Source organism: Schistocerca nitens, chromosome 4, assembly GCF_023898315.1.
Source record: "Schistocerca nitens isolate TAMUIC-IGC-003100 chromosome 4, iqSchNite1.1, whole genome shotgun sequence".
Taxonomy (NCBI): Eukaryota; Metazoa; Arthropoda; class Insecta; order Orthoptera; family Acrididae; genus Schistocerca; species Schistocerca nitens.
Window position 1 is genome coordinate 279,276,708 of NC_064617.1, and position 1,153,433 is coordinate 280,430,140.

Below are 1,153,433 nucleotides of genomic sequence, written 5' to 3' on the forward strand. Positions count from 1 at the left end.
GATCGTCGAGGCCAGCGGCCTTATTGTTTTTCAAATCGTTGATGGCATCTTGTAGCTCCTGAATGAAGAACGGGCGAGCTAGGAAGCTTATCTCCTCGTTCAATTTTCTTTACTGTACTTGCAAGATCACACACTCGAGAGAGAGAATCGTAGGGGGTGGGAAACCTCCAACTTCTCGCAGTACAATGTAATAACTTTCAAGCCAATTTAGCATCTACATTAACAGTCGATATAATTGTATACGAAGGCATTAAGCCATTGATATTAGTTTTTCTTGATACAACTCTCTTGTACCTCTAATTTTCAGAATTCCTTTCATTTGTATTTCCCCTTCAACCCCGGTTCATCGGAGTTGAAAAAAATGTCTTGCTGAACGATGGGAGTTCGTTTACCTCATGTACAAATTTTCGGGCCGATTCCGCAGTTTACTATGCATCGTCGCTTGACGCTTTGTTTGAAATTTCGTTATCTTACGTCTTTCAATTCTGCAGCTCTGATTGAAGTTACGCAATCATGCACTGCTTCCAGAATGAGATTTTCACTCTGCAGCGGAGTGTGCACTGATATGAAACTTACTGACAGATTAAAACTGTGCGCCGGACCGAGACTCGAACTCGGGTTCGCAGAAGAGCTTCCGTGAAGTTTTGAAGGTAGGAGACGAGGTACTGACAGCATTGAAGCTGTGAGGGCGGGTCGTGAGTCGTGCTTGGGTAGCTTAGTTGGTTGAGCACTTGCCCGCGAAAGGCTAAGTTTCCGAGTTCGACTCTCGGTCCGGTACACAGTTTTAATCTGTCAGGAAGTTTCATGCACTGCTTCCCTTGAAATCACTGTAATCTACGTTCCGCGCAGTTGGTTGAGCATAACGTAGTAGGTCACTATCATTCACATTCTGTAAATTGTATCGAGAATCCTTGAAACACGCAGACACCAGTTTTTGTAACAAGTGCGCCTTGTCCTCCGTTGAATATCCGTAGTTTTTCTTATACACTACAAGGTCATATTGCTGCGAAATTATTCGAAATCTGTTCATAATTGGTTTTTTACCATATTGCGGATGATCTTCCATGTACATAATTAAGTTTAGTACCCGCTCCTTGGACAACGATTGCCCATTACTAATTTCTCCGGAGACGGGATTTGTGTCCCCCTGCCCGACAAGGATGATGAACTGCACGACTCGACACCTGTTTCAGTATCACTTTCACTTGTTAAGCACGGGTCCTCCTCATGTACATTGATCCCACAGTCGAGCGTACACGACAGCACACATTCCACGGACACATCTTGCAGAAAAGCTAATATTTCATTTGCGCCTTCTCGTTCTGCGAAATTCCTCGCGTTCCTTTCTGATTTAATGTCAGCTTCGGCAAATGTTGTAGATATAATGCAATGGTTGCTTTGTTTATAGTTCCCATTGCTCTGCTTAGTATCAACACCACTTGCACCATAGCACTGTTCTGATTCACTCATCGATTAAGCAGTTCTGTAACACACCTTAGCCTCATGCTGTTTTCGCCATTGGATGCCTCCATTACTGCCCCTGATGCCATTAGCAGTCAATATTGTGGTTGCATAGAAGACAATATCTGCGGAATCGAAATCTGAAAAAATCTTTTGCCTTTTGCGACCTCACACTCAAAGGATTCCGTGTTAGCTAATCTGTAAAGAAATCAATATTTCTTGCACTTCTTCATCCCATGCTTTGTCTGTAATTAGATACTTTATGTCAAACCTAATATTCTTTTCCAAAATCAAGTCACTATTTTGACAGGAAAATCTGTACTTTAATTGAGATTTCCATGTTAAAATTCATAAAGAGAATCTGCAGATTCCAAGATACAAAAACTTAGAATCCATGTGGTCAGTAGCGAGCTATTTCATTGCACTGAACCATTTGTTATATGACACAGTAAAGCATTACTCTTCCTTCAGTTTTCTGCTGCGGTGCAAAGCAGCCTACGAGATAGATTACAGTCAGGTAGAAAATTGTCGTCTAACACCCACAGTGCTGTTATCATGTTTCAGATGTAGTAAGGTTCAGATCAGTATAACAGATAATAGGGGTTCTTTCCGTGCAGTCAGTTATCTGGTATGCGCTTTTGGTTAAGACATTGTGAAGCAATTCGATTGCGAGTCATAGTTTTGTCTTTTGTGCATATTGATTAGCCTTTTGGTGTGTGAAATTGTTTTCCGTTGCACTTAAACAGTTCTGTATTAGTCGGGTGAAATATTCAATCTTAACCAGATGCAATGTAAGATACTAATCAGATGTGCCTAAATGCTGAAATACAGGCACAGATGCGTCTTTAAAATTAACATCAAACTCAGAAATGCTTAACCTCTTACACGAGGATGAATTCACTGACAGCATAAATTTCATTAAGTATACTGTGATTAACCACAAATCTTAAACAACTAAGGATCAGAATTTGCCAAATTAAAGTGCACTAATGGCAGCTTTTGCGATGTGTTCCGTGGAGCACGAAACCGGCTACAGGCGACACAGCAACAATTTGGCAGAAATGTGCTCAGTTCCACATTCACAGAACGCAGATTCCAAATTGATGGTTCATCTCTGGAGATTATGTTCCTTGTGACACCAGAACGAATTTAGTTAAGTGACTTTTTAGGTTGTCCGTATTTTTGTTCTGTCGAGAGAGATCATTAGGTCTCACCGACAGTTCAACGTGAAGGGTTCTAGCACGTCATCTTTGTAGTACCGTTTGGTGTTGTGTGGCTGTATGCCTTACATGTATTACGTAAACTCTTTCTCGGCTAAATTCGTGGATGTGATTGTTGATAAACAAACAGAGGATCAACTTAGGATATTATTTCGCTAACTGACTGTTTCGTTAGTTCATGGTAGATTCTTTATACGTTATGAATGAACAACACTAGACACTTGTGTAATATTCTACAGTATTTATCATTAAACTAACCAGTTTTCGGTTACCAAGCAATCATCATGTACTATGATACTTTTTTGTAGCTGTGAATTTAGTGAGATCGAAGTTTTTAAACCAGGTGCATCCAAAAGTCTTTCAATTGGGTCTCGAAGATGACAATTATTAACGTCAATATAAGTCTAAAACGAGAATTATTTCGATAAGAAGGTGACACAAAAACTATTTATCTTAGATGAAATGTTTGACACATTGATATAATAAACTTCATGATAAACTGTTTAGAGAACAAAAAGAAATTGATCAAAATGCAATGAAATTTGGTGACATGTTTCAAGAGCATGACTGTGTGACTTGTCTAAATTCTACACAGACAACTTACCAATCCGTCCTGTAGTGTGTTCGTTATCAGACCGAATTTACAAATAAGCCAAAGAGTTAAAGAACGTTATTAAAATTAAAACCAAGATTAAACCACTCACAGTATTCTGAATTCCATTAACGTAGCGAACAATTTAAAACACATCCACTTTACCTCCTCCCCTCCCCTGCCCCCCCTAAACACACACACACACACACACACACACACACACACCAGTGCCAAGCTTGTGTCTTTTGATGTAAGAAGCCTATTCAGAAATACATCTGATACCCGTTCAGGAGTAAGTAATTAATCTCAAAGACTTTCTTGATGAATATGAAGTTAACCCATTTACAAGTGATGACAGAAGGTTAGCAATACTCACTTGCTAAACACTAAATTATTTCCTTTTCAGTGGTAATTAATGTATATACCGTCATATAGTCTAGCTATGGGCTCCACCATCAGTCCAGTACTAGCAGAAACCTTCCTTGACAATTCTAAAAAATAGTTTTAGTAAAAAACTCACATTTACAAGTAAGATTTGTAACCGGTTTGGGTATATTAATCACCTATTATGCTAATGTACGGAAAATTGCCAGAGAACTTCAAACGTTAAATTTCAAGCAGAACGATGTTAAATTCATAATGTTTCAGACTTAATTTTTTTGCACCCATGGTCTGTGGGTAGCCTCTTTCTTCGGTAATCAAAAAATTCCATGTAATGGGATCGAAACTAGTCACTACTTAAATTTTGAATAAAAATCATCAGCAATGGCGACCGAATACCTCCTGTATAATAAGCCACCCTCGTTCTGCCAACAGCCTTGTCAAAGTGGTCGGAGGAGCGGACAGTGGTTCAGTTCACTTTCTTGCTCTTGGAATGGGAAATTGCCTCTAAAAGGCGGAAGAATCAGAAATGATCAACGGCATGAGAACGCAGAACGCAATGGAAACCATTGCATTAAAGACTCATAAAGTGTATCTGCTGGATATCTGGCATGTAACTGGAAAAGTACCATGACAATCTCTCCAATGGCAAAAGATTCTGGATTAGTCCCATATACGGAGATCAGGGAGCGGACTGACAAGGGGGAGGTGACCACGAGAAGGAATAACCAAGAAAAGAGTAATATTCTGTAAGTCGGAGAGTGGAGTGTCAGATGTCTGAGCGCGGTTGTAAAAGTAGAAGATATGGAAAGGAAAATGCAAAGGCTCAGTCTAGATATAGTGTGGGTCAGTGAAGTTAAATGGAAAGAAGGTAAGAATTCTGGTCAAATGAAAAATATAGGGTAATATCAACAGCAGCAGGAAACACTACACACATCAAAAAAGTTTTGCATCACCTCGGTTCCGAGATTTTCGGAACCTGTACAGAAAATTGGAATAGAGATCGACACAAACATCATTTACGCCCTTCTTATTGCTCATGAAAACGACACATTGTATGTTGTACCACCATACAGCGAGACCTTCAGAGGTAGTGGTCCAGATTGCTGTACACACCGGTACCTCTAATACCCAGTAGCACGTCCTCTTGCATTGATGCATGTTTGTAATCGTCTTGACACACTATCCACAAGTTCATCAAGGAACTGTTGGACCAGATTGTCCCACTCCTCAACGACGAGTCGGCGTAGAACCCTCAGAGTGGTCGGTAGGTCACTTCGTCCGTAAACGGGCCTTTTCAATCTATCCCTGGCATGTTCGGAAGGGTTCATATATGGAGAACGTGCTGGCCACTCTAGTCGAGCGATGTCGTTATCCTGAAGGAAGCCAATCACAAGTTGTGCACGAGGGCGCGCGAACTGTTCTCCATGAAGACTAAAGCCTTGCCAATACGCTGCCAATATGGTTGCACTATCGGTCGGAGGATGGTATTCACTTATCGTACAGCCGTTACGGCGCCTTCCATGACCACCTGCCGCCGGCCGAAGTGGCCGTGCGGTTAAAGGCGCTGCAGTCTGGAACCACAAGACCGCTACGGTCGCAGGTTCGAATCCTGCCTCGGGCATGGATGTTTGTGATGTCCTTAGGTTAGTTAGGCTTACCTAGTTCTAAGTTCAAGGGGACTAATGACCTCAGCAGTTGAGTCCCATAGTGCTCAGAGCCATTTGGACCATTTTGAACCACCTGCCGCGTACGTCGACCCCACATAATGCCACTCCAAAACAGCAGGGAACGTCCACCTTGCTGCACTCGCTGGACAGTGTGTATAAGGCGTTCAGTCTGACCGGAATGCCTCTAAACACGTCTGCGACGATTGTCTGGTCGAAGGCATATGCGACATTCATCGGTGTAGAGAACGTGATGCCAATCCTGAGCGGTCCATTCGGCCTGTTGTTGGGCCCATGTGTACCGCGCTGCATGGTATCGTGGTTGCAAAGATGGACGTCGTGGGTGAAGTTGCACATCACGCAGCCTACTGTAACACGACGTCCTGTGGCTGCACGAAAAGCATTGTTCAACATGGTGGCGTTACTGTCAGGATTCCTCCGAGCCATAATCCATAGGCAGCGGTCATCCACTGCAGTAGTAGCCCTTGGGCAGCCTGAGCGAGGGATGACATCGACAGTTCCTGTATCTCTCTGTATCTCCTCCATGTCGGAACAACATCGCTTTGGTTCACTCCGAGACGCCTGGACACTTCCCTTGTTGAGGGCCCTTCCTGGCACAAAGTAACGATGCAGACGCGATCGAACTGCGGTATTAACCGTCTAGGCATGGTTGAACTACAGACAACACGAGCCGTGTACCTCCTTCCTGGAGGAATGACTGGAAATGATCGGCTGTCGGACTCCGTCCGTCTAATAGGCGCTGCTCATACAGGGCTGTTTACATCTTTGGGCGGATTTAGTGACATCTCTGAGGAGTCAGTGGGACTGTGTCTATTATAGAGTATGCACAGTCAACGTCTATCTTCAGGAGTTCCGGGAACAGGGGTGATGCAAAACTTTTTTTGATGTGTGTACAACGGCAGTGGGAGTCGTAATGAATAGGAAGTTAGGGCAGAGAGTGAGTTACTGTAAACAGTTCATGAAATGGATGCTCTCATCAGATTCGATAGCAAAGCAACGCCGACAACAATAGTTCGAGTATACACGCCAACACTACAAGCAGAAGATGAAGAGATAGAGAAAGTATGTGAAGATATTGAACGGGTAATTCAATATGTTAAGGGATATACAAATCTAATACTCTTGGGGTAATGAAACGTAATTGAAGGGTAAGCCTGGAAGAAATAGTTACGGGAGAATATGGTTTAAGTAGCAGCAGTGAGAGAGCAGAATGAGTGACTGAGTTCTGTAATAAATTTCAGATGGTAATAGCGAATACTCTGTTCAATAGTCACAAAAAGAGGAGGTATACTTGGAAAAAGCCGGGAAATACTGGTAGATTCCACGTAGATTAAATCATCGTCATGCAGAATGTCGAAATCAAATACTGGATTGTAAAGAGTGCCTAGAAGCAGATGTAGACCAGACCACAATTTAATATTGATGAAGAGTAGGCTGAAGTTTACGAGACTGGACTGGAAGATTGTATATCTGTAAAAAGGGGTGGCTGCCCAACCCCAAGTGGTTTCTCCCCAGTCTCGCCATGTTTTGAAGACACTCACCACACCACTCCTCGACCATCCAACAAGTCGTGCAGTTTCCGAAATTCTCGTGCCGATCCACTGGGTCATCAGTCTTCCCTCGGTAAAACTCAGATGGATTGCTCGGCTTCGCCATTGTACACACAGACAGAACGCTCACTGATACTACGTGCAGTGTGCGTGTGTCTGGCCAGCAGTCATTTCTCGCTAGGTGCCCCTGCTATCCGCTGGATGGGTTTATATCGAGAGCAGGTCTGTGCTCATAATGTTCTGACTAATTAATGTAATTCGATGCAACAATGTGGAATGGATGAGTTGTCTACATGTCCTGACACACCTGACCCCTCGTGTAACTACGCGATGGCACGTATTATGAATCAATATTTGGAGAGATGCGCTATATAGTATCCACCGATACACGATATTCTTCTGTATACCTTGGAGTTTCCGTACACTTGTCTTCTGGAACCCAGTTGGTACTTATGATTACTTCTGTATTTCTGCTAGGAACTTTTAGTTGGGTGTTCTGTGTTGCCTAAAAGACAAGGCGTGGTACAAGATAACACCTATATATTACGTAACTGCACAGGATTCAAGTGTTTTTCGTTCCCGGGAGAAGTGTAAACTACTGCTTCTGCTTGTTTTCCTATTCCTCTGGTTGAGTTTTTAGCGGCAGTATTGTGAATAAGGCACTGGACCTGCGTTCGTGATGACCGAGGGTCAAGAAATGCACATCTAGGTTTTCTGAGGCTTCCGTCAATTGTTTATGTCCAACTCTGGAATAGTTCCTTTAAAATAAAAACAACCACCATTCTTCCACATCCTTCCCCTACCCGAGCTAGTATGCCATCTACAATGACCTCAGCTTCACAGAACGATAAATCGTAATTTCCTTCCCTTCCGTCTTTCCTCTCCTACTTCTGACGTATATGAAAGGAATTCCTAATTTTGTCTTTCAACGGGATGACTCTCCCGTTCATTTAAACTGGAACAGTTGTGAAATCCTGAAAGCTCTGTTAAACATATCTCTGGATGAGCCGTTTTGGGGATCGTGAAACGCTGTATTGCCCCAGCCTCCACTATCACCTGACTTGACACCATGCGATTCAGTTTTGCTACGTGTCAGACTTACTAACTGAAAATGAATACTTTGAGGTAGTAATAAATAATATCTCTGCAGTTCGAACTGAGATGGGAATGTAATCGAACTCAGCAGCTATTCAGAGTGTAAAATGAATTACGTTTCCAAAATTTTTCAGTTTTCAGAAGAGATACAGAAGAAAATTCTTTTACGTGACTAAAACGTCACCGGTGCATTATTTCCCCGTTAAGTGTCCATGAAGATTCTGACATTAGTAATGTTCAGAGATGGTGTTCCCAACTGCCATGTATAGAGATGCCGATCATGTCCTCCGTTTACAATAAGGCACTGCTAGCATCTGCGTGCTAACGATTGTCTAGCTCACAATATTCAGGTGTTTCACTAATAATCGAGTATGGCTACAGCTTCAACAAAAATTGTGACCAGCTCTTCTGAAGCGTCAATTGGTGTGCAGACGAAAAACGTTGTGGACAACGTACTCATCCTCTCCTTCCAATCCAACATTTGGAGTAAATATTGTCTACATGTTCTCTGACATCAACGGCAGGGTATTGTGGTGCCCGCCCTGTTGGAACCATAACCGCTGCCTGATTGCTTTCGCGGCATTCTACATCATTTCTGATAGTGCTTCACGCATGAAGTAGCGGTTCTTTCCATCACGAGCTCACTAGACAGGAGATACGCCCCAGTAGATGGTCGCGTACAATACCATCCCATGCATTTATGGATATTTGTTGATGATGAAATACAAGTTCCGTTAGGATTTTGCAGCTCCCAGACATGCTTAATGCAGCTGTTGAATATTGCTTCCCATGGGAAGAAAGAATCATAAGTAAACAAAAAAGGTGTTTGGAAATCATGGACGATTACAGTTTGGCGTAGACATCATTCTCAAAATTCCACGCACTAGGGAAAAATCATCTGCCGATATTTCTTGTACCTTCTGATACTTGACAGGATGCGTGTTCGTCTCGTACAGAACATTCCTCAAAATGGCGTTGGAGGCATTTATTTCCTGAGTTGTGGATCATGTGCTAGTGCTAGGCTTGTCCACAATTCACTGTGACACAGCTTCCTCAAAATGAACAGTTTGGCCGCTGCGAGGTCTACCAGTTTCTCGTCGGTCTGATCTAAGGGTTTCCGCTTTACGAAGACAGTCTTCATATCTTTGACTTTAAAACGTCCCCATAGAAAAATTATACATGACTGTGTTGAAACTGACACACAATATTTTTAGCGCAACGCAATCTGGCTTTCAAAAATCCCTACAAAAGAAGGGCCCTGACTAACATTAACCTATACCTTTGACAAATCACTTACCTCACAAAAATCTTCGTTACTCGAACTACTGCAATACAGCGAGCGCCACTACTGCCAGCTAAATAAAAGATTCAAACTACTGAAGGCACTAACTACTGATAGGCATAGTTAGTAAATGAAAGATTTTGATAGAGAACAAACAATGTATGTACCTTAATAGTGTTCAAAAGTCGTAATATACATAGCAGTTCATGACATCCAGTCTTACAAATTTCAAAACTCCGCCATTTCTCTCCCCACATTCACCACTGCTGGCGGCTCACCTCCAACTGCGCAACGCTACGTGCTGTTCACATCCAGCTGCCCAACACTACAATGGCAGACAACAATGCAAACTAGCCACAGACTGCACATAGCACAGCCAATGATTTTCATACAGAGCGCTACGTGGCGTTACCAATATAAAAACCTAAACAGCCTACTTACATAGCCCCCATGGTCCCCACAAAAAATTTTACAAATTGTTTTGGGCAGTGGACAATACAGATTTTAAAAAATTTTTCATAATTACAATAACAAAGAAATCAAATGCACACACTTATTGATACAATGTTGGTCAAAAGATAAAATTTTCTCACAGTCCACAAAGACAGTCCTGATCATTCATCACAGTAAAAATGCAGTGGTTTTTTTTTCACTCAAAGTCTGAGCAGTAAAAGAGAATACACACGGAAGTAGTGGATTTCCATGCAGTCTTGAAGAAGTAGTGTTGTCCTTCGAACAGAAAGACAGTGCTAACTCCTGACATGCAGACAGGTAATGGGTCACAACAGAGCAAACCCACAGCAGAGTCAGTCGAAGTTTTGAAGAATATTGGTAGGTAGGTCATCACAGAGCAGACCCACTGTAGTCCTGGTAGAGATTATGGTATTGGTGGGCCACCAGAGATGCAGACCCACTGCAGTCCTTGTAGAAATAATGATATTGGTGGGCCACCAGAGATGCAGACCCACTGTAGTCCTTGTAGAGATGGCCAGCAGCCATCTCTTGCGGCTGTGCAGGTGCACAATCACCATCGAAGAGTCTTGCGGACAATATAGCAACTCCATAAACCACCACTTGTGCACTCACAAAAAATTTTTTTGAAATGTCCTTAGAACCAGCAATGCTGTTATCCAGTCCCTTGCTGAATTATCAACAAACTTGCAAGCACTAACAGTCCCAACGTCTCACATACTGTGCATATATTATGACCAACAGAAACGTGTGCAGTGAAATGATACTTAATTTGAAGAACTGGTGTCTATACAATTATAAATTTACAATATAAGAATACAATTACAAAGGTACAATTTACATCATTAAAGAACATAACAGTACAGATAACATTTGTCGTAACACAGGCTTTACAAAAGAATAGAAATAAACATATACATCAGTGTTACAAGAATTATGACGTAAGTACATACATAAAGATCAGAATAACTTTTGAAACATCACCTTCACATATGAACAACAAAACAGAATAAATAATGTCTAAACATCTTTACAAAGTAAATAACATATTATCAGAAAAATTCTACAATGTAACTCCCATCAGATAAACACATAAAGACAGGAAGAACACAAATATACAAGAGTGCACAAACACATACCGGAATAATAGAAAGGGAAAGGACAGGGTTTGTTTTACTGCAGTATCTTGCAAACAAAACTTTCTTTACTTCTCGGAGATTTCCCTTTGTTCTTCATTATTTCAAAAAGTGCTATCTATACCTGCTTTCTGTACTTTTTTCATGAAACTTCTCAATGCATTTCTTCCAATTCATCGCAACTCATTCTCTTATATAGTCTACCCCTCTAAAGCTAACTTAAATCTACTGAGCTCAGATGCTAAACTAAGGGACGAGGCAATGCAGCAACACACAACGAATTAACACAAACAGCAATGACAAAAAATGCAAATTGCAAAGCAAGCAACAAGCAGTATATCTAAATTATGAAAGTAATTGCAATATTACAACTAATATAAGGCACTGTGCAGCAAACAAGAAATATAAATCAGTAGTAAAACTGGCTTAACAGAGTAATACAAAGTGAAATTCAGTAGCACTATGCCTGGCAAACAGCAGCAGCAAATGCAATAACTTATATCTAAATATGACATAGCTCAAGCAGAAAAAATATTACAGTAAAAATGGCCATGTTTAATACCTATGTCACATCTTAACAATAGGGTGATGCATCACCTTAACTTACACTACTAAAAAAGTTACCCAGTCATTGACAAAAATTATGTATGCAATTCCTGTGAAGGGAAATGTCTTTTTGTGCTCCCTCGTTTTTTTGAAGTAGATTATAAAGTTATTATTTACTGGATCTGTAGGCATAAAATATTTATATTAGTACATCTATAAAATTTTATTTTAACCAATGCTGCAGTGCAGCTAGAAACTAGATATTAAACAAAATGAGCAATCTCTCAACTGCAAAGACAATAGATGTAAAATGTTTCTCATCATTTCATTAGGCATTTTAGTAAATATCATAAATTAAGAGCTCCACAGTGTAATCATATGTTTTCAAGTTTGAGCGTGTCGTATTTGCGATGCTTTCTACAAAGAAATGTCAATAGCGAGGATAATGGCCCCCTTTCTTTCTCCACCTGTGCCTCTGAAAGGCACACACTAATGGCTTTTTTCCAGGCGACTGTCGTGCAGGTGGGTGCCCACGACACATTACGTGAAGGTCACTTAACTTTCTTACCAAAATATTTACAACACCAGTTTGCACTACAGTGACAGTCTCATAAAAATTTCACAGGTCGAAAATTTGCTTTACAAATGTGTAGAAACAAAATCCTGTAAATATAACAGTGTCCAAAAAATTTTCGCCGGCATTGTGGTACATTCACGCATATACACACATTTCATAACTCTTAAAGTACGATTTTTGGTTTCCAACATCCTTTTCATAAATCAGAGTCCCTAACCACTACTCCTTATTCCTTACCTTATTACACATATACATATTCGTCGACACTTCTTCAATATTTCATCATAATAAATACGTAGCATATACAAATTCCTCATATAGCATCAGCTTCTCGATCATAAACATACCTCAACAGCATAATACACATTCTCATCGTAATAATAACATCATAAGAACTCAGCCAAATCTCAAAAACGGCGTAGCTTTCTGCAATAATTTCAAAACCTAAAAAAAAAAATTCTCTGCTCATTTCAATAGTGTCATCTACCTCAAACGTACTTTAAAAATCATGATCCCATACCAAATACATCATTCAAAGCTCTCATAGTATCACAATGGTTCCGAAAAAAGATGAACAGTTCACGAAGTACAGACAAAATACAGTATCATAAGTGTGAAGTTATCAAACTGTGTAATTGTGTTAACATGTGTCACTGATGTAGTAAAAAAAAATGTTTGTCTCTCTCAGTTAAATGATCAGATAGCTGTGTAATTTATGTGTTAGAGAAATATGGTACCGATCTGTAAAGTTGTATAAGCAAATACCATATTAGCTAGGGCTCCTTGTGCTTGCCAAACACATGGTACACAAAGTAGGCGTGTACCCCCCTGAGGATTAATGTAATTATACCCTCAGGTGTTACAGATTACAGCAATGGAATGAAGTTTATCACAGAAAACTTTCTTTGTAATTTAAAATTCTTTAAAAATAAATGTTTTAAGTACAAAATTAATCACTCAAATGCGTGTCCTGTAGCGCTAAATTGTGCGTCTTGTTGTAACATACGCGCCCGGGTTCCCGGGTTCGATTCCCGGCGGGGTCAGGGATTTTCTCTGCCTCGTGATGACTGGGTGTTGTGTGCTGTCCTTAGGTTAGTTAGGTTTAAGTAGTTCTAAGTTCTAGGGGACTGATGACAATAGATGTTAAGTCCCATAGTGCTCAGAGCCATTTGAACCATTTTTGTAACATAATCTCTGTCGTTACTTAAGGGTAAAAAATGTGCCAAGTGTCGTAATTATCGTCGTCCGTAAGCAAAGTTCTGTGGAAGTCAATGTACTTACCTCATGATAAACAAAAGTGAAATGCTTTGCGTATAGATATCTGAGTTACTACGCTTATTGCCGTGATGAAGAAAGTACTGTGCTGTAACGTATTGTTGTGCTACAGAAAAGGTTGTCTCATTGTAGCTATACCACAAAAGTTACCACTAAAACATGTTTTACTTTCCAGAATAATTCAGAAAAACAGTGCAGATATAAAGCAGATACAGCACAAAAGCAACAACGTAAATTGTGTCACACATTAGTAGCGTCGTGATATAATTGTGTAGCTGTCGAAGAAACCAAACACTAAGTCATTTTTAATCTCACAGAAAGTACTTCAAATAAAGAATGTCTTTTCAAGTAAACCAAAATGTTGCTTTAAAATCTCATTAGCAGAATATGTTCTAATTATGTAAGCCTTATAGTCGTTATGTAATCGTGCAATTAACAAGCAAGAATGTACACACACAATAACACCGTGTCCTCTGTTCATTATAACAATGCATTCGTAATTTGTGTTTAAATAAGTTCTCTTGGTTCTTGACTGGATATTTAACTTCAAACATTGTTGCATGTTAACAGATTCTAAGTCTGACAAAGCATACTAGTAATGTAAAGTGAAAAGTTTTATGGCAAAGACAAAGTTAAAAAACAGATTATCTCTCAATAAGCGGTTTTATATGTGAAATGTGGTGCAATCCTTTACTCTTCATAGTACTCAGAGTTTCAACTTGAACACAATTATTATCCGGTATACGTCGCTAAAGAATACTGGAATTTTTCTCAAGGTTAGCGTCTATGTTATTTTTCTCTGAGCCATCGGACGCACGTGGCTGCCTGCGGTGCGAATCATTGTCTGTTTCTTTGTTGGCGCGCGTCATAATTGGGATTAGGAGACCTAACTTCTACAAATTCACCTTGTCGAGAGTGCCCTGCTCTGTTTGAATCCCGCCAGTTCTGATAAAAATCGGGTCTGTCGTTATCATTATATCGTCTGTCGCCATGTCGGTAGATTCCACAGTTTCTTTCTTGTCGGTCACGTGGTGGAGAATTCCTCCCTGAATCGTAACTGCGCGCTGAACTGTTGCGTCTGAAATTATTCTGTCTCCCTTGATAATAACAGTTCTGGTTACCATATTGTCTGTTTCTATGATTGTCTCTGTCATATTCATTACTACGGAAATGCGAACTTTCTCTGTAACTATTACTCTGCCAGTGGTTGTCATACGGGTGATGTCTGTTTAGGTCACGATTTGTGTTGTGAGAATAGCCTCGTCGTGTCCAGTTATTATTTCCTTCATCGCGGAATTGCGACGGATGTGACCTGTAATTGTTGTGTTCCTGTTTTCGCGTTCCGCGATTGTCAGTGTCAATTTCTAATTCTTGTAAGAGTCCATGAAAAGCTTCAGTGTCGTCTTTGCAACGTCCTGCCAAAATAATATGTCGTAAATGTTCAGGTAATTTCATTAAGCAAATGTGGATGAGTTCTGAGGGGCTGTATGAGTTTGACAGGTATTGATTCTTGTGCAACATGTCTTCAAAATATTTCACAGGACTGGAAAATTCAGATTGTTCGAAATGTTTCATCATTATGATGCTATGTTTTACTCTGTCTTGTGTAGCTTGAGACCAATATGCTGAGAGGAAGGCATGATAAAATTCTCCTTCACTGTGACAATCGTGAATGACCGATCGCATTCTTTCAGCTGGTTCATTCTCTAAGTAGCCACACATAAATTCTAATCTGTGCTATAATGACCAGTTGGGTGGAAAACAATAACAGAATTGATGAAGCCACACTTGTGGATGAATGTCGTTGCCAGAATTCTTAAATGTTTTGAATTTACGTGTAGTAATGAACAGCTTATAGTCAAAATCATCGTGTCGGCGAGTAGCATATCGGTCATTGTTACGTCGTGTCGGCGGTTCCATCTCAAAATTCGGTGCACCTTGCCAATTTCTTTCATAATTTCCGAAATTCCCTGTGTTATTATTTTGTGGCTTTTCTGTATTTCTAAGTCCCTCTTCCCCTGCTGGCGCGCGAGTGTCCTCTGAAATATATAATTTTTGTATTACTTGTGCCAACTGATCTTGTACTTCCCGGATTTCTCTTTTGTGTTGCGTATTAATTTGATTCTGATTTTGTTTGAATTTCTTAATTTGTTCATACTCTTCTGTGTCAGTGATGGCTACAGGTCTTGTGTCATTCAAATCATCATCCACCTTTACAGATAAGTTAGTGAACTCATCCGAAAGTTCGGCTACTTTCTCCGATAGTGTACTTATTTCCTCAGTGTGTTTTTCTGAACCAAGTTTCAGAGTGTCCATTTGTGTTGAAATCGTATCTACTGTGTCCTTTAAGTTTTCCTGAGTTTTTGCAAGTAGCGTAACCGAATCCGTAGATGCAGCTGAGTCAATTTTAGCCCACAAGGTCTCATTATTTTCATGAACAATGGTTTGCAGTTCTTTATGGCTGCTTCGTGATTCTGTAATGCATTTTCACGCCGTGAAAAAATAGGTTGAAAATGCTCACAAATTTGTGCTTTTACGTCATTACAGACTTTTTGACATTTCGATTCAATGTTATGTAACTCAGTAGTTAAATCTTCACGTGTTTGTTCAAGTGTGGTGTCTAACTTTTGAAGCTTTTGCTGTGTTTGTCAACTGATTTTGTTCCATTGTGTCTAGCTTTTGAAGATTTTGTTCCATTGTGTCTAACTTTTGAAGCTTTTGTCCCATTTGTTGCATTAATTGTAATAACAATGCACTGGTGTCTGAAACATGTTCCTCAGTGCTATTCGGCAATACATTTGAACCGGCAATATTCGCATTTTGAAAAGCAGGAAATGTGTCTTGACTTATTTGAGAAAACGGTGAGGACGCAAAACCTGAATCTACAGTATTTGCAGGATTGTGTCCTGTCATTTCGGATTCCTGAGGCAAGCAGTTGCCGACCGATCGATCGATAATGCTTCCCTGTTCACTAACTCTTTCACTGCCTACACCATTATTTGCAGCCCGCTCCATTCCCCTATGCACAATTACCAAATTACTACTTTGAACATTAGTTAATTCATTACACGGTGGCGCTAACACACTGCTTTCGTCTTCACTGTCATTTCTCAGTTTACTTTGGAGCCTAGTATTACGTTTTTCACACGCCATTACTGTCACAATATTTCACACGACAACACAGAAAAGCACAATTTGAAGAGCAAAATAAGAAAACACATTAACATAGCATTGAAAATAATATCTAGTTAATTGCAAGCGCAGCAGCGAAATACTTGGTGCAAATCTACATGCATGCCACAACTGTTATACTGTACAAGAATGAAAAACTGCAACTACAAAGGAAATTCTCTCTACAATTACACGCTAGCAATAAACAAAGGCTGCACTAATTGCACAAACTACAAAAAAAAATCAGTAGATTCCAGTGAGGTATCCTCGGCTAAGGGTCGACATATGAAACGTCCCCTTAGAAAAATTATACATGACTGTGTTTAAACTGACACACAATATTTTTAGCGCAACGCAATCTGACTTTCAAAAATCCCTACAAAATAATGGCCCTGACTAACATTAACCTATACCTTTCACAAATCACTTACCTCACAAAAATCTTCGTTACTCGAACTACTGCAATACGGCGAGCACCACTACCGCCAGCTAAATAAAAGATTCAAACGACTGAAGGCACTAACTACTGATAGGCATAGTTAGTAAATGAAAGATTTTGATAGAGAACAAACAATGTATGTACCTTAATAGTGTTCAAAAGTCATAATATACATAGCAGTTCATGACATCCAGTCTTACAAATTTCAAAACTCCGCCATTTCTCTCCCCACATCCACAACTGCTGGCGGCTCACCTCCAACTGCGCAACGTTGCGCGCTGTTCACATCCAGCTGCCCAACACTTCAATGGCAGACAACAATGCAAACTAGCCACAGACTGCACACAGCACAGCCAGTGATTTTTATAAAAACCTAAACAGCCTACTTACAACTTTTGATGTTGTTCTTGCGGTCTTCAGTCCAGAGACTGGTTTGACGCAGCTCTCCATGCTACTTTATCCTGTGCAAGTTTCTTCATCTCCCAGTACCTTCTGCAACCTACATCCTTCTGAATCTGCTTAGTGTATTCATCTCTTGGTCTCCCTCTACGATATTTACCCTCCACGCTGCCCTCCATTACCAAATTGTTGATCCCTTGATATCTCAGAACATGTCCTACCAACCGATCCCTTCTTTCAGTCAAGTTGTGCCACAAATTTCTCTTCTCTCCAATTCTATTCAGTACCTCATCTTTAGTAATGTGATCTACCCATCTAATCTTCAGCATTCTTCTGTAGCACCACATTTCGAAAGCTTCTATTCTGTTCTTGTCTGAACTATTTATCGTCCACGTTTCTCTTCCATACATGGCTACACTCCATACAAATGCTTTCAGAAACGACTTCCTGACACTTAAATCTATACTCGATGTTAACAAATTTCTCTTCTTCAGAAACGATTTCCTTTCCGTTGCCCTTCTACATTTTATATCCTCTCTTCTTCGACCATCATCAGTTTTTTGCTCCCCAAATAGCAAATCTCATTTACTACCATAAGTGTCTCATTTTCTAATCTAATTCCCTCAGCATCAGCCGATTTAATTCGACTACATTCCATTAGGCTCGTTTTGCTTTTGTTGATGTTCATCTTGTATCCTCCTTTCAAGATACTGTCCATTCCATTTGATATGATTTCGTAAACTTCTTTCCCGATATCGTTCTGCGCACAGATGTGTCTAACTGCTCTACTGTCGTATTGTTCCTCCCCAAAAACGAGGTGCGGTATGCTAATTCGGTTAGAGTGTAACCAACTATCAGGAACCTGTAGATATCCGTAGAAACTTTAATGAAAACTTGCTCCTCCTAGCAGTAATATGTAGCTATATTGCAAATCAGATTCCGATGTCAAGGTGTAGCACAAGAAAAAGTCGAAATAACTGTGAACGTAGGCTGAACAGAAGTCCAGCGTCAAATCCTTCAAGGGCTTCTAGATGGGAAACGGTACACCGGTGAAGGGCTCGCAGCATTCGTTAACCCTTTGAGTCCTAAAAATATAAAAAAAAATTATTTTTAAAGGCTTTCACAAAACTGATCTTTATTATCAAAGTAAGCAACGAATATAAGAAAAAATTTTAAGGAGGTGGCTACAGTTTGGAATATAATTTTTAAATTAACTTTTATTATCATAGCAAAAGTGCAAGAATAAATTGTCAAAAAGTAAACAATCAATTCTTTTAAAATTATCAGCAAACAATAATTTCATAACATATACTTGAAAGCAATTTCGCGTTTTACCTAGACGCAACCCTACATTCGAAACTTCCAGAAACCCATAATGACTAAAAAAATTATAGTCGTAAACAACAAGCAAAAATGAGGCTATATTTAATAAATCTATATCAAAAGTACATACTGATTCAGTGAATTCATTTCGGAACCACTCGTAGCACCAGTATTTACATCCTCAAATTTATGTTACACTAACTTCCAGTCAGCCATCAGAATAGCAAAAACAGTATCGTAGAGCTAAACCCCTCCATGTTAATTCTCTTCAAATTGTTCAGTGACAGCCCAGATATTTGTCGCTGATAACCACTACATAGCCGAAACAGACAGTATATATATATATATATATATATATATATATATATATATATATGAGAAAACATTCACCAGTATCCAGAAGTTAACAGCCCTGAAGAGAAACGCAAGAAGTCAGTCGAAACATCGGCAATTTAGTTGCTTTAGTGTTTTATAATGACGCGGCCCAACATCCAAAATTACTTTATGCAAATTTTATATATATTTACTTTCACTGTCAATGATTTCCTCATTGGGAGCACTAGAAAAAAACCAGATGTTGTTACAGGCTGCTACAATCTCTTAGCACAATCTCTATCAATCTCTTGCTTTGAACGCTGCAAGTGACCGTTACAATGTACTGCGTCCGTAGAAGCACCTCAGCGTATCACCAGATGCCTCCGCCTTCAGTAGCATCGGTGATTTCATGGGAAAGGTACTGGCACTCGAAAAAAAAATTAATAACATGATGCTTTCAGGCAAAAACCCCTGGTACTCAAAGGATTAAGTCGGTGGATGGCGTAGTACATATGTTTCTAATTACTGTTGCATATTGACTTTATTAACTAGTTATTTGTACACAGCACTTACGCGATTCTCAAGTACACTTGCAATTTCAATGATGCTAAAATATTTTGTACAAGTTATAGAAGTATATGTTGGATGGCTGGCTATGTTGGTAATTCCTTGCCTTAAGTTTTAGATGTTACAGCATAGCGTCTGGAGAGCTCTGCGAGATTATGTTACATGTTTTCAAGTATCGTGCAAAGATGATTTTAGTGTTTAGAGTTCTGCTGTTCTGAATTTATTTCATTGGACCCGAGGCGTTTAAATTTATTCTTTCTATTTCAGGAAGTCTATAAAGCTTTCTAAATATTGTTGATGTTTTAGTTTTTTTGGTTAGTTAAGAATTTTTTCTGGATACGTGTTTGTGGGGATATGGATTTCAAGTTCTTCTAGGATATTCATTATAGTTCGTGTACCCTAGAGAACTATAGTAAATATACTGAAAGAACTAGAAATCTACATCCGCACAAACACATATCCAGACGTCCTTACTTAACTTTGTCTTCTGCCGTACGGCAGGTCTTGTCATGGGCGAAGCCTCGTCAGAGAGGTTCACCACATGAGCGTCTAAGAAAGTGATTCCAGTGGTGGTTTCCCGTTGCCTTGTACTGGTGATGATGAAATGATGATGAGAACAACATAACACCCAGTCCCTGAGCGGAGAACATCGCCGACACAGACGGGAATCGAACCCTGGCCACTTGGCGTGTCAGACCGCCGCGCTGACCACTCAGCTATCGGGACGGACTAGACGTCGTTAAAGAACATTCAAAAATAAAACACAAACAAAATCTTGAAAATCAATGCAGACCTAAGCCATCCAACATATACTTCTATTAGTGCTACTTCATACAAAAAAATTACCATCAGTAGTATTGGAAGGTAACTTGATCGCATAATATCCGAAACGAGACTCGTCATGTATAAATGACGAATTAACGTCCTCCCCCTTAAATGAGTGATCAGCGCGTCTTACTGCCATGCACTGGGCCTGGGTTCAATTCCCGGCCGGGTCAGGGATTTTTCTTCGCTCCGGGACTCGGTGTTGTGATGTACTCATCATCATTTCATCATTATCGACGCGCAAGTCACCCAGTGTGACGTCAACTGAAAAGACTTGTAACTTGGCTGCCAAACTTCATTTCAACGAATTAATACAGTCACTGCGCAACAGAAACCTGAAAAATATATGGAATGTCATCCACACTGCTTTCTATACATCACTGAGAAACTCAGCATAAGCTGTTCATCGCGTACCGGTGTGTATGCAGTGCTCTGAACAACGTACTGGATTAATGAGTGAACAGTTCATTGAGTTGTTCATATATCTGGGAAGATACCCTGTGGGCAGTACAGTACCGAGAGGAGGAGAGTGGTCTTGGGATCGATGTCCGAGGGCAGCGTCCAGTGGGGACCGGCCCCCGCATCGCCTGGCCGCCTCTGCTCCTGCTCGCCCGATTCCAGTTTTTGCTGCAGTTGCGGGTCCAGCTCCGTTCCAGGCTCTCTGGTCGCTGCCGTCGTCACAGCTAAGATTGCTAATAACGACACGTCAAATAAATAGTGTTATAGGAGCATTGAACAATTAACTAGTTGAAACTGAAGCCCTCCAAACAATATGGTATAGAAACGCCGTATTAGCATGACGGACTAACAGCAGATGGGAAAGGCAATATTACTTAGCATCTGCATCTACATATGTACTCTGCAAACGACCGTGTAGTAGATGGTACAAGGCTCTTATCATTGTACCACCTTTTAGGATTTCTTCACGTTCCATTCGCATATGCAGCACACAAAGAACGACTGATTAATGGCCTCTTTGTGCGCCGTAATTATTCTAACTTTGCAGTCCCTACCGGGGCAATACGTTGTGGGCTTTGGTATAATCCTAGATGTATCACTTATTACAGATTCTTATATATTTTTATATAGTCGACAACTGTCTTTAAAAACCCATCAGTTCAGGTTTCTCCACCATCTTCTGTGACACTCTCGCGTGAGCTAAACAAACCTGTGATCATTCGTGTTACTCTTCTTTGAATTTCTTTTTAATATGTTCTGTTAGTGCTATTTGGTATGAGTCCAACAGTCTTTCCCCTCTTCCGTTCAATCTGTATAAGAAAGAAGCAATAAAGGGACCAAAAGAGAGATTCAGAAGTGGGCTAAAATTCGGGGGGAAAGATATCACAGATAAGATTCGCTGATTACATTGCTGTCCACTGTGTGAGGAATAACTTCATGACGCCTGCACATGGATTTATATTAAAATAACTTCCTCACTTATAATTCTTTATCTTCTTTGTCTTGCTGGGCTTCCGGACACCTGCAGAACATCGTATTTTAACTGTACATTCCCTTTTCCTCGCTCCTGAAATTTAGCCCAGTCTTCCTGCATTCATTTCCTGGTACTTCTACCTCCTCGCTTAAGTCCACGGTTTGCCAGTTTCTATTTTTGGCTTTTCTTGGAAACTAAAGTGTTTTTTGTGTTTCTTCCTGTAAGTATACGTTTCTGTATACCCCTATTTCCTGCAGGTCTTATTCTACCTCGTCGAACTACATCTCCTTGGTATTCACGCCGACAATGTAGGGGAATATCATGTTGTTCGAATCTGTAGGACTCATACGAGCAAATTGACCACGGAAAGAATACTCCACCTCGAATCCCGTTAGAGATATTTTATCTTTTACATATGTGTATAACGTTCATGGTTTTCTCCTCCTCTGTATTCGCCGTTTACTTTTGTTTAGACCTATTACTTTCCTCAAGATTTGCTTTTCCCTTACTGCTTATTTCCCCATCAGGATATTTCCGTTCATAGCAAGGCATTCTGCGCTGCGATTACAAGGCTTCTGACCGTATTACTGTGCAGAAATAGCGTATGTTGTATTTTAATAATCATAATACAATTAAAACTTACAAGAGAGTGGTTGAAAATACCGCTTCAGTTGCAAGGCACTTTTTATTTTTCAGTACTCACGGCACTACCGGTTTCGGGCTCTCACATGCCCATAATCAGGTGTAATATTGAAAATAAACAAGAGACAGAAACTAGCAACAATATTACACACATTAGTATATACACTGAAGCGCCAAAGAAACTGGTCTAGGCATGCGTATTGAAGTACAGAGATATGTAAACAGGCAGAACACGGCACTGAGGTCGGCAACGCTTATATAGCCGGCCACTGTGGAAGAGAGGTTCTAGGCGCTTCAGTCCGGAACCATGCTGCTGCTACGGTCGCAGGCTCGAATCCTGCCCGTTCATGGATGTGTGATGTCCTTAGGTTAGTTGGGTTTACATGGTTCTAAGTCTAGGCGACAACCTCAGATATTAAGTCCCATAGTGGTTAGAGCCATTTTTTGAACGCTTATATACGACAACAATTGTCTGGCGCAGTTGTTTGATCCGTTACTGCTGCTACGATGGCAGGTTATCAAGATTTAAGTGAGTTTGAACGTGGTGTTATAGTCGGCGCACGAGCGATGGGACACAGCATCTCCGAGGTAGCGATGGTTTCTCCCCTACGACCATTTCACAAGTGTACCGTGAATATCAGGAATCCGGTGAAACATTAAATCTCCTACATCGCTGCGGCCGGAAAAAGATCCTGGAACAACAGGACTAGCGACGACTGAAGAGAATCGTTCAACGTGACAGAAGTGCAACCCTTCCGCAAATTGCTGCATATTTCAAGGCTGGGCCACCAACAAGTGTCAGCGTACGAACCATTCAACGAAACATCATCGATATGGGCTTTCGGAGCCGAAGGCCCACTCGTGTAGCCTTGATGACTGCACGACACAAAGTTTTATGCCTCTCTTGGCCCCGTCAACACCGCCATTGGACACTGATGACTGGAAACATGTTGCCTGGTCGAACGAGTCCCGTTTCAAATTTTATGGACCGGATGGCCGTGTACAGGTATGGAGACAAGATCATGAATCCAGGAACCCTGCTTGTCAGGATGGGACTGTTCAAGCTGGTGGAGGCTCTTTAATGGTGTGGGCCGTGTGCAGGTGGAATGATATGGGACCCCTGATACGTCTACATCCGACTCTGACATGTGACACATCCTGTCTGATCAGTTGCATCCATTCACGTCAACTGTGTATTCCGACGGACTTGGACAATTCCAGCAGGACAATGCACCACCCTACACGTCTAGAATTGCTACAGAGTGGCCCCAGGAACACTGTTCTGAGTTTAAAAGCTTCCGGTGGCCTCCAAACTCCCCAGACATGAGCATTATTGAGCATATCTGGGATGCTTTGCAACATGCTGTTTAGAAGAGATCTCCACTCCTCATACTCTTACGTATTTGTGGAAGGATTGATGGTGTCAATTGACTACTACTTCAGACATTAGTCGAGGTCATGCCATGTCGTGTCGCGGCACTTCTGCGTGTCCGCGGGGGCCCTACGCTATATTAGACAGGTGTACCAGTTTCTTTAGCTCTTCAGCATGAAAAATAAGAAAAAGAAGCTCCATATAACTTTTTAGATAACAGCGGTGGGGCTAGGTGCGTTAAATCCTACGTCATCGGCAAAGCGACACCAAAAAATAATTCGGACGATTGTCTGGCTAAAGAAATATGCAATAAACAATAGGACATTTACACTTTGTACCGCTGTGCACAGCACGGAGTAGCGTGCACGAAGGGAGAAGCAGTCTGGTAACACAGTGCAAAATTGCTGCCATTTGTTGACGGGAAGAACAACGCCGGTCCAGGTAGTCCGGCCGTTTACATTTTGAATTAGTGATTTACATTCGAACGGAAAAATAACTTACTGAAAAGCGTGAAGAGTACGTTATAACTGGTAAACGAACATACTAAACAGGGCCAGAGCAGAACTGTAGTAAAACTAACCGGAAATCGGTAACATAAGGTTTATGTGTAGATCGTAAAACATAATAACATTTTTAGTTTTCAATGAGTGATCGCTCGTTATTCTTCCATCAGCAGATGTCGTTTACCAGTTTGCTTCCTCCTTCGTGTACACTAATCCGTTGCTCTGCGCTCGTGGTGATACACCGCGCTCTGTACTCTTCCATTACGGTGCTTGGGGTCACAACACAAAGCGTAAGTGTCCTGGTATTCATTGCCAATTTCTTTACCCAGGCAATCGTCCGTAGTATCGTCTGGTGTCATTTACATCCTCTGATGATCGGGGTGTATGAGCCCGAAACCCGTCTTGCTTTAAGTATTGAAAAATAAAAAGTACCTTACAATTTCTTCTATAATTCTCATTTGTGGCTGTTCCTCCAGCAGGATTGTTACAAAAAGTGGAAAAAATGATGTAACAAAATAAGGATAAAGAGAACAATAGGAGACGGAGAAGTAACGGGAGAGTTAAAATTTACTTAAGATATGTTACATTAGTTAATTTCTTAAACTGAGGGGATTTGTAATTTTTCTTATGGTACAGGATACTCCCTCCATAGTCGAGGGGATTGCAGTGGAAGAACTTTGAAAAACACTTGTGACATGAGCGAGTAAGTAAATCTGTCGTCGACATGAATATTGGTTTGAACACAGCACTGATCCTCAAGACGTGATGCTATTGGAGGTGGTATATCCTTGCCTTCCTTGACCCTTGAATCGACATAACGCAGTTTTACACGAGCAACTTTCTCGCCAAAATCAACTATTTCTGATCACGTGTCAGCGTGTAAGCCAGCCGTATCACGCTACGAGTGGGTAAGTGACGTCAGTGATCAATTGACTGTACCAAGTATAGAGTTCTAAAATTTTGAACGTACTGAACATAGAGCATACGCATAAACAAGGAAATGTGGAGTCCTCTATTATCAGAAGTTACCGATTCTTGTCTCGATCACTCCCGTCATAGCAGTAGGTTTTACGCTTCGGCGGTTTCTTAAACTTTATCTTATACTTTGCTTCGATTTTTTTTTTTTTTTTTTTTTTGTATACTGCAAAGTTTGCCTGAGGACTTGATGGTCCAAATATTTAGAAGTAATCTATCGTTTAGGTTTTAAATATCTGGAGGATGAATAAGCCTATACTGTGCGTAAATAAGAACGTAAACACAAAACAGTTTTTAATGACATTGTGTTCACTTTACAAGTTCTATGATTTACAACTGTTATTGGGCCGATCTAATTTTGAATACATTATATTAGAAACCAGGAATCGTTGCCGTGAAATACTTTAGTTCACAATCAGTTTCGAGAGTACTGTCATCCATAGATTCTCACATCTCCCAGAAATGTTGCTACTCATCACTCCTGTCGACGTACTGAGAACAAACCAAACCACAACAGCTTGACAAACCAGTGTGGAGTAGTGTTATTATAATTGGAGTATGTTTGCAGTACGTCGACGAGACTGATGTGAAGTTATATTCCTGGAAGAGCTGAGAATCTGAGGACAACAGGTAATTAGTGTAGAAACTGGTCATGAAATCAGCTGTTTCGCAGGAAGCGATCTTGCCTTCTAATATTATACACTTTAAAATTTGGTTTTACTGAAACAGAAAAATAGTTTCGCATGTTATGTGGAATTTCGAAAGAAAATAAGACACAAAAAATATGAATTAAAAAGTCTCATGTACTGTCTACTAAATATTTTCGATGTGTTTATAGCTACATGATTCCTTGAGCAAATAAATATTCATCTTTGAAATATTTAGAAGACACGTCTCTATCCTTTCAATTCGCAGCGGCATAATCTACATGATTACTCTGTAATTCACACTTATTTGGCATCGATCCACCTTCAAACAGTTTTTCTACCGTACCACTCCCGGACAGCGCGCGGGAAAAACGAACACTTAAATCTTTCCATGCGAGCTATGATTTCTCTTATTTCATAACGATGATAATTTCTCCCTACGCAAGTGGGCGTCAACAAAATATTTTCGCATTCGTAGGAGAAAATAGATGATTGAAATTTCCTGAAAATTTCTAGCCGCAATGGGGAACGCATTTCTTTTAATGATTGCCACCTCAACTAGGTCACCATCTCCCTAGTCCGCAATAATGAAAAACAAGCTGCCCTTCTTTGAACTTCTTTGATGTCCTCTGTCAATCCTACCCGTTAAAGACCTTATATCGCATAGCAACAGAGGATGGACAAGTGTAGTGTAGGAAAGTCTCTTTAGTGGATTTGTTGCATCTTCTAAGTGTGCTGTCAATAAAACACAGTGTTTGTTTCGCCTTGATCACAACATTTTATGTGTAATCGTTCCAATTTAACTTATTCGTAATTGTAATCTCTAGGCATTTAGTTGAGTTTACAGTCTTTACGTGAGGACGACCTCTCATTTTTCATTATTCAGAGTCAGTTGTCGTTTTTCGTACCATATAGATACTGTTTGTATATCATCTTCCACTTGCCTTTGATCTTCTAAAGACACTACTAGACGATATATGATAGCATCATCAGCAGACAGTCTGAGAGGGCTGCTCACATTGCTCCTAAATCGTTTATGTAGATTTGGAACAGCAGAGGCCCAATAAAACTTCCTTGGAGAAGGCCAGATATCAGTTCTATTTTACTTAATGACGTTCCGCAAGTTACTACGAACAGTGATGTTTCTAGCAGTAAACCACGAATCCAGTCAAAAATTGAGACGATCCTTCATAGGTACGCAGTTTGACTAGAAACTGCTTCTGAGGAACGGCTTGAAGTAACTTCTGGAAATGGAGAAACATGGAATCCATCTGAGATACCCAGTCGATAGCCTCATTGTTTCGTGTGGATAAAGAGCTAGTTGTGCTTCAGAAGAAAGATAGTTACTTAATCTGTAATTCGAAGTAGTTTATAATGTTCCATATGCCTTTTATATTCCTACTGCAAATGGACGTCAGTAAAATGGGTCTTTAATTCAGCGGATTACCTTATTTCCACATTTCATTTCTTGTTCCTTGGCGTGACCTCTGCAATTTCGTCAAGAACGTCTAATATGAATTTTGCTTTCGTCTTTAGTAAACTCTTTCGATACTGCTAGTCTCTTAATGCTGTTATTTTATTCTGAGTTTTTGTAAGAAGAAAGAGCCCTCATAACAACGCTTCCTCCGTTTAGTTCTTTCAGAATACCAACAATTTAGGCGCCGACGGGTAAAAAGGAAAAGCACTAATCTGGCAGTAGCGCATTAATACAGAAGTAATACGCCAGGATCGCTGCAGTAGACCCACATGCCACTGGAACTCGATTCAGACAAGAATCACTCCTGCAAAAAGAGCCTTACCTAGCAGTTACAGAGAGATCTAGAGTTTATCGTCGACTCTGAACTCCAGTGAATGTAAAGATAGATCCGATATTTCACGTAAGTTGTGGGAATATTACATTTGAGGACCGATGCGTGCGATTATAATTATAACGCTGCTGATAAAGCAAATAAAACATGCATCAGTCCCGCCTTCCGACTGAAAGTAATTAGCACTATTCTCCGTAGTGAGGGATAATATGATCGTATAGTTGTATGCAGGTAGTGTGTACACGGTGATGACAAGAGTCATAGGATACCTCCTAATACCGTGTCGGATCTCCTCTTTCCGTGCATAGTGCAGCAACTCGAAGTGACATGCACTTAACAAGTCGGAAGTACCTTGCAGAATTATTGAGTCATGCTGCCTCCATTGCCGTCCACAATTCCGAAAGTGTGGCCTGTTCAGGATTATGTGCACGAAATGCCCTCCCGATTATGTCCCATAAATTTACGATGGGATTCGTATCGGGCGGTCTGGGAGGCAAAATTATTCGCGCAAATTGTATGGAATGTTCTTCAAACCAATCGCGAACAATAGTGGCTCAGTGACATGGTGCCTTGTTATCCATAAGAATGGATTCCTGAGTGGCTAAAAATGGCTCCAAATAACCGAACATACGCATTTCCAATCAGTGATCGGTTCAGTTGGACCAGACGACCCAGACCAGTCCATATATACACAGCCCACACCAATATGGACCCACAACAAATGGTACAGTGTCTTGTTGAAAAGTTGGGTCCATGGTTTCGTGGGGCCTGCGTCACACTAGAACCCTTCCATCACCTCTTACCAGCTGAAATCGGCACTCATCTGTCCAGGCCACGGTTTTCCAGTTGTGTAGGTTCCAACCTATAAGGTGACGAGCCGAAGAGAGGCGCTGCAAGTGATGTACTGTTAGCAAGGACACTCTGCCATAGCCCGAAAACACCAAACTTCGCAAAACTGTCGTAACGGATACATTCGTCGTACGTCATACGTTGATTTCTGCGGTTATTTCACGAAATATTGCTTGTCTGTTAGCACAGACTACTCAAACGCCGCTACATTTCGTCGTTGTTCGTGGTGAGAGGTGATGCCTGAAATTTGGTGTTTTCGGCACACTCTTGACACTGTGGATCTCGGAGTTCTGAGTTCCCTAACGATTTCCGAAATGGAATGTCCCTTGTGACTAGCTCCAACTGCCATTCCACATAATCACGTCGGAAACCGTTTCACATGAATCACCTAAATGCAAATGACAGCTCCGCTAATGCACTGCCAATTTGTTCCTCGTGTAAGTGATACTAAAGCCATCTGTAAGTTATTTGAAAACGTGTGTATTGTTTAGGACAACGTACAGAAAGGATTCGTGCAGATGTGCTCTGACGAATCGATGATGCGCTATGAGAAGTGTTAGAACTCAAATTGAGTCCTATTCTGCTGATCTGGTCATCAGCAAGAAGTTTATGTTTTGCGACGCGCCCTCCGGTACCACTGTTGGTTCCTATGTTTATAATTGATTTGAAGGCAGTAGCACGATAAAGCAAATGTCGACGACGTCCGTAGCGTGGCATGGCTCAGTATCCATTGCATCAGCAGCATGCTTAGCACATAATGTTTGCTAAGGATAAACCAGCGGAAAAAAGAACGAATACACTTCTGGCTGAAAGGTAGGTAGCAGCTGCCGCATTCTATCTTCCTCAGCGCCTTTAAAAATGTTCCCAATAATTTTTGCATGCGAACATATTCAAGTTCTTTTTAACATGCAACTCACCTTTCACTCCCACAAGCTCCCGTAACTGTAACTCTCATACAGCCACTAGTCAATCACAGTAAATCTCTCATAGCCATCCGCTACCACTTACCTACTGCCACTCACCATCCAGCCTCGTCAGTGTCTCTTGGTGTGTCTCTAACAGTCGCTGTTTCCTGCCTCACATCCACAGTCTCCTTCGTGCTCTTCTACTACTACTGTCTCCCTTCGCTGTCACTATCCCCCACTTAATCTCCTCTTACTGCTATTATTTCATTCATTTCGTCTCACTGCTGCTGCGTCTTCTCACTGTCACTATTTCTCTCATTCTTCCTGTCGCTCTCTCATTATCACTGGCTCTCTCCCTCCCTCTCTTCCACTTTCCTCTTATCTTTATACCTCTCCCACTGCCACTGTCTCCTTCTACTTCACCATCAAAAAGAGGGAATATGTTCGCATTACAAAATTTTTAAAGGTGTTGAGAAAGATGGAACAAATATTTTTTTTTTTTTGCCCCGATAGCAGCATTTTTCCGTTGGTTCCTCTCTGTTCCCTGCTACTGCAGGGCGTGTCACTTACATGGGTCAGTAAAATTGATTATGTGAAATTGAAATAACGCAAAACTAATTTTACATCTCAGACCGGATTTTGTGTGTACAAAAATTTTCCATGTTCTTCAGTGCTACAACATGGGATTTCCAGAATCCTTCTGATGATAACGGAGACACTTTGCAGCATATTTATCCGTGCTGCATCTCTTTATAAACTGCGTTTTCGCTTCACATCAAATTTTACATGCGTATTTTACATGTACAGATAGAGTAACTATGAACCTCTGTATCCTGGAAACGGATAAAGACATCAAGAAAATTTTCAAGTTTGTTCGAGATCGGGATCTTAGGAAAATTCTGTAATAATTTCAGCCATTTGCTGTGCATAGCCATTTCGGAATCCGCGGCTCGATTTTGGCAGCCAAGAATTATGTACTTGGAGTGTTTCTTGATAACGAATAAAGGGTTCTGAAAACGGGAAATTTGAGCAATTTGCTACCGTTAGTTACTTACATATCGCTGTTGACGCAAAAAATTATAAAAACACTTTTTTGTGGTATTTGCAGCAACCGCCCTTAAGGCTCGTCTTAGACCATATCTAATGCAAAAAGAACCATCCGATTTGATCCATTCGCATAAGTTGGAGGAAGTGTGTGATATTCAGACTGTGACCCTGCAATGTAGGATAGTTACAGTAATACGATCCTCCTATTGGGTATACAAATGGTCCAGAACCCGAGAGCAATCCAAATCACTTGATCCTTCTTACGGAAAAATCCTGTTTTTATGCGCGACTTTTTGAAACATATTGGCAGCGTATGCTATCACATGCGTATCGATAAAGCACAGACGAAGGTGATAAAAGAGTAGTACAAAGGAGAACAATGATGTGCGTATCATCGTAATTAGGAACAGGCAGTAGAATGAGAAGTAAAGGAATACTCTCGTCTAAGCAACAAGTTTACATACGATGGTCAAAGCAAGGCAGATGTCAAAAATTGATCAGAACAGGAAGAGAACTATCATCTACGAAAGATCTCTACTGATATCAAATATTAATACGGAACGGAGTTAAGACGTTCCTGAGGATGAACTGCTGGAGAAGAATAAACTGGAAGCAGTTGAAAGGTGGTGCTATCGAGGAATGTTAAAAATTAAATACGATAGCCAACTACAAAATCAATAAGTACTAAATAGGGTGACAATAGAAATCTGTGGAAGTCACTTTCCAGGAGCATGGACAGAGTAATGAGGATACATGCTGGGACATCCAGGAGTAATTTACTAGCCACTAGAAGGAGCAATGTTGGGGAAAAATTGTAGACGCAGACAAAGACTAGATGACGAAAATGTGGAGGACACCATCAAACGACTCATAAGTTTAAAAAAATAAGGCTGTCGTTGGACTGTCAGGCAGAGGTGCTTGCGTTTGAAAATAGTCCACATATTGATGTTGGTTGTTACAGTGTAGAAGATGTAGTCTTTATTTATATTTATATACAGTCGATACCGTTTACAGCGACATCGCTTTTAACGACGTATTGGCTGTAACAGTGAAATCTAATGGTCCGATTTAAATCCTATGTAAATGCTACATTTAATAAATCGCTTATTACGACATGGTTTCTCCTCGTCGATAATTGCACTGGTCGTCCAGTAGCCGACAAACTGCAGTGCGTTTTTACCTCCAAACGTCACTTCAGTTCTACAACCTACGGACCAGCGAGTAGTAAAATCACAGAAAACGCAGTACAAGAAACGTCAAGTGGTGAACATGCTACACAAAATCTAAGAGGATAAAGAAATGGAATTCAACGTTCTTGATGCAATTTTAATGATAACGGGAGCACGGGAAAACGTCATTCAAAATACGATCGCCAATTGTTTTAATCATGCAGGTTTCAGATACTTTTCTTCACCATCCCACGTTAAAAGTGAAACTTTTTAACAACACCTCATGATGCTTATGATGATGATGAAGATGAGGATGATGTTCCCCTGTTGGAATTAGTGCAATAATTTTGTTAATCTTTGTCAACTTGACAAATGAGGACTTCACCCAGATAGACAAACAATCTTACCCTGTACGCCTCAGTGAGTGAAGAAGAAATTGTAGCTGACATTCAAAGCCAACATATGATTGACGAACGTGAAAAAGAACAAGAAGAACGATTTGTTGTGCCATCACTTAAGGAAGCTATCAGTGCACTGAAAACTTTACAAAAATTTCATGTTTTTCAAAGAAGAGTTTAACACAGGTAACAATAACACGGCGTTAAAGCAAATGCATTGTCAACTGTAAAATGCATAAGCATGTCATAAATGCAGAAAACAAACAAATTCAACTTATGGTAATTGGTTGGATAGTACACTGTAGTACGTATTATTGTATTTTATTTTCATGCTAAAGCAACAGGCTAAAAAACTAAACAAAACTGTCTTTGCTGTAACTGTAGAAAACTAGGAAATTAAATTTCAGTCTGTTTTTCTCAGAGTACAGAAGTGGAATAATAATGTATTCGTTATTGATGTTTTGTGATTACGTGTGCTGGACATTTTCAATCTATTAGGTACATTTGGATAACATTTCAAAGAGAAACATAGGAGAAAGTGTAGGCCTTTTTGTAATTTACGTATAAAATACTGTCTTTTCATTTTGGTGCTGTTGATTAATTTTTGTAATAACTGGAACGAATTTGTGTCATTCATGACTATTGTACCATGGAGCGCTTACTTTAAGTTTTAAATGGGCTCAACATTTTATCTCTTTCCTTATCCAAGCCCGTGATCGACATTATTGAACAACTTACGTTTTACTATTTCTTTCTTCACTTATTAGAGGTTTTTACATTTTTCTGCCATGATTTTGCTGTACATATTGCATAAACATAAGAAAAATTTGTCTTTAGTCCCTCTTGATCAAAATTTCCTATCTGTCTACCTGTCTAGATCGTCTAGGATCACGCAAAGCATTTCTGTCTCATTTGACCACACTTTCTGATCTTCCACGGTTCTCTCATTTTTTTCTCCATTGTATCTTTCTATCTTCATTCTACTTTGTCCCTGGTTTCTTTGGGACTTCATTCTCTGACCTAACATTCCACTTGTGTATCTTGTCTCTCTAGACTTTTCTGTCTTCAGTTTCTATTGGATCGATTTGTTCTTTTTCTAGATGAAGCTTGATTTGTGTGGTTCGTGATATGTATGTAAGTCTTCTGTTGGTGAGTCTAGTTGGTGATAGCCTGCTGATGTGCCCGTAGAACTTTAACCTTTTGCTGACATCTGCTGCTAGGTTTGACATCTTCTCTGTGGTTTTTCTAGAGTGTAATCCGTATACCAAATCTGTCATCTACATCTACATCTACATTTATACTCCGCAAGCCACCCTACGGTGTGTGGCGGAGGGCACTTTACGTGCCACTGTCATTACCTCCCTTTCCTGTTCCAGTCGCGTATGGTTCGCGGGAAGAACGACTGTCTGAAAGCCTCCGTGCGCGCTCTAATCTCTCTAATTTTACATTCGTGATCTCCTCGGGAGGTATAAGTAGGGGGAAGCAATATATTCGATACCTCATCCAGAAACGCACCCTCTTGAAACCTGGCGAGCAAGCTACACCGCGATGCAGAGCGCCTCTCTTACAGAGTCTGCCACTTGAGTTTGCTAAACATCTCCGTAACGCTATCACGGTTACCAAATAACCCTGTGACGAAACGCGCCGCTCTTCTTTGGTCCGAGAATTTTTCTCAAGAGTTTCGTTCTTCCTTCAGTATGCGTTTCATGTCGTTTTTCGTATGATGTGTTAGTCTCACTTGCATACGGTATTTAGGCTTGATTACTGTGTTGTAATGTCTGATCTTTGTTTGAATGGACAAGCATTCAATATTATATACAGCTTGTGTTGTGACGTAAGTTTATTTTTTGTAAATATTTTGGAAATTTGTGGTAAGATCTTATGGGACCAAACTGCAAAGGTCATCGGTCCCTAAATTTATACTTAAACTAACTTAAACTAACTTACACTAAGGAAAACACGCACACCCATGCCCGAGGGAGGACTCGAACCTCCGACGGGGGGAGCCGGGCGAACCGTAACAAGGCGCCCTAGACAGCACGGCTACCCCGCGCGACCCTTTTTCTCTTTTTTTTTTCGTTTTTCGTGTGTAGTTCAGTCTTCTGTGGCATCTTTTCCCCTCCTGTAGCTTCATGGAGTTCACTCAGACGTCTGAAATGTGTAACTCTGTTTATCTTCCATACTTGGCCAGGTCGTTTGCGAAAGCTAGGTTTTAGAGTTCTGTCTTGTCCCGAGATCGTCCTGGTCGTGTTGGTTCCCATTGCCCTTGGATTTTCAGTTATTTCTCCCAGTGTGTGTGGGTGTGTTTGTGAGCTCGCGCGCGCTTGCGGAAAATAACAGTAGTTCAAAAATCGGTAGTTAAGGGGCACCTCCTACTGTATATGTAAAATGAGTTTTAAGTTCTCTTCATTACAAACTCGTGTCCTGTAAGATATGGGTCAACCGTTTCTGAGATGTGGTTGGACCTAAAATTTTTATTTTGAAATTAACATGCTGAAACTAACAATGTTGGAGGTGTTGTGAAATCTGGTAGGACGAGTTCTATCTTTTTCTTTATTTCTTCATTCGATATTTAACAATAATAACATCAGTTAGTTCCGTGTGTTACCTACGTGCAGTGTTACACACATTCTAATAGCAATACTGCTGATATTTAACAATAATAACATCAGTTAGTTCCGTGTGTTACCTACGTGCAGTGTTACACACATTCTAATAGCAATACTGCTGCAACCACTTAGAAAACTGATAATGTAATTACGTAAATTTATAGAAAATTTCGCTGTATGTATGCACTCCACTGTGTTTGTGAACTTCGTCTTCTGTCGTTTTTGGTAACTGGTGACAACACCCACAGGTGAGGAGAGTTTTTTCGTTTCGATTCTTCTCAATTCTGATGTCTGACACATCGCAGCTATAGTGTTCGTATATTGTCTCGTACTGAAGGTCTCTCTAGCTCATTTCCAGTTCAGCAGGTGTTCCTGGATATGAAACACTGTGTTGTGACGTATCGCTCAAATGTCTCTGATCACTATGGGACTTAACTTCTGAGGTCATCAGTCCCCTAGAACTTAGAACTACTTAAACCTAACTAACCTAAGGACATCACACACACCCATGCCCCAGGCAGGATTCGAACCTGCGACCGTAGCGGTCGAGCGGTTCCAGACTGTAGCGCCTAGAACCGCTCGGCCACCCCGGCCGGCTGTGACGTGTGAAATATCAATAAATACGTAAGAGAAAACATTACCTATCACCTTTCAAAATTCTTTCTACGTTCACAAACAGAAATATAACGTTCAAAGCCATGTAAACTACAACTCAAAAAAAAATGGTTCAAATGGCTCTGAGCACTATGGGACTCAACTTCTGAGGTCATTAGTCCCCTAGAACGTAGAACTAGTTAAACCTAACTAACCTAAGGACATCACACACATCCATGCCCGAGGCAGGATTCGAACCTGCGACCGTAGCGGTCTCGCGGTTCCCGACTGCAGCGCCCAGAACCGTACGGCCACTTCGGCCGGCAAACTACAACTCATATAAGCACCGTCTGTGTCATTTACATCACATTCACTACGAGGTGCTGTTGCATTATATGTGAAATACAGGAAAGATTTAGTCGTAGAGCCAGGTGAGAGGAGAAGAAACGTCGCTGAAGTGTATTTTGTTCAACATCTGTAGAAAAACATGGGCTGATCGCTGCTACTTCCTTCTGCAACTACAAAGAAGAGATCAGGGTGAAACTGAATACGCTCGGAGATAACTGTGCCGCAGACAGTGAAATCGAAGGCTAGTCGACCTGGAAAGAAGAAACGAGCAAGGGACACCGCTCTACAAGTAGTTCATTGTGAAAGTATGCTCAGCCTCAAGTGAAAGTAGGAGGGGTCTAGGGACAAAGTGACGGCGAGAAAAGGTCCAGAGGAGAGAAGTCTAAACCAGGATGTAGATGACTGTAATACTACACGTGGCGTATCAGAGTCAATTTCATTAAGCCACCGTAGCTGTCCTTCCTTCATACGAATCTTTTGTGGATATGGACTGGCGGAAAGGAATGAAAAGGAAAGCCGCTTGGTAGAATTTTGCAGAGAGCATAACTTAACCATAGCTAACACTTGGTTTAAGAATCATGAAAGAAGGCTGTATAAGTGGAAGACACCTGGAGACACCGGAAAGTTTCAGATCGATTATATAATGGTAAGACAGAGATTTCGGAATCAGGTTTTAGATTGTAAGACAATTCCAGGGGCAAATGTGGACTCTGACCACAATTTATTGGTTGTGAACTTCAGACTAAAACTGAAGAAACCGCAAAAGACTGGAATTCAATGAGATGGGAACTGGATAAATTGAAAGAACCAGAGGTTGTAGAGGGTTTCCGAGGGAGCATTATAGAACGATTGACAAGGACAGGGGAAATGAATACAATAGAAGAAGAATGGGTAGCTTTGAGAGATGGTTCAAATGGCTCTGAGCACTATGGGACTCAACTGCCGAGGTCATTAGTCCCCTAGAACTTAGAACTAGTTAAACCTAACTAACCTAAGGACATCACAAACATCCATGCCCGAGGCAGGATTCGAACCTGCGACCGTAGCGGTCTTGCGGTTCCAGACTGCAGCGCCTTTAACCGCACGGCCACTTCGGCCGGCTTTGAGAGATGAAATAGTGAAGGCGGCAGAGGATCAAGTAGGTAAAAAAAGATGAGGGCTAATAGAAATCCTTGGTTAACACAACAGATATTGAATTTAAATCATGAAAGGAGAAAATATAAAAATGCAATGAATGAAGTGGGCAAAAGGGAGTTCAAAAGTCTAAAAAAATGATATCAAATCCCGGACGGTCTATACAAGGAAGATGTAGCTGAGGGCAATATTACGGAAATGGAGGATGATGTAGATGAAAACGGAGATGTGATACTGCGTGAAGAATCTGACACAGCACTAAAAGACTTAAGCCAAAACATGGCCCCGGGAGTAGACAACATTCCGTTAAACCTACTAATAATCTTGGAAGAGCCATCCATGACGATACTCTTCCATCAGGTGAGCAAGTTGTATGAGACAGGCGAAATACCCTCAGGCTTCCAGAAGAATATAATAACACCAATTCTAAAGAAAACAGGTGCTGACAGCTGTGAAAATTACAGAACTATCAGGATAATAAGTCACGGTCGCAAAATACTAAAACGAACCCTTTACAGAAGAATGGAAAAACTGATGGAAGCCGACCTCGGGGAAGATTAGTTTGGATTCCAGAGAAATATTGGAACGCGCGAGGCATTACTGACCCTACGACTTCTCATAGAAGGAAAGGCAAACCTACCTTTACAGTATTTGTAGACTAAGAGAAAGCTTTTGAGAGTGTTGACTGGAATACTCTCTTTCAAATTCTGAAGGTGCCAAGAGTAAAATACAGGGAACGAAAGGCTATTTACAATTTGTACTGAAACCAGATGGCTGTTATAGGGCCACGGAAGGGAAGCAGTGGTTGAGAAGGGAGTGAGACAGGGTTATAGCGTATCCCCAATATTATTAAATCTGTATATTGAGCAAGCAGTAAAGGAAATAAAAGAAAAATTAGGAGTAGGACTTAGAGTCCAGCGAGAAGAAATGAAAACTCTGAGGTTTGCCGATGGCATTGTAATTTTGTCAGAGACAGCAAAGGACTTGGAAGAGCAGTTGAACGGAATTGACAGTGTCTTGAAAGGAGTATATAAGATGAACCTCAACAAAAGCAAAACGAGGATAATGGAATGTAATCGAATTAAATCAGGTCATGATCAGGGAATTAGATCAGTAAATAAGACATTTAAAGTAGTAGACGAGTTTTGCTATTTGGGAAGCAAAAGAACTGATGATGGTCGAAGTAGGGAGGATATAAAATGTAGACTAGCAATGGCAAGAAAACCGTTTCTGGAGAAGAGACATTTGTTAACATCGAATATAGTTTTAATTGTCGGGAAGTCTTTCTGAAAGTATTTGTGTCGAGTGAGCCAGGTATGGAAATGAAACATGGACGATAAACAGTTTAGACAAGAAGAGAACACATGCTATTGAAATTCGGTTCTACAGAAGAATGCTGAAGATTAGATGGGTATATTGCGTAACTAATGAGAAGATACTGAATAGAGTTGGGGAGAAGAGGAATCTGTGGCATTGCCTGACTAGAAGAAGGGATTGGTTTGGTAGGACACGTTCTGAGGCAGCAAGGGATCACCAATTTACTACTGGAGGGAAGAGTGGAGGGTAAAAATCGTAGAGGGAGATCGAGATGAATACATTAAGCAGATTCAGAAGGATGTAAGTTGCAGTAGTTACTCGAGATGAAGAGGCTTGCACAGGACAGAGTGGCATGGAGAGCTGCATCAAACCAGTCTTTGGGCTGAAGACCACAGCAACGACAACAACAGCAACAAATACTTGCAGGTGTAACATGAAATATAAAGTGAAATATTTTCCGGTGACAGTGATAAAAAATGAAAATTATACCTACTGGCGTCACACAAAACCCGTACAAATCTCAACAATAAAACACAGACCTTTTTCGAATATTTGGATAAACAATTTTCTTTTCTAGATATAAAGGAGCAAATGGTACTGCTAGTTGGCGTGAATGCAGGTATCTTAAATGATGTTGTAAGGGATATTTTCAATAATTCCTCTCCGAAAATTGACACCTGTTTAGATGCAAGGACTTTTAAATAAACTGCTACAAACAGACACACCAATGTGCCCTTCTGTCTCTCGGATTACATAATAATACGTGTCCTTTCAGCGTTGTAGGAAGCCTACAAATACATGACACATGATATTTTAAGTTAATGGTTATGACATGAATGAACCGCTTGGCACTCGTAAACCAGTTTTCCGGAAGTACCAAGTGCAATGATCAAGATTAGAGACGATGTAGGACGGACTATATATTGATAAAAACGACTTATTGACACTTAACAATTTCAGTAGTTTTCTACCCTATCGGTTTCTGGATACTAACAGCAAAAAAAGAAAGATCTGTGGTCTCCGTGGCAGTGTAGAAATCATTTCAGTCATATCCTAGAGCAGCAAATAGTGCACAATCAATATGCAAAGGTCGCAAAGCAATGATGTAACATGGGGTGTCCTTGAAGGATCAGTAGTAAGTCCCTCGTAAAGCTCTCTAAGTTTACCGACATGTCTTCCGTGCTCTCCCTCTGTAATTATCATATTTATGCAGATGACCCACTGTAAGAGACAGCACGATTAACTAATGACTTTACTGAAGACCTAGAAGCTGTTCATGACAAAGTCGGCAAAACAGGTTCCTATCAAACACGATTCTCAGAGCTCCTCAAAGACCAGTCGTTACTATTAACCCAAATCTTCCCATACATTATTCTAAATACAACGAAAATGCCGTTTCGGAGCTCTGCTTAGTGTATGATATCGCAAATTAAACACTTCGTACCAGTGAGCTGGAAGGTATATGTATTGTTTAATATATTTCATAAATGCATAAATCTTATTTTTAGAGATATCATAAGAGAGTGGTCTGGGAGCGTACAGGTTGGAGAGCTGATCGAAAACCCTTTATTAATGCCAATGAATCCTCATAAATTACAACAGTACATTTTTGTCCTCAAATATAGTGTGGTTACATCGACGACCCTTGCAAGACAATCAACGTTACATTCTAAATTAGTTTCAACCACCTCCGCCTCATATGGCAAGTGTTAACATCAAGTCCTTTGTTGCAGTTATATATGACTGAAGCATCATGTTTAAATTTGCGAGACATTTTAGTTCAATATAGTGACTTGGCTACAATACAACAATGTTACGAATGGTATTTCAAGTGTTTTTGTTATGCAGTCATCCGTTTTTACCCATATTTATCCAAAATGGGGTCACGACTAGCTAATTACGCTACTGATTTTGAGAATATGTCTGTGTGCAGCCGAATAAATGTAATTTATGTAGTGTCATTTGTCATACCTGTTTGTCTTCAATTTCCAGTAGCTCACTGATAAGTATATGCAGCACTTCTAAATCACATAGTCTACTTACAGTCTGTAAATAGTCCTGACGCTAGCACTTTCTGCTAAATATATGTTTCATTACTTACAGTGAGTGTTGCTCTTTATGCACACTTAATTTTCTATTCGTAAGGCTAGTCATCTGCCCCCAGCACTGCAAACACCCAACAATACAATTTGCAAACGATATAAATATTTTCATCATGTTTCCACGTTTATTTTTCGGTTGTGTTTCCAAATGTGGGATGTATTTATGGACCTATGGCTGAAGGTTTTATGTAAACTGCCTGACAAAAAAAGTGAAGCAGCAAGAAAGCTTGGTTGGATGTCAATGTAATTTCGTACACATAAACCCCATCGCTGGGGGTATAAATGCTGCAACGCTCATCATAATGCATCAGTGTTGCTAGTGTTTCGGTCTAGGGCGCTGCAGTCATGGACTGTGCGGCTGGTCCCGGCAGAGGTTCGAGTCCTCCCTCGGGCATGGGTGTGTGTGTTTGTCCTTAGGATAATTTAGGTTAAGTAGTGTGTAGGCTTGGGGACTGATGACCTTAGCAGTTAAGTCCCATAAGATTTCACACACATTTGAACATTTCTGCTAGTGTTTGGTGCTTTTACCAGGACTGGTAGGGTATATAAGTGGTCAGAACAGCGTTACACATCGAGTGATCACTGTAAAGGGCACCGAGATGCCGCATGCGCGTGTATGGCAGCCTTATCACCACCTGACCGTCTTCGAAAGGAGCCTCATTATGGGTTTCCATTTGGCCAGACGATCGAATCATTCGATATTCAGATCTGTGGAGCACTTAGGCGTGACAGGGGCCCGACACGGACTGTATGGGAACGGGAGGACGGGCACAATTGTCGTCAATATTCCGCTCGACCATGTCTAACCACCACATAGGTTGTCGCGTTATTTTAGTCCAAGCACACTGTAACACCTTCACACCTGCACCTGGCATCCGAGAACAAGTAATGAACTCCCGCACCGTTGACCAGAGACTAGCACAGCAGCACTAGGGAATCACCACCCTATGTGTAGGCTGCCGTTAACACCAAAACACTAACGGCTTCGCTGGCCGCGGTGGCCGAGCGGTTCTAGGCGCTTCAGTCCGGAACCGCACGACTGCTACGGTAGCAGGTTCGAATCCTGCCCCGGGCATGGATGTGTGTGATGTCCTTAGGTTAGTTAGGTTTAAGTAGTTCTAAGTTCGAGGGGACTGATGACCTCAGATGTTAAGTCCCATAGTGCTCAGAGCCATTTGAACCATTTGAACCATTAACGGCCTTGCTTGGATTGATGGCGTGACCGGGAGGCATAGACTGTTGATGGACGGCACTAGAACGCATTGAGCAATGAATGATGGTTCTGCACTACCCTGGATGACCTCCGTCAACGAGTATGACGACGGCCTGTTGAGTGGTCCCATTCTTTCAGTGCTTTGGAGACACACAGTTGTATTACTCCAGGAGTCATGATGTGGGGATCCATCGAGTATGACTTCAGGTCACACCTGGTAGTGATAGAGGGAACTCTAACGGCCAAAGGATAAGTCACGACATCTCGCGCACTCATGTGACATTATCGTGGTGACATTTTTCAACAGGACAACGCTTCTGCTGACATGGCATGTGTCTATATGAACTGTCCACTTGGTGCTGAGATACTCCCGTAGCCAGCAGATCCCCAAATCTGTCCCCGATAGAACATTTGTGCTATCCGCTTGGATGTGAAGTCCATCCCAGTGCCACTATTCCGGACATCAAAGACCAGTAACAACAAATGTGGGCCAGCTAGCTTCATTTCTGTTACTGCCAGCTCGGGGTTATCAGGTTCAGTGAACAGTGAAATGGAGTATCTGAGACCGGTCTTTAAAAATAACTTCAGTAAATTGGAAATGACACTCACGTCTCCAAAGAAGTAGCATTTATCATAAAATCTTTAAAATCTATGTATTCCGGTGGGTATGATAACATATCAACGAAGTTAATCAAAGAGTAGTCATGCTAGTTCCGTTCTATCTTTAGTTATTTGTATAATCAACCCCTTATCAGCGGAACATTTCCAGACTGGTTAAAATATTTTTTACAAGAAGGGGGATAAAGAGATACCATCCAACTATCGACCAATTTCGCTTTTGCCGGATTTCTCAAAAATATTTGAAAAGGTTGTATTCAGGCGTCTCCTTAAGCATCTGACTGCAAATAATGTATTGCCCAAGTCACAGTTTGGATTTATTAAGTGTTCTGATGTAGAGAACGCTATTTACACTTACAGTGAGAATGTATTTAATTCATTAGATAATAAGCTAGGGGCTACTAGCATTTTCTGTTACCTGTCAAAAGCCTTTAATTGTGTGAACCACAGCATTCCCTTGAGTAAATTAGAATATTTCCAGAATGATATTTTCACTCTGCAGCGGAGTGTGCGCTGATATGAAACTTCCTGGCAGATTAAAACTGTACGCCCGACCGAGACTCGAACTCGGGACCTTTGCCTTTCGCGGGCAAGTGCTCTACCAACTGAGCTACCGAAGCACGACTCACGCCCCGTACTCACAGCTTTACTTCTGCCAGTACCTCGTCTCCTACCTTCCAAACTTTACAGAAGCTCTCCTGCGAAACTTGCAGAACTAGCACTCCTGAAAGAAAGTATATTGCGGAGACATGGCTTAGCCACAGCCAGAAGGTAGGAGACGAGGTACTGGCAGAAGTAAAGCTGTGAGTACCGGGCGTGAGTCGTGCTTCGGTAGCTCAGTTGGTAGAGCACTTGCCCGCGAAAGGCAAAGGTCCCGAGTTCGAGTCTCGGTCGTGCGCACAGTTTTAATGTGCCAGGAAGTTTCAAATTAGAATATTATGGTGTCACCGGCAACGCTGCGAAATGGTTTGAGTCTTATCTATCTAACAGGAAACAAAGGGTGTCGTTGCAAAATACCTGTGCACTTAGCAGTCAGTCTTCATCTGATTGGGAATTAATTACATGTGGTGTTCCTATAGGTTCCATCTTAGTCCAGTGCTTTTTCTTGTGTACATTAATGACCTCTCGTCATTGCCAGATGCTAAGTCAAGTACAGATTTAGAAATAGCTGTTAATCATATTTTCACTGACATCAATAAACAGTTTAAAGCTAATTCACTGTCGTTAAACTTTGAGAATATTCACTGTCTGCAGTTCAGAACCTGTAAGAAATTTCATTCCAGCATGTGTATAACATATCAAGACATGCAGATCGAAGAGGTTGACAGCGTTAAATTTCTAGGTTTACAACTGGATAATAAATTCAGTTGGGAAGGGCATACCACAGTATTGATTAGGCACCTAATCGAGTCTGTATTTGCAGTGAGAATGATGTCCGATGTATGAGATATAAATATAAACTTGCTTACTTAGCTTACTTTCATTCTATTATGTCATACGGGATCATATACTGGGGCAACTCATCAAACCAAGCAAAAGTTTTTCGGGTGCAAAAGCGTGTGATAAGAATCATTTGTGTTATAAATTCATGGATATCATGTAAAAACCTGTTCAAGGAACTTGGTATTCTAACCACTACTTCTCAGTATATTTATCCCTTAACGAAATTCGTTGTAAGAAATACACTCCTGGAAATGGAAAAAAGAACACATTGACACCGGTGTGTCAGACCCACCATACTTGCTCCGGACACTGCGAGAGGGCTGTACAAGCAATGATCACACGCACGGCCAGCGGACACATCAGGAACCGCGGTGTTGGCCGTCGAATGGCGCTAGCTGCGCAGCATTTGTGCACCGCCGCCGTCAGTGTCAGCCAGTTTGCCGTGGCATACGGAGCTCCATCGCAGTCTTTAACACTGGTAGCATGCCGCGACAGCGTGGACGTGAACCGTATGTGCAGTTGACGGACTTCGAGCGAGGGCGTATAGTGGGCATGCGGGAGGCCGGGTGGACGTACCGCCGAATTGCTCAACACGTGGGGCGTGAGGTCTCCACAGTACATCGATGTTGTCGCCAGTGGTCGGCGGAAGGTGCACGTGCCCGTCGACCTGGGACCGGACCGCAGCGACGCACGGATGCACGCCAAGACCGTAGGATCCTACGCAGTGCCGTAGGGGACCGCACCGCCACTTCCCAGCAAATTAGGGACACTGTTGCTCCTGGGGTATCGGCGAGGACCATTCGCAACCGTCTCCATGAAGCTGGGCTACGGTCCCGCACACCGTTAGGCCGTCTTCCGCTCACGCCCCAACATCGTGCAGCCCGCCTCCAGTGGTGTCGCGACAGGCGTGAATGGAGGGACGAATGGAGACGTGTCGCCTTCAGCGATGAGAGTCGCTTCTGCCTTGGTGCCAATGATGGTCGTATGCGTGTTTGGCGCCGTGCAGGTGAGCGCCACAATCAGGACTGCATACGACCGAGGCACACAGGGCCAACACCCGGCATCATGGTGTGGGGAGCGATCTCCTACACTGGCCGTACACCACTGGTGATCGTCGAGGGGACACTGAATAGTGCACGGTACATCCAAACCATCATCGAACCCATCGTTCTACCATTCCTAGACCGGCAAGGGAACTTGCTGTTCCAACAGGACAATGCACGTCCGCATGTATCCCGTGCCACCCAACGTGCTCTAGAAGGTGTAAGTCAACTACCCTGGCCAGCAAGATCTCCGGATCTGTCCCCCATTGAGCATGTTTGGGACTGGATGAAGCGTCGTCTCACGCGGTCTGCACGTCCAGCACGAACGCTGGTCCAACTGAGGCGCCAGGTGGAAATGGCATGGCAAGCCGTTCCACAGGACTACATCCAGCATCCCTACGATCGTCTCCATGGGAGAATAGCAGCCTGCATTGCTGCGAAAAGTGGATATACACTGTACTAGTGCCGACATTGTGCATGCTCTGTTGCCTGTGTCTATGTGCCTGTGGTTCTGTCAGTGTGATCATGTGATGTATCTGACCCCAGGAATGTGTCAATAAAGTTTCCTCTTCCTGGGACAATGAATTCACGGTGTTCTTATTTCAATTTCCAGGAGTGTACATAGCTCAATACATAGTATCAATACTAGGGATAAGAACAATGTACATGAAGACCTAAAATCACTTACCTTGGTCCAAAAACGGTCCAATATTCAGGAACACACATTTTCAATAAATTGCCTGCAGCCATTAAAAACTTGGTTTCAGATAAATCACGGTTTAAACAGGGCCTGAAAGACTTTTTGATAGGCAACTCCTCCTACTCTATAAATGAATAATTAACAGAGACTGTTAAGCCAGCTTAAGTAAAAATGTCTGTTACATTTCAGCTCTGTCAACACTTGGTCACAACAGTCAAGATGTTTTGTATGATAAATTTGTTAACAGTGCATAACAATGTTTCACTCTGACTGCGTGTTAATTCTGTAGATGTTATCTGTTCCAGTTTACGGCGTTGTATTCACCTATTTCGACGATCTCCTGATAAATGATCAGGGTAGTAAGTATTATATTCTAATGTTTTATGTTTTTATGTTATATTTTCCGACATGTTCCACACCCACGAGAATCATCTCATTTTTTGGGTCTGTGGAACGGAAACTGAATCTAATCTAATCTAATCTCAGGAGAGAATGCAATGGCTTTGTGACACGCTTACCAGTTGTATCAGTGGGTGCTGCATCATACTGATAAGGCGGTTCATACTGTCGAGATTTTCGTAAATTTGCTTATATTCTGTACTCACTAAAATAACATCACTTACTCGCTCAACCTGTGAAATTTCATTTCATTTCGTCCTCACTTTTTTTTGCTACAATTGTTCTTTTTTTTTTTTTTTTTCAAGCAGTTTTCATATGTTGTTTGAGGAGGAGGAGGAGTAAATATTTTAGGAGGTGGTAGTGTAGACTAATGCGAATAAACACTTATCTCATTGCAATGCAACAGAACTGATACAGAAAAATCCACAGCAGAGAGCAAGCAATGATAAATTGCCAAACACACGGTACTGAGCAGGAAGGTCCAGGGCCAGAAACTTCATTCCCTGTAAGAAGAATGACAAACACGTAAATTAAATGAAAATGTGTCAACACTGCTGGCGACTGATGACGTTTTCATAAATTGAGGCGACAGGCGTCTGGCAGACCATAATTGCATTTATTCAGTTGCTTGTATACATAATCTCAAAATCATTAACATAAAGAGACTAAATAAGTTCACCATGACTCACGTAAAGCACTATTTTTAACAAGACGGCAGTCAAAGTTTCTGGTACAGGTTTGCAGAAGCAGGGAATATGTGCCTAAACTGTAAGCATACACTATGCTCACATTGAAGTAATCATGAACGAGTGTTCTGGCCATAGCTCGCGTCTCATTTCAACAGTAGTTGACACTATTCCTACAAATTCACCCTCTCGTATCACAAAATTTGCTAAAACTGCTGCATGGTGCAGCGTGAATTGGTACCTTACGTAGCGCATGAACTTACCAAATAATACAGCAGAATCACTGGCGACATGACGTAAATGTATGAAACCGACACTGTCCTTAAGGAAAACATTTTATATCTCACCTATCCGCATTAAAATCGTGTTGGACATGGTATGAGGAATGGTCTACCGTGTTTCAGCAACCCGTTTCGACAGTCAATTGATAGCGAATTCTGCAGTTATGCAAGTGTCCCCAACGACCTCATTTGTATTGTAGGAAAGCACCTATTGAAACGCAAGGAGAGGAAAGATTTGTGTTGTCCTCTAACATAAAGAAGACTTCGTCATTTTTGGAATTCCTCCCAGGAATGTAGTAGAAGACCATAGTCTTCCGTGAAACACGAGTAACCGATGTGGGTACCCGCACCTTGGGTCTGCCGCGTTCTCCAATGACACAGGCACACAAGACGTTCTTCCAGCATGCTGGGTCATGCAGCTTAACATAAACGTAATAGCTTCACCATTTCTTACTGTTAATATCAACAAATACAACAAGGTGTGATTCAGAATGAAGAGTGAACCATACACTAGCAAAATTGTTTTGATCTTACTATTGTTGTTGACTATAGAATCTAGCACGCTCGCAGCTGTAATGGATAAGCCAATTCTCCCCAGTTTCCTTTCTATCAGGAGAGTTAGTCCAGCAAGAAAAGTAGGGGAGAGATACCCATCAGTAGAAGTAAGGGTGTGAGCGGGCACTGTGAGTTGTGACTAGGTGCATCAGTCGGTAATAGTGTTGCCAGTGAAAGACAAGGTTTCTGGTTCGAATCCCGTTACATTACAAAGTTTTAAACAACTTAAAAATTTTAAAAGAGTACACACTACGCTACAGAGTGAGAGATTTTTTTCTGGAAAATTAGAACCTGAGGGGAGACAAAGGAAAGATTCACAGTTTTTTCGCTTTCTTTAATGCATCACAACGCATTTCCGAAATGAAGCTCCGTCCTCAAGTGATTTACACATTATGTGAGTCCATTCTGGAATTCACATGCTTGAGAGCCCATCTCCATTACTTATCTTTTTTAAAATACGTAAGTAAATAAATAAAACATCTACAGAGGCACTTGACAACAACTTAACACTTTCATTGACTTGAAAATTGAGGTATTATTCAACATTGGAAAAAAAAGACATGTTCCATCGTAGCGACAAGCGCCGGCACGAAGATCAAGAGCGATACAGCAGAGAGGCCTGTGAGACGACGTCAGCCAATAACACTCTGACTAGGACGTCACCACGACAGGAGCGGCCTCTATCCGAAGAGAATATAGACGCCGCTCCTTCCAGCCTCGGCCGGGCAGTAATAGACCCGGACTAGAAGTGAGCACTACAGGAACCGTGACTTGTGATCCATGTGAACATGTGTGAATTAACTTGCGTGGACATTGTATATAGCGAAGGACATTGATTATTTGCATGTCGCCAATTGCTTGCGACACGACATTGTAAATCAAAGTCAAGTATTGTCAATTCAGTTACTGTAATACACTCCATTAATAAGATATGCTTGTATTTTGTCTAGCTATCCAAGAAAACAGCTTCCTAGGCATCCTATAAGAGACAAGTGTCAGGATTCGACAATGCATATGCCCTCCAATGCCGGATATTGTGTGTATTTTAGACTATAGTAAAATTGTAACCATTAGCTCAGACTTATTCCTCGATGTTATCCCTGAGTTCGTCTACCCTCCCGGCAACGAGGAATACATTCGTTTCGAAGAATGTAGTTAACATTCATTTCCTTGATGTCTTTGTGGCAGTGTTACGGGGAAATGGGTGGTAACGATGCCATTATGCAAAACAAATGACATACTAATGGGTGAAGGGAGTAAGAATGCGACGACGGAGCTTAAATGTCAAGTTGAGCTTTCAGTGGTCTTCTAAGGACAGCTCATGTTGCCTCAGCAGTCTTTAATCGTCAGAACAATATTAACGTTATCATCACCATATCTACTGCAGGTTATATACACTGACGACCCACAGAAATTGGCGCACCTGCTGAATATCGTGTAGGGCTCCCGCGAGCACGCAGAAGTGCCGCAACACCACATTGCATGGACTCGACTAATATCTGACGTAGTTCTAGAGGTAACTAACACCGTGAATCCTGCAGGGCTGTTCGTAAATCCGTAGGAGTACGACGAGGTGGAGATCTATTCTGAACAGCACGTTGCAAGGCATCCCAGATATGCCCAATAATTCTTATGTGTGGGAAGGTTGGTGGTCAGCTAAAATGTTTAAATTCAGAAGAGTGTTCCTGTAGCCACTCTGTAGCATTTCTGGACGTGTGGGGTGTCTCATCGTCGTGCTGGAATTTTCCAAGTCCGTCTGAATGCGAAATGGGCATGAATGGATACAGGTGATCAGACAGGATGCTTAACGTACGTGTCACCTGTCAAAGTGAAATGTGCAGCAGTTGGCGGAAGGGTAGCACTTCCGTCACGTTGAACGATCCTCTTCAGTCGTCTTTGGTCCCGTTCTTGCGGCATCTTTTTCTGGCCGCTGCGATGTCGGAGATGTGATGTTTTACCGGATTCCTGATGTTCACGGAACACTCGTGAAATGGTCTTACGGGAAAATCTGCACTTCAAAGCTACCTCGAAGATGCTGTGAGCCGATTGTAACACCGCTTTCAAACTTACTTAAATCTTGATAACGTGCCATTGTAGCTGCATTAACCGATCTAACAACTGAAACGTCCCCTTTTGAACAATTTTACAAGACTGTGCTTAAACTGACGCACAATATTTTTAGCGCAACGCAATCTGACTTTAAATAATCTCTACAAGAGAATGGCCTTGACTAACATTAACCTGTACTTTTCACAAATCACTTACCTCACAAAAATCTTGGTTACTCCCACTACTGCAATACAGCAAGCGCCACTACTGCCAGCTAAATAAAAGATTCAAAGTATGGAAGGCACTAACTACTGATAGGGATAGTTAGCAAATGAAAGATATTAATAGAGAACAAAAAATGTATTTACCTTAATATCATCATATATATATCAGTTCATGACAAATTTCAAAACTCCGCCATCTCTCTCCCCACATCCACCACTGCTGGCGGCTCACCTCCAACTGCGCAACGCTACGCGCTGTTCACAGCCAGCTGCCTAACACTACAATGGCGAGTATTACAACAATGCAAAGCAGCCACAGACTGCACACAGCACAGCCAGTGATTTTCATACAGAGGTGGCGTTACCAATTAAAAAACCTAAACAGCCTACTTACATAGCCCCCATGCTCCCCACAAAAAAATTTTACAAATTTTTTTGGGCACTGGCCAATACATATTTGTTAAAATTTTTCATAATCGTAATTACAATAACAAAGAAATCAAATGCACACACTTATTGATACAATGTTGGTCAAAAGCTAAAATTTTCTCACAGTCCATAAAGACAGTCCTGATCGTTGATCACAGTAAAATTGCCGTGTTTTTCACAAAATCTGAGCAGTAAAAGACAATGCACATAGACGTAGTGGATTTCCATGCAGTCTTGAAGAAGTAGTGTTGCCCTTCCAACGGAAAGACAGTGCTGACTGTTGACATGCTGACAGGTAATGGGCCACAACAGAGCAAACCCACAGCAGAGTCATTCGACGTTTTGAAGAAGATTGGTAGGTAGGTCATCACAGAGCAGACCCACTGTAGTCCTGGTAGAGATTACGGTATTGGTGGGCCACCAAAGATGCAGACCCACTGTAGTCCTTGTAGAGATGGCCAGCAGCCATCTGTTGTGACTATGCAGGTGCACAATCACCATTGAAGAGTCTTGCGGATAATAGAGCAAGTCCATAACCACCACTTGTGCACTCACAAAGTTTTTGAATTGTCCTGAGAACCAGCAATGCTGTTAACCAGTCCCTTGCTGAATTGTTAACACACGTGCAAACACTAACAGTCCCTACTTCTCACATATTGTCCATATACTATGACCAATAGAAACGTGTGCAGTGAAATGTAACTTACAAGTTACTTAATTTGATGACCTGGTGTCAATTACAATTTTATAACAGAAGAATACAATTACAAAGGTACAAAATACATCATTAAAGAACATAACAATACAGATAACATTTGTAGTACAGGTTTTACAATAGAATGGAAATAAACATATACATCAGTGTTACAAAAATAATGACATAAGTACATACATAAAGATCAGAATAAATTTTGAAACATCAACTTCACACATGAGCATTAAAACAAAACAGAATAAATAATGTCTAAACATCTTTACAAAGAAAATAACATATTATTAATGCAAATTATATTTGAGGATAACAGTATTCCTCATCATAGTGAATGTACCTTAGTATTAGAAGAGAAAAAAAATTCTATGAAACAGTACACAGAGACAGGAAGAAAACAAATACACCTGGGTACACAAACACACAGTGGGATAACACAAGGAAAGGACAGATTGCATGGAAATCGACTACTTCCGTGTGCATTTTCTTTTACTGCTCAGACTTTGAGAAAAACACTGCAATGTGAAGACTGCATGGAAATCCACTACTTCTGTGTGCATTGTCTTTTACTGCTCAGATTTTGTGAAAAACACGGCAATTTTACTGTGATCAACGATCAGGACTGTCTTTATGGACTGTGAGAAAATTTTAGCTTTTGACCAACATTGTATCAATAAGTGTGTGCATTTGATTTCTTTGTTATTGTAATTACGATTATGAAAAATTTTAACAAATATGTATTGGCCAGTGCCCAAAAAAATTTGTAAAATTTTTTTGTGGGGAGCATGGGGGCTATGTAAGTAGGCTGTTTAGGTTTTTTTATTGGTAATGCCACCTCTGTATAAAAAAAAATCACTGTCTGTGCTGTGTGCAGTCTGTGGCTGCTTTGCATTGTTGTAATACTCAACCATTGTAGTGTTAGGCAGCTGGCTGTGAACAGCGCGTAGCGTTGCGCAGTTGGAGGTGAGCCGCCAGCAGTGGTGGATGTGGGGAGAGAGATGGAGGAGTTTTGAAATTTGTCATGAACTGCTCTATATATGTATATATGATGATATCAAGGTAAATACATTGTTTGTTCTCTATTAATATCTTTCATTTGCTAACTATCCCTATCAGTAGTTAGTGCCTTCCATAGTTTGAATCTTTTATTTAGTTGGCAGTAGTGGCGCTTGCTGTATTGGAGTAGTGGGAGTAACCAAGATTTTTGTGAGGTAAGTGATTTGTGAAAAGTACAGGTTAATGTTAGTCAGGGCCATTCTCTTGTAGAGATTATTTAAAGTCAGATTGCGTTGCGCTAAAAATATTGTGTGTCAGGTTAAGCACAGTCTTGTAAAATTGTTCAATGGGGACGTTTCACAACTGCGCCAGAAACCCTGTCTTACTCAGGTGTTGCAGACCGCAGGGCCGTATTGTGCCTGTTTCAATATCTCTGAATAGGCATGCGTATATCGGTTTCTTTGGCGCTTCAGTGTAACTTACACATGATAGTTTACGCATGTAACGCTAGCTATCGGTAACTTGGTTTAGCAATATTTTTCGACTGCCTTAGTTCATTCCATTTAAGAAGTTGTGTTATCATTCTTCATTACCATGTACTTACTCTAATTCTCATCATCAACTATTTCGACTCTGCCCAACTCTTATTCCGAACATCAATTATTTCAACTCCTCCCAACTCTTACAGGTACAGCGATCATCCATTACACGCTAATGGATGATTTCTGATGTCATCTATTCACTTTCAATGACGTCGCTGGCTCACTCTTGTCTCTTGGAATCCAGCAAAGAACTTTATTGGTCAATCGACTAAGGCGCGGATGCAAGAGGGATGGGACAGTCTCATATGGGCGATGAAACCACCGCCGTAAATTAAAAAATAATTAAAAGATGAAGGAGTTTTGTATTTTTACATACATCAATTTCCGAGCTTCACAGTTAACTTTCGAAGAATAAAGTAGCATTATAACTAATACTCTTGGAAATGGCAAGAAGTTCTAGAGATTAAAAGTTAAACCCAGGGTACTTTGCAATTGCTAGCACAAGGGTCTGGCCACACGGATGGTCTGATGGGCCGACAAGAAACGTTTATGGTTGAGTAAAGGCGCACATCCCAAGGATAGCCATAGCTGCTGACCACAACAAACTCAACACACTTTGTGAGTTCACAGGCACAGCCGGCAAACCACAGGAAAACAGAAAGAATAAGACTCTCCTTGAAAGAAAATAAATAACAGGAAGACTGACATCCCGAAAGTAGACGGAAATGACTGAATGAAACAGCATTCCGCTCATTTAGACTCTCCCCTGCGTTCATAATTGTAGTGTTTACTTAAATCCTGATAATTTTAGGACACTCGTGTAAGTCATGCTTTTGTCAAAGTTGGGAATGGTTGTTGCTATCATAGCGCTTAAATTAAATGTACGACACATGTACTTTCCAGTTTTTCAGGCGAGTGCTTTTTAAGTGCTAAATGCTATAATAAATGAAAAAGTGTTCTCGTTGAAAGACGAGGTTACCGCATTTGGCTGTTGCGCTCGGGTGCCAGGCTTCTTTGTTACATGAAGCAAGATGATAGGGATTATGCTATTAAATTAAATCACATTCCCTCTTGGTGCTACTTCACATGACGGAGATGCAATATCAGTTACGATTATTGGTAATGCAACTACATACTATATTCCATAAAGGGCTCAGAAAAATTATTTCAAATGTGTATTCGTACTCGCGTCTAGGTGAAGAGCTATCATGTGAAGCAAGAAGCAAGTAAACAGTTGAAAGGCTTGATGCAATGACGGAGCCTGGCATGACGGGCCTACTTGGCAGTGTTTACACTGTGAAACGCGTCGTTGTTTCGCCCGCACTCGTTTCACTGACACATTAACATGACATTATCCCATCTTATCCACATTTTGAATATAATAAATACCGTAGAACCCGGAAAGCTTATGTTCATGAATCACCACAGTTTTAGAAAGCATCGCTCGTGTGAAACTTAGATTGCCCTTTTCTTACACGATATACTGCTAACTGTAGGTGGAGGGAAACAGGCAGATTACATATTTCTAGATATCCGAGAAGCATTTGAAAAAGTGCACCGCTGCAGCCTTTTAATGAAGGTACGAGCATATAGGTTCCCAGATACGTGAGTGGCTAGAAGACTTCTTAAGTAATAGAAGCCAGTTTGTTGTCCTCTACGGCGAGTGTTTATCGGAGACAGGGGTAACATCCGGAGGGCCGCAGGAAAGTTTGCTAGAACTGCTATTATTTTCTGTACGCATAAATGATCTGGCGGTTTTTTCCTGCTGATGCTGTGCTATACGGGAAGGTGACGACGTTGAGTGACTGTTGGATGATACAGGATGACTGAGACATGATTTCCGGTTGTGACGAATGGCAGCTGACTATGTGTGGAAACACGTAAGTTAATGCGGAAGAGTAGCAAAAACTAACCCGTAATGTTCCGATACAGCAATAGTAGTGTCCTGCTTGACACAGTCACATCATTTAAATATCTGGGCGTAACTCTGCATATTGATATGACATGGAAGTAGCATGAAAAAATTGTGGCAGGGAAGGCGAATGGTCGACTTCGGCTTATTAGGACAATTTTAGAAAAGTACGGTTCTTCCGTAAATGAGACCACATGTAAGAAGTTGATGTGACCTATTCTTCAGTACTGTTCGGGTTTCTGCGATCAGCACTAGATCGGATTAAACTGTACACTGAGGTGGCAAGTCGCGGGACATCTCCTAATATCGTGTCTGGTCTCCTTTTGCCCGGGGCAGTGCAGGAACTCGACGTGGTCTGTAGCCTTCTATTGCTGCGAAAGTGATGCCGGTCCAGGAATTTGTGCATGACTGACTTCTAGACTGTGTCTTATAAATGTACCAGGGGTTCATGTCGGACGAGGCGGGTGGCCAGATCATTCGCTCGAACTGTGCAGAATGTTCATCAAACAAATCGCGAACAGTTATGATCCGGTGACATGAGCATTGTCATTCATAAAAATACCATCGTTGATTGCCGCAACCTGTCTGCAAGTATCTGAATATAATCAGAACACCAAGTACATTCCATGTAAATGCAGCCCACACCATTATGGAGCCACACCAGCTTGTACAGTGCCTTGTTGACAGCTTGAGGTTTGCGCCACATTCGAACCATACCATCAGCTCTTACCAACTGAAACTGGGACTCATTTGACCAGGCCACAGTTTTCCAGTCGCCTAGGGTCCAACAGATATGGTCACCAGCTCAGGAGAGGCGGTGCAGGCGATGTCATGCTGATAGGAAAGGTACCCACGCCGGTCGTCCTACCATAGCTCATTAACACCAGACTTCGCCGCACTGTCCTATCAGTTAGGTTCGTCGTACGTCCCGCATTTATTTCTGCGGTTATTTTACGCAGTGTTGCTCGTCTGTTAGCACTGAAAACTCTACGCAAGCGCTGCTGATATCCGTCGTTTTGTGAAGCCCGTCGGCCACTGCGTTGTCCGTGGCCAAGGGTAATGCCTGAAATAATATATTCTCGGGAATAGAAAAGCAACTGGAATCACTCAACAGAGGAAAGTCCACTGGACCTGACGGGATACCAATTCGATTCTACACAGAGTACGCGAAAGAACTTGCCCCCCTTCTAACAGCCGTGTACCGCAAGTCTCTAGAGGAACGGAGGGTTCCAAATGATTGGAAAAGAGCACAGGTAGTCCCAGTCTTCAAGAAGGGTCGTCGAGCAGATGCGCGAAACTATAGACCTATATCTCTGACGTCGATCTGTTGTAGAATTTTAGAACATGTTTTTTGCTCGAGTATCATGTCGTTTTTGGAAACCCAGAATCTACTATGTAGGAATCAACATGGATTCCGGAAACAGCGATCGTGTGAGACCCAACTCGCTTTATTTGTTCATGAGACCCAGAAAATATTAGATACAGGCTCCCAGGTAGATGCTATTTTTCTTGACTTCCGGAAGGCGTTCGATACAGTTCCGCACTGTCGCCTGATAAACAAAGTAAGAGCCTACGGAATATCAGACCACCTGTCTGGCTGGATGGAAGAGTTTTTAGCAAACAGAACACAGCATGTTGTTATCAATGGAGAGACGTCTACAGACGTTAAAGTAACCTCTGGCGTGCCACAAGGGAGTGTTATGGGACCATTTCTTTTCACAATATATATAAATGACCTAGTAGATAGTGTCGGAAGTTCCATGCGGCTTTTCGCGGATGATGCTGTAGTATACAGAGAAGTTGCAGCATTAGAAAATTGTAGCGAAATGCAGGAAGATCTGCAGCGGATAGGCACTTGGTGCAGGGAATGACAACTGTCCCTTAACATAGACAAATGTAATGTATTGCGAATACATAGAAAGAAGGATCCTTTATTGTATGATTATATGATAGCAGAACAAACACTGGTAGCAGTTACTTCTGTAAAATATCTGGGAGTATGCGTGCGGAACGATTTGAAGTGGAATGATCATATAAAATTAATTGTTGGTAAGGCGGGTATCAGGTTGAGATTCATTGGGAGAGTGCTTAGAAAATGTAGTCCATCAACAAAGTAGGTGGCTTACAAAACACTCGTTCGACCTATACTTGAGTATTGCTCATCAGTGTGGGATCCGTACCAGATCGGGTTGACGGAGGAGATAGAGAAGATCCAAAGAAGAGCGGCGCGTTTCGTCACAGGGTTATTTGGTAACCGTGATAGCGTTACGGAGATGTTTAATAAACTCAAGTGGCAGATTCTGCAAGAGAGGCGCTCTGCATCGCGGTGTAGCTTGCTCGCCAGGTTTCGAGAGGGTGCGTTTCTGGATGAGGTATCGAATATATTGCTTCCCCCTACTTATACCTCCCGAGGAGATCACGAATGTAAAATTAGAGAGATTCGAGCGCGCACGGAGGCTTTCAGACAGTCGTTCTTCCCGCGAACCACACGCGACTGGAACAGGAAAGGGAGCTAACGACAGTGGCACGTAAAGTGCCCTCCGCCACACACCGTTGGGTGGCTTGCAGAGTATAAATATAGATGTAGATGTAGATGTAGATACTCTTGGCACTATGGATCTCACAATATTCGATTCCCTAACGATTTACGAAATGGAATGTCCCATGTGTCGAGCTCCAAGTACCTTTCTGCGTTCAAAGTCTGTTAAGTCCCGCCGTGCGGGCGTAATCACGTCGGCCACCACTTGTCATGAACCATATGAGCACAAATGACAGCTCAGCCAGCGCACTGTCTTTTTATACCTTGTGTACGCGATACTGCCGCCATCTGTATATGTGCACATCGCTGTCCCACGACTTTTGTCACTTTAGTGCATTAAGACTTCGGAATCTGTCATCTTATCAGCTCACATTTTTTTTCTTTGAGAAGTAGGCAGCCATTATCACGTACAATTATTTTCCTTGCGATACTCACGAGTTTATTTTCTGTTGCGCTTGCGAAGGTTAACTGTTGTCACTAAACAAATAATAGATGCTTCTTTAACTAAACTATCCAGAAAAATGGATGCGAACATTTGAAAATAGTTCAAATTTGCTTCTAGTTATTAAGATGCATAAGACGACAGCTAGGTTTCAATCGTAATAGCCAATTTCGGTCTCCTTATGTTTCAACTTTAACACATTTCTCGGATGTTTTTGGTAATTGTGTCAACATTAATTAACAAGTGTTACATCATTCTAATCGCGTTTCCAAGAGCTTTGGAATGTCGCTGATATGTAGATCATTGATTTAAAAGATACTTGTTTCAGTATCTCGGTTGACGCAAGAGTTAAGAATATCACTCATGCGACAAACACGTGCTCATCTGCTTAGTGGCATTTGCCAAAAGCCTCGTTTCCGTACCTTGTTTAGTTCATGAAATAAAAGGGGGACGAGGTTTAGGTGATTTATCCCTTGTATGAAATAATATGTAACGATATGTTTGCATTTGGTTGTAAGAACTATGTTGTCATACACAGCTGTGAACACTTAGCAATTGTTCCATTTCTGGCGGCCTGTTTTTATTATTTCTTTTGCTGGCAGCTAGCATAATTGCGCAGTTCTCACATACCTTCCAGAATCCTGACTCAGATTTTCTATGATTGTTCTAAAAAAAGGATGACCTCGCCAAATAACATGAAGTGCGTTGAAGGCGTGAGTGTCAGCGAGTAGGAGCTGCAATCCCTGAGAGCACTTATGGGTCTCCCAAAGCCACCAAAACCACTCCGTCGGTGTGGATGCAAAATGCAGTACAACGATGGGGCGAGTGCGGTAAGGGCATCGACCACAAAGTCAGTTTCTGTTTGTCAAGCTCCCAGACGTCTGAAACACTTCCACACAACTTACACCGCATGCATAAAGTATTAGACAGTTTACCATCACTATGTGTACAGATTGAAATGGAATGTCATAGAGGTTCCCCAAGCCTTCCCGAGTCCATTAGCTCCCTGAGGACGGTGAGCGGAGGAACTGAGGAGGGATGGTAAAATGCCATGATGTAATCCAAGAATATTTTTTAGAAGAGATCATTGTCACCTTCGCCACTTAAAATTAGCTATTAATAATGTCCACGATTTTAATGTAGCCTTTGGCCATTTTCATTTGGAACACTGCGGAAAATTTCAGCTTTACCACGTGCCATAACTCGAAACTATCAGACAATGTATATGTCATCGTCGCATGGTTCATCTCCATCATGTGTGTGCGAAGTTCTTATATGTTTGAGTAAATGAGCTGCTACCACACGGTAAGGATGTGAAGCAGTTTGGTGCTATTTGCAGAGAAGTTGCCAAAACGTGATGTACACTGTCATTGGAGATGGACCATGTGATATCCACATATATACATGGTCTGACTTTTTAAAATACTCAGGTGTGGCAAACACGAAATTTTTCGCAGTGATCCAGTTGATAGTTGCTGAAGGCTGAAATTATGATTAAGGACTTTACATATACAAATAACTAATTTTAAGAATCGCAGGTGGTAATTGTGGCTCGAAAAATGTTTTAAATGACTGTGAAGCACACAAAGGAAATGATAATTACATACATTGACCAAACAACACAATTTTAAAGCCAAATTTTAAGTCTTTAGCATCCATTTCTTTTAATTCTTAATTTTTTCTGTCTTTTCATCATATTTCGTAATTTGCTTTCGGTTGCTGCTATTTGGCCTGACACAATGACGGAAATGGAAACTGTTACACCATAAATCACCAGTCCGATGCTTTTGAAACTTCTGGAGAGGTTTATCATGTAACAGGCATTAAAACATCAAACTTTCAACCTATTCGGCATTGATGCCCAAGATCAATATTAGTTTGTGGTATGACTCCCACGGACACGAACACAGCACACTCATGTATTCTTTGTGGCATGGAAACCTCCGAATTTCATCCTGTGGATTTGCTTGCCATCTCTGAAACACATGCTGTGTCAGTTGATTATAAAAGAACACATCCTCCCATCGCGTAACAGATGTGAGGGAGGCCACTGAATGCACCTGTGATGTGAACTGCAGTAAGCGGCATCATCCTGCTGGAGCATTCCACTTGGTACGGTGGTCATGAAGGGTAGGACAACAGGACTTACCATATTTGCCACACAATGGACACCATTCAGATTCCTTTCAGAAATTACCAAACCAGACCTGGTTTCATACCCAGCAGCTGCCCATGATTCCAGGAGTTGGAGACTCACGGGTTTTGAGAATCTATACTTCTTCTAACCCTTCACCGGGCCATACGAACTCTCTGGTACAGGTCTAGCCACCACAAAGAGAAGCCCGATTCTCGCTGAACGCTACAGAATGCCACTCATTGTCTCAGTCATGCAAATCTTCGTTGCCTCTGCTGCGCTGTCAGCAGTGAATGACGCATGGCATTCTGATATCTCAACCCAGCGTTCAGTAATCGCTTCCATACGCTTCAACGTGACACTCTACCTCTATCCTCTTCACCAAATAAGCTTTTGTCATTCTTCCACGCGATTTTTCTCTTGCTGCACTTCTTCTGGAAGGACTTTCACCTTCGCTTGATGTCTTCCTAAGAGAGAGTCTCCATCCCTTCCAAGCTAATTATGTAAGTGTAGACCAGATATGGCTCAAATTCAAAGATAGTATCGACAGCAATAGATAGATTCATAACGCATAAGTTAATAAGAGACGGGACTGATCGACTATAGCCGGCCGCTGGTGGCCGAGCGGTTCTGGCGCTACAGTCGGGAACCGCGCGACCGCTAAGGTCGCAGGTTCGAATCCTGCCTCGGGCATGGATGTGTATGTTGTCCTTAGGTTAGTTAGGTTTAAGTAGTTCTAAGTTCTAGGGGACTTATGACCTCAGCAGTTGAGTCCCATAGTGCTCAGAGCCATTTGAACCATTTGATCGACTATGGTAAACAAAACACGTCAGAACACTGTTGCAGAAGCAACGAAAAAGCATGGCAAATTCAGAAGAACGTAAAATCCCTAAGACTGGCTAAGTTTCACGGAAGATCGAGATTTAATGGGGACGTCAATGCGAGATGCTTTTAATAGTTTCCACAATGAAACATGGTCTCAAAATATGGCAGAAAACACAAAGATATTCTGGTCGTATGTAAAGTTTACCAGTGGCAAAAAGAGTCAATACCGTCACTGCGCGATAGCGATGGAAATGTTACCGATGATGGTGTCACTAAAGTGGAATTACTAAATACAGTTTTCCGTAATTCCTTCACGAAAGAAGACGAAGTGAATATTCCAGAATTCGAAACTAGAACAGCTGTTAGCATGAGTGACATAAAAGTAGATATCTTAGGTGTTGCGAAACAACTCAAATCGCATAAGAAAGGCAAGTCAACCGGTCCAGATGGTATACCTATGAGGCTCCTTTCAGAGTTTGCAGACACAATAGCGCCTTTCCTATCAATCATATACAACTGCTCACTTGACGAAAGGTTTTTCCTAAAGACTGAAAAGTAGCACAGATCACACCAATATTCAAGGAAGGAAATAGGAGTAACCCATTTAATTACAGACCCATATCACTGACCTGAGTTTGCAGTAGGATTTTGGAGCATATACTGTACTCGAACATTATGAATCACGTTGAAAAAAATGGATTATTGATACATAACCAACACGGATTCAGAAAATATCATTCTTGTGCAATACAGCTAGCTCTTTATTCCCATGAAGTAATGAGTGCTGCCAACAAGGGATCTCAGATCGACTCCATATTCCTAGATCCCCAGAAGGCTTTTCATACCGTTCCTCACAAGCGACTATTAATCAAATTGCGCGTCCTCTGCTGGAATACAGCTGTGCGGTATCGGATCCTTACCAGATAGGATTGACGGAGGCCATCAAAAGAGTGCAAAGAAGGGCAGCTCGTTTCGTGTTATCGCGCAACAGGGGTGAGAGTGTCTCTGGTATGATACGCGAGTTGGGGTGGCAGTCACTGAAACAAAGGCGGTTTTCTTTGCGGCAAGATCTATTTACAAAATTTCAATCGCCAGCCTTCTCTTCCGAATGAGAAAATATTTTGTTGACACCCACCTATGTAGGGAGAAATGATTATCATAATAAAATAAGAGAAATCAGAGCTCGAACGGAAAGTTTTAGGTGTTCCTTTTCCTCACGCTCCATTCGAGAGTGGAATGGTAGAGAAGTTGTATGAAAATGGTTCGACAAAACCTCTGCCAGGCATGTGTGAATTGCAGAGTAACCATGTGGATGTAGATGTACTGTCCTCGCCGCACTGTATCCTAAGCCCTTCTCGTCATTGTGCAGCAACTGTATTACAGTTAACTGTCAGGGAGACCACTCGGTATGATGGTCCGCTGTAACTAATGATTCGACATTTCTAAAAGTCACAGAGGCGGTGATACGTTGCGCACGCATTTGCTCTGGGTACTCTGCACCTGGAAAGTTCCAGTAACGTCAAACATACCATTCTTCATGTGTAGGAACGGCTTTTTTCTGTGCGGAAAGTAGTGATAATAAACCCGCGTAAGAGTTAAATTTTAACCGACGTGTCCCACAGACATAGAAATACTGGAGTACCTAAATGGTAGCGTTCGCTCAAGATACTCATGGTGTAACACTTTCCACTGCTAGTGTAGCACTTTCCACAGACGTGTAAGTAGTATTTTGGCAACTAACGTCCTTACGGGATCTACGTAGGGCGCATGATGCGCTCCTTGCGGAGCTAGGAGAGAGACGGCACTTTCGAACCGCCGGGGCGAGCACCCTATCCATCGCTCGTTGTTCTCAGACGGGCGGCGCCACGCATACGAATACACGCCTGCAGGTCACGCGGAATTAGGGTGACCTCATTGCTCGAGACTCTGATTGGGCGGCGCATTCTTTTAAGCTGCTGCAAATCAGAGTCCGCCCGCAGATCAAGTACATTATGAACGTTCGTTAGTGTGGAAGACAGCGATGAGGAACATTACATCGAAGGAGAACGACACTACTAAGCACTTCTAGTATTCAGTGCCTTATATGAGAGAATCAGCATTCAAGACTGTTTGGTTCGGTCCAGAACATTACTATCAATTGTATATCACTCAATACCAAAGGAAAACTTATAGCATTCAAAATTATTTATAACTCAGTTATTAAGAATGTACGCCGTAGTGGTTTACAATTCACTCCATATTAATTGTTGCAACACTGCATACAGAGAATGGGAAAATTTTGAAATTTGTGGTAAAGTCTTACGAGACCAAACTACTGAGGTCATGGGTCCCTAAGATTACGCACTACTTAATCTAATTTAAACTAACTTATGCTAAGGACAACACACACACCCATGCCCGAGGGAGGACTCGAACCTCCGACAGGGGTAGCCGAGCGGACCGTGACAAGGCGCCTCAGGCCGCGCGGCTACCCAGCGTGGCTAGAACGGGAAATGATTACATCTACAAGACAATAACACAAGCGGTTCTGATATACCGGGTATCGACCCATGCTGAAACACCCATTTTCGTACGTGGTATCGCCTCCACGGGCGGCATCTGGACATCTACGAAAACGTAAGATATTAATTAATTTACGTTATGTACACTGTAGAAAAAAATTAGGGCACTTGGAAAGAAGCAGAAAGAAGGCACTGATTTTGATCCGATGACTGCGTATACGACCTGGGGGATAGTACACGAATTGATAATGGTCTTAACATCGTCCGCCAACAGATAGCGTAATGGCACAATTACGAGAGCACCAACGGTGCCTACCCTTTAATAGGGAATTATTACAGCCAGAAGGCTTCTTGTGGTGCAGACGTGTGAAGCAAGCAGGCAACCATGCCACGGAGACGCACTCGTGCTTCCTACAGATGACTGAGCGAGCCTGAAATGGGTCAAATTGTGGCCTTCCGAGTGGTGGGATGGTCCTTTCGGAGAACTGCCGTACAAGTTGGACGTGCTGCGTGAGTTGTGCAACAGTGCTGGTATCAGCGGTCACGTGAACATTCGCACACCCGTTTACGAGGTTCTGGAAGTTCACACTGCACTGACGCCATCCAGGATCGTCGTATTGTAAGGGCAGCAGTGACAAATCGTACAGCTACCACAGCACAGGTAAGAGAGACTGTGAGCCCAGACGTGTCAACACGAACTGTTACTAACCTGTTACTATCAGTGGGACTACGGGCACGCACACATCTCTATCCCGTCATCCACTCACGTCACATCATCGACGCGCACGGCTCGACTGGTGCCTTCACAGGATCACTTGGAAGACAGAACGGCACGCCATGGTCTTCGACGATGAAAGAAGAATATGGCTGCACAAACGTAACGGCCGTTTGTGCTTACGACGTAAACCTGGTGAGCGCTAGCTCGTAGAGTGCATTTAACCAAGACACACTGGCTTCACGATAGGCCTAATGGTCTGGGGTGCGGTATGTGCAGAACGTTGTCAGACCCGTTCTTTTCCTGTTCTTGCAATAGAAAGGTGATATAATGACATCTTCAACTTTTGTAGTCCTGTCTTCCTGAGTTGCGTGTAATATTACGGTATATTGATAATTTTTACTTATGGACCGTCTGACAGCAACTGGCACTAAAATTGTGTTTTATTCAGTTGCTATCAGACGTTCCATAAGTAAAAATTATCAATATACCGTAATAAAGGTGATATATGGTTCCGACAGGATAATAATCGCCTACACACTGCCCGTGAAACTCAACGTGCTCTGTAAGACGCGCAGCAGCTTCCCTGGACTTGACTCCAGTCGAGCACATGGGGGACATGATGGGATGAAAAGTGAAGCAGCTAATTCAGAAGACAAGCACATACGTATTTAGAATGACTTTTTCACTCTGCAGCGGATTGTGCGCTGATAAGAAACTTCCGGTCAGGTTAAAACTGTGTGCCGGACCGAGACTCCAACTCACGACCTTTGCCTTTCGCGGGCAAGTGCTCTACCATCTGAGCTACCGAAGCACGACTCACACCCCGTCCTCACATCTTTAGTTCTGCCAGAAAGGCAAAGGTCCCGAGTTCGAGTCTCGGTCCGGAACATAGTTTTAATCTCCCAGGAACTTTCATATCAGCACACACTCCGTTGCAGAGTGAAAATCTCATTCTGTAAACAAAAAAATGCACTATTTCAAGAGCTCTTTGTTAAAATACAACAAAAAATTTAGAAAATAGGTATTTGCAGCTCACTGCAGAACGATTCTACACGGTGTTACAAAAAGGTATGGCCAAACTTTCAGGAAACATTCCTCACACACAAAGAAAGAAAATATGTTATGTGGACATGTGTCCGGAAACGCTTACTATCCATGTTAGAGCTCATTTTATTACTTCTCTTCAAATCACATTAATCATGGAATGGAAACACACAGCAACAGAACGTACCAGCGTGACTTCAAACACTTTGTTACAGGAAATGTTCAAAATGTCCTCCGTTAGCGAGGGTACATGTATCACAGCCGTCCACAATACGAGCACGAAGAGTCTCTACATTTGGTACCGGGGTTGCGTAGACAAGAACTTTCAAATGCCCCCATAAATGAAAGTCAAGAGGGTTGAGGCCAGGAGAGCGTGGAGGCCATGGAATTGATCTGCCTCTACCAATCCATCGGTCACCGAATCTGTTGTTGAGAAGCGTACGAACACTTCGACTGAAATGTGCAGGAGCTCCATCGTGCATGAACCACATGTTGTGTCGTACTTGTAAAGGCACATGTTCTAGCAGCACAGGTAGAGTATCCCGTATGAAATCATGATAACGTGCTCCATTCTGCGTAGGTGGAAGAACATGGGGCCCAATCAAGACATCACCAACAATGCCTACCCAAACGTTCACAGAAAATCTGTGTTGATGACGTGATTGCACAATTGCGTGCGGATTCTCGTCAGCCCACACATGTTGATTGTGAAAATTTACAATTTGATCACGTTGGAATCAAGCCTCATCCGTAAAGAGAACATTTGCACTGAAATGAGGATTGACACATTGTTGGATGAACTATTCGCAGAAGTGTACCCGTGGAGGCCAATCAGCTGCTGATAGCGCCTGCACACGCTGTACATGGTACGGAAACAACTGGTTCTCCCGTAGCACTCTCCATACAGTGACGTGGTCAACGTTACCTTGTACAGCAGCAACTTCTCTGACGCTGACATTAGGGTTATCGTCAACTGCACGAAGAATTGCCTCGTCGATTGCAGGTGTCCTCGTCGTTCTAGGTCTTCCCCAGTCGCGAGTCATAGGATGGAATATTCCGTGGTCCCTAAGACGCCGATCAATTGCTTCGAACGTCTTCCTGTCGGGACACCTTCGTTCTGGAAATCTGTCTCGATACAAACGTACCGCGCCACGGCTATTGCCCCGTGCTAATCCATACATCAAATGGGCATCTGCCAACTCCGCATTTGTAAACATTGCACTGACTGCAAAACCACGTTCGTGATGAACACTAACCTGTTGATGCTACGTACTGATGTGCTTGATGCTAGTACTGTAGAGCAATGAGTCGCATGTCAACACAAGCACCGAAGTCAACATTACCTTCCTTCAATTGGGACAACTGGCGGTGAATCGAGAAAGTAAAGTACATACTGACGAAACTAAAATGAGCTTTAACATGGAAATTAAGCGTTTCTGGAAACATGGCCACATAACATCTTTTCTTTACTTGTGTGTGAGGAATCTTTCCTGAAAGTTTGGCCGTACCTTTTTATAACACCCTGTATATTTCACGTAATGAGCGCGAAGACGAGATGAGAAAATTAGGGCTCATACGGATGCATTAGACTGTTGTTTTTCCCTCCTCCTGGTGCGAGCGGAACTGTAAAGGAAATGAATGACTGCTTCTACAAGGAGGGTATAACGGGCCGGCAGCACCGGTGGCAAAAGAGAGTGGCCCTTAATCGTTTGGACTGCTGACAGTCTTTACTGGGCGGGCCGAGAACTTTTCAGTGAGCCCTCGTAGTAATGGTACGTGGTAGCTTCCGGTGTGCGCTGTACGTTGTCTAGCGGAGTCTGTATGTAGACGAAGATGTAGAATAACACATTACAACAAAAGCATTTATGCTATTGCTAGAAACGTGTATGAAGAATTAAAAAAGTGATCACAAGGAACTCTTTTGACTTAGGCATGAAAATTTGGAGTTTATCACTCACATTATTTATTTCTTCTGGAAACTTGTTTAAACCGAAACCTTCAGAACAGTTCAGTTATATGCAATGGTTGAGGAAGTGTTACCCAATATGGAATGCTTTTTGACTAGTGTTCAACAAGGAAATGTTGCATTTACTTTACTTTTAATTCTGTCGATGTTATCAACAACAAATCCCATGAGACTGTATGCTGGTAAAGGAAGACAGAGCTATAATTTAGGTAACGGGGATGAATGGATGGAACGAAAATCATGAACTTGTGCGACCTCTCGTTATAATCGTAATTTTATGATCTGAGAGTTTTCTATATGGATGCACTGATCTACGCTAAAGTATGATGGCATAGAATGTAATACGATGAAAATAAGCAAAGCATATAAGTTTCAGCGTTTCAGTGGCAATGACGGGGGAAATTATTCTTATAGAAAAGAACGCAGCAGTCGGTGTCTGCACAATACCCAGAATGTGATATTTCCAAAAAAGTTTTTCATTTACCTACGGTCTTAATAAAGTAAGACGTTGATTTTTGGACTATACTGCGACAGTAAAATTTCTTGTTTGCGAAATTTATCTGAAATATCTGTAAACATTGTGTTTTGCCGCTTCGTCTACCGATACAATAGGACACACACGCTTCTTTTTAGTTTTACAGACACGAAACATCGAATAAACACGATTTATTATTATTTATTATTCACGTATGGGCCCAACAGGACCACGCGAGGTACAATCAAGTAATTTCGTTTTTGATGGTTGACATTCATTTGTTTCATCCTTTCAGAATGAAGTCTCTTTCTTTCACCAGACCACGGTGTTCCAGTCCGTTTTCTAATTTCACTCTCACCGACTTTACAATCAGATATCTTTTGTCTGAATGTTTTTCTATCTGTGACGTCTGCCTGAGTTATATCGGCTACTTTAAGGTCCACTTTAATCGCAGCGATCCATTTAATTGGCTCAGTTTTGGCCTTACTTCTGTTTTCGTAGAATTCCACTATTCGTTTTGTCAACCTAGAGGGTGCCATTCTTTTTCATTTTCCCATAAAGTTTAAGTCTTCGTCTTCTCATGTCACCATGTATGTCTGTGTATTCTTCTATTTCCCTATTACTTCTCAGTCTGTAAGTTTCTCCATCAGTAATTTTGGGGCCTAATACTTTCCTAAAACTCTTTCTTTTAAATTCCTTCAGTTTCCCTCTTTCTATTTAGAATTAAACTTTCTGCACCATAATGGCATTCAGGTTTGATTACAGCGCTGTAATGACTAAATTTACTCAATTTAGAAAGTAATTTTTTAATCTAAACGTTTTGTGTTAATCTGAATGTAGTTGCCATTTTTTGACAGTTAACTTCGCTTGCAGCTTTTTCCACACCGTTTTCTTGTATGATTTCCCCCAAGTATTTAAACTGAAAAACCCTTTTTACTTTCCCATGTTGCATGTTCAAAACTTTTTGTGCTTTTCTGTTGCATGTCATATATTCTGCTTTTTGGAATGGTATTTGTAGTCCTACATTTTCCGCAGCTTCTTTAAGAATTTCAATTTCTTTTTGAACTGTGGTAATACCCCTTGTTAAAATTGTCAAATCATCTGCAACGGCGAGACAATCTACTCTAATATTACTTCTACCTAGCTTGATAGATTGAGCTATATTTTGACTCGACTTTTGCCCTCGCCATTTTGTAATTACCTTTTCCAAAAAAAAAGTTAGACAGTAATGGGGAAATTCCATCTCTCTGTCTAACACCAGTCTTTATATCAAATGGTTCAAAACGTCTCCCATATATTTAAGTTTAGAGGTAGTTTCTGTTAACGTTTCCCTAATCAGTGTTAGAGTTTTATTATCTTCACTTGTTCCTTTAAAATCTGCAAAACAGATTCACGATCAACTTAGTGGTAGCCCTTTTTAAAATCATCAAATGTACATAAGACATTGTCGCTAGAAATCCTTTGGTGCCTAAGGATCAGTTTTAAAATTAGAATTTGTTCCGAACAGGATCTCCATGGCCTAAAGCCTTCTTGATATTCACCAACTTTAGGTTCTAACTGTTCTTGGACTCAATCAAGTAAACATTGCGAGAGAAGTTTGTATGTGACTGGGAGAAGAGAGGTTCCTCGGTAATTATTAACATCGGTTCATCCCCTTTTTAATGCAACCGATGAATAGGAACAGTTTCCCAATCCTGAGGTATTTTTTTCAGTTTGCCAGATATGTCCGATTAGTTGAGTGATCTCTTTTATAGTGTTATGGCCAGGTGATTTTTTGTAGTTCTGCAATTATGCGGTCTTCTCCGGATGCTTTATTATTTTTAAGATTCTTAATTTGTTTAGTTATTTCAATTTCGTCAGGTTCTTTACAGTTAGGGTTGGTGTTATTAGTTTGCTATGGTTGGAATTTATTCGCTGATCCTAGTTGTTAAGAGCTAAACTACCATTTTTATTTTTGAGGCAAAGACTTTGGGGTTTTGTAACCGGTTGGTTTTGTTTTGAATGTTTTATAAAGGTTTCTTGTATTGTCCTTTGGGAAGCCTTTTTCGATTTCTAAAAGTTGGGCATTTCCGTAGTTTCTTTTAGTCCGTCGGATTAATTTAGATGTTTCTTTTCTTACAGTTTTGTTACTGTTCCACTTTTTGAATGGCTTATGCATGGACTTAACTGCTGTTTCACATTCCTCGTTCCTCCAAGGGTGTTTTTGTTTCTTTCGAAGTGGAATTAAATTTTGTGCTGTTCTAATGAACTTATCTTTTAGGCTTTGCTAATTGTTGGATTGTTTTTTGTAAAGTTCGATTCTCAGAATTGGGGTTATTTTAGCAGTGTCAAATTTTGGGATAACACTTTTTGTTTTGAAGAGTTTTTCTGGTTGGAGTTTTACTTCTATTCACGTTAAATAATGATCAGAATCTATATTAGCCCCTTTCCTAAATTGGATAGATAAAATTACTTTTTAGTTAGGGTTTGAAATTGCTACATGATCGATTTGAAGTTCCCCAATAAACGTATTGGGTGCCTGTCAGGTTTTTTGTTTAAGAGTATTCTTTCTAAAATTTTTGCACGTTTCAACAAGTCTGTGGCCATTTTGTTTTGTCCATTTATGTGCAGGGAGTCCATCCATCATTTTCTTCTATTTTTTCTCTTTACCTAATTGAGCATTAGAATTACCCATTAAAATTTTAACATGGTTGAGAGGATTTTCAAGATGATGTTTTCTAACACTTCACAAGTTTCATTAATTTCTTCAGATTTCTTACGATTAACCTCACTGACTGGCATATGGGCATTAATTAAAGTCCATGCTTCATTTGTGCATTTAAGAAAAATTGTCATTAGCCTATTATTAATAGGTTTTACCTCCGATATTAAATTTAAAATATTTTAAAATAGTTTTAGAGACTGTAAAATCAACTCCCAGAGGTGGTGTATTATAAGTATTCTTTTATCTGTTTTACTTTTAAAAAGACTATAATTGTCGAAATTCATGAGGTTATTGTCCGTAATTCGTGTTTCTTGAAGTGCCAAAATTTGAATCTTCTGCTATTTTAATGTATTTTCCAATTTATGAAGTCTGTTTTGTTGCAAAAGTGTTAAATGTTAAGGGTTGCAAAAAAGTATTTATTTTGTTTTTAAGTTGGCCAGAGGACTCTGACTTCCTCTGTTGAATCACATTACATACAAACCTGCTCCCTCCCCCCCCCCCCCCCCCCCAGAATCCAAAAGACAAGTACTTCCAGCGGTGGATTGACCACCTGGGGTAATATTGGCATAATACGATAAGTATAAGGTGGAAACAAATAAATACCCTTTAAAAGTGATTCCTGAAAAGGCTGGTGTCGAATTCCACCTTTCCCTTCTACAGAACTAATCTGCGTTCCGTCTGTAATGATTTTTTCGTGGAAGATACATTAGAATATTACATCTTTCTTCCTTTCTTTTTTAATGGCGTTTTCCGGCTTGACATTGTCTGGTCGATTTTGTAAACAAAGCTCTCTGATCAGACTCAAAGTGACAAGTGATGTAGACGGACTGTAGTGACGGTCTATCACGGTCGCTCCACTGGACGTCATCCCGCGTCCGGCCATCCTGATTTAGGTTTTCTGTGATTTCCCTAAATCGCTCCAGGCAAATGCCGGGATGGTTCCTTTCAAGGGGCACGGCCGACTTCCTTCCCCGACCTTCCCTAATCCGATGAGACCGATGACCTTGCTGTCTGGTCTCCTTCCCCGAAACAACAAACCAACCACTGGACGTCATTAACATGGAGCAGGGCCCTTTATCACCCCACAGCTTTTACTATTTCACTCAGATTCAAATTTGCCCCATGTTTGTTGACACTGGATGAAAAATTCTGTATCCTACTTCCTAGATACTAAAGGAACCACTGGAGAGCTCTTCGCCGGTTCCATAATTCTCCAACTTACGCGAACTTATGATCCAAACAATCAAATGGGCTTCTTTAATCAAAGAGGTCACCTGCTGTCATTAGCTTATAGAGTTACTTCAGACGGAAGTAAGCTGTACAGCTATTCACAAAGTGCGGATGCGTGACATTGAAGAGTAGTTCTATACACAAAGTCGTCAAGCTGAGACAACAGGGCATGGTATCTGAAAGGCGTTGACACCTGTTGTAAGCATGAAGTCTTGAGTTTAACGTCCCATTGAGACTGACGCATTAAAGTTGGAACAGTAAATTGAGGTGAAAAAGAATAAGTTGTGTTTCGATTGAGAGAACTATCTCATAATTCGCCTGAATTACAGTGGGGAACCTATGGAAAACGTAAATGTGAATGGCCGTACGTGGACATGAGCCCTGTTACTTATAATCCTGGTGAATACATTATGTGTAGTTCTGAAGTTATCATGAATAAAATATAAGGAGTGAAAGGTTATCTACAATTTTTACACAAACCAAATTGCAGTTCTAACTGTCTGACGATATAAAAGGCAAACACTAATTGATTAAATGAGTAGATCGAATAACTAATGAAAAAGTACTGTGTTGAACTGGGGAGAAGAGAATTTTTTGCGAGGATTTCAACTGTGACACCACGTTCAGTGGTGTATGTGAATACTTTCCCCAAAATTTGTTGCCAATAGAGATAGAAGTAAAGAAATAATATATTAAAACGTCATACCTGCACGAAATGTCTCGTAAAGGTTTAAGATTACGTGTTTAGTTTGTTGGAAGTCGCTAAGGCCCCTCATTTCCAAAAACTGGATGAATATAGTCTGGGTAATTTGCGCGCCCTGTGTTACACGGCCTCCAGAAGTGTACACAGGTTGTGACTATAGTACTTGCCTTGGTATGTTAACAATTAAACGTAGTATTGCGGCTATTAAAGAGAAGTTTATGAAAACATTTTAAATTTTTAAATTCAACCAATGTCTGTGTGAAATATGGAAAATTAAATTTCTGATGGCTGTGGAAGCCGCTAAAGAGACGAGCTACAACTGGGACAGTACCCCAAGTTAGTCGGCCACTGTGGCCGAGCGATTCTAAGCTCTTCAGTCCGGAACCACGCGGCTGCTACAGTCGCAGGTTCGAATCCTGCCTCGGGCATGGATGTGTGTGATGTCCTTAGGTTAGTTAGGTTTAAGTAGTTCTAAGTCTAGGGGACTGATGACCTCAAATGTTAAGTCCCATAGTGCTTAGAGCCATTTGAACCATTTTTAAGTACCCCAAGTTAGCCGTTTACTAATATACATTCTAAGACAAAAAAAGACGATCCACTACGAAGGTGTTGCGGAAATTGACCACGAATTGATAAACACACAGGTATCGATGGAAAATGCATAATTGTAAGCTTTGCCAGCCCATAGATGAATGTGTGACTCTGCAGCGCAGTTTAGGCGTGCAGCTGGAAAAGAAAGCAGACATGTGACATGTTAATAACAGAGCGTAAAGTCTTTGCGAATTCCATACCCTGTACTCAGTTGAATAGTAATTATACCTTGAAAACAGGCGCGTGAACAATATATGCAGATACCAGCATTAGGAGTAATCGGCGAATCGCTCGACATTTGAATGGAGCGATGCCACTGTTCGACTATGTTGGCAGCAATGGGTGAAACATGGCCGAAAACAGCATCAAAAAGGAAGCAGTCGAGCTAGAGAGACTACAGGACGAGAGGACCGAGCAATCGTCACAGAGGCACTCCATCCCCAGATTCATCATTATCATCGATCCGACGTGCAACTGGTGCTTCAGTGGCCACAAGAACCATTAAAAGAAAAAAAAGTAGGAGCTGAGCCCACGGTGCTCCGACTACCATTGTCCTCTCTACACCAACAAATTCTTTTGGAATGGTATCGGTCTGGAATCTCATTGAGTGGAGTGGAATTGCCTTCAGTGATGAGTTCCACCTCGAACTTAGCTCCAATGACCAGCGAAGACGTGTTTGGAGACAGCTTGGACAGTAGTGGGGCACGAACGTGACTGTTAGCCGCCATACTGTCCGACAAAGTGGAGCGATAGTCTGGTGGGCGATTTCTTTTCATAGCAGGACCTCTTTGGTTATCATCTACATCTACATAGATACTCCGCAAGCCATCGTAAGGTGTGTGGCGGAGGGTACCCTGTACCACTACTCATCATTTCCCCTCCTGTTTCACTTGTAAATAGAGCAAGAGAAAACCACTATCTGTATGCCTCCATATGAGCCCTAATTTCTTGTATTCTGTCTTCGTGGTCTTTAAGTGCAATTTATATTGATGAGAGAAGAATTGATCAGCAGTTAGCTTCAAATGCTGGTTCTCTAAATTTTCTCAATAATGTTTCCCGAAAAGAACACCACCTTCTCTCCAGGGATTCCCATTTGAGTCCCCATAGCATCTCCGTAACACGTTTTGAACTAACCTACCGGTAACAAATCTAGCAGCTCTCCTCTGAACTGCTTCTATGTGTTCCTTCAATCTGACCTGCTACGGATCCCAAACACTTGACCAGTACTCAAGAATAGGTTGCACCAGTGTCCTCTATGCAGTCTCCTTCCCACTCTTTCCTAAAATGTGACTTAACTGTGTGAAGCTGGACACTAGTAATACTGTATCTGAACATTACAGGTTTGTTCTTCCCCCTCATCTGCATTAACTTACATTTTTCAACATTTACAACCAGCTGCCATTCCTCACACCAATTGGAAATTTGGTCTAAGTCATCTCGTATGTTCCTACAATCACTCAAATTCAGCAGCTTACCATACACCATGGCATCATTAGCAAACACCCGCAGACTGCGTCTGTCCGCCAAATCATTTTTGTCCATAGAGAACAACAGCAGTCCTCTATACAACCCTGGGCACTCCTGATGATACCGTTGTCTCTCGTGAACACACGCCGTTGAGGACAACATACTGGGTTCTATTATTTAAGAAGTCTTCAAGCAGCTCACATATCTGTGAATTTATCCCATATGCTCATACCTTCCTTAACAGTCTGCAATGGGGCACCATGTCAAATGCTTTTCAGAAATCTAGAAATATGGAATCTGCCTGTTGCCCTTCAACCATCTGTGACACTCTTACAGCACAGCGGTATGTCGACGATATTCTACGCCCTGTTTTGTTGTCCTTCATGGCAAGCTATTCTAGACTTATATTTCAGCAAGATAATGCCCGCCCGCACTCGGCGAGGGTTTCTACTGCTTACATCCGTGCCTTTCAAACTCTGCCTAGGACAACAAGGTCGCAGGATCTCTCTCCAGTTAACCTTTGGAGCATTATGGGCAGGGCTCTCCAAGCAGCTCGGGATTTTGACGATCCAGTGCGCCAAAGGGCATAATTTGGCACGACATCCCTCAGAGGCCCTCCGACAACTCTATCAATCAACGCCTAGCCAAATAACTGCTTGCATTAGGGCCAGAGGTGGACTAATGCATTACTGACTAGCTCAATATGTGAAGCTCTTTTCACTTTTCTCTTCTTAGATAGTACACGGATTGCTACGATCCAGTGGATAGTTCCCTACTTTTCAGTCGCATCGTTCTGTTTGAGACGAAAATGAAGCGAGCCTTGCAGCGACTCGACGTCGCTACCTAATGTCGCCTCGGCAGTTCACGTTGGCTGACTTCGCTGGCCTCCTTCTGCGTCAGTTTGTCAGGAGAGGCAGAATTAAAAGTTGGAATCCGATGGAAAGTGCTGCCAACCTGCGTGGCGGAATTCCAGCGGGTGCTCAGCGAGAAACGTCCTGACGAGGCGGCGTGCCGACTGCTGCTGTCCACAGAAGGACGCCGCCGCCAGCCCACATTCCTCAGCTCAAGTTTCCCAGCAGGACAGCGAAACTCGTAACTCTCCAGTCAGCAACACGTCATACGCCTCAAACACACTTATGTCCGCAACGTACCTCTCAAGTGTATTTACTTGCGATCAAACAAGGCACAAGGGGCAGCTAACATCCCTGCGGAAGCTGTCGTGGGAAATGGAAACCAATAGAATATACAAGTTAGGGTGTAGGATCTGTGAGACTGGAGATTTTCGGAAGGGTAGCGTCCACACAACCCCGAAGAGAGCATGGCAACTAACTGTGAAAACCACCACACCATGATGTTGGCAACTTATGAATCAGAGTAGCTGATAAGAATTATATGCAGAAGAATGGAAAAGAAAATTTAGGATTCATTAAATGATGATCAGTTTGACTTTAAAAAACTAATGCCACGAAAGACGTTATTCTTGATGATGGGAACCATATTTAAGAACATACTGTAACTCGCTCACATACACGAGTCCATCGCTATACGTCGCTCAGACACATCTATTTCCACTCACCCATTCTCACTCACTCGTTCAGTTCAACTCAATGCCATTACCTCTTCGTTTCTCTCTGTCACTGTCTTCTGTCTCACAGCCACTGCCTCTTTCGTTCTCTCCTAATACTCCCTCTGGAACTGTCTCCTTCACTCTTTTCCAAGCACTCTTCTGCCACTGTCACTATTACCTCTCTTTCTCACATACTGCCATTGTCTCCTTCGCTCTTTCTATACCAAATGACTGTCTGCTATCTCCCAGTATTTATAACGTTTCTGTCTCTTTCCCACTGCCACTATCTTCGTCTTTCTCAGCTTAAAAAACAGCGAATGTGTTCACATGCCGAAAATTTTGGGAACATTTTTAAAAATGTTGAGAAAGGTAGAATGAGGCAGCTGGTACTCTACTTTTCAGTCAGAGTGCCTTAAACAGGAGCATAATCGCCTTTCTTGTCCTCCGACAGGAACTCTTTTCCACCGGTACCATCCATTTGCCTGCCACAGCAGGGCATGTCACTCATATGAAAAGACCTTTGGAGGTCAGTAAAATTTTGATAGTTCGGTTACGTAAAATTGAAGTAGCGCAAAACTAATTATACACCTCAGACTGGATTTTACGTGCACAAAAAATTTACATGTACTTCAGTTTTACAACATGGGCTTTCTAGAATCCTTCTGATGGTATGCTATAAGTGTTTTGTCACTTTATACACATCGTTTCCACCCCACACTGGATTATACGAGCATATTTTACGTGTACATGTTGGGGTATGTCGAACTCTTACATCTCAGAGTGGATGGAGATATCAAGGTTTTCGAAGTTGTTCGAGATTGGTATCTTAAGAATATATTCCAAAAATTACAGCCATTTGCTGTGTATAGCCGTCTTAGAAACCCCGGCTCGGTTTTGGTACGGAAAAAAGGTAAAAAACGCTTTATTGTTTTTTTTTTTTTCCTGAGGAACTGCCCTTGAACTAATGGTGCCTTCATAAGCCCCTTATGGCCCATCAAATGTAAACCAGCCAAACGGTTTGCTCAATTTGTCTAAGCAGGAGGAAATGTGTAACATAATTTGAATCAGTACTGTGGGTTGTAGGGCTAAGACTATCTTTCCAGAACACTTGACCCTACCTTTCTATCATCAATAAAACACTAGGTCAGAAAAATACTGTTTTTTCTATTCGCGGGGTTTGGAGGAAAAGGGAAGTAACATACGGCACGCACATGAACCAAGACGGGACAATAACAATGGAAGACCTAGAACGAATTTATTCAAAATGTATTTCTTATCAGTTGTCCCCTAACAGTATGCCGTGTCTCACTTGAACTCAATAACTATCTTTTTGTTAACTGAATATTTTGAAGTTTTTAGATACTATAATTTCATATTAATAGACGACACAAATAAGAAAGGAAGTTTAGTCACCTGTAGAAATCGGTTGTGACATATTTATTAGACACAGATAATGTGTAAAGGCAAAAGTTAACTCATACGGACGGGAGTTAAATTCCTTAAAATGTGTGTGACCATATCGTCCATGCCGCTTTGAAGTCCTTACTTCCTACTTGTTTATTCAACAATCTGAACGATACAGCATCTTTGTTAGCACAATGGACTCATATTATGGACGAGAGCGAATGAAATACTTACCCTGCCATTTCTTTTAAGTTTGCCGTTACGTGCCTAGTTGCAGTGAGGCCAATGACACGAGTATTCTTCAATTGAAGGGACTCTGATCTTTCCCTATACACGTTCAGCGAAACGAAAGCTTATCGACAGGACATCAAACTCCAGCTTTCCCTTCTTAGAGTGATAAAATGAATAAGTTGCTGAAGACAAACAATACATTCATGTTAATTCCAAATTTACAGTATTTTCTCTGGAGTGTCTTATCCCACTCTCCTTCTCTTTCGTAAGGTGAATTAATTTCGTACTAAATTATACCTCTCTTTCGTCAAGCATCTTGTTTTCGGAATGGCGCCAGTTGCAAACTTCCTCCATATTACCTTCTATCAGTCTGTCCAGTGTTCTTTGATGATGTATAAGTAACTGCTTCAGATAATACGTTTTCTTCCAACCTTTTGGGTATTTTGTTCTTAATACGTTGGTTTGTAACCTAATTAGTACAATACTGTTTTATAATGAAAGGTGTGCACATACACACGAACTGAAGATATCGCTAAAGGAAAAGACCGGCGATCGAGAATCGGCCACTATCAATAGTATTAGCATCGAAACCTTAACCATACCTCATATTCAGAAATAATGTAAGAGCTCCTGAATTGGCTCATACTTGTCGTTTTTTAACGAGCAAAGACAGGGAACAGCAGACGAACTGTGCAAAACGCCAATACCGGTGGTTTGAAAAAGAGTTTAAAAGACTGTATGAAGTACATTAACTGTTTTTTATTACATTTACGCAAGCCTCCCAATTCTGGCTTTCATAAACTAGCTTCCCAATACCGCTTCTGGATGATCCTGTAAACATTATTATAAAGTCGATTCTAGAACGACGGTTCTAGTTGCCGTATTACCTCTACCAAAATCGATATTGACTCGCATGCAAACGTTGAACCATCTTTGAAACGTGCTTCGGGAGTAAGGTTTCTAGTTGCTTTTTCACAAGAAAAATGTTGAATAATGTGGAAACTACACTGTATTTGAACTGAAGAAAATAGAGCAATATTAGAATGAGCAGAAAACAATTAATGTCCTTAATTTAACTGAAGAGAATCATATTTTATGCTCAATAGATGGAAAGATGCATGTAAATGATTTTATATTAGCTGCATTAGAGAAATCGAACTCTTTGACAACAATCTTGCAATCTCCATAGTTGACTAATTTGTTAAATTCTATACACACCGTCGCTTTTAGGATACAGGCACTCGAAGACTATCATTTGGTCGTGAAATAATTTTCGCTAATTCTGTTTTCAGGAATGTGAATGTGATTTAACTCATTCGAAAATTTTCTAGCGACGTCAAGTCTCCAAACCGTTGTAGTAGAGTAATCTTCCACCAGCGACCACCTCACTCTTTTCTTCACAATGAAGCAGTCTCGAACACATTTATTGGCGTGAATGGCATTTCCAGGCATCTTTTATTGTACAAGCTAATCCTCTTCCTCTCCAAATGAATTACTGTCATCAATAAATGGAGCTCTCTCTTTATCAAAAATATTACGAAAGTAGAGATAAATTCGCTTCAATTTGCAGTCGAAATTGGGCAATAGATTTACAACTAATATCTCATCAGGCTACCAAAATTGATTCAAGAGTAACACGCAATCACGGCAGAGAAACACGTGTTCCGGAATCTTGTTTTCGTCTTCCTCGTGTTGTGTCGCATGTAGAGCTGATACATACCAACCACGGGGCTGATACTCATATGGTTACTTCCAGTAACACAACCTCGGTTCGGTTCCCAGCCACTTGGAGCTCTGCAAATTTATCAATAGTTCATCATTTGGCTTCCTTACTGGGTGATTTAAAGTCCACCGTATGTTACTGAAGTCCACATATGCTTTTGTTTCATAGAATACAGAAGCTGCTTTCAACGCATTGGGTTTCTGATTACCATTTCTTGTGTTTGCGAGTACTGCACTCTTTGAATTGCATTATAAATATATTGCATGTATGCAGCTCGACTTCTGCTCGCATCCGTAATATTGGGGGGAGTAAATAATTCTATATTTATTTCTATCTCTATATAAAAGGCAATGTCCTAACTAACTGACTGACTGATTCATAATCGCCTAGCCCAAACTCTAAAAATTGAAACTTCAAATTTGGAGAAAGTGTGGGTCTCATAACGTAGGCGTCATTTAAGAAGCGACTTTTTGAAATTCCAACCTTAATGGAGTGAAATGTCGCTAGTAAGGAAAGTTTTAAACTATACCTCAAAAATTGGTATTTGGTTTCTCAGTCAGAAATAAAGAAATACGTGTTTCAGCATTTTTGAAGATTTAACCCTATGGGACAGAAATAGTGGGTGAAAGCTTTTTTTGAAAATGTTTCATTATTGAAGAACTACTAAAGTATTTTTAAAGTTACATCTATGAACATTGGTATTCGACTTCTCGGTTAAAAATTAAAAAAATACGTGTTTCTGAAAACTCAACCCCTAAGCGGTGAAGTGGGGGGATGAGATTTTTTTAAACATTTTATTATGAAAGCATTTTTAAAGCTAATCCTACGAAAATTTAAATTTAACTTCTCAGTTACAAATTAAAAAATTCGTGTTTCACTGTTTTTATGAAAATTCAGTCCCTAAGGAAATGAAATTGAGAATAAAATGTTTTATGAAAATATTTCATTGCGAAAGCTTCTTTATAGCTAAGTCTTTGAAAACTGAAGTTTGCCATTTCGGTTGGAGATGAAAAAAAATACATGTTTCACTGTTTCTGGAAATTCAGCCCCTAAAGGGGTCAGACCGATTCACTGATCCATCATCACTCAGCCAAACCGCTATGGAGAGAAACTTAGAGTTTGGAAAGGATGTGGATCTTATACTGCAGGCGTCATTTACAAACGGATTGTCCGAAATTCTACTCCTAAGGGGGTGAAACAGGGGATGAAATCCTTGTTGAAAATATGTCATTGTTATGAGAAAATTGAAGCCGGAACTACGAAAACTGGTATTTGGTTTCTCAGTCAGAAAAAAATACATGTTTCAGCATTTTTAGAAATTCAGCCACTAAGGGGTCAAATAGTGGGTGAAAGTTTTTCGAAAATAAATAATTACCAAAGAACTACTAAAGGAGTTTAAGGCTATATCTATGGCAATTGGTATTTTACTTCTCAGTTAGAAACAGAAAAATACGTGTTTCAGTGTTTCTGGATATTCATCCCCTAAGCGCATGCAATAGTGGATGAAAATTTTCAAGTAAATATTTCAATACATTAAAAATATTTTAATGCTCAGTTTATGAAACCTGGTATTTCAAGTCTCGGTTAGATAGAGAAATATTTATTGGAGATGGAAGCTGCTATAGAAATATGTTTACAAGAACGGAAAAGGCACGATTAAAAAATCTTTGGCTTCCAGCTACCAGAATCACTTTTTGGTCAGGAGTACATTCGGAAAAGACCATGTTCGTGTGGCCTTAATTAGCGTGAAAAGTTTAGAAGTTTTTGCAATTTGTGAACATCATAAAAATCCGATTAAATAAAAAAAAAATATCTGCAGGCCATACGGTCTACGCGAGAGGAGCAGCGGGCGCTAAGCTAGTTTCATAAAAAACATAAACTGGTTCCGTCGTGTGGCGTTCTGTTGACTCACGTCTGTTTGTTACTGCTTACGAATCGGCGTGTGAACTGCTCGATCTAAATTCATTGTAAGTATATTTCTCGTATTCTACGTTATTTTTGTTCGCGTTCGTTTCTCGTACCTTCCCGCATAATGGAGAACTGCACGTTGGCAGCTCTTGATAGAGTTGGTATTCAGCTTTATTGAACGTTGTCATGGAATGAGTATGTAATTCTGCGTTGAATGCTATTGCTTCTTGCCACCGAGCGCAATGCATTTCACAGTGGTTTGCAGAGTATGGATGGAGATGAGTATGCTTTGTACTCTTAGTGACTATAGCATTCTTCCCTGCAAATACTGAAAATGCAACAGTAGTTATGCAAATGTGTTCACGCGTTATTAACAAGTACTATAAATATTTTAGCAGAGATCAGTGCACAAGAATCATCCTCTCCAATGAAAATTCCGAAGGCCTTCGTGAAATACGTGAAAGTACGAAAAACAGACGCAAACCTAATTGACGTAGAATACGAGCAATACAGCACATTTAAATCGAGCACTTCTCGCACGTATTCATGAGCAGCAACGAATAGCCATGCGTTCGACGAAATCAGCTTCTGTTTTATGTAAAAGAAAAAACCAAATATGGAATTTTTTACCACACTAATATTACGGATGTGAACAAAAATCAAGCATAATACGACTAACATATTTACGTTGCAATTCGAAAGATGCAGTACACACAAGAAGGTTGTAATCAAGAACACAATGCCATGAAACCAGCTTCTGTGTCATATGTCAGTTGATTTTATAAGTTTTGACATGTGCTAAAGCGCAATTATTACCACAGGGTAATGGACACACGGTCAAAATTACAACGCCTGTTTTTAGAAATAAGTAATTTTACAGTCACAGGCGACCACGATGTCATTTACAGAATTTCACGTCCTGTGAATTCCAGCGACGAGAAGTTAATCACAGTTTTTGATTGAGATTTATCTAACGTATTACGTTACAAGGTAACAAAAACGTTTTCATGTAGCGAAATTACAACCAAGCTACCAGAACCAACTATAAACTATAACTTGACAAAGATCATCATGTAATACTCATATTTTGCAAAGGGAAAACACAGATTTGTTGCCCTTCTTTTTGTTTCGACGATCAGTGCAAGACCACTACAAACGGTACTGTCGTTCTGTATCATGTTATGATGGGCCTTGCACCGTGAAAGTATAATAATAGGGGTTGACATGACTCCACAAACTTGAAGCCGATGTCCGCCATGTTAGCTTCCAAAAAGTTAGTTTCTGGTTAAAGCATATTAATCATAAATGCCAGCCTGAGCCATTTACAGGTATACTGATCATTCTGATTATAGTCTAAAGTGTAAAGAAATCACGTGTCATTCATAAGTGGACTCGTTCAAGCGATATTCGCTTTTATATGCATGAAGTGTTGTTGCGCTGTTTATTTTTACTGTCATGGTTTTAATTCTGTCATTTGATTATACATTTCCTGTCACTCCAACTCGAAAGGTTCTCTGGGTGAACGCAGTGAGAAGAAAAGATTGAAAACCGACGAAACATACAAAAATATGTTTTTAGCATTTTCGGAAGAGAACATAGACCGAACATCAGCTTCGTCAGCCCGCATTGAGGAAAATGCTGGATTACGAAAGCAGTCGTTTTACGTCGCATACTTCTGTTCTTGGTTATTCTAAACGTATTTAAAAATAACATTACCAGGGCGAAATGCATCGTGTTACTGGATCAAAAAAAATTTAAGACCAGAAAACGTCTGAAAATGCGTTCCTGACGCTGTGTTATTCACGAAAGCACTGTAACATCCATATTTTAAACAGCTACTGCGTGGGCACGAGAGAAATTAAGAACAAAACGCAATCGTAAACTATGGTCTGTTAATGTTTTGGGACATCTAACATTGCGGGGCCGGTTTCTAAGCTACATACAGCGTAATCTGTAGCACCATCTCCTCTGATTATACCTTCCTACCTTGCACTTCTTATAATTTGGTGTTCTGTGATATCAACCATCCACCAGAGATTCTACACATCATGAGTTAGTAGAAACCCTATCTCTGTTGCTGTCGTAACAAACGAATGTCGACTGGTACTGCATTTCTCTCAAAATTGTTGCCGTTATTAGAGATTACTTGTCATCAAGATTTACGCCGTTTAAAAGTTATTTGCTGTACTTGGTGGGTAAGTCTTCATAATACCATAGTTATTATATTTTAATTTTTGATCACGAAGGGACGTAAAAGGAACGAGTCCAATGCACTTGTGGTGTCGCAAGTTGTAAATTTTTTAAAACAAGATATTTCCTCTAGACAGAAAGCGTAATATAGTCACTGTCAAACCGTAATTAATATCGTGTCAAATGGATTTAGTTCATCCTAGATTTAGCACTTCTTTATCACACATCTATGTCCTGATAGCAACAATATGCATTCCTTCCGGTGGCTTTAGGCATTACCTAACGTTCGTTGGTGATCGATGCAGCTCTGTAGAATTGCTTCCGTCTTGTTGTTTAAGTGGTTTACTAGGTGATAGCAATGCACTATGCAGCTCTACAAGAAGCTTGACATGCTTTGATTGAATTTATTACTAATATTAAAAAAGGTGATACTTGTTGAAGTGTGTAAAAAGCTTTTCGTCTTTGTCTCTGTGATTCATATTGAAGTCATGCATTGCAACAAAAACGTCTATAACAAAAGACTTACAAATACGTGAGAAAAATTCGAAAGTTCGTGGAATCATGACATAATCATCAAGGTGCGCAAATATTTGTATTTTGGAATCTCAAGCCCTTATTAGTACAGGAAAGATTAATGTTTTTAGCATTATAAGCTTCCATTGTTATAGAACAGAAATATTTTTCGCTGAATCCTATCAGTATGCATTATCGTGAAATGTAATGAAGTAGATCAACACGACATAAAAGCAGCTAACTGTATAAATGAAACAGCAGTAAAATTTTTCGTAGTGCAATTTTTTCTCCATGGGTGATTACAGGCTTTCATTGGAGGCCCTCTCAGGTAAACAGAGAACGCGAATGGCATGATTAATTTCAACCTCCCAATACTATCGCTAATGGTGGTTAACTTAGTATACAGAAGCACTTTATAATTGCTACTTCCGGCTGTGACAGTATTACTTGTCCCATCCTACAGCTTCGAAGATTCACTATTACGTTGGGAACGGAATATTAATTTTCAAATAATGAGCACTATGCTTTTGGCGTCAAGAGGTTGAAACAAGCTCACTGTTCATAACAGCAGTAATTCGTTTGCCGTCCTGCTTCTCTATATCAAACGGAGTAGTTGATAAACAAGTTTTGATAACTGCTTTTTCATCTCGAAATCATGCAGAATTATCAACATGTAAATTGCAGAATAGAGCAATAGTGATAGTAGATACTACAGAATTACTGAAACCAGAGCATAACTCTGGTAATGAGCATTCACTTTAGTTATTCGGCTTAGCCCTTAAGTTCTTACGTTGCTGGAGAAACTATAAGCCTACGCCCACATCTGTCAGTTTTCAGCTGACGTAGTATGAGGTAAGCCCTTAAAAAAATCAGGCAGCCGTCATACATTGACGTTGCAAATCTGGTAAAGCAGGCCTGTTACAAGTGAATTATTCCTATCACCCCAAGTACCGTGTATGACAATAATACAACAATAAATATGTTTTTACGCTAAAAAAGGAAAATGTTTGTGCATTTAAGGCATTTCAGTTATTTTTTCCTGAATATCCGCAAAAAAGTATAAGTAAAATAGGAAAGTGAGGCAGATTTCTATTTATTATATACTTCCATGTTCACATACTTCAAGAATCTTAAAATATAAGATACGATTCCTATACTTAAGTTACAAATTATAAGAGAAAATCACATTACTGCGTATGTTCTACGGCATCTATAATACTGTAGAGCATACAATATATTGTGCTACTTATTTATAATTATTAAGTCGATTTACGACGAAGCAATGAAAGAACAGTTAAGTTACTGTATTCTGAAAATGCTATCTTTCCAAATGGTTTACACTAAAATGATTTAGGGACTCATTTGACAACGTAATTACCCAACATAAACTGACTTCCTCATTTTAAGCCACTTATAGTATAATCGTGTCTACTGCAAACATGACGAAATTAATGCGATTCATGAAGTCTAACATGAGAATTTTCCAGTTTAGATTGTGACCGTTAGTAGCAAAAGCTGTAGTTGTTTATTTTTTTCTTTATATCACATCCTTAGGTGACCTGGGACTATAGCATATAATAGAAAAATTTAAAAGATGACCAGTGTGTTCGCCTAAATCAGTATGCTTTATTTCGTTATTTAAGTTCTATAAGATCAAAGATTATGGGCAATTAATCTGGTTTTTCTTGTTAAGCTTACTGTAATTAAAGAGTATTTTTCACCAGATGTGATTCGCCTTTATCTATAAAGCATCTTATGTGCTCATTCTAAAAATGTGGACACCTAATAAGCCCATGCGTTTGGTATTTACAGATTAAAAACAGTAATTCCTGGAAAATGCGTGTGCACTTTACTCATAGTGTTTTATCTCTTGTTTACGAATTCAGCAAACTATTCCTTTGGCATTCGTTGTTAGCGGAGAGTGAGGTCGAAAGAAACTTTGTTGCAAATTCATTTTCGACATTTTTTCCTTTTTTAACCCACTTTTCCTTGCGCAGCATTTTTGTTTTTTTTTCAGTTTAATTCACTTTTGTAAAACTTCACAAGAGAAATAGTACTTTAGTTTCACACGTGCCGCACTCAGCACAGTGTCTGTTTATTCATTTGCTTGCTGGAGTATAAATTAGTAAAAATTCGTGGGGTGTTTTGCAGATATGTGAGTGGACAGGGAAGCAATGGGAGTGATACTTCAAGTTATGTGGTGGGGTTGGGGGGGGGGGGACAATGGTTATCAATGATTACAGGGTAAACAACTGGGAGGAGATGTTAGTTGTTGCGAAATGAGAGCATTGGGCGGCGGGGAGGGGGGGGGGGATAAGTGGTATGGAGTGGGTTAAATATGTAGAGATGTGTTCAAATGTCTATATTTAAGTGATCTATTAAGTTAAAAAGTGTTTGATTTACCTGGATGGTCTGATAATTTATGACTGGTTTCTTTTCTTGTGGTTTTATCGGTGTGGCAATTTTCTTGTAGGATGAGAAGATTTTTTTGGTTATACTTGTGATACCCACGTCTGTGTATTTGTTGGTAATGGGTTGTTAATGTTGACATGAGTATTCATCAAAGGCTGAATGATTTCTCCTGTACTTCCATGCTCTTTGCGCGCAGCGTCAGATATTCTCCTGTTTCAATCTTTATACTCCGTCACATGTATTACATTTATGCTGGTACATTCCTCATTTCTGATACAGATCAGTACTGTACTGCTGTATTCATTTCTTTTTTCCTGTTGCCAGTGTCTAGTGGTTCTGTGTTGCTTCTGGAAAGTGTTTTTGATTTGAATTATTGGTTTAGTGAGCTACTTTCATGCCTTCTTTTCTGAAAGTATTAGATATTCTGTGTGTGTATTTTTGTTTATGTGCCATTGCATTCCATGTTTTGTTTTCTTTACCTTTCTCACACTCTGTTGGTCTGTTCTTGTTGTTTGTGTGAGTCTGTCCTTGGACTGGCTATAGCAGGTGTTTGCTGTTTCTGTTTCTTGGTTTTATTGTTCAGCTTTATTACTAAATATTCTCTGTATCCATTATGTGTAGCTATTTGTACTGCTGTATTCATGGGTGAACTGAGGTTTTCAAAATACCCTGAAATTACAGTAAGCGAAAGACGGAAGACCCAGTGGTAATTGTTATAACAGATTATGCAAAAGACAGGCATGCAAACAAGGTCATAAAGGTTTTGGGGTCGTAATCTTCCTCCCCAACTATCTTGCAACTTGACTATGAACTTATTATGCCACCAATATCTGACACTAAAGTTGGTTCAGCTGCAGAGCAATAAATGATACAATGATCAGTATTAAGAGTATTATGAAAAGGAATGTTGCTACTCACCATATAGCGGAGATACTGAGTCGCAAATAGGCACAACAAACAGACTCACAAATAAGCTTTCGTCCAGTAAGGCCTTAGTCAAAAACAGACGACACACACACACACACACACACACACACACACACACACACACACACACACACACACATACTCAAGCAAACGCAACTCACACACACGAGTCGTCTATTTTTGACGAAGGCCTTACTGGCCGAAAGCTTTATTTGTGACGGTCTTTTTGTTGTGCCTATACGCGAGTCAGCGTCTCCGCTATATGGCGAGTAGCAACTTTCCTCTTCATAATATTGTTACATTCCATCCTGGATTTTCCATTGCTTCCGGCCGTGGTGGCCTTGCGGTTCTAGGCGCTTAAGTCCGGAACCACGAGACTGCTTTGGTCGCAGGTTCGAATCCTGCCTCAGGCATGGATGTGTGTGATGTCCTTAGGTTAGTTAGGTTTAAGTAGTTCTAAGTTCTAGGGGACTGATGACCTCAGATGTTAAGTCCCACAGTGCTCAGAGCCATTTGAACCATTTTTATGCATTGCTTAATGATCAGTTGTTAACATCGTCTTGCCAATGTCCCGTTATCGTCTGCCCAGTCCCTCTATTCAGGACAATATGTTGCAGTAAACAACATCATTTTGTTGAAGGTGGTCCGTATTCAAATACTTTCTCTTGCTAATGTCGGTCTGGCAGCTTCAAAAAATTCTGATACCAGGTTATCGATTTTTACACAACAAAGTAAATCACAGTTTCAACCACCTTCGTTCTTAGTCTCATTTTCTTGTTAATTTTGTCTGTTCTTAATATTCCCATACTCCTTCAGCCATAATCCATTTCTGCCGGTAGAAGTTTTGTTTTGAGATCTGTAATTCTAATCCATAGTTTAGAACAGATTCAGTTTCTAGGGCAACTCATTTTTTACTTTCTTCTAAAACAAAATTTAATAAATAGAAAAGCGGCATGGACTGTCTCAGTGTTGGTGTTGCATGATAAGTCGCCAAGTGCCAGAGACACGACGTCTAATTTTATTTTATTGAACTTTATTTTACTGCATTTACGTTCTGAGATGTTCTCATTCTTCAATAGAAATTTAGACATTACATTGTTCCTCTGCTTTGTCGATTCCCTATTTTTATTTGTGCACAGTCCACTCCATTTTTATCAGTATACGCTCCTAAGTATGTAATTTTTTTCTATTTTAATAGTAACTTCCTGATCACTGATGTGTTGTTTCAAACTTGGTGTCACCAGATATTATTTTTTTTAGATTCATCTCTAGAGTTGGTTTATGAAATTTTAAGATATGACACAATATTGTGTCGGAATGGAAAATAGATCTCTATTTACGAAACAGTACTATACAGACTTCCACCAAATTTAGCTTGAAAATAATAACGTGAATGGAAAAAATCACTGAAGGGTACTTTCGTGGGATGCTGCACAGCATTTTCCCATCAGATGGCCAAGAAGAAGATAACTGCGATTCACCGATAATTTACTCTTTGCGGACTGTGGGTTTTCGGCCCTCTGACGTCTCGGCTTGCATATGCCACTTACATTGTTTACACACCCAAACAACAAGCATTAACGTAACGACGCTCGCAAGAAACTCCTGTCCTCGGACCTCGTGCAGTATTTTGAAATTTATTTGGGTTTCAGTTTTTAAACCACGTAATCAACTAAAATTACAAGTTCTCTATCTTAGGTCGAAATTAAAAATAAAAGATCAACTATATTTTAAGTTGAATAAAATATTATACACTTTACATGAGTCTATATATTCAGACAATGATATCTGAACCGCTATTTAATACACAACTAGTTTGCTTCACACGTTCCATATTCAAGGGTCTTTTAAATCAACTGCGTACTAAAGGAACTTCTTAGACTAATTACAACTAATGGAAATGCGACTTGAACATAAAAAAGTCAACTCCGGCAACTCAACTGCTCGATGTCAACCTCATCATCATTCCTCAAATTATATTATACGTCTTCTTCAAAATTTACTCAAAGTTTGTTTAAACAGCTGAAGATTTACATTAATTTGAACTTCTACTGGATGCAATGCAGCAAGCAATTTCACAAAGAAATACCGAAGGCAGAACAAAGAACAGGGATTGTCATTCCTACAGTTATAAAACGTACAGTAGTCGGTAATTATTGAAACATCGGGGAACAATGCAGATCATAAAACGAGAACCACCAAAATAAGAGTTCATGAGGGTGTATGATGAAGTTGACAATTTTATCCGCCGTTCTGTTCATGTATACAGACTTTAGCTTTGACGTTCCTAAGTCCTTGTTGCTCCCACAGCAAACAAATATCGCTGAACCAGTAAGCTATGTGCCGTCGATAACCTCCAGGTAAAAAGAGCTCTCTAGCGGACGCCAGCTACACTTTCACTTCTGTTATTCGCATGGATTAAAACTTTGCTTCTAAAAGTCCATAACAGTGGAGGAACTATCGACAATTTAATTACTCCTGCTTAAGCAATGAAAAGTAACTGTGTTCAATGAAGTTTCAAGCCTCACCTGATTCGCGATAGAGTTCCTACAGTGTAAAGTGTCCCGCAAATTTATAACGATGGAATACTCCGCGGAATGTGTGTACTTCACAGAACAGGAACGAGAATTATGAATTCGGTGGAGATGAAATATAACGCAAAAGGTTGAAGAAATGTTTGCTTTGAAAGTAACGGAAATTGCCGCAGAGGTGAATGCTCTAGCACACGATATTAAATCGAATTTTACTGACGCTACTGTTTCTGGCTAGGGTATGATGCTCATGGAAATATGAATGCTACATTGTAAAACCCTTTCTCTCGGGATCACAGTACTGTTAGCTGTTATTTACAGGGTGGGGACGAATTCTATGGCCAAACTGTCACACGTTTTTCAGGAGTGTATGACGCAAATGTAATACAAATAACTCACCATCTCTATTAGTGATTTCTATTCTCTTTCATTCAGTTCTTTTACAATTACCGTTTTACTTCATATTTTCTTAATAACCAAATCGTTGTATGCGGAAGATGTTTTAAGCAGCAACCTTGGTTTTCCGTAAAATATTGTTATCTGAACAGAGGAAAAGATTGAGAGCGGTAACAACCTTATAGCTTTAATTAATGGGTACGTAGCATATTATGTCTCCAGTTTTAGTGCCCTGAAGACATTTCCCTTTGTATGAAATCTGGCACATGAATGAACAATAACGTAGTCTGACTACTTAATAGTGAAATGTGCGGGACTGAGCGAACGTTCAAAGTGCAACAAAATAATAAAGGTTCGTTTAACTTAGGTTAAAGCAAGATAAATTGTAATCAAAAGCTTCGACTGTCCTGCTACAACCTACCAGTGTTAATGTATCACTCGTTATAGAAGTGGTATATGCTGTCCATGTGTAACTGTACGCTGTATTTTATAACTGGAAAATGGCTCTTTTGAAAGCAGGGTCTCTAAGTATTCTAGGCTGCAGCTGGTATCTTGAAGAAAACTGCAGCTAACACTCACCTTAGTTAGCTTCAAATTGCATATAAAATCAGGAAACTAATGTTGCTGCCAAAATCAGTTTAAGAAATGTTGTCCCTGCTGAGGGTATTTTAAGAAATATTTTAAATACGTTGTATGTGAACGTGATGCTGTCATGAACATGAATTAGCACATGTGCAACTGAGCATCAGAGATCGGAGTATTGGAAAACTTCATGAGGAAAAGAATTCATGACAAAGTTGAAATTAAACACAGCTATTATCCAAAAAGCAGACAAAAAAGCCCTTGAATAACACTTACAAGTGTCCTCTAAAAGACAATGTGGGTTTACAGAACCATACATTTACTAAACACAGAAACGTAAACCTCGTAATATCATTTGATAGTGGGAAAGCAATGTAATAAGCCAATGATAAGCTCAGGTGACCCAATGAAAGCAAATATTGATCCCCATGTATTCTGACAAAACCGCATATCGAACAAAGAGCTGACGTTGCTCCCTGGGAACACAATTGTAAAACACGCCCCATAAATAAACCTAATAAATCGCATACTTATAATTACGTCAGTGCAGCGCGAGTTAGCATTCTCTCACAAATAGCCCTGCACGATGTACACTCCAAACGACTACTTGAATATCACAAGACAAACGTCTGTAATCTGAAAGTCAGCAGAGGCGAAAGATGTTCATATGTTTCAGGGGAAAAGAAGCGTGCATTGTATGCCGATCCATGCTACGCTAGCGAATTCGTACCTGACGCCAAGCAATATGACTGTGCGGAGCGACTTACCGTTCGAATTACGCAGTAGAGACAGACTTCGCACAGCCAGCGAAAGATTAGGGTACTCTTAGCAGAAGTAAATCTTGACTATAAAGACTTTGAGTCATACAAGCGGTTAATAACTCGCGTAAAAATATATGACGCGAACTCGTTTATAGCAGACCGCTTTCAAGATTGATGAATATGTTAGCTAGGAGGCATGACATGTTGTTACCCATAGCTTAGTTTCCATTGTAATCTTTCCAGAAGCAGAATTAACCTAAATCTAGAAAAAAATAATCGGTTTACACTGTCAAAGGACTCGGAACTGATCGTTCATTGAAATAAAATCACGACTGTGACTGAAGGTGGTTGTTCTTCATTTTAATAAAGTAATCGAAAATCGTGCCAGAGGCTGTGAAGTTCTAATGAGTGTACACAATATACGAGAGATAATATGGCATATATTTGCACGACTATCATTTCTCATACATTGGAGCATTATTGTGTTATCAAGAAACATACCAGGAAAAATCGGCGAGGACCACTGGAAACCATTTCGAGGAAATACAAGAAATGTATATTCGCATATAGGACAATTAACTTACGTATTTGTATATAATGCAAGATGCTGGTGAGTATTTTTAACGAAATGGATATGCATGACTAACAAACATCAGTCACTTACTCAAAAATGGTTCAAATGGCTCTGAGCACTGATGGACTTAACATCTGAGGTCATCAGTCCCTTAGAACTACTTAAACCTATCTAACGTAAGGAGATCACACACATCCATGCCCGCGGCAGGATTCGAACCTTGGACCGTAGCGGTCGCGCTGTTCCAGACTGAAGGGCCTAGAACCGCTCGGCCACAACGGCCGGCTCAGTCACTCGTGAGTGCCAGATAACAAGATTTGGCAATATCTTGTAGGAACCACCGTGAGAATGTGTCTTGAACAAAGGTATGTCATTATACAGCTCATTACATACAGTAATCATAGTTTACTCTGTACATCTAAACATTAGCAAATTTAATGATTCCATCAGGGTAGTTATGTGTTCTTCAATGTCATGCAGAGATAATAGAAACACACAAATTTAGTAATTGTGGAATGAGTTTACCACTGCAGCAAAATAACGAAGGAATAGTGCATAACTGGACGATTCCCCACTTGTGAAGTAATGATTATAACAATGATTCAGTACTGGAAATATCCCCAGGAATTAGAGAGACATGTGATAAAAAAGTATTGCAACAGATAATACAGCCTGCATCCTGTCGGTCTTACTGAGGCCTCTGCTGCCCATATCACAATACTAGGATCCTGCCAGTCATATCTCAATTGTGTTGGATGCTCGGCTGTTGCCTGCCCGTGTGACAGAGAACACCCTGGAGGTCATTCCCTTTCTCACTCGCTTGCTCTGCAGTAACACTGTCTATCATATGTGGGCGATTTTTTTATTGTTAGTTCCCTGTGGGACAGAGGGTGCCCAAGAGACCATTCTCCATCTCACTCGCTCTCAACTATCAGATGTGTGGGCTAATCTGGTGGTTCCTGGTTGGCACGTGATGTCTGTGAGCTGGAAGTAGAGGCCTTCCCATTGCAGCTTCTGGCCAGGGCGGCAACTGGGATATGGTTCAGCAAGCTGCCATGTCAGTAGTTCCCCAGCCAGATGCTTTTACACTATATGCAGAACATTCACTAGATATCTAGACTCTCGTACATGTCCATGGAGATGGTTGTATGAGAGAGTAGTACTCGCATTTTTTAGTTCCTTTTAAATGAAGTGTTTCTTTATCCTGTTCCCATCCAACGCCAGTGAGCATAATTGTTTACAGTGTAAATTTAACGACGTATTGTGCGTGTACATATTTGGATTTACTTTCTTTACTTACAAGTGTATAGCAACTTTACTGTCGGACTATTGGCCGGCCTGAGTGGCCGTGCGGTTCTAGGCGCTACAGTCTGGAGCCGAGCGACCGCTAGGTCGCAGGTTCGAATCCTGCCTCGGGCATGGATGTGTGTGATGTCCTTAGGCTAGTTAGGTTTAATTAGTTCTAAGTTCTAGGCGACTGATGACCTCCGAAGTTAAGTCGCATAGTGCTCAGAGCCATTTTTTTTTGTCAGGCTATTCTAAGGATGATTCTATTATCAGACTCCTCTAAGTCAGCCTACAGTGATCTCATCCTTTTTAATCCATAATGACAATTTTTTACCGGTGAGGTGGTAGCAGCAGAGGTGGGTTGGATGTAATTGTTTACAAACTCTATTTAGTGACATCTGTGTATGTGTACATACCTGGATTTTCTGCAGTTATTTACAAGTCTACTATAATCCCATAGTGTCAGACTGTTTGAAGGCAGCCGTATAGTGATGACGTTATTTTTAATCCGCTATGAATTCATTTTTATGTTGGTGGTGGTGGTTAGCAACACAGCTGGGTTGGGGGTTGTTGCTGTGTAAATTTAGTGTGTGTCTGTATGTGTGTGTGTGCTGTTGGATTTTCCGCCTTTAATTAAAAGTCTAATAGTGTAAGACTCCGCTAAGGCAGTCTTATAGTGATATTATTTTTAACAAATTATGGTGTCACACATTAATAGCAATGATAAGTTCACTGTAGTCCTTGTGCCTAGCAAAAATGAATTTATTGCAGTGTGCTAATTGTTTAACGCAGGGTATCGGTGTATTTGTTAAAATTATACACTGTTGGTCATTGTTCAGTCTCGTATTTATGTGTCTATTTGGTTGACGACACTGAAAAGTTTAAGAAAATTAAAAAATTATAACATGTTACCCAGGAATTGTAAATATGAATATTAACGGGAGGTGGTCATTTGTCGGAGTGCTTACAGAAAATGTCATGGCTAGACCAGGGATTTTTAGATCATATAAAGTGTATTTTAGCCACCCAAATAGGCTCTTCCAGTACCTCATTTAGGCTATATACAACCTAGAGTAGGTCCTAAAAAGTATTTTGGTGGGATTTACGTCATAAAACCAGAATCGTGTGTATGATTTTATTCAAATAAAGGATTTATCAAGTATAACCACCAGGTTTATTCATGACGAAAAATTTTGCAGCAACTGTGGATGTCCCGTAAAGATAATATCATTATAAAGTACTTACTTGTTCTGGGCATATATATATATATATATATATATATATATATATATATATATATATATATATATATATATATATATATATTTGCCAGTTTAAGATAGATGAAGGCTCGAAACGCGTGTAGGCATCAACAAAGTGTTAAGAAAGCATCTGGGCTTATTCAGTAATTTAATCCACAGTCACACAGCTGAGCCACCACTATCAGGAATAAGACAATAAAACAGCGACCTCTTTTCTACATAATATCTGAATTTTAAAGTGCATCTTGTCCTCGAATAGGTCAGTTCTTTTTATCCTTTTCTTAGAAGATCGTGAATATGCCAGAAGCATATCCCTACCTAGTGCTGCAACATCGTTGAATCACTCATCTTCCATTTCATTATTGTGTAACAATCCCAAATTATTGTCAGTAAATTAGGAAGTACAGTGTGATTATAATTAAACTTCTGCTACTTAAGCCAGTGTCGACGGAAAACTATTTACGGCATGGGTAACCAATTTTATGGGAATGATGATCAGACTGCGCGCTTCAGGATTGGCGTTGTCAGTAATGTTAGTGTCACGACTTACCATTGGGCGCTGGTACTGGTACCGTGAAGTAGGGCTAAAACACAAGCATCAGTGTGCATTACACTTGGGTCTGGGCAAGGTGAGCGGGGCTTTACTCGTAAAGCTGTTTTATCAAAACAACGGCAACAGTGCTGCTGCTCGTCAAGAGTATCGACTCATTAAAAGGATACGGAGAGGTTTTTTTTTTGCCGCACGTGGTAGCCGCGTGGCCTGAGGCGCCTTGTCACTGTCCGCGTGTCCCCCCCCCCCCCCCCCCCACGGAGTTTCGAGCCCTCCATCGGGCATGGGTGTGTGTTTTGTCCTTAGTGTAAGGTAGTTTAAGTTAGATAAAGTAGTGCGTCAGCTTAGGGACCGATGACGTCAGCAGTTTGGTCTCATACGACCTTACCACAAACTTCAAAATTTTTAGTTCCTCTTTATGCGTCGGGATTGAGAAACACGATTCGGAAGTTCGAATTAACTGGCGCCAATTGCGCCACACATTGTCGAAGAACTCACTGTTGCTATGGTTGAGAATGCTGGAAACAATGCGCGATCTTCAAGAAGTGCACGAGCTGTGTCACGAAATCTGAACGTCCCATTGTCCAGCAGTCTAAAAGTGCCACGAGGAACTCTGAAATGGTATCTATAGTGCGGCATGAGGCTGTCGTGGATGCAGATGGTTTTCACATTGAGCAACGTTTGTAACCTGGAACGTAAACATGGCTCGCAATTAACAAATGTTACCCTCTCACGTAGACATTAAAATGTATTTCTTTCAACGGTTGACTCGTTATGCCTCTTCCGCATGTCCTTGCAGGTGTTTTCGCAGCTTCATTGTCCTATGATCGCTCGTTTTGCATGATGGCCGTCTCAGGTAGAGAAATTTTAATTATAACTACCCTGAATGTTCTAGCTATTATTTTTAATGTTGCTGTTTGCACTTATCTTGTCGTATTCCGGAATGTAGCACTGGATTTAAATTTTTGTCACAAATCGCAATAAATGCACCATACAAATCCTTATTTTTCCTTATAGAACACCAGCAACCTCAGACACGTGTAATACACGTTTTTCGGCACTTATGAAGTTTAGGGGGTACATGCGCAGATCACGAGAAAAGTACCTATTTTTGAAGGAAACGCGTATTTCCGAAGATATAAGCATATATATGCACGGAATACCAAACAATTTTTTTCAAAAATTGTGTGTTACAGTCATATCTGATGCGCTCGTCACCAAAAAAGTGCTTATTTTCATATGGATGCAAGAAAAAATCAATTAACTGTCACAAAAAATTTTTTTATCGAATATGATGTATTGCATATGTATGCACGGAATTTCAAAAAGTTTTTTCTTTGCAAAAAAGATGGAATTAATAACAAAATTTTCTCAAAAAATTGTATTTGTTTATTTAGCACAGCTATACATTAAAGCTCGAATCACAGATTCGATAAAAACAGCTACCTCAAGTTAATTTGCAGCATTAGGATAGATTTTTCGAACATGCTCAATGAAATTGTGGAATGGATTTTCCCCAAAACGTTGACGCCAGAGAAATTCCGCCAGGTAGTTATTCAGCATAGCACGGTGAGTTCCGAAACCCCTCTTATTTTTTCTTTAGCTATTTGCCAGACTGATTCCACGTGATTTTTTGGTTGCGTTTGTAAAGGTATCGACAAAATAAAGCGAATGATTAACAGTCATATGATTGTAGCCCAAGTTACCTATGGTGTTGTAAGCTTGTCACAAATCAGAAACTACTGTGGTTCCAGGCAAAACATACTGTTGCAAAATTGGCAACAAATGGGAAGCATCACGTCGTGGCACAGTAACCATAAAGCTTTGCTTGATCAGCGCATGTAACCCCTAAACTGCATAATTGCCCGTTTTCTTCTTCTAAAAGGAGGCGAAGAACCAATCCAACAGACAAGTTTCTGTGAGCGAGGAAAAAGGGAAGGAAAGTTAGAGTTTACGTCCTGTCGAGAGCGGAGTCATTAGAAACGTCGCATCGATTTAGGGAAATCACTGAAAACATAAATCTGGATGGCTGGACGGGAATTTGAACCGTCGTCCTCCTGAAAGTGAGCCCAGTGTGCTAACCACTGTGCAACCTCGTTCGGTCTGTAGCCAGAATACGGCGCTGCGGTCGGAAACGCTTATATAAGACAACAATGGTCTGGTGCAGTTGTTAGATCCGTTACTGCTGCTACAGCGGCAGGTTATCAATATTTAAGTGAATTTGGACATGATGTTATAGTCGACGCATGAGCGATGGGACACAGTATCGGCGAGGTAGCGATGAAGTGGGGATTTTCCCGTACTACAATTTCACGAATGTACTGGAATATTACGAATCCGGTAAAACATCATATCTCCGACATAGCTGCGGCCGGAAAAAGATCCTGCAAGAACGAGTCCAACGATTGTTGTTGTTGTTGTTGTGGTCTTCAGTCCTGAGACTGGTTTGATGCAGCTCTCCATGCTACTCTATCCTGTGCAAGTTTCTTCATCTCCCAGTACCTACAGCAACCTACATCCTTCTGAATCTGCTTAGTGTATTCATCTCTTGGTCTCCCTCTACGAGTTTTACCCTCCACGATGCCCTCCAATGCTAAATTTGTGATCCCTTGATGCCTCAAAACATGTCCTACCAACCGATCCCTTCTTCTAGTCAAGTTGTGCCACAAACTTCTCTTCTCCCCAATCCTATTCAATACCTCCTCATTAGTTACGTGATCTACCCACCTTATCTTCAGCATTCTTCTGCAGCACCACATTTCGAAAGCTTCTATTCTCTTCTTGTCCAAACTAGTTATCGTCCATGTTTCACTTCCATACATGGCTACACTCCATACAAATACTTTCAGAAACGACTTCCTGACACTTAAATCTATACTCGATGTTAACAAATTTCTCTTCTTCAGAAACGATTTCCTTGCCATTGCCAGTCTACATTTATTATCCTCTCTACTTCGACCATCATCAGTTTTTTTACTCCCTAAATAGCAAAACTCCTTTACTACTTTAAGTGTCTCATTTCCTAATCTAATCCCGTCAGCATCACCCGATTTAATTTGACTACATTCCATTATCCTCGTTTTGCTTTTGTTGATGTTCATCTTATATCCTCCTTTCAAGACACTGTCCATTCCGTTCAACTGCTCTTCCAAGTCCTTTGCTGTCTCTGATAGAATTACAATGTCATCGGCGAACCTCAAAGTTTTTACTTCTTCTCCATGAATTTTAATACCTACTCCGAATTTTTCTTTTGTTTCCTTTACTGCTTGCTCAACATACAGATTGAATAACATCGGGGAGAGGGTACAACCCTGTCTCACTCCTTTCCCAACCACTGCTTCCCTTACATGCCCCTCGACTCTTATAACTGCCATCTGGTTTCTGTACAAATTGTAAATAGCCTTTCGCTCCTTGTATTTTACCCCTGCCACCTTCAGAATTTGAAAGAGAGTATTCCAGTTAACGTTGTCAAAAGCTTTCTCTAAGTCTACAAATGCTAGAAATTTAGGTTTGCCTTTTCTTAATCTTTCTTCTAAGATAAGTCGTAAGGTTAGTATTGCCTCACGTGTTCCAACATTTCTACGGAATCCAAACTGATCTTCCCCGAGGTCCGCTTCTACCAGTTTTTCCATTCGTCTGTAAAGAATTCGCGTTAGTATTTTGCAGCTGTGGCTTATTAAACTGATAGTTCGGTAATTTTCACATCTGTCAACACCTGCTTTCTTTGGGATTGGAATTATTATATTCTTCTTGAAGTCTGTGGGTATTTCGCCTGTCTCATACATCTTGCTCACCAGATGGTAGAGTTTTGTCATGACTGGCTCTCCCAAGGCCGTCAGTAGTTCTAATGGAATGTTGTCTACTCCTGGGGCCTTGTTTCGACTCAGGTCTTTCAGTGCTCTGTCAAACTCTTCACGCAGTATCTTATCTCCCATTTCATCTTCATCTACATCCTCTTCCATTTCCATAATATTGTCCTCAAGTACATCGCCCTTGTATAAACCCTCTATATACTCCTTCCACCTTTCTGCCTTCCCTTCTTTGCTTAGAACTGGGTTGCCATCTGAGCTCTTGATATTCATACAAGTGGTTCTCTTCTCTCCAAAGGTCTCTTTAATTTTCCTGTAGGCAGTATCTATCTTACCCCTAGTGAGACAAGCCTCTACATCGTTACATTTGTCCTCTAGCCATCCCTGCTTAGCCATTTTGCACTTCCTGTCAATCTCATTTTTGAGACGTTTGTATTCCTTTTTGCCTGCTTCATTTACTGCAACGATGACTGAAGAGAATCGTTCAACGTGAAAGAAGCGCAACGCTTCCGCAAATTGCTGCATATTTCAGTGCTGGGCCATCAACAACTGTCAGCGTGCGAACTATTCGACGAAACATCATTGACATCGGCTTTCGGAGCCGAAGGTCCACTCGTGTACCCTTGATGACTGCACGACACAGAACTTAACGCCTCGCCTGGGTCCGTCAACACCGACATTGATGAGTGGAAACATGTTGCCTGGCCGGACGAGTCTCGTTTCAAATTGTTTCGAGCGGATGAACATGTACGGGTATGTACACAACCTCATGATTACACGGACCCTGAATGTCAGCAGGGAAATGTTCAAGCTGGTGGAGTCTCCGTAATGGTGTGGGGCGTGCGCAGTTGGAGTGATATGGGACCCTTTATGCATCTAGATACGACTCTGACAGGTGAGACGTACGTAAGCATCCTGTCTGATAACCTGCATTCATTCATATCCACTGTACATTCCGACGGACTTGGGCAATTTCAGCAGGACAATGCGACACCCCACACGCTCCAGAATTGCTACAGAGTGGCTCCAGGAACATTATTCTGAGTTTAAACACTTCTGCTGGCCACCAAACTCCCCAGACATGAACATTATTCAGTGTGTCTGGGATGCCTTGCAACGTGCTGTTCAGGAGAGATCTCCACTCCCTCATACTCTTACGAATTTATGGACAGCCCTGCAGGGTTCATGGTGTCAGTTTCCTCTAGCAATGCTTCAGACATTAATCGAGTCCATACCACGTCATGCTGCGGCACTTCTGCGCGCTCGTGGTGGCCCTACACTATATTATGCAGGTGTACCAATTTCTTTGGCTCTTCAGTGTATAAAAATAACTGATAACATGATGGAAAGGTGTATGTGCCGTGCAGACAATAACTGTTCCTTGTGGTGGAGGCCAAAGAGAATTGTAAGCAGACAGGTAGAACAACACTAAAATGTAGTGCAATTGAAGATGCCTCAATAAATTAAGACGAAATGCGTTTGGAAAAGCTTAAGTTGCATTTACTCGTTTGCATGCACAGATAATATAACCTAGAAATCGGCAATATAATATTACCAGCAACTCAGTTGCAGCAAGTCAGTAATATTAAGGACACCTGCAGGTCTACAGTAAGAGACAGATGTGTTGAACCCCTGGCCAAGACAAGCACGAGCTGGAAACGATAACAACCCAGTGGTCGTAGCATATTCGAGCATATGCCGCAATAGGGATCTACTTATCAGTTTCCACCAGCTGCTGCGATATCGCTCTACGTACAGTACTTGCTATTCGCTGCTGGGCACTGAGCCTGGGAACAGACCTGCACTTCTTTCCCGCCGTCAAAGCTCCTACGGGATAAAACACTGTCTTACAATTAAAACCTTACTTTTTCCGATACATTCCACATACTCTTACACTTGTTCGTTAAATGAGAGTGTACCACATAAATGTTGCGTGTCAAAAACGTTTAAAGAGCGGAGGTGTACACGTTCTAAGTACGCAATCTCACATATGTTTGTGCATAACTTGCATCCAAAAAATTGAGAATGTATACTGATATTACAGAATTATGCTGCTCACTTCATCACTGTAAGAAATATTGACACAAATTAGGAAATAAATAAATAAATGCCATATTAGGCAACTGACTTTTTCTAAGCTGCTTAAGTGCCGTGAATACTGAAGCACTCCTTTTTCTTTGTGATAATACACACATAGGAACACAACTGTAGACAACAAAAATCATTTCTAACATCTTTTTTAGGTTTGTTTATAAATCACTTTTCTGCTGTCAGTCTCCTTTTTCCCTTATTTCTGTTTTAAATGAACCGTTTCGGGAAATGATTTCCATTTTCAATGACTTTTCTCTCTGTGTTCTGTGCGACTTTTTCGTAATGTTTTTGGTGTGTGAGGTTCTGCATAGTTCTGTTGCCTCTAAGTTTTCATGTGGTCCATTTGTGCAGAGCACTGCGCCTGTTAAACGTAACACACAATTTTCTGTTCACAGTATGCATCTAGTATAACAAACTTAGACAAACTTTCCGTAAGTTTGTTATTCTCGATATATCTTGCGCACAGAAAATTACATGTGACGTTTAACTTGTGTGAGACTCTGTACAAATGGAACAGGAGGAAACTTCAAGGCAACATAACAATGCAAAAGCTTCCGCATAAAAAATACGTTACCAAAAAAGGGCTTAAAACACAGAGAAAAATGCACTTGAAAATGAAAATCATTTCCCGAAAAGAGTCATGGAAAATAGAAATAAAGGTAAACTGTGACTGGTAGCAGAAAAGTGATTTAGAAACTAACCCATTATTTTCACAGCAGGAGGGTTTCACAAACCACTTCTAATGAATCAAATCAGATAAAATCTTTTAAAATTTTTACTAGCGAATAATAAAATTAAGTTCGAGAGAAAATCTCTCACAATCAGTATTAACTTCCGTTTCTTACACAGCTGCAACCTTGCGATCAGATGCTGCAGAGACTTCTGTAGAGCTTCCGGTGCTGTTGAGGAAGAAATGGCAACTTCATCTACAGATCTTTATGTTTTGCTACTGACAAACATGACCGGTCTTTCTGGTGAAGCATGACGTGGCATACATCGGGCACAGACTTTTCTCGTATAATTACATTGAAATATTTCCAGTCTCCTGGTTTCAAGTAAGAATTTTTAATAGCCATTGGAGGTACAGGAGAAAAAGATCGAAGAACCACAGAAAGCACGACGTTTTTCGAGTCGGAGTGTGGAATATCACTGATCGTGGTAGGGAAGCTAGAAAATCTGGAAAAGGAAACGCTAAGGCTCACACTAGATACGGTAGGGGTCAGTGAGGTGAAATGGAAAGAAGACAACCATTTCTGGTCAGACGAATACAGGATAATATTAACAGCAGCAGAAAATGGGATAACAGGAGTAGGATTCGTTATGAATAAAATGGTAAGGCAGAGGATGAGTTGCTGTCAACAGTTCATCGATAGGGTTATGATCATCAGAATCGACAGCAAACCAACACCGATAACAACCGTTTAGGTATACATGACGACGTCACAAGCAGAAGGTGAAGAGAGAGATAAAGTGTATGATGATATTGAATGGGTACTTCTGTACGTAAAAGTAAATGAAAATGTAATAGTCAGTGGGGAAGGAATGCGGTTGTAGGGGAAGGAGTGGGAAAAATGGTTACTGAAGAATACGAGCTTGGTGCTACTAGGACTGAGTGACGAGTTTGAGTAACTGAGTTCTGCAATAAATTTCTGCTAGTAATAGCGAATACGCCGGCCGGAGTGGCCGGGCGGTTCTAGGCGCTACAGTCTGGAACCGCGCGCCCGCTACGGTCGCAGGTTCGAATCCTGCCTCGGGCATGGATGTGTGTGATGTCCTTAGGTTAGTTAGGTTTAAGTAGTTCAAGTTTTAGGGGACTGATGACCTCAGATGTTAAGTCCCATAGTCCTCAGAGCCATTTGAACCATTTAATAGCGATAACTGTTGAAGAATCACAACACGAGGAGGTATATTTGGAAAAGGCTGGGAAATACAGTACGATTTCAGTTAGATTACATCATGGTCAGGCAGAGATTCCGAAATCAGATATTGGATTGTAAGGAGTACGTAAGAGCAGATATAGACTCACAGCACAATGATGAAGAGTAGGCTGAAATTTAAGAAACCAGCCAGGAAGAATCAATGCGCAAAGAAATGGGATACGGAAAGATCAAGGAATGAAGAGAATGTAGTGGAGTCCTCTGAGGCTATAGATACCACAGTAACGAATAGCTCAGTAGGCACTTCAGTTCAAGAGGAATGGACATCGCTAAAAAGAGCGGTAACAAAAGTTGGAAATAAAAATATAGATACAAGGAAGGTAAAAGCGAGGAAACCATGGATAAGAGATGAAATACTTCATCATCGACGAAAGAAGCAAGTACAAAAATGATCAGAGAAATTTAGGATTACAGAAATACAAGTCATTTAGGGATGAAAGAAATAGGAAGGGCAGGGAAGCTAACGTGAAACAGATGCTCGAAAATTGTGAAGAAATCGAAAGAGCAATGATTGTTGGAAAGAATGACTCAGCAGGTAAAAGGTCAAAACAACCTTCGGTGAAAGTAAAAGCAAGGACAACAACAATACGAGAGCAATGGGAATCCCATTGCGGAGGAGAGAACGGATATGTAGGAACAGTCCATTGAATGCCTCTATGAGGATGCAGGAGTCGATAGGGAAGAGATAGAGGATTAGAATCAGAATTTAAAAAAGAACAGGTAAGGCAGAAGGGACAAATAACATTCCATCTGAATTGGTAAAACCACTGGCGGAAGTTGCAACAAAACGACTATTCAAGTAGGAATGTAGAGTCTCTAATGACCTCATTGTCGACGGAACGTTAAACACTAAGCTCCTAGGAATGTAGAATGTCTGAGACTGGTCATGTACTATCAGACTTTCGGAACAACACCAACAGCCCAATTCCGAAGATTACAAGACCCGAAAAGTGCAAGAATTATCGTACAGTTAGCTGAACAGCTCATGTATCGAAGTTGCTGAGCAGAATAACATGCAGAAGACTGGAAAAGATAATAGATTATTATTAGTTTGGCTTTAGGAAAGGTAAAGGCAGAAGTAGGCAGTTTTGATGTTGCGGTTGATAATGGGAGAATGACTGAAAAAAATCAAGAGACGTTCACTGGATTTGTCGACTTGTAAAATGTCGACGTAAAATGGTGCAAGATGTTTGAAATTCTGAGAAATATAACGTTAAGCCAAGGGGAAAGGCAGACAATGTACAATATGTACAGGAACTAAGAAGGAACACTACGACTAGAAGACCAAGGACGAAGTGCTTGTATTAAAATGGGTGTAAGACAAGCATGTAGTGTTTCGCCCCTTATGTTCAGTCTATAGATCTAAGAAGCAATTTACGGAAACAAAAAGTTCAAAAGTAGGATTAAAATTAAGAGTGATAAGATTCACTGATAACATTATTATCCTCAGGATATGCTGGGTGGATTGAACATCTAGTTGAGTACAGAATGTGGATTTAGAGTAAATCGAAGAAAGGAGAGAATAAAGAGAAGAAGCAGGAATGAGATCAGGGTTGATGCTCAGGAAGTAGATGAAGTTAAGGAATTCTGCTACCTAGGTAGCAAAATAACCAATAACGGACGGAACAAGAAGGACATGAAGAGCAGACCAGCACTGCCAAAAACGGCATTCCTGGACAAGAGAAGGCATCTAGTATCGAACATAGGACTTAATTTGAGGAAGAAATTTCTGAAAATGTACGTTTGGAGCACAGCATTGTGCGGTATGGAACATGGACTGTGGGGAAACCGGAACAGAACAGAATCGAAATATTTTAGATGTAGCGCCACAGAAGACTGTTGAAAATTAGGTGGACTGATAATGTAAGGGAATGAGGAGGTTGACCGCAGAATCGGCGAGCAATGCAATATATGGAAAGCACAGACAAGAAGAAGGGACAGGATGATGGGACATCTGTTAAGACGGAATAAATACTTTCCATGATACTAGCTGGAGCTGTAGAGGGTACGCAACTGCAGAGGAAGATGGAGACTGGAATACGTCTAGCAAATAAATGACGAAATAGATTGCAAGTGCTACTCTCAGATGAAAAGTTTGGCTCAGGAGAGGAATTCATGGAGGGTTGCATCTAACCAGTTATAAGATCGATGACCTAAAAAGAGCTGGGTGGATGAGCATGACACCACACTGCCTCTGGAAATCTTACACGCATTAGTAGGAATGGTGACCCTTGAAGAAATATGCACTCCGGCTGTGTTGGGTTGGAGTCTTGGACTCTGGCCGGTGGGGGTCACACACCTCTGACATCACAATCGAAGATGGCTCTAAGCAACGGCTCTCCGTATCTACGACGTCATCACCATCCACATATTGCAACTTCTGTCGCCCCATCACTCTCCCCTGCGCCTCCCCTCCCCTCACCACTCCAGCCAGTCACAACCTGGTGTTTTAGCAAGCGTTAAATGAAACAGCCAATCAACCCAGAGCTTCACACAGCCAATCACAATGTGGCTCCAGACCACCCATCTGCGCTGTGCTGAAAAGTATCTGAATAATCTGGAGTTATTTTTGCTGTTCTAAAAAGTATTGTAACTTGTAGAATTTTTATATCTGAAGTATATCAACACACACACACACACACATATATACCCTTCACCGCCGGCCGAAGTGGCCGAGTGGTTCTAGGCGCTACAGTCTGGAACCGCGCGACAGCTACGGTCGCAGTTTCGAATCCTGCCTCGGGCATGGATGTGTGTGATGTCCTTAGGTTAGTTAGGTTTAAGTAGTTCTAAGTTCTAGGGGACTGATGACCTCAGCAGTTAAGTCCCATAGTGCTCAGAGCCATTTGAACCATTTGAACCCTTCACCTGAATGGCGTAAAATGACGCTATTTTTTAAAAAAATATTGCCACCTATTATGTTTTCATGCATCAAAGAAGAATGCATATGTCGATTACTGTGCTGTCTCACGAATAATTTTCATTTCACATCTGTAAATTTCATTGAAAACTGTATTTAATTCACTACGGAATATCAGAACTAGTAAAAGGCATACTCTCTATAAGTGGCTGAAACCATTGTACACTTACAAAATGCAGTAAAAAATTAAAAATACGTAGCTGCCGAGGGTGACGTTTACTTCACTAGTATTCTGCAAAACTTCGAAATGCGAAATAAAAGTGAATTGCTGCCTTATGCTACAACATTCCTAGATTGATATCCGAGCCATGCTTCATGTGAGGCACAAGGACCCTCAAATTAGTATCTTTTTACTTCTAAATTGCTCAATAATGCTAGTCAAGTGTCATAACGTTCTTTCCACATCTAAAATATCTACACCAACATGACAGCAACGGAATAAACGCAGTGTTTAGTTAAACGCCACAGTGTTGTTCTACACACACACACACACACACACACACACACACGCATTCGTCAGAACATGACTGTGTACTCTCACATTTGGTGCTCAACACCATTTTTTATGCCTAAACACATGTGGCTAAGAAATAAAATGCTTAACAGATATTGAAACATCAGGTTTAGGCCTGATTCAGGCGATCTAGTAAAACCAACCTTACCAGGTTTATAACTGCAAGAAACATGTGTTGAATAATACACTATGCGAAGCCGGCAAGTACGCAAAAGAATATGAAATCTGAATTACTGTCATAATGTAATTAATTCCATTTTCAGGCCATCAGAGGTTGCAAGACACAATAAATTCTCAAATTCAATATTTCCATATCTAAATTGTTCTTTAATGCGTGTCAAAAATTACAATGGCATCTCCGCATTAAGTACGTAAAGGTGCTGGTGTTTCAATCCTGGGCTATATTATTGGTGATTCGTAGAGTGAACTGTCCTTTTTATACGTTTTTCAATAATATTTCATCTTTGGAAGCACCATTTTAGGAGAGATGAAGATAACGTATCCTGTTATACACTAGAAAATATAATCGATGTCATGAACAGCTTAATACTGATTTTTATTTGCATTTGAGGATGCCTACTGGAGGTTATATATAGACGAAATTTCAAGCTAAGTCGCAATATTCGCCAACCAGATCTATGATTCCAAGATTCCAAGACTTTCTAAAACTGTATTTCAAATAAACAACTATTAAATAACTCCAAAAATCTAATCAAGATTCACAATGTAAAAACACACTCTCAGACACAATAGAACCAAAAGACAAACAAACTGACCAACATTATTTTAGAAAGCGAAGAGTTGTTTTAACGAAATCTTTACTGCAAGTATCACATAAACTGTATGTTTTCGTGATACACAAATATAACTTAATAATGCTTGGAAAACGATGTGTAAACACGCAGCATAACTAAAGGCGTTGGTAGTGGTAAAAGGCACAGATAAAACATGGTCAAAGATAATGGTGGAATAAGACAGAGATAAAAATCGTTATCACGAAAACACCATGTTAGCCACCATTATAAAATAATATATAGTCCGCCCTAAAATTGTGCTTGGCAAGGTGAAATATTACTAGCAGCTCACCGTAAACACCACAAGATTCTGAAGAAGATCGCAGAACATGTGTAAGGACGTCGATCGTGTAGAAGAGACATGATGCGGTCTAACAACGTACAAGATTTTTATCTTCAAATACCGAGAAGCTATTAAAAATGATGCGTGATTCCAGTTCGTTCTATGAACTACAAATAATATGCCCCACATTGACGTGAATCAGAAATGAACCAGCATCTTTCACGAATTTTTGACCTCCTATCACTCTAGACGAACATTATAGAAAAATTTAAATGTTTAAACATTTACTCCAAGTGAAGACCAAAATTAACTACATTCTTCCACTAGCTGGCCGTAATTCACACGGCCAGTTTGTTTGTTTGCTTGCCTGCATACCATAATATTTTAGCGAACATGCGTTTTCTGCAGTTACAAGCTTGGTCACTTAGTTTTGCTACACTGCCTCAATTCGACCTAAACGTGAAGTTTAATTGCCTCTTAAACATGTTATTTACTATCCACATTTGTTTACACAGAAATAACATTGCGGCATATGTGTGTGTGTGTGTGTGTGTGTGTGTGTGTGTGCGTGTGTGTGTGTGTGTGAGTCCAAGCATGATTCAGAGATTGAGGTTGAACTATGAACGTTTAAAACTGCCATCTGTTGGCGATGACAAACAACAGGAGAATAAAGCAGCAGTTGATTTTAATTCTCGTTTTGAAATTTTGTGAAGTAGTAGCTGAGTTAAGACACGTCTCTGGCAACTACGTGTTTATAAATCATTAATTACATTAGTTTTTAGCTACATATTTCTGGAGAGTATGTTTTATACTCGTTTGATCCTCCACCTGACCCAGTCCAAGGGTGGCCTGTGTGAATAATTGTTCCAGAGTCGCCATAGCATTCCTACTCGCCTGCATTGACGACAGCTTTACAGTATCTTTCTAATGAATGAAGTCAGTTGTATGCATCGGAATTACATGGAAAGGGTTCACAGCACGATGCACTCAGTAGTCTCGTGTAAATCGTGCACAGTTTCTCTATAACTGAAAAATTTATCACAGCTCAAAAACTGTGCTCAATTACAATATATCTATGTGTTATCTCTTCAAACCATTACGGAATACATGGAGACCTACACGTATGGCACTTGGAATTCCAGAGGGAAACACTGCTCGACACAAAGAACGTTTTCTACCTAGTGTCGAATGTTAGGAAACATCCTCATCATTATTTGTAACACGTGCAGGGATATGCAACAGTGTAGCAAGAATCAACAGCGCTTAGCAAGAGTTTTGTGAAAAAATGGCCCCTAGAACGCTTCACCTTTCCACTCTTAATTTTATTTGCGAAAAACGGAGGGTATATCAACTCGTATTTGTAACTGCCAGTGAGTACAGGGTCGATCACAGTTACAGGGTCGGTCCGGTTTAAGACCTGACTATGCCTTTAAATAAGCCACAACTGTATTTCTATCCCCGCTAGTCACTGAAACAATTACAGAAAAAAAAGGTTGTGTGTATGGAACATTTGCAGATTCTTCCGAACCTCTATATAAGAATAGTCATGAGAAAGTAGAGGATATGAAATTGAGTATTTTGAGGCAAGGAACAATGTGCGAGGTCTTGAATGAGTAATGCTTGTGAGTCACATGTTCGTAAGTTGCGTATGTTTCATAACAAACAACTCCTGGAGCATGGACACGGTTGGCTCAAATGGCTCTGAGCACTATGGGACTCAACTGCCGAGGTCATTAGTCCCCTAGTCCCCTAACTAACCTAAGGACATCACAAACATCCATGCCCGAGGCAGGATTCGAACCTGCAACCGTAGCGGTCTTGCGGTTCCAGACTGTAGCGCCTTTAACCGCACGGCCACTTCGGCCGGCGAACACGGTTGGCGCTACCCTTAAAAGCAATACACAGTCGTCTTTCACATGTCTATAGTGTTTACCTCTGTTTGCAGTTCATGAATGCTTGTAGATGATGACGTGTTACTCTTTCCAAGAACTTGTAAACATGCGATTAATCAATGGTGCAATAAGTTGCAGTATTCTGAAAACCGAACAAAGGCAATGAGAACTGTCTTGCAACAAGCGTCATTCTAATGGGTACAAATCTGTCACCGTCGATGGAAACTCACGAGAAAATTTGTAGACCAGTACACAAAAGCAAAGAAAGTTAATCACATAATTTTAGGTAACTTTAGTACCCTTCGTTTTCGCACATACGCAGAAGAAGCAAGAAACACCGGTTAATGCATAATACACGCTCAAAACATGTGGCAATGTGTTAAATTAAATTATAGTGAATTATATTACTCGCATCAGTATAAAACAAAACGAAAACCGTGACAGTGCCTACATTTAGCCATTAAAGCCAAAGCAAAAATTAATTTGTATTTGTTCACGAAAGGAAATATTTCTCGGTGGCATAGATTTCACGCCGATCTTTGCACTTATTTTCGGTAGTTTAGAAACAACCTCACCAATTGCTGAGTAATATATGTCTCTATCTCTTATTTATTTATTAATTTTGAGTTAGGCTACGTTGACCATTTATCCGACAATAGCCGTAACTGTACAAATATAAAACATTGATTCAAAGGAAGATAACAGAATAATCTTATAATCTTGGATAGTACAAATTACTTAGGAGATTGCCAGCCGCGGTGGTCTAGCGGTTCTGGCGCTGCAGTCCGGAACCGCGGGACTGCTACGGTCGCAGGTTCGAATCCTGCCTCGGGCATGGGTGTGTGTGGTGTCCTTAGGTTAGTTAGGTTTAAGTAGTTCTAAGTTCTAGGGGACTTATGACCTAAGATGTTGAGTCCCATAGTGCTCAGAGCCATTTGAACCATTTGAACTAAGGAGATTAAATTATCCACAAATCTATTCTTACAATGGTTTCATATGGAGTATCCTAGTAGAGTTAAACTATAGGGTAAAATCGATGAATTAACAAAAATATAATAATTTCCACGCTTGCACTACATTCCTATGACGTATTCGTAGTCGCTCCTGTGCCGCATTTTGAAATCTTTCCTGTCAAAGGGACGTCTTCAGTACGAACTTCCGTATTATTTCGTGTATTATACTTCACACAAATCGAACGTTGTTGTGATTAGTGCAGGGAACCGGGTCCTATCCACTTAATATGTGGCCTTCCGCAGTTGCTAATTTATGAATGTAATTATCACTTCTACAGCGGTAAACATAACAGCAATTGGAGACTCGAAACGTTACAAAGTAATTCTACGACATGCCGATGCGTATCCAGAGAATATTAAAATGTTTCCTTAAGCAGTAGTTATTCTAATGTCAGTAAACATGCTACAGACATTAGGAAGAACCACCAAGAATAAAACTTACTGCAGGAAAACTCTAAAACTACAATACATACAAGTAAATTTGTTTACGAGCAGTCTCATCTACCATCGGTGAACTGTGCGTGATAGACTTAGGGCTTGAATGAATTCTGTAAGGGAAATTTCAGAACAATCCAAAGAGTTAGGTTCAATGTTCATCCTGTTACTTCTTTGCCGAAGACAGGACGAGCGAAGCTATGATAAGAGGTGTACTAATTTGGTGCTATATTGTAGTCGAACCAGTCGAAGACAGGGAAAGATCGCCAGGTCGAAGAATAAGCACAAATTTGCGAGAAATGCTCCTAGGTGGCACAGAATACACCACGGTAGAAAAAATGGTTCAAATGGCTCTGAGCATTATGAGACTTAACAGCTGAGGTCATCAGTCCCCTAGAACTTAGAACTAACTAACCTAAGGACATCACATACATCCATGCCCGAGGCAGGATTCGAACCTGCGACCGTAGCGGTCGCGCGGTTTCAGACTGAAGCGCCTAGAACCGCTCGGCCACTACGGCCGGCCACCACGGTAGCGTTAATAGGGTAAGACTATTAAAAGCGTACCTCCGTCTATGGCCTGAATAGTGTATGTTATTTTACGGTGAAAACAGTTGCAGTTGATGATGATGACGTAATTGGCTCAAATAAAACTTAAAGATTCCATTTACGCGGACGTTTGTGAAGTAAGCAATGTATCATGAATGAGAGACATTTTGTAATACTGCAGAGTATCGATTATCCAGAACAAACAGGGACAAGGTTCGGATAACTGATTTTTTGGATTTACGTATACGTATCGTACCGGTGTACATAGGAATATGACACAAAAATCTCTGAATGAAACACAAAACTTCGCAAGGATCTTGTTCGTCATTCACTCTGGAATTTTATCTTCGTACATAAGTATTTAACACCCAGTCTTGAATATTATCCTAATCACATTCTTCAAATTCTGAAGATTCTTCAATCACTCTAGCAAGTTTAGATACAAATTACCTATCTGGAGGCTCTTCAGGTGCCGTAATAGACTCGCCTGAAGGAAGTAGCTTATTTCAAGCGGGTTGCAGTGTGTAAATACTGATTTCTGTTGTTTACACTATTTTTCTATGCAAGCTTCCATCTTCACTGGGAAGTATACTCGCAGATTTCCTAACGGCATTAATGTCCTTGTTAATATCGGACGTTGATGCATGCACATTTCAAAAGTCTAAAGCTAAGCGTGATCCACTAGCACCTCTCACGAACACGTCCGTTATTTTAAGTTTATCAGAAACACTAAGAAAATTGCGTTTGAAAATTGCGTTTACATTTAGTCGCCATTGCGAGCAGCACAATACAATCTGTCACAGGCTAAGGTTCAGACGTCAGCAAAGAATAGGTATGGTGAGGCGGATTCGATGGATAGGCGCGTGGTGAGGGGAGGGGGGGGGGCAAGAGGGGGCGATGTACCACATAACTGGCCATCTCAGCATCAGCGGAACTTCTACATGCCGCGCGCACAAATTTGAAATTGTCAGCCTGATTCTTCCGGCTAACCGATGTTTCGGTTGATCGGTTTTACGGTAATTGATGCTCTCCTGTAAATCAACTGAAGAAATGAGGCATTTATTATAACAATCTTTGTCAATACACTGTGTTAATTGCCACAGAAGTTGGATGGCAACACTGCAAATACAGGTGAAAGAGAACACAAAACAGAGAAACAGATATCTAGGGTAATTAGATCAAGTTACTAGAGCAGTAGTGTGTTTGTATCAGTAACATAACACGAACAGGAAAATTAATGTTTGTGAGAGAAATGCGATGAGCATATTATGCGGATGTATGTAGACGACGTTCTAATTGCTTACGGACCCGGACACTTGAAGCGAGGGGCTAACATTTACGATAATGCTCGTTTTAGGATTCAGTGCGCGTAGAAACTAGAAACCTGTAGATGATGTATCACTGCAACGAAGTATGAACACTGATCAGTCATATACTAAGGCAAATATGGGCGCATAGACGATTCGCTCTTCGACAAGAAATAGTGAGCATATCTGAAAGCTTCTTTGTGCAATGGATAAACAGGTAAAAAGAGTAATTGTTAGTTTATCTTGTCACCGAGTCAGTCAGTGGTAGTACAGCTTTAGTGTAAACAGATAGATTAGGGTATGTTTTGAGTACTGCAGACTTCTGTGTTTCGACTAGTACTTGCATTTTTGTATAAAATTTGGAATATCAAATAAATAATAAACTCTGATCATATAAATGGCATCCTACGAACCACGGATCAAGGCAGTCTGGTAAATTAATTATATCTTGACTTACGTAAAGCTTTTCATTCAGTACTACATCAATAGTTATTATCGCAAGTTCAATCATATGGGATGTGAAGCGAAATTTGGATTGAGGAATTCTTGGTAAGGTGGACGCAGCATGTTATTTTGGATGGGGGGCACCGAGAAGATTAGATAATCTTCAGGTGCGTCCCAGGGAAATGTTTTGAGCCCTTACGGTTCACATTCAATACCAATGATATTGCAGACAGCATTAATACACTGAAGAAACTGGTACACCTGCCTAATATAGTGTAGGGCCACTGCGAGCACGCAGAAGTGCCACAACATGACGGGGCATGGACTCGACTAATGTCTGAATAGTGCTGGAGAATCCTGCAGAGCTGTCCATAAATCCGTAAGAGGACGAATGGATGGAGATCTCTTCTGAACAGCACGTTGCAAGACATCCCAGATATGCTCAATAATGTTCATGTCTAGGGAGTTTGGTGGCCAGCGGAAGTGTTTAAACTCAGAAGAGTGTACCTGGAGCCAATGTGTAGCAGTTCTGGACGTCTGGGAAGTCGCATTGTCCTGCTGGAAAAGCCAAGGCCCAACGGAATGCAAAATGGACATGAACGGATGCAGGTGATTAGGCAGGATGCTTACGTACGTGTCACCTGTCAGAGGCGTATCTAGACGTATTAGGTTCACGTATCACTCCAATTGCACATGCTCCATACCATTACAGAGCCTACACCACCTTGAACCGTCCCCTGCCGACATGCAGGGTCCATGGATTCATGAGGTTGACTTCATACCCGTACACGACGATCCGCTCGATACAATTTGAAACGAGACTCGTCCGACCAGGCAACATGTTTCCAGACATCAACAGTCCAAGTTCTGTGTTGACGGGCCCAGACGAGGCGTAAAGCTTCGTATCGTGTAGTCATCAAGGGCACACGAGTGGGCCTTCGGCTGCGAAAGCCCAGATCAATGATGTTTCGTTGAATGGCTCGCACGCTGACACTTCTTGATAGCCCAGCATTGAAATCTGACGCAATCTGCGGAAAAGTTGCACTTCCGCCACGCTGAACGATTCTCTTCAGTCGTTGTTGGTTCCGTTCTTGCAGGATCTTTTCCGGCTGCAGCGATGTCGGAGATTTGATGTTTTACCGGATTCCTGACATTCACGGTACCCTCGTGAAATAGTCGTACGGGAAAATCACCGTTTCATCACTACCTCGGAGATGTTGTGTTCCATCACTCGTGCGCCGACTATAACATCACATTCAAACTGCCTTTAATCTTGATAACCTGCCATAGTAGCAGAGTTACCGACTTTTGCTGTCTTATATAGACGTTGCCGACCGCAGCGCCGTATTCTGCCTGTTTACATATATTTGTATTTGAACAAGCATGCCTATACCAGTTTCTTTGGAGCTTCAGTGTATTAACCGTCAAACTTTTCACGTATAATGCAGTTATACAGATTGTTCGGAAATTACCATTACAAAATTGTAGAGTTTATGGAACGGAGTGAGCACGTAATATTCTGAATAGAAACCCTTGTCCGGGAACGTGATCGAACAAAGATACAGACCGTCAAAGTTATGGTAGGCTGCGCAGGCAAATGTATTTATACACAGGGTGGCTCCGTGATGATGTTACAGACTTTCCAGGATGATGGAGAGGGATAAATGTATCAATCTGAGATAAGGCTCTCTGCACCGGCAATGAACGAGTCGAAAGTAATAAGCGAAAACCTTTGTGAGACCTGTGGCAGTGGAATACATGTACCGGTACTGTTATTGCTAAGATTGTAGGATAGGCAACTTTATCTCATAAACATGGACTCGCCAATGCTTACCTTTAAGAGATATGAGCACTCGTTCGACAGAGGAGATGTGTTTCATCTAGCGAAGATGAACAAATGCTCATCAGTATGCGTTTTAGAACTCGTGTTTACTGGACATTTTTTCTTGTTTTGATCCATACTACCACCTCAGAAAGCAGCAAAGCCTACATTCTTGGCAACAAGAGTATCGATACATGTATTGCACTGTCTGCGATATCGGAATGATTTTCGATTGTAACTTTCGACTCGTTCCTTTCCGAAGCATGGACTCTTACCTCAAAGCGATACATTTATCAATCTCTATCAGGTTTGAAAGTTTGTAACATCATCACGGAATCAGTCACCGTCGCCTATGACAATCTGTAGGTAATTGGATGAAGTTTCCGGACATGGATTCTTATTCTAAATATTATGTACTCACTCCCCTCTACAAGTCCTAGGAGTTTGTAGCGGAAATTTCCGAACACCGTGCGTACAATGAAGGACTGCCTGAAAAAAAAAAAAAATCAAAGTTAAGGTTAGCGACTTGCCTTAACTGTTCAGAAATGTAAAATTTTGCACTTCACGAAATAAAGACAGGAGCATCTTATGACTACGAAAGGTACAGTCTTGATCGCGATGGTTATTTTATTAAAGTGACCGGTTTCGGCCTAAGCTTAGGCCATTTCCAGACAGCAGCATCGGCTGAAGTTGACGATGCGTAGCACAGCCAGTTGACTTTGTAAGGCGCAATATTTTTGTGGTTTACTTATTCTTTACTTATTACTTATAGGATTGAAGACAACTGTGTAAGTTGAAATGACATGTTTAATGTTGCAATATTAGCACAAAAATACACGCTTTTACACAGTTTTCAATGTGACAACAAAAAACAATTGTCAGCATAACGCACCTCGTCAACATCAAGAAGTGAAGTAATCCTAAACACAACAATATTAAATATTAACTCTCAGAAGGTTAAATTATTCTAAACGGGACAATATTAAAGTTTAAGTAGAAGTTTTTTTACAAAATTGTTCCTACACTTACTTTATGATATTGGTCTGCACTACTAAACTCGTCCGATTCCGGTTCAAAGTTCGGTACTATTTTTAGAATGTCAATCAAGTCTACGGTGGATGGTTAATTATGTGACAAATTGTGAAAAAAATTACCCAAGGTCGCTTGAGTTTACAGTGGACGCAAGCTGGTGAAACAACAAGTTTATGCCTGCACGCGGTATTTACCTTAAGCTGCGATGAGCTATCGTCTGCTAGGCCGCTCTCTTCTGCTGAAATTCTTATAAAACTAATTACACCTTTGCTGAATTTTCCAGCAGAAACTTTCCCTATGTTTCTCGTTATGTGAGAGAATATGTACAAATCCCTAGTCTTAGAATGTGGCGATATACACACGTGTCGTTAGAGCAGCGTGCATATTATAATGCCCTCTCAGTTCTCGCAAGAACAATTAACTAATTGGCTGGTTCGTTTGTCTACAGCTGGAGCTGAAAGATGCTACAGCTAATTTCTATCTGGATACCAGCCGCTGTGAACGCGTCGTACAGAGCGTTATGGGCTCCATTCTTCACTTGACGCCAGTTCAGAGAAAAGTCCTCGAAAATCTCCGTCCTGTCTTACTCATAGCCGAACTGTCTCCCCCCCTGGGTTCTTTCGTTCTTCACGTCACGGATTTTTTCGACCAGTAGGAGCATTCCTCTTATTTAGTGGAAACTCTCTCTACCAATCGCAAGGTCCCTACCATTGAACTGCGTCGAAACTTTGGGTCTTTTCTCCTTCCTAACGCGTTTCCGCCAATCGGACGTTTTGTGGCCGTTACAGACGCCTAAATGCGTACATTGACTCTCTCACATGTGTAGCACTCGCTAGACACGTGGTCGAAAATGCGTCACTGGTTTTGATCTTATCACTTTGGAATTCCGAAACACATTTTTTTAAAAGCTTTCTTTCCTGTCCTTCCTCAGATGGGCCGTTATACTCGCTCTCCCTGTCTGAGTCACTTGTTCGATCGTTGACTTTCCGCCTGGGACTCCCCTTTAATTGGTTTCCGTGGTACCCCGTGTAGTATGGCCTTGCCTCTGCTCGCCCCTTTGAAATTCCAAACTAAAACGCCTCTCGCTGCTTGTTGCACCCTCTGCTCACACACATGCATTATATCGGTGTGTTAATTACCGTTGATTGAGTGTCATCCCTTTTAGCATTACATACTGCTAGGCAAATTTGCTCATTACTGCCGAATTAAGTTAGGTGTCATATTCACCTCTCCGTTGCAATGTATAAAGCTCTCATGTAAGGTGCGAACCTGACCTTCATTTATTCTGCCACCTTACAACTTGAGTCGCTGAAACTGCTTCACCAGCAGTTTCAGTGACTGAGGTCAACTGGCTGTTCTACGCATCGTCAACTTCAGCTGATTTTATGGCCTTTTAAAATGATCACTGCGATCAAGACTGTTTTTTTCACTGATTTTATAACGATGCAAATGATTTTTGGCTAGCAGGAACTCGAACCTAGCACCTTTCAATATTGTCTTTTAGATATGAATAAAAATAAAATATTTACTGTTTCTTCACGAGTAGGGAGATGCACACATGTTTGACTAGATGTAACGCAACGAATAGCTCTGTGCTGCCTGGGACTCCAACTCGTCGTTGTTAAAACCACACAAAGAGATGTCAGCTACCAAATTTCCAAATTCTCTTTCAATAGCTTCACTAGTCGTTAGGATTGTGTCATTCGTAGAGATCTGGAGGAGTTAGGCATCGTGAGGCAAGAACAAAACGATAGGACAGCATCATCTTGAAGAGTAGAAATCCAGAAAAAATTGGAATCGCAGCTCGAATCCCAGTCCAGTGCCAATATTTTAAACATCTCAAGGTCACTTAAAATAAGAAATAAAGGTCCTATGTTCTTACATTATGATTGGTTTGTGAACTAAAATAACATTACTGTTGTAAGAAAGCTTATTAGATACAGAGTTTCTGCAATCAGCGACTGCCGCCTCTGACAGGTGTTCCAGGCAGCAGAAATGGACTTGTTCAGTGTTGATTTGGACCCGCAGTAGTCCTGCGTTCTTTACTTGGCGTTACTGGATGTGAAGAGGGTATTTTTTTGGCTGTTAAAAGCTGGTACCCCCAGTGGGAATCGAACACACAAGGTAGCCTCAGTCCAACTATCCATTGAATTCCACATGTGTTTGCATCATGTTTTCGTCATAACGGGGTACGCAGCACTTGAGCTGCTGTTGTGAATAACCTAGTTGTGGTATTGTAGTCAAGATCACGCAAGTCGCAAGCAAAGCTGTGATGTCAAATCCATCCTTTTCCTTTCTTATTTAAGTCATATTCTCTTAGTCTGCCGAGAGCATCAGTGTGGCAGATAATCAGAGACAGCTTCGTTCATTTTCTAACCAGGCGGTAATAGAAAATCTTGAGGAACAATTTCGGCGAATCAGCCAGCGGGCGCTTGCCGCTTGATACAGACCTCGTCCGCCTAGTAATCGCGACGCATCAGGCGTGAAGCCTATGATCTCCAGCCGACTTTTCTGTCCCGAATTAGCAAGCAGTCTCCGTAGTAGACTGGCAGTCTCCATATTAGACTTCTTGGGTCTTCTAAGGGTTGTGTCACTAACTCAACATTTGTTTCGGCTTTGCCACAACATGTTACGTTTCCCAGTTACGTTGTTTATATTTGTAACCCGTGGGACTTTCGTTAGATCTACAATCCTCAAATTTATTTTACTTATCGATTTCTTGAAGCTCAACGAAACCTTCCTAGTAATCATGTGGAGAACCTTTCACATTTTATTGTTAAGGGTCACTTGTAACATTTTGTACCATGATGATGTATTTTCAACATCATTTTGCATTTCGCTTTGCTCTTCTGAGTGGTCTGCTAGGCGTCAGCATTACCTGCCACAAATCTAAGAGAAATGTTCTGACTGTCTGCTAAACAGTTTATATGTATTAGAATGATCAGAAGGTCTAAACAACTCGCGGAATCACACTCATCACTTCAGTTTCAGTAGGTGGCTTTAACTACAATTGTGCATTGCACTTCATTCCTTACCTTTCGTGGTTACTCCTCAGGGGCAATACAAGCTTCATGGGGTTCCCGATACAGTGCTAAATGTATTGTCATTTATTTCCAGGTAAGAACATTCGGCTTTGTAAACTGATACTGGTAAACACTTAGATATTTTACGTCTCTTTATGCCTAGTCAGGTCACGATAATATACGCAAGCTTTGTTTGGTTAACAGTGTGTTCGAATTCGGGTCACGAACAATTATTCGTCATGTCACTTAATGAGTGTGATAAAACTTCTGCAGTGTCCCTTATTCTAATGAACTCCAGTTTACAAGCGTTAGGAATGTCTCATCTCTAATAATGAGTTTTCTAATATTTGTTGTGTGATGGTATTGGTTTACATCTGGACTGACTTCCATAAGGAACAGTGTTCTCTAGTAGTCTCTTGTGGTACCTGTTGTGTATAGTCAAACCATTGTCCTGCAGAAGGTTTAGACGACCTGCAACACAGCTATGCTATGTTGGTTGCATACAGTCATGTGTGACCTACACATTGTAATTCAGGGGTGGCCCATTTTTTGTGCTGTCAAATGTAAATTCAGCAGTCAGCAGACAATAGCGCCTTTCGCTAAACTTCTTCATCACTTCATTCCACAAAATGTTTTCGCAATTGGTCACTCCAAGAACTTCTTTGTGTATAAAATACTCTCCTGGCGGCACCAAAGGGCCCCAGAGATGGACCTGTAGGCCCTTGACCATTGTGTGGCTGCCACCCATCGTCAATCCTTATCTGAAGTAGTGCAACAGGGCTTCTTGATGTCCCAGAATTCGAGTCATAGACCGTGTCGTCCAATTTGGTTCCAAAGCATTTTCCTAAATCCCAGTAGCATGCAAATCCAATTCTGTACCACTATAAGAAATGATCACTCATATATTTAACATCAATTAGTTACTCAGGTCGAGGGTGGGTCTCTAATTTGAGGATGGTGAGTCTGCATACGGTGGGTGTCTGTTCCTATAAATGGCCCCATAACACTCCTCCCATGACCTGCCTATAATTCGCTGAGTAAGTCAACACAAATGTCGGAGGAAGACAACAGTATACCGCCTCCAACCGAACCATGACTATATATAACACTACCGAGTTAAAACCATGTTCAGGTTTTCAAGTGCTATATCTTACCTTAGCCGCTTTATTTTTCTTCCGTTGCCGGCCGAAGTGGCCGTGCGTTTCTAGGCGCTGCAGTCTGGAACCGCAAGACCGCTACGATCGCAGGTTCGAATCCTGCCTCGGGCATGGATGTGTGTGATGTCCTTAGGTTAGCTAGATTAAACTACTTCTAAGTTCTAGGGGACTAATGACGTCAGAAGTTGAGTCCCATAGTGCTCAGAGCCATTTGAACCATTTTTTTTTTTTTCGTTCCTTTAAGTTTTACGTTTCTATCTCTTGTTAGTTATAACTTTTGAACTACAACTTTATTTCTAATAAAAAGAGTTTACTAAGCTCAGATACAGTGCATATCAAGTACACACACATACCTCTGGTTCCAGTGCTAAAGTACGACTAATCGTCAGTTTGACTGAAACACCAATACGACCTTACTTCATCTATCTCCTGCTAGATGGCATAAGAGCACGAGATGTGGGTGGGAGGAAGCAACTTACGGTCCATTATTAGTATACGCATAGCACATGAAACACTGCTTGAAAAATACATTTTACAACAAAAAAAAGTAGGGCATAATTTTTCACGTCTCTAACTGGTATTGGAACAGTTATAAAGACGTTTTCATTTCGCGAATTTGGAATCTCGTTGGGTCAAATAGAAGAATGTGCCATTTCAAACAAAAATTTTGTGTTATGTACCTTTGCTTTTTACTAGATTTATTCGTCTATGTTCATGCATACAGAGTTTGCGTTCGACCTGGGATGTATAAACATCGCATATAGTATTCCTAAATCTCTTAATCAAATTCCAAGAAGCTTTTTCTTCCGCACCCTAGTCCATGTGGGTCTGCGCTCTGTCTTAAATGACCCCGTTGTCAATAGTAGACGTAGCCTTAATCTAGCTTATTTACTTCCTCAGTATAAATCAATGGCATTAACAATGTCTCCCGTAAATTTAAGGGCTCAAAGAGCGGTGCTAAATAACAAGTACTAAAAACAACAGCAATGGCAGTTTTCTATTCGACTGGTGAATATGCCTCTTACGTCTGATACTAATCTATTGAGTCTACGCGAGTTGATGTCGCACTCGGAAAAACGTGAAGACTGATCACCGGCCGCCTGAATTCAATTCTCATAGATGGGATCTGCCACTAGGTCTGAATCGTTCCACCAACAATTGCGCGCAACCCAACTGCCTACTGACTGAGAAGTCTAGAAATAGCGTCCTCAGGGAAAGCGGCCACAACAAGCACCAAACTCAGCCTAAAAAAGGAGATGTGCTCAGCTGCAAAAGTCAATCACTGGATGAAGCTATCAGAAGAGTCCCAGGCTATTCAGAGTTCTAGAGAAAGAAGTAAAAGTTACGGGAATACAACATTATGTAAAATGTAAATTAGCACGGCTGGAACTGTCACAATTAATAAAATATTCCGGGCTATTATGCCGTGGTCTAAGGGATTTCATTTCGAAACGCATTTGAAGTGAAATCCCTTAGGCCACGGCATAACAGCCTGGAATATTTTCTTAATGGTGAATGCAACATTTTACACTTACGGCGAGAGACTACTACTTCGAAGCCTCCAGTACAATCGTGATGCTTCGTAACTTCTTTTAAGTATTTTGTTTTATTCATGACAATTGTATTGGTACGGGAAAAATAAAAAAAAAATTTTTTTCGTGCCAGAAGCATATACTACAAACAAGAAAAAGCAAAACAAAGTAGAAGTCTTGGGAACAGAAATGTTCTGGTCTTATGGCAAAAGTCTACTCCTTCGAAGGCGCTAGTGGAATCGTGTTTCCACTGAAGTTTCATCTCTTCTTTTTTTTTTTTTCGTCCGAGTCAGACATCAGATTACAAATTAAAAATAGTAAAAGGCAGCACAAATTAAGAGAACAGAAATGTTCTACGCTTATGACACTTAAAAAACGAATTACATAGCATAAATTATAAAGTAAAACCAGGATAATGGAGAGCAGTACAATTAAATCTGTCGGCACTGAGAAAACTGCCTTTTGGTATTCGGACAGAAAAATAATTGATGACAACCAAATTAGAGCTAATATAAAACGCAGAAAAATAGCAAGAAAAATGGTCCGGAGAAATATATGTATTTTTACATCTAATAAGAATTTAAGTGTTACGAATTCTTTTTTTGATCTATCTGGTCCGCAGCTCGTGGTCGTGCGGTAGCGTTCTCGCTTCTCACGCCCGGGTTCCCGGGTTCGATTCCCGGCGGGGTCAGGGATTTTCTCTGCCTCGTGATGACTGGGTGTTGTGTGATGTCCTCAGGTTAGTTAGGTTTAAGTAGTTCTAAGTTCTAGGGGACTGATGACCATAGATGTTAAGTCCCATAGTGCTCAGAGCCATTTGAACCATTTGATCTATCTGACGTGTAGCCTTCTACGGAAGTGATATGTGAATTAAACAGTACAGACTAGAAGACAACAGGTCCTTTGAAACGTGGTGTTACAGAAGAATGCTAAGAATGCTGAAGATTAGTTGGGTATTCGGGTAAGAAATGATAAAGTTTTGAATTGAATCTGGGAGAAAAGAAATTTATGGCACAGCTTGACTAAAAGGTGGGGTCGGTGAGGGAAAACATTTTGAGGCATTAAGGAATGCTTAATTTGGTGATAGAAGTGTGTGCGTGCAGGAGGCACAGCGGGTGGAAGGTAAAAAAAGATAGGCCAGCTTGGAGAGATGCATCAAACCTTTATTCGATTTGAATGTGTATTGGTTAGACTAAATTAGGCCAGAAATGGCAGCCTCAGTTGCATATGGAGTTGCTGACACGAATCGGACAGTCAGAACAGGAATACACGTTGAGTTGCTTTCACCTGATTATATATCTGCAATGGTTGGACAGTACTAGATATACCCATTTTCGAAGATCTGCTTCAGCAAAAAAATCTTCCACGGTAATTTCCGCGAAGTATAGAACATTTGTGTTCCCATTTTCTGTATTTCCTTTTGTTTCTTCTAATTTGTAATCTTGTGTTTGTGACACGAAGACTCTCGTCATAAGTAGAGAACATTTCAAATTCCATTTTCCTAATTTCTAATCTTATGCTTCAGAGACGTTTAAGGGGGGTAGGACGTCAAACGGGCCGACTTGGAGCAGGCGAGTCACCACAGGACATTTTAATTTCTACTGTCTATACTTTTACAAATAGATTCATAAAACTTTGTCACCGTGACCAAGAAGGATTGAGGACTCACACTCATCGCAGTGGAAGTTCAAAAACGTAGCGAAATACCTTTTTTTACATGTGAAATTTCATCATTTTTTTCACCTATTACTGGCTGCATTTGTTGCTATAGGTACACTTTTCTTCCTAAGTAAGAGAGATTCTTCGATGAATTTTTCATAGCATACAAACAGTAGTCACAGGTGTATGAAACTCTAGAATTTTCCAAATCTATTAAAAAACTGTGGAAAAAATTGAGATAATTAACTATAAAACTTGAATTTTTTTCTAAACATTTAGTTTAAAATGTAACAGTTCATTCATTTTTTCATAAATTAAATAACTTCTAGAGTTTCATACACTTGTAACTATGGTTTGTATGCTGTGCAAAAGTCATCGAAGAATCTCTCTTACTTAGGAAGAAAAGTGTACCTACAGCAACAAATGCAGTCAGTAGTAAGTGAAAAAATGTTGAAATTTCACATGTAAAAAAATGTGTTTTGTTACGTTTTTGAGCTTCCACTGCTATGAGTATGAATCCTGAATCCTTCCTGGTCGTGCTGTTAAAGTTTTATGAATTTATTTGTAAAATTATAGACAGTGGAAATTAAAATGTCCTGTGGTGCCTCTCCTGCTCCAAGTCGGCCCGTTTGACGTCCTACCCCCCTAAAGGAAAATAAAAAATTTCCGAGTCACCCCGATTCTATTGGCGCCTTCGAAAGAACAACTCTCGCACATCGAAAGCAGTGGTGACCGACATACGAGCCGAGGGAGCGAACCCGGGCACGCGGCTCACTTTCCCTAACGGCCGGTGAGTCAGTGAGCACTTTCCTAGCTGCAGCGCGCTTACGCAACGGCGGCGGTACAGTTGTGCGAGGCTGGTAAACAGAGGCGGCGCTGTTTGTGTGGCCGCCGCTGCCGCCGCCATCGATCGCGGCGCCCCCACCGCCGCCGCCGCCCCCGCTACACTCGGCTCACTGTCAGGCCGGCCCGCGGGTTCAGGAGCCGCGTTCAAGGACAAGGCCAGCGGCGCGCCGAGCGCGCCCGAGCGCCGCCGGAAGTAGCCGAGCGGCGGCGGCGCGCGCGCCCGGGTCACGCCAGTGGCCGCCTGCCCGCCGCGCCGGCCGCCCGCCTCACATCCGTGCGAAGGTCGCATGCGACAGCAGCAGCAGCATGTTGTGTGCCGCTACCGGAGCGCCGCCAGACTTCCGCGGCGCCTCGCCCGTCGTGTCGTCGTCCACGTGCTCCCCGCCCGCCGCCGCCCCCGTCGTCGTCCAGCCCCCGCCGCCCCCGCTGCCCGCCTCCGTCGTCATCACGCCCGCCTCCGCGATGCGCCCGCCACCTCCGCCTCCACCGCCGCCCCCGGTGCCGGCGTCGTCGTCGCACCACCACAAGGCGTCGCACCGCGATAAGGGCGGCCACGAAGAGCCGTCGAGCTCGATCCCGGACCTAGGTGAGTCGCGACGCACTTTCGCCGCCGTCGCCACCTGTCAGCGCCCGTGGCCTTAACCCCGTTCCGCTCGCATCGCATCGGCCGCTGACGGCAAAAGTGACGCGCCACGTAACACCCCTGCCCAGTGCCGTGCCGCTGGTCGTAGAAATCTGGCACTGCGCGGAACATTTTCACTTGCGATGTATTTAGCTACTGCATGTCTATATCGACGTAATCCTTTTCGTTTTATAGTTTCTCCGTGCTCGCAGCATTATAAAAGTCGTTATGTTATTTCGCTATATATATTTACAAAACTACACACGACTCGCCGTTGCTAAGTTACTATGAAAATAGCGTATCGGCATCGCGTATCATCTTCAGGTACTCATGCGTCATTAGTACCTGATAAGACATGTGTTTCGTAAATGCAGACATTTACAAGTGGCCAAGTGTTACCCCTAGTGCCCGTGTGTTATTAAATCCACTCTGCGTGACACGCAAGCATTTGAAGCCCAACGTTTCGTGTAGACTACTGGGTTTATAACATACGTCCATCATGAAGATGGAAAAAACGAATCGTACCAAAATTGTTCTTGAAAAAAAAAAAAAAGGTGACTATACCAGAAAGTGTGTGTGGTTTTGTAAATATCATAACGCAGCTGTACACAACAACAAATTTCGTAGCCAAATGCTTAAATCCAGATTTATTGTGTATTTTTTTAATTCCGCGTAGCAGGGCGTAAATAGTTGGTCCCACAGTCGTGTATCTTAAATAGTTTTTTTATATGTTTCTAATTTTTACATGATTTCCACCGTGACCTTCTCTTCAAAATAAAAGTGTCATGCAAATACGCTGCTCTATAGCTATGTAGTGACATTACAACAATTATGGTTGTTACGAGAAGAGGTAAACTTATGAACATACTCCTTGACAACAGGAATAAAACAGTGAATATTCAAAGATACGAGAAACTGTGAACTAATAGCAGATATATAGGTCGCACTGCGGATATGTGCAAGAGAACGAAACTGTCCATAACGTCAGTTTGTGTTTTTCATAATCATTATCTGCTCCTCTGAACTTTTCCAAGTTGTGAAAAATAGAGGAAAGAACATACTTGTTATATTTATCGCAGGGTGATCTAAATTGTCAATAGGGGTGCTAATCCGTCACGGCTCTCCCTGCCGTAATATTAAGACTTGTCTACAAAGTATTTCCGAAAGGCATGCCACTAACTCAGCAAGTCGTCTCAAGCAACAAGCAGTTTGGCTTACTACAAAGTTTCTTCTTCGTTTCCATTTTTTTCATGTGTGGTATCCAGTGACAACTAAGAGTAGACTTCTAGGGAAACAAATCAGTTTCTCATGACGTATTCAAATCTGTCAGGGCCGCAGTGAATCGAGTGTTTATTAGATTTAAGTACTTCGTCTCGAATGTTCGACAAGCACCGAAAACGCAGCGGTGGTTCTTTCGCACTAGAACAATATTCTGAGTATGCTGAAGTTGAAGTAAAAATTAGAAGGAAATGAGCTACACACTTTACAGCGTTACGGCAAAACATATGGCGTTCATATGTAGTTATTGAACTAGCGCGAGCATGATGAGTTGGATACCCGGTGCAGACACCGAATAACAGCTGCGATTCTATAGAAGACAGCTGCGGCAGTTTTTTCCGTCTCGCGTGACTTTCTTTTGATTATTTGGAGATTTAAGGTCGCGCCGTATCTCCTTGGCACTGACTGATAAGCGAGCGCGAACGAAAATATTTCGGCCAACTTTCACTGTCTGGGGCACGTGTTACGTGATCGAAGGCGCTTCACTTTTGCCGTCTTTTCTTTTGTTTATAAACTTACAGATGCAGCATTTCGTGACCATTCTTATATTAATCTTATCGTTATGGATGTGGATATTGGTACTTCACAGCTTGTGCTCACAGGAAACTGCCTATGTGAAATGGATATTAGTTCAATTTTATCGGTTTGCGCATTCTGCAAACACACTCTGCGAGTCTGTAATTGCTACATACCTAAGTCCGCCTGCCGAATGGATTAATTTATATCGTACGATATCGAGAAAGAGTAGTCTAATCGCATATCTGACTGCGACTGAATTGTATTCGTGGCTATTGGTTGTCCCAGACACGCTGCAAGAAATACTCGAAGGATTTTTCGTTTTTCATGTTTTATATCTTTTTTTAACAACTCCCATGATTTCTGGGAATGATAATCTAATTTAGGAAGTACCGACATGCTGTATAAAAGGGTGGTGCCAAATATTCACGAGTATTAAGTATAGTTTGAATTTCGCAGTGCTTAACATTGTAATAGAGAAGTTGGTAAGACTGTGGGCTCGTATTCGCGAGGAGAAAGTCGATTGTTTAATACCTATCGCAAGTTGACACTTTTCGCAGTCCAGCAAGGTTATTGGTAGACGTGCAGCTGTGCTTCAAGAGTAGCAACTCTTACCTTCATTAGAATGCAGGGTTTCTCGGGGTATTTCATAGGTAGGCTATCAGTTGATTATCAATGTCGTCTGAATTTTTTCCATAAGTTTCCTGCACGCTATCTTCTGTTTGAATATGATGAGCAGCAAATGCGCCGAAACGTTGCTTCAAGATGACTCTGTTTCTTGCCTGATTATCTGAAATTGTTTCATCAATTCCATCAAAGAAACATTTTACGACCTTCTCAACGTCAGAGTTCTCAGTGCTCAGTAGGTAGCATGAATTTTTATACTTGTTGCTGATTTCCCTTCCAGTACAACGCTAGACTCTGTCAATATGCATGGTTTTCTGTCCGTTAGGATTTAGTTTATGAAGGTAAGCAAAATCAAAATGTTGGGAAGCCCTCTATAGCCCTAAACAGATCCAAGGCGGCTTCCTTGCAAAAGGTTCAAGTTTTTTTCCGAGATTTCTGTTCTTATACAGCTCCTTAGCCTAAACCAACTTATTCCACTTCGTAAATGAAGCATTTGGAAGTTTTTTAGTCTAAGGCTGGTGGATCTGATTATGTTGGCGCAGTGGATGCGTTTTCGGGAGAAGCCCTGTTGAAACCCCAGTCTGGCCATCACAGCACAATATTTCCAGGTGTATATAAAACAATTCATGGTATGATTCCTGAAGTTTACCCGGCGTAACGAGTATACCATGAATTTTCGGGATTGCAGCTGGTTGACGCCAACATCTTGCCACCATACTTTGTCCGACAAGCACTCAGCTATCTTCAGGCGAGCGTTTCACACTGGAGATTGCTGGTTCAGAGTCGCATGCGCATAGGTTACCACTGCATGGGTGCCCATTAAGAACACGACAAAGTCCCTCATGAAGCGGTAATCTGTACTACGTGCACCAGCGATCTCCAGTGTGGAAACTGAGCGGGGTCGCGCAGAAGTTAGCACACTGGACTCGCATTCGGGAAGACGACAGTTCAGACACACGTCCGGCCATCCTGATTTAGGTTTTCCGTGATTTCCCTAAATCGCTTCAGGCAAATTCCTGGATGGTTCCTTCAAAAGGACACGACCGCTTTCCTTCTCCATCCCTCCCTAATCCGAGCTTGTGCTCCGTCTCTAATGACCTCGTTGTCGATGGGACGTTAAACACCAATCTCCTCCTCCAACCAGTGTGAAGCACTAGCTTGACGATAGCTCAATGGTTGTCAGCCGAAGTATCGTGGGAAGATGACGACATCATCCCGCTGTAATGACGAAACTTCATAGACTGCAGTTCATTGTAGCTGCCAGATATTTCATTTAACAAGCCATGGCTGTTTTTTCCTCAGCTTCTCCAAGTGAATTGGTAACCCATTTCTAATTACTTCGGCGTCGACAAACGTTTAACTGTAATTTTCATTTCTTCCCTTTCAGGTCTCTGAGCTTCCTCCTCCGAGCGTTGTAGGCGGTTTACCTGATGACAGTGAGGTCCATAGAGACCTGTTGACCAGAATAGAGCGAAATTTACTAAAATGGATACACCTGCAGGGCATCAGTCCATTATTTCCATTAAACAGCCTGGGCATCTGGAAGGGTTGGCGGGTGCTGAAGAGGCTTCACATCCTGTGAAACTTGAGATTTTCAGATGTTCAAACATAAAATGTTCAAACAACTTACAGGAATAGAGCCAGGTGACTTCTTCGACAACCGTCCGAAACGTTGCTTCAAGATGACTCAGTTTCTTGCCTGATAATCCGAAATTATTTCATCAGTTCCATCAGAGAAACGATGTACAACCTTCTCAATGTCAGAGTTCTCAGTGCTCAGTAGGTACCATGAATTTTTATACTTGTTCATGACAGGGTCTCTACACGTAGAGACCCTGTCATTTTGAAAGCACAAGCGTTACTAAATGGGATTGTGCAAGAGAATTTAAAACCTCGGTATGGAGGGCGTATGTCGAAAGACAACACTCACATCCACGTACCTTAAGCACAGGCTCCTCCACACAACCAAAGATGACCAACGTTATAGTGAATATTAATTACCAACAGGTGAAGTAGCATTAACGTTTGTCCCTTTTTGTTTGACTAGACAGTGCAGGACTCCAAGCAGAATTTAAGCAAAAATCTCCATTTGCCAATTCAGTCTCAGCTGCTTCTTTATTCACACTACCCCAGTAGCTGGAAATGCATGCCAGCTAGTTATATTTCGTAGGACGACTGGTGCCAAGGCGACGTTCTGCAATAGCACATCTGCTCGGCTGTTGTATGTGTGTGCGACGCTTATGCTCAGTACATTGGTCTTCCCGATCTTGATGGTCTGGCCAGAATATGATATGTCACAGGTACAAGGGATGTGACGGACGCCCTACTTACACAAATCGAGATAAATTTTCCTGAGATACGATCGGTTTTATTGGAGATGCTAACTGCTTGGATTAAAACGGCTGGAGAATTTAATGCCATCTCGTTATTTTCATGACTCAACAAATTCACAGTTGGTAGATAGCGTTACGCGCGTCTTGTCAGTTTTTCTCTATAAGCATTGCGACGAAAGGTGACTTCGAACTGACAAACTTTCACGGTCTGAAATGGCGTTGGCCCCATCAACCAACGTATGAAGTACCCCTTCACGCCGAGCTGGAGTGTGACAGCTATCAACCTGGAGATACAATTTAATGTGGGTTGGTTTTCTATAAAAGGCATGGCGTCTCGTACCATCAAGCTTCCTCATGACCAACACATGAGAATGACAGGGTGTGCACCTGTTGAAGTATCGGCAGTTTGGGGAGGAGGAAGGGGGTATGTGCCGAATCGCCTGGCTATGGCACACTAGGAGTACCAGGGCTGTTTCCTCCGCAGTCATGCTGCCTTGCATATTGGCGGTGGCCGGCTTGAGCCAACTGGCGACTGGAACGTCGGTTCGGCGCCGGGCAGTGCGCCCTTCGGCAGCTGGCGCCCTTGGCAACGACAGTGCTCACGTAACCGCACAGCTCGCCATTCACATTTCACGGCCGAGTCGCCTCGCGCCTTCCGCGCGTCGCTGGCCAAACGACCCACTGCTGTTCCTATGGGCCTTTCTGGAGCTCATCTAGGCCTCTGTTCCACAAGTACAGCCACACCGTCATCTTCCAGCCTATCTGCTACGGTGCACATGTAACCTCATAAAGTTGGATTGCAATAAAGGAGAACAATGTGATAAAGAGCAACCTCATCCTCCTGATTCATTTACATCCACATATATGATTCCGCTGCCTCTACCGAGGGTTTTATGCAACCCACAACACCTTCAAAAGGAAAAAATGAATAGGATCTTTTTGTAGGAAATTTAATGTAGTTAAATTTTGTACAGGGATACGTTTTCGCTGGAGGCCACGGCTTTCGAGTTATTGAAGACAAACGCGTTCTAAAGTCACTTTTGCACGTCTTTCTTGAATAATTCTAAAACTAAGGCCTCTAGCGGAAACGTATCCCAGTACGAAATTTAACTACATTAAATTTCCTACAAAATCGTCCCGTCATTTTTCTGTAGGAATAACAGTTCGTATGTAGCAAGTGAGAGAACATGAAAATCTTGCACATGGTATATGAAGGTGTTGCAGGTTGCGTAACGCTCATCGGTAGGGGTAGCTGACTCACCCTTTATACTCCGCAAGTTACTGAACAGCACATGGTTGAGCTAAGTCATTATCGATATTGACGGGCTTCTCGTCTATTCCAAACGACTACCAAATGAGGAGAAAATTACTGTCTACATGCTTCAGGTCACGCCCTGATCTCTCTTAATCCTGACCCACCTTCCGTGTGTGAGATATACAGGGTGGGCAAAATTTAACTGGTCCGGAAAATATTTGCAATAATAACGACGCGGTTGATCCTTTTTAATGAACATAAAAGAAGACACTGGAAATGGTCCCATTTTGCCACTAACTTTTGGGTTGCACTCTTTGCTAGAGGTTTTTTCAAAAGGCTTCCAGTCCCAAGCACTGGCGGAAACAGTTCTGCACACGTTTTCCGCGAATTGTGCTTCGCATGATATTCGACAATGAAAACGTGCTGTTTTTTTCGCGAGCACAATTTTGTGTTGCATTCAGCCGGTCACTAAGCACATTTACTCCTCTCATTCATTCAAGCGTAGTGACGAAGCGAAGTACTCTCGGCAGAGCGTGCGGGAGACGCGCAGACTGATGCATCGAAATCAAGGTTTCTATCAATTTCTGCGATGGGCAGTTCTCCAGTTCATTAAAAAGGGTCCGTTCTGCACCAGTATTATAAATATTTAATGGACAGTTTTATTTCCCCCACCCTGTACAATTGTACTAAAATTAGGGTGTGCCTAGCTCACAAGTCCATTCAGAACAGTTTATGCATTGTTGCACAGTAAGTTATTTGACAAGCACTCACATACCATCTCCATCTTTTAAAATCCAACTTAAACATCTGAACTCTTATCTCGATCACGCCAATCAGTAGACGATTCAGATCCTATCAGGTAGTCTTGCTTTACAGATTAATTCTTACAGCACTCAGCCACTGTTAATAACGCTGTTTGATAGGAAAAAGTAGCGTCATTCCCTGGTTCCTCCTTACACGACTCTGGCCGTTGTGACCGAACGTTTCTAGGCGCTTCAGTCCGGAACCGCGCTGCTGCTACGCTCGCAGGTTCGAATCCTGCCTCGGGCATGGATGTGTGTGATGTCCTTAGGTTAGTTAGGTTTAAGTAGTTCTAAGTTCTAGGGGACTGATGACCTCAGATGTTAAGTCCCATAGTGCTCAGAGCCATTTGAACCTTACACGACTGTTCACTTTTTACTGAACAGTGATCTCAGATGAGTTTTCAGTTTTCCAAGTGTATCTCTGAGCTGATTCGAGAAAAGCAATGGAATAATGTAGAAAGTAAAAAAATATCCTTTGCTTTTCTTCTTAATGCGGTATTAAAAATACGATTTGTATATATTTTAGCAATATCGAACTAAGAAAGAGCGCCAGCCCTTCAAACATGTTGAAGGCAGCCGTTACCAAGTTGTGTTCTTGTTCAGCCGCGAACTTCAGGCTGTAAAGAACGGTAAGAGGTAACACATGTTACGTCTCCCGTAACAGTTCATAAAATTCTCTAGGGTAATGTGCGATTTCAGTCCCACGATGTGTCAGTAACAAAAGAAAAAATGTAGCAACTGCTAAGCCCACGCTTGAGTACCGTTCGTTCCGCGAATGCACCGAGAATATTGCGGATCAAAGAGCTACGCACGTTAAAATTGTGTGAAAGACTGTAGAACCGTTAAATACAGACGCAAAACACATTTAACTGCGAATTCGGGGTCAATTCTGATCCAGCGATATGTTGTGGTGAATACAAAATCGAACCTTATGCTTTGAGAAAATTATAAAGACGGTACGTTTGAAGTTAGTTCGCAGGCTCCGAAATTGTAACTGCTCTGTTCCAATCAAATTTCGTTTAATTCAGACCGTCTGTCATCGGTCCGAGGATTTCTAGACTGGCAAAACCTGCTACGTAGATCTGAAAGACAAAACTACTTGTGAGGGAGGGGGGGGGGGGGGAGTGGGTGGGGGAGGGGGGGATTGTTAGGTCAGCCGTACATCAGGTAACTGTTCTGGGCCCGTGTAGAGTCACAATATTCATAAACGACTTTTTCGGTAGCTCTTCGCTATTATGTACAGGCGGCGTCGTTCTTAGAGAGGTAGTGCCGCATCAAAATTCTTGTGAAATCCAAGAAGCGTGGGTGGCAGGCAACCCTCAGTACAACATCAGAAAGAGGTGAAACATCTGGAAACAATGAAGTTCAACTGTACATATGGCTATTCAGATGTACGTTTTCCGTGATTTTCCCAAATAACACAGTTCTTCTCGAAATGTCACAGTTGCTTTCTCGCCCCAACCTACATCCGACCTTGTATTCCGTCCATACTGAACTTTTTCTCGATGGTGAGTTAAACACTAACTTCCTTTCTGTTAAACTTGATAAACCCAACACGAGGAACACAAAAACTCGGAGACATCCGTTATTATTTGAATACGAAACAAAACATTTCCATAAAAAATATCTGTTGTTCTTCAGTTCAAGCAAATATAGGAAACGTGTAGCGCCGAAGCTCCAAGGTCTATTTCAGAAGATTCTGGAAAGCTATCTGCGGGAGACGTTAGCGCCCGGGTTCCCGGGTTCGATTCCCGGCGGGGTCAGGGATTTTCTCTGCCTCGTGATGACTGGGTGTTGTGTGATGTCCTTAGGTTAGTTAGGTTTAAGTAGTTCTAAGTTCTAGGGGACTGACGACCATAGATGTTAAGTCCCATAGTGAGTGCTCAGAGCCATTTGAACCATTTTTTGGCGACGTTATTCATACATTTTCCACTGACGATTTGAAGGACACATCAGCCTATCATCCTCATGAAGCCCGAAAGACTCGAGAAGAATAGGAGTTTACAAGCAGATCAGCCTGATTCGTGATTCATAGTCTCGGCTGCAGAACGATTTTTTAACATTGTTTAATATACTTGAAGGACACATCAGCCTATCATCCTCATGAAGCCCGAAAGACTCGAGAAGAATAGGAGTTTACAAGCAGATCAGCCTGATTCGTGATTCATAGTCTCGGCTGCAGAACGATTTTTTAACATTGTTTAATATACTTGGAGACATCAGAAAGTCCTCACAGGAGCCAGTGCGCCTTCCAAACTTCCATTCTAAGAATTATTTTTAGAAGCTCAGGAGCAGTCTCTACATACATGTGATACAAGGACCACTAAGACGAAACTAGAACCGTTATAACCAATATGGAAACGTACGTGAAATCGTTTACTGAATGTGCTGTATATCTAGAGAATAATGAACAGGGAAAAGTGAAACAAATACCAGGTCCCCTTCGCTAGACACCGAATGGTGATATAGGAGCGGTGGAGCTGTATCGACGTCGAAAGGAGCGATGCCTTTAATAATAGCCAAAAAAAATTTTTCAGTTTTTTCTGCATTGGTAATAATTTATCACTATGACGGAAACAAAACGTTATCCTTCTCCTTCCCTTCCTTAACTCATCATTTTTATTTTATTTTCCTCTGGCACATGAAACGAGAAGCACAATGTAACCTTTTTTCTGTGTGTGTTTCCAAGAATTTCCTTTACGATTGTCGTTTGATTAGATGATGCAGAATGTTTCCAGGATTTGCATAGGTTATGGGTCACCGTACTTCGCCAGCAGGATAACAGCAGAAGGAAATCGGTAGTCTCCCAGCAGTCCAGTTAGTAACTACTCAGGTGTTCGCGTGTCGCAGCCTCGCTCTTGAAACGAACACACGACAAGCCTTGCAACCAGTCTACGAGTCTGCTTTCCACCTGTAACAAAGCAAAAGCAGAAACGTCGGGCTCTCGTTTTGTACGGCTTGTTTTTTAAAACGCGCCATTTCATACCCTGTAACGACTACAACACCAGGACATACTTTCCTACTTAGAGGATGCTACTTGATGATTAGGAAGTCAATACACCTCCATCTTATGATTCAGTTTGGATGCCTCTCTCGTAAGTAGTACATGCTGCACAAACAGTCCACAAGAAGAACTTAACACATGTTGCACAATTCCGTGACAGATCACACATCGTTCTCCATTTATGTTGACGGTCTTCACTTCGTAACAGCTGCATTACGAGAAATCATAATAACTAAAAATAAACGGGTAATGCATTTAATTAGATACCAAAAACCTTGGGGCAGTGGGTAAGCTGAATTTGTTCGGAAGCGGGGAAGAGCAGAATTTCCACATTCTGAGCTCTGTAAAAAGACAGTTGAAGGACTATGGTAAAGCCATATTGCCCACCGTGGCGTAACATTGGCTACGTGGTACCTTATTGCAGTGGCATTCAAACAACACTAGGATCATGTTCACGTTTCAGATAGAACAGTCTTCTTACAGCATATCGTTGACCGCGACAGACTTCTCAATGCCGAGTTGCCGACTCCTTGCAGAAGAAAAGTCATCTAAAGCTTGGCAGCGGGTAAGTGGTACACGTGAAGCCGTTGCAACCGGATGAAACCGCTTACCACACGGCAAAGCGGTTACGTGCGTCTTCGTGAACTTGACCGCCTGAAATTTCTCAGCTCAGTAAAAGTGCAGACCGCGGGATTCTTCTCCACCAGCATCAATTTTCAGATAGGACATTACAGTGTTGACTGATCTGAAAAATACAGAATTTACGGGCCTTACAGGGATCACCGGCCTCACTACAGAGGAACACTTTCGTGATGGCGTGGTTACGAGAATCTGCCTATTGGTCCATGAAATCTTCCGTTCTAATAGAAAACTGCGAGGGGCCATGTAAGCTATTACGGGAAATATTTTGATTACGTTATGTTATACGCTATAGAATAAAGTACACTGCTGATACAGGCTCATTAAACGAAAAGCCACTCTAAAAATGACTTACATTTTCAGTCATTATTTGACCGGCGCGCTGGATTAGCCGAGCGGTCTGGGGCGCTGCAGTCATGGACTGTGCGGCTGGTCCCGGCGGAGGTTCGAGTCCTGCCTCGGGCATGGGTGTGTGTGTTTGTCCTTAGGATAATTTAGGTTAGGTAGTGTGTATGCTTAGGGACTGATGACTTTAGCAGTTAAGTCCCATAAGATTTCACACACATTTTTTTCATTATTTGACTCTTAGCCGAAAGGAAAGCAGGTAAGCAAACGACGCCGGCTGTACATAATTAATTCGCTGTAAAGTAAACTTATGTATCTACGGACTAATGGCTGGATGTAGGTGTCACTAAGGGAGGCCAACAATGCAGATAACAAAAAATGCCATTTCCTAAGACTTCAACAAATTATCTAGACTCATATTTGGGATGACCGATATCCAATCATTCAGATTTAGGATTGTCAAGATTTCCCTAGATCGCTTAAGGTAAGTACCAGGATGGTTAATTTGAAAAGGACCATGTGTGCTCCACTATCTCTATTGATTTGTCATCGACTGTCCGTTTAATCCTAATCTTCCTTCCTTCCGCCAAATTATAAGAAAATTAAAATAGTGGTCATTTTAGAGGCTGGCGCGGAATAGTGGAACCCAAAGAATCCAATCATTACACTTCTGGTAGCCACTTTGTAAACCATGAATGATAATGATAAACCCTACAAACGTTTGACAGGAAAGGAACTTTCTACAAAAAAAGTATATTTTAAACCAACAATAGGTGTTTTTGAAGTAATGAAATTTGCTGTGCCCATAGCAATATTGCTGTTATACTGTTCAAAAAGAATATAGACAATTGTATGCAAACTTGTCACTTTTAATCATCCGTAGCATTCTGATTACATGCTTTCAGAACTTATAAAATGAACTGGACAATAAAATCGACTTTCAGAAAGAAAGCATGACAAATAAGTAACATGGCGTGCTCTCGCTCTCTGTTAATTTCAAAGTATTCTTCATACATTTGTCAAGGAAATTCGGTCCATAAACGTTACATACTCGGTTGTTAACTACAAGAACAGATGTTTATTTAAAACATCGATGTAAGTGACCTTTAATTCACGACGAATTTGTCGGCTATAGTGATATTTCATTTTCTTAGTGTTCCCGAGTTGATTCAGATCACAGATTTAACAGAGTTTTGACTTAGTAAACTTATTTGGTTCATTCCAGTTGCCACGTGTATCACAATGAATTTGGAATTACACAGAACATGCTGGACGCTATCAGACATTGCGTTATCTGGTTGCTTCCCAACTGTCTATCGCGATACTCACACATATGAATTTTGAACACAAGGACACTCGTCAGAATTGTCATCTAGTATTCTGCACTACAAGCGCAGTCTAATTTGACAATCCGTGCAGGAAATAATGGGAGCGACTGCGCCTTATGCACCGCTCCCAGCATCCCTCGCGCCGTGTGTCAAGTTGGATTACGCGTGTAGCATCCAATATCTGCTCTGTTGTGATACGTACAGTGGTTTAAGGAAATGTCACAAATTCCTTCAGGAACTGGAAATAGAAATGTCACATATTCCTTCAGCAACTAGAAGAAAAGTTCCTATAATTATATGTCGGGAAACCAGTACCTGTTAAGACGTGGGTCGTTTTACTTGTGATGAGTAATGTGTAGTATTCGGAGGTGTAGGCGGGATTCACTAGAAATGGCACAGTAGATTAGCACAAGAGTCATTTGTAGGCAGATGAAAATCCTCGTGCAATCATAGAGGTGAGTCACCAGGATCATTTGAGTTTCGATGCACAAGCAGGAATTGTCAGTGGCAGACTCATAGGGCCATACACTCTGCCAAACAGATTAACAGGTGCTATGTGTCAGCGAGTTCTGCGCGATGAATTAGCAGCGCTATTGGAGAAAGTTACCCGTGAAGAAAGACAACGACTGTGGTTTGTAAACTACATTTTATACCAGTGATATGTGGATCGTATAACAAAATAAAAATTACTACTGTCAAACGGTGGCAGCATCATTCAGCAAAAATAAATAAATAAATAAAATAAAAAAAAGGGGATCGTACGGCAGTACCTCACCTCAATGCTCTACGGGCGATGGGGTGCTGTAGCATGGTCTCCCCTTTCATCAGACCGGAATCTGTCAAATTTCTCTATTTAGTATATGCCTAACCCATCGACAATGTGCAATGGGCAGCGCGGACTATCTGCGCGGTCTCGGGCGCCTTGCCACGGTTGGCGCGGCTCCCCGTCGGAGATTCGAATCCTCCCTCGAGCGTGGGTGTGTGTTTTGTCCTTCGCGTAAGTTAGTTTAATTTAGATTAAGTAGTGTGTAAGCCTGGGGACCTATGGCCTCAGCGGTTAGGTCCCACAGGAACTTACCACACATTTCCAAAATTCTGTACAGATGTTACGGAAGTGTGTGAGTAATGCATTTGATGCAATACAAATGGAGCCACGTGTATTCGAAAGAATACGTCATTCACTGCAAAGAAGTGCTCTAGGGTGTGTCAGGATGCATGGAAATCACATCCAGCACTGCCTGTAGTATCTACAACTGCGTAAGAGACAGATGAGAGTGGATCGACAGATTCGCCATATCTCAATAGATACTGGTTTCGGAATAAAAGTGTAGGAATTTTTCTTATACTGGGTAATGAAAAAGTCAGTATAAATTTGAAAACTGAATAAATCACGGAATAACGTAGACAGAGAGGTATAAATTGACACGCGTGCTTGAAATGACATGGGGTTTTATTAGAAACAAAAAAATACAAAATTTCCGACAGATGGCGCTTCATCTGATCAGAATAGCAATAATTAGCATAACAAAGTAAGACAAAGCAAAGATGATGTTCTTTACAGGAAATGCTCAAAATGTCCACCATCATTCCTCAACAATAGCTGTAGTCGAGGAATAATGTTGTGAACAGCACAGTAAAGCATGTCGGGAGTTATCGTGAGGCATTGGCGTCGGATGTTGTCTTTCAGCATCCCTAGAGATGTCGGTCGATCACGATACACTTGCCTCTTCAGGTAACCCCGAAGCCAATAATCGCACGGACTGAGGTCTAGGGACCTGGGAGGCCAAGCATGACGAAAGTGGCGGCTGAGCACACGATCATCACCAAACGACGCGCGCAAGAGATCGTTCATGCGTCTAGCAATATGTGGGTATTTTTTTTTTTTGTTTTTGTTCTAATAAAACCACATGTCATTCGAAGCACGTGTGTCAATTTTTACCTCTCTATCTATATTATCCCGTGGTTTATTAAGTTTGAAAATTTATACTGACTTTTTGATCACCCGGTACAATAGACGTCACCGAAAGGACAGACACCAAAGATCGACTTAACCAGCCTTTATATTCATACCTAAAGCGAAATTTGTATTGGGCGGGGTCACATCAGTGCTGAGCAGCACTTCGGAATTTGAGTCGGACGGGAAACGTGTCCAGATGGCCGAAGCAGTCAAGGTAAACCGCCGCGAAAAGCGGAGAATGCGGCTTCGCACCACTGCCCGTTCACACATTTTTAAGCGTACCTGTTGAATTATTCCAACACCCAGAGCAGCTAAGTCATACAAATTTCCTTTCAATTATTTTTCTTATAGTCTGAACAATAAGTTATTACCTCCTGTAGGAATGTATGGCACGTTTTTAAACAACGCGCGCGCGCGTTTGTGTGTGTGTGTGTGTGTGTGTGTGTGTGTGTGTGTGTGTGTGTGTGTGTGTATACGTGCGTGCGTGCGCCCTAACACGACACGACGAAACGTTTGGTAGAGGTGCGATTCCGAACGCTCTTGTGGAAGAGTGCGCGTTATTAAGAACACTGTGCTCGGCGGGTATTTTTTTATGATGCTGCGGCCGTGGTTGCAGGAGGTACCGGCGCAAACATCTGAGACGAGGCCGTCCTTATGAGGCGCCGCGAGCTCAAATTAGGCGCGGTTAGCGGCGTCTGAGGTCACCGCACTCACAGCGGCGCCTGCCGTCGCGGCCGGAACTTTCCTACCCGCACGGCGTTCATGTCCTGCCCGCTTTCACAGACGTTATTTCTGGCCTACAAGGAACATAAGACTACTGTTGCTAGCATCGGCTGCACATCGCGGAGGAAACCATACACTCATACCAATCGATTGAGTGACGTTTCGAATGTCTTTAATTTCACACAGCTTAATTCGGGGCCTGTTTTCGCTTTGCATCTAATACATCTTTCTCACAGACGTGTGTAACCAAACTTTCGTATGGAGAACAGATTGATAAGTTTCACTGAAAACGTTTTCTACGTTACCAATTAGATGGGGCGGATGGCACTTCAACCATTCAACCTTTGATGGGTCTTGGTCTGCTCAACAATTTGCCTTCATGTGTTTGCCTTTCTCCTCCACCCTCGGACCTCCACCTTGGAAAGGGCCATCGAGATTTCCTCAACTAAAATCAGGGATGATGTTTGGTTTGTGGGGCGCTCAACTGCGCGGTCACGAGCGCTTCTCTAGGGAGGTAAAGTCTTCGGTGTATGAGTTTGTCTTGAGTATTCGTATTTAATATGAAAGAGCTTTCTTCTCTCCTTGTCATACTTAACAACCAAAGAGTTTATAATACTTAAACTCTTAAATCAAGAAAAACAATCAACCAAAGTCTCATAAAAACAGTAATGACATCATCAGTAAACGTAAACGACTTACAAGTAAGTCAAATTAATTACAATCCTCATTCCTCTTAAGGTCATTCAAAATAACAGAACAATATTTTTTTGACATTCTTATAGCTAGGATAAAAGATACTGTCAAAGAAAAAAATGGTTCAAATGGCTCTGAGCACCATGGGACTCAACTTCTGAGGTCATTAGTCCCCCAGAACTTAGAACTAGTTAAACCTAACTAACCTAAGGACATCACACACATCCATGCCCGAGGCAGGATTCGAACCTGCGACCGTAGCGGTCTCGCGGTTCCAGACTGCAGCGCCTAGAACCGCACGGCCACTTCGGCCGGCACTGTCAAAGAAACAATGTAACAATGGAACACAACTACCCCAGAACGTTCGAATGTTCAAATGGCTCTGAGCTCTATCGGACTTAACATCTATGGTCATCAGTCCCCTAGAACTTAGAACTACTTAAACCTATCTAACCTAAAGACATCACACAACACCCAGTCGTCACGAGGCAGAGAAAATCTCTGACCCCGCCGGGAATCGAACCCGGGAACCCAGGCGCGGGAAGCGAGAACTTAATCGCACGACCACGAGCTGCGGACTCCAGAATGTTCGAATGTACCGCATATTTCATTAGACTCAGGAGATTAACAAAGAATGGTTTCACTGCTCAAGAAATTTCAACATCACTCTATAACGATTTCACAATCGCTCTTAAGTAATAGTGTATTACGTAAACACATTTGACCACTCGCACGACAACGCGTAACTGTAGTCCCTGATGTATCATCTTGCACAATACACAGTCAGACACGCAAAATTCTGATGCTGCAGTTCTGAATTAATGATTCTGCGCCTCAGAAGGCTCTTCTTTAGACAGTCAGTCATTGATTCCGAAAATAAATTACTGCTTCTTGCAGCTCATCAGATGTTGTTCTTATCGTGATAGGGAACCGTTTTTCGACTGGTATTAATAACGCACGAATTGCTCCAAATCGCAGCCATTTCATCGCGTTTTTCGGTATCCACTCACAGAAGGCGACTTCAGTGATGTCACCACACGTCAGGTAGGTACACGCCAGTGTTTGCTCTTGTTATCGACTTTATTCTTTCTCATACACTAAGAGATCCACTCTACACCCACTAGGCTCCAATATTTTTGACTGGGACCATATGGTCCCATATCTAAATGAATACCAGCATTGAAAATCCGCTCCAAAATACGAGGCATATTCGGAAAGTAAGGTCCGATTAGGTGCGAAATGGAAACCACTGTGAAAATCCTACGGAACTTTGCACAGCTGTGTGGGGCAGTGTCTTTAGTGTACCTGTCGATCGCTTGACGTCACTCTTTTTAGTTCAAAAATGGTTCAAATGGCTCTGAGCACTATGGGACTTAACATCTGAGGTCATCAGTCCCCTAGAACTTAGAACTACTTAAACCTAACTAACCTAAGGACACCACACACATCCATGCCCGAGGCAGGATTCGAACCTGCGACCGTAGCGGTCGCGCAGTTCCAGACTGTAGCGCCTAGAACCGCTCGGCCACTACGGCCGGCTTTTTAGTTCAGTGCGCAAAGCGATCACGTAGAAATGCCTAAACCAACAGTGTCTCCCGCCAGGTATGTGTATCTAGTGAGAGATTTCCCCTGAAGCTATGCAGCCCACATAACATAAATTTCATGCGTTTCTTTCTTCACGACCATTGTCAGCCGCATTCTGCAGGGGCAAAGGAGACACTCCTGCAGCGTTGACGATGGGCAGTAGTTGATCACCCACAATACAGCCCTTAATTGGTTCCCTCCGTTGTTCATCTCTCCTCACATGAACCTCTGGCTATGAAGACAACATTTTGGCACAAACAACAAAAGGCAGACCAGCGTAGATAACTCGCAGAAAGCACAGGCGGCTGCTTTCTGTGACGAGGGTACTGGAGAGTTTGTACAATGCCACGACAAATGTCTAAGTCAGAACGCCGACTATTTAGAGAGGTGGCTGGAACGTGTGGCTAACTGTTGCGAATAATTTTTTTTTTTATTTTCACTGTGGTTTTCATTTCGCGACCGATCGGACTTTACCTCCCCAACAGCCCTCGTATTCCCTGTATTCCCCGTTGTAAATCTCCGTTTCCAGTCTCTTGTTTGTTAGAATTTGGATGAAAAAAGGAAAAAAAAGTAGAGAGACTGTTACGTAATGGATTTAGGTAGTCCTTAGGGTAAGTCGAATGAGCCATTAAAGCTAATTATTTATCTATCACTAATAAACCACAATACTGCCCTTAATTGATTCCCTCCGTTGTTCATCTCTCCTTACATGAACCGCTGGCCACGAAGGTCCAAGTCCCTACCTAGTAAATCTCGCACTGCACACTTGAGTAGGAATTTTTATTAAGAAAAGGAGAAAATAAAAAGAAATACCCAGCCTGACAAAAAAGTGAAGTACCCAGAAGACATGATCGGAGTCAATGTAAATTCCTACACATGCACCCTATCGGCGGGTACGTAAATGATAAGAGCTGCAATTCTCTGCGACAGAACAACCATCAGAGTTCATTGGTGTTGTTACCAGGCCAGGTAGGGTGAAGCGGCGTGAACAACTTCAAATGTTGCATAATCACAATGAAGGACACTGACATGCTGCATACTCATGACAGACAGCGGTTCAGTATCTGACAGAGTTGGTTGGAAAAGTGGTTCATTCTGTGTCTCCATTTAGACAGGTAGTCGAATCATTCAATACCCAGGTTTGTGGGACATTCCGATGTGAAGGTTACTCGACGTTCGACTGCACAGTGACATGAGAGCAGGCATACTTGTCGTCATGGTACCGGTAAACCATGTCCGACCACTGCAAAGGAGGATCGCTGTATTGTGCACCAAGAAAATCGTAACCCCTTCACATCCGTGCCTATCATCTGAGAATAAGTTACGGACTCCCTGCAACATTTTGAGTCATCCCGCATCATGGGTCGGTTACCAGCAGCGGCCGGTGTAGCGAATTACTGTCACATGCCTAGGCTGCCATTAACACCACAAACTGCCGCGTTTGAAGTGGTGTCGTGACCGGAAACCGGGAAGCATGGTTCGCTGATGAATGGCATTGCGTTGCACAGTTCTGCACTGCCCGGATGATCATCGTCGGTGAGTATAGTTGCGACCTGGTATGAGATCCCGTCCTTCCAAAAATGGTTCAAATGGCTCTGAGCACTATGGGACTTAACTTCTAAGGTCATCAGTCCCCTAGAACTTAGAACTACTTAAACCTAACTAACCTAAGGACATGACACACATCCATGTCCGAGGCAGGATTCCAACCTGCGACCGTAGCGGTCGCGCGGTTCCAGACTGTACCGTCTTTAACCGCTTGGCCACCCCGGCCCGCCCCGTTCTTCCAATATGTTTGAGATGCGTATCAGTGTTGCTGCCGGCGTCGTGGTATGACCTCTGATCACAGCTCGTGGTGATTGAGGGAACTTCAACGGTGCAACGTCCCTTCACGGACGCCCTTGTGTTACCTCTCAAGCGACAGTATCGTGGCACTGTTTTTCAACAGAACATTGCTCGTCCAGATATGGTACGTGTCTCTATGAACGCTCTGAATGATGTCGGGATACCACCGTGGCCAGCAAGTTAACCAGATACAACATGTGTGACGCGAGCGTGGACGTCAACCCCACCCCAATGCTAGTATCCAGAATAACCAGGAATAGTTACAATAATTATGGGCCATGTTGCCTCAGTAGAAGATACACCGGCTTCATGACACACTTCCAACCGAACCAGTGGTGAGATCCAGCCCAAAAGAGAGTGCAAAGCCGTACTGAGAAGTGGGCTCATACTGCCACGTTCTTTGTAAACTTAATTCGCTTTTGGGTCACTTAAATATTATCAGACACCCTCTCTACCCATTAAGTTCCATTTCGTTCCCCCCCTCCCCTGCTCCTTCTCAGCGTTTTTCTTGTCAAGCATGGGACCCTTGCTTTTCACAATATATATAAATGACCTAGTAGATAGTGTCGGTAATTCAATGCGGCTTTACGCGGATGATGCTGTAGTATACAGAGAAGCTGCAGCATTAGAAAATTGCAGCGAAATGCAGGAAGTTCTACAGCGGATAGGCACTTGGTACAGGGAGTGGCAACTGACCCTTAACATAGACAAATGTAATTTATTGCGAATACATAGAAAGAAGAATCCATTATTGTATGATTATATGATAGCGGAACAAACACTGGTAGCAGTTACCTCTGTAAAATTTCTGGGAGTATGCGTACGGAACGATTTGAAGTGGAATGATCATATAAAGTTAATTGTTGGTAAGGCGGGTGCCAGGTTGAGATTCATTGGGAGAGTCCTTAGAAAATGTAGTCCATCAACAAAGGAGGTTACTTACAAAACACTCGTTCGACCTATACTTGAGTATTGCTCATCAGCGTGGGATCCGTACCAGGTCGGGTTGACAGAGGAGATACAGAAGATCCAAAGAAGAGCGGCGCGTTTCGTCACAGGGTTATTTCGTAAGCGTGATAGCGTTACGGAGATGTTTAGCAAACTCAAGTGGCAGACTCTGCAAGAGAGGCGCTCTGCATCGCGGCATAGCTTGCTGTCCAGGTTTCGAGAGGGTGCGTTTCTGGATGAGGTATCGAATGTAAAATTAGAGAGATTCGAGCGCGCATGGAGGCTTTCCGGTAGTCGTTCTTCCCGCGAACCATACGCGAGTGGAACAGGAAAGGGAGGTAATTACAGTGGCACGTAAAGTGCCCTCCGCCACACACCGCTGGGTGGCTTGCGGAGTATAAATGTAGATGTAGATGTAGATGTAGAAGCATTGTAGTTTCGGAACGGACATAGATACTCTGAGCTCTCCTAACCAAACACACTCACCCACACACACACATCCAATTAAAATAGATCCAAACCATCCAGTTCCAAATATTTAGAGAGTATCGCCTTAGCAGTTGGAACCAGAAATCGCTACCTGGACACTCTCCTCCGTAGAATCTGGCCCAAAAAAAGGAGTGCCCTACAAAAGCCTACCCTGAATACTGCGGGTAACCACTTAAAAGTTAATAAACAGGAAGTTATACGTACTTCTGACTTTGAAGAATCTAAGAATACTCAGCAGACAGAAAGAAAGTGGTGTCCACAACTGTGTCTGCCTTCGATGTAACGTAAGAATAGAATCTTCAGTGAAGTAACGAATGTGGTCGTGGAGTTAGCATAGTGATATAGCTGTGACAATGTGGAACACACTCCATTGCGGAGCCCGGGACTAATATGCGGCGTGGCCTGCAGAGACAGCTGATGGCGAAGTGGCTGTCCTGCCGATGCGGTTGGTGAGTCATCGGGGAATCCCCGCTGCTCTGCCTGCCTTCTGCCTCACGTACACTCACCGTCTTCCTTACGTAAGGACCTAGTTTCCTGATGAGTAACAGAAAGGCCTACGCAGGGATTACCCATGGCAGACAGACACTCCAATCGCGTTCAAACCAGACTCGCGTAGTGAATAGCATAGGGTGAAGCCCCAAACACTGTGCATGGAACGACCTGATATGACTAAAAATCCCGGTGAGTAATATTACAAAAAAGCACTGCTCAGAAAGGAAATACCTTTATTTACTGAAATGCACCGTCTTCTAGCCACCGTCAAATGTTTGAAGCTACAGTATGTTCGTAAGCCTTTTCATTCATTTTGTCTTGACTGTAGTGGTAAAATTTGCGCGTATTTCTGCTTCAGTTACATCGGTTTGCCAACACTGGGAGAGACAATTATATATAGCCCTGTTAACTGAATTTGAAACATACCCATTACGTACATCTGTAGTACGTTGTTAGGTCCATTCCCTGTTTATAATACAGAAAAAACGGCAAACATGAAGGAATTATCCGAATGGGACGGAAATCAGTAGATGTGATGTATGTGTACGTACAAACAAATGACTAGAACTTCAGAAATATGGGATGATTTATTCAAGAGAAACAGCTTCACAAACTGTGCAAATCAATAATGTGTTGGTCCATCTCTGGCCCTTACGCAAGCAGTTATTTGGCTTTGCAATGACTGATAGAGATGATGGTGACCTCTTCAGGGATACCGTCCCAAATTCTGTCCAGTTGGCGCGTTAGATCGTCAAAATCGCGAGATGGTTGGTGGGCCTAGCATAATGCTCCAAACGTTCTCAGTTGGGGAGAGATCAGGCGACCTTGCAGGCCAAGACAGAGTTTGGCAAGTGCGAAGACAAGCAGAAAATCTCTCGCCGTGTGCGGGCGGGCATTATCTTGCTGAAATGTAAGGCCAGGAAGGCTTGCTGTAAACGGCAACGAGACGGGACGTAGAATATGATGGCACCCCAGACCTTCAGTCCTAGTCGTCAGGTCGTGTGGTGGGCGACAGTTAGTCTTGTATTGCACTGCTGTCCGGGGCGTCTTCAGACACGTCTTCGCTGGTCAAGGAGCTCAGTTCGACGCGAGGCTCGTCACTGAAGACAATTTCACTCCAGTCAATGAGATTCCAAGCCGAATGTGCCCGACACCACTTCAGGCGGGTTTGCTGGCGTACAGAGGTCAATGGCAGACGGCGCAAAGGACGCTGCGAGTTCAGCCCCCTTTCTGGGAACCTTTTGGTCACTGAAGCATCATTTGCACGTTGGATCGATGATAATGACGAATCTGGAGCTCTGAACACCTCTCTGACTAATGCTCGTTCCTCACGTTGTGTCGTCTCTCTGGGTCGGCCGATTCCTTCTTGACGATGTGTTCGGCCATCAAAAATGGTTCAAATGGCTCTGAGCACTGTGGGACTCAACATCTGGGGTCATCAGTCCCCTAGAACGTAGAACTACTTAAACCTAACTAACCTAAGGACTTCACACACATCCATGCCCGAGGCAGGATTCGAACCTGCGACCTTAGCGGTCGCACGATTCCACACTGAAGCGCCTAGAACCACTCGGTCACACTTGCCGGCTGTTCGGCCATCGCTCACCCACTGTTGCCAATAGTGGCATCGCTCCTATTCAAACATCGAGCGATCTGCCGATTACTCTAACCGGCTTCTTTGAGTCCAACTACACCTCCTCTCTCAAGTGCTATGATCCGCGTGTACTGATCATGCTCCCATCTGCGAGCCATAGCTACTGTCTACCTAAGTACATGGAATAAAATTTGCAAATACATTACGCTCTGGTGTCGACACGTTCCGGTGGGTCGCCTCGCTGAAAAAACTCGCGCTCCATCGAGTAATGGCCTGCTGGGGACGATGCTAAGAGCGCTTCATCTCTTATTAGAACAAACGGGAATGCCTCTTAGTAGACATTACTGTAGCCCTGAAAATTAGTGTTCGACCAACGTTTTCATAAATGAAATCTAAAAACCACGTACTGACTATAGAGAGTTACATTCTGACGTTAGGAATCAGCCCATCCATAGCATTATAAAATGTAGACAGTAGGGGCACAGGGACAGTGTTACGACGATGCTTCCTCAAGTATCGATTACTATCGTTCCTCAGGGCGGCTATTATGCAGATCGGCATTTTAGATTCTGTTTCCTGGAGACAGATAAACGGCCTGGAATTCCCTTCCACTGTTTGTGGCAGAGGCGACCTAATGGGTCATTCCCATTATTTCCTCAGCGTATTCCAGCAATGACGGGGAAGAGTCTCCAATTACAAAATACGAGAAAATATTAATGCCTGGGGTTGTGGATTGTGCTGGCGACACGCAGGAATTACAACTACTTTAGTCTCCAGAAAATTTGATAAACCGTCCCTGGTAACTAACATGCTCCATTTAGTAAGGTTAATTTCTGATATTGACGATGTTGTTATAAACCATATGTAGAAATGCTTGTCATTCGTAATTAAAGAAAATTAATTGCACAGCTTGACAAAAAGATACTGACTGCTTCATTCTTTTTTAGGAGAGGCAAGGAAAGCCTTTGCACCAAGTAATACTGCGCTTATCTTGCAATATAGAAGGAAGGTGTAGGAAACGTAGGAAATATTAAGAGACGCATCTTTCGAGAATTTCCCTGTCACACATATACAGAATAGTAGAGTAAGTACACATGTGAAGTTATGCATTTGACTAGAAGCACGGATATAAAGTTACCGTTTGGCACAAATCTTGGAAGACTTTACCAATTCTGTTATTTTATTTTGTATCGATTAATCAATCTTTTGGTTTCGACTATTTCGCTCTCATTTAATAAAAGATAACGAAAAGCCAGCTGCATTTGAAAAAGTAAAACATTCTGAGTTGGCAAGTGCATTGGAAAAAGAAAGAAAGTTTAGGGTTTAACTTTCCGAAGACAACGAGGCTATTAGACATGCAGTATAATAGTGTAACGAACTGCGAGCAAATAGGCGAAAAGATCAATTACTGTTCGATTATACTACTGGTAATGATTTGCCGCGGACAATAACAACCGAAATGTACCCAAGAGAACCATCCGAAGTGATCTAACATGGAATGACCGTATAATTGGAGGAAACGCAGCTGCCAAGCTGAGATTCATTAGAAGAGTGTTACGGAAATGTAATTCATCCACGAAAGCGGTAGCTTACAAGACTAGCGTTCCATCGATTCTAGAGGACTGCTCACCTGTCTGCCACCTGTACCAATTTGGATTAGTAGAATAGATGGAGGTAGAAAACATCCACCGAAGAGAAGCGCAATTCGTCACGAGATCGTTTGGTAAGTGCTCATTTTACCGCTAACATGATAACTTGGCGTGAAGTTCCAGCTTAAAATGAACTTGTTTTATAACAAAACTTTGTGAATGACAGAAAAGTCTGCTATAACCGGTTGTTGTAAATAAAGGGATATTTATGCGATCTTGGCTTTAGAAAGTTTTTTTCCAATTGCGAGAGGGTTGTAACATGCTCAACTAACGTCAGCGGCAGACGCTACAGGAGAGGCTTTGTGTACCGAGCAGAGATTTGTTGTTGAAATTCCGAAAGCATGCGTCCCAGTAAGTGGTGAGCAACACATAAATTTCTTCCATTTATTTCTCGCCATATGATCACAAATGCGAAATCAGAGAAATATAAATCAGAGCTCATACGCAAGGTTACCGACACTCGTTCTTACCGCGCACCATTCGTGACTGGAACAGGCAAGGATGGAGACGTTTGCAGTACCAGAAGCACCCCCTGACACACACCGTACGGTGTACAAGCTCTACTAAGACAATGATGTTCTTTTAACAGTAAATAATCTCGATAGTCACCCAAGAAGTTTAGGGAAGCACAGAAAATGTAAACCTGGATGGCCAGACGGAAATTTTAATTCCACTCTTTCCAAAGAGCGCCGTAAGCACGACACTAGGCCTCTCGGTGTGTCTTTTGGAGATAAGTGCAAGTAGACCAGACTCTCATAAAATGACTCTTTTGCCCAAATAACTCTAAACATAAAAAAGAAAAATTAAGGCACACTAGCAACCGCAGTAAATACCGTGTGGAATAATGCAATATTTAGGACAGAATCTGTCACTGGAGAGCTTCTCAAAGCCTGTGAGCACTGGTGTGGCGCGCTAGGCACCGCGGGTACAATTGTGGTCCTGGCGGTGGCCTTCCACGACGGAAAATACGCCCTAATCGCTCTTTGGACTTTCTAGACCTGCAAAACAACTTACCTGGTGGGACGCCGGGAAGCAGCTCCAGAAAATACAGCTGAGCAGCGATTTCTCTGGCCATTTGTGGCGCAAACAGTGCTACAAGGCTCCAGGCAATGCCACCTTCCGCCTAGTGACCTAATTCTCTTCGGTTTCCGTATGTAGCTAGATTCTGATAATGATCTGTATATTTAAGTGAACATCTCGACTCAACATGATAATGAATATTCCAGATAATTTTGTAAGAATATTGTCTAAACATAATTATTGGAGGAGGGGAAATGGGGAAATTACTAGCGGCCTTTTGTATTTTTTATTTGCTTATTTATTTTTATTTATTTACTTTTTTAGAGGTTCTGTAGAGTCCACTATCAGTCGCAACGCTTGGCCATCTTGCTTACATTATTTCATTCCTGCAACGTATTTCCTTTTATGACCTTATCTGAACAATTTCGCCGGCCGCGGTGGTCTCGCGGTTCTAGGCGCGTAGTCCGGAACCGTGCGACTGCTACGGTCGCAGGTTCGAATCCTGCTTCGGGCATGGATGTGTGTGATGTCCTTAGGTTAGTTAGGTTTAAGTAGTTCTAAGTTCTAGGGGACTGATAACCACAGCAGTTGAGTCCCATAGTGCTCAGAGCCATTTGAACCAGCCTAAACAATTTCATATGGCTGAAATACTCGAAAAATTTGGCTCGTTTTAACAAACAGTATCGTTGGAGTAACAGCGATTACGGCTGTAAACTATAATTTCCCGTCATGTTTCGAGACAGGAGTCGTCAGATGTGGATGTAACTTGTGGCGTACGCCTAGGAAGTATTCGACGTCCATTACTCTTCCAGATACACATAAATATTCCTGTGGATAGGATTGTGCTGTTATGCATCGAGAAGTCGCAACGGTTGTAAATCGTAGCAAAATCTGGGAATAGTTATAAAGGATCTGTTCTTGAAGCAAGGAATACCAGTTGCACCACAACACAAACAATGTAACGTATTGCGAGGAAATAGGCGGATAGGCCATTATTGTTTGAGGATGCGAGTGACTATCAACCACTGGTAACAGACACAACCGTGAAATATTTAGAGCTATGCACTTCCAGTGGTGGACTAAACACATAATCGTAAGGAAAAGCATATGTCAAACTGATACCCATTGAATGAAACCTTAGAAAATGCAATTTATCCAAGACAATGGTAGTATGCATAACCCTCGTTCGACTGCTCTTGAGTGTTAGTCCTCGGTCTTGGACCCACACGAGGCAGAATTAATAAATGAGACGGGAGTCGAATTCGTGGAGGATCGCACCAAAGCCGCGCGGGTTTAGCCGAGCGGTCTGGGGCGCTGCAGGCATGGACTCTGCATCTTGTCCCGGCGGAGGTTCGAGTCCTCCCTCGGGCATGTGTGTGTGTGTTTGTCCTTAGGATAATTTAGGTTAAGTAGTGTGTAAGCTTAGGGACTTATGACCTTAGCAGTTAAGTCTCATAAAATTTCACATACATTTCAACATTTTTGATCGCACCAAAGCCGTCGGTAAACTGATGAGGAAGGGGAGAGAGAGTGGAGGGGGGGGGGGGGGGGGGAGAAGATCCAAAGGAGAGAAGCACGTTTATATATGACTTCGCATATTAAACACCAGAGTAACACGAGATGCTCATCCGACTCCAACTGCTAGAAGCTGAAGTACACTATACTGTTAAAATTCCGAGAACGTACAATCCAGGAACGGTCAGTCAACAAATTTCTTCCTCCTATACACACTGTCTGATCGGAAGTATCTGGACAACCCAATTTAACGTGGAATTGAGCAACAGAAGTCACAATAGGTGGATCGGCCAGTATAAAAAGAGCCGGGAATATTGTCAGCAGATAAGCAGTAACAGCAGAGTCTATAGGTCAGGGGAGCTCAGTGACTTCGAACGTGGACTAGTCACTGAATTTTTTTACCTGAGCAACAGATCCATCACGGACATTTCGACCACTCTAAAGTTGCGCAAGTCGACTATTAGTGATCTAATCGTGAAGTGGAAACGTCAAAAAACAACCACACCTAAATCAAGACCAGGCAGTTCTCAGTTACTGACAGACAGGGGCCGTCGAGTATTTGCAGAGAGTGGTTGTAAGAAAATCGCATGAAATCAGCGAAAGCAACAATTCGTGACTTCTAAAGTGGTATCAACATGGCAGTAGCACAATGAATACTGTGGCACAACGATCCAACAGCTCCTCGTAAGCCACAAATTTCTGTAGTCAATGCTAAGTGACGCTTGATAAGATGTGAAGAACGACGCCACCGGACAGTGGATGTCTGGAAACCAGTGATTTGGACTGGAAACACGCTGTTCCTTGTGGCAGTCCGGATAAAGGATTTGGATATGACGAATCTTGGAAAACATTATCTGCCATCATCTGTAGTGCCAATAGTGAACTACAGAGGAGGGAGTTTAGTAATTTATCTCGCTTCAGGAGGAGTATTTGTATTTACTGAATTAATCAACAACCAGTTTCACAAAAGAAATTTTATTTTCTTGACAGGTTTCAGGCACCTGGTACACTTCTTCAAAAAGTTACAATGCGACAGTTATAGCCATCCGAAGAAAAGCAGTGGTGCTTGAAACCGATTAAGGAAATAAAATTTTTTTCGTGCAACTGGTTGCTGGTTATATCGATAGAGGAGGTAATGTTACGGTATGTGAATGGTTCTTGTGATTAGAATGCGGCCTAATCATTACGCTGTTAAAAAAGCTCTAAATGCGGAAAGATATGAACACATTTTACAGTGTTGCGCATTGCGTGCAGTAGAGAAACAGGTCGGGAGATGATGATTGTTTGTATCAGCATTACAGTTTAACTGTCATGAAGCAGCATTTGTGGGCTACGGTTTATGGACAGTAACATTCCTGAAATCTATTTCTCTGTCCAGACACTGAAATGAACGGGGCACCTTTGGGATGAATTAGAACGTCATCTTCGCCCCAGACCCCAAACGTCCAACGTCACTACATTCTCTGGTTTCTGTTCTTGAGGAAGAATGGGCCATCATTCCTCAACGTACAGATCAAAAGGTGGAGGGTAGACGCACCCCTTATTAATTGCCACTAACAGATGTCCGGATACTTTTGACCAAATAGAGTATATTATTAGCTTCAAAAAAGAGGGGCGTTCAATAAGTAATGCAACACTTTTTTTCTGAAAGCAGGTTGTATTACTCCTCACGTCGTCGTGATGTTCCGAGCTGTGAATTGTGTTTGTAAACGTTGCTTGTCGCGATCAGCAATCGATTGCAGAAAACCAGTTTGTTGCTATTTTCAGCGTAATCTGCTTCAACACGACGGTCTTAAGTCACTTTACTGGAAGGACCTGTATGTCCTCATAGTACCACTCGACGTCGGAGGCAATGTCTTGCTGTATCGATAACCTTCCCATCGACCACGAGCCGCTTCCCTCATTGGGCCAAACAGGTGGGAAAATAACGCAAGGCGCGAGATCGGGGCTGTAGGGTGGTTGAGAAAGAGCAGTCCAAAGAGCTTTTGTTGCGATGGGTGACAGTCGCCTCGCCCAACGACTCACAGTGCTTTTGTTTACTGCAAGGTCTCCTAGACATTCTGCAAGCGCCTATGAATATCTGTGATGCTCTGGTTTTTAGCGGTGAGAAACTTAATGGCACCTCTCTGCTTGGAACGCACCTTGTTACGAACGCCATTTTGAAGGTACGTATAGCCGCCACCTGTCGGAAACACGAAACTATAGGGACTGAAGCGGGAATATTCTGTGATGTCCCACAACAAATACCGCATCTAGTCAACTAAAATTGGCCGAAAAAAAAGTTTTGCATTACTTACTGAATGCCCCTCATATATGAGCATGTTCGCAGCACCACGTTTACACCCAAATCACATAGCTACAACAATGGCAAGATATAGCTAACGGTGCTGGAAGCTAATGGTAGTGACCACAAACAAGATAATTATTATTATATACCCTCTTCCAGATTTTATGGAAATTTCTACTACAGTAGCCACCACGACTTCTACCTCTACATCTTCATGGATACTCTGCAAATGACATTTGAGTGCCTGGCAGAGGGTTCATCGAACCACCTTCACAATTATCATTCCAATCTCGTATAGCGCACGGAAAGAATGAACACCTATATCTTTCCGTACAAGCTCTGATTTCCCTTATTTTATCGTGGTGATCGTTCCTCCCTATGTAGGACGGTGTGGTGACTGGAATTTCGTGAGAAGATTCCGTCGCAACGAAAAACGCCTTTTTCTTAAAATGATGTCCAACCCAAATCCTGTATAATTTCTGTGACACTCACTCCCATATTTCGCGAAAATACAAAACGTGCTGCCTTTCTTTGAACTTTTTCGGTGTACCCCGTCAGTCCTATCTGGTAAGGATCCCACACCACGCAGTAGTATTCTAAAAGAGGACGGACAAGCGTAGTGTAGGTAGTCTCCTTAGTAGGTCTGTTACATTTCCTAAGTGTCCTGCCAATAAAACGCAGCGTCGCCGATATCGAGGTTCGTCACAGCCTCGCACCTCGTTTATTTGGCACTAATTGCCAACAACAAACCCACCTGCACAAACTGCTTACCCCAAGTGAGGGATTGTGCCCTGGTGTTGTCGTGTTTGCGCGTGGAGCAACAGAGTCGCATATTGACTGTTTCACGGGCGGAGACGTTTCCGTTCGCCGGCCCAACCCCGCTGGCGTGATATTCAGCTGGGGACGACACGTGCCGAGATACACGATACCCTGTCCGCCCCACGGCTGTGGGGCCCGCACGCCAGTCCGCGCATACACCTCCGAAAGTCCCAACCGCACCGTTCCTCGCCGCACCTATCGCGTATGCAATATTATTCATGGGGTGTCTGGTTGGCGGAAGCGGCGCCAGCGCCCAAGAGGTGCCACTGGTGCGCCTTTCATCAGCATTAGTACGCAGCACGCAAATCAGTGGTTCGGTTGGTGAGTACGCTAGACGCACTGCTGACACACAGACCGCGAGCCACGAAACAGTGCCACGTTGCAGAGAGTGCTCAGACGGATTCAGCAAGACAGGATAGCTGTCAGCCGGCCAGTGTGGCCACGCGGTTAAAGGCGCTTCAGTCTGGAACCGCGCGACCGCTACTGTCGCAGGTTAGAATCCTGCCTCGGGCATGGATGTGTTTGATGTCATTAGGTTAGTTAGGTTTAAGTAGTTCTAAGTTCTAGGGGACTGATGACCTCAGATGTTAAGTCCCATAGTGCTCAGAGCCATTTGAACCAAGATAGCTGTCAACAAGACTCCTAATCAACACAGAATAGGAGAATAACTGTTTTATTACAATCAGTAACGTCACTCACCTATTTTTTTCTACTACAACCAGTGATGTCTGAATCGGTCATATATACACGACTGGCCATTAAAATTGCTACACCTCGAAGATGACGTGCTACAGATGCGAAATTTTACCGACAGGTAGAAGATGCTGTGATATGCAAATGATTAGCTTTTCAGAACATTCACACAAGATTGGCGCCGGTGGCGACACCTACAACGTGCTTGCATGAAGAAAGTTTCCAACCGATTTCTCATATACAAACAGCAGTTGACCGGCGTTGCCTGGTGAAACGTTGTTGCGATGCCTTGTGTAAGGAGGAGAAATGCGAACCATCACGTTTCCGACTTTGATAAAGGTCGGATTGTAGCCTATCGCGATTTCGGTTCATTGTATCGCGACATTGCTGCTCGCGTTGGTCGAGATCCAATGACTGTTAGCAGAATATGGAATCGGTGGGTTCAGGAGGGTAATACGGGACGCCGTGCTGGATCCCAACGGCCTCGTATCACTAGCAGTCGAGATGACAGGCATCTTATCCGCATGGCTGTAACGGATCGGGCAGCCACGTCTCGATCCCTGAGTCAACAGATTGGGACGTTTGCAAGACAACAGCCATTTGCAAGAACAGTTCGACGACGTTTGCAGCAGCAGGGATTATCAGCTCGGAGACCATGGCTGCGGTTACCCTTGACGCTGCATCACAGACAGGAGCGCCTGCGATGGTGTACTCGACGACGAACCTGGGTGCACAAATGGCAAACGTCATTTTTTCGGATGAATCCAGGTTCTGTTTACAGCATCATGATGGTCGCATCCGAGTTTGGAGACATCGCGGTGAACGCACATTGGAAGCGTGTACTCGTCATCGCCATACTGGCGTATCACCATGCGTGATGGTATGGGGTGCCATTGGTTACACGTCTCGGTCATATCTTGTTCGCATTGACGGCACTTTGAACAGTGGACGTTACATTTCAGATCTATTACGAGCCGTGGCTCTACCCTTCATTCGATCCCTGTGAAACCCAACATTTCGGCAGGATAATGCACGACCGCATGTTGCAGCTCCTATACGGGCCTTTCTGGATACAGGAAATGTTCGACTGCTGCCCTGGCCTCCACATTCTCCAGATCTCTCACCAACTGAAAACGTCTGGTCAATGGTGGCCGAGTAACTGGCTCGTCACAATGCGCCAGTCACTACTCTTGATGAACTGTGGTATCGTGTTGCAGCTGCATTGGAAGCTATGTCCGTTCACGCCATCCAATCTCTGACTCAATGCCCAGGAGTATCAAGGCCGTTATTACGGCCAGAGGTGGTTGCTCTGGGTACTGATTTCTCTGGATCTATGAACCCAAATTGCGTGAAAATGTAATCACATGTCAGTTCTAGTATAATATATTTTTCCAACGAATACCCGTTTGTCATCTGAATTTCTTCTTGTTGTAGCAATTTCAATGGCCAGTTAATTTGGTAATGAAAGGAAATGTGGTGTTCAGATGTAAGTCGCTTAGTGAGAGCCCCAAGTCAGCGTTGTGACAGTGATGTGACGAAAAACCATTGCAGCACTCCAAACGTTGAGCTGGTTTAGTACGTTCATGTGGCGCCCAGGAATGGGAAACACGAAATAGTTTTCGTACATATTTACTATGGCACATCATCCGTTGGTAAACAAACAAACTGAGGCGGTCACTTTGACATTTCAGTGTTATCTAGCTTACTACAGTGGATGCACTTACACAATTTAGCGGCATATAACATATGGAAGTTTTGATCGATCCGGGAAGCGTGCTCGAAAAGCTGAATTTAAGACGACCGCTCGCGATAAGTGAGAAATCCATGTACGAATCCCGGCCCTGCAGAAATGTTCGTGTGTCACTGTTAAATTGTGTATCTATACCTACTACAGCTGACGTCAAATGAATTCGCTGTCTGCAAATAAGTTTCTTAATACTTTAGATGGCGTTTCCTGCGATTTGTGCATGATGTAGCTTCAGCACATTTAGACTCATTTTTAGGAATGTAGGTCGTATATGTACCATGAGAGATGCCAAGTGGGAGGGGTAGTTCCACGAAATGTACCTTCACCTGAAATCAGTATTCTGGGTTTTTGTCTGTGGTGCACCTAAAATAATTGTTCCAAATGTGGTGACGCATTGTCTTCGTGTAATGGAAGACACCGTTAGGTGACTATGAAATACTGTGACAGTTTTTCAGCCAAGGATTCGTGGCAATGAAGGAGTAATAGGAGTAAATTTTGAACATTTCCTTTCAGGTGTTCAGACTGAGAACAATTCCTGTGTGCTGTTAATTGCAGGCATATAATTTACCGTTGCACAATGGCATTTTGTAAGGCGAAGCGTCCTTCGACTTATGTTTTACATGACAATCTTTCTTGTTTTCATGTGAGGAGACGGCTCTCAGAATTTCTGGGTGTGTTTTCGGCACCCCTTGTACTTCTAGCCGTATATTTATGTACGTCGCGATAACAAATAATCATTCTTCTCGGCGAGCGATAAGTCATATTCACGCGCACCCTCGACGGTAGCGAGATAGGCGCCCTTTGCTTCCGGCACCAGCTGACGCACGCTTGTGAGGGGGACTCGTAATTGACCTGTCATTCGCACGGTGCAGTGCATCCAGCGGTTCACTGTTCTCCTTATGGTGACAACTAAAACTCGTGGAAATGTGAGAGGCGGTGAGGCTGAAAAGAAATCTTAACGTACGTCGCTCTTGCTCTCTTCCGATACCTAATGCGAAAGGTGAAAGATCGTGCTACATCGGACACTAGGCAGTGTATCGAATTGTATAGAAATGCTCTCAGGTTTTCACGGTTGTATTTTGTCATCCACTGTATCAGTTGCATAACCTACACAAGGTTCGTTTTATTGTTATCCAAATCTTTGGCAGAGGTGAAAGAACAAGAGAGAAAATCCTACGACTAACTATGCCACCAAACCACTCATCTACTACTACTAATATTATTGTTATTGTTGTTTTTATTATTACTGTGTAGAGCTCATGCACTCTGCATATCGGAATCGTAACTTACTAACGATATCTGGTTGGATGTTAGACTTACCCTGGTAACGTTAAGAAGTTGCGCCTCTTTCTGTGATGTTTTTCCAGTCACTTCCCTTCATTTTATTAATATGCGGGCAGGAAGATCGGTTTATTGTTGTCGTCATGATGTAAATTTCAGTAACTCGATTTAGACCAATTTTCCACAACAGGTATTAGCTCTTTATTCCGTGTATCATATATCGATTGTCGTGATATTAAGTAAAACGTGGTTGTTGTAAAGTTTTGTTTCGTTTTTTATCGTTTGTTGAAATTAATATCGCCAGTAGTAATTAAATTAAAACCTATTTACTTTCACTCTATCTTTTTTTTTTTTAATCGTATGGGACTTAACTGCAAAGGTCATCAGTTCCTAAGCTTCCACACTACTTAACCTAAATTATCCTAAGGACAAACACACACACACCCATGCCCGAGGGAGGACTCGAACCTCCCCCGGGACCAGCCGCACTGTCCATGACTGCAGCGCCTGAGACCGCTCGGCTAACCTCGCGAGGCAAAAGCCCTTTAAAATCTCCATTGTTTTTCGGTATTCAGAGAAAAATAAACTGTAGACGGAAACCGTTGTCCGAAACCGTCATCCACAAAGGCGACAGAGCATCGCATTCATAGGAGACAGGGCCTGTCTACGTAGCATCGAGATCATTCTCCACTGGCGATAGTGGCAGTCGGTCGCGATCATTGAATAACAAACAACCAAACAACATCGCGGGATGTTCCGACTATGGCCCGTCAGCGTACAGAGTCACGTTTGCTGCTGAAGGGGTGATATATATATATATATATATACACTCCTGGAAATGGAAAAAAGAACACATTGACACCGGTGTGTCAGACCCACCATACTTGCTCCGGACACTGCGAGAGGGCTGTACAAGCAATGATCACACGCACGGCACAGCGGACACACCAGGAACCGCGGTGTTGGCCGTCGAATGGCGCTAGCTGCGCAGCATTTGTGCACCGCCGCCGTCAGTGTCAGCCAGTTTGCCGTGGCATACGGAGCTCCATCGCAGTCTTTAACACTGGTAGCATGACGCGACAGCGTGGACGTGAACCGTATGTGCAGTTGACGGACTTCGAGCGAGGGCGTATAGTGGGCATGCGGGAGGCTGGGTGGACGTACCGCCGAATTGCTCAACACGTGGGGCGTGAGGTCTCCACAGTACATCGATGTTGTCGCCAGTGGTCGGCGGAAGGTGCACGTGCCCGTCGACCTGGGACCGGACCGCAGCGACGCACGGATGCACGCCAAGACCGTAGGATCCTACGCAGTGCCGTAGGGGACCGCACCGCCACTTCCCAGCAAATTAGGGACACTGTTGCTCCTGGGGTATCGGCGAGGACCATTCGCAACCGTCTCCATGAAGCTGGGCTACGGTCCCGCACACCGTTAGGCCGTCTTCCGCTCACGCCCCAACATCGTGCAGCCCGCCTCCAGTGGTGTCGCGACAGGCGTGAATGGAGTGACGAATGGAGACGTGTCGTCTTCAGCGATGAGAGTCGCTTCTGCCTTGGTGCCAATGATGGTCGTATGCGTGTTTGGCGCCGTGCAGGTGAGCGCCACAATCAGGACTGCATACGACCGAGGCACACAGGGCCAACACCCGGCATCATGGTGTGGGGAGCGATCTCCTACACTGGCCGTACACCACTGGTGATCGTCGAGGGGACACTGAATAGTGCACGGTACATCCAAACCGTCATCGAACCCATCGTTCTACCATTCCTAGACCGGCAAGGGAACTTGCTGTTCCAACAGGACAATGCACGTCCGCATGTATCCCGTGCCACCCAACGTGCTCTAGAAGGTGTAAGTCAACTACCCTGGCCAGCAAGATCTCCGGATCTGTCCCCCATTGAGCATGTTTGGGACTGGATGAAGCGTCGTCTCACGCGGTCTGCACGTCCAGCACGAACGCTGGTCCAACTGAGGCGCCAGGTGGAAATGGCATGGCAAGCCGTTCCACAGGACTACATCCAGCATCTCTACGATCGTCTCCATGGGAGAATAGCAGCCTGCATTGCTGCGAAAGGTGGATATACACTGTACTAGTGCCGACATTGTGCATGCTCTGTTGCCTGTGTCTATGTGCCTGTGGTTCTGTCAGTGTGATCATGTGATGTATCTGACCCCAGGAATGTGTCAATAAAGTTTCCCCTTCCTGGGACAATGAATTCACGGTGTTCTTATTTCAATTTCCAGGAGTGTATATATATATATATGTGTGTGTGTGTGTGTGTGTGTGTGTGTGTGTGTGTGTGTGTGCGCGTGCGTGCGTACGTGCGTGCACACAGGCGACTTCCGACTTCTCACGTAAACGACAAATGTGTCCGAGAGTCATAACACCTTCTTTGAGTCCCCCCACTCTAACATTTACATTTCTGCGAGTAACATAAGAAAAGTTCAGGCAGACCCGTACTTTCAGTTAAATATTATTGGGTTTGCTTCTATACCAAAAAATGACGAGAAAAGGAAACGAAGATACTAGTCATCCAGAAAAAGAGTGAGCAATGTAAAAACAGTGAAATGGACGGATTGCACTCACTGGTGTGTTTGTCGTTGGAAACTTAAATGTTATCGTTAGCTTCAAAATATTTTCTCATTTATAGTACTTGTAACTGAAGTTCACTATTAAAACTTTCTTTTCGTGAAGCACTTTTTCGTCTCCTTCAGTCAGAGTACTTGTATGTAAGATAATAATTTCAAATTTTACAACGAAAGTGTAACAGTAATATTCATCTTCATATATACCTGTTACTGACGTGTTGCGGGGAGTTACCGAGAGGAAAATCTCCGGTCTGTTGCTAGTTTCGGAGTTTATCTGCTGGTAGTAGCGGCAGTTTTAGACCCGCCACGTCAGCCGAGAGTGCTAATGCGCTGCTGCATGGACTCGGGTAGACGCGCCGGCCCCGGATCCAATCCGCCGGGCGGATTAACGACGACGGTCGCTGTGCCGGCCAGCCTAGGTGTGGTTTTTAGGCGGGTTTCCACATCCACCTAGGTGAATACCTGGCTGGTCCCCGCGTCCCGCCTCATGGCTCGCAGACATCTGAACACTTTCGCGTTATTCCATGTATTACACTAGTCGCAGACAGTTGGGGTATACTCATTCCGTCCTGGGGGGTACGGGGTGGCGGCAGGAAGGGCATCCGGCCACCCCTTAATCTAACATTGCCAAATCCGACTAACCGTGCTGACCCTGCATACCTGCGGGACAAAGCCACAAGCCAAAGAAAGTAGCGGCAGTTTTAGGCAAGTTGCGGACTTCGTTTGTTGAGCAAGTAAAAGTTGCGGAGTACATGTGGGTCGGAGAGCTGTGCGTTAGTTGAAGTAGGTCGACAGGTGTCTTACCGTTGAAGGGTGAAAGCCTTAAAGACGATGGGGATGAGGGGAAACAAAATTGGCGATAGTCATCAATGCGTCCAGTAACAGCGAAAGCGAAAATCTTCGGAACGTTTTCGTGCGTGCTGTGCAAAGTGCGCGTGGGTGTTATGGAAGTTCCCCGGCGATGAGCAATGGAGGCAGTGAGAGGGGAGAAGAGTACGTGGGTACGGGTGGGCGCATTCCGGCGTCTGGCGACGCCACGTAGCGTGCAGAGATGGCAACGGCGCGACGCTGTTTGCGATCCGGCCAGCAGTGGCGGCGGGCAGCGGCCGTGCGACCTTCAACCCGCCGAGGTCGCGCAACCGTTAAGCTGCTCCTCTCTCACTGCTCCGTTCACTTTCCCCTCATTTCGATTTCATACTGGGCCACGCCCCTCTGCCAGTCCACCGCTCTTACGCGGGTGCACTACGGGACGTAACATTTCTTTTTAGCGTTCGCTACTGCAGCCGGTTCATAACCAATAGATTGTGGTCAGAGTCCACATCTGCCTCTGGAAATGTCTTAAAATTTTCTGTCATTTGTAGACTTAGAGAAAGCTTTTGACAGTGTTGACTGGAATACTCTCTTTCAAATTCTGAAGGTGGCAGGGGTAAAATACAGGGAGCGAAAGGCTATTTACAATTTGTACAGAAATCAGATGGCAGTTATAAGAGTCGAGGGACATGAAAGGGAAGCAGTAGTTGGGCACGGAGTAAGACAGAGTTGTAGCCTCTCCCCGATGCTATTCAATCTGTATATTGAGCAAGCAGTAAAGGAAACAAAAGAAAAATTCGGAGTAGGTATTAAATCCATGGAGAAGAAATAAAAACTTTGAGGTTCGCCGATGACACTGTAATCCTGTCAGAGACAGCAAAGGACTTGGAAGAGCAGTTGAACGGAATGGACAGTGTCTTGAAAGGAGGGTATAAGATGAACATCAACAAAAGCAAAACGAGGATAATGGAATGTAGTCGAATTAAATTGGGTGATGCTGAGGGAATTAGGTTAGGAAATGAGACACTTAAAGTAGTAAAGGAGTTTTGCTATTTGGGGAGCAAAATAACTGATGACGGTCGAAGTAGAGAGGATACAAGATGTAGACTGGGAACGGCAAGGAAAGCGTTTCTAAAGAAGAGAAATTTGTTAAGTGTAGCCATGTGTGGAAGTGAAACTGGGACGATAAATAGTTTGGACAAGAAGAGAATAGATGGTTTCGAAATCTGATGCTACAGAAGAATGCTGAAGATTAAATGGGTAGATCACGTAACTAATGAGGAGGTACTGAATAGAAATGGGGAGAAGAGGAGTTTGTGGCACTACTTGACTAGAAGAAGGGATCGGTTGGTAGGATATATTCTGAGCCATCAAGGGCTCACCAATTTAGTATTGGAGGGCAGCGTAGAGGGTAAAAATCGTAGAGGGAGACCAAGAGATGAATACACTAAGCAGATTCAGAAGAATGTAGGCTGCAGTAGGTACTGGGAGATGAAGCAGCTTGCACAGGATAGAGTAGCATGGAGAGCTGCATCAAACCAGTCTCAGGACTGAAGACCACAACAACAACCGCAGCCGGTAGAAACGGAATCATTATTGGATCACTTTGTTGTCCATTAGTATGTCTGGCTGACGGTTAAAAAATCTTTTCGTCAGGAACCGGAAGACATATGAAGTCGAAATTTGTTACATACTAAGGTCCGCGCTCCCTTGGCGATGTAATAAATGTAACCTTCTGAGTCAGTATAGTCAAAAGATACGGTCATTTATGTAACACATTTTGACACTTCCAAACTCACTCATCAAAAACTGTAGCGTACTTCCCGTTAACCTACAATCATGACATTTTCTACGAAGCAAGATTTCACAGAGTAAGTAAATGGCAAAATTCAAAAAGTGTTAATTTGTAGTTAAATCAAACGAAAAATATATTTTTGTCACTTCTCATCCGACTGTCTATTTGTGAAGGAACGGATAGCCGTATAAAGTTGAAATTATTTCACGCACTGGGGCAGATTGTTTCTTAGCGGTGTAATAAACGTAAGACTGGTTACTTAAATATTTTAATGCTACGTATTTTCCAACGGCGGAAGTCAATCTTTGCTAGATTTCTACGTTTATGGCAGGAAATAATAGGAATAAAGAACAGAAAATCAGATATTTTGGAAACCAGTAATTTTAAGCGATTTTAACACCCAAGTTAAACTGACTTTAAAAGAGAAAAAAAGGAAGATTCAACAAAAAACCGGTTGATTCAGCGATCACGGCCATCATTACAATGCCCCCACACTGATTCTTTAAGGAATCGAACTGTGTTTTAGGAAAAGCTAGCTTTTCACTCGTCTCAGTGTTCATGAAGCCATGTCTCCTGAGTGCCGGCCGGAGTGGCCGAGCGGTTCTAGGCGCTTCAGTCTGGAACTGCGCAACCGAAACGGTCGCAGGTTCGAATCTTGCCCCGGGCATGGATGTGTGTGATGTCCTGAGGGCCGGCCGCGGTGGTCTAGCGGTTCTGGCGCTGCAGTCCGGAACCGCGGGACTGCTACGGTCGCAGGTTCGAATCCTGCCTCGGGCATGGGTGTGTGTGATGTCCTTAGGTTAGTTAGGTTTAAGTGGTTCTAAGTTCTAGGGGACTTATGACCTAAGATGTTGAGTCCCATAGTGCTCAGAGCCATTTGAACCATTTTTTTTTTTTGATGTCCTGAGGTTAGTTAGGTTTATGTAGTTCTAAGTTATAGGGGACTGATGACCTCAGAAGTTAAGTACCGTAGTGCTCAGAGCGATTTGAACCTGATGTAGTACAATGATAAAAAAAATTGTTCAATTGGCTCTGAGCACTATGGGACTCAACTGCTGTGGTCATCAGTCCCCTAGAACTTAGAACTACTTAAACCTAACTAACCTAAGGACATCACACACATCCATGCCCGAGGCAGGATTCGAACCTTCGACCGTAGCAGTCGCACGGTTCCGGACTGCGCGCCTAGAATACAATGATATAATTTTGCTTTAACATATAGTATTATGTGGATACTGTCCGCAAAGTGCGTTGCCGTTAGATCTAGTAGCTTAGAAGAAATAAATTAAAACGTCATATCTGACGCTAAAGTTTTACTGCAAGAATAGCGAAATTGTAGCAAGCGGTAACCTTTTTTCTTTACATTATTTTGTGGGGAGGGGGTGGGGCAGCATAAGTAAGGAGAAGTTTCGAAAAGGTTTGAAGTTATGTATACAGTCTGCTGGAAACCATTAAGTGCTCTCATTCTCAAATACTGGATGAATAACGTCTGGGAAATCTGCGCGCCTTGAGTTACGATTCCTCAAACATACACACATCGAAAAAGTTTTGTATCACCTCGGTTCCGAGAGTTTCGGAACCTGTACAGAAAAGTCGTATAGAGATCAACATAAACATCAATTCCGCTGTTCTTATTGCTCGTGAAAACCACACGTTGCCTGTTGTACCACCATATAGGGAGACCTTCACAGGTGGTGGTCCAGATCACTGTACACACCGGTACCTCTAATACCCAGTAGCACGTCCTCTTACATTGCTGCAGGCCCGTATTCGTCGTGGCATACTATCCACAAGTTCATCAAGCTACTGTTGGTCCAGATTGTCCCACTCTTCAACGGCGATCCAGCGTAGATCCCTGAGAGTGGTGGATCACGTCGTCCATAAGCAGCCCTTTTCGCTCTAGTCGCGCGAAGTAGTGGTCCTGATCGAAGTCATTCACAAGATGTCCACGACAGGGGTGCGAGTTGTCGTCCATGAAGACAAATGCCTCGCCAATATGCTACCGATAGGGTTTTACTATGGGTCGGAGGATGGCATTCACGTATATTACAGCCGTTATGGCGCCTTCCATGACCACCAGCGGATTACTTGGGCCCCACATAATGCCACCCCAAAACATCAGGGAACCTCCACCTTGCTGTACTCGCTGGTCAATGTGTCTAAGGCGTTCAGCCTGATCGGGTTGCCTCCGAACACGTCTCCGACAATTGTCTGGTTGAAAGCATATGCCGCACTCATCGGTGAAGGGAACGTGATGCCAATCCTGAGCGTTCCATTCGGCATGTTGGGTCCATCCGTACCGCGCTGCATGCCATCGTGGTTACAAAGATGGACCTCGCCATGACGTCGGGAGTGAAGTTCCGCATCATGCAGCCTACTGCGCACAGGTTGAGTCGTAACACGACGTCCTGTGGCTGCACGAAAAGCGTTATTCAACATGGTGGCGTTGCTGTGAGGGTTCCTCCGAGCCCTAATCCGTAGGTAGCGGTCGTCCACTGCAGTAGTAGCCCTTGGGCTGCCTGAGCGAGGCATGTCATCGACAGTTCCTGTCTCTCTGTATCTCCTCCATGTCCGAACAACATCGCTTTGGTTCACTCCGAGGCACCTGAACGCTTCCCTTGTTGAGAGCCCTTCCTGGCACAAAGAAACAATGCGGAAGCGATCGAACAGCGGTATTGACCAGAAGGTCAATACCGCTGTTCGATGGTTGAACAACAGAAAACACGAGCCTATAGCCCCTTCCTGGTGGAATGACTGGAACTAATCGGCTGTCGGATCCCCTCCGTTGAATAGGCGCTGCTCACGCATGGTTGTTTACATCTTTGGACAGGTGTAGTGACATCTCTGGTCAAAGGGACTGTGTCTGCGGTACAATATCCACAATCAACGTTTATGTTCAGGAGTTCTGGGAACAGGGGTGATGCAAAACTTTTTTTGATGTGTGTATATACCGTTTCCGACTTTGTAATACTTGACTTACAGTGTTAAACCTCTGACGTAAGATTATACCTCTTAATGAAGAGATTATGACAACATTTTAAATCTTTAAATTCGGTCATTAATTACATGAAATATTGAATATTAACTTTTTTACTACCACTGGAAGCTGTTAGATAAGCAACCCGCAAATGGCGCAAATGGATTCGGATGACTGTTTTCACCGTTCCTACACCTAAATCTATGTCTCTACTCTGTAAGTCATATTATGGAGTGTGGCGGAGGGTATTTTGCTCAGCACTGTCACTTTCACCTTTTCCCGTTCAAGGCGCGTATGATCCGCGGGAAGAACGATTCCTGTTAAGTCTCTGTATAGCTTCGAATCTCTACTTTTATCTTCGTGTCTTTTCGCGAGATATACGTAGGAGCAAGCGATATATTCGTTGACTGTCCTTGAAACGAGCACTCTCCGAATTTTAACATTAAACCATATCGTGATGCAGAACACCTCTCTTGCAGCGTTGTCATTGGAGTTGACCGAGTATCTCTGTAATGGTTTCGCGCCTACTAATGAAATGTGCGGCTGTTCTTTGGATATTCTGTTTCCTCTATCAAATCTATCTGGTGCGCATCCCAGACTGACTAATTATATTGAAGTAATGCTCGAACAGCATAATCATTGGGGGGGATACCAATTAGGCTGAGGCGTGAATGGGAAATTGGATTGAGGCCAGCTAGCGTAGTCGGAACAGTTGTGCAAAGTCTTGCCCCAGGATCGCGTAGTGGTTAGCACATCTGTCTAGTGAGCAGGGTTCTCGGGTTCGAATTCTGGCCTTGGTACACATTTTCATTCTTTTTACAGTCTGCACTGTACCTCATAGACGTTCGAGACTTGGGAAGGTCTCCGGAACCATACAGTTTTATATGAGTATAATTAAATATGTTCCGCCACATTGCACGCCTGGCCAGGCAAAGATGGGCGTACTACACCCAATGTTTCCACCGCTTATTATCTGACTATCGCCAACCCTAAAGATTCTGAATACGTGACTAAAGTCACTAACTTCTCTGCTGCAGTGCAGTTAGAACTTTACTTCTCCCCGGGAGTTCTGTGTACAGAGAATGAATCCGAACTCCAGCGACAAAGTATCGGAGGTTGTTGTGGACACTTTCTCAGTATCTTGTACAGGGGACCCGTATTCTCCGAAAACTCTGAGGTCAGGTAACCTTGCGACGTATTATCGCCGTTGGACCGTGCGACCATTGTGCAACAGAGAAGCAGATGCTCCGTTCAGAAACCAACGTAACAAGCCTTTTATAAACTCTGTCTCAGCTCGTACGACAGTAATGCACCACCGAAAATTTACGATTCTTATTTCTTTGCTACAGATTTAAATTTCGGATTGTGTGTTGGAATATGCTAGAAATTAAATGTTTATGGAGAAGAACGCTAGGAGGGATGTATAAGAAGCTGCTAAGAAACGATCATATTCGCCCAAGACAGATTTTTTGCGTGACAACTGTGGAAAACGCCGAAAGGAAATGATATAAAATTCCTCAGCGTGAACGAAAGGCACCGAAAAATTGTTTTCTTCTCATCATTTTATGGTTGATTTACAGTCATAGTGTCAGTACCCTGGGTTTAAAAGACATGACCTGTTGTTTCCGGTGATTCGTTACAGGGTAATTCCTTTGTCTTTCTTGATTTCTTACTCCCGTTTATCCTTGTATCCGTACTGCACTGAAAATATCTGCACAACAGAGAAAATGTCGACTGTATGTGCTATAATTATGTCTTGTTCGGAAACAAGCTTGTTCCATTCCCGTGCGGTAAACAACAGAAATAACCACTTTACTCTTCCACTTCGAGCTTGCGTTCCGTTCTGATCGGTCCTGTTTAGGATCTGTTTTATCGATGAGTCTTCAGTACACACTCTGCCGTGATCATAACAGTCGGCATTTTGAACAGTACAACTAGCGGAGCAATAGAGCCAATTATCACGTACTGTACTGTACGCTGTCATAACAGATTGGACAGGAAGTCAAGAGTGTGTACGGTTGTGAATCCGTCAGCGGCCGACTGCGTTCTACGAAACAGGAATTGATCGCCTCCTGTCCCGGTGGGATAAATGTCTTAACGCGTGCGGTGATTACTTGTGAATGGAACCATTATATAGTCCCGCTGTGGCATGTGCTCGGGTTCATACATAGCCGGAAGTAATAACGTTACGGCGGGTGCTTGGTGGACTTTAAAGCAAAATTTTTCGCCACAATTACGCTTTTGTAAGTGGACCTGTTCCAAAGTGCTCCACAGCCCTATGCAAAGCTCAAAACGTTGACCTGCAATGCCCCACACACGTATCTCCTCTTGAACAGCGTTATTCCTGTCCGGCCTAATCACGTATTTTTAATGTTTGCTCACCGTGGCTCCGTAAACGGGGAGCGCAGCCTGACAGGTGCAGACAACAGAATGAAAGCTACATCGCGGCTCGTCGGGGTGCCAGACCGGTTCGTGTGCTTGATGCATGTCTGGGTGACCTTGCCTGCGGGCCCAGGGTTAGCTTCGCACGCTATCCGAGAAGGCTGCCGTCTTTCGCACCTGACGAAAAGTAGTACAGGCAGCTTGCATCTGGAAGCAGACTTAGCAAGTAATATCTTCTCTTGTGAATTATAGGTGATATGTGGAAGTAGATAACGAGCTGATGGAGATGAGAAAGAAAGAGAGGAGCTAGTAAGTCTTCTTTAAGTTTCCTGAGAAGTTGTAATACAGGATTTACTCATAAATTCTTAGCTCCTACCTTCGCAGAATATGTCTTCTTTTTTTAAACTCTGTTCTGTACTGTTTCTATTTCTTCTCTTTCTTCTGGAAGTACACAAGATTTTCGGTTCCTACACACTAGTTGTACGAAGTTCAAGGTATTGTAAACATGAACACTGTGTCAATGTCTTACCAAGAACGCCATACCTTTACTGTTAGCGGGTAAAGCACATCATTTAGGCAACTCTGAGATGAAGGCTCATGTATTAAGTGCCACCAAATGCTATCACAATCTGGGTAAAAACATTAACTTAAACGATATAGACCAGAGCCTTAAATGGACAATACAAAAGGTTCTCGTTCTTGCAGCTGTCATGGTCTTGGAGTTATGGACACTCACCAATGCCAATGAATAACAGGTCTCTCTGAGAGGCGGATTACGTGAAAAATATGTACCAGAATTCGGAGAGTTGGCGCACGAAGATTTTGAGCATCTAATACAAAGGGCTGATATCCTAAGGTTAATAAGAGCATTGCCGGCTGGAGTGGCCGTGCGGTTCTAGGCGCTACAGTCTGGAACCGCGTGACCGCTACGGTCGCAGGTTCGAATCCTGCCTCGGGCATGGATGTGAGTGATGTCCTTAGGTTAGTTAGGTTTAAGTAGTTCTAAGTTCTAGGGGACTGATGACCACAGCAGTTGAGTCCCATAGTGCTCAGAGCCATTTGAACCATTTTTGAATAAGAGCTTTAGAATATACACTCCTGGAAATTGAAATAAGAACACCGTGAATTCATTGTCCCAGGAAGGGGAAACTTTATTGACACATTCCTGGGGTCAGATACATCACATGATCACACTGACAGAACCACAGGCACATAGACACAGGCAACAGAGCATGCACAATGTCGGCACTAGTACAGTGTATACCCACCTTTCGCAGCAATGCAGGCTGCTATTCTCCCATGGAGACGATCGTAGAGATGCTGGATGTAGTCCTGTGGAACGGCTTGCCATGCCATTTCCACCTGGCGCCTCAGTTGGACCAGCGTTCGTGCTGGACGTGCAGACCGCGTGAGACGACGCTTCATCCAGTCCCAAACATGCTCAATGGGAGACAGATCCGGAGATCTTGCTGGCCAGGGTAGTTGACTTACACCTTCTAGAGCACGTTGGGTGGCACGGGATACATGCGGACGTGCATTGTCCTGTTGGAACAGCAAGTTCCCTTGCCGGTCTAGGAATGGTAGAACGATGGATTCGATGACGGTTTGGATGTACCGTGCACTATTCAGTGTCCCCTCGACGATCACCAGTGGTGTACGGCCAGTGTAGGAGATCGCTCCCCACACCATGATGCCGGGTGTTGGCCCTGTGTGCCTCGGTCGTATGCAGTCCTGATTGTGGCGCTCACCTGCACGGCGCCAAACACGCATACGACCATCATTGGCACCAAGGCAGAAGCGACTCTCATCGCTGAAGACGACACGTCTCCATTCGTCCCTCCATTCACGCCTGTCGCGACACCACTGGAGGCGGGCTGCATGATGTTGGGGCGTGAGCGGAAGACGGCCTAACGGTGTGCGGGACCATAGCCCAGCTTCATGGAGACAGTTGCCAATGGTCCTCGCCGATACCCCAGGAGCAACAGTGTCCCTAATTTGCTGGGAAGTGGCGGTGCGGTCCCCTACGGCACTGTGTAGGATCCTACGGTCTTGGCGTGCATCCGTGCGTCGCTGCGGTCCGGTCCCAGATCGACGGGCACGTGCACCTTCCGCCGACCACTGGCGACAACATCGATGTACTGTGGAGACCTCACGCCCCACGTGTTGAGCAATTCGGCGGTGCGTCCACCCGGCCTCCCGCATGCCCACTATACGCCCTCGCTCAAAGTCCGTCAACTGCACATACGGTTCACGTCCACGCTGTCGCGGCATGCTACCAGTGTTAAAGACTGCGATGGAGCTCCGTATGCCACGGCAAACTGGCTGACACTGACGGCGGCGGTGCACAAATGCTGCGCAGCTAGCGCCATTCGACGGCCAACACCGCGGTTCCTGGTGTGTCCGCTGTGCCGTGCGTGTGATCATTGCTTGTACAGCCCTCTCGCAGTGTCCGGAGCAAGTATGGTGGGTCTGACACACCGGTGTCAATGTGTTGTTTTTTCCATTTCCAGGAGTGTATTATATGTCGTTAGAGTGGATAACTGAAGAGGACTAAATACGGCACTGGCATGGAAACCGACTAGAAGAATAAAGAGGTGAAAACTCGAAAGGCTATGAATATATGATGTGAAAGATGACTGTGGTAGCTAGGGGTTAGAGCAGAATGAATTATGTATAACACGGCAGAATGAAGATGCATTATTGACCGGGCTAAGAACCACACGGACTATGACACTATAAGAAGGATAAGAATGGGATGTTTTAACTTATGCGGCTTGTTTGGTTGTTGGTACTTACGCTCTCTTTCTTTGATTACAGCCTATAAAAGTAGGGTGTCCAGGAGTCTCTGATATTCAATTTTTAGCACATAGAGCTGTTGACTTCTTTCCAGATCCTACGAAATAGGTAATGTAAGTATTGAATGCTGCTCCCTGACTTCAAATCCAGAAATCTTGGATGCGATTTCCAGCACGTCCAAAGACTTTTTCTGCCATTTCTTCTTCAATCTTTGGCAGTGATTTATTAATGTGAAATATTCCAAATTGCACCGTGAGTCTAAGTCCAAATTAAACTATAAATCGCCCTACAACTGGCTGGGTAAGTCAGTTCAAAGTTGGGTAGGAGATGGGTTTACAATTTTTTAGAACATAATTACTGCAAACGCTATACAGACAGCATAGCGTATTTCTTTTTTCCTCTTGAGACATTTGATTTGGCTTTCCAGAAGCTACTATTGTCAAGCAGAAGACTGCACTACTTTTCTCTTGATATTCATTTGTCATTTGGCGCCCGTTAGTAAAGTAACGGATCGTGCAGGCAGAACTATAAGAAATTGCCGAGGGCGTGCCTATTTGCGCTGTTGTAGCTGTCCGCTGCCTCACTAATGAGTTGTTTGTCTGGGGAACCGTTGGGAATGCGTTGTACGTATGGCGAGTATGGTTGAAGGAAGGGGGAAGAGGGCGGAGGGGGGGGGGGGGCGGCGGCACACCCGAGGGGAGACATGCGTCATTCCCCGGAGGGGCAGGCGGCGGAGGGCGGAGGGTGCTGTTAACGTAAGCTGCAGCATGAATCAGTGGGCGGGGGATCGGCCGGCTTACGCCACTCAGCAGCAGCCACCGTGTTTGCGGGGCGGATCCGCCCTCGTCTGGTAGCTTATGGCGGTGCATCAAGTGATTCAGAAGTGAATCAACCGCTGCTAATGACCCGTGTTTACCCCCTGTTATGTCCTCTTCTCTGACCGGAATGTGCAGGACTGCGAGGAAATCATGTAGAGTGGAGGAATCACTTTGAAGCAGCTGTTGGGACGAAGAGTGGGGAGTTAGACCTGTTCACGGAGAACTCGAAAACGAAACTGTAGCAGCAATGTTCAAGACTGTGAGAAGGTTAAGACAGTCTGGTGGAAGAGCTTGGAGGACTGAAGAGACTATTTGCTCCATAGGAAGGTGTTACTGATTTGTTAACTGAACTTATAGATATAACGTAGATCAGGACACGTTCAGATACTATAATAATTGTTCTAACACTTCGTGCCTGTAGAGTATACCATCCGTCAAAAAGCTCCGACACTGATTTTATTCCTGGCGTATAAGCGATGTCTGCGCATTTGGCAGCCTGAAGTAACAAATGTGTATTCTAGTCGGTTGTGAGCAGTGTTAAGTAGTGTGTCAACGTTACTGTGACACAAATCGCAATGGAGCAACATCTCTAAGCCAAGTTTTCAGAACATCCCCCAAAATGTTTTGCAGAAGAAATAACATGCGGGTATGGCATTGTTGGCAGGGAGTCCCATCTGGGATATTCGGCCGCCTGGTGCAAGTCTTTTTATTTGTCGCTACTTCAGCGACTTGCTCGTTGACGAGGTTGAAAAGTGAAAAGTTGATGAGGAGAACACACACAGGCACACACATACACACTCCGGGCGCAGGAAATCTCCGATCTGGCTGAGAGTCGAACCAGAAACCACGTGAACGAGAGGCGGCAACGTTAACCGCAAGACCACGATGGGTTGACTTGGAAGAAGTGTTGTATTTCCGACACGCCGTCACTCTCGGACAAAAATCATGACGCTTGGACGTCTCCTGCGACTTGAGTGAAATGTAAAGCTCGGACAATTGTTCTCTGGAAATAAACATGACGGGTGACGAGATCGTTGTTATCAATACGAACGTATGACAAAACGACAAAGTGAAAATTCATATGAACGACGACATAACCGGCACTCAGGCACTTGCACATCGTTGAATGAACGTTCTGCGCATTGCGCTCTCGTGGGAGAAGACTACATAAAACTTCTGAAGCATTAGTACCACCATCTTAACGTTTCTCTGTTTTTTACTGATACAGTGTCGAAACTGTTTTGGACTGATCAAATATATATATTGATGATGAGAGACGACGGAATATGGAACGCGGAGCCAACACACAGCCTACGCCTCACGAATGGCACCGAGGGAGCCGCCGATCTAACGTCCTCATACGATGGACGGATCACCATCAGCAGTGACACGTGGCGCAGCAGAGAGGTTTGAAATATAATCCAGGATATCGGCGCAAAGCTTGGTGAATATGGACACGCCACCACCTGCCGTCTTGAAAAATGGTTCAAATGGCTCTGAGCACTATGGGACTTAACTGCTGAGGTCATCAGTCCCCTAGAGCTTAGAACTACTTAAACCTAACTAACCTAAGGACCTCACACACATCCAAGCCCAAGCCAGGATTAGAACCTGCGACGTTAGCGCCTAGAACCGCTCGGCCACACCGACCGTCACCTGCCGTCTTCTTTCCGGTCAAATAGCATAGGTGAAAATATCTTCCACCTTCAGGACTCGAATTGGCTACTTCCGAGTAGAGCAGCACCACACAGACGTGCGTTAGTGACTTCGCCTTGCGGGCAGATAGCCTGTCTAAGCTGATAGTGAAAATTGCGCCACTGGCCGGAAAGTGAGTTTGAGCGTTGCGGGCAGCCAGCGGCAAACTCGTCCCCGTAGCATTTCACTTTTCAGAGGAGAGAGAGAGCGGTTGTGATGCCTCACCGGTGGCCAGCGATCAGCAAGGTCTCCTTCCTGCCGCTTTACTCTTCAGCTGTCGCGTCTTATGTAAAATCGAACTGCAACCCAAATTCCACTTAAATTTACATTCTGAGCCAAGGGCAGTGTACTCTGAATCAGTCAATCAACCGGCCGTTGTGACCGAGCGGTTCTAGGCGCTTCAGTCTGGAACTGCGCGGCGACTACGGTCGCAGGTTCGAATCCTGCCTCGGGCATGGATGTGTGTGACGTCCCTAGGGTTAGTTAGGTGTAAGTAGTTCTAAGTTCTAGGATACCGATGACCTCAGATGTTAAGTTCAAAAATGGCTCTGAGCACTATGGGACTTAACATCTATGGTCATCAGTCCCCTAGAACTTAGAACTACTTAAACCTAACTAACCTAAGGACGTCACACAACACCCAGTCATCACGAGGCAGAGAAAATCCCTGACCCCGCCGGGAATCGAACCCGGGAACCCGGGAGTGGGAAGCGAGAACGCTACCGCACGACCACGAGCTGCGGACTCAGATGTTAAGTCCCATAGTGCTCAGAGCCATTTGAATCATTCAGTCGATCAATTATCGATATCTTACGTGCGATCAGTTTTTTATGTATGAAAGTCAGCAGAAAACTGGAATTATACTACATATTGTACAAGCTGACATAGGTACAGTACATAAACTTGGGAAGTACTACCTGAACATCATGAGCAGACGATGACTGGGAACCGCCATAGTTCGTTAGTCTGTACTGATTTTTAGCCCTTGTCGACGGGACTCATTGGCGATGCTTGTACTGAGCTTTGGTACATATTTGCATCTGTACATACCATACAGTGTGTGGCCGAGAGTGATTCCCCATTAGCATCTCGTCTGCCCAACTAATAGCTTGCCTGGTGCTTAGCTGTACAATTTCGGATATTGGCAAAAAGTACAAAGCTCGGACATTGCTGTAAATTTTGAAAAGTGACAGAACATTATTAGCACCTACTCAACAGGGTAACAGTCCACCTTTGGGACGCATTATATTGGGTTGGTTCAACTGTTCGCGGCTCGCGGCATAAACACACCAGATATACATAACAGAGATTTTAATCATCAATAATATATTCTCCTTCACTGTTTATAACAAGCCGCGGTTGGCAAACCATGGGCTAACTTTTCCATTCCGAGACTGTAGAAATCATGTGCTTTGAGATGAAGAACTCGTCGAGCCATGTTGGGAGCGCATTTTCACCCAGCAAGGAAGTGCCTTGAAGATTGTTCGATGGAAAGCGGAAAAGGTGATAATCTGAAGGCGCAATATCAGGTGAATAATGTGAGTAAGGAATGACTACCCAACCCAGTGTTTTTTGTCAATCTAGCAGAATGCGGGCAGATGTTATCGTGGAGTAGCATCACTTCATGCAGTTATCCTGATCGTTGTTCTTGGAATACGTCTGGAGGACGTCTTAGTTGTTGGCAATAAATGTCACCATAGATGGTTACACCTCGGGGAAGCAATTCGTAGTATATCCCACCGTCACTGTTCCACCAGATGCATAAAATTATCTTGTGGGGAGCTACTGCTTTGTTTGAGCTCAGCCACTCCTTTATTTCCTTACATTAGCCTAAAGACATCGCATCTTGTGGCCAGTAACGGTACGGGATAGGAACGGTCGGTGTTGTTCACGAGCCAACTGATGACGAGAAAGTAGAGATGAACGACGACATAACCGGCACTCAGGACATAGTGATGCACGAGGTAAGCAACTTCCCAAAGAATTTCTTGACACCTGCACATCGCTGAATAAACATTCTGCGCGTGTTTGTGATTTTGGCCTAGAGCATGCTGCACTCATACACCCGATTTTTCACCTTCCCTAATGCATGCGAATATCGTACGATGGTGGAATGATCGCAGTTCACCACTTTTTCAGTTCTTGAGAACACTGACGTCGACTATTGTGGATTAATGCCTTTAAACGATCTTCATCAAACCCCGTAAACCTTTCTCAAGGTGGAGAGTCACTAATGTCAAAAATATCTTCCTTAAAACGAGAGAATCATTTTCTTGCCGTGTTCTGTCCAACTGCATTATCCCCATGCACGGCGCAAATGTTTCTACCTACCTCCACTCCTGTCACCCGTCTACTGATCTCAAATAGAAGAGTATGTCGGAAATGTTCCGATTTCTTCATCTGGCTCTCCATTTCGTAGCGTCCACAATTCCACTCACTATCTCCAAATGACAAATGATACTATGTAATGTCAAATGGCAACAGTGAACTACAAATTAAAATGACAGTCTATAAATAAACGCATAGCATCAGGAATACCAACATGCAAAACAAAAATGCTACGAACTTATGCACCAACCTAACAGAACCTGCTGTGTCTCCGGAGGTGCATGGTACCAGATATCTACGCATAGTTCGAGCAATTTCCGTAAACAAAGGGGCCTGTGGTTTGTGGGCGAGGAGCTGTCTACCGATACCGTCTCTAATGACCGTGCTGTCGACGAGATGTTAAACTTTGATCTTCCTTTCTCTTCTTGACGTCGGATAGTGTTTCAGATGTGTTCCATCGGGTTGCGATCAGGCAAATTTGGTGACCAAGACATCAAAATGAGTTCACTAACACGCTCCTCAAACCACTGTAGCACGATACCGACGATATGAGACGGGGTGTTACCAGTCGCCGTCGTGGAAGGTGTCAAGCATGATGGGATGCAGGTGGTCCTTAACAATGTTTACAAAGTCCACAACTGTCACCCCACCTTCCATTACTGCCATAGGTGGAGATGTATATCGCACAAAGCAGATCACTGCCTCCACCGGCATGCATCCGTGGCGCAACGCATAGGCTACTTCAAGCAGCCTCTGGCCTTGATTATGACGTATCTGGACTCGTCTATCGACCTGGTGTAACAAGGAACGTGAGGTATGTGACCAGGCCACATGTTTCCACTGATCCACGGTCCAGTCTCTATGTTCCCACCAACCGCAATCTTAATTGACAATGTCGTTGGTTCAGCATGGGTCACGTAGTTGTCCTCTTCTGTGGAGTTGTAGTGAACAATACGTGCTGAACAATGTGCTCCTACATACCAGTGCATGAAGCAGTATCTATTCTCTTCTCTGGTGAGCTGGGAGTCGTCACCTGTTCTGCTTCACGGAACGAACAAGTCACTGACATTGACGTCCTGTGATGACCCGTCAGCATCCAAGTTGTTGGCTGTTCGTTCCTTCTACGCTCTTCAGACACTTCCCTAGATGTTCAGAGAGCAGCACGCGAACATCGGACCAGTCTCGCCGTTTATGAGACGCTCGTTCCCTGAAGACGGACCATAAGAATTTTCCCGTTGACAAAGTGGGCTATGTCAGTGGATCGTCACTAGGATCATTCCCCATTCGTCTCTTCTCTGATTCTATACTTCTCTCAACGCTCCATGTGCCCGCAACTTCCCCAGGGTCATTCAGTCTCGTGGTGGGGAGTGGTAGTAATGTTTAGGCTCGTCAACGGATATTCACTGATCGTCCATGTTTTTGTCTCGTACACATATGGAAAACTTATCCAGATCCCTGGATCCAACCAAGGTCTTCAAGAAATTTTCATTCGTTGTAAGACAAATGCCAGCCGCTATGGGAGAGCGGTTCTAGGCGCTTCAGTCCGGAATCGCGCTGCTGCTACGGTCGCAGGTTCGAATCCTGCCTCGGGCATGAATGTGTGTGATGTCCTTAGTTTAGTTAGGTTTAAGTAGTTCTAAGTCTGGGGGACTGATGACCGCCAGCCGCGGTGGTCTCGCGGTTCTAGGCGCGCAGTCCGGAACCGTGCGACTGCTGCGGTCGCAGGTTCGAATCCTGCCCCGGGCATGGATGTGTGTGATGTCCTTAGGTTAGTTAGGTTTAAGTAGTTCTAAGTTCTAGGGGACTGATGACCACAGCAGTTGAGTCCCATAGTGCTCAGAGCCATTTGAACCATTTTTGACTGATGACCTCAGATGTTAAGTCCCATAGCGCTTAGAGCCATTTTTTAAGGGAAATGGAACAGAAAATTCCCTACAAAATAGTCCCAATTGGCATAACGACAGCCCAGTCCCAATTGACTGCATAAGTCTGAAAAGATCCCAGCTCTTCCACTGTGCATTTGAACAAGGAATGAGAAGTATAAGAAATTACGGAGTACCAGCCCAGGCAACTCTAAATCACATACCTCGACCTCTCTTGGTGTTCTGTCAGTTTTGGTTTGCTCTTCTTTCACCCTCGGAAAGGGTGATACCATTGAGGATAGAGCGCGACAGCGATCAAGCACGTACGTTCGCAATACCGGTGTTCACAAGTAGGAGTGCTTGTAGTAGGTAAACTCGGGCGACTTGTTTACTGGAACACAATGATAAGAGCAGAAACATTCCGCAGGTGTATCTGTTACGAGTTTCTCTGGAGCAGGTGCAGAGAGCATCGACCCGGGAGGCGAGGACGTGAGCGCGGAACGCTACGGCGGCCACACGACCCCGCGCTGGCGATAAGCGCCTGCCAGGAGCTTCCGGGAAGCAACGTGGTCCAGGCCCTGTGTTCACCGCTGCTTTCTTTGTCTCCTGGAAACACTTGCCGGCATGCTCCCTCTTCCTCCAAGCTTCCATTTCTTCAGTTACCTTCACACATTCGGCATGACGTCTCAAATCTTAAAGTATAAAATATGCGGTTGAACACTTCGAAATGAAGAACTATTGGTCGCATACGGATATTTCTTTGTGTTGTTGTTTTTGTTGTTGTCCTTGTGGGATTTACTCATAAAACTGGTTTGATGCAACTTGTAACGCGTCCTCTTATATTATTATGTTTTTTACTGTTGTCGTTAGAAAAATCTTTATTCAGTCGGTCGTCGAAATTTTGAAATAAAAGTTATTGTGGATGTCGCGTAATAAATATTTCGCGTGAAGCGCTGTTGCGACACAGGCAAAGATCACTTGTGGAAACTAAGCCACTGAATATTACAAATAATGTTATTGAAGAATACGGCCGACTGACTACATCAAATAAGAGGGCACGTACATTCGCGAATCAGTGGTCAAAAAAAAAAAATTGTTAATACTGTGTAGGAAATGAGTCTTAAATATAGTTACGCTTGTACATACTCAAATGTATGCGAACATACGAACGGGATAGAGGCACGTACATTTTTAGAGCAATCATCCCCCGTAACCTGGATAAAAAGAATTACAGTTAAATGCATTTATTCATCTCAGAATGTAAATGCGTGGACTTCGAAGTTAAATGAAAAGAAAGACTGCAGGTTCTGAATATCGCGGCAAATATACTGAAATTGACGGTAGCGGCCACGAAAGGAAAAAGATGAACACATTCACGTACCTCTATTGCTGAGCAGCGTTGCTGTGAAGATCGTCGCCTCCATCTAAATTCTCTGCATAAAATTGAAATAATTTTCCAGAATTTCAGGAGCTGGGACCCATGGTATCACAAAAGACGAAATCTCTCTGCTTCAGAATCACTTTCACTGTTTAACCCAATTTTATTAGTAAGAAATGGCACAACACGTCTTAACACTAGGACAGGATAACAGCGAAAAGTAACTTATTCTAAAACTAATAAACGAAGAGCGTAAAGTTTCTTTTGTTCAGTAAATGCTTTACGCATTAATCTCTGGTAGTTGAACTAGTGTCTACGTAGTCATAAAAAAATTTATATAATTCCTTCACAAGCTGTCCATGCTGCTCTATCCTGGACGAGCCTCTTCATCTCCGAATAACTACAACCTACATCCTTCTGAATCTGCTTACTGTATTCGTTTCTTGGTCTCCCTTTACGATTTTTACTCTTCACACTTTCCTCCAACAATAAATTGGTGGTCCCTTAACGTTTAGAATGTGTCCTATCAATGGATCCCTTCTTTTGGTCAAGTTGTGCCATAATTTTCGAGTCTCCCCAATTCTGTTCAGCACTTTCTCATTAGTTACGTGATCGACCCTCTAATCTACAACATTCTTCTGCAGCACCACATTCCGAAAACTTCTATTCTCTGTAAAGAATTCGTGTTATTATTTTGCAACCATGACTTATTAAACTGAGAATGTTTAAAAAAGTTTCACACATTCCTACATGAGGTAGTACTGGCAAAAACTAGCTGGACACATATTACTTCCTTACACATCTTTCGCGAAATGCCCTCGACGGAAAAAGTCTGAGAATCTACAGTACATACGGAGGTTTATCGAAACTAGATGGCCGGCCGATGTGACCGAGCGGTTCTAGGCGCTTCAGTCCGGAACCGCGCTGCTGCTACGGTCGCAGGTTCGAATTCTGCCTCGGGCATGGATGTGTCTGATGTTCTTGGGTTAGTTTGGTTTACGTAGTTCTACGTCTAGGGGACTCATGACCTCAGATGTTAAGTCCCATAGTGCTTAGAGCCATTTGAACCATTCGAAACTAGATGACACGAGAAGTGAACCCTTCTTCTTCTGCTGCTGACTAGAGCGCCACTGGGCCAACTGCTGTCTCATCTCTTGGATGGTTGTCCACGTGGTCATTTCCGTTGCGGTCGTCCATGTTTCCAAATTTTAACTAGTCTTGCGGGGCCCAAACTTTTCACACGATTCTTCCAATTTCTTGTCTTCGTCGATTTATTTGTGTTTTGTATTCTGCACCTTTCCCTAATCGACACATTTGTTCTTTGGTCCCACATGGTTACTCCTTGTATCTGTATTAGTTCCTTCATTTCCTGTGCCGTTAACTTCTGTTTTATATTTTTCATTTCTGCTCTAGATTCTGCTGCATACGGTAAAACAGGACGCACCATTGTTTTATATATTTTTATTTTCCGTTTAGTGTTTGAAATGGTTCAAATGCCTCTGAGCACTATGGGACTTAACATCTGAGGTCATCAGTCCCCTAGACTTAGAACTACTTAAACCTAACTAAGCTAAGGACGTCACACACATCCATGCCCGAGGCAGGATTCGAAACTGCGACCGTAGCAGCAGCGCGGTTCCGGACTGAAGCACCAAGAACCGCTCGGCCACAGCGGCCGGCCGTTGAGTTGTCATAAATTTGTTTCTCCATACAGTATTTTGCAGGCGTACTTCCATTCTATAAATATGGAGATAACAGTGTAGATAATTGGAGTTCATCACTAGTTCAATTGACACACCATTCACTTATAATTTACACATTAAATAGGAGTATCTGGGCGCTTTTTTATCAGATGGCTTAGATGGTACTCAGCCTTTGGATGGGAGCAGTAATTTGTGGCCCTGAGGCTGACAGCAGCTGTAGCACCGGACTCGCTGGACTAGACTGGGCTCGGACGGCGGTTTACCGCGGGTGGCGTGGCCGCCCACGCGTGTTGTGCAAACCGGCGGCCACCTGAGGGCGGTGCCAGCTGCCTGCGGCGCCCAGCTGCGGCCTGCCTCCGCAACAATTGCGCCACAGCTGGCCCAACAGCCGCCCCTTACCCCTCTCACCCCAAGCATCACCGCTGGGGTTGCATTTCACTGCACGCCGCTGCCGTCGAGGCCGAGTGTCACCCCTATCTGGAGGTCTCTTTCTACATCTACATTTATACTCCGCAAGTCAACCAACGGTGTGTGGCGGAGGGCACTTTACGTGCCACTGTCATGACCTCCATTTCCTGTTCCAGTCGCGTATGGTTCGCGGGAAGAACGACTGTCGGAAAGCCTCCGTGCGTGCTCGAATCTCTGTAATTTTACATTCGTGATCTCCTTGGGAGGTATAAGTAGGGAGAAGCAATATATTCGATACCTCATCTAGAAACGCACCCTCTCGAAACCTGGACAGTGAGCTACACCGCGATGCAGAGCGCCTCTCTTACAGAGTCTGCCACTTGAGTTTGCTAAACATCTCCGTAACGCTATCACGCTTACCAAATAACCTTGTGACGAAACACGCCGCTCCTCTTTGGATCTTCTCTATCTCCTCTATCAACCCGACCTGGTACGGATCCCACACTGAAGAGCAATACTCAAATATAGTTCCATGCGGCTTTTCGCGGATGATACTGTAGTAAACAGAGAAGTTGCAGCATTAGAAAATTGTAGCGAAATGCAGGAAGATCTGCAGCGGACAGGCACTTGGTGCAGGGAGTGGCAACTGACCCTTAACATAGATAAATGTAATGTATTGCGAATACATAGAAAGAAGGATCCTTTATTGTATGATTATATGATAGCGGAACAAACACTGGTAGCAGTTACTTCGGTAAAATATCTGGGAGTATGCGTACGGAATGATTTGAAGTGGAATGATCATATAAAATTAATTGTTGGTAAGGCGGGTACCAGGTTGAGATTCATTGGGAGAGTCCTTAGAAAATGTAGTCCATCAACAAAGGAGGTGGCTTAAAAAACACTCGTTCGACCTATTTTTGAGTATTGCTCATCAGTGTGGGATCCGTACCAGATCGGGTTGACTCAGGAGATAGAGAAGATCCAAAGAAGAGCGGCGCGTTTCGTCACAGGGTTATTTGGTAACCGTGATAGTGTTACGGAGATGTTTAGCAAACTCAAGTGGCAGACTCTGCAAGAGAGGCGCTCTGCATCGCGGTGTAGCTTGCTCGCCAGGTTTCGAGAGGGTGCGTTTCTGGATGACTTATCGAATGTATTGCTTCCCCCTACTTATACCTCCCGAGGTGATCACGAAATTAAAATTAGATAGATTCGAGCGCGCACGGAGGCTTTCAGACAGTCGTTCTTCCCGCGAACCATACGCGACTGGAACAGAAAAGGGAGGTAATGACAGTGGCACGTTAAGTGCCCTCCTCCACACACCGTTGGGTGGCTTGCGGAGTATAAATGTAGATGTAGATGTAGACGAACGAGTGTTTTGTAAGCCACCTCCTTTGTTGATGGACTACATTTTCTAAGGACTCTCCCGAAAAATATCAACCTGTCACCCGCCTTACCAACAATTAATTTTATATGATCATTCCACTTCAAATCGTTCCGTACGCATACTCCCAGATATTTTACCGAAGTAACTGCTACCAGTGTTTGTTCCGCTATCATATAATCATACAATAAAGGATCCTTCTTTCTATGTATTCGCAGTATATTACGTTTGTCTATGTTAAGGGTCAGTTGCCACTCCCTGCATCAAATGCCTATCCGCTGCAGATCTTCCTGCATTTCGCTGCAATTTTCTAATGCTGCAACTTCTCTGTATACTACATCATCCGCGAAAAGCCGCATGGAACTTCCGACACTATCTACTAGGTCATTTATATATATTGTGAAAAGCAATGGTCCCATAACACTCTCCTGTGGCACGACAGAGGTTACTCTAACGTCTGCAGACGTCTCTCCATTGAGAACAACATGCTGTGTTCTGTTTGCTAAAAACTCTTCAATCCAGCCACACAGCTGGTCTGATATTCCGTAGGCTCTTACTTTGTTTATCAGGTGAACGCCTTCCGGAAGTCAAGGAAAATGGCATCTACCTGGGAGCCTGTATCTAATATTTTCTGGGTCTCATGAACAAATAAAGCGAATTGGGTCTCACACGATCGCTGTTTCCGTAATCAATGTTGATTCCTACAGTGTAGATTCTGGGTTTCCAAAAACGACATGATACTCGAGCAAAAAACCTGTTCTAAAATTCTACAACAGATCGACGTCAGAGATATAGCCCTATAGTTTTGCGCATATGCTCGACGACCCTTCTTGAAAACTGGAACTACCTGTGCTCTTTTCCAATCATTTGGAACCTTCCGTTGCTCTAGAGACTTGCGGTGCACGGCTGTTAGAAGGGGGGGCAAGTTCTTTCGCGTACTCTGTGTAGAATCGAATTGGTATCCCGTCAGGTCCAGCAGTGCTCCAGCTTTTGGAGTTCGTAAATCACGGACATTAGATACCTTGAAAGAAAAAGAGAGCATATCGATAGTACGCAGCAGCAACCAGCCACACTTTGGTTTGGGCTTACTTCACTAAATAAACAAGTACGAATACAATTCCTTCACAATAACCCACCCAGGGTGATGATTGCTTTCAACTTATAGGAAGCTACACGCTACAAAAGGCATTATTGGTACGTTAAACCAACTCCTCTCTGCTTTTCACTGTTTTGTCAAATAACGACGCCTTTGAAGAACCGTGGCTGTTGTATGATAACAGAAAAGAGTTTTTTTTTAATCCGATACAAGTGGTGCATGGAGATATTGTATGTATGTATGTATTGTATGTACATGTGAAAACATGAAGAACAGCGTAAGCGTCATTCGATAAACACATATAAAAACAAATACAAATATTCCTGATGGTTGTTTCACGGCGACTCGTCATACCAACGCCCAAGTGTTTTAGTGAAAGCATGTAAGTCCTCTGAGGACGAATATATAGATTGAAACTGGTAACGGTGCTTTTTACTAACGTAAAAAACACGAAATTGTAACTTTCTTGCTGAGTACTGTCAACGTCATGTATCGCTTACGCATACAGTTATTCAAAAGTATTTGACAAAATAGCAAAATCTAGGGAAGATAATGGTTGAAAGCACCAATATTGGCGGTTGATGTGCCGGCCGTTGTGACCGAGCGGTTCTAGGCGCTTCAGTCCAGAACCTCGCTGGTGCTACGGTCGCAGGTTCGAATCCTGCCTCGGGCATGGATGTGTGTGATGTCCTTACGTTAGTTAGGTTTAAGTAGTTTTAAGTCTAGGGGACTGATGACCTCAGATGTTAAGTCCCATAGTGCTTAGAGCCATTTGAACCATTTTTTGAACCTCTCTGTTTGGTCATCCCCCCTGAATCAACCAACCAACCAATACCCCCTTCCTCCTTTTATATTATCGGGCCCGCCTCTCGTTACACCTGCTGGTCAATTCCGCAATATATAGATACTTTTCATTAAATAATGTATCGCTCCCGTAGGGACAGGGAGAACATGGTTAGACTTATTGCAGCGCGCGCACAGGCATTTAAACTTTCAACGACGTAAGAAGAAACTCTAACATTTGGTAATACCGATGACGGTTCCTCTAATAATTATTACAATTCGTTATGGTTTTCAGAATATGTATTATGTGGATGTAAGGCCACTCAAAAACTGAGGGTTGCACAACAATAATTGTAGGGATACACGATAGAAGTCACTACGAGACACAGATAAAACCAATGTAACAGGGGGATACTGGAGTGGAAAACGTTATGTGCGACTGTGATGAAACTGCTGTGGAGATTGGCGGACAAGTAGGTATATGACCCAAGGGAGAACTGTGTTCTTGAAAAAGAAACGAAAAGACGAAATCGACAGATCTAAAGATAATTTCTGGAATGCGTAAAGGGAATGTTATTGTCCATTGCAGTTTACATTACACATAAACGACGTAATGCATAACGACGGCTGATCCATGAAGCAGAAAATTTTGTTGCTTATAAGAAGACTGCAAAGCGAGAAGAAATACAGTAAGATCTGTGGAGGATATTCGATTGGTGTAGGGACTGCCAGTTGACCATGGACATAAATAAACATAACGTATTAAAAAGGTAAAAAGATGCACTGAGTCTAGAGTTCGATTACGCTTTTGGTGAAATATCGCTAAAAATGTGAACCACAAAAAATACCTAAAGCGAGCTAAACTAGACTGACCACATGAAAAAAGTTGAACTTAGAACTACTTAAACGTAACTAACCTAAGGACATCACACACATCCATGCTGAGGAATCGTCATGAAATGTAGTTTCCCCTCTTAAAAAGTGGTTTTCAGAATACATGTTCGACCAATTCTTGAGTGTTGTTCGTCATTCTGGGATCCTTATGAGGCATGGTTAACAGACAACATTGAGAAGATCGGAATCTTTTGGTAAGTGCTACGGTGTTACGGAGATGATGGCAGCCACTACAAGAGAAGGGTGTAACATGGAGTGGATTTCGGTTGACATTCTGAGAACGTACTTTCGAAGAACTGTCAGCAACATACTACTTGCTCCCACATACTCCCTCTTATGAGAGAACCAAAACGAGAAGTTGGGAAATATTGGTGCTCATACGGAAGTTTATCTACACCTTTCGAAAATGGAACAGAGAACCGGGAAATGATAGTTTTACGGAAGGGACCGTCCGCCACACACCGTGTGGGGTGTCGATATACAAATAATTATTTTTTTGCGATTTGAAAGATCAGGTTGACGTTTCTCCCGTGGTTTCGAATGAAACTGGATACTTGAACTCCGCTTTCGAAAAAAGTGTGTGTGATACTCCCTGTAAATATACAACAGGACAGAAAACATAAGTACAGGTCACACGACGCTAAAACTCTCGAAAAAAAAGTATTTCAAAATTAGTAAGTCTTTAACCACTTCTTCCTATTGCTTTGCAGATTGCATGCTATCAAGCCATAAAAAGATTCAAAAGCAAACCAATCTCTACAAATACACTTTCACAATTAACGTAATTGCAAGTGAGCAATAAAACCAAAAATATTAAAAAAGTATATTTTATAGTCTTTAGCCGTAATGGATAAAAACATGACCTTGGTGTAAATGGTTCAAATGGCTCTGAGCACTATGGGACTTAACATCTATGGTCATCAGTCCCCTAGAACTTATAACTACTTAAACCTAACTAACCTAAGGACATCACACAACACCCAGTCATCACGAGGCAGAGAAAATCCCTGACCCCGCCGGGAATCGAACCCGGGCGCGGGAAGCGAGAACGCTACTGCACGAGACCTTGGTATAATAGTATTACGGAAATAAATCGAAACCCACAGAAGACGATACATAGGGGTGGAAACATGTTTGAGTCAACAGAAAAAAGAAACGTATTGTGTGTTACAGAAGGCTGAATTTAAAAACCCAAATAGATTTGTAGAAAGGTGAGAAGACGGCATTAGATAACGTTCTGGAGCAGTGTATGTATGACTGTGGTACGTACAGTTGTCGTTCATAGAAAAGTCTATAAGGGTTTATCCAGCAAAGGACTCAGAAATTTTAAAAGCGTTGCTTTGTTTTCTGGCGATGTCTCCAACTGTTCGAGAACAATACTCAGTCTTACCTGCAGAGTGACTATTTATTTAACCTGATAAGATGGCGAAAGTTGGGAGGACTGGCGCTTGCACTGTATTCCGAATAAAATCCCGAAGGACAGAGGAAATTCCGGGATGACGAAGCGCCGGTCCGGCCGCGGACTCCGCTTAATTGGGTAGGTGGGCGGCTGGCGTCCTTTTAACTGCGCTGGCGGCCGGCCGGCTGCTGCGCAGTGCGCAGTGCGCAGCCGCTGTGACGTCACGCGTGCCAGTGAACCCTCCGCCGCGCCGGCCTTGACACCGCGCGCGACCGCCCGCCGCTATCGAACCCGCGCGCCCAGCCGCGCCGAGCTCAGCCGTTCCGCGAAAACACTTCCTCCCGCCCGCCGCATTTTTTCGTGTGAAACTTGGAAGAGACGTCACCTGCGCCGCCTAGAACCTGCCGCAGAGCTAACCGAGACGTCTAATCCGTCAGTAGACGATTTATGACGGTAAAGTGAGGCATGTACACAGCGGAGGGTGATGCGCAATTACAGCGACGGCGTAAATCAGGCAGGTAAGTACGATGAGAGGTGAAGATTTTTTCGTGAAGTGTGAAGAACAATCCCTCGTGAACCTTTTTGAGAGATCCTTCGCACTGATACATGAAGTACTATTTCAAGATCCTGAACTTTGCTTTCTTTCAAAATAATGTCCAATGCTGTCTTATTATTTCTATCACACATGTTCCAATACAAGTCAAGGAACATCCAAATTATGCCTTGTGTAATGTCAGCGAGGGTAAGATTAGAGTAGTTTGGAGGAATACCGAGCGATACTAATAATGCTTCTTCCCGCAGATTACGAACGAAAGTAACCCAAATGGACAAAATAACGCACATTCCACACCTCTCCGTAAGGTTTCTTACAGGTTGCCATATGCAAAAGTCGTACCAACCGACACTTCAACAGGTAGCCATTCTAATCAGGCCTCCGTCGCTACGGAAGGTATTGACTTGCTATTTCACACTCCACCTTCATCGACATAGTTCGATACTCACAACTGTGGCCTAAAAATCAAATTATGCGGACCTTGGCCAGCCGGTGTGGCCGAACAGTTCTAGGCGCTACAGTCTGGAACCGCGCGACCGCTACGGTCGCAGATTGGAATCCTGTTTTGGGCATGGATGTGTGTGATGTCCTTAGGTTAGTTAGGTTTAAGTAGTTCTAAGTTCTAGGGGACTGATGACCTCCGATGTTAAGTCCCATAGTGCTCAAAGCCATTTGAACCATGCGGACCTCACTTCAGTATGGACGTTCGAGCCACACGGTAACTCCAGTCCATCAGCTGGTCTGCTTACATAATCTGCCGTGCTTAGTTAGGCCGATGGTGTCAAACTGAAATCGCATTCACATGTTGCTCTATCTTCCGTCATCAAATTAGTTCCACTTGGTTCGTACTCGTAATTTCCTTAAAGTCTACTCTGTTCATTACTGACTACTCTAGACTGTAGGAGGCCCTCAGCCATAGAAAATCTGTGTCTTCTTCGGTATCACTGAATATAGTGAGAAGGTGCATGGTTGCGAAATTGGAATATCATTTGGGTGAGCGAATTTGAAAACGCCATTCATCCATCCTTCCTGAATTTTCCCTGAACCTCCTCAAGCGTAAGTCTGGTTGTATCTACGGACAATGATCGATCTTTTTTTATTTCTTTCATCAATCTTTAAACTGGTTTGATGCGGCCCGCAACAATTTTCTCTCTTATGCCAATTTCTTCAACCCGGGGTAGCACTTAACCCAATGACGTCAATTTTTTTGCTATATATCCTAGTGTCTGTCTTCCTTTTTAACTTTTTACCTCTATGGTTTCCACTAGTACAATGAAAGTTGTTCCCTGGAATCTTAACATATGTCCTACCACATATTTCTTCTTATAGTCAATATTTTCAGTTGTTAATTTCCTCGCTGATTTTACGAAGGAGTTCCTCATTTCGTACCTGATACATTCGTACTCTTATCAAGTTGGTCTTGTGCTACTCTTCTGACCTCGAGGTCGATGGGACATTAAATCGACCCTTATCTCCTTTCTTCACCTGCTGAAACTGGTGGAAGACCTAAAAAAGTAAGATCGGGACAATACTGACGGAATTAGTGAACTCTGAAGCCCACTACGTTTAAACAGTCACTGAAATTATGATACATAACCTGAGACAGGCACTGCAACATTTAACTGTTTTTTTTTTTCGTTACTATAATAATTTTTAGAAGTGGTCAGTGTACAGTCAAACATTTCAATTTTGGTGAAGAAAGCAGCAGTGTACTACAAAGATCACTGCAGACGTCGCATTGCCAGTCGACGATGCCACCGATTACTGTCTACTGTGCCGTTAGAGTCGCTATTGTATTGCCTTATTGCATCGAATATTGATTGTCATTCCATGGGTACTGCTTTGTCTTAACGTGCACAGTTAATTGCTGGGAACATGTTGCTGGCTTAGGAACTGTATTTGCGTTTTCTCACATCGCCGCATTCAAGAATTTTGCAATTGTTTATGTACTTTGCTTTGAGCTAATTTAACAGCGTTGGTTTAACTGCACTGTTCAAATAAAGACATGAAAGATTTTCCATTTTACCAGCAATTTTTTGCAACAGTAAATACAATGTGTCATCTGTACCTATGTGATGAATAGTCGTACAAATGACGGAATATAAATTGCAGGTGATGTCAATACCTGATGACTGCTGTGTCTGTTTATAAGACACTGGTCGGTCCCTCATTTTTGTCAGAGGACCTATCCTCTGTCACGTTTTGTACCATGTGAGTACGGTACGTAAAAGTGCCGATAGTCTTCAGACATTGAAAAGGTTTACCAGATGCATTGACATAAGGAGGAAAACTGCACGCCGAACCTGCTCTTTCATCGTTCACGCATCTGCCATGCTCCGGATCGTCTATCAGAGTCCATCTCCGAACCTATTCACCAATATTAACAGTGCCACACCTAAAGCAATGGGTAGAAATCTCAGAATTCGGGGAAGAAACTGAGTGCAGTTTAGCAAAGACCGTCCGTGATGGGATTTGACTCAATCGAGAATACAAAATTCTGATCTCCTCGTCGGAGGTTCGAGTCCTCCCTCGTGCATTGGTGTGTATGTTGTCCTTAGCGTAAGTTAGTTTAAGTTAGATAAAGCAGTGTTTAAGCCTAGGGACCGATGACCTCATCAGTTTGGTCCCATACGAACTTACCAACACAAACAAAATTCTAAGTACGTTCTCTGGTCGTGGATTGTAGCTAAAAATAACGTACATTTTGTACTAACATCGTATCTCTCCTCGACCTCTACGGTCTTGTCAGAACAACACCGACATAATCAGCCATTCACATCAGAGCAAAATCCTCTCCGTCACACTCCATCGTTCGGCCGCCCTCTCTAAGTCCGTCTCAGTATCAGGAACCGGACTTTGGAACAATCTCCCACGTTATATTAGTGAACTAAATAACATTTCCAGCTTCAGAAGATAGGTAATGACATAGCTACTAAAGCAACAATAAGATTACCGTTATCCTTGTACGCACTCGTTACCCTTGTGCAGCCCCCTACCCAACCTGATCTTCCTTATTTTTCAGTATTGTTAGCATATATAGCCTCCTTAAATTTTCTTTTTCCAGAAGTCACTACATCAGAAAATATCTATTATGTATGTAAATTAGTTACATAAAACAGCAACCCGTCACTTTTTTGAATAATTATGTTTCATTCCAAGAACCGGTTTTCGAACCTTTTATGGTTCATCTTCAGATGGTTTCTGGAGGTTACATCATTTTAGCATAAAGCTGGCTCTATGAAAAGAAGATGTAACACACTTTAATGCATCGCCATGACTATTCTTCACATATTTGTCACAATCATAATTGTTGTTGTCACAATTATTCTCAAAAAATGGTTCAAATGGTTCTGAGCACTATGGGACTTAACTTCTGAGGTCATCGGTCCCCTAGAACTTAGAACTACTTAAACCTAACTGAACTAAGGACATCACACACACATGCCCGAGGCAGGATTCGAACCTGCGACTGTAGCTATTATTATTATTATTATTACTATTAGTATTGATATTATGGCTATTATCACTATTAGTGGCAGCAACTGCAGTGGTACAAGTATGCCAGTATTAACTTTCTTAGTTCATACTGAGCATAATTTACTCATACGGCCACTTCTGACACTCAGATCGCTTAAAAATTTGTTGTCATATTAAAATTGTTATTTCTTAGGTAAATTTGATGTAATAGACAGTGTGAAACCCTGGTCCGATACAAGAGAGTACCTGATGTCCCTAATCGGGTCAGGGTAAATAAATCAAATAAACACCACAAAAAGGAAATAGTGTTTTTTTTTTAAAAAAAAAGAAGAAGAAGAACAATAATAATAGGTAGGTTATCCGTGATAATCAGCTTCATCATCATCATCATCGGCAGCAGGAGCAGTTGCAGCTGGCATTTCACATCTTCTCCTAGATGAAGGCCTCTTGCGGGCTCCAGCCATACGCATTCATGTGGTCGCTGCATGTTTCTAATGTTACCTTCTCACCTCCTATTAGGTCGTCTTCCCCGTCTATTCTTTCTTGGCTCATCTATCACTCACTCACTGGGTGCTCAACTCGACCACATCCACTACAATCTCGTTACAGTCGTAGGCCTATTTCCGTTTTCCAGTTGATTTTGTTCCTTCGTCCACTTGTTTTGTTGTCTCTCCTAAAAATTTCCAAGACTTGTCTCTTTGAGAAACCCTTCCTTTAACTGCAGATCGTCGTTTTGAACCAATGGCTTGTTAGCTGCGGAAATCTCAGTGACGCATATTAGTGATTAAAATGTTATTGCTGGCATCGTTTTATGGGAATGTGTTCAGCAGTCATTTCTTCTCGAATCCTCCCCGCACCCCCTCTCTCGCCTCGTCTCCTGCACTGATCCAACTTTATTTTTTTCTTTTGTAATTATGTTTCCAGACGACATTGAAATGATTGGGACGGGCCACCAGCGCCTTTTAGGTATCTGTGAACCGTCCCCGCCTTCGCAGATGATTAATCACGACTGGGCTGACAAGTGAACAGCAGCTGCATAACTTGGCCTGTTGCCGCTGTCCACTTGGCTGCCATTGACGTCAGCCTAGCACGTAGCTTGGGAGACAGACTGCTCGCTCCTTCATTAGCCGCGCGGCGTGCGGCGTTCGGCCTTGACCCCGTGCGCTCACTAATGATGGGACGAGCGACTCGTTTTTACGGCCGACTAGTCCAGTCAATTTTTTTCGCTCAGTCACTTTTTCAGACGAACGAAACGACCGGGTGAAACTAGTCTGTGCTGCCACGTCAGCTGTTTGAATGTCTTTCTCTCACTCTTCTTGCTTGAGTGGTTTCACTTAATGTGTGACAAACAGCTGACAAAAGTCTGCAACGTTTACGCCGGTTATATGAATGTTTTCCGTCAGTCTACAAGGTTGAGTGATTTCGCTTACATACTAGTTCAACCTTCTCGGTCATAAATGAACCATTATTACTACTGCCAAATTTTTAAGGTCAAATAACGTATCTTATTTCAAGGAGAGAAGTATATTTCAACAAATAAAATTTTTCGAAATTTGTGTACTTATTTACATGAATGCGAATTTTTCGTACTTCTTTTATTAAATATCAACTTTTGGTTGATTTTAAAAGTTTGGTAACTGGCGCTAAATTATATAATTTATGGTTAAATAGATAAACAAATTATTTTTCACATCTTCAACTTTTGTAGTCCTGTCTTCCTCAGTTGCGTGTAATATTACGGTATACTGATAATTTTTATTTATGGATCGTCTGACAGCAACTGAATATTCAGTTGCTGTCAGACGGTCCATAAGTAAAAATTATCGACATACCATAATTATTTTTCACTTTGCATTTATTGAAGCCCTGTGATGACGTATGGCTGCGAGACATGGACACGGAGCCGGCCGCGGTGGTCTAGCGGTTCTAGGCGCCCAGTCCGGAACCGCGCGACTGCTACGGTCGCAGGTTCGAATCCTGCCTCGGGCATGGATGTGTGTGATGTCCTTAGGTTAGTTAGGTTTAAGTAGTTCTAAGTTCTAGGGGACTGATGACCACAGCTGTTAAGTCCCATAGTGCTCAGAGCCATTTGAACCATTTGAACCATGGACACTGAACTCATTTACAAAAGGGAAACTTAGGACAGCACAGAGAGCCATGGAGAGATCAATGCTGGGCTATACAAGAAAGGATAGGAAAAGGGCAGATGACATCCGGTCTGTGACGAAGGTTAACGACATCTTAGTAGGTTCCTTGAAATGGCAGTGGGCTGGCCACGTCGCAAGAAGAAAAGACAACAGATGGACGAAGCTAGTACTGGAGTGGAGTCCGAGAGAGCACCGGAGGCCTAGAGGAAGACCACCAGACAGATGGGACAACGACATCAAGAAGATCGCTGGTAACACCTGGCAGAGAACTGCCCAAGACCGTCCCACTTGGAGAAGACTGCTGAAAGCCTACCTGAATCCACGACTCGAAGAGGCCACATCATTTAATGATTGAATTGGCTGATGATGATGATGATGATGATGATGATGATGATGATGATTTATTTAAGTTCTCTCTCTCTCTTCCTGCTGGTTTGCACTTACCGCCGACAGTTCTCTTTCTGTAAATGCTAAGGTGATGTGATCAGAGACCATATACGATATTTTTTAATTGTTTGGTGACTTAATCGCTTACTTTTACGTACATACTCCTATCTTTCGTATGTGTTTTTCGCGAAAAATATTCGTCATCATTCGTCACTTCATTTGTAATTTCTTTAATTAATATGTTGTCAGAAAATAAATCATCCTTGCAGATACTGTATATCGCACTGAATTTACCTTGAAGATCACTTTTTATCCAGTCATATGATTTCTCCCATTCAGAGCTATTGAGAGATTCGGCATTTTCATCCAGACCCATAGTTCACTGTAAATAATCGAGTCATTCATAAACATGGCCGAGGAACTGAATTAAAAGCTGCATATAGGCGCCAAGTGAAGAATAAATATCTGACAAAAACTGTGGCCGCAGCTCATAATAGAGCACACTCATCGATAATGATTGTTTCCGAATAATCGACTGTTTCCGATCAGAATTGAACGCGCCAAGGGTCAGGCAAGTCCGTTAGTATTCCACAAGGGTGCAAGCTTGATCACAGACCGTTTTATGGTGTGGCCAGAGACAGACTTGTTTGTGAAACTGAAGTATCAATGTGTGAATGTGAACAGTTCTTCTTCATACTTGTGAAATAATATACCTACTCCTTTTCATAGGTTTTGAAATTTAAGCATCATTTGTGAATTCATGTGATTTATACTTAACGTTGCTGGTGACATAACGCTCTGTACAAAATATTTATCTTCCGCAAAATTAAATGGCTGAAAGGTGTTTAAGGGCTTGAATCAAATTATTAATTTATGTATATCGTCAAAACGTTTTTAGCAAAAATGAATCCACACTATTGTTCCAATTTGTCAGTGTTCCATTCTTTTTTCTTCTTCAACTTCACACCTCTAACGACACGTCACCTTAATTAGCTACACATTAATTGCATATAGAACGACTTCGTCCGCAGCTCGTGGTCTCGCGGTAGCGTTCTCGCTTCCCGAGCACGGGGTCCCGGGTTCGATTCCCGGCGGGGTCAGGGATTTTCTCTGCCTCGTGATGACTGGGTGTTGTGTGTTATCCTTAGGTTAGTTAGGTTTAAGTAGTTCTAAGTTCTAGGGGACTGATGACCACAGCAGTTGAGTCCCATAGTGCTCAGAGCCATTTGAACCATTTTTGAAAAATAAATGCACGGTGCACCAGGATGAAATTATCCGAATGGGACGGAAATCGGTAGATTGTACGTGTACAGACCAACAGATGATTACAATTTCAGAAAAATTGCATGGCTTATTCAAGAGAAAGAGCTTCACAAATGGAGCAAATCAGTAACACGTTGGTCCACCTCTGGAAATTATGTAAGCAGTCATTCGGCTTGGCATTGATTCATAGAGTTGTTGGGTGTCCTCCTGAGGGATATCGCACCAAATTATGTCCATTTGGTGCGTCAGATCGTCAAAATCTCTAGATGGTTTTGGGGACCCTGTCGATAATGCTCCAAACGTTATCTATTGGGAGAGATCCGGCAACCTTGCTGACCAAGATAGGGTTTGGCAAGCACGACTAAAAGCAGTAGAAACTCTCGTCACGTGCGGGCAGGCATTATTATGCTGAAATGTAAGATCGGGATGGCTTGCCATGAAGGGCAAAAAGACGGGGCGAGGAATATCGTTGACGTACTGTTTTTCTGTTAGTGTATCAACCCCAGTCCATCACTCATTGTTGTTGGGCAGTATGACGCACGACAGTCAGGCTGGTACCCCATCGCTTCCCGAGGAGTCTTCAGATACGCCTTCGCTTATCTTTCGGGGTCACTTCGGAGCGAGACTCATCACTGAAGACAAGTCTGCTCCAGTCAGTGAGATTCCATCCGTAGACATAAGGGCAAGAGGTGGACCAACGCGTTATTGACTTGCTCAATTTTTGAAGTACTTTTTCTTGAGTAAGTCATCCAGTTTTTCTGAAATTTAAGTCATTTGTTTTTCTGCTTATGTACATCACATCTACCGATTTCCGTCCCATTCGGATAATTCCTTTGTGGTCCGTCGTTTCTTTTTCTTTTATTTTTTTTATATTCAATTTGGAAAACTACAGCGGATTGCGCCAGTTCTTTTCATTCAGATTCTTGCAGAGTATAGTTTGAACTGCAGGAAAGAATGAACAATAGTACAACTGATACGTAATACTATAGCTGACTGAACGATTGTTTTCATTCGCTTCTTCCCATAGACTGGTTTCACCAAAAGGAGTAAGAGGGATAATTCAGCTGATACAACAGAATGAGTCTATTTTTTTTTTTCTAACAATCGACTAAATTGATTATTTTCTGGTGACTTTCACATCGACCGTACAAAAATGCCTCGGTGCCTGGCGCATTGTTTTGCCTTAACATGTCGTTTGAAGGCATGAGATTACGTGTTTCGCTTCTAGCAAAAGTGTATAGTAGGCCTCTAGAGTAATGAAACGTCCGACGCGGTTAGAAAAAGATGCATGTCATTCCAGTTTTCAAAATGTGTGAATGAAATTACAGATAAAGATCTCCACGGATAACAAAAAGACTCTCTGCATCCACACGGCATCCGCAAGTTCCATATACGCAAGTCTTTTTTCTGCAACAGCGGATGTTAAAATATTGTGAAACACTTTAACTCGTTCGGTGGCCTGGAAGTCTGACAATAGGTCTGCCTCTGATCTAAATTTTCGTCTGCTGAAGTCGGACTTCGTAATTTACCCAACATAGGACAAGAACGAAGATGCTGATCACCACAACGATTTAGTACAGTACAGTTCCTTATGCTCTGTTTTTTTGTAGTAATTACTGAAACAAACTGATTTACTGATATTTTTTGTAGAATGTTTCCAGAATACTCGGAAGTAATATGAACTGTGTTATAAGCTGTTATCATAAACACCATACTCTAAATGTCAGTGCAGACATTCACTAGACGTCCAAGTGGTGATCTATTTAATTTGAAAAACAGAACATGTTTTGAGAAGACACGATCTCATTAGCAAGTTCTTAAAATAGTTATGTCATTACTCAAAGTCTATAACTTGCAAGCTGCAAAAATACATTGCCAAATGCATACAAGACTCCATTTTACACGTAACATGGTGTAACGATCGGAATTATTGGTAGCACTTAATAATATCACCAAACTACGTTCACAAACTGACGAAAATCCACTGCTGTTCACCCAAAAAAGGTTATAACATCCTCGAAGGTGGGATAGCTGTCACCAGCATCAGCTGGTGTGAGTCGCAGAAACTCCTACTCTGCATATTTGGTACCTGAAATGGTGGAATGAAGCACAGAAGATAAGGCTTTAACGTCCCATCGACGATGAGCTACAGTCTAGGATTAATATAGAGAAAATCGACAGAAAGAACCGCTATGGGTTTGTTGTCAGTGTTCTGACAGCGCTCATTTTGGGCAGAATCCTACTAGTGCCACATAATGGAGGACTCAGCTGCTCCTACCTATGGGGTTTATGCAACCCGCAACACCTTCAGATACCATGTGCCAGATTTTCATATCCTCTAGCTCCCTATGCACAAACTATTAGTGTGATCGTTTCGTACGAAATTTAACGTAGTTAGATTTTGTTCTGAGATATATTCTCGCTAGAGGCCATGGTTCTCGAATTTTTCAAGAAAAACGTGCAAAAGTGACATTGAAACATGTTTTTCTTGGCTCAGTCGCAAACAGTGACCAACTGCGAAAACTTATCACAGTACAAAATTTAACTACATTAAATTTTGTACGAAAAGGTCCAGTTCACTTTTTCTGTAGAACTATTAGTTTGTACATAGCGAGCGAGAAAATACGAAAACCTAACACATAGTTTCTGAATGCACTGTGGGTTGCGTAAGACTCATAGTAGGGACAGCTAAATCACTATGGATATCCGACAAAGTAATCAACCGCAAAATTAGAGGTTACAATCATTCTTCCCTTGCACCGTATGCGAATTAATTAGGTGTAATTAAGATGGGAGTCCGCATTCTGCATTTAGCAAGAGCTACTTCATTTCAACGCTAATGACATCGTATCTCTTGAACCACGTGTCGTACAATGACATAATTTTGTAAGTACATTCAGTTGTATATGCGGCTTCTGTCCGCAAAAAGTGTTTAGAATACAGTTAGTAGTAAGGAAGTAATAAATTAAAACGTCATGCCTTAGGCTGCAGGTTTACTGCGTGAATAGCAAAAATGAAGTAATTTTTTTCCTATTTCCTTGTGTGGGCGGTATGGAAAAAAATTTCTAAAAGGTTTGAAATTATGCATTAAGTTTGTGGGAAGTTGTTAAATGCTGTCAGTCTCAAACACCGGCTGAATGTAGTCTGGGTAATTTTTGCCGCGTGAATAACGCTGCTTCAAGAAGTATACATAATTTCTAACTTCAGAAACTTCACTCAGTGTGTTAAACTTTTAACATCAGATTATACCTTTTAACGATTGGATTATCACAGCATTTTAAATTTTTAAATTCGATCAGTAAGTACACTGGCGGAAAAAAATCGCAACACGAAAAAGGAGATGTGCGAAATAAACGGAAGTTGGTAGTCGTCTTTCTACGTCTGAGACATGAAGTCTGTTCAAATTTTGCGCTGGCCACATTTTTCCTGCCAGTGTATATAATATGCTGAATATGATTTTTTTTCCCCTTTGGGAAGCCGATAGATACGGAACGTGGAACTGGGACTGGGTGACTGTGTTTTCGCCGTTCACTGGCAAAAAATGACAGTAATTCTCGTTGTTGCGGACACTTTTGCTGGATGTTTTTACACAACATGTCTCACGAAAAGCCCGTCGATAACTGTTCCGTTCTCGAACTAGAAGCTGCGTCCCACAAACAATGTATGCACAAAAGGCCGCGAGTCGCTTCTAAGTTTAGCAATGCAGGTGTCTTCGCCCGCCGCAGGCGACCTTTAGCAGTGAACTCTGCGCTCCGGCCTTGACCTCACAGCACACTCGATTATGCCGGCATATAACTCGAGAGCAAACATTCCGTCGGTTGTTCAAACAAAGACAGAAGAAGAAGGGACAGAGAGAGAGAAAGAGACAGAGAGAAAGCTGTTGTCATAAGATGAGCGTTTCTCGTGGGTGTGTCAGTCAGTTTAAACGAGATTTCGCCGTTTCCCTAACTTATTCACCATGGTTTTGAACCTATCGCCAACAAAATTAATTTGAAAGGAGACTAGTGTGTTAGGGATTGGAAAAACCGACCGATTAAAACCGATACCGGCGTTTTACTTCTGAAAAAAACCAGTATTTTTCGGTATTTGTTTGCTCTCGGTTATATAGGTGTTTTCTTTACTTTTTTACTAATAACCGGGCAGAAAAACCGAAATATCACAACAACAGTGCTATAATTTTTGGATTTTAAATAAACCTTTTTTGAAAAAAGAGTAATTGTTATTCGTAAAATTTCCATTGTTTTAAATCATTGCGTTATTATAGTAAATGGGAAAAGCGGTTATAACAATGCCGACGAAAACGAGCAGCAAACACAAGGCATAAGAATTGGTTCAGTATTGCTGAGACTATAATGTACGTGTTACCATGTGACCCGGATACATGATGGCATGCGTCTATATGCAGTGTGCGGGCCTGCCAGATCGGGTATGTATGATAGTTTCATGCTGTTATCGCCGGACATCAGTTCAATTACAAAATGGCAACATCCCTGCTCTGAAAGCATTTTACAAACTGCGGTATCGATGAATGTGGTTTAAAAGATTGGGAGTAGGAGGAGCCACAACAAACTTGGACATCATCAGATGAGAAAACTTAAAACCTGACAATTGATTCACAGTTTACCATAAAAATAGGAAGTAGCTGATCTGTTGTCTATGTCTACGTAATATGCATTTCTCGGCTTGTAGCTTTTGAAAAGCTTTTGAAAACAGAAAATTTAACATGAAAAACAGAGTTCTTCAACTTCAGTTTTCACCCGTTAGGCGCTGACTGTTCGTGTTACCCAAATAATGGTATGATACTCGAACTTGTTCTTGAGCATAGTTTCAAAAAATTAGAAGCAGTAGGAGAATACTAGTGATTTTTTGTAATATTCAACTACGATCGCTTTTCAAGAAAAGCAGCAAACGGTGGGCAGACTATGTTTTTTGTATTCTGTTTTTTTTTTGTTTAATTTGCTTATTTAATTTCTTATTTTGATTCTATGACACTTAAAAATGAGAGAAACAGAATTTTTTTTCCAATTTTCTTCGATTTCCATCTTTATTACAGGAAATAATATAAATAAAAAAGTTGAAAATCGGTCAGTTCAGAAAAAGGACATTTTGAAAGGTTTTAAAACTCAGATTAAACTGGCATTGAATAAAACCGATGTATCAGAAAATCTGTTGTTTCAGCGATAACTGGCATCACTAATGCGTGTGATGTTATCACATCACCTGTGCTTCAGCCCATGAAATTTCGGTTAGAATCTAACAAAAGTTTACCTAAATCGTCTGTCCACCAAGCGTGACGGATTTTACAACTTGAATCTGTATGGGAAAAAATATTGTTCCGTTATACACCTACACAGTGCATAACAGCACTCATAGAGAGAGCGTAGAATCAATTAGAATCCTTGCCTAAAATTAAAGTTGTTACATTTCAAGAATTTCGCCAGGACACTGCACTGGCTGTGTAAAATAACTACTCATTTTTAAAATCATTTACCTCATTTAACCGAAACAGATGAACTCCGTCAATTTTTTTAAAACTTACTGGCTTTCGGGATCCGCCCATACAGCCATCTCCATAGCGGAGTGGCAATTACGACGGTACGAACGTAAGGACAACACAGCACCCAGTGAACGAGCGGAGAAAATCGCCGACCCGGCTGGGAATCAAACCCAGACCCCATCGGTTAACAATCCACTGCGCTGATCGCCCAACTCCCGTGACAGATAAACTACGTCATTTCGAAGCAACGGTTCTGGCGACTGCACTAAGGATAACATTCAGTCTCAAATAAGCAATCCCGTAGGCCTACTGCAACTTGCCATTCGATTAGAGGACTCACTGAGTATTCTAGTATCACCACTTCTCCCGAAAAATACAAATTTTTCTTTATCTTTGGGATTTACGGAACATAACTGGAAGACTGTAAATATATTCATATGTGATTCACATGGAACAGGTGTACTAATGGCCTTCTTGTATTCATGAGTTAACAATGAAAACTACACATGACAGTGTTGTTAACAGGCAGAGCAACTGTTTGTTTTTGATAGAGCTCATCCGAGGTGACTACGCACTGTGGTGGTACGTACTCGAAAAGTGAAGCCATACACAGCGGCTTAGCATCAGCCATGCGCAAGGAAGAAGAAAAATATCTCGTATTTGAGAAGGTGGTCGTTCAAAACTCTGTTCGTCCATCCAGATTTACATTTTCTGTGTTTTCGTTGGTTATTCTTTGGCCTACCAACGGGACGTTTGTGTCCCGCGACAAGTTATTAGAGAACTAACTGGACTTTTTTGCGTGTTATTGCTATGTATCAGTGTCTCACAGGTAAAGGAAAGCGTACTAATGGTTAGCAGAATTGTTATAATTACAGATTGGATCTGAAGGTTCTGCTGTCCTCAAGTTTCATTATTAACCATCGTCACCGTAGTGTCACATCGAATTAGTTCGCACTTGCAGATAGGCAACCCAATTACCAGATTCGCAAAGCGGACCACCTTCTCGTCTGCTCGGGCACATCGCACCCGCGAATTGACGCACGCCGCATCATAGGTGAGGCCCATGCTGAGTGGCTGTAGTGTGAGTTATAAGGTTGGAGAGACGCACTGTCCAGTGACGTTTGTCTGTTTCAAGTATGACTTGTAGGCTTTGCGCAGACGTCTTCTGAAATCCTGGAGGTACTTATGAAGACTCCTGTGTGTCCTAGCCCCCACCCTCTCCAGCCCCCTTGAAACACGATACGGCGGGAAATATTCTTTTTATATCTTTACTTCTAAGAAATTAATTAAAATACCGTTACATTAATACTTCTGAAATAAATTTGGTAGTCAGAGGGTTAAGGCAAATACCGAATTTTTCGTTTTGAAGAGACAGGTAATTTTCTTTGTCTATCCTTTTTAAGAATGTATCCACGTCGAGAATAAAATAGTGTATACCGTGTTACAATTTAGAGTGAAGTAAAAATTTATAGGCACAACCAATTTGGGCTAATGACAGCCACCTTCAGACTTCCTCTGTATATCTCGTCAAAGAAAGTCGCTTCACCACATTGCTCGGCCGTTAAGGAACTTACATTGACTCAAGAATACCTTGAAGCAACTTTCTTTAACAAATTACGTTCAACAAAGCGATTAGAAGAAAGTCATGCACAGCAGAAACTGGATGCGTTTTCGATAATGTCATATTTGCAGCCACAGACTGTAAAAAACATTGTAAATAAGCTACTTGCCGTCGGTGATTCTGTCACTGTCATTATTTCCACTATGTGCTGAAGTTTCAACATTGTTAGGAAACCGATTCGTCCTGAAATCGCTTGCTGCCGAATTGCTTTCTAAGAGTGAAGACCGTGTTATAGGTCCCAGACAATTCCTGCAGTGGCTTTTCTCGGTTGTTCCCGAAGTGGCAAAAGAAAGCGAACTCTCTTGAGATATTTGGAACGGTGGAACGGTACTCATAGAAGCTAATAATTTTTAGGATGCTTACTTGAACATCAGAACTTTCATTTACTGGATTTCCAGAGGGTAACAAAGATTTCGCGTGTAACTGTATGTATCTTAGGCATTGATTTCTAAGTACTCGGTAGATTTTACTGACATAGACAATGCTTCCTCCACGATGGGACGCTATGATGTAGGTCAAGGGTCGTAGAACCTTGGCGTCACCAGTGGTCGCAGAGAGAAGTTTGGCGTCCCAGCGATGCTTTTGGTGTATCTGGGCTGCGGAAGGGCGTGTCCAGAAATAGCGTAGCTGCGAGGGTGCCCGCCGGAAGAGGAGCTGTAGCCGAGTCTGGCTGAGAGAAGAAGGGGGGGCGGGGGAGAAGGCAGACGTCTGGGTACCTCGCAAGTCACTGCTGAGGATCGTTAATCCAGAGCTGTCTGCCGGGAAAAGGCCAAGCAGGGGCCCAAGGAATGCAAACACAAGAGCTCACCAACTCTGAAGAACCAGACACTCATGACACTATCTTTGCCTTACATTTACTCGTTTAGTGCGTATCGCACAATTCTATCATTACCTTGCATACATAAACTTCCTCTGTGATGCCTGTCTGCGATACCCTTGAAAACAGTCACCGACGGAAGTTGTCGAAAAGGGTCCTTCCAATCCAAAACAATATCTCTCCACAACGAAACTGGATTAATAAAAAAATAGGGAAAAGTTAAGATAGTGGTTTTAGGGCATCAAGTGTTCTGGATAGTCTCGCCTACTAGTAAAATGAACAGGTCGTCCAGGCAACTATTTGAAACTGTCAGAAAAGTCCTTCATTTGGATGAACATCTATGACATCCGCCACTTAACGATAATGTGTGACGGAGACTGGCTTGAGTCATAGAGGTTCACATTTTTATTGTTTTTATGAATGTTGAGTACTGCCGTGTTTTCAGCACCTGCAACAACTTGAAAATGATGTAATGTGGAAATTGCAACACTGGATATTGGAATACTCTAAGGTGACAAAAGTCATGGAGTAACGATACCATATACAGTGGCGGTAGTACTGCGTACACAAGGTGTGAAAGGGCGGTGCATTAGCGGAGCTGTAGTTCGTACTCAGGTGATTCATGTGAAAAAGTTTCGGACGTGATTATGAACGCACGACGGGATACAACACACTTTGAACGCGGAATGATAGTTGGAGTTAGACGCATGGGACATTCCATTTCGGAAATCGTTAGGGAATTCAATATTCCGAGATCCACAGTGTCAAGAGTGTGCAGAGAATACCAAATTTCAGGCATTACGTCTCACCACGAACAACGCAGTGCTCGATGGACTTCACTTAACGACCGAGAGCAGCGGTGTTTGCTTAGAGCTATTAGTGTGTGAAATAACTGGGATGAACGATAAACGTATCCGTTAGACAGTGCAGCGAAATGTGACGTTAATGGGCTATGGCAGCAGGCACCCGATGCGAATGCCTTTGCCAACAGCACGACATCGCCTGCATCGTCTCTCCTAGTCTCGCGACCATACAGGTTGGAGCCTAGGAGACTGGAAAACCGTGGCCTGGTCAAATGATTCCCGATTTCAGTTGGTAAGAGCAGATGGTAGCGCTCGAATGTGGCGCAGACCCCACGAAGGCATGGACCCAAATTGTCAAGGCCATGTACAAGCTGGTGGTGGCTCCATAATGATGCGGGATGTTTATACATGGAATGGAATAGGTCCTCTTGTCCAACGGAAAATGATTATGTTCAGGTACTTAGATACCTTTCGCAGCTATTCATGGACTTTATGTTCCCAAATAACGGTAGAATTTTTATGAATACAATGCCCATGCCACTGAACCACAAATGTTCGCGATTCGCTTAAAAAGTTCCGGACAGATGGAGCGAATAGTTTAGCCTCCCATATCACTCGACATGAATCCCATCGAAAATTTATGGGACATAATCGTGAACAAGGAAACCTGCACTGGCAACGTTTTCGAACTTATGGACGTCTTTAGCGGTAGCTATAGAACCTAGAAGAGCAGTTGAACGGTATGGACAGCGTCTTGAAAGGAAGATATAAGATGAACATCAACAAAAGCAAAACGAGAATAATGGAATGTAGTCGAATTAAATCAGGTGATGCTCAGGGAATTAAATTAGGAAATGAGACTTTTAAACTAATAGATGAGTTCTGCTATCTTGGGAGCAAAATAACTGTTGATGGTAGAAGTAGAGAGGATATAAAATGTAGACTGGCTTTCGCAAGGAAAGCATTTCTGAAGAAGAGAAATTTGTTAACATCAAGTGCATATTTGTCAGGAAGTCGTTTCTGAAAGTATTTGTATGGAGTGTAGCCATGTATGGAAGTGAAAAATGGACGACAAATAGTTCAGAGAAGAAGAGAATAAAAGCTTTCGAAATGTGATGCTACAGAAGAATGCTGAAGATTAGATGGGTAGATGACGTAACTAATGAGGAGGTACGCACGGACAACACGCTCACTGCTGCTACATGCACCGTGCATTTGTCTGACTAGCAGTTATTGCTCGCCAGGTACCGCTGCTATCGCCTGGACGGGTTTATATCGATAGTGTTGTGGACTGGCAAGACAGACAATCCACAATGGACTGGAGACCGAAAGGCACGCGTTTAAGCTCACGCAGGCTGGCGTGAGGTCTGGAACAGTTAATGGAGTTGAGACTAGTAAAATAAGTACGTAGCTTCTGGAATACTTAACTTTAATCCATAATTGGTGAACATCGGTCTGACGGTACATGCATCACAAGATTAATAGCAAATGATAATGGCGCCTTGTTAGGTCGTAGCAAATGACGTAGCTGAAGGCTATGCTAACTAGCGTCTCGGCAAATGAGAGCGTAATTTGTCAGTGAACCATTGCTAGCAAAGTCGGCTGTACAACTGGGGACGAGTGCTAGGAAGTCTCTCTAGACCTGTCGTGCGGCGGCGCTCGGTCTGCAATCACAGATAGTGGCGACACGCGGGTCCGACGTATACTACCGGACCGCGGCCGATTTAAAGGCTACCACCTAGCAAGTGTGGTGTCTGGCGGTGACAACACAGATAGAAGGTTGGTGGTCATAATTTTCTTGCTGATCAGCGTACGTGAACATTGTTGGCTAATTGATTCATACATATAATCAAGAAGAGGGGATACTAGCATCGATTCACAGTTAATCATCATGTTCGGGTGGATTACTAATCTCTTCCATCTTGTAATGGCGTTATAGGTAAAAGACCCAATTCTGCCGATTCACTCAGCGACTAGTGCCATATATCTTGGCTAGAGGTCAGGCCAACCTTTGCGATACTTTTTCTCGTGATATCCTTGGCACTTACTGAAATCATTGTCGCCAGCTGCTTTATGACTGCCTCCTGTACGAAAGGCTGCTACTGAGGAATGGCTTTTCCACCGTTTAGGGTTGTTTCCAGAATGAACCTTTGTAAGGTGTATGCTTCGCCGGCGATGGGCGAGGCATGACAGAATCTCGGACCAGAGAGTAGTTTATTGTTAGTTGTTGCTTGTCGCTAGTCTGCGCGAATCGACGGTAGTAGTCAGTCGGATACAGTAGTAGTCGGTCGGCTTTAGTAGCGAGTGGACAGTAATAGTCTGCGGAAGTCGGCATGCGTCGGCTGTGTGCTCTGCTCGCGACTCTGGTCAGGACTCTGGAGGATGAGTATTGTTGTAGAAGGTAAAGAAGTAGCCTTGCGCATAATTATTAATGTACGTTAATTGTAATTTAACTTGTTCAAAAAATGCCCCAATAATAATTTTTATAGTATAAAGTAACTCTTTTAAAGAAAAGCATTCATTTCAATTTCCAATGCATTACCATTGCTTCCAAGAATAAAAAAAAATATATATATATATACGCCAGCATTGCACGAAGCTGTGTCGAAGAATGTATAATTAAGAGCAGATATAATTGCAGTTTTTATTGAGGTAAGAATTTTTGCTTGCTTTATTCAGAATACAGGGCCGAAGGTCAGCGCTTCTGTCCTTATAAATTTACCAGATATTATTATTTCTGTTAGGAGCTTACATTTGGTTCATGGTTCATTATTTAATTAATGTTATTGTGTGGTTTTTGGCTCCATGGTCAATTATCATTTTTTAATTTTTGTGGGGAGGTTACGCTTGACTCCATTGCAAATTCTCATTTATTAATTTTTGCGGGGCAATGGTAATGCATTGGAAATTGAAATGAATGCTTTTCTTTAAAAGAGTTACTTTATACTATAAAAATTATTATTGGGGCATTTTTTTGAACAAATTAAATTACAATTAACGTACATTAATAATTATGCGCAAGGCTGCTTCTTTACCTTCTATAACAATACTCATCCTCCAGAGTCCTGACCAGAGTCGCGAGCAGAGCACACAGCCAACGCATGCCGACTTCCGCAGACTACTACTGTCCACTCGCTACTAAAGCCGACCGACTACTACTGTATCCGACTGACTACTACTGTATCCGACTGACTACTACTGTCGACTCGCGCAGACTAGCGACAAGCAACAACTAACAATAAACTACTCTCTGGTCAGAGATTCTGTCATGCCTCGCCCATCGCCGGCGAAGCATACACCTTACACCTTTCATTCTGCAACAAAGAGCATGTGTGTCTTGTTTTCAGACGTCGTGGCAAATTAAAACTGGTAAGAGTGTTAAAAGCGAAAGCCAAGGTTCAAGGTTCCAAATCCTGTCAGGTATTTAGTTTTAATCTATTTAAAAAAAGAGAAAGAGTACTTAACATATCTATATCCACATTATTAATCAGCACTACATAATTAAGTTTCTGGCACAAGGTTCAGCGAACCACCTTCGAGCCACTTCTCTACCGTTCCACTCTCGAACAGCGCGCTGGAAAAACGAATATTTCGCTTATTTTATTACGATGATCATTTCTCACTAAATATATGAGTTCCAACAAAATATTTTCACACTCTGAGGAGAAATTTGATGATTGACGTTTCATGAGAGTACCCTGCCACAGCGAAAAACGTCTTTGCTTTAATGACTGCAGTCCCAATTCGCGTATCGTAGCGGTGGCAATTTCTTCCTTATTTCGCGATAATACAAAACGAGCAGCCTTTCTTTGAACATTTTCGATGTCCTCTGTCAGTCCAATCTGATGCGGATCCTACTATGCACAGCAGTACTCCAGAAAATGGCGGACAAGCGTAGTGTAAGCAGTCTAGAAGATCGGTTACGTTTTCTAAGTGTTTTCTATTTAATCGTTGTCTTTGGTTTACTTTCCCCACAACATTATCTATGTGATCATTCCAGTTTAAGTTATTCGCATTTGTAGTCTCTAAGTATTTGGTTGAGTTTACAACCTTTAGGCTTCTGTGATTTATCGCTTAATCGAAATTTATCCGACACTTTTTAGTATTGGTTCATATGGCTCTGAGCACTATGGGACTTAACATCCATGGTCATCAGTCCCCTAGAACTTAGAACTACTTAAACCTAACCAACCTAAGAACATCACACAACACACAGTCATCACGAGGCAGAGAAAATCCCTGACCCCGCTGGGAATCGAACCCGGGAACCCGGGCGCGGGAAGCGAGAACGCTACCGCACGACCACGAGCTGCGGACCTTTTTAGTATTCATGTAGGCAGCTCCATACTTTTCATTATTCAGGGTCAGCTGACACTTCTTGCAACATACAGATATCTCAATTATTTTGCATTCGTTTGTTCATCTGTTGATTTTACAAGAAGGTAAATGGCAGCATCATCTGCGAAGAGTCTAAGACGGGTGGTAGATTGTCTCTTAAATCGTTTATGTAGATAAGGAACAGCAGAGGGCCTGTAACATTTCTTTAGCGAGCGCCATCGTTTTACTCGATGACTTTCCGTCAGTTACTACGAACTGTGAGCTCTCTGACAGGACATCATGAATCCAGTCACACAACTGAGGCAACAGTCCATAGTCACGCAATTTGCTTAGAAGTCACTTGTGAGAAACGGCGTCAAAAGCCTTCCGGAAACATAAAAATATGAAATCAATCTGACGTTCCTTGACGGCATCACTCATTGCTTCGAGAGAATAAAGAGCCAGTTGTGTTTCACAAGAACGATATTTTCTGAATTCTTGTTGACTACTTGTCAATAAAGCTTGCCAGAGTAGAAACAGAGGATGATTATTTTTCACTGGACAGCAAGCCACGACTTAATATGCCAGAACCTAAGTTGTGCACATCTCGCGGAATGATAACAAATGAGGCACTGGCCCCAAAACCCAGAAAACAGTTTGTGGAAATAATTTTCTTGTCAGGTACCTTACAGAACATGGCTGTTGCAATTTTTATGCAGAAACGGAATCCATTTCGTGTCAGTGTTGGAACACTGCAGCCGCACGAAACGTATAAATACAGTCATTCGACATACAATATGTGATCAAAAGTTGTGCTGCCACCTACTGCCAGGTACTCCATACCAGTGCTCTCAGTAGTCATTATCGTGAGAGAGCAGAATTGGGCGCTCCGCGGAACTCACGGACTTCTGAGGCGGTCCGGGTGTCACTTGTTTCATACGTCTGTACGCGAGATCTGGCACTCCTAAATATCCCTAGGTCCACTGTTTCCGATGTGATAGTGAAGTGGAAACGTGAAGGGTCACGTACAGCACAAAAGCGTACAGGCCGACCTCGTCTGTTGACTGACAGAGACCGCCGACAGTTGAAGAGGGTCGTAATGTGTTATAGGCGGACATCTATCCAGACCATCACACAGGAATTCCAAACTGCATCAGCATCCGCTGCAAGTACTATGACAGGCGAGAGGTGAGAAAACTTGGATTTTGTGCTCGAGCGGCAGCTCATAAGCCATTTATCATGCCGGTAAATGGCAAACGACACCTCGCTTGGTGTACGGAGCGTAAACATGGGACGACTGAACAGTGGAAATACGTTGTGTGGAGCTACGAATTACGGTATACAATTTGGCAGGGTGTAGGTATGGCGAATGCCCGATGAGCGTCACCTGCCGGTGTGTATAGTGCCAACAGTAAAGTTCGGAGGCGGTGGTGTTATGGTGTGGTCGTGTTTCCCATCGAGAGGGCTTGTTCCCCTTGTTTTACGTGGCACTATCACAGCACAGGCCTACATTGATGTTTTAAGCACCTTCTTGCTTCCCACTGCTGAAGAGGAATTCGGGGATGGTGATTGCTTCTTTCAACATGATCAAGCACCTGTTCATAATGCACTGCCCTTGGCGGAGTGGTTACATGACAGTAAGATCCCTGTAATAAACTGGCCTGCACAGAGTCCTGTCCTGAACCCTAGAGAACACCTTTGGTATTTTTTGGAACGCCGACTTCGTGCCAGGCCTCACCGACCGACATCGATACCTCTCCCATGTGCAGCACTCCGTGAAGAATGGGCTGCCATTCCCCAAGAAACCATCCAGCAACTGACTGAAAGTATGCCTGCAAGAGTGGAAGCTATCATCAATTAAGAGTGGGCCAACACCATATTAAATTCCAGCATTACCGATAGAGGGCGCCACGAACTTGTAAGTCATTTTCAGCTAGGTTTCCGGATACTTTTGATCACATAGTATATTGCCAGAATAACAGAATACGATATTACACTACTGGCCATTAAAATTGCTACACCACGAAGATGACGTGCTACAGACGTGAAATTTTACCGACAGGAAGAAGTTGCTGTGATATGCAAATGATTAGCTTTTCACAGCATTCACACAAGGTAGGCGCCGGTGGCGACACCTGCATTGTGCTGACATGAGGAGAGTTTCCAACCGATTTCTCACACACAAACTGCAGTTGACCGGCGTTGCCTGGTGAAACGTTGTTGTGATGCCTCGAGTAAGGAGGAGAAATGCGTACCATCACGTTTCCGACTTTGGTAAAGGTCGGATTGTAGCCTATCGCGATTGCAGTTTATCGTATCGCGGCACTGCTGCTCGCGTTGGTCGAGATCCAATGACTGTTAGCAGAATATGGAATCGGTGGGTTCAGGAGGGTAATACGGACGCCGTGCTGGATCCCAACGGCCTCGTATCACTAGCAGTCGAGATGACAGGCATATTATCCACATAGCTGTAACGGATCGTGCAGCCACGTCTCGATCCCTGAGTCAACAGATGGGGACGTTTGCAAGACAACAACCATCTGCACGAGCAGTTCGACGACGTTTGCAGCACCATGGAGTATCAGCTCGGAGACCATGGCTGCGGTTATCCTTGACGCTGCATCACAGACAGGAGCGCCTGCGATGGTGTACTCTACGACGAACCTTGGTGCACGAATTCCAAAACGTCATTTTTTCGGATGAATCCAGGTTCTGTTTACAGCATCATGATGGTCGCATCCGAATTCCAAAACGTCATTTTTTTCGGATGAATCCAGGTTCTGTTTACAGCATCATGATGGTCGCATCCGTGTTTGGCGACACGCACATTGGAAGCGTGTATTCGTCATCGCCATACTGACGTATCACCCGGCGTGATGGTATGGGGTGCCATTGGTTACACGTCTCGGTCACATCCTGTTCGCATTGACGGCACTTTGGACAGTGAACGCTACATTTCAGATGTGTTACGACCCGTGGCTCTACCCTTCATTCGATCCCTGCGAAACCCTATTTTTCAGCAGGATAATGCACGACCGCATATTGTAGGTCCTGTACGGGCCTTTATGGATACAGAAAATGTTCGATGCTGCCCTGGTCAGCTCATTCTCCAGATCTCTCACCAATTGAAAACGTCTGGTCAATGGTTGCCGAGCAACTGGCTCGTCACAATACGCCAGTCACCTCTCTTGATGAACTGTGGTATCGTGTTGAAGTTGCATGGGCAGCTGTACCTGTACACGCCATCCAAGCTCTGTTTGACTCAATGCCCAGGCGTATCAAGGCCATTATTACGGCCAGAGGTGGTTGTTCTGGGTATTGATTTCTCGGGATCTATGCACCCAAACTGCGTGAAAATATAATCACATGTCAGTTCTAGTATAATATATTTTTCCAATGAATACCCGTTTATCATTTGCATTTCTTCTTGGTGTAGCAATTTTAATGGCCAGTAGTGTACTACACTACAGCACTGCCACCCGGCTGGTAACCGTGTAGTTTTCCATCAGTAGTATACGTCGGCGACGTCGACATTCACACGACCGGTAAGTGATTTACTGTACGTTCGTCGGTCCCTTCCGGAGAATTCCTCGTGTGTGGGTTGCGCCGGTAGACTAGGTGGGTGGCGTGTTCGCTGTAGGGAGTCCGCGGTGCACGCAGCACACACGGGCTCCACAAAGGAATGCCGTTTCCCTTTCAGTCGCGGCGCCTCTGGCATCGGACGTTGACTTCCTTCTTGTTTGTAGCGGAACCGATCGCGCGGTCTCCCCTGGTCGGGCTGTCCACAAAGACACTGGCTTGTAGCACAGGCGGACACGCACCGGTGAAAACATGCTTGTCGCAGTATTTTAAGTGGCGAATATGTCCAATGTAGTCAAATTAAATTAGCGATTCTGAGGTTATCAGACTGAGAAATGAGACAATGAAAGTATTAGACGATTTCTACTATTTGGGCACCTGAGTAAGTGACGATGATTTTAGGTACGACATAAAGTAGCCGGCCGCTGTGGCCGAGCGATTCTAGGCGCTTCAGTCCGGAACCGCGCGACTGCTACGGTCGCAGGCTCGAATCCTGTATCGGGCATGGATGTGTGTGATGTCCTTAGGTTATTTAGGTTTAATTAGTTCTAAGTCTAGGGGACTGATGACCTCAGATGTTAAGTACCATAGTGCTCAGAGCCATTTCAACCATTTTTGAATATGAAGGATTGCAACCATTGTCTTTTTTTAACTTGTTACACTGCGGATTAAGTCCTAAAAATTATTATTATTATTGAGTAATTCACATTTATTGATGCGTTTCAAGATTAACTCATCATCAAAATATTTAAGAAAAAAGGTATAATTCTTCATACTCATTACTAATCATGTGTGAGCTCTGGATCAGTTACCATAGACATGTCACCGTATCATGTATGATGAATTCTAACTTTCTTCTTGAATGTTTTGATGATGAGTTAATCACGAAACGCCAAAAAAACATGAATTAATCAACACCAAATAATGAGATTTTACTAGCGACATGATCAGCAGTGCTGCAAGTTTTAAATATAATTAAGTTATGATGCCAGAATCAGAGACGATACTTAACATCGACTGGCAACAGCAAGAAAAGCATTTGCGAAAAAGAAAAAATTGTTAACATTGAATTTAAATTTAAGTGGTAGGAAGTCTCTTCCGAAGGTATTTGGAGTGTCGACTTGTACGTACGTGACGTGTAGACAGTAAAGAGATCAGATAAAAACAGAACAGAAGTTTCTGAAATGTGGCGCCACAGAAGAATGCTGAAGATTAGATGGCTGTATCGAATGATTAATGATGAAGTACTGAATGGGATTAAGGCGAAACGAAATTCGTGCCATACCTCGACTAAAAGAGACGATTGGTTGATAGGACAAATCCAGAGATATCAAGGAATCGTCAGTTTGATAACAGAAGGAAATGTGTCGGATAAACGCCGTAGAGAGCGATCAAGACTGGAATACAATAACTAGGTTCAAGCGGATGTATGTTGCAGCAGTTATCTAAGGATGGAGAGACTTTCAAAGGACAGACTAACTTGGAGAGCTACATACAATTAGACATTGGAATGAAGACAATAATGACAACAACAATGTGCTGCCTGTTGGAAATCTGTGGTAACACTGACTCTACTTCCTAGCGCGAAGTTAAGCCACCCGAGCTAGCTCATTCATTGTCAATTATTTTTCTTAGACTCATCCGAACAAACAACACGTAGGATCTCCGTTAGGAAATGACATCACCAGACGAACGAATATGATAAAGGGACGTAATTTGCGATGCCACCTGAAAAAAATCAACCCACATCATAGTATGTTAAATTGTAGCTCCTCTGCAGCTGGCTAAGCTTAGGAGTTATGCAGTCCCTTTGAGACGAAAACATACCACCCCCCATAATAACCTTCGTAACTTTTGTACTGAGAACAGCTTTACTTATTTGGGGGATAACTGAACGAAATATATAGTGCTAGTTCAGTCTTTCTTAACGGTTTTCACTGATTATGACTCATTTCGTTTCATTTCACTGATTGCTTAGGAGATAGTTTAAATAACAGCCCTTTGATCCATCCTAGAGTTTTACCAAGTACGTGGGGCGCATACCGGACAGGACTAACAGGGTATGCTGAACGGATTCAGAGAAGGAAAACACGAATGCTTGCAGGTTTGTTTGCCCGCGACAGGGCGTCGCAGAAACGTTCAGAAGCCTGAATTAAAACGCTCTTGGTGATAGAGCCTGCTTGCAAACTTTCAAGAACCAGTACTGAGAAAACCAAGACAATACTACAGCCCCGTACGCATCGCCTCCTTAAGGACAGAGAAGACTGTATTAGACATATTACAGCGCACAGGGTTATTTAAGCATTCAGTCTTTCCGCGAGCTTAGACCTCATTATAAGATTGCCGTGGCAGACAAGAAACATTTAACGCAAGTGCACATAGATATTAAAGTTTCTTTTTGTAGTTTTGGTATGTTCTGTGATAACCCTGTGGAGAAAGGGAACTATAACCTAATAAGAGGCCATGTCACCTTGTATGTTGATCTGCGGTTCACATGAAAATTTTTAAATAATCACTCTGTTTTGTGGCATGGTAGTCTTGTTACATTTTATTAAGGTACGTCTGTTTCTAAGCCTCTTTCGAACTTATCCGTTGTTCACAAACAAATCAAAGGTGCAGTAAACATATAAACGAAGCGGGTCACAGTATTACAATAGACAAAGGACTGTATAATTTAGAAAACAGTAGGAAAATGGACATAGTGGAGGGGAAAGGAAATATTCATCCAGGGCCAAAAGTGAAAAAGTGAGATCTTAAATCAAATGATAGGTTTTAAGAATTCTCAATGTTTCACCAATTTGAATACAAAAATCATCAAGCAGAAAATACATGACGTTAAGGTCTTATTCGAGTCTAGGTCCTAGCAATATTTTTGTAATTCTTAACATAAAGTTTTTATACGGTCATTTTTACTATAAATTGTCACAGCCTTTCATTTTATATGACAGCTCGCCGACCAACATCAGTGATGTGACAGCAAGATGTGCGGAAGACATTGCAAGTGACTGGTAACACCAGGATCGACATATCGATAGGTAAATCGAAATAAGTTCAGCTTTCGCCACCATCTTGTTTTCTGCATTGTTGGTTTCATTGTGATACCGCGTTTCACTTTACCTTCAGAAGTTTGTGAACAATGGCTATCTAGTTCAAAAGAGCCATAGAAATGGTGGTATCTCAACACATCATAAGAAGAGTGCCACGGCACAAGAGGAAAGTGACTGATTATTAAAAAATTTTATATATGAACAGCAGAGCGACAAACAAACTGATATCGCCTCTTATTAGATTATGCTTCCCTTTGTCCATAGGTAAACGAAAAAACTTTGGTAAGTGTGTGTGCTTGTGTTAAAAGTTTATACAGTGGCATTGTAGCCTGCTGATGAGGTCTAACCTCGAAACTTGTTGCTAATTAAGTAATTGAAGACGTCAACAAATTTTGTAACTGTTAGCGGTATTTGTGAAAAATGTTCAAATGTGTGTGAAATCTTATGGGACTTAAGTGCTAAGGTCATCAGTCCGTAAACTTACACACTACTTAACCTAAATTATTCTAAGGACAAACACACACACTCATGCCCGAGGGAGGACTCGAACCTCCGCCGGGAGCAGCCGCACAGTCCATGACTGCTAATCCCGCGCGGCGATATTTGTGAAACTTCTTCATGTATTTCTAACAGTCACGGTAGATTCAAGTAACTTTTACTGAATGCTGCACTACATTTCGTAATGACAGACAAAAACTATTTTTCAACATAATCACCAACCCTCTGTAATGAACCCATAGTTCAGTTCCTCTAAAAAATGGCTCTGAGCACTATGGGACTTAACATCTATGGTCATCAGTCCCCTAGAACTTAGAACTACTTAAACCTAACTAACCTAAGGACATCACACAACACCCAGTCATCACGAGGCAGAGAATCAGTTCCTCTCATACATAAATCCGCTCCTTGGTTACGGTGACATTAGAGAACCGCTCAGCTTTCCTCAAACATGTTCTTTCATCTTGTCCAAAAGGTGGATACCTCATGATGCAATATCAGCATCATTCTCGTATTGGTACCCTTCCTCAAATCGTCGGCACCATTTCACTGGACGCGGCATCGCATTTGGTCCATATACCGCTTGGATTTAACAGTGAATCTGTGTGCAGTTTAGAAGTGTTGCCCACTGCAACCGTACTAACCCGCTCACTTCAACTTTATAGGTACGTTTCTAGTTGCCGTGCCATCTCAGTCGTACACCGTGAAACACCTGTTACATGCACTGCAGCAGAACTGCCTGCAGAAGACCCGGAACATGTAATTTATTCTGACAAAGCGCTTCTCTTGTTATGCAATCGTCGTAGCACCGGATGACTTTCTGAAGTCTTTACGTAAATGTAGTTATAGAAGTAAAGTGAGTGCCTCTAATATTTAGTAAACGGTTCAAAATATACAGCAAAATGTTAACACGTTTTATAATGCAGACTGGTGAGTTGTGCATTTTGATTGATGCTAATAACACAGTTCAAATCTCACTGAGATATGGAAGTAATGGGCGTTTTTTTAATGACACAGAAAAGAACGGGTTAGCGGAAAACTTCTTTAAAAAAATTGACCCTTCACACTTTCGCCATCATCACATAAACACGAGAAACAGTATCCGCAATTGCACTACGTGTAATATATTTTTCACATCCTAACTGAAACAATGTTTAATTAAAAAACACTGCGGCAGTAGAACTGCCAGTTTTTGCGTGTCCATAGTCAATGACGAGTAATTGTGAGTTTATCTTTATATGGTGTTCATGCAGGAGTACCATCGCAGACCTGTGCCGGCGGTTGGAACTGCTGATGAAGTCAACGAATACTGGCGAATGCATGTTAATGTGGGAAGCTGCAAACAGCCAATAAAACAGCTACTTGTCACGAGCACGTGGTCGGTACAGATGACGTCACTACATGCGAACGTCACCATCAGAATACACAGCACATTGCTGTACCTCGCTTCTTGTCTGTTCAGACCGTCGCGTCGCCATGTTTTATTTGCAGAAAGGAGTTCTGTTTGGGCGAAGATAAGTTGAAGATGAGAATTACTGCATCACCAGACAAACTTACAATAAAAGGAATTTTGAGAGGTGTCCGATCGTATAGGATGGAAATTGCAACTGATCAATTTGCTCCTGTGTGGTCGTCTTGCAGTGTTCTTCCGAAAACGTGAACAGCAAAGGCGATTGTGACGATTGTGAGTGCCTCTGTTGACGAGTTTCTGTGTAACGGACTAATATTATCTGATGATGGCTTGAGAATCGATTGAAACCGCTCAAGATACTGTTCGCGTGACACGAGGATGGGAAACGCAGTATAGGAATTTAATCATTTTTCTCTCGGAACGTATTCGAGAGAGAGAAAGTTCCCTTTCCCCATGCCCTGTGGGGTGGCTTACAATTTAGGTGCCTTCAGACACATCTCTACAACAACACATGACAATCGTTTCTGTCTTTCGATGATTGGTAAATGTCAGACACGGTGGTCCCTCTTGGATCGTAGACGATAGAGACCTGACTAATGGCGTCATCCATTTCGTGTGACTTCTTGGATACTGTCCAATTTATTTTTATCCTAATTTAGTGTTTTCAGTAAAGGTTTCTTTGTGACGGTGATAAAATCCTGTGGAGCGTTTAGTTGCAACGAAAGATATGTGGAAGGAAGTCAGGTAAAGTTATTTGAAAAACACAAAAAATTTTCAAACACACTTTTCGAGAGTAATTCAGTGAATTTAGGGGCTGAAGCTAAAAAGTGATATCGTTACTAGGCAGGATCAAACGGTCATCTATTTAATGATGTTTATGTCTGTCTTAAATATTACGACTTGAATGATAATGGTCCTCATACATCTATCACGTAACAATACGTCAGTCTTCAGATTTAAAATGAATGATGAAGATTTTGAGACTACAGAAAGTTAATATCAAATCCACTGCATGGATTTTTCTATAATCAATATTTTCTAATACCTATTATGCTTCTTATCTTGATATTTTTTCGGAATCTATATAGGATTAAGTAAAAGTCATAAATCAGTAACACTTATCTTGCCTGAAAATGAGACTTTGTGGTATGATTGGACCTTACTTTTAATAAAAACATTATAAATCATTTGACACGTATTGTTGTGGGCTCGTCCGAAAACTGAATGCTTCCTCCCAAACTAATATTTCATCTTCTTCTGTGGAGCCAGCGAACAAAGTGACTCGCAATGTAACAGCTGTAGGTCTGTTGCTTGTAAAAAGAACGTGCTGTGAATACGATGTTTCAAACTGTTTGTGACCGTTTCATTTGGCCAAACGTAAACACATAACCGCGGCATTAACATCTGGAATGTACGAGATGTTAGATTAACTATGATTGTGCAAAAGTAAAACAAGAAGTCGTTCAGCTACTAAAACCAGGGCTTGATTTAACCTATAATAAGAACTGAAGCTGTGGCTTCCACTTCGCGTGGTGCATAGTGCCAGTTTTTGCCCCCTCCCCCCCACCCGCCCCCAGTTCTCCCACGCCCCACCATCACCTGACTTACATGTTGGTTTCAAACCTTAAATGTTCAAATGTATGTGAAATCTTATGGGACTTAACTGCTAAGGTCATCAGTCCCTAAGCTTACACACTACTTAACCTAAATTATGCTAAGGACAAACACACACATCCATGGCCGCGTGGTTCTAGGCGCGTCAGTCTGGAACAGCGTGACCGCTACGGTCGCAGGTTCGAATCCTGCCTCGGGCATGGATGTGTGTGATGTCCTTAGGTTAGTTAGGTTTAAGTAGTTCTAAGTTCCAGGGGACTGATGACCACAGATGTTGAGTCCCATAGTGCTCAGACACATTTGAACCATTTGAAGACATCCTTGCCCGAGGGAGGACTCGAACCTCCGCCGGGACCAGCCGTTCAAACCTTAACGGGCAGAGAGACTGACGTGCACGTTATGCGTGTATCCATTGGCATAAATTGTCACGGAGTAAAAATAGCTGGAAAGTCGTCAGTAATCGATTATGCCTGAATTCAAATATGTCCACATAAAAAACCAATTTTATCGCTTTCGAACTGAGGTAGTCTTTCTTACCGCGACCATCAAGTTTAAGGAAAATGCATCTGAAATATGCACGGGTCAAAAGGGAGAAGATGATGGGTATTATCATACAACAATCTACTAGGATCGTTTGCATTTAACGTTTTTCAGTTAACTTTCTGAGAGTAGTACGATACAGCTACTTATCAATATGTTGGATAAATGCTTTTCAAACGATGCAGGTCTCTGAATGCAATTGCTTGGAACCTATGCTTTCATTATTACAAAAATCTTAGATATCTGTGGCACATTAAAAGTTGGGGTGAGGGCAAGTTACAGTTTAGAGGCGGGGCGTGGGTGAGACTGTATAACAAACCTTCACAGTCCCCCCCCCCCCCCACTCCCACCTCCACCCACCATTCCAGAGGCGAACATTGGATCCGCACCTGATCTGAAATGCAAGATACGTGCAGCCTGGCCATATTATGTTACTTTTCATTGTTTACCCTTGTCGAAAAAGCATGTCTGACCTACATGTAGTCTTGTCAGAAAGATAAAGGATTCGCGCTTTCCACCCTTCTGGCTGTCGTGTGGCAGACTTTCTCGTAAGATAACCGGGCTTCCGGCACGATTTCCTCGCAAAAGAGCCTTTCACGGCGGCGCTGAAACGAGAGGGAATGAAGGCGAGTGGGCGTCGCCGTCCGCCCTTTCATTTCGCTTTCGACGAGGAGGGAATCGTGTGCGCTGTGAGGTCAGCCGGTGAGCAGGCCAGGGCAGGGCAGGGCACAAAGAAGGCGATGACACAGAGCCGAGCGGGTACCCGGCCGGCGCGCCCTTGAGCCGGGGTCGCGGTTTCGCTGGCCTTGATGCCGCAGGTATGAGGTGGGTAGCCGGGATGAGGCACAAAAATTCGCCGTGGGCCGGCGAATCGACGCAGGTAGGCAGGCAACTCTTCCACCCAGGCATCTATCTCTCCCCTCCCCGAGGGATCGAACTTTGCAGCGCGTTTTATACAAGCGCAATCGTCTTCTCCGGGAACGCGGCTTCTCGTATTGGACCTGCGTCTGGGTTGATCCTACCGACACCGGACGTCAGCGTTGGTGTGTGACGTGATGATGTTTCGTGTGACGTCATACGTTCCCAAACAATCACGGATCACAGCATTATTTATTTTGCTTCTACATTATTGTTAGTAACAAGCGGAATATCTGAAACTAAATGGCTACAATACCGTAAAAAGCTCCGGACGGATGCACAAGATACATAGATGGTTCTTGCTAAAGCAGATAGGGATGTAGACCAACTACAGGAAGCAATAATGGCCAGAAGGAAAAGGAAGGAAGTGATATAATCAAAATGGAACCGATAAAATATTCACCAAATATGGAAAAATATGAATACTCGATTTATGAGCCCGTTTTATGAGAAACAGACATGAATGTCAGACCTACGGAGGTTTTAGCCTCCTAAATAAATATTATAAATATTTTGACAAAGTAAGTGGAAACAAACTGTTGGAAATTTTAGGCGGACGTAACGTGGCTGAAATAAATGAAACAGTTAGAAAAGGTTGTTCCCTTTCACCCACTGTTATAAATATATATCAATATAAGATTAAACAACCAACCGGTTGCACATAAACGTTAGATACATTGACCTAGGTTTCGACACCTGCTAGGGCTGTCTTCATCAGAATCAACAATTGCGAAATCGTAAAATTACATTACTAAAAGGCAATAGTCAGAATTCTGAGCAGCTGTGCTCAAGTCAAAAGTAAAACAAAACGTTGTAGCTTCTGCCACGTGTACCCAGCTGATGTTGTTCCCGGCTGGGAATTTGAGCACAGCTGCCCAAAATTCTGACTATTGCCTTTTAGCAATGTAATTTTACGATTTCGCAACTGTTCGTATTGATGAAGACACCCGTAGTAGGTGTCGAAACCTAGGTCAATGTACCTAGCGTTTATGTGCAACCGATTGGTTGTTTAATCTCATATTGAAATTAATATATGGTTGCTGAATAACAGCTATGTTCAGATGATATGACCAAAACTTAGGTACACCAAGTACTAAATTTTAAAAAGCTACCAACAAAGTAATTGTCAGAATGAAAATGACCTAGAAGAAACCGTTTTTAATTTAAGAAAAAGAGCCGGTGAATACAATCTATTACGAAGTCAAAATCGATAGCACTTTTAGAACGTCATCCCATGCAACTTAAGATCGAAATTGACAGGCAGGTCTTAGAGCAAGTTATTACATTTAAATACTCAGAGAGCAATATTTTTCACGCATAAGGCACAAATAATGAAATATAAAACATGTTAGACCCGTTTAATGGCGCCTGTGGAACTACAAGCAGAGCGTCGGGAAAGAAAGTCCACATAATGTACTGACGTTCTACAACGTTATGGCTATACATCCGTTGCCCTACGGATGCGAAAATTAGACCCTTAAGAAGAGAAGTAACAAGAAACAGAAACTTGTGGAATGATCTAGCTAACATACTTGGCTGGACATACTTTAATAGAAAAAAGAGAAATGATAAAATCGAGCTCAACTGAATATGCATAATTGAAACTATAAAATGGCGCCAGATAACATGGAAAGAACGTATAAACCATCTGCCAGATGGAAAAATAACTAACAGACTAAAATATCGTAAACCAAGAGGCGAAAGGTCTTTAGAAAAGATGGCTTGACCATTTTAGAAGGAGACGGAGCGGATGAAATTGTCGAGCTTCTCAGATAGATGGTGATGATTATTGTTACGAATGTAGACTACGCTGACAAACTGATCTGTTTTTCTTCCCGATTAATGGTTCAAATGGCTCTGAGCACTATGGGACTTAACTTCTGAGGTCATCAGTCCCCTAGAACTTAGAACTACTTAAACCTAACTAACCTAAGGACATCACACACATCCATGCCCGAGGCAGGATTCGAACCTGCGACCGTAGCGGTCGCGCGGATCCAGACTGTAGCGCCTAGAACCGCTCGGCCACCCCGGCCGGCTCCCGATTAATACTGTCTACATTGATTGCTTGATATATTTTTTGTTACTTCATTGATATGTTTCGATTACTCCGATCGCCATGTACTTATAAAATAGAAAGCAACATAACAATAACTAGTACTGTATTACTTTAGTAGTAAACAAAAGTCAAAAAATGACCCAATAGAACTTGTGAAAGGAAGTTCAGTACCACTTGAAATAAGATCTGTGCCGCAGCGGACCGTCAGTGCCCTGAATACTCCCCAGCTGACAAATTTTCTACTTTATAGTTTTGGTGGGTTAATTTTTGCTTTTTATAGACAGATCACACATACACACACACGAGCGGGCGCGCACGCACACAGCATTTTATTAGGTGTCCCAGAAGACATATTGCAAAGTGGATTTTGAATAAGCCCATATAAACACTGGTCATCATGCCCACTGTCGACGGAAGGAGTCGATTCTTTTCCCATTACAAACAAAACTATTTTTAAAGCGGAATTTTATTTGGCCATTGTATTGAGCGGTCCCTAATCAATTTAATGCGACTTTCGTATATTGAAACGTATTAACAATGAAAGTAAAACGAAAAGAGACATTCTTATACTGATATGTATTAACAGTGAAAGTAAAACGAAAAGAATAACCAGTACTCTAGAAGCGACAGAGCAGCGCTGCTGCATGGTCGCAGCAGTCACTGCGGGCCAAGACACCCTGTATCTGCTATATAATTTTGTTCCGTATGAACATTGTTTCTTTTGTTTGCTCTCCGTTTTCGCACAGAACGAGAGCCGACACTATTTAGTTAATTGTTTTTCTGTTTGCGCTCTTCTCAAGTTACTCACAGAAATATGTGTTTGGGTGAGCCGATTTAAACGAAGAGTTAAAACGAGAATGAGAACTCGCTAACCCATTTGTCTTTCTCCGAAACGCAGAAGACCTCATCAGCCGTAACATAATACGCGCTCTTGTGCCTGAAGGGCAAGATGCTGAGTTCCGGTAGAGCGATTAGCGGGCCTTCCCTCGTACCTTTTTGAATTGGCGATTCCGTGTCCGTCCGATTACACGCCGACCGGCACTCGCAAACAGTCTCGGAGAGTGGCTCACAAAGACCGAAGACGGGAAGCCGAACGAGATTGTGGCCGCCTCACTGTCGATACTTTCGCGCGCCGTGCATAATAGGCCGAGTTTTTGCCGGCCGCAGCGGGGAGGAAGCGGCGCGGAATAGAATAGCGCGCACGTCGGCGGGCGCGCCGCCGTTCTGGGAAAGGCGCGTGCCGGTGCGTGATCTGGCGCACACAGAGCGCCGGCTAACGGCACCGGCGGTACGCGGCGCCGCGCCGCGCCGGGCTCCCGGGATCGACGCCCGGTGGCGGGCGTGCGTTCACCCGCGGGTTGACGGCCGGTCAGGCTCGGCGGCGGCCCAGCGCAGGGCCCTTCGCGCCGCACCTGGCCCTACCTGTACTCGCCGCCGCTCCTCCCCGCCGACCTTCGCCGGGCCGGTTTCGCATCCCTTCCCTTCTTTTTTACCCTTCCGAATCGAAACTCATCCTTTTTTTCCCTTTCCGCCGACCTTGAATCGCACCTGCGGGGTGGCCTGCTTCCGAGCTCTCCTCGCTATAGTCAGCCTACCGGTCGCAGTTGTACGCTGGTAGAATCTTTATCCCGTCAAGTATTTCTCGGTTTACGTCCGGTTTGCTACACTTGCTTCCGTTCTCGTTCTCGGCAGCTAGCTGCACCTGCCTTACCTCTGTCTGGGTAGCTGGCCTACAATCTTGTGCTACATGTACATACACTACTGGCCATTAAAATTGCTATACCAAGAAGAAATGTCGACCGAGCGAGCGAGGTGGCGCAGTGGTTAGCACACTGGACTCGCATTCGGGAGGACGACGGTTCAATCCCGCGTCCGGCCTTCCTGATTTAGGTTTTCCGTGATTTCCCTAAATCGCTCCAGGCAAATGCCGGGATGGTTCCTCTGAAAGGGCACGGCCGACTTCCTTCCCTAATCCGATGAGACCGATGACCTCGCTGTTTGGTCTCTTCCCCCAAAAACCAACCAACCAAGAAATGCAGATGATAAGCTGGTATTCATTGGACAAATATATTATACTAGAACTGACATGTGATTACATTTTCACGTAATTTGGGTGCATAGAACCTGAGAAATCAGTACCCCGAACAACCACCTCTGGCCGTAATAACGGCCTTGATACGCCTGGGAATTGAGTCCAAACAGAGCTTGGATGGCCTATACAGGTACAGACAGCTACCTATGCAGCTTCAACACAATACTACACTTCATCAAGAGTGGCGAATTGTGACGAGCCAGTTGCTCGGCCACCATTGACCAGACGTTTCCAATTCGTGAGAGATCTAGAGAATGTGCTGCCCAGGGCAGCAGTCGAACATTTTCTGTATCCAGAAAGGCCCGTATAGGACCTGCAACATGCGGTCGTGCATTCTCCTGCTGAAATGTAGGGTTTCGCAGGGATCGAATGAAGGGTAGAGCCACGGGTCGTAATACATCTGAAATGTGACGTCCACTGTTCAAAGTGCAATCAACGAGAACAAGAGGTGACCGAGACGTGTAACCAATGGCACCCCATATCATCACGCCGGGTGATACGCCAGTATGACGATGACGAATACACGCGTCCAATGTGCGTTCACCGCGATGTCGCCAAACACGGATGCGACCATCATGATGCTGTAAACAGAACGATTCATCCGAAAAAATGACGTTTTGCCATTCGTGCATCCAGGTTCGTCGTTGAGTACACCATCGCAGGCGCTCCTGTCTGTGTTGCAGCGTCAAGGATAACCGCAGCCATGGTCTCCGAGCTGGTAGTCCATGCTGCTGTAAACGTCGTCGAAGTGTTCGTGCAGATGGTTGTTGTCTTGCAAACGTCCCCATCTGTTGACTCAGGGATCGAGACGTGGATGCACGATCAGTTACAGCCATGCGGATAAGATGCTTGTCATCTCGAATGCTAGTGATAAGAGGCCGTTGGGATCCAGCACGGCGTTCCGTATTACCCTCCTGAACCCACCGATTCAATATTCTGCTAACAGTCATTGGATCGTGACCAACGTGAGCCGCAATGTCGCGATACGATGAACCGCAATCGCGATAGGCTACAATCCGACCTTTATCAAAGTCGGAAACGTGATGGTACGCATTTCTCCTCTTTACACGAGGCATCACAACAACGTTTCACCAGGCAACGCCGGTCAATTGCTGTTTGTCTATGAGAAATCGGTTGATAACCTTCCTCACGTCAGCACGTTGTATGTGTCGCCACCGGCGCCAACCTTGTGTGAATGCTCTGAAAAGCTAATCATTTGCATATCACAGCATTTTCTTCCTGTCGGTTAAATTTCGCGTCTGTAGCACGTTATCTTAGTGGTGTAGCAATTTTAATGGCCAGTAGTGTATATAGGCCTCCCTTTTCTCCGAATAAATTGTTGACTGTGCACAGATACTCGTAACGTATTTTCACTTAAGCTAATAGTGAGTCGGGGCTCCTGAAACAAAGACCAAAGACATTTCGCAGCTTCGTTTATTACAGAGATACGGGCATTAATTCTGTCTTATCGGAAACAGAACAAAGTTTTTTTTTTGTTTTTTTTTTTTTTTTTTGTCGTAGGGTATAATTTCTATGTGAGACGAATTCGGTGGGTTTGACAAAAAGTTACCGAGTAAAAGTGCATTCAGTCGAAAATCCATGGAAATCCCGTTACTGTGTGATCACTAGGGCCCGGATTTTAATGACATACTCGTATTTTTTTCTGAGCTACAGGGTGAATTTTAGAACAATTTATACACAAATCTAGGCATTTTAGTGTCGAAAAATGTATTTTGGTTGTGCATATAAAGTCATATTTCAACAAATTTTAGTAATAGGTCACATTGCGGCTAACTTATAATATAATATGTTATATTCCGGTCAACTTTTACCAAAAATGCACATACCGTTTTTCTCGTATCTTACGGGACACACGAATAAGAAAATGAATATGCTGCTCACGAGACAATATTTAACTTGCTATTCTCAAAGATAAACAGATAAATTAGTACACAGCTTTATTTCTCAGGACTGTACCAGAAAATCGGTGTACCACAACAGTCGTTTCGCGAACATATTGTTGCGCAGAGTCGACAATACGCTCTCAGAGCCAACAAAGGCGGCTTCTGCCGTAATAATCATCGCAGCCTCACAGGTGTTCCCAGTAACCAATTTGAATACAGCCTTTGCCTTGTTCAACATGCCTAAAGCAAAGTGCTTCGATAGCGTGAAGTTGCGAGGATATGTTCGAGAATTTGGAGAGAAGTTCTTTAGTACTGATGGGAAAATATTATTTTGTAAACTGTGCGAAGTTAAAGTTAGTGCAGAAAAGCGCTTTAATGGGCAACACTGTAATACCGCTAAACACAGCAGCAGTATGAAACGAAGTGCTGAAAATAACAGCAGGCAAACGCTGTTATTTGAACAGACCGGTCAATCGTCAACCGTGCAATCATTCTGCGAGGATTTGTGTGAGATGATGGTGTCCTGCGAGATCCCATTGGAAAAGCTGAAGAATCCACCCTTCAGACGGTTCTTGGAGAAGTACGCAACACATACAGTTCCAGATGAATCTACACTGAGAAAGAACTATTTATCCGTATGCTGCAATGATGTGCTCAACAAAATACGAATTACTATTGCTGAGCAAAAGATCTGGCTGTCGATAGATGAAACTACGGATATTAGTGGGCGATATATTGCAAATGTTGTTGTTTGTGTTCTAAAAATTGATGGCACTGGAGATACGTTCCTACTAACGTGTGGAGCTCTCGGTAGAGTAAATAATTCGACGATTGCTATTTTGTTTGACAACTCTCTGAAGCTACTGTGGCCGGGTTGTATGAAAAGATACAACGTTTTGCTGCTTGTAACAGATGGTGCTTCATATATGGCTAAAGCAGCCAAAGGGCTTCAGATTCTCTACCCCAGTATGGTGTACCCCACTTGCCTTGCACATGCGTTGCACAGAGTTGCTCTAAGCACTATGGGACTTAACATCTAAGGTCATCAGTCCCCTAGACTTAGTACTACTTAAACCTAACTAACCTAAGGACATCACACATATCCATGCCCGAGGCAGGATTTGAACCTGCGACCGTAGCAGCAGCAGCCCGGTTCAGGGCTGAAGCGCCCAGAACCGGTCGACCACAACGGACGGCTGATACCAGAAATAACTTCGGTCTCACTAGATGACTTCCCCAAATTTACTACCAACACTGATCTTTCGGACAGATAACCACGAGTCTAGTTCCTTAGGTGGGGCGATATCTCTTTCCTACATTTTCCATTTGCGTACTCGAAAATAGTGTCTGGTAATTCCGTGTCCGGTTACAGCGCGATTTCACCTGTCGTTAATCTTCCGCGCACTTCAACTTGAACACATAATGCATCAGTGTATTAGCAGAATTTATTGTCCTCACTCTTCGTCATGTAGATCTACATGGTGCTCGGTTTTGTCCACGCTGGAATATTAACCATCATGTATGTAAGAAATTGTTTTGTCCCTAAGAGCCATTACTCTTTTTTTCCCCTTTTGTAGACATTTGGACACTGTTGGCAATAATTTTTCCATAAAGGATTATAGGATACAACGTTGTGTACGAGTGTGTTATTTCGTTCATACCCTGTCGTTTCAGGAGAACTACTCGTAATTTTGCCCTCGAAGGTCCAGGGTTCGGTTAAAAGTCTACTGGTAGTGGCAACGTGGAAAGAGAATATACGAATGTACGTGACATTAAAAAGAGTATTCCGACGAAGGTCGATTTACGTGCTTATGAGAACAACTCATGTTTCCCTTTGGCCGCGCGGGACTAGCCGAGCGGTCTGAGGCGCTGCAATCGTGGACTGTGCGCCTGGTCTCGGAGGAGGTTCGAGTCCTCCCTCGGACATGGGTGTGTGTGTTTGTCCTTAGGATAATTTAGGTTAGGTAGTGTGTAAACTTAGGGACTGATGACCTTAGCAGTTAAGTCCCATAAGATTTCACACACATTTGAACATTTTTGTTTTCCTTTGCCTTTATTTTTCATGTATTTTATGAAAATATTAATAGATACAATGTACTGACCATTACTTCGGTTTACTTTCAGTGTGAGTAACGTAGAAACTGACTACAACAAAAACTAAAAACAGTTTTCGCATAGGGACTCGACCTCAAGACCCGCGGATTAAAATTCTCTACTTCTTCCGTTGAGCCAAACGCTCCCTGAAAACTACGCTACCGTAGATGGCACACGTCTCGCCCAAACCACGTCAAAAATTGTATTTTTTTTCCAAATTCTTGTCCATCTGGTGATCCCATTTCTGTCTTAGTATTGGCCGAGCCGCACATATACAATAAGTCAGGATGAAATCGGTGCTGACGAGTAGCCGCGGTCCCCTTGTACGTGTCTGTGTGAAACTGTACGGCTACACTGCAGTTATAGACAGCGCCTGCCCCGTTCCACCGTGCGCCTGTGACGTAAGCCGCAGTCTCGTTACCGGGCTAGCACTTCGACGCCCGCGGCGGGCTTCGCCGTGTCACGCAAGGCGGGTGATTGAAGTCCGTACTTGTGAAAGCGCACAAGTGCGCCTGCGCTGGTGTCAATGTTGACTCTGTTTTGTGGCCTCCCGCTGATGCGGGCAGGAAAGTAGGCCGCAGGCTCTGCGGCGCTGGCTCCGGCGTGCCTCGGCGCTGCTGACTGAGCGGGGGGAGAAATTCGTCGCGGGTGTCGTCTTGCAGCCTGAGCGAGCGAAACGCGTGCTCCCTCTCCACCGGCTCCGATTTCGCACGTCAGTTTCTCCCTAATGGCGCCTCTGAAGACTATGTACTTTGCTGTTCAGTAACGTGCTCTTGTTCTCCTTCTGTTCTTTTCTCTTTATTCTGTGATGCCTATTACTAAAATGTCAAGGTTCAGCGTTCCGTCTATGGAGACGGAACGCTAATAGGCAATACGGTGCCCAGATAAGAAATTGTCACCACCAGCTCTCGCACGCTATCCGAAAGAGTGGAAGATGTATCGCACGTTATCCGAAAGAGTGGAAGATGTATCAAGAATTAAACAGTGTCTGATGGGACTAGGGGATATGGCACCGTTGATTATGTTCCGTCGGGCAGAAGGCGATGTTAAGCTTCACCTGGAGGTATAGGCTGCCCGCCGGCACTCGGTGTTCAAATGGCTCTGAGCACTATGGGACTTAACTTATGAGAGGTCATCTATCCCCTAGAACTACTTATAACTAACTAACCTAAGGACATCACACACATCCATGCCCGAGGCAGGATTCGAACCTGCGACCGTAGCGGTCGCTCGGTTCCAGACTGAAGCGCCTAGAACCGCTCGGCCACCCCTGCCGGCGCACTGGCTGTGAACTCCCCTCTAATCACTGTGTAAAACACGTAGTATCTCCTAGCAACAATGGCATTCGACTTAATTTTCAGTCAATATCACAAATCGTCTACGACTGTATTGCCTAACAATTCGTATTTACTGAGTCCTGACAATTATATTTGCAGTACAACTGAGTTTACAGAAGTTCGTAAATGGAAATAGGCAACATTTAAGAGCGGAGGATGTCGTTGCACCAACGTATTCCATTCTTTCTTTCTTTTTTTATTTACATATAAAATGAAGTTGAAATAATGAACGTTTCGGTTCTTGTTGGAGGTAGCCTTTACTAAGTCATTCCTCCTGATAAAAGCTACGTGTATTATTAGTCGGATCTTTCCTAATATTACATTATGTCTTAGGATAACAAAGTAGACGTACAAAGACTGATAACATAAAGTCATCCGTAGGTAAAGCAGGTGACAGAAATCCTTATTTTATTTATTGTTGTTCTTCATTTGGCGTCAGTCCGGCCCCGTTAGCGCCGGCACGGTAACTCATCGTGTTCGGTCAGGGGGTTAACTGCCCTCTGTAATAAAAAAAAAAAAAAAACTGAGTTAATGGATCAACGACGAACTGAAACAGGTGTCTAGCGACGTCCGCCGAGAGCAGATACAACGAACGAAAACAAACAAAATCAGATTTAAAAAAAAGAAAATGGGCAGCGCGACAGAATGCCAATCCTAAGGGACCGGGTTCGATTCCTGACAGGGGCGGAGATTTTTCTTCGCTCAGGGACTGGGTGATGTGTTGTTCTAATCATCAGCATTTCGTCCCCATCGACGCGTAAGTCGCCGAAGTGGCGTCAAATGGAAAGACTTGCACCCGGCGAACGGTCTACCCGACGGGAGGCCCTGGTCACACTACATATTTTTTTTTTTGGTTATGTGGCGTCAGGCAGAGCCCATTTTTGAAAGCATATTAGGAACAGCAGCGATCTCTATATTTTGGTGGAAATAATTAGCTGTGATAGCAAATGATGTTTTATTTCTGGTCTACCGTTTTCACTCTTTATAGACCATCTGCAGACGAGTTGGTGACGTCATTGGTGGTCCGCGTAGACGACGTGCAGCGCTTTTGCACATGCCAGGTGGCACCAATTGTCAATTGAGGGTGCACAGAAAGACAGAAACATTAAAACACATTACCGTGCTTAATACGGCGCAAGAAACCAGTTAGCGTTCAAACCAGCTTCCAGTCGTCTCGGAAAGAGGTCCTGTATGATTTTCAATGGAATCTTGTGCCATAATTCCTTCAAAATGGTGGCAAATTCAGATAAAGATGCCGCGCGGGACTAGCCGAGCGGTCTAAGGCGCTGCAGTCATGGACTGTGCGGCTGGTCCCGGCGGAGGTTCGAGACCTTCATCGGGCATGGATGTGTGTGTTGTCCTTAGCGTAAGTTAGTTTAAGTTAGATTAAGTAGTGTGTAAGCCTAGTGACCGATGACCTCAGCAGTGTGGTCCCATAGGAACTTACGACCACCACATCATATAAATAGGATACTAGACGAGATTTTTATAGAACTATTGTCGTTCACGCAATACAGCACATGTGCCCTGCCCAAGTCGACCGGTGACTGTCAGCGCAAATGGGGCCACGTGGAGAAAGTATCTGGCTGCATCCTTTCCCCACAGTGGCCGGATTCCCTTTGTTGAGTCAGCGGGTGTCTCGCTGGGACGTTCCGTGATGCGAAGGATGACAGGGGGTGGGGGATTAAGGAGGACTTCGGCACTTCTCCAGGGTACTGCGAGGTCCTAGCAACTGGCGGACGGAAGACGTCCACGGCAGAACAAAGCGGTCCGGCGCACGGGGTTGTAAGTGGAGGCAGGCGGCACGCCACACCTGCCTTTTTTCCTCACGGGGGGAGGTTTTTTGCAGCGTCGGCCGCGAGTTTTCGGCGTGCCCAAAGAGCTGCGACCTTGGGCGTCGCCCGGACGCAGGAATAGCCCACCCCGCGCCACCCCCGAGCCGCACACTATTTCCGTCCGGCGCCGCCGAGATAAAGCCGAGCCGGCGGACAGCCCCCACTGCCGTAATTTTAGGCTTTCGCTGGTGACACGGTGCACTAGCGACGCCGACAGAGTACTCGCGTATTCACACGGCTGATTCGTTTTGTCACACACTCGAGTCTTCGCACGAAAGATTTTAGCAAAGCATAAATATCCGAGCTAAAACACGGCGATTTTTTAAATTTTAAATTTATAAAAATTAAGTGGCTAATATCTGAACCACCTGCGCTTTGCCGATGGTATGGCGCCCATAAAAGAAGATTTGGAAGAACTGATGATCCAGTAACTGGAATTTGGCTCTGAAAGGACTCTCTTGGAAGTGAACATCAGTTCAAATGGCTCTGAGCACCTGGAGACTTAACTTCAGAGGTCATCAGTCCCCTAGAACTTATAACTACTTAAACCTAACTAACCTAAGGACATCACACACATCCATGTCCGAGGCAGGATTCGAACCTGCGACCTTAGCGGCGCGCGGTTCTAGACTGTAACCCCTAGAACCGCTCGGCCACCCCTGCCGGCCGAACATCAGTAAAACAAAAATACTAAGACCAGGGAAACAACCACCTACAGTCGAAAACAGTCTGTAAAATTTGCTGGTGAACAAATCTACATTGTCCACAAGAATAATCTAGGAAAATCTCGCAGAATAGGACTGACATGGATAACGTTTACGAAAACAATTTTAAGATTCGTCATGACGAACAAAATGTCCCAAATAACCTGAAGGCGAAAGTCTGTGTCTTGGGCACGCTGCCTATGGGCTGGAAACTATGACTGTGAGGCCAGTGCTTGTGAGCTAAAGCGCACACAACGAGCCATGGAGCGACAGATGCTAGGAGTCAGCCTCAGGAACAGAATTCCATCAAATGACGTTAGAAGGAGAAGTAATAGGCGTCCTAAAGAAAATTGCTATATTGCTCAGTGGGTCAGACACGTAACTCGACAATACAGCAGATGATGGACGACTAGAACTATTCAGTGGACATCATGCACCACAACAGAGACTATGGAAGACCGCAAGAGGTGGCTTTATGACGTGAACATGATGGTACCAAGAGGCTCAAAAACGAATAGAAACCTATTGAGGAAGCCTATATCCAGTAGTGCATTGATACAGGCTGAAAAATAAGAAGACGACGTTCCCCTAAAAGTAGGTAGTAGCACCAAACAAAGCAGGAATGGACAAAAATAATATTTTGCATTTTAACTCGTGGCATAGCTCAACGGAGTGTTAAAGAGTACCGTTTCCCTTCTTGACATTCAGTGTGAATCATAAGAGACGACAAATGTTCAAAGGACTTCATGCGCAATAGGTCCAGAAGCTTTTTTCAGTGACTCTATGATGCTTGCAATGATTTCTATTTTATTTTCGTAGTACTACACAGCTGCAGCCCTAGGCCATTTTTTAGTACCTGTATACATTTCATGTTTCTTTCATCACAAAGGTGTAACAACGTCGTTCGCTTTGTTGGTAATGTTTGCCATCGCGGATATTTTATTATCACAGGGCCACCAAATATATCTAGGTACTCGAAACTCGGCAAGGCTGAAATCGTGTAGTAGCACGAAAGTAAATAAAATTTAACAGCTATAGGCATAATAGAATCAGTCAAAAAGTTCATAGCAAATGTCGATCTTGGATCAAAGAACAACATCAAGAACTGTTGCCTTTTCTTTTTCTTTCCTGGACTTCCCTCACAAAAACGAAAAAAGTGTTTCATTTACCGGGACACTGAAGAACCTCAAGATCTGGACATGTTATTTTCCAGCAGATGTATCGCATGACATACCAAAGGCAACCCTCCCGCCCCCCTCCCCACGAACCATAGGTTTGCGTGCCTTAGTGATACAGATAGCCGTACCGTAGGTGCAACCGCAACGAAGGGGTATCTGTTGAGAGGCCAGACAAACGTGTGGTTGCTGAAGAGGGGCAGCAGCCTTTTCAGTAGTTGCAGGGACAACAGTCTGGATGATCGACTGATCTGGCCTTTAACGCTAACCGAAACGATCTTGCGGTGCTGGTACTGCGAACGGCTGAAAACAAGGGAAAACTTCAGCCGTGATTTTTCCCCAGGGCATGCAGCTTAACTGTATGGTTTACCCAAGAGGACGCTCTTGGGTAAAATATTCCGGAGGTAAAACAGTCCCCCATTCGGATATCCGGGAGGCGACTAGGATGCAGGTTGCAGTAGGTGCTGGGAGATGAAGAAGTTTGCACAGGATGAAGTAGCATGGAGAGCTGCATCAAACCAGTCACTGGACTGAAGACCACAACAACACCAAAGGCACAAATTGTATCAGCTACTGCTAGGAAAGTATAGAAACAACTGCTCCCATCGTGAAGCACGGGCATTCGTATAAGAACTTGCGAACCACAAGTCGTCGACAACGAAAGAGTTTACAGTCTCGTGCTACATCCTTCTGAATCTGCTTAGTGTATTCATCTCTTGGTCTCCCTCTACGATTTTTTGCCTTCCACGCTGCCTTCCAGTACTAAATTGGTGATCCCTTGATGCCCCAGAACATTTACTAGCAACCAATCCCTTCTTCTGGTCAAATTGTGCCACAAATTTCTCTTCTCCCCAATTTTGTTCAATACATCCTCATTAGTTACGTGGTCTACCCATCTAATCTTCAGCATTTTTCTGTAGCACCATATTTCGAAATCTTCTATTCTCTTCTTGTCTAAACTATTTATCGTCCATGTTTCACTTCCATAAATGGCTACACTCCACACAGATACTTTCAGAAACGACTCGTCCGTTTCCAGCGGAAAGAGCGATCGATAAAAGAGAAATACTGTTTACATCTCGAGCCGATTGTGCAAACTTATCGCTCTTTTGTGCTGCCTTATAATAAAAGCGCACAGAACGCTTAATAGGGCTCTTAACTTTCATGGCTTTAATGGAATTCAGTTGCTTTACCACAACATCTCCAGCTTCAGAAGACAGTTAATGACATATCTATTTGACATATCTACAATAATGATTATCGTTGGCACTGCACGCACTGGTTAGCGTGTACATTCTTCTTTCCAACTAGATCTTTCTTTTTTCCCAGTATTCTTAGCTGATATATTCTCCTTAAATTTCCTTCCCCCAGAACTCGCTGTATCAGAAAACATCAGTCTTGTACTACTATAAATTCTTTTCGTATCTACTTTTATCATTACTGGGCAACGGCCTTGCCGCAGTGGATGCACCGGTTCCCGTGAGATCACCGAAGTTAAGCGCTGTCGGGCGTGGCCGGCACTTGAATGGATGACCATCCAGCCGCCATGCGCTGTTGCCATTTTCGGGGTGCACTCAGCCTCGTGATGCCAATTGAGGAGCTACTCGACCGAATAGTAGCGGCTCCTGTCAAAGAAAACCATCATAACGACCAGGAGAGCGGTGTGCTGACCACACGCCACTCCTATCAGCGTCCTCACCTGAGGATGACACGGCGGTCGGATGGTCCCGTGGGCCGCTTGTAGCCTGAAGACGGAGTGCTTTTTTTATCATTACTTCTATTATTGTCATTGTTATTATTATTATTATTATTATTTTATTGCTATTATCACTATTTATGGTAGCAGCTGCAGTAGTACAAGTACTGCCAGTATTAACTTCATTAGTTCACACTCACTATTTTTTACTCACATTACGGTTTCAGACATACAACTCATTTTAATATTATTGGTCAAATTAAAATTGTTATTTTTTAGTAAACTGTTATGTAAAAATGGTACTGTATATGTGAAACCCTGGTCCGATGTAAGGAACAGCCTGATCGCCTGATGGCAGGTCAAATAAATAAATAACATACGAAAAACAATTTTTTGTTTGTAGCTCGCTCATGACTCATCCTATAGACACGATGATTTTGCTAAATGGTGCGAAATACTTTTCCTCACTAATGACTCATCCTATAGAAAGGATGATTTTTGCTAATTGATAATATACCGCAGGAAATGATCCTTGAGAGTATAACGAACAAAAAGGGTCATATGGACGTATGGTGGGAAATGCATGGTCTCTGTGCTACAGAGTGTTTATTAATTCATCTTGCACGTGCAGTACAATACAATGCACGACATTCTGTGCTGAGACCACCGTTACACATTGTGTTCAAAGTGGCCCCCAAGGCTTCTAGGAACACGCAAGTACGACGCAACAATAACTTGCGCACATGTTCCAATATGACTTCCTGCAACCGAACGGCGTCTCAGCCAAGATGAATGCGTTGTTCGAGTATTTGCACTCTAGGATGGGCTTCACATACACGACTTCCTTCAGATGCCCCCCCCCCGCAACCTCCACCCGAATGAAGTCTAAATGACTGAGGTCTAGCTATGCCCCGCCACTATTCACAGGAAACCATAAATACTTGAGCTGTCTCAGCACATTTGTCAGTAAACGAAGACAGTAACTTGTTCTCGAAAGAACTGTTACTGTTAATGACCGTGCAGCTTTTCCCTGGAATAAATGATGACTAACTGGAAACCTCAGCTGCCGACAGGTGTTGTTGATATACCTTGATGTGGACAGCTGAAAATGTACAATACATATGTAGAATTGTGGACAGTTGGGAATGTGAGTCTCACGGGAAGCGTGCAAGGGATAAGTCCCTGCAGTCGCGCTATTCACCTGTGTCCTCGGTGGCTCAGATGGATAGAGCGTCTGCCATGTAAGCAGGAGATCCCGGGTTCGAGTCCCGGTCGGGGCACACATTTTCAGCTGTCCACATCGAGGTATATCAACAACACCTGTCGGCAGCTGAGGGTTCTCAGTTAGTCATCATTTATTCCAGGGAAAAGCTGCACGGTCATTAACAGTAACTGTTCTTTAGAGAACAAGTTACTGTCTTCGTATATATAGTTAAAGGCTACCCAGCCATTGACCTTCGTCTGTGCGAATGCCCACAGGTTGCCCAAACTCTTACGGGAGTAATGAGTGGTTTGGCAAATGTCTATAAGGTACAATACATATGTAGAATTGCGGACAGTTGGGAATGTGTCACGGGAAGCGTGCAAGGGATAAGTCCCTGCAGTCGCGCTATTCACCTGTGTCCTTGGTGGCTCAGATGGATAGAGCGTCTGCCATGTAAGCAGGGGAACCCGGGTTCGAGTCCCGGTCGGGGCACACATTTTCAGCTGTCCACATCGAGGTATATCAACAACACCTGTCGGCAGCTGAGGTTTTCAGTTAGTCATCATTTACATGTATCAGTATCAAAAACATTGCTTCCATATATTTCACCACACTTAAAGGAAATCTGTGGCTGAACATAAGTCTCATCCATTAACAGAGAAACTAACCGTATGCATCGAGTACTTCATAAAACACGAAAAATTGTGACTGGAGGCGTTTTTAATTCATGCCTCCAATGTATTGAATACAGTCACGTTTGAAGCTGCGAAACATGGATAAAATTAATATGTAGGTTTGGTCTTTGCTGACAGTTGTGAATTCTGAGACATGGAGCCCCTACAGAAATGAGTATGGCAGCAGTTCAGATCGCCTTTCGGTCAGTCAGACTTTGGTTTTCTCTGAGTTCTCCAAATCGCCTAAGCCAAACGCTGGAACGCTTCATTTGGAAAGGACCCAATGCCGACTTGCGTCCCGCCTCTAATGATCTGGTCGTCGACGGGATGCTAAACCCACGTTTCCCTTCGCTAGAGATACAAGTAGACGTTATCGACACTGACTGTGCCAAAGGAAGTTTGTCTCGATCCTTTCTCTCCTTTACAGAAGTCCTGGGAAGTTTTCCTCCGCCATACAAATCAATTTCCAAAATGAGGCAGTGCTTAGGTAACTGCCATGGTGTGACGTGGCAAGTAGATACTCGGGGTCCTGGGGCGCCCAGCTTTGCACGAAGCTAACTGGCGTCGACTGTTTGGGTGAAGGACGCTAGAGTAGGGAACGCTCCGCTAAAGGCTTTCTTGCGACCGGAGTAACTCAATTTGCGAAAGCGGTGCTACGAGCGCCGTAAGTCGTTCCAGTTAATTCTCCGAAAACGTGCACGAGCCAGCCAGCCAGACGGCTACGTGTAGCCAGTGAAATGGACTTTCGTTGCGATGTAGCAGCTAGCGCCCTCCGACTAATTCGGAAGCGAATTAACGTCAGCGAATAGACGCGTAACTCCTAATGTATTTTACTGTTCTCTCTTCACCCAATTTCTATTTTAGCTTCGGCTGACCCTTCAAGTGAGCGCAGATGTAGAATACGGACTGCAAATTTATGCCGGCAGCCCTTTTCAGGTATAAAATGTCACACAGTGCGTAAGAGAATTAACCATCACATTGAAACATAATGTTACTTATTTCTTTGTGTTTTTTGCAAGTACACGTCTGCAGTCATGATACACGATGAAATCCCCGCGCCACGGTGTCTTAACAATTCCGCCAGAGAAGATAAAATTATTTATCCCACTGAAAAAGCGGAGTATCTTCCTCTAATTCGTTTCCTTCATCTGAAGGGCACCGATGCTCCAACGTACGACACTGATTTGATGGAAATGGACGCTAAGAATGCACCACCCGACAGTGGTCACGTAGTACAGAGGGTCCACTCTGGTCAAAGAAGTTTGAATGACGAAGAAAGAAATGGCGAACAACATCTCTGTGAAGAACCGCGAATCGCAAGAGAAGAAGTGCAGGTCCCGACAGTCGGAGGTCAGAGACTGATAATCGAGAGTATTCGTGGATTATGAAAGAGAATTTGATAGAATTCGCTGAGATATTCTACATACAACAATGGAACAAAGAGGAATCAATAAACATGTGATCCACGTCGCAAAAACCCTGTTTACGAACTCCTGCTTTTACACTTTCCAAGGGACTTCAAAAAAATGTTGTCAAATGCGGGAAAACGTAAAATGTGGGAAATAACGTTTTAAGCTGTAAAAGTTATGTATAGGATACCCCCTTGCATTTTCGCACTTTATGTGTGATACACGTACATAACATGTATCAAAGGACTTGTCATGGCCTTGTTTATTATCTAGTAAAGGTTTATTATCTAATAAAAAGTGTTGATGGTACTGGAACTGATAACTATCTGGGATGTAGGAACGTTTGGCTCAGTTTCATACGCCATAATCGATGTTGTTTAAAGCCTACAGCTGTCATCTGTTATTTAAATACTGAATTATGCACCAGTTATTTTTTCATGCTTAGCACGGTGCGTTTCGAGAATTTTTTCTTGTTGTCAAGGGCAAATATGTAGACAAGTATTTTGTGTTGCATTTGCATGTGTTGTTCTGCGTCTTTCCCATAGTCGTCTCTCTGAGGTTATCAGGTGCTGTGCCTCCTCAGTTAGGTAGAAAACCACACTCGCAAACTATCAGTCACATTGTTTCTGTAACGTCGCCAAAGAAATACATATGTAAATACTGCACTTGATAACGATAATAAATTCTCGAAGCACGTTTTTCTCAGAAGAAAAACTTGCGTAATCAGCGCTGTGTTTATACACAAAAGTAAAAACATTTGATCAACGCAAAAGTGAATGACGGGGTCGACTAGCACTACAAGTGGTCAAACACGGTAAATACGATTCGACAAAGGTGACACGATCATCACAACAATCACGAAGATGCGTTTGCGCGGCAGAGACAGTTTGGAAACGGTTGTTGTGATTGGTCGTAATATACCTGTTCGAACGAACCTAGTTACTTCCGTCGGCCACGATTCCAAGTACAGCTTGGCAGCAGTGGGTGATACGGCACGAATTGTTGCAACTGTTACACGTTTACCGGTTCAAATCCGCAGAGTATAGCGCTCTGGTGTAAAGAAACTTAACCACGTACTATTTATGAACACTACTGGACGGCCAACATCATGCCAGCGTCATTTTTTTCCTCCACGATCACGTTTTCGTAATGCGTAAATAGCGGGAAAATTATAAAAATGTTGAAGCAAAATCGGGTGCAAATTAATATTGTGGATATAGGAAATTTGACGGAAACGATAAAAAATGGTCCCCTCGTTTACCAGAAGATGAAATGCGGGATAACGGAAAAATATTTCTGGGATGTCCCACGGTGGGATGGGACCACGCTTTGCTTTCCGGTGATAGGACGTGAGTAACACGCAAAACAGTCTTTTCTAAACGAAAATTTTGGTTCTACTTATTACACAACACTCCAGGCTTGGCTTTTTTTAGTTATTTCAGATATAGCCGAACTTTGCACTGATACTCCGTAAACCGGATAATACTCACCTACGCAGACAAGAACTTAATGTAGTCATCTGTGTTACTGTGTGGGTCCGAAAGAGGTCAGCAATGTTTGGGTTCTGGCACTCCCATTGTTGCTACAGAAGAATGTTGAAAATTAGGTGGACTTGTAAGGAATGAAAAGGTTCTTCGGAGAGTCGGCGAGGAAAGGAATATATGGAAAATACTGACAAGAAGAAGGGACAGGATCGTAGGACATTTCAGGCATCACGGAATAACTTCCATAGTACTAGAGGAAGGTTCGGAGGATAAAAACTGTAGTGGAAAACAGGGATTGGCACACACCCAGGAAATAATTGAGGACGTAGGTTGCAAGTGCTACTCTGAGATGGAGAGGTTGGTACAGGAGAGCTTGGCGGACCGCATCAGACCAATCTAAATCTACATCTACATCTACATATATACTCCTCAAGCCACCCAACGATGTGTGGCGGAGGGCACTTTACGTGCCACTGTCATTACCTCCCTTTTCTGTTCCAGTCGCGTATGGTTCGCGGGAAGAACGACTGCCGGAAAGCCTCCGTGCGCGCTCGAATCTCTCTAATTTTACATTCGTGATCTCCTCGGGAGGTATAAGTAGGGGGAAGCAAAATATTCGATACCTCATCTAGAAACGCACCCTCTCGAAACCTGGACAGCAAGCTACACCGCGATGCAGACCGCCTCTCTTGCAGAGTCTGCCACTTGAGTTTGCTAAACATCTCCGTAACGCTAGCACGGTTACCAAATAACCCTGTGACGAAACGCGCCGCTCTTCTTTAGATCTTCTCTATCTCCTCTGTCAACCCGACCTGGTACGGATCCCACACTGCTGAGCAATACTCAAGTATACGTCGAACGAGTGTTTTTTAAGGCACCTCCTTTGTTGATGGACTACATTTTCTAAGGACTCTCCCAATGAATCTCAACGTGGCACCCGCCTTACCAACAATTAATTTTATATGATCATTCCACTTCAAATCGTTCCGCATGCATACTCCCAGATATTTTACGGAAGTAACTGCTACCAGTGTTTGTTCCGCTATCATATAATCATCCAATAAAGGGTCCTTCTTTCTATGTATTCGCAATACATTACATTTTTCTATGTTAAGGGGCAGTTGCCACCCTGCAGCAAGTGCCTATCCGCTGCAGATTTTCCTGCATTTCACTGCAATTTTCTAATGCTGCAACTTCTCTGTATACTACAGCATCATCCGCGAAAAGCCGCATGGAACTTCCGACACTATCTACTAGGTCATTTATATATATTGTGAAAAGCAATTGTCCCATAACACTCCCCTGTGGCACGCCAGAGGTTACTTTAACGTCTGTTATCGTCTCTCCATTGCATGCTGTGTTCTGTTTGCTAAAAACTCTTCAATCCAGCCACACAGCTGGTCTGCTATTCCGTAGGCTCTTACTTTGTTTATCAGCCGACAGCGCGGAACTGTATCGAACGCCTTCCGGAAGTCAAGGAAAAATATCATCTACCTAGGAGCCTGTATGTAATATTTTCTGGGTCTCATGGACAAATAAAGCGACTTGGGTCTCACACGATCGCTGTTTCCGGAATCCACGTTGATTCTTACAGAGTAGATTCTGGGTTTCCAGAAATGACACAATACGCGAGCGAAAAACATGTTCTAAAATTCTGCAACAGATCGATGTCAGAGATACAAGCCTATAGTTTTGTGCATCTGCTCGACGACCCGTCTTGAAAACTGGAACTACCTGTGCTCTTTTGTAATCATTTGGAACCTTCCGTTCCTCTAGAGACTTGCGGTACACGGCTGTTAGAAGGGGGGCAAGTTCTTTCGCGTACTCTGTGTAGAATCTCATTGGTATCCCGTCAGGTCCAGTGGACTTTCCTCTGTTGAATGATTTCAGTTGTGTTCCTATTCCTTGGACACTTATTTCGATGTCAGCCATTTTTTCGTTTGTGCGAGGATTTAGAGAAGGAACTGCAGTGCGGTCTTCTTCTGTGGGACAGCTTTGGGAAAAGGTGATTAGTATTTCAACTTTACGCGTTTCATCCTCTGTTTCAATGCCATTATCATCCCAGAGTGTCTGCATATGCTGTGTCGATCCACTTACTGATTTAACGTAAGACCAGAACTTCCTAGGATTTTCTGTCAAGTCGGTACCTAGAATTTTACTTTCGAATTCACTGAACGCTTCACGCTTAGCGCTCCTTACGCTAACTTTGACATCGTTTAGCTTCTGTTTGTCTGAGAGGTTTTCGCTGTGTTTGAATTTGCAGTGAAGCTCTCTTTGTTTTCGCAGTAGTTTACTAACTTTGTTATGTAACCACGGTGGTTTTTTTCCCGTCCCTCACAGTTTTACTCAGCACGTACCTGTCTAAAACGTATTTTACGATTGCCTTGAACTTTTTCCATAAACACTCTACATTGTCAGTGTCGGAACAAGAATTTTGGTTTTGATCTGTTAGGTAGTCTGAAATCTGCCTCCTATCACTCTTGCTAAACAGATAAAACTTCGCCGCGCGGGATTAGCCGATCGGTCTTGGGCGCTGCAGTCATGGACCGTGCAGCTGGTCCCGGCGGAGGTTCGAGTCCTCCCTCGAACATGGGTGTGTGTGTTTGTCCTCAGGATAATTTAGTTTAAGTAGTGTGTAAGCTTAGGGACTGATGACCTTAGCAGTTAAGTCCCATACGATTTCACACACATTCATTCAGATAAACCTTCCTCCCTTTTTTTATATTCCTATTTACTTCCATATTGAATCAGAAGACTGATGAAAACAAAAAAGAAAAACTCCCATTGTCCTTGAAGATGATGTATGTACTCTGCCCCTGTGTCTGCAGAAAAACGTTAGGCTCGTTCATGTAGGTGTGCAGCGAAGCCAGGTACGATTCCGCCGTGACAGAGGGGCATAGGCTGATGACGGTTAACGGAGGATGGAGTAGTGTGGGCTGCAGACTCTGGGTGCAAGCTGCAGTGAGCGCATTTCCAACGACGGCGGCTGCAGAGAGCTGCGACGTCCGTTGGGCTGGACCAGGCGCAGGCGACACGACGCGACACGGCGGCTCCTGCAGAGGCGGCCGGCGAGACCCGTCGCAGCTGCCGCCGCGGGGTCAGGGGTCACGCGGGTGACCGGTGTCGCCGCGGTCACCCTCTCGTCCTCTGGCCGCTGGCCGCTGGCCGCTGGTCAGTTCCCATGACCCGCGCGGCCTCTGCCCGTCTGACAGCTGCGAATCCCAGTTTTTTGTGGTTATTATTTCACATGGCAGCAAGGTCTGCTACTCTAGGGACGGGGGGAATGGGAAAGGGGGGCGGGGTGAGGAAGATGACACAGGGGCTGTCACATGACGATGACGTCACGGTAGCCGGTAACGTGGACGCCAGCCACGTCTTGCATGTCCGTCCTCAGCAGCTGCTTTCCGTTAACGGGAGGCTTGGATGCTGCATCTCTGCAGCGAAATGTCGTTGGTCGAAGGGACGAGCCGAGTTGGACAGGCGTGCAGAACGGCTACGTACCACGTCCAACGTCGTCCACTCGGTCCGGCCATTGGAATCGTGAGAGCACCTCTACGTCTGCACCTTTTTGTACCTGGCGGAGGAACAAACACGACTGTCGCATACTTGTTTAACTGGGGAGAAGAGGCCCCTCACTTCCAAGGAAAGACGCATAATAATTTTGGTATTACACCCTGCCTGCTCTTCGTGTTGACCTTTTGTTTCTATATTTGTCATTTATTTTACCTGGCAACGGTTAAGACGAATACTGAATAATAGTACGTTGCTAAGAAGTACGATGCAATACTCCTTCGGACAGTCATGGGTCTCGCAGTGATTCGTGCACGGATAGCCGAAGGAAATGCAATCCGAAAACAAAGGAAGTAGGTTACAGTACACTTGTTCGCCCACTGTTTGAATACTGCTCATCAGTGTGGGATCCGTGCCAGATAGGGTTGATAGAAGAGATAGAGTAGAGCCAACGGAGAGCAGCGCGCTTCGTTACAGGATGATTTAGTAATCGCTAAAGCGTTACGGAAATGATAGATAAACTCCATTGGAAGACTCTGCAGGAGAGACGCTCAGTAGCTCGATACGGGCTTTTGTTGAAGTTTCGAGAACATACCTTCACCGAGGAGTCAACCAGTATATTGCTCCCTCCGACGTATATCTCGCGAAGAGACCATGAGAATAAAATCAGAGAGATTAGAGCACACACAGAGGCATATCGACAATCTTTCTTTCCTCGAACAATACGAGACTGGAATAGAAGGGAGAACCGATAGAAGTACTCAAGGTACCCTCCGCCACACACCGTCAGGTGGCTTGCGGAGTATAGATGTAGATGTAGATGTAGAAGGCGACCGCTCGTGTAAAGCGGATAATCCGGTTTCGAGCCCCAGTGAGGCACAATTTTCGTTTTCGTCAGTCCAATCGGCTGATGGTAGTTCATATTCGCAATTGCGTATACATTCCTACACCCAAGATCTCCCACATCCGATCAAGCTTCCTCAGAACTTTTTTAAAAGTATCATTACAATGCGCGTGAGAAAAATGTAATAATGCTGAAAATTAGTTGGTCTGATAAGATACGAAATGCGGAGGTTCTCTGTAGACTCGGCGAGGAAAAATGTTTGTGGAAAACACGGACAAGAAGAAGGGACAGGGTGATAGTAAACGTGTTACGACGTCAGGGAGTAGCTCTCAGAGTACTACAGGCTGCTCTACAAGGTAAAAACTGAAGTGAACACATAGCACTGAGGACGTAGGTTCCAAGTGCTACTATGAGGAAAATCGTGCAGGTCGCATCAAACCAGAGGACTGATGAGACACACACAAAAATGTTAATGGAATGACCACAAGTATTGCACTCATGCTAGTCTAAATGAAGAAGTGTTAAATACGTTTCTGCCAACGGCATGGATGCAGTGGTAACACCGGTTCCCGTCAGACCACCAAAGTTAGGCATTGTCGTGCTTGGCTAACACTTGGATGAGTGACGGGCCAGATCCGCCGAGCACTGTTAGCAAGCGAGGTGCACTCAGTCATTGTAAGAGCAACTGAGTAGCTGCTTGATTGAGAAGTAGCGGCTCTGGGCACGAAAACTGACAACAGTTAAGAAGCCGAGCGCTGACCACATGCCCCGCCATATCCGCATCCAGTGACGTCTAGCAGATAAGGATGACACGGTGGTCGGTCGGTGCCGTTGGGCATTCCGAGGCATTTTTCGAAGAAGTAAATACATTTCTCATAAGATTGTCGTCAAATGACAGCAGCCGTATAGTAGCAGAAAGGAATAGCACTGATCTCGCATTAATTAATTCTGGAGAAGAATTAATTCTGGGGAATAATGAGAAATGATACAGTAAAAGTAGCAAAAGAGGTTGAAAAAAGGAAGAAACGAACAGGGATGCGGAAAATTGGAAGACTGTTGGCAGTATGGCAAAAATACTCAGTCGATTTTGGACGGGAGGCAGACAAGTAGGAAGTGCCGATAGGGGAAATACATCGATGAATAACGGAAAACCTTTATGAATAAAATTTTTTCCTAAGAAAATGAAACACCTACAGTCGTCCTTATGATGTCTTTTAATATGTAGCTACTAAATTCGGCCCTTCAATGCAATATCTTCAGGCCTTAGTTGATGCTGAAGGAGTTGCACCATCGATGTATACGATGCATCACTGGCCAACAACTCGTTTCGCAGACTACCTCTAACTGTGATGTCGTCTCTCCAACCATCAAGTCTCTGTCTGTATGTAATGTCCTAGATTCAATATAAAACGTTTTTTCAGTCTGACATAACACTAATTTACTCTTCCTTCCCCACCCCCCACCCCCCAAATAGATCCAATGTCTTTGTATCATTGCATTTTAGCATGTTTGACTCCCACGTACTCTGTAAACTGTGTGTTTGTTATCGTATGCTGTAAATTTAAACATGTGGTGCGCATTGAAAATTCGTTCTGTGACTGAACGAAAGTGGCTTTCAACGTAGTGCAACTTTTGTAACTATGAAAATACGAACATTCTTGAAAATGCATTTCATTACAAGAAAGCTGCAAAAAATTGCACCAGATGGACATTTCACGTAAGATGCATTTCAACACAAATATATAGCACAACCATTTGGCTACAAGTTTGTAATTGAGAATGATTGTTTATCCTGATGCAACCCACAGAAACCAACGTATAATTTTATTTCGATGAAAGCATGAAAAAACCGTCAGGGAATGAATTGTGATAAATTCGAAACCGATAATGGTACATTCTGAATAAAGTAACCTAAAACCAATTTGTGGCTGCTTGCTGTACACCATCATCAATTTATTATTTATTTTAGTGCTTCATAATGATGCGCATTGTCACCTAAAAGGGGTTTAATCAAACTGACACATACGTGGAACTCTTTAATATTCTCTTGGATGCACCGTGGGTTTATATCAAATGCAACAAACCAGGCCTATCTCGCATCTATGTTGTAGGCAGCTTTTTGCCACAGATATGTGAATGAAATGGGAAACGATGTAAGTTACGCGTGCGTGCAGATAAGATGCTGGAAGTTGTACTGCAGCTATGGAAAGACTCAGAAGTGTGATAAGCGACTAAGGTTTGTTGAAATAAAATGCTATCGTTCCTTCCGATTTGATTGTAGGCATATGTTCTCTCTTACCGGATTTCTGAATAGTTTAGCAAGCATTTCTTTCTCTATCAGACAGCAGACTGAAAATTCCTTATAGCTTAACCCGCTCTCGAATAGTGCGAAGTGTATAATTATGTTTTAACTAAGTTATATCACGTAGAGATGGGGTTTTAAATGTTTATGATGCACCTTGTGTAATGTTTATAAGCTGAGAAAAAGAGTGCTAGTATAGCACATACGTCCCTTTCCCCTCCACGCCCCCCTCCCCGTCTATGCGGCCCGTCACCCCTGCATTAATCCTTTCTCCCCCACCCCAACCCCCTACTGTCCTCTAACCCCCTCCCAACTCCCGTCTTCTTCGAGGTCATACCTACATATGTGTCAGATAGTTAGTGCTACGTTTAATTCCACTGTAACACATCACTTTGTGTGATGACTACAGGTATGATAAATCGAAAATTATTAATTATTTTTATATTAGGTAATTGGTTCCTTAATGTTTTTTAATTCTACGAAAGTGTCTTATACACAGCAATTATCATAGGTTTGAAGATCATTATATAGGTCGAAACAGGTTACCTTATAAATGACTCGCAACCGCGGTGGCAAATAGATTGTTACATTTGCGAAAATTATTACACACAGTGCTTTGATAATGATGTGCAAATGTTTTGCTGCTTAATTTCACGTATTATTTATTATTTTGACAATATTACAGCTTTGTACGCAATAATTAAAATTGTATTATATGTAATGTAGTGAATATGCAGCTGCAGAATAGTGATACCTCCCACTGTTTGGGACAGATCGTGATATGTCAGAACTGGTTTCGCACTCAAGAAGATGATGGATCAGGTCCTCTTTTCGTCATGTCGATAAAAGTTTTCCGTAATTTTTTATACATTTATAAATAAAACGGAATAAAAGTATTTATTTTCCGCTGTGAAAACATTAGCAGCTGACTTCCGCAACTATTCCGTTACATTGGATGCAACAAAGAGAAACGACGATCGAGTCTCTCGTAACTGTGATGAAAGAATGAATAGTGACAAGGACTTCGGGTAACTATCATCTCACTGCCGCATCGTGAATAACTGCAGAGCTCAGTGTGTAGGCAAGTCCGTAACTCGTTGTGTGTTGTTGGGTTATAATGTCTATTAATACGGCGGGCTCTTATTTTACGGGAGTACCTCGATGCTGAAAGGTGATACCGATAAAGCATTCAATTAAGTGAATCGGATGAATGGTGATGTACGTCCTTCTGTCTCATTCGTCTCGAACTGGGCAACTTCTCTATCTCTAATGATCTCGACGTCGACGGTTCATTGAGCTACATGCTTCTCTTCTTTCCCCTAGTTTGTCCACAAACATTCAGAAACTTCTTGGTATATTAGAAATGTGCGTCCTTTGCAGAGAACTCATGTTGAATTCAGAAAGACGAGCCTGTGAGAGAAGTCACGAATTGTGCTGAACAGTTCAGTCGGTAAGAATACTGAATGCGAAAGCCAAGTTCCTGAATTTAGGATTCACTCTGACGGATAATCAGTTAAGAAGTGTTCACGATGTTGCGCAGTAAAAATGTCATTGTAAAAACTGTATCGCCGAAGGCAACATCTTTTCACAGAAATGATTATGCATCGATTGTCACAGATCAGTGCAACAAAAGTGTAGGTTTTACTTCTGAAAGCAACATATAGCCCATATGTTCTGGACTCTTTCATTTCGAAGCACCTTCGCGGATTTGGTAACAATATGACCATGGTAGTCTTGCTATGGCTCTTAGTACATGTAATACTCCTAGTTATTAAACCAGTTGAGTGTGTCATGTACATTCTACTGTTGAATATTTTCTCTTATCAAACTACGAGTGTCATGGTACTAGGCCACTGGCATAATAAGCAGCGTTGTTCTATCCTCTGTTGTCGATTGTCTTAACAATTGTTCAGACACTTAGGTGGTTTTCGCAACAGGGAGAAGTAGTATTATCCTTTCTTGTCCACTTCGATACAGAATTATAGTTACACACTTCGTGAAAAATTGCATAAAATTCCACTTGAGGTTGTCAGAATTAGTTGAACTATTGCTAAACCAATAAGATGACAGATGTAGATTACATCATAATGAGTATTTGCATTCTTCTTCTTTGACGCTACAGCTCTGCATGGTCCTTGGACACGTCAAAAATTTGTTTCCTGCTTTTCTCCGGTTTTAAACATTTGCTCTATCAAAGCGTGCTTTCTGTTATGTATGAAAGCTACCATTTGCTACTAATGGTATCCTAGAGTAAGAAAAGAGGATAACAATAAAGGTGATTGAAAAAAGGTGTGATACCTAATGGGTTTTGAGACCGCCTGTACCGCTATATTGACTGAATACTTGGAGACGTTTGCAGTGATTTTGCACACCTTTCTTAAAACGTGAACGTCTTATTTCCATAATTAGTAATGATTTCATCCCTTTCTGTTACGTCGCAAATACGTTTGGTTAGTTGCAAGGAGTGACAGAAATAACGAGAGATTAATGATTTCTGTCAGTCACTGACGCAAGATCAGAACAATCCTGGAAAGTTTTTCTCTCTGATGAAACGCCTCTCGTGCCGTATGGCAACTAATTTGCAAATTTTTCAAGACGAAAACACAGCCAACCCACCCATCCACCTCCGACTGAGAATGTGAATTGTTTTCTGCGTTTACCACTCATTTACAGCAAGAAGTTTTGAAACGTTTGGTAACATTTTCGGAAAGCAGTGATCTTGTAATCTATAAAAAATTAGTGAAAAAACAGTCTATCTCGCGCTGGTACTTTATTAAAATGACCGGTTTCGACGTATACGTAGGCCATCTTCAAGCATCACAGTCAGCTGACGTTGACGAGTTGACTTCAGACGCTGAAACTGCAGTCAACTAGCTAATTGCACGCATCGTCAATATCAGCTGATGTTGCTGTCTGAAGATGGCCTAGGTACAGGCCGAAACTGGTCATTTTAATAAAGTACCATAACAATCTAGACTGTTTTTTCATTGGTTTTACTGAGATGTTTTGAGCCTACTCCTACACCACTCAAAGTGAATTCGACATTTACCAGCGTTCAAGACAGAAAACGCAGCAACCTCTGTGCAGAGGCTTGCTTCGACAGAAGTTGCTTCTATCTGGGAACTTTCTCTGTGCGGTTTCTATGGCCGATACATGTCCACCGCTGCGTAAACAGCCACACTTCCCGAGATAATTAGCTCGTCTCACTTAAAATGTGAGAGCACTCATGTTGCCGACCGAACAAGGCAACCCGGGCTGGTTTGTAACGTGCTCTATACGGATGTTTTAGAGCGAACACATTTTATGCATTACAGTTTGCGGCTGGTTTAAATAGTGGACTCTGAACTTTGCCCTTCATTCGTCATAACTACATGATGTCTGTTCTCTCTTCTCTTGTGTTTCTGGTTGCTCATTATACTTCGTTTTTTTCTGTTCTTTCTGGTAAGGTGCCTCTAGTTGACGCACTCGTTATACACAATGCTAGGTCTCTATAGTTTGAAACACATTATCTGATATATATTAAATGTGCTCGGTGCATTTTTCGTTAATTCTCTATAAAAATCTGAACATTCGATTATATCCATCATTGTCTTCTTCAGGACAACGACAGACTGTCAAAGTACTAACAAGAGCACATAGAAGTCAGTGATCCGGTGACACTCTAATACCACATCACTAATGTCCTCGTGATTCTGTTACTTCTCCTACAGTTGCGTTCGTGATGAAAGCAATCTGAATGTTATCGAAAGCTCGAATTTTTTATAGAGAATTACAGCGAGAACTTTGTGGTTATCGTCATTTGATATATTCAGCAGCACTGTTGAGAAAACATCCATATTTGCTGATGATCATGTGTGATAACTGAAAAAAAAAATGCTGTCTTAAATGTTGAAGTATTGGCTTTATGTCGTAGCTGAATTGCTTTTAAATATAATTTAAAAACGAAAGTGACAAAAAAATTAAGAATTGAACTTCATTGCTGCCAAATTAAAATACGTAGATGACTGAAGTAGTCTGAAGAAAGTCTGGGTAACACATTAAAATAGCCCGGTGATAAAATTTGGTATAAAAAACAGGAACGAGTTTACGGATTTTGTAGCAGGAAAATTTAGAAGCGAAAAGTGGGCAGTGGTAGAGTAGTAATAAATCGGTGTGAGGCAGAAAGCGTCGTTTTATGGAAGACGAGAAATTCATAGCCAAGAACTGTTAGGCAGAATGGAGGATGAAAGAAATATGTGAAAAACAGTTACGATGCACACGACCTATTAACTTTGCAGTGTAATAACGGAGGGGAAAAATGTATGAGGAGACAATCATTAAATTATCCAACACAGCTTACTGCATACTGTGGGGGTGTATGGCAGATGGGAATGAGCGAGTGTGGATGTATGAGGGGGGATGGAGGGGAGGGGTAGGGGTGGGGTAGAGGCAGTTAGGATAGACGGTATCAGGAGATGAGTGAATGGGTACCAATTGGGAGATGAGTGAATGGATACCAATTATAGAAAACTTTAAATGTTTTCAAGCTAGCAGTGTATGATATACTTTTGTGCTGTCCGAATTTACCTTGTCTCTAGTCGCACAGGAGTAAGAGAGATGTCTTGGAACACATCGTGAAACTCGTAATTAGAAGGACCTGTGTTAGAGCCCGTTTCTGGTCACCTTTATATCGGTGCATCATATTTCAATCTTCTCAAACCAATACTCCGATTATCCTCTAAACGGTAACGACAGATTATGTTTGCTCAGTATGTATGGAACGTTAAACACTGCCATCTGGCAACTATTTTGGTGATAATATCGAAAAACGTGATCGGCAACAGCATTTATACGTAGATATTCTGTATATCGGTCGAATACAAGCATATAGTCAGACAGACCGCAGTCGTCGACGTGTTCAAATGGCTCTAAGCACTATGGGACTTAACATCTGAGGTCATCAGTCCCCTAGACTTAGAACTACTTAAACCTAACTAACCTACGGGCATTACACGCATCCATGCCCGAGGCAGTATTCGAACCTGCGACCGTAGCAGTAGCGCGGTTCCGGACTGAAGCACCTAGAACCGTTCGGTCACAACGGCCGGCTCCACGTATTCAATGAGGTGCGAATAATGTATGCAAATGAGCCCAGTGTATATAGTTATCTTTATCTACGATTTCACCCAATCTTGAACTTCAGAATCGGACATTGTCTTCGGAGATGAACTTCGACTTTCTCTCTTCGAAGTTGAATTTTTGCATGTTTTCTTGGCCTCTTTACTGTATCAAGTTAAAGGTAAGAATTTATTTGCTATGTTTTGCTGAAGTATTTTAATCCTCAGAATATTAATTTCGTACATCTAGAAAAATGTGTTTTCTCTTCCTTACTGTGCGTGTTTTATAACCATTGATAAAGGTGACTCTGCAGTGTGTGTCGTGTGGGTTATAACTAGATAGTTGATTCAATCTGCAAACAAATGACCACAGATGCCTGAAACTTTGCTCGCCAGCCACGTGCAAATAATGTCATTCATCTGCCCAACTTGTACGCTTGCTGTAGTAGCGGTATAAATCTGTGTCATCAGTAACATCTGTTCGTCAAACCGGCGATTTTGACGGTGTAGAGGAATTCCTTTAAGAACAAAAGAAGTCGAGCAAAGAGATGACACGACGTATCTTGAAGAATAGACTGGGACTCTGACGGCCGCTGCGCTTGCGCTTCAGGTGGATACTTTGCGCGTTCCTTGCAACGAGAGGAAAGACGGGCAGGGAAAAGCGAGGAAGAAATTGCTCAGCCCGTGCTGCTGCTACTTGCGCGAGCGAAATGAAAATTGAGGGAAAGGGGGGCGGCAGGGGTGGAGGGAGTCGCTGTACCTGCTGTGGCAGAGCTGCAACTTCCAGGAAAACAAGCTGCAGCGCTGACACGTGTCCGACCCTAATGACGGACCGGGGTGGGGGCCGCAGCTGCTGGCGCGCCCGATACCGCCACCTACGCTCCACAGCGGCATTGCTATGGTAACTCCTAGATGTGCAGCCCGCAGCTCGAAACAGGTAACATACATCACGCTCTGCCCACTGGCGGCGTACATGTATAGGTTGTCTCTAATTATACAAGATATTTTTATTAGTGATACACCGATTGAAATGCAATATTTTATTTTTCTCTTTGTGTCTACATATACATTTACGAGATTACTCTGCAATTTACGCTGTAATTCTTGGCAGATGGTTCATACAGCCAGCTTCAGGCGATGGATCAAACTCGCATCCAGCCATTGAGATACAGGTTTTCCGTGATTTTCCTAAATCGCTCCTGGCAAATGCAGGGGTGGTTCCTTTGAAAAGGCGTGGCCGCATTCCTTCCCCCTCCTTTTGTAACCAAGCTTGTGTTCCGTCTCTAATGACCTCGTTGTCAAGCTTTCTTCCTTTCTTCTTGCCGGCCGGAGTGGCCGAGCGGTTCTAGGCGCTACAGTCTGGAACCTCGCGACCGCTGCAGTCGCAGGATCGAATCCTGTCTCGGGCATGGATGTGTGTGATGGACTTAGGTTAGTTAGGTTTAAGTAGTTCTAAGTTCTAGGAGACTGATGACCTCAGAATTTAAGTCCCATAGTGCTCAGAGCCATTTGAACCATTTTAACGTTTCTTCTTTTCGACCGTTCCACTCTCGAATATCACACGGGAAAAATGAACTCCTAAAGCTTTCCGAACAAGCTCTGATTTTACTTCAGTGATCATTTTTCTCTGTATAGGTGGTAGTCAAACAAGAATTTTGGATGGAGGAAGTTGATAATGGAACTTTCGTGATAAGATCTCGCCACAACGAGAAACGCCTTTGTTTTAATGATTGCCACCCCAACTCTCGTATTATATCCGTGACACGTCAACCCGAGAAGTTTTTATAGTCGCGATTTGCCAAGAAAGACTGCATTCTCATACTCTCTGTCTTAGTTCGCCGTAATAGTAAACGAGCCACCGTTCTTCGAACTTTCTACATTCTTCATCGATAGCATCTGTTAAGGATCCTACACCGCGCAGCAGTACTCCAGAAGAGGACGGACAAGCGTAGTGTAGGCAATCTTTTTCTTTAGCAGATTTGTTGCGCCCCCTAATTTCTGCCAGTAATTATTGTCTTTGATTCGCCTTCCCCTCTTCATTTTTTATATGACTGTTCCAATCTGTTGTTCGTCATTCCGATTTGAATTTGTGTAATTAATCGTGTAATTTTTTATTACTCATATGGGGGGCCTCAGACTTTTTATTGGCTAGGGTCAGTTCCTAAATTTTCTCTTTTTTCAGAAGGTCAACACGTCATTTTACCACAACATGTTCAATATGTCAGAGACAGCAAAGGACTTGGAAGAGCAGTTGAACGGAATGGACAGTGTCTTGAAAGGAGGATATAAGATGAACATCAGCAAAAGCAAAACGAAGATAATGGAATGTGGTCATATTAAGTCGGGTGATGCTGAGGGAATTAGATTAGGAAATGAGACACTTAAAGTAGTAAAGGAGTTTTGCTATTTGGGGAGCAATATAACTGATGATGGTCAAAGCAGAGAGGATATAAAATGTAGACGGCAATGGCAAGGAAAGCGTTTCTGAAGAAGAGAAGAAGAGAATAGAATCTTTCTAAATTTGGCGCTACAGATGAATGCTGAAGATTAGATGGGTAGATCACATAACTAATGAGGAGGTATTGAATAGAATTGGGGAGAAGAGGAGTTTGAGGCACAACATGACAAGAAGAAGGGACCAGTTGGTAGGACATGTTCTGAGGCATCAAGGGAGATTTAGCATTGGAGGGCAGCGTGGAGGGTAAAAATCGTAGAGGGCGACCAAGAGATGAATACAGTAAACAGATTCAGAAGGAGGTAGGTTGCAGTAAGTACTGGGAGATTAAGAAGCTTGCACAAGATAGAGTAGCATGGAGAGCTGCATCAAACCAGTCTCAGGACTAAAGACCACAACAACAACAACACGTTCAGGATCTGCGTATGTTAATGTCTTTGCTTGCAATTCGAATAAAATGACATGTTCATATCATTCGAGACCCTAAGCTTAAATGTGAAACTTTTTCTTTTATACAGAAGATGATTATTTCGTGGACAAATGAAGGTGATAAAACTGTAGGAGATGTAACATTTTCCCCATGTCACTCCCCATTCCCCCCCCCCCACCCCCACCCACAAATTAATGAAAGGGAAAAATGTTTATCGATTACTGCCGGCAGATGTGGCCCAGCGGTTCTAGGCGCTTCAGTCCGGAAGCGCGCTGCTGTTACGATCGCAGGTACTAATCCTGCCTCGGGCATGGATGTGTGTGATGTCCTTAAGTTAGTTAGGTTTAAGTAGTTCTAAGTCTAGGGGACTGATGACCTCAGACGTTAAGTCCCATAGTGCTCAGAGCCATTTGAACCATTTTTAACGATTACTACATTTCCGCTGTTCAAACAGTAAAAATAAGCATCAGCTATGACGTTATAATTTATAATTTCTTTGAATTTTCTCACGCTAAGAAATAAGAAGGAGTGATCCATTTTACTTGGCAAAAAGCTTTCAGAAGCCAAGATTGCATAAAAAAGACGACTCTGCAGTTTTTTTCCCTTTAAAGCGTAAAGCTTTCACTAAAACGTGCCTCGCACGCTTTTCTGATTCAAATCCCCATATAGTCTAAAATATCCGACAATCCGTTTCTGTCCTCTAAATATGCCTTTAACTGCTCCGTCCTGTGTAGCGACATCATAGTTTTACGTGATGTTCGACTTCGCTTCTTTACATCTACACCTGCAACCACTGCTAGATAAATCTTGATCATTTTGACCTCCGCACTGATTCTTGTTAATAGTAATAGGACTAGTATTATTTGACGTGTATTATTTCGCTACCGGTGTCGTTCAAAAGAACATCGTCTAGTTACACTGCCAGCAATCTTCACAACAAATCGTTACTTAGTCGTACTAATACCATGACTTCAAAGATCTAGTTTTCTTGCGCAATACTGAAGGCAAATCCTGGAGCATGACGATCATGTAAACTCTCTGTCTACCTCTTGGCAGAGGCACGGTGAGCAGTGAGTGCGTGCAACTTGGCGTGCTGTGTACACTAGACGAGCAGACTTTCTACACACTGTGCCAAGCTGACTGCGTTCACTGCTCGAAATGCTTCGGCCGGGGTGTTTAAATGATCGTCATGCTCCAGAATTTGCCTTCACCATTACGTAACAAAACTAGATTTTGCGAGTCCTGATACTGATATGACTCTGCGGGAATTTGTTATGAAGACAGCTGCCAGTGTAACACGATGATGTTCTTTTGAACGGAGCCGGTAGTGAACATAAATGTGTAGCAGTACAACCGTAGTGGTTTCATCTGTGAATGGTAAGAGCTCAAATCCCTGGGAATTTCTCTTTGTGTTCATTTCACAAGCCCTATGTTGGAGGATGAAATGTTTTGTCCGCTTGTTCTTGGAATATGCCCTCTAGGAATTTCAACTCTAAACAAAAGCATAACTCATCACTTAACACTTCTGAGCTGTGAGCCGTGGTCCATAGATAAAACTCTCCCCTAACGTTTCGCCTTCGACTGGTGAAGGCATCCTCCGAGGACAAGCGGCGAATTATGACGAGAGCGCGAGTGAGCGCCGTATATATAAGCCATCCAGAGGGCGCCGCTGTCAGTCACGTGACGTCAGATGTGCTACGATCTCTGATATTGCCAGTTTTCTCAATTGAAATTAATCGATTGTCACCCTGTTGCTGCAATGTTGACATCCATATCTTATCCAGCTTAATGCCTTCATCTTTCCTCTTAAAATTATTGCAGTGTTTGGCAATCTCAATGGCCTCTCGGTACATTCTCGCATAATAATGCGACGTTTTGCTATGACGGCCGTCTCACTAAACTTTATTTGATGATCACCTTCCTGAAACACATTGATCAGTATTTCCGAGGCGGCAGTTCTTTATATGTTCACCCAGACGGGTGTTGACGCTTCTTTTTGTTGTGCCTATATAGACCTTTCCACAACTGCACGGAATTTTATAGACACCTGTTGTAGCTAGAGGATGTCGTTTATCTTTTGCGGATCTTAAACATTCCTTTATTCTCGTGGTGGGTCTGAAAACACTTTCCACATCGTACTTGCTTAAAATTTTTCCAGTACGATCAGTGACCTTACTGATAAATGGTAAGAACACTTTCCCCTTGGGTTGGTGTCGATCCTCGTCCGTCCTGGTTGTCAATCTAGTGCACGATCTATCTCTCTGTTAGAATACCCATTCTTCTTGAAGGTCGCTCTAAGGTGTTCAATCTCATCATCTAAGTAAGCTGGTTCACATATTTTGTGCGCCCTGTCTATTAATGTTTAAATCACCCCTCTTTTATGTCTTGGGTGGTGGTTAGATTAATTTCAACTGAGAAAGTTGGCAATATCAGAGATTATACCGCAGCTGACGTCACGTGATTGACAGCGGCGCCCTCCTGATGGCTTACATATACGGTGTTCACTCGCGCTCTCGTTGCAGTTCGCCCATTGTCCTCGGAGGATGCCTTCCGCAGTCGAAGGCGAAACGTCAGGGAAGAGTTTTATGTATGGACCACGGCATCTCAGCCGGGAAGTGTTAAGTGACGATAACACCTGCCGTGAAAGCCTTCATTCTATGATCAAAAGCATAACTCCTTTCTTTTAGCGCCTGTCACTGAGATTTGTTGAGCATCTCCTTAACGCTTCCCCGCTTACTAAACAGTCACGTCACGAATCTCAGTGCTCTTCGATCTCCTCTGTCTGTTGTACTGAAACAGTCTGATAAGAGCCAGACTGGTTAAAAATAATCATGAATGGAACGAGCAAGTGCTATGTAGGCGGTAGTCTTCGTTGGATGAGTTACAACCTTCCAATGAATGTCAGCGTGGCACCTGCTTCCCATTAATTTGTTGTATTTGGTCATTCTGCTATAGATCGCTCCGGATCATAACTCCTAGAGAAGTATCCGTTGCCGGCCGGAGTGGCCGAGCGGTTCTAGGCGCTACAGTCTGGAACCGCGCGACAGCTACGGTCGCAGGTTCGAATCCTGCCTCGGGCATGGATGTGTGTGATGTCCTTAGGTTAGTTAGGTTTAAGTAGTTCTAGGGGACTGATGACCTCAGAAGTTAAATCCCATAGTGCTCAGGGCAATATGAACCATTTTTAGAAGTACCTGTTAAAAGTATCCGAACACCCCTATGTTGTGCGGAATGACTAGTAGATGTGACGAGGGGCGATCCTGCCAGTATAAAAAGAGGCGGGGAGTGTTGCCAGTAGAGAATCAGCAACTACAGAATAGGTCGGCCAAGAGAGGTCAGCGACTCTGAACGAGAACCAGTTATTTGGATTTCGCCTGAGTGACAAATCCATCAGGGACAATTCGATCCTTCTAAAGCTGCACAAGGCACTGTTGATGTGGTTGTGAAGTGGAAACGCAAAGGAGCAACCACGTCTAAGCCAGCACCTCGCGGACCTCATGTACTGGCGAATATGGACCGTCGAGCTTTGTGACGGTTGTAAGAAATTGCTATAAATCAACGGAAATTTCTGGGAAGGATTTTTGCACTTCCTGCAATCTCGGTACGACATTTTGAGGCGAAACTGAAGTCTCAGTCGTCACAATGGAAAAGTTCCGACTCTCCAGCCCGAAAAAATTTCGCCAACAGTCAAAGTTGAAACACCGGCCTGTGTGGCCGAGCGGTTCTAGGCGCTTCAGTTTGGAACCACGCGATCGCTACGGTCGCAGGTTCGAATTCTGCCTCGGGCATGTATGTGTGTGATGTCCTTAGGTTAGTTAGGTTGAAGTAGTTCTAAGTGACTGATGACCACCGCAATTAAGTCCCATAGTGCTCAGAGCCATTTAAACCTTTTCTTTTTTTTCTTTCTTTTTTTTCTTTTTTGGAAGTTGAAACTGAAGATTATCTTTACGAATGACCCGAATGGAGCTATACTTACAAGTACAGCGACCCAGGGAATGTCTGTAACACTCGTGAATACAAGCTGTTTCTGCAAAATGTTTTGTGCCAGAAAATTCATCGAAGCTTGCAGCTGTTGTCCTCATTTTGCCCGGTAATGCAAGATCGCGTATTGCCCTACCAGTAAGCAAAATGCTCGACAAATATGGATAGGAAATACTTTCCCAGCCACCATAGAGTACTTACATGAGCCCACCACTCTTTGTTTAGCAAACTCAAGGAACAAATCCGTGGAAAACGTATTGATACAACTGATCAAGCTTCCAGTCATGTGACTGGAGTAATCACACAACTCAACATCGAAGGTGGCCTATGCGGAATACAGGCGTTGCCAAAACATTAGGAAGTTGTCATAAGCAAGAACGGAGAGTATATTGAAGGTCTGGAAATGTATTTTGTAAAATAAACTATTTGCTTCTATTCTATCTTACTGTATGCAGAACTTACAGGGTGAATCACTTAAAACTTGCTCCAAAAATATTGCGGAAATGGAAAGTGCTGTTGACGTGCGGTTTTCATAGAATGGGTTGGTGGTCAGGGGCTTGCACTACTAGCCAATAAACATATATGCAGACATACAGTTTATTAAACGGAACAATGCCGATTGACATAAAGAAACTAAAAGTAGGGTAAATCAGAATGTCAGTGGTGCCCTTCGCTGGCAAGTGCTCTACCATTTGAGCTACCCAAGCACGATTCACGCCCGGTCCTCACATGTCCCGAGTTCGAGTCTCGGTCAGGCACACAGTTATAATCTGCCAGGAAGTTTCATATCAGCGCACACTCCGCTGCAGAGTGAAAATCTCATTCTGGAATGTCAGTGGTGTTTGTTGCAGGTATCTAGTACAAGTCGTTTACGAGGTATCATAATTTGAAAAGTTTCGACACTGACACTTGTTTGTGCCTTCAACCTGCGTAGTTGCTAGGTATGGTGTTGTTATGTTTGCTTAAACTGTACTTGTGTATTCCAAGAGTGCATTGCGAATTGCTAGTCAGTTACTGTGTCACGATCAAGTAGTAGGTCGTGAGTGGACTATGGGATTTCCCAATACAGAAAAATCAGACATGTTCATGGTGTATGAAGAATGTAGCAAGATTGCAGTTCGATCCTGTGCGGTGTATGCTGCAAAATATCCCAATAAAAGTCAACTATCTCCGCAGTTATTTATCAAACTTTTCAAGCAGATACGTAAAAGTAGTAATGTAACATCTAGACATCGTAACAGAAGGAAACAGGTGACAGAAGAGGGGGGAAATTAAAGTTCTTGTTGCTGTTGCAGCGGATCCGCACCTTAGCTCCCGCGCAATCGCACGAGAGAGTGGCATGAGTCAAGCGTGTCTTACGCTTTCTCCATCGATATAGGTTCCATCCCTATCACATCTCTCCCCAATAAGAGCTGCATGGGAACGATTATGTGAATCGTGTTAACTTCTGTACATGCCACACCAAGACAGGATTCTCCAGATGTATCGTGTATCTCGTTTGGTGATGTCACATTTACCAGTCAGACAAGGAAAATCGGCGAAACACGCACAACTGGTGTTTTGAAAATCCCCGTTGATTTCCTCATGTCAAATGTCCGTGGAGTGTAAATGCGTGGTGTGGGATAGTGAATCATGAGCACATAGGCCCGTTTCTCGTAGGTGGAACACTGAGTGCGCATAGGTATTCCAGCATCGTAACAGATCAATTTCCCTGGATACTGGAACACGTTGCTCTGCAGACCAGGAGTAACCCGTGGTACCAAAGTGATTCCAGTCCAGGCCATAGTGTACGAAGTACCACAACAAGTCTTCACAAATTGTTTCCAGATCGTTGGATTGGACGCAGAGGAGCTGTACCTTGGCTGGCCCGTTCCCCGGATTTGCTGCCTGGAGACATTTGTCTGTGGCCAAGGCTGAAAAATGCTGCCTACAAGGACATCAACTACAACGGACGATATCCAGCGATGTATGACCGTAGCCTGCTGGGACATCTCGGCTGAAATGCTAGCACGTGTGCATCAGTCGTTTCATACCTGACTGAAAGGCTGAATTTCCGCTGCCAGTGGTTATTTTGAACACAACCTGTGCTGGTCAATTGTCTCGCTACTGGCTAGAATCGACATTAGTAGCGTATGCACTTGTTTTGTTTCTTAGTGTGCGCTACCACAGGTATTGTGCAATTCAAAATGCAGTACCTCGTAAACGATTTGCACTAGAATCCTGCAACAAACACCAGTGACGTTCCCATTTACCCTACTTAAAGTTTTTTAACGTCGGTAGGCACTGTTTGACAGAGCACTGAAAGACCTAACTCGAAACAAGGCCCCGGGAGTAGACAACATTCCATTAGGACTACTGACAGCATTGGCAGAACCAGTCCTGACAAAACTGTACCATCTGGTGAGCAAAATGTATGAGACAGGCGAAATACCCTCAGACTTCAAGAAAAATATAATAATTCCAATCCCAAAGAAAGCAGGTGTTGACATATGTGAAAATTACCGAACTATCAGTTTAATAAGTCACTGCTGCAAAATACTAACTCGAATTCTTTACAGACGAATGGAAGAACTGGTAGAAGCCGACCTCGGGGAAGATCAGTTTGGATTGCGTAGAAATATTGGAAGACGTGAGGCAATGCTGACCTTACGACTTATCTTAGAATTATCTTAGAATTTATCTTAGATTAATAAAAGGCGAACCTACGTTTCTAGCATTTGTAGACTTAGAGAAAGCTTTTGACAATGTTGACTGAAATACTCTCTTTCAAATTCTGAAGGTGGCAGGTGTAAAATACAGGGAGCGAAAGGCTATTTACAATTTGTACAGAAACCAAATGGCAGTTATAAGAGTCGAGGGACATGAAAGGGAAGCAGTGGTTGGGAAGGGAGTGAGACAGGGTTGTAGCCTGTCCCCGATGTTATTCAATCTGTATATTGAGCAAGCAATAAAGGAAACAAAACAAAAATTCAGAATAGGTATTAAAATCCATGGAGAAGAAATAAAAACTTTGAGGTTCGCCGATGACATTGTAATTTTGTCAGAGACAGCAAAGGACTTGGAAGAGCAGTTGAATGGAATGGACAGTGTGTTGGAAGGAGGATATAAGATGAACATCAACAAAAGCAAAACGAGGATAATGGAATGTAGTCGAATTAAACCGGGTGATGCTGAGGGAATTAGATTAGGAAATGAGACACTTACAGTAGTAAATGAGTTTTGCTATTTGGGGAGCCAAATAACTGAGGATTGTGGAAGTAGAGAAGATATAAAATGTAGACTGGCAATGGCAAGGAAAGCATTTCTGAAGAAGAGAAATTTGTAAACATCGAGTATAGATTTAAGTGTCAGAAAGTCGTTTCTGAAAGTATTTGTATGGAGTGTAGCCAGGACAAGAAGAGAATAGAAGCTTTCGAAATGTGGTGCTACAGTAGAATGCTGAAGATAAGATGGGTAGATCACTTAACTAATGAGGAGGTATTGAACAGAATTGGGGAGAAGAGGAGTTTGTGGCACAACTTGACTAGAAGAAGGGATCGGTTGGTAGGACATGTTCTGAGGCATCAAGGGATCACAAATTTAGTGTTGGAGGGCAGCGTGGAGGGTAGTAATCGTAGAGGGAGACCAAGAATAAATACACTAAGCAGGTTGAGAAGGATGTAGGCTGCAGTACGTACTGGGAGATAAAGCAGCTTGCACTGGATAGAGTAGCATGGCGAGCTACATCAAACCAGTCTCAGGGATGAAGACCACAACAACAGGCACTGTTCCATTTATTAAGTGTATGTTTGCATAAAAAATACAATCCTAAGTATTACTACAATCTGTGTATTGGCTAACAATACGAGGCAGTGACCACCAATCCATTCTTTGAACACCAAACATCATTTCTGCAACATCTGCGCTAGAAGTTGTTGGTGATTCACATTCATAAATATGTACCGGCGATATGACATTCTCTTTACATCCGTCGATTTGACCTCGTCCTAAATGCGCCTCGTGGAGCAGTAGAAGAAGATGAAAACGAGGGAGAGAGTGAGCCATTTGTGCCCTCTACTGTTTCTCCTCGTTCGCCAGCTACCGGAGACAGGACGTACTTGTGAGAGAGTTGGTCCTCCCGGCACGCACGGCGACCGTAGGCCGGGCCTCCATTGAGTCTGCGCTCCCTGGCGGGCGGTGGCAGGGGCGGCAGTAGCCACGTATTTATAGCGCCGGCCGCAGCCTTCGCAGCGCCGTGATCCCGCTTCTGGGGCGCCGCTCGCCTCTGCCTCGTTTCTCTTTTCGCTTTTTCGCCGCCACGACAGCCGACGGTCGCGCTGGCTTCGGCCTTCTGTGCTGAAGGCAAACGTCAGAGTCGCCACGCGCTCGCCTGCCGGCGAAACAGATCTGACCTTCTGGCAGCGATTCAAATACAGGCTGGCCATCCCTGTTTAAGACTTCCGTGGTTTTCCAATATCACTTGAGGCAAATACCGGAGCCGTACCTGAGACGAGGCGCTATATGTACCTTCAAAACGGGCAACACCTTTAACCCACACTGACACAGACTCGGATTCATTTACTTTACGATGATTCCTAGTCCTGAGAACGAAAGGCATTGACGATATAATATATCATTTACCCATATCTCTATTTTAGACCTCTGCGATCTGAAATGTTCTGTAAGCAATGACGTCACGGCTGTTGAACGCAAGGTTCGGTCTTGGATCCTCTGCTGTTCTTAATATACAGGGTGTTACAAAAATGTACGGCCTAACTTCCAGGAAACATTCCTCACACACAAATAAAGAAAGGATGTTATGTGGACATGTGTCCGGAAACGCTAAATGGTTCAAATGGCTCTGAGCACTATGGGACTCAACTGCTGTGGTCATTAGTCCCCTAGAACTTAGAGCTACTTAAACCTAACTAACCTAAGGACATCACACACATCCATGCCCGAGGCAGGATTCGAACCTGCGACCGTAGCAGTCGCACGGTTCCGGACTGCGCGCCTAGAACCGCGAGACCACCGCGGCCGGCGGAAACGCTTAATTTCCATGTTAGAGCTCATTTTAGTTTCGTCAGTATGTACTGTACTTCCTCGATTCACCGCCAGTTGGCCCAATTGAAGGAAGGTAATGTTGCCTTCGGTGCTTGTGTTCACATGCGACTCATTGCTCTACAGTACTAGCATCAAGCACTTCAGTACGTAGCATCAACAGGTTAGTGTTCATCACGAACGTGGTTTTGGAGTCAGTGCAATGTTTACAAATGCGGAGTTGGAAGATGCCCATTTGATGTATGGATTAGTACGGGTCAATAGCCGTGGCGCGGTACGTTTGTATCGAAACACATTTTCAGAACAAAGGTGTCCCGACAAGAAGACGTTCGAAGCAATTGATCGGCGTCTTAGGGAGCACGGAACATTCCAGCCTATGACACGCGACTGGGGAAGACCTAGAACAACGAGGACACCTGCAATGGACGAGGCAATTCTTCGTGCAGTTGACGATAAACCTAATGTCAGCGTCAGAGAAGTTGCTGCTGTACAAGGTAACGTTGACCACGTCACTGTATGGAGAGTGCTACGGGAGAACCAGTTGTTTCCGTACCAAGTACAGCGTGTGCAGGCACTATCAGCAGCTGAGTGGCCTCCACGGGTACACTTCTGCGAATGGTTCATTCAACAATGTGTCAATCCTCATTTCAGCGCAAATGTTCTCTTTACGGATGAAGCTTCATTCCAATGTGATCAAATTGTAAATTTTCACAATCAACATGTATGGGCTGACGAGAATCCGCACGCAATTGTGCAATCACGTCATCAACACAGATTTTCTGTGAACGTTTGGGCAGGCATTGTTGGTGATGTCTCGTTTGGACCCCATGTTCTTCCACCAATGCTCAATGGAGCACGTTATCATGATTTCATACGGGATACTCTACCTGTGCTGCTAGAACATGTGCCTTTACAAGTACGACACAACATGTGGTTTATGCACGATGGAGCTCCTGCACATTTCAGTCGAAGTGTTCGTACGCTTCTCAACAACAGATTCGGTGACCGATGGATTGGTAGAGGCGGACCAATTCCATGGCCTCCTCGATCTCCTGACCTCAACCCTCTTGACTTTCGTTTATGGGGTCCTTTGAAAGCTCTTGTCTACGCAACCCCGCTACCAAATGTAGAGACTCTTCGTGCTCGTATTGTGGACGGCTGTGATACAATACGCCATTCTCCAGGGCTGCATCAGCGCATCAGGGATTCCATGCGACAGAGGGTGGATGCATGTATCCTCGCTAACGGAGGACATTTTGAACATTTTGTGTAACGAAGTGTTTGAAGTCACGCTGGTACGTTCTGTTGCTGTGTGTTTCCATTCCATGATTAATGTGATTTAAAGAGAAGTAATAAAATGAGCTCTAACATGGAAAGTAAGCGTTTCCGGACACATGTCCACATAACACATATTCTCTTCTTTGTGTGTGAGGAATGTTTCCTGAACGTTTGTCCGTACCTTTTTGTAACACCCTGTATATTAATGACTTGCCATTCTATATTCACGAAGATGCAAAGCTGGTACTTTTTGCCGATGATACAAGTATAGCTATCACACCAAACATACAAGAATTAAAGGTTGAAATTGTAAACGATGTTTTTTTACAGAAAATCATTAAGTGGTTCTCTGCAAATGGGCTCTCATTAAACTTTGACAAAACACAGTGTATACAGTTCCACACAGTAAATGGAATGACACCATTAATAAATATAGACTTCGATCAAAAATCGGTAGCTAAGGTAGAATATTCAAAATTTCTAGGTGTATCCATTGATGAGGGGTTGAACTGGAAAAAACACACTGATGATCTGCTGAAACGTTTGAGTTCAGCTACTTATGCTATTAGGGTCATTGCAAATTTTGGCGATATACATGTCAGTACATTAGCTTACCACGCCTATTTTCATTCTCTGCTTTCGTATGGCATCATATTCTGGGGTAACTCATCATTGAGTAAAAGAGTGTTCATTGCACAAAAGCGTGTAATCAGAATAATTGCTGGGGACTCATTCTTGCAGACACTTATATAAAGTGCTAGAGATCTTCACTGTAGCCTCACAATATATAAATATATATATATATATATATATATATATATATTCACTTATGAAATTTGTTATTATCAATCCGAACGAATTCAAAAGTAATAGCAGTGTATATGGCTACAGCACTAGGAGAAAGGATGATCTTCACTACTCAAGGTTAAATCTAACTTTGGCTCAGAAGGGGGTAAATTATGCCGCCACAAAAGTCTTTGGTCATTTACCTAATAGCATCAAAAGTCTGACAGATAGCCATATAGCATTTAAAAGGAAATTAAAATAATTTCTGAATGGCAACTCGTTCTACTCATTAGATGAATTTTTGGATATAGTAAGTGGGTAATTTCCCCAACCCCCACAAAAAAATTAAAAATATTAAGTGTGATGTAATATTTTGTGTAAAGTAATATCTTGTAGAGACACCTTTTATTAACCTGACACGTTCCACATCATTACAAAGTGTCGTATTCATGATCTATGGAACAAGTACTAATCTAATCTAATCTAATATAACTAGTCCCCACAATTCGACTCCTATAAATGGTAGTCAAAGTGATTTTAATAGACTTACGCCACACAACAGCCTGTCGACAAGCGTTACTAATCTATGTTGCTTTTCGAGTCCTTAACTGTATTCTCTGATGAGACACAGCACGACGCTGTTACCTTAAGAATCAGCAAGCTTTCGGCTGTGTCGTCCGAACAAGACACAGCCATTGCAAAAGCACCACAGGCGCAAAGATGCGAACTGGTGCCAGTGCTCTAGAGAGTGCGCGAGTTCCCCCAGCGCACAGGCGGCGCTCAGGATGAAGACATCGACTTCACCTCGGCCAGTTGCTGACCGAGTACAACGGACAGAAGCCTACTCGAACGATAGAATGTTGTTTAGTGAACTCGTAGAAGTGAATAGACTTTGTAAGTTGCAATTATTTGCTGTGTACTGTAAAGTTTACCTATGATTATTTGCACTTAACCTTTGACAGTTTTTTTGTGTTATATTACACTCAGTGTTGCAGACTTAATCATTCAACAAGTCACAAAGATAAGTAAACCTTTTTAAATCACTTGTGTGACTTTGTTATTAATTTGTTGGAGTGTTGTAGAACCTTCGTTCTCCTGTCGTGTAACCTGACCCTGGAGCTTAGCTGTGTAGGAGTGGCAGGGGGGAATTGTCTGTACTGCACCAGAAGCCGTTTCACGATCTCACGAACTCGGCCTCTACAGCAGTAGCGACGAGGCCTTTACAAAACTGGCAACGAGGCTTTACAAAACTATCGAACACAAGTTTGAGGAACCTCACGATCCCTAAAAAGATGGTTCGTTCTTCAAAAACGACGCACGTATCATATTATCTACACGTACAATACAGTCCCAAAGATAACTAGAGTCAGAAACAGGATGAACTACCCCTAAACTACTCACTACGTAAGAAAAGTTATACACGGTCCAGTCACATTAATGTGACCACCTCCTATGATCGATGTCAACGTTCAACGACCACTGACAGACGGGACGTAGCAGCAGTAGCAGTGGAGAGTGTATGAAGCGTGTCGAGGGACTCGGAAACAGTGCAGTCGTTATCGTAATGTGGGAACGGAGCGTTTTATTGACGTCCAAACGGACATGACGATCATTGGCTTTCAGGTCAAGGGTGGGAGCGTTTCCAAAACGCTTAAGTTTGAAAGCTGTTCGTGTTCTGCCATGTTTAAAGTATACCATGCATGGAAAAATAGAGCTACCGAAAACCGGCACCAAGGCAAATGTGGTGCACCACAGGCCATCAATGACAGGGGTTAACGACGGCTGCGGACATGTGTAGGGGCGAATAGACGTGCAACAGTTGACCAACTGACCGCCCAGACGACCCAAGGAGCTGGCAACAGTGTCTCCTCAACGATCGTTCAGTGAACGTTGCTGCGTATGGGCCTCCGCAGCAGTCCCCTGGCCATGCTCCCACGCTGACTGCTGTTCATCGGAGACGAAGGCTAGACATCCATTGATTGGCGACTGGTATCCCTCGCAGATGAATAAAGTTTGTGGCCATTGATTTATACGGCCAAGGAACAATCACCGGAACGAACCAGGTCGGAAGAGCGGGTGCTATGATCTGGCGAATGTTTCTGTGGCATTCCCTGGATGACCTCGTCGTTCTGGAAGATACACTGGATCAATGTACAGGGTGGTCCATTGATCGTCACCGGGCCAAACATCTCACGAAATAAGCGTCAAACGAAAAAACTACAAACAACGAAACTTGTCTAGCTTGAAGGGGCAAACCAGATGGCGCTATGGTTGGCCCGCTAGATGGCGCTGCCATAGGTCAAACGGAGATCAACTGCGTTCTTTTAAATAGCAATCCCCATTTTTATACATATTCTTGTAGTACGTAAAGCAATATGAATGTTTTAGTTGGACCACTTTTTTCGCTTTGTGATAGATGGCGCGGTAATAGTCACAAACATATGGCCCACAATTTTAGACGAACAGTTGGTAACACGTAGGCTTTTTAAATTAAAATATAGAACTAGGTACGTTTGAACATTTTATTTCGGTTGGTCCAATGTGATACATGTACCTCGGTGAACTTATCATTCCTGAGAACGCATGCTGTTACAGCGTGATTACCTGTAAATACCACATTAATGCAATAAATGCTCAAAATGATGTCCGTCAACCTCAATGCATTTGGCAATACGTGTAACGACATTCCTCTCAACAGCGAGTAGTTCGCCTTCCGTAATGTTCGTACATGCATTGACAATGCGCTGACGCATATTGTCAGGCGTTGTCGGTGGACCACGATAGCTAATTTCCTTCAACTTTCCCCACAAAGAAATCCGGGGACGTCAGATCCGGTGAACGTGCGGGACATGGTGTGATGCTTCGACGACCAATCCACCTGTCATGAATACCGCTTCAACCGCACGCGAGCTATGTGCCGGACATCCATCATGTTGGAAGTACATCGCCATTCTGTCATGCAGTGAAACATCTTGTAGTAACATCGGTAGAAGATTACATAGGAAATCAGCACACACTGCACCATTTAGATTGCCATCGATAAAATGGGGGGCCAATTATCCTTCCTTCCATAATGCCGCACCATACATTAACCCGCCAAGGTTGCTGATGTTCCACTTGTCGCAGCCATCGTGGATTTTCCGTTGCCCAAAAGCGCATATTATACCGGTTTACGTTACCGCTGTTGGTGAATGACGCTTCGTCGCTAAATAGAGCGTGTGCAAAAAATGTGCCATCGTCCTGTAATTTCTCTTGTGCCCAGTGGCAGAACTGTACACGACGTTCAAAGTCGTCGCCATGCAATTCCTGGTGCATAGAAACATGGTACGGGTGCAATCGATGTTGATGCAGCATTCTCAACACCGACGTTTTTGAGATTCCCGATTCTCGCGTAATTTGTGTGCTACTGATGTGCGGATTAGCCGCGACAGCAGCTAAAACACGTACTTGGGCATCATCATTTGTTGCAGGTCGTGGTTGACGTTTCACACGTGGCTGAACACTTCCTGTTTCCTTAAATGACGTAACTATCCGGCCAACGGTCCGGACACTTGGATGATGTGTCCAGGATACCGAGCAGCATACATAGCACACGCCCGTTGGGCATTTTGATCACAATAGCCATACAGCAACACGATAGCGACCTTTTCCGCAATTGGTAAACGGTCCATTTTAGCACGGGTAATGTATCACGAAGCAAATACCGTTCGCACTGACGGAATGTTACGTGATACCACGTACCTATACGTTTGTGACTATTACAGCGCCATCTATCACAAAGCGAAAACAGTGATCCAACTAAAACATTCATATTTCTTTACGTACTACACGAATATGTAATGAAAAATGGGGGTTTCTATTTAGAAAAAATGCAGTTGATATTCGTTTGACCTATTGCAGCGCCATCTAGCGGGCCAACCATAGCGGCATCTGGTTTCCCCCTTCAAGCTAGACGAGTTTCGTTCTTTGTAGTTTTTTCGTTTGATGCTTATTTCGTGAGATGTTTGGCCCGGTGAAGATCATTGGACCACCCTGTATATGTGAATCTATCCTTCGGGACCATGTCCGCCGCTACATGCAATTTGTTTTTCTTGAACACGAAGGCACCTCCTAGCAAGGTAATGTACACGTGTACACTTGCGTGGTTCGAAGAGCAGAAGGATGAGTTGGCCATACTCCCCTCGCCACCAAATTCACCGTAAAACAAATCGAGAATCTCTGCGACCACCTCGACAGGGCTGTTCCCGCCATTTATTCACAGCCAAGAAACACAGCGCAGCTGGCCACGGCGCCGGGGTCGTCAAGGCTCCACACATCCCTGTCGGTACCTTCCTGAACTTCTCTGACTCTCTAATTGCACGTCCGCTCTGCAAAAGGTGATTAATCAGGCTGCAGATAGACGGTCACATTAATATGACTGGACCGTATGTTACCGAAATGACGACAAACAAATTTGTGTATTTTCCGCCAGGGACGCGAAGCGATCAGCTACTGTAGGAGACGCTGGTTGCCCAAGCCGTCCAATTCTGTTTCTGACGTCAGTCTAGAGCGAAGGCGTGCCAATCACCGCTACAGAGGCCGAGACCCAGAAACTGTGCAGGTGCCAGACCAGTTCGAATCACAAGGCACTTCTACGAAGTAATCATTTCTATTAAAAGGGGAGTTGGAAGACACGAGGCGCCTAAGTGAACTTACTCGCGTTGTGAGTGTGTGTGTGTGTGTGTGTGTGTGTGTCTGTGTAAAAAAGAGGTTAACTGTAAGTGGAAGAAGTGCCGCTGTAGATTTCTTTCAAATAGTGACACTGTGCTATGTAACAAAGGAAAGACTAAAATGTCGAACCATGACATAATAATTTTTAACATTTTTATGCAGCGACAGCAACTGATATTGTTTGTATAAGAATAGACAGCCTACAGTTGCAGGTTAACTTTACCGTTTACCTAGGTTTAAACGTTAGTAATAACGTCTTCTTCAGAACATAAAATATTATTTAAATGTTTGCCTAAAACAAGCCATGTCCTAAGTCAACTTTATACAACTTTGGTAAACGATATAGTTAACCTGCAACTGTAGGCTGTATATTCTTTTATATACATGACATACGACATACAGCATCATTCTGTGTGACGCCTGTAGTGAAATCCGTAGGTAGAGGCTTTACATTAATGGGCACATCATTTTTCAGTCCTACTCATGCAATTTCTCCTCATAACTAAATTGGTTGTTATTTTCTTTCTGTTTTATAGGATACCAGTTTTTAAATAAAAATTGCTGTGTGGAATAGGAATTCCTCAGAAGAAATAATTTCAAGTTACATTTAAAACTTGCTTTGCTACCTGTCAGACATTTTATGTTATTGGACAAATGGTCAAATATTTTTGTTGGTGAATAATGAACTACTTTCGGAGCCACTACAGCTTTAACAGTGGGTACTAAACGTCATTTTTTCCTTCTAGTGTTGTAGATATCGACATCGCTAGACTTTTGAAAGTGTGGTGGATTATTTATGAGGAACTTTAGTAGGAAACAAACACTGAATTGAAAAAAGTCGTAGGATGTCCCCTAATATCCTATTGGATCTCCTTTTGCCCGGCGAATTGCAGCATCTCGAGGTGACATGGACTCAACTAGTCATTGGAAGTCAAAATGAAAAATGGCTGTGAGCACTATGGGACTTACACCTAAGGTCATCAGTCCCCTAGAACTTAGAACTACTTAAACCTAACTAAGCTAAGGACATCACACACATCCATGCCCGAGGCAGGATTCGAACCTGCGACCGTATCGATCGCGCGGTTCCAGACTGAAGCGCCTAGAACCGTTCGGCCACACCGGCCGGCATTGGAAGTCCTCTGCAGAAATAATGAGCCACGCTGCCTCTATAGGCGTCCATAACGCCGAAAGTGTTGCCGGTGCAGAATTTTGTGTACGAACTGACCTCTCGATTGTGCCCCGTAAATGTTAGATGGGATTCATGTCGGGCGATCTGGGTGACCAGAGCATACGCTCGTACTGTACAACCAATCGCGAACAAATGTGGCCCACTGACATGGCTCGTTGTCATTCGTAAACATTCCTTTGTTGTTTGGGAACACGACGTCCATGAATGTTAGCAAATGGTCTTCAAGTAGCCGAAATGGCCAAAGACACAGTTCATTCCATGTAAGCATAGCCCATTGCTGTTATGGACCCACCACGAGCTTTCGCAATGCTTTGTTGATAACTTGGGTCCTTGATTTAGTGGAGTCTGCGTCACACTTGCAACCTACTATCAGCTCTTACCAACTGAAATCGGGAGTCATCTAACTACGCCACGGTTTTCTTGTTGTTTAGTGTCGAACGGATATGGTCAGGGGCCCAGAAGAGGCGCTGCAGGCGATGTCCGTGCTGTTAGCAAAGTCACTTGTGTTCGTCGTCTACTGTCACAACCCATTAATTTCGCCGCTCTGCCCTAACTGATACGTTCGTCGTATGTCCCACACTGACTTGCGGTTACTTCACGAAATGTTGTTTGTCTCTTAGCAGTGACAACTCTGCGCAAACGCTGCTGTTCTCGGTCGCTAAGTGAAGGCCGTTGGCCACTGCGTTGTCCTTGGAGAGACTTAACGAATGAAATTTGGTATTCTCGGCACACTCGTGACATGGAGGATCTCGGAAGGCCGGCCGCGGTGGCCGAGCGGTTCTAGACGCTTCAGTCCGGAACCGCGCGACTGCTACGGTTCCAGGTTCGAATCCTGCCTCGGGCATGGATGTGTGTGATGTCCTTAGCTTAGTTAGATTTAAGTAGTTCTAAGTTCTAGGGGACTGATGACCTCAGATGTTAAGTCCCATAGTGCTCACAGCCATTTGAACCATTTTGATCTCGGAATACTGAAATGTCTAAGGAATTCCGAAATGGACTGTCACATTCGTCCAACTACCATTCCACTTTTAAAGTCTATTAATTCCATTTTTGAGGCGATAATCACGTCGGAAACCTTTTCACGCGAATCACCTGAGTACAAATGACTCCGGCAACTCACTGCCCCTTTATACCTTGTGTACGCGATACTACTGCCATCTGTGAAAGTGAACATCGTCATCCCACAAATTTCCTTTGTGCACAGATTCTGAACGTGGAGTTAAAATGCGTAACTCCTTGAAGAGGTACCTCCATGGTGACTGTGGGTGAACACCACGTATCATTCTCATCGCCCGCTTTTGTGTAATCGATAGTTTTTTGTAACTATAGCTGTAACTTCGCTGTCGCTCGGTACTCTAGACTCTTTAAAGAGCCGAACTGCCCTGTACAAAACAGCTTCAAAGGTTTGATTAGTTCGCAAATGAGTTGATGTACTAAATATTTGACGCTAAGGGTGTAAAATATTGTTTAAGAATCAAAACCCTAATTATACAAGTTTTATAAGTTTCAGATTATGCACCCACTGATTTATGAAAAGGTCAAAACCAAACTGGTAATTCCAAATAAATAAATAAATAAATAAATAAATGCTCTCATTATCAAAACCTGGGTGATTACAGAAAGGGTAATTTTCGATCCGTTTTAAGAAAAAGTAGTTTTGCACGTATCAATGTGTTTGATGTAAGATCGCCTGAGCTATGCTGTGGTATGAAACCGATAACGTGTTCTGGAAGCATGTCACCACGAAAGAGTCCGAGGACACATATGCTGTGGATATAATTTTGCAGGCACGTTCCATGGTATATGTGGGTACCATATGCAAAATGTGTTGTGAACGGAGTTTGTGGTAAAGAAGTAGCAAATTTAAAAGTCATGCGTGATGCTAAAGTTTTATTGCATGAACAGCGAAACTGTCACAAGCGATAAACTTTTCTCTTGTCATTGTTTTGTAGGAGTGTCCAGAGGAAAGATTTCTAAAAGGTGTGAAATTATGTGTAAAGTATGTGTAAAGTATGTTGGTCGTCGTTAAGTTCTCTCATTCTCAAACACTAAATGAATAAATTCTGGGTAATTTGTGCACTGTGAGTTACGCTGCCTCAAGATAAATTCGTAGTACCTAATACTTGTCTGATTGTGTAATTCTTTAACGTAAGATTACAGCTCTTAATGAGTAGATTATGGAAGCATATTAAATTTTTAAATTTTGTCAGTAATTATAAGGAATACTGAAAAACAAATTTTGTGTACCCTTGAAGCAGCTAGATGGGCACCCTGCAACTGAGTGACTTGGGGGCCCTTTAAGGCATTTAGTAACAGACCATATTTAAGTATTTACTCCTTATTTAGCCTGACCATATTAGGGACTAAAGCCGTCTGATCAGGAAGAACACATATAAGGAAATACCACATAACAATCAAAATAATCTTAATTTGCATTATTAATAAATATAATAATTGACAGTAATAATAACAACAGCACTAATAATAATGATAAAGTAATAGAGGTATTGAGAATTATGTTGATTTGTTATTACATGACATATTTAGTCACTATAATTTTCATTATTAATAGATGCGGTGGTCTAGCGCTTCTAGGCGCTCAGTCCGGAACGGCGCGACTGCTACGGTCGCAGGTTAGAATCCTGCCTCGAGCATGGATGTGTGTCATGTCCTTAGGTTAGTTAGGTTTAAGTAGTTCTAAGTTCTAGGGGACTGATGACCACAGATGTTAAGTCCCATAGCGCTCAGAGCCCTTTTTTTATTAATAGAAAGTAATGATAATAATACTCATAATAATGCTGCATATGTTAGAAGACTGATTCGTTTGTTTCCAAGACTAGTAATTGTAGGAAGAGTAGGAGTAGCTGAGCTTAATTGTCTGAGGAGCCCAACTCGTACGACCCGGTGTTTTGTGAAGATAAACAGAGGTGTTGTGTGTTGACGGGCGACGTGTCGCGAAACCCCAGTTACTCCCCAATGGCTTCGCGTCGCCCCGGTGAGACCGACGTGAGAGGATTACTAGCCGGAGTGCTCACACGTGGCGCCGTGCCCGCCAATTACAGTGAACCTCTCAACCCAGAGCTCCATCACTAACTGGACTCTCTCCGGGTGACGGATGAGCGCATCTCACGCACATCGAAACAAAAGGAAGCACGAATCACTGGGTGCTCGGGTAACAGGACGGCAGCAGTTACTGTATACTTCATACGAAAGGTGTCTTCGATTAAAATAACAGAGGAAATGATAGTGCTTTGTACCCTGGAGTTTATAGGAAGTCAACATAAACACACAGATGCGGCAGTGAAACTGGCGGTTTTGTAACCTCAACCAGCGGTACAAATTCATTCACAACGATACAAAAGAAATACAACCTGAACTTACAATGCTTGCAAATGCCCAACTCGAAGATGTCACCTCTCAGGTGCTCGCCATTTTCCTTCACAAGCAAGTTTCGCATACATCTGGCAGGACTGGCGCTGGGATTGGGTTAACTTTCTCGAGAATTTGATCCTTCAGATTCTGGGAAGGTCTGAAATTTCAAATGACCCCAGAGGAAGAAATTACACGTCAGAGGATCTTCGAGGCCAGGCCAGGCAGCGAGGTATGTCATGCGGCCCCGTCTCGTTGGAAGAATGAACAATACTGGCCATTAAAATTGCTACACCAAGAAGAAATGCAGATGATAAGCGGGTATTCATTGTACAAATATATTATATTAGAACTGACATGTGATTCACGCAGTTTGGGTGCATAGATCCTGAGAAATCAGTACCCAGAACAACCACCTCTGGCCGTAATAACGGCCTTGATTCGCCTGGGCATTGAGTCAAACAGAGCTTGGATAGCATGTACAGGTACAGCTGCCCATGCAGCTTCAACACAATACCACACTTCATCAAGAGTAGTGACTGGCGTATTGTGTCGAGCCAGTTGCTCGGCCACCATTGACCAGACGTTTTCAGTTGGTGAGAGATCAGGAGAATGTGCTGGTCAGAGCAGCAGTCGAACATTTTCTGTATCCAGAAAGGCCCGTACAGGACCTGCAACATGCGGTCGTGCATTCTCCTGCTGAAATGTAGGGTTTCACAGGGATCGAAAGAAGGGTAGAGCCACGGGTCGTAATACAACTGAAATGTAACGTCCACTGTTCAAAGTGCCGTCAATGCGAACAAGAGGTGACGGAGACGTGTAGCCAATGGCACCCCATACCATCACGCCGGGTGATACGCCAGTATGGCAATGACGAATACACGCTTCCAATGTGCGTTCACCGCGATGTCGCCAAACACGGATGCGACCATCATGATGCTGTAAACAGATCATTTGCATATCACAGCATATACTTAATGTCGGTTAAATTTCGCGTCAGTAGCACATCATCTTCGTGGTGTAGCTATTTTGATGGCCAGTAGTGTATCAGTAGTTACAGGGAGATCAGCAAACTGTTACGCTAGGAAATCGTTCAGCATAACTTAACGTTCTCTATCCAAAGGCCCTATGGTTCCAAACGACGATACTCTGCATCACACATCAGTTTTCTCACTGTGAACTGGCGTTTAATGAAGCGTTTCAGGATTTTCATGCGATCAGTATCTAAAATTTTGCTTGTTGGGGAAGCGTAACACATAAAAATTAGCCTTATCGCTCATTATCAGGTTGTCGCACAGGCCTGGGTCGTCGTTGATGAATTCCAACAATTCTTGGCCAAAACTTAGCTCCTTTGGGAAGTCGTCCGCATTCAGTTCTGTCTGAATTTTCTAAGGGTGGTACTGCAGTTCTTTGTGCAACATTCACCTACACGGCTATCCGAAACGCCGAGTTGAAGCGCATCGAATGCAGAACGCCTGGGACTTCGGCTGAAGGCTTCTTGCACTCTTGCAACATTCTCTGGTGTGCTCACACGTATTGCACTTCCACCCCTCTTTCGGAACGTACGACACGTTTCGTCAAAGCTCTTGTACTCACAGTTTGATACAATGTGCAGACTGGGGTGGAGCATGACGTGCGAGAATGTAATAGGCATGAAATACACGCTGAGCGGCCACGTACGTAGCTGTCGTTGGTTTTGTAAAACGCCATCACAGCAACAGCACGTTGTTAACTGGTCCACGCCACCATCTCGACTGAACATCGATGTCAGGGTCAGTGCCAAAGGTTTGCTGTCCAGACAGCACCACTCCCGTTTTCTGATTTCTAACGTAATGCTCTGTTTCCCGGATTGGCAAATCGCCCATTTTACTGCTGCACCTTTTAGGCGCCATTTTTCACCCTCATCCTCCCCTGAAGCAAGCCGCTCTGAAGAATCTGTTTTTGCATGAATTTCACATCAGTGACAGTAAGAGATGGCGATCACAGCTGAAATTCGATAGGCAACATTGATATCCAAAGGTTACGATGACCTTTCCTTAAGCACAACCTTTCGAACTGAGCGGTAATAAAAATAATGGAAACGAGAAGAAAGCGGAACCTCCAGCACATTTAGAAGGATATCGTTTGATACCAGGGTAACCAACAGCTTAGCTGACCTTACGAAAGAACACAAGTTAAAAGACTTCTCCCGATCCACGACGGACGTGCCTGATCTCCTCCTCACTGCGGGAGTAAATGGCATCGTATAAGTCGGCGAAAGTGAAAGGGCAATAAAAGAACGTGTCAAAGAACGCGAACACCACACACATCTAAGATAAAATATAGAACTAGCGGTACCTGAGCATCAAAACTATGTGGCTAGGTTATGAATTTCTAGAACATACGAGTGCTAACCAGAGAATGTAATAATTATGGAAGTAAAGTCCGTGAAGTAGTTGAAACATCAGAGAATGACGACAGTTTGAATAGAGGTGATGGCTACAGCCTTCCGTCTTTGTGGCTATCCGCTATCATGGAAGTAAACTTTCTTTCTTTCCTTCGCTTACGCCATAGTCCCGCAGCGATCGCAGGGTCGGCGTGGTTACAACGGATTTGGCAAGGTTAGATTTAGGGGTAGCTGGATGCCCTTCCTGCCGCCACCCCGTGCCCCCCAGGAATGGAATCAGTGTACCCCAACTGTCTGCATTTAGTGTAAATCGTGAAATAGTGCGAACGTGTTTCAAATGTCTGCGACGTGTGTAACTGAGGCGGAACGTGGGGACCAGCCCGGTATTCACGTAGCGGGATGTGGAAAACCGCCTAAAAACCACATCCAGGCTGGCCGGCACACCGGCCCTCGTCGTTAATCCGCTGGGCGGGTTCGATCCGGGGCCGGCGCGCCTACCCGAGTCCAGGAATCAGCGCGTTAGCGCTCTCGGCGACCCTAGCGGGTGTGTCGTGTAAGTAAACATCCAGCTATTATTCCCCCAAACTCCTAACGCAACTACATTACCCAGAGCGGTTGTTGTGGGCGTGTTGGTTGTTAATCGTCGTCATTTCGTGCTGACCAGATAACGAGTGGTGGTCGAAAACTCATAGTGGATTCCTACCTTTATGTTTTCAATTTGTTTAAATGAATTACATGCTCTAATACCCATAGAATGTCACAGTCAGTACATTTATAACTTACATTCGTTTCCATATTTTATTTTCCATAAAATTATTAATGTTTTCACATATTACCCTCTTCTTTCACCTAACATTTATCTCAGAAATTACACTTCTGCATCTTAACATAGTTACAGAGGTTTCTTAACACTAACCGTTAGTATAAGATCGATAATTTTACTGCGTCGGTTTGCATTCGATATCATTTAAATAAATAAAAAATTTTAGACATTTCAATTTGAATTTAACTCTATTATCGCAAGTGGCCTGTGCAACGTTCTGCCAATTATTATTTTTCTCACAATCGGGAGTGGAAATGGAACGTAATATTCAGGAATTGAAATTTAAGTAGCATGTAGTAAATGAAGCACTCCGTCTTCAGGCCACGAGTGGCCTACCGGGACCGTCCGACCGCCGTGTCATCCTCGGTGGAGGATGCGGATAGGAGGGGCGTGGGGACAGCACACTGCTCTCCAGGTCGTTAGGATGGTATTCTCGACCGAAGCCTCTACTATTCTGTCGAGTAGCTCCTCAATTGGCATCACGAGGCTGAGTGCACCCCGAAAAATGGCAACAGCGCATGGCGGCCTGGATGGTCACCCATCTAAGTGCCGACCACACCCGACAGTGCTTAACTTCGGTGATCTCACGGGAACCGGTGTATCCACTGCGGCAACGCCGTTGCCTGTAGTGGTGGTTTTCAAGTGTATCCACCCGTAGTAGCTGCTCAACTGCCATCACGAAGCTGAGTACACCTCGTTGCAGTACTCCGACCAAAGAAAAACGCCTTGCAGTTCCTCCGCGTGGCCGTCAGCAGTGCCGACCGTTCAGCTACGGAGGCGCAGCGGACTTTGTTATAGACTACAGTCGCTAAAAGAGACATGACGTGTTGGAGCACACATAGCTTGCTATTCCATTACAGCAGTGATAGGAACGTTACTGTGGGAACGGCGAGAGGCTGCCTCGTCCTCGCTGAGCTTGGCGAGCGTCAGCCCCAGTTTCAGAAGTCCGCCCCTCCTCCTTCGCCTCTGCCTGCAGACTGCACTACCGCCCCCGCCGCTCCCACCGCCTCCGCCAGGCAGGCGTTCTCGAGTTTGCGACTTCCGCCAGCCCTGCCCCAGATTCCAGCTCCAGGAGCGCCTGGCACAATCTCTCACTGATGCACATTTTTTTTCTCCCTGTTACAGCAAACCTATCATGAGATGCCGTTTTTCATTGCCTCACTTATGCGCTCTGAAGATACTGAAGTTGTGAATCTTTCTCCCTATGTTCGGCATTCGAGGTCGTACTATTGAAGTAAAAAGGCAATTATTTTATTAAAGAAATAACACTGTCCTAATCCACCTCCCGCCCTTCAGCCCCCCACTCTCCCTTCCCCCATCCTCCCTCTCTATCTCCCTCTCTCTCTCTCTCTCTCTCTCTCTCTCTCTCTCTCTCTCTCTCTCTTTCTCTCTCTCAAATGGTTCAAATAGCTCTGAGCACTATGGGACTTAACATCTGAGGTCATCAGTCCCTAAGGACGTCGCACACATCCATGACCGAGGCAGGATTCGAACCTGCGACCGTAGCAGCAGCGCGGTTCCGGACTGAATCGCCTATAACCGCTTGGCCACTGCGGCCGTCTCTCTCTCTCTCTCTCTCTCTCTCTCTCTCTCTCTCTCTCCCCCTCCCCCCTCCCCCCTATCTCTAGTTCTTATACTAATTTGTTGTAATACCGGGTGTTCAAAAAGTCAGTACAAATTTGAAAACTGAATAAATCACAGAATAGTATAGATAGAGAGGTACAAATTGACGCACATGTTTGGAATGACATGGGGTTTTATTAGAACCAAAGAAATACAAACGTTAGAAAAATGTCCGACAGATGGCGCTTCATCTGGTCAGAATAGCAATAATTAGCACAACAAAGTAAGACAAAGCAAAGATGATGTTCTTTACAGGAAATGCTCAATATGTCCACCATCATTCCTCAACAATAGCTGTAGTTGATGAATAATGTTGTGAACAGCAACGTAAAGCATGTCCGGAGTTATGGTGAGGCATTGGCGTCGGATGTTGTCTTTCAGCATCCCTAGAGATGTCGGTCGATTACGATACACTTGCGACTTCAGGTAACCCCAAATGCAATAATCGCACGGACTGAGGTCTGGGGACTTGGAGGCCAAGCATGACAAAACTGGCGGCTGAGCACACGATCATCACCAAACGACGTGCGCAAGAGATCTTTCACGCGCCTAGGAGTACTTTGTTGTTTTGGTTCTAATAAAACACCATGTCATTCCAAGCATGTGTGTCAATTTTTATCTCTCTGTCTACGTTATTCCGTGGTTTATTAAGTTTTCAAATTTATACTGACTTTTTGATCACCCGGTACATCAGTAACGAAACTCGTGGACATCAACGTTCCCAGTGTTCCCAGATGTGTGTATCGTAAATTATTCATTGAGTAATGGCAGTAGTGGTTACTCGCATATGGAATACATGGCGTGGACACAAATTTGGAAACACCAAAAAACACTTTATCATACCCAATAAAATAGTAGGAAAAAGAATGGTGTTCAAAACAGCATCCAATCGTCTCCCAATCGATGAATACAAGTCTTGTATCGTTTTCAAGGGATTCTTACACTCTTTTCATCAGGTATTAAAAGAACTGGGACTGACGCCGGAACAGCAGGGAACTGATATGCATCGAGTTTAAAAAATGGTGCATTGATAATGACTTGGCACTAGCGGAAATCTGGATTTGCGTAATAAAACGTGCAAAATAAAAGGACGACTGATTGCTGCACTCTATAATTTATAAATTACACAATTTTTCCTGCAAAATAGTGGCACGCCCTGATAACATTGGTGGAGGTGGATACCGATCGCTCACTTTTCTCTCCGAAACAGAGTACAAAGGCTCATCAATATTGAGATCTAGTGACTCGTGGCCATTGGAAATGAGACGTTACATCCTCGACTTCACGAAACCAGTCCTGGACGATGTAGGCTGTCTGAAGAAGTGCGCTCTCATCTTGTAACACAGCATCACCGTTCGGGATCAAACATTCTACCAGGGGATGTACCTCATCAGTTAAAATGGCCTCAAATTTCTCGACAGTATTGCGGCTTTGCATTGTAACCATGAGACCCATGGAATACCACGATACGACTGCTCAAATCACAACCGAACACTCGCCATTTTTCATTCTCGGACGTAAACTCGGCCAGGAGCTGTAAACAGCGTGAAACAAGACTCATACGACCAAATGACTTTCTGCCATTGTCCCGCAGTGCAAGTTTTATGGCTTCTGTGCCATGTTTTCTTGCAATTCTTAACTTATAGAGCTCTCTTCGTGTTGGTGTCGACAGGGTTCGCGAGTGCGACATTCAGTACTCCAGTGCAGCCGTCGTCCTCTTATTTTTCGTCAAAATCCTCGTCACGACCACTCAACATATTTTCTTCCGAGTTGTGACTCAGAGGGTGTTTTTTTTTCGCTTTTCCTGTACGCAGTATAAATCTTTCTCTCGGTACCTCTTGAAGCACTAAACACTTCAGCCACCTTGGATCCTGCGGCATGTACCATCCGAACATCAACAATCTACCCTCGTACGAATGCACTGAGCTCCGTCATAAAGGCCTCACATATACACAGAGCACTGTTCTGGCCACTACTGACACCTGCGGCTCACTGAGGACACTGCACAGACGCCGCTGGAGGTCAGATACAACACTGCAAACTGTAGGGCTGGCTAGCGCTGCACTTACATTACAGCATCCATTTCTCGCGGTGTTTCCACATTTTCGTCCAATCCACGTGTTTAGAAGTATTGGAGACTGTGAAACGTTATTTATTGCTTCTTCAGCAGGTGACAAAAGTCCAATTTCTCAGTGAGCAGCAGCGATTGTTTGCAGTCTGCTTTATCCCGTTGCGGTCTTTCTGCAGAAATGTTTTCGATAGTAACAACACATTGCTATTTTTACCTTGAATAAATAGAGAAATCTTGAGCATTGGAATTTTTTTGGCAGGTTTGTAAAATACCTATGAAAAAATTTGATGATTGAGTAACTTCTCATTCAGCTGCAAGTCTTTCAGAATTCACATCACTCAGACACTTTGCCTGTAATCTTCGGTGCTTGTACTGTAACAGCTTCTCAACTGAAACTACTGGGCTGTTTTATCCCGTAGGCCGCCCGCAGACCATCAAAATTGTGGCGCTAGCGGAAACAGCTGACTTAAGAGCAGCCAAAATCACAGCCTGCCGTGGCTTGAAGACTGGATCAAGACAGGATGAATGTTTGAAGTCAGTGGACCTTAATTCCTGCTTCCTTTCAGCACTCTTGGAAATTTCTTTGCCATAGATGGCCGCCATGAGGAAAATATACTGAAGGAAAAACATCGAAACACTAAAAAATAATTAAGGTAGAGTAATGAAATTTCTGGAATATATTTGTCTAGGAAGTGAATAACATCGCATTATCAAAGCTAATGTATGCGCGAGGAAAGCCATTGTAAATGTGAAATGCTGGTACATTAATAAGCGGTGTAACCGTTAGAATGTCGAAAGCAAGCATGCAAACGTGCTTGTATTGTGTTGTACAGGCGCCGGATGTCTGTGCGATGGAGTTCTATGCCTGTTGCACTTGGTCGGCCAATACATGGACGATTAATGCTGTTTGTCGATTACGCTAGACTTTTTGTCCGTGATGTCCCACATGTGCTCGATTGGAGACAAACCTGGCTATTTAACAGGCCAAGGAAAGAAGTTCACATTCTGTAGAGTATGTTGGGTTATAAGAGCGGTAAGTAGGCGAGCATTATCTTGTTGCAAACACTACCTGGAATGCTGTTTATGAATGACAGCACAACGTGTCGAATCACCAGACTGAGGTACAAATTTGCAGTCAAGCTGTGTGGGATAAACACTCGAGTGTTCCTGCCGTTATATGAAATCGCACCCCAGACCGTAACTCCACGTGTACGTCCAATGAGTATACACCGCAGACAGGCTCACTGCAGAAGGTCACCTGACCTCCTAACCAACACATAGCCATCACTGGCACCGAGATAGGACCAGCTTTCACCAGAAAACACAACATACCTCCTCTCCACCCTCTAATGAACTCTCGCTTGACTCCACTGAAGTCGTAGATGGATATGGTTTGTGGTCAGTGGAACGTACGCTACTGGCTCGGAGCTTGAAACATCCCCTTAGAAAAATTAATCAGTTACTGTGCTGATAAACCTCTTACGTTATTTGATTTTCAAACAGCTGACCAAAACTGAACGAACTCAGACATGTCTCTCTTTACTTATTCTGATCAACACTAAACTGACACACAATATTTTTAGCGCAACGCAATATGACTTTCAATAATCCCTACAAAGGAATAGCCGTGATTAACGATAACTTATGCCTTTCATGAATCACTTACCTCACAAAAACCTTAGTTACTCGAACTACTGCAATACAGCGAGCGCCAATACTGCCAGCTAAATAAAAGATTCTAACTACTGAAGGCACTAACTACTGATCGGCATAGTTAGCAAATGAAAGATTTGATAGAGAACAAACAATTTATTTACCTTAATGGGGTTCAAAAGTCATAATATATATCAGTTCATGACATCCAGTCTTACAAATTTCGTTTTTTTGACGGACACACGTCCAGATCGTCCGCTCTCAAAACTCTGCCATCTCTCTTCCCACATCCACCACTGCTGGCGGATCACCTCCAACTGTTCCAACTCCAACGCGTTGTTCACATCCAACTGCCCAACACTACAATAGCGAATATTCCAACAATGCCAACCAGCCACAGACTGCACACAGCATAGCCAGTGATTTTCATACAGAGCGCTACGTGACGTTACCAACATAAAAACCTAAACAGCCTACTTACAAGCTGTCCTTGAAGTAACCGATTTGTAACAGTTCGTTCTATCACTGGTGCTAGCTACTGCTGAAATTGCTGCTGCAGATGCAGTGCGATGCGCCAGAGTCATTTGCCGAACACGACAGGTCTTCTTCTTGGCGTCTGGAGCCCGGTCTTCTTGCGACAATACATTCTCGTGACCACCGATGCCTGCAATCACGTACTGTAGCTACATTCCTGCCAAGTCGTTCTGCAAAATCGCAGAAGGAACATTGAACTTCTCGCAGTACTATTACATGATCTCGTTCAATCTCTATCGCCTTAAAAGCATTCTTGACTAACATCAGTCCACCACGTCCCATCTCAAAGGTATCTACATCTACAGTGCGTGGCGGAGGGTACCTCGTACCACAACTAGCATCTTCTCTCCCTGTTCCACTCCCAAACAGAACGAGGGAAAAATGACTGCCTATATGCCTCTGTACGAGCTCTAATCTCTCTTATCTTATCTTTGTGGTCTTTCCGCGAAATGTAAGTTGGCGGCAGTAAAATTGTACTGCACTCACACCACATTCTGACCGCTTACAGCGCCATATTTTCATATAGTGGCAGAAAGCAAACTATTTTTTTTTTCGGCATACTCCGCGAGCGCAAGGATTAATGAATATGCCTACAAAATGTCAGCGTCCTGTGATATATTTAGCACTTGGAACACCATCAGTTTAATGATAACTACGCGGTACTAGAGAGTAGAGGGTATAAACAGCAGAGAAAGACAGAGATTGGTTCAAAATGGTTCAAATGGCTCCGAGCACTATGCGACTTCACTTTTGAGGTCATCAGTCGCCTAGAACTTAGAACTAATTAAACCTAACTAACCTAAGGACATCACATACATCCATGCCCGAGGCAAGATTCTAACCTGCGACCGTAGCGGTCGCTCGGCTCCAGACTGTAGCGCCTAGAACCGCAAGGCCACTCCGGCCGGCGTCAGAGATTGGGATCGATCGAGGTGGCGCAGTGGTTAGCACACTGGACTCTCATGCGGGGGAACGACGGTTCAAATCCGTGAACCAATGTTCACGACTGTGACAGCTTGTATTCAAAGCGAATCTAATTTGTATCCTCATAATGGCGCTACTGGCGCCACTCTTATGCCACTGGTGAGAAATTTGAATAGAGGGTGCATTGAGTTGTTTGGGGAAAGAGACCAAAATGGAGACCAAAATGGGAGGTCATCGGTCTCATTGGATTAGGGAAGGGCGGGGAAGGAAGTCTGCCGTGCCCTATCAAAGGAACCATCCCAGCATTTGCCTGGAGCGATTTAGGGAAATCACGGAAAACCTAAATCAAGATGGCCGGACGCGGGATAGAACCGTCGTCCTCCCGAATGCGAGTCCAGTGTGATAACCACTGCGTCACCTCACTCGGTAAATTTGAATAGACATCATCTTTCAGATGTTGAAACACGCCTACCAAGTTTCGTTTATGTTAGCAACTTCTTCTGGGTGTTGCGATTTTTTTCTCCGTCAGTTTAAATACTCACCCTTAAAATCAGCCTAGTCGACTGCGATCAACACCCATGTAGGAGGACTAGGAAAAGAGCAGTCCACCCTGTTCCGAGGCCAAATAAAAATAAACCCTCCCCCTGAAAACGAAAACTGCACACGTGAGTGGCCTAGGAAAGAAATATTACAAGTCCTTCTCCCCCCCCCCCCCCTCCGAGTGGATGTAGGGTAGCTGGATGGGACTGAACTTGGCCTAGCCTCTAGTCCAGTTGGAGATGACGGTGCAAAATGGCGATGTTACGGGCGGCGGGAGGCGTCCCGGCGCGCCACGTGCTGGCGTGTTGACAGTGTGAAGGGCACGGCCCCCGCCGCAGGGTCGAGCCATCGATCGCGCCGGCACGTGCGCAGCCGGCAGCCGGCAGGCGGCCCTGACCGCCGCTTTCACTGCCGCCGCCCCGCCCCGCCCCCCGCAGGTGCACGCACTGCTCTGCGTACGCACTACGCACCGCCACACGGCTCGACCTTCGTAGGCCGCCGCCCCACCGCGTGTAGGCGGACGCCGCTCCATTCTGGTCCATTAAGTGGTGCACAATAGGCAGCGTGAGTTGACGGGCGAGATACACAGTACGAATCACAATAGCGGAAACTAACGCAGGTGAAAGTACATAGGAAAACAAACAGAAACGCTCCAGTAGATGTGGGTCCGCGCACGGCTAGCTAGCAAAGTAAATGCAAATGTCTTGTTACGAACTTCCAATGTCTTCAATATGTTCTTCTATACTGTACAGATTTATTCGAAATTTTTCGGCCAATTAGGTCTACAACTTCGCTTTCGTAATTTTTTCTCAAAGTTCAAGCCTTTATTGTGAAAATCTTACAAAAAACTTACGATTCAGAGAATTGGCCATCGCTAGCCATTACTTTCTACCATCTTTGGGACAGCACACGCATCCCGTGGCGGAAGAACAGGGCGTCTTTTGAGGAAATCCATGAATCGATCCAATTTTGCGCTTGTCTATATGACCGAAGGTGCTGGTAACCCAGGCCCCGTGGTAATCAGACAAAGCAATGTGTGGTGAATACGGCGGGTCGCGTAGCATTTCCCATTTCACCGTTTCCAAATATGTTTTGACGGGTTTTGCGACATGAGGTCGAGCATTGTCATGCTGAAAAGTCAACTTTTCTTCTCTATCGCTGCACTGTGGCCGTTTGTCTTTCAATGCTTGACTTAAACGCATCGGTTGCTTTCGATAAGTATCTCCTGAGATTTTAACTTCGAAAATCTCCCTTCCTCCGACATGCCGGTCTTCGGCGTTCAAATCACCATCCCTGAAGCATTGAAAGCATTGTCTACACGTTCTTTAAGTAACAAGTGTCTCACCATACGTCTCCTCCGCTAACGGTAGCTGAGTGGTCAGCGCGACAGAATGTCAATCCTAAGGGCCCGGGTTCGATTCCTGGCTGGGGCAGGAGATTTTCTCCGCTCAGGGAGTGGGTGTTGTGTTGTCCTAATCATCATCATTTCATCCCCATCGACGTGCAAGTCACCGCAGTGGCATGAAATCGAAAAACTTGTACCCGACGAACGGTCTACCCGACGGGAGGACCTAGTCACACGACATTTACATTTGTTTACCATGCGTCTTACCCAGCATTTTATGAGCGTTAGCTGCAGATTATTTCACGTTAAAGCAGACAATTAAAGCTTCCCACAAATGACGATAAATGTGCTCCTCAGTTGACATATTCAGTAGAGAATATTCACAAATCGCTAATGTTTTGATGGCGTTTTGAAGTGCCTGAGCGTATCGTATGACATTTACGACCTACCACCTACACCACTACTTGCCACTACTGCCATCTATTGCAAAACGGAGGAAGCAAACTTTTAGACCTAATTATAGGACTCATATTTGTCCTGTGGCTTACGGGAAAGAACTACGATAATGTTTCAGTACGTTATGAGTTATAATTTAGTCTACAATAGTATTTGTTAAAGAAGTTGCTCCACGCGTCACCCTCGCATTTGGATGCGCTCTTCAGTGATTTGCGGATTCATTGAAACACCTCTGCATCGTCTCGTAAATTACACAATTCGTTGCTCCATTGCTTCAAATGTACCAATGTCAACAATGTACGCTTCACTTTTGAGGTGGTCCCAGAGAGAGAGGGATCTAGAGCATTCAGCATAGGTGATTTAGAAGGCGGAGATACAGCCCCTGATTGACCTACCCATCTTGGACAACAGTGATGCATTAGATTTCGTCCATCGGCACGAAAATATGCCGATCCCTTTTCATACATGTACAGAATTCCCCAACCGTGGAGAATGTGGGACATGAGAACGCAGTTATTGTTTTGTCTTTCTTTTTAGATGCGTTTTGCTATACAGGGTGAGTCACCTAACGTTACCGCTGGATATATTTCGTAAACCACATCAAATACTGACGAATCGATTCCACAGACCGAACGTGAGGAGAGGGGCTAGTGTAATTGGTTAATACAAACCATAAAAAAAATGCACGGAAGTATGTTTTTTAACACAAACCTACGTTTTTTTAAATGGAACCCCGTTAGTTTTGTTAGCACATCTGAACATATAAACAAATACGTAATCAGTGCCGTTTGTTGCATTGTAAAATGTTAATTACATCCGGAGATAGTGTAACCTAAAGTTGACGCTTGAGTACCACTCCTCCGCTGTTCGATCGAGTGTATCGGAGGGCACCGAATTACGTAGGGATCCAAAGGGAACGGTGATGGACCTTAGGTACAGAAGAGACTGGAACAGCACATTACGTCCACATGCTAACACCTTTTTACTGGTCTTTTTCACTGACGCACATGTACATTACCATGAGGGGTGAGGTAAACGTACACACGTGGTTTCCGTTTTCAATTACGAAGTAGAATAGAGTGTGTCCCACTGGAAACGCGTCGACGTATGTGGTATCAGCATGATGGTGCACCTGCACATCCCGCAATTAACACTAGGCTCACCCTTGACAGGAAGTTCGACGGGCGTTTCATAGGACGTGGAGGACGCATAAATTGGCCAGCCCGTTCTCCTGATCTTACACCTCTGGACTTCTTTCTGTGGGGTACGTTAAAGGAGAATGTGTACCGTGATGTGCCAACAACCCCAGAGGATATGAAACAACGTATTGTGGCAGTCTGCGGCGACATTACACCAGATGCACTGCGGCGTGTACGACATTCATTACGCCAGAGATTGCAATTGTATGCACAAAATGATGGTCACCACATTGAACATCTATTGACCTGACATGTCGGTACACACTCTATTCCACTCCGTAATTGAAAACGGAAACCACGTGTGTACGTGTACCTCATCAATCATGGTAATGTACATGTGTGTCAGTGAAAAAGACCAATAAAAAGGTGTTAGCATGTGGACGTAATGTGCTGTTCCAGTCTCTTCTGTACCTGAGGTCCATCACCGTTCCCTTTGGGTGCCTACGTAATTCGGTGCTCTCCGATACACACGATCGAACAGCGGAGGAGTGGTACTCAAGCGTCAACTTTAGGTTACAATATCTCCGGATGTAATTAACATTTTACAATGCAACAAACGGCACTGATTACGTATTTGTTTATATGTTCAGATGTGCTAACAAAACTAACGGGGTTCCATTTAAAAAAACGTAGGTTTGTGTTAAAAAACATACTTCCGTGCATTTTTTTATGGTTTGTATTAACCAATTACACTAGCCCCTCTCCTCACGTTCGGTCTGTGGAATCGATTCGTCAGTATTTGATGTGGTTTATGAAATATATCCACCGGTAATGTTAGGTGACTCACCCTGTATATATAACGTGTCCGAAAGAACAGATAGTATATATATTGAAGATGGAAAGGGGAGAAAGGGGAGGAAAGAGAAGAAACTAGTGATATCGGCTGCATCAGGACTCTATGTGGAATCACCTGCGAAGAGTGAAAATGTGAGCCGGACAGGGATTCGAACGCCGTCGCTGCTCATTGCGCATAAAGTCCCGATGCAGCTGACATTAATAGTTCCTTCTCTTTCCTTTTCTTTCTCCCAGCTCCATTTTCAATACGCATAATATAACATTCTAGTTGGTTCTCGTATCCTAGCTTCCAAAAGTCTATCTTTCCAGTCCTCCACCTGCAAATTCCTGTCTAACATTTATGACTCCCTGTTGGTTGGAATCCATTCCGTCTTCTTCTTAGGTCATATGTCCTCGCCTGAATAGCATACACGTCCACACCACCTCAGGCCTTTTCTTTCACTTATGTCCATTACAGTGGTGCCCAGGTTCATTCTCTTGCGTTAGCATCAATCTACAGCAACACCTCCAAAACGCGATCTCCATTTACCAAAGTTTCTCCTAAATCCTTAAGTTATTCGCCACGTTTCGGCTCCGTACATTGCTAAACTTTCTCCAGCAGTTTAAGTATACTATTCTTCCTTTATGATATAACAAGTGTCTTCTATAAAACTCTATTTAACTGCTTGGTTGCTACTCTAGCTCGGCCATTGTGTTTCTTCATTTCACTTTAATTAACTCCAGCTCCGCCAACAATGTCTCACAAATATTTATAAAAGTCCACAGACGTTACTGTCCCACAATCTAACTCCCGTCTTGACCCACTCCTGCAGTAACCGATTTCTCCAAATTAATAGTTCAGCCCCATTTCTAATAGTCTCTGTGCAACTTTTGAACCATGTTGTTCATCATCCTCACCTACAAAAATGACTTTGTCAGCAGCAAAAACCAAAGTATTTGCTTTGTTATAACTCCATTCTCAGATCACAATGTTTATTTGTAACCAGGTAATTAATTTCGGTTGATCGGTCGGTCGGTAATAACCATCAAAACAGTCTCGCTTCATGTGCAGTATGTACATTCTATTGTGTTTTTTACAAACCACAATCTTATTTGTTTGACGAAACCGAAACGGCTAATGATTTTGACCGCACCATCACATGTGATGGTGTATAAGGCAACATTTTTCTGCTCAGGCGGAAGATGGTCATTATCGACCGAAATTAATTATCTGATTACAAATAAATATTTCGATTCAGGACTGGAATTATAATGAAACAAATATTTTCCTGGATTGCTGGAAACTTTTTCATGACTATGTCACATCTTGTGAAGCCAAAGTAAACAGCATGTCGTCGTTTATAGACGCACCTTACTACGACGGAATGTTTCTCTAAAAGTAAGGAAGAAATCAAAAATATTTTAAATAATGTAGGTGCTATCACGCATCCTTGACGTAACCATTTATACACTCTCCAAATATTCTCGTACTTTCTTTAATTGTGAAAGCTCTGGCAACTTGACTTTAAACAACTCATTCCATTCTTGAACATTGCAGTCCACAATTTATAGATGGGAATGCTGTCACAGACTTTCGTAACGTCAACGAAAAGATCATGATGACCTCCCGGCACGGAACTCACTCTCTTCTTCTTCGTTCACAATCAATGATTCGATTCTCGAATTTATAATTTTCCTACATAATCTGGAGACTGAATTTTTTTACACTCACTGCTCTGTTTTCTGAGCCCAATTGTATGGGATGTTAATCGAATATTTTACATTTTTGTCCAAATAGAATAATATTTCATGGTGGTATCAGCGGTTGCTCGTAGCCACAAATTAAAAATTGTTTGGGGGTCAGTGTTTACTGCGACGTTTTTGTTTCTGTTATCGAATCGTTTCCATCGCAATTTAAATATCTTAATTAACATATCCTGATTTGCTACGTGTTTACATCATTTTCAATCGTATACAAAGGTGAAATGCAGAGTGCATATGCTGAAAATCGTTGTATTAATAAAGATATATTATTTGCAGCACAGGTTTTGTACTGATAACGTATTTGGCGCTTCCAAATGGCTGAAGGTATCGGAGAGAGTATATTTCCATTTTCTTCGTGATTTTAGATTTAGTTGTGCGAGCATTGGCGTGTTCCGTGGCAACTTTCTATGTCTATCGTTTCGTCTTCCAGCGCTGGAGACGTCTTCAAAGGATGTAAATACTTCTTTGACTGTTTTTCGAAATCTAACAACCTCCGGAAGCAGAACTTTAACAAGTACACGAGTACACGAGCGGCTATTGGACCGAGACATCACCCGACCGCAGTCATACGCTGTGGTCTGGCTGTCGCTTGTTAAGGAGCTTGCACTGCAGAAGAGTTGGTGCCGTTTGCTTTCAAAGCCCATAACTTGTCTAGTTTCCGTTCTTCATTTCCGTCGAAAATCTTCGGTGCTTTTTGAATTTCTATCGCTGCTCTGTATTCACCAGCAGGTTAATAATTGGACATTGACAAAATCGTAGTATCGGAGAAGCGAAATTGGTGGTTCCCTGGTCCCAGTCCATGTTTTGTTGCTGTTGATTTATCCGTGTTCCCCAGGTGATAATTGCTTTTGTGCTCTTTAAGGGGGGAGTTAACGCTTCTTTTAGTTGAGCCTACGTACACTTGATCGCATGTGCAAGGGATTTTGTATGCTCCTGCTGTGGTGAGAGATGAACGTAAAAATATTCAAGCACCTTTTTCTCTGTTTAAATAGTGTGTCAATGGCGTCTGTCATTTGCGCCCAGCTGAAACGAAGAGTAACTGCTTTTACGACTGGGAGGAAAAGTTCCCCTTTAGCTGGTTCTTTATCGACGGAAGCTCCAGATTTTTTAGGATGTGGTGCCCTGCTTGCTTCCTTAGTAATAGCAGCCATAATTTTCGTCAGGTTGGCAGAGAGAGAGAGAGAGAGAGAGAGAGAGAGAGAGAGAGAGAGAGAGCTACGACTTGGGAAGCGGACTGGCCTGTAGCGGCTTGGTCAGCGAGAGCTGTCCGGAGTGTGTGTTAGAGCGAGAGACGAGAGGGAAGGGAAAGTGCTGCCCACCCTGATGGGGGGGTCGCCGATCGATGTCGTCAACACGTGCGGCCTCTGCCGCTGTCCCTAAGTCCGCCCGGGCAGCCAAAAGGAGTTGCTAATGCCGTTACACGCACTCTCCTTGCGACCGGCTTGGCTCTTACTCCGGCGTACGCGGTGAAATGATATTTTATACGACGACGAAGTCAAAATCTGAATCTCAGACTCTCTCAGGCGATACTGCACCAGCAGAGGCCGCGCCACAGTATCGGAACGAGCCCTCGCGACATCAGTCGAGGTCTGGCACACACACGGTGTTTATCCTCCCGTGAGCTACGTTCGCGTTTTACAGATATAGAGATTTAATAACTTATGTGTTCGGGTCAATACCATAAGCTTAATAAGGAGAAGAAGTACAGGACTGCAACTCTTTATTTTTGTACAAACTTATTTTTTTTTTTAATTTCATCATGCAAGCAAGGTAGATCTTCATAATTATTACAAATTTTAACTACGATCTATTTACTTGCATAGCGTTCGTCAGTTTTCGCGTTTGGCGGTGTTGTTTCCTTCATGTGCGTGTTCCATATATGTGAAAATGCCTCTAAGCACTATGGGAGGTCATCAGTCCCCTAGACTTAGAACTACTTAAACCTAACTAACCTAACACACATCCATGCCCGAGGCAGGATTCGAACCTGCGACCGTAGCAGCAGCGCGGTTCCGGACTGAAGCGCATAGAACAGCTTCCTCCACTACTATATAAAAGTCTCTCTCATTCAGAAGTCAGCTCACCACAAAGCCCTGAGGAAGGTCACTTGCATTAGTGCCCGAAACGTCGGACAATTTTGTATATCGATAACGCGGTCAACAGCCCTGAACAATTTTGTCGACAACTCGTGAAGTCTGTCCACAGCATGCCCAGTTAATTCCACGACAGGAATCGTAGAAAGACTTGCTATGCAAAATGTTTGACCAGAGCCTTCCGACAGCTAAGTGAGACTTCTTGACAGCTACCTACAGGGAAGAGCCTTCACTGTGCTAGCTGAGAATACAAGCTCAAGCATTCCCGCGGCAACTGTGGTAAACCTGATATCCGCTAAGCGAAAGCAGTGTGACACTGCCCAATATTGATCGGCTGACGCAGTAGAGAAGATGCAAGAGAGTTCTTTCCAGATCTCATTCAGGCAGTCTTAAGAAAATGACTGCTACCAACGCGATTAAAATTCTTAGAGGAGTTACGTAGAAATGCATCGTGTTCAGTGGAATTCATAAGTTTGTTTCATTACAGACATGTACACTAACTACTAAATTTAGGAACCTGTGCCTGTTTCAAAATTTTTCCTCTGTGTACATCATAGCTTTACGTGGAAGTCAGCAAAGGCACCAGAACAATTATTATGGGTGTTCTTCTATTATTCGGGCATTTATCAATTTCATCCTTACATTTTTCTACACGAACATGTAACTAAATGACGCCTTTACCACTTTTCCCTTTTGTTTCAGGTAAGTCAGAGGGAGGCCGATCCTCAATGCTGCTCGCTACAGGATCTGTCTCAGAGAATACGGTACCGGGCGGTGCCCGGGCATTTCAGGTAAGTTAGATTTCTTACGTTGCGGACCACCTTACGCAATATCCAACTTGGTGCATCCAGTACTGCTGGAACCCCAGCTGCCATTGTCATAGAACTAGACGACGTGGTAGTGTTACTGGAAGACAGCAAGATTCATATTAACATCAAAGCATCCCGCCTTTTACCTGAATAAATGTAGGCAGATGCCAGGACAGTATCGAAGCCATGCGGGGTCAACATGGATACTTACAGATGAACACCGTAGCATACAGAAAAATGTTGAGGAGACTTTTATTCAGCAGTGGATACCTAACTGGTGATGACGGCTACGAGTTGTTGCTTTTAAGAAGGCTCTGCACGTTTTTCTCCGGACGTTCTCCAATAGGGCTAATACCCCGTCGCTGAGGACCTGCATTTCGACAGAGCGTTCAACTCTAAGCCTCTGCTGTCCCTCATCGGCGATGATTACTATTATACATCTCAAAATCCCGATTGTGTCTGACTGCGAGATTTACTGATTAACATTTTGAGAATATCACATCTTATAAATATTTAGGGGTCGTTGTAAGAAGTGAACACGTCAAATCAGTGTCAGGAAAGATGAACAGAGGTCTTCGAATTGTTGAAAGGATTCTGGGAAAATTCAAGGCATCTGTAAAAGAAATTGCGTACAAAAGGCTAGTGCGGTCAATTCTGGAGTGTCCTCATTTACATCAACACCATGTGATCAAAAGTATCCGGCCATAGTAGACATTCATACGCAGTGTGCCCGCACTTCGCCTTTATGACGGCTTCATCTCTGCTCGAGAAGGTTGTGATGTTGGACGCTGGGATCCGGAGCGAAGTCGACGTTCTAATTCATACCAACGGGTTGAGGTTGGGTTTCTGGGTAGGCCAGTCCATTTCAGGAGTGCTCTCGGCCACAAACCGTTGGCTCACTGATACTGCTTTATGGCAGGGTGCAATTTCATGCTGATACAGTCAAAGTTTCCGAAATGATCCTCTATGTACGCTGCTGTAAAATGTGTTCATATCCTTCTACATTTGGCGTTTTCTTAAGCACAATAAGGAGACCACAGCCTAACGACGGAAAACGCCCCCGTACCATTACACCCAAACCCTTCCAACGGATTCCCACAGCGTATAACGTGATTCGTCACTCCAAATCACTCGTTTCCAGTCGTACACTGTCCAGTGAAGCCATTCTTTACACCTTCTCAAGCGCCTCTTAAACCTGACTAGACAAATGAATAGCTTTGAAATGTGTGCCTTATGAGGAGGTGCTCTACCATTGTACCCTCATCTTTTTAACTGACAGTCATTGTGTTCGCTAGATTGATGGTAGCACTTTGCAGTAATTCGTTCCGCTGATTTCATGCGATATTTTTACATCCCCCTCCGCAATGCTGGACGGTCCATTTCAATCAGTAAATGAGGCCTATCTGTTACCGACTTAGCAGTGGCTTTTTCTTTCGTGTTTACACTTCATTATCCTACCAACAGTAGCCAACCTGGCCAACCTAATAAGAGCTGAACTGTCTCAGATGCATCTGACTCTCATGTGAGCTCCAACGACTAATCCTCGTTCGAAGTCACTAAGTTTTCCTAACCGACTCATTCTGCTTTTACCGCTTCTCTGCTGACAACGCAGCAGTCCCCGCCATCTCTTATAATGCCGGTGTCGCCTCTCGTGACATACAGCGGTCAAAATCGCACACTTGGGGGGTCTGGATACTTTTGATAGGGTAGTGTATTATGCGCAAGCCACTGTGCAGACCATGGCGAAAGGTGCTTCCATATATTCCCCCATTTATATTCCCCCGAGTATCTCTGTTATACTTTCGCTTGTGCTGTTGTGTTATACCGTCATGTTACGTCGTGTTACAACGTAAGTAGTCTCGGCAACAGGTATCGAACGAATTCAGGAGCACGCTGCTAGAATTGTACAAGAAAGATATCGCCATTAAAAAAGTGTAAGAAAGAATGAGAACGTAATTGTTGTGGTACCGTTTTAGGTAAACTTAGAGAGCCTGTATTCAACGAGTACTGTGAGAGTATGATGCTCACACCACCTTGTATCCCGTGCAGGGGCCATGAAAATAAGACAAGAGAGAATAGGACGCGTACAGAGGGGTACACGCACGGACATTTTTACGTTACACGGCACAATTCTGAGCCCTCTAGCGGCAGAAGAGGGGCTGCAAATATGTAGACATGAACAATGAAGATTCAGAACGCTAATAATGTGTGTTTCATTTAAAAAGCTTCAAGAGTTTTCACATAAAAAATTCAGAGGCAATATTTTTCAGAACGTCCTCGTAGAATAGAAAGGAAAACCGATAACACTGGTACGATATACCCTCCACCACTCACTGTACAGTGACTTGCGGAGTATATATGTAGACATAAGATTCTCATGATCTCATCCAAAATAACTGATATCGAAATTTTATGTTTTTCTATTGTCCTATTCCTTTTCCGCTTTAAAAATTGGAGTGTCATTTTTATGTAAGCATTACTTCACCCCTTTTCCCTTGCAGAAATTTCCATTTTACTTACGTACTTGTACGATGGCCATTCGCCAAGTGTAGCAATAACTTTCGCAACTCTGGATGAAAATTGAGCAGGTAGACAGCGTTGCACCATTGTGGTATCACCTGGAGCAACTGGTCTTCCGATGTTCCGTTGGCCTGCAACCTTGCGCAATCTCAACGTTCTGCTTTTGTTCAGTACCGGTGCATTTCACGATAAACTGAAACCATTTTTCCAAGAGTAATATGAAAAACAGCATCACAATGCAGTCTCTGCATCATCCGCTATTTCAAGTCTCAACTTTTGAACTACAACTGTCCCCTACTATGAGAATAGTGCGTTTGATGGTGTACCATGATCACGCCATAATTTCTCAGAACACAGACACGGGAAAGTGATTCTGTTTTTTCTGAAAGGTTCTGGAGAGATCTTAGTTCGTAAAGATACCCAGAGGCCCTTACGGTGTCCTATTTACCAAAAATACTATGGGAATGTCACAGAGACAGTTACAAATTAGTCTATCACCCCCAAGTGTATGGACCTGACTCCATTATGGAACTTTTTTTACGTGTAACTTCTTTCCCAACCCCATGGGAGTAATAGATACGTCGTACGTCTCAGTATTTTTTCCTAGATACTAATGTATTTTTACGTAAATTATGGTAAAAATTTCTCCGGGTCAACGGAATTATACTTATCTTTCCATATCACCCCACTCTACCCACAATCCCACTTCTAGTCTTCCTAAGAGTGTCTTACCTGCGCAGTATTTTTTCTATCCATGGTTCCAAGTGTGTTTGAAAATTCTCTAGGCTTTCCAGTTCTATGTTCCAGCATGCGGACATATGTATGCGACCATTACCATTCTTGATGAGCACTGACCAAGTTTCGATGTACAATGGAAGAAACATTTAACATCCGTAAGGTAAATAAAAAGGAGGCAACGGCCTTGCCACAGTGGATACACCGGTTCCCGTGAGATCACCGAAGTTAAGCGCTGTCGGGCGTGGCCGGCGCTTGGATGGGTCACCATCCCGCCGCCACGTGCTGTTGCCATTTTTCGGGGTGCACTCAGCCTCGTGATGCCAATTGAGGAGCTACTCGACCGAATAGTAGCGGCTCCGGTCAAAGAAAACCGTCATAACGACCGGGAGAGCGGTGTGCTGACCCCATGCCCCTCCTATCCGCATCCTCACCTGAGGATGATACGGCGGTCGGATGGTCCCGATGGGTCGCTTGCGGCCTGTAGACGGAGTAAAAAAAAAAAAAAAAGGTAAATAAAAAGAGTTCAAGGCAGCTCCCTCTTTGTGTAAAATGGCTTCTACTCACGCCACGTGATAGACATACGAAAATTCGTTAACACATTATTTTACGTAGCCCCCTCCCTCTCTCTCTCTCTCTCTCTCTCTCTCTCTCTCTCTCTCTCTCTCATTCTCCTTATGTATGTGTATGTGTCTGTGTTCGGTTTGATAATCTACATGCGTTGTGTCCCCTGCTATTGCACACGTTTGGCTTTTTCCTGCTTTATAAGCAGAAGAAATACTTCATAATACGTAATTCATTCAGCTCAGGGTTATCATCCGTTCTTAATTATAGATGAATGTTGCGACCGTTTTTGGGAACTCGTTTCTGAATAACCGACTATGTATTTTTCTCTAAACTAAAAAGCACACCACTCCATCCTTCGGCTAATGATTCAGCAATCTCTTGAGAAGTTATAGAAAGAACAGGTATCTCGATTGCAAAATTCTTTCTTGTTTATTTAATTTAGGATGCGTTTCACTCTCATAGGATCATCATCAGACATCGCGTAGAAACACTCGAGGGTCACGGGCAAGTGTACAGAAACTCCCGCAATCACCATTTTGCAACCGAGACTGCCTACTCTTTCTTGAATTTCTCTAAAGTCGTAATTTGTAAGTACGAAAGTAATCTTTAGTCGTGTGCGGAAGTAGGACCATTCACGCAAGATAGGCAGACAGAAGACAGCTTCACTGTTGTCTTCTTTATTCTTCCAGCACTCATTAAATCATCACTGAACGCACACTACAGTGATCGTAAACGCGCCTTACGCACGGTCGTTCGGTCGACTGCGCTGACGAGCTGTTCAGGCAATTATTCTCTCACACAAAGAAACGTTCGCCACACCTGTATCTCCGCCTTGCACAAAAGGCGGAACAATAATGTACAATTTAAAACCGTCATTGTTTCGTAATGCCACTCATCATCATTCTTGTGTCCCATTCTATGCCACGCGTTATTTCTTTGTGTTGGGGTGTCCGCTTTAGGGACACCTGATTCATCGACCAAGTATGTCACATTCGAAACAGGGAACTCCCTTTTTCAGTTTTTCTTGTTGTAACCTTATGGAAATTGCAGAGGTTTTAGTATTTGTGGTACCTGAAAGTTAATAAAAAAAAGGCGTGTACTTGTAATCGGATACATGTACGAGTTAGGAAACAATGTGTTTGAATTGGTCTCCGCGATCTGAATCAGTTAACATGGAAATTTCCTGGCTGTGGTACTGCGCCACAGTGTAAATAACTATCACCGATGAAACGAACGTTTCGGCCACGACTACAGTGGATTTCTTCTGGGCCGCCACTACAGGAAGAAGAAGGGTACCGAAAGTTGGTTTCCTCAGTAGTAGTTGTTTACAGTATGACGCAGCACCATTTCCAGCAAACGTTCATCTTAAAAAAATATATATATGTTTCTTGTTGGATTTGTTGGTAAATGTTACGCAATTGGTTGAATATATTCTCAGGAGCCGGCCGGTGTGGGCGAACGGTTCTAGGCGCTTTAGTTTCGAACTGCGCGACAGCTTCGGTCGCAGGTTCGAATCCTACCCCGGGCATGGATGTGTGTGATGTCTTTAGGTTAGTTAGTTTTAAGTCGTTCTAAGTTCTAGGGGACTGATGCCCTCAGATGTTAAGTCCCATAGTGCTCAGAGCCATTTTAACAATTTTTTTTTGTATTCTCAGGAAAAAAGTTTTGACTATAAGATACAGCAAAACATTGACATCCCTGGTACATTACATGACAATAACCTTAGTTCGAAATTGGTTGAACATGGTTACTCAGTTCCTATTCTCCGAATGTCCCCGTGATACGTACAACTGTTAATTTTTTTTAAATTCTCATTTTATAGCACAGTTTCGATCTTAGTCCGCTTTCAAGTAGGTACCCCGTTAGAAAGTATTTTTAAAAACAATGCTGAGTGTTTAGCAGATCATTTTAACTTTTAGGTGTAAAATATTAACATAATTTATTTTAGGAAAGGAATATTAGGGTTTTGACGTCCCGTCGACAACGAGGTCATTAGAAACTGAGAACAAGCTCGAATTGTTTCAAGGATAGGGAAGGGAATAGGGTGTGCCCTTTCAAAGGAACCACTTCAGCGTTTGTGTGACGTGATTTAGTGAAATCATGGAAACCTAAATCTGGATGGCTGGACGAGGATTTGAATCGACATTCTCTAGACTGGCGAGTCCACTGTGCTGACAACTAAGCCACCTCGTTCCGTATATTATTTTATTGTAACTGCTACAATCGAAACGTCGTTAAAATTACCCGCTGCTCCTACCCCTATATGCACACTAATGGATAGATACTTCTGAAAACGTATCATCTTTACAAATATGCAGTTTATCGTTGACATGAGTTCTCTGTTACGGCACCTTCGGCTGAATTGTCAATACTTGTCCTCTCAGATATTTTCATGATCAAACAGCTAACAAATGTGTCTACTAACTTATTACATTTATCGTAACTGATGTATTCAAGATCTAGAGTTTTTTTTTTTTATGGAGCCTGAAAACTGTCTAACAAGGGGATCGTACAAATTTCCAGTCACCGATTTCTAGGGAATGACTAGGACTTCGACGGGAAGACGCAGCGCTCAATCATATCGAGAAAACTGAGTTTGAAAATTTTGGACTTGATTATGTACTTTGTATTACTGCAAGTGTTCAGGGACTCCGCTGCCGAACGAGCAAGCACTCGGTTTCATAAGCGCCACGTCTTTGGGTCGCATCTCACTGCCGGTACTTTTTTTTCATCCCAACATAATTCTAACAACAGATTATCTAAAGAATCATTTAATATCTTCATGATCTTCTTCCTGTCAAATATTTTCCTCTAAAATTTTGTAAGTTGTTTCCCTTTACAATGAGGACCGTTTATGAATGTAAACCAATTTTGTTTTGCAATAGAAACATTGAAAGAAACATACACTTGTAAAAATTCAGCGTTCATTACGTGTACTGTATGTCACAATACTATTTTCGATGTGTCTATGATCAGTGTCATTCTGTTTCGTGCAGTGCTCCATAGGCTACACCTTATGCTTGTCACAAATGAAGATAACGTAATATACTCGTAAATAAAATGACTCTGATAACCTGACTGAAAATTCTCGTGTATCCTTCCTTCATTTCCAAATCTCCTAACTACAATATTTTTGCCTCCTTTTTCAGAGAAGAGACTATAAAGATAAGAAATGAATCATTAGATATTCATAAATCGTACAGTTATAATAAGCCATTTGTTAGAATTATCTGGGAATAAAAGATAGCAGCAGTAGCGAGATTGGACCCAGAGACCTTACCCTCATGAAATCATGCATCTTCTCGCTCGGCTGCAGACTCCTGGAGTAATTACGATCATACGAAGTATGTAAGCACGCCTAAAATTTTAAAAATGTTTTCGAAAACGGTAGAGAGCTGCGTTTTGCTTTTTAGTTGAGTCCTAGTCGTGCCATACACTTCTTGTTTGTATGAATCAGATCGGTAGGGGAAGTTCGTGCGGTCTCCTTGTAAGATCAAAATACACTGAAGAGCCAAAGAAACTGGTTCACCTGCTTAATATCGTGTAGGGCTCCCGCTAGCCCGTAGAAGTACCTCAACACGAAGTGGCATGGACTTGACTAATGTGTGAAGTAGTACTGAAGGGAATTGACACCATGAATCCTGCAGGGCTGTCCATAAATCCGTAAGAATACGAGTGGTTGGAGATCTCTTGTGAACAGCACATTGGAAGGCATCCCAGATATGCTCAATAAAGTTCATGTCTGGGGAATTTGGTAGCCAGCAAAGTGTTTAACCTCAGAATAGTGTTCCTGGAGCCTCTCTGTAGCAATTCTGGACGAATGGGGTGTCGCATTGTCCTGCTGGAATTGCCCACGTCCGTCGGAATGCACAATGGACGCGAATGGATGCAGTCGATCAGACAGAATGCTTACACAGGTGTCACCTGTCAGATTCGTATCTAGATGTATCAGGGGCCCCATATCACTCCACCTGCACATCCCCAACCCCATTATAAAGAAACCACCAACTTAAACAGTCCCCTGATGACATGCAGGCTCCATGGATTCATGAGGCTGACTCCATACCCGTACACTCGATCCGCTCGATACAATTGGAAACGAGACTCGTCCGACCAGGCAACATATTTCCAGTGATCAACAGTCCAATGTCGGTGTTGGAGGGCCCAGGCGAGGCGTAAAGCTGCGGGTCGTACAGTCATCAACGGTACACCAGTGCAGCTTCGGCTTCGAAAGCCCATATCGATGATGTTTCGTTGAGTTGTTGGCACGATGACACTTGTTGATGGTTCATCACTGAAATCTGCAGCAATTTGCGGAAGGGTTGCACTTCTGTCATGTTGAACGATTGTCTTCAGTCGTCGCTGGTCCCGTTCTTGTAGCATCTTTTTCCGACCGCAGCGATGGCGAAGATTTGATGTGGGTACACCCGTGAAATGGTCGTACGGGAAAATCCCCACTTCTTCGCTACCTCGGAGATACTGTGTCCCATCGCTCGTGCGCCAAATGTAAAACTCACTTAAATCTTGATGAGCTGCCATTGTAACAGCAGTAACCGATCTACCAACTGAGCCAGACACTTGTTGTTTTATATAGGCGTTGCCGACCGCAGCGCCATATTTTGCCTGTTTACATATCACTTTTAAATACACATTCCTATACCAGTTTATTTGACGCTTCACTGTATCAAAATTGTTCAATAAAACGAAAATAAAAATTGGCAAAAAATGGTTCAAATGGCTCTGAGCACTATGTGACTTAACTTCTAAGGTCATCAGTCCCCTAGAACTTAGAACTACTTAAACCTAACTAACCTAAGGACATCACACACATCCATGCCCGAGGCAGGATTCGAACCTGCGACCGTAGCGGTCGCGCGGTTCCAGACTGTAGCGCCTTTAACCGCTTGGCCACCACGGCCGGCTAAAAAATATTGACAGTCGCAGTCGTTATAGAGTCATTCAAAACTTGATTTGATGTATTGAGCAGAGTATGAAATGTTAGAGACGACCTATATACTCGGAAAATCGTGTTCTGATGCATAGCTGCAGGTATTTCGTGCTGTTATTGCTCGCTCTCTTTCCGTGTTCCACTTGCGCTGCCTACTTACCCGTGCACGTTTACTCGCTTACAGGGAGCTCCGTGTACGGAGTGTGCTGACGTCTACGGCAGCACGCAGCACTCTCGCCCATCCCCGTTTCCGCCGGTTCGCGCGCATAGCCTCTGGTTCGCCGCTGCCGGCTGCGCAGGCGGTTCGCTGGCTCGCGCGGTCGCTGCCTCCGTTCCCAAGGTCGAGGTCAAGGCGACCACTCACTGTTCGCCGCTGCGCCACGGCGCGCTCGCAACTTACTCCAGTCACTGACTCCCATGCAAACCAGTGCCCGGAGGCACGACAACCGAAAAGTACGGACATCTCCGTTCCGGCGTGTTTTCGAGAAATGACGTCAGAGTATTGAAATGCTGCATCCGAAAATGTTCCGGGTCGGTTCGTGTCGGCAACACTCGAGACCAGTTTTTCTCTCAAAAGCTTCCGTTCTTTTCCAGATGCATATTACTCGGTAACTATGGCATTAGATGATACATATATTACATCTGAATTGACATAACATCTCATAGGATTTGTCTAAGAATTACCCCGTTAGTTTTCTACAATGATTATGACAACATAAAAAGTGACTCTGTTTTGAAAACCATTCCTGATCAAAACAGGTAAGTCCTTTAATGTTTTCTTTAATTCTAAAGTTCTCAGAATTGTTTAACCTCTCTTAAAAAAGGTATATGGCTCTTTTCCGTACTTAGTGGCCTGATATGTTGCTGAGAAACGATAACTTTCACAGCCAGCTGCGCGTCTGAAGCAAATTATGCCCCTAACAGGTAGGCTACATTCGTAATCTAGATTCTCTGATGTGTCTCTTCGATTGTTTTCAGTTGCATGAAATTCACAGTTCTGTCCATCACGGAGACCTCAAAGATGGCGCATGCCCACTGGCATTCACAGGTCAGCATTGCAACGGCTGCTGTCCAAATTACTGCTAACTATGCGAACCAGAGGTGATCAAGCCATTGCGCTAGATACTGAGCAGCTGTGTCAATGACGAATGCAATTTGTCAACGTTATTCATTGTGAGAGCCTCCGCACCCAGATACGTCCATCGTGATGAACGCTGAAACGGGACTCGTCTAGAAAGACGACGTGGCGCCACTCATGTGTCCAGTGTTGTCATTGGGCCTTAACCCAACTTCGGTCACAGATACGAAGACTTCATTGCAAGCTGCTTCAACTCTGCACAACAGTTCCCAATTCTTGGTGGTTGTTGAGTAGTCGCATGCCAATCTCTCGGTAACTGGTGACCTGATTTTTTCTTCAGTGATTGCATCTGGACAACACGCGGTCTTGCGTTCATCTTCTCGAAATACGATGTCGATGTGGCTTCGAACATAGGGCACAGCCGCCAACCTTAACACGTCAGAAATATAACGGCTGTTGTCCAGGGTATCAACTATACCAACAGCGGTGATCGCGTCGTATATCTAATGGCAACCTGTACCATCACGCCAGGTCTAGGGCAGTATGATGATAACAAATGCGGACTGACAACGTTCTTTTTCCTCGGGGCCCGCACGCAGGGGTACGTCCTCTGTAGTGCTGCATGTACAGCTGAGGCTCGTGTGAAAATATGACATGGTCTCTGTCTTATGTCCAGTGTCATCATTGGGCGCACCGCAGTCAGTGCGTCTCTTCCAGATGGCGCGTCACCAGAAATCACAACAATGGTCTCCGTGCAGACATCTCATGGTGATGTATCTTCATCGTACTGTTAGTGTGGATACTTCCCCTGCTGCCTAAAAGCACATTTCCTGACTCTATGTAAGTAATGTTGCTACAAGATAGCGTGCACTGAAGCGAACAGTATCTCTTCCCTCTCGGGCGCTAGTTGCATAGGGCCATTTAAATGCTGCATGGCGTGGAATATAGTGCTCCTGAGCGCAGACTTGTGAGATCCTGAGCAACGTGAAATGCGATATCGCGGGTACGCTACAGTTTCGGATCTTATGGATGCTCAACGGGACACTACAGTTTCGATAGGCAGCGATTCTGTCACTGTCGAATTACGATTCTTACACGAAGCGTATCACGATCTTCGCACAAACCGTCAGCAACTCGTGGTCTTGGAGTTAGCAGTGCTGACTTTCGATCACGGGGCCCTGTGTACGATTCCCGGCCAGGTCGGGGATTTTCTCCGCTCAGGACTGGGTGTAGTTGTTGTCATCATCATTTCATCATCATCGACGCGCAAGTTACCGAAGTGACTTCAGACAAAAAGACTTGCACCACATGGCCGAACTCCGCAGAAAGCGAATCCTAGTCAATGCCGTACGCACATTTTTCTTCTCCCCAAAAACCACCAACATCCAAATGTGATTTAGGAATGAGAAACCAGCTGCATAATATTTCGTTGTAACTCATGCATACCTTGGACTGTTGCGCTGATGCCAATTTACATACAGTTCCTACAAGAGTGTACCACAACTTCATGCTAATTTTACGTTTGTTTCGTGGCAACTTCATGCTGTTGGAATTTTAATAGATCCACGTACGATTATGAGCATGGTACTTTCACAAAGCATGGCTTAACTTAGATGAGTATTGCTAACCTAGACTTTACCTTCGTACTTTTTCTAAAAGAAAATTAGCTTTCCAGCATTTTCAGAGTGGAAAAGTATTCCTTTTTACCACCAAGGTCTCCGTGAAGTACACTGCGCGCTCCGTGCAAATTCTCTTCGACCAGTCCCTTTCGAGCCCATTTTCTCATATTTCAATTTTTAATCCCTCCTTCCATCTTTCCATCCAGGACAAGCTATCCCATGCCACTTGGCCACCCAGTGCGCCGTGTCTAAAAGCTCGGGCGTCTACTTGCCGCGTTCTCAGTAGGGACACTGAATCCGTTGCGAGTAGACTGTGTTACTGGCCCAGAGTGAAGCAGCCTCAAGGCTAACTGGCACATTGCGCTCTTATTTCCACGCTACGCCGGTGCGTGAACTATGCGCCATGCCAGCTCCGGCTGCCTTCAGTCGGCCGTCCCTGCTTCCCTCTTATTGATTGCGGCGCTGGCCGGGTCCCCGGACTGCAAGGGGAAGCTTTTTCACCCCCAGCGGCAGGCAACCCCATGCCATGCACGGTCACCATAGCAACACCCTTGTTTCCCCCAGCGCAGTCAGACTGCGTGAGGGGATCGCGCCTCCGAGCCGCTCCGCGCAACAACCGCCTAAGCGCCGCCTCAGCTACCCGCGCTAATTCTCCGTTCAATAGCGACGCGTGCGTTCTCCTCTGCCGTCTGTTGGCATGTCACACTGCCCCGGGACCCGAGTCTTGATTACTATTTGCGCTGGACGCCAAAGGAACTCAACGGCATCGTGATACGTTGCTGTATTCTCGCTAGACGGCGCATCGACAAAACGCCTCATCGTTCAGCCTATTACGAACTGCGATAGCGTTCGACTGTTCATACACCGATTCTATTTTTCTACACGATATTCCATCGTTGGATACAGTCTTCTTCAGGTTGAAATGTTGCTTTAGTCCGCCTCTGAGCTGTCACGCGAAGATCCACCAGCGGCCGCAGCAAGAATCCTCGTACTTTTGGCGATGTGCGGTGGGTGAAACAAATTATGCGACTCACTGCACCGCAAATGTACTCGGAAACGTTTACTGACGGACCTGGATTAATTATCTGCATTGCTACTCTTGTAAAAGCAGTCTAAGTAAGCGACATCGATCTCGCTCTGACCCACGAACCAGGATTAAACTTCTCACTACTCCTGTATCAATAATTAAAGCCGTCCAGCAATCTAATTACTCGCAGAACGATTCCGAGAAGCTACCATTGGACTGAATAGCAAAACTACGTCCAATTTGCGACTGGCTGCTTGCTAAGCTCTGTCTCTTTTTACCGAAGAGGCCTGCGCTCTCTAAACCCTAACATTCGGAGAGAAAAACAAGAAACTACCTATGGAGGATTTCAGGGACGCTTCCGGGAAGGCACTTTCGACTCTTTAAGAGTAAAGTAACTGAGTTTGTCACTCAGGACCAGCATCTGCTGACTTCAGAAACACTCTTTAGAACACCATCTCCGCTCCAGAGGGCCCAAGACCAGCCACCTAAACCACACGAGAGCTGACAGCCCACTCTTCGGTTTCGCGAGCTCCGACCTTCGAGGTGATCACAGTCAGAAAAAGAACTGATCATTTCTTACTCCCACTTACAACGTTTCTGTAAGGTGGTGCTTCCTGTGAGGACTTAGAAATTTATCTGCAGTGAACGTTGCCAAACACGGGCCTCGCCTTCGATATCAGCCTTCGTCCGAGCGGTCTAGGGCGCTGCAGTCATAGCCTGTGCGGCTGGTACCGGCGGAGGTTCGAGTCCTCCCTCGGGCATGGGTATGTGTGTTTGTCCTTAGGATAATTTAGGTTAAGTAGTGTGTGAGCTTAGGGACTGATGACCTTAGCAGTTAAGTGCTATAAGATTTCACACACATTTGAACGTTTTTCAGCCTTCGTCCACCACCAGCTTGGGAGGATTAGAGCAACAGAGGCCCATCATCTTCGGACAGAACAAAAATCTCCTACCCCTGCAACCGAGCCGGCCGCGGTGGTCTAGCGGTTCTAGGCGCTTCAGTCCGGAACCGCGCGACTGCTATGGTCGCAGGTTCGAATCCTGCCTCGAGCATGGATGTGTGTGAAGTCCTTAGGTTAGTTAGGTTTACGTAGTTCTAAGTCCAGGGGAATAACGACCTCAGATGTTAAGTCCCATAGTGCTTAGAACCATTTGAACCTGCAACCGAAAACTGTCCCTTACGACCAGGATAGGGAATTACACTAGAACAGAGGTTAACGTATATGTAAACTCATTTCACAGGCCCTGGGGGCGGGGGGGGGGGGGGGGGAGATACCCATCGTAACCGACCGATCACCGTGTCATCCTCCACCAATGGCGTCATTGGATGCGGAATGGATGGGCATGGGATCAGAGCTTCGCGCTCCCGCCCACTGTGTTTTCGTTGCCTGGAGCTGCTACTACTCGATCATATAGCTCCTCAATTGGCGTCACGAAAAAGTCCCGGCTGTTACAGGGAGTCAAAACCGGTTCCTCCGCAAGCCATTCAGCAGCACTGACTACTCAGCTAATTTGAGACACGTTCGAGAAATGATATAAGGTTTTCTGAGCTGCGTTGTTAAGTTTACTTTCTCCCTCCACTATTGAACAGGCTGAGAAGTATCGTTGATATCGCGCCGCTATTTATAGACGAGCTGAACTGCCGGAGCGCGCTGCACCCTCTTCATGGTCATTTTTTTTTTTCGGAGCCTGCAGTCTTGTTCCCTGAAACGAACCTTCACTCTGTGTTTCGCCAGCTCCGGTGGATTGGATGGCTGACGAGATCTTTGTGTTCCGGACCGCAAGCATTGTTTAAATTGAAGCCTCCGCTCCAGTTTATTACGTTTTCCAACTTCTTAGACTCGTTAATGATGCTGTCTCAGAAACTCGACGTTTTGCCCCAAATTACCGGGTTGATTGTGCTTGATTAAGGTATCTACCGGAATAAAGAAATAAAATATTCATTCAACGTGTTTTTAGTTATACTCGTACTGTATGTTAAACGAATGAGAGTTAGCACTACATGACTAGTACACATCCATTAACGCCGCTTCTTTTAACGGGTTTCAAGAACACTGCCATTCCCTCTTTCGTGCAGCACTGTCTCCTGAAATCGAACAAAAAGAAGAGTGCTACATCATATTATTCAAGAAGAATCTATTATATTTACGTATAGGGGAAAAGTAAAGTAATGAATGACACACTAAAAACATGATCATTCACTTGAGTATATACTGTATTACAAAGTCGCCACTGATGGGGAAAATTAAACTGACAGATAAATGAATATTGAAGACAGTCTTTATTGGAAAACTTGAAAATAGCGTTTTTACAAAATGGCTCTGAGCACTATGGGACTTAACTTCTCAGGTCACCAGTCCCCTAGTACAGAGAACTACTTAAACCTAACTAACCTAAGGACATCACACATCCATGCCCGAGGCAGGATTCGAACCTGCGACCGTAGCGGTCGCGCGGTTCCAGACTGTAGCGCCTAGAACCGCTCGACCACCATGGACGGCAGCGTTTTTACAACGCCAGCGTACATTTCGGAATCGCATCTCCATCATCAAGGTTTTAGTTGTTAAGAACCTTCGTTCAGTTGTCAACATACCAGAAAATCTGAGATATTTTAAGCTTATTTTCTCTATGACAGCCTTTATTTGCGTCTGTGATTTTCTCAGTATACTTCGTTAGCGAATATGTGTGATTCTTTCAGGAGAGGATGTTCATGAATTATCCGTTTCGTTCAAAGGAAGAAAGTGTGTTTGTCAAAGTTAGGTGCTTTCAAGTTGGAGTTATGCATGCCACCGCACGGTCTTGAAAAATGGGAGTGGAGACAGAACGGGTGTTAGGCCCAATAAATTTGCTTTAAATGGGACGGGGTTCTCTTTAGATATTAACAGAGGCAGCTGCACGACATAGTTTATTAAGTGCCCCTTCGCTTTCAGGCAGGTGCGTGATCCCTTTGCTTCTAATTAGGCAATTCGGTTGCTCGGTGGCCGTATCGCTCGGGAGCTACCGGATGAACAATTGAGCGATTCGCGCGGCATTACGAATCAGTACACACGCAACCGGCGCCCCCCGCGGTGCGACGGGTCCTGTGACGTACCAGCCACGGCGGTGGGGCAACGCCCTAGTGCAGGGAGAGCACTTGTGCGCTTTTTGTCCGGAGCACCATCGTCCTGCCCCAAAGCCGCCCCCGCACAGGGGCGGCCGCCGCTCTCCTACGCCACCGCCGCCGCCTGCATTAGCAGACACATTCCTACGCACAGGTCCTCGTGTATAATTACTTACACACACTCTCCCTTTACGGCGGCTGCTTGCTCCGCGGTGGGGCAAAAATGAAATGAAAGGGGCAGGCGAGTCGTCGCGTACTCGTCTGCGCCGTCGCGCGAGGAGAGATTGTGCGTCGCGTCCCCTACCGTAGGGGCAACCCGCAGAGCTCCGCAGTTCTGCGTGTTGCATACAGAAGAATGTGTAGGCGTATTCCACATCTTGCCCAAGTAAAAGTACTCGCCGACTTTCACTTGAGGTATCCTTTCTCCAAGTCCGATCTCCGTTGACTGAGAAGTGAATGGACACGAACCACAAGATATTGAGAAGGCCATTGTTTTAGCGAACAGTGATGAAACTGTAGAACAAAACGACCATGTGCAGAGTTTCTCTATGACACAAGTGTATCATTTCCTACCGCTAACAGCCGGCCGGGATGGCCGAGACGTTCTAGGCGCTACACTCTGGAGCCGCGCGACCGCTACGGTCGCAGGTTCGAATCCTGCCTCGGGCATGGATGCGTGTGATGTCCTTAGGTTGGTTAGGTTTAAGTTCTACTGCCTCGGGCATGGATGTGTGTGATGTCCTTAGGTTGGTTAGGTTTAAATTCTACTGCTAACAAAATAATTTCATTTAACGTCTTTACATATCTCGAATTTGCTGAGTCCGTTATCATATTCTGTTGAATCTTAAGATGGCAATGGAGAAGAATACATTACATCAGTTAAATTTGCTAGGCCGTTCTTAACAATTCTGAGTTGAAATTAGATTTGAAACCAGAGTAGTTCATTTTCCCCTCAATATCGAGCTTTCAGATGCTTGTACGATCCGATTGTTCTTCTGTCATTGTCAAGTTATACCTGACTGCCCTGTGGCTCCTGACCTGGTCCTTATATAACCGTGGTACCGGTTGTGACGTCACTGATTGTCAGGCAATGTCATATCGCTGTAAGGCCAGGTCTCATACCATTTCTGCTCATATTCGCTGCCTCCTCCCTAACTCTTATCTCTCAATCCCTCTTATCAATACGTACTGCCTGATACGTGCATGTTATTCAGCACTTCCCGAGTGCAATGTTTGTCCAAGAACACTACCACTACGAAATTAGTTCCATACTTACGTAATATATCATAATTTCACGACTTCATCAGCTTCCACCAACATTTCTCGAACTTCTGTAACTTTCTACAGACGTGAAAGATATATCATTCTTCTCTCTTGACTGTCTCCAGTTGGTCACATGGTCGAGCAGACGTTAACCTCATTATGTACTTCCGACCTTCCTTCCTTTCTGTTTTTTCAGACCGAAGCATTTTTCTGGCCGTGTCTCATAGATACTTACTTCGGTCTCTGTGATTTTGAATTCGATTTTTGTCTAAGCCTCCAGGTGAACCACGTACCTGCATTGTAATGATTTCTTTGATTTTTCTGTCAGTGGTCAAACATTAGCGGAGGAAGTAAATCATGGAATGTTCATCGTACTGTACGAGATAGGCACTTTGATGTGATACTGATGTTACACCAGAGATATTTTCATCTATCAAGATCCGCCCTGGCTGTGGAGAAGTGTCCTCTACGAACTGATATATTACGCATTCCCCTTTTTCTCAAGACCCTTCTTCGCCCTCATTTATGTCACGTAGTTATGGATTAAATAATAAAATCTACAAAGGAGTACAAATGTGACATGCCATTATAACTGCTCATGTTAAATGGGGAGGAAGAGAAGGATATGTACAGGAAAGAAACTTAATATCTAGAACAACACCATAAAAAATCCATTTATAATGATCAATTTTAATGTGTTAATAATACTCATTATAAGAGAAATGGAATATTCGAAGAACTTCAACAAAAGAACATGGCAGCACCTATTTAAAAATTTGAAGTGTCTCATCAAAGGAGAACGTCTTAATAACGTAGTTTCTGTCTGTTAGCTGAGAAAATTCCATTGGGACCAGGAAATTAACAATACCTTCTGCTAATCCTTACTTATGACCTAGAAACTTACCGTCCTCTTCACAAGCCATCTACACCTTTCGCAGTGAGAGTTTATAGAACTATGTAAGTTTCGCCTTATTAGCGCCTCATTTCCAAACTCTCCCTACCTTTTTTGTACGAAGGCTGAAAAACCATTCTGTCGCAGCTTTTTTACTTATTTACTTAAACTTAGTTCCTTCTTTGCTAGGTAACATATCGGCCAACAGTTTTCTATTAGGTGACAGATTTTCAGATCCTCCCATTCCATGTCCATGCACTGAAGATCCTTTGTTTTCAGGTGTCGCGAGATCTTCCTCTGCTTCTGTATGTATCCATTAGTTTCCACGACAGTGCAGCTTTGGGGAATCATCAACTTTTCATGCCTATAGTATGCGTCCAGTAATCTTCCAGGAACGATTCTGTGCAGTCTGCGTTACAACTTCTTCTCTGCACTTCATCATTTGAAACCTGGTACTGATAAATTATCTCCAAAATTCGCCTGAAACATCGTTGTAGAAAAACGTCGAGGTTGTGTGCTGATTTTCCCGACATTTCCCAGATCTCACATGCACGTATGTCCATCGGCAGAATGACGGAATACAGTTGAAGCTTTGGGCGTACTTACTGAGTCTAATTACTATATGGATCTCACTTATTGGAATAATGCTCTATCTGTCCCAGTTCTGTTACAGAAGTTTGCGTCTACGTCCAGTATTCAAGATAAGGCTGCCGTGATGGGTAAATCGGTCAGTATCTACGTTTTACTGCCATATAATTTGAGTAAATACATTTCCACTTTATATGTAAATTGTTCTTGCCTTACCATCCTTTATTTTTAGCCCTACGCAACTGGATATTCCACCCAGCTTAGCAGTCATTGAACTTTATGGTGTCATCAGAAAAATCCAGATCCGTAAAACTAGATTGTTCATTACAACGTATGCCCATGTTAGAGTCGTCCATAGTTTTTATCGTTATGAAATCTGTGACTAATAAGAAAAGGAATGGTGACAAAATGCATACTTGTCTGACGCCTGGCGGAATGCTAAGGAAAGAGGTATTCCCATCTACTGTTCTTTGACAGAAAATGGACTCTTGGATACACGTTTATTAAAATGTCAGTGAGATGGTCAGGAATTCCACATTGCCTTACAACCTTCACGGCTCCATAATTTCCAGTACAGACAATGACAGTATCACAGAGCTGGTATCAAGAATAACTTACTTCTGTCGAAAAAGATTTCATAATTCGCGTATTAAATCTGTGTTGGGACAGAGACGTCAGTTAGGCGAGGTGATGAGGTGCTGCCGGGGTGGGTCCTGCCCTGTAGTTGTCGTCGTCTGGAGAGAAGTTGAAACGTGGCTCCGAGCATCGATCGTCGGCCCGTGTTGCCAAACCGCCTACGAGGGAGTGAAGGCGCGCCGGCCGCGCCTCTCCGACAACAGACTGCGTCCAGAGCGGCCCGCGGCAGTCCAGCGACACTGTACAATACTAACTCAAGCTGCTCTGCTACAAGCTCCAATGCGCACGGTCGCGCTTTTGGTAGTGTCCCAATCTTTTCTCTCATCGTCCGAAATAACTTGTGTTGCGTGGGATAAAAATATGTTTATAAGCCTCCAGGTTCGTATCCACAGGCTGTAGTTTAGTCACGGAAGTACCAGTATGAGCGTACAAAATACTCACAGTGTAGAAGTCGTGCCCCGCCTAGCACTCGCGCTGTAGGAGATGTCCGCCACCTCCTTTCTTCGGTGTTGTCGAACATCGCACGCTACGTCCTTCGGCTAGGGGCAACTGAAAATTTCTCGGAGTTTTTCACTGTTACAACCGTGAAGATGATACATATTCGTATTTCTGAAAGTTCGAGCTTTAATTCAGACATGGAGAGACTTGTACATTGAGGAAATGGTAGACATCGCCACCGGCGCGAAGAAGTTCCGAGGCCATACTGGTATGAGGATTAACGAGAAATAAATCACCGTGTTTTGCAGAATTATACCGGTAAGCGTGACACACAGACGTTACCTACATAACAGAAAAAACCATTATGACGCAAGTCTCCTAGGTGGGTGCATTGATGCAAAGGTTTTCTGTGTTGATTTCTCGGAAGGTTTCTCTTGTTAGTCTTTCTCTACAGGTATAGAAGAAAGGGTTTTATTTCCGGTCGTCACAGAGATTATTAGACCGAGCACGGGATCGCAACTGATAGGATTGGGAATGAATAAAGAAGGAGAGAAAAAACAGAAAGAGAAATTAGTTGTATGGCAACAGCTGAATCGAGAACTACCGGAAACAAAGAAATTTACAAACGTGGCGAAACTAGAAGTTCATGACACAGATATTAAATATAAAAATTCATTAGCCTCCATTATCGCCAATGGCAGAAAATAGGTTATTTAGATTCCGAGTTTTAATATATGGTCAGTGAATTGCGGTAAGATAAATCGAAAAGTTACTATCCAGAATGTCTATGATGACCCCAAAGAATAAAATGGGAATTTAATGTCTCGTCGATGACTAGGTCATCAGTAACGCAGCGCAAGCTCGGTTTCAGGTAGAATGAGATGGAAATGACTCCTCTGAGAAGAAGATGCCTGAGGAGTCATCCCGGCATTCGTAGTGATCGTGGATTACGGTAACTATGGAAAACTTGGGTATTTGAATTCCGCTCTTTCCGAATCCGAGTTCACTGCTTTCTTACCTGACTCGGCGCTGCAAATACGGAACACTGATTGTATCACTGGTCTAAGGAAAGCGAGATTGTTGTTCGGTTTGCCAGGGAGCGGCTCTGTTTACGATGCTGTGACAGATTACCGGAAAACGCTTGTGGAGTGGCGACGGATCGATGGCACCAGAGTCGAGCTCTCACGCAGCGCTGCACTACCTTGAGGGGTTAAAAATGGTCAGATTCAATTGTGCTCTTCAGCAGTGTCAATGATGTCATTAATGAATCCTATTACCGTTGAATACCAAATATATATGCGATTTCACGATCAAATCAGAAAATGGCTGTCAACTATCAAGAGATGCAAAGAATACTATATACAGAATTAATCCGAAAAGGAAAAAGGAAATCTGAATAGCGTTTATCGTATCGTGGACAGCGGGGTTATTGGGGGCCGGCGAGACTTGGAATGGACAAAAATGGGGCAGGAAATCGGGCGTGATATATTCAACCATCCCGACATTCGACTTAACCGGTTGAGGAAAACCAAAAATAACCGATACCAAGCCTGTCCCTACAATTTTTTACCAGATGTGCTGAGTTTTCTTCGTTGGACGTTTCTAAACTGGAATGTTTACGAATTCCACGGTTACATAACGTCAGCATAATATCAGTTACTCGCTGCACTTCACACAAAATGTAGAATTCCCGTAGATCCCCACCACCTGGTGAAGCACCTGCAGTGGCTCGAAAGCTGGCTAGTGAGGCAGTAAAAGTATTTGATGAATGTAATAAACCGATTAGTCGCAGGTGTTATTAAAAACCATCTTTGTGTGCTGCCGCGTCATCTTATGCAATATTTAAAACGCTGAAATGTTACTTAAGCATTTTTAGCATGTTGGGTATTTTTTTATCAGATGACGCGGCAATACACCCAGAAGGACTTTAATGAGATTTACACCAGATGAGTAAGATTACGCATTTACACACTGGCAGTATCTAGCCTCCAGGCAGTATGACATACAAAAGCCCCTTGTATTGGTAGAAACTGACAATGTAATTTTCCGCTGCGACGTTCTCGGTTAAACACTTCACAGAGCTCTTGCCGCTTCTGATTTACATTCAGTCTTAAACTTTCGACTACTTCCTCAGTCGTCATCATCAGATTGGGAAAGCAACACAGAAATAAATGGGTCTAAGCACTATGGCACTTAACATCTGAGACCATCAGTCCCCTAGACTTAGAACTACCTAAACCGAACTAACCTAAGGAATCACACACATCCATGCCCGAGGCAGGATTCGAACCTGCGACAGTAGCAGCAGCGCGGTTCCGGACTGAAGCGCCTAGAACCTCTCGGCCACAGGGGCCGCCAACGCAGAAATAAACCACCATGTAACAAAATCAGTGTCTTAACTTTATCCATGAAGATTTTGCTTCTGTGGGGATCCACAGCCTCTTAAGTGTTTCATAAACAAATACATTGTCCGTTGTAGGCTGTATTGTGCTTTATTAAAATCTTGATATTAGCTAATTTTGGCCGTGGGCTATTATCAAGCACATTTGCTATGACAAGTTGTCAGACTGCAGCACTTAGAGTATGTTACGTTTGAGCACGACTTGTAGTTTTATGTATGTGACATAAAAGAATGTGATGAGCACTATATGTAATACACGACATAGAAAATGTGCTTGATAATGGCTCACGGCTGAAATTACATAATAGCAGATTTTAAAGCACAATACAGCCTACAACGGACAATTATTCTTTAATTAATTTTATCCATAGTTGCCGTGACTGCGTTACTTTCGAAAGGAAAGAACAACCGCCTTCAGTCACAATCGTGATTTAATTTCAATGCAGATTTCATTTTCAGTTCAAATTTAGATTAATTCTAGTCCTGGTAACATTACAGTGGTATATTACAAAGTGACACCTAAACATTACAGTTCCAACATTTGGCTGGCCAAAGGGGGTGCTTGACATTAATGAATATAAGTTAGTTTATAAAACTAATACAAATTGAAAAATAACTTTTTCCTGTTGTGGATGCAGTATTCATCCAGTGGATACTGTATTCATAATGTACATTGAAACAATGTATCCACTACTGTAAACAGTAAGTAACTTTTCGATTTTTCTTCGCTTCGTGAAATTATCTTCACAATATGTCACTTTGTAATATACCATTGTAATCTTACCGGGACCAGAATTAACGTAAACCTGGAGAAAAAAAATGATGTAACTGTGAAAACAACTGAAGATGAGCTGCCAGGGCTCGAAATGCATCGTGCATGGAAATTAGATCACGACTGTGACTGAAGGCTGTAGTTCCTTATTTTACCAAAAATAAGTATCGCCACCAACGTTCTTTTGTTATGTTCAAATGTGTGTGAAATCTTATGGGACTTAACTGCTAAGGTCATTAGTCCCTAAGCTTACACACTAATTAACCTAAATTATCCTAAGGATAAATACACACACACACCCATGCCCGAGGGAGGACTCGAACCTCCTCCGGGACCAGGCGGACAGTCCGTGACTGCAGCGCCTCAGACCGCTCAGCTTATCCCGGGCGGCGTTCTTTTGTCATAAACATCGAATAATTTCTGGTTGCATATGGATGATCCGTGATTTTGTGACGTCTGTGTGACATTATTGGGTCAGTGAAACGAAGTACCTAACGGCTATCTGAAATCTCCTGACGACGAATGCTTGAGATTCAGTACAAATGTGACGCGGCAAGAACTCCGTGGAGCATTTATTCAGACATGTCATTGGTGGTTTATAGTGAGAATTTGAATGCGGGAGTAGTAGGAAGTTCATGGTGGTGCCTAGAGTCAGTATTGCGCAATCGTAACGGTGAGCGGACTCCAACGGCCCACGTTCTGGTACGCTATTGGGCAGCGAGGAGCCGTGACAGAGGATAGCGGAGTGCGTGGCGGGTTGCCGCTGCCGCCGCCGCAGGGGTAGGGAAGTCGTACGCCGGCGCGCTGCGTTCGTTGCGTGCGCCGGGGAGGCAGCGTGGCGTGGCGTGGCATGGCGTGCGTACTACGAGCCGGATCGATGCCGCGTGGTGCGTGCCGCGTGCGTGGCTACGCACCGCCACCGCTGCAAGGTCAATACCGACGCCTCCGCCGCGTCTCCACGGGCGATGCTGCCGTCTTCTCCCAGTCGCGGTGGCACCAGCTCTCCAGCAACCGGCGTGCAGCCCACATACGATGCTGTGCGTTGTCATAGAGTTTTAGTCATCACCACGAGGAAGTAAACTTACGTAACAAATTTTTTGTTTGTGTGCAGATAAATGACTGACGCTCTGGAGCACATGGTAAACCCCACGCCACAGCACCGCATCACGACGCTGGAGGTGCCAAAAGAATGGCGGTGCCTATTGATAAAACAGCAATGGTGCGCGTCATTTTGTTTGGGCTTCTCTAACGCCACGGTGCGGTGCTGTGGCTTGCGGTTTATTTAGTTTAAACATTACCGTCAAACCTCCTTGCCTAGGAACGCCAGATGAAAGCTGATGTCGTCAAGCCCTGAATGAAAATTGCGCAACGGTTAACTGGAGAGGGGAGCTTGAGAGCTAGAGAGCGTGCCCTTTCTGTATGATACTAAGCAAGGTGCTGGAGGGCTCACACGCTGATGTGTGGTTCCCTGCATTCTATATCTTTTATTTTAAATGAATTCCTTTAATTTGACTTCTTTGTGATTTTTAAGGTATGTTAAAGATTGATCGCAATTGATTACCTATTTATTTTAAACATTATCACTCGACTTTACAGCGATTGCAGCAATTGTTCCAGTTTACAGATATTACAATTTTACAACTTATAGCTCGGGTATGTTGTATACTAATCTGCACGCACATTTCTACGGGTAAGACGGAATTGCGTTGGCCAAATGTATACCACCAAAGTCTTCCAATATTTTACATAGGACACTCACTATGTGAGGAGGATAACAGGCAAACTGGGGACCAGATACATTAACACAGGGGGTCAAATTTCCGAAATTAAACGAGCACATTCATTTCCTTATACAATCCGAAACTGGAAATAAAAGAATTAGTACAAATATTCAAATACCTCTCTTCCATGCGTGAACATTGAGACAGAAGCATTGAGGGCACGTCTGCTCACTTACCAGTCTTCTGTAACACTCCTAGAATATGGCGGGCACCCGGAGGTCTTCCTGGGCCCCGGTGGAGGGGGCGGTCGAACCACTTGGCCGTGACCAACCTCTCCACCCCAAATCTTGTGACACTGGAAAGTCTTTGACTTTTACCTGCCTGTGCTGTCTCTCTGATCCCCTAGCCAGGAGTAAGGTTGGCACTACTACACTACAGAACTACTTCCCAACGAAAATTTGGCCACGCTTTACGGAAATGTGTGAGGACGATTAGGAAAGTTCATGTGCAGATTCACATCCACTTACAAGAAATGCATAATAGACGACACAAATAAATATGTATTATGAAGCCTGACACATTTCTTTCCACCCGTCCACATGGGTTCTGTTGCACCCGCGGCCGGCCGCGTCGTGTAATAAAATTGGCTGCGGAGCCGCCTCTGTTTCTATATCCCGGTGCGAGCGAGCAGCGAAACCTGCTGCTTATAGAGCGGAAACTACTGTACCGTTTCATTGTATACCAGGGCATCAGACATTTACATGCACACAAACAAAAAATTAATCATGTAAGCCTACGTTTATTTTTTCGAGATGTTACTTTAAATATTTTGGACTTTCGTATCATCAGCCAGTTACAGTATCATCTATTGTTCGATACAGGCTTATTCCAAATTGCAACATACTTCTCCAGCTTTTCCCTTCCGAGTTTGTCCTGCTCACTTCTTTATGTCGCCTGTCGATTTTCCACTAGGTCGCCCTTTACCTCTAAGGCATCCAACACACGATCCCCTTCTTCTATCTCTAATCATTTCGTCTCTCTATATACCCAACCCACCTCCAAGTCAGCTTTATAACAGTCACTATCGTACCCTTTTCCCTTTTTGCCCACGCGTCTGCTTGTGCCTCTCTTGTTCTCATTGTGGTCCAAATGCATATTTTCATCGCTCGTCGGGTAACCTCCAGTTATTGATCTGTATACTCGTTTGACATCCATGTTTGATGGCCGCGCGGGATTAGCCGAGCGGTCTCAGGCGCTGCAGTCATGGACTGTGCGACTGGTCCCGGCGGAGGTTCGAGTCCTCCCTCGGGCATGGGTGTGTGTGTTTGTCCTTAGGATAATTTAGGTTAAGTAGTGTGTAAGCTTAGGGACTGATGACCTTAGCAGTTAAGTCCCATAAGATTTCACACACATTTGAACACAACCTGTTTCATGTTTCACGTTACAGAGATTACTCCATGTGACGATCAACTTGCATCCACTACAGCCTGGAACCATATTACAGATGCCATTGGAGAGATGTTCGCCACTCTTTTCGAATTGTGGACTGCAAAATGTTCAGCAGTCGTGACGCAGCTAGAACACTGCTTGAAGATCGCACGTTGCGTACAGCATTTTCATCCATAGCAATCGTAACTTCTCTAACAATATGTGGCGCAATCGGCCATCGGTCTCTCTTAGGAGCAATTCCCAAATCTCCAGTTAATTTGAACTTCCGAATAATGTTCATCAACCCCGGTGCAGGAAGAGCACCTCTCCGTATTCGTTTATGCGTCGATACTCGCGGAGAGCAGCAGTATTGCTCTTGTTTTGATAAAATAGCTCTATCAGTAAATCCCTGCTCGTTTTGTTGACTGCAGCTGTAATGCACACCGATGCTTGTGTTTGAACCCTACGTCGCCGTACCAGCACCGGCGTCTAACGGCAAGTCATGACACTAAGACGCAAATCCTGCAGCGCACCGTCTCAACACCATTCCTATGAAGTTGGATACCCATACGGTAAACAGTTTTCCATCTAAACTGGCTGAAGTAGTGAAATTTTAGTTATAAACACCCTGCAAAGAAATACCTGTATCAAGGAGGAATATAAGGCGAAACAGCCTGGCCTAAGCACCTGTGTATGCTTCTACACATACTGTATAAAAGTGAGAATATAGAGTTTAAATGAAATTTATCCAGCCTCTACGGTTACTACTTAAACGTTACGTACGGGCAACAAACTTGTAGTTTTATTTATATTCTGATATCGTGTAAATGAGTAATCAGAATACAACTCTGAACATGGCTGTTTGCAGCAACCGTATACACAAATTTGAAAAATATGTAAAAATCTGCCAACCGGTTGCATAGGTTTTCTATATAACTTGACCAGTTTTCGTCAGCTCTAAGGGTGACTTTATCAAAATGGTTCAAATGGCTCTGAGCACTATGGGACTCAAGTTCTGAGGTCATCAGTCCCCTAGAACTTACAACTACTTAAACCTAACTAACCTAAGCACATCACACATATCCATGCCCGAGGCAGGATTCGAACCTGCGACCGTAGCAGTCGCGCGGTTCCGGACTGAAGCGCCTAGAACCGCTCCTCCACAGCGGCCGGCTGACTTCATCAGAACGTAAGGTAATTACCTAAAATGAATATGTCGGCTTAAATATCTTATCTAATAAAAGACTTCATCAGAACGTAATGTAATTACCTAAAATGAATATGTCAGATTAAATATCTTATCTAATAAAAGTTTACATTAATGTAAATATTAATGTAAGTCACCCTTAGAGGTGACGAAACCTGGTCGAGGTATACAGAAAACCTATGCAACCGGTTGGCAGTTTTTTACATATTTAAAAAAAAATTTATCAGAATGAGATTTTCACTCTGCACCGGAGTGTGTGCTGATATGAAACTTCCTGACAGATTAAAACTGTGTGCTGGACCGAGATTCGAACTCGGGCAAGTGCTTTACCATCTGAGCTACCCAAGCTCAACTCACGCCCCGTCCTCACAGCTTTACTTCTGCCAGTATCTCGTCTCCTACCTTCCAAACTTTACAGAAGCTCTCCTGCGAACTTTGCAGAACTAGCACTCCTGAAAGAAAGGATATTGCGGAGACATGGCTTAGCCACAGGCTGGCTGCATTATGTTTGACGTATCCATGTGCCAGACACTTTCACCCGATTAACAAGAATTTGGAAAATGACTGCGCTGGCGTAACTTGCGTATCTATATTTCGGAATCTTCCCCATTTTATGAAATATTGGCGATGAAATTTCTTAATATTGGCGGCTGTGGACTGTCGGTTAAGATTTTGTCCTTCGGTGCTACACTATGTTTAATTGAATGTTTTTGTCCGCATCTCGTGGTCGTGCGGTAGCGTTCTCGCTTCCCGCGCCCGGGTTCCCGGGTTCGATTCCCGGCGGGGTCAGGGATTTTCTCTGCCTCGTGATGACTGGGTGTTGTGTAATGTCCTTAGGTTAGTTAGGTTTAAGTAGTTCTAAGTTCTAGGGGACTGATGACCATAGATGTTAAGTCCCATAGTGCTCAGAGCCAATTGAACGTTTATTATACCATCTCATACACGCGTATAGCATTTTGTTGCCCAGCATAAACCGAAAAAGAGAATTCAGCGAGAGATGAACATACAGCAGCATTGTCATGCCCCTTTTGGTTGGCGATTCCAAAAATTAAGGGTCCATGACAAACTTTATCTCATAGCATCATCTTTTAATTGAGGATTATGTCTCGATTCCGTTAATTTTCATTATTTCTTTTCACCTTTAAATTCTGTTCTCCTTCTTCATGAGTGCTGATAACCTCGACTTGAGTGCTCGTAATCTCCAAACACACGCACACACACACACACACACACACACACACACACACACCTTGTGCATATACAATGACAGAAGCATATAACTTAAATATATCTCGGATATTGACAACAACTCCTCTTTTCTGCTGACAATAATAATTTTGAAATATGTTTGTAAATTGACGAGAAAACATGTGTTTTTAAGTAATTAAAATTATATTGTACAGTCTGTACTGGCTCTAGTTCTCGAGAGAGCTACTGTTGTTGCCATCAAAATTACAGCTATGATTCCAGAAGAGTAGCACACTTACTTGCTGTTAGCTGAAAGAGAAAGTAACAGGCAGAGAATGTGCATTGTTTTCCCCGCCCGACTGTAACAACAGACGACTTTTTTTAAAAACCTGCTAAACAGACATTTTATCGTCCCGTGAATGCAGAGAACACGATGGCGGGATGCAGAATTGCTTTTTATCCTCCTCTTGCTCCAAGACGAACTGTGCCGCCGTCGCTGACGGAAACAATTCCTCTCATTACTCCCGGCTGAAATCGGCCGTAATTACGCGCGACAACAAGCTGCGCCAGGTAGTTCGGCCGCGTGGCGCAGGGCGCGGGCTCGTCGCGGCGCCGCCTGCTGCCATCTGTGTGGCGCCTCACGAACGACGTGCGGCCGGACGGCTGAATCGAAAGCACTCTGCGACTAAACACAGGTTAATGAAACGCTTCTCGGGCGCTCTCAGTGTGAAGGAAACTTGTTTGTCCTATGGCGTGCACTTTAAGCAGTTTTTCCTTCAAGCGCCACTCAGTAGCAAGCGTGTTTCGGGCAAATAATTAGTTTCTAAGGAAGTCTGATGGAAAGAAGCGGCGGCAAACGCATGTGCGGCAGACATGGTGCATAATGATAAAATATATTTTCTGGAGAAGAAATCATTCAACATTACTCCGATACTTGTGCATATAGTTTAGGAACACATACTGTATGTGTTTCCAAAGCTAATGACCCTTTTTTGATGTTCAGTAAGTAGGTTCATTCTGTTTATGGAATGTAGTCATAAAACCCTTATTGTCATATGTTCGGCCTCATTTATTGAATGGAAAGAGTAAAAAGAAAAACGAAATTATATCAGAGCCTTAACTCGAGTGTCATTGAGGTGATGCAGTGTCCAAAATGATGCACCTCAATTCGTTGCGAGGAGGGGTGAGCTGGATTTTGATTTAGATATTAAGGGTTTATCTAAAACCCTCGCGTGATTACACGTTTTATTCATATATTTGTACATATTTTCATCGGATCCGCCTCTGATTCTTACTAATTTTAGTGCCAGGTTCAAAGGTCAGTGAGAGATCAGCATGAGTTAGAACAAGTACTGAGTGGATTTACGTGAGAGTATTTTATGACTGGGATCCATCGCGTGGTACTATAAATTTCACGTACTGGCTAGCATTATACCTCGTTTTTATTTGATGCTGATATAAAAGTTTATGCCGGTATGACTATTACAAGACATCCGAAAGTTGTAGATAAAATGATAAACACAAAACATAAGCGTCAACATCGAAATCCAGTACAGCAACGCTGCACCCTTCACTTTGCAAATCATCGCATCAGGAGAATCTGCTTTAATGATATGACTTTTAACGTTTGTTTTTGAACGTACTGAATTTAAATTGTTGGGTTGAAGAACAGTCACATTCTGCGGTCAGTACCCCATTCTCAGCCTACCATTTAGGAATGAAATAACGATAAAAAATAAGAATCGCAAAAAACTACAAGTTATATACTTACTTAGGTACTTACGCCAATGAAAGAATGTCCTAGATATGCACATGATATATGACATTTTTGTTTACAGATGGCGTCTTCAAAATGGCTTATGTCCGCCACTGTGGAGAATGGATAAATATATTCGTATTTGCTAATAAATAGGCCTAGATGGAAAATGAATATAATTTGTATTAAATAATCGCCAGGGAAACCGAAATTTAAAAAAAAAATTATTTTAATGTATATCGTTTTTAAGCACAGAATGGATATAAAGTCTATGGAAGTTGTTTCTGGCTGGTGGTTCTCGTTCTTCGTAGCTAATTGTTCTGCTTTTTGGTGAGATTCACGGGACATGCCGTTTGGATGAAAGACAGGGTAACCAATCACTTAAGCGTAGTTGGCAGTGTCAAAGCAACTTTAGTACCGCCGTAACATCATCCATCACAAATATTATCAGTCATTAGTTCCTATCCCGGTATTTTTGGCATCGTGTTAGCGACATATTTATAGAGTGGGTGTTGCCATAATTTTGTAGCCGTGCACTTTAGATCTGTCAGAAGATACGCATATTTTTTTAATATTTGCAAGGCGGTAGTTCCGTTATTGAGAAAGAAGCTGCATGTATCTGCTTTCTTTGCAAGAGAAAGATGCTGTCAATTCAAAAGCAAATTGGATGTGGTTCCTAAGGCTACAAAAATGGTAAAACGGTATGTATGGTCACAAACGTTAAGGCATTTTCAGGTTGTTGGCTTAAGGGGGACTCTCACAGTAAGCGCAAACACGGAAATTTCATAACAGGACAACTGACTGAGGACTCATACATATAACACAAGTATTTCATTACAGGTATTAAAACGGTTGAAATATAAAACTGAATGAAAATTCCAATAATGCGCAATTACTGTTTTTATTGCAGTCGATTAGAGATTCACACAGCCGGTTTCGCATCTTTTAAGTTGCATCTTCTGGTATATATAATCATATGGTGTAGGGAGCTATTATAGAATGTCGCAGACTAACAGTTGGCGTGGCTAGGCAAAATCCTCTGCGTTAAAATCAGATGAAATGTCATCACTTCACAGATTAAAATATGATCAGTAACAGGAGCGATCAGAATGCACTCCATCGTCACACACTCGTGTACGAAAATAATTATGCTTAATCAAAGAGGGCATTTCAAAAACAATAACAGCTTAAACACTATTGTCTAATAATTTCATGATTATTTTACAACGGGTCTTCATTCCTTTCTTTGTCTTATCCCGTACCTTCACTTGGTCGGCATGCTAGTCTGTGTGTGACAATGGTGTAGGAGAGGGGGTAAAGTTTGGCGTTCCTGCCAATCTATACATAATTTTTGTGATATGTTTTTGCACACTGTAAGAACTGTTGAGCTGGAAAGAGCATTCTACAATGTAAAATAGTACAAGGCGGTCGAAATATGAGAGAAGTGGGAGTAGGCTATAGGTAAAGACAGGTATTATACAATATGTACAAGAGCCAAGAGGAAACAAAAAGACTGGAGGACCAAGAACGAAGTGCTCGGATTAAAAAGGATGTAAGACATAAATGCAGTCTTTCGCCCCTATACGTCGAAGAAGCAGTGACGGAATGAAGGAAAGGTTCAAGAGTGGAATTAAAATTCAAGGTGAGAGGGCATCAATGATATGATTCGCTGATGGCATTGCTCTCGTCAGTGAGAGTGAAGAAAAATTAGAGAACGTACTGAATGGGATGAACAATCCAATGAGTACAAAATATGAAAATCGAAAAAAGAGGCAAAAGTACTAGAGAGTAGCAGAAATGAAATTAGATGTATAACAAACACCAAAATTGGGGAGCACTAAGTAGATGAAGTTAAGGATTTCTGTTACATTGGGAGCTAACTAATATACGACGGACGAAGCAAGGAGGGCATGAAAAGCTGATCAAAGGGCATTTCTGGCCTACTATCAAACGTCGGTCTTAATCTAAGGAACAAATTTCTGAGAATGTACATTTAGAGCGTCGAAAAGGAATGGAATTGAAAAGTTTGGGATATGACTCTATGAGACAATGTTGAAATTTGGGTGAAGAGATAACGTAAGCAATGAGGGGTTTCTCAGCAGACTCAGGGAAGAAATGAACTTGCAGAAAACACTGACAAGAAGAACGGACTAGAGGATAGGACATGGCTTAAGACTACAGGGAATAACTTCCAAGTACTTGAAATTGAACTGGAAGACAGACATTGCGTTACAGCTAACAAATAATTGAGGAAGCTTTTTAAGACTGTTCGCAGATGATGTGGTTCTCTATAACAAAGTAGCAACGCCAGAAGGTAGTAACGATCTGCAGAATGATTTCCAGAGAATTGACGAATGGTGCAGGCCCTGGCAGTCGATACCGAGCGTAAATAAATTTAACATATTGCGCATACATAAGAAAAGAAACCCACTACTGTACAGCTACACTACTGATGACAAACTGCTGAAAACACCATTTACCGTAAAATGCCGGAGTAACTATCCAGAGTGATCTTAAGTGGAATGACCACATAAAACAAATAGTGGGAAGAGCAGTTGCCAGACACACAGCCATAGAAAGAATGTTATGGAAGTGTAACTCACCCCTGAAGGAAGTGGCCTATAAGGCGCTCGTTCGAGCTATTCTTCACTATTTTTCATCTGTCTGGGGTCGGTACCAAGTGGGACTGATGGAAGAGATAGAGAAGATCCAACGAAGAGCTGCGCATTTCGTCACAGGATCGTTTAGCGGGCGCGAGAGCGTTACGGCGATGCTCAGCAAACTCCATTGGTAGGTGTTACAAAAGAGATTGAAATTTCTAGACATCACGTTCCGGAAAGAGTCGGAAAACATATTACTCCGCCGCCCCACATACATCTCGCGTAACGACTACGAGGAGAAAATTCGAGAAATTAGCCAATATAGAGGCTGACTGACAATTATTCTTCCTGCACGCTATTCGCGAGTGGAACAGGTCTGGAGGACTCAGTGGTACGAAAAGTACCCTCCATCACACACCATTAGGTGGCTCGCGGAATATGACGTAGGTGTAGATGAGGTGAAGAGGTTGGCTCAGGAGACGAATTCGTCGCGGGCCGCACCAAACCAGTCAGAAGACTGATGATAAAAAAAAAAGAATGATACATTGTAGTTTACGAAGCAATATTTGATAACATGTACATGGCTTTGTGCAGTTTCCCATGACACAGAGGTAATGTTAATAAAATTATCTAAAACCGTCTTACAGGAAATATTGGCCATCGACTACGAACTGTCGAACTGTACGCGCTGAAAGAAAGTAAGAAGACGTGTATCCTAGCTGACCCAGGAAGGACACCCGTGAGGAGCACGCCTTTCTCGTAACAGCGTCAATTTGTGCCAGCCTGTTGGAGCAGGTTTTTTTCTGGTGAGAAAAGAACAGTGCTAAGTGTGGACGTAATGGCTGCCGTGAGCTACACTCTGTTCTGCAGTCCACTTTCTCCAGAGCACTCCTGCCACAACGGCAGAGACCAGCAGTTACCTTTTTTTGCCGGAAGTTCTCTTAACGACAGAGCTATCCACGAACGATTCGCGACATTCACCACAATTTACTTCCAGGAGTAATAGTCCAGCATGATAAGCAGGTGAGGTTCTTCTCCCATGTTTGGAAAATAGCGCAGAGCTACCTGCAGAACCGGCATAGCAGACTCGTTAAGGGCGTTGCACGCAGAAGCCAAGGTCCGGATCCTGGACCCATACCTAATTTTATGGTTCTGGATATTTCAGTGTAAAAAAGAATCAAAATATTGAAATTTCTGACTCTCCACTGCCGCCTGTTTCACTGATGCTACCAAACTGCAAAAATTAGTGTTGGTACTTCCTTTCTGTATTGTGGTAATTTCTTAACTAAAAAAAAACTCCGTCCGAAGAGGCCCCCGTAGGCTCTGTGATACCTGCCGACCGCCGTGTCATCTTCGACACGACGTCACCGGATGCGGTTTTTGAGGCGCTTGGGATCAGCGCACCGCTCAACCGGTCGTTATCAGTTTTGATGACCTGGAGCCGCTACTACTCGATCAAGCTGCTCCTCAGCTGTCATTATGAAGCTGGGTGCACCCCGGTAGGTCAACAACACATAGTGGCCAGGGTGACATCCATCCAAGTGTCAACCACGGCCGACGGTGCTTAACTCTGTAAACTGACGGCAACCGGAGCCTCCACATCGGCACGGCTGTTGACAACTTCTTACGTAATTAAAAGAGGTCGGTTTCGACTAGCTTCCAGCTCCGCCATCATTTAAATGCACTAATTTATTAGACGGTCATCGAATATAAATGCTAAAGATACAGTACGCTTCACATTGCCATATTGTTTCCTGCATCGTTCGGAATGCTTTCTGAATTATTAGTTTTGCCTCCGTGACGTCTACTTGGCTATTGCCACTCAATTTATCGTACGAAGTATTATACAGAACGACAGTCTACGCTACTTTTTCAACAAAAATTCGCGTTCTGTACTGCATATTTTCATACGTGTAACATAGGGAATTACAACATTTATAAAGTGTTTCGGAGCACGGGAAAAGAGAGAAGTCAATAGTGACGTAAATGTATGTCGCAGTGCGGGCCGAGCTCTATCTGACGAGACTGTCGCCTTTCTCATGGTCTGGACTCGAGAGATGACTTAAAATCCGGCATTTCCTGTCGCCTGTACGAAACGGTAGTTTGCTACCCGCTCGGCAAATACGTTGAGCGGGCAGCCCGCTTCCCAGGCGCTACTCTGAAGGCCGTGTATTTGGCGAACGAAGTAAACTACCATTTACGTAAGAGAATTAACTTTCCAAATCAATTATTTTTTGTTATGTGTTACTATCACAACCATACTGAAGGTCAGAATTCACATTATCTAATTTTTTTTCCGTTACTGACATAGTTGGTAGCCGTTTAGAAACTTTTCACATTTTCTTTCTTCTTCTACATTCATACTCTGAAAATCCCTGTGAAGTGCTTGCAGAGAGTATGTCGCATTGTATCAGTTATTAGGGCTCTCTTGTCTTCAGTTCACTTACGGAGCGATGGAAGAATGACTGTTTAAGTGCCTCTGTGCGTGCTATAATTAATCCAATCTTCTGCTCATGATTCTTATGGAAGCGATATGTAGACGGTTGTAATGTACTCCTTGAGTCATCATTTGAAGTCGGTTCTCCAAACTTTGTAAGTAGGCTTTCTCGGGGTAGTTTACGTCTGCCTTCAAGAATCTGCAGTTCAGTTCTTTAAACATCTCAGTGACAATCTCCCGTAGGTCAAACAAACCTGTGACCATTCGTGCTGCCTTTCTCTATATAAGTTCAACATTCGCCGTCAGTCCTGTTTGGCATGGGTCCCACACAGTTAAGCAAGATTCTAGGATTGGGGCCGGCCGAGGTGGCCGAGCGGTTCTAGGCGCTTCAGTCTGGAACCGCGCGACCGCTACGGTCGCAGGTTCGAATCCTGCCTCGGGCATGCATGTGTGTGTTGTCCTTAGGTTACTTAGGTTTAAGTAGTTGTAAGTTCTAGGGAACTGATGATATCAGAAGTTAAGTCCCATAGTGCTCAGAGCTATTTGAACAATTTTTTTCAAGGATTGGTCGCACGAGTGATATGAAAGACACTCCTTTGTAAACTGATCGCTTTTCCCTAGTACGCTACCATGGAACCGCAGTCTGCCACGTGCTTCGTCATCGACTAGCCCTATGTCATCGTTCCTTTTCATATCCCTAAAAACTGTTACACACAGGTATTTGCATGATTTGAGATATTCCTTATGTGACTCACTGATAGTACAGTCATAGGATACTTCGTTTTTTTTTTTTTTTTTCATTTTATGAAATGCACAGTTTTACATTTCTCACCATTTAAAGCCAATCTTTGCACCACTTTGAAATCTTATCATGACTGAATACTTGCACAGCTTCTTTCAGACGCCACTTCATTATACATAACTGCATCATCTGCGAAAACTCTGATGGTACTATTAATATTGTCCGCAAGTTCAGCAATATACAACATGAACAGCATAGGTGCTAACACACCTCCCTGGGGCACCACTGAAGTAACTTCTACCTCTGTCTAAGATTCTTAAGATAACTGGGTGCGTCCCTCATACTACAAAATCCTCAATCCATTCACATATTTGGTGATTTTAGTTTGGTATAAGCGTAGATGTGATACCGAGTCTAATGCCGTTTGCAAGTCGGAGAATACTGCATCTACCTGACTGCTTTGATGTGTGGCTTTCAGTACGTCACATGAGAAAAGTCTGAGTTCGGTTTCACATGACCCATTTTTCGCGAATCCGTGGTGAATGGCGTGGAGTAGGTCATTTTGTTCGAGATAACTCATTACTTTCGAGCTTAGAATATATTCTAAGATTCTACAACAAATGGATGTCATGGATATTGGACGGTAGTTTTGTGGGTCAATTATGCTTAACTTCTTGCAGACGAGTGGGACATGTGCTTTCTTCCAACTACTGGGTACGATTTTTCTTTAGAGGCATCTACCGAAGATTATAGTTAACAGAGGGACCAACTCAGCCGCAAATTGAGTGTATAGAATCTGATAGGGATATCATTCGAACCTGGAGCTTTGTGTGGTTTTAACGACTTCAGTTGCTTCCCAACGTCACTGACAATAATATCTATTTCACTCATCTTTTCAGTGGTACGAGAATTTGGTTGGTGCTAAACTCCTGAGTTTTCCGTTGTAAAGGAACATTTGAAAATGGAGTTAAAAATTTCTCCTTTTGTTTTGCTACACTCAGTTTCAGTTCCTGTCACGTCAGTGATTATTGGACACTAAATTTAGTGCGACTAACAGCGTTTATCCACAAACAGAATTTCTTTCTGTTTTGTGCAAGATCATTCGACAGTATTCTGCTACGGTAATCACTGAAGGCTTCGCGCCTTGCTCTCTTGACAGGCAAACGCGTTTCATTCATCGTCTCTCACTATGTGCAGCCCTATACTTTGTTTTACACCTGTTCATGGTGTAATGACAACAAGAAAAATACATTTCAGTTTTTATTAGTCTTTTTACTATTTCAACCTTATTATCCATGCATCTTTTGTGGTGAGAATTTGTACATAACAATCACACACAATATGGAGGACAAAGAACACAGTACGAGTTCAGAGAGCTACTAGAATCATAACAATGTGTAACACAGAAGCTCTTATAGAATTCTTTGGGAAAAAGTACGACGAAGTTCTTTCAAAAGCTCCGCCGCGTAAATTCATGGAACTGGTATAGTACTCGAAGAACGATGCCCGACAGTTGTGGTCCCGCCACCTACATCTGGTATAGGCATCATGAGAACAACAGAAGAGAGATTTGGGGACTTACCGAGACAGTCTGTGTTCTTTGTTCAGTACCCGAATGGAATAGGGCAAAAAATCGCTAAAATTGTTTGGAAGAACCCACCATAATGCATTGTACAGTTGCTAGGAGAATATGCATCTACGCCTACCTCTACATGGCCACTCTGCAGTTCACACTTAAGTGCCCGGCAGTGTATTCATCCAACCAACTTTAGGCAATTTTTCTACCGTACCACTCTCGAATAGCACATGGAAAAATCGAACACTTAAATCTTTTCATGCGGGCTCTGATTTCTCTTCTTTTATTACGACGATCCTTTCTCCTTAAGTACGTGTATGTAAACAAAAATATTGGCATTCGGGAAGGAAAGTTGGTGATTGAAATTCGTGAAAAGATCTCATCGCAACGAAAACGCTTTTGTTTTAATGATTGCCGACTCGTTTATCATTTCCGTGACACTCACTCGCCTATTTCGCGATATTACAAAACGATATGTCCTGCCTTGAGGTTTTTCGATGTCCTCCGTCAATCCTATCTCGTAAGGACCCCATACCGGGCAGCAATACTCTAGAAAAGGACTGAGAAATGCTGTATAGGCTGACTCTTCAGTAGATCTTCTAAGTATTCTGCCGATGAAACGTAGTCTTTGATACGCCTGATCCACAACATTTTCTACACGATCATTCCAATTTAAGTTGTTCGTAATTGTAATCCATAGTTATTTAGTTGAACTAACAGTCTTTAAATTTGTGTGATTTATCGTGTAAACTAAATTTAACGGATTACATTTAGCAATCACAATCATGTAGATGTAGATAAAAATAATGCTTTTTCCTTGTGTACAATCCAAGTCCGACAAAGAACACTCTCACACTTGTCGATACTGCGGCAGAAAGGCAGGACTCTTTGATGGCGGTCGCGTCACAGTTTTTTTGTTGGAAATCGGGGTCGGTGGACTGGGGACGTAGTTGGCACTGGACTCGATGCTGATAGCGCTGCCTCTGCGAGTGAGCGGAAATCTGACGACACCCACATTATGTAAATCCACTGGGGAAACAGCTGTTATTAACGTGAATAACGGGACTACTACTATCGTCAAATAAGATATCATGAAATCTCCTGAAATTCAATAATCTTGAAGATTTTACAGCATGGGGGTGGCTGGTGGGAGAGGGGGGGGAGGGGGGAAGAGCCCAGTCGCTTTGCGACAATAGTCTTCTCATCCCATACCTTTTCCTGGAAGTGAAAGACAACAACCGGTGGACTGAAACAGGTCTTCTCAGGACAATTACTAACTATTATTTGTCGTGTTATAGGTCCGCAGCCCATAGGAGTTGTTTAAAGACGTCACACTCCGTTATGACTGTAGACGTTTTCTATTCTGCTGTTACAGTTTCGGCGTTACACCATGTCCAACGTTCAGAAATATTCGATTCCACGTCACTACGCGAATATAAATTAGAGGTAATAATATCTTTGTATCAAAGGAGACAACAGCTGTGATCACTGGGACAAGTAATGACTAAACTTGTGCTGTTCACATGTAGGTTGAAATACACCTGTGGCTGTACAACGTAAGTCAACATACTTTGTTCACACACAGTCCCAGAGGCACCAGCGTGAAATTGCGTCCTTTAAACAGCCTGTACCACTAAACAGCTTAAACGGTCGTCTAGTCATAAGCTTGCGGGTTGTCTGTCTAATAGCTTCCAGGGAGAAGGAAAATGTGATTTTTTCAGCATTTCACAAAATTATTGGTGGAATTTAACAATTTAAAGTTCTGTCATAATCTACTTATTAATAGGAACAGTCTTACATTAAAGAATTAATCAATAAGTCAAGTATCATTGCTAGAAAGAATGTGTATCTGTTGAGGCAGACGGTCGCAGGTTCGAATCCTGCCTCCGGCATGGCTGTGTGTGATGTCCTTAGGTTAGTTAGGTTTAAGTAGTTCTAAGTTCTAGGAGACTGATGACGTCAGAAGTTAAGTCCCATAGTCCCCAGAGCCATTTGAACCATTTGTTGAGGCAGTGTCACTCATGCTTGCAAATTATCCAGACTTTATTCATCCAACAAACTTTACACATAATTTTAAACCTTTCCAACACTGTTTCGCGCTGGTTCCCCAAGGAAAAAAGTTTCTCTCTTACTACATTTTCGTTGATCAAAAAGCAAGTCTTCGGCATCAGACACGATGTTCTAATTTATTACTTCTTTACTACCAACTCCATTCGCTACAAATTTTGGGAGACAGTATCCATACATGCTACTGAATGAACTCGAAATATTATGTCATTGTACGACACATAATTCAGGAGATATGACGTCATAATATTTAAGATGTGTGAAACGGATGTGTCATACATGGGAGTTCCGAGGTGGGGGATATTGCTTACTTCCTATATCGTCGATTTAACTTTCAAAGGCACGAGAGCTAAAAGTACTTGTTTTTGGAGTGTGGACAGCGATTATGTTCAAGAACGTTGCTCTCACCACTAAGATGATTATGTGCAGAAAAACAGAATCATCAACCCAATTGCAAAATCGTAAATAACTACTCAGATTGACTCAGTTTCGAAAACCTGTTTTGCAGGACTTGACGTGAATTCACTCCCGTCATTATGTACTCATAAACTTCTACAATCATATAACAAAAAGTACCTACTTTTTTAATAATTTGAAACTCCTTGTAACACTTTGTACTATATCTCTTATGATAATATTTTCATTTTATTTCGTAGCGAAATAATGAATTTGTTTACCTCATGTTGCACGTCATGATCTAATGGTTCAAATGGCTCTGATAACTACGGGACTTAACTTCTGAGGTCATCATTCCCCTAGAACTTAGAACTACTTAAACCTAACTAACCTAAGGACATCACACACATCCATGCCCGAGGCAGGATTCGAACCTGCGACCGCAGCTGTCGCGCGGTTCCAGACTGGTCATGATCTACATCTGCCGTTGGCCGACTCGTCATATTTCCAAGTTGTCATCCGAAGGCATTTAATTTTTCATTCTTTTGCCTTTGAGTCATTTTGCTATGTTTTTCCTCCTTCTGGGATAATTGCACGCTTTCAGCAATGGATATGCGGGAGAGTATCTGTGATAACATCTAGAAACAAACTGTATTACAGCTTGAAACACAACTTACAATAGTCTGCCTAGAAACCGAACCGTTTTAGTAATGGGTGCTATTGTCTGTACTTCTGATACCTAACAAAAAATTCTGTTATTAGACGAATGCAGTTGTTCTTTCAGTAAAATACAATGGTGATTCGGGCATCAATTAAAGTGAAATATATGTTTTCCAAAACAGGAATGTCAGTGGATGTGAAAAATTTACAATTTGACTGACATCGCGTTCAAAGAAATCGTTTACCAATGACTGCAGTTAACCACTTAACGGGAAAAGAATTATATGCTCGTCTTTAGTAATTATGTTTCGTATGAATATCACGAAGAGCTACTTTGTGTGAAACAAAATTGTATCCTTGAAGTAAGGCCTTTATGGTCTAAAACTTACACACAGAACAGCATTGAATGTGAATTAGCTGAAATTCGTATAGAGCGCGTGCCTTTGTCTGTGTGTGTGTGTGTGTGTGTGTGTGTGTGTGTGTGTGTGTGTGTGTGTGTGTGTGTGCGTGTGTCATATGGAAGAATATAGTACATGCAAAGATTCTTGTACCATATTACTACAAAATAAATGCTTGAACTTAAACTTGTTTACTGACAATGTGGTGTCCTGACGCCTAGCTGCTCCATACCTCACCCAATGATGAATGGTTGAGGATGACACGGCGGTCGGTCGTCTATCACCTGGTCTTCAAGGCCTTGTCGTGGGGCTTCTTTTTCTTTCCCTTTTACTGAAAGGAACACAAATGGCGATATCTGGAAAAGAAAATTATGATAATGAAATAAAGCACCAACAAATGTTTATAAATTTTCTATTTGACTTGTCATCGCTCATTTCGGATCTACGTTCATCTTCAAATTTCTACATGACGTTTACTCCAAGATGTGTGCTGATTTCCCAAGTCGATCATGACTAAAAGGAAATAGAAATTTTGTACAACAGTTTCATGTCAGCACTTAAATTATTACTGCGGCCACATAGGCTAGATACGATTTGTAATTTTCTGCTCTGTATTAGAAATTGATGTAATTTGGTTTAGAAGAACACTTCAACCAATTACATGAGATACCTACATGCATTTAAATTTATCCAAGACACAAATTATTAGCAACCGTCAAACATTTTGTGACCGATGGAGGATTTAATGCAGCACTGAATTTCCTGAGTGTCTTTTATAACGTTTTCAAATTCATTTTTTCGTTGAACCAACTTGTACAACGGTACTTGTTTTCCTTACGTGACAGAAGTATATTGCACGAGTTACCGGAAGATGACGTCAACGCTTGTGGCAATGACGCAATCGCCTTCAACGTGTTATCACAGCAATGAATCACGCCGCCGCTATCTGCCTGAGAAGCACTTAGCTGTGTCTTCTAGGTGACGCCGTCTGGAATGATGTCACTCTTCGTCCTGAAACAAACTGTGAGCTGTTTGTGGAAAAACAAACAACTAATACTGAACCATCCTGCACATCATAAAGAAGGGAACTTTTGGTATCAATTCTAACCACTTTCAGGAGGAGTAAGTTTATGATGGAATTTCCTGTCGGGAGGAATAGAATCCGAAATGTACTTCGTTATTGTAAACACAATTTCTTTGATTATTTACATATGACGTGGACTAAGTACAACTCCTTTTGTGCTGCAAAGGCTAACTTGCTAAATTTTGTAGTATTGCCTCAAACACTTGACCTCACAAGGCCTACCTAAACATTACCAACTTTTTAAGGCCAGTCTTTACACTCATTTTCGAAAAGTAGGCTTCTCTTCAAGGAATCTTTATTTTAACGGCGTTCATCTTCAATTTATTTTAAGGAGCCAACGATATATAGTTTCTAGATACTTTTGGAAAATGACGATTTGTACAATAGTCGAATGTTGTTTTACTAAAAGACAACCAGTTTCGCCTAAACAATAAATCATCCTCAGGCACCAGTATACAATGAAGAAGACCAAATAATCATAAATTTGTAATACATACGTCAAGTAATGTACATGTATAAAGTGTCTTCATTTAGAGAACATGTTTCAAATTAATGCAACTTGTACGCAGATCAACGCTATAAACCAACAAATCATGGGAAGCAGGAAAACACCCGACTCGCACATAAGGTAGTAAGTTAATGGACAGACTGACGTAGCATATGGTTTGTGAGAAAAACTGTCAAAGATTCTAGAATCTCCTCCAAAGATGCTCTTTGTGGTGAAAAGTTATACAAACCGTATAGCTGATGCCAACTAAAAGTTCGAAACCATTGACGACCACTTAACATGAGGTAACTGCTGTATCTTCTTAACAGTTCAAATATTAAAGCACGTTGTAATAAGTAGGAAGACTGTATGTACAACGTTGCCAATAATCTACCAATGAGTTTCATACAACTTATGAATATATTAAAACATTTCGTAATTCAAAATACATGCTGTCTAATGAAGGGCCCGCATCTCGTGGTCGTGCGGTAGCGTTCTCGCTTCCCACGCCCGGGTTCCCGGGTTCGATTCCCGGCGGGGTCAGGGATTTTCTCTGCCTCGTGATGGCTGGGTGTTGTGTGTGATGTCCTTAGGTTAGTTAGGTTTAAGTAGTTCTAAGTTCTAGGGGACTTATGACCACAGCAGTTGAGTCCCATAGTGCTCAGAGCCATTTGAACCATTTTTTTGTCTAATGAAGGAAAAACTGCAGCAGATCACATATTAATATGTGTCGTACTAGCGCATGAAGAAAATGAATAAGGACGTCAAGTTGGTTGTAGTTTAACAGTTCACTGAACATATATATTTGTCGTAGCAGATTGATACAGCTGATTGGTTACGTGACCGAGAAGCGGAGAAATGCCACGATTGCGTAAAATTAATTGTCCTCCCAGACTAACACTTTCGGTTAAGGGATTCAATAATAAAACCGGATGAAGCGTGACGCGAGATTTACCAAAGATGTTGTCACCAGGTAATGATAGAAATTCGGCGTCTATACTTCAGGGTCGGTAATCACTGAATGAAACTTCGACGGTCCGTCTCGCTAGGCTACAAACGAAGCTCATTTTATTAGCAGAGGTAGTAAATTTCCAGTCTGAGTCTGCAATCATCGAAGATTTTTGTGAGCAAAGCCTGGTCGATCGTTTACCCACCTGTTTATTTTTGACGATTTTTCGACTACTGCCTTCATCAGTTCAAAACTCAGAACTTGTTACCCGGCGTTGTGTCACATTTAGTAAAAACGTATACCTGAACGGAGCCTCAGCTCAGACCAGCTCGTAGGATAGGTTACCACGTAAAACTTCGTCTCCAACTTGGCACTAACCTTTGTCAACAAAATTTACATCAAAACGTGATGCTTTGTGCACATTAGATGAGTTTCATTTTCACATTGCGTCTTATTTGAAAAAGTCCAATTATTTTTTCTTTTGTAAAGCATGCTCCGCAGATCTAATATATTTTTATTACAACGTCTTTGTTTTTAACTTTTACAATTTTTGATGCACGTCGTACAGCTGTGGCGGACTTGCGTTGGTGTGTGATATCGAGAAGACATGATAAGTGTACGAAAGGTTTTAACGTAAATTTTCTTGGCGAAGCCAAATGTTAACTTTGGTGTGATGTTATATGCAAGAACCTATCCATTTATGGTGTATTTTTACGTCGACTTGAAAGTAGCTCTTCCTAATGAAGTGAATCATTAATGGAGCGCTATTCACTGAAAGTAGCTTCTGTGGTGACATGCTTTTAATATATTAGAACTGCAGAGCACGTAAAAAAAAAAAAAAGAGAGAGAGAGAGACGATTAAGCTGAAACTCATCAAATGTGTAGAAAGTAACAGGTTTTGAAGTACGTTTTCATGTTGAAAAACAATGTAAAAATACCTGTTTAACCAAAGGTCTCTGACTGCGCCGAACCGTCGTTGTGTAGGTCAAAACAACAGGAAAAATTCATATAACGATATGTTCAGAAACCAATACCTGCTGACGTATTGGCCAATCTGTTCTCTCACTTTCATTCGTTGCATAGAAGTAGGCACTATACGGGCAGTGCCGCATCTAATTACCACGCACAGTGACACATCGCTTAGCCTTCTTGATAGTAAGTCATGCACTTTCAAACTGACCTGGCTCTATTCGAAATGCGTCACATTCATTTGTCACATGCTCCTGTAACGTCTTCACATTGTCTGCGGAACACCAATGCTTTTAAACGTCCCCATAGCCAAAAATCAAACCGAATCATGTGTGGTTAACAGGAAGCTCATGCTACCGGACCTAATCGACCAATGCATCGCACATGAAACGTTGCAATGAGATGCCGCCGAACGATCCGTTGAAAGTGGGGTGGTGCCCTGTCGTACATAAACTGGTACCGTTGTCTTCTGTAAGAGTTACGTTCTACGACAGCGCTCATAATTCATCGCAGAGAATTGAATGACACAGAGTGAATGTTAATTTTTTGGGTTAATTGTATGGCCAACTGACTCTGTCACCGATAATTCCTGCACCTACTCTGATACTTCAGCGATCCTGATGCCTCCCCTCCATGACGCCCGCCCCCGGTAGCTGAGTGGTCAGAGCGACAGAATGTCGATCCTAAGGGCCCGGGTTCGATTCCCGGCTGGGTCGGAGATTTTATCCGCTGAAGCACTGGGTGTAGTGCTGTCGTAATCATCATCATTTCATCCCCACCGACGTGCAAGTCGCCGAAGTGGCGTCAAATCGGGAGACTTGCACCCGGCGAACGGTCTACCCGACGGGAGGCCCTGGTCACACGACATCTACTATCCGCCTCCATGACTCCTCGAGGATATGCATCTACCCACACGTGCGTAGTGTGGTAATTTACTGCGCTATGTCTTGCGAATCCTGCCTACACCACCGAATACTATACACTATTCGTCACAAGTAAAATAGCCCATATAGCAACAAGTATTGGTTTCCGGATATATAGGAACGTCTATTCTAGTTTTCGGCAATATTTACTCTTGTAGGAATATGCCACTGCCTTTTTTAAGAAAAAAAAGTTCTGTATTAAGTTATTTAAACCTCTTCATTCACAAAAAAGAAGATTCTTTCTGAAGAAATGCGGTGAAGAATCGGAAACGAACCACTTGGTTCTGGCTTCAGTATGGAGACACCGCTGTAGCAGCTCGCTTTTTAGGAGGTGACCTACGGGCAGAAGTGAGGTACGGTGGCAGCGGACACCGCCGAGCGCTGTGAAAAGTTCCGCGAGGCTGCGGTCGCGGGCGCTTGGCCGCTTCTTGCCCTGGGCGGGCGCGGCCTCGGGGCGAGCGCTGAATTCCCGCGCTTTAAATATAACGAGCGCCGTGGCCGCGCGGGGGCGAGCGGGCTGTGGGTTCCTGGAGGCCAGTTCCGACACTCTGCTCTGCTCCTGTTCTGATGTCAGCAGTGGGTGAGGAACACAGACAGGTGTGTAGGCGGAGTTTCATAGCGAGAATAGCTATCCTTGGCAACAGGTACGCAGTGGGTTCGGGAGGATACGAACTCCACGATTCAGAAATAGTCGAGGGACGGTCCATTAATTACCGTACTCGGATTACGCAATTTACCCTTCAAGTAGAAGAGCGCGTACATATATCTGGACAGACGAGTCCTCCGCCCTTTGGAAAAGGATAAATACGTGTGGAACTTCTTTTTAATTGGTTGATCGTAACATTTTCACTCTCGTGAGGAACTTGAGGAAAATACAGATATGATCTTAAATTCGACTGAACAATACCAAAAACTGATAAGAAAATCAAAAAAACACTATCATTCAGCGAGAACGAAATTGTGTTGTGGTGGAATGGTCAAATGGGCAGATTACTCCTACTGAAGTACAAAGCATAAATAGTGTCATTAGCTCAATGCTGTTTTTCAATAAAAAAACTTGCAATTTAAGATCATGTTACAGTAACTACTGGAAATTATCTGGACACCAACTAGTGTACATTAATGTGAGCTATGTTCACCCTTTGGCTCTATGGCGGCTTATGACCCTTTCAGTGAGTTGACCACTCTTCTCGAGAGCCGAAACCAGAGAAGATAGTGAAGTTGGATTCTGGGGTCTGGAGAAAAGTCGACGTTCTATCTCATCCTAAAAGATTCAGGTGGGCACTGTGGACAGGCCAGTCCATTTCAGGAATGTAATTGTCCACGAACCAATGCTGCTTTATGACAGGGTACATTGTCATCGCTCCGAAATGTTCCTCTACTATACGAAATACACAGTGATGTAAAATGTTTTCGTATCTTTCTTAAACGAAAGAAGGAGACCATACCCTAACCACGAAAAACAGCCCTGTAACGCAACACCATCTCCTCCATACATCACTGTTGCATTAAAAACGATGACAGGTAACGGTCTCTAGCCATTCGTCAAAGCAAAACCCTTTCATTAGGTTGCCGTAGAGTATAACTCGTTTTCAGTGATCGACTAGCCAGTGGCGTCGGTGATTCCTTTCGCTGGTGCCATGTGATTTTTACAGGCACCCTCCACTATGATCGACGGTTCGTGTTTGTCAATACTTTAGGCCTGTCTTGTCTCGGTATAGCTGTCGTTGCTGCTTCGCGTTTCTGCTTCACGACCACATCACCAACTGTCAGCTGGGGTAGCTTTAGAAGCATTGAAATGCCCTTGATGGATCTGTTACTCAGCTGACATCCAACGATTAGTCCAAGCTGAAAGTGTAACTGTCTGGAACCGCGCGACCGCTACGGTCGCAGGTTCGAATCCTGCCTTGGGCATGGATGTGTGTGATGTCCTTAGGTTAGTTAGGTTTAAGTAGTTCTAAGTTCTTTGGACTGATGACCTCAGCATTTAAGTCCGATAGGGCTCGGAGCCATTTTATTTATTTATTTATTTATTTTATTTTATTTATTTATTTATTTATTTATTTATTTTTTTGATAGTGTAACTTTGAAATAAGGGACTGTGGGAAAACAGGAACACATGAGAATCGAAGTGCCTGAGATGTGGTGCTATATAATGATGTTGAAAATTAGGTGCATTGATAAGGAGATTTCCCGGAGAATCGGCAAGCAGAGGCTCACTGGGGGGAGGAACGACATCAAGGAATAACTTTCATGTTGCTTGAGGGAGCTTCAGATGTTTAAAACTGTAGGGGATAACGGAGACTGGAACATACCAAAGAAATAACTGAAGAGTTGGGTGCGATTGCTACACCAAGGTGAAGAAGTTAACAGAAGAGACACGTAAACCACTCAGAAGACTGATGACCGACTCCATCCCAAAAAAGTAAAACTGGCATATTCCTGCAAGTAGGGGTTGCAGTCGTAAAAGGCAGATTTTCCGGTCATATTTTTGAAATTACAGTTTGGAATTATTGAGAGCTGTTTTAGGTTCCGTGCAATTTCACCTTATAACTACAGACGAAAGCAGAATGATTCTTAAGAAGGTAAAGGTCGTTTGCTGCCCCCATCCTTCCCTAAGCGAGTCTGTACTCCGTCCGTAATGACTTCGACACCGACGGGGCGCTGACCCCTGCCCTTCATCCTGTTGGCGTAAAGGACTGCAGCCGCGCTGTAGGCTACAGGTGGGTCCCGCCTTCCGAGGCGTTTGCATTAACGTGATACGCGCGTGTGTCTGCTCACACCTGGTACGCAGCGACGAAAGCGAAACGCGAGGACCACTCGGGCTGAGAAGGCCGGAAGCGGCCGGCTAGCGGCCTCATTCACAGCGGCCGTACCACCACAGGCCTGAAAGTGAAACCTGTTGCCGCGCCGAAGCCCAGCCCGTCCTCGGAACGTGGCGGCCACTGCCACTGCGCCTCACCTTCCTCCCACCAACCCGGACGTGCTTTCCAATTCGCACAGCTTTCGTCTTTCTGTGCCACTGCCGGTCCTGATGATGATGATGATGATAATGTCATATTTAGGGCACCCAGAAGTTTGATCATCAACGCCCTTACTGGATATCAAAGTACTCTTCTCGTAGTTTGAAAAATGTCTTGTCTTTAGCCGTACATCATGTGACATATACAGGGCGAAAAGTATTTAATCCGACAAACCCTGGGAGGTTGTAGGGGACATCAAAACAAATATTTTTCCCCAATGTAATTTTTTCCTACGAGGATTATTTAAACCGGTGGCCGTATAATAATAATTTTTTTTTTTTTTTTTTTTGGGGTCATCAGTCTACTAACTGGTTTGATGCGGCCCGCCACGAATTCCTTTCCTGTGCTAACCTCTTCATCTCAGAGTAGCACTTGCAACCTACGTCCTCAATTATTTGCTTGGCGTATTCCAATCTCTGTCTTCCTCTACAGTTTTTGCCCTCTACAGCTCCCTCTAGTACCATGGAAGTCATTCCCTCATGTCTTAGCAGATATCCTATCATCCTGTCCCTTCTCCTTACCAGTGTTTTCCACATATTCCTTTCCTCTCCGACTCTGCGTAGAACCTCCTCATTCCTTACCTTATCAGTCCACCTAATTTTCAACATTCGTCTATAGCACCACATCTCAAATGCTTCGATTCTCTTCTGTTCCGGTTTTCCCACAGTCCATGTTTCACTACCATACAATGCTGTACTCCAGACGTACATCCTCAGAAATTTCTTCCTCAAATTAAGGCCGGTATTTGATATTAGTAGACTCCTCTTGGCCAGAAATGCCTTTTTTGCCACAGCGAGCCTGCTTTTGATGTCCTCCTTGCTCCGTCCGTCATTGGTTATTTTACTGCCTAGGTAGCAGAATTCCTTAACTTCATTGACTTCGTGACCATCAATCCTGATGTTAAGTTTCTCGCTGTTCTCATTTCTACTACTTCTCATTATCTTCGTCTTTCTCCGATTTACTCTCAAACCATACTGTGTACTCATTAGACTGTTCATTCCGTTCAGCAGATCATTTAATTCTTCTTCACTTTCACTCAGGATAGCAATGTCATCAGCGAATCGTATCATTGATATCCTTTCACCTTGTATTTTAATTCCACTCCTGAACCTTTCTTTTATTTCCATCATTGCTTCCTCGATGTACAGATTGAAGAGTAGGGGCGGAAGGCTACAGCCTTGTCTTACACCCTTCTTAATACGAGCACTTCGTTCTTGATCGTCCACTCTTATTATTCCCTCTTGGTTGTTGTACATATTGTATATGACCCGTCTCTCCCTATAGCTTTCACCTACTTTTTTCAGAATCTCGAACAGCTTGCACCATTTTATATTGTCGAACGCTTTTTCCAGGTCGACAAATCCTATGAAAGTGTCTTGATTTCTCTTTAGCCTTGCTTACATTATTAGCCGTAACGTCAGAATTGCCTCTCTCGTCCCTTTACTTTTCCTAAAGCCAAACTGATCGTCACCTAGCGCATTCTCAATTTTCTTTTCCATTCTTCTGTATATTATTCTTGTAAGCAGCTTCGATGCATTAGCTGTTAAACTGATTGTGCGATAATTCTCGCACTTGTCAGCTCTTGCCGTCTTCGGAATTGTGTGGATGATGCTTTTCCGAAAGTCAGATGGTATATCGCCAGACTCATATATTCTACACACCAACGTGAATAGTCGTTTTGTTGCCACTTCCCCCAATTATTTTAGAAATTCTGATGGAATGTTATCTATCCCTTCTGCCTTATTTGACCGTAAGTCCTCCAAAGCTCTTTTAAATTCCGATTCTAATACTGGATCCCCTATCTCTTCTAAATCGACTCCTGTTTCTTCTTCTATCCGCCAAATCTTCACCCTCATAGAGGCTTTCAGTGTATTCTTTCGACCTATCTGCTCTCTCCTCTGCATTTAACAGTGGAATTCCCGTTGCACTCTTAATGTTACCACCGTTGCTTTTAATGTCACCAAAGGTTGTTTTAACTTTCCTGTATGCTGAGTCTGTCCTTCCGACAATCATATCTTTTTCGATGTCTTCACATTTTTCCTGCAGCCATTTCGTCTTAGCTTCCCTGCACTTCCTATTTATTTCATTCCTCAGCGACTTGTATTTCTGTATTCCCGATTTTCCCGGAACATGTTTGTACTTCCTCCTTTCATCAATCAACTGAAGTATTTCTTCTGTTACCCATGGTTTCTTCGCAGCTACCTTCTTTGTACCTATGTTTTCCTTCCCAACTTCTGTGATGGCCCTTTTTAGAGATGTCCATTCCTCTTCAACTGTACTGCCTAGTGCGCTATTCCTTATTGCTGTATCTATACCGTTAGAGAACTTCTAACGTATCTCGTCATTCCTTAGTACTTCCGTATCCCACTTCTTTGCGTATTGATTCTTCCTGACTAATGTCTTGAACTTCAGCCTACTCTTTATCACTATTACATTGTGATCTGAGTCTATATCTGCTCCTGGGTACGCCTTACAATACAGTATCTGATTTCGGAATCTCTGTCTGACCATGATGTAATCTAATTGAAATCTTCCCGTATCTCCCGGCCTTTCCCAAGTATACCTCCTCCTCTTGTGATTCTTGAACAGGGTATTCGCTATTACTAGCTGAAACTTGTTACAGAACTCAGTCTTTCTCCTCTTTCATTCCTTGTCCCGAGCCCATATTCTCCTGTAACCTTTTCTTCTACTCCTTCCCCTACAACTGCATTCCAGTCGCCCATGATTATTAGATTTTCGTCCCCCTTTACATATTGCATTACCCTTTCAATATCCTCATACACTTTCTCTATCTGTTCATCTTCAGCTTGCGACGTCGGCATGTATACCTGAACTATCGTTGTCGGTGTTGGTCTGCTGTCGATTCTGATTAGAACAACCCGGTCACTGAACTGTTCACAGTAACACACCCTCTGCCCTACCTTCCTATTCATAACGAATCCTACACCTGTTATACCATTTTCTGCTGCTGTTGATATTACCCGATACTCATCTGACGAGAAATCCTTGTCTTCCTTCCACTTCACTTCAATGACCCCTACTATATCTAGATTGAGCCTTTGCATTTCCCTTTTCAGATTTTCTAGTTTCCCTACCACGTTCAAGCTTCTGACATTCCACGCCCCGACTCGTAGAACGCTATCCTTTCGTTGATTATTCAGTCTTTTTCTCATGTTAGAGGACGGATTACGCTCTTCAGATGTAGGCAACTGCTGTGCACCAGTGTAGTAGTGCATTGTCTCTGTTTACTAATGGAGCGATACACCTCGAGTGAGTACACTGATATGGTTGGTGCGTACTACGTAGCGCAACACAACGGACGAGCTTCACAGCGGGTTTATCAACAACAATATCCTAATCGCCGTGTCCGGCATCATACGACCTTTGCTGCTGTGTACCAACGTCCGCATGAGGCCGGATCATTTAGCAGATTACCTGGACAGGGACGCCATCGCACGGTAAGAACGCTGCAATTTTAGGAAGCTCTCTTGCAGCATGTGGAGCAGGATCCGTCAATCAGCACTCGTGCAATTGCACGTAACATGGAGACGAATCAGACGAATGTAAGAACAATCCTTAGAGAGCAATTCTTACGTCCATTTCGTTTAAAGCGTGTCCGCAACCTGGAACCAGTTGATTATCCACCCAGAGCACAGCTTTCGCAGTGGTACCTGGAACAGTGTGAAATGCATCCTACATTTACATCCTCTGTGTTGTTTACCGATGAAGCAACGTTAGGGCGTGAAGGAGTCTTCAACATGCACAATTCGCTTGTTTGGAGTGAGGATAACCCATATGCCACAGTTACTAGCGCTCATCAAGTGCGGTTCTTCGTTAATGTATGTGTCGGTGTCGTTGGGGACTGTTTAATTGGGCCGTATCTGCTACCTAGGTTATTAAATGGCACGAACTATTACAATTTTCTCGCCAAAGCATTGTCAGAATTGCAGGAAGACATCCCGCTCCGTACAAGATAAAGCATGTGGTTCCAACATGACAGGGCGCCGGCACATTTCAGTCGTCGTGTGCGTCGATTCCTGGACCGACGGTTCCCAGAAACGTGGATTGGCAGAGGTGGTCCTATACCACGTCTTGCTCGATCCCCAGATATGTCCCCTATGGACTTTTTTGTGTGGGGAGAGATGCGCAACCTTGTTTACTCAACTCCTGTTGCATCAGAAGACGATGTGGTTGCCCGGAACCGCACTGCTGCTACGGAAGCAGGTTCGAATCCTGCCTCGGGCATGGATATGTGTGATGTCTTTAGGTTAGTTAGGTTTAAGTAGTTCTAAGTTCTAGGGGACTGATGACCTCAGATGTTAAGTCCCATAGTGCTCAGAACCATTTGAACCATTTTTTGCTGTGAAGCACGACTCTTCTACTGGACAAGTGTTCATACCTCTTAAGGTATGCACTTCAGTCCCCACGTTTACTTGACAATTTTTCTTATTTTGTTCCATACCACCTCATAGCAAAATATGTTTAGCAAAGAGCTTGCAGTAGAGGAGATTTGTTTCACGGTGTCGATGACGAACAAGTGCTCATAGCTCCTAAGGTGTGTACTTTAGATCCAGTGTTTACTGGACTTTATACTTCGGATGATCCTACCTATTTTATCCCTGAATACTGACCATTCCTCGACGGACACGTTGTATTACCAAACCGCTAAAACGATATTTAGTCCCACTTGCAGGCTGCGTGTCCAACCGCTCCAGCAGAAAGAAAAACACAATTTCATGCAATTATTCACAAAATTCCAAAATTTAGGATACTATGATAATCTATTAATTAAAACGTCTAATCTGTCGTTGAAAGTCGTAAGGAAGTACCAATCATGGCGCACATATTCCACACACTATGTTCATACAGTATGTGAGAGTGACAGCACATCGACTTCCAACGGACTTTCCACATAATTTCAAACCTTTTCGAAACTTCTTCTCGCTGATAACCCCCGAGAAATGATGATAGGAAAGAATTTTATCCCTTAGTAAATTTTCGCTGTTCCTGCAGTAGAATTTTGGCATCGAACACTACGCCGGCCGGAGTGGCCGTGCGGTTCTAGGCGCTCCAGTCTGGAACCGTGTGACCGCTACGGTCGCAGGTTCGAATCCTACCTCGGGAATGGATGTGTGTGATGTCCTTAGGTTAGTTAGGTTTAAGTAGCTCTAAGTTCTAGGGGACTGATGACCACAGCAGTTAAGTCCCATAGCGCTCAGAGCCATTTGAACCACTACGTTTCAATTTAATAATTCGCATCACACAATGCAGACAGTAGCCATATATGCCACCGAACGTACCTCCAGAATTATATCGTACGATATCAGGAAATATAACGTCTTCAACTTGGAATGCATGGAAAAAAGTAACTTTTCTTAAAAGAGAGCGAAAGTTACCCAGACGTATTTATGCAGTATTTTACAATGAGAGGACGTACCAACTTCCAACGAATTTTAGACACAATTTCAAAGCTTTTCTAAACTTTTCCTCTTTTCGTAAAGTACTTCGATGTTTGATTCACACATGGGAGCTCGATTCTTTAAAGATTAGTGGTAATTCATTAAACTGTGACACTTAAAATATTCAGCTCGCTCTTTCAACAGACGCTTTTCAATTACATCCTACACTCACATTGGCGTCTTTGTAATGGACGAAAAGTGTACGGATTTGGCTTGGGATGTTACTTAATGGCAGGAGAATAATCTGAATAAAAATGCGAAAACTGACTGGTGTAAAAAGTCATTGTGGTATAATATTCTTCATTGGTGGAAAAATTAAAAATTCCCGTTGACAGTGAAAATAGTAACTGTTTGGTAGATCTTGTTCGCCCACGAGATCGAATCCATAGCCCTTTCGAGGCGCGCGTCCTCTGGTGGGGAACGCTTCACTTTTGCGGGCCCTGAAAGTGAAGAGACCCCCGTCCACGGCAGCGGTAACTGTGTGTGCCGCGTGTTGCATCCTTGCAGGCGCCGGGCTGCAGCGGCCGTCGCTTGTGCGGTTGTTGCGCTGCGCCGCGCACTCGGCCGCGTCCTCGGCAGAGTGTGTTGAACCCGGGTCGGAACTGGGACACGGCGAGCCGCGCCGAGGAACCGCCGCCGCTTTCACGTCACCTCCAGTCTGACGACACTGCGTTACGTAAATCGCTCGTCTGCACCGCCCTCTCCCTAGTCGCTCCTCCGTACTTTTAGTGCTACCCTCGAAACACGCCCGCTTTCTCTTTTCAAAAGACACCACAAATTCTGCATCTGCGAGTACCGTATCAACGAGAGCTGTGAGTACACTTGATGTACTGAGGTGAAGTTTCTTCCTTAACGAATCCCATTTCGCTAACAGAGTTCTTTGAATTGATCCATCCGAGCTCACCTAACGTACCGACTACCGACGCAGAGCCACAACCCCCTTTCATTGAGAATCCTCTGCGATGATGTATTACTGCTACCTCTCGGATTTTTTTTGGAAAAAATCACGTTTATCGTGCTTTCGTGACAGACGTTTTTTAAACCTGACGCTTAATGTTTTCTTTGTTGCAAACACCGAAAATATCGTTAAACGTTATGTCCACATCCGATGCTGTCTCAAAGGCAGTCTGATAACTGAAACTGTTTTATCCTTCTGAGGTTTGCTAATGCTGGCCGGTACCTATTACCGATATAAAAATATATTAAGTGTACAATTTTTAATAAGTTCCGGAGTAAGAGATCTTAAAATATAACGTCTGTATTACCTGTTCGCCCTTCATTATCATGGAGGTGTTGTAATAAGGGATTGAAGTTAGCGAGAAGTTAAAGCTTGAGGACTTCTACGTTTCACATTCGCATCTGTCTGTGAGCTCACAACTTTCTCCTCCACTGCTGTCGCTATTTCTAGATACTCCACTTTCAGAAGTCTCAAGGGCAAACATCACTAACGTTACCCTTATTCTGATATCCATTTGCTACGCATTTATTTCCTCTCATTCCATATAACATTTGTCCATTTGTCCATATTTTACCTCAGTTGTCCCCATCGTTTTGCACACATTTTTTGCCATCATAATTCATACGAAGTTTCTAGTTTCTTCTCATCCTCCCCCTCCCCCCAAAGTTTCACATCACTTCTTGAACTCCACACACGGATATTCATCAACCTCTTTTTAGTTGTTGAGGAGTATCTGACATCAATTAACTTTCCTTCTGTGGAATTCTTTTTGTCACAAACTTCAGTTTACTCGTCACTGCTTTCTCATTTTTAATGTCTGTAGAAATTCAAAAGAACTGAGACTTTCGTGGTCATTTGTTGACCTGTTTCCTAATGGCTTCTCTCTCGACTTCTTCAGACAAATTTGCTTAACGATTTTCCTGACGATTCGCCAAAACCAATGCCTCGCGTTGTCAAAGAATCATCTTCCATTTCGCCACCGGCAACTGATGATGAAGTTTGGACAAAGTTAGCCACTCGTGTTGGTGAAACGACAGGAAAATCGTTAAGCAAACGCCGGCTGAAGAAGCCGAGATAGAAGCCAATGGACAATACGATTACAGAAAACCTTCTTACTTACAACCAAGTTCCTTACACTGTCTCTCGGCACAGTTTACAAATAAATAAATGAAAATAAAAGCTGGCAAGTCATTATTCTACTATGCGGTATATGGCTTACTTTTTTCCTCGTCATACCAAATTTCGTTTACCTTGGCTCAAATTCTATACTAAACAGTATGCTCCTTTCATTTAACAGTGCACCTTTTATTACTCTGAACTATTCTGAGGAAGAATGGTAAATCTTTTCTTCCAGTAGATTTTGGAACGGTTTACAGGTTTCACGATAGCTAGTTGCCTGGATCACTCTCAAGTAACCTGAAGTAACTTGAAATTCAAAATTTGATTCTGGACACGTTTTGAAATGTGCTATCACGAAAGCTCCCCAGAAGACCAGAGACGCACTATCCAACACAAGAAGTACACTCCTTAGTACTGAATATAGTTGCTATTTACTTCGTAAAAGCTATTTTGAAAATTTGACTTCTCATCGGTAAAGCGAGCTGCAAACGTATGCATCGTTTTGAAAGTCATAAGTTTTAATGTATATAATAACCAGTCTCGAAGGGATCGTTCACATGCTTTAGAGATTCTAGGTACGGTGAAGACAAACTATTGGTCTACAACGATAATTTACTCTTAAAATTCGAAAAATGAAAATTTTCCCGTCCCTTTGATGTTATTAGTTGTACGTATTTCTGTTTGTAAGCGTCACAAGTTACGTACTTTCTTGTGAAATTCTAACAGATTTGTTTCGTTTCTAATTCGGCCTTTCTGCTAGTACTTCCTGAGGCCAGAAAGGTTAATTTTATGAGGGTTTTCGGTAAAAGAATAAAGCAAAAGACGTGAACGTAAGTTCAAGAACTTGTTTTGAAACTCGTAAGGGCTGAGTCACACCCTGAACCAAAAGCCCAAGTCCTGTTTGTGGACCTAGATGTCTACGTCCCCAATACGCGTTAGTCATCCGGCTCGGACTCCAGTTCATGACGTAGCACAGCTACCGCGAAACACTGACTGGCGTTTAGGCAACCGGCACCGCACGAGATCAACCACGCCGTATGGAGAACCAAACCTAATTTCGTTTCACCCTTTCTCAGAATGAAAGGGCAGTCGCATTACTACGAAAATTCAGTGGTCGAGCTGTTAGACCACGCGTCTCTTGTAGAACCGAGAGACAGAGGTTCTGTTTTAGAAACTAACTTAAGACATCCATTATCAGTAATACATTTTATTACTTTATAATCCATCCTTATTGGCTTAATAACAGTAACAATAATAGAAAGTTATTGATTAGGCACACTTTACAAAGACGGTCACAGTTAGTTCGACGGCAGGTAAGCCACCGAAAATTTGCGGTACTTATTTCTGTGCTACAGATTTAAACCAGATTGCGTATGAGAATGTGCCAGACAGAAGAAGACGTTGGCGGAGAAGAACACAGGAGGAAGAACGCTAGGAACGAGGTACACTAAACTGCTAACAAACGACCATATCTACCCAAGGCAGATTTTTTCGCGTGACGATTGTGGAAAATGACGAAAGTAAATAAGAAAAGCTCCTCAGTGTAAAGAAAAGAAAATAATATAAAAATCTCAGCTTCGTTTTCATTAAAGAAAGTCATATGGTCTCCACCAACTCGTTACAGAATAACTAATTTTAGTTTGATTTTTTATTACCATTTATCTTTGCATCTTTATTGCACCTACAATATTTGCAGAATCTTACTAATGTGGATGGTATGCGCTTTCTTTCATGTTTGGGAAAGAAACTTGTTCCATTCGGCACTGTTAATAGCTGCTGAAACAGCAATGCTGACTTTATACTCTTCGCTCTCAGACTTGCTATCAGTAATGCATCATAGTATCTCGAGTTTGTTTTCATGGCAGTATTGGTTCAAATGGCTCTGAGCACTATGGGACTTAACATCTATGGTCATCAGTCCCATAGAACTTAGAACTACTTAAACATAATGACATGGCAGTATTAATTGCCCCCATTTACATCGATACACAGGCGTATGTATAGGTTTACATATGAAAAATTGCCCGACATGCAACTCGTGTATGGCTCTACTGATCATAAGAGCAGTTCAGCGACGCAGTGCTGAACTATTTCCAAAGTACTCTTGCACCTGTCAGAGGGTTGCGGCATACTCTGTACATTGCGTCGTACGATTTGGTGATTGCACTTCACAGGGTTTTTCAGTTCTTTCTATGTAATTTCAGAGAAAATAAGGTGACTGGGGTAACAAACCGAATAAATCATAATTACACCGCCTGATGGAAAGAGTGAAAGACTCAGAAGGGAAGGAGGAAACGAAATGAAACTTCATGAGCTGAGAGAGTAGATGATGTTACTTCTGTGATTAGAATACGTAGTGAAACTTACGAAGAACTTGACAGTAGGATTGCACCTACAGACTGACGTTGCACCCCTTCTGGTCTAAATGCATGCACTGATTCCGTTCTGAAGGGTGTCAGGAAACCGCTGTATCGTCTTCTGGGGTAAGTTTGTGCGCAACTGTTGTATCTGGTCCTTGATATCCTGGATACTGAGACAGAGTAGAGCCAGAGGTAATCCAACGCGTATTCTATTGGGGACAGATCTAGGGACCTTGATGGGCACTGGAGTATCTTAACATCACACAGATAGTTCCTAGAGACATGTGCCGTATGTGGATGGACATTGAGAGTTAACACGTGTGGTCGTTGAAGATCTGTGTCGTACCGTTGTGCCGCCAGAGTTCTCTCAGTCAGTAAGAGCCGTGTTCTCAAGTCATACCTGATGGCTGCTCACACCATGATGGCAGAAGTAACAGCGCCTCTCCCTTTGGAAGAATGGGAAGTCTCCCCAAGTCGCCGCCATTCTCGTCGGTTGTGGTCATCTGGTATAGTACAGAATCCCGATTCACCGCTGAACACAATGTGACACCATTCGTCAGCAGTCCATGCTTCACGGGCTTGGCAACTCTCCGAACACAACCGTTTTGGTGGTAACGGCAGCCTACGAACGGGACGGTAATTTCCTAGTCTCGCTGTTACTAGTCTTCGACCAATGGTGTGGAATGACACAGATTGTTTCAGAAAGCGCATTACTTATTCGTAGATGGCAGGCGCAGACGTGAAGTGGTTGTGATGTACTTGGTACACAATACGGCGTTCCTCATCAGACGCGTTCGACCACAACCTTGAGGACGAAAGTGCCTGCCCTCGCAATCCCATGCAGTCCAACATCGCGCCACTACCATACCTAGATGTTTCATAAATATGAATATGACTCTGTTCGACCAGCCGGCCAAATGGATACGCACAATAAGGTCTGTTTCAGACTTTGCTTTCTCAGACGAACACGTAACATCTTCTTTTCCTCCACAGTGATTACTCAACACCTGAAGCTTTTCGCGTCCCTTGTATACCCTACCAGGCATGGTAACAACAGTAAACACAAACAACACTAAAGCCCTACCTGTCTCAGAGAATCGCAACTGCAGTCACTGACATACGTGCCAATTGGGTGTATGTGCAAAACGCTGGATTGTCACCTGACCATGTCTCCCGGGTAGTTCACTATATTGTAACGAACCACCGGAGGTCAAGGTCCTTACACCGAAATATTCAGAAAATTTCCCTGAAGAACCTCCGAAATTTGTTGGTAGAGTCGAGTTCATCCTGTTAATTAACCTTGACGTGCCTCCCCAAAGGCAGGGATCCCACATGCAGACCTGATACCACCAGTGGGATGGTGTTCTGTTCAGAGATGCTACTGCCTGCATTGTTGCTGATGTTGATAATCACTTTGACGGTTGTAATGAATGCTATTTAATGAATGGGTGTAGAGATGAAGGCTCCTTATAATGAAATACAACATTTCCCCCAAGAACCTCCGCAATTTGTTGGTGGAGTCGAGTCCACCCTGTTTATAGATCTTGGTGAGCGTCCACGAAAGGCAGGGCTCCCATATGCAGGTCTGATGCCACCAGTGGGCTGGTATTCTCTTGACAGCAGCTATTGCCTTCATTGTTTCTGACGTTGATAATCACCTTGACGGTTCTAATTTGATGAATGGGTGCGCTTAAAGCCAGGAGTACGTTTAATGACCGCTTGGGCCGTTACCGTTGAACGCGAGTCGGCGGATCGTGGACCGCGCCTGTCGCCACGGAGACGGGAGCCGGGGAATGCAGCGAACGAAGGCTAACGGCTGGGAATGAGGCAAGGGGCCGGCCAGCGACACATATAATCGGCGCGGGCAACGGCCTCTCAGGGCCGTGTTGCAACGCGCGCCGCCGTTCAAGGCAGAACCCACACCGCACCGGAGCCAGCAGCCAGCAGCCAGCAGCCAGGTACCGCGTGCCGCTGTCCTGGCGCCCACGGCACGACGCGACGCCTTAAACGTCAATATGGTGCCCGAGGATGCCTCTCCGGAATGCCGCCACCACTGTTGCTATCGACGGCAGTAATCAGTGTACCTGTGTAAGCTAAGCGACTCCTCCTCACAGCAGCCACGGTCTAAGCTCACCAGATAAAGCCCTAGCCCTACCGATGTATTTGTAGTTTAAGTGACCAGTCTCACATCTACAAGACGATAAAACATTATGTACAAGTAATACAGAGTGTATCAAAAACAGTCATCCGATTTAAAGAAATCATAAATACACTGTTGGCCATTAAAATTGCTACACCACGAAGATGACGTGCTACAGACGAGAAATTTAACCGACAGGAAGAAGATGCTGTGATATGCAAATGATTAGCTTTTCAGAGCATTCACACAAGGTTGGCGCCAGGGGGCGACACCTACAACGTGCTGACATGAGGAAAGTTTCCAACCGATTTCTCATACACAAACAGCAGTTGATCGGCGTTGCCTGGTGAAACGTTGTTGAGGTGCCTCGTGTAAGGAGGAGAAATGCGTACCATCACGTTTCGGACTTTAAAGGTCGGATTGTAGCCTATCGCGATTGCGGTTTTTCGTATCGCGACATTGCTGCTCGCGTTGGTCCAGATCCAATGACTGTTAGCAGAATATGGAATCAGTGGGTTCAGGAGGGTAATACGGAACGCCGTGCTGGACCCCAACGGCCTCGTATCACTAGCAGTCGAGATGACAGGCATCATATCCGCATGGCTGTAACGGATCGTGCAGCCACGTCTCGACCCCTGAGTCAACAGATGGAGACGTTAGCAAGACAACAACCATCTGCACGAACAGTTCGACGACGTTTGCAGCAGCATGGACTATCAGCTCGGAGACCATGGCTGCGGTTACCCTTGACGCTGCATCACAGACGGGAACGCCTGCGATGGTGTACTCAACGACGAACCTGGGTGCACGAACGGCAAAACGTCATCTTTTCGGATGAATCCAGGTTCTGTTTACAGCATCATGATGGTCGCATCCGTGTTTGGTGACGTCGCGGTGAACGCACATGGAAGCGTGTATTAGTCATCGCCATACTGGCGTATCACCCGGCGTGATGGTATGGTGTGCCATTGGTTACACGTCTCGGGCACCTCTTGTTCGCATTGATGGTACTTTCAACAGTGGACGTTACATTTCAGATGTGTTACGACCCGTGGCTCTACCCTTCATTCGATCCCTGCGAAACCCTACATTTCAGCAGGATAATGCACGACCGCATGTTGCAGGTATTGTACGGGCCTTCCTGGATACAGAAAATGTTCGACTACTGCCCTGGCGAGCACATTCTCCAGATCTCTCACCAATTGAAAACGTCTGGTCAATGGTGTCCAAGCAACTGGCTCGTCACAATACGCCAGTCACTACTCTTGATTAACTGTGGTCTCGTGCTGAAGCTGCATGGGTAGCTGTACCTGTACGCGCCATCCAAGCTCTGTTTGACTCAATGCCCGGGCCTTATCAAGGCCGTTATTACGGCCAGAGGTGGTTGTTCTGGGTACTGATTTCTCAGGATCTATACACCCAAATTGCGTTAAAATGTAATCACATGTCAGTTCTAGTATAATATATTTGTCCAATGAATATCCGTTTATCATCTGCAATTCTTCTTGGTGTTGCAATTTTAATGGCCAGTTGTGTAGTATGTTATCTGAGATATGTGCGTGAACAGCGTGCTGTTGGAAAGAGCAAACTCTCGAGTTTTACGTGGTTTCCGCTAGGTAGCAGCAGTGTGCCCACTTCAGTTCTATTAATAATGGTGTCATGACAACAGAAAGAGTTTTGTATTCTACTTTCTGTGCAGTGCGGGTCAGTAATAACTGTTCACCGTGACTTCCGTACTAGGTACGGTGTGGATCCTCCTACAGCCAGAGGATTAGACGATGGCATGAACAACTCAGAGAAACAGGTTGTTTGTCTAAAGGCAAATCGCCGGGCCGTCCCCGAGTGTCTGACACAGACGTCGAACGCATGCACCATAGTTTCACAAGGACTCCGTAGAAATCCCGTTCGCTGCCCAGCTTGACAGCTCAACAAGCCCCTGATATCCGTCTGGCGTGTGTTGCTTCGACGTTTACACATGAAACCATTCAGCTACTACCAGCTCTTCGTGAAGGAGACAAACAACAAAGTGTGTTCTGTAATTTCGTTCTTCGCAAGATCGGCGGTGACAGTTTTGTTCCACGCTTAGCGTTCAGTGACGAGGCAACATACCATTTAAATAGAAAGGGGAACCGTCATAATGTGAGAATATGGGACGCGGAAGTACCACATGAAGTTGTACAACATGAGAGGGACTCTCCAAAATTTTATGTGTTTTGTGTAGTTTTACGGGAAAAATTGTATGGTCGATTTCTCTTTGCCGAGAACACTGTTAAAGGAGGCACGTATGTTGATATGTTTCAGAAGTTTCCTTTCCCACAGTTGGAGACTGATTCGAACGACTTCATTTACGAACAGGATGGGACACCTCCACAATGGCATACGGATGTGTGGGAATTTTTAAATCAAAGGATTACTGAACGACTGATCGGCCGCAATGGACCAAATGATTCAGCCTTACATTTCTGGCCTCCAAGGTCACTGGACCTGGCTGTATGTAATTAGCCGGCCGGAGTGGCCGAGCGGTTCTAGGAGCTTCAGTCTGGAACCACGCGACCGCTACGGTCGCAGGTTCGAATCCTGCCTCGGGCATGGATTTGTGGGATGTTCTTAGGTTAGTTAGGTTTAAGTAGATGTAAGTTCTAGGGGACTGATGACCTCAGATGTTAAGTCCCATAGTGCTCAGAGCCATTTGAACCATTTTGTATGTGATTATTTCTTGTGGGGGTTTATAAAAGACTCTGTTTATGTGTCACGTTTACCAACAACAATGAATGAACTGAGACACCGCATAACAGCAGCTGTGGAAGCTGTAACTTGAGACATGTTCGCTGCAGTGTGGGAACAATTTGAATACAGCATTGACAAATGCCGTGCATCTCAAGGGGACCATGTTGAACACCTGTGGAAAAGTATAAAATAACTTTTCTTTAGTTCCCTTTCGTGAAATAACAACATTCATTATATATGATTACTAGTTTCAGAAATATAGACGTGCCAAATCGGACAATTCTTTTTGATACAAACTGTATTTGAGATATGCATAACATTCAAGTGCAGAGTTATACACAAATCAAGTTCTTGAAGCTCATTCACTCTGATAAAACACTGAAACGTAGTAAAGTTTAGTAGCATCTGGTATGCCGACGTATTGTCGTCACTGTAGCCTTGCATACTAACGTCGATGAGGCGTAAGTTCACTGAATCTTCAGAGGTGAAGGTCTGAGTGAGGCTGGTTAAGAAGACACGCCGGCCAATCAGAGCTGTAAGCAGTGCTTCACGTGAATTTAGCATCCTCCGGTGGTCTGTATGTATTGCGCTCCCCCGGGCTCGACCGGTGACGAGGTGGCGGGAGGTGCCGTCTCCCGTGTAGGTGTGAGCGGCTCACCGCTCGCGGGCGACGGAGCTGCCGTGAATTCCGCACGCATTAAGGAGCACGTGGGTCGTTTTGGAGCGCTGAACATGGCGTATAACTGGTGTAACGTATCATTTCCTAGTCGCCCCATTCCGGCTGCAGGAGAGAGGGGTGATGAAAATGGATTGAACTTTCCCTCATACTTCTAAGTGACTGCTCGTGGGAACCTACTAGGCTCGCTTTAAGGGAGAGTAGATTGCCCATGACAGCCGTCGTTTTTCAACGTATATTGCAGAAAATGTTCTTAAAGTCCTTTCAGAAGAAAGCACCTTATAGGTGTAGGCAGAAGCAGAAAATCTCCAATTGGAGTACCTATGTTATGCTCACGACTGTTTGGCTGAAAGATTTACAGTCGTTGAGAAAAGTACTCATGCACCGTTGTTTATGTAGAATAACTTTATTTATTAGAACTAAAGATCACAACCAGAGACGTTATTTGATAAACTGTTCCTTCCTAATCTGTACAATAAAAGGATTAACTAAATTAATCTTCTGCGAAACGTAAATAATTTTTTGTACCTATTGGCTTCATACAGTGGGGAAAAAGTGTACATAAATGTAATGACAGTGTTAATACTTTGTTAGCATTCCTCTTCTTTGTATCAATTGTGTTAACGTCTTAGGCAAGGAGCGAACAGTTTTCTTTTTAGTTTTAGAGTCTCTAAGATAGTATTTCGCTTTTCTTGTTGTAGACATTGTTTCAGAGCAGTCGTACATCGTATTTCATGTTACCTGATCATTTGTTTCAAGCGTACTCAAAACATGTTCAGTTGGATAACGGTCTGCGCTCTGTGCTGGTAGAATGTGGTACAATAACCACAGTCGACCAATTTCCGCTGTGTGTTTAGGGTCGTTGTCTTGTTGCAAGTAGTAATCTGTGCCTTGACCCAAGCGTTTTTACAAATGTTCCTTTAGGATACTTAAATACTGAAATCTATACGTGTTACCTTCAACGAAAACAATTTGCGCAACATGAGATTTAGCCATACATCCACATGCCATAATTCCCCTTCCAGCGTGCTTTATTGTGAGTTGGGTGTGTTTAGGCTCCAGCTCAGTATTTAGTCTGCCGTCAGTTACTACATGTTTCATCTGTGAACAGTATCCTGTCTCAGAAACTTGTGTTCTTGCTCATACGCTCTCGTGCAAATTCAAGTCTTAATTTTTCGCTCTTCTTACTGATGTATGATTTCCTTCTAAGTATCATAGCTCCGTAAGATGCGCTACTTAAAATATAACGAACAGCCCTTGGTGTGATTTTCTCCTGAACTGACCTTTAATATGCGCAGACAATGCATAAGCTGTCAATTTATGATCTTTTTAGACCATTCTTATTAACAGATTTCGTTCTTTTTGCATTAGCTTCTGTGGTCACCCTCTTCTTTCGCTGTAAGTGAAAGTATTTCTTTCTCTAAATCGTGATGTTATGTGGTGGATAGTTTTCCGGCTTCTTCCAATAATATCAACTATTTCTGAAAATGATGTTCCTCTTTCATGCTGGAGGATAACTATTTCCCTTTCCTCTGCAGTTGTTTCCTTACCCTTACGGCCTATTTAGCAACTCCATGGCATTTACCGTGCATCGGAACCAACATCTGCGAGGTGCAGCTTGCCGCTGAAGGCGTTCCTAAAAATTACATTTCTAGTACTAGATGAATACTATTTTCCCCAGTGTGCGAAGCCAACTGGTAAAGAATTTTTATTTACTTTCTACAGAAATTTAATTTAGTTAATCCTTTTGTGCGTATAGTTTACGAAGGAAACCTCATACTGTTAGCTTACCAAATAACATGTCTGCTTGTAGTCTTTAATTATAATAAATAAGGTTATTCTACATGAACAACGATGTATACGTACTTTTTACCATATCTGTATATGTTAATGTGACTGAGCAGTTTTGGAGCGCACGAAACAGGGAAGTTGTGTAGCAGCCCTTGTGTGGATGAAGTGGATATTCTTCCGTACTATGGGACGGAGTTAAAGTTTTGGTTACCCTTTTCGGAGTCTGGATTTACAGAGCGTTCGTAACCAATGACCGTCGAATTGTGGTTAGGCATTTACCGGTTTTTCTCGCAACAGTTGCAGATTACTGAGCGTAGACTGTTCAGTAAAAAGAGGCGTCAGAACAGAGCCTGGATCCATTAGCTAGCTGCAGGTGGTATTGAATGAAACTGACAGATCTCGGTAGGGTTAACTGATGCCAATAGATTATCGACCAGAGTTGTCATGGGCCAGTTTGGGGCGGTGTAATGAGATGATAGCGGTGAACATTTTCCAGCCCAGCGGTCGGATGTCGGAGTCGTTATGAAAACAGTTGTTTTGGTGTTGCAGGGCTCTTAATTATTGATTGTAGAGTTGTGAGATGATTAACCGAGTCTCGCGGGTCAAAGCGAGGCTAGCGACCCTTCTTCAGAATCATCGGTAGTGTAGCAGAGCAAATAATTAATCCGGGTCCGGCAATAAACAGCTTACAATTTCCAATTAAATATGTGAAGCAGTGCGTGACATCACTTGTCTCGTACGTAGCCAAGTACACCTGCATTCTGTCCGCGCCCTCATGTGTAATTTCGCTCGACGTTACGTAAGCTCCGAGACACAGAGGAAAGGAACGGGTGACTGACACCGCATGGTCACGTGGTCATGCGCCGCTGATGTAAAACATGGAATCCAAGTGGCGTGAGCGTGCCGGTTGGTTGTATGGAATAAGATGGAGTCGCGACGGAATGGCAGGAAGGAGCTATCGTGTTTGGACGTGTGTAATATCACATTTTATTACGGAAATGACTGTGTCAGATAATGTGCTACGTGCAGGAACCAAAGACGTTACTCATTGCGTAAGAAAATCGAACATTGTCATTCCATTATCTCTAAATTTTATAGCCTCTGTTGTTGAATGGAACGTTAATGACTCCGACTTTGTTCTTACTCTGATAAAGACGAAGGGTGCTTACAACTGTTATTATTACATATTACAACTCGATATTAAGAGTAGCATTCAAGAAGGAAATAAACGAGTGCCCATGTCTGATAATTAATTATGTAATTACGTGACACTCGAACGTAAATATTATTCTTTCTAGTCGTTCTAGTTACTACAGGACGCTTCAGCTATAATACGTCAACGTAGGGTTGGAGAGCTGCTGGGCAGATTGGCGAACGAACCTGCAAATAAACACGGCGACTTTCAACGGACTCACGAGCACACAACAAGAAACCGGGCACAGCTCTTTACCAACGTATTACCACACGATAAAACATACGCGCAAGGCGGGTTTAGTTTCAATGGACATTTCAATACACCATTTGAAAACCAAGAACACATAAAAATAATTATACAGTGTCCGAGACCACGCTTTGGCTTATACTATCCGATTTGTAGGCGTATTAACGCGAACTGCCCATACCACTCGCTGCCTTGTAGAACGGCTTAAGAACAGCGGTGGTAAAAAGATCCTGTACTCTTCCTGCTACAAATCAATATCCGATTCATTTACTATAAAGAATTCAACAGCCCTGAATCGCATAAAATACTATTTTGTTTAAGGTAATCGGTTTAGACAGACTTTTCTGTCATCTTCAGGTCTTAAAAGTATTTCTGTTGTAAAACTTGTTCATCTTCCATCGCAACTTCACGCCAAGTTGTCAAGTGCATAAACATCAGCACATTATAAAAGGTTTGTGGTAAATAACGCACTTAAAAACATAAAGCTCTTTGTGCAGAAGGCCATGTCCCATCACAGAAATACAGTACACGATAGCATATATGGACATGGCCTTTTTCACTAGATGCTTTACGTTTTTAAATGTTTTAGTCATGAAAAGCCTTTTATAATGTGCTGATTTTTATCTAATTCATAACTTGGCGCGAGATTGCGACGTAAAATGAACACGTTTTACAACAAAAAGATTTTTAAGACCTGAAGATGATAGCAAAGACTGTCGAAACCTGTTGTCTTAAGAAATATTTTATGCGGTCTAGGCTATTTAATGGTTTTAGTATGCAAAACAAATCACTCCTTCAGTACTCTCAAAATGAGAAAATTCAATATACGTTTCATGTTCCGATTGTCTTCAAACTGACGCCGAATTGATACGTATGCCTTTGAGGTGGAGTAGGATGTGAGGTCGGATTAAGGATATCATTACCTTTTGTATGGGGATGCGTGGAGGCAGCTTCCCCTTCCTCAGTACGCCCTTGTTTGGTAACGACGCTACTGTAGGATGAAGCATTAGGCTTCTGTCACCCTCCAGGTACATCCTTGGGCGGAACAGAGCCGTGACGCAGGAGCGAGCAACTTATATGCCTTGGCAGCGTTCCGAGCTCTATTTCTGTCGAGGGCCCGCCAGCCACGTCATCCTATGTTCGGCTGTGGCTACGTCTCGTCAGGCGTCGCGCGCTCGCGATAGACGCCTTAACACGTTGTCATTATCGGCGTCGAAGCTGATTCTTCATCTTCACCATCAGCTTACTTTCCACTAACATCAACTGCGTTCTACATTCACTATTTTCTTCACTGAATCCTGTACGTGTGTTCTTTTGTGATCAGAATGATTCTCTTTCATTTTCATACAGCATTCCCACTTATTACGTCATTTCCGCTGCCTAACAAAAATTCGTCAAGAGTCTTGAACATCAGTTTTAAAAAATCTTCGAAATAATATTCGGCCGGTTTTTTATCTATCATTTCTGTCCTCATGCCCCCCCCTCCCTCCTCCGCCCCTCCACCAGTTTTCTATAATCCACCCCACCGCTCCGCCACAAACTGAATGCTGTCTTCGATTAAGCAAGGGAAAAAACTACTAGAAAATAACTATTGCTTCAATTCAGGTTCAAAAATGGCTCTGAGCACTATGGGACTTAACATCTGAGGTCATCAGTCAATTCAGGTCTGAATTACAATTAGCAATCGATGTTGATCTTCAACAAGTATACAGGATAGTATCTTCATCAAGATATATCTCACAGTTTAAATGACTCCCATCGTTTTATCATCCAAAACGCAGTTGTTTGTAGAAACGTACTTACCATTCAAGTCAAGGTTCGCTGTGGTAGTTTAAAAGCACTATTTAGAATTGTGTCCGGATAATTATTGATAACTGCGTGATACTTACGCTGGTTATTTTCCAATAAATGTTAAATTCTACTAGTTGCCTTGCGATGGAAAATTCCAGACGCAGGACGGCCGAGTTGCCGATTCTTGACCGGAAAAGCGCTTCTGTCGTAATTTCCTGGTGACGGAATGCCTAGCGACCCACAATGGCAGCCTAGTTTCCTCTCCGCGCTCCTTTTATTTCCGTGTTCTCAAGACATTTGTTACTGTTCGAGCAGAACGAATTTTTTCGTCAGTTTTGATTATATTTGAAGTGTAACATGAATGAGTTAGTTTCAGAGTGATTGAAAGTGAAGCTGTCATCAACCCGATCGTTGGTTTGAACACGACAGTGCCTTCAAGGCACGTTCCTTTTGGAGGTGGAATATTTTTGCCTTCCCCCGACCTTTGAGCTGATTATTCTAACCAGATACACTGACCAGCCGTAACATTATGACCACCGACCTACAGTCGATATAAATCCGTCCAGGCGGTAGCAAGCTTACCTCGCGAGGAATGGCTGCTTGTCAGACACACGCATGGCGCATATAGTTGTCTGTCAGTGTGCTGTCCGTGTCTAGAACGGCGTAGGCGAGCGGGGCGGATTGTTATGGCCTCCAGGCTCGGCAAGAGCAATTCGGAAACTGCATGACTCGTCGTGTGGTCGAGGAGTGCTGTGGTGAGCGTATTCAGCTCGTGGCGGAACCACGTCCAGAAGTCGTGGGGTTGGGCGAGCACCCCTCAATACAAAAAAATGGTTCAAATGGCTCTGAGCACTATGGGACTTAACTCCTGAGGTCATCAGTCCCCTAGAACTTAGAACCTAACTAACCTAAGGACATCACACACATCCATGCTCGAGGCAGGATTCGAACCTGCGACCGTAGCAGTCGCGCTGTTCCAGACTGTAGCGCCTAGAACCGCTCGGCCACTGCGGCCGGCCCCTAAATACAGATGTCAGACGTCGTAGAATGGGCAGACTGGCAAAACAGGACTGGCGGGGAAATGTGGCGGGACTAACATCGTACTTTTTATGCTGGGCAGTGGGAGCCTCAACACACAGCCCCCCGAACACTCCTAACGATGGTCCTCCACAGCCGACGAACTATGCGAAGTTACAGGGTGTTTCAAAAATGACCGGTATATTTGAAACGGCAATTAAACCTAAACGAGCAGCGATAGAAATACACCGTTTGTTACAATATGCTTGGGACAACAGTACATTTTCAGGCGGACAAACTTTCGAAATTACAGTAGTTACAATTTTCAACAACAGATGGCGCTGCAAGTGATGTGAAAGATATAGAAGACAACGCAGTCTGTGGGTGCGCTATTCTGTACGTCGTCTTTCTGCTGTAAGCGTGTGCTGTTCACAACGTGCACGTGTGCTGTAGACAACATGGTTTATTCCTTAAAACAGAGGATTTTTCTGGTGTTGGAATTCCACCGCCTAGAACACAGTGTTGTTGCAACAAGACGAAGTTTTCAACGGAGGTTTAATGTAACCAAAGGACCGAAAAGCGATACAATAAAGGATCTGTTTGAAAAATTTCAACGGACTGGGAACGTGACGGATGAACGTGCTGGAAAGGTAGGGCGACCGCGTACGGCAACCACAGAGGGCAACGCACAGCTAGTGCAGCAGGTGATCCAACAGCGGCCTCGGGTTTCCGTTCGCCGTGTTGCAGCTGCGGTCCAAATGACGCCAACGTCCACGTATCGTCTCATGCGCCAGAGTTTACACCTCTATCCATACAAAATTCAAACGCGGCAACCCCTCAGCGCCGCTACCATTGCTGCACGAGAGACATTCGCTAACGATATAGTGCACAGGATCGATGACGGCGATATGCATGTGGGCAGCATTTGGTTTACTGACGAAGCTTATTTTTACCTGGACGGCTTCGTCAATAAACAGAACTGGCGCATATGGGGAACCGAAAAGCCCCATGTTGCAGTCCCATCGTCCCTGCATCCTCAAAAAGTACTGGTCTGGGCCGCCATTTCTTCCAAAGGAATCATTGGCCCATTTTTCAGATCCGAAACGATTACTGCATCACGCTATCTGGACATTCTTCGTGAATTTGTGGCGGTACAAACTGCCTTAGACGACACTACGAACACCTCGTGGTTTATGCAAGATGGTGCCCGGCCACATCGCACGGCCGACGTCTTTAATTTCCTGAATGAATATTTCGATGATCGTGTGATTGCTTTGGGCTATCCGAACCATACAGGAGGCGGCGTGGATTGGCCTCCCTATTCGCCAGACATGAACCCCTGTGACTTCTTTCTGTGGAGACACTTGAAAGACCAGGTGTACCGCCAGAATCCAGAAACAATTGAACAGCTGAAGCAGTACATCTCATCTGCATGTGGAGCCATTCCGCCAGACACGTTGTCAAAGGTTTCGGGTAATTTCATTCAGAGACTACGCCATATTATTGCTACGCATGGTGGATATGTGGAAAATATCGTACTATAGAGTTTCCCAGACCGCAGCGCCATCTGTTGTTGAAAATTGTAACTACTGTAATTTCGAAAGTTTGTCTGCCTGAAAATGTAGTGTTGTCCCAAGCATATTGCAACAAACGGTGTATTTCTATCGCTGCTCGTTTAGTTTTTATTGCCGTTTCAAATATACCGGTCATTTTTGAAACACCCTGTAACAGCACGATATCGACAACTACGACTGAAACTGGCGCATTATCATCGGCACTGGACTTTGGCGCAGTGGCAGAGCGCTGCGTGGTCTGATGAGTCCCAATACCTTCTGCATCATGCCGATAGGAGGTCGCGAATCCGTCGTTCCAGGGAATAGCTCCTTGACACCTCTACTGCAAGACGGAGACAAGCTGGTGGCGGCTGCGTTAAGCTCTGTGTGGAACATTCAGATGGGCCTCGATGGGTCTTCGTGCAAGGCACCATGATGGTCAAGGAGTATGGTGCACTGCTTGCACACCACGTACACCCGTTCATATCGATCATTTCTCCTGACAGCAATCGCATCTTTCAGGAGGATAATGCTCCATGTCACAAGGCCAGGAGTGTAATCGAATGATTCGAGGAATACAGTGGCGAGTTCCGATTGCTGTGCTGGCCCCCAACTCGCCAGGTCTGAACCCGATCGGGTTGTGACTGAACGTGGCGTCTGAGCTCATTGGCCTCCTCTCCTTAATTTACGGGCATTAGGTGACTTGTGTGTGCAGATGTGGTGGCAGCTCCCTCCAGGCCTCATTGCTACCATACCACGACACGTCGCTGCTGTTATCCGTGCCAAAGGTGGATATATCGGCTATTAGTAGGTGATAGTGTACGAATGCCTTGTGTGTTGCCTATCTGTTCTGCGTGAATGGGGGTAGACCAGCAAAACTGAGGATACTGATTCGCTTCTAAAGTATCGTTCTACGTTTAGAGATACTCATTCTTAAGGTCTTCTTGTTGAAAATCACTTTGTCAATTTACTAGGGTGGATAGTATACAGAATCAGCACACCTGGTCAGTAGATGCTGCTAGTTCGGTGAAATCGCGTCGTCCAGGGTCGACGAATTCAATAAAAACACGGCTAGCGTCGCTGGGAAGCGTCTGCGAACATTTTCTCTCTAACAAGAGTCGTATCTCATGACGTCGTCTATCACCCCAAGACGTTTGACGCAAAGACTTTGAGCCACCCTGTACATATTGGCTGGATGTGGTAGAACACCGTTTGTACTCCCGCCCTGAAGATGATCATCGTAGACCAAAATCAACTACCTTTTATATAAGATTGTAGTCTGTAACTGGAATGGAAACATAAACGCTTATTAGGGTAATATGAACTTCGCTGTGACTATGTCATGTCCCAACTCATTATTTCGATTCTCTTGTTTTTTCTGGTTTTCTCATAGTCCGTGGTTCATATTCGTATGATCCTTTGCGTCAGACGCATACTCTCAGAAATTTCTTTCTCAAATTTAAGCCTTTATTTGACAGTATTAGACTTTTTTTCACGATTGATGTTTTCTTGCCTGTGGTAAGTCTACTTCTTATGTCCTCCGTTCTTCATCCGTCTGCAGTCATGGACTGTGCGGCTGATCCCGGCGGAGGTCCGAATCCTCCTCGGGCATGGGTGTGTGTGTTTGTCCTTAGGATAATTTAGGTTAAGTAGTGTGTAAGCTTAGGGTCTGATGACCTTAGCAGTTAAGTTCCCTAAGATTTCACACACATTTTTTCTTCGTCCGTCGTGCTCAGGGCAGCACAATGTATTTACGTTTTCTACTAATTTTGATGCTAGAATTGTCGCTAATTTCATTTACGCTACTGTCACTAATCTCATTTGTGCTACTGCTCGATACATTCTTTCTCTTTGACTCTCGATTCATATTCTGAGCTGAGATTACGTAATCTAGCAGATACCGAATTGTTTTTTCCAGTGTTCTGTTTGCAGTAAGCATTAGGAGAGAGGGTTCAGTAGGACTGGGAGGGGCTTCCTTTGTGGAGTGTCGGCGGTAGGAGGATGTGGCTACCGGGAGGCGGTCAGCGACCCGGGCGGGATGTCGCAAGCGGCCGGCGGGCTCTCTGGGGGTCGTTGAACCCGCCGGTCGCTATCTCGCTTATCGCATGACGAGAGGAGGAAGTCGGCCGGCCACAAGTGGGCCGGTACACATTGTCAAGTCCCCCCGCTGCCACCCCGCTCCACAAACACCGACGCTCCAGTTGGTAGCAGGACGAGGTAGAGGAAACCTGCAACACCAAGCCATAAAGTTTCAGTTATCACCTCGAATAAATGTAATTGCGAATGTGAAACTCGGCATCAGTATACATCTGTTTATTCAAAGCGACACATTTTTCCGAAGATGGATCACTAGCCAGAAAATCCAGTATTTTCTACCAAGGAATAAAACTACACAATGAACTGCCCAAGTAGATTAAAGAGATCACCAAAACAAACTTATTTAAATGGCAGTTAAAATGTAGCTGTTAAAGTGAAGGGTTACTTTAAAAAAATGTTTCAAATGGCTCTGAGCACTATGGGACTTAACTGCTGAGGTCATCAGTCCCCTAGAACTTAGAACTACTTAAACCTAACTAACCTAAGGAAATCACAAACATCCATGCCAGAGGCAGGATTCGAACCTGCGACCGTAGCGGTCGCGCGATTCCAGACTGTAGCGCCTGGAACCGCTCGGCCACTTCAACCGCCGAAGGGTTACTTACAAGTAAACCTACCCGAGGGATGCACGTCAATTTTGATCGACTTTGAATACATTGTAGTGTAGAACAAAATAAGATACTCAGTTTTTTTATACGTGCCCATAAGGCCGTTATGAGATGAAACATCACCTCGAAAAAAATGAAGTTTAATATTTCTGAGTGAATACCGTTGAAACGGTAACATATATACACAAAACTTCTAATAAAATATTTTGTTTTTCATTTCGACATTTCGCTAATAGCAAAGCGTGTAGCATCGTTAATACCAAAATCATATATGATGAAGATGCGTTTGTCAGAAATAAGCTAGAAATGCATCTATATCGCTGTATGCCCGCCTCATATATATCTTCTTAAATGCCAGTTGTCATGTTGGGTTGTTCAATACGTCTTCTCCAGAAAAATATATTCTAAATGCATTCTCTCTCTCACCCCCGCTTTTTTGTGCCCGAGTTGTGACATTCACAGATTTAATCACTTTATATATGAAATTGTTTGTACATTATTATTGTAGCATTATTATGAATCTACACAATAATGAGGAAGCGAAGAATTATTCGTGTAGAAAAATACTGAACGCATCTTTTCAAGGGCGTGTTTCAGCCCCATAACGGCCGCATGGGCACATATATAAAATATGGATCTCTTATTTTGCTCTACACTACAACATGTTCAAAGCCGATCAAAATCGAAGTGTATCCTTTGGGATAGTTTACGTGTTAATAAGGCAGAGTGCGAATTTGCTAAAAAATGTAACTGAAATAAATAATAATTCCTTCCTCTTCAACAGTGGGAAGCAAGAAGGTGCTTAAAACACAAATGTAGGCTTGTGCTGTGATAGTGCCACACAAAACAAGGGGTGCAAGCCGCCTCCACGAAAAACACGACCACACCATAACACCGCCGCCTTCGAATTTTACTATTGACACTACACACGCTGGTAGATGACGTTCACCGGGAATTCGCCACACCCACAACCTGCCATCGGATCGTCACATTGTGTACCGTGATCCGTCACTCCACACGACGTTTCTCCAATGTTTACGCTCCTTACAACAAGCGAGGCGTCGTTTGGCATTTACCGGCGTGATGTGTAGCTTATGAGCAGCCGCCCGACCATGAAATCCAAGTTCTCTCACCTCCCATCTAACTGACATAGTACTTGCAGTGGATCCTGATGCAACTTCTGAAATTTTCCCGGCGTATTTCTTCTTCTAATAATTTCCGGGTATGCAGCCGGATCCCGTCGACATTAGTCTTCAGTAGTTGTGTACTCACCTGATGATGGCCGGACGTCTCTGGGCCGAAATATCGTGGCAGAATGTCGACGGGATCCGGCTGCATACCCGGAAATTATTAGAAGATCCTGATGCAGTTTGGAATTCCTGTGTGATGGTCTGGATAGACGTCTGCCTATTTCACATTACGACCCTCTTCAACTGTCCGCGGTGTCTGTCGCTTTTGTGCTCTAAGTGTCCATTCACAATTCCACTTCACTATCACATCAGAAACAGTGGACCTAGGGATGTTTGGGAGTGTATAAATCTCGCTTACGGAAGAATGACCCTAGTGACACCCAATCACCTGCCCACGTTCTAAGTCTGTTGAGTTCCGCGGAGCGCCCCATTCTGCTTTCTCACGATGTCTAATGACTACTGAGGTCGCTGATATGGAGTACCTGGCACTAGGTGGCAGCAGAATGCACCTAATATAAAAAAACGTATGTTTTGGGGGGTGTCCGGATACTTTTGATCACATAGTGTATAGCAGGTACAAATGAAGTTAGTAAGCGTGGAGCGCTTTTCGGATTATAACCTGTGTACATTGCGCCATCAGAAACCATAAATAAATCCAGGAAGCAGGCGTCATATTTTAGCTGTCCATTACGATCAACTAACTACCTAGGAACAGGGGATTAATTGCTGAGACGTTGAACAGCTTGTAAAGAGTGAAGTGAGAAGCCGGCCGGGGTGGCCGAGCGGTTCTAGGCGCTCCAATCTGGAACCGCGCGATCGCTACGGTCGCAGGTTCGAATCCTGCCTCGGGCATGGCTGTGTGTGTTGTACTTAGTTAGGTTTAAATAATTCTAAGTTCTAGGGGACTGATGACCTCAGCAGTTAAGTCCCATAGTGCTCAGAGCCCTTTGAACCATTTTTTTGAAGTGAGAAACACCCCGTAAATAGAGGACTGCGAGAATCAAAATTCAATTTTCAGAATGTTTGGATGCCAAGCTAGCTTTACAAACGACAAGCTACGGTGAGAATGAGCACATGCTAATGCAAGACGACCTAATACAAAAGTAATTTTTCAAGCAGTACAAGCAAATGTAAATTTATGGCCTTTAACATCGTCTATTGTAGACTTTTTTTTTTTTTTTTTTGCTGTTCTGAGAAGTTTCTTTGCCACCAATAAACAAAGCTGTAGTAATTTCCCAGTTTTGTATCAAGAACTGGGTCACCCAATTATTGATCCCACTGTGTAGGTATTCATTAGTTTGTTTTACGTAATTCATGTTTTCAGAATACCAATGTCAGACAGAAATAATTTTAAAATGGTTCAAATGGCTCTGAGCACTATGGGACTCAACACCTGAGGTCATCAGTCCCCTAGGACTTAGAACTACTTAAACCTAACTAACCTAAGGACATCACACACATCCATGCCCGAGGCAGGATTCGAACCTGCGACCGTAGCGGTCACGCGGTTCCAGACTGAAGCGCCTAGAACCGCACGGCCACACTGGCCGGCGAAATAATTTTAAATAATTGTCAGCGTGAAAATAGTTTCTTCATACATGTCTTTGTAAATTTACTGTGTGTTTCGTTGTTGTAGCGTCAGACATTTTTAACTACCCTTTTGTTACCAGAATGTAACGTATTGCTAGCAGTTTCTTGCAATGCGCTACCGTTCTTTCGCAAAAATCTGTTATTTTACCTCTTTGTGAATTTCCTTGAAGTACATCTTTTATGCTTTTAATCACTTGCGAAATTCAGTTGTCCCACGTACATTTCTGTTCGTTGCGAAGCCAGTACCTTGCACGCTTTGAAATGAATATTTATGTCCAGTAAATATTGTGCATAAGGGCTGAAACGTAGCTTTCTTCTAAAAAAAGTATTTAAAAACCACAGTGAGGGCTCCATTTCAATCACGATGCTTTTTTTTCCCTAGATAAGCACTTTATGATTCACGACCAAAGGATGCCAGTGCCATTAAGCGTCTTACTTTTACAGGAATTACGTCACTGACATGTTGTTGCGAGTCAGTCGTGCCAGCACCGAAGTTAATGTCCTGTTCCATGTGCTTGTTATTCATAAGGATGCTTAGCGATCACATTTCCCGTTCTTGCGGCAAACACGCTAGGTTGGCGAACGAGTAACATCTTGCTTATTGACTTAATTTATGTTAACTTAAAACACTTAAAGATGTAAGTTTGCCCTCGAAAAGCGTAAAACGGTTTGTCTGAATAAAACATTGAGAATAGGCCGGAATACGAGGCTTTTTCATTTCTTTTTTAATCCAGTGCACAGTTGCACACATTTACATTTTCAGCTGCAGATAGTAAGGGAATGTATTTGCTGTCTGTCATCCAAAGATGTTTCATGATACTTCACGTACTTGCTACAAAATTAGGCTCTGTCTCTCCATTTCTTGCTCATTAGTACCATTAAAGCGATTCTTTCATGGTGTTTTGCAGGCAGAATCATGATATTATTCATTTCGTATCGTGACTTAGATCTAACGGTCGCAATACTTTCAGTAATACAAAATTTTATTTTCGTCTCGATCGCAAGGTAATTTTACTAACACATTTTCAATATCTTATGCACCACTATCAGGTATAAAATACAGAATATACGTATTTCGAATGCATATATTTATTACACTCTAAGACATACGAATATGAAACTTTACACACATATTTACGAACCTCTCGAGTTCAGATTACAAATGTTAAACATGTCCTCCATCAACGACACGAACGATATCACATCGATACTCAAATTCCTCCCACACTCGGGGAAGCATGTCCTTCGTCACTGATGTTATGGCAGTACGGATCTGGTTCTTGAACTCTTCCAGGTTCTGTGGAAGTGGTAGTACATAAACGTTGTCTTTGGCGAAACCTCACAGGAAGAAGTCAGAGTGTGTCAAATCTGGTGACCGTGGAGCCCAGCTGAGATATGCTAAGTCGTCAGCTCCTTGACGACTAATCCCATGGTTCGATAGAGTTCCATTCAGATATTCACGCACTTCAGGCGACTCCAGTGAGGGGGTGCCCCGACTTGTTGAAAAATGAAGTTGTCTTCGTGCAGCCTCGGAATCAACCGTTAACCGTGTTTCCATTAAAGAAGAATGGGCCTTAAACAGATGATCGGGATACCGCACAAAACACGTTGACTTTCAATGGCTCTGTGTGGGTTCCGTAGGCCCCAAATTCTAGCATTGTGTTTGTTTACCTGACCACTAACATGGAAAGTCGCTTCATCACTGAACACGATGCGTTGTCCGAAAGTGTTATCAATTGTCAGTGGCATCAAGAATCTCGTTACAAAATGCCACACGTTTGCGTTTGTCATCAGGACGCAGAGTTTGTAACAGCTGTAGCTTGTACGGCTTCATAATCAACCGACGTCTCATAACACGCCAAATTGTTGTTGTAGGCAGTTGTAACTCCAGAGTGGCACGACGAGCTGATTTTGGACTGCGTTGGAAAGCAGTTTGAACTCGTGCAACATTTTCTTCAGGAAGACGACGGCGGCCAGGGTCTCTTTCATTTACATACACATCCTGTATCTAGAAACTGTCGATACCATCTGCGAATGTTCCACCCACACGGAGGATCAATTTGGTGCCTCAACCTGAAACGTCTTTGCACTGTAATCACGATATTGCACTTCGCAAACTTGAGAGCACATAGTGATTTCTGCTGCGGAATAACCATTTTAAACATATGACGGTTACCAAGCAAAGCAGAAGACAACTGACATCTAGCGGCTATTAATATAAACTACACTATGTATTCGTTTCTCCAATAGCCGAGCCGAGGCGCAGCGATCGATAGTTTGGACAAAATAATACTTTGTAATATGTATATTCTTTTTGAAATACCCTGTACTTGACTACGAACAGCACGTCAGTGTGAACTGCTCTGTTACCCACAGCCAAGCTTTGCGACTGAGACGGACATAAAATTTTTGTATTATTTATTTATGTCCCCAGAGACTTATCGTTTACTGAACATAAGGTTTCCTGTAGTTAGAGTATTTTCAATTGTTTATGTCTTACTTATTTTTTCATTGCTCCTGGCTGTACTTCTCGATACCTCTCACGTTTCCTTAATTTTAGTCACGTTGTTGGACATTGACTTAGTTGATAACTTCGGTCAATAACAGGCAGGACGGACTTCAGGTGTCTCATCAATAGACTGCAATTCTTGTGATCTCATAATCACCCTGAGGAGCGCCTATCAGTTTATCGGCTTCTCGTTGGATACCCTGTCACCTTAGCATTTCAATGTCCATTTAAGATTCAAATGGCTCTGAGAACTATGGGACTTAACATCTATGGTCATCAGTCCCCTAGAACTTAGAACTAGTTAAACCTAACTAACCTAAGGACATCAAACAACACCCAGTCATCACGAGACAGAGAAAATCCCTGACCCCGCCGGGAATCGAACCCGGGAACCCGGGCGTGGGAAGCGAGAACGCTACCGCACGACCACGAGCTGCGGACTGTCCATTTAAGGTACGAATGTAATCTCTACTGCTTGCTTTAGATAGCTCTTCTCCTACTCTGTGTTTCCCATAAGCTGAGTACATTTGTCTCTCTTCCTTTCTCTCTACTCCTGTCATTTTCTTGTATATCCTCGTCCCTGGTTTGCTCCACAGAACAACTGAATATTGGTCCTCCAATATGATCCCTACAATTTCTCCACTGCCGTTATAAATTTTCTGTTTCTTTCTCCTTCTGTGAGCAGCAAACGTTTAATTCTGAGCTTCCACTTCCATTTTGTTTCGATATTGAAGAGATCATGAGATTATTTTTTTAATTGTTCGCACGGCCATCGTGCGTTCCATATGGTTGCAATTAACACAAGGAAAAGTCTGATTTCCTGTGCTATTACTTGTAGCGACGGCTACGATAAAACATATGAATGTTCTTCACAGTCTTATACGCTTCCTACAGCCTGGTGCCTTAGTTCTCTCTGTCTTTCTTTCTTTCTCTTTTAGAATTTCCTTATCCGTAGATAGATGACTTTTCTTCTTGAACAAGGATTCGTACTGCATTTTCTGACATCTTAAGATCAGAAGAAGTTTTAGAGGAAACTAGGTGCTCTCACAAGCTAGGGTACTTTGCCCCCGGAGCACTATTTATAATTTTTCTACCGAGCGACGCTTCCCAGTCTCTCGTGAGTCACCGGCTGTCTCAGTTGAAACGCCGAACGCGGTAACAACAACTCCTATCGTATCTCATTTCCATCCGGCACCCTTATAAATAGTTCGCTCTTCAGTATTTGAAATAAATGCAAATAAACGTCCCCGTTGTACACATTTCTGGGCGACGCCGTGGTCATTTCCATTCATTGAGATGTTACTCGATGTTACTCATGCTCCTGAGCCCGTTTGAAACTGTGGCGCGTCGACGTTCACCTTTCACATTAGCCTGGAAATGGCGGCAATGATGCAATTTGTCGTCCAATGCGCAGTGGAAAATTTCGTCCGACGACCTCTAGCGGTTCACCTGTATTTGGCCTATACGGAAACGTGACCTAGCAGGATTTACCTTTAGCTGTCATTATATAGAAAATAATGGTGTACTTTGGTGTAGTACGCATATTAATAACAGGCCACTATGAGATATATTTGCAATAGCCACCTCTTACACAAAATGTTCGTTCATTTCGTATTATTTTATATTCAAATACGTGAGACTAGTCAGAAAAATGAATTATCTCATACCTCTCCATGTAGAACCAAATAAAAGCCCATTTTGTCACGTCTTGTATTTAGGTTTTACGAATCACACTGTTTATTTTACCTTATGTACAGGGTGGGCCGGAGGTCACGACCAGAAAGTACTCAAGTCACTTGAAGTATAGCTTCGCGGTTACGTGGATCTGGAAATGTATTCTAGGTTGAAAATGACGTTCCCTGCCGTAGTATGTCTTTCTGGTGGAGGACGCTCAAATTACAACAATGCATGCGTCACTCCGTGAAAATGCTACATGTGTTGTTTTGTTTATGGTTCTGGCGAATGCTACGGCATGAGATCGTGCTCTGTTTTGCTACCACATATATTTTGTAATGGCGGGTACACGCAGATTCACAATTGAAGAACGTCTTCATAACGTATGATCGTGTTAAAGGTAAGGAACGGATGAGACATATAATGAAATTAAGGAAAACTTTTTTCATCGCTTCAAGAAAGAAGATCTAACGTAGGCTGATCTTCGAAAACTGGGAATAACGGGCTTTGCAACTGGGTCTGCGACAGATGAATCATGCAGTGGAAGACCCAAGAAAACTGACAACAACAAGAAGTTATTGACAGCTTAAATGCGTCATTGCTTCGTTCACCAGCAAAATCGACAAAGAAGCGGTCGGCGGCAATAACATTCCCAGAACCTCCATGTTTCATTGCATGAAGACAGAAGGTTACCGTTCTTTTCGACCAGGCGGCATCAATGAATTAAGTGATCATGATATGAATACGCGACGTGGTTTGTGCGTACAGTTAGTTGCAGCTTCTACCGCAGTAGTGGCTCTCCGTAAGGTCGTGATGACAGATGAATGTGTTGTGTGTCTTAGCTCCCGGTCTCAAAATGTTTATATCTGGGCGAAAGACAACCCAGAGAATGATCGCTCCAGAAATGCCGCGCCGGGCAAACGCACGCACATGGCAGCGAATAGTCCAACTCTGCCCCGAGAATGATGGTCAGCATACAGGTAGAGTTTGACGTAAGTAAGAAGCGTGTAAGAACATTCGTTTCTGTATTATCCAATTCTTGCATAAATTTTTTCTGTTAAGTGCAACTTCTGCCAGAGCTAGGGAGTCGTTTCATGTTTCGGTTTGCCTTTGATGTTGCTTCTTGTTTCAATATGAAAAGAATTAACCACGTCTGATCGCGATTTCTGGCCCACCCTATACTAGCACTGATGTAACTGGACGACTAATTTGCTAACCAGTCTTGCTAAACCGCGTAACGTCTGTCAGTTTATGCATTTTTAACACGCCTCTCACGTATTTTACCGAACGTATATTAGTCTGTGGAATGACTTTACCCCTGATGTTCAGCAGCGTGGGAGTAGATACAAAAAACTGCATACGATTTCTTAATTTTTTTTCTATTGATGTATTATCCGCCGATAGCCAGGATGTTCGAGACAATACTGTCGAAAGACATCGTGGACCAAGTTAAAATAATGAACCAGGATTCGTCTGAAATGAGTTAAGAAAATACAGATGCTTGTGTCATGGTGTCTGGTTTGGTGATTGAATTCGATTCTTCAATTACCAACTACACCACCCAACGTCTACCATTTAGAAACTGTTACTCTGAAGATTAAAACTATTCTCGTTTATACTTGGATACCGTTTTGACAGCCACATTCAAGCTCAATGAATAAGTACTTTAGTAATCCACAGATTCTCTCCCAGGCTTGTTTACTGCTGATGAAAAGACATTCTTCATTGCTGCCAATATCTTATCCGTTAAATGGTCGGCTCCCAGGTCATGGAAACACAGTTTATTCTAAAACTATTGCAGAGTATTTGTATTTTACATTTTCAGATTCAGGCTGAAAACTCAGGCCCAAGGAAAAAGCTGTGGTGAATACATATAATGAAGCGGATGTCTACTGCATTAGATGCAATGATTGCCCTAAGAAATATATATGACAAAGCGGTAGGTCATTTCGAACAAGATTTCAGGAAAACCTTAACTTAAATAATCCCCGCTCCGCATTAACGGCGCATTTACGCGAAGAGGGGCACAGCATCACAAGCCCTCCAGAAAATTTAAAAATACTTCACAAAAAAGAAAAATGCCGTATTTTGGATATATTAGAGAAAGTGGAAATTTTTGGACATAAAAAAGAAAACGCACAGTTCACTTTGAATAACCAGTTGGAATTATAGCACAATAACGTTCTGGCTAATTTTTATTGTCTGTGTGATTAGGTGCTACTATGTAATAGCATTCTGTACTATTCTCGCTTGTGAAGGTAGCGACACAGCGGTCCTAGTGGTAAGTATGTGACGTCACACTGCCCACTTGGATAGCTTCCGTTCAGCCAGCCAGCTAGTCTCTCTTTGTCGTTTGTCCGTAGTGCTTTTGCCTTGTCCTGAACTGAGCTGCCCTGCTGTCATTTCTGATAAGACACTGCCACCTGATTCTTTCCACATTGTAATTTGCGTGAGCCGCGGCTAATCATGTTAGCAGTGACAATTCTTTATCGCCAGTCCGGCCTCTTTTTTAAAAAATTTTATCATCCGCTCAATATAAAATATTTTCTTTTCAGATACAGGCAAATTTTAAAGAATGGGGCACTTCTTCTTCAACTTTCGCTCGCCATAGTATTGACGATATTCTCTGAACAGTAAATTTTCACTAGGAGCGATAGATATGCCTATAATTTTTTAACATTGTGAGTATATTTTAGACTCCCTTTACTAATTTCAATATCCGCAAAAAGTGGTGACAATGTAATTTGCTTTTTACCACCGTGGCGTGAACTCAGAGGCGCACTGCTTCCTAGGATCGTACCAGAGCGGTATAGCATATAGATAGGTGTAACAGAGATAGTCAGGGAACTTCGCAAGAAAGGCAACTTTGATCTTGAGAAATCTTGTTAGGTAAATTTACAGAACAGGTATCTGAAGAAGACTAGGCAACCATTGGTGTACATTTCTCGTAGTGGTCGTTAGAGTAAGAGAGATAAAACTCACACTGGGACACGTGGACAGTCATTCCTCTCTCGCCCAATACGACTGGAGGCGAGAGAAATCTCCTCAATCTTACGAAGTACCCCCTGCCATCCAATGTAATGCAGAGTAAATGTGTTGATGAAAATATATAACGTAACCCTGCTGGCATTAAGTATCACACGAGCGTAAAGTTGGTCTTTACGGAGCACAAAAAAATGTGATTGGGTCCCTGTTTTTTAAAAGATATTGACTGAGAAGTGGGGTACCAGCTGCCTCATTCTACTTTCCTCTGCACCTTTAAAACTTTCCCAAAAATTTTGTCATGCGAACATATTCGCGCTTTTTTAAACGTGCAACTGACCTCAAACTCCCTTACTCACACCCATTAGTCCATAGCCGTAAGTCACCCGTACGCATCCACTCCAAGTTGCCCTTCACTTATTCAGCCCAACTTATTGTTAGTTATCTCTTTGTACCTCTCTGTCACTGTCTCCCGTGTCACAGCCACAATTCCCTTCTTTCTGTCCTACTACTACAGTCTCATCTAACTTTCACTGTCTCCCACTTGCTCGCACTTCCTGCTAATATCTCATTCCTTCCTTACTACTGCTGCTGTTCTTCTCAGAGTCACCACCTCTCTCTCCCTCATTGTCAGTATCATATACTCCGTCTCTTATTATCACTGGCTCACACCCACTTCCGCTGTCTCTTACTATGTACTCCTTCCGCCTGGCACTGTTTACTTCACTATTTTCCCAACACTATTACGTCACTGTTAACTATGTTCCACTGCCACTGTGTCCCTCTCTCTCACATACAATGCCCTAGTCTCCTTTGCTCTTCCCATAACAGAACCACTGTATACTATTTTCCAGTACTTTTCTGTCTCTCTGCCACTACCACTGCATTCTTCTCTCTCAGCATGAAAAAGCGCGAAATTTTTAATGATGATGAGGAAGATAGAACGTAGCAGATGGTACCCCACTTTTCAATCAGAGACTTCTAAATCAACAGAAACGTATTCGCATGTTTTTGTGCTCCGATAGGAGCAAAAATTGGCTCTGAGCACTATGGGACTTAACTTCTGAGGTCATCAGTCCCCTAGAACTTAGAACTACTTAAACGTAACTAACCTAAGGACGTCACACACATCCATGCCCGAGGCAGGATTGGACCTGCAACCGTAGCGGTCGCGCGTTTCCAGACTGAAGCTCATAGATCCGCTCGGCCATGATAGGAGCATTTGTCGGCTGGTTCCCTTCTTTCTCGTGCTGCAGGAGGCCACGTAACTCACGTGAAAAGAAATGTATTGGCCAATAAAATTTAGATAGTTGATTTGTGTAAAATTGAAATCACGCAAAACTAATTTTACACGCAAGACCGTATTTTACGTGCAAAAAAAAAAAAAAAAGAAAAAAAAATAGTTTGCTTTAGAACGTCAACAAGAGGTTCCCAGATGATGACGGAGACACTTTATAGCATATTTCTCCTTTCTACGTCGCTTTATAAACTTCGTTACCGACTCACACCGGAGTTTACGAGTACAAGTAGGATAATTTTGAACCACCTCTGTATCTAGGAAATGGATAAAGATATGAAGAAAATTTTCAAGGTTGTCCGAGATCGGTATCGTAGGAATTCATCGTAAAAATCACAGTCGTTTTCTGTGCGTAGCCGTCTGGCAATCCGTAGCTGGGTTTTGGTACCCAATAAACAAGTTTTTGGGGTGTTTCTTGATAAAGGATCAAGATTCTTCAAAACGGCGAAATGTCTGTTCTAGATTAATGTCTAGAGAATATACCGTTAAAGTTTAAGGAATATGCTGCGATCATTTATTACTTAGATACCGCCTCATACCGGATTTTGCGTGTACAAGTAGGGTAACTTAGAACGTCTGTATCTTGGAAATGGACAAAGATATCAAGAAAATTTGCAAGGTTGTTCGATATTTTAGGAATATACAGTAAAAATCTGAGCCAATTGCTGTGTATAGCCGCCTTGCTCGGGTGGTTCAAATAGCTCTGTGCACTATGGGACTTAACTACTGAGGTCATCAGTCCCCTAGAACTTAGAACTACTTAAAACTAACTAACCTAAGGACATCACACACATCCATGCCCGAGGCAGGATTCGAACCTGCGACCGTAGCGGTCGCGCGGCTCCAGACTGTAGCGCCTCGAACCGCTCGGCCATTCTGGCCGGCTTGCTCGGGTGGGTTTGGTCCGCTGGCGACGGAGAAAATGTAGTTAAAAAAAACTCTTTTTGTGGGGTTTTCCAAGAAATTGTCTATGAATTAATGGTGCCTCTGTAAGTCCCATCAAGCCCACCATAGACCACATCAAATGCAGAAAGATTCAAGCGACTCGCTACATTTGCCTAAGCGAAGGAAGTGTGTAATATTAATACTTTACCCCTGTACTGTAGAGTAGTGACTTTAAGACGATCCTTTTGTTGGGTATACGAATGGTCCCTAGCCCAAGGGTTATCCAAAACGCTTGGCCCTACCTTTTTTATCATCAATAGAACCCAAGGAATGAGCAAGGGAAAGTCTCGTCTTTATGCGGCGTTTTGGAACATATTACGTACGCACGGAGTCGCACGCATACATATTTGTCACGAACTGTGAGGAAGATGGCCTTCCAGCTGGTGGCGAGAGCGCAGAGACGAGCCGCAGCGCGTCTTCTCTTCCTGGACGCAGCGCCTGCGCGCGCAGAGCCCGCTTTGAGAAAGTGTCCGAAAGTGAAACCGGCGTAGCGGCCGCCAGGAGCAGCCAGCGCTGCCCGTGACGTAGCGCCGACTGCCCCAGTTGCCCGGTCGTTCACCCGCCGCTTTCCAGGCCGAGGCCGCGCGCTCGGCGACGTTCGGCAGCGCTCGGCCGCGCTCGGCAGTTGTCGGCCGCGGCTGCTGCTGCTGCGCCCACCTCGCTGGCGCGCCAGCCCGCTTGTGTAATTTTAAAACGCGGCGCGGCGCTCTGCTCGCTCCCTGGTCTCCGCCTCACGCAGATAGTGCGCGCCCGCCGCACATCTAGGAGGTACAGCTGCCGCCAAGCGCGCCGCAACAGCTGAAGCAACAGCTGAGCGCGGCCGCGGCTCTTCGCTTCTGGCCTACCGGCGCAGCGAACTCGCTACTGGCGCCAGTTCCTGACCGGCGCGTAGCGCTTCTGGAGCAGCCCCTTCGCCGTTTCTTACTGAAAAGGGAACCTCCCCATCGCACCCCCCTCAGATTTAGTTATAAGTTGGCACAGTGGATAGGCCTTGAAAAACTGAACACACATCAATCGAGAAAACAGGAAGAAGCTGTGTGGAAGTATGAAAAAAATAAGCAAAAAAATATACAAACTGAGTAGTCCATGCGCAAGGTAAGCAGCATTAAGAATAATGTGAGCTCACGAGCGCCGTGGTCCCGTGGTTAGCGTGAGCAGCTGCGAAACGAGTCGTCCTTGGTTCAAGTCTTCCCTCGAGTGAAAAGTTTACTTTCTTTATTTTCGCAAAGTTATGATCTGTCCGTTCATACAAATGTTCGACAATTGTTCGATCCCTAAAGGAACTTTCCGATTCCTTACAGTTCGGTTAATATTCATTGACCTCGTTATTGAAGTCGCGAGCTATATTTGCTGGATTCATATTGCCCACGGAATACATCTCACGTATTTAATGCACTCTCGTCCAAAGTAGCGAACAGTCAACTGCCAGCCAGGGAGCCTCGTTTGTAGGAATACTCTCTCTTCCGTGCGCTGTAGTCGACTGACGTCGTGTGTTTCGATGTAGTGTCCCTATATTAGGCGTAGTTACTTCGCATCGGACGGACGGACGGACAGATAATAATTGTCTGAAAATAAAAATTAAACTTTCCACTCGAGGGAAGACTTGAACCATGCACCTATCGTCCGAAGCTGCTCACGCTAACCACGGGACCACGACGCTCCTGAGTTCTTACTATCCTTGATGTTGCCTTTCTTGCGCATGGACTACTCAGTTTGTATATTTCGCTAATTTTTTTCATAGTTCCACACAACTTCTTCGTGTTTTCTCGATTGATCTGTGTTCAGTTTTTCAAGGCCTATCCACTGTGCCAACTTATAACTAAACCTGACGGAGGTGCGATGGGGAGGTTCCCTTGTGAGAAATTGGATAGTTGAGAGAGGGGTGGGTAGGGGGAGTGGCAGAAATTTAGCGAATTCGAAATTCCAATCAGCAGTGGGTAATTAGTTCGCATGTCGGAATTGTATTTACACAATGTTCCTTCCTTCCGCACCATCTGCCCCTGGGACGAAAGTCCCTACAGTCTACGTAAGATGTATTACCAATCTGCGAATAAGGAAAAAGTGAACAGCTTTCTTCAATCATCACTTAACTTTTCTCCATACAGTTTCGGTCTCTTGTCCCCACTAATCAGCGAAGCAGTCTTTTTTTCCTCATTATTCTGTTCATTTCAGTATGCCGTACCACATCTCTACAGTCACTTTCCTTTTCGCTAGCTGATACCATGTTATGCATACCCTTGTCCCATCTCTGTTTCAGCTGAAAACTGTATTTTCGATCATTGTCTTTTTCCTCTCACCAGTGTATCTTCTGTCACTTTTTGCCGCCGTAGTCTACCTACTGAATAAACTTTACCGCCACGCCGGCCGGTGTGGCCGAGCGGTTCTAGGCGCTTCAGTCTGGAACCGCGCTACCGCTACGGTCGCAGGTTCGAATACTGCCTCGGGCATGGATGTTTGTGATGTCCTTATGTTGGTTAGGTTTAAGTAGTTCTAAGTTCTAGGGGACTGATGACCTCAGATGTTGAGTCCCATAGTGCTCAGAGCCATTTGAACCATTCTTTTTTTACCGCCACACATTTCTTTCTCATCACCTAAACAACTTACTTACTGCAAAATTTTGACTACTGTTTGTTTATCCAAATGTAATTTTAATTTTTATTATTTTGTTATATTATAACAAAAATATGGAGCGTACTTACAGTGGTCCTAAAGCAACAATTGTCACCTCGAACAAATGGAGTTATGTAATTAATTCTTCGTTTCTTTGCAAGAACGTATCTTCAGTCCTGATACACACCGAAATCTGCGCCTCACAATTTCGCAGCACGCCGCTAAAGGACAAAACAAAAAGGCATAGTCGTCCAATTCCCGAATGGGTTACACCAGGGTTGTCCAACCCCTGGCCCGCGGGCTGCATGCGGCCCAATTCAAGTATCAAAGGCGACCAAGGAGTGACCATCTATCATACTATCGGAAAAAAATGCTGTTCTTTCACTTGTCCATCCAGTTCTTAACATTGACGCCCGTGTTATATAAGTATTTGATCACGGAGAGTCTCGTTCTTATAACCGGCCAATCCGTCAGACGCGCTGGTCTGTTACCTTTCGCCTACTTCAGTTGCAACTGCGAAACCTGGGATTTAGAGACGTATAATGAAATTAATTTACGGAAATACAATGTAATTCTGTGTTATTTCCGCACAATTGTGATAAATAACCATTTTCACCATATTTCTTATCGGTAAAAGTCGATAGAAGTCTTCATGCGGATTGCAATAACTGTCAATGTTTGCTACCTAACAGTACCATAATTCTGTTATAACAGGTTTAATTTGATATTGCTTCCGTTGCTACAAACAAGAGCCACATTTGAAGATCAACGTCTCTATAATGGGCTTTCACGAAATCTTTTTACTTTCGTGTGCAGTTTCAACCACAGCAAATGATCGGTACAAATTAAAGTGTGATGGTGGCAGCTGCTACCCCTTATCCTTTGTCGCCCGCAGCGGTCAACGTGCTCATTCCCCTCACACCCCACGCATAGTACAGAAAGTTGTTCATTTGTTGAAGTCTCTTCTATAAAATATCTAATTAATTATAATAGTTTAGATCGCAAGGCGCGTTTATTAAAATGTGACCGGTTTCGGTCATCACATGGTCATCTTCAGACCTAGAACCATACTGATCGGCAATGGCTGCATGGAGCAGGAACCACTGACTATCGAAACCGGTAACCTTTTAATAAATGTGCTTTGCGATATAGACTGTTATAATTAACTTCAAAGATTTTATTGTACTCGCTGATTTCTCCAATAATGTTTTCAAAAGTAATTCTATCTTGCTTTTTTAGAATAACGAATCATAAATTAATAAAATATAAATTACTTAAATGTGTTAGCTATACAGGGTGAGTCACCTAACGTTACCGCTGGATATATTTCGTAAACCACATCAAATACTGACGAACCGAATCCACAGACAGAACGTGAGGAGAGGGGCTAATGTAATTGTTTAATACAAACCATACAAAAACGCACGGAAGTATGTTTTTCAACACAAACCTACGTTTTTTTTTAAATGGAACCCGTTAGTTTTGTTAGCACATCTGAACATATAAACAAATATGTAATCAGTGCCGTTTGTTGCATTGTAAAATGTTAATTACATCCGGAGATATTGTAACCTAAAGTTGACGCTTGAGTACCACTCCTCCGCCGTTCGATCGTGTGTATCGGAGAGCACCGAATTACGTAGGGATCCAAAGGGAACGGTAATGGACCTTAGGTGCAGAAGAGACTGGAACAGCACATTACGTCCACATGCTAACACCTTTTTATTGGTCTTTTTCACTGACGCACATGTACATTACCATGAGGGGTGAGGTACACGTACACACGTGGTTTCCGTTTTCAATTACGGAGTGGAATAGAGTGTGTCCCGACATGTCAGGCCAATAGATGTTCAATGTGGTGGCCATCATTTGCTGCACACAATTGCTATCTCTGGCGTAATGAATGTCGTACACGCCGCAGTACATCTGGTGTAATGTCGCCGCAGGCTCCACAATACGTTGTTTCATATCCTCTGGGGTTGTATTCACATCACGGTACACATTCTCCTTTAACGTACCCCACAGAAAGAAGTCCAGAGGTGTAAGATCAGGAGAACGGGCTGGCCAATTTATGCGTCCTCCACGTCCTATGAAACGCCCGTCGAACATCCTGTCAAGGGTCAGACTAGTGTTAATTGCGGAATGTGCAGGTGCACCATCATGCTGATACCACATACGTCGACGCGTTTCCAGTGGGACATTTCCGAGAAACGTTGGCAGATCATTCTGTAGAAACGCGATGTATGTTGCAGCTGTTTGGGCCCCTGCAATGAAGTGAGGACCAATGAGGTGGTCGCCAATGATTCCGCACCACACATTTACAGTCCACGGTCGCTGTCCCTCTACCTGTCTGAGCCAGCGAGGATTGTCCACGGACCAGTAATGCATGTTCCGCAGATTCACTGCCCCGTGGTTTGTGAAACCCGCTTCATCGGTAAACAGGTAGAACTGCAACGCATTCTCTGTTAATGCCCATTGACAGAATTGCACTCGATGATTAAAGTCATCACCATGTAATTGCTGATGTAGCGACACATGAAACGGGTGAAAGCGGTGACGATGCAGTATGCGCATGACACTACTTTGACTCAGTCCACTGGCTCTCGCAATGTCCCGTGTACTCGTGTGGGTTCATGGCAACAGCAGCTAACACACCAACTGCACCCGCTTCTCCTGTAACGGGCCTGTTACGGACCCGTTTGCGTGCTACGACCATATCCGTTGCATACAGTTGGCGGTAGATGTTTTGCAATGTGCGGCACTTTGGATGCTCTGTGTCCGGGTACCGTTCTGCATACACCCTGCAGGCTTCAGCTGCATTTCGTCGACACTCGCCATAGATGAGTATCATCTCCGCCTTTTAGAGTTCGAATACACCATGGTCACAGTTCCTACAACACTACACTATCACAGACGTCTGGTAACACGGTGTACTACAGTTGGTCTGCGTGCGGAGACGAATGCAGAATAACAATAGCAGCAAGCGCTACATGCGGACACTGCTACAGCTAGACCAAACCACAACAGTGCACTACAGCCACACTCGTAAACACGGTCGTCATCGTAAACATGTCCCTGCAGATGCTGCTCGCCGACCGTAACCCGTGTTTGTTACAACACGCAGCTGAACGTCGGAAGTTTCAAGCGTCAACTTTAGGTTACAATATCTCCGGATGTAATTAACACTTTACAAGGCAACAAACGGCACTGATTACGTATTTGTTTATGTGTTCAGATGTGCTAACAAAACTAACGTGGTTCCATTTTAAAAAACGTAGGTTTGTGTTAAAAAACATACTTCCGTGCATTTTTGCATGGTTTGTATTAAACAATTACACTCGCCCCTCTCCTCACTTTCGGTCTGTGGAATCGGTTCGTCAGTATTTGATGTGGTTTACGAAATACATCCAGCGGTAACGTTGGGTGACTCACCCTGTATACCTTCGACTGCCCTTTTCTTAGCCGTTATTGTTAGAATTAAGTATATTACGTGCGGCTGAAAAATACTGGACTTCTTCCAGTGTAGCCCATGTAAGCGGAAAGGTTGGACACCCCTGGGCTACACATTTCATTATAGGTCGTCCATCTGAATGCCACTGAACTGTGGAGCTGACTTCATTGTGTGCTACAACTGGAGGTATGTTACTGCAAAGATAAAAAAAATTGGTTACCTAACTTTGTTATCTCTTTCGGTAGTTAAATCTTCAAGAGTACTCCTCATATTGTAAGGAGAAATGATACCAGGTAAATGACATTTAGGCTGCTTCCTAGAAATCATTACGTCGATAGCCTCGTAAACACAGTCTCACGTGAGCCACAAGTAGCAGAGCAACTACAGAGCTCATAGTGGCTGAATGCTGCTGCCTTGCAAATACTTATCTCCTCTATAAAACCGTTTTTCTAAGTCATAACATTGTGTCATGAACATTAGGCCGTGGTATAAGGCGCATTTCTGTAACTATCTTCCCGTCTTTCAGTGCTCGAGGCAACATGAGAGGACGACTCACACCAAGCCTTGTCTTTTTCTAAAATTACTCTTAAGAATAAATACGAAGAATAACTTTTCAGGGAGAACACAACGACATTTGATCACACGTGACAAAACAGTCGGCAAAGACAGAGACTCGAACCCTGACATTTTGCTATCCTGACCCACCCGAGCGCATCCTAGAGACCAGTTCTATGCTTCAGAGTGTCTTCAGCTAGTTTCTAGTGTCGCTCCGGATAACACTTTTGTCATAAGCGATCAACTCAGAGTACACTTCACAGAACTTCGGATAGGGCGAAAACAGCAATTAGTTCTTCTGTACAACTACAGTGGGTGCTACGTTAATTTAGTAGACTAGAAGGAAGTGGATAAACGAATTTAGAAACGAGCTTGTAGCGCTGTCGCCTGCCTGTTCATCACATAGGAATGTATTGCAAAATTTCTCAGAAAACGTGAATGGGAATCGATGGAATGGAGCCAACTCCCACGAAACGTTGTGTAAAATTTATGAAACCTGTAAGTTCAGAATGTAAACAGTTCCATTATGTCCTCGTATATTACGTGTAGGAACGAAATGAACAAAATAAAAACAGCATGCCTGTAGGAAATCATTTCTTCCCTCAACCCTACCTGCGTAAAACATCAGAGAGAGAGTGAGGGTTACTAATAATATAATGTTCTCTTATTCATGCATTTTGGGGCGATATATCTGCATCCGAGAATAACCCAGTAAAATGAACTTCCTTTTTTTCTGAGGTCATTATTCTTATTGTCGCATTGTTACCGATTGTTATTGGAATATGTTGGGTTCCTTCACCGTTATTATTATTATTTTCCCTTTCCTGTCTCAGGCGTTATGTCTGGTTACAAATGGAAAGTGACGCGGATCTTGGTCAAGCGCGACTTCCTTTTAACTGTACGGTATATGTTACATTGGATTTAGGAACGTTCTGGTAATTGAACAAGTATCAATAATTAAAGATTTCTGTAGTTGTATATATAAGTTCGGATGAAGCTGTATTGCGTTGATGTACTGGTGGATATTGTGTGGTATGACTCCTGTAGTTAATAGTATAATTGGTATAATGTCAACTTTAGCCTGATGCCACATGTCCTTGACTTCCTCAGCCAGTTGGATGTATTTTTCAATTTTTTCTCCTGTTTTCTTTTGTATATTTGTTGTATTGGGTATGGATATTTCGATTATTATTATTATTATTATTATTATTATTATTATTATTATTACTATTTGTCGTATTGCATGCATTAAGAAACTTTGAATAACAGGAATAGCTATACTTGTACAACGATTACTAAAAAACTACGTATTACGTCTTCCACACAGCTCTCCAATATAATATAAAACAAATGACAACAGTTATAGAAGAATATCAAGAGGTTTTATATAGTTTATCACTCCACTTGTCGCTGTCAGTAAATCTACAGGAACATGCAGGCACATTCATACAACGCGGGAAATTGTCTGTCGTTCAGAACCGCAGTCACAAGATGGTCATCGATATTTCGCCCACCTGTGGAGAGTTCTGCACAGCCCGTTCTAATGAGATTCACAGTTATCGAAGTTGCCCGAGGCTGGTCAAATCAAGAGGGTTTCTCTTCGATGCAGGGAAGTTTCAGCCATTGGGGAGGATAATTTTGCTGTCAGCAGCGTTTGCATTCATTGATGGCGTTGAATTCGTCTTCAGCAAGATAAGGGTGAATATCTTGACCTCAGTCTTTTTCGCTCGACAGAGAATACGTCATTCAGTATTAGAAGGTCAACCATCTGAAGATATTCATGTAGCAGCGCTCTCTTCCGTCTTATATAAGGAGGCGGAGTGTCGCCTAAGACAGATAACCAGAATGTGGGAGTAGATCCAACTGACCCCTAATTAAGCGTATGGATTTGGTAAGTAGTACATCTGTCTTTTTCACAGAATGACTACGAGGTGCGGCTAGAAAAAAACCGGACTGATGCTGGAAAAAACATTTATTTACAATTATTTACAATTTCATGTTATCTCCTTCAATGTACTCTCCTCCTCGGTCTCTACACCGCTCCATACGAATTTTCCACTGTTCATAGCAATGCTGCAGATCATTTTCGGTAAGTCCATACATTACTTCCGTCGCTTTTTCTTTTACTGCTTCAACAGTCTCAAATCTAGTTCCTTTCAAAGCTGACTTGACTTTAGGGAAAAGAAAAAAGTCACAGGGGGCCAAATCAGGTGAGTAGGGTGGATGATCTAAGATGGGAATGTTGTGTTTTGCCAAAAACGTCTTCACTGACAACGCACTGTGAGCTGGGGCATTGTCTTGGTGAAGGATCCATGACTTTTTTCTCCACAAATCGTTCCGTTTTCTCCGTACTCGCTCACGTAGGGTAGCCAGGACGCTAATGTAGTAATGCTGATTCACTGTTTGTCCCTCTGGTACCCAATCAATGTGCACAATCCCTTTGATGTCAAAAAAAAAAACAATCATCATTGCCTTGAATTTCGATTTTGACATTCGTGCTTTTTTTTGTCGTGGAGAACCAGGAGTTTTCCAATGCATCGATTGACGTTTAGTTTCGGGATCGTAAGTAAAAAACCACGATTCATCGCAAGTAATAACATTTTGTAAGAAGGTGGGATCACTTTCAATGTTTTCCAGGATGTCAGAACAAATCATTCTTCGGCGTTCCTTCTGTTCAATTGTGAGACACTTTGGAACCATTTTTGAACACACTTTGTTCATGTTGAAACTTTCATGAAGAATCTGCCTAACACTTCCCTTGTCAACTCCTGTTAACTCAGACACTGCTCTGATTGTTAAACGGCGATCTTGTCGAACAAGTTTACCGATTTTTTCAATGTTTGCATCAGTTTTTGCTGACAATGGTCTGCCAGTGCGAGTGTCATCACTGGTGTCTTCGCGGCCATCTTTAAATCGTTTAAACCACTCAAACACTTGTGTTCGCGATAAACAATCATCGCCGTACACTTGTTGTAACATTACAAACGTTTCACTTGCAGATTTTCCTAGTTTGAAACAAAATTTGATGTTAACACGCTGTTCTTTCTGTACACTCAACATTTTCCGACGCACAGACAAAACGTCAACTACTTAAAACAGACGCCACGGGCAGACTGAGTGCAGGAGGCAGAAGAAACACGAGCAGTAGGCGGAGCGAGAGTCACGTGACAGGCCACGCGACTTTCAGCCTTATTGCATTCGTTTTATTGTTTCACCAGTACTAGTCCGGTTTTTTTCTAGCCACACCTCGTATTAAGCGCCAGAGAGGCACACAGTACTCTCCTGTTGAGTACATCAATTCGAGTGCCGATATTCGAAGAGTGTCTGCAGACGATCCCCAATTAGCGTCACGGAGTTTACGAAAAGCATTTTCTCTGCTTTTGAGCTTAGCGGATGTTCGCGTCAAGTGCTGCTTAAAAGAAAGTACCCTAAGGTGATCCCAAGATATTTTGGACGTATGCTACGACAAACTTTGTCTCCTTCAAAGTAGGTATCATGCATCTATATTTTATTCCATTTCAGGCGTAATCTCCATGTATGGAGTTATTGGTTTATGACGTCTAGATCAGGAGTTTGGATTTATTCAGTTGTTTCGAAAGTTTTGTGTTGGGTAGGTACTGTCTAATCATCCGCATAGCTAAACTTTCTGCACTGGTATACAAAAAAAGAGAGGAGCAAGAACGGATCCCTGCGGTAAACATCCAGTACTTTTGACGGCTAGGTCTTTTTTTCCTGTAGTTACAGTAAATGTCCTTCCAGCCAGAAAGAGAAATCAGTATGTGAGTTGTTTTAGTAATTTGTTTGTCGTCTTCATCTTCTTCCTTATTCCCAGGCAAGACATCTCATCGACGTAGGTAGTACTAGGGACACAGACGGTTGTTTCCTTAACAATTACTATCGTATTTACTTCTCCTAACTCTTATGAATGAGTATGGTAAAAACAAAGTGTTTCTGAACCACGCAAAATATTCTTCGTTTTTCTCCTGGAATGAATTAATGAGCTTTATGCAAACGGTGGAAGTCGTCATACTTCTATTCGTCCGAAATGCAGTTTATGAGTGAGTTCGCCTTCATCACCAAAATATACACCTATAACAGCCACCTTAATAATTTATGGACACGGCGCCGCTTTGGATTGGCACCTGTGTCCTGACATAGCATTGGCGTTCATTGTCTCAAACTGTCACATTTCACACACTAATAGAAACGCAGCGATTTTTTCTTTTTCTTTTGTCGCTGCAGCTGCCCTACATCAGAGGACGTGAGGCAACTGCTGCCCTTAAGAAGTAATCGGTTATGAAATGACCTGATAACAAAATGCAGGAAGAGAAACTTCTGATAGATACAAATGCGGCTTTCGATATTGCGAAGTAGTTCACAAGACTGTTCGCCTCATTGTGTTTTCGTGTCATGGAAAGGAATGCTTTATTAAAATCACTGAATTATCGCGCAGAAACAGTACTTGCACACGTCGCAAAAAACCATTCGGTTCGCAACGTTCCTGATACGGCTATTGTACTATTTTTTTTATTTTTTTTACTCTCTACAGATATTTGAGCTAGATATGGCAGTTCACAAGACTTTTCACCTCATTGTGTTTTTGTGTCACGGTAAGGAGTGCGTTATTAAAATCACTGAATTATTGCGCAGGAACAGAACTTGCACATGTCGCAAAAAGCCATTCGGTTTGTAACGTTCCTGATACGGATACTGACTATTTTGTTTTTCACTCTCTACAGATATTTGAGCTAGATATGGTACAGCTTCCATCACTGACTAAAAGTACTTCCATTTTTGCAGAGCTAATATTTCAGCAGGAACCTTAGCACCATGTTTCCATAACCGGTTTCCTGCAGACTCATTGTCGCTTTCACTGTCGTTTCATAATGCAGCATTTCATTCCCAGCTACGTACTTTGTGGATAAGTCCTAATAATTGAATAATTGGCCAGCCCGGGACTCGAATCCAGATTTCTTGCTTTTCGCGAGCAGTTGCCATAACCATTTGCCACGAGATATTCGTGACACTGCAGGTTCAGCACACCTCACCGCTTTCCTCTGTCATTATTTCATGTCATTGCGTGTTCAGTGCTTTCGTCCTCTTAGATCCATTCATGTCATTTCAATGCTTTAAATTCAATACACAAGTAATTTTTAGCATCCGATGCTATTTTGAAAGAAAATTAATTGAAATACTGCAGTCGCAATACAATATTTCGTAATAATCTTCCATATTTCGTACTTGTATTGTGTCTCTACAGGGTGATAATTAATGAACTATATGAAATAAAATCGTCACAACTTCTTAACAGTTTGCGTTATGGCATTCAAACTGCACAGTTGGCCGCGGGGGATGATGGAAAATAATATGCACATGTTTGGTTTGGTTTAATGACGAAGCCTGCTTTCATTTGGATGGATTCATCAATAAGCAAAATTGCCGCATTGGGGGACTGGGAATCCGCATTTCGCGGTCCAAAAGTCTCTTCACCCTCAACAGGTGAATGTGTGGTGTGCAATGTCCAGTCACGGAATAATCGACGCGATATTCCATGAAGGCACAGTGACTACCGAACGGTACTTGAAGCTTTTGGAAGATGATTTATCCCCATTACCAAAAGTGACCCTGATTTCTGCAAGATGTGGTTCACGCAAGACGGAGCTCGACCCCATCGAAGCAGGAGAGTGTTTGATGTCCTGGAGGAGAACTTTGAGGACCGCATTCTGGCTCTGGGGTACCCAGAGGCCACTGGCATGGGCCTCGATTGGGCGCCATATTCTCCGAATATGAACAATGCAACATCTTTCTGTGGGGCTATATCAAAGACAAAGTGTACAGCAATAACACCGAAACCATTGCTGAGCTGCAAACAGCCATTCAGGAGGCCATAGGCAGCATCGAAGTTCCGACACTTCAGCAGCTCATGTGGAATTTCGCTATTCGTCTGCACCACATGATCGCCAAGGATGGCAGGCACATTGAACATGTAACCTAAGTCCGAATATCTGTAGCGACGTTTAAATGTTGTAAATAATTTACGTTTTTTTTTTCATATGGTCCAGAAATTGTCACCATGTACTTCAACAACTAACTCGAGAACATACAAAGTGTTCTCTGTAACTTACAAAATTGTAAGGAAAAGAACATTTATTTAGATAATTAAAGGCAAGAAACGTTATTCATTCTTGTGAACAAAGCTTATTTAGTTATTGTGCATCGAGTTTCAGCAAAGAGTTAACAATTTTTTAAACAGAACATTATTTTGCCCTATGATATATTCAAGCCAACTGTGTACATACCAGTTTAAATGAAATTTCTGTCAATTTTAGTAAGAGAGGTAATAACTTTCAAAGTTCTAATTCCGGATGCAACATGCTATACTTAATTTGCTGTATCCAGGCGGATGTTCTGGTGGCAGAATTTTCATTTGAGTGAGGTATTCAGACGAGTTTCCGTTTAAGTAGGGTGTTCAAATGAGTGTCCATTTTCCTGAATATACAACTCAGTGCACATTCTAAACGATCTGTGGACGTGACGTAAAGTTGCTAGTGCTACTGAGCGACAAGCTTCCCCGATGCCCTGTTCTGAACCATATGGCATTGTAGGTTCCCCAAGGAAAGAAATCTGCAGGTGTTAAACGGAGCGACGGTGCGGAACTTCCTAAGGACCACGGCGTCCGTATCATCTTCCAGGAAATTTGTTATTCACTTCTTGGACAACAGTACGTACAGAATGGGCTGTAACCATCCTGCTGCACCCACATATGGCCTCCAACGTGTAGACCAACATTTTAAAGGAGCATCTAAATTGTCGACGATAAAAGCTCAATACATCTCACTTTTCACACTCAGTTTCCGTCTATTATCGCCGTGTCTTCTCAAAATACTGGTTTGGCGGAGTCGTTGTTCAGGACGTAAGAACGTAAATGAGTGACAGAGCTCATAGACCAGGATATCTCACGGCTTAACCCTTGCCTGCTTTATTGTCATCATGTCGGCATTCGCCAAACATCAGCTACACGCCCGCATCTCGTGGTCGTGCGGTAGCGTTCTCGCTTCCCACGCCCGGGTTCCCGGGTTCGATTCCCGGCGGGGTCAGGGATTTCTCTGCCTCGAGATGGCTGGGTGTTGTGTGCTGTCCTTAGGTTAGTTAGGTTTAAGTAGTTCTAGGGGACTTATGACCACAGCAGTTGAGTCCCATAGTGCTCAGAGCCATTTCAGCTACACGTCAACGTATTCGTTGGGTGTGTATGTGATGTTTATTCCACATCAGTATTTATCTTGTTTGTTTGTGCACTCCAACGTGCTTTGTATACGGCAGTTTAAGGATACATTCTACAACATTACCGAACGTGTCTTCAGAGCACCGAGGCTGCTTGTCGCTACGCAATGTCTTCAACGCTACGTCTTGTTCACAGCTCGTTTAGAAGACGCATCGAGTTGTACATTGAGGAAAATGGGAACTCATTGGAAAACCTCACGTAAGTGAACATTCTGCCATAATAATATCCATCTGATCGCAGTCAATCATGAAGCATGTTCTATACATGCCTAAAACTTCACGTGTTGTTAGCTCCCTAACTGAAATTGATCGATATTTGATTTTAATTTATCTACATCTACATCTACATCTATACTCCGCGAGCCACCTTACGGTGTGTGGCGGAGGGTACTTATTGTACCACTATCTGATCCCCCCTTCCCTGTTCCATTCACGAATTGTGCGTGGGAAGAACGACTGCTTGTAAGTCTCCGTATTTGCTCTAATTTCTCGGATCTTTTCGTTGTGATCATTACGCGAGATATATGTGGGCGGTAGTAATATGTTGCCCATCTCTTCCCGGAATGTGCTCTCTCGTAATTTCGATAATAAACCTCTCCGTATTGCGTAACGCCTTTCTTGAAGTGTCCGCCACTGGAGCTTGTTCAGCATCTCCGTAACGCTCTCGCGCTGACTAAATGTCCCCATGACGAATCGCGCTGCTTTTCGCTGGATCATGTCTATCTCTTCTATTAATCCAACCTGGTAAGGGTCCCATACTGATGAGCAATACTCAAGAATCGGACGAACAAGCGTTTTGTAAGCTACTTCTTTCGTCGATGAGTCACATTTTCTTAGAATTCTTCCTATGAATCTCAACCTGGCGCCTGCTTTTCCCACTATTTGTTTTATGTGATCATTCCACTTCAGATCGCTCCGGATAGTAACTCCTAAGTATTTTACGGTCGTTACCGCTTCCAATGATTTACCACCTATGGCATAATCGTACTGGAATGGATTTCTGCCCCTATGTATGCGCATTATATTACATTTATCTACGTTTAGGGAAAGCTGCCAGCTGTCGCACCATTCATTAATCCTCTGCAGGTCTTCCTGGAGTACGTACGAGTCTTCTGATGTTGCTACTTTCTTGTAGACAACCGTGTCATCTGCAAATAGCCTCACGGAGCTACCGATGTTGTCAACTAAGTCATTTATGTATATTGTAAACAATAAAGGTCCTATCACGCTTCCCTGCGGTACTCCCGAAATTACCTCTACATCTGCAGATTTTGAACCGTTAAGAATGACATGTTGTGTTCTTTGTTCTTTCTTCTAGGAAATCCTGAATCCAATCACAAACCTGGTCCGATATTCCGTAAGCTCGTATTTTTTTCACTAAACGTAAGTGCGGAACCGTATCAAATGCCTTCCTGAAGTCCAGGAATACGGCATCAATCTGCTCGCCAGTGTCTACGGCACTGTGAATTTCTTGGACAAATAGGGCGAGCTGAGTTTCACATGATCTCTGTTTGCGGAATCCATGTTGGTTATGATGAAGGAGATTTGTATTATCTAAGAACGTCATAATACGAGAACATTTATTTGCGAAAGTAATGTGTAAGTCTTCTTAAACTCGTATTCGTAAGTGTCTAGTTGGTGTCTAATAAATGTATAAAACTTACTTTGATACTGAAATGCTTAAATTTCAGTGCAGGGCTACAGAACTGTGTTAAAAATAAATTTCGTATGGAAGTATGTGAAACTCGCGCTACACGATGCGAAATGCCAGTACATCAAAACAATTTGTCTGCGAGAAAGCAATCCATTTTCAATGAAATTTACATATGCTATTTGACTGCCTAGCAAATGACTCAAATTAAAATGTTGACCCTGAATATTGTTAATTTTTATCTTACTTTTGTAAGCAATCACTGTACCAAAATAGTTGATGTAATTACACAGCAAACGAACATAAAATGTAACGCATCTGACTTTGTGACAAAACCGCCTGAAAATTCACAGGATAGCACTTTACTGAGAGCATCTACTGGTATTAAGCCTCTGAACTGATATATATTTTCTCAAATACATTCTGACAATCGCTGTACCTTGCAGTGGACATGAACTTCGATGATAATTAAATTTGTTGGCCTACCTGTGAGCACGGAACGCTGTTCTGTTCTGCAACCTGTTACTGTTAAGGCAATGATGACAGTGTCAAAAACCAAATTTTATTTACCGTACTTGCGATGTACAATGCAAGACGGTATCTCACCAATTTTCACAAAAATGTTTCTGCAGCACACAACTCGCGATTTGCATTGCGAGTATACAAACACATTCAAAAAGGTAAAGAATGAAAAATTAAGTACTTAACGACTGATAGATGAGAACAAAGACTCAAAATATAGTTACGCTTCATTAGTCCATAACAACAATAAACCCTTTCAAAAAGTTCCCAGAACTGCACAAATCAGCAAAATATTTCTTACAAGGGAACCTCCCCATCGCACTCCCCTCAGATTTAGTTATAAGTTGGCACAGGGATAGGCCTTGAAAAACTGAACACAGATCAATCGAGAAAACAGGAAGAAGTTGTGTCGAACTATAAAAAAAATAAGCAAAATATACAAACTGAGTAGTCCACGCGCAAGATAGGCAACATCAAGGAGAGCGTGAGCTTACGAGCGCCGTGGTCCCGTGTTTAGCATGAGCAGCTGCGCAACGAGAGGTCCTTAGTTCAAGTCTTCTCTCGAGAGAAAAGTTGAATTTTTTATATTCAGACAATGATCAAAGTTCAGGCACTCACACATAATCAACTTCGCTCTCCAAAATTCCAGGACATGTTCAGATTTGCTTGGACATATGCAGGATTTGACGGTCTACACACGGAAACATTTGAAAACGTAAAAAACATATGTTTTGACAGAGCACAGGGAAAACTGTGCGACTGTGAAACTATTGCATTCATTTGTTGCAGTTTATGTGATAAACTCTTATGTTTTCATCACTTTTTTGGGAGTGATTATCACATCCACAAGAAAACCTAAATCGGGCAAGGTAGAAGAATCTTTTTACCCATTCGCCAAGTGTGCAAGTTAGGTGGGTCGACAACATATTCCTGTCATGTGACGCACATGCCGTCACCAGTGTCGTATAGAATAATATCAAACGTGTTTTCCTGTGAGGAATCGGTTGACCTATGACCTTGCGATCAAATGTTTTCGGTTCCTATTGGAGAGGCACATCCTTTCGTCTACTAATCGCACGGTTTAGCGGTGCGGTCGCAAAACACAGACACTAAACTTATTACAGTGAACAGAGACGTCAATGAATGAACGGACAGATCGTAACTTTGCGAAAATAAAGAAAGTACAATTTTCACTCGAAGGAAGACTCGAACCAAGGATCTCTCGCTCCAGAGTTGCTCACTCTAACCACGGGACCACGGCACTGCTCAGTTCACGTTGGCCTTGATGTTGCCTATCTAGCGCATGGACTACACAATTTGTATATTTTGCTTAATTTTTCATAGTTCCAGACAACTTCTTCCTGTTTTCTCGATTGATCTGTGTTCAGTTTTTCAAGGCCTATCCACTGTGTGAATTTATAACTAAATCTGAGGGGGGTGCGATGGGGAGGTTCCCTTGTTAGTAATTTTCCTGCGTACTATTACTTTCCTTGACATTTGTTTCACTTATAAGACAAAACCATATGTTGCATTATAAAATTTCTACTGCAAGCTTCAGCCATACGCAATGTCCTAACAATAAGAAACTAAAGAGTTACAAACATGAAAAAACTGGACTACATTAAAATTCGAGTTTGTAATTCTTCCATTAATATTTGCTCAGTGTCTTCAACATTCCTCAAAGCATATTACTACAAAATCTACAAAACCATTTCCAAATAATGCTGCCTCCACTAGACGGTAGGACAGCTTCCATCATCATTTTCAAACCAAGTACGTTGCCAAACAGTCTAACACACACTGCTTGTTACTATCTTCAAAGGAAGTAACCTCTCTGACCAACATCTGCGGTCTCAGGAACAGACTTACGTATAATACGATCATATCGATACCACAGAGGTTGAGCACATTCATCAGATTGACAGCTTCCGCGCAGGGTTAGACACTGGACTCGCATTCGGGAGGACGACGGTTCAATCCCGCGTCCGGCCATCCTGATTTAGGTTTTCCGTGATTTCCCTAAATCGCTCCAGGCAAATGCCGGGATGGTTCCTTTCAAAGGGCACGGCCGACTTCCTTCCCCGTTCTTCCCTAATGCGATGAGACCGATGACCTCGCTGTCTGGTCTCCTTCCCCAAAACAACCCAACCCACAGCTTCCTTTACATGTATGGTCAAAACTTCTTGAAAATGGAGATGGCAAATAGGACAGTCCCCTTTCATTTGTACATAGTTGGTTGAAACACAACACATCTCCTAGGAAAAAGATAGTCTTCTATTTATAAAAAAAAATTATAACCTGTCTCTGAATGTGACTGCAAGGTAACTAAATAAATTATGTTCATAAGAAAAAAGAGTAACGTTTCTTACGTCTACCTGTCTAAATAAATATTCCTATTTTGTAAGTTAGAGAGAACAACATCCGATCTGGAACATCGTATATACAGTGTAACAAACTTAATACAATCATATTATCTGTCAATTAATTAACTTCTACAAAACTGAGTTTCACTACACGCTTTCTATTTATTCTTTAGTTATATGATCCATGTAAGAAGTCCAGCGCAAGCTCTCTGTGTTAAAACTACACCGAGCGAGGTGGCGCAGTGGTTAGACACCGGACTCGCATTCGGGAGGACGACGGTTCAATCCCGCGTCCGGCCATCCTGATTTCGGTTTTCCGTGATTTCCCTAAATCACTCCAGGCAAATGCCGGGATGATTCCTCTGAAAGGGCACGGCCGACTTCCTTCCCCATCCTTCCCTAATCCGATGAGAACGATGACCACGCTGTCTGGTCTCCTTCCCCAAAACCAACCAACCAACCTGTTAAAACTACATTAAAGGGTGTTCCTATCACATATTACCTGGCACTAGTCGAAAATTACTTTCCCGCTAGTCAGGTGCGGTCTTTTAACGAAGACAGTGCAAGCAACAGCCAGAATCTCGAGATTTTACTGAAATTAGACGCGACAAGAGATTCAAAAACTGTAACTCTAGCGTACAGTCGCGAAAATCGTTCCTTTAGGGATTTCTAGTAGACTTCACTATATCACTATATATAATGGGACAGAATTGGTATCACACAATGACGTAAGCCACCAATACGCATACCATTTCGGTGATCGGGCGTTTATTTGTGGTAGGACGACTTCTCTTTCCTCCATTTTTATCAACTGGTGGAGACAGACCTCTTCCATAAACTCCCATTCCACTTGTTTTGAGGCATTCGTCATCGCAGTATTTCTGCAGTAGTATTAACGACATCAAGGAATGTCTTCTAGTGTGTACCAGTTCCACTTTTGTGTCCCCAAAATCTTCAGTGCTCTCGTGAGGATGTCCGTTACCCGTCTCTTTCTTCTGATTGACTTTGTTCTTATATTGTCTCTGATACTGACGCCGAGCATCTGCCAGTTCACTACAAGTCATGTGCTCTCGCCTATGACAAAGCCCTTTTTTTAGGCGTCAAGGTAACGATAATGTAACTATTGAAGTCATCTACCTTGGACATAGAGTTAAGCAAGGAAAAGCAAACCAGAATTCCAAGAGGAATAGAGCTGAGTTAGACGGCATTCAAAAAGCTTCAGTTCGTACCAGTCAACAAGGGCGTTCTACTGAACCTGAAACTGAATGTGTGCGATACTTCGGTTCAACAGGTAGATGCATTTGGAAATCACTTCACTATTTACATTATTATTTCGAACTGGTTGGATGTCTGGAATAAAACTAGGAGCTTTTTCAATGTTCACCTCCAAAGCAGATGCTGCAGCGATAATTTTCAGGTCTTCGATCACAATTGTTTATTCCACAAGTTTTTGTCTTACACATCCGATATCGACAACGAACTTGAAGGTGGTTCAGATATTCGCCATCGGTTCTGATCGCACTCCAAGCGAGTGCATCTATCACAACTATGGTAACCACCTTAAGATATCGTAGCTGAACGATTACTTGGCTGTAGATTCACATAACTGTCTAGATTCTAGCAGGTGCAAGTGGGGTTGTTCTTTGGCTCGCTCGAGGTGAAAAGGCATAAATATGTAGTCGCGACCGCATCAGCTAGTGAATGCAACTGTTGGGAATCGGGACACCGCGTTCTGTTGTCTCCTGAGCAATTGTTTCCGTGACATACTATTAATTCAAGGTGTGTCTGTACTTCTGTTGCAAGCTTGCACGAACAATAGGTGCAAACGGTTACGTTTGTGCGTATTGTTCAGCATTTCTTCCTTGTCTTCTTATTGCGTCTGCGATCACGTAACAACTTCAGTTCCTCTTCTTTCTTTGGTGCTTCAAATTTTTCCATTACTCCTCTGTCATCTGCACATGTCATCTTTTTATTTCTTCCGTGCATGTTGTCCCTAACTTCATATTTTTCTCCCCTGAAAAACCGCTAAATTTACTATTTTATTCTTGCAATAGTTTCTTTTTGTTATTTACATTTCTTTGATATTCTTTCTTTCCAATTCACTTCTTATTTCTGTAATCCATGCTGTCGTTGACTTCTTTTTCCAGAAATACGGCTATATTTCTTTCGTTAGCCTGCTCACATGCATTCGGTAGATGTGTCCAAAGGAGATAAACTTTTCATTGCCATTACCTCTGTTATTTTCTTTATGTCTTAGAAGATCTACCCATTACTTTCAAAATCCTCTAATGCTTGTATTATAGCCTTTATTTTTCTAATAATCCGTCTTTCAGTTATCTCTGTTGTGTCCAGATTTGTAGTTTCTTGTCAAGCATTCACAGGCACAGAAATATTACGATCTTACCACTGTGATGAAATGTTCTCCATTAGTTTTATTCCATAGACGCAGTTTTGCAGTTTAATATTTCTCTCTTTTTATTGACATTTGCCTGCCTCACATCTACATCTACATCTCTCCGAAAAGTTGTCGGTGGAGTTTCGATTTATCCCGTACTTTAACGTTTTTCCGCTGTATATTGGTACTAATTGCTAATTACTCGCGACAAGCGAATCCCGTACATAAACGGAGGAGCAAATGTTCATTAAGTGACGCGTAGGAGAAAGTTTAATGCCAGAAAGCTAAATAAATTGTTTTCCTATGTGCATTGTCTGGTATCCACAGCGTGCCTTTGTCGTCACCGTCTCGGAATTTGCCAAGTCACGCCGTATAAAGCGGTAATGCGGTGAGTTATGTTCGAGATGGAATTACGAGAGCCCTGATGCCGTTCACGGTGTTGCTCAAAATAGAAATCAGATGCAGGCCGGCTTGCGTACGTGCCACGCTTAAGTAACAGAGAAAGCTGGGCGATGCCGCTGCCGCTGCGCCGCGGAGCCCGGTCGCAGCTTCCCGCCAGCATCTGCCTCTGTGTGGTGCGTCGCTCTGGGGCACTTCGCTGCGCCCGCCCCACACGGAGAACAACGCCGAAGGAAATGGAATACTGATGAAGTACTAAAGAATGACGAGACCCGTTTGTAGTTCGCTAACAATGTGGATACTGCAATAAGAATTACCACAGTAACCTGATCATTTAAAGAGTAGTGGATGTCTCTAAAAAGGGCATTCACAGATGTTAGACAGACAGACATAGTGTAAGAGGTGTATATTTCTATTGTCTATTGTCAAACCACAATTTATGAAAGATGTTTATATTTTATTAATAGGATTAAGTAGGAATAATTAATATTTGTCATGTTGGAAATAATTGTGGTACCAGGGAATATCTGCACCAAGGTATTGTTGATATAATTTTAAAAAGGGCGGGAGAAACCGCGTACGGATACATTTTAAGAAAAGAGCGGGAAAGACCGCGCATTGATACATTTTGTAATGGTAGCCGGGATTGTCTGCACCAGAAACCATTGTTGGCAGGAGAGACCGCACTTTAGCGTTCGTAGGATGTCAGTAGTAAGCGAGAAGTGAAGCGAGTCGGTAGCAGGTCTGAAGCGAGAGGTTGAGAGGAGCGGTGTGCCTGCCAGCCACTAGTTATGATTTACAAGAGATTATAAACGGATGTACAGAGACATCAGCTAACTATTATACTAAGAGGAACTAATATTATTGAATTAATTTTTTGAGAAACTCGAGGCTACTGAAGGTATGTTTGCGCAATGCTACTTGTAAGATTATTGTAAAAAGTAAGTCCCATTTGAACGTTTGTAAAATCATTTCATTACCAGCAGCAAATATTTGAAGAAACGTTTCCAGAATATAATTAATTTTTGCCAGCAATGTTGCATTACTGATTATAATCCATCCCAAAAACCATCAGCGTAAAACTTTGGAAAAATTTTATTGTTGTCAAGAAAAAGTGTAACTATGAATTACGTAACTTCAGTCAAATTAATTAAAGATAACGTCAGCTTTGCTATTAAAGAATAACGTCAGCTTTGGTAATAAATACAGCCACTTATTATGACAGCCCACCGGCAGTTAATATAGTATAGTAAACCAGAGTAAGTATATTCATGTCGCAGTCAGATGGCGATCCAGTAACAGTAAAAAAAAAGGTAAGGAACAGTTTTGGGTTATTGCAGGTAACGACTGAGGGCCAAGATGACGACACATTTTATGTTTCTTCGAAATAATCAGAAAACCACTTTTAATAAGCAGCAATTAAATTTGTATGCGAAGATTGAGAAAGAGAATAAATTTCAAAGGGAAGATTTCATTTGTTATTATTAAGCAAGAGATAGAAATCCTAAGGAAAGGTTTCATAGCTTATTGTAAAAGGGAAGGTTATCATTAACAAAAGAGGTATACAGGAGTCGGGAGGGTTTCAATAGGTGCACGAAGGCAACTCCGAAGAAACCTTGGGTAACAGAAGAAACACTTCAGTTGTTCGACGAAATAAGTAAGTACAAAACTTATCAGGGAAGACAGGAACAAAGCAATATAAATCACTTAGGAATGAAATAAACAGGAGGTGTAGGGCAGCCAAGACAAAATGGCTGCAGAAAAAATGTGAAGAAATCGAAATTGAAATGATCGTCGAAAGGAAACGACTCAGCATATAGAGGAGTCAAAACAACCTTCGATGAAATTAAAAGATAGAGTTGTAACATTAAAGATGCAATGAGAATTCCACTCTGAAACGCAGAGGAAATAGCGGACAGGTGGATATAGTACATAAAACATCTCTACAGGGAGGGGGACAGGGGACTATCCGGTGACTTGAAAGAAGAAATTTGAGTCAATAAGGAAGGAGTAGGGGAGCCAGCATCAGAGTCAGAATATAAAAGAGCTCTGGAAGACTTGAGATGAAATAAGGCGCGACGGACAGATAACATGCCATCGGAATTTCATGATTATTCAAGTTAGTGTGTGGGATCTACGAGATTGGCGACGTACTATCAGACTTTCGGAAAAATTCATCCACACAATTCCGAAGATAGCAAGAGAATATGAAATCGCACAATTGGTTCAACAGCACATGCATCCAAGCTGCCGACAAGAATAATGCACAGAAGAATGGAAAAGAAATCTCTTTGACTTTAGGAAAGATAGAAGCACCAGTGAGACAGTCGTGGCGTTGGGCTTGATAATGGAAGCAAGACTGAAGAAAAATCAACACACCCTCATACGATTTGCCGACCTAGAAAAATTGGAAGATGCTCTAAATATTGAGAAATTACAAGGAAAGACGAGTGGTATACAGTATGTATAAGAACAAAGACGGAACAAAAATGGTTCAAATGGCTCTGAGCACTATGGAACTTAACTTCTGAGGTCAACAGTCCCCTAGAACTTAGAACTACTTAAACCTAACTAACCTAAGGACATCACACACGTCCATGCCCGAGGCAGGATTCGAACCTGCGAGCGTAGCGGTCGCGCGGTTCCAGACTGTAGCGCCGAGAACCGCTCGGCCACTCCGGCCGGCAAAGACGGAACAATAGGAACGGAAGACCAAGAACAAAGTGCTCAGATTAAAAGGGTGCAAGTGAGGGGTGCAGTCTTCCGACACTGCTTTTCAGTCCATACAGCGAAGAAGCAATGACGGAAATAAAAGAGAGGTTCAAGAGTGAGATTAAAATACAGGCTGAAAGGAATCATAAGATTCGCTACCCTCAGTGATAGTGAAGAAGAATTACAGGATCTACTGAATGGAATGAACAGTCTGATTAGTACAGAATATGACAAAGAGTAAATCGAGTAAACCACAAAAGACAAAGTAATGAGAAATAGCGGAAATCAGAATAGCGTGAAACTTATTACTAAAATTAGTGATTAGGAAATACAGGAAGTTAAGGAATTGTGCTATCTTGTATGAAAAATGATACATGGCGGATGAAGCGAGGTGGACATCAAAAGCAGAATAGCACTGGCAAAAAGAGCATCGTGGCCAGAGTCTACTGGTATGAAACATAGGCCCTAATTTGAGGTAGAAATTTCTGAGAATGTACGTTTAAAGCAAAACATTGCATGGTAGTGAGTAATGGACGGTGGGAAAATCGGAACAGAAGAGAATAGAACTGCTTGAGATGTGTTGCTGCAGAAGAATTTTGAAAATCAGGTGGAGTGATAAGATAAGGAATGAGGAGTTTATCCGCAGAAACGGCGAAGAAAGGAACGTATGGAAAGCACAGACAGGAAGGGACAGGATGACAAGACACATGGTGAAACGTCAGGGCATAATCTCCGTGGTACTAGAGAGTAGTGTAGAGGGTGAAAACTCTAGGGGAAGACAGAGATTAAAATACATCCATCAAATAAATGAGGAAGAATGGTGCAAGTGATACTGTGAGATGAAGAGGTTAGCGCAGAAGGGGAATTCGTGGCGGGCCGTATAGGACCAGCCAGAAGCCAGAAGACTGATGACAAAAAAAAAAAAAAACTAGATTGCATGTGAAACAATTCATGCCTTCATCGCATATCTCGTACAGGGTCCATGGGACCATGAGATTAAGATACGAGAGACCAGGTGCGTATCGAGTCATGATGTTGTTGTGGTGTTTAGTCCGAAGTCTGGTTTGATGCAGCTTTCCATGCTAATCTGTCCTGTGCGAGCCCCTTCATCTCCGAATAACTACTGCAACCAAAGGTTTCCTGAATCTGCTTAATTCATTCGTATCTTGGTCTCCCTCTATGATTTTTACCCCTCGCACTTCCCTCCAATAATAAACTGGTGACCCCTTCATGTCTCGGAATGTGTCCTGTCAATGATCCCTTCTTTTGGTCAACTTGTGCCACAAATTCCTTGTCTCCCCAGTTCTATTCAGTGCCCCCACTTTCGTTACGTGATCAACTCATCAGATCTTCAGTATTTTTCTGTAGCATCACTTTTCGAAGCTTCTTTTCTCTTTTATCTAAACTGTTTACCATCATTGTTTCACTTCATATATGGCTACACTCCGGAAAAATACCATCAGAGCCGGCCGGAGTGGCCGAGCAGTTCTAGGCGCTTCAGTCTGGAACCGCGCGACCGCTAAGGTCGCAGGTTCGAATCCTGCCTCGGGCATGGATGTGTGTGATACCCTTCGGCTAGTTAGGTTTAAGTAGTTCTATGTTCTAGGGGACTGATGACCTCAGATGTTAAGTCCAATAGTGCTCAGAGCCATTTGAACCATTTTTTGAATACCATCAGAAAAGACTTCCTAACACTTAATCCTATGTTCGATGTTGACAAAATCCTCTTCTTCAGAAATGCTTTTCTTGCCATTGATAGTCTGCGTTTTATACCCTCTCTACTTCGCCCACCATCAGTTATTTCACTGCCCAAACAACGAAATTCATCTACTACTTTAAGTATCGCGTTTCCTAATCTGATTTCCTTAGCATCATCTGATTTACTTCGACTTCATTCCATTATCCTCGTCTTCCTTTTGTTTATGTTCATCTTATATCCTCCCGTCCATTCCCTTCAACTTCTCTTCCAAATCCTTTGCTGTTTATCACAGAATTACAATGTCATCGCAAACTCAAAGCTTTCGTTTCATCTCCCTGAACTTTAACTCCCACTCCGAATTTTCTGTTGGTTTCGTTTACAGCTTGTTCAACGTTGTTGTTGTTGTGGTCTTCAGTCCTGAGACTGGTTTGATGCAGCTCTCCATGCTAATCTATCCTGTGCAAGCTCCTTCATCTCCCAGTACCTACTACAACCTACATCCTTCTGAATCTGCTTACTGTATTCATCCCTTGGTCTCCCTCTACGATTTTTACCCTCCACTCTGCCCTCCAATGCTAAATTTGTGATTCTTTGATGCCTCAGGACATGTCCTACCAATCGATCCCTTCTTCTAGTCAAGTTGTGCCACAAATGTCTCTTCTCCCCAATCCTATTCAATACCTCCTCATTAGTTACGTGATCTACCCACCTAATCTTCAACATTCTTCTGTAGCACCACATTTCGAAAGCTTCTATTCCCTTCTTGTCCAAACTATTTATTGTCCATGTTTCACTTCCATACATGGCTACACTCCATACAAATACTTTCAGAAACGACTTCCTGACACTTAAATCTATACTCGATGTTAACAAAATTCTCTTCTTCAGAAACGCTTTCCTTGCCATTGCCTGTCTACATTTTATATCCTATCTACTTCGACCATCATCCAAATAGCAAAACTCATTTACTACTTTAAGTGTCTCATTTCCTAATCTAATTTCTTCAGCATCACCCGACTTAATTCGACTACATTCCATTATCCTCGTTTTGCTTTTGTTGATGTTCATCTTATATCCTCCTTTCAAGACACTGTCCATTCCGTTCAACTGCTCTTCCAAGTCCTTTGCTGTCTCTGACAGAATTACGTCATCGGCGAAGCTCAAAGTTTTTATTTTTTCTCCATGGATTTTAATACCTACTCCGAATTTTTCTTTTGTTTCCTTTACTGTTTGCTCAATATACAGATTGAATAACATCGGGGAGAGGCTACAACCCTGTCTCACTCCCTTCCCAACCACTGCTTCCCTTTCATGCCCCTCGACTCTTGTAACTGCCATCTGGTTTCTGTACAAATTGTAAATAGCCTTTCGCTCCCTGTATTTTACCCCTGCCACCTTCATAATTTGAATGAGAGTATTCCAGTCAACATTGTCAAAAGTTTTCTCTAAGTCTACAAATGCTAGAAACGTAGGTTTGCCTTTCCTTAACCTTTCTTCTATGATAAGTCGTAAGGTCAGTATTGCCTCACGTGTTCCAACATTTCTACGCAATCCAAAATGATCTTCCCCGAGGTCGGCTTCTACCAGTTTTTCCATTCGCCTGTAAATAATTCGCGTTAGTATTTTGCAGCTGTGACTTATTAAACTGATAGTTCGGTAATTTTCACATCTGTCAACACCTGCTTTCTTTGGGATTGGAATTATTATATTCTTCTTGAAGTCTGAGGGTATTTCGCCTGTCTCGTACATCTTGTTCACCAGATGGTACACCTTTGTCAGGACTGGCTCTCCCTAGACCGCCAGTAGTTCTAATGGAATGTTGTCTACTCCCGGGGCCTTGTTTTGACTCAGGTCTTTCGGTGCTCTGTCAAACTCTTCACGCAGCGTCGTATCTCCCATTTCATCTTCATCTACATCCTCTTCCATTTCCATAATATTGTCCTCAAGTACATCGCCCTTGTATAAACCCTCTATATACTCCTTCCACCTTTCTGCTTTCCCCTCTTTGCTTAGAACTGGGTTTCCATCTGAGCTCTTGATATTCATACAAGTGGCTCTCTTTTCTCCAAAGGTCTCTTTAATTTTCCTGTAGGCTGTATCTATCTTACCCCTAGTGAGATTACATCCTTACATTTGTCCTCTAGCCATGCCTGCTTAGCCATTTTTCACTTCTTGCCGATCTCATTTTTGAGAGGTTTGTATTGCTTTTTGCCTGCTTCATTTACTGCATTTTTATATTTTCTCCTTTCAACGTACAGATTGATTAACGTGAGGGATAGGCTACAGCCCTGTCTCACTCCCTTCTCAACCACTGCCTCCTTTCATGTCCCTAGACTCCTATAAACGCCGTCTGAATTCTGTACAAGTTGTAAATAGCCTTTCACTCCCTGTATTTTATCCCTGCTACCTTCAGAATTTCAAAGAGAGAATATGTGTCAACATTGCCAAAAGCTTTCTCTAAGTCTACAAATGCTATAAATGTAGCTTTGCCTTTCCTTGATCTACCTTATAAGATAAGTCAATATAGCCCTGCGTCCTCTATTTCTCCGGAATCTAGACTGATGTTCCCCGAGGTCGCCTTCTACCAGTTTTTGCATTCTTCTGTAAAGAACCAGATGTAAGAGTTTTTGGCTGGCTCCCCCAAGGCTAACAGCAGTTCTGACGGAATATCGTCTATCCTCGAGCCCTTGTTTCGACTTCATCGGTGTCCAATTCTCTCTCTGTAATATTGCTTTCAAGTTCATTTCTCTTGTATAGTCCCTCTGTGTACTCCTTCCACCTTTCAGCTTTCCCTTGTTTGCTTTGAACCGCTTTACCATCTGAGATTTTGATATTCATACAGCCACTTCGCTTTTCAGCAAAGGCTTCTTTAATTTTCCTGTAGGCAGTATCCATCTTTCACCTAGCAAAGTATGGTTCTAAATCCTTACATTTGTCCTCTAGCCATTCCTGCTTAGCAATTTTACGCTTCCTATCAATCCCATTTTTTAAACGTTCGCATTCCCTTTGGCCTGCTTCGATTGCTGCATTTTTAAATTTGTTCCAGTCATCAGTTAAAGCCAATATCTCTTATGCTACCTAGAGATTTCTACTAGACCTTGTCTTTTTGCCTTTTTGATCCTCTGCTGCCTTCATTATTTCATTTCTTAAAGCTACCCATTCGTCTCCTATTGTGTTCCTTTCAGCTGTTCTAGCCAACCGTCGCTTAATGATCTGCTTAATGGAACTTTCAGCAACCTCTGGTTCTTTCAAGTTGTCCAGATCCCAGCTCCTTAATTTCCTATTTTTTCGCAATTTCTTGAGTTTTAATCTACAGTTCATAGCCAATAAATTGTAGTCAGATTCCACATCTGCCCCTGGAAGTGTCTTACAATTTAAAATCTGGTTCCTGAATCTCTTTCGAACCATTATGTAATGAATCTGAAACCTTGCGGTGTCTCCAGGTCTCTTCCAGGTAAACAATCTTCTTTTACGATTCTTAAAACAAGTGTTTGCCATGATTAAATTACGCTCTGTGCAGAATTATACTAGGTGGCTTTCTCTTTCATTCCTTTCCCTCAGTCCATATTCACCTAATAATTTTCCTTCTCTTCCTTTTCCTACTATCGAATTCCAGTCCCCCATGACTATTTTCGTCTCCCTTAGCTGTCTGAATAATTTCTTTTATAGGACCATACATTTCTCCAATCTCTTCATCATTTGCGGAGCTAGTTGGGATGTAAACTTTTACTACTGTGGCAGAAGTTGGCTTCGTGACTATCTTGGCTACGATAATGCGTTCATTACTAATCCTACTCCTGCATTACCCCTATTTAACTTTGTATTTGTAACCCTGTATTCGCCTGACCAGAAGTCTTGTTCCTCCTGCCACCGAACTTCACTAATTCCCCCTACATCTGACTTCAAACAATCCATTTCCCTTTTTAAATTTTCTAACCTCCCTGCCCGATTAAGGGTTCTAGCATTCCGCACTCCGATCCGTAGAAGGCCGGTTTTGCTTTTCCTGATGACAATATCCTCTTGAGTAGTCCCCGCCCGGAGATCCGAGTGGGGGACTATTTTACCTCCGGAATGTTTTATCCGAGAGGACCCCATCATCATTTAACCATACAGTAGAGCAGCACGTCCACCTGCAAAATTATGGTTGTAGTTTTGAAAGGTGGCTACACTGAGGCACAGCGCCAGAGATTCCGCCAAAGAGTATTATTCAGCCGCCTCCACTGGCAGTTCTTGTCGAGAAGTCGTCGTGGAGAGTGCTTATCGAGATGTGGTAGTAGTGAGTCGGTGTTGAGATGTTGTAGGAGGGAGTGCTTGTCCCATGTTGTATGCAGTTGTTTGATGGCTAGACAGCAGATGTTGTTCGAATGGAGATATTGTAATGATCAGAGTGCTTTTCGTCAATATATATGAAGGTAAAAAAATTCCCTTTTAACGTGTTCATTAAATTTTCCCTGATTTTCAACATGCTTATTTATGTTCTGGTACTCTTCGGTTTCTGCAAATGGTAATGGAGCTGTATCATCTGAATCTCTATCCCCATTTAAACTAAGACTTGTCAGTTTATCTGAAATCTGCTCAACTCTTTCCGATAAGTCACCTATTTTTTCTTTCTGTTTATTTACGTCTTCCGTAAGTGTTGCGACTCGAGTTCCAGTATTGACACATTTAGTAGTTAACTGTTCATACTGTTGTGTTAGGTTATTTAATCTGTCATTTGGTATGGATTCCTCGATTCTCTCAAATATTTCTTCCTTATCGTGTGCACGTTGTAAATTTAACTCTGAAAATTTTTGTACTATCACGCGATCTCTTTCCTCCTGTTCTCTATCTTGTTCCCTTTGTCTAATCTCTACTGCAATTAATCTATTATTGTGAGAATTCAAAATCGGTAGTACTTCTTCTCTAATTTCTTTCTTTAATTCATCTTTCATGTTTTTGAAACATGTCCCTATTCGTGAATCTAACTGTGTTTTCATTGTTTCCATCTCTGTTTTAATTGTTCCTATTTGTGATCCCAACTGTGATCCCAGTGAGTCTAACCGTGTTTCCATTGTTCCCATATCAGTTTCTAAACGTGTTGCCAAAGTTCCCATCTCTGTTTTAATTGTTCCTATTTGTGATCCCTGTGAGTCTAACCGTGTTTTTAATTCAGATCCCAAATTTAATATTACACCCATCAACTGCTCCATATTAACTGGTTCAAAATTCTTTTCGCCCCTAACATTTCCCGCAAAACTAATTTCCTTCGTCATAGCTGTAAAGCTATCTGTGTTGGATACTATTCCAGAATCTTCTGTCATTAATCTCGTATTCTGAAAATTTTTTGATTGTGAAAAATTTTGAAATGGTTCCGGACTATTTTCCCGACTTATTAAATTGTTTTCAACTTCATTATTCATCATACTGTTCTCCTGTGTTGGCGAGTTCGCCATGTTAACAATTTCGTCATTCTCACTATCCATCATTTTCGCCTTTTTCATCGATCACGTAATCGTTTACAAAACATACAAAACTCGTCACTGTACGAAAATTACACACAATGACTCTTTATCTCCAACAATACCATTCACACGAAATGTTTCCCTCAAAAACGATTAACGAACAATTGAAATAATTGCACTAAATTGTCAAACCCGTAGACAAGACAACAAAAATTAAATTCTGCAAAAAAAAATACCATTAGAAGAATGACAATTACCAAATCTACAGATGCAATATAGACTCCAATTACTAAACTACAAATTACTACAACAATACTACTGTCTACTATTTTTACAATCAGAAGAATTCCAAGGGACGATCCTGGCAGGGTCGCCACGTGCATGGGGGCTTAATTATATATTTAATGCAAATATTTTTAATTTTTTTAGTAGTTGTCTGTCCGATTACGAAGTCTCGTAACCGGTTGGCCCTGACTAGTTTTAGTACGCAATCTGACTGCATAGAATAACAACAAAGAATGAAAGAAAATTTCCGTTAACACAATTAATTAATTAAGTCCCCAGCAACTATAAGACGTAAGAAACCAAAGCACAAGTGTAACTGTTCTGTGTGTGGAAGTATGATTCAACGTACACATCTGGCACGGTTCTTCTTCAATAAGACAAGAGATTTTAAATACCATTTATACTGAAGTAATTAAAAAATACAAATACTATAATTGCGTAAGGAAACCAGAATTACACTCTAATACAAGAACACAAGCCAGATGCTTTGTTGACTGAACCTGTAATGACGCATTATTTAAGACATTGAAATAATAAAAAGAAAAGGGAATTTTTTTACCTTGATATATATTGACGAAAAGCACTCTGATCATTACAATATCTCCATTCGAACAACATCTGCTGTCTAGCCATCAAACAACTGCATACAACATGGGACAAGCACTCCCTCCTACAACATCTCAACACCGACTCACTACTACCACATCTCGATAAGCACTCTCCACGACGACTTCTCGACAAGAACTGCCAGTGGAGGCGGCTGAATAATACTCTTTGGCGCAATCTCTGGCGCTGTGCCTCAGTGTAGCCACCTTTCAGTTTCCCCTTGCTTTCAGCCGTTCGCAGTACCAGCACAGCACGGCCGTTTTGGTTGATGTTACAAGGCCGGATCAGTCACACACGCAGATTGTTGCCCCTTCAACTACTGAAAAGGTGCTGTCTCTATTCATTAACAGTATGTTTGTCTGGCCTCTCAACAGATACCCCTCCCTTGTGGTTGTACCTACTGTACGGCTATCTGTATCGCTGATGCACGCAAGCCACACCACCTACGGCATGGTCCATGGTTTATCGAGTCGTATAGATGGCTATTTTTACGCGCCCACATACACGAATGGAACAGAACAAACAGAGACTTCACCATGCTCTATACAGTGGTTTGAGGTAATGTAAATGTAAGGGGGTGGGTTATTTCCTTTGTGCACGAGCCCCCAGTAAGCCGCGTACGACAAAGGCCCGTGTTGAAACGGCACAGCGCGTTGATTCCAGCGTTTGCATCACCTGGATAAATGCCTCCAGTGAAAGCCAGCCCGCCGCTGCCGCTGCTGCCGCAATCCTGTCAGCGGTCGCTGCTCCTCCATTCTCCTAACACGATTCCATTTCTATCGCTCTCACTGGCTCAACTTGCTAAATACCATGATCGTTATAGGGCTTGGTTAACCTCATCAAACTTTCGGGAAGATCTGTCGCCCTTCCACCGACGTTCACAGTCACACTGGTGAGGCCAGCGTCTTAGATCCCATTAAAAACTTTTGCGTAGCTATCATTCCAAATGTGGAGACATTATTTGGGATACAAGATTTAACATGATATTTTCCGCGGAGACAATTTTAGCGGCTAATTTGATCGATCAGTTTGGATTCCGTAGAAATGTTGGAACACGTGAGGCAATACTGACCCTACGACTTATCTTAGAAGAAAGATTAAGGAAAGGGAAACCCACGTTTCTAGCATTTGCATTTATGAAGGTGGCAGGGGTAAAATACAGGGAGCGAAAAGCTATTTACAATTTGTACAGAAACCAGATGGCAGTTATAAGAGTCGAGGGTCATGAATGGGAAGCAGTGGTTGGTAAGGGAGTGAGACAGGTTTGTAGCCTCTCTGATGTTATTCAATCTGTATATTCAGCAAGCAATAAAGGAAACAAAAGAAAAGTTCGGAGCAGGTATTAAAATCCATGGAGAAGAAATAAAAACTTTGAGGTTCGCCGATGACATAGTAATTCTCTCAGAGACAGCAAAGGATTTGGAAGAGCAGTTGAACGGAATGAACAGTGTCTTAAAAGGAGGATATCAGATGAACATCAACAAAAGCAAAACGAGGATAATGGAATGTAGTCGAATAGGGTAGGGTGATGCTGAGGGAATTAGATTAGGAAATGAGACACAAAGTAGTAAAAGAGTTTTGCTATTTGGGGAGCAAAATAACTGACGATGGTCGAAGTAGAGAGGATATAAAATGTAGACTGGCAATGGCAAGGAAAGCGATTCTGAAGAAGAAAAATTTGTTAACATCGAGTATAGATTTAAATGTCAGGAAGTCGTTTCTGAAAGTATTTGTATGGAGTGTAGCCATGTATGGAAGTGAAACATGGACGATAAATACACTCCTGGAAATGGAAAAAAGAACACATTGACACCGGTGTGTCAGACCCACCATACTTGCTCCGGACACTGCGAGAGGGCTGTACAAGCAATGATCACACGCACGGCACAGCGGACACACCAGGAACCGCGGTGTTGGCCGTCGAATGGCGCTAGCTGCGCAGCATTTGTGCACCGCTGCCGTCAGTGTCAGCCAGTTTGCCGTGGCATACGGAGCTCCATCGCAGTCTTTAACACTGGTAGCATGCCGCGACAGCGTGGACGTGAACCGTATGTGCAGTTGACGGACTTTGAGCGAGGGCGTATAGTGGGCATGCTGGAGGCCGGGTGGACGTACCGCCGAATTGCTCAACACGTGGGGCGTGAGGTCTCCACAGTACATCGATGTTGTCGCCAGTGGTCGGCGGAAGGTGCACGTGCCCGTCGACCTGGGACCGGACCGCAGCGACGCACGGATGCACGCCAAGACCGTAGGATCCTACGCAGTGCCGTAGGGGACCGCACCGCCACTTCCCAGCAAATTAGGGACACTGTTGCTCCTGGGGTATCGGCGAGGACCATTCGCAACCGTCTCCATGAAGCTGGGCTACGGTCCCGCACACCGTTAGGCCGTCTTCCGCTCACGCCCCAACATCGTGCAGCCCGCCTCCAGTGGTGTCGCGACAGGCGTGAATGGAGGGACGAATGGAGACGTGTCGTCTTCAGTGATGAGAGTCGCTTCTGCCTTGGTGACAATGATGGTCGTATGCGTGTTTGGCGCCGTGCAGGTGAGCGCCACAATCAGGACTGCATACGACCGAGGCACACAGGGCCAACACCCGGCATCATGGTGTGGGGAGCGATCTCCTACACTGGCCGTACACCACTGGTGATCGTCGAGGGGACACTGAATAGTGCACGGTACATCCAAACCGTCATCGAACCCATCGTTCTACCATTCCTAGACCGGCAAGGGAACTTGCTGTTCCAACAGGACAATGCACGTCCGCATGTATCCCGTGCCACCCAACGTGCTCTAGAAGGTGTAAGTCAACTACCCTGGCCAGCAAGATCTCCGGATCTGTCCCCCATTGAGCATGTTTGGGACTGGATGAAGCGGCGTCTCACGCGGTCTGCACGTCCAGCACGAACGCTGGTCCAACTGAGGCGCCAGGTGGAAATGGCATGGCAAGCCGTTCCACAGGACTACATCCAGCATCTCTACGATCGTCTCCATGGGAGAATAGCAGCCTGCATTGCTGCGAAAGGTGGATATACACTGTACTAGTGCCGACATTGTGCATGCTCTGTTGCCTGTGTCTATGTGCCTGTGGTTCTGTCAGTGTGATCATGTGATGTATCTGACCCCAGGAATGTGTCAATAAAGTTTCCCCTTCCTGGAACAATGAATTCACGGTGTTCTTATTTCAATTTCCAGGAGTGTAGTTTAGACAAGAAGAGAATAGAAGCTTTCGAAATGTGGTGCTACAGAAGAATGCTGAAGATTAGATGGGTAGATCACATAACTAACGAGGAGGTATTGAATAGAATTGGGGAGAAGAGGAGCTTGTGGCACAACTTGACTAGAAGAAGAGATCGGTTGGTAGGACATGTTCTGAGACATCGAGGGATCACCAGTTTAGTATTGGAGGGCAGCGTGGAGGGTAAAAATCATAGAGGGAGACCAAGAGATGAATACACTAAGCAGATTCAGAAGGATGTAGGCTGCAGTAGGTACTGGGAGATGAAGAAGCTTGCACAGGATAGAGTAGCATGGAGAGCTGCATCAAACCAGTCTCAGGACTGAAGACCACAACAACAACAACATGCGAAAGTTCCAGTTATCTCAATAAGGATATGCCAGTGGGATCCGTATAGTGTCACGGAGCCTTAACATCTATCTGTGTATATGTCTCGAGGCAGTGTGTCTCCCAGCACACAAATAACGCAGAGCGCTTTCATCTAGTATCTTGGAACGAAAGCACTTAGCTACTCCCCGGCCGTAGTGGCCGTGCGGTTCTAGGCGCTGCAGTCTGGAGCCGAGCGACCTCTACGGTCGCAGGTTCAAATCCTGCCTCGGGCATGGATGTGTGTGATGTCCTTAGGTTAGTTAGGTTTAATTAGTTCTAAGTTCTAGGCGACTGATGACCTCAGAAGTTAAGTCGCATAGTGCTCAGAGCCATTTGAACCATTTTGAACTTAGCTACTTTCAACAAACTTAGCGCATAATTTCAGACCTTTTCGAAACTTATTCTCGCTGACAATGTACCAAAACAATAAAAGGAAAAATGTTTATCTATTATTACATTATCGGTGCTCGTGCAGTAAAGCTTCACATTAGGTATGACATTTTAATTAATTATTTCTGTACTACTACCTCCATTCGCAACACATTTTGCACACATTATTACACATACTGAAATTAAAAAACTCCTCCCGAACAGACCACGAAGGCCCAACGGTACCGACCGGCCGCCGTGTCATCCTCAGCCCACAAGCGTCGCTGGATGCGGGTATGGAGGGGCATGTGGTCAGCACACCGCTCTCCCTGCCGTATGTCAGTTTCCGAGACTGGAGCCGCTACTTCTCAATCAACTATCTCCTCAGTTTGCCTCACAAGGGCTGAGTGCATCCCGCTTGCCAACAGCGCTCGGCAGACCGGATGGTCACCCATCCAAGTGCTAGCCCAGCCCGACAGCGCTTAACTTCGATGATCTTACGGGAACCGGTGTTGCCACTGCGGCAAGGCCGTTGGCTTATTACATATACGTGGTGTTCAAGAAGTCTCTCCGCAATGCCGTATGATTGTTAGCCGCGCGTGCCGTATGACTGTTCGCCTGCCTGGGTGGACTCTCTCAACATTCCACTGTTTCGTTTATCTCAGCCAGCGTCAGTAGTATCGTTGGTGTGTGTCGTTACGTGTTGACGTGAACGTTTAAGTTTAGTTCCTTTGTTCGTCTGTTTCGTTTTTGTCACTGTTAAAATTCTAACCATTGAAGAACGTGTGTTTTTAGTCGAACAAGTGTTCAAAGCTGGCGGTAAACACAGTTTCAGTTCGTCAAATATTTAATTCAGTTTTCCCGGAGACAACACTCCCACATCGCGATACTGTGCGAGATGTGATTAACAAATTTCGAAATACCGGTTCAGTGACAGATGCACAGAGGAGTAGTCGTCCTAGAGTTTTGTCCGAGGATAAAATACTCGGTATTTCCGATGAAATATCCATGAATCCGAACAAGTCAGTAAGAAAAATCGCCCAGAAAGTCGATGTTAGTCTGGAACCGCGAGACCGCTACGGTCGCAGGTTCGAATCCTGCCTCGGGCATAGATGTGTGTGATGTCCTTAGGGTAGTTAGGTTTAACTATTTCTAAGTTCTAGGGGACTGATGACCTCAGCTGTTGAGTCCCATAGTGCTCAGTGCCATTTGAACCAAAGTCGATGTTAGTGTCGGAACGGCTCACACAAAAAAATGGTTCAAATGACTCTAAACACTATGAGACTTAACGTCTGAGGTCTTCCGTCCCTTAGCCTTAGAACTACTTAAACCTAACTAACCTAAGGACATCACAGATATCCATGCCCGAGGCAGGATTCGAATCTGCGACCGTAGCAGCAGTGCGGTTCCAGACACGGCCCACACAGCTGTAAGAAGGAAATTAGAACTTTTCCCATAGAAAATGAAAGTCGTGCAAGAACTGAGAAATACTGATCGCGGCAAGAGACTGCGTTATTGTCAATGGTTCAAAACCTTCGTTCAGGGAAATGGAAGGGATATCCTTAATGAAACGTTTTTCAATGATAAGGCGTGGTTTCATTTATCCGGGTACATGAACTCGCAAAATTCTCGTATGTGGAGTACTGCAAATCCATTGTGTATTCATGAGGAATCACTTCATTCTGTGAAAATAGGAGTTTGGATTGCAATTTCTAGACGTCGGATTGTGGGTCCCATGTTATTCAACGAAACAATAAACGCACAACGATACTGCAGTGATATTCTGTACTCATTCATAGGAGAACTTGTGTTAAGTGAAATACTGAACGGTTATTTTCAACAAGATGGTGCAACCGCACATACAATGTCACTGCTTGCTGATGTCTTTGTTGATCGCATAATTTCACAGGGACTTTGGCCTCTAAGCGATGTTTGGTTGCAGATGACAAGCTACCTGTAGTAATTACCACACAAGTGATCCCGAAAATTCATGCACACCAAATGCAAAGATATTTACAAAAAGAAACGATCTATTGTTTGAACTAAACATCCACATAATTTTATAATCATTTAACAAAAATTTTCTCATTACAGAATAAATAAAAACGAAGACCCACTGATGATGGGACAGTGGTGCCGAAACATGTTTGGGTACTGAGAAAAAACAGTGTTTTGCATAACTGGCGTACCTCACATCCAACAATTTTAACTGCAAATACGGTCAACACAAGGAGCTGCAAATCAAAATGATGAATATCTGTCATCCTCTATGATTTTAAGTCAGTTACTACGAACTGTGACCTTTCTGACAGGAAGTCGCGAATCCAATTGCACAACTGAGGCGATACTCCATTGGTATGCAATTTAATTAGAGGGCCCTTGTCAGGAATTGTGTCCAAGGCCATCTGAGAACCGAAAAATATGGAATCATTTTTGACATCACCTGTCGATAGCACTCATTACTTCGTGAGAATGAAGAGCTAGTAGCGTTTCACAAGAACGATATTTTCTGAATCCGTGTTGACTGTTTATCAATACATTGTTGTCTTCGAGGAAATTCATAATGTTCGAACACGGTATATGTTCCAAAATCCTACCGCAAATCGACGTTAGTGATGTGGGTGTATAACTCATCGGATTACTCCAAATACCGTTTTTGGGTATTCGTATGACTTGTAGAGCGCCTCATTTCTTAAGTTTAAGAGTTTTTACGTAGTTTTTATGGTTATTTAGTTATGTGTAAGTGATTATAATTATTGTTCAAGCATAATGGCTCAAACAGTGTAAGAGCAAGAAGAATAAGTCGTAGATACAAACTACGTCATAACGTGGCGAGAATGTTTTTTCTCAGTTGATATATTAATATCGAAACAATGCAGACTCCGGCATTAGCATTCACATTCTCATTCGAATTCGCATCACATTTCTTTGCTGATTTGGTTCAGATTCTGACTACTGCTCATTACTGAATTAATGTAAGTATAATTTTAATGAAAGTATAATTTTAAAACAAAATGTTGTTCAAAGTCGTATTTATTATTTATGCACTCTCAGTCACTACATAATTTCAAAAATATTGTAAGATAAGTAGCATATGTTAAAGACGGTGTTTCGATGGGAGAATTCTGAGTCGGCTTCACCTACATTAACCATACTTTACGTATGAAAAAGCAATCTGCAATTTTCGACATTACGTTAAAGAAGTTCAATGATTTTCCTGATAGATGGCACGCTCAAATATTGTCAGTGATCTTACTCAAATTCCACAAGCCGAAATCACAAGAAACTTTGGATTGGAGTGGACCTATTTTATGAAAGACTTTTAGTAACGTAAATTATGAAATATTACAATGTTTTATCTCATTAGTATTTCACACGTAAGAAAATTTTCTTGATAAAAATTTATAAATTAAAGATATAGCACGATGGAATTCCAACTTCGTCTAGTTATCATTATTGCAACTAAGTGAAAGTAATCATAATCTCCCACCACGTACAGTATTTAAGAGTGAGTGGTAAAATTTAAGAAAAATGAATTTTCAGTTTTATTAGTTAGTTAGACTTTTCCAATTTTCCAGTATTTACGTACGAATCTTTCGACGATCGAGGAGTTGTGCATGACTGCTAAGTAACTCTGATAAAATGTAAACGCGTTAATTTGCTATGGTTAAACTCTTACGTAAACGATCAGCATTCAAACGGCTCTGAGCACTATAGGACTTAACAGCGGAGGTCTTCAGTCCCCTAGAACTTAGAACTACCTAAACCTAACTAACCTTAGGACATCACACACATCCATGCCCGAGGCAGGATTCGAACCTGCGACCGTAGCGGTCGCGGGGTTCCAGACTGAAGCGCCTAGAACCGCTCGGCCACTCTGGCCGGCGATCAGCATTCAGCGATATTTAAATACGATTGGGTGAATAGCCTGTATACTGAATGGCATCACGTTACTGTTATATGAGTAGCTCATTTGCAAAAGGTACCAAACCCGAAAAATTGACAAATGAGATAACAGGTGGCAGCACTACTTAGATCCATTACCTATGTAATAAGAACTGTTGTGTATGCCAAAACGTACTATGTCCTTTATATATTTCCCCCACAGACTTTCTGTTCACGACGAAGAATACCAAATCCAGTCTTATTTCGTTTCCAAGAAGCACCATATCCCGGCAGGCAATCGTTGCTGGTCTTGGTAATGACGTCATACCCAACATGGCCGACATTTATTTACATGACATTGTATGTTGTGTCTAGCGTTTTTTTATATATTGATTGTGAGTTTTTGATTAAATTATACAGTCTGACACGTAAAGTGAATGCTATGAATCACCAACAGAAACTTCAGAACAACAAAAATAGTTCAAATGGCTCTGAGCACTATGGGACTTAACTTCTGAGGTCATCAGTCCCCTAGAACTTAGAACTACTTCAGCCTAACTAACCTAAGGACAGCACACACATCCATGCCCGAACCTGCGACCGTAACGGTCGCACGGTTCCAGACTGTAGCGCCTAGAACCGCTTGGCCACTCCGGCCGGCTCAGAACAATAGTTACCAAACTTAACTCAGTTTTCTACCAAAAGGTATCAAACCCATTTTTATTTATGCAATAACAATTAAATATACATGTAACACAGATACTTGGCATAATGTGTCTAAACATTGCCTTAATAAAACAATGAAGCTACAAGACATTTTCTAATGTTACTGTGGAGGTAAAACGTCTATTATCTATTATGTTAAATTAGATTTTATGGATTTGATACCTTTTGGAAATGAGCTTCTCATATGTCGTCCCGGTGCCCCCTGGAGTTCGTAACGAAGTACAGCGATGGTGGTGGCGTTGCCACGTGACGTCACAAACGCGTAACGCAGGCCACACGGGTGTGAGTCATTGCCTCCTGCCATTCACGAGGGAGCGAAGCGCTCTGCTAGGGCCAGCAGAATGCGGTGCTGCCTGGGAACACTTGCTGTGTCGCGGGCGCGAGACTCGCCAGCAAGGCAGCGAGCGCACGCTGGCGCTCCTCCGTGATAGTCGCGTCGGTGTTGCATCTGGCTTGCGCGGCGCTGTACGGAGGCCCAGTTGCGGGCCGTTCACCCCGGGCTGCGCGGACTGTCGTGTCGCAAGGCGCAGCCGTACTGACACACTGCCTGCTGCCGCCGCCGCCGCCGCTGCTGCTACTGCGAGGATCTGCCGAGAGTGGCTCTGTCTATTCTCTGCGGCACCGCCGATACCCTTTAGAACAAAAGGAGTTTCAATTCACTACCACCATCGTCAGGGTTCCTCTTCTTCTTGCAGTCGGCCACCACCGGTACCGCCACTTTCACTGCTGACGAAGTCTCAGCCGGCGTGTCCCTTTAAATGACACAGGTATGTACAGTTCATTCGGAAGACATTTAACTGCAGCGCAGTGCGATACACGAGCAGTGGTCGATTACCCAGTAAGTGACGTTCCCTCAGTTGTACGGGAAAATGGCAGGATTTCAGTTAGTTGGTTAGTTAATTACGTATTCCATAGACCTGTCCCATAGATCATTTGAACCATTTTTTTCCCGAAATGATGTGGAACGAGTCAGTTTACAGGATATGTACAAATATTTAATATTAGTATTAATGAAATTATCGCCGGCCGGAGTGGTCGAGCGGTTCTAGGCGCTACAGTCTGGAGCCGCGCGACCGTCACGGTTGCAGGTTCGAATCCTGCCTCGGGCGTGGGTGTGTGTGCTGTCCTTAGGTTAGTTAGGTTTAAGTACACTCCTGGAAATTGATATAAGAACACCGTGAATTCATTGTCCCAGGAAGGGGAAACTTTATTGACACATTCCTGGGGTCAGATACATCACATGATCACACTGACAGAACCACAGGCACATAGACACAGGCAACAGAGCATGCACAATGTCGGCACTAGTACAGTGTATATCCACCTTTCGCAGCAATGCAGGCTGCTATTCTCCCATGGAGACGATCGTAGAGATGCTGGATGTAGTCCTGTGGAACGGCTTGCCATGCCATTTCCACCTGGCGCCTCAGTTGGACCAGCGTTCGTGCTGGACGTGCAGACCGCGTGAGACGACGCTTCATCCAGTCCCAAACATGCTCAATGGGGGACAGATCCGGAGATCTTGCTGGCCAGGGTAGTTGACTTACACCTTCTAGAGCACGTTGGGTGGCACGGGATACATGCGGACGTGCATTGTCCTGTTGGAACAGCAAGTTCCCTTGCCGGTCTAGGAATGGTAGAACGATGGGTTCGATGACGGTTTGGATGTGCCGTGCAATATTCAGTGTCCCCTCGACGATCACCAGTGGTGTACGGCCAGTGTAGGAGATCGCTCCCCACACCATGATGCCGGGTGTTGGCCCTGTGTGCCTCGGTCGTATGCAGTCCTCATTGTGGCGCTCACCTGCACGGCGACAAACACGCATACGACCATCATTGGCACCAAGGCAGAAGCGACTCTCATCGCTGAAGACGACACGTCTCCATTCGTCCCTCCATTCACGCCTGTCGCGACACCACTGGAGGCGGGCTGCACGATGTTGGGGCGTGAGCGGAAGACGGCCTAACGGTGTGCGGGACCGTAGCCCAGCTTCATGGAGACGGTTGCGAATGGTCCTCGCCGATACCCCAGGAGCAACAGTGTCCCTAATTTGCTGGGAAGTGGCGGTGCGGTCCCCTACGGCACTGCGTAGGATCCTACGGTCTTGGAGTGCATCCGTGCGTCGCTGCGGTCCGGTCCCAGGTCGACGGGCACGTGCACCTTCCGCCGACCACTGGCGACAACATCGATGTACTGTGGAGACCTCACGCCCCACGTGTTGAGCAATTCGGCGGTACGTCCACCCGGCCTCCCGCATGCCCACTATACGCCCTCGCTCAAAGTCCGTCAACTGCACATACGGTTCACGTCCACGCTGTCGCGGCATGCTACCAGTGTTAAAGACTGCGATGGAGCTCCGTATGCCACGGCAAACTGGCTGACACTGACGGCGGCGGTGCACAAATGCTGCGCAGCTAGCGCCATTCGACGGCCAACACCGCGGTTCCTGGTGTGTCTGCTGTGCCGTGCGTGTGATCATTGCTTGTACAGCCCTCTCGCAGTGTCCGGAGCAAGTATGGTGGGTCTGACACACCGGTGTCAATGTGTTCTTTTTTCCATTTCCAGGGGTGTAGTTCTAAGTTCTAGGGGACTGATGACCTCAGCAGTTGAGTCCAGTATTGCTCAGAGCCATTTGAACACATTATTTTTTTGTCCTACTCATGCAACCACACACACACAAAAAAAACAGGCTACAAGTTTTTAAATACAAATTCATCCGTGGGACAGAAGGAGTTGTCGAGGAGAAATGATTTTCACTGACAGGTGTGAACTTTGACTTTGTCATACAGCAGCCACTCACGAGAGGGTGTAACAATAATCCTGAGAAAATAGCATCTGACCGCCACTCCAAGGAGGTTCTTACTGTCTAGTGTAATCCTACTAACTCAACCCCAAGCACAGCTTTTCAAGGTAAAATCTACTAATGTTCTATGATTATTTAATTCCTACATAGTTAATGTACACCGCAGACGACGTGAAACTAAAATTAAAGTTATAACAATTCACAGAGAGTTTGTGTAAGCAATCACTCATTACGCGCTCCATCAGCTAAACGGACGGAAAAAGTATTAATATGTAGTAAAACAGAAACTACCCTCGTAATTCACTTTATATTGATTCGCAGAATATAGCTAGATGTACCGGGTGATCAATGTAGATGGAGAGGTAAAAACTGACACACATGCTTGGAATTAGATGGGGTTTTATTAGAACCAAAATTAAAAAAAAAGTATTGCTAGAGGCGTGAAAGATCTCTTGCGCTTGTCGTTTGGTGATGATCGTGTGCTCAGCCGCCACTTTCGTCATGCTTGGCCTCCCATATCCCCAGACCTCAGTCCGTGCGATTATTGGCTTTGGGGTTACCTGAAGTCGCAAGTGTTTCGTGATCGACCGACATCTCCAGGGATGCTGAAAGACAACATCCGACGCCAATGCCTCACCATAACTCCGGACATGCTTTACAGTGCTGTTCACAACATTATTCCTCGACTACAGCTATTGTTGAGGAATGATGGTGGACATATTGAGCATTTCCTGTAAAGAACATCATCTTTGCTTTGTCTTACTTTGTTATGCTCATTACTGCTATTCTGATCAGATGAAGCGCCATCTCTCGGACATTTTTTGAACGTTTGTATTTTTCGGTTCTAATAAAACCCCATGTCATTCCAAGCATGTGTGCCAATTTGTACCTCTCTATCTACATTATTCCGTGATTTATTCAGTTTTCAAATTTATACTGACTTTTTGATCACCCGCTACATACGTGCGAGAATGTGTAGGAAGATTACAAATTGCTGCTGGAATCGAAATAGTTCTTCCAAAAGCACACAGACACTGACTCAGAGGGATATTCCATTTCCTGTAGTTTCTCACCTTCCATGTAATAGGCTTTGTCCTATATCTTACCCGAAACCGGTTTATCGGTTAACATTAATTCTTTTGGTCTTTTTTTTTCACTTTCGATCCCAGTTAACTCTTGCGGCGGTACACAAAATCTTTCTCAACTGTTTTGTTGGAGGATACATTCTTACATAAAAATGGTTCTAGCAAGTCTAGTATAGAGCAGAGCAACAGAATATAAATACAGGCTGGAGCAGCTGGAGAAACTGGAAGTTGTCGGGGGACATTCCATCACGTAAGAGAAAGGAGAATTTAACCAGCCGATACGTAGCATTCTTGGGAACTTAAACTCGTATTTTACAGGTGTCGACCTCAAACGATGATTATGTTTCACACTCCAAAGCAATCAAGGTGAATACTGGCCCATTCATACACCTTGACATGTACCACGACTTTAGAGACGGGATATGAGGTGCACCCCTAGCAGACAAGAGTTGAACCTCGTGCTGGGTTACTGACCGATTCTCAAGTGAACTCTCCATCCTCAGTGTGATGATCTTTATGCGTAAACCGAAACCATCTAGGTAAATTCTGAGAGGTCTCGATTATTGTTTCAGAAAACCTATGGGCAAATACTTAAAACACATCAGCGAACAAATCGCACACGAGACACTTGTGCGACCAGTTGTATTTTTCCATTGTTTGGAGTCATTGTCAAGTAGACATGGATACATGCTATCTGATCAAAAGTGATTATTTGTGGACATCAATGTGTGGAGTGTCCACCCTTCGCGTTTACGACGACTTGAACTCTGCTAGGGCACTTTCAGTGTAGGGTCTGAAAGTCCGTTGAAGAATGGCAGCCCATGGGAAGCTAGTGATGTTGGACGCTGGGGTCTGAAGTGAACTCGACATTGTAGCTCATCCCAAAGATGTTCCGTTGGGTTCAGGTTCAAACTCTGGGCCCGCCAGACCATTTCAGGAATGTTATTTTCCACAAACCATTGCCTCACAGAAGCTGCTTTATGACAGGGTGCATTTTGATGTTGATACCAACCAACGCCTCCGAACTTTTCCTCTACTATAAGCACTACACAATGTTGTAAAATTTGATCATATCCTTTTGCACTTAGCGTTTCTCAAATGCAGTAAGAGGTTCACACCCAAACCACGAAAACCATCCCCATACTGTAACATCATCTCCTCTGTACTTCACTATTGACACTGTAGGCCCGAGCGAGGTGGTGCAGTGGCTAGCACACTGGACTCGCATTCGGGAGGACGACGGTTCAATCCCGCATCTGGCTATCCTGATTTAGGTTTTCCGTGATTTCCCTAAATCGCTCCAGGCAAATGCCGGGATGGTTCCTTTGAAAGGCCACGGCCGACTTCTTTCCCCGTCCTTCCCTAATCCGATGAGACCGATGACCTCGCTATCTGGTCTCCTCCCCCAAAACAACCCAACCCAACATTGTAGCTGATTGCAGGTAACTTGCTCGCGGCATTCACCAAATCCAAACCATTTCGTCGGATTTCCACAGGGTATAGCATGATTTATCACTGCAAATCACTAGTTTTTCTGTCATCCGTTTTTCAGTGGCATCTGTTGGGTTGGCTGAAGAGCCAACACCGTGTTACTAGTGGGGGCCGAAATGCAGGCGTTTTAGCTCACGCAGGCTGGCGTGAGGAGGGAAGAACTATACTGACGTGAGGTCTGGAACATGGCAAGGAATTAGAATTCAGAAAGTGGACATAATTAGTTGGAAACTTAACTTTAATCCATTAATGAGGAACGTCGCTCTTGACAGTACATGAGTCACAATATTATCTGTTCAGATTATAGTAACTGAATACGGCGCCTTGCTAGGTCGTAGCAAATCACGTAGCTGAAAGCTATGCTAAACTGTCGTCTTTGCAATTGAGAGCGTATGTAGACAGTGAACCATCGCTAGCAAAGTCGGCTGTACAACAGCAGCGAGTGCTAGGGAGTCTCTCTAGACTAGACCAGCCGTGTGGCGGCGCTCGGTCTGTAATCACTGATAGTGGCGACACGCGGGTCCGACGTATACTAACGGACCGCGGCCGATTTAAAGGTTACCACCTAGCAAGTGTGGTGTCTGGCGGTGACACCACAGCATCAGTCTTGTACAGCATTAAAAATGAATGCAATGAATTGAATAAAGATTTTTTTAAAAAAAAGAAATGGAGTTTTTACTGATGTGACATCCAATGAGTAGTCCATTTTCGGAGTGACTGAGCTCTCTTGAGCAACCAAATCTGCTGTTAACACGTCTGAACTGCAAACACAGTATTCCCTGCCTTCTTTGATAGTGATGGGTTGGACTCTCATGACATCTAGTGATCAATTCCGCATCACATAGGACAGTCCCGATCCTTTTGATCCGGTAGTGTAGACATAGATGCAGAAATGTAAATGAAAGCATATACGAAGATTAAGGAGACTGTGTTTAAGATACAGTGTCAGCCACATTGTATTCACGCGAGGGGCTGCATATAGCGGGTAGCGGACTTTCACAGGCAGAGTGTTAGTGGCGCAGGCGCACGTGCCCGCTTCTGGGCCAAACACTTTCCTATCCTCCAGGAAAGTGAGCGCTGCGGCAGCGCCTGAATTTCACTTTTCTCCAGGACTTAGTCTCCCAGCAAGCAGGAGGCTCATCTCCCACTACGTAGGTGTCGCCATTCCCCAGCAGCGCCGGCCAGTCGCACGCGCTTCGTAGGAGGTGAGAGAAGATTTATTCTCCCAATATGACGCTGGAGGAAGAGGTAGTGGGTCGCAGTGGTCTCGGGAGCAACGAGATTCCCGTATAATGTAGGTTACACACAAACATGGAGAATGTAGGTGAAGTAATACACTGAGATACTATAAGGACATTGAAGACAGATTAAAAATAGTAATACATACATTAAGTAATACACTTAAGAGCCAAAGAAACTGGCACACCTGCCTAATACCGTATAGGGCCTGCATGAACAAGCACAAGTGTCGCATGGACTCGACTAATGTCTGAAGTACTGCTGGAGGGAACTGACACCATGAATCCTGCAGGGCTGTCCATAAATCCGTACGAGTACGGAGGGTAAGGGTGGGATGGAGATCTCTTCTGAACAGCACGTTGCGAGGCATCCCAGATATGATCAGTAATGTTCATGGGGGAAGTTTGGTGGCCAGCGGTAGTGTTTAAGCTCAGAAGAGTGTTCCTGAAGCCACTCTGTAGCAATTCTGGACGTGTGGGTGTCGCATTTTCCTGCTGGAATTGCCCACGTCCGTCGTAATGCACAAAGGACATGAATCGATGCAGGTGATGAGACAGGATGCTTAAGTACCTGTCACCTGTTAGAGTTGTATCAGTGGTCCCACACCAATCCAACTGCACACGCCCCACACCATTACAGAGCCTCCATCAGTTTTAAGAGTCCTCTGCTGACATGCATGGTCGATGAATACATGAAGTAGTCTCCATACCCGTACACGTCCATCCACTCGATACAATTTGAAACGAGTCTCATCCGACCAGGGACCATGTTTCCAGATATCAACAGTCCAATGTCGGTGTTGAACAATTCTCTTCAGTCCCTTTCTTGCTGGATCTTTCTGTCCGCCCCCGGTAGCTGAGTGGTCAGCGCGACAGACTGTCAGTCCTAAGGGCCCTGGCTGGGTCGGGGATTTTCTCCGCTCAGGGATTGGGTGTTGTGTCGTCCTAATCATCATCATTTCATCCCCCTCGACGCGCAAGTCGCCGAAGTGGCGTCAAATCGAAAGACTTGCACCAGACGAGCGGTCTACTCGACGGGAGGCCCTTGTCACACGACATTATTATTAGGATCTTTCTCAGGCCGTAACGATGTCGGAGATGTGATGTTTTACCGGATTCCTGATATTCACGATACACTAGTGAAATGGTTGTACGGGAAAATCTCCGTTTCATCGCTACCTCTGAAATGCTGTATCCCATCGCTCGTGCGCCGACTGTAGCATCACGTTCAAACTCACTTAAATCTTCAAAACCTGATATTGTAGCAGCAGTAACCGATCTAACAACTGCGCCAGACACTTGTCGACTTATATAGGCTTTGCCGACCGTAGCGCCGTATTCTGCCTGTTTACAAATATCTGTAGTTGAATACGCATACCTGTAGCAGTTTCTTTGGCGCTTCAATGTATATTGCCATAACTGTTTAATTATGGTGTACAGTTTAGAAAATTAGCCATAAGCTGTTCTACTCTACAATTACAAGGGTTGGAACTTTAATAGTGGCAACTATTTATTTACAACTCGTACAAAATAGATAAGTGTTTCAAAGTATCAAATTCAGAAACCGCAAACCTACATTTTGAATTGGCCGAAGCAGAAGTTCGATTAAGATATACATTAGAATTGAACGTCTGGTTATCGAAACGATTTTAAAAATTCGTTTTATCATGTACTTAAGTTAAGAGTGACCGAGCGGTTCTAGGGTCTTCAGTCTGGTACCGAGCGACCGCTACGGTCGCAAAATGGCTCTGAGCACTATGGGACTCAACTGCTGAGGTCATTAGTCCCCTAGAACTTAGAACTAGTTAAATCTAACTAACCTAAGGACATCACAAACATCCATGCCCGAGGCAGGATTCGAACCTGCGACCGTAGCGGTGTTGCGGTTCCAGACTGCAGCGCCTTTAACCGCACGGCCACTTCGGCCGGCGCTACGGTCGCAGTTTCGACTCCTGCCTCGGGCATGGGTGTGTGTGATGTCCTTAGGTTAGTTAGGTTTAAGTAGTTCTAAGTTCTAGGGGACTGATGCTCTCAGAAGTTAAGTCCCATAGTGCTGAGAGCCATCTGAACCATTTTTTGAACTTAAGTTAAAACAATACAGTTTAGATTGATGCTTACCAATAAAGCTCAACGTAAGCAAACCGAGCACCACATCCGACGATGAACAAAATGACCGTATGGCACTGACGACCGGGAGTTCCTACCAGGGGAAGTCGGCCGTGTTGCAAATCTTGGCAGGCGACGCCACATTGGGCAACTTGCGTGTCATGGATGAATGATGATAAAGACGACACAACACAACACTCAGTCCACCGAGAGGGGAAAATCTCCTAGCCGGTCGGGAATCGAACCCGGGCCAACTGCGTGGTAGTCAGATATACTGACCACTCAGTTTTTTTGTTATTATTTTCGAGATTTTCTCTCCCTATCAAAAATCATCAGCAGAAGTTGGAATTGAACCCAGACCATAAGTATAAGAACCGACCATTTTTTATCATTTTTGAATATATCTTCATAATTTCGCACACCTTACACTGTTTGTTAATATTCCTTCAAATAAAATAAAAAAATTTGTTCGATTTTGAAGAAAAAAAGTACACGAGCAGGACTCGAGGACTCGAACACGGTACCTCCAACGCGGTAGCTGTAAAACTTTTTTCTCTTTTTTTGTTTTTTCTTTTTTATTTATTTTTATTTTTTTATTGTAAATTGTTTTTCTCTACCAACTTTTTTGTATATGGAAAAAGGCGTCTTTCAGTTACGACAAACAAAATTAGAATGTACATCCGTTTAAGGGGACAACTGCCACATCTCACCTTTGTCACGGAGTGAACACAGCAAATGACTGTGTTGCCAACATTGAAGCTCATAATTCCTCTGTTAGATTGGTTCACTACAAACCCAGACAAAAAAATCTTTGAATGACAGAGGTTCGGTTTTGGGCACCTTCCTGTATTCCCATTTGTCTTCCGACAGGATAGGGTAGAAGCTTTTTTTTTTTTTTCACACCACTGTTTCTATTCGCCCCGTTTTACGACACTTCTTCTCAACACGGCGTAGACATGTTTGCGGAGCAGTAATTTGAGTGGGCGCGTCTTGATGGTGTCTGTTGTGAAGCCCCGGGAAAGCAGGCGAGAGCCGGTGGTTTTCACAGCACGTGCGGCGGCAGAGAAAGTGCCGCGGTGTCGGTGAGAGCAGATGTCAGCCGCGATAGGCCGACGACCCCTTTCCCGCCACACGTCACGGGCCAGGGGGCGGCGGCTGCAGAGACAGCTGCTGACGACCCGCTGAGCGCGCAAGGGCGAGGTGGCCAGCGGCGAACAAAACACCGCTCCTCACTGTCAATGCCGCCACCACGCACTCCAGGCACCACTCGCACTCACGCGTCTTTAGCGGCGAACGTAAACATCGAACACTGTACTCTGCCTGTCCAAAACAACTGTTTCACACAATTACGTTTTGTTCATGGGATACACAGGGTGTTACAAAGAGGCACGGCCAAACTTTCAGGAAACATTCCTCACGCACAAATAAAGAAAAGATGTTATGTGGACATGTGTCCGGAAACGCTTAATTTCCATGTTAGAGTTCATTTTAGTTTCGTCAGTATGTACTGTACTTCCTCGATTCACCGCCAGTTGGCCCAATTGAAGGAAGGTAATGTTGACTTCGGTGCTTGTGTTGACATGCGACTCATTGCTCAACAGTACTAGCATCAAGCACATCAGTACATAGCATCGACAGGTTACTGTTCATCACGAACGTGGTTTTGCAGTCAGTGCAATGTTACAAATGCAGAGTTGGTAGATGCCCATTTGATGTATGGATTAGCACGGGGCAATAGCCGTGGCGCGGTACGTTTGTATCGAGACAGATTTCCAGAACGAAGGTGTCCCGACAGGAAGACGTTCGAAGCAATTGATCGGCGTCTTAGGGAGCACGGAACATTGCAGCCTATGACTCGCGACTGGGGAAGACATAGAACGACGAGGACACCTGCAATGGACGAGGCAATTCTTCGTGCAGTTGACGATAACCCTAATGTCAGCGTGAGAGAAGTTGCTGCTGTACAAGGTAACGTTGACAACGTCACTGTATAGAGAGTGCTACGGGAGAACCAGTTGTTTCCGTACCGTGTACAGCGTGTGCAGGCACTATCAGCAGCTGATTGGCCTCCACGGGTACACTTCCGCGAATGGTTCATCCAACAATGTGTCAATCCTCATTTCAGTGCAAATGTTCTCTTTACGGATGAGGCTTCATTCCAACGTGATCAAACTGTAAATTTTCACAATCAACATGTGTGGGCTGACGAGGATCCGCACGCAATTGTGCAATCACGTCATCAACACAGATTTTCTGTGAACGTTTAGGCAGGCATTGTTGGTGATGTCTTGATTGGGCCCCATGTTCTTCCACCTACGCTCAATGGAGCACGTTATCATCATTTCATACGGGATACTCTACCTGTGCTGCTAGAACTTGTGCCTTTACAAGTACGACACAACATGTGGTTCATGCACGTTGGAGCTCCTGCACATTTCAGTCCAAGTGTTCGTACGCTTCTCAACAACAGATTCGGTGACCGATGGATTGGTAGAGGCGGACCAATTCCGTGGCCTCCACGCTCTCCTGACCTCAACCCTCTTGACTTTCATTTATGGGGGCATTTGAAAGCTCTTGTCTACGCAACCCCGGTACCAAATCTAGAGACTCTTCGTGCTCGTATTGTGGACGGCTGTGATACAATACGCCATTCTCCAGGGTTGCATCAGCGCATCAGGGATTCCATGCGACAGAGGGTGGATGCATGTATCCTCGCTAACGGAGGACATTTTGAACATTTCCTGTAACAAAGTGTTTGAAGTCACGCTGGTACGTTCTGTTGCTGTGTCTTTCCATTTCATGATTAATGTGATTTGAACAGAAGTAATAAAATGAGCTCTAACATGGAAAGTAAGCGTTTCCGGACACATGTCCACATAACGTATTTTCTTTCTTTGTGTGTGAGGAATGTTTCCTGAAAGTTTGGCCGTAGCTTTTTGTAACACCCTGTAACAGGGTGATCCGTTGATCGTGACCGGGCCAAATATCTCGCGAAATAAGCATCAAACGAAAAAACTACAAAGAACGAAACTCGTTTAGCTTGAAGGGGGAAACCAGATGGCGCTATGGTTGGCCCGCTAGATGCCTATTACATATGTAATAAAAAATGGGGGTTCCTATTTTTAAAAACAGAGTTGAAACCCATTTGACCTAAGGCAGAGCCATCTAGCGGGCCAACCATAGCGCCATCTGGTTTCCCCCTTCAAGCTAAACGAGTTTCGTTCTTTGTAGTTTTTTCGTTTGACGCTTATTTCGTGAGATATTTGGCCCGGTCACGATCAATGGGCCACCCTGTATACATGAGCGATCCCTAGAATCTTACAATCTAATCAATTTTTTTCTAAATTAAATTTGGTTGTTTTGAAAACTGTGCTCTCTGCCAAACGCAATGTTCTTGCTTCTGTTCTTTATCATAACACGTTTCGACACCCTTGTGTCGTCCTCAGTGGATCTCATTTATTTTTGTAAAGTATTATATCTGCTTTCCCTCCTAAGAGACGTCGAGCGTATTTTCTGTGACGTTTTCGGAAGATATCTGCAATTTCATCTTTGCAACGTGTCACTGCAGTTATCCCTAACAGATACTGTTCATCGCGTCTTTCATGCGATGCCCAGCGTCGAGGGAAAACGTCAGGTTGTTTCCAGTTACAAATAAAATTGTGATTCTTCAATTTCTCCAGGTGTATTTTATGACGAAATAAATCTCGGGTGAACAGCCTGATATGAGTGTGCATAGAACACAATATTTCACAGCCCACCTGATGATGGCAACGTGGTCGATTCCCGAAATATTGTGTCCTACGCACACTCATGCCAGGCTGTTCACCCGAGATTTATTTCGTCACAGATAAAATTATTTTTAAAGCGGAATTTTACGGCCCTATATCAAATAGCTGTCCGATTTTTGTCTAGTGCGATATTTGGTTCATCGCTATGTATTAACATGGTCAGTAAAACGCGAAGAATACGCAGTACTCCAACAACGACCGATCAACGCTGCTGCATGAAGGTAGCAGTCAGTGCGGGCAGGTGCGGTGCTGCCGCTGCTCAAGTGTTGGTTGTTTTCTGTGTTTTACTCTGTCTGTTAAGACATATCGGTACAAAAAGTACTGCACTAGACTAATCTGGGGCCGCACAATCGAATGACCATATAAAATTCCGCGTTAAAAATTATTTTGTTTGTAACGGGAAACAAACCGACGCTATCCCTCAACACTGGGCATCACATGAAAGACGTGATGAACAGTATTTGTTCGTACTGACACCAACTACATGTTGCAAAAATAAAATTGCAAATACACTATGTGATCAAAAGTATCCGGACACCCCCAAAACATACGTTTTTCCTAGTAGGTGCATTGTGCTGCCACCTGCTGCCAGGTACTCCATATCAGCGACCTCAGTAGTCATTAGACATAGTGAGAGAGCAGAATGGGGCGCTCCGTGGAACTCACAGACTTCGAACGTCGTCAGGTGATTGGCTATCAGTTGTGTCATACGTCTATACGCGAGAATTCCACATTCCTAAACATCCCTAGGTCCACTGTTTCAGATGAGATAGTGAAGTGGAAACGTGAAGGGACACGTACAGCACAAAAGCGTACAGGCCGACTTCGTCTGTTCACTGACAGAGACCACCGACAGTTGAAGAGGGTCATAATGTGTAATAGGCAGCCATCTATCCAGACCATCACACAGGAATTCCAAACTGCATCAGGATCCTGTGCAAGTACTATGACAGTATGGCGGGATGTGGGAAAACTTGAAATTCACGGTCGAGCGGCTGCTCGTAAGCCACACATCAAGCCGGTAAATGCCAAACGACGCCTCGGTTGGTGCAGGTAGCGTAAACATTGGACGATTGAACAGTGGAGAAACGTCGTGTGAAGTGACATATCACGCCACACAATGTGACGATCCGACGGCAGGGTGTGGGTATGGCGAATGCACGGTGAACGTCATCTGCCAGCAGGTGTAGTGACAACAGTAAAATTCGGAGGCGGTGGCGTTATAGTGTGGTAGTGTTTTTCATGGAGGGGGCTTGCACCCCTTGTTGTTTTTCTTGGCAGTGTCACAGCGCAGGACTACATTGATATTTTAAGCACCTTCTTGCTTCCCACTGTTGAAGAGGTATTCGGGGATGGCGATTGCATCTTTCAACACTATCGAACACCTGTTCATAATGCACGGCCTGTGGCGGAGTGGTTACACGACAATAACATCCCTGTAATGGACTAGCCTGCACAGAGTCCTAACCTGAATCCTACAGAACACCTTTGGGATGTTTTGGAACGCCGACTCCGTACCAGGCCTCACCGACCGGCATCGATGTCTGTCCTCAGTGCAGCATTCCGTGAGGAATGGGCTTCCATTCCCCAAGAAACCTTCCAGCAGCTGATTGAAAGTGTGCCTGCAAGAGTGGAAGCTAAGGTTAAGGGTGGGCTAACGCCATATTAAATATGGTTAGTCAAAAATGAAAAGGGAAGATGTATTTGTAACCATGAACTGGTGAATTATAATGTAAACAAAAAAACCGACCGAACGAGGTGGTGCAGTAGTTAGAACACTGGACTCGCACTCGGGACGACGACGGTCGAAACCAGTGTCCGGCCATCCTGATTTAGGTTTTCAGTGATTTATCTGAATCGCTTCAGGGAAAGGCCGGGATGGGTTCTTTGAAAGGACACGGCCCACATCCGTCTTCATCCTTTCCTAATCCGATGGGACCGATGACTTCGCTGTTTGGTCGCCTCCCCGCAAATCAATCAATCAACTAACCAACCAAAAAAACCGATGTAGATCACAAAATAAAATAAAATGTATGTTGCGAAAGAATGAGTTTCCAATCATCATAAGATAAAACGTTACATGAGTATGATTAAATGTACTCACACTACAATACTGGAAAATATAATAAATGACAGACAACAGAACCATTTAGGTAACACTAGATGAGTGGGAACAACTTGAAATCAAGGTAGTTGGAAGAATGCGTTTGTTTTTTAGGAAGAAAATTACTCTTAAGCCAATCACAGTAGTGGAAAAATCTGTAGTATGATATTACGAGAACGTACAACACAAACTGCAGAGTGATATCAACACTGCTCAGATGGATAGGTACAGTGCCGGGGGTGCCGTCATTGCGGGAGCACCTGTGCATAGCACCGTTGTGCAGCTGATTCAATGCATACAGTGAATCCACAGAAGGTGCGTATCGGCCCTTTCGCCTCCCGAAAACCTATTCACGCCACTGCGTAAATAAAACGAGAAGCGGATCACTTATAACGAAATCAAAGGAAACCACAGGTCGCTTGTAACAAAACGCTCAGAAAATATCACTGAACAACATCCGAAATTTTTCGGCAAAGTTTCCAAGGAATCTTGTGTCAACAGAGTTAGCAGCAACAAGAGTTTTCACTCAATTAATACTAGGCATAAATCAAATCTCCATGTGGAATGCACTTCCTTGACTCTTGTGCAGAAAGGAGTGCAGTATTCTGCTGCATCCATTTTCAATAAGCTACCACAAGAACTCAGAAATCTTAGCAGTGGCTCAAACTCTTTTAAGTCTAAACTGAAGAGTTTCCTCATGGCTCACTCCTACTATTCTGTTGATTTTCTTTATTTAAACATAAGACTTATCGCCTGAATATGTTTTTTATATTTCATTTCATCTGTTTCTACTATCGTGCTATAATTCCATGTATTGACTCGTTCCATGACCATGGAGACTTCTCCTTAATTTGGTCCCACAGAACAATAAATAAATAAATAAAATAAATAAATAAAGAATAGTGGTCTACCGACAACACGCGGAGATGTATGCTATTCCTGTGGGTGCTGGCTGCTCATTAACGTCGTTTCCCTTCGGAATTTTATACGAAAGTATGCAATTGAGTGTTAAGCTGATTAAAGAAACGGATGGCAGGTAGCTGAAGTTTAGAGCACGTAAGCGCTTATCGGAGCGCCGTTACCTGCTGGCGCGGCGGGCACACACAAGAATAGCCGCTAAAACACGGGCTGACATTTCGTGTTTACGCAAGCGGCGGGTGCGGTGAGGCGTAGAAACGGAGCCGCGCTTCGGCTTGTCTTAATCTGAAAGTTGCACCAGCCGAGGGGTCGGCGACTCCGCCGGGGCCCGCGAGGCGCCCTGCCACGCTGAGCCCTCACCCACTTTCCGTATATTGCTGCAAAGTACGCCGCACCGCCAGAATCGAACTGCGAGGTTAGGACCGAAATCTGGAACAACTCACATCATTAATTTGGGGGTAACACTAATAAGTGATATGAAATGTGAGGAACATGTGTAATAGGACATAAACACAGCGTGTTTCAGAGCTCCTATTGCCGGCTTGTAAGGTTATAGAGGGACATACTAGATAATGTTTTCATAACGATTCCAAGTACCACTTGGACGTAAAATAAGTCTGAGGATTGGATCACATTCAAATCACCAGCACAGCTGGCGAGACCTCAGCAGATCTGGGGAGTTGGTGCAGAGACACTCTGTACCACCGCTCTACGCTTGGTCTATTCAACAGCTGAATACTGCGTATCGGTGTGGCTAAACAGCCCGTACGTGGGAAAAGTAGATGTGGTGCTAAATCAGACGACGCGAATAATTGCTGGAGCCGTTAAAACCACTCCACTCTTACTGGATACCAGTCCTCAGTAACATCGAACCGCGTCATATACAACGATGCAACATACTCATAAGAGAGTTTAAAAAGAGCTTCAGTATTACAGCCCTACCAATCCACCAGGACCTTACTGCATTTAGAAGACTCAAATACAGAAATCCTCCTGTGAAAAACATGGTTCAAATGGCTCTGAGCACTATGGGACTTAACTTCTGAGGTCATCAGTCCCCTACAACTTAGAACTACTTAAACCTAACTAACCTAAGGACATCACACACATCCATGCCCGAGGCAGGATTCGAACCCGCAACCGCAGCGGTTGCGCGGTTCCAGACTGTAGCGCCTAGAACCGCTCGGACACCCCCTCCGGCCCCTCCTGTGAAAACTGCACAGAAACTTCTGAGCTAAAACTACAATTGCTTTGAAATCTGGCGAACGGACTGGAGAAACAGAGCCAATCCAAGATGGCATACATTATTTAAGACTCCCAACCATTCAGCGGGCTTTCACTACCAAGGAAAATCTGGACAGAATACGGACAGGTCATGGCCGATGCGAATCCTCGATGTTACGATGGATCTTGATGCCTGACCCTGGGTGCAACTGTGATGCCAAAGAAGAAACCATCCACCACATCGTCAGTGAGTGTCCACAAGGGCGTTCACCGGCACCGGCACAAGGTGTGGAGTGGCTACAGAATCTAAGTATGGAATTGTGATTGCTGAAAATGCTGGAATCTGAACTTTATGCAATCTTTTTGGTTAAAATGGCTCTGAGCACTATGGCACTTAACTTCTGAGGTCATCAGTCCCCTAGAACTTAGAACTACTTAAACCTAACTAACCTAAGGACATCACACACATCCATGCCAGAGGCAGGATTCGAACCTGAGACCGTAGCAGCAGCGTGGTTCCGGACTGAAGCGCCTAGAACCGCTCGTCCACAGCGGCCGGCCAATATTATTATTTTGTAATATAGTCATACATTTATTGTTATGTGCCAATGTTCAATTCACATTATTTTATTATGTTCGTATCCTATATTTTAACAATGTATATTCTCTTTTTTTATGTTTCCAATGTAGTGTGTCATGCCATAAGCTAAATAAATAACCAGCACACAACCTGAGAACAGGGGCATAGTAGAGAAAGATTTCATAACGAACCCATATACCATTTCGATGTAAAATAAGTTTGAGGATTGGATCACTTTCAAATCTCCAGCACACAAACTGAAAACAAATTATTTACTAATTGTGTTTTGCTAACAAACCCATGCACCAGTTGGATGCAAAATAAGTTTGATGACTGGATCACTTTCAGATCTCCAGCACACAAACTAAAAACAGGGGATATAGTAGATAAAGTTTTGATAAAGAACCAGAGTACCTTTTGGATGTAAAATAAGCTTGAGGATTGGATCACTTTCAGATCTGCGACACACAAGCTGAAAATTATGAGATCACATAGCATTGTGTACGACTACAACACGTAGAAGAGAGCCCGGGAACGAGTACTCGAAAGATTGTCCATGCCATGGGCTCCTGTAGTGTGTACAGCACAAAGGCATGGATCATTGTTCCCTATGCGCGTACCTTGAAAGTGACCTGATGGTGATTCTTATGTTACATCCAAATGGTACATTTCCGGACATTAGTTTCTTATTAAACATTTATCTACTAAACCCCTGTACAGCCCCTAGACGCCTATAATTAGAATTATGTGACACCCTGTGTATTTATTTCGTAAGAGGAAGGTCTGAAGTGTTGCCTTGCATGAAAGTGAAACATGAACGGTGGACAGTTCAGACAAGAAGAGAAGAGAAGCTTTTGAAATGTGGTGCTAGGGAAGAATCGTGAAGATTAGGTGGATAGATAGCGTTACTAATAAGGAGGTACTGAATGAAATAGGGGAAAAAAGAAAGGACTGGAAGAACTTGACTAAAAGAAGGGGTCGACTGTTAGGACGCTTTCTGAGAGATCAAGGAATCGTGAGTTTAATACTGAAAGGAAAGTAAAAACTGCAGAGGAAGACCTAGAGATGAATGGAGTAAGCAGATTCAGATGAGTGTATGTTGCAGTAGTTATTGGAGATGAAAAGCTAACGCAGGATAGAGCAGCGTGGAGGGCTGCGTCAAAGACTGAAGACAACTGCTGTGTCATCCGAACGAGACACACCCAGGGCAAAATCACCACAGGCGCAAAGATGCCAGCAGGTGCCAGTGCCGTAGAGACTAGTCACTTGCGTGAGTTCCACCAGCGCCACGGGGAGAGCTGTGGATGAAGATACCGACTTCACCTCGGCCAACTGCCGGCTGAGTACAATCCGGCAATGACCAGACGACAACGGACAGAAGCCTACTCGACAGACAGAAGAGCAACTCTCGACCACTTGGTTACAGATTATCGTCCAGGACTGACTTAGACAGGGAATGTAGTTTAGTGAACTCTTAGAAGTGAACAGACAGTTGTCGTATATTGCATTTGCTATGTACTGTGTAATTTGCCTACGATTATTTGCACTTAGCCATTGAGAGCCTTTTTTGTTATATCACAAGCAGTGTTGCAAACTTAATCGTTCAACAAGTTACAAAAATAAATAAGCCTGTTTAACTCATTTCTGTGACTTTGTTACTAATTTGTTGCACTATTGTAGAACCTTCGTCCTCGTATTCTGTTTCCTAATCCCGGGGCATAGCTGTGTAATAGTGACAGGGAGAAATCGTCTTAGCGGTGTACTGCACCAGAAGCCGTTACACGAACTCACAATCTCGACGTCCACAGCAGTAGCGACGAGGCATTTACAAAACTGGCGACGATGGTTTACAGAAACAACAGGAACAGCAACAAGAGGATGTTGTGTTACAGCAGCAAGATATACGAGTACGAGTGACTGAAGACCAAGTCATGAAAGACTTCAAAATCAATTGCTGATATACATCAGACGCAACTGAGTAGAAAATTAGTATACATACGACTGTGCGCTGCAAAAAAATACATAGCAGCTGAAGTACCCATTGTCCAGTTCCATAGAAACAACCAGAGGTTTGGGAACGTAATGTAATAATACAATGTCGTGTGACTAGAGCCTCCCGTCGGGTAGACCGTAAGCTGGGTGCAAGTCTTTCGATTTGACGCCACTTCGGTGACTTGCGAGTCGATGGGGATGAAATGATGATGATTAGGACAAGACAACACCCAGTCCCCGAGCAGAGAAAATCTCCGACCCAGCCGGGAATCGAACCCGGGCCCTTAGGATTGACATTCTGTCACGCTGACCACTTTTTTTTTTCATTTTGTTCGTTGTTGATCGTTGTGTTTGGTCGTCGCGGACGTCACATGACATCCGTTCAAGTTTGTTTGTTGATCCTTCCACTCAGTTTTTTATTACAGAGGCCAACCAGCTCTCTGACCGAACACGCTGAGCTACCGTGCCGGCTAATCACTCAGCTACCGGGGGCGGACTGGGAACATGAGGCATACAGACTGTGGTTCTTCCCTCATTCAATACACGAAATGTAATAGGACAAGGGTTTTGCTTCTGGTAAAGCTTTCGTGGTCCTAGTAACACTTCTGTTCCTATCGTTTCGCCCAGAACTGCGCCGGACAACTTCAGAGGTGCGTTGCTCCTCCGTTCAGTCTAGCCGACAGTCGGCACTGTAGATTCCCTTGAGGATTATATGTGTTACTGGTGAATCAGCAGTGATTGGTAGGAACTATGCCGGAATTCGCTTGAATCAGTTTATGGAAACCGCTGCCGACATAGATAGGGGGCGCTGGTTTGTATCAAGGTTTGTCTGTACACGACTCCACATGCTCAATCAGCGCGACATGGCGTTGGGTTCCAGACATTATCTAAGCATATCGTCCGTTCCTCGCGGTTTCTGTGCTTTACGAAGATTTATCAGTGCCCCGGTAACTTGTGGGAGCGCCGCGCGGATTATTTGCGATAGGGATGCAGGCGGCCTGGCGCGGCTAGAGGACGTGTGGATGCTAAGTGGAGCGGCGGCCGCGCGAGGCCTTGCTAGGGCAGTCAACCCGCGACCCGCCGCAACCGGGACAAGGTTCCCTCGCCGCCGCTGGCTCACTCGCGGCTACGGACCGCCCGTCGCCGCACGAAAAAGGGAAAATCCGATAGCCGCCAAGCCTCGCCTCGCCTCGCCTCCCCTCGTAGAAGCCGTTCCAGCGGCAAGCGCCACGAGCGCAGGCCAACATTCCCCGCGTTACGGACAATTTCACTGCCGGCGGATAATCACCTCGCAGCAGGTCATTAGGCGCCACTGCACACCTACCAGCTGTAGCTACATACTCGTTTTAAGACATTTCAAAGGCATCTTTGCAACCTTTTTCACTCGAGAGATTCGAGTGTTCGCCGAGAAGTACTTTACTACACTACTGGCCATTAAAATTGCTACACCACGAAGCTGACGTGCTACAGACGCGAAATTTAACCGACAGGAACAAGATGCTGTGACATGCAAATGATTAGCTTTTCAGAGCATTCACACGAGGCTGGCGCCGGTGGTGACACCTACAACGTGCTGACATGAGGAAAGTTTCCAGCCGATTTCTCATACACAAACAGCAGTTGACCGGCGTTGCCTGGTGAAACGTTGTTGTGATGCCTCGTGTAAGGAGGAGAAATGCGTACCATCACGTTTCCGACTTTGATAAAGGTCGGATTGTAGCCTGTCGCGACTGCGGTTTATCGTATCGTGACATTGCTGCTCGCGTTGGTAGAGATCCAGTGACTGTTGGCAGAATATGGAATCGGTGGGTTCAGGAGGGTAATACGGAACGCCGTGCTGGATCCCAACGGCCTCGTATCAGTAGCAGTCGAAATGACATCCATCTTATCCGCGTGGCTGTAACGGATCGTGCAGCCACGTCTCGATCCCTGAGTCAACAGATGGGGACGTTTGCAAGACAACAACCATCAGCACGAACAGTTCGACGACGTTTGCAGCAGCATGGACTATCAGCTCGGAGACCGTGGCTGCGGTTACCCTTGACGCTGCATCACAGACAGGAGCGCCTGCGATGGTGTACTCAACGACGAACCTGGGTGCACGAATGGCAAAACGTCATTTTTTCGGATGAATCCCGGTTCTGTTTACAGCATCATGATGGTCGCATCCGTGTTTGGCGACATCGCGGTGAACGCGCATTGGAATCGTGTATTCGTCATCGCCATACTGACATATCACCCGGCGTGATGGTATGGGGTGCCATTGGTTACACGTCTCGGTCATCTCATGTTCGCACTGACGGCACTTTGAACAGTGGACGTTACATTTCAGATGTGCTACGACCCGTGGCTCTACCCTTCAGTCGATCCCTGCGAAACCCTACATTTCACCAGGATAATGCACGACCGCATGTTGCAGGTCCTGTACGGGCCTTTCTGCATATTGAAAATGTTCGACTGCTAACTTGGCCAGCACATTCTCCAGATCTCTCACCAATTGCAAATGACTGGTCAATTGGTCTATGGTGGCCGAGCAACTGGCTCGTCACAATACGCCAGTCACTACTCTTGATGAACTGTGGTATCGTGTTGAAGCTGCATGGGCAGCTGTATCTCTACACGCCATCCAAGCTCTGTTTGACTCAATGCCCAGGCGTATCAAGGCCGTTATTACGGACAGAGGTGGTTGTTCTGGGTACTGATTTCTCAGGATCTATGCACCCAAATTGCATGAAAATGTCAGTTCTCGTATAATATATTTGTCCAATGAATACCCGTTTATCATCTACATTTCTGCTTGGTGTAGCAATTTTAATGGCCAGTAGTGTGGTAGATACTCCTCTACAAAGAAACTCACATCATTATCACGTCTCTTTTATGATATCCACTGCGACACCAAATTTGTAACAGTTTCACGGCATCACTGTTTCATGACAGTTTGCAGCGATATGTCAGCTTTAGACATTTGCAGAGATAAATCATATTCTTCTTCTTTCTCTGATGCCTTAATCCCGCAGTTTCACAGGGTCGGCACGGTTATCATCGGATTTGGCAAGTTAATGTCAAAGAGTGGCTGGATGCCCTTCCTGTAGTCACCCCATACCCCCGGGACGGAATTAGTGTATCCCAGCTGTCTGCGTCTAGTGTAATCCATGGAATAGTGTGAACGTGTTCAGATGCCTGCGAGTCGTGTAACTGAGACCGGACGTGGGGACCAGCCCGGTATCCACCTAGTGGGACGTGGAAAACAGCCTAAAAACCACATCCAGGCTGGCCCTCGTCGTTAATCCGCCGGGCGGATTCGATCTGGGGCCGGCACGCCTACCCGAGTCCAGGAAGCAACGCATTAGCGCTCTCGTCTAACCTGGCGGGTTTTACACGGATAAACCATATATGGAACCTCACAGGAGCCTGCAACTGTTAACCTCCACAGCCCCTGTGTAGCATATATGCTACATTCAAAATTTTATTTTTTTCTAGCTCAAGGAATGCACCAAACTCACTGTGCCTAACTGTAACATATACTTTAAACCATGTGCTTTCAACGCATCAGTTGTCTCTTCATGTTCCCGGTGGCTTGCAGTATCTGTTTAAAAAAGCTGTTTGTCATAGTGTAAGCAGGTCTTCGAAAAATATTGGTAGTTTGTGCTTGTTTTTAGTAATTTTGGACTAGAATGTGTTTAGACCATGCTTTAGTATGCTAATATGCCCTACGATGTCGAATATGTAATTGTTTATTTGATCACAACAATATACCCGCATATTGTTTTTGACGTAGCACAGGGACTACATTCGACAATAGCTTATATTTTCACATTCCAGTGTTGTTGTTTACATAATATTTAGGTGTTTTATATACAGTTTTCCGAGTATTGCATATATTTTAATTATTTCCTAAAACAAGTAATTTCCCTTTGAACATGTTTTAAAAAAGGTTTCAGAAATTACTAGAACCAATCGCCGTTTTTTCTTCAATTTTTATTTATTCATGACCGGTTTCGAATAGCCTGGCGATTGATCATAAGATGATACAATTTGGTTTGGAGTATAGTGGGGGTCGTGCACCTGTGGCAAATATAGAGACGAAATAGTGAGCAATGTATGTGGGAAGAATATTAAGACTGTAAGATTAATTTGACAGTATTACTCACTGTTTTTATTCTTGTTGCAAGCACTGCTCTGGAAAACATAATGTACGCTTTCCAGTATCGTTAAACATCAAGTGAAACAAGCACTTTTCCACCGATGGCGACTCCCAAATACTTTACAAAATATAAACAGTCCAAAGGGTGTGGCTATTGTTGTCTCCAAAGAGTTTTGTGGAGGCAAAGATTTTCTTTGCTCATTCTTCGTTTTGTGTGGCATTCGTAATAAAATATATATATTTATTACATTACTTTCTGTATAACAATTAGTATCATGTTTTTACATTGCAAAAAAAGAAATTTGCAATGTAAAAACATAATACTAATTTCTCGATGGCGTGTTTGGCTTCCTCGGGAGTCTGCGTAATTATTGCTAGGTCGTCAGCAAAAGTAACACTTTTTGTGTTGATTCGTTTGTCCTTTGTTCCCATATTGATTCCAGGTATTTCTTTCTCCCACGTCTTGATGATCTTGTCCAGTACCAGATTAAAGAGGAGTGGGGGACAACCCATCAGCCTGTCTCACTCCTGTCCTAATTTCAGAAGCTTCAGAAACTTCTTCCATGAATTTTGCTTTTGAGGATGTGTCTGTTAAGGTCTGCACATTTAATGAAGTAGTTTTGTTATCTACCATATTCACGAAGTGTACTGAACAGACTGGAGCGATGAAGCGAGTCGTACGCTTTCTTGAAATCTACGAAGCTGCCTACTGTGCGGTTCGTCGTATATTCTTTTTTTTTTTTCTTTTACTCTGACCTTCATAATGTCAGCAGCATAGTGCCACTCTTCAGACTGACTTTTATTAATTTAAAATATTATTCAGTATAATAAAATATTCAAAACAGAGATTAAAAATTTACCAATTAGAATGATGTAGATGCTGTTGCTGCTTACCAAACGGTAGTGATGCGTATCGTAATGTTGATGACTGCTGCGTTATTCCTACAGAAAACTGTTTGGTTACCCTACTTACTCTGCCGACACTTCTATACGAGTAAAGTAGACTTGAACTCATAGGGGGGTGTTTAGATGGAAGAAAGTGCACTTTTTGTAAAGGCGTTCTCGGTTCGCCATTCCGACATATGCACTCGGAGTGTTTGCAGCATGGGCTATCCATCACCTGTTGCTGGCGGCACATAGTTTCACGCTTGTGGCAGCAGCCGCAACGGTGACATGGGTAACAAACAGTCGGTGGGGTCGCCTGCCAAGACTCGCTTTCGTTAGCAACACGACGGAACGCTTTATGTCACTCCCATTTTATGGCTCCAGCTACGAACACTTCCCTTCCGGTTAATAACTCAGCACTGCATTCCACGTTGCCGTCCTCCGGGCTAAGGTAACCTTTTTGATTTATTCCTGTTGCTTTATTTTTCTTAAGAAACCAGTCTCTTGATTTCTTTGTTACCTTCATTCTTCTCTTTCTGTCTAGTGTTTGGTGTATCTTCCTCTGCATTTCTGTTCAATTGAATAACTGTAATGATGATATAATTCAAGGCAATTTCTTTTTTTTTCCCCTTTATGGTGCTGGGATAACTACTGTGTAAAGTATTGTTGCTACATACGATGTAGTGACTAACTTCTTTACCTCATATAAGTTTTAGCTCGTTGAAGATATTGGTAGTTTTTACTCACCTAGACGAATATTTCTGATCTAATTTTTTTTAAAATAGAACTATGGCAGATATTTCGCGTAAGGTTATCCGATCTACATGGGACAAAAGGAATGATGTAATTCTTTTGTAAGCCTAAGAAGAAATTACGAACGAAAAATGTATTAAACATAGGGATCTGAATGGCACACTATAGTTCGAGTCACGAACGATGGCTGTCGAGTTTAGGCTTGTTCTGCGCACCTACGTCGCGCGTTCTCCGAAAGCCAATGAGCATTCAGTAGCATTGTGAGCGCTCTGCTGTTAATGCCGCAGCTAATGCGAGCATTAAACGTCATCCTAGCGAGTTGTTTAGGAAATTTCTATTCCATTTGTTGTGAGTTGTCATCGCTGATATTGGTGGTAACTAATAAATTCTGCAGAAGCACTCGGTAGACATAATTTGCAGGGTATACGCTTTCTTCAAGCGGAAAGCACGCGCATGCGCGTACCGCAACAGTCGTTTGCAATTGTCAATATTGCAACCACGTCTGTGCCTCGACATGCGCAAATCGTCGTCGTTCGTGGATCGGACCGTGGCCGCAAGTTTCCGCCACTGGTGCCGCCGAGGCAAGTGATACGTGATGGTTCAAATGGCTCTGAGCACTATGCGACTTAACTTCTGAGGTCATCAGTCGCCTAGAACTTAGAACTAATTAAACCTAACTAACCTAAGGACATTACACACATCCATGCCCGAGGCAGGATTCGAACCTGCGACCGGAGCGGTCGCTCGGTTCCAGACTGCAGCGCCTAGAACCGCACGGCCACTCCGGCCGGCCTCATACGTGATGATTACGCCTGTCTCGACGGAGAATCTGTGGCGGAGTAAACTTACAGATGGTGCAGCATTTAACAGCACATAAATCCCTATATTCTATGTAATTTTACTCTGTAATTTCTTGCTAGACCAACAAACAGATGTCTCACTGAATTTATCTCATGCAGATCTTCTGTTCTGCCAAAAAAAAAATTGACGTCTGCATCTCGGTGATTAAGGAAGTTAGGAAAATACGTTCGTCTTTGTTTCATGAACCTCTTGGTCACTACTCGTCGCAGAGAAAAGAGTTTATAAATAACCTTAAAGAGAGAAAAAAATTATTTTAGGTGAAAAATTAAGCGCTTCACTGTGTCTTTGCAAGATTACCAAAATAATACGACGTATACGAGAAAACATTATGTCGAACTTCAGACATGATAACTACACAGGGTGTTTATAAATGAATATCGGGGTTTTAACGCTTTATACTATTTATTACATTAAACTTACAGTTATAAATGGTATGTCGGATGAAAGGCCAACTCAGACAAGTTTCCTTGGCGCTTCAGTGTATTTATTGATAACGATTATTTGATTCGCGCCAGAGTAAATGTACTTTCCCTACGTATCTCTTTGCTGACGTCACGAGCCATTTCTGCATCGGCACCTCACCCAATTGCTCTGAAAGCGCCAGATGGCCAGCCGCCTCTGCTAGCCATCACCGCTACCGCTCACTCCTTACTCGGTGCGTACTGCAGCGCTGTTACAAAATTGGAAATAAAGTAACATGCTCTCTTGTTTATAAATAAGGGGTACCTTACAATGGCATATCTCTTATGAGCTGTTTGCGTGATGTTTGCGCTCTCCTACCGTCAGAAATACCCTCAGATCTGTCTGCGACATAACATGCGTGGGCTCAACTCGTACGTTAACTCCGTCCCATTGCCAGTATCCGTGATATCATTTACCAGTTGCAACAGCTGTGAGCCATCTTGCCCCAGGAGAGCATACACCGACTTTGTTACACCATTCCTAACCGAATCAGTGAATGTGTCCAGACCATAGGCCAGAGGGGGTGCAATGTTACACTGATTTGTACGCTTATACTGTCAAGTTCTTTGTAAATTGGACTCGATTTTATAGTCCCTGAAATAACATCACAATTCGTGAAGTTTTGTGTCCTCCTCCCCTTCTAGGTATTTCAGTTTTTTTGTCAGGCAGTGTACTTTTTCCCATTTGTTTAGTGTGTAAACTTACGACCCTCATAAACCGTTTTGCGCCGTAACATTCTTGGAAGACCTCTTCGTGGCGTCACAGTAGCAGGCAGTGAGGAAAATTCTGGTGTCGCAGCCAGGCGTCCCAGTTTCGACGACACGTTTGTGCACTCATAAACGCCGCGACTTCTTTGTGCTCGTTTAATGACCGGTGCATAATAGTTTTACGTCGCTCCGTGAGAGCGCAGTGAAATTGCAGATAAGATTGCGGGATCCAGGACAAGGACAGGGGGTCGCACAGCTAGCTCACACACTGTCGGAACTCGATAGCGGAGCACGCGTCACTCCGGAAATGCAGCGCATTTATCACTTGCCGGAAGCGAACCGTAATCATAATTCTCCAGCTGAACGTAATGACGTATCTCGAATACCAGAACGTCTTTTCAGAACAAGCTACGCCGATAACCTTCGTGATCGTGCAACGCAGTTCAGTCATCGGTAACCTGTGGCCTGTGAAGCCCCATCACGCTACACACAGAACCGTCATTGTTTTTGTGCAGTCCTAACACCTCCAGGAAGACAGAGTTCAGCGGCCCCTGCAGCGCTGATTTAAACAGCCGTTTATCGCTGGTCGGCTCAGTTCGGTCGCAGACTTCGAGAGCATTAGAACTGAGTTATATACTGAAGCGCCAGGAAACTGGTATAGAAATGCATATTCAAATACAGGGCTATTACAATTGATTGAAGCGATTTCATAAATTCACTGTAGCTCCATTCATTGACATATGGCCACGACACACTACAGATACATAGAAAAACTCATAAAGTTTCGTTCGGCTGAAGCCGCACTTCAGGTTTCTGCCGCCAGAGCGCTCGAGAGCGCAGTGAGACAAAATGGCGACAGGAGCCGAGAATGCGTATGTCGTGCTTGAAATGCACTCACATCAGTCAGTCATAATAGTGCAACGACACTTCGGGACGAAGTTCAACAAAGATCCACCAACTGCTGACTCCATTCGGCGATGGTATGCGCAGTTTAAAGCTTCTGGATGCCTCTGTAAGGCGAAATCAACGGGTCGGCCTGCAGTGAGCGAAGAAACGGTTGAACGCGTGCGGGCAGGTTTCACGCGTAGCCCGCGGAAGTCGACGAATAAAGCAAGCAGGGAGCTAAACGTACCACAGCCGACGGTTTGGAAAATCTTACGGAAAAGGCCAAAGCAGAAGCCTTACCGTTTACAATTGCTACAAGCCCTGACAGCCGATGACAAAGTCAGACGCTTTGAATTTTCGGTGCGGTTGCAACAGCTCATGGAAGAGGATGCGTTCAGTGCGAAACTTGTTTTCAGTGACGAAGCAACATTTTTTCTTAATGGTGAAGTGAACAGACACAATGTGCGAATCTGGGCGGTAGAGAATCCTCACACATTCGTGCAGCAAATTCGCAATTCACCGAAAGTTAACGTGTTTTGTGCAATCTCACGGTTTAAAGTTTACGGCCCCTTTTTCTTCTGCGAAAAAAACGTTACAGGACACGTGTATCTGGACATGCTGGAAAATTGGCTCATGCCACAACTGGAGACCGACAGCGCCGACTTCATCTTTCAACAGGATGGTACTGCACCGCACTTCCATCATGATGTTCGGCATTTCTTAAACAGGAGATTGGAAAACCGATGGATCGGTCGTGGTGGAGATCGTGATCAGCAATTCATGTCATGGCCTCCACGCTCTCCCGACTTAACCCCATGCGATTTCTTTCTGTGGGGTTATGTGAAAGATTCAGTGTTTAAACCTCCTCTACCAAGAAACATGCCAGAACTGCGAGCTCGCATCAACGATGCTTTCGAACTCATTGATGGGGACATGCTGCGCCGAGTGTGGGAGGAACTTGATTACCGGCTTGATGTCTGCCGAATCACTAAAGGGGCACATATCGAACATTTGTGAATACCTAAAAAAACTTTTTGAGTTTTTGTATGTGTGTGCAAAGCATTGTGAAAATATTTCAAATAATAAAGTTATTGTAGAGCTGTGAAATCGCTTCAATCATTTGTAATAACCCTGTACAGAGATGTGTAAACAGGCAGAATACGGCGCTGAGGTCGGCAACGCCTATATAAGACAACAAGTGTCTGACGCAGTTGTTAGTTCGGTTGCTGCTGCTACAATGGCTTTATCAAGATCTAAGTGAGTTTGAACGTGGTGTTATAGTCGGACACAGCTTCTCTGAGGCAGCGGCGAAGTGAAGATTTTCTGTTACGATCATTTCAGGAGTATACCGTGAATATCAGGAATCCGGTAAAACATCAAATCTCCTACATCGCTGCGGTCGGAAAAAGATAGTGCAAGAACGGGACAAACGACGACTGAAGCGAATCGTTCAACATGGCAGAAGTGCAACCCTTCCGCAAATTGCTGTAGATTTCAATTCTAGCCCATCAACAAGTGTCAGGGTGCGAACCATTCAACGAAACACCATCGATGTAGGCTTTCGGAGCCGAGGACTCACTCGTGTACCTTTGATGACTGCACGACACAAAACTTTAATCCTCGCCTGGGACCCGTGTTCTGTGTGACGGGCGAACTGCTGCTCACAGGATCCATCTAATGGCAGAAACTGATGCTCTACAGCTATCGAGACGTGAATGACACCTTTATCCTGCCCGTTTGGCTCGTCTGATTAGTGTCGCACGGTAAATTCCATCTGCTGTAAGGGTATCTGCACCGTTCAATATGAAGCAACAGGTCGCTCGTTGAACACGCACAGCTAAATGCCGTATGAGTCACTTTGCTCGCTTTACACGCGCTTTTCAGAAATGTCCTGGAAACTCAGCTTTTCAATATAAGTTCGAGGAGTAGTCATAAAGATTCAATCATCTCTTTAAGAACATCAAACTGCGACCAAGCAGCTCCGGTGTCACTCCTTCTCTACATATTCAATCTCTAATACGACTCATTTTTCCTAGCGTTACATGTCTCGGCGGAGACCTCAGTTGCTGAAGTCTTTATCCTTAGCTGTTCAGAGATTGTCCCATCTCGAAAATCATTTCGTCGTCATTCTAGGAATACATGCTACGCAGTGGTTATTCACTCGACAAAAGAGGAAGAAGTTGCTAACTGACAATTCAGGAGAACACGGAGGGTGAGGCAAAATTTGATAGCCCAAACATGAAGCGTGTGTGACTTTGGCCTGTGCGTCAGCAAGTACGTCTAGCTCTACATCTTCTTATATACTCCGCGAGCCACCTTACGCTTTGGGGCGGAGGCTACTTTGTGTAATTAAATTACGGACCATTATCCCAGCCGGCCGTTGTGGACGAGAGGTTCTAGGCGCTTCGGTCCGGAACCGCGCTGCTGCTACGGTCGCAGGTTCGAGTCCTGCCTCGGACATGGATGTGTGTGCTGTCCTTAGGTTAGTTAGGTTTAAGTAGTTCTAAGTTCTAGGGGACTGATGACCTCAGATGTTAAGTACCATAGTAGTTAGAGCCATTTGAACCAATATCCCTAGCTTCGGTTTGTTGCAGAATCCTGGAATATAATAAATTTTCTTGAGACCGAGAAACTTGTGTCCACGAATCAGTACGGTTTTAGGAAGCATCGCCCGTGCGAAAGTCAGCCTGCCCTTTGGTCACATGATATACTGCGAGCTGTGGATGAAGGGCAACAGGGAGTCTTGGATGAAGGGCAACAGGGAGTCTCCATATTTCTAGATTTCCGGAAAGTATTTGACACAGTGCCCCATTGCAGGCTGGTAAAGAAGGTACGAGAATATGGAATATGTTCACAGATATGTGAGTGGCTCGAAGGCTTCTTAAGCAATAGAACCCAGTATGTTGTCCGCGACGGCGAGTGTTCATCAGAGACAAGGGTATCGTCAGGAGTGTTCCAGGGAAGTGTGGCAGTACCGCTGTTCTTCTCAATATACAGGGTGATTCAAAAAGAATACCACAACTTTAAAAATGTGTATTTAATGAAACAAACATAATATAACCTTCTGTTATACATCATTACAAAGAGTATTTAAAAAGGTTTTTTTTTCACTCAAAAACAAGTTCAGAGATGTTCAATATGGCCCCTTCCAGACACACGAGCAATATCAACCCGATACTCCAACTCGTTCCACACTCTCTGTAGCATATCAGGCGTAACAGTTTGGATAGCTGCTGTTATTTCTCGTTTCAAATCATCAATGGTGGCTGGGAGAGGTGGCCAAAACACCATATCCTTAACATACCCCCATAAGAAAAAATCGCAGGGGGTACGATCAGGGCTTCTTGGAGGCCCGTGATGAAGTGCTCTGTCACGGGCTGCCTGGCGGCCGATCCATCGCCTCGGGTAGTTGACGTTCAGGTTTCATAACTAACCTTTTTCGTAGGACTCTCCATACAGTTGATTGTGGAATTTGCAGCTCTCTGCTAGCTCTGCGAGTCGATTTTCCTGGGCTGCGAACAAATGCTTGCTGGATGCGTGCTACATTTTCATCACTCGTTCTCGGCCGTCCAGAACTTTTCCCTTTGCACAAACACCCATTCTCTGTAAACTGTTTATACCAACGTTTAATACACCACCTATCAGGAGGTTTAACACCATACTTCGTTCGAAATGCACGCTGAACAACTGTCGTCGATTCACTTCTGCCGTACTCAATAACACAAAAAGCTTTCTGTTGAGCGGTCGCCATCTTAGCATCAACTGACGCTGACGCCTAGTCAACAGCACCTCAAGCGAACAAATGTACAACTAAATGAAACTTTATAGCTCCCTTAATTCGCCGACAGATCGTGCTTAGCTCTGCCTTTTGTCGTTGCAGAGTTTTAAATTCCTAAAGTTGTGGTATTCTTTTTGAATCACCCTGTACATAAATGATTTTGCGAGCAGAATGGGCTGCATTCTGTGGTTGTTTGCTGGTGATGCTGTGGTATACGGTAAGATGTGGAAGTTGAGTAACTGTAGGAGGATACAACATACTTAGACAAAATTTGTAGTTGGTGAGACGAATGGCAGCTAGCTTTAAATGTGGGAAAATGTAAGTTAATGCGGATATGTAGGGAAAAAAACCGTAACGATCGGATACAGCATTAGCAGTGTCCTGCTTGACACAGTCGCGTCGTTTAAACTTCTCGGTGTAACGCTGCAAAGCGATGTGGAATGGAACGAGCATGAGAGAACTGTCGTAGGGAAGGGGATTGGTCGACTTCGGTTCATTGGAAGGATTTTTAGAAAAGTGTGTTTCATCTGCAAAGGATACCGCATATGGGACACTAGTTCGACCCATGCTGAGTGCTGTTAGAGCGTTTCGGATATGCACCAGGTCGGATTAAAGGAAGACAACGAAACAATTCAGAGGCGAGCTGCTAGATTTGTTACTAGTGGATTCGAACAACACGTGTTATGGAGATGCTTCGGGAACTCAAATGGGGATCCCTGGAGGAAAGGCCACGTTCTTTTCGAGGAACACTATCGAGAAAATTTAGACAACCGGCATTTGAAGCTGACTGCCGAACGATTCTAAAGCCGTTAACATACACTGTGCGTAAGGACCACGAAGATAAGGGACCAGAAATTAGGGCTCATACGGAGGCCTATAGATAGTCGTTTTTCCCTCGCTATATTTGCGAGTGTAGCAGGAAATAATGGTAAAAGTTACCCTCTGCCACGCGCTGTAAGGTGGCTTGCGGAGTATCTATGTAGACGTAGAGGTAGGTATACCTGTTATGACCATAATCTATTAGCATCAAACAACGTTAGTTCCAAGAAGCAACATTACTCCGAAGTTCAAATCTTCTGGGTTATTAGGCCGCGTCATGTTTCTTCTAAAATGTTCGACGTATCGACCCGTCTGCTGGGATCTTCCTCAGGATCTTTTGGTGTCCACTACTGCTAGTACACTTCTAGAACAGGGAGATCCCAGCAGAGGACTCGAAACGTCGAACATTTTAGAAGAAACATGACGCTGCCTAATAATGCAAAAATTTTTTAACTTCAGTGACAAGGAGCCACGAAAGCCTGCAGACTAACATACAACATTACTCTGCCCGATGATGGTTAAGTCTTCGCTCTTTTCAGCGGCGGTGAACCCACGTGTCTCCATTGCTTGCTTTGTTCCTTTGCTCGTATCCTGCTGACGTACCCAGCACTCGTACACGGCTAAGGAAGTCACCACCGTAGGCATGGCGCAGATGCAACATTTCCCCCACTGCCTCGGCGGACTTTTTAAATGGGTCTGGCGCCGGCCGGTGTGGCCGAGCGGTTCTAGGCGCTACAGTCTCGAACCGCGCGACCGTTACGGTCGCACGTTCGAATCCTGCCTCGGGCATGGATGTGTGTGATGTCCTTAGGTTAGTTAGGTTTAAGTAGTTCTAAGTTCTAGGGGACTGATAACCTCAGCAGTTAAGTCCCATAGTGCTCAGAGCCATTTTTTCGTGGCTAAGGTACGCGTGTACGTAGACTGTGAGATACTTGCCCCTAATTGGTCTTTACTGTAGTTTCTCGCTGTCGTCGCCAGACATCCTTTGTACTGTGGAATTGGCACCAACCTTAGTCTGAAAATATTTTTACGAAGTCATGTAGCAATGAAATACAATGCTGCATTTGCTTTCAAACGTGGAACATTTGTCTTCCATTTCAATGAAATAATGAAAGGAAAAGGAAATTACGGTCACAGTAATAAATTAAAGCCCGCATCTCGTGGTCGTGCGGTAGCGTTCTCGCTTCCCACGCCCGAGTTCCCGGGTTCGATTCCCGGCGGGGTCAGGGATTTTCTCTGCCTCGTGATGGCTGGGTGTTGTGTGCTGTCCTTAGGTTAGTTAGGTTTAAGTAGTTCTGAGTTCTAGGGGACTTATGACCACAGCAGTTGAGTCCCATAGTGCTCAGAGCCATTTGAACCATTTTTTGAATAAATTAAAATCTTAACAACAGTTTATTCATGTTGTTGTTGATGTGGTCTTCAGTCCTGAGACTGGTTTGATGCAGCTCTCCATGCTACTCTATCCTGTGCAAGCTTCTTCATCTCCCAGTACCTACTGCAACCTACATCCTTCTGAATCTGATTAGTGTATTCATCTCTTGGTCTCCCTCTACGATTTTTACCCTCCACGCTGCCCTCCAATGCTAAATTTGTGATCCCTTGATGACTCATACATGTCCTACCAACAGATCCCTTCTTCTAGTCAAGTTGTGCCACAAACTCCTCTTCTCCCCAATCCAATTCAATACCTCCTCATTAGTTACGTGATCTACCCACCTTATCTTCAGCATTCTTCTGTAGCACCACATTTCGAAAGCTTCTATTCTCTTCTTGTCCAAACTGGTTATCGACCATGTTTCACTTCCATAGATGGCTACACTCCTTACAAATACTTTCAGAAACGACTTCCTGACACTTAAATCTATACTCGATGTTAACAACTTTCTCTTCTTCAGAAACGATTTCCTTGCCATTGCCAGTCTACATTTTATATCCTCTGTACTTCGACCATCATCAGTTATTTTACTCCCTAAATAGCAAAACTCCTTTACTACTTTAAGTGTCTAATTTCCGCCGGCCGCGGTGGTCTAGCGGTTCTAGGCGCTCAGTCCGGAGCCGCGCGACTGCTACGGTCGCAGGTTCGAATCCTGCCTCGGGCATGGATGTGTGTGATGTCCTTAGGTTAGTTAGGTTTGAGTAGTACTAAGTTCTAGGGGATTTATGACCTCAGCAGTTGATTCCCATAGTGCTCAGAGCCATTTTTTTGTGTCTAATTTCCTAATCTAATCCCCTCAGCATCACCCGATTTAATTTGACTACATTCCATTATCCTCGTTTTGCTTTTGTTGATGTTCATCTTATATCCTCCTTTCAAGACACTGTCCATTCCGTTCAACTGCTCTTCCAAGTCCTTTGCTGTCTCTGACAGAATTACAATGTCATCGGCGAACCTCAAAGTTTTTACTTCTTCTCCATGAATTTTAATACCTACTCCGAATTTTTCTTTTGTTTCCTTTACTGCTTGCTCAATATACAGATTGAATAACATCGGGGAGAGGCTACAACCCTGTCTCACTCCTTTCCCAACCACTGCTTCCCTTTCATGCCCCTCGACTCTTATAACTGCCATCTGGTTTCTGTACAAATTGTAAATAGCCTTTCGCTCCCTGTATTTTACCCCTGCCACCTTCAGAATTTGAAAGAGAGTATTCCAGTTAACGTTGTCAAAAGCTTTCTCTAAGTCTACAAATGCTAGAAACGTAGGTTTGCCTTTTCTTAATCTTTCTTCTAAGATAAGTCGTAAGGTTAGTATTGCCTCACGTGTTCCAACACTTCTACGGAATCCAAACTGATCTTCCCCGAGGTCCGCTTCTACCAGTTTTTCCATTCGTCTGTAAAGAATTCGCGTTAGTATTTTGCAGCTGTGACTTATTAAACTGATAGTTCGGTAATTTTCACATCTGTCAACACCTGCTTTCTTTGGGATTGGAATTATTATATTCTTCTTTAAGTCTGTGGGTATTTCGCCTGTCTCGTACATCTTGCTCACCAGATGGTAGAGTTTTGTCATGACTGGTTCTCCCAAGGCCATCAGGAGTTCTAATGGAATGTTGTCTACTCCCGGGGCCTTGTTTCGACTCAGGTCTGTCAGTGCTCTGTCAAACTCTTCACGCACTAGCGTATCTCCCATTTCATCTTCATCTACATCCTCTTTCATTTCCATAATATTGTCCTCAAGTACATCGCCCTTGTATAAACCCTCTACTTACTCCTTCCTCCTTTCTGCCTTCCCTTCTTTGCTTAGAACTGGGGTGCCATCTGAGCTCTTGATATTCATACAAGTGGTTCTCTTCTCTCCAAAGGTCTCTTTAATTTTCCTGTAGGCAGTATCTATCTTACCCCTAGTGAGACAAGCCTCTACATCCTTACATTTGTCCTCTAGCCATCCCTGCTTAGCGATTTTGCACTTCCTGTCGATCTCATTTTTGAGACGTTTGTATTCCTTTTTGCCTGCTTCATTTACCGCATTTTTATATTTTCTCCTTTGATCAATTAAATTCAATATTTCTTCTGTTACCCAAGGATTTCTACTAGCCCTCGTCTTTTTACCTACTTGATCCTCTGCTGCCTTCACTACTTCATCCCTCAGAGCTACCCATTCTTCTTCCACTGTATTTCTTTCCCACATTCCTGTCAATTGTTCCCTTATGCTCTCCCTGAAACTCTCTACAACCTCTGGTTTTTTCAGTTTATCCAGGTCCCATCTCCTTTATTCATAGTATACACAAAAAATAGAAAGTACCTGATCTGCCACCTGTGACTATGTAATAATCCCTTTATCTGCTTGTAACCCTTGAATGCGTACAAATTAATAGAGTTCTTCAACCTTAGTTTTCACCATTTAGCACTGACGACTATTCGTAATGCCCTAAAAGTGGTATGACCCCCGATTACAACATGATTTTTGAGCAGAGTTTCGGATAATTAGAATCAATAGCAGAATACTGCTACTTTATCTATGTTCTATTTCTACTTTTATTACAGGAAAAAAAACAATAGGAATAAAAAAAAGATAAATTCCGTTATTTCAGAAACCGGTTATCTTTGGCGGTTTTAACAGTCAGGCCACACTGACGTATGAGAAACGATGCAACCGAAATCCGGTTGATTCATCTATAACCGCCATCCCTAGCTGCAGGGCTGCGTGTTGACGCGGTAATTGGAAAACGAGAGCAGCCTCGCCCCCTTGAGAATCTGGTAGGGGCTGGCGTTTTCTCCGGCTTTCGCTACGTCTTCCCCCTCCCTCCCCCGCGAGCGTCCATCGCCCTGTGCTCTCGGCCGAGGAACCCGAGACCAGGCGCTCACTTTCCATTTCTCGCGCCCGCGCTACTTTCCTCTGAGGCGTCGCAACCGCCACCGAGAGTAACCTACAAGTCGTTGAAATTAAAGCGCAGGCGCTAACAAACGCTGCAGAAGCTTGCAAGTGGATATGCTGAACCATCGCAGTAACTTTCGTCAAGGGTCGGTATTACTGTAAGGGTATCACTTGTACCTGGAACCGAGTTGTTGGGGACATGGACAGTCGTTGGACATCTACATCTACATCTACATCTACATCCATACTCCGCAAACCACCTGACGGTGTGTGGAGGAGGGTACCTTGAGTACTTCTATCGGTTCTCCCTTCTATTCCAGTCTCGTATTGTTCGTGGAAAGAAGGATTGTCGGTATGCCTCTGCGTGGGCTCTAATCTCTCTGATTTTATCCTCGTTGTCTCTTCGCGAGATATACGTAGGAGGGAGCAATATACTGCTTGACTCCCCGGTGAAGGTATGTTCTCGAAACTTCAACAAAAGCCCGTACCGAGCTGCTGAGCGTCTCTCCTGCAGAGTCTTCCACTGGAGTTTATCTATCATCTGGTAACGCTTTCGCGATAAGTAAATGATCCTGTAACGAAGCGCGCTGCTCTCCGTTGGATCTTCTCTGTCTCTTCTATCAACCCTATCTGGTACGGATCCCACACTGCTGATCAGTATTCAAGCAGTGGGCGAACAAGTGTACTGTAAACCTACTTCCTTTGTTTTCGGATTGCATTCTTCCAATGAATCTCAGTCTGGCATCCGCTTTAGCGACGATCAACTTTATATGATCATTCCATTTTAAATCACTCCTAATGCCTACTCCCAGATAATTTATGGAATTAACTGCTTCCAGTTGCTGACCTGCTATATTGTAGCTAAATGATAAGGGATCTTTCTATGTATTCGCAGCACATTACACTTGTCTACATTGTAGTCTTTAGATTTGAGCGGACCTGAACTTTCAAGTACAGGGATGAACCACCCTTGTGAAACAAAAACAGGTGGATAAACAGAAATCTAAAGCATGGGAAGAGCCTGTGAGGCTGGGTTACTAACTTGGCAGTCCTTTTGGAAGCCGCCATCTTTCTAACAAAAAGGGGGTCATGTGATATATAAAGCAGCGAGAGAATTTCACAAAAAAGAAAGGTATCTTCCATTTTAGCGGATCTTTATGCATTGTCGAGTTGTGCTCCATTTTGTAAAGAACAGTCAAATGCAGGTGATAGCACGTAAAGGCTACACCATGTGCTCGACGTATCGTTCTGCATGTTTAAATGTTATCATCCGCCTCACCCTGTAAGTAGGCTGTTTAGGTTTTTATGTTGGTAGCGCCACGTAGCGCTCTGTATGAAAATCACTGGCTGTGCTGTGTGCAGTCTGTGGCTGGTTGGCATTGTTATAATATTCGCTATTGTAGTGTTGGGCAGTTGGGTGTGAACAGCGCGTAGCGTTGCGCAGTTGCAGGTGAGCCGCCAGCAGTGCTGCATGTGAGGAGAGAGATGGCAGAATTTTGAGAGCGGACGATCTGGACGTGTGTCCATCAGAAAGAGTAAATTTGTACTATTGGATATCATGAACTGATATGTATATATATGATGACTTTTGAACATTATTAAGGTAAATACATTGTTTGTTCTCTATCAAAATCTTTCATTTGCTAACTATGCCTATTAGTAGTTAGAATTTTTTATTTACTTGGCAGTATTGGCGCTCGCTGTATTGCAGTAGTTCGAGTAACGAGGATTTTTGCGAGGTAAGTGATTCATGAAAGTTATAGGTTATTGTTAGTCAGGGCCATTCTTTTGTAGGGATTATTGAAAGTCAGATTGCGTTGCGCTAAAAATATTGTGTGTCAGTTTAGTGATGTTCAGAATAAGTAAAGAGAGAAATGTCTGAGTACGTTCAGTTTTACTCAGCTGTTTGAAAATCAAATAACGTAAGAGGTTCATCACCACAGTAATTCATTAATTTTTCTAAGGGGACGTTTCAACCTATTCGTCAAGGACTTTAATGCATACACGTATCGGGAAATCAGCAGTCCGTTCCCTGATGTGTGCAAGCTTTCTGATCTCCATCGTACACACAGTACACTTCACATTTCCCCATAGATAGAAGGGTGGCAGAGTTAAATCCGGGCAATGTGGAGACAGCTCCGCCAGACATCTATGATCTATCAGTCTCTGGGAAAAAGGGATATGCAGGTATGCCCGGACAGCTAGCACGTAACGAGATGGGGCACCTCCACACAGAAAGACAGTTGGAAATGTTGTGTCTTCAGACAGCAACGACGGCAGTACATCTTCGTCTGACAACTGCAGAAACAGTTTGCTGTTAATGTGCCCGGTATGACGAAACACACAACATTTCGAGAACCCCATATCCAACATCGCACTGTATGCAGTGAGTGATATGCCTGGATGACACTGGTTGAAATTCTCAGCAAAAACACAGGTGTTGCTCTCTCCTGATACGGTGACGATGTCAGTGCATCTGGCTTGGGTTAACGCCATTAGCATTCTTCGTATAAGGAAGAAACATCAGTCAAAAATCGAGAATGAGCAAAGCTATAGTCGAATGAAAGGGACAGTTGCTCTTATTACATAACTCTGTATCTTGCTTGATACGTAGCTTGACCCCCTTTCCTTTTGGAGTTCCATCCAAGATGGCGTCTACCAAAATGGTTGCCATGTTGGAAACATAACCTCACAGGTGTTCCGTCCCTCTCATGTCATACTACTTTAAATTTCTGCTTATCCATTTTTTTTTATTTTAGAACGGACCACCCCGTAGTCAAGCGAGTCGCGTGAGTCAGTGAGTCGCATCAGGGGTGAAAGTAGGCTTGATTTTGAAAAACTAAATGATGTTGGATATTACTGTATGTTTAAAGTGTAATAAACGTCGATGGTGGAGAAGCATCGGAAATGGGATGAGGTGAAGAATATTAACTACACAATTCAGAAGAAAATACGCCAATAAGTAGTTATGAAGTACTGTTGTTTTCATGTTTAAGTATCTCAAATTGTAAGATTAACAATCACGTGTGAATGATAAGAAATAGTAACTGTCCTACACGATCTTCTATCTGAAATTTATTTGGGGGTAATTTCCGAGAATGGAGCTAACCAGAGTGAAAATACTATTGTAAAAGCAGTGGCAAGAGCGAATTGGAAAACAAGTGTGTTAGGACTGAAATTCTTGCCTTATAATCCATGACTAAAAGTAACTTTCCAAGTTTTAGTTTAGAGGTGGAACGCGGGCTTCGAAAAGGAAAGTGTGTGGAGGGAAATCAGACTTTATCTCATTAAGGGAACAGTTCCAGAATTCGCTTTAAGTGATTTAGGGAAAACATAGGAAATCTGAATATGGATGGATGGAAGAGGATTTCAGTATCTGTTAACACGAATGAGAGTCCAGTATCTTAACCAATGCAACCAATGTGTCACTTAGGATGTTTTTTAGCGAAGCGTGCCAAATAGGAGAGCTTTATCTAAAAAAAAAGCGGATCCTTAAGATACGACGAGCAAAACAATACATGAAATTTCTAATATTCCCGATAATTTCTAACTTCGCTTAATTTTGTAAAATTATATAACTGGTAATTTTAACGTATATTTATCTTGTTGCCTGTTTCATGCATTGTATATAGAGCATAACTAATTTAATCCTGTCGCAAGTTTCCTAAATTTTGTATTTGTAAGTGCCACTTTCCTTTTGGAGTTGCATCCAAGATGGCGACTACTGAAGTGGTCGCCATGTTGGAAACATAACCTCACATTCCCTCAAAATAAAGAGCAGAAAATAAAAGAATATCTAGAAACAACGTTACACGGAGAAATGAAATGGAACAATCACACTTGTGAATTGCAGGCAGAGCTAATAGCAGACTTCGCTCCATTATTAGGGTACCGGGGAATTGCGGTTTGTAAACGAAAGTAATTGCCTATGAAACACTTGTCCTGTCTGTAACGGATGAATGCTCGATCGTGGCTGACGGGGAGGGGTGAGCGGGAAGACCTGTGCCAGGCTGGATCAGCAGGGGATATTGGGAGTATACAAAAAAGGGTAGCGTGAATGACCTACGGCGAGACTGCCTCGCGTGAGTCAGAAAAATACTGCTAAATCTGTGGTGCCAGATCGTCGAAGGCCGATGCTTTATGCGCCGCGAAAACCTCTTGCATCCCGCCGGTCACTGGCAGGTGATCGCGAACAACAGGCGGGCACACTTTCCTTGGCGCGGAGTGACGGCTTCGCGGCTGCAGCCTTGTGGAGAAAGTCGCATGGGAAGAAAGTGCAAGTGTGTCGCTATGAGCTGCAGCGAGCGTAGGCCGCATCTGCCTGCAGACTGCTGGCTGGAGCGCCGATCCACACACTGCCCCATAGCAGAAGTTGTGCTTTGAAGAGCCTCAGCGTTCTGAGTAAACCGGGTCCTCCCAAATGAGGAAATTCGTGATCCAATTTAAATTTTGTTTCATCAACAACGCCCTGAAACTGGAACCAAAGGAACGATAGAAAAGTCTTGGTTAAAAACAGTCTTGGTTGCAATTTTAGTTTTTTATTTTTCAACACCGCGTTTCGCCTTATTTAGGCATCTTCGGGTTATCTCAATTTGATATTTCCTAGTAGGATCCTTTAGTCGGTGTAGCCAAAGGGCATCGTCGAATATATCAGGCCAACATCGCCTTCGTTAAACTAAGTAAAAACTTTTCTAGATGGACGCGAGAGACACCAAGAGCTGCATAACGCGTTCCCGTTCACAGGAGCGAGTAACAGAATAAGATGGGGCTCAGGTAGTAAGCATAATGCCAAATTTCGTTAGAAAAGCCATATTCAACAGGCCAGTTGTAGGTTCATACAAAACATTTGAAGGGTAGATGTTACTGACAGACATATACGAAATTACGCTGCACTAATGAGAAGATGTTTTCTTGCGACAAGCAACCAGAAGTAAGTGAAGATGTGTCTCCGGGCGGGAATGAGCGCCGGTCCCCGGCACGAATCCGCCCAGCGGATTGGTGTCGAGGTCCGGTGAACCGGCCAGTCTGTGGATGGTTTTTAGGAGGTTTTCCACCCGCCTCGGCGAATGCGGGCTGGTTCCCCTTATTCCACCTCAGCTACTCTATGTCGGCGATTGCTGCGCAAACAAGTTCTCCACGTACGCGTACACCACCATTACTCTACCACGCAAACATAGGGGTTACACTCGTCTGGTGTGAGACGTTCCCTGGGGGGTCCACCGGGGGCATAACCGCACAGTAACCCTGGGTTCGGTGCGGGGCGGCGGAGGGGTGAAGTGGACTGCGGTAGTTGTCGTGGGGCTGCGGACCACTGCGGCTGCGGCGAGGACGGAGCCTCTCCGTCGTTTCTAGGTCCCCGGTTAACATAACATAACAAGTGAAGATGTGGTAATGTTTCCACCAACTATGGAGCCTCGTTTCTCATGTTACTCAATTTATTCGCGCAGCGAGCTTGGAAGTAGTATCGTCAATATGACCATGTTTGGACTCTTAATTTTCTTACTCTAATTAAGATACTAGATGGAAATATAGGCAGATGTCGGCGAAGAATTACAAGTAGAGTCTCTAAAGTGCGTCGAGAAGGATTTGTAAACAAACGTCGGTAGAATTTTACATACGCAGCTGTCGGAATATATGCGTTTCATCATGGCGTAACTTTATACTTAATTCAAATCCATTGCTTCATTTGTTTTACATCGTTAAATCTAATAGCGACCAAGCAAATTATTTGTACAGCATTACGTGATTTCACTGCACAGCGATGACAATAGGACTCACATTTTGAAACGACTGCGGTTGTCTTGACTGACGCTATGGGGATTAACTGGTGGACGAATAGTAAATTTATGTTCCCAATTGAAGCATGCAAAAAAATTCCGTTGAAATTTATGAAACTCGTTCGGTATAAGTTGCTTTCTTCTCATTCTTAGTGGTGTGTCATACGTTGGCTAAATTAAAATGTAGAATGGATATATGAAACTTAATTTTGAGGCAATTTATATTTCGTTGTTTGGTTTCAAATGGTTCAAATGGCTCTGAGCACTATGGCACTTACCATCTGAGGTCATCAGTCGCCTAGAACTTAGAACTACGTAAACCTAACTAACCTAAGGACATCACACACATCCATGCCCGAGGCAGGATTCGAACCTGCGACCGTAGCGGCCGCGCGGTTCCAGATTGAAGCGCCTAGAACCGCTCGGCCACATCGGCCGGCTGTGGTTTGGTTTGTATTCTTGTTTTTCGATTGTTAACAACTTAGAGCGCTCGTGATTCCCAATTTATTACACCTTCTTAAATTAATCTATTTCTATTTTTTTAGTATCAGTGTCTTTTCTGTGTTGTGCAGTAACTGCTCTTGCGTCATAGTTGTATTTCGTGTGGTATTTGAGGTACTTGCTCAAAGATTTCATTGTGTATAATCTAACGTGCCATTTATATCATTTCTGATTTTATAAATTCAAATGTCACTGATGACAAGTGAGTCAATCTACTGCATTCACTCAGGCACGTGCGCCACTAACTCAAAAACAAATCTAGCGTGCCACAAGTGGGACGCTTACCGTAAAAGAAACGGAAGTTAAATAAAGATGGCCCGCATCTCGTGGTCGTGCGGTAGCGTTCTCGCTTCCCACGCCCGGGTTCCCGAGTTCGATTCCCGGCGGGGTCAGGGATTTTCTCTGCCTCGTGATGGCTGGGTGTTGTGTGCTGTCCTTAGGTTAGTTAGGTTTAAGTAGTTCTAAGTTCTAGGGGACTTATGACCACAGCAGTTGAGTCCCATAGTGCTCAGAGCCATTTGACCCATTTTTAAATAAAGATGTACGAGATCAGGATAAAGATGTTCACTAGTTTTGAGTCTAAAAATTGACACCAACGCTAAAAAACAAAACAAACAAAACTAAATCAAAATTGCGTTTCAGTTTTTTATTATTTACAATAAATTCGTGAAGTCCAGCCTTGGAAATACAAAACATTCGTGTTCCGTGTCACGCAGTGCTAACTTGCCACGCATCATTTCAAAGCTTACGATTAGCTGCAATTGAAAGAAAACAGCCCTCGGTCACTAATTTTTAACGTATTAACCGAGTTTCAACACTGCTAAGAGTGTGAATGTGTGTGAAATGGTATGGGACTTAACTGTTAAGGTCATCAGTCCCTAAGCTTACACACTACTTAACCTAAATTATCCTAAGGACAAACACACACATCCATGCCCGAGGGAGGACTCGAACCTCCACCGGGACCAGCCGCACAGTCCACGACTGTAGAGCCTTATACCGCTCGGCTAATCCCACGCGGCACTGCTAGGAGTGTCTTGCTCAGAATTTAAATCAAAGAATGGTCTATAACATGGTCATAGAATTATGACAAAAAACGTATGTTACAGAGTATAAGTACGGAATCACCGTGAAATTCTGAGGAAGACAGTCTTAGCAGTGTTGAAAACCGGTTAATACGTTAAAAATTAGTGACCGAGGGCTGTTTTCTTTCAACTGTAATTATTCACGGTCCCTGATCGTGCAGCCATGTACAAAATTTTATGATTAGTTGGTTTCTACTTGGCAATATTAGCTGTCGACAGGAAGCAACTGCTCGGTCAGAATGCTGTAGGCAACAGGTGGTGGTGCGACCTGTCTGCTTGTAAACAAAACCGAAGGCTGCCCGTGCCAGGGAAAGTGAATCGACGAGTGGCCGTCGGCGCAGCAGAGCGGGAAACCTGCAGCGCCCCGCCGTGTCGACCGCAAGCCGCTGCTTTCTCGTCCCGGGGCGGCGCCGCTAATCATACAACCGAGAGGAAAACCGACCGCAATTACCGTGCATTCCCCCCACCCCCACCCCCACCACCCCTACAGTGCTCCACAGGGAGTACACACTATTAAGGCGAACATCGTTCCAGTCCAATTACTGACACTGTCTTACCAGATTTCCCACTAAAGAAAACATCACTCAAGAGCTATTAGCGTTGTCACAATCGCCATTACAGCTCCTAGTCTTGTACATTCTTTCTTTAATTGGACCATCTGTCAACTTTCTTCCTTCTTCCGTATGCTGTAACGTTGGCGCCCAGTATTCCTACATTTTTCTCTGTTATCCTCTTTTTCTCAATCAATCCACATACCACCTTTTTTTAGAGAGTCGGCTTCTCTCACAACTGCTCGTGTGTTCCAATTTGCGTCTTGATCGTGCGCCGCAGTGTAGCCGCGTGGTCTAGGGCGCCTTGCCACGGTTCGGCTCCCCCCGTCGGAGGTTCGAATCCTCCCTCGGGCATTGGTGTGTGTGTTGTCCAAGGGGGGTAGGACGTCAAACGGAACGACTTGGAGCAGGAGAGGCACCACAGGACATTTTAATTTCCACTGTTTGTAGTTTTACAAATAAATTCATAAAACTTTGTCAGCATGACCAGGAAGGATTCAGAATTCACACTCATAGCAGTGGAAGTTCGAAAATATAACGAAATAATTTTCTTTACGTGTGAAATTTCATCATTTATTTTTTTCACTTACTAATGGCAGCATTTGTTGCTATAGGTACACTTTTCTTCATAAATAAGAGAGATTCTTCGATGAATTTTGCACAGCGTACAAAGCATACTTAAAGGTGTATGAAACTCTAGAAGTTTCACACATCTATTAAAAACCGTGGTAAAAATTGAGGTAATTAACTATAACATTTGTGTTTTTTCTAAACATGAAGTTTAAAATATAACAGCTCATTCGTTTTTACATAAATTAAATAAATTCTAGAGTTTCATACACCTGTAAGTATGGTATGTATGCTGTGCAAAATTCATCGAAGAATCTCTCTAACTTATGAAGAAAAGTGTACCTACAGCAACAAATGCAGCCATAAGTAAGAGAAAAAATGATGAAATTTCACATGTAAAAAAATTATTTTGTTATGTTTTCGAACTTCCACTGAAATGAGTGTGAATCCTGCATCCTTCCTGGTGCTGCTGACAAATTGTTATGACTTTATTTGTAAAAGTATAAACATTGGAAATTAAAATGTCCTGTGATGCCTCTACTGCTCCAAGTCGGCCCGTTTGACGTCCTACCCCCCTTAAGTTAGATTAAGTAGTGTGTAAGCCTAGGTACCGATGACCTCAACTGTTTGGTTCCATAGGAACTTTCCACTGTTGATACCACTGGTCTGTTGACAGAACCAGAGTCCTTGATGACCCCGTGTTTCAACCCTATTGATTTGGTACTTACTTCAACAGCATTTAACCAACGTCACTAGAACATGGTAACTGCAACAGCCAAAGGTAGTAGAGGAACCAAAACTGAGGCATTTAACGTAAAAATCTAATGTTCAGAAATAGATTTTTTTTATTAACTTGGTAACAGATTAAGCTCATATCAACCCTTCAAAGTGACGATCACCAGTATCAATACATCCATTACAACGGATAAATTTTCACGGTATTCTTCAAAAAAAAAAAAAAACTCCTTTTGTGTTGTACAGTGTGAGAAGTAATGCGGATCCTCCTCACCAGTTCTTCTCCATGACTTTTTCTTCGTTTGGGACCACATTCATAATATTCTTCTTGAATGAAATTTCCGCTATTCCACTTCAAGGTTTGTATTATTCATTTATTTCACACTACCGCGATTACGGCTATATAGACATTAACAAGTGCAAAGGTGAAACATTAAATATCCGACATGTCAGAACGACATGTTGTCAGAATATTGCATCATATATGTAGTGATATAAACCAGTCTTCCTGGTTCCATTATAGACTCGCGACAGCGGCTGATCAAACAGTATATAGAACAAAAACCAAACAACAGCCGTATTTCAGTCAGTTCTTATATATTTTTCTTTAAGCTACCAGTTTCGGCACTTCACTGCTGCCATCCTCAAGCATCTATGCACACTGTGAATGGATGTACCACAAAGATTGGTGAAGTACAAAAGGACCTATCAAACAAATCTGCATTCCGTAAATATTTTTCTGGATTGAGTACGCAGTTGTTATCTAATCGCTGGGGTACTCACTTCACATAAATATTCACGGAATCCAGATTTATTTGATGGCTTCTGTTGTACTGCACCAAGCTTTGTGGTATATCTGTTCACATTGTGCACGGGGCCTGAGGATGGTACAAGTGAAGAGGCGAAATAGGTACCTTAAAGAAAAGTAAATAAGGAGTGATTGAAATAGGACTGTTGTTTGGTTTATGTTCTACATACACCAGACGTCACATTATAAGATATATTAAAAATGAGCCTACTGTAATACCTATTTTTCGTTCGCACCCATGTCTTATAATGCGACAGCTGGTATATATGACCACATAAGTGTTGTAATACTGTTGTAATTTCGTTGACGAGATGTCAGTGAGAAATGTCGGATGTTCGAAGACATTTTCACCATTGCAGTTGACAATAAAGCCGAAATCGCGCTAGTGTGAAATAAATTAATAAAAAATAATTATAACTAAATGATGGCAATTCCATTCAAAAAGTTCTTCTTCAGTTTGTACTGAGTTTTGTACACTAACGAGCTCATATAATCATGAAACTTCCTGGCAGATTTAAACTGTGTGCCCGACCGAGACTCGAACTCGGGACCTTTGCCTATCGCGGGCAAGTGCTCTACCATCTGAGCTACCGAAGCACGACTCACGCCCGGTACTCACAGCTTTACTTCTGCCAGTATCTCGTCTCCTACCTTCCAAACTTTACAGAAGCTCTCCCGAGTTCGAGTCTCGGTCGGGCACACAGTTTTAATCTGCCAGGAAGTTTCATATCAGCGCACACTCCGCTGCAGAGTGAAAATCTCATTCTGGAAACATCCCCCAGGCTGTGGCTAAGCCATGTCTCCGCTATATCCTTTCTTTCAGGAGTGCTAGTTCTGCAAGGTTCGCAGGAGAGCTTCTGTAAAGTTTGGAAGGTAGGAGACGAGATACTGGCAGAAGTAAAGCTGTGAGTACCGGGCGTGAGTCGTGCTTCGGTAGCTCAGATGGTAGAGCACTTGCCCGCGAAAGGCAAAGGTCCCGAGTTCGAGTCTCGGTCGGGCACACAGTTTTAATCTGCCAGGAAGTTTCATATCAGCGCACACTCCGCTGCAGAGTGAAAATCTCATTCTGGGAATCATATAATCATGCTCACCATGGGACAGGATCTCCCGTTCCTATCCAACAAAGAGGATATCTGTTGTTCACTGGTCACGTACATAAATATCAAGGTGAAGTGGTGTCATACGTCCTCTCGAGGACTCAAGAACTGCTGTATCCATCCAGTGTGACAGCACGTCTTCAATAAATATCAGTGAACGTGCATCATTCAATCAGGCTGCAGCAAATAACGTCGAATCACGTGATCCTGTAAGCACTCATCGTTCGAAAATAATCATTTCCGACTGTTGGTTCCTGATCTCAAGATATTCACTTTAAGATATGCCCCAATCGTAGAATTATGATCCCGAAATATCAGATCATCCGGCAAATCCCGATTTTCAATGTCTCCAGACTCATAAACAAAACATGAGCAAATAAACCCATTATCCTCTTCTGTTTTGCCCATGTTTAAGCTATGTATTTAGTAATTTCTTATTGTCAACACTCTATCACTTTGTTTTCTTTTTTCCGTACCCAGCTACCATGCGGTGTTTGTACTGTCTTCCAGCCGATTCATCTTCCTGCCCAACTTTTCCATAGTTTCGATAAGTCGCTTCCAGACTACTGTAGACCTCCTTCTCCAGTGTTTCTACATGTGGGCTTGTGTTCCATCTGGAATTGTGTTTAATATTCCTACATTCGTCGCTCTGTTGTAGATTCCAATTTTTGTTGTAACTCGCCCCAATATTGATCAACGAAGTTTGGCTGTCATCGTGCTTGCCTGAGAGAATTCAATTCAGCATCAGCATCATTAGCTGACAGGCCTTCAAGATTCACGTTTTCTGTGCTTTCTATCAATATTTGAAGGGGAATGCCGCTGTCTTTCACAAAGACAGGGCCAAATTTCTCCCGCATCGACGTGTCATTCCTCTAATGACCTCTAAGCAAAATCGTAGATTAATCTGCGAACAAAGAGTGGAATAAAGAACTACATCTCTGTTGGCAAATCTCATCAGTCAATTTCAACATCCCACGCTATTTCACGTTTCGTGACTGTGGGAGACATCGAAAGTCCGTGATCCTAACCACAACGGAGACAGAATTATAAAAGTGCATTTTATCCAACACGTATGTAGAATCCATACTCCGCAAGCCACCTGACGGTGTGTGGTGGAGGGTACCCTGAGTACCTGTATCGGTTTTCCCTTCTATTCCAGTCTCATATTGTTCGAGGAAAGAAAGATTGTCGGTATGCCTCTAAGTGGGCTCTAATCTCTCTGATTTTATCCTCGTGGTCTCTTCGCGAGATATACGTAGGAGGGAGCAATATACTGCTCGACTCCTCAGTGAAGGTATGTTCTCGAAACTTCAACAAAAGCCCGTACCGAGCTACTGAGCGTCTCTCCTGCAGAGTCTTCCACTGGAGTTTATCTATCATCTGGTAACGCTTTCGCGATACGTAAATGATCCTGAAACGAAGCGCGCTGCTCTCCGTTGGATCTTCTCTATCTCTTCTATCAACATTATCTGGTACGGATCCCACACCACTGAGCATTATTCAAGCAGTGGGTGAACATCTGTACTGTAACCCACCTCCTTTGTTTTCGGATTGCATTTCCTTAGGATTCTTCCAATGAATCTCAGACTGGCATCCGCTTTACCGACGATGAACTTTATATGATCATTCCATTTTAAATCACTCCTATTGCCTACTCCCAGATAATTTATGGAATTAACTGCTTCCAGTTGCTGACCTACTATATTGTAGCTAAATGATAAAGGATTTTTCTTTCTATGTATTCGCAGCACATTACACTTGTCTACATTGAGATTCAATTGCCATTCCCTGCACCATGCGTCAATTCGTTGCAGATCCTCCTGCATTTCAGTACAATTTTCCATTGTTACAACCTCTCGATGTACCACAGCATCATCCGCAAAAAGCCTCAGTGAAGTTCTGATGTTATCCACAAGGTCATTTATGCATATTGTGAATAGCAACGGTCCTATAACACTCCCCGGCGGCACACCTGAAATCACTCTTACTTCGGAAGACTTCTCTCCATTGTGAATGCTGCGTTCTGTTATCTAGGAACTCTTCAATCCAATCAGACAGTTGGTCTGATAGTCCATATGCTCTTACTTTGTTCATTAAACGACTGTGGGGAAATGTATCGAACGCATTGCGGAAGTCAAGAAACACGGCATCTACCTGGGAACCCGTGTCTATGGCCCTCTGAGTCTCGTGGACGAATAGCGCGTGTTGGGTTTCACACGATCGTCTGATTCCTACAGAGTAGTCTCCTCTAGTCTGTTCCTAATGTTCCTCCTTTAGTGGTGTCGCCGTCGACCACTACGGTCGGATTCTGTTCTGAAAGCGGAGCTGACACTTTTGCAGCCAAAACACGCGCGAAAGTGGACTTTGGGGGATAATTAGCTAAGAGAGTCAGAGTCGAAGCTGAAGGCGAAACCGCTGACAGGCCGGCGCCAGGCGCAGTGAAAGCTGCAGCGCGGCCGAGAACCGGCAGCGAGAGTGTGTTGACCCCGCGGAGCCTGCAACTGAGTCACTGGGTCACTTTCGCCTGTGGCGAGCGCGCTCGGAGCGCCGTGCGCATGCGCGGGCCCGCTCCGGCGCCCCCCACCACCTCTCCCGAGGCGGCGGAGGCGGCAGCGGCGGGTTCCGGCTCCTCAGATACGTGCGGACCGCCTTTGCGCAAGGACTCGCTGTAGCTGCAAACCGAGACGTCCGTCGTAGCTTTTGTTGTTGTTGTTGTTGTTGTTGCTGCTGTTGTCGTCAGCGGCTACTGACGTCGCCGACAGTCGACATTGTTCCCGCCGGCGGGTCGGTGGTGCCGCGCGACACACTCGGCTAAGGACGTTTCGCGATGACTGTGAAGGACCCAAGTAAGGCGGCAAGCGCGTGTGCGTCTCCTGTGACGGCGGCGCCGGCGGCGGCCACCGTGCCGGCGTTCTCCGTGGACAGTGACAACCTCATAGGCAGGGTGCTCGAAGGTAAGCGCCGCCTACAACGACGCCTTCTGCCGACGTCACGACGCACGCGCAGTGCGCGCTCCATTCTTCCCCTGCTGCCCTCCGTGTAGCCTTGACCTTGACCTCTTGACCCCCTCCCCACCCCTCGCAACACCCCTCGTACTGGAACCTACTGCTGTCGTTATTTTATCCAACATCTTTCTCTGTACAGAGAATATTCGTATATGTGGGTATTTTTACTACTCCAAAATTTCTCCCCTAGTCCGATTTCGGGCCTCAGGCCATTTTCAACTGTAACAAATGAACAAAGCAGCAACTCCGTCAGCTGGATTGCTCTAGACATCAATATTATCCGTCGATCCATTGTTTGCTCAGTTAGACCAATGGTTTCCACTGAAAACAACTGTCATTAAAATTTTTTTCACCTCCACGTCTACCTTCAAAATTCGTCTGCTACCACTGTATTTAGCTAGTCCCGAGTTCGGTGGGACAATTGTTACCTTTGTCCTCTGCAGTAGCAGAGACGCTGCAGACTCAGCTGTCCCTAAAAGTCTAAGGCGCTGCGGTCATGGACTGTGCGGTTGGTCCCGGCGGAGGTTCGAGTCCTGCCTCTGGCATGGGTGTGTGTGTGTGTGTTTGTCCTTAGGATGATTTAGGTTAAGTAGTGTGTAAGCTTAGAGACTGATGACCTTAGCAGTTAAGTCCCATAAGATTTCACACACATTTTAACATTTTTTGTCCCTAAAATCATAAATTAGTTTGCACAAAAACTCTTTCCACCGCTGCCTCTTTTGACCCTTTCTCGGTTAATTAACCTCTTACTGAAATAATGCCAACACTGCAAGCAGCTATTTTCAGATTTTAAACGGCAGAAGCAATTCGGCAGCTGTTGGTTCTACCTCTGTTTCCCTCTCCTGTGTCTCTTAAGCCCTCGCCCCTCACTCTCATGCACATACCTGCACATGCATACGTGCGAACTGCTTGTTACTAGACGTCTGCAACATAGACTTTGTGCAGACATAGTTTTCTCTGTTGGCAAATCTCATCAGTCAGGTTCAACATCTCACACTATTTCACCTTTCGTGACGGTGGAAAACATCAAAAGTTCGTGATCCTAACCACAACGGAGACAGAATTATAAAAGTGCATTTTATCCAACACGTACTTTTTTATGTACATGCTCTATTGACCTTGCTGCATTTCGGAAGTTTGTATGTAAATGATCTGTAGCAATGATAGTTATTAGTAACTTGCGATGTGGTTTCAGTTGCTGTTGGTAACATGAAGCCACTATTACTTACTGTCCTATAGCACAGTTCTCATTCGTGTAAGACATTTTAAATGCCCAAGTGTTGGCTAAACGGCTTCAAAAATTTGCTTTAATTCCCGTTACCGATTAAAGTAGCTTCAAAACGCATGTTTATTCTGCCAGTTTCGCTTTTTGTAGCTCGTACATTTTATTTATTTATTTATTTTTCGTCAAAAAGCACGCGCTTTCGACGTTTCGATACGAATTCATTTGGAGCCGATGTCACCTCGTCCAAATTTGTCGGCATCTGCACAGGTTGACTGACGCTGTTTGTTTCCCTGCCACAAATTCTCTGTTGCTCCTCGGAGGGTATTGCAATTTTTTTTTTTTGCTATAGTTGTAACTTGTTTTGGTAAACACTACCACTATCGTCATTTTCTTTGTCTTGCCTGCTATTCCTCGAACAGTTATAGTGTTCTTCGATAACCTATCGTTAAATCATAAAAATTCATTATTTTTGCAAGCTGGTTAACGAGTTCAATTGTTTCGGCGTATCAACTAATCGGACGTTCCTGCATTGGTGTGAACGCGTGAAGCTAATATCGTTCGCAGGCAGACGTAGGAAATTGCTTACAATGTGTGACAGTGGTGTTTAACCAATACTTTAAGTTTCATAACACTGGTGCATGGTTCATTCATAGAGTGGTGTAAGTAGCTGCGGCTAGAGCACATAATTTTGCTTTACACTTGGACATGTTTGGTAGGCTATACCCGCGATTGTTTTAAATGTAAATAAAAACGTGCTGTAAACACTGTTTTTGTTTATGACGTGTGTTCCGGACAGAGTGTTCCGTCATCACGTGGAAAGTCCGGCAGCTAAACACTGTATTTGATGATGGAACAAAGCCTTTGGAGTGCGTCGTAAATATACAGAATGTAAAGTTAAGTTCATTTTCGTCTGGGTGGGCACTGCAGCCTTGATAAATTAGAGAAAAAAAAATTTCATTCCACGCAGCTGTATTTTAGAACAGCAGCACTAGTTTCGAGCATGGCCCACTGTCAAGTGCATCTACAGCAGATGTGGATACGTATTTGTCATCGTTGCACGAGGAGACGATGTATTCACATCTGTTATAGACGTACTTGAAAGTGGGACATGTTCGAAAGTAGTAGTGCTGATCAAACTACGACTGTTGAATAAAGCCCTGTGGAATGACGTTTTTCCTCCTTAAAATTGATTAGTTACTAGGAAGAAGACAACAAACTGGGAATTAGACAAAGTGGTTGGCAGAAAGGAAGAGTGAATCGTGCTACCGAGAGTGAACGCTGGGAGAGAGAGAGAGTGCAGGGCGGCGTCGGTTTCTCCGCTGCGGCCGATGTGGGTCGCGCCAGGTCGTTGCCCCCGCGCGCGAACGCGGCCACCGGCGCGGTCGTCGCCCCGCGCGGCCTACTCTGCCCCCACCGCTGACCCTCCCCCTCCCCTCCCCTCCTCCCCCCTCCCTGCACAACTCTGTCCGCCAACCAGCCGCGGGCCCCGTACGGAGCGTGTAAGCGGACGCGTTCTCTCCTCGTTTGCAAGTGGTTACGTCCGAAAGGTCGAGAAGTGGCATCCTCATTAGGTCACACACGACAGCAAAACACTCGTCATCTGCTGGCGACGTCAGCGAAAGTCATTCTAGCTGCCAGGGGCGTGCTGCGAAGGGAGAGCGAAGCCAGCACTTTCGCTGTTCTTCACCTCCATTCGATTCGCTTTCGTCAGCGATTCTCGGAGCTGTAAAAACGACCTCATTTGAACTCTGCTAAACAACCTCTACCAAGCAGGCGACAGTGCACTACAACCCCGTATTATTTCGGATCTCATCGTTCTTTTGGTATCACACGCGAGAGCACTTTCACTCTTTTCGACCCCTCTCGGATTTCTATTTCTCAGAATTCTCGGAGCTATAAGAACGGCCCCATTTCAAATCCACCCGAGTATGACCTGTAACAAGCAATTTATTCCGGGTGATAATAAGCTCCACCCCCCGCCCCCAAGTACTTCAGAATTCAGAAAATTTATGAAATTTCCTCTCGTTGCTCCCAAACTTTGTTTCCATTATTAGCTTCAAGAAGATGCTGGGGTCATTATTTCGGGAAGACTACCATTAACAACACGTAGGTCCTTCTAAATGAACAAGCAGAATAGGTCACATCGAATCAAGCAGAAGAAAAGTATTTGTGTTAGACACTAATCGTGAATAAACTACAGTCACTTTCTAATTGCCACCAGCTGCTATCAGTTCACTACAGAAATTCCCACGAGAGAAATGCTTGTGACGGAGAAGCAAAGCAAGCAGATTGGATTATTAGGGCTGGACGCTCGACGAAGAGATCTTCAGATACAGTGGACAAGCTCAGCCTGCAAAAGGAAGGGAAAAGATTTTGGACCCCTTCTTTGCAAAGGTAGCATCCTGGCATTTTCCTTAACCCGTTTAGGGACGCTCTGGAAATCCCAGATTTGTATGTCCGAACTGAGCTTTGAATCACACCTACTCCGAATATGAGTTCAGTGTCTTAACAAAAGCCGGCCGCGGTGGTCTAGCGGTTCTAGGCGCTCAGTCCGGAACCGCGCGACTGCTACGGTCGCAGGTTCGAATCCTGCCTCGGGCATGGATGTGTGTGATGTCCTTAGGTTAAGTTAGGTTTAAGTAGTTCTAAGTTCTAGGGGACTGATGACCACAGATGTTAAGTCCCATAGTGCTCAGAGCCATTTTTTTTGTCTTAACAAACGCATCCCTCCCTCAGGAGTAGAGACACAGACGAGTTAAGAGACCATTTGGTCTCATACATCGCCCTTGGCTTAGTTTATATCCCAATTACTTGATGAGGACAATATAGGCTTGTCTTCACAGTACTGTGGCTACTTGCAACACCGATGGAAAGACATTGATGTCGATAACGAGTCATTTTTATTGTACAGTTCTATGGCGCGTATTGGAGTTCTATATTTCTTTGCTATGTCACTAATGCCGATATTGAGTCGTTACAGGCAGATATTCAAAATTATTTTCACAACCAATGCATATCCCAGTACGCCCATAACATTGATGGCTAATGTTTTGTATTGTACCAAGACTACCAAGGGCATTAGCACCGATGTTTCGAGTGTTCTTCTCTGCAACGACAGACAGACGTATCTCAGTATCTTCTGTACGAAGTAGGACTACTGCAATGACTTACTGCACACTCTGTGTGTTGGCGAGGTTTATTCCGAGGTGAAATCACTGGCAGTTTCACCTTCAAGTCAATGGGCTGGCATCGATCGAGGTGGTGCAGTGGTTAGCACACTGGACTTGCACTCGGGAGGAAGGCGGTTCAAACCCGCGTTCGGCCATCCCAGTTTAGGTTTTCCGTGATTTCTCTACATCGCTTCAGGCAGATGCCGGGATGGTTTTTTTGAGAGGGCACGGCCGACTTCCTTCTCCTCCTTTCCCTAATCCGACGGGGCCGATGACCTCGCTGTTTCCTTCCCTCCGCCAAACCAGCCAACCAATCAATGGTTTGGCTGACGACCGCTGCCTGCTGTCTCAATGGACGGACATGTGATCAACAGACTACCCACGAGCCGTCAACTTCAGCTTCCAAAACTGGAGCTGCCACGTCTGTTTCTCAGCTGTCATCACAATGCTTGCCGTTCCCGATTCCCCACCTTGACAGAAGTATGGACTCCTTGTTGGTTATGGTGAGTAATGTGGCGTCAGTAGTTACACCCAGTACGTAGGGCAATGAAATCAAATGATCGTGTGGCATTATTGCCCGGGAGACCCAAGTCTGTTCGGGGGTCTCGTGCAAGTTCGCGAGGACAATGATGAAATTATTATGATGACAACACAAAACCCAGTCTCCGAGCGGATAAAATCTTGAACCCAGCCGGGAATCGAATGCCCTCCGTATGGCAATAAAAACGTTCGTCAGCTCGTTGGTTTGGGGGAGGGGACAAAACGGCAAGATCATCGGTCCCATCGGATTAGGAAAGGATGGGAAAGGAAGTCGGCCGTGCACTTTCAAAGGAACCATCGTGGCATTTGCCTGAAGCGATTGAGACAAATCACGCAAAACCTAAATGAAGATGGCGGGTTTGAACCCGAATGCGAGTCCAGTGAAAGGAACGGAGCGTCTGAGAAATGGGCAGCAGCCGCTAGTCGTGAGAGACCAGTGGGTGAGAGGTGGAGCCCGAGCGAACGGAAGCATAGGGGTGGGAACGGCGCGCAAGGACGCGGGCGCTAAGACGCAACAAGTGGGTCGCCAGCGTGGCGCAAGGGGCGCACCCTGGCATCGCGCCTGCGCTCCCCGCGTCGCTACGGTCAGGGGCTACCACATCACTCAGATCACAGTGGCGGTACCTAAAGCTCGATTTCTCCTGCAACAAAGTCTCAGCGAGAGCCAGCCATGTAGCGAGCATTAATGGCAACATTTTCATTCGTGTGTCTGAACCTCTTTATTCAGGTGACTTCGGCGATACCTTGCGCCATCAGGAAGCTCTATTCACCGAGGAGTCAAGCAGTATATTGCTCCCTCCTACGTATATCTCGCGAAGAGACCATGAGGATAAAATCAGAGAGATTAGAGCCCACACAGAGGCATTCCGACAATCTTTCTTTCCACGAAGAATACGAGACTGGAATAGATGGGAGAACCGGTAGAGGTACTCAGGGTACCCTTCGCCACACACCGTCAGGTGGCTTGCCCAGTATGGATGTAGATGTAGGTATTTCCTTATAAGCAACTTTCCATATTCCCATGATAGGAAATAAAAATCAAATTCGACGTCAGCTGCCCTGCTTATGCGTGAAGTGCCCGCTATACCCATCAGCCAACAACTAGCAGGAGTTACGAGGGCTATTCTGAAAGTAACGAACGATCGATCGTGAAATGGAGAGCACAGTGAAAATCAAAACTGTTTTATTTGTTACACATTCCAGCTACTTCTCTATATAATCGCCGCTCTGACTTTCCAATTCCATCGTCATAGAAGGCAGCTTCCTGTGCTTTCGGACAATTTTCTATGCTGGACTGTAGCTCGTTGTCTGTGCAAAAATGTTGTCTTCATAGCCAGTGGTTCATTTGAGCACAGATGAAAATCAGAGGTAGTTAAGTCTGGACTGTATGGTGGGTGATCAAACACTTCCAATCCAAAAATGGTTCAAATGGCTCTGAGCACTATGGGACTTAACATCTGAGGTCATCAGTGCCCTAGAACTTAGAACTACCTAAACCTAACTAACCTAAGGACATCACATACATCCATGCCCGAGGCAGGATTCGAACCTGCGACCGTAGCGGTCGCGCGGTTCCAGACTGAAGCGCCTAAAACCGCTCGGCCACACCGGCCGGCTCCAATCTAAAACTGTGCAGGAGCATCCTCGTCGCCTCTGCAGAACGGTCATGAAGAAGCAAGCACATGACAGTCAAGTTATGTGGATTTGCACGATATCAGGCAAAATCTCTCGGCAGGCACCCATACATGGTGGGAGACACTATTTTCTAGGCATCTTTACGCGCTCACTATGTGCTCAGAACTGAGAAGAGCGATATGACGCTGCCTACGGTTATACTAGAGACGCTATCCAACACATCTGTGGAAAGCGTCATCGGATTTTCACTGTCGTTTCCATTTCGCAACCGATCGTTCCTTACTTTCCAAATAGCTCTAGTACGTAGTTCAGATTGAGGAACCATTCATCTGCCCTAGTCCTACTTTCCATCCGGGGTTAAAGATGGATGAACGAAAAAAACTGCCATAGCAGTTAGCATTGCTGATTGTTGTATCCAGTAACCAGAGTTCATTCCAGGGTACCATGTTAGAATTTGTCCGCCCCCGGTAGCTGAATGGATATGTGCCGGGTGCAGTCGGTGTGCACATTTGACAGCTGATAATGAACCTCACGCTTCTCTCACCACTAAATATGTAATGCACATACTATACCATGAAATGATCTACATGTTCCTTTTCACAGAGTGATCTTTATTGACAATAAATAAATAAATGAAAAAAATGGTTAGCGTGACGGATTGTCAATCCTCTGGGCCCGGATTCAATTCCTGACTGGGTCGGGGAATTTTCTCCTCCCAGGGACTGGGTGTTTTGCTGTCCTCATCATCATCCTAACACCCTCATCGACTGCAGGTCGCCGAAGTGGCGTCAAATTGAAAGACCGGCACCCGGCGAACGGTCTGCCCGACGGGGAACCCTCGCCATACGATTAAATAATAAAATGTTAGAATTTTCTCTGGCTAAAAAAATCGATACCCACTCTGCCTTGTGGGGCTAAATGAAAAGCTGTTCCAAACAATAAAATCAGCATGCCACCGCAGTCACTGCAGGAGAATGCATTTAGAGAGTCTCATTGTTGTGTAGACAGTAATGGGCAGTGTAGGAGGTTGGGGAAGAAGTTGAGGAACAGAAGGGCTTGAATTCTGAGCACATCTAGAATGAAGTGCAACAAGAGTCGAATGTTTGGGCACATACTGAGGCATTATTTATTGAAGTGGTATTCGAGGTAGAGACGGAGGGAAGGGGGGGGGGGGGGGAGGGCAAAGAGTAAATTGAATGGAAGTAGTAAATACACAAGGAAGGATAAGCCGTGGAGAGATTTCAGTTTCCTCCATTTGGATAGACTTATTGTCTTTTTATGTGGTCAGGTAGAAGAAGGCAACAATGCTTAGCACAATTTATGGCCTCTTAGCACAGTGACTGTGGTCTCAAGTCGGACTACGAAATGACGGCACTACACGGGAACTGTTGCCTTTGTTCGTCGAGCCTCGTGACCTATTAGGAGTGCTGACTCACTGTGTAAACAATAGAGGTCTCCTCATTGTCCGCTCCTCCAATTAGGCTGTCCGTTCTCGCTTAATGCGATAAAAGTTTCCAGGGCGGCGCGAGTGAGCGAGTGCGTCCAGACAAAGAGGGAGAGCACTCTGTCAGCTGCCGCCCCCGCAGTGCTGCTGAGAAAGGGAGAGCGGAACCACTCTTACTGCTGCTGGCTGGCTGCTCTCACTCTTCACGATGTCTGCTCTCTCTGACACAGCGTTCTGAGCAGGGCCACTGTGCTGGATGAGAGACGAAAAATACGTATGTGAAGCAGCACTCTCTAGACATGTTTACGGCCGTCAAACTACAACCTCTGCCGCAAATGGAAACCCCCGATTTTCTGTACCTGTTTGATAAAGTACTTATTCCATTTTCAAGCTAATAGGGTCATGTTTGTGTGTAACCACCGAGACTTTGAGAGAATGAGCGTATAAGTACTGGACCGCTCGTTACATTAGCAGCTGGACGTTCTTATACAGCTGGTCTAGGAGTTACAGGATATCAGCAGAAAGATGAACACGTACTGGATTTCAACAGACAGCAATACTGGTAACTTTATCTGCTTTTTTTAATGACAGTGTGCGACATCTGTGTTCTCTTGCACAAGGAGACCTGTTGGTCGCTTCGCCGCTCATACTGAAAAAGTAGATAATTTAAGTCACTGGCGTCGAGGCGCACAGTTTGACAGTCTCTTAAGCCTGTAATCTGGAAGAGATTGCGAAAGTTTTCGCGGTGGAAGCGCATCCTTGTGACGTAACGTGTGTCCGATACGTAAACTTCGATCTTGCCGAGGACAACAGGTTTTTTTTTTTTTTTTTTTTTTTTTTTTATGGCGGCCACTGTTCTAGCGTGTTAGTTCCCTCTCTGTTTTTCATGCGCTTTACGCCGCCACTTGAAGCAGATAACGGCATCGTGATGCCAGCTGAGGATCTACTTGAATGAGAAGTCTGCGAAGCTGACAGCGATCGGGTAAGCGCTGTGCAGACCCCACAGCTTGAATACAACATCCGATTGAAACCATTGGAAGAGCATGGTACGGCGATCTGGAGGAACTGAATGGTCCAACAGTGCCAGTAGATGGAGCTCCAGCTTTTTAGGTTGAAACTGATGGTCACATGTTTATAGTCGGGGATGCGTAACTGCCTGTTGTACGTTGAGCTACTTCCGAGAAGGTGCACGTGATCGTTTTGCTGAATGCTTTGGTATTCAGGGAAACAGTGGCCGTTCACAAAACTAGCATACAGGATAGTCCAGTCGAATGATTTGTTTTCGTAATATGAACGCCGTGGTCTCCCAACACTGCTGTAGTATTGAAAGACGAGAGAACAGTTAACGAGTCATATATGATCATGATCTCTTTTGCTGTACGGCTGCAGCGGACTGTTGGACTCCGATTTTATATTTCAATGGTTTAAACACCCCTCATGTAAATACCTGTTATACTGTACGAATTCAGCAATTAATTATCTATCGTTTACTCCAACCTGAAAACTGAAGGACCGCGCGGAGTGGCCGTGCGGTTTGAGGGGCCATGTAGCGGATTGCGCCGCCACTCCCGCCGGAGATTCGAGTCCTCCCTCGCGCATGAGTGTGTGTGTTGTTCTTAGCATAAGTTAGTTTAAGTAGTGTGTAAGTCTAGAGACCGATGACCTAAGCAGTTTGGTCCCTTAGGAATTCACACACATTTGAACAAAACTGGCGGTCTGCTCAAGGCTAGTACTTGCGCGGTGAACGCTGAAATCTTCTGAGGGCAGAAGTGTGTCTCTTCCGCTGTGTGGGACGCTCCAGCAGCCATTGTTCTTCTAGGCACGTACAGTAATAGCGTCATCAAGCATAGAATCTGCCATTCTGGCAGATTCTTAAAGAATCTCCTGTGTATAAAATCTCCGTTTTAAGAAAAGCGAGTTTTTTCACGGGTCAATACAAGACGTTGCTCACATTAGCAATTTGATTAGCAATTTTCGGCCCAGCAGTATTTTAGTCGTGTCTCGGCACCGCGTTTGGTCGCCCATCGGGAATATGTTATTAGCTGTTTGGAAGTAATAAATGTAAATGTCGAGCCGGCCGGTGTGGCCGTGTGGTCTAGGCGCTTCAGTCTGGAACCGCGTGACCGCTCCGGTCGCAGGTTCGAATCCTGCCTCGGGCATGGATGTGTGTGATGTCCTTAGGTTAGTTAGGTTTAAGTAGTTCTAAGTTCTAGGGGACTGATGACCTTAGATGTTAAGTCCCATAGTGCTCAGAGCCATTTGAACCATTTGTAAATGTCGTGTGACTAGCGCCTCCCGTCGGGTAGACCATTCGCCTGGTGCAAGTCTTTCGATTAGACGCCACTTCGGCGACTTGCACTTCGATGGGGATGAAATAATGATGATTAGCACAACACAACACCCAGTCCCTGAGCGGAGAAAATCTCCGACCCAGACGGGAATCGAACCCGGGCCATTAAGATTGACATTCTGTCGCGCTGACCACTCAGCTACCGGGGGCGGACATGTAAGTAATATCCGTGCACTTAGTGAATAATGATCCACTATCGACTGACATCGCTGTTTGCATCGATTCAAGCGTCGCTTGGCACTGAGAAGAGAGACGTGTGGGTTATGAGGTGTTGTTCGGCGACTGTACCCAGTTCTTTTTAAATCCCTAAGAAGAGCCATTGTGCTAGTTGGGCTGCTGGTAACACTTTGAAACTCACAAGTGATTTCCTCTGCTGATTTCACGCGATTTTTTATAAAACCACTTTCCACAATGCTCGATAGTGCCTGTCCGTCAATAGTTGAGATCTGTCTGGTTGCTGTGGTTGTTCGTTCGCGTTTCCATTTCGCAATCATACTGCCAACAGTCGACTTGGGCAGTTTTAGAAGAGTAGAAGTCTCCCTGAGCAACGGCCTTGCCGCAGTGGATACACCGGTTCCCGTGAGATCACCGAAGTTAAGCGCTGTCGGGCGTGGTCGGCACTTGGATGAGTGGCCATCCCGGCCGCCGTGCACTGTCGCCATTTTTCGGGGTGCACTCAGCCTCGTTATGCCAATTGAGGAGCTACTCGACCGATTAGTAGCGGCTTCGGCCAAGAATACCATCATAACGACCGGGAGAGCGCTGTGCTGACCCGACGCCCCTCCTATCCGCATCCTCCTCTGAGGATGACACGGCGGTCGGATGGTCCCGGTAGACCACTCTCCCTGATGGATTTGTTACTCAGGTGACAAATCCATCAGGGAGAGTGGTCTGCGTTCGACCTAGTCTGCTGTTACCGCTTCCCTACTGACAACACAGTACTGACCGCCTCCTTGTGTACTGACGGGTCCGCGTCTCGTGCCACCTAGTGGTTACGTGGGGGTGTCCGGATGCTTCTGCTGAGCCAGAGTATGTGCCAGACCCTCTGCAGGGCTGCGGGGTGCCGGTGCAGCGTGTCGCAAGATGAGCGCCACCTCCGCGGCAGCGCCAGCGCCGGAGCTCAGTGCCCCACTTGCGGCTTCGAGGCCGGCGCGGCCCACATGGCGGTCGTTCACCTCTGCTCCGCTCGCAACTCTCACTGCCCGCCTCGCCTGCCCCCGCACAGCCGCCACCCGCGCCGCTTTGTCCCCACACTCGTGCTGCTGCCCGTTTCCACGTAACACTCGAATGGCCAACAATCGCCTCACCGTTACCTCCAGGCGTGCGCTCCAGCGGCCATTGTTCTTCTAGGCATGTGCAGTAACAGCGTCACCACGCATAGCGTCTGCTAAGATTCTTCTGTGTATAAAAGCTCCATTTCAAGAAAAGCCAGTTTTTCACGTTATTCTTTGACACTGTCAGTTAGGAGATTAATCTCCTGGTTTGCCACGTAATAACCTCCTCTTTCTATTGGATACCTCCTTCATTGTAGTAACACTGGTTTCCTTCTCCTGATACCACTCAAGACTTCAGTAATCGTACTTCCAAGGTATTTAAGTGCTCTGACTTGGCTAAAAACAACTTATCTTGTGCCAGCCGCCTTCTTTTGCCGATCACCATACTCTTTGTTTTTGCTGTACTGATTCTCATCCCATACTCTTCGCAAGCATCATTCAGATCCTTTAGCATTTTATTTACAGTTCATTCAGTTTCTGCCCCTAATATCATGTCGTTAGCAAATTTTATGCACTGTATTCTCTTTCCACCAATACACTCCTCTTTTTTCATCTAAGCCTTTCGCAATAATCTCCTCCATGTATAAGCTGATCAATAAAGGGGAGAGGCAATAACCTTGTCGCCGGCCGGAGTGGCCAAGCGGTTGTAGGCGCTACAGTCTGGAACCGCGCTACCGCTACGGTCGTAGGTTCGAATCCTGCCTCGGGCGTGGATGTGTGTGATGTCCTTAGGTTAGTTAGGTTTAAGTAGTTCTAAGTTTTACGGGACTGATGACCTCAGATGTTAAGTCCCATAGTGCTCAGAGCCATTATAAGCCAATAAACTTGTCTAATGCTCGTGCCAATGCTGCTTGCTTCAGATATTTCATTTCTAGTCCTTATTCTTACTTTATGTTGTAAATATAGATTCTGCATCAATCATCTCTCCTCCAATCTACTCCTTTCCTCTTCAAAATATCAATAAGCTTGTTCCATTGTACCCTATCGAAAGCTATTTCCAAATCAAAAAAAATAGCATAAATTTGTCTACCTTTCTCAGTGTATCTTTCCCCTACGACTCGTAACATGCCAGTAGCATGTCTTGTTCCTTTTTCTCTCCTAAATTCGAACTGTTCCTCCCCCGTCCATCTATTGAACTTACCAGCTATCACCCTCATAATATCTCACTTTCTGTACTGTCTAGCCGGCCGAGCGGTTCTAGGCGCTTCAGTCTGCCTCGGGCATGGATGTGTGTGATGTCCTTAGGTTAGTTAGGTTTAAGTACTTCTAAGTTCTAGGGGACTAATGACCGCAGATGTTAAGTCCCATAGTGCTCAGAGCCATTTGAACCATTTGTACTGTCTAATTTGAGAAAGAAATATATTCTCGGCAAGAGATTTTAACAGAAAAGTCTATAGTTGTCGTATGCACTTTTTCCTGCTTTTGATACCTTTCAAGAGCGTCATATATTGCACAAAGATGAGGCCGCTAGCTTATATGATTGCCCGATTACAACATGTTACACGCTGTCCACCACCTCTCAGAACGTGAGTGTGTTACGCTCCCGTTATCCGGCCTCAGCGGGCCCGGTATGCAGCTTTCTTTACGTGTCAGTCGCCGCCACGCCACGGTGGGACCATTACCTCACACGCGGTAGGCTAGCAGCATTCGCTAAGGCGCCTCGCGCCTTCTCGCCGATTTCACTTCCGCTACGGCCGGTGGCTGGTTTATATAACCGACGGCCGACTTAGCGCGCTTCGCTGTAGCAGACGGCACAACGCACGTTGTATGCACGTTTTCGTCGCCTTAAATCCGCTGGTAAATGTTTGGCCCGTGCCTTAGGCGTAATTGAGTCTAACTATTGCAGTTTGAATCACCGAAGGAAGGAGTACGGTTCAGAACACCATACATACTTAATTAGCAAGGCAAATAAAGTCACTGCAGTTTATCCACGATTTCTCTGAATCGCTATGCATTGCCCAATCCGGACGCAGTTCTTACGGGTCCTCGGTTATTGTTAGTATTCCGCCACAGCAGGATACGAACGAAACTAGTCAGTGTATGCTAAGACAACCCATTAGTATTCTGCCATCCATATTTACATTTTACTGTCGGCTATTCGTCCCTGATCTCCTCCATCTTTATCAGTATCTGTACAGCAAACCCATTTTAATGACCATGTTATCACCGAAAAGTCCAACCTCGTAAGGTTCGGTAAAGCTTTGCTTAACCAGACCGTTCGAGCATCGAGGTTTTTCTTCTAGGCACAATCCCATTCTAGGTATGAACTGACTTACCTGGCCAGTTATAAAGTGGTTACAGATTAAGGCAGACTCCGAAAACGGTGCAACTTGCCGTTTTTCATACAACAGCTATTGCCAGAAGTGAAAGGTGAAGTTTGACAGCGACCCACATGCTTCAGAGTGCACTATTTTTGATAGCAAGAGATTTATGTGTTTTAACTCGTAGCTAATTTCGATCAGTGATGCTCCTCTTCAGACAGTCTGCGTGAATAGAACGGTTAAATGCTAACTAATTGAAACTCTCAGCCGCCGACAGGTGTTTTTGATATACCTCGATGGGGACAGCTGAGAATGTGTGCCCCGACCAGGACTCGAACCCGGGACCTCCAGCTTACATGCCAGACGCTCTACCCACCTGAGCCACCGAGGACACAGATGAATAGCGCGACTGCAAAGACTTATCCCTTGCACGCTTCCCGTGAGATCCACATTCTCAACTGTCCACAATCTACATACGTAATGTTCCTAATAGATATTTGCCCAACCACTCATTACTCGCGCCAACTAAGGTGACGGTTACCGTAAGAGTTCGGGCAACCTGTGCGAATTCGCACAGACGAAGGTCAATGGCCGCGTAGCCATTTAACTACATACACACGTTTTCAGCTGTCCCCATCGAGGTATATCAGCAACACCTGTCGGCAGCTGAGGGTTTCAGTTAATAATCATTTATTCTAGAGAAGCTCCACGGTCATCAATGGTATCTGTTCTTTCGAGAACAGTTACTATCTTCATATATAATAGAATGGTGTATAAAAATAAGTATAAAATTTAAGCCTGGATTGGAAAATATATCACACTACAGTCCCTCGCCAGCTTCACATTTGTCTGACGCAGCGCTAATAAATAATTCCCTTTTGAATCAGTTTATTGATCAGTGGAAACGGTATCAAAATACCTACAGCAATTCCTAGGAGTAGGCTATTGATACACACATAAAAACACGGTTGGAGACTTTAATTTATAATTTATATAGACGATTAAAGTGGAGGAGAAGCATTGGAGCCAGCGTCGGCATATGATACAAGGCGCGATAAAAAATTGTAAGACCAACAGAAAGAAAACAACGTAAAACGTAAAAGTAATTACGCGGAGGATTATTTGTACACTACGACGCATATTAAATGTCAGAATATGTCGTAGAACTAACAAGAAATCGAGCTCCTCACCTTTTCTACACTATCCTAACCACCTCGGCCAGTAGACGAAGAACATCTGTCCGACACAAAATCGTTGTCAGTGGGAACGAACTGATACGCCCTCCGCATACGTGTCAGGTCGCGAGGTGACGGCTCTGTTTTCGGACGGCTGGGGGCACGGTGCGAGATCGGGGGCGGTGCTGTTCACTAGGTCAGTGTTTGCGGGGTCGTTGACCGCACAGCCAGAGCGCATGCGCGGATGGCGCCCCGCGCCCCGGGGTGCGTGGTTCCAGTCGCGACCCGGCTGCGCCACCGTAGATGCCGCTGCGTCATGGTCGCGCTGCCTGACTCCACGCGCTCAGGTAAACTCCCCTCTGGCCTTTCACACTGTAGTTCAACGCTGGCACCGTCTATTTCAGCACTTGCTTGTTTGCTGTAGAATGTCGCTAGGCCATCCTAACATTTCCCATACTGGCCCCATTACAAGATAGAGAGTCCACACTGCGTTCAAAAGCGTGCATGGTTCGCATATGGTGTTCTTGAATCTGACACATATAGTGCTTTACATTGATCGAATTTTCGGATACCATTTGAATACTATCGCACATTCCTGTTGTCTCATTCTTATTATAATTTTTTTTTTAATTTTTTTCAAGCTGACTTGCCATTATATTGCCACAGTGCAACAGTTCTACCATTCTTTACAAACAATTTCACTTCGTCTACGTTTATTTCTATCAATTTTTCTAGCACCACTCTATTGCTGAAGATGAGACAGGACTCGCATAAATTTGGTGGATATTGAACTTCAGCCCTATAAGCTGTTCGTTATTCACGCGCTTGTTTATTTATGAAGCACTTTCTCAGACACACCCTTATACCACACTCGTGTTTATTATCCTTCTTTTAGTTTTTTAATTATTTTTCCTATATATTTTAGCTTTAATCATGAAACGGTTTATTCTCACAACTTACGCCTTACATTATGACAGCTTCAAGGACTCGAGCATTGAACTCCGGCATTGATGATCCGGGCTATATGGGGTAATTCCGTGATGATGTTACAAACTTTCAGAGACGATGGAGAAGGATAAATGCATGAATTTTAGGTAAAGGGCCCCGGTCCGGAAACGAGTGAGTTGAAATTTATAAGCGATACGTCTCATAATAGACCTCTTCTACTGAAAGCTCTTTGTTCTCCCTATTTTGGGAGTAGATGCTACGGACCAAAACAAGAAAAAAAATTCCAGTAAACATGGCTGTAAAGCGCAGTGAAACACGTCTCTGCTACTGAACAAGTGCCCAGAGCTGTTAAGGTGTGCATTTTACAGCCCATATTTGCTACACAGATTTTTCTCGATTTGGTCCATACTACCTCCTTCGAAACTATGAAAGGCAAAGAGCCTGCAGTAGAAGAGGTCTAGTGTCAGAGGTGCCAGAAAGCTTTCCGCTTACAACTTTCAATTCGGTCGTTTTCGTACCAGGATCCCCAACCTCAAATTGATACATTTACCCTTCTCCATCATCCCTGAAAGTTTGTAACATCAGCACGGAATGACCATGTACGATGACCTAGCTTTTCCGATGCCTAACCCAATTGCTCTCATCCCGAAAATAAGCCATCTTCATCTTTATTCGTCTAACAATGTGGTCATAAGAATGTTGTAGTAAATATCTCAAAACTAACTCCCACTCAGTAAAAATTGCCCTTTATCGATAGCTCTTTAGAAGATTTATGGGATTTTTTTGCAGAATTATTGTCCCTGCTTTACGACTTTTGCGAAACGCACTTTAACGTTGAAGGTACTGTAATAAAACGTACCTTTACGAAACTGCTCAAAAGGAATTAGCTGAAATCCGACCTGTTTCAGAAATTAAAAACAGAAGTTTCTGTTTGAAATATTGATAGATGCACATGAGCCGGATCATCTATTTCTGCATCCACTGTTTGTTTGGCAACCTGTTGCGGTCTCTGCAGTCTTGTTTAGCACGAAGTTAAATTAAAAGCAGGCACACCTGTTACAGAGAGATGAGATAACACGTATCTTAGGGCGATTAATAAAAAATTCGAAATTTGTGGTAAAGTCTTATGTGACCAACCTGCTAAGGTCATCGGTCCATAAGCTTACACACTACTTAATCTAACTTAAACTAACTTACGCTAAGGGCGACACACACGCCCATACCCGAGGTAAGACTCGAACCTCCGACAGGGGGAGCCGCGCGGACCGTGACAAGACGCCTAAGACCGCGCGGCTACCCCGCGCGGCGATGATTAAGAAATAAAAGATTCTGTATTTGAAGCTACGAGCGCAGAAAGAAGTTCATTGTAATTTGATATTTTTGCAGTACCCGTAATATTTTTTTAAATGGTTTATCACTAGATACAGCCAGAGTCAGAATTTTGAATTTTTATGATTCTAAATAAAAATCTTGCTTACTGGTGCGATTTTTCCAACATTCGTCCCTTTAATCGCAGAACCGATACCTTGCTCAGGAATTCTGGACACTGTGAAAAGAAATGCCACATCCTTATATGAAAGGATGCCACTATGTAAAAGCGCCCGGGAAGCTCATTTTATACGGGGACGGGAGCTGCAAGAATTGTCAGTCCTCTGAAGATTGCAGTATTTCGTCCTAATAAGATAAGTTCGTTTTCGCAGCAGGATCAGTATGGAAAACGAGTAAAAATTCTTCCATCTGGCACGCTTGTTAAAAGTTTTGGTTAACACATGACCGGTTTCACGGCGTCAGAAAGACAAAATAAGTATTCCAAAGCATCATACGTTTTTGTACGTATTGGATTATGGGGTCCCTAGATCCTGGACCTGGTGATACACTGAATAAAAATTTAAGGAAACTTGGCCATTGTAAGAAAATAAATAAATAAAATAAAATAAAGTTCATTACAACTCACAAATGAATATTACAGACCCTTGAGGGTGATCCTGTCTGGGATTGAAGGTTTTGAGACGGAAAAGTGACGCTGAAAAGTAGCTTTGGAAGTGTTGATGACTACTGAAGCTACTGAAACTTGTACAATGGTACGATTAACGTGGATCGCGTGTTACCCACGTATCCAGACTAGGTTTTGGCACTTGAAGAGCCATAGATGTGCACTTTTGGTAGCGCATAGAAAATTGTTGTATGTACTCCCCCGCTGCCTGCAATTGAGGAAGTAATAACGTCCTTTGTGGAGCGAAGGCAATTATAATTTGATACGATGGGCTGTGCAGTATCAGAGTTGCGGACGTAGAATGGCAGTATTTCGGTGTAGGGCTGAATACGACGAGCGCTTCGCAGCGGGCGCGTGCCGGCTGCCCCGTAGCGGACACTTTCTCCCTGGGCTCTGTAGCGAGCAAGGCTGCAAAATGTTCCGGTCTGGTTGCGGACCGCCGTGTCGTTCGAGCGGCGACGCAATCGCTCGCTGCGAGGAGCTGGCGGAGTAGCCCGGCTGCCTGCTCGCCTGTGGCGTGCAGCTGTGCCGTGGCGGGTCGGGCTTTGTTTGCCGAGTTAGAGACACGGCGGGGCAGCGCTCAAGGCCTCCGGCTGCGCCGGCCTACTTTTCCCCGCGCGGTCGCTGACCGCTGGTTCGCGCGCCGGCCGCCGCGGCGCCACCGTCTGGCGCTAGCGCGACTGCGGCTCACTCTCGCTCAGGCCGCCGAGGCGTGCGCGTCGGCTCGCGTCACTGGGCGGGTTCGCTCCGCAACTCTCTCTCCCCGCTCCGCGCAACAGGCACTTTCTTCTGCACTCTCGCTTTCCACTGCTGGCTGCTCCTGCAGCTCAACACTCGCCGTCCTTGTGACGGCGGTGTCACTGAACTCACACAACGTGACAGTGCACTATTATTATAGACAGGGTTCAAATGGCTCTGAGCACTATGGGACTTAACATCTGTGGTCATTAGTCCCCTAGACTTAGAACTACTTAAACCTAACTAACCTAAGGACATCACACACATCCATGCCCGAGGCAGGATTCGAACATGTGACCGCAGCGGTCGCGCGGCTCCGGACTGAGTGCCTAGAACCGCTAGACCACCGCGCCCGGCTATATACAGGGTGTAACGGCTGGAAGTGCGGATATTTCTAGTGGTAACTGATGACGATGTACTGAACAACATTAAATCAGTATTTACGTCATTTGTAGACTAATGATTGTAGCTATCACAAATAGTATGTTTTTAGGTTAGGTAGTTCCTACAAGTACATGAGCGAAGAGCAAGCCATTGATGCTTTGATGCTTGTTTACCCCTGGGTATCTCGTCAGGTGTTGTAGTGTGCACGCGTTGTCGCAAAACGGTTAGTCTATTCCGACAGGCGTCATCCAGTTAGTGGTGCACTACCGCCACGCAGAAAACATCAGGTCGCAAAGTTTGTGGCCCATTTGTGGGAAAAGCAATCAACAAACTGATGTGTGAATATGTCAAGGTACCACATATAAAAATATCTGCACTTATACCCTTTACACCCTATACAGACTTGCCACCTTGCAATAAACGAAATGTTCCAGAACGACTGTCACAAAGAAAGTGACTGTTGTATTATATCCTTGTTTTTATCTCCAGTAGACATTATTGCAGAAAAGAACAACAGTCACTACCGACTGTACACTGACCATGTTCAGAATCTACAAACGTTGAAAGGAGGAAAGTTTACATTAAAGACTTGAAACCAAAAAAGTGTTCACTCTAAGAAAAATCAAAGTAAATGACAACCATTCCCATAAAATTATTTTTAATTATCAACTATTTCTAAATTAAAAAGAGGATACGTTCAAGGCTTGTCAAATACAAGCTATGAAGAAAACATAGTCATGTGTAATTTTTTATACAAATTTTCGCAATACTTTCATTGCAAGGTACACGAGCTACAGAAGACACGCGCCTCTAATGCTAGGATCACGGATGTGACACACCACTTGGTTGCCCTACAGGTATACAGTTCCCTGTCCCTTAATATGACAATAAATAAGTGTATTTTGATTCTCTTTTCGTTACTATGACATACGGGATGGAAAAAGTTTGATTTTACTGTGCGTCACTTATATTTTAAGGATTCAAGTATTTAAACATTCACCAATTACTCAGAAATTACGTGAAGATACCTGATGTCATAGCACTAACTGTGTAAATATTTTTTGTTTTCCTAATTGTATGTTCTGCCTTATGAAGCCCCTTTCACCGACAATAGTAGAAGCAGAAACAATACTAATATTATTTAAATAGCAGCTTTGTTGATAATGGTGTTATTTGTAAAATATTCACCGACACTGTCTCCAATAGTATATAAAAAACCACATTCCGTATCAACCAAACAAACGAAGAGTCTCGTTTCACAAGTGGATACAGCAGATGAGACCACTTGCTGACGTCGGTTTCCGTAATTATAAAACGATTTTTCCAAAGCTTTTGTAACGGATACAGTAAAATTGCTAACAGTGCCTAAGAAATCAAGCAATGACATTTAGATTAAAATGGTCTAAAGAGCTTTGGGTAAACTAAATAGTATTTTACAATGTATATGCTTGAAACAGAAGTATCATTAACAGATACACTTTCAATGAAAAAACAAAAACTGATAATTACTCAGCGATAAATGGCTAGACGAACGTTGAGGATTTCTTTGACACACACACACACACACACACACACACACACACACACAGGACGCGATCGTGAGTTAGCTGAAAATGAAGTGATGGTTAGCAATTCGTTCAATCAGGGAGATGGTAGGCACATTGACCAAGGATGTCCTCTGTTTCGTTTCTAGAAATAAGAAAAGGCTGAGCAAACAACCTGATAAATAGTAGATAGATGACCTTAGCAAACACGTAAGAGCAACATGCCTGCTTGGCATAGGATATCGAACGCACAGACAAGACATTTTAAGAACTAAGTGGTGTGATTTCTTGCACGATTTAATTTAGGGTTATTTCCAACAGTCGTAGCTGAAACACATTTTTCCTGTCCCGTAAGATCTTGCTATGTGACTTAAGGTATGAGACGATCACAATTGCTAGTCCATAACATTTTTCTACCGCACCAAAATGTGAATTGTACGACGCGCAAGGCTTGACAAATGTAAGCTATGAAGAAAACACAGTCGTGTAATTTTTTATGCAAATTTTTGTGACATCACACATCAATAATGGTCCATTAGCACTCAAAGTACATACAGGAATTTAAAAGAAAGGTTATTTTAGCAATTTACTTTGAAAGAGAATGATGGGACCGCTTTTGATAGGCGCCTGCACAGTAACCGAGATGTGACCGGGAACACGATTGCGCTCGGCGGGTTGCATCCTTGCTGACTATAAGGCGTCACTGGCAACAGCAGACAACAACCGCAATCGAAAACCGTTCTTTGCTCTTCGCAAACAGCATTTCTTCAGTTTCTAGAAGGTTCACAGAAGTTCCTATATCGCTACCACTTCTCTCAAACGACAAGCAAGCAATACCAGCCATATCGCAAACAGTCAATACTTAAAATACATAGGCAACTGTTTCTACATGACATGCGCACTATTCTGCTTAGATCGAGGCTCGGAAAAAGAAGAAAAATAGTTCGATAACAATAAAATAGGAATTAGGATTCTATACGTCACTGTAAGTAATAGTTGCGGTCTGGAACTACTTACAGTGCAAATTCCTTAGTGACGAGCGGGGGAGCGAACGCAGCCAATGCAAGTGAAACTGCAGAAATTAAGTTTGCTCGGAAGTACTGACGAAGTACCGGGATAGCAATACAGTAACTACAATATAATCGTGACAGAAATTTTAGTAAGGGATAGTCTCGATAGAAACCTTAAAATTTTGGGGGCTCTTAAATTCGGTTTAGTAAGTAAATAATTAGAGAATCGAGCTTTGTTACATAGTTCAAACGATTTTGAAGAATACAATAAATTAAAATTTTAAAGTTCTACGATGCTACTGAGGGAATACAGAAATAAAGGATTTTACATCATGGGGAACGACCCCTTTGACTAGCAGAACAGAATCGTTTTAATGTCTTTTTCCTTTTCTATCCCACAAAACACATTAGATAAAAAAATGTTCTTAATACCAAAATCACCACACTTTTCCTACGATAAATCTGAAGTTCTCACCGTATCAGGGTGAAGTGTTCACATCGCGTAGTTAATGAAGAAGAAAGAGTGAAAACGAGAAAATCTAAAGATCTCAACGCGAATTTGTGCCGAATCTTGTTAATGGAAGTGGTAGTGCGTTATCTGAGCTATTATCTGATGAGAGAAGACTCAAATCATGGGTTGACAGACAAGTAAGCAAAAAAACAACAGAAGATTCCATTAACAAATAGGCGAAATTCACATGGAAAGTGTATATTCCAAGGCAGAAAAAAAGTTGCCATGCGCTAAACAATAATTAGTCACCCACGACAACGTACCGATTTTTGTATGTGAGTATACCGGGTGATCAAAAAGTCAGTATAAATTTGAAAACTTAATAAACCACGGAATAATGTAGATAGAGAGGTAAAAATTGACACACATGCCTGGAATAACATGGGGTTTTATTAGAACAAAAAAAAAAAACCACCCCATATTGCTAGACGCGTGAAAGATCTCTTGCGCTCGTCGTTTGGTGATGATCGTGTGCTCAGCCGCCACTTTCGTCACGCTTGGCCTCCCAGGTCCCCAGACCTCAGTCCGTGCGATTATTGGCTTTGGGGTTACCTGAAGTCGCAAGTGTATCGTGATCGACCGACATCTCTAGGGATGCTGAAAGACAACATCCGACAGCAATGCCTCACCATAACTCCGGACATGCTTTACAGTGCTGCTCACAACAGTATTCCTCGACTACAGCTGTTGTTGAGGAATGATTGTGGACATATTGAGCATTTCCTGTAAAGAACATCATCTTTGCTTTGTCTTACTTTGTTATGCTAATTATTGCTACTCTGATCAGATGAAGCGTCATCTGTCGGACATTTTTTGAAATTTTGTCTTTTTTTGGTTCTAATACAACACCATGTCATTCCAAGCATGTGAGTCAATTTATACCTCTCTATCTACATTATTCCGTGATTTATTCAGTTTTCAAATTTATACTGACTTTTTGATCACCCGGTATATTCATTGTAGTGGAGCACGTGATACGATGTTGAGTACTGTACGGCAGTATTAGTAGGGTCGTGGCCTCCCGGTCTTGAATGCTAGCGCGCGTGTGCTGTCAGGGAGACGTGCCGTATTTAGGAACTTGCGGGGCGCGCCTCTTGGCACAACCCGTGTTGCGCGCGCAGCGGCCGTGGGGTGGGGACGTGGTGGTGACGTCAGCACTCGGCGGTCGCGTGCCGCCGCCACGTGAAGCGCGGACAGGAGCGGCTGTATTGCGCAGGTCCTGGCTCTGGGTGTGCATGGCGGACACGCAACGCCACCATACCGTGTGCCTCCTGCCGACAAAGCCTAATAATAATCCACATGCAGTGAGAGGACGCCGACTGTGATAATGATGACGACCATCACCAGCTTTTGTTGTCGCTCTGGTTCGTTTGCATTGCCTCCAAAACCGCCGATAATCCACAGATATCCAAAACTAAAGGAATCTTCCTCAACAGCCGTTTAGAAGGTGCACCAGTCCGATTTCGTCATTCCAGAAATAACAGTTAATAATCGCTGCAAAGTGAGTTAAAAAATAGACCCCTAAAGCATCGGAAACCGACTCACTGGAAGTGTTGCTAACACACTACAGAGGCTCTCGATACTAGAGCGGTCCGTTCGAATTCTGACAGCAGATGTAATACTCATCAACACTTGCTAAGTAATGGGAAGTTCTAGAATAGAGTTTCTTGGCGTCTTTGCCCAGTTTTAAAATTTCGGACTTCTGCCAGGGCCCAGTTTAGTGAGAGTATGTGACAATGATGATTGGTTCAAATGGCTCTGAGCACTATGGGACAACTTCTGAGGTCATCAGTCCCCTAGAACTTAGAACTACTTAAACCTAACTAACCTAAGGACATCACACACATCCATGCCCGAGGCAGGATTCGAACTTGCGACCGTAGCGGTCGCGCGGTTCCAGACTGTAGCGCCTAGAACCCCTCGGCCACAGTGGCAGGCTGTGACACTTAATGACACTCTCGTTTGAGACGTTATGATCGGCGGAACCCTTTCTGACGTTAGAAAGAAATGGGTTTAAGGCACTTCCAAGTTCTAATGTCTATCCTCCTTTCACTTACATATTCTACTGAAACAGCACAAATACTACATTGTATAGGTCCTTCTGAGAGTCATCCTAACAAGTATTTACATACCTGAATCAAAGTCTATAACAACCACATCTAGTCGTACGCGTCCAGACATATGACGTAGGTTGTATTGCGGCTATAAAAGAACTATGTCCAGTAGCCTTCACAGAAATGATTTAAAAAGCCTTTGACGACGTACTTGGGCACTTTTCAGTTATGTTTTATAAAGCTGGAGCGTCGTTGAGATTTACATAAAACATTTGTCAAACATATCTGAGTAACACGGGCGTTAGAGAAGACCGAAACAAGTAACAGAGAAATTTCCCCTTTGGAAAGATGAAGCTGCATTAAAATAAAATTTACAATAAACAACAAAACTGGGCACTAGCTGTAACCTGTCAGATGACCCAGAATTAAAATATTATTTGTGGACTTGTCTTGACGTATGCTTAATCAGAATATATATATATATATTTTTTAATGAAACCGTTGGCATCGTATCTGAGATGGACCACGGTACTCTATTCCACCACTCTGATATAGCATTACTCAATGTTACGTAACTACCCGTAGAGTTTTGCACTGGTGGATCGTGTACTACATCATAATTTCCTTTGTGGAGTTAATCTCGGTTTAGTCTCACACTAGCGTTATTAGCACAACACCCATCTGCAACGCTCCTTGCGCTTAAACACTGTTGTACTCTGTACATCATCCGCTGCCAATGTTTAGTGCACTTTGGTAATTTTTGTTGCGGCTTTCACTATGACACTATTGTCTACACAACAATAAGTAGTTTTTCCTGTTGTTTCAGGTAAGATGACAGACACTGCAGCGCTCTTTCCTCGTTCATCCAGCTCAGCTAAAAGCCGTTACCGCTGAGTCGGTAAGTACCGGCCACGCATTCTAACGTCAAACTGGAGTCATTGCTGTGGGTGAGTAGCCAACGTTACCTTTTGGACTGATAGGAAAGCAGACTGGAATTCTTCGACTATGACTGAGTTTACGACATATCCACAGGGGCAAAGATCTGTCAAAGTGACTGATCTGCTCCCTCAGCCAACTGTATTGGCAGACACAAAAAGAGAGGCGTTGTGCATAATGGCGTTTACTTGGCTCAAATGGCTCTGAGCACTGTGGGACTTAACTTCTGAGGTCATCAGTCCCCTAGAACTTAGAACTACTTAAACCTAACTAACCTAAGGGCATCACTCACATCCATGCCCGAGGCAGGATTCGAACCTGCCACTGCAGCAGCAGCGCGGTTCCGAACCGAAGCACCTAGAACCACTCGGTCACAGCGGCCGGCTCGAATTTACATCTAGCGAAATTAGAGAGATTTAGTGGGAAGATATCCCACTTTATGTAATACGTCATTTGTGTGTTTTTCATTACCCAAACATGTTTCAGCATTTTCAGTGCTATGTTCAGTGTTTTTTATTTTTCAGTCTTAGATGACTGTAACACGTTTTTATGCAGGTAGCTTTACAAATACCATACATTTTCACAGCCTTTATGCTCTATGACAACTGAAAGATTCTGTTTTTGTCACAAAGTAAATAATACTGAGTGTACCTCCATCAAAATTTCCGATAAAAAAGAAAATGAGTAAGTTAACACGTTGAGAATAATGGGAAAGAAGGCTACAGAATCAAAAATCAAGTCAGGCTATAAAATTGTATGACCGTTGGAAAGCTACCAGCATAAAAGTAACACGTTAGCATCATGCTATCAAAAAAAACAACGAAGATATCAAAAAACGTGGTGAAACATGGTTAAAATGTTAGTGAGCAGAAGCTTACCAACAATTATTCTCGCCGCTCACCACAGGTGTCTCAATCAGGAAAAGGGGAAAATGCCCGCGGTAGGCCCATACAAAGCACTTGCCGGCACAGATCAGAAAGAGACTTTGCGGCATATGAATACGCAGGGATGTTATAATTAAACTTTAGCTTCTTGAGCCGGTGTAGGCGGAAAAGTATTTACCGTATGGTTACCCACCTTTATAGGATAGATGTTCAGACTGTGCGCTGCTGGATGCAATGTGCGATGTTCAAGCAGTGCACGACCTGTACCACGACAGCTGAAAATCGCATGGTTCACCGTTCGAAAAGTGCTGCGAGCAGTTTGGAAGTTGCGTATCCAGTGCTGTTCCAGGCTGTCGTGGTCGCAGTTGGTCGTCACACTGAGCAACGTTTGTAGCCTGAAACGGAAATATAGAACGCAGTTAACGATTGTTGCCCCCTCGTGTCGAAATTGAAATGTATTTCCTTTTAACAGTTTATTTGTTATTTCCCTACCGCACGTCCTTACAAAAGTTTCATTGTCCTGCGATCACTCGTTCTTCACGGCGGCCATCTCAAGTAGCGGAAGTTTAATGATAGATGCAGATGTAGTGACTTCGGCAAGTGACTGGTGGGGGTGTAGGTCAGCTGCACGCGACGGCTGGTGGCAGCGAGGGCACGGTATCGAGTACGGCTTCGGCTGGCAGGGCGGCATGCCGCTGACAGCCGGGGCCAGATTTGCGCGGGCAGACGTCAGCAGCGGGGTCTCGTGCCGGCCGCACGTGCGCACGTGTCTCGCCGCGGCCGCAGGCGCCGCTGGGGTTCAGTCCGCTCCGCGACATGAGCCACGCCGCCGTCGTCAGCTTCAACCTCTCCAGGGGCCGACTACTGCCTCGGTCCGCCGCTTCCGCCTACTCAGGTCCAGTACTGCACACTCACTTGCTCTAGTTGCAGCTTACATCCTCCTCGTACCTATCAAACCGATACACCTACTGCATACAACGTTGCCGATCTTCTCGTTTATTTTACGAGAGAAACCTTGTGTGTGGGTTTAGTACCTGATCAAGTGCTTTTCACATGTATATCTTTTTCCCATTTTAACCTAATATGGACCATGTGAACATTTCAGTTCCTTCTTATTTTTTCCTGTAGTATATACACGGTGGTCAGAAAATGTGTGAAATGCTTGTAGGGATGTTACAGGGCAGGTTGTACTGAGACATAAATGTTGTTGTTGTGGTCTTCAGTCCTGAGACTGGTTTGATGCAGCCCTCCATGCTACTCTATGCTGTGCAAGCTTCATCTCCCAGTACGTGCTGCAGCCTACATCCTTCTGAATCTGCTTAGTGTATTCATCTCTTGGTCTCACTCTACGATTTTTACCCTCCAGGCTGCTCTCCAACACTAAATTTGTTATCCCTTGATGCCTCAAAACATGTCCTACCAACCGATCCCTTCTTCTAGTCAAGTTGTGCCACAAACTTCTCACCAATTCTATTCAATACCTCTTCATTAGTTACGTGATCTACCCATCTAATCGTCAGCATTATTCTGTAGCACCACATTTCGAAAGCGTCTATTCTCTTCTTGTCCGAACTGTTTATTGTCCATGTTTCACTTCCATACATGGCTACACTCCATACAAATACTTTCAGAAACGACTTCCTGACACTCGATGTTAACAAATTTCTCTTCTTCAGAAATGCTTTCCTCGCCATTGCCAGTCTACATTTTATATCCTCTCTACTTCGACCATCATCAGTTATTTTGCTCCCCAAATAGCAAAACTCCTTTACTACTTTAAGTGTCTCATTTCCTAATCTAATTCCTTCAGCATCACCCGACTTAATTCGACTACATTCCATTATCCTTGTTTTGCTTTTGTTGATGTTCATCTTATACCTTCCTTTCAAGACACTGTCCATTCCGTTCAACTGCTCTTCCAAGTCCTTTGCTGTCTCTGACAGAATTACAATGTCGTCGGCGAACCTCAAAGTTTTTATTTCTTCTCCGTGGATTTTAATACCTACTCCGAACTTTTCTTTTGTTTCCTCCGCTGATAAATGTTAAGAAAGAAATTCGATACGGTACGCCGTTTCCATTTAGCATTGAAGTTAGCCAATCAGATCGTCGCGCGCGTAAATTCAAGTTTCAGCTAACGAGACAAAGCACTAGTCGGGCAACCCCGCCCCTGGCAGGCCGCTGAATGCGAGCGCGCGACGCCCCGATTGGCTAAATTCTACGCTAAATAACTCGGAAACGGAGCAACGTATCGAATTTCTTTCTTAACATTTATGTCTCAGTACAACCTGCCCTGTAACATCCCCACAAGCATTTCACACATTTTCTGACCCCACTATATATAGTGTCTCTTCTCTTGGACATGTGCGAAAGAACAGACACCAAGGCACGCATACATGTATATAATTAACGCGATGAGGGGCGATTATCTCTTGAACTCTTACGGAAATCGACGATATGCCGCGAGTAATGAGGCTAATGAACAATGGCGCTACATCAGAAGCCTGTGGTATAAAATGAGAATTTTGGTGTGACATGAGGTGTACTAGAGTAGTCAAAGCGGTTGTGGTGATCACTGTATCGGGATGGCTTAGTGGTCAGGACATCGGCCTAGTAAGCAGGAGATCTCGGTTTGAATACTGGTCCGGCACAAATTTTCAGCTTGCCATTGATATATATCAATATCCACTGCCAGTCGGTAACTTTAACTTCTTTGTGACTTCCATCTTTCCACTACACCTCCTTTTACGATCCCGCACTGTAGTCTGTAAAAATGGAACCCTTTTAGTATCACTTCTTTGTCCTTTTGTTAAGATTTCTTTTTATGGAACGAGTGGAGGTATCAGGTTGAAATTTATGTCCAATACTAAGGTCTACGTTTCTTTGGCTGCGTAAAAAAATTCAGTTTCTGTACCATTTCAGTCAAAAGATACGGCTGTTTATGTCCCATATTTTGATACACATTCACTCATCAATACCTGTAGAAGAGCTATCTGTGTAGATCTCTATACATAATTAAATTTTTACAATACCTTCATAGTTCTACTCGCACTTGTTCGCTTTTCTCTTTCCTTAGATCACTTCACACCTCTTCTGTTACTGCATCTGCCTTCTAAATTCAACACTTCCTGAAAATCACTCTTTTTTGTTGCTTCTCCTGCTCTTCTGCTATTCATCGAACTGAAAACTACTGTTCGTTCACCGCTCGTATTTTTTATATGACAAAATACTGACAGATCTGAATTGCTAATAACTACGAGACGAACAATGCGTAAACAATGGTTGACTCACAAAAGATAATGTCTGTACGTGTCTATCGCGCAGTATTTGTTCTGCCTCTGACGTCATCCTACTACCATACGCGCATGCGCGTGTGTGCTAGGAATTAGCTTTGTGTAAAGTTATAAACTGGTGTACGTGAAACGCCTTTAGCTGGGGCTCTGATTCGGGTGCTATTGTGGAGAGCTTTCGGAATACTACTAGGACCAAAAGAGAGAAAATAAAAATATTCACCAATAAAAATCGGTGTTAAATTGAAAATTACAAAATAATGAAATATACTGTCTCATACAACTCGCAAATATGCTCTAGATGATAAAAACTCACGTCAGATGAAAGCTCGCGTCAAAAGGAATCCAAAATGCTGAAGAAGTCCAGTGCCGAGCGAATACGAGCAGCGTCTAAACGTGATTGAAAAAGCGGCGCGAATCTATTACATACCTGGTCCATCGGCCACAAAGTGGCCAACGACTTTCTAAACTTGTGATTTATCTCTTCTGTAACCATTGTACCACTCTCTGTAATCATTGTATAAAAGAGATTAATATTTAGATTACATATTAGTGCTAAACACTATGATTTTATCCCGACGTGTTTACGAGAAACCTGTGTGCGGACCCGAACTCCGCACAAACATTTTTTTTCGCAAATATTTTTTTAATTCTTCGTTTCTTCTTTATTCTCAACTTCTTTTCCCTTTGGCAGCCTTTTGTCACTCATCCTACATAAACAAACAAAACAGAGTGTTTTCTTCATCGTTTTCTTTACAAAATTAAGTTTTGGCACGTAATTTATGAGATGGTAGTTTTGTCTATGAAACGCGCTTGCTAATGCTGATTGCCAAGGCGTCTCTTAATTTTCAAATCTTACAATAAATGATGTATTGTCACGAGAGGCACTGCAACTGTTTAACTATTTTTAAAATCTTTATTCTATCAGGTTCAACTGCAACTACTCACACTTGATAACTGGTTTCTGTCGCATTTAATAATCTTCTTGAGATATGATTAATCACGAGTTGCGAAAAAAGTATTAAAGAATTTTGACTTTTCACAACTCGTCATTAAACATATTTGAAGATCATCATTAAATGTAGCCGAGAGTAGTTATCAAGCATGGCTCTTTGCAACTGAAACTCCTACAACAAATGTTTTAAAATTTTGAGGTAGGTTTCGGATCATATACAGGGCGCTAGACGGTAGCGCCTTGTAAGTCTGCTACGCCGTTGGACAGCTTGTATCGCGGCGTTGCCTATCTTGCAACGTCCGTCCATTCCCGCAGCATAAATCAGGGGCTGCTTCTACTTCTTAACACTCAGTTTTTTAATAGTAATGGTCACGTAGGCCTTCCAAAAATGACAAAGCCTATAGAACAGTTATTTCGAAAAATTTATAACCTAGTCACTATTAAATGCATTTATTCATTGGTACAGTTGCCCCATCGCCAGTACATCTCTCCCCACCCTTTGCAACCGAAATGCACTTTTGGAATCTACACGAAGATTGTTTGATGTGCTTTCTGTAGTGGACTGTTAAGGCAGCCAGTCCACAGTGACGGGTAGCCGAAAGGGCACACGTACACACACGCCGACTGGCGCGAAGTCTGGAACAGGATTCGTAATGAATGTGATAAAGAAAAGAACGTAGCTACTAGAACACTTAACTTTTATATCGTCCGTTGGTATACAGCATTCTTGATGATACAAGTGAGACTCTTTAGATTCATGAAGTAACTAATGGCGCCTTGCTAGGTCGTAGCCATGGACTTAGCTGAAGGCTATTCTAACTGTCTCTCGGCAAATGAGAGAAAGGCTTCGTCAGTGTAGTCGCTAGCAACGTCGTCGTACAACTGGGGCGAGTGCTCGTACGTCTCTCTAGACCTGCCATGTGGTGGCGCTCGGTCTGCGATCCTGACAGTGGCGACACGCGGGTCCGACATGTACTAATGGACCGCGGCCGATTTAAGCTACCACCTAGCAAGTGTGGTGTCTGGCGGTGACACCACACTTTCACCAAATTTTTAGCTTCTTATTGTTTTGACAGAGACGCTGTGAAAACTCCCTTCAGTGCCTGTGTAACTTAGACTCAAGGCGAAGATCACTTTGACCTACTCAGTTCGTTTACTTTTCCTTTCTTTGCTCCTTTGTGTTATGTCTTCTAGTTCCTTAGAAAAAATGTGTGTGAAATGTTATGGGACTTAACTGCCGAAGTCATCAGTCCCCAAGCTTACACACTACTTAACCTAAATTATCCTAAGGAGAAACACACACATCCATGCCCGAGGGAGGACTCGAACCTCCGCCGGGACCAGCCGTACAGAGTTCCTTAGAACTGCCGTAGTGGATTCCAATTAACTGCTATTCACTTTAGAAGGTAAGCTTTACCTTTAATAACAAACAGGTGGTCCATCAGTTACCATTAATGAACTTCACATTCCTTTTCGTATTCACGAGTTCAGACAATCGGAGAAATTGCGTTACACATTGCTGGAAGCAACCGCGAGCCACGTGACAGCTTTGAATCTTCCGCGCCGGCTTGCGCGTCGCGCAACTGAGCATCGACTGCGCGCAGCAGCACCTAGCGTCGAAAGCGCGAAGCTGCTGGCAGCCGGAGTTCAGGCCACTGCCCACAGATGGCGCTGCAGTCGATTTCAAGGTCTTGCCCGCTCTCGGGGAAGTTTGCTACCTCCAGTTTCAACATTGCTTTCTGCATAACGGCCTGAATTGCATCAGTTGGGGAACCACAGGAAACTTGCGCCCTCTATAATCAGTGAGGCTCAGCTTTTTAATTCTGTATATTCCGCGTCTTAGTACGACGTCCATGAGGTTGATATCACATGTAGTCTGGTCGTAAGCAAGTTACAAGAAATACTTTAATCCCTTTACATTTATGAATAATTATGTCGATATCACTTTCAGTGCGTGTAATAGAAAAAAACCGCTTGCAACTCACCAATTTACAGTGTAGAAGTTCTGCTTGAAGCTCAATAGTAAATATACACTCTTTCGGAATTTAATTCCTAAATATAGAGCAACTCTTACGTGGTTAGGTTAGGATGATAGGACATCTGCTAAGACATGAGGGAATGACTTCCATGGTACTAGAGGGAGCTGTAGAGGGCAAAAACTGTAGAGGAAGACAGAGATTGGAATACGTCAAGCAAATAATTGAGGACGTAGGTTGCAAGTGCTACTCTGAGGTTAGCACAGGAGAGGTTAGGTTAAGGCTTAATTACCCAGCTCTGGTCGTACACATGACCGTGGATAATAGATTCATTGCAGGTATAGTTCCTCTAACACGTTTTCTACCATAATATATCCACGAAATACAGAGTCATATCTTTCTTCTTGACTACTACCGTTTTAACTTTGAAATATGTCGGTAACAGAGAAGGACCTACTGAGTGATTTATAACTGTCACACCTTCAATTACGTTGCACACACAGCTGAGAGATTGTTCCCATAACAGTTTTCGCACATCATGTTCGAAATGCGTCCATATAAAATTAATGTATTTACACAGTAAACATTAGCACCTTACTAAGGTTACTTATATTAGATTGGAGAAAATATTGATGAACTGATTGCTGGGGTATCAGTACCCTGTTCGTCGTGTAATTCTGATCAGATACTGTATGCTTAAGGTCTGAACCATACAGTATGAATTCAAATGATAATGCCCTCACCACTGGATTGTTATTTACTTTTCAGATGGACACTTTTGCAGTTTCGATTCTGCAGCCATTTTTAAGTAATTCATTAGTATCCTTTTGAAATAAGTTACATCGCATTCCATAGCACATATCAAGAAAGGTATAGACTCGAAGTAATTCCGAAAGGAAAAATATGAATTACCTGAAAATGGCTGCAGAGCCGAAACTCCAGAAATGTCCACCAGGGAAAATGATATATCAGAGAAATGGCGAAAATGTAACATTTAAACAGTTCTTCTTGACCGTGGTAACTAAAAATAGAAAAATCAAACAGTAACAATTTCGAAATACTCACTCTGACATAAAAAGAATTCTACGATGAACGAAAAGTGATTTCCAGAATTCCAGTCAATTTTCTATTACGTGCACCACATGGGAGTTTATGGCGTGTCCCATGAACAAGAAGTTACACAATCAAACGGGTAGAAAGAATGTGGGTGAGGCGTCGGCGCGCGTATTACGCACGCTGTTGCTGAGTCGCTGACGTAACACTGACCTGCAGCCTACGCCAGCTGCCGCTGCATCCATTCACAAGCAGAGACTGCAGCGCGGCGCTAGTAGTTCCTGGCGCGGACGCGTGTCGGCGCCACCGTCCACTCGGGCAACAGAGACGCTAACGTAGACCAACAAGTAGAGTTTGAACCGTGTGACGTTGTTCGAACGTCCAAATTCAGACTCGGTCATTCGAACACTCCATCGACTCAGTTTGATACACTAAGAATTTCTCGTGTAAAAGGCATAGACTGACCGAAGTACTCCCGCTTGGATATACATATATCACAATTATGACCCACTTAGCTGTAACGCAGCTAATACGTAAGATCGCTGATAAACTGCTCTGTCTCAGATTTTTACGTCGTATTTGTGCAAGACGTTGCAGTTTGTAAACGACGCGAGTTACTCGTAACATGTATGACGAACACATCTAAATGAACGGGAAGTGAACGAAGCAGAGCTATAAGTAACGAGTGACAGTAGATCATGGACAAAAGTCATTCTGTAGCGTTTCTAGGGACATTTGTTCAGCAGCTATTTCTTGGTCCGAAGCTTCACTACTAACTGTAGTGAATAAGAGAGTAACAATCAGGAAATTACGTAAGTTAACAGTTCCACGCTTTTGCAGAAGGGAGGGTGAACATTGTTGCGCGTTGTGTACAAGAAACTCCTGCAATTTAAGCATGTAGCATAAAACTTCACCTACATTAACTCCATAATCACTGCAACTGTTTCCAATACTGTCTTTTATGTTTCTCGTCCCTGAGTTTTGCCTGTCGACACCGCTTATGTCTGACGTTTCCGGACGTCACTAGCTCTATTTTGATGAGATCTCCACAGGAAGCAGGGCTATTAATTTCCATATCGCCCTCAGAGTGTGCACGGATGAGAATCTAAATAGTTGTTAAGAGAATCACAGCATTAACATTCATTCAGACAACCGAGCAGTCCCAATATTTCTATCAGCCCCTGCAACTAGATCAAATATGTTTCCAGAACGCCATGAAACCTTTGTGAGGCTAGGGGCAAGCAACAAGGTAAACCTTCTGTCGGTTCTGGTCACTCAGGTATTCGTCGCAACGAAAAAGCTGATAGGCTAACCAGGGCGGGGGAAACGACTCAGTTTGTTGGATCGCACGGTATCCTAACTATCACTAAGGGAAGGGTAGAATGTGAACTAAGTTGCAGTATCGATATGCAGCACATAGAACACAGGAGTAAATCCCAAAACAAAAACATGGCAGCCTAATGATGCCGAAGCCATGTTCGAAGAGGTCTGTGACTGCCTGCTTGGACAGGAGGCAGTTTAAACTCGTGATAAGTTGAATGACTGGCCGTGGGAACTTCAACAAACAATTGTACGCGAAGAGAGTAGCGAAAGAAGCCCGTATATGGTACGGGGGAGTAGACAGCATTACATTTAACCGTCCAGTGCACTGAAGGCCAAAGAAGGCCTAAGAAATTATGGCTAACAAAGACGTAGTAAAGGTAGTGGTAGTGGTTGGCTTCGCCAGAGTGACAGGGAGAGAACCTTCACAAGAAATTTAGTTTCTATCAAGGCAACAGGGAGCTAACGCCACCGTTGCTTTTTCTCCTTGGTTAGATTAAATCGGTTCAATGAATTATATCACGCAAAATACATGTTTTAAGGATCGTATTTGGTATACGTTCCAAACACGACAGTCGGCAACATCTTATGTTATCCACTTCCAGAGTTTGTTGTTTTTATCGTTTTGTTTCCTCTTCGTCATCAGTTTCTGATAGGTGTGTCGTGTAAAGATCAACCACACGAACGACAACGTTCTTCTTTTGCTTCTAGAATGAAATTTTTCACTCTACAGCGGAGTGTGCGCTGATATGAAACTTCCTGGGTGATTAAAACTGTGTGCCGGACCGAGACTCGAACTCGGGACCTTTGCCTTTCGCGGGAAAGTGCTCTACCGACTGAGCTACCGAAGAACGACTCACACCCCGTCCTCACAGCTTTAATTCCGCCAGTACCTCGTCTCCTACCTCCTTTCTTCCAGGAGTGCCAGTTCTGCAAGGTTCGCAGGAGAGCTTCTGTGAAACTTGGAAGGTAGGAGACGAGGTACTGGCGGAATTAAAGCTGTGAGGACGGGGCGTGAGTCGTGCTTGGGTAGCTCAGTCGGTAGAGCACTTGCCCGCGAAAGGCAAAGGTCCCGAGTTCGAGTCTCGGTCTGGCACACAGTTTTAATCTCAAATTTCTTCTTGTGTTTCTTCCTTACGGATTTTTTGCTTCAGTTGTCACTAGACTACATATATGTCACGGGTACTATGTATTATTTAGTTCGTGATGGATTCGATATTACGAGTTCCTTCCAAAATTTAGTTGTTTTCTAAGCGTGATCGAACCAATACCCATGTCGAACGAGTTTCGACTTTGTAAGATAAAAGTTGTGTAAAATATAGCTATGTTGATACCCATAATTGGAGATAATGTGGTTGTATATTGAATATGGACCTGTTTGGCATCGGTCTTGCAGTGGAACGGTGAACGGTTTGCGGTAAACGTCCATGCGGGTGTATGTGGACGGATGAAGATGCCCTCGACTAACGGAAGGTGTAGGGCGCGTATTTGCGAACAAACTGGGTGTTGCAGGAAGAGCTGCGTGGGTCGTCGGCCGCGGGCTGCACCTGCCGGGCATTGCAACAGAGCGGCAGCGTGGCGCGGGGTCGTCGACCCCGGCGGGCGGCTCAATTAGCGAAAGTCGCCGACTGGGCCGACGACCGCCAACGGGGCCGCGACCCCGCGCCGCGCCGCGCCGCCCGCGCACGCCGTGTCGTCACCGCGGTGACGTGGCCGCGCCTAGCGGGAACGCCTAGCGTCACGCACCGTTACCTCACACCTGTACCCCACGGACGCCCACTCGCTATCCCGAGCACTCCTCACGCTCGTCGCTTCCGACAAGGCGGGCCGCCTATCGCCAAGTCGTCCCTCACGTACACAGACAGTGATACGAGCTAGGGCAGCCTCGGCGAGCCGCTCGCATAAGGGGTGTTCGGCTATTAACAAAGCTGCGTCTGAAAAATTCGCTGAATGGTGTCAGAAAATAATCGAAACAAGAGTTACTAGCAAAATACCTTTACAACTTCAAAGTAATCGCCATTAGCTACAACCAACTTCTGTTGGAACCTGTCAGCTTCTTGTGGAATCGCTCGAAGCGCCGTGATCGCGGACAACGTCCGCGAAGCGAAAGCCTTTCAGGGCTAATTTAAGGCAGGGAAACGAGAAGAAGTCAGCCGGCGCCGAATCTGGAGAATAAGGAGAGTGCTGAAGAACAGTCACCTTGAGTTGAGCGTGAAAGCTGAACACGAGAGACATTACGGGTATACAGGAACGCAAGGCCCTGCTGCTTCGAGTGATTCCACAAAAAGCGTTCGTTGGCAGTTTCAAACAGCTTTACAGAATTGTACTGTAGCTAACAGTGATTACTTTAAAGGCTATTTTTTCTGTAACTCTTGTTTCCTGTATTTTCTGAAACCATTCACTGAACTTTCAGACACATCTTGCACGTACAAAAGAAAGTGGTGAGGAGAGGACAAAGAAATAAGCAAATAATTTTAATAAATATAGGCATGGGAACCAATAACTTCGCCGGCCGTGGTGGCCGAGCGGTTCTTCGCGCTCCAGTCCGGAACCGCGCGGCTGCTACGGTCGCAGGTTCGAATCCTGCCTCGGGCATGGATGTGTGTGATGTCGTTAGGTTAGTTAGGTTTACGTAGTTCTAAGTTCTAGGGGACTGATGACCTGAGATGTTAAGTCCAATAGTGCTCAGAGCCATTTGAACAATTTGAACCAATAACTACCCCCTATGACGTATTATGAGTCAGTACGTGAACACCTTGTCCTCGAGGATTGAAACTGCAAATATGCGCCTGAGGATAAACACATTACATTCCCGCAGTTCATCGATATTATCAACAGAGCTAAAAAATAAAGAAAAGAAAATAAATTAAAAGAAAAGAAAAGAAAAGAAAAGAAAACGAACAACGGGCTCAAGTCGGCGAACCTAGGTATTGGCGAGCTACGTGAACACTTTGTAACAGTTGTAACAGAGCCCTCGAGAATCCAAAACACGGATATGCACTTGAGGATAAACACATTACGTTCCCGGAGTTCATCGACACTATCAACAGGGCTAAAAAAGAAAAAAAAATCCAACGGGTTCAGGTCGGCGAACCTAGGATGCCAAGGTATTGGCGATCTACGACATAACGACGGATATACTTGTCGAAGATTCGTGCAAAGTGATCGCAGACAAGCAAATGAAAGTTTGCCGGTGCATCATCATGTATATACCGCTGGTACACTATACTGCCGTCGTAGTCCAAGTAACAGTTACTAGTAACGCAGGGAAGGAGTGTAATCGTCAGAATCACGTAATACAAATATTTGTCACCCTCATACGCCGTAGACAGGTATGGTTTTATGACATGTAAGCGCCAAGAATCTTCGGCGACCTCTGTCAGAATATCTGATCCCATGTAGTGACACACCTTCAATACGGAGACTTTTTTGATGCACACCTCGCTAGTATATCCTGTGCAAGCCTCTTTATTTCTGCATAAGTACCGCAACCTTCATCCTTTTATCCAAATGTTGTCTCCCTCTACAACACCCCGCCCCCTCCCCCCCCCCCCCCCCACACACACACTTCTCTCCATTATCAGACGGTTAACTCAGAAAATATCCTTTATGCCAATCCCTTCTTTTAGTCAAGTAGTGCCACAAATTTCTTTTTTTCCGTCTTTCGATTCGCTGCTTCCTCGTATGTTATCTCATTTACTCATCTAATCTTCAGCATTATTCTATAGCTCCTCATTTCAAAAGCATCTGTTCTCTTCTTGTCTGAATTGCCTATTGTCCAAATTTCACTTCTTCAAGTTTTACTTCCACACAATGCCATACTTCAAAAATATATCTGCAGAAAAGGCTTCCTGACACTTAAGTTTACATTAGATTTTAGTAATTTCCTCTTTTTCAGATATGCTTTCTTTCTGGTGCCAGTTTAGATTTTAGATCTTTCCTGCTTCGGCCATCATCAGTTATCTTGATGTCCCATTACACTTGTTTTATTGTTATTAATAGACATCTCATAACCTCTTTTCAAGGCACTAGCCATTTTGCTCAATGTCTCTTCGAAATCCTTAACCGTCTCCTATAGAAATACAATGTCATCAGCAAAGCTCAGAGTTGTTATTTCTTCTCCCTGAAGTTTAATCCCGTTCCCAAATTTCCTCTTGATTTTCTTCACAGCTTTCTCAATACAAACTGAATAAAACCAGGGAAAGGCTACAGTCCCTGTCTCAGTCTCTTCTCCATTTCATGTTCTTCGACGTAATCAGACACAAGATAAATTACTCCAATTCAGAACAAGATATGTAACATGAAGAAGACATAGACGTTTTATCTTATCAGATGTTCAGTCTTTCTGAGACTATTTGTTTGTCCCGCTTAGTGGGAATCGTCACCAGTATGTCAGTCCAGAAAGATGTCTTCCCACCTTGTTCGGGTGTCAATGCCCGCGGCGGCGCGGTCAAGGTGTGTGCTTTCGCCGAACAATGCTCCTTTGTGCGGCTCGCGATCGACGTAACGTAACCACTATCTGGCGGCCTTTGTACGGCCCGGTTCGACGAATGTCGGCCACAGCGCGGTGTAACGACCGCGCGTCCAAAATATCGGCTGGCGGCGAGCAACGGCCTGCAACTGGGTCACCTAACGACACTTTCGTCGCCGTCCGCTGGCCGCCACTGCGCCCGCGTGGGCGGCTGCGCCTGGCGCGCCGCTGCCTGCCCAACTGCGGTGCGTTGCTGGTTGCCTATCTGCAGGCGTCGAGATTGCTCTTCACCGTGGTCCATCCGTATTACGTGATGGTCACGATTGCATTGCCCCCTCACGCAACCGGTAACCGTGTTACCACGACACTGATGTTATTGTATATCGTACCCGTGACCGTGGAGGAATGAATGTCTGAAAAAGATGATACCTTATTTGGATTTTAATTAGCGCAGCGATTTTACATTCATTTGCTTCCGGACCGACAGATTACGGAGCCGTGGGGCGTAACAGCTGTCGAAGATGCGAGAACTGCGTCTTACACTATTTGACGAACACTTATGTCTTTTCTGAATGACAGGAATATATCGTACTCGGATTGAAATATGCTTTTATTTTGGATTCTCCACTGCTGAAAAATTTCGACTATATTACTATTTTATAGTCCAGTAATGTAATTTTTTCTATATCATATTTTTCTGTAGTTTACGCCCATCTTTTTTCAGTTCTAATTCTGTTTTATTTTATTGTTTAATGGAGCAACTCACATCATTTTAATAATGTTTGACTACATTATCGCTTTGATTCTTACTCAAAAACGTTCTTTTGGTGAGTTATAGTACGTAAATCATCTTGTCATTTCAATTTTCCATTCCATTGCCGAGAACGCAATGGCTGTTTTATTTAACTACGCTACACCTGGTGTGTATTACAGCGACGCTTGAAAATGGCCACAAAGCCTAATTTGAGGTGAAGTGAAGAATACAAAAAAAGGATATTTTAATACAAATAAATTCAGAAAATTTGTTTTGGCTTTGGACGCCATTGCAGTTGATATATTTCCATATCTGTGCGAGGTGTGCTGATATCTCTACAAGTTAATGTGTACCGATGACACTAGAAGTCCTCCTAAGAAGCGGCACCTAGCAGAGAAATGCTAGCATTAGCAGAACGAAGACAGTAAGCACGTTCACGTTTGAATCTAAGCCAAATCACTGTGCACCTTTGTGTTGGAGGTTGGAAGGCCTCTTTGGTTAAACGATTCAACAGTTTGTAGGAGCTCGCGAAACCTGGCAGTCTCTTCACTACACATATCATCTAAGATCTGACAGTCTGACACATCACCCGCGTACTGCTTTCCACGGAGTGTATCCTTCACTGCACAGATGGTCTTTTTTTGCTCTTTATGGTCTTCTGTCAGAGCGGCGAGGAACTCACACTCCTTTGAATACATCAACAGAAATGTCCAGTTTTGAAGCGAGGTGTTTGACTGAGATCCGTCAATCACCTCCAGTGAGAGTGTCCGCACGTTCCAACAGTGCGGGGGTCACACCTGTATGTGGCCGGAACGAGGGAGATAGGTAGGTCTACGCGACCTTTTAGCAATGATGAAACATGCCTCATCCAACGACTCACCGTGCTTTTCTTCACTATCTGGTCTCCGTAGACATTCTGCAAGCATCCATGAATACCTCCGATGCTTTGGTTTTCTGTCAAAAGAAACTCAATGACTGCTCTCTTTTCTAACGCAACTCCGTTAAAGAGGCAATTTTGAAGGCTGCATATAGTGCCGCTACCTGTCGGAACTTCATGAAACTGTAGGTGCTGAAGCGGGAATGTTCCACGATATCCCACAACCAATTCTGCATTTTTTTCAACCGAAAAGTGCTGTATAGCTTATTGAAATCCCCTCTTACATAGCTCGCTAAATTGTGGTCAGTCTTGAAATCGTACTACGAAGTAGGAGTTCAGTCCCTATCTGTAATATGTGTCAACACAAAATATCAAATATTCATTTCTTTATAATCTTATATTGTTAACAGCATCCTCTGTTGGCAGAATAGCACATTTTCGTTAGTAATATAGACTTTCTCGTTTCATATTTAACATCTGGACTCACGCGTGGTATATGAGCCCGCCCCCTTATGAAAATGTGTGCTGTTCAGCTTACGAGAAAGTATATATTAAGGGATAAAGTGGCACCAAAATAGGGAAACTTGTTCGAGGAATTCGTTTTTTTATGACGAATACGCGTAGATACTCGTATATTACCTACATGAGTGATGGCCTATTGTAGAAAGATATTATCAGAGAAACCGGCTGATTTATTTATAATGGCCACGCTAAATGATGGCCAGTCTTGTGCATTGTAAGGAGGTCTCTCGTTTGTTAGATGCATTCTGCTGCCTCCTTTGCCATTATTATTAACATACATACCTATCACCGTATTTGAGCTACATCCAGTTTCCTGGTGTCCAGTTGTCCAGTGCTTTCCTTGTAACCTTTAGTTTCGGGTACGTTAAAGATGGCGGTATTCATTTTGTAACAGAACCCTATTTTACGAAAGTGGATGCGCTTTAGCAGGGGTGACAGTGAAGGTTCAACGCACTTGTTCCGTACGGCTCAGACTTGTCCGCGGGAAGACGGCTGGGAGCGCTGTGCAGCGACGCGACGCGCCGCGCTCTGGCGGCGGACTTCTGGAAGGTTCGCGCCGTGGCGCGGGTGATCGACCTCCGAGCGGGCAGTAGCCGCAGGTGGCCGCTGGCTGCGGCTGTCTCCAGAGGACGTCTCCCGCCCAGGAAGCCGCCGGTACACCTACTCATTCTTCAGGAACAGACTCTGCTTTTGTGGATGACATCGGAAGTTCACTGAGGCTTTTTGCGGATGATGCTGTGGTATATCGAGAGGTTGTAACAATGGAAAATTGTACTGAAATGCAGGACGATCTGCAGCGAATTGACGCATGGTGCAGGGAATGGCAATTGAATCTCAATGTACACAAGTGTAATGTGCTGCGAATACATAGAAAGAAAGATCCCTTATCATTTAGCTGCAATATAGCAGGTCAGCAACTGGAAGCAGTTAATTCCATAAATTATCTGGGAGTACGCATTAGGAGTGATTTAAAATGGAATGATCGTATAAAGTTGATCGTCGGTACAGCAGATGCCAGTCTGAGATTCATTGGAAGAATGCAATCCGAAAACAAAGGAAGTAGGTTTACAGTACACTTGTTCGCCCACTGATTGAATAATGCCCACCGGTGTGGGATCCGTACCAGATAGTGTTGATAGAAGAGATAGAGAAGATCCAACGGAGAGCTGCACGCTGCGTTACAGGATCATTTAGTAATCGCATAAGTGTTACGGAGATGATAGATAAACTCCAGTGGAAGACTCTGCAGGAGAGATGCTCAGTAGCTCGGTACGGGATTTTTGTTTTTTCAAGAACATACCTTCACCGAAGAGTCAAGCAGTATATTGCCCCCTCCTCGCGAAGAGACCATGAGGATAAAATCAGAGAGATTAGAGCCCACACAGAGGCACACCGACAATCCTTCTTTCCACGAACAATACGAGACTGGAGTTGAAGGGAGAACCGATAGAGGTAGTCAGGGTACCCTCCGACACACACCGTCAGGTGGCTTGCGGAGTATGGATGTAGATGCAGATGTAGATGAAAGCCTTGAGTCACCCACAAGGCTGTCATGTCACCTACCACTGTCGCTAGATGTTAGCAACTTCTGAATGATTTTGGGTCGCAACGGGGAACAAATTCCAGGAGCATCATCGAATGAGCTTCCTCCTACGTTTACCTCGTGAAAGGACCATGAAAAGTATAGCTAAACATTTGAAGTCACTCGAAGGCTGAAGGCTTACCAACAGCCGCCGTTTCCACACACTGTTCGCGACTGGTGGAGGCTGAAGGGGGGTGGCCTAGAAAATTACTCTCCGCCACACTACGTAAGGTGACTTCCGTCGAATAGATGTAGATATATCTGTCTCTGCTGGGCCTTAGGAAAGCTAAGAAATCAATAATTTTGCCGGATAAAAATATGTGATATGTGATCAATAACCCCTCTGGATGCTCTAAATGTGTCTTCTATTAATCAAGGCCGGAATGTCTTAGATGTTGCGGGAAATTTTTAGCAATTTTAGAACTTTATCGACAATATACATTAGGTCTTCATGCTGCAAGATATTCTCACTTTAAGGATTTTGTGGTCCCGGTGCAGGTTCGAGTCCTCCCTCGGGCATGGGTGTGTGTGTTTGTCCTTAGGATAATTTAGGTTGTGTGTAAGCTTAGGGACTGATGACCTTAGCAGTTAAGTCCCATACGATTTCACACACATTTGAACATTTTTTGAGGATTTTGTCAACATACAGCCTCTCGTGCGACTGAATTCTTTATATTAACGCAGTCTGTTTCGGTATATTTGCATTCCACACGCACTTTTGCGCTAAACTGCTGCCAAAAGCTGCAGATTTCTAAATTCTTTTTAAAGAAGGTCTAACTCAATAGCCGGTGTACGTCGCAAGATGGAATGTATACGTTCTGAAAAAGGTAAAGAATTACTATTGGAAAAGAGCTGATGTAGTTATAGCGTATTCGACGTGATAATCATACCGATCAACTAGGTATTGTTCAAAAGTTACGGTTAAAATCCGTCGTTTCTCTAACACCACGGAAAATACGCCTGTTTTCTTTTCATGTTGGAGCTACTTCCAATCGATAGTAGGTACTGAAAGATTTCCGTGGTATTAAACAAAAGTGAGAAACCATATTTCGAAACTCCTCTTTTTAAAATCAAACACATCCTTCGAGAGAGTGTACTATCACGAACATATCTATATTTTTTTCTGGCTAACTTAGACTATTCCTGTACAATCCTGTTCCAGTAATTATCTACATATAAACGTAATTATTATCACGAAAACAGCAGCACCAAACTAGTTCTTCAACGGTTCCTCTCTTTATGTTAGAAACTGGCTTTCCCCCGTCATGCCACGCATATTTAGATCTACGTTCTGTTTGATACGGTAATTCTAGGCGGCGTAAGTTGCATCTTTCGCACAGTACTATTTTCCATGGTCCACTTGTCCCGTTCTTTTCTTAAGGTACGTTATTTCAGAAATATCACTGCCCTGGCGAGGGACCTCACCTACCGCGGTTGCTCTGCTTTCTCCAGCTGTAGCTGCGGCTCGGTCCCCGGAGGAGAGCTACGACTACTTTCCTCCACTCTCTCTCACTTTCTTCGCAGCTGCTCTGCGTAATACTCTGTACTTTGCGCATCTCCTTTTATTTGACGGAAATCTGCATATCGTATGCCTAAATCCCTGAAGAGGTGCCCATAAAATAATAGTACGTGAACACTACATGCAATTCTCACAGCTCACGTACGTGCGATACGAGTATGTACTTTCCATATGAGACAGTATTGTTATTATTATTATTATTATGTAGTATTCTGCCTGGTGGCAGTTCCATGTCTTCGCTCGGAGAATTTCTATCGCCAGTGTTCCCTCCCTTTAGCTGCTTACTTAAATCTGCTGTATCTCCAGCCATCTTTCATGTCATCCAGATGTTGAATTCTTCTTCTACTTCCTCGTCTTTCCTTCGAAGACGTGGTGTATGAGCCTCTTATGTTTTGTCCAATTATAACGACGACAGTTTTCCTGTACACAACAGTTTTATCAGCAAACAGTCTTATAATGCTTCCCCGCACTGACTTCTTGATTCTTTACAAACAGAGAGAACTGGAACCGTCCTATTAAACTTCCCTGGGTATCGCATAACCTTCCCTTTGTCTCGTCGTCCAGGTCAAAGTACTAGGTCCCATTACTAAAAAATAGGTTCCAGACGATCACGTAGCAATATCTAAAACCATACTTTGTAAACCACCTTTCGGTGTGTGCCTGAGGGTACTTCTAATGGGACCATCATTTCCCTTCTAGCCTGTTCCATTCGCAAATGGTGCTCGTGATGAACGACTGCCGATAAACCTATGTGTGAGCTCTGATTTGCCTCCTTTTTTCGCTGTAGTCATTTCGAGAGATATATGTACACGGAATGAATAACTTGCCTGACTTTTCGTCGAACGTAAACTGTCGGAATTTCAGCAGTTGACTTACCAGTGGAGGTCCACGAACCTCTCCGCAACGTTCTGGAGCTTGCTAAACGATCCCGTTACGAAACACGCCACGCTTCGTTGGAATTTCTCTACCTCTTTTGTTAATCCATCCTGATAAAAGTCCCACTCTGATGAACAATTCTAAAGAATCGGTCTTATCAGTGGTTTATCAGCAAACGTTCTTAGAATGCTTCCCCGCACTAACTTCTTGATTCTTTGCAAACAGAGAGAACTGGACCGTCCTATTAAACGTCCCTGAGTATCGCATAACCTTCCCTTTGCCTCGTCGTCCAGGACAAATTACTAGTTTCCTTAAGATTCTTCGAATCAGTCTCGACCTGCCATCTGATTTTCCTGCCATTGGTTTTATGTGGTCCTTTTGCTCCTGAAGGTTACTCCTCGGTATCTTGCGGTTGTTACTGTTTCCTGTGATTCCTCGCCAGTAGTGTATTCAAACAGTAATGAGTCTCTGCGCTTATTCATGCGCAATTTATTTTCGTTCACAGTCCCTGCGCCAGCCACTGATCCTCCACAAGCCTTCCTGCAATTCGCTACGGCGTTGCAAGCTTCCTAGACAGCAGCAGGGTCTGAGAAGAACTTTGTAGACTTTCCGAAGTTGTCCATTAGATCAGTGGTAGTCAATCATTTTTAGCTACCACCCACTTATATACAGGGTGAGTCACCTAACATTACCGCTGGATATATTTCGTAAACCACGTCAAATACTGACGAACCGATTCCACAGACCGAACGTGAGGAGAGGGGCTACTGTAATTGTTTAATACAAACCATACAAAAATGCACGGAAGTATGTTTTTTAACACAAACCTACGTTTTTTAAAATGGAACCACGTTAGTTTTGTTAGCACATCTGAACATATAAACAAATACGTAATCAGTGCCGTTTGTTGCATTGTAAAATGTTAATTACATCCGGAGATATTGTAACCTAAAGTTGACGCTTGAAACCTCCGACGTTCAGTTGCGTGTTGTAACAAACATGGGCCACGGTCGGCGAGCAGCATCTGCAGGGACCTGTTTACGATGACGACCGTGTTTACGAGTGTGGCTGTAGTGCACTGTTGTGGTTTGGTCTAGCTGTCGCAGTGTCCGCATGTAGCGCTTGCTGCTATTGTTATTCTGCATTCGTCTCCGCACGCAGACCAACTGTAGTACACCGTGTTACCAGACGACTGTGATAGTGTAGTGTTGTAGGAACTGTGACCATAGTGGTTCAAATGGCTCTGAGCACTATGGGACTCAACTGCTGAGGTCATTAGTCCCCTAGAACTTAGAACTAGTTAAACCTAACTAACCTAAGGACATCACAAACATCCATGCCCGAGGCAGGATTCGAACCTGCGACCGTAGCGGCCTTGCGGTTCCAGACTGCAGCGCCTTTAACCGCACGGCCACTTCGGCCGGCTGTGACCATAGTGTATTCGAACTCTGAAAAGGTGAAGATGATACTCATCTATGGCGAGTGTCGACGAAATGCAGCTGAAGCCTGCAGGGTGTATGCAGAACGGTACCCGGACAGAGAGCATCCAACGTGCCGCACATTGCAAAACATCTACCGCCAACTGTATGCAACAGGTATGGTCGTAGCACGCAAACGGGTCCGTAACAGGACCGTCACAGGAGAAGCGGGTGCAGTTGGTGTGTTAGCTGCTGTTGCCATGAACCCACACATGAGTACACGGGACATTGCGAGAGCCGGTGGACTGAGTCAAAGTAGTGTCATGCACATACTGCATCGTCACCGCTTTCACCCGTTTCATGTGTCGCTACATCAGCAATTACATGGTGATGACTTTAATCATCGAGTGCATTTTGTCAATTGGCATTAACAGAGAATGCGTTGCAGTTCTACCTGTTTACCGATGAAGCGGGTTTCACAAACCACGGGGCAGTGAATCTACGGAAGATGCATTACTGGTCCGTGGACAATCCTCGCTGGCTCAGAGAGGTAGAGCGACAGCGACCGTGGACTGTAAATGTATGGTGCTGAATCATTGGCGACCACCTCATTGGTCCTCACTTCATTGCAGGAGCCCAAACAGCTGCAACATACATCGCGTTTCTACAGAATGATCTGCCAACGTTGCTCGAAAATGTCCCACTGGAAACGCGTCGACGTATGTGGTATCAGCATGATGGTGCACATGCACATTCCGCAATTAACACTAGGCTGACCCTTGACAGGATGTTCGACGGGCGTTTCATAGGACGTGGAGGACGCATAAATTGGCCAGCCCGTTCTCCTGATCTTACACCTCTGGACTTCTTTCTGTGGGGTACGTTAAAGGAGAATGTGTACCGTGATGTGCCTACAACCCCAGAGGATATGAAACAACGTATTGTGGCAGCCTGCGGCGACATTACACCAGATGTACTGCGGCGTGTACGACATTCATTACGCCAGAGATTGCAATTGTGTGCAGCAAATGATGGCCACCACATTGAACATCTATTGGCCTGACATGTCGGGACACACTCTATTCCACTCCGTAATTGAAAATGGAAACCACGTGTGTACGTGTACCTCACCCCTCATGGTAATGTATATGTGCGTCAGTGAAAAAGACCAATAAAAAGGTGTTAGCATGTGGACGTAATGTGCTGTTACAGTCTCTTCTGTACCTAAGGTCCATCACCGTTCCCTTTGGATCTCTACGTAATTCGGCGCTCTCCGATACACACGATCGAACAGCGGAGGAGTGGTACTCAAGCGTCGACTTTAGGTTACAATATCTCCGGATGTAATCAACATTTTACAATGCAACAAACGGCACTGATTACGTATTTGTTTATATGCTCAGATGTGCTAACAAAACTAACGGGGTTCCATTAAAAAAAAACGTAGGTTTGTGTTAAAAAACATACTTCTGTGCATTTTTGTATGGTTTGTATTAACCAATTACACTAGCCCCTCTCCTCACGTTCGGTCTGTGAAATCGATTCGTCAGTATTTGATGTGGTTTACGAAATATATCCAGCGGTAATGCTAGGTGACTCACCCTGTATATCTGTTAGTAGAAAAATTTCCTAACGGCGTACCAGTTCTAGTGTAGGTGAATTGTGAACTAAGAAAGTAACTTTATGTTACAAAATTTACAAAGCAGAGTTAAAGCATATAATAATAATTAACGTTCCGAATGCTTTACGTCAACATTATATGGAAACCTAATGCAATTTTCTTTAACCTCCTCTCACTTACGGCCCACCATAAAGGCTATAACGGCGGCTAGTGTGCGCTAGGAAACAGGTTGACTATCACCGCACTGGATAGTCAATTTACGTGGCAGACAGTAACGGCCCGGCACAATTCCACTGACAAACTTTCAGAGGTGTTGGTGTCGACCAACATAAGAGAAATGTCCTATAAACATGGGCTGTAAAATGCATACCTTAAGAGTTACGAGCACTTGTTAATCTTCGTTACTATGAAACACGTCTCTTCTACAGAGAAAGCAATCACAGCACTTAAGGTATTCATTTCAGATCCCATGTTTACTACACTTTTTTCTTCTTTTTCGTCCGCCCCGATAGTTGAATGGTCAGCGTGGCGGACTGCCGTCCTAAGGGGCCCTGGTTCTATTCCCGGCTGGGTCGGTGATTTTCTCCGCTCAGGGACTGGATGTTGTGTTGTCATCATCATCATCATTTCATCCCCATCCAGCGCGCAGGTCGCCCAATGTGTCGTCGAATGTAATAAAACCTGCACCGAGGCGACCGGACCTGCCCCGTAAAGGGCCTCTCGGCCAATTATGCCAAACGCTCATTTCCATTTCTTTTTTTCGTCCGTACTACCAGCTATCAAACTTTGTCAGTGGCGTTCTGGTTCACCCTGTACTTTGACAGTCTTTTTCGTAAGTAGTGCGAATGCGCTACAGTAAGTAGTGTAACACTTTCTTTCTGAAAGCAAGTTGGTTTTATTCGAGCTTCCAGCACATCGTATTATTCCCCACTCTTTTGGCTTCAAAACCTCGTTTTTCAACGTGGGTTACTCAATGCGACAGCCTTACGCCGCCTTACTGGGTGGGGCTGTATGTCCGCATGGCACCACTCCACTGCTCGACCTCGTAGTCAGCGACTTGCTGCACCAATAACCTCCCCGTCATCCGTGGAGTGCATCATTCGGCACAGATGGTCCTTCGTTGCTCTTTATGGTCTCCTGTCAGGGGGCGAAAAACTCAGCGGGGACGCAACTTTGAGCACCCCAAATTGTGGACGAGTATGTCAGCACCACCATCAGACGCGTCTGCTTGTGCAGCGAGGTGTCTCATTATGATCCTCGAATGAGAATGTCCCCATGTTCCAACATTGCAGGAGTCGCAGCAAGCAGAAGATCCGACAGGTTTTTGCGATCTCGTTGCGATAATGCTGGACGCCTCGCCCAACTACTCACCGTGCTTTTGTTCACTGCCAGGTCCCCGCAGACATTCCGCAAGCTCCTATGAATACCTGTGGTGCTCTGGTTTTCTACCAAAAGAAACCCAATGGCAGATCTCTGCTGAGAAGGCACCTCCGTTACAGACGCCATATCGAAGGCTACATATAGAGCCACCACTTATCGGAACTATAGGGGCTGAAGCGGGAATATTCCACGATGTCCCACAACAAATTCCGCGTTTTCTTCAACAGAAATTGGCCGAGAAAAGAAATGTGTCGCAGTACTTATTGAGCGCCCCTCACGCTTTCGTTACGAGTTCATAGTGTGCTGCAGCGTCCAGCGCTTTCCAGAAAATGTAAGATTTTAATGAATGTAAATTAAATGTGTTCTACTGTGGGCTGCGTTAACGTTGGGAAAATTTTCTGACGAAGAGACAGACATTTCGAGCACGTGGCCCAGAACAGGGACAGCCATGTAGGGCGGCCAGTCCGTTCGTCGCCGGGTATTAATACCGCGATAGGGGGTGCGCTGTCGGCATCTCAGGTATTGATGCCACGATGGGGGAGGTGACCGTTAGGGGTCACTCACCCTACGCAGTTTTCGGAGAAAAGTAGCGGACTGTCGGAGAAAGCTGGCCGAGCATGACGCCATCTTCATGCCCCGTTTTGAAAGTTGGCCGAGAAATTTGTCGGGACCCGTATAGGAAATAGATGGACCACATATCACCTGACCCCATTCATTCCGTGTCGGAATCTGTTAACAGCTACACTGGTGGCTTCGTAGAAGTTCGCCCCAAAGTGGAATCGACACTGTTTGCTTCAAGCCGCGTGTAATTATGGCCGGAATTTCCCGCACATTTCCGTACGCGGTTGCGAAGTGTGCCAAATATCACCCACCGGCTAAATTCACTGCGATTTTTTCCCATCTTTTCCACGTCATCTGGTCGAATGAAATATTTGCGTGCGTAAACAGTTCCACCTTCATGACGTGAACGTCCAGACACACTACACGGTTATGGCGCTCCAGGGATTTTTATTGCTCTTTTTGAGGCTTTCCTGACGTAGTCGCTACGAGAAAGGTTCTGGGGCTTGACGTCAATGAAACTGACTTCTGCAGCACCTGAGGATGAGAAACAACTGCCCTATTGAAGCTTTATGCTGCGTGCGGGAGACTTTCAGGCATTTTTGTTGCTCCTGAGTCCAGTTTTGGAAAACTGCTATCGAAGAGTATAAGCTAATTCTAGGATATTTCTAAAGATCATTAGCCTTCTGTCTGCGTGTGAACCTGTAAACACGCAAGGGCCAGTTACGGTGCTGCGCACAATGTTTAGTTCTTATTCTGCCTAAGTACGACAAGGATTCTTATACACAACTTGTATCGCTTCCACTAAATATATACGTAGTCTTTAGTGACAGCACAACGTTAGTTTCCCCCGTTGACGTTGTCCTTTCCGCCAGATAAGACAAAAAAGGAAAGAATATTAAGCTATTTTATGTACGTCTGCAGGCTTTCGTGGCAGGTTTCACTGAAGTTAAAACAACAAATTGCTAGGCCGCATCATACTTTTTCAAACAATCGACGTTTCGACCCCTCTGCTGGGATCTCCTTCAGGATCTTGTGATGTCCACTATAGATCGGGGAAACTACAGTTGTCACCACAAGATCCTGAAGAAGATCGCAGCAGAGCAGTTGACACGTCGATTTTCTGAAGAAACATAACGCGGCCTTTCAACTCAGAAGATTTTAACTTTAATGCTAAGCTAGTTCTTTACATGCTAAATGTCTGTGCAATTTACAGACTTGAAATAAAATGAGATATTATTCAGTATAATGGCGCTGTAATTGAGGTTGATCCGTATGAATAATTCACATTTTTAGTTTTCTTCGCTTAGTCCTGTCCTAGGGCATATAAAAAAGACCGTGAGTATCTACTCATAAGAATATTATGCTTATAGCAATTACGCGCTAATTTTGTACCTCATTACAATACGTTGTGCCTAATATAGGAAGAAAACTAAAATAAAATGTAGTAGAGGAATACAACGCATGGAGAAAAGAATATGTAGCTCATGAAATTCTGGAACGGAATATGTTTGGCAACACTAAGTACAAACAATTTTGAGGAAATATCGCAAATCTTTGACACTGACGATCCTTTACCCGACAGTCTTCGATTACAAGATAAGTGGTTACCTTTTGGCATCTATGTAGGGACAATGCTGCAAAAGGATGTGAACCGTGACAAACAAAATTACAAGACGCTAGCGCGACCAACTTTGAAGCGACAGGAGACACCGAACGATATAGAGATACTCTGCTGAGATGGAACGGCCCAATACAGCCTCTATAAACATACAACGTACAGGCTCCAGGAACTTAAATGGGATCCTCTGGAAAAAAAAAAACCTAACGTGTCCTCGAAAACCTACTGAGTAAATTTAGAGAACTGGCATTTAATTTTTATGCATGGTAGAGGGTGTAAGCTTCCAACAAAAGAACTTTTAGCAGAGTACAGAAGACAGATAGAAAACTCTAGACAACAAGGAGTTTCTCCAGCTCTCGTCTACTCAACCTGGCAGTCCTCATGTCAGTCATCAACTAATTTGTGACAATAGACCTGCCAAGGCCAATGAGCAAAGGTGACTTGGCCTGGTAAAGCTTCTTTTTTACGAACTGATTTGCAGAATTTGTTCGGCGTAGTACTTGAACAACAGATAAATCCTTGGTCCGTGTAAGTCTATAAGGACTTACGACAGATGACTATTTCCAATGAAGAACAAAATTAACTGGTTTCAAGGAAAGGAGAGAAGAAGCAAATAAGCTTAGTTAGTTCAAAGTAGCAAATCTATAGAGTACATTTGTATGAATAGGTGTAGTGTCCTATCGGACATGTGAGACAAACTCCAAAAAATCCTTTTACATGTCAGGAAACGTTCTCCCATTTAACTGTTTCACGCGTAGCGGTTAAAAAAAATTGTCTTCATTGGAATTTGAACACGGGACCTTACGCAAGACGACCTCGCGCTCTGCGGACTCACCCACCCGAGATCTACAAAACAAATACTCTCAGATAAACTTTATCCGCTCCTCTGTAGTTCTGGTGTTATTTTTAATTGCCGTTTACGCATATTCTACTGGACGACAGTACGTTACACGAACTAAATCGGTGTTTTGGTTATGCTCTATTGACACACAACATCTGGTATCGATCTGAGTGTCTGACATCTGGTGCTTTGGGTGTCAGTGCCTTAAAATAAAACGAGGCGATTTACTAGAACGCCGAGGCCATGTCGACATTTTTCCTTTTGGGCGTATGTTGGATGCAGATAAGACTAAGACAAAGGTTGGAAAACAGCCTTTGAGAGATATATTAGAACAAATAAGCCCTCGGCAACAAATATTAAGTCAAAATTGACCAGGTTTCGACGCTACTATGAGCGTCGTCTTCATAATTAAATTAACTGTTCTAAAACATATTAGGTATATAATACATTAATAAAATTAAAGTTTGTACTGACTGGAACCCTTGTTGACTCAAGTACGAGCAGCCCTTAGCGGCTCGCCATCTTATTTACAACTATTCATGACGTCGCCTTTCCGGCTTAGATTTTTTAAAAATCTCTTTCCAGTCAGTACAAACTTTAATTTTATTAATGTATTATATACCTAATGTGCTTTAGAACAGTTAATTTAATTCTGAAGACGACGCTCATAGTAGCGACGAAACCAGGTCAATTTTGACTTAATATTTGTGACCGAGGGCTTATTTGTTCTAATATAATTCTGACACGGTCACTGAACCTTAGCAGCTATGTTCAAAGTTTTATGCCTTTGAGAGAACTCGGCGACCAGAAATCTATAAGTTTTGCGTCAGGAAGAGTCTATATCTGATCTCTGTAAGAGGATGGGGGGGGGTTGTTTGGTGTAACACTGTCGCTTTTCCCTATCCGTGTTCCAGTGGCGAATTGTGCGCTGGAAGCCTCCGCGTTCGATTCTGTCTAATTTTAGCTTCATGGTCTCTTGGCGATATGTAGCCTACGAGGGAGGAAGCAATATACCAGTTGACTCTTGTAGAAAATTATTTTCCCGGGAATAACAGCAGTAAACCGCGCCGCAATGCACAGCGCCTCTCTTGCGATGTCTGCCACCGGAGTTGCGTGAGCAGCTGTCTGTCTTGGGGATAAATTACTCTTTGAGGTGAACGACAACGCGAACTTGGCAGTTCCAGGGCGTAGTGCCCTGGAGCGAGGTTCCAGACGGCGGAGGGCAGCAAGGCCGCTGGCCGCCGTCCCAGAAAGGCCGGACTGCGCCGCGCCGCGCCACGCCACCGCTGCAACTGTACCGTGGCTCGTATTTGGGGCAGCGCGCCACCGGCACACATCGCCACACCGCACTCGCTGCTCGATAATAGGTCGCTCGCCGATGCTCGCTCCGAGCCCCGTCCCCAGCACCCCACGCTTACCCTGCTGTTTCCCGAAAAAATCTTCCCATAAATTTGATACATATCTCGCCGATAATGCCTTAGGTCAACACCCCTTTTTTTATTCCTCCACTACTCGTTTCGATAGGCTTACCATCGCCAGCACGTAGAATGCTATATGTTTTATAATTAATTTATGTACTTGTTTAATTGGCCATCTAAAAGTTCAATGAGAGATATTCAGTACAAACCATAAATTCATGACGTTACAGAGATACAAGTCTAAAAACACTAACGAAAAAAATTTCTGTGGAGGCACAAATGTAAATAAAGCTATACTATATGTTTCACGAGCTGCGACACGGTCGCGAATTGAACAGTGACCCGAATATACAATATATTTCCTTTACTTCACGTCTATGGTCACAAATTTTTAGTCGTTAGGCTAGCGGTTTCGGTCTATAATGACCATCTTCAGATCTGCAGCAAAATATGGAAAAAAAAAACAAATACACTGGCATTGTCTACAGCTTAAAACAATAAAACAGACCATAATGAAAAGTATTTCTGACATGCATAAGCATTTGTGCGCCTTAAATATGAAGAGGTATAAAGCCTTATCCTAATATACTCGAGCCATAGTGGCATGGTCAAACGCTAAACCAAAGATCAGCGACAGCATCGTCAAATGTATATAACTAATAGTATGTACAAGAGTCATCTTGTCAGCGGCACTACTGTTCAATACAAATTGCCCTACAGTAGCCACAAAATGTTTGTATTGCAAATTCGATAGATGGTGCTACTGTAGGCGTACACATATTGTTCAATGCTTAATTGCACGATGTAAAATAAAGAGGGATACAATCTAACATTTTGTCGTGTTTTATTTCATTGCTTTTTTATTAATGTAAGGCCTCTTTCACCTTATAAGCCCATAACAGACTTTACTGATTGTATCCCCCATTATTTCATATCGTACAATTAATCACTGAAGATTGTGTATACGCTTACAATAGCGACATCTGACGTACTTGCAACACAAAGACTTTGTGGCTACTGTACGGCAGTTTGTTTTGGACAGTAGTGCCGCTGACAAGATGGCTCTTATATATATGACGATGCTGGCGCTGATTTTGCGTTTAGCATTTGACGATGCCACTACGGTTCCAGTATATTAAGATATGTTTTTATAAAACGGGTATGCCTCTTCATATTTAAAGAGCACAAATGCTCCTGTATGTCAGTAATACTTTTCATTATAGTCTATTTTATTGTTTTAAGCTGTAGACAGTCTGCTAGTGTATTTGTGTTTTTCTCATATTCTGCTGCAGATCTGAAGATGGTCATTATAGACCGAAACCGGTAGTCTGATGACAAAAAATTTGTGAGCGTAAAGTAAAGGAAATTTAACGTATATATTAAACAAAGCTGATGGATATGCCGTGTATCAATTTTACACGGCACTGCAAGTCAACAGGTAAACGAAAAAATAAGGACTCTAGAATTTTATCTGTTCAGAATCTAAATTGAAGTAATAGCTATACATATAAAATACGTATTAAAATGACAGTTAACGCAGAGAAAGAAAACATGTCCCAGTTAGGCCGCAAGCGCACAATAGTAAGATGTATTCCTGGTCACATGTACCCGCGGTATGTTAAAATGTAAAATGAAGCTGCAAGCTTAAGATAGTAATTGAAAACGTCCAAAGCCTGAAACTGGCCAATCGCTTGGATAAAAAAAAGAATGCAGCCTACCTGTACCAGGTACTATGTTAGTAAGGTGACTAATTTTGAATAAGCAATGCAGGTTTTTCGTTTCATTGCCGACACGTTAAGAAGAATTTAACGGGAAGCAGCAGACAAGAAAATTCACTTCCCGATACTGTGATGAAATAGTGTCTCGGTTTCCTGTACTGAGTCGGCTTTTCCTCCCGCCAGCTCATTTAAAACTGTGCCGAATCGAGTCTTGGCGCCCGTGGTAACGCGGCCGTTGTATAAATATTGAAGAGTCTGCGCTGGCTTGTCGCGGAAAGCTCTGGCTTTCGTTAGCGGTGCGAGGCATTGTGAAGCAGATTCGGGCGGGTTGTGGGTCGGCGAGCATTCTGGAAGGCTGTTGGCCCGCCATTAGCGAGCGCCTAATGGCAGGTGGCGCGGGGACAGATAGCCTAGCGGCGCTGGCGTTGCGGCAGCGCCAGACAACCCTTTGACATCTTCTGTGCCACAGAGCAGCACTAGTTCATGGTACAAGCTCTGCAGTCAACGGCTGTACCACTGACTGCGCTCTCCTACAGACTGAGCAACATAAAACCGAACCCATAAAGACACCCCTAACCGACACTATTTATGAAACACTCACGCACAGCTAGCGCTACTAGCGGATGTGTACGTCACTAAAAAAAGTGGTTGTTACGAAATCAGACACTTCAAGTCACACCCGCTCCCTGCAGTTATTCGGCCGCCTCATACCTTTTGTTGGCGCATGCACATTGTTAACAGTGCATTACGTCAGCGCCAGGTGAATGTTGTGTGTTTCCGTGCGATAGAGCGTGTTCACGGATGGTTTCAGCCTTCCGTGGAACGGTGCACTGACGTGTGTTTACTAGTGAGCGACATACAGGAGCAAAGGTCCAGGTGTAGTGGTACGCCGGTTGGCGTGCGTCAAGGGCGAAAAGACACAATCTAAAATTGTCGTATCGAATGTACTGAAGACTTTTTTTGTTTACTGGTCTGGCCAACAGTGAAGAAGCCAGAGATAATATAAATTTCTCACAGGTTCATAAAATGACAACAAAACCTTGTGTTTCCGAATTAATTGCAATCCGCATTGCTGGCAGAATCTCTAGATGTGAGCACATGTTTATCTTCTCGAAGAAACGGATATAAATGAAAACGTAAATTACGAAAACTGACGATTTTGTCAAAAGCCGGCCGCTATGGCCTAGCGGTTCTAGTCACTTCGGTCCAGACCCGCGCTGCTGCTGCGGTCGCAGGTTCGAATCATGCCCCGGGCATGGATGTGTGTGCTGTCCTTAGGTTAGTTAGGTTTAAGTAGTTATAAGTCTAGACTGATGACCTCCGCTGTTAAGTCCCATAGTGCTTAGAGCCATTTTTTTGTCAAAAATTTAGTGTGTAGAAGTGTACTTCGATACCATGACAGAGGAAAGTATCCGACGGGTAGAGAAATGCAGTGATATCTCCGTGAAAAACTGAATTACTCTGGCTCAGAGATCTCCGTTCTTTGTCTTCTCCGCTCATTTGTTTCTGATACGGTAAATATACTGATGGACAAAAATTTTTAATTGAATGCGAAGACATTGCAGCAGCAAGAACGAACTTTTTGGTAAAATGTACTTACTGCGTGCTGAGGACGGTACTCTCGTAGTGCACTTCAATAAAAATTGGGTGTCGTAAAACCGCACACAAAAAATATATTCTGCTTGACTTCAACGGAAATATAGGCCCGAAAGTAAGTACAGTTACTACTGAATAGCGTATTTGGGTGCAATGACGAATCGTCAGTAAGGACTGCGAATAAATTCTCGGGAGATAGGGAATGTTCTCTGACCTATTGAAGCGAGCCGTCGGAATTAAGATCCTCACGTACTCAAGCGCTGTCGCTCACGGAGTATCTCGTAAACAAAATGCGTTCATACCTGATACGATATTACAATGATATCTCAGATGTTACCATAATTAATTTTATAGTTTATGGTAGAGATTAGACATTTTTTGCTCTCTATATATTGGGCTATTACGCCACCAGCACAGTCAGCTACTTCGTTAACATTACTAATTTAAACGTACCCATGAGGGTAATGAACGAAAAATGACTTTTGTAAACGTTACGCCAAAACGAATTACGTTGACAATTCTGACCTAACTTAATCCCTACAATCACAGTGGTTTCGTAGTCAGAAGGCCTGACGAATACAACGATGCAAGTGTTTATTTTATACTATTAAAATTCACAAAATTGTTAGGTAAAATCTACACAAACGTCAATTTTACGTTTTGTAAGGGTTGTCAATGAAGACCAAACACGGGCGAATGTGAGAAATAATTCGTGCAGTCGGAAATATTTGTATAGTGTCAGCAGGGAGTGCCTACGCACAACATACTAGAAATCCTGACCGATGGGGGCTGTGTGTGGGACTGGGAGATGCGTTTGAAGGTCACTTTCGTACGATTTTCTTGAATAACTCGAAAACTACAACCTCCTGCGAAAACATATCCAAATACAAAATTCAACTACATTAAACGTCCTACGAAAAGGTCCTGTTCATTTTTTTCTGTAGGACTAATAGATTGCGTGTAGCGAGCTAGAGAATATGAAAATCTCGCGCATGTTTTATGAAGGCCAGCTACAACATTGAGGGTTGTATACGGTATGCGGATTGAACATCGTCTTCCAACATCGCCACGCTCCAGTTGGTAAGTAATAAATATTTTGCACTTAAGTTTCCATCGACTGTCGGCTCATCGGCAACTTAAGTACAGCTCTAAGTGTTAACAGTTGCTGAAGCTATACATCTATTCCGTATTCATAGTGTTTTGAATTTTGAAATGATCATTTAAAAACCTGTATAGATATCTAACATTTTTGCTGCTGGTATATAGCCACAGCGGGGTGAGTGACCTCGCCGAGATGCTGCAGTAGTGAGTAGTGAGTGAGTCAGGCTGCCACGTAATCGCGGTGACCCACATGCAGGGCGGTTGCCAGGAAGGGACAATTACGAGAGATGCTGCCGACTGATTCACGTGCTCTGACGTAGCTGCCCATCTCTGCCGCCCGTTCCGCGAAGAAATTTTGTGCTCCTCTGAGCGAGACGGCATTGCTCCAAATTTATGCCTCCGTATGTGTCAGTCAGAGGCGGAGAAATGTGTCGGCGTGTGGTGCTATAGAGGTAAATGCCTTGGTCACTCCCCCCCCCCCCCAAACCCCTCTCATGGCAAATACCAGTAGCTCACTCTAGCGACCTGCTGTAGCTCATGTAACACTACTGCCTTTAAGATAGGTACTGAAAGTCGCGTTCCGTCCCTAACATATTCAGCCCTTTGCTGGTAGGTGACCTATAAAATGAAAAGTAGCATGCGCTGAAGTGATTGAATTCACTGCGTAAATTTATGACTATTAACACAGAGAGCCTCCCAAGCCCGAGATTCAAACCCACATCCGGCCGTCCACATTTACGATTCCAGTAGTTTCCCTAAATCGTTTGAGGCGGATGCCAGTATGGTTCTTGAGAAGAGGATGCGGGTGATTTCCTTTCTTTCTCCAGTCCACTCTTGTATTCAATTCTTTTCCCGCGACTGGTTTGACACGGTCCTCCACGAGTTCCTCTCTTGTGCTGACTTATTCATTCCAGAGTAACACTTGCACCAAACGTCGTCAATTGTTTGTTGAATGTATTGCAATCTTTCCCTGCAGTTTGTACCGTCTACAGCTCCCTCCAGTACCACGGAAGTTATTCCCTGATGTCGCAACATATGTCTCGTCATCCTGTCCCTTCTTCTTGTCAGCATTCCGGACATGTTACTTTCTTCACTAATTGTGCAGAGAACCTCCTCATTCCTTTCCTTATCAGTCCACTTAATTTTTAACATCCTTCTATAGCACCACATCTCAGACGTTTTCGCAGAGTCCATGAGTCACTACCATACAACGCTGCGCTACAGACACACAGTCTTAGATATATCTTCCTCAAAGTAAGACCTAGGTTTGATACAAGCAGACTTCACTTGGCCAGGAATGACTTCTTTGCCAGTGCTGCTCTGCTTTTTATGTCCTCCTTCCTTCGTCACGTTATCCGACTGTCCAAGGAAGCAGAATTTATTAACTCCGTCTACTTCGTGGGCTCCAAATTTGATAAGTTTCGCGCTATTCCCATTTCCGCTACTCCTCATTAATTTCGTCTTTCTTCGGCATACTGTCACCTCATAGTGTGCACTTATTAGATTGTTCATTCCATTCAGTATGTCCTTTAATTCTTCTCCGCATTCGCTGAGGATACTAATGTCAGCAGCGAATCTTATCATCGATATCTTTACATCCGAAATTTTAATCCCACTCTTGAACTTTTCTTTTGTTTCGATGTATAGACTGAACAGTAGGGGCGAAAGACTGCATCCTTGTCTTACACCTTTTCTAATCTGAGCACTTTGTTGTTGGTACTCCATTTTTATCTTTCCCTCTTGACTCTTGTATTTACTCTAAAATAAGCCGTCTTGCCCCATAGCGTAGACCTACTTTTCAACAGAATTTCGAATATCTTGCATCATTTTACATCGTCGAATGCTGTTTCACACTCGATAAATTATTCGAAAACTTCTCGATTTTTCTTAAAACTTGCTTCCGTTATCAGGCGTTACGTCAGTGCTACCTCTCTCGTGTCTTTACCTTTCCTAAATCCAACCTGATCCGTGAACTAACTAAAACCAAACTGCGTCCGAACAGGCTTCGGAAGGCCCAACGGTATCCACCGACTGCAATTTCACCCTCAGCCGACAGGCGTCCTGGACGCGGGTATGGACAGCCACGAGGCCTGTACACCGATCTCCCAGCCGTTGTCAGTTTTCGTGGCCGGAGCCGCTACTTCTCAATCAAATAGTTCCTCAATTGGCCTCACGAGAGCTGAATGCATCCCGATTGCCAGCAACGCTGGGGAGACCCAGCCGGTCACCCATCCACATGCTAGCCAAGCTCAATGCTCTGAGGGATATCGTGAACTAACAGACCTCAGTCCAAGCCAAATCGTACAAGCGAAAAAAAGACCATTAGACTCTAACGTCTCGTCGACGACACACCACTGCAGTACCATCAGTCAAGGGGGGTTTTGTTTTGGAGACGTGTGCCAGTACTTAGTGTGAGGTCAATGTACGCAGCAGGAGCATTCCGGGTGTTCAGACACACGTGAGTGCGGGTGGGGGGGGGGGGGGTTAATTCGGCGCCGGGTCGCTAGACACGAGACAAAAGCCGACCGGGCGCCGGTGATGGATCGGCCGAGCCGGGCCGAGGCTGAAAGCTGATAGCGGCGGTGGTGCGCTAACGGGCCGTGTCAGCGCCAGCCCAGCCATCGTTCCAGTTGCCCTGCCTAATGGAATCTCCGGGGACGCTCACACCCGGAAGATGCCTCCTCCACACGAGTCTTCGGCACAATCTCGGGCGCAACTGTTTCTCGTATTTAGCCGATTCTCAAAGTGTGCAATCGGTCTAGTCAGGTCCTGAAGTACAAGGGGCAGTAAAATAAAAACGTGACGGAAAAACTAAACACTCTGTCCGAACAGGCCTTGAAGACCCAACAGCACCGACCGACCGCCGTGTCATCCTCAGTCCACAGGCGTCACTGGATGCTGACATGGAGCGGCATGTGGTCAGCACACCGCTCTCACGGCCGTTGTCAGATTTCGTGACTGGTGCCACTACTTCCCAATAAAATAGCTCTTCAATTGGTCTCACAAGGGCTGACTGCACCCCGCTTGCGAACAGCGCTCGGCAGACCGGACTGTCACCCACCCATGTCCTAACCAAGGCCGACAGCACTTCGGTGATCTGACCGGAGCTGGTGTTATCACTGCGGCAAGGCCGTTGGCGAAAACGTGACAGATGAGGAGAAAAAAAAATATATCCGGAAAACTGGGAGTAGAGCTCGCGCACCGAAGGTTCCGTGCGAACTTAATTGTTTAGAGAGTTCATCCGTCCCGGGAATCGAGAATTATGAAGACTTTTGCCTCTTATAGATATCGATACCGGCAAAATATCAAAATATGTGACACGAATGCCCGTATCTTTTGATTGGACTGACGTAGAAACTAAAATTTTTTACTCCGCCCAAGGAACCGTAGACTTTAGTATGTGACCTAAACTTCAGCTCGATACCTCTACCCGTTCCTGACAAAATGTGTTCTTAACACACGAACATATAGACAGTCGGATAACATAACAATAAAATATTTTTTTCGTCTGACATAATTACAAATTAACAATTGTCGGATATTTTCCTTTACGTTTACAGTGGAACCTTGCTCCCTGCCAAATTTCAAGGTTCTATGTCAGCAGGAAGTACCCTACAGGTACTGATGGGTGAGGTCGCGAGTATAAAAATAAGTGACGTCCCCTTTGTTTGCATTGATTTGGACGCTTACATTTGCTACACTGCCGAGAGACCATAGACCTAAGTATGTGACATAAGTTTCTACTTCATAGGTCCGTCCGTTCCTGAGAAAAAGAGGTTTTAATACGTGACAGACACACAGTCGGATACAAATGGTTCAAATGGCTCTGAGCACTATGGGACTTAACATCTGAGGTCATCAGTCCCCTAGAACTTAGAACTACTTAAACCTAACTAACCTGAGGACGTCACACACATCCATGCCCGAGGCAGGATTCGAACCTGCCACCGTAGCGGTTGCGCGGTTCCAGACTGAAGCGCCTAGAACCGCTCGGCCACTCTGGCCGGCAGTCGGATAACAGATGAGAAAAGAAATTGTTTCATGTATTATAATTACAAATCGACTGTTACCGGATATTTCCTTTACTCTATCAGTGGGAAGTTGCTTCCTGTCAAATTTCGTGATTCTGTGTCAACGGGAAGACCCTATAGTTTTGATCAGTAAGTTGGCGAGTATAAAAATGTGTGACATAAATGGAGGTATAAACATGGCCTCCCGACATAAGACCTTAGTAAGTGACATGAATGTCAACCTGATACGTCTAGCACTTCCTGGGGAAGGATTCTTAACAATCGCGAGACAGGCAGACAGACTGACAGACGGAGAAGAAGATGATCCTATAGGGTTTATTTTTTACCGATTGAGGTACAGAATCCTAAAAAGTAACTAGACTGTCTATTATTTCAAAACTAATTGCCATGTGAGACAAGGCCGTCAATGCCTTCGTGGAAGGGTGTCTACGGAACAGTCATTGAAGGCAGGAGTGCAGCTCTTCTTCCGAAGCAGATCACTGGCAACGAATGTCTTCTTTAGAGCTCCAAAACTACGGATATTGCATCGGCAGGGATCAGGACTATATGGAGGATGCGGCCTGGCCCAAGTGTTGCTAAGACTGTTTCGACAATTCTGCAGAAGTTTCGCAGGGAAGCCCTTACACATCCTCCACACGATCCCGATCTCTCCCAACATTATTTATAAAATACTTGCCACGGATCGGGTTCATCTCGGGTACGTCTGTACGGCCTTCTTTCTATATATTCGGCATAAAGTGTACATGACGTATTATCAGTGGCTGTGTTCAGGTCTTGCCATTTGTCTGAGTCTCTTACGTATTTGTAGATAACGTCATATGTGAAATTTGTTTGTCGAGTCCGCATCTGTAGTGTGGAGTGCCTAGCGGCCTCAACCGTTGTTTGCACATTGTTAGTGACGTAGATATTAGCGTTTCAAATCTGACGGTATTCAGTCACACAATAAAATTCGGCCGACGAACGGATAGACGTTTTCACGTGAAAAGGGAATTGTCACTGAGCTATTGTTTGAGAAATGGTCGCAGCGTCCAATGGTAAAGTTTGTACGAGAAGGGTCAAGCACGAGGAGGGATGTTTTCCCTGGACACACGGCGGCTGAGAGGAGGAGCACGTGAGTGCGCCGCACGGGAGCCGAACCGCGGACGGCGGGTGCGGAAATGCGAGTCACGGCGTGTCGAGCCGGGGCGGGCACTTCCCACGGCGTGGCGCTGTGTCTGCAGCGAGAGCCCCGGCCGTGGCCGAGTCAACGACCTGCCGGCAGCGTCCCGTTATCGCAGACCAGACCAGAGGAGAGGAGAGGAGAGGAGGAGGAGCAGCGGCGAGGCCGGTGAACGCGGTCAGCCATGCCGGGGCGGCGCGCCGCGGCCAGCCGCTTCCCGCTCGCGCCCGCAGTCACTTTTCTTGATCCACTTTGCAACCATCGTTGTTTGTAAAGCACCACAACAGCTCGCCCCACCGCTCTGGGAATCGCGAGGTTGGCGCGTCTACTGCAGAAACCTACGGACCGTCGCGAGGCTCGGAAGATCACTTACTGACAATCCGGCATAGACTATCGTCTGCTGTGATGCCCAACAGCGTGGTTACGTCGTAGGCGGTAGCTCTGTCGTCGTAGGGAGTGTATGGCGGCGGCAGTTGGACACTGTTTTCCTAGGGAAACTGTCGGCGGAACTCATTTACAGAGCAGGTAGAACGACGTCCGCTGGATGGAGCTATATCTGGTTTGTCCAATCGCTTGCGTTAGGGTGACGGCTGTACACTGGCTCCAGAGATCGGCAATAGAGCTGCTGGGTAAGAATTCTCGTCAAGTGCCGAGAGATACCTGGCTACCACTGGTATCTACTGAAACTTTAGGCTGGAGAAGTGAGTAGGTCTGTCCATGTGGGACGTGGCGTCTATAGTTACTTATATGTGCTCAGGTGTCTCTTTCGTTGGTTATGTTACTTATAATCAGTCTTGATTGCGAAATTTTTTTATTCATATGACCGGTTTCGGTTCATTCAGAACCATCTTCAGATCTGATATTTCAGTTACAGGAGTAGCCCGTCCAAATCCAGCAAATTTCACATGCTGCGTCATGTGACGCAGCATGTGAAATTTGCTGGATTTGGACGGGTTACTCCTGTAACTGAAATATCAGATCTGAAGATGGTTCTGAATGAACCGAAACCGGTCATATGAATAAAAAATTTCGCAATCAAGACTGATTATAAGTAACATTATAAAATCACTGATTGCTGTTATCCCAATCAGACATTATGTCTGTTTTTGAAAAATCTTTCGTTGGTCTTCTAGAGCACTGGTTGGCGGTTTTTGTGACTGCTGCTTGTTTCTTCTCCTTTCGCGGGCCATCCTCACAGTCGAGTAATTTTTGCCGGGATAGTTGGGGGTGGTGTGCAGTGTGCAGCTTCACTGATTCTCTGCTGGGAAAGGACACTTTCGAACACGAGGTCTTTGATGATGATGATGAAGTCCCATGCTCCGTAACAGACCGTAGGGGATGATGTGGGAGACCCGCACCGCCGTACTAGGCAAGGTCCTAGTGGTAGTGGTTTGCCATTGCCTTCCTCCGACCGTAATGGGGATGAATGATCATGGTGAAGACGACACAAGGCCACCCAGTCATCTTGAGGCAAGGGAAAATCCCTGACCCCTCCGGGAATCGAAACCGGGACCCCGTGCTCGGGAAGCGATAACGCTAGCTCGAGACCACAAGCTGTCTTTAGTTTCTATGAACGGCTCAGGACGAGCTATTAAGGAAACTGCAGAGGAAAACATCCTTGGAATACATATTTCACATTTTGATCTCGTAGAAGTGCACAGACGAAAGGACTGGCACAAGTGGAAGACAACATCAAAGTTTATTTTTTCATCTTTCATTCCGCTCGGTAATCGATAGTAGGTAGGAAGGTTGACCTACGAATCTATCGCTAACACAGTCGCTTGGAAGAGTTGAAAGGTTTTTCTTTTCTTTTAATTTCTAATTTTCAGTTCCAACCACCACCGAATACTGTCGATCGGAGAATAACTGTCTTTCCATCCAGAGATTACCGAGCCAGGTGGCGCAATGGTTAGCATACCGGACTTGCATTTGCGAGGACGAGGGTTCAGATCCGCGTCCAGCCATCCAGATTTACGTTCTCCACGTTTCCCAAAATCATTCCAGGTACACGCCGAAGTGGTTTACTCGGAAAGGACATGGCGGATCTCTTTCCCGCTCCTTGAAATAATCCGAGCATGTAGTTGTTCTCTAATGGCTTCGAAGGCGACGGGACGTTACATTGTAATCTTCCTTCCTTCCTTCCATGAAATCGGTTCTGCCCTATATAAAATCCTGCTTAAGCGATATTGGATTTACTGGCATAGTCTGCGGTGGAAGACCCACTTGCAAGAGTACTTGATGGAGATATTCCGGGAGATTTCGAATGCAACTGCAAGATCGTGTGAAAATCTCATTTTCCATAGATAGGTGGACGTGGGGGTGGGTGGGGGAGAGGGGAAACTGATCGTTCCTACATCAATACATTTTTAGAAATAGGGCAAGCGATATGTAGTCCTATTTTCAGTTCCCATGTCCCCATCGTTATGAAAAGTTACACAGTAGCGGGTCATATATTTGTAATCGATATGCGAGATTGACACTTTCATTGTATCCTACTGGGCTTAATTTTTCAGAAAAAGGAATTCGTATAGGTCGCATGAAGTAGTCATTGCTTTTCTAGAAATGAGTCGTTCTGATTCATTACTCTGTCGAAAATTTTAATTTGAGAACGGCACTGTTTGTAAAAACCACAACACATTGTGCATATTCGTTTGATAAGATTTTCAACTGACGTCTAGTTTTTAATTTAATTTTCCTCTGCTTCGTAGCTCTTTAGAATTCTCTTCTCACATCAGAAGCTGCGCATTAAAAAAAACAGTTTTTTATCGATTTCACACGTAAGACGAAATTTCATTTTACTGCAACAGCTGGGAGTCCTTAACTCGTGTACACATGTTACAAAGGAGTGGGAAGAAAAGAAAAGAAGGAAGATTAATGATTAACTGTCTAACGAAGGTGGTATTATTAGAGGCATAAGGGAGTAGGAAGAGGATCCACTTCTTGCTCTTCTTAAAAACAGACGTAACTTTCAGATCACGTATTTGTATTCAAGCACTACGATTCATTTTGTTAGTAACACAGTGACCTACAAGGGACTATAAACCGTAGTAACACAAGAGTCAGCTGGGTCTACCCACAAACATGTCAATGTCGCAGAGACAGCTGGGTTACTGTTTACAAACGACGGGGTAAACGTTGCGCTGTCAGCGGGGGTCGGCCTGCTGAGGAGGCGGCAACCGAAAGTGGCTGACGCTGGTGTCTGGTGTGGCGAGGCCCGCGCAAACTGGGCTGCGGGGTCGGACTCGCGCCGCCCGCCAGCCAGTGGGTCGCGCCTCACACTCGCCGTCGTTCCAGGTCAGCCCATCTGCATGCCCCGCTGCGGCGCATCCAGCCTCCGTCGCGCACTCTCGCTCGCTATAAGTGGCACACACTTTATGTGTCTTCAGTGACAGATCCTCTTTCTTTTGGTCAAAAGCTTGAGGGGAGCAAAAAAAAAAAAAAACCTTAGAAGCTACACGATGGATATTTGTCGGAATTTTATACCCAAACGAAGAGTGGGAAATTTACAACCGAGGCGTCAGCGTGAGGACTAGCTTTGTGAAGAAGGATGTAATTGCTTTAAAGTACCAACGTAAACTAAAAAATTAAAACTTCATTAGAGACTTGAGGGAAATGTTTTGACCTAAACTTCACAGCGAAACTAAGAGTGAGGAACGGGGTACCAAATTGACCAGCGCAATTCCTAATTTTGTATAAAAAATAAAATACTGAATTGCTTGAAACTAATCAGAATAATTCCCAGAAACTTAATTAACTGTTTGGCTGAAAATTACAGACTAAATTATTGTCCCATTTTTCATTGCCAAACGAAGAGTGGAAAATGGGTAAATGGGGCATCAAAGTGACCAGCGTTAGATCTAGTTCTGCCAAAAATGAAAAAAAAATAAAATAAAATGCAGAAATTTTAATGAATGGTCCACGCTTTGACGACATAACTGACATGCAAGACAGTGTGAAGCGAGAGTTGAAAAACGGCAAAGACGGGCTTTTTGACATTTACACACGGTTGGTTCAAATGTCTCTGAGCACTATGGGACTTAACATATGAGGTCATCAGTCCCCTAGAACTTAGAACTACTTAAACGTAACTAACCTAACGACATCACACACATCCATGCCCGAGGCAGGATTCGAACCAGCTACCGTAGCGGTCGCGCGATTCCAGACTGAAGCGCTTAGAACCGCTCGGTCACACCGGCCGTCTACACACGGTTGTATGATCATTTTGTCCTTCATACACAAGTGTGTGTGTGTGTGTGTGTGTGTGTGTGTGTGTGTGTGTGGCATGACAGCTGGGTAGTAGCAGTTATACCCTCCAAAGCGACTAGTAAGCACTTCTAAGGGGGTGACTGCTGTGAGGTGATAAAAGACGTGGGATGCCTCAAAACACTGTGTCGGACGTCGTTTTGCCCCGCGTAGTGAAGCAACTCGACGAGGCATCGTATCAACAAGTCGTGGGAAGTTCCCTGCATTGTTTGGGAGTATGACGGACGTGAATGGCTCCAAATGGTCCCCAAGCAGCCGAACATGACGAGTCCAGTCAATGATCTGTTCAGTTGGACCAGAAGACCTAGTCCATTCCATTTAAATATGGCCCACGTCGTTATGGAACCGCCACCAGCTCGCATTGTGCCTTGTTGACAGCTTGGGTTCGTGGCTTCGTGGGGTCTGCGCCACACTCGAATCATAATATCAGCTCTTACCAACTGAAATCGGGACTCGCCTGACCAAGCCACGGTTTTCCTGTCGTCCAGATTCCAACGAATGTGGTTATGATCCCAGGAGAGGCACTGCGTGCGATGCCGTACTGTTAACAAGACAGTCGCGTTGATAGTCTTCTGCCATAGCCCATTAACGCCAAATTTGGCTGCTCTGTCCTAACGGATAAGTTCGCCGTACGTCTAACATTGCTTTCTGCAGTTATTTCAAGCTATGTTGCTTTTCTGTAAGCACTGACAACTCTTCGCAATCGCCGCTGCTCTCGGTCGTTAAGTGAAGGCCGTCGACGACTGTGTTGTCCGTGGTGAGAGGTAACGCCTGAAATTTGGTATTCTCGGAACATTCTTCATACTCTGGATCTCGGAATATTCCCCAACGAGTTCCGAAATGGAGTGTCCAATTCCGCGTTCAAAGCCTGTTAATTACCGTGTTGCTGTCGTAAGCACTTCGGAGACCATTTCACGCGTCTGAGCTGAGTACAAATGACAGTGCGCTGTCCTTTTATACCTTGTGAACGTGATACTACCTCTATCTGTATATGGGCATATCGCTATCCCATGACTTTCGTCGCTTCAGTCTGAATTTTTCTCAACCCGCCAGGGTAGCCGAGCGCGCTAACTCGCTGCTTCCTGGACTCGGGTAGGCGCGCCAGCCCCGGATCGAAGCCGCCCGGCGGATTTTTTTTTTCTTACGGGACTTAACTGCTAAAGCCATCAGTCCCTAAGCTAACACTCTACTTAACCTAAATTATCCTAAGGACAAACACACACACCCATGCCCGAGGGAGGACTCGAACCTCCGCCGGGAGCAGCCGCCCGGCTGATTAACGACGTGGCCAGCCTGGATGTGGTTTTTAGGCGGTTTTCCACATCCCGCCAGGTGAATACTGGGCTGGTCCCCACGTTCCGCCTCAGTTACACGCGTCGCAGACTTTTGCAACACGTCCGCATCATTTCACGATTTATACTAGACACAGACAGTTGGGGTACACTGATTCCGCCCTGGGGGGGTACGGGGTGGCGGCAGGAAGGGTATCCAGCCATCCCTCTCACTAAAACTGCCAAATCCGTTGTAACCACGTCGACCCTGCGATCGCTGCGGGACTATGGCGTAAGCGAAAGAAGAAGAAGAAAAGTGCGAATTTTTCTCCTTTAAGCTTTTAATCCTGACGAAGGGGATTGAGCTAGTGTCCGCTACGATGCAGTGTTTTTCCGTCACACAAGCTCGGTCGCGTTCTCGGGCTATATACGGCGAGCGCGGCGGCAGTGAACGACCGCGGCGCAGCGGCGTGGGTGTCGTGCGCCGGCTGCCGCCGGCAGGTGCGCCGGTTTCCCGTTGCAGCGCTGCAGTGGCGAGGCGGCGGACCCGCGCCGCATGCGGAATGCAGCAGTGGCAGCGACCGCGGCCGCGGCGCACCCCACCCCTCCGCCGCTGCTGCCCTTGACCCCGTCCTGGAAGGGGAAGGGCGACCGGCCGTTTCCCCCTGCGCTCCTCGGAATCCGGCGGATGACTCCCGGAGTCAGCGCGCGCCCAGATTCTGCGGCGCCAGTGTCACGGCCAGTCCCCGGAAGTGTCAGCGAGGGGGAAACACGATAACGTCAGCCGGCAGCGTGCCGGCCAATGACGTCCACTTCGGCGTATTCCACGACCGCCCGCTAGAATCGACGCCGCTAACAGGAAGAAAGGTCACGTGACTCATTTCAAAACGGTTTTACTAAGAAAAATGGACATGAAAACGATGCCATGAACCCGACACATATCACGATCAACCCTGTGATCTAACACAATTCGGTTCTTTACAGCTCTATTCCTTACGGAAACAGACAGGAATAAATTTACCTGCCGGTGTATGTGGTCGTCTCCAATCAGTTCCACGTCAAAATTTAAGGTTAAAGTAGATTGGAACTTCCTGGCAGACCAAAACTAAATAGAAACAGGAGTACAACTCCCAACAGCCAGAATCTGTATTGGGTTGGGGTTGGGTTGTTTGTGGAAGGAGACCAGACAGTGAGGTCATCGGTATCATCGGATTAGGGAAGGACGGGGAAGGAAGTCGGCCGTGGCCTTTCAAAGGAACCATCCCGGCATTTGCCTGGAGTGATTTAGGGAAATCACGGAAACCTAAATCAGGATGGCCGGACGCGGGATTGGACCGTCGTCCTCCCGAATGCGAGTCCAGTGCGCCACCTCGCTCGGTCAAAATCTGTATTGCACAGTATTTATTGTAGTGCCCTGTTTCAGCAAGATACATTTCCATTATCAGATCTTCTGCAGAACATTTCACTGAATGTCGTCCAAGTGGATATAATAGCGTGTCCTACCATAGAACGGTACTTCGTGGACACGAGAACAAGCCGCGCTGTCAGGGGCGCCTTGTCACAGTTCGCGCGGCTACCCCCGTCAGAGAATCGAGTCAAAAAATGGTTCAAATGGCTCTGAGCACTATGGGACTAAGCAGCTGAGGTCATCAGTCCCCTAGAACTTAGAACTACTTAAACCTAACTAACCTGAGGACATCACACACATCCATGCGCGAGGCAGGATTCGAACCTGCGACCGTAGCGGTCGCGCGGTTCCAGACTGTAGCGCCTAGAACCGCTCGGCCACTTCGGCAGGCAGATTCGAGTCCTCCCTTGGCCATGGATGTGTCTGAGTTGTCCTTAGCGTTAGTTTAAGTTAGATTAAGTAGTGAGTATGCCTAGGGACCGATGACCTCAGCAGTTTGGTCTCATAGGAACTTAGCACAAATTTCCATTTTTTCAAACTGTTTCAAATGCTTCTGAGCACTATGGGACTAAACATCTGATGTCATCAGTCCCCTAGAACTTAGAACTACTTAAACCTAACCTAAGGACATCACACACACCCATGCCCGAGGCAGGATTCGAACCTGCGACCGCAGCAGTCGCACGGTTCCAGCCTGAAGCGCCTAGAACCGCTCGACCACACCGGCCGGCCTCCATTTTTTCCATGAGAACAATAGTATATCAGCAAGTGAATCATAAAATAACTATTAGATAAAACAACGTACATATTGCACTAATCATGTTTTTACATTAACAGATGAAGACTCCTTCTGCTAATGTACGAACATGAGATTGTATAATCAGTGCAATATGAATGAAGACTCATTCTGCTAATGTACGAAAATGAGATTGTATAACCAATGCAATACGAACGTTGTTTTATGTAACAGTTATATTTGACTTGCTGATATACTATTGTTCTCGTGTTCATGAAGTATCCTTCTGTGATACGAGACGATGTAATATACATTTGAAAAAAGTTTCAGCAAACTGTACTGGACAAGATCTGATGATGGCATCGTAGTTTGCTGAAACAGGTCATCACAATCAATGCTGTGCGATAGCGATATTGGCTGTTTGAAGTTCAGCTTCTGTTTCTACATTAATTAGATCACCTACTAACTTGATAATGTCAAGCATATATTAAAACTGTATTGGACCGAACTGGGCGGAGCCATTCGCGGGCAGTTGCGGGTAGGAGAGGAGGAACTGGAGGAAGTAAAGCGGCGAGAGTGGATCATGAACATGCTTGGATAGCTCAGTCCGCGAGAAATAAAATATAAAGCTTTTTTTTATTTGTTGGCTTTTGCTCCGAGCCAATATAGCCAGCTCAGTAGTGGAAAGACGATACAAAAGTGTGTTTTAAGGTAAGTGTCAGTCTTGATGATACGAAGTTAAGAAAACCACAACACCCAGTCCACGAGTGCAGAAAGTCCCCGACCCGTCTGGGAATCGAACCCGGGTCTCTTCGGTTAGCAATCTGCCGTGTTGACCTCGCAGCTACGGAGACGGATAAAATATAAAGTTGTTTCGAAGAGGAACCATAGCTGTTATATTACGTCGAAGAGCAGTATTACACGTCAGTGCCTTACAAAACACAGAAGAGGGATATAGCGTGACAACCTAGCCATAGAGGGCATCATTTTTGGAGAGAGATAAGGAAATGAAAAAAAAAAAAGGTTACTGAAAGCACTGTCCACGAAAGGCAAAGATCCCAACTTAGAGTCCCGGTCCGCCATACAGTTTTAATCTACCAGGGAGTTTCAGATCAGAGCGTACTTTGCAGCAGAGTGAGAATTCATGAAAATGGCTGTCCAACTATGAGATACAGAGAAGGGGGGCCGTGTTTGGTTGCGATTCCTGAGGCACAATTTTGTACCACACAAGTTCGTATTCTTCGGGAATAAAAGGGTTCAAATTCCCTTTTGGACGTGCAAATACAGATTTTTCTCCTCAAATGAATCCCGGATAGTGCTAGAAAGGTTCCCTTCAACAGCCTACTATGGATTTCATTTTGCCTTCTTGCGTGACTTGAACCAATCTTTTAATAACACGTATAACACAATGCATGATAAAGTAAGACGCTAGATCCGACACACGTCTCTAAGACGAGGATGAGCATGCTGAGAAGTAAAGTTAAATAAAAAAATCCTGGCACTGAAGAACCGAATAAAGCGTCCTATTGAACAGTACAAGACCGACAGCCTTTAGGTAGAAGTTACGAAGTAGTATCTTGTGGCCGAATGCTTAATGCATTAGGTAAAAGAATGGATGGACGTTTCTCGTTGTTTCTCTTTACTTATCTCTACTGAAAACAGAAGGAACGCTAGGGCTTAGTGTCTTGTCGACGACTAGTTTAATAGTGACAAATCCTCGGAAAATATAAATCTGGTTAACCGGACGGGGAGTTGAGTTCCGTCCTTCCCGAATGCGAGCCCGGTGTCTAACTACTGGGCGTCTCACTTTCCGCTACTTAAACAAAGGCCGATCCCTACGATTGTCTTTATCTAACGTAACTAGTGATGCATCTCTTGTGTCGGCGAAGCAGTGCAATGGTTGCTATGTTTATGTGTTCACGTATATGATTCAAATCCACATACGGACATTCTGAATCGTATTTTTAATCACCACACACGACTGCCGGGAATATTCCATCAGTAACTGCATGTTTGTCTATTTCCGTCTGCATCCTTACCCATCTGACCCGCCGCTCCAGCCTCTACTAATCACGACGTTGACAAGACGTGAAGCAAACAGTTCTTTCTCGAATTACGCGTCACTTAGACGCTTCTCTTCACTCGAAATGCTATAGTAACCCTATCTCCTCCACGTGAATACCTGAGAGAATCCTGCCCGATTAAGAATTCGAAGCGTTCTCTCCCTGGAAACTTTCCGTATCAGAGCGTTTCCGCCGCTAGCGCTGCGGGTGGACCGTGGCGACTGTCCTAACTACCACTCCAGCAAGCCAGTTTCTGGAATGCAGCGCGCTATGCGCTCTCTTCCAGGAATATTTCCGTTCCAGGAAGCAGATCGCGACAGCGAATGCTTTTCCGTACCTGAGCCGTTCCAGGTTGCCGGTCGCCGGGACTCGAGTGTCGGCAGAAGGCCGCTTTGGCCGCTGGAACGATAGGAATTCTTACTCGCACTTCTGAGCAACGTCTCGTAGTAGCTCCCGAGAGAAAATACTGGCAGCTGCGTTGATAACTGTGCATCGTTAAGAAATGTACTACACACCTTCAAACCGTTGACGCCAGTCTTGGAAGGCTATTTAGCATCGAAGTTGGAAAAAATTTTAATTATTTCTTTCTGTAAGTTAGGAACCCAACTGGCGACCAAGGTAAAAAGAAAACGAATTAGTCGACCCAAAGAGAGCGATAGGATATATAATACATACTGTCGCTCTGCGTGTGACTACAGGCAGCACGCCACATAGGTAACACGGAGACAAAGCTCAAATATTTTACGATTCTAGACGTAATGTCTGTTGTGAGGAAGCAGAGACTGCCAAGCATGTGACATATTTACTATTCCACGCGCATGATACAGTTACCAATACTATAACCCGTTTCGACCTTATTAGTTAGTCTTGTTTATTCTTTCCTACAGATTGCCTACAGTAGTACCAAAGACGCATTAAGCATGTGTTCGGCCGCGCGGGATTAGCCGAGCGGTCTAGGGCACTGCAGTCATGGACTGGGCGGCTGGTCCCGGCGGAGGTTCGAGTCCTCCCTCGGGCATGGGTGTGTGTGTTTGTACTTAGGGTAATTTAGGTTAAGTAGTGTGAAAGCTTAGGGACTGATGACCTTAGCAGTTAAGTCCCATAAGATTTCACACACATTTGAACATTTTTTCAGGATCTTCCAGAGTAACGATCAATCACTATTTCTTTACGGCTGCAAAAGTGGAATGTAGCCAAAGAACTGTGGAGGAAACGAACGACTATTGCCAAGAAAAGTCTGTGTTCCTGTGATCATGTAAGATCGTCAAAATTCTGTAGAGAAACTCGCTTACTAGACCAATGTAAATCGTCATGATAGAGCGAAGATGGAGCTAGATTGGAATTACTCTCGTAAAAGCAGTATGTGATGTCCTCCGACATCTATTCGACTGACACCCAAGTGGTAAGAGAAAGAGTTACAGATTATGGGTACCGTGAAAGAACACTACCCAGAAAAATCATTTAGAGCAGTTGCAAGACAATGACAGAAGTCAAGTCTCTTTCCTTGGATCGGTAATTTGTAGTTGTCTTGTGTTCCACGGATGATTAAATGGATGGTATGATGATGATATTTGGGTGTCAAAGCTTGTAAAACATGCCACAATCAGTAATTTAGGGTCTCTGAAAAAGACAGTGTTGCCACGAAATTACCTTCGCCTGGCCATAACTGTGGGTTCTTTGATTGCTTCGGGAGGAGGTTCATCAAACTAGAACACATGAAATATTAATTAAATCTTTTATTATTTATATAATAAATTGAACTAATATTTCATGTGTTCTAGTATATAAATAATAAAAGATTTAATTAATTTTCTCACACTTCTTGCTACATGAGTGACAGATAATTTACAACTGTCATTTACTAGCAGAATATCCCTTGCAAAAATTCAAATGTCTCTAAGCAGTATGGGACTTAACATCTGAGGTCATCAGTTCCCTAGAACTTAGAACTACTTAAACCTAACTAACCTAAGGACATGACATACATCCATGCCCGAGGCAGGATTCGAACCTGCGACCGTAGCGGTCGAGCAGTTCCAGACTGTAGTGCCTAGAACTGCTCGGCCACCCTGGCCGACGCATGAAGCTTTCGTTCGCTCTTTCTTTTTCAACAAGTTCTCACGATGACGCCCGTGGACTCGCATCCGGGGCGCCGCTGCCGCGCGGACGGAGTGTCATTCCGTATGCTAATGCCCGGCAGGGCGGCGGTTAATGTGATTTCGCGTCTAATTGGAGGCGGGCCTCGGCGTGTGCGGCAGCGGCAGCGGCAGCGGCAGCGGCGAGGAAACCCTAATGGCGGCCGGCGCGCTAACTGTACCCGCCGCGGCTGGCGCCTGGTGTGCCATCGCCGCGCCGCGGGTCACTCACCCGCCCTTGCAGCGACCGCCTCGCTTTCCGCGTGGGAGGCGCTCCACGCCGGATTCGGAGCTGGACGCCGATCTCAATTGGTAAACTCTATAAGGAGAAAATCGTCCCGATCGTTCTTCTGTCTCTCATGTTGCGTGGTTTGTGTAACGAGCGAGTTGGTGTAGTGGCCAAGTCCATGGACTCGCGTACAAGAGCAGGGTTTGAATACCGGCTCGGTCATCCAGATTGAGAATTTTCGTGGTTCCGCTAAAAGACGAATGTTGGGACGCTTCGTCCGAAAAAGACAAGGCCGAAACCCTCCCCAGTCGTTACCCTATTGGAGTTCGGTTCCAATTACCTCGTTATCAACGTAGACCAAATCCTAATTTGTAATAAAATGACAGCACTGCACTTATATTTTAATTTTAAATACTAGGCCCGCTTTATCCAGTGCTATTTGAGAGATGTCCTAAGAAACGTTTTCACGTTATAACCACTCAATAATCGCCTTGTCCGCCCCCGGTAGCTGAGTGGTCAGCGCGACAGAATGTCAATCCTAAGGGCCCGGGTTCGATTCCCGGCTGGGTCGGAGATTTTCTCCACTCAGGGACTGGGTGTTGTGTTGTCCTGATCATCTTCATTTCATCCCCATCGACGCGCAAGTCGCCGAAGTGGCGTCAAATCGAAAGACTTGCACCAAGCGAACGGTCTACCCGACGGGAGGCCATAGCCACACGACATTTCAATAATCGCCTTGAGTGCCGTAACCATTCTTCGTATTTAAAATGACAGTGAAATTGGTGCTAATCAGTACTACAGTTGTGAAACCGCCTTCACCATGGTACATATGCTGCACAAGAAAATAAACTCCAATCCTTCTTTATCGAGCGAGGTGGCGCAATGGTTAGCACACTACACTCGCATTCGGGAGGACGACGGTTCAAATCCGCGTTCGGCCATGCTGATTTAGGTCTAGAATGAAATTTTCACTCTACAGTGGAGTGTGCGCTGATACGAAACTTCGTGGCAGATTAAAATGTGTGCCGGACCGAGACTCGAACACCGAGTTAGTATCTCGGTCCGGCACACAGTTTTAATCTGCCACGAAGTTTCATATCAGGGCACACTCCGCTGTAGAGTGAAAAAATTTCATTCTAGAAACATCCCCCAGGCTGTGGCTAAGCCATATCTCCGCAATATCCTTTCTTCCAGGAGTGCTAGTTCTGGAAGGTTTGCAGGAGAGTTTCTGTGAAGTTTGGAAGGTAGGGGACGTGGTACTGGCGAAATTAAAGCTGTGAGGACGGGGCGCGAGTCGTGCTAGGGTAGGTCAGTCGGTAGAGTTCGAGTCTCGGTCCGGAACACAGTTTTAATCTGCCAGGAAGTTTCATCCTGATTTAGGTTTACCCTAATTTTCCTAAATCCCTTATTGCAAATGCCCACTCCCCGAAACCAACCAACCAATCTAATCCTACTTTCTGCTTTCGTATGATTGGAACCGCTGTCTTTGGTGCTCAGAAATATCCCGCATGTTTTGTAAGATACCAAGCATAGGCTACATCCATTAAAAGAGTTTTTTTTCCTTGTTGACTTCTATTATTTAACAATAAAGGCGACTATTTCTCGTTACTTTACTATCATACAGTGAAATGTACCAAAACGTTGCATAGTTTTAAATTCAAGTCTATAAATAGCTTACCGCAACATGGGCGTACATTCTATATTTCCGTGTCTAAAACAATAGAGAACCAGTCAACGGCTTATCATGTTTTTGAAGTGATACACATAGAACAAAGATGCAGAGAAACAAAACCGAATAAAAAAGCGCATTTTGCATTAGTAATTATAATAGCAGTTCTATTTTTCAAAAACTATTAAAGAACAATAAGGGCGCCCAAAATTCAGCCAGATAATTATTTTGCATATCTTCTGGAGCCGAAATTTTTGTTTACTCATAATTTTTGCCTCTCCCGACAAAGTGTCTCCCACTATGTGTTTTCCCGAAACTGCTTGACTTTAGTAAGTAAACAGTCGCTTTGAAAACGATACAGATTATTAGTTTCACCATCCTTCCCCAGTACGAGCTTCTGCTCCATCTCTAACGACGCCGGCGTCGACGGGACATTTAACCCTCATCGTTCATCGCTGCTCTTCTTACTCGATGGTCACTTGAAGTGTTCCTAGATGCATTAGCACAAGCTTCATTAAATTGTTCTTTCTGGTTAGAAGTATTTCTTTGTGGACTTCTTTTCTCGTCAATCCTTTCTTGCTTAAAAAATGAAATTGTCACATCCTGATTTTTCATTAGTATGATTTCTCGTGCTGATAATGGTTTCCTTCTAGTTTTCGTAGATAAGAAGGTGGTTGTTCAGCAACTGAAGTGTAGAAATGTCAGACTTTCTCAGTACCATTTATTGACAAAACGCATTTTTAGTTAGGGTGTGTGCTCCGTATTTTGTTGCAAGTGCTAAACCATTGACAAAATGTATACAAAATTCATTACAAGATGGCGCTCGGTCTCAGTGCGAAGTCGGTTTTCCCTCCCGAGTTCCAAGTGCGATGCGCCAAGATCTCTTTCCATTTAACTGACGCGCAATTTGTGTGGTCAGCAGAGTGCGTGTTAGCATTTCCTCGTATCAATAAAGCATCTTCGTAGTGGAGATAAATTGCGCTTCGAAAATAGTAAAAAAAAAAAAAAAACGCTCGAGAGGTGAGCAGACAAACCATTTCTTCCTCAGAAGCAGTGGGAGTTTTACAGTAAACTCTACGACTTCCGCTCCCAAGAATGGACCTGTGTAAGAAACAGAAATCAATACTGAGAGATATTTTCCATGAATTTCATTTTGTTATTCTCTTTTAAAAATGTGATAAGACATGGGAAATGGTATTTGTTGACTATAGTTATACTAGTTAAAACATTACTGGTGCGTTTATGTACTTGTATTATCACAAATGAAAAGTAGTTCGTCAGTATTAACGGCACCAGAAACAAATCTTTCCTACTGGCACTTAGAACCAGTCAGTTTTTTTCTGATACGGCACCTAGAACGTTCGAAATATATTATTTATTTTCTAATGTGTCTCATTATTTGTTTGCAGCGGTGAGATGAGCAACATAATTCCTCGGTTTCATGCTACGTTCCCAATTTTTTGTATAGAAATAAGTTATATTCGAAAAGAGTTACAATGGTTTTTTTTTTTTTTTTATTCTCCTGACAGATATGAGATTCAGCACTTAGAACATTTGACATTTCCATTACTCACTTGAAATCAGATGACTAAATGGTTCTTTATATTGCGATCAAAGCAGATAAATGTATATAGCGAATTGTTACGGATCACGTATCTCCTTAACTGCCAGTCGTGCAAACCAGGAATAAATGGCGCACGACAGTTGTGGAGCAAGCGTTTGGCGCTCGTACCGTTCGTCCATTCACGGGTTTGGAAGTCACCGTGCCACGAGATACGTAGCGCAGTTGAGCAGACGCTCGTGAGCAGCGAAATTGATCAGATGGGAGCGCGGGGTGAGGCGAGGCGCTGTAAAGGCGAAAGCCGCGGCGACTCCGGTTCTGTGGGATCCACTCTCGCGTGGCTGTGCCCGCGTGTGGTGTGTGGCGCGCGGCGTGCCACGCTACACGCCACGGCTTCCCTTCCGCCGCGCTGGCGTGCGCCGCGTTGCGCGGGACGTGGAAGTCACGGCTGGCGCAGGTCGACGACCCGCCGGCCCGGCCGAGTTCGTCCTCCCCCGCGGCGGGAGGGGGGGGGGGCGGTAAACATTACTCACGAGGAGTTCCCCCAGAGTCAACGCACTCGCCGCGGCGCCGGCGCTGACGTGCGCCCAGGAACTGGGTTACGGCGCCTCCCCGACACTTCCCATTTAATATTAGAAGCCGGGCCGCCGCTAATACTCCTACGACAGCGTCAGTCTTCTAGCCTCACGGTCACCCGACGCTTGACTGTAGATTGCTACAAAAGGCACTGCAGAACCTGCAACATCACACCTGTATAAGACTTAAGAACCTTCTCACAATTAACCTCTGCCCTAGCTCACTGATACTGGGTTCCCATCGTTAGGGCCGGTAGTCTATTGACTGGTGTCGCTGACCGCTAACACCGCGATCCCATTAACATTAATGTACTGAAACGCCGTAGAAACTGGTATAGGGATGCGCATTCAAATACAGAGATATGTAAACAGGCAGCTGCGGTCGGCAACGTCTATATAATAATGGTTCAAATGGCTCTGAGCACTATGGAACTTAACTTCTCAGATCATCAGTCCCCTAGAACTTAGAACTACTTAAACCTAACTAACCTAAGGACACCACACACATCCATGCCCGAGGCAGGATTCGAACCTGCGACCGTAGCGGTCGCGCGGTTCCAGACTGTAGCGCCTAGAACCGCTCCGCCACCCCGGCCGGCCTTCTATATAAGACAGGAAGAACCTGGCGCAGTTGTTAGATCGGTTACTGCTGCTACAATGGCAGGTTACCAAGATTTAAGTGAATTTTAACGTAGTGTTATAGTCGGCTCACGAGAGATGGAACACAGCATCTCCGAGCTACCGATGAATTGGGGATTTTCCCGTACGACCATTTCACGAGTGTACCGTGATTATCAGGAATCCGATAAAACATCAAATCTCCCACATCGCTGCGGACGGAAAAAGATCCCGCAAGGACGGGACCTAAGACGACTGAAGAGAATGTTCAACGTGATAATAGTCCAACCCTTTCGCAAGTTGCTGCAGGTTTCAGTGCTGTCAACGTGCGAATCATTCAACGAAACATCATAAATATGGGATTTCGGAGCCGAAGGCCCACTCGTGTGATGACTGCATGACACGCCGGCCGGAGTGGCCGTGCGGTTCTAGGCGCTACAGTCTGCAACCGAGCGATCGCTACTGTCGCATGTTCGAATCCTGCCCCGGGAATGGATATGTGTGATGTCCTTAGGTTAGTTAGGTTTAATTAGTTCTAAGTTCTAGGCGACTGATGACCTCATAAGTTAAATCACATAGTGCTCAGAGCAATTTGAACTGCATGACACAAAGATTTAAGCTTCGCCTGGGCCCATCAACACCGACATTGGACTTTTGATGACAGGAAATTTGTTACCTGGTCGGACGAGTCTCGTTTCAAATTGCATCGGGCGGATGGACGTGTACGCATATGGAGACAACCTCACGAATCCATGAACTCGTAAAGTTATGTTCGACTGTTCGCCTCGGGAACAGACAACGAACGAGTTGTCGCAGTGGAAAGAGTTACACATTTGGGAAGACACCTATTGAGATGCTCTTCCAACCATTCAGATCTCTTAAAGGCACATGCCGGCTTGGTTCGTTGGAAAAACACACAGCAGATTTCCTTCCCCAATCTCACGAGAATATCGTCGACGGGACGTGAAATATTGATTTTCGCATCTGGCTTCATCATACTGATAAAAAATAACAACTTAAATGATTTTAGGAATATGTCGAGGCTGTACTATGTAACTTACTTTTGTAAAAAAATTATTTCTTTCTCCGAATACGTTTTCGCAGGCAACGGCCTTGCCGCAGTTGTTACACCGGTTCCCGTGAGATCACCAAAGTTAAGCGCTGTCGGGCATGGTCGGCACTTGGACGGATGACCATCCAGGCCGGCACGCGCTGTTGCCATTTTTCGTGGTGCACTCAGCCTCGTGATGCCAATTGAGGAGCTCCTCGACCGAATAGTAGCGGCTTCGGTCAAGAATACCATCCTAACGACCGGGAGAGCAGTGTGCTGACCCCACGCTTCTCCTATCCGCATCCTCCACTGAGGATGACATGGCGGTCGAATGGTCCCGGTAGGCCACTCGTGGCCTGAAGACGGAGCGTGAATACGTTTCTCGTAGCAGCTGTTGTACTGCTAGCCTGCCACTTGCCGATCTTCGGAGCCTGGTGTTACGGAAATAATGCGCGGAGCCAGCGCTCTGCATAGGGATGTGGCCTGCTCCAGAAATGAGCCATGCATATGTAGCGGTCCACCCATCCATTACACTACATTAGCGAGGCACATTCCAGGCGACCAGGTGTTACTCGCTGCGGCGTTTCGGCAATGACGGGGCTGATTATTGAGTCACGGCGGGCAGCTTGCGGTCACACGGCAGAGCGAGAGCTCTGCACACAGTGAGTCGGTATCGCGACCAGCTCTCCAGAAGTCGCCCGTTCCGGTCCGCCGGGCAGCCTAGAACCAGCGCCTTGGCAGGCAGAAGGAATCGCCACGCCAGGCATCGACTCTGGGAATACAGTCCAGATGGAACTGCTCTGACTTGTATCCACCCCACTAACATAAATCTGGAAAAATGCCTTCCATCTTCAGAAGAAAAACTGTTAAGAGGGATCGCTGAAAAAGATGTTTACAGGAAATGGATGACAAAGCGGGGTACTGAGTCTTCTAGCGCTCCCTCTTCAGGCCACGAGTGGCCTACCGGGACCATCCGATGGCTGTGTCATCCTGAGTGGAGGATGCGGATAGGAGGGGCGTGTGGTCACCACGCCGCTCTCCCGGTCGTTATGATGGGATTCTTGACCGAAGCCGCTACTATTCGGCCGAGTAGCTCCTCAGTTGGCATCACGAGGCTGAGTGTACCCCGAAAAATGGCAGCAGTGCATGGCGGCCTGGATGGTCACCCATCGATGCGCCGACCACGCCCGAAAGCGCTTAACTTCGGTGATCTCACGGGAACCGGTGTATACACTGCGGCAAGGCCGTTGCCTTGAGTCTTCTACATGTACACATATTTCACAAACCATCTTATGATATGTGGTGGAGGGTACTTTACCTGCACTTTACCTGCACCACTCGCGAATGAGGCGCGGGAAAAACGACTGTTGTAATCGTTCGTGTGAACAGGAATCTGTCTGGTTTTACCTTCGTTGTCTTTTCGCGAGAAGTACGTAGCAGGAAGATGACATTAAACCACACGGCGATGGATAAGTCTTGTAGCATCTGCCATTGGAGTTGTATGTGCTTCTCTGCGATGCTTTCACTTTAACTAAATCAAGGTGTGACGAAATGAGCTTCTTTTCTTTGTATCTTCATTGTTTTTCTCTATCAGACCTATCTGATACTGAATCCAGACGATTAATATTCAAACACTGGTCGAAGTAGGGTTTTGTAACCTACCTCCTTGGTAGCTGGACTACACTTCCTGAAGATTCTTCCAACGAATCTCTAGCGCTTCCCTTACCTGCGTTTAGTTTTATGTTGTCGTTACACTTTAAATCGGTCTATATGCATACTGCATGGTACGTAAGGGGTATGAGTGCTTCCAATGATTGTTCTGCAAGCGTGAAATCATGCAGTAGTGGGTCTTTCTGCTTATTTATGCGTAATAGTTTATTTTTATTTTCACCTTGCGCGAAGCGCCGATCCTTTGCGGGTCTTCCTACATTTCGCTACTTCTTTCTACACAACTCGCCGGCCGAAGTGGCCGAGAGGTTCTAGGCGCTACAGTCTGGAACCGCGCGACCGCTGCGGTCGCAGGTTCGAATCCTGCCTCGGGCATGGATGTGTGTGATGTCCTTAGGTTAGTTTAAGTTCTAGGGGACTTATGACCTCAGCAGTTGAGTCCCATAGTGCTCAGAGCCATCTTTCTACACAACAACATCATCGGCGAAAATGCTCTTGATGGAGCTTACGAAGTTAATAATTTTTTTATTTCAACATAATTTGTGCGGGGAGGTTACACCCCTTATCCAAACAGGAAAAGGGACCCTATAGCCTTGCGAGTGATCCGAACCACATGTCGATTCTGGCCACTCCTCATATTGTTGAGAGCTGAATACTAGGTACAGCGCAGAGCGAAAAATCCATGGTCCCACCGGGATTCTAACAAGCGATTTCTCGGTTTCCAGAACTTCTTTCTTTCGAACTGTTTCGTCGTCGGTTTCTTGTCAGTGGATCTCTAAGGATGTGATTTGATGTTTAATCGTTAAAAATAATCGGTTAATATTTTTATTACAGGGGTTTGCTAGCGCCCTGACTCAGCTACCGCGCCGTCATCAGTAGACCACCCGGTCTCAATGATTTATATGTATTGTGTACATGAAAGGTGTTAAGAGTGAGACTGTTTTCAGTCTCACAAGTAAAATGGAAGCACGTGTATATACCTGAGACAATCACCCCGTTAACTCCGTCCGACCAGTCCTCGGAAGGCCCAACGGTACCGACCGACAGCCATGTCATCCTCAGCCAACAGGTGCCACTCTCCTGGTCGTTGTCAGTTTTTGTGACCGGAGCCGCTACTTCGTAGTCAAGTAGCGACCCAATTGACCTCACAAGGGCTGAGTGCAGCCTGCTTGCCAACAGAGCTCTGCAGACCCGGACGGTCACCCATCCTGCGGCTAGCCAAGCCCGACAGCGCTGAACTTCGGTGACCTGACGGGAACCGGTGTTAGCAATAGACAAGGCCGTTGGACCTTATTCCTTTACTTATAGTTAAATTCCTTAACACATCAACTTCGTATTCGAGAATAATTACACAGTCTACACATTAATCGATGTAAATTATTCTGAAATCGAACACTTTGATGAAGATAGTAGATTTTAAGAGTAAGTCCAAAGGGTAATCGGTTTCTGAGCCTTGAGCGGATTCCCTGTGATACAGCGGAATCTTCCAAACATGGCTTGTTGTAAGAGCGGGCATTATGCGTACGAGGGTTGCCCAATACGGAGCGTAGTACCTCGGAATACCGGTAACACACAGCACCCTGGAGTACTATTGAGGATCCTGGCGACCGGCCGTTCACCTTGTGTGTCGGGGTCGGCGTCGGCGCCGAACTGCACGCTGCCCTTATTCTGATGTGATTCACGTTTGTCCGCGGATCAGGGCCACCGCGCCAACTTCCGCAGTGGGGAAAGAACGCTGCGTCACGCGGTGACGGGGCGCTGCCACGCCAGCCGGCCACTTGTTAAGTCGCCCGCACTCAGCCGCGGTACTCGCTGTTAACGGGCAAACAGCGGTGACCATCACTACCGGCGTAATGCCAGGGTAGACTTCTCTGATAACGCACCACTTACCTCCTCCTTACGTCACGTACGACACACGATACTCAGAAGTAACACTACCCTAGGGATGCACTTCGAATTTGATGGGCTTTGAATATATTGTAGTAAGCACTCCGTCTTCAGTCCACGAGTGGCCCACAGGGACCATCCGACCGCCGTGTCATCCTCAGTGGAGGATGTGGATAGGAGGGGCGCGGTGTCAGCACACCGCTTGACCGAAGCCGCTACTAATGGGTCGAGTAGCCCCTCAATGGGCATCACGAGGCTGAGTGCACCCCGATAAATGGCAACAGCGAATGACGGCCTGGATGGTCACCCATCCAATTGCCGACCACGCCCGTCAGCGTTTAACTTCGGTGATCTTACGGGAACCGGTGTATCGACTGCGCCAAGGCCGTTGCCACTTAAATCTATTGTAGTGTAGAGGCAAACAAGAGATACATATTTTATTATACGTGCCGATACTGGCGTTAAGGGGGTGAAACACCGCCTTGAAAAAAGTGAATGAGTACCATCGAAACGGTAAAAGATACAACAAAAATTTCAAACAAAAGTTCTATGATTTTAATGTACGTTACAAAGGTGCATCCAGATTTGTCAAAAAATCTATTTTTTTTCGAAAGCCCATCTTCCGCAATATTTTGTTTCTTACTTTGACATCGACCAATAGCATAACGTGTAGGCAGCATCGCTTTAGGAAATTCAGTCATATGATTCCAGAGAAGGATTAGTCAAAAATGAGCTAGAAATATCTCTGTATCAAAGTGCTTTCAGCATTTTTTGACCCGAGAAATTCTTTCTCCTTATTGTATGTCCGAAAGAACAGATACCATCTTCATATAAAAAATGGTTCTGAGCACTATGGGACTTAACATCTGAGGTCATCAGTCCCCTAGAACTTAGAACTACTTAAACCTAACTAACCTAAGGACATCACACACATCCATGCCCGAGGCAGGATTCGAACCTGCGACCGTAGCAGTCGCGTGGTTCCGGATTGAAGCGCCTAGAACCGCTCGACCACCGCGGCCGGCCATCTATATATATATATATATATATATATATATATATATATATATATATATATATATATATATATATATATATGGCTCACCGGCCATTTGACCATCTTCTTCTGTACGGATGCACAAACGGTGCCCGAAATCTTACGGAAATCGGCAGTAAAGCCGCGAGTAATGAGTATAATGGGCAGGGACACTATGGATACAGTGCGGGACAATAAGTTGCGAATGTGGGTCTCACGGGAGGCGACCACCGACCTTAGTACGTCATATTAATTTCAATTTGATACGCCCTTGCTTTCCCAGGGAAAAACGCACTCAAAGACGGAAATAAAAACCGAAAAACGGATTAAAGGAACGAATAAAAAAGTTGTTTTTTCGGCTTATGTAGTTAAAAATTAAACACTTTCCGTTACTGTCCTTTCGTTCTACGGTGACAACCTAGTTTCTTTCCGCGTCCCATGGCTCTACGTCAACGCAAACTAACCTAGCTGGGCTAGACGCCGCGCGTCTCTTTGTGTATCAAAACATGCGACATAAGTGACCGTAACTCCCTTCACTTACAATCTTAAAACAGTCGCACTATCCTCTGTGTCCCTTGGTGGCTCAGATGGATAGAGCGTCTGCCATGTAAGCAGGAGATGCCAGGTTCGAGTCCCGGTCGAGGCACACGTTTTCAACTGTCCCCGTTGACTCATATCAACGTCTGCTATATGCAGCTAGGGTATTCATTTCATTGTAATTGCAGAAATATTAGTTTGTTCAGCGGGATGTTTCACCCCCTTCACTGCAGTATGGGCATATATATAAAATACTTGTATCTTGTTTTGCTCTACACTACAACATATTCAAAGCTGATCAAGATCAAAGAGTATCCGTTGGGTAGGTTAACTTGTCAATGAACTAAGACAAGGCGAACACAATACCCAACAGCTCCCCTAAGAACCGTCTTGCTAATGTTGTACTCCATTTGTAATGACTTGCCTGTAGAAAAGATGTTCGACCGTGACAAAAAAACATTACCACTTTGCTAACGCCGGTCACACGTGATTTAAGAGAGAGGTGAGTGGCACGCTGCCAGAGAACGCTTGAAGTTTTCCACTTTCCCTGTTATATTGGCGAAAAGCTCGTGGGAGGAACATAAACTTTCGCATTGGTTCTAATGTCTCTGTTTTTTTTTTTTTGTTTTTGTTTCTTTTTACGTTGTGTTTGTTCTGCGATTCATATGTGGGAAGAAATAACATGTTGCCCGTTTCTTTTCTACACGTATGTTCACGGAATTACAATTTCTCTGTCAGAACCGAAGTTCAGAAAATGGTTCAAATGGCTCTAAGCACTATGGGACTTAACAGCTATGGTCATCAGTCCCCTAGAACTTAGAACTACTTAAACCTAACTAACCTAAGGACATCACACAACACCCAGCCATCACGAGGCAGAGAAAATCCCTGACCCCGCCGGGAATCGAACCCGGGAACCCGGGCGTGGGAAGCGAGAATGCTACCGCACGACCACGAGATGCGGGCCAGAACCGAAGTACTGCAACTATTTTTAATTTAAATCTGGTACAGTAAACCCCAGACGAAGAGATTAAGATACAATGTATGTCTAAGTATATTTGTTTATGTGTATAACTCAATAAAATTGGTGACTTGCACGAGATGTTCAGTTTGCCTATGTGGTCGGCGATATCATGCGATAATCTACCGGCTGCGGTGAACAATGAACATACTAGTTCTCCCAGGAGAAAGATAAGCGATCTTTATGCCCATGGGCTGGCTTCCTCCAGCTAGGCGGTTCTGTCCGTAACCCCGCTGCTGCTACGGTCGCAGGGTCGAATCCTGCCTCTGGCATGGATGTGTGTGATGACCTTAGTTAGGTTTAAGTAGTCCTAAGTTCTGGGGGACTGATGACCTCAGATGTTAAGTCACATAGTGCTCAGAGCCATTTGAACCTCCAGCTAGGTAAGCGGCGTAAGGGGATGATGATGCGCATTTGTTCTGGAACTGGGAGAACAATTTGGGTAGCAGCCACTACCTCAAGCATCTTTTTGGAGCACAGGGCTAGTAGAACAGCAATAGTGAGTGGAGCATGGCTCACAGTGTAATTGTGAGACTCCGCCGCGTGCCGGCGGCACGGAGATTTCTCTCTCGGTTTACCTCAGCGTAGCCTACAAACGCCCACTCACGCGCCGTACTGACACTGACATTTTCCTCCGGCCGCGAGGCCACTTAACTGGTTTCCGCACTCAGTAAAGCGTTACATACGAACCTTCGAGACGTCGCTTAATGTCGTACTTCATGGATTTCCCAAGCAAGCAGAGAACGTAAGATAAATGGCTAATGCTCCTTAAGTTGGTATACCGTGCCACAAAAATACCGAGAGACTAGCTTTGCTTATAGTATGAACCTGATTTGTTATTCTGCATTTTGTAAATGTTCGGTATACCAAATTTGTTCCATCACTCAATTTTTTTCTTTTTTTATGAGATATTGATATTCCTCTCGAGACTGCTTGATATTGTATAACTTAAACCCAGTAAAATTGCAAATGATTTGACTACAGGACGTCATAGTATTCCTAAGCTGTACTGTCGTAGCTAATTAATTAATATTAAAGGTAAAGTTTTTCAGCAGGAAAGCACGACCCGATTTGTGATGTCGTTAACCATGGTACTCTCAGTGTCAAGAATGAAACTTTTTGCGATGACACTTAGCATCGGTGGAGACAGAATGTTCAATGCTCTAATCTAGTGTTACTCAATCTGGTCCGTATCCCCACCTAGTGGACGTTCCAGCTGTCACGGTGGGCGACAGGCACTAGGTGTTTTAAAAACATTTCTGCTGTGTTTTCATAAAATTTTGACATAAAATATTTGCTAATTAATTATCGCTATACACCTTAAACTGCTTCATAAACTCCGTAAGGTAAAGTTACTTCCCTGCTTTATAAGTCACCATTACTGAAAAAGCATTGGCCGCTTACAAAATTTTACCGCTTACAGAGATGCCAAAATGGGCGGCAGGTAAAAAAGGTTGACTAGTCCTGTAACCTAATGAAAGATTAGATAGAGCCTGTTTCCAGAAGATTTTGAATGTGTTTCATGTCCCTTTCTCTAACTAAACATAATTGAAAACACATTTTTCCTGTGTGCACCATATACTGAAGATAGACAGAATGGCAGTAACTCGTCGCCAAGGATTCTGTGCCTTGTCAAAGAAATATATTACAGAAAAATTGGCAAATGAATTAGGTCTTATGTTGTTCATTTATTAATCCATTTGTAACATAAGTGGTTGACAATATTACACACTATCGGTGTAGACATTACTTATTGATAAAATATTCACGAATCTACGTTTGTTAAAAGCATCTGTTTATTCATGTATAAGCGAAAATGTAAACGTGTTCATCGCAGAAAAGTAGTTCCACTAAATAATGACCCAGACTTGTAGTGGAACAAAATTGTTAATCTTTCGTGGACACATGTTAACAAACTGCCTGTTGGCTTCTGCCTCGGGTTCTTCTGCAGACGTTCGTTTCATGATTTTTCTTACTTTTCGCCAACACAAGTGTCTGGTATTGCCAAAGCTTCAGCTTCCGTTGCTGGTGGTGTATTGGAGTCGAGCTCTCGCGCCAGGTACATACATACATCCTGCTGCGACATTGGACGGTGAAGCTTTGACAATGCCAGCCACTCGTGCTGGAGAAACGTTAGAAAAATCATCAAACAAATGTCGGCCGAAAAACCCGAGACAGAAGCCAACAGGCAATTTGTGTTGTAGTGTAACGTAATAAATTGTTACTTTTGACATAAAGCTTTACCGTCTCAATGAAACTATGATTTCAGCATTCAACGAATAGTAATTAAGACTTCAGTAAATTAGACTCCAGCAATGATGGTACGAATGTCACGAAACAGATTTGGGCAAGAAAAGTAACGTAAGTAGATTTTGTCATTTGCACCTACATACAGAATTTAGCGCCCGTATTTTTGTCTGCAAATGCGGACGCTGTAAGAGCGTCTCGTACGCCAGAGGATGACGGTTGTATTTCAGTTTGGCCGGTTGAGTATAGTGTTACGGATGACGCAGTATCGAGCAGGTGACGGAAGCTTGCTGACCTCAGGAACACAACAATAAGGTGGGATGAGCCGCGGTGTGGCGTCTGCGAGGTTTCAATGGGAGATGGGCAGCGCCGAGGGGTTGCGCCGATGCTCCTGTGTTGTGAAGGGCCGTTGACTCCCGGGAGCATCGTCCTGGCGGCCCACGAACGCCGCCGAGTGCTGCCGAAGGTGGCCGAGCGCGCTGCTGCTCTGCCGCGGCCGTGGCGCGCGGTTCAAGGAAGTCCTTTGACCTGGCCACTTCCGCGCGCCACCGGGTCAACGCTCCATTCACACAGCCACAGCCGCCTCTGCAGCTGCGGGGGCGGCTGACGGCGACTCCCAGGGGGTGGCCACCCTCCACTCTTACCCTCCATACACACTTCCAGAAAAGAAACGCACGAAAAAAAAGTATTTCGTCACTCGCGAATAACATGTTTTCCTCGCGCGAGGTTTAGCAACCGGCTGCAGTCGTGTCACTGTACGAACAGCGTTCTCGCAAACAGTAGAGGCTATTCTCATTCTCACTCCCTATAATATTTAGAAAAATCACTATTGTATTTTTACGGTGTACGGAGCGCGGATTCGAGACGGTGAGGCAAGAAATCTGTCGTTATTTGTCTTGTCAAGTTCTAACAATACCACCGCTTGCAAAGTAGGTTAGAAATCAGATTAATAATGTTGCTCACGCAGCATATGTTCGCTTTATCTGGCAACAACCAAGTTATTGCCTGTGGATGGTATCGTCAGAATGGAAATAATGAAGTCACTGTATAAAAGTCATTAATTTTGGCACTTATCTTGAATGGATTCCCACGTAGATTTCGTCGAAGTTGTTATGGCTCATCTTATTGATTCTAGGGTGATTCCACTTTGACTGCTAGAAGGTCCAGATCTGTATTTTAGCAATATTTGAAGACCTAACAAATGCGTTTTTCAGGAAATTCTTAATGATCAAACAATCCCAGATCAGAACAATGGTATGGTAGAAATAATTTTTGACTTGGTGTTCACGATCCACATTTTTATTAAACTTCTTGTAAATTCACACATACTTCTTCTTAATTGTCACATCATCAAGAAAACATTTTTGTATCATTCTTCATATATTTAATTTCCACTTTAACCAAACACAAGACTTGACTGTTCTTTTACAAAGCGAAATAACAACTCAACTTCTGCAAAGTGAAACAAAGACTGCTCTGTGCGCATTCGTGCCAAAACAGTTACAAGTAAGTCAAAGATTATGACAATCTTACAGAAATGAATACAGACAAGAACCATATCACTGTAATATATCGATACATCGGAGTACCTATACATTAATAAAACCAAATGTGAATATTATCACAAAAATATGTCTGTTACTACGCAGAAAAGTAGTACGATGTTACTGGTATCGAGAACTGGGGTTGGAGTGTCGTACTGGTCACGTAAATAAAGAACCATTACAAAGTGCAGGCAACGAATTGAAACGACACCCAACACACAGTTATGCCGAGCCTTCTTGGATTCACGAATTCGGTTTTTCTAATGGCTCTGGAGGAGCAAATTAACATCGTTGTGTTGTTAAACAACTCACCGAGCCCCTCTCTTCTATAAATGAGATACATGGTTCCTTACCTAAAGCTTCACTTTCAACGATTTCAGATTTACTTACGTATATGTTAAATTAAAAATTAGCTACCGATTCCAAATTATCTTGAAATGTTGATGTAATGAAACGTCATGACCAGTTTTCGACTTGGAAAATGTATTCTACAGCATCTAATGATGAGGAGTGCCAGGTGCACATTCTAGGTAATTTAACTCGGTCAAGGGACTGTTAAAGAGGTGGATGAGTGTTGAATAAATGAATACCGAAGGTAGAAGAAAGACGTAGCCGCAACTGCTGCATAATGCAAAGCGGCTTTCCGAAAAAGAAACAGCTGTTAACATTAAAAACTATAGGTGCCCGAGGCATACGATAGTGTTGATCAGATTGATAGACCATGTAAGGTTTGAGGACGTCCCGTATCGAGTTAACGAGAGAGAGTAACTAGTAAAGAACAACACGATCTCATAGAATCGTTAGACATATTGTGAAATGAGTCGCTACTGAACACTTATGGCAATTATACACTGAGGTGACGAGTCATTAGATAGCGATAAGCACGTGAACAGATGGCGATATTATAGCGTACACAAGGTGTAAAAGTGCAGTGCACTGGGGAAGCTGTCTTTTGTGCTCAGATGATTCATGTGAAGAGGTTTCCGTCGTGATTATGGCAGCACGGCGGGAATTAACAGACGTCGAACACAAGATGGTGGTTGGAGATAGACGCATTGGGCATTCCATTTCAAAAATAGTTAGGGGATTCAATATTCCGAGATCCACAGTGTCAAGTGTGTGCGGAGAATACCAAATTTCAGGCATTATCTCTCACCACGGACAATGCAGTGGCCGAAAGGCTTTCACTTAACGACCGAGAGCAGCAGCGTTTCTGTAGAGCTGTCAGTGCTAACAGACAAGCAACACTGCATGAAATAACCACAGAAACGTACGATGAAATTATTTAGGACAGTGTGGCGAAATTTGGAGTTAATGGGCTATGGTAGAAGACGATCGACGCGAGTGCCTTGGCTAACAGCATGACTAAGCTTGCAGCGCCTCTCTTGGGCTCCTGACCATAACGGCTGGTCCCTAGACGACTGGTAAACAGTGGCCTAGTCAGGTGAGTCCAGAAATTAGTTCGTAAGAGCTGATGTTAGGGTTCGAATGTGGCGCAGACCCCACGAAGCAATGGACAGAAGCTGTCAACAAGGCACTGCAAGCTCACCGTGCCCCATAACACTGTGTGCTGTGTGTACATCAAATGGACTGGGTCCTCCGGTCCAACTGAACCGATAATTGACTGGAAATGGTTATGTTCGGATACTTACAGACCAGTTTTGTAGCCGTTCATGGACTTCGAGTTCCCAAACAATGAGGCACCATGTCGCAGGGTCACAATTGTTCGAGATTCTTTTGAAGAACGTTCTGGGCAATCCGAGCGAATGGCGACCCATATCGCCCGACAACGTCCCCTGCAAGAACCTTACGAGCTTTCCTGGCTGCCGTGCGGTCTAGGGCGCTGCAGTCATAAACTGTGCAGCTGGTCCCGGCGGAGGTTCGAGTCCTCCCTCGGGCATGGGTGTGTGTGTTTGTCCTTAGGATACTTTAGGTTAAGTAGTGTGTAAGCTTAGGGACTGATGACCTTAGCAGTTAAGTCCCATAAGATTTCACACACATTTGAGCATTTTTTTTCCTGGCTGTTCGTGATCATTACATTAAAATGAGTGGATGAAATGGGACATCCTTGTTTGATACGTCAGTTTATTTCCGCCGTATTGTGTCTACTGCCTGCTATTTTTATTTTGTTATTCCTGCGTAAGAAATTATAATTATAGTGCTGATAACTGCTTTAATTAGTAGCTTGAGCTTCGAACTATCTTTTGACATCTGCTGCTTTCTGCGCCGGCCAGAGTGGCCGAGCAGTTCTAGGCGCTACAATCTGGAACCGCACGACCGCTACGGTCGCAGGTTCGAATCCTGCCTCGGGCATGGATGTGTGTGATGTCCTTAGTTAGGTTTAAGTAGTTCTAAGTTCTAGGGGACTGATGACCTTTGAAGTTAAGTCCCATAGTGCGCAGAGCCATTTTTTTGCTTTCTGCATCATACCTTGCTTTTCGACTGGAGTGTCTTGGTACATTTTCTACGTAGAATTATTGGTCTAGCAGAGCAGTGAGTGTTTATATAGGAAAGGAAGAAAGGGTATTAGTTTAATGCCTCGTTGACGGCAGAAGGCTTAGAAAGGGAACACATCTTGAATTGGGGAAGGGTGTTGTGAGAAATTGGTCGTGCCACTTTCGCTCCCAACATTCAACTTAGATGCTTTAGGGAAACCACGACAGTGCTGTATCTGGTTGGCCTGACAGGGATTTGAGCCCAGTGTGCGGACCCTTGTGGCGGCTCGCTTTGCCTGTTAAGGGCCAGGTGGTGCAGCTGTCACGGGTTGGCAGACTACGCCGCTTCTCCACGCCACAGGAAGTTAATACAGCGATGTGACAGTTGCATAGTGATGAGCGGAGACGGCGGCTGCTGCAGCTTCCCAAAGCTGCAACACGTGCAACACGTGTGTGCCGCTGATATTTAGCATTTGGTGGAAAGGATGGCCTGAAATGTTAATGCGCCGGCATACGGAAGCAGACCAACGCGGCACGTGTCCGGTAGGGTGAGCGCTCACGAGTCATCCTCTTAAATCACGCGCTGCGCCTTTCTCTGGCAGCATTTCCGGATTGCCTCACAGCCAACAGCCGCTCCTGTCGTTCCTCCACTTTGTACTGGGTCAAAAAATAAACTTTCAAGTTACTCTCTTCCTACCTTGTTTCTCGCGTCTGTTTCGACCTGTGCTGATGATCAACAAGTATTTACTCACGCATTTTTTCAGTTTCATTTTCTACATTTCTTTGCACTTCTTAGAAACTGTTCCGCCAGTAGCTGATGATGTTTACACTTCCCGTTTGGCCTTATTTCCTGAAGTTTACTACATAATGCGTTCTCCTTGTCAGATATTACTAGTCAAACTCCTTGTGGCTGGCATATTTCTTGTCCTGCAGTAGGACTCCTTGCACAAAGGCATCGCAGGAGGATGGTGTTACATAATTGACGCTGTGAAAGCTACCCGGTAGTGGGAAAGGGGGGGGGGGGGGGAAGGGGGTACTGAAGAAAAGAAGGGCTTCGTGAAATCAGCACGTAGAGTTGCGCCTTCGCTACGCTACTTAATCACACGAAAGCTTTCTTCTTAAAACAGACAACAAAACAACAGCCAGAATGACGTAACATTATCTGGATTAGTAAAGTATGTGGATAATACACGAGGCAAAAGGAATAAATACCTCTAAGAAGCGAAACGTACATGTTATTATCATCAACATTACACACGAATGCATGTAGACCGCTCGCCATTAAAATGTGGAAATGGAAATAAGAAGAAATCTGTTCTACTCTTGTTCATATTTTAGTACATGCAACAAAATAACGCAGCATCTCAGCCATCCCAAACGTCACTCCTGAAACTGTCATAATACTCTAAAAACGCAGTTTGAAAACGTAATTCCATCTGATAAGGAAAAAACACAAGTTAATAAAAATCGTGACTGGAAGCAATAAATTTTATTTCGTGACCCTCAAATCCATTATACTGAGATCTTTCTTGCCACGACGAGCCTCGTAATGAGCAATGAACCGCACCCAGCTGCTAGTCGAGTGTGTCAGCACTACCAACAGAGACGTCCAGTCACACAGCCAAGTGTTTGAATGATTTCGTCCATCAAGTCGAATGAGAGTGTCCGCACGTTCCGACGTAGCAGGAGTCACAACTGTGTGCGAACGGCCGGCACTCGAGAGATCGGACAGGTTTGCGCGACCTTGCTGGGTTGATGGTAGACGGCTCACGCAACCACTCAGCACGCTTTACTTCACGGCCAGATATCCGTAGACATTCCACAAGCGCCTATCTGGAATGCTCTGATTTTCCTCCAAAAGAAAGCTCTCTGGAACACAGATCCTTACAGACGGCAATTGAAGGCTCTACGTATAGCGCCGTCATTTAGCTGAACCTCATGAACTTCGGGGCTGAAGCGAGAATATCCCACGATCTCCCACAGAAAATTCTGTCTTTTTTAAATCGAAACAGGACAAAAAAAATTTTGCATTAGTTATTGAACGCCCACCGTAACAGGCTATTTCGGTTCACAGGCTATTTCAAAAGAAAAATTACACCGTCACATTTGGCGATATAATCATTGCCGTCAGATAATAAAATCTATGAATACATCATTCTAGTCGCATAGTGATATGAATTACATCGTCAGTCATACACTGTGCCAGACAGTACACTTGGGCACAGTTTATAACTGGCGAAATAATTTGTATTACTATGTGGCAACAGCGAAGAATTCCTGGAATTTATTATATGACGCAAAATGACTTTATATCGCAAAATTAATTGTTGGTAAGGCGGGTGCCAGGTTGAGATTCATTAGGAGAGTCCTCAGAAAATGTAGTGCATCAACAAAGGAGGTGGCTTACAAAACACTTGTTCGACCTATACTTGAGTATTGCGCATCAGTGTGGGATCCGTACCAGGTTGGGTTGACGGAGGAGAAAAGAAGATCCAAAGAAGAGCGTCGCGTTTCGTCACAGGGTTATCTGGTAACCGTGATACCGTTACGGAGATGTTTAGCAAACTCAAGTGGCAGACTCTGCAAGAGAGGCGCTCCGCATCGCGGTGTAGGTTGCTGTCCAGGTTTCGAGAGGGTGCGTTTCTGGATGAGGTATCGAATATATTGTTTCCCCCTACTTATACCTGCCGAGGAGATCACGAATGTAAAATTAGAGAGATCCGAGCGCGCACGGAGGCTTTCCGGCAGTCGTTCTTCCCGCGAACCATTCGCGACTGGAACAGGAAAGGGAGGTAATGACAGTGGCACGTAAAGTGCCCTCCGCCATACACCGTTGGGTGGCTTGCGGAGTACAAATGTAGATGTAGACGTAGAATATGATGTTGCACATGTGTTTATGAACCTGACGAAGATCTGTGGACGGAAACTGGCTGTTAAAGAAAGACATTTTACCATCAGCTCTTGGCGGTAATCATGACTTCTTCAATATTTAGGACACTTAACGGTAGTTTATTTGTGTAAAGGAAACGTAATCTAGCGCACAAGGAACGGGAAAGACTGGCGAGAGAGAGAGGCACTCGTGTTACAAATGTACAGCGGGCGACGCTCGCTCCTGTTATACTACTCCGAGGCTTTTAAAGGGAGCCGGGGTGGCGATAAGCCGGCAGAGTACAATGACCAGCGCGTGCCCTCACCTGCGGCTAGGGTCAGCGGGGTCAGCCGGCGCGCGCGCACACACACACGGTGTATGGGCGGCGAGTCGTCGACCCCCAGATTGCGGCCGAGAGCAGTGAAAGTTGGGCGGGGAGGGGGTGCCGGCCGCGTGTGTGAGTGGAGCGCTAACGGCACCGACACGCAGCGGCCGCGCCGCGCGCGGTCGTCGACCCGCGACCGCCGCCGCCGCCTCCGATGACTGCCCTGCGTGCTACGCGGGTGCGTAAGAGGGCGGCCGACACCTCCTGGTCCACCGGCAGCGAGAGGAATGCGGAGCGGCCGGCCCGCCGTTCGGGTTTTCGTTCCGTCCCTCAGGCCAGCGGCGATAGCTCAATTAGAGGAGCACTCCCCGTCAGAGGCAGCTGTCCTGTATGTGCCTACCGCCAAACATTAAGGCCTATGGTCCCTTGGCACTGCAAACAATGTGGCTTCTAAGTCAACGCAGACAAAAGAAGCGGCCAGTTACGTCACATATTTTGATCCTCGCAAACTCTCTCATTAAAACCGATAGATGAACTATACTGAAGATCCAAAGAAACTAGTACAGCTACCTAATGTAGTGTAGGGACCCGCGAGCATGCGTAAGTGCCGCAACACGAGCTCGTATGAATTCGACTAATGTCTGAATAAGTGCTGGAGGGAACTGACACCATGAATCCTGCAGAGCTATCCATAAATCAGTAAGAATACGACGGGGTGTAGATCTCTTCTGAACAGCACGTTGCAGGGCATTTCACGTATAAATTTCATGTCTGCGGTGTTTGGTAGCCAGCGGAAGTGCTTAAACTCAGGGGACTGTTCCTGGAGCCACTCTGCAGCAATTCTGGACGGATGGGGTGTCGCATTGTCCTGCTGGAATTGCCCAAGTCCGTCAGAATGCACAATGGACATGAATGGATGCAGGTGTTCAGACAGGATGCTTACGTACGTGTCACCTGTCAGAGTCGTATCTAGACGTATCAAGGATCCCACATCATTCCAACTGCACACACCACAGACAGCCTCCACCAGCGTGAACAGTCCCCTGCTTACATGTAGGGTCCATGGATTCATAAGATTGTCTCCATATCCATACACGTCCATCCGCTGGATACAATTTGAAACGAGACTCGTCCGACCAGGCAACATGTTTACAGTCATCAACAGTCCAATGTCAGTGTTGACGGGCCCGGGCGAGGCATAAAGCTTTGTGTCGTGCAGTCACCAAGGGTACACGAGTGGGTTCAAATGGTTCAAATGCCTCTGAGCACTATTCGACTCAACATCTGAGGTCATCAGTCCCCTAGAACTTAGAACTACTTAAACCCAACTAACCAAAGGACATCACACACATCCATGCCCGAGGCAGGATTTGAACCTGCGACAGTAGGCCGGCCGGTGTGGCCGTGCAGTTCTAGGCGCTTCAGTCTGGAACCGCGCGACCGCTACGGTCGCAGGTTCGAATCCTGCCTCGGGCATGGATGTGTGCGATGTCCTTAGGTTGGTTAGGTTTAAGTAGTTCTAAGTTCTGGAGGACTGATGACCTCACATGTTAGGTCCCATAGTGCTCAGAGCCATCTGAACCATTTGAACGAGAATCGGAAAGAAGAGGAGGAGAATGAGAAGAAGGCGAGGGAGCTGAGTGTGCCACTGTGACGAGCAGACCGCGAGTGGCACCTGTTGCCGTGATGTGGCGGCGGACGCCATGTAAGGCGTCCGGCAGAACTTCCGCGTGCCCGCCAGGATTGCCAGGGTTAGTGCTGTGCCGTGGCTCCGCCCGCGCCTCCACCGCCGCCTCCGGGAATAGTCCCAGGAAGCGGGCCCCGCCTGTAAACAAACGGTGCGCGCCTGCAGGGTTAAGACCAGAACGCCCAATCGATGCCCAAGCCCGAGCACAGGCCGGCCGAGGGTCGTTGCCCGCGCACACGCCCCCGCGCGACCCGTTCTCCGGCGTTCGCTGCGTGCAGGTAGACGACACCAAGCCACCAGCCACCAGACATCTCTGCTTGGTCACTCAAACTTCGGCGCAACGACACCACAAGAGCGCTTGACGTAAATCCCACACCACAACTCTTAAAATACTTCGAATGAAATGTGACAAAATCGAACTTCGGAGTGGAGAGAGATGGGGTAAATAAATGGGCGATTTGGGGAATCATTGGAACTCTACGTCCGGGTGACCGCAGTATAATTTGACTACGCTTCCCCCATTACATCGTTCAGTTACCTATTTCGGTGAGATGCCACAGCTGTATCTGGCCTAAACCACTTAATACTTATCCGATATAAGAGAATTGTTTGAAACCTTGCGTTGGCATGGAGAAGGAGACGTTGCGACCGTGACAGACGGCTCGCCCAACGACTCGGCGTGCTTTTGTTCACTGCCAGATCTCCGTAGACACTCTGCAAGCACCTACGAATATCTACGGTGCTCTGGTTTATGGACAAACGAAACTCAATGACTGATTGAAACGCCATTTTGAAGGTTACGTATAGCGCCGCCACTAACCGGAACTTCATGATACTATACGGGCTGAAGCGGGAATATTCCACCATGTTCCATAACCAATTCTGCATTTTTTCAACCAAAATTGGCCGAGAAAGGAAATGTGTTGCATTAGTTACCGAACGCCCTTCGTATTTATCCCCATGTTTCTTCCCATTCGTATCAAGGTTTCCCCCTTCACCATCGCGCATATCACTTTTGCATTATGTAGGCTTTCTTGCTACAACCAACTCTCCGATCGGCCACGGTCGAGATGGACCTTCCCGTGAAGAACGTCGTGCTTACCGACATGTGGTTCTAATAAAATTTCTTCCTTGACCAACCAGTTTCGATCCACAGACCGTCATCAAGTTCATAAAACCATTAACAACATCATATTTTGCGTTATAAAATCATTGGCGTCAGACCATAATATCCGTGAATTGGTCACTTTTATCATGTAGTAATATAAATTACATCGTCAGTCATAAACTGTGCCGGGGTGCACTGTCTAGCATAGATTACGACTGGGTTGGGTTGTTTGGAGGAAGAAAATGGTTCAAATGGCTCTGAGCACTATGGGACTTAACTACTAAGGTCATCAGTCCCCTAGAACTTAGAACTACTTAAACCTAACTAACCTAAGGACATCACACACATCCGTGCCCGAGGCAGGATTCGAACCTGCGACCGTAGCGGTCGCGCGGTTCCAGACTGTAGCGCCTTGAACCGCTCGGCCACCTTGGCCGGCTTGGAGGAAGACACCAAACTACGAGGTCATCGGTCTAGTTTATGACTGAGTATATAATTTATATTACTATGTGACAACAGTAACTAATAGACGGATTTTATCATCTGACGCCAGTGATTTTATATCGCCAAATATGATGCTGTAAACGCTTTTACGAACCTGATGATGGTCTGTGGACCTATACTAGTTTTCAGTAAAGAAATTTTATCAGCGGCTCTTGCCTATAATCATGACGCTCTTCGAGTATTTACGAGCTTTGGCCCCCTCCTTCTGAAGACTTAATGCAATAATTCTACCTGGGCTTTCTTTGCTGAACCATCATCTGGCGAATTAATATGCAGCCTTCCAGATTCAGGAGGCAGCAGTAACGATCTCTAATACTGTTGTTCGAAATCCAGCTTCTGAGGCTTAGTTGTGAACTAGACCAATTTCTGGCCCTGTCAAGGAGGATGAACAGCTCTGCTTGCTTCTCCCATTCTCCTACTCCGACGACGACAATATGTTACACCGTAAATTTCCTTCAAGGAAAGTACCTTACCTCAACACAATACTACCGAGAGAAGTTGCGCCGTGGTACGACGCTAGACAAGTGTTCAGGAGGAAATGGATTCATATAGCCGTCTGGCAAGCCTTTAGGTTGTCAGTGACTTCACTAAACCGTTTCAGACAAATTCCGGAACGATTCGTTTCATACGGTTCTGCTGCTTTCTTTCCCCATTCCAAGTTTCAGCTCCGTCTCTAACGACCTGATCGTCGACGACACTTTAAATTTTAATCTTGCTTCCTTCAAGCATTAGTAACTGATAACGTATGTACATTACACTTCACATACCATATACCATTCTCGCCATATCTTATGGCTTTCTCTATAGTGAACTGCACTATTCCGCCCCCCCCCCTCCCTCCCCCCAGCCAATTTAGCCTTTTAGACTTCTCTCCTGCTGCTGGATAAGACGATATATTTTTGTGTCATATATTGGGAACTTATGTATTTGTGCGTTATATATTGCAAAAGTTTCGAGATTGTTCAATACTCCCCATTTGAGACGCATAGTGCGTAGTGTTTTCCTCATAAGCTTCAGATAGATTCGCGGATTTTCGTGGTCATGTTTTTTTGCTCAAGGAAGCAGCGGTATCTACTACTTGTGCTGTCCTTATAAATTCTGGGGAATCCTTTCTTTAACTGTTTATGCGGAACTAATAAAAGCTGGCCCCCCTGCCGACCTACATTCTGGTGGTGCGCTCGGCGGTTTCCTGGACTCTCCTGACGCGGTTTTCCTGGAGTGAGTGATGTACGGCCTAGCAGAGCCGGCGGCCGTATAGCGTTCCGGAAGCGCCGCCTCACGCCACGCGACCGCCGTGCTGACGTCACGCGCGCGTAACTGCGAGCACTGTTTACAAGAGGGGCCGATGAACCCGGCGTCGACCGCCTTCGGAGCCTCTGTCACTGCCAAATCGCTAGCGGTGCTCCAGCGGCGGCCGTTCTGCACGTACGCCGAACGGACGACAAAATCGATTGCAATGACGCAGCAGGGCGGTATTACAAAGATATGATCAAATTTGCGAAAACCTTTTTGTTATATCCTCAGGCGCACGGGTGCTGAAGTGTGGATAAAGAGAGAGAGAGAGAGAGAGAGAGAGAGAGAGAGAGAGAGAGAAAGAAAGAAAGTATTGGAAACCAGAATAATGTGGGCCGACCAGTGGCCGAGCGGTTCTAGGCGCTACAATCTGGATCCGCGCGACCGCTACGGACGCAGGTTCGAATCCTGCCTCGGGCATGGATGTGTGTGATGTCCTTAGCTTAGTTAGGTTTAAGTAGTTCTAAGTTCTAGTGCCGGCCGCGGTGGCCGTGCGGTTCTGGGCGCTACAGTCCGGACCCGCGGGACTGCTACGGTCGCAGGTTCGAATCCTGCCTCGGGCATGGATGTGTGTGATGTCTTTAGGTTAGTTAGGTTTAAGTAGTTCTAAGTTCTAGGGGACTGATGACCTAAGATGTTAAGTCCCATAGAGCTCAGAGCCATTTTTTTAAGTTCTAGAGGACTGATGACCTCAGAAGTTAAGTCCCATAGTGCTCAGAGACATTTTTGAGAATATTGTGGGAAGCAGTTCAAATGGTTCAAATGGTTCTGAGCACTATGGGACTCAACTGCTGAGGTCATTAGTCCCCTAGAACTTAGAACTAGTTAAACCTAACTAACCTAAGGACATCACAAACATCCATGCCCGAGGCAGGATTCGAACCTGCGACCGTAGCGGTCTTGCGGTTCCAGACTGCAGCGCCTTTAACCGCACGGCCACTTCGGCCGGCGTGGGAAACAGTAACAGCGTTAATTAGAACAGACAGCACTTGTAAATAAACAAAGTGAGCACATGGTTCGAAAGGTGTTTAGAACGGGCAAGATGCTTGCAGCACAAGATTTAAAATCCAAACTACTAATCAGTCTGAAAACATATTATCCTACCGTGCAGTAGGCCAGATTGAATTTACCGTTTTACAGTGGAAAATATATCCGCAACTCGTGATCCCCGAGCACGGGGTCCCGTGTTAGATACCTGGCAGGGTCAGGGATTTTCACCTGCCCCGAGATGACTGGGTGTTCTTCTGGTGTCATCATCATCATTCATCCCCATCCCTATTACGGTCAGAGAAGGCCCGGCAAACCACCTCCATTAGGACCTTGCTACTACGGCGGTTCCCCTAAGCTCTGTCAAGAAGCATGGAAAATGAAGTCCCATCATATATATATATATATATATATATATAAAATAAAGATGCTGTTAACTTACCATACGAGAAAGCGATGGTATGTTGATAGAAACAATAAAAACACACACACAAATTTCAAGCTTTCGCAACCCAAGGTTGCTTCATCAGGAAAGAGGGAAGGAGAGGGAAAGACTAAAGAATGTGGGTTTTAAGGGAGAGGGTAAGGAGTCATTCCAATCCCAGGAGCGGAAAGGCCTCATGTGAAAAAAAGGAGAGGTATACACTCGCACACACACACATATCCATCCGCATATATACAGACACAGCAGACATATATTTCTGCCCAACCTCTTTGCATTTACATATGTCTGCCTGTGTCTGTATATGTGTGGATGGATGTGTGTGTGTGTGTGTGTGTGTGTGTGTGTGTGTGTGTGTGCATCGCCACGACGATTTGTAGCCACATTCTTAAACAATCAAACTACGGGTGAGATGGGAACAACGAAACGGTTGTGGGTCTGTCCCGAATACTAGTTGTAGTATTACAAGAGCACAAATTGGGAGTCAGATTCTATATTAAAAGTAACAAAAACTCTTCCCACTGAAAAAATAATCGTGGGTTTCGAACGTGAGTGCAACAAAAATGGTCCACCTCGGTAGCTGCGTTGTCAGCGCGGCGGATTGTTAAGCGAAGCGTACCGGGTTTCTCTTCCCTGCCGGGTCAGAGATTTCCTCCGTTCGAGGACTGGATGTTGTGCTGTCCTTACTCTCGTATCGTCGTAATTGACATTACTCTTAAGATAGCTGAATGAACATCGCCCGAAAGTCTATAAACTGAAAAGATATACAACAAAAATGTTAAGAACAGTTGCTGTTGAACTTGCGATATTTCTGTGTTACTTTAGCGTTATAAGACAAGTGTAAGACACTAGCTCTAACAATACTTGGCTCGTACACTACACCATAGCAAACTCTTTAATCGCTCCTAGATTGTGTTAGATGCTAGAAGGTAAAAAAGTCTACAAGTACTGTTTTATTTAATTATGTCACAGACGTTTCTGAGCAAGATGTTGTATTCATCATTCTCAAGACTGGTTTGTTGCAGCCTTTCGCGCTAGTCCGTTCTCTGCAAGTCTCTTCTCAGCATAACAACTGCGAGTGCAACACTTAAACCTCATTACCATATTTAAGCTTTGCTCACACTCTACACATTTTACCATAAATTCTTTCTACTTAAGATTCACGGATGCCTCAACATGCGTGCTATCGAACTGTCTCTTCTTTTAGTCAATGCGTGCCGCAAAGGTCAGTTCTCCCAAATTCGATTCTGTACCGCTCCTTCAACTACTTGATCTACCCACCTGATCTTCAGCTTTCTACTGTAGCACTGGATTTCAAAAACTTTTTAAATAGTATCTTGATATATTTTAAGTAATACCGAGGAGTTTTCCTCTGCTGACACTACAGCTTACAAACCCACTGGACATAGACTATAAAGTGTCGCTACCCACGCAAGTAAACGCTTAAGATTGTTTACATCGTTACTTCGTTTTACGGTACAGTATTATCAGATTAGTGGCTTGTCAGTGTATCTCGGTATCTTACAAAAAATTTCGTATATTGTAACAGAATACTGCTCGAGATGAGGAAAGATGGCGAGGAAAGTCTGTGCATTTCTTTGACACCTAAAGGCTCATGTAATTTTTGTACTCAATAAGATGAAATATTTAAGTTAGAAGTGGCCCAGAAAGCGGCCCACTACTTACTACACAGGAAAGTAAAGTGCTTGCCGAAGCGTCACTGTGACTGATTTCATGTTTGCTCTCGTTTAAGGCCATTTAGAGATGGTCGAAGCCATCCTGTCGTTCGGAAACGGTTCGTGCATGAGAAGGAAGCGAGTTGTGTATGCATCTCAGTATTCTGGAGGATGATGCCTACGCGATTACTTGCACCGCGGACTGCTTCGCAGGCAGTAAACTGTACTGCTCAGAACAGTGAATGAAGCGTAACTTCCGCTGATTACAAATAGGTTTTCGCACAGAGTGCATACAAAGGCCCATGAATTATGCAGCTCGCAAGTGCGCCGCGCAGCAGCGGCATAAGCAATCGGATGAAAAAAGTGGTTCATTTATAAAGGAATACCGACTACTTGCAAGCAGTCCATTCAAGTCAGCACTAGAGGACACTGCACATGGAATAAAGAGCCTAACCGAGACTGCTCGTTCCAAGCAATAGTCAAGAACGTTTTTCGCCACTCGGTAAATGGTTGTTTCACTACAAATCACGAACGCAAACTGTTTGTGCTGGAACTCTGGAAATCATCATAAAAACAACTATTCCCAACAAACTTGAAAGCAGGAGAAAAAAAAATATGATTATCAATTTTATCAATAGTAGCACAGAGTGTGAAAAGAATAGTTTTAACTAGATGTGGACGATAAAGTTTAGAATCATCGGGTTGCGTTTCCGCTACATATCGTGTGTAAAGTCCCGAGTGTGGCTTTTATATATTTTATTTTAAAATGTGCTGACTTGGGCAATGCTGTCTTCAGAACATTAGAATAAGTTTGTGGAAACATACAAGGTGTTCGAAAATTCCCATTACAAGCTAATAGGACTTGCAGCGCACATAATATTTTGAACAAGAACTCATGTCTAGACTCGTACCGTTTCCGTTCTGCTACGGTTTTAATTCAGATGCTTAACTCATCCACTTCTACTCGAGGAATTGAATTAGGCGTGACGCAGTACAGTTAGTAGGCAACAATTCGAAAGGAAACGTAACGAAACATCCATTTATCAAAAAAATGGTTCAAATGGCTCTGAGCACTATGGGACTCAACTGCTGAGGTCATTAGTCCCCTAGAACTTAGAACTACTTAAACCTAACCAACCTAAGGACATCGCACACATCCATGCCCGAGGCAGGATTCGAACCTGCGACCGTAGCGGTCTTGCGGTTCCAGACTGCAGCGCCTTTAACCGCACGGCCACTTCGGCCGGCATCCATTTATCACTTAAGCATACAATACGTACAGAATAGTACTGACGCATTACAACAGTGGCTCGATGTGGCGACCACCAACGTTGTTACTGACGTTGTACCTACCAAGCATGTCCTGGTGCACACTCTCCGTCCCACCTGGTGTCTCTCCAGTTTCTAGTGCAGCGGCCAGAACTCGTGCCAGCAGATCGTCCTCTGTCTCTACAGGAGTCTCGTAAATTCGTAAATTAAACTGCATCCGACACCACAAGAAATAGTCCAAAGAGTTAAATGCGGGGTACGTTTCTGGGCGTGGTTTCCTGCTCGAAATATTATGTACTCACTCCCGTCTAAAGTTCCTACAAGCTTGTATATTGCGGTGTAAAGGAGGAAAATATGTAAGACGTTCGAAGTTTAAGAAGAAAGGACTAGATTAATGATTTGCTAGCTAGCCTGTTGGCTATTTCCAACCAGCACTAGTTTATCATGAGGCGTTTGAATTCAACCCCATAAAAGAAATATTTGTCGAGAAGGGATTAATTTAGGAATTTTTTTTTTCGGTAGCAACTAACTGATTTAAAGTGGCACGTCCGCCTTACTGAAAATAGTTTATACATTGCCCTCGCATGAATGTTCCATGAAAGGGTATATAGGGCTACGTTTGGTAGTAAAATGAGGCTTCCTACATTTCTGGAATACATCTGAATAAGTTTGTACATGTTTTTAAAAACGAAAATCCTTCCATCAACCCTACAGTGGGTTAGTTTTCTTCAGTGCATGCATTTACAATGGAATGTGCTAGGGGTACGACCATCGTGACTGTGCGGTAATGATGGGAACACAAGTCAATCCTGAACTGTAAAGAAACTAATCCTTCTGGACCAAACTGATACCTTCTCATATCGGAAAAATCTGAGGCAATACTTTCTAAATTCTTGTATATCAACGAAGTGTTGAATCGCTGGTGATGCTGTAACCGAAAACTTCATGACACCATTGCGATAAAAACGTTAACCCAGAGACTACGGGAGAATTGGAAATTACAGCTGTCCACCCAGTCAAATTTGTGTGACAACACTCTCTCTTATATGGGTCTGTGATGGATATTCAAGTACTGTATTCGAAATATAAAAAAAATCTGTAATAGTTTCAGATACAATACACGTACGAGATGAATCATCGTTATTATGATTTTGCTTCTGGTAGGTGCGTCATCATTATAACGTCGAGTATAGCACCTCAGATTGGTTCTACTAGGACTGGAAGATAATTTTGTCAGAATAAAAAGCCTAATACTCCATAAATGACAATAGCTGCCGCGTGTGCAGATGCGACGGAGCGGGTGCATTCGGCCGGCAGGTTTTGCGTCCGGTTTGTGTACCACGGGGGTAAGTGACTCTCGGTGACCCCGAGCCGAAGGCGGCCGAATGCTGCCGAAGGCGCCCGACGCTAGCCGACACGGTCAGCAACCTCATCCACGCTCGGCTTCGCTTCGCCTCACCTCGCAGGCCGCAGCTCGGGCCGCACGTAAAAGTGAAGCCAGCCACCAGATGCACTTCTGATCCACTTTGCACCAAGCGCCAGATCTTCGGACGGGCTACACACTGTTCGCAGCTTGCCAAACAGTGTACCAACTCTGCCTGCTTGACTCTGACCTTTCACAAGTTCTGTAGCCCTTTACTACACTCATCGTCAGTTAAGTTTTGCTTATCTTGCTTCTGTCCACTCTAAATTTTACTAAGTGTTTACAGTTACTTTGTGAAAAATAATGCAACAGTAAAAGTAGTTGAAACTGAAGAAAAGTCACTGAGCACTGTAGCGTTCCTTATTTTACCGTTTCATATCGCTCAATTATATCATACATACTGTGAAAGTATTCATATATCTTCCTGTTCGTATTTTTTGGACTGCCTTTAATATTATGTGAAGAGGTACAACACTGTACTCACCAAGTCGTGTACAAAGCAAAATTCGTGATCTACTCACATGAATAAAGTCGACCTCATGATGGAGGCAAAATATTCCGAAATGCATCGCGAAATTGTGAATTGAAAGTCCAAAATACTCTGAAATCCATTGCGAAATTGTGAACTAGAAATGCTTTTTTGGGTATTTGTGAATTTCGAACGATATCTATAACGCTCACCATTATACCTAACCTAAAATGTTCGTATTCGAGGTATGAAAATCCATGCCGTAAACTGAGATGTCCCCGAAAATTCCGATACTTGTCGACTGCAGGCCTCAGAAATCATTCCGTGAACTCTACAGGCTACGCAGTTGATCATCCACATTGCGTTAAGGCAGTGTCATCCTTATTAGTTCAATATAAATACGCCAAATTTCACAAGTATAGTAGCTTCACCTCCAGAAATAACCTTAAGGCGTTGGTACTTCACCATACCGCAGAAACGCGTTAAGATTACAGTGGTATGTGAAACAGGATAGTATGTCGCAGACCTGTATCAGATTTTATAACATGGAATGCAGGCTTTCTGGCCATAATAAACAAAGAATTTGTTGTATATGTTACACAAAAATCTGAGCTGTAATCGTGGTGAATGAACGTAACAAGAACAGGAATGTCAAATTTCATGTATACCAGCTTATCTGAATTACGGCTCGAAGACGAAGATACATGGTTTGTTGAGTGTTCTTTATCCATTCCTTGCACATCCAGTCTTTCTCTTAATGGTGTCTCCCAACTCCCTTTCTACCCTCCCCTCCTTGTCGTTTTCATACAGTGTTTGAGCCAAGGATTTTTAATACTACAGAATAATCTCAGGTGGCAGGTCTTACATAAGGTTGCGTCTCCTGTGTTTTTCTTTTGTTTTCGCACCGTTGTTGGTCAGGGCCACGCACTACGTTATCACATGCTAAATGGATTCAGATGTAAAAATGAATGCACCTAATTTACCTTGCATGGCGAACACCATTCGTGAGTCATCTGCTTAAAGTTTTTTAAAGTCAAACACACACCATTTTTTTCTTCGCATCTCTATCGCAGCCCTCCGCCATGCACCATGCATTTGCTTGCAGAATATATATGTAGGCGTAGATAGATGTAGAACATACCAATTTATTTGTTTCAGACTCATGCGATGTCTAATTGGGAACAACGGAATATTTTAGAAAGAAACGTGTTCTGTCTTGTTTTTTCATAATTCAGTAACGCAGGGAGTGAAATCTTGCCACCTCGTTTCTGTCATTGGAAAGAAAGAGCAGCCTTTTTGGTTGCTTAGTGCTTTATACCTGTGGAGGCATGCGGAAGGAAACAGAGGAGGAAAATGTATACCTGATTTGCTTGATTAATCTTTCCATTAAATGTGGCTAAGAGTTAGATAGCTTTAGTACTATATATTGAGATCTTGTGAAAAATTTTATTGTGAATACATTATGTCTGTCTCCATCATCTGAGGTAAAGTCGACAGAAAAGAAATGACGAGCCACAGCACATATTTACTTAGCAATACGAGCCCTCTCATCTTTTTTGTGTGGAGGTAGTAGTTCTTTTTTTTATGACAGTGTGGCTGTGTTCCATTATGGATACTTGCCCCACAATTTTCAGTCGCCCATTAGTGACCTTTTTTGCTTCCATAAAACGTCTTACCGTCGGACTGGTATTGCTTTCTATATCTCCTACACTCTTGATTTCGTATGAATTTCACTTTCGTCGTCCCTAGGCCCAATTTTCCTGTTCTTTTAAATATCACCTGTATTAAGGTGGCCATTCCATCCACTTCCTACAACTGCTGGCCAGCAAACACTCAGTCCTATAAGTACGTGACGTCACAGAAGACATCTGTACAAATTTCACGCGCCACGAAGGGGAGCCGTGACCCTGGAAATTTCTGCCGTGAAAGCGACAGGGAGGATGTCTGAGGGCTGCCTCCTCGCTCGCCTTTGTGCGACCCTGCCAGAAAGGGGTGGACGCCCTCTGGTACGTTCACCCCGGCCCACGATTTCCCCCGCCTTTGTGGAGCGCTCCAAGGCCGACACCCCCGTTGAGTCGTTTCCGTCGCTACGGTGTCCACCCCTCGGGAAACGCGTCACGAACCCTTACAGGAATATACCTACGGCCCGCGGAAGACGAACAATAGCCCAGCCGCATCTGGCGCACCGATTTCGTTTTCGTATCCAGTGTCAGCTCCTCCATCTGCTTTACAACCCTTCTTTGCAGTGGTCATACCGCCAGTGTAAGAATCAAATAAAGTCAGAGACACTATTCGCCATCTGTAGTGGGACACGAAATTACTGCACTAGCAAACCCCTTCAGTTATGACTGAACGCTTGTGCAGCCACGATAGTATATCTTGCGTGAAGAACTTGAGAATAAAGTAAACAGTTTTTCTTACCTCGCTCAAAAGGCGAATATAATAAGACAAACTCGCTAATACTGGTACGAAATGTCTTCCTGAATACAATGTAGCAGGTGATTAAAAAGTCAGTATAAATTTGAAAATTTAATAAACCACGGAATAATGTAGATAGAGAGGGAAAAATTGAGACACATGCTTGGAATGACATGGGGTTTTATTAGAACAAAAAAAAAAAAAAGTATTGCTAGACGCGAGAAAGAATTCTTGCGCGCGTCGTTTGGTGATGATCGTGTGCTCAGCCGCCACTTTCGTCATGCTTGGCCTCCCAGGTCATCAGACCTCAGTCCGTGCGATTATTGGCTTTGGGGTTAAGTCGCAAGTGTATCGTGATCGACCGACATCTCTAGGGATGCTGAAAGACAACATCCGACGCCAATGCCTCACCATTGCTTTATAGTGCTGTTCACAACATTATTCCTCGACTACAGCTATTGTTGAGGAATGATGGTGGACATATTGAGCATTTCCTGTAAAGAACATCATCTTTGCTTTGTCTTACTTTGTTATGCTAATTATTGCTATTCTGATCAGATGAAGCACTATCTGTCGGACATTTTTTGAACGTTTGTATTTTTTTGGTTCTAAGAAAACCCCATGTCATTCCAAGCATGTGTGTCAATTTGTACCTCTCTATCTACATTATCCCGTGATTTTTTTCAGTTTTCAAATTTATACTGACTTTTTGATCACCCGCTACATTGGATTGCGGTGTAGTGTCTGTATATACTCGTATAGGTGAATAACAGCCTGCTTTTACCTGTGGGTAAATCGACATATTTTTTCATAGCATCGTTGATCTCTCCCTGATGCTAGTTTATTGACTCGTCTCTTGATAGCAGTGGTATATCACTTTTCTCTTTCCACACTCATAAATGTGTTGCGGATAATTAGAGGAAGTTTAAATCATTTCCTTAACAGGTGTAGCGTTGTTAAGAACATTAATAACAGATTCGCTTGCTCCTACAGATATACAGTGCTTTTTAAAACACAATTTCCCAAATATTTTGGCGAGTTAAAATCTTTCTGTTATAGTAACGGATAATTGGTACGGAATCTACTTCCACACGATTTATAATACTCTTAAAACTTATTCGGTCATTAATCAGTTTGCGAGTCACTGCAGGCTCATCATCTCAAAGAAGATATTCACAGGAAGTTCATCTTCTCTACGAGGACGAGCTGGAGGGAAATGCCTCTGAATTTTTAATGTGAAAACTCTTAAAGCTTTTTAAATAAAACAGACGTTATTACCATTCTGCGTCTTTGTTGTTCATGTCTAAATATTTGCATCTCAACATAGTGACGCTGGTGAAGAACAGATTTCACCCAGCAAGTGACCAGTTTGTTGCTGCTGCCATTGTAGAATGTTTCACTTAGTTCACTGAACCACAGCCTCACCTCTTTTTGCACCGCTTCGTCCCTATCAAAGTGAAGTCCTCGAAGGTCCCTTTAAGTTTTGGAAACAGATGAAAATGGAATGGGGGCAACGCGAGATTGTATGGAGGATGATCCATGGCAGTGAAGCCAAGGCGTCGGATTGTTCGAGATGTCGCAGCGCTCGTGTGTAGTTGGTTCAAATGGCTCTGAGCACTATGGGACTTAACTTCTGAGGTCATCAGTCCCCTAGAACTTAGAACTACTTAAACCTAACTAACCTAAGGACATCACACACATCCATGCCTGAGGCAAGATTTGAACCTGCGACCGTAGCGGGCGCGCGGTTCCCGACTGTAGCGCCTAGAACCGCTCGGTCACCTCGGCCGGCTCGTGTGTAGTCTGACATTGTCATGCAGCAGGAGAGTTTCCCCGTGTGTGGACGAACTCGTCGAACTGGAAACTCGATTACAGCACACTTTTTCTCGCCTCTCACACCGCCATGTTACACGCTACAGTTCGGAGCCCTTTACCGGCAGAAGAAAAATAAAAATGTTGAATCTTAATAACATGTTTGTTTTATTTACAAAAAGACTTTAGGAGTTTCCGCATAAAAAAGTCGGAGCCACTGCTTTTCATCGCGCTCTCGTAACTAGTGGGTGGGAAGATGGAGCTACTGAAAATATTGGACTCATATAGATTCAACCGTATTATACATATCAGTAAAAGATAGCGTTATTGTTTGGTTATTTACACTTCACGTAATCTCGAAAATCGTTCCTACACAAACAAAAAGAAAGGAAGAGAACGGTGTGGGCTAACGAAGCGTATTGCTGGTAAGTCAGACAAAAGCTGGTGACTAAATTTAACAAACGTAATAGCGCAGATCGAGAAAAACAACTCTTTGTAATCGATATGAACAGATAAGTCGAAGTGAGAGCTTTATCACGCGTTTGCCCTCGTTCTGACACACGGGATAACGGCGCCAGACGTCAACTACGGTGACAGGCCCACCACACTCTCGGTTGCGGGCGACGAGGCGATCACACCGCCGCGGTCAACGAACTCGTTTCAAGGAATGAGTGAGCGCCCTCGCGACACACGAAGCGCCGTGAAGAGCAGACAAAAGGCGCCCAGCCGTCTGCCGCTTTGTAAAGTGCTACTGATAAACGCCAGGATGGTGCGCAATACTTCGAGCACGTGAACGAAGGCAGATTAGGATTTAACGTCCCGTCGATGTAGAGGTCATTGGAGAACAAGCAAACACTCGCAATGTTTGAAGCAAGAGGAAGGAAATGAGTCGTGCCCTTTCATTCCGGTATTTGCCGTAAACGACTTAGGGTTGAAATGGTTGAAATGCCTCTGAGCACTATGGGACTTAACATCTATGGTCATCAGTCCCCTAGAACTACTTAAACCTAAATAACCTAAGGACATCACACAACACCCAGTCATCACGTGACTTAGGGAAATAGCAGAAAAGGTAAATCTACATGGCCGGTCGCAGAAGTGTAGTCCTCCTGAATGCGAGTCCAGTATAGTAACCACTGTGCAACCTCCATCGATTTTCGTGACGTGCGGGGGAGAGACGTGCAAGAAACGATAGGACAGAAAATATGTATATGGGCTGAATTTACCAGGAGATGGAACCGTTCAAAAAGATGTGTAGCATAGCACCCAGGAATACTTCGCTCTTGGCAGAAAAGGCAGACTGAAGTTGGAGTACAAATTTTTCAGAAAGTTTGATGTATTAGACATGCAGGGGGGGAAAAAAAGAAAGAAAAAACATAGACAAGGAACGAAAATCAGTCAGACGACTAGTTATTTCTGTCATCGCCGGCCGGAGTGGCCGAGTGGTTCTAGGCGCTTCAGTTTCGGAACGCGCGACCGCTACGGTCGCTGGTTCGAATCCTGCCTCGGGCATGGATGTGTGTGATGTCCTTAGGTTAGTTAGGTTTAAGTAGTTCTAAGTTCTAGGGGACTGATGACCTCCGATGTTAAGTCCCATAGTGCTCAGAGCCATTTGAACCATTTTTTCTGTCATAAAGTCTTCAGCTGGTTTGATACACGTATCTCTTTCTGTCGCTATCCGCTTCATTTCAGCACAACTGCTGTGTCATACATCATTATCACAGGTACTCTTTATATACTCATACCTACGCCTGTCTTCTACGGTCCCTTCAAATACAGTTTACAGCAGCGACTTACGTCGTAATATGTGCCCCACCATTCTAACTCTGCGATTAATTAATCAGGTATTTTTTTATCTCGTCGAGACGTTGCAGCGTGTATCCATTCCTTATTCGATCAATCCGCCTGGTTTGCAAATGTTTCGAGTAACAACATATTTCAGGGGCTTCTAATTGTTTCTATTCTGCCTAGCTCTCCACCATGCGAACCTTACTAACCTCGATTCCATGAATCTTCTTCTGGCGCCAAGAATTATACTGTAGGATGTTAGCGACCTTTTAGTTGCTCAGTATTTGCTATCATGTCTTTCTTTTTCTTGCATTGTCCCTCTTTATGTACTCTACACTCTAAGACAGCAGAAGTCTTCAAGAGTTAAAAAATCCGTCTTTTTCTCCAATTAATTCTTTCTTTTTCTTTATACAATTCTCCCTTGCTTTTGATTTTTCCCAATTTATGATAATTACATTTCCAAAAGATCTTTGCATTTTCTAATCTGATAAGACACAGTATTTCCAGAGTTCTCCATGAGTTGTTAACCTCTACATGCTTCTAAACTTCTAGTGACCTCCTGGGTATAAATCGTTCTACTGCTCTGTACTCTCTTCCTCGTGTAAAGTATCCACAATACTGTATCTTTTGGGAAAAAAGTGAGACTTCGTGGTGGAGGTAGTGACGTCTTTTGTTGATGATTCACTTCATATTTTCCGTGATTAAAAGGAATCCGATAAATTTCGGTTACACGTTAAATCACATACTAAATACTTAGGGAATACAATTATCAGTAACTTAAACTGGAACGATCACGTAGATAATGTTGTGGGGAAAGCAAACCGAAGACTGCGATTTATTGGCAGAATACTTAGAAAAAGTAACAGGTCTAATAAGGAAACAGCTTACACAACACTCGTCTGCCCTCTTCTGGAATATTGCTGTTTCGGATGAGATCCGCATCGGACAGGGATGAAGGAAGACATCGAAAAAGTTCAAAAAAGAGGAGTTCGTTTTGTACTATCGCGAAACAGGAAAGAGAATGTCGCAGATATGATACACGAATTTGGGGGTGACATTCATTAAAACAAAGGCGTTTTCCGTTGCGGCAGAACCTTCTCGTGCAATGTCAATCACCAACTTTCTTATCAGAGTGTGAAAATATTTTATTGACGAGCACCTACATAGCGAGAAACGATCATCATAATAAAAATAGAGAAATCAGAGCTCACAAGAAAAGATTTAAGTTTTCGTTTCTCCCACGCTCTGTTCGAGAGTGGAACAGTAGAGAAGTAGCAAGAAGGTGGTTCGATGAACCCTCTGCCAGGTACTTAATTGTGAACTGCTGAGTAATCACGTACACGTAGATGTAGACTCAGCTACAGGAAATGTTTTGTACGGGTGTGGTTAACAGGTATCAGTCCATTAGCCATTGTCTGAGAAAGCATTACTTGGTGACCATCTAATTTCACTTCCAGTTGTTCTGACGACGGCCAGCCGGTTAACGATATAAAACGTTTTCTACGTTTGTGTTCATTCAGTGCTGTCACTTATTGCAGTGGTACCTTCCTCAGAGAATATCTAACTCTCACAGTTTGCTGCTGAGAGAATGAAAACATCCTAGTGACCTCTCGGGCAAATGCGGGAGGTTAATCACCTGTCTTGTTCCCAGCCTTTATTTAGAGTGAGAATCTTACGTTGCTGTAGATTTATGTGTTACCTGAAGGACCGCACACCGGTGGCTGCGCGGCTTTGTGTAACCACGGCAACAGGAGTTCATCGTCCTCAATGTAATGAGATACGCCACTCGCCCGTAGGACCTCATCACACATGGATTCTCTTAGGTTTACTCCGGGAAAAAATTCAACGTTTATACAACACATTTTCTGAGCCATTTCGCGGCTGCGGAAATGCCTTCGCATTACGCCGAACTCGCTGAATAGGCTTAAGGTGGGAGGAGGTTGGGCGAATAGCCAAATCGGTCAGAGGTTAATAGCACTTTCTTTTTTAAACAGCGATCGTTACGTAACGATTGAGTACAGTCGATGTCTTTAATAGAAGGGCTGGTGCATGGAAGTCAAATGAGAAGGAGAGCAGATTTCGACTTCCGTCGTGGTGGCAGGTGGGGTTCGATGACCCGCGCAGCGGCCTGCTGATAACGGTGAGGCGATAAGTGATGTAAATAGTTCTGGGAGAGCGCGCCAGTGAAAGGAGCGGCGTAGTGAGCCTCGCCGCGCATGCGCAGTGCGCTCTCGGTCCGGCCGGCCGGGGCGTTCGCCGCTCCGGCGGGTGGCCTTGGCCGCTTCCAGTCTGGGTAATTCAGTCAAGGTTCGGGGGCGTTGAACTACCCCGGTGTGTGGCCGGCCGAAGCCCCCTGCGTCTCCCGCGGAGGGGTGGTGCGCGCGGCCCGCGGGGTGGGGGGCAGAGCGCGCCGGTGGTGGGGGGCCGCCGCCAACCAATCGCGGGCCGCGCCCGGCGCCGCGGCGCGCGCCATTGGCCGCCGCGCTATTGTTTGTCAATGACCTCCGCGCCGGCGAGCTGCCGAAAAAAGGAATAAGCGGGCGCGGTGGGCGCGCAGGTTTTCTGCGAGGTCCCTTCCCCTCCCCCACTACCGCGGGCGGCACTGGCCGTTTACCAACAAGGCTGCCGTCGCCCTTCAGGTGTGGTGCGTGCGCGGCGCTGCTGCGACTTTCACTCTCCGCGTGGCAGTCGTGCGGTGCGGTCGTTCCCGAACAGTGTGTCCGCGTGTGTGAAGTGCCAGTGGCTCGCCTTGCCCTCAGCAGTCGTGTGCGCGGGACCGTGCCGAGCGGAGCGGGCGTGATGATTCTGTCCGACGGCAGCGTCGGCTGCCCGCCGGGCGCCGCCTACGACGCGCCGGTGTCTTCTGCGTCGCCCGCCTCCGCTATGCTCGTCGACATGGACGCGGCCGCGGTCGGCCGGCGAGAGCCGGAGCTGCACATAGGTAAAGCGCGCCCGCCCGCTCTCTCACTTTCCACCTGCCGCCGCCGCCGCCTCAACCTTTCACCGGCCTCTCACTTTTCTTCCAGGCGACTCTCTCCCTCTCTCCATACAATTCTTACACGGCTCCGCACCTGTCGATGTTTGTAACTGTTGCAAGTGCAGTAATCTTCGTTCGAGGACGCTAACATAGCATCTTGCGACAACACGGCATACCTCTGAAGCCTGTCTTAGCTGTACAGCATTCGAAGTCCGTGTTAAACTGTATGTCACTGGCTTCGTAAGTCAGCTCAAAGTATCGGAGGAAACCAATGGCGTGCAGCTTCCAACAGGACAACGTCTAGTAAAGCAACCTTAGGGTTTGATAATCCTTTTTTACCGCAAATAATTAGTTTAAAGCCTTCCTGATAGTATATGGCTCCAGATGTTACAACCTTGTCATCGTTTACACTGGTTGGGTCTTCAATTATCTCTGCACTTAGAGAGACCTTCGTTATAATACTAACTTTCCTGTTATTGCCTAATAGGATTAACAGAGCAGTAAAAAGAAATATTCTGTGCAGGTGATGTCCCTCATCGTCTTTACTATTTAAGAAGAAAATCATATTTTTCAAATCCACTAATAACTTCTGATTATTCACTACCTATTTCGTTTACCTGATCATCTAGAGGTATAATAAAGTTCTTTACGTTGCCGTGTAGGCAGCTGTAAGTAATTTTAAGATACCTCAATATGATCAGATGATCAAGCCGGTAATAAAAGAGCGACAGCCCTGGGCGGTTTTGAAATATGATTTTTTACAAGCACCAGAAAGTAAGTTATATTTAAATTTTTGACATCAGTATAAAACTGGAAATATCCATGATATAACAATGTTTAGGGCTCTTTGAAGGACAGCATTCGACAATGAAAGAAACTCTAAGCTGTAGACTTCTCTGTGTCCAGTGGGGTTGACATTCCTATTCTTACGCACTAGCCCAACAGCAACATCAAACACGACTGGAAAATACTGTATAAGTTACTACATTTCTTTGTTTTGCGCGAAATAACGTCCTCCCTGTCCTCGCGAGGCGACTGCGCCCGCGCCGTAATGCCCGACATGTCGGTGACCTTGGCAAGTGGTCGTTGACAGCGAAGAGACCCGCATTCGAGAAGTCCTTGAAAAACTGCGATGGCGCTTCAGTCTTTGTTCCCTCGTGACGGTTCGAACGAACTTATCCGGGTCAGAGATTAGATAAGCACTTTGCTCGCTTTCTGTGTCAGAGGAGGCTGCGAGAAATTGCGACGCTGCCGTGCCATTGTCCCAGGCCTGGAGAGTTCAACGACCGCATGAGCAAGCAACCCTTTCATTGTTATCAGGTATGAGAACGCTGTGACGCAAAGAGTGAATGCTGGGACTCGTAGTGACTCACGCGTTACTTTCTCCTACACTTTATCTAATCGGGCTATGTAATCACTACAATAAGCACGCTGCGATTTTGTTTCGTCTTTGTTAAAAAAAAGGCATTTAGCAGAAAGCGTAATTTTTTGCTGGAGACGCACTATTCTGTGGGCGTTAGGGAGGGTATTTGGTTGTAGAGAGAGCTATCAAATTATATGATGAGTGAAACTCTTGGAGGAATAGCTATACGATATGAAGTGTATTAAGATGATGGTCTATGAAAAGTCTTTGGCTGCGAAGTTATTGCAAATAAATGGTTCAAATGGCTCTGAGCACTATGGGACTTAACTTAGGAGGTCATCAGTCCCCTAGAACTTAGAACTACTTAAACCTAACTAACCTAAGGACATCACACATATCCATGCCCGAGGCAGGATTCGTACCTGCGACCGTAGCTGTCGCGCGGTTCCAGACCGTAGCGCCTAGAACCGCTCAGCCACTCCGGCCGGCCGAAGTTATTGCATGTGGAGGTCCAAGATAAGGGACTGATCGAATCGTATCTTCATGTGAGGCAGTTAGTTGAGTTAGTTGGGTCAGCTTCTTCTACGTGGTTGCGTCAAGTTGTCCAAGTACAGCTTTTCGATGCCTGCTGAGGTCTTCTCCAAGGTGACGATTAGTACTGTAGTACTTTTCACACCTGGAGACCTGACGAAGGCCATCTTCAGTAGCTTACGAAACGTTGGAGTATTTTGTTCTATAAAGCAGACATATATCCAAAGAAATGTTATTCGATTTGTATCGAATAATTTGGGGAAACCTTAACTTTAATTATTGTACATCAAAACTGATCTGTGATGAAGGACTGTGTCGGCTTGGGCGACGAAGGAGACTAGTTCACTGCAGTGACAATGCTTCAGCTTCTTAAGCCCTTTATAACACGAGAGGTACTTTTGAGCAGTGCATGGCCCTAAGCTGTAGGGCTGTAAAACAGCCACGGGTTCGATACTCAGTCAGTCCTGGGACTGAACACTAATCACTTCTTTCGTCTTTTATTAACGTGAAAAATACTTTAAACTGGAAATCTCCTTGAAATTACCTGGTTAATTCACTCCATAGCTCGGAAGAAGCCAATGGCATACCAGTAGGCCATGCTTAGTAAGACACTGTGGTGATGGATTTCAACCTTCGGTTTAATGGCAGCATCACCATTGTAGCCAAATGTGATAGAAGGAGAGTTTTTGAAGTTACTTCTCACTCTAAAGGTCAGATAGATTGGAATGGAAGAAGTCTCTGCATACTCTATCACGTTGTATTGTACTCAGCTCGCTGTGCTCAAGTTGGCCGCTCCCCATTGTTCGAGTGCGGTCGCCCTCGATCTGACATTTTGAGTGTGTGTGTGTATGTGACAAGAGGCGATAGCATCGCAAGTGCGTGACGCCGGCGTGTTCTGGGCTGTTGCAGAGTTCGACGGGACGACGGTGCTGTGCCGTGTGTGCGGCGACAAGGCGTCCGGCTTCCACTATGGTGTGCACTCCTGCGAAGGCTGCAAGGTGAGTGTCCGCGCTGCTGGCCTTCACCGCCGGCCTTCAGGGCTGTCCGTTCCTGCTCACCTCGCCTGTCGCGCCGCCACGGCCGCCGCGCCGCGCCGCGCCGCACCCCGCCACCCGCAGCATTCCTTCCTCAACTCCTCCTTTATTCTCTCAATCGCTAAAATTCTCCCTTTCAATCTTCCCTTTCATTTCTCACAATCTTCGATTTCTGCAGTAAGCTATTAGCAGCATATTATCTTGCGTGGAGATTCACTGACTCCTCCTCTATTCTTTCAGCCGCTAAAATTCTCCCTCTTCAATCTTCCCTTTCATTTCTCACAATCTTCGATTTCTGCAGTAAATTATTAGCCACATTACCAGCATACTATCTTTGGTGGAGATTCACTGACAGACGCAAGAGTAACTGCATTCGATTGTGTTGGGACTGCTGCTGTCCGTTTTGTATATTAATAACCTAGTTGACAATATTAACAGTAACGCCACACTTTCAGCAGACCGCTCATCTCTACAATTGATCTCCACATAATAAAACACTATCTGAAGAAAGCTGCACATACATTCCAATAGAAATGATAAGATTTCAGGCTGATGCAAAGATTGGCAACTTGCTTTAAATGTTGACAAATGTATAATTGTGTACTTCAGAAAACGAAAACAAGTACTATCCTTTGAGTAGAAAATGACTTGAAGAAAATAGACGCCCAACAGACATAATTTTATTTAGCTACCAGTTTCGATGCCTCGCTTCAGGCTTCCACAGACGAAACTAGATAAGTCATCTAGTCGTCTGTGTTATTACAGCGACCAGTATCTCCAAATGGTTTCTGTAGACTTCTTCTCGACAGACGTGGACGCTTCACACCTGTAACAGCAACTGTCAGCCGAAGAGAGGTGTGATGGATCCACGTCTGCCGAAAAGAAGTTCATAATGGTTCAAATGGCTCTGAGCACTATGCGACTTAACTTCTGAGGTCATCAGTCACCTAGAACTTACAACTAATTAAACCTAACTAACCTAAGGACAAAACACACATCCAAGCCCGAGGCAGGAGTGGAACCTGCGACCGTAGCGATCGCTCGGTTCCAGACTGTAGCGAGAAGAAGTCTGCGTATCCAGTTGGATATAGTAGTCCCTATAATTATACAATCGACTAGATGACGTATCTAGTTTCGTGTAAAGTGGCCTTACGATGGTGCCAATCAGGCACCTAAACTCGTAGCTTGACGAAATTGTTAAATAAAATTACAGCTGTTGGTATATATTTTCTTAAAGTCATCGAGTAGCCGAAGTCCCATTCCACCACACTTGAATTACAGAAACAACATCAATGAGTCACAACTGAGATCAAAGCGTCTAGATGTAACAATTTTTGTGAATATGAAATGGAGCAATCACATAGGTTCAGCCGTACCTTAGGTAGGAGTCAGACTTGGTAAAGTGAGGACCGAGTAATTCATGTCTACCTATTATGTGAGAGTTTATTCATTTTCATGCCAAATGCTTCAGCACGTTTTTTGCCGTCTTCAGTGGATACTTATTTGTTAGAATGTCGGAAGGAATCTAATATTCTAAACTATAAGAGTTGAATGAAAGCAGTTACTGATGATGGCAAAATCGTGCTGAAAACATGTTTGGACATGAAGATGAATAGTTGATTGCACAATAGGCGGAACTGAATTTCCGTAATTTACAAAGAATATAAATGAAAACGCCTTGGTGTCGAAGAAATCCCCCATCTCAAAGTAGCTTAGATATGAAAAAGTGTTTTGAATCAAGACGGTCCCCAAAGCCCGTACTGGCAACCGTTTGACAACGGCAGAATTTCGAAGAAACTCGATAGCGTGTGACAGACAAAGGAAATAAACGCCTCTCGTTTTGCGTTCGTATATGTCCTCTCCTCATTCAGTAGAGTCACTAAGCCCCAGATGTCGTTTCCCATCTTGAGATGACTATGTAATTCGTCTGATTAGGCTCATTCTGGCTTCAGATGGTGACTTCTAGCAGGTAAAGCTGTGTGGGACGGAGGGTCATGGATTTCGCATTCCGGCGTGGTTTCGGGCAGAGTGTCTGCGCAGGCGGCGACTGGCCGGCGGGAGATGAGCAGCGGTCGTCGGCCCGGCCGCGTCCTTGCAGAGGTCATCCCACCCCGAGCGCGCGAGCGCCCTCGCACCATCTCCCGCCGTGTCCACGGTCACCCCCGCCTAGCGTCTGTTTGACTGAAAACGGAGCACGCGACAACTCAGTACTTCTAATTGTGGTCTCGAAACACTGCTCTCTGTGTTTAACTCTGTGGACGTCGGGAAAATCATTATCGTGTGATAGAGCTCCGGCTTACTACTTTGAGTGTCCAGGGACGAATTTCCAGTGCTGGAAACTCAACGCGCTGCTCTGCTACTAACGTTGGGAGCCAGTAGCGAACAAATATCTCTCTTGATCATTCGTATCTTTCGTATTTTAACACCCGATAGGCTATACGCTGAATCCACTGCATGCATTGCCATCGGGGTGTGAATGTGCTATTAGTACACTGTACTGGGATAAACAAGTATCATTTCTGGACATCCTTCCCTGCTAGAAAGTGGTTCAAATAGCTCTGAGCGCTATGGGACTTAACTTCTGAGGTCATCAGTCCCCTAGAACTTAGAACTACTTAAGCCTAACTAACCTCCTGAGGACATCACAGACATCCATGCCCGAGGCAGGATTCGAACCTGCGACCGTAGCGGTCGCGCGGTTCCAGACTGTAGCGCCTAGAATCGCTCGGCCACTCCGGCCGGCTTCCCTGCTACAAAAGAAAAAGAAATTCCTACTTTCGACCATGTACTGCGACCTTACCCCGTGATAACGTTTGTAAAATTCGAGAATGTCAGAAGCACTGAACGAGCAAATTCTCATTAACATATTGCTGACAATAGAATGCTGCTGCAAATCTGCGTGGTTGTCAGATAAATTCAATTGGTAGTGGTGACCTTCAGAGAAGACCCATTTGAGCCCATGTAAGTTTATATTGGTTGCTTCCACTGTGTAGAACTCTGCAGCCGGATAAAAATTTTCTCGGTGTTCTAAAGGACAACACTTGACAACGATTGAGGAGCACCCGCCAGGAAGATCGGGGATATTTAACCACTGTAAGCACCCGAAAGCTCGAGAAAATTTTGTGAGTTTATATTGCCGTATTATATACCAGCATCGTGTCTTCCGTGAGGCTGGGCAGGGTGATAGTAACTTGCCTAAAGTAAACTGCCTGTCCATTGCCGCTGCGCTAATGTTAATGGAACTTTCCGCAGCGTAAAAACACGGTTTAACGTCGAAGGACAAATAGTTCCTAAGCGATACTACTAGCCTTGCAGCTATTGCGTAATGTAAGTCTCCCGGTCTACTTCGGTTTCAACCAGCAGGCGAAGCTAGTTTGTTCCTTTCTGTAACAATGTAGGCTTTCGGGAGCTTCATAACGTAATTTCGACTTACAAGGAGAGTGTACTGCGGCAGTTTCAACAGCATTTTTTTATTTTTTAATACTGTTTCTGTTCCATCGCAGGACGCCTCTTCGTGGACTATTCGTTGCTTCTCTGATCTCACTCCGAAGCTGCTTTTTGAACTGCGCGAATAATACGAGCTAACCATCTACGCCACATGCCGTGCAACGAGCGTACGTCTCACGGAGATTCGCGTTGCGCGGGCGGCACACCTGTTGCGTCACTGGAGAAAGCAGAGCCAACGGCCTGCCGGCCGGAGAAAGTCGCTACGTCACGCTCGCCACCAACATTTCTTCCTTCCTTCCCGCTCGCTGCGTTTCGGCCGCAACTGTGCCAGGTAAAGCATCCCTGGCTATTCGAAGCCTGTTCACCATCACACCGCTATACTGCCGTGTCTCCCCCAAATCTGTTTAGGCTATTTGCAAAGTAGCTACAGTGCAAAATTGGACTTGCTCTCGGCATCCTTAACGTAGCTGTGCGAGCTCGGTATTGTAGTGGGTAAATGGTGGATTACAAATGCGTAGTCTCCGAACGGTCGTAGAATTTTTTCTGACTTGTTGTTTCGTTAACTTGAAAAATTCCAATTTAGAGCCTTGTTAATGTATAGTTCCACCCGTAAGCGGTCATACCACGTCCGTCAGGTTCAAACGAACCTTCGAGTTGAGGACAGCTTTCCTAATGTGTATCAGCAGAACAGTTTTGGGTGCGCCTTCACATTTTGCGCTTCTGGAGCAGACAGTTTCAGGGTTGTGATACAGCGTATGAGCTGCTAAGCTGTCGCGGACCCGGAAGACAACGCGAGCGGCTTTGGGCGGTCGTTTGCCTTGTAGCGGCCCTGGGAAAGGACGGACCGCCGCCTCGAGCGCAAAACCGCCGTTGGCCTCGGCTTTGTTACGAAATTCCTGCAGGAAAATTGCGGGACGCTTCACATCTATTCAAATACGTGCTAAATAATAAATTATTCCTAGCAAAACCACCTTTCAAACTGCATCTTTACACTACAAACGCCAATTGGAATTAATGTGTCGTGCATCACCTTTGTAAAACCTGCTACACGTTATTTAGAAACAATACACGTTCGAACAGAGAGAGAAATTGCAGTGGTCAACAGATTGAAGTCAGATCCCGAATCCGCCAGGTTTCAAATCACCCGTGGTTATTCTATATAGGCAAATGCCTTGTATGGTGTCTTTGATTTGCTTCCCCAACCTTCACTAATGCAGGCTTGTGCTACGTCTCTGCTGACCTCATCGTATTCTACTCACAGATTTAGTATTCCAGGGAGTACCAATACCTTAGTATGTGCAATAGATAGAACTAATTACTTTACATCGCAGGTACCACAGTCGTACAAAATTTATAATACCACAACAGCTGGCCGGTGTGGCCGAGCGGTTCTAGGCTTCTCAGTCTGGAACCGCACGACCGCTACGGCCGCAGGATCGAATCCTGCCTCGGGCATGGATGTGTGTAATGTCCTTAGGTTAGTTAGGTTTAAGTAGTTCGAAGTTCTAGGGGACTGATGACCTCAGATATTAAGTCCCATAGTGCTCAGAGCCATTTGAACCATTTTAATACCACAACCCGCCATACGCTCAGCAGCTTTGGTCTCTGCTCACAAACGTCACCTACCGCTTGACAGCGACATCGTAGCTGAAATACGCCAGTAAAGGTTCAATGGTTCAAATGGCTCTGAGCACTATAGGACTTAACATCTGAGGTCATCAGTCCCCTAGAACTTAGAACTACTTAAACCTAACTAACCTAAGGACATCACACACATCCATGCCCGAGGCAGGAATCGAACCTGCGACCGTAGCGGTCTCGCGGTTCCAGACTGTAGCGCCTAGAACCGCTCGGCCACTCCGGACGGCGCCAGTAAAGGGAAATGATCAATAATTACAGTCATTTCAGGGACAGAAGCAATTAGTAGCAGTCCTTTTAATACTGTACAGAATACGACATCGTGATTTCTTTTCGTATCAGTAAAAGAAGCGACACAGTCTCTCCATTTAGAGAAATGACGTGTCTTGCTACAGAAGGAACGTGGGCCTCAGTGCTTTCATACGATAGGCGAAGTACGATACAGCTAAGGAAACTTAGTAGAAACTGCGCACTACAGTGTTATTTCTATCCCACACACATTAAACGTTTCATGACTGACTAGGAAAATTTCAAGTATTGCTGATTCTTGTTGTGTGTCCTTACGTGAGTGACTACACTGCATCAAATCTTCTCGACAGCCTCCGGCTGTTACCTGCATAGGCAATACTCGAGTCTTGCTAAGGCCGAGCAAGTTTTCGTTATTCAAATTTCAATCGTAAATTCTTCACTAACTACAGTAACACTGTGTGTGTCAAAAACAAATACGTATCTCCAATGTTTCCAAGTAAACTGGTATACATCACCGGCAAACAAGCGCGCAAGGTAGTTAGGGAGTTCCATTGTCAAAACTGAACCCGCGTTTGTGTCCACTGAGGACGATAGTGAAGGTGTCGCCAAAGGCTGTACAAATATTCTGGAGAAACCTGCTCCCTAACGTGTGCAGCCGTGTATTACGTACTAGGGGCATCGTGGGGTCGATAAGAACTGCATCTCGTCCTAAGAAACGAGACTCTGGGAGTGACGAATATTTTGACCACTCGCTCTGCAACTGGCGGGGTGTCTTGCGAGTCTTCAGAGAGCTCGTATTCCTCGCCAGAGAGAAACTGACGGAGCGAGAGTGGCGCGAGTGGTTGGTTGGTGCAGGAGTGGGCGGCTGGCAGCGGCGGATACAGTGCAGCTATTTGTGGCGCGGGCAGTCGGCGAGTCGGGCAGGCGTCTTTGTGCGGCCCTCGGCCCCCGGTGGGTGAGTGACCTTGGCACAGCGACCTTGTATCAGTCCGTGGACCGGCCGGGACCCCTGCCGCGGCGCTGCCCCCAGCCCCACGCAACACCGGATGCACGCCTCCCCCGCCCTCGCATTCGCGAGTTCACCCCTCTGTCCGCAGCTGCAGTTGCGCACGTACACGCAGAATCGCGCGTCGTGTGTGCCTGCGCCACTTGACCGCTCGGCTTGGCTCTGAATCCTACATATAAACCCTGCGGAAGGCATTTCGTAACAATATTAGCCGTTTTCTGCCCTGCCCCAATCGCATGTTCAGTAAGGATGCGTGCCCTATAAAGCTATAGTGTGTACAATGCACTGAGGCCCGTGTTCGTCTGTAGCAAGACACGCTACGTGTACATTGGTGACAGGATACTTGTCGGACTGTGTTACTCGCAATTCTGTTTTCTAAATTTAGCCACTCCCTACTAACTGAAAAAGCAGACGGGCATCTCAGCAAGTAGTCCCAGATCGTCTGCTGAATCGGAAATTATTCTCTCACTGGATTCCGCAATCATTGTCACCTACACACAAAAGGCGCAAAGTTTACGGCCTCTCTGGTCTTCCCCGAGGCTTATTCCGCGAAAGGCAATTGTTTCCTAAGCCGCTTCATTACGTGCGATGAGACGTGGCTCTTTCATTTCATACCTGCAACAAAGAGATCGTCTGTGCAATGAAGACACACCTTCTCACCTCCGCAGAAGGAATGCAAAGTTACGCCATCTGCAGGGAAGGTAATGACCACTTTTTTCTTCGGCTGTGAGGGAGTTGTGTAGACATAGTTTGTGGCAAATAGCACAATTAAAGCCAGTTCGTACCGTGAAACACTGACGCCGTAAAGAACAAGAGGCGTGGAATATTAACCAAAGGCATTGTTCTTCTGCGCGAAAATGAAACACTCCACACGAGGTTTGCTTCATTACTTTCGATGAGAGGTTTCGAAGCCTCTGCCGTACAGTTCCATTCTTTCGGCAAGCTGAAAGAATATCTGCGGGGAAAGAGATTATCCAATCACGAGGACGTTCACACAGATGTTCTCGAATGGCTCCGTGACCAAGGAACAGATTTATGTCGTTTAGGAATTGAGCAAGTGGCTGAAATTCCCCACGACAAGTGCAGCATTCAATAAAAATAACTGTGCCTGCCGCAATAGTGTGAAACGCCACTTTTTGAAGTCCCGTCGTAGCTTTCAAGTTGAAGCAAAGACGCCCGAAGCAGTATCTTCCATTATGGATGACTGACAGAAAAAAGGAAAGAAATCGGAACGAATCGTTTGTGAACATGGAAATGCGGGATGATTCTGGTAACTTTTAAAAATAAATACTTCCATACGCCAGCGACAATATCCAACTATTTAAGTTTATAACGTTCATTAAATTGTAGTCGTCACAAACACATGATGCCATTAATAATTCACATGAAATCCGGGTATGTAAGCAGTATGAATAAGTTCATATTTCTGTAAAGTAGTGCTATGACTCCGTCTATTTTTTCTTTGCTTAGCTGGATAATGAAGTCTAAGACGACAACAAAGGGTTTCTTTTTCTTTATAATACCTCCCAATGGAACCCCAGCTAACAGCTAAATCAAACGGCGAAGTTTCATTGAATGTCGCGGGGGATGGAAATTTGAGTCAAAATTCCTAATATGGATGACCACGCACCAACTGAGTGTAGGTGATCAGAGAATTATAATTTTTCAATCATGTGCCACTCAGTTCACTCATTTGTCTTAGTTCCACGCACAGCTCCATTTCTACTAACTACTTGTCCCTACATACACTATGAAAATATCGAACTAGAACAAACTTTTTGCTAGGATAGTGAACTTCGAAAGGATTTTTCGGCCGAGGTCCGTCTCAGTAAGCTTCTTCTCGAAATGAGCGAGTTTCAACTGTCTGAACGATCCACAGTAAATCTTTTGGCATCTCTCAGCACTGGGAGGCAGAAAGCGAACAGGTGATAAGCCATTTGCACTTGTTGCACGTCTTTGGATTGGGAACAGCGCAGAATCGTGCTCGCCAGCCCACTTCAGGCTGTCCCGTGCAAGTAGGCGGGCTCCGCTGTGTTTACTCATGTGGTGAGCATGCGCAGAGCGCTAGGGCCAGAGGAGGGGGGTGGGGGGAGGTAGGCTTCCGGGCCGATGCTCCCGCGGCCTTGCGCCGGTCATGCACCCCGCGCCACGGCGCCCCCCTCCACCCGGCGCTCAGTCCCCTCCCCTCCCCTCCCCTACGCCCGTCCATCTGCCCGCGCGCCTATCAGACGTCGGCCCAGAGGCAAGGTGACCCACAGCCCGGTATCTGCCGGGGTCACTGACCCACCCACACGGCTGCTGCTCAGCGCGGAATGCGCTGCGGTGACGTACGGTTTTTCACACCGCCTCCCACCTCCGCTCCGGTACGAGATACCAGATGACGTCCCCACGCGGACGCTCACAACAGCCTAACGCCCGGTCGTAAAATATTCAGCTCATCCTCATAGTTGACAGAGAGATGCACTCATCTCGACGCACGATGTTAACACTCTGGAGCAATATTACTCACTCTGGCGTTGTGATGACTGTAGAGATGGTGGGGAAGGGGAGAACACACTTTGAACATTACAACCGAACTATACGAATAGAACACTAAAAAGCAAAATTCTGTTGGTACTGAATCTGGACCAGTTTCTCTACTCAAATATAAAGCCACCTGCGTGCCCAGAACGCGACTTCCCTGAACAGAAGAGAGTAGCTTTCGTCGACGCGGTTTCAGAGGTAAATTCTTTATACAACACGCGCCAAGGCGGCTCCAACACATTAATAGCGTCATTATCTCCACCTCCCGCATGAATGCTGAAGGTAAACATTTCCATTGTGTCATTCACTCTCCCGATTCGTTTAGCCTTTTAGATAGAAGCTAAGCCCTTTCAAGGGGGTATTTTCGTCATCGTGCTTTTTAATGTTACATTATTTTCACATTGTGTATTGCAGTGTTATTTTGAAGACAAATTCTTCCGAAAGAAAGATGTCATAAATCGAATGAAATCATTGCATGTAAAGATATGAAAATAATTGCCCACTTTAAACGCGGTGTCTAGGTAGTGTACACGATCACATCACTCTTGAATTTAGAGAAATATTTGTTGTTAAATTAACTGAGAACTGATGCTAGTGAATGATTTGCTGTCAGTTCCAGTTACTTGCTAAAATGTCTACATTGCTACTAATTTACTGCTAGATTTTCAGTATGGCTTACATGAAAACAAGTAATAAAAATTTCAGTACCTTCGCTTTGAACACTTGCTTGGTTCAGAATTGGAAGAAAGGACGTAACCAAAACAATGTTCTTGCTTTGTTTAACGACAGTAGTTAGAGTTTAGATATAGCTCGAGATTTTCAGCCAACAGCATAGGGAAGGATTCAGAATACAGGACACACTTGGTGAAGCAAGTCGTTTTTCGGGTAAGTAGAGCTCAAACCTTTGCAGTTTACTTAAGTCAAAGAACGCTCTACGTGTCTTTCTTAGATGTAATTTGTCATTGCTACTGAAAGGATGGTTGAGGCAACAACGTACTGTACACATGTTTGCTTAAACTATAAATTTCGATTAGGTACGGAATTAGAAAATTTTCAGTGTGTTATAGTCTACAGAATTTAACAACAGAAGGTCTCAATCAAAAGAAAATCTGACCTTCACTGTCATGCTATCAGTATCGTCAACGTACACAGGGAGTGTAAGGAAGAAATTTCAAAACTGAAAAAATCAGAAGAATAGTCAGACTGTTAGTATAACGGTGTTTTTAGACAGTGACGTATGACTAATTTAGAAGCGTAAATGTATCACAACATCGCATGTAATTACAGCACACATATGCCTCGATTCTCATTCATAGCTCTAAGTTTAGGGGATTTTGATCCGTAGCTAATTACCGCCTTACCTCCTCGGAGCGATGCAACCTAGCGAAGCAGTAGCGTAACGCGGGTTGCGCGCTACTCAGGCGAGATTGCTGAATGGCGCTTCGTACTTTCTTCTCTCGCGCTGACTCTCACCATCTTCTATGCTACACACTCTTCGCAAAATAAGGAAATAAATTGGAGAATAGCATGCAGATCGACTTTTTAATTACAATGGAGGCCCCTAACGACCACTGCAACTACGAGTCATTCCGTCTCGGCCGAAAAAATTGAGGATCGACTCTCAGTGTTGGCTAAACGTGATGCCTAGGTGAGAAGCCGGCAAGAGCAGAAGCTTGTGTTTCCTATGAATTGTAGTGGCGTAGCTGCTGCTTTTGTGTTACTTCCCATACAGCGCTGTACGCCACATCACGCGACATTGCTCCAGTGTTGATATGGGATCTTCATTACCCGAGCATTTCGGGAGTCCGCATTGTTCGTTGACCTCCTCGTTCATTATGCTGTAATACCACTGTTCTTTTTTCACTTAAATGTCAGTACATTCTCGGACACATATTGTGAATCGTGTGCCTATTATATGGGTATTTCGCTTTTCAACAATACCATCTTGATTATCCGTACATGGAGTCGAGTGTCCCGAGAAAAATGCCACTTCACTAAGGATAACTGACAGCAGATTTCAATTTGTGAAAAGGGGCCGTAGTCCTATACATCAGGATTGACGACGTCAGTGTATACGTCACGCTATCTGCAGCGTATGTTTCGAGTTTCCTGCCTTCACCTTCTGTGATGTATGCGTTAAAGTTCACCGGATGTGTATATCCCAGAGTCCTGCTAAAAAATCAATTTACACAATAATAAATGATTTTAAAGAAAACACTATGGCGCTCTAGGAAAAACATTGTCTATTATCATCATTTTCCATCCAAAACAGTCTAGATCTCCTATTTTATTTACACTCCTGGAAATGGAAAAAAGAACACATTGACACCGGTGTGTCAGACCCACCATACTTGCTCCGGACACTGCGAGAGGGCTGTACAAGCAATGATCACACGCACGGCACAGCGGACACACCAGGAACCGCGGTGTTGGCCGTCGAATGGCGCTAGCTGCGCAGCATTTGTGCACCGCCGCCGTCAGTGTCAGCCAGTTTGCCGTGGCATACGGAGCTCCATCGCAGTCTTTAACACTGGTAGCATGCCGCGACAGCGTGGACGTGAACCGTATGTGCAGTTGACGGACTTTGAGCGAGGGCGTATAGTGGGCATGCGGGAGGCCGGGTGGACGTACCGCCGAATTGCTCAACACGTGGGGCGTGAGGTCTCCACAGTACATCGATGTTGTCGCCAGTGGTCGGCGGAAGGTGCACGTGCCCGTCGACCTGGGACCGGACCGCAGCGACGCACGGATGCACGCCAAGACCGTAGGATCCTACGCAGTGCCGTAGGGGACCGCACCGCCACTTCCCAGCAAATTAGGGACACTGTTGCTCCTGGGGTATCGGCGAGGACCATTCTCAACCGTCTCCATGAAGCTGGGCTACGGTCCCGCACACCGTGAGGCCGTCTTCCGCTCACGCCCCAACATCGTGCAGCCCGCCTCCAGTGGTGTCGCGACAGGCGTGAATGGAGGGACGAATGGAGACGTGTCGTCTTCAGCGATGAGAGTCGCTTCTGCCTTGGTGCCAATGATGGTCGTATGCGTGTTTGGCGCCGTGCAGGTGAGCGCCACAATCAGGACTGCATACGACCGAGGCACACAGGGCCAACACCCGGCATCATGGTGTGGGGAGCGATCTCCTACACTGGCCGTACACCACTGGTGATCGTCGAGGGGACACTGAATAGTGCACGGTACATCCAAACCGTCATCGAACCCATCGTTCTACCATTCCTAGACCGGCAAGGGAACTTGCTGTTCCAACAGGACAATGCACGTCCGCATTTATCCCGTGCCACCCAATGTGCTCTAGAAGGTGTAAGTCAACTACCCTGGCCAGCAAGATCTCCGGATCTGTCTCCCATTGAGCATGTTTGGGACTGGATGAAGCGTCGTCTCACGCGGTCTGCACGTCCAGCACGAACGCTGGTCCAACTGAGGCGCCAGGTGGAAATGGCATGGCAAGCCGTTCCACAGGACTACATCCAGCATCTCTACGATCGTCTCCATGTGAGAATAGCAGCCTGAATTGCTGCGAAAGGTGGATATACACTGTACTAGTGCCGACATTGTGCATGCTCTGTTGCCTGTGTCTATGTGCCTGTGGTTCTGTCAGTGTGATCATGTGATGTATCTGACCCCAGGAATGTGTCAATAAAGTTTCCCCTCCCTGGGACAATGAATTCACGGTGTTCTTATTTCAATTTCCAGGAGTGTATATAACCGGGTTCTGCAGGAGTAGACCATATTCGTACCTAAAATACGCGATATGCGGAGTGGAATAGATTTCACGGCATTAAATCGTGCATGCTGTCCAAAAAAGTGTATAAATAAATAAAAGTGAAATCAGAACTTCTCAACGCAAATGAATGTTCGGCCCTGAATTATAACTTAGACAAAATAGAAATATTAGAGAAAAACGATAAAAAACATTTGGGTCCAATAACAACCTCAGAAGCATGGAAGTGGAGAGGCAATGGCGAAATACAACCAAAATGAACAAAAATAATGACTAACATATGAGTAATATTTTCTGGCTATTTATACGAGATCAATGACAAAAATCTAACAAAACAGATACACAAGTATCTCTGGGAAAAGAAATTAACCACAAGCTGGACCCGAGATGTTAAAAATATTTAAAAATACACAACATAAAAGCGCAAGTGGCAGCAGAAAAGGTCTTTTGAGGAAGAGGGTGTTAAATTTAGAATAACAAGTTTAGGGTAACATGCGTGGAGTGATATGACAATGGACAAAAGAGATATTATGAATATATGAAAAAATATAGGGGAAAAAAAGAGGCACGCGGCGTTTAGTGGGCCAAATAGAAGGAAATAAATAAAACTATATTGTTCCGTAGCAAATGTTTGGTATCGTAGTTTTGGAAGCAGTCGTCTTGGGTTGAGGGTTTCGTATCTCAGATTGATTCATTTGCCGTTGTATATCGCCCTCTTTGGTTTCTTTCCTCATCACGAGAAAAAACCGTTTACTGATATGTCTCGTAGTGGCTGTTGCGTACCTGTGGAGTGTTTAGGAGGCGGAAGTTTGCGCCGCAGTACTTATCGCGCGGGTGAGCCACTGGCGCTAAGCTTGGGCGTGAGTCAGCAGTCAGTTCGCGGTTAATCTGTGGCCCCATTTCGCTTTTGTCCGCGACGGGCGTATCGATTTGGAGCACGGTCTTGTTGGTGTGAACGGCCGCCGAAAGGAAGTGTCGGCGGGGAGGGCAGAGGATGAGGATGAGGTTGAGGTTGAGGTGAGATGAGGTGGACCCGCGCACGCGCGCGCGCCCGTTATCACGGTATATATAGCGCGCGCCAACGCCGGCAATCATTCGCGCGAGCTCGCCGCGCCGCTGGCCTACTTGAGGACGGGTCGTTGCCCCGGCGGCGGCGCTGGCAGCTTAGCATTCCGTGGCCTCGCGTCGTCTTACGGGACGACTGCCTGCCGGCCGCGGGCCCACAACACGGCGACTCTCCCTCACCGCCCTGGCTTCCTCATCATCTCACACACTACACCCCGTGCTTACTCAATTTCTGCATGACCATACACTGACACACTGGCTGGATTAAACCGTATTTTCAGATTCCTTTCGTTAAAGCACAGTTCCCCTGTGTGGTTGTACGATGTTGTTGTTGTAGTCTTCCGTGCAGACTCTGCGTTAATGCAGATCTCCACACTGTCGCGTGATGACTTCACTCTGAGTCGCCTCCGTCCGGAGACCCGAATGGGGAACTGTTTTACCTAAGATGATGCCATCATCGTTAGGCCATTCAGTTGCTTGCCCTGAATCAAAATGCACATAACTTACTTGAGTTAGAGCCGAGGCACTCGTCAAAACACGCAATCGTGGCTACCGAATTATACAATTAAAGGCATGTCAGTCGCCAAGTTTATCTTAATCATCACCGATACGAGGAGTGTAGGAACGTAATAACGACTACTCACTACAAGCTGTTCCGAGATAAACGTACTTACTTTGTTACAGCCCATGGCACGAATTTCGCACGTCTCTTGAACCCATTTCACATCCACACACGAAAGATATGGAGGGTAATGAGCCTGGGTAAGAAAAGTTGTCGTTGTTTACGTTGCAAATGAAGCTATTTTAGATTATTAGATTGAATTTCTGTTTCTCTTTTTGTCACAATCATCCACAGTTGTTGTTGTCCACGCTTCCGTATCTATGTTTTCTGTATATTTCAGCAGGGTCTTCAATATTTTGACATCATCCACTCGTTCGATCCACTTGTACCTGCAGTCATTAGTGCCTTATCCAGGTACAACACATTTCGCTCTTTATGTTTTCTCTAACACAGCAATAGATATTAATTTTCTCAATATTTCCGGTAAAATCTGTAGATTGATCCTTACAGAAGACGATGAGCGAGTTAAGTATTGTGGCTATTCATGAGGCTACAACCGAGCGAAGTGGCGCTGTTCTTAATCGAATGTAATCGCATTCGGGGTGCCCCAGGATCAAAGTCCCATCCAGGTCATCCTGATTTAGATTTATCGTGGTTTTCCAAAACCACCCGAGACAAATATGGGATGATCCGATTAGACACAATCCAAGTTTGTGGCTGTCGCTAATATTATCTACATCTACACTCTGGCAGCTACCTGGTGGAGGGTACTTTCTGTACGACTGGCACTTCGCCCTTTTTCGTCGAGAATGCATTACACCGTAATCTTCCCGTCCTTTTCTTTGCAGTACTAGATTTTCCGACATAATCATCTTGCAGTACGGATTTTACATATTTTTCTCTCTTCACAAGCCGCTGGTACTTGACAGTGGTAATGTGGCAGTCGAACACACGAAATGGTTATCAAGGATGCAGTATGCAGCTTTTGGACCCAAAGCCCCCTCCCTCTCTGGGGGGGGGGGGGGGGGCGTTTGTCTTCGAAAGCTTAGCTGCTGATTTCACATGTTTTCGATTTTATATATTATTTGTGTGGTTCCTTGAGCCTTCACCTCCACCCTGACTGTGAATTTCGCATCCCTTTCTGTTTACAGTTATTTAACAACTTCACAGAGTTATCGACAAGACTATACTGAAAGTAGCAATTTCTTCATTATTTCCCCCTTCCTTTATTTTACCACCTTTTGTTGTTACATTAAACAGTACTAAAAAGTATCAAGTGAATATGGTAATACTTAGAAAGGTTCTTTTTGTTAAAGGGAACGAATTACATTGTAGCAACAGAAGAATGTAATCACGAAACTCTTATTATTAATACTGTAGTGACCACTTTCTGAACGATTTGGGGATAAACGTATCTTCGTTTTTCAATGCTTACCTGTTTTTGCTGTCTCGTGTACATGATCAGAATTTAGTACTACCTACTTACGTTCTGTGTGGCCCCTAAAGAGAATGCAGCAAGGCAAAAAATCTTGTACAGTTCGTGTTTCGGCTAAATAAGTCTCTGACAAACATGAATCGAGTGATGATGTAGCAAAAAAAAAAAAAAATCGTGGCGTAAGTCTTGTTCAGAAGTAGTGCTACCCATGGCTGTTTTCGTGTAACATGGCAAGTCGAGGCAAACGAGGGTGCACCTGAAAGAACAAGGGGAGCGAATAGCCGATTAGGCTCGGCTGTTGCTCAGGCGGTCAATGAGCAGCGGACTGTTACGCTGGCGCCATAAAAATTACTCGGCGGCTGGCGCGAAAGTGCAGCAAAAAGAAAGCGGCGAAATGTGTGTCAGTTCAGTTTCCCCCGGCCCGCGGCCGTGCTGTGTCGTAACAGCCCCGGTGTTGTAAGGCCAGGCCACGGGGCAATGCTCCCGCTACTCTCGCAGCCGCCTCTTTAAATCGCAATTCCCTCATCCTGCTGGCCCCCGCTCGCCCGTTTCTGCTGCCGCAATGGCGGCGGGGGGGCCGTAATTTCAGGCGTGGGACGAAACCGTGTTTCAACCACACCGTCGATATCTTTCTACTCTATTATTATTCACATCCAGCGTTTCAAATGCAGTATCACAAAAGGTAACTTCGACTGGTGAACATACCTGCTTACAACTTATGTCGAAATTGATAGACTTTTTTTTTCTTTTCTGTGTTCATTGAAGTTAAGAATATAAACGTATCTTACCTGAAAAATGCAGCAACCAGGTTTTTCTCTTACAGCTATATGCACGTCATGCCTCTTTTCGGAATTTCTTCGGCAGGCGTATTATTTTTGTGTCTTCGCCAAAACAACATTTTCTCGGCATTGTGTTTAAGTGAAACACGCCAATACAAGATGAAGCCCCAAAAGTCGTCTTGACATAAATAAAGCTATATAAAGCGACTGGTTGCTCTATTCCCAAGTAATTAATACACAGCCATAGAGCTCAACCACCATTAACAAGGGTAAAATATCCTCAGAATCAGTGAGATCGATTAAAAGTCACTTAAGTTGCTTACTTCAACAGCTAGATGTTGTCTACAGTATATATCATAATTAGTGGCGTAACGTATGCAGCCGGCCGGAGTGGCCGTGCGGTTCTAGGCGCTACAATCCGGAACCGAGCGACCGCTACGGTCGCAGGTTCGAATCCTGCCTCGGGCATGGATGTGTGTGCTGTCCTTAGGTTAGTTAGGTTTAATTAGTTGTAAGTTATAGGCGACTGATGACCTCAGAAGTTTAGTCGCATAGTGCTCAGAGCCATTTGAACCATTTGAAACGCATGTATTTTAAAGTATACGACACTAGAAGCAAAAAAAGTCTCAGTAAACATGCCCTGTAAAACGCATACCTTACGAGCTACAAGCACTTCTTCATTTTCGATACTGCGAAACAAATCTCTTCTACTGCAAGCTCTTTGGTTTCTATATTTTGGAAGCAGGTAAACTGGATGAAAACAAGAAAAAAAGCGTCGAGCAAACAAGGGCTCTAAGGTACATATCTTAAGAGTTACGAGTACTTGTTCAGTAGAAGAGATGTGTTTCACAAAAGCGGAGATAAAGAATTGGTCACAGCTCCTAAGGTATACACTTTAGATCCCATGTTTACTGGACATTACTTTCTTGTTTTGGTAGATACTACCACCTCTCAAAATATGGAAAGCAGAGAGCTTGCAGCAGAAGAGTTTTGTTTCACAGTACTGAACATGAGGAAGCTCCCAGCCTTTAAGGTATGCGTTTTAGAGCTCTTGTTTATTGCGACATTTTTGCGCCCAGTGCCGTGTACTTGCAACTGTATGCGTTTACTCTGTTATTTATGATATACCTTGTGTAGTCACGCGGAATAAATATCTGTCCCATAGACGTCAAAATTAACGTAAACGAGTCTGCAAACGGAAAAAAAGTTCGTAGCAAAGTAAGTGCCATTAGCTAATGAAAGGGAAGGGCGATACGATTCCTGCGGTTGCCCGAGTTCATTGCACTTTTCCCCGAGCGGCGTTGTAGAACACAGGAGAGCGCAGATGAGGTCTCCGCGGAATGAGCGAAACAGAAGAGGCAGCCTCTGTCTGTCTGTCTGTTTGCGGAGAGTATTCTGGTGCCCGTTAGGCGGCGCCCCCGTTTGGAAATCGCAGCCGGAGTGGGTGTATCGGGGTGGAGGGCTCTCCCCAAAGTGTCAGTGACTCCTGGCTGCCGAATGGGAACGAGTGCCGTGCCGTGCTGACGTAACTGTGTCCTTGTTAGCGAATGAGGCCAGCGGGAGGGGCGGGGCGAAAACAAAAGTGCGCCGAGCGGAGCCGAAGGCGGCCGGAGCGGGCCGAGAGCCGCCGAGCGCGGCGCCGGGGTCGACGTCCGCGAGTGACCTTCTCGCGGCGCCGCGGTCGTTCACCTGCCCGCCGCGAGCGCTGCGACTCGCTACTCGCTGCTCGCTGCTCGCTGCTCTCGCTCGCCGAATTTTTCGCCAGAGAAAGGATATCTCCTTCCGCGGCGGCGCGGCCGTGCTTGGGAGAAACCGCCAGCCTCGTGTGCTCGAAATCGAAGCCGTTTCCGCAGCGACGATTTCACCCCTATTAAATGTTTCATCAACAGCGAGAATAATGATCTATCACACACACAAACATAAACTATGCACTCGTACGAGTCGATAAATCATTGGTGAACAAATCATTGGTGAACTCTTTAAAAGGGAATAGATGGTGGAGGTTCGAGTCCTCCCTCGGGCATGGGTGTGTGTGTTTGTCCTTAGTATGATTTAGGATAAGTAGTGTATAAGCATAGGAACTGATGACCTTAGCAGTTAAGTCCCATAAGATTTCACACACAATAACAATACATGGCTGGAGATGAACTCATTTAAAAGAGAACAGGTGAATTGAGAACTGCAAGTGATACTGTGACATTACCAACACTAAAATCGTACGACATATCGATCTGCGTCCTTGGTTGGTACTGCCCGTAGTAAAATTATCCAAACTCACAATATGATGTTTATCTACACAATAAGCCTTTAAGGAGACATTTGTGTGTATACCGTAGATCCCTTGTTCAGAGAGGATATTCTCCTGAGTAGAAGATGTTTGCGTGTTACGCGCCTACCCTAACAGAAAGTTAGGAACTACCTTCGACAGTAATTCTGAGGGATAATTTTCTTTAATGTCGCATCCACAACTGCAGCCTGCTACTATTGGATTTACTTAAGCACTATTGTACAGCCGGCCGGGGTGGCCGAGCGGTTCTAGGCGCTACAGTGTGGGGCTGCGCGACCGCTACGGTCGCAGGTTCGAATCCTGCCTCGGGCATGGATGTGTGTGTTGTCCTTAGGTTAGTTAGGTTTAAGTATTTCTAAGTTCTAGGGGACTGATAACCTCAGAAGTTAAGTCCCATAGTGCTCAGAGACATTTTTGGACTATAATCCAATAGTGGAGGCGGCATGGAGTTATTTAAGGAATTGTAAATGAGGTTAATGCTTTTTCTCCCCGATAAAATTCGTCCTGGTTTCCTTTCTTTACCGAACCAGTTGCCTGTGCTCAGAAAGCAGTACTTAATCCCTCATTTTTGTTTTCCTTTTTACCCAGTCACGAAGAGGTCTCTGAGCCCACGCAACGGAAGCTTCATGAATTTTCCTTACGGCAAATGTTTTTTGTTTTTGTTTGGATAATTTTTTAGCTGTGTAGTGTAATGTCAAATCATTATCTGTTTAAACTTACTGATCTTTCAGATTTACCTGCAGATGACGTCATATTAACAGCGTGTGCTGTGTAGCTGCTCTTCCCAAGCACTAACCGCGTTTTAGCTGGAAATTTGTTACATTTCATAACGTGTCACGAGGATGGCACGCTTAAGTGAACTCTCAGTTCATTCGGCAAGTTCGGATTTCATATCGTTTATTTCGCATTTAGAGACATATTGCGTAATATTTTAAAAAACAAGTCGAATATTTTACAGTGTTAAAAAATTAAAGTAAAAATGATGAGATACAAAGAAAAATGAAGTTAATTAACGAAAATGGAGGGTGTTAAGTAAGAATGTTAGTAATTTATTGAAACGGAAGTTGTGGTACTGTTACAGTTAACATTTCCCCTGAAAATGCGTTGCAGTAAGCAGTTTCTCTCCGCATTGTTTAATACAATGCACCGTGCAGAACCCACGTGAGCTGCCAGTGGACTAGCTGGGTGCAGTGCCCGGCACTGCAGGCCTGTCGTTTTTTTCCCCGCTAGACGCACGGCGCATGCGTGACCCAGTGAGCGGCCCGGGTGGCTAGCGCGCATGCGCGTGCCGTGTTGTGGTAGGCCAGCGCGGGGTCGACGCCCGATTAGATAACTCGGGACTAGCCCTGCTTCCGGCACGGGTCGATGAACCCTGCGTGCAGTATTTGGACTTATGCATCTCGCACATAACGGTACTGCACGCCGGGACGCCGAGGGGCGAGCGTGTTAACTTCGTCCTTCCCTTTTCCCCATTTCTTATACCTGCCTCCGTGACCTTTCATCGTATCGTCTGAGATGATGACCGCACACTAAATGTGATTTGTAATTTGTTGACTTCGTGAGGCTTTGTACGGAAATTTGACCATTTTTACCGTAGCGTCATTGTGTTTGAGTCGGTGGCTTTTCTTCTACGGTACTGACGTAGAAACGATGCGGTTGTGTATTTATATTTTTGTGGCAGCATTTTGTTGATAGGATACTAATTTCTGAGAGTGATTAGTTGCTCTACCAGTTCTACGAGATGTACACAAGGATAACTGATCTTGCATTTGAAGCGTTTACATTATGATATTGTCTGCGCTGTCATTACACAATGGGGTGAATTCTTCGACGCACTGTGGGGGATCATAGAAGACATACTTTCTTAGTTTTAAATACATTTCTCTTCTTCTAATCTTACTTGAGTTTTGCGTTTTCGGTGGTCACGACAATATGTCGTACCATTTAGGCCATTTGCATTACTAGTTTAATGTTTAGCCCTTGTCCGAAGAGGTATTTGAGTGATGTAGGCAAATCTTAAAAGAGATAATAAAATTTTTTGACCGTGTTGTAGCTAATCGAGTATTTTGAAACAAAATTAGAGGTCTACAGATAAATTAAGGCGCCGAAACAAACAAAAACTGTAGCTGTTCTGGATATCAAAACATTTGTCACAGAACCCTTTTGAGATTTTTAAATGGATCCATTTTATCATTTCTTTCGGTAAATGAGTCGACGGAAGAGGCAATAATTTTTATTCGCACTCTGTCTACCATTTAAACCATATACGTAACTTATCTACTCTTTTGGCTACTAAAGTTTTCCTCAGAATCCACTTTCCTCTCACAACTAGTTCTAGCCTCTGGTCTACCCTCACTTTCCATGCGGCAGCGGTATGCTTGTTATGCGTTTCCAGAAATTATGTACGCCGGTAAGGATGTGTACTACAATGGTGATTGCTGAAATATCACATCCATTCTGGCGGGCTGCTTTTGTTTTTGTGTTACGTTGTTTTACATCGCACTCAAACAGATTATTAGTTATAATTTTCACCAGCAGCACTTCATCCCTGTGGACTTGGCTTCTTATTACTTACCAGAACACCTGTCGCCTCTGCTTTCTTCACTTCCCAATCGTCACGTATAGTCAGATATGTTCTTAGTAGACCGTACTGCCTGAAAAATAAAACAGAAATTGCCATTACTGCATTCTTCAATACGTAAAATTCTATCACAATAAAAGGAGCTCTTCGTCCATGTTCCCCATCACAACATTTTCTCTACCACAACCAAATCGATTCTAAGCTCATATTCTGCACCAATGATTCATTCATCTTTACAGTCTGTGCCCAACAATAAAACTACTTCTTCGTCGACATTTCTTAATAACAGTCTTATTACTGCTATATTCTTCGCCACCAAGTTTTCTACCAGAGTCAGATTAGTAATATTCATCATCGATAAAATCATCTCATTTCATTTTTCGCTCCATTTTGTCCCGTCCCAATTAAACTCAGTCTCAGCCAATATGACTCAGCCATAAATATCTTCACAACCAACATTTTCTGGTTTTCTACCGTAATTGGAGTGATAAGCCAAATCATTCAGCTCAGAATCATTACAATTTTCGCTTCCCTTTTTCCTGCTGCAATCAAATTGATACCAAGGTACCACCAACTTGTACATTCTTAGCTGTCAAATTTTCCACCACAGTACAATTGTTATCCGATACTATGCATCACCGATGAGTCTTCCATACATTCTTCAGTCCCAAAATTTCATGAACAACTTTTTGAGTCGTTATGCTAAAATATTAGTCTTTACTCCTCCAATCCCTCGCCACTCTTCGCTACTTTTTCTGCCGGATTCAAATATATCCTTAGGTCACATTGTTTACCAACGAACCAAACGATTACGTTCTTAGCTACCTGTTGTTCCAGTACAGTTAATGTAATTGTTAACCTATACTCTTCATCAACAACTTGCCCTCCATTTAGTCTTCAGTTGAGTAGATTGAAATTGTGCTGCTGTGCCAATTTTTTTCTTACAACATTCTGACTTCACTATATAACCCCCCGCCCCCCTTTTCGCTATTTTTTTTCTACCTCATTCAACTCTGTCCTTAGCCTCTTACGTTACTCTTTACGAAAGAACCACTGACTATTACATTCTTAGCTACCTAGTTTCCGACAGCAGTTGATGCAACTGTTATCGTATTCTCTTGATCAGTGTCTATTTCCATTCACTCTTCAGTTGATATCGTATACTCTTGATCAGTGACTTTATTTCCATTCACTCTTCAGTTGATGAGATTGAAAACCCACTTAAGCACCAAATTTTCCCTTACAGCACTTTGAGTCGTTTATTTTCCCTTCCTTTCGTTATTTCTTCTTCTGCCGCATTCAAATATACCCTTAGCTCATATTCTTCCCCAGCGAACCACTCACAAGTACGTCCTTCTCTACCTGGTTTCCCCCTACAATTAACGCAGTACTCTTCGTCAACGACTTACCTTTCATTCATTCTTCAGCGTCAAATTTTCGTTTACAACTCTCTTTTATTTTCCCTTCCGTCCATTTTTACTGCTACTTTTTGGCGCCAGATTCAAATCCATCCTTAGCCCATATTATATAGCAACGAACCACTTAAAGAGTTCGTTCTTAGCTACCTAGTTTTCCACTACAATTAATGCAATGGTTAAACTGTACCCGTCATCAACGACTTGTCTTCCAGTCATTTTCGTTTACAACTCTGTAACTCCTTTATTTTCCCTAGCTCCGCTTCTGGCTGTTTCTTTTCGTGCTGGATTCAAATCAGTCCTTACATTCTCTACAAATCAACCACTTACGAATTCGTTCGTAGCTACCTACAGGTAGTTTGCCACTACAGCTGAAGCAATTATTAAGCTGTACTCATCAACGATTCGCCTTCAAATTACTCTTCGTTCCCAAATTTTGTCTTTCAGTTGCTCTTCGTTCCCAAATTTCCCTTCCAATTACTCTTAGTTCCCAAATTTTCCCTTTCTATTACTCTTGATTTCCAAATTTTCCCTCTCAAGTTCTCTTTGTTCCCAAATTTTCACTTTCAGCTACTCTTCATTCCAAAATTTTCCCTTTCAATTACTCTTGGTTCCCAAATTTTCCCTTCCAATTACTCTTCGTTCCCAAATTTTCTCTTTCAATTACTCTTCGTTCCCAAATTTTCTCTTTCAATTACTCTTCGTTCCCAAATTTTCCCATTCAATTACTCTTCGTTCCCAAATTTTCCTTCCAATTGCTCTTCGTTCCCAAATTTTCCCTTGCAACTCTGACTCGTACCGCATACTGTTTAGCCCTTACAGCCTCTCCTGCTCGTTCCCTTTCGATCCCCTCTGCGCTGATTAACTTGTGCGCTTTTGCAAGATGGTAAACACACGGCGGCCGACCGGCTGGCTGCGGCAACATTTTGGTAACGGTGCTGGGCTCCAGCTCCGGCTGCGGCTGTGTGGTAACCCGCGGCGATGTGGGCCGATATTGGGAAAGCGGGACTTTCGCCGTGCCGCGGCGCTGCTCGCCTCGTGACGAAACACTATCGCTTTCGCCCCGCGCGGCGCTGCCCGGCCTGGGCGCCGGCGCGAGAGTGTGTCACGGCGAGCGGGGTGAACGGCCGCGAAGCGGGTCAGCCAGCGGCGGCCGCAGCCGCACGGCCAGCCAGCCAGCCAGTCTGCCGCCGGACGCCATGGGCTGCAGCTCGCGATGTGTCTCACCGCGCGCTCCCTTGCAGGGCTTCTTCCGGAGGTCCATCCAGCAGAAGATTCAGTACCGGCCCTGCACCAAGAACCAGCAGTGCTCCATCCTCAGGGTCAACCGTAACCGCTGCCAGTACTGCCGGCTCAAGAAGTGCATCGCCGTGGGCATGAGCAGAGATGGTGAGTGCCTCCACTTCAAACACACTCTTTGTAAACACTACCGGGATGCCGAGCTCTCGAGAACACAACAATACTGGTACAAGCTAACCACGCAATTAATGAAAAAAAATTTTCTACTTCGATCGCAAAGTGTATTTATTGACTTATCACCGGTTTCAACACATCAACAGGTATAAAATGCTTGGTTACGAATAGCTCGTCAGTGTGGACTGCAATATCATAAGCAATAAAAATACTGACGTATCGGGGCAGGAAAAAATCATATCAACATAACAGTGCTACAGTCACTACATCCCACCTTCTTGTTTCGGACACAGCCACAGAATATAATTATCATCAGGACCAGTTTCGGCATACCACCTCCAACAGGACAACGGCTTGAAAAGCATCGTGGCGGGGAAAACAATCTCTGGATTGATGACTGCTTTACACACTTGGCAGCGAAACTGTGAAATGAATTCTTACGGAGGTTTATCACGTGTCGCTCTTCCTGCTCAGCAGTCATTCGTGAATGCAACACGCTAGGAAGGAACTGATACTACTATCAAACCTACGCTCCGCTACACACCATAAGGTGACTTCAGGAGTGAAGATGTATTTGTAGCATGACAACATACATCGTGGACAGTTTTTTCGCCGTACGCCCCTTGTGATGTACGGATTCTGTGTACGGGCAATCTGTCACCGAAATTGGGAATGTTTTGATAACGCGTCCTGTGATTGTATCCAAAGTAAAAGTACGTGTATAAAACGTCAATCACTTTCCCCCATACTCAGAATCTTTGTTTCTGCAGTTGCAGAATCAACGAACAGTTGTCAAATTCTCGAGAGCAGTGCTGTTGAAGTTAGAACGTAATTCGTCACCTGATGTTGCGTAGAGCTTACTAAACGTTTCGTAATTATGAACATAATTTTAATCTGTCAGTTACTTCAAGTGTAATGATGCAGCACATAGAAACAATATTTTCTAATACTACGACTAGAATTTCATTTTTGCATTCTTCCGCAGCTATTACAGGGAACTTTGTTTTAGCTTATGAGGATGCACATTGGTTCTCAAAACTACTAATAACTGTTCTGTTCTGACTACACACAAAACATCACATTCCTCCTAATTTTACTTATTTTAGTGCCTTCTTGAAACTTACAGTTTTGGTACACTCACGGCGAGAAGTGAATCTTGTACTCTCCTTTTTTTCTTGTATAAAATACTCTGTTGTTATTCCCTTTGTTACTATCGTCACAAAAATATTGCATTCTCTTCCGTACATCCTGTAGTTTTTGGTTATTTTGACTATCCGTTAGAGTGTCATCAGTTGCTTCCATTGTTCGTGTATATAATCATATGATAAATGCATCAGGTTTCACTTTAAGAAGAAAAAATGCACGACAGTTACCAGCAGAAGAGAACGCGACAGTGCCTCAGTAACCATAATGCTACTGCAGGTATTCTGTCACGGGGTTTCTGCGAGCTGAGAACTATTTCACCCAGTCGTAGAAGAACCTATTGTTTAACGTGGAGTCAGAACCATTACGTTTACATGCATACGAAGTATAGTACCAGGCGAAAAAAATCCGATACAGTGACATACTAATTGTAGTATATAACGAACGTCGAATGGTGTGGCTCTTATTAGCAATTGCTAAAAGGGCAAAAAGAAAAAGGCATGCTTCGGCGTCCGCTGTAGCATATAAGGCGTGAGATTCTCTCTTTAGAAGTAAACCAGGCTGAGGGGTGTTCTCCTCCGCTGTATGCAGAAAGTGAATACACTGCAGCTACGGGAGTGGCAGAAGACACAACAATGGATTTAGTGCGCGTCGTACCTGACAGCGTACCGCTGCTCCAGTGATCACAACTCTAACGCGAAACCTGCAAAGGGCTACAACATAGACGACTCTTACTTACTAGCTGATTTTCGCCCAAGTCACGTGTAAAACGGCACAGGGGAAAAAATTCTTCAGGACACGTCCCATTGATAAATATTATAAAAAGTGAGTAGTTTTTTCTTCGAGAAAATGCGCGGGTGTATTGAAGAAGTAGCATTGATCGTATGAGACACACTATTGTGCCGATTGCTGCGTAACGTGGATTCTGTGTATTGTGGGGATGGGGCGGGGGTGGGGGTTAGTGGAGGGGATGGGGCACATGGGTGAGTGGGCAGGTGGAGGGGGAAGGGGGGGAGGGGCAACGTGCGTGAGTCGGCGGCCGAGTCACGCTGCAGCAGTGACGTCGGCGCGGATTACGTCGCGAAAGTCCCGAGTTCGTTGCCCCCGCGGGTCACATCGGATTGGAAAGTGTGCGACTTGAGCAAGAGTGCGGCGGAGCGCGGCAGCGCTGCGTTGCGACACGACACGGCGCCTTGCGACAGAACCAGGCGGGTTCACGCCCCCGGGACAGCCAGCCACCTCCAACTGCGATCTGTTGCAGCTTATTCCCTCTTAATGGAAACGGAACGCACGCTGCTGTTGACTGTGAAACTCGTCCGCAAACCGTGCCGGTCTCTTATCGGCTTCGATCCAGCACACCATTGTTGCCTGAGCCTGCGGGAGTGCTAAAATTCCCAGCAAAGCAGATTAAAAAGTGCACAGCTTGTTAAGGTTGAAATCCACATGGGCTTGGCTTCACAAAATTTCTATATGCTGTATTCTTCTTAAAATCAACTCTTTCTCCGGCAAGTTTATTTTCCCGCAGAAACGGTTCCTGCCCATTCCATGCCAGGAATTACTTTCTCGCGAAGCTCGTTGCTTATGTCTTTAGAAACAGGCAAGATATAGAACGTGGCAAACGCAGGTGATACAAATCTGTCAAGTCTGGTAATCTACCGGTGAAGCGATTGCCTGGAAACCAAAAAGTCACGAGATCGAATCTCTGTCGGACACGAAATATTTCAGGCCCTCTTTAACCTGGGTTTCACCTCTCACTGATGTAAAGATTTGCCAGGTGCTGCACGTGGTTCGGATTCCACGTTAAACTGTAGGTCATCTTTCCCCGGTAGAATTTCTGGGGTAGCTTTGGGTAAATGCAAGTCAACATAGTGGCGTCCGACTGAAAGACATGCAGCAGGTTTTGTCAGTCACTGAAATCATTATTAGAACAAATATCAACGAATGTATTCCAGAAGGAATTTTTGGCCCTGCAGCACGGTATGGGCTGTTATGAAGCTTCCTGGCAAACTGAAACTTATCGCAATGCTAGGAATTGGACCAGCTACCTTGTGGACAATGCTTGTAACGGGTGTATTGGCACAAGTAAATCTGCGAGGCTTGGGCGTGAATCGTGCTTGGATAACTCAGCTGGTAATAGCATTCCTGCAAAAGGCTACATACTGCGTTCGAATCCCAGTCTTGCACACTGTCATTTCTATGGATGTCTTGTTTATATCTTCTATGGGACTCGAATTAAGCGTCCGTTCTTCACCTTTCACCAGAGCAATTATTACAATCCAGTATTTTTAATTAGTTTCCGTCTGTATTTTGTATGGCGCCTATGTAACATCACTGCCTCATTTGTCTCAATTTCGATGATTCTCAACACTTTAACTGAAGCTTATTCGCTAGTTACTTTGAGGAATGAGAAGCACGGCGTGCGTGTGCTCTAAGTGCATTCACCTCTCTAACCCGGTTTCTTTTTGGACGGAATGACGTCAAGGGAGACCCCCTTACCTCACGCTGCTATCGGTCGTTGCCCCCTCCGACTCGTAAACTAGGGCGTTTAAACATCTGGGCGCTGCCTAAGCTAACAAAGCGTGCGGTGATTCACACCACAGCCCGCCGCTCCGTTACGACTGTCAACAAGCATTTTGCCATCCCGTATCTGCATCCTGCCTCGAGTAGCAGTTCCTCTTTCGCTTCACACTTACGTCGTCATAAATACTCCCTTTTTCCAAGAAAAGTTCCCCTTTGATCTATAATTTTAGCAAAACGCCTCCAGTATAGTTCTCATGACGTTGTACATAACTCACTTCTTTCTTGGTAGTACTGATGACGAGTCCATTCTGTGTAGCGCCGCAGTACATTTTATGTACGATACGCATCTGCGCACGCCTACAGCCGCGACGAGTTCTCTGTCCTCCGCAGACCCAATTTCCACCGACTTCCTCGTAGGCGGCCACTTCCGACCGCAGCTGTGAGACGGCGCCGGTTGAACTCCCGCTCCAGAGGCCAGCCCCCCTGTGACGTAGATACCGCTACTTGAACTCTGGTGGTTCAGCGCGCGGCCGCGACGCGGCGCTGCTGCTGCCGCGGGAGCAAGCGCGCTACCGCCGCCTGGCGGAGGTTGGCGGAACTACGTACTCGGCGCGACCGCCACCGGTGTCCTTGCCTCTGCAGCATGGCTCAGGTGTTTGCGCGACGGCGCGAGGTGACGGCGCAGTATTTCCTGCACAGTATAGTGCGAAATATTTTTCACAAGCCTGCCACTGTCATTCATCATCTGAATCTAAATCCTGCCTCCCCCCTTCCCGAATGCAAATAGATTCTTGACTTGTAGGTAATTTCCTCTAATCGGCACCAGACTGCGCTGGCGTCAAAATTGTTTTTTCTTTTTATTTTATCATCCTTGACGCAGCGAATTCGATAGACACCGACAGTTGCATTGCGCGGAAATGGCTCGCGAAACAATAACGCGCAGCTGTCGTGCACGGTAAACTGATATACACAGCGCGTTGCGTCACGGAAAATTTGGTGTGTGCGGCGCTTGCGCGTCGTGCTCGTGTGTCATCGTGTTATTTTCGAAAGGTGACCCCCGAGCGGCTGCGCGACGGAGCAGCGCCGCCGCTGACCTTGCCGGCCATTTTATTTTCGCGGATCGCGTTCTCCTTGGCCAATGTCACTCGACGGGTTTTATAACCGCGAGTTTTCATCCATTGTCTGCTTGTAGCTGTGAGGCTGTTAGAACGTAAATTTGAAATCGAACGTTACGTTTTGTAGATCAACGTGTTTTTATCTGTACAGCTATGAGGCTGTTAGAACGTAAATTTGAAATCGAACGTTACGTTTTGTAGATCAACGTGTTTTTATCTGTACAGCTATGAGGCTGTTAGAACGTAAATTTGAAATCGAACGTTACGTTTTGTAGATCAACGTGTTTTTACCTGTACACCACTCGATTTCAGTAATTTTCTATGAAATGTAAACGTCCCTCTTTCATTTCACTGTAAAAATTTATTTCTAAACAATATCATAAAAATATTGCTCTTTAAATCCTCTGATATTATCGTATTGTTAAGGTAATACTATTGTTCGTTACGAAAAGCGTAATTGTGTGCTTATACCGAAAGAGAAAAAATAAAATTTCCGACCGTCTCTTGTGACACGAGAAGCAAACGAGCTAATATCTGAAGGAACAACTGGAAACAGTGTTACATCAGCCGAGAGTGCTTTTCCTATGAATACCGTAGGTTCTAATACTGAATATCCTTAAGGTAGGTTCTAGTGCGGAAGACAAAAGCGTCGTAAATCAAAACACTGACAGTTCCTCCGTAACTATACATGCAGACCATAAATTTCCAGAGCTCTTCAAAGACTATGTCTAACTAGAAGTCAACGGACTTGCTACGGTTATTGTAAAAATACCGAACAATTTGATTGATCATACAACGTGTCACTGAGTACGATTCGAATTGAAAATTTCATTGGCTAATGTCACTCTAACGCAATTAATGAGCACGAAAGGAACGAACGAGTTGCAGTTGTATTGGTGACAACTGAAATAATGGGTGTTTCAAAAGCTTACTCAAAATTTATAGGCATAAACGTTGGGCAAAAGAGAGCGATGTTCTAAAAGGAATCGATGTTCGGCAAAGCATGCGTGCGTACAAAAGACTGGCTGCAGAGGTTTGTCTCACAAATAAAATACTTTCACGCTGTGCGGTTTACGGTTACGTGTTCTGGTTAGAGAAAGTTGTTTAAATGGATCACCATATTCCGTGTGAGAGAATCATTTTAATTATTTCCGTCTGTGGTGATCATATCTTTAGTGAACGTCCAGAAAAGCAGCATGCGGAAGCACTTGTAATGTATGACTTGCTTTCTCGACTTCGTGGGTGTTCGAACGAGGTCTCCAGATATTCGTTCGACGCCGCAAGTTCCAATCGCAATTTGTTCTACTCTCCATTTCAGACGAGAACTGAGATTACGAGGCCATGATTTTAAGGAAATACCGGTAAATTCTTACTGCAGATAGCTAAAAGGAACTGAAGGACAAGGCGCCATTTCTGTTTATAAAGTGGAAGTTCATAGCTGTCAAGAAACATGTATGGAACATTCGAACGTGGGCTGCCACGAGTTGCCTTTAGGTTCTGTTTGGTTAAAGCATATAGAGTGCAGGTAATGTGATAGCTTGGGTAAGGTCTTACTCGCACTGCTCCCATTTACACTCCGTGTGTTTGCCGGTAACGTTTTGGAACAGCCCTTATTTTATAACACACGCAGGTTTGTTTGACCCGTGGAGCTCGCTAAAAACGTTACGAGGCAGACGGTTGAAAACTGATGCAAACAATTCCGAGAAAGCGTACCTAAAAAATATTAGTGAGTGTTATTATATGAGGCATCTAATAATATACTGCAACCCCGCTACATATGGAAGACAAGATTAGAATGATTAAAGCGTGTAGAGAGGTTTTCAAGCACTCATTCTTCCAGTGCGCCATATGCGAATGGTACGGGAAGAAATTCTAATACGTGATACATACGTTTATTTATGTCGATGTATTGACCCATCTAGAGGGTATAGCAATCCGTGTGTGCCACATACAGATTGAAAATATAGTATTTTCAATGAAAAATACCGAAGTCTAAAGGTAACCGCTAGTCACGAATTACGTATTAGGCCTGGTGCTTACAAACCAGTACGAGGAGCGATATATAATCGTGGGCCATGTGAGCATCATTTCGTTCATCTCTCCAGCCTTTATTGCCAGTTGACGAATGCTGATGATGCTGCTCCTGCTTCTTTATTCAAGCAGCTGCTCGTTTGATGTCACCAAGGGGTGGGTGAACCCCGTCCCAGACCTCCCTAGCTTAGAAAAAAGTAAGAGAAGATACCGGTATTCGAAGGCGGGTCCTTCGGTGCCGAAAGCAGCAGCGCTAGGCTTTTCCGTTTCTTTGTCCTCTTAATTCTTGAGGGAGAGCGTTTCTGTACTCATAATGTCTCTCGAAGTCCAAAGACGAAAGCTGTACTCTGTTTCATTATCGCCTACGGAGGCGGAGCTAGGCAAGATAATTAGAACGCGAGAAGTATCCTCTACCGTGCATTTCACTGTGGCCTGCAGAGTACAGACGTAGGTGAAAACGAGTGGCAGAAGTGGCCCGTTGCGAATGTAGTAAGCAGCGCGAATCGGGCGGTTACGCTCGCGATGTTCCACAGTTTGCCCGGTAGGGGAAGGGCGGAGCGGGGAGAGGGGGGGGCTGAGCGCCGTATGTAGGTCGCGCCGCTGCGGCCGCCGCTGAAAGCAAGTTCAAGGGCTGGGCCGGGCGGCGGAGTGGGGGGCGGCCGTCCTGTCGCGGCAGCGGCTGGGGGAGGGGGTGTGGGGGAGGGGGGAGGCACGGCTCGAGGCCGCGGGGGAGGGGGTCGCGCGCGGGCCGCCGCTCCGCCAGTCGGTCGCTGGGAATGTAACTGCGCGGACTTGTGCGCTGCGAGCACACAGTTGAACAGCCCGAGCGACGGCAGCTCCACCGCTACACGGGACACTGACCGCTCCGCACGCCGCCACAGCCCGCGCGTCTCACCGCAGGCGGCGACCGCCGTACGGTCGCTTCGACTCCAGTGCGCTCCATAGTAGGCGAAGAGGACGCTTTTCTCACGCCGCCCAGTGCTACAGTGGCCGCCAACATTGCTCCCAAAGTGGTCTCCAAGATGGGTGACGAGTTGCCCATTTTGAAGGGAATATTAAACGGCGTTGTGAACTATCATAATGCACGTACGTATCCTGTCGGCTACTGTGTTTTACTTGCGTGTGTCTGTGTGTGTGTGTTTTTTTCTCGTGTCTCGTGCTTCATTTTTAATAATTTTTACGCATCCTCACCAGCCATTCTGCGTCAGTTTTCTCTGTATTTTGTTCCGTGATGCTAGGGACTTTTTTTTTTTTTTTTTTTTTTGCTTTTATCAAAAGTGCTGCAGAGTGGCGTAGTAGTGGACGAATTTGTGAAACACACCGCTGCGCTCGCTTCCCTCCCCAACGGGACGCGTTGCTTTCTACAGACCTACTTACGACGCTGCGTGCGTGAAAGTGAGTCTTGTTTTCGCTTTCCCCGGGCGAGTGCGCGCTAGAGAGAGAGAGAGACCGCCGCGGCGCCCGTGCGGTCGGCGCCCTCTGCCGGCGCGACGGTTGTTGCCCCCGGCGCCTGTAGCTGTGGACCTCTCGTAGTCCGCGCACCTCGTGCACCATTAAAGGCTCAGCTCGTATTCACTCTGCGAGACACCTCAAAAACCATGATGGTAGAGTTTCGGTGTCGCGACCCGGTATTATCGAGTGCGCCGAGACTTCGGCCGCGCGGGGTTGAGCGACCCCGGAAGCGGCCCGGCAGATCGCTGCAGCATCCCGTGGGGGCAGTGCACCCGGCCGGTGGCGCTCGGTGTCGGCCGCTGCCGTTTGCACTGTGCCGCCTGTCGACCTGGCGATTACGCCTTGCCTCGACACTCTTACAGAAATATACGTGCCCGTGCCAGTTTTTCCTGCTGCAAACACCATCCTCCGCTTTGCGTGCGTGTTCGGCGTGACTGAAACTGTCCCCGGGCGAAAGCCGTGCAAACTCCACCCGATCTTCATTCATTGTCAGTGTTCTTGTAGCGACTTTGTGAGGCGCCCGTTTATGTTGTCAGACACTTGGAACGCTACGTCAACCGCTGTTTCTGCTTCACTGTTTGGTTTTAATAGTACCTGCGAGCGAACTACTGCTTCTTAAAGTGGCCAGTCGTGCCCGCAACCCGTAATTTCTTACCAAGACTATATGTGTCGCTGTGCCGGATTTTTAAATGCTATTTCAATTCAGCCACGTTCCCGCTGACATATCCATTCCGAAACCGTAGTGCTGCCGTGGATGTGTAGTGAGGTGATTTCTAGAAATGTGCACTTCATTACTAATTCTCGAATGACCAACAGTTCATGTTTCTTTGACGAAATCAGAGTGCCCTCCAAAACAATAAAGAATATAACTGAAATCTCTGAATTTTGCAAAGTGGACGCGAAGTAGTGAAGACTTTTGGCTCTGTTCGTTCACGGCAGGATGTTCTAACTTGTTAGCAGTAGATAGGAAAATGGTCACATTGCATGTCTTTAGTACAACGATCTAAAGCTATATTTTCGTTCATATTTACAGTTTCATTGCATGCATTTTTGCGTCTGTTCATCCATACCGTACTCTAGAACGTTCTAACTTGTTAGCAGTAGATGGCACAGTGGTCCCGTAGCCTGTTTAAAGAGGAGCGATCTACAGTACTGTTGGATTCGTGTTTAAGGTTTCGGTGCATGTAATTTTGGCTCAGTTGATCGGTGGCGTATTCTCCCACGTTGTAGCTTCTTAGCAGTACATAAGACCATGGTCACACTGACTGCTTAAAGAGCAACGATCAATAGTTCTATTTCGGTTGGTGTTTGAAGTTTCAATGCATATATTTTTGCCTGCGGTAATCCATGGCGTATTCTAGGACGTTATGGCGTGTGAGCAGAGATTGCCAGTTAATCCGAAGGTACTGCAGGAGTAATACACCTGTATCTTTACTGTTCCTCATATGAGGTAGAGGCAGAAATGACGATTATTCTGTGGAAAATTCTGTCTCTTATTATGATCGCTGCGTGGACATTAAGTATTGCAGCTATGTAGACAGTACATGTACGTTGTGTGTGCCGAGGCACAGTGCCATCAATAAGAAAATTTCATTATGTGTGAATAACAATAACCATTTTCCAGTCTGCGTAATGTCGGGCATACAGCCATACACCACTTCTCTGATACAGTGGAACTGATACACTGGAGCCGGCCGAAGTGGCCGTGCGGTTAAAGGCGCTGCAGTCTGGAACCGCAAGACCGCTACGGTCGCAGGTTCGAATCCTGCCTCGGGCATGGATGTTTGTGATGTCCTTAGGTTAGTTAGGTTTAACTAGTTCTAAGGGACTAATGACCTCAGCAGTTGAGTCCCATAGTGCTCAGTGCCATTTGAACCATTTGATACACTGGAACTGATACTGGAGGCAGGGAATATTTTGATCTCAGTTATTGTTTGCTTTACTTTATTGCCTTCTCTGTACACTACTTCGAGGTGTTAAAAGTTACGTGCGACTTGTGGCTGCTCCAGAATTTTAATTTCTGTCGCCCCTTGCAGGCAGTTCCCGCACTTGCTAACTTGGGCATGTAGTTCTGTAGCCAAGTGTCACTGCGTGGAATCCTGTGGAGAGGTTTCTCGGTGGGTGGTGCAGCTGTTTGCTTTGCTTGTGACTCTGGACTGCCGTGACGCAAGAGGGTTGCGTCCGCACCCACGCAGCACACGTCGCCTTAAATCCCGCACGCGCCGCCCTCTTGCGTAAGAGGATGCAGCCGGCGTCCGGCTCAAAACTGCCCGCCGCGTTCTCGTTACACGCCAACGGCCTCACGGTGTTACGCGGTGAATGCATTGGAGAGGTGGTTAGATAACTGTGCCAAAGTAGCATATTGTACATCATACTCAGTCACAATTTATAAAAGCAAATTCATGTGGCATCTTTCGTTGCTTATTTCATGAGCTACCGTTGCGTGGAAGTATTGCACTGATTACAGCTCAGTACAGCACACAAAATTTGTCGTTCCTTGATATTATTGAAGTATATCGTGCTTGAAGTGATCACCTTACAAATTCCAGGTCTCTTTATTATGTGAGATCTGACGCCATTCCTGCCTCAACAATGCTTTGCGTAAGTGAAAAGTTTTGGGTACGCAGTGTTGTGGACTCTATGTTGTATTTAGTAAGACCTATGCATAGAGAGAGTGTAGACTTTCGATCCATCTCTTTATCATCTCTTCTATTGTACATTCAGTGTCCTTGGTTTCGCCAGCTCACAAGCAAGTTGTGAGCGTCCGACTTATCCTAGGATAAGTTGGCTGCTACCATTCAGAATTGTCAGCACAAGCAAGAATTCTGGAGGGACGACACGAGTACACTAAAATCTTGTTGCAGTTAGCTATCTACTTACATACTCGGCAAGCCACAGCACAGAGGCAGAGAGTGTATCGTACCAGTACTATCGATTTTCTACGCCTTTGGACTTGTTTATTGAGCGAGGCAAAAATGAATGTGTATGTGGCCCTGTAGATGCTGTAATCGATGACACCTGCGCGAGATATGCGAAAGTGACAGCGTAATGATCGCAGTTCTCTCCGACATAGGTTCTCTACAGTTACGCTAGACGATTTTGGGTACCAGTTACGTGGTAGATCCCCCCCCCCTTCCTCTCTCTTTTGCATTTTTCGTAGTTTATGTGCGATATATGTACATAATATGCATCAAAATACTCTTCGCAGACTTGTCGTTTATGTAATATTCGTGTTCTGAATTTGCATTCCGTGCTAGCGTTTATGATGGAAAATCCGTTAAATATGGCAAAGTGTTGGCGCGAAGGTAAAAGAACTACTTAAACCTAACTAACCTAAGGACATCACACACATCCATGCCCGAGGCAGGATTCGAACCTGCGACCGTAGCGGTCGCGCGGTTCCAGACTGTAGCGCCTAGAACCGCTCGACCACTCCGGCCGGCACACGTCAGTCATCACGACCAAGTTTTCAGGGCGGGGAAGGGGGAGTGGGGGAGGATGTGTCTGATGTCACGGTTTAGGCGGGTTTTGCGTATGAATCTGTGTATAGCAGGGTTAGTTAACCTTCTCTCCCTACGTCACATTTTTATCTTCGTTAGTAGTTAAATTTTCTAACCGCCCACCAGTTCCTCAGCAACGTTGATATAAGTAGGCAAGGAACTTAACTTCACAAAATTTATGAAACATAGTTAAAACAAATTAAAGCATACAACAATAATTACTTAACAAACACTTAACGTCAAATTTTATAAAAGCGTAAAATGTTTTTAAGAGCCTTAGAGCTTAACTCCCACCATTAGAGCTGGAACGCTCACTAGTGGGAGGTTGGGACCAGACTGTGTAGCTCTCGTGTGTAGAGCTGTAGGTGATGTATTTAGGGGATCCTAGATGGTGATTCGAACGGAGAGTGTCTAATTGTGTCATTGTTTTTGCAGCCCGTGTCGTGCGGTGTGCGAGGCGACATTTTGTGAAGTGTGTTGTGTAGATTTTAAGAATGGTGTGTTGGAACGGCCTGCCTGGAACGCGCGCTCTTTCTGCTTGCAGCGGTGCGGTTCGGGCGCGTGCCGAAGCGCGAGAAGGCGCGCATCCTGGCCGCGATGCAGCAGAGCTCGAGCTCGCGGTCTCACGACAAGGCGCTGGCGCACGAGCTGGAGGACCAGTCTGCGCTGCTGGCGCGCGTCGTGCGCGCACACCTCGACACGTGCGACTTCACGCGCGACAAGGTGGCGCCGCTGCTGGCCAGCGCGCGCGCGCGCCCCACCTACACCAGCTGCCCGGCCACTCTGGTGAGTACCCGCACACACCTCTTCTCTGCAGTCTGGCTTGGCGCGCTCCAAAATCATCCCCCTACCCAGTCCTGTCAGGCTGCCTTCCCGACCGGCAGCGAGAGCGCGCACACACACGCTGTCTGCGGCCCGAGCCACGCTAGTTCCGCGCGCGGCCGCAGTGTGGCGCGGGCATCGCGCCGGGAAGTCTGTGGCTCGTTACCGGGAAGACGAGCCAAGGTCGGCCGCCCCGCCCCGTAATCCACGGCCGGGCTGCGCGTTTGCTTACCGGACTCGTGACGTCTTCACCTCTGACGCTCTTGCCCAATGTGGCTTCGCAACGACGATTGCAAAAAGAAGCGCAGTTTTTTTCCTCTGGTCGAGAGGAGCAATACAGCGGCCGCGCTGGTATGCATTTGCCCCGACACAATTACATCTTAATGCGATTATTTCGGGCGTATTCCTCATATCAGAGGACCGTAATTTGCCAGCGAAGCACATAATCTTTCGATTCCTGCCTGCTAGAGCGAAAAATAGAATCTGTAATGCTGTCGTTCAGTGGGCTACAAAAGTCAGCATCCCACCTGTAAAAGGCGGGATTGCGTGAACACAGTAGAAGAACGAGCAGTAGCAATAAGAGCATGAATAGCCAAACAAAAATTCTTCCCACGAATAAAAAACCAAGTTCAAGCAACAACACGAAAAACTTTCAGATTTCTACGAGGCCATCCTTCCCAACAAAACGGCGGAATGAGAGATAATGATAAGAGCATTCAAAGTTTATGTATTAAACATGTAACTGCAGGCCGGTGCGGCCGAGCGGTTCTAGGCGCTTCAGTCTGGAACCGCGCGACTGCTACGGTCGCAGGTTCTAATCCTGCCTCGGCATGGATGTGTGTGATGTCCTTAGGTTAGTTAGGTTTAAGTAGTTCTGAGTTCTAGGGGACTGATGACCTCAGATGTTAAGTCCCATAGTGCTTAGAGCCATGCAACTGCAGGTTGTGCGCAGCTATTTACGGCGCCTTGAATATTCCTCTCCTGGTGTCGAGATATGAAGCCAGGATCTGGTAATGACAGATAGACGCCCAACTGTCATAAAAGATAAGGTTTGACGTCAAATTACGAAAGAGGCGATCATGAAAAAAGGTCTGCAGTTGTGGAGGTGGCCACGCCCGGCTTCCCGGGTTCGATTCCCGGCGGGGTCAGGGATTTTCTCTGCCTCGTGATGACTGGGTGTTGTGTGATGTCCTTAGGTTAGTTACGTTTAAGTAGTTCTAAGTTCTAGGGGACTGATGACCATAGATGTTAAGTCCCATAGTGCTCAGAGCCATTTTTTTTTGTGGAGGTGGCTTCAGTAGTAACGAAATCGGGCCGTCTTTTATTTGCAGTAAAGGAACTCCGAACCTATGTTCTACTGAATAATGGCCGGCAGCCATAACTATTTACATTCTGAGAATATTAACCCAATGTCTGAGGTCAGCTCCCGGCGCACTGCTCCCGAAATGAACTTCCGCAGAGTTGCCGAACGCAATTCGTCCGCAGTCGCTCTGTGGAGGTACTTGTTATGTTGACATCGGCACTGCGAAGTATCAAGATATTGTCGGAATATTTTTATTTCCGACGAGCGATGCGCGAAATAGCATTCGTAAGGAACAAGGTTCGAAGTCCAGCAGCCCACAGACCATCGAATTTTTCTGGAGTTTCCTTAACTCGTGCACAGCAATGGTCATGGCGGTTCCCTTGAACAGGATACAGCCGAAATCATTCCTTATCCTTGTCCCATCCCTGTTTATTGTCCATCTTCAAAATAACATTTTAAATGTTGATACCTTTCCATTTATAATTTTAATTCCAAGTCCCAGTTAGTAGGTCAGAATGGTTGGTTGGTTTTGGGGAAAGAGACCAAACAGCGAGGTCATTGGTCTCATCGGATTAGGGAAGGAAGTCGGCCGTGCCCTTTCAGAGGAACCATCCCGGCATTTGCCTGGAGCGATTTAGGGAAATCACGGAAAACCTAAATCAGGATGGCCGGACGCGGGATTGAACCGTCGTCCTCCCGAATGCGAGTCCAGTGTGCTAACCACTGCGCCACCTCGCTCGGTGCAGTAGGTCAGAATCCTGTTTTTTAATAGTTCGTCGAGAAGTAAATGGAACAGAAATAGCCTCAATCGGAAGGATCGGCTATCGCTGTAGCGGTCATTTCGATCTGTTGCATCATTCACCGTCTTCTGGTAAACGTCTGACAAGCAGACAGTTGCGGAGCGAAGTGTAGGAGACCTTTGGTCGGTATACTGTATTGAGGTCGACGCCAGTGAAGCACCCCCTCGGGACGCGGGTGCAGCAGGAGGGAGGTCGGCGGGCGTCGAAGCGCGGCCCCCCGGCGGTCAGGGACCTGCGGCGTTGCCGCTGCAGCCGGCCCGCCGCTGCCATCGATCGCGACCTTGGCGGCCGTGCTGAGGTCGCCGCTGACGTCACGCCAACTCAGCCGCTCCGCGCCGCACGCAAATACGAGGAAGCGGTCTGCGCGCGCGCCACTTACTACTCCAACTTCCAAATCCTCAAATAGGCACGCTGCTCCCCGCGTTTATTTCTTGCCGATTTCAATATTAATAAGCAGCATGTGAACCAGCTGTAAAGTGCCATCTGAATGTCCCGGGTTCAATCCCCTCTGTCGTAAGATTTTTTTCACTTATCACTTCTTCCAGCGTTTATTAACGTGAGAAGTGCAAAGAAGCACCGTGATTAGGGATTCACGTTAAACTGTAGCTCGCAATGTAACAGAGTGTTTAAGTCAACTCGGAGGATAAAGGCAACTGCATGCCATTTCTCACAGGACCATGACTAATAAAAACACTGTTGAGGTATTCAAACCATAATATAAATAATGATTGTTGTACGGGGATTTGACGCGTCGTCCTCACGAATGCGAGACCAGGGTGCTATCGACTGCGCCAACTCCCCTTGATACGAATGTCGATATTATCGACTTAACGCAAACATTTTTGAAGGATATCGATGCGCGCAATATAACGTGGCTCCTAGTGTAGGCTATGCGGGGAGCAGTAGAATCGGCAGAAATCGGCCGGTGTTAAATTATCAGCTTCAGCATTAGGCAGATATCAATACCGTTCACAGTAGCAGATTTCGTTTGCGGCTAAATAAAATCGGTTAAACATACATTGTCGCCGCGTATCGCGTGTGCCTTCATAGAAACACGGCGCCTATTTGTTTGGTACGTCAAATGTCGTAGTATCTGCTGTGACGTCGTTGTCCGACAGTATCAGGAACTAGTACTGAAACTGTTACACAGCACTTGTCGAAAATCTGTGGTTTGTTTACATGTTTCTGGACTACATTATCCCATTGATAGCCCCTTACGGTTAATATTCCCTTAGAAGTATTGCATATGCTCCTGCAGATACAGGTCGTAGCGAGAAGAATGCCTAGTATTCAGGCATACGACAGCACCGATCGTTCGAAGCAAGAAAGACTGTAAACAGGGGTTCTAAAATGCATACCTTTGGGCTACATTTGTTCGTCTTCGATGCTGTGAATCACATTTCTGCTATTGAAAGCTCTTTGCTTTCTATATTTTCGGTGAAGGTAGTATGGACCACAACAAGAAAAATGGTTCAAATGGCTCTGAGCACTATGTACTTAACATCTGAGGTCATCAGTCCCCTAGAACTACTTAAACCTAACTAACCTAAGGACATCACACACATACATGTCCGAGCAGGATTCGAACGTGCGACCATACTGGTCGCGCGGTTCCAGACTGACGCGCCTAGAACCTCTCGGCCACCCGGGGCGGCACAACAAGAAAAACTTGTCTAGCAAACATGAGCTCGCCAGCCGGTGTGGCCGATCGGTTCTAGGCGCTTCAGTCTGGAACCACGAGACCGCTACGGTCGCAGGTTCGAATCCTGCTTCGGGCGTGGATGTGTGTGATGTCCTTAGGTTAGTTAGGTTTAAGTAGTTCTAAAGGACTGATGACCTCAGAAATTAAGTCCCATAGTGCTCAGAGCCATTTGAACCATTTTTGAAACATGAGCTGAGAAATATCTTAAGAGCTATGAGGAGTTGTTCAGTAGGAGAGATGTTTCACAGTAGCGAAGATCAACAAGTACTCCTAGGTCTGAAGCCCATGTTAACTAGCCCTTTTTCTTTCGGATGATGGATCCTGTCATACCACTGTGTATTAGGATGTATCCGCCACGCTTCCCCAGCTGTGGGTGCGCTGTGACGAGCAGGCGAGTGGCTGACAGATGTGCGCTGTGTGTGGTTGCAGGCGTGCCCGCTGAACCCGAGCCCGCAGCCGCTGACGGGCCAGCAGGAGCTGCTGCAGGACTTCTCGAAGCGCTTCTCGCCGGCCATCCGCGGCGTGGTGGAGTTCGCGAAGCGCATCCCGGGCTTCGCGCTGCTGCCGCAGGACGACCAGGTGACGCTGCTGAAGGCGGGCGTGTTCGAGGTGCTGCTGGTGCGGCTCGCTTGCCTCTTCGACGCGCACACCAACAGCATGATCTGCCTGGACGGGCAGATGCTGAAGCGCGAGGCCATCCACAGCTCGTCGAACGCGCGCTTCCTCATGGACTCCATGTTCGACTTCGCGGAGCGCCTGAACGCGCTGCAGCTGACGGACGCCGAGGTGGGGCTGTTCTGCTCGGTGGTGGTGATCGCGCCCGACCGGCCCGGTCTGCGCAACGGCGAGCTGGTGGAGCGCATGCAGTGCAAGCTGCGCGGCGCGCTGCAGGCCGTGCTGGCGCAGAACCACGGCGGCGTCGCGGCCGGCTCGCACCTCGCGCAGGAGCTGCTGCGCAAGGTGCCCGACCTGCGCACGCTCAACACGCTGCACTCCGAGAAGCTGCTCGCCTTCAAGATGACCGAGCAGCAGCAGCAGTGGCAGCAGCAGCAGCAGCAGCAGCAGCAGCAGCAAGAGCAGCAGCACCTGGAGGTGCCGGCGCCGGCGCCCGCCCCCGCGCCCGTCTCCCTGGCGACGCCCCCGCAGTGGGCCGACGAGGCCGTCAAGTCGCCGCTGGGCTCCGTCTCGAGCAGCGAGTCGGTGTGCGGCGCCGAGGCGGCCGACGCCTGCCCGCACCGCCGCTTCGTGCGCAAGCTCGACTCCCCCAGTGACTCGGGCATCGAGTCCGGCACCGAGAAGGCCGACAACACGCCCACCTCCGTCTGCTCCAGCCCCCGGTCCACGCTCGACGACGACCACGTAAGTACACACACACCTCGCCACCTCCCAGAAGGGCTGTCAGGTGCCGGCACGCGGGGCGAACCGTCGCGCTTCAGAAAACTGCCATTGGCGTGTGCAGTGTTTGCCACGTTCCCAAGAGTGCACGCCACTCTTTCATTGTTGAAAACGGGACGTCTTGTGATACGTGATCAGTTTCAATACACTAGGGAAATGGAAACACCGCCTGGGTCGGAATACATTTCGATCTTCGCTACACTTCACCTTTTCTCTATTCTTTTGGCTCTAAGCACTGTGGGACTTAACATCTCAGGTCACCAGTCCCCTAGGCTTAGAACTAGTTGAACATAACGACATCACACACATCCATGCCCGAAGCAGGATTCGAACCTGCGACCGTAGCAGCAGCGCGGTTCCGGACTGAAGCGCCTGGAACCTCTCGGCCACAGCGGCCGGCTCCGTATTCTTCCACAAGCATTAGACCAGATGGTCCGTTGCGGCTTCTTGATCCATCCGTCTTCTCTTGAGTCTGTCAATGCTCCTTCCTTCAGCAATCTACTGCAACAGTCTTGTCTATCTCTTCTTGTTACTCCCTGCACTGTTCTACAACATCTCGCCTCGGCTGTTTGGGGGCCCGTAATATCTTCTAAGAGCTCCCTATCCATTTTTCACTTACCTATAGACAGTTCGTCTGGTCAAACATTTAGTTAACGATCAATGGAAGACCTTTCTCTGCATGCTCTAGTCCCGCTTTGTTCATCTACATACACAAGTTTTCGTATTTTCGAGTCACGACCATGTTCATAATAGCCAGACACTTTGCTTGGTTCCTGGAAGAGTGACAGTCGTCTTACAGTCTACTGCCCATTTCGACAGTTTTAAATGGACACGAGTCCTATTAATACTGCCTAAATCGGCAGTAGGCTGGAGCAAGATTTACGTCCATTCTTCCACAGATGAAATAGCGTGTAGGTGTTACACATGTGGTTTTAAAGCCGGAAATGAAGAAATTGGATTGTGGCCCATTTACCTCACAAGTAAGGATGTGTAATCCGGGATTCACTGTGCAGACCAGGACGGAAGACACCGCCTGTGAATATCTGCGATTTACATTTCGGAGAAAATCATCCAGATGCGTGGTACAACAATTATATTTTGTCATCTCATGTGGGGGGATACGGGAAGAAGATTAACGGGCATACCGAGGCATCTAGTCATTTTTCGTCGTCCCATCCGAGAATGATGCGGGGCAAATACTCCATAACAATCGGAAGACCTTGTAAGGTTCGCCTCGCGTGATTCCGACCACTTGGCAACCCTATCGATGTTAATACTCTTTTTTTTAGTGTCGGCACATGTGACGATGTAACAGCGAATTGACGAGTGTGTTTTGTTGTGTGTGCAGCATACGTCGGGCAGCAGCATCGTGGAGGACATGCCGGTGCTGAAGCGCGTGCTGCAGGCGCCGCCGCTGTACGACACAAACTCGCTGATGGACGAGGCGTACAAGCCGCACAAGAAGTTCCGCGCGCTGCGCACGCAGCCGCCGGCGCAGCCGCCCCCGCAGGCGGCGGGCCAGGCGCAGGCGCAGGCGCAGCCGCTGACGGCGACGCAGCAGATGCACCCGCAGCTGCACCTGGCGCTCGTGTCGTCGCCCGAGCCGGCGCCCGCCCCCGCGCCCGCGTCGGCGCCGTCGCCCTCGCCCGCCCCCGCGCCGTCGGCGTCGCTGCTGTCGAGCACGCACTCGACGCTGGCGCGCTCGCTGATGGAGGGCCCGCGCATGACGGCCGAGCAGCGCCAGCGCACCGACATCATCCACAGCTACATCATGCGCGCCGACGCCTGGCCGCACCCGCACCAGCACCAGCAGCACAACACGCCCGGCGTCATCACGTCGGCGGCCGCCTACCAGCTGGCGCCCTCCCCCGCGTCGCCCGCGCCCTCCTCCTCCACGTCGCCGGCGCCGTCGCCGCTGCACCATGCCCTGCAGCAGCAGCAGCAGCACCATCTCCCCCACCACCCCCACCACCCGCACCACCACCACCACCACCACGCGCCGCCCCCGCAGCAGCCGCAACCGCCCGCGCAGCACCTGCTGGCACTGCAGGTGGACGTGGCCGCCGACTCGCAGCAGCCGCTCAACCTGTCCAAGAAGTCGCCGACGCCGCCGCCCCCGCAGCCCACCAAGATGGTGGTCACGCTGGAGGCCTGACCGCCGGGCGCGCTCCGCCGACTCTCAGTACAAACCGGGCGCGCAGCCTGCCGTATTACAAACCAAATAATTTATTATTTAAACAATACTTATTAATTCTATGTGTTGTTTGTGTGAAATTTTATTATTTGTGTCGAGTCTCTATATTGTTACGCTAGGAACAGAATATGTTAAAGCGGGCCGGCGCTACCGAGGACAATGTAGCGCCGGCGTCGTACGTAGCTGTCACATTTCCCCCTCCAAACCGCCACTCCAGTCTCTCGAGACGCCCACCCGAGTGGTCGGTGCGACCGCAGGCGCAGCGCAGGCGCCTCCGCGGAGAACACTCGCGCAGTAGAGACACTCCTCCGTGGGGGAGCCTGCTTCGCCCTGCGACCCGCAACCGTTCATGTGTCAGTGAATTTTTTGTGCACCTATCCTATTGTATTGTATGTGATATATTCCTCCGTAGGACAGTGCATTTTTTTTTTTAAAAACTAAAGTTGTGTAAAGTGTACATTTTTTCCCAATCCATTTGTATAGTTATACTTTTTTCGTCATTTGACTGTCATTTTCACTGTATTATTATCATTATTGCATGCGAGGACTAAGGTTTTTTTAGCAATTACCTCACCAGTTGAGGCATATGAGACTGAGGGGAGTCCACGGCACCTGAGACAAAAAAAATTATAAAAAAATAAATGTTACTAATATCGTGTAAGTGTAGTATGTAAAAGGGGCCTGTTTGCACCCCGAGTTTTTTGTACTGTACGTCGTAAACTATTATATACCCCCGTTTTCTGGGGGACGCGTCGTCGGAGGTTGGCCAGTATGTGATGCCCACCCGTTTTTTCAAAGTACCCGTACCTTTTTACGAGATGTCTTATAGTAAACTTGTGTCCGTTGTACTAACATTTTTCGAGAAAAAACACTTGTATTCGAGAGAAAAGTCAGGTGACCGTGGCTCCCTACATATCTTTTTTCTGTGTCCTTTGCTTGCTGTAAGTAAGAAAAAGACTTGGTTGTTCTGAGCATCCTCCACATATAAAGCAGGGAAGAGATGTTTCTGACGTTTCGAATAAGGAAAAAAATTCTGTCGCGTAGTTGTGTGATCTGGTCCATTTATTGCATTAAAGTAGTTAGCAGATTTGTTTCAAGTACAGAGGCGACCCGCTAGCCGTTTCGACTCGGTGCCCTGCATTTAGGCGGACCGCAGACTGGGCTTCGCCCCGGCGTAGCCCAGCCCGCGCGCCGCACTGCTTCACGTGGTGTGCTTGTATGTACTTTTGTAAGCTTGGGAGTTTGTTGAGGTCGTCAGAATAAACTTTGTCTGGTGAAATATAAAAACTCGCATTTCTCTTTTTTCAACCGAATACCTTCGCCCACAATCCCCTATCTTTCCAGTATATCACACCCATATCAACAGAACTACGTTTACAAAGTATTTTACATGTGTGTGAAACAATCTGTCGGCTGGAACAGATGTCTGGTTTGGAGAACATATTCATATACAAATAACAAGACTATATCTACAGTCACTAACCAGCCAAGCACACTAAATCTCATAAATGACTCCAGTCAAGAGCACAGAAATGTTTCTCTCACATCTTGTAACTTTTGCTCAAGCGACAACAGTGAGACATTTTATCACAACAGCTCCATATCTACAATGTTCTACAACGTGATCATCTGTCAGTGACAAACACCAAACAAAATAGATCTATGTATTTGATTCCAGTCAAGAGCACAGAAATGTTTCTCTCACATCTTGTAACTTTGCTCAAGTAACAACAGTGAGACATTTTATTACAACAGCTCCATATCTACAGCGTTCTCCAACGTGATCATCCATGAGTGAAAAACACCAAACAAAACAGATCAATGTATTTGCTGGTGGCATTCTTAAAAATCATTTGAGGGACAAGGTGGACTAAAACATATAGCTCTACACCTGTATTGTTCTCCAAGTTGGTCAGAAATCAGTATAAACAGCAAACAAAAACAGATAAGTTTATGACAAATGTTGGTGTTGGGACAGCAACCAGCCACAAACTGTTGCTGTCCCAACACCAACATTTGTCTTCAAATAACAGCCACCGTCTCCAACCATGTCGTCATATGACAAAATTGCAAGAGATAAGTTTATTTGCTGACAATAGTAGTAAACTTGATTTGAGGAAGATTGTGGTCAAAGTGGATTGTGTGTCTAAAACCTGCAGTTCTACAACTATAATTCTCCCCAACTTGGACAACAGTCAATATAAATACAAAAAATAAACACACAAATTTTACTACTGGTTATAGTATTCAACATCGTTTGAGGGGCGATGTGGCCAGGATGGATTATATGCCTGATAACTACTCTGAAGTGTAGTATCTGTCAAGGAAAACATTGATTGCTGGATGAGTAATGGGAAAAAATCAGACATATTTCTATTCTGACATAAGGACTACGCACTGAATAAAAAGGAGCAATACAACTTTAAAACTCTAATATCCGTCTACAATTGATAAGTAACATGTATTGATAGTATTATACGACTTCAGTTATGAACTACCGTTACAGAGTAAGGTTACCAATTTGTTCGAGCAGTTTTCATACTGAATCACATCTAACCATGGAGACTGAAGACATAACGCAATATCGTCGTACATACTAGCAATTGTTACAGGTAAGTTATACACAAACATGGCTATGAACTGCAAAGTAGATCTTAACACAGGTAGAGTCATCAATTTTCACACACACACACACACACACACAAAAACAGAAAACCGTGCAGAACGGATTGCAACACTGAGACAGTTTGACAGTTCTGATAGTTCAGTTACACCACGGAGTCACATTTTTTAAAAAAGATCTTGCATTTCATGACTGAAAATTGAGGAATCCGTAACATATTACACCTTAAGTCACGCCTGTTTCGTCTCTTAATTTCTCCGTGGCAGAAAATGGCCGCTTTATTCTCAGCTATTAATCTATGCTAAATGCACGTTCAGTTTCGGGCTCATTCTGCCTGTTACATAGTACGCTCCCAGCTCTCAAGATAAAACGAGATTCGTGTGGTATAATCGAATTCTTCCTCATCCGCGACAACACAGTGCCGAGATGGAACGAAGTCGACAGCTTAGATTGGAAGATCCAGGTAAGTGAAAACAAGGGCTACCGACCACTTAATAAGGCTTACAGTTACGGATAACTCTAAAAGAAAATAGCGAGTGAAAGGGAAAGTCTGCAAAATGGAAACTGTTGGTCGCAGTTTACACGGGTACACTACAAGACCACAGAAGAGTGAATGAATGGTATAGCGAACAAAAAGGAATCTTCTACACGCAGATTTCATAGGCACAGAATGCAGTGACTGAATTGTAAAACCAGCAAAAGAGATATTTTCAAACGCAGATTAAAAACTGACAACGGTATAGAACATAATAATCAACCTGTTATACACACGACACGAATCTCAGCGTCATGACGATTGGAGTACGATTTTAAAAGTGTTCCACAATCCCAATTACCCCGTCCAGTGTTTGAAGAGAGGGACTAAGTGAATAAAGTTTCATACAGCAAGATCCATCGTGAAAGTGTTCGTTTACACATTACAATGAAAACAAAATCAACTCACGTTTTTACCTGTCTTACGCAATTTTACCGAACGGTAAGCTACATTTGCGATGAATGAAACCCTCGTACTGCACATTACCGTGCGTTTTGGTTCAACTTCGTCATCAGTGCATGGGCAAATTTCACCGACGATGGTTTGATTGGGCCGCAAATCAGTTCTTACCACTTAAGAGTTCAGATACGGACTTGGAATACAAGGAAGGAGTGCCACTGAATATTTGTGAAGAAATATTCTAAAACCACACGATCAATTCGCCAAGATACACAGCCGTTTCCCGGGTGTGTGCTTGAGGAGTCTCGCCTAGAAATTACTGTCGTCTCGGAGGAGTACTGGATTTCATTTGTTATGGTATCGGCAGAGATGTTTTACTGCGCACCAAGTATTTCTGGCCGAATGTTTAACACCTTATTATGCTCTGCAAAAAACAACGCATCATGTAGTAAGCTAAATAAAGAACATCTCTATTAGCTCACAGTTAAGAAAAAGTTTGTCGTATTGTTTCATATGTACGGACTGTTTTCAGTCTGTCAAGTCACCTTCATTAGACATCTAAGGGAACAACTACAAATATGAGCCGACAGCCAGAGTAGACTTGGCTGTTCAGAAAGAAGTTATACAAACACAAGCACAGAACTTTTAACAGCTTAGAGCCTGCAAGGGTCTGTAGAAATGTCAGCCAGGGCAGTCTTTTATAAAGTACAGTAAACGGAGATATCGAAAGGAAAACAAAGTTGTATGGGAACTGATTACAATAAAACAAGGAAAATACACAATAATTACAATTACGAAAAATATTTTATCTGATGAGAACTAACCAAACACAACACGGCGCAAATAAAACACGAAATTGCAGTTTCCAACAGAAAATTTGTGTTTCAATGCAGACATGCGTGAAATGTACAATACAGATTTGTCCATAAGCTATTAAAAAGTAACACAAGGACAGAACACGTCCCTGAGCGTATCTGACTTTAAACGTACTGCGCATCTCAAAAACTCAACAATACGGAACGACACGAACATTCGTCTTAGGAACATAACACAGAAGGTATGTGTGCTGCGGTAGCATGGAACTTGGTTAAACTTGCTCTTGATCCCATCGCACTAACATGCTGGCTGCCTGATCCCACAAAATATCGTAGTTTACGGATTGGAGACAGGACGGACATATCTAACGTCAATAATAACGTCCTCCCGTCAATTGTACAAGATACGTGTTAGAGAATTTTCAAGTTATGCGTACGACTCACCATCAGAAGGCAATTTAACTTCCATGGCTATCATAAAGTAATTTCTGCAAATTGTTCAGCTACGGCAAATCCGTTAGTAATGCCACTATACTTGCCGGAGCAGCCGCAAAAATTTGCAAAATAACATCTCCATTGTAAACTTTTCACACAGTTATCGACTACGATGTCCTCTGTAAATTCACTGTAAACCATCAGATGTATTTCTGATATAAACAGTACAGGCTGTATGGTATGTATATTAGATATCAATACAATTAAATAAAAAAATACTTTTTGGTTTGATCTATCCTTATAAATGGAAACATGTGGCGTCTAGCTGTATTTCATTCGTATCCTTTGAAAATGATTGTAACAGTCTCGATCGCAAGGCATATTTATTCAAAGACAAACCCTCATCTGTTATAAATGAGCAGTAAACTTCAAAGACGAACATTTCTTTGAACTTTTTGACTATCTGCTTTAGAATGCTTACTTTGATGTCCTGATTTTAGAGCTGCATGAGTCTATTTTATGTCTTTCTTCACAGTATTTTTTGTGACCCATATTATTGTGGTTCTTCGTTATTTTAATTACATATTTTCTTTCATTTCAAATTATTTTCTTCCATCTTTGTACAACGTTATTAAATTTACAAATAACTGGCATATTAGGTCTCTCATAGCACCGCATTTTTAATTTATACCTGTTTTTCATGAAATCATTTTAATTTATTTCTGTTCGACGTTACTCAGTTTCAAAAGTTTATTTTAGAAATGCAGGCACGTGTTTTCCTTTAACATTGCTAGACCCTCTCACCACTTTGTTACTGTTTACTAGTATATTACGTTCTACAGCTATTACTATAGGTCGATACGTACGTTAACGAATACTGCTTATTTATGTCATGGGACTACATCTATGGAGCGTTATCTACTTCATATATCGATGTTTAGCTATTATTATAGATCAATACGCACGTTAACGAATACTGCTTATTTATGTCATGGGACTACATCTATCGAGCGTTATCTACTTCATATATCGATGTTTGTGGCTGCTTCAATGGCAAGCGCCCAAACTGGGCGTCTTCCAGCCCCGTTGTAACTAACTGCTTCGAACGTCTATGGAAGGCCGTTTTCTGGGAATCACCTATCGATATTCACCGACATCAATTTGGAAATCGGCCTGATACTACATCTTTGGTACGGCGTCCATCATCTCCGTAGAAACTAACAAGAACGTAATTATTTTCCAACGTGCCCCTAGATGGAAACGTATATACAGCAAATGTGATATTTATTTCACTGTACCAGTATTAACGAGCTGTTTCTTCTTCACTGTAAAATTATTTTGCATAATGTTGACGTTTCATTTCCTAATAAGTACATCTTTTTGTAGATAATTCTCTCGACTTAAACCTGATTGGCTAACGCTGACATCATGCTGTCAGCTGTAGGCGGAGCATCCAGTGTTTAAGAAATAGGACTACTGCTCTCCCCAGCAAGTGGCTACCGTCATTCAGCGGTCCCTGCTCCAACACAGCCGTTGTCCTTCAAAATGGATGCATGTACATTTTATAATTTTATAGCCAATTTTAAGTTCTTTTAACGTATCCTTCTAATTTATATCCTGTATTATATTACAGGTGGGTCTCAAGATGATCATTTAACGATCGGAACGGGTCTCCTTTGAATAGATGTGCCATGCGATCTAGACTGTTATAATTATTTTCAAAAATCGTTGATATACTTTTCCTTCTTTCTTTGAGCAGGCATAAAACTTTGGGTTACTCTATGCTTGGGAATTCATATTGGACTGTCACACCAAATAGTGTATTTTGTGCCTAGAGTAGCACTAGTAATTTTCGATGCAGTCACTTTCTGATCACTTGATGTATTTCCTCATTTCGGTGAGCTGGACTGCTACAAGCACATCTGAAGATGAAACTGTAATTTCCAAACCGACCATGCGAATAAAAAATTAGCAATGAAATAGCTGAAGGGATTGTGCAGTAAAAGCACATTTAATATAAGTAGTGGTTACCTCGATCTGTTTATATAGGATGTGAGCCGAGCGCGGCTCATGTTCATGCCGTTTATTGTTTGTCATTCTCTCTTTACGGTACTGCCGCCTCGTTTTCTTATTCCATTTACGGGCGTCACTAAGTTTCTGTCTTACCTGCCCGTGAGTGACAGCGCCGGTCGATATGGCCGAGCGGTTCTAGACGCTTCAGTCTGGAACCGCGCAACCGCTACGGTCGCAGGTTCGAGGAGGAGATTAGTGTTGAACGTCCCGTCGACAACGAGGTCATTAGAGACGGAGCGCAAGCTCGGGTGAGGAAAGGATGGGGAAGGAAATCGGCCGTGCCCTTTCAAAGGAACCATCCCGGCATTTGCCTGTAGCGATTTAGGGAAATCACGGAAAACCTAAATCAGGATGGCCGGAGACGGGATTGAACCGTCGTCCTCCCGAATGCAAGTCCAGTGTGCTAACCACTGCGCCACCTCTCTCGGTCGCAGGTTCGAATCCTGCCTCGGGCATGGATGTGTGTTATTTCCTTAGGTTAGTTAGTGTTAAGTAGTTCTAACAAGGGAACCTCCCCATCGCACCCTCCTCAGATTTAGTTATAAGTTGGCACAGTGGATAGGCCTTGATAAACTGAACACAGATCAATTGAGAAAACAGGAAGAAGTTGTGTGGAACTGTGAAAAAATAAGCAAAATATACAAACTGAGTAGTGCATGTCCCACATAGGCAACATCAAGGAGAACGTGAGCTCAGCAGCACCGTGGTCCCGTGGTAGCGTGAGCAGCTGCAGAAGGAGAGGTCCTTGGTTCATGTCTTCCCACGAGTGAAAATTTTACTTTCTTTATTTTTGCATAGTTATTATCTGTCCGTTCGTTCATTGACGTCTCTGTTCACTGTAATAAGTTTAGTGTCTGTGTTTTGCGACCGCATCGCAAAACCGTGCGAATAGTAGACGAAAGGACGAGCCTCTCCAATCGGAACCGAAAACATTTGATCGCAAGTTCCTAGGTCAACCGATTCCTCCACAGGAAAACACGTCTGATATATTCTATACGACACTGGTGACGGCATGTGCGTCACATGACAGGAATATGTTGTCGACCCACCTAACTTGCACACTTGGCGAATGGGTAAAAACATTCTTCTACCTTGTCCGATTTAGGTTTTCTTGTGGATGTGATAATCCCTCCCAAAAAAGTGATGAAAACATAAGAGTTTGTCACATAAACTGAAAATAAAAAATTAAAATCTTCACTCGATGGAAGATTTGAACCAAGGACCTCTCATTCCGCAGCTGCTCACGTTACCACGAGACCACGGCGCTCCTGCGGTCCCAGTGTTCATAATGTTGCCTATCTTCCCACGAACTACTCAGTTTGTATATTTAGCTTATTTTTTCACAGTTCCACACAACGTCTTCCTGTTTTCTCAGTTGATCTGTGTTCAGTTTTTCAAGGCCTATCCACTGTGCCAACTTATAACTAAATCTGAGGGGGGTGCGATGGGGAGGTTCCCTTGTAAGTTCTAGGGGACTGATGACCTCAGATGTTAAGTCCCATAGTGCTCAGAGCCATCTGAAGCATTTGACTGGCAGCAGCAGCGCTTATCGACAAGAGCACTGTCGTATTATCTTTGAAGCGACCGCTAGTACTTCCGGTTCGTCGTGTGTCAAGAGTTCAGTCAGAGACGGAGCGCCAGTGAGGCGCGGACAGCCAGGACTTGCCGACCGCTGGCCACATACATGAACTGTCCGACGGAAGGAGTTTGGAGCAGGAACGACCACCGGTTGGTCGTTTGGTTGGTCGTCTCATCGGGCGAAGTGTATTTGGTCTTTTGACCGTTTCTGGGCCTCGTCAGTTGGTCATCTGGACGGACTTGGCTCGGTTCTTTCCTCGTGCAGAGACGTCGTCGCCTATGGGCAAGAGTTACCTCTGTATGGGTGGGTCCGAGCCAGTGTGCCCGGGTCGCTGTGTCTCCGAGTTCCGAACGGACATCGGATTGAGTCGGGTTGGAGCTGCAGTGAGCTCCGGACAGCCGAGACTCGCCCATCCGTTGCCGACACAGTAACTTGAGTGGGGACGACCTCGGTTGGTCTTTCGGTCGGTCGTCTCATCGGGCGACGAGTATTTGGCTGCCGTCCAAAAATGGCTCTGACAAGGGAACCTCCCCATCGCACCCCCCTCAGATTTAGTTATAAGTTGGCACAGTGGATAGGCCTTGAAAAACCGAACACAGATCAATTGAGAAAACAGGAAGAAGTTGTGTGGAACTGTGAAAAAATAATCAAAATATACAAACTGAGTAGTTTATGGGAAGATAGGCAATATCAAGGACACAGAGACCACAAGAGCGCCGTGGTCTCGTGGTATCGTGAGCAGCTGCGGAACGAAAGGTCCTTAGTTCAAATCTTACATCGAGTGAAAACTTTAATTTTTTATTTTCAGTTTATGTGACAAACTCTTATGTTTTCATCACTTTTTTGGGAGTGATTATCACATCCACAAGAAAACCTAAATCGGGCAAGGTAGAAGAATCTTTTTACCCATTCGCCAAGTGTACAAGTTAGGTGGGTCGACAACATATTCCTGTCATGTGACGCACATGCCGTCACCAGTGTCGTATAGAATATATCAGATGTGTTTTCCTGTGGAGGAATCGGTTGACCTATGACCTTGCGATCAAATGTTTTCGATTGGAGAGGCACGTCCTTTCGTCTACTAATCGCACGGTTTTGCGATGCGGTCGCAAAACACAGACACTAAACTTTTTACAGTGAACAGAGACGTCAATGAACGAACGGACAGATCATAACTATGCAAAAATAAAGAAAGTAAAATTTTCACTCGTGGGAAGACTTGAACCAAGGACCTCTCTTTCTGCAGCTGCTCACGGTACCACGGGACCGCGGCACGGCTGAGCTCATGTCCTCCTTGATGTTCCCTATGTGTCCCATGGACTACTCAGTTTGTATATTTTGCTTATTTTTTCATAGTTCCACACAACTTCTTCCTGTTTTCTCAATTGATCTGTGTTCAGTTTATCAAGGCCTATCCACTGTGCCAAGTTATAACTAAATCTGAGGGGGGTGCGATGGGGAGGTTCCCTTGTGAGCACTATGGGACTTAACATCTGTGGTCATCAGTCCCCTAGAACTTAGAACTACTTAAACCTAACTAACCTAAGGACGTCACACACATCCATGCCCGAGGCAGGATTCGAACCTGCGACCGTAGCAGTCGCGCGGTTCCGGACTGAGCGCCAAGAACCGCTAGACCACCGCGGCCGGCGGGCTGCCGTCCGCTTATGGAAACTCTGTGTGTATGTGTCTTGTCATTTCTCGTTGTCGTTCCACGGTGATTGGTTCTAGGATTGTCGGAGTTCTTGATGCAAGTGTTTACGTGGAACTGTGTGTCGCTGATATTTTTGGTTGTCGTCCCGTTGGTCGGGTGGAACGGAATTGATTGCGTTGTTGGTTGGTTCTTCAGCTGTCCTTAGGTCGTGCTGGCACCCGATTAATTAGTGTTTCGCTTGGCTGTCTGTCCCACCTAAACTGTTGTTAGAGTTTCCTCCCCAGGCCGACGCTTGGAACACTTCTGAGCACCACTGTTGTGCTGTTTGTGATTGTGATCTTCTTTTGTCGCAAGTACTGTGCCAGGCCTTCAGCCGTGTATTAATTTTGTCCTATGTTCAGTATATGGCCTTCAGCCGAACCTTACGTGGAGTATTTTAAGTTTATGCCCTCAGCCGTGTTTTATTTAAAATTCTTGTTTGCTCTGTATTTAGGCCTTCAGCCACGTTTGTTTCAAAATCTGTGGCTTTCAGCCCGTAATGTATAAATTCCTGTCTGTAACGTTTCTCTTTAATTATCTTGAAATCTTAAAATGGCCTTCATCCGTACTGTTTAAATGCTTAGCGTAAGGTCTGTCTTTAATTATTTTGAATAATTGTTTGGCCCTTCAGCCGTCAAGATATTTCAAGTTTTCTTAAGATGGTTTTCTGTTGCACTGTGTAAATGCTTGTCTTTAAAGGTTCCCTTTTATTATGTTGAAATATTATTGGGCTTTCAGCCGAGGAATTAATGTAAATTTTCCTTAATATAGCTTTTAGCCGAAATTTGTAAATGCTTGCCTTTTAAGTATTTCCTTTGCTCATCTGAAATATTATTCGGGCATTTAGCCGAGAAGATATTTTAATTTTTTTTAAAGTAAGGCCTTCAGCCGTTTTTCTAAATTCTTGTGCCTTAAAAGGAATTATTTAAACTCTATTATTGAGAAGTTACTTGGACCCTCAGCCGTGAATTGATCCTTGTTGTTTTAAAGAGAAAACTGTGCATTGGTCTTCGACGAAGAAAGTTGTGTGTTCCTGTGTAAGTAACAGTAACTGAACTTGGCCCCTTTCCACAACCTGATCCGCTCTGCGAAACCAGATTTCAGGATGTACAGTGACGGTGTCATTGAGTCGTATAGCAAGTGAATGCTCGTCCTCTAATGAACATGTGATAAGTACAAGCTCTGTTCAAAAAATTTCGGAACTTTGTCCACAAACTTTTTCTGCACTTACCTTTCAGTTATTGTGCTTGGTCCCCTTCCAAATACTTTCCTGCACAACTGATACACCGCCGTCAACGCCGCTTCCACTCCCGGAAGTAGACTGGGTACGCCTCTTGCTGCATCGCGTGAAGCACCATGTGCAGGTTTTCTTTTATGCCGTCTATCATTGCAAATCTTCGTCTTTCAACGGGGTTTTCAACTGTTGACATAAAACAAGCCTGCAGGGACCAAGTCTGGAGAGTACGGAGGTTGAAGCAGCACAGTGATTTCGTTTTTTGTGCAATAAACCAGCAGGGGTGACTTTGCGGGCCCGTTATCGTGATGCAAGTACCGTGAATTGTCTCGCTACGTTTCAGGTAGTTTCCTGTTTTTTTTTTTTTCGCAACGCGCCCCGACAGTACCGTCGACTAACAGTTTGTCACTGTGACACAATGTCGTTGACATTCCTGACACGAGCGTCGTCGGTAGACGACGTCGAAGGGCGTCCAGAACGGGAGTCATCTTTAGCTTCCGTCCGGCCACTTTTTAAACCGTGTGAACCGTTCGTAACACCAAGTACGGCTGGGGCACTCATCACCGTAGGCTTCCTGCATCATTTGGTGTGTCTCTGTAAAGGTTTTCTTGAGTTCCACGCAAAATTTAATGCAAACGCATTGCTCCTCTAACTCTGCCATCAAGAAAATTGGCAAACTCTACGACACATTGTTCTACTCCATACGTCACTGAACAGTATCTACCACGGATACAGCAATGAAACTTCCGGCAGTTACACATTAAACACAGGCGCGCGCAGGAATGCCAGCCGCTATTCGCGCCAATGGTTTCGCAGGGCAGAGCGGATCAGGTTGTGGAAAGGGGCCAAGATCATTGGGTTAGGTTGTTTGGGAGAAGAGACCAAACAGCGAGGTTCAAAAAATGGTTCAAATGGCTCTGAGCACTATGGGACTCAACTGCTGAGGTCATTAGTCCCCTAGAACTTAGAACTAGTTAAACCTAACTAATCTAAGGACATCACAAACATCCATGCCCGAGGCAGGATTCAAACCTGCAACCGTAGCGGTCTTGCGGTTCCAGACTGCAGCGCCTTTAACCGCACGGCCACTTCGGCCGGCCAAACAGCGAGGTCATCGGTCTCATCGGAATAGGGAAGGATGGGGAAGGAAGTCGGCCGTGCCCTTTCAAAGGAACCATCCCGGCATTTGCCTGGAGAGATTTGGGGAAATCACGGAAAACCTAAATCAGGATGGCCGGACGCGGGATTGAACCGTCGTTCTCCCGAATGCGAGTCCAGTGTGCTAGCCACTGCGCCACCTCGCTCGGTGGTCCAAGATCAGTCACTGTTATTTACACAAGAACACACAATTCCTCGAAAACCAATGCACACTTTCCTCTTTAGAACAACAAGGATCAATTCACGGCTGAGGGTCCAAGTAACTTCTCAATAATAAAGTTTAAATAATTCCATTTAAAACACACCATTGGCGCGAAAGTACTTCCGGGAGTTTTTGAACAGACCTCGCATGTGGCAGAAAGGTCATGCCTAGTACTCCGAGTATGACACAACTTAGGATACTCAGCTGACACAACAACGCAATGAATTGTTTGCTGTTTAAGATGTCATTATATCAGATGCGCTATATTGTCATCTTGCAGGATGAAATATTATTTGTTGTATCCGTATAAGGCTGTAAGTAAGTCAACGACGTCACCCCTAATGACCTGAGCAGTCAGAGATCCAAGCGTAAACAAATTCTGACCACTGCGTCTAGCTAAACATTTGCCACCTCACCCATGAACACTGCCTCATCCGAAGCTTACTGAGACGTGGTGCTTAGGGACGGGCAGGATTCAGTGTGGATGGGGCCGTACTCATTTACCGTTGGTTGCTCAGTTTTTTTTTGTTTTTTCTTTTTTTAATCACGTACACTTTGTTTGAAAACAATTGCAAATAAGGCTGACAATAAGGAACAATTATCATATTTGACTGTTAAGACACAACGTCTAATAAAAAATTACTTAATCAAGTTGCACACACGGCTGGAGGTCTTATTGACCAGAAATTCAACTTATTTTTCGGCTGTAGGCCCCAATAGTAATAACTGAAAAAACAATTTTCAGCTGAAGGCCTGGATAGCAAATTCTTAAGAATTAAACTCCGCCAAGAAATACTAAAATATTATAAAAAAGACAATCATCAAATTTTCACTATTAAGAGAAAATATCTAATTAAAAATTATGAAGACAAATTGCATTCACAGCTGAAGGCCTTATTGACAATAAATTCAAATTATTTGTCGGCTGAAGGCCCCAATAATAATAACTCAAAAAACAATTTGACGGCTGAAGGCCTAGATAGCAAATTTTTAAGAACGAGTTAACTTCTCCAAGCGATACTAAAATATTGTAAAAAAGGACAACCATAAAATTTTCACTATTAAGAGACAATATCTTATTAAAATTTCTTAAGACAAATTGCATTGACTTCTGAAGGCCTTATTGACAATCATCACAATCTGACCAAATCAAGAGAGAAGTGGGCCTCAGACAGTGGTCCAAGGATTGACCTGGGAAAGTCGCTCAACTTTGTAAACAATGAGACAGGCAGCTAAGAGTTGTATTCACTCAACCGGATGGCAACTCAGACTAGTGACAGTTTAAACGCTGGCCAACACTCTCGCAACATCTACCTAATGTCTGATAACCGACACAATGATGGAATAACGCAGACAAGGTGGAACCGGCGGACAGCACTGCGTCTTCTGAATCCGGTGTTTAGAACATCCAGAAGCAGAAGGACCCACTACGACCAAAGTAGTCCAAAAGAAACAAATATCCGAAGCACAATCAAGGAGGCTGTCAAACTACACGCCTTACTAGACAGCAGCTGCAAGGCGAGGAAATGTACACTGCTGCGAAAATACGCTAACCTCCAGGTCAGGTAACCGGGGCGTTAGCGGCCACTAGGCACAAAAATACCGCTGGTTGAACTTCATCAATAAACTCAAGGAATTCAATAATTAGCAATAAAAGGTGGAGGACAGCTGATTAATGTCGCCAACTCCAAAAACTCCACTCGTTGCTCTTCGTCTCAGCGACCCTGCGAGCAGCAATGCCGAACAAACGGCGTGATCTCAAAATAGTGGAGGTTTCACTACTGGGTTAACGATCACTCAACTGAAACGTCCTGCGTCCGGTGGAGAACGAGGTTGTCGCCCTCGCAACTGTAGCCCCTCGATCCGGCAGTGCCTGAATGCCAGCAGCGGCCCCGGCATGTTATGCGCTGCCGGACCTCACTGCTGCTCCTCCCAACCGAACTACCTCCGACACACTCCGCACCGGAAAAACCTTGACGCCCTTCCAAAGATAGTACTAGGGTACTAGATATCGATAACCGCTGCTGCTGCCACTTGCGGACAGACAACGCTAGCAAACGTGGTGGCGCCAGTAAACACGAGAAGAAAACGAGATGTCACTGTCCTTATTACACGATACCAACCTGCCAACGGCACCAACGCGAGCCGCAACACGGCTCAATTACCTTCGATAGCTACTAGAAATTCTCTGGAAATTGTTGTCATACGCGAAGTCTATGAAGGGATGGAAACGTTCCATCCAAGTTCTCGTAGATCACTCTGGCATTGAAACTGAGGGCAGCACCAGGATAGTCGGAATTTCGTATTAAAACGAAGTAATGTTCGAATGCCGCATACACGAATGAGACATACTGAAGTAAGCGTCATCTGCATTAAGAAATAAATAACACTACTCGAAGCGAAGACCTACTCACGGAATTCTTATTATACTGTCTGACAAAAGAAAGTGACCATCCAGTGGGGAAGGAGGAAACGCAATAACACACTTTACAGGTTTGGAGGGTGTGTGATATTATTGCGGTAATTACAAAATCGAGTCAGATTTATAAAGAACTTGATAGTATGAGCCCACTAATTAGTATGACGTTGCTGCCCCTCTGTCCTGGATGCAAGCAATGATTTTACTGGGAAGGGTGTCATAAAGCCGTTGTACTCTGAGGCTAGCCAGTCAACAACTTCCTGGACACTGGCACTGGGACGGAGTTACCCGAGTTGGTCCCACACATGTCCTATCGGGGACAGATCTAGGAGCTTTACTGACTACGGGAGCACCTCTTCACATGCAGAACGAGCACTGTCCTGTTGAAAAATGGCACAACCATACTGCCGCATCAGAGGTTGATGTTCCCTCAATCACTACCAGCCATGACCTTACGTTATACCCAATAGTTCCCCGCACCTGACGCCAGGATTAACAGCGCCGCACCTCTCCAAAACACTGGTAAGGTCGGAACTGTGACCAGGTTGCCGCCATATTCGTCGACGATAATCATTCAAGGCACTGCTGAACTGCGATTCATTGCTATACGCAATGCGACACCTTCCATGTCACAGAACCAAAACAAAGACAGCCGTTTGTGTTGTGGTGTTAAAGGCAGCGCAGATGTCAAGGGATTACGATGTGCTTGGTGCACAATACGGCGATCTTCCCTTGTGGTGGCCAGACGCACTCCAACAACGGGTCACTGTCACATCCGAATGCCCTACAAATCTGGGTATGGCGTAATTTGTCCAGCCGGCCAAATGGAAAGCCATAATGAGGACCATTTCAGAATCTCTCTGCTGCTGATAATGCCTTCTCACACGAGCGCATAGAGTTGCGTGTCCTTTACAGTGATCACTCAACGTCCGACGCTCTACACGTCCCGTGTGTACCCTACCAGGTCTGGTAACGATCAACATGAACAGCAGTAATGCCCTCTGGTGACTGTTCTGCCTGTCACAGAGAATTGAGGGACTGATGGCGATGCAGTTTAGTCCCTTTACCCTACGAACCAACCAACCAGCCACAGAGAATTTCAACTCCTCATTTACATACCCACAGATGGCGTGCACGTGTATGAAGTTACATTGGCATCCGCCCAGTCTTCTGGGTGCTTTATTTTTCTTGTCAGATTGTATAGATTCTGTGTTGAATATTCTGCTGAATCGGCTCCTTCCACAGCTCATTTCTATCAAGAACTTCTCACGCAGTGAATAGCCCCGCGTAATTGGAAAAGAGCATAAGTCACTCCTGTTTTATAAAAGAGGAAAATAATCTGTCTCTTATGGGGGGGGGGGGGGGGGAGGGTGTTCATAGAGGATGTTCTGAGCTCGAACGTTACGACGTTCCGCAGGAGAACAGTTTCTCTTAGAGAATCAGCATGGTTTCAGGGAAAACTTACTCGCGTGCAGCACAGCTCGTCTTCTTGCACAAGCTGTCTTGCAAATAGTATATGCAAGAGGTAGGTTTACCAGAGGAGTTCGAAAGTTTATCCCATTGACAACTTAAAAAATATATCATCATACGACACGTGGTTGGCTCGAAGAGTTTTTGATCATTGTAACCCAGTTCCTTATACCGTACGGTGACAGGACGTAACACCGGGAAGTTTTGTAAGAGCATTAATATTCTTAATGTGTATGAAAGATTTATCAGAAGCTGTCAGTAGCAATGCTGTTGTCTCCCAGAATGTATTGTTAATGGGTTTAGCACACTGGACTCGCATTCGGGAGGACGAAGGTTCAATCCCGTCTCCAGCCATCCTGATTTAGGTTTTCCGTGATTTACCTAAATCGTTTCAGGCAAATGCCGGGATGGTTCCTTTGAAAGGGCACGGCCGATTTCCTTCCCAATCCTTCCCTAACCCGAACTTGCGCTCCGTCTCTAATGACCTCGTTGTCAAATGGTTCAAATGGCTCTGAGCACTATGGGACTTAACATCTGAGGTCATTAGTCGCCTAGAACTTAGAACTACTTAAACCTAACTAACATAAGGACATCACACACATCCATGCCCGAGGCAGGATTCGAACCTGCGACCGTAGCGGTCGCGCGGTTCCAGAATGTAGCGCCCAGAACCGCTCGGCCACTCCGGCCGGCGACCTCGTTGTCGACGGGACGTTAAACACTAACCACCACCACCTGTTAATGGCTGGTTGCAAGCAAATGAGGTATTTGCACTTGGTGTAGGCCTCCTTTAATTACGGATAAGTGCAAGATAGTGTCAACAAAAAGAGATATAAACCGGTAGTACCGGATTGTGAAACTACTAGTTAACTTTCGGAGACGGTCACACTGCCTAAATATCTGGGAGGAACACTACGAAACGATACGAAATGTCATTCTTTATGTTCTTTCATCTTAATTGCAGATATCTGATGATGGCAGATGCCGAAACGTCGTAATAAAAGAAGTCATTTTGTCTAGCGATCTAGACAGTTTTATATACGACGATAATCCCAAAAGCAAGGTCTCCTATTTTTTTTATAAGTTACTCTACAATGGCTTACATCAGTTTACAGCTTGAACATTTAGCTATTTTTCGACATGATCACCATTTCTGTCGAAGCATTTTTGTAGAAGCTGTGACAGTTTTTGTATGCCATGCCATACCAACTCACCGCCATGCTGTTCAGAAAGTTATGAACCTCTTCTTTCACCTCGTCGTCGGAGCAGAATCGCTTTCCGGCCAAATGTTCTTTTAACCTAGGGAACAGGAGATAGTCACTGGGCGCCAAGTCAGGACTATAGGGTGCGTGGGTGATTATGTTCCAGTGAAACTGTTGCAAGAGAGCAACGGTTTGCCGATCGATGTGTGGGCGAGCGTTGTCATGGAGAATGTGTATGCCCTTGCTCAACATTCCTCTTTTCTGGTTCTGAATTGCCCATTTAAGTTTTTTCAGTGTCTCACAGTGCGTGTCAGCGCTAATTGCTGTCCCAGTGGGCACAAAGGCGACCAACAATACCCCTTTGCGATCGCAAAAAACTGTTGTCATGACTTTACCGGCAGACTGTGTTTGTTTGAATTTCCGCGGCTTTGGTGAAGAAGAATGCCACCACTGGCGTAATTGTTGCTTGGTCTCAGGTGCAAAGTGGCATGCCCAGGTTCCGTCACCCGTGAAAATTGAGTTCAGAAAGTTGTCTTGTTCGGCTGCAAGGCGGTGAAGAAACGCTCGGGAATTATCAGCTCGTTGTCGCATGTGGTCCTCAGTCAGCATGCGTGGCACCCATCTTGCGCACCGATCTTAACGCATGCTTTGCTCAACCTTCAACACTGTCTCCTCAGAAACTGACTTTCTCCCGCTCCTTTGTTCGTCGTGAATTTCAGTCCGACCAGCTGCAAACTATCTACACCACTTACGAACATTTTTGACATCCATGCACGACTCACCATACACTTTCGTCAATTGGCGATGGATTTCAATCGGCGTAGTGCCCTTTGCGTTCAAAAACCGAATAACTGCGCGCAATTCGCACTTGGTGGTAACACCCAACGGGAGCTCCATTCTGAGCGGCTGCCAAGCCAAGACTGAGCGCCTCAGCATGGCGTGCGCATGTCTACACACAGCGCGTGAAGCACTCTTCATAGCATTGTGACCAACTGCCACACAAACAGAGTTTTGTACTTATAAAAAAATAGGAGAACTTACTTTTGGGATTACCCTCGTAAGATACGAAATGGGATGCAAAAATCAGCAATATGAATTGCGAATGGGGAACTTTGTTGAAAGTGTTCTGGGAAAGTGAGGTGCATATCTGAAGAGTACCATATACATGAAAATAGTGCGATCTGGTCTACACTGTCCACTCACGTTATGTGAACACCTGTCAAAAGCCTCAGTAATGACATTTTGCAGAACGAGATGTCTAGAAAGAGAGTCAATGGTGTTCTCGAAGGTACCGACGCCCGTGCCGATTCCAGTGCCGAAGTGATCAGTGCTAAGTTCCTCGGATGAGGATCCACAGTGTGAACAGCCCGATCGAGATGGTCCCATAGATTACCGATTAGGTTTAAATCCGGAACGTTTGGCGCCCAAGGGAGTACTGTAAACTCATACTGCTACTCTGCAAACCAAACAAGTACACTGCGAGCTGTCACACACTGCATTGTCCTGCTGGTAGATGTCACCGTGCCGAGCAAAAACGTGGTCTACAAGGACAGATGTATACTTGTGTTGATCCATTATTGCTACCACAGTGACGAGATCACCCAGGGAGTGCCATGAAAACATTCTCCAGCCCGTAACGCTCCATCCCGGATGCAGCCTGTTTGCCTTCGGACGTTTCACGCTGTACACGCCAACGGCTGTCTGCCCGACGGAGCATAAAAATGGCTCTGAGCACTATGGGACTTAACATCTATGGTCATCAGTCCCCTAGAACTTAGAACTACTTAAACCTAACTAACGTAAGGACATCACACAACACCCAGTCATCACGAGGCAGAGAAAATCCCCGACCCCGCCGGGAATCGAACCCGGTAACCCGGGCGTGGGAAGCGAGAACGCTACCGCACTGCCACGAGATGCGGACACGGAGCATAAAACGTAGTTCATCTGAAAAGGCCACCTGTCGGCACTGAGTGGACGTCCAGTTGCGATATAGAAAATGATATTCTATCCTATAATAATGGGCTTTTGCTTTTAGCATCGAACGAAAGTATCAGAAAAGATGTTGAAATTCTCGGACAGAAAATGATGTGATTATGTGGCCTTCAGCCGGAAGACTGGTTTTATACAGCTCTCCATGCTAGTCGGTTCTGTGCAATGTTCTTCATCTGTCCATCAAATATTCAAGATTTTGTAGTACCACATTCTAAAGGCTCCTAGTCTTTTCTTATATGAACTTCCTATGACATGCGTCTTACAAGGCTCATTACAGACAATTACCATCCAAAAAGGCTTGCTGCCACTTAAATTTATATCCGATGTTAACAGATTTCTTGTTTCCTGAAATATTTTTCTTATTATTCCCAGCCTTTTTTTTTTATATACTTTCTGTTTCGGCTGTCGTATGCTATTTTCCTGCATAATTCATATACTACTTTCGGTGTCTCATTTCCTAATCTAATTCCTTCAGTATCGTCAAACATAACTCGACTACATTCCATTATCTTGTAATCCCTTTGCATACACTATCTATTCGGTTCAACTACTCAACAAGTCATTTCCTGTCTCTGACAGCCGGCCGCGGTGGTCTCGCGGTTCTAGGCGCGCAGTCCGGAACCGTGCGACTGCTACGGTCGCAGGTTCGAATCCTGCCTCGGGCATGGCTGTGTGTGATGTCCTTAGGTTAGTTAGGTTTAAGTAGTTCTAAGTTCTAGGGGACTGATGACCACAGCAGTTGAGTCCCATAGTGCTCAGAGCCATTTGAACCATTTGAACCTGTCTCTGACACACTTACTACGTCATCGACAAAATTTTTCATTCCTTTCCCTGAACTTTAATTCCCTTCCCAAAATTCTCCATCGTTTCCTTTACTGCTTGCTACAGCCCTGTCTCGCTCCCTCTTCTCGGTTACTGCTTCTTTCTCATATACTCGAATCTTAGACGTACAGTCTCGCTCCTGTACAAGTTGTGGATAACCTTTCATTCCTTGTATTTTACCCCTGCTACCTTCAGAATATCGAAGAGAGTATTCCAGTGACCACTGACAAATGCCCTCTGTAAATCCACAAATTCTTTAAACAGAGGTTTTGCCTTACTTTAACTTACGTTCTAAAATAAGTCGTAGCGTCCTCTATTTCTTCAGAATCCGAACAGATCTTCCCTGAAGTGGACTTCTACCAGTTTTCTTCCATTCTCTTGTAACAAATTATTGTCAGTATTTTACAACCACGGCTCATTAAATCGACGGTTTCATAATATTCATTCCCGTCAGCACCTGCCGTTTCCCTAACAAGAATTAGCAGAGCGCATTTGGGGGTATAGAGTCAGTGTAAGAACGCAAGCAAGCATGCGACGAGTCCTGTTAAGTGTAAGAATGAGTACCTGTTTGTTCACTGTGGAACGTGTCATCAAGGTCACATAGACTGGCATAGGACCTTGTCGTGGCCTCGGAGGGCATCTTACTCACTGTCCATTGTGGCTGGCGCTACAAACATACAGCTGCGCTCGGCTTTCAGTAGGCCTCTATATCAGTAACAAAACTTATTCACTGTTGGCTGCGATATCTGTATGTGGAACTTTTCTTTACTTATCTTGTTGGCATATTTTCTTCCGCATATCACGAATAATGTGTGTATTACGTGAAACTAATGGGGGTATACCCATAGACGTTCGCAAGGGGAGCGTGTTGGTGTGGGGATGGGTGAGCTGGATTGGAGTCGGGGGATTTGGGGTACAGAACTCTGACACAGGCTGTTCACGGTAAATTATGCTCTTTCTTCGGCGCATTTATGGTTTTGGTGCTTCCTGCATCCAAGGTAGATGTAACAATTTACAGAACATTCACCAGCTGCGACATAGTCGATGCCATTATGGCCTTATCACTTTACGACATGGTGTAGAAAAGATCTGAGGATGGTCATTACGGACTGAAACCGGTCATCGTCAAAAGAATTGATATTGTGATCAAAGACTGGAATAAAAAACGTTTCGCAGAACATTGCCAAAATACAGTCCCCAAATTACTTACTGCCCTTTCTTCGCAAAGTCATTATCGAGCTCAAGAAAGTGACCATTCCAACACTTTAATCCCAGCAAACATGGCTACAGTGCAGCTGTCCAGCATCCTTCCCCAATTTCCACATGCACACTACCTCCCGATATTGCACGACTTAATCGCAACAACAGCTTATCATTTGTCTGTGGCCGAAGAAGACCTGTCGCGACTTGCTGAGACTACATTCCGTTTATCAGTCGCATAGCGTTTGTAGAAGACTCTGAAGAACACGATATTGCTGTACCGTTGGTGTTTTCATTGTACCTTATCTATGGAGCAGAATACATCAATCGCAAATAAGAAATAGCATTTTCTCCTCTAAAAGAGAGAAAAAAAAGTGTGAAACACCAAAATCGAAAACGTTTTTACTTCAAGAAACGGGATCTTCTCAAATTGACCTGGTACAACACTGCATAAGATGATGCAGTCATAGAATTACGAATTCAGCGGTTCATTTGGCATGGTTACTCAATAATCCGTCAAACCGGTGGTACGGGGGTGGAAGGGCTGGGGGGGGGGGGGGGTTCAATCCTAGGCTGTTGAGAGTCGAGTGTGCAGGGCGATTCGTTATTGTTTTGGGAGGGTTCTCACATTTGTCTTGTCGAATGCTGGCCTAGGTTCCACTTTAGTCAAATAACTGAAACGTCCCCTTTGAACAATTGTACAAGACTGTGCTTAAACTGACACACAATATTTTTTAGCGCAACGCAATCCGACTTTCAATAATCCCTACAAAAGAATGGCCCTGACTAACATTAACCTATACCTTTCACAAATCACTTACCTCACAAAAATCTTCGTTACTCGAACTACTGCAATACAGCGCAAGCCACTACTGCCAGCTAAATAAAAGATACAAACTACAGAAGGCAATAACTACTGATAGGCATAGTTAGCAAATGAAAGATTTTAATAGAGAACAAACAATGTATTTACCTTAATAGTCATAATATATATAGCAGTTCATGACATCCAGTCTTACAAATTTCAAAACTCCGCCATCTCTCTCCCCACATCCACCACTGCTGGCGGCTCACCTCCAACTGCGTAACACTACGCGCTGTTCACATCCAGCTGCCGCTGCCCAACACTACAATGGCAGACAACAATGCAAACCAGTCACAGACTGCACACAGCACAGCCAGTGATTTTCATACAGAGGTGGCGTTACCAATAAAAAAACCTATACAGCCTACTTACATAGCCCCCATAAAAAATTTTACAAATTGTTTTGGGCAGTGGCCAATAATGATTTGATAAAATTTTTCATAATTACAATAACAAAGATATCAAATGCACACACTTATTGATACAATGTTAGCCAACAGCTAAAATTTTCTCACAGTCCATAAAGACAGTCCTGATCATTCATCACAGTAAAATTGCAGTGTTTTTCTCAAAGGCTGAGCAGTAAAAGAAAATGCACACGAAAGTAGTGGATTTCCATGCAGTCTTGAACAAGTAGTGTTGTCCTTCCAACGGAAAGACAGTGCTGACTCTTGACGTGCAGACAGGTAATGGGCCACAACAGAGCAAACCCACAGCAGAGTCAGTCGAAGTATTGAAGAATATTGGTAGGTAGGTCATCACAGAGTAGACCCACTATAGTCTTGGTAGAGAGTATGGTATTGGTGGGCCACCAGAGGTGCAGACCCACTGTAGTCCTGGTAGAGATTGTGGTATTGGTGGGCCACCAGAGGTGCAGACCCACTGCAGTTCTTGTAGAAATAATGGTACTGGTGAGTCAGCAAAGGTGTAGACCCACTGTAGTCCTTGTAGAGATGGCCAGCAGCCATCTGCTGCGACTGTGCAGGTGCACAATCACCATCGAAGAATCTTGCAGACAATATAGCAAGTCCATAACCACCACTTGTGCACTCACAAAGTTTGTGGAATTGTCCTTAGAACCAGCAATGCTGTTATCCAGTCCCTTGCTGAATTATTAACACACGTGCAAACACTATCAATCCCTACTTTTCACATGTTGTTGTTGTTGTTGTGGTCTTCAGTCCTGAGACTGGTTTGATGCAGCTCTCCATGCTACTCTATCCTGTGCAAGCTTCTTCATCTCCCAGTACCTACTGCAACCTACATCCTTCTGAATCTGCTTAGTGTATTCATCTCTTGGTCTCCCTCTACGATTTTTACCCTCCACGCTGCCCTCCAATGCTAAATTTGTGATCCCTTGATGCCTCAAAACATGTCCTACCAACCGATCCCTTCTTCTAGTCAAGTTGTGCCACAAACGTCTCTTCTCCCCAATCCTATTCAATACCTCCTCATTAGTTACGTGATCTACCCACCTTATCTTCAGCATTCTTCTGTAGCACCACATTTCAAAAGCTTCTATTCTCTTCTTGTCCAAACTGCTTATTGTCCATGTTTCACTTCCATACATGGCTACACTCCATACAAATACTTTCAGAAACGACTTCCTGACACTTAAATCTATACTCGATGTTAACAAATTTCTCTTCTTCAGAAACGATTTCCTTGCCATTGCCAGTCTACATTTTATATCCTCTCTACTTCGACCATCATCAGTTATTTTGCTCCCTAAATAGCAAAACTCCTTTACTACTTTAAGTGTCTCATTTCCTAATCTAATCCCCTCAGCATCACCCGATTTAATTTGACTACATTCCATTATCCACGTTTTGATTTTGTTGATCTTCATCTTATATCCTCCTTTCAAGACCCTGTCCATTCCGTTCAACTGCTCTTCCAAGTCCTTTGCTGTCTCTGACAGAATTACAATGTCATCAGCGAACCTCAAAGTTTTTACGTCTTCTCCATGAATTTTAATACCTACTCCGAATTTTTCCTTTGTTTCCTTTACTGCTTGCTCAATATACAGATTGAATAACATCGGGGAGAGGCTACAACCCTGTCTCACTCCTTTCCCAACCACTACTTCCCTTTCATGCCCCTCGACTCTTATAACTGCCATCTGGTTTCTGTACAAATTGTAAATAGCCTTTCGCTCCCTGTATTTTACCCCTGCCACCTTCAGAACTAGAAAGAGAGTATTCCAGTTAACGTTGTCAAAAGCTTTCTCTAAGTCTACAAATGCTAGAAACGTAGGTTTGTCTTTTCTTAATCTTTCTTCTAAGATAAGTCGTAAGGTTAGTATTGCCTCACGTGTTCCAACATTTCTACGGAATCCAAACTGATCTTCCCCGAGGTCCGCTTCTACCAGTTTTTCCATTCGTCTGTAAAGAATTCGCGTTAGTATTTTTCAGCTGTGACTTATTAAACTGATAGTTCGGTAATTTTCACATCTGTCAACACCTGCTTTCTTTGGGATTGGAATTATTATATTCTTCTTGAAGTCTGTGGGTATTTCGCTTGTCTCATACATCTTGCTCACCAGATGGTAGAGTTTTGTCATGACTGGCTCTCCCAAGGCCATCAGTAGTTCTAATGGAATGTTGTCTACTCCCGGGGCCTTGTTTCGACTCAGGTCTTTCAGTGCTCTGTCAAACTCTTCACGCAGTATCTTATCTCCCATTTCATCTTCATCTAAATCCTCTTCCATTTCCATAATATTGTCCTCAAGTACATCGCCCTTGTATAAACCCTCTATATACTCCTTCCACCTTTCTGCCTTCCCTTCATTGCTTAGAACTGGGTTGCCATCTGAGTTCTTGATATTCATACAAGTGGTTCTCTTCTCTCCAAAGGTCTCTTTAATTTTCCTGTAGGCAGTATCTATCTTACCCCTAGTGAGACAAGCCTCTACATCCTTACATTTGTCCTCTAGCCATCCCCGCTTAGCCATTTTGCACTTTCTGTCGATCTCATTTTTGAGAAGTTTGTGTTCCTTTTTGCCTGCTTCATTTACTGCATTTTTATATTTTCTCCTTTCATCAATTAAATTCAATATTTCTTCTGTTACCCAAGGATTTCTATTAGCCCTCGTCTTTTTACCTACTTGATCCTCTGCTGCCTTCACTACTTCATCCCTCAGAGCTACCCATTCTTCTTCTACTGTATTTCTTTCCCCCATTCCTGTCAATTGTTCCCTTATGCTCTCCCTGAAACTCTCTACAACCTCTGGTTCTTTCAGTTTATCCAGGTCCCATCTCCTTAAATTCCCACCTTTTTGCAGTTTCTTCAGTTTCAATCTGCAGTTCATAACCAATAGATTGTGGTCAGAATCCACATCTGCCCCTGGAAATGTCTTACAATTCAAAACCTGGTTCCTAAATCTCTGTCTTACCATTATATAATCTATCTGATACCTTTTAGTATCTCCAGGATTCTTCCAGGTATACAACCTTCTTTTATGATTCTTGAACCAAGTGTTAGCTATGATTAAGTTATGCTCTGTGCAAAATTCTACAAGGCGGCTTCCTCTTTCATTTCTTCCCCCCAATCCATATTCACCTGCTATGTTTCCTTCTCTCCCTTTTCCTACTGACGAATTCCAGTCACCCATGACTATTAAATTTTCGTCTCCCTTCACTACCTGAATAATTTCTTTTATCTCGTCATACATTTCATCAATTTCCTCATCATCTGCAGAGCTCGTTGGCATATAAACTTGTACTACTGTAGTAGGCATGGGCTTTGTGTCTATCTTGGCCACAATAATGCGTTCACTATGCTGTTTGTAGTAGCTAACCCGCACTCCTATTTTTTTATTCATTATTAAACCTACTCCTGCATTACCCCTATTTGATTTTGTATTTATAACCCTGTAATCACCTGACCAAAAGTCTTGTTCCTCCTGCCACCGAACTTCACTAATTCCCACTATATCTAACTTTAACCTATCTATTTCCCTTTTTAAATTTTCTAACCTACCTGCCCGATTAAGGGATCTGACATTCCACGCTCCGATCCGTAGAATGCCAGTTTTCTTTCTCCTGATAACGACGTCCTCTTGAGTAGTCCCCTCCCGGAGATCCGAATGGGGGACTATTTTACCTCCGGAATATTTTACCCAAGAGGACGCCATCATCATTTAATCATACAGTAAAGCTGCATGTCCTCGGGAAAAATTACGGCTGTAGTTTCCCCTTGCTTTCAGCCATTCGCAGTACCAGCACAGCAAGGCCGTTTTGGTTAATGTTACAAGGCCAGATCAGTCAATCATCCAGACTGTTGCCCCTGCAACTACTGAAAAGGCTGCTGCTCCTCTACAGGAACCACATGTTTGTCTGGTCTCTCAACAGATACCCCTCCGTTTTGGTTGCACCTACGGTACGGCCATCTGTATCACCGAGGCACGCAAGCCTCCCCACCAACGGCAAGGTCCATGGTTCATATACTATGACCAACAGAAACGTGTGCAGTGAAATGGAACTTACAAGTTACTTAATTTGATGAACTGGTGTCAATTACAATTTTATAACATAAGAATACAATTACAAAGGTACAAAATACATCATTAAAGAACATAACAATACAGATAACACTTGTAGTACAGGCTTTACAAAAGAATCGAAATAACATATACATCAGTGTTACAGGAATTATGACATGAGTACATACATAAAAGATCAGAATAACTTTCGAAGCATCAATTTCACACATGAGCATTAAAAGAGAACAGAATAAATAATGTCTAAACATCTTTACAAAGAAAATAACATAGTATTTGAAAAATTCTACAACATAATTCTTATTAGCTAAACACATAAAGACAGGAAAAACACAAATATATAAGAGTACACAAACACATAGCAGAATAACACAGGGGGAAAGGACAGGGTTTGTTTTCAGTGTAACATTTGGTACTGCAGTATTTTGCAAACAAAACCTTGTTTTTTCTTGGAGATCTCCCTTCATTCATCATTATTCTCAAAAAGTCCTATCTATACCTGCTTTCTGTACTTTTCTAGTATAACTTCTCAATGCATTTCTTCCAATTCATCACAACTCATTCTCTTATATAGTCTACCCCTCTTAAGCTAACTTAAATCTACTGAGCTCAGATGCTAAACTAAGGGACGAGGCAATGCAGCAGCACAAAACAATTAATACAAACAGCAATGAAAAAAATGGAAATTGTCAAAGCAAGCTACAGTAAATCTAAATTACCAAGCACTGCAACATTACAACTAATATGAGCCAATGTGCAGCAACAAGAAAATAAATCAGTAGTAAAACTAGCTTAACAGAGTAATACAAAGTGAAATTTAGTAGCACTACGCCTGGCAAACAGCAGCAACAAATGCAATAAATTATATCTAAACATGACATAGCTCAAGCAGAAAAAATAGTACACTAAAGACAACAATTCAGATAAGGGAAATGTATATTCACATCTTAATGTCTATGTAATTAAAGTGGTGCACCACAAAAACTAATTCTACAAAAAATTACCTAGTACTTGAAAAGAAAATTATATATGCAGTCACTTTTATTAGTCCCTTCTCATTGTTCTTTCCATTCCAAGAGCTCCTTTTTCGAAGAATGTGGATCCGAAAATAATTATTTAATAGATCTGTTGACAGAAAGTGTTCACATTAGCAAATGCATTTAATTTTATTTTATGAAACCAATGCTGTAAGACAGCTGGAAACCAGATATCAAATGAAATATGCAACTATGTACAAAGTAAAGCATAAAATAATCATTCAGTAGTCATGAGGCATTTCATAAGTTAGTAGAAATTCTCTCAATTCTCGTAGATAGACACTTGTCCTAATCAGGTGTGCAGGTGTAAGAATGTTTCCAAGTTATGAGCATGTCGTATTTGCGGTGCTTTCTACAAAGGAATGTCAATAGCGAGGTTAATGGCCTCCTTTTTTCTCCACCTGTGCCTCTGAAAGGCACACACTAATGGCTTTTTTCCAGGCAACTGTTGCACGGCTGGGTGCTTACAGTGACCTACCTTCCTTACCGAAATATCTACGACATCAGTTTCCGCTACAGTGACAGTTTGATAGAAATAAGATTTCACAGGTCGAAATATTTGCGTTCCAAATCTATAGAAACAAAATCCTATAAATATAACAGTGTCCAAAAAATTTTCGCCGGCATTGTGATACATTCACGCATTTACACACATTTCATAACTCTTAAAGTACGATTCTTGGTTTCCAACATCCTTTTTCACAAGTCAGAGTCCCTAACCACTGCTCATTATTCCTTACCTTATTACACATATACATATTCATCAACACATCTTCAATATTTCATCATAATAAATATATAGCATAATCAGATTCCTCATATAGCATCATCTCATTGATAATAAACGTACCTCAACAACATAATACACATAGTCATCGTAAAAATAACATCAAAACACCTCAGTCAACTCTAAAAAACGGCATAGCTTTCTGCAATAATGTCAAAACCTAAAAAAAAAAATACTCTGCTCATTTCAATAGTGTCATCTACCTCAAACGTACTTTAAAATCATGCTCCCTTACCAAATACATCATTCAAAGCTCTCATAGTATCACAATGGTTCCGAAAAATATGAACAGTTCACGAAGTACAGACAAAATACAATTTCATAAGTGTGAAGTTATCCATCTGTGTAATTACGTAAACATCTGTCACTGATGTAGTAAAATAAATATTTGTCTCTCTCAGTTAAATGATCAGATAGCTGTGTAATTCTGTGTTAGAGAAATATGGTACCGATGTGTAAAGTTGTATAAGCAAATACCATATTAGCTAGGGCTCCTTGTGCTTGCCAAACACATGGTACACAAAGTAAGTGTGTACCCCCCTGAGGATAAATGTAATTATATCCTCAGGTGTTACAGATTACAGCGATGGAATGAAATGTATCACAGAAAACCTTTATATCATTGTACTTCAAATATCTTTAAAAATAAATGTTTTAAGTACAAAATTAATCACTCAAATACGTGTACTGTAGCGCTAAACTGTGCATCTTGTTGTAAGATAATCTCTGTGGAAGTGTCGTAGTTATCGTCCTCCGAAAGCTAAGTTCCGCAAAAGTCAATGTACTTACCTCATGATAAACAAAAGTGAAATGCTGTGCATATAGATATCTTAATTATTACGCTTATTGCCATGATGAAGAAAGTACTGTGCTGTAACGTATTGTTGTGCTACGGAAAAGGCTGTCTCCTTATAGCTATACCACAAAAGTTACTACTAAAACATGTTTTACTTTCCAGAAGAATTCAGAAAAACTGTGCAGATATAAAACATATACACCGCAAAAGCAACATTGTTAATTGTCACTCATTAGTAGCGTCGTGATAAAATCGTGTAGCTGTCACATAAACTAACCACTGTGTCATCTCGTATCTCACAGAAAGTACTTTAAATCCAGAATGTATTTTCAAGTAAACCAAAATGTTGCATTAAAATCTCATTAGCAGTACCAGTATATGTTCTTTGTATGTAAGCCTTATAGTCGTTACGTAATCGTGCAACTAACAAGCAAAAATGTACACACACAATAACACTGTGACGTCGGTTCACTATAACAATGCATTCGTAATTTCTGTTTAAATAAGTTCTCTTGGTTCTTGACTGGATATTTAACTTCAAACATTGTTGCATGTTAACAGATTCTAAGTCTGACAAAGCATACTAGCAATGTAAACTGAAAAGTTATATGGCAAAGACAAAGTTAAAAAGCAGATTATCTTTCAATAAACGGTTTTACATGTGAAATGTGGTGTAAACCTTTACTCTTCCTAGTACGCAGAGTTTCAACTTCAACGCAATTATCATGTGGTATACGTCGGTAAAGAATACTGGAATTTTTCTCAAGGTTAGCGTCTATGTAATTTTTCCCTGAGCCAGTCGGCGCACGCGGCTGCCTGCGGTGCGAGTCATTGTCTGTCTCTTTGTTGGCACGCGTCGTTACTGGGATTAGGAGACCTAACTTCTACAAATTCGCCTTGCCGAGAGGGCCCTGCTCTGTTTGAATCCCGCCAGTTCTGATGCAATTCAGATCTGTCGTTACGATCATATCGTCTGTCGTCATGTCGGTAGATTCCATAGTTTCTTTCTTGTCGGTCATGTTGGAAAACTTCTCCCTGAATCGTAACTGTGCGCTGGTCCGTTGCGTCAAAAGTTATTCTGTCTCCCTTGATAATATTTATTTTGGTTCCCATATTGTCTGTTTCTCTGATTGTCTCTGTGATAGTCACTACCGCGGAGAGGTGATCTTTCCCTGTAGTTACTACTACTCTGCCAACGGTTGTCATACGGGTGCTGTCTGTTTTGGTCACGATTTGTGTTGTGAGAATAGCCTTGTCGTGTCCAGTTATTATTTCTTTCATCGCGAAATTGCGACGGATGTGACCTGTAATTGTTGTGTTCCTGTTTTCGCGTTCCGCGATTATCAGTGTCAATTTCTAAGTCTTGTAAGAGTCCCTGAAAAGCTTCAATGTCGTCTTTGCAACGTCCTGCCAAAATAATATGTCGTAAATGTTCAGGTAATTTGATTAAGCAAATGCGGATGAGTTCTGAGGGGCTGTATGGGTTTGACAGGTACTGATTCTTGTGCAACATGTCTTCAAAATATTTCACAAGACTGGAGAATTCAGATTTTTCGAAATGTTTCATCATTATGATGCTATGTTTTACTCGGTCTTGTGTAGCTTGAGACCAATATGCTGAGAGGAAGGCATGATAAAATTCTCCTTCACTGTGACAATCGTGAATGACCGATCGCATTCTTACAGCTGGTTCATTCTCTAAATAGCCACACATAAATTCTAATCTGTGCTCTAATGACCAGTTGGGAGGAAAACAATGAGAGAATTGATGGACCCATGCTTGTGGATGAATGTCGTTGCCAGAAATCTTAAATGCTTTGAATTTACGTGTAGTAATGAACAGCTTATAGTCAAAATCATCATGTCGGCGAGTCGCATGTCTGTCATTGTTACGTCGTTTCGGCGGTTCCATCTCAAAATTCGGTGTACCTTGCCAATTTCTTTCATAATTTACGAAGTGCCCTGAGTTATTATTTTGTAGTTGTTCCGTATTTCTATGTCCCTCTTCCCGTATTGGAGCACGAGTCGCCTCTAAAATTTGTAATTCCTGTATTACCTGTGTCAACTGATCTTGTACTTCCCGATTTTCTCTTTGGTGTTGCGTATTAATTTGATTCTGATTTTGTTTGAATTTCCTAATTTGTTCGCACTCTTCTGTGTCATTAAAGACTACCGGTTTTGTGTCATTCAGATTATCATCTACCTTCGTAGATAAATTATTTAGCTGATCCGAAAGTTCAACTACTTTCTCTGATAATGAACTAATTTCCTCCATGTGTCTTTCTGAACCAATTTTCAGAGTATCTACTGTGTCCTTTAAGTTTTCCTGAGTTTTTGCAAGTTGCGTAACCGAATCGGTAGATGCAACTGAGTCAATTTTAGCTTGCAAAGGTGTCGTGATTTTCATGAACTGTAGTTTGCAATTCCTTTATGGCTGCTTCGTGATTCTGTAATGCATTTTCATGACGCGAAAAAATAGGTTGGAAATGCTCACAAATTTGTGTTTTTACGTCATTACAGACTGTTTGACATTTCGATTCGATTTTATGTAACTCAGTAGTTAAATCTTCACGTGTTTGTTCAAGTGTGGTGTCTAACTTTTGAAGATATTGTTCCATTGTGTCTAATGTGGTGTCACTGCCAGACACCACACTTGCTAGGTGGTAGCTTAAATCGGCCGCGGTCCATTAGTACATGTCGGACCCGCGTGTCGCCACTGTGTGATCGCAGACCGAGCGCCACCACACGGCAGGTCTCGAGAGACGTACGAGAACTCGCCCAGTTGTACGACGACGTTGCTAGCGACTATACGGACGAAGCCTTTGCTCTCATTTGCCGAGAGACAGTAGAATAGCCTTCCGCTAAGTCCATGTCTACTACCTAGCAAGGCGCCATTAGCCTTATATAGCTTGTATCTAAAGAGTCGCACTTGTATCGCCACAATCTCCAGATGTCTCATCAAGAACGATGTATACAAAGGAAGGATTAAAAGTTAAGTAGTCCAGACGATACGTACTTTTCTTTATAGCATTCATTGAGTCTCTTGTTTCAGACCTCACTCCATCCTTCGTGAGTTAGCGCGTGCATCTTGGCCGCCTCTTTCAATTAGTGTGCGTAGTGTTGGCAAGTCTGCCGACACAACATCTAACTTTTGAAGATTTTGTTCCATTGTGTCTAACTTTTGAAGATTTTGTCCATTTGTTTCTGATTTTGTTCAAGCGTTGTGTCTAACTTTGGTAGCCTTTGTCCCATTTGTTGCATTAACTGTAATAACAATGCACTGGTGTCTGAAACATGTTCCTCAGTGCTTTTCGGCAGTGAAGTTGCACCGGCAACATTCACATTTTGACAAGCAGAAAATGTGTCTTGACTTATTTGAGAAAACGGTGAGGACCCAAAACCTGAATCTGCAGTATTTGCAAAATTGTGTCCTGTCATTCCCGATTGCTGAGGCGGGCTGTTTCCGACCGATCGATCGATAATGCTTCCCTGTTCACTAATTGTTTCGCTGCCTACACCATTATTTACAGCCCGCTCCATTTCGCTATGCACAATTACCAAGTTACTACTTTGAACATTAGTTAATTCATTACTCTGCGGCGCTAACACACTGCTTTCGTCTTCACTGTCATTTCTCAGTTTACTTTGAAGCCTAGTATTACGTTTTTCACACGCCATTATTGTCACAATATTACACACGACAACACAGAAAAGCACAATTTGAAGAGCAAAATAACAAAACACATTAACATAGCACTGAAAATAATATCTAGTTAATTGCAAGCGCAGCAGCGAAATACTTGGTGCAAATCTACATGCATGCCACAACAACAATGAAAGACTGCAACTACAAAGGAGATTCTCTCTACAATTACGCGCTAGCAATAAACAATAGCTACACTAATTACACATACTACAAGAAAAAAATCGGAATATTCCAGTGAGGTATCCTCGGCTAAGGGTCGACATATGAAACGTCCCCTTTGAACAATTGTACAAGACTGTGCTTAAACTGACACACAATATTTTTTAGCGCAACGCAATCCGACTTTCAATAATCCCTACAAAAGAATGGGCCTGACTAACATTAACCTATACCTTTCACAAATCACTTATCTCACAAAAATCTTCGTTACTCGAACTACTGCAATACAGCGCAAGCCACTACTGCCAGCTAAATAAAAGATTCAAACTGCAGAAGGCACTAACTACTGATAGGCATAGTTAGCAAATGAAAGATTTTAATAGAGAACAAACAATGTATTTACCTTAATAGTCATAATATATATAGCAGTTCATGACATCCAGTCTTACAAATTTCAAAACTCCGCCATCTCTCTCCCCACATCCACCACTGCTGGCGGCTCACCTCCAACTGCGTAACCCTACGCGCTGTTCACATCCAGCTGCCGCTGCCCAACACTACAATGGCAGACAACAATGCAGACCAGCCACAGACTGCACACAGCACAGCCAGTGATTTTCATACAGAGGTGGCGTTACCAATAAAAAAACCTAAACAGCCTACTTACATAACTTAGAAAAATGTATCTATCAGAACACGTTTGATTAATAATAAGTGTACCAGTCAATTTTAAAAAAGGAGAAGGCATGAAAATAAAGGAGTAAAGTTCACTAACATGATCAAATATTAAGCTTTGTAATCAAGGAATGGTGGAATAAGTTGAATAAGCGTTTTAAAAGTTTATTTCCCGTTTCTTCGATTTCCGGAGTTTTAATCAGTGACACTTTTGCTGATAATTGCTGTTAATAATCAACAAGAATTTCTCAAGTTTTCTGATTTAAAAAAATACGCATAATTGCGAGTAGGACTCGTACAAGTATTACGTAAATACACAGTTCATCCAACCAGGGAATAGAGAATTTCGACGATTTTTGCCTGTTATCGACATCGATACCGGTAAGATATCATAATATGTGACAGAAATGGCCGTATCAAAAGATTGCTTAGACATAGGTGGTTAAACTTTTTATATGGTTAAGGAGCCGTAGAACTTAAGTATGTGATACAAATTTCAACTTGACACGTGTACCCGTTACTGACAAATAAGAGTCTTAACAGACGGACAAACAGAGAGTGGTGTAACATGAGAAAAAATATTTTTAGTGTGATAACAAATTAACTGTTTTAGAATTTTTCCTTTACTTGTACTGGTTTTAGCGACTGAGGTACGAAACCCTAAAAATGGCCGTTTTAGAATCTTGTCCCTCCTGTATAAATTTCTGTGGGCGCTCAGAGCTATACGTGGATGTTATAGATTCCGTTATACTTTGAAAGCTGTCTGTCACAAGCACAACTTTCACTACTGAATTATTTCGCGTGTTGTTAACTGGAAGATACACTACAAAGACATATTCTGTACCGAGCTATCGATTTTGGCAAGGGTAACTATCTTTGGCATATTCAGTAAGGTGATCCGAAGACACCGAGTTTCTGATGGAAGGCGTGCTTGAAAGGGACAAAGCGAGCCGAGTCTTGTGTGGCCGGCTTGCTTGTGTCGGTCAGTGACAGCGAATGGGGCGCCGCGATATGGTAAGACAGAATACAATTGTGCAGAAAATTGATCTCATTTGCAATCAGAGTCTGCTGGTCACTCGCAGATATCATGCAGTTAATGCGTGTCTATTTCCATGGTTCCTATTGCAATTTTTGAAGTGGAGATTTTCACGGGATCTTTCAGGACTTTAAAGCGTGTTTTCCACGTTGAGATGTTACTTTTGTGGCTTTGTGAAGACAGTAGTCTTCGATGCGCGGTACAAAATCGGTTTTCTATAGATCTATCCCAGTAGTGAAGCATTTAAACTCATCTCATGCAAAACCAGTGAACGTCTGTCAATAGTTTTCTGTAGATACACATTTTGTCTTATTTCAAAATTTCAAATGTTGCAGCTTTTTTTACCAGGTGTTTGGTGCACTAATGTCGTGAGTACCATTGTAGCTTATCGATATGTTGGAAGAAATTATGTGCTGTTCTACTCAAATTATTCCAAACTCATCAGAAATTCCTTGCCATCATTTTTCTATTTTACCAAAATTGCGCGGGGTTGCACTTCGCGCTGAGTAATAAACTGCTCTACATAGAATGCATGTTGCATTCAGCAAAGACAGTTATTCTATTGAATTGTTTCCACAGTCAACATTAAATCGTCTATCAAAAAACGGTGAACAATTCTCGCAGTCTTCCTGCATATGCCTATCAAAACAGAAGGTAAGTCAGACGCTGGCGGAGCTTGCCAGTATTTAATATGATGTGTGGCCTCGTTAGATCTTCCATTTGTGAGTGAAGCCACCAATATGGGTACAGCGAGCCTCTTGCACACAACGGAACTATAACACCGTTGTTTACAAATTTCTCGTGTGAATTCAGATGCTTTTACGATAGTCAGGTTTAAGCAAATCAGGTAACTATTTGTTCTGTCCAATATAAATCCATTTCCTTTACTTTACGTCTATGGTAACAAATTTCTTGCCATCAGATTACCGGTTTCGGTCTATAATGACTATCTTCAAATCTGTTTTATAAAAACATGTCCTACTGTACTGGAACCAAAGCGGCATCGTGAAATGTTAAACACAAAATCAGCACCAGCATCGTCAAATATGTATAAATAACAGCATATGCCACACGTTGTGCATTTTGGTCACAGATCCGACAAACTTCAGACCGGATCGAAGAACGAAGCAAGATAGAAAGTGGGTCTAAAATCAGTTATAATAAAAAATCATTCCGAGGTATGAATTAAAAAATGCCTTCAGTCACAATTTTTCTTGTTTTATTCAGTACACGATGCATTTCGGACCCTGTAGGTCCATCTTAAGGTGTAATTTGTCTTAGTACCTGCTTTATTTTTTCTCTTGAATTAAGTGAAATGCATATTCCTGTCACGTTAATGTTTGATTTTAAGTTACGAATTTCGTAAGTCAAACGCGGAAAATATGTGCCAATATAGTGGAAAAGATAAATGGTGTAAACTTACCAAATAATTCAAGAAAAGCGTTTTTAACGTTTTAGCAACAGCATACGTTTTTTTCTCCATAGTTTTCAAACATATCACTTTATTCAAGAGGCACATTCGCAAACACATGTTTGTAAACACTCCACAGATGTTTATGTACATGGTGTGGTCAAAGATGAATTTTTCATAGTGTTAAAGATATAATTATTAATGTATTAAGATACTGATACCACGCAGTCCATAGAGGCTCAACTCGACGATAAAAAAATTAAAAAAGAATTGTCATATGCCTTAAACAATTGAATCAACATATGCAGGAAATTACTTCCGAATAAGTTTTTAAAATTACTGAAATAGCTGTGGCTTGAGAAATCTGTTTGTTAATTAAACATCGATTCTGGTTTTTTGATTTTGTGGAGGTATATCTCCTGTTGTTCTAACAGATTTAGGGTCTTATCATTGGCTTCACTATGTAATACTTCCAAATTCTTCTCTAGATTGTTGATAACATGTTTCGTTTCCAATAAATGTTGTGCAATGACTGATTTTTCAAAGTGGTTGAGCCTGAGAGCATTTACATGTTGTTGAAAACGGGTTTTGAAGTTTCTGCCTGTTTTCCCTACATAGTAGGCAGGACAACGGGGGCATTATACTTTGTACACTCCACTGTTGTTGTATATTTGCGTATTTGATTTCATGTTATGGATGAGTAAGTTTCCTGATTTATTATTAGTTGAGAACGAAACTGTTAATTTTTTTTTGAAAAGTTTAGCTATTTTTTGTGATATGGTGCTCAGGTATGGAATACTGGCGAATATTTTCTCTTCTTTCATAGCGTTGCCATTCGTTGTCTTGCTTTTGTGTATTTGTATGTCTAAATTGTCAATTATTTTGGCTGTGTAGCTGTTGATACACCCTCAAGAATGAGATAGATACAATAAAGAGCATTGTCTTAAGCATTGATTACACAGAGAAGTCTCGTGGATGAAGACTTGAAAATAGTAACTTAGTTTTACTTTCTTTCTTTCTTTCTTTCGCATACGCCATAGTCCCGCAGCGATCGCAGGGTCGGCGTGGTTACAACGGATTTTGCAATGTTAGTGTGAGGGATGGCCGGATGCCCTTCCTGCCGCCACCCTGTACCTCAAGACGGAATCAGTGTACCCCAACTGTCTGCGTCTAGTGTAAATCGTGAAATCGTGCGGACGTGTTTCAAATGTCTGCGACACGTGTAACGGAGGCGGAACGTGGGGACCAGCCCGGTATTCACCTAGCGGGATGTGGAAAACCGCGTAAAAACCACATCCAAGATGGCCGGCACACCGGCCCTCGTCGTTAATCCGCCAGGCGGATAGGATCCGGGGCCGGGGCGCCTACCCGAGTCCAGGAAGCAGCGCGTTAGCGCGTTCGGCTACCTTAGAGGGTAGTAACTTAGTTTTATTGAAACCGATTATCTACAGAAGACCTTTTATAGCGATCTCGGCTAAGGAGTTCTTGTTCTCCTAAGGAAATGTCTAATTCTGCCAACAGGTCCAGAGCTCTCGGAGTTAGGCTACTTGATCTTCAGATCACCGTCGAATGATCGAAGTGAACATTCTATTGCTTGCTCCTCAACTCCGCTGTCGCAGTCAGTAAATGGACGGAAACCCCACTTCCTCAATGTGTTACCACATCTCCCTTGGCCCGTCCTAATACGGCTCAACTTCGACAAGAATTGGCGCGGTAGATGAAATCCCTGAATCTTGAATCAGGCTAACCTTAATGGGTGGATGTTCGTTGTAGCGTTGCCACCATTCGAAGGTCACGGCGACAGAACTGATACTTTCCGAATCAGCCAGAGCCCTTTGCGTGATTCACAGGAGTTGTTGCTGGATCTTGTAGGATGGTTCTTATGCTCAATGCTGTTGTTGTCGCAGTTGCTTTGCTCTTCAAATCTTGAGGAGCAGTATTAGTTATGACAGGTAACCACTGAAGGCGAGTAGATCTAACACTTCCAATATAGCTCTCACGGCTTCATTAAGCTGCACATTTGTTGTGTGGGCTCCGTTTTCCCCCGCAAGGGCGCAGTATTGACCATTAGAATACCCAAGAGCGAGTGCAGCAGAGCTTAGAGTATTGGCGTCCACGCACCAGCTGCTTCTGGCAACCTTGCAAACCAAATTTACTATATAGCCAAGTTTCTTAGATGGCTTGCTGCACTGCTGTTGGAAGTCATGGATCGATCCAGGAATAAGCTTCGCCAAAGGTTGTGGTCGCTTCACTTGAGCGGTTCCCGGGCAGCGGTTTAATGCCGGCTAAGTCTTCCACGAAGACATTGCTACACAGTAACAAGCATGCAACCGAACCCAAAGAAGCAGTGATCCTTTTGCCCGGCATAGTGTCGCAAATTGACGTGGCATGTACTCAACAAGTCGTTGAAGTCCCCAGCAGAAATACTGAGCCATGCCTTTACAACCATACACAACTGCGGAACCGTTGACGGTGCAGGATGATGTGCACGATTATATCCCGTAAAACCTCGATGGGCTTCACGTGGGGCTATCCGAATGGCCAAACCATTTGCTCCAATTGTCAGAATGTTCATCAAACCAATCGCGAACAACTGTAACCTGGTGACATGCTTCATAGTCATCCATAAAAATCCCATAGTAGTTTGGGAACATGAACTTCATGAATGGCTGCGAATGGTCTCCAAGAAGACGAAAATATTCGTCAACGATCGGCTCTGTTGGACCCAGTCCATTCCATGTAAACACAGCCCACACCATTACAGAGCCACCACTAGCTTGTTGAGAACTTGGGTCCATGACTTCCTGGGGTCTGCGCCACACTCGAACCTTACTAACTGAAATCGGGACGCATCTGACCAGGTTACAGTTTTCTAGTACCCTAGGGTACAACCGATGTGGTTACGAGCCAAGGAGATGCGCTGCAGGCCATTTCGTGCTGTTAGCAAAGGCATTCTCGCCAGTCGTCTGATGTTACAACCCATTAGTGCCAAATTTCGTCACACTGACGTAACGTATTCGTTCGTCACGCAGCCCTTATTGATTTGTGAGTTTATGGAACGCAGTATTACCTGTCTGTTAGCACTGACAACTCTAAGCAAACGCTGCTGTTCTCGGTCGTTAGGTGAAGGCGGTCGGCCATTGCGTTGTTCGTGGTATGAGGTAATGCCTGAAATTTCCTATTCTCGGCACGCCCTTGGCACTGTGGATCTCGAAATACTGAATTCTGTCACGATTTCCGGAATGGAATGTTCCATGCGTCTAGCTCTGACTACCGTTCCGCGTTCAAAGTCTGTTAATTCACGTCGTGCAGCCACAATGACGTCTGAAAGATTTTCACATGAAGCGCACGAGTACAAATGACAGCTTTGCTAATACACTGCGTGTTTATACCTTGTGTACATGATACCACCGCCACTCATATATGTGCATATCGTTTCCATCACTTCTGTGACCTCATTGTATATGACCTGCTACTCTTGTAGGCACGTAAGGTTAATATTGAAGTTATGTACAGTTTCCAAATACTGTACGATCAAAAGGTTGACCCCTTATTGCTTTATTATCCCTGCTGACGAAGCACTTCCGGCTACCTCGTTGTTATGGGGCTGCTAAGACTTGAAACAGTAATATGCAAAATAAAAGAATGTTAAATTATTCGCCCGCATCTCGTGGTCGTGCGGTAGCGTTCTCGCTTCACACGCCCGGGTTCCCGGGTTCGATTCCCGGCGGGGTCAGGGATTTTCTCTGCCTCGTGATGGCTGGGTGTTGTGTGATGTCCTTAGGTTAGTTAGGTTTAAGTAGTTCTAAGTTCTAGGGGACTGATGACCATAGCTGTTAAGTCCCATAGTGCTCAGAGCCATTTTGTTAAATTATTCACTTCAAAAAAAGCTGAGGAATAGTCCTGTATGACAAAAGTGTTAGTTTGTCAGAGTTGGAATCAGTCGCCTCGTACAAATACCTTAGTGTAACAGTTGGTACGGATATGGAGGGGAATGTTCGCATAGGCTCGGTCGTAGGCAAAGCGGGTGGTAGACTTCGGTTCATTGATAGAATACAGGAAAATGCAGCCACTCTGCAGAGGAGACTCCCAAGAAAACACTTACGTGCCAAATCTTAGAATTTTCTCAACTATGGAAATGGAAATGAGCGTTTGGCGTCAGTGGCCGGGAGGCCCCTTACGGGGCAGGTCTGGCCGCCTTGGTGCAGGTCTTACTACATTCAACGGCACATTGGGCGACCTGCGCGCAGGATGGGGATGAAATATGCTGAAGACAACACAACACCCAGTCGATGAGCGGAGAAAATCCCCGACCCAGCAGGGAATCGAACCCGGGCCCCTTAGGGAGGCAGTCCGTCACGCTGACCATTCAGCTATCCGGGCGGACTTGTCTACTATGTGGGACCCATACCAAATACGACTAACTGGGAATACGGTACGCATACAAAGAAGGGCAGCACGAATGGTCACAGATTTGCTTGACTGGAGGAAAAGCGTCGTGGAGTTGCCAGAAAATCTCATTTGGCAGACGCTTGAAGATAGGCATCAGATACCAGTCCTTACAAAGTCTCAAGAGCGGCTATTAAGTGAAGAATATGGCAATACTAGAGTCCTTTAGGTATCGCTCCAGCAGCAGCCGTGAAGAGAAGATCAGACAACTTACATCGCGCACGGAGGCGTTGAAGCCGTCGTGTTTCCCGCGCTCCATAAGCCACTGGGACTGGAAAAACAACACATGGCACAACGCCACATATGGTCTGCCATGTACTTCACAGTGGTTTGGAGAATACGTATGTGAAAGTAGGTAGGTGTGTGGATGTAGATGAAGTGGTGGAATGAAGCTTGCCGAGCGGCGAGCCTCGGTTTGCGAAATAGAAGCAAGCGGAACACATTCGCGCTGTCCTTGTCTGCCGGCATGTGCAGAACCGTGTTATCTCGCGCCGCTGTCCTTCATACAACCGCAAGCCGCAGCAATCTCTTTACGAGACTTCCTCGACATTTGTTCCTGGTTGCACAAACCGTGGGTCGCGGCAGCAGAGCGACTGGCCACGTTTCCATATCCAGCGACTTGTTCGAACCCGCATTCAAAATTTGGCGATATCTCGCGTTTCTCGATGTGTCTAGCTTTATCACAAACAGCTGTATACTGCATTGTAACTCAACTCCATACTTCACGTGCACTTATTTTGGAAAACTTGCGTTTACTCTTTTTAGAGCATTTTTATTATGCCAATTTACATTTCAAAGTCACAGCTTTATTATCAGTGCTTTCTGTTGCTGTGTAGGGGCCTTAATTGCGATCCATCACAATTTGAGAAGAACAGAGATGTCCATATCTGCAACAAGAAGGAAAAATGAGCTTAATTATTCACTGTTAAAGCCGTCAGCGGCTGAGAAAGGACTTCAGTTTAGAATCTTTTCTCATGGACAACTCCTATTCCGTTGACGAATTTGTAGTTAAAAACTAGTAGCCAGTAAAAAAGGGGTTGTTGCATAAGTGGTACTAAAAATAATAATGCGTTCATTAATGTTAACACAAAGTATGTATAAATATCCCGTAAACTGATTCGTTCCACACCATTTCGATAAAAGAATCGTGCAAATTATCTGTGAACCATGTAACTAACTAACTGTCAGCACGGTTCACACGCATATCTATGAATGTTGTTGGTTTCTGTTGTACCAGTAGACGCCGATCCTTTAAAGAATCGAATTCCCGTGTATAAAACAGCTTCAACCGTCTGATTAATGCGTTAAATATTTGACTTCATGTAATCGAGAAAAGCTTGTGGAATTGTTTGAAACGCCGGCCGGTGTGACCGAGCGGTTCTAGGCGCTTCAGTCTAGAACCGCGCTACCGCTACGGTCGCAGGTTCGAATCCTGTCTCGGTGATGTCCTTAGGTTAGTTAGGTTTAAGTAGTTCTAAATTCTAGGGGACTGATGACCTCAGACGTTAAGTCCCATAGTGCTCAGAGCCAATTGAACCATTTGAATTGTTTGAAATTATGCTTTAAGTTTTGTTGGAAGTCACTAAGTGCTATCGTCATCAAACATCGGATGAATCTTGTCTGGGTAATTTGAGCTCCGTTTTAGCAAAAACTAGTTTTCCAGGAATCTCAATGTTTATGACATCATATGTCCTGAACTGTGTGTCGAACAGTGATATAATTTTGGGGGCACATTCAGTGGTGTACATGGATGTTGTCTGCAAACAGAGTTACGAGTAGAGTTGATAGCAGAGAACAATGAATTAAAACTTCATGCCTCGTGGTGAATTTTGACTGCATGAACAGTGAAAATGTAGTAAGCGATATTTTTTTTTCCACTCAGCTTTTTTGGGAGGGATGTCAGCGTTAGTTTTGAAAAGTCTTGAAATTGTATGTCAAGTTTGTCGGATGTCGCTAAGTGTTCTCATTTTCTAGTACTGGATGCATATAATTCGCGTGTTAGCGCGCTCTTAGTTAAACTGTTTCATCACAAACGCACAATACCTGTAGTATAAAGTTGTACGTCCTTATGAGTAGATTATGCCAGTAATTTCGGCTTATAAATTCGGTCAATAATTACGCGAAATATTAAAAATAACGTTTTTGTTGCCCTGGAAGCTAGACAGACATCCTATAAATGGTATTGGGTTCCAGGACAGCGATGTAGTTGCATGCGAGGCCCATGAGAAGGACAAGCCTGGATGCGTACGTCACAGCAAGTGACAATGCAGGTCTTCCGAGTGCCAGTGGCCATCTCCGGCGGGGAGTAACTATTTTAGACGAGTTTAATTATTCTTAATTGAGCGCTTAAGTGTTTGCAAGCTCTCGAAAGCACACGACAAAGTTAAGACCTTTAGAGGGTACCTTTTCATTGACATACTGACTTCCTGTGGATTCTGCACGGAGCCGAACGTTCGCGAAGTGTGACGGGGCAAGGAAGTCGAGCCTGGAGTTCCAGCGGTGTCAGCATGGCAGCTCAGAGTGTACCCTCGAAGCACGTTATGCGACATCCGCACAGAACTACTGACGAAAAAAGCGACGAAGGAACTGACCGAAAGAAAGAACGAAAAAAAAGAGGTAAAGCGCTTGTGCGGAAAAGGAGGCCGTGGCATCGTGTCCTCATCGGACTACGCATTGAACAGTTTGTATTTTAAGCTAGCCTTCATCTTTCAACCACGTGAGAAATCGTGGAAATGACACGTGGTTCGGGTACCACGTTAAGCTGTAGGACTACTTATTCCCGGTTGGATAACTGAGGTATGTTAGGGACACACATGTCGCCCAAGTGGCGTTCATTTGAAAAACCAGTCCATTGTGCCACACGAAACTGTTATTACATCAGAGTAAGGCAAATCCCAGTTTTCAAAACGCTTCGGAATGTACGGTGGCACGGTAAACTTCCTATAAAGACAATAAAAAGAATTTTATTGCTACAATAAAAAGACTTTTTGTATTAAGTTTTTCATTTATTTCACTGTCTCGATTAAACAAGAATAGGCCTCATGGATTTCATCAACTTGCAGTTCCGAGTCTTTGTTATCTAGCAGGACGTAGGAAGTAGCGCATAATAAGTGATACTTCGCGGTTTTTCGCCGAAATGGTTGCTTTACAAATTTTCTGGTTTGGGATCGTGTAGCCATTTTGTAATACTACATTTATTTTATTAGAAGATTAAGTCACAAATTCAAATAATAAAAACCTGCCTCCCGATTGTCTATGTGTCCTGGAGACGAGACTGAGGCAAACCCCCATATACAGGAGTAATTTTGGTCCGGGCTAATTTTAAGCCAGTGTCTTTCAAGCTGCAGTTATTGGTGGTCACCGAGATGGCGGTGACCGTTAGGAAGCTCCTTGTTTGGAAGAAAAACGCCAAGAGCGCATGGATACATTCCTGGCTGGTAGTTGCCGGTTAGCTATTACATCTGCAGAGTTCCCTTAGAACTCGCTGCAAATATATAGCTTTTTGCAGTGTAACAGCCCGATTAGTCATTGAAATACGGTAGCAGGTTGATAAGTTATATTGCAGTTATTTTAATTCTCTTTCAAACATTGTTTGATATGCCTTGGAGAGATTATAGACACCCTTGCTCATAACAGACGCACCCTTTTCTGGCATGGTACCCTCGTATTATTTTCGGTGGAGTAGTAGGCCCACATATATAAACAGAAGAATCTACAACTGAAACTCCCCCTTTGAAAATTAAGAATGGCAGTGCTCGAAAAACTCTTACGTTATTTGATTTTCAAACAGCTGAGCAAAACTGAACGTACTCAAGACAGTTCTCTCTTTACTCATTCTGATCATCACTAAACTGACACACAATATTTTTAGCGCAACGCAATCTGACTTTCAATAATCCCCACAAAAGAATGATCCTGACTAACAATAACCTATACCTTTCACGAATCACTTACCTCACAAAAATCTTCGTGAACAGCCAGTAGAGTTGGGTTGTTGGAGGAGAGCCGCCAGCAGTGGTGGATGTGGGGAGAGAGATGCCAGAGTTTTGAGAGGTTAATATGAGCGGACGATCTGGGCGTGGGTGCGTCAGAAAAACGAAATTTGTGAGACTGGATGCCATGAACTGATATCGTCCGCTCATATATACACTCCTGGAAATTGAAATAAGAACACCGTGAATTCATTGTCCCAGGAAGGGGAAACTTTATTGACACATTCCTGGGGTCAGATACATCACATGATCACACTGACAGAACCACAGGCACATAGACACAGGCAACAGAGCATGCACAATGTCGGCACTAGTACTGTGTATATCCACCTTTCGCAGCAATGCAGGCTGCTATTCTCCCATGGAGACGATCGTAGAGATGCTGGATGTAGTCCTGTGGAACGGCTTGCCATGCCATTTCCACCTGGCGCCTCAGTTGGACCAGCGTTCGTGCTGGACGTGCAGACCGCGTGAGACGACGCTTCATCCAGTCCCAAACATGCTCAATGGGGGACAGATCCGGAGATCTTGCTGGCCAGGGTAGTTGACTTACACCTTCTAGAGCACGTTGGGTGGCACGGGATACATGCGGACGTGCATTGTCCTGTTGGAACAGCAAGTTCGAAAATGGTTCAAATGGCTCTGAGCACTATGGGACTCAACATCTTAGGTCATAAGTCCCCTAGAACTTAGAACTACTTAAACCTAACTAACCTAAGTACATCACACACACCCATGCCCGAGGCAGGATTCGAACCTGCGACCGTAGCAGTCCCGCGGTTCCGGACTGCAGCGCCAGAACCGCTAGACCACCGCGGCCGGCACAGCAAGTTCCCTTGCCGGTCTAGGAATGGTAGAACGATGGGTTCGATGACGGTTTGGATGTACCGTGCACTATTCAGTGTCCCCTCGACGATCACCAGTGGTGTACGGCCAGTGTAGGAGATCGCTCCCCACACCATGATGCAGGATGTTGGCCCTGTGTGCCTCGGTCGTATGCAGTCCTGATTATGGCGCTCACCTGCACGGCGCCAAACACGCATACGACCATCATTGGCACCAAGGCAGAAGCGACTCTCATCGCTGAAGACGACACGTCTCCATTCGTCCCTCCATTCACGCCTGTCGCGACACCACTGGAGGCGGGCTGCACGATGTTGGGGCGTGAGCGGAAGACGGCCTAACGGTGTGCGGGACCGTAGCCCAGCTTCATGGAGACGGTTGCGAATGGTCCTCGCCGATACCCCAGGAGCAACAGTGTCCCTAATTTGCTGGGAAGTGGCGGTGCGGTCCCCTACGGCACTGCGTAGGATCCTACGGTCTTGGCGTGCATCCGTGCGTCGCTGCGGTCCGGTCCCAGGTCGACGGGCACGTGCACCTTCCGCCGACCACTGGCGACAACATCGATGTACTGTGGAGACCTCACGCCCCACGTGTTGAGCAATTCGGCGGTACGTCCACCCGGCCTCCCGCATGCCCACTATACGCCCTCGCTCAAAGTCCGTCGACAGCACATACGGTTCACGTCCACGCTGTCGCGGCATGCTACCAGTGTTAAAGACTGCGATGGAGCTCCGTATGCCACGGCAAACTGGCTGACACTGACGGCGGCGGTGCACAAATGCTGCGCAGCTAGCGCCATTCGACGGCCAACACCGCGGTTCCTGGTGTGTCCGCTGTGCCGTGCGTGTGATCATTGCTTGTACAGCCCTCTCGCAGTGTCCGGAGCAAGTATGGTGGGTCTGACACACCGGTGTCAATGTGTTCTTTTTTCCATTTCCAGGAATATATATATATATATATATATATATATATATATATATATATATATATCAGTTCATGGCATCCAGTCTCACAAATTTCGTTTTTCTGACGCACCCACGCCCAGATCGTCCGCTCATATTAACCTCTCAAAACTCTGGCATCTCTCTCCCCACATCCACCACTGCTGGCGGCTCTCCTCCAACAACCCAACTCTACTGGCTGTTCACATCCAACTGCCCAGCACTACACTAGCGAATAATCCAACAATGAGTCCAACCAGCCACAGACTGCACACAGAGCAGTCAGCGATTTTCATACAGAGAGCTACGTGGCGTTACCAACATAAAAACCTAAACGGAATACTTACACAACCGTCTGAATTTAATAGTTAGTACCAAAAGTTACTGACTGATGTTCTAAACATGAAACGAATAACGCAAAATAATAGTGGGGTCGTCAGAAAGAAAGGGACACGATAACTTAATTGAATCAGTACTTGCATTTGGTCATGTATAGTACTCGGATAATGTTAATTCTGGTTCTTGCGTAGCCTACTGATCTCTATTCTTTGGATTCTATTAATGATTATCCAAGGATTTTATTTCAGGCATGTTGAGGTTGGAATGATTGTACGAGACAAAAGCATTTGATTTTAAAGGACACCGTAATTTATTTAGCTTAGAAGTAGAGAAGTACATCATGAATAAACAAAAGTAACTGGCGGCTTATAATATGCCCGCATATTTTACGATGTTAAAATTCACAATATTTAAATACGTCTGTTGCACGACGCAGTGGGGAAAAGGAGTAGAAAGTAGGGGGACAGGCTGTGTTCTATCTGCTTGGACTCACAAACGTTCATACACACGCACTAGGAAATGTGATCAAGGTCGAGAACCTTAGCTAGGAACACCTAAATTGGAAAATATATGATTCATGCAACGAACAGAACAGAACACTTGTCTTTGTATGCGTGATGCCCTTCAAATGGATGACTGATTTGACTGTGACTTCCGTTTTCATGTTCTATCAAACGCGAGGGAGTGAAACTACTGCAGACTGTTTACAGTTCAAAAGGATGAGAGACGATATACATGTTGGTGAAACCGAATTAGTACACGAACATCGACCGAAATGAAGATGTTCAGTAAACACCTTTCATGCCCATTAATTTGATCAGACACTACAATACTCTAACAACAGCTTTTGAACCTAACGCAGAAGCAATGTCCATTACGCGTCGGATTCCCTCCATATTGCTTCACTTTAATCTTTCTTTTTGTTTTGCCTTGTTTATGTTGTTTCGAATTTCTGCTGACTTACTGCGTAACGGCGCCGGTGAAACAGACGATATTGCGGCGCGCGGTGTTTCTCATACAGCTCAGTAACCAGCTGACTCTCAAAGTCCAGCGTTCATTCCGAACTGTTTTATTTCTTAGTCGAATGTAAAGTTTTTCTACATTTTCTTGTATCTGGTGAATGACTTCCATTGGAATCATCGTACAAGGGAGTGATTAACCACTGCAGTGGTGGTTCAGTAGTATTATCGTACAATAGGATGATCGTCCAGTGGAACGATCATCCAGTAGACATGTTTCACATAGGAATCATCGTGCAGTCGTATGATCGTTCAGTGGAATAATCGTCCATTGAATTGATCGCCCACTGAAGTTATCGTCCATTTAAGTGATTGTCCAGCGAAATTAGCTTTCAGTATTGTTTTTACTTTTAGTACACTTTGTTTTTATTAGTCTTGATTTTTAATCATCAATTTTCGTACCACAGGCGCCTACATTGCCTGAACTGACACATGATATTTGTATGACACACGGACAGAATGGCTTCAAGATTTTTCCAAGACCATGAAATTAATTTCTGAGTCTAGGCGAGTAGCAAAATATTAGCAGATTTAAGTTTTCTCCGTTGTGAATAAGGTGTTAAATAGACCATTGGTTCAAAACATATGAACAAAAATCAGTATTGTCACCATTAAAATATCTGTACCAACGATACACGATTCGTGAGATATCTTGTGGTGCCTGTTAGAATTGAATCGCCAGATATATAGGAAATAATTATTATCACCATCCTTGAAAGAATATGCTCATTTGTTCTACTTGTAGTTCTTATTTCTACACAAAACAGACTTTCGTTTTTACTATTTGTCATATTAAAATCTCACACAACAAGCAATTTTTAGATTCCCGTGACATTTGATAACGCGATAGCCAAGGAGATGGTGTGTTTTATTGTTACTTGCTAAGAAAATATTCTATCCAGCCGGCTGCTGTGGCCGAGGGGTTCTAGGCGCTTCAGTCCGGAACCGCGCTGCTGCTAAGCTTGCAGGTTCGAATCCTGCCTCGGGCATGGATGTCTGTTAGGTTTAAGTAGTTCTAAGTCTAGGGGACTGATGACCTCAGATGTTAAGTCCTATAGTGCTTGGAGCCATTTTTTATTCAATCCAATGAAGATGCTGCCTACAAGCTCATCTAGAATTATATCGCTTAACTAGTGCGAAAGTTGCTGCAAGCTGTGAACTCAGAGAGACAGTCCATTGTCTTCTTACAACAGGTTGTCCCACTATTGTTACTCCAGACGACGGATCCTCCATCACAGCAAATTTAACACTGCACCATGTTCTGCAGACCTACAAGGTTTAGGATGTATCACGAGGCTCTTACCGAGTACGGAGATCAAAGCTTCATCAGTTTGGTGCGATCTTGGGAAATAGTGTGAACTTCATGTCGAGACAGGGCAAAGGACTATCTTCTACGATTAGATATGGAATTGTGGAAACATTAGTCAACGACAAAGGTCAACTTGAACGAGGATTGTCCTCCAGTCTGAATCATCTCTTCTGTAATGTCATGAATCATCTGTCTTAGGGGAATGAGGCAGTATTCCTCAAGCCCTCGTGACCCTACCGTTATTCACTTACTCCATAAGCCCTAGTGTCAACATAAAGATTGCAAAATTAGGGAAAAGGAAGATTAGTGATAAGAACGAGGTCATCAGAGACGACGAAAATGCTCGGAATAGGGAAGAAAATCCGCGGTGTCTTTTGAATGGAAGCATCCCGGCATTTGCCTTAAACGGTTTTAGGGTTTTAAGGCATTCCCCGGAAACAATGATCTGGATGGCGGGGCGATGATTTCAGTCGACATCCTCCTGAAAGCGAGTCCTGCGTCTCAGCGCTATGGTTTCGAGCTAGGCAATTACAAACTGGAAAACTGGAGCTTCACACAACAAACGCTTCGACGCGGCCTTTGTACGGATTCCAAAAGTATCTCCGCGCGCACCGAGATATATCTCCTATCAGTTTTGCATTACTCAGCGGTCTCGGATAGCTAAACTTGGCGCCAAGAAACAGAGCTGGCTGGCGGAGAGCTGTCGTTGCGAAGTGCTAATTGCGGCGATAATGCCGGACAGTGGGGGGAATCACGACGTGGTTCGCATACTGTTGACGGATGCCCAAGGTCTGCCTGTCGCCGCACGTGGGTACCGATAACGTCTGACAGAGGGGGCGATTCTTTAAAAGCATCTTACCGAGTTAAGCGCTTTTCTCTGTTCACCAGCCTTTCTTTGTACGCGAATGACGTAGCGGATCTGATCCGCAACAAAGAATGCGACAAAGTGTTCTGGCAGCCAGTCGTTAAACATTGTAATGAAAGGACGTTCCAATTTTGCCTGTCTTATTTCAGCCTAAATTTACAATTTCGATTTTTAATTTTTTTTTCTTATCGACACCTCTAATCGCAAGGCATACGAGTTCGAGCCATTCAAAGGCTACTAAAAAAGCGCGAAGCGAATCTGCAAACGAGTCTTCCAGCTCGACTTACTTATGGCGTTTGGACTTCATTCAGTCCATAACAGTCCCATGGAACCAGAACTTGTTACGAGCGAAGAGACCCGCGATAGTGCCGTCAACAATAAACCATTACCATTTTCTCTTGTCAAATATCCTTATGATTCGGGAGACCTTTTCAAGTCTCAAACATCTGCGATGTACATACGCAGACTGAGGCGATGAATAAAAACTTGTACCACGGCCAGGATTCGAACGTGGGTCTCCTGCTCACTAAGCAGATGCACTAACCACTACTCCACCGTGTCACTGTGGATTTGCACAGTGGCACGCCTCGCTCCTCAGTCGAAATTCCCATTTACGCCTCAGCCCAGTTGATAGTCCCCATAAATTCGAACGCATTGTCGAGGTTTTACAACTGTACTGAAATATCACCGCAGCATCGAACTAAAAGACGGATCCTGCCTGAAAATAGGCATAGGTGCTTTAATCAAATGAAACTTTATGGGTCCAGAGACAGTTTCAACTCTCGAACGACTGTGATGTATACGCAGACTGAAGCGACGAATGGTATCCGCGTCAGATAGAAGCTTCGCAAACAGTAGAAAAACATTCTCACTCTTGAATGTAAATGTAACCTGGGAGCAGACAGACTGGGTACACAGATTCCGTCCCTGAAAGACTGGTGGCGTCAGGACGGGAATCCGTCCGCCAATGGTCACTAACACTGCCAAAATCCGTATAAAAATGCCGACCCCGTAGAGAAACGGGAAACAGGCAAGATTGAATAAGAAGAAGATTCGTCAAGAACTCATATTGTAGAGACGAGTCAGCTTTTCTCCACAATCGATTATTTCTGTACTGCTACCACACATTTAAATAGACTATCCCCCAGATTCGACGCGAACGTAATGAGCAAATTGCTCAGCACAGTAACTGATATTTCGTTTATACATTCATCATCATTATTATTGTTATCTTCATGTAGTGCTCTTTTTCTATGTGAATTGTAATATCAACTGGTTTATGACGTCTGGATAGTTGCAAGGGAGTAGATAATACACTCCTGGAAATTGAAATAAGAACACCGTGAATTCATTGTCCCAGGAAGGGGAAACTTTATTGACACATTCCTGGGGTCAGATACATCACATGATCACACTGACAGAACCACAGGCACATAGACACAGGCAACAGAGCATGCACAATGTCGGCACTAGTTCAGTGTATATCCACCTTTCGCAGCAATGCAGGCTGCTATTCTCCCATGGAGACGATCGTAGAGATGCTGGATGTAGTCCTGTGGAACGGCTTGCCATGCCATTTCCACCTGGCGCCTCAGTTGGACCAGCGTTCGTGCTGGACGTGCAGACCGCGTGAGACGACGCTTCATCCAGTCCCAAACATGCTCAATGGGGGACAGATCCGGAGATCTTGCTGGCCAGGGTAGTTGACTTACACCTTCTAGAGCACGTTGGGTGGCACGGGATACATGCGGACGTGCATTGTCCTGTTGGAACAGCAAGTTCCCTTGCCGGTCTAGGAATGGTAGAACGATGGGTTCGATGACGGTTTGGATGTACCGTGCACTATTCAGTGTCCCCTCGACGATCACCAGTGGTGTACGGCCAGTGTAGGAGATCGCTCCCCACACCATGATGCCGGATGTTGGCCCTGTGTGCCTCGGTCGTATGCAGTCCTGATTATGGCGCTCACCTGCACGGCGCCAAACACGCATACGACCATCATTGGCACCAAGGCAGAAGCGACTCTCATCGCTGAAGACGACACGTCTCCATTCGTCCCTCCATTCACGCCTGTCGCGACACCACTGGAGGCGGGCTGCACGATGTTGGGGCGTGAGCGGAAGACGGCCTAACGGTGTGCGGGACCGTAGCCCAGCTTCATGGAGACGGTTGCGAATGGTCCTCGCCGATACCCCAGGAGCAACAGTGTCCCTAATTTGCTGGGAAGTGGCGGTGCGGTCCCCTACGGCACTGCGTAGGATCCTACGGTCTTGGCGTGCATCCGTGCGTCGCTGCGGTCCGGTCCCAGGTCGACGGGCACGTGCACCTTCCGCCGACCACTGGCGACAACATCGATGTACTGTGGAGACCTCACGCCCCACGTGTTGAGCAATTCGGCGGTACGTCCACCCGGCCTCCCGCATGCCCACTATACGCCCTCGCTCAAAGTCCGTCGACAGCACATACGGTTCACGTCCACGCTGTCGCGGCATGCTACCAGTGTTAAAGACTGCGATGGAGCTCCGTATGCCACGGCAAACTGGCTGACACTGACGGCGGCGGTGCACAAATGCTGCGCAGCTAGCGCCATTCGACGGCCAACACCGCGGTTCCTGGTGTGTCCGCTGTGCCGTGCGTGTGATCATTGCTTGTACAGCCCTCTCGCAGTGTCCGGAGCAAGTATGGTGGGTCTGAGACACCGGTGTCAATGTGTTCTTTTTTCCATTTCCAGGAGTGTATAATTTGTGTTCATGAAATTCTCTAGTCTTAAAGCAACAGAATATTCAGTCATCTCGCTGAGTGAAGACACTATTGCAACCGACCTATAATTAGCTACGTTAGCTTCCCACGCAAAGCACGGTTGAAAATGAAGCAAAACCAACTTTCTGGTCAACTGCTGGACGATGCTCTAATTTTAAAATGACACAACAGAGCTGACACTGCGTTTCGCACTATACTGAAACAGTTTATTTTGATATTTCTCTAAAAACCTGCAGAATCTTGTGTAATAAACTGTCGAGGAGCGCAGACTCGGAGATCATTTTCTTTTGCGTTCTAATGACAGTGTTTCTTGCCCAAGTACAACATGGTATGTGAACCTTCGAACGCTGCAGTTCAACACCACACCTGCTGTTGCTGAGCCTCCTGCCTGCATCTCTCAGTCAGCAGTATCCCAAGGAAGATGTGGAGCTGCTTACTGCCATTCAGAGGCTGTGGCTGCATCACTCGTACCATAATAAATTTTTCAATGTCAGATATCATGTACAGGCTCGGTAAGTACAATAATTTTTGTAGTGTCACGAGCCTAATCTGTGGTATAAATTTCATATCAGCCAGGTGCATCGTTTTTCAAAAATTAGTGTATAACTGAAAACACACATGTGTAATTCCGAGAGCGTACGATCCAAGAAAAGTGTATCTCTGTAAGTGACAGCGTTCATAAACCAGAGAAATTACACTAATAAAGCGGAACGTTATGACTACCGACTTGCTATCGATATAAATCGCTCCAGGCCATAGCAGCATCACCTGGCGAGGAATGACTGCTAGTCGGACACACGCATGGTGTTTACAGTATCAGTGAGGGTGCTGTCCGTGTGCAGAATGGGGAAAGCGCGCAAGCTATCTGAATTTGACTGAGGGGAGATTGTGATGGCCCGGAGTCTCGGCATGTGCATTGCGGGAACTGCACGACTGTCTGGTGGTCGAGGAGTGATGACGATGATGATGTTTCGTTTGTGCGGCGCTCAACTGCGCAGTCATCAGCGCACGTACAAAGTTCCAATTTTCATACAGTCCAACTTTCACACTGTCCAATCCAGCCGCTGTCACGAATGATGATGACGATGATGATGATGATGGCATGATGAGAACAACACAAACACCCAGTCCCTTGGCAGAGAAAATCCCCAACCCGGCCGGGAATCGAACCCGCGGCCCCGTGATCCAGAGGCAGCAGAGGAGTGCTGTGGTGAGTGTTTTCAACACGGTTCGAAACCAAGGTGAAACCACGTCCAGACGTCCCACTTCGCGATTTTACATAGGACCACATTTCTCTCGAGTTTTCGGCCAGATCTTTTGTTACGGTTTGACGGTGGTACTTGTACGCTTCGCCCACAGATCTTTTCACAGACGCACTAATCTCTACTAATCTTTGCTGTCGTCATTTGAGCGTTCTCTTTTGAACAGCTTGTGCTTCCCCATAATTTTCGGAATTCCGCTGCTAAACCACAGTGGGCCTTTTCCGTCAGGTCCGTCGTCCAGGCTTCGCAGGATGTACCCAGCGCTTAGCATTCAGTTCAATCGCGCCAGGAGCTGGATTGGTTTGACGGTAACGAGTGCAATACGCGAACGTTCGGACAAGGCTGTACGATGCTGCACGGTCTAGCGAACAGTATGTCTGTCTTCCCGAGCGCTATCTGCGTGGGGTCCGTGATATACTGCATGGCGTTGAGTATTGCGCTCCTGAACTGGTAAAACAGGACAGGCGGCGATCTGTGGCGGAACTAACATCAGAATTTAATGGTGGGTGGAGAACAAGTGAGTCTGAACACACAGTGCACCGAACACCCGTACCGATGGGCCCCCGCGGCTGACGACCCGTGCATGTGCCAATGCCACGACACCGGCAACTACGACTGAAATGCATACGTGACCATCTGCACTGGACGCTGGCGTAGTGGCAGAGCGTTGCGTGGTTTGATGAATCCCGATACTTCTTCATCATGCCGATCGGAGTGCGCGAATCCGTCGTCTTCCTGGGGAACAGCTCGGTGACACCCGTACTGTGGAGCAGAGACAAGCTGGCGGCTGTTTCATTATGCTCTGGGAACATTCACGTGCATATCCATGTGTCCAGTGGAGCTCGTGCAAGGCACCATGACGACCAAGGCGTATCATACACTGGTTGCAGACTACATTCATCCCCTCATGGCAATCGTGTTTCCCGACGGCGGTGGCATTTTACAAGATAATGCGCCATGTTACAATTACAAGATAATGCGCCATGTTACAAGGCCAGTAGTGTGATGGGGTGGTTCGAACAACACGGTGACGATTTCCAATCGATGTGCTGGATCCCCAGTTCGTCAGGTCAGAACCCGATCTAACACATCTGGGATATGATTGAACGAGGCGTCAAGTCTCACCGCTCCCTCCCCGGAATTAGGTGAACTGTGTGTGCAGATTGGTGCCAACTCACTCCAGTCTCATTGCTTCCATGCCACGATGTGTCGCTGCTGTTATCCGTGCCAGGTTATTAGGTAGGTGGTGAGAATATTCTCTCTGGTCAGTGTATACTAGTGGTAATACTACACTGCTGGCCACCGTAAATGCAACACCCTGAAGGAAGCATCCGAATCAAGTGAAATTTACACCATGGGTTTGCAGCGATGAGATATGCAACCGATTAGAATTTCAGCGCAGACGCACCTCACGCGCGCCTGTGGCGCCACCTCATAGCGCCATTTAAGGCTTGGCGATTTCGACGAGTGTACGTTCGGCACGTGTGTTTACCTTGTGGTTGTTTCACAAGACGATCAGTTATGCCTCGTGGACAACAGCGAACATCTTTTGATCAAGTATCCGAGTTCGACAGAGGAAGGATAGTGGCTTACCGAGATTGTGGATTATCATACAGAGAAATCGCTAGTCGTGTTGGATGAAACCAAACAACTGTAATGCGGATATGTGACCGTTGGATGCAGGAGGGTACGACGGACCGACGTGGTCGATCGCATTCACCTCGGTGCGCCACTGCACGTGCTGATAGGCAAATTGTGCACATGGCAGTGAAGGATCGCTCAGTGACATCCCGAACCATAGCACAGCACATTGCGTCTGTAACGCATCATTCAGTATCTGCGCGTACCATTCGACGCCGTTTACAGCAGAGTGATCTGTCCGCAAGACGTCCATTGCTTCGTCTACCATTGACGCAGAACCACAGACGTCTCCGTCGCCAATGGTGTGATGACAGACGGATGTGGACGGCAGAATGGAATGACGTTGTCTTTACTGACGAGGCACGCTTCTGTCTGCAGCACCACGATGGTCGGATTCGAGTGTGGAGACACCGTGGAGAGAGGATGCTGGACAGCTGCATTATGCACCGCCACACTGGTCTTGCACCGGGTATTATGGTATGGGGCGGTATTGGATATTACTCTCGCACGCCTCTAGTACGCATTGCCGGTACTTTAAATAGCCGGCGCTACATATCCGAGGTGCTGGAGCCAGTTGTCCTTCCTTACTTTCAGGGCTCGGCCACAGCCATATTTCAACAGGATAATGCGCGACCACACGTGGCACGCATTGTCCAAAGGTTCTTCGACAATAACCAGATTGAATTGCTTCCCTGGCCGGCTCGCTCTTCGGATCTTTCGCCGATAGAAAACATGTGGTCCATGGTTGCTCAACGAGTGACCCAGATTACATCCCCAGCTGCCACACCAGATGATCTTTGGCAACGTGTGGAAGCTGCTTGGGCTGCTGTACCCCAGGAACACATCCAACGTCTCTTTGACTCAATGCCGAGACGTGTGGCAGCGGTGATCTCCAACAATGGCGGCTACTCTGGCTACTGATTCTGGCAGGAACCACATGTCACAGACGTCTGTAAACGTAATCGTTTGATACTTGGTCAACATGTTATCTACAAAATAAATTTTGTTGTGCTACCTCTTGTCTTTCTTGGTGTTGCATTTACGGTGGCCAGCAGTGTAGTTTCATTGATTACGTCTTAGTCAAATCCGTTTTTCAAATGGCCGTAGATTTGTGTATATCTGCTTAAAATCATCTTCTTTGCTATTCAGCTACTTGAGAAGTTATTGTTTATAGTATTACGATTGTTATTGTTACTTAATTAAACCGTAATGTGAAAAGTTTTATATGCGTAAAATCCTCATCCGTAACGAGATGGAGACCCTGAAATGATGAGGTTAGATGTATATAATTTCCACGAGAAATTTGCGGACAGGAAGTGGTTAAAGCAGGGTAAGATCTCGTTAGCGTTCATGGTGATCGGAGCTGGTTGATGAATTACGTGAATGACTGATAGCGGAGATACCGTCGGAAGAGAATAGTGGCGAGTGTTGGGAAAAGTCTTTGTTCAAGAGAAGATTGTCAAGAATAAGGAAACGGTAATCAGTTTATTGCTATTAAGTGGCGTGTCTCTCTCTCACTCTCTCTCTCTCTCTTTCTTCAAGCAGCTTCTCATGTGGTCGCAAGAGGCTAAATCGGTCCTGTTTAAGACGTCCCTACTAAAGAAAGGCCCGTGAACACCAGTAGGAGGTACCCCACGACTTTTCTCCCATCAGTGTAAATACCAGTACGTGAGTTGCAAGTCGCTAGCAGGGTAGAAAGACTCTGTATGCCTGTTCTCATCTGCTAGGGAAGTCACGTCTTCGGGTGCGTAGTAGGAGCATACACGTACGCTGTACTTTGAGGCGGAGGCTCTGAGTTAGCTTGACCATACGGACGGCCAGAGAAGAGAATCACTTTTCCTAACCTGACCACTGGGCCTAATTGTATACTTCTTTTCGTGTGGATGCCGCATGCTTCATTTTGTGAACTTTAGACGCCTTTGTCATGTGTACCACCGAGGTGGTTGTTTTTAAGCTGACACATTCAGAAATTCATGATGAGGGTATTGCTTGCTAGCGTGTTCTGACGTAACACTCTATTACACGATTTTCGGCTCTACAGACGTGTTTTATTTCTTTCGATTGAGGCTTTGTTCCATGTATGAGGTTTAATATCGGTCTTTATTAAGTCATCCGTAGGTCTTGATTCACATTACTTCTTACTTGTTAAATTTGATCAAGGGGATTTGAGTTTTTATGTGGGGTCCATTTTTGTTTTTCTTTTGATACTGTGTGGCGTTGTATTATCAAGTGGTCCCTTAGAGGACATACTCGAATGTAGCCTCATTATTATAGTCGTGCTTGTTAATTTCAGATTCTCTTTAATTATTTTTCATTCAGAAGTCACAGACTATTACGTTTCTAATGCCTAGTTTCTTATCCATTGCCTAAGTACGTAACTGATTAACTAATTTGAGTACAGTTCACTGAGTAAGTTCTGCTTTCAGTGGACCTGCTGCAATGATAAACAGCCATTGGCAGATAAAATATTTGTTAGCTGCTGAGAACTTCGAGATACGTGCAGCAGCTTTGAATATGTTCAGGGTGACTTCCATGATTCATGGTTTTTACAGATAGAGGCCATACAAAATGCAGTCTACATCTGTGACGGCCGGAGTGGCCGAGCGGTTCTAGGCGCTACAGTCTGGAACCGCGCTACCGCTACGGTCGCAGGTTCGGATCCTGCCTAGGGCATGGGTGTGTGTGATGTGCTTAGGTTAGTTAGGTTTAAGTAGTTCTGAGTTCTAGGGGACTGATGACCTCAGAAGTTAAGTCACATAGTGCTGAGAGCCATTTGAACCATTTTTTGAATGTACATCTGCATCGCCTCTCTCTAGAAGGAAGAAGAACGCATTTACTCTTATAGATGATGTTAGAATCACAGAACATCTTGATCATACTTTCGCATAACCTAAATCCTTGTACAAGATCGCCTTGTATACACATCAAAAAAATATATAACCAACGCTTAGCTTTCAGTTCAATCACGCTAGGTGCTGGATTGGTCTGACGGTAACAAGTGCAATCCGCCAACGTTCGTCCTTCTCGGAGTCTCCTCACAAAGATAAGTCCACAAGAAAGGTGTACATAGATCCGGAACTCTTCTAAAAAGACGACATGGTGCCTCTCCTGTGTCCAGTGCAGTCATTTGGAGGACCATGGTTACGAGTGGCCTCGATACGTCGTCGCACTATCCCTGTGGATAACTGCCAAACCAATTTCCTACGTCGACGTACGTGAGGAGGCTGTACGATCCTGCACGGTCGAGCGAACAGTATGCCGGTCCTCTCGGGCGTTATTTGCGTGGGGTCTTTGATACCCTACATAGTGTTGCGGCGTATTGTCTTCCTGAATCAATCGATCCCATATTCACGTCACAGTGGCGGGAACCTGACGGAAGCGAACAGTAACGTTACAGAGCGATAAACCTCACTCTCGTTGACCGCGATCCTGCCCAACATGTCTTGGTAGACGATTCAGCTTGTTTTGTGAGGAATAACACGACTATTTCTCAGACAACCTATATTCGACTCCGATTTACGAATGAGAAACTCTCTACGTAATCTTTCCTTGTGTACAGAATGTAGATGATGATGTTCTTGCCTACAGTTTGCGGTTGCATTGGTATGCTCATCATTTCCATATCAAATCACGTAGTACAGTTAATACCAGTTTGATGTTTCTTTTTGTTGCATATCGCCTTCATGGCGTTACAGTTCTAATGGTCAGCTGTGTAAACAGTGGAGCTATACAGGGTGTCCGAGGAGGACTGCACAATATCCAGGAATATGCAGGAACACTCATTCGTAGCAGAAAACGTCATATGTAGATACGCCCTATTTCGAATTATTTTCGAGCTAAAGCACGTTTAATGTCCATTGTTATTTATTTTCTGTATTATTCAATACATTATTTGGTTTTCACATGTACATCAATTAGTAAACTTTAAAAAATTCATATTTTTAACAGATTCACCTATAAGCACTTTCGTACTCGTCGCATTAGAGCTATTGCGCGGTTCACAATAAATTTCCGAGTATCCCACCGTCAACTTCAATGCGTTTATGCACTCTTGGGAGAACAAGTGTTGCTTGTCTGAGTGACTCCTCGCGTTCCCTAATTAGGGCAGGAGCGTCTAAGATGTGACCAAGTATTTCGTTTTGCATTTTCAACTTTCGCTTGTTCACCTGACTTCATCCAGTCACCTGAACAAAAATCTAATGCCGTAAGATCTAGCGATATCGGTGGACTGTTAATTATACTACCATGACCAATCCAGCGAATAGAGCAGTTGAGGTTAAGATGTTCCCTCACTCATCCAGTAAAATTTGGAGGGTCTCATCATGCTGGAAGCACATGGCAATCACGTTCAAGATGCTCAACAAACGGATTTTCGAAGCAATGCAAGTAATTCTGTCCCATTATTCGCTCCTGTAAAATGGCTGGACCTGTCCGCGTGTTACCGATCATGCCGCACCAAACACTGACTGAAAAACGAACTCGGAAAATGATTTTTGCTTTACCGTCTGGATTTTCCTGTGATCATCGATGACTATGACGTGTGTTGATTCCATTCCGTGTAAACGCGGCTTCATCAGTGAATAGTATTAGTGGAAGTAAACGTGACAGAATTCAAACCATAAAAGGCACTCTACACATATAAATATCTTGATAAAAACCCAGTTGATAAAATGCACACAGTTGACAAAATCCATGCAGCATATAAAATCCTCGTGCTCTTCCATGCATTTTGGTGACGAACATGGGTCATTACTCATGTTTGCCACCGATATGTATGGATGGCACAAGTATTTTATCAATTGTGTGCATTTTATCAACTGCATTTTTATCAAGATATATGTACGTACGGAATGCCCTTTATGCTTTGTGGTACGGTCGCAGGTTCGAATCCTGCCTCGGGAATGGATGTGTGTGATGTCCTTAGGTTAGTTAGGTTTAAGTAGTTCTAAGTTCTAGGAGACTGATGACCTCAGATGTTAAGTCCCATAGTGCTCAGAGCCATCTGAACCATTTTTATGCTTTGACGTCATGTCATGTAACATGGCAATTTTGTAACAAGTTCCCTAAGATCAGATGATGGCAGTGTAAGACTGTTGAAACCGGTCATTTTTGAATAATAAAAGTGTCTACAGTGCTAACGCGCCGTACGAAGTGAGTTCTTCATTTCAAACCATACAGATCGCCTCACTGCACAGCGTGTGTACCTTACAGAAAATGTAGATTGTGGGCACATTTTATGTGAAATGGGTGCAAGTGTTCCACATGTAATGTTCGCGCTGTCCGTTGTGGCCGAGCGGTTCTAGGCGCTACAGCCCGGAGCCGCGCGACCGCTACGGTCGCAGGTTCGAATCCTGCCCCGGCATGGATGTGTGTAATGTCCTTAGGTTTGTTAGGTTTAAGTAGTTCTAAGTTCTAGGGGACTGATGACCTCAGATGTTAAGTCCCATAGTACTCTGAGCCATTTGATCCATTTTGTAATGTTCGCCATACGCTTGCTTGTGGGATACTAATAGGTTCTAGTAGTAGGATTATGCTACACCATTTCAACGATGTGCAGCTGTTCCTACACAGTTTGTTGAACTACACGTTCAGAAGAAAAATGGGAACTTGGAAGAATACCTGTTTCACGCAGTGTACTGGAAACTTTGGTAAATGCTCTACGATCAGGACTTCTACGTGTCGGGGAGAGCCGACTGTATTCTTCGACAGCAGCAGGAGCACTATCATAACAGAAGTCGTACACGTTCACCTTATCTGCATATTCTTCATTGGTGTAGATGTGACGTGTTAAACAGAACGTGTACCAACACGGTTAAAAATTTTAGAGTACAGAAGCGTATAAGAGTAATGAGTAGTGTAAATCCAAGAACATCATGTCGAAACATATTCAAAGAATTGGGCATATTAGCCACAGCTTCTCAGTATATTTATTCCTTAATGAAGTTTGTTGTAAATAATACATCTCTTTTTCCAACTAACTGCTTAGTACACAGTATCAATACTAGGAATAAGAACAATATACATAAAGATCACTCACTCTTGCCCAGAAAGAAGTCCAGTATTCAGCAACGCATATTTTCAATAAGTTACTAGCAACCATTAAGAGTTTAATTTCAGACAAGGCAGAATTTAAACATAATTTAAAAGAATGTTTGGTGGCCAACTCCTTCTATTCCATCCATGAGTTTCTCAACAAGCGCAGTAGATCATTTTAATGAAAATTTATTACACTTCAACTTTTGACAATACTTGGTTGTAACAGCCAAGTAACTATCTACTGTGTGAATGATGGATCTATGGAAAGCAGATGTAAGTCTTAAGTCTGTAAATAGTGGAAGTTTAATTTTAAATCTTGTACATAATCTACCTGTTCTTATCTGAGGATCTCTGAAATGAATAATTTACTTTAATTTTTGACAATACTTGGTTGTAATAGCCAAGAAATTAGCAAATGTCTGATGATGGATTTATTGAAAGCAGATGTACGTATTAAACCTGTAAATATTATAAGTTTAAATTTAATTCATGTACATAATTTTACTGTTTATTGACTGAGGATCATTAAAATTAATGAAACTCAAGTTTTTCTAATTACGTTTTTGTAATGAGTTTATCTGACATTTTCCACACCCAGGAGGATTCTCTTTTTTATGGGTCGATGGAATGAGTAATTAATCGAATCTAATCTAATCGATGCTTCTCTCTGACATACTCACGGCCCCTCGCACCACTTCACTCACAACTGCGCGTTGAACGGGCTGTTTAATGGCAGAAAAACATCGCGAGCAAAGATGTTGAAAACATCGAGGTAGGTTGGACTACATTAAAACGTCAAAGAGGCTGGATAGTAACACAAATGCGTGCTTGCCACTAGCCCAAAAACAAACGTACATTAAAGATGTTCTGTCTCAGAAACCGGTCTGAATGAGGCATATGCCAGTATAAATATTTTGGTTCAAATGAGCGTTCCTGATCATATCCCTGAATATTGACCATTCCTCCGGGGACACCCTGTAGAGCTGCAAAGACAAATCAACGAGGCTGGAATTCCCCAACGGTCGGGACAGCGCCGCTAATCAGATGGACTGGAAACGTCAAGGAAAGTATGCGTGTTTTTGTGACGAGAGCAGGGCGCGCTTTGGCCGCGGAGAACGAGCACGGGAGGCGGCGTCCAGTGAAACCGGCGGCAGACTTTCTCAGCAGAAAGCGAAGGCGCCGCTCGAAAGCGCCGCTCACTTTCCTCCGGGCCGGAAACCAGCGACCAGCTGCCCAGCTCAGCTGGGGAGCTGGCCGACCGAGGGCACTGTGGTCCAACTGTCCAGGGCACGCTGCTAATGGTCTGAGCTCCACTTCCGCCTTCCGTCTACATACCGGACCACTTCTTTCAGTAACTTCTGTGCGAAAGTACATAGGACTCGATCATGCCTGAAGGAAGGATGCCGCCGGCCGTTCTGGCCGAACGGTTCTAGGCGCTTCAGTCCGGAACCGAGCTGCTGCTACGGTCGCAGGTTCGAATGCTGCCTCGGGCATGGATGTGTGTGATGTCCTTAGGTTAGTTAGGTTTAAGTAGTTCTAAGTCTAGGGGACTGATGACCTCAGATGTTAAGTCCCATGGTGCTTAGAGCCATTTGAATCATTTCTGGAAGGATCCCCATTAACAGCTGTTAATGCAACAGTCACTTCAAAAATCTAACCGATGGCCTGAAATGTTAATTACTTGTTGGTGTAAGAAGTCGAATTGACAGTTTAAAGCATTTCTGACCGTTGAGGTGGATATTCTTCCACTTCTCGTGACCCCTTATCGGCAATGAAAACAGCGACTACAAAGTGTGGTTCACAGAGTACTCTTGTAGATGTACACTGAAGAGCCAAAGAAACTGGTACACCTGCCTAATATCGTGCAAGGCTCCCGTGAGCACGCAGAAGCGCCGCAACATGACGTGGCATGGACTCCATTAATGTCTGAAGTAGTGCTGGAGGGAACTGACACCATGAATCCCGCACAGCTGTCCATAAATCTGTAAGACTACGAGCGTGTGGAGATATCTTCGGAACAGCACATTGCAAGGCATCAGAGATATGCTCAATAATGTTCATGTCTGGGGAGTCTGGTGGGCAATGGAAGTCTTTAAACTCATAAGAATGTTCCTGTAGCCACTCTATAGCAATTCTGGACGTGTGAGGTGTCGCATTGTACTGCTGGAGTTGCCCAAGTCCGTCGGAATGCACAATGGACATGAATGGATAAAGGTGATCAGACAGGACGGTTACGTTCGTGTCAACCGTCAGAGTCTTATCTAAACGTATCAGGGGTGCCATATCTCCCCATATGCACGCGCCCCATACCATTACAGAGTCTTCACCAGCTTGAACAGGTCCCTGCTGACATGGAGGGTCCATGGAATCATGAGTTCGTGAGTTTGTCTCCATACCTGCACACGTCCATCCGCTCGATAAATCTGAAACGAGATTCGTCCGACCAGGCAACATGTTTCCAGTCGTCAACAGTCCAATGGCGGTGTTGATGGGCCCAGGCGAGACATAAAGCTTTGTCTCGTCCAGTCATCAAGGGTACACGAATGGCCCTTCGGCTCCGAAAGCCCATATCGGTGATGTTTCGTTGGATGGTTTGCACGCTGGCACTTGTTGATGGTTGAGCACTGAAATCTGCAGCAATTTGCGGAAGGGTTGCACTTCTGTCACGTTGTCACATTCTGTCACGTTGAGTCAGCACTGAAATCTGCAGCAATTTGGGGAAGCGTTGCCCTTCCGTCACGTTTAACGATTCTCTACAGTCGTCCTTGGTCCCGTTCTTGAGGGATATTTTTCCGGCCCCAGCGATGTCGGACGTTTGATGTTTTACCGGATTCCTGATATTCACGGTACACTCGTGAAATGGTCGTACGGGAAAATCCCCACTTCATCGCTACCTCGGAGATGCTGTGTCCCATCGCTCGTACGCCGACTATAACACCACGTTCAAACTCAGTTACATCTTGTTAACCTGCCACTGTAGCAGCAGTAATCGATCTTACAACTGCGCCAGACACTTCTTGTCTTATATAGGCGTTGCAGACCGCAGCGCCGTATTGTGCATGTTTACATATCTCTGTATTTGAATACGCATGCCTTACCAGTTTCTGTGGCGCTTCAGTGTAGATGTATACTCTTGTTTTAAAATCAGCCTCGAATTCAGTAGTATGGTTTGCGGAAAAACAGGTGAATAGCCCGTATCTGCCCTAGACAAATTCCTAGCACAAGAAAACCGGTCATGAAGCAAGAAGTGTGTATCAGACAATCCGAATGACTGGGAAGATTTCTTGTATAGCGGAGTATCGCGCTTGTATAATATCTACCTCTACAAAGAACGATTGCTGGTAAGCCTTCGTGTGACTTCGAATATCTCTAATTTTACCTTCAAAGTCTTTTCAAAGATATACGTAGGAGGAAGCAATAAATTTGTTGACTCTTCCAGGAACGTACGCTCTCGGAACTTTAAACAGGAAACCACACCGTGATGCAGAAAGCCTACATTGCAGCGTCTGTCTCTGGAATTGGCTGAGCATCTTCCCGACGCTTTCTTGCATTTTAATTAAACCTCCGATGAAACGCAGTACTCTTCGTTGAATCTTCTCCATTTCCTCTATCAATGCTATTTGGTTCGGATCAAGTATTGGTCCAAGGGGGGTTTTGCAAGCTGTCTCCCTTGTGAGTGTGCTACACATTCTGATGATTTTTCCAATGAAACACTGGCATTTACCTTATCTGCCGCTTGTTCTATGAGGTCGTTCCACTTTAAATCACTCCGTAAGCATATTCCTAGATGTATTATCGGAATTATCGCTTCCAGTGATCGTTATCGCAATATAATTGGCCTTTTTGGCTGTTTATGCGCAAAAAGTTACATTTATGATAAACATCAATTGCCATTCCCTGCACCAAGCGTCGATCCTCTACAGATCTTGCTACATTTCGCTATAATACACTCCTTTGGGGTGTGTCTGAAGTTACTTTTACTCCTGAAGATTTCTTGCCGTTGAGAATGAAAAAAAAATCGCTGGTATTGAGACAGATCCACGTGAAAAATGTGGTCAGTGGAAGGCACACAAAAATGCGCCATGCCGTCTCCGTAGGAGAAATTGACGATCTTTCAAAGGTAGGCTCTCTTAAATTGTCTGATGGGTGCTTAGCTTCGTAAAATGTCGCCAGAGAGATTACTGTCAGTACTGAATAATAACTCCAATTCTGCAATACAATTTGCAGCTTTTAAGTATCATTTGCGACTGTCATATAAAAAAAAGAAAAGGAAAGAAAGAAATAATCTCTGCAGTGGAGTTATAATGTGGTTTACGACTTTGATTCAGGTAGATATAGAACATGGGCTTGTACATTAGACTTCTGGTTCACTAAAGAAAATAAAGGCGTGTCTCAAGTCATATTGTTTCTGTGTTGGATTTAAGGCAGGAAGGAAGATTAGAGTTTAACGTGCCGTCGACACTGAAGTCAAGAAAGATGTAACACAAGTTCGGATTGGAAAGGATGCATCTGAATGGGGCGAATTAGGAAATTAAGGAAAACCTAAATCTGGAGGGCCATGTGCGGATTTGAACCGTCGTCCTCCCGAATGCGAGTCCAGTGTGCTAAACATTGCGCCACCTTGCTAGGTGTGGATTTTCCGATAATGTAAAACTTATATGATGATAATGTTCATTATAATAATGAACTAGACACAAAAGTCGGCCGGAGTGGCCGAGCGGTTCTAGGCGCTACAGTTCGGAACCACGCGACCGCTACGGTCGCAGGTTCGAATCCAGCCTCGGGCACGGATGTGTGTGATGTCCTTAGGTTAGTTAGGTTTAAGTAGTTCTAAGTTCTAGGGGACTGATGACCTCAGAAGTTAAGTCCCATAGTGCTCAGAGCCATTTGAACCATTTTTAGACACAAAGCAGATTTATAACAAGAATTTACATAACTATTGACAGTGCCCGTTCTTGCATACAGAAGTGATAGTTTCTCTTTATGAAAGCCGTGAACAAAATTCGAGCAGCGCAAATAACTTTTCTGAGAAACTTTAAACAGTGATTTGCTTTGTAGAGGACAAAAAAACACGAGGACAGAACGCAATTAGTTAAAACTAGGACAAGAATAGATGGAAATATAAAGAAACGGATATTCTGTACAGACAGAAATCAACGACCAGTCTAAGGTGTTACGACACTGTAGCCAAAATGCACGGAGACGAGACGGCATATAGTGAACAAAATGGCAGCAACAGTGTGAATTTTTGACTGCAGTAGGGAGAGTCATTTGCCTAAGACGACCTCGATTATTACTTTAGTGATATACCGACAGATATGGAACAAAACATCACGTAGAAGTTTATGTTTAGTTTGGCCGTAAAACACTTAGATAGTTATTCCCCTTTATTATTTGATTTCAAACTTTATAGCTATTTCTAGAATGATACTTAATTCATCACTTCCCGTCACACTCCCAAGCGCATATAATTGTCCTTCATACCAAGTTCTTACCACTGAGGGTGATGCTAATATGTATTTAAATAACTGCCTGGAGTGCTAAAGAAGACGTTCATATTATAGTCCAAATAACATCGCTGGAGGAACGATAGTGATGTCAGTTCACTGTGCACAAAGTATGTGTATAGAAGTATAGTAAGTACGAAAAGAGTGAGCGTCGTATTTTGTCAGATAATCAAGCTCAATAGTCGAGCGAAGACTGCACAATATGGCAGATTACCAACCACAATATTGTCCGTTCACTATTCCGTCAAATCAACTGTTTTTTTTTCAGTCCTGTAGACTAAAAAATAAACTTGGACGCCCCACGCTTCAGATAAGGTACCAGGCATTTCTTCTTCTTCCAGCGATTGTACCGTTTCTCTTTTGATGACGAAATGAATCTCATTTCAAAAAACTTCATTGTGACTGTCAGTATTCCTTCCTATTCCAGCAATTGAATCATTTCTTCTACATCTACATAAATGCTCAGCGAGCTACTGTGAATTGCATGGAGGAGGTTACATCGCATCAATGTTGTCAGTTTTCTTCCCTATTGGATTCACGTATTGAGCGGTGGAAAAATGTCTGTATCTATGCCTCTGTACATACCGACTCAATCTTATCTTTTTCTCAAAATCCCTATGTGAGATGTACGTTGGTGCCAGCATAATGGCCGCACAATCTTCTTCGAATATAGGTTCCCTAAATTTTCCGAACAATTTTTCGCAAAGAACTGCGTCATCTTTCTCCCAAGAATTGTCATTTAAGTTCACCCGGTACTTCCGTTACAATTTTATATTGGCTGAACCGTCCTTTTACTATCCTAGTAATGTGCCTCTGAATTCGTACGATTTCTGTAGTTAAGCTTACTTCATAAGGAATGTAAAAGTGTTAAAATACTCTAGAATTTCTCATGTGACTTCCTTTACAGATGCATTGCACCTTCCCAGAACCCTTCCGACATATCTAAGTCTTCCATTCGCATTCAGTAAAACTGATTTATTTCATCGCCCCATTTTCGTATCCCTTCTAAGTACTACCCCTAACTACTTACACGATGTGGCGTGCGGAAGATGTTCAATACCAGTCTTGAAACCAGAAACTACGACGTTTTTTGTGTTTGTTATAGGTATTAGCTTGCCTATATCTACTTTTAAAGAGAGTTGCAATACATTACACCATTTCTGATTTCCAAATAAAATTTTTTTTAATACTACATGGCTGTGAATTGCACCCAAGAAAAGGCAATGAGGTGAGTCTCTGTTGGAGATTCGCCTGTCTTTTCTTTCTGAAACTATGATATACGACAGAGAAAGGGTACTAATAAGCACAGTTTAAGACCCATTTTTTCATCACAGTAAGATAAAACAGCTTTCTCTGGTAAACTGAACATGAATAAAACCGTAAGCAGCTGTTAACTGATGATCTATTCACACGACTGGTTTCGCTACGTTAAAGCAGCATCTTCACGTGATACTTATGGAAAGGAAAGCATCCTTGTAATCCCCACAATTAAAATAAGGTTTATAACTTTATAGATTTTTTGACACTTTTAGTGGTTGGGGAGTGAGTGAGACAGGGTTGTAGCCTCTCCCAGATGTTATTCAATCTGTATATTGAGCAAGCAATAAAGGAAACAAAAGAAAAATTCGGAGTAGGTATTAAAATCCATGGAGAAGAAATAAAATCTTTAAGGTTCGCCGATGACATTGTAACTCTGCCAGAGACAGCAAAGCACTTAGAAGAGCAGTTGAACGGAATGGACAGTGTCTTGAAAGGAGGATATAAGATGAACATCAACAAAAGCAAAACGAGGATAACGGAATGTAGTCGAGTTAACTTGTGTGATAGTCAGGAAATTAGATTAGGGAATGAGACACAAAGTAGTAAAGGAGTTTTGCTATTTGCGGAGCAAAATAACTGATGATGGTCCAAGTAGAGAGGATATAAAATGTAGACTGGCAAGAGAAGAAGAGAAATTTGTTAACATCAAGTATAGATTTAAGTGTCATAAAGTCGTTTCTGAGAGTATTTGTATGGAGTGTATCCATGTATGAAAGTGAAACATGTACAATAAATAGTTCGGACAAGAAGAGAATAGAAGCTTTCGAAATGAGGTGCTACAGTAGAATGCTGAAGATGGGTAGATCACTTAACTAATGAGGCGGTATTGAATAGAATTGGGGAGAAGAGGAGTTTGTGGCACAACTTGACTAGAAGAAGGGATCGGTTGGTAGGACATGTTCTGAGGCATCAAGGGATCACCAATTTAGTACTGGAGGGCAGCGTGGAGGGTAAAAATCGTAGAGGAAAACCAAGAGATGAATACACTAAACAGATTCAGAAGGATGTAGGCTGCATTACGTACTGGGAAATGAAGCAGCTTGCACAGGATAGAGTAGCATGGAGAGCTGCATCAAACCAATCTCAGGACTGAAGACCACAACAACCACAATTAGCCCTTCACCTGCATTTAATGTGCACATGTATTCGCATGTAGGCCCAGTAGCTAAATTAACTTCCCGCTTCCCAATTTTTAATTTTGGGTACCTTTTTCCTTCTGTTTGTTTTTTTTTATATTTGTTGTAACGGTGCTATCTAATGGATTACATTTCTCAGACCGGCCCTCTGCTCATAGTATCTCGTTTTATGCTTCTTGTATCGCAATTTGATTATATTTATTACATGAATTACGGATCTCTTTGTCGTAGTACCAATCTTTGCACCACTCGGCCCCGTCTCGGCCGGTTGTTAGTTCTTAACTACTTACCAGCGGAAGCCTTTTCACATGAATACCTGAATAAAAATGACAATTCTGCCATTGCACTGCCCTCTTATACCTTGTGTACGTGATACTACCGCATATCGCTATCCCATGACTTTCGTCATCTCACTGTAAAGCTGTATGTAATATTTCTCTGCTTCAGTCTTTGTTTGCTAATCAAATTAGTTCGACAGGTTTCGGCAATATGCTCTCATCATCAGCTACCTAATAAACTGCTTCTGTTAATACTGCCGAAAAAGGTCGTGCTAATTTAAACAATAACTAAAGTCTAAAGCAACAACTATAATTTTCCTTAACAGCCCCAGACTTCACACAAACCACCGTTTCTGCAGAGGAGGAAAGTTAATGCCCTTTCACTTACTTTTGTTCGAAAATTACGCAGTGCCCTCCCATGTAGCACAGCGAGGCAATTAGTGTTGAAACTGCGTGCCGGCTGTTGCCAAGAGCGGCTAACAGCTCTGTAAACAGAGTGCGGGCGTTACGTTTGGACGACGCTGCGCCCTCGCCGCGCCGGCCTTGAAATCTCACGCACGGCGCAAGCTGCGTGTGTCAGCTCTGTTAGGGGGCCGGGCCGCTGAACTCCAACTGTCAACCCGCGGCGGTTTCCTAACGCCTGCCTGCCGTGCCCTGTGTCACACCGCTTATATATGGCCCCTCATTCCTCCGGCCAGGTTTGTTAATCGTTCTCTGTGCCACGTGAGAATGTTGCGACACCTGTGTCCACATTGTATCGTCTGAAATGGGAAGTTCGCAACGTGTTGATCGCACAAGTTAAAACAGGTCTGGCACGTAACAAACCGTCATACTGCCATTCTTTACAAGAAAATTGATGCAGTTATGATCTAACGTAGTAAAGAAATGTTTAGCCGCGCGGGATTAGCCGAGCGGTCTGAAGCGCTGCAGTCATGGAGTGTGCGGCTGGTTCCGGCGGAGGTTTGAGTCCTCCCTCGGGCATGGGTGTGTGTGTTTGTCCTTAGGATAAATTAGGTTAAGTAGTGTGTAAGCTTAGGGACTGATGACCTTAGCAATTAAGTCCCGTAAGATTTCACACACATTTGAACATTTTTTGAAAGAAATATTTAGCATTCGAGAAGCACGTATTCATTTGCACGACACTGTATGTGTGCCACCAACCTGTCTCTCTCTAACTGACAATATTAACTGCGACGCGTGATGAAAAAAATAGAATCGTTTAAAACGACAAAAAACATTACTGTGTTTTTTGTGGTGCTAGTACGAATTTTCACTGTTGATGAAGGAGTGAAAGTGCGTTTATCTAAGGAACCCTATCTGGAAGCGATTAAGTCCAACGTTACGAAGTAAAACGCGTAACCTAATTAATGGAATTTGGGTATCTAGGAATCGTCGGTTACCAGAAGTTATAAATTGAGCTATTACGTACGTAGTTGCTAGTAATTCCGGATGACGGCAGTACTTTGGTGGAAAGCTGCGCGGGAAAAAGCAAATACACCCCCTGATTTACAAAAAATGCGGTCTTTAGCTCCTGCTGACTTCACACCTCGCCTCGTGTTGAGCCGATGAGTGCTGCAGCGTGAGTGACGGAATGCTCAATAGTCGCCATAGTCATGTGTGTGGTATGCAGTTCGGACCCTACTCTTTTGAAGAGCTATCAACCCATATATACAATAAATTAGTGGGCATGTACAGCCAGTAGTTGATTGTTGTGCCTACACCATCCGTCCAAGACGTGCCGAGACAGATTTTGTTCCTGGCTTATACGTGACATCAGGGCAGCTGTTAGAGTGGCTGCTGAGAACTATCAACTATCAACAACAGATGTGCATTCCACCACTCAGTTGTGAGCAAACAGTGTTAAGAAGTGGACGCGAGGCCATAGTGCGTCAACGTTGTTTTGTGTCTCAAATCGCATTGGTACGAAACCTCTACATCTACATCTACATTTACATTTACATTTATACTCCACAAACCACCCAACGGTGTGTGGCGGAGGGCACTTAACGTGCCACTGTCATTACCTCCCTTTTCTGTTCCAGTCGCGTATGGTTCGCGGGAAGAACGACTGCCGCAAAGCCTCCGTGCGCGCTCGAATGTCTCTAATTGTACATTCGTGATCTCCTCGGGAGGTGTAAGTAGGGGGAAGCAATATATTCGATACCTCATCCAGAAACGCACCCTCTCGAAACCTGGACAGCAAGCTACACCGCGATGCAGAGCGCCTCTCTTGCAGAGTCTGCCACTTGAGTTTGCTAAACATCTCCGTAACTCTATCACGCTCACCAAATAACCCTGTGACGAAACGCGCCGCTCTTCTTTGCATCTTCTCTATCTCCTCTGTCTATCCAACCTGGTACGGATCCCACACTGATGAGCAATACTCAAGTATAGGTCGAACGAGTGTTTTGTAAGCCACCTCCTTTGTTGATGGACTACATTTTCTAAGGGCTCTCCCAATGAATCTCAACCTGGCACCCGCCTTACCAACAATTAATTTTATATGATAATTCCACTTCAAATCGTTTCGCACGCATACTCCCAGATATTTTACAGAAATAACTGCTACCAGTGTTTGTTCCGCTATCAGATAATCATACAATAAAGGTTCCTTATTTCTAGGTGTTCGCAAAACATTACATTTGTCTATGTTAAAGGTCAGTTGCCACTCCCTGCACCAAGTGCCTATCCGCTGCAGATCTTCCTGCATTTCGCTACAATTTTCTAATGCTGCAACTTCTCTGTATACTACAGCATCATCCGCGAAAAGCCGCATGGAACTTCCGACACTATCTACTAGGTCATTTATACATATTGTGAAAGCAATGGTCCCATAACACTCCCCTGTGGCACGCCAGAGGTTACTTTAACGTCTTTAGACGTCTCTCCATTGAGAACAACACGTGTTCTGTTTGCTAAAAACTCTTCAATCCAGCCACACAGCTGGTCTGATATTCCGTAGGCTGTTACTTTGTTTATCAGGCGACAGTGCGGAACCGTATCGAAATCATGAGTTCAAGACATTCTCGAGAATGTTATGAAGAAAAGGGTGAGCCACGTTTGTACCGCACACTTAGACACCCGAACAAAAATAATGAGCCGTGGACTTCTGCGGCGACCTAATCCAAGTCCAAACACGAACAGTTATTTCTGTAATAAATCATCACGGTTGACGAGACGTGTTACCAATACGAACCCACCACAAAACAACAAAGTGCACACATTCACATGAAAGGTTAACACTTTGCCGACTTAACCGACATTCAAGCCAATGTGACGGGCGAGTTGCGAAACATCCAAAAGAAGGACACTTCTGAAACTTTCACACGTTTGTATGAACGTTCTGTGCGTTGTACTCAAGTGGGAGCGAGACTGTGTAGAACTTTCGAATCATTCAAACCTTCATCTTAATTTTTCCCTATTTTTAGGACTCAGTGCCTCAGTCCGTAAAATGAAAGGATCGCTTTGTTATCCGTCCATCTGTCTGTCTGTCTGTCCGACTGTTAAGAATTCTTTTTCTCAGTAACGGGTTGACGTATGAAGTCCAAATTTGGGTCACACATTAAGGTCAAAAAATGGTTCAAATGGCTCTGAGCACTATGGGACTTAACATCTGAGGTCATCAGTCCCCTAGAACTTAGAACTACTTAAACCTAACTAACCTAAGGACATCACACACATCCACGTCCGAGGCAGGATTCGAACCTGCGACCGTAGCGGTTGCGCGGTTCCGGACTCAAGCGCCTAGAAACGCTGGGCCACTCCGGCCGGCTATTAAGGTCTATGGTCCCTTGGAAACGTAAAGCTTTTAAGCTTCTAAGTCACTCCAGTCAAAAGATTCGGCCACTTACTCATATACTTGGAGACTCGAAAACTCACTCATGAAAACGTATGGGGTGCTTCTCGTGGACCTGGATTCATAAAATTTGACAAGAAGCAAGGTTTCACAGTACAAGTAAAGGCAAAATCCTGAAATTGTTAATTTGTAGTCATATTATGTGAAGTAATATTTTTTTAATTTTTTTCCCGTCTGTCTGTCCGTGTCTTAATACCCTTTTCTCTGGAACAGTTTGGCGTACGAAGTTCATATTTACGTAACATACTATGGTCTATTGTCTCTTGAAAGGCTTAAAAATATTTTGAACCTCGAAAACTCACTCATCAAGACCTATAGCGTGCTTCCTGTTGACCTAGATTCATTAAATTCGCCAAGAAACAAGGTTTCACAGTACAGGTAAAGTAAAAAATCTCAAACTTGTGAAATTGTAATTATATCCCATAAAAAATATATTTTGCTCTTTGATTACACATTGCGTTCATCATCCGTCAGAAGCATAATAGACGAACATTACTGCACACAAACATAAAATGTAAGTTATAGTCATGTTTTAGTAAGAAGATAAAAATGTTTTATCAAATAATTTCTGTCCACACATATAAACTGAGGCCCCTGTCACTTCCTTTCGTATGTCCGGGCTAGTCTGAGGAACTGCTGCACAGATTCCCGGGATCAATATCTTGCTAGTATCGAAGCAGATAACAGGCAAAATTCGTTGAGGTTCTCGATTCCCAGGATGTTTTAACTACATATGTACGTAACGGAGCTTGCACTGATCCTTCAATGCGCGAGTCCTATTTGCATTTGTCCAATTTTTTTTATTAATCCAGTATCGAAAACTTTGGGACTAATGGGCTGCAGCTGCTACCTGCCCATTTAACTGTACTAGTGAACACTGTTTCTAAATGACGTGCAACGCACTTTGTTGGAAGACATTCCACTTATAGGGAAAGACGAGTAACATGTAATATGCACAGCAACCAAGAGGGAACAATAAGAATCAAAAGCAAAGGACAAAGTGCTCGGACTACAAAGGGCATAAGGCAGGGATGCAGCCTTTCTCCCGTACTGTTCAGTCTGTACATCAAAGACGCAACGACGAAAACAAAAGAATTCAGGGTATAAGAATATCAATGATAAGATTATCTGACGATATTTCTGTTCTCAGCTGGCGTGAGGAATAATTGGGGGACCCGTCGAACGGAACGGTCTAACGAGCACAGACTATGGACTGAGAGTAAAGACAGAAGCAATGAGAGCAGAAACGAGATTAGCGGTAAACTTATCATAATTTGGGATCACATAGGAGCTGTACAGATTCCCGGGACCAATGACTTGCTAGTATTGATGCCGATAACAGGCAAAAACGAAATAACGTTTGATGGAGGAAGTAAGGAGGACATAAAAAGTAGACTAGAACAGACGAAGAGGGCATTCCTGGCCAAAAAAGGTCTACTACTATCAAACACCGGAGTTGATATGAGGAATAAATTACTGAGAATGCATGTTTCGAGCACAGCACTGAATGGAAGTGAAACATAGACTGTGGGAAAACAGGAAGACACCCAAAGTGTTTGAGATGTGGTGTACAGAATTAAGTTGAAAATTGTTTTGACCAGTAAGGCAAATGAAGAGGTTCTTCACAGAATCAGCAAGAAAGGAATATATCGAAATACTGACAAGAAGGGACAGGATGATAGGGAATGTGTAAAGACGTCAGGGAGTAACTTCCATGGTACTAGACGAAGATGTAAAGAGCAAAAACTGTAGCGGGCGTAAGTTACTGGAATATATCCAACAAATAATAGAGTAGATTGTGTGTGCTATTATGAGATGAAAAATTTGACGCATGAGGAGAAGTTGTAGCAGGCCGCCTCAAACCAGTCCGAAAAGATAAAAAAAAACCGAATTGATCAAAATGCAGAGGTTTGGCTGTAACATGATGGGAGCCGTAGCTCACTTTAATACCTGCACCGGACAACCCCTCAAAGATGCGCAGGAATAGTGGCCACCCCAGTTGATACCTTCTTGTGCTGTCATACAAATAACCTTGGGTACGAGAAATCTGTAAAGATTGAAGAGGATCCTTCTAACATTCTGCGTGGTGTCTGTTGTTCTATGTCGTGTCTCCCTACCACTTTCGCGCAACGACGCTCGAGCGTGTTTTTTAGGGAATTGACTAGTTTGAACCTGGGACCTGTTGCTGGTAAGGAGACGCCAGACCACACATGATATGTAGAGTTCAGAAGAGTTCGGTGAGACTAGCGATGATATAACCAAATACTTAATGATTTCAGCGTCAGCTCCACTGCACTCCCTGTAAAAGAATCTTAATACTAACTAAATTTAGTGGAAGGGGTTCAAGGCTTTCCTATTTTTAGTTAGCTGGTAAAATAACGTCGAAAAAGCAGTTAAGTTTACCATTGGAAATTTTATTCTACTCACAAAACATTGTTTATAAATTGCACCATTGATAAAAGGAAATATTTTAATACAGGATGATAAAAACCAACTGCGTTCAACAAAAATGTGAACGAATATTCCCTGAATGCGTTTCCAAGTTCTCCAAAGGATCGAAGGATGACCTATGCCATATCACATCTATAATCTAGGTTTAAATTAAGTTTCACAAAAGAGAAAAGTATCAAAATGGTCTACAGTGATCCTCAATTATCTTTAATTACTTATCTAACTTGTCGTAAATTATAGTGGCTGATGTGGCTTCTCAATAATTATACAACAGAAAAATCATCGCGTTTCAGATTTTAACTTACATAGCAAATGTGAATACCATGAGCTTTAATTGACGATCGACACTAGTATTACGTAAAAAGGGATGTAACAGATGAGACTTCTGCAGTTCTGAGTGAAGCCTTATGCGCTCAAAAATGCAGCATCGCGTGCGTTCATTATCTTGTCGGTGTTCATCAGGGGACGGCGGCCGGCGCAGCTCCATATAGCTCGCCGTCTCCGAAGCAACTCTTTTTAACTTCTCCTTACTACAATTTACCGAAGTTGGTTTAAAAAAAAACTATCTGGCTGTGTTTTCATCTGACCAATCAGGGTCTCAATGTTAACCTTAAGCTCCGCCTACAAAAGTTCTGTCTATCCAATGAGAAACGTTATACTCTTCGTGGTGGGGCAATGTTTTTAAAGTTTGCAACGTAACAGAGACGCGAAAAAGTCTCACGCTAAAACTTGCAGCTGGTGTGGCCCTTTCTGTGTTATCGTAAGATCTATACTGTTCTTCTGGAGGGCTCTAGCTTTTAACATGGGCTGGGGGTGGTCCTGGAGGTTAGCTGGCGACGTGGGTGGCCGTCCCTTATCGTAGGGCCTTCTAGCTTAACACGGTTCTGCTCTCGGCTTCTGTCTCGTTTCTCCCCTCGGAACTGCGTCTGTCTCACGGTGGGAAGGTATGACATGCATTTAGGCATTCTTGTGTTAGTCTGTGGTATTCCATTTGCTCACTCGTTACTCGTATTACTTTGGTTAATTTAATGTCACGATTTATTCGGAGCTATGTGACATACTACTGGATTTGCTTATCATGTCAGGGTTTCCATGGAAGGTGTTGGATTTGCCTGACACCTTACATCCTCTGGCAAGAATTATCACTGCCTTTGGCACCAATCAAACCACCCGGATTTATCGAATGGGTACAACAGATGCGACCGTGGCAGGCCTGAGTAGAAACTGGGGGAGGGAGAAGAGACTCTACTTTAATAACTTTTGTGAATGTAACACCTCGTGCAGACGAAATATTTTCACATAGACCTTTATTGTTGTACAAGGGCAACGGTATATTTTCTGTCACTCCGAGCTTTCGATTTCGCACCATGACCCCAGTATCAAACTAATACATCTCCCTATCTTTCCACGTAGTTTTTATGGTCACGAAGGACACACCCTGTGTCAATATTCGTTCTATTGCTCTACTGGGTGCCTATTATTTTTTTCTCATTATGACTGAGAATTCATTATTCGTGTTTAAATAATGGTTCAAATGGCTCTGAGCACTAAGGGACTTAACTGCTGAGGTCATCAGTCCCCTAGAACTTAGAACTACTTAAACCTAACTAACATAAGCTCATCACAAACATCCATGCCCGAGGCAGGATTCGAACCTGCGACCGTAGCGTTCGCGCGGTTCCAGACTGTAGGTCCTAGAATCGCTCGGCCACTCCGGCTGGCGCGTTTAAATAGGTTTGCGGCTTATTTTTATATATTTTATAGGTTTCAAGATATAGCGTCTTTAAATTTCTTATAAATTTCATAACGTCCGTTTAAACGTCTGATCTTCTTTGAAGGTTCCTTGAACCTTCAACATTGTTTAAAGTAGTGGAGAGGGTGAAGTGCTGCACTTTACAACCATCTGAATATGAGCCTTCAGTCACTCCAAAGCTTAAAGGAAAAAAAAGTTTTTGAAAGGCATTAAAAAGCGACTAGTCGTAATATTAATACTAAGAATCAGATAATTTTCTTCACCTGTTCGTGTTAAGTGGGACGTCGAGTGTCGAAATTTTATTATCTTGCTCTTGCCCTCCACGTACTCGTTTTGCTAGTTAGCCCGCCTTCGTACACGATTTATAAGGTTGTTTTCCGTCACGGAAGTACAACCTTCTTTCCAAAAACTTCCTGCCTGCTTATAGTTCTGATTTAACGTGTAAATTTCTTATGGTTACCCTGAGTGCAGGAAGGTATTTCGGGTATCATTGTGATTTCCCCCTTTCTTGTTCCGTACTTTAATGGTACACGTGAAGAGTAACGGCCGGTAAACCTGCGTCTGAGCACTGGTTCCATTAATTTTCATGCCGTGGTCACTTCACAGGACACATGTGGGAGGAGGTAATATGTTGCCAGTCTTTTCTTGGAACATACATTCTCATAATTTTAACTGCAAATCACATCGTGACGAGAAACGCCTTTTGTAGCTTCTGCCATTGGAATTTGATGAGTAACTCCGTAACGCACTCCCAAGTAGCAAACGAAAATCCAAAACGTTTTATTATTTTTTAAAAGAATTAATGACATTCTATTTTGTTAGTGACTTACACCACTATGACTTTAATTCAGATCCTCCGCATGTTCTCCATATGTCCATTCAAAGCCTCTGCAAGCATAAAAGTTTCGGAAAAATTCGCGAAACATGAACCAAATCCGATAAAAACGAAGGTTTCAGTGAAATAAGAATTTTCTGGAAACTGTCATATGATACCAAACATCTTTGAGGTAGTGATTCCTTTTATCAAGTGGCTCTGTACATTTAAGGTAATGCAGAAAAGACTGAATGAGCGATACATGGTTGTTGTTGTTGCTGACTTCAGTTCAAACATTTATCTGATCAAGTCTCCATGATAGTCCACCCTTTGCAAACCTCTTCGTCTTTTTATAACCTTCACAACTTATGTTCATTGAATCTGTTTCATACAGATAACGTTGCGGGGAAAGCAAACCATAGACTGCGATTTATTGGCAGAACACTTATAAAATTAATAGGACTACCAAAGATACTGCTTGCATTACGCCTGTCCGCCCTCTTCTGGAGTATTGCTGTGCGGTGTGGAATCCGCGTGAGATGGGACTGACGGAGGTCATCGAAAAAGTTCAACGAAGGGCAGCTCGTTCTGTACTATCGCGAAATGAGGGAGAGAGGGCCACGGATATGATACACGAACTGGGGTGGCAGTCATTAAAACGAAGGCGTTCTCATGAAGTTTCGATCACCAGCTTCCTCCTCAGAGTGTGAAAATAGTTTGTTGGCGCCCACCAACATAGTGAAAAATGATCATCATAATAAAATAAGAGAAATCAGAGCTCGCACGGAAAGAATTAAATGTTCGTTTTTCTTGAGTGCTATTTGAGACTGGACCGGTAGAGAAGTATCTGCCTTCCACAAGCTATGGGCAAGAAGTTTCGGCAGCGGGTAAGATGCGCCGACACAGTGCTGAAAGTACCAGCCGCATCTTGTTTTCTGCACCTTAGTCGACACGCTGTCCGGAATTCCGGTATCGTTCTGCCTAACGGACAAAATTGGTGTCCCGTTTTCCTCACGAAGTCTTTCGAAGTAGCTTTCTTGTATTGGCCTGCGTCATTACTGTTACTATTAATTTAAATAAATGTACCACCGACATCGATGTCCCACTTAATGGGATGAAAGTAGAAGCGAGGGACTGTTTAGTGAGGTGACTATTTACAGTTATTACGTATAACTGGTCAACTAAATACTAGTACTCTAAAGATAAGCCATTTTTAATTGATTGTTTACATGAATGGATGTATTACACGCCACCCATTCATTCCAACAATTCGCAATATCTACATCGACATACTTACGTACTCCGTAAGGCGCCGTATGGTGTATGGTGTTGCGCAAGGTACCTTGTACATCTACTAGGCGTTTACATTGCTGTTCCACTCTCAATTAGAGCAAGGGAAAAAAGGATGATCTATATGCCCTCGTACGAGCCCTTACAGCTCTATCTTACCACCGTGGTCCTTGCGTGAAATGTACGTCAGCAGCAGTAAAATCGTTCTGCAGTCAACTTCGAAGATACCGGTAACAAACATTGGAACCATCTTCTAAAATACTAATTTGAAATCATACGTAATCTCTTTGCAAAGAGAAGAGAGCAGCTGCAGTCTCTCGTACCTGTGTTCAAAACGAAGTTCTAGAAAAGAAAACTACATAACTCCCTTATACGCCGAGTGAACTGAGAGCTACTAACTGTTGAAATTGGATCGTATCTAGCGGAACTAGTACAAGTTGTACACGGATCGTTCGAAAATGTGCGTCTCTATAGGAACCACATTACGGGGTGGCGATAATCCTTCTTGTTGTCAACAGATTCAAATGGTTCAAATGTCTCTGAGCACTATGGGACTTAACTTCTGAGGTCATCAGTGCCCTAGAACTTAAAACTACTTAAACCTAACTAACCTAAGGACATCTCACACATCCATGCCCTAGGCAGGATTCGAACCTGCGACCGTAGCGGTCGCGCGGTTCCAGACCGAAGCGCCTAGAACCGCTCGGCCACCCAGGCCGGCAGTTGTCAAAAGAAGCGCTGATATTAATCACTAAGTCGTATGCCTTTCATCAAACTAATCTTTACGTAGTTGACAAAGTCCTAATACAGGGTGGTGCAGGGTTCAAATGGTTCAAATGGCTCTGAGCACTATGGGACTCAACTGCTGTGGTCATAAGTCCCCTAGAACTTAGAACTACTTAAACCTAACTAACCTAAGGACAGCACACAACACCCAGCCATCACGAGGCAGAGAAAATCCCTGACCCCGCCGGGAATCGAACCCGGGAACCCGGGCGTGGGAAGCGAGAACGCTACCGCACGACCACGAGATGCGGGCAGGTGGTGCAGGGAAACGGGAAATTTCGAAATAACGTCATTTCCATGAATAAATTCATAAAACTAGTAACTTATTAACGAAAGTGAATGTATTCAGTATGCCATTATTCAGTATGTCTTTACAATAAAAATGTCCAAAAGTGTCTCTTTACTTTTCAAAAATATGACATCGGAAAGATGTGCTCCCATTGGCGTTCACACTCTAACAGCCTGTTATGAAAACTCTGGAATGCGCGGTGTAGCAAATCTTGGGGAATGGCAGTGATTTCGTTTTCAATGTTCTCCTTCAGTTCATGGATTGTTGCAGGACGTGTACGGTACACCTTGCCTTTAAGATATCCCCACAGTTGGAAGTCGCACACACTAAGATCAGGGGATCTCGTAGGCTATGCAATGTCACCGTTACGTGAAATAATGCGTTTTCCAAACAATTGACGCACTGCTGCCATCGATTGTCGAGCAGTGTATGACGTGGCTCCGTCCTGCTGAAACCACATGTTTTGGACGCTAAGATTAAGCTCGTACAGTCTCGGTGTAAAGAATGTGTGAAGCATTTCAACATATCGAGCGGATGTTACTGTCACTGCACTACCATCCTCACGTTCAAAAAAATAAGGGCCGATAACACCATGACATGATACAGCACACCATATTGTGACCATGGCGCTATGTAGTGGTCGCTGGTGAAACTCACAAGGATTGTCCCGTGCCCAATAACGAAAATTCTGTTTGTTCACGAATACGTTCAGGTGGAAATGGGCTTCGTCTGATATCCATAAGTTACCAAGGAAATTCGCGTCCTCGTTTATTTTAGCCAATATCTGGCTACTAATCTCCATACGTGACGCTGAGTCTCGTTCATGTAAGTGTTGCACAATCTGCAACTTATAGGGATGGAAGTCTGATTCGTGCAGTATTCTTTGTAAGCGAAGATGCATGCTGTCGAACGGAGCGGCGAGGACTTCTCTCGATTGCAGCTCTAGCAGCTGCAACGTTCTCTGGGGTACGTACCGTTGGAATGACACCTGGAGGTTTCTTTTTCAAGGCAGATCCTGTTTCTTCAAAATTACGCACGCACGTTGTAATCGCATGCGCATATGGGACACGTCCATGACGTCCAAGCTGGTAATGCTGTCGAAATGTTCTCTGCGCGGCAGTCGCACTATCGCCATTTTTGTAAAACGCTCTCACAGCTACTGCATGTTCCGCACCAGTCCAATTCTCCATGATTACTAAATGGCAATGCGTTCACATCAATTGTGCAAAGTTTCGAACATCTTCCGGCGCTACAGTGCTGCCAACTGCAACGTTCAAAATTTCCCGTTCCCCTGTGCCACCCTGTACGTTCTGATTCAAAGGGTGTCCGAGAGTCTTTTTCGAGAGTACCAGAAGGAAAAAAAGAAATCTCTTGGCACACGATCAACTGAAGTTTCGATAGAAAAAAGGAGTTGCATCAGATTCATCTAAAACTGACACAAGTATATGCCGGTATTAGGGGCGGCGAAAGTGCAGACCATCTGGCGAGAATGGTGCAGCTTCTATTTCTACAGACGTACAGCTACCGTACAGTGATTTTTATAGTGAACATGCCAAACTTCTAACCAGGCAAAAAAGGAATGCACTCTGTTAACGGACGTAGACTGTACCATCAAAAGACACATAGTATTGGTAGATTCAGAAATGGATTCTACGCCACCCTTGGTTTCTCAGCTCGACGCTCACGACAAAAGATACTGCTACTATTAGCAGACCAAGAGCAGGTCGTAACAATATTTATAGAACGAGACATACGTCAAAAGTGTTGAGGCTGTGCCCTCTTGTAATGTTTTGTAGTTCCTGGCTGGATGAGGAGAGGATTCTATGATAGATGGGCGTCCGCTTTCCTCTCTACAACACAAAATGCAGTCGTGGTTAAAATACACTTTATTACAGGAACCAATTGAGTACTTAAATTCAATGATGTCCCGTCTGAAGTTCTGTGGTTAACACAAATCAAATAACATGTACTAATTCTCGCATCGCGTCCGCGTCTCTCTCGCAATTTCGCTACTGGCCATTAAAATTGGTACAACAAGAAGAAATGCAGATGATAAAAGGATATTCATTGGCGAAATACATTATACTAGAACTGACATGTGATTACATTTTCACGCAATTTGGGTGCATAAATCATGAGAAATCAGTACCCAGAACAACCACCTCTGGCTGTAATAACGGCCTTGATACGCCTGGGCATTGAGTCAAACAGAGCTTGGATGGCGTGTACACGTACAGCTGCCAATGCAGCTTCAACACGATACCACAGTTCATCAAGAGTAGTGACTGGTGTTTTGTGACGAGCCAGTTTCTCGACCACCATTGACCAGACGTTTTCAATTGGTGAGAGATCTGGAGAATGTGCTGGCCAGGACAGCAGTCGAACATTTTATGTATCCAGAAAGGACCGCACAGTGAAAGGTCTCTGTTGGATTCCTTTCATGTTAGTTTCTTAAATCTGTTGTCATTTACGGCATAAATTCCTCTTCTAAATTTACTGTGGTGTTTCTGACTATATGGGAGGAGACTGAGCAGTGAAACGTGTTACTTTTACACATAAACAAGAACGATCTGTCACACTACTACACTTTAAAACACAGTTTATATGTAATTCATGTCACACAGTCACATACGGAGCGTACATCCGCTTTCTTTTATATACTGTATATGATAAGATACTGTCATCCCCTTCCCTTCTGTGTGAGACAATGAATGAGCAAATGTTTTTCTAGTTGCATGCTTGATGGTAGCAGACAAGCCTGTCTCCTAGAGAACAGTAGGACCACCGTCAGAACAGGTAGCTACGCTTTCTAGAAGCAAAGAGGTTTCTGTTCTTAGTATGGTCCTGTCCGTCCCTTTTCATGTTGGTATAGGAAGCTGCTTCTCTGGTCACTTCCGTTTGTATTTGGGAAACACGCTTGGTAGGAGCCCAGGGCAGTCGGTCCGCGGCGAGCGTCTGAAGTGGTAAGATCTCCGGCTAAGCGCGTGTCTGCTTAAGTCCGTAGGACAATGGATTTCTTAAGTTCAGCCTAACTGAAAATTTAATCACCTTTATTTCAGGTTTAGCTCTAAAATATCTAATGTTATCTTAAATTGCAACGCAGTGTGATTCGAATGTGCAGTTCAGAATATCTTCCAGCAGTTGCTTTGTCACTACTTTGTGAGTAAAGTGGAACCACGTGTTGATCAGCAACTCTAACTAAGATCATCAATCTTAAATGCGAATGTGCGTGAGATTATAACGTCTCGTCTTGACAATATTTTTCAATATAGCAACTTTTCTTTATGTTCAACCCACGTGGGGTGTACTTTGTGAGACCAGTACCACATGCTTATACAATTGTTTGACCCATCAGGTTAATAGTAAGACGATAGTAACCAGTTCGAGGTTTTTCTTTTGTAAATTGCTTTTCGATCTAATTTATTTTAATCATCGAGATTATTGTGGATTTACACTCTTTGTGTAAACCAAGTTGACCACGCGAAGCATGTGGTGTAATCATCAAAGTAGTCCTCAGCTATTCTTTTCGGGAAGATTTCACAGAGAGTTAGTATGAATTTAGTATACCAGTGTGTGGTAATTACATGACGGAGAGGATTGCGCTACGAACGTAACTTCTTTGGGTGAAAATTGAATCGGTTGGTAGTGGTTAATTTCCTCTTGCATATGTTTCAACGTTCTTCGTGTGATATTTTATGAATGCAGTGTTGTATGCAGTCTCCCAATCTTGGCTCCATATTTGATGTGTTCTGTAAGATTACAAACTCACATTTTCACAATCCTAAATAAGGCACCAGTTTAGTTATGAATCAAGTTTAATATGCTGAAATTTCAATGATCAATGTTAAAATAAATTTCCAAATATAAACTGATTTATTTCTTTTTATTTAAATTCTCTTTTTTATATATATTTATATATCACCGGTTGTCGTATGACTATTAAAAGATTATAATTAATGTTAGTCTGATTGGGAATTTGGTAAGCTAGACTGGATACCTGGTGAAACAGTTGCTCAGTAATGCAAGGTTAATTTCCCCAGACAGCTCACAGCTTCTAACCCGCTTTTATTGTCTATCAGCACAGCTTTCAGAAGAAATTAAAGCAACAACATTACAACAGGACCTGCAACATGCGGTGGTGCATTATCCTGCTGAAATGTAGGGTTTCGCATTGCTCGAATGAAGGGTAGAGCCACGGGTCGTAACACATCTGAAATGTAACGTCCACTGTTCAAAGTGCAGTCAGTGCGAACAAGAGGTGACCGAGACGTGTAACCAATGACATCCCATAACATCACGCTGGGTGATACACCAGTATGTCGATGACGAATACACGCTTCCAATGTGCGTTCACCGCGATGTCGCCAAACACGGATGCGACCACCATGATGCTGTAAACAGAATCTAGATTCATCCGAAAAAATGACGTTTTGCCATTCGTGCAGCCAGGTTCGTCGTTGAGTACACCATCGCAGGCGCTCCTGTCTGTGATGCAACGTCAAGGGTAACCGCAGCCATGGTCACCGGGCTGATAGTCCATGCTGCTACAAACATCGTCGAACTGTTTGTGCAGATGGTTGTTGTCTCGCAAACGTCCCGATCTGTTGACTCAGGGATCGAGACGTGGCTACACGATTTGTTACAGCCATGGGGATAAGATGCCTGTCATCTCGACTGCTAGTGATACGAGGCCGTTGGGATCCAGTACTGCGTTCTGTATTACCGATTCTATATTCTGCTAACAGTCATTGGATCTCGACCAACGCGAGCAGCAATGTCGCGATACGATAAACCTCAATCGCGATAGGCTACAATCCGACTTTTATCAAAGTCGGAAACGTGACGGTACGCATTTCTCCTCCTTACACGAGGCATCACAACAACGTTTCACCAGGCAACGCCGGTCAACTGCTGTTTGTGTATGAGAAATCGGTTGGAAACTTTCTTCATGTCAGCACGTTGTAGACGTCGCCACCGGCGCCAACCTTGTGTGAATGCTCTGAAAAGCTAATCATTTGCATATCACAGCATCTTCTTCCTGACGGTTAAATTTCGCGTCTGTAGCACGTCATTTTCGTGCTGTAGTAATTTTAATGGCCAGTAGTGTATATACAATGACTAACGTTCCTCACAGCTAGCTGAAGGTGCGAGGCGACGACTATCACTGTGGAAGACTAGAGCACAATGTGACGTATTGAGGTGCAATGCGAACTGAGTGCTGTTGCGACGTACCGAGGTACTGAAAGCGAGAGATTGAGACAGCTTGGTGGGCGGCGGCGGCCTGTACGCTCGCTGCTGACCAGGGGGGTTATCGGTGCGTAGCCTGGGGGCGTGTGTTGGTCTTCTCTTGTCATAGGCGCACCTAGTTCAGAGCCTGCTATACAATGTTTCCTACTGCCGACCGGTGTGCTGGCGAAACGTCGTACCGTTGTCGTGCACTGGAGATGTGAACGACAATGGTGTGGTGGTGGGGAGGGGGAGGGGGGGGGGAGGACTCCTGGCCGTACGCCGCATTTGACTTGCAAGAGCAGAGGAACTTTCTCCCGAAAACACTGCTCAGGAAGCCCGTCCAGTCCTGAGGGCGTTTCCTGGGGCGATGACGACGACGGCGACGGCGATGGCGGGTCCAGGGCAACAGGGTCAGAGAGCGGCGACGGCGAAGGAGAAGCCGCGACGTGCACTGGGGTGCTGTGATGGCACCAGCGGGCGGCTGCGAAGGCCGGGTGGTCCCATGAGACCGTGAATCTGGGGAAAGAAAAGCAGCAGAAGCACGGGACAGCGACAGACGCAAGTTTGATTCTGGCGACGGCGCTGAAAACCGTCGGGGCCTGCAATTAGATATATATATATATATATATATATATATATATATATATATGTGCCAATGCTTTTCTGGATCATGCGTCGCTCCCACCGCTGAGGTCAGCCAAAAACCCTGTAAAGAACAAGATCACACGGTGCAAAGCGATACTTGCCTACCATCGGGGGCGCCGGATGCTGCGGGGGGTGGAGCAAGTGAAGCAGCGTCCGATGGCGGCGGCCATGCAGTAGCTCCGCCGGTGATGGTCCGTCGCGTGGGTGGGAGCGATAGGAGGCGAGAAAGAGTTGCAGCGCCCGCTCCACTGTGTGGGAGGTGCGAAGTTTGGCCATCTGTTGTTTAAAAGTGCGTACGAAGAGTTGTGCCCCTCCGTTGGACTTGGGGTGAACCGAAGCGCTTTTTAGATGGAGAATGCCATTGCGTTTACAAAACTGTTCAAAGTCATGTGACGTGAACTGAGGTCAGTTGTCTCTAACGATGACTTCAGGCAATCCTTCAATGCAAAAAATTGAGGACAACACTTGAATGCCGGCCGTTGTGGCCGAGCGGTTCTAGGTGCTTCAGTCCGGAACCGAGCTGCTGCTACGGTCGCAGGTTCGAACCCTGCCTCGGGCATGAATGTGTGTGATCTCCTTAGGTTAGTTAGGTTTAGGTAGTTCTAAGTCTAGGGGACTGATTACCTCAGATAGTTAAGTCCCATAGTGCTTAGAACCATTTGAAGCATTTGAACAACACTTGAATGATGCTAAATGACGTGGGAGAGTTCATAGGCACCGCAAATGGGAAGTTGCTAAAAGAGTCTACCAGTATGAACCAAAGAGTGTTCCAAAATAGTCCTGCAAAGTCTATGTGCAGTCGTTGCCTTGGCGATTGCGTCTTAGGCCAATCTGAGACTATCAGTGGCGGAGCGGATTGGTTTCCGCGCATGCGCAACACTGTGACGTCATCTGTTCAATGTGGTCATCCATGCCCTGCCAAGTACAATGCCGGCTCGCGAACTGTTTAGTGCGAACAATTCCCTAAAGTCCTTGGTGAAGCATTAGTAACACATCGTTCTGCAACGCTATGGTAGTGAGCACACGCGATTGGTCACTGTCAGAGTGTACTAAGATCGCACCTTGTTGTTATGCGGAATAGCAAAGTATCGGCGCACTACTTATTTCACAGTACCATTCAATGAGCGAAGCCAAGACGTGCGAATGTCATGCAACAAAATCTTCAGATCAGGGTCCGCTTCCGTGGCCTGTGCAATTTTTCTATAATTCAGTGGAAAAGATTACAGCAATTCAGAGTCCTGCGCGTTGATCTGGCAACAAGATGAGTCAGAGGAATCAAAATCGGAGTTGGGGCCGATCTGAAGGCAAGAAACGGCGTCAGCATTGCGATGCTTTGCCGTCGGTCTCTACACAATTTCGTGGGAGGTGGAAACAAAGCCCAACGTTGCAATTTTTGAGCAGTACGTCTAGGGACTCTTTTTGATGGATGAAAAAAGGACTGCTAAGGCTTGTGTTCTGTCACTAAATAGAACTTGCGACCAAACAGATAGTGATGGAATTCTGTCACACCATACACAATAGCGAGAGCTTCTTTTTCAATTTGTGAATAACTGCGCTGAGTTTGAGTTAACAATTTTGAGGCAAAAGCAATAGGTCTGTCTTGAGCACCGATTCTGTGCGAAAGCACAGAGCCGATTCCGTAAGAGGAAGCGTCTACTTGCAAAATCACGAGCTTGGTAGGGTCAAAAAGTACTAAACATCTGTCACTGAGAAAGGTATTTTTGAGTTTCTGAAATTTGTCGTGGCACTCTTTGGTCCACACGAAAGGCACACTCTTCCGACAAAAACGATGCAATGGAGCCGCGATCTGTGAAGCTTTCGGAATGAAACGAATGTAGTATGTCAACTTGCCTAGCACTGACTGCAGTTCAGATACACTGCGAGGAACAGGTAGGTCATGGATTGCAAACAAATGAGATTGGTGGGGTTGCACACCCAGACTGTTTATCACATGACCTAAGTACTGTAGTTCTGTCTGAAAAAATTCACACTTTTCGAGATAACAATTGAGTCCTGCATCTGTCAATCCTCGAAAAAGGGTACGCAAATTTGCAATATGTTCCTCTGGCGTGCGACCTGAGATGACAATATCGTCAAGGTAGTTAGAACAGAACGGCACTTGAGCAGTCAGCTCTCCCAAGTAACGTTGAAAAATAGCAGGTGCGGAGGCACTGCCGAAGGGCAAACGCAAATACTTGAACAAGCCTAAGTGTGTATTAACAACAAACAGTTTCTGTGATTCTTTATCTAGTGGCATTTGCAAATACGCATCACGCAAATGTACCGTAGAAAAGTAACGGCCTGCGTTAAAGCCTGTCCATAAGATCCTTAGGGCGAGGCAATGGATGAGTGTCAATTATTGTATGTGGACTGACTGTACTTTTGAACTCAACACAAATGTGAATGCGACTAGAAGGCTTGCGAATCAAAACCAATGGACTTGCCCATTGACTATCTTGTATTGGAACAATCACACCATTGTCTTGCAATGCTTTTAATTCACTGGCTACTTTGTCTCGTAAAGCAATGGGAACGGGCAATGTACGCTACAAAATTATTAGCTTTTCCAAGTCCATCAGAAAATACAGAAAATTCCTTAAGCAAACTAGTTCACTGTCCTAGTGTGACTTTTGTAAGTGGCAACCAAATTACACTGTCCAAGACCTGGGATTTCCTGTCCGTCGTGTGCACTGAGGTGCGTGCTAGATTTTGACAGGCGTGCTGAGCCTAACCGTACGAGGCACGATTAAGCAAAGTTACAGAAGCACCTGTGTCCGATTGAAAGTCAACACGAAGGCTTGCGATTTGTAGTGTTACAAAGAGTTTGTTGGGATGGCAACGCACTGCACTGGGGCGAGATGAGGGCACAATCATACTTAAATTACTGCTAGAACCTGTAGTCGGTTTTGAAAACACTGCATTCACAGAATGTGCATGAGACCTTTGTTGCGAGAGCGGGAAGAATTGACGTTCTTTTGCAGTTGCAAGTAAACTGCCTGGATATTGGCTTTCTTTCCACACGAGTAACTTGTCGCGTTGCGCGACAGGCAGTCTTGCCGCTTATGGCGAGCAAAACAGCGAAGGCAAGACTTTACTAGATTTACAGGCCTAGCTGCTTGCTTGATAGGATGTCTGCGCGTCTGTGTGAGGGCTCGTTGTGGCGGCTGAGTGAAGCAGTCGCGGACAAGAAGCGACTAGACCGGACAGATCGGGACCTGATCAGATTTATCGGCGGCCGTGGCGCCGGAGTCGAGTTGTTTTAATATTTGCAACACTTGATCGAGCGAAGGATCTGAGTACTTGAGAATCTGTTTTCTGATTCTGCTGTCACGGACACTGTAAGTGATTGCATCACGGATCGTCGTTCACTATAAAAGTTGCCACAACTACATTTGAATTTACACTTCCTAGTGAGAAGGTGCAAATGTTCAAATGTGTGTGAAATCTTATGGGACTTAACTGCTAAGGTCATCAGTCCCTAACCTTACACACTACTTAACCTAAATTATCCTAAGGACAAACACACACACCCATGCCCGATGGAGGACTCGAACCTCCGCCGGGACCAGCCGCACAATCCAGGACTGCAGCGCCTTAGACCGCTCGGCTAATCCCTCGCGGCCTAGTGAGAAGGGGGAAGAGTTTTTGAATTCACCGGAACACAGACAGTGATTCCCGTGAGGGACAGGAAATAATGAGATTTCAGAATGCCTTCGTCCGCCCCAGGTAGCTGAGTGGTCAGCGCGACCGAATGTTAATCCTAAGCGACCGGTTTCGATTCCCGGCTAGGTCGGAGATTTTCTCCGCTCAGGGACTCGGTGTTGTGTTGTCCTAATCATCATTATTTCATCCCCATCGACGCATAAGTCGCCGAAGTGGCGTTAAATCGAAAGACTTGCACCCGGCGAACGGTCTACCAGACGGGAGGTCCTAGTCACACTGAAACGTCCCCTTTGAACAATTTATACACGACTGTGCTTAAACTGACACACAATATTTTTAGCGCAACGCAATCTGACTTTCAAAAATCCCTACAAAAAATGGCCCTGACTAACATTAACCTATACGTTTCACAAATCGCTTACCTCACAAAAATCTTGGTTACTCGAACTGCTGCAAAACAGCGAGCGCCACTACTGCCAGCTAAATAAAAGATTCAAACTACTGAAGGCACTAACTACTGATAGGCATAGTTAGCAAATGAAAGATTTTAATAGAGAACAAACAATGTATTTACCTAATAGTCATAATATATATAGCAGTTCATGACATCCATTCTTACAAATATCAAAACTCCGCCATTTCTCTCCCCACATCCACCACTGCTGGCGGCTCACCTCCAACTGCCCAACGCTACGCGCGGATAACAGCCAACTGCCCAACACTACAATGGCAGACAATAATGCAAACTAGCCACAGACTGCACACAGCACAGCCAGTGATTTTCATACAGAGCGCTACGTGGCGTTACCAATAAGAAAACCTAAACAGCCTACTTACATAGCCCCCAGCATACACTTATTGATACAATGTTGGTCAAAAGCTAAAATTTTCTCACAGTCCATAAACACAGTCCTGATCATTCATCACAGTAAAATTGCAGTGTTTGTCTCAAAGTCTGATCAGTAAAAGAAAATGCACAGGGAAGTAGTGGATTTCCATGTAGTCTTGAAGAAGTAGTGTTGTCCTTCCAACGGAAAGACAGTGCTGACTCTCGACATGCAGACAGGTAATGGGCCACAACAGAGCAAACCCACTGCAGAGTCAGTCGAAGTTTTGAAGAACATTGGTAGGTAGGTCATCACAGAGTAGACCCACTGTAGTCTTGGTAGAGATTACGGTATTGGTGGGCTTTCAAAGATGCAGACCCACTATAGTCCTTGTAGAGATAATGGTATTGGTGGGCCATCAAACGTGCAGACCCACTGTAGTCCTGTGGATCATCAAAGATGCAGACCCACTGTAGTCCTTGTAGAAATAATGGTATTGGTGGATCATCAAAGATGCAGACCCACTGTAGTCCGTGTAGAGACGGCCAGCAGCCATCTGTTGCAACTGTGCAGGTGCACAATCACCATCGAAGAGTCTTGTGGACAATATAGCAAGTCCATGAACCACCACTTGTGCACTCACAAAATTTTTTTTGAAATGTTCTTAGAACCAGCAATCCTGTTATCCAGTCCCTTGCTGAATTATTAACACACGTCCAAACACTAACAGTCCTCTTTTTTTTTCAAGTATTGTGCATATACTCTGACCAACAGAAATATGTGCAGTGAAATGAATGCTTACAAGTTACTTAATTTGATGAACTGGTGTCAATTACAATGTTATAACGTGAGAATACAATAACAAAGGTACAAAATACATCAATAAAAACATAATAATACAGATAACAGTTGTAGTAATACAGGCTTTACAAAAGAATAGAAATAAACATATCCATCAGTGTTACAGGAATTATGACATAAGTAAATATATAAAATAATGAGAATAGTTCTCGAAACATTAATTTCACACATGAGCATTGAAACAAGACAGAATAAATAATGTCTAAACATCACAAAAATTCTACAACGTAAATCTTATTGGCCAAACCCATAAAGACAGCAAAAAAAAAATTCACATAGCATAATAACACAAAGGTACAGGACAGGGTTTGTTTTCATTGTGACATTTGGTACTGCAGTCCAACCCAAAGCTTCATTCTGTAGATCTTTCCTCTTATTTCAACATTTATTTCCACCAAAAAAAATCCTACCCAAACATGCTTTCTGTATTCTGGTCACATCCTCATTCAAAAATAGTTTTTCTCCACTGTACACCACTTTTTTTGGCCAAACCATTTTCTTATAGCTTCTCAATGCATTTCTTCCAATTTATCACAACTTGTTCTCTTATATAGCCTACCCCATCTTAAGCTAACTTAAATCTACTGAGCTCAGATGCTAAACTAAGGGACGAGGCAATGCAGCAGCACAAAACAATTAACACAAACAGTAATGACAAAAAAATGCAGATTTGCAAAGCAAGCAACGTTATAGAAATTAGCAAAGCAATTGCAATATTACAACTAATATAATGCAATGTGCAGCAAACAAGAAAAATAAATCAGTAGTAAAACTGGCTTAACAGAGTAATACAAAGTGAAATTTAGTAGCACTATGCCTGGCAAACAGCAGAAGCAAATGCAATAACTTATATCTAAACATGACAAAGCTCAAGCAGAAAAAATATTACGGTAAAATGGCCATTTTTAATACCTATGTCACATCTTAACACCAGAGTGATGCATCACAATTTATTCTACAAAAGAAATTACCAAGTACTTGAAAACAAAATTATGTAGGCAGTTACTGTTATTAATCCCTTCTTATTGTTCTTTCCATTCCAAGTGCTCCTTTTTCGAAGAATATGGACCATAAAATAATTATTTAATAGATCTGTTGACAGAAAGTGTTCACATTAGCAAATGCATTTAAGTTTATTTTATAAAAGCAATGCTGCAACACAGCTGGAAAACAGATATCAAATGAAATAAGCAATTACGCAAACCAAAGCATAAAAACATCATTCAACAGCTATGTGGCATTTCATAAGTCAGTAGAAATTCTCTCAATTCTTGTAGAAAGACACTTGTCATAATCAGGTGTGGAGATGTACGAATATTTCCCATCAATTCATAAGCATTTCAGTAAGTAGCACAAAGTATGAGTAATCATGTTTCCAAGTAATGAGCGTGTCGTATTTACGATGCTTTCTGCAAAGAAATGTCAATAGCGAGGATAATGGCCTCTTTTTTTTCTCCACCTGTGCCTCTGAAAGGCACACACTAATGGCTTTTTTCCAGGCAGGTGGTACAGCTGGGCGTCCACGACGCATTACGTGAAGGTCACTTAATTTTCTTAACGAAATATTTACGACAGCAGTGACAGTCCCATATAGAAATTTCATAGGTCGAGAATTTGCGTTACAAATGTGTAGAAACAAAATCCTATGAATATAACAGTGTTCAAATAGTTTTTGTCGGCATTGTGAGACATTCACATTTACACACATTTCATAACTCTTAAAGTACGATTCTTAGTTTCCAACATCCTTTTTTACAAGTCAGAGTCCCTAACCACTACTCCTTATTCCTTACCTTATTACACATATACATATTCATCAACACGTCTTCAATATTTCATCATAATAAATACATAGCATAATCAGATTCCTCATATAGCATCATCTCATTGATCATGAACATACCTCAATGGCATAATACACATCGTCGTCATAATAATAACATCATAACAGATCAATCACATCTCAAAATCGTCGTAGCTTTCTGAATATTTTGAAACCTAAAAAAAATTCTCTGCTCATTTCAAAAGTGTTATCTACCTCAAATGTACTTTAAAAATCATGATCCCATACCAAATACGTCACTCAAAACTCTCATAGTATCACAATGGTTCTGAAAAAATATGAAGAGTTCGCAAAGTACAGACAAAATACAATTTCATAAGTGTGAAGTTATCCAACGGTGTAATTACGTAAACATCAGTCACTGATGTAGTAAAATAAATGTTTGTCTCTCTCAGTTAGATAATCAGATAGCTGTGTAATTCTGTGTTAGAGAAACATGGTACCGATGTGTAAAGTTGTATAAGCAAATACCATATTAGCTAGGGCTCCTTGTGCTTGCCAAACACGTGTTACACAAAGTAAGGGTGTACCCCCCTGAGGATTAATGTAATTATACCCTCTGGTGTTACAGATTACAGCAATGGAATGAAATATATCACGGAAAACTTTCTTTGTAATTCAAAAATCTTTAAAAATAAATGTTTTAAGTATAAAATTAATCACTCAAATACGTGTACTGTAGCGCTAAACTGTGCGTCTTGTTACAAACATAATCTCTGTGGAAGTGTCGTAGTTATCGTCCTCCAAAAGCTAAGTTCTGCAGAAGTCAATGTACTTACCTCATGATAAATAAAAGTGAAATGCTTTGCGTATAGATATCGTAGTTATTATGCTTATTGGCGTGATGAAGAAAGTACTGCACAGTAACGTATTGTTGTGCCACGAAAAAGGCTGTCTCATTGTTGCTATACCACAAAAGTTACTACTAAAACATGTTTTACTTTCCAGAATAATGCAGAAAAACTGTGCAGATATAAAACAGAAACACCGCTAAAGCAACATTGTAAATTGTCACTCATTACTATCGTTGTGATAAAACCGTGTAGTTGTCACATAAACTAACCACTGTGTCGTCTGATATCTCACAGAAAGTACTTTAAATCCAGAATGTATTTTCAAGTAAACCAAAATGTTGCATTAAAATCTCATTAGCAGTACCAGTATATGTTCTAAGTATGTGAGCCTTATAGTCGTTACGTGATTGTGCAACTAACAAGCAAGAATGTACACACACCGTAACACTGTGTCGTCTGTTCACTATAACAATGCACTCGTAACTACTGTCTAACTATGTATCCTAGGTTCTAGATTGGATAGTTAATTTCAAACACTGTTGCATGTTAACAGTTTCTAAGTCCAACAAAGCATCCTATTAATGTAAAGTGAAAAATTTTATGGCAAAGACTAAGTCAAAAAGCAGACTATCTCTCAATCAGCGGTTTTATATGTGAAGTGTGGTGAAATCCTTTACTCTTCATAGTACTCAGAGTTTGAACTTGAATGCAATTGTCATGCGGTATACGTCGGTAAAGAATACTGGAATTTTTCTCAAGGTTAGCGTCTATGTTATTTTTCTCTGAGCCAGCCGGCGCACGTGGCTGCCTGCGGTGTGGGTCATTGTCTGTTTCTTTGTTGGCGCGCGTCGTTATTGGGATTAGGAGACCTAACTTCTTCAAATTCACCTTGACGAGAAGGCCCTGCCCTGTTTGAAGCTCGCCAGTTCTGATGGAATTCAGGTCTGTCGTTTTGTCAGTAGTTTACATAGTTTCTTGTTTGTCGGTCGTGTGGTGGAGAATTTCTCCCGGAATCGTAACTGCGCGCTGGACCGTTGCGTCTGAAGTTATTCTGTCTCCCTTGATAATAATTATTTTGGTTCCCATATTGTCTGATTCTCTGATTGTCTCTGTGATATTCATTACTACGGAAATGCGATCTTTCTCTGTAACTATTACTCTGCCAGTGGTAGTCATATGGGTGGTGTCCGTTTTGTTCATGAATTGCGTTGTAAGAACAGCCTTGTCGTGTCCAGTTATTATTTCTGTCATCGTGGAATTGTGACGGATGTGACCTGTAATTGTTGTGTTCCTGTTTTCGCGTTCCGTGATTGTCAGTGACAATTTCCAATTCTTGTAACAGTCCCTGAGAAGCTTCAATGTCATCTTTGCAACGTCCTGCCAAAATAATACGTCGTAAATGTTCAGGTAATTTGATTAAGCAAATGCGGATGAGTTCTGAGGAGCTGTATGGGTTTGACAGGTACTGATTCTTGTGCAACATGTCTTCAAAATATTTCACAAGACTGGAGAATTCAGATTGTTCGAAATGTTTCATCATTATGATGCTATGTTTTACTCGGTCTTGTGTAGCTTGAGACCAATATGCTGAGAGCAAGGCATGATAAAATTCTCCTTCACTGTGGCAATCGTGAATGACCAATCGCATTCGCACAGCTGGTTCATTCTGTAAATAGCCACACATAAATTCTAATCTGTGCTCTAATGACCAGTTGGGAGGAAAACAATGAGAGAATTGATGAAGCCATGCTTGTGGATGAATGTCGTTGCCAGAATTCTTAAATGTTTTGAATTTACGTGTAGTAATGAACAGCTTATAGTCAAAATCATCATGTCGGCAAGTCGCAAGTCGGTCATTGTTATGTCGTTTCGGCGGTTCCATCTCAAAATTCGGTGTGCCTTGCCAATTTCTTTCATAATTTCCGAAATGTCCTGTGTTACTATTTTGTGGTTGTTCCGTATTTCTAAGTCCCTCTTCCCGTGTTGAAGCGCGAGTTTCCTCTGAAATATAAAATTTTTGTATTACTTGTGCCAACTGATCTTGTACTTCCCGGATTTCTCTTTTGTGTTGCGTATTAATTTGATTCTGATTTTGTTTGAATTTCTTAATTTGTTCATACTCTTCTGTGTCAGTGATGGCTACAGGTCTTGCGTCATTCAGATCATCATCTACCTTTGTAGATAAGTTAGTGAACTGATCCGAAAGTTCGGCTACTTTCTCCGATAGTGTACTTATTTCCTCAGTGTGTTTTTCTGAACCAAGTTTCAGAGTATCTACTGTGTCCTTTAAGTTTTCCTGAGTTTTTGGAAGTTGCGTAACCGAATCGGTAGATGCAACTGAGTCAGTTTTAGCTTGCAAGGTGTCGTGATTTTCATGAAGAATGGTTTGCAGTTCTTTTATGGCTGCTTCGTGATTCTGTAATGCATTTTCATGCCGCGAAAAAATAGGTTGAAAATGCTCACAAATTTGTGTTTTTACGTCATTACAGACTTTTTGACATTTCGATTCAATGTTATGTAACTCAGTAGTTAAATCTTCACGTGTTTGTTCAAGTGTGGTGTCTAACTTTTGAAGCTTTTGCTGTGTTTGTCTCTGATTTTGTTCCATTGTGTCTAACTTTTGTCGCTTTTGCTGTGTTTGTCTCTGATTTTGTTCCATTGTGTCTAACTGTTGCTGTGTTTGTCTCTGGTGTTGCTCCATTGTGTCTAACTTTTGAAGATTTTGTTCCACTGTGTCTAACTTTTGAAGATTTTGTCCATTTGTTTCTGATTTTGTTCGAGCGTTGTGTCTAACTTTTGTAGCCTTTGTCCCATTTGTTGCATTAACTGTAATAACAATGCATTAGTGTCTGGAATCTGTTCCTCTACGCTTTTCGGCAGTGCATTTGCACCGGCAACATTCACATTTTGACAAGCAGAAAATGTGTTTTGACTTATTTGAGAAAACGGTGAGGACGCAAAACCTCAATCTACAGTATTTGCAAAATTGTGTCCTGTCATTTCGGATTCCTGAGGCGAGCTGTTGCCGAGCGATCGATCGATAATGCTTCCCTGTTCACTAACTGTTTCACTGCCTACACCATTGTTTGCCGCCCGCTCCATTTCCCTATGCACAATTACCAAATTACTATGTTGAACATTAGTTAATTCATTACACGGTGGCGCTAACACACTGCTTTCGTCTTCACTGTCATTTCTCAGTTTACTTTGGAGCGTAGTATTACGTTTTTCACACGCCATTATTGTCACAATATTTCACACGACAACACAGAAAACTACAATTTGAAGAGCAAAATAAGAAAACACATTAACATATCATTGAAAATAATATCTCGTTAATTGCAAGCGCAGCTGCGAAATACTTGGTGCAAATCTACATGCATGCCACAACTGTTTTACTGTACAAGAATGAAAAACTACAACTACAAAGGAGATTCTCTCTGCAATTACGCGCTAGCAATAAACAAAGGCTGCACTAATTGCACAAACTACAAGAAAAAAATCAGAAGATTCCAGTGAGGTATCCTCGGCTAAGGGTCGACATATGAAACGTCCCCTTTGAACAATTTATACACGACTGTGCTTAAACTGACACACAATATTTTTTGCGCAACGCAATCTGACTTTCAAAAATCCCTACAAAAAATGGCCCTGACTAACATTAACCTATACGTTTCACAAATCGCTTACCTCACAAAAATCTTGGTAACTCGAACTACTGCAAAACAGCGAGCGCCACTACTGCCAGCTAAATAAAAGATTCAAACTACTGAAGGCGCTAACTACTGATAGGCATAGTTAGCAAATGAAAGATTTTAATAGAGAACAAACAATGATTTTACCTAATAGTCATAATATATATAGCAGTTCATGACATCCATTCTTACAAATATCAAAACTCCGCCATTTCTCTCCCCACATCCACCACTGCTGGCGGCTCACCTCCAACTGCCCAACGCTACGCGCTGTTAACAGCCAACTGCCCAACACTACAATGGCAGACAACAATGCAAACTAGCCACAGACTGCACACAGCACAGCCAGTGATTTTCATACAGAGCGCTACGTGGCGTTACCAATAATAAAACCTAAACAGCCTACTTACAACACGACATTTACATTTTATTTACAGTGCCTTGAATTCGATGGAGTTGAAAGCGGGCCTGAAACTGGTTGAGATATTCGAGCCATTCCTCTTCTCTTTCATCCAAGTGCCGAAACGGTGGAATGTTGTTTGCTGGCACTTGTTGGATCGGTTGAGCAACCGACGCAGCTTGTGCGGCAGGCTATTGCTGTACAGTATACAGCAATGTGGCGATTTGCTGGTTCTGAAGCTGACAAATCTTATTTAGTTCCAGAGTAGGGGCTATCTGCGGCTGTGTCGCAGGGACAGGGGTTGGAGGGGGAGGGGCAGCCATTCTAACGCTAACAAATTATAGCAAAATATGAAAAGGCAAATAGGAAAGCAATGTGCAAAGCGTCTGAAAAGAGAATTAGATTAGATCTGCAGCTCCCCTCCTGCAATACATGCAACAACAAGAACAAATTAGCAAACAGAATCACTGTAACGACCTCACCCCTGCAGCAACCTAGAACACATGAAAAGCAAACAAAACTAGTTGATCAGACTCGTCACCACCTGTTGTGGCTGTGCCCTCTTGTAATGTTTTGTTTTTCCTGGTTAGACGAGGAGAGCGTGGTATAATACGAGGTGCATTCAAGTTCTAAGGCCTCCGATTTTTTTTTTCTAATTAACTACTCACCCGAAATCGATGAAACTGGTGCTACTTCTCGACGTAATCGCCGTGCAGACGTACACATTTTTCACAACGCTGACGCCATGATTCCATGGCAGCGGTGAAGGCTTCTTTAGGAGTCTGTTTTGACCACTGGAAAATCGCTGAGGTAATAGCAGCACGGCTGGTGAATGTGCGGCCACGGAGAGTGTCTTTCATTGTTGGAAAAAGCCAAAAGTCACCAGGAGGCAGGTCATGTGAGTAGGGAGCATGACGAATCACTTCAAAGTTGTTGTCACGAAGAAACTGTTGCGTAACGTTAGCTCGATGTGCGGGTGCGTTGTCTTGGTGAAACAGCACAGGCGCAGCCCTTCCCGGACGTTTTTGTTGCAGTGCAGGAAGGAATTTGTTCTTCAAAACATTTTCGTAGGATACACCTGTTACCGTAATGCCCTTTGGAACGCAATGGTTAAGGATTACGCCCTCGCTGTCCCAGAACATGGACACCATCATTTTTTCAGCACTGGCGGTTACCCGAAATTTTTTTGGTGGCGGTGAATCTGTGTGCTTCCATTGAGCTGACTGACGCTTTGTTTCTGGATTGAAAAATGGCATCCACGGCTCATCCATTGTCACAACCGACGAAAAGAAAGTCCCATTCATGCTGTCGTTGCGCGTCAATATTGCTTGGCAACATGCCACACGGGCAGCCGTGTGGTCGTCCGTCAGCATTCGTGGCACCCACCTGGATGACACTTTTCGCATTTTCAGGTCGTCATGCAGGATTGTGTGCACAGAACCCACAGAAATGCCAACTCTGGAGGCGATCTGTTCAACAGTCATTCGGCGATCCCCCAAAACAATTCTCTCCACTATCTCGATATTGTCGTCAGACCGGCTTGTGCGAGCCCAAGGTTGTTTCGGTTTGTTGTCACACGATGTCCTGCCTTCATTAAACTGTCGCACCCACGAACGCACTTTCGACACATCCATAACTCCATCACCACATGTCTCCTTCAACTGTCGATGAATTTCAATTGGTTTCGCACCACGCAAATTCAGAAAACGAATGATTGCACGCTGTTCAAGTAAGGAAAACGTCGCCATTTTAAGTATTTAAAACAGTTCTCATTCCCGCCGCTGGCGGTAAAATTCTATCTGCCGTACGGTGCTGCCATCTCTGGGACTTATTGACAATGAATGCGGCCTCATTTTAAAACAATGCGCATGTTTCTATCTCTTTCCAGTCCGGAGGAAAAAAATCGGAGGCCTTAGAACTTGAATGCACCTCTTAGGTGGGTGGCAGGTTTACTCTCACTACAATACAAAATGCGCAAGTGGTTAAAATGCACTTTATTACAGGAACCAATTGAGTACTGAACTTCAAAGATGTCCAATCTGAAGTTGTGTTGTTAACAGCAATCAAATAACACGTACTAATTCTTGCACCTTGTCGTTACCCATAGGCGACGACTATCACTATGGAAAACTAGAGCACAGTGCAATGTATTGAGGTGCAGTGCGAACTGAGACCTGATGCGAACTACTGAGGTACTTCAGGGATTTTCTCTGCCTCGTGATAACTGGGTGTTGTGTGATGTCCTTAGGTTATTTAGGTTTAAGTTGTTCTAAGTTCTAGGGGACTGATGACCATAGATGTTAAGTCCCATAGTGCTCAGAGCCACTTTTTACTGAGGTACTGAGAGTGAGAGATTTAGGCAGCTCGGTAGGCGGCGGCGGCCTATATAGCACGCTGCTCAGGGGGCGTTATCGGAGCGTAGCCTGGGGACGTGTCTTGGTCTTCTCTTGTCATAGGCGCGCCTAGTTCAGCGCCTGCTACACGATGTTTCCTAGTGCCAGCACAAAAAGTAATGCTCTCCCCAAGCTGTGATTCCTACCTCAATGACACTGTGCAGCTACTCACGGACGTCTAGTGTGGGCTGTTATTGGCGTATGGGAGCGGAAATTGCTATTGAAACGTCTCTGTTAAATCAGATGTTCAGATGTGTGTGATATCTTATGGGACTTAACTGCTAAGGTCATCAGTCCCCAAGCCTACACACTACCTAACCTACATTATCCTAAGGACAAACACACACACCCATGCCCGAGGGAGGACTCGAACCTCCGCCAGGATCAGCCACACAGTCCATGACTGCAGCGCCCCAGACCACTCGGCTAATCCCGCGCGGCTCTGTTAATTCCTTTCGTGCTATTTTGCTCGGTTTATTGTTGTTTACGTCATACATTTGCATCTCTGAATTTACTGTGGTATTTCTAAATTTATCTGGGAGGAGACTGAGCAGTGGAATATGTTATATTGACAACTTGTCATATAACACTTTCAAACACATTTTATACGTAATTCGTGTCATAGAGAGTTTCCTATGAAACCCACATCCGCCTCCTTTACGTAATGTATGTGATGTTCTTCCAAGATATTGTCATCTCCTTCCCTTCTGGTGAGAAAGGATGAATGAGTGTGAGTATTGTAGTTGCATGCTCGGTGGTAGCACAGTAGTTCTGTCTGCTAGAGAACAGCAGTACCAACGTCTTAGTAGGTAGAGACGATTCGTAAGGCAAAGAGGTTTGTCTCCTTGGTGTGGTTCTGTCCGTCCCTTGTCAAGTTGGCAAAGGAAGCTACCTCTCTCGTCATTTGCTATTGTATCTGTGGGATACCCTCGGACGGGGCCTACGCTAGCTAGTCTGCGGGCAGTTTCTCAAGTGGTAACATAGTCAGATAAGGGTGTGTTTGGTGAGTCCGAAGCACAATGAAATCTTATGTTTTCAGCCTAACTGAAATATTAATTACTTTTCTTGTAGATTTATGTTGAGAATGTTTTTATATTATTTTAAACCGGGATGCACTGCGATTTCAGTGTTGGTTTCGAATTTTACTGCGGTAGTTACTTTGTTTCCACTCCAATAAAAGAAAGTGGAAGCACGCTAAGTTCAAATGGTTCAAATGGCTCTGAGCACTATGGGACTCAATTGCTGAGGTCATTAGTCCCCTAGAACTTAGAACTAGTTAAACCTAACTAACCTAAGGACAGCACAAACATCCATGCCCGAGGCAGGATTCGAACCTGCTACCGTAGCGGTCTTGCGGTTCCAGACTGCAGCGCCTTTAACCGCACGGCCACTTCGGCCGGCCGCACGCTAAGTCATTAGGCGTAATTCTAATTTACATCATCGCTCTTTAGTGTGAATGTGCGTGTGATTGTAATGCGTTTCTCCGGTTGAAATTCTTCAAATTAATAATTTCTCTTTTTGTTCAACCCATGTGGTGTGTGCTTTGTAGTAACAGTACCACGTGCTCGAAAAAATTGTTTAACGAGCCATCAACTGTTCAATACTATGGCGTTATTAACTCAGTTCGGAAGTTTTCTGTAACTAACGTGTTTGGATTTGATTTCTTGATTAAAATCGTTGTGGAATTACATATTTTCTGTAAATGTACTTGTGCACGTGGAACATGTGCTGTAGTAACAAAACTAGCCCTCAGCTACCCTTGCGCATAATATTTCGCGTGTTGTTGTTGTGGTCTTCAGTCCTGAGACTGGTTTTATGCAGCTCTCCATGCTACTCTATCCTGTGCAAGCTTCTTCATCTCCCAGTACCTACTGCAACCTACATCCTTCTGAATCTGCTTAGTGTATTCATCTCTTGGTCTCCCCTTACGATTTTTACCCTCCACGCTGCCCTCCAATACTAAATTGGTGATCCCTTGATGCCTCAGAACATGTCCTACCAACCGATCCCTTCTTCTGGTCAAGTTGCGCCACAAACTCCTCTTCTCCCCAATCCTATTCAATACCTCCTCATTAGTTATGTGATCTACCCATCTAATCTTCAGCATTCTTCTGTAGCACCACATTTCGAAAGCTTCTATTCTCTTCTTGTCCAAACTATTTATTGTCCATGTTTCACTTCCATACAGGGCTACACTCCATACAAATACTTTCAGAAACGACTTCCTGACACTTAAATCTATACTCGATGTTAACAAATTTCTCTTCTTCAGAAACGATTTCCTTGCCAGTGCCAGTCTACATTTTATATCCTCTCTACTTCGACCATCATCAGTTTTTTTACTCCCCAAATAGCAAAACTACTTTACTCATTTCCTAATCTAATACCCTCAACATCACCCGACTTAATTCGACTACATTCCAGTATCCTCGTTTTGCTTTTGTTGATGTTCATCTTATATCCTCCCTTCAAGACACCATCCATTCCTTTCAACTGCTCTTCCAAGTCCTTTGCTGTCTCTGACAGAATTACAATGTCATCGGCGAACCTTAAAGTTGTTATTTCTTCTCCATGGATTTTAATACCTACTCCGAACTTTCCTTTTGTTTCCTTTACTGCTTGCTCAATATACAGATTTAATAACATCGGGGAGAGGCTACAACCCTGTCTTACTCCCTTCCCAACCACTGCTTCCCTTTCATGTCCCTCGACTCTTATAACTGCCATCTGGTTTCTGTACAAATTGTAAATAGCCTTTCGCTCCCTGTATTTTACCCCTGCCACCTTTAGAATTTGAAAGAGAGTATTCCAGTCAACATTGTCAAAAGCTTTCTCTAAGTCTACAAATGCTAGAAACGTAGGTTTGCCTTTCCTTAATCTTTCTTCTAAGATAAGTCGTAAGGTCAGTATTGCCTCACGTGTTCCAGTATTTCTACGGAATCCAAACTGATCTTCCCCGAGGTCGGCTTCTACTAGTGGTTCCATTCGTCTGTAAAGAATTCGTGTTAGTATTTTCCAGCCGGCCGAAGTGGCCGAGCGGTTAAAGGCGCTTCAGTCTGGAACCGCACGACCGCTACGGTCGCAGGTTCGAATCCTGCCTCGGGCATGGATGTATGTGGTGTCCTTAGGTTAGTTAGGTTTAAGTAGTCCTAAGTTCTAGGGGACTTATGACCACAGCAGTTGAGTCCCATAGTGCTCAGAGCCATTTGAACCATTTTTTTATTTGGCAGCTGTGGCTTATTAAACTGATTGTTCGGTAATTCTCACATCTGTCAACACCTGCTTTCTTTGGGATTGGAATTATTATATTCTTCTTGAAGTCTGAGAGTATTTCGCCTGTTTCATACATCTTGCTCACCAGATGGTAGAGTTTTGTCAGGACTGGCTCTCCCAAGGCCGTCAGTAGTTCCAATTGAATGTTGTCTACTCCGGGGGCCTTGTTTCGACTCAGGTCTTTCAGTGCTCTGTCAAACTCTTCACGCAGTATCGTATCTCCCATTTCATCTTCATCTACATCCTCTTCCATTTCCATAATATTGTCCTCAAGTACATCGCCCTTGTATAGACCCTCTATATACTCCTTCCACCTTTCTGCTTTCCCTTCTTTACTTAGAACTGGGTTTCTATCCAAACTTAATTAATCGTTTTCCTATTTCATTTCGCGTATTCAAACTTAACTAATCGCTATCGCGAGGAGCTTTCCTATTTTATAATTTCTAGAAAGATTCTTACAGGCCATTTTGGGAAGATTGTGGTTATATCGAACCACGTGATCTTTGTCTTAACTTCCATTACCAGTCTGAGGTTATCCACTGGGAACACGACTACGCTAGAAGCGGAATTTCTTTGCCTAAATAGCATGGATTGGTTATGGTTCAGTTCCTTTTTTGTGTACCCTTGAACTACCTTTGTGTGCTTGTTTAAATGCGGTATCCCATCCTGTTTCCTATTATTTCGGTTTCCTAGTCTTTGAAAATCACGTTTTATGCTAATTGAACCCCCTCTGAGTAACACTTTTCTTAATTGATTTACAATAGTAAATAAGACATCAGCTTTGAGACAGAGTTAGCGTGTGTTATCCGTTTATTGAACACTGATGAATTTCAAAATAAATATAAAAGTTTAAACTTAATTTACTTTTCCTTAATCTAATTTTCCCCATCATCTGTTTATTTAAAATAACAATAAAATGAAAAAAATGAGCTGATAGTGTGGGTGACTATTGCATAGATTTAAAAATTTATAACAGTAGGCCTAATAAAAATTTATATGTCAGTCACCCACGCATACTTTCCACCCTAGTTTCGGAAGGTGTTTTAAAAACACTGGTCTCATTATACTATATATATGCTAATGCGTTAATGAAGAAGCGATTTATACTGGAAGATAATTACTTCCTATTTTAACCACCAGGTGCAAATCTAGCGCTGTGAATGCAAGAAAGACGTATAGAAATGCCATATTTAATGCGTTCAATTAGGTGCTGGAAGGTTTCTTGGGGAATGGCAGCCCATTCTTCACGGAGTACTACACTGAGGAGATGTATCCATTTCGATCGGTGAGGCCTGACACGAAGTCGGCGTACCAAAACATGCCAAAGGTGTTCTACGGGATTCAGGTCAGGACTCTGTGCAGGCCACTCCATTACAGGGATGTTACTGTCGTGTAACCATTCCGCCACAGGCCGTCCGTGCCTTATGAACAGCTGCTAGATCGTGCTGAAAGATGCAGTCACCATCCCCGAATTGCTCTTGAACAGTGGGAAGCGAGATGGTGCTTAAAACATCAGTGTACGCCAGTACTGTGATAGTGGCACACAAAACAACAAAGGGTGCAATCCCCCTCCATGAAAAACACGACCACACCATAACACCACCGCCTCCGAATTTTACTGTTGGCACTATACACGTTGTCAGATGACGTTTACCGGGCATTCGCCATACCCACATCCTGCCAACGGATCGCCATATTGTGTACCGTGTACAACGTTTTTCCACTGTTCAATCGTCCAATGTTTACGCTCCTTACACCAAGCGAGGCGTGGTTTGGCATTTACCGGCGCGATGTGGGGCTTATGAGCAGCCGCCCGACCACGAAATCCAAATTTTCTGACCCCCCGCCTAACTGTCATAGTACTTGTAGTGGATCCTAATGAAGTTTGGAATTCCTGTGTAATGTTCTGGACAGATGTGTGCCTATTATACATTACGACCCTCGTCCACTGTCGGTGGTCTCTGTCAGTCAACAGGCGAGGTCGGCCTGTACGCTTTTGTGCTGTACGTGTTACTTCACGTTTCCACCTCACTATCACATCGGAAACAGTGGACCTAGGGATCTTCAGGAGTGTGGAAATCTCGCGTACAGACGTATGACACAAGTGATTCCCAATCACCCGACTACGTTCAACGTCCGTGAGTTCCGCGGAGCTCCCTGTTCTGCTCTCTCACGATGTCTAATGACTACTGATGACGCTGATATAGAGTACCTGGCGGCAGGTGGCAGCACAATGGACCTAATATGAAAAATGCATGTTTTTGGGGGTGTCGAAGATATGCAACAATAGACGAGATAAAAGAAAATTCTCAAATAGAGCTTCGTGCGACCCGGCAAGAGGCGGACCAAGCCTGCTTCCGGAAGTACAAAAGGCGTTGGGTGCGGTGTATCAATTGTGGAGGAGAGTATTTCGAACAAGACCATGCAAAATAAGTAAAAGGTAAGAGTACAAAGCTCCTGAATTTTCTGAACTGACCTCGTACTGTAATTGTATTCTATATTGATCTGACTGATACAGGCATGTTTGTTGTTTGAATGGGGAGTGCTTGGGGGAGGCAGATGTTCGCTTCCACGTCCTGACTCCGGACACAGGTTTGCCTCTACTGACGGACAGGTGAGGAAACAAGCTGTCTACAGCCTAGCGCGTGCTCGTGTTGAGGTGTCAGAGCGTGTGCCGTCCCGTAAGTAGGGCGGTGTCGGTGTCGGCCTATGGCAACAGGCGGCCGTGTCGAAAGGCGCTGAGGCGGTGATGCGGCGAAAGTGGCCGCTTTGTTTACGGCCAGCCCGCGCGCATTGCCGGCCGGAAGGCCGCCGCTTGCACGCCGCGTTTTCGCAAGTGCGGCCCTAGTGGAGCGCGCGGCGGCAGCGGCGGACGCACCGGCGAGCCGTGTCAACAACCCCCGGACACGCGGCCTTCAGCCGGCTACGCGGCAGCTGAGGCGCTACTGTGGGGACACGCAAGCTAATACACAAATAAGGTGTTTCTCTATTATACAGGGTGAAAAGTATTTAAACCGACAAACTCTGGGAGGTTGTAGGGAACATCAAAACAAATACGAGGGCAGTTCAATAAGTAATGCAACACATTTTTTTTCTGAAACAGGGGTTGTTTTATTCAGCATTGAAATACACCAGGTTATTCCCCAATCTTTTAGCTACACAACACTGTTTTTCAACGTAATCTCCATTCAATGCTATGGCCTTACGCCACCTTGAAATGAGGGCCTGTATGCCTGCACGGTACCATTCCACTGGCGATGTCGGAGCCAACGTCGTACTGCATCAATAGCTTCTTCATCATCCGCGTAGTGCGTCCCACGGATTGCGTCCTTCATTGGGCCAAACATATGGAAATCCGACGGTGCGAGATCGGGGCTGTAGGGTGCATGAGGAAGAACAGTCCACTGAAGTTTTGTGAGCTCCTCTCGGGTGCGAAGACTTGTGTGAGGTCTTGCATTGTCATGAAGAAGGAGAAGTTCGTTCTGATTTTTGTGCCTACGAACACGCTGAAGTCGTTTCTTCAATTTCTGAAGAGTAGCACAATACACTTCAGAGTTGATCGTTTGATCATGGGGAAGGACATCGAACAGAATAACCCCTTCAGCGTCCCAGAAGACTGTAACCATGACTTTACCGGCTGAGGGTATGGCTTTAAACTTTTTCTTGGTAGGGGAGTGGGTGTGGCGCCACTCCATTGATTGCCGTTTTGTTTCAGGCTCGAAGTGATGAACCCATGTTTCATCGCCTGTAACAATCTTTGACAAGAAATTGTCACCCTCAGCCACATGACGAGCAAGCAATTCCGCACAGATGGTTCTCCTTTGCTCTTTATGGTGTTCGGTTAGACAACGAGGGACCCAGCGGGAACAAACCTTTGAATATCCCAACTGGTGAACAATTGTGACAGCACTACCAACAGAGATGTCAAGTTGAGCACTGAGTTGTTTGATGGTGATCCGTCGATCATCTCGAACGAGTGTGTTCGCACGCTCCGCCATTGCAGGAGTCACAGCTGTGCACGGCCGGCCCGCACGCGGGAGATCAGACAGTCTTGCTTGACCTTGCGGCGATGATGACACACGCTTTGGCCAACGACTCACCGTGCTTTTGTCCACTGCCAGATCACCGTAGACATTCTGCAAGCGCCTATGAATATCTGAGATGCCCTGGTTTTCCGCCAAAAGAAACTCGATCACTGCCCGTTGTTTGCAACGCACATCCGTTACAGACGCCATTTTAACAGCTCCGTACAGCGCTGCCACCTGTCGGAAGTCAATGAAACTATACGAGACGAAGCGGGAATGTTTGAAAATATTCCACAAGAAATTTCCGGTTTTTTCAACCAAAATTGGCCGAGAAAAAAAATTACTTATTGAACTGCCCTCGTATTTTTTCCTAATGTCATTTTTTCCTATGAGGATTATTTAAATCGGTGGAGGTCGTATTACGCTCTTCAGTTGTAGGCAACTGCTGTCCACCAGTGTAGTAGTGCATTATCTCTGTTTACTAATGGAGCGATACACCTAGAGTGAGTACACTGATATGGTTGGTGCGAGCTACGTAGCGCACCACAACGGACGAGCTGCACAGCGGGTTTATCAACAACACTATCCTAATCGTCGTATCCCACATCATACGACCTTTGCTGCTGTGTACCGACGGCTGCTTGCGACCGGGCCACTTAGCTGATTACCTGGACAGGGAGGCCGTCGCACGGTAAGAACGGTGCAATTTGAGAAAGCCGTCTTGCAGCATGTGGAGCGGGATCCTTCAATGAGCACTCGTGAAATTGCACGTAACATGGGGACGAATCAGGCGAATGTAAGAACAGCCCTTCGAGACCAATTGTTGCGTCCATTTCACTTACAGCGTGTCCACAACCTGGAACCACTTGATTATCCACCCAGAGCACAGTTTTCGCAGTGGTACCCGGAACAGTGTGAATGCATCCTACATATCCATCCTCTTTGTTGTTTACCGATGAAGCACCGTTCGGGCGTGATGGAGTATTCAACATGCACAATTCGCATGTTTGGACTCAGGATAACCCACATGCCACACTTACTAGCACTCATCAAGTGCGGTTCTACGTTAGTGTGTGGATCGCTGTTGTTGGGGACTGTTTAATTGGGCGTACCTGCTACCTAGGACATTAAATGGCAGGCACTATTACAATTTTCTCTCCAGAGCATTGCCAGAATTGCTGGAAGACGTCCCGCTCCCTACAAGACAACGCATGTGGTTCCAAAATGACGGGGCGCCGGCACATTTCAGTCATCGTGTGTGTCGATTCCTGCACCGACGGTTCCCAGAAACGTGGCCGTCCGCGGTGGTCTAGCGGTTCTAGGCGCTCAGTCCGGAACCGCGCGACTGCTACGGTCGCAGGTTCGAATCCTGCCTCGGGCATGGATGTGTGTGATGTCCTTAGGTTAGTTAGGTTTAAGTAGTTGTAAGTTGTAGGGGACTGATGACCACAGATGTGAAGTCCCATAGTGCTCAGAGCCATTTGAACCATTTGAACCAGAAACGTGGATTGGCAGAGGTGGTCCTGTACCATGGCCTGCTCGATTCCCAGATGTGTCCCCTCTGGACTTTTTTGTGTGGGGAGAGATGCACGTCCGCAGCTCGTGGTTGTGCGGTAGCGTTCTCGCTTCCCGCGCCCGGGTTCCCGGGTTCGATTCCCGGCGGGGTCAGGGATTTTCTATGCCTCGTGATGACTGGGTGTTGTATCATGTCCTTAGGTTAGTTAGGTTTAAGTAGTTCTAAGTTCTAGGGGACTGATGACCATAGATGTTAAGTCCCATAGTGCTCAGAGCCATTTGAACCATTTTTGAGAGCTGCAGAACCTTGTTTACGCAACTCCTGTTGCATCAGTAGAGGATGTGGTTGCCCGGATAGTAGCAGCAGCAGGAACAATTCAGGATACTCCTGGGGTTTTTTCCCGTGTCAGACAGAACATTATCCGACGGTATAACTTTTGTTTACATGTCAATGGAGGAATTTTTGAAAATCTACTGTAATTGAAATTGGGTTGTGTTAATTTGTTGTCTCTTGGTGATAAAAAAAATGGAAAAGTGTTTGTTGGTTTAATTAATTTGCCGCCAGAGAAATCTTCCTCTACCGGCTTAAATACTCCTCATAGGAAAAAATTACATTAGGGAAAATGATTTGTTTTGACGTCCCCTACAAGCTCCCAGAGTTTGTCGGTTTAAATACTTTTCACCCTGTAGACACAAACGAAAGGGTGAGTAAAGGTGGGGTCGGCGGTTATCGCTGAAACAACCGGTTTTCGGTTATATCGTTTATTTCTACAACAGTTTAACCTGACTGTTAAGGGGGGACGACAGGGTGACGGTCGAAAAAACTCTAAATTACTTTTATTACGGAATTGGAATGTACGTATTATGCCCCAAAATATTATGCGCCAACTCCAAAAACGTAACGATTCTGTGAACGTTTGAAGCCGAACGTGCACGGCACGAGTAAGTAAGGCTGTTCAGGATTTTATGTCGGTAACGCCACGTAGTGCTCTGTATGAAAATCGCTGACTGCGCTGTTTGCAGTCTGTGGCTTGATGGACTCATTGTTGGATTATTCGCTTGTGTAGTGTTGGGCAGTGGATGTGAACATCGCGTAGCGTTGGGCAGTTGGAGGAGAGCCGCCAGCAGTGGTGGATGTGGGGAGAGAGATGCCAGAGTTTTAAGCGGACTATGGTAGATTCTTTTATGTGTTTGTCTATTTTTTGTTTGTCTGTTGTCGATGTATTATGCTCGCAGTAAAAGGTCGTAACAACGTGATAAAATTGTCTCTGATAATGCTGTTAAAAGAATTATTGTTTGTTGCGCGTATGAAGAGTCTTGGAAGAGACGGCTGGATATTTTTAGTAACTATTCATACATGAGATTGCAGGTTCGAGTGCTGTTGTCCACGTCTCTTCCCGTACACGTCGCATTCAATCCGAAACAATTCTGCTATTTCAATACTTCCAAAAATACTAATAAAGGTCTTGTACAGTTCTTTTACTATTTCATGGAAATGGCAGACAAATCTTTAATGTTTTAAAGTAAATGAAACATTGTACTTTATTGCTCTGTCACTTCGGAGACATATGTCTTGACTGGGGTTGATGCTATTCAGCAATACAATGGATGCCTGCCTGGCGACGGCAGCGAGAAACTGCTGTATAGAGCAGGTGGGGCAACTCTTGCACACCACCCCACGTACATGCCTACACACACACACACACACACACGGCAAAAGGGGCATTATTGTGTCGTAGTGTTGTACCAATTCTTATACCATGTGTTTGTTGCTCGTTTCTGTTGGGCCGGCCGCGGTGGCCGAGCGGTTCCAGGGGATTCAGTCCGGAACTACGCGGCTGCTACAATCGCAGGTTCGAATCCTGCCTCGGGCATGGATATGTGTGATGTCCTTAGGTTAGTTAGGTTTTAGTAGTTCTAAGTCTAGGGGACTGATGACCTCAGCAGTTAAGTCCCTTAGTGCTCAGAGCTGTTTGAACCGCTTTTTTCGTTTCTGTTGACATTGTTATTTAAATACCACTGATCGCTTTTCCCATTTTCTATAATGAAACAAAATTTCAAGCCAATACAGATTTTACGATTAAAAATTAATCCTTTTCCTTAAAAACTTTTTAAAAACTGCTGCTGTGGCTAATTGGTATTTCTCAGCTGTTAGTAATAAATAAAACACACATGTTGTAACCCAGACTAAAGAAATACCGAACTAAAATACCAGTTTCACTTTTTCCCGTTCCTAAGTAGAGGACAAAGAAGCAAGGAAATAATTCTAATAAACATAGGTCCGGAAATCAATAGTTTCTTCGATACGAGGTAATACTAACGAGTACGTGAACGCAATATAACAGACCCCCACTCCCCCATGGATCCCAACTGCAGATGTTCTCTTGAGGACGAACAGTTTACAACAACTGTTCCACACGATCACTGTTCATGTGGACGCAGGTTTCAACAACTCACCTCATCGACGCCCATACAGGTACAAATATCACAGACGTGTCTTGAAGGCATTGACAACCACGCACAACTCATTCCAGGAATTCGTCGGTACTACCAACAGCTTTTAAACATTGCCTCACAAAAAAGTCCAACAAAGGTTCAAGTCGGGGGACCCATGGTACTGGGGACTCACGACTGACACACTTCTAGTCAAGATTCGTGCTACGTATTCTCTAAAAGCCGCATGGAAGTGTGCTAGTGAACCATCATGCATGTACCATGAACGAATCCTTTCACTACAACGCACATCACCCAAAATGTCGATTAGCTTGTGTAACACCCCACCCGTCACTTATATGGTTTGGTGTGTGTTCACCCCAGCTAATTGACTAACAGATCAACAGAGAGTGCAAAACTGCCGCAATGTCGGATAACGCAAAGAAAGTAATAAGGCCCTGTGACTCCTGATTGAACTGCGGTGGCAGTGTTGACATTAATTTATACAGAATTGATCACTTTTAATTAAAAAGGGGTGCATATTGATGTTATATTCAGCTATTGAACACCAGAAAATTAATTAAGAAAGTGACTTGGGATTTCAACTACTTGATTGAAACCAGATGCAGTCGATTAGCACAAATTTATTTTAACTCTCGACATTCAATCATCACATTACAAGACTCTCCTATCAGGCAGTGGTAATGAATTGCGTTTGCGTGGAGTAAAGCGCGATAAATCAAAAGTAATTCCTATCGACTGACCCAGGCGTAATGCGAAGTGCGAGAAGAATTCTACAATACACGGCCCATGAAACCCTCGTGGAAACTTTGCCGACGTGATCCAACAAATTAATCAGTGGCCGGAGCGGGCGCAATATCACCGAATTCAGCGTGGCAGGGCGGCGTCGTTATGCGGACGTCGGGCGACCTCGTGGTGCTGCAAGGCTGCGCTCGTCTATTCACTTCTAGCTATCTTGCTCAGTACATAGCAGAACCAAAACTTCCTATCTCCAAGCTCAATCGTTCCATTTGCTAAGTCCTAAACTGCAGAGATGCTCACTCTTTCCCAGGCAAGGTGAGTGAAGAACGCCACGTCCGCGCTCTAGGCAAGCTGGGAATGGAAGACCTCTAGGGAGACTTCACACAGTCCGCTCTTCGCCTCGGTTTCCCCTCTAGCAAAATCACTTACGCCAATTGCAGCGCAAGTCGCGTTAATTATGAGTCGCTTCCCAGCGCCGACCAATGCCTGCTCTGGGAAGTGAACAAATTCCCACAAAATTTCCCTTCCTCTCAACTTCTGCTATTTAGCTCCTCCCAGGCCACCCATTAAGATTAGCGCCTGCACAAAACACCAATTTTTCCGGAATCCTGACTCCCAGGAGAGTACTTCAAACTTGCGTTGCAGGAAATGAAAGTACACAGGTACAGTAAGTCGGCCAGATAGGAAATGTCACCCCCTCAACAGATCACCAGCGACACCAGCAATAACCGGAGGCAAATGTTAATGAAAAATCACCGCTGATGCGTCGTCTCCATGGCAGCATGAGGGTTCTCATAAGCCAAATCGTGTGTTTTGTTGGTGTTCGTAATACTGTATCGGGTAAAGCAGGCTTCGTCTGTAAATAACAAGTGCACGAAGAACTGTCTACCATACCCACACTGTGTACGGATGCATGGCAAAAGGCAACCCAGGCTGTAAAGTCACGTGGTGCCAGGGTTTGCATACTTGTTACGTGATATGCGTACAACTGTCCCTCATATAATATACGCCGTAAGGTCATTGGAGAAACGCACTCTGCTGCAGCAGTCCTCGTGCTTGCGCCCGGCGCTATATCCGCTTGTTGTTATACATACTTCTCTATTCGTGGTGTCTACGCTGTTCTTCGTCTAGCTGCATGTTGCATGAAGTGGACGCGCGCAGGCGCTGATGGGACTTTATAAGCACTCTGTTGTCTGGCTGTCTTCTCTGAGGATACGCTTCGTGATACAGTAGTACTGCCTCCCGTGCATCGCCATTAGCACACACGTGCGGGAAGTGTAGGTCAGTCATTCGTTCACTTGAAAAAATGTGTGGAGCCACGACAACCACTATAGAAGATACACGTTCACACTGAGTTTATTGTTCGCTGTGGGATCTGGTATCTGGAACATAATCATGTGAGTAGTGACGTCGGCGTGGCTGCACGTGTGCATAGTTCTTGTCGGGGATCTCTTTGGTTACCGGGTCTTTCTTAAGATTATTTGCTCGTTTCATTGTCCTGTACTCGATCTTTTAGTTTGTATCTTGAGCCAAATCATTATTACCAACTGCTTAATAGCGTGTTGGTCTACCTTGGGACCGTAATAAAGCAGCGATTCAACGTGCCATGGATTCGACAAGTCCTTGGGAGGACTCCGGAAGTATGTGGCATAAGATGTCTACGCACCGGCCACGCAGTTCCCACAAATTTTCGGACTGGAGGAACATACAAATACACTCCTGGAAATGGAAAAAAGAACACATTGACACCGGTGTGTCAGACCCACCATACTTGCTCCGGACACTGCGAGAGGGCTGTACAAGCAATGATCACACGCACGGCACAGCGGACACACCAGGAACCGCGGTGTTGGCCGTCGAATGGCGCTAGCTGCGCAGCGTTTGTGCACCGCCGCCGTCAGTGTCAGCCAGTTTGCCGTGGCATACGGAGCTCCATCGCAGTCTTTAACACTGGTAGCATGCCGCGACAGCGTGGACGTGAACCGTATGTGCAGTTGACGGACTTTGAGCGAGGGCGTATAGTGGGCATGCGGGAGGCCGGGTGGACGTACCGCCGAATTGCTAAACACGTGGGGCGTGAGGTCTCCACAGTACATCGATGTTGTCGCCAGTGGTCGGCGGAAGGTGCACGTGCCCCTCGACCTGGGACCGGACCGCAGCGACGCACGGATGCACGCCAAGACCGTAGGATCCTACGCAGTGCCGTAGGGGACCGCACCGCCACTTCCCAGCAAATTAGGGACACTGTTGCTCCTGGGGTATCGGCGAGGACCATTCGCAACCGTCTCCATGAAGCTGGGCTACGGTCCCGCACACCGTGCAGCCCGCCTCCAGTGGTGTCGCGACAGGCGTGAATGGAGGGACGAATGGAGACGTGTCGTCTTCAGCGATGAGAGTCGCTTCTGCCTTGGTGCCAATGATGGTCGTATGCGTGTTTGGCGCCGTGCAGGTGAGCGCCACAATCAGGACTGCATACGACCGAGGCACACAGGGCCAACACCCGGCATCATGGTGTGGGGAGCGATCTCCTACACTGGCCGTACACCACTGGTGATCGTCGAGGGGACACTGAATAGTGCACGGTACATCCAAACCGTCATCGAACCCATCGTTCTACCATTCCTAGACCGGCAAGGGAACTTGCTGTTCCAACAGGACAATGCACGTCCGCATGTATCCGGTGCCACCCAACGTGCTCTAGAAGGTGTAAGTCAACTACCCTGGCCAGCAAGATCTCCGGATCTGTCCCCCATTGAGCATGTTTGGGACTGGATGAAGCGTCGTCTCACGCGGTCTGCACGTCCAGCACGAACGCTGGTCCAACTGAGGCGCCAGGTGGAAATGGCATGGTAAGCCGTTCCACAGGACTACATCCAGCATCTCTACGATCGTCTCCATGGGAGAATAGCAGCCTGCATTGCTGCGAAAGGTGGATATACACTGTACTAGTGCCGACATTGTGCATGCTCTGTTGCCTGTGTCTATGTGCCTGTGGTTCTGTCAGTGTGATCATGTGATGTATCTGACCCCAGGAATGTGTCAATAAAGTTTCCCCTTCCTGGGACAATGAATTCACGGTGTTCTTATTTCAATTTCCCGGAGTGTATATATAAATGGTTTAACAGATCTACACGTAGGTGTAGCAATCCGTACCGTTCGGAAGTCGAAGGACCACTGAAAAGTAGTTGTAGAAGTAGCGCTTTCTATACTGAGATTCAATGGAGGAATAATAAAGAAACATAATTCATTTACGAAGGAAGTGGCTCGTTCGACAGATTCTCGCGTAGCTGTAGTCTGTCTGGGTCTAACCAGATTGGATTAATAGAGGACGTTTGTTTAGCAAGGGCGAGAGCATTATGCTGATGCTCGTCAAACTCGATAGGCACTGTCTACCACGAACTCGGTTACGTAGAAATTCTGACAGAATAAAGTGTGATGACATATTATTTCCTCCTCGCGAAGTGGCCACGACTGTAAAATCAGAGAAATTGGAGCTTATGCAGAAACCAACCGGTCCTGTCCTATTGAGTGGAAACATCCTGGTATATGCCGCAAGCGATGACTCTGAGCACTATGGGATTTAACTTCTGAGGTCATCAGTCCCCTAGAACTTAGAACTACTTAAACCTAACTAACCTAAGGACATCACACTCATCCATGCCCGAGGCAGGATTCGAACCTGCGACCGTAGCGGTCGCACGGTTCCAGACTGTAGCGCCTAGAACCGCCCGGCCACCCCGGCCGGCGATTTAGAGAACACATAAAACCTCAATCATGATGGCCCGACGGGGAGTTGAACTTCCCTTCTTCCGAATGCGAGTACAGTGTCTTGCCGTTAACTCCTCTCGCACAGTAGGTGTCAAAGCGTTCGAAAGTGGTGGTAAAGAAACGAGTTAGCCAGTAGAGTAAATGCAGGGAGATTTGAGTTTCATACTCTTGCCTGCTTCATGTTGTTGACATTTCTGATGACACTACACGATGGAAAAATTTCTTTGCCTCGTCTCTCTCTCGCGGCCGTGGCCAAAAGCCATGCATTCTCGGTCCGAGACACACACTAAGCGACGTACTACTATTGCTCTTAAGATTAATTAGGAAACATTTATTGGAGGTTCTCAATCAATTTACTGCACTGTTACACTCAGAAAATAGTCTTAACAAGAATAGTCAGCCTCGCTTTGTAAGTCAACTACTCTTTTGCTTATTGTTCTGCGTACATGAAAGTATTTCTCCAGATGAAACACTCTGAATAAGTTCCCCTTTCTACGTGAAGTTCTGATCTAGGTAATAATTTATAACGCAGTATGACCATATTTTAAAAACATATTCAAAAGTAGTTAGTGCTTACTGAATACAACGGAAAGAAATGCGGACATAAATGAATGTTTGAGTGGATTTTATGATCACAGCTTCCAGTATTTTTGTTTCTGATCCGGAGAACGTATACAGGGTGTCTAGGAGGAATGGTCAATATTCAGGAATATGACGTGAACGGTCATCCGAAGGAAAAAAGTTGCTGTGAACATGTGTTCTATTCCGAATGCTTTCTCATGTAGATCACTTGATGGGAATTACAATACCGTATTGCTGTTCCTGCATAGATTATTGGACTACATACTCATAAGAAAAATAGGAACTTGGAAGAATACCCCTTTCACGTAGTGTGCTAAAAACTGTGGTAAATACACTACGATCAGCAATTAGGTTTGTCTGAAAGCGCCGATGGTACGCATCGGCAGCCGCAGGAGCACCACAATCGCAGAAGCCGTAAACATACACCATATCTATATATTCTTTACTAATGTAGATGTGGGGCATTTTAGCCTGGCGCGTAGATACACAGTTAACCGATGCTTCCCTCTGACACACTCTAAATCCCTCGCACTAATCCACTCGCAGCACATCATGGACAACTGCACATTCAATGGGCTAGTTAATGGCAGAAAGGCATCCCGAGCAAAGAGGTTGAAATCAACGAGGTAGGATGGGCTAAAATAAAACGCCAAAGAGGTTGGATGAGTAAGACACTTATGTTCTCGCCACTAGCCTAAAACAAACATACATTAAATGTCTTGTGTCTCGGAAACTCAGCAGAATAGGGCATACGTCTATGTGAAGTTTATTGCTTCATATGAGCGTTCCTCTCATAGTGATCATTCCTCCCGGGAAAACCTGTATGCGGTCCAGCTTAACCCTAGATCACTAAACTCTCGTAAAATTTATCGTTACGGTAGTACATAAAACAGGAAATTTTGTATGTAACACAGCATTGGAGACCCATTAACTGTAATTAACTAACTTCCTTTGAATGAAATTTGTAGTAGTAATATTTAATAACTGTAACATTTGCCTCCCTTCAGTGTCCTAGGGTTAAGGTGAGACGCGTACAATGAGCATGCATAGCTCCGTCTGATAACTTAACACCTTTCGGTATAAAACCTGAAAAACAAAGCTCCAAAGCAGTCAGGTTGAACATGATACTGTAAACAATAACCAGTCTTGGGATCTCCACATAACCACTTACTATCTAATAAATTTCCTTTACTTCACATCTAGTCACAAACTTTTTTTGTCATCAGAGTAAAAAATAAAACAATTTGATACCACAGATGTGAAGTAAAAGAAATTTATTCTATACTCGGGTCACTGTTCAATTCGCGACCATGTTGCAGCTTGTGAAACTTACCTTCTAACCTGTAAAGCATACAACGTACAGCAAAAGGTTTCTGCCGACAGGAGTTCTGAAAAATTTCATGCTGAATGCAGATGTTATACTGACTGGAATTGTTCCTCGCTTCGGCTAACATTTTTGCTGAATGCAGAATACGGGGGAGAGTTAAGTGCCAAGTGAAAAATGTGTGCAATGGCATGTAAGCAATTATACCTTCGATCATGTATTCATAAGTGACATGGGAATGTAACTGCATCATAGACGATTGAGTTCAGTTTCTAATTATTTCGACTCAAAACATAATGATTGATACAATAAAGAATAGAATTGGCTATACGTGCTCGACGTGGCACACAAGGTCACCACATAAGAAGGAATTGAACAAGGAGAATTCTAGATAAGTTAGAAAATCCTACAATCACTTAAATAACCGACAGTGTGGTGCATTCAACACTCCTACTATTCGGATGGATTAATGAAAACGGCCGGCCGGAGTGGCCGTGCGGTTCTAGGCGCTACAGTCTGGAACCGAGCGATCGCTACGGTCGCAGGTTCGAATCCTGCCTCGGGAATGGATGTGTGTGATGTCCTTAGGTTAGTTAGGTTTAATTAGTTCTAAGTTCTAGGCGATTTATGACCTCAGACGTTAAGTCGCATAGTGCTCAGAGCCATTTGAACCATTAATGAAAATTCGATTCTGTACCACATACATTGAAAGTTAATTACCTCACTGACTAACGAACGTTAAGGGGCTCCGGAACGCCCTATACTTGCAATGTTAAAATAACGCATATAAATTACATCTTTCCTCACAAAGTATTTGAGGTAGGAAGTTGAACTTTTTACAGATTATTTATTGGAATATGGGCTACAACTTAACACAGGGATTTTACAAAATTTTAGTTCAGTTATTAAAGATGATTTTTTTTCAATTGTAATGAAAATTCACAACATTTTTTTGCAATTTTTTATTTATATATTCAAAAATATACAGTTTTTTGGAAAAAGGCTGTGTTAAATTATGCAGAAGGTACTGTGTAACATTTACTGAAAGTTTGAAACAAATATGTTTGGAAGATCCTTAGAAAACATGTAATTAGTATGAGAAAATAAAAGTTTTGGGAATCGAGCGACAAAGATTGGATTAACTTTTTAGTGCATTCCAGGTCCATAGGATGGATTATCTTCATCCTCTGCAAACTCCTCCTCCAGCTTCCTCTTGTTCCTCCTCCTGTTTACTCTTGCTTGTATTTCTAGACTCTTTACAGCCCTGTCTGCAGCCCGAAGGCGTTCCTTGTCTAAAGCAAGCATCGCTCGTACCATGTTAGAACCTATCTTCATTCCCATATTTCTAAAAACCTTGCACCTTACAATGTTGCCATCATTGAAAGTCGCAACAGCATCATACACACCAAAGTGAAGTGTTTCTATTCCAACAAATACAGTCTTCGGGATTCACGACCATATAACACTATTTAGACTTTCATTGGGGTTTTGAGTTTTTCCGTGAATACACTTTTTCAACAATTCAGGTGCTTCTAAGTCTCTGAAAATAGGTTTTATCACCTCCATTATTCAAAATGGTTCAAATGGCTCTGAGCACTATGGGACCCAACATCTTAGGTCATAAGTCCCCTAGAACTTAGAACTACATAAACCTAACTAACCTAAGGACATCACACACACCCATGCCCGAGGCAGGATTCGAACCTGCGACCGTAGCAGTCCCGCGGTTCCGGACTGCAGCGCCAGAACCGCTAGACCACCGCGGCCGGCTCACCTCCATTATTGCATGAGGCAGACTATACTTATGAGTGTACATTTCACCAGTTAGCAATCCTTTGTTATATTTACACCAACTGTCTTCTTCTTTGGGACACAAGCTATGTTGGGGATTTTCATCGTCTTTATTGTTTACAGTAATAACACATACCTTTGGCTTTCCAACATTTCTCCTTTTCTTAAAAGCCTTCAGAGGATTTCTAATAACTTTACTTTTACTCATTATTATACTTCAACAAAACAGAGACTCAAGAAACAGAATTAATTACGAATATTTTCGAGATAACGACAGAGTAAATAAACATGAAACAATCGACAATCACACCAGCGATATATATTGAACCATCACAGGTTAGCCACAACACATACTTTATCTCACATCACTAAAATGTACCTGATGAACACGGACGTTAATAATAACACCATTTGACAGCAGTTTAACAGCACCACAGTGGGTCACGCCCATGTAGAACACATTTCAAAAAAAATTTAAAAATAGTTGTAGTCTTCGGAATTGAATAAATTATATATCTATTAAAAGGTAATAGTCTGCAGATTCAGAAAACGCAAAAAAGTAAAAATTGAACTTTTCATGATTTTGAGCCCCTTAAGTTTGAACATAAGTAAAGAGCTGAAAAAGCTGCAAGCAATTATTGCGCCTAACTGCCAAAATCCGAGCCGCAATCTCATCATACTTCCGTAACTCGTTGCGTGAGAATGGACATCAGAAAGCAACTCCAAAGCAAGTCAATACATGCATAGCAAACCCGTGGAAACAATAACTTGAAGCACTTGTGGAACAGCAGCCGGAAATGCGGACCGGAAGAGATTAGCCTGCTTTGTATCGTTCAGATTGGGCGCACACCGAGATCGCTCGGCCGCGCTGCGCTGAGGCCCCCACACAAGGGACGGGTAGCAGCGATCCATCGCTATGGGCGAGCGATCGTTTCGTATCGCACGTTTTTCAGTGAAACATTTTGAAGCTTGTACTATAAAGTAGAATTGATGCAGAGTTCATAATAATAGTCGCTACACAATAAGTTCCATTTTATGATTTTGAGTTATTTATGAAATAATAATACAAGTGAATGACATACATACCTACTGTAATATTAGCAGGACACTTTATTTTGAATTTTCAGTGCGAATCTGTTATACAGTTATACTCAGCTCCCTTGTCATTTTATATAACCTATCTCTCCTTCATGCAATTTATAACGACAGTTACGGTAATGGCTAGTGCTGCTGTTGACAACTTCTCTGTGGATAGATCGAGTAAATTGTGTAGTAAATACTTTCAGTTAAACAATAAGACTAATAAGTAAAAAAGGAATTGAGGACTAATAAACGTAAAACAAATTGTAATGCCACACAGGAAAGGTCTCCAAAACCCATTTGGCATCAGTAAAAAATATGATTTATTCTGCAAAGTAACCAACAGTCATCAAGAAAACCGTTTCAAAAGGAGTTTCACAAATTATAATTGTCATTTATTTCAGATTTATGTTTTGCAAGTATTTGTGAAGATACGGAATTCGACTGCAACTGCTGCTGAACATAGCAGTTCATTTTCCATAACAGAACAGTGACTTTCCTAATATTGACTGAAATTGCTAGGCAAATCCCTCACGTGTGGGGTTGGCGCGGCGAGTAACCGACTGGAGGCGGTATCGCATGCTACGAATCGCTGCGATCCGTCGCGCTTGTGTGTGGGGCCCTTTACTATGGCTCGCACTTCTACTCTCAAGGCACCTCTGACTTCTCAGCTAGTCAAATTCTGTGACACCTTCAGCAATCGATCATTTGGTACAGAACATCCATCATAGTACGCTTGCGATTCAAAACACGTAGGAGGAAGACTAATTTTTGAAGATGACACTGTGACAAGCCACAAGACAGGGTGAAACTTGTCAGTGTTCCAAAACCAGCGATTAATGTGCTGCAGTAGTCTAACTGCATTCAGAAAGATCCCGATATTAGACCACTGGACAGGAGACCCTACACTATTAAACGACAATACACTACCTCCAGCTAGTTCCTAGCAACTTATGCCGATAATCACCATAACGAAGAAAACGTTTGCAGTTTCCACGGAAATCAAATGTAATTTATTGTCTTAAATTAGACTTGGCCAAGTCTGTCTCTTTCATTAGTTAGTACCTCCTAGTAGCTGTGGCTCCACGGTCAGTTATGAGGCCTCTCCCTACCGAAGTCCTCAGCTTTCACTCAGTCGCGACACCCGTCTGGGTAACGGGAAAATGACTAATCAGAATTCCACGCCTGTACCCGCGAACGCACTTCTGAGTTTCTGCAGGCTTTCCATGTGGAAAGAAAATGTTTGTGGATCACGATGGCACTATAACTTCCTGCTAGAAGTGTAAACTTCTGGCCCAGCGGATACACGACTTTCCTAGGAGGGCTGCCCGCAGCTCTTCTGTCCCGCGAGCTACCAACATCCCTAGAAAATGATTTATCATTCCGGCCTTTCAGCCAGTCAATCTCAGGAGCAGAAAGCAACCTTTCCCACTGGTCATTGACTTCTCCATTTAGTAGGTGGGAAACGCTGCTTTCTGTCGGGAAGCTTCTCTGGACATATTAAATCCTCTACTAGATAAATGGATTGCAAAATTTCAAGGCGGTTTCAGAAGTAACAGATCCTGTGTACAGCAAATTCTAAAATTTAATCAAACAATCACGTACATGAACGTAGCTAATAAAAAGGTGTTTGATGATTTTAGAAAGGATTATGATTCGACTGATGGAGTCTTTCTTTTTGAAATGTTCAAGGAATTTGAAACAGACAAGAAAGCTCTGAAAATAGTTAAACAACTTCTTACAAACTCAGTTTCTAATTTCAAAGTTCAACAACTTCTGAAGCCTCCCCAGTTGTATCAGGAGTGAGACAAGAAGATAGTTTGTCACCACTGTCATTCAATTGCGTGCCAGTGAAAGTTATGAGAGAATGGAAAATATACGAAGAAAAACAGAAAGTAATAAATATATAGAGTTGGGTAGATATAAATAAACTATTTGGGCTTTTGCAGACAGTCTCGTAATAACAGAGGCAACCTTAGAAAATGCAAGAAAAGGCTAGAACTTCTGAAGCTGATAGCTGGAAAAGCACGTCTACAGATAACAGGTGAAAGGGCAGAATACATTACCAATGAAAATAAGGCACCAAAAAGTTTTAAAACCAGTTATATCAACACAAACAAAAAAGACAACTTTAAATACATGACAGAAAATATAAATATAAAAAGTTAAGAAGAAGCAGCTTATACCAGAACTGGAAAAATGTTTAGGGAATACATCAAAGTCAGAAATCTATACAATAAATAATGTTTTTCTAAAGAAGTTGAATCAAAACATTGTAATACAACTATGAAACCAAAGTCATCTATGAGTCGGAAACGCTATTTTTATCTGGATGAACAACTGCATAAGAAGATTTGAGAACGATAGGAACAAAAATCTTGCGTAAGATATTAGCTTTAATCAAGGTCAAGCATAGCAATTTGCTTTTGTTCCTAAATAAGGACATCTACCCTTTCTGCCCTGAAATAACAAATGAGATCAATATAACACGTGTTACACTCTGTGTACATTTAGAGGGCCGCAAGATCAATGGCTCCCGCGGTCAGATAAACCGGACCCATGCCTCTATGACCCTTGAGGATGTATCCCTCCGGAGGTCAGGTTCAGATGGCTCTGAGCACTATGGGACATAACATCTGAGGTCATCAGTCCCCTAGAACTTACAACTACTTAAACCTAACTAACCTAAGGACATCACACACATCCATGCCCGAGGATTCTAACCTGCGACCGTAGAGGTCGCGCGGTTCCAGACTGTAGCGCCTAGAACCGCTCGGCCACACCGGCCGGCCCGGAAGTCAGGGAGGGAACCCAGTAGATAGGAACGGACATACTTTTAGTCGAAGCTGCAAAACATTTTCTGCCGTAAGTAATAAGGAAGTATGACTCTGATTGTCATGCCGAGAACAAAAGCAAATAAACCTGTGTTGCTAAAATATGAATTATTTGTTTTTGTACCTGCACGTTCAGCGTTACCCAGCGTGAACGGGGAGAAAGCGAACTGTTTTAGCGCAAAAGGTATTTAAAAATTTACATTTTTTTAGTTTTAAGTATGCTTACAAAATTAACTGTGTTACTAGCCGACAGTCTATGCCTACTATTAAAACTGGCAATATTTGTCGTTTTAGATCGTGCTTCCAGGTTTTACTTTATAGGAACATAATTACCCATATTACATTCATGTAATTTTTCCATCTTTTAATTTTGTCATTTGTTGCTTCATAAATTTTAAACCTCGACAAGATCTTTTTATTTATTTATTTTTTAAGGGAATTGACTGCAATTATTATGTGGGCTGTAGGAATAGAATTATAGTAATTGTGGAAAATTTCCAAAGTATTGGTGGCTCTCTGTCTATTGCAACTCAGTTCTGCCCACATGGATAGATGAAATAGTTTTCTATAAGTATCCACTAAGTAATGATAAAACATTTGTAGCTTTTCACACACAGACATCTGTGTAAGTCCTCAACAAGAGAGTAAAAAATGGTTCAAATGGCTCTGAGCACTATGCGACTTAACTTCTGAGGACATCAGTCGCCTAGAACTTAGAACTAATTAAACCTAACTAACCTAAGGACATCACACACATCTATGCACGAGGCAGGATTCGAACCTGCGACCGTAACGGTCGCTCGGCTCCAGACTGTAGCGCCTAGAACCGCACGGCCACTCCGGCTGGCAACAAGAGAGTAACTACCTCTAATCACGATCCAGCATTGGCATGCTGAACATGCAACACAGAAACTTCCTGATTTCATTTCTGGAATAGAAGTCACGTGCAAGTCCCAACGTTTGTATGTTTCGCCAATAACTCTGTGTCATATTAAACTTACAACCATTGATTCTCACATCAGTCCACATTTCACTTCCAGCTTTCATAATGCTCTCTTTAAAGCTTGAAAACATCGTTGACGAAGATAATTCCAGACGTAGTGAAAGTATCATTAAATAAGGCTTTAGTACTCGTGATGTGAAATCTAGATTAATCGGTCGATCAAACAATAAGACTGCGAGAAAGAAATCTGTTCTCAATAAAATTTACGTACACTATCAGATTCTGTGACAAATTGACATTGTATTAAATTTTCGCCCTGAATCTTTACCGATAAACCTGAATTCACAGTGTAGCAGCCGGCCGCTGTGGCCTAGAGGTTCTAGGCGTTTCAGTCCGGAACCGCGCTGCAGCTACGGTCGCAGATTCGATTGCCCCCTCGGACATGGATGTGTATGATGTCCTTAGGTTAGTTAGGTTTAAGTAGTTCTAAGTCTAGGGGACTGATGACCTCAGATGTTAAGTCCCATAGTGCTTAGAGCCATTTGAACCATTTGAACAGAGTAGCACTTTCGTAAAATATTTCACCTGCATTAAACCTCTGAACTTAACTGATATTATTCTGTAAATGCCCTTCTCACACTTGAACTAATTCGTAATATGTCTCTTTAGCATTCACTGAATGAAAGAACCATACAACTTCATTAGAAAACATTACAGAAAATCTAAATCATAAGCACCGTTATAACCATCAGCATGGTAAGTAATTTCAAATGTAACAAGCCACGTTACCTTTAAATATGACATTTTCTCATTCATACAATATTATATTCCTTCTGTTTAATATCTCTCTTTAAACACCATATTACAAAAATTGTTCCACATAATGCTGCCTCCACTCCACTGCAGGCCAGCTTCCGCCCATTTCAAACCAAGTACATTACTACACAGTTGCTACTAGCACACTCTGCCTCTACTCTGAAAAAGTAAAGTTAACCTCTCTGACCAACATCTCTGGTCTCGAACATAGTGCCAAAGTGTATAATTATAAAGGCAGTACTAGAGTGATGTTACAACACTTGGGGAAAATTTGTCAGATTTACAAATTAACTCTCTCATATTTGTGGCCCATGGTATACTCAGAATTATCAGAGCAAATAGGACAGCCGCCTTTCAATAGATAATCTCATTTATTAACAACCGTTGGAAGTCATGCTGGTAAGATATAGTTTTCTTATCATTCTACAAAGATAAAATCATTGGAATATAACGTCCATTGAAAAGGCCATGGATCGTAAATATCTAACAGAAAAAACTTTTCGCACTACTTAAAAGTTCCATCGACATATATTGTGTCACATTAATGAAGTATTTTGAGGTTCCCAGGTTTACAGAATATTACGTTTCTATCAGCATCATTACGTAACAAAGAATTGCCTCATCTTTAATTTTCACAGTTAACACATTCAGCACGGCATGAATCTCCGGAATACCTGTAGGTAATTTAGGCTGAATTTTCCGCCTAGCTTAGTAAATGTATTTACGAAAGCTGTAGACATATTTAATTGTTATCTCTTCCGTGTGATCTCCTTTAAGATGATTCTGTGCAAGTTTTTATGGTCTGTCACACATGTCTTCTGTAGCTTTCCTTTTCGTATGAGAAACTATCTTCGGCCTCCGAATTTTATCAGCAGCTACCTCTGTGTCGTTGTGGTCGTCTTGACTCTCGAGCAGATCGTAGTCTTCCATGGAGGCAGTTTTAATAAAAATTCCGCAGTTCTTAAAGTTGCACGTCCATCGCGCTCCACCACCTTTTAACAATTTTTGAAATTCGAAAGCGTAACCTCCCTGAAGTAGCATTTTCTTTCCCGTTCTACAGTAACTGCAACTGTGTCCGAGGAGATGTTCCACAGAAGCGACCTGCCGTAGACTGAAACCTGAGCCCACAAACTGCCACTCTGAGGAGTCACGGAGGGATCGAGGCTACTACCTGCTGGTACTTCTGCGGGAGGCATGGATCCTGCTACCTGCTGAGGCTTCTTGGTTGCTGGAGGCTTGCCTCCTTCGTCTATCTAGAGAGAACTAAGGAAGAAAATTAACAAAGAAAATCCACAAATACTTCAAAAAGAGGAAAACAGACAAAGAAAATGGGGGGGGGGGGGCGCAAGGAAAGACGAAGACTTGGAAGAAATGGAGACTGAATAGATCTTATTCAGCATAGACAAATTCAGACTAGAAGTCAAGAAATTCAAAGGTTTTCAGGAAGATAATATAAACGGAAAAACAACTGGCGTCTAATGATGACACGAGAGGAAAAGAACTAATTCTGAGAGAATAAATTTTGGAGAAGGATGGAGGAAAAGAGAAATACATAGTTATCTCCGCGTAATCCTTAGTTGGCCTGAAACGAAATAAAAAAAGCTATTAATTGCTTTCATTAATGATTAGTTCATCACCTTAGCATAATTTACAGAAATAAGAATTTACTGATATAAAATTGGTGTGTGCAGTCTTCGTTATCAGTATTTCATTTAGCACAGCGACTGTGAATATAGATCTACAGGGTACAGCTATGCGCTCGCGTAAATCAGAGGAATACTGTTTCTTTCAGTGTTTTCTGAGTGCGTACAGAAAAGTCATTGTTTCTGTTTCTTTTAGGGTCTTCCCCCTTTTTGTCATGCCTTACTCAGTTTCCTGTGATTTGCCAGCTCAGCTTGTGGCATCGATAATCGGGTTCGATTTGTTGTTAACATCAGGTACGGCCACACTATTAACGTAGTCTTTACCTGGCTGGGAGACTACTTGGACTTTACGAACGCGTTGTTTCGGGCGCTTTTGTAGGTGCCGCAGGTACTGTGGGACTTCCGGCAAAGCAGTTCTGCACCGTGAGTTTTCCGACCAGGGCCCGATCCACTGCTGATTTACACCAGCCGTAGAGCAGCAGCTGTGTTGTCACCTTCAGTCAGGCAGTGCCCTCGCTGACGGCATTTGTTTTAGTATAGTTTCGTAAGCCTAAGCTACTTGAATTCTACCCTCTGTGACCACGGAAATAATTACAACGGATGAGAAGCTGTGTCTTCTCAAGAATGGTCGTCGCTACCTGGTGCACAAAATGGCTCTGAGCACTATGGGACTCAACTGTTGTGGTCATAAGTCCCCTAGAACTTAGAACTACTTAAACCTAACTAACCTAAGGACAGCACACAACACCAAGCCATCACGAGGCAGAGAAAATCCATGACCCCGCCGGGAATCGAACCCGGGAACCCGGGCGTGGGAAGCGAGAACGCTACCGCACGACCACGAGATGCGGGCAACCTGGTGCACAGAAAATGTAATGAGTACACGAGCAGGTTGTGCGTGAATTCCGAACAGAGGAAATACTGAGGCCGTTAAAAATTGCAAGTGGCAGAATCGTGGCTGTACAGCAACATTCTTGCCCAACTGACTAAGCAGATATGCAGATTAAAAAACGAGTGCATAACACTGGGTTTGCTTATAAATAAATATTCTGCTCCCAGTCACAATTTCTTTTATTCACGTTTTATTCACGTTTTAGTGGCAGAACAACTGAGAGAAAATCTGGAATACATTTCCAATAAATTTTCTCAGCATGTTATAGTCTTAGATGGAGATTTCAATTTACCAGATATAGACTGGGACACTCAGACGTTCAGGACGGGTGGTAGGGACAGAGCATCGATTGACATTATACTGAGTGCACTATCCGAAAATTACCTCGAGCAATTAAACAGAGAACCGACTCATGGAGATAACATCTTGGACCTACTGATAACAAACAGACTCGAACTTTTCGACTCTGTAAGCGCAGAATAGGGAATCAGTGATCATAAGGCCGTTGCAGCATCCCTGAATATGGAAGAAAATAGGAATATAAAAAAAGGAGGAAGGTTCATCTGTTTAGCAAGAGTAATTGAAGGTAGATTTCAGACTACCTAACAGATCAAAACGAAAATTTCTGTTCCGACACTGACAATGTTGAGTGTTTATGGAAAAAGTTCAAGGCAATCGTAAAATGCGTTTTAGACAGGTACGTGCATTGTAAAGCTGTGAGGGACGGGAAAAACCCACTGTGGTTCAACAACAAAGGAAACTACTGCGAAAGCAAAGAGAGCTTCACTGCAAGTTTAAACGCAGCAAAAACCTCTCAGACAAACAGAAGCTAAACGATGTCAAAGTTAGAGTAAGGAGGAAATCGAAAGTAAAATTCTATGTACCGACTTGACAGAAAATCCTAGGAAGTTCTGGTCTTACGTTAAATCAGTAAGTGGCTCGAAACAGCATATCCAGACACTCTGGGATGATGATGGCATTGAAACAGAGGATGACACGCGTAAAGCCGAAATACTAGACACCTTTTTCCAAATCTTGAAGTACCTCTTTAAAATTTGGAAATCAGGTTCTCTCTTATCTTCGCTGACTCTCTTCTGGTGTAATCCATTCTGATTTTGTCCATTACAAATGTTTTTTTTTAAAGTCTGCGACTATGGGTTTGTTTATAAATAAATATTGTGCTACCAGTCACAATATTCTTTTATTCACGTTTTACACGACGCATTTCGGTAAATAATTGACAGAGACATCTAAAAACATTTTTGATACTTTCTGTTTGTGTAAGTTATTCTCGATGTGCACTGTGCACTGAAAACTTTGAGTGATGTTTAACACGTGTGAAACTCGGCACAAATGTACCATGAGAAAATTCTTCCAAATTTCGCTACCAACTAAATACAAAAAATTCGATAATCAACGAAAAATTGCGCGATTTTCATACATTGCAGTAGAATCAACAAAACAAAGCAGAACTCCACGCCTCGACAACGTTTTTATAAACGGCATACTACATAGAGATACACACATGAAAATGGGAATTATTTCTACATCGAAATAAGTGTCCAAGGAATAGAAAAGCAACTGGAATCACTCAACAGAGGAAAGTCCACTGGACCTGACGGGATACCAATTCGATTCTACACAGAGTACGCGAAAGAACTTGCCCCCCTTCTAACAGCCGTGTACCGCAAGTCTCTAGAGGAACGGAGGGTTCCAATTGATTGGAAAAGAGCACAGGTAGTCCCAGTCTTCAAGATGGGTCGTCGAGCAGATGCGCACCCAGTCTTCAAGATGGGTCGTCGAGCAGATGCGCAAAACTATAGATCTATATCTCTGACGTCGATCTGTTGTAGAATTTTAGAACATGTTTTTTGCTCGAGTATCATGTCGTTTTTGGAAACCCAGAATCTACTCTGTAGGAATCAACATGGATTCCGGAAACAGCGATCGTGTGAGACCCAACTCGCTTTATTTGTTCATGAGACCCAGAAAATATTAGATACCGGCTCCCAGGTAGATGCTATTTTTCTTGACTTCCGGAAGGCGTTCGATACAGTTCCGCACTGTCACCTGATAAATAAAGTAAGAGCCTGCGGAATATCAGACCAGCTGTGTGGCTGAATTGAAGAGTTTTTAGCAAACAGAACACAGCATGTTGTTATCAATGGAGAGACGTCTACAGACGTTAAAGTAACCTCTGGCGTGCCACAGAGGAGTGTTATGGGACCATTGATTTTCACAATATATATAAATGACCTAGTAGATAGTGTCGGAAGTTCCATGCGGCTTTTCGCGGATGATGCTGTAGTATACAGAGAAGTTGCAGCATTAGAAAATTGTAGCGAAATGCAGGAAGATCTGCAGCGGATAGGCACTTGGTGCAGGGAGTGGCAACTGTCCCTTAACATAGACAAATGTAATGTATTGCGAATACATAGAAAGAAGGATCCTTTATTGTATGATTATATGATAGCGGAACAAACACTGGTAGCAGTTACCTCTGTAAAATATATGGGAGTATGCGTACGGAACGATTTGAAGTGGAATGATCATATAAAATTAATTGTTGGTAAGTCGGGTACCAGGTTGAGATTCATTGGGAGAGTGCTTAGAAAATGTAGTCCATCAACAAAGGAGGTGGCTTACAAAACACTCGTTCGACCTATACTTGAGTATTGCTCATCAGTGTGGGATCCGTACCAGATCGGGTTGACGGAGAAGATCCAAAGAAGAGCGGCGCGTTTCGTCACAGGGTTATTTGGTAACCGTGATAGCGTTACGGAGATGTTTAATACACTCAAGTGGCAGACTCTGCAAGAGAGGCGCTCTGCATCGCGGTGTAGCTTGCTCGCCAGGTTTCGAGAGGGTGCGTTTCTGGATGAGGTATCGAATATATTGCTTCCCCCTACTTATACCTCCCGAGGAGATCACGAATGTAAAATTAGAGAGATTAGAGCGCGCACGGAGGCTTTCAGACAGTCGTTCTTCCCGCGAACCATACGCGACTGGAACAGGAAAGCGAGGTAATGAGAGTGGCACGTAAAGTGCCCTCCGCCACACACCGTTGGGTGGCTTGCGGAGTATAAATGTAGATGTAGAATAAAAGAATATTGTGACTGGTAGCACAATATTTATTTATAAACAAACCCATAGTCGCAGACTTTCAAAAAACCATTTCTAATGGACAAAATCAGAATGGATTACACCTGAAGAGAGTCAGCGAAGATAAGAGAGAACCTGATTTCCAAATTTTAAAGAGGAACTTAAATATTTGGATGATAAAGATTATAGATTTGGTCGCAAGTATGCCACATCATGACTCTAAGACTGCGTTGTTCACTAGAAGAATGGAAGCTATTGGGTTCGGAGATTAACTGAGTGGAGACATTTTGAAAGCGATTGAAGGTAATAGAATTTTTTTGTTGAAAACTGACGTTGGTTATATTTATGACAAAAGAATCCGGTTGTGAAGAAGTGGAGAAAATCTTGTGTGAAAATGGACCTGTTCTTGTGGATGGGACATCTGACAGTTGCTTGTGACAGCTCGAACAACTGTACACCATATAGGTTGACATCGGAAGCACAGAAGGAGAGACAAAGGTACTTCCCGTTTATTTACTTTGCCCCGAGACAAAAGTCAAAATACATTTGAAAGGCTTTTTTGTGAATCGAAGAATAAGATACGTGGGTGCCCACCGAAGACTACAGTGCTATATTTTGAAACGGCTACAGTTAAATCTACGAAAACATTGTTCCCCGAAACTTCACTTTGGGTATCCAATTTCCACTTCATCCAATGTCTGTGAAAGAAAATAAAAGAACTGGTATTAACGGGGAAATACAATTATGCCAAGGAATTCCGATTGTTTTGTTGCTTGTGGCCCACCTTCTGTCAAAGAGTGTTGATGAAGCGTGGGTGGTAATAATGGAGGAAATGCCCAGTGGAGAAAAGGTCACAAAATTCTAAGACTGTATTGTCGATCAATGAATGGAAAATTCTAGTATACCAACTGAAATGGGGATTGTTTTATACAGCGGCACAGGACCACGAATGCTGTCGAAGGTTGGTATAGGAATCTAATAATTACAATGAATCAAATATATATCAATAAATCAAAAACATTTCTGACAAATAATCAGTAAATGTTATAGTAGAAATTAAAAAATATTCCATTGGCCTGTCTCTTCAAAAGAAGAAGAAAAAGGTACACGGATTCCGACAAAATATTAAAAAGACGTTATAAGAATATATATCGACTCCTTTGGTTTTGAAAGATGTTTAAAAGTTCTGGCTGTCTTTCAAAAATTGAAATTCATAAAATAAGAAGGGTAAGCATTTGCTGCAGTAAGGTTGTAGAAAGGAAATGAACGTAAAAATAAAATAATTTAAACGTGCCTACGCATTATATGCGTTGGCGGTCCTACACGTGGATAAAAAACGAGTAAAATATTTGTTGTTGGAAACGCTCCGTTGACGTCACGGGTCGTAGAGACCACGACACGGGCTGGAATACTCGCTGCGACTGGCCGGTCGGCAAGCCCATCCATGCCTTCAAGCGGTTAACTGGAAAAAGTCCTGCGTTAAATATAGCTTGTCATTCTCTAAAATCCCTTGCCACTTTTAGATAGTTTCTCATAGTATTTATTTTCCTAAATACTTGGAAATTGATAGATAAACGCTTGTAGCAAAATTTTCGCGCCTGTACAACATCCCTGTTAACACGGTTGTAGAAGCAGGCAGAGCATAGTTGCGGCTCAAATGAAACGACTTCTGATTGGCCGTGATCGGCTTTAAAAAGGCAAAGAACTCGATAGTGGCGCTTGTTGTTCGTGTTCTGGATGGAGTGCTGGACGCGAGGTTACGTCGCCATAGTGTAAGATGAGGCGGATAACCGTCAGGAGCGTAAACATCTGTTTCCCGATCTGTAAGATCGGTGACAAGCATGTTGAAAGTCTGTTGTTCTGTTCGTTGTACTTTCATTGGGTAAATCATTGTCTAATATTTTCTATCATCTGCAGTCAGACGTGATGGGATTCCTGATCGCCGGGAGACGAGTTCAACCTACGGCGAATGCTCTCAAATGTTTTAGGAGACAGGGAGTCCCTCGTGCATTACCGGATTTTCCTGGACTCTATTTCGGGAAACACCGAACGTCAAACTGTGCAATACGGCAGCGAACTCATCCCGCCTGTATCCGGTGCGGTCGCCTGCATGCAAAGAGCAGCTGCTGTTGCTGTGCAACGTGATGCGAGACTTCCTCGTCACTTGCGTCACGTCACACTATTCCGAGTCACTGATTCCCCGTATCTCTGCGGTGACGTCGAGAGCTCGGCTGGTTGTTGGAGCGAATGATGAGCTTCTAACGACAACTATGGAGATGTCAGAGGGACATGTCCTACACAGGTTGCCGACAGAATGACGTTTCAAACAGTTTTCAGTCAGTGATACTAAAATGTAAACAGTGTTTATACACTATATGAAGATGGTATCTGTTCTTTCGGACATGTCCGAAAGAACTGATACGCCTATCATCTTAATATAGTTAAGGCTAACTGGCCATTGACCTTATTCTTGTCCGCAGCTGGTGGTCGTGCGGTAACGTTCTCGGTTCCCGGGTTCGATTCCCGGCGGGGTCAGGGATTTTCTCTGCCTCGTGATGACTGGGTGTTGTGTGATGTCCTTAGGTTAGTTAGGTTTAAGTAGTTCTAAGTTCTAGGGGACTGATGACCTCAGCTGTTAAGTCCCATAGTGCTCAGAGCCATTTGAACCATTTTTGAACCTTCTTCTTCTTCTGTGCGGATGCACACGTATTGCTCGAACTCTTACGGGACTCGGTAAGATTGTTTGCCGCGAGTAATGAGTGTAATGGGCAGGGGCACTACGAATGTAGTGTGTGGACATTAAGTTGGGAATGTGGGTCTCACGGGGAGCGTGCAAGGGATAAACCCCTGCAGTCGCACTAACCTCTGTGCCCTCGGTGGCTCAGATGGATACTGTATCTGCCATATTAGCAGGAGATCCCGGCTTCGAGTGCCGGTTGGAGCACACATTTTCAACTGTCCCCGTTGATGTATATCAACGCCTGTCGACAGCGTAGGGTCTTGATTTAATTATCATTGTATTATTATAGACTTTCTTGATTCCATCATCCACTTAACGTCTTGTAACATGAGACAAGGTAATCCAGTTGTTTACCGTACTAATGACAGTGAAAATAATTCAAGCATTAGGGAGCTCGAATTGAATCATAATGTGAATACAAAATTGAAATAATATTATAGCTAGTATTGGAAATTTAACAAATAATAAAGGATAAATGTAATGATGACGCTGTGCTGTCATCGTACTTCCCCAAAGGAAGCGACATTTCTATCCAAAAATTGCGAGCTCTGCAGTCCTTAACATCTTACATCCCACCAATGAAACATTCGTTTTTTAGTTGTTTAAAAACATCAAAAAGTGTAGGTTCTAATGATTCGTTTTTACTTAAGAATTCAATGTAGTATGCCTTTTTGAAACTCTGTCGTCTCATTCGCGCAAATGATAACTCGTTGATCTTGGCACCTTTCAGAATCAAATAGTATAACAGATAATTTTTCTCAGCCTCGAAAGCCAATCCTGTGCAGCGAAGACTGCAAAGTTTTCCTACAGTTCGTGCTGTTTTTGTATTGTTCATAGTAGCACAGAAATTACTGTTTAATAAAACATTTATTCATACCGTCAACGAGACAGTTACTCTCCGCATGTCTTTCGAGATACCTGAATACCAGTCCGCTCAGCATCGTCCCCTCCTGCTGTTATTGGTACACCATCGACTTACTTAATTTTAACACTTTGCTTGCATGTTCCGTCGCCTTTTCCGTCAACACCGTAATTCCTTTCTCTTTCTCATTCTCATCGCGAACAAATTTAATGATGTTAACAGCAAATAGTCGCGGCTTCCCGTAAAAGCTTTGTGGTCGATCCCATTTCATGCTTACACGCAGTACTGGAATCTGGCTGTACTTAGTCACTTGAGCATGTCAGATGGCGCTAGAGCCAGGTCTCCGGTCTGCTTTGTAGAGTAATATACAAAACCAAAACTCACGGTGTTGTTGGTCCGTCTGCGTAACTGAGTGGTAACGTGTTTGCCTTTTATGTAGCGGGCCAGGGTTCAATTCCCGACCGGATTGGACGTTTCCTCCACTCGTCGACTGGGTTTTGTGTTGTCCTCATTATGTTTTCGTCATCACCGATACGCAAGTCGCTCAATGTGGCGCTGCCTGAAATAAGACTGGCAACTCGGCGGCCGAACTTCCCCGGATGCCCCCTCCCCCCCCCCCCCCCCCCGCCATCAATGCCATGGGATCATTTCATCTCTCATTGTGTTGTTTATTCCGGCGGATAACGAGTACCGTTCTAGGCACAACGTTGTAAAAAAGGTGTGGTATGATGGGCTGGGAATTCCCAAAGAGGGATTATGAGCCGCCTATTGGCAAGTTCTTCCGCCTCTTTGTACAACCTTTAACCTACGCGAGTAATCCTACCGGGAACAGGGGACTTGCACTTCAACGTGGAATCCGAATCACGCGTCGCTCTGGGGTATCTTCATTGAAAGTCTGAAAAATTCCAATATCAGACCGGTATTCCATCTCGTGACCTTACGGTTTCCACGTTCGCACCTTACCACTAGAGCACCAAGCCCGACACTACGATGTAACAAAAACAACAACAGCTGATACTATTGGATGTAATTTTTCTTCTCCTCGGGTCCTCTCCCCCCCCCCCCCTCCCCTATTACCTCACACCGCCAAAAATTTATAGAACGAACCTTTTTTAGGATTCCATACCCCAGTCGGTAAAAACGGAACCCTTACAGGATCACTTGTTATCCTTCTGTCAGTCTGTCTATTCGTCCCATCTTACAGACCCCTTTCCCTCAGGAACGGCAAAATGTATCAAGTTGAAATTTATGTCACATACTAAGGTCTAAGGACTCTCGAAAATGTAATAAATGTAAGCTTCTAAGACAATGGTAACAAAAGACACGGTCATTGATGCCACATTTTTCGATACTCGCAAACACACTCATCCAATCCAATAGTGTACTTCCCGTTGACATAGAATCATGAAATTTACAATGAGCAAGGTTTCGCAGAACAAGCAAAGGAAAAAATCCGAAAACTGTAACTATATAACAAAACAAATTTTTGTCCTTTATTATCCGACTCTCTGTCTTACGTGCGTCTGTTAAGACACCTCTTTCTCTGGAACGGGTAGACATATCAAATTGACATTTATGTCACGTACTAAGGCCTACAGCCCTTGGCAGTGTAATAAATGTAAGCTTCTAACTCAATGCAACCAAAAGATCAAAAGATACGGCCATTTATGTCACATGGTTTGATACTCACACAGTCGCTCATCGAGACCTATTCGCTACTTCTCGTTGACCTAGAATCATGGAATTTGGCAAGATGCAAGGTTTGACAGTACAAGTAAAGGAAAAATCCCGAAAATTTTTAATTCGTAATCATATCAAACGAAGACGGTATTTATTTTGCCATTTTTTTATCCGACGTCAAACTTGAAACAAAAACAATCTGTGGTTCTCTATTCATTCAGGCTGACGCGTAGCAATGTTTGGCCTTTACCATTGAGACCCACTCAGCCTGAATGCCGACCTACTTAGTGTTATAATAATGGGTGCTGCCTCCTGGATGACATAAAGTTACATTTATATGATTGAAATTAAAACATTCTCGAAAATCGTAGCACCCCTGGGACCGATATCTTGCCAGTATCGATATCGTTAATAGATAAAAATGGTTGAATGGTCATCCCGGAATGGATGAACTGTCAGTAGACAGTTTGTACGGGACACTCAGTGCGTGAGTCCTATTTGCACCTGGCCAATTTATTTTATTCTATTTTTTGTCAAAACAATTTCTTGTAACAGATAGTTTTTCTCAATTTTAGTTTCGTGTGGGGCAGCTCCCTCTGGCACTATAGTCCGATCCAGGTACGATGGCGGTTTGCGCATGTCGAGGGACGGACGGGGATTGCATTGTTGACGATTTCTAACGACAGTTGCAGTACGCGCATGCGCGTGCTTTCCGCTTGAAGAAAGCTTAAATCCTGCAGATTATGTCTCTCGCTTACTTCCGCAGAATTTATCACTTAGCACCACAATCATCGATGACAGCTCGCAACAAACGGAACCGAAATTCACTAAAAAAAACTCGCTACGATTTCACATTAGCTATGGCATTCACGAGAAAGAGCTCAGAACAACGCTCATTGGCTGTCGCGGCAGACGTGATGCAGGTGCACAGAACAAAGCTAAACTCGTCCGCCATCGTTCGTGACTCCAACTATAATTCTATAATTGCCCCAATGGGAATACTTGCACTCCATCTTCAGGCCTCAAGTGGCCCATCGGGACCATCCGACCGCCGTATCATCCTCAGATGAAGATGCGGAAAGGAGGGGTGTGTGGTCAGCACACTCCTCTCCCGGCCGTTATGATGGTTTTCTGTGACCGGAGCCGCTACTATTCGGTCGAGTAGCTCCTCAATTGGCATCACGAGGCTGAGTGCACCCCGAAAAATGGCAACAGCGCATGGCGGCCCGGACGGTCACCCATCCCAGTGCCGGCCACGCCCAACAGCGCTTAACTTCGGTGATCTGACGGGAACCGTTGTATCCACTGCGGTAAAGCCGTTGCCCCAATGGGAAAATGGGTTAATATTCCGTTTCCAACGCCGTGATGTCGGCGTGCCACTAAACCACAACAAAAAGTAAAAATAAAACAGAACGGAAATGAGAGGGGAGGGTGTACATTCTGGTACCCTTAGCTCTGCAAACAACCTTTAATGGCCGGGTATATTTCTCGGCAGCTTTCGCCGACGCTGCTGCATTACGCAGTAAACAGAGCACGTAAAGTAGCTAGCTAGTACCTAGAGGGACTGGCGTTGTTGCATTATCTGGCTGAGTTACGACGTGTTGACTCTGTGCCCGTGGGAGGAGTCCCCGCGTCCTGATAAAAGCGCTAAGTGGGCCACGGGCCGTGACCCCTGTGGGACAGACACAGGAGCAGCGCACATGTGACCCACATAGGGCCGCGTCGCGTGGGCGGCACCTCCAGGCCTCTAAGTGGAGCGTCGCTTTCGGCAGCAGGTGCGGCTACCGGCTCAGGCAAAATCTGCCTTGCAAGCGCTACTGTCGGTTCGCTCGATTCTAAGAGCTGGACGCCTTTTCCGTTCGATAACAACCAACTGCTAAAGGCTGCAACCTATCCTGTTTTGTGCTGTCCCCTTGTGGCATTCCAGACCAGTTCGTGGAAAAATACAAAGTGTTCATAAATTATCTTTACAGCTTTAGATTTTAATAACGTCTCTTCATCTTTCTCTCTGCGAGTTTTCCACACCATGCGGCGTCTCTTTCATCCTTCTGTCTTGCCAGTCCTCTTCTTGCGTGACCCTGCCCTGCATCGCACGCTTCACTCCATCGTTCCAGCACAGCCTGGATCTTCCTCTTTTTCTGTGTCGTGGGGGTCTCCAGTGCCACATTTTACAACGCTATACTTCCCTTGGGATTCTTCTAAGATATCCACACCAGGATAGCCGTTTATTTTCAACTGCGTCTGCAATAACCTTTGTAGCTTCCATTGTTCCCGTAGCACTTCATTTCTTATTTGGTCTTTTCCTGTTACATCACAACTTTGTTCAAATGGATCAAATGGCTCTGAGCACTATGGGACATAACATCACAACTTTGTTCAAATGGATCAAATGGCTCTGAGCACTATGGGACATAACATCTGAGGTCATCAGTCCCCTAGAACTTAGAACTGATTAAACCTAACCAACCTAAGGACATCACACACATCCATGCCCGAGGCAGAATTCGAACCTGCGACTGTAGCGGTCCACAACTTTGTCTCCCAAACTCCATTTCCATTGCCTTCAATTTCTGCTCATTAACCATGGAGACTTCCCACAGTTCAGCACCATACAGAGCAATGCTCTCAGCTGTCGTTTCGTATATCCTTCTTTTCAAAATTTTTTAACGTTCTCTTATTCTAAATAATAGAGTGTAGCCGGCCGCTGTAGCCGAGCGGCTCTAGGCGCTTCAGTCCGGAACCACGCGACCGCTACGGTCGCAGGTTCGAGTCATGCCTCGGGCATGGATGTGTCTGATGTCCTTAGGTTAGTTGGGTTTAAGTAGTTCTAAGTTCTAGGGGACTGATGACCTCAGATGTTGAGTCCCATAGTGCTCAGAGCCATTTGCACCATTTTGAATGGAGTGTAACTGCTTAATTGTCACATTTCCATTTCCTGTTCTGTGCTTTATTTCGTCGTTGCTTCCACCTCTATCCGAAAAGACTGTCCCTAATTTTTTATGGGATCGACTACACTTTACAGTAGATCCATCAGCCATAACAAGATCCCTTCCAATACGTTCGACAATCAAGTATTCAGACTATGTGAAGTTAATTTTCATGGCCCATTCCTCCCCTTCTTCAAAAAATGGTTCAAATGGCTCTGAGCACTATGGGACTTAACATCTGTGGTCATCAGTCCCCTAGAACTTAGAACTACTTAAACCTAACTAACCTAAGGACATCACACACATCCATGCCCGAGACAGGATTCGAACCTGCGACCGTAACGGTCACGCGGTTCCAGACTGAAGCGCCTAGAACCGAACGGCCACACCGGCCGGCTCCCCTTCTTCTTTAAGCTTTCTCAACATGTAAGACACATCATCTTTTTCCTCGGCGAAGATGACCTGATCGCCGGCGGGGACAGCAGGATGTCATCGCCTACTCTAATTCCCATGGGCTTGCACTTCCTTTTCCAATTTTTCATTGCTTCGTTCTAAAATATTTTAAAGAGGGTAGGAGCTAAGCAGCATCCTTCCCTTAGTCCTTTGCTAACCTTCGGTTTCTCTGACAGTAACTTCCCAACTTTAGCACAACAAGTATTATCTGAATATAGTCTTCTAGCGGTTGGCACATAACATTTATGAACGTTCTGATTATTCACTGCTTCCCACATCTTAATAACTTAAAAATAGATGAAAGTGGATAAAAAGAACTGGTTGTCAATATGTGACAAGATAACTCATAGAGTTTTTTTCTCTCATTCATATACGTCAATATGTGCACCTCTGCTGGCGCAGACCACATCCTGCCGATATTCAATTGCTCTCATGTGCGCTCCAGGGACTCCATAGTGATATGTTCGAATGCATTGCGAATGCGTGTCTTCAAGTCCTATAGGTCCGCAATATTTGTTCAGTACACCTGACGCTTTACAAAACTGCATGACAAAGAGTCTAGTCCTGTGGTGCCAGGTGATCAAGCCGGCCATCGAATCGAGCTGTCTCGTTCAAATATTCGGAAACTTATACAGAAATTAAAGGACATTTACGGACCAGAGGTATGGTCACCACGCTTTGGAAGACCACGTAAATTTGACGGTGTTTCAAATGTCACGCAGCACACACAACTGTAGTGTGGAAATACGTTCTGGAAGCAAAACCGTAGGATGTGCCTAAGTCATTTGCCCGCAGTATTCTCTCATCCAGAATTGCTAGATCTGCAAGATAGTCGGCCGCTGTGGCCGAGCGGTGCTAGGCGCTTCAAGTCCGGAACCGCGCTGCTGCTACTTCGCAGGTTCGAATCCTGCCTCGGGCATGGATGTGTGTGATGACCTGATGACCTCAGATGTTAAGTCCCATAGTGTTTACAGCCATTAGAACCCGCAAGGTATGCAGGAAATCTTATGCGAAGTTTGGAAAAAAGGACTCAGGCACTTTTGGGATTGAAACTTACGTAAACGCTCGTCGCCAGTTTTGTAACGGCCTCTTAGCTACTGCTGCACTGGTGGGAGTGACATTTTTGTAAACCCTCGCCGCCAGTTTTGTAACGGCCTCTTCGCTACTGCTGTGGAGGCCTAGTTGCCACTGTAGGCCGAGTTTGTGAATTCGTGAAAAGGCTTCTGATGCAGTACTCCGCTCTGACAGTTTCTTGGTTCGAATGGCTCTGAGCACTATGGGACTTACCGTCTGTGGTCATCAGTCCCCTAGAACTTAGAACTACTTAAACCTAACTAACCTAAGGACATCACACACATCCATGCCCGAGGTAGGATTCGAACCTGCGACCGTAGCGGCAGCGCGGTTCCGGACTGAAGCGCCTAGAATCGCTCGGCTACAATGGGTAATATAGCACAAATGACCATTGTAAGTAGGTTGTGTAGGTTTTTTATTGGTAACGCCACTTAGCGCTCTGTATAAAAATCACTGGCTGTGCTGTGTGCAGTCTGTGGATGGTTTGCATTGTTGGAATATTTGCTTTTGTAGTGTTGGGCAGTTGGATGTGAACAGCGCGTAGCGTTGCGCAGTTGGAGGTGAGCCGCCAGCACTGGTGGATGTGGGGAAGTGAGATGGCGGATTTTTGAGAGCGGATGATCTGGACGTGTGTCCATCAGAAACAGTACATTTGTAAGAATGGATGTCATGAACTGATATATATATATTATGACTTTTGAACACTATTAAGGTAAATACATGGTTTGTTCTCTATCAAAGTCTTTCATTTTCTAATTATGCCTATCAGTAGTTAGTGCCTTCAGTAGTTAGAATCTTTTATTTAGCTGGCAGTAGTGGCGCTCGCTGTATTGCAGTAGCTCGAGTAACGAAGATTTTTGTGAGGTAAGTGATTTGTGAAAGGTATAGGTTAATGTTAGCCAGGGCCATTCTTTTGTAGGGATTATTGAAAGTCAGATTGCGTTGCGCTAAAAAATATTGTGTGTCAGTATAAGCACAGTCGTGTATAATTTTTCTAAGGGGACGTTTCACCATCAATGGCTAAGTGCAAATAATCATAGTAAATTCCACTGTACATAGCAAATGCAATTTACATCAGTCTGATCACTGCTAAGAGTTCACTAGACGACGTTCCCTATCTGAGTCAGCCCTGGACGATGATCTATAACCAAGTGGGCGAGAGCTGCTCTTCTGTCTTCCGAGTAGGCCTCTGTACGTTGTCGTCCAGTCATTGGTGCATTGTACTCGGCCGGAAATTGGTGAGGCGAAGTCGATATCTTCATCCTGAGCGGCGCCCGTGGCGCTGGTGGAACTCTCTCAAGGGGCTGGTCTCTATGGCACTGGCACCAGCTCGCATCTTTGCGCCTGTGGTGCTTTTGGCCTGGTTGTTTGGACAACACAGCAGAAACTATAAGGGCTATGGGATAGCTCAGTCTGGAGAGAATTTGTTCACGAAAGGTAGAAATTTCATGTTCGAGTCAAGGTCTGGCGCACAATTTTATTCTCTTAATTATTTATTTAATCTGGCTAGATTAGAGTTATCAGGCCCCTTCTTACATGTAACCACGGACTGTATATTTTACATTAGGCTCTACATATATCAACGTAAGTATGTTATACTATAAGGAGTATTCAAATGAAATACACTGACGAGTCAAAACATTATGACCTTCTAATTAGTAGCTTCTTTGTCCATGTTTGGAACGAAATACATCACTGATTCTGCATATCAGGGATCCGATAGTTTGCTGGTAGCAAAAACGTGATTCACCCGAAGAGCCGACACGTTTCTATTGATCGACGGTCGAAACCCTGCTGCCCCACTACAACCGCGTAATTGACGATGTCGATGGGTCAAGACGCTAACACGTAGGGGTGGTCTGCTGCGGAGCTCCGTGTTCAACAGTGTACGATGAACGGTGTGATGCTAAATACTTGTGCTCTTTCGGAAGTGGTGCCACAGTTCTTCATCTATCCTATTTTACAGAGCAGACAAACTTCCGAACCCCACGTTCTGTGAAGAGTCGTGGACGTCCAACCACTTAGCACCTAGTGGTAGTTTCACTGTCCTTCTACCTCTTTCCGTAGATGGTCACGACAGTAGCACGTCAACACTCGATCAAGTTCGCCATTTTCAAGATACTCGCTCGCAGGCTCTGCATAATAATAATAATAATCTGCCGTTTTTCAAAGTCGCTTATCTCAATGTCTTTCCCCACTTGCAACCCGTATCTTCGCTAGGGGGATCCCCCGTCTGGGCCTGCTCCGCTTACAAATTTTATACCCGAGTCACGTGCCCGCAGCACCACCAGGCGGGATCCAACGTCACCCTGCTTCACCAAGAAGATGACGTGCTACAGACGCGAAATTTAACCGACAGGAAGAAGAAGCTGTGGTATGCAAATGATTAGCTTTTCAGAGCATTCACACAAGGTTGGCGCCGGTGGCGACACCTACAACGTGCCAACATGAGGAAAGTTTCCAACCGATTTCACATACACAAACAGCAGTTGACGGCGTTGCCTGGTGAAACGTTGTTGTGATAGCTCTTGTAAGGAGGAGAAATGCGTACCATCACGTTTACGACTTTGATAAAGGTCGGATTGTAGCCTATCGCGATTATCGTATCGTGACATTGCCCCTCGCGTGGGTCGAGATCCAGTGATTGTTAGCAGAATGTGGAATCGGTGGGTTCACAAGGGTAATACGGAACGCCGTGCTGGATCCCAACGGCCTCGTATCACTAGCAGTCGAGATGACAGGCATCTTATCCGCATGGCTGTAACGGATCGTGCAGCCACGTCTCGGTCCCTGAGTTAACAGATAGGAACGTATGGAAGACAACAACCATCTGCACGAACAGTTCGACGATGTTTGCAGCAGCATGGACTATCAGCTCGGAGACCGTGGCTAAGGTTACGCTTGACGCTGCATCACAGACAGGAACGCCTGCAATGGTGTACTCAACGACGAACGTGGGTGCACGAATGGCAAAACGTCATTTTTTCGGATGAATCCAGGTTCTGTTTACAGCATCATGATGGTCACATCCTTGTTTGGCGACATCGCGGTGAAAGCACATTGGAAGCGTGTATTCCTCATCGCCATACTGGCGTATCACCCGGCGTGATGGTATGGGGTGCCACTGGTTACACGACTGGGTCACCTCTTGTTCGCATTGACGCCACTTTGAACAGTGGACGTTACATTTCAGATGTGTTACGACTCGAGGCTCTACCATTCATTCGATACCTGCGAAACCCTACATTTCAACTGGATAATGCACGACCGCATGTTGCAGGTCCTGTACGGGCCTTTCTGGATACAGAAAATATTCGGCTGGTGCCCTGGCCAGCACATTCTCCAGATCTCTCACCAATTGAAAACGTCTGGTCAATGGTGGCCGAGCTACTGGCTCGTCACAATACGCCAGTCACTACTCATGATGAACTGTGGTATCGTGTTGAAGCTGCATGGGCAGCTGTACCTGTACATGCTATCCAAGCTCTGTTTGACTCAATGCCCAGGCGTATCAAGGCCGTTTTTACGGCCAGAGGTGGTTGTTCTGGGTACTGATTTCTCAGGATCTATGCACCCAAATTGCGTGAATCACATGTCAGTTCTAGTATAATATATTTGTCGAATGAATACCCGTTTATCATCTGCATTTCTTCTTGGTGTAACAATTTTAATAGCCAGTAGCGTATGTAACGGGCACGGCACAAACATTGGTACCACAGATAGATGTGCGTATAGAAGTGCCCTCTACTGGCAGTCAGGAAGTGAGAGGACGAACTCCCACCGCTGTGCCGTTTGTCTGCTAGACGCGCTCGAAGTGAGGTCAGCGAGTAGTGTGCGCGTCCGACTTCACTGCGGAGGCTGGGAGAGAGGAACAGAGAGGTGTAGAGCGGTTTTTGACTGCGGAAGGAGGGTCGGGAGTGAAATTCACGTGCGGATGTCTACTGTATATGACGAAGACAGAGTGTCACGTGCGAATGTGTTTGTGTGGAATAAGCGATTTCGAGAATGTTGGGTATTACTGAAAGACAGGATTTGGCCAAGAGAGGCTCATCGTCTCATTACCCTCTCTGTGATATCTGCGGCGCATGCTGCTGTCAGAAACGACCGACGGCTGCGGGGGAAGACGTTCAGCTCATGCTGGGAAATACTCGCGGTTCCGCTCACGCCACCATGGCAAACCATCTGCAGTACGGGGAAATCGGTGCGCAGTGGGTTTCCCGCAGCCTGACGCAGTTTCAGAAGTTGAAAAGAATGTCGACATTACTGCAGTTTCTGAAACGGTATCACAATGAAGAATATCGTTTACTGTCCCGTAATGTCCCGGTAGACGAAACACGGTGACATCATTTTGAGCCCGAGAGAAAGCGTCAGCGCCGGCCGAAGTGGCCGTGCGGTTAAAGGCGCTGCAGTCTGGAACCGCAAGACCGCTACGGTCGCAGGTTCGAATCCTTCCTAGGGCATGGATGTTTGTGATGTCCTTAGGATAGTTAGGTTTAACTAGTTCTCAGTTCTAGGGGACTAATGACCTCAGCAGTTGAGTCCCATAGTGCTCACAGCCATTTGAACCATTTTTGAAAGCGTCAGCGACAACAGTAGAAGCACATGGATTCACCCCAATCGAAAGCAATCCAAAGCTGTGTCCGCCAGCTCCGGGAAGTCATGATGACCTTTTTGTTCCGGCGTAACGACAAGAGCCGGCACTAAGGTCAAGAGCGATACAGTAGAGAGGGCTGTGAGACGACGTCGGCCAATAGCAGGCTGACCAGGACGTGACCACGACAGGAGCGGCCTCTACAAGAAGAGAACAAAAGCGACGCGCCGCCTAGCCTCGGCCGCACTAGAAGAGCCGCCCTGGAAGACGAGCCATGACTTGCATGGAAATTGTAAACATTGAGAGACATTGATTATTTGCATGACGGTAATTACTTGCGACCAATATTTGTAAAGACGCCAAGTTAAGTATTGTCAATCTACTTTATTGTAATAAAAACCATTAGTGTGATTTTCTTGAATTGTTGTTTAGCTATCCGAGAAAGCAGCATTCGAGGCACCCTATATCACACGAATGGGCAGGATACCACGCTTTCTCTTTGACTGCAAGGCCCCGCTGCTCACTGACTTTATGGAACACGGAGGAGCAATTACCGCACTCCGGTACACGGACATTTTGAAAAAACTAAGGCTCGCTGTCATGCCAAAACGGAGTGCTGACGGACGGCATCGGTCTATTGCAGGATATTGACTGCCCACATGTTGCCTAAGTTGTTTCGACTGCGCTTGAGAAGTTTCGCTGGGAAGTCCTTACTCCTACTCCTCACAGTACCGATCTCTCCCCGTGCCATTTCAACATTTTTGGGGCCCTGAAGAAAGACATTCGTGGCTGTCGATATACTTCGGACGAAGAGGTCCACGCCTGGATACAATGATGGTTCCGTAGGTCACCGCAAATTTTTTTCCATGAAGGCGTTGACCGTCTTGTGGGATAAATGTATTAACAATTATGGTGACTACTCTTGAGCCGGCCGTTGTGACCGAGCGGTTCTAGGCGCTTCAGTCTGGAGCCGTGCGACCGCTACGGTAACAGGTTCGAATCCTGCGTCGGGCATGGATGTGTGTGATATCCTTAGGTTAGTTAGGTTTAAGTAGTCCTAAGTCTAGGGGACTGATGACCACAGATGTTAAGTCCCATAGTGCTTAGAGTCATTTGAACCATTTTGAACCAACTTGTGAGGGTAACGTCTTAGACCTCCTGGCAACAAACAGACCTGAACTTACCGAATCAGTTAACGTAGAGGAAGGCATCAGTGATCACTATGCTGTGACAGCATCTACGACGACAGGTCCTACAAGGAATGTTAAGAAAGGTAGGAGGATTATTTGATCAGCAAGGGTGTAAGGGTACAAATTTCAGCAGTCGGCATCAAACATTCTGTGATGAGGACGAATATGTAGAGAACAAGTAGAAAAAATTCAAAGGCATCTTTCAATATGCCCTAGACAAGTATGTTCCGAGTAAGGTTTTAAGGGATGGGCAAGATTCACCATGGTTTAATAGTCATGTCCGAAAAGTGCTACGTAAGCAAAGAGCACTTCAAATTCAAATGCCTCTAAGCACTATGGGAGTCAGCATCTGAGGTCATCAGTCCCCTAGACTTAGAACTACTTAAACCTAACTAACCATGCCCGAGGCAGGATTCGAACCTGCGACCGTAGCAGTAGCGCGATTCCGGACTGAAGCGCCTAGAACCGCTCTGCCGCAGCGGCCGGCAAAGAGTACTTCATCTCAGATTCAAGAGAAGTAAACCTTAGCAGACAAACAAAAGATGAACGAAGCGAAAATGAGCGTAAGGAGAGCAATGAGAGAAGCGTTCAATGATTTAGAAAGTAAGATGTTGTCAACCGACCTGAGTAAAAACACTAAGTGATTTTGGTCGTATGTAAAATCAGTAAGTGGGTCAAATTCATCTCTTCATTCTCTCATGGACCACACAGGCACCGAAACGGAATATAACAGAGAGAAGGTCGAAATACTCAATTCGGTCTTCCGAAGTTGTTTTACTGCGGAAAATCGTAACACTCCCTCCTTTCAATCGTCGTGCAAACATCGAAATGGCAGATACTAAGATAGATTGCGGAATTGAAAAGCAGCTACAATCGCTTAGTAGTGGAAAGACTTCAGGACCAGATGAGATACCTATAAGATTCTATAAAGATTATGCGAAAGAACTTGCTCCCCTTCTAGCAGTAATTTATCGTAAATCGCTTGAACAACGAAATGTACCTAACGACTGGAAAAAAGCGCAGGTCATTCTTGTTTTCAAGAAAAGCCGTAAGACAGATCCACACAGTTATAGACCTATATCGTTGACGTCAATCTGTTGTAGAATTATGGAACATGTTTTATGCTCAAGAATTAGGACGTTATTGGAAAATAAACAGCTCCTCTATAAAAATCGATATGGATTCCGCAAACAGAGATCCTGCGAAAGGCCGGCCGAAGTGGCCGTGCGGTTAAAGGCGCTGCAGTCTGGAACCGCAAGACCGCTACGGTCGCAGGTTCGAATCCTGCCTCGGGCATGGATGTTTGTGATGTCCTTAGGTTAGTTAGGTTTAACTAGTTCTAAGTTCTAGGGGACTAATGACCTCAGCAGTTGAGTCCCATAGTGCTCAGAGCCATTTGAACCATTTTTAGATCCTGCGAAAGTTAGCTCGCTCTGTTCCTCCATGAGATACACAGCGCAGTGGACAACGGCACTCAGGCTGTAGCCGTGTTCCTTGATTTCAGTAAGGCATGTGACACCGTCCCGCATTGCCATGTAACGGAAAAAATACAAGTTTACGGAGTATCGAAGCAGACCTGTGATTGGATTCAATACTTTCTTGCAGACAGAACTCAACACGTATCTCTTAACGGAACTGTATCCACAGATGTAAAGGTAATATCCGGAGTATCACAGGGAAGTGTGATAGGACCGTTGCTGTTCACAATGTATGTAAATGATCTAGTAGAAAGCGTCGGATGCTCTTTAAAACTATTCGCAGATGATGCAGTCGTTTATACCAAAGTAGCAACTCCAGATGATAGTAAGAATTTGCAGAACGACTTGTAGACAATTGATGAATGGTGCACAGTCTGGCTGTTGACCCTGAAAGTAAATAAATGTAACATATTGCGCATACTTAGGAATAGAAATCCACTACTGTACAGCTACACTATTGGTGACAAACAGCTGGAGACAGCGTCTTCCTAAATTACCTAGCCGTACCTATCCAGAGCCACCTTAACTGGAATCACCAAATAAAACAGATAGTGGGAAAAGCAGAAACAAGATTCAGAGTCATTGGAAGAATCTTAAAGAAATGTAACTCATCCACGAAAGAAGTGGCTTATAAGACGCTTGTTCGCCTGATTCTTGAGTATTGGTCATCTGTCTGGGATCTCTATCAGGTAGGACTGATAAAGGAGATAGAGAAGATCCAACGAAGAGCGGCGCGTTTCGTCACAGGATCGTTTAGCTGGCGAGAGAGCGTTACGGAGATGCTAAACAAAGTCTACTGGCTGACGTTACGAGAGAGACGTGCATCACGGAGAGATTTACTACTGAAATTTCGGGACAGCACTTTTGAGGAGGAGTCAGACAACATATTACTTCACCCCACTTACATCTCGCATATTGACCACGAGGAGAAAAGTCGAGAAATTAGAGCCGTTGCAGAGGCTTACCGACAATCATTCTTCCCACGCACTATTCGCTAGTGGAACAGAGTTGGAGGGATCAGATAGTGGTACCGAAAGTATCCTCCGCCACACACCATTGGGTGGCTTGTGGAGTATGATGTAGATGTAGACGTAGAACCCTCACAGCATTCGGTCCATCGGCTCCGGAAATACGGATGAAATTTTGTCAAATACGGATATGATTTGAGATCGTGGCTGTTATACGAAATAAACTGATGATGGTGTACAGCAACCAGCCACAGATTAGTTTTAAGTTACTTACGTAAAAAGTACCGTTACTGGTTTCGAATTGCTTCAACCCCCGGCCCGAAAGACAATGATCATGCCTTTTTGCTCTTCTAACCACGGAAGTACACTGCTCCGTTTCCGCATTACGACGACTAAACTGTTTTCTGCGTCCTCTCGACACGCTTGATGTACCCCCCCCCCCCCCCCCCCCCATTGGTAGTGCTGCCACCTGCCCATAGATTCGAGCGCGCACGGAGGCTTTCAGACAGTCGTTCTTCCCGCGAACCATACGCGACTGGAACAGAAAAGGGAGGTAATGACAGTGGCACGTAAAGTGCCCTCCGCCACACACCGTTGGGAAGCTTGCGAGTGTAAATGTAGATGTAGATGTAGATGTAGGTGGTGGTCACATTAATGTGACTGGACCGTGTACTCGTATGTTTCGACGGAAGCATGAAAACCGTGTGATGAATTGTAATGATTCATAACCGGTACAAGGAGTCTTGGTTGCAGTGTCAAATATTTTGATTATTATTTCCCAGTGACGGGTTTTCCTTCATGTAGGCATCTTCGGATTGGCTGATATTTGGTAGCTATGGAGGAGGAGGAGGAAATTAGTGTTTAACGTCCCGTCGACAATGAGGTCATTAGAGACGGAGCACAAGCTCGGATTAGGAAAGGATGGGGAAGGAAATCGGCCGTGCCCTTTCAAAGTAACCATCCTGGCATTTGCCTGAAGTGATCTAGGGAAATCACGGAAAACCTAAATCAGGATGGCCGGACGCGGAATTGAACCGTCGTCCTCCCGAATGCGAGTCCAGTGTGCTAAGCACTGCGCCACCTCGCTCGGTCGTGGTAGCTATGGGTACACGGGATGCCGCACATAAAATATCCCAGTAGGTAAATGCCCATTGTCAAAAGTTTAAAAACACTGCGCGCTGTCCTTACTACGGCATGTAGCGCAGTCCAGTGCGAACCAAACGGGATCAGGCCTACAGTAAAGTGTAGTGTATATTCTGGTTATTAATGTGACCAGGGGCATTTGCAGAGTTTGTACTTGGCATTGAGATGGGTGCTGGTGAAGGATGGTATCAGCGCCTATGCTACCTTCAAGCTGTTCTCCTTTCGTTGCTGTGTCTGTATAGTAAACGTCAGGGAATAATCCAGAATTTTTGGACAACATGGTTGTGGAGAGAAGCAGCGATTAGTAAGATTAATCAATAATTCAAGAAGAGTGTTAAACGCATTTCTTATTGTTATAATACCGCCAACCAGTTTCTACCCGACGTAGGGGTCATCTTCTGGGCGTGTACACTATAAATTATAGATATCCGTCAGAAACGCTCTATTACACAACGGCTAAAATCATGTAAATTTAAAATATGTTACCCATTGATCGACTGCTGGTGGTGTCACTCCTGTCTACATACCGGCAGGAAACTATGCGAGACTAACCCTTCGTATGGGCTTAAATAGGGTACTGAGATCACGTGAACAGACGGCAACACCCCCAGAGGCGATCAACGGCATTTAATACAGTCTATTATATGTAATTACTAGTCACCTTGGTTTAACACAAATTTAACTGACAGCAAATAACTGAAAACGGAACCATTCCATTTAAAAAAAGTTACAATTATAGTGTTAGTTATAAAATGATAACAAATGTTCCATAGTCAACTCCTAAAATTCGTAAAAGTGTATTACATTATGTGTCATAATGTAAAGTAAAACAATCTGTGACACACAAAAAGTGGTGTCGTCTTGTATATAATCCAGAATGCCGGCCGGGGTGGCCGAGCGGTTCTAGGCGCTTCAGTCTGGACCGCGCGACCGCTACGGTCGCAGGTTCGAATCCTGCCTCTGGCATGGATGTGTGTGATGTCCTTAGGTTAGTTAGGTTTAAGTAGTTCTAAGTTCTAGGGGACTGATGACCTCTGAACTTAAGTCCCATAGTGCTCACAGCCATTTGAACCATTTTGAACCCATAGTGCTCACAGCCATATGAACCAATAATCCAGAATGATCCCCAGATACTTCGTCGAGTGTGACCAAGGGATGGGTTGCCCGACCACCCTTAGAGGGTAACGTAGAAAGGGTAGCCTCTTGTAAAGGCATTCGGGAGGACGACGGTTCAATCCCGCGTCCGGCCATCCTGATTTAGGTTTTCCGTGATTTCCCTAAATCGCTCCTTTGAAAGGGCACGGCCGACTTCCTTCCCCGTCCTTCTCTAATCCGATGAGACCGATGACCTCGCTGTCTGGTCTCCTACCCCAAACAACCCAACCCCCCCCCCCCCCGCCCAACTCTTGTAAAGAACACTGCAGCATTCTTCGGAGGGTAGCTGTGCGTCGCGCCGCGGGCGTCTGCTCGCTCCCGAAGACGGCCGGGCACAGTGGCGGCTGCGCGTGAGAAAAACTGCCGGCCTGAGGCCAAGCGGCGCGCGGTCCTCGGGGCAGCGGCCGCGCCGGGCCTTGTCCCACTTGCGGCCCGGAAGGAATATCTGCAGCCGTGGCTGCCGGGGCAGCTTCCGCCTCCGCCAGTGTGTGTACGGTGCACCGTGCACTTGGCCGCAAGGCTGCCGCCACACGGCGCTGGGATCAAGGAACGCGGCCCGAGGTAAACACACACCCGCGGCACTCTTCCGCCGTGCAAGCGTGGGGGAAAGCTCTCACTTTCAAAGCGGGCACGAAGCCAGGGTTCTGTCCAGGCGCGGGAGGCGGAGAGGGCACGAATCCAGGGTTCTGTCCAGGCGCGGGAGGCGGAGAGGGGTTAACGGGGTCACAGGTTGTTTCTCCCTCTCCTCTCCTTTTGTAATGCCCAATGGACCATCATCGATCATAGATCGGCCGGCGCTACAGTCTGGACCCGCGTGACCGCTACGGTCGCAGGTTCGAATCCTGCCTCGGGCATGGATGTGTGTGATGTCCTTAGGTTAGTTAGGTTTTAGTAGTTCTAAGTTCTAGGGGACTGATGACCTCAGATGTTAAGTCCCATAGTGCTCGGAACCAGTTTTAAAGATTTAAGGCTCGCGGCGAGGCACCACACGTAAACCGTTGGAGAAGAACGTCAGGGTCGTGTGGAGAAGGCAATAGTGGGGAGCCGTGAAGCAACACGTTCCGGCAAGCGCTCGTAATGCGTGGCCTGCTTAGCCGAAGCGGCTACACGATAAATGGGACTTTGTAGTTGAATGGCACTGGGATCGGACTCAGCATTACTACCCAGTATTGACTGAAGTTGGATTAACTACGATACCGTGATAAATATCATCGTCATAGCTAACTTCCAAGAAGGAAGGTGTTTTCCTACTGAGCCGTAGCATTACGAGGAACATTATTTATATAGAAATTAGAATGAAATTAATACCTTCAGCTGCTGACGGGCGTTGATATATATCAACGGGGACAGTTGAAAATGTGTGCCCCGACCGGGACTGAAACCGGTATCTCCGCAGACGCACTATCCATCTTTTTTTTCATTTTGTTCGTTCTTGATCGTTGTGTTTGGTCGTTGAGGACGTCGCAAGACATCCTGTTCAAGTTCGGTGGTTGATCCTTCCACTCAGTTTTTTATTACAGAGGGCAACCGGCTCCCTGACCGAACACGCTGAGCCACCGTGCCGGCGATCTGAGCCACCGAGGGCAGAGAGCATAGCGCGACTGCAGGGATTATCTCGCGCACGCCTCCCGCGAGACCCACATTCTCACCGTGTATGTCCACACACTACATTCGTAGTGTCCCACCGCAGCACACTCATTACTCATGGAAGACATTCTTACCAAGTTACCAGACACCATATCCATATAAGTATGTGTGGTGTGCGTACTGTAAGACCATCGGTACACACACCATCAGATTACTTGACTTGTCGCTCTAACGAAGTAGGCGAGTGTCAGCAATATGTCTCGTTGTCTTATCGTGGCGTGTTTATCTTCTGCCGTTAGGTCAGACGATAGAAATGCCACTTGCACGCTTAGAGTAGCAGATTGACGGTGACCAACTTTAAGCAGAAATTGATTAATTTTCACACACATTTATTAAAATAATAACAGTCATAGAAATTACTTAACTTGATTCTGGATGCTGTTTACAATTGACAATCTGAAGTTCCTTTGGTTTTGGTACGTTAATCTTATTCTCACATATCTCTGATACTTGACAAAGTGTCTGTACATCTCACTTCATGCCTATGTACAGGAATATGATAATCTTATTAGGCGCAGACTGAAACTTGACTACAGACAAATGCAGACTAATGCAGACTGACTAATCGGAGGTCTGTACACTCGTTATAATAAATGGCTCTGAGCACTATGGGACTCAACTGCTGAGGTCATTAGTCCCCTAGAACTTAGAACTAGTTAAACCTAACTAACCTAAGGACATCACAAACATCCATGCCCGAGGCAGGATTCGAACCTGCGACCGTAGCGGTCTTGCGGTTCCAGACTGCAGCGCCTTTAACCGCACGGCCACTTCGGCCGGCTTCGTTATAATACCTCGCGCGTTGAGGTATCACTGCGCGAGTGTGATCCGCGAGGAGAAAAGGTTCTACGTTAGCAGCAATCTCATTGGCTGCATTACATATTAATACGCCGATCGGCGGAAGCAGAATTTGGTCCGTCTCTAAGACAGCGCCATCTCGTGTGGAGACGGACGAGCGCTGCGCCTGCGCTGTTGTGCTTAGCGGGGCGCGCTCTAGTGGGAAAGTTGTGTACGCGCTGACTACGCGGAACTATGTACACAACAGTATTTTATTTATATCGGTGCATTTCCTCCAAAACTTAAAGTGCTTGACATACGTAAAGTATGCTTGAGAACTGTCTCCCCCCTCTTCGTAACTTCAGTAATCGCATTTGAACTTTCTTGTCGAATTATATTTTTCATGAGACAAATTATAGCCTACAGGCGGTGCCTCTGTTATGACATTGTAGGTTATTCACGTAATCAGTTAGGCATTGATTCTTATATTGGTAATAGCCTTGTCACTGTGCGCATTTGGCATTAATGTTAAAGTCAAGTATAATTGTAACTTTCTTCTTAAAAAGAAAAGAAAACTTTGCGATTACGTTAAATGAATGTCTAAACTGTGGAATGGATACATAACTCGAATAACCGTGTAGCATGTTGTAACTGCAAGTGGTGTGCTTACTCTGTGTTATTATTGGCAAAACTTTACACGAATCGATTTGACAGTGCAACTCCCAATACCAATACAGTACAGTACAGTACAGTACAATACAATACAGTCACTGCGAAATACATTCTGCCTTTTAGGCACTGAATAATCTGGTCCTGTTCAAAACTGATTACTTTAGTCCCTGTTGTAGGCAATACATGTCAAGGTAAACCTAGAAAAAATTGCGTCTTTATTGTTTTATCAAAAAAGAATCAAGTCGAGGGAATGTCAATCCTATACCAAGTATATCAGAATGATCATTTGGCCTACTATGTATGCAGAAAATTGACGCTGCAATCGTCGACTCTGTCTGGGAATGAAAGAGCAAGTTCGTGGGGGAAGGTCACAGCATGTCGTTTCCGCGGCGTCGTACAGCTGCTCCACTTCACTTGCCGACTGGACCTTGCAGCTTGCGGGGTGACGCCGATCGCAAGATGGCGTGGAAGTGTGGACTATCGCTGAGAGTCGGAAGTGGCGGGTTTAATGGGCCACGAAGGAAAGGCGCAGGGAAGGCCCTTCGGAGGCAGAGGCCGGCGCGTCCTTGCTGCAGGCTCGCAGACCGCTAAGTGGAGGAGTCTGCAGGGCCAGCAGCCGGTGGCAGGGCTTCCTGGCAGTGCGTCACGGCCCGCCGCAGCCTTTCCGTGCCAAGGGCTCAGCCACTCGCCGCTCCGGCACCTCACTTTCGTCATTGACACTTTTTAAAGTCATCAGTCTTTCTACTAGCTCAGTGCCGTCCTTCACCTCTCCAACTTATTGGTTATAAGCCCTTGTACTGGTTTGGTGCCGTCTCCCACCTCTACAAATTTCCTTAGAATGAAATCAGTAAACCCTCGATTCTTTAAACATTCCAAATCCCACGTATAAAACAGCTTCGAACGCCTACATCTACATTTACATCTACATCTACGTGATTACTCTGCTATTCACAATAAATAATAACCTCCGGCGTGCCACACGGGTGTGTTATGGGACCATTGCTTTTCACAATATATATATAAATGACCTAGTAAAATGGTTCAAATGGCTCTGAGCACTATGCGACTTAACTTCTGAGGTCATCAGTCGCCTCCAACTTAGAACTAATTAAACCTAACTAACCTAAGGACATCACACACATCCATGCCCGAGGCAGGATTCGAACCTCATACCGTAGCGGTCGCTCGGTTCCAGACTGTAGCGCCTAGAACTGCACGGCCACTCCGGCCGGCATTGACCTAGTAGATAGTGTCGGAAGTTCCATGCGGCTTTTCGCGGATGATGCTGTAGTATACAAAGAAGTTGCAGCATTAGAAAACTGCAGCGAAATGCAGGAAGATGTGCAGCGGATAGGCGCTTGCTGCAGGGAGTGGCAACTGACCCTTAACATAGACAAATCCAATGTATTGCGAATACTTAGAAAGAAGGATCCTTTATTGTATGATTATATGATAGCGGAACAAACACTGGTAGCAGTTACTTCTGTAAAATATCTGGGAGTATGCGTGCGGAACGATTTGAAGTGGAATTATTATATAAAATTAATTGTTGGTAAGGCGGGTGCCAGGTTGAGATTCATTGGGAGAGTCCTTAGAAAATGTAGTCCATCAACTAAGGAGGTGGCTTACAAAACACTCGTTCGACCTATACTTGAGTATTGCTCAACAGTGTGGGATCCGTATCAGGTCGGGTTTGCAGAGGAGATAGAGAAGATCCAAAGAAGAGCGGCGCGTTTCGTCACAGGGTTATTTGGTGAGCGTGATAGCGTTACGGAGATGTTTAGCAAACTCAAGTGGCAGACTCTGCAAGAGAGGCGCTCTGCATCGCGGTGTAGCTTGCTGTCCAGGTTTGGAGAGGGTGCGTTTCTGGATGAGGTATCGAATATATTGCTTCCCCCTACTTATACCTGCCGAGGAGATCACGAATGTAAAATTAGAGAGATTCAAGTGCGGACGGAGGATTTCCGGCAGTCGTTCTTCCCGCGAACCATACGCGACTGGAACAGGAAAGGGAGGTAATAACCGTGGCACGTAAAGTTCCCTCCGCCACACACCGTTGGTTGGCTTGCGGAGTATAAATGTGGATGTAGACGTAGAAAGTGCCTGGCAGACGGTTCAATGAACCACCTTCAAGCTGTCTCTATACCGTTCCAATCTCTCAAACGGCACGCGGGAAAAACGAGCACATAAACTTTTCCGTCCGAGCTCTGATTTCTCTTATTTTATCGTGATGATCATTTCTCCCTATGTAGGTGGGTGGCAACAGAATGTTTTCGCAAGCTGAGGAGAAAACTGGTGATTGAAATTTCATGATAAGATCCCGTCGCAACGAAAAATGCTTTTGTTTTAATGATTGCCACTCCAATTCACTTATCATGTCTGTGACACTGTCTCTCCTATTTCGCGATAATACAAAACGAGCTGCCCTTCTTTGTATTTTTTCGATGTTATCCGTCAGTCCCGCCTGATGCGGATCCCACACCGCACAGCAGTACTCCAGAATAGGGCGGACAAACGTGGTGTAAGCAGTCCCTTTAGTAGACTTGTTGCACCTTCTAAGTATTCTGCCAATGAATCGCAGTCTTTGGTTTGCTCTACCAACAATATTATGTATGTGATCGTTCCAATTTAGGTTATTTGTAATTGTAATCCCTAAGTATTTAGTTGACTTATCGCGTAATCGAAATTAATCTGATTTCTTTTATTACTCATGTGAATAACTTCACACTTTTCCTTATTGGCTGGCCCCACGGAGTTTCGAGTCCTCCCTCAGGCATGGGTGTGTGTGTTTGCCCTTAGGATAATTTAGGTTAAGTAGTGTGTAAGCGTAGGAACTGATGACCTTAGCAGTTAAGTCCCGTAAGATTTCACACACATTTGAACATTTTTTTCTTTATTCAGAGTCAATTGCCACTTTTCGCACCATACAGATATCTTATCTGAATCATTTTGCAAGTCGTTTTGATCATCTGATTACTTTAAAAGACGGTAAATGACAGCATCATCTGCAAACAATCTAAGACGGCTACTCAGATTGTCTCTGAAGTTGTTAATATACACTCCTGGAAATGGAAAAAAGAACACATTGACACCGGTGTGTCAGACCCACCATACTTGCTCCGGACACTGCGAGAGGGCTGTACAAGCAATGATCACACGCACGGCACAGCGGACACACCAGGAACCGCGGTGTTGGCCGTCGAATGGCGCTAGCTGCGCAGCATTTGTGCACCGCCGCCGTCAGTGTCAGCCAGTTTGCCGTGGCATACGGAGCTCCATCGCAGTCTTTAACACTGGTAGCATGCCGCGACAGCGTGGACGTGAACCGTATGTGCAGTTGACGGACTTTGAGCGAGGGCGTATAGTGGGCATGCGGGAGGCCGGGTGGACGTACCGCCGAATTGCTCAACACGTGGGGCGTGAGGTCTCCACAGTACATCGATGTTGTCGCCAGTGGTCGGCGGAAGGTGCACGTGCCCGTCGACCTGGGACCGGACCGCAGCGACGCACGGATGCACGCCAAGACCGTAGGATCCTACGCAGTGCCGTAGGGGACCGCACCGCCACTTCCCAGCAAATTAGGGACACTGTTCCTCCTGGGGTATCGGCGAAGACCATTCGCAACCGTCTCCATGAAGCTGGGCTACGGTCCCGCACACCGTTAGGCCGTCTTCCGCTCACGCCCCAACATCGTGCAGCCCGCCTCCAGTGGTGTCGCGACAGGCGATGAGAGTCGCTTCTGCCTTGGTGCTAATGATGGTCGTATGCGTGTTTGGCGCCGTGCAGGTGAGCGCCACAATCAGGACTGCATACGACCGAGGCACACAGGGCCAACACCCGGCATCATGGTGTGGGGAGCGATCTCCTACACTGGCCGTACACCACTGGTGATCGTCGAGGGGACACTGAATAGTGCACGGTACATCCAAACCGTCATCGAACCCATCGTTCTACCATTCCTAGACCGGCAAGGGAACTTGCTGTTCCAACAGGACAATGCACGTCCGCATGTATCCCGTGCCACCCAACGTGCTCTAGAAGGTGTAAGTCAACTACCCTGGCCAGCAAGATCTCCGGATCTGTCCCCCATTGAGCATGTTTGGGACTGGATGAAGCGTCGTCTCACGCGGTCTGCACGTCCAGCACGAACGCTGGTCCAACTGAGGCGCCAGGTGGAAATGGCATGGCAAGCCGTTCCACAGGACTACATCCAGCATCTCTAGGATCGTCTCCATGGGAGAATAGCAGCCTGCATTGCTGCGAAAGGTGGATATACACTGTACTAGTGTCGACATTGTGCATGCTCTGTTGCCTGTGTCTATGTGCCTGTGGTTCTGTCAGTGTGATCATGTGATGTATCTGACCCCAGGAATGTGTCAATAAAGTTTCCCCTTCCTGGGACAATGAATTCACGGTGTTCTTATTTCAATTTCCAGGAGTGTAGATCAGGAACAGTAGAGGGCCTATAACACTTCCTTGGTGAACGCCGGATATTACTTCTGTTTTACTCGATGACTTTCCGTCTATTACTACGAACTGTGACCTTTCTGACAGGAAATCACGAATCCAGTTGCACAACTGAGGCGATACTCCAAAGGCACGCAGTTTGATTACAAGATGCTTGTGAGGAACGGTGTCGAAATCCTGATTACTTTACAAATGATTTAACGTGTTAAATGTTTACCGTTAAGCATATAAGCGATAAAAATTTAGAAAAGGTTTGAAATCGCGCGTAAAGTTTGTTCGAAGTCGCAAAGAGCTCTCTTTATGAAAGAATCGACGAATGTAGTCTGGGTAATTTAAGCTCCATTTTAAACAAACTGCTAGTTTTTCACGCATCTTACTGTTTATGACATAACATCTCCTGAAATATGTGCCGTACAACGACATAATTTTAGAGGTACGTTCATTTTTGTTTTGTTTTGTTTTAGAGCGCGAAACAACTAGGGTCATACGCGCCCATATCAAAACTGTAGAACACGAAGGCAAAGAAAGAATCCGAATCGACAGAAGAGAACACAGATAAAACAGGGACGAGGAGAAAAGTTTATAAAATAAGCCATAGAGAAACGGAGGTCCAGAACTAAAATTTAAATGGCCTTCGCCATATTGCTACGACGGATTAAAAGTAAAACACGTTCAATGACCCCCGTGTCGTTCGCTAAAACGGCCGATAATTCAGACGGCAAACACAAACGGGAACGTAAGCGGTTAAGAGTAAGGCATTCCGTCAGGAAATGGTGGACCATCAAAAGTTGAGCGCAATGTGCACAAAAGTGATGGTGGAACATCCACTTAAAGTGCGATGGCTGAAAAGACGGTGCCCAATACGCAACCTGATTAAAATGATCTCACGGCGAGAGGGCCGAAAGGAGGTCGTCCAAGACGCTGGGAGAAGCTTAATAGCCCGGAGCTTGTTCCCATGAAGGGAGGACCAGTGGAGATGCCAAACTGATACCACCTGCTGACAGATGGAAGCACGGAGGTCATCGGAGGGCATGTAAGAACCAGCGGACTGACGTGAGAGAACTGCAGCCTTGGCAGCGGTATATGTAGATAGTGTCGGCAAAGTGTGTTGCGAATAAAGATAGTAGTAACTAAGTAATAAATTAAAATGTCATGTCTGACGTTGAAGTATTACTGCATGGACAGCGAAAGTGCAGTAAGCGATAAACTTTCTCCCTTTCATCACATTGTGACAATTATCTGCGAGAAAAAGTTTCACACAGGTTGCATGGGGGCTTAATAAAAATATTAATGCAAATAATTTTAATTTTTTTTTTTTGCTTTAGTAGCTGTCTGTCCGATTACGAAGTCTCGTAACGGTTGGCCCTGACTGTTATTATTACGCAATCTGACTGCTTAGAACAATAACAAAGAATGAAATGGAAATTTTCATTAACACAGTTAATTAATTAAGCCCCCAGCAACTATAAAACCAACGCAACAACAAGCACAAGAGTAACTGTTCTGTGTGTGGGAGTGTGACTCAACGTACGCATCTGGCACGGTTCTTCTTCAACAACACAACAATTTTTAAATAACATTATACTGAATTAATTAAAGAAAATACAAATACCATAATTACTCAAGAGAACCACAATTACACTCTAATCCAAGAACCCAAGCCAGATGCTTTGTTGACTGAACCTGTAATGACACATTATTTAAAACATGGAAATAATGAAAAATAAATCAAGTTTCGTTACCTTCATATATTGACCAAAATCACTCTCATAATTACAATATATCTCCACACCGCCTCGCTATTACCACATCTGAACAAGAACCTTTCAGTATCACATCTCAGCAAGCACTCCCTACTAGCACATCTGAACACCAACTGACTACTACGAGCTCTCCCCAAGCAGTGACCTCTAGCACATCTCAATAAAGACAGCCCGTGGAGGCGGCGGAACAATGCTCTCTAGCGATCTCTGGCGCTGTGGCTCAGTGTAGCCACCTTTCAAGGTTTAGTATTACGTGTAACGTTAGCTGTAAGTCGCTAAGTGTTCTCATTTTCAAATACTGGACAAATAAAATCCAGGTATTTAAACTTTTAACATAATATCATACCTCTTAATGAGTAGATTATGACAATCTCAAAATTTTTTAATTCGGTCGGAAATTACGCGAAACAATTTTGTTGCCCCTGGAAGCCGTTAGATACGCAGTCTGCAATTGTTACCACCTTTCCGATTTCCATAAAGTTGGTTACGAGGGAAAGTCTCCATCGCAGCCCCCGCGGATTTAGTGGTAAGATGTCCCAATTTATGGCCCGTCAAAAGCTGGACACACACAAAGCATGAAAACAGGAAGAAGGTGTACTGAAGTGTGAAAAAAAAGAGGAAAAATCCAAACAGGGAACGGTACGAGGTCAAGATGTGCAACATCGAGCAAATATGGTTAGCCACGGTGTCCTGGATTTGTGGTCATGGCGTTGGATAGCAAAGTGGCAGGGAGATCCGTGTTCAAACTTACCTCGTACCTTTTCTTTTTTTTTTTCACTTCAGAAAATTACGAACTGTCCATCCAGTCATTGACGTATCTTTCCACTGTATTCAAATTAGTGTCTGTGTCTTGGTGTAACGTCCGACTGCAACAGCGGGTGCTACAAGATGCTACTCCAGGCGGGTGGAAAATGAATGTGCGCAACGGAAAATAACAAACACTAAAATGAAGATTTGCCCCTGTCTGACTACCCCCTGAAGCAGATCTTAGGATCTCTTAATTCTATAAATTAAAATATAAACATAAATGAATGATGAAGGCAACTGATCCTACTAAATGATAAACGTTGTTCCTGCTTTATATTTATTCTAGATTTAAAAAAATCTTTATATTACAAAGTTTACATTTCCTAAGTAAAATTACTAATCAGTTGCCCAATTCTGCCCCTTATTATGACTGCGAGGTCTAATATCAATAACGCGAAATGACTGACATGATCTACGTACCAAACACTAGAAGACACTACTTTCAAGGATGATCTACGGTGGCGTGGAATCTCAGTGGAAATAAACTAAAGTGATCACAGCTGTTTAGCTTTTATAGCCCTAATAAGGCGAAGCAGTTTGCGATATCACCGTATGTATTGCGTACGGTGCGTTGAAGTGACGGTTCTCGTACTCGTCTGCGACGATGGAAGAGCTCCAGCCACAAATAAACTCGTTCAGACACTAGGACGGCAGAAGGCGGTCCTCTGACTAATATACTCTACTAATGTCTTCTTCTCTCTGTGTTCTACAGATGAGGAACGCGAACTTCCAGCCACAAGGACGGAGTTCAGATAACGTCTCAACGTAAGTATAGGCAGAGGAAGTGCTCTTAATTACTGACCGCTGCGTACTCAACGACTACTTCGATCTCGGAGGTGAAATCCAGAATCGTATAGGTTCGCAACAGTACAGTTGTTCGAACTATAAACTCTCCTGAGCGAAAAGACAGCAAGACCGTCTGTACCAACAGAGCTGATATCGAGCGACCGTCACACACGGGCGCTCACAACGGAAGACCTCGTCTCTCCACCGCTGGGCCGGCCGAAGTGGCCGTGCGGTTAAAGGCGCTGCAGTCTGGAACCGCAAGACCGCTACGGTCGCAGGTTCGAATCCTGCCTCGGGCATGGATGTTTGTGATGTCCTTAGGTTAGTTAGGTTTAACTAGTTCTAAGTTCTAGGGGACTAATGACCTCAGCAGTTGAGTCCCATAGTGCTCAGAGCCATTTCTCCACCGCTGGCCTCCCAGCAAGGCTCAGCTCCCCACCATCGTAAATCCCAAAACGAATCATATTTCCGAAACCACGGAATATTCTCCCTCTCTACAGATTCTTCCGAACGCCGACCAACCATATTTTAGTCGTTTGTCGTCCAGCGCGAAAAGTTTACGAGGAAAAACCTATACTCGTACAATGGTACGCTTGTGAGTAAAAATCCTTGGAAATAACCGAGCCTGCGTGATTACCGAGGTGCAGCTTCTTCGTTCCTCGCACCTGCGTCCAAAATTTGCAGAGTTAGGAAGTACACTCCTGGAAATTGAAATAAGAACACCGTGAATTCATTGTCCCAGGAAGGGGAAACTTTATTGACACATTCCTGGGGTCAGATACATCACATGATCACACTGACAGAACCACAGGCACATAGACACAGGCAACAGAGCATGCACAATGTCGGCACTAGTACAGTGTATATCCACCTTTCGCAGCAATGCAGGCTGCTATTCTCCCATGGAGACGATCGTAGAGATGCTGGATGTAGTCCTGTGGAACGGCTTGCCATGCCATTTCCACCTGGCGCCTCAGTTGGACGAGCGTTCGTGCTGGTCGTACAGACCGCGTGAGACGACGCTTCATCCAGTCCCAAACATGCTCAATGGGGGACAGATCCGGAGATCTTGCTGGCCAGGGTAGTTGACTTACACCTTCTAGAGCACGTTGGGTGGCACGGGATACATGCGGACGTGCATTGTCCTGTTGGAACAGCAAGTTCCCTTGCCGGTCTAGGAATGGTAGAACGATGGGTTCGATGACGGTTTGGATGTACCGTGCACTATTCAGTGTCCCCTCGACGATCACCAGTGGTGTACGGCCAGTGTAGGAGATCGCTCCCCACACCATGATGCCGGGTGTTGGCCCTGTGTGCCTCGGTCGTATGCAGTCCTGATTGTGGCGCTCACCTGCACGGCGCCAAACACGCATACGACCATCATTGGCACCAAGGCAGAAGCGACTCTCATCGCTGAAGACGACACGTCTCCATTCGTCCCTCCATTCACGCCTGTCGCGACACCACTGGAGGCGGGCTGCACGATGTTGGGGCGTGAGCGGAAGACGGCCTAACGGTGTGCGGGACCGTAGCCCAGCTTCATGGAGACGGTTGCGAATGGTCCTCGCCGATACCCCAGGAGCAACAGTGTCCCTAATTTGCTGGGAAGTGGCGGTGCGGTCCCCTACGGCACTGCGTAGGATCCTACGGTCTTGGCGTGCATCCGTGCGTCGCTGCGGTCCGGTCCCAGGTCGACGTGCACGTGCACCTTCCGCCGACCACTGGCGACAACATCGATGTACTGTGGAGACCTCACGCCCCACGTGTTGAGCAATTCGGCGGTACGTCCACCCGGCCTCCCGCATGCCCACTATACGCCCTCGCTCAAAGTCCGTCAACTGCACATACGGTTCACGTCCACGCTGTCGCGGCATGCTACCAGTGTTAAAGACTGCGATGGAGCTCCGTATGCCACGGCAAACTGGCTGACACTGACGGCGGCGGTGCACAAATGCTGCGCAGCTAGCGCCATTCGACGGCCAACACCGCGGTTCCTGGTGTGTCCGCTGTGCCGTGCGTGTGATCATTGCTTGTACAGCCCTCTCGCAGTGTCCGGAGCAAGTATGGTGGGTCTGACACACCGGTGTCAATGTGTTCTTTTTTCCATTTCCAGGAGTGTATTATCCGGTTATCCTTCGGTCCCTACTACAATAGCGGCCGGTCGCCCCTGTATTGTGTCTTCGCGCTCAGGTGTCACGACGTCCGTCTAGCTACTGCCTGTGTTTAAGCAGGACCAACACACCCGTGTGGGCCTTCCATCCAGGGCTTGATTTCCGTCTACCGTTTCATCTCCACTGGCGTTCCAACCTAGTGTAGGCAATGATTCATTATGCCGTTCTGATAATAAAGACACTCCGTCACCTTTCTTGTAATAAGCGTTAACAATTAATTACAAGGCGTACGTGGCGATGTCAGTCTCCTTTGTGTATTCATACATACGATGTACAACTTATCAAATGATATCTAAATGCGGTTGTAGTTCACGACAATGTATGTGGATGGGTGCTTGTAAGGTGGCCACCTTAGAGTGTAAAGAAGGGACCTCCAGACGTTATTATTCTACACAAATACCACATGTTATGACTCTTGCGTTCTGTATTGGAATTTTCAACTCTTGAATTCCTTTGTTATAACATACTGGTAGTTCACACCCGTTTATTTGTAATTTTCATTTCTGTGAGAGGTCTATGCGGCATCTCGCCTGTTCTCGCTGTTCATCACATTTACTAGTGACTGTAGTACATTCTTATCGCAAGACTCATATTCTATAACCAACGTACAGTATAGTAAGACAATTACCAAGACTACAGAAGAAGAACAGACACGTCAATGACCAGAGGGAAAGTTCATAATTCTGTGGAAAAATAATAATAAATGAGGGACGAGGAGATATGAACACGGATCTCCCGCTCTGAAATCCAAAACCGTGACCACACACCCACGAGGCCGCGATTCTTCCAGTTTTCTCGATATTGCAGATCTTCAGCTTGGACCGTTCATTGTTTCTATCTTGCTTCTTTGTACGCAGTTCAGTACACCTTATTCCTGTTTTCATGCTTGAATTGTGTTCAGTTTTTGATGGGTTATCCACTGGGCCATTTTACTAATAAATCTAACGGTGATGCGGTGGGGAGCTTCCCTCGTTAGTTAGTATCGATAAGAGTACCAGTTGCACTCTTATTTTTGATCACGGCTATCAATGACATTTTCAGGTTGTCATCTGCACAATATTGAAAAACAAGGTACAATGCAATATGTTACTTGAAAAGAAAGCAACGACAAAAAGCGTCAAAACCACATAGTAAAATGAATAACGTTACGTAACAAATCGTCCAGAATTTAAGAGAGCAGCATTATGTAACATGAAGTTAAGAGCCTAGAATTGAAGGAGTAAACAGAGAGACTGTTGAGAGATGTAAGCAGGCAGTGCTTCAGTAGGGAAGGGGCCAGTTACAGGGGGGAGGTCATTAAAGATGGAGCACAAACTCGGATTAGGGAAGGATACGGAAGGAAATCGGCCGTGCCCTTTCGAAGGAACCATCCCGGCATTTGCCTGAATCGGTTTAGGGAAATCACGGGAAATCTAAATCAGGATGGCTGGACGCGGGTTTGAACCGTCATCCCCTTACATGGAAAGCATTGTAATAACATAACAGAGATCAGAGCTCGCAAGGAAAATTTTACTTATTCTGAAATTATATTAAACTACATTCTGTCTAGAACGGTGCTTTTTAATTTATATGTTGCGCACTCGATTTCAGGACTGCATGTTCCATTTTCACATGTTCAGATGAAATATGCGTATCATAGAAGTTAAGTTTTCTTTTCATCCATTTGATATACATTTCATCTGAAGATCTGAAGATCGAACTGGCAGTCCCGAAATCGATTGCGTATTAAAAGCGACAAAAACTATTCTTGCGGTCAGAAGCTAATTTATTCACAACTGCAAATCACCTCACTGCTGCGTTACCACCACCCACTACGATGGAAAACCAAAATACTTAGCCATTAATTTTTCCTACATGCTTCTCGACAGTGGAAATAGTCTGAAACTAATATTGTATACTGTCTTTTACGATTGTATTAGACGTCTTACTTAGAAAACATGCGTTTAGGTTTATATCGAAGCATCTTCGTTAGTCAAATTTTTCGCTTCCCACTTCCTTCCCAATGTTCTTCCTTACTTAGGTGCACGATTTTTAGCACATTGCACTTCACTGTCACTGGATATAAAGAGTGCACAGAAGGAATGGTCATCATTCAGGGATACGACAGGGAAGATCATTCGAAACAAAGCAGTCTGATAAATATGGGCTCCGAACCGCAGGCCTTAAGAACCAGGAGCGATTCTCATCTCGATACTCTGAAACAAATCTCTTGTACTGCAAGGTCTTTGCTTTCCATATTTCTAGAGGTGATAGTATGGGCCAAAACAAAAAAAGCTCCTGTAAACATGCGTGTTAAAGTGCATAACTTAATGTCTATGAGCACTTGTTCATCTTCGCTACTGTGAAACGGAAGGCTCCTAAGGTACGTATTTTTGAGCCCATGTTTATTAGACTGTTTTGCTTCGAATGACCATTCTTGTCATATCCCTGGATAATGACCATTCCTCGTGGAACACCTTGTATTTTCCTTTTTTCAGATGCTGTACATGTATCAGCACAACTTTAAAATGAAGATGTATCCAGCGTAAATGAAGTGCAATGTTCTAAAAAATCGAGCACCTTTGTGTGCAAGAATATTAGGAATCTACATCTACATCTACATGGATACTCTGCAAATCACATTTAAGTGCCTGGCAGAGGGTTCATCGAACCACCTTCACAATTCTCTATTATTCCAATCTCGTATTGCGCGCTGAAAGAATGAACACCTACGAGGGCAATTCAATAAGTAATGCAACACATTTTTTTTCTCGTCCAATTTTGGTTGAAAAAACCGGAAATTTCTTGTGGAATATTTTCAAACATTCCCGCTTCGTCTCGTATAGTTTCATTGACTTCCGACAGGTGGCAGCCCTGTACGGAGCTGTTAAAATGGCGTCTGTAACGGATGTGCGTTGCAAACAACGGGCAGTGATCGAGTTTCTTTTGGCGGAAAACCAGGGCATCTCAGATATTCATAGGCGCTTGCAGAATGTCTACGGTGATCTGGCAGTGGACAAAAGCACGGTGAGTCGTTGGGCAAAGCGTGTGTCATCCTCGCCGCAAGGTCAAGCAAGACTGTCTGATCTCCCGCGTGCGGGCCGGCCGTGCACAGCTGTGACTCCTGCAATGGCGGAGCGTGCGAACACACTCGTTCGAGATGATCACCATCAAACAACTCAGTGCTCAACTTGACATCTCTGTTGGTAGTGCTGTCACAATTGTTCACCAGTTGGGATATTCAAAGGTTTGTTCCCGCTGGGTCCCTCGTTGTCTAACCGAACACCATAAAGAGCAAAGGAGAACCATCTGTGCGGAATTGCTTGCTCGTCATGTGGCTGAGGGTGACAATTTATTGTCAAAGATTGTTACAGGCGATGAAACATGGGTTCATCACTTCGAACCTGAAACAAAACGGCAATCAATGGAGTGGCGCCACACCCACTCCCCTACCAAGAAAAAGTTTAAAGTCATACCCTCAGCCGGTAAAGTCATGGTTACAGTCTTCTGGGACGCTGAAGGGGTTATTCTGTTCGATGTCCTTCCCCATGGTCAAACGATCAACTCTGAAGTGTATTGTGCTACTCTTCAGAAATTGAAGAAACGACTTCAGCGTGTTCGTAGGCACAAAAATCAGAACGAACTTCTCCTTCTTCATGACAACGCAAGACCTCACACAAGTCTTCGCACCCGAGAGAAGCTCACAAAACTTCCGTGGACTGTTCTTCCTCATGCACCCTACAGCCCCGATCTCGCACCGTCGGATTTCCATATGTTTGGCCCAATGAAGGACGCAATCCGTGGGACGCACTACGCGGATGATGAAGAAGTTATTGATGCAGTACGACGTTGGCTCCGACATCGACCAGTGGAATGGTACCGTGCAGGCATACAGGCCCTCATTTCAAGGTGGCGTAAGGCCGTAGCATTGAATGGAGATTACGTTGAAAAATAGTGTTGTGTAGCTAAAAGATTGGGGAATAACCTGGTGTATTTCAATGCTGAATAAAACAACCCCTGTTTCAGAAAAAAATGTGTTGCATTACTTATTGAACTGCCCTCGTATATCTTTCCGTACGTGCTCTGATTTCCCTTATTTTATCGTGGTGATCGTTCCGCACTATGTAGGTCGGTGTCAACAAATTATTTTCGCATTCGGGGGAGAAAGTTGGGGGTTGGAATTTCGTGAGAAGATTCCGTCACAACGGAAAACGCCTTTCTTTTAATGGTTTCCAGCCCAAATCGTGTATCAATTCTGTGACACTCTCTCCCATATTTCGCTATAATACAAAACGTGCAGCATTTCTTTGAACTTTTTCGATATAGCGCCTGGTAAGGATCCCACACCGCGCACCAGTATTTTAAAAGTGGACAGACAAGCGTAGTGTTGGCAGTCTCCTTAGTAGGTCAGTTACATTTTCTAAGTGTCCTGCCAATAAAACGCAGCCTTTGGTTAGCCTTCCCCACAACATTTTCTATGTGGTCTTTCCAATTTAAGTTGTTCGTAATTGTAATACCTAGGTATTTAGTTGATTTTACGGCTTTTAGATTAGACTGATTTATCGTGTAACCGAAGTTTAATGAGTTCCTTTTAGCACTCATGTGGATGACCTCACACTTTCCGTTACTTGGGGTCAACTGCCATTTTTCTCACCATTCAGATATTTTTTCTAAATCGTTTTGCAGTTTGTTTTGGTCTTCTGATTACTTTATTAGTCGATAAACGACAGCGTCATCTGCAAACAACCGAAGACGGCTGCTCAGATTGTCTCCCAAATCGTTTATATAGATAAGGAACAGCAAAGGGCCTGTAACACTATCTTGGGGAACGGTAGAAATAACTTCTGTTTTACTCGATGATTTTCCGTCAATTACTACGAACTGTGACCTCTCTGACAGGAAATCGCAAATCTAGTCACATAACTGAGACGATATTCCATAAGCACGCAATTTTACTAACAAGGGGAGGCCGCCAATTGTGAAATTCTATTTCAATTCATACTGCGCATAATAAAAGCTCATGGCCAGAGGTGTAATGTGGCAAAGCACCAAGATGCACTTCTCAGTCGTTGTCGAGAAAATCGACAGTTAAAAGAAACCGTTGGGGTGAAATACTCTCTACGATTAATAATTTAATAATTTTCTACAGCGTCGTGGCGCAGCGGTAAGCGCTCGGGTTCGTAATCCGAAGGTCACCGGATCGATGTCGCACCATGCAACTTTTTTTTTTAGTATTTGTTTTTTGTAATTCAAATGTGTGTGTATACACACACACACACACACACACATATATATATATATATATATATATATATATATATATATATATATATATATATAAAATTCCCGGTAATCAGTTGCAACAATTATGCATATAATAAGTTGTTGAAAGTCGTTTGTCGTGGAAAAACTGGCGACTTCGAACATTATTATGTTTTCCGCAAACAAAGTTGTATTTCACAAATGTTATTAATTGCCTTCATAATGTTAACCACGTATAGTTAACGGAAGACGTAGAAACGATATTCCGAAACGAATACGTATAACGTAAGTCAAACGTTCGAATTAGAATAGAAACCCCACGAATACAAATTTGCTGTGGCAGGTATGAAATATAAACTCCGTTACTCGCTCGTTACACTTGAAGGACAGATGTTGAATGGGCCGAAACGAGCCGCTGCATAACAGCGTAGTTGCCTGCTAACTTCGAAAGAAGGTAGATGCGGTCCCTAACGCAACTTACAACATCGTCGAAAATCAGTGCGGACGTGAGAGCTTTGGTACACCCTGTTAAACAAACGCAAAAATGGAGGCGGTACAATTGGAGAGCGATCCGCCTTCACCAACATGCATAAGCAATTCATTAATAGTTTATATATATGAATTACAAAAAACTAATAATAAAAAAATGTTGCATGGCTCGAGATTCGATCCGGCGACTTTCGGATTACGAATCCCAGCGCTTATCGCTGCGCCACGACGCTGTAGAAAGTCGTTAATCGTAGAGAGTATTTCAACGCAACGGTTTCTTTTAACTGTCGATTTTCTCGACAACGGCTGAGAAGTGCATCTTGGTGCTTTGCCACATTACACCTCTGGCCATGAGCTTTTAGTATGCGCAGTATGAATCGAATCTGAATTTCACAATTGGCGGCCTCCCCTTGTAAGAGCCGCTTGTGTGGTACAGTGTCAAAAGCCTTCCGGAAATCCAGAAATACGGAATCGATCTGAAATCCCCTGTCAATAGCACTCAGCACTTCATGTGAATAAAGAGCAAGTTGTGTTTCACAGGAACGATGTTTTCTAAACCCATGTTGAATGAAGTAGGAAGCAAAAGATCTGGGTATTGGAGGTACTTTTATGTAAGGCGAAAGATGTGTTGTCTAGATAAGGCTTTTTATCACAGTTGCAAAAGGCGAGACACAGCTTATATTACTTGTGAAACAGCGACTGCGAAGACAGGGAGGTTCAAAAACAAACAAGACATACACTGATCAGGTAGAACATTATCACCGTCGACCTGCTATCGATATACTCACATCCCGGCGATAGAAGCGTCACCTGGCGAGGAATGACTGCTAGTCATACTCATTCACGGTGAATGTAGTATTAGTAGGCATGCTGTCCGTGCGTAGAATGGGGAACGCGCGTGATCTGAGTCTGACCAAGGGCAGTTTGTGTTGCCCTCGAGGGTCGGCACAAGCATTTTCGAAACTGCACGACTTAGCGGGTGTTCGGGGACTGCTGTGATGAGTGTCTTCAAGAAGGGGCGAAGCCAATGTGAATGGTTTCACGTTGGTTTCGGCCCGCGTCCAGACGTCGTGGGCTTGGGCGCCCACCCCTCGCTAAAGATGACTGGTGTCGCGGGCTGGGCAGACTGGTAAAACAGGAACTGACACTTTAGTGCTGTCAGAGTACAAGGGTGTCTGAACACACAGTGCACAGAACACTCCTAACAATGGGCCTCCACAGCCGACAAGCCATACATGTGCTAATGTTAACACCACGACATCGGCAACTACGACTGAAATTGGCACTGTTCTTTAATCAGTAATGCACTTCCTCACCTGAAGACTAGTGTAAAGCGTATCACAGTGTACCATTCGTGTAAACATGATGTTACTGAAAACATTACGCAAGACTGCGTTTGACTCCTCTACCCTAATACATAGTGCAGGTACCTGGGGTTACACAACTCGTCCACTTGCTGGAGTTGACAATAAACAAATGGAACACAAGGAAAATGCGTACCAGTCGCTTAGTCACGTTGACGAAGTGGCAGATCGTTAAGTGGTCTGATGAATCCCGGTACCTTCTTCGTTATGCAGATGGGAGGGCGCGAATCCGGCGTCTTGCAGGGGAACACCCTGTAAGGTGCCAGCACATGGGCACTTACACGTTAGTTTACCAACATTAGTATTAATAATAAAGGGACTGGGAAGGGCATCAGATCATGACTCTGTTGAGTTATGATAAATATGAGGCACCCTCGAGCAGTACTCCCTGCATGTCTGCACGATTGAGCCACTAACTTAAAGCGTTGGTGAAAAGCGTCGGAAGTTGAGAATTGTGGAATGTAAAGTCTGCAGATGGCCGCAGCTCGCCGGGCCGCCGTGGGCGCAGGTAGCGGTCACCAGAAGTGCGAGGCAATACGGAGCTTTTGGGGATAGCTCGGCATCGGGAGCCACCTGTGCTGGGCAACACGTGGCGAAGACGGGAATTTCGTTTGCCTAGGGGCGTTATGACCTACTCGATCATTGGGTAGATCTCAGTGGAGGGATTTCGGGGACGATAGAGCGTTCGACATTGGCCGAAACTGAGTATTCTTCCACCGCGTTTTCGTACGCGGGGGAGACGGGAGAATGTGGAGAGAGAGGCCGCTATCGACAGGGGATCTCAAGTTGGTTCCGTATTTCTAGATTTCCGGAAAGCTTTTGACACTGTTCCTCACACGCGACTTCTAATCGAGCTGCGGGCCTATGGGGTATCGTCTCAGTTGTGCGATTGGATTCGTGATTTCCTGTCAGGAAGGTCGCAGTTCGTAGTAATAGACGGCAAATCATCGAGTAAAACTGAAGTGATATCAGGTGTTCCCTAGGGAAGCGTCCTGGGACCTCTGCTGTTCCTGATCTATATAAATGACCTGGGTGACAATCTGAGCAGTTCTCTTAGGTTGTTCGCAGATGATGCTGTAATTTACCGTCTAGTAAGGTCATCCGGAGACCAGTATCAGTTGCAAAGCGATTTAGAAAAGATTGCTGTATGGTGTGGCAGGTGGCAGTTGACGCTAAATAACGAAAAGTGTGAGGTGATCCACACGAGTTCCAAAAGAAATCCGTTGGAATTCGATTACTCGATAAATATTACAATTCTCAAGGTTGTCAATTCAACTAAGTACCTGGGTGTTAAAATTACGAACAACTTCAGTTGGAAAGACCACATAGATAATATTGTGGGGAAGGCGAGCCAAAGGTTGCGTTTCATTGGCAGGACACTTAAAAGATGCAACAAGTCAACTAAAGAGATAGCTTACACTACACTCGTTCGTCCTCTGTTAGAATATTGCTGCGCGGTGTGGGATCCTTACCAGGTGGGATTGACGGAGGACATCGAAAGGGTGCAAAAAAAAACGGCAGCTCGTTTTGTATTATCACGTAGTAGGGGAGAGAGTGTGGCAGATATGATACGCGAATTGGGATGGAAGTCATTACAGCAAAGACGTTTTTCGTCGCGGCGAGATCTATTTACGAAATTTCAGTCACCAACCTTCTCTTCCGAATGCGAAAATATTTTGTTGAGCCCAACCTACATAGGTAGGAATGATCATCAAAATAAAATAAGAGAAATCAGAGCTCGAACAGAAAGGTTTAGGTGTTCGTTTTTTCCCGCGCGCTGTTCGGGAGTGGAATGGTAGAGAGATAGTATGATTGTGGTTCGACGAACCCTCTGCCAAGCACTTAAATGTGAATTGCAGAGTAGTCATGTAGATGTAGATGTAGGACTTCACCTTCAGCCATCGAGCGGTTCGGATTTGGAGACGGCGTCTTGGCCATCGCCTTCGATGGGAGATATACGGTCTCTATCGCAGCACTGCACCAACGCGTGTTGCGTGCAGAGTTCTGCGGTTAGAGCTCTTTCTGTGCTCAGAAGCGAGACTTTAACCACTTCCAACAACTTACCTAATATTCTTGATCTGGTAGTTATCCTTGCGAGGTGCCGAGTATTCATCAAAGCAGCTGCCGGTAACAGAGGCGAGTAATTGCAAATTGTCAATGTGCCATTCTCAGGAGTGTGTGGTTGGACAAAGAAATTCACATTTTTTTTTTGTAAGTTTGGCAGTTGGGGGGGATATCAAATTAAAATGCCAATATTACAATCGAATTATCGACTTTATTGTAGCTAGCATTTACCAGGCCCCAGTAAACTTTACATGTACTCTAGTCACTGCACAGCTTGCCCAGACGGGAAGGAAAGAAGGTTTGCGGTCTTCTATGTCAGCGACGGACAAATAAGCTTACAACTTCCTTGACGCCTGTACCGCGGGCCGGAGACAAGCTGGCGGCGGCATCATTATGCTCTGGGGAACATTCATTTGGACATCCACGGGTCCAGTGGAGGTCGTGCAAGGCACCATTAAGGCCAAGGAGTGTAGTACACTGGTTGCAGACTACGCATACCCCTTCATGGCGATCATGTTTCTCGACGGCAGCGGTATTTTTCAGGAAGATAATGCGCCATGTCACAAGGCCAGGAGAGTGAAGGAATGGTTCGAGGAACACTGCGGCGAGAACCAGTTGATGTGCTGGCCCCCCAATTCGCCAGTTCTGAGCCCGGTCGAACACGCCTGGGATATGGTTGAACATGGCGTCAGAGCTCGTCGCCACCCTTGGTGTGAGGGATTAAGGGACCAAACTACAGGGTCATCACTCCCTTGTTCCACGACCATAAGAGAAGAGAAGGAGTAAAACCGAGTAAAAGCGGTAACAAGAGACGACATAGAACAAGAAAGAGACAGACAAAGACCATAAAACAAGGAAATAAAAGTACATAGAGTAGCACAGTGGTTGGCCGACCATAGAAAAAAAAGGAATAGCCAACCACCAAGAAACACACTAAAAACCCCAATCTAAAATCGTAGGCCAAAGGCCGGACTCAACACAAAAAAAGAGACAAACGCTTAGATCGAGCGATAAAAGCCCCCTGCACGATGCGAAGGCGGCAGAGGACCACAGAGTCCGTGCGAGAAGCCCGCAGAGAAGACTTCCACTCCGTTATGCTCTCCTTGATGGCGCGGAGTTTATTGGGCGTAACTAAGCTGCGCCATTCAGCATCCCAAATCCCGCGAATTTACGGGAACTACGTGTGTTGTGTGTGCAGGTGTTGTGCCAACTCCCTCCAACGACCTACCAAAGCCTCACTGCTTCCCTGCCATGACGAGTCGCCGCTGTTATCCGTGTCAATAATGGAGGTACCGGCCATTAGGGAGTTGGTCATAATGCCCTGGCTGATCAGAGAATAGTCTGAAACTAGGCTTTCTGAATCCTCTGCTAAACATTTAAGAGTGAATTTCAGAGTAATTGAACCGTGGATTTACTTTCAAAATCTTTTCTTAAAGAATTTACTTTATTTACTAGCGATTCATCAAGAACATTATCACATTTAATCACGCTATGTGAGCGTGGAAGTAGTTGCCAGTGGGTAACTGATGAAAACAAATTTCTTTCAACAAATGGAAATTTCCAGAATGAGATTTTCACTCTGCAGCGGAGTGTGCGCTGATATGAAACTTCCTGGCAGATTAAAACTGTGTGCCCGACCGAGACTCGAACTCGGGACCTTTGCCTTTCACGGGCAAGTGCTCTTGCACACAGTTTTAATCTGCCAGGAAGTTTCAAATGGAAATTTTATTCCTAAAAACCATTTCTTTAAAAAAACAGATATAAAAATTATAATCAGAAAGCACCCTCTAAATATCAAGTAACAATTAATTCAGAGGCAGAAATAACAATTTTTTGTTTCGGGCTGAGAAGCTTGCCGCTCCCTTTTAACACGGCCGTAGTCACGACCGCTCACAACAACCTCTGAAAGACTACACTGGTGCAAATCTGCAACACGCCAGATTTCTTTAAAGTAAAAATTTTAACAACTCACACAAACACATAAACTATGCACCCCGTAGGAGGGATGGAAATGGTGCAAAACACTCACATTAAAAAAAAAATTACTTGTCACCGAAAGTGCAAGTTTTTAAAAGAAAACTCTTGCGGTGGAAGGGTGGCAACTTTATATACTAAAATGACCATTTAAATAAAAACCCATGAAATGCAGTCTTCCATAAAATATACAAACATGCTCTACATTATACATATACCGCCTCTCAAGATGATAGGTAAGATAAAAACATATTTCAGGAATTCGACGTTTACACCTTAAGCAATAAATTCGTTAACACCGAATCCGACAAACATGACAGAGGCAGCTATTAACGTACGGCAGACAGACAGACAGACACTAACTGCCTAACAATTGCGGACGGGAGACAGACGATCAAGTTGAATTTAACAAGTAATTGAAACAACATATCACGAATCACTAAACGTCTAATAAACTACGTGTCTGGCGAAGACCTGGCGCAGCACCCCCAACGCTCTCCAGAACCGTTCGCTGCCAGCCGCTTCAACGGACGCAGGAAGGCGCACCGATCTCCCGTCTCATGTCGTGGGTTGACTCCTGTTGCTCTCGTGTCGACCGCGAAGTCACTAATCCTCGCTATACGCCGCGGCCCACTGGACTCACGTGGCGACCTCACATGCGCCGACGCTCAAGACGGACAAGTCATCTTGTGTCTCGGTGCGCGACCGACCAATCGATCGATTCAACCGCCACTGACCACCGCCTGAACAAACTCGAGCAGAAAGGCGGCCTAACACATACTACAACTCCGGACGACAGACAAACACTGGCTGCCCCACATTGACCCGGCTGACCAACTGACCAGACTCGCGCCTAGCGAGCTCATAGCGCCCCTTATATGCACATGAACAGCTAACCTTCCCCCTTTTCCACCAGAGGGAGACACCAAAGCTGCGATTGCCACAGCGGCGCCACCGCCAGAAACGGAGGGCGACTGCTTCACACAACGCGCTGCGGCGCGCTCTTCAAAACAGCAGTTTTTGCCACGGCTCAGTAATCAAGTAGATGACCACCACGGCAGAGCGCAGTGCGTGACACGGGTGTGAGACGGCAGGCGCCGAGTACCGGAAGCGCCCCTTTGCGGTCACTGACGCCGGCGCCCCGTTGCGTAAGGCTGGGGGTGTATCGGCCGGCACCACGGAGTCCCACCGCAGCGCGCCGCATCCGCGCAACTTTCACTGCATCTGGAGCGGGCGCGCTTTCGCCTCTGCTGACCCCGATGTCCCCCCGCGAGGAGCCGCAGCATTTCGCAACTCCGCCGCGCCGGGAGAAAACAATGATCAGCCGCGACCACCACCCCGCCGACATCCCACCCCACCCCACCACGACCGCGGCGACGACCACGAGCGCGCACGGCCGGGCTTTCTCCGCGGCTCGGCGCCCCCGCGCTTCACTGCAGACGGCGTTTTCACCTTCGCTGACCTCGGACCCACTTTCCTGTCACGAAAATGCGCTGGAAAGCGAACTGCCGCACTGCTCGGTCGTCCTCGTTCGCGCCCAGTGGTAACCTCGGCTCGTTAGTCTTTCTGGACGTAGACTAATGAGGGCGCCGGAGATGGGCGCAGGTCACGAGATGTACTGTTCCTCCATTAGGCAACCGCCCAGAGGAGCACGGCGCAACGTGCGGTGATATTTATCCGGAGCATCTCTGAATACCGGAGAAAGCTACTTAGGCGTTGGCTCACCCGTGAACACTTGTGATACGCCTAAGTGTCTCTGGTCCGAGTACGGGGCTCACAACCCGAATCGCACGCCACTGTTAAGCACTAATGAACGACTGGGTCCCTTATTTCGATTGCACATAATTCATTAAGGTCAATCCAACACATTTATTTCAAATACATAACTGAAGTTACATGTCTGATATTAAACAGGAATAAAACAAACAATTTCAATATCAACTGATTTAGTGCGTGAAGCGCGAGTTAAGCCAATAACCAGGTAAACTAAACTTGAATCTGTCTGACATTAAACAGGAATAAAAAGAAAAATTCAATTTTCTTTGCGTGTTTAAATTACAGCATTAAGGAATTCCAAATCTTTCCCTTTTCTAGGAGGAGACTGAGCCAGAAACACAGAATGCCACAAAAACAGTTTTGCTGTGAAATCTTACATGATACCCGGAAGCAGTAACAGACAAGGGATCGGCACCCACAAATAACACAGGCTAAGAGTCAGGCCGGGAGCACATCCTACGAGAACTTGTTCACACTACGCTCACGACAAACTGTAGACATTCCGGCCGAACATCCACTTGCGGTGGCTGCCATAAGGACGAAGCAACCAACAGGCCCACGCCGTGCTTCTCACACAGACACCTCAATTTGTAGAAACATCTAGGCCAACACCAACTCCGGACTCCCCTCCCACTGCGAGGCTTGGCACAGTTTATACGAAATGCTTTCCAGGCAACCAGGAGTTTCACGATTCGCAAACAGCCCCAGTGTAACAGACATCACACATGTGCTTACGCCCGAGCCACCACTCCGCCAGTAGCACCGGCCGCCCCAAACCGACTGCCTCTCGCCGTCACGCGCGCCCTAGCCGAAAACGCAAAGATGCTCATGCCCGGGGAGGCGCCAAAGATAACAAGCCGATCGCTGATGATCGACCAACGATCTGGCTCAGTCTCTACCTTTTGTTTCTTACCATTTTCGTCTCCGTACTGTTCGTATCGTCCAGAGCAACTAAGAAAATCCTGAAAAAGAAAACAAGTGAGACAGTTTGGCGCATCATGGGCAAATGTTTACAGGTGAGCCAACGTTGGGGCACCTTTGTCAAGCATTATGAAATGCCGCGTATGAATACCACTAGGTAAAAAGGAAATGGAAGTTTTGGAAATGTGGTGCTGTAGAAGAATATCAGCCGAAGAGTACATCAGTACATTAAGTACCTAATGCCCGGTCTGGCATCGAGCTGGAGAGAATGAGAGCTTTACGGTACAAATTCAAAAGAAAATCTGGCAAGTGTGATACAACTCACGCTCTCAGAGTTCCGTACAAACTTAATTATGTATATAGATACTAACAATAATTTTATCTGGTTCAATAGCCTGATGCAAGTCTCTCTACTGGGCTCCATTTCGCCGAAATTCATGTCCCTAACCTAACCCAGTAATCCAAACGGGGAAAGGCGACTTACAGCTCCACGCGGAATACGAACGACGTTTTGTTTCTGGCGAGTCCTCACATTGTTGAAGAGGTGAAGGCTGGGTTAAAACCGGCAAACTTATTCCAACTATTTCTCATTTCCTTAATTAATTAAATTCTTTTTCTTGATATTTAATGAAAAATTTCTATTTTCTTCATTCACGAGGACTACTAAAGCACCAGGTCCGACATGTTTATAACAGTTTATCTATAGTTTTCGATAAGTGATTTTGCGACTGTCAAAATATCTGATGTATATGGCCATATCTTTTGATTGGATTCACAAAGAAGCTTTATTATTTACACTACCAGAGGACCGTAGGACTTAGTATTTGGCATAAATTCTTACTTGACACTTCCACACGTTCCTGAAGAAAAAGGGGTCAGGCAGTCGGACAGAGAGACAGGCAAACAGACGGACAATTAAGTGATCCTATAAGGATTCCGTTTTTACAGACCGAGGGACTCGAACACAAAAAGAAGAAATAACTGAATGGGACCCATATTGAGGCACTATGACGAGCCTCCGGTTTTATTCTTTAGGGTGCGGTATCAACTTAAATAACGATAATGGTGTACAGAATAAAATCAGTAAATTTTCGTACGTATGTGGAACTAAAGCAAAAACTTAAAGAACGAGATGAGAAAAGACACAAGATTAAAATTCTACGAAACAGTGACTGTACCTGTCTTTCTCTGTGGTAGGGGATCTTCGGCAGAGAAAAGAAAACACAAACGTATCATACAATCAGCAGGAATGAGAGTTTTAAGATATGTGGAAAGTTGCTGAAGGAGGGATCTTGTAAGAAATGACAATAAATCAGAAGAATTATCAGTATTTAACTTAAACGACGAAGTGAAAGAATAAAGGCTGAAACGGAGGCAACGTCTTAAACTTTTGGCGGAATTCAGAACTGTAGTTATTGTAAACCAATAGAAACCCTCAGGGAAATGATGCGTTGGAACACCGAGAAAAAGACGGTCTTCGAAATGAGGAGTTGGAATAAACGTATTGCCTAAACCTTGAAGTAAAAAAAGAAAAGATGACATCCTGAGGTATTCACGAAATAGTTAATTTGATAATCGGGTTGGGGTAAGGAGAGGGTTGGGAAAGCAGGGAACTGTACAGCGAGCTTAAGGTTTGGACACAGTAAGCAGGTTCAAATGGATGTAGGGCTTAGTTTTTAGACATATATGAAAAGTGCATAAAATCGACTAGTGTGGAGACATGTATCGAACGGGTCTGCAAACTGATGGCTACAGCAACAGTTACGTGATTTTCTTGAGGATTTCGAGAAAGAAATACAAGCGTACCGACCTACCGTTGAGAGACGAATAGCACTTCCGGTCATATAGAAGGAAGACTGAGAAGACCTTTTAAAGGTATGACCAGAATACTGAATACAGAAAACGGCTTACGAATAAAGTAATCAAAGACGAAAGTGATGAAAAGCAGCGGAAAGTAAGCACTTGTTTCAAATCAAAACTGGGAACGACACAATAGTTGAAAAAGTGAAAAAATCTCTTAACTAGAACGCAAGATTACAGAAGATGGGAGATCAGAAGAATATTGGTACAACTGAAAACAGCTTTCTACAATAAAAGAATTCTGCACGTATCAGATATTGATATGAAAATGACGAAGACGTCACTGAAAGTGCTTGTCTAGAGCACATTATCGTGAAACGCGGGCTGCGGAGATCCGAATAAGTAGAACCTGGAAGTATTTGAAATGTGCTCGTAACGATGGACGCTGAAGTTTAACTGTACAGTATGAAATAAAACAGATATGAAATGAAGACATCGGGATGGGAGTTTATACAAGAAGGTAGGACAGGTTGTGCGATAGGTGCTACCTCATCTAGCAATATATAAACGGGCACTGGGAGAAGAACAAGAGGAGCAGACAAAGACTAGACTATAAAAGCCATTAAGAATACATGGCTCTTTTTTTAGATGGTTCAAATGGCCATGAGCACTATGGGACTTAACATCTGAGATCATCAGTCCCCTAGAACTTAAAACTACTTAAACCTGCCGGCCGCTGGTGGCCGAGCGGTTCTGGCGCTACAGTCTGGAACCGGGCGACCGCTACGGTCGCAGGTTCGAATCCTGCCTCGGGCATGGATGTGTGTGTTGTCCTTAGGTTAGTTAGGTTTAAGTAGTTCTAAGTTCTAGGGGACTTATGACCTCAGCAGTTGAGTCCCATAGTGCTCAGAGCCATTCGAACCATTTGAACTACTTAAACCTAACTAACCTAAGGACAAGCCGGCCAAAGTGGCCGTGCGGTTAAAGGCGCTGCAGTCTGGAACCGCAGGACCGCTACGGTCGCAGGTTCAAATCCTGCCTCGGGCATGGATGTTTGTGATGTCCTTAGGTTAGTTAGGTTTAACTAGTTCTAAGTTCTAGGGGACTAATGAACTCAGCAGTTGAGTCCCGTAGTGCTCAGAGCCATTTTAACCTAAGGACATCACACACATCGATGCCCGAGGCAGGATTAGAACCTGCGACCGTAACAGTCGCGCGCTTGGAAGCCCTTGACCAGCCCTAGTAATGGACTGTGTGTTGCTATCTCCACCCATTCTGCAGTTCTCGAATCACTCCGCGCCAGTAGCATGGTATCGATGTCCTTCGATGCAGAGCATTTTTGTGAAGACTATTTCTCTTAGTGTGAGCCTTTTTTACACTGGCTGTGCCCTCTGGGTGCTAATAGAAATCATGGCTGATTCCTGTTGGCAGCCACAGGGTGCCTGTAACGTAAAAAAAAACAATATAAGGAAAAGAGCACTGAGGATTCTGCAATTGCTGGGGAACAGGTTGGGGAATTAATAAAATCAAAAACCTCGTTCTCGTGAGTAAGCAGACCCCATTTAATACATTAAAACTACTCTCAAATAGTCATTGTACGGGCACTGCGACTCCTAATGCGTTTCAATTGGCTTTATTGCTCTGTTATCTACTGAATATGCAGTTTTGGTAGCTCCTACCTTCATAGGGCGAACCCGGGTCTCCTGCTTACAAGGCAGATGCACTAGTCACTGCGCCATTCGGACACAGTGGTCATTGTCACTGCACGGACTACCCTAGCACGCGTTCCGTCAGACCCAAATTCACTATCCACATACTACAAATGTAGTGCCCCTTGTCCGTTATCCTCATCACTCGCGGCATTTCGCCGATTCCCGTAAGAGTTCGAGCCTCGCGTGCGTCTACACTGAAGACATCTCTGGCCATCCGCGACTTAATTATATACAGGGTATTAAAAAAGTGTCGAATACTTTGAGAAGTGGTAGTACTCATCAGTCCAATAAGTATGGGTCCGGAAATCCATACTTTTTGCGGTAAACACGTGTTTACAGGTGGTGTCCAACGTGGCGTCCATTAATGACAATGCACCCCTCTGCCCTGCTGGCACGCATTGAAGACGCGATCTTGTAGTGTCCGCTCATCGTTGATCGGTTTGGCGTAGATCAATTACTTCTAGTGTCCTCATAAACAAAAGTTTAGGGAAAAGAGATCTGGGGAACGAGCAGGCCAAGGTGTGGGACCCCCGGCCAATCCAGCGGTCCTGAAATGTCTGTCTCAGACGTTCTACATCCAAATCTACATCTACGTGATTACTCTGCTATTCACAATAAAGTGCCTGGTAGAGGGTTCAATGAACCACCTTCAAGCTGTCTCCCTACCGTTCCACTCTCAAACGGCACGCGAGAAAAACGAGCACTTATATTCTTCCGTGCGAGTCCTGATTTCTCTTATTTTATCGTGATGATCACTTCTCCCTATGTGGGGTGATGCCAACAGAACGTTTTCGCAATCTCAGGAGAAAATTGGTGATTGAAATTTCATGAGAAGGTCCCGTCGCAACGAAAAACGCCTTTGTTTTAATGATTGCCACTACAATTCAGGTATCATGTCTGTCTCCTATGTTAGCGCATATCGTGATAAAAGTGTGCTGGAGCGCCATCTTGAATAAACCACATTTGTATTCGTTGCTGCAATGGTACAGCCTCCTGCAAGGTAGACGGTACATAAATGAGAAATTTCCGGTATTCCCCCCCTTAAACTCTGCGGTCGCACGTATGGCCCTATTAATCTATCGCCAAGTAGGCCTGCCCATACGTTGATTGAGAATCAGTGTTGATGCCATTTTTCCTGAACTGCTTGCGATTTACATCTGCCCACACATGCTGGTTAAGGAAATTCACAACACCACCTCTTTTGAATCCTGCTTCATCGATAAATAAAATCTTGGATGAAAACAGTGGTTCTTTGGCATACTTCTGCAACAGACTTTGACAGAATCGCCGTCAGCCATGATGATCCTGTGGCCTCAGAGCTTGAAAGCACTGTAGATGATATGGGTACAGCAATTGTCCATGTAGTAGCCCCAGGTAAGAGAGTGAGACACGCCTTCTATTGCTGCTAATCATCGCACACAGGTCCCCACGGTTTCTTCCACCGAACGTAGCACACGTCAGGCGTACGGACTATGCGGGGTCTTCCACTGTCAGTCTTCCGAGGTTCAAGGGTACATGTGTCCCTCAGCCGCTGGAAAAGTCTGCCGAACAGTCTGCGGATATTTTTCAGCGTTGAGAGCACGGGATCTCAGGTTAAGTCCATGTGCTAAATTATAGCAGAGTATCATATTCTCCGTTTCACTTGTCAAGTAGTAGGCTCCCATTGCTAAGACGTGGCGGGAGAGAGGAAATGTAAATTTACTACGTCATTTGTACGTACAAACTAAGCAATGAAAGTAAACACGTAAGCGAATCCGCGTTTGGAAGAAGATAAAACACCATGATACGTACCCAGGGCCTTTACAATAAGGCACGAACACGATGAAAACCGAAGTAGCCCACAAGATGACTCGACCCACAGAGCTGACCGCAGACCACCCAGTGGCAGGTAGAGTACTGTAAGTCCTCATAATACCCGGCCGAAAAATTTGACGGAGTGCCAATGCAACGACTGTGCTAAAATCCGCAACGAAGCGTTGCGCAGTCCTTCGTAGAAACACGTGTTTATCTCGTAAAGTGCGCGTTTCCGGGCCCATGTTTATTGGATTTATTTTTCTTGTTTCGACGAGTACTACCACCTCCCAAAATGTTAGACACATTTTTTAACACCCTGTATACACTATTGGCCATTAAAATTGCTACACCAAGAAGAAATGCAGATGATAAACGCGTATTCATTGGACAAATATACTATAGTAGAAGTGACATGTGATTACATTTTCACGCAATTTGGGTGCATAGATCCTGAGAAATCAGTACCCAGAACAACCACCTCTAGCCGTAATAACGACCTTCATACGCCTGGGCATTGAGTCAAACAGAGTTTGGATGGCGTGTACAGGTACAGTTGTCCATGCAGCTTCAACACGATATCACAGTTCATCCAGAGTAGTGACTGGCCTATTGTGACGAGCCAGTTGCTAAGCCCCCATTGACCAGACGTTTTCAGTTGGTGAGAGATCTGAAGAATGTGCTGGCCAGGGCAGCAGTCGAACATTTTCTGTATCCAGTAAGACCCGTACAGGACCTGCAACATGCGGTCGTGCATCATCCTGTTGAAATGTAGGGTTTCGCAGGGATCGAATAAAGGGTAGAGCCACGGGTCGTAACACATTTGAAATGTAACGTCCACTGTTCCAAGTGCCGTCAATGCGAACAAGAGGTGACCGAGACGTGTAACCAATGGCACCCCATACCATCACGCAGAGTGATACGCCAGTACGGTGATGACGAATACACGCTTCCAATGTGCGTTCGCCGCGATGTCGCCAAACGCGGATGCGACCATCATGATGCTGTAAACAGAACCTAGACTCATCCGAAAAAATAACGTTATGCCATTCGTGCACCCAGGTTCGTCGTTGAGTACGCCATCGCAGGCGCTCCTGTCTGTGATGCAGCGTCATGGGTAACCGCAGCCATGGTCTCCGAGCTGATAGTCCATGCTGCTGCAAACGTCGTCGAACTGTTTGTGCAGATTGTTGTTGTCTTGCAAACCCCCCATCTGTTGACTCAGGGACCGAGACGTGGCTGCACGATCCGTTACAGCCATGCGGAGAAGATGCCTGTCATCTCGACTGCTAATGATACGAGGCTGTTGGGATCCAGAACGGCGTTCCGTAATACCTTCCTGAACCCACCGATTCCATATTCTGCTAACAGTCATTGGATCTCGACCAACGCGAGCAGCAATGTCGCGATACGATAAACCGAATCGCGATAGGCTACAATCCGACCTTTATCAAAGTCGGTAACGCATTTCTCCTCCTTACACGAGGCATCACAACAACGTTTCACCAGGCAACGCTGGTCGACTGCTGTTTGTGTATGAGAAGCCGCTTGGAAACTTTCCTCATGTCAGCACTTAGTAGATTTCGCCACCTGCGCCAACCTTGTGTGAATGCTCTGAAAAGCTAATCATTTGCACATCATAGCATCTTCTTCCTGTCGGTTAAATTTCGCGTCTGTAGCACGTCATATTCGTGGGGTAGCAATTTTAATGGCCAGTGGTGTATGTGGTGTCCCTTCTCTCGGAAATATATATATATATATATATATATATATATATATATATATATATATATATATATATATATATATATATATAAAGAGATACCACGTACATATAAATTTATGTAACTACTTTAAGGAATACTCACACATTCGGAAAAAGAAAAATAATTTCTTTTCCGAATAAAGGGTTACCCGGATTGGTTGTGGAGCGATCGAAGGATTGGACAGAAAAACGTTGACTATCATTGACGCCTCAGCTCAACAGAGTGAAAGCAAAATTATTCACTGGCCGTAGACAAATTTGACTAGAAGAAAGGATGCACTTATCTGCGCACACGCTATTTCTTTCACAGTAGTTATGCGTTCGCCAAGACGACGGCCTTCTGCGGAGGGTTGCATCCGTGAAGTAGAGCGACACTGCCGGATCCGTGCGAAAGGAGGCGTGTGGGCGGGCAGTGCGTGACAGCGCGGTTAGCGCGCCCGATGCGAGGCTTTTTCTGCATCGCGACGTCCGGCGTCCATCTTCCCGGAGACGCGTCCAGCGCCGCCGCCGTATCCGGGCGACGGGACGGTGCCCCGTCTGCTGCTGCCGTGACGTCACAATGACGGCTCCAGGATCCCCCGACGACCAGACTAGCACAAGGAAAACAAGCACGCCGCATCCTCTGAGTGGCATCGAGTTGTTGGGAAACGAACCCAGGCGGAGAGGCCATGGCGAGAGGATGCGTGTCTAGTGAAGCAGGGGATGCAACCCGTCGGCTTTGACCAGTGACGTCAGAATTGGCCAGAGAGCATTTATTACACAGATGAAAGAGCTGACAAGACTGTTCACAAACAAAGGAATACGAGAGACAAAAAATATGGTTGACATATGTAGAGGCAAGTAGGATTTTCACGTTAAGGATATCGCGTGTTTGTATCGTATTATTTCTGTGGAAAATGAAGGGGCAAAAATGCATGGAAATATTGGTAGCATAGAATACCTCACATCACATATGTATGGGTTGTATCTCGAACCTCATTCGAAATGTATTGGTTAACTCCAGTACTGGATAGAAGTTTAGCGTACGTCGATTTCTTCGTTTTCGTCAGCATTAATATCCTGTTGTTCAGTTGAACTATATAGGTCAACTGAAACAATGTATACAAATTTTACATGTGTTGTTTCTTTCACCTCTGCTACCACTAATAGTCTGTTCTTACGTAGATAGTAGTACTAACGATGGAAGATGGAGCTACGTACATAATATCTGTATCCCATTCTTCCGTTGACCTATATATATATGTACACTGCTAACAAAAACGTGTAAATTGACGTACGTTACATTTGCAACCTGTACGTCAGTTAAACTACGCGAAGAGGCAATAAGATGACACGTATACAATTTGTATTCCGTACTTCATTATGGGGTACAGTTTTTTTTTTTTGTTTTTCGCCTTCGATGCTAATAGTGTCGACTGAAAGTTATAGTTTTTATCACAGCAGTGACAATAGTATCCCATTGTTTAGTTGATCTATATAGCTATACCCAACATTTGTATCCTGCTCTCCAGTTGACATATATAGGTAAATCTCATCAGTGTTACATATGTCGTTCTTTTCGAATAGGTAGTGTCAGTGTAAAGTTTAACTGAAGGACGGGATACAAATTTTAGTTATGTCGGGCGTTTGGCCTTTAATACTGCTAGTACTTATTCGAAAAAATCGCACTGATACTAGTGCTGTGAAACGAAAGAAGAACGACAGCTGCGAAATTTCCATTGCGTACTGGAGTACACGAAAACATACGTAATGGTGCAATACGACAGTGAAATACGTCAAAATAGTCAAATGCAGTAAAAGAAAAAAAATGGAAAACTGAACTTACCACACGGGACCTTCTTGAAAGAACCGAAGGTCGCCTAGAAAGACATCAACAAAAATCACATACCTATATACACAACAAACAAAACATTACGCACACACACACACACACACACACACACACACACACACACACACGCACACACACACACACACATAGACAAAGACCCACATACACGCACGGACACACACATTTATCCCCATCCCCCATCCTAATGTGAAATTAGCTAACATATTTCGGACGGTACATCTGCCCAACACGTTTAACAAAACATTTAAACGGGCAATATGTTTGGGGAATACTACGCCTCCATGAAATCGGGTGTTTCCCCTTCTCCACAAGAGATTTCACAGCTCACAAATAACCCTCTATGCTATTTGTGCAAGCCCCTGTGGATAATGATTAACTACGAGATGCTGTTAACCCCTTTCCCCTAAATCCCTATATGAAGAAAAACCATTCGAAATTACAATGGAAACCTCTGCAACGTGATGTTCAATTAAGCTGACCAAAACTTTCTTCCTTCGATTGGGTACTACTTTAAACACTATATCGCCACAACCGATCTTTGCTGCAGTGCTGTACGATTAAGTCGTGAGTACGGCGATGAGATACACTTGTGATGCTCATATGTTCGCCGCATTCACGACATCGAACGTATTCGGCAACGAGACCACACATTTGTAACAAGCAAATCGTGGCCAACATGTCTATGCCCATAGCCTCTCTCAAATAATCCAGGTTCATCGGAACACACAAATCCATACCTACAAACGAAGATGAGACACTAAAAATTATCCTAATATAAGAAACTAATAGTCCAAATAACCTCAATATCACTAAGAATGAAATAAAGTACCGAATACATTTTAAACAACCAATTATTCAAATAAATGCACACGAAGAATATTTTGAGCAATATGTAGCTATCTCTTTTCAAATCACATTCAATTATTTTAATATACAATGACAGCGCTTATCCGGAACACAGAACTGTTTTAGTATCTATGGCTAAAAGTGAAGACATTATTATCTATGAGTAATGTATGACGTCATTGGTCAAAGCCGACGGGTTGTATCCCCTGCTTCACTAGACCCGAGGACGCGCTAGCAGAAGTTGCAGTTGTCTGATACAGAGTAATTTAGTTTGAACATTTTATAGGCGACAATCTGCAGCATGAATATATTTTCGAAAGTGCATTTCAACCTTACTGAAATGAATTTTACACATTTTTTCCGACCGGTTTCGGTTTTCAACGGCCATCCATGGACTATACCAAATAGACAGAAGTAAACAATACATGTTACTGAGAAAAAATACACGATCAATAGTCGTTAAGTACTAAACATCCCACACACAAAGATAATCGAAAAGAAGTTCTTACAAAGCAGAAAACAATACGGCTTTTGCATTTCATATATCATGCTACATGCGTCAACAGCTATCAGTGACATGTTGTGGTTCATTCAGCTATGACACAGAGACTGAGAGGCAAGGATACTTGTGGAATAGCAGTAAGCGTATGGTGCCACAGCAAAGAGTGTACCCATCTTGCATTGCAATTTCTTTGACGGATGCATTCTTTGCTGTGGCACCATATGAGCACGTAGGTGCGAAGCCGTTCATGTATCTAAGCTAACAGTTACTAGAAATTACAAAGTCAAAGTCTATAATGGCTAGCCCTCCTACAAGCAGAAGCTAAGTTTCTAGGTCGTCTGCTCTTGATCAAATGGGCTGAATCTGGAGCGGCGCTCTTTGAGCTCCACAGCGTCGGCTAGAGGGCGCTGTGGTCGGCGTTCTTCGTCCGCTCTCGTAGTGCCAACCTACGAGAACGCACCTACGTTGTGGCATCGTAGCTATCGATGCCACAGTAACACTGTCAGACGAGTTGGTTGTAGGTGCTCTTGCATTGTCTTAGAGTAAATACTTGTTGGTATTTTGTTAGCTTAAGGCTGAAAAACAAACTAACGCGTATAGTTCTGAAAAATTTGTTTATTTCTAAAGAGCTATCGTCAGGAAACAAATGATTAGTGTCAACGAAGGACATTAGTGTGTAGGAAACCAAACGTTGCAAACGAAGGTATGTCAACACACACAGACTCTTTGGTCCTGACGTTAAGCGAAACGTGTCAAATCGAGGACTAACTGAATGCACATCACGAAAAATCGTAATTACGAACATTAAGTGCAGCAGGGGTTAATTCATTTTTCTCCACTCAAAATAGTAATTGATACTTCCTCGTGTAACATGTTCGACAAGATAACTTCCTGAAAATAAGTATTTAGATATTTATCTCTTTGAAAGTCGCTATGATCAACATCCATATTCACAGTTCTTTTTTCTCGTGAAATATTCACCTCTGTCTCCAATAGAAATTTGACAAGGATTAAAATCAGCCAAGACTATTCACAGCTCTGCTTCATTCTTACTTCATGAAAAGCGTCCCCATTTTTTTCGTAAAAACGGAATGATTTTAGGAATCACAGAAATGAAAATTTTATTTATTTATTATTGTGCACCCCTATTTAGCTTGTGTCTACCTGAATCTTAAGCACTGCTGGACATTACGTTTTGTCCCACGCACTACGATCAGGTCGAAAAATGTTCAAATGTGTGTGAAATCTTATGGGACTTAACTGATACGGTCATCAGTCCCTAAGCTTACGCACTACTTAACCTAAATTATCCTAAGGACAAACACACACACACATGCCCGAGGAAGGACTCGAACCTCTGCCGGGACGAGCCGCACAGTCCACAACTGCAGCGCCTAAGACCGCTCGGTTAATGCCGCGCGGCTGATAAGGTCGACCTTCTGTCTCTGGCTCTGAAGAGAATTTACAGAAACTTGCGATGAGAGAATGGTGTCACACTACGCACAAAAACTTTAGGAATCCTTCAACCTGTAATTGCAATTCTCGCTATTCCACATGAGCACATTAAATAGAAGAGCTTTGTTCTTGTGGGTATCATAAGACTAGACGGTACGTGGTGTGTCGTGATAAAATGAAGACGAATATATTGTTGACTGGGAAAGCCCATAGAGTTTTCAGACGCCTAACACAACAGATTTTCTTTCTGTACACACAGTGGGACATTTACTTCATGAAGGGATGCGTTGTTTCTTAAATGTGTCCCTGTTGTGTAGGTGACTGTCAAGAGTGCGTGTAGAGCTTTAGCGTCTTTGTTTGTGGTGTTGATGGCGATGAGAGAGAATGGAGAGAGTGGAACCTGGTTTCGTCACATAGCCTACTCCCTCAGGAATAGCGGCGTGGTGTCCGCCGAGCTCAATGTGTCCCACAGAGTAGACAAAGAGACTTTCAACAGGGCCACCAACTCTTTCATGAAACGCTACAGTGAATTTGCAGTTTAATCCAAGTATTGATACAAAGTGTAGTGATAGGGAACTGTACACGATCGTCTCACCTAGCAATTCCGGCTAAATAACGGCGTCGAAAATTTTTACTCTCATCAGGAGTTGAACCGGCTTCCTACGCTCTCAGTCACCACTTCCTTAGTGGTCTCGGTTGATGAGGCGTAAAGATATGGTAACAAAATTCTAAGGTCCAGCGACACTACACTTTAGTTGCATCCTCATAAGAGACAACACCCCATAAGATTGTTACTAAAGAAAGATTCTTCACTGACGGATATTAGGGGTCTATAAGACTTTATACCTGTTCGTCTAGGTGCGTCTTCCTATTTGCGTAATGGAAGCGGTACGCAAACTAGTATCTCCGAATTACATTTTAGGTGATGGTTCGTGAGTGTGACATTTTATCGAGGTCTTAGTCTTAATAAACTTGTTCTCCCACAGGTACACTCTAACAACGTTTGTTTCGTTAGCAAAAAATTTCTGTTGTAAGAATATTTTTAATTTTTTTTTTGGTGTTGGTAACTCTGAAATAGCCAAAATGTCGAAGATACATTTTATAGACGTGTTAAAGAGCGTATTTCCGAAGTAAAGTATTTTAAATAAATGAAAAGTTTTTTCAGGAAACAAATTTTAAATAATTTGCTTTGTTTTCATTTCTGAAGCCAAGATATCGCGTATGTGTCTTTTTTTCACGTTCCAAAGAAGAGAAAAATTATTAGGATGTGGTACACAACATACTTTGGATTTTGGAGTTGTGTTTGATAAAAACACAGATTTTTATGTATGGTGCCAAGAAAACAAATATAATTTTTATTTTCTTTAATGTGAAAAATTAAACTGAAATTCCATCATGAAAGCTTTCATAATTGTCTCGTTGCAGTTTCACTTCCTGGCTACGTCCGTCATCGTATCCGTAAGCCAGCGTATGCTGACGGCCTACAGTAACACTTTTTCTATCATTTTGATGAATTGCGCGACCACATTCTACTATAACGGCTTGATATTTTAGGTATTCCTTCCTCATATGTGGCCATATCAATATAATCCAAAAAATCGGCACAAAACTCAAGTGTTCCAGTCTCCCACGCAATTAACAATAAAATATCACATCTCTATAGTACATAGAGCACGTGACTTAAAAAAAGGTTTCTGTTGGATTGTCGAAAATGTGAGAGGATGCACATAAACACCCGAAGGCGATACGTCATCCTGTAAATAACACCGATTTTGCGATATCGTGTTCACCCTTTGACAGTGCTAAATATACGCGGTGCAGTCACATTAATGTGAACACTGTCTATGTTCGACGTCAACGAGCAGTAACCACTCGTAGACGGCATGTGGCAGTACTAGCAGTGGAAGGTATATAAAGCGTGTCGTGGGAACGCGGAAAACAGCCCGTTGTTGTGGTAATGAGGAAACGGAGCGATTTATCTAACATCCAAAAGGGCACGATAGTGGGCTTTCGGTCTAAGGATGTAAGCATTTCCGAAACGACTAAGTCTGTAAACTGTTCGTGCCGCCGTGGTCGAAGTATACAGTCCATGGCAAAATGGCAACATTAGAACAGGTGCCAAGGCAGCTGAGGTGGACCACCACCCGTAGACGACAAGGGTGAAATTTGTACAGGCGAACAGACGTGCAGCTGTTGAGCAATTGACAGCCCAAATGAACCAAGGGGCGTCTCCTCAATGAGCGTTCACTGATGGGTATGGGCCTGTGCAGCAGGGTCCTGGTTCATTCAACCATGCTAACTGTTGTTCATCGGCGGCGAAGGCTGGAATTTTCAACCAATATCGCAACTGGAATCACATTTTATGCTCCTTTGACCAGATGGCCGTCGGCGTGTACGGCGTGAAACATCTGAAAGGTTCAAAATGGCTCTGAGCACTGTGGGACTCAACATCTGAGGTCATCAGTCCCCTAGAACTTAGAACTACTTAAACCTAACCAACCTAAGGACATCACACACATCCATGCCCGAGGCAGGATTCGAACCTGCGACCGTAGCAGTTGCGCGGCTCGGGACTACAGCGGCTAGCACCGCATGACCACCGCGGCCGGCCATATGAAAGGGTCTATGTCGGAGGAGGGAGCTTTACGGTCTGGGAATGTTTTCGTTGCATTCCCTGGGTGATCTCGTTACTCTGGAAAGAACAGTGGATCAACACAAGTATGCATCTATCATTGGGGAGCCTGTGCACCACATCATGCAGTTTGTTTTTGCTGGGCACAGTGGCTTCTACCAGCAGGACGGTGAAAGATGTCACCTTACTCTCCTGGCCCGCATTTAAACCAAATTCAGAATCTCTGGGACCACCTCGATCGGGCTGTTCGAGCCATGTTTTGGGTATGCAGGAGGACGGCGTAGGTTATCTTCAGTTAGAAAGATTCCCAACGGTTAGTAATAAAATCATGTTTATTAAATATGAAGAACAAATTAAAGGATTGTTCTTCTTGTGAAATGTCCTGTACAACAGATGTTTGAAATTATTACAAGTCCTCTAAAATATTAAACTTCTGTCACTGTGGCTTGCCTACGGAGCCATAGTCTCGGAGACGACGGACGAACGGTGCAGCCTGTAAACTCGGCGTAACTTTAGACTGTGCACGACTCAGACAACTGAGGAGAGCTGTCCGCTGTAGCTCAGTGCTCCAACTGAACGAGGCATCGACCAATCGCTATTCACAAGCGCGATGCCCACGGGTTGGCAGCTGCTGGCCTTGGTGGACCTATCAGTGTAGGTCTTACTGTCAATCCATACAGCTACCACGCTGCGAGTGTTACGAGCGCGCCTTATCGATTGTGGTGACTACCGTCACCGCACCATGGATCTTCAACGGAGAAACCTAGCGCAGTTGGCCACGGCAATGGAGTTGGTATGGCTCCATATTCCAGCTGGCACCTTCCAGAACCTCACTGATTCTCTTCCTGAACGTCTCGCAGCGGTCTGGTTCCTAATACTTTTGATATGTGGTCACATTTTTTTGCCCTGAGTCATTGGTATGAATACTTACCACATCATACCTCAAGATGGACTTATAAGTAAATAATAAATTGATGAGTTTTATTTACTACTATCCCCTAAGAGCAACTGTTGAGATGTATGTAATTGTTATACTGGAAAAAAACATTTTGTCACTTTAAGTTTCAAAGAGGATAAATAGAGTCTGAAAAATAAAAAAAGGTAAGTAGCGTAACAGATAATGTCTAACCAACTGTTTGGAGCTGCTAACTTAATATTGATATGAGATAGAGATACATCAGTTTGGAAATAAATCTTTAATTGTACCCTGTGTATTGAGGTGCTGCTTTTGGTTTTGTGGCGGATCGAATGACTGGCAGTTCACTGGTTAGCACTGCCAGCTGATGTGCAGTGCACGCAAATTCTCACGCTCACGATCCAAAGTCCTTTCCGTGGCTAGTCGTGGGAACGTTTGCACTGCTTCGGTATGTCTAGCTTACATAATCAGATTCTCAATGACAACGTTATTTTCGCTAATAGGAGCGAGGACATGGAACGGAGAACGTCACGGTAACGAACTGTGTCAAGAGCGCATGATTTCAAATGAGGTAAGTGAATATTTACACGTGGCCGCAAATGTTTGAAAGTGCGCTGCGTGTGAAAAATCCAGAGGTATAATAGGAAAAATATATCGAGTGCTTAGGCTATCATCTTTTCTGGTATCACATTAGGTCGGTGTTGGTCACACATTTTAATGTGAAATGTAAAGATTTATTTTTACGTTCAAAGTTCAATATGTTGACCACAGTTTGTTTACGTTAATTCTACACTGGTTATCTAACAGAACAGGTCTTTCGTTAATGATTTCCATGTCCTATAATAGCGCGAATAGTATTATAGGAAAAACTGTTCTCATAAAACATAACAACAGAACATAAAAGAAACTAACTGAATATATTTCATTCTAAATTTCTTCTTGAATTTGTACCCAAAAAAGATTAACTGCGGTCTCGTAAATACTCGTATTTGCTTTGACTATCGTCTACGTCTAAACCTACACTTACAGTGGTTCGATAAACCTAACAGAACGGTTCTTTTGATTTAACAACGCATTCAGATTCTTTGTTAACGCATGTAATGCACTCCAGTGTAGGAATAGCTACTTTCTTCTTTTCCTTTCGACTTTCCAAGGACTACGTTAATCCCGATCAGCTTCGGTTCTTCTGGTGTTTATACCTATCCAATATTATTTTATTTTTTACAATTTACAGTTTTCTTCGCTCCTCTACCCGTTATGGATTTACTCGGCATATAATTCTGTACCAGAAACGCATGACAGCCAGAATGTTTCATTTGAAATTCACCCTTTGCAAATCTCTGTTTCCAGTGTCTCCATTTCTTTGTTTAGATGATTAACAAATGTAGTAACATGGTTGAAGGGTTTTAGGTGTTTTTTCCTTCTTATTTAATATCTTTAAATTGTTTATTTCCTTTATATTTACTTTCACAATTTATTGAAAGAGCCTAAACTACGTTAAAAAAACTTGAATGTTAATTACAGTCGCATACTATTTTTCCTAGCCATTTGAAAATACGACCCGCTGTAGATTCCTGGTGGCGGCTGTTGAAATTGTAAGAATGATAAATAAATGTATAAAGAAATCCCATTTCGTTCAAATCCCGTTGTATCTCCTGGATCCAGCGTATTTGGGGTCTCTTGCTCACAACGAACTGCATTATTTAATGTGTCAATTTCTCTTAGTCAGTTCCAAGGATGTTCTCGAAGAACGTCGCCCTTTCTCTCATGATGGAGTCTGAGATCGTCTCTATGCAGGTTCGCTCATCCTCTATGTTCACCGTCATATGTTGCTCGAGGTCCCAATATGCTCCAAAGAATCCTTCGTCCCACGAGTTCCAGCCTGCTGAGTAATACTTTTCTGACAAGGTTACGACTTCCTGCTCGGTATAAGACTTCAGTACGGACCGCTGTCTAGTAATGTCTCTGTTTTGCGTTGATGCTTATTGTACGTGTTCATAGTATATTTGAATGCTGTCCATCTCGTTATTCATGCTTCCATAGCTCCTATTCCTGTCAGACCAGTTTCTATCCATTCTCCTAGGTATTCAAACCCCTCTAAGTGTTCCGTCCACCTGTTTTCATCCATCTTATTCTCTTTCTCGATAGAGATCTGTAAACCCACTTTGGTCGCTTGTCTTTGTAGTTTAGTAGTTTGATTAATTGTCTCTTTTAACGATTCCGAAAATGTCACAATCTGCGAATACCTGACAATGTAAACGTATTGTTTTCTTTCATTCCAGTCTTATTCCAACCATTTCTTTCATTTCTTGTCACCATTCGCTGATCATCTCACCAAGCACACATTTAAAGAGCAAGGAACCTAGCCTGTCTCTCTGCCCGGTTCGCATACTGAAGGACTCTGAAAGCTTTCCTCCGACATTGACCTTGGATGTTGTGTTGGTTAAGGTCTGTTCAGTCAGGTTACTGTATTTTTTATCTTAGCTAGTCTCCTCCAGAATTTGGGGCAGCGTTGCTATATCTACTGAATCCTAGGCTTTCTTGAATTCTACGAATGTAAGCACCAAATTCTTCGTTCATTACCAGTTTCAAATTCAAGATTTCTTCCTTGCACTCTATCCCGTTCCTTTTCCTCTTTGTCCAGTAACGATTTTCAGAACATATTTCACTTTTATTAACGATACTCCACTGTATTTTCCAGACCCTGGCTTAACTCATTTTTAGGCTTACGTACCTGTCAGTAAAAAGCGAATTCTTATAGGATTGCTTCGTTGTCCGTCAGTCTATCTGTTCGACCGTTAAGACCCCTTTCTGTCCGGAAAGGGTTGACGTACCAAGTTTCAATTAATGTCACGTACTAAGGTCTAATGTCCCTTGGCGGTGCGAAAAATATAAGCCTCTAAGTCAACGCTACGGCTATTTATGTCGCATATTTCGATACATATTAGACCTTTTGGTGACAAACAGACCCGAACTATTTGAAACAGTTAACGCAGAACAGGGAATCAGCGATCATAAAGCGGTTACGGCATCGATGATTTCAGCAGTAAATAGAAATATTAAAAAAGGTAGGAAAATTTTTCTGTTTAGCAAAAGTTACAAAAAGCAGATTACAGAGTACCTGACGGCTCAACACAAAAGTTTTGTCTCAAGTATAGATAGTGTTGAGGATCAGTGGACAAAGTTCAAAACCATCGTACAATATGCGTTAGATGAGTATGTGCCAAGCAAGATCGTAAGAGATGGAAAAGAGCCATCTTGGTACAACAACCGAGTTAGAAAACTGCTGCGGAAGCAAAGGGAACTTCACAGCAAACATAAACATAGCCAAAGCCTTGCAGACAAACAAAAATTACGCGAAGCGAAATGTAGTGTGAGGAGGGCTATGCGAGAGGCGTTCAATGACTTCGAAAGTAAAGTTCTATGAACTGACTTGGCAGAAAATCCTAAGAAATTTTGGTCTTATGTCAAAGCGGTAGGTGAATCAAAACAAAATGTCCAGACATTCTGTGACCAAAATGGTACTGAAACAGAGGATGACAGACTAAAGGCCGAAATACTAAATGTCTTTTTCCAAAGCTGTTTCACAGAGGAAGAGTGCACTGTAGTTCCTTCTCTAGATTGTCGCACAGATGACAAAATGGTAGATATCGAAATAGACGACAGAGGGATAGAGAAACAATTAAAATCGCTCAAAAGAGGAAAGGCCGCTGGACCTGATGGGATACCAGTTCGATTTTACACAGAGTACGCGAAGGAACTTGCCCCCCTTCTTGCAGCGGTGTACCGTAGGTCTCTAGAAGAGCGTAGCGTTCCAAAGGATTGGAAAAGGGCACAGGTCATCCCCGTTTTCAAGAAGGGACGTCGAACAGATGTGCAGAACTATAGACCTATATCTCTAACGTAGATCAGTTGTAGAATTTTGGAACACGTATTATGTTCGAGTATAATGACTTTTCTGGAGACTAGAAATCTACTCTGTAGGAATCAGCATGGGTTTCGAAAAAGACGGTCGTGCGAAACCCAGCTCGCGCTATTCGTCCACGAGACTCAGAGGGCCATTGACACGGGTTCACAGGTAGATGCTGTGTTTCTTGACATCCGCAAGGCGTTCGATACAGTTCCCCACAGTCGTTTAATGAACAAAGTAAGAGCATATGGACTATCAGACCAATTGTGTGATTGGATTGAAGAGTTCCTAGATAACAGAACGCAGCATGTCATTCTCAATGGAGAGAAGTCTTCCGAAGTAAGAGTGATTTCAGGTGTGCCGCAGGGTAGTGTCATAGGACCGTTGCTATTCACAATATACATAAAGGACCTTGTGGATGACATCGGAAGTTCACTGAGACTTTTTGCAGATGATGCTGTGGTGTATCGAGAGGTTGAAACAATGGAAAATTGTACTGAAATGCAGGAGGATCTACAGCGAATTGACGCATGGTGCAGGGAATGGCAATTGAATCTCAATGTAGACAAGTGTAATGTGCTGCGAATACATAGAAAGATAGATCCCTTATCATTTAGCTACAAAATAGCAGGTCAGCAACTGGAAGCAGTTAATTCCATAAATTATCTGGGAGTACGCATTAGGAGTGATTTAAAATGGAATGATCATATAAAGTTGATCGTCGGTAAAGCAGATGCCAGACTGAGATTCATTGGAAGAATCCTAAGGAAATGCAATCCGAAAACAAAGGAAGTAGGTTACAGTACGCTTGTTCGCCCACTGCTTGAATACTGCTCAGCAGTGTGGGATCCGTACCAGATAGGGTTGATAGAAGAGATAGAGAAGATCCAACGGAGAGCAGCGCGCTTCGTTACAGGATCATTTAGTAATCGCGAAAGCGTTACGGAGATGATAGATAAACTCCAGTGGAAGACTCTGCGGGAGAGACGCTCAGTAGCTCGGTACGGGCTTTTGTTAAGGTTTCGAGAACATACCTTCACCGATGAGTCAAGCAGTATATTGCTCCCTCCTACGTATATCTCGCGAAGAGACCATGAGGATAAAATCGGAGAGATTAGAGCCCACACAGAAGCATACCGACAATACTTCTTTCCACGAACGATACGAGACTGGAATAGAAGGGAGAACCGATAGAGGTACTCAGGGTACCCTCCGCCACATACCGTCAGGTGGCTTGCGGAGTATGGATGTAGATGTAGATGTAGAGGTACTCGCAAACTCATTCAGCAAAACACATAGGATACTCCCCGTTGACCTACAATCATGAAATTTTACAAGAATCATGGTTTCACAGCACAAGTAAAGGAATAAAATTCAAAAATTGTTAAATTGTAATTATATAAAAAATATTCTTGTGCCATTTGTTGTTGAGACGTGGCACGACAGTTCGATTTATCTTTGCACGAATATCCTCTTTGCCTCAGAAATCTATAGTGGTCAACTATTTGGTTGCGACCAGAGGGTATGACGGAGGGTGGCGGATGCTCAGCAGTGCTCGCATGGTGAGTGACCTCAAGAGAAGAACAAAGCTGAATGACGTTCTCTGAGGCGGTGTGAACTCTTGCAAACCAAGTGGTAGTTGGACACTTGCTGCCGGCCGTTTGGCCTAGCGGTTCTAGGCGCTTCAGTCCGGAACCGCGCGACCGCTACGGTCGCAGATTCGAATCCTGCCTCGGTCATGGTTGTGTGTGATGCCCTTAGGTTAGTTAGGTTTAAGTACTCTAAGTTCTAGGGGACTGATGACCACAGCAGTTAAGTCAGAGCCATTTGAGGGGGCATAGCGGACAAAACTTCTACTGCACCCCTTGGGAGGAGCCAAGGCTGTTGTGATACGGCAGTGGAACAGTGACTTCTCACGTGGATCGTGACCATACTGTGAATCCGGCTTGATTTCTCCACTTGTTACGAAAACTTCCTTTGTTTAATGGTGAGCTCTGATGAATTTCTAGAGAAATTGTCGTCCTTATGGGGAAACCTACCAGCGTTATCGCACTCCCGTTGTCTGCCACAGTGAGGTTTAAGAAAAAAAAGGAACGGTACGGGAACTAGCTGTATGTAGTTACATGGGCTGTGATAAAATTTGTCCTGATACTGGTGAAGTAATTAAAGTGTGCTGAGAGCGGAAAGTTAGGTGACTGAGACTGGTATACTAGTTAAATAATTAACTAATTGTGTAAAAGACTGGTCGAAGCCGTTCATACATTGAAATGGATACTATGAAACGGTTCCTTATTCAGCACGATAGTTGCCTAAGCGCACGTTGTTAAATTTTGTTCATTTGTGGAAATCTGAACATGTTCCTTTTAAACTGTACGTGCCCGTTTGCTGTGAGCCTGTGTTTATGTTTCTTTCATGTGTTCCAGGTAGCTTAACCCTCCAAACACCTTGTACGTCACAGTCTCATAAGGTACTGCGCGCAGACCTGGGTGCCGCGTTTCCAAGATGGTATCATCCGCAGATTTTTGTAAGTATTATTACTTGTATAATATCAGTACAATATAAGGCTGTTAAACATCACAGAAAAATAACATTTATTTTAATTTCGGTACCAATTTAGGGGATAAAGATAAATGAATACGTAACTAAACATCATACACATATTAAAAAAAGTTCTGCATCACCCCAGTTCCGAGAACTCCTGAAGATAGACGTTGACTGTGGATATTGTATCAGAGACACAGTCCCTTTGACTGTTCAGAGATGTCCCTAAACCCGCCCAAAGATGTAAACAATCATGCATGAGCAGCACTTATTAGACGGTGTGGGTCCGACAGCCGATCAGTTCCAGTCATTCCACCAGGAAGGAGGTACACGGCTCGTGTTGTCTGTAGTTCAACCATGCCTACAAGGTCAACACCTTGGTTCGATCGCGTCCGCATAGTTACTTTGTCCCAGGAAAGGCTCTCCAAGGGAAGCGTCCAGGCGTCTCGGAGTGAACCAAAGCGATGTTGTTCGGGCGTGGAGGAGATACAGAGAGACAGGAGCTGTGACATGCCTCGCTCAAGCCGCCCAAGGGCTACTACTGCAGTGGATGACCGCTACCTACGGATTAGGGCTCGGAGGAACCCTGAAAGCAACGCCACCATGTTGAATAAAGCTTTTCGTGCAGTCACTAGACGTAGTGTTACGACTCAAACTGTGCGAAATAGGCTGCACGATGCAGAAATTCACTTCCGACGTCCATGGCGAGGTCCATCTTTGCAACCACGACACCATGCAGCGCGGTACAGATGGGCCAAATAACATGCCGAATGGACCGCTCAGCATTGGCATCACGTTCTTTTCACCGATGAGTGTTGCACATGCTTTCAACCAGACAATTGTCGGAAACGTGTTTGGAGGCAAACCGATCAGGCTGAACGCCTTAGACAAACTGTCTAGCGAGTGCATCAACATGGAGGTTGCCTTCGCCTGCTTCGTGACCACAAATTGTGATGTTAAGGTTCTCGCTATTCTCAAAAAAATGGTTCAAATGGCTCTAAGCACTATGGGACTTAACATCTATGGTCATCAGTCCCCTAGAACTTAGAACTACTCAAACCTAACTAACCTAAGGACATCACACAACACCCAGTCATCACGAGGCAGAGAAAAATCCCTGACCCTCGCTATTCTCATTTCTCCTACTATTCATTACTTTGTCTTTCTCCGGTTTACTATCAGCTCACATTCTGTAGTAATTAGTCTCCTCATTCCATTTGCCATACCCTGTAATTCTTCTTCTCTTTCACTCAGGATGGCAATATCATCAGGGAATTTTATCATTGATATCCTTTCACACTGAATTTTAACCCCACTGTTGAACCTTCCTTTCATTTGTGTCATTGCTTCTTTGATGTATTCAGGGTATTCGGGAATTCCCGTTTCAAACATCTAGGACTTGTAGAGGGCAGTGAGCAATAAATATTTTGAACAGGAACCGAATGTACGACTGTTTCAGTTAAGATGTTTAACTTATCCACTTCTGCTTAAGGAAATGAATTAGTGTGACACAGAACAATTGTTGTTGTTGTGGTCTTCAGTCCAAAGATTGGTTTGATGCAGCTCTCCATGCTGCTCTATCATGTGCAAGCCTCTTCATCTGCTAGTAACTACTGCAATCTACATCCTTCTGAATCTGCTTAGTGTATTCACCTCTTGGTCTCCCTCTACGCTTTTTACCCTCCACGCTTCCCTCCTGTACTAAACCGATGATCTGTTTATGCCCCAGAACGTGTTCTGCCAACCGATCCCTTCTTCTAGTCAAGCTGTGCCACAAATACCTCCTCATTAGTTACGTGATCTACCCATCTAGTCTTCATCATTCTTCTGTGGCACAACATTTGAAAAGCTTCTATTCTCTTCTTGTCTAAACTGTTTATCGTCCATGTTTCACATCCATACATGGCTACACTCCATACAAATACTTTTAGAAAAGACGTCCTCACTCTTAAATCTATACTCGATGTTAACGAATTTCTCTTCTTCAGAAACTCTTTCCTTGCAATCGCCAGTCTACATTTTATATCCTCTCTACTTCGACCAACGTCAGTTATTTTGCTGCCCAAATAGCAGAACTCATCTACTACTTTAAGTGACTCATTTCCTGATCTAATTCCCTCAGCACCACCTGATTTAATTCGACTACATTACATTATCCTCGTTTTGCTTCTGTTGATGTTCATCTTGTATCCTCCTTTCAAGACACTGTCCATTGCGTTCAACTATTCTTGCGAGTCCTTTGCTGTCTCTGACAGAATTACAATGTCATCAGAAAACCTCAGTCCACCCCTGGTAGCTGAGTGGTCAGCGCAACGGAATGTCATACCTAACAGCCCGGGTTCGATTCCCAGCTGGCTCAGAGATTTTATCTGCTCAGGGACTGGGTGTAGTGTTATCACCATCATTTCATCCCCATCGACACGCAGGTCGCCGAAGGGACGTCAGCTCGAAAGACTTGCACCAGGCAAACGGTCTACGGCAAACCGCAAGGTTTTTATTTTTTCTCCCTGGATTTTAATATCTACTCCAGGTTTTTCTTTTGTTTCCTCTACTGTTTGCTCAATATTCATATTGAATAACATCGGGTATAGGAGGAAGCCTGTCTCATTCTCTTCTCAACCACTGCTTCCCTTTCGTGCCCCTCGACTCTTGAAACTGCCATCTGGTTTCTGTGCAAATTGTAAATAGCCTTTCGCTCCCTGTATTGTATCACTGCCACTCTCAGAATATGAAAGAGAGTATTCTAGTCAACATTGACAAACGCTTTCTTTAAGTCTCCAAATGCTATAAAAATAGGTTTGCCTCTCCCTAAACTAGCTTCGAAGATAAGTCGTAAGGTCAGTATTGCCTCGCGTGTTCCTGCTACGGAATCCAAACTGATCTTCCCCAAATTCTATCAGTTTTTCCATTCGACTGCAAAGAATTCGTGTTAGTATTTTGCAACCGTGACTTATCAAACTGATAGTTCGGTACTTTTCGTGCCTGTCAGCACCTGCTTTCTTTGGAATTGGAATTATTACATTCTTTTTTAAAGTCTGCGGGTATTTCGCCTGTCTCATACATCTGCCCACAAGATGGAAGGATTTTGTAGTGTCTGGCTCTCCCAGGACTATCAGTAGTTCTATCGGAATGTTGTCTACTCCCGGCGCCTTGTTTGTAATTAGGCCCTTCAGTGCTATGTCAAATTCTTCGCGAGGTGTCATATCTCCCATTTCATCTTCATTTAAGTCCTCCTTCATTTTCATAATATTGCCTTCAAGTACATGACCCTTGTAAAGACCCTCTATATACTCCTTCCACCTTTCGGTTTTCCCTTCTTTGCGTAGGACTGGTTTATCATCTGAGCTCTTTGTATTCATACAGGTGGATCTCTTTTCTCCAGAGGTCTCTTTAACTTTTTCATGGGCTGCATCTATGTTAACCCTAGTGATATATGCTTCTACATTCTTACATTTGTGCTCTAGCCATTACCGCGTAGCCGTTTTGCACTTCCTGTCGGTCTCATTTTTGAGACGTTTGTGTTCCTTTTCGCCTGATTCATTTACTGCATTTTTAAATTGTTTCCTTTCATCAATTACATTCAGTACACCTCGTGCTACCCATGGATTTCTGCAAGCCCTCGTCTTTTTACCTACTTGATCCTCTGCTGCCTTCACTATTTCGTCTCTCAAGGCTACCCCTTCTTCTTCTACCGTATTCCTTTCCCCTGTTCTTGTCAATCGTTCCCTAATGCTCCCTCTGAGATCCTCTACAGCCTCTGGTTCTTTCAGTTTAACCAGGTACCATCTCCTTAAATTCCTGCTTTTGCAGTTTTTTCAGTTTTAAACTGCACAGTACAATTATTAGGTACCAATTGGAAAGGAAAGATAATGAAGCACCCATTTATCCCTTAGCACACTTTTTTGTATTAACACTTAAGCATTACGTGTTTACATTCATCCAAAACAAAAAGAACTCAGCATTCTGTACTTTCAGGACGGTACTAATGCATTACTGCAGTAATAGGATGTGTTGACCAGCAACGTTGTTAAAGATACTGTATCTACGAAGCGTATTCCGGTACACACTGTCCATCCCATCTGGTATCCCTTCAGTTCCTAGTGCAGCTGCCAGAATTCGTACCAGCATATCTTCCTCTGCCTCTACGGGAATCTCGTGGTTTAAACTTTGCGTACGACCCCACAAGAAGTAGTCCATAGGCGTAAAATCCGGATATCGCGGCGGTCACGAGGTTGGACCACCTCGATCTATCCATTTTTCATGTCGTCTCTTGAAATGTCTCCGAACTGCGCGTGAGAACCGAGGTGTTGCTCCGTCATACTGAAACCACACCTCCTGACGGACGTTCAGTGACATAGCTTGCAAGAACGGGTCCAATACGTTTTTTTAGGAAGGGCAAGTATGCACGACCACTTACCTCGAGTGGAAGCAGGTAAGCCTGAATCACATGATCGCATTGTCCACACGTTGATACCAAACCAGTGCTGGAATCCCTGAACATGCGTGACACAAGAGTTTTCGTCTGCCCAGACTTGGCTATTTCTCAAATTCAGAACACAGTCCCTAATCAACTTACATTCATCTGCGAAAAGAACTCGACGTGGAAACAGGTGTGTGTTATCGAAGCGGTGCAGGAACTACGTGCAGTAGACGACGCGTTGTGGAAAATCGGCTGGACTCGTAGCGTGCACCCTTTGTAAGTGGTACGGATGTAAATGTTGCTCACGCAGAACGCCCCGGCCGATAACGTGACAAGCACCAACTGCACTTGCAGTTCTTCGAGTACTTGCTGATGGGTTCTCTTCAACGGGATGCAGAACTTCTTCTTGCCATGGAGCACCATAGTCCTGCCTCCTCACGGTGATGATACCTGTTTCTCGGAGCCGCTGCGCAACTTGGACCAAAAAGTCTGTGCGATGGCGTGCTACTTGTGGAAAACGTTCGTGATACAGCCGACTAATAGCTCTTCCGTTACCTCGAGCATCGCCATAAACAAGGAGCATGTCTCTGTATTTGAAAACCGTGTACCAAACCATGTTCTCTGTATCGGAGACGCATAGGCAGTGAATAGGTCTCACTGCAAGGCAGACGTTAAGTGACTTTCGATGACCGTCTGACGTAGTACACGCCATCCTTTCTACCCTATTACTTACCAGGACAAGCAACTCGGAGACTTTTCTCTTTTCCTCGTCAGACTTGGACGTGTTACATAACTGAACTGAAACCATCGTAGATCGGAAACGGGACGTTTCCGGACATGGGTTCCTATTCAAAATATTATGTACTCTCTCACCTCTACAAGCCCTGGAAGATTTCAGGAGGAATTTCCGAACACCCTGTAGACTGCATTCTTGTCTGACATCCTTTCTAATCCAAGCACTCTGGTCTTGATCTTCCAGCTGTATTGATTGCGCTCGGTTCTTGTACATATTACGTATCACCCTGTAGATTTTTCTCAGAATTTGTAACGTCTTGCACCACTTGACATTTTGTAGACCGACAGATCCTATGAGCCTATAAGTGTATTTTTCTTTATCCTTCCTTCCACTATCAAGCGGAAAGTCAGAACTACCTTTCTTCATGGCTTTTACCTGATTCTCATCTGACAGATCCTCAATTTTGTTTTCCATTCTTCTGTATATTAATTTTGCCAGTAACTTGGATGCGTGAGATGTGAAGTGTATCGTGTCTCAGGTCAGTCCACTGTAGGTGACCTTGATATGTTTGGTGAAGATACTGTGTTGTTGACAGAAGCGATGGGTTGAAACCCTGTGCCAGCTGAGACGGTCCAGGTGGCAAAAGCGAGAGCGATTGTTGGACGATCATATGTTTCTGTATTTCATTTGTTTCATACGTAAACCTTGTAAACGAAATGCGATGTAGATGTCTGAAGAGGAGGGGATGGCTGCTCGAAGACAGAAATGACGAGCAAACTCTGACGCAAAATCATCACCTGACGTGGCAGAACTGTCCGCCCGGAAATGAGCGGCAATCACCTACAAGAATTGAACTACTGTTACAAGTACTGAAAGCGCCATTCTTTTGTCGATGGTACATGGTTCCAGAGCCTTATAGCATGAAACTGTTAGCAGTGAAGTTAATCATTCGGTCCTAAAAAGATCACACTTGAATCGAAACACTGAACCATAGCTGATGAAGCTAAAACACCTAAGGTGTGAGTCAAATGCTGAGGATAAAAAAAAAATGGCTCTGAGCACTACGGGACTTAACATCTATGGTCATCAGTCCCCTAGAACTTAGAACTACGTAAACCTAACTAACCTAAGGACAGCACACAACACCCAGCCATCACGAGGCAGAGAAAATCTCTGACCCCGCCGGGAATCGAACCCGGGAACCCGGGCGTGGGAAGCGAGAACGCTACCGCACGACCACGAGGTGCGGGCTGCTGAGGATCGTGCAGGCGAATTTGTGACCCTGTCTGTAACAATGAACTGCCGCATATGTAGTGACTAAAACATTTCGTTGACTGTTATTACTATAAAAGAAAATAAAATACGTTTTTATTCTTAATCTTTGATCTAGTCACAATATACACTCCTGGAAATTGAAATAAGAACACCGTGAATTCATTGTCCCAGGAAGGGGAAACTTTATTGACACATTCCTGGGGTCAGATACATCACATGATCACACTGACAGAACCACAGGCACATAGACACAGGCAACAGAGCATGCACAATGTCGGCACTAGTACAGTGTATATCCACCTTTCGCAGCAATGCAGGCTGCTATTCTCCCATGGAGACGATCGTAGAGATGCTGGATGTAGTCCTGTGGAACGGCTTGCCATGCCATTTCCACCTGGCGCCTCAGTTGGACCAGCGTTCGTGCTGGACGTGCAGACCGCGTGAGACGACGCTTCATCCAGTCCCAAACATGCTCAATGGGGGACAGATCCGGAGATCTTGCTGGCCAGGGTAGTTGACTTACACCTTCTAGAGCACGTTGGGTGGAGCACGTTGGGTGGCACGGGATACATGCGGACGTGCATTGTCCTGTTGGAACAGCAAGTTCCCTTGCCGGTCTAGGAAGGGTAGAACGATGGGTTCGATGACGGTTCGGATGTACCGTGCACTATTCAGTGTCCCCTCGACGATCACCAGTGGTGTACGGCCAGTGTAGGAGATCGCTCCCCACACCATGATGCCGGGTGTTGGCCCTGTGTGCCTCGGTCGTATGCAGTCCTGATTGTGGCGCTCACCTGCACGGCGCCAAACACGCATACGACCATCATTGGCACCAAGGCAGAAGCGACTCTCATCGCTGAAGACGACACGTCTCCATTCGTCCCTCCATTCACGCCTGTCGCGACACCACTGGAGGCGGGCTGCAGGATGTTGGGGCGTGAGCGGAAGACGGCCTAACGGTGTGCGGGACCGTAGCCCAGCTTCATGGAGACGGTTGCGAATGGTCCTCGCCGATACCCCAGGAGCAACAGTGTCCCTAATTTGCTGGGAAGTGGCGGTGCGGTCCCCTACGGCACTGCGTAGGATCCTACGGTCTTGGCGTGCATCCGTGCGTCGCTGCGGTCCGGTCCCAGGTCGACGGGCACGTGCACCTTCCGCCGACCACTGGTGACAACATCGATGTACTGTGGAGACCTCACGCCCCACGTGTTGAGCAATTCGGCGGTACGTCCACCCGGCCTCCCGCATGCCCACTATACGCCCTCGCTCAAAGTCCGTCAGCTGCACATACGGTTCACGTCCACGCTGTCGCGGCATGCTACCAGTGTTAAAGACTGCGATGGAGCTCCGTATGCCACGGCAAACTGGCTGACACTGACGGCGGCGGTGCACAAATGCTGCGCAGCTAGCGCCATTCGACGGCCAACACCGCGGTTCCTGGTGTGTCCGCTGTTCCGTGCGTGTGATCATTGCTTGTACAGCCCTCTCGCAGTGTCAGGAGCAAGTATGGTGGGTCTGACACACCGGTGTCAATGTGTTCTTTTTTCCATTTCCAGGAGTGTAGTTTTAAATAGAAACCACTGATCGTAATCGGATGCATCAGTAAATAACAGTAATCCCTTTTGAAAGAAGGAGCAGAAACGCATAAAAGCTTTAAAAAGAAATCCTGAAAAAAGAGGGAGAGATAGTTACGTATGTTTCGTATGATATTGGTAGAAACTGACTTGTGTATTAAACTGTAGCATCTCTGACTGAAGCGCTGTTAGATCTTCGACCCATCGCTGTGTCCGTAGGAACAAAACAAGCGTTTTACGTGTATTTTCAAAAATATTTGTTACAAAAAGTTAGCTATTTTATTTCAAGAGAAAGTATTAATGATCACTTACTAATTGTATACCATAAAAAATATGAGAATGCACGTTATCGGATGACTATCCATATCCATACTGATATTATAAAATCGAAAGTAACTCTGTCTGTTACGCTTTCACGTTGGTAGAACCGATTTTGATGAAATTTTGTATGGAGATAGCTTGAATGCTGAGGAAGAACAGAGGCTGCTTTATAAATTGCGCAGTGCAACATGTTTTTTTTTTATTTGAAGAATATAGCGCGAGATATGGAACATTAATTACTCTTCGGAAAAGCTATTTGCTCTTTAACTTTAGAACTTTATCATATATCTGAAAACGCATTTATTGTTTGGTGTTTTCTGCACAATAAGATTCAATCTAATGAACACAATGCTTACACAATCCACATTTCCATACTAATATCGGAGACAAGCCCGTCGCATTTTAGCCGCGCAGCATTTCACATCTGTTATAGCTTCTGAAACGTGTGTCGATATGCGTAACCGGTAACGTTGCTGACTCTTCGTCGTGCGGTCCCAGGTTCGATTCCCGGCGAGGTCCATTTTCTTCCACTCACGTGTGAATGAATGTAAGTGTTGCTATCGTCATCTTACCATCAGCGATGCGAAAGCAGCTGACTTGGCGCCAAGTAAAAATACTTTCACGAAGCGCCACGGAGTAACTCGTAAGACTTTGCTTTTATGTTTGTTCTTAGCCCAAATTTGGAAAAATAAAAGAGTCGCTGACGCATAAACCGTGTGTGGAATAGATACCACACTGCTCAATGGTGGCCGAACAGCGCATTCAGTACTTAAGCTGCCGCTGAACTTAGCTCACATAGCTACAGCTATTTACATCAACAAAAATAGCGATGTGGACGGATGTTGCAGCAATGTAAGCTGTTGACCTGGGACGAATTTACAATGTCCTGACAGACTGGCCGTAATAACTACAGGCACGCTAGCAGACGAAATAAGTGCATGTTCAAAGGTGTCAGCCTTATGGCAACATGTTAAAAATTCAGTTTAACAGAAAATGTGTGCTTGCAACTGCACAGTGACACAGAAGCGGCACAATGTGCTGGATGCTCTTCTCAAAATCGGCGAAGATCGTATTGATATAGATGACAAGGGCACAATTACTTTACATCGTGAATTCTGTAATACTGTTCACAGTACACAAAAGTTTATAAGCAAAGTTTATCCTGCCCTGCAAGCAAATGTTTCAAATAACGAATGGTTGTGTGAAAGGGCACTAATGAATTTGTGGGACAGATAAATGAAAAAAAAGTCACAAGCAAAAGGAGGTATTTTGGATACCTCCGTGTTGATAATTTTATAGAGATTGGACAAGTCTCCTCTTATTCCATAGAGTTTCTTAACTCCTTGGAACTGTCAGGAGTGCCTTCTCAAAAACTGAGGTTAAAGGTTGGCGTTTTAGTCCTTTTAATGAGAAATCCCAATGCGACCAGATTGTGTAACGGAACACGTTTGCAAATTACACATCAGGGCCAAAATATTGTTAGGGCTACTACTGTATAATTAGTCGCTTGGCTACAGGAGAAAGTCTTTTGGTTCCACAAATCTGAATTATACCAACGAATTTGCCTTTCCAGTTTTAAAGATTGAATTTTCCGCTAAAAGTTGCTTTTGGAATGACCATAAATAAAGCCCAAGGGCACACACACAAAGTTTCCGGTAAGCTTTTAGAGAAAAATGTATTTTTCTCATGGACAGCTCACGTGTATCCAACCTACAAAATCTATAGGTCCATGTAAAAGCAGGGAAAACCGAAAACATTGTTTATACATTTGTGTTGAGTTATCTTGCAGTAAACAATTCATAAAGAATAGCTTTTGTAGTTGTCTATATTTTTAACTAAGATTCAACATACGACACAAAATGAAAATACGTTTGTAATGTACCTATGTATCAACACTACAAACATTGATTCATACACGCACATACATCCCTGCATCATTATACATACAGATATTTATAAATTACTAACATACTTACTCAGCGTCACTCACTGTAACGTAACTACTGATATGCGAACACATCCGCGGGTAGCAGGTAGTTTTAATGTAGCAGCAAAAAGTCAGGGACAGCTAATGAAGTCATTATTGAATAAATAATGTAAGCTAGTGAAGCATACCGACTTGTATAAGAATCCGTGCTGTGGAATGCTAATACAGTGAAATTACCTATTAAAGATGGAAACGGTTCTTTCTGTCAAGAGAAAAGTATTAAGAGATTTTGCAACTGACGTCGCTAGTTAGTCAAACGGCTGGCTCACAAGGAGCTTGGGGGGGGGGGGGGGGGATGGGTAGTTACACAGTACGTTTCCTGCTCCTCTCGAATAGGACGAAAATGGGTCATCAACATTAACATAAGCATCAGATTGACGCATCCACATTAACAGTGCCACATCTCTTTACTCTATTACACAGTGTGGATGAATCTGGAAATCCGACATGGATATTGACACAAAATCTGGTGAACTGTACATGAGATGCAAACTACAGACTGTTCTCCCCATGCCAGTCAAACACGAGCTACAAAAAGTTACTTTAATCACCAGCATTCGTACCGACTGTCTCTGAGTAAATGCCACTCCACAAGCGTGCATTAGTAGCCCCCGCTACGGAGAAGGGCCAGTGTACAATAATTTTAATCAAACGGTGAGGATCGTGCAGCAGACCACGATGTCAGTTCTGTGAAATATGTGGCACTGGCTGTTACCGGCCGTGTGGCGGCCTCCTTTGGCAGGTGGTTACGTGGAGTCGGTCATAGCGGGCGGATGTGCGTGGTATTGCGTAACCACTTAGAGCCCTGTGCGCCTGGGCGCGAGTCGGAACGTCGGCGAAGGACAGACGCTCTGAGGACAATCAGTGCCATTAAAGTCCAAATACGATTAAGCCCGCGCTCTTGCGCAAGTAGCTCAATGACATTCGGTGCGGCCCGGGGACACAGCTGCAGCGGCGGTGACGGCCGTCGCCAGGCAGTAGCGTCCTCGTAACCGCCAAAGCTTAGGCTGTCGAATGACAAGCACAATTATGACAACATTAACGGGGAATGGGTAGATCCAACATAGAAATGAACTTACAGTGAAAGATAGAGTTTATAGACTTAGCACAGGAACCGGAGAAACATACCAGATAGTCTTCTTGAAAGAAACAATTCGGGCTCAAGCATTTTATGGTTACTTTCACGCCGTTACACCTTATGGAATGATCTTTTGGAATGAATTGGGCCGTAAAAGAGCACTCTATGCAGAGAACGAGTCACGCGAATCATAAGTGGAGTTCTCTCTACATTTACAGGAGGGGAAGCATTTTAGGGAACTCGGAATCCTAACAAGTACCGCACAATACTCTTTTTCTTCTTCACTTCATGCATTAGCCAAATTGCCTGTTACAATATCCATCTCTTGCATGCCTTTCCTACATTTTTTCTCCCAGGGCATTTATGATATAGAGCCTTTACCGGGAATCTTTCTCCACCTGTACAATCTATATGTTCCTTAAATTTTCCTCTGTTTACCTTCACTTTTCCGTTTAGGTTATATACTCCTAAATCTTTCCTTATATCTTCATTTCATTTCCAATCTTCCCTTGTACATCCTTCCACTCTCCTTAGGAATCTCATTTCTTGAGCCTGAATTTTACTTTCTTGCTGTCTTGTTGTTGCCCATGCTTCACTTTCACGAGTAAGGGCTGGTACTGCTATTGTTTTCTAAAACTTCAGCTGGGTTTCTTTCCTGCCTTTATTCTGCAATATTTTTACAGTAGTTCCACATACAGAAGTAAATTTATTTAAATTTTGGTCCACGTCTTGGATAAACTCGTAAGTTGTGTCGCATCCTAGATACTTAAAATGTTTTACTTGCTCCAATATTTTATTATTCGAGACTGTTTCAGATCTTACTGGTTGTCTGCCCCGAAAAGCCATCACTTTCATTTTAACTGCCGCCAGTGTTAGGTTGTAATTTGCTGCTATCTGCTGCAACTTCTAGATTCCCATCTGAAAGTCATCTTCAGTGTTTGTAATCAGAGTTGGTTCATCTGCATATAAAATTACATTTAATCTACTATCGCTATCTGAAAAAGCTTCGTTTATGTTCAGCATCTCGATTTGCTGATAACTGGAAAAACATACCAGATAATGTTCTCGAAAGAAACAACTCGGGTTCAGCATTTTGTGGTTATTTTCACGCCGCTATAGTTATGAAATATCATGACTGAACGAGTTTATCCATCTCATCCCATAAATGCTATTAGCAGTCTATACACAAACATCGAGATTATTGTAGATATCGGAAAAATAACAACAAATCCAAAGAACACAAACAAGGTAGTAAGACATATTTACACCGAAGCGCCAAAGAAGCTGGTATAGGCACGCTTATACAAATACAGAGATATGTAAACATGTAGAATACGGCGCTGAGGTCGGCAGCGTCTATATAAAACAAATTTCAGGCGCAGTTGTTAGATAGGTTACTGCTGGTACAATGGCAGGTTGTCAAGAATTAAGTGAGCCCGAACGCGGTGTTACAGTCGACGCACGAGCGATAGGACACAGCATCTCCGAGGTAGCGATGACGTGGGGATTTTCCTGTGCGTGCATTTCACGAGTGTACCGTGACTATCAGGAATCCAGTAAAACATAAAATTACCGGAAAAAGATCCCGCAAGAACGGGCCCAACGACGACTGCAGAGAATCGTTAAAGGTGACAGATGTCCAACCCTTCCGCAAGTTGCTGCAGATTTCAATGCTGGGCCATCAACAAGTGTCAGACTGAGAACCATTCAACGAAACACCGCCGATATGGGCATTCGGAGCCGAAGACCCACTCGTGTACCCTTGATGAACGCACGTCACAAAGTTTTATCCCTCGCCTGGGCCCATCAACACCGACATTGGACTGTTGATAACTGGAAACATGTTGCCTCGTCTGACGACTCTCTCTTCAAATTGTATCGAGCGAATGGACTGCATCTCAGCAGGGTACTGTTCAAGGTTCAAATGGCTCTGAGCACTATGGGACTTAACATCGGAGGTCATCAGTCCCCTAGAACTTAGAACTACTTAAACCTAACTAACCTAAGGACAGCACACACACCCATGTCCGAGGCAGGATTCGAACCTGCGACCGTAGCGGTCGCGCGGTTCCAGACTGAAGCGCCTAGAACCGCTAGACCACCCCGGCCGGCACTTTTCAAGATGGTGGAGGCTCTGTAATGGTGTGGAGCGTGTGCAGTTGGAGTGATATGGGACCCTTGATACGTCTACAAACGGCTCTGACAGGCGACACGAACGTATGCATCCTGTCTGATCGCCTGCATCCATTCATGTCCATTGTGCAATCCGACGGACTTGGGCAATTACAGCAGTACAATGAGACGCCTCACACGTCCAGAATTGCTATAGAGTGGCTCCAGGAACACTCTTCTGAGTTCAAACACTTTCGTTACACACCAAACTCCCCAGACATGAACATTAGTGGGCATATCTGGGATGCCTTGCAAAGTGCTGTTCGGAAGAGATCTCCACCCCCTCGTACTGTTACGACAGCCCTGCAGGATTCATGGTGTCTGTTCCCTCCAGCACTACTTCAGACATTAGTCGAGTCCATGGCAGGTCGTGTTGCGGCACTTCGGCGCGCTCCCGGAGGCCCTACACGATGTTAGACAGGTGTACCAGTTTCTTTCGCTCTTCAGTGTGTATATATATTATATTTCCTATATCTATAACATTTTCGATGTTTGTGCATAGAATCGTGATAGTATTTATGGGGTGAGATGGATAACGTCGTTCAATCATGAAATTCCGTAGCATTTCTCTATTCATATTATGGAAAACAATCACAAAATCCACAAAAGTGAGGTGGGCTTCCCTATTGAGCTCTCGTCTCTTTTCTGTAACTTGTTATAGTGTAAAAACATTATCAATAGTTGATCGTCCTTTTCTAGAACCTAATTGTTCTTCAGACATTAACTTTTCCATTATATTTTTAAGTATTGCATTCAGTGTTTTAAAATCTGCTAATGTTTTTGACATCCGGTTTTGATAGGGATCTCTTACACTGCTATCTACTAAAAGGTAATCTTCAAGAACTTTTTCTTCCTTCTGATCCTTAACTGTTTTCTTTGTTTTCTCTATATTGCATAGATATCAATTATTGACACCAATAAGGAATGATCTGATCCACTATCCACTCCTCGATAAACTCTGGTGTCTCCAGCCTGTCGAGGAAATCCCTCACTTATTATTGTATAATATATAACAGATTTATATCCTCTTGCTGAGGAGGTAAATTTATGTATGTCTTTCTTCTCCCTGATGTATTTTATACGAACACCAGAAGGAGATTCAGTTCACTGACTGCAAGATCATTTGCTGCCTTCCCTTTGTGTGGTGGACTATAAACTAGTAAAAGACCTTGAGAGATTTTGTTGCAAGAGACATTCTACACTACGGAATAATTCGTGAGTAATAGTGTATAATATCCGTGTACTCGTAATTTCGATTCATTCTCAGATCCTAATGTGTGTGATGATTTCTCTATAAGACAACCCAGGGATGGTGGTTATCTCTGAAACAACCGGTTTTCACCAGCTGCGACATAGTCGCGTATATGAACAGTGATTCAATATTGTCAAATGTTTTTTATTCCAGTCTTTGATCACAATATCAATTCTTTTGACGATGACCGGTTTCAATCAGTAGTGACCATCCTCAGATCACTTTAGGACATGGTGTAGCAAAGATCTGGGGATGTTCATTACTGACTGAAACCGGTCATCGTCAAAAGAATTGATATTGTGATCAAAGACTGGAATAAAAAACATTCAACCGGTTTTCGGTGTTACCCTTTTTTTCCCACCTCCAGCTTTAACTGACTTTCAAAACGGCTCTGAAATAACCGATTTTCGGTTTTCTGTTGCTGTTATTTCCAGCCATAAACGTTGACATCGAACTGAAAAATTCTAAGACTCTCTCAGACTTTTTCATAATACGTTTCAAGCTGCGTAGAACCAAGGTGTCAAAACAAAATAGCTGAATGAAACAATATGTAGTCCGTCCAAAGTTCATTGCTTTTCTCGAAAAGTTGTGAGGGGGTGAATATTTAAAAAATTCAATAGTAGTCTCCTACTGTTGCTAATGTTTTAAATCTCTGCTGAAAAACAAATGTTGTAATCGAATATCATACCGATATTTGGGCATCGCAGTCAGTGCTAATGGGGAAATCTGAGTCTGTTCTTCATGTCAGGTTGTCCGTTTCCTAGGGTTACAAACAATAAAGGCATAATATTATGTAGACCCAGGCAACACATCACCTAGTTTCCATTTTTATTGTAAATTATGACTGAATTGTTAAGTTTTTAATTTATTACTGTTGCCATAACGTTCTTCACTTTTTTTATTTCGTAGAAATGAAAGACTAATAATAAGCTGTTGTGTAAAATTTGCAGAGTTCTGTTTCTTTAATTACTTCGAATAAAAACGATAATTTGAATACAAATGAGTGTTCACTGACAAAATGAGAAACGATCTTTCGAAAAACTCAGATCAACAGTAGGCAATAGTATCAAGATTAATTACATGACAATAGTGAAAATTTCAATAGTGACTGAATCCATTAGCCAAAATTTATTGTCCAATTTCGTACTATAATGTGTTGATATGTAAGCTGACTCCTATCTTTCAAAGACGATAACAGTCTATCAGAAAACACAGAATTTCCTACCAAACTCGTTTCTTCTTTAAAAAAAAAGTTTTATTTAAAATCCGAAAATTTTAGCGCCTCTGTTATTGAAAATTGGTGTATCGGTTTTATATCTGGTTGTCAATAAAAAATAAAAATCTTGTTTTAACGGAAACCAAACAATCAACGAAACGTATCAGTTATTTAGAACGAAAATATCGATATCGGTTTCAACCGGTCGGTTTTTACCATCCCTAAGACAACCCGCCTGAGATGTACACATGTAACGGGTTGTTCAGGGATATTTCATTAGGGACCCTTTGTCTCCGATAGCTCGATACAGAGTACATGATACCGTTTTATTTCTTACCCTCTTTGTACATTTACCTGCTCTGTACTGAAAATAAGCTCACCAGATAAAAAATTAGTCACCCCGAGACAAATCTTTACAAGCAAAATTTAATACCTTTTAATTCCGTCCCTGGGCTTGATGACTGTCTCGATTCGATTAGGAAGTGAGTCCACAAAGCTGTGCACGTAAATCGCATCCAGTTTAAGGGGCTCCGGAACGCCCTATACTTGCAATGTTAAAGTAACGCTTATAAATTACATCTTTCCTCACAAAGTATTTGAGGTAGGAAGTTGAACTTTTTACGGATTATTTATTGGAATATGGGCTACAACTTAACACAGGGATTTTACAAAATTTTAGTTCAGTTATTAAAGATGATTTTTTTTCAATTGTAATGAAAATTCACAACATTTTTTTGCAATTTTTTATTTATATATTCAAAAATATACAGTTTTTTGGAAAAAGGCTGTGTTAAATTATGCAGAAGGTACTGTGTAACATTTACTGAAAGTTTGAAACAAATATGTTTGGAAGATCCTTAGAAAACATAGTATGAGAAAATAAACGTTTTGGGAATCGAGCGACAAAGATTGGATTAACTTTTTAGTGCATTCCAGGTCCATAGGATGGATTATCTTCATCCTCTGCAAACTCCTCCTCCAGCTTCCTCTTGTTCCTCCTCCTGTTTACTCTTGCTTGTATTTCTAGACTCTTTACAGCCCTGTCTGCAGCCCGAAGGCGTTCCTTGTCTAAAGCAAGCATCGCTCGTTGTTGTGTTCGTAGATTTTGCTACCATTTTCTTCAGTTGCAGTTACTGCAACACTGTTCCAAAAGGTGGTCGTGTATGAACACTTATCACATTTCAGTTGTATTTCACTAGCAAGTCCTACGTGCTTTATTATGGAGAGTTCCAGACCAACTTCACTACAATGAATACATCTTACACAGTTTGAAAAAATTCCTTTGAGAACCGACATATCAAATATTTCATTCACATCCGATTCGCCCATAAAACATTCATAGTTTTCACTCATTGAACCAAGCTTCTTCTGTGAAGTATTTTCTTTCCCACTTTGACTGCTATGGGCAGGTGTACTTGAGAGGTTAGGTTCACTCACTTGGTTATCGTCTTTATTGTTTACAGTAATAACACATACCTTTGGCTTTCCAACATTTCTCCTTTTCTTAAAAGTCTTCAGAGGATTTGTAATAACTTTACTTTTACTCATTATTATACTTCAACAAAACAGAGACTCAAGAAACAGAATTAATTACGAATATTTTCGAGATAACGACAGAGTAAATAAACATGAAACAATCGACAATCACACCAGCGATATATATTGAACCATCACAGGTTAGCCACAACACATACTTTATCTCACATCACTAAAATGTACCTGATGAACACGGACGTTAATAATAACACCATTTGACAGCAGTTTAACAGCGCCACAGTGGGTCACGTCCATGTAGAACACATTTTAAAAAAAAATTTAAAAATAGTTGTAGTCTTCGGAAATGAATAAATTATATATCTATTAAAAGGTAATAGTCTGCAGATTCAGAAAACGCAAAAAAGTAAAAATTGAACTTTTCATGATTTTGAGCCTTTCCGGAGCCCCTTAAGACACTTGCTCAGGATGTGATGGCGCAGTTCCACCAAATTGCGGGTATGCTACGTTGGAGCTTTACCTGCTGTCCCAACATGTCTCACAGGTTTTCTATGGGGTTAAAGTCAGGTGACTTTGCAGGGCAATCGAGATGTAATAGGGCGGGCTTATGTTCAGAAAACCAGTCACATGTTCTTCCAGACCGATGAACTTTGCTGTGGTCTGGACTACGGGACCAAACTGCTGAGGTCATCGGTCCCTAGCCTTACGCACTACTTTATCTAACTTAAACTAACATACGCTAAGGACAACACACACAGACACCCATGCCCGAGGGAGGACTCGCACCTCCGACGGGGGGAGCCGCGCGAGAAGTAACAATACGCCTCGGACCGCACGGCTACCCCGCGCGGCTCTGTCTGAGGGTTGCTGCATTACCCTGTTACATTTAACAAAAGAATATATTGTCCATTATAGACTGTATTGTGCTTTATTAAAATTGTGCTATTACCTAATTTCGGCCGTGAGTCAACTGCTATGTCATGTATTTAATATCGCGCTCACCACATTCTTGTATGATACATACATAAAACCAGAAGTCGGACACCATCGTAACGTATTCTAAATGCTGCAGCCTGACAAGTTGTATGCTACGATGCGATGGGGTACGACTTCTGGTTTTACGTATGTGTCATAAAAGAAAGTGATGAGCACGATATGTAATACGTGACATAGCAAATGTGCTTGATAATGACTCACGCACGGCCGTAATTAGCTAACAGCACGATTTTAATAAAGCGCAATACAGCCAACAACGGACAATGTATTCTTTTATTAAGCACTTAGAGGCTGTGGATCTCCGAAGAAGCAAAATCTTCATGACTCTGTTTCGTGTTAAACGTTTTGTTAATTACAGTTTTCCGTTGTTGCGATGGCGCTGTCACAGAAACGAAGCCAATTGCGGTAACAGTGCGAATAAATCATTATTACGTAATTACTCTGTAGCGAACTATCGCAGACCATGCGTCCCTCACACCAAAATACATAGAAAATATCCATCAGCAACATTTGAATTTTATCGGTGCAGTTCCTGTCCATCTGTACAGTGTGAATCAAAAAGAACTTTAATACTTTGGTGTGATGTAGAAATTTACTGAGATAACGTAGCCCTAAAGAATCAATAGATGTGTCATTTTGTAGCAAACAACCTTAATTTTCACATAGAAGTGTCAAGTGTCATTTTGGCTCTTTGTGATGCGGTTAAACATCCCACCGGTGATCAGTTTCTTCCCACACTCGTTGCAGCAAATTGGACGTAACTTGTTCAACGGCAGAGTATTTTTCGGGTCGGCTAAATTGCTTGGTAGGGTCTTTAATGGAAGCTCAGAGAAAGAAATCCAGCGGTGTCAAGTCTGGGGAGTGAGGTGACCTTGGGACTGGCTCCTCACGGCCAGTCGACAGATCTGGGAAGCGATTATCGAGGAAACCTCCAACTTCGGTGAGGAAATGAGGTAGCGCGCTGTCTTGCAGGTAGTCAACCATCCAAATTCGGTCTTCCTCATCGATATGGAGAATTAAAAAGCTTGCAGACATATCCAGATACACAATACTATTGACAGTTTTCTCCATGAAAATGAAAGGGCCGTACACTTTCAGTTTACTATGGGCACAAAACACATCAACCTTCGGGCTCTCACAAATGTTCCCAGGCCGCATGCGGATTTTCGCTGCCCCTTATTTTACAGTTGCGGGCGTTCACCATACCACGGATACGAAATGTTGACTCATCGCTGAAGCTTATCGTACTCAGGAATGTCTCGTCATCTTCTGTCCGAAGCAACATTTCCGCACAGAATTCCCCACGAGTAACCTTATCTGCGTCACTAATGTGCTGTGCCATTGCGAATCTCAATCGTTTCAAGTGTAGACGTCTACGTAGTACTCGCCAAACATTCTTTTGTGGAATGCTAGTCTCGCGAGATGCACGTCACGTTGAATTTTGTGGACTGCGAACAAAGCCCTTCCTAGCCCGTTCGACATAATAAGCAGACCGGCGACCTGGTGATTTATCATGTCGCAGTGAACAACCCGTCAACAAAGTTACTGTACCAAAACCAAGTTCTAGGCCCCCTTGAAGGTTCTTAAGCGTATAGTTTGCGAAATTTATGCTAAACAGTTATTGCAGAGTTCGTTTCACGAAACAAAAACACACAGCGAGCACGATCCCCACCAGTGAAAGTGGCCACTTTAACTGTTCACTACGTTGGCACTCCTCGTGGTGAAATGGAATGCTGATTCACTACGTGAATCGAACTTGAGGTTGTTTGCTGCAAAATGACTACATACCGATTCTGTAAGTTATCTCAATGAATTTTTATATCATTCCAAAGTTGTAAAGTCCCTTTTGACTCATCCTGTATGTACTCAATACAGTGTTGGCCAGTTCACGTATACCACATGGACGAAAAGACAACAGTAATCGACTTATTTTGTAGAAGTATCAGCACATACTCCGCTTCAAGCACGCACATGCAAGCACAGTGACTCGAGTGCCACCGTAGGAAGAGAGTGGCTGCCAGTGTCCTCCCAGAATTCTGGCTCACTCCGGTCCCAGTTCGGTGAGATCCGGTCACAGGGAACGCAAGGACCGACCTCGAAGTCTCACTTCTGGGAACGATTCAGACACGTACACACACGAGAAACGGAAGCTTGAGGGTAGAGCGTCGTCTCCACAGTCACAAACTGAAATTCCTGTCGTACCATGATCACACTGTGAGGTGATCCGAGTCAACCGCACATCTTTTGATGTCCTAGACACGGAAAGTAATCAGGCTAGCTACTGACGAAGCCGGTTAAAATGAAACAAGGACTATCCTCGTAAGTGTTGATTCTCTTGGCAACAGTTAATATAAACATTTATTAATTGTTTGTGAGATTCTTGTTAAAAGTTGACACTATTATATAACCCACCAATGAATGTGTGTATGTATGTCCTTATTTTCAGTATGGAGAAAGTAGTTTCTTAATTTACGGTGCATTTGTGTCTACATACATACTCCGCAGGTCATCATGCGGCGCATGGTGGAGGGAACCTTATACCACTGCTAGTTATTTCCTTTCCTTTTCCACTCGGAAATGGAGCGAGGAAACAATGACTGTCTGTATGCCTCCGTACGAGGCCTAATTTCTCTTAACTTCGTAGTTCTTATGCGAAGTCTACGTTGGTAACAGTAGACTCGTTCTGCAATCGACTTGAAACGCCGGTTCTCTAAATTTTCTCAATTACGTTTCGTAAAATGATAGCCTCCTTACCTTCAGAGACTGCCAATTGAGTTCACGAAGCACCTCTTTACGACTCTCGTGTGTAGCGACACCTAAAACGTGCTGACATGAGGAAAGTTTTCAACCGATTTCTCATACACAAACAGCAGTTGACCGGCGTTGCCTGGTGAAACGTTGTTGTGATGCCTCGTGTAAGGAGGAGAAATGCGTACCATCACGTTTCCGCCTTTGATAAAGGTCGGAATGTAGCCTATCGCGATTGCGGTTTATCGTATCGCGACATTGCTGCTCGCGTTGGTCGAGATCCAATGACTGTTAGCAGAATATGGAATCGGTGGGTTCAGGAGGGTAATACGGAACGCCGTGCTGGATCCCAACGGCCTCGTACCACTAGCAGTCGAGATGAAAGGCATCTTATCCGCATGGCTGTAACGGATCGTGCAGCCACGTCTCGATCCCTGAGTCAACAGATGGGGCCGTTTGCAAGACAACAACTATCTGCACGAACAGTTCGACGACGTTTGCAGCAGCATGGACTTTCAGCTCGGAGACCGTGGCAGCGGTTACCCTTGACGCTGAATCACAGAGAAGAGCGCCTGCGATGGTGTACTCAACGACGAACCTGGGTGCACGAATGGCAAAACGTCATTTTTTCGGATGAATCCAGGTTCTGTTTACAGCATCATGATGGTCGCTTGAGTGTTTGGCAACATCGCGGGGAACGCACATTGGAAGCGTGATTTGGCATCGCCATACTGACGTATCACCCGGCGTGATGGTATGGGGTGCCATTGGTTACACGTCTCGGTCACCTCTTGTTCGCATTGACGGCACTTTGAACAGTGGACGTTACATTTCAGATGCGTTACGACCCGTGGCCCTACCCTTTATTCGATCCCTGCGAAACCGTACATTTCAACAGGATAATGCACGACCACATGTTGCAGGTCCTGTACGGGCCTTTCTGGATACAGAAAATGAGCACATTCTCCAGATCTCTCACCAATTGAAAACGTCTGGTTAGTGGTGGCCGAGCAACTGGCTCGTCACAATACGCCAGTCACTACTCTTGATGAACTGTGGTATCGTGTTGAAGCTGCATGGGCAGCTGTACCTGTAGACGCCATCCAATCTCTGTTTGACTCAATGCCCAGGCGTATCAAGGCCGTTATTACGGCCAGAGGTGGTTGTTCTGGGTACTGATTTCTCAGGATCTATGCACCCAAATTGCGTGAAAATGTAATGACTTGTCAGTTCTAGTATAATATATTTGTCCAATGAATACGCGTTTATCATCTGCATTTCTTCTTGGTGTAGCAATTTTAATGGCCGGCAGTGTATGTAATCAACGTGACTGCGTCAAGCAGCATACCACTTGTACTGTATTTGAACATTACAGATTTATCTTTCCATCTCATCCACGTTAACTTAAATTTTATTTCATTTAGAGCAAGCTGCCGTTCGTCACACTAAGTAGAAATTCTACTCTAGCCATCCTGTATCCTTCTCATTCAACGGCGACGCTTTCCGATACTCCACGGCGTCAGCAGCTAACAGTCACAGACTGCTGATCACCCTATCCGTCATCTCATTTACGTAGATACTGACATTTTTGCCCCTCTACGTTTTTATGCGTTATCGGTAATAACTAAATTTCTTTCTTCATATTGGGTGATTTAGTGATGTAACTGCGTCATTCATGATATAAATAATGAAAACTGCACCAGTTACTTTTTTTATGCTTTGCACAACGCGTTTCGAGAATTTTTTCCATTTTCAAGAGTATTTGTGCATTTGTTTACATGAATATGTTTGGTGATTTTGTATGTGTGATTTTCTGCCTCTCTTGCGTTTTCTCTAAGTTAGACTGCAACAGTGAAATTGGACAAAATGAATACTCGAGTGTATTTAAATGTTAATGTTAGAAATGGTATTTTTTTTTTTTTTGACTACTTACAGGTATTGTGCCTCCTCCACTGTAAAGAATATGACAAACGCGGGAATCATCACTTACGCTGTTTGTTTACAAAACATGGTACACAGATATTACGACACTATTAGTACACAGTCAGAGTACTTACAGTGTTATTGGATTACGCTACGTATATACGTAAGACTATAAATTATGAAATGTATTTTACAACTATTGACTACTAAATTACTGATTACTTTTTTTCTCTAATGAAATGGACACATCTATGAGAACTGTTACAGTTATAGCTGTGTGTTACATTCCATATAATGGAGGAGACACAATAGCTGTAAGTGGTAAAACAAAAATACCATTTCTAACTTTAGCGTATAAAAACACGCAAAGATTCATTTTGGCCGATTTTCCTATTGCAGTCTAGTTTCAAAAAGACACAGGAGATGCGGAAAATCACACATGCAAACGTCACCAAACGTATCCTTGTAAACACACGCAAAAATGCATTGAAAAAGAGAATAAATTCTCGAAACGCGTTGAGCTAAGCGTGAAAAATAAGTAACTGGTGCAGTTTTCATTATTTAAATCGTGTTATCGTTAATCTCAACAAGATTTGTGTTTAAAATTTGTGCAAACGAATCAGTATGGGTCTGAACAGGCTGTATTGGTGCAGCGATAGTGCAATAAAATAAACTTTAAGATAATATATTGCGTGTGCAAATAGGAGGAAAGACCATTTTCCCTTCAATTGAGCTGTCGGATACAAGTCAGTGGAAACAGTGACAAGTACAAAATAAGTGAAGAATCCGTCGGTAGTCAGCTAAGATAGAAAGGTCACATACATCTAATTGTAGGGAAAGCAGGTGCCCTGCAGAGATTCTCGAAAAAATCCTAGGAAATTGTAACGGAATCACGAAAGAAGTGACACACAAAACACTCGTCCCAGTGATTCTTGAATATTGCACTTCAGCCTGGGACCGTTACCGGGTAGGATTAAAAGAGGGGATACAGAAGATTCAAAGACGAAAGGCACGTTTCGTCAGGGGTTCATTTACCAAATGCGGGATCATCACGGAGATAATCGTCATGCTGTAATCATCAAGCTGTATCAGCAGACGCCACAAGGGAGATATTGTACATCCCCCACAGAAAGGGGTCGCATGTGTTCAGATCCGGAGAATACGGCGGCCAACGGAGGCCCATGCCAGCGGCCTCTGGGTAGCCCAGAGCCAGAATGCGGTCGCCAAAGCGCACTTCAGGGCGTCAAACACTCTCCTGCTTCGATGGGATCGACCTCCGTCTTCCATGAACCACATCTGGTTGAAATCAGGGTCATTTTGGATAACGGGGATGAAATCATCTTCCAGAATGTTCACACACAGTTCGGTAGTCACCGTGCCATCAAGGAATATCGCACAGATTATTCCGTGGCTGAACGTTGCATACTATACAGTCACCCGTTGAGGGTGAAGAAACTTCTCGGTCGCGAAACGCGGATTCTCAATCCCCCAAATGCGCTAATTTTGCTTATTGACGAACCCAGCCAAGTCGAAGTGGGCTTCGTCGCTAAACCAAACCACACAGCGCGTACGCATTCCCATCATGCCTCTGGGCCAACCGTGTAGTTTGAACGTCCTAACGCAAACCGTTCAGAAGTTATGACGATTTTATTTCATGTAGTTCAATAATTGTCACCCTGTACCACGCCCTTATAAGATGCAGGATGAAAAAATCTGGATATACAAATAAAAACCACATCATGCAACAATTCGCACTTTTTACGAGAGGCAAGCATAACGACATATTTTTTGTTGTAACTTCACATTACAGACGAGACTGATTCTACACCAGTAGGAATACACAAAGCAGAGAGATATACAGTACATAGTAAAATATGAACTCTAAAGTTAAAAGCTGTGACAAAATTACAAGACAGAAAATGCGATGTGTGATAAAACAATAGTCAAAAGTTTCACAACGATTTTATTACTTCGACAACGATTTTATTACCCATGTTACGTCCTTCCTTTTAATTATGTCACAGCTTTTAACTTCGGATTTCATATTTTATTGTTTTCTATACGGGGCGGTCAAAAACAGTCTGAAAGGCTCGTAAGGGTCTTGGAGGGTAGGTTGTCTTAAGAAATAATTCTTAAGAAAATATTTGATACGCTCTGTCGTTGCCGAGTTATTTAGCATTGAAGTTAGCCAATTATGTTGTCGCGGCAGTACAAAGTCAAGCAGCCTGGTGGTGTCGCCAAAGCTTTTCTTCGTTTGGTTTCATGAAGACGAACAAAGGTAGCTTCTGCTGACCTAGCTTAAATTTATCAAAATCGAAAAAGGCACATTTTGAGTGCTGATGAGCATTTCAACAAGTGGTAACTCACGGATCCACAAATGCCTGTGCATTACCCTATTTTAGGCGGTGTAAGTGCTTGAATTTGCTCGCCCAAAGGCCAGACTGGCTAACTTTAATGCTAAATAACACGAAAACGGCGCAACGTACAGAATTTTTTCCTGTATAATTATTACTCAATACAACCTCTCTGCAGCACTCTTCCAAGATTTTCAGACCACCGGGTATACTTATTTGTCTGGTTCGTGTATTCCTACAGGTGCAGAATCAGTCTCATTTCTATTGTGCTGTTACATCAAAAACTTTTTTTTTCTTAGAGCTTACCTCTTATATGAGTACGAGCTATTGCATAATATGGTTTTTACTGGTACATCCCGTTTTTGTTCAATCTCCGTCTAATACGAACATGGTATGCTGAAGAAAAATTTTCTGTGGTGTAACACTGTAAAGCTGCACGTGATTCGTGTGCTTATAATATTTACATTTGACGTTGATTCCGTATCTTGTGTTCTGTCATTTTTACCACGTTATTACCTTTGTATTTGTGTTCCGTTCAAACATTTTAAGCTTGAAGCGTGCTTTCTAAAAAAAAAGTTTTTCTAAGGTGATTTTCTGTTTTTGTGTGCTTGTTCGAAGACCTGAGGGTGACTGCATTTACAGATGAAACTAGTCTAGTGATCATATGTTCTATATATGTAAAAGATCTAGGCAATTAAAACATTTTAAAAAGAATTTTTCCATTTCAACAAGGCGGAAAATAATAGTGATAAGAGGAGTATTGTGCGCCCAACACTGCAAGGGAGACTGGGAAGTGCAGCTGTCGGTGTAGATGTGAACACTGCACGAAGGAGTCGAAACAGTGCTGTACTGGAAGCTTTTCCTCACATATCTACTTTCTATAATCACAGCTGCTTCACTCACCGGCTTAATATCACGAATATGTTTTATCTGTTTGTAATTTACGACCTATAAAAGACAAAATTATTTTGTTCAGCCACATCTTTGGAATATGTCGCCAAAGTTCATCGTTCAATTATTTTCTTCTTTGTACAACTGTTGTAATTTGTCTATAGTTCATTATTTATTGTGTCACATACTTTGTCTTAGTTAAATAATCTTACATCGCTTTTACATTGAAATAATCCTTGTTTCAATCCTAATTCTAACGTTAACATTTTTCAGTTTAAAATCTTTGATCGAACAAAATTTCGCCGCACCACATACTCATCGTTGTACCGGATGATGGTGAACAGCCGAAAACCGGCAGAATATTACACAAGGGTTGGGTGTGTTTCATTTATAATGTACCACGCACACTGGATAATTTCGGGAAAAAACTCTCTTGCGTGTGTTGTGAGGTCATGTTAGTGCATCATACAGCACTTACAAGGGAACCTCCCCATCGCACCCCCATCAGATTTAATTATAAGTTGACACAGTGGATAGGCCTTTGAAAAACTGAACACAGATCAATCAAGAAAACAGGCAGAAGTTGTGTGGAACTATGAAAAAAAAAAATAAGCAAAATATACAAACTGAGTACTCCATGCGCAAGATAGGCAACATTAAGGATAGTGTGAGCTCAGGAGTGCCGTGGTCCCGTGGTTAACGTGAGCAACTGCGGAAGGAGAGGTCCTTGGTTCAAGTCCTCAGTCTGCTTTCCGCAGTGCTGCGGCGAGGACGTCTTGTTTACGTCCCGTCCGCGCGGTCGCGAGTGCCCGTAGTCGTTTATTACTGCGTTGTCCCTAGTTTAGAGTCCATCACTACCGACGCAACATGGCACATTCATACAGACAAACCACCATCAAGATCAGTTTTCAACCCGATCATGCACGACCGCGAGCGTTTGAAGTGGAACGTTTTCTACGTGACGACGTTAAAATTGAACCGCGAGACATAATTGGTATCCATCTCTCTATCACGAGCAGTGTTGTCTACGTCAAGCTAGTAAGTGACGAGGTGTGCAACAGAATCGTGCGCGCACATGCGAACGATCTTAAATTCAAATATTCTGATGGCCATATTGGGGCGGTCTCTATCGATCACGGGGGGCTTGACTACCGTACGATACGGGTCTTCGAACTCCCTTTCGAAGTACCACCGGACGTAGTCACCGCGGCTTTCCAGCCCTACGGCAGAGTGATCAGCCATATGGCCGAAAAATGGACCACCTTTACAACGTACCCCGTTCTTAACAGGGTACGACAGATTAAAATTGAACTGACCAAACATGTTCCGTCATATCTTGTCATTGGCGGATGTAGGACGATCATTATGTATGACGGTCAGCGACGCACTTGCTCTGGTTGTGGCCAAGAAGGGCACGTCCGGTCGGATTGTCTCCGACGACGGCTTACTCAAATCCCGACAGGTGAATCTATGACTCCTTCTACGGTGACGACCCTTCCTCTCAATTACGCCGAAGTTACACGGGCAGCAACCCTTTCCGATTCTGACCACATTAGTCCGATAGCCGCCCCCGATAGCGAGACGATGATGGATTCTGCAGTACAGGATCCGGCCTCTACAACGGCGCCCCCACCTGAAGATAATCACCGACCGACCTTGCAAGAAGGCGTGGATGCCAGGATGGACATTGACCCACGGGTTGTGCCGACAGCGGCTTTTCTTCCAGACACTGGAGCAGCTGAAGAAATCCACCCACATTCAGATACTGAAACACACGTCCGTAAACAGCGTTCCCCACGAAAACACAAGAGACGGCGGCGTGCTCCATCGGACGAGTGTTTGCAGCGATCGCCTGACATGGACTGTGGAAATTCCGACGATGGTATCGGCGGTACAGAGGCCGCTGTAACATCAAACTCAACAGATCGCCGTCGTGACGGCTTCAGCCCCTCCGACCCCACAGAACAGCAGGATCACAAGCATACAGCCGCTGCCGATTCCCAGCCAGCAGAGCCGATGGAGTCAGCGCCGAGTGCCGCAGCAGCCACTAACAGCCACCAACAGCCGATGGTATTTCATGGCGACTGGTCGGACGACTGTGAGGAAAACTCTTTGCCCATCGTGTCGGACGACACGGGGGGAAATTTACCCCACCAATGTTGATCCTTTCCCGCCATCAGATACAGTGACGAGACAGCCTTACAAGGGTATTGATGCCCAACACGGGTGCTATGGATAGACCTCAAACTTATCACGTTGCAACTATAAACATCAACACTATACGGACGCGCGTTAAGTTATCCTTGCTTCAGGATATGTTGAACTCTGCTTCCATCGATATAGCCCTTCTCCAGGAAGTGTACGTCGACGACATCCCAGGCATGTACGGTTACGATGCTTGCGTCTCCCCAGCTTCCCCAACAGGCAGCTTCTTCGGGAAGGGATAGTGGCGGACGATATCCTGTTTCTGCCTGGGGCAAGAGGAATGGCACTCGCAGTACTGGGTGTCCGCCTTATCAATATCTACGCACCTTCCGGAACGGACAAACGTCGCGAACGTTCACGATTCTTTGCGGAAGACGTCGCCCCGCTCTTCCAAGGCCGCCACGACCATCTGGTGTTTGGAGGTGACTACAATTGCGTACTGGCGCCCAGAGACCAACTCCCACGACATAATCCGTGCCCGGAACTCGAGACGCTAATTCGAGACCTGCAGATGGTGGACACTTGGGAACATCTCCACCGCCACCGACCGGGATTCACGCACTTCACGAGTCACTCTTCCAGTCGTATCGATCGGATTTATGTCTCACGCTCTCTCGCCGCTGCAACACAGGATGCGGAACTGTGGCCTGCAGCATTCTCGGACCACTCAGCTTACATTTGTGCTGTCACCCTGCGGCGGCAACAAGTGTGGAGAAGCCGCAGCCCGTGGAAATTAAACGTCGCTCACCTGTCGTACCCGGATTTCCGCCAAGCCGTTGAGGATACGTGGCATTCGTGTGAAAATCGCCTCCGTGCATATCCTACAACGATCCGCTGGTGGTTGGACTGCGCCAAACCGGCACTGAGGCGAACGTTGATAACCTACGGTCGCCACCACGCTACTTGGCGAAGACATACACTCGACTTTTACTTCCCGGTCCTGCGCGACTGCGATGCTATGGCGCCGTCTCCGGAACGACAAACGGCGGTCCACCGTGCTAAGGCTCAGATCCTCGCTCATATGTGACGCCACCTAGAGGGGGTAGTCATCCTCTCGAGGACGCAGGATCGGATACCGAACAAACGCCCGTCAATGTTCCACGTCCTTCGTGAGCGTAAACGACGCCAACGAGCGCTGATACGCTTCATCGACACGGAGGACGGTCGTCGCCTCACCACGCAACAAGACATAAACACAGCGTTCTACAATCATTATTCCCAACTCTATTCCGCTCAGACCCCTGATCCGACAGCACTGGAGGACGTCTCTCAGACGATTTTCGGCACCGTCACCCCGGCAACGGAAGCGGCCTTGATGGACGAAATTACAGAAGAAGAAGTGATCGACGCCATTAGAAAAGGAGCTGTCAACAAGTCTCCGGGTCCTGATGGCCTCCCCTTGCAATTTTACCGGACTTTTCAATATTTATTAGCCTCCCGATGGACGGACATCTGTCGCGAACTACTATCCCCGGACGTGCCGCTCCCTGCGGCCCTTGTGGAAGGGATGATTATTCCTATTCACAAACCGTCCGGTGGCTCACGAATGCAGGAATACCGCCCGTTGACGCTATTGAACTGCGACTTTAAGATCTTTTCTCTACTGTTGGCGGCGCGGATACGCCTGACCTTACGGAATGTTATCTCACGCGATCAAACGTCATTAGGAGGCGACAATAATATTCAAACAGCACTCAGAGAATATCGTGACTTGATCTCACTGGCGAGGGCATGTCGTCTGAAGGGTGCACTGGCGGCAATCGATTTTAGTCAAGCTTTCGACCGAGTGGACCACGACTATTTGGAAGCAGTCCTCCAACATATGCGGTACCCACAGCCATTCGTCACTGTCGTCATGCGACTACTCCGTGGCGCGACGTCCAAGGTGATCGTCAACGGCCGACCTACGCAGCCCCTCACCATTTCTCGATCGATACGCCAAGGCTGCCCTCTGTCCACTCTACTTTACGCTGTGGCCATGGAACCTCTCCTCTGCGGCCTGTGCCAACGACTAACGGGTATGACGTTACGAGGCCACACTTTCCGATGTAAAGCGTACGCTGACGACCTGGTGATTGTCATCCGCAACGGTGACGACACCACTAGCGCACTGAATTGGATAGCGAAATATGGAATGGCCACTGGTAGTCGTATCAACGTCGCAAAATCGGTGGCGATGAACATCGGGGTCGGATTGTCTGAGAACAGTGTCACCCCCTTACAGCTCAGAGATAGCGTGAAATGTCTCGGCATTGATTTTACAGACGATATACGACGGACCGCTGCTCACAACTTTCGACGGCTTTTACGAAATGTTCGGACTGGAATTGCCAACAACCGCCTACGAGCCCTGGACATCGTCCAAAAGACCCAGTATGTTAACACACATTTAGCGTCACGCATTCCGCACATCGCCCAGATATTACCTATACCGGTGATGTTAGCTCGCCGTATACTTGCGGCTTTTTGGTCCTTCGTGAGTTCAGGAATGCTTTTCAAGATCAAATATGAGACTCTCACCCTTCCCCCGGATCGGGGAGGGCTTGGCCTTTATCACGTTCATGACAGAGCGGTCGCCCTATTCGTGAGCACATTAGTCAAACTATGGCACCGCCGTCCGGACAGTTTGACGAGTTTGTTAATAGAAGAACTAGCACCGCCCTCCCTGTTGCCGCCTGTGCCGATACACCGCGTCCCCTCCTCGCTCTTCTACATCGTTGTCTTTTACCTCGAACTCAGTTACGTTCGACTTGCCTTACCAGCGACTCAACTGGCGACGGCAAAGACGGTTTATAGGGTCCTGCAACGTGGACGACCCGATAACGTCGTGGAGAGGAAGCACCCGAACGTCAACTGGCGAGTAGTGTGGAGGACAATTCACTACGTAACACTGGACACTGACGTCACGGCGATGTGGTGTATCACTGTCAACGGTAAGCAGGTGACCAGATCAAGGCTACATGCGATCCACATGGTAGACTCACCCACGTGCACGAGCTGTGGCGTTCAAGACGACGATGATCACCGTCTTAGCTGTGGCGAGTCTACGGCAGTGTGGCACTTAGTGAGGCAAATGTCAGCATACTTCCTTCGGGTAACGCCGAATCATATCGACCCCAAGACTATCTTATTCCCGGATGAGACGTATTACCCACGCACTAAAACTAATGCAATGACGTGGCTTCGTGGACATGCAGTGCATTATTTGTTTCAAGACGGCACTAAGGACACTTTCGACTTTTGGAACTATTTGCAGGAACGACATTGCAAGATCCTCCGTAACCCAAAGTATCGACAATATTTTTCCAATTTTTTGTGGAGTGCGTTCCACGACCCTCCACGTAGCTGGAACATCACGGGTAAGAGAAGCTAAAATTACAATACGATGATAGAACACTACACGGTACAACGTGGGATCTACGTTCATCATTACGAGAAGTCATACCTGGATGATACAGCAGATGGAGAGTTTCGTTGTGAACCCTCACACTCTGTAGCAGTATTTGCCCCATTTCCTCTTATTGTCCCCGGTGCGAAAAGGTCTTCGCAGTTTTTGTTTGCCATCCGGTGCAAGATGTAGCACTGGTTAATGGTGGTATGGATTCCACCCTTCAGTTTTGTTTCATGGTTTCCTTCGCCCCGCACTTTGCTCTCTTTCTTTATGCCCTTTTCTACAACTATTATCATGGTTTTAGTTATGTGCGTCCCCAACTCGACGCAACGTGTGCGCTTACTAGTTTTCAGTTCCTTACTGTCAAAAAAAAAAAGTAATGAACAAATAAAATTAAAATAAATCACAATAATACACCAACTCCATCCTTTGTACCACATCACATCCCCAGGATGGGAGGGAGGAGACTAGTGGCCAGGTCTCAGGTCGCGACCCCTGCCCACCTTGCCTCCGCCAGCCCACTACCTGATCCCTCACCCACCAAAAAAAAAAAAAAATAAATAAATAAATAAAATAATATAAAAATAAAAAATTAAAAAAAGTTGGTCGAGGACTAAATAAATTTTTAAAAAAGTAGTTCTAAGTTCTATAAAAAAAATCCTCCGTCGAGTGAAAAGTTTACTTTCTTTATTTTCTGTCCGTTCGTTCATTGACGTCTCTGTTCACTGTAATAAGTTTAGTGTCTGTGTTTTGCGACCGCACCGCAAAACCGTGCTATTAGTAGACGAAAGGACGTGCCTCTCCAATGGGAACCGAAAACATTTGATCGCAAGGTCATAGGTCAACCGATTCCTCCACAGGAAAACATGTCTGATATATTCTATACGACACTGGTGACGGCATGTGCGTCACATGACAGGAATATGCTGTCGACCCACCTAACTTGTACAGTTGGGGAATGGGTAAAAAGATTCTTCTACCTTGTCCGATTTAGGTTTTCGTGTGGATGTGATAATCACTCCCAAAAATGTGATGAAAACATAAGAGTTTGTCACATAAACTGAAACAAATGAATGCAAAAGTTTCACAGTCGCACAATTTTCCCCGTGCTCTGTCAAAACATATGTTTTTAACGTTTTCAAATTTTTCCGTGTGTAGACCGTCAAATCCTGCATATGTCCAAGCAAATGTGAACATCTCCTGGAATTTTGGAGAGCGAAGCTGATTATGTGTGAGTGACTGAACTTTGGTAATTGTCTGAAAATAAAAAATTTAACTTTTCACTCGAGGGAAGACTTGAAGCAAGGACCTCTCGTTCCGCAGCTGCTCATGCTACACTTTTTTTTTTTTTCGTTATTGACCGTTGTGTTGGGTCGTTGCTGACGTCGCAAGACATCCTGTTCAAGTTCGGTGGTTGATCCGCTCAGTTTTTTATTACAGAGGCCAACCGGCTCTCTGACCGAACACGCTGAGCTACCGTGCCGGCACACACGGGCCACGGTGCTCCTGAGCTCACATTATCCTTGGTGTTGCCTATCTTGCGCATGGACTACTCAGTTTGTATATTTTACTTATTTTTCCATAGTTCCACACAACTTCTTCCTGTTTTCTCGATTGATCTGTGTTCAGTTTTTCAAGGCCTATCCACTGTGCCAATTTATAACTAAATCTGAGGGAGTTGCGATGGGGAGGTTCCCTTGTTAGAATGGAAATAAACAGCCTTAAACATGACTACAAATAAGATTAAGGGAAAGATAATTGCTGTTGGGCATATTCTTTCAAGCAAGGACAAATTTCCGTGGTAGCCCAGTGTGGCTAAGTAGTGACGGACCGTCATGCAAGTTGGGGCGGCCCCCGTGGCGACGGCTGGACGCCGCGGCGCATGCATCACGAGCCGGCCGCGGCCGCCGCATCCTTCAGCGTCCGACGCGCGGGAAGTGGCCCATCAGTCGCGAGCCGCGCCGCCACCGATGGCCCGCCTGCCACCTGCAGCGGCCCTGACTGCGGCCACAGAAAAAGGCGAGAGGTCATCCCGAGGCCGACGCAGGGAAATCACCTCCTGAAAGAGTATCTGGCACCCTAGGGGACCACTCTGGCTGCGAACTACCACGTGATCTTGCCGAGTGCAAACTTTCGCTAGCAATTGAAAAAGATACTCTGAAATGAAGCGAATGGACGATGACGTGACAGTAAATTACAGGCTTCTGCTGTATTCTGTGATCTGTCAGAGGTATTCCACTGTGGAAAATCTCAATATAATTTTAAGTAAATTAGAGTATTACAGGAAATACGCTGTGAGATCAAAAGTATCCCGACACTCCCATACCTTTTTCACATTAGGTGCATTGTGCTGCTACCTACTACCAGGTCCATAACAGCGACCTCAGTAGACATCGTGAGAGAGAAGAATGGGGCGCTCCGCGGAACTCACGGACTTCGAACGTGGTCAGGTGATTGGGTGTCACTTGTGTCATACGTCTGTACTCGAGATTTCCACACTCCTAAACATTCCCAGGTCCACTGTTTCCAACGTGATAGTGAAGTGGAAACGTGAAGGGACACGTACAGCAAAAAAGCGTACAGGCCGACTGTTGACTGACAGAGACCGCCGAGAGTTGAAGAGGGTCGTAATGTGTAATAGGCAGACATCTATCCAGACCATCACACAGGAATTCCAACTGCATCAGGATCCACTGCAAGTACTATGGCAGTTAGGCGGGAGGTGAGAAAACGGATTTCATGGTCGAGTGGCTGTTCATAAGCCACACATCACACCGGTAAATGCCAAACGACGCCTCGGTTGGTGTAAGGAGCGTAAACACTGAACGACTGAACAGTGGAAAAACGTTGTGTAGAGTGAAGAATCACGGTACACAATGTGGCGATCCGATGGCAGGGTGTGGGTCTGGAGAATGCCCGGTGAACGTCATCTGCCAGCGTGTGTAGTGCCAACAATAAAATTCGGAGGCGGTGGTGTTATGGTATGGTCGTGTTTTTTATGGAGGGGGCTTGCACCCCTTGTCGTTTTGTGTGACACTATCACAGCACAGGTCTACATTGATGTTTTAAAGCCGGCCGCTATGGACGAGCGGTTCTAGGTGCTTCAGTCCGGAACCGCGCTGCTGCTACGGTCACAGGTTCAAATCCTGCCTCGGGCATGGATGTGTGTGATGTCCTTCGTTTGTTAGGTTTAAGTAGTTCTAAGTCTAGGGGACTGGTGACGTCAGATGTTAAGTCCCATAGTACTTAGAGCCATTTTAACCATTTTTTTAACGATTTGATGCTTTAAGCACCTTCTTGCTTCCCACTGTTGAAGAGCAATTCGAGGATGGCGATTGCATCCTTCAACACAATCGAGCACCTGTTCGTAATGCAATGCCTGTGGCGGAGTGGTTACATGACAATTACATCCCTGTAGTGGAATGGCCTGCACAGAGTCCTGAACTGTATCCTATAGAACACGTTTGGGATATTTTGGAACGCCGACTTCGTGCCTTGCCTCACCAACTGCGTTAGTAAGGTTTTTATCTCCCACAGTTATCTGATGATGATCTACTGGCTGAAAGCGGTCTCAAAAGTAAAGAATTACGATTGGAACTGTTTTTTTTTTTCTTGCAATCATGGTATAGCAGTCGCTGCAGTTGGCATTGTATCTAAAATTATGTAAGGAATGTGCACACCAGCCGGCCGAAGTGGCCGTGCGGTTAAAGGCGCTGCAGTCTGGAACCGCAAGACCGCTACGGTCGCAGGTTCGAATCCTGCCTCGGGCATGGATGTTTGTGATGTCCTTAGGCTAGTTAAGTTTAACTAGTTCTAAGTTCTAGGGGACTAATGACCTCAGCAGTTGAGTCCCATAGTGCTCAGAGCCATTTGAACCATTTTTTGTACACTCCAACGCAAAAAAAAGTAAAAGAAAAAGAATTCGACCCACCACGAAGGAATTATCCGAATGGGACGGAAACTGGTAGATGGGATGTACATATACAGAGAAACAAATATTTACAGTTTCAGAAAAATTGGATGATTTATTCACGAGAAAGGCTTCACAAATTGAGCAAGTCAGTAACGCGTTGGTCCACTTCTGAGCCTTATGCAACAAATTATTCGGCTTGGCAGTGATGGACAAAGTTCTTGGATGCCCTCCTGGGGAATAGTGTACCACGTTCTGTGCAGCTGACGCTTTATATCGTTAAAATCCCGAACTGGTTGGAGGGCCCTGTCTATAATACTTCTGACGTTCTGAATTGCGTGGTGTCGCCCAGACAACGGTGGGACACCAACCTGATTGTGGCCCCCGCCCCCTTCATACGGTCCGATAAGCATGAGTGCTGGCCTGGGATGCCTTCTCTTTTCATAGCAGGACGCCGTTGGTTGTCATCAGTGGCAATCTTACAGCATAGCGATACGTCGACGAAATCCTACGTCCCGCTTTGTTGCCCTTCGTGGCAAACCATTCCGGGCTAACATAGCGAGAGTTTCTACTGCTGTCTTCTGATTGCCAAACCCTACCTTGGCCAACATGGTCGCCGAATATCTTCTCAATTGAGAACGTTTGGGGAATATGGGGAGCTCGAAATTTTGACGATCCAAGGCGCCAATTGGACAATTTGGTATGACATCTGTCATTCAAGAATGCTATCAATCAGTGCCATAATAGCTTGCATAAAGCCAGAGGTGGAGCAAAGCAATATTGACTTACCCAGTTCGTGAAGCTGTTTCTCTTCCCATTCGGGTAATTCCTCCGTCGCTTTTTTTGTTGTTGTTTTTTCTCTCTTTTTCTCGAGCATAATTCATTTTCGAAAGAAGTGGCATACAAAACACTTGTCGACAGTTTCTCGATTACTGCTCATCAGTCTGGGAATCTACATTCTCACCCACTGAGGAAATAGACCAGATACAAAGATTACAAAATGGCTCTGAGCACTATGGGACTTAACATCTGAGGTCATCAATCCCCTAGAACTTAGAACTACTTAAACCTAACCAACCTAAGGACATCACACACATCCATGCCCGAGGAAGGATTCGAACCTGCGACCGTAGCGGTCACGCGGTTCCAGACTGCAGCGCCTAGAACCGCTCGGCCACACGGGCCGGCTACAAAGATTACATTACGAGTTTGTTTATTAAGGCCAACACGAAAATGATTATGCAAATACAATAGTAAAACTTGCAAGAGAGATGAGGTGTCTCACAGGAAGTGGTTTACTACTAAAATTCCGGAAGCATATGTTTCAAGACGAATTGGGCAACATACAAGTATTACATAGTGACATATACAGTATATCTCGCGAAATGATCAGACGATAAAACTTGAAATTGATGTGGTGGCTAACCAGTAGTTGTTCTTCCTGCGCACCGCTTTCGCGTAAAACAGGAAAGGCAGGATCACGAATAAAACAGGGAAAGAAGGATCGCGAATGAAAGGGGAAAGGAGGGAAAAGATAGTGGTATGCGTACTACGCTCCACAACACTTCTCACGCTGTGGATTTACATTCCCGATGAACAGCGAGTTCCTAAAAAGCTTATTCTTGCAGATAGCAGATTCTTCCTTGAAATACTACACTGCTGAGTCGCGATAGAATTTTGTAGCGTCAGTGGCCCCACTTCACGGAAGTTGTGTGTTTGCTCTGCTATCGGATCCTCAATGAGAACGGGGACATAGTGACTCTGATAGCGGCACATTCAAGGAAACTGTTGGCCTGTTCACATTGTTCTGTCGTGCTGTTGCTTGTATTCCACGTCCAGCAAATGCGTATCAGAATGACAGGTTTGGAAGCGCATTGCCAGACAGACTCTGGCGTCTGGGTTCGAGTCCACGTCCGGAAAAAAAAGGTTTAGTCTATCTAGAGAGTAAAACACTTAAAACGATAAAATTTCTAGACGCAGTCTCAGTTTTGCTGCCGTTATTATGAAGCAACGCCTTCCGTCTGAACTGTTACTCAATTTTGCGAGGGGTTTTCAAACATTATGAAACACTATTTTTTCTCGCCCAATTTCGGTTGAAAAAATGTGAAATTTGTTGTGGGAAGTCGTGAAATATTCGCGCTTCAGCGCCTATAGTTTTATGAAGTTCTGATTGGTGGTGGCACTATACGTGGTGTTCAAAATGGCGTCTTTAACGGAGGTGCGTTAGAAGCAGAGAGCTGTTTTGAGTTTCTTTTGCCGGCCGCTGTGGCCGAGCGGTTTAAGCGCTTCAGTTCGGAGCCGCGCTGCTGCTATTGTCGCAGGTTCGAATCCTCGGGCATGGTTGTGTGTGATGTCTTTGGGTTAATTAGGTTTAAGTAGTTCTAAGTCTGTGGGACTGATTACGTCAGATGTTAAGTCCCATAGTGCTTGGAGCTTGGTGCCATTTGATTTTTGAGTTTCTTTTGACGGAAAACAAAAACATCGCAGATATTCATAAGCGCTTGCAAAATGTCTGCGAACACCCTTGCAGAATATCTGCGGTGATCTGGCAGTGAACAAAAGCAGGGTGAGTCATTGGGCGTTGCGCCGGCCGAAGTGGCCGTGCGGTTAAAGGCGCTGCAGTCTGGAACCGCAGGACCGCTACGGTCGCAGGTTCGAATCCTGCCTCGGGCATGGATGTTTGTGATGTCCTTAGGTTAGTTAGGTTTAACTAGTTCTAAGTTCTAGGGGACTAATAACCTCAGCAGTTGAGTCCCATAGTGCTCAGAGCCATTTGAACCATTGGGCGTTGCGTCTGTCATCATCGCGGAAGTTCGCGCAAACCTGGCCCATTTCCCGTGTGCCCGCCGGCCGCACATAGTTGTGACTCCTGCCAACATAATTTCAGCGTGTTGTTCACCACAAAAAAGCATACTAACTTCACCTGCGCGCGAGAGGAGCTCACAATACTTCATTATACTGCTCTCCCTCTTCAAACCTATGGCTCAGATCTCGCACGTTACATCTGTTTGGCCCAGATAAGGATACATTCCGCGGGAAGCAATACAATGGTGGGGAGGCTACTGATGCAGGAAGACGCTGGCTTCGACGTCATCAGTAAAGTGGTAGCATGTGGTCATACATACCATTCCAGTTAGGTGGCGTAAGTACGTCACATTGAACTGATGTTATGTAGAAAAGTAGGGAAGCCCAAAGAATGAGGAATCGTATGGTGCACTGGACTCTTGAATAAAACCACCCTGCTTTCGGAAAAAAAAACTGTGTTGCATTACTTATTGAACGGCCCTCGTATTTCACAATTGCAACTTCGACATGTGTGCAGTTTTAAAGCAATACTGGTTCCTTACCATGAGGAGCATAAAGACATAGCCTATCTTTTATTCCGAAGAAGATATTGTCCTCGTGCCCAACCATATTTTCGTATCTCATTTCAAGCAACATTCCTCGCCGTCAGCACAACATTTTTAGGAACAAAAAAGTGAAGATCACGTTTCGTTAACTGTTATGACCGGTTGCATCGGAACAATTTGGTCTTCGAATTTAAAACACAGCTAGCGTTTTTCGTTTCCTTTCAGCACTCCTGCATTTACTTCTAAATCTGAAGATGGCCTTATTCGGCCGGTTATAAGATTTAAAAAAAAGTAAAATCGTATGAAATGTTTGTGTAGGAGACTCCGAAGTGCTGCTTTAGCCACTTAATTAGGCAGGTTTTTCTGCCCTTCGTCAAGTGTGAGAGTTGTGTGTTTGAATGTATCCTGTAAGTGCAGGGGACTGTTATGGGTGTGTGTAGTGTGGTATCATGCTTTGTGTTGGATGATGGTGAGAGGAGGGGGTGAATGAAACCCAATACCGGCACATAGGCACAAGGTGGCCGCCGACCTTAACGTTCCCAATCTGTGGACGATCACCATCAACAGTGTCACATGCCCCCACTCCACGGGACACTACAGCCAGGACATTGGCACAAGGACTGATGATCGGGGACTTTACGCCACCCCCTCTCCTTACGGTATTGCGGCAGAGTGAAAGCAACCAACGGACGAAGCATACCCAGGCGGTTATCCACCCAAGTAATGTTCAAGTCCGACTTTGACGAGGACCGGTGTATTCGACGAGGCAAGGCTGTTGTGATGCCGCAACAATTAATGAAGTGTGATGTGGACTGCTATGATCGTAAAATAATAAAACCAGGTCGCAGACTCCTCCTACCACACAATATTGCCACGATGAACACTCTGGTATTTGTATTAAATTTGACAGGAATTATTGTATGAACCGGTACACCTTCCTCTTATACAGGCAGTGAAGAATCTTACCGCCGTTTCTGAAATTCTGTATGACTGTGGATGCAAGTAAACAGAAAAAATCTTATTAGCATCCATTTCTCAGTTCAGTTACATAAAACACCTACAGCAGTTCTAAATATTGATACACTGCATGTTTCAAAAGGATTGGCCCGACTTCACTAGATTGTATTTTCTACATCAATAAAGAAAGAAACTTCGAATGATTTTTAACATACGCCTCTAAACTAGTTTACCTTCCCTACAGTTGTAAGTTGCCGGTTCAGGTGCAAGTGAGATTTGTGTGACCTGATTTTCGTCGAAAACACAACACTATGAATACTATAGTTCATAACGGTGACATGAGCAGTTTTAAGACACTCGGGTTTATGTAAGCAGAAATACACACGCTGCCCACGTGTGCGTATTCAAGAAGCGGAGCGCATTCGGCACGGTTTTAAACGTAGTGCAGAGAAGTGTACTCGCCGGCCAGCCCTGAGTTAGCAGCAACTGCGCATTGCATAGATGTCTCTTCCTATTTCTTCACATTTTTCCTGCTGAAACAGGAATAAAAACGTACCCAATGTGAAGTTGCTGCCAACTCTGTGTGGGGGTCACAAGTACACGTATGTGGACTACATGCGAAATTTGTTCTTCGATGAAATTAAAAGCATGGGCGGAAACATTAAGAGCGCAATAGGAATTCCACTATTTAGCCCAGAGGAGAGAGCAGTTAGCTGGAAAGAGTGCACTGAAGCCCTCTATGAGGAGCATGAATTATCTGATGACGTGGTACAAGAAGAAACTGGAGTCCGTATGGAAAAGACAGAGGATCCAGTATTAGAGTCGTAATTCACAAAGAGACACAATCTAATCGTAAAAGAGCTCTGAAAGACTTCGCTACAACAATGTATAAACGGCGGATGACAGTCAATCGAAATTTCTTAACTCATTGGGGTAAGTGACAACCTAGCGACTATTCAAGTTGATGTGAAAATCTATAAGACGTATCATCAGACTTCGAAAAAGTATCATCCGCACAATTCCGAAGATAGCAAGAGAATTATAGCACAATTAGCTTAACAGCTCTTGTACCCAAGCTTCTCTTAAAAATAATATACAGAAGAATGGAAAGGAACTGAATCAGTTGGGCTTTAGAAAGGTAAAGGTACCAGAGAGGCAGGCCTGGCGTTATGCTTGGTAACGGAAGCAAGAAGAAAGAAAAATTAAGACACGTTCGTAGGATTTGTCAGCATGGAAAAACCGTTCGTCAGTGTCAAATGGTGCAAGATGAACGAAATTCTGAGAATAGTAGGGATAATACGGGTAATGCACAATAAGTACGACAAACTAGATGGAATAATAAGACACCGCGCGGAGTAGCCGTGGGGTCTCAGCCGCCTTGCCACGGTTCGCGCCACTCTTCACTTCGGAGGTTCGAGTCCTCCCTCGGGCAGGGGTGTGTGTGTTGTTCTTAGCGTAATTTAATTTAAGTTAGATTAAGTAGCGTGTAAGCCTAGGGACCGATGACCTCAGAAATTTGGTCCTATAGGAACTTACCAAAAATTTCCAAAATTTTTCTAATAATAAGACTGGAAGACAAACAACGAAGTTCGCGGATTAAAAAGGTTGCAAGAGAGTGACATAGCCTTTCAACCCCACTGTTGAATCCAACGTCGAAGGAACAATGATGGAAATAAATGAAAGGGTGAAATGATATAAACGCTGATGGCTTTGCATTGCATGGCATTGCTAGCCTCAATCAAAGTGAAGAAAAATTACAGCATTTGTTGAATGGCGCATAAGTAAGAAACGTGAATTGAGAGTAAATCGAAGAAATATGAAATTAATGAGAAGTACCAGAAATGAGAACAGCGAGAAACTTAACGTCAGAATTGGGGATCACGAAGCAGACGAAGTTAAGGGCTACTGCTATCTAGGCAGCAAATTAACCCAGGGCGGACGAAGCAAGGATGACATAAAAACCAGACCAGCACAGGAGAAAAGCGCATTCCTGGCCAAAAGAAGTCTGTTAGTATTAAACATAGGCCTTGAGGAAGAAATTTCTGAGAATCTATGTTTGGACCACAGAATCCTATGGTAGTGAATCATGGACTGTGAGAAAACGGGAACAGAACAGAATCGAAGCATTTGAGACGTGGTGCTACAGAGGAATGTTGAAAATTATGTGAATAAATGTAAGGAACGAGGGGGTTCTTCGAGAAACAGCGAGAAAAGGACCATATGGGAAACACTGAAGAAAGAGAGACAGGATGATAGGACACGCGTTGAAGACATCAAGGCATATTCTACCTGCTACTAGAGGGAGCTGTAAAGGGCAAAAGCTGCAGAGGAAGGACGTGACTGGAATATGTCCAATAAAGGACGATGGGTGCAAGAGATACTCTCACTTATAAAATCTTCCGCGCTGTGATGTCGTGGCAGAATGAATTTCACATTTAAACCCAGAGTTTCGTCCCCATCTGCGCAGGACATTTTTATGTTGGAAGACTGGTATACGTCTTCTTCAGTACTGGAAACCAGGCCCTCCTCCTTTCTATTAAACTCCTGGGTTGTTTTACAGTCTCTACGGCCTCTCTGTATAGCCTTTCACGGTATCTGCTTGTGGCTGCCCTTACTTCGTCTTATCTAAACGACGCCATGAAAGGCTATACAGAGAAGTCATGGAGACTGTAAAACACCCCAGGAATTTCAATAGGAATCGGGAGGGCGTGAAATTGAATGGCATCTGGATTCCGGTGCTGAAGAAGGTGTGTACCTATCTTCCTCCAAGGGGTGACAGCAACAGCGGACGACGACAGCCTACAATGGCCAGTTTCACTCTGGTATACAAAAACACGTGACGTCATGCAACGGCGCGGAAGCTCTCGCAAACGGAATTTTGCTGTAGTTAGTAGTGAGCCAGGGTGTCACTCGGACACTCAAATAAGCTACGATCCCCTACGACAATCTCCTCCCCAGATGGGGACGAAACTTAGGATTTAAATGTGAAATCCATTCGACCACGGCAACACAGCCCGGAACATTTTATTAATTGAGTCGTTTCGGACCGTGAAAGTTTATACAGAGCTACTATGAGATGAAGAGGTGAAGCGTGATGCATCGAACCCATCAGAAGACAACTGACACAAAAAAGAAAAAGTTCTCCCATTGCTCTTGTTCTTTTGCAGACATTCACCTTAAATACTCTTTCCAGGAAACTAGTCTCTGGGTTGACAGAACTGCAACATCACCGGCAAATCTCAAAGTTTTTGACTCTTCTCCCTGAAATTTAATTCCCTTTCGAATCTGTCTTGGTTCCTTTATTGCTCAGAATGAATAACATCGGTGACATGCTAAAACCCTGTCTCACTCCCTTCTCATCTGCTTCCTTCCTTTCATGCCTTTCGACTCCTATTACTGCAGTCTGGTTTTTGGATAAGTTGTAGACCCTTTCGTTACCTGTATTTTATGTTTGCTATCTTCATAATTTCAAGATAACTTACAAAAATACATATAAAATTCAAATTATATCGGTTGGATTTTACATAATGTTCTTAGAAGTTATGTGTACATAGGCCTATCGATCGGTCGACAATGGCTGTACAGGCCGCAAATGGATAAATGCAGCCAGATTAAGGAAAATGATGTTACTTCTTTATTCCAGATTGGAATGAATTTCTAAAGAATTATTTAAAATTACATTAAGAAATATATTGCGCAGTTATTGACATAAATACGCCGTGTAATTCATAAACATGAGACGTTAGCTAAAAGCAAGAGAGTGAAAGGTCTCTGTTGGATTCCTTTCATGTTAATTTCTTAAATCTGTTGTCATTTACGGCATAAATTCAAAAATGGTTCAAATGGCTCTGAGCACTATGGGACTTAACATCTATGGTCATCAGTCCCCTAGAACTTATAACTACGTAAACCTAACTAACCTAAGGACAGCACACAACACCCAGCCATCACGAGGCAGAGAAAATCCCTGACCCCGCCGGGAATCGAACCCGGGAACCCGGGCGTGGGAAGCGAGAACGCTAGCGCACGACCACGAGATGCGGGCGGCATAAATTCCTCTTCTAAATTTACTGTGGTGTTTCTGACTATCTGGGAGGAGACTGAGCAGTGAAACGTGATACTTTTACACATAAACAAGAACGATCTGTCACACTACTACACTTTAAAACACAGTTTATATGTAATTCATGTCACACAGTCTCATACGGAACCTACATCCGCTTTCTTTTATATACCGTATATGATAAGATACTGTCATCCCCCTTCCCTTCTGTGTGAGAGGATGAACGAGCAAATGTATTTCTAGTTGCATACTGGATGGTAGCATCCAAGCCTGTCTACTAGAGAACAGTAGGACCAACGTCGGAACAGGCAGCTACGCTTTCTAAAAGCAAAGAGGTTTCTATCCTTAGTATGGTCCTGTCCGTTCCTTGTCATGTTGGTTTAGGAAGCTGCCTCTCTGATCACTTCCGTTTTGTATACGGAAGCACCCTTGGTAGGAGCCCAGGTCAGTCTGTCCGCGGCGAGTGTCTGAAGTGGTAAGATCTCCGGCTAAGCGCGTGTCTGTTAAGTCCGTAGGACAATGGATTTATTAAGTTCAGCCTAACTGAAAATTTAATCACCTTTATTTCAGGTTTAGCTCTAAAATATCTAATGTTATCTTAAATTGCAACGCAGTGTGATTCGAATGTGCAGTTCAGAATATCTTCCAGTAGTTGCTTTGTCACTACTTTGTGAGTAAAGTGGAACCACGTGTTGATCAGTAACTCTAACTAAGATCATCAATGTTAAATGCGAATGTGCGTGAGATTATAACGTCTCGTCTTGACAATATTTTTCAATATAGCAACTTTTCTTTATGTTCAACCCACGTGGGGTATACTTTGTGAGACCAGTACCACATGCTTATACAATTGTTTGACCCATCAGGTTAATAGTAAGACGTTAGTAACCAGTTCGAGGTTTTTCTTTTGTAAATTGCTTTTCGATCTAGTTTATTTTAATTATCAAAATTATTGTGGATTTACACTCTTTGTGTAAACCAAGTTGACCACGTGAAGCATGTGGTGTAATCATCAAAGTAGCCCTCAGCTATTCTTTTCGGGAAGATTTCACAGAGAGTTAGTATGAATTTAGTATACCAGTGTGTGGTAATTACATGACAGACAGGATTGCGCTACGAACGTAACTTCTTTGGGTGAAAATTGAATCGGTTGGTAGTGGTTAATTTCCTCTTGCATATGTTTCAACGTTCTTCGTGTGTTATTTTATGAATGCAGTGTTGTATGCAGTCTCCCAATCTTGGCTCCATATTTGATGTGTTCTGTAAGATTACAAACTCACATTTTCACAATCCTAAATAAGGCACCAGTTTAGTTATGAGTCAAGTTTAATATGCTGAAATTTTAACGGAACAATGATCAATTTTAAAATAAAATTCCAAATATAAACTGATTTATTTCTTATTATTTAAATTCTCTTATATATATATATATATATATATATATATATATATATATATATATATATATATATCACCGGTTGCCGTATGACTATTAAAAGATTATAATTAATGTTAGTCTGGTTGGGAATTTGGTAAGCTAGACTGGATACCTGGTGAAACAGTTGCTCAGTAATGCAAGGTTAACTTCCTCAGACAGCTCACAGCTTTTAACCCACTTTTATGGTCTTAAATAGCAGCACCGCTTACACCTCAAATTAATGCAACAATATTACAAGAGGAAATTAAAAAGTCTGTAGATTGATGTAATGGCGTGATGCTGCACACTATCGACGCTGGAGCACGTGCCAGATACGACCACAAAAATGAATATATATATATATATATATATATATATATATATATATATATATATATATATTGGTTACAACGCATAGGCTACTGGGGCGTTAGAAGAATGTAGGAAGGAGGGTGACCTGAAAAAGATTTGAATTGTGTCCATTGTGAAAAATGGAGATGAGCAAGAGAGAGGAGACTACGGGTATTCGGAATGTACAAGGGGCTGTGCTAGAGCTTTAATTCGGACCTTGGGGAAACAGGAGTGTGACGCAGAAACTTGACGATGACGCTAGCGCAACTCTATATACTGTACTCTAACGTAACAAGAGTCATGAAATACCTCGGAATATCTTGTCGGACCTCCTTTTGCCCGGCATAGTGCAGCAGCTCGATCTGGCATGGACAGAACGTGTCATTGGAAGTCCCCTGCAGAAATATTGGGCCATGCTGCCTCTGTAGCCGTCCATAATTGCGGAAGTGTTGCCGGTGCAGAATTTTGTGCGCGAACTGACCTCTCGATTATCTCCCGTGAACGTTCGATGGGACCCACGTCGGGAGATCCGTTGGCCAAATCACTCGCTCGTAATGTCCAGAATGTTCTCCAAACGAATTGCGAACAATCGACTAATGACCTCAGCAGTTGAGTCCCATAGTGCTCAGAGCCATTTTTGCGAACAATTGTGCCCCGGTGCGATGGTGCACTGTTACCCATAAATATTCCATCGTTGTTTGGGAAGATAAATTCCATGAATGGCTACAAATGGTCTCCAAGTAGCTGAACATTACCATTTCCAGTCAATGGTCGGTTCAGATGGACCAGAGGACCCAGTCCATTCTGTGTCAACGCAACCCACACCATTACGGAACCACCATCAACTTACACAGTCCCTTGTTGACAACTCGATTTCACGGTTTCATGGAGTCTGCGCCACACTCGAAAACTACCATCAGCTCTTATCAACTGAAATCGGAACTCATGTCATCAGGCCACGGTTTTCCTGTCGTCTAGGGTCCAACCGATACGGTCACAAACCCAGGAGAGGCGCTGTGGGCGACGTCGTGCTGTCACCCTCGTCAGGCGTCTGCTGCCGTAGTCCATTAACTCCAAATTTCTCCGAACTGTCCTAACGGATGCGTTCGTCGTATGTCCCACATTGCGGTTATTTCACGCAGTGATGCTTGTGTGTTAGCGCTGACAACTCTATGCAAACTCAGCTGCTCTCGGTCGCTAGGTGAAGGTCTTCGGCCACTGCCTTGTCCGTGGTGAGACGTAATGTCTGAAAATTGGCTTCCTCAGCACACTCGTGACACAGTGGATCGCGGAATACTGAATTGTCTAAAAATGTCTGAAATGGATTGTCCCACGCGTCTAGCTAACTGCCATTCCGCATTCTAAGTCTGTTACATCCCTCCCGAAACGCCGGCCGTAGTGACCGAGCGGTTCTAGGCGCTTCAGTCTGGAACAGCGCGACCGCTACGGTCGCAGGTTCGAATCCTGCCTCGGGCATGGATGTGTGTGATGCCCTTAGGTTAGTTAGGTTTCAGTAGTTCTAAGTTCTAGGGGACTGATGACCTCAGAAGTTAAGTCCCATAGTGCTCAGAGCCATTTTTGAACCACCCGAAACCTTTCCACATGACTCGCCTGGATACAAATGACAGCTCCGCCAATGCCATCCCTATATGGCAGATTTCTATCCCATGACTTTTGTCACCTCAGTGTATTTACTCAGTGAAACATTTTATCCAAACGGTGGTTGACTTAGTGGAGATCTTGGTTGTAGATGACAAAATTTTGGTTGTTCAGTAAACCCACCGCGAAAACTCAGTCATTCTGGAAATACTAGCTACGCTGATGCCGCTGGGTGTCACGTCAGAAGAGTGGTGAGACTCTTGAAAAATTTGATTTCCAAATGATGCGGCGTATGTGTCTGTTTCGGAATAAGCTGGGGTGTTGTCATGGAACAAAAGCACTCCCTTGGATTATTTCCGTGATTCTTCGTCTCGGCTGGCCGCTGTGGCCGAGCGGTTCCGGGCACTTCAGTCTGGAACCGCGCTGCTGCTACGGTCGCAGGTTCGAATCCTGCCTCGGGCATGGATGTGTGCGATGTCCTTAGGTTAGTTAGGTTTAAGTAGTTCTCAGTCTACGGGACTGATGACCTCAGATGTTAAGTCCCATAGCGCTTAGAGCCGTTTGAACCATTTCTTCGCCTTGACAGCTTCCCGTATCCTCGTGAGGACTTTCCAGTAGTGTGATTTTGTGATAGTTTCCCCCCTTACTAGCATAGTCTGTTAGGAGCACACCATGTCAGTTCCAGAAAGCACTGAGCAACTTCCTACTCGGTGATGATCAGGTCTTCGTATTTCATGGCTGTGATGGGTCCACGTGTTTCCACTGCTCGATTTGCTCCAGTGTCTCCGGTTCATTCTGATACATCCTCGGTGATTAGGCGGCTATAGAATGGACAAGCCGGACACAGGTGCAACATTAGCACAATTACCTCGGTTCATGGGCTTTTTGAAGGAGTGTGAGCAGCTGCGGGATCCAGCGGACGGCGACCTTTGTCATCTTCAAAATATCGTACAAGACGCAAAGGAATTGAAGACATTAGCTGCCAGTGGGCATTGATTTATATCGATGGGGCATGTTGAAAATTTGTAACGGCCTGGGATTCGAATCTGGGTCTCCTGCTTCTTAGGCAGTTGCGCTGCCCGCTACGCCATGTGGACACAATGGTCACGACAACCGAACAGGCTACCCTAGCACGCCTCCCATCAGACACAAATTCTCAACTTAAACCACACACTACTGATGTAGCGCCCTGCCCATTTCCCGTAGAAGTTTCAGCTTGCTGCGCATCTGCACTGAAAGGATCACTGGCCATCTTCGCCGTACATATATACACGTCGTATCTATTCTTTTGGACAAGGGCGAAATGCCGCGACTAATGAGGCTAATGAGCAACGGTACTACATCAGTAGTGTGTGGTGTAAGTTGAGAATTTGGGTCTGACGAGAGGGGTGCTATGGTATTACGTGCAGTTGCGATGACCACTGTGCCCGGATGGCGTAGTGATCAGTGCATCTGCCTAGTACGCAGGAGACTCGGGTTCGAATCCCAGTGTGGCACGAACTTTCAGCTTGTGGTGTCACCGCTAGACACCACACTTGCTAGGTGGTAGCCTTTAAATCGGCCGCGGTCCGCTAGTATACGTCGGACCCGCGTGTCGCCACTGTCAGTGATTGCACACCGAGCGCCACCACACGGCAGGTCTAGAGAGACTTACTAGCACTCGCCCCAGTTGCACAGCCGACGTTGCTAGGAATGGTTCACTGACAATCACGCTCTCATTTGCCGAGACGATAGCATAGCCTTCAGCTACGTCATTTGCTACGACCTAGCAAGGCGCCGTATTCAATTAATATTGAAATTATACTTTTGTATCGTCAAGAGCGATGTACACCAATTATGGATTAAAGTTAAGTATTACATCATCTACGTCCTTTATTTGCAATTCTCAAGACATTGTCCTGTTCCAGACCTCACGCCAGTCAGCGTGTAATTAAACGCGTGCATTTCGGCCTCCTCTAGCAACACGGTGTTGGCTCTTCTGCCAACACAGCAATATAAATCATTGCTCACTGACAGCTAATGTCTTTTATTCCTTCTTCATTTGGCCCATAGTGGCTACAGGATCAAAACGGCGTCTGTTCTTTCGGATATGTCTGAAAGAAAAGGCCCCCAATACATATTGTACAAGATATTGAAAACTGACTCATGACTGATATTCAGATTGTTCATTACTGCCCCGATTGTGATACGACGGTCTTCGAGCAGCAGGATTTCCATTTCTTCTTGATTTCCTGTCATTTACAGAGAGATGGTTTTCCGCTTTGTTCGTCACTGAGGCTTATTTGAGTACACAGGAAGTGTCTGCACCTAACTAATGCTTCACATGGCAGTATATTGCTGCAGCACACTTCCACCAGCTCAGCCTATATTGTCGGAGCGGTGTTTCCTTTCAAAACGAAAAAAAAAAAAAAAAAAACATTATCATACGATTCTGCGCCCTATCTATGGGATGCTTGTTCTGGCTCGTCTAGCGGCGTGTTACGGGACTGTGGGACGGGAATTTCAGTGTGTACTATGACTGTAGACGTCTGTCTGCTGCGTTGTTGACAGAGTGTACATCCTGCTTTTGGGGTTGTTTGAGGGAGGTTTGAGGTCATCGATCTCAGGTCGGATTAGGGAAGGATGGGGAAGGAAGTCGGCCGTGTTCTTTCAAAGGAACCATACCGGCATTTGCCTGGAGCGATTTAGGGAAATCACGGAAAACCTAAATGAGGATGGCCGGTCGCGGGGTTGAACCGTCGTCCTCCCGAATGCGAGTCCAGTGTGCTAATCACTGCGCCACCTCGCTCGGTCCTGCTTTTGGTCTTTCAGAAACTGACGACATGGCTGTACAGCTAAAATGTGAAACTTCAGTGTTTTGTAGCTTTGGATAGGTATCACCGGCGATGTGATTCCACACTTCTAATGGCTCTTGTTCAATATCAAGAAAGCGATCTTTCAGGTAGCTATGAAGGTAGATCTGTTTCTGTTCCAGTTCACAAATTATTATTTTCTTGTGCTACTTTGCAATGTTTGTTCCATAAGTCAGATGTGGTTGCTATGTTTTTCTGTGTTGTGTCAACGTGTTTTCCGTCTTTACGGAAAGTCGGTTCAATAGATGGTAGCAAATCTTTGGTGGTTATGATTGCCTCCGAACAAGGTTAAGCATGTTCAAAGTCTATGTCAGGGCCGGCCGCGGCGTGCGTAACTTCACGCGTGCAGGGTATGCTGACCGCCTGCAGTCCAAGGACCAGCCTGTCTCGGCTTCACTCGGTCCTTCTCAGAAGTACCCTGGACAGCGCCACATATGTTTGCGATATGCAGGACGTTCACAGGTCCAGTGGCTGTTTGCACAAAACAGGCAGTCTAGAGATCTATCGTCAGAATCCTTTAAAATGAAAAAGGAACTACAGATGAGAGGAATGTGAATGTATATTACACAGCACAAGCGACGGGCACGGCAAATTTGCTATGAAACGACATTATAATACCATGCAGAAAGAATGTAAAGATTTAAGTGACAACGAAAGAGCATAAAATTTCAACGTTCGACAAATGCGTTTCACTGTTCTGTGCATCAAGAAGTACGAGGGGCGTTTGAAAAGTCCGTGCAAAAATAAAAACTACTTACGTGTTTGGGGTAAACCATTCATATTTTTCGCCATAGTCTCCTTTTAGACTAATACACTTCGTCCAACGCTGTTCTAATTTGTTGATCCCTTCCGAATAATAGGAATTGTCCAAGTCTGCAAAATCGCTATTAATTGCTGCAATCATCTTCTCGTTTGAATAAAATCTTTGTCCCGACAGCCATTTCTTGAAAATGGGGAACAAATAGTAGTCCGAGGGAGCCAAGTCTGGAGAATAGGGGGCATATGAAACGAGTTGGAATCCTATTTCCATTAATTTTGCGACAACAACTGCTGAAGTGTGTGCTGATCCAGTGTCGTGATGGAGAAGGACTTCTTTGGGGTTCAATAGCCGGCGTTATTGTTGCAGCTCGGTTTTCAAACTGTCCAGTAACGATGAATAATATGCACCAGTAATAGTTGTACCCTTTTCCAGATAGTAGATGAGGATTATCGCTTGCGAATCCAAAAAGACAGTCGCCACAACCTTTCCGGCCGAAGGACTGGTCTTCGCCTTTTTTGGTGCAGAGTCTCCCTTGGTAACCCATTGTTTAGACTGTTGTTCGGTCTCAGGAGTATAGTAATGTATCCATGTTTCATCCACAGTGACGAAACGACGCTTAAAGTCCTGCGGATTCTTCGTGAACAGCTGCAAACCATCCTTGCAACACTTCATACGATTCCGTTTTCGGTCAAGCGTGAGCAATGACGGAAGCCATCTTGCGGATAGCTTTCTCATGTCCAAATGTTTATGCAAAATATTATGTACCCGTTCATTCGAGATGCCCACAGCACTAGCAATCTCACGCATCTTAATTCTTCTGTCATCCATCACCATATCATGGATTTTATCAATGATTTCTGGAGTCGTAACCTCCACAGGGCGTCCAGAACGTTCAGCATCACTTGTACCCATATGGCCACTCCGAAAATTTTGAAACCACTTATAAACTGTTCTAATCGAAGGTTCAGAGTAACTGAAATGTTTATCAAGTTCTTTCCAAAGATGCTACTAACTAAACATGTCCTCGATACGTGCCGGTGGTGCCATCTCTCGTACTTTTCACGGACTTTTCAAACGCCCCTCGTCCTTTGTGTTCAATTTGCAGGTTTGAAACACGTGAAGAAACTAATGTTACGAGTAATAAAATTTCTGACGTCACGCGCGTTATTCTGTTGTCAGTTGCAACAGTTTTTATTCCGTTGTCAGCTGCAACAGTTTTCGATGGAACTGCATGAAGAGTATGAATACATTGAGAGGTGGCATGAGCCCCCTCTCATATTTCTATCTTACGACTCTCCTCTCTATTTGCATGCGGTGGAGGGCTGCTATTCCTTCACACGCGGACTTCCCAAGCAGCGTCTCTCGTCACCCGGGTGGTCCGGTGACAGGCGGGTTAAGCCGACGTGTGTGAGGCAGTCGAGTGAATGCTTTGCAGACGCCGACATTGTCAAGAGACACGCCCGCTGGGGTGTGAAGTAGCGGCTGGGCTAGAGGTTCCGTTACTTCGGAGAAACTTAGCGAAAACACTTTCTGGCGGGCTACCAGCGAGGCGTGGGAATGACTTGTGTACCCTGGCAGTTGTGGCGGGAAAATTCCCGCACTTTCTGCAAAATAGTAACGGTGATTGGTTTGCTCAGGGCATAGCGCCGTGACGTAGCAAAATCAGCACAGAAATTGGCGCCAAGAATCTCCATTGGTGGAATGGTAGTGCTCCGGCAATGGAGTGGAATTTTCCGCCGGTTTTCGAGTTGCTGATTGGAACGTTTAACCTCGGCCACTGTCGTGGGGGCGGAAATGTTCTGTGTTCGGCCTGTACGGGTGCTCTTGTGGGGAGTCGGCAGTCGCCTTTCGGTCGAGGACGTCGAAGCAACCAGCCCTCGCCTGCGGTACGCCAGATCGTGTTCTGGCAGTCAAGAAGACAGTTTTGGTAATGTATGTCCGCAGCACCGGCAGATAGGAATTTTCCTAGGTGATAATCAGAGTTCAGCAGAGCGCGCCTGTTCGTCTTTTTCTAACTTTGTTCTGTCTTGAGTAGCAGCAATTACTGTTGGATTAGCTGTGTGACTCTCTTGAGATTTGAGTGACAAGGAATTGGCTCCACATACCACCACGTCTTAATCCTCACGATCTAGTTTAGGGACAACTTCACCTTTATAGTGTTTGTATGAATCTCCAAATTTGAGCCAATTTGATGTATTATATTTCCTGTGTTTCTTTTACTATTCTGTGTTTAGTCTTAATAAATCATATTGTTATTTTGGACAGAACTTTCATTCTGTTAATCGATAGACCAACCCTATCATTCCTCACTATGCTAATGAAACCTTTGTTTATTTAACTTATTTATCAAATTAAATTATTGCAGGTGCCAAACTCTCTTCTACTCCACTGGCAGGGTTGATTAGAGTCAGTTCGCGTATTTTTTTTATCCTTGTGCAACAGCAAAAGTTGGAGTTAGAATAGGGGGGGCTTAGGGCATGATTTACATATGTGGATTCTAGTAGAATTTAGTGATAAATACACTGCTAGCCCCGGCACCTCGCATAATATGGCGACCCTTGGCCTCGGATCTTTCCTGTGAATCTCTGATAAGCAAACATGATTCTTAGTAGGAACATTCAATTTTTTTTCTCTACTTTTTTTTAATGGTTAATACCCAACTTGTTTTTTCTGGTAGTTCCGCGTTTAGTTTTAAGTAGCGGCGCATGATTACAGTTTTTGTTTTCAGTGTATATATTCTTTTGTTCATTGTTTTTGTGTTTCGTTGATGTGGTGTCCGTACCACATCGTACTTTGTCGGATTTGTGTGCGGTTTCTGTACCACATCAAATTGCGTTTGTGATTACAGCGTTGGAACAGCATTGTTGAAATTTTATGTCTATGTGTAAAACTACAGTGAGTAGATAATTTTTACTGTATATTTTAGATAAATTTGTTTTTCATGAATGATCACGAGAAGTAAGGCACGACTATTAGCGAGCGAAACTAAAACAAAAGAGAATAGCATAATGGATAAGACGCAGGTTACTGACGAGGATAGGTTCAGAGATGAGATGGGCACATTTTCAGCAGGACAGGACGACAGGATCATTGATGAGGAGGGTGATTTGGACGCGATCTCAGAGCAGCGTTGCGGCCGTGATTATGATAGTGAAGTAGAGGATGAAACAGAGACAGGCACACAGGTCGAGACGGTAGCAGAAGTTTGTAATCAAACGAACGAGAGCAGACAGGGGCTAGCTCGGCCACGTCAGAGCTCTAGCGCCCAGGTGTCCAGAGTTACATCTCCCATGTTTGAAGAGGATCAAGAAGATGACGTAAACCCAATACTGAGCTTCCTACGATCAATGAAAGAAGAAGCCGATGAACAACGTAAGAAGGAGAAGGAAGAAGATGAGAAACAACGTAAGAAGGAGAAGGAAGAAGATGAGAAACAACGTAAGAAGGAGAAGGAAGAAGCTGAGAAACAACGTAAGAAGGAGAAAGAAGAAGCTGACGAACAGCGTAAGAAGGACACGGAAGCAATAATTTAGCATATAGGGGAAATTCGTGGGGAATTATTAACAATAAAGAAAGAATGTGGAGAAGCAAAACAAATGTCAATGGTAGCACAAAAAGTAGCAGGCCTAGCCAAAACTGCAGCAACAGGGGCAATGAAAATCGCAAGAGTAACTTCTCAACTCGCAGAGCGCTTGCGACGTGCGACACAAGTCCACTCAAAATCCCTAGCGGCCTTAAAGACTCAAGGTAATATTGCGGTTACGAACATCACGAAACGAATGAAAGAAGTAGAGAGTCGGATAGCGAAACTAGAGCGAAACGGGCACACGAGCACTGCGCGTTCGGATACCACTGATGGAGTACACAGGATTGTGTCTCCGAGGAAAAGCCCGCCGTGCTCTAGGCCAGTGACAGCGTGCGGAACGAACAATGCACACGCAGAAACAGCGAGTAATAGCTCCAATAATTGCAGCCCACTTAGAAGAGTGAATGCTGAATGCCACTTCCACTGTGATACAGACGTAGCACATCACAGTTATCAGCAAGATAGAACAGGACACTCAGCAGACGTGCAAGTATCGGAAACGAGTGACAACACCAGTGCGAGGATCAGACAGGATTTTGATCACAATCACTTCCTGTCGATACTAAAATTCCAGAAGTTCAAAGAAAATGGAGGGTCGATGCATCCGAAGAGCTGGGTGATGCAGTTTACAAATTCATTACCGGCATCATGGCCAACCCAGGCAAAATTAGAATTCATGTGTGGACACATCGAAGGACAAGCAGCGGAAAAGATGCGGGGCGTGGCAGCGACGTGTCGGACTTATCAGGAATTTGTTGGTGCATTCCTGCGGACCTACTGGTCAAAGGAAACGCAAGACAGGATTAAAGAGGAAATAATATTTTGTCCTGAACTGGAAGTGTCCGGGCATAGGAGCGCAACCAAATTTTTTGATGATTTACTCAAGAAGAATCAGTTTTTAGATAGTCCATATAGCAACGGAGAAATCATTAAATTTTGCTTTTCGAAATTGCCAGTTAGGTATCAACAGACACTTGTCGGGAAGTGTGGATCTGACATAGATGCATTCAAGAGTCTACTGCGCGAACTCGAAGTAGTCTTCGATAAACAAGACGCAAAGGATAGGAAGAAGGCGCAAAATAACAAATACCACGGGCCAGCAAGGGAAGACGACAACAGATCGCATAATCGCACTGGTTAGTTAGGAAACCAGGGTTACGGAAATCAAGGTTACGCTATTCAAGGTTATGGAAACCAGAGACACGGAAACCAGAACGTCAGGGAACAGGGTCAATCTAGACAAGCAATCTGGGACAGGAGGAATGACGAACGGCAAAGCGACCGTAATTGGAGAGAGCGAAATCAAGGACAACAGGAGAACCAGGAGATTGAAATTAGACCTCCAAATCCTAATGCACGTCAGAGGAGGGGGAGTCTAAGAAGGGATTGACGCTAGTCCATAGGACTCCACCACTTCTCTCACACAAAGAAGTTCGTGGAATAATAGTAGTTTAAGTGGTGTACATAGTAGAATAGGCAAAGATATGAACCTTTCTTCGGGGAACAATAATCGTTGCATTATAAGATTAAGATTGTTAAAGTATTAACACGCTGCGTTTTCTCGCATAAGAATTTACTGCTGTTAACGTTTTTTTTGTCTATGTTCGCGATCTCCTCTGTCTTTGCGATAAGAGGCACTACCTTTCCATGAGCAATGTTTTTGTCCTTTCCTATCTGGTGTCCATGTTAAGGGATAAAGATGAGTGACGAGATGTCGCACAAACGGGCGCATACAAGAACGTGCTCTCAGAAGCGTTCTGAGAGGTCGTGTTACGCTCCATAGCAGCCACAACCAGTTCGTGAATCGTTCATACCAATGCTTGCAGGCACGCGTCAGTGCACTGCAAGATTGTGGTATATTGCGTGATTTCGAGGATGAATATGGGCAGCATAGTTTTTTTTGCAGAGCTGCGCCAGCATCGTTGTCTTACAAGTCGGGGTGATCCTGTGAGCGTTTGACTCCAATGGTGCCCTAGACGAGAGAAATGCGAGCATAAAGCCTACCATGCCAATGTGCTGGTTGGGGATTCAGCGTGCTGCTCGTGACTGTCACAGATGAATAACCAGGGACTTACACTTGGATATTCGTGACATACTGTGTAGCTGGCGTGTGTTGGGCGACTGAATCCTCAACAGGAACCAGTCCTGGCTTGGTCATATGACATTGCTTCTGGAAGGGTGTGCTTTGATCCCGAAAACCGCATCAGATAGAGAAGGAAGTTGCAACTATAAATTTATTGTCGTGTATAGCCATGGCTAACCCAGTCTCTGGAGTTTCAGTGAGGCGTAGTGAGAACTCGGAGGCCATGTCGTTCGGCGCGCACATCACTGTCGTCAATAGCGGCGAGCAGCGAGACATCTCAACGTAACAGGAATTATGTGAGAGTATTGTAAAAAAAAAAAAAAAATAATAATAATAATAATAATAATAGAGTACCATATTCTAGGATAAATTAAACTTTAGGATTTTTACAATAACTAGATTAATATTGTGGGGGTTTTCTACCACAAGTGTTGTGTTTGGCGCGCGCCTGTTGGGATGTTATTTTTCAGGTCATGAAACCACAGACCCGAGATGGAGGGACGACCGGCGAGCGAACGTACAATAGTTGCATGTTCGAACGTACAATAGTTGCATGTTCGTTATAGCTCAGTAAAACTTCAGCCTGCATAGTAGTGTAATTTGTTTAGAAGACATAGAATGTAGAGCTTTGGCATGTGGTAGTTAATTCTTGAGCATGTCTACTGTCGATCTATATAATTGATAGTAATGTTGGTGCGGGCCCGCACATTTAGTTGTTCATCCATTACAAAGCATCAGTTATCACACACCATGTACATACTGAGATCGGTCTCTACACATATATCAAAATAAATTATTTCCATGTCTAGATTAGATGTTATAATGATCGCCATAGATTAATAACTATAAAAGTAAAATAAGAGTGTCTGAAATGACAGACCATCAATGTTTCATTATGTAAATTTATTATAACATAGAAGGTCATGGGAAAAAGTTATGCATAAGATTTTTGTAAGAATTGTGTAGATGACGAGGATCGTGGCAATGCGGAGGCCGGCCGGAGCGGGAACAAGAGGTCTACGGCTACCTGCAAGAAAAGAGCGTCAGCACCCCAACTGACGTGAAGGGCGAGCGCATCCGGTCCACAGGCTGACAGTCACCCGGCCGCCTACCTGAGGGATTACGCGGGACCCTCGCCAGGCCACAAGCGAAAGTGAGGCTGGCCGTTGAGACTGACACGCGACCCACACGCGACAGCCTGCTAGCTCTCCGGACGCGGCAGCCGTTTGGAGGGATTCCCTGCGGCAGACCACGTTGTCGTGAGTACACGAAGAAGATCACATATCGTGTCAGAACCTGCGCCTCATGTGCCTCAGGACAGAAAGGGACGCTATATACTCACCTGTTTGGGTTTTTACAACTCACTAGCATTGGCCGATCTGCATACACAAAGCAGTATCGTGCCACACTAACAAATGTATGGTCTCATTACTTACTTCTCCTCTCTATTAGAGAGCAGTTTTAACAATAGTCGCTCCTAGTTCGATCCTGTATGGATGACCTCACACACTTGTGGAGTCACTCCACGTGCCATCATCCCTCGTCGAACTGCAATATTGGGAAACATAAAGTACTGTCCAGCGAGAGAAGAGGCCTAGACTAGTGATGTATCCCAACGAGTAGACTTCAGAGACAATTAATCGACGTGAGGAGAGCCTATCACTGTGTCTTCCTACCGTACTGCCGTGATCATATGCGTGGGTCTGACTACAATCTCAACAGCGTACTGCAGACACTCCAGAACTCCCTATTGCTGTTGCCACAACGTAGCAACAACACCCGACGTTTAGCCTTATGTGATGTCAGTACTGTGTAATTAGTGAAGTGCTACGGATATTTCTAACAATGTGATTTAGTGCCTCATTCTCAGCACAGTCGTGAACATTGTGCAATGTGCACGCACAACTTGATGCCCCATGAACCTTTTTTTTTTTTTCTTTCTTAAATTTCTTTCTCAAGTGTTGGTTTTGTAATGTATGTTATACCTTGTATGTGTTTGTGTTTTACACTGTAATTCTTATTACAAATTACTGTATTGTTCTCCACACCATGTTTTTTTTGTATTTTGTATTTATTGTTGTGTGTATGCGAACAGTGTGCCTGAAGTCCCCATAAACTGAAGCAGATACCACCACTGTCATTGTGAATGGACCATCAGTTCAGGGAACATTTTGTAAAGGTTATTCTTGCTGCAGGGAGACAGAATGAATCGGAGGTTGTAATTAGATTCTGAAAGCTCACAAAGAGATTGTTAACTTAAATAGTATCATGTGTGAGTGAGTTCAGGTTAGTTTAATGATTAAAATTGTTGTAACATCTTGGGCATTTAACTGCGGAGCACTCCAACTCTGATTGTAAAGAATAAACTGCTCCATATTTGGCTCAGATGCCCGGGCCATATTTAGAGCGTGAATGTCTGCGTGAATCAGTGTTTGGAAGGGGCTCCCTGGGTATGGATGTGTGATGTGAGTGTTAGTGTTCCATATTAAGAAGGTGAAGTTGGCTACATCATAAATAATCCTCCCTCTATGAGCTGCATTTCTCAGTTGCAGTGATTTTCTTTATAGAGTGCGGCATGTGGAGCCAGTTGCGAGATTGTTCTTGGGCGATTGACTCACTACCTTGCTCCTAAGTGAGCCAACCGCTCACCAATTACAATCTAAAATGGCGTAGGGGCTATGAGAGGTGGCATGAGCCCCCTCTCATATTTCTATCTTACGACTCTCCTCTCTATTTGCATGCGGTGGAGGGCTGCTATTCCTTCACACGCGGACTTCCCACGCAGCGTCTCTCGTCACCCGGGTGGTCCGGTGACAGGCGGGTTAAGCCGACGTGTGTGAGGCAGTCGAGTGAATGCTTTGCAGACGCCGACATTGTCAAGAGACACGCCCGCTGGGGTGTGAAGTAGCGGCTGGGCTAGAGGTTCCGTTACTTCGGAGAAACTTAGCGAAAACACTTTCTGGCGGGCTACCAGCGAGGCGTGGGAATGACTTGTGTACCCTGGCAGTTGTGGCGGGAAAATTCCCGCACTTTCTGCAAAATAGTAACGGTGATTGGTTTGCTCAGGGCATAGCGCCGTGACGTAGCAAAATCAGCACAGAAATTGGCGCCAAGAATCTCCATTGGTGGAATGGTAGTGCTCCGGCAATGGAGTGGAATTTCCGCCGGTTTTCGAGTTGCTGATTGGAACGTTTAACCTCGGCCACTGTCGTGGGGGCGGAAATGTTCTGTGTTCGGCCTGTACGGGTGCTCTTGTGGGGAGTCGGCAGTCGCCTTTCGGTCGAGGACGTCGAAGCAACCAGCCCTCGCCTGCGGTACGCCGGATCGTGTTCTGGCAGTCAAGAAGACAGTTTTGGTAATGTATGTCCGCAGCACCGGCAGATAGGAATTTTCCTAGGTGATAATCAGAGCTCAGCAGAGCGCGCCTGTTCGTCTTTTTCTAACTTTGTTCTGTCTTGAGTAGCAGCAATTACTGTTGGATTAGCTGTGTGACTCTCTTGAGATTTGAGTGACAAGGAATTGGCTCCACATACCACCTCGTCTTAATCCTCACGATCTAGTTTAGGGACAACTTCACCTTTATAGTGTTTGTATGAATCTCCAAATTTGAGCCAATTTGATGTATTATATTTCCTGTGTTTCTTTTACTATTCTGTGTTTAGTCTTAATAAATCATATTGTTATTTTGGACAGAACTTTCATTCTGTTAATCGATAGACCAACCCTATCATTCCTCACTATGCTAATGAAACCTTTGTTTATTTAACTTATTTATCAAATTAAATTATTGCAGGTGCCAAACTCTCTTCTACTCCACTGGCAGGGTTGATTAGAGTCAGTTCGCGTATTTTTTTTTATCCTTGTGCAACAGCAAAAGTTGGAGTTAGAATAGGGGGGGGGCTTAGGGCATGATTTACATATGTGGATTCTAGTAGAATTTAGTGATAAATACACTGCTAGCCCCGGCACCTCGCAACATATTGCTGCGAAGTACAGGGTGACACTTATTGAACTATATGAAAAAATCGTAAAATAGTTACACACTTTATTCAAACATGTGAACGTCGCTACAGTTATTCGGATTTAGTGTTATGACATGTTCGATATGCCTGCCATCATTGGCGATCATGTGACGCAGACGAATAACGAAATTCTGCATGACCCGCTGAACTGTCGGAACATCAATGCTGTCGATGACCTCCTGAACGGCTGTTTTCAGCTCAACAATAGTTTTGGGGTTATTGCTGTACACCTTGTCTTCAATACAGACTCACAAGAAGGAGTCGCATGTGTTCAGATCCGGAGAAGATGGAGGCTAACCGAGGCCCCTGTCAGTGGCCTCTGAGCCAGAATGCGTTCCCCAAAGTGCTCGTCCAGGACATCATCCTCCTTCTTCGATGCGGTCAAGCTTCGTCTTGCATGAACCACATCTTGTCGATTTGGATAACGGAATATCAAGGAATATCACACCGATTATTCCTTGGCTGGACATTGCACAGCACACAGTCCCCCACCGAAGATGAAGAGACTTCTCCAAAGCGGAATTCGAATTCTCAGTCCCGCAGATACGCCAATTTTGCTCATGGACGAACTCATCCAAATGAAAGCCGCTGAACCAAACCATATTGACATCAAAAATTCCCATCATACTCCGCGACCTACTCTGCAGTTTGAACGCCCAATGCAAACCGTTCAGAAGTTAATACGATTTTATTTCGTATAGCTCAATAATTGTCACCCTATATGTTGGTTAAATCAAGGGTCATGCCTAGAACGAGTTATCTATTTAAAGCGTTGTATTGTAGAATTTATGAAGCAAAAAGTAGTGCAGAGGTCTGAGAATCCGCATTTCGCGGTGGAGAATTCTCTTCACCTTCAATGGGGGACTGTGTGGTGTGCAATGTCCAGTCAAGGAATGGGTTGCAGACTTGACTGTACACTACCGACCGTAAGACATTGAACGGTGAGAAAACTAAATGTTTTGAAGACACTGCCAGTCTTACAACTGTTTTCGAGCTTGTGTCGATACCTTTTGCCGTTTCAGTTTAAAGCGCCCCTGTGCTTGGGCAGATGTAACTGGTTGATTTGCAAGATAATTTCCATTTTAAAAACAAATCTATTTAAAACTTTCCAGGGCCTCTACATTGCTTTCTTCAGAAAAAGTTTCCACGTCACCATAATGAAGTCCCAAAAGTGCTACAATATATTGACAAAAATATGGTGTGAAAGACGTTTTCTCGAGTGTGAAACTAAATAGTCACGATTACGTGGCAAACTGAGTGCAAAAATCTATGACAATGTCTGCGTCTGTTCTTGTGCCAACAGTTTCTACCAGATAAATATTGTATTATGTTTCCAGCGCGCCAAAAACTAATTCAGCAACACTAAAAATTAGTTTTGTTTTTGATCTGTGTTGTTGAGAAATGTGAAATATAAAACCAAGTCCCGGGCAGCGGCACTGCATTGCGATTTAAATGTGACACTTTGGCAGTTTCCTCTTCTTCCGCCTCCAACTCGCTGGCAGCATGCCGTGATGCTTGGGGAAATGTGGCAGCCAGACTGAGCGCTACGACACTCGGTTATCGAGCTGAATTCTTAGCCACCCCTGGTCCGCGTTCTTCAATCTAAGATCGATCAACGTTGATATGGTTGATTTGTTAACATGTTCATTTAGTGTTAGGCACTTTTTCTCTCAAATATTCTGTATCGGCTGCATGACAGACGTTTTGAAGTTCATCATATTAGTTATTGGGACTACTTGTTGAAACGTACTTTTATGCTCAAATTTCCCGAATATTCATCTCTATAAATTGCAGAATGCTACAAACTTCTGCCACACCTACAATATAGGTGGACTACGCTTAGCTACAACAATAACCATTATTCCTACCCGCCTGACAAGTTGCAAATATGTTGCGCTGTTATCATTGTGAGTCACATTCAGGAAAAGATTCGTTTAAATGACGAATAAGCAACTGACAACTGTAACCAACTTCCATTTCTCCAAGACAGGTGAGAAGGACAAAAACGTGCATCTGTATGGAAAAGAACTCTCTACAACTGTCTATCTATCTCTATCTATATCCGAATCCCGCTCCAGCTACTGCCGGGTCTGGGTGCTGACGAGTCCTCTCCATTTGGCTCGGTCCTCCCACCACTTTTCTTCCTCCACTTGCTGCCAGTTCACACCTCTCCTTTCAACAGATATTCTCACTCCCATTTTCCACCGTGTTCTTGGGCGCCCTCTAGGTCTTTTCCCATCCATCTTTAGTTCTTCCATAATTTTGGGGAGTCTCTGCCCATGCATTCTCTTAACATGCCCATACCATCTTAATCTCTTTCTTTCAATTTCTTCTCTCATACTTTCTTGTTTCAGGTCCTTTCTAATGTCTACATTCCTTACTCTGTCCATTATTGTTTTTCCCTTAACTGCTCTGAGAAATTTCATTTCCCCTGCTTGCAGTCTGCTCCAGTCCCTTTCTTTCATTGTCCATGTTTCTCCACCATAGGTGACAATAGGGAAGTAATAATTTTATACATCAGGTGTTTTGCTCTTTCTGAAACTTCATTATTCCAAATAAGATGTTTTATTGTTTGGTAGAAATTGCCTCCCTTCTGTAACCTCCTATTAATTTCGTTAGTTATTCTTCCATCCCTAGATATTTCACTCCCTAAATAAGTGAAACTTTCTACCACTTTGAGGGGTTCTCCATTCAAGGTAATATTTCCATTGATTCCTTTCTCTCTTACAAATACCATTACTTCACTCTTATCTTTATTTATTTTTAATCCATACCTTTTCATTATTTCCTTCCATGCAGCAAGCTGTAACTGTACATCTACCTCTTTATCACCCCATATTACCATATCATCTGCAAAAATCATCTTTTTGTCTTTTACTATATCTTTAACTGCCCTATTCATTCCCTCCATCACAACATTAAAAAGCGCAGGAGATAGAATACTTCCTTGCTTAAGTCCTTGACTTTTTTCGAAGTATTCAGAGTTCCCCAATGGTGTTCTAATTCTACAATTGTGGCCTCTGTACATTGTCTTTATAACATTAATGTATCCATCTTCTATATCTATCTTCTTAAGTTCTTCCCAGAGTCATATGCCTTTTCTATTTCTATAAAAACCATTATCACCCTTTTGTTATACTCCCAACTTTTTTCCATCAGTTGACGGATAGAAAATATCAGGTCGATTGTGCTCCTTCCTTTCCTAAACCCATGCTGTTCTTCACTCAGCTCCTTTTCTATCTTTTCACTTATTCGATTTAGTAACATTCTTTCAAAAATCTTGGCTGTATGACTCATGAGGGTTATTCCTCTGTAGTTTTTACAAAGTCTTTTATTGCCTTTCTTGAAGATGGGAACAATGTCTCCTGTTCTCCAGTCGCCAGGTATTTTACTATTTCTCCACACGCTTGATAGTACTCTATACAGCCACTGCATTCCCACTGGACCTGCTGCTCTTATCATGTCCACTGATACTTCATCAGGTCCTGGGGCTTTCCCCCCATTCATCTTCTTCACAGCTTTTTCCATTTCTTCCTGTATAATTTGTCCTAATTCTGCTTCCCAACTTCTCTCAATTTCTCCATTATTTGTTGTTTCCTCATGTACCTGCTCCTCAGCGTTTAACAGCTTCTTAAAATGTTCTTTCCAGAGATCTTTTATATTCCCTGGATCTTCAATAATGGTACCGTCCTCTGTTTCCATCTTTACTGGTACTTCCTTTAGAAGCCTTCCTTTTATTTTTCATCATTTTATAGAACATTTTCTTATTGCTCTTCACATCTTCTTCAAGTTTTTTTGTAAACTCTTCCCATGCCTTTTTCTTTGCTGTTTCCACTATTTCTTTGCACTTCTTCTTTTCCTCTATATATCTTTTATGGTCTTCGTCATTTTTAGTTTTCCACCATTTTCTCCATGCTCCATTTTTTCTTCTAACTGCTTGGATTGTGGTATCATCCCACCAACTTGTCTGTCCTATTTTTTCCTTTCCAGATGTTCTGCCACATACTTTTTGTGCTGCTTCGACTAAAGTGTCTTTGAATAAACTCCATTCTTTTTCTACATCGCAGAAAACTTCTTTTGGAAATTTTTGTGTTATTAATTCTCTGTACTTCTCAGCACATTCACTCTCCTTCAATTTCCAATCCCGTATCCTCATCACTTTCTTGTGTTTTCTATTTTTCACACACTGATTCATTTTCCATTGTCCCACCAGTAATCTATGGTCTCCATCTGCACTCACACTTGGAATTACCTTCACATTTGTTACTTTCTCTCCCCATTCCCTATCTACTAGAATATAATCAATTACACTCTTCGTTCTTCCATCCCAACTGTATCTGGTGATAACGTGACTTTCTCTCTTCATAAACCAGCTGTTTGCTATTTTCATTCCATTCCTCTGGCACAAATCCAGGAGTCTTTCCCCTTCTTCATTTCTGCCTCCATATCCAAAACATCCCAATACTTGCTCAAATCCCTTTCTGTCTTTGCCTACCTGTGCATTAAAATCTCCCATCACTATATTAGCACTCTCTATTTGGTTTTCTAAGACATTTTCAAAGTCCATCTTCTCTTCTTCGCTACATCCCACTTGAGGTGCATAAATCTGGATTCCTTTAGTGTTTCTTTTTGGGATCTCAGGTTTAAGATTATGATCCTGTCTGATATATATCTCACATTTTCAATACAGCTTTGTACATTCTTATTCACCATCACTGCCACACCATTTCTTGCAGACCTGTTATTCCAACTCCAATACAGTTTTCCTCCTCCTCTCAAATTATTCTCACCTTTTCCCTTCCACTTTGTTTCGCTTAATCCCAATATATCTAACTTCCGCTCTGTCAGTACATCTGTCATTTCTTCCATTTTTCCATTGAGGGTTAATATATTTAGGGTGCCAATATTTAGGTTATTTTTTAGTCAAGTTGGTTTCATCTTCTTGTACTGATGAATATCATCAGGTCTCCCATCATTTGCACCAGTACTTGAAGAAGCAGTGGGGTCAAATCCTGAGTGGTTCGTTCTGAGGCTCGTCTGTGTTTTGAAAGCAATATATGAAGACTTTCCTACTGGCTTGCTAGGCCTAACGCAAGGAAGTATTTTCTGTTGGGGTTGTCTCCCTTAGCCTTTGGAGTTTCTCCTCCACCACAAGGCAGTGGTTCTCTTCTCATTTAATCCCCAGAAAGGAGGGTTGCCTCATCTGCCAGCTACGCCGTTCCGAAGTCTTCCTTCTCCGCCATCGCTGCCATTAAGGTCTTCACCCGTAACCCTGGGCATGGGTTCCGTGTTATACCCCACGGGATTGGGTCCCTGCCTGAACTCAGCCATCCTAGCACTCCGGCCTACTGAAGTGTAGGATGCCCACCCCCGCGACGTGGACGCGCCAGACAGGAATTACCCCAGTGGAGGAATAGGGAAGGGCACTCTACCTCCCTGGAGCCAGGTTAATGATTGTGTATGGTGCCACAATCAAAGGGCTACTGTGTCTGGCGGAATTATCGGCACGCGTCATCTAGCACTACAGCAGATCCGCCTGTTGATTTTTGCTACTCTCACTAGCTGCAACCTGTCGAAACAATTGATTTACCTGCTCCGTACGATTTCTGGAGTTGTGCCCCATCTGGTAGCACATGTACAATATTTGGATTAAACGATAGGCCTGGAAGACATCATTGTCTGTAAAATAAATACCCAAATATTCTGATAAAAACACAACATATTGTTGAGGGCCTGTATCCTCCAGTTAAGTTCGCGTACTTCAGTGTCGATTTCACATCAGAGATAAATGCACATCAAACCAGAGTTCACGGAGCTTTCACGGAAGCTAACATTTCAAAGTAGCCTCCATAAAGTAATTTTTATGATCTAGCAACTCCTACAGGATAGCAAACAAAATAATGCTACCACGTGGGACTTCTTACACGAAACGCCAAGACAGGTCTAATACTGCTTAGCGCCTTGACCGACAACTTTGTCCAAGATTACTGAATTCCCACCCTCAATCGCGCTCAGAGGGCCATCTGCGATTATATAGGGTGATTCAAAAAGAATACCACAACTTTAGGAATTTAAAACTCTGCAACGACAAAAGGCAGAGCTAAGCACTATCTGTCGGCGAATTAAGGGAGCTATAAAGTTTCATTTAGTTGTACATTTGTTCGCTTGAGGCGCTGTTGACTAGGCGTCAGCGTCAGTTGATGCTAAGATGGCGACCGCTCAACAGAAAGCTTTCCACACTAACGGGAAAGTCAACCGTCACAATGTCTGTATATGAGGCACTGAGAATCCGCGGGAAACAACTCAGTATGAACGTGACTCGCCTAAGGTGAAAGTTTTCTGTGCCATTTCAGCCAATAAAGTTTTTGGTCCCTTTTTCTTCGAAGGTGCTACTGTAACTGGACTACAGTATCTGGAGATGTTAGAGAATTGGCTGTTCCCTCAGCTCGAACAAGAAGCACAACAATTCATATTTCAGCAGGATGGAGCGCCACCACATTGGCACTTATCTGTCCGTAACTACCTGAACGTCAACTACCCGAGGCGATGGATCGGCCGCCAGTCAGCCCGTGACAGAGCACTTCATCACTGGCCTCCAAGAAGCCCTGATCTTACCCCCTGCGATTTTTTCTTATGGGGGTATGTTAAGGATATGGTGTTTCGGCCACCTCTCCCAGCCACCATTGATGATTTGAAACGAGAAATAACAGCAGCTATCCAAACTGTTACGCCTGATATGCTACAGAGAGTGTGGAACGAGTTGGAGTATCGGGTTGATATTGCTCGAGTGTCTGGAGGGGGCCATATTGAACATCTCTGAACTTGTTTTTGAGTGAAAAAAAACCTTTTTAAATACTCTTTGTAATGATGTATAACAGAAGGTTATATTATGTTTCTTTCATTAAATACACATTTTTAAAGTTGTGGTATTCTTTTTGAATCACCCTGTATAAAATAAGAGTGAGCTTGTACACAGTAAGAAATAAATGCAGCGTCACTACCCAGTACCAGTGTGGCACAGTATCACGACATAAACTTCGAGAGATGCGTAACATAGTGTTGTATTGTATTTCTTATTTATTACAACTGGTTTCGACCCTCGACCACCATCTAGGTAACTGTGTCAACGTAAGATAAAGAAAGCACACTGTAGGAACAACGAATAGTTGGACCACATACAACCAATTAATCTTTTTGTCTTACTTACGAAGGAAAACAACAAAAGATCCACATGTCATACACAATTTCACAAAAGGGGGGACTTCCTGAGTACAATCAAACTTACAATGTACATCCCACAGAACAAAATTTTCGAAAATAAAATCTGAGGCCCATTAATTGGCAGAGGAATGACAGGATGCTAAGATTTTAGGCGCGACCAGAACGGGTGTGAGAGATACATGACCAAAGAAAGTACGTGCCAAATATATGACCACAGCAGTTAACACATTGAAATAAGTAGTGTCGAATAACAACATAATTATGTCATAATACTTAGACATGAACAAAATGTGACAAAGATCACAGTGAATTGGTACAATAATTTTGCTGTAGTATTTTCTTCTCTCTCAACAACACTAAGTATTGTCACAAACATGGTGCAGATATGTAAATAATTTTTTCATAATGTGGGGCCACAGTCATAATATATTTCTTTGAGGTCAATACCGCCATTAGACAGTTTTTTATTTGCAGTGTTACATTTACACGATCATGATTTCGGCATTACAATGCCATTATCAAGTGTTTTAATTTTATACAGTGCCTAAGATGGCATACTGAGTCTACTCGGTGATAAATAAAGCAGTAGGCTTTTACCAGAAATATTGACCCTTAGACAATGTGTCTAATAGTGTATTTTAAATACGACAGTATGCCATCTTAGGCATTGTATAACATTAAAACACTTGATAATGGCATTGTAAGGCCGAAATTATGATCGTGTAAATGTAACACTGCAAAAAAAAAAAGCCTAATAGCGGTACTGACTCTAAAGAAAGATATGTAAATGTTATAAATATATGTGGAGTGGAATAATAAACTACTCCACGCGTAACTTCACGTCATTACACATATAATAGCGTTCCATATCTTTGACATGATCTGACATAATCACAAGGATACGAAAAGCACAATGAGATATGTGTTACATAGTGAAAATACATAATGAAACTACATTATAGCCCACTAATAAACGGAAATATAGTACAGTACATAGACTACACAAAAATACAGAAATATAGTACAAGAAAAATATCGCACACGTGTCCCTAATCTACTAATACCAAAACTTTAAGCTAAAAATACAATTCGTAGTCTTGTAATGTATGAGTAAAGGGAGGTGTAAAATAAATATTCAAAACACCTGGAAAACAATTTAGGAAAATGCATATGCATCACTTGATCAAAGGGACAAGGACAAGATACATTATAGTCCATAAAAATGAAGATAATTACTACACATTCTAAGTGAAAAATGCAGTAATAAGAAGAACTAACAGAACAAATCCATGTATGCTCCCGGATGTAATGCTAAAGAACTTCTATTGTTTAACTGGATTTATAAGCTTCAAGATATCAGAAGGCTGCCTCTCCCATATGTGGGAGTATTGAACAATACCTATTATTAAGAGCATTACCCTAATTTGTAGATAACAGTTAAAGGTGAATCTTAGTGTAAGTAATGATTGAAGTTCGGACCACACGTTTCTCACTATGGCATAAGAAAGGTATGTCCACATACAAAAGATTAAGTGTTAGAAGAAAAGATTCCAAGACATATTAACAACCAATTATCTTCATATGGAACATCTTCTTCGATTACAGCCACTGAGTACCAGTCATGAACTAATGTAATCGCAAGGATACAAAAAGAAAATGACATATGGTGCTACACAAAAAGAGACAGAAATACGTTACAATCCCGTTAAGAAAAAAGAAAGAAGTGCACGTGTCTCTAATCCGCTAATGTCGCACTTTTAAACTGAAAACACAGTCCATAGTCTTATAATCAATAAGTAAAAGGAGGTATAAAATAAATAGTCAAAAGAACTCCAGAAAATACACTCCTGGAAATGGAAAAAAGAACACATTGACACCGGTGTGTCAGACCCACCATACTTGCTCCGGACACTGCGAGAGGGCTGTACAAGCAATGATCACACGCACGGCACAGCGGACACACCAGGAACCGCGGTGTTGGCCGTCGAATGGCGCTAGCTGCGCAGCATTTGTGCACCGCCGCCGTCAGTGTCAGCCAGTTTGCCGTGGCATACGGAGCTCCATCGCAGTCTTTAACACTGGTAGCATGCCGCGACAGCGTGGACGTGAACCGTATGTGCAGTTGACGGACTTTGAGCGAGGGCGTATAGTGGGCATGCGGGAGGCCGGGTGGACGTACCGCCGAATTGCTCAACACGTGGGGCGTGAGGTCTCCACAGTACATCGATGTTGTCGCCAGTGGTCGGCGGAAGGTGCACGTGCCCGTCGACCTGGGACCGGACCGCAGCGACGCACGGATGCACGCCAAGACCGTAGGATCCTACGCAGTGCCGTAGGGGACCGCACCGCCACTTCCCAGCAAATTAGGGACACTGTTGCTCCTGGGGTATCGGCGAGGACCATTCGCAACCGTCTCCATGAAGCTGGGCTACGGTCCCGCACACCGTTAGGCCGTCTTCCGCTCACGCTCCAACATCGTGCAGCCCGCCTCCAGTGGTGTCGCGACAGGCGTGAATGGAGGGACGAATGGAGACGTGTCGTCTTCAGCGATGAGAGTCGCTTCTGCCTTGGTGCCAATGATGGTCGTATGCGTGTTTGGTGCCGTGCAGGTGAGCGCCACAATCAGGACTGCATACGACCGAGGCACACAGGGCCAACACCCGGCAGCATAGTGTGGGGAGCGATCTCCTACACTGGCCGTACACCACTGGTGATCGTCGAGGGGACACTGAATAGTGCACGGTACATCCAAACCGTCATCGAACCCATCGTTCTACCATTCCTAGACCGGCAAGGGAACGTGCTGTTCCAACAGGACAATGCACGTCCGCATGTATCCCGTGCCACCCAACGTGCTCTAGAAGGTGTAAGTCAACTACCCTGGCCAGCAAGATCTCCGGATCTGTCCCCCATTGAGCATGTTTGGGACTGGATGAAGCGTCGTCTCACACGGTCTGCACGTCCAGCACGAACGCTGGGCCAACTGAGGCGCCAGGTGGAAATGGCATGGCAAGCCGTTCCACAGGACTACATCCAGCATCTCTACGATCGTCTCCATGGGAGAATAGCAGCCTGCATTGCTGCGAAAGGTGGATATACACTGTACTAGTGCCGACATTGTGCATGCTCTGTTGCCTGTGTCTATGTGCCTGTGGTTCTGTCAGTGTGATCATGTGATGTATCTGACCCCAGGAATGTGTCAATAAAGTTTCCCCTTCCTGGGACAATGAATTCACGGTGTTCTTATTTCAATTTCCAGGAGTGTATTTAACAAATAATATATGCATCACTTGACCGATTTGCAAGAAGGGACATGAACCTAAAGCTTTGTCTATCTGATCTAACCATATTTTACGATCTGTTCTGCAACAAGTTATGCTTTTCATTAACTGAAAAGATTACGTAGTATTATGTTCATACCTTTGCGTGGACAGAGATACAACATATCGCTGCCATGTCTCTCGGTGCCCTCGTATTTTTTCCTCTTTGTTGTCAACTTCGATGTCAATGATGTTTCAAAGACTTCATAATCGATACTAAATCACTGATGTTTAATCTCCTAACAACAGCTTTTCCTAATATTCACACGTAAGCTAGTTTTGTGAGTCACGCCAGTAACCCACGCTTATACTGACACGATACCCTTCTTGTGATAATTTTAGGATCGATCTGTGTGACAGAAAGCGTATTTTTGCGGAAGGACTGTTTTTTGCCTCCCACGCCACGCGGCCTGCTCTGGCCAACGGGTATCTCTTCCCTCAAACTGCATCTTAGTTTTTATTTTTTATGAAAATATTACTACATCAAACTTCTAAAACATTCGAGTGGCCTCTTCTCTGCCCCTCTCTGGGACCTGTTTTCAGGTGAGACATGTCTGCTTCTCACCCCTCCCAGATTCTGATGAACTGTTCGGTTAAAAATCACGACGTTTGAACCAGACATCGTATTCAGATGCGGATTGCATCAATAAACTGCAAAATTCGAGTTGCATATTTTACGATCTGTTCTGCAACAAGTTATGCTTTTGCTTAACTGAATAGATTTACGTAGTATTATGTTCATACCTGCGCGTGGACAGAGATACAACATATCGCTGACACGTCTCTCGGTGCCCTTGTCATTTTTCCTCTTTTTTTGTCAACTTCGATGTTAATTTTTTTTTAAGACTTCATTATCGATACTAAAACATTGATGTTTAATCTCCTAACATCAATAATTCGTAAACATCGATGATCATCTTATATCCCTACGATGAACGTAATAATGTTTTGACTCAATGGCTGCACGAATCGGCGGTTGCTGTAGAGCAGCGGTTCACGTAGGTCAGGGGCGGGCAGGAATTCTGCACGTGTGCGATGCACATGCACGTGTGCAGTTAACAGGTGTTCTGCGTGCACACAGAGGCAAGCTGGCCACCCGCTTCTCACCCCTCCCCACCATACCGTTTCACCGCTTCTTCCTCTGTAATGCGTTTTGTTTCCTGGCCTGCTTTATTAAATGAAGGAATAAGGTTAGTAGGAGTGCTTGACAGAAATCATGGTTTGAAAGAGTATCTATTACCTACGATACGTTTTATTTAATTATCACAGGTGGAGTTTAAAATACGTTCAATGTCTGGAACAAAATTTCTACATACAGACAAAGGCAAACAGTTACGTAAATTTTCATTACTGATGTTTGCTGTTAACCGAGACTTATTAATTTTCATAACAGAAAAAAATCTCTCACAAAAGTATGTCAAGCCCAACATTGTCTATCTTCATGGCTTCACGATGGAGACGAGGAAACTCTTGCTGTGGAAAGTCGTAATAAAAATCTATTACACGTCTTGCCAAAAGGAACTTGTCTCTCAGACGAGAATTACACTGTAGATCTATTAATTCCATTTGCAAACTGAGATGAATATCATCTACAGAAACCAGATTCTCTCGAGAACTATTCAAAACCTTGGGATAAGTAAGATATATCCCCAAATCGCTTGAGAAATTCCTCTTTTATTGCACTAAGAACGGCAACATACTGAAATTTATTATAATGGCGTTCAATATTAAACTTCCGCTCACCAGCGACAATACTGTCACATATTATACATTTCCAATTTTCACGTTTTTCCACAGAGAACAAATGATTCTCCCATTCCTTTTTAAAAGATAGCAAATCTCCAATTCTCCGTTTCCTTGATTCACTCTGCGTTTTCCGGTAATTGAAATACAACGTCCACTACGTAGTGGTCGCTTCGCTTCAACGTCCGCAGCTTAGCCTGGCACTACACTGCCGCAACCTGCCGGCTGTCGCCACAGCCCCGGTCGACGCCTGCACGCGAGCAGCACACGTGCAGCGCTGCGTGCTCATGAGCCGCGTGCAGCGTTTGCCCGCCCCTGACGTAGGTGATAAAAGTCATGGGATACCTCCTTATATTGTGTCGCACTTCCTTTTCCCTGGCGTAGTGTATCGGTTCGACGTGACATGGATTCAACAAGTCCTTGGAAGTGCCCTGCAGAAGTACTGAGCCATACTGCCTCTACAGCCGTCCATAGTCGCGAAAGTGATACCAGTGCGGGATTTTGTGCACGAACTGATGTCCCGATTATGTCCCATAAAGGTCCGATGGGATTCACGTTGAGCAATGTGGGTGCACAAATCATTCGTTCGAATTGTCCAGAATGTTTTTCAAACCATTAGAGAACAATTGTGACATGGTGACTCGACATCGTTGTTTGGGAACATGAAATCTATGAATGGCTGCAAAAAGTATCCAAGTAGTCGAACATAACACTATACAATCAATGATCGGTTCAGTTAGACCCAGTCCATTCCAACCGAACACAGCCCATGTCATTACGGAGCCAGCATCGCATGCACAATGCCTTGTTGACAACTGGGTCCATGGTTTCAAGGAGTCTGCACCACACTCGATCCATTTCTTTTTCACCAGTCTTTCGACTAGTTCGATGCAGCCAGCCACGAATTCCTCTCCTTAGCCACCTCTTCATCTCAGAGTAGCAATTGCAACGTACGTCCTCAATTATTTGCTGGACCTATTCCAATCTCTGTCTTCCTCTACAGTTTTTGCCCTCTACAGCTCCCTCTAGTACCATGGAAGTCATTCCCTGATGTCTTAACAGATGTCCTGTCATCCTGTTCCTTCTTCCTGTCATTGTTTTCCACACATTCCTTTCCTCTCCGATTCTACGCAGAATCTCCTGATTCATTACCTTACCAGTCCCCCTAATTTTCAACATTGGTGGCACCCCATCTTAAATGATACGATTCTCTTTTGCTCCGGTTTCCCCACAGATCATGTTTCACTACCATACAATGAATGCTGTGCTCCAAACGTACATTCTCAGAAAATTCTTCCCCAAATTAAGGCCTGTGTTTGATACTTGTAGATTTCTCTTGGCCAGGAATGACCTTTTTGCCAGTGTTAGTCTGCTTTCGATGTCCTCCTTGCTCCCTTCGTCATTGGTTATTTTGCTGCCTAAGTTGCCACATTCCCTAATTTCATCTACTTCGTGTCCATCAGTCCTGATGTTAAGTTTCTCGCTGTCCTCATTTCTACTACTTCTCATTACCTTCGTCTTTCTTCGATTTACTCTCAATCCACACTCTGTACTCATTAGACTGTTCATTCCGTTCAGCAGATCATGTAATTCTTCTTCACTTTCACTCAGGATAGGAATGTCATCAGTGAATCGTATCATTGATATCCTTTCACCTTGAATTTTAATTCCACTCCTGAATCTTTCTTTTATTACCTTTCTTTTATTTCCACCATTGCTTCTTCTATGTACAGATTGAACAGTAGGGGAGATAGACTACATCCCTTCCATGAACCCCCGTAGATTTTCCCGGCGTCTTATAAGCTTACGCTCTTCACGGGTATGCTGCCGGGTAGGATCGTCCCTGTCTTACACCGTTTTTCATCCCGTCACTTCGTTCTTGGTCTTTCACCCTTATTATTCCCTCTTGACTTTTGTACATGTTGTATATTACCCGCCTCTCCCTATAGCTTACCCCTATTTTCCTCAGAATTTCAACCATCTTCCACCATTTGACACAGTCGAACGCTTTTTCCAGGTCTACAAATCCTATGATTGTTTCTTCAGTCTTGCTTCCATTATCAGTCGCAACGTCAGAATTGCCTCTCTGAAGCCTTTACCGTTCCTAAAGCCGAACTGATTGTCATCTAGCACATCCCCAATTTTCTTTTCTATTCTTCTCTATATTATTTTTGTCGGCAACTTGGATGTATGAGCTGTTAAGGTGATCGTGCGATAATTCTCGCAGTTGTCAGTTCTTACAATCTTCGAAATTCTGTTAACGATATTTTCCGAAAGTAACCTAGTATATCGCCAGACTCACACATTCTCCACACCAACGTGAACAGTCGTTTTGTTGCCACTTCTCCAATGATTTCAGAAATTCTAATGGTATGTTATCTGTCCCCTTTGCCTTATTTGAGCTTAAGTCTTCCAAAGCTCTTTTAAATTCTGATTCTTATACTGGATCCCCTACCGCTTCTAAATCGACTCCTGTTTCTTCTTCTATACCTATATCTAGATGGATACTCTGCAAATCACATTTGAGTGTCTGGCAGAGGGTTCTTTGAACCACCGTTACAATAATTCTCTTTTATTCCAATCTCGTAAGGCGCGACGAAGAAACGAAGTGCACCTGTATCTTTTCGTGTCAGCTCTGATTTCCCTTATTTTATTGTGATGATCGTTTCTCCCTATGTGGGTCGGCGTTAACAAAATATTTTCGCATTCGAAGGAGAAAGTTGGTGACTGGAATTTCATGAGAACATTCCGCTTCAACGAAAATCGCCCTTGTTTTAATGATGTCTATTCCAATCTTGTATCATTTCAGTGACACTCTCTCCCCTATTTCGCGATAGTACAAAACGCGCTGCCCTTCTTTGAACTTTCTCGATGTACTCCTACAGTTCTATCTGGTAAGGATTCCACACCGCGCGTTAGTATTCTAAAAGAGGACAGACAAGAGTAGTGCAGCCAGTCGCTTTAGTAGATCTGTTGCATTTTCTAAGTGTCCTGCCAATAAAACACAGGCTTTGGCTAGCCTTCCCCACAACATTTTCTACGTATTCCTTCCACTTTAAGTTGTTCATAATTGTAATTCCTAGGTATTTGTTTGTATTTACGGTCTTTGTTTGACTAATTTATCGTTTAATCGAAGTTTAACGGATTCCTTTTAGTGCTCATGTGGATGACCTCACACTTTTAGTTATTTAGGGTCAACTGCAAATTTTTGCAACATACAAATATCTTTTCTAAATTGTTTTGCAATTTGTTTTGACCTTTTGATGAGTTTACCTGACGACAGACGACAGCATCATCTGCAAACAACCTAAGACGGATACTCAGATGTCTACTAAATCGTTAATATAGATAAGGAACGACAAATAGCCTGTAACACTGCCTTGGGGGACCGATGACCTTTGCAGTCTGGTCCTTTTCATCCCACAAACCACTGTCTTGGGGAACGCACGAAATCACTTCTGTTGTACTTGGTGATTTTCCGTCATTCTACTAGATCAGACAAATCTTCGCCCTCATAGAGGCCTTCAATGCACTCTTTTCCCCTATCCACCCTCTCCTCTGCATTTAACAGTGAAATTCCAGTTTTACTCCTAAAGTTACTACACCTGCTTTTAATTACATAAAAGGTTGTTTTGACTTTCACATATGCTAAGTCAGTCCTTCCGACTGTCATTTCTTTTTCTATTTCTTCATATTTTTCAAGCAGCCATTTCGTCTTCGTTTCCTTGCACTTCGTATTAAATTTCATTCCTGAGCGACTTGTATTTCTGTGTTCCTGAATTTCTCTGAACATTTTTGTTCTTCCTTCTTTCATCGATAAACTGAAGTAGTTCTTCTGTTACCCCCTGTTTCTTCGCAGCTTCATTCTTTGTGCATCTGTTTTTCTCTCCAACGTCTGTGGTTGTACTTTTTAGAATTGTTCTTTCCTGTTCAACTGTAATGCCAACTGAGCTGTTCCTTACTGATATATATATCGCCTTGGAGAACTTCAAGCGTATCTCTTCATTCCTTAGTATCCCACTTCCATGCATGGTTATTGATTCTTCCTGACCAATATTTTAAATTACTCTTCATCACTACTACTTTATGAACTGAGTCTGTATCTGCTCCTGAGTAAGCCTTACAATCTGGCTTCTGATTTCTGAATCTCTGTCTGACCATGGTGTAATCTAACGGCCTTTTCAAGTATACCTCCTCCTCTTGCGACTCTTGAACAGAGTATTCGCTATTGAAATTTATTGCAGAACTCATCCTTCTTTCTCCTTTGTCATTCCTAGTACCAAGCCCATATTAGATTTTCATCTCTCTTTACGTGCTGAATTATCGTTCAGTATCCTCATATACTTTCTCTATCTCTTCATCTTGTGACGTCGGCGGGATGTACAGTATGCGTGAACTATCGTTGTCTGTGTTGGTTTGTTGTCGACTCTGCTGAGATCAACCCTATCACTGAACTGTTCCGAGTAACACACTCTCTGCCCTACCTGCGTATTCGTTACGATCCTCCTCCCGTTGTATCACTTTCTGCTGCTGTTGTTATGACCCTATCCTCATCTGACCAGAAATCCTTGACTTCTTTCCTTTTCACTTAGCCGACCCCCCCCCCCCCCCCTCCCTATATCTAGATTGAGCCTTTCCATTCCCTTTTCAGATTTTGTAACTTCCCTTCCACATTCAAGCTTCTGATATTCCACGCCCCCACCTCTAGAAAGTTACCCTTTTGTTGGTTACTGAGTCTTTTTCTCGTGGTTACATCCCCATAAATAGTCCCCTCCCAGAGATCCGAATGGGGGACAATCCTGGAATCTTTTGCCAACGGAGAGATCGTCACCACACTTTTTCAATAACGGGCCACTTACCCTGTGTGCACACATTAAATGTCTTTAATGCTGTCGTTTCCATTGGCTTGTGCCTGCTAATGCCGTTGATCACTGTTGATTCTTCAGCCTTTAAGGACAATTTCCTATATCCGAGGACAAGAGAGTGCCTTGAACCTTCGTCCACTCCTCCACCCTCTTTGACGTCTCGTGTCGAACAGCCGCCATGGCTGATCATTATTCAGAATTTAAGCTGTGGCGGGGTTGATTACTAATCAAAGACGCTACCTCTAGACACGGCTGCAAAATACTGCCATTAGCTTTTACTAACTGAAACCGGGACTCATCTGATCAGGCCGCGGTATTCCGGTAGTCTCGAGTTTAACCGACATGATCACGGGCCCAGGAAGGGCGCTACAGACCATGTCGTGCTGCTAGCAATGGCAGTCGCGTCAGTCGCTCCCAAAGCCCATTAACGTCAAAAAAATAAAAAAAAATAAAAAAAGAAAAGATGAAATGTGTGTGAAATCTTATGGGACTTAACCGCTAAGGTGATCAGTCCCTAAGCTTACACACTACTTAACCTAAATTATCCTAAGGACAAACACACACACCCATGCCCGAGGGAGGACTCGAACCTCCGCCGGGAGCAGCCTGACGGTCCATGACTGCAGCGCCTAAGACCGCTCGGCTAATCCCGTGCGGCCATTAACGTCAAATTTCGCCACACGGTCCTAGCAGATACGTGCATCGTATGTGCCCCACATAGTTTTCTGCGGTCGTTTCACACAGTGTTGCTTGTCTGTTAGCACTGACACCACTAGTTCTCGGTCGTTAAGTGAAGGCTGTCGGCCGCAGCGTTGTCCGTATCAGTCTTGTCGGCACAGTCTTGACGCTGTCGATCTGGGAATGTGGGAACGTTGAAACCCACGCGCCTAGATCCATCTATCATTCCGCGTTCAGTGTCTGTTAGCTCCTATCGTGCGGCCTATACACTACCCTCTTTTACTTTGCGCACGCGATGCTTCTGCTGTGTTTATGTGAGCATATCGCTGTCCCACGACTTTGTCGCCTCGGTGTGCTGCAGAGAAGTGCCTCACTTGGCGCGGGCCCCCCAGTGGAGAGTCAGGTGAGGATGTGCCAAGGCCCCGGCCGTGGGCCGAGGGGCGGAGGCTGAGTGTGCGCGTATTTAAATCACGCAGGGGTCGGCTCCGGTCGCTGCGTGGTCGCGCCCGCTCCTTTTTGCTCTCCGGCCTTGGCCAGCCCAGAACAAAGGCGAGCGCGCGTCCGTGGCCAGCTGTGCCATGTCGCGACTATCTGCCAAGGTCTGGGTTATCGACGACCGGCTGGATTCTCGGAACGTCCCGCTCTGCTCGCGCGCTGCCGTTTCCCGCTTCGCGCCTCCTGTCCTTGTGTCGCTCCGTTTCCGCAAAACAGCTAACTGAACTGTCGCCACATTTCTCTACTGGCAAACCGCGAGAGTCTTCTCATAGGCTCATTCCGTGCGGGCTGATGTGTGATTAAAGTCTCACTTCATCAGCACGAATATTCTATCACACCTGACTAGAAGTCTCTTAGGAGATAAATAAATGTACACTACTGGCCATTAAAATTGCTACCAAGAAGAAATGCAAATGATAAACGGGTATTCATTGGACATATATATTATACTAGAACTGACATGTGATTACATTTTCACGCAGTTTGGGTGCTTAGATTCCGAGAAATCAGTACCCAGAACAACCAACTCTGGCCGTAATAACTGCCTTGATACGCCTGGGCATTAAGTCAAACAGAGCTTGGATCGCGTGAACAGGTACAGCTGCCCATGCAGCTTCAACACGATACCACAGTTCATCAAGAGTACTGACTGGCGTATTGTGACGAGCCAGTTGCTCGGCCACAATTGACCGGACGTTTTCAATTGGTGAGAGATCTAAAGAATGTGCTGGCCAGGCAGCAGTAGAACATTTTCTGTATCCACAAAGGCTTATACAGGACCTGCAACATGCGGTCGCGCATTATCCTCCTGAAATGAGGGTTTCGCAGGGATCGAATGAAGGGTAGACCCATGTGTCGTAACACAACTGAAATGTAAATTCCACTGTTCAAAGTTACGTCAATGCGAACAAGAGGTGACCGAGACGTGTATCCGACCATCATGATGCTGTAAAAAGAACCTGGATTCATCTGAAAAAATGACGTTTTCCCACTCGTGCACCAAGGTTCGTCGTTGAGTACACCATCGCAGGCGCTCCTGTCTGTGATTCAGCGTCAAGGATAACCGCAGCCATGGTCTCGGAGCTGATAGCCCATGCTGCTGCAAACGTTGTCCAACTGTTCGTGCAGATGGTTGTTGTCTTGCAAACGTCCCCATCTGTTGACTCAGCGATCGAGAGGTGGCTGCACGATCCGTTACAGCCATGCGGACAAGATGCCTGTCATCTCGACTGCTAGTGATACGAGGCCGTTGGGATCCAGCACGGCGTTCCTTTTTACCCTCCTGAACCCACCGATACCATATTCTACTAACAGTCATTGGATCTCGACCAACGCGAGCAGCAATGTCGCGATGCGATAAACCGCTATCGCGATAGGCAACAATCCGACCTTTATCAATGTCGGAAACGTGATAGTACGCATTTCTCCTCCTTACACGAGGCATCACAACAACGTTTCACCAGGCAACACCGGTCAACTACTGTTTGTGTATGAGAAATCGGTTGGAATCTTTCCTCATGTCAGCACGTTGAAGGTGTCGCCACCGGCGCCAACCTTGTGTGAATGCTAATCATTTGCATATCACACCATCTACTTCCTGTCGGTTAAATTTAGTGTCTGTAGCACGTCATCTTCGTGGTGTAGCAATTTTAGTGGCCAGTAGTGTAAATGTCGTGTGACTAGGGCCTCCCGTCGGGTAGACTGTTCGCAGGGTGCAAGTCTCTCAATTTGACGCCACTTCGGCGACTTGCGCGTCGATGGGGTTGAAATGAAGATCATTATGACAACACAACACCCAGTCCCTGCCCGGAGAAAATCTCCGACCCAGCTGGGAATCGAACCCGAGCCCTTAGGATTGAGATTCTGTCGCGCTGACCACTTAGCTACCGGGGGCGGACCTCTTAGGAGATCTCCGACCTTCTTTAGCGCTGAATGGAAGTACTCTAGCCTTGGTCACCAATATAATTTTTATTGACATCTCATCATTATTCATTTCGGGATATCAGAATTATCAGACCTGTAGTTTAAACGCCCAGTTTAAGACAAGAAGTGAAAGTTAACACTTAATGTGCAACTGGAGTAATATTAAGGTGCTTGTGAGAAATGAGAGCGTGCGGCGGACGTAGTATTACGTCACGCTAGTAACACTGATTTTCCGCAGTTTCGAACGTATATTTCAGGCTCCCAAAAACGTTTGTCAGGTCTACAGGCTTCATAGTTTCCGCTGTGACAGCTGAATGGTAATAGCGATAAAAATCAGTCTCTTGTTTTGTAGGCACTAGCTGACGGTCGAATTATCTCTGTTACACGCGTTTTTCCTGCTTTTGTGGTGATTTTGTATTGAAAATATGTACTGAAGAGGAGAAAAGTTTGTGGAAAATAATTTGCAAAGCTCTTGATGAGTTTACAGATGATGAAAACGAAATATTTGTTGGCGATCCAGATATATCTTATGTGCCACATTCCGCAGAACCAAACTGAAGAGCAAGTTCCACGGTCATGAAGCGAGTCAGTACATGAAATTATAACAGAAGAAAAAGCACATATAACATGAAACGTATATGAATCCTATGCAGACGACAAGCCGTAAGTTTAAATAAACATTATCAACAACGTAACACAGAAATTAGCGTAATTTTTTATTGTTTCCAGGAGTTCCTCGACATAACAGAAGGAGTGAGCTCGAACCACCCGTTCCTGAACCAAAAATATCCTTTTCGAATGAGAGGAGTTACCCTAAAATATAGTACTATTCACAAGCGAATGAAAATAAGGCAAGTAGACTATTTTTCGTATTGGAGTCATTTATTTCAGATACTGTTCTAATGGTAAAGAATGGTGCATTTAGTTTTTGAACAAGATCCTAAACATGGGCTTTCGTACGACAACTTACTATCTATTTGAATGCATAGGAACTTGAACTATTCAATACCACTAATCATATGCCCATTCTGTGTACTCAAAATGTCAGTTTTTGTTGAATTGTGTGTTCGAAACCGTAAAAACTGAGTCATACAGTGATTTAGCGTCAATTTATTTTCTGAAGTCATGTCTTTAACTGCAATATTTGATACTGTGTCAATATTGTACACAGCATTCTTCACGACCAATCTGGTGTCAGCAGCAAACACAAATATTTCAGAATCACCTGTAATACTAGAAGGAATATCATTTATATAAATAAGAAACGGTAGCGGCCCCTGGGGTACCCCTCGCTTAACTGTGCCCCAGTGGGACTGCACGTCATAGTCAGGAAAGATGAACCACTTGTGTGCCACTCCGTAATGAACCAACTTCGCAGTGATATTTTATGATCAACACAATCAGTCGCTTTAGTTAAATCAAAGAAGACGCCTACGGTTCGCAGCCTTTTATTTATCCGTTCAGAGCCTCATAGAGTAAAAAGAATAGAGCATTCTCAGTTATTAAAACACTTCTAAAACCAAACTGTACATTTGACAGCAAATTATGTGAACTGAAATGAGAAATTAGCCTTGTATACAGAGCCTTTTCAATGACTTAGCAAACACCGGTGGCACAGAAATAGGTCCACAACTGTCTACATAATCCCTTTCTTCTTTTTGATAAAGTAGTTTCTTTTTTACAAAATGGCTTCACTGCTGAGTGCTTTAATCGGTCAAGAAACTGACCATTCCTAAAGGAAAAGTTACAGATGTGTCTAAACGCTGGAGTAACATATGCTGAACAGTACTTACACTACTGCCCATTAAAATTACTACACCAAACAGAAATCCAGATGATAAACGGCTATTCATTGGACAAATATATTATACTAGAACTGATATGTGATTACATTTTCACGCAATTAGGGTGCATAGATCCTGAGAAATCAGTACCCAGAAAAACCACCTCTGGCCGTAATAACGGCCTTGATAAGCCTGGGCATTGAGTCAAACAGAGCTTGGATGGCGTGTACAGGTACAGCTGCCCATGCAGCTTCAACACGATGCCGCCGGCCGAAGTGGCCGTGCGGTTAAAGGCGCTGCAGTCTGGAACCGCAAGACCGCTACGGTCGCAGGTTCGAATCCTGCCTCGGGCATGGATGTTTGTGATGTCCTTAGGTTAGTTAGGTTTAACTAGTTCTAAGTTCTAGGGGACTAATGACCTCAGCAGTTGAGTCCCATAGTGCTCAGAGCCATTTGAACCATTCAACACGATGCCACAGTTCATCAAGAGTAGTGACTAACGTATTGTGACGAGCCAGTTGCTCGGCCACCATTGACCAGACGTTTTCAGTTGGTGAGAGATCTGGAGAATGTGCTGGCCAGGGCAGCAGTCGAACATTTTCTGTACCCAGAAAGGCCCCATTACAGGACCTACAACATACGGTCGTGCATTATCCTGCTGAAATGTAGGGTTTCGCAAGGATCGAATGAAGGGTAGAGTCACGGGTCGTAACATATCTGAAATGTAACTTCCACTGTTCAAAGTGCCGTCAGTGCGAACAAGAGATGACCGAGACGTGTAACCAACGGCACCCCATACCATCACGCTGGGTGATACGCCAGTATGGCGATGACGAATACACGCTTCCAATGTGCGTTCACCGCGATGTCGCCAAACACGGATGCGACCATCATGATGCTGTAAAAAGAACCGGATTCATCCGCAAAAATGACGTTTTGCCATTCGTGCACCCAGGTTCGTCGTTGAGTACACCATCGCAGGCGCTCCTGTCTGTGATGCAGCGTCAAGGGTAACCGCAGCCATGGTCTCCGAGCTGATAGTCCGTGCTGCTGGAAACGTCGTCGAACTGTTCGTGCAGATGGTTGTTGTCTTGCAAACGTCCCCATCTGTTGACTCAGGGATCGAGACGTGGCTGCACGATCCGTTACAGCTAAGCGGATAAGATGCTTGTCATCTCGACTGCTAGTGATACGAGGCCGTTGGGATCCAGCACGGCGTTCCGTATTACCCTCCTGTACCCACCGATTCCATATTCTGCTAACAGTTATTGGTTCTCGACCAACGCGAGCAGCAATGTCGCGACACGATATACCGCAATCGCGATAGGCTGCAATCGGACCTTTATCAAAGTCGGAAACATGATGGAACGCATTTCTCCTCCTTACACGAGGCATCACAACAACGTTTTACCATGCAACGCCGGTCAACTGCTGTTTGTGTATGAGAAGTCGGTTGGAAACTTTCCTCACGTCACCACGTTGTAGGTGTCGCCTCCGGCGCCAGCCTTGTGTGAATGTTCTAAAAACCTAATCATTTGCGTATCACACCACTTCTTCCTGTCCGTTAAATTTCGCGTCTGTAGCACGTCATTTTCGTGGTGTAGCAATTTTAATGGCCAGTGGTGTATTTACAGATTGTGCTACAGGTAAATCTAGGAATTGAATTTGAGCATATGACTACGTTTCTCTCCAGGTTTCATTTTGTATCGCACTGCAATCCCCTATGAAGCCTAAATTTTGAATTTTGTTTGATCTTGTGTATTATGTGCTACTTTAGATTGAAATTGGGCATGAAACAAATTTAAACTGAAAGCTCACGTGTTTGCTTAAGTATTTGAATACTTAAACTACTTTTCTGCTATAATTACTACTAAATTGAATTTTCATCTGTTTATTCAGATTTAACAGTTGCAATAACAAAATACTTATATATAAAGTTGAAAGTCCAATAAACCTAAAAATGTTTTGCAATCCCCAACTATAAAGTTGTGCAGCCAATTTCTAACTTCCGAGAAACCCCGTAGGCCTATTTCAGCCAATCGACAGGTAATGGGAGCTTCCTAGGAGACCAGCACCGTAAATGTTAAAGATAAAAATTCAGCAACACAGTCGAGTTGACAAACATTCGTGTCGTATGTCACCTCCTACTCCATTCCGGTAGGCCATCGTGCCCAAACTGACTCAAACAGTACAACATGGCACAGTGTAAACAAATACGAGTATGTCAGCAAATTTTTCAGTAGGTGGGGTTTGTGACAGTATGCCTATGACAGCAGGCTAAACTGCTGCATGACAAGGATTATTGGACTGAATTATTTAACTGAATATGTATACATATTAATAAGAACATAGATTTTTGTAATAAAGAAAGCAGATTATGGACTTTTTAGGGTATGTAACAATCAGAGAGAAATTTCAAATGTAATCGGCTTTCCATAACAACGTGCATGTCACATTGTTGCTCTGATCGGTTATCGGAAAATCTGTGCACAACGTATAACCCGGCTACTGACGTCTGAAATGAAAGAGCACAGACTTGAAATTCACCAGGAACCGTGCGTCGTTCTCCATGCAGTCAAGATTTGGAGGCGTCTGACTTCCATCTGTTACCGATAACGAAAAAAGATCTGCAGGGGTGTCGCTTGGCACCTGCTGGAGAAGTTGAGAAAACTGTGAAAGGTTGGTTGCGGAAACTGAGCGTCGACTTCTTCCGCGACGACTTCAGAAGATTATTGTTGGCAGAAGAGTGTCCAATTGCCCGGTGATTATGTCAGAAGTGAACACCGATAATAAGAGAAAGATTCAAGGATTATTTTTACGTTTAATTTATTACAATTACTCTGTAGTCATTAATCCGAAGACTGGTCGCCAGGTGTTAAGTTGGCAGTAGGTTTCGACATTTCGCGTCTTTCCCATTTCGTCTTCATTTCTTGCATTTTACTTCTCTCGTAATCTGGTCTACGTACCTTGTTCGCTTCCTTTACGTCTATTTCCATTAACGTACCCCTCTATCACTGTCTTCAGGAGACTTTCACTGTCTCATTAGATGGCTAATAAACTGCCATATGCTTCTCACCCACTCTCACGCTGCCCTTGCTTGTGAGCATGAGCCTGTAACACCACGTCTCGGATGAATTTCGTTTCTTTTCTTCCCCGGAGTTCAGATTTCAGGGCTATAACATGGCACTCTGCAAACATAGCTGTTGTGAAATATTTTCCTAATTTTGAAATCAAGATTTTCTTTTTCTTGGTGAAGGAAGGTTCTGCATGAGCAGTTCTGACTTCTGCTGCAACCCGGCCATCCCTAGTGATCTCATTCCCTAATTGCTCAAATAGCTCGTCACCTACAAGAATTCGTACTTTGGCGTTCTGTCCTTTATCATGTTTTTGTCACATCACATTTGTTCTGGATTTATTTATTTTCATATTGTGTTCATCCCTCATAACCTTATCTCTCTGAGTTAACAAGCCTTCAAGATCTTTCGCATTTCCAGCTGCAAGAGCCATAAGCATGGGATGTCTTAACATATCCATTCTTTGGCCGTGTATTTACTAAAATGTTCTCATAGATATCCAAATTACGAAGATGGGGGCATTATTTTTCATTCAACCCTTGTGCATATTAACAGTTTTACGGAAATATACGGCTGTTAGACTGCAGAGAAATGAGCCAAAAATAATTACGTTTTTAAAAAGAGATGATGGTTACTTTCGAAAGTTAAAATTATTAATTTTTAAAACCCACAGTCCCAGTTCCTGCCTTTAATTGCTTTTAAGAGGAACGCAGTCAAAATTAATCACACGTAATTTTTCATTTTTAATTTAAAAGGATCAGGCATGTAAATTAGACAAACAGTCCTCGAACGACCTCAGAAACAGTGTCAAGCTAGTGTGCAAATAACACAACGTGCAAAACGTTTCCTATTTTAATAATTTGGTGTTTCTGCTTTTCCCTGAGCCCTTAACTAGAAAAGTGCTACAAATGAAGAGCCCAATAATGTTTATCTTCTGCTAAGAATCGATGGAAGAATAAGTTAACACGATAGAAAGGTTTTCATTTGTGCAGCGAGCCACCGCCAGTTGTGACCTGTTTTCCACTTTGTGCCCTCGTGCTGCCTCGTGAACTGACCGAGGGAGGAGGAGGATGGCGCTCTGCTCGTAAACTCTTTCTTGCAGCAGAGCTACGGCGGGGCACGAGGATTTAGGTTTCCAGTCTAGTCCATAAATCACACCAGGAAAATACCAGAGCCGTTTCTTCTGCGGCGTCACTGCCACTCTGGTCTCACGTCACCCAAGCAGAATACTTGCTAGAATCTAACTACGACTGACAGAAACTTTAACATCATGTACGAAGAGAGCATAAGTGACTCGAGGAACGTGTGTACTCGTTCAACATTTATAGAATTTCCACTAAACTGAAATAAAAAGATACATGGTAATACAATGGCATAATAACAGACGAAGTAACATTCTCACTCTACAGGAAGTGCCATAAAAATGTATACTCAATGACAAATGATAACATCAACCTTCCGAAAGTCATGGAAAAACAAGGGTATCCGAGACATTTAATACAAGTAATAACGAGTTTGCATCAGTACATAGAAATTATACTACACTCCTGGAAATTGAAATAAGAACACCGTGAATTCATTGTCCCAGGAAGGGGAAACTTTATTGACACATTCCTGGGGTCAGATACATCACATGATCACACTGACAGAACCACAGGCACATAGACACAGGCAACAGAGCATGCACAATGTCGGCACTAGTACAGTGTATATCCACCTTTCGCAGCAATGCAGGCTGCTATTCTCCAATGGAGACGATCGTAGAGATGCTGGATGTAGTCCTGTGGAACGGCTTGCCATGCCATTTCCACCTGGCGCCTCAGTTGGACCAGCGTTCGTGCTGGACGTGCAGACCGCGTGAGACGACGCTTCATCCAGTCCCAAACATGCTCAATGGGGGACAGATCCGGAGATCTCGCTGGCCAGGGTAGTTGACTTACACCTTCTAGAGCACGTTGGGTGGCACGGGACACATGCGGACGTGCATTGTCCTGTTGGAACAGCAAGTTCCCTTGCCGGTCTAGGAATGGTAGAACGATGGGTTCGATGACGGTTTGGATGTACCGTGCACTATTCAGTGTCCCCTCGACGATCACCAGTGGTGTACGGCCAGTGTAGGAGATCGCTCCCCACACTATGATGCCGGGTGTTGGCCCTGTGTGCCTCGGTCGTATGCAGTCCTGATTGTGGCGCTCACCTGCACGGCGCCAAACACGCATACGACCATCATTGGCACCAAGGCAGAAGCGACTCTCATCGCTGAAGACGACACGTCTCCATTCGTCCCTCCATTCACGCCTGTCGTGACACCACTGGAGGCGGGCTGCACGATGTTGGGGCGTGAGCGGAAGACGGCCTAACGGTGTGCGGGACCGTAGCCCAGCTTCATGGAGACGGTTGCGAATGGTCCTCGCCGATACCCCAGGAGCAACAGTGTCCCTAATTTGCTGGGAAGTGGCGGTGCGGTCCCCTACGGCACTGCGTAGGATCCTACGGTCTTGGCGTGCATCCGTGCGTCGCTGCGGTCCGGTCCCAGGTCGACGGGCACGTGCACCTTCCGCCGACCACTGGCGACAACATCGATGTACTGTGGAGACCTCACGCCCCACGTGTTGAGCAATTCGGCGGTACGTCCACCCGGCCTCCCGCATGCCCACTATACGCCCTCGCTCAAAGTCCGTCAACTGCGCATACGGTTCACGTCCACGCTGTCGCGGCATGCTACCAGTGTTAAAGACTGCGATGGAGCTCCGTATGCCACGGCAAACTGGCTGACACTGACGGCGGCGGTGCACAAATGCTGCGCAGCTAGCGCCATTCGACGGCCAACACCGCGGTTCCTGGTGTGTCCGCTGTGCCGTGCGTGTGATCATTGCTTGTACAGCCCTCTCGCAGTGTCCGGAGCAAGTATGGTGGGTCTGACACACCGGTGTCAATGTGTTCTTTTTTCCATTTCCAGGAGTGTAGATACAGGATATGAGAAGATGCTACCTATTAAGATGAACAGAGGAATGTGACAAGGGTGTATCCTTTCGACTATTATATTCAGTATGTACTTATGAGACATTCTTACTAGAAACGAAAGTTAAATGAGGTGTCATTAATACCATAACACACACACACGCACACACACACAAGAAGTTGTGAAACATGAACGAAAGTTGGTAGGGGTCATCTAAAAGATGATGTCTATTGGCGGCAGTCGCATAAGAGTGGCGCTCTTAGCGTCTCTACGAGGATGTAAATCAAGTTTGCTTTAAATAAAGGCTGGAGCAGTCGGGAGCGTTAGTTACCTTTGAAATTGGACGTGGTGAGTTGTGGTAGTCAAGAATGCCCTCAAGGCGACGAAAACACCATTGTCATCACCACACTGAGTTTGGACCGATGGCGCAGTGGTTATCACAATAGACCCGGATTCAGGACGACGACGGTTCAAATCCGCGTCCGGTCATCCTGATTTACTTTTACCGTGATTTCCCTAAATCAGGCAAATGTCGGCATGGTTTCTGTGAAAGAGCACGGCCGACTTCCTTCCGCGTCCTTCCCCAATCTGATGGGACCGATGACCTCGCTGTTTGGTCCCGTTCCCCAAATCAACCAACTAACCAACCAACCACTGAGTTTGAACGAAGTCGTGTAATGGGACAACGAGAAGCTGAGTGTTCCTTGCGCTATGTTGCAGAAAGACTTGGCAGAAATGTAGCCACTGCACTCGACTACTGATAGCGGTGGTCACGAGAACGTACGGTCGCAAGAAGACCTGGCTCCGACTTGCCACATGGCACTACTCGGAGGGAAGACCATCATGTATAGCTTATGGCTCTGGCGCATCGGGCTGCTTCTGCAACAGCAATTTGAGCAGCAGTTGGCACCACAGCGACTCAATGTTACAAGTCGATTACTCCAAGGACAGCTCTGAGTCAGAAGCCCTGTAGCATTCCACTGACCTCAAACCACCACCATTTCCGACTTCAGTGGTGTCAAGCTAATTGGAGGGCAGGGCGAAGGTCTGTTGTGTTATCTGATGAAAGCTGGTTTTGCCTCGGTGCCAGTAATGGCCATGTCTTGGTTAGGAGGAAGCCAGTTGAGGACCTGCAATCAACCTACGTGCAAGACGCACTGGTCCTACACCTTGAGTTATGGTTTGGGGTGCGATTTCGTGTGACGGAGTACTGCCGTGGTTATCCCACATATCCTGACTGCAAATATGTATATCAGTCTGATGATTCGACCTGTTGTTGTGCTGTCATTCATGAGCAGCATTCCAGGCGGTGTGTTCCAACAGGATAACGCTCGCTCATATACTGCTGTTGCCGCCCAACATGCTCTACAGAATGTTGACATAATGTCTCGCTCTGCTCGATTACCAGAACTGCCTTCAATCGAGCATATCTGGGACAACTCCAGCGTCATCCACCAACAGCATTAACCATCCCTATAGTGACTGACCAAGTGCAACAGGCTTGGAATTCCATCCCACAAACTGACATCCTACGGCTCTTTAACACAATACATGTACGTTTGCATGACTGAATTCAACATTCGGGTTGTTGCACTGGTTATTAATATACTATCATTTCACATCTGGAACGGGTCATGTCCCACTAACATTCATCTCTGATCTTGCAATGTAAATCACTTACATATGTTACCGAGACAAATATATTCCCGAAATTTCATTACGCTACATTAACTATATTTTGGGGCTGTGGTTTTCTTTCTGTCAGTGTATATACTTTGCTGTTTGCCAGTCTTCAAATAATTATTCAGAAAATGACTTCCTGTTTGCAGTACATCACCTAAACCAAATAAAAAATGCCAGTAATAAATCTAAAGTAATCATCATTAAAAAGAAATGTTCATGGCGTTCCAAAATACACACATCAAAAAAAGTTTTGCTTCACCCCGGTTCTCAGAACTGTTGAAGATAGACGTTGACTGTGGATATTGTATCACAGACACAGTCCCTTTGACTGTTCGGAGATGTCACTAAACCCGCCCAAAGATGTAAACATCCCTGCATGAGCAGCACTTATTAGACGGAGGGGGTCCGACAGCCGATCAGTTCCAGTCATTCCACCACGAAGGAGGTACACGGCTCGTGTTGTCTGTAGTTCAACCATCCCTAGACGGACAATAACGCGGTTCGATCGTGTCCGCATTGTTACACTGTGACAGGAAGGGCTCTCAACAAGGGAAGTGTCCAGACGCCTCACAGTGAACCAAAGCGATGTTGTTCCGAAATGGAGGAGATACACAGAGACAGGAACTGGCGATGACATGCCTAGGCTCATGCCGCCCTAGGGCTACTACTGCAGTGGATGACCGCTACCTACGGATTATGGCTCGGAGGAACCCTGACAGCAACGGCACCATGTTGAGTAATGCTTTTCGTGCAGCCACAGGACGTCGTATTACGACTCAAACTGTGCACAATAGGGTGCATGATGAGCTACTTCACTCCCGATGTCCATGGCGAGGTCCATCTTTGCAACCTCGACACCATGCAACGCGGAACAGATGGGCAGAACAACGACCGAATGGACCACTCAGGACTGGCATCACGTTCTCTTCACAGATGAGTGTCGCATATACCTTCAACCAGACAATCGTCGGAGACGTGTTTTGAGGCAACCAGGTCAGGCTGAAAGCCTTAGACACACTGTACAGTGAGTGCAGCAAGGTGGAGGTTCCCTGCTGTTTTGGGGTGACATTATCTGTAGCCGACGTAATCCGCTGGTAGACATGCAAGGCACCGTAACGGCTGTACGATACGTGAATGCCATCCTCCGACCGATAGTGCAACCATAACGGCAGCATGTTGGCGAGGCATTCGTCTTCATAGACGACAATTCTCGCCCCCATCGTGCACATCTTGTGAATGACTTCCTTCGGGATAACGACATCGCTTGACTAGAGTGGCCAGCTCGTTCTCCTGATATGAACCCTATCGAACATGCCTGGGATAGAATGAAAAGGGCTGTTTATCGACATGACCCACCAACCACTCTGAGGGATCTACGCCGAATCGCCGTTGAAGAGTAGGACAATCTGGACCAACAGAGCCTTGGTGAACTTGTGGATAGTATGCCACGACGAATATAGGCATGCAACAATGCAAGAGGTCGTGCTACTGGGTATTAGAGGTACCGGTGTGTGCAGCAGTCTGGATCACCACCTCTGAAGTTCTCGCTGTATGGTGGTACAACATGCAATGTGTGGTTTTCATGAGCAATAAAAAGGGCGGAAATGATGTTTATGTTGATCTCTATTCCAATTTTCTGTACAGGTTCCGGAACTCTCGGAATCAAATGGTTCAAATGGCACTGAGCACTATGGGAACTGCTGAGGTCATCAGTCCCCTAGAACTTAGAACTACTTAATCCTAACTACCCTAACGACATCACACACATCCATGCGGTCGCGCGGTTACAGACTGAAGCGCCTAGAACCGCTCGGCCACTCTCGGAATCGAGGTGATGCAAAACTTCTTTGGTGTGTGCAGTAACAGATGAACAGATGAACAATCTCTACATATTAGCTATGAATATAAAAGCGGGGTCACTGATAAAATCAGAATCAAATGATACGTGCACAAAACTATGAACACTGGGTGACAAGAAGAGGAAGGATATAATGCTAAATTTTTAAAAACAGCTACCCCTAATCAAATATATGGAAGCGAATTTTAGGCAGTAACTGAGAAAAATAAAAGAAGAATACAGGCTGCTGAGAAACCAGATCCAAAGCAGTATTATGAGAGAGTAACTTTATATTTACTGTATGAATAAAAAAAGCCATGGCTGTATGTAATGAAAATAATATACGAAGAGATTAGGGAAGAGAGATTAGTTAAATAAATAATGAATTATAAAGCAATAGAAAATTTAGGTTCACCGATAACGTGATGGGTTCAGTGAAACGGAACAGGTTGTAAGCCTATTCCATGACGTGAAGAGAATAAACACACAATATATATATATATATATATATATATATATATATATATATATATATATATATATATATATATATATATTACCGAGAGAACAAATCCGCAGTGATACCCAATACATAGGACAATCCAGAGGTTTTTCAGGTACACTTTCTGAATGTTTTGCTTTCACAAACCAGTGGTCTTACAACAGTGATAAATCCTACATAATGCAATCACCAGAACGTACACACAAAGGAAAGAGTAATGCAACAATGAATAGCCGAAAAAAAACTTCTGAGATGTGAGAGCAGCTCACATAGCGTCGTCGTGTTGGCCTTGCAATGCATTAAGTGAACCCATATACAAGGTGAGAACTCTTCATCGGCCAGCTGAACATCAGCAAATCTATACATTCTGCTGTGTATCACTGTTAACTTACAATTTACACCGGTATAAAGATAAAACGCAGATGTAACCGAGCAGTACTGAATGCAAGCTAGAGAGCTAAGAATAAGGTAGCCATTACCGTTGTCAACAGCAGGTTCCGTGATTAATTGGAAGAAGCTTGTTTCCGAACAAAAAACAGAGCACTTACCGTCGAAATTTGCTATGTTATCAAAAGTATCCGGACCCCCCCCCCCCCCCAAAAAAAACATAACATTTTTCATATTAGGTGCACCGTGCTGCCACCTACTGCCAGGTACTCCATATGAGCGACCTCAATAGCCATTAGACAACGTGAGAGAGCAGAATGCGGCGCTCCGTGGAACTCACCGACTTTGAACTTGGTCAGGTGATTGGGTGTCACTTGTGTCATAGGTCTGTACGCGAGATTTCCACACACCTGAACATCTCTAGGTCCACTGTTTATGATGTGATAGTGAAGTGCAAACATGAAGGGACACGTACAGCACAAAAGCGTACAGGCCGACCTCGCCTGTTGACTGACAGAGACCGCCGACAGTTCACGAGGTTCGTAATTTGTAGTAGGCAGACATCTATCCAGACCATCACACAGGAATTCCAAGCAGCATCAGGAGCCACTGCAAGCACTATGACAATTAGGCGGGAGGTGAGAAAACTCGGATTTCATGGTCGAGCGGCTGCACATAAGCCACACATCACGCCGGTAAGTGCCAAATGACGCCTCTCTTGGTGTAAGGAGCGTAAACATTGGACGACTGAACAGTGGAAAAACGTTGTGTGGAGTGACGAATCGCGGTACACAATGTGGCGATCCGAGGACAGGGTGTGGGTATGGCGAATGCCCGGTGGACATCATCTGCCAGCGCGTGTAGTGCCGACAGTAAAATTCGGAGGCGGTGGTGTTATGACGTGGTCGTGTTTTTCATGGAGGGAGGTTGCAACCCTTGTTGTTTTGCGTGGCCCTGTCACAGCACAGACCTACATTGATGTTTTAAGCACCTTCTTGCTGCCGCGCGGGATTAGCCGAGCGGTCTGGGCGCTGCAGTCATGGACTGTGCGGCTGCTACCGGCGGAGGTTCGAGTCCTCTCTCGGGCATGGGTGTGTGTGTTTCTCCTTAGGATAATTTAGGTTAAGTAGTGTGTAAGCATAGGGACTGATGACCTTAGCAGTTAAGTCCCATAAGATTTCACACACATTTGAACATTTTTGAACCTTCTTGCTTCCCACTGTTGAAGAGCAATTCGGGGATGGCGATTGCATATTTCAACACGATCGAGCACCTTTTCATAATGCACACCCTGTGGAGGAGTGGTTACACTACAATAACAGCCCTGTAATGGACTGGCCTGTCCAGAGTCCTGACTTGAATCCTATAGAACACCTCTGGAATTTTTTGGAACTTGAACTTCGTGCCAGGCCTCACCGACCGACAACGATACCTCTCCTCAGTGCAGCACTCCGTGAAGAATTGGCTTCCATTCCCCAAGAAAACTTCCAGCACCTGATTGAACGTATGCCTGCGAGAGTGGAAACTATCATCAAGGATAATGGTAGGCCAACACCATAGTGAATTCCAGCATTACCGATGGAGGGCGCCACGGACTTGTAAGTCATTTTCAGCCAGGTGTGCAGATACTTTTGGTCACGTACTGTATATTTATAATGAGGAGATGTTGTGTGATTCATGTGTCGCAATCATAGACGATCAGATCCCGGCCAACAATGCCATTCGATCATCTCATCATCAGATGGCGTTTAGGTGGCCTGTCTATGCATCCCTGTTTTGACACTGCAGTCTCTAACTACGCTGAGTTTAGAGGTTAAGACTGTTTGCAACATTCAATCTAAGCTTCAACCATGCCCTACCGATCAGTACATACTCCTGTTGAACAGCTTCAGCTATTCGAATGGCGTCATATTGTGGGTTTGTGGGAAGCTGAATGTACGTATCGACGGACTGTTGCAAGTTTTGAGCACATTGGTGGTGTGTCGTTTCTTTCAGCAGTGATCTGTAGAAAATTCCCTCACCAGTAGTTGAGGTTCAGGACGTCCGCGTAGTGCAGGCGCCCATCAAGATCGACGCATTATGCGAGCAGCGGTGGCCAAACGAATACCCGACATCCAGGTCCCACAATAGGCTTCATGTTCTTGGAGCCGTAAGTTACAGCTTGCAGTCACATTTGGTCTTATTCTAGCGTACACTAACCAGTGCAACAGGCACACTACACAGGTTGTTCCGTGTTATTGTCTTTTTCAGACAGGAAGTTTAAGTGCTTTTTCAGCAGGGCAATGCATGACCACATACGGCTGCTGCAATATAACGTGCTTTTTGTGATATAAAACAGCTGCCCTAGCCACCAAGATCACTAGATCGCTCGTCAAAGGAACTCACTAGGGACAATATGAAGCGGAACTTATTCGTTCTCCGAGCCTCTCAAAACCAATGCCGAATTGCAAGAAAAGATGACTGGGACAAACTATCGTAGGACGCCACTCGGCAGCTTTATGATCGTTTGCATGTTAGAATTCACGCCTGCGTTGCTACCAGAGGGAGCTCCACTGTGTATTGATGCGTCAGTCACAGGTTTGTTTCTGTAAGCTCATACGAACACTTGGGTGTAACACTTACTAGGGACATGGAGTGGAACGATCAGATGGGGTCAGTCGTGGGTAAAGCAGGTAGCAGACTTCGGTTTATTGGTGGCATACGAGGGAAATGCAATCATTTTACAAAGGATATTGCTTACAAATCACTCGTGCGACACATCCTAGAATATAGCTTAAGATGTGGGACTCGTAGCAAATAAGACTGCCAGGGGATATTGACCGTATACAGAGAAAGGCAGCACGAACGGTAACAGGTTTGTTTCGCCCGAGGGAGAATGTCACTTAGAAGTTTAAAGAACCGAACTGGCAGGCTCTTGAAGATGGACGGTAACTATCCCGAGAAAGTCTGCTAACAAAGTTTCAAGAAATTGCTTTAAATGGTGATCCTATGAATATACGAGGTGTGGCTAGAAAAAAACCGGACTAGTACTGGTGAAACAATAAAACGAATGCAATAAGGCTGAAAGTCGCGTGGCCTGTCACGTGACTCTCGCTCCGCCTACTGCTCGAGTTTCATCTGCCTCCTGCACTCAGTCTGCCCGTGGCGTCTGTTTTAAGTAGTTGACGTTTTGTCTGTGCGTCGGAAAATGTTGAGTGTACAGAAAGAACAGCGTGTTAACATCAAATTTTGTTTCAAACTAGGAAAATCTGCAAGTGAAACGTTTGTAACGTTACAACAAGTGTACGGCGATGATTGTTTATCGCGAACACAAGTGTTTGAGTGGTTTAAACGATTTAAAGATGGCCGCGAAGACACCAGTGATGACACTCGCACTGGCAGACCATTGTCAGCAAAAACTGATGCAAACATTGAAAAAATCGGTAAACTTGTTCGACAAGATCGCCGTTTAACAATCAGAGCAGTGTCTGAGTTAACAGGAGTTTCCAGGATGTCAGAACAAATCATTCTTCGGCGTTCCTTCTGTTCAATTGTGAGACACTTTGGAACCATTTTTGAACACACTTTGTTCATGTTGAAACTTTCATGAAGAATCTGCCTAACACTTTCCTTGTCAACTCCTGTTAACTCAGACACTGCGCTGATTGTTAAACGGCGATCTTGTCGAACAAGTTTACCGATTTTTTCAATGTTTGCATCAGTTTTTGCTGACAATGGTCTGCCAGTGCGAGTGTCATCACTGGTGTCTTCGCGGCCATCTTTAAATCGTTTAAACCACTCAAACACTTGTGTTCGCGATAAACAATCATCGCCGTACACTTGTTGTAACATTACAAACGTTTCACTTGCAGATTTTCCTAGTTTGAAACAAAATTTGATGTTAACACGCTGTTCTTTCTGTACACTCAACATTTTCCGACGCACAGACAAAACGTCGACTACTTAAAACAGACGCCACGGGCAGACTGAGTGCAGGAGGCAGATGAAACTCGAGCAGTAGACGGAGCGAGAGTCACGTGACAGGCCACGCGACTTTCAGCCTTATTGCATTCGTTTTATTGTTTCACCAGTACTAGTCCGGTTTTTTTCTAGCCACACCTCGTACTACAAACCCTTACATATCGCTCCTACAGGAATTAGTGAGAATTAGATTAATTACATCAATCACAGTGGCATTTAAACAATCATTTTCCCGCGCTCCATAGATGAATGGAACGGGAAAATGCCCTAGTAACCAGTACAGTGGTACGTACCCTCCGCCATACACTTCACACTGTTTCCAAAGCTTATAGATGCAGATGTAGACTGCTTTGGTACCCTTTACTGTGACCTGTCTCATTTGGTCGGAATTTGTTATCATATACTCCCACAATGATGAATTGTCACATAACTTCTCAATAAATACGGCTGTCGGTATTATAAAAATTTCTCATCCCAGATCGCTTATTATGCGATCTTGGCGAATATACTTCTGTAATAAGAAGAAGAATCGTAGGTTACCGTGGTCTCCACTGACTTGTTAAAGAATAATTACATTTCGTTTGATTTCTTAGCCACATTTATCTTTGCATCTGTATTCCGCTGAAAATATAGCGCCGGAAATAAAAAATACAAGATCCTCATGGACAACGTCACTTCATTTACAAGTTATCATGATTACCTGACACTGTCAGTTGTATTGAATGTGATTTCAAAATCTAAACACGGTATTATGATTTATGTTTGCATCTGTATTCCACTGAAAATATAGTGCCGTAAATAAAAGATGCAAGACCCTCAAGGACACCGTGGTCTCCACTCACTCGTTAAAAGATAATCACATTTAGTTTGATTGCTTAACCACATTTGAGTTTGCATCTGTATTCCACTGAAAATATAGTGCTGCAAATAAAAAACGCAATATCCTCAAGGACAACGTTACTTGATTGACAAGTTATCATGACTTATTCGCCCAGATCGCTTATTACGCTGTAGTCCACTGAAAATATAGTACCGTAAATAAAGAATGCAAGACCCAATGAAAGACCCTCATTATGCGATCTGGGCGAATAAACCATGATAACTTGTCAATGAAGTGTCGTTGTCCTTGAGGGCCTTGCAATTGTTTAATTATAGCACTATAGCTTCAGTGGAATACAGATGGAAAGATAAATGCGGTTAAGAAATCAAACGAAACGCCATTATTCTTTAACGAGTCAGTGGACACGACGGTAACCTATGGTTCGAGCTTCAGTGCAGAAGTTTTCATTCCTTACCTTCCGATATAGGCAGGTAATTGGTAGGTAAAACTGCGGGATTTATCTATTCGCTCTAAGCCTTTAGCAAATAGTGTTTACCTTTACAGTAGCCTTCCTTTTTCTTGGTTGTACATCTGAAGGATCCTGAAGTGTTTTGGTTGATAGACAAGAAGGTGCTAACCTCCCGAGAAGGACAGCCTGGCTGCCGCCTCAAGGATTTTCTGTGGTGCCTGTTTTCAGTCCGGCTGTCCCCCACTGAAGGCTCCACGTCGTGAGGTCCACCCCTTCTCTATGCTATGCCGCGGGTGTCCAAGGCTGCGCGGCCTTCGTCTGCGGAGGCGTTGAAGTGAGATGCAGAAGCACTCAGAGTTTCGTGAGGTGAGTGTTCCCCACATGAGCTGCTACGTTAAGGGCGACGCAGAAACCCGCCTAGGACACACAAAAATATGTGTGGTGTCAAATTCTGGGGCGGAAATCTCAGAAAATCTATATTAGCAAACTTATTCAGCGGTGCTAGGTCCAGTTACAGGTTGCCTATCCAACGGACTCCAGGGGCAACAAAAATTTGACTTTCAATATTTCGTACAATTACTGACCGAATTTAAAAATTTAAAATGCTGTTATTGTTGTGGACTGGCCAAGACAGCCAATCCACTATGACCGGTAGCCGAAAGGCACGCGTTTAAGCTCACGCAGGCTGGCGTGAGGTCTAGAACAGGACACTGAAATGAGACTAGTGAAAAACGTACGAAGCTTCTGGAATACTTAACTTTAATCCATAATTGGTGAACATCGCTCTTGACGGTACATGCATCACAAGATAAATAGCAAATGATAATGGCGCCTTGCTAGGTCGTAGCAAATGACGTAGCTGAAGGCTATGCTAACTATCGTCTCGGCAAATGAGAGCGTAATTTGTCAGTGAACCATCGCTAGCAAAGTCGGCTGTACAACTGGGGCGAGTGCTAGGAAGTCTCTCTAGACCTGCCGTGTGGCGGCGCTCGGTCTGCAATCACTGATAGTGGCGACACGCGGGTCCGACGTATACTACCGGACGGCGGCCGATTAAAAGGCTACCACCTAGCAAGTGTGGTGTCTGGCGGTGACACCACAGTTATCGTCTACTCAAAGGAGCGTAGATTACCCTCACTGTACTTAACCAGTATTTGACAATTAAACTGCTTAGTGACTTCTAACAAACTATACTCTTGATTTAAAATCTTCTTGAAACTTTCACTGACATCCCCTACAAAATAAAGAAAGGATGAAAGTTTATCGCGTACAACATTTGCACTGTTGTTGCTGCAGAAATTCTGATTCAGGCATGACGTTTTAGTTTATTACTTCGTTACTACTCACTCTGTTCGCAACACGTTTCGCAAACAGCATTCACATATACCATTAAATGCACATGCAAAATTTTATCACAGTATGACAGGTGGTTGAGGATATATGACGTCATGAAGATTCAGATTCCTTAGAAACTAGCTTATTATCGGGGGTAGGGCGTTACTGGTTTCAGCTTACTGCGTTTCCTATCCCTTGGACTCGTTGGTAGCTTTGCGGTGTGACTAGCATAGAGCAATATCATTGCTCCCGTGGTAACACAACACCAGCCACGTTCAACGCCAGATGGAAAATTAAAATATACTATACTAATCATGCTAACAGTAGTTGGTATTTGTTTTTCAGCGTCCCTGGTACCATTTTTCATCACTTTATGTCTTGAAGAAAGTAGTCATCTTTTTTCTCACTGATAGTACCAAAATTATCGAGGGAAAAATGTAGGTGACTGTTGAAAAAATGTTCATCAAATACCTCTCTCCTTACCTTTTCCAGCGTGTCGGCTGAAACCGCAGTATAATGCGGGTCCTTTTTGCTGCCTAAGTTTTCAGCAACAAAACCTTTGAATGATATGTGCATCTACATCTATGTATGATGCATTGTGGAGGGTACCTTGTACTACTACTACTACACATTTCCTTTCCTTCTCCACTCGCAAATAAAGCGAGGGAAAAACCACTTTGTCTCCGTACGGGTCTTAATTTCTCTTATCTTTTCTTCGCCTTCCTTATGCGAAATGTACGTCGGCGGTTGTAGAATCGTTCTGTAGTCAACTTCAAATGCCGGTTATCTATCTATCTGTATCCGAATCACGCTCCAGCTACTGCCGGGTCTGGGTGCTGACGAGTCCTCTCCATTTGGCTTCCGAGGCTCGTCTGTGTTTTGAAAGCAATATATGAAGACTTTCCTACTGGCTTGCTAGGCCTAACGCAAGAAAGGATTTTCTGTTGGCGTTGTCTCCCTTAGCCTTTGGAGTTTCTCCTCCACCGCAAGGCAGTGGTTCCCTTCTCATTTAATCGCCAGAAAGGAGGGTTGCCTCGTCTGCCAGCTACGCCGTTCCGAAGTCTTCCTTCTCCGCCGTCGCTGCCATTAAGGTCTTCACCCGTAACCCTGGGCACGGGTTCCGTGTTATACCCCACGGGATTGGGTCCCTGCCTGAACTCAGCCATCCTAGCACTCCGGCCTACTGAGGTGTAGGATGCCCACCCCCGCGACGTGGACGCGCCAGACAGGCATTACCCCAGTGGAGGAATAGGGAAGGCCACTACCTCCCTGGAGTCGGGTTAATGATTGTGTATGGTGCCACAATCAAAGGTGCCAGTTATCTAAATTTTCTTAATAGCGTTTCGAGAGAAAACCGTCGCCTTCCCCCCAGAAATTTTCAATAGAATTAACGAAGCATCTCCGTAATACTCTCGTGTTGATCTAACCTACCGGTAATAACAAATTTAGCAACCCTCCTCTGAACTGCCTCGACTTTTTTAATCCAACCTGATTCCGAACATCCGAGCGGCAGTCAACAACGGATCGCAGTAGTGTTCTAAAGGCGGGATCCTTTACAGATCGACCACACTTCCATGAAGTTCTCCCAATAAACCGAAATCATCCACTTGCCTTACCTACTACCGTTCGCACTTGCTCTTTCTATTTCATATCCCTTTGCAACGTTATTTCTAGATATTTAATCGACCTGACTGTGTCAAGCACCACACTACTACAGTTGTGTTCGAACATTAAGGCATTGTTTTCCTCACTCATCTGCATTACTTACATTTTCCTACTTTCAGAGCAAGCAGCCGTTCATCACACCAACTATAAATTTTGTCTCAGTGATCCTGTACCCTCTTACAGTCACCCAACGACGAACGACGACACCTTCCCGTAAACCGCAGCATCCTCAACAAACTGCCGTACATTGTTGCTCACCCTGTCCGTCAGATCGTTTATGTATTCAGAGAATAAGAACGGTCCTGTCACACTTCCCGGGGGCACTCCTGGCGATAACTTTGTCTCTGATGAACACTCGCCGTCGAGGACAACGTACCGGGATGTACTATTTAAACACTCATTGAGCACTTACATATCTGGGTGCCTATTCCGTATGCTTGTACTTTCGTTAAAAATCTGCAATGGGGCACGTTGTCAAACACTTTTCGGAAACTTAGGAATAGGGAATCTGCCAGTTGCCGTTCATCCATGGTAGGCAGAATATCGTGTGAGATAAGACCACACTGGATTTTGCACGAGCGATGCTTTCTAAAACGGTGCTGATTTGTGGACAGAAGCTCTTCCGTCTCAGGAAAATTTATAATATTGAGAGTGAGAATATATTCGAGAACTATCCAACATATCGATCTTAAGGATATTGGTGTGCAATTTTGCGGGTCGTTCTTTTGCAGTTCTTATATACAGGACAGACCTGCGGTTTTTACTAGTCGCTTGGGACTTTGCGCTGGGAGAGAGATTAACGATAAATTCAAACAAGTAAAGGGTCAAAGCCGCAGAGTGGTCTCTGTAAACCCCCTCTCTCGTTGACAGTCATTTTTTATTAAAATTTGGTGATGAACATCATACTAGATCATAAAAACATGCCTTCTTTCAATTTTGCTTCCGATAGGGGAGGAAACCTCATGCAGAGGTTCTTGAGACATTCTCCATGTTTGGGTAAGACTTTTTACAAACTGCTTCCGCCTTCTGAACTTAATAAAGATGGTAATGGATTTTTTACAGTTGCGCAAGGTTCTTGCGCAAGCATAAGAAGAAGAAGAAGAAGAAGAAGAGAGAAACTGCTTGTCTAAGTAGTTACGTTATATACTAACCATGTTAATGAATGGCTAACACGCTGAAAACAACCAGTTGTATTACGAATAATGGCTGCAGTTTGAACCAAACGTAAACCAGCTCTTCTGGAGTTCCTATCAGTGCCTCTAACACCGAAGGCTTATCTCTCCCTACAAAAGGAAATCTATACGAGCGAAAAAACGTCTCTAAAATAGACACAGCCTGGCAGTGTGAACACAGTCTCTGTACATCACCAGAGTCAAAATCTTCAAACCTTCATGTACAACAAGCGGAGAAACACTCTAAAATTTTAGATAAGTAGTTCTTTTTTGCTTTCTGTATATTATTAAAAGTTCAAAAATGGTTCAAATGGCTCTGAGCACTATGGGACTCAACTGCTGTGGTCATCAGTCCCCTAGAACTTAGAACTAATTAAACCTAACTAACCTAAGGACATCACACACATCCATGCCCGAGGCAGGATTCGAACCTGCGACCGTAGCAGCAGCGCGGCTCCGGACTGGAGCGCCTAGAACCGCGCGACCACCGCGGCCGGCATTATTAAAAGTGTTAGAGTCACATTTCTTTTAAGGTTTAGCGTTAAGTGTAAAAACAGTATGTGGTATGGCTTTTTGTTTTCATACTGGGATTTATCTTACAAAATATCGCATAAAATAGCCTCCTACACTTGAAAAGTTTTTCATCGTTGGCCTGTATTATTGGTGTTACGCATACGGATCAGCGATTGTTGCGTTGGGCTCTCGTACCAAATCCATTAGAGGTCCATTTCCTTGCCAATTTCACAACTACATCTCCCTCTAACTCTAAAATTCTCAGAGTGACAGGTGACCTAACGACACAGTTCATAGAAAAACCTTGGACAACTTCTACTTTACTCCTTGAAAAATTTAAATCTCTGACTTCGTTTTTCAGTTGCTGTTGCTAGCCAGTACATTCAAATAAAAACTGACAGGGATGCTGCCGTTTCACTTTCATGCGGTAGCCGAGGTCCAGTCAGTGCGATTATTATCTCTTTATCTACATGTGCTTCTATTAGGTCACTTGGTTTATTTGCAGTTGTTCCGGCGTTCTGTTTCATTTTTAAATTCCTCGTGTTTTTACTTAAATCAGCTTCTGACAGGCTATAATTTTCTACCTCACAATATTGCAATGTTCAGTTGCTTACAGGGGGGGGGGGGGGGGGGGGGAAGGGGGGCGGAGTGTTAGAGGTGGCTTCGAATGTATTACTCATGTAGTAACGTGGAGCCGGCATGGGTAATGTTGCACTGTACTGGGAAATACATACTGACAGTTTACATAATACTGCATACCCCACCTTGTCATTGTAGACCACGTTATCTGTATGGCTGCAGAAGTATATATGTAAGGCCTAAGGCTACAAAAGGGAGGACGGAGTCCGAGATCTCATCGAAATCTTGGTCATACCAGATGGCGCTCTTAGTCAGTTGGGGGAGGATTGGAACATGAATCAGGCATGGAATTTCGAAGGAAAAAGTTTCAGAAATAGCACGAAGCTACTGAGGAAATCAAGGTGAATCCACAAATCTGAAATGTTTGGGTAGGAAGTTGAGCCGTGTTCCTTCAGATAATAAGTGTTGGGTTGTCTTGATACTGCACCACTTCTTTCACTTCAGGAGTGACAAGAAATTAATGCGCTTCGCTAGCACGAGAATGAGTACTTTTGGAAGTGAAGGCTTCAACAGACAGATTATTCTGAATCTGCTCAGGTAAACATCCTAGTTGAAAGGTAGTGATGATAAACGCGGAGTAGGAAACGTTATCGCAAGGAAAGCATTAAATGCTTCAACTGTGTCCTGGGATGGTAGCAGCACTTAACGTCGTTTTATGTTCAAGGAAACCTGCTGTGTCACCTCAGCGACGAATTCACTAATAGTTACTCTCAAGAAATGATTCATGAACTAAATGTGTGTTAACAAGAGAAAAGTGCAAGGGCAGAATGTTAACTAAATGTGAATTACGGGTCTTGTAATGCGTGTTCTGCTTAGAAATGAGTGTTCGTTGCATTGACATCTACACACGTCGCTTACAGCTTTGTTTTTGCTAGTTTATATTCAACTATCCAGGCAGTGAACAAGTCCCACTATTGGACCAAACAATGGCGCGATTAAACTAACTTCTAATTGTTCAAGGGAGATGTTCCAAGTGAGAAGATTACACTGTGAAAGGTTTGATACAAAATTAATGCAGCTAAAGCACATCAACATGCAAATTTTGAGTAAAGTGGAATACCTTAGAGAAAACAACGAATATGTAGATCTCTCTCTCTCTCTTTCTCTCTCTGTGTGTGTGTAAGTGTGTGTGTGTGTGTGTGTGTGTGTGTGTGTTTGTGTGTGTATGTGTGTGTGCGCGATACATGACAAAACGAAACAGATTCTATCAAGCAGTCGATGTAGAAACATCCAGGAAACCTCATAAAAGGATTCCAAGAAACGAGAAACCATGTGAAGAACGATTCGATGAAAATGTTAGATGCTGTTACCAAATACAAGTCAAGAGACTCAACATCCATACGGTGTGTTCCAGAGTGAGTTTTATAATATGATGTTATTGATCGCATCACCAAGAATCATAGATTAAGTATGAAATTTTAAAAGCTACAAAACTTCAGAACGGAGCACAAAAGAGAAAGCTTTTTTTTCATGAGCTGACAATGAGAGAATGAGGAACGAAAGACATCTATGTCTATTTTCCGTAAGATGCTTTTACTTTTCAATGTTCCCCCTTTCCTGTTGATAGGTGCTAGTCACAATATCAACTTCGAAAACTATTCCTTCTTTCGCGTATATTGCATCGCAAGAATACTGCGAAGTTGTTACGTACCAAGTGATCGATTGCTGAACGTATTGCAGTCTTCGGGTGATTGAGAATGTACGTGTTATTAGAGATCGTTTGGCAAGAAGAAGACTACTTAAAGTAGTAAATGAGTTTTGCTATTTGGGGAGCAAAATAACTGATGATAGTCGAAGTAGAGAGGATATAAAATGTAGACTGGCAATGGCAAGGAAAGCGTTTCTAAAAATGGTTCAAATGGCTCTGAGCACTATGGGACTCAACTGCTGAGGTTATTAGTCCCCTAGAACTTAGAACTAGTTAAACCTAACTAACCTAAGGACATCACAAACATCCATGCCCGAGGCAGGATTCGAACCTGCGACCGTAGCGGTCTTGCGGTTCCAGACTGCAGCGCCTTTAACCGCACGGCCACTTCGGCCGGCAAAGCGTTTCTGAAGAAGAGAAATTTGTTAACATCGAGTATAGATTTAAGTGTCAGGAAGTCGTTTCTGAAAGGATTTGTATGGAGTGTAGTCATGTATGGAAGTGAAACGTGGACGATAAGTAGTTTAGACAACAAGAGAATAGAAGCTTTCGAAATGTGGTGCTACAGAAGAATGCTGAAGATTATATGGGTAGATTTAGTATTGGAGGGCAGCGTGGAGGGTAAAAATCGTAGAGGGAGACCAAGAGATGAACACACTAAGTAGATTCAGAAGGATTTAGGTTGCGGTAGGTACTGGGAGATGAAGAAGCTTGCACAGGATAGAGTAGCATGGACGACTGTATCAAACCAGTCTGTGGACTGAAGACCACAACAACAACAAACATTATACAGAAAGGGGCACTCATTCAGGGCACTTTTCTGAAGAAATATTTTCATGTATTCAGAACCACTCACAAAAATTGGCTTGCAATGTTCGATTCGTGAATGGTGCAAGCTTAGAAGAATGAATGTCCATAATCCTCTTCTGTTCGTTTATTTATCAGCTATTTACGTTTTCCTGTTTGGGGCGGTACACCGGCCACCTACCTGCTGCTATTCCTCGACTGCAAAACACAGCTTACGCACTTGCACAAACATTTATGTCGTGAAACAGCGACGTTGAAATGCTGTCATTGTGATAATGTGGGTGATTCTACAATCGATGTGGATGACTGTGGTGGTACTTCAGCCGCTTTTACATCTGGAAGGTCCTGGTACCAGAGTACGTTTAGAAAAAAATTCTCAACTTTGATTCAGCTGTACACGCTCGGAAGCGTTCTGCATCGCGTGTACCCCATGCTGTATCGTCACAAATCCTTCTCACTACGGATTCAGGTTCGCTAGCAATCTGAATTGAAGGGGACATAGTGTCGCTGCACCATCAAAGAAAATTCACCTTGGAACATTTAAAGGCTTCTTAGGTTACTGGGCCGGCCGCTGGTGGCCGAGCGGTTCTGGCGCTACAGTCTGGAACCGCGCGACCGCTACGGTCGCAGGTTCGAATCCTGCCTCGGGCATGGATGTGTGTGTTGTCCTTAGGTTAGTTAGGTTTAAGTAGTTCTAAGTTCTAGGGGACTTATGACCTTAGCAGTTGAGTCCCATAGTGCTCAGAGCCATTTGAACCATTTTTAGGTTACTGGTGGGTAGCTAACTTACTAGGGCCTGCAAAGATGCTAATGTCCAAGAGACCAAACGTTGTAACCTAGAGTGATCACTAATCGAGCAGACTTTACGATAACAGCGTAGGTAGAAGATATTATGCAAAGAGTTGAAAACTACACCATTGGCTCTTAAAACTGCTTCAAAAAGAAGGATAGTAAAAAATCGGCTAATTGTGCGTATACACTCAACTGGCGAAAATAATGAGTTAGTGATATACCATATACAGATGCCTGTAGTATCGCGAACACAAGGTATAAAAGGTCAGTGAATTCGTAGAGCTGTCATTTATACTAAAGGGATTGATGTGAGCCAATGGCCTTGCCGCAGTGGTAACACCGGTTCCAGTCTTATCATCGAAGTTAAGCGCTGTCGGTCTGAGCTAGCACTTGGATGGGTGACCATCGGGTCTGCCGAGCGCTGTTGGAAAGCGGGGTGCTCTCAGCCCTTGTGAGGCAAACTGAGGAGATACTTGATTGAGAAGTAGCGGCTCCGGTCTCAGAGACTGACATACGGTGTGCTGAGCACATGCCCCTCCGTATCCGCATCCAGTGACGCCTGTGGGCTGTGGATGACACGGCGGCCGGTCGGTACCTTTGGGCCTTCATGGCCTGTTCGGGAGGAGGATTCATGTGAAAAGGTTTCCCAAGTGATTATGACCACGTGACGGGAATTAACAGACTTAGAATGCGATAGGGTAGTTAGGGCTGGACGCACGGGAAATTCCATTTCGTATATCGTTAGGGAATTCAATATTCCGAGATCCACAATGTTAACAGTGTGGCGAGAATACCAAATTGCAGGCATTAGCTCTCACTACACACAACGCAATGGCCGACGGCCTTCACTTAATGACCTAAAGCAGCGGCGCTTGCGTATCGTTGTCAGTCCTAACAGACAAGCTGCTTGCTGCTTGAAATATGTGCGAAAGTGTCCGTTAGGACAACGCGGCGAAATTTGGCGTCAGTTGGCAATGGCAAAAGACGACCGACGCCTTAGCTAACAGCACCTTAGACGACTGGACTATTCAGGTGAGTCCCGATTTCAATTGGTAAGAGCGTATAGTAGGTTTCGGGTGCCGCGCAGACCCGGCGAAGCCATGTACCCAAGTTGCCACTAATGCACCATAATGGTCTGGACTATGTTTACATGAAATGGAATGGATCGTCTGGTCCACTGAAGAGATCACTGACTGGAGATTGTTATGTTCGGCTGCTTGGAGACCATTTGCATCCATTTATGGACTTTGTTTTCCCAAACAACGATGCAGTTTTTATGGATAACAATGCAGCACGTCACCGGGCCACTATAGTTCGCGATTTGAAGAATATTCTGGCCAATTCGAGCCAATGATTTAGCCATCCTCGAACGTTTATGGGACATAAGGTTCGGTTCGTGCACAAAAGCCTGTTCTCGCAACAATTTCGCAATTATGGACGACAATACAGGCAATATGCGTTAGTATTTCTGCAGGAGACTTCCAACGACTTTTCGAGTCCATGTCACATCAAGTTACTGCATTACTCCGGGCAAAAGGAAGTCTGCCACTCGATATGAGGCGGGATCCCGTGACCTGTCACCTCATTGCACAGCATAGTAGAAAGATTAAATGATCAAATTTGTGGGTGATTTGAGGGTATGTAATGTGCAAGATTTAGTATACAGAGTTGCCAGGTCTGGCAGAAACAATGGCTCTCCTTTGGCTGGGCGTTCAGTCCCTCCATGCTGTGCCACAGTTGCCAGCGTAAAAGGCACGTCGCAGCGTGCTAACAACATATGACCAGATGTTTACAATGGGACATCTGCAGAACGTGCTGCTCAGGGCAACAATCGAACACCTTCAAGTCAAGACAGCCTGAGCAACGTACGATTTCGCGTTATCTTGTTAGAAGATAACGCCAGGGAGACCTCAATGATAGGGCACAGACACTGCTCTTAACATGTTAGAAATGTAACGCCTGCTGGTCCTAATCAGAGCTATGCGAACCAGAGGTGATCGTGTTGTGTGTCCTACGGCATTCCTTACATTCACTTCTAGACTAGTATGACGATCACGAATGTAATCTGCTAACGTTCGACCTCCTCAATTGGAATGACGACGTGGTGGTCCTACTGTGTGGACTGTTTTCTCTTGGACGCACCAGTGGCGGCGCTGGTCTCTCTATGGCGTTCCTGTCGCTACTGATGTCGTCGCACTGCCCTTGCAGATGCTTGTATTGTTGCAAACAAGCCAGTTTCCTTATTCAAACTACATTTCGTGTCTGGGCCGTCGAGAGAATAACATTTGTCCTATCGGGCGCTGTTCACGTAGGGCCGTTGAGATCATGCATGGAGTACAGTATAACTCACCCGACTTCGCACTCACCTGCCAACCTGGGATTACGAGTGACTTTGTATGGTAAATGACTATTTTATTTTCATTTCTAATTATTTTATGCAAATTTAAAGACCTGTTACCTGATATTTTAAAACACGTCGTACATATTACAGTTTTCGTTTGTTATTTTTTACATTTCTTCGTTTGGTTTTTATCTGCAATATTTTTTACAATAACAAATAACTTGAGGTTGACGTATAAATAAAATTTTGTTGTTTTAAGGAGAATGTAAAACGATAAACGGATAGAGGAGAGATTTGTTAGTGCCATCACCAACTGTGACTGCTGATAAATACCTCGGGATGGCTTCTTCGAGCTGTTGACCTCCATCACAACATAATGGTTCATAGTCAGTGGTAGAGGAATGGTACTGCTAAGCTTGTGCATTAACATTGGGTATTCGTCCATGTACAGCACTGGGCGCTTTCTTAGCTACACTCCTGGAAATGGAAAAAAGAACACATTGACACCGGTGTGTCAGACCCACCATACTTGCTCCGGACACTGCGAGAGGGCTGTACAAGCAATGATCACACGCACGGCACAGCGGACACACCAGGAACCGCGGTGTTGGCCGTCGAATGGCGCTAGCTGCGCAGCATTTGTGCACCGCCGCCGTCAGTGTCAGCCAGTTTGCCGTGGCATACGGAGCTCCATCGCAGTCTTTAACACTGGTAGCATGCCGCGACAGCGTGGACGTGAACCGTATGTGCAGTTGACGGACTTTGAGCGACGGCGTATAGTGGGCATGCGGGAGGCCGGGTGGACGTACCGCCGAATTGCTCAACACGTGGGGCGTGAGGTCTCCACAGTACATCGATGTTGTCGCCAGTGGTCGGCGGAAGGTGCACGTGCCCGTCGACCTGGGACCGGACCGCAGCGACGCACGGATGCACGCCAAGACCGTAGGATCCTACGCAGTGCCGTAGGGGACCGCACCGCCACTTCCCAGCAAATTAGGGACACTGTTGCTCCTGGGGTATCGGCGAGGACCATTCGCAACCGTCTCCATGAAGCTGGGCTACGGTCCCGCACACCGTTAGGCCGTCTTCCGCTCACGCCCCAACATCGTGCAGCCCGCCTCCAGTGGAGTCGCGACAGGCGTGAATGGAGGGACGAATGGAGACGTGTCGTCTTCAGCGATGAGAGTCGCTTCTGCCTTGGTGCCAATGATGGTCGTATGCGTGTTTGGCGCCGTGCAGGTGAGCGCCACAATCAGGACTGCATACGACCGAGGCACACAGGGCCAACACCCGGCATCATGGTGTGGGGAGCGATCTCCTACACTGGCCGTACACCACTGGTGATCGTCGAGGGGACACTGAATAGTGCACCGTACATCCAAACCGTCATCGAACCCATCGTTCTACCATTCCTAGACCGGCAAGGGAACTTGCTGTTCCAACAGGACAATGCACGTCCGCATGTATCCCGTGCCACCCAACGTGCTCTAGAAGGTGTAAGTCAACTACCCTGGCCAGCAAGATCTCCGGATCTGTCCCCCATTGAGCATGTTTGGGACTGGATGAAGCGTCGTCTCACGCGGTCTGCACGTCGAGCACGAACGCTGGTCCAACTGAGGCGCCAGGTGGAAATGGCATGGCAAGCCGTTCCACAGGACTACATCCAGCATCTCTACGATCGTCTCCATGGGAGAATAGCAGCCTGCATTGCTGCGAAAGGTGGATATACACTGTACTAGTGCCGACATTGTGCATGCTCTGTTGCCTGTGTCTATGTGCCTGTGGTTCTGTCAGTGTGATCATGTGATGTATCTGACCCCAGGAATGTGTCAATAAAGTTTCCCCTTCCTGGGACAATGAATTCACGGTGTTCTTATTTCAATTTCCAGGAGTGTAGATTGCCAGCACCTTACACTTCATTTACTTTAGTATTCGCTACCCTTAACTTTCATTTGGCTGGTGTGTCCAATTTTTCACTGCATTTCGGCATGTCATGTCTCATTCATAATTCTAGGCGTCTTATTTACTGTTACATCTCATCTTCCTCTTCATCCTCTTCAGTGTCACTGTTGTCGCTGTCACTGTAGGCCTCGCATTTCACCTTCCGGAGATTGTTGTTACGTTACATATAGGCATGTCTGTTATATCGTGTCCGAAGATACTCTTCACGTGTTGTTTTTGAAATACAGTCTGCTAATGCAATCAATTATACCCAATGTTCTTGGTCTCTTATTGCTGTATATAAATGTATTTCTGTTTCTGTGTATTCTAAGTGTAGTGTATGTCTACAAATCATTAGTCCGACGCATACTACATGTTCACCTCAGTTTTGGATCCCACTGCTGATTACCATCTTCACGAGAATTTTGTTTTCAATGGCGCAACACAATCGGAAGACGTCCAAGGTGTCTTCATAGAAGGCTGCATCTGAAGAACCTCCGAGAACGATGCGCGGCTACAAATCGGTACATTTTACGTCTTATGACGACTGTGAAGTCCTAGACACATTCAGTCTATATATAAGGTAAAATTTACTTTTTGTTGAGGCTACTGGTCTTTCAACAACGATATTGCTGGCAAAGTGAGCGCTCGTGAGAGTATTAAGGTGTAAGGAATGCAGTCCAGCTGACAAGATTATCCATTAACCGACAGGAAATCGAAAATGGTATATACGTTTCGTGATTAAGCATTACCACGAGACTCGGTTTTGAACGATCGGCTACAATTGAGCAGACAACCCTCTCTCAAGTTTTATGCAATCCAGTCAAACAGCCACACAACTCTGACCTCAGACCCAATGATTACATTCATCTCCACAACCTCGCATTATGATTGTCGTTTAGTACTACTTTCGTATAGCTTGTATATTTTAATATTGTGTGTTTTCGCTGTGTAGTGTATATGATACAATCCAGCTTGTAAATTGTAATTTAACACAGTAATTTATCCTTTTTGTTGCATCAGAAGAGTGATGCGGACAGGATTTGACGTTCCTTGTCTAATATTAGCACAAAAGTAGTGTTGATAGCATGTTTGGTCCTAATGTCTGGTTTTATACACACCATTGTCTGTTACGGATTCTAGTTACTTGCTTCCTGGCGATGTCTCAACAAGCCCATAACAAGTGCGAAGAACGCAAATACACTGTCTGAGCCGTGTGTGGCTCATGTTCCCGCCATCATGTGTTTTACACCCTTTTTAACGTACTTCCACCTCACTACGTTAATTTAAATTACTTCTGTCAATGAGTTGCTGCTCTGCCTCACCGTGAGCGGCTTTAGCAGCGCGTATCGATGTATCCCCTCTCGTGGTATCTTTGCTCGGCTGCTATTACTTCCCGATCGTTGTCTGTCGTAAGGGAGTTCGGGTCGCGAGTTCGGGTCTGCCACTCAGTTGGAACGCGTCTGGAGCGCAGTCCGGACCTGCCAGTCAGTGGGTTCCAATGCCACACTAGTGCAGTCGCTTGGAGCAGTGAGGTCTGCGTCGACATGGCTCGCCCGACCATTGCCGCCACGCATCACTTGAGCCGGGCCACGGTCATGGTGGATCGTCGGTCGGTCGTCCTACCGGATGACGCTCTTTGCCTCGCTGTTCGTTCATGAGTCGGCTGTGTGTGTATGTGTGCATCGACTCCAGATTTGTCTTCGTGCGTGCTTAGTTACTGTTGGGTATCGTTCAGGCCTTCGTGCAAGTGTTTGTCAGGTTGTGTGTGTTGTTGGCGTTATAGATATTGTCGGCATTCTGAGGGCAGTCGGTCGGCTGCTGCGGACCAGGTGGCTGGGTCCGCTGGCGGTCCCTGCGCAGTGTCCGAGCGTGTGTGGAGATGCCCGCTTGCTACGAGCTTCGTGGTTCACCGACTCGGCACGTCAAAGTTGAGTAGTGGTTTCAAATACCCAAGCGACGTCCATTCATGTTGTGGTGGTTCGTTTCGGTGGTTCGCTGTTGGAGAGGTTTCCCTGTGAGCAACACTGAGTGTTTCTATTGCTGAAATTTAGCCGCCATGCAGTGGAATTAACTATATTGGCTGACTACAGTTCAAGTGCACCAGCGGAATTTTCTGCCTTGTGGCCATTAGTGTTCCGATTACCTGCCCTGGCCACTGACGTAAATTCAGGCAGTGTTCCTTTTGAGTGAAGTTAACTATATTACTGTATTTCAAATTGAAATGTACCAGCGGAATTTTCTGCCTTGTGGCGGTTAGTGATCCGGTTACCTGCCCTGGCCACTGACGTAAATTCGGGCAGCGTCCTTTCCTCACCTGTTGCCGCTGTCGAATATGGTGTGTAGTTTTGAGAGTTAATACATCCTTACTTCATTGTACCTTATGACGTTCGTAATCTTTTGTGTTTGAGTTCTCATGTACCGATTGGTGACAAGCAAGTCGTTGTGCCGGTCCGTCCGTGCCTGTCCCCTAGTTGGGTTCCGACGGCTCAATTGTAGTTGGGCTCAGCATCTGTCTCACCTAAGTGAACGAGGGCAGACCGACCTCCCTGGAGGCTTATGAGTGCCGTTGTCTTTATTGTCCTTCTCACCGGTGTTTAATTGTCTGTTTATAATCTTTCATTGACAATGATTTAAAGATTCTTGTTTTTGCTGGACTTTATGTATTTTTGAATATTGGGAAAGCGATTATGGGCTTTAAGCCGCTTGTATTGCACATTGCATATGTTTATTCTATCTACTTTTGCTTTGAGGCTTTCCATCTTAGCTGATACCATACATATTTTAATTATTTTATTTGCTATTTTAATTGCATTTTTATTTTGTTGACTTTTAAGATTTCTTGTTTGGAGGCCCAATGCCGTGAAATAACTGCCTTTTTGAAACTCGTAGTTCTAAAGTTTATAATAAATTATAATTTTGAGTTAACCTAACCGACAACTTATTTGGCCCTTTCCACAATCCTAATAACCTGTTTTGCCCAGCGGGTTTAGCGCGCGTGTCACTGTCCAGTCACATTAATGTGACCAACTGTCAGTAGCAGGAAAAACCATCTTTTGCAGCGCGGACCCCAGCGAGGCGTGCAGGAAGAGATGCAGTGACGTTCTGGGAGGTACCGACAGGTTCAAATGGTTGAAATGGCTCTGAGCAATATGCGACTTAACTTCTGAGGTCATCAGTCGCCTAGAACTTAGAACTACTTAAACCTAACTAATCTGAGGACATCACACACATCCATGCCCGAAGCAGGATTCGAACCTGCGACCGTAGTGGTCGCACGATTTGAGATTGAAGCGCCTAGAACTGCTCGGCCACATCGGCCGTCGGCTGAAAGCCTGAATTAGAAAATTGCAAATGTCATTAAAACAAATATCACAAACTAAGGAATCAGGACAAGCGGTTCTCAGCAAGTGTTCCACGGGTCGGCCTGGGAACCTAACTAACCTAAGGACATCACACACATCCATGTCCGAGACAGGATTCGAACCTGCGACCGTAGCGGTCGCTCTGCTCAGACTGTAGCGCCTAGAACCGCACGGCCACTCCGGCCGGCGTACCGACAGGAATGTGAAGCCTTGCCGACTCCGCTGCCGCGGCCAGTTAAGTTTCTCGGTTGAGGATCAACGGCGCACACATCCCGATCGAAGTGGTCCCACAAATTCTCGACTGGGGTTTAATCCGGGGAATTTAGTGGCCAGCGGACTACGGTAAACCCATCTTGGCGCTCGTGTAACCACTGTGAGCTGTGTGACACGTTGCTTTGTCCTGCTTGTAGATGCCGTAGTGTCGAGGAAAATCAAACTGTACGTAGGGGTGGACATGATCCCCAATGATAGATGCGTACTTGTGTTGATCCGTTGGGCCTTCCAGAATGACGAGATCACACAGGGAATGCTACGAAAACATTCCCCAGACCATAACGCTGCCTACTCTGGCCTGGATCCTTCCGACGATTGTTGCAGGGCCGTGAACGACACGGCCGCCTGTCTGATGGATCCTGAAACATGATCCATATGAAAAGGCCACCTGTTGTCGTACAGTGGTCTCACTAGCGAGCAAATTCCAGCCTCCGTCGCCAATGAACAACGGTCAGCACGGGTCTAGACACCTCTTTTGGAGACCCATGCGCAGCAACGTTCGCTGAACTGTTGTTGAGGAGACGCTGTTGGTAGCACCTTGGTTCATCTGGACGGTCAGATGCTCAATGGTTGCACATCTCTTCTCCCGTACACATCATCCGCAGCCGCCATTCACCCCTGTCATCTACGACCAGTGGTGCACAGAAGTTCCCCTGGTGCTGGTTTCGGATAGCGCTATTTTGCCATACACGGTATACTTTAGCCACGGTGGCACGCCAACAGTTTATAGACTTAGCCGTATCGAAGATGCTTCCACTCTTGTTCTGAAAGCCACTGATAGGTAAATCGCTCCATTTTCGCATTGCGACAACGACTGCACTTTTTCTTCCTCGTCCGTTCACGACATCTCTTACATCTACATCTACATCTACATTTATACTCCGCAAGCCGTGGCGGAGGGCACTTTACGTCCCACTGCCATTACCTCCCTTTCCTGTTCCAGTCGCGTATGGTTCGCGGGAAGAACGACTGTCTGAAAACCTCCGTGCGCGCTCTAATCTCTCTAATTTTACATTCGTGATCTCCTCGGGAGGTATAAGTAGGGGGAAGCAATATATTCGATACCTCATCCAGAAACGCTCCCTCTCGAAACCTGGCGAGCAAGCTACACCGCGATGCAGAGCGCCTCTCTTGCAGAGTCTGCCACTTGAGTTTATTAAACATCTCCGTAACGCTATCACGGTTACCAAATAACCCTGTGACGAAACGCGCCGCTCTTCTTTGGATCTTCTCTATCTCCTCCGTCAACCCGATCTGGTACGGATCCCACACTGATGAGCAATACTCAAGTATAGGTCGAACGAGTGTTTTGTAACCCACCTCCTTTGTTGATGGAGTACATTGTCTAAGCACTCTCCCAATGAATCTCAACCTGGTACCCGCCTTACCAACAATTAATTTTATATTATCATTCCACTTCAAATCGTTCCGCACGCATACTCCCAGATATTTTACAGAAGTAACTGCTACCAGTGTTTGTTCCGCTATCATATAATCATACAATAAAGGATCCTTCTTTCTATGTATTCGCAATACATTACATTTGTCTATGTTAAGGGTCAGTTGCCACTCCCTGCACCAAGTGCCTATCTGCTGCAGATCTTCTTGCATTTCGCTACAATTTTCTAATGCTGTAACGTCTCTGTATACTACAGCATCATCCGCGAAAAGCCACATGGAACTCCCGACACTATCTACTAGGTCATTTATATATATTGTGAAAAGCAATTGTCCCATAACACTCCCCTGTGGCACGCCAGAGGTTACTTTAACGTCTGTAGACGTCTCTCCATTGATAACAACATGCTGTGTTCTGTTTGCTAAAAACTCTTCAATCCAGCCACACAGCTGGTCTGATATTCCGTAGGCTCTTACTTTGTTTATCAGGCGACAGTGCGGAAATGTACCGAACGCCTTCCGGAAGTCAAGAGAAATAGCATCTACCTGGGAGCCTGTATCTAATATTTTCTGGGTCTCATGAACAAATAAAACGAGTTGGGTCTCACACGATCGCTGTTTCCGGAATCCATGTTGATTCCTACATAGTAGATTCTGGGTTTCCAAAAACGACATGATACTCGAGCAGAAAACATGTTCTAAAATTCTACAACAGATCGACGTCAGAGATATAGGTCTATAGTTTTGCGCATCTGCTCGACGACCCTTCTTGAAGACTGGGACCTGATCCGTGTGCGGCTCGCGTTCATGCCGTTCATAGCTTGGCATCTTGTAATAGTGACAGTGGCGTCTCGTTTTCTTAGTGTGTTCACTGGCGCCACTACGTTTGCTCGTCTTGTCTGTCCGTGACTGGCAGCAGCAACGCTTATCGATAGCACGTACTGTGGTACCATCTTTGGAACGGCCTCTAGTAATTCCGGGTCGTCGTGTGTCGAGCGAGTGGAACTGGGATGGAGCAACAGTGAGGTCCGGACAGCCAGTACTGGCCCGACCGCTGGCGACACACACGCACTGTCCGACGGAAGGCTGTGGTCGCGAGGGTGCACGACCGCGTCAAGTACCGGGTTCAACGAGTTTTAGTTGAATGGACCGTGATATTCGAGTAGTGCAACTTTCAATACTTGTGTGTGTGTTGTGTGTGTGTGTCCGTCGAAGTGACCTCATGGCAATTACACTACTGGCCATTAAAGTTGCTACACCAAGAAGATGACGTGCTACAGACACGAAATTTAAATGACCGGAAGAAGATGCTGTGATATGCAAATGATTAGCTTTTCAGAGCATTCACACAAGGTTGGCGCCGGTGGCGACACCTACAACGTGCTGACATGAGGAAAGTTTCCAACCGATTTCTCATACACAAACAGCAGTTCACCGGCGTTGCCTAGTGAAACGTTGTTGTGATGCCTCGTATAAGGTGGAGAAATGCGTACCATCACGTTTCCGTCTTTGATAAGGGTCGGATTGTAGCCTATCGCGATTGCGGTTTATCGTATCGCGACATTGCTGCTCGCATTGGTCGAGATCCAATGACTATTAGCAGAATATAGAATTGGTGTGTTCAGGAGGGCAATACGGAATACCGTGCTCGATCCCAACGGCCTCGTATCACTAGCAGTCGAGATGACAGCCATCTTATCCGCATGGCCGTAACGGATTGTGCAGCCACGTCTCGATTCCTGAGTCAACAGATGGGGACGTTTGCAAGACCACAACCATCTGCACGAACAGTTCGATGACGTTTGGAGCAGCATGGACTATCAGCTCGGAGAGCATGGCTGCGGTTACCCTTGAAGCTGCATCACAGGCAGGAGCGCCTGCGATGGTGTACTCAACGACGAACCTGGGTGCACGAATGGCAAAACGTCATTTTTCGGATGGATCCAGGTTCTGTTTAAAGCATCATGATGGTCGCATACGTGTTTGGAGTCATCGCGGTGAACGCACATTGGAAGCGTGTATTCGTCATCGCCATACTAGCGTATCCCCCGGCGTGATGGTATGGGGTGCCACTGGTTACACGTCTCGGTCACCTCTTGTTCGCATTGACAACAGTTTGAACAGTAGACGTTACGTTTCAGATGTGTTACGACCCGTGGCTCTACCCTTCATTCGATCCCTGCGAAATCCTACATTTCAGCAGGATAATGCACGACTGCATGTAGCGGGTCCTGTACGGGCGTTTCTGGATACAGAAAATGTTCGACTGCTGCCCTGGCCAGCACATTCTCCAGATCTCTCACCAATTGAAAAGTCTGGCCAATGGTGGCCGAGCAACTGGCTCGTCACACTACGCCAGTCACTATTCTTGATAAACTGTGGTATCGTGTTGAAGCTGCATGGGCAGCTGTACCTGTACACACCATCCAAGCTCTGTTTGACTCAATGCTCAGGCTTATCAAGGGCGTTACTGGGATCTTTCCGGTGCCTGACGAGTGGGGACGGCCTTGGTTGGTCGTACGGTCGGTCGTCGCAGCGGACAACTTGCATTTGGTCTTCCGAACCGCTTCTGGCTTCTCTGTGTTTGTGCCGACTTATAATTCGTCCGTGTTGTTTCACAGTGGGTGGTTTTAGTATTGTGTGTTGTTGGTGGAATTCTTTTCCAGATCCATGTGTATCTTGTAGTTTTGAATGAGCAGTTATTTTAACGCTGTCTGCATACTGGATTTGGTAGTGGGAGTTGCGAACGGATATCATGTCGGTTGGGGCGCAGCAGCGGGCAGGTCCGTGCAGCATGAGGGCAAGCTGGGGCCGCTGGCGGCGTGCTGCCACTGCCGGATAGAGGAGGGGTAGCTGCGAGAGCGACGACTTCGTTGCACGCCGTACCCTGGACGTTTATGTTGAGTGAAGAATTGACTGCTAATGCAGCCTCGACTATTCTGATATCTCGCCTTTGGTCAGCAGGTTGTTGCTCCCAGGGCTGCTGAGCCTGGCGGCAGCAAATGAAGTGTTTGTAGGCGGTGAAATATTGCAGCCGTCTTTCTCTATTTGTTGTTTATCATTGAAATTACTATTATTCTTTTTAGTGAAGTGCTAGCAGCGGTATTTTGCGCCTTGTGGCCGCTAACGCCCCAGTTACCTGCCCTGGAGGTTTTCCGGCAGTGTACCTTTCGTTGTCATGTTGAAGCTGGCCGACACAGCGTGTAGTTCGACAGCCTCTTGTACTTTACTGTCCATAATTTTTTTTTGGGGGGGGGGGGGGAGCGTTGGGGAGTTCTACCTTGGTTCTAGTGTGCCCATCGGCCATGGGTGTTTTTGAAGACGTAGTGTTGTCTGTGTCTTCGCCCTTGACGTAAAAATATTCCATCGCTGTACCAGTGATCGGACGTTAGGCGGATTGGTTAGTCGGTCGGTCGGCACTTAAACTGCCTCTAGTTTGAGTTGCCATCCCGTTACGTGAGTAACTCTTGACTGCCTCTCTCACCTTACCTTATGTTTGAGTTACCTTCCCAGACCGACCCTTGGAACACTTGCGGAGAACCGCTTGTCCTGATTCCTTAGTTTGTGATGTTTGTTTTAAGGACATTTGTAATTTTCTAATTCAGGCTTTCAGCCGCCGGCCGATGTGGCCGAGCGGTTCTAGGCGCTTCAGTCTGAAACTGCGCGACCACTACGCTCGCAGGTTAGAATCCTGCTTCGGGCATGGATGAATGTGATGTCCATAGGTTAATTAGATTTCAGTAGTTCTAAGTTCTAGGGGACTGATGAAATTAGATGTTTAAGTCCCATAGTGCTCAGAGCGATTTGAACCAAGCTTTCAGCCGTTTATTATTTGAAATTGTTTGCGGTTTTCAGCCGAGTGATAATTTCACTTCTTTTATAGTAAGTCCTTCAGTCGTGTTACAGTTTGTTTTAAAACGAAGTGTTTATCTTAATATGTGCTATTTGGAATTGTTCTTCTGACTTCTAATTCAGGCCTTCAGCCGTTTATTGTTTGAGGTTTTTGTTGGTGGCCTTCGGCCCTAAAAGTGTGGCATGTTTTTCTGTGATATGAGCTTCAGCCGTCATACAGTCAGTTGCGTTTCTTTAAGAGATTGTTTTAAATTTTAATTTCTTTAAATAAAGTTTACGTATATGTTGTGCAACCGAGAGTAATTGATTACGGCTCCATCCACAATCATAACCTTAGCCAGTCCCATCCTGAGAAGCTAGCCCTCAATACCCTCCACTGGTAGTGCGGCGACCTGCTGTCTGTGACTGGTTGTGGAATGTTGCTCTCAAACGTAGTCGATGGTCACAGTAATGTAGCTGGACCCTGTATTACTGGAATAAATTCGAAGTCCTGTTTTTCTCTGATTGAAATTGTTCTAAGAAATGTGTCGGAAGAGATCATCAATATAACAAACTTTTAGTTACAGAATAATGCCTATAAACGGAAGGAAGACATTGTATTACGTTACCTTCGTCATCGAGACGAGCCACACATGTTGTCTCAAGACGCCTTTGTGCTACTGAATGCGTCTTTACATTTGTCGACCCAGACAGTTGAACACACAAGTATACAATAGACGTTTAGCGGTGGGGCGTGACACGTGTTTGCCTTTGCACCGCTGCACTCGGAGAGCAACGCTGGCTCTCGACCGATAACGGCGAGAGCAATGCACGATTAACTGGGAGGCGTAAACACAGCTGGCACGACCGCCGTTCAGGGCGCTCCCACGCTGCTTGTTGCCCTGGCATTAAGGAGATAATGATGCATCTCCAATGCCAGCGGTAACAAAGAGACAGCAGTTAGAAAGCGAAAGCCAATGGTAACGTGTTTCACTGTCCTACACAAGTGGTCATTAAAACTGCAACACCACGAACGTAGCACGCAACAAACGTCAAATTGGCATGAACTGTACTAAATCTTTGTATATGCAAATGAGCACTTCATTGCAACTGTACAAAGTATTTAACGGTAACCTGGTAAAATGAAGTGTAACGCAGCGCGTTTTTCATTCAGAAATCGCATTCGAATGTCGGTATTTTGTGAGAAAATCACGTCATGCCTAGAGCAAGGACAAACATTTGCCAGCACGTGTCGGATTCGACAACGGCAGGATTGTGGCCTAACCCTCGAAAGTTTGTAGAGGACAACACAAAGGTTCAGCATAGATACTGTGGGGTTCCGTGAAGCGAAATGGAAAGATTATAAGGATTTCTGATCAGACGAATACAGGGTAAAGTCACAGCCGCAGAAAATGGGGTGCGCTGAAAAGTGGCCGTTAGCACTTTCATTTCCACATCTACACCTCCATGACTAGTATGAAATTTACATTTAAGTGCCTGGAAAAGAGTTCTTTAGATTCTAACAGTGCGTGGGAAAAATGAACATTTAAATCTTTCCGTATCTATTTTTTTCTCTTATTTTATTACGATAACCATTTCTACCTGTGTAGGTTGGCGACAATAAAATATTTTCCACATACAGAGGGAAAGCTGATGATTGAATTTTCATGAAAAGATCTCGCAGCAAAGAAAAACGTATTCGTGGTGCTCTCAAATCTATTTCACAGTAATAAAAAACGACCTCTTTTTCGTAACTGAAATTCCTAGGTAATTAGTTGAACTGATCGTATTTGATTCATGTGATTTATCGTGTAGTTACAATTTAACGGACTGCTTTTCGTAGTCATGTGAATGACCTCACACTTCTCCTTATAGAGAGAAAATTGTCACTTCTCGCGCCATACAGATATCGTATCTAAGTCATTTTGTAAGTGGTTCCGACCTCCCGATGACTTCAATCACAGCATCATCTGCAAACAATCAGAGAGAGCTACTCAGTCCTGGCTACTTAGATTGTCTCCTAAATCATTTACATATATTAGGAAAGCAGAGGGCCTATAGCACTTTCTTGAAGACCGCCGCGTATCGCTTCTGTTTTACAAGATGGTTTTCCGTCGATTATTATTTACTGTGACCTTTCTGACAGCAAATCACGAATTGAGTCGTACAACTGAAGCGATCCCCCGTAGACAAACAGTTTTATTAGTAGTGTCTTGTGAGGAACGGTGTCAAAAGTATTATGAAAGTCTAGAAAAACGGAATCAGTTTGAAATTTCCTGTCGATGGCACTTATTACTTCGGGCAAATAAGGACCTAGTTGTGTTTCACAAGAACGATATTTTCTGAATCCGTGTTGACAATTTGTCAACGAAGTATTATTATTTGAGGTAATTCATAATTTTTGAACACAGTTAATGATTTAAAATCATACTGCGGATCGACGTCAGTCGTATGGGTCAATAATTCATCAGACTACTCCTATTTTCTTCCCTGAGTATTGGTCTGACCTGTGTGGATCTTTCGTGGAGCGAGAGGTTGTAACGATTGCTAAGTATGGGGCTATTGTATCAGTATACTCTGAAAGGAACCTAATGGTATGCTGTCTAGACCAGAAGACTTACCGTTATTAATTGCTTTAAGCTGGTCCTCAACACCAAGCTACTACTAATTTACTTACGGTGGCAATTGTTCTTCATTCGAATATTTTGTATTTTTGTGTATCTTGCAACCATCTACGAGATGTTGCTCTGGCCAGTTTGAATATATCGATACCAGCCCTTCGGTAACTTCTTCGGTTCCTCAGTGTCACAAAGACCGACATTGCCACTACTCTTGGTCACTTCTTGTCTGAACGTGGTATGGGAAAGCAGAAGAGAAACTTTGTGCAATGTTTCAGATGGCGAGAAGGAAACTGCTTTCATTTGGCTGGGATCCACGCTTGTGAGCAGATTTGGTACGCATAAAGAAGCGAGTAAGACCGACTCAATTTATTTACTGAGATGAATGTTAGTTTCGCGAGTTGAGATTAGTTTGGAATTCGCTTTTATCATCCCGTGCTTCGATATTCGATTGCTTTTATCCGCATAGAGCAATAGACGCTTAAAGGCTCCTATCGCGAACTGCTTGGAATCTGGTTTTTACTTCGCTGATTGGTTTACTTAATTCCCTGCTATTGTTCAAAGATGTCTTTTCCTGAAGTGAGGACTAATATTACCAGGTACAGAACCAAGTATTTCAGACGAACTTGCTTTGCAGAATGAAATTTTCACTTTACAGCGCAGTGTGCGCTGATATGAAACTAAAGGTAAAAGGTGATAACATCTAATAATCATGTACGACTGAAACACTGTAGCACGGAAGTAACAGGAGAATAAGGCCTTGGTAGTAGGAAAGCGAGAGGAAAAAGGCTCATTGAGTTTTGCAATAAACTTCTGTTAGTAATAGCGAATACTCTGTTCAGAAATTACAAGAGGTATATTTGGAAACAGGGTGGAGAGAAGGAAAGATTTCAGCAGGATTATATCATTGTGAGGAAGACATTTCATAATGAGATACTGGATAGTAGGACGTACTTAGGAGCATATACAGATTCATTTTAGGAATGATGAAGACAAGCCTGAAATTTAAGAGACTTGCCCGGAAGAATCATTGTGAAAGGAAGTGGGGTACTGAAGTAGTGAGGACTAATGAGAAGTTCGTTAAAGATGTGGATAACGTGATAAGAAATACCACAGTAGGCAGTTCAGTTTAAGAGGAATGAACATCTCTAAAAAGGTACACCGCACAAGTTGGACAGACAAATACAAGCAAGAGGAAAGTAAATGCGGAAGAAACCTTCTATAATATAAGAAATAGTTCGATTCATCAAAGTATAAAAATATAACGGAAAAGGGAATTCAACAATATACAGTATGTCAAGTGAAACGAAATAAATACGAAGTGCAGAGAAGCTAAGACAAAATGCTACACGAAAATGATTAGAAATCGTAAAAGATATGAGGTTCAGAAAGACTAATTCAGTATATAGAAAAGTCAAAAGAACCTTCGATGAAATTAAAATCAAAGGCGTCAACATTAAGTGTCGATGTGGAGAAGATGGGGGTCCAGTATTAGCGTCAGGGTTTAACAGAGTTTCTGAAGAGCTGAGATCAAATAAAGAGGATGATAACTTTCCTTCGGGATTTTTAAAATAACAGGAGGAACATTTTTCAAATTGGTCAACGGAAGCTAAGAACAAAGTGCTCGGTTTAAAAACAGTGCAAGAGATCGCTGTTCAGTCGATATATCGAAGAAGCAATGACGGAAATAAGGGAAAGGTTGAGATGTGGGCTCAGAATTCTGGATGATCAGTGATATCGGTGATAAGATTCAGTGACGAAATTGCTATCCTCAGTGAAAGTGGGGAAAAAAACTGCAATACCTGTTGAATGGCGCGAACTCACTATGAACTGAGACTAATCCGAAATACAACTAAAGTAATGACGTGAGACTAGCAATAAACTTAACATTAAAACTGGCGTACGAAGCTGAGTCTGCCATGTGATGACGTCGCACTGAAATCAGTTGCAGAAGATTTTAACAGCTTCGCGGTGATTAAACGTGGAAGAGACTTCATCGTCGCCAGCGTTGATAATGATGAAGATGAGAGGTTAAATAACTTGGATGATTTTTTATTGTATTAGTTGTCTTAGTTGAAGAGTATTTTTTGACTTATTACACTGTCTGACACAAAAAATTAAGCCCTCAGAAAGGGGGGGGAGGGGAAGAGAACGAATCCTCATGACTTAGGGGGTTTATGATGCTGCTACTTCAGTTTTTATAAAATCGAGGCAAATTTACTGAGAAATTGGCAGTAGGAGCACACGTATCAGCATGACGTCGCGCACCCTATAATTTGGATACATGCACTGATTCGGTTGTGGAGGGTGTCATACAGTCGTTATATCCTATCCTGAGGCAAAACGGCCCGCCACCTTTTGTAACTGGTCATTGATAACCTGGATACTGGCACAGCGACGGAGCTGACATCCGAGCTGGTGCAGTCATGTCCTGTTTGGGGATATTGCACGGTAGTGCCTCAACATCATGCAGGCAGGGCAAAGAGGCACGTGTCATCCCTGGACGAGCATTGCCCTGTTGAAGATTGGCAGCACTATTCTGTCCAATGAGAAGTAACAGAGGAGGACGCAGGATGTCCGTAAGTAACGTCGTGCCATCAGAGTACCCTCCAACACTACCAGCCATAACCTGACGTTATAGCCAATGGCTCTCTACACCACGACGCCAGGATTAATACAGTTAGCTCGCCAAAACATTTTAACAATGGGACGTCTCCCTGAGACGTTGCCATACACTCCGACGATTGTCGTCTGGTGTGGAGCAGAACCGTGATTCGTCGTCGAAAATTATGCTATTTATCAGCAATCATGCTTTCTGGTAACAGCACCACTCCAAACGTAGCCGTTTGTGTTGTATAGTTAACGGCAGCGTACGCATGGGATGGTAATTCTCTAACACGGTTGCGGCTAGTCTTCGATCACTGGCGCGTGATGACACATAATATTGCAAGAAGTCCATCACTTGTTCTCGGATGGCAGACAGGTATGTGAAGAGGTAACGATGTCCTTGCTACACAATATGGCACTAAACGAAGAAAACTGCGAGGTCATCTACATGGCTACTAAATGAAATCCGATAAATTTTGGGTATACGATAAATCGCACAAATCTAAGGGCTGTCAATTCCACTGAATACCTAGGAATTACAATTACGAGCAACTTAAATTGGAATGACCACATAGATAATATTGAAGGCGAAACAAAGACTGCGCTTTGTTGGCGGAACACTTAGAAGGTGCGACAAACCCACTAAAGAGACAGCTTACATTACACTTGTCCGTCCTCTGCTGAAATATTGCTGCGCGGAATGGGATCCTTACCAGGTAGGATTGACGGAGGACATCGAAAAATTGCAAAGAAGGGCAACTCGTTCCGTGTTATCGCGCAATAGGGGTGAGAGTTTCACTGATACGATACGCGAGTTGGGGTGGCAGTCACTGAAACAAAGGTGGTTTTCTTTGCAGCGAGATCTATTTACGAAATTTCAATCACCAGCTTTCTCTTCCGAATGCGAAAATATTTTGTTGACACCCACCTACGTAGAGAGAAATGATCATAATAACAAAATAAGAGAAATCACAGCTCGAACGGAAAGATTTAGGTGTTCCTTTTTCCCACGCGCCATTCGAGAGTGGAATGGTAGAGAAGTAGTATGAAAATGGTTCGATGAACCCTCTGCCAGGCACTTAAGTGTGAATTGCAGAGTAACCATGTAGGTTTAGATGTAGATGATGGCTAGACGTGATCGATAGGAATCTTGAAGACGTCTATGCCGCCCTCTCATTACCACAGAGTCGAACATCGAGACAATGCCACATCCGAATGTCCCACAAATTTGCATACTGCACGATTCGATCTGCTGGCCAAATAAGAGCCGCAATGAGGCCCCTTTCAAATAGTGTGAGGTGCAGACACCAACGCTGTCGCCATGGAGTTGTGGTTGGAGCGTACCTCTAGGACGCACAAAATCAAATTCTGATTGAGGAACCACCCCCAATTTTCGTGGTAATTAATTGCAAATAAGGATAGTGTCATGAAATTGAAAATGCCTTATTCAAATGAATATTAATACGTTTGGCCCAATAAGTATGAAATAAATGGGTACCACACCACTCACACAGACATACACTCATGTTCAGAAAAAACAGAACAGCTTGAATGACCAGATATTCACAGAACATGTACATTAGTATGTGTTTTCCGCCACGGGCCCTGATAAACTGTTCCACGCGTGATGGCATCGGCGGGTATAATGGGCGAACGCGGTCCTGTATTATTGCCATCCATGCTGCATTCACCTGGTTCCAAAGGTCATCTGTGGTGGCCGGAAATTGGACACAGTGCTGCACCCGTCGTTTCAACATATCCCACACATTTTCGACTGGCGGCAAGTCTGGTGATCTGGCGGGCCAGGGCAAAAGGCTGATATCCTGTGACACCAATACGGCACGTGTTCATGCAGCAACGTGTAGTCGTGCATTGTATTGCTGAAAAATGACGTCTAGGTTGTGCGGAAAGGGTATGACTATGGGTCACAGGATGTCATTCACATCGGTCACACCGGTCACAGTGTCCTGGACACGAACCAAATGTGATTTGCGGTTGTACTCTATTGCGCCCCACACCAAAAGGCTGTACCACAGAAGCGGCTCGTATTGAAATTGCGTGCTTATGAAATGTGACTGGATTTGTGACTTCCTGTCAGAGAGGTCACAGTTCGTAGTAATTGACGGAAGTCATCGGATAAAACATAAGTGATTTCTGGCGTTCCCCGAGGTAGTGTTATAGGCCCTTTGCTGTTCCTTATCTATATAAACGATTTGGGAGATAATCTGAGCAGCCGTCTTCGGATGTTTGCAGATGACGCTGTCGTTTATCGATTAATAAAGTCATGTTGTTGTTGTTGTGGTCTTCAGTCCTGAGACTGGTTTGATGCAGCTCTCCATGCTACTCTATCCTCAGCAAGCTTCTTCATCTCCCAGTACCTACTGCAACCTACATCCTTCTGAATCTGCTTAGTGTATTGATCTCTTGGTCTCCCTCTACGATTTTTACCCTCCACGCTGCCCTCCAATGCTAAATTTGTGATCCCTTGATGCCTCAAAACATGTCCTACCAACCGATCCCTTCTTCTACTCAAGTTGTGCCACAAACTTCTCTTCTCCCCAATCCTATTCAATACCTCCTCATTAGTTACGTGATCTACCCACCTTATCTTCAGCATTCTTCTGTAGCACCACATTTCGAAAGCTTCTATTCTCTTCTTGTCCAAACTGGTATTCGTCCATGTTTCACTTCCATACATGGCTACACTCCATACAAATACTTTCAGAAACGACTTCCTGACACTTAAATCTATACTCGATGTTAACAAATTTCTCTTCTTCAGAAACGCTTTCCTTGCCATTACCAGTCTACATTTTATATCCTCTCTACTTCGACCGTCATCAGTTATTTTACTCCCTAAATAGCAAAACTCCTTTACTACTTTCAGTGTCTCATTTCCTAATCTAATCCCCTCAGCATCACCCGATTTAATTTGACTACATTCCATTATCCTCGTTTTGCTTTTGTTGATGTTCATCTTATATCCTCATTTCAAGACACTGTCCATTCCGTTCAACTGCTCTTCCAAGTCCTTTGCTGTCTCTGACAGAATTACAATGTCATCGGCGAACCTCAAAGTTTTTACTTCTTCCCCATGAATTTTAATACCTACTCCGAATTTTTCTTTTGTTTCCTTTACTGCTTGCTCAATATACAGATTGAATAACATCGGGGAGAGGCTACAACCCTGTCTCACTCCTTTCCCAACCACTGCTTCCCTTTCATGCCCCTCGACTCTTATAACTGCCATCTGGTTTCTGTACAAATTGTAAATAGCCTTTCGCTCCCTGTATTTTACCCCTGCCACCTTCAGAATTTGAAAGAGAGTATTCCAGTTAACGTTGTCAAAAGCTTTCTCTAAGTCTACAAATGCTAGAAACGTAGGTTTGCCTTTTCTTAATCTTTCTTCTAAGATAAGTCGAAAGGTTAGTATTGCCTCACGTGTTCCAACATTTCTACGGAATCCAAACTGATCTTCCCCGAGGTCGGCTTCTACCAGTTTTTCCATTCGTCTGTAAAGAATTCGCGTTAGTATTTTGCAGCTGTCATCAGAAGATAAAAACAAACTGCAAACCGATTTAGAAAAGGTATCGGAATGGTGGGAGGAGTTTCGGTTGGTCAACTAAACACTAAACACTAAATAACAAAAAGTGTGAGGCCATCCACATGAGTGCTAAAAGGAACTCGTTAAACTTCGGTTACACGATAAATCAATCTAATGTAAAAGCCGTAAATTCAACTAAATACCTAGGTATTACAGTTACGAACAACTTAAATTGGAAAGACCACATAGAAAATGTTGAGGGGAAGGCTAACCAAAGACTGCTTTTCATTGGCAGGACACTTAGAAAATTTAACAGACCTACTAAGAAGACTGCCCACACTACGCTTATTCGTCCCTTTTTAGAATACGGCTGCGTGGTGTGGGATCCTTACCAGATAGGACTGACGGAGTACATCGAAAAAGTTCAAAGAAGGACAGCACGTTTTGTATTATCGCGGAATATGGGAGAGAGTTTCACAGAAATGATACAGGATTTGGGCTGGACGTCATTAAATAAAGACGTTTTTCGTTGCGACGGAATCTTCTCACGAAATTCCGATCACCAACTTTCTCCTCCGAATGCGAAAATATTTTGTTGACACCGACCTACATAGGGAGGAATGATCACCACGATAAAATAAGGGAAATCAGAACTCGGACAGAAAGATAAAGGTGTTTATTCTTTCCGCGCGCTATACGAGATTGGAATAATAGAGAATTGTGAAGGTGATTCGATGAACCCTTTGCCGGGCACTTAAATGTAGTATCCATGTAGATGCAGATGTAGAATTGACGCTGAATGTATTTTGCGAATGCAATCACTGTGATGCCGCTCCCCCTGTCTGTGGCGGATCAAAATTTGGTCATCATTTTCAAACAAACAGAACCTGGATTCGTCCAGGTGCCATTCCTGCCCCAGTGACTTCGTTTCATACACCACTGCCGTCTAGTCTGTATCTAGTCATTCGTCAAAGGTAGGCGGAGAAATGGACGACGCGCACGTAACTAATGTCATAATAAACAGCGACGCACAGTCACTCCTGATGGCTTATTATATGTTACACTAATCCAGCGTTGCGCCAGAGCCGAGGAGGATGCAGATCTGTTCTGCAATGCCATGCGGATGAGGTGTCGACCTCCTCGAATGGGTAGTCTTGGTGGTGTGACCTGAGCCATCTCGTCGTATTCTACGGCCATCCGTCAACCATTCTGCACACACGCGTTGCGCTGTCGTAACACTTCATCTCACAACAGCAGAAATTTCTCGGATGGATATCTCACAATCCTTCATGCCAATAATACGCCCCCTTTCAAACTCACTGATGTTCAAATGGTTCAAATGGCACTGAGCACTATGGGACTTATCTTCTGAGGTCATCAGTCCCCTAGGACTTAGAACTACTTAAACCTAACTAGCCTGAGGACATCACATACATCCATGCGCGAGCCAGTATTCGAACCTGCGACCGTAACGGTCGCGTGGTTCCAAACTCAAGCGCCTAGAACCGCTCGGCCACCCTGGCCGGCCCTCACTGATGTCAAGAATGGTTCGCACACATGTCTTTGAGGCATCCTGAACATCTTCTCAAGTCACACTGATCCATTACCTTCGGTTTATAGCGACAACGGGAGCCGCAGGTACATGTTATCCGTAGGTGAATATGCGCCGTGATATGGATGTTGACCTTTGAACCCGAGAGGAAACATCGTTCAAATGCTAATCATTTCTGCAGAACATATTAATGTACACGTCCTTTTTCTAGTCGCTCAAGGCGTTGTGTCTTATCTGAACAGGAGTGTATTAATGGGAAGAGGGAGTGGAGACATAAATGGTTCAAATGGCTCTGAGCACTATGGGACTTAACTGCTGTGGTCATCAGTCCCCTAGAACTTAGAACTACTTAAACCTAACTAACCTAAGGACATCACACACATCCATGCCCGAGGCAGGATTCGAACCTGCGACCATAGCTGTCGCGCGGTTCCAGACTGTAGCGCCTAGAACCGCTCGGCCACTCCGGCCGGCCAGTGGAGCCATATACAGGGTGTTACAACAAGGTACGGCCAAACTTTCAGGAAACATTCCTCGCACAGAAAAGAAAATATGTTATGTGGACATGTTTCCGGAAACGCTTACTTTCCATGTTAGAGCTCATTTTATTACTTCTCTTCAAATCACATTAATCATGGAATGGAAACACACAGCAACAGAACGTACCAGCGTGACTTCAAATGTTCAAAATGTCCTCCGTTAGTGAGTATACATGCATCCACCCTCCATCGCATGGAATCCCTGATGCGCTGATGCAGCCCTGGAGAATGGCGTATTGTATCACAGCCGTCCACAATACGAGCACTAAGATTCTCTACATTTGGTACCGGGGTTGCGTAGACAAGAGCTTTCAAATGCCGCCATAAATGAAAGTCAAGAGGGTTGAGGTCAGGAGAGCGTGGAGGCCATGGAATTGGTCCGCCTCTACCAATCCATCCGTCACCGAATCTGTTGTTGAGAAGCGTACGAACACTTCCACTCAAATGTGCAGGAGCTCCATCGTGCATGAACCACATGTTGTGTCGTACTTGTAATGGCACATGTTCTAGCAGAACAGGTAGAGTATCCCGTATGAAATCATGATAACGTTCTCCATTGAGCGTAGGTGGAAGAACGTGGGGCCCAATCATGACATCACCAGCAATGCTTGCCCAAACGTTCACAGAAAATCTGTGTTGATGACGTGATTGCACAATTGCGTGCGGATTCTCGTCAGCCCACACATGTTGAATGTGAAAATTTACAATTTGATCACGTTGGAATGAAGCCTCATCCGTAAAGAGAACATCTGCACTGAAATGAGGATTGACACATTGTTGGATGAACCATTCGCAGAAGTGTACCCGTGGAGGCCAATCAGCTGCTGATAGTGCCTGCACACGTTGTACATGGTACGGTAACAAGTGGTTCTCCCGTAGCACTCTCCATACAGTGACGTGGTCAACGTTACCCTGTACAGCAGCAACTTCTCTGACGCTGACATTAGGGTTATCGTCAACTGCACGAAGAATTGCCTCGTCCATTGCAGGTGTCCTCGTCTTTCTGGGTCTTCCCCAGTCGCGAGCCATAGGCTGGAATGTTCCGTGCTCCCTAAGACGCCGATCAATTGCTTCGAACGTCTTCCTGTCGGGACACCTTCGTTCTGGAAATCTGTCTCGATACAAACGTACCGCGCCACGGCTATTGCCCCGTGCTAATCCATACATGGCATCTGCCAACTCCGCATTTGTAAACATTGCACTGACTGCAAAACCACGTTCGTGATGAACACTAACCTGTTGATGCTACGTACTGATGTGCTTGATGCTAGTACTGTAGAGCAATGAGTCGCATGTCAACACAAGCACCGAAGTCAACATTATCTTCCTTCAATTGGGCCAACTGGCGGTGAATCGAGGAAGTACAGTACATACAGAAGAAACTAAAATGAGCTCTAACATGGAAATTAAGCGTTTCCGGACACATGTCCACATAACATCTTTTCTTTATTTGTGTATGAGGAATGTTTCCTGAAAGTTCGTCCGTACCTTTTTGTAACACCCTGTAGACACTACAGCTTTATTGACTTTGAGTATGGAAGTTACCACTGTCGTCTTAGTAATCGGATAAGGGAATACAAATCAAGTTAAGCCTGGCACAGGTAGATAGGAAGAATAAAACACAGTTACGTCAGTACTTCGTGACCAGTAACTGCATAGGATGTTTATAAGATGTAGAAAGATAGGAGCGAACACCATTACACTGCCAACATGCGCGTTTAGAGCGACAAACTGGATGCATGACCTTTAAAGTCGCGAACTTGCCTCATGAGGGGAGCGAGCTAGTAGATTCGTTTCTAAACCGCTTCGCAGGTCGTGACGATGTGCCATCTTAGCAATCGGTAAGTGCGTTCATAAACAGGCTGGTGGCAGCAATGTGTAGAAGATATGATATCAGCCCTCCTGAGATGAATTACAGACGTCTCCCCAGCCACAGGAAGGCTCGTCTCAACAAACATCTCTCCTGACGAAAGCCTGAAGCAAAGTCATGACTGTACGAATATCTAAAGCGTTTTCTCTAAGAGCCATGTAAAATTCGTCTGCCTTGCTGCCAGAACTGGAACTGGCTGTCATATAAGCGCACATATTCAGAGTTCTGGCGAATGAAAAATACGTAACTGTGCTTAAAAAATATCCTATTCTTCTCTGTCACATTATACCTCAGTCAACCGATCAGTAGTGGGCAGCTAAATCCAGATTTGTCCCACTCCTTGACGTGATTCTGGATGGACAAATGAAAAGTTAGGCACGTAGCCACAGCGCAAAAGCGAGGAAATTGCGGAAAATGACATTTTGAGTCAATCTGCATGCTGTATTCTGAAGTTTAAACTAGAAATCACTCCGAGGCGTCGAAACGAACATTCACACACACGGAGAGAAGCAAATCAGCCTAGAGATCTCTTAACTGACTAAAACGGCATTTGCGAGTAATCCGATGTTTCCTCGGACAGAGGAATGTGTGTTCCCCACCTCTTCTGCAGACCTTGCTGGGGGATGAATACATCAGCTCTCTACCTGACGGCGGGCCACAGCCCAAAATGCTACAGATTCACAGTGGCAAATTCTTCTTAACAGACTCTAATCTTGCGCATCCATCTAGTGAGCTTTCCAGTCTTCGGAACCACCATCAACTACACAAGGAAGGCAGAAATGCAGCAGAAAACAGCCACGGACAATCAAAATGTAGAACTTCAATTACAGTGGAGCGTACTGAACGACTATTTGATTAAGGGGAGACGGAGGGCAATTTTTACCCGTATTCTGCCAATGCTGTTTCACCCTTTGAATAGGTACTCACTTTTCAAAAGAGTTGTAAGTGTTAAAACAGTAAAACTTTTACTGAATTATAAGTGTTAAAACAGTGAAATTTTTACTGAATGTATATAACATATATGCCTGCATTTAAAAGTAAAATGAACAAAATACCTTTTATGGATTTGAAGAAAAAAATTGTTTTATTCTTTCACTAAGAAAATTTCGCTTTTTGAAATACATTAATTACTATAAAACAGTTTCCGTTGGGTTGACGGCTCTCCATTTACATGTATTAACTTATTACCATTCTGAGTACAAACTGACCAAATTTCATGTTTCTTATTCAATTAGTTTCAGAAATAATGATAGCTGAAAGAAAAAAAATTTTGTTTTGAGAAAAGTAAATTAAAGCTTAGTATATTTATTGATGAGAATCACTTACCAGTAATGTTTTCCAGCGCCATACTGAGCATCATCTGAATCATACTGATCTTTTCTTCTATTGGTCCTCCGGCCGATGTGGCCGAGCGGTTCTAGGCGCTTCAGTCCGGAACCGCGCTGCTACTGCGGTCACAGGTTCGAATCCTGCCTCGGGCATGGATGTGTGTGATGTCCTTAGGTTAGTTAGGTTTAAGTAGTTCTAAGTTCTAGGGGACTGATGCCCTCAGCTGTTAAGTCCCATAGTGCTCAGAGCCATTTGAACCACTTCTCTTGGCCCCTCTTCTTCACTGCCTAGCTTCTTTTGTGCATTTTAAATTAGCAACTTCTGTTCTACACATTATTTGCACCAAGAATTTTGAAGTATTTCTACTAAATTTTATGCCCATACTTCTAAAACATCCAGTTTTCTTGTTACACCGTTACTGAAGCATAAAATAGCATCATAAACACCAAATTTGAGGGCGGTGATCAAATACCGTTTTCGGTGACTAAGTGCAAATGACAGAATTCACAAATCCATTCATTCACTCATTCATTTCATTTTGCATTTTCTCATGACGACGTTTCTTCAACTACGTATCTTTACAAATATCTCAAAATATAGGTTTTATTTCATTAATTACTGCTGCAGGGAAAGAATGTTTGAGGTTATATGCTGTACCAAGTGTCAGGATCATTCGTGCAGAGGCAGTGCTGAGCATTTTCATTTGTGGAAAGCTTACTGAAAAAAGATAACCCATACATCTTTATTCATGTTTTCTAAATTCCCAACATTTCTTCTTATAACCAAGCCGCAATGATTATGTAAGCTATCCATTCCAACATTTGTCAGGCGACCTTTACCACCTATATTCTTACCATTTTCCAGTACTGTTTTTGACTTTTCTTTTAATAAATCTTCTCAACCTGGACCACATTCTCTTCTAGACATGCCCAATGCATTCTAATTTAGAAATAGAAAAAGGAAATAACGTGCAACGAATAAAAGAAACCTGTGAACCATGGTGAAGAAGGCGTGGCACTTAAATGCTAGATCGCTCAGAGTGTCAGGAAAACTATCATAACTTACGAAAAAATTGTCGAAGTTATACCAACTAGAAACTGTTTTACGCAGAAAATAGCGAGCATTTCAAATATGCAAAAATTTGAAAATGGATCTTTTGAGCGCGTTTGCCTTCCGTCTCCCCTTAAGCGAATTTGCACATCAACTTCTGAAATATGTTAATGGATAGTTTCAGCGAAAAATGGTCACGTTACGTAAGTAAGCATCGACACTGTGTCCTTCATAGTGATCACTCAACATCTGACATTGTTCGCGACTACTATATATTCTACCAGGCCTGGTTCAAATGGTTCAAATGACTGAGCACTCTAGGACTAAACATCTGAGGTCATCAGTCCCCTTAGACTTAGAACTAATTAAACCTAACTAACCTAAAGACATCACATACATCCATGCCCGAGGCAGGATTCGAACCTGCCACCATAGCAGCAGCGCGGTTCCGGACTGAAGCGCCTAGAACCGCTCGGCCACAACGGCCGGCCCAGGTCTGGTAAAAGCACTAAAAAGGAAAAGGGCTAATGCACTCTGCTGCATTAGAAAATTGCAGCAAAATGCAGAAAGATCTGCAGCTGATAGGTACTTGGTGCAGGGAGTGGCAAGTGACCGTTAACATAGACAAATGTAATGTATTGCGAATACATAGAAAGATGGATCCTTTATTGTACGATTATATGACAGCGGAACAAAGACTGGTTGCAGTTACTTCTGTAAAATATCTGGGAGTATGCGTACGGAACGATTTGAAGTGGAATGATCATATGAAATTAATTGTTGGTAAGGCGGGTGCCAGGTTAAGATTCATTGGGAGAGTCCTTAGAAAATGTAGTCCATCAACAAAGGAGGTGGCTTACAAAACACTCGTTCTACATCTACATCTACATCTACATGACTACTCTGCGATTCACATTTAAGTGCTTGGCAGAGGGTTCGTCGAATCACAATCATACTATCTCTCTACCATTCCACTCCCGAACAGCGTGCGGGAAAAACGAACACCTAAACCTTTCTGTTCGAGCTCTGATTTCTCTTATTTTATTTTGATGATCATTCCTACCTATGTAGGTTGGGCTCAACCAAATATTTTCGCATTCGGAAGAGAAAGTTGGTGACTGAAATTTCGTAAATAGATCTCGCCGCGACGAAAAACGTCTTTGCTGTAATGACTTCCATCCCAACTCGCGTATCATATCTGCCACACTCTCTCCCCTATTACGTGATAATACAAAACGAGCTGCCCTTTTTTGCACCCTTTCGATGTCCTCCGTCAATCCCACCTGGTAAGCATCCCACACCGCGCAACAATATTCTAACAGAGGACGAACGAGTGTAGTGTAAGCTGTCTCTTTAGTGGACTTGTTGCATCTTTTAAGTGTCCTGCCAATGAAACGCAACCTTTGGCTCGCCTTCCCCACAATATTATCTATGTGGTCTTTCCAACTGAAGTTGTTCGTAATTTTAACACCCAGGTACTTAGTTGAATTGACAGCCTTGAGAATTGTACTATTTATCGAGTAATCGAATTCCAATGGATTTCTTTTGGAACTCATGTGGATCACCCCACACTTTTCGTTATTTAGCGTCAACTGCCACCTGCCACACCATACAGCAATCTTTTCCAAATCGCTTTGCAACTGATACTGGTCTTCGGATGACCTTACTAGATGGTAAATTACAGCATCATCTGCGAACAACCTAAGAGAACTGCTCAGATTGTCACCCAGGTCATTTATATAGATCAGGAACAGCAGAGGTCCCAGGACGCTTCCCTGGGGAACACCTGATATCACTTCAGTTTTACTCGATGATTTGCCGTCTATTATTACGAACTGCGACCTTCCTGACAGGAAATCACGAATCCAGTCGCACAACTGAGACGATACCCCATAGGCCCGCAGCTTGATTAGAAGTCGCTTGTGAGGAACGGTGTCAAAAGCTTTCCGGAAATCTAGAAATACGGAATCAACTTGAGATCCCGTGCCGATAGCGGCCATTACTTCGTGCGAATAAAGAGATAGCTGCGTTGCACAAGAACGGTGTTTTCTGAAACCAGACTGATTACGTATCACTAGATCGTTCCCTTCGAGGTGATTCATAATGTTTGAATACAGTATATGCTCCAAAACCCTACTGCAAACCGACGTCAATGATATAGGTCTGTAGTTAGATGGATTACTCCTACTACCCTTCTTAAACAAATTTTCCAATCTGTAGGTACAGATCTATTGGTGAGCGAGCGGTTGTATATGAGTGCTAAGTAGGGAGCTATTGTATCAGCGTAATCTGAAAGGAACCTAATCGGTATACAATCTGGACCTGAAGACTTGCCCGTATCAAGCGATTTGAGTTGCTTCGCAACCCCTAAGGTATCTACTTCTAAGAAACTCATGCTAGCAGCACATTCTGGAATATTCCATTCATCTTCCCTGGTGAAGAAATTTCGGAAAACTGCGTTCAATAACTCCGCTTTAGCGGCACAGTCGTCGGTAACAGTACCATCGGCACTGCGCAGCGTTCGACCTATACTTGAGTATTGCTCATCAGTGTGGGATCCGTACCAGGTCGGGTTGACAGAGGAGATAGAGAAGATCCAAAGAAGAGCGGCGCGTTTCGTCACAGGGTTATTTGGTAAGCGTGATAGCGTTACGGAGATGTTTAGCAAACTCAAGTGGCACACTCTGCAAGTGAGGCGCTCTGGAGCACGGTGTAGCTTGCTGTCCAGGTTTCGAGAGGGTGCGTTCTGGATGAGGTATCGAATATATTGCTTCCCCCTACTTATACCTCCCGAGGAGATCACGAATGTAAAATTAGAGAGATTCGAGCGTGCACGGAGGCTTTCCGGCAGTCGTTCTTCTCGCGATCCATGCGCGACTGGAACAGGAAAGGGAGGTAATGACAGTGGCACGTAAAGTGCCCTCCGCCACACATCGTTGGGTGGCTTGCAGAGTATAAATATAGATGTAGATGCAGATTAGTAGCCGTTCTGCCTGTCACAGAGAACGCCGATGGCGTGTGCGTATACACTGATATGCGACAATGTATTCTGGATGCTTCGCTGTTTTTGTTCGGCTGAGTTTTTCGCAGAATTTGGATTCAGCAGGTATGTCGCGAGCGGGCTTGCATCGGTAAGACGATGTAGTTAAGGTGACTCAGAAGCTTTGAGTATTAAGGATTGGGCAGGCGAGAAGCCGTGTGACCGTGACCTTGAGCGTTAAGCAACGCTGCCGACAGGGCTTTCCGAGACGTGTGGGTGACGAAACCCGTGTTACTGCCTGCCCGTGTCGCACGCAGGCCATCAGCCGGCGCTGACGCAACGGCCGAGCCACCTCACGCAAACACGTCGCCTCTCCGGCGAGACGCGACCGGTGCACGCCTTGTCGCGGCTGGCGCGCCGCAATCAGCTTCACGTGTCGCCGAGCACGCCGATCCAAGGCAGCCGCTGCGACGCGCCCTGGCCAGAAGCATAGCGGGCGTTGATTGGCAACCGCTCACTCTGCACGGCATTTCTCGGAGCACACTGCTGCGCGCGACCCGACCCGGTCCGAGACCGGCAGTCAAGGTCGGTGTTTATTCTCAGAGCGATTACTAAGCTGCCGGAGGCGGACGCCTGATGTTAGTGCTAGAGGACACCAAAGGACAGGGGCGCCTGGGGAAACACCAGCCGATACCGACTGCCGGCGCTGAACCGGCAGCTCTCCTGTGAAGGACACTCCTGAAACTAGTTCCAGCTACTCGCAAACTATGTTCTCCACGCTGGTGTTGGACTTACTACTGCGTAACTACGCGCTTCTTTAATTGCGCTATTAGTTTTACTTTCCTAAATTACTCTTTTATTCTGTGTTATAATGTTATCTCTGATGTTGCTGTACTAGCCATTAAAAATTTCAGCACAACGAAGGCAGCATGCAACAAATGAGAAACTGGCTTGAGATTTTTTGGACACGAAAATGATTAACATTTCAGCTCACCGCCCAGAGTGGGTATATACACTACTGGCCATTAAAATTGCTACACCAAGAAGAAAAGCAGATGATAAACGGGTATTCGTTGGACAAATATATTATACTAGAACTGACATGTGATTACATTTTCACGCAGTTTGGATGCATAGATGCTGAGAAATCAGTGCCCAGAACAACCAGCCCTGGCCGTAATAACGGCCTTGATACGCCTGGGCATTGAGTCAAACAGAGCTTGGATGGCGTGTACAGCTACAGCTGCCCATGCAGCTTCAACACGATACCACAGTTCATCAAGAGTAGTGACTGGCGTGTTGTGACGAGCCAGTTGCTCGGCCACCACTGAACAGACGTTTTCAATTAGTGAGAGATCTGGAGAATGTGCTGGCCAGGGCAGCAGTCGAACATTTTCTGTATCCAGAAAGGCCCGTACAGGATCTGCAACATGCGGTCGTGCATTATCCTGCTGAGATGAAGGGTTTCGCAGGGATCGAATGAAGGGTAGAGCCATGGGTCGTAACACATCTGAAATGTAACGTCCACTGTTCAAAGTGCCGTCAGTGCGAACAAAGGTGAACCAGACGTGCAACCAATGGCACCCCATACCATCAAGCCGGGTGATACGTCAGTATGCCGATGACGAATACACTCTTCCAATGTGAGTTCATCGTGATGTCGCCAAACACGGATGCGACCATCATGATTCTGTAAACAGAACCTGGATTCATCCGAAATAATGACAAAGTGGGTATATACAGTGTGGTCCTCTGATCGTGACCGGGCAAAATATCTCACGAAATAAGCGTTAAACCGAAAAAACTACAAAGAACGAAACTTGTCTAGCGTGAAGGGGGAAACCAGATGGCGCTATGGTTGGCCCGCTAGAGGGCGCTGCCATAGGTCAAACGAATATCAACTGCGGTTTTTGAAACAGGAACCCCCATTTTTATTACATAATCATGTAGTACGTAAAGAAATATGAACGTTTCAGTTGAACCACTTTTTTCGCTTTGTGATAGGTGGCGCTGTAATAGTCACAAACATATGGCTCACAATTTTAGACGAACAGTTGGTAACAGCTAGGTTTTTTAAATTACAATACAGAACCTAGGTACGTTTGAACATTTTATTTCGGTTGTTCCAATGTGATACATGAACCTTTGTGAACTTATCATTTCTGAGAACGCATGCTGTTACAACGTGATTACCTGTAAATACCACATTAATGCAATAAATGCTCAAAATGATGACCGTCAACCTCAATGCATTTGGCAATACGTGTAACGACATTACTCTCAACAGCGAGTAGTTCGCCTTCCGTAATGCTCGCACATGCATTGACAATGCGCTGACGCATGTTGTCAGGCGTCGTTGGTAGATCACGATAGCAAATATCCTTCAACTTTCCCCACAGAAAGAAATCCGGGGACGTCAGATCCGGTGGACGTGCGGGCCATGGTATGGTGCTTCGACGACAAATCCACCTGTCATCAAATATGCTATTCAATACCGCTTCAACCGCACGGGAGCTATGTGCCGGACATCCATCCTGTTGGAAGTACATCGCCGTTCTGTCAAGCAGTGAAACATCTTGTAGTAACATCGGTAGAACATTACGTAGGGAATCAGCATATATTGCATCATTTAGATTGCCATGGATAAAATGGGGGCCAATTATCCTTCCTCCCATAATGTCTTACCATACATTAACTCGCCAAGGTCGCTGATGTTCCACTTTTCGCAGCCCTCGTGGATTTTCCGTTGCTCAATAGTGCATATTATGCCGGTTTACATTACCGCTGTTGGTGAATGACGCTTCGTCGCTAAACAGAACGCGTGCAAAAAATCTGTCATCGTCCCGTAATTTCTCTTGTGCCCAGTGGCAGAACTGTACACGATGTTCAAAGTCGCCGCCATGCAATTACTGGTGCATAGAAATATGGTACTGGTGCAGTCGATGTTGATGTAGCATTCTCAACACCGACGTTTTTTAAGATTGCCGATTCTCGCGCAATTTGTCTGCTACTGATGTGCGGATTAGCCGCGACAGCAGCTAAAACACCTACTTGGGCTTCATCATTTGTTGCAGGTCGTGCCTGATGTTTCACATGTGGCTGAACACTTCCTGTTTCCTTAAATAACGTAACTATCCGGCGCACGGACCGGACACTTGGATGATGTGGTCCAGGATACCGAGCAGCATACATAGCACACGCCAGTTGGGCATTTTGATCACAATAGCCATACATCAACACGATATCGACCTTTTGCGCAATTGGTAAACGGTCCATTTTAACACGGGTAATGTATCACGGAGCAAATACTGTCCGCACTGGCTGAATGTTACGTGATACCACGTACTTATACGTTTGTCACTATTACAGCGCCATCTATCACAAAGCGAAAACAGTGGTCCAATTAAAATATTCATATTTCTTTACGTACTACACGAATATGTAATAAAAATGGGGGTGCCTGTTTAAAAAAAACGCAGTTAATATTAGTTTCACCCATGGCAGCGCCATCTAGCGGGCCATCTGGTTTCCCCCTTCAAGCTAGACGACTTCCGTTCTTTGTAGTTCTTTCGTTTGATGCTTATTTCGTGAGATATTTGGCCCGGTCACCATCAGTGGACCACCCTGTAGAAGTAGAGCCATGTACAGTCTTTAAACACTGCACGATATATGCTAAGGAACAGCTGACACTTTCCGAGGAACAACTGCCAATTGCTACTGAACGCCTTGCCAATGGTAGTAAAAGGACAAGTATAGGGCCGGACGTGATAACTGCAGCTTTCGACAGATCGTGCAGTAGATTGTTTTAGGAAGGTGGTGGTGGAATCGATTAGTACGACACTCCGTGTGGCACGGGAACACATGATTTCCGTGCTTATGATCGTGGACGAGCAGTTGGACGGCTCGGAGCTGGTCAAAGCGTCTTTACTGTGGGCACAGTAATAGTTGTATCCGAAAGTGACGTCACGCGATTCACTCCTAGGCAGATTGCTGCAGTCTTTGCAACCGCTACTGGTACACGTGTCTCTGCCACAACGGTTTCGTGACAATTACATCAGGCTGGCCCGTATGCTGGGAAGCCTGTTAAATGCATCCCACTTCAACCACGTCATAGTCAACAAAGAGTTTGTTGGTGTAGGGAGCATGTTGCTTGGGACCATCAGAGTGGTCCAGAGTGACGTTATCCGACAAATCTTTCTTCTCTGTGGCAAGTTATTCTGCTCACCTGTGGAGAAAGTGTAGAACACATTACAAACCACATAATGTTCATGAACGTCAGCGGCATGGGCTAGGCGATATGGTGCAGGCAGGTATTACGCACAATGGCCGAACACCACTGTCTATCTTCGCACGAGGTTCCGTCACAGAAAAGCGATATTACAGGGAGATTATTCTGGGTCATGTCTGTCCCTCTTCCTGAACCGTGCAAGAATTGAAAACTGCCCTGTGAGAGGACTGGAACAATATCCCCAAGCACATCTCAACAGTTTGGTTGCCAGTACGAATAACAGTTGCAACATGTTTACTAGTGTCCGAGGAGGGCAAATTTATTACTGAGAGTCCGATATCAACCTTTTTGTTTGGAGTCTGGCCTATGTCAAACATGAACATTGCTTATGTGTCTCATCCTGCTTTCCCATGTGGTGCAATCTGTACCATTTATCATAATAAATGTACCACTCCACCTCTGTTACGTATGTCCTCTGATTTACGTCGTCTAGCATCGCCTGTGTTCATCCCTGTGCTACAATCCCTCTGTTCCTTAGCAGTTGTAAAGCAGTGTAGAAGAAAAAATGGCGCAACGTGTATCTCATTGAGAGAAATCGCATTTGAATGTTGGCTATTTGTGGGAGTATCGTGTCATGGCTCGCGTAAGAAGGAGAAGCAGCTACCACCTCGTCTCGATATTAGACAGCGGTAAGATCGTGGCCTATCGTGACTGCAGTTTATGGTTCCGCGAGATTGCTGGGCATATTGATCAGGATCGCATGACTATCATGCCGATAACAGAATCACATGCTGAGAAGTTGCTCCAGAAGTTGGACCATTACGGAATACGGGAGGTAGCTCAGAATTGTTTCACCTCTTACTTTAGCAACATGCAGCAAAAGGTCATTATTCACAATGTTGATAACGGCTGTGATGTGGGGTCTAAGAGGGGTACTGTCAAGTGGGGGGTGCTCCAGGGATCAGTGTTGGGGCCACACCTGTTCCTTATTTATATAAATAATATGCCCTCTAGCATTACGGATAACTCTAAAGTATTTCTGTTTACTGATGACATTCGCTTGGTAGTAAAGGATGTTGTGTGCAACATTGGCTCGGTTTCAAATTGTGCAGTAAATGACCTAAGTTCATGACTTGTAGAAAATAAACTAACGCTAAATCACAGTAAGACTCAATTTTTACAGTTTAGAACACACAATTCAACAAAACCTGACGTTTTAATTTCATGGAAGGCATATGATTAGTGAAAATGAACAGTTCAAATTTCTGAGTGTTCAGATAGACAGTAAGCTGTCGTGGAAAGCCCACGCTCAGGATCTTGTTCAAAGACTTAATACTGCCGTTTTTATTATTCGAACGGTATCTGAAGTGAGTGATCGTTCGACACGAAAGTTAGTCTACTTTGCTTATTTTAATTCGCTTATATCTTATGGTATTATATTTTGGGGTAACTCTTCCCATTCTAAAAGGATATTTCTGGCTCAGAAACGGGCGGTTCGGGCAATAAGTGGTGTGAGTTCACGAACCTCTTGTCGACCTCTGTTCACGAGTCTGTGTATTTTGACATTGGCCTCTGAATATGTATATTCCTTATTGTCGTTTCTTGTTACCAATATTAGTTTATTCCCAAGAATAAGCAGCTTTCACTCGGTTAATACTCGGCAGAAATCAAACCTGCATTTGGATCTGACTTCCTTAATTGTTGTGCAAAAAGGTGTGCAGTATACTGCTGCATCCATTTTCAATAAGCTGCCACTCGAATTCAAAAATCTTAGCAGTAATCCACGCGCTTTCTAATCGAAACTGAAGAGTTTCTTCATGGGTCACTCCTTCTATTCTGTGTAGGAGTTCCTAGGAAAATTAAGCTGATTCTTATTGTATGGCTGAAAGCGTTTACTTAAACTTATGGAGTGACATTTTTCAGGTTCATGAGCATTTATTATTATCTCTTATTACTTCTATGTTGTAATTTCATGTACTGACACTTTTCATGATCTTGGAGATTTGCTCCTGAATTTGGTCCTACGGAACTTGACGTGTAAATAAAATAAAATAAAAGGGCCTTACGCAGCGCCATGTGGAGTCTAACGCCCGGGAGGACGTACACCATCGGTCCAAAGACTCCCAAGACTGATAATACTGCTCGTGTATAAGTGATGTCAGCATTATAACTACGGTGTTATCTGCAACGATCAAATGTAAACAACAGATGTGCACTCGACAAGTCTGTTATGAGCATGCAGTGTTAAGTAGCGGCCGTACGACGCTGGTGTGTCAACATTGTGTAGGGGCCGCCCTCTGCCGGGCTGGAAACCCCTACTAATTCTTCCAGATGCAGACCGAGGACTAACGCGGTGTCGTTAGAAGCAATAAAACAATTTGAAAACTATTCCATTTATTACCAAGAAAACAAGATGCTACCATACCACAAACAGAGAATCGAGTGCGAAAGACATGAAGGCTATCGATCCTTCTGACCGAGTGCCAAAAGTTAGTGGGGATGGCGTATTTATGTTGCCAAGAATAGACTCTGCCCTACGACGTCATTCGTAATGATCGAATTGATTCTGCTCTTCCCGAGTAATCAGCGATCTTCAGTTCCGCTGCATTTGCTTAACGAATTATTGCTTAGTCAAGCTCCTGCTAGGCGTTGTTGCCTCCTACTTAGTGCCTCTCTTGTTACGAGAGTAACGAAGGTGGTTATGTCTGCACTGTTTTAACCATTTTCTGATGATCTGGTCGCGATTTCTCTCAGAAATGTAGAGGTGGCTGTCTTTCTGAGCCAGTAACGGTGTCGAAATGTCTACACTTCCCTGATGCCGGCTGGCGGCATTTCCACGTGACTGAGTAATGCCGGCTCTTCGAACTTGTTACTCTCACGCTTCCTTACTAATTTATCACATAACAGTTGGTCCGTCACAATTCGCAGTGGAGCAACATTTCTAAATCAAACGTTCAAGACATTGTCCAGAATGTTTCAAAGAAGAGAAAAGTGTGTGCAAAGTTTTTCCCGTAATCTTTGACCCCAAAACAAAAACAGAGACGCATGAATGCCTGCCGCGATATGATTGAAATGCAAAATGCGAACAGTTCTTTTCTGGAAAAACTCATCAGTTTTATGTCGACTGTACAGCACGCCACTTTTTACATGAAGAAGTAACAACGAGAAAAAGGGGTTGAATGTTGGATGCTGCGTTTTTTGAACGTAGACCAAAACGAAATGCCACAGTTGGTAATCCAACAGCCTTTGTGAGCAGATTTGGTACTGAGGAAGCGACGTGAGTAGATCTCTTCCGGCCTGTTAGCTAATAGCAATCAAAGCACAATAAAAGGTGTATTTCATCTGCCGGAACTCCTATAGACAGCGTTTCTGTGAAGCAAATTGTTAACAAATTACAAGGTGTGAAAATGTAACACACGAATACTGTGCAAGTTCTCTGTATCTTGTAGGAGGTGTACTGCGTTAAGAAACTGATCAAGTATCATAACTAGTTAAAGAAAGCACTGTTTTATAAAGGTATTCTCTGTTATATGAATGATCATGACCCAATATGTAGCTTATAAACATTGTCTGGCTACATGTAAGTAAAGGAATTTATCACAGTAACATACATTTACAAAAATCTGAGTAACGGAAAATGGATATGCGTAGCTTACTAAAACTGAATTTGAATAGTAGATAATCACTTATGAAATCCTACCAAAATATATAGAGTGGACACGTTCAGCTTACAGCGAAACGCTGTGAATGAGAATGGTTCCCGTTGACTGTAATTACGAAATTTGGATTCGGAAATGATCTATCACTGATGACACGTCATCAAAGCAATTGAAACCAAACGTAGTTCAAAGAGCAAGTTCCTCACGTATTACTGAAAACGGGAGATGGCATCACTACGATATGCTACACAAGATATCAATTTGTTATATGAAAACAGTCTGCCACAGCAATATGCACACCGGAAACTTTTCTGTAAGTGGAAAACACACTTGCAGACAGAAGTGGGAGGGCTGTATACGATAAAACTATGTGATTATTCACGTACTGAGTAATCGCTGAGGAGAAAAGTTGCTCTCGGCAACAGGTATCGACCAGATGGCATCACACAAAGCATCCATCAGATTTTATGTACAATAGTTAAACAAATGGCTGGGGAGAGCAGAAATAATTAATAGTTATACTGAATTATATACTGCAAATTAATCAGGCAAATAATAGAAACCACTTAGGGTTCTCGGTACTAGTCAAAGGAATCAAAGTTCTAGTAAAGCCAAGAGTTACATGTTCTCCATACACGTCTCCCAGTAAAGCAATGACTTATCTTAACTGCAGGAGAAGATGACAAGCTTGAGTGCATAATGCATCTAGAGTTTTTATTTATTTATTCGTATGGCTCACATGCAGCTCAAATTAGATAATACCAACCTATATAATTCCCCCCCCCCCCCAAACACACACACACACACACAACTAAAAATAAAAGAAAACATAAGACTAAAAATAAATTGAAAGGGTACAGTACCGCCCGACATTGAAAATAGGTACAATATGCTTAATTATTTTTGTCAGAACAACACATTTTTTTGTAAAATAACTCAATTTCAATTAATACAGCGAAGCCGGATACCAGTGTCGGAAAGAATGACAATTTATTTATTTGATTGATCACATGTGCACTCCCACAAAATAAATCCCTACATCCAGTTTGGTGAGATCTGTGAAATGAATGAATGTATGGTCGTCTGCTAACCGCAGATAGTGAATGTGAATATATGATCATCTTTGAGATGATCCTTTGGCCACCTTTGGTAGGACCAAAGAGATGAAATTTACCTGAACTTTGACCGCCTGAAATGTGGCTGACCAATACAGTAGCAAGGTGCTCCCCCACTTCGGCAGAGGTGCGAGAGGACCTGAAGAACGGCCATGTTTCAGCACTCTGCCGCTGGATCTTGTGTTGTTAAGACCTGTCTTAGGTGTGCTCTGTAAAGACAAAAGAGTGGAGACATGGTATGCATGTGGAATATTTAAGAGTAGTTTGAAATAATAATTTCTCTATTTCAGGAACTTTTGTGGGGAGAATTAAATGTCAGGCAGGTAATATTAATGGGATCGTAGCAATCTTCGGAAGTGACCAACGGTCACAATGAAACCACGTGTAGCAATAAGCTGAAATACTTCCGTGTGCTTAAGTTAAGCTGAATTACTAGTGGGTGTACTGTAAGTTGAAACATTTAAGAAATAGCGTGTGCAGGACTTGAAATTAGAGGCGAGTACTTCCACGTGGTGAGTACTGTGTGAGTCTCGATCTGTGTATGAGACAAAGGATAAAGAGAAGTACTCGTCCATGGTATCAGTTGAGGACTCGTGTGTGTGATGAATATGTTCTTGATATTACTTTGCGTGATATGTTTCCGTGTGACGCTTGATTCAAACTATAATACTCTGAGAGAGAAGCAAGGTGAGTCAGCCGTCTATACAGCAACGCCACTTGGCTTGCATTGCACAGGAAGACGTGCATATATCTCCAGAGTTCATAGTAGGAAAGTAGAATTACGAAGTGGGGCAGTGTCGTGTGAAACTGGGATAAATATTAATTGAAGTGGGAAAGCTGAAAGTGATAATGTTGTGACTATTCCCTGTGTTGTATTTCATGTTGTCGTGTGGTTTATGTCATGTAATTTAAGTATGTTTGGTTTGCATGGGAGAGTAGCAAGGTAGTTTCAGAGGTAGTGGGTTATGCGTGTTCCTTTTGTACCGGTTGGTCTGGAAGAAAGTTTCGTGATGATGATTGTGAGAGTCGAAGTGTGAGATATAATAAAATATCCATCATCCTATCCAGAAAGTGCACTGTAGCTTTAAATAATTACGAGACCATAAGATTGAGAATCACCAATGTAAAGCCATGCCCACTGGGCGGAATTTCTCATGTGTTATTGTTGTAGGTTATATAATTTGTGTGTTTAGGTTACAGAATTTATCGGAATAAATAAGATAGTGAAAAGAAAAAGATTGGTGGCCTTTTCCTTCGAATTGTATGTTGTCATGATATCCAGAATTTATAATGTGTGCGCCACTCATATTCAGTGCGATGGCCACGTGTTGATAAAAGCCGTTAAATAAAAAAAAAGAAAATGTGGTATTGCCAGTGCGTAGTGAACAGTCAGAGTTCTGTAAATTACTGATAGTCAGATGTGCGTTTCCGTTGCGTATTATTCATACAGGAGAATAATTTGTAACTTAATTGTGAGTACGAGAGTTCATGTTACTCGATAAATAAGAATGAATCCACTCGCTTGGCAGACCACTCGTCTTGCAGGCCTGACTGCTTGATGCCACAGTATGAGCAAGGCATGTGGGTGCCTCTCAAAATAAATAAATATATATAATTTATTATAATAATGAAAAATCCTCAAACCTACTCTCTCCCTCCCTCTCTCTCTCTCTCTCTCTCTCTCTCTCTCTCTCTCCACACACACACACACACACACACACACACACACACACACACACACACATCTCTGAGAAATTCAAAACAACCGCCAATGACATCTTCAACTGTTCCACCGTCCGCCATCTTGTTTTCACACCTTCAACTGTTCCACTGTCCGCCATCTTGTTATTACAGCTGGTAAACAGTGACAGTGACAACTCAATACACACGACTTGACAATGAAGAAGATGACGAAAAACGAAACTGTAAGTGAAACATAATGTAAATAGATACACACACAAACTTTCGCATTAATTGTTAATCTCAGTTTAAAAAATCATAATTTTTGCGAAATTTTTTTGGCTACATTAAGTTGCATATAGTTGCAGGTGACAAACTGTAAAGAAAATCAGACTCTGTGAAAACGTAATACAGCAGGAAAACCGCACCATGTGGTAAGAAGGTATGAATAGACAATTTTGTGTACTCTTCAAAAACCTGTAATTACGATTTAGAAACTAATATTTATATGGATTTAAACAGTAAAGAACATTCCTTATGTTTAACAGCCATAATAATAAAAAAAGCACTGATGATGCTGCAACTGCAGTGAAACATGTCTGGGACAAAAAACAAAACTGTGTTTTGCTAAAGGCGGACCCTTCTCAAAGACATACGTTATTTAAATTACGGGTATAGGACATTAGTAATACTATATATGACAGGAATATGAAAATACAAAATTACATATAAAACTAACTGAATATCAATATCTAGCTAGGTTCCTAACCCATTTAAAAGCCGTATCATCAGCTTTCAAGAAGTCGCTCCAACTCTCCTGGTAAGAGTGCAAGGAGCATTCATCTCTGGTTGTTTCAGAGCCCCACAGTCACAAACCGGAGTCTCTGTAGAACCCCATTTGTAAAGAGAGTCTGCGCATCGTCCATGCTCAGTGCGAGCTCCAATTTGACACACAGTTTCTTGTCGAGTTCTGTGCCAACAGTATCACAATTATACTTTCGGAACCACTTACGCTCTTCAGGGTTTTCAGTAAGATGACAGGTCTCTCACCCCAGTATTACTGGCATCTAACTCTTCTGCTTGCCCTAATGGTGGGTTTCCTGAACGGAGTCTACTTCGTCGTATACTTGGTATGTCTTTCTGTATGAGTAATTCTAGGTTCTCCTGCAAGTTGCGATATTCTATAAGCAAGGCCTCGCTGCTGCGGATTGCGGGTGGACAGATGTTGCTCAGCCGGCACAGTGTGGTTCAACTGGACGTCGATCAGGTTGGTGTGGCAGCTGTTTAGCCACACCGGAGCGCAATACTCGGCTGCTGAGAAGACCACCGCAATTGATGACATGCGCAAGGTATCTGCTGAAGCTCCCCATGTCATTCAACACAATTTTTGAATAATATTGTTGAGTTTTTATCTTGGCAGCAGTATTTCGAGATGTTTTCTATATGAAAGGATGCGGTCATGGGTGACACCGAGGTACTTAGGGTACATGTTATGGCAAAGAGTGGTCCCCTTAAGTTTCACTCTGAGCTCCGCATCAGCTTGTTTGTTTGTCAGATGGCATGTACATACTTCAGTTTTACTTTTACTGGGTTTAAATAGCCACTTTCTAAAACAGGCGCTCATAACGGCTAGATCTTCTGTGAGAATTGTCTCCGCTCGTCCAAGATCTAGAAGCAAGAGCGATATCGTACGCAGAGCAGGACTTTGTTGACCTGGTATTGGGGAGATCGGATAAATATAGGTTGAGTAATAAGAGGGCTAAGACGGAGCCCTGTGGTAGACCATTACCTAATTTCCTCTCCTTGCTCACATTTTTCTCTAGTAAACACGGATTGTTTATCATGATGTTGATGAGAGTTACAATTTTTCGGCATCGCATTGTTTCTAGTAATTTGTATATCATCCTTTCTCTTCAGACTGTGTCATATGCCGCGGTTAGGTCAATGAACGCGACAGATGTCTTCACGTTTTCTTGGCAATCAGCCCCTATGAAAGTTGTTAGAGCCAGTACCTGGTCGCAGCAACTTCTCTGAGGCGTGAAACCCGCTTGCTCAGCTGGAATACGTTTCAGAATGAAGCAGCTAATTCTATTATTGATGAACTTCTCCAAGGGTTTATAAGTACAGCCCAAAAGCGAAACTGATCTGAACCTTTGAGGGTGGTCATCTGGTTTCCATGGTTTCAAAATTGCCACTATTTTTCTTTCTCTTTACCTCGTTGGGCAGTGATCCACTGTGTAGGATGTTGGAGAAGAAGCGGACCAGCCATTTTTTATCACCATTACCCATGTTTCTCAGAAATTTCGGGTGTATATTATCCAAGCCAGGTGCTTTACCATGTTTAGTTTGTTTCAAGGCCTCATGCAATTCAGTCAGTGTAAATGGTGAAGAGAAATTGGATTCGTTTGAGCACTGAGCTTTTAGAGAGGTGATTTTTTGTTTTATTTTATAAGTATGTTGTTTGTCACGGGATTATCTAGATGTTTCAACAATATGGTTAGCGATTTGGTTACCTGAAATACCAGGTTTCTGCCGAGGTTTATTGAAGGCTCCGCCCGACCGAGTGTTCAGCTTGCATCTTACAAAAAGCAAATGATCTCTGAGTCGTCGCAATGCTTCGTTCCTGGATACCAAATCACGTTGCAATTCATTACAATTTCTTTACCCAGAATGGATGAATAATAACTGTGCGTGTATCTGTACCATACGTCTGAAATGACCTGAACATTAACCCTTAACAACCACAACAAAAAGCTCAAATTGTCTCACCAAAATCTCCAACACTGCAGTCGCCACGTCTGATGTGCCTCACTTCGACACCCAGAGCATAGTTCGAACTTCAGGCAATCGCAGCCCTGATTGACCAAAGACCGACAGCCGCTCCAAAGGTGAACGCTGCTACAGCAACAATACAAAGACAGGACCCAATCAGTCTATGCTGATTCCATGATATCTTTGCTGAAATTGCAAAGGCTATTTCGCTATTTAAAGAGAACGAAAGCTGTGGATAAAAATGAATGTGTAAATTTACACGAAAAAAAAGAAAAAAATATGAGAAGCGTCCTAGATGCCAATAAATTACACTATTGGCCATTACAATTGCTACACCAAGAAGAAATGCAGATGATAAACGGGTATTCATTGGACAAATATATTATACTACAACTGACATGTGATTACATTTTCACGCAATTTGGGTGCACAGATGCTGAGAAATGAGTACCCAGAACAACTACCTCTGGCCGTAATAACGGCCTTGATACGCCTGGGCATTGAGTCAAACAGAGTTTGGATGGCATGCATAGGTACAGCTGCCCATGCAGCTTCAACACGATACCGCAGTTCATCAAGAGTAGTGACTGGCGTATTGTGACGAGCCAGTTGTTCGGCCATCATTGACCAGACGTTTTCAGTTGGTGAGAGATCTGGAGAATGTGCTGGCCAGGGCAGCGGTCGAACATTTTCTGTATCCAGAAAGGCCCGTACAGGACCTGCAACATGCGGTCGTGCATTATCCTGCTGAAATGTAGGGTTTCGCAGGAATCGAATGAAGGGTAGAGCCACGGGTCGTAACACATATCAAATGGAGCGTCCACTGTTCAAAGTGCCGTCAATGCGAACAAGAGGTGACCGAGATGTGTAACCAATGGCACCCCATACCATCACGCCAGGTGATACGCCAGTATGGCGATGACGAATACACGCTTCCAATGTGCGTTCACCGCCATTTCGCCAAACACGGATGCGACCATCATGTTGCTGTAAACAGAACCTGGATTCATCCGAAAAAATGACGTTTTGCCATTCGTGCACCCAGGTTCGTCGTCGAGTACACCATCGCAGGCGCTCCCGTCTGTGATGCAGCGTCAAGGGTAACCGCAGCCATGGTCTCCGAGCTGATAGTCCGTGTTGCTGCAAACGTCGTCGAACTGTTCGTTCAGATGGTTGTTGTCTTGCAAACGTCCCCAACTGTTGACTCAGGGATGTAGACGCGACTGCACGATCCGTTACAGTCATGCGGATAAGATGCCTGTCCTCTCAACTGCTAGTGATACGAGGCCGTTGGGATCCAGCACGGCGTTCCGTATTACCCTCCTGAACCCATCGATTCCATATACTGCTAACAGTCATTGGATCTCGACCAACGCGAGCAGCCATGTCGCGATACGATAACCGCAATCGCAATAGGCTACAATCCGACCTTTATCAAAGTCGGAAACGTGATGGTACGCATTTCTCCTCCTTACACGAGGCATCACAACAACGTTTCACCAGGCAACGCCGGTCAACTGCTGTTTGTGTATGAGAAATCGGTTGGAAACGTTCCTCATGCCAGCACGTTGTAGGTGTCGCCATCGGCGCCAACCTTGTGTGAATGCTCTGAAAGCTAATCATTTGCATATCACAGCATCTTCTTCCTGTAGGTTAAATTTCGCGCCTGTAGCACATCTTCTTGGTGTAGTAAGTTTAATGGCAAGTAGTGTAGCTACATTACTGATATTATTGTTCGCAACTGGATCGGCCTTATACGTCCTTGCTGCAGTGATGGATGACGCTTCACAGTTACCTGTCTGATAAACAGAATTACAGAGCTCCTTTTCCGGAGAGTAAGGTCTGAGAAGGGGAGTGCATACTCCCCTAATGGCTCAGCAGAAGTGTGCAAGCAAGCGTAGGCGGCAGCGAGGAGTTAGCTAGCGCGGCCTCGCACCGCTGCAGAAGGTTGGCGGAAGGCGCGCACAAGTCCGCTCGTGGCCGCCGGTAACCTTCCACAAGGATACACCAGCTGCCGGACTCGCGCTGCTACCGCGGGACTTCCGTGCTGGTATTCTCCACGTACAATGATTATCCTTGACTGGTACTGCTACAGAAATGTTTTAGCTGATTTGCAGCTCAGTTTCTTTGAATTCAGCTATTTTGTCGTCCCGAGATGACCACTACAAAGACGTATGAAACATCGGTTTCTTTATCATAGTTATTTTAACATTACAAAATGACCTGGTGTGATACCTAAAGAGATGTTATTCAAATCGCCACAGTTCGTGAAAGACTACGCACTCACATAATTATGTGTATATTTGACAGAGGCCTACATGCTTGCACTATCAAAATCTTGTGTACTCGGGAATAAGCTGATTTTTGTTTTATTTTTTTCCTGTGATCCATTTAGTGAAATCGAATTCTTGAGGGTTGGTAATCATTAATAACAACTTTTTTACATGTAGAAGTCACTATCTTGTCGACAGTTGTTATTATTAGAACCATGGCTGTAGTACAATTAAAAGGTTTATATAACTTAAAGCACAAAGCAGCCACAAGTTTAAAAAGCTTATATAATCACACAGTTATCGGTTTCCTATTGACTACGAATCCATTTTAAGATGGCTCTTATAGAAAAAAAGACACCTCTCGTAAGTTTACTGAATTTTGACCGAAAAAAGCTTTTTATTTATCCTTGTGCACAAAACTAATAACGACTGCAAAACAAGATCAAAGCAGGTAAGCAAGAAAATCTGTAAGAGGCATGATAGATTTGTAATAAATCCGAAATCGGTAAAGGTTCGGTTTAAATAAACATTTTAAAACCATAGTTGTGGTTGGTTGCTGTTTTAAAGCATGAACTTCATAATATTACAATCAGCTGTTTTTATTTCTACCGTTTATAAACACATCATCATCAATAACATCATCACCAGTTTTGTAGTGTGTTAGTATTTCTTTTGTGTCTCCATTTCCTGTGAACCAGTGCTTTCTTCTTAATGTTGCCGTATGTGCTGACGTCCAGCATCCCATTCAGGATGTGAAATCTCTTCCTCTGTCGATTCCTCTTTCCTTCCACATACCATTCTAAGACTGGTTTTATGAGCCCATACTTGTTTCTTAATGTATATCAACTTCACTTTCCCTTCATAGTTTTTATTGCATTGAGTAACTGTCTTTGCTCTCCAACTCTTGTCAGCACGTCCTCGTTTTTTCTCTATCCATCCAAATTCTTCTTCCCATCCTCCGCTATGTCCACATCTCAAAACCCTCTGGCCTTTTTCTGTCTTTCTTCCTCAATATCCACGGTTGAGCACCGTACTGGAGGATGCTGAAAGATTAGCCTTACCCTCGAATCTTTGTCGAAATCGAAGCGGAAAATATTCATTTTCTTACAACATGCGTCTTTCGCCATTGCTACCCTGGTCTTAATTTCTATACTGCTCTTCCAATAGGTTTCTGTCCTGCCTCCGAGTTAATTAAAGCTTTGCACGTGTTCCAATATTTCTTAATTCAGCATTATCTTTACTCTTTTATTTCCTCCTAGTACCATTAATGTTGTTTTCTTTGTACTGATTGTCATTCCATAACGCATACACTATATCCTGTAATATTCTTTCATCTGCTGCTAGAAGGGCCATGTGGTCTGTAAACTTCAAACTCCATATTCTTAGTCCACCACTTTTTAGTAGTGGACAGATGGAAAAGGGTAGGAGAAAGTTAGCAGCCTGGTCTTACTCCTTTTCCTAGTTTTATCCAGTTGGAACTTTCTCACCTCACTTCCACAGACGCTTTTTGACTTAAATATGAGTTCATAAGCTGTTTGATTCTCCACTCCACACTCTTTTCCCTCATTACAGTTGCAAATTTATCCCAATTCACATTATAAAAAGCCTTTTACAAGTCAATAAAACACATAAACTGGGTGATCCCGCGATGATGTTACAAACTTTCAGGTAATGGAGAAATGTAAATATATCAGTTTGAGGTAACGGACGCTGGTCAGGAAACGACCGAGTCAAAGGCTATAAGCGACAATCGTTCTGATACCTCTGACAGTATCTCTTGCTTTCCTTATTTTGTGTGATGATAGTCTGGACCAAAACAAGAAAAAATTGTCTAGTAAATGTGGGCTCTAAAGTGCACTTGTTCAGTAGAAGAGATGAGTTTCACAGTAGCAAAGGTGAATAAGTGCTCATAGCCCTTAAGGTGTACACTTCGGAGCTCATATTTACTGGACATTTTTCTCTTATTTTGGACTATACTTCATCCTCCCAAAAATAGAACGTAAAGAGCTCGCTGTGTTAGAGGTATCAGAACGATTTTATAATTTTCGATTCCGTCCTTTGCGGACCAAGGTCCCTTACCTCAGACTGATACATTAACCTTTCACCGTTATCCCTGAAAGTTTATAACATCGTCACAGAATTACCGTGCGTAAGTCCCTTCCCTTTTATAAAGCGGACAAAAAATTAGTCATCCCCAACACACACCATGCTAACAGCGTGTAACACGACTTCTAGCCTTGATAACGGCCGCATTTCGGCGAGTCACAGAGCCCGTAAGTTTCTTCAGCCGAAGTCACTCACTGCTGATTGTATGCTGCAGAGCTACCCAGTTGCGTGGAGGCTATGTTTCACCTGTTGTTCCAAATTGTCCCATTCTATGAGACTGAAATAAAATGATCGTATGGCATTGTTGGCCGAGAGGCCCCATGCGGGGGAGTTCGGCAGCCGTGTTGCAACTCCTCTTTAGCTGACGCCACATCGGCGACTTGCGAGTCAGTGATGATGAAAATGATGATGAAGGACACACAACACCTAGTCCCCTGCCGGGAATCGAACCGGGGGCCCCTGCGTGGTACGCGGTAACGCTACGGAGGCGGACTCTATGAGACTGAGATCGGATCATATAGTGGGTGCCTGAGTATTCGTCAACCCGGGAACGAATGCGTATACCCCTGTGAACACGGCTGTCGTCAACACGGAAGAAGGGAGTGTCCGCAGCATACCCATCGTGAAGATACAGAAGAAAGGGCAACATCTGGTCACCGAGAATGTTGAAGTAAACATCCTGGTCGCGCAGTTGATTTGTATTCCGGAGGACCGCGGTTCAAATCACCATCTTTTTTAGGCAAATGTGGGGAAGTTTCCTTTAAAAGGGCACGGCTGATTTCCCTTTTCATCTTCTAGGAATGGCGGTTATCGTGGAAACATCCGCTTTTCGGTTATACCGATTTCCTTCATCTCCAGTTTAACCTGACTGTTGAAACCGCTCAAAAATTTCTAAAAAACTTGAAAAATTCTAAGGCTCCCTTAGACTTGGGCATTATACGTTTCCAGACATGTAGAATCAAAATATCAAATAAACTGATGATGGATGGAAAACTAAACTCCGTCTGAACAGGCCTTGATGGCCCAACGGTGCTGACCGACCGCCGTGTCATCCTCTGCCGACAGGCGTCACTGGATGCGGAGACGGAGGGGCATGTGGTCAGCACACCGCTCTACCACCCCTTGTCAGTTTTCGTGAACTGACCCACTACTTCCCAGTCAAGTAGCTCCTCAAAAATGGCTCTGAGCACTGTGGGAGTTAACATCTGGGGTCATCAGTCCCCTAGAACTTAGAACTACCTAAACCTAACTAACCTATGGACACAACACGCATCCATGCCAGAGGCAGGATTCGAACCTGCGACCGTATCAGTCGCGCGTTTCTGGACTGAAGCGCCAAGAACCGCTCGGCCACAGCGGCCGACAGTAGCTCCTCCATTGGACTCACATGAGCTGAGTGCATCCATCTTGCCAAACGCGGAAGGTCACACATCTAACTGCTAGGCAAGCTCGATCTGACGGGAACCGGTGTTACCACTCCGGCAAGACCGTTGACAATGAGGGGTTGAATACTTCAGAACAATCATCGGTATTCTCCTATTGACTGTAATTTTTTGAAATTCTGCTAAAGGATCTCCTTGTAACGGAGCATCATACCACTGTTTTGGCATTACCATCAGTCAGTTCCAAAGGATGATAACTAATTTCGGAGAACTTAACTTTTCGTGTTAAATTGTCCGATTTCAAAGCATATTATGCAACATAGGCAGCAGATCAGTTACTTTTTATTTTTATTATCAACTATAAATGAGTTTTAAGTTTTTAATTTATTGCTGATACCTTAATTTAGAGAAAGCTTTTGACAATGTTAACTGGAATACTCTCTTTCAAATTCTGAAGGTGGCAGGGGTAAAATACAGGGAGCGAAAGGCTATTTACAATTTGTACAGAAACCAGATGGCAGTTATAAGAGTCGAGGGGTATGAAAGGGAAGCAGTGGTTGGGAAGGGAGTGAGACAGGGTTGTAGCCTCTCCCCGATGTTATTCAATCTGTATATTGAGCAAGCAGCGAAGGAAACAAAAGAAAAATTCGGAGTAGGAATTAAAATTCATGGAGAAGAAGTAAAAACTTTGAGGTTCGCCGATGACATTGTAATTCTGTCAGAGACAGCAAAGGACTTGGAAGAGCAGTTCAACGGAATGAACAGTGTCTTGAAGGGAGGATATAAGATGAACATCAACAAAAGCAAAACAAGGATAATGGAATGTAGTAAAATTAAATCGGGTGATGCTTCGGGAATTAGATTAGGAAATGAGACACTTAAAGTAGTAAAGGAGTTTTGCTATTTGGGGAGCAAAATAACTGATGATGGTCGAAGTAGAGAGGAAATAAAATGTAGACTGGCAATGGCAAGGAAATCGTTTCTGAAGAAGAGAAATTTGTTAACATCGAGTATAGATTTAAGTGTCAGGAAGTCGTTTCTGAAAGTATTTGTATGGAGTGTAGCCATGTATGGAAGTGAAACATGGACGATAAATAGTTTGGACAAGAAGAGAATAGAAACTTTCGAAATGTGGTGCTACAGAAGAATGCTGAAAATAAGGTGGGTAGATCACGTAACTAATGAGGAGGTATTGAATAGGATTGGGGAGAAGAGAAGTTTGTGGCACAACTTGACTAGAAGAAGGGATCGGTTGGTAGGACATGTTTTGAGGCATCAAGGGATCACAAATTTAGCATTGGAGGGCAGCGTGGAGGGTAAAAATCGTAGAGGGAGACCAAGAGATGAATACACTAAGCAGATTCAGAAGGATGTAGGTTGCGGTAGGTACTGGGAGATGAAGAAGCTTGCACAGGATATAGTAGCATGGAGAGCTGCATCAAACCAGTCTCAGTACTGAAGACCACAACAACAACAACAACCTTAATTTCCTTTCTCTTCATTATTTCAAAGATAAGGCCAACTGATAATAAGCTGTTGTGAAAAATTTGTAATTCTTTTTTCTTAATTATTTCTAATGATAAACCTATTTCGTAGTAAAAGATATTTATTTATTTCTTAACAGGTATTTAAATACAATGAATTTTTTGCTGACAAAACCAAAAATACTTTCAAGAAATTGAAATGAGCAATTTTCATAGCAAACAAAAGAGAACATTTACCAGGAACAATTACATGACAGTATTTAAAAATTCAGTAATGAATTAATTCGATGGGCAACATTTGTCGTTCAGTCCGTTCACAAATACTCGTTCTATAACGTGTTGATCTGTATGTCAAGCCCTTTCATCAGAAACAACATCATTAACAGATGATATCAGTGTAGATGATATCAGCTTTTCAGAGGGCACAGAATTTTGTACGAACGATAAATATTGTTGGGCTACAAATGGCAAGCCTAGCACATACCTGTTAGTCTGCTCTCAAGAAACGAAAGGCTCACTGCTTGTGGGTAGTGCAGGATGCTGAAATTCGAGCTCCATTTCGTTCCGAGGCAATGCTGTACCGATTCTCACATGTGTGTGTTGCTCGTTTTTAACAGTCGGCATTGTTATTAAAATAGCACTGATCGTTTTTCCCATGTCGAATAATAACCCGATATTTCAGAGCAATGGAAATTTTACAGATAATCATTACTCATTTGGAAAAAAAAATTGTTCAGAAAACAATAATTTTAGCACCTCAGCTATGACAAATTAATATAACGCACAGTTTTTTTACCTGGTTATTGGTAAAAATATCATGTTATAACCTAGGCCAAACAAATACCGAAATATACTGGTTACACAGAGCTAAAATATCGGTACCGGTTTTAACTGTTGGTTTGTGTTCCGTCGCTAATAACTTGGTTGTGGACGGGACGTTAATCGCTAATCTTATTTCTTTCTTCCTTTGTACCACCTCTTGCCCGTTCTACACCGTCCACACACTGTTCGGTAAGTGCCACATTAGGCTGTCACGTCGGTACCCTCGATGTTTTGCACCTTATGAATAGAGACAAAATCTCGACCCGTCGGACCACACTGTACGCCTCTGGTCCATCATTGTCCAGTTTCTGCAATGTTTGTCCCACTGAAGACGTTCACCTGTGAGCAACGGCCTTTTGCGAGGTCCCCGACTCCAGGTGTTATTGCATGTGTTCCTCTTGCCAGTGTTTGCTCTGACAGCAGCAGTTGCTCTCAGGTTTGAAACCGAGTGTCAATAACGACACTTGAGATCGTCTCCCGTCCCTGTCGGTAAGGATGTTATCACGACCACTGGTGTTTTACTACTTTACAGGGTGAGAGTGGTTGACACATTGGACGGAAAACGTCGATACAAACATCGGACAGCTTCAAATAAAATAGCTCATTTCTGACATTCTGAGACTTCTCCACGTTCGCCATTCTTACTACGCTGGTATATACGAGCACTGGTACATACTCATCACTTCAGTGCTATGATTTACACATAATTGGTGCAAAGGCACATGACCGCCTGTTGCCACATTTACATCATCTAAAGAGCTGTAAAACGGCCAGTGTGCTCCTGTAAGGGAAGGGATGACTCATATTTTATACGTTGAACCTATGTAACATACACTAAGGAAAAAAATTGCAGCACTAAAAATAATTAATGTAGAGTAACGAAATTTCTGTAACACATTTGTCTAACAAGGGAAGCAAAATGGAATGCGGTAACTACAGAGGAATCAGCTTGTTGAATGTAACGTATCAGGTGCTGTCCATCATTATCCTCAGAAAATTGCAGCCATTCGTAGAGAACAACATACAGGAGTACCAAGCTGGCTTTCGACCAAACCGATCGACAATAGATCACATTCTCACACTAAGACAATTTTTTGAAAAACACTGGGAATATGATAAAGATATTACAACCTGTTTGGCGATTTTCAACTTGCATATGACAGCATCCACAGGAATGGCCTATAAAATGCCATGCGTGACTTTAGAATCCCTCAGAAGCTAGTGAGAATGGTGCAAGCTTGTATGGAAGGGAAAAGGCAGCAGTACGTTTCCGAGGAGCCACCTCAGACACATTCGAGATTGAGACAGGCGTCAGACAAGGGGATGCTCTCTCATGTGCCACCCCTTGCAGATAAAGTGGGCATGGTAATCTGCCTTTTGTGTGTGCACTACTTACGACCCGTCGCCCTGGCGCCAGTAGGAGCATTGCACTGGCGCCTCTATCAGTCCAAACATTTGAGGAGATTGCGTTGGTTCACCTAGCGCAGGACGCAGACAGAATGACCAATCGAAATAACACGGTTTTAGTCCGGTACGAACTTCATGAAGGAAAAAGATGCATCGTATACCCAGAGAGGGAGAAGCTTGCTGTCTTTTCTCCGATTTTTCGGATATTTAGGGCATTTTTCGGCGTCATGTTGGCAGCAGTATAGATTCAGCCCCTGCACCTGTGCTTTCTGACAGGTTTGAAGTTGAACATGAAGAAGGAATTTGCCTGGGAGTCGGAGACGGAGTTTCGAGCGACGCTGGTATTTCATCGACAGAGCCAGTAGCTGACGGGCATCTGTTTTGTAGCACCCACCCGATTTGGAGCAAAGCGAGATCCGTAGTCTGAGCGTTTCGCTTCTCATATCTTTTGGATGTGCTGCCCATGTCGTTGACGCAACTCCTTTTTGAATATGGATTTTTTAAATCCTGCGTCACCGAACTCCACAGGTAAGGATAACTTGTTGCTATAGCCTCCATACAGTTTTCCTTCCATAGAGTTCCTTCCACAGTATTACTCTCATCCATGTTGTTGGCCAAACTCGAAGTTTAGTTGGTTTTGTTTAGCTAAAAATGTTCAAATTGTTGTCTTGGCTGAAGAGCCAACACCGTGTTACTGGCGGGGGCCGAAATGCGCGCGTTTTAGCTCACGCAGACTGGTGTGAGGAGGGAAGGACTCTGCTGACTTGAGGTCTGGAACATGACAAGGAATTAGAATTCAGAAAGCGCACGTAATTAGTTTGATACTTAACTTTAATCCATTAATAATGAATGTCGCTCATGACGGTACGTGAGTCACAATATTATCTGTTCAGAAGACATAGTAACTGAATATGGCGCCTTGCTAGGTCGTAGCAAATGACGTAGCTGAAGGCTATGCTAAACTGTCGTCTCTGCAAATGAGAGCGTATGTAGACAGTGAATTATCGCCAGCAAAGTCGGCTGTACAACTCGGGCGAGTGCTAGGGGTTCTCTTTAGACTAGACCTGCCGTGTGGCGGCGCTCGGTCTGCAATCACTGATAGTGGCGACACGCGGGTCCGACTTATACTAACGGACCGCGGCCGATTTAAAGGCTACCACCTAGCAAGTGTGCTGTCTGGCGGTGACACCACACAAATTTGTGTGAAATCCTATGGGACTTAACCGCTAAGGTCATCAGTCCCTAAGCTTACATACTACTTAACCTAAATTATCCTAAGGACAAACACACACTCCCATGCCCGAGGGAGGACTCGAACCTCCGCCGGGACCAGCCGCACAGTTTTGTATAGCTATTCATTTAAGAGGAAATAAGACTCTGCGAAAGGCGGATATCTTGCTATTTACTTCTGTTTCAATTAAAAGCAAAAATTAAAATTCTGTAAAAGGCAACTAACTTTTGACTAATTTTGTTCAACTTTCCTATCAATCAAGACGAAGCCAAATAACTGCTTGCTCATGGGCCGGAGGTGGACCAAAGCGTTATTGACTTGCCCAATTTGTGAAGGTCTATCTCTTGAATCTTATAAAAATGTTTGAGAATAACCATCTGTGCAAATATAAAGTTTGAACAATCAGAATAGACTTAGCTGTAGGCGAATCTCAGGATGTTTCCTTTCGATAGGTCACGTCTGATTTCCTTCCCTGTCCTAGCTCCACAGAACAAGTACTCTGTCTCTTGTGATGTAGATGTCGGCAGGACGTTACTATCTAGCTGTCTCTTTCCTCCACTTCAGAAACCACTGCTTCCCAGGTCGTTAGAACACAGTGACCGTCAAAGTAGAATTTAAATGTGTGGTGTCTTCAAGAAAGTAGGAAAAGTAATCAGTAGGCTATTATCTGCAGTAAACGGTTTGTTTGACTGAGATGAACGCTGGATCGTGGGAACGAAGGCGAAAGCCTGACACACGATCAGGAGACTCATCAAGAGCGACCGATAAGCGAAGGGGAGGTGTGTGCCGGCTCTGTTTCCAGATACAAAGGTCATCAGGTTACCTTCCATTCAGAAAGCTGTTGCACTCAGCGACTGTTATATTGACATGTAAATTATAGATTGCAGCGATCAGTCGTCCTTTTTAAATTTTATTGTGCAAATCTAGATTTCGGCTAGAAGCTAGCCATTCTCAATGCGCTATTATTTTCGCTCAATGCATGTAATGCCTGTTGGTCGGGCTTCGTCCACGGTTCATTGAACACTACTTACCTTTTTATATTATTATTATTCTTGTTCTTTTATAATTTTAACGGGATCCTACAAACACCACCAGAAGCTTCCGAGTCGTCTTCGCGTAATGAATGTAAGAGGGACTCCCTCTAAACCGTTTGCTCTGAGGATCAATCGTATGCCGTGAATCATTTCTACGTGTGCCTTGCAGTACTCGGAACGCCCCAGTGGGCAGGTGGAACCTCGAATAATGTGCCTAAATAGTTCGGTAGTCATGAGCGGTACAACGCACGGTGGCGGAATGCCTCATGAGTCGTTGTCAGGTGGACCCTCAAGTCATGAGCGTTTTCGGGAGCGGCTTGCAAAATGTAATACAGCACCATGCCCTTCAGCCAGTTGGCGGTGTTCGTTCTTGTAGTGGGAAAGTAAGTGGTATCTGGGTGTAGGAGTTCGTCCGGCGTGACAGACTCTGGCTGTCGTCGCAACAGAAGCGCCAGCATACGTTGTACAAGATCCCAGCATCTGCCTGTCACAGCACATGTCAGGCGGTGCGCATCCAAGTCGACGACGGCACAGTGCGGACACAAAGGTTCGTCGGTGAGATGGATGGAATGGAGGGAACGAGCGTACGTGGGCAGGTATGGAGTGTGGACGGCTCGCCACACCCTAGTCCAGCGGATAGTTGGGTATTGTTGTTCGACGTTGTCGAGCCTGAGAGACGCGTTAGTAATTTCTCGTGCTCGGCGCCCTCGTCGCCGGTAGATCCTCGGTCATGTAACTCCGTTTGACCAGAAAATCGCGGATGTGGGCAAGAGACGGAGCTATGTGGCCCACGACGACCGGTGGACCAAGATCTCGCGGCTCGACGATCCGTAGCAGCGTCCCCGTCAAACTGTTGTTGGTCGCGGTCTATGCGAGCCGCATCGTCCGTAGGTACAATGCCCGCGCTCGGTTGTGGACGTGCTGCTGAGGGATACTGTGCCAAATTCTGTCCAACTGGCGCGTTAGGGCTTCAAAATCCCAAGCTGGTTGGAGAGCCCTGCCCATAACGCTCCAAAAGTTCCTCAGTTAGGGAGAAATCCGGCAACCTTGCTGGCCAAGGTAGCGTCTGGCAAGCACGAAGACGAGCAGTAGAAACTCTCGCAGTGGGCGAGGAAGCTTTATCTTGCTGTGCTATAAGCCCAGGATGCCTCGTCACGAAGGGCACCCAAACGGGGCGCGGAATATCGTGGACGTACCTCTGTGCTTAAGACTGCTGCAGATGACAACCGAAAAGCTCCTGCTATGAAATGAAACGACGCGCCAGAACATCACTCCTGGCTGTCGAGCCGTAAGACGGGCAATAGTCAGGTCAGTACCCCACCGTTTTAAAGGACGCCTCCAGTCACGATTTCCTCCTGGAATGTCATTGACTGGAGTAGAATTGTCTTCAGTGGCGAGTCCCGCTTGGAACTGAGCCCCATGGCCAGCGAAGATGTGTCTGGAGACTCCCAGGAGATCCGTGGGCTACCAACCTGGCTGTCGCCCACCGTATAGCCCGACAGCCAAGCCAGATAACTGCTTGCACAAGGACCAGACATGGACCACTGGGTTATTGACTTGCTCAATTTGTGAAGCTCTTTCACTTGACAAAATCATTCTATTTTTCTAAATTGTAACCATTTGTTTGTCTGTACCCATACATCACATCTACCGATTTCGGAACCATTCGGATAATTCCTTCATGGGTCGTGTTTTCTGTCTCAGAGTGTGTCAGCATGATACAAATAGTGGAAATAAGCTCTTAACGTAGAGAATTCCAAAACTTTGAGCTTTACGCTTTTACAAGATTGATGAGCTACAATTAGTCTCACATCTTATACAAATGTTTGAGAATAACCATCTGTGGAAATATATAGTTGGATCAATCACAGTAGACTCAGTTGTAGGCGAATCTCAGGATGTTTCTTTCCAATAGGCCACATCTTATTTCCTTTCCTAACCTAGCTCCACAAAAGCTCTGTTTTGTTTGCCGCCTGGAAGGCGGCGGTGGGTCTGCTCCTGTAAACTGAAGGGCAGGCCGAATGTAGGAAGTGAGTAGGAGCAGGAAAAGGTGAAACACGTCGAATTATAGATGTTTACTATAGGCAAAAACAAGTTAATATAGGGTTACATAGCTTTGCAATGATGACCAAGCCTTAGACCCGTCGTAAGTAGTGTAAAGTCTCTATATGAAGCAAAGTGTCTCGGCAGTCTGCTCTTGATCAAATGGGCAGAATCCGGAGCGGAACTCGTAGAGCTCCACAGCACCAGCTAGAGGGCGCTGTCGCCGGTGTCGGTAGTGCCAACCTAAGAACGCTGTAATGGTTCTTTATTTACGTGACCATTACGGAACTCCAACCCCAGTACTCGATACCAGTAATACCGTACTACTTTTCTGCGAAGTAACAGACATATTTTTGTGATAATATTCACATTTGGTTTTATTAATGTATAGGTACTCTGATGTATCGATATATTACAGTGATATGGTTCTTGTGTGTATTCATTTCTGTGAGACTGTCATAATCTTTGACTTACTTCTAACCGTTTTGGCGCGAATGCGCACAGAGCAGACTTTGTTTCACTTTGCAGAAGTTAAGTTGTTATTTCGCTTTGTAAAAGAACAGTCATGTGTTTGGTTAAAGTGGAAATTAAATATATGAAGATTGATGCAAAACTTTTTTCTTAATGATGTGAGAATTAAGAAGTAGTATATGTGAATTTACAAGAAGTTTAATAAAAATGTGGATCGTGAACACCAAGCCAAAAATTATTTCTACCATACCATTGTTCTGATCTAGGATTGTTTGATCATTGAGAATTTCCTGAAAAACGCATTAGTTAGGTCTTCAAATATTTCTAAAATACAGATCTGGACCTTCTAGCAGTCAAAGTGGAATCACCCTAGAATCAACAAGATGAGCCATAACAACTTCGACGAAATCTACGTGGGAATCCATTCAAGATAAGTGCCAAAATTAATGACTTTGTTTACAGTGACTTCATTATTTCTATTCTGACGATACCATCCACAGTCAATAACTTTGTTGTTGCCCGATTAAGCGAACATATGCTGCGTGAGCAACATTATTAATCTGATTTCTAACCTACTTTGGAAGTGGTGGTATTGTTAGAACTTGCACCTACGCCGTGGCATCGTAGCTATCGATACCACACTCTGTCTCTTGTAACCTAGACGTCGGCAGGACGCTAGACGCTAACCTCCAACTCTTTCTTTCCTCCATTTCAGAAACCACTGCTTCCCAGATCGTTGGCACACAGAGCCCGTCGAAGTATAATTTAAATCTGCGGAAATTGAATGTGCGGAGTTTTCAAGAAACTAGGAAAAGTAATCAGCAGGATATTATCAGCAGTAAACGGTTTGTTTGACTGAGATGAGTGCTGGTTCGTGGGAACGAAGGCGAAAGCCTGACGGATGATTACGGGACTCATCAGAAGCGACCGATAAGGGAAGAGGCTGTGTTCTGTGGAGGAGTGTGCCGGATCTAATTGTTTCCAGACACAAAGCTGCTGCAAACACTGGACTGCATCGATCACACCAGATAGCGCTGCTGCGCAAACACGCACATTATATTACGCGTGCTGCACAAGCGCTTGAGATTGTTTCATCGAGAAACTGCCTTACTTACGTACTTTCCCTAAATTAGCGCCTCAACAAATGAAAGTTGAATAGAAGCCTGTAAAGATAACATCAAGAACGAGAGGAAGAGTACTGTCATATTTGCAAGAAAAGGAAAGCCTACGAAGAGCGTCAGAAAAGTAATGAGACAGATTATGTATCTACCAAAGTTTTCATTTTTTTCAAAAATTAATATTGTCCCTTTCAGACTATTTCCCTTCGGCAGCTGTACATCTGTGGAGTCGATGTTCCCAGTCTTAGTAGCAGCGCTAAAGGCTTCAACTGGTAGGGACTTTCACATGCCGGTTACATTCTTTTGAATGCTCTCCAAAGCCCCAAAATGAAGTCCTTTTAACATATTTTTCAGTTTTGGGCAAAAAAATGACAAGAACTCAGATGAGGTGACTAGGTGGGCCCTAGTACAAGAGGAAGATGTCAAAAATTCCGTGATTGAAGTGGCTGTGTGGCATCGGGTTTTTTCATGATGCAGCGTCCACTTGTCTACAGTGTTCAGTCATATACGGTTCACCCTTTTCCTGAGCCTCCCAAGGACAACTTTGTACAACACTTGATTGGCAGTTCGTGCTGGAGCAACAAACTTACAAGGGCACCAACAGGTTCGACCTCTTCGTTGGTTGAGGTTATCCCTGAGCGTGGTTCGTCTTCAACGTGTTCCCGGTCTTCCAAAAATGATTTGTGCCAGGAAAACTTGTGGTTTTGATGAGGTATGTTCTCCATAGTCCTGTTTCAACTTTTCAAAGGTCACCGTCGCTCTGAATTCCGCTGTTCCATTTCCGTAGCACAAGACAAAAACACAACTTTACTGATGACTCTCTCAAAATCGTGAGATGCCTGTACGGAGCTGAAACTCGGACTGAGGATCTGGAAAGGAATGAACGCACAGGTTTACACATGTGGAATAACAGAGTCTTGCGATATCTCTCACAGTTTTGTCAGTCTCGTTACTTTTCTCACACACCTCGAATACCATTTTGTGAGTCGATCCAATACTCGCTTACGACAGAAAAACTGTTTGAATCCTATACTAAACTGCATATCAAAAGGATACACAGTCTGGAAAAAGATGAGTATCGTTATGGTAAAATTATTTACAGTGTTGCAAAAGGGTCAGTCTTACACCTAGTGCCCTTTCTCATATGTCAGAATAGTCTTTAATGGATAAGATCAAGAAAAAATCGCCGTTTCAGAAGACTGTTATAAACAATTATAATATATATGTAACAGCAGCAGAAATTATAATAATGTTTCTCAGCGTACAATCTATTTTCTGACGGTAGTCGTCCTCTAAGACCACTGTATATACAGACCGACAACATATGCAACACTCCAGAATGAGATTTTCACTCTGCAGCGGAGTGTGCGCTGATATGAAACTTCTTGGCAGATTAAAACTGTGTGCTCGACCGAGACTCGAACTCGGGACCTTTGCCTTTCGCGGGCAAGTGCTCTACCAACTGAGCTACCGAAGCACGACTCACGCCCGGTCCTCACAGCTTTACTTCTGCCAGTATCTCGTCTCCTACCTTCCAAACTTTACAGAAGCTTCTGTAAAGTTTGGAAGGTAGGAGACGAGATACTGGCAGAAGTACAGCTGTGAGGACCGGGCGTGAGTCGTGCTTCGGTAGCTCAGTTGGTGAGTTCGGTGCTAGCGGCCGTGCGAAGCGGAGGTCCGATACTTCCGCCTGTGCGGCGTGTGCGAGTGTTTGTTTACTTGTGGACTTAGTCTGCGCGCGGGCTAGTAACAACGATCATGGCGAACAAGTACAGGAAAACTACACTACGATTCAATTTCTGCAAAGATTACGAACGACCAAAGGCTTTAGCAGTGGAACGATTCATTCGAGAGGAAGTCAAGATACCGCCAAACGATATTGTCGGAATTCACCTGTCCATCGTTAGTCCCACGGTGTATGTTAAGATGGTAAATGACGCGGCGTGTGAGAGAATTCTACAGGCGACAAAAGCAGGTCTCCGATTTTGCCATAGTGACGGGAATGTCGGTACGGTAACTGTAGACCATGCTGGTCTTGGTGTACGGACTATACGTGTTTTTGAGCTGCCATTTGAGCTCCCGGCTGAAGAAGTTATCGAGGCTTTTACGCAATACGGCACGGTACATGGTCACACGGCAGAACGCTGGACACAATTCGCCACGTACCCCGTTCTTAACGGAGTGCGACAGATCACCATTGATCTTCAGAAGCATGTACCGTCCTATCTGACAATTTGTGGTTGTCGGGCGGTGGTGATTTACGATGGTCAACCACGTACATGTTCTGGCTGTGGCCAGGAGGGACACCTCAGGTCGAACTGTATGCAACGGCGGATTACGCAACTGCCTTCAGATGTGCGGGAGCCGTCGCCGGCGATGACAGTACTACCGATCACCTATGCCAAAGCCCTCACTGCGTCCGCTGATGACCGAAAGGACACAGCCCCGGTGGAAGATCAAGATGGCACTCTCCAAAACCTTGTCGCAGACGTCGGGATGACAGAGGATGCTGCTCCATCGAGCATACAATCTACGCCGACAACATCACATGAGACCGATCTCCCAACAAGCACACCGATAGTACAAGAAGCAGTTCCAGCCTCTACGGATGCTGTTCCATCTGGAACGCACTCTGAGACGACAACGTTAGTTTCGACCGAACTCCCGCCAAGTTCAACGATAGGGCTCGAAACACTTCCCGTTCCTACGGATGCTTTTCTGTCGGGCAGCCGTGATTCCCTGCAATCTGAGGACACGGACGGAAGATCACGCAAACAACATTCCCCGAAAAGGAGGAAACGGCGGCGTCGCACGACATCTCCTCGGGATGACTCCCCTTGCCCCGACGACGATGTGCCTCTGGACCAAGACGACACACCAGCCTCTACGAAACAGGATGAGGCACTGGGAACTGTTCGATCAGACCCACAGCGGTCTGTCACATTGATGGTACCGGGACGTGGTGGTGATGAAGAGAAATCACAGCCAGTTGGCTCTCCAGACGCAGATGCTGTGGCTATGGACACGAATATATCACAACCTGAAAAGATGTGGTATGACGATATTGAGGAGGCGCCGGACGTCATACAGAGGCAGTCGGCACTCACGAAGACGGCCCAATAATTGCTGACGGTGAAGGGAGAGGGGCGAGAGAACGTCTTCTAACTCAGCCCCCAGCGCCGATGCAGGGAGATGTTGTTGCGCCTCGACAGAGTGGGATTCAACGCCATGCGAACCGTATTGCGACATTAAATATCAATGACGTGCGTTCACCGGCCAAAATACACCTACTGAAGGAAACGATTTGGGCATCTGATGTGGATATTGCTTTGCTGCAGAAAGTCCACATAGCTGCACTCCGATACATCGCAGGCTACCGAGCCTATTCGTCACATGGAGATCACAATGGGAGTGGGGTGGCAGTTTACGTGCGAGATGGCTTCCCAGTGGACAACGTGTGTTATCTTCCGTCGGCCAGGGGAATGGCTTTCACGACGTTTGGGACACGCATCATCAATCTTTATGCACCGTCGGGAAACAATCGGCGGCGGGAAAGGGCGCGATTTTATGCAGAAGACATTGCTCCACTATTCCATGGACGTTATGAATGTTTAATAGTTGGTGGAGATTTCAACTGTGTTCTCAGCCAGAAAGACCAATGGCCGCAAGCAAACATCAGCCAGGAGTTGCGAATCGTTGTCAACGATCTTGTACTTAGTGACACGTGGGAATTACGACATGGAGCTGCACCGGGATACACCTATGTGACAAGTCATTCGGCGAGCAGATTAGATCGCATTTATATCTGACGGGCTCATGTAAATGATGTCCAGGACGCGGAACGCTGGCCATTGGCATTTTCCGATCACAGCGCTTACATCTGTACGGTGCTTCTTCCCCGTAGAGAGGTGTGGAACAGTAAGGCCCCGTGGAAACTAAACATTCAACATCTACATGATCCTGAATGCCGTCAACGGATCCTTGAGACATGGACGATGTGCGAGCGAAGGGTTGGAAGGTATATGACGATGCTTGATTGGTGGCTGACTTGTGCTAAACCGGCGCTTCGCCGTACGTTCATCTCGTATAGCAGGGAGATGGCAGAATGGCGCCGCCGTACCACCGACTTTTATTTTGCAGCACTGCGCGACCTGGATGATGGTCCGCCGGGACAGGACATCTGGATCGAACGCAAAAGGATAAAAGCTAAACTATGGCTTTAGCTCGGAAACATCTTCAGGGAACCATGGTGCGCGCCAGATGTCACGATACGATAAGGCACGAGATTCCTTCCATGCACCACGTCGTGAATGAACGAAAGCACCGACGACGAGTTTTGGTACGGGAATTAATTACCCGCGAATACCGAAGAGTGACGCGTCAAGAGGACATTGTCTCTGCATTCGTCGACCATTACCAACACATCTATCGGGAAGAAGCAGCCTCTGTCGATGACCTCGACCGCATAGCCACGTCCGTCTCCCGTACACTGACGGTGGAAGCCGCGGGAACCTTACTGGAAGCCATTAGCTGTGAGGAAGTACATGATGCGATCGCACAAGGTGCGTTGAATCGGTCCCCAGGCATTGATGGGCTTCCTGCTGAATTCTATCGAGAATTTCGCAACGAAATGGCACCGCGATGGACGGAAATGTACAACGAGATGTTACATTCCGATGCGCCTATTCCACCGGCTTTTATGGAAGGCCTCCTGGTACCAGTACATAAACCGAAGCCGGGAATTACGGTCACACATTATCGCCCCATCACGCTGCTTAATGCCGACTATAAGATCTTTGCACGGTTGCTAGCGTCCCGATGTCGTATGTTAATTCGTAGCGTTCTCTCTCCAGAACAGACGACACCGGGTGGATCGGTGAATGTGCAAACAGCTACTGGCGAATGCCGTGATGTGATAGCGCTGGCGGAGGAGTGCCGGCTTAAAGCGGCGATGGTGGCGGTTGATTTTGACAGTGCTTTTGATAAGGTGCGCCACAACTATCTGTATGCTGTACTGGAACAAATGGGTTTTCCAGACCGTTTTACTGGTCTCATTAGAAGGTTTTATGGGGGCGCACAGTCCTTGGTACAGGTTAATGGGCGTATAGCAGGGCCCATTCAAATTCGACGCTCCATTCGCCAGGGCTGCCCTCTTTCGATGCTGCTGTTCGCGATAGCGTTGGAACCATTAATTGGGAGGCTAACAAATTCTCTTTCTGGGATGGAACTACGGGGCTACACCTTCAAATGTCGTGCCTATGCGGACGACCTCCTGCTGCTCGTTCGTTCTGAGGAAGAGGTGAAGACGGTTCTTGAACTGTTGTTGGGCCACAGTGTGACGGCGGGTAGTGCTGTGAACATGAACAAATCGGCGGCAATGCCGGTTGGAAGGGGCCTTACGCCGGAAGAAGTTAGTCCGTTTCCTTATGTGCAACGATTCCGCTATCTCGGCATAGACTTTACCTCATCTGTAAAACATACTGCGGCAGTTAACTACCGACGTATTTTAGAGACAACACGTACCATGGTCCGACAACATCTCCTACGGCGCCTTGATCCTTTGCAGCGAGTCGAGTATCTGAACACTTATGTGGTTTCTCGAATGGTGCATATTTCGCAGATCCTGCCCCTACCACTCACGCTCGGACGTCGACTTCAATCAGCACTAGGCTATTTTGTGATGATTGGATCGCCCCTCAAGGTGCGATACGAAACGCTCACTCTCCCTACGGACAAGGGGGGACTCGGACTTACGAATGTTCACTGCCGAGCGACGGCGCTCCTTCTAGCCACGATGTACAAGCAGTGGCGTAGCGGACGTGATTCCCTTACATCCCGCCTACTGGATCTCCTGGTTCCAGCGTCCCTCACACCTCCGGTGGCGGTGGGCAACATTACGCCACATTTTGCGCATGTTTCAACATTTATCGTGGAACTTAGTTACACCAGAGACAAGCTTCCGCGCACGAGACCGCCATGCGCGAAGGATTTTTATGTTTGGCTGCTACGACGGATAAGTCGTAATGTCATTGAACACCCCAGGTTGCATTGGCCGAAGATTTGGAGACATGTGCACCAAAAATTCCTTCCTACCTTCGTTCGGGCACTGTGGTTCTCTGTCGCCTGTGGCAAGTTCAACACCAACCAACGGCTCCATGCAATTGGACTAGTGGACACTCCACTATGCCCGAAATGTCACCAAGTGGATGACGACCATCACCGTTTAACTTGTATCGCGGTGGAGGACGTCTGGCTCCTAGGAAGACAGATGGTGGCTTGCTACCTCCGTGTGACCCCGCAACATATTACCCCTGCTTCCTTCTTACATCCGGAGAGTGACTACTTTCCGGCGACTAAATCACAGTCGATCATCTGGATCAAAGGTTGGACGATAGCGTACCTCTATGGGGATGCTGCCAAGTCGCGACTTGACTTTTGGTATTTCTTGCAGCAAGCCCACAATGAGGTTCATAGATGGTCACACTATCGGAAAACCTTTGCCAATTATCTTCAGGCAGTCTTCCTTGACCCCCCACGCAGTTGGGATGTGCCGGGTGCAGCCGGTGTGCACATTTGACGGCTGATAATGAACCTCACGCTTCTCTCACCACTCAATATGTAATAAACATACTATACGATAAAATGATCGACATGTTCCTTTTAACAGAGTGATCTTTATTGAAAATAAATAAATAAATAAATAAAAACATCCCTGTTCCTTTAAATTTGTGATTTGATTTAAAATGATTTTTTTGCAGAGGATGCATTAAAAAAAAAAGTAGGTAGAGCACTTGCCCGCGAAAGGCAAAGGTCCCGAGTTCGAGTCTCGGTCGGGCACACAGTTTTAATCTGCCAGGAAGTTTCATATGCAACACTAATTATTGTGACCGGGAAAAGTGAAACTTTATACATGACAGTTACACTATAGGAAGTACGTCCTAGTGTTACCAGGAGTACGTTCACCTATTTCTTAGCACGAGTACTTCAGGTCTCAAAGGCAAAAAAGTTAATAATTTGACATATTTCGCCTCTTTTCATTCCATGTAATTCTAAATTCTAAACTTAATTGCTACTAATGGCACATATCGTATTAATTTCCTTGTATTTATATGACGATAGCCAAGTAAGTATTACTTATCTTCAGTATTATGCGCTACATTCTGTTGTGTTTCTGGGATAGCTCATCCTGCAAAAAGAAAGGTCTTAGTGGACAAAAGAGCTTAACAACTATAGCATGTAGCGGTAATTCACTATCGCATTTGTGAAGATCTCCTTTAGCACTTGAACACTGTCTGTTCCCTCACGCTACATACATTTCTAAATTAAATTTGTGATAAATAAACATCTACGTTCCCACAGGAATAATGATACCTTAAATTACGACAATTACGCAAAATTGGCCTTCATTAATTTTCTCCAACGCAAACTTGAGGTAAAACGTGGTTTAGTTATTACGCGGCAAAACTTTTCATTGCATGTCCTATGACGTCAAATGGTACACAGGTAGTAAAGTTAAATGCACGTTGCCGGCTTCCTTTACGCCCATGTTTAGAGATCTTTAATCTATATACTAATCTCTACAGTTTATCGCAAATGTGAGAGAGTTACAGAAACACACAACAAACTACAAATGAAGACACTAAAAAAATAATTGTGTAGCCTTACTTCTAAAACTGCGAGACCCACATTTCGATATGAGTTAAAAAACGTGTTTCTTGTCAATTAAATTTCGGGAGAGCAGCCGCATGCACTTTGTTCCTTCTTCTTATAATATAACTTTCGGCCATCTTCAGAGTTGGCCGACAAATTGAACCTGCGGTACTCGTTCCATCGTTCTGAACCACATGAACACGGTCCAGACACTTTCTTGATTCTTCAAACCAAACATCGATCAACGCTGGCTCTTATTCAAACTTTATGAAGTATGAAGAATACAGGAATTATCTCTTAAATGGTGCCCCTGGGATGTTGAGTCCCATAGTGCTCAGAGCCATTTGAACCATTTTTTTTTCTTAAATGGTATACAGTGGCACTGCTTTTCGGAAGTTATTGGTTCTGGCACGTTCAAAACCAATATAAACAGCACACCTCGTTGTCCCGAAATAGAAAGAAAAGAAAGAAATACTCCGTTACGGAGGAACAGATGTCTTCACACCTCAAGCACATTTGATAATAAATACTAATCCTCGATTGTTGTTGTTGCGGTCTTCAGTCCAAAGACTGGCTTGATGCATCTCTCCATGCTACTCTATCCTGTGCAAGTCTCCCATCTCCGAGTAACTACTACAATCTACATCCTTCTGAATCTGCTTACTCTATCCATCTCTTGGACACCCTCTACAATTTTTACCGTCTACGCTTCCCTCCGGTACTAAATTGGTGATCCCCTGAAACCTCAGAATGCGTCCTACCAAACCATCCCTTCTTTTTGTCAGATTTTACCTCAAATTTCTCTTCTCCCCAATTCTATTTAGTACCTCCTCATCAGCTACGTGGTCGACCCATATAATTCTCAGCATTCTTCTTTAGCACCCCATTTCAAAAGCTTCTATTCTCTTCTTGTCTAGTCTGTTCATCATCCATGTTTCACATCCATACATAGCTACAGTCCAGAAAGGACAGTTCAGAAAGGGCTTCCTGATATTCACATCTACACTATGTGATCAAAAGTATCCTGACACCTGGCTCAAAATGACTTGCAAGTTCGTGGCAACCTCCATCGGTAATGCTGGAATTCAGTATGTGGTGAACCACCATTAGCTTTGATGACAGCTTCCACTCTCGCAGGCATACGCTCAATCAGTTGCTGGAAGGTTTCTTGGGGAATGGCAGCCCATTCTTCACGGAGTGCTGCACTGAGGAGAGGTATCGATGTCGGTTGGTGAGGCCTGGCACGAAGTCGGCATTCCAAAACATCCCAAATTCAGGTCAGGACTGTGTGCAGGCCAGTCCATTACAGAAATGCTATTGTCGTGTAAACACTCCGCCACAGGCCGTGCATTATGAACAGGTTATCGATCGTTTTGAAAGACGCAATCGCCATCCCTCAATTGCTCTTCAACAGTGGGAAGCAAGAAGGTGCTTAAAACATCAATGTAGGCCTATGCTGTGATAGTGCCACGCAAAACAACAAGGGGTGCAAGCCCCCTCCATGAAAAACACGACCGCATCCGAATTTTACTGTTGGCACTACACACGCTGGTGGATGACGTTCACCGGGCATTCGCCATACCCACTCCCTGTTATCGGATGCCACATTGTGTACCGTGACTCGTCACTCCACACAACGTTTTTCCACTGTTCACCCGTCCTTACACCAAGTGAGGCGTCGTTTGGCACTTACCAGCGTCATGTGTGGCTTATGAGCAGCCTCTCGACCATGAAGTCCTAGTTTTCTCACCTCCCGCCTGACTGTCGTAGTACTTGCAGTTTATCCTGACGCAGTTTGGAATTCCTGTGTGATGGTCTGAATAGATGTCTGCCTATTACACATTACGGCCCTCTTCAACTGTCGGCGGTCTCTGTCAGTCAACAGACGAGATTGACCTGTACGCTCTCGTGCTGTACGTGTCCCTTCACGTTTCCACTTCACTATCACATCGGAAACAGTGGACCTTGGGATGTTTAGGAGTGTGGAAATCTGGCGTACAGACGTATGACACAAGAGACACCCAATCACTTGACCACGTTCGAAGTCCGTGAATTCCGCGGAGCGCCTCATTCTGCTCTCTCACGATGTCTAATGACGACTGAGATCGCTGATATGGAGTATCTGGCAGTAGGTGGCAGCACAATGCACCTAACATGAAAAACTTATGCTTTTGAGGGTGTCCGGATACTTTTCATAACATAATGTATACTCGATGTTAACAAATTTCTCTTCTGCAGAAACTCTTTCCTTGCCGTTACCAGTCTGCATTTTATATCCTTCCTACTTCGATCATCAGTTATTTTTGCTTCTCAAATAGCAAAACTCACTTATTACTTTAAGCGCCTCATTTGTTGATCTAATTTCCACAACATCACCTGATGTAATTCGACTACACTCCATTGCCGTCATTTTTCTTTTATTGATGTTCATCTTACATCACAAGCCGTTGTGTCGGAGCGATTCTATGCGCTTCAGTCTGGAACCGTGCGACCGCTACGCGCTCAATTTCGAATCCTGCCTCGGGCATGGATGTGTGTGATGTCCTTAGGTTAGTTAGGTTTAGGCTTCAACCAGCTTTCTGTGCATTATAACCTTCAGTAAGCGATACTAATTCTGGGACCTTTCCTTGGATGCTCCTGCAGTTTACTAAAATCATATTAAACTTTTCTGTCTCTGATCTGCGAGGACCAAGATTCTCTGAGGTCGCTGTGGCCGATTCAACAGGCAAGTCGTCTTTGCTCCCAGGGGAGGGGTCTTCTAACCTAAAAAAGCCCACGTGCACGCAAGGCCGCTACCCTATTAGCCGCTTTCTGCTTGTAGTCCATGCCTGACCTATTAAGGGAAACCCTACAATTCTGCACCCGATAGCGGAGGTCGAGAAATGCGCTTCCGATACCGTCGCAGAGCCGTCTGAGCCTCTAGTTTAGACCGTCCACTCTGCTCCAAACCAGAGGAGCGCGATCAACACTTGGTATGATACTACAAACAGACAGCTTATCTTGCACCCCGCGTGTGTTGCTAGTTGCCTTCACCAAATCAGCCAGCCGTCCAAAAGGAGCCGATGATGGCCTCAGAACCCAAGCGGCAGTCGTCATTCGTGCCGATATGTGCCACTACATGCAGCCGGTTGAACCCAGTGCGCTCGATAGCCGCCGGCAGGGCCTCCTCCACATCGCGGATGAGACCTCCCGGCAAACATACCGAATACACATTGGAATTCTTCCCCGCCTTGCCTGTTACCTCCCTGAGGGGCTCCATCAGCCGCCTAACATTGGAGCTCCCAATGACTAGCATACAAAACCTCTGTATTTGTCCGGACTGGGTAGGAAAACCGACCGCTGGCCCAACAGGAGAGGCATCCCGTGCTGGCCCAGAATTATCATCAACACTGGGTAGCACCTCGTACCTGTAGCTAAGATGGGGGGAGCCAGCCGCTCCGCCTGCTCCCTCTTTCACCTTCCGCCCAGTGACACGCGAACCCACCACTGTCTGCAACGCACTCTGGAGTGAGGACGGACCGGTCAGATGTTGCGTATCGGCAGCCGCAGCGACGTCCGGGTCACCAGGGGATTCCAGTGGCACCAAAGGTCTCGCAGGTCTCGTCACTGGCGCCCCGACGTCACCGCAACTTCGAGCATTAGCTAGAAGCTTGTCGACAGTAGCCAACGCAGCTTCCATCTGTTTACGGACAGCAGCAAACTCTCCGTGTGTCCGTTTACACAAGCACAGACCCTAGCCATATCGTACTGTATGTCAAATAAATATGAGGTCTCAAATGGCGCTACTGAGTTTGAAAATATACGAAATGAGAAAAAAGTAACACTAAAAGTTGGTGTGCAGATTTCTCACTGTACTCTGAGACCGCAAGCTATTAAACAGAAATAAATTTCTCTACACGGAAAATTTACACTAAGAAGCCACCCTACAAAAGGATGTTCACAAGACATGCAACAACACAAACTACGATTAATTTTCTAATCACTAATCTATATAGTAAAATACACACGCACTGTTCACTTCTTTGCAGAAGCACGTGAACAAAAAACAAGGACTAAATTAATTTACAGTTTATCACACAAGGCTGCTCTGCTGCGCGTCCTCTCGGCTCGGCCGCTGTCGCTACACTTCCGACTTAAGTCTTTCAGTGTTTTTGAAATTCTTCACGCAGTATCATTTCTCCCTTGTCTTCTTTATCTACGTCTTCTTCCGTTTCCATAACGTTGGCCTCAAGTACATCTCCCTTGTGTAGCCCCTCTTTACACTTCTTCCACTTTTCTACTTTCCCTTCTTTGCTTAGGACTGGTTTTCCACCTGAGCACTTGATATTCTCTTTTCTCCAAAGGTCTCCTTAATTTTCTTGTAGGCTGTATCTCTCTTACCCCTAGTGACTTGTGCTTCTGCATTCTTACATTTATCCTCTAGCCATTTCTGTTTAACAATTTTGCATTTCCCGTCGATCTCATTTTTGAGACATTTGTATTCCCTATCGCCTGCTGCATCAAACCAGTCTCAGGACTGAAGACACAACAACAACAACATCGCCTGCTTCATTTATTACATTGTTCTATTTTTTTTCTTTCATCGATTAAATTGTTACCCAAGGATTTCTACTAGCCCTTGATATATATATATATATATATATATATATATATATATATATATATATATATATACTACAAAAACCGAAAACTTTAGTATCAATATATATATATATATATATATATATATATATATATATATATATATATATATATATATATATATTGATACTAAAGCTGCAGTTTTCGGTTTTTGTAGTATCAGCTTTGAGGTTTCCCGGCGACATCATTCAATAAGCCAGTCAGGGCTCCCTATCTCGTTATAACCGGATGCTCTGACAGAGCTAAGCAGTCTAATATGAATTAAATGGACGCGACTGAGTTCTAATTCGGGGACTCATTTATCGCGCTTCTACTAACAACGTATTGCAAGCGTGATCACAAGGTGCCAAGAGAGGTCCGAACGCAACAGCTGTAGGTGCCTTTGGCCAAGGCGTTACCGTGCACGGCATAATATTAGTTACGGTGAAAGCTTTTTTAAGTCATGGAGGTTCACGTATCAGTCTGGAAATCCTGTTTTTCATTTTCTGTGGTCTTCCGAAATAAGTACAGTCATATGCTGAAATAGTTCTTTCCCCGTCTTTTCCAGCTGAACAAGTAACTTCCACGCCGACCGGAGGCTATGCTGCTTCCTTCCAGCCTTCTTGCTAAAACCAAGTGGTTCTTTTCGTAAGACTTCTTTTCTGTAGTCCTTTTTAGTTCGAAATATGGTTTTCATAACCACGTATTCTACCAGTTACTAAACGGTTTGCCAAAATTCTTATTGCATTTCTACTTTTTGTACTTTGGGTAGGTCATGATATTTTGTGGGGATCTGTTTCTTAAGGCGTCTCATTGAGATCTTAAATTTAACAGTAATACACTCTTTGGTACACTCTCCCAACAACACGCTCATTTTACTAGTACACTGCTTCGAGGTAATGTGTATGTTGCACTTTCGGTACTGTTTTTTCCACATCTCCACCACTTTATTCGTACTTCGATTAATAAATACACAAAATTAAACAGAACGAAGAAGATAACAGACAACACATACAAAGAATGATGTTATAAATTAATAGAAATGGTTTCTGGCTTCGTTTAGAAAGTAAAGTCAGCGGTCAAATGACATAAAAAGGATGTCCAGCAGTAAAAATTAAAAATTGCTGTTCATTTTCGACTGGTTTGATGGTTTCCTCCAGTTGCTCCTGCTCTATGTTTATTCTTTGTGCCACCCGTTGTGGCCGAGAGGTTCTAGGTCTGGAACCGCGTGACCGCTACGGTCGCAGGTTCGAATCCTGCCTCGGCATGGATGTGTGTGATGTCCTTAGGTTAGTTAGGTTTAAGTAGTTCTAAGTCTAGGGAACTGATGACCTCAGATGTTAAGTCCCATGCTGCTCAGAGCCATTTGAACCATTTATTCTTTGTCTACCTCTATAATCTGTTCTACTAGGTCCTGTCTTTGAATTTCCCTACTGCTTGTTCCCCTCAATTCTTCTTCTACTGGACTATTAACTGTACACTTCCTAACAACCCTCCCTTTCATTCCGCAAGCGTTTCCCAAAGGTAATTTACTTTGTCTAACAAATCTAACGGCATTTCTACACTTCCCGTAGGTCCATACGTGAAATTACAGAAACATATCCACAATTGTGATCATTGTTGGACACCAGTATATTTATTTTTCTGGAAAAATCTCTTCGTTTGGTGTAAACGGGTTAATATTCGGTCCACTATTTGGTCAGCTTGTGTGATATTGCTTCCTAAAGGGACAATGATTTTACTTTCTTTTACTCTATTTTCCCCAGATTTCATTTCTTATCAGCAGTTACTACCGTTCCTAATGTTCTTCGTTAGCGTTGCCGTTGATCTATTTACCAGCAGACTTAAACCGAACTTTGCGACAAGTAAAGGACATGCTAGGCAAGTTCCTACCTTTCATTCAACATTTCTTGTTGTTCTGAGCAAACCAACGCTGTTGAATATTTCTGAGTTTTCCATCATTTTTAACGACTGAGAATGTTATGATTGTGGTAAGTATGTCAGCCTTGTCCGTCGATTTTGTAAACTTGAAGATAATCCTTGTACACGACTACTTGTGACGCAGACGCGTTTATGTACTCGTATACACATATCACTTGAAAACTGGTCTGTTGCTGTGCGTCAACAAATTAGAGTTTTTAGCAGTTTACAGCCCCCAGAAAACCCCTACTTTTAACCTGTGTCAAGTTTGTAAAGAACATGAAAGCTAACAAGCAGAAAATGATTATTTCACCTTTAGTGAAACCAATTACCGGTTAGAGTTTCGAAAGTACCCTAGAATAAGTAAAACAGCATATAAACAAAAATGAGAAGGGTTCAATGAAGAACAAAAATTATGCATTTCCCAGAAATAATGTACAGTCTGCAGCGGAATATATCCTGATTTGGAAATGCCTGGTAGGCTAAACCTGTGTACCGAAGCGGGACTGGAATCTAAGACGTTAGCTTTTCCTTTAATGACAGCACACAAAACACAAAATTTACAGGTTCAAATCCTGTAGCGGCACACAGTTTCATTTTGACCGGAAGTTGTTGTTCATATTCTCAAAAATATGTTACAAATATAAATGGAAAATCTCAAGTCATTATCTTAATATTCCTTTGGAAAATCAGAAAGAAACACACGCAAATACAGGACGTCCATAAAGTCTGGATACACCGGGAATTCTAATAAATAATAACAAAGTACATTTCACTCGCTTTAATATTAAGAAATAATATTTTCAACATGATCTCCGTGCTTTTCAATGCATAATATGATGCGCTTTACAAGATTAAGGTGAGCTCCATGAGATAGGTTTGAACTGCCGTCGATTTTAGCACACTGACTAGTAATACGTTCTGTCAGATGGTTTAAATTTGTTAAATTTGTAATATTCATCGGATAAACTTTCAGTTTCACTGTACCCCAGAAAAAGTAATCAAGAGGAGGCAGGTCTGGCGAACGAGGGGAACACTCCATATGACCTCTTCTCCCAACCCTGCGAGGAAAATTGTGATTCAACCATTCGTCCTTCTTTAGACAGAGCCATAATTCAGTCTGAAAAAAAACATAAAGTATTAGAATTTATTTCTTTATTATTCATTTATTTATTAATATCTATTAATAATTATACAGGGTGATTCAAAAAGAATACCACAACTTTAGGAATTTAAGACCCTGCAACGACAAAAGGCAGAGCTAAGCACTATCTTTCGGCGAATTAAGGGAGCTATAAAGTTTCATTTAGTTGTACATTTGTTCGCTTGAGGCGCTGTTGACTAGGCGTCAGCGTCAGTTGATGCTAAGATGGCGACCGCTCAACAGAAAGCTTTTTGTGTTATTGAGTACGGCAGAAGTGAATCGACGACAGTTGTTCAGCGTGCATTTCGAACGAAGTTTGGTGTTAAACCTCCTGATAGGTGGTGTATTAAACGTTGGTATAAACAGTTTACAGAGAATGTGTGTTTGTGCAAAGAGAAAAGTTCTGGACGGCCGAGAACGAGTGATGAACATGTAGCACGCATCCAGCAAGCAACCGTCACAATGTCTGTATATGGGGCACTGAGAATCCGCGGGAAACAACTCAGTATGAACGTGACTCGCCTAAGGTGAACGTTTTCTGTGCCATTTCAGCCAATAAAGTTTTTGGTCCCTTTTTCTTCGAAGGTGCTACTGTAACAGGACTACAGTATCTGGAGATGTTAGAGAATTGGCTGTTCCCTCAGCTCGAACAAGAAGCACAACAATTCATATTTCAGCAGGATGGAGCGCCACCACATTGGCACTTATCTGTTCGTAACTACCTTAATGTCAACTACCCGAGGCGATGGATCGGCCGCCAGGCAGCCCGTGACAGAGCACTTCATCACTTCATCACTGGCCTCCAAGAAGCCCTGATCTTACCTCCTGCGATTTTTTTCTTATGGGGGTATGTTAAGGATATGGTGTTTCGGCCACCTCTCCCAGCCACCATTGATGATTTGAAACGAGAAATAACGGCAGCTATCCAAACTGTTACGCCTGATATGCTACAGAGAGTGTGGAACGAGTTGGAGTATCGGGTTGATATTGCTCGAGTGTCTGGAGGGGGGCATATTAAACATCTCTGAACTTGTTTTTGAGTGAAAAAAAAAACCTTTTTAAATACTCTTTGTAATGATGAATAACAGAAGGTTATATTATGTTTCTTTCATTAAATACACATTTTTAAAGTTGTGGTATTCTTTTTGAATCACCCTGTAGAATGTAGAATATTTACTAGAATTTATTAGAATTCCCGGTGTATCAAAACTTTGGAAATTTGTGGTAAGTTCCTATGGGACCAAACTGCTGAGGTAATAGGTCACTACTTAATCTAACTTAAACTCACTTACACTAAGGACAACAGACACACCCATGAACGAGAGAGGACTCGAACCGACACTTTGTGGACACCCTGTATTGTGATACAGAAATATAACATTTTTGTGGGGCAGTAGCAGAGGTCAGCCTTTCATTTTCATTCTTACATTCCCGCCTTTCGTCGATAATCAAGTTTGCTCTTTGTTCTGCCAGTACTAGCCTCTTAGCTCTCAGTTTTTTCTTCTTTTATACACACATTAAAAAGGTATTGCATCACCCTGTAATGTCGTACCGTTATGTTTCTTTCGTGGCTATTCACTTGCCAATAGAAGGAGACCCCCGACGCTGTCTGTAAAGATACGCACAGTTACCATGAGCACTACATAGGTTAGAACGCCGCACATAAGTTCGTACGACGCACATTTCAGTTGAAAATAAAGCAATAGCAGGGAAGCGTTAGAGATGTCTGTGGAACAGAATAGTGGACATCTATCATGCTACTAAGAACAATCAAGACCGATGATCAAGTCCACATCATCACCACATTATGCCCAGAAGGTGTGTCAACCAGGGAAGTTGCCCACCGTGTGCACGTGAGTCAAAATGATGTGATACAATGCGGAATCATTTTGAAATGACAGACAGTGCTGAGCACTTACACTGCACAGGCCGTCCACGTTCGATAGTGCAGTGGTTGATCGATATCTACGAATTTTGAGGCAAAGGAACCTCGAGCTCATTACTCCAGAACTGAATTCTGAGTTCGAAGAGCCTACAGAACTTTAGGAGACGATCACGTGATGCGACTCACGGTTGTTGAGTGTAATTCATTGGTCTACGATACAGGGATGAGACTCTGGAACCAGTAGTGGGACCGTATCGCAAGCATCTTGGTAAAAATTTCACCGCATGCTCATCGTGCTGTTCTCTTGAACAGGTTCCTTCGGCATGTTGGGATCACCAGAATGGAGTGGCCTGCCTGTTCCGCTCAGATGAATCCGATCGAACATCGGATCGATTGACACAAACTGTGCGTCGACTTACGCAGATTCTTCCCTACTGAAGAGTAGGACAACTAGGACCAGAGCTGGCTTGATGTTTTCATCGATGGTATGGCACGACGGATTCAAGCCTGCATCCAAATAAGGAAACATTGCACTGTGAAAAACCTCCCATGGGAAACATTGCTACACAAATGTTTCTTTTTGATTTCGTGATCTGAAAACTCTACAAGTGAATTGAAAGGGTACAGTACCGCCCGACATTGAAAATAGGTACGAAATACTTCGATATTTTTGTCAGAACAACACATTTTTTTTGTAAAGTAACTCAATTTCAATTAATACAGCGAAGCCGGATACCAGTGTGGGAAAGAATGACAATTTATTTATTTAATTGATCACATGTGCACTCCCTCAAAATAAATCCCTACATCCAGTTTGGTGAGATCTGTGAAATGAATGAATGTATGGTCGTCTGCTAACCACAGATAGTGAATGGGAATATATGATCATCTTTGAGTCGATCCTTTGGCTACCTTTGGTGAGACCAAAGAGATGAAAATTTTACCAGAGCTTTGAGCGCCTGAAATGTGGCTGACCAATAAGGTAGCAAGGTGCTTCTCCCACTTCGACAGAGGTGCGAGAGAACCGGAATACGGCCATGTTTCAGCACTCTGCCGCTGGACCTTCTGCTGTAAAGACCTGTTTTTTGTTGTGCTCCGTAATGAAAGAGTGGAGGCATGGTATGCATGTGGAATATTTAAGAGTAGTTTGAATTAATAATTTCTCTATCTCAGGAATTTTTGTGGGGAGAATTAAGTGTCAGGCAGGTAATATTAAGGGGATTGTAGTAAACCAATGGTCACAATGAAACCACGTGTAGTTATAAGTTGAGATACTTCCGTGTGCTTAAGTTAAGCTAAATTACCAGCGTGTGTACAATAAGCTGAAATATTTAAGAAATAGCGTGTGTATCATAAGTTGAAATATTTAAGAAATATCATTCCGTGTGACGCCAGATTTAAACTCTGAGAGAGAATCAAGGTGAGTCGGCCGTCTATCCTGCAACGCCACTTGGCTTGCATTGCACAGGAAGACGTGCGTTTATCTCCAGAGTTCACAGTAGGAAAGTAGAATTACAAAGTGGGGCAGTGTCGTGTGAAACTGGGATAAATATTGATTGAAGTGGGAAAGCGGAAAGTGATAATGTTGTAACCATTCTTTGTGTAGTATTTCATATTGTTGTGTTGTGTATGTCATGTAATTTGGGTATGTGTAGTTTGCATGGGGGAGTAGCAAGGTAGTTTCAAAAGATTTGTGGGTTATGCTTGTTCCTTCTGTATCGCTCGATCTGGAGGAAAGTTTCGTGAGGATGATTGTGAGAGTCGAAGCGTGAGATATAATAAAGGATCCACCATCCTATCCAGAAAGTGCACTGTTGCGGTAAATAGATTACGAGACCATAGTATAGAGATTCACTAATGTAAAGCCATGCCCACTGGGCGGAATTTCTCATGTGATATTGTTGTAGGTTGTAGAATTTGTGTGTTTAGGAATAAATCAGATAGTGAAAAGAAAGAGATTGGTGGCCTTTTTCATTAAATTGTATGTTGTCATAATGTCCCGAATTTATATAAAAGCCGTTAAATAAAAGACAAAAAGTAAATGTGGTATTGCCAGTGCGTAGTGTACAGTCAGAGTTCTATAAATCACTGATAGTCAGATGCGTGTTTCCGTTGCGTATTATTCATACAGGAGGATAATTTGTAACTAAATAGTAAGATACGAGAATTCATGTTACTCGATAAATTAAGGAAGAATCCACTCGCTTGGCAAACCACTCATCTTGCAGGCCTGACTGCTTGATGCCACAGTATGAGTAAGGCAAGTGGGTGCCTCTCAGAATATATACGCATAACTCGGAGCGATATTTTGTATTCTATGCCATCAGTTACGAAATAAAGCAGAGATGCAAAACTTTTCTCTACGTTTGTATATTCCACACTTCTTTTACTGAACTGGGAAGGCCACCACTTAAATTTCTACAAAACCAATCGAAGAAAAATAGTTTTCACTGTTTCTCAAAATACCCGCCTTTAAAATTTATACGCATTCTGATACGTTCCTACCTAGAAACATTTATTTCCAGTCTGATGTGGGTATTTTAAAAAAAGTTAATTTGAAAGCATTCAACAGCTTGTTGAATTGTGATAAATTTTTGTTACAATAATGAACTAAATCCGGTTAGTACGGGCAATGAGATATCAAAATGGTGTTTTATCTGTAAAATAAACAGTTATCTGAGGCGTTGAGTGACAGCTGGCTATGTCCGGCTGTTTTTCCTGATTTTATAGGTGACTTGTAGCAAACAACTCGTTGCAAGCCAATCCTCATTCACTGTTCTTCGATTCTCTATAAAACAATGCTCTCGACATGGCCAATGTAACCACAGAAACAAGCTATCGTTCTTTGGAACTATTTTTGTTCATTTGAGGTCTTCTTTGGAGTACACAAACCGTTAAGTGCTCTCTCTTTCTGGCTAATATGAATGCATTACCTAATGAAAAGTATCAGGGCACCTAAAATCGGACGTTAATATGTCCACCTTCTCCTTTATGAGGCGTTGAACTCTGCTGGGGACTTTCAGTGAGGTGTCTGAATGTCTGTGGAGAAATAACAGCTCATTATTCGCCAAGAGTCGAAACTAAAGAAGGTACTGTTTTAAGTATTTATTTATTCATTATTCATAATTACAGCCTATTGTCTGAAAAGCTAAAATATACCACACAAATCACATTTCTTTGGACAGTAATTAATTGTGTATTATCTGTTTATTTCTGATATTTAATTTTAAACAAAAGAAAAAGAAAAGAAAGAAAACATTAAAACTACTTCTATTACTACACAATTTGTTCATTTATTTTGATGCATTTGTTCCTTCTACGCAATCTGCCCTTATACTACCCTGGTCAACAACTACTGCCTGTTGGATTCCTTGAGCGTCGGGAGCGACGTCACCAGCTTTTCCACTGTAGCAAGTAATTCCACCCATCACTGTTACGTCTTAAAGTCCACACTTCCGTGATCACTTGTACCAACACAATGTAGATTCCTGGGACAGTATTTCATTCGGTGTTCGCCGACCTCCGTTATCCATCTACAGAGTATGTTGTCTAGCCTGGATAGCAACATGATGACATGGTTGAATGGCTCGTGAAGTCTTCTTTCACCATTCTGGGTACTTCGGCTGCAGTATCATCCAAGATGCGCCAGGTCGGCTCTCCCCCTAGTGCTGCTTTGGGATCCAACATCCTTGGTACCTGACGTCCATTACCCGCTGCATCTTCATAAGAGCGTTCAGTCCCACAGTGTGTGCTCTGGTGTACCCACACTGCCACAGGTGAGCTATCATTCATCTGTTTTTGGATTTGGTATAGAAACGTAGCATAAGGGCCATGGCCAGTCAGATAATGTATCAGTTCACTCGAAAGGTTAAGAAATCTCATTTTTAATGTCTCCCTGATGTTAGGAGAAATTCGTATGTTCTCCTGCCTGTGCCTGAAGTGTCCCATTCATTTTGCCACAGTTTTAATATGGGACCTTTTATTACCTTTTTCGAATTGGCCTGCCGGCCGCTGTGGCCGAGCGGTTCTAGGCGCTTCGGACCGGAAACGCGATGCTACTGCGGTCGCAGGTTCGAATCCTGCCTCAGACATGGGTGTGTGTGATGTCCTTAGGTTAGGTAGGTTTAAGTAGTTCTAAGTCTAGGGGACTGATGACCTCAGATGGTAAGTTCCATAGTGCTTAGAGCCATTTGAAACACTTTTCGAATTGTCCTCAGTTCCAAGCACCCTTCGTACTTCAATTTGATTACCTTTCTTTAACCAGTAAAAGGCTCCCCTTTTCCTAATTTTCAGGTCCAGTAAGAAGGTAGTAATGCTGGACGCTCAGGTCTAAAGTCGACGTTGTAACTCATTCCAAAGGTCTTCCATTAGGTAAAGGTTGGGAATTTGCGCTGGCTAGTCCATTTCAGGAACGATATTGCCCACAAACCATTGCCCCACAGATGCTGTTTTAGGACTGGGTGCATGCTATGGTGACACAAACAGTGATAGTCTCCAGACAGTTTTTCTTCTGTACGCAGCACTCAGCACTGTACAAGGTGTTCATATAATTTCGTATTTAGCGTTTTCTTAAGCGCAGTAAGGCAACCACACCAAACCTCGAAAAACACACCCATACCGTAACACAACGTCCTCCGAACTTCACCACTGGCAATAAAGATGATGACATGTAACGTTCTCCAGCCATCCTCCAAACCCGAACCCTTCCAACGGACTGCCACAGTGTTTAGCTGGATTCATCACTCCAACTTGTTTCCAATCATCCATTGTCCACTTCCTGAGGCGTCGCTTAGCACTGACTACAGAAATCTGTGGTCAATCATTCTTTTTAACTTGCTAAGCTCAGTCATTGTGCTAACTGAACTGCTGGTAGTGCCGTGGAAATCACGAATCATTATTTCATGAGCTGTTTCATAAGCACCCTCAGTAATGCTCGATGGTCCCTGTTCGTCTGTATGTGAGGTCTGTCTGGTCTTGATTTAGCTGTATTTGTCGCTTTGGGTTTCTACTTATATCACTTGATCAGTTACAGGAAGGTTGAAATGCCCCTGGTGGATTTGTTACTCAGGTAACATTCAATAACAAGTTAGAAGTCACTGAGCTCGCCTGACCTAAGGTTTCTGCTGTTACTGCTTCTCTGCTGAGAACTCAGTTCCCTCCTCCTTTTACACTTGAAGGTCCGTCTCTCGTGCCATCTAATGGCCACGTTTCACATTACTTATAGGTATCTCGATCCTTTGATCAGATATTGTGCACCCAAGTTTCTTCTCTAGTTGAAATTTTGTATACAGAATTTACATCTCCTCAATCGAATTTTTGAGCACTTCAAAAATGGTTCAACTGGCTCTAAGCACTATGGGACTTAACATCCGAGGTCAGCAGTCCCCTAGACTTAAAACTACTTAAATCTAACTAGCCTAAGGACATCACACACATCCGTGCCCGAGGCAGGATTCGAACCTGCGACCGTAGCAGCAGCGCGGTTCCGGACTGAAGCGCCTAGAACCGCTCGGTCACAGCGACCAGCCTTGAGCACTTCCTTACACCAGTCGAGTGAAGCCTCTTTTTCAGCTTCGGAATCCATCGATTCAATGTTCGTGCAAGATACTGCACAAGGAGGACACTGTCCCACGGTAGGTCACATGCCCATCCTTTTCAGTCTTGTTCCGCAGCATCTACGTTTTCTGTAACAACCGATTTTGCTAGGTCTTCAGGAACTTCATCCTTGATGGGAGCACGACCACGATCGCGACAAAATTTTACAAACGAGCTATAAATAGTCTATTCTGAAGCTGAACGAAAACATTCGAGGCGTTGTTGTTGAGTTCGGTCTTCATGAAAATAGCAAAAAATTGTCCAACGGAAAACTTCAGACGGAATTTCAATGTTTCACGACCCTTGTTCTTTAAAGTGTGTGTGTGTGTGTGTGTGTGTGTGTGTGTGTGTGTGTGTTCATACGCGTTTGCGCGAGCGTGTCTGCATGAAGGAACAACATCAATATGAGTCGTTGGAGATTTGAATTCTAACACAAGTCTGCAGGGCAGTTAAATTTATTAAACTTTTGTAAGTATGAATTATTGTTTATCCTGTGGAAAATCACCTGGAAAGCCACGTAAAATGTGTGTTAACAAAAGCACGGAAGTCGTCTGACGACGAATTCTATCAATTCGAAACCGATAACGGTACTTTTTTCAGTAAAGAAACAGAAAACCAATTTGTTGCAGGCTACGGCTGTACACCATCAAGAATTTGCGTCACGTAACAGCCAAGCTTTCCATAAAAGCCAAGCTTTCGGTGAAACATTTCACAGCGTAACAGTACAGTCCTGGGTATAAAAAAAGAAATAAAATAGAAAAAATATCTCGACAGATATTTCGGTATTAAAGCGAACGATCATAATGGCATTTCTGGAGCACGATAAGTGGTATAAAATGTTTAAATCATATTCACCAAAAGCATAAAGCGCAAAATAAATGTAAAACAGCGAGAAACTTCTCACCACTGCTGATGACTTTGCTCACTGAAGAAACAACGGAAAAACTGGAAAAAAACGATAATTGGTATAGCTATGCGTAAAGGGAACAGGTACCCATGCAGATTCACGGACGCCAGAAACGATTTGGCAGCAATTCTGGAAGACTTAAAACAAATGTGAAGCAGGATGAACGCGTTATGTAACATTAATTTCGTCTAATGGATAAACAAGTAAGACATGCCGAAAATAAACCTTTCCAAACATTGTTAACGATGTCGGGGATAGCAGATATGCAGATACCATTATCAAAAGGTATGTGAGATTCGATCAGTAAATCCTTGGAATAGTTCATACGTCCAATTGTCACTTTTTTCTGTTGATTTACTTGCCCCTGTGGTATTTAAACAGTGATGACCATATTGGATACTTCCCTGTTGTTGGCTGCTGACTAGTTTAGTTGTGCGTGTGTTCAGTGTGTTTTCGGTTGTAAGAAGAACAGAAGGAAGAATTTATATTCAGATTTGTTTTAGGAACAGAATAAAATGCAGGAACTCATAGGATGTGATGAATGTTCTTGTGACGAATCTTTTGACAATAGAAATAAGTAGTAAAAACGTTTCCAAGATGGACAGGTAGCTGTTGAAGAGGACGAGCGTACAGAACGCCCCAGTAACAACGTAAAAAATACCAAAGAAAAAGTTATTAGATGTCATCGAATTGCGCAGCACAGAGGTTGTTATTTACGTTGGGTTATATTGCAGGTCATTATAAATAAGTTTTAGAATGTTTTGAAGCTAAACCCAGTGCCGTATGAACACTTCTCTCAGTTGGTGAACAGCGTCCCGACGGCCTACACAAACGAATATAACTGGTGCTGGTGTGAATACGATATAGCAACTAAGCCCTTGTCGTCTCAATGGAAGCTGTCTCAGGAGAAGAGCTAACAAACACGTAAATTTCGACAGAAATTAAATGATTTAAACCTATGTTCTTGAATTTAAAAAGCGTAGTTTTCAATGTGTTATTGCCACTAGATATCACGGCCAATAATGAGCACCGTCCGTAACTTCTCCGTGGTTTGTGTGAAACAGTAGGTCTACCTAGTAGAACAGTGAACAATTAGAGGGATCCTATATGGTATACTGTCACAGTAAAGGGACTTCTGACAGGTGCAAAAGAAAACATAGATCCAGAGTTAGGAAGATGCAGAATAGAACGCTTCGGCTCTCAAGAATACATCCTCTGCAGCGTGTTTACGTGTTGGCCTCGAGGTTGCTACGAAATTCTTGTGAAAGGGTGTTCCATTCCTCACCCAGTGGAGTTGGCAACTGCTGGATCTTCATTGGTGGATGCGGACGTGCAGCAGTACGTCTTCTCAACGCATCCCACAATTACTCGATGGGATTTAAATCGGGGGAACAGGAAGGCCAGTCCATTGGTCAAATACCCTCTCGTTACAAGACCACCTCCACCTGCACATTTGTAGTTTTGCAGGACAGTACGCCCATGCAACATTCTGCTTCCTCACAACACGTGGATCACCAAAACCATCATGTTCGGCAATTACGTACGAGTGTCACTCCAAAATAAATTCACTCTATTTTTTTTAAAATCCATCTTTTATTCTACATGTTTGAAAGTTTTACAGTGTATAGATACATCCTTTAGGACAATATTTTCATTTCTCCACATAATTTCCATCCCTCTCAACTGCCTTACGCCATCTTGGAACCAGCGCCTGTATACACGCACGGTAAAATTCTGGACCAACCTGTTGGAGCCACTGTTTGGCAGCGTGCACAAGGGAGTCATCATCTTCAAACCTTGTTCCACCAAGAGACTCTTTCAGTTTCCCAAAGAGATGATAGTCACATGGAACTAGCTCAGGACTGTAAGGGGGCGTTTCAGTGTTGTCCATCCGAGTTTTGTGATCGCTTCCATGGTTTTTTGACTGACATGTGGCCGTGCATTGTCGCGCAACAGCAAAACATCCTGCTTTTGCCGATGTGGTCGAACACGACTCAGTCGAGCTTGAAGTTTCTTCAGTGTCGTCACATATGCATCAGAATTTATGGTGGTTCCACTTGGCATGATGTCCACAAGCAAGAGTCCTTCGGAATCGAAAAACACCGTAGCCACAACTTTTCCAGCAGAAGGTGCGGTGCTGAACATTTTTTTTTTCTTGGGTGAATTTGCATGATGCCACTCCATTGATTGCCTCTTCGTCTCTGGTGAAACATGATGGAGCCATGTTTCATCACCTGTCACAATTCTTATAAGAAATTCATCTCCACCATTCTCGTACTGTTCCAAAAGTTCGCTGCACCGTTTGTCTTGTCTCTTTGTGAGCCACTGTCAACAACCTGGGAACCCACCTCACACAAACCTTTTTCAAATCCAACACTTTCAGTATTCTGCAAACACTTCCTTGCCCTATCCCAAAGTAGCGTGACAATTCGTTCAGTGTGATGCGTCTGTCAGCAGTCACGAATTCCGTTAACTCTCTGCACATTGTCTGGAGTGTGTGCAGTACTAGGCTTGCCGCTGCGAGGACAATCCTCAATATTGCCGTGCCCGCTTTCATCACGTAACCTGCTTGCCCACCGACTAACTGTACTGCGATCGACAGCACCATCTCCCTACACCTTTTTCTTGTGGATGTTTCCCACTGTCTCGTTTTCACAGCACAGGAATTCAATGGCAGCACGTTGCTTCTGACGAACGTGAAGTGTAGTAGCCATCTGTGACGGCGCCACTCACGGGAACAGGTTGAACTAAAATTGAAAACAAGCGGGAAGGGTGTATCTACACACAGTAAAACTTTCACACATGCAGAATGAAAGCTGTATTTTTACAAAAATAGTGTGCATTTCTTTTGGAGTGAACCTCGTATTTCCACCCCCTACATCTAGAATCACTACTAAGACTGAATCTGCTCTCATCTGAGAAGTTCACACGAACCCACTGGTCGTTGGTCCAGGCTCTGTGCCCTTGGCACCGATGTGCCGGTGTCAAGAAACGAAGACAAAGTAAATATCCGAGAATTCGAATCGAGAACAGCTGTCGACATGAGTAACGTAGAAGTAAATATCCTCGGAGTAATGAAGCAACTTAAATCACTTAGTAAAAGCAAGTCTTCTGGTCAAGTATACCAATTAGGTTCCTTTCGGAGTATGCTGATGCCTTAGTTACATACTCAACAATCATATACAATCGTTCGCTCGACGAAATCCGTACCCAAAGACTGGAAAGTTGCACAGGTCACACCATTATTCAAGAAAGGTAGTATGGTTCTAATGGCTCTGAGCACTATGGGACTTAACTTCTAAGGTCATCAGTCCCCTAGAACTTAGAACTACTTAAACCTAACCAACCTAAGGACATCACACACATCCAAGCCCGAGGCAGGATTCGAACCTGCGACCGTAGCGGCCGCGCGGTTTCAGACTGTAGCGCCTTTAACCGCTTGGCCACCACGGCCGGCAAAGGTAGTATGAGTAATCCACTTAATTACAGGTCCATATCGTTAACGTCGATATGTAGCAGGATTTTAGAACATATATTGTGTTCGAACATTATGAATTACCTCGAACGAAACGGTCTATTGACACACAGTCAACATGGGTTTAGAAAACATCGTTCCTGTGAAACACAACTAGCTCTTTATTCACATCAAGTGTTGAGTGCTACTGACAAGGGATTTCAGATCGATTCCGTATTTCTGGATTTCCGGAAGGCTTTTGACACTGTACCACACAAGCGGCTCGTAGTGAAATTGCGTGCTTATGGAATATCGTCTCGTTTATGTGACTGGATTTGTGATTTCCTGTCAGAGAGGTCACAGTTCGTTTTAACTGACGGAAAGTCGTCGAGTAAAACAGAAGTGATTTCTGCCGTTCCCCAAGGTAGTGTTATAGGTCCTTTGCTGTTCCTTATCTATATAAACGATTTGGGAGACAATCTTCGGTTGTGTGCAGATGACGCTGTCGTTTATCGACTAATAAAGTCATCAGAAGATCAAAACAAACTGCAAAATGATTTGGAAAAAATATCTGAATGGTGTGAAAAGTGGCAGTTGACCCTAAATAACAAAAAGTGTGAGGTCATCCACAAGAGTGCTAAAAGGGATTCGTTAAACTTCGGTTATACGATAAAGCAGACTAATCTAAAAGCCGCAAATTCAACTAAATTAACGATATGGACCTGTAATTACGAACAACTTAACTTGGAAGGAACACATAAAATGTAACAGACCTACTAAGGAGACTGCCTACACTACGCTTGTCCGTCCTTTTTTTTTTTTTTTTTTTTTTCAATACTGCTGCGCGGTGTGGGATCCTTACCAGATAGAACTGACGGAGTACATCGAAAAAGTTCAAAGTAAGGCAGCACGTTTTGTATTATCGCGAAATATGGGAGAGAGTGTCACAGAAATGATACAGGATTTGGGCTGGAAATCGTTAAAAGAAAGGCGTTTTTCGTTGCGACGAAATCTTCTCACGAAATTCCAATCACCAACTTTCTCCTCCGAATGTGAAAATACACTCCTGAAAATGGAAAAAAGAACACATTGACACCGGTGTGTCTGACCCACCATACTTGCTCCGGACACTGCGAGAGGGCTGTACAAGCAATGATCACACGCACGGCACAGCGGACACACCAGGAACCGCGGTGTTGGCCGTCGAATGGCGCTAGCTGCGCAGCATTTGTGCACCGCCGCCGTCAGTGTCAGCCAGTTTGCCGTGGCATACGGAGCTCCATCGCAGTCTTTAACACTGGTAGCATGCCGCGACAGCGTGGACGTGAACCGTATGTGCAGTTGACGGACTTTGAGCGAGGGCGTATAGTGGGCATGCGGGAGGCCGGGTGGACGTACCGCCGAATTGCTCAACACGTGGGGCGTGAGGTCTCCACAGTACATCGATGTTGTCGCCAGTGGTCGGCGGAAGGTGTACGTGCCCGTCGACCTGGGACCGGACCGCAGCGACGCACGGATGCACGCCAAGACCGTAGGATCCTTCGCAGTGCCGTAGGGGACCGCACCGCCACTTCCCAGCAAATTAGGGACACTGTTGCTCCTGGGGTATCGGCGAGGACCATTCGCAACCGTCTCCATGAAGCTGGGCTACGGTCCCGCACACCGTTAGGCCGTCTTCCGCTCACGCCCCAACATCGTGCAGCCCGCCTCCAGTGGTGTCGCGACAGGCGTGAATGGAGGGACGAATGGAGACGTGTCGTCTTCAGCGATGAGAGTCGCTTCTGCCTTGGTGCCAATGATGGTCGTATGCGTGTTTGCGCCGTGCAGGTGAGCGCCACAATCAGGACTGCATACGACCGAGGCACACAGGGCCAACACCCGGCATCATGGTGTGGGGAGCGATCTCCTACACTGGCCGTCCACCACTGGTGATCGTCGAGGGGACACTGAATAGTGCACGGTACATCCAAACCGTCATCGAACCCATCGTTCTACCATTCCTAGACCGTCAAGGGAACTTGCTGTTCCAACAGGACAATGCACGTCCGCATGTATCCCGTGCCACCCAACGTGCTCTAGAAGGTGTAAGTCAACTACCCTGGCCAGCAAGATCTCCGGATCTGTCCCCCATTGAGCATGTTTGGGACTGGATGAAGCGTCGTCTCACGCGGTCTGCACGTCCAGCACGAACGCTGGTCCAACTGAGGCGCCAGGTGGAAATGGCATGGCAAGCCGTTCCACAGGACTACATCCAGCATCTCTACGATCGTCTCCATGGGAGAATAGCAGCCTGCATTGCTGCGAAAGGTGGATATACACTGTACTAGTGCCGACATTGTGCATGCTCTGTTGCCTGTGCCTATGTGCCTGTGGTTCCGTCAGTGTGATCATGTGATGTATCTGACCCCAGGAATGTGTCAATAAAGTTTCCCCTTCCTGGGACAATGAATTCACGGTGTTCTTATTTCAATTTCCAGGAGTGTATTTTGTTGACACCGACCTACATAGGGAGGAATGATCACCATGATAAAATAAGGGAAGTCAGAGCTCGTACGGAAAGATGTATGTGTTCATTCTTTCCGGGCGCTATACGGTATTGGAATAATAGAGAATTGTGGAGGTATCCAGAATGAGATTTACACTCTGCAGCGGAATGTGCGCTGATATGAAACTTCCTGTAGATTAAAACTGTGTGCCCAACCGAGACTCGAACTCGGGACCTTTGCCTTTCGCGGGCAAGTGCTCTACCTTTTTTTTTTTTTTTTTTTTTTTTTTTCAGTCGCTTACGCTAACCACGAGACCACGGCGCTTTTTTTTATTTTATTTTTATACAGATGGATAGAAGGAAGGCCGTTCTTCTGCGGCTACATAAACAGAATAATAGGAAGTCGTCCCGCTACGACAAAGGATGCTCCATACTATAGCCCGCTGCGAATTTTTCGATGACTGTCTTCTCGTTGCTGTGTTGTTTCCGTTGTTTGTTCAAGCTCAGAAAAAAAGGAACTGGGAAGAGGTGCTATGGTTATCTTCTCATGTCATCGATAATCCAGCTGCGAGGCGGATTATGGAATGCGCTCCAAAGAAAATTAGAAAAATATTGCCTATATTTAGGGTTCTTGACGATCGCACAATGTCGTTCGTTGAGGTAAAACCAAAAATCGGGTACTGTCTTTTCGCCATTACCGAAGAGGTAGTGAACAGCGTGGCCGCTGATCCACGTCACAGAGTTCGTTTTTGCTCTTGGGAAATAAATCTGATCGGGGAAAAGAAGTGATCGGGTAGTTATCCTGTCGGGAGTCGTGCGTGTGAGAAAAGCCAATATCTGACGCACCAAATACCAAACGTCCTTTGCCGATCCGCATTCGAAACGATGTTCATCCGTGTCAATCACTTGGCATGTGGCACACAAGGGTGAATCAGCTAGGTGGATGTGATGTAGGCGGGACTGGCACAACTGTTTCCCATTAACAGTTACGTACCATGCAGATTGCACGTTAGTATCAAGGGTGGTGGCATTCACCGCCTGCCACACAGCGCGCCACTTTGTGTCGGGGTGTTTGCTTTCAATCACATTCGGCGTCCTGTTCATTTGCATGGCAGCATATACCGCCCTCGTCATCATCAAGCGTGTGGGTAGTAGTGCGGTGCGGATGTAGCTTAATTCAAGGAAGAACTGGCTAATGTAGAAGAAAGGTGCTGGGATGTCCGATATCATCACAGGGGGTGCGAGTGAGATTGGACGTAAGGCTTCCAGTAAGAGACTTGTGAGGCACGTCGGACTTCGTCGCCACAGTTGCAGGTGACAGCTGACGAACAGGGCCTTCGCTCTGTTCTGAACATGACAAAGGCCTAAACCCCCTCTGCTCCTCGGGAGGGTTAGGGATTCGTAACGAATCTTAAATAACATGCCCGTATTAACAAAGGATCCCAAAACCGCCAACATGCGGCGAGCCAGGGTAGGTGGTACGGGGAGTATCTGTGCAAAATGGGGGATACGTGACGCCAAATAGACGTTAGCATATCGTGTCCGTTGCAGGAGGTCTAGATGTCGCAGACGGTGGTCACTTATTCCTGCTCTCATCTGATTCAATAAACGCCTGTAGTTAAGGGCTGTGGAACGCTTCATGTCAGATGTGAAATCAATGCCAAGACAGCGGATTGTGTCACTGATTCTTAGCGGTGCGACACTCTCGTCGGGTAGGCCTCTGCCTATAGACAGGGCGTGTGATTTGTGGAGATTGAGATGGCTCCCCGATGCCGCGCCGTAGGTCGCCACCCACGCCAGTGCTGCACGAACTTCGTCATTATTGCGAAGAAGGAGTACCAGATCATCCGCATAGGCAGTGCAGCAAAAAGTGTGTCCACCAAGGGATATTCCAGTCAGGCGTTGTCGGAGGCCGCAGAGGAGTGGTTCCAAGACGAGGGCGTACAATATCGCCGAAAGAGGGCAGCCTTGTCGCACCGATCGCTGGATCTGTATCGGCGGCGTAAGACGGCCATTATATAACACCTTGGACGTCACGCCGCGTAGGAGACGCATCAGTACATTAACTATGACGTCCGGATATCCCATGTGTCGCAGTACCTCCATCAAAAATGTGTGGTCGACTCTATCAAAGGCCTGGCTAAAGTCGAGTGAGGCCAAAACTCCTGGCAGTTGGCGAGCTGTGGCTAGCGCGATCATATCTCTATATCGGCACAATGCAGAGCGAATATTATGGTCACCACCTAACGATGCCTGGTCCTGCGACACAACACATCGTACTGATCGCTTTAGGCGTGCCGCCAGAAGCCGGGTGAAAATCTTCAAGTCACTGTTGAGTAAGGTCAAGGGCCGATAGTCACTGATCCTGGATCCGCTTCGTGGTTTGTGTATAGGCACAATCAGTCCTTCTAGGAAGGCCCCAGGTATCTGCGTCGTGGGAGACAGAAGATCGCGGCAAATATCAGTCCATGCTGGTGCCAGCATGGTGATACGTCCGGTAAAATTCCAGAGGAAGGCCATCAGGTCCCGGGGACTTATGAGCAGCCCCAGCCTGTATTGCTTCAATGATTTCCTCTTCCGTTACATCTGCAGTCAAATCCGCCGCCGCTGTCGGAGAGATCGAGCCATAAGTGAGTTGAGAGACTTCGGCGATCACCTCTGGGGGATGTCGATGTTCCGAGTACAGCCTAGTGTAGTGAGCATGAAGGGCGTTTCCTATGTCGCGCTGGGTATCAAGGCGTCGTCCGTCTTCCGTCGTGATAGCTTGGATCAGTGTCCTGCGTCGGTGCCGTCGTTCTGCAATGACGTGGTACATAGACGGTTCCTCCTGGGCCACTCTGTCTTGAGTGCGCGCCCTGACGATCGCACCCTCAAGGTGGCAACGTGTTAATCTGATGACCTGTGCCTTGGCACGGTTCACCGTCACCTGCCGTGCAGGTGAGTACGGCAGTGTTGTACATTCCCTTAAGATGCTGTAGTAAAAGTCCATGGTATGTCTCTTCCATGCTGCAACATCTCGGCCGTAGCCTATCAAGGTCTTCCGGAGGGCTGGTTTGGCGCAGAGTAACCACCACGACAGTGTAGACCGGTAGGTACCACGCCGGCGGCTACAAGAGTCCCACGTGTTCTCTATAAGGCGGCGGCATTCCTGAGAAGCGAGGTGGGCGGCGTTCAACTTCCAAGGACCACGGCTGTGCCATACCTTCTGGCGGCAGAGGGTAATAGCGCAGATGTAGGCCTCGTGGTCAGAAAAAGCTGTGGGCCAAACTCTGGCAGCTCTTGTCCCCACAGCTATGGAGCGCGAGATGTAAATCCGGTCGATGCGGCTGGAGGAATGGCTGGTGTAGTGAGTAAATCCGGGCCGATCGCCACAAACATGTTCCCACGAGTCCACCAATTGAAGATTATTTATAATTGTCGTAAGTTCTGCGCAGGGACAATGATGTGGTAACTGATCCTTGGGTGCTTGGCTACAGTTAAAGTCCCCTCCCATTATCAAGGCGTCCTGACGGCCCATAAAGAGGGGCGTGATTGTATGAGCGAAAAAGGTGGATCGTTCGCGACGCCGACCAGATCCTGACGGTGCATAGATGTTAATAAGTTTGACTCCTTGGATAGTAAGAGCCATGCCTCTGGCGTCAGGGAGATATTCGACGTCTTCTGCGGATATACCTTCGCGGAGGAGGATCGCCACACCACTGCCATTGGCAGACGCATGTGAGACCCAAGTCGTGTAGCCATAGGGTCCCTTGAAGTCTGCGACATACACCTCTTGAAGGAGCGCAATGTCGATGTCTGCTGCGTTGAGCAGGTCCTGTAGCATCTTTAGTTTATGTCGGGCACGTATGTTGTTGATGTTAATCGTCGCTAGACGGTACGTTTGGTCAGCCAGGTCGGCAACTGGGTTGTGTAGGAGGCCAGGTGTGGGCGGCAGGGGCGGCCCCACAGAGGCTGACGATACAGCCGTAGTCACTGTTGTTGGTCGGTGCTGGGTACAGCCGCGGGAGCATCTCTGCCTTCGGCATCCTCCTGGTGCTGTGGCTCATCCTCGACATCATCCGCCCAAGAATCAGATGCAGCAATTGGTAACTGTTGATGAGTGCTGTCAGTAGAGCGCTCTCGCGCATGTTCAGTAGCAGAAGTGATGTTGTCAGACTGAGGCTCAGAAATTGTATCAGCCGTAGCATCGTGACGGGAAGGGTGAGTTGTGGTGGTAGAGTCCTGATTGTCGTCCGACGCCGGATGTTCGTCCGGGTCACACATCCGAAGCAGGCAATCATCGGATGGCGTATGGCGCCGTTTCTTGCGTTTTCGAGGGGACCGTTGTTTCCGGACATGTTGTTCTGAGTCAGAATGCGGGCGACAATCATCTGATGCGGTCTCCATTGGTAGGAAGGCAGAGGTCGGGACAATTTCCGTTTCTACTTCCATCTTCTCTTTAGGCTCGTCGTGGTGGCACAATTGATCACCGTCTTGAGGAAAGTCTGCCGATGACGTCGTAGAGGGGGATATGCTGTCCCCCACACTGTCATCGACCACTGACTGCAATAAGGTGTTTCGATCCTGGGCAGGAACAGCTGTGGCGGTTGCAGCCGCTGCATACGTGATGGGGAGTGAAGTAGGCGTCGCCGGGGATGGAACTTCACCAACCGGTGTCTGAGTCAGTCGGCGTTGAATGCAGGCCGATCGGACATGTCCTTCCTGGCCACAGCCGGCGCAAGTACGCGGTTGTCCGTCGTACATGACAATGGCTCTGCAGCCGCCAGTTACTAAATAGGATGGCACATGCTTCGCCAGTTCAATCTTAATTTGTCGCACTCCATTTAAGACGGGGTACGTTTCAAACGTTTGCCATTTTTCAGCCAAGTGGCTTAGCACGTTGCCGTACGGTTTGAAAGCTGTCATCACAACATCTGGCGGGACTTCGAATGGCAGCTCGAAGACCCTCAGAGTGCGAAGGCCTAAGCCAGCGTGGTCGATCGTGACAGTTCCTATGTGACCATCAGAATGCTTGAATTTAAGTCCATGAGCGTGTCGACACACAACATCAGTGCACGCCTTTTCATTGATCATTTTTATGTAGACGACACTTTGTGTTATAGAAAAGTGGATCCCAATGATGTCTTGAGGTGCAATATGAAGTTCTTCCCGGATGAAACGTCCAATGTCAAGTGCTCGAGGTCGTGCATAGTCCGCTTGAAATGTGATCTTAATGGTGGACTTGCGATACGAGTGCGCCATGGCACTACCGAGACACGGACGCGTGACACTCGCCGCAGCGGAAGGTAAACAGTAAACACTCGCGCGCGCGGTGCGCTAGCAGGGGGACACAGGCACGACGACCTTGCCCCACCGCTGCTAACAGCGGACTGACCAATTGAGCTACCGAAGCACGACTCACGCCCGGTCCTCACAGCTTTACTTCTGCCAGTATCTCGTCTCCTACCTTCCAAACTTTACAGAAGCTAGGAGACGAGATACTGGCAGAAGTAAAGCTGTGAGGACCGGCCGTGAGTCGTGCTTCGGTAGCTCAATTGGTAGAGCACTTGCCCGCGAAAGGCAAAGGTCCCGAGTTCGAGTCTCGGTCGGGCACACAGTTTTAATCTGCCAGGAAGTTTCAATTGTGGAGGTGTTTCGATGAACCCTCTGCCAGGCACTTGGAGAGTATCCATGTAGATGTGGATGTAGATCCATGCAGTCCATGTGCCACTGTGCAGAGTGAGATCAGGTACTTTGCAGTCCTTTTAAATGTGGTTGCAACTGCATCCGCTGTTTGACGTGTGTCCTTATTGCCTTTTGTCCAATGTAGCAGTCATCTACTGCTCTAGATGAGTGTGGTCGACCACCACTATCCTTCGGGCGGCAATGAATGTGGTTCGGAATGCTCCCAACGCACGTGAAACAATGCTCTGAGCAGTACCAAATTCTGGGCTACAATCGCCACACTTCTTTTTTTCCTGTTTACAGATGAGTATTCCCGGCGTGAAGTCATTCAAATGCTGTCTCGTGATCATTTTATAGTGAGAAACACCACCACAGCTGCTCGCTGATTGGCACACACTGTCTTTCCCCGTTCCTTCAAAGCCTCGTTGTTCGGGGCTCGAACCATACGGCCTTATAGTTACTCATAATGTGGCGCCCAACTCTTTGTGCACGGCCGGGAGACCTCTGGCAACATACTCCCACGCTTCCATTCATTTCCACCGAGTAGCTAATATGCTACGTCACTACGAATTAAAAATCACCTTCAGTCACAAATTTTCGCGTTTTATTACGTACACGATGCATTTCGGACCCTATGGGTCCATCATCACCCGTAACTTCTCTTAAATGAGGTGAAATGCATATTTCTGCCATGAAAAGGTTTGATGTTAGGTTATGAATATCGTTACCTTATACCTCTCGTTCTTCAGTTTCTCAAAGCAGTTTATTTCATTCAACGGTCGACTTCAATGGTCAATGGAGTCCTATCCCATCCTTCTCAGTATGTCACTAGATCCAGTTACAGGTACCTATCGAAGTTAGTCCTGCCTGTTTCACCGAGCGAGGTGGCGCAGTGGTTAGACACTGGACTCGCATTCGGGAGGACGACGGTTCAATCCCGCGTCCGGCCATCCTGATTTAGGTTTTCCGTGATTTCCCTAAATCACTCCAGGCAAATGCCGGGATGGTTCCTCTGAAAGGGCACGGCCGAATTCCTTCCCCATCCTTCCCTAATCCGATGAGACCGATGACCTCGCTGTCTGGTCTCCTTCCCCGAAACCAACCAACCAACCTGCCTGTTTCCTAATGTCATCGATCCATATTCCATGAAGTCGTCTACGTTCTCTTTTATTACGAAGAATGTATTCAGAAAATGCCTCAGAACCGCTTCGTCGTGTGTCTCTGGCTTGATACCATACCAATCTTTATTTCGATTTCTTAATAATCACTGCAACATCCTCAGCTTCTGCCTTTTCTCTTGCACATTTATTCGTCATACAGAATCTTTGCGTTATCCTCAAAGTACATGGTTCAAATGGCTCTGAGCACGGGACCTAACATCTGAGGTCATCAGTCCCCTAGAACTTAGAACTACTTAAACCTAACTAACCTAAGGACATCACACACATTCATGGCCGAGGCAGGATTCGAACCTGCGACCATAGTCGCAGCGCGGTTCCGGCTCTGACCTCAAAGTACCTCTTTTCTTAAGTCACTGGGCACTCTTCAGTATTTGGATTATTTGCAGTCTGAGTTCCACCTCTTACTAATTCTTTTATTCGCATATGCAGTCGCAAAAAAACACAAATAAAAGGCGGTTAATATGTGATCGACTCATGCGTTTATTTTCTTCTTTCCAGCATTGTCAGTCAAGAAGCCTTATTCCAGACTGCAGGAAAATTTTTTGGCGAATGGAGCCAAGTTGCCTAGCCGTGGTTCTGTGCCGTGAACATCACTTTCTTGGTGCGATCAGTATATGCTACACAGAGCCTTAGAACTTACTATGCATTTTCGTAGCTCCTATTCAGGCAACCTTTTTACAAGTTCGGGCCCTATCTTAATGTTTTTTTATTCCCGATATTGATTACCAAAGCCTACGTGCCTAAATATCCCAAAATGAAATAGTTGAGTATAGATGCATGGAACGCATATGGAAGGCGGCGATTCCTTCTCCGTTTTCGTTACGCGCAGAGAAGTGATGCTCACGACATATTTATGGCGATCTTTTAGGAGTTTTGACTGTCTTTTTGTTGCCGTCGCCAGCCGGAGTGGCCGAGCGGTTCTAAACGCTACAGTGTGGAACCGCGCGGCCGCTACTGTCTCAGGTTCGAATCCTGCTTCGGGCATGGATGTGTGTGATGTCCTTAGGTTAGTTAGGTTTAAGTAGTTCTAAGTTCTAGGGGACTGATGACGACAGCAGTTAAGTCCCATAGTGCTCAGAGCCATTTGAACCATTTTTTTGTTGCCGTCGCACAAAAAGACGCCGTATCTGTGCAATGCTCATAAAGTCCCCGAAACACAGCTTTAATGACGAAAATCACGAATATTGTTCAGTCACCTCCTTATCGATCCTAAGGAACTCTGAGGTTAAATCAGGTTATGATCAATGTTATGAGCAAACATTTTTTCCAACTTTACAGACATGTCGAAACGGTAGTAACACTGATTTACGGTACAAAGTACGCTCTTTCATGCGCTACGTAGTGATTCGCCGAGTACAGATTTTGACGCCGATCTACGACTGTGGATTGTTACATAACGAGAAACAAGGTGCACTGCTTTGAAATAAAGTTCTTAGTATCGGGAACTTTCGACTCCAAGGCTGCAAACTTTTATTGAACTGATGCAAGAAAGAAGAAACTAAGCTTTTCTGCCTGAGGCAGCGATAAATACCTGGTGGCGCATTTGTCAGAATACAAGGCCGACTGCCACCCAATTACGCTGTGCAACTTTTCGCTCAAGGTGAAGTGTTAGTTTGCGCCTAACAAAGACTGCAGCCGTCTACCGCTGATCTCATTAAAACAAAGAACTCTGCTTGAGAGCCTCTGGGTTCTGATGCCAGACATCACAGCGAACAGATGAGGACGCCTGCAGCTGCCTGGGGAAGAAAACAGAGGACAATTTTGCTTGAAGTTGATCTGACCTGCGCACTTTTCGTTCGGATACAACTCAAAAACAATGACTACATAATTATATTTTTTATTTCTCTATTCCAGGCAAGCATGTAGTAAGTTTGCGGTCATCATGTGTCCAACCATTTTAAGACAAACACCTTACGTGTCTGCTAAATTGGCTGTGTATGTGTGTGTGTGTGTGTGTGTGTGTGTGTGTTCCCAGCACATTCTTAACAAAGATGCAGCGATACACGAAAAAGTAAAGCTCCACCTGAAATACGGTTCGTAGTAATTTAGTTATGTCACTTATAAAACAATGTGATATGGTGTATAGGCTTTTTGAATTTTAGTGTTTCTCTCGCCGGAGAAGGGTGGGTAGGAAAAGGGAAGATTACTGTAAATCGTAGGAAGAAAAGAAAATATTCACAGAAAGTGTATGGGTCGTTTGCAGAAGACATGGCCGGTATGGATCGGTTGGCGTAATAAAAATTCAATTGAGGTTTCAGTTCTGGGAGTTGTGTTATGATGCATTAGTTGCGGCACACTTTAGTTAGGATGGACAAGAGCCTCAGCGGGATTTTTGGAATATCTTCTTTATCGGCAGCCAGGATAGAATGGAAGACCAGCAGGGAAGTGCACAGATACAGCATTTATGACCCCCATTCATCTCTCTCCCTCTTCTCTGTCGCCACCACTATGACCCCTCGGCTTGGTTACACATGAAATTATAGGAAAATTCTGCCCACAATTTCCTCACGTAAAAGTCGGAAACCACACATAGCAACTGTAGCACTAGGGAACACGGAGATGATGACCTACAATATGAATATTAATCTGACTGACAATGCTATTAAAGTGACAGAGTGGCGTGCCACCTCTCAGAAGATCAAATGATTTCGTGGAGTGGTTTTGTAACTCGCGAAATCTATGGGCCAGCTGGCCGCTAGTGTGGTTGAGGTGGAAAGTGACGGGCTCTCAGCGATGGAGTTCGTGTTTTAAAGTGAGTATCATTTCAGAAGTCGGTAGTTTGTAATCGTTGTGAATAACGAGAGTTTTTTTCTGGCACGGAAAGCATTCGAATGTGCGTTTTCACGCATGAGCATCGAAATCTACTTTTCTTGGAGAGTGTTGCAATTTTGTGAGCTTGACCTTGTTTCATAAAAGGAGACGTCAGAGCAGAGCGTCGTCCCATTACTTAGCTGGAGGAAGTGTTAGATAAAAGTAACAGCTTTGTCTATGATTAACTGATGCCAATTAATTAGGTTAGAATAAAGGACAGATGACGTTGACTGTCCACCATCTTATTGAGTCATAGAAATCTGTTTTTCCATAGAAGCCCTTTCTTAAACTTACCGTCTTAGCGTTAATGCGTTGCAATGACAATGAATTCCGGGCATGAAACAATATACTTCCGTGGAAGAGTACTCATCATTGGACAGTTGAAAACATAATTTATTCCTGTTTTAAATGAAATCGAAGAGCAGAACTGCAATACGAACACTTCACTAAGACTAACTGGCGGATGATGGCTTCAGTTTTTCGGCGTAATGGCGTCTCCCTGTATTGTAACCTCCTTGACGCCAATAAATGTCTTCTGTTTTCGGGCAAGTTTGAATCTCTTGTTTGTGTGGCTTTTCCTTATTGCGAGTTGGAGGTGGGGTGTGATCTGTAGTTGCTGTAGCTGTCGGATGTCGTAGTCTTCCTGAAAGTGCTTGTATCGCTACAGAGATTTAATTACTGATATTGGATTAAGGAGAAGTTGAACGCTTTCTCCGGTCAAATCCAGCCTGGTGGCCCTTCTTTGTATTGTTTTGACGGTGTACCAATGCTGAAATTTAATTTGGATGCCTCAGTAAGCATTTCCGATCGAATTCTCGGAGCAGCACGTAGCGTATTGCACCTCGTGCGACGGCCGGTGTGGCCGTGCGGTTCTAGGCGCTTCAGTCTGGAACCGCGTGACTGCTACGGTTGCAGGTTCGAATCCTGCCTCGGGCATGGATTTGTGTGATGTCCTTAGGTTAGTTAGGTTTGTTCTAAGTTCTAGGGGACTGATGACCATAGATGCTAAGTTCCATAGTGCTCAGAGCCATTTGAACTATTTTCACCTCGTGCGCGACACATCGCCTGGAGTCCGATGATTCTATCTGCGCTGGCGAGTGGGATTTCGCAAGACGCTACGGAAATTTCGAGAACGGATAAGCAAATTGTTTCAGGTGGAGCTCTAAATCATCGCAGCATATTTTCATCATTCTTGATGATGTTCCTCCAGAGGTCAATAATAGGAATTCATGTTTCTGAAATAAACCACTTTCAGCTGTATACAATTTTTTACAGAAACACGACCGGATTCGTGATTTCAAATCACTTCTTCAAATGTAAAGCATTTATGCCCGCATACGGTTCGGAGGGGGGCTAGAAGTTAATTATGACGCCCCGCTTCTTATGCGTAACAGTATTTCAATTTGAAAAGGTTGAGTCCTCCTCCATCTAGTATCAGGGCTTATATTTTGTTCTCAAGTATGTAAACCTGAAGATAACTGAAAGAAATTTGAAACCACGAAACCGGTCGTATTCCTGTGGAAGTTAATATACAACTGAAGCCGGTTTATTTCAGAAACATGGATTATTTCAGCTGCGATTACCCTGAACAATACACTATCAATACGAATGTTAAGGAAACCGGCACAGCTGTTATTTCAGGTGCATTTATTAACCCACAGAAGCTGCAGTGGTTTAACATTCACATTCGTTAACTGTTTCTTAGTTTCCGTCCTAACTTACAGTTTAGTTCCCAGAATGAGATTTTCACTCTGCAGCGGAGTGTGCGCTGATATGAAACTTCCTGGCAGATTAAAACTGTGTGCCCGACCGAGACTCGAACTCGGGACCTTTGCCTTTCGCGGGCAAGCGCTCTACCATCTGAGCTACCGAAGCACGACTCACACCCGGTACTCACAGCTTTACTTCTTCCAGTATCTCGTCTCCTACCTTCCAAACTTTACAGAAGCTCTCCTGCGAACCTTGCAGGAGAGCTTCTGTAAAGTTTGGAAGGTAGGAGACGAGATACTGGAAGAAGTAAAGCTGTGAGTACCGGGCGTGAGTCGTGCTTCGGTAGCTCAGATGGTAGAGCGCTTGCCCGCGAAAGGCAAAGGTCCCGAGTTCGAGTCTCGGTCGGGCACACAGTTTTAATCTGCCAGGAAGTTTCTTACAGTTTAGTTGTATAGAATCCGGACGAAGCTCGGACTCACGGTGGTGACGTTTCAAGGTCCTGGAAAGTCGATCTGAGGACGGTAGTGGAGTGTCGGTGGCTGTGCGGCGTTCGTTACCTCCCCGTGGCGTGCCCCTGGGTAATTGGTGTGTGGTGTTCCGCCGTGTCACGGCGGCCGTGAGCTCGTCTGCCGTCTGCCGCCTGCCGCCTGCTGCTTACGTAATTGTTTTCAGAGGGCGACCTTCGCCGTGAGGCCGCGGCGGCTGCGACAGAGCCTCACCTGGCCGCGTGACCGGCCCGGCTCGCAGATAGCTCCGTCTCTGTCCAAAATTGTGACAGCTCCAGTCGGGCCTGGGAACGTTCCCGTACCGTCACACTACCGATACCTAGCCAGCTCACTAATGCTCAAGTCGTTCTGCGATACTGCTCATACGAGTACTCCAAAAGTGTCGATACGTACTCATATCGACACTTTTCTCAATTTTTTATGTAAATGAAGTAATCCGGAAGATATATGAAATTTTAATATTTTTATGTAGTCAAATAAAATATATTAAATACTTTTATTTCTTCATTAATGACAATCCCTCAACAGCCACTTTTTCGAATGTTTACCGAAAAGAGCAGTTGCTGTAAATATTTAGAAGACAATGTATTTCTATTCTGAGCCGTACCTGAACCAGCTTTAAAAAATAAACATTCAGTAGGCACCGATGTTCTACATCTACCGGGTGATAAAAAAGTCAGTATAAATTTGAAAATTGAATAAATCACGGAATAATGTAGATAGAGAGGCACAAATTGACACACATGCTTGGAATGACATGGGGTTTCATTAGAACCAAAACAACAAAAACGTTCAAAAAATGTCCGACAGATGGCGCTCCATCTGATCAGAATAGCGCAATAATTAGCACAACAAAGTAAGACAAAGCAAAGATGATGTTCTTTACAGGAAATGCTCAATATGTGCACCATCATTCCTCAACAATAGCTGTAGTCGAGGAATAATGTTGTGAACAGCACTCTAAAGCATGTCCGGAGTTATGGTGAGGCATTGGCGTCGGATGTTGTCTTTCAGCATCCCTAGAGATGAAACTTCCTGGCAGATTAAAACTGTGTACCCGACCGAGACTCGAACTCGGGAACTTTGCCTTTCGGCCCGCGAAAGGCAAAGGTCCCGAGTTCGAGTCTCGGTCGGGCACACAGTTTTAATCTGCCAGGAAGTTTCATATCAGCGCACACTCCGCTGCAGAGTGAAAATCTCATTCTGGATCCCTAGAGATGTCGGTCGATCATGACGAAAGTGGCGGCTGAGCACACGATCATCACCAAACGATGCGCGCAAGAGATCTTTCACGCGTCTAGCAATATGAAGTGGAGCGCCATCCTCCATAAACATCGTACGTTCCAGCAGGCGTTTATCAGCCAGGCTGGGGATGATGCGATTCTGTAACATATCGGCGTATCTCTCACCCGTCACGGTAGCAGTTACAAAACCAGAATCACGCATTTCCTCGAAGAAAAAAGGCCCGATAACGGTAGATGTGGTAAATCCAACCCATACCGTGACTTTCTCGTCGTGCAGTGGAGTTTCCACGACAGTACTAGGATTTTCGGTAGCCCAAATTCTGCAGTTGTTGTCGTTGACAGACCCTCGGAGCGTGAAATGAGCTTCGTCGGTCCACAACACGTTACTCAACCAATCGTCATCTTCCGCCATCTTTTGAAACGCCCACACCGCAAATGCCTTCCGCTTCACTAAACCGCCAGGTAACAGTTCATGATGCCGATGGATTTTGTACGGATAGCATCTGAGGGTACGCCTCAGTGCCGGTGCGACGTGCGAATGCACGAGCGCTGACTTCCCCGTGCATAGACGAACCCGCTACAGTCTCCATTTCTTCCTGAACTGTCTCAGCAGCATTAGCCTTGTGCTCGGTCGGCCACTACGGGGTCTATCGTCTAAACAACCCGTTCCTTCGAACTTCGAAATCATTCTCGCCACAACTGCATTTGTCAACGGACCTTTACCCGTTCGAATCCACTTCCTATGGCTATAGGATCGTAACGCTGAACTAGCACAATCCCCATTCTGATAATACAGATTCACTAAAAGCGCCTTTTCAGGTAACGTCAACATGCCGCGACTGCTGGCGCATCTGATTCTCTCTCTCATTACAGCTCCTTTTATACATGATTGTCATGCGCAGTCACTGACGTTTTGCTGTCCAGCGCCATCTGTCGGACATTTTGTGAACTTTGTTTTTTTTTATTTTTTGTTCTAATCAAACCCCATGTCATTCCAAGCATGTGTGTCAATTTTTACCTGTCTATCTACATTATTCAGTGGTTTTTTAAGTTTTCAAATTTATACTGACTTTTTGATCACCCGGTACATCTACATCCATACTCCGAAAGCCACCTGACGGCGTGTGGTCGAGGGTACCTTGAGCACCTCTATCGGTTCTCCCTTCTTTTCCAGTCCCGTATTGTTCGTGGAAAGAAAGATTGTCGGTATGGCTCTGTGTGGGCTCTAATCTCTGATTTTATCCTCATGATCTCTTCGCGAGATACATGTAGGAGGTAGTAATATACTGCTTGACACCTCGGTGAAGGTATGTTCTCGAAACTTCAACAAAAGCCCGTACCGAGCTACTGAGCGCCTCTCCTGCAGAGTCTTCCACTGGAGTTTATCTATCGTCTCCGTAACGCTTTTGCGATTACTGAGTGATCCTGTAACGAAGCGCGCTGCTCTCCTTTGGATCTTCTCTATCTCTTCTAACAAGCCTATCTGGTACGGATCCCACACCGGTGAGCAGTATCGTGCAGTGGGCGAACAAGTGTACTGTAACCTACTTCCTTTGTTTTTGGGCTGTATTTCCTTAGGATTCTTCCAATGAATCTCAGTCCGGCATCTGCTTTACCGACGATTAATTTTATACGGTCATTACATTCTGAATCACTCCTAATGCCTAATCCCAAAAAAATGGTTCAAATGGCTCTGAGCACTATGGGACTCAACATCTTAGGTCATAAGTCCCCTAGAACTTAAAACTACTTAAACCTAACTAACCTAAGGACTTCACACACACCCATGCCCGAGGCAGGATTCGAACCTGCGACCGTAGTAGTCCCGCGGTTCCGGACTGCAGCGCCAGAACTGCTAGACCACCGCGGCCGGCCCGGGCCTAATCCCAGCTAATTTATGGAATTAACTGCTTCCAGTTGCAATGTAGCTAAATGATAAAGGATATTCCTTGCTATGTATTCGCAGCACATTACACTTGTCTGCATTGAGATTCAATTGCCGTTCCCTGCACTATGCGTCAATTCGTTGCAGATCCTCCTGCATTTCAGTACAATTTTCCATTGTTACAACCTCTTAATATACTACAGCATCATCCGCAAAAAGCCTGAGGAACTTCCGATGTTATCCACAAGGTCATTTATATGTATTGTGAATAGCAATGGTCCTACGACACTCCCCCGCGGCACACCTGAAATCACTCTTACTTCGTAAGACTTCTCTCCATTGAGAAGGACATGCTGCGTTCTGTTACGTAGGAACTCTTCATCCAAATCACACAATTGGTCTGATAATCCATATGCTCTTACCTTGTTCATTAAACGACTGTAGGGAACTGTATCGAACGCTTTGTGGAAGTCAAGAAACACGGCATCTACCTGGGAACCCGTGTCTATGGCCCTCTGAGTCTCGTGGACGATAAGATATTCTTAAAGCTTCACTGCATCTGTCGAATGACAACTCTTCCCCGCATTAGAATTTTTGATTTTATTTCGACGAATTTTAACACTCGCCGCAACGGGACCATGGAATGAGTCCATTCAAAAATAATCACCACACGCGTTAAGACACTTATCCCACTGGGAACGGGAAGATCAATTTCCTGTTTCGTAGGACGCGCTCGGCCGCTGGCGGATCCACAACCTCACTCACTCTCGCACTTCCTCGTCCTACTGAAACCGACGATCGTGCGTGTCTTTCTTCGGTTCGCCAGAGATGAGAAAATCAAACTTTGAAAATTTCGGGCTGTACTGTGGATGTTGCAGTATTTCCCAAACAAATGGCTGAACCGTAGCCTTCGTCTGATTGCCAGTGTGGGGGCGGGCCTTATCTTGCAACAGAGCGATTCTGTCCGACAGCATTACTGGGCGTTTCTTCTTTGTGACCTTTCGCAGTTTCTTCAAAGTGTCTTCACAGCGCTGCGCACTGATTTTGCTTCCACGCTCGAGGAGTTCGAGAGTTGAGGCCCCGAAGTCGAACAAGGTCATCATGACCTTACTGGAACTTGTACGAGCATTTTTGTAATTCTTTGGTGAAGGAGATGTGGGATGTTTCGACTGTTGGCTTCGACGTTTGTCCTCGGGCTGTATGAAAGCTGTCGGGCGGAATTAATCCTGTTGCACGATAAAGCCCGCCCCCACACTGCCAATCAGACGAAGCCTTCGCTTCTCAGATTCGGTAGGGAAATATTGCAACATCCTCCGTGCAGCCTGTATCTGTTCTTTCGGACATGTCCGAAAGAACAGATACCATCTTCATATATAAATATAGTTAAGGCTCACCGGCCATTTGACCATTCTCTTCTTCTGTGCGGATGCGCAAACAGTGCCCGAACTATTACGGGAATCGGCAAAAAGGCCGCGAGTAATGAGTATAATTCGCAGGGGCGCTACGAATATTGTGCGGGACAATAAGTTGTGAATGTGGGTCTGACGGGAGGCGTGCCAGAGATAAGTCCCTGCAGTCGCACTATCCTCTGTGTCCTCGGTGGCTCAGAAGGATGCAGCCGGCACGGTAGCTCAGCGTGTCCGGTCAGAGGGCTGCGTGCTAGCTAGGGGTATTCATTTCATTGTAAATACAAAACACTTTCTGTTGTCTCGACACCATTTTTACTATAACTGCTGCTACCTAGCGGTAACCATGTAAAACTCGAGAGTTTGCTCTTTCCAACAGTACGTTGTCCACGCACATAGGCCTATCTCAGATAACACAATAGTTACGATTTTTTTAAAATCGGATGATTCTTTTTGATACACCCTTAAGGGGCTCCGGAAAGGCTCAAAATCATGAAAAGTTCAATTTTTACTTTTTTGCGTTTTCTGAATCTGCAGACTATTACCTTTTAATAGATATATAATTTATTCAATTCCGAAGACTACAACTATTTTTAATTTTTTTTTGAAATGTGTTCTACGTGGGCGTGACCCACTGTGGCGCTGTTAAACTGCTGTCAAATGGTGTTATTATTAACGTCCGTGTTCATCAGGTACATTTTAGTGATGTGAGATAAAGTATGTGTTGTGGCTAACCTGTGATGGTTCAATATATATCACTGGTGTGATTATCGATTGTTTCATGTTTATTTACTCTGTCGTTATCTCGAAAATATTCGTAATTAATTCTGTTTCTTGAGTCTCTGTTTTGTTGAAGTATAATAATGAGTAGAAGTAAAGTTATTAGAAAACCTCTGAAGGCTTTTAAGAAAAGGAGAAATGTTGGAAAGCCAGAGGTATGTGTTATTACTGTAAACAATAAAGACGATGAAAATCCCCAACACAGCTTGTGTCCCAAAGAAGAAGACAGTTGGTGTAAATATAACAAAGGATTGCTAACTGGTGAAGTGTACACTCATAAGCATAGTCTGCCTCATGCAATAATGGAGGTGATAAAACCTATTTTCAGAGACTTAGCAGCACCTGAACTGTTGAAAAAGTGTATTCACGGAAAAACTCAAAACCCCAATGATAGTGTAAATAGTGTTATATGGTCGAGAATCCCCAAGACTGTATTTGTTGGAATAGAAACACTTCACTTTGGTGTGTATGATGCTGTTGCGACTTTCAATGATGGCAACATTGTAAGGTGCAAGGTATTTAGAAATATGGGAATGAAGATAGGTTCTAACATGGTACGAGCGATGCTTGCTTTAGACAAGGAACGCCTTCTGGCTGCAGACAGGGCTGTAAAGAGTCTAGAAATACAAGCAAGAGTAAACAGGAGGAGGAACAAGAGGAAGCTGGAGGAGGAGTTTGCAGAGGATGAAGATAATGCATCCTATGGACCTGGAATGCACTAAAAAGTTAATCCAATCTTTGTCGCTCGATTCCCAAAACTTCTATTTTCTCATACTAATTACATGTTTTCTAAGGATCTTCCAAACATATTTGTTTCAAACTTTCAGTAAATGTTACACAGTACCTTCTGCATAATTTAACACAGCCTTTTTCCAAAAAACTGTATATTTTTGAATATATAAATAAAAAATTGCAAAAAAATGTTGTGAATTTTCATTACAATTGAAAAAAATCATCTTTAATAACTGAACTAAAATTTTGTAAAATCCCTGTGTCAAGTTGTAGCCCATATTCCAATAAATAATCTGTAAAAAGTTCAACTTCCTACCTCAAATACTTTGTGAGGAAAGATGTAATTTATAAGCGTTATTTTAACATTGCAAGTATAGGGCGTTCCAGAGCCCCTTAAGGATACAGGGTGATTATAAATGGTGGAAAAATCGAAATTTTTTTATGACTTTATTAAATTCCATAGTCTTTCTTGATTACACTGGTACGTATATTATAGCGTATCAAATGAAAAATAACCTATATATATATATACCAACTTTTAAAGTTACGGTCATGTATGCTCCCATGCCCCCTTTATTTCTGTTACAGAAACCAATATTATTTCGAAAAGAACGGTGAACCTTTTTTTTCCACCGATTACACGTATGATCCATTGTATATGTTGGTAACAGTGTGATTTCTAGTGTATGTAAATGATTATCTTTGCTAGTATTTACTTTTGTTTCGATGAAGCAGTTTGTTCATGTGTTACTGAATGTTTGTTGCCCAAGTGCTATATATATTTGTGGAGGTACATATCGTATCGTGTGCAATAAATAAGAACTATGCCACACATCAAGAATTCAATAAAACGAAATTCCGTGGTAACCAGTTCAAAATCAAAGCAAGCCACACTGTTGAAAGTAACCTATGTATCAGTTCTTCACGGAAGAAACTCCCACATAGCACGCCTCCTGGTGATTCAAATTTTTGGGTTAACAATGACGTTGTTTGTAGTGGATTTGTTGTTGTTGATGTGAGCATCGTATCTTCTTTGATAAAGAGAAGTGACGAAATGTAAACAATGTGATGCTGTAGGCAGTGTGGAAATAACTGAACAAAAAAGTAGCAGGAAGGTTTTAGCGTCAAAATTAGTTGTTCCGTGTAGATCCTGCACTAAATCTACCTCGAAAATGACTTCGAACATTGTGAAGGATTCAGATGATGTTAATTTGAAGTTAGTGTATGCAATGCGTGTATTAGGAAAAGGAGAAAAGGCTGCTCAAACGTTTTGTAATTTGATGGACCTTCCTTCTCCTCCAAGTAGTTTCAGCAAGTACATAAAAATACTTCTAGGTGCCTTGACGGTTGTGTCTAAAGCGTCTATGAAACGTGCAGTAGAAGAAACTGTAAATATTAGTGGAACCAGGGGCATTGCTGTTGCAGTTGATGGGATATGGCAACGTCGAGGACATCGTTCCTTGAATGGTGTTGAAAGTGTTACTTCTCTGGAGAACGGAAAAGTTGATAATGGCGAGTGCTTATCTAAGTACTGCCACATTTGCCATGGTGACACTGAAGGACATATTGAACATCAAAGTTCTAAGAATTATGATGGTAAAAGTTGAGGCATGGAGTGTAATGGAGCTCTACAAATATTTCAGAGGTCGGTGCCCATTTATAACGCGAGATACAGGAAATACATAGGCGTTGGGGACTCTAAGGCTTTCAATAGAATTAATGAGTTCAGTGCTTACGGTGATACATCGGTATCAAAACTGAAGTGTTGTGGACATGTGAAAAACAGGATGGGTGCTAGATTGAGGAAGCTACAAAGAGAAAGTAATGGAAAGTTGCTATCTGATGGAAAATCTCTCTCCGGCCGAGGCAGATTGATAGAAACTGAAATGGACCTTCTTCAGAGATATTATGGACTGGCCATTAGACGAACTGCACCTCTGAATGATGTTAGAGCAATGAGAAAAGCTGTATGGGCCACCTGCTTTCATAATTTGTCCACAGATGACTACCCTGTTCACGGACATTGCCCTATTGGAGCAGATTCTTGGCGTGGCTACGAAAAAGCAAAAGAAAGTGGTCAAATATACCATCATAAGCATTCTCTTCCTGAACCTGTTATGAATGAAATAAAACCAATTTTTAGAAACCTGAGTGACTGTTTTGTTTAGTAAATGTCTTCATGGGGGCACTCAGAATGCAAATGAAAGTTTGAACCACTGCATATGGGAAAGACTATCCAAGAATGTTTTTGTAGGATTAAATAATTAAAAGTTGGTGTACTAGATACAGTGATATGTTTCACTGATGGAGTGATAGGAAGGTTGGAAGTCCTAACAAATTTAGGCATAAAATGCGGCTCTAATATGGAAGATCAATTGCTTGTGTGGCAGACAACGGGTGCATGAAGCTGAAAGATACGCTCTTCGAGTTACCAAAGAAGCAATAAGTTCTAAAAGGAATGCCAAGAGGAAGCTAAAAGATGAAGAAATGCTGCAGGATGAAGACTATGCTTCGGCAATGTTCTGAGGCACAGTTTAATTGGATTCCTTTCTTCATTCGCAATTTACCGCAAGTCGTATTTTTCAGAATTCAGATACAAATATTTCCAAAAGTTTATAAAGCATTGCTCTAATTTTTTTCTGTAGCTTGTAATAGTCCATACTTAGGTAGTAGACCTAAGCTTTATTGTAGACTCAACTAAATTATAGAAAAAATTATAAAAATTAAAATGTAAGATGTGATATTTTTTATCCTTGTAATATACATAATAGGTGGAATTAAAAAGGTCTAGTACTTCAGTCATCATGTCATGCATATCTGGTAAAAATTTAGTCTCCTTCAAATGTATAACATTGGATTAAATGGTACCTCAATTCGATGAAGCATTTTGGGAAAAAATTGCATCAATTTATTTGTAATTTTTGAATAAACCTAAGCAGGTTCAAAAATATTCAAAATACTTCTAATTTGTTTAGAAAGTGTGCTGCATTACCTGATATCAACAAAAAATCTGTAAAACATATACATTATAAACACTGTCTGAAAGAAATAGGTGTTGATTTTTACATAATATTGAGCCGGAGAAGTACCGTGTATCCTTAATGGTACGTATAATACTCAGCTACTATAGTTTACATTACTTCGTTTTCATCAGGAATACCAGAGAGCAGGGTCGGCACAAGCGAATTTGATGCTCACACGACTATTAAACGTACGCAGCTGTATTAAAAATGGAACATTTTAGGAATTTCATGGGGCATCGCAATAGCGCAAAGGAAAGTTGGTAGGCGTGTTTCTACATCTGAAAAATGATCTCTATTCAAATTTCACGCCAGCCGCATGAGAGTGTCACTAGCAGCGCCAGTACAATAAGGTTTGCTTTAAATACTCACCATTAATAGTCGTGAGGGTTAGTTACCTTTGAATTTGGATGAGGCGAGTTGATGTTAGTCAAGAATGGATTAATGCGGCGTGACGCCATTATCATCACCTCGCTGAATTTGAACGAGGCTATGTAACATGGGCTACGAGAAGCTGTGTTGCAGAAAGACTTGTCAGGAATGTAGCCACTGCACGTGACTGCTGGCAGCGGCGGTCACGAGAATGTACGGACGCAGGAAGACCGGGCTCCGGACGGTCATGTGGTACTGCCGAGAGGAATGCCATCGTGTTCGGCATATGGCTCTGCCGCATCGTACTAAATCTACTCCAGCAAATTGAGAAGCAGTTGTCACCACAGTAACACAACGAACTGTTATATATCGGTTACTTCAAGGATACCTCCGAACCAGATGTCCTGTGACGTGCATTCCACTGACCCCAAACCACCGCTATTGGTGTCAAGCGAGAGCTCATTGGAGGATAGGGTGGTGGTCGTTTTCTGATGGAAGGTAGTTCTGCCTCGGTGCCACTGATGGCCATGTGTTGATTGAAGGAAGCCAAGGACCTGCAAACACCCTTCCTGCGTGTTAGACACATAGGACCCAAAGCTGGAGTTATGGTCTAGCAGGAGCACTCTCTGGTTATCGCATGCACGCTGACTGCAAATTAGTACGTCGGTCTGGTAATTTGACCTCTTTTGCTGCCGTTCATGAACTGCTTTCCATAGAGTGTTTCCGACAGGATAACACTCGCCTACTTACCGCTGTTGTAACCTAACATGCTCTACATAGTGTGAATATGTTCCCTTGGCCTGTTCAATAACCAGATTTGTCTCCAATAGACAACATATGGAACCTCATCGGACGACAACTACCCCGTCTGAATACAAACGGCATTAACCGTCCCTGTGTTGACGGACCCAAAGCAACAGGCGTGAAGTTCCATCCAACAAACTGACAATGGTACCTGTACAGCGCAATGCACGCACGGTTGCATGCTTGTATTCAGTATTATTGCTGTTAAATCGGCTATTAATATAGCAGCACTTCACATTTGCACGTTGATTTACAGCGATATATTCGTGACTAAATTCAAACAACCTGTACCGATGAGGAATTGGGGCTTGTTAAACTGTTCGCTAACGAAGAGGCGACGGCTGTCCAGTTTGAAGTCACCCACCGTCGCTACTGATTTGCAGCCGTGTTTTTATCGTCACAGTGTGACTTTTTCTTTGATGATATTCCTCTATGAAACTTCCTGCACACTCCGCTGCAAAGTGAAAATCTCATTGTGGGAACATCCCCGGGCTGTGGCTAAGCCATTTCTCCGCAGTATCCTTTCTTTCAGGAGTGCTAGTTCTGTAAGGTTCGCAGGAGAGCTTCTGTAAAGTTTGGAATATAGGAGACGAGGTACTGGCAGAAGTAAAGCTGTGATGACGCGGCGTGAGTCGTGCTTGGGTAGCTCAGATGGTAGAGCACTTGCCCGCGAAAGGCAAAGGTCCCGAGTCTCGGTCCCGCCCACAGTTTTAATCTGCGAGGAAGTTTAATATCAGCACACACTCCGCTGCACCGAGCGAGGTGGCGCAGTGGTTAGACACTGGACTCGCATTCGGGAGGACGATGGTTCAGTCCCGCGTCCGGCCATCCTGATTTAGGTTTTCCGTGATTTCCCTAAATCACTCCAGGCAAATGCCGGGATGGTTCCTCTGAAAGGGCACGGCTGACTTCCTTCCCCATCCTTCCCTAATCCGATGAGACCGATGACCACGCTGTCTGGTCTCCTTCCCCAAACTAACCAACCAACACTCCGCTGCAGAGTGAAAATCTCATTCTATATATTCCCCTAGGTGGGCAAGTGCTTGTTTATGCGGGATAAACGTCACCATCGCAGCGCACGTGCGGGGCGCCATATTTGTTAGGCCACGGCTTGTTTAGATGGTTGAGTTACTTCTGCTTGCAAAGCCTCCATAGGACTCTCTGCACTTACTGACAAGGTCGAGATCCCATTGCATGGATGCATCTTGGCTATTCGCTGAACAGTTTGAGCCAGAGCGTCGAGATCACCAGTGCAAACCGTTTTCTCTTTGCACCAGCAGGCAAGAGCGACAGCCATATATTCCGCAGAATATCGTCGTTAAATGTGTTGCCTGCTAGCTTGTGGAGACGAAGAAGTACACTACCGGCCATTAAAATTGCTACACCACGAAGATGACGTGCTACAGACGCGAAATTTAACCGACAGGACGAAGATGCTGTGATATGCAAATGATTCGCTTTTCAGAGCATTCACACAAGGTTGGCGCCGGTGGCGACACCTACAACGTGCTGACATGAGGAAAGGTTCCAACCGATTTCTCATACACAAACAGCAGTTGACCTGCGTTGCCTGGTGAAACATTGTTGTGATGCCTCGTGTAAGGAGGAGAAATGCGTACCATCACGTTTCCGACTTTGATAAAGGTCGGATTGTAGCCTATCGCGATTGCGGTTTAGGTGGGTATCGCGTTGGTCGAGATCCAATGACTGTTAGCAGAATATGGAATCGGTGGGTTCAGGAGGGTAATACGACACGCCGAGCTGGATCCCAGCGGCCTCGTATCATTAGCAGTCGAGATGACAGGCATCTTATCCGCATGGCTGTTCAAATGGTTCAAATGGCTCTGAGCACTACGCGACTTAACTTCTGGGGTCATCAGTCGCCTAGAACTTAGAACTAAGACAACAACCATCTGCACGAACAGTTCGACGACATTTCCAGCAGCATTAACTGTCAGCTCAGAGACCATGGCTGCGGTTACCCTTGACGCTGCATCAGAGACAGGAGCGCCTGCGATGGTGTACTCAACGAGGAACCTGGGTGCACGAATGGCAAAACGTCAATCTTTCGGATGAATCCAGGTTCTGTTTACAGCATCATGAGGGTCGCATCCGTGTGTGGCGACATCGCGGTGAACGCATGTTGGAAGCGTGTATTCGTCATTGCCATACTGGCGTATCACCCGGCGCAATGGTATGGGGTGCCATTGGTTACAAGTCTCGGTCACCTCTTGTTTGCACTGACGGCACTTTGAACAGTGGACGTTATATTTCAGATGTGTTACGACCCGTAGCTCTAACCTTCATTCAATCCCTGCGAAACCCTATATTTCAGCAGGATAATGCACGACCGCATGTTCCAGGTCCTGTACGGGCCTTTGTGGATAAAGAAACTGTTCGACTGCTGCCCTGGCCAGCACATTCTCCAGATCTCTCACCAATTGAAAACGTCTGGTCAATGGTGGCCGAGTAACTGGCTCGTTACAATACTCCAGTCACTACTCTTGATGAACTGTGGTATCGTGTTGAAGCTGCATGAGCAGCTGTACCTGTACACGCCATCCAAGCTCTACTTGACGCAATGCCCAGGCGTATCAAGGCAAGAGGTGGTTGTTCTGGGTACTGATTTCTCGGGATCTATGCACCCAAAGTGCGTGAAAATGTAATCACATGTCAGTTCTAGTATAATATATTTGTCCAATGAATATCCGTTTGTCATCTGCAATTCTTCTTGGTGTAGCAATTTTAAGGCCAGTTGTGTAGTTAGGACGGTGTGCGGTTGCCGAGTTCTTCAATGCGGAATAGTTTTTCAAGTCACTTGGCTTCTGGTTGCGATAAACGCTCTAGAAGCGCATTCTGAATAGATGTGTATTTTTCAGTGTTTGGTGGTGAAGTTACAAAGTCTTTGCTCGTTCAGTGCAGCCGCCACATAACTATATTTAGTTTCGTTCTAGGTGCTATGGGCCAGAATAAATTGGATCTCAAGTTAGACGAACCATAGTACACGATTATCTTACCAGAAGGGCGGGGGTTTCACCGCAATCGGACTAAGGGTTACGTCTGCTGCTGGTGAGTCAGTGCTGTATTTCTGTCATGGTAGGCGTTGATTATGAGACTCGGTTGTTCACGAGTAGTTCAGCGCGGCGTAGTTGACGCGAAAACTTAAGTAAGACGCGTTTTATCGTTACGGCGCGTGATTCAGTTTTTCCAGCGTGCGACGAGATTCTTCCGGCATGTGATTCGTAAACTCGAGGTCACCAAGCGTCTTGTGAATATGCAATTTATTCAGCACAACATAAATACTCAAATACATGGCGTAATCGTAAACCTCGAAGAACATCTATAAGTCATTCATTTGTTTGAAGGTCACAGACAATTCGAATATTCAAAGAGTTTATACCGCACATCAGGTGTAACAAACGATTTTCTGTCCACACAGTAACTTCATAGTGAGTACCGCCAAATTTATAACGTGAGGTAAATTTTATCTATATTTGTGCTCCTTAAAGAATACTCTAGATGATAAAAATGTTCGTGTAAGAAATCTTGATAAGGAGAAACATTAAATTTAACTTATTTTTTAAACATAATCGAATGTGTCGTAAGTGCTGTCCATCTACCTTTTTGAAGGTTAGAACAACGTGTATCTTTTATTCCAAGCTTTATGTTCCAATTTTGCTGGAAGATCGATCATATCATCCCCATACTTGGTACAGATTCTAGAGAACGCTATCACGTTTTTCTGTTATTTTCGTATTCGTGGGCTGGTCGAAAGAAGGAAATGTTTCGAGATCATCTTCGATGATCCAATAAAATAATAATTTAGTTTATAGCCCTTTATTTTGTAATCTTTCATTTGGAACCATCATGACCAAAGTACAGAGTCAGTCCGAGTACGCATTTCCAGTTTTCGGCTCTGAGCCACAACGTCACGGGGCCAACGAGATATATGGGCCCTGCAACGAACTTGTGACGTCACACTAATCGGCTCCTGGCCTACGAGAAAGGCCGCGGCGCGTACGTCACGAAGGTAGTCCTGCACTCGCTCGCTCGCTCAACTCAGCAGACAAACTACGTTTCTACCGCTGTTAACTCGTAACCACGTGTGTACGTACAAACGAGAATTGCATCTTCTACTGGAATCCGCTATTATGAAGTCTTACTGTCAGTAGTATTACGTTTCTACAGCTGTTAACTCGTAACCACGTGTGTACGCACAAACGAGAATTGAATGTTCTACTGGAATCCGTTATTATAGGAAGCCCATAGACCTATTTGTAATTTGTTACGGCTGTACTGGGGTAAAATAAAATTAAAATCAGTTGCGTAAGTCACCACTTCTTGTATGAAATGAGGACTGCTAAGCAGGAGAGACTAAATGCCATAAACAAGCCGTTATACCATTTGTATCGAGTACTGGTCTTAAATTAAATTTTGTTGCAATACCGTACTGATAATCTGTAAGATTTCATAATAGCAGATTCTACTAGAAGATGCAATTCTTCTTAGTACGTACACGCCCAGCTGCGAGTTAACAGGTTTGGAAACGCATTTTGCCTGCTGAGCTGAGAGAGCGAGCGAGTTCAGGACTACCATCGTGACGTATGCGCCGTGTCCTGTGTTTCTCGTGGGCCTAGAGTCGGCTTGTCCGCCACACTTAGCGAACACTCGGCTCCTTGCAGGGCCCCTTGAGAAAGCTATACTAAATTGAAAAGATACCCGCTAATGGTCTTAATTTTGTCGTGTTCTATCGAGAACCTCGGCGACGTCATGCGGGTTCGAATCCTGCCTCGGGCATGGATGTGGGTGATGTTCTTAGGTTAGTTAGGTTTAAGTAGTTCTAAGTCTAGGGGACTGATGACCTCAGCTGTTAAGTCCCAAAGTGCTAAGAGCCATTTTTTGACGTCATACATGACGCCATGAGTTTACGATGTGAAGGATGTATGCAGTCTGTTATTAAATGTTACCTGTTGTTATATCAGTATGCTGTTTATTTCGAATATGTTGCCATTTCCGATGCTGTGGTTAGTCAGGAACCTAAGAGGGCACCTTTCGTTTTTACAAGATTGGTTCTCACAAAATACTTGTCTGTTTCTTTCCGAACGTGGCGCGATTTCCGAGGTTTGGGCTAGGCAGGAATGTAAGAGGACATAGAACGATTACAAAAATGAAAATCCTAAAATAAATCGCAGTATACGCATACAGTAGTGCACAAAGTGATCAAAAAAAAGTTGAATCCTTAACAAATAACCATACATACTCCAAAAATTGGGAAAAATAATAGAACGTGGAATCGTTAGTTGGTGTGATTCCAAAAACGAAATTCCTAAAAGAAAGCACAGTACACATCTACTATCAAAAATCGAAAAATACCGAACTTTGGAATCGACAGTTAGAACTGATCTTGTAGATGACTTGTAGTTATCGATTCCACGTTTCGTTATATTTCGCCAGTTTTTGTTGTGTGTGTGGTGATGTTACTTTTAGAATTATAAAATACTTGTATGACTCACTGCTGAGTGTTGTTCATCAATCTGGGACATTTACCAGTTAGTTTTAGTAGAAGTGATGGAGACAATCCGACGAATAGTGGCGCGTTTCGTCACAGGGGCGTTTAACGAGCGCTATGGATATTATTAACCAACTTCAGTGGCAATCGGTATAAGACAAGCGTTGCGAATCACGGAGAAGCTTAGTGCTAAAATTACGTCAATCGTGAAGTACGAAACCACTTCTGAATTTTGTCGCGATTGATATTAATTCAGGCTTTCAACACCACTGTTTGTGTTTCGAAAATTAGAAATGCACAGCAAAAGTTGTTGCAGATATGAAAAAGACAAAAGAAGAAAAATATCGAATAAAACAAGGCAACTATGAAAGAAGGCGATAGTTTCAACCACATGACAGAAACAAATGGAATATGCTAGTTTAAACGAAGTTACCTGGAAATATTTTCGAGAGGACGTAAGTACATACAATAAAAATTTAATAAGAGATACAACTGAAAACCTTAAGAATACGAACGGAACAATATAGAAACTTACGTAGGAATAACTGCATTCCTTCTGTTGAAATAGCTGATGGCACAGTGAGTCGCAAAAGACAGAAAACTGTGTTAGTTCCACAAGTTTGCTTCCGCTGTTTTGCAATAGACAAGAGCAGCGGCAAGCGGTGATGCAAGAGGTAGGTCGTAAGTGTCATAAAAAAAGCTTGGGCATTTGTAAACATAAGGCCATCAAAATACTAGTCGATTTGTGATTGCATCATGAAGTTATTCTCGTTTGAGTATGTCAGCTTATGAGCCCAATTCTCGTTATTTGCGGGAAAATTTAATTTTCTGCAGCTGAGGCTGATAAATTCTGGTTAACACCTGTGATAAGGCAGCGTTTAGTAGAAGAACGTGCAAAGAATGGTTTCAACGCTTCAATCACGATGATTTTGACGTCGACGATCGGCATGGCATTGGAAAAGAGGAGATTTTCGAAGCTAGTGAAACCAACGGGAACAATCACAGGAGATCATAATCGAAAGCAACTGATGCGTTTGAGCCAAGCACGGAAAGACAAAAGGCCACAATACAGCGTTGGACATGAAAATGTGATTTTGCAGCCTGACGGTGCTCGGCGCCATGTCTCAAAACCCGTTAAAAAAAAAAAAAGAAAAAAAGCTTCGGAACGTTGAAATCGGAAGTCCTACCCCACTCCCCGTATTCTCCAGACATTGCTCCCCCCGACTACCGCCTTTTCCAATCAGTGGTAGATGGCCAAGCTGATCGGTAGTTCTGGTCACATGAACAAGTGCAAAATGGGATCGATTCATGATTCAGACACACAGATACGTGATAAAAAAAAAAGACTGATCCACTAGAAGTAATGCTACACGAGGCACATTGCTGAGCCGAAACATTATGACCATGTGCTTAATACGGTGTCGTTCTGCCTTCACAACGCGACGCAGCAGCGATTGTGCTTGGTGTTGATTTGAGAAGTTCTTGGTAGGCTTTCGAACAAATCTGACATCAAATGGCTCCCAAAATGTGACGCCCATTTTAAAGACATCTTCACCTCAGAAATCTTATTCTGGTTTTTTCAGCGTCCGTGTGCAATGGTTATTATCGCTGGCTACAGAAGCAGAGGTCACGTGTTCCAAGCTCGTATTTTTGTAAAGTGGAAATGTCTAGAGCAAGGTTCACTCAAATTCATGAGTCCAAATGAACAAGCTGCGAATACAGCACCAAGGCTACAGAATTGGCGTCAAATCGACAAGCTCGCACCAGACTGGGAACAGCGTGACATTCATTCATTCATCCGGTTTCCGTGAAAGGCTTTTCGTCATCTGGGCCATTCGTTGTGTAACAAACTCAGACTCGAATATTTCTCGGAAGCCTGTACCGTGGGAACGATGATGATCTACTCCACGTGACACGCCTAGAACAGCAGACTCGTCACACATACGCAAATGTTTTACTTGTTTTAAGTACGCGATATGACATCCGTTATCTCACCTTGACAGTCGGTGAAAACACGGCTTCTTGGAAGAACGCTGCAACACTGAGATAAAATTCAATTCTCGCAGATACAATTCGAAGAACCTTGACTCTCCTCTCTCGCCTGGTTAAGCACGTTTCCGTATCTTATGCAAGCTGTTTTACTTCTTTAACAGGAAGTACGTAATATAGGTTCTGTCTAAAGAGTTGTGTTGCAACAAACATCTCTCAGAGTTGGAGATTTTCTTTCGGTAAGTCACGATCGTTACTACAACAAGAACTCGCAGAGCTACGTTAGTTGGGATAGCTAAACCCAGATCAGTAAGCCATGTCATTTGACACTTCGCGTATAGTTGGCTATACTGCGTTTGCGAAATTCCAATAGCTGTGAGCGCACACTCCCAAAGCTCCGAAGTAGGTTTTGTAAATGGAAGCTACAATCAATTTGTATATAGGCAGTCGCTATTCTATCCAATTCTCCTTCACTCTCGTCGGAATCGGCTTCAAAAACCGTCGTCGTCATGACCATCATCAAGAGAAATGATTAATAGTTCGTTTTCATTTATAATTCATTCTATAGCGTGCGCTTTCCTTATGAGTTTACCAGCATGGTCTAATTTCTTCCTCCATGAGGAGGCGTCTACAGTAGCAAGACCTGTAAGTAGCAGCCTTTCCACTTCTTTTATTGTAAAAGTCATGTTGTTATTTCTAATGTACGCCTCGACATCACTCCAAACCAATTGAGTTGGGTTAAAATGGCAGTGATAACGTGGTCGCCTAATTACCATATAACCCTGTTCCGTTACAGTTTCACCGACAACATATGAAGGCGTCACAGGCTTATTTTGTTTAACGAGCGAATGTAACAATAGGTTTTCCATGCCCATGTCCGGAGCTATGTCTCTCCCCTACAACCACTGCACCATAGTTTCTTTGCCGTCACTAGTGGTGGGAATTTTGTCTAAAACCACAGAATGGTAAGGTACATTACCCAACACAAACGTTGTCGGACAACTAAACTGGAACAACAAATTTTTAAACCATTGCAGAAATCGTGCGTGGTCCACATCGTCATGATTGTTACAGGTTTTTCTCAATCGAAGACCTAAAAGACCTTCGCGCATAAAACCATTTAAATAAACTGCGTGGGCCACAATTAATCGGGATCCTCTTCCTGTCGGCTGTGACCGCTGTTATTCAGAGCATCATCTTTCCAGCATTTATCAACTGGCTCTTCACCGTTGACCCAGATTTCATCTAACGATGTAATTGCGCGTACATCGTTTCTTATAATTTAGTGTAAGAAAATACTATGAGCTGCAACGACGTGAGCTATTTCGAGTAACAGTTTTCGTCCGTCTAACTTTTTAAAGCGCAAGCCCATACTTTTAGTGATGTATCCCCACCTGAGAAAAGTTCTCGTTCTTTTAAGGAAATTAGAAACTTCGCTATTGTGGGGTATTCTTCCCTGCTGTATTATCCGTAAATGTGCCGACAAACTGCATTGGTTTGGAAAGAGTCAATATCTGTAGCTGGACGAAGCTGTTTTTTCTTTTCCTTTCCAGGAGTACTTAAAAGCACACTGTTTTCTCCGCAAGCGCTTTGTTCCACACTGTTTACTTCAGTATCTTGCAAGTCTTGAAGGAGCACCCCTTTCCTTATAACTGTTCTTTGACTGAGTCCTAGAGTTTTCTAGATACGCTCTAAAACTTTATCGACAGTAATCGACGCATGCCTATGAACAAAAACAAATTCTTTTTTTGCTCGTACAACTCACGCGTCCTCCGTAGCATTTCCAAAGTCTGGCACTCCACGGCGCAACGGATTGTCATTTGGTGATCGACGTCGTTTTGGTGACATTTTTTTATTAAAAAAGCTGTAGTCGAGGCGGTAGCACAACACAACACAAAAGCAGGCGGTCGCGCACTGACGTACGATGTTTACACTCAAGCCGGCAACGTGGTAGCGTCGGCGCCGTTGCTGGCTTTTGTTGCGGTGCTGTAATTGGTTCAGAATACGCAGCGCTTCACGTTCCTTACGTGTTACATCGCCAACTTAAAGGCGCTTGGGGAGTGACCTAAAAGTGACATGTTTCAGCGGCCCGATTATAGTTGGTGGTCGTAGATGAGTGTATACGACTGCAGTCTTTCTCGGAGTATTCCACTGATGAATTCTTCTCGGATTATCAGCCGAGTGGTGGCGTCGCCTGTCGCAACGTTTCACTGAGTTTCGTACCCGTCATCTTCTGGAGAAGTCAGAAACGTTCTCGGCTGATAACCCGAGAAGAATTCATCCGTAGATAAGTGTATTGTATTTCCTACACAGTATATTGTAATAGACTACTGCGACCAATTTGCCATTCTTGATGAAAGTTTGTCAGGTAGCCAGTTGATCACAAGCGTCGTTTTGAATTACTTTTCTACAGGTTTCCTACCCGCCATCTTTAGGTGAAGATATTTCAAGTAAAGCAGCAAACGTCTCAAAAACCTTGCTTTAAAAAAATCCCTACAACTTTCATAATTATAAGTGTAAAATAACGCTTCAGTCTCAATTTCTATGAGTATTTGTGCTACATACGGAAGAACTGAGGGAGCTATGTTAGGTGATTCTGCAGTGTAGTGTTGTTTTGAGATATTTGGGATGCTTGTGGAATTCAAGGAATGAGTTTTCAAGGTAATCACCTTATAAATCCAAGCCTAAACGGAACACAAATTATGCCTTCTTAATGCTCTCCAAACCGTCACATCATAGTCGTGAATTCATATTCGTAGTACAGAAGTTACAGGTAGCTGTTGTTGTTGTGGTCTTCAGTCCTGAGACTGGTTTGATGCAGCTCTCCATGCTACTCTATCCTGTGCAAGCTTCTTCATCTCCCAGTACCTACTGCAACCTACATCCTTCTGAATCTGCTTAGTGTATGCATCTCTTGGTCTCCCCCTACGATTTTTACCCGCCACGCTGCCCTCCAATACTAAATTGGTGATCCCTTGATGCCTCAAAACATGTCCTACCAACCGATCCCTTCTTCTGGTCAAGTTGTGCCACAAACTCCTCTTCTCCCCAATCCGATTCAGTACCTCCTCATTAGTTATGTGATCTACCCATCTAATCTTCAGCATTCTTCTGTAGCACCACATTTCGAAAGCTTCTATTCTCTTCTTGTCCAAACTATTTATCGTCCATGTTTCACTTCCATACATGGCTACGCTCCATACAAATACTTTCAGAAAAGACTTCCTGACACTTAAATCTATACTCGATGTTAACAAATTTCTCTTCTTCAGAAACGCTTTCCTTGCCATTGCCAGTCTACATTTTATATCCTCTCTACTTCGACCATCATCGGTTATTTTGCTCCCCAAATAGCAAAACTCCTTTACTACTTTAAGTGTCTCATTTCCTAATCTAATACCCTCAACATCACCCGACTTACTTCGACTACATTCCATTATCCTCGTTTTGCTTTCGTTGATGTTCATCTTATATCCTCCCTTCAAGACATCATCCATTCCGTTCAACTGCTCTTCCAAGTCCTTTGCTGTCTCTGACAGAATTACAATGTCATCGGCGAACCTCAAAGTTTTTATTTCTTCTCCATGGATTTTAATACCTACTCCGAATTTTTCTTTTGTTTCCTTCACTGCTTGCTCAATATACAGATTGAATAACATCGGGGAGAGGCTACAACCCTGTCTTACTCCCTTCCCAACCACTGCTTCCCTTTCGTGTCCCTCGACTCTTATAACTGCCATCTGGTTTCTGTACAAATTGTAAATAGCCTTTCGCTCCCTGTATTTTACCCCTGCCACCTTTAGAATTTGAAAGAGAGTATTCCAGTCAACATTGTCAAAAGCTTTCTCTAAGTCTACAAATGCTAGAAACGTAGGTTTGCCTTTCCTTAATCTTTCTTCTAAGATAAGTCGTAAGGTCAGTATTGCCTCACGTGTTCCAGTATTTCTACGGAATCCAAACTGATCTTCCCCGAGGTCGGCTTCTACCAGTTTTTCCATTCGTCTGTAAAGAATTCGTGTTAGTATTTTGCAGCTGTGGCTTATTAAACTGATTGTTCGGTAATTCTCACATCTGTCAACACCTGCTTTCTTTGGGATTGGAATTATTATATTCTTCTTGAAGTCTGAGGGTATTTCGCCTGTTTCATACATCTTGCTCACCAGATGGTAGAGTTTTGTCAGGACTGGCTCTCCCAAGGCCGTCAGTAGTTCCAATGGAATGTTGTCTACTCCGGGGGCCTTGTTTCGACTCAGGTCTTTCAGTGCTCTGTCAAACTCTTCACGCAGTATAGTATCTCCCATTTGATCTTCATCTACATCCTCTTCCATTTCCATAATATTGTCCTCAAGTACATCGCCCTTGTATAGACCCTCTATATACTCCTTCCACCTTTCTGCTTTCCCTTCTTTGCTTAGAACTGGGTTTCCATCTGAGCTCTTGATGTTCATGGAAGTGGTTCTCTTATCTCCAAAGGTCTCTTTAATTTTCCTGTAGGCAGTATCTATCTTACCCCTAGTGAGATAAGCCTCTACATCCTTACATTTGTCCTCTAGCCATCCCTGCTTAGCCATTTTGCACTTCCTGTCAATCTCATTTTTGAGACGTTTGTATTCCTTTTTGCCTGCTTCATTTACTGCATTTTTATATTTTCTCCTTTCATCAATTAAACTCAATATTTCTTCTGTTACCCAAGGATTTCTACTAGCCCTCGTCTTTTTACCTACTTTATCCTCTGCTGCCTTCACTACTTCATCCCTCAAAGCTACCCATTCTTCTTCTACTGTATTTCTTTCCCCCATTCCTGTCAATTGTTCCCTTATGCTCTCCCTGAAACACTGTACAACCTCTGGTTCTTTCAGTTTATCCAGGTCCCATCTCCTTAAATTCCCACCTTTTTGCAGTTTCTTCAGTTTTAATCTACAGGTCATAACCAATAGATTGTGGTCAGAGTCCACATCTGCCCCTGGAAATGTCTTACAATTTAAAACCTGGTTCCTAAATCTCTGTCTTACCATTATATAATCTATCTGATACCTTTTAGTATCTCCAGGGTTCTTCCATGTATACAACCTTCTATCATGATTCTTAAACCAAGTGTTAGCTATGATTAAGTTGTGCTCTGTGCAAAATTCTACCAGGCGGCTTCCTCTTTCATTTCTTAGCCCCAATCCATATTCACCTACTACGTTTCCTTCTCTCCCTTTTCCTACACTCGAATTCCAGTCACCCATGACTATTAAATTTTCGTCTCCCTTCACTATCTGAATAATTTCTTTTATTTCATCATACATTTCTTCAATTTCTTCGTCATCTGCAGAGCTAGTTGGCATATAAACTTGTACTACTGTAGTAGGTGTGGGCTTCGTATCTATCTTGGCCACAATAATGCGTTCACTAAGCTGTTTGTAGTAGCTTACCCGCGTTGCTATTTTCCTATTCCTTATTAAACCTACTCCTGCATTACCCCTATTTGACTTTGTGTTTATAACCCTGTAGTCACCTGACCAGAAGTCTTGTTCCTCCCGCCACCGAACTTCACTAATTCCCACTATATCTAACTTTAACCTATCCATTTCCCTTTTCAAATTTTCTAACCTACCTGCCCGATTAAGGGACCTGACATTCCACGCTCCGATCCGTAGAACGCCAGTTTTCTTTCTCCTGATAACGACATCCTCTTGAGTAGTCCCCGCCCGGAGATCCGAATGGGTAGCTAACGGCAAATTTTTTTATGATAACAGACGCTAGTGTTGGAGATGACATACTGTTTGAGGAAACACAACAGATTACCATTGGAGTGACATGTAAGCAACAGAAAAAGTAAAATGTACTGAACATAGACGTGAAACTAATCAGAACAATATATAAAACCACCATCTACATTTCATATGTTTTGAAATACGAAGAAGAGTAATGGCGAGATAGCTAAGAAATTAATTTGGTCAGTAACAAATAATGTGCTTCAAGCAGGATCCACAAATACCACATTGTTTTACTCCCGACGCGGATCACTTACAAGGGAACCTCCCCATCGCACCCCCCTCAGATTTAGTTATAAGTTGGCACAGTGGATAGGCCTTGAAAAACTGAACACACATCAATCGAGAAAACAGGAATAAGTTGTGCGGTACTATGAAAAAATGAGCAAAATATATAAACTGAGTAGTCAATGCAGAAGATATGCAACATCAAGGCTGGTGTCACCTCAGGAGCGCCGTGGTCCCGTGGTTAGCGTGAGCAGCTGTGGAACGAGAGGTCCTTGGTTCAAGTCTTCCCTCGAGTGAAAAGTTTAATTTTTTATTTTCGGTTTATGTGACAAACTATTATGTTTTCATCAGTTTTTGGGAGTGATTATCACATCCACAAGAAAACCTAAATCGGGCAAGGTAGAAGAATCTTTTTACCCATTCGCCAAGTGTATAAGTTAGGTGGGTCGACAACAAATTCCTGTCATGTGACGCACATGCCGTCACCAGTGTCGTATAGAATATATCAGACGTGTTTTTCTGTGGAGGAATCGGTTGACCTATGACCTTGCGATCAAATGTTTTCGGTTCCCATTGGAGAGGCACGTCCTTTCGTCTACTAATCGCACGGTTTTGCGGTGCGGTCGCAAAACACAGACACTGAACTTATTACAGTGAACAGTGGCGTCAATGAACGAACGGACAGATCATATCTTTGCGAAAATAAAGAAAGTAAATTTTTCACTCGAGGGGTGACTTGAACCAAGGGCCTCTCGCTCCGTAGCTCCTCACGCTAACCACGGGACCACGGCGATATTGTGCCTACGCCCTCATTGATATTGCCTATGTTGCACATGGACTACTCTATTTGTATTGCTTATTTTTTCATAGTTCCACACAACTTCTTCCTGTTTTTTCGATTGATCTTTGTTCAGTTTTTCAAGGCCTATCCACTGTGCCAACTTATAACTAAAGCTGAGGGGGGTGCGATGGGGAGGTTCCCTTGTTAGAACAAGAGCTTCGCTGGGCAATTTTTGAGGCTATAATATAGAAAAAAAATCACTGAAAACCTAAACCAAATTGCGATGACGTGTAAGCAGGCGGAAAGACACGTTATTGTTTGACTGATTGTCGAATCATCCTCGGAAACATTAACGTCAATTAAGTATCTGCGAGTAATGTGCATGGGAAGCGATATAAAAGACCACATAAAACAAATTTAAAAAAGGCATATGATAGAATGAGATTTATCAGAAGAATACTCACCAACTGAAGGCCACCCACAGAGGAGGTAGCTTACAAAACTCTCGTTCGATCGATACTTATGTATCGTTCGACAGTTTCATACCAGACAGGACTGGCAGAGGATACGGAGAAGATCCACAGAAAAGCAGCGCGTTTCTTCTCAGATTCGATTAGTAAGTGCGTAACCGTCAAGGCGATGGTCATCCGACTCCAGATAGCAGATGTTGGCGTTGTGCATGACGGTGTGTTTTACTAGCAAAATACTTCCTTGAAAAGTGATCCTGTACAGGGACCCCGTTTATTTTGATCGTCCCAAACAACCTTTTGTCCAGAAGCAATACAGAAAATGTATCAAGCAAACGGTGTTTGGATAACCAGCTTCAGTGTCTTTCATATAACTTTGTTTGTTACGCTATTATTAATGACGTGTGACGAGGGCCTCCCGTCGGGTAGACTGTTCCCAGGATGCAAGTCTTTCGATTTGACGCCACTTCGGCGACTTGCTCGTCGATGGGAATGAAATGATGATGACTAGGACAACACAACACCCAGTCCCTGAGCGGAGAAAATCGCCGACGTAGCCGGGAATCGAACCCGGGCCCTTAGAAGTGACATTCTGTCGCGCTCACCACTCAGCTACCGGGGGCGGACTTCGTTACGGTGATATGAATAGCAATACGTCTGTTTTTTTTTTAATAACACCCTGTGCTTTTACTCGGTAATCCACTTCCTGTTGACCAAAATCGGAAATTTGTGATAAGGTCTTATGGGACCAAACTGCTGAGGTCATCGGTCCCTAAGCTTACGCGCTACTTAATCTAACTTAAACTAACTTACACTAAGGACAACACACACACACCCATGCCCGAGGGAGGATTCGAACCTGCGACGGGGGCAGCCGCCCGGATCGTGACCTTTTGTCCAGGTTTCATAGTATACCATTCACGTAAACAGGACGATAATAAAAACATAACACAAAACTGACTTTAACTCTCCTCTACTGCATACAGAATAGGTATCCAGGATAAGGTAATCCACTTGCTGGAGCTGACAGCACACAAATGAAAACACAAGAAAAATGCACACCGGTCATTCAGAGAAACTGTCGAAGGTTTATTTCAGTACAAAACAGGAAAATGAGAGTGGCTTACAAAGTACCTACCGCCACACACTATTGGGTGGGTTGTGGAGAACAATAGTAGGAGTAAGATAGTGATGCGCATGCGGAAGGCCGGCGGTTCATATTCGTGTTGACCATCCAGGGTAAGGTATTTCCTGGCTTCCCTACATCGCTGAATGCAAATATCGGAATGGTTTCTTTGAAAAGGATCTCGTACTCTTTCTGAAACCCTTATCTTCCATCCTTCCTCCCTTCCGTATTTCTAAACGGCCAGACGGCGATTTGGAACCAGATACTCCTCAATGCATGTCCTCTGACTCAACGCGCCAGTTCTCTCACGCTGAGAGCGAGAGAGAGAGGGAGGGAGAGACGCGACCTTGCATGTGCCAGACGAGCGAGAGGGCAGCGGTGCGGCGGGAAGCGCCTGGCACGAGGAAGTGAATGCACGCCACGCCGACTTCCTTGAAGGCAGCGGCGTAGAAAGTTGTCCCGCGATCTGCTCCAACGGAACAGTTAGTGGGCTCGCGGCACCACGGCTGCTTTGCCATAGGTCACGGCTAGCAGGCTACCGGCGTGACGTCACGGACCGTTAGGCGACGGCGAGAGGGGCCGAGGAGGGGCGAGGAAGGCCGAGCGGCCGCGAGGGCAAGCGCCGGGCTCAGAACCCCGCTCCCGGTCGAGTGCCGCGAGGGAGACGCGGTGCAGCATGGAGGAACCGCTGCGCGGTGACGCGGCTGCGTCTCGGCCGTGCGAAAGGCGCAGAGCGTTAACGATGCGTTGTCTCAGGGTATAGCTCTCCAGCAACAAGTATGGCTCGAAAAATCTCAAAGACTGTAGTTCCAATAACAAAGAAAGCAGTACGAAAGACACTGCCGGGAGTAGACATATCACGAAGCACTTTGTAAATGCCTTGTTATTAGAACAGGGGTAGCCAACTACGGCCCGTGACGTCATTTTCTCCGGTCCACCAACAGCACTGAAATACGTTGAACGCGAGACGTTATGACAAAGTTTAAATTTAAATGTTATGTTTGGAGTACTGGCAGATCTTCACATGTGCGCAGATTCCTGGCTGCCATGTGGTTTAAATTTACAATGTTCAGCTTTAAAATATTGTGTACAGATATTCTACGAGGATCACTCCAAAAGAAATGCACACTATTTTTTTAAAAAATCCATCTACATGTTTGAAAGTCTTATAGTGTGTAGATGCATCCTTTCGGAACAACATTTTAATTTCTCTACATAATTTCCATCCCTCTCAACTGCCTTACGCCATCTTGGAACCAGCGCCTGTCTACACGCACGGTAAAATTCTGGACCAACCTGTTGGAGCCACTGTTTAGCAGCGTGCACAAGGGAGTAATCATCTTCAAACCTTGTTCCACGAAGAGAGTCTGTCAGTTTTCCAAAGAGGTGATAGTCACATGGAGCCAGGTCAGGACCGTAAGGCTGGTGTTTCAATGTTGTCCATCTGAGTTTTGTGATCGCTTCCATGGTTTTTTGACTGACATGTGGCCGTGCATTGTCGCGCAACAGCAAAACATCCTGCTTTTGCCGATGTGGTCGAACACGACTTAGTCGAGCTTGAAGTTTCTTCAGTGTCGTCACATATGCATCAGAATTTATGGTGATTCCACTTGGCATGATGTCCACAAGCAAGAGTCCTTCGGAATCGAAAAACATCGTAGCCATAACTTTTCCAGCAGAAAGTGTGGTTTTGAATTTTTTTTCTTGGGTGAATTTGCATGATGCCACTCCATTGATTGCCTTTTCGTCTCTGGTGAAAAATGATGGAGCCATGTTTCATCACCTGTCACAATTCTTCCAAGAAATTCATCTCCACCATTCTCGTACTGTTCCAAAAGTTCGCTGCACCGTTTTTCTTGTTTCTTTGTGGGCCACTGTCAACATCCTGGGAACCCACCTGGCACAAACCTTTTTAGAGCCAACGTTTTCAGTATTCTGCAAACGCTTCCTTCTCCTATCCCAACGTAGCGTGACAATTCGTTCACTGTCAAGCGTCTGTCAGCAGTCACCAATCCGGTAACTCTCTGCACATTGTCTGGTGTGTGTACAGTACGAGGCCTGCCGCTGCGAGGACAATCATCAATATTGCCGTGCTCGCTTTCATCACGTAACCTGCTTGCCCACCGACTAACTGTACAGCGATCGACAGCAGCATCTCCATACACCTTTTTCAATCTCTTGTGGATGTTTCCCACTGTCTCGTTTTCACAGCACAGGAATTGTATGACAGCACGTTGCTTCTGACGAACGTCAAGTGAAGCAGCCATCTTGAAGACATTCTGTGATGGCGCCACTCACGGGAACAGGTTGAACTAAGTTTGAAAACAAGCGGGAAGGATGTATCTACACACTGTAAAACTTTCACACATGCAGAATGAAAACTGTATTTTTACAAAAATGGTGTGCATTTCTTTTGGAGTGACCGTCGTATATAGATATTGTACAAAATTATGATGCGGCACGCGATTGTTGTTTTGTCAGTTATCCGACCCGCTGTGAAAAAAGTGTGGAGACCTCTCGATTAGAATGTCAATGGTATCTGATCACCCTTTTGGTTTTCAATCAGTAGCTGTGTTGTCAAAATTGTTAAGGCTTTCGTCGGGTTCTTTGGCCAGGGTTTGTTTCATAGTTTTCCTGACGTTTCGCCAGTGCGAGTGGGTTGCATTTTGAAAGGTCCACCCTCCATTGTTGTTGGTGGATTGAAGTCGAGCCCGCTGCCCCTGGTTATATGTAACTGGCGCACCAACGTCCGAGGGCTTTTACGTGGTCATTCCCGGTGCGGTTCTCATGCTACCTGCAACGGTCGTTCGTTGCTGCAAGGGAATCCACGATCCTTTTACCTTGCGGCTTTCTTCTTTCTTGTTGAAGCTATTCTCATGTTTTTGCATTCCTATAATTTCTCTGAACCTCCGTCTCGGCGAATTTTACTATGTGGTCGGCCTTACACAGCACGGAACGCCAGAAAAATCATCTAACAAACGTCGGACGAAGAACCTGAGACAGAAGCCAACAGGCAGTTTGTCAGATGTCTTTTCAGCTCGAACACTGGTTTAAATGCCACAGTGGCCTGGCTGTAAGCGAGTTAGAATTCTCATCGCGTCCTCCGAGCCAGTTTACCCACCCAGTTATGCAAGGAACGCCAGTGTAACATTGGATTGAAGCACTGTGCAACTTGATTTTTTCGCATACACGGAGCTCTGCTAGGGAGGGAAGATACATTACATTTTAGGGCCAATCAGATACAGGTCCTAGAATATTTCAACTTAAAATCTGACCAAGGCGCATCTTAACCGAGACTCACTTTATGAAAGACCGCAACTAAAGACAGCAAAGTTGTACGGGTCACACCAATACTAAAGGAATGGCGTAAGAGTAATCTGCTGAATTACAGACCCATACCACTTACGTCGATTAGCAGTAATATTCTGGAACATGTGCTGGGTTCGAACATCATGAATTACCTCGAATAAAACCATCTATTGAGTCAGAAAGTATTGGGTCTTGGGAAGCACAACTAGCTCTTTAGTCTCACGATGGAATGAGTGCTATCGACAGAGGATCTCAAACTGATTCCGTATTTCTAGATTTCCATAACGCTCTCGACACTGTTCCTCGTTCGCGGCTTCTAATCGTTTCTGATCAAATTGCATGCCTACGGAGTATCGTCTCAGTTGTGCGACTGGATTCGTCATTTTCTGTCAGGAAGGTAACACGTTCATAGCTACTGACGGAAAGTCTTCCAGTAAACAGAAGTAATACGTGGCATTCCACAAGGAAGTGTTACAGGCCCTCAGCTATTCTTAATCTGTGTACCGAGACGATCTGAACAACACTCTTAAGTTGTTTGCAGATGATGCCGTCTTTTACGGTCTTGTAAAGTCATCAGACTATCAAAACCAATTGCAAAATGATTTAGACAAAATATGTCTATGGTGCGGAAAGTAACAATTAACCATAAACAATCAAAAGTGTGACGTCATCCACATTAGCACGAAAAAGAAGTCGTGAAATTTCGGTTACACTGTAAGACTGTCAATACAGCTAAATACCTAAGGATTACAGTTACGAACAACGTAAATTGCAACGATCACATAGAAAATGTTGTATGGAAGGTGAATTAAGGACTGCATTTTATTATCGGAAACTTAGACTATACAACTGCTCACTTAAGAAACTGCTTACACTATGCTTGTCCGGCCTCTTCTGGAGCATTGCGCCACTGTATGGGACCCTTACCAAATAAGATTGACAGAGGACATCGGAAAAGTTGGAAGAAGGGCAGCTCATTTTGTATTATCGCGAAAAAGGGGAGAGAGTGCCACGGCGTTCTTCGTTGCGGCGAGGCCTTTTCAAGAAATTTGAATCACCAACTGTCTACTTAGGATGTGAAATTATCTTGTTGGTTCCTACCTACATACGGAGAAATGGTCATCGTACTGAAATAAGAGAAATCAGAGCTCGCACGGTAAGGTTTAAGTGTTCGTTTTCTCCTTGCGCTGTTCGAAAGTGGAGCCGGCCGGAGTGGCCGTGCGGTTCTATGCGCTACAGTCTGGAACCGGGCTACCGCTACGGTCGCAGGTTCGAATCCTGCCTCGGGCATGGATGTGTGTGATATCCTTAGGTTAGATAGGTTTAATTAGTTCTAAGTTCTAGGCGACTGATGACCTCAGAAGTTAAGTCGCATAGTGCTCAGAGCCATTTGAACCATTTTGTTTGAAAGTGGAACGGTAGAGAAATAGCCTTAAGGTTGTTCGGTGAACTCTATGACAGGCACTTGTGATTTGCAGAGTAGCCATGTGGATGTAGAAGGTGATTTCCGAGGTGCAAGGTTTCCTCAACAGCCAAAATTCAGACTCCTCCAACTGAAGTCTTCGCCAAGTCATTCATCAATGGAAATAAAAGCGCCACCCCTTCTTGTTTTTACTTTTTTCTCCACTGGAGAGTAGCTCCGTAAAGAAAAGGCATACCAGTAATGTTTTATAATAACCTCTACTACACTGGGTGTTCCAGGACCTCATTGACAAACTTCGAGCAACGACTTGAAACTTCCCCTTAGAAAATTAAGAATGATTGTGCTGGAAAAACTTTTACGGCATTTGATTTTCAAATAGCTGAGCACAACTAAAGGTACTGAGACTGTTTCATCTTTACTTATTCTGATCATGTCTAAACTGACACACAATATTTTAGCGCAACGCAATATGACTTTCAATAATCCCTACAAAAGAAAGGCCCTGCCTAACAATAACCTATACCATTCATGAATCAATTACCTCACAAAAATCTTCGTTGCTCGAACTACTGCAATACAGCAAGCACCAATACTGCCAGCTAAATAAAAGATTCTAACTACTGAAGGCACTAACTACTGATAGGCATAGTTAGCAAATGAAAGATTTTTATAGAGAACAAACAATGAATTTACCTTAATTGTGTTCAAAAGTCATAATATATATATGAATTGGTGACATCCAGTTTTACAAATTTCCTTTTTCTGACGGACACACGTCCAGAACGTCCGCTCATAGTAACCTCTCAAAACTCTGGCAACTCTCTCCCCACATCCACCACTGCTGGCGCCTCACCTCCAACAGCCCAACACTACTGGCTGTTCACGTCCAACTGCCCGACATTACACTGGCGAATAATACAACAGTGAGTCCAACCAGCCACAGACTGCACACAGTGTAGTCAGCGATTTCAATACAGAGCGTTAGATGGCGTCACCAACATAAAAACCTGAACAGCATACTTACAGACTGACCGCACCCAGAGGATCATACTTAGGGCGTTCAATCAGTAATGCAACACACATCTTTCTGAAAGCAAGTTCGCTTTTTTCAGGATTCCAATGCACCACCGTATTCCCTACTCTTTTGGCTACAAAACCCTATTTATCTCCGTTCAGTGCGACGGCATTACGCCATCTTAATGGAAGGGCCTGTATGTTCGGATGGTACCACGTCGACGCCGGAACCAACGCATCCCTACGTTATTGGGCTAAACACATGGAAGTCGGAATGTGCGAGATCGGGTCCGTGTGATGGATGAGGAAGAACAGTCCAATGAAGGTTTGTGAGCCACTCTCGGATGCGCAGAGGGAAGGAGTTTGCATTTTTGTAACGATGAACACGCTGAAGTCGTTTCTTCAATTTCCTGAGGGTAGAGCTGTTCACTTCAGAGGTGATCGTCGCACTATGAGGGAGGACATCAAACAGAATAACCCCTTCAATGTCCCAAGACACCGTCGCCATGACTTTACCGGCTGAGGGTGCGGCTTTCATTTTTTTTAGCAGGAGAGGTGGTGTTGTCCCACTCCACGGACCGCAGTTTCGTTCCGGTTGGAATTGATCGCCTGTGACAATGTACCACAAAAAATTGCACAATCAGGCTCATAACGCGCAAGCATTCTGCACAGATGGTCTTTCGTTGCTGTTAGTGGTCATCTGTTCCGTGGCTAGTAACACAGCAGGCGCACACCTTGGAGTATGCCAACTAGTGAACGATAATGTCAGGACTACCAATAGATACGTCCTGTTGTGGAGTGAGGTGTTTGACTGTGATCCGTCGATCACCTCCAGTGAGAGTGTCAACACGTTCCAACACTGCAGGAGTCACAGTTGTGCGCGGCAGGCCGGCACACGGGGGATAGAACAGGTTTGCGCGACCTGGTTGCGATCATGACAGACTCCTCACGCAACAACTCACCGTGCTTTTGTTAACTGTCATGTTTCCGTAGAGATTCCACAATTACCTATGAATATTTGCGATTCTCTGGTTTTCCGCCAGAAGAAACTCAAGGACAGCTCTCTGTTTGGAACGCACCTTCGTTACAGAGACCATTTTGAAGGCTACGGATAGTGCTGCCACCTGCGGGAACTTCATGAAACTACACAGACTGAAATTAACCGATAAAAAAGTGTTGCATTACTTACTGAACGCCCCTCGTAGTTTGTCAGGGAACATATTTATTTTAACGCTTCATTTATGATTAACTGTATTAGACTTCCGTAAGATTCTGAATAAAAACCAAAACCATTATGCATAAATTACATTATGCTGGAGATATGATTAAATATATTGGGAATAGGTGTTCAAACGTTTTTTGACAAGCCTTATTACACGCTTGATGCCTTCGCTGTTAAAACAGGACACCTGCGTTGGGCATGGTAGAATTCTGTTTCAGGCGAAACGCCTCAACGATTCAGGAATTCGACACGTTCCTTGCGTCAGTAGGTGTATTGTGCACTAAATTTTTGATACGCTCCCTCCCCCCAACAAAAAATCCAGGATTAACACTCTATTCATTGAATAACCTCAATTTTATGGGAAGCTTTTATAGAGATCGCTACTAGTCACACTCAATATAACTCTAAATTCCAATTTTCTCCATATCCGACAGCGACGTTCACACATAAAGTCTGAGGTGTGCTGGAGCTCCAACACGTTGGGTGCTACGCTACTTTCAGACAGTGCTTCAGCGCCCAGCAGTCCTGTAAAATGGAACACAGAAACTAGTTGTACGCTGCTCCAGTTAAACGTGCAGTCGTATGTACAGGTCCTACAAGATCATTAGCACGATTCCAGTTCAGATGTTTACGAAATTTTCTTTGGTAGGATCTAACATCAACTGCATGTAAAAAGCTCTTATACTTGCAGGTGGTATGTTACGTCACAACTGTTAAAACACTTAGCGTCAAACTGCTTTACAGCCAGGCCACCCCTCTATGTACAACCAACGTAAATGGTAATTACAAAAAAGATGTCCATTTGACGAGTTACACTAACGAGTTACACTGCATTTGGAGATGGCTGTACATCCGAAACTGTATAATAGTGAAGAATACAAAATAAAAAAGGGTGTTTTAATGCACGTAACGATAAACAGCGTTGTAAATATTTCCAGAATGAGATTTTCACTCTGCAGCGGAGTGTGCGCTGATATGAAACTTCCCGGCAGATTAAAACTGTGTGCCCGACCGAGACTCGAACTCGGGACCTTTACCTTTCGCGGGCAAGTGCTCTACCAACTGAGCACACTCCGCTGCAGAGTGAAAATCTCATTCTGGAAACATTCCCCAGGCTGTGGCTAAGCCATGTCTCCGCTATATCCTTTCTTTCAGGAGTGCTAGTTCTGCAAGGTTCGCAGAAGAGCTTCTGTAAAGTTTGGAAGGTAGGAGACGAGATACTGGCAGAAGTAAAGCTGTGAGTACCGGGCGTGAGTCGTGCTTCGGTAGCTCAGATGGCAGAGCACTTGCCCGCGAAAGGCAAAGGTCCCGAGTTCGAGTCTCGGTCGGGTACACAGTTTTAATCTGCCAGGAAGTTTCATATCAGCGCACACTCCGCTGCAGAGTGAAAATCTCATTCTGGAAACGTTCCCCAGGCTGTGGCTAAGCCATGTCTCCGCTATATCCTTTCTTTCAGGAGTGCTAGTTCTGCAAGGTTCGCAGAAGAGCTTCTGTAAAGTTTGGAAGGTAGGAGACGAGATACTGGCAGAAGTAAAGCTGTGTGTAGCGGGCGTGAGTCGTGCTTCGGTAGCTCAGATGGTAGAGCACTTGCCCGCGAAAGGCAAAGGTCCCGAGTTCGAGTCTCGGTAGGGCACACAGTTTTAATCTGCCAGGAAGTTTCAGCGTTGTAAATTTTTGTCATCCAGGAAATACGCCTGGCGTATAGAATGCCACTGGTCATTTGCGAATATTCTGAATGTTAAGACGACCAAGACATATTATAAAACAGGTCTCACCTACACAGATGACCTGTGTGTGAAGTACAGCATGATTAGCATTCTGTTGAATAAATCACTACACTGATTGCGTAAGAGGTGTTGTAATCGTGTAGTTCTACAACCTGCAGCTTTTAAAGGTGGTACAGGGGTTGTTGCACACCAGAAATGCTCTCTAACGGTTACGTCATCTGTATCCTCAGCATGCAGTCGGGTTGGTGTTGCTTGCAAAGTCTCTTTATTGCATCAGCCACACAATATGGCGTTCTCATGTGACGTCTAACTTGGAGAATATTCTCAGGCCGAAGAAATACTAACTGCTACGGTCGCAGGTTCGAATCCTGCCTTGGGCATGGATGTGTGTGATGTCCTTAGGTTAGTTAGGTTTAAGTAGTTCTAAGTTCTAGGGGACTGATGACCACAGATGTTAAGTCCCATAGTGCTCAGAACCATTTGAACCATTTTTTTTGAAGAAATACTGTTATTCTAAACCGATGATAAAGTGCTGCGAAGACACCCTCGTAGCAGAGTGAGACCCTAATGTGAATGAGTGGGAAATGTCGTAGAAATACCATCGTGCTGTGAACTATCTATAAAGCTCTAGAAGACCTGACATGTCGAGAAGCAGGAGTGAACGCCTCAACCTGGAGAAACATAGAGGATCGAAATCCTGAAGCAGTACACTAACATCAACCCTCTGCGAGGCACTTAAATGTGATTTGCAGAGTATCCATGTAGATGTAGATCAACAGAGAGGAAGGCTGAGTCTACCAGCGCCCCTAGCTGCCTGCGTTCCAGGTACAATAGTACAACATTTACTCTGCCTTTTCAACAAACTGCGTAGACAGAACTGGCAACGCCGGCCGAAGTGGCCGTGCGGTTAAAGGCGCTGCAGTCTGGAACCGCAGGACCGCTACGGTCGCAGGTTCGAATCCTGCCTCGGGCATGGATGTTTGTGATGTCCTTAGGTTAGTTAGGTTTAACTAGTTCTAAGTTCTAGGGGACTAATGACCTCAGCAGTTGAGTCCCATAGTGCTCAGAGCCATTTTTTTTAGAACTGGCAACATATTTATGGGATTACGAGCAGTAAAACACGGTCTCGCGTACTTCTCACAGAATCCTCAGAGTATCAAAATCATTTTATGGGTAAGTTACCGTTTATCCCCTCAGTGATTTGAGTGATTTGAGTATTTCGTATGAAAAGTCCACAGCATGTACAAAAGAATTTAGAAATGAAGTTCAGCTGCTAAGTAGCGCACTTTCAGACCTGGCTGGCTGTCACATACGAACGTGTTTCGTTTAACAGGGATAGGGGTTGTAGGGAACTGAAGACTCTGCTGAAACGTCTAGAGTCGTCAAAGACACCTGGTTATTTCTGTTCAAGGTTTCAAAATATTCTGAGCGAAGAGAGGAGGTTTGGTTTCACACGACTGGTATATTTCACGCCTAGGCTGCTTGCAACGGATAAGATCTTTTTACAGGAGACAGATTATTACGTCAAACAAGAGTCTCTTGAAGCCCTGAAGTTACAGTAAATGTCCAATGTTTTACGATCGGGACGTGACCATGCCGTTAAACTTCAAGATAATGATGATCGCCTTTCAGAAGTTTGCAGAGAAGCAGAGTCAGAGTTGCGTCCTCACTCAGTTGAGTGCAACGTTCAGTCCTATGTGGAAACAGGCATTCAAGGACTGAAGTTTCCTCGTGTGTGAGACTGCAGCTTAAAATATGACACCATCATTTCGTAAACTACTGAACCTTTCGTGCAGCCCCTGACAATGACAATTTACATACACCATTTCGCAGATTTTTTGACATATGTCATATAATTTCCAGCAGAAACGAAACTGTAAATTCTCCTTGAATGAAGAATTCCGTCTTATGCAAGACACTTTTTGCAGTTTTGTTTTGCCCATAGAAATGAGAAGAACTGCAGCACCACAAGATGATTACGTAAATCCTCCTACTCCTTAAAATATATTTGGCACTCCAAACGATTCAGAATTGCATTATTCACAATTTCTAGGAGACGCTTAATATTGTCTTTGCATAGTCGATTCGCAGAGACGTGCAGGTTAGGTGGAACAGTTTGTAGGGAAAACACGTCACTGCTTAGGAACGTTATCTGAGATGCAAGGAAATTGCTCTGGATATGAAACATACCAGCATGTTCTGTCGAAGGAAGTCTCTGACTGGATTTAATAGCATATTATTTGTACCAGCAAGCTAATACTGCGTCCATGTAAATAGTCTCTCGACAGTAATGTTCTTTGAGTGACATCGGTAAGCTTATAGTACTTTTCCAGCACGGGTACCGATGTAAAACTGGCGACGTGTGTTGAATTCCTCACGGTCATCAAATTAGTTCTGTGCCGAAAGTAGGTAAGTAAACAATCTAAAGTCAATTATTATTGGTTTCTACGTCTTAATCTCATTGCAATTAAAGAGCAGTTTTCATCAGAAGCGTTCCACTTTTATTTATAAAGCATCTCTTACAGTCATTCTGAAAATGCGGATACATAATACATCTCTGTACTTTGATAATTACATATTAAAAGCAATATTTACTACTAAATTATCGTACAATTTACTTACGGCGTTTTTGCCTCTTGTTTACATATTCTGCAAACCACTACTTTTTCCTTCGTTGTTAGCAGAGCTTGAGATCGAAAGAAACTTGGCTGCCCATTCACTTTTGGCAGTTTTTCGCCTTTTCTTTTTTTTTTTTTTTTGATTCATTTTATCTGATACCACATGGGTATTTTTTCCACTTCATCTCACTTTGTAAAACTTCACAAGAGAAACAGTACTGTAGTTGTACGTGTTCCACGCTCAGAACATGTTTATGTTTGTTCCTCTGTTTCCTGTGTTGCCTGAGAGTGTAGCCAAACTGTGAATGTATCTTTTTCGTAGTCGTGTGTGTGTGCGTGTGCGTGTGTGAGAGGAGGGGGGGGGGGAGGGAGAGGGAGGTATGGTAACTTCCAGGAGATTCTTCATATTGTTTCTTTTCTGTTTGGTTTTACGCAAATGGTAATTTTGTTGAAGGGTGAGAAGATCCTTTCATGTGTTTTCAGTTGTTTATTCTTATGATTTCCACGTCTCTGTTTCTGGCGGGCAGTCGCGCAGATGGGTGTGAGTGTAAAAATGTGTAGAAGTTCAGCAGAGATGTGAGCGAAGGAAGGGGGTGGGGGGGGATTGAGTTCAGAGGGGGGGGGGGGAGGAGCAGTGATTAATAGGGAATATGACTGGTAGGAAGGTGGCTGTGAATGAGAACTGTATGGAAGAAGAGGGGGGGGGGCAGTGACAAATGCAGAGAGAGATGTGGTCAAAAGCCTATTTTCTATGTTTAATATTGTAGTAAGTGGTCTGTTAATTTTAGAAAATCGTGTTGTTGCCAAGTTGGTTCGATCATTTGTGAGATGTTTCTTTTATGTTGGTTTTTATGCAAGTGGTAGATTTTCCGTAGGGTGAGAAGGTGTTCTCAGTTGTTTATTCTTATGATTTACACATTCGTGTCTCTAGTGGCAATTTCTTGCTGTTGTTGTTGTAAGTGCTCGGCGAAAGATGTATGACTGCCCTGCACGTTCATGTCGTTAGATGCTCTTCGCTCTTTGCATTTGGTGTTGAATGTTCGCCTGGTTTGATCTTTGTATCTTCTGTCACATGTATTACACATTAGTTGGTATAGCCTACTCCTGACTTCTTAAAATGAATTGTTTGTGTAGTGAGCTATTACCATTCCTTGTTTTCTGAAAATGAGAGATATTCTGTGTATATTTGGGCTGTATGTCATTGTATACTATTTTTTATTTTATTTTTCATTCTTCGTCGTTCCTGTTTCCTTGTATGTTTGTTCGTCTGGGAGTCAGTCCTTATGTTGGCCACAGCTGGGCGGTGGCACATTTCTATTTCATGATTTTGTTGTTCTACATTTATATCTACACTCCTGGAAATGGAAAAAAGAACACATGGACACCGGTGTGTCAGACCCACCATACTTGCTCCGGACACTGCGAGAGGGCTGTACAAGCAATGATCACACGCACGGCACAGCGGACACACCAGGACCCGCGGTGTTGGCCGTCGAATGGCGCTAGCTGCGCAGCATTTGTGCACCGCCGCCGTCAGTGTCAGCCAGTTTGCCGTGGCATACGGAGCTCCATCGCAGTCTTTAACACTGGTAGCATGCCGCGACAGCGTGGACGTGAACCGTATGTGCAGTTGACGGACTTTGAGCGAGGGCGTATAGTGGGCATGCGGGAGGCCGGGTGGACGTACCGCCGAATTGCTCAACACGTGGGGCGTGAGGTCTCCACAGTACATCGATGTTGTCGCCAGTGGTCGGCGGAAGGTGCACGCGCCCGTCGACCTGGGACCGGACCGCAGCGACGCACGGATGCACGCCAAGACCGTAGGATCCTATGCAGTGCCGTAGGGGACCGCACCGCCCACTTCCCAGCAAATTAGGGACACTGTTGCTCCTGGGGTATCGGCGAGGAACATTCGCAACCGTCTCCATGAAGCTGGGCTACGGTCCCGCACACCGTTAGGCCGTCTTCCGCTCACGCCCCAACATCGTGCAGCCCGCCTCCAGTGGTGTCGCGACAGGCGTGAATGGAGGGACGAATGGAGACGTGTCGTCTTCAGCGATGAGAGTCGCTTCTGCCTTGGTGCCAATGATGGTCGTATGCGTGTTTGGCGCCGTGCAGGTGAGCGCCACAATCAGGACTGCATACGACCGAGGCACACAGGGCCAACACCCGGCATCATGGTGTGGGGAGCGATCTCCTACACTGGCCGTACACCACTGGTGATCGTCGAGGGGACACTGAATAGTGCACGGTACATCCAAACCGTCATCGAACCCATCGTTCTACCATTCCTAGACCGGCAAGGGAACTTGCTGTTCCAACAGGACAATGCACGTCCGCATGTATCCCGTGCCACCCAACGTGTTCTAGAAGGTGTAAGTCAACTACCCTGGCCAGCAAGATCTCCGGATCTGTCCCCCATTGAGCATGTTTGGGACTGGATGAAGCGTCGTCTCACGCGGTCTGCACGTCCAGCACGAACGCTGGTCCAACTGAGGCGCCAGGTGGAAATGGCATGGCAAGCCGTTCCACAGGACTACATCCAGCATCTCTACGATCGTCTCCATGAGAGAATAGCAGCCTGCATTGCTGCGAAAGTTGGATATACACTGTACTAGTGCCGACATTGTGCATGCTCTGTTGCCTGTGTCTATGTGCCTGTGGTTCTGTCAGTGTGATCATGTGATGTATCTGACCCCAGGAATGTGTCAATAAAGTTTCCCCTTCCTGGGACAATGAATTCACGGTGTTCTTATTTCAATTTCCAGGAGTGTACATATATACTCCGCAAGCCACGGAATAATGCGTAGATGAGGGTACCCTGTACCATCACTAGTCATTTCCTCCCCTATTCCACTCGCAAATAGAGCAAGGGAAAAAGAACTGTCTGTCTGCCTCCTTATGAGCCCTAATTTCTCTTATCTTCATGGTTCTCGCAGGAAATGTACTTTGGTAACAGTAGAATCGTGTGGTTAGCTTCAAATGTCGGTTCACTGAAGTTTCTCAATATTGTTCCTTGAAAAGAACGTCGCATTCCCTCCAGGGATTTCCATTTCGGTTTCCGGAGCATCAGTAAGAAATCTAGCAAGTTGCCTCTGTAATGCTTCCATATCTTCCTGTAATCCGACCTGGCGCAGATCACAAACACTCTATCTGTGCCTAAGAATGAGTCACACTAGTCTCCTTTAGGCATGTCCTTCACAAATGAACCACGCTTTCCTCAAATTCTCCCACCTTGCACTGGGCGAGAGATTCGCGATAAGTGCAAGCTAAGTAAGGGAACAATGCTTTAGAGTACTCTTTGTGAAACCGAATTGTGATTCCATTCAGCGCCGGCGGCTTATTTGTTTTCAATGCTTTCAATTGTTTTTTTATGACCATTATTGTGTCCCCCATATGTGGGTCTGTGCGATGGTCAAACGACGGTACCTTTGTACGATTTTCCAGCTCGAACGATTTCTTAAACGCGAAATTTAAAACCGGCTTTCACTGTCTTCAGCTGCCACAACAAATGGTCAACGAGTGGTTGTAGAGCATTTGACCCGCTTAGCGGTTTTGCGTAGGTCTAGAATTTTCTCAGGTTCTCTGCCACGTCTTTTGGTAAGGTACAACGGCGGCAGTTTTTGTATGTTTTGCACATCGATCTTTTCATAGATGCACGAATCTCTACGAACATTTGCCTTTCGGCATTTGCGCTTTCTGTCTTGAAGCTAGAGTGCAATGGACTTTGCTTCCTCAGCATTTTCGTAATTGCGTTGTTAAACCACAGTTGGTGTCTTCCGTGTTTAATCCACGTACTAGGCACGTACTTCTCCAGACTTCGATTTACAGTTCGTTTAAACTTTGCCCATAATTTTCTACGTCCATAATACTGGAACTAAAAGATGTCAGTTTATTGTCGAAGTGGTATGCTAAAAACTGCTCATTTGCCCTTTATAGTAGAAATACTTTCCTAGCCTTCTTTGTTGATTTCTTAACTGTCATTATGATGACATCATAATCATTTGTTCAGGCTTGTTACTCTGTTCTCTTAATGTCAATTGCTTGTGGCTATTTACTGTGTGGTACTCAATGCTTTTGGTCGTTATCTGTGTTTATGCTATGGACCATGCATCCAACTGCATCTTGTTTGTTTGAATATGAGTGATGTCTGCTGTATTATTGTCTCTGCTGATGGGTTTCTTTTATATATACGTCGAATATAGGTTGGTTGTTCTGAGTCTTCGCGGTAATATGTAAGAAATTTAACTGACTATTTTGCTCTTTTTCTGTTGTAAAATATATTTTATCATAAACAGAATTTATATTTGCTTGTCATCGTTATTTATGAGTCGCAGGATGTCATAAATATATCTAATCAAGTACATTATGTGGTAACTGTTTCTATTTTGTTAAATGTGACATGTTATATATGGTTCATAAATATGTGCTGTGTTTCCAGGCTCTGAGGATCCCATTGGCAATCCTTAACGCCCGCATCTCGTGGTCGTGCGGTAGTGTTCTCGCTTCCTACGCCCGGGTTCCCGGGTTCGATTCCCGGCGGGGTCAGGGATTTTCTCTGCCTCGTGATGGCTGGGTGTTGTGTGCTGTCCTTACGTTAGTTAGGTTTAAGTAGTTCTAAGTTCTAGGGGACTGATGACCATAGATGTTAAGTCCCATAGTGCTCAGAGCCAGCCAATCCTTAACACTGTTAACAGAATTCATTACTGAAGTGGAAATAGTTGTTAGCTACTGCAACTTGACTGTTGGTTTGATGTACTCGTATAGAGGTATACTGTTTCTTTCAAGATTTTCTTCTCTAACGTTCATTGTTTTTGTTACCGGTATGTTGGAATACGTGTCCTGTGCATCAAATGAGAAGAGTGTGTTTTGCGTCTGCAATCTGTTGGTCTTACGTGTTTTCAGTCAATCGTGTAGTGTTCCTCGTTGTTATATCCTCCTGTAATTTGTAGTTTTGTGGTAACATTTTCAACATGCGTCTTGCAAGGCGGCGAGAAGTAAATTTTCCGTAATTGACATTATTATGAGAAAAGGTACACTGGTTTTCGTTAATAACAGTTTTTTTTGTTGTTGTCTTCTAGTGTGTGTTCACTGTCTTTCGGAGTGTTTCTCAACTTCTTCTGTAAGGTGATAGTTGGGTCTAATATTAGTTTCGTAATTTTATTTTTTGCGATGAACTCTAGTGTTTTATCAACTTAAAAGACCATTGTGTAACACATTCATACGAAGGGGAAACCTGGGTACTTAGCGTGTACGCCTGTCTTTTCCTCTTGAGTCATCTATGTCGGGAGTCTTCCTGTTAAGGCAAACTAGTGAGCATGCTCGGGATCTGTGCCAACTAAAGAACGCAGAATTGTGCGTTGATTTAAATTGTAGGCTGCTTATTACGGCCAGTTTTTTGCGGTCTGTGCCTGATCACTTAAGGTCACCTAGAGAGGGCCCCCTCGTATTCTGCCACTGGCACGTCCGCCGCGACCTTCTAGGTTCACCGCTCAATGCGTTATTTGCACCTCTGTGTTTGCCGCGGCCCCAGCGTTACGTTGTGAGCCTGTCTCGTCAACATGGTCAAGGTCATCCGTCACTCAAAATGCCGACCCAGACGTCACACTAAAAGCGACAACAGCTGACGCAATTCTCAAAATACTGCTTTTGGGCGTCCTTCTCTGTACCTATCCTATGCGAGAAATTCACGTTACTGCCAGAAGACTTACACCCAACTTCCAGCTGTAAGTCAGATCGGTGCCAAACGTTGTATATCGACAGAGTATCAACCAAAACACTGACATAGTTTGTACAGAACAACGTACGTAAACGGTAAGTATGACTTGAGGGGCTCCGGAACGCCCTATACTTGCAATGTTAAAATAACGCTTATAAATTACATCTGTCCTCACAAAGTATTTTGAGGTAGGAAGTTGAACTTTTTACAGATTATTTATTGGAATATGGGCTACAACTTAACACAGGGATTTTACAAAATTTTAGTTCAGTTATTAAAGATGATTTTTTTCAATTGTAATGAAAATTCACAACATTTTTTTTGCAATTTTTTATTTATATATTCAAAAATATACAGTTTTTTGGAAAAAGGCTGTGTTAAATTATGCAGAAGGTACTGTGTAACATTTACTGAAAGTTCGAAACAAATATGTTCGGAAGATCCTTAGAAAACATGTAATTAGTATGAGAAAATAAAAGTTTTGGGAATCGAGCGACAAAGATTGGATTAACTTTTTAGTACATTCCAGGTCCATAGGATGGATTATCTTCATCCTCTGCAAACTCCTCCTCCAGCTTCCTCTTGTTCCTCCTCCTGTTTACTCTTGCTTGTATTTCTAGACTCTTTACAGCCCTGTCTGCAGCCCGAAGGCGTTCCTTGTCTAAAGCAAGCATCGCTCGTACCATGTTAGAACCTATCTTCATTCCCATATTTCTAAATACCTTGCACCTTACAATGTTGCCATCATTGAAAGTCGCAACAGCATCATACACACCAAAGTGAAGTGTTTCTATTCCAACAAATACAGTCTTGAGGATTCTCGACCATATAACACTATTTACACTTTCATTGGGGTTTTGAGTTTTTCCGTGAATACACTTTTTCAACAGTTCAGGTGCTGCTAAGTCTCTGAAAACAGGTTTTATCACCTCCATTATTACATGAGGCAGACTATGCTTATGAGTGTACACTTCACCAGTTAGCAATCCTTTGTTATATTTACACCAACTGTCTTCTTCTTTGGGACACAAACTATGTTGGGGATTTTCATCGGTTGAAGAAGTATGAAAAAAAAGAGCCCAAACAGCCTTCTTCATTTCGTCGACACTTTGTGTATTTTGCCTAATAGCCATTCCATAATAGTTCTGTATTTTGTCAATTACACTGTCAGTTAACCTTCCCTTCCCATCCAACCCTTTACCATCACTGAGTTTTTGTTTTTTGTACGAAGCTTTCAGTCGCCGAAGTCTTGTTCCCATTCGCTTCTGTACGTGTCCAATACACTCAAATTTCTGCACTACAACATCATCACCATAGGGCTTCAGTCCTTGAACATGTTTGAAACTTTTAGAATCACCGTCACCAAGGTAATTAACATATCGCACTTTATCACACGCCTCAGAACGCTGGAATATACTGGCAACACCAGCCACTTCCATTCCTCCACTACTGCCACTATAGTTAGCTTTGCAATTATTTTCATGTGTACCTTTATATTTTTGTGGACATCTACAATACTTTGATATTACTGCTACATCTAAAACTTTCCCTGTATACATACTGGTGGCAGATACTACACCATGAAGAGATGTGTGTCCCCGTTTATGCCAGGTACCATCGAACGCTGCAGTCAAATCTCTGTTACCATTATTTTCCATTACTACCTCTTCCACAGCGTTCTTCATAGATTCTATAGAGACATCTTCTGCTTTAGACCCTATTAATTTATTATAGGTCGTAAACTTGGTTGGGGGATTTGGAAGATTCATGATGCCACAGAAAATTGCACCTGCAGTAGCACCCTTACCAACTGAACGCAAGGAATAAACAAATCTAATGTTGTGTTCGTAGATTTTGCTACCATTTTCTTCAGTTGCAGTTACTGCAACACTGTTCCAAAAGGTGGTCATGTATGAACACTTATCACATTTCAGTTGTATTTCACTAGCAAGTCCTACGTGCTTTATTATGGAGAGTTCCAGACCAACTTCACTACAATGAATACATCTTACACAGTTTGAAAAAATTCCTTTGAGAACCGACATATCAAATATTTCATTCACATCCGATTCGCCCATAAAACATTCATAGTTTTCACTCATTGAACCAAGCTTCTTCTGTGAAGTATTTTCTTTCCCACTTTGACTGCTATGGGCAGGTGTACTTGAGAGGTTAGGTTCACTCACTTGGTTATCGTCTTTATTGTTTACAGTAATAACACATACCTTTGGCTTTCCAACATTTCTCCTTTTCTTAAAAGCCTTCAGAGGATTTCTAATAACTTTACTTTTACTCATTATTATACTTCAACAAAACAGAGACTCAAGAAACAGAATTAATTACGAATATTTTCGAGATAACGACAGAGTAAATAAACATGAAACAATCGACCATCACACCAGCGATATATATTGAACCATCACAGGTTAGCCACAACACATACTTTATCTCACATCACTAAAATGTACCTGATGAACACGGACGTTAATAATAACACCATTTGACAGCAGTTTAACAGCGCCACGGTGGGTCACGCCCATGTAGAACACATTTCAAAAAAAATTTAAAAATAGTTGTAGTCTTCGGAATTGAATAAATTATATATCTATTAAAAGGTCTGCAGATTCAGAAAACGCAAAAAAGTAAAAATTGAACTTTTCATGATTTTGAGCCTTTCCGGAGCCCCTTAACGGGGCACAGGGAAAGCGTGGGGTACGAAGTGTAGACAACCTCCTAGATGGTGTACCCCGGGCAACGCTGTAACATGGCACAGCGGCGAAAAGTCTACACATCCACGGCGGCCGGACGCGACAATGCCTCCTGGCCCACACAGAGGCAAATAGAGCAGAGTCTTAGCATGAAGAAGCTGAACGTATGCCAGTTCAAGGCTACACGAGGACCAAGGGAGAAATCCTCGAAAAGATCTTAACGAGAGAACGAGTAAGTGTCGTACTCCTACAAGAGACCCACCTCGCAGATGAAACCATCAATCGACTCAAAATACCAGGATTTACAGCTGTGAGCTACACTGGACACGACAAACATGGCATAGCCACCCTAGTGAAGAACGAACTCCTAAGGAATTTGGACACCAAAGTGGTACCAGCAGAGAATGCGATAGGTATAAAACTGGGAGAGATGACACTGTATAATGTCTACAAACCTCCATCACAGAAATGGCCCACAGGTATCCTACCCGAGGCTAACCACCCAGCAGTTTACGCTGGCGATTTTAACTCTCAGCACACCAGATGGGGATACCCGAGATCCACAGCTGGAGGGATTGGACTAAGTGACTGGGCAGACAACCGGGACCTACACCTCCTTTTCGACACCAAGGACACAGCGACCTTCAAATCAAAGGCGTGGGGCACAACGTCAACACCTGACCTGACCTTCGTCACACGTGGAGCAACAGGTACACCCGTGCGAGCTATAAGAAGGGTCCTCGAGGCGTTCCCCCGAAGCCAGCACAATCCAGTAATAGTGGAGATCGGACTATCAATCCCAGTCATAAAAAGCCTCCCAATCCCCCGGTGGAACCTGAGGAAAGCTGACTGGAATAAATACCGATCCTATGTTGAGAAAACGATAAATCGGATACCACCAAAACCTGAGAACTACAAAAGATTCGTAAACTTAGTGCAAAAAGCGGCCCTAAATGCAATTCCACGAGGATCGAGAAAGGAATACACCCCCTGCTGCACGAAAGAGTGTGAAACACTACTGGAAGAATATGAGAAGACTGGGGACGAGGAGACTGCAGACCAACTGATCAACGCCATGAATGAGGAACGTAGGAGTGGATGGAAGGAGGCGATGGAGAATCTAGATTTTACCATCAGGAAGAGCTGGGGTCTGCTGAGGAAATTAGGCGGTGCCACAGCGCCTAACAGGCCGACTCTTGGAACCAGCGCATCTGAGATTGCAGCTGTCCTGAAACAGACCTCCAAAATCCAGCTAAAAACAGCTGAAAAGAGAGAAATTTCCCAAGAGCTAAGCAGTTTATTGCTTAATAACCCAACCAACATGGGCATTGTAAAAGAAGTGGAGACAGAAGAGACATCCCAGGCCTTGAAGCTAATGAAGACAGGAAAAGCAGCAGGACCTGACAACATCCTACCAGAATTCTTAAAGGAATTGGGAACTTTAGGAAGAAGGTTGCTGGCCAAACTTTGTACGGAATGCATAAGCACGGGGGTTGTGCCTAAGGAATGGAAAGAAGCAAAAGTCATCGCAGTGTTGAAACCCGGAAAGACTGGAGATAATCCTAGGAATTACAGACCAATATCCCTGCTATGTACCTCCTATAAATTATTCGAGAGAATATTGCTGACTAGATTAACTCCATACATCGAAGCCAACCTCCCAGCATACCAAGCGGGTTTCCGAGCAGGTAGAAACTGCTGCAATCAAGTGCTGTCCCTCACAACCTATATTGAGAAAGGCTTCCAGAACAAGATGAAAACTGGCCTGGTCCTCATAGACCTCACATCAGCTTACGACACAGTATGGATTGAAGGGTTACTGCTTAAGCTAACTAGAATCATAAACTGCAAGCAGACTTATAAACTACTCAAGAACATACTAACGAACAGGAAAATCAAGGTCTCACTCCATGGCACGAACAGTAAGAGCATGGTTCTGAATAATGGTCTGCCACAGGGTTCGGCACTAGCACCCGCTCTCTTCAATCTATATATAGCTGACATGCGAGAAACTAAATCACGCAAATTTGGATATGCAGATGACCTGGCCATCGCATACCAGAGTAAAAACTACAACGATCTCGACGAAACACTGAATGCAGACCTTGAAGTCCTGAACACCTATTACTCCAAGTGGCACCTACTTCCCAACCCCAACAAAACAACCAGCACTATAATGTGTAAGTAGGCTGTTTATGTTTTCTTATTGGCAACGTTACGTAGCGCTCTGTGTGAAAATCATTGGCTGTGCTGTGTGCAGTCTGTGGCCAGTTTGCATTGTTGTCTGCCATTGTAGTGTTGGGCAGCTGGATGTTAACAGCGCATACCGTTCGGCAGTTGGAGGTGAGCCAGAGAGAGAGAGAAGACTGGATGCCAATTATGACTATTAAGGTAAATACATTGTTTGTTCTCTATCAAAATCTTTCATTTGCTAACTATGCCTATCAGTAGTTAGTGCCTTCAGTAGTTTGAATCTTTTATTTAGCTGGCAGTAGTGGGGAATGCTGTATTGCAGTAGTTCGAGTAACCAAGATTTTTGTGAGGTAAGTGATTGGTGAAACGTATAGGTTAATGTTAGTTAGGGCCATTCTCTTGTAGGGATTTTTGAAAGTCAGATTACGTTGCGCTGCTAAAAATATTGTGTGTCAGTTTAAGCACAGTCATGTAAAAATTGTTCAAAAGGGGACGTTTCATATGTCGACCCTTAGCTGAGGATACCTCATTGGAATCTTCTGATTTTTTTATTGTAGTTTGTGTAATTAGTGTAGCTATTGTTTATTGCTAGCGCGTAATTATAGAGAGAATTTCCTTTGTAGTTGCAGTCTTTCATTGTTGTACAGTAAAACAGGTGTGGCACACATGTAGATTTGCACCAAGTATTTCGCAGCAGCAATTAACTAGATATTATTTTCAGTGCTATGTTAATGTGTTCTTTTATTTTTGCTCTTCAAATTGTGCTTTTCTGTGTTGTCGTGTGAAATATTGTGAAAATAATGGCGTGTGAAAAACGTAATACTAGGCTCCAAAGTAAACTGAGAAATGACAGTGAAGACGAAAGCAGTGTGTTAGCGCCACCATGTAATGAATTAACTAATATTCAAAGTAGTAATTTGGTAACTGTGCATAGGGAAATGGAGCGGGCGTCAAATAATGGTGTAGACAGTGAACAGGTAGTGAACAGGGAAGCATTATCGATCGATCGGTCGGCAATATTGCAAATACTGTAGACTCAGGTTTTGGGTTCTCACCGTTTTCTCAAATGAGTCAAGACACATTTTCCGCTTGTCAAAATGTGAATGTTGCCGGTGCAAATTCACTGCCGAAAAGCACTGAGGAACATGTTTCAGACACCAGTGCATTGTTATTACAATTAATGCAACAAATGGGACAAAAGCTTCAAAAGTTAGACACAATGGCACAACACCAGAGACAAACACAGCAACAGTTAGACACAATGGAACAAAATCTTAAAAAGTTAGACACAATGGAACAAAATCTTCAAAAGTTAGACACCACGCTTGAACAAACACGTGAAGATTTAACTACTGAGTTACATAACATTGAATCGAAATGTCAAAAAGTCTGTAATGACGTAAAAACACAAATCTATGAGCATTTTCAACCTATTTTTTCGCGGTATGAAAATGCATTACAGAATCACGAAGCAGCCATAAAAGAACTGCAAACTATTGTTCATGAAAATCATGAGACCTTGCAAGCTAAAATTGACTCAGTTGCATCTACCGATTCGGTTACGCAACTTGCAAAAACTCAGGAAAACTTAAAGGACACAGTAGATACTCTGAAACTTGGTTCAGAAAAACACACTGAGGAAATAAGTACACTATCGGATAAAGTAGTCGAACTTTCAGATCAGTTCACTAACTTATCTACAAAGGTAGATGATGATCTGAATGACACAACACCTGTAGCCTTCACTGACACTGAAGAGTATGAAGAAATTAGAAAATTCAAACAAAATCAAAATCAAATCAATACACAGTACAAAAGAGAAATCCGCGAAGTACAAGATCAGCTGACACAGGTAATAGAAGAATTACGTCTTTCAGAAGACACTCGCGCCCCAATACGGGAAGAGGGACATAGAAACACGGAACAGCCACAAAATAATAACACAGGGCATTTCGGAAGTTATGAAAGAAATTGGCAATGTGCACCGAATTTTGAGATGGAACCGCCGACTCGACGTAACAATGACCGACATGCGACTCGCCAACATGATGATTTTGACTATAAGCTGTTCATTACTACACGTAAATTCAAAACGTTTAAGAATTCTGGCAACGACATTCATCCACAAGCGTGGCTCCATCAATTCTCTCATTGTTTTCCTCCCAACTGGTCATTAGAACACAGATTAGAATTTATGTGTGGCTATTTAGAGAATGAACCAGCTGTAAGAATGCGATCGGTCATTCACGATTGTCACAGTGAAGGAGAATTTTACCATGCCTTCCTCTCAGCATATTGGTCTCAAGCTAAACAAGACCGAGTAAAACATAGCATCACAATGATGAAACATTTCGAACAATCTGAATTTTCCAGTCTTGTGAAATATTTTGAAGACATGTTGCACAAGAATCAGTACCTGTCAAACCCATACAGCCCCTCAGAACTCATCCGCATTTGCTTAATCAAATTGCCTGAACATTTACGACATATTATTTTGGCAGGACGTTGCAAAGACGACATTGAAGCTTTTCAGAGACTCTTACAAGAATTAGAAATTGACACTGACAATCGCGGAACGCGAAAACAGGAACACAACAATTACAGCTCACATCCGTCGCAATTCCGCGATGAAAGAAATAATAACTGGACGCGACAAGGCTATTCTCACAACACAAATCGTGACCAAAACAGACACCACCCGTATGACAACCACTGGGAGAGTAATAGTTACAGAGAAAGATCGCATTTCCGTAGTAATGAATATGACAGAGACAATCATAGAAACAGACAATTTGGCAACCAGAACTATTATTATCACGGGAGGCAGAATAACTTTAGACGCAACGGTCCAACGCGCAGTTACGATTCAGGGAGAAATTCTGCACCTCGTGACCGACAAGAAAGAAACTATGGAATCTACCGACATGACGACAGACGATATGATCGTAACGACAGACCTGAAGTGCATCAGAACTGGCGGGATTCAAACAGAGCAAGGCCCTCTCGACAAGGTGAATTTGTAGAAGTTAGGTATCCTAATCCTAATAACGACGCGCGCCAACAAAGAAACAGACAATGACTCGCACCGCAGGCATCCACCTGCGCCGGCTGGCTCAGGGAAAAATAGCATACACGCTAACCTTGAGAAAAATTCCAGTATTCTTTACCGACGTATACCACATGATAATTGCGTTAAAGTTGAAACTCTGCGTACTAGGAAGAGTAAAGGATTGCACTAGACTTCACATGTAAAACCGCTTATTGAGAGATAACCTGCTATTTAACTTTGCCATAAAACTTTTCACTTCACATTTCTAGTTTGCTTTGTCAGACTTAAGAAACTGTTAACATGCAATAATGTTTGAGGTTAAATATCCAGTCATGAACCAAGAGAACTTGTTTCAACAGAAATTACGAATGCATTGTTATAGTGAACAGACGTCACAGTGTTATTGTGTGTGTACATTCTTGCTTGTTAGTTGCACGATTACGTAACGACTATAAGGCTTACATACTTAGAACATTTACCAGTACTGCTAATGAGATTTTAATGCAACATTTTGGTTTACTTGAAAATACATTCTGGATTTAAAGTACTTTCTGTGAGATACCAGATGACACATTGGTTAGTTTATGTGACAGCTACACGATTTTATCACGACGCTACTAATGAGTGACAATTTACAATGTTGCTTTTGCGGTGTTTCTGTTTTATGTCTGCACAGTTTTATGTATTATTCTGGAAAGTAAAACATGTTTTAGTAGTAACTTTTGTGGTATAGCTACAATGAGACAGTGTTTTTCGTATCACAACAATACGTTACATTCTAGTACCTTCTTGATCATGGTAAGGTACGTAATAACTACGATATCTATACGCAAAGCATTTCACTTTCGTTTATGATGAGGTAAGTATATTGACTTCAGCAGAACTTTGCTTACAGAGGACGATAACTACGACACTTCCACAGAATTATCTTACAGCAAGAGGCACATTTAGCGCTACAGGACACGCATTTGAGAGATTAATTTTGTACTTAAGCCATTTATTTTTCAAGATTTTTGAATTACAAAGAAAGTTTTCCATGATACATTTCATTCCATTGCTGTAATCTGTAACACCTGAGGGTATAATTACATTAATCCTCAGGGGGGTCCACGCTTACTTTGTGTACCATGTGTTTGGAAAGCACAAGGAGCCCTAGCTAATATGGTATTTGCTTATACAACTTTACACATCGGTACCATATTTCTCTAACACATAAATTACACAGCTATCTCATTATTTAACAGAGAAACAAACATTTTTTTACTACATCAGTGACACATGTTTACACAATTACACAGTTGGATAACTTCACACTTATGAAACTGTATTTTGTCTGTACTTTGTGAACTGTTCATTTTTTTTCAGAACCATTGTGATACTATGAGAGCGTTGAATGATGTATTTGGTATGAGATCATGATTTTTAAAGTATGTTTGAGGTAGATGACACTATTGAAATGAGCAGAGAATTTTTTTTAGGTTTTGACATTATTGCAGAAAGCTACGACGTTTTTTAGATTTGACTGAGGTGTTATGATGTTATTTTTACGACAACGATGTGTATTATGCTGTTGAGGTATGTTTATGATCAATAAGATGATGCTACCGTATATGAGGAATGTGATTAGGCTACGTATTTCTTATGATGAAATATTGAAGAAGTGTCGACGAATATGTATATGTATAATAAGGTAAGGAGTAGTGAATAGTGGTTAGGGACTCTGATTTGTGAAAAAGGATGTTGGAAACCAAGAATCGTACTTTAAGAGTTATGAAATGTGTGTAAATGCGTGAATGTACCACAATGCCGACGAAAATTTTTGGGACACTGTTATATTTACAGGATTTTGTTTCTACAGATTTGTAACGCAAATTCTAGACCTGTGAAATTTTTTATATGAGACTGTCACTGTAGTGCAAACTGGTGTCGTAAATATTTCGGTAAGAAAGGCAAGTGACCTTGACGTAATGCGTCTTGAGTGCCCAGCTGTGTCAGATGCCTGGAGAAAAAGCCGCTAGTGTATGCCTTTTCAGAGGCACAGGTAGAAAAAAAAGAAGCCATTATACTCGATATTAACATTCCTCTGTAGAAAGCATCGCAAATACGACACGCTCAAACTTGAAAACATATGATAACACTGTGGAGCTCTTAATTTATGATATTTACTGAAATGCCTAATGAAATGACGATAAATATTTTTATGTCTATACACCTGATTATGACTACTGTCTTTCTAGTTGAGAGATTTTTTTTACTACCTTATGAAATGCCATATGGCTAATGAATGATGTTTCATGCCTTCCTTTGTACATATTTGCTCATTTTCTTTAATATCTAGTTTCTAGCTGCACTGCAGCATTGGTTATTATAAAATTTAATAGATGTACTAATATCACTGTTTTCTGTCTACAGACCCAGTAAAGAATACGTTTATGATGTACTTTCTTAGAAAAAAGAGAGCGCAAATAGACATTTCCCTTACAGGAATTGCATAAATAATTTTTTTAATGACTTGGTAACTTTCTTGCAGAGTAAGTTGTTGTGATGCATCACTCTAGTGTTAAGATGTGACATAGGTATTAGACATGGCCATTTTTATTGTAATATTTTTTCTGCTTGAGCTTTGTCATGTTTAGGTATAAGTTATTTCATTTGCTGCATAGTCTTGTAAAAATTGTTCAAAGGGGACATTTCAAATGCACCTCAACAACAGAGAGACACACATAAAATTACAGATCTTTTCGAATGGCCAAAGCATAAGACATGAGGATAAGCCTAAATATTTGGGAGTGAAACTAGACCGGACCCTAACGTACAGCTCACACCTCAAAGACACAAAGCAAAAACTAAAATCCCGCAATGCTATCCTTTCAAAACTGGCTGGAACAACATGGGGATGTGGAGCGAGCACTTTGAGAACTTCAGCACTAGCCCTTGTCTACAGTGTAGCTGAATACTGTTCACCAGTCTGGAGGAGAAGTGCACACATATCTAAAGTGGATGTCCAGCTGAGGGAGACAATGCGAATAATCTCGGGAACACTCAGGGCCACCCCCTGTGCATGGCTTCCTGTACTAGCGAACATAGAGCCTCCAGAAATCAGGCGATCACAGCTAGCCCAAAAAACCTACAGGAAAATTATAGACAACCCGGACCTCCCTATCCACCAAGATCTGACACCGACAAACAGGCTTAAATCCAGATCACCCTTTTGGAAAATCGGTGTAGAACTACAAGCCTTTGAGCCGAGAACGGCCTGGAACGAAGTATGGTCGGCAAGTGAATCTAAGAACAAAAATTTAGTGCATGATCCGAACAAGAAGATTGATGGCTTCAACCTACCAAGAAGAGTGTGGACAGCTCTAAACCGGGTCAGAACGAGTGTTGGGAGATGTAAACACTTGATGAACAAGTGGGGCCTGGCAGACAGCGCTGTATGTGAGTGCGGTGAAATACAGACAATGGACCATCTACTCGTGTGCAAAGTGTATGGCTATGGTGGTGAACTCATGGACATACATAGACTCAGTGACTCAGCCATAGAGTGGCTCAAAAACATATCTAATATAGTGTAGAATTATATTATTTTCTTTTTTAGTATATGGTGATAAGAATATTGTAAATTATGCCTCTGTGATGCCGAACGAGTAAATAAATAAGGGAAAGCGTAACTGTGTCTGTCGGGTAGTTTCCAGAGTGAAGCTGGTATAGCGTTAGTTTGTCATAAAAAGGGTCCTATGTTCGAGATTTTGTAGTCTAGTATGTGTGAAACTTATATGGGGCAATATGTTCCTAACACGTAAAAGGATTGTCCGGAGTTTATAGAATTTTTCTACTGGCAGTCTGCTTTCGCTTCGTTTATTTGAAACTATCAAACTTATAATTTTTAGTTTCACAGAATAAATACAAACAGACCGAACAGAAGAATAAGGGAACAACTTCAGCACACGTATGGAAGCATTAATTATCATAATAATATTAATAACAGGATGTAAACAGCTGTAGAGGAGAATCTCTTTACTGCCAGTAGCGTATAAAGTATTTTTCTATATTTTATTAAGCAGAATAGAGAAAACACTAGACAGTCATTTTGGTGAATATCAACTGGTTTTAGGAAAGGAAAGTCATGCTCAGAACAAACCTTTAATCGTAAGTCAATAATTCGCTACAGATTACTTAATTCAGAGGATGCTTTTGGGTTTCAAAAAGATTTTTCATTCCGTTGACAGAGAAACTATAGATAAAATAATTCGAGAATTAGGTATAAAGTCTAAACTGGCAAACCTAATTCGTGAAACACTTACAGATACAGTCTGCAAAGTGAAATTTATGGGAGAAATTTCAGTCTTCCAAAATGAAAACAGGCATACGGCAAGGTGTCAGCCTATCCCCAACTCCTTTTAATAGTGTGTTCGAGAAAAGAGTAAGAATGTGGAACGAAAAACTTATTGAACTCAACGTCTCAACTGCATGGTCAGGAAGAGAAAGCAAAAGATCGAAATCAACTGTCTTGCATTTGCAGATCATTTTGCTATACTTTCTGAAAATGTTGCATCTTCTATAACACAAATAAGAAAGAAATAGCCAGCAGAAGAACTTCTGCAGAAAAATCAGAATTTTTAACAAGCGTTAAGGATGCTCCAAAATGTCTGAAAACAGGTATTGGCCAAACTGAGAGGGTTAAAAAATTTAATTATCTAGAGGAGATAATTCAATAAAATGCTTTGAAAAACTTGCAATAGAGGAAAGGTTGCATAAAATGGGGAAAGTATATGTATCACTAAAAACCTCTACAATAAAAAGTGCCTATCCAAAAACGTAAATACAAGGTATTACAACACAGTAGTGAAGCAAGTGTGCCTATATGGCGAACGCCTGGCATTAAACTAAATTTAGATAAATTAGAAGCACTAGAAATGCGAAATAAAAGAAAAATATTAAGACCACGAAACACAGCAGAAGGTTGGAAATTACAAAGTAATGCTGAAATATTCGAAAATATAGAAAATATTACACGCATAATGAGAAAAAGAAAACTCATGTTTTTTGGACATCTATTTCGAATACAAGACCGTAGATTAAGTAATAAAGTTTCAAATATTTGCCAGGTAGGAAGTCCACAACAAGCTGAGTCAACGAAGTAAAAAAGGATTTAGAAAGAGACAGTATAAAAATGGAAGATATAAACAATAGAGAAGCCTTTCGGGAAAATGTATTCAGAATGGAAAGATTATAAGGCATAGTAGCTAGAAAGTCAGTTCAAAATGGTCTGAAGACAGAAAGAAGAAACATAGTGAACAGATGAAGATATACTGGAAGAAAAGAAAAGAACAAAGAACTGAAATTGGAACGTGGTCCTCAGATGGTCTATTCGCAATAAAAAAAATAATAACAATAATTGACTGCTAGCACCGTCGTACATATACAAATTCCGAACAGTCATTTTACGAGTACATGACCGGAACATGTTGTCCCGTATAAGAGTTTCACACATACTACACTACGATAACAGACATGACCAAAGCTCTGACTCGAACCTGGGACACTTGATACGACCAGCTAACGCTCTACAGGCTTCCCCAATGGAGCGCCACACGAGAAACGCTCAGTGTTATGCATGCTTTTCTGTGCTCCAGAGATCGTGTGGTACTTCTTACCTACCGTTGATGAAAATTCTCCTGAATGACAACGTATAACGCAAAGCATATCGATGTTTTCGTTGATTCTTTATCGATATACAACGTTTGGTACCGATCTGTGTGTCTGACGTTTGGAGCATGTTTCTGTATAGGGTGAAACAGAACTTCACCGACAAACTTTTAGAGGGTCATAGGGATACCTTCTGGGTATTTTTATTCGGGTAACGCACCGTCTCCGGCGGCTCTTTACAGACTTATCGCATTTCGTTCGGTTTTTTCCCCAATTAGCTTTGTATCTGTATTGCACAGAAAGCAGTGCACAACAGGGCAAACGTCGACGATACGAGGTGTATGTCTTGTTTCCATTCGCTCACGATACCTGCCGTTGACAACGGAATACCCACCTCACTCTTCGTCTCCAAGCTTGCGTTCAGTATGATCGGTTCTGTCAAGGCTTTTTGTTTCCGGCAGTGTTAGTTGGACGGTAGCAGTGATGCGCAGCTGTATGGATAGGTTTACTGATGAAAAGTTGGTCGATATGCACCTCGTGTATGGGTTTCACTGAATGCAGTAGAAAGCGGTACAAGGGCTCTATGTAGTTGATGGTAACCATATCACAGTGCAGTGTTTCGGTAAGGGTTGTTGCACTAATTCGTGCTGCGTGACGTATGTTCTGGTTGTCACTCAGCAAGTTCTGAAAGTTTGTAGCTGGCGTTCTGGTTCTCCCTGAATAGCGGACACTCTTTAACGATTCCGTTTCACTCTGTCACCCAACAGTTTTTGCCTCTGACCCAGACTCATTTATTCTGTGCTTGAAAGTATCCTTGTTGTATCGCAATTACGTTAAATTATTGTGCATCAATATGATAGGTAGCAGAATACCAGCTGAAGGTAACATTTTGAAAAAAAAATTGAAAAAAATTTTTTTCACTCTTGCAGGACAACAGACAGTCAGCAGTATTGAGTGAGAGAGTCGGGAACACAGCACTGTGACAATCCAAAATAGCCGAGAATTACTCTGGCTCACACCCTACATTTTAGAACACATTGTTTGGGTTTCAGAGGAAAAATCTGCATTAGAGACATCTGACAAGTTCTACATGGAGAGGAAATCCCCCAACTTCTTCAGTAAACTGCTATGGGACTTTTTGGGGGGGAGGGGAGGGGGATAGCTGGGGGTGCGTCGGTCCACATCATGCAAGAGGACGTGGTCTTAAACTGGTAAGTCCGCTTGGTTACTGGATGCTTTAGACCAACCCCACTCCCAGAGATCTACCACTTGGCCGGCATTGCATCCCCACCCATAAATTGAACAGAAGAAGCAGACTGAAAATACAAAATACTTGACATACAGTTATACACCTGCATCAAGTCACCTTAAGTGCAGGAAACTTTTTTCCAGCGAGCGTTACCATTAGATGTCCAGGCAAATGTTAGACGTGTTTTTCTATGGCAAGAAAGTGCTGCTAAGCAAGAGGGCTCTATTCCAAGGCAAGAAATTAACTGCGGTTACCAGCTACCCTACACTACAAGAAGAACTAATAGATTAAGAGCAGGAGTCTCAAGAATCAGAACAAATTGGTCTCATGGGGGTATGAGGGAACGTTATATACAACTGCGGAACAGGCCATACATCTAATCAATCACCTACTAGCATGCCGAAACACAGACGAATCCTATACTCAGGAAGATGGCTTAAGTTCCACCGTAGAGAGCTTAAAGGTGCAGAATTCGGGAAAGGAAAAATGTGACTTATTTCTCTTGGACGCAGAAAGAAGTAGTACTCTCATAACTTCATTTACAGGTATGATTCAGCAGGCCATTTGATTTAACTCTTCAGGCATGCAAGGATAACTATAAAATGATACCTGTCTCGTAGCAGCAGCGACCGTCCTTACATTATTATCTCGACATCGTAAGAGAACTTTTGCCAAGTATAGATTAATCCGGTAATGGAACAAGGTCGTGAACTAGAAATAATATGAATTTCTTGTTTACCTTCTTTTATAAGACATTGCGTTGCACTTTTCATACATATAAATATATTTAAAGCTCACATCCCGGGCCGACAATCCAATCGTTTTTTGGTACAATAAAAGCAGTCACGGGAGCAGCCAGAATTCCTACCTCTCTGTCGCTCATTTGAATCTAGAGAAGGAATGACAAAACATAGAATAACTCATAAAACTAGCGCTGGGACCTGGATGCGTATCAGCGACACAGTCCGATGTCTTGGTGGATACGATTAGGAACCGTATACAGAGATGTAAAAACTAGTTAATGATGGTGAAGGTAAAGGTCTGTAGTTCAAGCCCGTGACTGGACTATTGCCCTGACTGCAGGTAGAATGCAGACTTTCTTCGAGGCGGCACTAAGAGGGGGTCCATCGCTCTGGTCGGCTTTTACCCCCGAAGGGGGTGGGGCGTGGGGGGAGACCCCGGAGCTCATTTAATAGCAGGCTGAGTGGATCTGGGACCAGACCGTTGTGGAGGGACGGGCACGGGGAAAAATCCCCACATATATCTGAGATTGAATCCGGCATCTCCAGGGCTGGACCCCAGTTCTCCACCCGCATGGCAACCACGGCCACAAAAATAAAGAAAAAAATATTTCTCAGTAAAAAATTCCACAAATTAAAGCAAAATTGAAATGGGTGCTGCGTCCTTCTACATCTGCATACATACTCCGCAAGCCACTGTGAAGTGGATGCCCAACGGTGCTCTTCATTGTACCACGTGTTACAGTTTCTTCCTGTTCCAACGCCGTGTAGAGCGCGGGAAGAATGACCGCTTAAATTCCTCTGTGGACGATGTAATCAGTCTAACCTTCTCCCGACGGTCCGTGTGGGACCAGTACGTACTGAGCTGAAAAATGTCACCAGATTCTTCCCTTAATACTGTTTCTTGAAATTTTGTAATCAGGCTTCTGCGTGATAATTAGCGTCTGTCTTCAAGCGCCTGCCAACACAAGTTTTCCTTTCCGTGACGCTCATCCCGTGAGTCAAACGCCCCTTTGATCATTCGTGCCGCCCTTGTTGTATACGTCACTCCTGCTTGGCACAGGTCCCGCACACGAGAGCAATATTCTAAGGCGGGACTTGCAAGTGACCTGTGAGCAGTTTACTTTGGAGAGTGGCTGCAGTTTCGCAGTACACCGGCAACGAGCAGATCTGTGCCATATCCTTACCTGTGACTGAGCAAGTGAGTATCTGTAATCAATTCATTTCATGTCCCTGCAAATCACTATATCCAGGAACTTGATGGTGAATTTGCGAATCTACATTACTGCATCGTCACCGAAAGAGTGACACGAACAACATTTTTTTGAGGTCCTTTCCCGAAAGTAATTAATGAACTATCTCTGAAAACGCTCGTTTATTGATACTGCGCTTCGAATACGCTATTTTCGCTGCACGTAATCGTTCTTGATAACAATGTTTGATTATACGTTAGTATACTGCCGTCTTTGATGACGTTATGTGAACGTTTTCGCATAATTCACTTCACAGAAACACCGGGAGGCAACATATAATGTTAACAATATACGGAGGGGACAGGATGGGTGGCGAACCATATGCGTCAAATAAATTACGTCAATTCCAATACTTCCGCGGATTAATCATTCACCGTGGCAGTAGATAAACACCACATTTCGTGGTTCCGTTCGGTTTATTGAAACTAAAAAGCAATCAATTGTGCGTATAAATGTGGACAACATTGACAGTATATCATAAAGAGCTGCGTAGCTTATTCTTTATGTCGTTGAATTGGTGCAGAATATTAAAATAATTTCCAACCAAAAGAGGTCAGTTTTGAGAGCTCAGTTCAACAGTAATAATTTTGTATCGGCTTCTCGTTTGTAAATCTGAAGCAGAGTTAATTTCCTCTAATGTGTGTAGCAGACTCCGTCCAGTCTAACAAACAAATATTTAATTTGGCCATAAAAGTTTGTCTAGAACGCATTAAGAACCCTGACACTTTGTTCAGATGGTTCAAATGGCTCTAATCACTATGGGACTTAACATCTAAGGTCATCAGTCCCCTATACTTAGAACTGCTTAAACCTAAGGACATCACACACATCCATGCCCGAGGCAGGATTCGAACCTGCGACCGTAGCACCCGCGTGGTTCCGGACTGAAGCGCCTAGAGCCGCTCGGCCACCCCGGCCGGCCCTAACACTTTGTTTCCGAGAGAAAACGATTGTTATTGTAGGTATCATACAAATAGTACTGAAAATAAATACCGTTATTTTCATTTGATGCAATATATTGTTGACACTAGTTAGAGTACCGCTCATACGGCTCACACTTAATTATCTTTAATTTTTGGCGATTCCATCTTGAATGCACTCCAGTATTGTAATTCTAGGTCCGTTACAGAATCCAAGGGAATATCTGAAGCTCGAACATTACCACCTTCCTTGGGAACATAAGCTTTTCTCAAAGAATTGGCACGGACTCAGCAAATAGAACTCAAATGAAACAAAACTCGTTTTTTTTCACATACGGTGACTTGCAGATAGTAAAGAGCTCAGTTCGGTTTCTCGAAAGGAGAGTATCAGGGCCGTTGATGTTTTTAGTATACATAATTGATATATGGAGTACGGTCAGCATCAGTTTCAGATTTCTGTCGATATCCTTGTCTACAAAATATATCATCGCTAGATTATCGCAGAAATGCAGAGTCACTAATACAGTATATATACTTGGTATTAGTATATGGTTCAAATGGCTCTGAGCACTATGGGACTTAACTTCTGAGGTCATCAGTCCCCTAGAACTTAGAGCTACTTAAACCTAACTAACCTAAGGACATCACACACATCCATGCCCGAGGCAGGATTCGAACCTGCGACCGTAGCGCCTAGAACCGCTCGGCCACTCCGGCCGGCTATTAGTATATAACAGCTCCTTTAAATGTAGGGAAATGTAAGATAATGCCCATAATAAAGCACAACTACTGGATTTAGGAGTACGTTACTAAACAGGTAGAATGGTAACATCGTCCTACTTGCAGCTTATCTGTCCAATGGCTTCCATACTAAAAAGTCTCGAATTTCGGTATTTCACTTAATTACTGAACTAATCTAAAAATTTAAAATTGTGTCATAATATACTCATTAAGGAGGTTAATCTTACGTTAAAAGGTTAACACAATATGTCAAGTATTAAAGTTAGAAATTGTGTGAATGTCTTCAGGATTCGTAATTCACTACGTTCAAATTACCCAGACTATATTCATCCAGTATTTGAGAATGAGAGCACTTAATGACTTCCAAAAAGCTTTATGCATAACTTCAAAACCTTCCGAAACTTTTTTGTCTATAAAAACACAAAAGACGACAGCAAAAAATGTTTATCGCTTATATCATTTTCGCTGCAACAAAACTTCAGCATCGGCATGACGTTTTAATTTATTACTTCTTTACTACTAACTCTATTCATTACACAATCTGCAGATAGCATTCATATACTATACAACTGAATGTATCTGCCAAATTACTGTACGACACATAGAGGATATGATGTTTTGTACATGGGAGTTCGCTCATTTAACGCATCGACTGTGAGATTACTGACATAATTACATTACGAGGTCAGAAATAAATATCCAAGGCCTGTCGCCTCATTTAAATACCCTGCGGTAATATAATAAAGGGACATGAAATGTATCAGAATGTGAAATTATTAGTAGAAAAGATGATTTCTTGGAAACGTTCTTTGAAAGTTTCATGAATTTTTCATGGAAGTAGTAGACAAGATAGTAGTGTGAGTTACTGAAGAGCAGTAGTCCAACGTTTCGAGCCCTTATTAAGTAGTTAGAGCAGCAGACGACGCCTTCACACACTGGCGAATATGATCGTAACAAGTCGATATGCTCAACAGTAGAACGCAACGCAGATACTCGGGGATCTTGAACAGTACATTTTCGCAGGAAACGTGATAGTTTTCAAACCTCTGTAGAGTGAACTTAGAGCATTACATAAAAAAAAAATCGCTGGAGAAAACTGTGGTATTAGAAGGAGACTGAATAACTGGATTTCCAAGTACTGCCAAAAGACACGTATAAAGTAAAAAAAAAGTTATCCTAACTTTTAGAATATTTTGCTCCTCAGTGAACAAATAAGTATAGGGTAGGCAAGGTTAGAAAAGCGGGATAGGTCACTCCAATCCTTATCTGTCGTTCTTTCCTGAGGAAGGAACTAGCAGTAACGACAGCTTGGCTAGCTTATTTCACCTTTCAAGCATGTCTATTGACAATATTTGAAATTTTACCTCTTAGCCTGGCATTTCGGAAATTTAGAGCACTGCTGTGTAGAAATTGTGATGCATCAATTACACAGTCTTGTAGCGATAATAAAGTTATTAGGCCTCATACTGAGATATACAGACCGGTTGTTGCGTTGCAACACACATGTCGACAGCTTCTCGAATGAAGGCGATGCCGTACCATATGGCCTTGGAAGCACGTGACTCAAACCTACTTACAAGCGTGAACTAAGCAGTCGCTTTAAATGATGATTATTCTAAACTCATCGGTCGGACCACGTATTTCCAGTGTGAATTTTAACCTAGCCTTCACCTCTCGACGATATAAGGAGGAGGCAGAAACGGCACGAGAAACGGATTCCACGTTAAAGTGTAGATTCCCTTTCCCCAGTTAGATAACTGGGGTAGATTAGGGAGAAGAAAGACACCGAAACGATGTCCAATTGAAAGACATGTACCAGGAAATCGAGCCACACGAAATCCTGAGGATATAGATGAACAGTTAGGGTGCTGTATTGTATTGTATTGTATGTTAACCGGGGACCTAGAAACGACGGAGAGGCTCCGTCCCCGCTGCAGCCGCAGTGGTCCACAACCTCACGACGACTACCGCAGTCGACTTCACCCCTCCGCCTCCCCACACCGAACCACTCTTTCAGGGTTATTGTGCGGTTCGGCCCCCGGTGGACCCCCCCAGGGAACGTGTCACACCAGACGAGTGTAACCCTTATGTTTGCGTGGTATAGTAATGGTGATGTACGCGTACGTGGAGCACTTGTTTGCGCAGCAATCGTCGACGTAGAGTTGCTGAGCCGAAATAAGGGGAACGAGTCCGCATTCGCCGAGGCAGATGGAAAACCGCCTAAAAACCATCCACAGACTGGCTGGCTCAGCGGACCTCGACACAAGTCCGCCGGGCGGATTCGTGCCGAAGACCAGACGCTCCTTCCCAATCCGGAAAGCCGTGCTTTAGATCGCACGGCTAACCGGGCGTGCACAGTTAGGGTAGTACCACAATCATAACAATGGTTCGTTGATTGATTCTGGGGGAGGGTCCAAACAGCGAGGTCATCGGTCCCATCTGATCAGGGAAGGAAGTCGGCCGCGCCCTTTCAAAGCAACCATCCCGGCATTTTTCTGAAGCGATTTAGGGAAATCACGGGAAACCTAAATCAGGATGGCCGGACATGGGTTTGAACCGTCGTCCTCCCGAACGCGAATTCAGTGCGCTAACCACTGCGTCACCTCGCTCTGTCATAATGGAAAGAGCCTAAAGTCTGATATGTTCTAGATACACGGTTTAACATAAACATAAAACGCAACATAAAACGACAACATAAAACAAACATTAAGCACTGAAATAGGAAGGAACGAGAGTACGCTTGTGTTCAATATCGAGCTTGTTCGCCTCGGTAGCTGGGTGATCGGCGCAGCATATTGCTATCCGAAGAGGCACTTGTTCGATACCCGGCACGGTCGGAAATTTTCTGTACTCGGGGACTGGATGTTGTATTGTCATCATTATTTCATCACCACTGACATGCAAGTTGCCTAAACGACGTCGCATTACAAAACTTGAACCCAGCGGGAGGACCGATAAACGAAAGGGAGAATATCGAGCTCACAAGTTATCAAGCATCAGTTAAAATAAACGTTACAAAAATGTGGTCAATGGAGCCTCTATAACGTTGGGACGGGCGAGGCAGAGAGAAATGCTAGGTGCTGACGGCGGCTGGCGGTTGTTCACGAGTGCCTCTGTAATGGAAGCGGACGCTGCGTGTTATCTGCTCCAGGACAAACGTCAGGCTGAGTGACCTTGCTAGGTTCTATTTAAAAACTCGCTCCCAGCAAAAGAAGAGAAGTCTGCTGGGTAGACACTATTTTCTATAGCCACCCTAAATAGCCGTTACCAGCGAGTTCTGCGGAAACTCCCCAGATCTGTTGGGTTGCCATTATGTGGCTGGTCCTAGCAGGCAACTACCTGCCAGGAACGTGTCCCTACGTCCCTGGTGCCCTTCTTCAAACGAAGGAGTTTCTCTGACCGTCGCCGCCATATTGCTGAACACCAATAATTGCCGTTTGAAACAAGTTACCTTAAAATTGCCCGCCCGGTTGGCTGTGCGGTCTAACGCACGGCTTTCCGGGCGGGAAGGAGCGCCTGGTCCCCGGCACGAATTCGCCCGGCGGATTTGTGTCGAGGTCCGGTGAACCGGCTAGTCTGTGGACGGTTTTTAGGCAGTTTTCCATCTGCCTCGGCGAATGCGGGATGGTTCCCCGTTATTCCGCCTCAGTTACACTATGTCGGCGATTGCTGCGCAAACAAGTTCTCCACGTACACGTACACCACCAATACTCTCCCACGCAAACGTAGGGGTTACACTCGTCTGGTGTGAGACGTTACCTTGGGGGTCCACCGGGGGCCGAACCGCACAATAACCCTGGGTTCGGTGTGGGGCGGCGGAGGGGTGAAGTGGACTGTGGTAGTCGTCGTGGGGTTGCGGACCATTGCGGCTACGGCGGGGACGGAGCCTCTCCGTCGTTTCTAGGTCCCCGGTTAACATACAATACAATACAATACAATACCTTAAAATTAATCTGGACCAAAATTACTCCTCTACAAAGGGAATGATTTTAAATAGTTTCCGTCTCTCTCCCTTCACGGGGACACAAAAAAATCAGGAGACACAGCTTTTTATTTTTATTCATAATTTAATTCATAAATAAAATAAATGCAGTATCACTAGCTATTCTGCCCTCAGACCGTATAGAAATGAGTAACATTCGTGCATAAGTACGTAGCGTTTCTCTGTAAGTTTAGTAAACGGAACAGGTCTACATACCAGATACTTAGGTCATCAGTAATATATTTTCCTTACTATTTACAACAGTCTGCGAACGCTGTGGCAACTTTTCGATTCCGCGACTATAGAAATCACGTGGTTTTGAGGAGAAGAACTCGTCGAGCCGTGTTCGGAGAGAGTTTTCTTCACGAAAGGAAGTTCGTTGAAGGCTGTTCGACAGAGAGCGGAAAAAGTGAAAATCTGAGAGCGAAGGTCAAGTGAATAACATGGGTAAGGAATGACCTCTCAACGCAAGTGGCAGAATGTGGGCGACCGTTGTCGTGGAGTAGCATAACTTCACGCAGTCTTCCTCTTCACTGTTCGTGGATTGTGCCTGGAAGACGCCTCAGATGTTGACAATAAACGTCAGCAGTGATGGTTACACCTCGAGCGAGCAATTTGTCGTTGTTCCACTGTATGCATAACATTATTTTTGTGGATGCGTACAGGTATTTGTGCTGGGAGTCGCTGCTTTGTTTGGGCTCAACCATTCCTTTCTTTTCCATCCGTTAGTAACTCCGTTAGTGAAAGAGACCATTTCTCGTCACCAGTAACGATACAGTATAGGAAAGGTTGGTGTTGGGCCGAAGTGGCAGAGCGGTTCTAGACGCTACAGTCCGGAACCGCGCGACCGCTACGGTCGCAGGTTCGAGTCCTGCCTCGGGCATGGATGTGCGTGATGTCCTTAGGTTAGTTAGGTTTAAGCAGTTCTAAGTTCTAGGGGACTGGTATCCTCAGAAGCTAAGTCCCATAGTGCTCAGAGCCATTTGAATCAAAGGTCGGTGTTGTTCACGAGCAAACGGATGACGTGCAGGCGGAGATGTACTTATGGACACGCACTGATTTTTGTTTATTTTGTTTTAGAGCATGTGGTACCCTTACACTCGATTCTTGGACCTTGCCCATTGCATGAAAATGTCGCACGATGGTGGAATGATCAAAGTTCAACACAACTGTTAGTTCTCGAGTACAATGACGTGGATCATTGTCGATTAGTGCGTTTAAATTATATTCATCACCACCCGAAAGTCTTTCTGAACATGAAGACTCACTAACGTCTAAAACACTCCTCCTTAAAATCAGAAAACAATTTTCTTGCCGTGCTCTGTCCAATGGCATTATCCCTATGTAGTACGTGTGGTGTCACCGCCAGACACCACACTTGCTAGGTGGTAGCCTTAAAATCGGCCGCGGTCCGTTAGTATACGTCGGACCCGCGTGTCGCCACTATCAGTGATTGCAGACCGAGCGCCGCCACACGGCAGGTCTAGTCTAGAGAGACTCCCTAGCACTCGCTCCAGTTATACAGCCGACTTTGCTAGCGATGGTTCACTGTCTACATACGCTCTCATTTGCAGAGACGACACTTTAGCATAGCTTTCAGCTACGTCATTTGCTACGACCTAGCAAGGCGCCATATTCATACTATGTCATATCTTCAAGAATGTCTTCTGAACAGATAATATTGTAACTCATGTACCGTCAAGAACGACGTTCATCATTAATGGATTAAAGTTAAGTATCAAACTAATTACGTCCGCTTTTGAATTCTCATTCCTTATCTTGTTGCCCGCATCTCGTGGTCGTGCGGTAGCGTTCTCGCTTCCCACGCCCGGGTTCCCGGGTTCGATTCCCGGCGGGGTCAGGGATTTTCTCTGCCTCGTGATGGCTGGGTGTTGTGTGCTGTCCTTAGGTTAGTTAGGTTTAAGTAGTTCTAAGTTCTAGGGGACTTATGACCACAGCAGTTGAGTCCCATAGTGCTCAGAGCCATTTGAACCATTTGAACCTTATCTTGTTCCAGACCTCACGTCAGTATAGTTCTTCCCTCCTCACGCTAGCCTGCTTGAGCTAAAACGCGTGCATTTCGGCCTCCACTCGTAACACGGTGTTGGCTCTTCAGCTAACACAAAAGTACGTAAATGTTTCTGGCTGCTTCCGCTGTCGGAAACGTTTCGATTTCTCCACTTGGCATTCCATTTTCTAGCGTTCTCAACTCCACTTACTACCTCCAAATAACAAAATGACAAAATGTAAACTCAAATAGCAACAGTGAACTACAAATAAAAAATTACAATCGATAAATAGACCCATAGCAGCCGGAATACCAACAGGATAAACAGAAACGCTACGAAGTTACACACCAGTCTAATACAATGCGTCTTCGGCCATGCCCTGTACAGTGACTGGACGAGTTGGATCTTTCAGAATCATCGGCACAAAATAAGAATGAGACGCTGACGGGGGAGTCACAGCATTCGCTGGCGGTGTGGAGGAAGGAAAAGTGAGCCCATATGACGCACGCAGCCGTCGTGACGAGGAAGCGGAGCTGAGGAGAGTTGGCGGCCGGAACGAGGTGAGCGCCCACGGCTCCAGTCAGGTGCTTGGCCTTGATCCTCAGGCTCCGCGCGGCCTCTCGGAGCTGACGTCACCGTTCGGTGCCGACGTCACAGTTCGCTGCGCGGCAGGCGCCGCAGTGACGTGGTCGGCTGGCAGAGGTGCAGCTGCTCAACGCCTGGTTCTGCGTCGCGGATTTCGTACTACTTGCTTGCGTAGGTGTGCGTTGAAAGGGTCTTCTCCTTCTAGCTACAGCTTCTGACGTGATATCTCCTAGTACTGTTACTTATTGTTGGTTTATAGTATAGATACATTTTAGTCATCAGAAGTTAAAAGCATTTACAAATACAGCAAAGTAACATTTATATACACCTTTTGAAAACACAGGTATTCTCAAATTTGTCGTCTGGTTGAAATTATTACAGACAAACTTTTATACAGGATTGCTTTACCTCACCAAAGTTGGCAATGCGATTCGGTACCACAGACATTAGCGAGGGTTCGCTGCAATGTGCAACGACGTATGGCAGACGCTCCTCAAGACGACGCCTCTCAGCACTGCAGCGCCCTCACGCTGAGGTCAATATAGTGTATCAACGAGTTGTTAAAGTTTCAGATGAACATGTGGTGTCGTTAATGTTGAACATTTGTATCTCAAGAGAGCAGTTTGTTATGTAGTGCACCAAGCGCTGTTTTTCTAGTCTGCGAAAGCTGTAAATTGTCCGGTACTAGAAATAGCTCTTAACTTCTGAGGTCATCAGTCGCCTAGAACTTAGAACTAATTAAACCTAACTAACACACATCCATGCCCGAGGCAGGACTCGAACCTGCGACCGGAGCGGTCGCTCGGTTCCAAACTGTAGCGCCTAGAACCGCACGGCCACTTCGGCCGGCTGTCCGGTACTCAAGCGGCAAAGAAGTGTTTCGAAGTTAAGTTAATCTTTTTTCCATTTATGTAATAAAGTCAACTAATATTTCCTGTGCTCTAGTGTGATGAGCCTTCTCCCACAGCAATCAAGGAACTCATAGTTGTGGGCAGACGAAAGTAATTTCGCCTGGTCGCAACATCGTTAACGTCTTGCTGTCGTTTCAGACAGACATCTCTTGTCAAGGATTAGAGATGGAGAGAGATCATCTTGGCTTGTTGTAAAACATTTAGCATTTCTCAAAGTGTTTTGTTTTGACGTGTCAGTTTCTCAATGTGTCCCTCACTCGTCACTTGAAGAAAGTCCAGATGATATTCGAGTTCTGCCCACGTCTGGATCGTCGTTGCAGCATTAACAGTTCTGATTGCTCCATTGACTCGTGCACGAAGGGTAGCATTGTCACTCATTAGTGTTGTGTACACGCGATCTTTGACTGATGTAGTCCCACAAAAAGGTATCTAATGGCGCGGCATGAGGACAGTGCAAGGGCCTTGCGTTGGGCCCAACACAACGCATCCACCTCTCAGAAAATTTGTCATCTAGCACATCAAATTCCAATATGCTAGGTGCACCATCTTGTTCGAAGCTGATGGAAGGCTGTAGCTATTTTGATCTGTGTTAACAGGCACTGTTCAAGAACGCCCATTTTCCTGTATCGTTTTCTCTGCAAAGAAAAACGGGACTATCAACCAAGTATGCCACGCCGAATATTAAGCTTTTAGCTGTCAGGAATGTGTTAGCTTCTTATGTGTGAGTCTTCGGAGTCACAAACCCAAATTTTATGGCGATTCACATGTCTAGAAATGTGAACATTTACTTCATGCGAAATCAGGCACTTTTTCAAGTATTCTTTGTCAACATCTATGGAGGAAAGCATCTATGGAGGGGGATCGTTTGGCTACAGTGCCTGGATCATTTGGACTTTGTACGAAAAAATGCACAGCCCCTTGCGTAACACTTCATCACCAGCTGAACTTGCTTCCTCCCACTCGCCTGTTGCAGGACAAATTGACTTCTTGCGGCTGCGTCGAAATGCTGCTTGACTCTTTCAATACGCCCTTGAGACAAAGGGGGCGTCGACTTCAAATAGTTCAAATGGCTCTAAGCACTATGGGACTTAACATCTGAGGTCATCAGTCCCCTAGACTTAGAACTACTTAAACCTATCTAACCTAAGGACATAACACACATCCACGCCCGGGGCAGTATTCGAACCTGCAACCGTAGCAGCAGCGCGGTTCCGAACTGAAGCGCCTAGAACCGCTCGGCCACAGCGGCAGGCGGCGTCTACTTTGAGGAATATCTCCAACACTTGCTGACTCTTTAATATTTTTAAACCACCCAATTATGCTTGCTTTTGTTGGTGGTGCTCTCCCATTTGGCGTCAATAGTTCCGCAGTACCGTTGTCACTGATTTGGATTTTTCTTACTAGATGACAAACTGCAGCTTTTTCCGGTATGTCACAATTCTTATGCGCTACAAGTCAAATTTCCAACAAAGGACATAGGGAAAAACCTTTGATTTTAAACGTTTTACAAGAAACTACATGTCTCTAACTGTACTGCAATCCGAGTTATGACGTTTGGAAATGATAGCAGGGCTTTATGGTCACCCTGCACTGCTATGTATTAAATGGTGGCTATCCATTCTTTGTGTAAAAACTGTGTAATTCTTTTCTTTCATTAAAGCCAATGTCCATCATTCCTTTTACATTCCTGTGTCTATTTGTGTTGTAAATCTGGTTATGACGTTTTATCGGCGAGAGCAAAGCTGTAGGAAGCGACCAAATTTGGATAGCTCCTGTAAAAATTGATTGTGCTTTTCTCATAGCATTTGAACTGAACGAGGATGTTGAAGCGTGCAGTAGATAATTTATGGGTATTTCTATAGTACTTCGTCGTCATGAGAGTGAAATGTTTGAAATTAAATGCGCGAAGGGTCATCAGAGATGGTGTGTCGCCTGGAGGCTTGTTCGGACCATTTGTACCTTCCAACACGCGCGGGAGATGATGCGCACTGTTAGCCCTGAGATGAGGGGACTCAGTAGTCGGCAATGGTGCGCCATGAGCAGTAGTACGGCATAGGCCGAGTGCTATGGTTGCAGTTATATCCTGAGGAAGTGGAACATTTTTATTTACTAATTAATTATTTGAGATGAGGAAAGGGATTGAAGCATTTTGAGAAGAATATTTTATTATGAATATTTCGATGAGTAATGGAAGAGGATTTAATTTAAGGTAATTGATGTCAGATTATGTACTCTATTGCCCCAGCTTGTAGTTACGCATTCTTGGTTCAGACATCCAGAGACTTGAGTGCAGGGAGATGTAAACAGCGGCGCATAATTTTCAGTTTGGATTTGGGCGTGGGGATAACTATTGAATATTTAATGTCATTAATAATACAAGTCGCGTTTTTTTAAAAGATCTCATTTGATGTTAAAGACCAATTACGTTTGTCCACTCAACAACTGTAATTTTTGTGTGTTAATGTTTGTGAAGCAAATAAAGAAATAATTTTTCAATATAGAACTTTTCCACTCAGAAAACTAATTATATATGATCTTATAATTTATCCCAAGTCATTGTCCAAAGTCCATGAGAAAATATGAGTTATCATTTTTACTTATTCAGATTTGTTATGAGCCAAGTACGGTTTGACCTTTTGCTAAAAGAGAGCGCACTGCACCAGGTGCATCTCAGGCTCAGCAAATGCAACACTCTTTGAAGGCAAGAGCAGTGTCACGCTGTTGGCATTGGACAACACGTAATCCAAAATTAAATAATAAAAAAGGGAACACTGAGTTTCTTCCAGGGCCAGTTTATCAGTTTGAAAGTTTAATGATTCACAGTGTTCACTTCAGACAGTGTAATTGCCATTGCGAATGTTTAAACAGATAGGAAACCGCACAGGCACTTTCAAGCTACTTTCTCGCAGTCAAATTTCGCAACACATTCTCGCAGTCGAAGTTTATGAATTCCTTTGTTGAAAGTTTACGTAAGCGTACAGATAGCTTACACTGCCAGCAAGCAAAACTTCTGCTAGATAAGAAGAAACTTAAACTGTTTTTATTAAGATAATTTTCAATGTGAGTTACATCACCAAATCTTACGTCGTGGCGTTAACAATAGGTACAATTCTGGTAAACATTTTTGGAAACAGTGATCAATAGAGTTCAGTCTTGATGACAACGCTTATGTCTCAATAACATAGGTGACCGGTTTCGGTTATATTTATATAACCATCTTCGGACCCATGGCTTCCTTGGAGGATGGTAGGCGGAGCTCTCCTCAGCTGCTACGAGTTGACTTCCTCAAACTACCATCCTCCAAGGAAGCCATGGGTCCGAAGATGGTTATATAAATATAACCGAAACCGGTCACTATAACCGAAACCGGTCACCAATGTTATTGAGACATAAGTGTTGTTATCAAGACTGAACTTCAATTAAAATAGTTAACAATAGGGTAAGTTCATCAAGCTGATCATACGCAATTTAGAAACTTTCTCACAATGGACTTTATTTTTTTTTTTTCTTTGTTTCAAAGGCTGTAAACTCGTATAACTTATATCTCTTGTGTTTTGACTTTTAATTCATTCTTACTGACGCCAAAGAATCGCTTCTTGTTTTATTTGCAGAAGGCAGTTTGTGCGTGGAACATTATGTTCATGTTCTTCTTTGGTTGATGATACTGATCTGCTATCTCAAGAATGTATTCAGTTGTTCTTTTGCTGCAATTTCTATAACTGACTAATTTCAGGACACTTTTTCAGTCGGTGATCATTACTGTTTCGGAAATTTCAAGGAATACTTCGCATTCTACAGCCTCCTTAAGTGTGAATGTTCCAGTTAGAGATGTGTGAATGTTTCAGCTGGAGATATGAAGGCTTGGTAGTTGAAACTTTCTTTCTACAGTAGTCTGTAGACACATGAAAACACATCCAGTGTGATTTTCCGTATTCATTTTTTAACTAGTCATATATTTGAGTATAACCTGCCTACTTTTTTTCGCCGTTTTATAAGGTAAGAGACAACTGGCCACATCCACGTCCTTCAATGGAACAATCAACACACGTTGCAGGAGTATTTTCATACAATGCTATGAAAATCGTATACGAACATTTGCAAAGATCTCACTTCGGTCTATTTCATTCTGCAGAATTTTCCAGCTACTTTTTGCTCGCAGTATAATGTTCTAAGACACTCCAAGAAGAAGAAAAAAGAAAGAAGAGAAAAACCACCACGAAGGAATTATACGAATAGGATGGAAATCGGTTGGTGTGATGCACATGTACAGACAAACGAATTATCAGTTTCAGAAATTTTGGATGATTTATTCAAGACAAAGAGCTTCTCAAATCATGAAAGTCAATAATGCGTTGATTGACCTTTGGTCGTTACGCAAGCCGTTATTCGGCTTAGAATTCATTCCTCTGTCTTAGAGTGTATTTCCACCGAACGAGTTTGGACAGTGGTGAAGCATTGACTCGCAATTGGACGGACAACGGTTCAAATCTCTGTCCAAATTTTCCATGATTTCCATATATCGCTTAAGGCACGAGACGCGATGGTTCCTTTGGAAAAGGACACGGCAAATTTCTTTCACCATCTTTCCCCTACCGCAGCTAGTGTTACGTCAGTAATGACAACGTCGTCGACGAAATGTTTAACTCTAATCCTTCTTCCTAATAATGAGGTACTGCGAATGTTAGTACCTGTGAAGTAGATGTTGGGCTAGAGGGCTCTGCATAGTGCCTAGCTGGCGACGTGTAGTGTGTAAAAAAATCATTCAAGGGTTTGTAACTCAGTTTTTATTCCTTAGTCTTACTTCCCACTGGTCTTCGACAATCATGCCCTCCAGTTGTGCTGCGATTCCTAGTTCTTCGCGAAGAGATGGTCTGCCACCTTTATCCTCGCCACTGAGATTTTTTGACCATACTGGAAACGTGTGCGCCACATAACCTGTGTGCCACATGACTGAACACTTTTACCGTACACTTCCACCAACTCATCACGGACTGTGGCAGCGTTGTTCCCCTCCTAATGTAGAAAACAAATTATCGGACTACCTCTATGTTATCAATGAACAGGTTCCTCTAGTGGTGTAATACGGTACTATGGTGCGGGGATTTCAATAAGAACTGGGATTGCGGACATGTAACAGTAAACAAACAAATATAGCTTCATTTTTTTCGAAGTGATTAAAACTTAATGACTACCCATTATATCCCTGCGTTGTTCAACGACAGTCTAAGTTGCGTAACAGCTGAGAGAACAGTCGCACAAGCCTAGAAAAGTTGAGATAAAAGGCTTCCCCACATCGTGCCAAGTGGTAATGTAAAAAAAAAAAAAATTCTGGACAAACCAACGCCGGCCGTTGTGGCTTCAGTCTGGAATCGCGCGACCGCTACGGTCGCAGGTTCGAATCCTGCCTTGGGCATGGATGTGTGTGATGTCCTTAGGTTAGTTAGGTTTAAGTAGTTCTAAGTTCTAGGGGACTGATGACCTTAGATGTTAAGTCCCATAGTGCTTAGAGCCATTTGAATCATTTTGACAAACCAACGTTTCGGCTACGCTCACAGTAGACTTTTTCTGGGTATACTGGTACGCTTTACCTGTGTGCAGTCGTTTATATTTCGCCATTGCTGCTCACTGAGCTCATCGTTAGGTCACAGTTTCAAGGAGGACGTTGTTATGATTGGTCACTTGAGGCGGAAGGATTTCTATAACGGGCTGCTACGGTGATGAGAGTGGGGATCTGCTGCCGTCTGTGGTATCTTGTATTGTTTGCTATGATTGGTTCTCATCGGCGAATGAGGCGTGGGCTCCTGTTTTCCTCAAGCTGGACCTAGGCCGCTCGGTGGCAGTTGCTCGCCGGTAGTGCTCACGTCCCGAATTGTTGTTTCGGCCAGATGGAATCTGAGGGCTGGCATGGGGCAAGCGAGTATCCATCTTCTCTGTTCATGTTGTTAAAGTGATTTATCATTTTTATGGTCGCCTGCTTGGCCAGTACGTAGGTTTCGTTAACTCTGATTTCTCTGCCGTATTTTTGGTGGTGCTCGGCCACTGGGGACTGCTATGCTGGCCCAGACGAATCTAGCGTAGCGTTCGTGTTCTCGTATGCGCGTTGCTTTCGACCTGCCAGTCTCACCGATACATACACTCCTGGAAATTGAAATAAGAACACCGTGAATTCATTGTCCCAGGAAGGGGAAACTTCATTGACACATTCCTGGGGTCAGATACATCACATGATCACACTGACAGAACCACAGGCACATAGACACAGGCAACAGAGCATGCACAATGTCGGCACTAGTACAGTGTATATCCACCCTTCGCAGCAATGCAGGCTGCTATTCTCCCATGGAGACGATCGTAGAGATGCTGGATGCAGTCCTGTGGAACGGCTTGCCATGCCATTTCCACCTGGCGCCTCAGTTGGACCAGCGTTCGTGCTGGACGTGCAGACCGCGTGAGACGACGCTTCATCCAGTCCTAAACATGCTCAATGGGGGACAGATCCGGAGATCTTGCTGGCCAGGGTAGTTGACTTACACCTTCTAGAGCACGTTGGGTGGCACGGGATACATGCGGACGTGCATTGTCCTGTTGGAACAGCAAGTTCCCTTGCCGGTCTAGGAATGGTAGAAAGATGGGTTCGATGACGGTTTGGATGTACCGTGCACTATTCAGTGTCCCCTCGACGATCACCAGTGGTGTACGGCCAGTGTAGGAGATCGCTCCCCACACCATGGTGCCGGGTGTTGGCCCTGTGTGCCTCGGTCGTATGCAGTCCTGATTGTTGCGCTCACCTGCACGGCGCCAAACACGCATACGACCATCATTGGCACCAAGGCAGAAGCGACTCTCATCGCTGAAGACGACACGTCTCCATTCGTCCCTCCATTCACGCCTGTCGCGACACCACTGGAGGCGGGCTGCACGATGTTGGGGCGTGAGCGGAAGACGGCCTAACGGTGTGCGGGACCGTAGCCCAGCTTCATGGAGACGGTTGCGAATGGTCCTCGCCGATACCCCAGGAGCAACAGTGTCCCTAATTTGCTGGGAAGTGGCGGTGCGGTCCCCTACGGCACTGCGTAGGATCCTACGGTCTTGGCGTGCATCCGTGCGTCGCTGCAGTCCGGTCCCAGGTCGACGGGCACGTGCACTTTCCGCCGACCACTGGCGACAACATCGATGTACTGTGGAGACCTCACGCCCCACGTGTTGAGCAATTCGGCGGTACGTCCACCCGGCCTCCCGCATGCCCACTATACGCCCTCGCTCAAAGTCCGTCAACTCCACATACGGTTCACGTCCACGCTGTCGCGGCATGCTACCAGTGTTGGAGCGATGGAGCTCCGTATGCCACGGCAAACTGGCTGGCACTGACGGCGGCGGTGCACAAATGCTGCGCAGCTAGCGCCATTCGACGGCCAACACCGCGGTTCCTGGTGTGTCCGCTGTGCCGTGCGTGTGATCATTGCTTGTACAGCCCTCTCGCAGTGTCCGGAGCAAGTATGGTGGGTCTGACACACCGGTGTCAATGTGTTCTTTTTTCCATTTCCAGGAGTGTATTTCATCACACTGCCGATCCACCTTGCACACGCCTGCAGTGTGGAAATCATTTATCTTGTCTTTGGTGCAGCCTAGCACATCCAGGATGTTGCGGCTGCTACGATAGACAAGCTGGAAACGATCTCGGTGAAGGAGTTTACCATTCCAGTCAGCGACATTTTTCACATAAGGTAAGCGCATTGCTGACTGAAGTTTATCGACTTCTTGCCTACCTCGCTTTCTTTTGTTTGTTGCTGTGTTGGATCGATTCATGGTTTTAGACATAAGCCACGAACGTTTCACGGAGCCATTTGAGCTCTTATGTTATGTACGCAGTATCGCTTGGACGCCAGGCACGGATAGCCAAAGAACCAATGAGTTCTCTGCGCTGGGTTGTGGTTGGATTGGGCGTGCACAATTCCTTGGCTGGATTGGTGTCCAGCCTGTCTACCATGGCAGCCACAAGGTGAAGGTATGCTAGGCTCCACCAAGGACAAGATACGTGCTGTACACAATGCAGGTGTGTACAAGGTGGAACTTCAGAGTAGAGAAGCATACATTGGTGAAACTTGGAGGCGGATAGTGAGAGCTGGGTTCTCAGGATGGGGCAGGATAAGGCTACGACTGTGGATGGGGCCGTAATCAGTTACTCTCGGTTGCACAACAAATACGTAAACTTTATTTAAAGAAATTAAAATTTTAAAACAATTTCTTAAAAAAACAACTGACTATATGACGGCTAAAGGCCTTACCACAGAAAAAAATTCCACAGTTTTGGGGCCGAAGGGCACCAACAATAACCTCAAACAACAATCGGCTGAAGGCCTGAATTAGAAGAACAATTCTAAATAGCACAGATTAAGATAAATACTTCGAGTTAAAACAAATTGTAACACGGCTGAAGGCCTTTTTATAAAAGAAGTGAAATTATTACTCAGATGAAGGCCACAAACAATTTCAAATAACAAACGGCTGACCGCTTGCATTAGAAGTCAGGAAAACAGATCCAAATAGCACTTTTAAAATAAATCCCTTGCTTTTAACACAAGTTTGCTTAAAAAAAAAAACTTACTGTAACATGGCTAAAGGCCTTATCACGAAAGAAGTGAAATTATTGCTCAGCTGAAGGCCACACCAACAATAATTAGAAAATTACAAATATGCTTAAAACATTACAATCTAAGGAATCAGGACAAGCGTTCTCAGCATGTGTCCCAAGGGTCGGCCTGGGAAGGTAACTCAAACATAGGGTAAGGTGAGACAGTCAGTGAAAAGTTGTACTCACATAACAGGATGACAACTCAAACTAGGGGCAGCTTAAGTGCCAACCGACCGACTAACCAATCCGCCTAACGTCCGATGACAATGATGGAATATTTTTTGGCAAGGGCGAAGAGACAGACAGCACTACGTCTTCAGAAAACACCCAAGGCCGAAGGAAACACTAGAACCAAGGTAGACCTCCCAAAAAATATGCACAGTACAATACAAGAGTCTATCGAACTACACGTCGTGTCGGACAGCATCGACAAGACGAGGAAAGGTACACTGCCGGAAAAGTACGCTAACCTCCAGGGCAGGTAACTGGGGCGTTATCGGCCACAAGGCAGAAAATACCGCTGGTTGTACTTCACTAATAAGAATAATACTAAATTCAATGATGAATAACAAATAGAGAAACACGGCTGCAATATTTCACCGCCTCCAAACACTTCACTCGTTGCCACCAGGCTCAGCGGCCCTACGAGCAACAACCTGACGACCAAAGGCGAGATCTCAGAATAGTCGACGTGGCATTATCAGTCAACTCTTCACTCAAACGTCCAGGGTTCGTTGTGCAACGAAGTCGTCGCTCTCGCAGCTACCCCTCCTCGATCTGGCAGTGGCAGCACGCCGCCAGCGGCCCCGGCTTGGCCTGGTGCTGCAAGAACGCGCTCGCTGTTGCGCCGCAACCGAACTGATGTCCGTAACTCCCCACTCCACACAACGCGACCTGGAAGTACTAGCGGTCGCTCCAAAGATGGTACCACAGTACGTGCTATCGAAAATCACTGCTGCTGCCACTGATGGATGGACAAGGCGGGCAGACGTAGTCGCACCAGTGAACACACTAAGAAAACGAGACGTCACTATCGATATTACAAGATGCCAAGCTATGAACGGCATCAACGCGAGCCCCACACGGCTCAGATATAAACGCTCATACGAGAACACGAATGCTACGTGCGTCTTGGGCAGAACAGCAATTCTACAGTGGCAGAACACCGGCAAGAATGCAGCAAGGAAATCAAAGTAAACGAAACCTGCCTACTGGCCAATCTGGCAGGTCTGACGAAACGCAAGATCAGAGAAACCATAGAAATAATAAAACACCCTAACAACACGAGCAGAGAATATGGATGCAGTCTTAGCCCATCCTGGCTGTCAGCCCTCAGAGTTTAATGGGCCGCACCAACAATTCGTGACGCGAGAGCTGCTGACGAGTCTGCGTGTCCTGCGTCCGGCAGGAGGAAAACAGGAGCCCACACCTCATTGGCCGATGAGCACCAATCACGGAAAACTATGCAAGAAGCAATAGACAACAGCAGATCCCCACTCCCACCACCTTAGCAGCCCATATAATAAAGTTCCCTCTCCTTCCGCCTGAAGTCACCAATCATAACAACGACCTCTTTAAAATTGTGACGTAACGTGTAACGTGATCCTCAGTGAGCAACAACGACAAATATAAACGATCCCCACAGCTAAGGCGTACCAGTACACCTAGAAGAAGGCCACTGTAACTACGCCTAAACGTTGGTTTATCCAGTAGAATTTTTTACACTACGACGTGATACGAAACTCAGTAAACGGTTATCTCAACTGACTTTGGCTGCGAAAGCCTACGCAGCTATATATCCCCAGAACGCTATAATGAAGATCGCGTGAAAAACAGAATCGTACTACCTATAAGCAACGAATATGTAATAAGAATATTGTCAAGAAAATTGAGCTAGAAATATTCTCTACAGAATAAAACACATAAGGGTATCGTTCGAAACAGAATGTAGAAAGGAGTATGGTAAAAGAATTAATACTTTTGCACAAAAAAAGAGAAGACAGAGACAAGAACATCGGCAGAAGAAGAAACATGCAAGCAACGAAGATTTAAGTTACTGCTAGTGTGCCTGGCCTATCATACACACTGCATATGTCGATGTCTTTTCTTAAGAAATGTAATACGTTCAAAAATGAAGCGCCTTATATCGACGGAACATCTACAACTACCTGGATACTATGAGACAAGGTGAAAATTGGTTGAATAGTCAGAGCAGCAAACTGTCGTAGTTGGCCGGTGACTTAATGCTAGTCAGATATCGGTAGGAGCAATTAAAATCATTTTCTATCGCCACTTGCTGCTTGTTTAAAAAGCACTGAACCATCTCATCAGCTAATCATACGCACCAACAACAAGTGAATATTTCAGGAAGTTTTTAGAGTGAAATGAAATATGTTTCCTAGTGTCAAACCAATAAAGTGGTGGTGGCATCCGTTACAAGATAAGATAAATACAGAACATCTTAATAATCAACAGTGAATGGGCCAAGACGAATTTCTGGTTAAAACCTGAGATGAGGAGCGTTCAGTGCCACACTTTTAAAACAGGCATAGAGTTAGATAAAATGGACGCTTTTAAGTCACTCCTTCGCATTACATTTTTACACGAATACTTATAAATGTAGGTACTTAGCATTAGATTTCCAAAAGGGGGGTACAGTACGACTGTGTTAACGAGAAAGTCCGAGAAGGTATAAATCTAAGCTATTGAATCATGAATCCGATATCACATGCTTGTAAGTTGTTGACTCGAGCGAAATTTTAAGAAAATACCACTTAACATACGATACCAGTTTGGGTTCAGAAACGGTGAAGATATCAGGGTAGCAATGGTGACCTTGTGTTTATCAACACAATAAAGAAAATAGAAGTCTTGACAACGCTAAATAAGATGTTCGAAAAGCTGAGTTGAATGGGGAAAAAGCGCCAGAAAATACGCAGTGTCTTTAAAAATTAGTGGGAAGTGTATATCGCTAAGATCTAGAAGCAATTTAAATAGGCTGCAGCCGCAGTTGTAGCCTCACTAGTATCTCTTACTGAGATCAAATAGAAGAAAATAATATGAGAAAAATAAAATGTGCGGATGTGGTACAAACTGGAGAGAAATTAAAAATAATAGGCAGCGAAATAAATTTGTGGAAAACTTTTACCAAAAGAAAGAATAAGATAGTAGAACATTTGCAGCAGCATCCAAGAACAGTTTGTTGACTCTGAAAGTAAACAGAGGAGGTGAAAAAAGGAAAGGCTAGAGAAATATTAGGACATGCACTACAAATTATGGAAGATGCTTTCATAGGAAGCGTGCCGAAGTGGAAATACTTCCACGAGTCTGGAAGGAGAGCAAGATTGCTCTAAAGCGTTTGAAAAAGCCTTAAGCAAATTTTTAAAAAAGGAGCAAAGGAAAGATAACGCTGTCAACTAGAAGAAACCGGATTTTCGAGTTCTATTAGGCATTTTCTATAATCTTTCGGAGAACTCGTGTATTTGCAGTGAATTTATATCGATGTAATAACAAATCGTCCGTTTTTCTGTGATACATCATCGGGAAGTATTTTCCAAACTGAAAACTCTTTGATAGTTTTTCAGGAAGCATTGTGAAAATTTAAACACAAAACAACTCAAATTGCAGAAAAATTTTGCACAAGATACTCCAACGTTGCAGTATACAAAACAATACATTAAAATTTTGCTTATCTTCTTGTGTCCTTCAGAGGAGGAGATCTTTGTGGTAACTATTGTGAACTTTATTAAAAGTTTATCTACGATTTTTATTGACAACGTGATAGATAATACCCTGTATAAATTATATAAGGCAATCCTGACCCTAAGACTTGTCTTAGATCAGTAAAGGCAAACCTACGTTTGTAGCATTAGTAGACTTAGAGACACCGTTTGACAATGTGTAAGTAGTCTGTTTATGTTTTCTTATTGGCAACGTTACGTAGCGCTCTGTATGAAAATCACTGGCTGTGCTGTGTGCAGTATGTGGCTAGTTTGCATTGTTGTCTGCCATTGTAGTGTTGGGCAGCGGCAGCTGGCTGTTAACAGCGCGTAGCGTTGCGCAGTGGTGGATGTGGGGAGAGAAATGGCGGAGTTTTGATATTTGTAAGAATGGATGTTATGAACTCCTATATATATTATGACTTTTGATGACTATTAAGGTAAATACATTGTTTGTTCTCTACTAAAATTTTTCATTTCCTAACTACGCCTATCAGTAGTTAGTGCCTTCCGTAGTTTGAATCTTTTATTTAGCTGGCAGTAGTGGCGCTCGCTATATTGCAGTAGTTCTAGTAACGAAGATTTTTGTGAGGTAAGTGATTTGTGAAAGGTATAGGTTAATGTTATAATCAGGGCCATTCTTTTGTAGGGATTTTTGAAAGTCAGATTGCGTTGCGCTAAAAAAAATATTGTGTGTCAGGTTAAGCACAGTCCTGTATAATTGTTCTAAGGGGACGTTTCATATGTCGAACCTTAGCCGAGGATACCTCACTGGAATCTTCTGATTTTTTTTTGTAGTTTGTGTATTTAGTGTAGCTTTTGTTTATTACTAGCGCGTAATTATAGAGAGAATTTCCTTTGTAGTTGTAGTTTTTCATTGTTGTACAGTAAAACAGTTGTGGCATGCATGTAGATTTGCAGCAAGTATTTCGCAGCTGCACTTGCAATTAACTAGATATTATTTTCAGTGCTATGTTAATGTGTTCCCCTATTTTTGCTCTTCAAATTGTGTTTTTCTGTGTTGTCGTGTGAAATATTGTGACAATAATGGCGTGTGAAAAACGGAACACTAGGCTCCAAAGTAAACTGAGAAATGACAGCGAAGACGAAAGCAGTGTGTTAGCGCCACCGTGTAATGAATTAACTAATATTCAAAGTAGTAATTTGGTAATTGTGCATAGGGAAATGGAGCGGGTGGCAAATAATGGTGTAGACAGTGAAACAAGTAGTGAATAGGGAAGCATTATTGATCGATCGGTCGGCAACAGCTCGCCTCAGGAATACGAAATGACAGGACACAATCTTGCAAATACTGCAGATTCAGGTTTTGGGTCCTCACTGTTCTCTCAAATAAGTCAAGACACATTTTCTGCTCGTCAAAATGTAAATGTTGCCGGTGCAAATGCAGTGCCGAAAAGCATAGAGGAACCGATTCCAGACACTAACACATTATTATTGCAATTAATGCAGCAAATGAAACAAAATCAGAGACAAACACAGCAACAGCTAGACACAATGGAACAAAATCTTCAAAAGTTAGACACAATGGAACAAAATCAGAGACAAACACAGCAAAAGCTTCAAAAGCTAGACACAATGGAACAAAATCTTCAAAAGTTAGACTCAATGGAACAACACCAGAGACAAACACAGCAACAGTTAGACGCAATGGAACAAAATCTTCAAAAGTTAGACACCACACTTGAACAAACACGTGAAGATTTAACTACTGAGTTACATAAAATCGAATCGAAATGTCAAAAAGTCTGTAATGACGTAAAAACACAAATTTGTGAGCATTTCCAACCTATTTTTTCGCGTCATGAAAATGCATTACAGAATCACGAAGCAGCTATAAAAGAACTGCAAACTATTGTTCATGAAAATCACGACACCCTGCAAGCTAAAATTGACTCAGTTGCATCTACCGATTCGGTTATGCAACTTGCAAAAACTCCGGAAAACTTAAAGGACACAGTAGATACGATTTCAACACAAATGGACACTCTGAAACTTGGTTCAGAAAAACACACAGAGGAAATAATTTCACTAACGGATAAAGTACCCGAACTTTCAGATCAGTTCACTAACTTATCTACAAAGGTAGATGATGATCTGAATAACACAAGACCTGTAGCCATCACTGACACAGAAGAGTATGAACAAATTAAGAAATTCAAACAAAATCAGAATCAAATTAATACGCAACACAAAAGAGAAATCCGGGAAGTACAAGATCAGTTGGCACAAGTAATACAAAAATTACATATTTCAGAGGACAGTCGCGCTCCAACACGGGAAGAGGGACTTAGAAATACGGAACAACCACAAAATAATAACACAGGACACTTCGGAAATTATGAAAGAAATTGGCAAGGCACACCGAATTTTGAGATGCAACCGCCGAAACGACGTAACAATCACCGACATGTGACTCGCCGACATGATGATTTTGACTATAAGCTGTTCATTACTACACGTAAATTCAAAACATTTAAGAATTCTGGCAACGACATTCATCCACAAGCATGGCTCCATCAATTCTCTCATTGTTTTCCTCCCAACTGGTCCTTAGAGCACAGATTAGAATTTATGTGTGGCTACTTAGAGAATGAACCAGCTGAAAGAATGCGATCGGTCATTCACGATTGTCACAGTGAAGGAGAATTTTACCACGCGTTCCTCTCAGCATATTGGTCTCAAGCTACACAAGACCGAGTAAAACATAGCATCATGATGATGATACACTTTGAACAATCTGAATTTTCCAGTCTTGTCAAATATTTTGAAGACATGTTGCACAAGAATCAGTACCTGTCAAACCCATACAGCCCCTCAGAACTCATCCGCATTTGCTTAATCAAATTACCTGAACATTTACGACATATTATTTTGGCAGGGCGTTGCAAAGACGACATTGAAGCTTTTCAGGGGCTCTTACAAGAACTGGAAATTGACACTGACAATCGCGGAACGCGAAAACAGGAGCACAACAATTACAGGTCACATCTGTCACAATTCCGCGATGAAAGAAATAATAACTAGACACGACAAGACTATTCTCACAACACATATCGTGACCAAAACAGACACCACCCGTATGACAACCACTGGCAGAGTAATAATAGTTACAGAGAAAGATCGCATTTCCGTAGTAATGAATATGACAGAGATTACCATAGAAGCAGACAATATGGGAACACAAACAATTATTATCAAGGTAGACAGAATAACTTCAGACGCAACAGTTCAGCGCGCAGTTACGATTCAGGAAGAAATTCCCCACCACATTACCGGCAAGAAAGAAACTATGGAATCTACCGACATGACGACAGACGATGTGATCGTAACGACAGAGCTGAATTGCATCAGAACTGGCGAGCTTCAAACAGGGCAGGGCCTTCTCGGCAAGGTGAATTTGTAGAAGTTAGTTCTCCTAATCCCAATAACGACACGCGCCAACAAAGAAACAGACAATGACTCGCACCGCAGGCAGCCGCATGCGCCGGCTGGCTCAGAGAAAAATAACATAGACGCTAACCTTGAGAAAAATTCCAGTATTCTTTACCGACGTATACCGCATGATAATTGCGTTCAAGTTGAAACTCTGAGTACTACGAAGAGTAAAAGATTGCACCACATTTCACATGTAAAACCGCTTATTGAGAGATAATCTGCTTTTTAACTTTTTCTTTGCCATAAAACTTTTCACTTCACATTTCTAGTATGCTTTGTCGCACTGAGAAACTGTTAACATGTAACAATGTTTTGAAGTTAAATATCCAATCAAGAACCAAGAGAACTTATTTAAACAGAAATTACGAATGCATTGTTATAGTGAACAGACGTCACAGTGTCATTGTGTGTGTACATTCTTGCGTGTTAGTTGCACGATTACGTAACGACTATAAGGCTTACATACTTAGAACATTTACCAGTACTGCTAATGAGATTTTAATGCAACATTTTGGTTTACTTGAAAATACATTCTGGATTTAAAGTACTTTCTGTGAAATACCAGATGACACAGTGGTTAGTTTATGTGACAGCTACACGATTTTATCACCACGCTACTAATGAGTGACAATTTACAATGTTGCTTTTTCAGTGTTTCTGTTTTATATCTGCACAGTTTTTCTGTATTGTTCTGGAAAGTAAAACATGTTTTAGTAGTAACTTTTGTGGTATAGCTACAATGAGACAGCCTTTTCTGTAGCACAACAATACGTTACATTATAGTACTTTCTTGATCACGGTAAGGTACGTAATAACTACAATATCTATATGCAAAGAATTTCACTTTCGTTTATGATGAGGTAAGTACATTGACTTCTGCAGAATTATCTTACAGCAAGACGCACATTTAGCGCTACAGGACACGCATTTGAGTGATTAATTTTGTACTTAAAAAGTTTATTTTTAAAGATATTTGAAGTACAATGTTACGAAGTTTTTCCGTGATACATTTCATTCCATTGCAATAATCTCTAACACCTGAGGGTATAATTACATTAATCCTCAGGGGGGTACACGCTCACTTTGCATACCATGTGTTTGGCAAGCACAAGGAGCCCTAGCTAATATGGTATTTGCTTATACAACTTTACACATTGGTACCATATTTGTCTAACACACAAATTACACAGCTATCTGATGATTTAACTGAGAGAGACAAATATCAATTTTACACATGTTTACGCAATTACACAGTTGGATAACTTCACACTTATGAAATTGTATTTTGTCTGTACTTTGTGCAATGTTCATATTTTTTCGGGACCATTGTGATACTATGAGAGCTTTGAATGATGTATTTGGTATGGAATCATGATTTTTAAAGTACGTTTGAGGTAGATGACACTTTTGAAATGAGCAGAGAATTTTTTTTAGGTTTTAAAATATTCAGAAAGCTACGACGATTTTGAGATGTGATTGATCTGTTACGATGTTATTATTACGACGACGATGTGTATTATGCTGTTGAGGTATGTTTATGATCAATAAGCTGTTGCTATATGAGGAATTTTATTATGCTATGTATTTATTATGATGAAATATTGAAGTGTCGTCGCAAGATTGACGTGTCGACGAATATATATGTGTAATAAGGTAAGGAATAATGAGTAGTGGTTCTGGACTCTGGTTTGTGAAAAAGGTTGTTGGAAACCAAGAATCGTACTTTAAGAGTTATGAAATGCATGTAAATGCGTGAATGTATTACAATGCCAACAAAAAATTTTTGGACACTGTTATATCAATAGGATTTTGTTTCTACTGATTTGTAACGCAAATTCTTGCCCTGTGAAATATTTTTATTTGAGACTGTCACTGTAGCAGAAACTGCTGTCGTAAATATTTCGGGAAGAAAGGTAGGTCTCTGTAAGCACCCAGCTGCGCGACAGACACCTGGAAAAAAAGCCATTAGTGTGTGCGTTTCAGAGGCGCAGTTGGAGAAGAAAAAAAAAGGGAGGACATTATCCTCGCTATTGACATTCCTTTGTAGAAAGCATCGTAAATACGACACCCTCAAACTTGTAAACATGATTACACTGTAGAGTTCTTAATTTATGATATTTACTGAAATGAAATGATGAGAAACATTTTATGTCTATTGTCTTGCTAGTTGAAAGATTGTTTACTGCATTATGAAATGCCATATGGCTAGTGAATGACGTTTCATGCCTTGCTTCATCTATTTTGTTTAATATCTAGTTTCTAGCTGCACTGCAGCATCGGTTAAAATAAAATTTTATAGATGTACTAATATAAATATTTTCTGTCTACAGATCGAGTAAATAATAATTTTTTTCAAAAAAATGAGGGAGCACAAAAAGACATTTACCTTCAAAGGAACTGCAATCATAGTTTTCTTTCCAAGTACTTGGTAATTTCTTTTGTAGAATAAATTGTGATGCATCACTCTAGTGTTAAGATGTGACATAGGTATTAGACATGGGCATTTTTAGTGTAATATTTTTTCTGCTTGAATTTTGTCATGTTTAGGTATAAGTAATTTCATTTGCTGCTGCTGTTTGCCAGGCATAGTGTTACTGAATTTGACTTTGTGTTACTCTGCTAAGCCAGTTTACTACTGATTTATTTTTCTTGTTTGCTGCTCATTGCCTTATATTAGTCGTAATATTGCAATTGATTTGTCAATGTCCATTTTTTTGTCATTGCTGTTTGTGTTAATTGTTTTGTGCTGCTGCATTGCCTCGTCCCTTAGTTTAGCATCTGAGCTCAGTAGATTTAAGTTAGCTTAAGAGGAGGTAGCCTATAAGAGAATGAGTTGCGATGAATTTGAAGAAATGCACTGAGAGGTTATACGAGAAAAGTACAGAAAGCAGGTATAGATAGGACTTTTTGGAAATAATGAAGAACGAAGGGAGATCTCCGAGAAGTAAAGAAAGTTTTGTTTGCAAAATACTGCAGTACAACAAACCCTGTCCTTTCCTTGTGTTATCCCACTATGTGTTTGTGTACCCTTCTGTATTTATGTTCTTCCTGTCTTTATATGTTTATCTGATGAGAGTTACATGGTAGAATTTTTCTGATAATATGATATTTTCTTTGTAAAGATGGTTAGACATTATTTATTCTGTTTTGTTTTAATGCTCATGTGTGAAGTTGATGTTTCAATAATTATTCTGATCTTTTATTTATTTACTTATGTCATAATTCCTGTAACACTGATGTATATGTATATTTCTATTCTTTTGTAAAGCCTGTATTACTACAAATTTATCTGTATTGTTATGTTCTTTAATAATGTATTTTGTACCTCTGTTATTGTATTCTTATGTTATAAAATTGTAATTGATACCAGTTCATCAAATTAAATAACTTGTGAGTTGCATTTCACTGCACATGTTTCTGTTGGTCATAGTATATGGACAATATGTGAGAAGTAGGGACTGTTAGTGTCTGGATGTGTGTTGATAATTCAGCAAGGGACTGGTTAACAGCATTGCTGGTTCTAAGGGCGATTCGAAAAACTTTGTGAGTGCACAAGTGGTGGTTATGGACTTGCTATATTCTCCGCAAGACTCTTCAATGGTGATTGTGCACCTGCACAGTCACAACAGATGGCTGGCTGGCCATCTCTACAAGCACTACAGTGGGTCTGCATCTTTGATGACCCACTAATACCATTATTTCTACAAGGACTGTAGTGGGTCTGCACCGCTGGTGGCCCACCAATACCACAATCTCTACCAGGACTACAGTGGGTCTGCACCTCTGGTGGCCCACCAATATCGTAATCTCTACCAAGACTACAGTGGGTCTACTCTGTGATGACCTACCTACCAATATTCTTCAAAACTTCGACTGACTCTGCGGTGGGTTTGCTCTGTTGTGGCCCATTACCTACCTGCATGTCAAGAGTCAGCACTGTCTTTCCGTTAGAAGGACAACACTACTTCTTCAAGGCTGCATGGAAATGCACTACTTCCGTATGCGTTTTCTTTTACTGCTCAGACTTTGAGAAAAACACTGTTATTTTATTGTGATGAACGATCAGGACTGTCTTTATGGACTGTGAGAAAATTTTAGCTTTTGACCAACATTGTATCAATAAGTGTGTGCATTTGATTTGTCTGTTATTGTAATTATGAAATTTTTTTTTTCAAATCTGTATTGGCCAGTGCCCAAAACAGTTTGTAAAATTTTTTGTGGGGAGCATGGGGGCTATGTAAGTAGGCTGTTTATGTTTTCTTATTGGCAACGTTACGTAGCGCTCTGTATGAAAATCACTGGCTGTGCTGTGTGCAGTCTGTGGCTAGTTTGCATTGTTGTCTGCCATTGTAGTGTTGGGCAGCGGCAGCTGGCTGTTAACAGCGCGTAGCGTTGCGCAGTGGTGGATGTGGGGAGAGAAATGGCGGAGTTTTGATATTTGTAAGAATGGATGTTATGAACTCCTATATATATTATGACTTTTGATGCCTATTAAGGTAAATACATTGTTTGTTCTCAACTAAAATATTTCATTTCCTAACTATGCCTATCAGTAGTTAGTGCCTCCCGTAGTTTGAATCTTTTATTTAGCTGGCAGTAGTGGCGCTCGCTATATTGCAGTACTTCTAGTAACGAAGATTTTTGTGAGGTAAGTGATTTGTGAAAGGTATAGGTTAATGTTATAATCAGGGCCATTCTTTTGTAGGGATTTTTGAAAGTCAGATTGCGTTGCGCTAAAACAAATATTGTGTGTCAGGTTAAGCATAGTCTTGTACTATTGTTCAAAAGGGGACGTTTCAAATGTTGACTGGGGAATACTATCTTTGAAATTCTGAAGGTAGCAGTGGTAAAATACTGCCTATGCCGGATATTATTCAATTTGTTCATTGAGCAAGCAGTGAAGGAAACCTAACAAAAATTCGTATAGGAATTAAAGTCTTGGGAGAAAAAATTAAAACTTCGAGGTTTGCCGATGACATTGTAATTCTGAAGAGTCAACAAGGGAATTGGAAGAGCAGTTGAATGGAATGGACATTTCCTGAAAGGAGGATATAAGGTTAACATCGAAAAAAGCAAAAAGAAGGATAATGGAACGTAGTCGAATCAAATCAGGTGGTGCTCAGGGAATTAGATTAGGAAACGAAGCACTAAGGGTATCAGATGAGTTTTACCATTTGGGCAGCAAAATAACTGATGACGGCCGAAGTAGAGAGGATACAAAATATAGACTGGCAAGGGCAAGAAAAGCATTTCTGAAGTTGTTAACATCAGATACAAATCTAAGTGTTTCGAAGCTTTCACTGAAAAGTTTTTGTGTGGAATGTAGCCATGTACGGAACTGAACCATGGACGATAAACAATTTAGACAAGAAGAGAATAGAGGCTTTTGAAATATGCTGCTACGGAAGAATGCTGAAGATTGGGTTGGTAGATCACGTAACTAATGACGTGGTACTGAAAAGAACTAGGGAGATAAGAAATCTATGGTCCAATCTGACAAGAAGGATGTCCTCGGAATGAAGACCACAACAACAACAACATATGATACTATCCATAATGGATTACTGGTGACTGGGACTGTAGTGCGGATTACTAACATGATAATTTGCTGCATCCAGTCACCCCTTAGGCTTTGAAATTTTCTTATTTTCATTTTCCCCGGTTCCTTATGTTTTTGCACTCACCTTTGGATTATGCGTATTTATGGCGTTAAGCGCAACACAAAGACCCTAACTGCCCTAAAATTCATGAGACGTGAAATGAAGTTTAGCACTACACCATTTGGGAGGCCGAAGAAGTAGCGAGAAATCGATGCCCGTCTGTACTAAGGTTCTTATTTGCCACTGAATACGTCTGGGAAATAGCTGCAACAATAATTCTTTTCGAGCGCGTCTGTACAATACCCTTTCCAGTAAATGATGTTAGGGAGTCACTTTCAATACTTACGCTGCTGGGCGATGGCAAAAAACAGAAAAAGGAAATGTAAGTATTGTTGATTAATAACATAATATCAGATGATACCTATAGTCAATATCCTGCGTAAATAAAACCGAAACTGCTGTGCTCTGTAATCAGGTACTATAAATGTCAGTTGGACTCACTGGCAAAGAGAATCTGTACTAGTTAGCATGTAACTTTAGATGCTGAAACTATTCAGAGAGTACTAGGAACGTACATGAAAGGTGTTTCCTCGTCGCCATTGCCCTCTGATTGTGCGCGTGTGACCTCGCTGTAATCACCGTCAATTGCCGATCGGTTAGCCTCGCTCCATCACACGCAGCCTCAGCGCCAAGTACGCACACAACGGCGGTGTACAGCGGGACGCTGCTGTTAGCTCACCCATAACGTCTGTGAAACTGATAATTCTAGTTTGTGTACTGACAAAAAAGTAAATAACTTTTTTATACCGATTAGCATCGCATCCATTGCGAGCACTGTCCAATACCGATTGTGCCTTATTGTGAGAAGGATGCTCAAGAGCTGTCTGCGTTGCGGGCAATGGAACTAGTACACTAGATGCTGAAGTAGCTGAGTGCATAAACAAACAATTACGAATAACGGGGTATGACTGCCGATCATGTTGACTGCAAGTCCAGAATTTTGCATGATGCTCTCCACTTCCCCAGAATCCTTCCCAGACATCCAAGTCTTGCATTCGTCTTCAGTAATACCGATTTCACAAATTCGTCATAATTCATATCGCTTCTTGATATTATCCCTAAATATTTAAACGGTGTGACGTATTTCGCAATGAACTGCCATCCATTACGTCAAATGACAATACTTTCAAGATCATTCTGAATTTCCTTAAGACCATACGCGGCCATACATAACAGAAGACAACGACATCGTCCACAAACAGCCTCATAGTGCTGCTGATCCTGTACAACATATCGTTTATATTTTTTGAGAACATGGGTGGTGTTCTTACGCCTCTTTTAATCATTACATAATTATTTTATTATCCTGAAAACACTGTGACTCACTCTGTATCATTTTTGGAGAAAACTGATGTAGAAATACATCAGTTCAGTGTAGCTAGCCCTAAATTGGTTTGTTCTATGCTAAATCCCCCTCCTCACCCCCAATGGCTTAACTATGCAAGAAATCTTCACCCTTCCTGGCACAACAGCCACTGATTCTAATGTTAACCCTCCCCTACAAAATGAGACAACAAACTCATTGGAGAGGATGCAATTAACGGTGCGGGGAATAGAAACTCATTTTGTGTGACTGATTTCCTGAGGGTAACTAAGGATTTATTACAATAATATTTTCAATTTTCAACAACTTCAGAGGGTCCAGGTCATTTGCAAGATTTGGTTATTCTAGAGTCTTGATTTGCCCATTCTGGGGTTGCGCTTCACGTCATTTATTACTCATCACTGTTTCTGTCCTGTAACGGTTTCTTTCAGTCGCAAAATACTTACTGCAAGTGGCGGTCAAAAAGTTCCCGTTTGAAGACCGTAGAGACCAAAATCGATTTGCCAGTCAGGCAAGATCGCAGTGAGCACTGAGGCAATCGTCATACTGATGCACCAAGTTAAAGATACGCGCTTTGTAAAACGTCGTTGTAAGACGTCGTGGTCTCCTGACCTTCATTGCTTACATATTCCGCACTCACAATCATATTCCACACATCAAGACGCTTCATTCGAACCCAAACTCGATAAGATGAAGTCAGTGTTGTATGAATTCATGTAAACGATATGCAAATAACTAGTAAATCGCAAATGCGCACCGAGATTGAAATACTCGAGGCTGGTGTACACACACACATTCAAGACACAACGGTCGCAGGGGCTTTTAGTTCAGGAGATGCAAACCACACGCCGGGGCGCCGGTCCCTTCAGAGGATGACTCAGCCTATCTACGTCGGCCAGTGACCGCCCATAGAGCAGCCAGCATTTGCTCAAGTGAAAGGAAGAACGACCCCATGTTCGGCTTAAAAGCAGATTCCGCTACATTGTGTGGGAGCGCCCAGCCTACGCATTCTTTACAACATAGCACGCAGTTTCAGAGATTTTCACAGGGAGACAGCAAACGCCGATGCTTCAGATTTCTGGATTGGTCGCCTTAAACGAAACGTCATTCTCCCGTTTTAGAAGAGCAATGCTGACTGGCAGGCGATATTCCTGACGCCTTGAGCTGAAGGAGTAATGGAAGAGACCGAAAGATATACCCCTTCACGTCTGGCGTGGAGAGGGGCCGTTCCGTTGTCGCCCTTGGAGCGAGAACACGTAACAAGAGCGTGAGCGCTCGTACGTGTACTCAAAGAGCGAGGAACAAGTCTCTCCCAGTACTTCACTGGGAGAGCACCTCTGTTGAGAGCGAATCGGAGTGCGACTCTATATTGAGTCCTTGCAAGTAAGTGTTGTTCACTGTGTTGCCCATCACACTTACTGTGCGGTGTGAACGGACAGAGTTATAGTTAAACACCTGCAGGCAAATTTTTGAGTGGCATCGCAGTGGACTGGTTATCTGACCGGTGTACCACGCCAATAGTTAGACTAGGGGCGAATAGGAGTCCTTGACTCCATCAAGGCATAGGGAGAGTTTGATTGGCGAAGGTCAATCCAGATAGAACGAGAGTTATCTTATTTGTCAGCAGCGAGCGGCGCAGACTGCAGTCATCACAGCTTACGGTATTGTGCGCTACAGCTATTGCTAGCCCCATATTTCCTCCACAACAGTACACTTCATTGCATTTCACACGTGACAGCCTCGACCGTACCTAGCAACATTCTAAAGGATAATTGTTCAAGTTGAGTAGACGCGCCTCTCTGCCATTCTGCCAAGTCAACAACAACCTTAAACTTTGTATAGAAATTTCATTAGCGAACCCTATCCTTGAGAGGTAACTTCACATTCCGAAAAGAACCAGGATATAACTTGTTCAATTCATAACTAAAAGTGCCATTGTGATTTCTCAGAATTTTTGCAAAATAAGTAATAACTGTCGTTAGTTTCATGTTTAGTTACACTAACTAGCACTACTCCAGTACCCAAGTATCCCACTAGTTACGTAAGAAATTTTGTGAATTTTTGTGTCATTTCCTTACAGCAGCCAATTCCAGAAGATATTTATTGCTGACAGTTTTTCAGGCATTTCTCTTTAGAACGTTAGGAGCGTCTGTCTGACTTCTATAGTAGTGTGGGGGTGGAAATTGCATTTTACAGGAGCCACAGGGTAAAGCGTACATCTCAGATTAATCCATTGCGCAGAATGACAGAATACCACCCACACGCTCACATCGTGACCCGCTGTGTCTAGAAGTCTGTCTGCCTACTGCACAACCTCGTCCGGCAGGAATCGCCGGTCCTCGAAGGCCCTTTTTTGAGGGACCAGAAGAGTGGTAATCGCATGGGGAGAGATCATGACTACAGGGCGAGTGCTCAAGTGTCTTCTACACGAGTTACCGTAACTTCTGCGTTACAGAATTTGTGATATGGGGACGTGCGTTATCATGAAGTAGCCACACCCCTTGGCGCACCATTCAGCAACGGTGGATTTCGACAAACAACTACCCTATACACATTTTCCATTCTCCAATGGGTGTCTGCAGGTGTTTGTCCTTCGGCAGCTGAGAAAAGAACAACAGCACGTTAGTCTTGTTTGGACGCATTTGGTAACAACGTCGCCGTAGTTCACGTTTCCTCATTTACCACACGCACATCGGAAAGACACGATACCACACTAATCCCCTGCCTACATGTTGTTGTTGTGGTCTTCAGTCCTGAGACTGGTTTGATGCAGCTCTCCGTGCTACTCTATCACGTGCAAGCTTCTTCATCTCCCAGTACCTACTGCAACCTACATCCTTCTTCATCTCTTGGTCTCCCTCTACGATTTTTACCGTCCAAGCTACCCTCCAATACCAAATTGGTGATCCCTTGATGCCTCAGAATATGTTCTACCAAGCATTCTTCTGTAGCACCACATTTCGAAAGCTTCTATTCTCTTCTTGTCTAAACTATCTATAATCCACGTTTCACTTCCATACATGGCTACACTCCATACAAATACTTTCAGAAACGGCCTACTGACAGATGAATCTATACTCGATGTTAACAAATTTCTCTTCTTCAGAAACGCTTTCCTTGCCATTGCCAGTCTACATTTTATATCCTCTCTACTTCGACCATCATCAGTTATTTTGCTCCCCAAATAGCAAAACCCATTTACTACTTTAAGCGTCTCATTTCCTAATCTAATTCCCTCAGCATCAACCAATTTAATTCGACTACATTCCATTATCCTCGTTTTGCGTTTACTGATGTTTATATTATATCCTCCTTTCAAGACACTGTCAATTCCGGTCAGCTGCTCTTCCAGGTCCTTTGCTGTCTCTGATAGAATTACAATATCATCGGAGAACCTCAAAGTTTTTTATGTCTTGTCCATGGATTTTAAGTCCTACGCCGAATTTTTCTTTTGTTTCCTTTACTGCTTGCTCCATATGCAGATTGAATAACATCGGGAATAGGCTACAAGCCTGTCTCACTCCCTTCCCAACCACTGCTTCCCTTTCATGCACTTCGACTCTTATAACTGCCATCTGGTTTCTGTAAAAATCGTAAATAGCCTTTCGCTCCCTGTATTTTACTTCCAGAATTTAAAAGAGAGTATTCCAGACAGCATTGTCAAAAGCATTCTCGAAGTCTACAAATGCTAGAAACCTAGGTTTGCCTTTCCTTAGACTATTTTCTAAGATACGTCGTACGGTCAGTATTGCCTCACGTGTTCCAACATTTCTACAGAATCCGAACGGATCTTCCCCGAGGTCGGCTTCTACCAGTGTTTCCATTCGTCTGTAAAGAATCCGTGTTAGCTTGCCTACGTATCAGAGCTTGCACAACCGCATCGGAGTTGCGCTGCGTTGCATATACGCTGCAGCAACGACCTCAAACGGAATCTTTTTTTATCGCCTCTTATACATGCAACGGCCTCAGTGATGTGTTTTTATATTCCTTAATAAGTAATCAATTAGCCAGTTTCTTCACTTAGTAACTGTTTTTTCCTCTGCATTGTTACTTCCGTTGTTATTCATATAGTCCCTTCATTTTCTGGTTTATCTGTCTTCTTCATTTTTAGCATTCGCCTGTACCATCACAAATCAGTTTATCGCAATCCCTTATCTCTCTAAACTTTTGTTTCTCTCCTTCCTCGATGGTACACTGCAGACGCACTTTCCAAAACATCTCTCTTAACTCAGTGTCAATATTTGTTTCTCCGTTGAGGAAAACTTTAGCTGTGGCTGTTTCACAAAATCGCTAGCGAAGACACTCTCGGCAGCAGCCGGCCGCGGTGGTCTAGCGGTTCTAGGCGCTCAGTCCGGAACCACGCGACTGCTACGGTCGCAGGTTCGAATCCTGCCTCGGGCATGGATATGGGTGATGTCCTTAGGTTAGTTAGGTTTAAGTAGTTCTAAGTTCTACGGGACTGATGACCACAGATGTTAAGTCCCATAGTGCTCAGAGCCATTTGAACTCTCGGCAGCTGAATTATTAAAATGTCTCCTCACCACAGTGGTAACCGGTTTCTTTCAGTTGGAAAACATGTTATGAAACGGCTGTAACAAACTAGAGCGACACACCATGTCTTTTCATTAAGTAAAAGAGTAGCACATGTACCAGGCATCTTATACTATTTCGGAAAATTATGGAAACTTACATTAGGATTTATTTACTTTAGACATTGTACGGAAAGATAATAGCGACTGTCAGCTGTTATACAAAAACCTTGTTCATAGTCACATTTATGTTTCATTAATCCGACTGTTACCGATTTTAACACTATGATCATTTTCATACAGCTAATATCCGTCCACTGATGTCGTCTAACAAAGACACACAGAGGCTTACAAGAATCTGAACTGGATGACACAAGGAGCTGTCAAATGAAAACGAGACGGATGGAAAAAAGTCAGTACACTGTTTATTATTTCAGAAGTAATCACCATTACTGTTAATACATTTATCCCACTGTGAGATAAGACGGTCAGTTTGAGTTTGCCTACAGAACAATGATCGTAGCCACGAGTGCACCTCGACGGCAACGAATGTCTTTGTTCAGGGTTCCAAAGAAGTTGAAATCGCTTGGGGTGAGATGGGGATTGTACGGAGGATGTGAAAAAGATTCCCAGAGAACCTTCCACAGTGTAATCGAAACAGCTTTGGCAACAAGTGGGACCACCCATATGTTTCGACTGTGCTGTACGTGCCAAATAAATAAATTTCTAGCGAAAATCATAAAATTTCGGTACATAACCTCAACGGCACACCAAGAAAATAGTCCTTACCACACTTCTGATAAATGTACATGTAACTTTAATACGCCTGATGATGGCAACGTGCTGCTAAAACATGTGGTGCTAACAAATATTAGTACAAAGTGACTAAAGCTGTTAAAGTTGTACCATAAACGAAGGAGGTAGTAACAATAAGAACGGGCAGGTGTGTTAAGATATTTGGGAGTTACTTCGGCGGTCCTAGAGGGGGTTGTGGAGGTAAATTGTCGGTGCAGACGGATATTGGAATACATAAAACAAATAACTGAGGAGTTTTGGTGTAAATGATTTTATGAGATGAGGAGCTTGGGAATAGATAGGAAATCAAGATGGGGTGCACAAAATCCACAAAATTGATAACCAATCCCTGCTCTCCCTCCCACACACACCTCACTGCCAAAATATGAGGGTGTTGGGCGGACGTGAGTGGATTTTGAACCTCCACTCCTCCTGAGTGTTATGGAGTGGAGGTAAAGAGAATGTGTGAGTTTGGGGGGGGGGGGGAGGCGGGAGAGGGTGAGAACAAATGGGTAAGAATCTAGTTTCTCCGTAGATTCTAATGAAAGTGCGGCTAATCGGGAGGAAAAAAATGGTTCAAATGGCTCTGAGCACTATGGGACTTAACATCTGAGGTCATCAGTCCCCTAGAACTTAGAACTACTTAAACCTAACTAACCTAAGGACATCACACGCGTCCATGCCCGAGGCAGGATTCGAACCCGCGACAGTAGCGGTCGCGCGGTTCCAGACTGAAACGCCTAGAACCGCTCGGCCACACCGGCAGGCTCGGGAGGAAAACGGAAAGTTTGGAAGCTAGCCATCTGGTGGTGTTTCGTAATTGGTTGTAAATGAACAGTGTCGGAGTACGGCCTTGAGGCTAAACGAGCTTCCCGTAGCTTCCTGGCGGTCACCTTCAGACTGCGCTCCTAACGTGCCGCGGGAGCGTTGCTCTTGCAGGATAGGGCGCCACAGTTCCTGCAGCGAAACAGATACATCACTTGTTTAAAACGAGGATACATGACATACAACGAACGTAAAGAATAGAAACACCCCAACAGTAGATTACAGACAAATGACGAACATTTGTAGCACGTCATATGATTAAATTACACTACTGGCCGTTTAAACATGAAGACACCATGAAACATCACTCGAATTGCGCGAAGTGTACTACGTGCTTGGATATGCGAACGGTTACCACTGCAGCGCAACCGAAAACAACGGATACTTACACAGGATGTTTAAAAATAAGTGTCACATACTTCGACTGGAGATATTACTGGTTAATACTACGAGAGACGTTCGGTAAACAATGCAACACATTTTTTTTTCTGCAAGCAGGTTGGTTTTATTCAGGATTCCAACATACCACGTTATTCCCCACTCTTTTGGCTACAAAATACCATGCTTCAGCATAATCTCCCTTCAATGCGACGGCTTTCCGCGACCTTAGAGGGAGGATCTCTATGCCCGATGGTACCGCCGGCCGTTGTGGCCGAGCGGTTCTAGGCGCTTCAGTCTGGAACCGCGCTGCTGTACGGTCGCAGGTTCGAATCCTACCTCGGGCATGGAAGTGTGAGATGTCTTTAGGTTAGTTAGGTTTAAGTAGTTCTAAGTCTACGGGACTGATGACCTCAGAAGTTAAGTCCCATAGTGCTTAGGGCCATTTGAACCATCTGAACCAGGATGGTACGGCTCCACAGGTCGACGTCGGAGACAACGTCCTGCTGCATCAATAACGTCTCCATCATCCACGTACTGCTTCCTGCGGTGTGCATTCTATATTGGGCCATACAAATGGATGTCGAAAGTTGAGATGTCTCGGCTGTAGGGTGTGTGAGGGAGAACAGTCGAATGAAATTTTGTGAGCTCCTCTCGGGTGCGCATACTTGTGTGAGGCCTTCCGTTGTCAAAGAGAAGGAGAAGTTCCTCTGCATTTTTCTGGTGACGAACACGCTGAAGTCCAACACTGCAGGAGTCACAGCTGAGTGCTGCCGGCTGGCACGCCGGAGATCGGACAGGTTCGCGCGATTTCGTCGCGCCTCGCCCAATGACTCACCGTGCTTTTGTTCACTGCCAGGTCTCCGTAGACACTCTGCAAGCGCCTATGACTATCTGCGATGTACTGATTTCCGCCGAAAGAAACTGAGTGACAGCTCTCTGTTTGGAACGTACCTACGGCACAGACATCATTTTAATGGCTACGAATGGCGCCGCCGTCTAACGGAATTTCATGAAACTATAGAGGCTGAAGTTGGAATATTTCACAATGTCCCACACGAAATTCTGAATTTTTTCAACCAAATTTGACAGAAAAAAATCTGTTACATTACTTACTGAACGCTCCTCGTAGATGAAAAATTGCTATAACACGTCTGGAAACTAAAACTTGTAGAGGTATGGGCAAACTGTCCCCTCTTTCTCATATGTCTGTTACATAGACCTAAGCAGTGTACAGGCAGTGCGGCACGTCGTTACCACGTATCCTGACACGTCCTTCAGCCCCTCTTCGCTGTGAGTCACGCATTGCTTCAAATACACCTGGCTAAATTTGGATTGCGTCGTATGTACTGGTCTCACACGTAACATCTGTAAATATTCGATGGGTTTCTCATGCACTAATGCCTTTAAATGTTTCCGTAGTTAAAAATCCAACGGATTCAAGTGCAGCGAAAGAGGAGTCCATGCTACCTCACCTCCACAACAAAGCCATCACCCATGAAATGTTGCCGTGAGAAACATTCGAATCATACAAAGAACTTATGGGCCAGTGGCTAGCGTCGCGGCCTCTCAGTATTGCGCCCTGTGTTCGAAACCCGATTATTGTCTTCGTTTATTTCAGTTTTTTCATTTATCTACCAATGTCCACAGGAAGATACTACACGAACGTTTCTTATAAAGTTACGGGATACAACGGGTCGTTACATCAATTGTATAATTACAACTGGGTTTCACAGTAAGCGTCATACATTTATTATACACTCCTGGAAATGGAAAAAAGAACACATTGACACCGGTGTGTCAGACCCACCATACTTGCTCCGGACACTGCGAGAGGGCTGTACAAGCAATGATCACACGCACGGCACAGCGGACACACCAGGAACCGCGGTGTTGGCCGTCGAATGGCGCTAGCTGCGCAGCATTTGTGCACCGCCGCCGTCAGTGTCAGCCAGTTTGCCGTGGCATACGGAGCTCCATCGCAGTCTTTAACACTGGTAGCATGCCGCGACAGCGTGGACGTGAACCGTATGTGCAGTTGACGGACTTTGAGCGAGGGCGTATAGTGGGCATGCGGAAGGCCGGGTGGACGTACCGCCGAATTGCTCAACACGTGGGGCGTGAGGTCTCCACAGTACATCGATGTTGTCAAATGGTTCAAATGGCTCTGAGCACTATGGGACTCAACTGCTGAGGTCATTAGTCCCCTAGAACTTAGAACTAGTTAAACCTAACTAACCTACGGACATCACAAACATCCATTCCCGAGGCAGGATTCGAACCTGCGACCGTAGCGGTCTTGCGGTTCCAGACTGCAGCGCCTTTAACCGCACGGCCACTTCGGCCGGCTCGATGTTGTCGCCAGTGGTCGGCGGAAGGTGCACGTGCCCGTCGACCCGGGACCGGACCGCAGCGACGCACGGATGCACGCCAAGACCGTAGGATCCTACGCAGTGCCGCAGGGGACCGCACCGCCACTTCCCAGCAAATTAGGAACACTGTTGCTCCTGGGGTATCGGCGAGGACCATTCGCAACCGTATCCATGAAGCTGGGCTACAGTCCCGCACACCGTTAGGCCGTCTTCCGCTCACGCCCCAACATCGTGCAGCCCGCCTCCAGTGGTGTCGCGACAGGCGTGAATGGAGGGACGAATGGAGACGTGTCGTCTTCAGCGATGAGAGTCGCTTCTGCCTTGGTGCCAATGATGGTCGTATGCGTGTTTGGCGCCGTGCAGGTGAGCGCCACAATCAGGATTGCATACGACCGAGGCACACAGGGCCAACACCCGGCATCATGGTGTGGGGAGCGATCTCCTACACTGGCCGTACACCACTGGTGATCGTCGAGGGGACACTGAATAGTGCACGGTACATCCAAACCGTCATCGAACCCATCGTTCTACCATTCCTAGACCGGCAAGGGAACTTGCTGTTCCAACAGGACAATGCACGTCCGCATGTATCCCGTGCCACCCAACGTGCTCTAGAAGGTGTAAGTCAACTACCCTGGCCAGCAAGATCTCCGGATCTGTCCCCCATTGAGCATGTTTGGGACTGGATGAAGCGTCGTCTCACGCGGTCTGCACGTCCAGCACGAACGCTGGTCCAACTGAGGCGCCAGGTGGAAATGGCATGGCAAGCCGTTCCACAGGACTACATCCAGCATCTCTACGATCGTCTCCATGGGAGAATAGCAGCCTGCATTGCTGCGAAAGGTGGATATACACTGTACTAGTGCCGACATTGTGCATGCTCTGTTGCCTGTGTCTATGTGCCTGTGGTTCTGTCAGTGTGATCATGTGATGTATCTGACCCCAGGAATGTGTCAATAAAGTTTCCCCTTCCTGGGACAATGAATTCACGGTGTTCTTATTTCAATTTCCAGGAGTGTACATGTGTGTATGGTATTTTCTGTGTAAATAAACTTTTTCAATTCTCGTATTCGTGTATTTGATTCTCATACCAACTACTATATTAATTCTTATATTTTATTCTTGTGGTTATTCTGCAAGAAGATTTGGTGCATTCTCTTGACTGATACCTACCACAGAGACTTTCGAAACACAGAAACTCCGAACACCACGAGCATCGGGCGAAGACAGGTTTACCACAGCAACATTACTTCGTATGAATCTCAAGTGTTGCCTGTGTTGCAGGCAATGGAACTAGTACACTAGAAGCTGCAGTAGCTGAGTGCATAAACAAACAATTACGAATAGCGGGGTATGATTGCCGATCATGCTGACAGCATGTCCAGCATTTTATATGATGCACTCCGCTTTCAAAAAATGGTTCAGAAGGCTCTGAGCAGTATGGGACTTAACATCTGAGATCATCAGTCCCCTAGAACTTAGAACTACTTAAACCTAACTAACCTAAGGACATCACACACATCCATGCCCGAGACAGGATTCGAACCGGCGACCGTAGCAGCAGCGCGGTTCCAGACTGCAGCGCCTAGAACCGGATCGTGTCATATAAATGATTGTCGTCGTACTACAAGCAAGGTGGGAAACAGAATTATCTTTTATGCAGTTCACAGAAAGGAATAAAATAATACATAAGATAGACCGTGTCGATATTACACATTGTAAATTACTCCTACACGCCGTGCTTGTGTTTCGCAAAGCCATTTTCAGTGCAATAGTGAGGGTTGGAGTGAGTGTATGAGCATATAAGCTGCGGCTGAGCAGCTGCTAGGTTCCACGGCGACTAGCGCAACGTAGTGAACTCCTGAGACTCTCCGGTGTTTTCGGGAAGATACCGGATGAATCCCTGTTTGGTTTCTTGGAGTATGGCCAGTTGATATAACGGGAAGATAAATGTCTGCGTCATACTGCCTTCTAAAGCAAGACTTAAGCAGCGGCTATGAAAGCATTGCTCCCGGAATCGGGGAGAGTGACAGTCGAAAACAACGGAAAATAAACGTGCGGCTATGTACAACGAACTTACTAAATGGAGAAGAGCGAATACCACGTACCCAGTTATCAGGAAAAGAACTACTGTAACTAAACTCAGGACATGGTTCATATTTTGTCACTGTAGCTTATACTTGAAAATTTTCTACAAAATTGCGAAAGATCCCTCAAAAATGTCTTTCACAATGCCACTGACAGAATGATTGTGAAGTGAGTGCAAATAGTACCCACGAAGAAATAAGGAAGTCTAGGGCAACACACAGTCATTTATCCCACCCACAACGGTCCAGGAGTCTCAAGAAGAATTTTAAGTAGACGTTTGTTGTGAAAGGAGGCGAGCTATAAGTCATGGTTGTCATTCCGTCTATGTAATTTGGGAAACGTTAAACTATATGACAATTTACATTCAAAGTTTTTAATACTTATTTGTTTGTCAGTACAGTATTAGTTAAATAATGTGTATAATTTAGTGTTAGAATTAGAGTAGCGGCAACTCACATGGGCTTAAGGAGTCTGTATTTGTACCAAGACACTATAACAATATGTTTACTTTTGTGCATTAACATACAGCTATAATCGGCGGTGGAAATATATTTGCAGAGAAAAGCACATAATGATATATATCGTATTTTAGGCCAATAGACGTAAGTAGTTGTTGTAGTGGTTTTGAATACCTTTACTGGTCAGGAATTTTACGCCGACTGTGTGAGGCTGTTTGTTGTGGAATCGTCTGATCAGTCACACGTTGCTTTGCAGAGGAGGGTAAATGACTATTGAAAATATAATTGTTTTTGAATAGCTCAACATGAATTTCCTAAGGGACCGAAGTTTATCATGCATTTACCAGCAGAATAAGGTGCGGAGACAATATTTCGTCTGAAGGATTTAACATGGATGCCGTTTTGACTGGCACTTCTTCTAGCAATGAAAATAAATCCTTTGACATTTCCAGATACACGTCGCACAATACAGCTTCACATAAATCTACTGCTATGCAGTATGGTACTTGCACATTACACTAAAAAAATATTTTTAAACAATAATAAATAATACGGTGGCAAGACATGCGTGTCCGACACAAATTACAAGAGACAGAAGAGTGAATAACTGTTCATCGAGAATATCTCGTACATGAAAATAATGTGTAAAAGTGTACTTCTTTTGTCCGCCTTTCGCGCAGCAGCTTTCAAAGTCAATAGCTCACTGCATCTCTGACGTCGCTTCCGCAATAAACACGTCACGTCACAGGACGTTCGTTTTTTACATTCTCGCAACGTTATTTGTTAAATGTAGCTGTTGCCGAGCGACTGCTCGGTTAGTGAATGATTTAAAATGGTAGGGCAGTCACATAATATTACAACACGCAAAACTGTGAGGGTACCCATTAGATTAGATACAGTCAAGTAGGTTAGGGTGTACGGCAAGGGACTGGAACGACTGAAAACCTTTCTGAGACAATCGTGAAACAGTAAATGTGTCCAAAACAAAAACAAATACGTAGTGCATAAACGTCGTTTAGTTTCAATTCCACAGTTCGTTGTGGTCTTGTACCAATTTTTATTTCGTTTTGTCGTACTTTGATGTTACTTTAAACATTATGGTAACAATTAGATGTTTATAACAATAGATTATGATACAGTTTGGTTTGTTCATAAAATAATCTGCAATACTGACTCAAGAAGACACATCTTGATAAAACAGCTATAAATGAATAGTTGTGGCTCTCTTCAACGTTCCCCCAGCGCAGCTGTACATCCAGATATCAAGAAAGGACCACAAACAAGTCACGTTAAGCCGGGTCTCGACGTTGTTCTTCTTATCGGTGACATGACCCATACCTGAAATTACTATATAACAATTGATTGTGATGTAGTACTACTTTGTATATGAAACGACTTGCCATACAGATTCAATAGAGTGTGTCCTGATGAAACATCAATAAATAAACTGTTGTGTCTTACTTCACCGTTTTCCTAGAGCAACGAGAAGACACTTTTCGAAGCGTATTTAAAGCGATGTTCAGTTACCTTGTAGAGGATTAAAACTTCTGCTTTGAGGAAGTGACAAAAGACATGAAAACCGAGGAACACATAAAACCGAGATTCCTCGTCAGGGTCATCGTGAGCAGAATCGTGGATATAATAATGACTCATCAGCGATGGTCAGGGAATCATCGAACACTCGATGGTGCGAAAAAATGGTGAAATGGGAGGACAAAGGCCTGTAAAACTATATATTATACGAAAATTTTCGACACTCAAGCGATATTTATTTCTGATTGTTACCATATAGTATATTACCTTAGCAGACAGGAAAGTAAACAAAGACATGAGGGAACAGAGTGGAATGGAAGGCGTAATTATGAGTGTAGGGAAATTGAAATAGAGGTGCCTGTGATATCCGGCAAGGCGAATGGCAGATAGATATTAAAAGGACGTTCTTTTCCAAATTCCAAGAAATAAGAAAAGAATGAGACAACTTCCACGACATTTGAAAACATGCGGGATTAGACAACTGTAATACACTAATAAGTTCACAGATCTTCATCCAGCAATGGGTGCAAAATGGTTAAATGGCTACCGCTGCTTTTGATGATGATGATGATCATCATTTGATGACATAGTGTCTAGAATGGACAATAACAATAATCGGATACTAGTATATTACAGTAATGCAATGTTTACGACGTTACAGATACCAAGTCCCAGCCACAGTACAAATTTTAATTCATTTCGTCAGCTTCGATCAAAGGCGTTTAATGGCATTTTTGGACTAGAGCGCTTCTGTCCCTATGACATCACAGATCAGACGTACTATCCCAACTCCAGGGGCTTCACCACACGCCTGATAAGATACGCTTCTGTTTCTTTCTTCGCTAACTTGCATAAATAGAGGTAAATGGTACATACTGCAGAGGCCGTTCACCATGGGTCATCTATGAAATCCCGTAGGGTCTAGATGAGAAGTTAGCAACTTGGAGGTAATTAGACGCTAGGGGGTGAGGGTAAACTAAAGCTTGCTGAGTGGTAAAACAGAAATAATGCGATTAATATTGTAGAGGCCTTCCTCCATAGGATTGCTATAGCAGCCCATAGGGTCTAGCTCAGCGCTTCCCAACCTGGAGGTAATTACACGTGGAAGTTTCCTGAATATCTAATTGTCGCGAAAAAAAAACATTGAGCTAAGATTCGTTACGAGAGTTCTTAGAAAACGTAACCTATCAACAAAGAAGGTCAGTACAAAATTCTAATTTGACACTTACTTGAATTTTGTTCCTCGGTTTACAATACTTATAGACCTTCAGTACCCACACTGAGACGAGACATAAAAAAAATCCAAAGAAAATGTGTGCACTATGTCACTCGCACCTTGTGTAAGGCTATCTTTTAAGAGGAGTTAAGGGACATACCTTTACCTTTCACAAATATTTGGCATAACGACATCAGAACTCAAAATTTGGGAGACATTTTGTCGCAACCCATTTACAAATAGAGTGAGAGGGAAGTCGTGACGGCTCCACTAAGTTCAAATGGGTCTAAGCACTATGGGACTTGACATCTGAGGTCATCAGTCCTCTAGACTTAGAACTAAGTAAACGTAAATAACCTAAGGACATCACACACATCCATGCCCGAGGCAGGATTCGAACCTGCGACCGTAGCAGCCGCATGGTTCCGGACTGAAGCGCCTAGAACCGCTCGGCCACAGAACCCTCCAGTACGTATTGTACGTGACTTACAGATTACAAATTGTGCTGCAGAGCTAAACCACTGTCGGTAACGGCAGAAAGTAGGCAGAAGTAAGTTTTCCTAAACATGAAAATGCCCAGCATGAAATTCAGTGAATGTTTTTAAGTGATTTATTTTGGCTATAGGCAGGATTCACCACGGAGCCAGCGACAGTTTTGAATGACCAGAATTAACATAAAACTTAGAGTTAACGTAAATTGACAGAACAAGCTCTGCATTGTGACAGTAAGTTCTAAGGAGATTTAATTATAGTCATGCTTACATTACGTACAATTCTGTTGTTAGAATGGTTTCATATGGAGTATCTTATTCAAGATAGTTTGAATCTACGTATATATAAATAAAATTCTTAATTTTGCACGTATACAGAATTACAATAGTTTGCGTCTTCGTGTACAATTGTAACTTTTTAATTCAATACACACAATATTTTACTTATTTACAGCGAATCTGTAGACTAGGGAGATTACTCTTGTAGGTAGGGGGAAAACCACTTGCAACCAGTTTCCTGTCGTACTTTGTGTGCCTCCTTGTACTTTGTGTGTGTCAGTATTGAATGATTCAGATCGGCCACGTCAATCTGATCATGATCACAACATCCAGAAACTAGAAATTTTAGTCAGGGTAAATTTGCTGGGTAACATAGATCTGTTACAAAACTTAGTCGTTCATTGGCCACAATGCTGGGATCCATTTCAAACCTGGCCTGTGATAGTTTTTTTCTTGCATCAGTTTGAAGTCCTGTTGACAGATGTGCCATTTAAGAGAATATATGTTCAGCAGAGACACTCGGGATGGAGAGCTTGACCACTAGAATATTTATTGACATTAGCCGGAAATATTGGGGCCAGGAGAAAACTATTACGTATGGGACAATTTGAAACAAGTTCCTTCGTAACATGAGTCCGCTGAAACTCTGAGCCAACTCGCTCTGAAACTCTAGTGTCGAGATTAACGGAAAGGAAATACTTGTCTGAGTACAAATACGCAAAAACGTAAACTTTGAGTAACACAGAGAAAAAGTAAACAAGCAAAATAAAGAGGATATGCTTATCTGCAGAACTGCATGCCAACATCGTACGACGCTACAGTCTTCGATAACATGTTAGAAAAAATTTCCAGGTTTAATCACCGTACAAAGTCTTCTCCGTTCTCACGATCAGTTTCCTGATGAGAGCTGAGCTTTGTACCTCTGCTGAACGCTCTGCGCTTCGTACCCGACTAGTCCTTAGAAGGGCATCGGCTCTCGGAAGAAGCGCCTTGTCAGCGTGGCGGCTTTTTGTGTATTGCAAAACCGCGAACAGAAACCTTCTTCATTGCCATCTAATAGACAACATATTCGTGACACCGTCTCACGAAATTATGGAAATGATTGGCTCCATGAAGGCGTTTGATTCATTTCCGCATTGTCGTTTGATAAACAAAATACAGTCTTACCGAGTATCGAAGCAGAATTGTGACTGGATTGAAGACTTTCTAGCAGATAGAACTCATCACCTCGCTGTCAAAGGAACAACTTCGACTGATGTAAAGGTAGTTTCGGAAGAGCCCCGGGAAAATATAATGTGACTTTCAGTGTTTACATTATAAGTTACGGGTATATAAATGATAAAGTGAATAAGTGTTTACAATATAATTTATATAAATGATCTAGTAAATAAGTTCGAAAGATCCATGCGGCTGTTCGCAGATGACGCGGTTGTCTATAAGAACGTAACTACCCAAAAAGTTTCACTGAATTGATTTAGATACGGCTGGTTGTTCAAGAAATGTCAGACGATGAAATGTATATTCCGAAATTCCCCATGTATGTTGTAAGAATAACCAACAACAATAAAGGCCAGCCCGAACAAGTCTGTAAGCTTTCGTATAAAAAAGTACTAATAGTGCGAGTATAGAAGGTATTGGCAAGTATCTGAATGTAGTTTACCCCACAACAAGATAATCTTCAGAAATCTCAAACAATTTATATCCTCACAATTATGATTAATGTAGGTTGTAGATACTTATTACAAAATAGTAGCTTTCTTAAGTTTGGAACACAGTTTTCAATATTTTTGTTCTTTATTTTTTAAGAAAATTTGCTTCGTTCCTTGCACCTCGCCCCCTTCCACGAAAGTATTGCCAT

The 1,153,433-nt window shown here is 43.9% G+C and overlaps 1 protein-coding gene and 3 pseudogenes across 5 annotated transcripts; 1 reads left to right on the forward strand and 3 right to left on the reverse strand.

Annotated features, from left to right (window-relative positions):
• The first annotated feature begins 123,505 nt into the window (after positions 1-123,505).
• Positions 123,506-635,314, forward strand: LOC126251485 (ecdysone-induced protein 75B). Of its 5 annotated transcripts, none has more exons than XM_049951935.1 (6): positions 123,506-123,765; positions 589,787-589,875; positions 613,882-614,026; positions 626,356-626,597; positions 630,868-631,797; positions 633,182-635,314. In XM_049951935.1, the coding sequence occupies exons 1-6, from the start codon at positions 123,642-123,644 to the stop codon at positions 633,986-633,988; spliced, it is 2,337 nt and encodes a 778-aa protein (XP_049807892.1). In that variant the 5' UTR covers positions 123,506-123,641; the 3' UTR covers positions 633,989-635,314. The 5 variants fall into 5 exon arrangements, with proteins under 5 accessions (XP_049807892.1, XP_049807893.1, XP_049807891.1 ...); XM_049951936.1 differs by lacking the exon at positions 123,506-123,765 and adding an exon at positions 186,753-186,880; XM_049951934.1 differs by lacking the exon at positions 123,506-123,765 and adding an exon at positions 469,951-470,198.
• On the reverse strand, positions 277,227-277,344 carry LOC126254558 (5S ribosomal RNA; annotated as a pseudogene).
• On the reverse strand, positions 414,990-415,107 carry LOC126254023 (5S ribosomal RNA; annotated as a pseudogene).
• A 138,097-nt stretch (positions 635,315-773,411) lies between the features above and the next one.
• On the reverse strand, positions 773,412-773,529 carry LOC126253932 (5S ribosomal RNA; annotated as a pseudogene).
• Positions 773,530-1,153,433: the final 379,904 nt, after the last annotated feature.

What these genes read in the sequence shown, in the direction of transcription:
- LOC126251485 (XM_049951933.1), top strand. Translation starts at nt 586,806, where the DNA reads ATGATTCTGTCCGACGGCAGCGTCGGCTGCCCGCCGGGCGCCGCCTAC. An exon ending in CGTGGGCATGAGCAGAGATG is followed by an intron (nt 614,027 to 626,355) that starts GTGAGTGCCTCC and finishes TTCTGCTTGCAG; the next exon opens with CGGTGCGGTTCGGGCGCGTG. An exon ending in CCAGCTGCCCGGCCACTCTG is followed by an intron (nt 626,598 to 630,867) that starts GTGAGTACCCGC and finishes GTGTGGTTGCAG; the next exon opens with GCGTGCCCGCTGAACCCGAG.